This window comes from Phyllobates terribilis, unplaced genomic scaffold, assembly GCF_046119375.1.
Source record: "Phyllobates terribilis strain yellow unplaced genomic scaffold, ASM4611937v1 Scaffold_11__3_contigs__length_659146591, whole genome shotgun sequence".
NCBI lineage: Eukaryota > Metazoa > Chordata > Amphibia > Anura > Dendrobatidae > Phyllobates > Phyllobates terribilis.
Window position 1 is genome coordinate 284,174,543 of NW_027362771.1, and position 1,153,433 is coordinate 285,327,975.

At 42.7% G+C, this 1,153,433-nt stretch overlaps 1 protein-coding gene and 1 long non-coding RNA gene across 16 annotated transcripts; one reads left to right on the plus strand and one right to left on the minus strand.

Annotated features, from left to right (window-relative positions):
- Window positions 1–120,867: 120,867 nt before the first annotated feature.
- CELF2 (CUGBP Elav-like family member 2) lies at window positions 120,868–629,112 on the minus strand. Of its 15 annotated transcripts, XM_073652417.1 has the most exons (14): window positions 628,848–629,112; window positions 404,674–404,870; window positions 311,985–312,067; window positions 256,129–256,177; window positions 223,923–224,057; window positions 201,841–201,920; window positions 184,578–184,736; window positions 182,249–182,312; window positions 162,891–163,022; window positions 139,989–140,120; window positions 136,554–136,751; window positions 131,538–131,705; window positions 125,730–125,901; window positions 120,868–124,226 (listed from the first exon to the last, which is right to left on the minus strand). In XM_073652417.1, exons 1-13 carry the CDS (start codon window positions 628,952–628,954, stop codon window positions 125,774–125,776), a joined length of 1,632 nt encoding a protein of 543 aa, XP_073508518.1. In that variant the 5' UTR covers window positions 628,955–629,112; the 3' UTR covers window positions 120,868–124,226; window positions 125,730–125,773. The 15 variants fall into 15 exon arrangements, with proteins under 15 accessions (XP_073508518.1, XP_073508519.1, XP_073508522.1 ...); XM_073652418.1 differs by having other exon boundaries at window positions 120,868–125,901; window positions 140,001–140,120; XM_073652421.1 differs by having other exon boundaries at window positions 120,868–125,901; window positions 136,554–136,733; window positions 140,001–140,120; window positions 628,848–629,111.
- On the plus strand, window positions 590,524–599,954 carry LOC141166095 (uncharacterized). The gene is made up of 5 exons (XR_012251247.1): window positions 590,524–591,038; window positions 592,987–593,109; window positions 593,346–594,490; window positions 598,502–598,657; window positions 598,769–599,954. It is a non-coding gene; the product is annotated as an uncharacterized lncRNA (long non-coding RNA).
- Window positions 629,113–1,153,433: the final 524,321 nt, after the last annotated feature.

Below are 1,153,433 nucleotides of genomic sequence, written 5' to 3' on the forward strand. Positions count from 1 at the left end.
AAGGCACACACCTGTCTATATAAGACCTCACAGCTCACAGTGCATGTTAGACCAAATGAGAATCATGAGCTCAAAGGAACTGCCCAAGGAGCTCAGAGACAGAATTGTAGCAAGGTACAGATCTGGCCAAGGTTACAGAAGAATTTCTGCTTTACTCAAGGTTCCTAAGAGCACAGTGGCCTCCATAATCCTTAAATGGAAGAAGTTTGGGACCACCAGAAGTCTTCCTAGACCTGGCCGTCCAGCCAAACTGAGCAATCGTGGGAGAAGAGCCTTGGTGAAAGAGGTAAAGAAGAACCCCAAGATCACTGTGGCTGAGCTGCAGAGATGCTGTAGGGAGATTGGAGAAAGTTCCACAAAGTCAACTATCACTGCAGCCCTCCACTAGTTGGGCCTTTATGGCAGAGTGGCCTGACGGAAGCCTCTCCTCAGTGCAAGACATATGAAAGCACGCATAGAGTTTGCTCAAAAACACATGAGGACTCCCTCTCAGACTATGAGAAATAAGATTCTCTGGTCTGATGAGATGAAGATAGAACTTTTTCGTAATAATTCTAAGTGGTATGTGTGGAGAAAACCAGGCACTGCTCATCACCTGCCCAATACAATCCCAACAGTGAAGCATAGTGGTGGCAGCATCATGCTATGGGGGTGTTTTTCAGCTGCAGGGACAGGACGACTGGTTGCAATTGAAGGAAACATAATTGCGGCCACGTACAGAGACATCCTGGATGAAAACCTCTTCCAGAGTGCTCTGGAGCTTAGACTTGGCCGAAGGTTCACCTTCCAACAAGACAATGACTCTAAGCACATAGCTAAAATAACAAAGGAATGGCTTCAGAACAACTCTGTGACCATTCTTGACTGGCCCAGCCAGAGCCCTGACCTAAACCCAATTGAGCATCTCTGGAGAGACCTGAAAATGGCTGTCCACCAACGTTCACCATCCAACCTGACGGAACTGGAGAGGATCTGCAAGGAAGAATGGCAAAGGATCCCCAAATCCAGGAGTAAAAAAACTTGTTGCATCATTCCCAAAAAGACTCATGGCTGTATTAGCTCAAAAGGGTGCTTCTACTCAATACTGAGCAAAGGGTCTGAACACTTATGACCATGTGATATTTCAGTTTTTCTTTTTTAATAAATTTGCAAAAATTTCTACATTTCTTTTTTTTTCAGTCAAGATGCAGAGTGTACTTTAATGAGAAAAAATGAACTTTTCAGAATTTACCAAATGGCTGCAATGAAACAAAGAGTGAAAAATTTAAAGGGGTCTGAATACTTTCCGTACCCACTGTAGCTATTTTTATGCATGGCAATGGACATTTGCCTCCTTGCAATTAGGAGTAGGTTTGTGTGCTGATACATAGGTTGCATATATGGAATGTACGCCCCAAGTATAAAGCTGTCATATCGTTTATGGCCTACTAATTTTTGCATAATATTGAGTAAGTCCCCCACCCATGCTGCCAGCACAACTTTGACCCATCCAGGCATGGACTTCACACGATCTCTAAGAGAGTCTCATGGTATCTGGCACCAAGAATTTAGCAGCAGAGCCTCTAAATGAGTCCTCTATGGATTAGATTTGTTTTTCTACACATCTCACAGATGCTGCGCATCTGTGGAATTTGGACAAAAGGTTAACACTCTGAACTTTCAGCCATGATCTTCAGACTGTTCCTGCACAATTTTTGCAATGTGATAGGTTACATTATTCTGCTGAAAGAAGTCTTTGTCATTAGGAAATACCTTTGTTAAGAAGGTGTATACTTGGCCTGTAACAATGTTTAGGAGCTGGTACATTGCAAAGTAGCATCCACATGAATGTCAGGAACCAAGATTTCAAAATGAAACATTATTCAGATCCTCACATTATACTGGCACCCCACCCCCACCTGTTGGCTTGACTCATTCCCATAGTGCAATTTAGAGTTATAATTTTTTAATTGATTGACACTACTGGCGCTTGCTTTATGATAGGAAGAAGTGTGGACCTGTGACACTGACTTGCTCCTGATAGTGAGCAAGCAAATTAAATAGGCAAAACTCATCCTTCCACTGGACTTCTGGAGATACTGAAACACTGGTTTATACCAACTGATTGAAAGAAATCACCTGACTGCTGTATCCAACAAATCTAAATAAAATAAAGTGAATGTCATTAGGAAAAGACCTATTGTTAAAATCAGATTTTTATGTTGAATATACAGTATCGGTCAAAAGTTTGGACACACCTGTTCATACAGTGATTTTCCTTATTCTTATTGAATTGTGCACCTTGTAAATTCAGACCGAATCAAGCCAAACTATCAAGGAACACATATGCAAACAAAGAGTATACACACGAAGCAAACCATAATGTGTTAAACCTTCAATTCCTCAAAATATCTCCCTTTTACTATGATGACAGTTTTACATACCGTGGAATTCTCTTAACTAGTTTCATCAGGTAGTCACCTGTAATGGTTTTCCAGTAGTCTTGAAGGAGTTTGCAAAGACAACTTTTTGAAATGTGAGTGGAGCATAGCCAGGAAGGGATGTGACCAAATGAAGGTGACAAATTAATGATAATTTACATCATAAAAGTGAAATAAATTATGACAGAAATGTATGCAAGTGTCTGACAGTGTTTGACTAGAGTACATTACTTGTGGTGGCAAATGGTTGCTGAAATATGAGACAAATTTATTAAGAGGCGCATCCTCTTCTCATTTTACACTGTTGAAACCCATAAACTACCACTGCCATCTTTTCAAGCTTAGATTTAATGGTATATAATCATTTTAGTCTGTCTGTATTCTCAATTGCTGTAATGTTATCTCAATCACCTTTTAAACTTTGATACTTCATGACTTGCAATTTTTTTGTTGATTTTTGCATATTCCTGACTCCTTTAGTATTAAGTCAATTGATTAATTGCTTAATTATTTAAATTAGACCTAGTTCAAAGCACATACTTCTCTATTAATTTTAGTCTTGTCAATGGGGAAGACACTCGTGCAGGTTGGATTTTTTTTCTAAGTGCTAGCAGTTATATATCATACATGGCAATTAGGGCAGGAGACAGATTAGCTATGAAAGCTACACACACAAAACTTCTTCCTGGTTCACTGAAACTGAAAAATGTTTTTCCCATGTTTATTTACTTCACCTAAGTCTTAGCTGCTGTTTTCTTCCAAATTTACCATCGTTTTACATATTCTGTGCACTCCATCCACATCAGTCTTTAATCATCCTCTTATCCCTTTCTACAGCTCTCTTGCTCTTTTGACATTCTTAAAACATTTGAAAGAATCCACTCCCACCATACAACACATGAGACTGTTACACAAATTACTGAAACACCCTTTCTATTTTCCCTTCCCTATAAGCAGGAAACATTGCAATTAACCAGAGCTCATCTACTAAATGTAACTCTTTTACTGCCGCACTAAGAAAACCAGATAATTGTTTTATTTGTTCCTTGTCTTCTCCTCTTTCCTTTATTTGTGCCCTCTGGAACTGCATATCATTTTCTAACAAGCTTCCCTACATGCACATATTTTTCCTTTCAATTCCCTCAACCTCTTGGCTCTCACTGAAATATGGATCCAACAGTTAGACACTACCTCCACTGCTGGTCTCTGATATGGTGGCCTGCATTTTCCCATAACCCCAGACTTGTGAATAGACAAAGTGGCCTGCTTCTTTCATCAAATGTGCTTTATAGATTATCCACTTGTACCCTCACTTATTTCCCCTCTTTTGAGGTCCACACCATCAGATTATTCTACCCCTTTTCCCTACGATTGGCGTTTGTGTAATTACCTCCAGACAAACTCTTCCAATTCATGGATTATTTAGCAATCAGGCTTTTGCATTTTTTATCCTGCGACATTCCTATTCTCATAATGGGAGACTCTAAGGCCATGTGCCCACGTAGCTTTTTTGTAGCATTTTGGCGGCATTTTTACGGCCGCGAAAACGCAGCAAAAATGCTTGTAAAACAGTCTGCCATGCAAAGCAATGTGAATTCGAATGTGCTGTGCACATGATGCGCTAATTAGCGCGCCAAATTCGCATTGCATTGCAAAACTCAGCATGACCATTTCTACCGCGATTACGCTGCAAATTCTCAGCCATTGAGTAACATTGAAACGCAGCAAACCTGCAGGTATATGTGGATTTGCTGCGCTTCAATTAAATTCAATGGCCGCGAATTTGCAGCGTAATCGAGGTGCGTGTGGTACCCAGGATGAAGAGGAGACTACAACTTCTCTTCATCCCGGCTACCAAGCGGTGAAAAAAAGAAATAAAAAAGTAAAAAAAAAACAAAAAAAACTGTATATTCACCTCTCCGGCGGTCCCCAGTCTACTCCCGGCGGCGTCTTCTTTCCTTGGCGTCCAGCAGTGTACCTGCAGGACCTGCGGTGACGTCATTTAGCATCAGCTGACTAAATGACGTCACCGCAGGTCCTGCCAGTACACCACGGGACGCCAAGGAGAGAGGACGCCGCCGGGAGCAGACCGGGGGCTGCCAGAGAGATGAATATACAGGCTTTTTTTATTTTTAACTTTTAATTCTTTTTTTAATTCATTTAAAGCATCTAAGTTGGTCACACAATATAAATCCATGCCGGTTGCATGGATTTACATTGTGTGACCAACTTGTCAAGCACTTTTCCAAGTGATGCTCAAAATCGCTTGGAAAAGTGCTTGAAAAAACACATGCAAAAACGCTGTAAAAACGCTGAAAAAACACTTCTCTCTGGCAGAAAAAACGCATGTAAATCTACATGCGTTTTTTTTGCCTGAGAGAGGCAAAACGCTCTGCATCAAATCTGCTACGTGGGCACATAGCCTAGCATCCGCATAGATAATCCTCTTTCAGGATCTGTTACTCTTCTTCTATCTCTAACTTTATCTCTGTGCATTAAACAGCTTGCTAACTCTTCTACACATGAAGACAGAAATACACTGGACATGGTCTTCTTCCAAGTTTGTTCAGTGTATGTGACTCGCCCCCTGGGCTGTGGGGCACTCGGGACTGGGCTTCAGGGCAATGCTGGGAGTAGTAGTGGTGACCCGGTCCCGTGGCTCAGGGTGGTCAGACCAGTGGCAGCCTTTTATATGTTTTAGGTAATGTCCGACTACGCCACCCGTGGATTGCGGCTATTATGAACTGCCGCTGCAAGGCAGTCCCCGGAGGCTGATGGTGTGTGCAGCTGAGATAGTGTAACTCCCCACGGGAAGAGTGTAGCCTCAGGGCAGTGTAGTAGATGGTGGGGGTGATGGTGCAGGGAGTCCCAGTGCCGTTAGTGCTGGCGAAGTAAGAAGAACAAAGACAACGTGTTGCAGTCCAGGGTCTTTTACTCACAGTTCGTATACTCCAAGCCACTTCTGTACAGGTAGTGACAGCCCAAGCCGTGCTGCGTCCACCAGGTGAGGGGCTCGGTCAACCCCCAGGCAATTCCGGAGCATGGCACAGGACTCCCTTCTATCCTTCCTCTGGCTCGTGCCCCACCAGTGACCAAGCTTTTGTCCAGCTGCCGCGGATCTATGCGGGTAAACGTGGGCCCCGTTTCCCGCTTTCCTATATGGTGCCTTCCTAGCAAGGTTTAGCAGGGGGTCGCACCAAGTGATGATCACGACCTCCGGTTCTTGGCTGAGGATTATTTGCCTCCACCAATTTGGGATCCGGTACCCTTTTCTTGCCTGACCCATCACCCGTAATTTCCTGGGTCCTTAGGGTCCCTTCTGCCTTCTTGTTTCTGAGCCCTTCTGTTTCTCTGTCACTCCTCCTCCTTTCCTGTTCCTTCTTCTCCTCCTTCCCTAGGCCTCTTCTCCAGGCCTACTTCTCCTTCTCCTTCCAGGCTCCGGCCTTCACCCTAGGCCTGCCTTTGAGCAGAGCTCCTACAGAGCCTCCGCTCCCTGTCTTCTCCTCTCTCTGACTGTCTGACTGAACTGAACCCTGATCTAAGATGGTGCCCACCTTTTATACCCCCCCCTCTGAGTGTGAGCTCAGGTGACCAGCACCCAATGAGCTCCTACCTATGCTCAGAAACCGTCCCCTTCTGCTCCTACATCACTGGGTTTTCCTCCACCCTCCCCACTCCAGCCAGGGACATGGTTTGTCGTGCCTGCATTACTGTATAAATGGGAGCACTGTTGAGCTGTCCCCCGGAAATGGGGTGTGTGTGATGCATGCAGCTAACTGAGCCCTGGTCCATACTCCATCCTTACCCGGGAGTGGAATATCACACCTCTGGCAGAGGTGCAATACCCCTGTAGCGGCCGAACCCTCGGTGCACTACATATGACTGTACAAAACCTAACTCTGTGACCACAATCTTTTTTCTTTCTCCGTCATGAACTGATCCCTACTTACCACAGTTCCAGAAATCTATTTGCTATTTATTCACAGCAACTTATAAAGAATTTTCAGATATCATTGATATGAATCTCCTTCCTCTTCTATGCACACTAAGCTTTGAAGCATTTCAATTAGATACTGGAAAGTACCCTTGATGAAGCCACACCCGCTATAAATGGAGCAACCTGGCACAGATGACAGCAAACCTTGCATACTCTGCAATCACATTTTCTCCAGTGGTGCTATAGGTGTGCCAATCGCCTTAGGAACAATAATCACATTTATCAGAAGGCCTCATCTATCATAAATTTATGCTCAAAATATATAACTCTGCCCTTCATCTTGCCATATAAACCTTCTTCTCCACCCTCATCACCTCACTATCTAAATATCCAAAATTACTCTCTGATACTTCACTCCTTCCTCAGTCTTAAAGTGCAGGCCACTATCACAAACCTCAGTGCTGACCATCTGGCACTTATTTTGCTGAAAAAAAATCAACCATATATACAGCAGGAAATTATCTTTCAATCCCATAATTGCATGGATCCCCTTCCCGTCTGTACTTTGAACCTGTCACTAGAAGAAGAAGTCACTATGTTTCTCTCTCCTTCTCGCCCTACTACCTGTTCCATTGCCCGTATTACCTCACATCGCCTCTAATCCCTCTCCCAGTTGTCACTACCCACCTAACTGAAATATTTAACCTCTCCCTTTTGTCCATTATCTCCTCCTCCTTCAAACATGCCATAATAACTTCCGTACTGAAAAAACATCCCTTGACCAGAATTGCTCTGCCAACTTGCAACAATGCAGAAGCCATATTTATGTTTAGCTGCTACATTGATGCCTTCGCCCTATGCCAGTCATTTCACTGGTTGCCCTTCAGCTAGAGTCCTATATAAATTTTTCATTCTCACCTATAAAGCTTTCCACAGTTCTGTACTGCCCTACATCTCCTCCCCATTTTTGTCTACCACCAAACCTGTGCCCTTCCTTCTGTTAAAGATCTGACATGAACTTCCAACATCTATCTTGCTGTGCCAGTTCTGTGGAATGCACTACCCATGGTTATCCAGGTAATTCCAGGTAACCATAGTTTTAATCATGCCCTAAAAAGCCATTTCTTTAGACAGCTTTATCATATCACCACACCAATCTAGTTGCTCTCTGTCGCTCCTTCCTAAATTTTTTTCAGAATCTGGTACTTTCTATGACAGCCTTTTTTGATTATCCCTAGTTATTATAATGATGGTTGGACTATACACATCAAGCACTTTTTACCTTTAGTGTCACCAATATTTCTTTATAGATTGTAAGCTTGTGAACAGAGCCCTCATTTTTATTGTAATTGTTGTATTAAATGTTACTTTGTAATGTCTTATATTGTTTGTACATGAACCCCCTCAATTGTAAAGTGCTGATGATTATGTTGGTGCTATATAAATAAATTATCATTATTATTCGCCATCTCTGTTTTCATCAAGACTAGCATACAAAATGCCAGTCTTGATTAATCAGAGCCTATGAATCTAATATTAGTCCCAGAAGCAAGTGTGAAAATTTCAGATTCTTTTTAATATAGGTAGTAATATGAAAAGTGGGTAAAAAAAACAAAACATAAAACATTATAAATATTTTTAAATAATACATTTAACATAAAAACTTGTTTTAATCAATATTGTCTGATGACACGTTTACTTGAACTCCTTAACATCCTATGATGTACATGATCATAATAGGTCGATAAGGATTGTATGAAGTAGTCTCAGGAGCTGAAAGTGCTTACATAACTGAGATCTGCTTGTAACTCTCAATAACCAGAGCCTTCTGGCAATCGCTGTAGAATAATGACAATGACGACCATTGTCAATCTCTAACAGCTGCATTTAAATGATGTCAGGGTGCAAGGTCACTTGCTTCTATCGGCTCTCCACAACATGATTGCAGGGAACTGATGGCTTACCTTGGCAACCAAGTGTCTGCTGAAAGCCCCTGAAACTGTCTTTGAGGCTCCTGAAGCCTCTGAAACTGTTAGTCCTCATCTTAAGCTTGGCTAAAGGCAGAGCTCAATAAGAGAATTGTGACTTTTCTATATACACTGCAATACTGTGCTATTTCAGTATATAGTATAAGCAATCAAATCTCCTAAGGAGACTAAAAAAACAAAGAAAAATAAAAAAAAGGTAAAAATATTATGAAAAATTATAATATATATAAAAATTGTAATCACCTCCCTCTTCCCCCATTAAAAATAAATTAAAAAAGTAAACATATTTCGTCTTGCTGCATGACCAAAATGGTCTATCAAAATATCAAATTATTGAAACCATGTGTTTAATGCTAAAAAAAACTAAAGCCCCAACATGCCAGAATTGTGTTATTTTGGTCGCTGCACTTCTAAAAGAATCCAATAAAAATTGATCAAAACGTCATATATACCCCAGTATGGTATCAATAAAAATGTCAGCTTAGCACGAAAAAGACAATCTCTCAAAAATCAGAATTTTCTTTCATTACTAAAATAGTAAAAAACAAACAGACAAGTTTGATATCACCGTAATTGTGCTGACCTGAAGAATCTTGTTGTCAGGTTATTTTACAGCACAATGAATAGCAAAAAAAAAACAAAATCAAAAAGCCATGGGTGGGTTGCAGATTTTTTTTCACAATTTTACTATCATTGGATTTTTTTTCTACATTTTCAGTGCATTATATGGTAATATTAATGGTGCTATTCAAAACTAGAAATTGTTCTGCAAAAAATAATAACTCATATGGTGATAGAAAAATAAAAACAGTTAATTAAGAATAGCTAAAAAAAAAATCATGTGACATCCATATTCTAAATAACATAACCTAATTCTCAATAAAATTGTCCCCTACCATTTCAAAGTTTACCACTTGTGATGAAGGGTTTGAATGGGTTGTGTCCAGGGGTATAACAATAATAGTTGCAGGGGTTGGAAATGCACCAGGACCTTGAAGCCCTTTGGCGCACATGAAATTGGTGACCCCAGTTGGAGATTTTGCATTGGGGTCCACAAGCTTCAAGTTACGCCTTGGTTGCATCCTCTACTAGCTCATTGTCTACAGGATGAACAAGCGAGCGCACATGTGTTATGGGCAGGCCTTTTCTGTCTTCTGACAGAACAGTCATTCCCAAAAATTTTGATACTGACAAATTTTGGTTTCCACAAAGTCTGCTGCTTCATTGTTTTTAGATCTTTATGCTTAAAGTACAATTATAAGAATTTCATAAAGTTTTCAATTTTTACTGAAAAATGCACTATGTTCATGCGAACAATATTTACAGTGTTGACCGTTATTTTTCAAGAGTTCTGCAGTTCGAGGCATGCTGGGTTTCAGCTTCTGAGATAAAACCTGAGTGACGGCAATTCATTCTTGCCTAATCAGTTATTAGAATTTATCACAATTTCTGTGTTTTTGTTTGGGATTGAGATCTGTGGAGTTCATGGGAATGAACCCAAAATTTCAATATTTTGTTGACTGAGTCACAAAGTTATCACTTTTGCCTTGTGAGATAATGCTCCATCATGTTGGAAAATCATTGTTCATCAACAAATTGTTCCTGAATCATTGGGAAAAGTTGCTCTTGGAGGATGTTTTGATAAGACTGTATAGTGGCTTAGTGGTTAGCACTGTTGCTTTGCAGCTCTGGATTCCTGTATTCAAATCCCCTGTCTTTGCGTAGGTTTCCTCCCACTTCCTAAACACATACTGATAGAGAATTTATATTGTGAACCCCAGTGGGGGTAGCGATGAAAATATCTGTGGAATATAATGGTGCTATACAGGTAAGCATAATAAATTATACTTTGCATAAGAATGCTGTAGGGACCAGTGGGTTTTGGAGGACATTTTGCTGCACATAGGGAGCAGTATATGCCATCATACTGCATATAAGGAGCTGTGGAGGCACTATGCTGTCTACAGGGGAGATGTGGGGGCCATCATACTGCGTAAAGGGGCTGTTGGGGACATAATGTTTTTAGTGAGCTTTAGGGGCCATCATACTGTATATAGAAAACTGTGGAGCCATAATACTGCATATAGTGAGCTATGGGGGTCATCATACTGTGTGTAGAGAGCTGTAAAGGCCATCATACTGGATATAGAGGGGCTAACAGGAAATAATGCTATATATAGGGAGTGTCGGGCCATCATAATTTGTATAAGGGAGCTATGGGTGCCATAATACTGTGTAAAGGGCGCTATGGGGACATCACACTGTGTATATGGAGCTGTGTGGACATCATATTGTATATAGGGAGCTTTGAAGACATAATACTGTAAATAGGGAGCTGTGAGCCATCATACTGTGTACAGGGGGCTGAAGGGACATCATAAAGTGTTATTTGGGCATCAAACTTTGCTGGGGTCATCATACTGTGGTTCTGTGGGGGAATACTCTGTGGTGATATCATACAGTGTTTGGGTGCGCATTTTGCATTGTATCATTGTTAAAAGGAGCCACAAGATGAAAAATACCATAGCACTTCAATGCAGGGATAGTATCAAAAGAACATATTGTTTATTACATCAAATATAGTAAAAGTAATGCTGTTTCATCTCGTACCTGAGTATTTATCAGCTTGACCAATTAGCTGTAATAGCCTATGGCAGTGGCCGGATGTAATCATTTATGGAGCTACACTGCACAGTTTTCTCCAATGTGTCATTTTACATTATCATAAATGGGTTTTTCTAGGCCAAAGCAAATCTTCTTCATGCAGTGTATCATAATCCTAATATAATCACTATTATGGCTCATACTCATCACAGTCAAAAACAGACGAGTACAATCCGATAAAAAAATCTGATTGTACTCTGACTACTGTTAGTCAATGATTCTGTGTTCACCTGCGATTTTTTTTCTCAGCTCAGATCAGACTGAGAGAAAAATTGCAGCATGCTGCGAATGGCCGCGTACAGTATATCAGATGAGACTCGGCATTGCAAGTCAATGGGTGCGAGAAAAAAAAATCGCACAACACATATACCATCCTTATTGGGTCCGTATAATACACACCAAAGTAACAAAAAAAAGCTTGAAATTGCATTAGGACAACCCAGGAAGCTCATCATTTGACACTAGGAATGTTATAAATGGTAAAAAAAAAAAACGCCTCCACAGAAACCATCAACATGGCTTACAACAGCAATGTTGAAATGATGCTGGTTCTGGTGCATCAAAGGCCAGAATTGTGGGACAGCAGGGATGAAGGTTATGGGGACCAGAGTCGCCGGCAGGCAGCATAGACCTGTATTTGCTGTCAACTGTATCCGAATTTTGAAAGCAGCTCACAACAGGTTCAAGAGGATATAGGTAAGTACAGCAAATACAAACAATACATTATGATTGGCACAATATATTACCTATATTAATTTATTAATCTAATATCTTCCACTTTTCTTTCCAGTGGGTTTAGTGACAAGACGATAGAGGAGTTGCTGGGACCAGTTTCGCTGCAAGAAACAACAGTGGAGCAAGAGTGGTGGTGTGGCCCTTAAAAAAAGGCCATACCTCTATTATGATTAGAGATGAGGAAACCTTTCAAGGTTCGGTTCGTTTCAGCCTCGGTAAAGTTCCCGGTGTTTGCCAAACAATTCATCAAAGAGTTCGTCAAACATATTCAAATCCCATTGGAGTCAATGGGAGGCAAAATCAAACGCATACACAACACCTCCAAAGGGGCCCAAAAGCTGCCAAAACAGCTCAGATTAGAGGCAGACACCATGAAAAGTGGCTTCAATTTACCCACGGTACACATTTTATAATGCCACAGCAGCTGTCAGCCATGGGCCATGCATGAGGTATCAGGCTGTGGGCCAGCATTTACAGCTTTGAATTTAACTTCAAATTAAGACAACTGGTGAGGAATCGGTGTAGGCCTGCAGTGCTGGGAGCCCTGATACCTCATGCAACAGCTCAAGCTACTTTTCTGCTGAGCCACACACAGGTGGCACAAACATCAGTTTCATAGAGTACTATTAGTACAAAAATTTAAGGATAGTAACACAGGTTGTCGACTGAAAGTAAGTGGAGGCCTGATGGTCTGGGAGCCCTACTGCTACAGGCAACACACAGTAGGGACAGACACCACCAAAGTGGCATCAATTTCGCCAGAGTAGAAATAGTATAATGGGGACTGACACCCCTTCCACTACAGGAAACGCACCAGATGGAGACCCAACCAGGAGTCTCAACATTTCCAAAAATTAGGGGCAGACACCAGCAAAGTGGCATCAATTTCACCAGAGTAGAACTATTATAATGGGGCACTGACACCCCTTCCACTACAACCAACCCAGTAGATGGAGACCCAATCAGGAGTCTCCACATTTCCAAAAATTAGTGGCAGACACCAGCAAAGTGGCATCAATTTCACCAGAGTAGAACTATTATAATGGGGCACAGACACCCCTTCCACTACAGCCAACCCAGTAGATGGAGACCCAATCAGGAGACCTGTGTGATAACACTTGGCATGGTGACGGAGGAAGAAGAAGCAGCAGATGTGGTTAATGGGGCGGCCAATGGTTGGTGAGGCCCTCTGGTCCACATTTTATTGCAGTGAGATTCCCAGCCTAACGCATGTTGATCACGCATGTGATGGTTCATGCATGTAGCAGTCAAATTATTGCAATTTTTCCCTCTACTAAGTCATTTTTTGCAAAGTTAGCAGATAACATGAGTTGGCTCATCCTTTGTGCTCTCAAAAAAGGCCCAGGCTAGGCAACCCTTGCTGCCCCTGCAGGCTGCAGACCAGCAACCACTGCTGGCCAAAGCCACAGTTGTGGCTGAGGATGCAGTGCTTGGCATGGTTGCATCACTCCGTGTCTGTGAGGTAGACTGCAATGTAACCTCATCTTCTTCCTCCTCCACCTCCTCTGCTGAGCTACTCAGCTGCGTGCCTGTGGGTTTACACCAAGTGGGATCTACAACCTCATCATCATCCTCTCTGTTCTGCCATTCCTTGCCCTGAAAGTCACCCTCCTCCTATTTCTGCCCTACCAGCACAGTACAGTCCACGTGCACCTCAGGTATCTGAGCCTCATCAGGATCAACTTACCCCCGGGGGTCAACATCTGGTGACGAGGTTCAGGATTCTGCTAGGACCCTACTTCATTCTGACCCAGATCCAACAGATAAAAGTTTGGGGATCGATGCAGATGCTTTCCTCCTCTTGAGTATGTGAATCTTTGGAGCAGACCTCTGATGCCCATGGCATAGAATGTGTGAACAGCTCTGCAGACTCGCCCATGTGTGGTTCCATATAGTCAGTTGGGCGGTTGGAGAGTTGTGACACGGAGCGAAACAAGGGTAATTGGTGTGCCATCTCTGAGCACTGTACTGTGTGTGATGTTGATGTGGAGGAAGATGAAGAGAGTCCACTTGATACAAAGAAAGGGAGTGGAGTAGCCCGTCCAGTAACAGAAGTTGTCAGTTGTCTTTGGATAGGATATGACAATGCTGTTTTGGTAGAGCTTTCACTAATATTACCACCTACCCGACATACACGTTGAACACCAAGCCTATTCCCCCTTCCACCATGACCTCGTTTTTCCTACTCATGTTGGATGTACCCTTCTCCTCTTTTAACCAGCTGTTTAACAAACCTATGCCCAGACATGTGAGTCACCTGTCAGTAAATTACCAATCAGTATTTATTTGCTCAGATAGTGTTGCTGGAGCATGCTATTAGCAACCAAAAATTAGATTTATACTGTGAAGCTCTGGATACATAATCTCAGTTTATAAAAATTACCAGCTCAGATGTGGCCTGCTGTATGTATCATGGTAGTAACAGAAGAAATTTGATTTTTTTTTTACTGTGGACGAGCCATGTATACAGCAGAATCTGTGCGTAAAAGAATTAGAAGCTGAGATGTGGCTTGCTTTATGTAGCACAGTAGTAACAGACGAAATTAGATTTTATACTGTGGATGAGCCCTGGATACAGCAGAATTTCAGCCAAAAGAATTACAAGCTGAGATGTGGCCTGTGGTATGGCTCATGGTAGTAACAGAAGAAATTAGATTTTTTACTGTGGATGAGCCCTGGATACTGCAGAATATGTGCACAAAAACATTAAAAGCTGAGATGTGGCCTGCTGTATGTATCACTGTAGTAACAGAAGAAATTCAATTTTTTACTGTGGATGAGACCTGGATACAACAGAATCTCAGGGCTATTTGCGATCATTTACCACTAGAGATGAGCGTTGTTCTACTCGAACTGTTCGCCAATCTCAAATTCGAGCTGTTTTGGGCGGTGTTCGAGCCGGTCGGCGAACACGAACAATTTGAGAAAAATTCGGCTGTTCGAGGTTATGTTCGATAACTGTTCGTGCACCAAAATCATAACTGGATTTTTTCTCAGTAATGATGAAAATTAATGTTAATACGCAGTTTGAGTGTACAGCGGGGCGGGGGTAGGGGCAGGGGATGGATCTCTGCAGGAACAATGAAGATCTCCATTTTTTTTTCTCTTTCCCGCATTTGCAGTGGGGAGGTGCAATCTGTCAGCCTATCAGCAGCGCACACACGGAGCGAAGTGCTTTTTTTCACACAAGCAAGGGCATGTGTGATTGGCAGTGTATGTCACATGTCCTTGCCCTATAAGACCAAGCCATTTTCCCCGTCGCCACCATTTTCTCACTGCTGCAGCTGCGTGTTAGACGGCACCGCTGTTGCTGTGTGCGCTATACCTTGTTAATTTCAAGCCAATTTTCGCACAAATATACAGATAGCTTGGGAGTAGGGAATAGTTGTGATTGCAGTCCTTTTAAGGACTAGGTTACAGCATTTCCTACGACTTTTATCAGGCAGGTCTGTGCTCTTAAATAGATAGATTGTGGGAGTAAAGACTAATTGTAATTGGAGTCCTTTTCAGGACTAGGTTACATCAGTTCCTATCAGTTTTTGCCAGGCAGGTCTGTGCCAGTGCTGTGCAAGTTTTTTTCACAGCATTTGGCTGAATCTAGCAAAGCTAATCCTTTTTGGCCTATTGCAGAGTGTGTTAGTCAGTGGAGTAGCCTATCTGTGTTGCAAGATATACCACCTGTGTATAGAATACCAATTTTTTTACTGCACCTAGTGAAGTAAAATCTTTTGGGCATAGCATCATTCTATTAGTCCATCTATACTGACCTCCATCAGGTTGCAAACTGAATATAATTTTTTTCTGCATCTAGCTCTGAAAAAATATTTGGGCTTCTAGCAGTGTGTGGGATTTGGTCTATTAGTCCATCTATACTGACCTCCATCAGGTTGCAAATTAAAAATAATTTTTTTCTGCATCTAGCTCTGAAAAAATATTTGGGCTTCTAGCAGTGTGTGGGACTTGGTCTATTAGTCCATCTATACTGACCTCCATCAGGTTGCAAATTAAAAATAATTTTTTTCTTCATTTATCTCTGAAAAAATATTTGGGCTTCTAGCAGCGTGTGGGACTTGTTCTATTAGTCCATCTATACTGACCTCCATCAGGTTGCAAATTAAAAATAATTTTTTTCTGCATCTAGCTCTGAAAAAATATTTGGGCTTCTAGCAGTGTGTGGGACTTGGTCTATTAGTCCATCTATACTGACTTCCATCAGGTTGCAAATTAAAAATAATTTTTTTCTGCATCTAGCTCTGAAAAAATATTTGGGCTTCTAGCAGTGTGTGGGACTTGGTCTATTAGTCCATCTATACTGACCTCCATCAGGTTGCAAATTGAATAAAAAAATTTTCTGCATCTAGCTCTGAAAAAATATTTGGGCTTCTAGCGGTGTGTGGGACTTGGTCTATTAGTCCATCTATACTGACCTCCATCAGGTTGCAAATTAAAAATAATTTTTTTCTGCATCTAGCTCAGAAAAAATATTTGGGCTTCTAGCAGTGTGTGGGACTTGGTCTATTAGTCCATCTATACTGACCTCCATCAGGTTGCAAATTAAAAATAATTTTTTTCTTCATTTAGCTCTGAAAAAATATTTGGGCTTCTAGCAGTGTGTGGGACTTGTTCTATTAGTCCTTCTATACTGACGTCCAGCAGGTTGCAAATTGAATATAATTTTTTTCTGCATCTAGCTCTGAAAAAATATTTGGGCTTCTAGCGGTGTGTGGGACTTGGTCTATTAGTCCATCTATACTGACCTCCATCAGGTTGCAAATTAAAAATAATTTTTTTCTGCATCTAGCTCTGAAAAAATATTTGGGCTTCTAGCAGTGTGTGGGACTTGGTCTATTAGTCCATCTATACTGACCTCCATCAGGTTGCAAATTAAAAATAATTTTTTTCTTCATTTAGCTCTGAAAAAATATTTGGGCTTCTAGCAGTGTGTGGGACTTGTTCTATTAGTCCTTCTATACTGACGTCCAGCAGGTTGCAAATTGAATATAATTTTTTTCTGCATCTAGCTCTGAAAAAATATTTGGGCTTCTAGCGGTGTGTGGGACTTGGTCTATTAGTCCATCTATACTGACCTCCATCAGGTTGCAAATTAAAAATAATTTTTTTCTGCATCTAACCCAGCCAATAGTTTTGGCCTAATACCACAGTTTGGCCACTCAGCTCTGCTCGGTTACCATCCATTGTTTTTTTGTGCAAACAACTCCAGAGTTGTGAATTAGTTAACCACCAAAATGAGTGGAAAAAGGCCTGCTGCTGGTGGAAAGGGGAATAGGCGTGTTGGGAAGGGGAAAAAAGGTTGTGTCCGTGGGGTAGGTGCAGAAGAAAGACCATCTTCCAGCCAAACTAAAATGTCTACTTCTTTTAGCGGACAATGTGATAAGATCCCTTTCTTACGGCCACGCCAATCGCTACAAATTCCAGATGAGGCACAAAAACAGCAGGTGCTTCAACGGATATCAAGTGCTCCTTTAAGTGGGCTCTCCTCCACATCAACTTCAACATCACAAATACTCCAGTCCTCAAAGGTGTCACCCAAATCGCACTTGCTTCCTCACAGCTCCCAAATCTCCAGCTGCCCGTCTGAGTATGAGGTAGAACAGATGGTTGAGTCTGCAGAGCTGTTTACTCATACTATAGCCTGGGAATCAGAGGTCGACTCCAGCGCTTCTGTGAATCCAGATGAGGAAATGATCTGCACTGATGCCCAGAATCTTTATGAGTCGGATCCAGGACCAGACGCAGAAGGTTCTGACCATAATGTAGACCCTCATTCCCAAACTGTAACTCCTGTTGGTGGAGACAATGAGGAAGACGATGATAAGACTCAAATACCTGATTGGAGCGACAACTTTAGTTTTTTGTCAGGGCAGGAACAGGTTGGCTCTGAGGACGACGGGTGTGATAACGCACAGGGTGATGATGATGAGGTCGGAGATCCCACTTACTGTCAACCCACAGTCAGCCAAGAGATGAGGTCAGCAGAGGAGGTGGAGGAAGATGCTAGTGACGACGAGGTCAGGTTGCGCCTTCCTGGACAGAGACGTAGTACTGGAAGCACGTCAACAACTGCATCCTCAAACACAACTCTGCCTCTCACCACAAGTCGTGGTGGCTTTTCAGGTCGCATGGGTGCTAAGCCTTGCATAGCCTGGGCATTTTTTCAGATCGATAAAGATGACCCAACTCGTGTTATCTGTAACATTTGTCAGCAAAAGCTAAGTAGAGGCCAAAAAATACATAGTTTGAGTACTTCATGCATGAACCGGCACATGGACATGAAGCATAAGTTGCAGTGGGAAGCTCAGTGTGCTACAATGCGGTCTAGCCGGCCGGGCCAACCACCGTCTGCCATATCTTGTGCCTCCGCGGCCTCTTCATCCTCTGTGACTGGGTGGACAGCAGTCACACCTGTTTTGGGGCGCAGACCTGCCACCTCTTTACCCGCAACAGCCAGCGTGATTGGCAGGTCATCATTTTCTTTGGAGGTGGTAACACCAGCTGGTCTTGAGCGCTGTCCGACATCGATAGCACCACCTTTGGATCAAGGCAACCTAACATGTCCGCCTGCATCTTCCTCACAGACCGGCAGTTTGCCGGGGACACCCTTATCAACCCCGTCTAAGCACAATAGCCAGCCCTCGGTCCCTCAGATGTGGACAAGTAAAAGACCATTTCCTCCTAGTCATGAGAAAGCTAAGAGGTTGAATTTCACCATCTGCAAGCTCTTGGCTACAGAAATGCTGCCTTTCCGCCTGGTGGACACAGAGGATTTTCGAGACCTTATGTCCGTCGCAGTGCCCCAGTACCAGATGCCCAGTCGGCACTACTTCTCAAAGAAAGGTGTGCCTGCGCTCCACCAGCATGTCGCACACAACATCACCGCTTCTTTGAGAAACTCTGTGTGTGACAGGGTGCATTTCACCACAGACACTTGGACGAGTAGGCATGGACAGGGGCGTTACATGTCGCTGACTGGGCACTGGGTAACTATGGTGACAGCAGGACAAGGGGCTGCTGTCCAAGTCTTGCCGTCCCCACGAGTTGTGCGTCAATCCTCTTTATGTCATTTTTCCTCCACTGCTTCTGCCTCCTCAACCTCCTCTCGGTCTTCCACCTGCACCCAAAGGCTGTCTGGTCATGCCACAAGCTTTCTAACTGCGCAGAAGGGATCCTGCACACCTCCTTACTATGCTGGCAGTAGGGCTCAACGTCATCAGGCGGTTTTTACATTGAAATGTCTGGGAAATGTGAGTCACACAGCTGAGGAGTTGTGGTCAGCTCTGGAGAACCAATTTCATGAATGGTTGTCTCCACTGGACCTGAAACCAGGGAAGGCCGTGTGCGACAATGCTGCAAACCTGGGTGCGGCCCTTCGCCGGGGCAATGTCACACACGTGCCTTGTATGGCTCACGTGTTGAACCTGGTTGTCCAGCAATTTTTAGCCCACTATCCCAGACTAGATGGCCTTCTGCAGAGGGCACGGTCGCTGTGTGCTCACTTCCGCCGTTCGCATCCCGCAGCTCAGCGACTTACATCTCTACAGAAGTCGTTGGGCCTGCCACTTCACCGGCTAAAATGCGATGTGCCTACCCGGTGGAATTCAACTCTGCACATGTTGCAGCGACTGTGGCAGCACCGACAAGCCCTGGTGCAATACGTTCTGACGTATAGCCTGGGCCAACGAGATTCAGAGGTGGGGCAAATCACGCTGGAGGAGTGGTCTCAGATCAGGGACCTATGCACCCTTCTGCACAGTTTTGAAATGGCGACGAAGATGTTTAGTGCTGACGATGCCATTATCAGCATGACTATTCCGGTGATTTACATGCTGGAGCACATGTTAAACAGAATTCGGAGTCAGGTGGTGGCACAAGAGGAGGTGGAGGAAGTAAAGGAGGAGGAGTTGTATGCGGAAGGGCTAACATCTGCAAGGTCCAGACGGTTGGCAGCACCAAGGCGGCAGGCATGTGAGGGTGGGGGAGATGATTTTACCAGGGCGCATGGTAGCAGCCAAACTAGTGAGGAAGGTGAAGGAGCCCAGGAAGAAGTGGAGGACGAACTGATGGAAGACTCATCAGATGAGGGAGACCTTGATCACATTTCTGTTGTGCGAGGTTGGGGGGAGAGGACAGAGGAAGGAAGCATGATTGCTACCTCGCCACCAACACAACAGGGACTTGGTGCTCCTGGATGCGCAACACACATGAGTGCCTTCTTGCTGCACTACCTGCAACATGACCCTCGAATTGTGAGAATTAGAAATAATCCTGACTACTGGGTTGCCACACTGTTAGATCCCCGGTACAAAAGTAAATTTGCAGAAATTATTCCTGCCATAGAAAGGGATGCACGCATGCAGGAGTATCAGCAGAGACTGTTGCAGAATCTTACATGTGCTTTTCCACAAAATACCAGTGGTGCACGTAGTGAATCTCACAGTTCCAACTTGCCAACCGTGGGACCGTCAAGTGTTCAGCACTCAAACCGTAACAGAACCACAGTATCTGCTGGTAACATCAATTTTGCGGAATCATTTCACCACTTTTTTAGCCCATCCTTTGCAAGGCCACAGGAGACAAGAAGTCTGACACATAGTCAACGCCTAGAGACGATGGTACAGGAGTATCTCCAAGTAAACATTGAAGCCACGACTGTGTCACTGGACCCTTGCTCTTTTTGGGCTTCCAATCTGGATAAATGGCCGGAGCTAGCCACTTACGCCTTGGAGATCTTGTCATGCCCCGCAGCCAGCGTTCTGTCTGAACGTGTGTTCAGCGCTGCTGGTGGTGTGCTGACAGATAAGCGCACGCGGCTCTCCACTGATAATGTAGACAGACTCACGTTCATAAAGATGAACAAATCATGGATCCGAAACGACTTTTCTACCCCTGTGTCATCCTGGGGAGAGTAAAAGCTTGATGATTGGTTAAAATCACCCTACCAACCGTTTTAAGCTTTCAAATTACTAATCATGTTTATCTGTATCTTGGCTGGAAAATAATTTGGGCTTTGTAGCAGTGTGCAGCACTGATTCTATTAGGCCATCTATAATAAGCTCCACCAGATTTAAAATTACTAATCATGTTTATCTGTATCTTGACTGGAAAATAATTTGGGCTTTGTAGCAGTGTGCAGCACTGATCCTATTAGGCCATCTATACTAAAGCTTCACCAGATTTAAAATTAATAATAATTTTTAGCTGCATCTAGCCCGGAAAATAATTTTGGGGCTCCGAGATGCGCAAGACACATAAGTGCCTTCTTGCTGCACTACCTGCAGCATGACCCTCATATTGTCAGAATTCAAAGTAATCATGACTACTGGGTTGCCACACTCTTAGATCCCCCAAACTTTTCGATCAACCTTTTCATTTTAATAAAGACCAAAAAAATGGTCATTTTTGAAATTATAAGCATTAGCAGGTTGTTAGAAACTGAAATCAAACAGTTTTCAACTCAAAACTTTATTCTAGGTGATGTTACATTTTCACATAGGACCCCTTGTTCGAAAGGAGCTTCTGAACTCTCTCGTCCATTGAATTTGTCAGGTTTTGGATGGTTTCTGCTTCAATTGTTTTGCATGAGGACAGAATACCCTCCCAGAGCTGTTGCTTAGATGTGAACTGCCTCCCGCCATCATAGACACTCCTTTTAATGATGCTCCAAAGGTTCTGAATGGGGTAGAGGTCAGGGGAGCATGGGGGTCACACCATAAGTTTGTCCCCTTTTATGCCCATATCAGCCAGAGATGCAGATGTTTTATGTGCAGCATGAGATGGTGCATTATCATGCAGAAAAATGATCTTGCTGTGAAATACACGGTTCTTCTTCTTGAACCATGGCAGGAAGTGCTGTTTGAGAAAATCCACATACATTATGGAGTTCATCTTTAGCGCCTTCAGGGATCCTAAAGGGGCCGACAATCTCTCTCCCCATGATTCCAGCCCAAAACATTACTCCACCTCCTCCTTGTTGGCGCTGTAGCCGTGTTTGCGTGGGGTGTCCATCAACCAGCCATCCTCCACTCCATTCATCTGGACCATCGAGCGCTGCACGGCACTCATCCGTGAACAAAACAGTTTTGAAATCAGTCTTCATGTAATGTTTGGCCCACTGGAGCCGTTTCTGCTTGTGTGAAGTGGATAGAGGAGGTCGACAGGATGGCATATGCACAGCTGCAAACCTCTGAAGGACCCTGCATCTTGTTGTTCGGGGGACGTTGGAGGCACAAGCAGCTTCAAAAACTTGTCTGCTGCTATGACAAGGCTTTTTTGCCGCTGCTGTTTCAACCTGACGTAATTGCCTGTAGGAAAGAGTCCTCAATTTGCCCTTATCAGCACGCACACGTGTGTACTGTGAATCAGCTACATACTTCTTGATTGCCAAGACACTTCATCCTGATCATCGCACAATGTTGATTGTAGTCATGCCTTGACCTAAACACTCCACAATTTGTTGCTTCTCAGCAGCCGACACATCCTTTTTCTTTCCCATTTTGGCAGAAAATGTAGGCTGCTTAATAATGTGAGAGAGCCTTCTTAAGTAGTCTTGCCTTTCATTGGACACACCTGCCAAACTAATTAGCACAGGTGTCTGCAATTGCTTACAGTGATATAAAGAGCCCTGACACACATCACCATCAATGAGTTTAACTGACAAACAAACAAATTCTTCCCTTATCACTCCTAAACACTTTTTGCGTAATAATTTGGAACGCGGTGTACATGTGCTTTTCCACAAAACACCAGTGGTTCACGTAGTGAATCTTACAGTTCTAACTTGCCAACCGTGGTCTGTATGGAATTGTTCAATAAAGGGCCCAAAATTAAGATAACATAGATGGGAGAGGTCTCTATGAATAGGAATTCCTAAGTATTTGATACCCTGTGAGGGCCAGGCAAAGGGAAAGTTGGACTGGATGGAATCCTATATGGATTTAGGGAGGGAGACATCGAGGGCCTCAGACTTCGCTGCATTGATTTTAAAATTTTACCATGTAACAAAGTGATCTATTTCAGCCATAACAGCAGGGATGGATATATGTGATTGAGTGATATATACTAGGACATCATCAGCAAATAGAGAGCACTTGTACTCGGTGCCTCCCACCTCAATCCACCTAATATTGGGGTTATGGCGAATTGATGAGAGCAGGTGCTCCGTCACTAGGATGTATAAGAGAGGGGACAGAGGACATCACTGCCTTGTCCCATTGGTGATTGTGAAAGGTGATGAAAATGTTCTGACGCACCCCCTGGGCCTTGGGACACCCGGAGCCGGACCCTTTTTGGTGGATGCTGGTGGTTGTAGTCTTCGTGGCGGCGATCCGGTTCCGTGGCTCAGGGCGGTCAAACCAGTGGCGGAACTATTTATGTGGTTTTGATGTTTAAATGTCCGACTACGCCACCCGTGGATTGCGGTCAGAGTGAACCGCCGCTACAGGGCAGACCGCTAAGGCTGGTGTTGTGGGTGCAGCAGAGCGTAGCATAACTCCCCACGGGAGGAGTATAGCCTCAGGGCAGTGTATGCGGAGGATGGGGGTGATGGTGCAGGGCAGCAGCAGTAACGACACGGAGTCAGTGATGCAGTTCAGGGCCTTTACTCACAGTTCTTATTATCCAGACCACGTCTGCAGGTAACGGCTGCCCACGTCGTACTGTGCTCACCAGGTGAGGGGCTCAGACAACTCCCAGATAACTTTGGAGCGCTTCACAGGACCCCCTTTGTGTGTCCTTTGTCTGGCCTTTCTTACCAACACTTCTGTCCGGCTGCCTCGGGCCTCCTCTTGGTAAACTTGGCGCCAGTTTCCCTGACCCTATGTGGTGCCTTCCTAGCGGGTGGAGCAAGGGGCTGCGCCACATAAAATGTCAGAGCCTCCGGTTTCTAGCTGAGGGTCGTTTCCTGCCTCCACTAGTTCGGGGACCGGTCTCCCCCTTTGGCCTGACCCCTCCACGCAGGTGGATTCGGGCGTGCGGTGGCGACTCGCCCGTCCGCACCCCTGGGATCCCTTCATTCCTCGTTCCTGGAGCCTTCTCCGCTCCTCTTCCTTCCTTCTCCCTCTTGCAGGCCTGGGCCTCTGTTACTAGGCCCGCCTCCGGAGCAGACCTCATGCAGAGCCCCTGCTCCCTGCCACTTCTGCTCAGACTTCTCTGCACTGAACTAAGATGGTGCCCACCTTTTATACTCCCTTCTCAATGCACCCAGGAACTGCTTCCTCCCTGCTCCTGCACTGCAGGGTTCCCCTTCCTCAGTGTTCCCTCCCCCCACTCCAGCCAGGGACAGGGACTGTCGTGCCCATCTCAGGGGCATATTGGTCGCCCTGCCCCACGGCAATGTGGTGTAATGCATGCAGGTGTCGGGTCCTGATCCACACTCCATCCTTATCTGAGAGTGAGATATCACACCTCTGGGTGAGGTGCAATACGTCTGTAGCAACCGAGCCCTCGGTGCTACAGTTCCATTTATCTTCAGCCTAGGTGACGTATTGTGATACAGGGCCGTGATTTTGGCTATAAAAGGGTCCCCTAGACCCCTACCCCAAGCTTTTTAAGAGAATCATATATGGCGTGCCAGGAGACTCTATGGAATGCTTTCTCAGCATCCAACGAGAGTATCTACTTACAAATTTTTAACTGCATCTAGCCCAGGAAATACTTTGTGCCTAGTAGCAGTGTCTGCTAGTCAGCGGATTATCCCGGCTGTTAAGCAAGCTACACCACCTGTAGTTTGGACACTTAATTTTTTCAAAGGAAATGCTTCGGGACCACGGGATACTTAGTGAAGAGCATCAGGAGGCACCCCAAGGCATAGGGGCTGGGACTGGCACTAGGATGCCTTGCGGTGGACAGCCGAGCTCGATCCTTATAAAAGCTTTTTAACTGCAGCAGCTTTAGTGGACGCTACTGGAGCTGGAATTACGCGGCTGCTGGCATGAGACTTGCCCTCCAATAGATCCTTGTAAATGGATTTAAAGTGTATTCATTCAAATTAGAGGGACAATTTAAATTAAAAAGCTTAGAGCTGCCTCCACCACAGGGGGGCTCTCTCGACCCACCAGCGGACAGGCACCAGTATTGGGAGAGGGGGGCTGGCCGTCAGGGTTCACCGCGGCTCTGGCACAAACCCGGCGACACGGAGGTGGCACGGGCAGGAGCGGACTGGCCGTCTCGGCTTCTCACTTTTTGGATTTTAGAAGGGCATGACATGCCTATATCTGTGTCTCCCCCTCCTTTTACTCCTCCACCTCTTTTCTTTTCGCATGACTATATGTACTTGTCACTTTTCCATGTGTTAGTTGTGTCTTCTGAGCAGTTTGTCAGCTTTTGGACACCTTTGAAGGTGTTTTCTATGTGTTTCTATGTGTTTTTGTTTGCCTGCCATTGGTTTTAACGGTGTTCGAAGGTGTTCGACGAACAGTTCGACGAACAGTTCGGCGAACACACGGGTGTTCGACGAACCGAACCGAACTCGAACACTACGGGGGTGGCTCAACACTATTTACCACACTTTTGCCGAGTTTGGGAGATTTTCAGTAAAAACGCTCAGGTGCCTGATAACAAATCCGAATGTGCTATGTTCATGACGAATTTGAAAAAAACTAAAATTTTCCAAACAAGTTCACTCATCTTTAATTGTGACTGGCCCCAATTATAGATCTTCGCCCGTAAGTGACTACCTTTTTCAGTTTGTTGTTTGTAATGTTTTCATTATGATTTTGCATTAAAAATGTATTTTGTCTCTGTCATTCCTCATCTTACAGATCGGGTCGGTGCAAAAAGGGAACTACCTCCAGCTCGGACATGCTGGAGGTAGGTTGGATTCATAACTGGAGGCCGGAGCTGGGGGCCAGGAAGAAGATGAGCTAGCGAAGAGCACCACCACACCGCAGCCCATCAACACCTCCCCCCATGCACTCATAATCCACCGCCGCTATCAGCGAAGGAGGGCTCCTAACACCATCACTGGCGTACGTGACATGGAAGTTGCTGTGAGTGATGATGGGGAGGAGGATTTCTGTGGTAGTCTGGTCCGCTATTACCGCCATGTCCCCTTTTGTTTGTGGCTAAGTACGATGGCTGCCCTCCAAATAGTTTTGAGTGCTGCAACACCTCCAAATTGTGCAATGCCGGTTTTTGAATTCCTAGAAAGGTGGCAGCTTTCAGAGGAAAACAAAAACCTGGCCATTCTACCTCAAAGAAGAGCACTCAGAATGACACCCTCCACCTCCAGTGCCAGCCTTCCACCAGCCACCACCACCTCCTCTGGTGCCAGCCATCCGGAAGCCACCACCACCTCCTCCGGTGCCAGCCTGCAGCCCTTACTATTCTTAAAGGGCCAGCAGTCTGCACTCCTATTGTTAGAGAGCCATCAGCCGGCTATGCTTTGTTGCTTCCATTATTAATGAGTGGGTCTTATATACTGTTATTGCGTATGCAGTGACTGCAAGGGCTGCCAAAAATGTGGAGGCACTCCAATGCCCCTTGCAAGAGATGTAGGGGTCAGAGAGCCTCCTAAAAACAAAGTTCCCATTATTAGGAAGTGCGTCTCCCTTTGTGTTTGCCTATGTAGTGAAGCAACGGCTGTCAAAAATTTGGAGGCACTCCAATGCCCGTTCAAAGAGACGTAGAGGTCAGAGAGCCTCCTAAAAACAATGTTCCCATTATTAGGAAGTGGGTCTCCCATAGTGTTTGCCTATGCAATGAAGCAACGGCTGTCAAAAATTTGGAGGAACTCCAATGCCCTTTGCAAGAGACATGTAGGTCATAGAGCCTCCTAAAAACAATGTTCCCATTATTAGGAAGTGGGTCTCCCATAGTGTTTGCCTATGCAGTGAAGCAACGGCTGCCAAAAATTTGGAGGAATATATGTTGATATGGTACATATTGTGGTGATATGGTGGTGGAGGATGAGGATGCGGAGAAGGAGGAGGACAAGAGCAAATAGACAAAATCAGGAAGCGTATACCCATGTCTGGGTGTGAAGACAGAGGTGCATGGGAATAGAGTTAGACCTCCCCAAAAAAAAGACACTGTATTTGAGTTTATGTTACGCTGCTATCATTCGGTGGTGTTGAGAAGTCTGGCTCAATCCAGCCCTTGTTCATTTTTATAAGAGTCAGCCTGTCAGCATTTTCAGTTGACAGGCGGATGCGCCTATCAGATATAATTCCACCGGTGGCACTAAAAACCCGCTCTGACAAGACACTAGCGGCAGGGCAGACCAGCACCTCCAAGGCATAGAGAACCAGTTCATGCCACATCTCCAGCTTGGATATCCAATAATTATAAGGTACAGAGGAATCACGGAGGATGTTGGTACAGTCGGCAAGGTACTCCCTCACCATCTTCCGAAACTTTGCACTCCTTGTGAGAGTACTCTGCGCCTCAGGGCCTGATGGGAGGGTCTGAGAAAACTGACACAGAAATTTGACAGTGTTCCCCTGCCTCTGCTGGATTGCATTTGTGGCTCTCTCGCTTGTACTCCTTGGTTGTCCAACGAACTGTGACCTCTGCCGCCAGCGTCTTCAGATGGGAATTTTTTTAATAATTCCGCAGCAAGGGCCTTCTCGTACTGCACCATTTTATTAGGCCTGTCCTGCAAGGAAATAAGAGACAGAAAGTTCTCCCTGTAGCGTGGATCTACAAGCGTCACCAACCAGTAATGACTGTCACCCAAAATTTGGACAACGCGAGGGTCACAGGAAAGGCATCGTAACATAAATTCAGCCATGTGTGCCAGACTGTAAAGAGGCAAGACTTCCGTGTCCTCACCAAGAGGACGACAGACCATGCTCTCCTCCTCCTCTTTCTCCTCCTCACTTTACTCAGGCCATCCACGCTGAACAGACGGTATGACAGTTGTGCAGGTGTTACCGTCTATAGTGCAGGAAACTAGCTCCTGTTCTTCCTCCTCCTCCTCCTCTTCCTCATTGTCACCCAATCCACATTAGGATGAGATGAGGCTGGGCTGTGTGTAATCACCCTGTATGGTTCCTTGCGCCATGTCATCGTGCTCTGCCTGCAATGCATCCTCTTTAATTGAGAGCAGAGAGCATTTCAGAAGACAGAGAAGCGGGATGGTGACGATAATTATAGTGTCATCACCGCTCACTATCTTGGTGGAGTCCTCAAAGTTTTGGAGGATGGTACATAGTTATAGTACATAGTACATAGTACATAGTTACATAGTTTATAAGGCCGAAAAAAGACAAGCGTCCATCCAGTTCAGCCTATTTCTTGTGCACTGCAGCTATTCCGCTATTCCTATACCATGCGGTATAGGCCAATTTACATCATTGAGGAAAAATTCACTTCCCGACACCAATCTGGCAGTCAGATTAAATCCCTGGATTGATTAACTAAGCATAAGATGTTTATACAATGTTCTCATCATATGCCCCTATTCCTCTTCTGATGCATGCCATGACTCTATTTGCCTTCGCAGCTGCTACCTGACACTGGGCACTCCAATTTAATTTGCTATTAACCAAGACGCCCAGGTCCTTCTCCATGTCAGATTTCCCCAACGGTTTCCCATTTAATATGTATGGGTGACTGCTGTTTTTCTTTCCCATGTGCATGACCTTACATTTATCGGCATTGAACCCCATTTGCCATTTTTTGGCCCAACTCCCCAATTTATCTAAATCCTCCTGTAGCTGTGCCCTATCCTCATCTGCATTAACTACTTTACAAAGTTTAGTATCATCTGCAAATATTGCTATTTTACTATGCAACCCTTCTACTAGATCATTAATAAATATATTAAATAATATAGGGCCCAAGACAGACCCTTGAGGCACCCCGCTAGTAACCCTGACACAGCCTGAGCTTACTCCATTGATAACCACCCTCTGCTTTCTATCACTCAGCCAGCTATTTACCCACTTGCACACATTATCCCCCAGACCAAGCATTCTCATTTTATATACCAACCTTTTGTGTGGCACGGTATCAAACGCTTTGGAGAAGTCAAGGTATACAACATCCACTGACTCTCCCCGGTCCAGCTGTGAGCTCACCTCCTCGTAGAAGGCGATCAGGTTTGTTTGGCAGGAGCGATCCCTCATGAATCCATGTTGATATTGAGTTAGACAGTTATTATCATTAAGATATTCTACAATAGCATCTCTAAGAAATCCTTCAAACAATTTACCCACAACAGATGTTAAGCTGACTGGTCTATAGTTCCCAGGGTCACTTTTAGACCCCTTTTTGAATATTGGTACCACATTTGCTTGGCGCCAGTCTAGTGGGACAGTCCCTGTCCATAAAGAGTGCATGAATATAAGATACAGCGGCCTGTCTATGACATTACTTAATTCTTTTAGTACCCGGGGGTGTATGTCATCTGGGCCTGGTGACTTGTCTATATTGATATTATTTAGGCGTTTCTGAACTTCCTCCTGGGTTAGGTGGGTGATATTTAGCGCAGGGTTTACTTTATCACTCTGCATTTCCTCCGATAAATTGTTTTCTTTTGTGAAAACAGTGGAGAAGAAGCTATTGAGTAGGTTTGCTTTACCCTCATCGCCCTCTATGATTTTACCCAGGTTATTTTTCAATGGGCCAACGCCATCAGTTTTAATCCTTTTACTGTTTATATAGTTAAAGAACAGTTTGGGATTCGTTTTACTTTCCTTGGCAATTAGTCTCTCTTTCTCCTCTTTTGCTATTCTTATTTGTTTCTTACAGATTTTGTTTTTTTCCCTATAAGATATTAGCGCTTCCTCGCTGCCTTCTTGTTTAAGTTTACCGAAAGCCCTTTTTTTGTTTTTCATTGCCCTCTTGACTTCCTTATTTAGCCACATTGCCTTCCTCCTATTCCTAGCCCTTTTATTCCCATAAGGTATGTACCTTCTACAGTGACTATGTAGGACTGTTTTGAAAATTTCCCATTTTCTATCCGTGCTCCTATTACTGAAGATACTATCCCAGTCTATAAGGTGAAGGGCATCTCTTAGCTGATCAAACTTTGCCCTCCTGAAGTTCAGTGTTTTTGTGACTCCCTTGCTGGGCACCCTACTGAAGCACATGTGGAATTGTATAATCTTGTGGTCACTATTTCCCAGGTGCCCCCTGACCTGCACCTCAGTTATTCTGTCTGGCCTGTTAGTTAATATTAAGTCTAAAAGGGCCGTCCCTCTAGTTGGTTCCTGCACAAGTTGTGACAAATAATTGTCTTTGATAATTGACAGAAACCTGTTTCCTTTCTGAGATCTACAGCTTTCGGTTTCCCAGTCTATATCGGGGTAGTTGAAGTCCCCCATAATAATCACCTCGTTATTTTTTGCTACTTCGTCTATTTGTCTCATTAATAGACTTTCCGTGGCTTCTGCTATATTTGGTGGTTTATAACAGACTCCTATGATAATTTTATTATTGTTTTTTGCCCCATGTATCTCCACCCATAAGGACTCGACCTCCTCATTTCCCTCCCATACATCCTCCCGTATTGTAGGCTTTAGACACGTCTTTACATATAGACAGACTCCACCCCCTTTCCGACTTCTTCGATCCCTTCTAAACAGACTGTAACCCTGTAAGTTAACTGCCCAGTCATAGCTTTCATCTAACCATGTCTCGGTTATTCCCACTATGTCATAGTTACCTGTAGATATTTCTGCTTCCAGTTCATCCATCTTGTTTGTCAGGCTCCTGGCATTTGCTAGCACGCAGTTTACACAATTTTGTTTTGTTCCAATCTTCTCCCTGTGGATTGTATTAGAAATTTTCTTACCTCCCTTCCAAGCATCTTGTCTTGGACCTTCTTTGTCGCACTTCATATCTTTCATTAGTATGTTCTCTGGTTGCATGTTCGTGTCCGGCGTTTTTCTTCCCATCCCCTCTTCTTCTAGTTTAATGCCCTCCTGATGACTGTTGCGAGTCTCCTGGCGAATGTGTGTTTCCCGGGTTTGTTGAGGTGTAGTCCGTCTCTGGCAAGAAGTCCGTCATAGAGGTAATTCACACCGTGGTCCAGGAATCCAAATCCTTGTTGTCTGCACCATCGTCTCAGCCAGTTGTTCACATCAAGGATCCTGTTCCATCTCCTGACGCCATGCCCGTCTACTGGAAGGATAGAAGAAAAAACTACCTGCGCATCCAGTTCTTTTACTTTCTTCCCCAATGCTTCAAAGTCCTTGCAGATTGTCGGTAGGTCCTTCTTTGCCGTGTCATTGGTGCCAACATGTATCAGAAGAAATGGGTGGACATCCTTGGAACTGATGAGCTTCGGTATCCTATCGGTAACATCCTTGATCTTCGCCCCTGGTAGGCAGCATACTTCTCTTGCGGTTATGTCCGGTCTGCAGATAGCTGCTTCTGTTCCTCTCAGTAGTGAGCCTCCCACCACCACCACTCTTCTTCCCTTCTTGGCTGTCCTTTTTCTTGTCGCTTCTGGGTGTTTCTGGGTGCTCTTTTCTTTTTTGCTTGCTGGTAGTTCATCATCCTTAGGTGTGCCATCTTCGTCCTCCACAAGTCCTTGGAATCTGTTTCTCAGTTGTGTGGTTGGTGGTGTCTCCATGGTCTTTTTGCTTCTGTTGGTCACTTGCCTCCACTTGTCTGCCTCTGGAGGTTCTCTGATGCTTCCTTGACTTTCCGTGACCAGTAGTGACGCTTCTGTTCTGTCCAGGAAGTCTTCATTTTCCTTGATGAGTTTTAATGTCGCAATTCTTTCTTCCAGTCCCCACATATTTTCTTCTAAAAGAGCCAGTAGTCTACATTTCTGGCAGGTGAAGTTGGTTTCAGCTTCTGGTCGATCTGTGAACATGTAGCACATGTTGCATGGTACAAATGTCTGACATCCATGTCCACCCCTGAGGTTTTATGTGTGGAGTCTGACCTGAATACCGACGGCCTTGTTGATGCAGGTAGTCAACAACTGCCCTCTTCTGCTCACAAATCCTTCCCAACATCTGCAATGTAGAGTTACAACGCGTGGGGACATCACACACCAGTCGGTGAGCCAGATGCTGCAAATGATGCTGAGGCACGGCAATGGCGGCTGAAGCTGTAGCTGACTGTCTAAAGTGGGCACACAGGCGGAGTACTTTGACAAGCAGATATGACAGATCCGAGTATGTTTTGAGAAACCGCTGAACCATGAGGTTAAGCACATGGGCAAGGTATGATACATGTGTGAGCTCGCCTCGCCTCAGAGCCGCCACCAGATTCCAGCCATTGTCACACATGATCATGTCTGGCTGTAGGGTCAGCGGTGTCACCACAGATCTGCCTGCTCTTTCAGAGCTGTCCACAACTCTTCAGCGTTGTGTGGTTTGTCACGTAAGCATATTATCTTCAGCACAGCCTGTTGCCGCTTGGCCGTGGCAGTGCTGCAGTGCTTCCAGCTTGCGACTTATGTGGTCATTTCGGAGATGGATGCTGAAGAGGAGGAGAAGGAGGTGGAGGAGCTGTAGAATGTGGGGGCAACCCTGATTGACCCAGGGCCCGCAATCCTCGGCGTCGGGAGGACGTGATCCGTTCCAAGGTCCGACTGGGTCCTGGCTTCCACTATGTTAACCCAGTGTGCCATCAGCGAGATGTACCGTCCCTGCCCACAAACATTTCTCCACGTGTCCGTGCTTAGGTGGACTTTCCCAGTAACTGCATTGTTGAGGGCATGGCTAATGTTGTGGGACACGTGCTTGTGTAATCTGGGGACTGCACACCGGGACAAATAGTGGCAGCTGGGGACCACGTACTGAGGAACAGTCCCCGCCATCAGGTTGTGGAAAGCTTCCGTCTCCACGAGCCTAAAAGGCAACATTTTGAGCTCAAGCATTCGCGAAATGTGTGAATTTAGTAGTGTGGCCTGTGGGACGTTAGCTGCGTATTTGCTTTTGCATTCCAAGGACTGGGGTAGGGACAACTGAACGCTGCGCTAGGACAAGGATGTGGACGTGCTTGCTGATGGTGCTAGTTGAGAGTGTTCAACGACAGGTGCAGGGTGGGAGGCATCTTGGCATGCGCCATGGACAGGGGATTGGCGTGCAAGCACAATAGTGGAATAAGCAGTGGTGTCACCCGCAGACACTGTTGCTGGACCCTGGGGTTCGGCTTACTTAGTTGGGTGCATTGCTGCCATATGCCTCATCACGCTGGTGGTGGTCAGGCTGGTAGTTTTGCTATCCCTGCTGATGCTGGCCTGGCAGATGGTGCAAATGGCCTTTTTGGGGTTATTGGCAGAGTCTTTAAAAAACAACCAGACTTGGGAAGACCTAACAGTTGTAGTGGCAACTTCTGTCGTGTTGATGTTACAGGGAACGGTTGCCCGCCTTCTGTCTGCGGCTACCACACTGCTTGTTCTTGTCTGTTGTGGTGCTACGCCGCCCTCCCCCTGTGTGCTGCTGTCCTCGCTCTGCTGGTCACCTTGCCAGGTTGGGTCAGTGACTTCATCGTCCACCACATCATCTTCCAATTCCGCTCCCTGGTCCTCCTCCTTACTTTCTCGCAATTGTGTCTCATCATCATCCAACTCTTGTGAAAGTTTCCCATCATCGCCTTCGTGACGTGACGTGAATTTCAATGCCACAAAATGGCAAGGTGGCTTATGGCGTGCAGCTTCATGTTACAGAAAAAAAAAAAATTGCTACATCTGCATACAGCTTAATTTCACCGCCACAAAAGGACTAGATGGCTTATGGCAGACTGTATCACATTTGTCACAGAATAAATTATTTTTTTTACTCTGGTTAGCAACAGAAAAAATAGATTTTTTTACTCTGAAAACAGCTGAATTTCAATGCCACAAAATGACAAGGTGACATGACGTACTTTATCACTTTTGTCACAGAAAAAAATATTTTTTTTACTCTGGTTCGTAACAGAAAAAATAGTTTTTTTTACTGTGCATACAGCTCAATTTTACCCCTAAAAATGACAAGGTGGGCTACTATAGCTTGTGGTATCACATTAACAAATGAAAAATATATTTTTGTACTCTGCACTCAGGAGCTCTGCATACAGCTGAATTTCAACCCCACAAAATGAAAAGGTGGGCTAGTTGGGCTTGCTTGCTGTATCACATTAGCAAGTGAAAAAATAGATTTTTTAAGGGATATTCGTGCATGGAGCACAATAGAAGCAGTGCACAACAGAGTTCTATGACATGTGCCCTGCTGTCTTTGTGTGGACCTCAGTAATGGCACAAGAAAAAAAAATGTGCTGGAAAGTCGATTTCACAGACACACAGGACACTAGTTATCTAAACTATCTGACTTAGAAGCAACTGCCTATCTATCTAGCTAAAATCTCTCAGTAAGCAAGAGCAGCGTCCAGCAGCAGCATCTGTGATCACTTATCAGCAGAAAATGTAGCTCACACATGTCCGCTCTTTATATAGAGAGGACATGTGATTTCAGCAGCCAATGGCACAAGCCCTTGTGTCTGGACAGTGTGGATGCTTCCTGCGTCCTGACTGTCTAGCCGCGATTTGAACACATAAAGTTAGGAAAAATAAAATTAGAAGCATAGCACTGCTCTCAGCTTCTGTCTGCTCTCCCTCCAACCCCTCCCCTCATCAAATACGTTCCCCCGCTCATCATACAAAAGCAGTATGCTAGCCAAACTGTTAGAAACACTTTAGTTGCACCGCAATAATTTTCCCTCACTTTTTCACCGAATGTTACCGTTTTTTGCCGATTTGAAGAAAAAATGCTTGTGTTTCCGATCGCGAATCCGAATGTGCCATATTAGTGCCGAATTTAACATTTGCGATCGGTTTTCGAACATATTCGCTCATCACTATATAGGCACTTATGTTAGAATTATTTCTCCTGAAAAACTTGCGCTCTTGCGGTCACATGATGTAACAACACTTTATGAATCCTATTATTATAACAGTGAGATTTATTAGGTGAATCGAGATAATAGTGTGGCACCACTGAGGGTTCAGTCGCCACAGGGGTACTGCACCTCAGACCGAGGTGTGGTATCTCCTCTCCGAGGTAAGGGTGGAGCACCTCTCAGGACTCAGCCATCCATTCAACACTACACCACTCCTGTCCTGAGAGGGGCTTTAAGGCACCATAGTGCTGCCCCAGCCGGGATAGAGGAGATGGGGGGAACCAAAAGTTTTAGATTACACTCATTCAATTATATTTAATCAACGGCCATCTTAAGTTCAAGGTCCTTTGATTGTGGTCTTCATCACTGAACGTGGCTTTCCGGTGGAACCTGCAGCTGATTGGAGATACACGGTCCTATTTCTCCGGCCTTGAGGCGAGGAGCAGGCTAGAGTTAACGGCTGTCTCTACCCGGTCAAGGTCCCTACCTAAGAAGGCCTGGAGGGGAGCAGAGGAGACAAGCTCCACAGGCAAAAGGATCCCAGGGGGATGCAGAGGGAGCGGCATACGCCACCTGTCCTCACTATTCTGGCCTAGTCAGAGGGACTCCTGCTGCAAAAGGGGTACCGGCCCCCGATATCTGGCTTTGCTACTCTATGTCCTAGTCAGAAAAGCCCGGAGGCTTAGAGGATCCCACCGGGTAACGGACGGAGCGGAGTCGCCACCCGTACCCTTGTTCTGTGTATAGCCAGAGGGAGACCCAGCCTTGTAACACTCACCACATACGGACAGGAGAGGACCTAGTGGGAAAGTCTAGGAACACTCAGGTGCAGGGAGTCCTGATTGATGCACCCGGACTACCCGGAGTGTGCTGAACCCCTTCCTGGTGGCCGCAGCACACCGTGAGGAGCAAGGAGAAGCCTTGCAGCTGACACCTAACAACGTGAGTAAAGCTTGGAAGACTGCATCCATTGCCTCCGGTCACTTATTTCAGCGCGACACCACACCGCACCACCCACTACGACCCCCCCTGATCCGTCTTCTCTGCCCTGAGGCCCTGCTCCGCCTGTGGGGAGTAGTACCATCTTCTGCTGCCATGACATCCCGCCTCAGAGGACTGCCACAGCGCTGGTGGAGGATCACCAGAACACCACAGGTGTCGTAGTCATTACATCCACTCGATTACCACCGTCCCTCCTGGCCCTTATTTTCACTGTGACGACCCTGGGCACGGGCCGGGCCTAGGCCACAACTGCATCCACTCTACACACGAGGCCCGGTTCTGAGTACCCCCATCTCTCAGGGTAGGGCCAGCGAGCGGGAGCGAGGCATCACAGACCTGGCGTAGTCGGCAGGATTGCGTGCCCGCAGCAACGGAAGAAATTGTCCCCATTGCTACCGGGTACTGCGCGCCTTTACAGAAAGACTGTCGTTTCACATTCCATGTGGCATCCGCCCAAGAAGAACGGACGCCATTATGTGCAGGAAGGACAGCAACCCAGCACCTCCCATCGTGGGCCTGGCTCCCTCATGGCGCCAAAAGTGCAGACCGCCCCCTGCAGTGGAGACACTCCGCGAGGTAATGTCCGTCAAAGCGGATGGGATGTCCCTGGGAGTGCCCGTCAGCCAGCCACCCTGGAGCCGCCCTGAAAAGAGGAGGAGACGAAGGCAAAAACGAGGTGTGGCCGCAATAATCCAAGACTCGCCGCACCCTGCAGCAGTGATGGACGCCGCCGAGGAGAGTTCTCCCGAATCCTCCAGCGCTGGCCCACAAGCTGTTACCTTCCGTGGCATGGGAGGAATCCGCTTGACCCCGGAGGAAGCCGAGTTCCTCCGCTAGGAAGCGCAGGACCTCACCAGGAGGATCGCGGAGGTGCAACGATTGGTCTTTGGAGAGTGGCGAGAGGAGGTGCTCCGCAAGATTCGGGCCTGCCGCCAGGGCTCTGCAAGCCTGTCCAGCGGAACTGTAGCCCAGACAGAGGAAACCCAGGAGGCCTCGTGTAGCCCAGGGGCGGGTAAGCAAGAAATCCCCGTACCAGGCGCAAGGCGTACTGCACCTCTCCTGAGTATCATGTCGGCACCCCTGTCCCCGGGCGCCATCCAGTGGGAGCAGCTTCTAGCTCCGGAGCTGGAGGCCCAAGTTACCGCCACCACAGGAGGCCTGCTGTGTCTCCCGACTCCCGGTCAACATCCTGCCCTTACTAAGGAGACTCTCAGCTCCAACCCGGACTGGTCCGTACTGGTCGAGGACCAGCAGCAACCCCTGCTGACGCCGCTACCCGCGCCCCCAGTCGCCTGCCCGGTGGTGGAAGAGATGGCCTGGGACAACCAGGGGGGGGACCTAATGGGCTTCCCCAGGAGACCCGGGCTGCAGCGCGGAGGAGGGAGGAGATGTGCAGAAGGCAGCTCCTCCAATTTGATAAAGAGCGACGCCAAACGGAGGTCCGCTGTGAGCGCCTGGAGGTGCGGACCAAGGCCGCAAAGTCACGGGCCCGCCAGGCAGAGGCCGCTCGTCCAAGCCCCCAGGAGGAAGGCCTGATAGTCAGATTCCACCAGGAGGCCGGATGGGGCTTCATTCGCAGCCCCCAGTTCCACCCAAACATATTCGTGAATCGGCGGGATGTCAAGCCGCAACTGGAGCAAGGCCACCCTGACTGGAACCTCTACCCGGGCGACTTGGTGTCCTACACCCGCCACCACGGGGAGTGTGGGTGGTACGCCCTGGACGTCCACAGGGTGTTCCAAGGGGATGCCCCCACTCCCCTGCACACAGAGGACCGGTCAGGCTCAGTTGGCAAAAATGAGACTTTTCCTAAGTGGGGATACCGTTTCTGAGCAGCCCCGGAGGACGTACTTCCCTGTTGACTAAGTTACTGTTTTAAGTTGTTATGTTGTTTTTCCTCCCGGTTTAAAGAGACATTTGTCCCTGTGGACGCTAAGCAGTAGACAGACTCACTTTGTAAATAGTTCTGCATCTCTTTAGGTGCTCCCTATTGGTTTTATGCAAAACCGCTCTACTACTACCTCAGACCTCAGAAGCAAAACCTGTCTGGAGTGGCTCTCCTGGAGGTCCAACTCAGGATCTCCATGCCCTGCAGCCACCCCAGGGCCTACGTTGAGGGTTTGGGACAGGTCCCTCATGCTGCTGAACTGACTCTTTTCTACAATATTTTCTACAGAACTGTCTACTTGCATAATGTCTCTTGAATGTCTCCCATGTGTGCATAATGTCTTTTATACATGCATAATGTCACTGGGAGGGTATTCTGTCCTCATGCAAAACAATTGAAGCAGAAACCATCCAAAACCTGACAAATTCAATGGACGAGAGAGTTCAGAAGCTCCTTTCGAACAAGGGGTCCTATGTGCAAATGTAACATCACCTAGAATAAAGTTTTGAGTTGAAAACTGTTTGATTTCAGTTTGTAATAACCTGCTAATGCTTATAATTTCAAAAATGACCATTTTTTTGTTCTTTATTAAAATGAAAAGGTTGAAAACTCTGCTGTGCATAATAATTTGGAACATGCATTTTGAGTGCAGTTTGAGTTTGTTTGTTTTTTTTAAATATACTGTTATCATAGGCAGTTTGTACAAAAACCTTTCAATTGTACTCTAATAGTTATTTGACTGGGAAATTACAATGACTGCAATTCATATAGGTAATATGGGAAAATCTGAGAAAATATTATTTACATAATAATTTGGAACACAGTGTAGAACAGTCTAGAAAGCAACTACGCAGCAAGTATATCACTTTTGAGATTTATAGGTAGTATATTAGAATTGGTCCATTTACACTAATCTAGCAAAATATTGCTTGCTATACTTCAGAGTTTATGAGGCAGTTTATACATGTTATACACTATAAGGACTAACTAATAATCACATTAAGATAATATGAAATATACATTACCATAGAGTACATGTGGCTTTCTATTGGTTTTACAGTTCATATTCAATAAGTACCACGATCTGTAAGATCTTGATAAGGATCACCAGCCACCATATAGTAAATCTCCTGGTCTAAAGGACAAGACTGATAATACTTTGACCTTACACTGTATGTGATTTTATTAGAACACATACCCGAATATATATTCAAAAAATGTAATACAGGTTATATTTTACTTTAGGAATCTTTAGTTAGGAAATATATGCCTTTGGCAATTTGTACATAGAGTGTTTGTTATCCTACACTGATTCCATGAACAAATTGGTTGTTGGAATGGACAATTGCACACATTGCTCTCACTTCTCCTAGCTTCACCTGTCTCCAACCTTGCACAGCCAATCAGTCCCTTCCTCTGCTGCTCCTCCTCCCCTCTGATGCAGAGAAGAGCAATGTCTTCTGGGAGTTGTAGTCCAGGGCAGTACAGCAAGAGAGTCATTAAAAGAAACCTGTCAGCAGGAATATCCCTTTTAAACAAAAGGTATGGGCAGAATGGCTTTTCATACCTTTAGTGTAAAAATCTGCAGACTTTTTTTCGTTAAATGCTAATGATAAATTTCGGTGCTTTGTGCTTTGGGACGGGACTTGTGGGCGAGACTGTGGGTAGGGTCTTCGGCTCAGAGGGCTCAACCACAGCCCTTCTTCTGCCTCTGTTGTATTTATTTAAATTTTGGGCTGGCACCATCTTAGCTGTGGGCGGCACTCTCGCCGGTGCGCCTTCATGAAAATGGCACCTGTACATGAGCAGATCAACCTCCGGCGGTCTTCAGGAAAATGACGCTGGAGGTGGCGTATGCGTAGAATGAGATCTCGGCTCATCCAACCTGGGAAGGTGCCATGGAGAGAGAGGCCAGCAGCAAATAATACGGGGCATCTACAGCAGTGCAACAAACAGGAAGGGGCAGTGGGGTGGCCAGAGGGAGAAGGTGAGCAACTGTTCCCCAGAGTACCACGTGGCTAGCTCCCAGGCCAAGGGTTAGGTGTTCCCCTGTGTGACGCTTTTTAAAAAAAGTGCGGACGATAAATGAATGGTCATTTGCAACCTGTGCCATTCCAAGTTCAGTAGGGGCGTGACTACTACAAGCCTGACCTTGTGTCACCACTCAGGCACATGTACTCAAAGCACCCAATTACGTGGGCCGATCACCTTTGTCGACAATCAGTGTCTGCGGGTGACACCACTGCCTTTTTACCTGTGCTTGCCAATCCACTGTCTATGATACAGGCGCTGATGCCTCCCACCCTGCACCTGTTGTTGCACATTTGCAAGCACCATCAGCAAACACTTTCTTGTCCCAGGGCAGTGTTCAGCTGTCCTTACCCCAGGCTTTGGAATGCAAGCGTAAATACCCAGCCACCCACCCACAGACCCAAACACTAAATAGGCACATTTCCTGACTGATTGCCCTGGAAATGTTGCAGTTTAGGCTTGCGGACACAGAGACTTTCTGCAACTTCATGGCAGCAGCCGTCCCTCGGTGCTCGGTCCTCAGCTGCCACTATTTTTTCCAGTGTGCCATCTCCGCCTTACACCAGAACATGTCCCACAACATCACCAGTGCCCTGACCAACGCAGTAACTGGGAAAGTCCACTTAATGACCGATACATGGACAAGTGCTTGTGGCCAGGGACACATTTCCCTGATGGCACACTGGGTTAACCTAGTGGAGGCAGAGACCGGGTCGGACCCTGGGATGGCATATATGCTACTGTCGCCGAGGGTTGCGGACCCTAGTTCCATCAGGGTTTCCTCCACTTCCTACATAAGTTCCTGCACTCCCTCCTCCTCCATCTCTGAATTGTCATCCATATCAGTCGCAAGCTGGAAGCACAGCAGCACTGCCTCGGCTAAGTGGCAACAGGCTCTGCTGAAACCAATTTGTTTAGGTGATAAACAGCACACATCCGCAGAGTTGTTGAAAGGTATAACAGACCAGACAGATCTATGACTCGCACAGCTGAACCTACAAGCAGGCATGGTCATGTGTGATAATGGCCATAACCTGGTGGTGACTCTGAAACTTTCCAAGCTCGCACACGTACCATACCTGGCCCACGTGCTCAACTTAGTGGTTCTGCTCTTTCTGAAAACCTACACTGATTTGCCTGAGCTACTTACTACTTACTATGGTATGCCACGTGTGCGCCCATTTCCACAAGTCAGCTGCAGCTGGTCTGGCTTTCCTGCAGCAGCTCTTGCAAGTGCCAGCTCACCGACTGGTGTGCGATGTGATCACGTGCTGGAACTCCAGCCTTGTGAGCAGCAGAGGGTAGTAGTTGAATAACAGCTACAACATGCCTGTCAGTATTCCCGTCAGTTGTTAAATAACAACCGACGAGTGGGCATAGACGTCTGACATCTGTGAGGTTCTACAAAACTTACTCAAACTCTTGCTGTTCACAATTAAAAAGGAAGATTTACACGTTGACCAGGTGGACATGGAGGAAGAAAGTACACATTGTTATACTACCCAGCCCAGCCTCATCTCATCTTCTCAGCATGGTTTGTGTGATAATGAGGAGGAGGAGGAACAAGAGATGGTTGCCTATGCTACAGAGGGTACTTCCCACACCAGCTTCATCCCGTCTGTCCAGCGTGGATGGGCTGAACAGGAAGAGGAGGAGAGGGAGGAGGAGATGGAGAGTCGTCTTTCTGGTGGGGACAGGGAAGTCTTGCCTGTTGGGAGTCTGGCACACATGGCTGTCTTTATATCCCGCTGCCTTTCCTGTGATCTTCACATTATATACATTTTGGGCAACACTGATTACTGGTTGTAAACCCTTCTCGACCCTCACTACAAGGAGAACTTTCCATCTCTCCTTGGTGGAGAGGGCTAGTAAAATGGTGCAATACCAGAAGGCCCTAGTCAAAAAATTTGTAAAAAAAATTCCCATCTGAAAACGCTGGCGGCAGAGGTCATAGGTCCTTGGGCAACCAAGGAGGAGAAACGAGGGAGACACACACCAGGTCGAACAGAGGCAGGGGAATACTATCAATGGTCTGGGACAGTATCATTAGACCATCCCAGCGTCCAGGCCCTGATGGTGTTTTAGTCTGACAAGGAGGGAAACGTTTTTTAAGATGGTAACAGAGTACCTAGCTGACTGTATCAGCATCCTCTGTGATTCCTCTGTACCGTACAACTATTGTGTATCCAAGCTGGACAAGTGGCATGAACTGTCCCTCCACACCTTGGAGGTGCTGGCCTGCCCTGCCACTAGCGTTTTGTTAGAACGGGATTTCAGTGCCGCCAGGGGCATAATAACTGATAGGCAATTCTGCCTGTCAACTGAAAATGCTGACAGGCTGACTCTTATCAAAATGAACAAGGCCTAGATTGGCCTAGACTTCTCAACCCCAACGGATGACAGCAGTGGAACATAATGCCAATTCATATGTTTTCTGGTGTATTCCCATGCACCCCTTCCCACCCAAAAAAGGGTATATGGTTCATGGTTTCTTCTTTTTCTTATCCTCCTCCATCATATCAACAGGGTCATCAGGTGGCCCTCACTCAAAATCTTTATAGGGTCAACAGGTGACTTTCATTCAAAATCTTTATTATGCAGCCCATAATCAAAATGAACAAGGCCTGGGTTGGTCCAGACTTCTCAACTCCACCGGATGACAGCAGGAGAACATAAAGCCAATTCAAATGTAGGGTCATCATGTGGCCCTCACTTCAAATTTTTACAGGGTTATTACACATCACTCTCTCCAAATTTTTAGAGGGTCATTATGCGTCACTCTTTCAAAATTTTTAGAGGGTTGTTATGCATCATTCTCTCCAAATTCTAGAGGGTCATTATGCGTCACTCTCTCCAAATTTTTAGAGGGTCATTATGCATCACTTTCTTCACATTTGTAGGGGGTCATTGTGCGTCACTTTCTCCAAATTTTAGAGGGTCATTATGCATCACTCTCTCCAAATTTTTAAAGGGCCATTATGCATCACTCTCTCCAAATTTTTAGATGGTCATTATGTGTCACTCACTCCAAATTTTTAAAGAGTCATCATGCGGCACTTGTTCATAATTTTTGCCTTCCAGGGTGTATTGCAGTCACTCCTTATAATTTTTGACAGCCCTTGCACTTAGTGCATAGGCATTATGAGTCTATGAGTCCCACTACCTAACAATTTTAACAGAATGTGTACGAGGCCCTCCTTTATGTCTTATATAGGGTGTATCAGAGTCCCTCTTCCTTCTAATTTTTGACAGTTCTTGGATTGTCCACATAAGCTTTGCGAGTTTCAGAGTCCCTCCTTCATAAATTAAACAGGATGTGTCTGAGAATGTCACACACCACATGCCCAGATAAGGTGCGAAAATGTTAAAATGACATTTACCTGTGTCTTCTGATGGGTGTACTTTTATTCCCCCCCCCCCATCTACTATGTCATCTACTGTATTCATAGGCGACGGGGAAATACGGTGAGAGATGGCCATTGATGGGTTGAGGAAGCGTTTGTTTTTGTTTTTTTCTCTTCTTAATTTTGCCTTATATACAAGTCATTATACAGGAAAGAATGTTTCCTAACATTTTTTTCCTGTAAAATCCATTTTATCTTTGGTTTTGTATGTTTTATTGTAAGTCCATAAAAGTTGCGTAATACTCTAACAATATTGTTCCCAACAGCGATCTAGGAGTCAGAGATGCATCCAGGAGTCTTCCCCATGCTTTTCCTATTCCATTTGAGCACTGTTTCCATCCATTTCAGCGACTTTCCTGCTCCCCCTACCCTCCTTCGGTCTTCCGGAAAAATGGTCGAGTTTTTCGTTGACTTTCATTATACTCATTACTCGAGTCTAGCCTGTTCGAACGTCCGAACTGCTCTATTTAAATATCGAGCACTCGAGCATTTTAGTGCTTGATCATCACTATCCTTTACCAATATTAGGAGATTTGTGTTCTTATCTGGTCTGTGACTTAAATGTTTATGATAATCAGATATAAATTTCGTCTTATAATTTTGGGGATATTGTGAAAATAAGTTTATGTATATAATGATAAAGGTGACTTTAATAAATTATGCATGTGACGATCTAGCCATCCCTGGGAAATGGGGTTACTCGGAGCCGGGTCAGTGTAGGTGTTACGAGGGGTTGCAGTCGTGACCTGGACCCATTCCGTGCCCATGGCCGTCACATAAAAATATATGGGCTTTCTAGTAAGAGTGGTATTTTTCGACTACGCCAACTGCGGTTTCCGGTGATGGGCACCAGCACTGCTTCAGTTCACTGAGGCCGGTGTTACAGGCAGCTAAGATGGGACGGCTCCCCGCAGGCCTCAGGGCAGTGTGAGGAGAAATGGTGGGTGCAGTGCCGCACAGGAAATAACGAGCTGAGACGGTGTATGAAGTCATCCGGGTCTTTACTCACTTGGGATGAACTTTCAGCCGCAAAGCTTCTCTCTGCTACTCGCGGCGTACTGCGGCCACCGGGAAGGGGTTTCAGCACTTTCCAGGTAGATCAGGAGCACCTGTCGAGACCCCGCTGGTGTGTGTTCCTCTCCTTTGTAAGTTCTCCCACTAAGTCTTCTCCTGACTGTGTGTGGTTAGAACGTGGTGTAAGGCTGGGTCACACTGGATAAACGCAGTGTAAGAGATACAGGTGGCGTAAGCCGCTCCGTCCGTACCCCCCTGGGATCCACTAAGCCTCCGGGCTTTTCTGACTGAGACGTGAAGTAACAAAGTCAGATGTTGGGGGCCGGTTACCCCTTTTGCAGCAGGAATCCCTCTGACTAGGCCAGAGTAAAGAATACAGATGACGACTCCGCTCCATCCGTATCCCCCTGGGATCCTTTTGCCTGTGGAGCCTATCTCCTCTGCTCCCCTCCAAGGCCTTCTTAGGTCAGGACCCTGACCGGGCAGAGACACTGGTTAACTCTGACCCGCTCCTCATCTCAAGGCCAGAGTACGAGGACCGTGTATCTTCAGTCAGCTGCAGACCTTCGCTGAACTCTGGCAGGAGACCGCAATCAGAGACGAAGGCCACAATCAAAGACGAAGACCACAATCAAAGACCTTGAACTTAAGATGGCCGTAGATTAAATATGAATAAATATGTGTTTCCTAAAAGGGTGTCCTCCACCCTCACCCACTACATGGTTCCCCCTATCTTTGGTTCCCCCCATCTCCTCTATCTCGGGCCGGGGCAACACCCTGGTGCATTTAGGCCCCCTACAGGACAGGAGTGGTGTAGTGTTGAGTTGTGAAGTGGTGTCCTGAGAGATGCTCCATTCTTACCTGGAAGAGGAGATACCACACCTCGAACTGAGGTGCAGTACCCCTGTGGCGGCTGAACCCTCAGGGGCGCCACATGCACATATTAGGCATTTATTTTAAGCATGTATTGTATTTCTCAAGCTCTGCATTTCTCACACTTTTAGCCATAAACATGATTTTGTGAGGATTTTTAGCATAATGTTAGACTTTGAAAGGATTAAAAAGTGTAATAATCGTCTAAATAGCAATTTCCTAATATGCCTGAGTCTACCTTCAGAAAAATATATACTATGGAAAACCAGAGTTCAAGAAAAGTGAAGAAAAACTTAATAAAATTAATGCAAGTATGTACAGAGCACAGACAGATGCTGGATGCTTTTCTGGAGTAAGAGGAGGAGGTGGAGGAACTATTGCATAGCTCCCAACTGTCCCGTTAGCTGCGGGACTGTCCCGTCACGGCTCAGCTGTTCTCCCGGCTTCTATACTTACCTCTCTCTCTGAGGTTCTCATCTGTAGCTCCTCCTCCTCCTCAGGGGCGGGGTCAGTCATCTCTTCTTAGTGCATAAATTAAATATTCACCTCCTCTCACTCTCATCCAGGACTCGAACTCACAATCATAATGTCACAACATGCTTCTCAATGTTTACTGGCTGTGTGCTCTAACCAATGAGCTACAGCCCATAATAATAAAGTTAGGAGATTTCGGTTATCTTGACTCTACATTGCAATGAATCCAGAAGCAGAGTATTCATCTCCATAGAAATACACTGCTCAAAAAAATAAAGGGAACACTTAAACAACACAATGTAACTCCAAGTCAATAACACTTCTGTGAAATCTACCTGTCCAGTTATGAAGCAACACTGATTGTGAATCAATTTCTCCTGCTGTTGTGCAAATGGAACAGACAATTGGTAGAAATGACAGGCATTAGCAAGATACCCCCTATAAAGGAGTGGTTCTGCAGGTGGTGACCACAGACCATTTCTCTGTTCTCATCCTTTTTGGCTGTTGTTTTGGTCACTTTTTCATTTTGCCATTGCTTTCACCCCTAGAAGTACAGTAGCATGAGGCGGTGTCTACAGAACAGAAATAAATGGACCGAACACCATAATACAATAACATAATAAATGGTCAGGGTACTCCCTAATGAACATGAAGCCTACAAAAAACGGAGTAGAAAACCCTCAAGAGCAATTATTGATGCATAAAATAATTTTTATTAATATAAAAATTAATTAAAAGTACATATATCACATATAGCAAAAGATCAGACGGGGTAGGAAAAACACAGTGCAGAAATGGCAATTATGGGTGGGTACCCCATGGGGTAGAGATTGGCCAACCATACATTTAAGGTAGCAAAAATCGGTAAAGTGCATCAACAGTGCAAGCACAAAAAGATCATGTTGTCAGGAATGGAAGGCCTAAGTAGCAAAAAAGGAGAGTTCCTATAACCAAAATAATAAAGTGGGTACAATAAGAGACTCACCCATAGGGACACAAGTCACCACCCAGCCAGACTGCAGTCTGCAGACTGCATCAATAATTGCTCTTGAGGGTTTTCTACTCCGTTTTTTGTAGGCTCGGTGTCTACAGTACAACCCACAGAAGTTGCTCAGGTAGTGCAGTTCATCCAGGATGGCACATCAGTGCGAGCTGTGGCAAGAAGGGTAGCTGTGTCTGTCAGCACAGTGTCCAGAGCATGGAGCAGATACCAGGAAATGTGGAGGGAGCCATAGGAGGGCAACAACCCAGCAGCAGGACCGATACCTCCGCCTTTGTGCAAGGAGGAACAGGAGGAGCATTGCCAGAGCCCTGCAAAATGACCTCCAGCAGGCCACAAATGTGCCTGTGTCTGCACAAACAGTTAGAAACCGACTCCATGAGGGTGGTATGAGGGCCTGATGTCCACAGATGGGGGCTATGCTCACAGCCCAACACCGTGCAGGACGCTTGGCATTTGCCACAGAACACCAGGATTGGCAAAGTCACCACTGGCGCCCTGTGCTCTTCACAGATGAAAGCAGGTTCACACTGAGCACATGTGACAGACATGACAGAGCCTGGAGACGCTGTGGAGAGCGATCTGCTGCCTGCAACATCCTTCAGCATGACCGGTTTGGCAGTGGGTCAGTAATGGTGTGGAGTAGCATTTCTTTGGAGGGCCGCACAGCCCTCCATGTGCTCGCCAGAGGTAGCCTGACTGCCATTAGGTACCGAGATGAGATCCTCAGACCCCTTGTGAGACCATATGCTGTTTCGGTTGGCCCTGGGTTCCTCCTAATGCAGGACAATGCCAGATCTCATGTGGCTAGAGTGTGTCAGCAGTTCCTGCAAGATGAAGGCATTGAAGCTATGGACTGGCCCGCCCGTTCCCCAGACCTGAATCCGATTGAGCACATCTAGGACATCATGTCTCGCTCCATCCACCAACATCACGTTGCATCACAGACTGTCCAGGATTTGGCGGATGCTTTAGTCCAAGTCTGGGAGGAGATCCCACAGTAGACCATCCGCAACCTCATCAGGAGCATGTCCAGGCGTTGGAGATCATACAGGCACGTGGAGGCCGCACACAATACTGAGCCTCATTTTGACTTTTTTTAAGGACATTACATCAAAGTTGGATCAGCTTGTAGTGTGTTTTTCCACTTTAATTTTGGGGGTGACTCCAAATCCAGGCCTCCATTGGTTAATAAATTTATTTCCATTGATGATTTTTGTGTGATTTTGTTGTCAGCACATTCAACTTTGTACAGAACAAAGTATTCAATGAGAATATTTCATTCATTCAGATCTAGGATGTGTTATTTGAGTGTTCCCTTTAATTTTTGAGCAGTGTACATTGTAGATATATCAATGTATTTTTATGGTGGCGGTATACTGAGGTGAAGAAAAATATTTATCTTGTTCCTATAAGGCTGCGTCCAAAGCGCTGCTGTTCCTGATCGTGGTAATGTACCTAAAAATATTAAAAATAATAAGTAGTGATGAGAGAGCATGCTCGCTACTGCTAGGTGCTCGCCCGAGCATCTCACATCAACATGCAGGGATTGTCTGCCACACACTGTAATGCCACAGCCACAGGGGCGGGCTGGGCCGGGGGGCAGGAGGGCAAATGCCCCCCAGGCCGCTCACCCAGTAGCTGCACAGGGCCAGGTGTCCTGCGGGGGAAAAAAAAAAATCGCTGAATGTCTATGGCCGCCGGACACCTTCCTGCGGCTGCAGACATTCAGCGTAGCGATGGCCGGGGCGCAGGCATGGAGGTGAGCGATGTCAGTTAGTGACACTGCTCACCCCTCTCTGTCCTGCTCTCCAATCATCGCTCCCTCCCTCCTCACACTCACCGCCAGATCTCCTGCAAGGTGCCGGCCCGTGCATGCAGGGGACGCTGGATGGCATGACGTCATCGCGCCATCCAGCGTCCACTGCTGCACTTCAGAGAAGAGAGGAGATGGCGGACTGAAGCCTGGATCATTTGAGTATGAGCTTCTTTTTTTTTTTAATTCTCACATTGCTATGAGGAGGGGGCCTGTGCTGATGGAGGGGGGGAATACACTGGGGGCCTTTGCTGATGGGGGGTGGGAATACACTGTGGGCCTGTGCTGATGAGGGGGATACACTGGGGGCCTGTGCTGGCGTGGGATACCCTGAGGGCCTGTGCTGATGGGGGGTGGGGGATACACTAAGGGTCTGTGCTGATGGGGGGAATACACTGGGGGCCTGTGCTGATGGGCGGTGGGGGATACACTGGGAGCCTATGATGATGGGGGATACACTGAGGGCCTGTACTGATGGGGGAGATACGCTGATGGGGATGTGCCGATGGGGGAGGGGGATACGCTGATGGGGCTGTGCCGATGGGGCTGTGCTGATGTGGCTGTGCTGATGTGGCTGAACTGATGGGATACGCTGATGGGGCTGTGCTGATGGGGGGATACGCTGATGGGGCTGTGCTGATGGGGGTATACATTGATGGATGGGGCTGCGCTGATTGGGATACGCTGATGGGGCTGTACTAATGGGGCTGTACTGATGGGTGATACGCTGATGGATGGGGCTGTGGTGATGGGGATGCGCTGATGGGGCTGTACTGATGGGGGGGATACACTGATGGGGCTGTGCTGATGGGGGGATACGCTGATGGGGCTGTGCTGATGGGGATACGCTGATGGGGCTGTACTGATGGGGGGATACGCTGATGGATGGGGCTGTGCTGATAGGAAGATACACTGATGGATGGGGCTGTGCTGATGGGAAGATACGCTGATGGATGGGGCTGTGCTGATGGGGGATACGCGGATGGGGCTTTGCTGATGGGGGGATACGCTGATGGATGGGGCTGTGCTGATGGGGATACGCTGATGGGGCTGTGCTAATGGAGATACGCTGATGGTGCTGTACTGATGGGGATATGCTGATGGGGCTGTACTGATGGGGGATACGCTGATGGGGCTGTGCTAATGGGGGGATACGCTGATGGGGCTGTATTTATGGGGGGATACGCTGATGGATGGGGCTGTGCTGATGGGGATACGCTGATGGGGCTGTGCTGATGGGGGGATACACTGATGGATGGGGCTGTGCTGATGGAGGATACGCTGATGGGGCTGTGCTAATGGGGGGATACGCTGATGGGGCTGTATTGATGGGGGGATTCGCTGATGGATGGGGCTGTGCTGATGGGGATACGCTGATGGGGCTGTACTGATGGGGGGGATACGCTGATGGATGGGGCTGTGCTGATGGTGGGATACGCTGATGGATGGGGCTGTGCTGATAGGAAGATACACTGATGGATGGGGCTGTGCTGATAGGAAGATACGCTGATGGATGGGGCTGTGCTGATGGGGGATACGCGGATGGGGCTGTGCTGATGGGGGATACGCGGATGGGGCTGTGCTGATAGGAGGATACGCTGATGGGGCTGTGCTGATGGGGGGGATATGCTGATGGATGGGTCTGTGGTGATGGGGATACGCTTATGGGGCTGTGCTGATGGGGCTGTACTGTTGGGATACGCTGATGGGGCTGTACTGATGGGGGATATGCTGATGGGGCTGTGCTGATGGGGGATACGCTAATGGGGCTGTGTTGATTGGGGGGATATGCTGATGGGGCTGTGCTGATTGGGGGGATACGCTGATGGCGCTGTACTGATGGGGGGGATACGCTGATGGATTGGTCTGTGCTAATGGGGATTCACTGATGGGGCTGTGCTGATGGGGGGGCTACGCTGATGGATGGGGCTGTGCTGATGGGGATACGCTGATGGGGCTGTGCTGATGGAGATACACTGATGGGGCTGTACTGATGGGGGATATGCTGATGGGGCTGTACTGATGGGGCTGTACTAATGGGGGGATACGCTGATGAGGCTGTGCTAATGGGGGGATACGCTGATGGATGGGGCTGTGCTGATGGGAATACGTTGATGGGGCTGTGGTGATGGGGGGATACGCTGATGGATGGGGCTGTGCTGATAGGGGATACGCTGATGGGGCTGTGCTCTTGGGGGGGATACGATGGTGGGGGGATACGTTGATGGGGCTCTGCTGATGGAGATACGCTGATGGGGCTGCACTGATGGGATACGCTGATGGGGCTGTACTGATGGGGGATACGCTGATGGATGGGGCTGTGCTGATGGGGGGATATGCTGATGCATGGGGCTGTGCTGATGGGAAGATACACTGATGGATGGGGCTGTGCTGATGGGAAGATACGCTGATGGATGGGGCTGTGCTGATGGGGGATACGCGGATGGGGCTGTGCTGATGGAGGGATACGCTGATGGGGCTGTGCTGATGGAGGGTTAATAAACTGAGAGGCTGTGCAGATTGGGGAAATAAAATGAGGGGCTGTGCAAAGGGCATGAAATGAGAGGCTCTGTGTTTGGGCCATGAAAATTATGTGGTTGTGCTGATGAGGGGTTACACTGATGGGGCTGTGCTGATGGGGGGATACGCTGATGGATGGGGCTGTGCTGATGGGGATACGCTATGGGGCTATACTGATGAGAGATACCCTGATGGATGGGGCTGTGGTGATGGGGATACACTCATGGGGCTTTACTGATGGGGGGATACGCTGATGGAGCTGTGCTGATGGGGGATACTCTGATGGGGCTGTACTGAAGGGGGGATATGCTGATGGCTGGGGCTGCACTGATGGGGATATGCTGATGGGGCTGTGCTGAAGGGGGATACGCTGATGGGGCTATGTTGTTGGGGGGATACGATGGTGGGGGGATATGCTGATGGGGCTTTGCTGATGGGGGATGGGGTTACGCTGATGGGGCTGCACTTATGGGATACGCTGATGGGGTTGTACTGATGGGGGATACGCTGATGGATGGGGCTGTGCTGATGAGGGGATACGCTGATGGATGGGGCTGTGCTGATGGGAAGATACGCTGATGGATGGGGCTGTGCTGATGGGGATACGCTGATGGGGCTGTGCTGATGGAGATACACTGATGGGGCTGTACTGATGGGGGATATGCTGATGGGGCTGTACTGATGGGGCTGTACTGATGGGGGGATACGCTGATGAGGCTGTGCTAATGGGGGGATACGCTGATGGGGCTGTACTGATGGGGGGATACGCTGATGGATGGGGCTGTGCTGATGGGAATACGTTGATGGGGCTGTGGTGATGGGGGGATACGCTGATGGATGGGGCTGTGCTGATGGGGGATACGCTGATGGGACTGTGCTTTTGGGGGGGATACGATGGTGGGGGGATACGTTGATGTGGCTCTGCTGATGGAGATACGCTGATGGGGCTGCACTGATAGGATACGCTGATGGGGCTGTACTGATGGGGGATACGCTGATGGATGAGGCTGTGCTGATGGGGGGATACGCTGATGCATGGGGCTGTGCTGATGGGAAGATACACTGATGGATGGGGCTGTGCTGATGGGAAGATACGCTGATGGATGGGGCTGTGCTGATGGGGGATACGCGGATGGGGCTGTGCTGATGGAGGGATACGCTGATGGGGCTGTGCTGATGGAGGGTTAATAAACTGAGAGGCTGTGCAGATTGGGGAAATAAAATGAGGGGCTGTGCAAAGGGCATGAAATGAGAGGCTCTGTGTTTGGGCCATGAAAATGATGGGGTTGTGTTGATGGGGGCATACGCTGATGGGGCTGTGCTGATGGGGGGATACGCTGATGGATGGGGCTGTGCTGATGGGGATACACTCATGGGGCTTTACTGATGGGGGATACGCTGATGGAGCTGTGCTGATGGGGGATACGCTGATGGGGCTGTACTGAAGGGGGGATATGCTGATGGCTGGGGCTGCGCTGATGGGGATATGCTGATGGGGCTGTGCTGAAGGGGGATACGCTGATGGGGCTATGTTGTTGGGGGGATACGATGGTGGGGGGATACGCTGATGGGGCTTTGCTGATGGGGAATGGGGTTACGCTGATGGAGCTGATGGGGCTGCACTTATGGGATACGCTGATGGGGTTGTACTGATGGGGGATACGCTGATGGATGGGGCTGTGCTGATGAGGGGATACGCTGATGGATGGGGCTGTGCTGATGGGAAGATACGCTGATGGATGGGGCTGTGCTGATGGGAAGATACGCTGATGGATGGGGCTGTGCTGATGGGAGGATACGTGGATGGGGCTGTGCTGATGGGAGGATATGCTGATGGGGCTGTGCTGATGGGGGGATACACTAATGGGGCTGTGCTGATGGAGGGTTAATAAACTGAGTGGCTGTGCAGATTGGGAAAATAAAATGAGGGGCTGTGCAAAGGGGCATGAAATGAGGGACTCTGTGTTTGGGACATGAAATGAGAGGCTGTGCAGGGGGACAGTAGACATCATACTATATATGGGGTCTATGTTGGTGACAATACCATATATTGGCAGCTTGTTGTGGATATAATACCGTATGGGCGGCTGTGGTGACCATCATACTATGTAGAGAGACAGATGGAGGAGTGATTACAGTTTGAAGAGGGCAGCGTGGTGGGTAATATGAGGGCATAGTGTGGAGAGGGGGCACAGAATGGATATGCAGAGGAGACTGATAAATGGAGGAACTATATGGAGAGGGGTTAGCATGAGGTTGGGACAGTGTAGTGGAAAATTAGAGAGGGGACAGCCATGGTATAGGCCATGGTTCATAAGAGCGGGTGGTTATAGCGGATAATGGTGGACAGTGTAGAGGCCATATACCATAGGAGGCTTATTTAGGTTATAATATGAACAGATATTATTCTGCAGAAGGCGATTTAATAGCACTCCTATTTTTAAGGGTACCGTATGGGGATGTGCTGCAAAAATTGGAGAAGAGGGAGGTCTGCAGAGACGTGATGTGAACATTAAAAGTCTCCGTGTCATCTATGCAACATGGAAATGAAAAGAAAGAGATGACTACAGAGAAGATGTAATCTATAAGGTACCTGGATGTAAATGTTTATTTGTGACACTGCCTGTGTCCCATCTGTGCTGTGATTCTTGTATGGTCTGCATTCTGATGATGGCTGTTAATAACAATTCCCAGTATCAACTTACCATTGTTAAGGACATACTGGGATTTGTAGATTCATGCCATACAATTGTTTATGGGGCTAACTTTATATTACAATTGATTGTTGTGCTAAGTTTAGTTCTTGTATTCAAGTACTTTTGGTTCTGGTCATGTATTTGTGTACTTAGGGTGGTTCTGGTGATGTACTAATTTACTGGTGATGGTTCTGGTGACGTAGTCAAGTACTGATGGTGGGGTCTATTGATGTATTCATGTACTAATGGTGAATCTAGTGATGCATTCATGTACTGATTGTGGTTCTGGTGACGTATTCATGTACTGATTGTGGTTCTGGTCATGTATTCATATACTGATTGTGGTTCTGGTGACGTATTCATTATTGTTGATGGTTCTAGTGATGAATATATCACCAGAATCATCATCACTACATGAATACAGCATCAGAATAACTACATGAATTTGTCACTAGAACCACCATCAGTTGTAAATGTGTATGTAAAACGCAGCAATATCAAATGTGTATTTTTTTAATTTTTTCTCATTTCTTAATTTTTAATTGGGGTGAAAAGGGGTATGAGTTGAACTTTTATATACAGTACAGACCAAAAGTTTGGACACACCTTCTCATTTAAAGATTTTTCTGTATTTTCATGACTTTGAAAATTGCTCATTCACACTGAAGGCATCAAAACTATGAATTAACACATGTGGAATTATATACTTAAAAAAGTGTGAAACAACTGAAAATATGTCTTATATTCTAGGTTCTTCAAAGTAGCCACCTTTTGCTTTGATGACTGCTTTGCACACTCTTGGCATTCTCTTGAGCTTCAAGAGGTAGTCACGGGAAATGGTTTTCTACTTCACAGGTGTGCCCTGTCAGATTTAATAAGTGGGATTTCTTGCGTTATAAATGGGGTTGGGACCATCAGTTGTGTTGTACAGAAGTCTGGTGGATACACAGCTGATAGTCCTACTGAATAGACTGTTAGAATTTGTATTATGGCAAGAAAAAAGCAGCTAAGTAAAGAAAAACGAGTGGCCATCATTACTTTAATGAAGGCCAGTCAGTCTGAAAAATTGGGAAAACTTTGAAAGTGTCCCTAAGTGCAGTTGCAAAAGCCATCAAGCGCTACAAAGAAACTGGCTCACATGAGGACCGCCCCAGGAAAGGAAGACCAAGAGTCACCTCTGCTTCTGAGGATAAGTTTATCCGAGTCACCAGCCTCAGAAATCGCAGGTTAACAGCAGCTCAGATTAGAGAACAGGTCAATGCCACACAGAGTTCTAGCAGCAGACACATCTCTTCAACAACTGCTAAGAGGAGACTTTGTGCAGCAGACCTTCATGGTAAAATAGCTGCTAGGAAACCACTGCTAAGGACAGGCAACAAGCAGAAGAGACTTGTTTGGGCTAAAGAACACAAGGAATGGACATTAGACCAGTGGAAATCTGTGCTTTGGTCTGATGAGTCCAAATTTGAGATCTTTGGTTCCAACCACCGTGTCTTTGTGCGACGCAGAAAAGGTGAACGGATAGACATGCCTGGTTCCCACCGTGAAGCATGAAGGAGAAGGTGTGATGGTGTGGGGGTGCTTTGCTGGTGACACTGTTGGGGATTTATTCAAAATTGAAGGCATACTGAACCAGCATGGCTACCACAGCATCTTGCAGCGGCATGCTATTCCATCCGGTTTGTTTTTAGTTGGACCATCATTTATTTTTCAACAGGACAATGACCCCAAACACACCTCCAGGCTGTGTAAGGGCTATTTGACCAAGAAGGAGAGTGATGGGGTGCTACGCCAGATGACTTGGCCTCCACAGTCACCAGACCTGAACCCAATCAAGATGGTTTGGGGTGAGCTGGACCGCAGAGTGAAGGCAAAAGGGCCAACAAGTGCTAAGCATCTCTAGGAACTCCTTCAAGATTGTTGGAAGACCATTTCCGGTGACTACCTCTTGAAGCTCATCAAGAGAATACCAAGAGTGTGCAAAGCAGTCATCAAAGCAAAAGGTGGCTACTTTGAAGAACCTAGAATGTAAGACATATTTTCAGTTGTTTCACGCTTTTTTGTTAAGTATATAATTCCACATGTGTTAATTCATAGTTCTGATGCCTTCAGTGTGAATGTACAATTTTCATAGTCATGAAAATACAGAAAAATCTTTAAATGAGAAGGTGTGTCCAAACTTTTGGTCTGTACTGTATATATATATATATATATATATATATATATATATTTTTTTTTTTTTTTTTTTTTTCAGATTATTTTAAAACATTTTTTTTTTTACTTTTTCTATATTTGCTAGTCACCTTAGGGGACTTGAATCTGCGATCAGCCGATTGCTTGTGCTATTTACAGCAATGCCACAAGCTTGCTGTATATAGCAGAAATCACAGTCTCCTGTGAACGCCAGCCACGGGCTGATTTTCACAGGAGTACTGTCATGACAGGTACAAGAGTTTCTTTGCTAGGGAATTCCATTTGTCTTTCTAGTTTTTAGGAGCAAACAAGTGAAATGAACCCATTAGTGCACAATGGGGTAACTGTACATAATAGGGTATGAACGGAGCGGGTTCAGCAGCTGAGCCCACCAATGCCCTGCAGATGCTGGCTATGATCTGCTGTAACAGCAGCGATCAGAACTTGCCTCAATCTCTGCTGTTTAACCCCTTTATGACATTTTCAGTAATAATACGTTTCTGTGCCCTGGGCCTATTGGACCAGGGACGTACTATTACGTGTGATACGATCGTGCCCGCACACAAGCGGTGCGGGGCGATCAGCGCCGGGTGTCAGCTGATTATCACAGCTGACACCCAGTGCTATGTGCCAGGAGTGGTCCCGCATCGCTCCCGGCACATTAACCCCCAGCATTGCGGAGGTAAGCACCGATACTCACCCCCTCTCCTGGCATCCCGCGGCGTCTGATTCCAGTCCCAGACGTTGTCATGATGACCCGCTACTTGAGTTTGCATTGGGTGCTCGGGTATGCACTGAGTGTAGTGGATGTTTGAGTGACATGCTTGAGTCTCTGCCCCATATGCTTTGCGGCCAAACTCAAGTAGCGAGCACTTGTGCTCAAGACTAATGACAACTTATTCAATATGATGACCTATGTTATCAAATTCTGTCTTACCTCTGTTTTCAAAATGTACACTATACCCCTTGATAAAATCCTTGAGGGGTCTAGTTTCCAAAATGGAGTCAATTGTGGGGGGTTTCCACTACTTATGCACACCAGGGGCTCCCGAAATGCGACATTTCGTCCGCTCTTGATTCCAGCCAATTTTGCGTTCAAAAAGTCACACAGTGCTCTTCCCTTCTGAACCCTGACGTGTGCCAAAACAGTGTATTTTCCCCACATATGGGATACTGGCGTACTCAGGAGAAATTGCACAACAGTTTTTAGGTTCTATTTTCTCCTCTTACCCTTGTGAAAATAAAAAATTTGGGGCTAAAAGATCATTTTTGTGGAAAAAATTAGATTTTTTTATTTTCACGCCTCCATGTTATTAACTTCTGTGAAGCACCTGGGGGTTAAAGGTGCTCACTACACATCTAGATAAGTTCCCTGAGGGGTCTAGTTTCCAAAATGGTGTCACTTGTGGGGGTTTTCCACTGTTTAGGCACATCAGGGGCACATCTGCTAATTATTCAAGCAAATTTTACATTCAAAAAGTCAAATGGCGCTCCTTCCCTTCAGAACCCTGCCATACGCCCAAGAAATGGTTTTCCCCCACATATGGGGTATCAGCCTACTCAGGAGAGATTGCACAAAAGGTTGCATAGTGCAATTTCTCCTGTTACCCTCATAAAAATGCAAAACTGTGGGCTGCAAAACATTTTTGTGGGAAAAATGTGAAAATTTTATTTTCACGGCTCCATGTTATAAACTTCTGTGAAGCACCTGGAGGTTAAAGGTGCTCACCACATATCTAGATAAGTTCCATAAGGAGTCTAGCTTCCAAAATGGTATCACTTATGGGGGATTTCTACTGTTTAGGCACATCAGGGGCTCTCTAAATGCAACATGGCGTCCGCTAATTATTGAAGCAAATTTTACATTCAAAAAGTCAAATGGCGCTCCTTCCCTTCTGAGCCCTGCCGTGCACCCAAACAGTGTTTTTCCCCCACGTATGGGGTACCTGCGTGCTCAGGGGAAATTGCACAACAAATTTTCGGTTCCATTTTTTCCACTTACCCCTGCAAAAATAAAAAAAAATGGGTCTAAAGTAACATTTTTGTGAAAAAAGTTAAATGTTAATTTTTCCCTTCCCCATTCCAAAAATTCCTGTGAAGCACCTGAAGGTTAATAAACTTTTTGAATGTGGTTTTGAGCACATTGATGGGTGCAGTTTTTAGAATGGTGTCATTTTCGGGTATTTTCTGTCATAAAAGCCCCTCAAAGTCACTTCAAATGTGATGTGGTCCCTAAAAAAATGGTTTTGCAAATTTTGTTGTAAAAATGAGAAATCACTGGTCAACTTTTAACCCTTACAGCTCCCTAATGAAAAAAAAATGTTGGTTCCAAAATTGTGCTGATGTAAAGTAGACATGTGGGAAATGTTATTTATTAAGTATTTTGTGTGATATATCTCTCTGATTTAAGGGCATAAAAATTAAAATTTTGAAAATTGCTAAATTTTCAACATTTTCGCCAAATTTCTGATTTTTTTCACAAATAAACGCAAGTGATATCGAAGAAATTTTACCACTATCATGAAGTACAATATGTTATGAAAAAACAGTCTCAGAATCAGCGGGATCCGTTGAAGTGTTCCAGAGGTATTACCTCATAAAGTGACAGTGGTCGGATTTGTAAAAATTGGCCCGGTCATTAACGTGCAAACCACCCTCAGGGGTAAATAGCATGATGGCTGGTGCATGAGCTCACCAACCCTCATCAACCAACACCCATGACATGCTCCTGGGTCTCTGATGTTTTGCCATGGCTGGCCCCATTTCTGCCATTTTGGTCCTTTCATGAAGCCTAGCCTGAGGTTCAGGCTTCTAGGAAAACATTTATTTCACTATGTACTGCAATACTGTGTTATTGTAGAATATACTAAAATCGGTAATTCGATTACAGGTTGTTTTTTTTGTTTAAAAAAAAAAAAAAAAAGGAATTCCTTAAGGCTGTTACCGCATCTAGGTAGTAAGCTCAGTTCTGCTCCTGTATCTAGGTAATAAGCTCGGTTCTGCTCCCGTATCTAGGCTGTAAGCTCGGTTCTGCTCCCGTATCTAGGTAGTAAGCTCGGTTGTGCTCCCGTATCTAGGTAGTAAGCACGGTTCTGCTCCCGTATCTAGGTAGTAAACTCGGTTCTGCTCCCGCATCTAGGTAGTAAACTCGGTTCTGCTCCCGTATCTAGGTACTAAGCTCGGTTTTGCTCCCGTATCTAGGTAGTAAGCTCGGTTCTGCTCCACTATCTAGGTAGTAAGCTCGGTTCTGCTCCCGTATCTAGGTAGTAAGCTCAGTTCTGCTCCTTTATCTAGGTAGTAAACTCGGTTCTGCTCCTGTCTCTAGGTAGTAAGCTCGGGTTCTGCTCCCGTACCTAGGTAGTAAGCTCGGCTCTGCTCCCGTATCTAGGTAGTAAGCTCGGTTCTGCTCCCGTATGTAGATAGTAAGCTCGGTTCTGCTCCCGTATCTAGGTAGTAAGCTCGGTTCTGCTCCTGTATCTAGGTAGTAAGCTTGGCTCTGCTCCCGTATATAGGTAGTAAGCTCAGTTCTGCTCCCGTATCTAGGTAGTGAGCTCGGTTCTGCTCCACCCTGGTTCAGGGTGTGACTGAGAAACGTTTAAATGTTCAGTCCTGTTTTTTTTTTCTCTGTGTTGTGTTTGGAGAGACAATTCTCCAGACTGGACAGCCACAGCTCAGGAGGGAGCAGAAGGCTGGACATAAGCTGTGTGGGCAAACCGCACACTCATATATGGACTCTGCTACTGTTTATCTTTTGTTTTGTTGTTTTGCCAAGTAAGGCTGTGTTTATTTTGCTGGAGTGCAGAGTTTTATGCTGTTAATAAAGCCTGCAAAGAACACCCAGGTTCCTGAATCTACTTCCGGAAGTAGCCGAGTGAGTCGTCCTACAACAGCACATAGCAAGAGAATTCATTCCAGCTCTATCTGCAGGTGCTTTTACAGATATTTGTAGAAATAGACCCAGGTATCAGGGGCCAGGAATTATTATTTTTTTATCTTAATCTTGATTATTTTCTTAAAAAGCAATCCAGAGAACACCGTTTATCTGCACCATTCGCTTTTTGGCACTGCAGAATACAGCCAGGTGCTTTCCACATTACAGCGCTAAAAATACAGCTATTTAACACTGGTTTGTCTGTCACACAGATCACATATAATTACGCTGAAAATATTGCCATTTCTGGCCTCCATTAAAATTTTGATGCAGTGTGTCAGTGAACTGATTGACACGAGGTGGGCGCTGTTAAAAACAATTATCTATAGGCCAGCTATTTAAAGCTGTGGTTTGTCCGTCACACAGATCACATATAATTTCGCTGAAAATATTGCCATTTCAGGCCTCCATTAAAATTTTGTTTCAGTGTGTCAGTGAAGTTATTGACACCAGTTTGCTGTTAAAAATAGTTATCTACAGGCCAGCTATTTAAAACTGTGGTTTGTCTGTCACACGGATCACATATAAGTTCGCTCCAAATTCAGCCATTTGTAGTAAGCATGGAAGATATTGTCCTTCAATTAAAATATGCAAGGCACGTGGCAAGGGATGGGGAACTGGACATGATGGTGATGGTGCATGCAGAGGCTGAGGCCGTGGGCAAGCTGAAATTGTGCCACAATAAACACCCACATCTTCTTGCTCAACCTTCTTGTCCCAATTAATAGGGGACCGCAGAACACCACTATTGAACACAGAGCAGTGTGAAAAGGTTATTGGTTGGATAGCAGATAATGTCTTCCACACGGTCAAGTCTCAGTAGCCATGAGTCTGGACTGCATATTCCTCACCCTGATCCTCCTTCCTCCCACCATGACGAGTGCCCAGAGACAACTGATCCCACACTTGGACACTCCGAAGAGCTGTTCACTTTTCAATTTATAGATTCGGGCCTCTCGCCTGGTCCAGTTGAAACGGGGCAAGAGGAGATCACATGTAGCGATGCCCAAATATTTGAGCAGCCACGGTCATACGAAGGTGAAGGTGGGAAAGTGTCACAAGAGGTGGATGATGATGAGACACAATTGCCAGAAAGTCAGGAGGAGGACCAGGGTGTGGAAGTGAAAGATGAGGTGGTGGATGATATAGTAACTGACCCAACCTGGGAGGAGGACATGCAGAGCGAGAATAGCAGAACACAGGGGGAGCGAGGCAGAGCACCCCCAACAGGCAGGAAGAAGCAGTGTGGTGGCCATAGACAGAAGGCGGGCAACCGTTCCCCGTAACACCAACACAACGGAAGATGCCAGTACAACCGTTAGGTCTTCCCGAGTCGGGTTGTTTTTTAAAGACTCTGCCGATAACCCCAAAAAGGCCATATGCACTGCCTGCCAGGCCAGCATCAGCAGGGGTAGCAAAACTACCAGCCTGACCACCACCAACATGATCAGGCACATGGTAGCAATGCACCCGACTTTGTGGGCTGAACCCCAGGGTCCAGGAACAGTGTCTGCGGGTGACACCACTGCTTCTTCTGCTGTTGTGCATGCAAGTCAATCCCCTGTCCATAGTGCATGCGAAGATGCCTCCTGCCCTGCACCTATGGTTGCACACTTTCAACTAGCACCATCAGCAAGCACGTCCTTGTCCCAGCGCAGAGTTCAGTTGTCCATATCCCAGTCCTTGGAACGCAAGGCCTGGGGAGACGGAGGAGGAGGAGGAGCGCATGGTCAGTCGTCCTCTTGGTAAGGACACAGGAGTCTTGCCTGTTAGCAGTCTGGCACGCATGGCTGAGTTTATGTTACGCTGCCTTTCCCATGACCCTCTCGTTCTCAAAATTTTGGGTAACAGTCATTACTATTTGGTGACACTTCTAGACCTACGCTATAAGGAGAACTTTATATCTCTTATTCCTGAGGCGGACAGGTCTACAAAAATGGGGAAGTACCAGAAGGCCCTTGTTGTGGAACTATTAAAAAAATTCCCATCTGAAAATGCTGGCAGCAGAGGTCACTGTTCGTTGGACAACCAAGGAGTACAGGCAAGAGAGACACAACCTCAATCCAGCAGAGGCAGGGAACACTGTCAAAGTTCTGGGAGAGTTTTCACAGCCCCTCGCATCATACAGGCCCTGATGCGCGGGGTACTCTGACAAGGAGCGAAAAAGTTTGGGAAGATGCTGAGAGAGTACCTTGCCGGCCGTACAAACGTCCTCCGTGATTCCTCTGTGCCTTTTACTTATTGGTTATCCAAGCTGGATACGTGGAATGAACTGGCTCTCTACACCTTGAAGGTCCTGGGCTGCCCTGATACTAGCGTTTTATCCGCCTGTCATCTGAAAATGCTGACAGCCTGACTTATAAAAATGAGCAACGGCTGGATTGGGCCAGACTTCTCAACACCACCGAATGATAGCAGCGTAACATAAACTCAAATCCAGTGTCTTTTTTTGGGAGGTGTATTCCCATGCACCTTTTCACACCCACACATGGGTATACGCTTCCTGATTTTGGCTATTTGCTTTGTCCTCCTCCTTCTTCTCATCCTCATCCTCCACCACCATATCACCAGGGTGACCGTGGTCCGTGATGCAACACCCACATAATTTTCTTAAAGGGTGTTTATGATGCCCGTAAAAATTTTTTTTTATACAGTATGTTTATGTATACCCCCCCAGGGGTAAATATTTGTCAGCACATACACTTAGTGCATGGGCATTACAAGTATAGGAGACCCGCTCCTTTCTAATGGGAACATTTTTTTATGAGGCCCTCCTCCACGTCTTTTCCAAGGGGCATTGGAATGCCTCCCAATTTTGGGCAGCCCTTGTATTCTCTGTATAGGCCAACACTATGGGAGACCCACTTCCTAATAATGGGAACATTTTTTCATGAGGCACTCTACGTCTCTTCCAAGGGGCATTGGAGTGCCTCTCAATTTTTGGCAGCCCTTGCATTCACTGCATAGGCAAACACTATGGGAGACCCACTTCCTAATAATGGGAACATTGTTTTCAGGAGGCCCTCTGGACCCCACGTCTCTTCTAAGGGGCATTGGAGTGCCTCCAAATTTTTGGCAGCCTTTGCATTCACTGCATAGGCAAACAGTATGGGAGACCCACTTCCTAATAATGGGAACATTGTTTTCAGGAGGCCCTCCTGTAAGTCTCTTCAAAGGGGTATTTGGGTGCGTCCAAATTTTCAAAGGGGTTATTGGGGTGCGTCCAAATTTTGGGCAGACCAGCCACTCACTGCATATGCAATAACAGTATAGGAAACCCACTCTTTAGTAATGGGAACAACAAAGCATAGCCGGCAGATGGCTCTCTAAGAATAGCGAGGGCCGACTGCTGGCCCTTTAAGAATAGTAAAGGCCGCCTGATGGCCCTATTAAAAATAGGCTTTGTGACTTTCATAAATGAAACAGGATGTGTCTGATCATGTCTCACACACCACATGGCCAGATAAGGTTGTAAAATGTTAAAATCACATTTACCGGTGAATGAATTTGTCACGGTTGAAAGCAATGCAAAATCCATTTTGGTTTCGTTTTAGCATGTTTTATTGTGAGTCTGTAAAGTGGCGTAATACCTCTAACAACATTGTTGACAGCAGTGACCTGAGAGTCAGAAATGCTTCCAGGGGTCTTCCCCATGCTGTGCCCATGTCATTTGAGCACTGTTCCCATCAATTTTGGCAATTTTTAGGCCCTCTGCAGACCGCCGGGGGGGGGGGGGGGTGCCGCCTGCTTTTTTTGAATTGCTTTCAACCATGACGAATGCATTCACCGGTAAATATATTTTACAACCTTATCTGGCCATATGGTGTGAGGGACTCTGAAAGTTGCAAAGCCTACTCCAATGCCCCTTGGAAGACACGTAGAGGAGGGCCTCTTGAAAAAAAATGTTCCCATTATTAGGAAGTGGGTCTCCCATTGTGTTTGCCTATGCAGTGAATGCAAGGGTTGCCAAAAATTGGGAGGCACTCCAATGCCCCTTAGAAGAGACGTGGAGGCCAGAGGGCCTCATGAAAACAATGTTCCCAATATTAGGAAGTGGGTCTCCCATTGTGTTTGCCTATGCAGTGAATGCAAGGGTTGCCAAAAATTGGGAGGCACTCCAATGCCCCTTAGAAGAGACATGGAGGTCAGAGTGCCTCATGAAAACAATGTTCCCATTATTAGGAAGTGGGTCTCCCATTGTGTTTGCCTATGCAGTGAATGCAAGGGTTGGCAAAAATTGGGAGGCACTCCAATGCCCCTTGGAAGAGACGTAGAGGGCCTCATGAAAAAATGTTCCCATTATTAGCAAGTGGGTCTCCCATAGTGTTGGCCTATGCAGTAAATGCAATGGCTGCCAAAAATTGGGAGGCACTCCAATGCCCATTGGAAGAGACGTAGAGGGCCTCATGAAAAAATGTTCCTATTATTAGTAAGTGGGTCTCTCATAGTGTTGGCCTATGCAGTTAATGCAAGGTCTGCCAAAAATTGGGAGGCACTCCAATGCCCATTGGAAGAGATGTAGAGGGCCTCATGAAAAAATGTTCCCATATTAAGAAGTGGGTCTCCCATAGTGTTGGCCTATGCAGTGAATGCAAGGGTTGCCAAAAATTTGGAGGTACTCCAATACCCCTTGGAAGAGACGTGGAGGTCAGAGGGTCATGAAAAAATGTTCCCATTATTAGGAAGTGGGTCTCCCATAGTGTTAGCCTATGCAGTGAATGCAAGGGCTGCCAAAAATTGGGAGGCACTCCAATGCCCCTTGGAAGAGACGTAGAGGGCCTCATGAAAAAATGTTCCCATTATTAGGAAGTGGGTCTCCCATAGTGTTGGCCTATGCAATGAATGCAAGGGCTGCCAAAAATTGGGAAGCACTCCAATGCCCCTTGGAAGAGACATAGAGGGCCTCATGAAAAAATGTTCCCATTAGAAAGGAGCGGGTCTCCTATACTTGTAATGCCCATGCACTATGTGTATGTACTGGCAAACATTTACCCCTGGGGAGTATACATGAACATACTGTATACAATTTTTTTTAAGGGGCATCATAAACACCCTTTACAAAAATTATGTGGGTGTTGCATCAAGGACCACGGTCACCTGGTGATATGGTGGTAGAGGATGAGGATGAGAAGAAGAAAGAGGACAAGACAAATAGCCAAAATCAGGAAGCGTATACCCATGTGTGGGTGAGAAAAGGTGTATTATTTGAGTTTATGTAACGCTGCTATCATTCGCTGGTGTTGAGAAGTCTGGCCCAATCCAGCCCTTGTTCATTTTTACATTTTTATAAGAGTCAGCCTGTCAGCATTTTCAGTTGACAGGCGGATGCGCTTATCAGTTATAATCCCACCAGCGGCACTAAAAACCCGCTCTGATAAAACGCTAGCGGCAGGGCAGGCCAGGACCTCCAAGGCGTAGAGAACCAGTCCATTCCATGTATCCAGCTTGGATACCCAATAATTATAAGGCACAGAGGAATCATGGAGGACGTTGGTACAGTCGGCAAAGTACTCCCTCATCATCTTCCCAAACTTTGTACTCCTTGTGAGAGTACCCCGCGCCTCAGGGCCTGTGCGATGGGAGGGGCAGAGAAAATTCTTCCAGAACTTTGACAGTGTTCCCCTGCTTCTGCTGGATTGGAGTTGTGTCTCTCTTGCCTGTACTCCTTGGTTGGCCAACGAACTGTGACCTCTGCTGCCAGCGTTTTCAGATGGGAATTTTTTTAATAGTTCCGCAACAAAGGCCTTTTGGTACTGCCCCATTTTTGTAGACCTGTCCTCCTCTGGATTAAGAGATATAAAGTTCTCCTTGTAGCGTGGGTCCAGAAGTGTCACCAACCAGTAATGACTGTCACCCAAAATTTTGAGAATGCAAGGGTCATGGGAAAGGCAGTGTAACATAAACTCAGCCATGCGTGCCAGACTGCTAACAGGCAAGACTTCCATGTCCTCACCAAGAAGATGAGGGACCATGCTCTCCTCCTTCTCCTGTCTGTCCTCAGGTCATCCACGCTGAACAGACGATATGACAGTTGTGCAGGTAGTACTGTCTATAGCGCATGAAACTAGCTCCTGTTCTTCCTCCTCTTTCTCTTCCTCACTGTCACCCAATCCACGTTGGGATGAGATGAAGCTAGGCTGTGTGTAATCACCCTGTATGGTTCCTTGCTCCATCTCATCGTGCTCCGCCTGCAATGCATCCTCTTTGATTGTGAGCAGAGAGCGTTTCAGAAGACAGAGAAGCGGGATGGTGATGCTAATTATGGCGTGATGGCTGCTCACCGTCTTGGTGGAGTCCTCAAAGTTTTGGAGGATGGTACAAATGTCTGACATCCATGTCCACTCCTGAGGTCTTATGTGTGGAGTCTGAACTGAATACCGACGGCCTTGTTGATGCTGGTACTCAACAACTGCCCTCCTCTGCTCACAAATCCTTCCCAACATCTGCAGTGTAGAGTTCCAATGCGTGGGGACATCACACACCAGTCTGTGAGCCGGAAGCTGCAAACGCTGCTAAAACACGGCAAGGGCGGCGGAAGCTGTAGATGACTTTCTAAAATGTGCACACAGGCGGCGTACTTTAACAAACAGATCCATCAGCTCCAGGTAGGATTTGAGAAACTGCTGAACCACGAGGTTAAGCACATTGGCCAGGCATGGTACATGTGAGAGCTTGCCTCAGAGCCGCTAGCAAGTTCCGGCCATTATCACACACGACCATGCCTGGCTGTAGGTTCAGCAGTGTGAGCCACAGATCTGCCTGCTCTTTCAGAGCTGTCCACAACTATTCAGCATTGTGCGGTCACCTAAGCATATTAGCTTCAGCACAGCCCGTTGCCGCTTGGCCAAGGCAGTGCTGCAGTGCTTCCAGCTTCAGACTGATGTGGTCATTTCCGAAATGGAGGCTGAAGAGGAGGAGGAGGATGAGGAGGATGAGGTGCAGGAGCTGTAGACTGTGGGGGCAAACCTGATTGACCTAGGGCCTGCTATCCTTGGCTTCGGGAGGACGTGTTCCGTGCCAAGGTCCGACTGGGTCCCGGCTTCCACTTTGTTAACCCAGTGTGCCATCAGAGCGATGTACTGTCCCTGCGCACAAGCACTTGTCCACGTGTCCGTGGTTAGATGGACTTTCCCGATAACTGCGTTGTTGAGGGCACGGCTAATGTTTTGGGACACAAGCTTGTGTAATGTGGGGATGGCACACCGGGAGAAATAGTGGAGGCTGGGGACTGAGTACCGAGGGACGGCTGCCGTCATCAGGTTGCGGAAAGCTTCCGTCTCCACGAGCCTAAAAAGCAACATTTCGAGCCCAAGCAGTCGCGAAATGTGTGAATTTAGTAGTGTGGCCTGTGGGGCGTTGGCTGCGTATTTGCGCTTGCGTTCCAAGGACTGGGGTATGGACAACTGAACGCTGCGCTGGGACAAGGACGTGCTTCCTGATGCTGCTGCTTGAGAGTGTGCAATGACAGGAGGTATTTTCGCATGCACCATGGACAGGGGATTGGCTTGCATGCACAACAGCCGAAGAAGCAGTGGTGCTACCCGCAGACACTGTTCCTGGACCCTGGGGTTCGGCCCACAAAGTCAAGTGCTTGGCTGCCGTGTGCCTGATAATGTTGGTGGAGGTCAGGCTGCTGATGCTGGCCTGGTAGGTGGTGCAAATGGCCTTTTTGGGTTATCGGCAGAATCTTTAAAAAACAACCAGACTCAGGAAGACCTAACAGTTGTACTGGCAACTTCCTTCGTGTTGGTGTTACTGGGAACGGTTGCCTGCCTTCTGTCTGCGGCCACCACACTGCTTCTTCCTGCCTGTTGAGGTGCTCTGCCTCCCTCCCCCTGTGTGCTGCTCTCCTCGTTCTGCATGTCCTCCTGCCAGGTTGGGTCAGTTACTATATCATCCACCACCTCGTCTTCCACTTCTGCACCCTGGTCCTCCTCCTGACTTTCTGGCAATTGTGTCTCATCATCGTCCACCTCTTGTGACACTTTCCCACCGTCGCCTTCGTGTGACCGTGGCTGCTCAAATATTTGGGCATCGCTACATGTGATCTCCTCTTGCTCCACTTCAAGTGGCCCGGGCAAGAGGCCCGAATTTATAAATGGAGAAGTGAACAGCTCTTCGGAGTGTCCAAGTGTGGGATCAGTTGTCTCTGGGCACTCGTCATGGTGGGAGGAAGGAGGTTCAGGGTGAGCAATATGCGGTCCAGACTCATGGCTACTGAGACTTGACCGAGTGGAAGACAGGGTGGTGGTTGTGGCTAAGTGACTGGAAGTATTATCTGCTATCCAACCAATAACCTTTTCACACTGCTCTGTGTTCAATAGTGGTATTCTGCGGTCCCCTAATAATTGGGACAGGAAGGTCGAGTGAGAAGATGTGGGTGTTTGTTGTGGCACAATTTCAGCTTCCCCGCGGCCTCGGCCTCTGCATGCACCATCACCATCACGTCCAGTTCCCCGTCCCTTGCCATGTGCCTTGCCCATTTTAAATGGAGGACAATATCTTCCACCCTCACTATAAATGTCTGAATTTGGAGCGAACTTATATGTGATCCATATGACGGACAAACCACAGTTTTAAATACCTGGCCTGTAGGTAACTATTTTGAACAGCAAACTGGTGTCAATAGCTTCACTGACATACTGAAACAAATTTTTAATGGAGGGCAGAAATGGCAGTATTTTCTGAAAATGTCTATGTGATCCGTGTGACGGAGAAACCACAATTTTAAATAGCTGGATTTTTAGCGCTGTAATATGGAAAGGACCTGCCTGTTTTCTACGGTGCCAACAAGCAAATGGCACAGAAAGACGGTGTTCTCTGGATTGCTTTTTAAGCAAATAATGAGGATTAAGATCCCAAAAATTATTCCTGGCCCTTGAGACCTGGGCCTATGTCTAGAAACATCTAACAGCAGCAGCAGCAGCAGACAAAACTGGAATGGAGCCTCTTGTGCTATATGCACTGCAGTCTGCTATATACCCTGCCTGCCTGCCTATATACACTGCCTGCCTGATATCTCTGCAAATGGATTAGTCCTCAGAAGGACTGTTTGTTGAGATGGATATGTGTCTCTAATATAGTTTGGAATACCTACACTAGCTACAAACAAGCAAATCTCTCCCTAGCTCAGCAGCATCTCTCCCTACACTGTCTGATTCCAGAGTGACTGTGATAAGCACGGCGGCGCCAGGTCTGATATAGACGCTGTGCGGCCAGCCAATCACTGTAATGCCACAACCAGCATAGCTGCGGCATTACAGTGAGTGGCAGACAATCCCTGCATGTTCATTGGCTCTGTAAAGGGCGGCAACCATGCAGGGAGGGGACCCGAGCTCCTACCGAGCAACCCTGGAAATACTCGGCGAGCGCCGAGCATCTCAAGCAGTGAGATGCTCGGGCAAGCACCGAGCAGTAGCGAGCATGCTCGCTCATCACTAATGACTACAGAGCAATGAACTCCTCAGTAACACATGCAATGAACCAGCAAGATCACACATCAACATTTTAGGGACATAGCCCTGACCTACTGGGACAGTGGGACATCACCCTTAAATGAGGACTTTTCCTCTGGATTTGTGTTGGTTGGGAGCTGGGTAGTTCTAACTGTCAATCATGGTGGACTGCCCACTCTACGAGAAACCAGGACATAAGGAGACTGCAGAATTGTGAGCTGCTGAAGAGACAACTTGAGAATATCCCTTTAATGGCACTATATATTTCAAACCATAGAAAGGGTTAAAATCTTGCATCAAATGCTTGTGAGTTTGTCCTGTTTGATTCAAGGAGTGGGATTTCTCTATTTTTTTAGACATTTCTCGTATATCTAGCTTATAGAATAATTAGACTGATAATAACTATGTCCTGTATATTAAGGCTGTAGACATGCAATGAGTAGTGCAGTTTTGTGTTTTCATGGACTTTTCAATACGACCCATCCACTAGGAAGTTCTCCTCTCTATATGTAAGAGCTTACTAAGGTATGCAAAAAATCTCAAAAAAAAATAAATCCATAATGCTAATCTATATTTCATAAAGTGTCTAGTAATAGTAAATTATCATAAGGCCATATCTGATATGTATTAATATAGCTATTAGTAAGTACAAACAGTAACTGCCAGCCACTGTGGAGGAGCATATTTTCATAATAATAAACCTTGAAAATACAGGTAAAGTAAAATAGGAAATCCAATTTTTCTATAATATTTATTGTACAACTATTCATTGCCTCTAAAAATATTGGCATAGTCTGTTGTACAGAGCTTATATTTTGCAATTCTACATGCTCGGGAATGCATTACTCAGTGTTATGAACAAAGCTATTGCCATATTTGCTATGCCCCGTGAAGCATTTATTTTTATAGGTTTCTGTTATGTATGAGTGTTTTCTTATAGGCTGATTTACCTGTGCAAGTCCAGAGCATTACTGATTTCAGTATGCTGTGTCAAGCACCATTTGACAGCAGTTGTGAGGTTATTATCCACATACTGTACCTGGTGAACCTGAATCTTCTACACGAGTCTTCAAATGGAATGGATGATCCTTCAAGTTAGTTACACATTACTATATACAGCATTCAGTTTTTTAGTTTATATAAAAAATATTGTAAGAATAATTATTTTGGTTTGGAGATATTCATGTCAAACTTAACTGTGTTTTCCTGAATTTTCAATGAATGTTTTTAAACCTTTGTATTATGTTAGATACCAATTTCTCATTTCCATTTTCACATTATATTGCCTTAAGGATTGTCTGAACATGGCTTTCCAATGACACAGAATGTGATTTGAAAGCAAAATAATGATTTCTCTACCTACAGTAATCGACATTTCCATTATTGATACTCTTATAGACACGTTTAGTTTTACTTTCTTAGTAGTGGCTTTGGTGCTATGTTACCCTAAGGCTGCGTGCACACGATGCGTTTTTCATGCGTTAATGCTGCGGAATTTCCGCAGCGGAAACGCATCAAAACCGCATGGTAATCCGCACCCCATGGTCCCCAATGGCATTCCGCAATGTCAATGCACATGCTGCGGATTTTTCCGCAGCGTTTCTGCAGCGCTCATAAATCCGCAGCATGTTCATTAATTTTGCGGAAGCGCAGCGGAATTGCCGCCATTGACTTGCATTGAGACGCATAGAATCCGTGTCTGTACATTTGTACAAGCAGATTATATGCGTCTCTATGTGCGGATGGTACCCAGTTCTGGAGGAGAGAAGACTCTCATCCAGACCTGGGTACCATTGTACCTGTAGAAAAAAGAATAAAATAAAAAATAAAGTTTATACTCACCTGTCCAATGGCTTCTCTCGGCATGCCGGCAGCGCTGACGGACCTTCGGTGACGTCACAGACATGTGACCGCAGGCCCTTCACCGCTGTGTCTCGCGATATGCCGGCAGCCGGGAACCAGACAGGAACGAGTGCTGCAGCACACGCCGGGACATCGGGGGTAAGTATAGCTTTATTTTAAGCATTGTTTTACGGTCACACTATATAAATCCATGCTGTTTACATAGTTACATAGTTAGTAAAGCCGAATAAAGACTTGCGTCCATCAAGTTCGACCTGTTAGTTCTGTAATTGCTAAAGTTGATCCAGAGGAGGGCAAAAACCCCAAATGATTTAGCCAATCTTCACCTGAGGAAAAATTCCCTCCCGACTCTGAAACCAGCAGTCAGAATAAATCCCTGTATCAACCTACTATTTTATTCTATTTTTAAGTATATGCAGAAATCTGCCTGGTATCTAGAAAAGCATCCAGTCCCCGCTTGAACTGGTTTAGTGAATCCGACATTACCGTCTCCTCACTCAGTGAATTCCATATTCTCACTGCTCTTACCGTAAAGAACCCCTTCCTATGCTGGTGCTGAATCCTTTTCTCTTCCAGTCTTAGTGAATGCCCTCTTGTTACCGTAATATCCCTCCTTTTGAACAAATACCGGGCAAGGTCTCTATACTGTCCCCTAACATATTTGTACACATTTATTATGTCCCCCCTCAACCTTCTCTTTTCCAGGCTGAATAGTCCTAGTTTTGCCAACCTCTCTGGGTATTGCAGTCCCTCCATTCCCCTTATTAATATTGTTGCCCTCCTTTGTACCTTTTCAAGCTCATTTATATCCTTTCTATATATTGGGGCCCATAACTGAGCACAGTATTCCAAGTGTGGTCTGACCAGTGCTTTGTATAGTGGAAGAACAATGTTCTCATCCTTTGCAGCTATACCTCTTCTGATACATCCCATTACCCTGTTTGCCCTTACAGCAGCGGCCTGACTTTGGGCACTCCAATTTAGTTTGCTATCAATCAAGATGCCCAAGTCCTTCTCCATCTCTGAATTACCCAATGATTTCCCATTCAGTGAGTACTGGTGACTTCCATTTTTCCTTCCCATATGTATGACCTTACATTTCTCCTCGTTAAACCTCATTTGCCATTTAATGCTCCACCTACCCAGCTTATCCAAATCCCTCTGTAGGTCTTCACTATCCTCTTTTGTATTAATTGTTTTACATAACTTTGTGTCATCTGCAAATATTGATATTTTACTATTTATCCCGTTGACTATGTCGTTAATAAAGATATTAAATAACATTGGGCCTAGTACAGACCCCTGTGGTACCCCACTAGTGACGCTTACCCAATCTGAGTATATTCCATTTATAACCACCCTCTGCCTTCTATCCTTTAGCCAGTTAGCTACCCACTTGCAGACATTTTTGCCCAGCCCCATCATTCTCATTTTGTATACCAACCTATTATGTGGCACGCTATCGAACGCTTTTGAGAAGTCGAGATACACGACATCCACTGGTTCCCCCTGATCTACTCGAGAGCTAACCTCCTCGTAGAAGTCAATCAGGTTTGTTTGGCAGGAGCGATTCCTCATGAATCCATGTTGGTTCGGGGTTAATAGATTATTAGCATCAAGATGCTCCATGATTGCCTCATTAATAAAGCCTTCAAAAATTTTGCCCACAACGGACGTCAGACTCACCGGCCGATAGTTTCCGGTGTTACTTTTTGCTCCCTTTTTGAATATTGGCACTACATACGCCTGTCGCCAATCAAGTGGTACAGACCCAGTCTCAACAGAGTCCTTAAATATAAGATATAACGGTCTGTCTATCACATTACTTAGTTCCCTTAGTACCCGTGGGTGTATGCCATCAGGTCCTGGTGATTTGTTTATTTTAATGTTACTGAGGCGTTTCTGTACCCCAGCTTGGGTTAGATTTGTCATACTTAGTGGAGGATTAAGCTTGTCACTTCTCATTTCGCCTGTTAGTTCTTTTTCCTTTGTGAAAGTTGACGAAAAAAATTTATTTAATAGATTAGCTTTATCCTCATCTTTCTCTATGATTTTGCCTTCCTCACTTTTTATCAGTCCAATATTATTCGATTTAATCCTTTTACTATTTATATACGTAAAGAACAGTTTGGGATTTGATCTACTTTCCCTAGCAATACGTCTCTCTGTTTCCTCCTTTGCTATTTTTATTTGTTTTTTGCAGGTTCTCGTTTTTTCCTTGTAACACATTAGTGCCTCCTTGCTGTTTTCCTGTTTTAATCTCTTGAATGCCTCTTTTTTGCTATTTAACGCCCCTTTTACGTTCTTATTCAACCATATTGGTTTCCTCTTATTTCTGGCCCTTTTATTCCCATACGGTATATACCTCTCGCACTGAGTATTCAGAATTCTTTTGAAGGTTTCCCATTTACTATTCGTATTTCCTTGATTAAGAACTTTGTCCCAGTCTATAAGTTGAAGGTTTTCTTTCAGCTGATCAAACTTCGCCCTCCTAAAGTTTAATGTTTTAGTTGTTCCCTTATTGATAACCCTACTGAAGGGCATTTTGAAATTGATAATATTATGATCGCTATTACCTAGGTGCCCCCCTATCTGTACCTCAGTTATTCTATCAGGCCTATTAGTCAATATTAAGTCCAACACTGCCTTCCCTCTCGTTGGTTCCTGCACTAGTTGGGAGAGATAATTATCCTTGATATTTGTCAAGAACCTTTTTCCTTTCTGCGATCTACAGGTTTCTGTTTCCCAGTCAATATCCGGGTAGTTGAAGTCCCCCATTACAATCACCTCATTATGTTTTGCTACTTTGTCTATTTGTCCTAATAGCAGTTTCTCATTCTCCTCTGTTATATTGGGTGGCTTATAGCAGACCCCCAGTAATATTTTATTATTATTTTTTGCCCCCTCTATCTCTACCCACATGGACTCGACCCCCTCTTCTCCCTCTCCTATATCTTCCCTTAGTCTGGGCTTTAGAGGTGACTTTACATATAAGCAGACTCCTCCGCCCTTCCCCTGTTTCCGGTCCCTTCTAAATAAACTATAATCTGTTAAATTTACCGCCCAGTCGTAGCTATCGTCTAGCCAAGTCTCTGTTATACCTACGATGTCATACCTCTCCTCCGATATAAGCGCCCGCAGCTCATCTGCCTTATTGGTCAGGCTTCTTGCGTTGGTCAGCATGCAAGATAAAACTTTGGGGTTATTTAGCATCCTATTCTTCTCTAACGATCTAACTGTACTATCCCCACCCCCCTCTCCACCCTCATTATATTCACTTCTCCCCTTCCCCCTTGCTTGCCTCACATCCCACCTATTTCCTTGGTTTCCCCCCCCCGTCTCTAGTTTAAAAACTCCTCCAACCTATTAGCCATCTTCTTCCCCAGCACCGCTGCACCCTCCCCATTGAGGTGCAGCCCATCCCTACGGTAGAGCCTGTAGCCGACAGCGAAGTCGGCCCAGTTCTCCATGAACCCAAACCCTTCTGCCTTGCACCAACTCTTTAGCCACTTATTCACCTCCCTAACCTCCCATTGGCGCTCCTGTGTGGCTCACGGGATTGGTAGTATTTCTGAGAAAACTACCTTGGAGGTCCTTGCCCTAAGCTTCCTACCTAGATCCCTGAAATCATTTTTAAGGACCCTCCATCTACCACTCACTTTGTCATTGGTGCCAATGTGGACCATGACCGCTGGGTCTTCGCCAGCCCCACCCAGTAACCTGTCAACCCGATCCGCGATGTGCCGGACTCGAGCGCCAGGGAGGCAGCACACCGTTCGGCGATCCCGGTCTTTGTGACAGATTGCCCTGTCTGTCCCCCTAATAATAGAGTCACCCACTACCAGGACCTGTCTAGCCTGCCCTACACTTCCCCCCTCCCCCTCATTACTGGAGCATACACTCCCCCGGCGGTCAGAGGATCTGTCGTGCTCCAATAATGCCGGTTCTGAACCAGCCTTCCTATACTTCTTCCCTCTATCCCTTCTAACTGTTACCCAGCTCCCTGCCTGTTCAGCCTGCGCTTCCCCACTAAGCTCCACCCCCAGTGTTGACCCATTGAGTGTCTGCTCGGTGAGCAGCAAACTCCGTTCCATGTTGTCGATGCTCCTCAGTACCGCTATCTGAGCACTTAGATCCAGGATTTGGGCTTCCAAGTGCACGATATGCTCACATCTCTCGCAGCAGTATGGATCCCTGAGCGGTAGCTCAGGGAATGCATACATTGCGCAAGATGTACACTGCACGGCTCCGGCCAACATGGACGTCATTCTAAATATGGGGATACAGTCAGTATATATGTACAAGTACAAAACACAATTATTTATATATAGGTGTATGGACGGGGATCAATTAGGGATGTGCAAGTGTATCGATTAGATATCGGCGCGGGATCAGTTAAGTATGGACGGGGGATCAATTAAGTATCAATTAAGTATGGACGGGGGATCAGCTGAGTGGGTCAGGTGGATTAATTAAGTATGGACGGTGTGTCAATTAACTATGGACTGGGATCAATAATTATGGACTGGGGAAATAATTAATTTTGGACTAGAGGGAATCAATCAATTAATTATGGACAGGGGGTTTAATTAAATAGGATGGGGGTAAAGCAAATATATAGGTATGGACGGTGGGTCAATTAACTAAGGACTGGGGATCAATAAGTATCAATAATATCAATAAATATGGACTGGGGAAATAATTAATTGCGGTCTGGGGAATCAATCAATTAATTATGGACAGGGGTTAATTAAATATGGTGGGGGATAAGGCAAATAGATAGGGACTGGGGATGAGTAAAAGTGGACAAGGGGAATCTATTAAATAGGACAAGGGGGATCAATCAATTATGGGCTGGGGGGGTCAATCATTTAAATGTGGTCAGGGGGATCACTTTAATATGGACGGGGGGTGGTCGGGGATCAATTAAATGAGGACGGGGGGGTCAATTTAATGTGGTCAGAGGGATCAGTTAAATATGGACGGGGGTGTTCAGGGGAATCAATTTAAATATGGACGGGGGTGATCAATTAAATATGGACGGGGGGGTAATCAATTAAATATGGACTAGGGAATACAATACAATTACAATACAGATACAAATACAATACAGTACAGTACACACTTGGGTTCAGTAGGGCCGCTTATCGCGGCCTCTGCCCCTCACTCACCTCCTCTAGGGACGCTGCACGCTATCACAGCGCGCTTGTCCCTCCGGTCGCCTCTTACCGGTCCTCCTGATCACCACCACCTGGCACCCTCCGCTGGCCGGCACTGCACGCTGCCACAGCGCTCTCTTGCGCTCGTCCCTCCGTTCGCCTCCTACTGGTCCTCCCGGTCTGCTCGGTCACCTCCGCCTGGCTCTCCTCCCTTTGCATGGATTTATATAGTGTGACCTAGTTGTCAAGCACTTTCCAAGTGATGCTAATCGCCTGGAAAGAGCTTGTCAATCCGCATGTGAATCCGCATGTATTCCGTTTGTATTCTGCAGGAAAAACGCATGCACAATCTGCATGCGTTTTTTCTGCCAGGGAGATGCAGAAATGCTGCAGAAATTTTCTGCTTCATTTCTGCATCGTGGGCACATAGCCTTAGTGTTTTCCTTTTACTTGGTCTTTTTCTAATTAATTAACAGCATTGCAAGCATTATAAGTGTTGCTGTGCTTCTATTGGTAAATGCTACTTCCACTGTCCAAAGAAATATAGATGGGACATTGCAATTTTGTAATATTTTCCTTCAAGTGAATGATGGGAAAAATTGTTCATACCATAAAAAAACATATTTCTCTGCACATCTCAGGATTGATCAAGGTCCCAATAGCAAGTATTATAACACCAGTTATATTAGGACCAAAGCGTACCACAAAAGACAATCTTGTCTCCACTTTCTATGTAGTTGCACATACAATATACTGAATACTCCAGGGGCGCACAACCTGCAGGCCACATGCAATTTGCAATCCTCTCCTGTGCGGTCCTTATCCATCTTTCCACCGACATACTTGACAATGTCTGGTGGCTGCTCACTTGTATTTCCATGTCAGGATGAAAAGGCATGGTGAGTAGTTTCCCATGGTCATTTTCCACTGGGTATACAGCACTGTTTTAGAAGATTTAGTTGTTATGTCTGTTAGATATCTACAAACATTTTATTACATCCTTACCTAAAATATAGTATTTGGTTTAATATAAAAATCCACAATTTTAACCAAAGTTCCTCAAAAGAAAGGAGTCAATAGAAAATGACCTATTGTTTAAATCTTTTTTTATGCTAAATGTATTTTATATATATATATTTGATATGTTTTTAATATTATTAATATCTATATTTAAAAAAATAAAAAATCTTTCAGTTTTTTATACTGGCCACAAAGCATAAAGAGAACCTGAGAGCAGATACACATGAGGTTAAAATTGTTGGTACCTCTCATTTAATGAAAGAAAAAACCACAATGGTCACAGAAATAACTTGAATCTGACAAAAGTAATAATAAATGAAAAATCTTTGAAAATGAGCAAATGAAAGTCAGACATTGCTTTTCAACCCTGCTTCCACAGAATTAAAAAAAAAAATAAACTCCTGAAATTGGCCTGGACAGAAATGATGGTACTCTTAACTTAATATTTTGCTGAACAACCTTTTGAGGCAATCACTGGAATCAAACGATTCCTGTAACTGTCAATGAGACTTCTGTACCTCTCAACAGGTATTTTGGCCCACTCCTCATGAGCAAACTGCTCCAGTTGTCTCGTATTTGAAGGTTGCCTTTTCCAGACGGCATGTTTCAGCTCTTTCCAAAGATGCTCAATAGGATTTAGGTCAGGGCTCATAGAAGGCCACTTCAGAATAGTCCAATGTTTTCCTCTTAGCCATTCTTTTGTGTTTTTAGCTGTGTTTTGGGTCATTATCCTGTTGCATTACCCATGACCTGCACATTTCTCTGTAGAATCCCTTGATAGTCTTGAGTTTTCACTGTACCCTGCACAGATTCAAGACACCCTGTGCCACATGCAGCAAAGCAGCCCCAGAACATAACAGAGCCTCCCCCCATGTTTCACAGTAGGGACAGTGTTCTTTTCTTGATATGCTTCATTTTTCCATCTGTGAGCATTGAGCTGGTGTGCCTTGCCAAAAACTTCCATTTTTGTCTCCTCTGTCCATAGGACATTCTCCCAGAAGCTTTGTGGCTTGTCAACATGTAGTTTGGCAAATTCCATTCTGTTTTTTTTATGATTTTTTTTCAACAATGGTGTTTTCCCATGAAGTCCACTTTGGATCAAACAACGACGGATGGTGCGATCTGACACAAATGTTCCTTGAGCTTGAAGTTCACCTTTAATCTCTTTAGAAGTTATCCTCGGCTCTTTTGTTACCATTCGCATTATCCGTCTATTTGATTTGTTATCAATTTTCCTCCCGTGGCCACGTCCAGGGAGGTTGGCTACGGTCCCATGGATCTTAAATTTCTGAATAATATGTGCAACTGTAGTCACAGGAACATCAAGCTGCTTGGAGATGGTCTTATAACCTTTACCTTTAACATGCTTGTCTATAATTTTCTTTCTAATCTCCTGAGACAACTCTTTCCTTTGCTTCCTCTGGTCCATGTTGAGTGTGGTACACACCATGTCACCAGACAGCACAGTGATTATCTGTAGCCCTATATACAGGCCCACTGACTGATTACAAGATTGTAGACACCTGTGATGCTAATTAGTGGACACAACTTGATTTAACATGTCCCTTTTGTCACATTATTTTCAGGAGTACCATCGTTTCTGTCCAGCTTATTTCATGAGTTTAATTTTTTTTTTAATTCTGTGGAAGCAGGGTTGAAAAGCAATGTCTGACTTTCTTGTGTTCATTTTCATAGATTTTAATTTATTATTACTTTTGTCAGATTCAAGTTTCTGTGGCCATTGTGGGTTTTTCTTCCATTAAATGAGAGGTACCAACAATTTTGACCACGTGTGTACATGCTGCCAAATCCAGGCTTTATAGGCTCAACCAGGTGAAAGTTGCGGCGTTTCAGAGAGAGACAATGGTTTTGGAGGGCACCACTCATATAGAATAGGGATCAACCTAAACATACCAGTAATGTATCAAATATATATGACAAGATATACTTCTGTTACACAGAGAGGTGCGTCACTTTCTGTAGTAAAATATACCGTGGACGAATGTGAAAGGGACGTCCACCTCTGCAGCTGTGAGTTATTTAAGAAATTAATCATTGTATATAACATGTACAAGCTGTGAATGCTTTTGCTACATTCACCCCTGATGAAGGCTCATTGGTAGCTGCGAAAAGCGTGGGGTAACACTCCTCCAGTTTCCTATTTTTTGGATACCTCAGAGTGATATATTTTGCTAACTGACAGGTTCACAGTGGTTGTGCTGGTATTGTATGCATAAACTCTGGGTGTTCAACAGCTCATACAGAGTTTCTCTCTAAACTTTAGGACTTTAGATAGTCTATATCAATTGTTGAGTTTATTTAATCACGTATTTTAAGGTGTCATGTTGTCTCCTATTGTTGTTGTAAACATACAGTTTGGAAAATAAGTATTTGATACACTGCCAATTTTGCAAGTTTTCCCACCTACAAAGAATGGAGAGTTCTGTAATTATTATCGTAGGTACACTTCAACTGTGAGAGACAGAATTTAAAAATAAAAACCAGAAAATCACATTGTATGATTTTTAAATAATTAAATTGCATTTTATTGTATGAAATAAGTATTTGTTCAACGACCAACCAGCAAGAATTCTGTCTCTCACAGACCTGTTAGTTTTCATTTAAGAAGCCCTCCTACTCTTCACTCGTTACCTGTATAAAAGACACTTGTCCACACACTCAGTCAATCACACTCCAACCTCTCCACCAAGACAAAAGAGCTGTCTAAGGACACCAGGGGACAAAATTGTAGACCTGCACAAGGCTGGGATGGGCTACAGGACAATAGGCGAGCAGCTTGTTGAGAAGGCAACAATTATTAGAAAATGGAAGAAACACAAGATGACTGTCAATCTTCCTCGGTCTGGGGCTTCATGCAAGATCTTGCCTTGTGAGGTAACAATGATTCAGAGAAAGGTCAGGAATCAGCGCAGAACTACACGGGAGGATCTGGTCAATGGCCTGAAGAGATCTGGGACCACAGTCTCAAACATTACCATTAGTAACACTATGCTGTCATGGATTAAAATCCTGCAGGGCGTTCAAGGTCCCACAGCTCAGTAATAGCATTGAAAATGGGTCGTAGCTAGCTGGGTCTCCCAGCATGACAATGGCCCAAAAGACACAGCCAGGGCAACTAAGGAGTGGCTCCATAAGAAGGATTTCAAGGTCCTGGAGTGGCCTGGCCAGTCTCCAGACCTGAACCCAATACAAAATCTTTGGGGGGAGCTGACACTCAATGTTGCCCAGCAATAGCCCCAAAACCTGAAAGATCTGGAGAAGATCTGTATGGAGGAGTAGGCCAAAATCCTTGCTGCAGTATGTGCAAACTTGGTCACGAACTACAGGAAATACCTCTGTAATCGCAAACAAAGGTTTCTGTACCAAATATTAAGTTCTATTTTTCTATTATATCAAATACTTATTTCATCAATAAAATACACATTAATTATGAAAAGATCATACAATGTGATTTTCTGGATTTTTTTGTAGATTCTCTCTCACAGTTGAAGTGTACCTACGATAAAAATTACAGACCTCTTCATTCTTTGTAGATGGGAAAACAAAATTGGCAGTGTATCACTTACTTTCCCCAATGTATGTACATATATTTATAATACATGATTTTTTTCATTATGCTCTTTATTGGATATAAGAAGAGATAACTATTATAAATAGAGACGAGCGTTGTTCTACTCGAACTGTTCGCCAATCTCAAATTCGAGCTGTTTTGGGCGGTGTTCGAGCCGTTCGGCGAACACGAACAATTTGAGAAAAATTCGGCTGTTCGAGGTTATGTTCGATAACTGTTCGTGCACCAAAATCATAACTGGATTTTTTCTCAGTAATGATGAAAATTAATGTTAATACGCAGTTTGAGTGTACAGCGGGGTGGGGGGAGGGGCAGGGGATGGATCTCTGCAGGAACAATGAAGATCTCCATTTTTTTTTCTCTTTCCCGCATTTGCAGTGGGGAGGTGCAATCTGTCAGCCTATCAGCAGCGCACACACGGAGCGAAGTGCTTTTTTTCACACAAGCAAGGGCATGTGTCATTGGCAGTGTATGTCACATGTCCTTGCCCTATAAGACCAAGCCATTTTCCCCGTCGCCACCATTTTCTCACTGCTGCAGCTGCGTGTTAGACGGCACCGCTGTTGCTGTGTGCGCTATACCTTGTTAATTTCAAGCCAATTTTCGCACAAATATACAGATAGCTTGGGAGTAGGGAATAGTTGTGATTGCAGTCCTTTTAAGGACTAGGTTACAGCATTTCCTACGACTTTTATCAGGGAGGTCTGTGCTCTTAAATAGATAGGTTGTGGGAGTAAAGACTAATTGTAATTGGAGTCCTTTTCAGGACTAGGTTACATCAGTTCCTATCAGTTTTTGCCAGGCAGGTCTGTTCCAGTGCTGTGCAGGTTTTTTTCACAGCATTTGGCTGAATCTAGCAAAGCTAATCCTTTTTGGCCTATTGCAGAGTGTGTTAGTCAGTGGAGCAGCCTATCTGTGTTGCAAGATATACCACCTGTGTATAGAATACCAATTTTTTTACTGCACCTAGTGAAGTAAAATCTTTTGGGCATAGCATCATTCTATTAGTAGATCTATACTGACCTCCATCAGGTTGCAAATTAAAACTAATTTTTATCTGCATCTACAGTACCTCTGAAAAAATATTTGGGCTTCTACCTGTGTGTGGGACTTGTTGTATTAGTCCATCTATACTGACCTCCATCAGGTTGCAAACTGAATATATTTTTTTCCTGCATCTACCTCTGAAAAAATATTGGGCTTCTAGCTGTGTGTGGGTCTTGTTCTATTAATCCATCTATACTGACCTCCATCAGGTTGCAAACTGAATATAATTTTTTTCTGCATCTAGCTCTGAAAAAATTTTTGGCCTTCTAGTAGTGTGTCGGACTTTCTCTATTAGTCCATCTATACTGACCTCCATCAGGTTGCAAACTGAATATAATTTTTTTCTGCATCTAGCTCTGAAAAAATATTTGGCCTTCTAGTAGTGTGTCGGACTTTCTCTATTAGTCCATCTATACTGACCTCCATCAGGTTGCAAATTAAAACTAATTTTTATCTGCATCTACAGTACCTCTGAAAAAATATTTGGGCTTCTAGCTGTGTGTGGGACTTGTTGTATTAGTCCATCTATACTGACCTCCATCAGGTTGCAAACTGAATATATTTTTTTCTGCATCTACCTCTGAAAAAATATTGGGCTTCTAGCTGTGTGTGGGACTTGTTGTATTAGTCCATCTATACTGACCTCCATCAGGGTGCAAACTGAATATATTTTTTTCTGCATCTACCTCTGAAAAAATATTGGGCTTCTAGCTGTGTGTGGGTCTTGTTCTATTAATCCATCTATACTGACCTCCATCAGGTTGCAAACTGAATATAATTTTTTTCTGCATCTAGCTCTGAAAAAATATTTGGCCTTCTAGTAGTGTGTCGGACTTTCTCTATTAGTCCATCTATACTGACCTCCATCAGGTTGCAAATTAAAACTAATTTTTATCTGCATCTACAGTACCTCTGAAAAAATATTTGGGCTTCTAGCTGTGTGTGGGACTTGTTGTATTAGTCCATCTATACTGACCTCCATCAGGTTGCAAACTGAATATATTTTTTTCTGCATCAAACTCTGAAAAAATATTGGGCTTCTAGCTGTGTGTGGGACTTGTTGTATTAGTCCATCTATACTGACCTCCATCAGGTTGCAAACTAAATATATTTTTTTCTGCATGTACCTCTGAAAAAATATTGGGCTTCTAGCTGTGTGTGGGTCTTGTTCTATTAATCCATCTATACTGACCTCCATCAGGTTGCAAACTGAATATAATTTTTTTCTGCATCTAGCTCTGAAAAAATATTTGGCCTTCTAGTAGTGTGTCGGACTTTCTCTATTAGTCCATCTATACTGACCTCCATCAGGTTGCAAATTAAAACTAATTTTTATCTGCATCTACAGTACCTCTGAAAAAATATTTGGGCTTCTAGCTGTGTGTGGGACTTGTTGTATTAGTCCATCTATACTGACCTCCATCAGGTTGCAAACTGAATATATTTTTTTCTGCATCTACCTCTGAAAAAATATTGGGCTTCTAGCTGTGTGTGGGTCTTGTTCTATTAATCCATCTATACTGACCTCCATCAGGTTGCAAACTGAATATAATTTTTTTCTGCATCTAGCTCTGAAAAAATATTTGGCCTTCTAGTAGTGTGTCGGACTTTCTCTATTAGTCCATCTATACTGACCTCCATCAGGTTGCAAACTGAATATATTTTTTTCTGCATCTACCTCTGAAAAAATATTTGGCCTTCTAGTAGTGTGTCGGACTTTCTCTATTAGTCCATCTATACTGACCTCCATCAGGTTGCAAATTAAAACTAATTTTTATCTGCATCTACAGTACCTCTGAAAAAATATTTGGGCTTCTAGCTGTGTGTGGGACTTGTTGTATTAGTCCATCTATACTGACCTCCATCAGGTTGCAAACTGAATATATTTTTTTCCTGCATCTACCTCTGAAAAAATATTGGGCTTCTAGCTGTGTGTGGGTCTTGTTCTATTAATCCATCTATACTGACCTCCATCAGGTTGCAAATTCAAAATAATTTTTTTCTGCATCTAACCCAGCCAATAGTTTTGGCCTAATACCACAGTTTGGCCACTCAGCTCTGCTCGGTTACCATCCATTGTTTTTTTGTGCAAACAACTCCAGAGTTGTGAATTAGTTAACCACCAAAATGAGTGGAAAAAGGCCTGCTGCTGGTGGAAAGGGGAATAGGCGTGTTGGGAAGGGGAAAAAAGGTTGTGTCCGTGGGGTAGGTGTTAAAGCAACAGTAACATCTGCAGAAGAAAGACCATCTTCCAGCCAAACTAAAATGTCTACTTCTTTTAGCGGACAATGTGATAAGATCCCTTTCTTACGGCCACGCCAATCGCTACAAATTCCAGATGAGGCACAAAAACAGCAGGTGCTTCAACGGATATCAAGTGCTCCTTTAAGTGGACTCTCCTCCACATCAACTTCAACATCACAAATACTCCAGTCCTCAAAGGTGTCACCCAAATCGCACTTGCTTCCTCACAGCTCCAAAATCTCCAGCTGCCCGTCTGAGTATGAGGTAGAACAGATGGTTGAGTCTGCAGAGCTGTTTACTCATACTATAGCCTGGGAATCAGAGGTCGACTCCAGCGCTTCTGTGAATCCAGACGAGGAAATGATCTGCACTGATGCCCAGAATCTTTATGAGTCGGATCCAGGACCAGACGCAGAAGGTTCTGACCATAATGTAGACCCTCATTCCCAAACTGTAACTCCTGTTGGTGGAGACAATGAGGAAGACGATGATAAGACTCAAATACCTGATTGGAGCGACAACTTTAGTTTTTTGTCAGGGCAGGAACAGGTTGGCTCTGAGGACGACGGGTGTGATAACGCACAGGGTGATGATGATGAGGTCGGAGATCCCACTTACTGTCAACCCACAGTCAGCCAAGAGATGAGGTCAGCAGAGGAGGTGGAGGAAGATGCTAGTGACGACGAGGTCAGGTTGCGCCTTCCTGGACAGAGACGTAGTACTGGAAGCACGTCAACAACTGCATCCTAAAACACAACTCTGCCTCTCACCACAAGTCGTGGTGGCTCTTCAGGTCGCATGGGTGCTAAGCCTTGCATAGCCTGGGCATTTTTTCAGATCGATAAAGATGACCCAACTCGTGTTATCTGTAACATTTGTCAGCAAAAGCTAAGTAGAGGCCAAAAAATAAATAGTTTGAGTACTTCATGCATGAACCGGCACATGGACATGAAGCATAAGTTGCAGTGGGAAGCTCAGTGTGCTACAATGCGGCCTAGCCGGCCGGGCCAACCACCGTCTGCCATATCTTGTGCATCCGCGGCCTCTTCATCCTCTGTGACTGGGGGGACAGCAGTCACACCTGTTTTGGGGCGCAGACCTGCCACCTCTTTACCCGCAACAGCCAGCGTGATTGGCAGGTCATCATTTTCTTTGGAGGTGGTAACACCAGCTGGTGTTGAGCGCTGTCCGACATCGATAGCACCACCTTTGGATCAAGGCAACCTAACATGTCCGCCTGCATCTTCCTCACAGACCGGCAGTTTGCCGGGGACACCCTTATCAACCCCGTCTAAGCACAATAGCCAGCCCTCGGTCCCTCAGATGTGGACAAGTAAAAGACCATTTCCTCCTAGCCATGAGAAAGCTAAGAGGTTGAATTTCACCATCTGCAAGCTCTTGGCTACAGAAATGCTGCCTTTCCGCCTGGTGGACACAGAGGATTTTCGAGACCTTATGTCCATCGCAGTGCCCCAGTACCAGATGCCCAGTCGGCACTACTTCTCAAAGAAAGGTGTGCCTGCGCTCCACCAGCATGTCGCACATAACATCACCGCTTCTTTGAGAAACTCTGTGTGTGACAGGGTGCATTTCACCACAGACACTTGGACGAGTAGGCATGGACAGGGGCGTTACATGTCGCTGACTGGGCACTGGGTAACTATGGTGACAGCAGGACAAGGGGCTGCTGTCCAAGTCTTGCCGTCCCCACGAGTTGTGCGTCAATCCTCTTTATGTCAAAGTTCCTCCACTGCTTCTGCCTCCTCAACCTCCTCTCGGTCTTCCACCTGCACCCAAAGCCTGTCTGGTCATGCCACAAGCTTTCTAACTGCGCAGAAGGGATCCTGCACACCTCCTTACTATGCTGGCAGTAGGGCTCAACGTCATCAGGCGGTTTTTACATTGAAATGTCTGGGAAATGTGAGTCACACAGCTGAGGAGTTGTGGTCAGCTCTGGAGAACCAATTTCATGAATGGTTGTCTCCACTGGACCTGAAACCAGGGAAGGCCGTGTGCGACAATGCTGCAAACCTGGGTGTGGCCCTTCGCCGGGGCAATGTCACACACGTGCCTTGTATGGCTCACGTGTTGAACCTGGTTGTCCAGCAATTTTTAGCCCACTATCCCAGACTAGATGGCCTTCTGCAGAGGGCACGGTCGCTGTGTGCTCACTTCCGCCGTTCGCATCCCGCAGCTCAGCGACTTACATCTCTACAGAAGTCGTTGGGCCTGCCACTTCACCGGCTAAAATGCGATGTGCCTACCCGGTGGAATTCAACTCTGCACATGTTGCAGCGACTGTGGCAGCACCGACAAGCCCTGGTGCAATACGTTCTGACGTATAGCCTGGGCCAACGAGATTCAGAGGTGGGGCAAATCACGCTGGAGGAGTGGTCTCAGATCAGGGACCTATGCACCCTTCTGCACAGTTTTGAAATGGCGACGAAGATGTTTAGTGCTGACGATGCCATTATCAGCATGACTATTCCGGTGATTTACATGCTGGAGCACATGTTAAACAGAATTCGGAGTCAGGTGGTGGCACAAGAGGAGGTGGAGGAAGTAGAGGAGGAGGAGTTGTATGCGGAAGGGCTAACATCTGCAAGGTCCAGACGGTCGGCAGCACCAAGGCGGCAGGCATGTGAGGGTGGGGGAGATGGTTTTACCAGGGCGCATGGTAGAAGCCAAACTAGTGAGGAAGGTGCAGGAGCCCAGGAAGAAGTGGAGGACGAACTGATGGAAGTCTCATCAGATGAGGGAGACCTTGATCACATTTCTGTTGTGCGAGCTTGGGGGGAGAGGACAGAGGAAGGAAGCATGATTGTTACCTCGCCACCAACACAACAGGGACTTGGTGCTCCTGGATGCGCAACACACATGAGTGCCTTCTTGCTGCACTACCTGCAACATGACCCTCGAATTGTGAGAATTAGAAATAATCCTGACTACTGGGTTGCCACACTGTTAGATCCCCGGTACAAAAGTAAATTTGCAGAAATTATTCCTGCCATAGAAAGGGATGCACGCATGCAGGAGTATCAGCAGAGACTGTTGCAGAATCTTACATGTGCTTTTCCACAAAATACCAGTGGTGCACGTAGTGAATCTCACAGTTCCAACTTGCCAACCGTGGGACCGTCAAGTGTTCAGCACTCAAACCGTAACAGAACCACAGTATCTGCTGGTAACATCAATTTTGCGGAATCATTTCACCACTTTTTTAGCCCATCCTTTGCAAGGCCACAGGAGACAAGAAGTCTGACACATAGTCAACGCCTAGAGACGATGGTACAGGAGTATCTCCAAGTAAACATTGAAGCCACGACTGTGTCACTGGACCCTTGCTCTTTTTGGGCTTCCAATCTGGATAAATGGCCGGAGCTAGCCACTTACGCCTTGGAGATCTTGTCATGCCCCGCAGCCAGCGTTCTGTCTGAACGTGTGTTCAGCGCTGCTGGTGGTGTGCTGACAGATAAGCGCACGCGGCTCTCCACTGATAATGTAGACAGACTCACGTTCATAAAGATGAACAAATCATGGATCCGAAACGACTTTTCTACCCCTGTGTCATCCTGGGGAGAGTAAAAGCTTGATGATTGGTTAAAATCACCCTACCAACCGTTTTAAGCTTTCAAATTACTAATCATGTTTATCTGTATCTTGACTGGAAAATAATTTGGGCTTTGTAGCAGTGTGCAGCACTGATCCTATTAGGCCATCTATACTAAAGCTTCACCAGATTTAAAATTAAAAATAATTTTTAGCTACATCTAGCCCGGAAAATAATTTTGGGGCTCCGAGATGCACAAGGCACATAAGTGCCTTCTTGCTGCACTACCTGCAGCATGACCCTCATATTGTCAGAATTCGAAGTAATCATGACTACTGGGTTGCCACACTCTTAGATCCCCCAAACTTTTCGATCAACCTTTTCATTTTAATAAAGACCAAAAAAATGGTCATTTTTGAAATTATAAGCATTAGCAGGTTGTTAGAAACTGAAATCAAACAGTTTTCAACTCAAAACTTTATTCTAGGTGATGTTACATTTTCACATAGGACCCCTTGTTCGAAAGGAGCTTCTGAACTCTCTCGTCCATTGAATTTGTCAGGTTTTGGATGGTTTCTGCTTCAATTGTTTTGCATGAGGACAGAATACCCTCCCAGAGCTGTTGCTTAGATGTGAACTGCCTCCCGCCATCATAGACACTCCTTTTAATGATGCTCCAAAGGTTCTGAATGGGGTAGAGGTCAGGGGAGCATGGGGGTCACACCATAAGTTTGTCCCCTTTTATGCCCATATCAGCCAGAGATGCAGATGTTTTATGTGCAGCATGAGATGGTGCATTATCATGCAGAAAAATGATCTTGCTGTGAAATACACGGTTCTTCTTCTTGAACCATGGCAGGAAGTGCTGTTTGAGAAAATCCACATACATTATGGAGTTCATCTTTAGCGCCTTCAGGGATCCTAAAGGGGCCGACAATCTCTCTCCCCATGATTCCAGCCCAAAACATTACTCCACCTCCTCCTTGTTGGCACTGTAGCCGTGTTTGCGTGGGGTGTCCATCAACCAGCCATCCTCCACTCCATCCATCTGGACCATCGAGCGCTGCACGGCACTCACCCGTGAACAAAACAGTTTTGAAATCAGTCTTCATGTAATGTTTGGCCCACTGGAGCCGTTTCTGCTTGTGTGAAGTGGATAGAGGAGGTCGACAGGATGGCGCATCCACAGCTGCAAACCTCTGAAGGACCCTGCATCTTGTTGTTCGGGGGACGTTGGAGGCACAAGCAGCTTCAAAAACTTGTCTGCTGCTATGACAAGGCTTTTTTGCCGCTGCTCTTTCAACCTGACGTAATTGCCTGTAGGAAAGAGTCCTCAATTTGCCCTTATCAGCACGCACACGTGTGTAGTGTGAATCAGCTACATACTTCTTGATTGCCAAGACACTTCATCCTGATCATCGCACAATGTTGATTGTAGTCATGCCTTGACCTAAACACTCCACAATTTGTTGCTTCTCAGCAGCCGACACATCCTTTTTCTTTCCCATTTTGGCAGAAAATGTAGGCTGCTTAATAATGTGAGAGAGCCTTCTTAAGTAGTCTTGCCTTTCATTGGACACACCTGCCAAACTAATTAGCACAGGTGTCTGCAATTGCTTACAGTGATATAAAGAGCCCTGACACACATCACCATCAATGAGTTTAACTGACAAACAAACAAATTCTTCCCTTATCACTCCTAAACACTTTTTGCATAATAATTTGGAACGCAGTGTACATGTGCTTTTCCACAAAACACCAGTGGTTCACGTAGTGAATCTTACAGTTCTAACTTGCCAACCGTGGTCTGTATGGAGTTGTTCAATAAAGGGCCCAAAATTAAGATAACATAGATGGGAGAGGTCTCTATGAATAGGAATTCCTAAGTATTTGATACCCTGTGAGGGCCAGGCAAAGGGAAAGTTGGACTGGATGGAATCCTATATGGATTTGGGGAGGGAGACATCGAGGGCCTCAGACTTCGCTGCATTGATTTTAAAATTTTACCATGTAACAAAGTGATCTATTTCAGCCATAACAGCATGGATGGATATATGTGATTGAGTGATATATACTAGGACATCATCAGCAAATAGAGAGCACTTGTACTCGGTGCCTCCCACCTCAATCCACCTAATATTGGGGTTATGGCGAATTGATGAGAGCAGGTGCTCCGTCACTAGGATGTATAAGAGAGGGGACAGGGGACATCACTGCCTTGTTCCATTGGTGATTGTGAAAGGTGATGAAAATGTTCTGACGCACCCCCTGGGCCTTGGGACACCCGGAGCCGGACCCTTTTTGGTGGATGCTGGTGGTTGTAGTCTTCGTGGCGGCGACCCGGTTCCGTGGCTCAGGGCGGTCAAACCAGTGGCGGAACTATTTATGTGGTTTTGATGTTTAAATGTCCGACTATGCCACCCGTGGATTGCGGTCAGAGTGAACCGCCGCTACAGGGCAGACCGCTGAGGCTGGTGTTGTGGGTGCAGCAGAGCGTAGCATAACTCCCCACGGGAGGAGTATAGCCTCAGGGCAGTGTATGCGGAGGATGGGGGTGATGGTGCAGGGCAGCAGCAGTAACGACACGGAGTCAGTGATGCAGTTCAGGGCCTTTACTCACAGTTCTTATTATCCAGACCACGTCTGCAGGTAACGGCTGCCCACGTCATACTGTGCTCACCAGGTGAGGGGCTCAGACAACTCCCAGATAACTTTGGAGCACTTCACAGGACCCCCTTTGTGTGTCCTTTGTCTGGCCTTTCTTACCAACACTTCTGTCCGGCTGCCTCGGGCCTCCTCTTGGTAAACTCGGCGCCAGTTTCCCTGACCCTATGTGGTGCCTTCCTAGCGGGTGTAGCGAGGGGCTGCGCCACATAAAATGTCAGAGCCTCCGGTTTCTAGCTGAGGGTCGTTTCCTGCCTCCACTAGTTCGGGGACCGGTCTCCCCCTTTGGCCTGACCCCTCCACGCAGGTGGATTCGGGCGTGCGGTGGCGACTCGCCCGTCCGCACCCCTGGGATCCCTTCATTCCTCGTTCCTGGAGCCTTCTCCGCTCCTCTTCCTTCCTTCTCCCTCTTCCAGGCCTGGGCCTCTGTTACTAGGCCCGCCTCCGGAGCAGAGCTCATGCAGAGCCCCTGCTCCCTGCCACTTCTGCTCAGACTTCTCTGCACTGAACTAAGATGGTGCCCACCTTTTATACTCCCTTCTCAATGCACCCAGGAACTGCTTCCTCCCTGCTCCTGCACTACAGGGTTCCCCTTCCTCAGTGTTCCCTCCCCCCACTCCAGCCAGGGACAGGGACTGTCGTGCCCATCTCAGGGGCATATTAGTCGCCCTGCCCCACGGCAATGTGGTGTAATGCATGCAGGTGTCGGGTCCTGATCCACACTCCATCCTTACCTGAGAGTGAGATATCACACCTCTGGGTGAGGTGCAATACGTCTGTAGCAACCGAGCCCTCAGGGTGCTACAGTTCCATTTATCTTCAGCCTAGGTGACGTATTGCGATACAGGGCCGTGATTTTGGCTATAAAAGGGTCCCCTAGACCCCTACCCCGAGCTTTTTAAGAGAATCATATATGGCGTGCCAGGAGACTCTATGGAATGCTTTCTCAGCATCCAACGAGAGTATCTAATTACAAATTTTTAACTGCATCTAGCCCAGGAAATACTTTGTGCCTAGTAGCAGTGTCTGCTAGTCAGCGGATTATCCCGGCTGTTAAGCAAGCTACACCACCTGTAGTTTAGACACTTAATTTTTTCAAAGGAAATGCTTCGGGACCATGGGATACTTAGTGAAGAGCATCAGGAGGCACCCCAAGGCATAGGGGCTGGGACTGGCAGTAGGATGCCTTGCGGTGGACAGCCGAGCTCGATCCTTATAAAAGCTTTTTAACTGCAGCAGCTTTAGTGGACGCTACTGGAGCTGGAATTACCGCGGCTGCTGGCATGAGACTTGCCCTCCAATAGATCCTTGTAAATGGATTTAAAGTGTATTCATTCAAATTAGAGAGACAATTTAAATTAAAAAGCTTAGAGCTGCCTCCACCACAGGGGGGCTCGCTCAACCCACCAGCGGACAGGCACCAGTATTGGGAGAGGGGGGCTGGCCGTCAGGGTTCACCGCGGCTCTGGCACAAACCCGGCAACACGGAGGTGGCACGGGCAGGAGCGGACTGGCCGTGTCGGCTTCTCACTTTTTGGATTTTAGAAGGGCATGACATGCCTATATCTGTGTCTCCCCCTCCTTTTACTCCTCCACCTCTTTTATTTTCGCATGACTATATGTACTTGTCACTTTTCCATGTGTTAGTTATGTCTTCTGAGCAGTTTGTCAGCTTTTGGACACCTTTGAAGGTGTTTTCTATGTGTTTCTATGTGTTTTTGTTTGCCTGCCATTGGTTTTAACGGTGTTCGAAGGTGTTCGACGAACAGTTCGACGAACAGTTCGGCGAACACACGGGTGTTCGACGAACCGAACCGAACTCGAACACTACGGGGGTGGCTCAACACTAATTATAAAGTCCTTTATAAGATTTAACAGTGTTTAGACAGTTAGCTCCCATATATAAACTAATATAGAGGGACATAATTTATGCATCTTTTTGATACGTATCATTACTTTGATTGTGTCAGTAGAAGACGGACATTCATAGACACATTGAGATTACAATGTTTCACAGCTGGGGTGGACCTATGTCCTATACAGACTATTTCGGGTTTTCTTGTATAATTGCCATTTTTTGTGCCTTTTTAAATGCTTTTTATCATTGTTTTTGGATTGCTGTATGTCTAAAAAATAAAGAATTATTTTAAGATGATCACCATTGTGTACATATCTCTTTTTTTCTTGTCATATATTTGATCATTAATGGTATGTTTAGGTTGATTCCTATTTTATATGACAAATGTGATACAGTACGTCATATGTCACCTTGTCATTTTGTGGCGTTGAAATTCAGTTGTTTTCAGAGTAAAAAAATCTATTTTTTCAGTTGCTAAGAAGAGTAAAAAAATTTTTTTTTCTGTGACAAACGTGATACAGTCTTCCATAAGCCACCTAGTCCTTTTGTGGCGTTCAAATTCAGCTGTTTTCAGAGTAAAACAATCTGTTTTTTCAGTTGCTAAGAAGAGTAAAAAAAATATATTTTTCGGTGACAAATGTGATACAGTCAGCCATAAGCCTTTTTGTGGCGTTGAGATTCAGCTATTTTCAGAGTAAAAAAATCTATTTTTTCAGTTGCTAAGAAGAGTAAAAAAAAATATTTTTTCTGTGACAAACATGATACAGTTTGCCATAAGTCACCTAATCCTTTTGTGGCATTGAAATTCAGCTGTTTTCAGAGTAAAAAAATCTGTTTTTTCAGTTGCTAAGCAGAGTAAAAAAATATTTTTTTCTGTGACAAATGTGATACAGTCTGCCATAATCCACCTATTCCTTTTGTGACGTTGAAATTCAGCTGTTTTCAGAGTAAAAAAATCAATTTTTTCTGTTGCTAAGAAGAGTAAAAAATATATATTTTTCTGTGACATACGTGATGCAGTCTAACATAAGTCACCTAGTCCTTTTGTGGCGTTGAGATTCAGCTGTTTTCAGAGTAAAAAAATCTATTTTTTCAGTTGCTAAGAAGAGTAAAAAAAAAATGTTTCTGTGACAAACGTTATACAGTCTGCCATAAGCCTTTTTGTGGCTGTGAAATTCAGCTGTATGCAGAGCTTATGCAGAGTAAAAAAATCTATTTTTTTCTGTGACTAACGTGATATAGCAGGCTACATCTGAGTTTGAAATGTCTTGGAGCATATATTCTATGTTATATAGGCCTCATCCACAGTAAAAAAATACTTTCTTCTGTTACTAACGTTATACAGCAGGGGACATCTCAGTTTGAAATAGTTTGGAGCATATCTGCTATGTTATACAGGCATCATCCACACTAAAAAAAACGTTCTTCTGCTACTAACCTCATACAGTAGGGGACATCTCAGGGTGCCAAGGGAGGGTGGATTACTGCGATTGAGGGGGTTGGTGATACCAGACATACTGTTAGTGAAGGTGCAAGAGGCGAGGAACAAATGAAGGAGGAAGAGGTGATGGGCGAGCAACAGTCAAAAGATGAAAAGGATAATCATCCCCTTTCTGTTGTTCATGTTTGACTGGAGGGGACGGGGGAAACAAATATCAGAGTTACCCAGCCACCAACACAGCATTTGCTTGAACCTTATGGAAGAGCCCGACATATGAGTGCCTTTTTGCTGCACATGATCCCCATATACTTATGATTCGAAATAGTGCTGACTACTGGGTTGCCACACTGTTAGACCCATGCTATCAGAGTAAATTTTGCTAGATGCTTTCCACCCTGGAAAGGTACACGCGGATGCTGGAGTATCGAAACACGCTTTTACACAACCTTAAGAGAGGTTTTACCCAAGACAGCTGTGAGGCACACAGAGTGCATCGCAGCTCTACACTGCCAACCTCCGGCATGTCAGTTCGTCAACGGCAAAATATTAGCAGCAGTAGTGTAAGTGGCAGAAGCAATTTCTGTGAGTCCTTTCATACATTTTTTAGACCAGCTCGTGGACCAGCGCAACAGATTACAAGTCTGACATGTGGTGAATGACTGAAGAGGATGGTGCAGGAGTATCTAGAACTCAATATCAATACCATCAGGGAGGGTTTGGAACCTTTGACATTTTGGTCTTCCAAAATGGATGAGTGGCCTGAGCTCGCCTGTCACGCCTTAGAGGTTTTATCATGCCCGGCAGTCAGCGTTCTCTCAGAACCTGTCTTCAGCGCTGATGATGGTGTCCTGATGGATAAGCACTACTGGCTGTCACCTAAAAGTGTAGACCACCTAACTTTCATCAAGATGAACGAGTTATGGATCTCCAAGGACTTTTGCACCCCAATCTGTACAGACTAGGCGATGTTGCAGTTTTTAGTGTGCTGCATTGATCTCATGTATTTGCAGTCTGTAATATTTGTAGTGTGGCTTCTGTGCCTGCTCTTGCTACTACTGCAGGTGTTAACACAAATTTTTGGAAATGTGAACACTCCTGATTGTGTCTCCATCTGCTGGGTTGGCTGCAGTGGAAGAAGTATCGGTCCCCATTATACTATTACTCTAGTGAAATTGATGCCACTTTGTTGGTGTTAAGCCCTACATTTTTTAAATGTGAACACTCCTGATTGGGTCTCCATCTTCTGGGTTGGCTGTAGTGGAAGAGGTTTTGGTCTCCATTATACTACTTCTACTCTAGTGAAATTGATGCCATTTCGTTGGTGTTAGGCCCTAATTTTTTTAAAATGTGAACACTTCTGATTGTGTCTCCATCTGCTGAGTTGGCTGTAGTGGAAGAGGTTTTTGTCTCCATTACAATAGTTAAACTCTAGTGAAATTTATTTTTTGGTGCAGATATTGTTCTCCACACAGGGGTACACAGACATGATAAACGCAAAATTGGTTTTCTTCCTACCGTAGTATACAAAGCAGGCTACATCTCAGCTAATATTGGTGCAAATATTGTTCTCCATACAGGGAAGAAAAAGAAAGTAGGGTTCAAGCAGCTTCCTGACCCTCGTCACCAGATGTTAACCCCCGGGGGAAAGGAGGTGGTCCTGATGAGAATCAGATACCTGAAGGTCTGTACTGTGCTATCAGGACAAGAAGAGGAGGAGGGTGGCTCTCAGGTCAAGGAATGGGATAACACATTGGATGATGATGAGATTGCAGATCCCACTTGGTGTCAACCCAGAGGCATGCAGCTGAGTAGCTCATCTAAGGGCATGGAGGAGGAAGAAGACGAGGAGGTTACGTTGTGACCTACGGCGCAGACATGGAGTGATGCAAGCGTGACGAGCACTGCATCCTTAGCCACAAATGTGGCAGTGATCAGCACCGGTCGCAGGTCTGCAGCTCGCAGGAGCAGCAAGGGTTGTCTAGCCTGGGCCTTTTTTGACACCGCAAAGGATGAGCCAACTCATGTTATCTGGCAACTTTGCAATAAAAAACTCAGTAGAGGGAAAAAGTGCAATAATTTGACTACTATATGCATGAACTGTTAGAACCCTCCTGTTAGTTTTTGCTATATTGTGTTTTGCGGTCACGTGACCAGCTGCCTATATATTCCAGCTCCGCCCTTCTGGCTTTGCTGGACTTCAGTGTTTTTTGCCTGTCTCTCTAGCCAGGTGCTTCGGTGCCTATCTCTGTCTAGTTTGTTTGGTCCTCTGGGACCTCTAGTACTTTTTGTCAATTTGTCTTTTTGCTCTGCAACAACTTCTGTTAGCAGGTGTCCCATTTTTGTCCCAGTCCTTAGTTCTTTTAGGGACCCCTCCCTTTATTCTATAGGTCTCTGTTCAGACTAGCTGAGGATGAAGGCAGGTCTGTTCACAAGAAACAGGCTGCCCGCTACATCGTAGAGATTCAGCTTAGTCTTACTGTAGGGACAGCTTTTCCCCTATCTTTCCTTAGTTTATGTTGCAGATCATAACATGAACCTTCACATGTGCAATCAACATGCGTTACACTGGCGATCTCACTGTGATAAAATGCAGACCTCAACAACCATCAGCCGCCCCATCAACTGCATCTGCGGCTTCTTCCACCTCCTCTGTTACCATGCCAAGTATTGTCACACAGGTCTCCCACCGCAGAACCTCCAGTTCCTTACCCGCTCCAGTCAGGCAGAGTGAGAGCCCGTTAGCTGTAACGAAGTGGACACGCCTGCTGTTTTTGACCGATCTCAGAGAATGAGCACACCACATCTTTCTCAGTCCTTCATAACATCTCCGCCTGCATCTCACTCACGGTCCAGCAGTTTTTTCGGTTCACCGTACTCTGCCGTCTCTCAGCACTGCAGCCATCCCTCGGTCCTGTAGTTGCAATTACATAAAATATTGTTTCCTTCTACACATGACAAAGCTAAGAGATTGAACTCCACTATCTCCAATCTGTTGGCCACGGAAATGGTGGTGTCAGGCCCTAATTTTTTTTAAATGTGAACACTTTTGGTTGGGTCTCCATCTGCTGGGTTGGCTGTTGTGGAAGAGTTGTCGGTCTCCATTATACTAGTTCTACTGTAGTGAAATTAATTCTTTGGTGCAGATATTGTTGTCACAGAGGTACACATGATATAATTGAAATTGTTTTTTACTAACGTGGTATATAAAGCAGGCTACTTTTCAATTTTTAATTTTTTGGTGCAAATATTGTTCTCCATTCAGGGGAAAAAAATCTTTCTTCTGTTACTAACGTCATTCACTAGGCCAGATGTCAGTTTCAACATTTTGGGTGCTGATATTGTTCTCCACACAGGGGTACATAGGATTAAATCGAAATTGGTTTTCTTACTACTGTCATATATAAAGCAGGCTACATCTCATCTTTTAATTCTTTAATGCAGATATTGTTCTCACAGGGGTACACATGATAAAATAGAAATTGGTTTTCTTACTACCGTGGTGTATAAAGCAGGCTACATTTCATCTTTAAATTCTTTGGTGCTGATATTGTTCTTCATACAGGGGTACACATTGATGAGTGAGCACTAAATGTGCTCAACTTAGTGGTTCAGCGGTTTCTCAAAACCTACCCAGATCTGCCAGAGCTGCTTGTGAAAGTATGCTTCATGTAGCATCGGCATCCCTGCCTCCAGCCGGGCAGAGACGCCGTTCCCCTCACCGCCGCTGTCCAGGTCTGGCGTCCTGCCGCTCCCCTGCTGCTGTGGCATGCTCCGTGTACAAATTCCCAGGCCCTGTGCTTAGGGTATGTGTGCCCTCCCTCCCTTTTAAAGGGGCCGCTCGCCGTCCTATAGTGTCCCCGGCCAATGGCTGGAGGACTTCCCCTATATTAAGCATCTCCTCCAATATGGAGGTGCCTGTGCAAGGTTGTTGTTCCGTCTGCTAACACTTGCTTCAGCCCTCAGGTCCCACTGCCTATCAGTCCTGCCCGCCAGTCTGCCTGTCAGTCCTGCTCGCCAGTCTGCCTGCCAGTTACCTGTCGTGCTCACCAGCCTGCTTATCTGGAAGCACCTGCCAGTTACCTGCCGTGCCCGCCAGCCTGCTTACCCGGAAGCACCCGTCTGTTACCTGTAGTGCCCGCCAGCCAGTCTACCCGGAGCACCCGTCTGGCTATCTGCCAAACCAACGTGCTTATCTACCCAGACCACCCATCTGCTTTCCTGCCGTGCTCATCCGCTGTACCGGTCTGTTCCTGCCATCTGACCCGTGGGAGTCACCTGCTCTTACACAAGGTCGGTCCCAGAGTGGCACCTGGTCCCCCTGCTCGGTCCCTCCCTGGTTCACAGAGTCGATTGAGCCACCATGCGACCTTGGTCAGGCCGAGTAGGTACTTAGTCACGCCCCTCTGGTCCCTCCTTGCACCGAAGCACAGAGGTTCCACCACCCGGACCCGTAACACTGTGTGTGTGCCCATTTCAGAAAGTCAGCTACAGCTCCCACCATGCTGGCAGTATTTCAGCAGCATTTGCAGCTTCCAGCTTTCCGACTGGTGTGCGATGTGACCACACATTGGAAATTAACATTGCAGATGTTGGGAAGGATTTGTGAGCAGCAGAGGGCAGTAGTTGAGTACCAGCTTCAACACGCCCATTAGATTTCTGGTCTGCCTCAGCACATTAGAGCTGATGAGTGGGCATGGATGTCTGACATCTGTGCCATCCTCCAAAACTTTGAGGACTCCACAAAGATGATGAGCGGTTGATGACGTCATAATTATCCTTACCATCCCGCTTCTCTGTCTACTAAAACGCTCGCTGCTCACAATTAAAAAGGAGGCATTGCAGGCGGGGCAAGGAACTATACAGGGTGATGATACACAGCCCAGCCTCATCTCCTCTCAATGCGGATTGGGTGATAATGAAGAGGAGGAGGAGGAGGAGGAGAACATGGACAATCATCCTCTTGGTGAGGACAGGGAAGTCTTGGCTGTCTTGGAAGTCTTGATACCCCTCTTTCAGTCTGTGGGAAAGCTGTATGAGTTTTGCTTAATGATGACCTTCAGTGGCCTAAGCCGTGGCTTTGCTTATGTTATGTACGTTATTTCTCAAAATGCATTGGAGATCAGGCCATTGCCCAACTCTGTAGTCATGCAAATTCTAGGCATAAAGAAAGATCTTTGTGTGTCAAAGAGATAAAGAATATGGCAGTGGTGAAATACTACTCTTACTGAGAAGCAGTGTCAGACTGAAGAACATTGGGCCCACCAAAGGATTTGATTCTGAGGGCCCACCTTTCTCCCCTGCTTGAGAGCCCCATAGCAGCTGCAAGGTTTGCGCCATTAACTCTCCTGAAGGAGAAGCCAGGGCACACCGGAGGAGTCTTCGGTTCTCTGGTGGGCCCATCCAACCCTGGCGAGAAGCAGCCCTGGCTAAAAAAAAGTCTGTGTGAGGGTTCCCAGACACTCTATGGATGCTTTTTTACTGAGGAGAAAAACTGGGAAAACCCACACAAACATGGGGAGAACATACAAACTACTTGCAGATGTTGTCCTTGGTGAGATTTGAACCCAGGACCCCAGCGCTGCAAGGCTGCAGTGCTAACCACTGAGCCACCATGCTGCCCTCTCTGCTCTCCCTCTGATATCTAACATGCTGGAGAAACTCGCACTTACTGCCACTCAGTGTCTTCAACTTATTTGTGAGAAACTAATGTTTCGGCAGCCACTCAGTCTCTCAGGAACCTGAAAACCTATCTCTTCAAGTCAGCCTACAGCCTCCCATTACCTAGCTGCCACCTCAACACTACCAGAGCTACTGCAACCCCCCAACCTACTGTCTCCTTCCCCACCATCCTGTAGAATGTAAGGGTCTATAAGACTTAAGATGAAATCTGGCACTTGCAAAGCACAATTCTGTTCTCCCTCTGATATCTAACCATAACTCAGTGTCTTCATCTCCTTTGTGAGAAACTAATTTTGGGCAGCCACTCAGTCTACCAAAAAAATTCCTGGGAAGGAAATTGTGGATGGCTTCGCTTCTGGTACTGGGTGCACTGCTAATACCATGGCGTGCCATAATTCACTGGAAATATTCCATGCTGGTTGGAGACAAGCTCATTCCCACAGAAAAGTACCAGCAGCAAGCTAAGGAGATGGTGGCCTCTATCATCATGAAAAAGTTAGCTCGTTGTCTAGTAGTCTCGTTTTTATTCTAAAGATCCTGCTAATTTTTATAGTTTTAAGTGAGCACACAGAGACCGTGGTTTCTGCAGCAGCGCATCCAGGCCGGGATAGTGACTGAGAAATTGCTGTACCATCAGGTTGAGGATGCGAGCCATGCAAGGCACATGTGTGAGGTTGCATCGGCGTAGGGCCACCACCAGGTTTGCACCGTTATCGCACACGGCCTTCCCTTGCCCCAGGTTCAGTGGAGACAGCCGTTGCTCAAACTCAGCATGGAGAGCTGTCCACAACACTTCAGCTGTATGACTGCGATCTCCAAGGCATATTAATTTTTACACTGCCTGATTGAGGTGAGCCCTGGTTGCGCAGTACGGAGGTGGGGGGATTCTATCTGCACTGTTGAAACGTGTGTCTCATTAAGGCAGAGGTTGAGGGCACAGGTGGAGGCCCTAGAGGAGTTGGAGGAGGCAGAAGCACTGGTGGAAGTGTTAGACACAGAGGTTTACTCTAAATAATGCTTTTCATAAGATCAGCGTAGGGTAAATACACACAAATTACAGATTGCCAATGGCAAATAGACCCCAACTAAAGACCCCTTAAAATTTAGCTTTTAATTAATTATTATTAAAGAACAAAATAATGAAAATTGGTAACCCGAAAACCTCCCCAACATGTTTCATCAGCTATACTGGCATCATCAGGGGATTGATGCATATAGCTTCAATCCCCTGATGACGCCAGTGTAGCTGGTGAATCATGTTGGGCGAGGCTTTAGGTTTGCTTTTAATGCATCAGTCAGTAAAAATATTGTGATACATATATAGGGTAGTGTTGGTAGTGGCCGCACAGTACAATCCTAACACCACAGTATAAACTGGGATTAGCAATGAAATGAATGAATACAATGAGATAGAACCAAAAGAGGATATATAGGGTGCTTGTCCCAGTATATGAACTGATTCGCGCCAATATTATTTTGTTTTTTAATAATAATTAAAAGTTACATTTTAAGGGGTCTTTAGTTGGGATCTAGATACAGAGGTTTGTCCCGCAAGCCTTGGGGATTCCAACACTTGCTGTCTAGTGACACCTTGGTGTCTAATAGTGATTTAGTTCTCCATCCCCTGATGTGTAGCAGTTTAGTTCTCCAACCCTAGCTGTCTAGTAGTTTAGTTTTCCAACCCTTGTTGTCTATTAGTTTAATTCTCCATGTTCTGGTGTGTATTTGTTTCATTCTCCGCACCAGTTCTCTGGAATGCACTACCCCAGGCGATCCGACTGATGCCTATCCCCCATGTCTTCAAGCGCGCTTTAAAAACCCATCTCTTTAAACAAGCCTACCTCCTTAACTACTCAGTAAATTAACTTTCCCCTGTTCCCTCCTTCTAAATATTATTCAGAATCTGTTCCCTTCGCTTCATCTTTCTCCACACCCTCCATGCACAAGATAACTGCACTCGGTACTTGAGTATTGCACTTAAACATACTGGCTGATGACCGGATCATACAGCTTTATATGAAAATCCCTATTTATTATAATTGCCAGACCTGAAATAACAAGTAATTTTCACCTATTGTGTTCCCCCATTTCCTTGTAGAATGTAAGCTTGCGACTGTTTAAACTGTCTTAAATTGTATTCAATTTATTGTCTGTATATGCCCCCGCTTAATTGTAAAGTGCTGCGGAATATGTTGGCGCTATATGAATAAAAATTATTATTATTATTCTCCAACCCTAGCTGTTTAGTAGTTTAGCTCTCCAACCCATGTTGTCTATTAGTTTGGTTCTTCATCTTCTGGTGTCTATTGGTTTAGTTCTCCATCCCCTGGTGTTTAGTAGTTTAGTTCTCCAACCCTAGCTGTTTAGTAGTTTAATTGTCCAACCCCTGTTGTATATTAGTTTAGTTCTCCATGTGCTGGTGTGTATTTGTTTCGTTCTCCAACCCACCAATGCCCACCCCCAGGAGTTAACGTCTGGTGACAAGCGTTTGGATTCTGCTCGGACCCTAATTCGTCCAGCCCCGGATCAACTGAAAAAAATTTGGGGCATCGCTACACATTAGTGTTGATCGAGCACTAAAATGTTCGGGTGATCGAAGCTCAGGCCGAGCTCACCGTGATACTCAGGTGCTCGACCCGAGCAACGAGCCCAATGTTAGTCTATGGGAGACCCAAGCATTTTTGCGGCGGCACCCCGGCAGTCTGTAGAAAGCCTGAAAAGTGCCCAAAACGATAGTGACAGTGCTCAAATCACATGGGGACAGCATGGGGATCGCCCCAGGAAGCATTTCTGACCCCTAGGTCACTGCTGTCAACAACGTGGTCAGAGGTATTAAGCCACTTTTACGGGCTCACAGTAAAACATACAAACACAAAACTGAAACTGTTTTCCTGTGAAATATGTTAAGGAACATCCTTTCCAGGGTAAAGACTTGTGTATAAGGTAAAATAAATAACCGAAAAAAAAATACTCCTCCACACCTTGGGCTATGTTCATAAGTAGCATTTTTTATGCGTTTTTGCACTTTTGTATTGCTTTCAACCGTGACAAGTGCATTCACCGGGAAATGTCATTTTAACATTTTACAACCTTATCTGGCCATGTGCTGTGTGACACATGCATACAGTGCTGAAAAGACATGGGAACAGAATGGGGAAGACCCCTGGAAGCATCTCTGACACCCAGGTCACTGCCTAAAAGTGTGCCCATCAGAAGTGATCTTTGCCGCATCAGAAGATGCAGACTTGCAACTATCCCCGTGCAAGTCCTTGTCCCAGGGCAGTGTTCAATTGTACCTCCCCCATTCCTTGCAATGCAAGCGCAAGTATGCAGCCTGCCACCCACCCACCCCCAGGGTGCAATACCATACTGCTTGCTTGCTTGCACTTGAAATTGGGCCTTTTAGGCATGTGGAGGCGGAATTTGGCCACCACGTCATGGCTGCGTTGGCTGCCTGGTATCCATACTCAGTCCCCAGCCGCCCGGCGGCCAGGTGCCCACACACGGTCCCCAGCCGCCAGGGGGCATCCGGGTGTCCATAAACGTTCCCCAGCTGCCCCTATTTGTCCCGGTGCGCCTTATACACAAGCGCGCATACCAAAACATTACCTGTGCCCTCCCCAGTGCATTTAGTGGGAAGGACAGCCTAACCACAAAACCACTGGGTTAATATTGTGGAAGCCGGGACACAGTTGGACACTGGGATGCAACACGTCCTCCAGACATACAGTGGTGGCCAAAAGTGTTGGCACCCCTGCAATTCTGTCAGATAATACTCAGTTTCTTCCTGAAAATGATTGCAATCACAAATTCTTTGGTATTATTATCTTCATTTAATTTGCTTGCAAGGAAAAAACACAAAAGAGAATGAAGCAAAAATCAAATCATGGATCATTTCACACAAAACTCCAAAAATGGGCCAGACAAAAGTATTGGCACCCTCAGCCTAATACTTGGTTGCACAAACTTTAGCCAAAATAACTGCGAACAACCACTTCCGGTAACCATCAATGAGTTTCTTACAATGCTCTGCTGGAATTGTAGACCATTCTTCTTTGGCAAACTGCCCCAGGTCCCTGATATTTGAAGGGTGCCTTCTCCAAACTGCCATTTTTAGATCTCTCCACAGGTTTTCTATGGGATTCAGGTCTGGACTCATTGCTGGCCACCTTAGAAGTCTCCAGTGCTTTCTCTCAAACCACTTTATAGTGCTTTTGGAAGTGTGTTTTGGGTCATTGTCCTGCTGGAAGACCCATGACCTCTGAGGGAGACCCAGCTTTCTCACACTGGGCCCTACATTATGCTGCAAAATTTGTTGGTAGTCTTCAGACTTCATAATGCCATGCACACGGTCAGGCAGTCCAGTGCCAGAGGCAGCAAAGCAACCCCAAAACATCAGGGAACCTCCGCCATGTTTGACTGTAGGGACCGTGTTCTTTTCTTTCAATGCCTCTTTTTTTTTCCTGTACACTCTATGTTGATGCTTTTTCCCAAAAGGCTCTACTTTTGTCTCATCTGACCAGAGAACATTCTTCCAAAACATTTTAGGCTTTCTCAGGTAAGTTTTGGCAAACTCAAGCCTGGCTTTTTTATGTCTCGGGGTAAGAAGTGGGGTCTTCCTGGGTATCCTACCATACAGTCCCTTTTCATTCAGACGCCGACGGATAGTACTTGTTGACACTGTTGTACCCTCGGACTGCAGGGCAGCTTGAACTTGTTTGGATGTTAGTCGAGGTTCTTTATCCACCATCCGCACAATCTTGCGTTGAAATCTCTCGTCAATTTTTCTTTTCCGTCCACATCTAGGGAGGTTAGCCACAGTGCCATGGGCTTTAAAATTCTTGATGACACTGCGCATGGAAGACACAGGAACATTCAGGTATTTGGAGATGGACTTGTAGCCTTGAGATTGCTCATGCTTCCTCACAATTTGGTTTCTCAAGTCCTCAGACAGTTCTTTGGTCTTCTTTCTTTTCTCCATGCTCAATGTGGTACACACAAGGACACAGGACAGAGGTTGAGTCAACTTTAATCCATGTTAACTGGCTGCAAGTGTGGTTTAGTTATTGCCAACACCTGTTAGGTGCCACAGGTAAGTTACAGGTGCTGTTAATTAGACGAATTAGAGAAGCATCACATGATTTTTCAAACAGTGCCAATACTTTTGTCCACCCCCTTTTTTAGGTTTGGTGTGGAATTATATCCAATTTGGCTTTATGACAATTCTTTTTGTGTTTTTTTCATTGAAGACAAATTAAATGAAGATAATAATACCAAAGAATTTGTGATTGCAATCATTTTCAGGAAGAAACTGAGTATTATCTGACAGAATTGAAGGGGTGCCAATACTTTTGGCCACCACTGTAGAGGATTGTGGGTCCTGGGTCAATCAGGCTTCAACACAAAGTTCAGAAGGTAGATAGCAGCAGTGGTCGGCCTCCTACACAACGAGTAAATTATTCATGATCATGAGGCCATCCATCTCCTTAGCTTTCTGTTCCTTGGAATGCAAGTGTTAGAACCCTCCTGTTAGTTTTTGCTATCTTGTGTTTTGCGGTCACGTGACCAGCTGCCTATATATTCCAGCTCCGCCCTTCTGGCTTTGCTGGACTTCAGTGTTTTTTGCCTGTCTCTCTAGCCAGGTGCTTCGGTGCCTATCTCTGTCTAGTTTGCTTGGTCCTCTGGGACCTCTAGTACTTTTTGTCAGTTTGTCTTTTTGCTCTGCAACAACTTCTGTTAGGAAGTGTCCCATTTTTGTCCCAGTCCTTAGTTCTTTTAGGGACCCCTCCCTTTATTCTATAGGTCTCCGTTCAGACTAGCCGAGGACAAAGGCGGGTCTGTTCACAAGGAACAGGCTGCCCGCTACATCGTAGGGATTCAGCTTAGTCTTGCTGTAGGGACAGTTTTTCCCATTCTTTCCTTAGTTTATGTTGCAGATCATAACAGCAAACGCATGTATGTAGTAGCAGCTAGGCCTGAGGTGGTCAGCGTTTTGGCGCATATCCTACCTCCTCCGAGGATTGCTGGATGTTTTCCTGCTACTATCCCAGGTCTATGACTCCCCTTAAAACAAAGCTTCAGGTGATGAATGATGGATGAGGTGGTGGCAAAGGAGACAGAGCAGGAGGAACAGGGACCATTTACATCAATATCAGGCCAGTCAACCACACATGTCCTGTAGGATATGTTTCTGTACCAAAAGGAGTGGTTCGGCTACACAGTTATAGGACATACAGTGAGTGCAATGCCTACCAAAAATTTCGAGGCACTCCAATGCCCCTTGGAAGTGACATGGAGGTCAGAGGGCCTTAACTAAACCGTTTTTTCCATTTATAGCAACTGGGTCTCCTGTACACTGTTGACCTAAGCAGTGAATGGAAAGCTTTCCAAAAATTATGAGGAACTGCAATGCCCCTTGAAACAGACATGGATTACAGAGTACTAAAAACCTTCTACCCATTATTGGGGAGTGGGTCTCCCTTAGTGTTCGCCTATGCATTGAAAAGTAAAAGCTGACTAAAATTAGGAGGAAATGCAATGCCCGTTGGAAAAGTCGTGAAGGTTAGAGGTAATTAAAAACAAGATTTCAATGCCCCTTGGAAGAGCTGTGGAGTTCAGAGTGGTTTAACAAGACGGTTTTAATGCCCCTTGGAAGAGACATGGAGGTCCCAGTGGAATAAAAAGACAATATCAATGCCCCTTGGAAGAGTGGTGGAGGTCCCAGTGGAATAAAAAGACAATATCAATGCCCTTTGGAAGAGTGGTGGAGGTTACAGTGGAATAAAAAGACAATATCAATGCACCTTGGAAGAGTGGTGGAGGTTGCAGTGGAATAAAAAGACAATATCAATGCCCCTTGGAAGAGACGTGGAGGTCACAGTAGCTTAACAAGACGATTTTAATGCCCCTTGGAAGAGACGTGGAGTTCAGAGTGGTTTAACAAGACGGTTTTAATGCCCCTTGGAAGAGACGTGGAGGTCCCAGTGGAATTAAAAGACAATATGAATGCCCCTTGGAAGAGTGGTGGAGGTTACAGTGGAATAAAAAGACAATATCAAAGACCCTTGGAAGAGACGTGGAGGTCACAGTAGCTTAACAAGACGATTTTAATGCCCCTTACAAGAGCCATGCAGTACAGCATATTAAAAACATTATTCCCATTATTGGGGAGTGGCTCTCCCATAGTCTTTGCCTATGCCTTCCAAGCAAAAGCTGCCAAAAATTAGAACGGAGGAACTTGCAATGCCCCTTACAAGAGCCATGCAGTACAGCATATTAAAAACATTATTCCCATTATTGGGGAGTGGGTCTCCCATAGTCTTTGACTATGCCTTCCAAGCAAAAGCTGCCAAAAATTAGGACGGAGGAACTTGCAATGCTGGCAACACGGACCACGGTCACCCTGGTGGTATAGTGGTGGTGGAGGCTGAGGATAAGGAGAAGAGCAAAAAACAGCCGAAATGAGGAAGCGTAAGTGTGTGGGTGTGAAGCGGTGCATGGGAATACACCTCCCGAAATAACACAGTGGTTTTGACTTTATGTTACTCTGCTGTCATTTGGTGGTGATGAGAAGTCTGGCCCAATCCAGCCCTTGTTCATTTTGATAAGGGTCAGCTTGTCAGCATTGTCAGTTGACAGGCGAGTGCGATTATCAGTTATAATTCCCCCAACGGCACTAAAAACACGCTCCGATAACACGCTAGTGGCAGGGCAGGCCAGGACCTCCAAGGCGTACAGAGCGAGTTTATTCCAAGTGTCCAGCTTGGATGCACAATAATTAAAAAGCACAGAGGAATCACGGAGGACGCTGGTACGGTCGACTAGGTACTCCCTCACCATCTTTTGAAACTTTCCACTCCTTGTGAGAGCACCCCGCGGGGCGGGTCTCAGAAAACTGTCCCAGAACGTTGACAGTGTTCCCCTGCCTCTGCTGGATTGGAGTTGCGTCTCTCTCACCTGTATGCCTTGGTTGGGCAACGAACTGTGACCTCTGGCGCTAGCATGTTCAGATGGGAATTTTTTTAACAGTTCTGCAGCAAGGGCCTTCTGGTACTGCCCCATTTTTGTAGGCCTCCCCACCTCAGGAATAAGAGAGTGAAAGTTTTCCTTGTAGCGGGGGTCTAAAAGTGTCACCAACCAGTAATGACTGTCACCCAACATTTTGACAATGTGAGGGTCACAGTTAAGGCAGCGTAACATAAAGTCAGCCATGGGTGCCAGACTGGTAATGGGCAAGACTTCCGTGTCCTCACCAAGATGACGACTGACCATGCTCTCCTCCTCCTCCTCCTCCCCCCTGTCCTCAGGCCACCCACGCTGAACCGACGGTATGACAGCTGTACAGGTACTACAGTCTACATCGCATGATACCAGCTCCTGTTCTTCCTCCTCCTCCTCCTCCTCTCCCTCATTGTCCCCCAATGCACGTTGGGATGAGATGAGGCTGGACTGTGTGTAATCGCCCGCTACGGCTTCTTGATCCATCTCATCATACTCTGGCTTCAATTCTCTGCAGAGAGCGTTGCAAAAGACAGACGAGTGGGATGCTGACGCTAATGATGGCGTCATCGCCATTCACCATCTTGGTGGACTCCTCAAAGTTTGTCAGGATGGCACATATGTCAGACATCCAGGTCCACTCCTGAGGTCTTATATGTGGAGTCTGACCTGAATATCGACGGCCTTGTTGCAGCTGGTACTCCACAACTGCTCTCTTCTGCTCACAAATTCTTTGCAACATGTGGAGGGTAGAGTTCCAACGTGTGGGGACATCACACACCAGTCGGTGTGCCGGAAGATGCAAACGCTGCTGCAACACAGCAAGGGCGGCGGAAGCTGTAGCCGACTTCCGAAAATGAGCTGACAGGCGGTGTACTTTGACAAGCAGATCAGGCAACTCGGGGTACGATTTAAGAAATCGCTGAATCACGAGGTTAAGCACATGAGCCAGGCATGGAACGTGTGTGATCTCGCCTCACCTCAGAGCCTCCACCAGGTTACGGCCATTGTCACACACAACCATGCCTGGATGTAGGTTCAGCGGTCTCAGCCACAGATCTGCCTGCTCTTTCACAGCTGTTCACAACTCACAAGCAGTGTGAGGATAATCACCTAAGCTTATGAGTTTCAGCACAGCCTGTTGCCGCTTGGCTGAGGCAGTACTGCAGTGCTTCCAGCTTGTAACTGATGTGGTGATATCTGAGATGGAGGCTGAACATGAGGAGGAGGAGGAGGATGATGAGCAGGAGCTGCACACTCTGGGGGCAACTCTGACTGACATAGGGCCCGCAATCCTCGGTGTGGGGAGGATGTGTTCCGTCCCAAGGTCTGACTGGGTCCCGGCTTCCACTATGTTTACCCAGTGTGCCGTCAGGGAGATGTACCATCCCTGGCCACAAGCACTTGTCCACGTGTCCGTTGTCCGGTGGACTCTCCCAGTAACTGCGTTGTTGAGGGCACAGCAGATGTTTTGGGACACGTTCTTGTGTAGTGCGGGGATGGCACACTGGGCAAAATAGTGTCGGCTGGGGACCGAGTACCGAGGGACTGCCACCGCCATAAGGTTGCGGAAGTATTCCGTCTCCACCAGCCTAAAAGGCAGCATTTCCAATGCAAGCAGTCGTGAAATGTGCGAATTTAGGACTGTGGCCTGTGGGGCATTGGCTGCGAATTTGCGCTTTCGTTCAAAGGTCTGGGATATGGACAATTGAACGCTGCGGTGGGACGTGGACGTTGATGCTGTTTCTTGAGAAACTGCCATAACAAGTGAAGACTGAGAGGAGGGGCATCTTTGCATGCAGTATGGACAGGGGATTGCCTTGCATGCACAACAGGGGGTTTTCTTACACGCACAACAGCGGAAGAAGCAGTGGTGACACCCGCTGACACTGGTCGTGGACCCTGGGGTTCGCCCCACAAAGTCAGGTGCTTTGCTGACATGTGCCTGATCATGCTGGTGGTGGTCAGGCTGGTAGTTTTGTCACCCCTGCTGATGCTGGCCTGGCAGGTGGTACAAATGGCCTTTTTGGGGTTATCAGCAGAGTCTTTAAAAAAATTCCAGACTCTGGAAGACCTACCGGTTGTACTGGCAACGTCCCTTGTGTTGGTGTTATGGGGAACGGTTGCCCGCTTTCTGTCTGCGGCCACCACACTGCTTCTTCTTGCCTGTTGGGGTACTTTGCCTCCCTCCCCCTGTGTGCTGCTGGCCTCACTCTGCGTATCCTCCTGCCATGTTAAGTCAGTTACTAGATCATCCACCACCTCCTCCTCTTCCACTTCCGCACCACGGTCCTCCTCCTCACTTCGTGGCAATTGTGTCTCATCATCGTCCACCTCTTGTAACAAATTGCCAGCGTCGCCTTCCTGTGGTCGTGGCTGTTCAAATATTTGGCCATCGCTACATGGGATCTCCTCTTCCACCACTTCAAGCGGAGCAGGCGAGGGGACCCAAATATGGAAATGGACCAGAGAACAGCTCTTCTGAGTGTCCAACTGTGGGATCAGTTGCTGTCTGACGACACTCTGCATGGTGGGAGGAAGGAGCATCAGGGTGAGGAGGAGTATGCGGTCGAGACTCACGGCTACTAAGACTTGACCGTGTGGAAGACAGACCGGAGGTGGTGGTGCCCAGGTGACTGGAAGTATTATCTGCTATCCAATTAGTAACCTCTTTACACTGATCAGTTAGCAATAGTGGTGTTGTTGTGTGCTTCCCTAGTAATTCGGTCAAGAACTGGAAGCGAGAAGATGTGGCTGTTGGTTGTGGCACATTTTCACATTGGCAACGGCCCCATCCTCTGCACGCACCATCACCAGAACGTCCAGTTCCACGTCCCTTGCCATGCGCCTTGCCCATTGTAAATGAAGTAAAATAGCTTACACTCGCACTATCAATGGCAAAAGGGTAATAAAAAGGAGATTAGAACCGTGGAAGAGGAAAACCACAGTTCTATTTCTCTGGCCTACACCAGAATCTTTTAAACAGATATATTTGTGTCTGAACAGTCAGCGAGACACTCACACTGTTTTTTTTTATGTAAAAAAGGCAAAAAGGTGGATTACACCCAGATTTGAACCGTGGAAGAGGAAAACCACAGTTCTAGTTCTCTGGCCTACATCGGAATCTTTTAAACAGATATATTTGTGTCTGAAAAGTCAGCGAGACACTCAAACTGTTTTTTTTGTGTAAAAAAGGCAAAAAGGTGGATCACACCCAGATTTGAACCGTGGAGGAGGAAAACCATAGTTCTAGTTCTCTGGCCTACACCGGAATCTTTTAAACAGATATATTTGTGTCTGAAAAGTCAGCGAGACACTCAAACTGTTTTTTTTGTGTAAAAAAGGCAAAAAGGTGGATTACACCCAGATTTGAACCGTGGAAGAGGAAAACCACAGTTCTAGTTCTCTGGCCTACACCAGAATCTTTAAAATAGATATATTTGTGTCTGAACAGTCAGTGAGACACTGAAACTGCTTTTTTTATGCAAAAAGGTGGATTACACTCAGATTTGAACCGTGCAAGAGGAAAAGCACAGTTCTAGTTCTCTGGCCTACACCAGAATCTTTTAAACAGATATATTTGTGTCTGAACAGTCAGCGAGACACTCAAACTGTTTTTTTTATGGAAAAAAGGCAAAAAAGTGGATAATACAGAGATTTGAACCGTGGAACTGCAAAACCACAGTTCTAGTTATCTGGCCTACACCAGACTCTTTTAAACAGATATATTTGTGTCTGAACACTTACAGACACACTCAATTTTTTTGTTTTTGGGGGGGAGAGGGAATACCAAAATGTTAATAAGGCGGGTATTTGTACAGTCTGACTGAGGGAAAAAAAAAAAAAAGGAAGATTTAGATGAAAAAAAAAAGGATTTTTCCTGGCCCCTGAGACCTGGGGCTAAGTCTAGCAATTTGAAAAGCAGCACACAGGACTGTAATGCAGTGTTTATTGGTATAACCACTGCGTCTCCTATACAGCCTGCCTGCCTGCCTGATATCTGGGTTGGATATTAGTCCTGAGAAGGACTGTTTGTTTGATTTTGCAGACTTTAGAGACCCTACACTACCTATTTCGCAGTATAAATCTCTCCCTAGCTCAGCAGCACTCTCCCTACACCGTCTGATCCCGAGCGACTGTGTCCAAGATGGCGGCTCCCGGTTTTAAATACTCGAGGTGACGCTGTGCGGCCAGCCAATCACTGTAATGCCCACAACCAACATGGCTGCGGCATTACAGTGACTGGCTGGCAATCCCTGCATGTTCTTTGGCTCTGTAAAGAGCGCCAAACGTGCAGGGCGGAGACTCGAGCTCCCGCCCGAGTAACCCGAAAATGCTCGGTGCTCGCCGAACATCCCGAGTAGTGAGATGCTCGGGTGAGTACCGAGCAGTGTCGAGCATCCTCGCTCAACACTACTACACATGCTTTCCCCCTCTTGAGTCTGTGAAGCTTTGTATCAGACCTCTGATGCCCCAGAATTGAATGTGTGAACAGCTCTGCAGACTCACCCATCTGTGTTTCCCCACAGTCATTTAGGCGGTTGGAGAGTTGTGACACGGGGGAAAAGAAGGGTAATTGGGGTGCCACCTCTGAGGACTGTACTGTGTGTGATGTTAAGGAGGAGGAAGAGGAGCAGAAGCCACTTGATGCAGCGCTACTGAAGCAAATGTTCTTTCTAGCCTTCATCTACAAAGCATACTGCTGTCTCGTCATCACCGACTTGGCCCTATCTTGAATCTCGTCATACCTAACCGACCAGACATTTAGTGTCTCCCACTCACACACCACCTCCTCATCTCACCCCTTATGTGTTGATGTGTTGGTGTCCCCCAAGACTCAGTTCTAGGACCCCTGCTCTTCTCATCTACACCTTTGGCCTGGGACAGTTCGTAGAGTCTCATGGCTTTCAGTATCACATCTATGCTGATGACACACAGCTCTACCTCTCTGGACCTGATATCCCCTCCTTACTAACCAGAATCCCACAATGTGTGTCCGCTATTTCATCTTTCTTTTCTGCTAGATTTTTAAAACTTAACATGGATAAAACCAAATTCATCATCTTTCCACTATCTAATTCATCCCCCCAACTAACCCATCCATCAAAGTCAATGGCTGCTCACTCTGATCTATCCTTCAAAAGTCAGATACAAGTCATTTCCACTTGCTTCCAACTCCAACTCCAAAATATCTCTGGTATCCGGACATTCCTCAACCATGAATCTACCAAAACACCAGTGCACGCCCTTATCATGTCCTGCCTCGACTACTGCAAACGCTTGCTCTGTGGCCTCCCTTCTACCACTCTTGCACCCCTCCAATCTATTCTAAACTGTGCTGGCCAACTAATCCCCCTGTCACCCCGCTATTCCTCGGTTTCTCCCCTCTATCAATCCCTGTGCTGACTCCCCAGTGGCCAGAGACTCCAGTTGAAAAGGGTTCTCTCTCCTCTTGTACCAGTCAGTGACCCCTTTTAACATTTAAAGCGCCACAGAATAAATGTCGCTATATAATAATAATTATAGTACTTGTACTCTGGGTCAATTGATCTCACTTTCCTGGTGTCTGCCCCTAATTTGATGTGTTTTGGCAGCTTTTGGGCCCATTTGAAGATGTTGTGCATGCGTTTGTTTTTGCCCCCCCAATGGGGTTCAGCTATGTTCGACAAATATTCGATGAATAAATCAGTGAATATTGCAAATTCGACGATCGTAATCCAAACCAAATATTGAAACATTCGCTCATCTCTACCTATGGGCACTTGTCTCTCTTTTTTTCCTTTTCCTATATGCGCATATAGGCAGAAACCTGTCAATCCAGGGAAGCGGTCAGGAAGAAACCTGTCCAACTAGTCTCCAGTGCAGTTCAGGACCCAGTGACTTTTAAAGTATGTTTTAAGCCCCGTCTCACATAGCGAGATAGCTGCTGTGTCACGGTTTTGGTGACGCAATAGCGACCTCACCAGCGATGTCGTTATGTGTGACACTTTGCAGCGATCAGGCCCCTGCTGTGAGGTCACTGATCGCTGCAGAATGTCCTGGACCTTTTTTAGGTCGTTGCTCTCCCGCTGGTCAGCACACATCGCTGTAAACATCGGGTTACTAGGGGCACACGCGCACCTAGTAACCCGTTGTTTATCATGGTTACAAGCCTGCTAAAGTGAGCGGTAACCTCCCACTGTAGCAGAGTGGTAACCATGGTAAACAACGGGTTACTAGGCGCGGATGTGCCCCTAGTAACCCGATGTTTATCATGGTTACCAGCCTGCTCCTGCTTCAGCAGGCTGGTAACCAGGAGCAGGACATCGTGGAAAGATTCTTTCCACGATGTAGCTGCTCCCCTGATCATTGGTGAGCCTGCCTGTTTGACAGCTCACCAGCGACCACATAGTGACGCAGCAACGATCCCTGACAGGTCGTATCGTTGTCGGGATCGTTGCAGCGTCGCTAAGTGTGACGGGGCCTTTACTCTAAACACCACACAGTCAAACATGCCTGGCTGAGTTTATACAACCAGTGCCAGATACATGCTGCCTGTGGATCGGGCAACATATATCAACTTTCAGGTTCACTTTAATACTGTACTCTTACTTCCTATTGCGTATTTTTTACATTAACAGAAATAGACTGATTCAGAACCCACTGAAATATTTCATGAGCATGATTTCATCATGGAGTGAGGGGAAGGAGGTTAGCAGTGATCATGAATGTCATAGCCAGTGTTATCTCCTGTATACATAGGTGTTACCTTTCATTTTATCCGGTATGAGATGATGAGACTGCTGAAAGTTGTCTGCATGGAACATGGAGTGAGTCTAGTATCAAGCTTAATGGCCAGTGTAAAAACTGCTAAGCTAAAGACTTCTGATCTTTGTTTTTATATACTGTAGATATGGAGTGATATAATAATATACAAATAATAATATAACTGGTGTGTTTCCTTCTTGAAGGTCTCTTCATGGTGTTGTCCACACGGTCTCCATACCAATCTTTGGCTATCACTGCATCCAGGACAAAAACATGACTCATTGCTGGAGAGGACAGACCTTCATTTCACCATCCATTGCTATATTTCTCTGCATCAAGATAGCTTTTGAGAGTGGTGGTATGAGGTCAGTGAAGAGGTATTCACAAGGGAACTTGACGTTCCCTTGTGAATGCCTCTTCACTAATCTCACACCTCACTGGTCCCACTCCCAGGATAATAGTTTAGTGTAACATAATGCACAGTAACTGGACCCCTCTAATTTTCATTCCATTAGCAGCTTGCCAATATACTGATTTGGTTGTGGGATCAGTGGTGCGAGCATTTCATCAAAGTGTCCCATGTGCTTCCATGGCCTACCACATCTCTGAACTTATCTCCCTTCTAGCACATCTGAGACGTCATTAGTTGGTAGTAGAAAAGGGAACTGGCAGAAGCAGATCTTGATGACAACCATTAATAACCCCATTGATAGCATGTCAAGTGTAAATGTGTATTTGTGAACATGGCGCTCATGCTTGAGATGTTTTGAAAATTTTGTTTACATTTTTTCATGATTTGCATATTATTAACATGTTTATTGGTCCTGTGATTTCCATAATTCTACGACTTTGCTCTCCTGTTGTTGCAATTGTAATACTGAGGACTGTATAACTGATGAGGTGATTCTACCTCTGCCTGTTTTTTGCCTCATGAGAAGGCGCACTGAGACTTGGCAGGATTCTTCTGTGTATATTGCCAATGATTTCTAGCTTTTATATGTGTACACTGGCATGACTTTCTAGTTTTCTTGTAATGTGGGAGCTGATATAAAACTCTAGCCATAGCTGGACACAGACAATAAAAGGATTAATGTAATCCACCTTGTTCTCCAACTGCTAATTTTATTGATGGCAAGATCGAACATCCCTTATTGATTGTCCAATTAATTAGTAATTATGAAACATTCTATTAAAAGTAAGAATAACATTTATTTTCATTAACTAACGTGAAAATGTGGTTCATTGCCTTATCCATTGAGTATGTCTGCCTCAGGTCTAGGCTAGTATTATATTACAGTTTGAACTGGTCATCAGGGGACCAAGAAGAGTAAAGTATAGTACAGTATAGTAAAGAACAGTGGAAACTTGACGGAAAACAACTAATGCACATGTGAACAGAGCCATTGACTATTTTGTTTTCACACATAGAATTTTACTACAAATTGCATTCCACAGCAATATGTTACATGTGCCTTATCAATGTCCTTGAATTTTTACTGATATATGTATCTAACAATATTTTTGACCATACTTTATTCTTTTATTACACGTGAATTTTTTAACCTTGAGGTAGTTTTAATTTGGTTGAATGCAAGCTTCACAAAGCCAGTGAGATCACACCTTTTTTATGATGGTTATTGGAAATGATAACTTTTTTGTGCTGTGTAACACCATTTTCAGTCTGAAGTGATCATTAATTTCATAATATTTAATATAAAGAGACAGCTGCTCCTTTTTTTATATCTATTTTCTTCATAGAAATCCATTGTTGTGTTCTTGAAAACCAGTGCATAGTTTGACCATGAATATACTGTGGTTCAATTTATTTATAGGTATTTTGTATCTTGAGAAACAAATTCTGCAACAAATACTGACATCTTTTGTATTACCAAAAACAAAGCACAATCATAAGAGTGAAATGGTATGAATGGTATGCCAATCAAAGTTGAGTCTTGAGTGAAAATTTGACTGCGCCTATGATGTACTGTGTGCACGGGAATGCCAAAATTACTAACCAGACTATCTGAAATAGTGTGAAGGAAACGCGCGTCGGGGTTGAGGGATGCGTGCATGCCCCGTTCAGAGTTCCACTGCTGCTCTCAGGTAATCGGTCTTTATGCTGTTTGCATCCCTTGTGATAGAGTACTGTACTTCATCATAAATTGTGGGACCAGTTATCACTGGTTGCACTATTTCCCTCTGATTTAGAGATACACTGGTATTCCAAATAATGAATTGATTGCTCTGTGCAATTTTACGTATGGACTTCTTGGATCTCATAGTACTGTAGATGCTGTTACCTTACTATATGGAAGGTTATTATTGGTGATTTATATATGTTATTTTGGGCCTTAGTTTAGCTGCTGGATATTTTATCCTTTATATTTCTGCCACATGAGCTGTTATTCAGGAATATATGCATTGCTATACCCATATACAACTGCCAATTTGTACCTATGATATTTAGAGCTATAATTTGATCTCTGTAGCTATAATTATTATAGGGTATTGCAAGAGTTCGTCCCTCATAACTGAGGTATCTTGTTTTTTAATATTTGTTAATATTATAATCTAATAAAAATGTAAATTTTAATACTGTTGAAGTGGTGATGCCTTTGATTACCCCACCAGGTTTGTGGTTGAGGGTGTCATTTTTTGATTTGATGGTTCGTTTATGACACTATATTGATTATGGACTTGATTTATCTGAAATGGCTGTAGAACTGATTCCACCACCAAATCAATGGTTGAGCTGCTAGTGTACCTGGAATGAAGACTAGAGGGGTAAATCTACTGTACTGTAATGTTATGCCACCCTCACCTATCAATCACCTCTAAATCAAGATAGTAGGACTGGCGTGATATTCCACATGGCTATTATTACATCCATGAAATCGCTGAAGAGGATAGACCTACATTTCAGAATCCATTGTTCAATTCCAGCCTACTGTCTCCACTTCGAGACCATGTGGGCAATGCCACTAAAAAGCTTTCATGAGGGAACCCCACACCGGTCCTATTCCAGGGATTATGGTGTGGGATAGCATAATGTACTCTAGCCAGAGTTTATTCCAGGCACACAAATAGCTTATCGTTACATTGATTAAGTGGTGGAACCAGTACTATGGCCATTTTTGCAAAGTGTCCCAGGAACTGTTTGTGTTCTAACACAACTCCAGGCAGCATGATGCTTGTGGTATTGTGAGCAGCCTGGGTTGCATAAGCATTCTAGCTTAGCATGATCGGCAACGTCTTCAGACTTGTACATCTTGGACGCCATTGGTCGGCAATTGCAAAGGGAGCTGCCAGCATTGAATCTTACAAATACAAATCATCAGATTTGTATGCATTCAGAATATTTGTCAAACAACCATTAATGACCTCACTGATAGCTTACCAAGGTGTGTAAGTGCGTGTATTTCTGTGCATGGTGCTCATAACTTATTTCTGAATAAATCAATATGCTTAGAAAATTTTGTTTCCATTTCTTCATCATTTGCATTTCACTAATATCAATTCTGTGATTTCCTTAAATCTAGAACTTTTCCTTTTAAGGCTGTGTGCCCACTATGAGTTTTTCAAGCGTTTTTGCTGCGGAATTTCCGCAGTGTAAACGGTTGCAAAACGCTTGGTAATCCGTGCGCCATGATCCCCAATGAAAATCTGCATGTTCTGTGCCCATGCTGCGGATTTTTCCACAGCGGATATTCCTTGCGGAAAAATCCGCAGCATATCCATTATTTGTGCATTTCTGCATGCGGATTTGAAAAACATGAAAGTCAAATCCGCATGTAAAAACGCTGCAAAAACGCATGCAAAATCTGCAAGCGTTTTTGACTGCCAAGAACATGCAGAAACGCTGCGGAAATTTTCTGCTTCATTTCTGCATCGTGGGCACATACCCTAAGTGTTGCAATTTCAATGTTGAAGAACATAACTAGTTGAGAGTGCACAAATGAAAAAAATATATAGCATATATTTGCTTATGGTATTAAATTTGGTTATATTTGGTGAGATGTTGTGGAAACAAAAGAATTGACACATTTTATATATGAATTATGAGTGAAATTATTTTTTCAATTAAAATAAGTTGTATAGCGGGTAATATAATGTTACATACATGTCCAGCAATTTGGTCTATAGGAGCCAGTTCTTAGGAACCATGTGTGTAGAAGGTACTGCTCATTACCTGGAGCATATCCAAATGTAGAGCAGCTCATACATAGGGTTCTATGCATAAATCCTTCATTAGTGAGCAAGCTGTAAACGTTGCACCTATAACTGCTAAGTCTTGATTTGACGTATATAACAAAGTGTTCCCATCGTATATATTTCTAAAATCCTAAAGAACCCTTTTCATATGCAGTGTTGCTTCTAATAGTATCATTGCCTTGCACTTATTAACCATCATAAGCATCATTTAATATGCTTTTTATAGTCTGAATTAATCTAACGACTATTTGGTCCACACAAAGTTAGATTTTGTGTTTTAGTAAAGATGAACAAACAAATAAGAATAAAGATAACAAACTAAATTCAACATTTATATAAATATTTCAATTAAATTGTTCCTTTTGTAAATTCTCAATACTCTTGGAATTTCTTATGGTACCTACAACACAATAATTCAATGGTCAGATGTCTGACTCGCTAAAAGGAGTATTCTTTGAAAGTGATCCCCTATCTATAACATGCAGATTGCTAGGTTTCTGACATCTTTAACCCCCATTGATCCTCTGAAGAACCCTATGTAAATGAAGTGGAGGTTGGTAATATGCACTGCTCAATTCATTCTTTCTGGCAAATAGTGGCAACCTCTGGTAGTTCCATTAAGAGTGAATGGAACATCAGTGATCAACCACTACTCCATTCACACATGGCTCTTCAGAATTCCAGGTCTCGAATAGGTGGGGGTCTCATTACTCAGACCCTCAGTGATCTAGAAGTTATTCATTTACATGGGGTTTTGGAAGTTATTAAATTAATTACTGTTAGATTGGTGGGAGTTTGACAGCTGCGACCCCTTATGATCACCAAAATAGGGCACACTTTTATCTCTAACAGAATGGAGTGTCAGTGCATATGCTCGACCAACACTCCATTCTCTATGGGACTGCAGGAGCACTGTATTCAGCTTTCTACTAAAGTCCCATAGAAGATCAATGGAGTGGCGGTCAACTAAGTACATTGTCAGTCCATTCTAATGGGAATAAAAGAGATCACAATGGTCAGATCTCAATTGATATAAAAGTTATCACCTGACCTATTCTATAAATAGGTCATAACTTGATCCATTTGGAATAACCTGATAATATACCAAAACAGTACAAACATTTTTTTACTTTTGGCTTCTATGAGTTCTGACAGAGTACACCAGAAATATATTTAAAGAGAACCTGTCATCTGATTAATTCAGCTTGAACCACTGACAGTATGAATCAGAGACCATCTCCGCTATTGCAGCCATGTATGTTTCACTCTGAATTGGTGCAGAGTTTTAGAGAATCGCAAAAAGGGATTCGGACATATTCGCCAATGGGGTCATTGACTATAAATGTGCCAACAGAGTTAACGTTTGTTCTGTCATGCATCATTTTCGGCCATTTACGCCTACTGGAGGCAGACACTCAGGCATAGTAGACTGCATTGGAGTATCCACCTCCAGCAGGCGTATATGCCCAAAAATTATGCATGCCAGAACACACGCTGACTCAGTTGGCACATTTATAGTCAATGACCCCACTATTGCAGCCATGTATGTTTCACTTTGAATTGGTGCAGTGTTAGAGAATCGCAAAAAGGGATTTGGATGTATTTGCCAATGGAGTCATTGACTATAAATGTGCCAAAGGAATCAACATGTGTTCAGTTGTGCATCATTTTCGGGCATTTATGCCTACTGGAGGCAGATAATCAGGCGTAGTAGACTGCATTGGAGTGCCTGCCTCCAGCAGACGTATATGCCCAAAAATGATGCATGCCGGCGCACACGTTGACTCTGTTGGCACCATAATAGTCAATGGCCCCTCCAAGACAAGATACCTAAAAACACATGATAGATCCCCCATACATACTTGTTGGTTCTTTATGCACCATTTATTAGATGTAAACTCAATAACAAATATCAGAATTTATGAAAACAAGGCAACATTGTAACCATAAAATGAGTGCTCTGACTGTTTACTGTGGATCAAATGCATAAATAATGTGAAAAGTATTGTCTAAGTTTATTGTGCAATGTGCTTTTCTTCCCAGAAAATACATCTATTCATCATGATTTTGTAATTTAACATTCAAGGCAATGTATTCAAATGACAGGACAAACTTTTATTAATGTGGAGGAATGGTGCAAATTAGCAATAACTTTTACTTTATCAATAAAATCTAAAAAAAAAAAAAAAAATAGTTACTTATATTCAACAGAGGTAAATTAAGTGTTTAATTTTGATTTGGCAGATACTTCTGGGGTTCTGTTAGAAATTTTAATGATGATCTTCTTAATAAAAACTAATTCACAAACTCCTTAAAAGGAAAATATAAATTTTCAAGATTAAATTACTTAAAAGGGTTAAAAAACTGGAAGAGCAATTACAAAATTTAATTGGAAACTGTCATAGGACTGGACAATTCTAAAACATTTCTGGGCAATGAGGTCTTGAGAGTCAATTAGTTGGTAGCCACATTTAATCAATTTTTCATCGTCCATAATCCCAGCATGAACGGACAGAGATTATCCGCCCTTGTGATTTTGAAAAACACTTTAGGAAGATACTTGAGCCTCTCTTTGCAACTCATAACCTTCATGGCCATTAAAGTAAATTGCAAAATTATAATGTTTTTTATTTTTTACCGTAGAAGCAAGGACTTCATTAGAAACATATCGTTTTACATGTAATGTAAACCCTATTGCAATGGGTCATGTAAGGAACAAAAAGCAGGGGTATTTCAATGGTTGCTCCCTCCTTTTTGTCTGCAATGGGCTTTCTCTCAAATGGAGTTGATTATAGCTTTTATACACAACATATAAAAAAAAACGCAAAAATAAAAAAACGCCAAAAAAAATAAACAGACGTTAAACAGTGAAGTGTATCAATGTTTTACCACATGATGAGCACCAACAAACACAACACACAAAGAGACGAGTATTAGGAAAATGGTTTAATATTGGAGACAGAAGCAAAAAACTGCATCACACAATAACATACGTTACAAAAATAAGTTTGACTGTTTTAACTACACAGTAATGTTCACAATGAAGACGGAAGTCAGAAAAAACTTTGTTCTAAACGGCAAAAAAGCAAACCCCTATTTTTTTTTTGTTTGGATTTTTTTTTCTTTTAGGTATTACTAATACATTTATCCACTTAAAGTGACTGTGAACGTCTAGCGCTAATTACCTTAGTGTGTAACTGCACAACACATAATAAAAAGTGTAACTTACCGCTGTCCATTTAGACATTATCTTAACGTTAGGTATAAGCAAAGGAAAAAAGCAAGCCAAAGTTTTTTTTTTTTTTAATGTTGAAAGCAAAACCACCGTTCTTTAATCCAATCAGAAATCAAACTCAAAATCGGTCATGGTAGGGCCTTCAAGAGTAAGCCACAACTTTTCCTTTTGTATTTTTAATCTCCAGTATAAAATGTTGCACTGGTACAAAATGCATAAGTACAATCAGTTAGTAGAAATAGGAAAGCCTGTTTTTTTTTGTTTTTCTTTTTGGCTCAAATTCCATCACACAACAGAACCAAAATGCATCAAGAAAACATAAACAATACTTAAATGATCTTACAGTTTCCACTAAAATTGCAGTAACTTTGGCTTTTCTCAGACAATACTCAAAAACCATTTGTAAATCGAAACAAAATGAATTCTTATTTAATCTCTACAAACAACAATTGTCACAGCACAAAAAGAAACACAAATACATTTCTTTTGTAAGATGTAGTTCTAAAATGTTATGAAACTACAAGTTTTTTTTTTTTTATTTGTATTTAGCACTTGAGATAATAAAAACAGAACAGTTAAAATGACTTCAGAATTACACAAGCCAAAAAACTAGAATCTTAAGGTGAAAAGTTGGTTGAACATATTAGTCCTTTAAGCAGCGTCCTTCAGTGCGATCCTTGTGTTTAACTGCATCAGTGCTGAACATGTTCTTCATACAGTAGGACACTTAACTGAGAGAATTAGCTTTCTGTATAGTCCAACTGTATATGGGGGGATGGGATGAACGTTATACATTGTAAATGGGTTTCTCAAGCACCTTAATCCTAGGGGTGTTAGATCAATTCCTTTTAAATAGCACATTGTAACATCAAAAGTCACAACAGACTAGTCATTGTACGCTTTCATTTCGAGATGCATCCAAATCTGCATAAATCTACATAACAAAAATATGTGTTCTATAATATATATCTCTATACATATATTCATAGAATGGCATCTAGATAAAATTTAGTCATAATCTTTGTGCATTTCTCATACAAAAATAGCCCTCAAGTAATTCTGGTAGGACCCAGGAGTAGAGAAGTAAACTGGTAGGACCCAGGAGTAGAGAAGTAAACTGGTAGGACTCAAGAGTAGAGAAGTAAACACTGGCAAGGACCAATATATAAATGATTACAAATTTAACTGAACATAGGGGGTTTCAGACTAATGTTGATCGATAGCATTTGTTGAGGTTTAGAAACGAGGCACTGTATTATTTATCAAATGCTATTACAGTCTAGCCATTTAGGGAATAATGGCGGACAAATAGGCCAACCCTACATTTGTGCCGTTAGACATAATGCCAGCTAGGAAAGACATTAAAAACAAGTTCCAAGAAGTTTTGCTGACATACAAAGGATGGAGATGAGAAGTTTATAACAAGTGCGGCACTTTTGACGTTATGTGCTGTTTCCTTTGCCTATTGTGGTATTAGAAACATGGATGACTCCAATGTTGTACATAAACAATGTGCACGTGCTCTTTAAACCATGTATGTGCTTATATGTGTTTTATATACCCTGATTCTTTTGGACGGTATGCTTAAAAGGAATAGCAGTTCAACCCTCTTCACCAAAAAGACTTCCACAGACCATGAAAAAAGTACAGTTGTGAGGTTTGCTTTCACAGGATCGATGTGCAGAGTGGTTAAAAAAGTGGAACATGGGCACTTACTGTATACAATGTTTTACCAAAAACATCAAAGAGATATAACAAACAATAACAATTTCAGGCAACAAGACCACAGGATAGCAAGTTAACAAACTTTGTAACCTCTCTTTTTAAATAGAAGGGATTTATACAAAACACATAATAAAATACCCATGTTATCAAATTACTTCGTACACGAAATACACTGAAGCTTTAGGCAGGAAGTACCTTTGGAATTTGGCACTGTTATTTTCACTGATTTTTTTTCTTTCCAAGAAAAAAAAACAGGTCACATTTTGCTGAACACAAACACATCTAAGTTTCCCCACAATAGAAAATAAGAACATCGATGCTTTACAAGCCAACACAAAACTTATTTTTCTGGAATAGTTTTTTTGTTTTTGTTTTTTGTTTCACATGAAATTATAGCAAACAGACTCTTTATTTCTGAAAATTATTTTTGTTCAAGTAAACCAATTTTTTTTCTTTTAAAACTTATTAAACATAGAACACTGAAGACTTTTAAGACTTAATGAAGCCACAACTAAATTCACAGAAGCACCAACGTGACACGGTATACATTTACCTTCTTTTCTGTACATTGAAACAGTATAAAATATAGGTAATTTCATGTGCATTAAACCATGGATTGTCTAACTGTGAGTCAGTTCAGCAAAAGGTGACAGAACTAGGTAGCATTTGCCCCAAAACAGGGTAAATATTTTCTTATACTAATCTACAAAAAAGTGGTTCTATATATATAATTTAATGAGAAAGTGAGCCACCTAAAATGGCCTTATCAAAAAACTTTACACTGCCTGAAAAATGTAAAAACTATTACAGAGCTCTAGAGACTTAAAATCAGACAGTTTTTCTCAAACTGTTTTGGAAGTTGTCTGCTTCATTTAGAAACCAACATTCTGCATTCCTGGACACATATTGCTTTAGGAAACAGTGACCAGACAGAATGCTAATCCCTGTGTAATACTTTCAAGTCTGTTTATGTTATGAAACAAAAAGAGAAAAAAAAAAGAGAAAACTTTTTTTTTGCCACAGGTTTTTTTTTTTATCTTTTTTTTTCTCTGTAATTTATCTTATAGTAAATTTCAGTCTTGCGTGAACGCTGCAACGCTTTTTGCGTTGAATTTTTTTGTTTTTGTGTTATTTGTTTTCCAGAATTCAAAGCTAGATGAGATCACATGCAAATTTCAGAAGCCAAACTAAGTCAGTTGGAGGATCAAATATGATGTGAGGTCAGAAAGACATCAGAAACAATGACGGGACGATGAAACTTTTTTTTTTTTTTTACAGACGCCACAGGGACATGCTAGGCAAACGGTGAACTAACAGGCATGGAGATGTTCTAGGGAAAAAAAACAAGGAAGAGTATAAAGTTACACAGAATCTATGCAGCAGAAACCAAAATCACTTTTTAAGCCTATCAGTGTTGGCGTTATCAGCGGAGCATTAGAAGGTAATGCAGTTCTGTCTTCTCCAGCACTGAATAGGTTAACCAGTGTAAGAATAAAATGTAATGCAATTTTTTTAGTCATTAGAATATTCTATATGCATTCCATAGTTCACATTTAATTATAAATATATAGAATATATTTTAACACAAAGCACAATGAACAGCCCAAAAGAAACCATCTAGTTAGAGTTAGTGCAGATGGATTGCTTTGGGGAGGACAGGTAGGGTTACAGAAGGGAAAAGGTGGCCATTTTGAACAAATGCCACACAACAAATAAGTCACAGGACAAATCTTTCACTACGCGATGGAAACAAAAATAATCAAACAAAACATAGAAACGGAAGAGAGTGATTTGTGCATAATGGGTGTTTCAACTAAAAATAAAACAGTATTATTTTTAAATATTTTGTTACTCTAGAGTCTATTTCAAAAAGGTATCTATCTAGCATCGAGAACTTCTCTTTATGTATCCAATAAGTTAACAATAAATAACTCCCATTATTTCTGAGGCAGTAAAAATTTTTGTATAAAAATAGAAATGTTTTTTTACAAATAAAATTTACAGGCCTGTGGCTTCCTTTATTATTAAATTTATCTCTCAAGTAACATCAAGTATATTCACTGACTTTAGTTATTTTGAAACCCTGTAGCTTTAGAAACAGTTCTCCAAGACGGTTTTTTGTTTTTTTTTAAAAACACACATCTTGTCCAAACAGAATGATGATAATAATAATAATAATAATAATAATAATAATAATAATAAATAACAGCATACATAATATAACGAACAAACTGAATTTTAAGAAGTTAAAGACCAATAATGACTGGTCCTTAATAATTTTTTTTCAAAAATTCAAACTAAAATGTTTTGTAAACAAAAGTTTCTAAAACAATCTGACGCATTGGAAGGATTTTGTTTTTGCCTGTGTGAGTGTGTACCTTAATTAAGGAAACAAACAAATAAGAAATTAAAAAAAAACTGCGTAGATTGGCAACTATTTTCATATTAAGCCACGAGCCTAGCCTCTTAACTGCTGGTGTCACTATTATACAACCAGGTCCTCGAACCTTTATCATGTGCTCAGTATTTTTGTTTTCTCATTTGATGGCACCAGTGGTTGCAGAGTTTAATTGCACATTGTTTCGCTGCTATTGTAAATCTGAAGATGTCATACAAAAAATATAGGGAAATGAAAACTGAAAAGGAACATTGTTAAACAACTTGCTGGATTCTGGGTAAGAAAAATATAGCCAGAGTAAATGGCAAGAGCTGGGGCTCAGGGTAGAAGGGAATGGAAGCGTTTAATGTAAAAATAATTGTCTCTCTTGGTGAGTGTTGGCAATGTTTTCCTCCTCAGCCCCCAGTGGAGAATAGGCTGGCTCATGGGACTTACCCTAAGAAAGCTAAAATAAGAGCAGAAAGCTTCTGGGGTTAAGATCAGTATGGTTTGCTGTCATTTTTGGAGCGTTTCAGCTGAACTTTCAAACGTTTCATGCCAATCTGAAAGCCGTTCATAGCCTGAATAGCAGCTTGTGCGGAAACAGGATTGTCATAGCTAACAAAGCCTGCAAAGAAGAGGAAGGACATTATAAAGTTGTAGCACTGCAATATATATGGATGAAAAATGTTCTTCATACTAAAAAAGACTATGCACATAAACAGTAAATGTAGACTACATGTATATAAAATACAAATACTGGCTAGAAATACTCAATAGTCCAATAATCTCTAGCTTCACACTTCCGAAAATCTTCCTCTAATAGTCATAAAGCAATAAATATGAGGCATTACGAGTTGGTGAAATGTCTCACTTTCTTGTTCACTAAGCAGAGAATTGGTGTTTGGCTTTAAAGAACCTTTATTCTGCATTTCATAAAATAAACCATCTGTGCTGTTTCAGTACTGCTGCTTAGAACCTTCAGAGTGCTGAAAGAAAATGTTGGGGCATGCTGTGAATCCTGAATACCTTCAGCAAAGACGTTGGTTTGGCAGTGGGATGAAAAAGCCTGATGCATAAGAGAATTTGTTGAAAGTAGGTTCTAAGTATTATGATACTAGTAGTTGTTCACCAACCTATCAATGTATTATTAACCTTCACTGCAGGGATTTAAATACCATCTTGGAATCTGCATTTTAATCCTCTATTTTCAAAAAATTTTCACATAACTTTCTAGAAACGATCTTGCGAATGGAACAAGTCATTACAATTTCTGCATGAAAAGTTGGCCATATATAACCCAACTTTCCAAAATTACGCAAGGATTAATCAAATTGTGAATCTATATGTGGATTGATTGAAGCCTGCTTGCACATTTTTTTTACAATTTTGCATACATTTTGAAATGGAAAACATATTAAAAAAAAATCAAATGTTTTTGGTGGGTTTTTAGTTTTCACATGGATTTTAGGCTAAGTTCCCACGGTGTGAAAACAAAGTGGATTTAAAATCTGGAACATTTACAGTGCCAGCAAAGTGCATAGGATTTTAAAGCAACTCATGCACATGCTGCGTAATATATCCACAGTGCAAATTGTCAGGAGCTGCAGGTTTGTAATCCACAGCATGACCATTTATGCTGCAGGGGTTCATTCTTGGCTATACAAAGAGTGAGATGTGCAGCTTTCCCGGACCTTCTTCGTAATGGTATCTACTGCTGCGGATATCACTGGGGGACCTCCACTGGAGGTCTGCAACAAATTTGTTCCATGGTCACAAAGCCTTAGTACCAAACATCAGACATATCTTATTTTAGCATATAAAATGTACAGTAAATTATATTTTATTTATAATTGAAGTTAATAGCAAATGTATTTAAACATAAAAGTTTATGTTTTTATAAACTTGCACTGTCTTTGTTTGCCTGCATCAGAAGAAAGAATGTCAAAAACTGCTATTAACCTGCAGATATGGGACTAATCACCACACTGATTACAATTAACTTTATTTCTCATGGCAGCCTCTGGCTTTCAGTCATAGAGGTGCGACGTCAGTCACTGCTCAGTACATAGTGAGCAGCAGCTGTAACCACGTCCTGGCACTGACTGACAGCTGGCTCTGTACTGATGCACTCTTGAGCTGGCTGGCAGTCAAGTCGGGGCATGGTTGCAGCCATCGCTCGCTCACTGTGTACTGAACAATGACTGAAATTGTGCCTCTGTGACTGAAAGCAGAATACAGTTAAATTTCTTCCCAGCAGAGGGGCTCTCAGTGCGGTGGGCGTACAGCTTTAGAACTCTGTTAGCCTGCAGATTAACCCCGTATCTGCAGGTTAATATTGTTTGGGGACATGACAGGTTCATGATAACTATATTCACCTCTACTAAACCTTCCCCCAAAACAAACAGCCCTATTAAATAAAAGTCAAGTGTATGTAACTATATTCCAACTGATCCATACAACTGCATACTTTTTTGTGTTATACATTTATCCTGTCCAGAAAAAACAGATGGATACATTTTAAAACATGGTGTCAACCTAGTCTACCACTTTTAAAGGCCAAGAACACTTTGTATAACTTAAAGAGAACCTGTCATCACATTCATGCTGCCCAAACCATGAGCAGCATGAATCAGAGACTGACTAACTGCAGCCAGGTACGCCTTACTCAGAAACGCTGCCTCATTTTAGAGTAAATATACTGATAGCCAGGGACTATATGTCTCGGCTGACTAGTCTGATGGGGGTCATCTCCAATTGTTTGTATAGGGAGACACCTGTCAGTCAAAGAGATCGTGATGGGATGACGCCAGCAGGGAAGCACCTTGGACTAGTCAGCCTAGACACACAGTCACGCCAGCTGGCTTTTCAAAGTATGATTACGCTCAAATGCTGCAGCAGTTCATAATAAAACATACCTGGCTACAATCGCACATCCAGTGTCTGATTCATGCTGCCCGTAGTTCACACAGCATGAATCCGATGACAGGTTCCCTTTTATAAACACTTTGTTTTTTGGAATGGTGATAAATTATTTAGAAATGAGCCACTACACAATGAGTACAAGGAGAAGAAACAGTTTTCAGTGTACATTTACACATATAAACGCTAGGAATATAAACATTTAGACTGAGTTGTACTGTAATATAAAATATAAAAATGCAAGATAACCATGGCTTTCCTTTGATCCACTAGTGGACATTCATAAAATCAACTGTGTTAAGGATTTCAAAGTTTGAATATAAATCCAATATCATTACAATAACTTGCTAACCCTAGGGAAACATATGAGACACATAAAAAATTTCCACTTAAAAGGGACAAAACTTTGAAGGATTCTTTCTAAATGTACCAGAATTCTGGTGCAATTTGTACCAAAAGAAAAAACTGTCTTTCATGACATGTACTACGTTTATTATGTGTTTCAGTTACTCTCTTCATATAAATGCAAGGTCATGCGCAAAAAATGTACCAAAATTCTGAAAAGCATTTCTAGCACAAAGTGCGCCACCTAACGTGTGCCGTATACTTAGGCTAGACCTAAGGATAGATCATCAATGTTAAAGCCACAGACAACCCCTTTAGAGAGGATCTTTCATCAAATTTTTCATGGTGAACTGGACCAAACAATGTCATAGTGGAATAAAAAGTTTTCTTTTTTTTTTTTTTATAGATTCTGCAACTCCGTTGCAGAGATATTAGCAATCACAATATTTGGCACCTAATGAGTTAACTTTGTTTCACTGGAGGCTTTTACTTCTTCTCCCTGTATAAGTTGCTATGGGATAACACCCACTGGGAGTTAACTCATTAGGTGCCAAATACTTTGATTGCCAATATCTCTGCAACGGAGAAGCAAAATAAAAAAAAGGCAAAAACCCCAAAATGTCTTATTCCACTCTTCAGCCACTATTGCATTATGTGTCTAGTTCAACATGAAAAATTTGGTGAAATGTCCTCTTTAACTACAGAATGACAGCAATCGTTTAATAATAAAATAACTAAAATGCTAAAATAATGAGTAAAGAAAAACAAAGATTTACATGGAAACAAACAAGGAGACAAAGCAAGATGCATCAGAATTGTGCCTCAAACTTGCACCAACTCCTCATGGAATTAAGCACGTTTTACCCCTTGTTAGACAGTTATAAATGTGCTTAAAAAGGGGTAATCTCTGAATAGAGTTCTAAAATTTACAAGCGCCACAATTTCGACACAAAAATTCTGCTGTGCACTAGGCCAACCAGCAGGTGGCCAAAAAAGTCAAAAAGTGTCCAGCAGGGTGTGCCAGAATTGTGCCAAAATCTTAAGAATCTTTTTTTATGTAAACGGTGGCAAAATTGAAGACATCTAGGACAAGCAAATTCACATGTCTAGTCTTTTTATTACACAAGGAGTTAAGTAGAGCCTTACAAATGCTTGAGTCAAGGCTTTGTGAAATGATTCCTGAGTCTTAGGGCACAAGACAAAAGAACAGTGTCACAATGAAACATAGGACCAAGAAGACAGCAGAAACCATAGGGACAAAGCTACCTAGTAAGTGGTGTGTCTGCCTTTAGCACAAAGCAGTAAGATTAGGTATTCTAGAAGTGACATGCTGATAGTATAGGAACAGCACTCGCCAGCACTGAAAGTAATTAGTTTCATTTACTCACTATGTCCACATGTCAGTTTGTATTCATTTTCCTTTGTGAACTATTGTGTCTGTGCATTACTCATTTTAAACAGTACAACACTTAAAAAAAGAAAACTAAAATTTTGTCCTAAACGCTTCAATGACAGGCAAGCAACATGCACAAGATACAGAGCAAAACTCTTCATATATAATGCATTTATTTTACACACATTTCTGACATGTGAAAACATTAAATCAGGCCAAAGCTGAAATGCTATTTTATTTACATTATTTAGGGTTTGATCTCTGAACATTGGTTTAAATTAAAGTAGCTTTTTTCCTAAAGTTGCAGTGGGAATCAGTGTTGTTAGGAATAATTCCAATGACAATCTTCCACTTAGTATACCTTATTGATAATATTGGCATAGTCAGTGTGCTGGGGCACTTCTCTAGGGCATACACAAAACAAAGTCTTATATTCCATTGACTTCTGGTCACAATGGATCTATGACAACTATCGTGGGCTTTTTAACAGATTCCAATGATTCTTGACAAGTCCCACAAACTTGTGATTGTGTGCGTTGAATTTCTTGAACTTTGGTCAGCAAGGATAATATTCCCCTCTTGAACACAATGGATTTAAACTATCAGGCTGCTATATTCTTTCTAAGTTTCTAATTTTAATGCCGTTTAGGCTACACAAAAGAATAATAGCCCCACAGCGATACTCTGCTGCGCTTGCACATGAGAGTGTAGTTAAGGACAGATCTACTGGAAGAGTCACCTGTAAAAGCATCTCTTTTACAGGGAACCTGTCATGTAAAATAACACTATTGACCAGCAGATATGGGGTTAATCTGCAGGTTAAAAGCATTCTGACACGTTCTGGCACTGAGAGCCCCGCTGCCAGGAGGAAACTGACTTTATTCCACCCGGCAGGTCGCTCTTTCATTCTTAGGGGTGGCGCCGGCTGTAACCATGCCCCCCGAACTGACTGACAGCAGGCTTATCATTAGGTCCAGCTATCAGTCAGTGCCGGGGAAAAGGCTACACCCACTGCTCTCTATACACAGAGCGGAAACCGTGCCGGCGCCACCACTGTGATTGAAAGAGCGAGCCTGCTGGGGGGAATAAAGTTCATTACCTCTTGGCAGCGAGGCTCTCGGTGTAAGAAGGCTATTACTCTGTAGATTATCCCTATATCAGCAAGTTAATAGCGTTATTTTACATCACAGGTTCCCTTTAAAGAGGACCATTACTAGGTGAAAAGTGGCCAGTTGTTGTTCTTATTTTATTCCTTCTGGTCCCCTGAGTAATACATTTTCTATTCTTAATCCGCCATATGATTTCAGAGATATGAGTCTTTGGCTAATTATGCAGATCAGTCTACAGACATGCCACCAGAGACTCTGTGAGCCATGCCCCCTTGATAAAGACCATAATAGTTAGTACCAAATATTTCGAGAACCATTTGGTGAATTATAAAAAACAAAGCTATAGTCAAGGGAGCAGTGGGCATAAAACAAGAGTACAAACTGGCAACTTTTCACCTTGTGACAGAACCTCTATAAACTTAGGATCTTGTTCAACATGCTGGGCAGCTCATGGTTATGATCCAACATTTCATATTTTGTTAACATTTTCCTTACCAAAGCACTTGCTTAGATTGGTCTGTTTGTCAATGAATACTTTAGCAGAGATTACATTTCCAAAAGGCATAAACATTTGCAAGATGTCCTGGTCACCAAATTCTTGGGGTAGATGATAAATGAAGAGATTTGCTCCTTCTGGGCCTTGAGAGGAAGAGAAAAGGAGGCCTGACTTCACTATAGTTAGAAACTCTTTCCAAGCATGCTTTAAAATGATTGTATAAAACATATATCTGACTATATATTGCTAACAAATAGAAAGTCATTGAAAGTTTTAGCTAATGGCTGTGTTCTGGGGAGTCCCTTAAATAGAATCTGTCATCAAGTTTTTGTTATGTAATCTGAGAGCTGAATGATGTAGGGGCAGAAACCCTGGTTCCACCAATGAATCACTTACTGTACTAATTGGTGCAGTTTTGATAGAATCCCTGTTTTCTCTGCTGTAGATGTAGCAATGGTCAGAATGCTGAGTTGTGTATAATCCTGTTCACACCACTGATTGGCAGCTTCCTGTGTACACTGTACATTGTCAAAAAGCTGCCAATAAGTAGTGGGGGCGGGGTTACACCAATTAGCCTGACTGCCTTGCACAAGACACCTAGTCCAGCAGTGACAATCTCCTGGTGATAAAACACTAATTGTATTGAAACTACATCAAGCTGCTGAGCAAGTGACACATCCCTGTAATCAGGCTCTCTGCCCCTACATAACGCTGAACTTAGATTAAATAGCAAAAACCTGCTGACAGATTCCCTTTAATAGGCTCCAATTATCTCCCATACAGGCTGGTATTTAGATTAATCTGTCATACAACTAATATTGCTTAAACTTAAGTATACAGTACATTGTCCATTATGACTCTGGCACTCTGGTTGGAAAACAGTTTGCAAGCACTAAAAAGGATGTTAAAAAATTAGGTACTACTTTACTTTAATAACTAAAATAATGTCAACATTTTATTAATTCAAGTTATTTGCTACCTGCAAAATATGCTGAGCATTAGGTGAAATAAGTGGTGCAGACATACTCCAAGCAGATGATGTTCTTGGTGGGATTTGAACCAAAAACCCAGCACTGCAAAGCAACAGTGCTTAACACTGAGTGCTGCCCTGCTTAATGGGTTTATGTGTACTAAAATTTTATCTTCCCCTGTACGTGAGTTATTTAAAGTGCCTACTAGGTGTATCTGTAAGGTGTCTTGAAGCTATTACCACCCAGTTTGCCTTAAAGGGGTATTGTCACGTTATTAAATTGCTTTAGCTAGTTAGCATAAAAATAAGCAATTGACTTGCTTTTCCTATCTGCTTTCTTTCTCCTGCTGAGAGTGCTTTTATCTTACATAGTGTACAGCTTCTTTCCAAGGAATTTGGCTGCCAAAGTCTGGCTGAGTGTATGCTATAGTGACATTCCAGGACAGGAGTTAACTCCTAACATCCCAGTCAGCTCTCTCCAGCCCACAGATTTTTATAGCTAGCTGCTTACCCCCTCCCCTTTCCTGTCAGCTGCTAACCTAGCTACTCTTATCAGTTCTGAATATTTCGAATCCCCCGGCTCCTTACATCAGCAGTTTCCAGAACAGTTCTCCTAATCATGGCTCTCACTTTCCTGAGCCATGTGCTTCTTCAAATGCACTGTTATTTCTATATGCAAACTTCAGAACAATGACAGCAGAAGAAGGAAACTGACCAGAACTGTAACCCAATGAGTGGTGCTCACCCTCCCAGAAACCTGGAAGTAAGGAGATTGCAGAGCTGTGGGCTGCTCAGGAAACAACTTGGGAATAACCCTTTAAGTCATGCTACCACGGGATGACACTTTTTGCAGTGTAAATGAAAGCAAAAAAGGCATGCTCGCTTGGAGCACAGGACGCTTCACACTGTTTCACCAGCCCGTACCTTGTGGGTGGAGTATGTAAGAGACTAAAACTAGTGGCATGTTCCCTTTAAAGCTGCTGAATTTTTATCTTTTATTGTTGGCATGAAAAGGACGGTCTTTCGCTTTATGCATCTAAATCAATAGGAATGGCTAGACAATATGGGCTGTATTATCATCACTCATTATAAGCATTTTTCACTGAACTTTATCACTTGAAAGCATATACTTTATGTTTAATATGTCTTCAGAACTCAATTGACTGGACATTTACAATTTACTTCCTGATTCTTTATGACTGATATATCTTATTTATTTAATTCTATATTAAAAGCTTTTAAAGCTTATAGTGTACATTTCAATTCTGAAACATAGATATCGGAGACCAGGGCTGTTTGGACCTTTGTGTAATCTTAGACAAACATGACCATACACTAGTATAAAAGCAGATACTGACTACAATGCACAGGTCTATGCATCCTTTGGTATGAAGGCTTCATTGTTTAAATTTACATTTATAGCTCACTGTTGTATAAATATGTCACATATAATATACATAAATATCTAAAAAATATATATATACAGTATATATATACAGTACAGACCAAAAGTTTGGACACACACTCTCATTTAAAGATTTTTCTGTATTTTCATGACTATGAAAATTGTACATTCACACTGAAGGCATCAAAACTATGAATTAACACATGTGGAATTGTATACTTAACAAAAAAGTGTGAATCAACTGAAAATATGTCTTATATTCTAGGTTCTTCAAAGTAGCCACCTTTTGCTTTGATGACTGCTTTGCACACTCTTGGCATTCTCTTGATGAGCTTCAAGAGGTAGTCACCAGAAATGGTCTTCCAACAATCTTGAAGGAGTTCCCAGAGATGCTTAGCACTTGTTGGCCCTTTTGCCTTCACTCTGCGGTCCAGCTCACCCCAAACCATCTCGATTGGGTTCAGGTCTGGTGACTGTGGAGGCCAGGTCATCTGGCGTAGCACCCCATCACTCTCCTTCTTGGTCAAATAGCCCTTACACAGCCTGGAGTTGTGTTTGGGGTCATTGTCCTGTTGAAAAATAAATGATGGTCCAACTAAACGCAAACCGGATGGAATAGCATGCCGCTGCAAGATGCTGTGGTAGCCATGCTGGTTCAGTATGCCTTCAATTTTGAATAAATCCCCAACAGTGTCACCAGCAAAGCACCCCCACACCATCACACCTCCTCCTCTATGCTTCACGGTGGGAACCAGGCATGCAGAGTCCATCCATTCACCTTTTCTGCGTCGCGCAAAGACACGGTGGTTGGAACCAAATATCTCAAATTTGGACTCATCAGACCAAAGCACAGATTTCTACTGGTCTAATGTCCATTCCTTGTGTTCTTTAGCCCAAACAAGTCTCTTCTGCTTGTTGCCTGTCCTTAGCAGTGGTTTCCTAGCAGCTATTTTACCATGAAGGCCTGCTGCACAAAGTCTCCTCTTAACAGTTGTTGTAGAGATGTGTCTGCTGCTAGAACTCTGTGTGGCATTGACCTGGTCTCTAATCTGAGCTGCTGTTAACCAGCGATTTCTGAGGCTGGTGACTCGGATAAACTTATCCTCAGAAGCAGAGGTGACTCTTGGTCTTCCTTTCCTGGGGCGGTCCTCATGTGAGCCAGTTTCTCTGTAGCGCTTGATGGTTTTTGCAACTGCACTTGGGGACACTTTCAAAGTTTTCCCAATTTTTCGGACTGATTGACCTTCATTTCTTAAAGTAATGATGGCCACTCGTTTTTCTTTACTTAGCTGCTTTTTTCTTGCCATAATACAAATTCTAACAGTCTATTCAGTAGGACTATCAGCTGTGTATCCACCAGACTTCTGTTCAACACAACTGATGGTCCCAACCGTATTTATAAGGCAAGAAATCCCACTTATTAAACCTGACAGGGCACACCTGAGAAGTGAAAACCATTTCCGGTGACTACCTCTTGAAGCTCATCAAGAGAATGCCAAGAGTGTGCAAAGCAGTCATCAAAGCAAAAGGTGGCTACTTTGAAGAACCTAGAATATAAGACATATTTTCAGTTGTTTCACACTTTTTTGTTAAGTATATAATTCCACATGTGTTAATTCATAATTTTGATGCCTTTAGTGTGAATGTACAATTTTCATAGTCATGAAAATACAGAAAAATCTTTAAACGAGAAGGTGTGTCCAAACTTTTGGTCTGTACTGTATATATATATTTATGTATATATATATATATATATATATATATATATACACACACACGTCTTAGCCCTATTGTTAAATGCTTTAATTCACATTTATATTTTTTATTACTTCTAATTGCAGTGAAAGTACATTTATTGGGATCTACAAATCCTGCGTTGCATTGTCAGCTGTGTATCTAGAAAGAAAACCTTGATTTGCAACTATGTGGGGTTTGTCTAATAAACTTAAAGTCTAAGCAAGGGAATAAATGTGAATCTGATAGATAATTTAGCAATTATATTCTGGACATCTTCTTAAATCTCTGAGTAAATTAATATTGTACATAATAGTATAACAAGAAAACCTATGGCGGGTTTGGTGTCAGTATAAAATCAATCCTGTAAAAAATGGATTTGGAGAGAGGAAGCTGGGGAATTTCTAAAATCTTGCTGACGCTAATGTGTTAATGGTTGTCCTATCACTAATTTAAAAATGACAGGTATGGTGCAAACATCACAGGAAAATATTATACTGAGTGACCTCACAAGGGATGACAGCATAAAATGAGGTCCCCAGTCTAAATGTGATCTTGTTTAATGTGTTTAGTTCTCACACATTATATTTTGAAAAATTGCAGTATTGAAGCCTAGACTGAAACCTGAGAAAGCATATTGGGCATAGGTAATGTCATTTTCTAGGACCCACCATTCCACAGAATGGACTGCGCTGTGTCTCCAAGTGCACCATAACTTCTTATTACACAACACTGGCTCATAAATATGACAGAATCGTTTTTTCTCAGGAGACATGGATTGAAAATAAATTTAATGAAAATTCAGTAAACTGGGAAGCCATCAATCAAATATCTCCCTATGCAGCATTCTCTTAAACAACCCTTTTGATACGATCTCTCAGAGAACTAAACTCAGTATACTCTTACCTTCTTTCTGACTGCCCGCAGCACTCTGCTGTTGTAGCAAACTCTGACTATAAAGTGTTGGCAGTGCCGCCGCGGCATACTGCTGAATTCCTGAGTAGGCCTGGGTTAGGGCATCCATTGTACCAGCTGTACCATTCGTCAAGCCTGTTGCGCCAAGTCCTCCATTCAGAGCAGCCATACCTGAGAGCATTTGAGCAACTTTACAAAAAACCCAACAATAGAGAAAAAAAATTGCACTTGTTCATTAGTGCTTTCTAATAAATATTGATCATTTTACACCGAAAATGACTGCACTGCATGCAATAATATGAGCACTCCAACAAGTAAAAACTGAAACAGCACTGTAAAACAATGGTGAGTAATATCTCAAGACATGCACATCTCTGAAAGCAGGCAGTGTCACTTTACTCCACTGTATGTTCTCTTTTTAGAATGACAGTCATGCAATAATCGTATGAGGAAAAAGATTGGAAAAAAGGAAAATATTGTATACTACATGTATTTACTTGTACTACTTCCATATCACTATACTGCTCATCTTTTTATTGTAATTCACATATATAATAAAAATCTAATAAAGATCTACTGGTCTTCTAATAGAACCATGCTATTGCCAGTCACCTCTAACTTTAGCTTATTAAAGTAGCACTCCCATCAAAAATGTTAACCTCTTAGGTCTATGACATCAAGTGATTAAAAACGGACTAGCTGAATCCTTCTAAGCTCTATGTAGATACAGGAAGTCTCTTTTCCCTGCATGAGTCATAAGTCACTGCAAAAGTCCCTGGCAGGGGGAAGGAGGGAGCAGCCTGGTCAGGAGTTCAAGAAGGAAATGACTCATGCAGGGACAAGAGACTTCCTGTTTAAACATAGAGCAGAAAAGAGAAGAATTAGATGGGTAGAAAGGCAAAATGAGCAACTGTAAGTACACAGTGCTATATAATATGACGAGTGCAATATATTAGGAGGATACAAATTTTGATGGGAGGAAGAGTGCTTCTTTAAGGAAACAGATTTTATTTAATTTTTTTTAAATTAGTTAATTTGTTACATCTGTCAGTTTAGTATGTAGTTAACGTGTATTGTATTAAGCTAAGAAGATGTTGTTGAGACTATCAGTTAATGGCTGTCTGATCTTTTGATTCAGGGCCAACAGGATAAAAAATCTCTCAGTGGAACAACTTGAAGCTCTTGGACCCTAATGCAAAATCTGTTGCAGGGTCTCACATTTTGTCATTGATAATACCAGGTGTTCTCTGAAGCGCTTTACTTGTAAGAATTTGAAGGTCCTCATACACATTAGCTAACAATCAGCCAAAGCAGCTAAAGCCAGCGAGATCTGTCAACGGGATTATATGTGATAATTAGAGATGAGCGAACCCAAACTTAAAAGTTCGGGGTTCGTACCGGACAGTTAGTGTCTGATGCTAAAGGCCGAATATGAACTTCTCCCGAAAGTCCGTTGCAATGTTCGGCGTTCCGGGGAAAGAGAGGAAGGAAGAAAGGGGGAGAGAGATTTTCCAGCTCAAAAGTCCGGGTCCCCATTGTTTTCAATGGGGTTTAGGTTCTGATTCAACTTCGGGTACAGTTCTGGTACCCGAACCGCACTTTGGAATGAAGTTCGGGTCGGGTACCAGAACCCGAACTTCCATGGTTCCGCTCATCCCTAGTGATGATGTCTCGGGAGAGAATAATTTGAAGATGCAGCAAAAAATAACGCCGGCTCACCATATGTTTAGCTGCTTCTTCATGCACGGTGCCTAATCTCTGCCGAAACGGATCCTCAAGAAACCAAATTACAGAAATAGGTTCAGCATTCGAGGTAAAAGTTTTATTTAGACTTATTAAAGTCCAATATATGGATTGTGTATATTCATCACACAAGCTGCACTGTTGCTGACATGTTTCAGGCCTCTCCAACGCCATTAGTCGCAGCTTTGATGAAAACTTTGCTGCTTTTACCTCGAATGTCGGACTGTTTATCATCAAGAGAAGGATCCGGCCTGCTGTATTTCAATGGCCGAACCTTTTGTTCGGCGCTGGAGATGAGTCGCTGCTAGAGAAATCTCTTAGAAGCTCTATCATAGAAATGCCAACCCAAGTTCAGAATTTCTGCACGTGGGGACTGTTGAGAAAGAGCTGTCAGCTAAAAGCTATCTAATGTATATGGCTAGCTTTAGTGTTATGTTATACTGCATTATAAATGGTCGTGTCCACATTTTATGTTTTAAGCCTTATCTCTGTTAACAAAAGGGAACCTATGGAGGCAATGACTGCAACTTGTTTTAGACCAGTGGTCTTTAACCTGTGGTTCTTCAGATGTTGCATCCTCTGACAGACACAATGAAGCTTTATAACAGCTGCAGAGCAGCAGATTGGAACAGAATTCTTCAGATAGTAACAAAATACTATTACAGATGTAAATGTGAGAATACTAAGTTTGGAAAGGTAGGTAGAGCTGAGCTGCCAATATGTTCTTAGGTTTGCAACCCAACAGTTTCACAGTTGGTGCACACTTGAAAAGCTTGGAATTCCACTGCTTTTTCGAAGTCAAATTTCAAACAATGTCAGAGGTGGCCGAATTCCTAGACAAGGAGTATAGAGATTGTAAGGTGTTGAAGCTGGCCTGATTGCTGCATCCAGAACCCCTCAGCTCCTCCAAAGTTGCAGGTGCAAAGCTGCTTCTGCTAGCAGTATCTGAGAGCACACAGTTTGGGCCAGCAGCTCGACCATGCCACCAGCCTGAACTGTCAATCATCAAGGAATATACTGTCCCCCGGCAAGCAGAAAGATGGAACACAGTGGAGCAGGGCTCTCCTATGGTTTGATCTTGAGAACAACCGCTTAAAGTAATAAGATACATATTAATGGACCATACTTATTGATGTTTCTCTTTAATCAGAATAATATGCTGATGAGTTTTACTGCGAGTCTCTGCAAGTATAGATTTAGCTCTCATTCAATTAGGTATTCAATTGGTCTAATATGTATGGGGGTGGTTGCAGACCGATCGTCAGGGAAGATGAGGATTGGGCATGTCAGATTTTGATCGTGTTGTTGACATGTCAACCGGTGACTTTCTCAAAGTAAACACCGGAGCACTCAGGCGAGTGAGTGCTCCTGTGTATGCAAGAGTCGGCTGAATGATAGGCTGAAGCATGGTTTGGCCGACAGCCATCCAATGTGTACGGGGGCCTTTAGCCTTGTAATTTAGAGATAAAATAAGCTGTAGAAATCAAACAGATTCAGAATACATACTGATATTGTAAAAGTACGAGAAATTTTTCTTGATATTGCTACCTCCTCAATGTAAAGTTTAGTAAGAAACATGTATAAATTGTAATAATGTTAATTCATTGCACATTTTACAATAGAACATCAAGATTACACAAAATTCAATGGAAAATGCCATCCACCACAGCACTAAATACTCACTGTTTACGGTACCTGCTAGTGCATTTATATTATTCAATCCCACGGTGGCCCCAGCCAGCCCCTGTAGAGTGCCTAGAGAGGTTAGAGAATTCATGGCGGCTCCAGCAGAGGGGTTCGCAGTTGATCCAGTCACTAGAAGAAAAAAAAACATTTTCATTACACAATGCAAAGTATAAGGTTTATCTACTTGTTATGAATGTATGTATTGGACTGTGTTCAGCCTTATTATTTCATTTTTGCCCAAAATTTCAGCCATTTAAGACTTTGTAAGGTATTGTGTGTGATATTCTTGAATGGAATGTGTTAAACTGAGAACTGCCAGAAGTATCAGTAATTCTGGCTAGGATTCATTGTACAAAACATATCGTACATGAAATCAAACCGCAAAACATTTGAACAAACCGAAATGAGAATCTGTGAAAGAGAGGTGCTTGCACAGCAGAAAAATGAAATATCATAATAAAGCAAGGCTCCCTTCTGACAACATGAAGCCAGAGGTACCGTTCACAGAGAATATGAAGCTAGAGCCTGGCACTTGTTTCATCTTCCAGTTCTTATCATTGTCTTGCCCTTCAAGCATCATAAAAGGAAGACATTAATAGATCTACCCATATCTACTATGGAAGTTGATTTTTTTTCCTTTTCTCCCTAGCAAAAGCTTGGTGAGTGAAACCTACTTTTTTAGAAATTGTGAAATCTTAAATAAACAGTAAAATATAATTTTTTATATTGAAAACCTGGTTTCCATAATTGTACAATTTAATATTTGCATGAAGGAAAACATGAATGGGATTGCTAATATTATGATATCAGAAACCATGCCACAAAATGTAGCATATAAATGAAAAAAAAATGTTTTCTTTCTTAACAAAAATGGCTTAATTTGTTTTATTCCCAACCCCCTTGACACCTGGTATTGGAAACAGAAAAATGCTGATTCTAAAATTATTCATTAACATAGGATTTTTGCTGAGGTCAGGGTCTTCTCAATGCATTTTCCCAAATGGGAGATATCAGGACGCAGTCATCAAGCTAATGTCATATACATAGGGTAGTTGTCAAACATCATATAAATCAGTGGATTCAGAGAATAAATATATTTTTCTCTGGAAATAAGTGCTCCTGAGGAACCAGAAGTCTGGCCACAACACAAATCCAACAAAGGTAGAGGAAAGCATGCAGGGAGACATGAGAACCCAGAGTGAGAAACTAAAACACGTTCACAAAGGATACGCAGGGATAAATAAGGAGAAGAAAAACAAACAGAATAAGTGAAAACTTCGAGACCCCCAAACGTGGAGAAAAACAACAGGGGAAAAACAACTGGGGCTTACTGTACAAGGTAAACCCCTAGCTGAGGACCTGAAATGCCAAATATCAATCTATATGGAAATATAGCCAGCAAGTGATGTAAGTGAAAGGTGAACATATAAAGCCCATCCCAAAATGTGATAGGACAGAGCCAAAAGGGAAAATGGAAAACACCTGGAGAGAAGCCAACCAAGAAACAAAAGCCAATACAAAAGAAACTATCAGCATGTGGACACAGACAAAAGGGACTGTAGCCCAGCAGAGAGGGAAACCAACCACGCAGCCAAAGGTCACTGGATCAAATCCCGAAACCGAGCCATGACACTATGACAATTGCAGGAATCTGGCACTGAAAACTGAATTTTCTTTGCAGGATTCTAATGATATCTATACTAACAGTTCTGTGGTAGTCAGAACATTTTTTAGGCTACTTGCACACCTGCATTTTGAGATTCATTTCTCTGTTATGTTTTGGGAAGAAACAAGTGGATTTCATATGGAAAACATATCCATTGCTAATTGAAGCGCAACAAACCAACTGAGGATAATCAGATCCATCCGTTTTGTGTTTGTTTTTTTAAAACAACATAAAGTGCTGCTTGAACAATTTTGTAAGTCAAGTAAAGAAAACTAATGGAGACTGTGGGTGACTATCAGTGACCATAAGCTCTTCAGTGTGAGGACCAAAAGCCAAATCCACAGATCTCAGTTTAATGTTTGATAATCAGTGTGAACTTTGATATTTTCCTTACATTTCAGAAATATGTTAGTGGTCTTTTACAACTTATCCAATCCATATGGAAATCAGGAACTGATATCTAGAAAACATAACTTCTTGTCTACAGAAACACTAAATTAGATCAGTTCCCACAATTCTTAGTCCTAATTTATAAGTAATGAATAGAACAGATATTGTCCTTATCATCTATACTTCTCCCAGTGGTGGATTTTAAAGCCTTAGGGCCCCAATGCAAACTGTTTAACAGGGCCCCATCTACAATTGTGCCCTTGACTTCTCCCCATGCTTATTCTGCTGTGCTATTATTGTTTTGCCAGTTTTATTGTTAAATGTTGAAAAATCAATAAAAATATATTAAAATGGTCAGAATTTCATCTTATTGATGCTAAGCCAACTGAGATGGAACATGTCCAGCCTGAAAAAAAGTAATCAGAAAATAAAAAAGAAGCAGCTTTGCTAGTGCTTAACATTTATGTTATAAAGAAAACCCCGGTTACTTGTAAGAATGAATGGAATGGCAGGGACATCAATATTATCAGCCCACAAGAATGAGAGAAATGAAATATAGACTATGTAAAATAAAGAACTAATCTGCTGTGAGGCATTCAGTAAGAAAACCCTTTATCTCTTAGGTTGGCACCGATGTGGTGTTGTCTACCACAGAGTAACCTACATATGTCGGTGCAGTCAAAGAGTTTTCAATGCTGTGCGGTTGTGAGATATAATGACAATGCTCTAGCAGCTTATCTCTGCATGTCTTTATTTGATATTTATTGTGCTTCTTGTCCCACTGACACACTACGATTGGACAATGGCAGAACTTTTAAATTGCATTTCTTCAGCAGTTCCCAAGACACTAGTGAACACGTAAATAACTGTATTGAAATGCGTCTGGTACGAATTGCTTAGAGTCCTAGAGTATTTCAGGCAAGTCACAAAAGGCCCGGATTGTGCCCCCTATAATGTGTGACTACTAAGGATCCCAATATTTATTCATGGCAATTTTTTCTAACGTCTCTGCTAATAATGATAGTGGAATACAAGTAATAAAATATTTATTTTTTCTAATACTTTTTGTCATGCAGAGGAACATTACAATATGGTTGTTAAATTGTCATTTATCGTGCATTATATATCATCAGAAAAATGTGTCTGAATGCTAATGGATATGAAACGATCTAACAAAATTAATCCTAGCAAGCAGTGACTTATATGCACATAACGAAAAGGCTTATCTTATGTTACAGACGCGCCTCTCATTTATAGCAAGTCGTATCTTATGTTATATAGTCAGATAAAATAAGTGACATAGTCACATAAATGTACATATCAATAGTGAGAAAATATATACTTTACTTGTATCAATATAAAACACAATTAGGGTACCTGCCTTGAGTGTATTAAGGTTTAATTAATGTATTTTATGGATTATCCTACCCGCCATGCCAGAGATACCTTTCTATAAAAAGGCTTAGGCCCCTGTTTATTATGACTGGTGTTGTACACACCAGTCTTAAGGAAGGGGTGTGATGGATAAGAGGCGCACATCACTTATTGAATCAGGCGCATCTTACAAGTGGCCTCCGTGCACCTTGCTTGAAATCATATTTCTGGCATCAAGTAAGCCAAGTCTAGTCATGAATTTGACCAGGCGATGTTGCCACACTCCGTCTAGCCCCTGCTCTCCCCACTTTGGCAGAACTGGCCAGAATTGTCTTGAAAACATCAAAATTCACAACATTTTTGTGCAATTTTATATTGTGCAAAAATGTGACTTTACAAAGTGTTTTACGATAGTCTACGGGTGTAAACACTTTGCTGTATCGGCCCCATTATGTCCTATGTTAACTGTTGAGAGTTATATTGGAGTCACTCAAGCAGCTAATGCTGAATGAAAACCACTAGTGACCATAAGTATGCAGATTTATAAGCCCTTCAGGGTTTAACAGTTCTGTGACAAATGAGGGGTGGTATCTGCCTGTACCATGTGTCCTTGTTATAGAAGCGTTCTCCTGTTTTACCTTTTTTGGATTTTACTGTCACTGTCGCAAGAGTCTCCAACATTGGGTTCAGTTGCTCCATTGGAACTGCATACACACTTTAGTGCATATCAAAGCCCCAATTTACATTGTGTCTTGTGTGACACCTTATTCAGATTAGGAGGATATTTGCAATATTAATTATCTGTGACATTTATCTCTTGGTAGAGTATTGTGCACTTCATACTACTTGTGATTTTATCTTTATCCTAGGATAACCATGCTGTACAGTCAGATTCTATTTCTTGTGTCACGTTGCCCAAATTGTATTTTGTCAATGTTTTTATTTTTGATTGATTATAGACATGTCAGCACAATTTTGTAATGAAAGACACGGCTGTAATGGCGCTGTAACACAGATTAAATTGATATCTTTTGTCAAGAAATCCGCTTTGTTGTTCTTATTAATCACCATTTGTAGTTTTCTGCTAGTTAGATTTAAGTGCACAGGCGCCGGACTGTACACAGGGTCTTCTCCTCCCTGTTTGTGATTCCTCAGCAGTGACCTGACAGTCACAGACCAGAGGCAGGGGTACTAGAATCACAGACAGGGAGGAGAGGACCAATTACACAATCCAGCCCCTGTGGACCAAAATCTAACTGGCAGAAAAATATAAATGGTGATTAAAAAAGAACCACAAAGCGGATTCCTTCACCAAAGGTATCAATTTAATCTATGGTACAGCGCCATTACAGCCATATCTTTACTTTATGTTACAAAATCATGCTGACACGTTCTTTTTAATATAAATTACCGTGGTTTGTACACTTACTGGTAAGGACTTCATTTTTTCCAGGTTCATGACAATCCTAATTAACACTGTAATGTCTGCTAATTCAGGTCACTCATGTAAAAAGGATTATTCTGTAGGAAGCTAAGTAAGGACTGGAGAAGATGTCAAAAAGATGCCAACAATAATACATAGTTCCAGGTAACAAGCTTTTTTTATTATTATGAGGGAGCTTTTTAATATTTTCTAAAACATAACAATAGATAAGAAAAGTGTATAGCTATTTGCAGTAAATATTTAGTATTTAACCAAGGATCATACATTTCCAATTATGCTGGAATTTATTATTTTCAATTATGCAGGATCTTAGTATCTCAGAGACTTAATGACTAGGTCAGGCCTACATTCTTAACATACAGTATATGCCTCATGTCTTTGGATTATGCTTAACTCAAATCTTTTGGTAGCACGGTGGCTCAGTGGTTAGCACTGTAGCTTTGCAGTGCTGGGGTCCTGGGTTCAAATCCCACCAAGGAAAACATCTGCAAGGAGTTTGTATGTTCTCCCCGTGTTTGCGTGGGTTTCCTCCGGCTTCTCAGGTTTCCTTCCACACTCCAAAGACATACTGATAGGGAATATAGATTGTGAGCCCCAAAGGGGACAGTGCCAATAATGTCTGTATATTGTCTGAATTGTAAGGCGCTGCAGAATATGTTGGCGCTATATAAATTAAATATATAATATTATTAAAGATTATAATTTTTACATTCACTCCTTACCATGTACGATGTTGCACTTGCACCTCAAAAAAAACCCACAAAAAAATCTTTGAAACAGCAACAACAGTTATTGTCGATCTCATACATTCTCATCTTGATTACTGTAACTCATTGATAACTTGTCTTCCTCTCTATAAACTCTGCCCTATACAATCTATCCCAAATTCAGCAGCCAGGCTCACATGTTTGTCAAGCACCAATGCTTCCACCTTGTGACAGTCACCCATCCGCCATGCAATACAACTTATCACTTTAAGGCACTGTGCTGCGATGCCCTCCATCTCGTCCCTCATCTCATGCTACCACGTTACCTGTGCTCTCCATTTTGCTAAGACTAACATGATCCATAATCCAAATCCCCTATTCTTATCTGTAAGACTGTTCTTGAGCTGTACAGATTCTGAAATGTGCTACCACAGACTCACTTCTGGGAAACCCTTAACCAAGGGGGAACAGTGCCTTAGATGTGCAGAAATAATATTGGAAAATGGCAAATACTCTTCACTATATTCAATGTTATATAGCCACAAAGTCAATGCATTCAGTACTTTAAGGAACAAACTAGTAAGGAACAAACTAGCAGGATCTACCTTTTGTGTTCTGCCCACACATTTACTTAACTGAAGACTGAACGAGAGATTTATACTGTAGGTTGATGCTAAGTGAGGAAATGTATGAGGTGTAATCTGTATTTACCTATTGGAGCAATAAACACCCCCCAGAATCAATAGGACATAATTGTAACCTTTGGAATAGATCTGACACATTAACGCAGTTGCAATAAAAAAAATTGGGAAAAAAGATGTTTGAACTAGCAGGGGAGAAGAACAAGGGCAAAACTTAAAAAAAAAGAAAGCCATGGATGTAAGGAAAGAACACGATAAAATTGGAAAGAGAGAGCTAGCAAAGGTATCATTAGAACAAAATAGGTTAATGGGAATGAGTGCTGTTAAAAGCATTGCCCAAGGGCTTTTCTTTCAGATACCAAGAGGAAAATATTATCTTATAACTCAAGTATAAAAAAATTGAAAAGAACAAAGTGAAGTGGAAATAGTGGATGTGAATGTTATAAAATGTGTCGGCTGTGCTTCATACTTTAACTGTTCCTTCTGCTTAATGTACTTTTAGAGCAGTGGGTGATAAATATGTACATGGTTAATGCACTCTTCCTAAACTTAGACACAAGTAGAGCAATATAGCAAAATGCTGTAAGGCCAGGCAGGGGAATTTATAAAAGCACATAGTATTAATAGTGAACCATATAAAATGAAAAAACTAGGCTTAGAGAAAAAGAACATAATATGCACGAGTTTTAGAAATATTCCATTCATCAGACATATATTTACATTTTAAACATATTCTAATCTATCACTAATCACTCATATCAAGAGGCAAGTATGGTCCTAAATCAGACTCACAAGTGATTTCAATAAGCCCTTTATTCTTTTATTTATAACTTTCAGTCATATAGTTTGGGCTGAACGTTCCTAACTGATACTGGATTTTAAGACTCCAGAGCAGAAAGGCTTTTTCTTTTTTTTGTCCCTTGCCATGTAATTCCTGAGGTGCTGATTGCTGATAATTTATTGCTGATATTTTTTTACAGATATATTATAAGCACTTTGTTTACAACTATAAACTTTTTTATAACTCAACCTGTGGTTTGCCCTTAAACTATATTTCCAGTTTCTCCTTCATATCCATCAGGAGAGATTAAGCTGATATTTAAGACAAACTTGACCTGTAGACATACACCATCATAACGCTGCTGGTGGGTTTATGAGAAAGCTCTAGTGAGTTTAAATTATCCTCAACATCCTTGTCTTATTTTTGGAACCTCCCATATAGATCGCTATAATATCAAAATAGTGAAGAGTGATCTGTTCAAGGCAAATTTATTTATCTACAATTCTACAAAAATATTTAGGCTCTCCTGAATTCAATTTTGTTTACGATCTGCTTCGTACAAATTCAGCAAAATGGCAGTATACTGGATTGTAGGGGCCACTCATCTGTCACACCAAGGCCACCCGCTAACCGATGCTCCACGTGTCCTCTTTCTTCAGTCACCTTCACTCACCAGCACCATATGAGCCTTTAATGTAATGATGCGTGTCAGGACATCATGATGTCATGATGTGCATCACCAGAGGTGGTGCCAGCCCCTTGAGCAATGTACGTCATGATGTCACATTACATTCAGCACTAAGACACTAAGGGTATGTGGTCACGATGCATCCAGGCCTGCGGCCCAGACACTGTGGAAGAGCCACCGGCGGCTTCCGCTCATTTGCATAAAATAAGCGGCCATTTTTTTTTTCGCGTGTGGACTTTCCTCATAGAGGTTAGGTCTATGGGGAAAGCCTGCATGAGAACCCTCAAGAGAAATTGACATGCTGCGATCTGGAAAGATACGCCGCATGTCAGTTTCCGCGGGTAAGCCGCAGACGCATAGTGGACATGGGATTTATACAAATCCCATCCACTATGCTGTAACATCGGGCCGCTGAGGGTTTGACGCTGCATAAGTCCGCAGCGTCAAACCCGCAGTGGCTCCGTATCGCGGGCACACAGCCTAACTAAGCTTCGAGTGATGCGCATCATTATATCTGAAGCCTACTCAATGACAAAAGCGCCAGCACATAGTGAAAATACATAATAGCCAAAGTGATCGGGCAAAAGACCTATTGAGAGAAGCACCGAGCGGGGGACTGTGGCAGAGGTACAGGTGTATGATGAGTTATTGCTCCCCATGTTTATTATGCTCTAGGGTCTGTAAAGAGGAATAATTTCAATGTGAATCAAATTTCCTGGCCATATTCAAGCAATATGCCAAATTCAAATTTTGGCAGATTCGCTCATCACCATATCTATATATTTAAGCAGATTTCTCATCAGATTTCACAATACAAACTGCGCACAATACTAAATAGATCTCTTATGTCTAACAAGAGTGCTGTATTTACTTTGAAAAAGATCCATGTCAGATTGACTGTTAATCCTTTAAGAAAGTTAAACTTGATATCTGCCTACACAGCCCGACTGAAAGCCCCTCACTGTCCCTGCTGCTGCTGGGATCTCACTGCTTAGTATGGAGGTGGAGACTGAATATACTTAGACTCATGAGCTAGCTGTACCAAATACCCAGTATAATCTTAATACTGAGATTATACAGTCATACTGACTTTTTGATTTTCAAAGTAAATATACCAGTCTCATCAGATCTAAGAGATCTATTTAAAAATGTATATAGTTTGTGTTGCAAGATCTGGTGACAGAAAGCTGTCATTTACCTAATTTGTTTTTATAGTTAGTGGTGTAGGTGGCATTTATTAAAAATACTACCTACCCAAAATGTTGTTCTACAGTATTAAGCCACAGCCCCACTATCAGTATTTGGTCAGTATTCAGTCAGTATTTTTTCTCAGGAGTGGGAGCCAAAATCAGGAGTGGGTGATAAATGCAGAATTGGTGACTTGTTTCTATTATACCTTTTCTCTGATTGTTCCTCACCTGGTTTTGGCTCCCACTCCTGAGAAAAAATACTGACCGAATACTGACCAAATACTGAGAGTGGGGCCGTGGAACCTATAAGTTCTCATAGGAAAATCTCTTTCCCCCTGTCCTACTATCTCCTTCCTCCTTCCCCAATACCCTGTAGATTGTAAGTTTGTGATGGCAAAGTCCTCTCCCCGCTGTACTAGTCTGTAATTGTTTGGTACTGTATATTAGTTTGCCATTGTACTTTATATGTATTGTATGGTAAACTCTCTTCACATATCCTGCACCCTGGAATTAATGGCGCGTTAAAAATAATTATTATTAATAATATTTGAAAGATCTTTAAAATCCAAATATATACAGTAAATTGCAGCATTACACAATCTGTCAAACATAGGTAGTTTGTGTTAAAATGAAGTGTCCTACAGTTACTAGCAATGAATGTTCCCTTTAAGAATTTATCCTTTTAGATGTGAACTGCTGTGGTGAAACAAGAGGTCTCCAAGGTAGCCTTTCATTTGGGAGAACATGTAGTGTGTTATATTATTTAACAAAACAATAACTGTTTCACCATATGCAACACACTTGCTAGTTGTTTCCAATTCTAGTCCCAGACACAAGGGAAGACAATGAAATAACTGTGATTTACTGCATGGAAAGTGCTACAACATTCATTTTTAAACCAATGTATGATATGAATGCACATGGAAATAAAGAGAAATAATTAAGTTATGACAGAGGTATCATCATTATTAGATAATCACAACCCCAGGGCATTCGAAATGCCAAGTGCTCCCGTCCCATGAGGACCAATTATTCTGTACAAACCACACCTCCTAATCTGAATCTGCTCTTTAAGAATTTGTTTTCTTTGGCGAGAGAGGAAAGAATGGTGGATGATGATTTAAGAGAGAAAGAAGCAGCATTTTACAATGTCTGGGATACATTTTGATGAGGAGATAAATGTGACCAGCATAAAGTAGGAATAAAGATCTCTTACAGCTCACACAACACTCACTGTAAGATGTTACATAAATTCCCCTGTACTTCTTCCGAGATTAGCCTGTACGCATGAACAATAATCAGCACTTCACTTATAACCTTTACTTTTATCTTGTTTGTCTGCAGTTCTACAAATCTTCCTGCAGCGATGAGTGATGCACAATTCTATGGTGGATACATTTTTTCATGATATTATTATAAGAGTGGACTAAGCAGTCAAGTGGACAGTCCTAATCAATGAATGACAGCCTTCCTGCAGTGCATGTCAGTCAATGATAAGGACCGCCCACTTGACTCCTAAGCCCAGAATGAGCAGAGAGTTCCAATTAATAAATACAAGTAATCCTTATTTTTTTCCTACTAACTATATATCAATCTGTCAATCAACTCCTACCCTATAAAATGATGCTAACACATCCAGACTGCATGTTTAATGTGACAGGTGTCTTTAATTGTAATGTACAATGAATAATAGAAACATTTTGTGCTGAATGATAAGTAATGTGTTTAGGTATGTACAATTAGTAGAAATTAGAAAATAGCTTCACTTACTCAGTGTGTCAATACAGGAGTATTTTAAAAAATGTTACCTGATTAAAACATGACTTGGTATTTAAAAGCAATTAAAGGGAATCTGCCAGTAGGATTTCACCCAAAAACTATTTACATGTGCATATAGCTCTTTCAAGGACAAGTCTAGCAATACATGTTAGGCTATGGGTTGAACTAGATGGACTTAGTCTTCCTTCAACCTTAAAAGCAATGTTACTATGTTACCTTTATGTAGCCAATGCGTTCCTCTGTTACTGAGAAATCAGTGTTTGAAATGATATGCAAATGAGGCTGTAGATCTGAAGCCTCTGTCACTCCAGTTCTAATCTCTGCCAAGTGCCAGCTCCTCCTGCTTGAGTGAGAGCTCCTTTGTGTGTAATAGAGCTGGAGTGACAGAGGCTTCAGATCTACAGCCTCATATGCATATCAATTCAAACACTAATTTCTCAGTAATGCAGGAATGAAATGGACATGTAAAAGTATTGCAGGCCTTGCCTTGGAAAGAACTACATGCATATATAAACAGTTTTTTTTGGGGATGAAATTCGTCTGATAGATTTCTTTTCAAGAGATAATGATTAGTGGCCCTTGTTGCCATGTAAAACTGAATAATAGGTATAATCAGTTAACAATACTGCTTAAGGCCATGACTCAGAACACTCAGAATATCAAGAACATTCAAAATACCATCCAAAATTATAAATCATAACTGATATATTGCAATAGCATAAGAAAATGTTATGATTATTGTAATTTTTTTTGCTATGTATACCCCTTTTTCACATGTAAAGCGCCATAGAATAAATGGCGCTATAGCAATAAATAATAATAATAATGAAATGTCTAGTGCATATACTAGCAATTTTTCATAGTAAAAATTTAGGTTACAATAAAGTGTAGTAACACTGGTTTTAGTAATTTGTGCATAAAGCTGATTTACTTGACAATCATTGATCAACAGATGAACAGGTGGGCTTTAAAGTCTCCAGATAAACAGAGGGGCTTTTGCATTTAGAGATGGGCTCTTTAGGGTCTCCAAATAAACACATGGGCGTTCTCAGTTGGAGATGGGCTCTTAAGGATGCCCAGATGAATAGGCGGACTTTCTCTGTTGGCGTTGGGCCATTCAGGATCTTAGTTATTGCCATCTATCTGTTTTATAGAAAACAGAGAATTCGCCACATAGTGGTTTACGTACATGTTCTGTAAGGTCACCCTGAAAGCAGCCATACCAGCCATCCCTTAATTATGTACTCACTACAAGTAAGTAAAATATTAAGTCGTTCTACTCACAAAGGAATTGCAGCCTATCTTAAACATCTTTGCTTGGCTTGAATATTCTGATCAGTGTCCCTGGCACCATGAACTTATCCTTTATCAAAGTCCTGATTTTAATAACGTTTAAATTCATAGGAACAGTGCTGAAAAGACGCCAAATACTTACAATAAGGATAGTTACAGCAATGATGATTTTAAGACCAATTATACAGGGCCGCAATGATCCAAACATTTTGCAGATGTAGATACGTTCATTAAGCTGAATAATTTATGGACTTAATGGGAGAAAAGCAGAAGGAAGGGAACATGAAGCCATCAGAATGAAATGATCACTCTTCTTTAAAATTTTAAATACCTCACAAAGTACATTCTCCCATATTTAAATGTTCTATATGGATGTGCATTTCTCACGAGAAAATTTATAATGTGCTTTCATGTACATTTCAAATGGGCATTAATAGTTCACAAATGCAGTGTATGAACCTCAATTCATAACTCTGCTTCTATCTAGTAGCAAAAAGACTTTTTATGCTAAAATATTAGCTCATATAGTACATAACTAAGTTTGGTTTGGGGAAAGGCCAAGAGGTATTGTGGTATATTATCAGTGTGACATGTTCCATATGGAAAGATGTGCCACTGCTATAGACCACGGCACATATCAATCTCAGGAAGGGGTTGTATCTCAGCTTAGGACTAGTGTTGAGCAAAATCAAATGCAGGACCTTGGCCCACCTGCCATGTTGGTAGTCTGTGGCCACCGAACCAAAGCACTGCAAACCTTCTACTACCAGTGGCATCCATGGCACCACATCTACTTAGTAGGCCCCTTTAACATCATGCATGCGTCGCGTGAAGATGCTCCAGAGCCTACTAATCAGAAGAGGCGCCAGAGATGCTGCAGCAAGTAGAAGGTCTACAGGGTTCTGCTTCGGCGGCCACGGACTACCAATTGTAACATCTGTGCCGGTCTCTGCTTTGACCACTAGAAGGTGCCACACTGTTGTTGGTTGTGATGCTTGACAGCATCAAACTTATTTTATTCCTGGGACTTGTGGTTCTGGCCAGTCTGGAAGCTATGGGGTTAATCTTGTTAATTTGGTTTCTGTCTGCTGTCAGCACTGAGTAGGGCTATTCTATATACCTATTCTATACACCTCTTCACCTGACATCACCCCTGCTCTAATATAAAATACCAGTGCTTGTCTTTCTGTTGTCTCTAACATCGTGTCCTCCCTCTATCTGAAAGTGAATCTCTCCAAAACTGAACTCCTTGTTCTCCTCCCTATACTAACCTACCTATAGCTGACTTTGCAATTTCCTTTGTGGTGCCACCATAACTCCCAAGCAGCAAGCTTTCTGTCTTGGAGTCATATTTGACACACAACTTTCCTTTATTCCCCATATACAATCACTCACTCGCTCATGCCACCAGCACCTTAAAAACATCTCCAGAATTCGACCTTTTCACACCTTTGATACTGGAAAAACTCTTACTGTCGCTCTAATTCACTCTTGTCTGGAATACTGCAACTCTCTTCTAATCGGTCTCCCTCTAAACAATCTGTCTTCTCTCCAATCCCTTCTGAATGCAGCAGCCAGGGTCGTATTTCTATCAGGTCGCTTCACCGACGCCTCTACCCTGTGCCAGTCATTGCACTGGTTACCCATTCACCACAGAATACAATACAAACTCATCTCTCTCACCCACAAAGCTCTCCATAGTTCTGCACCGCCCTATATCACATCCCTCATTTTTGTCTATCACCCCTCCCGTGCCCTCAGTTTTGCAACTGATCTAAGACTAACATCCTCCTTAATCCGAACTTCACACCTCCGTCTCCAAGACTTCTCTCGTGCTGCACCAGTTTTCTGGAATGCACTGCCCCGAACGATCCGACTGATATCTAGCCCCATGTTTTCAAACGTGCTTTAAAAACACATCTGTTTAGACAGGCCTATCACCTCAACTCACCAACCTAACTCTCCCCTGTCCCCTCCTAAATGTTAATCTTAATCTACTCCTGACTATTCATCTGTCTCCACATCGTCCATGCACCAAATAGCACATGGTAACTGCTCTTAGACAGATACTGGCTGATGACCATGTTCTACCTATTGTGTCCCCCCATTTCCATATAGATTGTAAGCTTGCGAGCAGGGCCCTCACTCCTCATGTAACTGTTGAAATGTGATACATTGTATTGTTTTTATTGTCTGTACATGTCCCTACTTAATTGTAAAGTGCTGCGGAATATGTTGGAGCTATATAAATAAAAATTCTTATTATTATTATTCTATATAAACCCCTGAGAACCAGCTCCCACTGCCAGTCAAGGGTTCAGCTATTCTGGTTCAGACCTCTGTGTTGTGCATCTATGTTTTGTCCTTAGTATTCCCATTCTTTGACCTTGGCTTGAAATTTGACTACCCACTTGTTTTGTGATTCTGTTCCTTAGATGACCTCTTGGTTTTGACCCTGCTTGAAGACCATTCCTACCTCTGGTTTGCACTTCTGAACGACAGCCCTTCCGTGGTAGCTATCCACTGGGTACTGTTGTAAAACCAGATCCCTGTATAGGGGTTAAAGGGTATCGGGGTTCCTGTGGAATCGGCCAGACGGAGTGGCTTGTGCTGAGTCTACCCGAGGTAGCCTTTTTGAACCGGTGGCCTCAGGCAGATGTGACACCAATGTGACAGCGGGACCAGGGTCATGCAACTCTTTTGGCTGGACTCTGCTTAGGACTAAACTGTGTGGGCTACTTTAAAATTGCAAACAGTATGAAGTGGCCTCATGGGTTTCCCATTGTATTTTGAGTTTTTTCGTTAAATGCAATTAGACTTTTATTTTAAAAATAAAAGAGGTGTGGAAAACGACATAAATGGAGTTAAAAATACCTGTGATAACATCAATCGTAAATGTTCTCCTGGCCTTGGCAATCGCCCATGTTTCTTTTCCATTCCCTGCCATGAAACTCTTGCGTGTTCGCATTTCTATATCATTAAACTGTCCAGAACCATTTCACATGTGACACCGCTTAGCAGTGAAATGCTTATACATGTTGTTTACTGACATATATAGTAAATACATTTCTCTTCACGGGAAATTGCATTGTACTAATGTGAGGTAGCCTTGCACTTACTCATTGTTAGGAAAACTGACAGCCATGTACTTTCACCTGAAAAAAATTCCACTATTTTTATATCACCCCAGGGCCAAATCACCAATACATTTGATCTCTATAATAAATGTCACTAGGGCTGTAGCAATCTAATGGCTACTGTCTTTCATTCAAACAAAGGCAGCTAGGAATTCAATATGACCTTTAAATTCTGCAGACAGGACTACCACACCTTATGCTCAGAAAAGCTAATGCTCGGACACTGAACTCCAAATGCATACTCATTTTAATGGATATATTGTTGGAGGGAAGCTGGTTTGTTAGTTTTAAAATAAAAAAAAAGCTTTGAAAGATAATTGCACGGCACCAATTGATAAATATGGTGCAATTCCATCTGTCAAGAATTCTCTATGGCAATAATAACAAGGTCTATAGCGAAGCAACTTACTGAAGATATCCCAGTGGAGCGACACACAGGTCACTGTGCTGGACACTTGGCAATAGGCAAGTTCAATACCGAGTGAACCTGTCATCTGTGTGACTCATTGCACAGATCTCAAGCAATTTACCAGGCAGTGACCCTGTATTTTGCTGGGACGTTGTCATAAAGTCTGAAATTCTACTGATCTAATTTGGTCATTAGAGGTGAAGCTGTGTGAAAAAAAAGCATTCATTCTAGCAAAGTTCAGATAAATGTAGCACTTTCTGCTTATTAAGCTGTCATAAGGATTTACAAATACAAACTGATGCCTAAAATTGTATGGCCAAAATCATATACATGCATAAAAACAGATATTGATTAAATATGAAAAAAAAGGAAAAAGGAGATGTTCCAGTTCCAGGATAAAAAATTCCACTATATTAGGTCATTTAGGTAATTTTAACATTGGTTCCAAGAATATATATCAGAAAATAGAAAAGCGACGCATTTCGAACACTATCTGGCGTTCTTTGTTTAAAGCTTGGACATAGAACGCCGAATGACATTCGAAATTCATCCCTTTTCTATTTTCTGTTATACATTCTTGGAACCAATGTTAAAATGAATGACTTAACAAAGCTGTCCACTATTTTTACATTGATGGCCTATCCTTAGGATAGGTCATCAATGTCTGATAGGTCGGGGTCTGACACCCGGCACCCTCGACGATCAGCTGCTGTCCAGAAGTACTTACTTGCGTAGCTGGCTGTCTACTTGTAGTGGCCGGGCTTGTTACTGCACATCCGCCTCCTATTGATTTGAATATGAAGTGGGACGTGTATTACCAAGCCCCGGCCACTACAAGTAGACGGCCAGCTTTGCAAGTAAGTACTTCCAGCCGACGGCCGCCGCCACCGATAACAGCTGATCGTCAGGGGTGCCGGTTGTCGGACCCCAGCCAATAAGACATTGATGGCCTATCCTAAGGATAGGCCATCAATGTAAATTAGTAGACAATCTCTTTAATAAAGTGGATTTTTTTCTTAATTCAGGAGCTGGAATATCCCCTATTTTCTCATTTTGCATTTATCAACACGTTTGGTCAGATCGTGGTTCTGGGCATACTGGACTTACATTCTACATATGGTGAGCTGGAAATTTTTTTTTCTTATTGATTAAATATACAAGTCCCATCATATATTATACATACATGACCGTGATTCCAATACTTCCAATGCCTGTATATCTTTGGCTCCAAGTGACATCAAGGTAATGTATTACGGAAGATCAAACGAGATGGCAAATCACTGGTAAGTATGGACATTTTACAGGAAGGAAAGAGAATAGCAATCCCATAAGTGGCACACGCTTAGTCATAGTGATGCAGTGTGAGGTTTCCCTATGCTACATGTGCCATGTCACAACACATCGGCATATACTCAGAAGTAAGAACCAATCCACGGATTATAAAAAATAAATAAATTATAGCAAGCCTCTATCTATTTTATCTTTGCTTCAATACCAATTGTTTGCATTTCATTCTCAATACTGTAAATGTCTGCGTTTGTCCTTACACGTCTGCTATAATTAAAGGGGACATTTACTTATCCAAAGGCAATTTAGAAAATATTCCACTCTAATTTTTCAGGCCAGGAAACAAAGGAAACAGCTTATTGCCCTAGGTGTTCTTTTCAACAAAGGGAATCTCACCTTTTAAGTTACTGCACAAAGTTACCAAGTATCACTTAAGGGAATGCTACTAGGAAGTACGTCGTAGAATTAAAAAAAAAAAAGAAAAGAAAAATAATCAGGGCATAGTTGTCATCATTTCAGTTAAAACGTTTACCAATTTTTTTTAGGTTTTACTGAGCTCTTATGAGTCAGAAGCACGAGGATATGGGAAGTGTCATGTACAGGGCAGATGTGATTTGGAATTTTCATGCCCAGTTTTTCTAAGTTCACAGCGGGTAAATATACACATATGCGCTAAAGAAGTAAATGGCTGATTAATTACTAATTTTACATGTATTCTGATAATTAGCTCACATCATTGTGAGAAACCCAATTCAAATCTAAGCATGACTTAGATGTATCATGAGTCTCACAGTCCTTTACATGTGACTCTCCCATCCTATGTTTCCCAAATGATCCCAATCACTGTCTAAACGTACAGTAACAAAAGCACAAAAATCTATTTTTTAGGCCATTCCCCTCCATATGTTCTCTACTTCCTCATCATACCTTTTCATTGCCCCCTTAATGTATGATTAAACACAACATCATTCCTGTATCATGCAAGATAAATATTCTTGAAGGGAAATTTTCGGGAGGTTTCAGCAGCCTCCAGGAAATTTGGCAACTGTTCAAGGTGTCTGGGAGGTTTCCATTTTTTTCTGGGAACCCTCTGTATGTTCCAGGAGAGTTGGCAAATATGCATATGTCCATATCTATACTAAAGACATAAAGTTAGACCATGGGGTAGTTAAAAGTTTATTAACATTCAAGCTTCGGGAGTGCACCGCTCTCCAGCCTCAGGGCTCCGTGCTTGCAGGGGGGGGCGTTGACTTCTGATGATTGATTGCTTCGGTCAGCCGCATGGCTGAGCCTTTGCTTGGTATCGGTAGGATCTGATGGCTGGATCCAGCAAGCTTGGAAGCAAGCTTCTTGCCTAAGAAACTGGTCACATCCGAAATATCCGGTAACCTTGGCAACAAACTGAAAAATCTAGAATTAAAAATTCTTCCATTCTTGAGAACGAAGAGGATTTTTAATAAGAGGTAAAATGCAAAGTTGCTTGTTTTTGCAAGGACTTAGCAATTTTACCAATTTAATAAGATGACAACATTCCTTTAAGTGATTTCTGTAACAGGACATATTGTTGTTGGCCACCCCTTGTATAAACTAACAACGTATTCTTCAATTCAGTGCTTGGAAATCATCTTATACTCTGGCTACATAGCAGAATCCGTATGATTTACTGCATAAATACTAGGCCTTATATTACGGCATATGGGATTAAATCCATCTATTTATCTATCTATCGATCTATCTATCTATCTATCTACCTATCTATCCATATATCTATCAATTTGTCTGACTATAATCTATCTATACACATATATCTATCTATTATCTATGTCTATTATCTATATGTATCTATACACATATATCTATCTATTATCTATCTATCTTTTTTCTATCTAACTATCTATATATCTATTATCTATTAGTCTATCTATTTATCTATCTATTATCTATATATGTATCTATATCGTTGTCTTTATATCTAAATATCTATGCACCTATATCTATCTATATAATCTATATCTATGTATCTATCCATATCTATCTAGCTATCTATCTTCTATCTACATCTCTATCTGAAATTGTACTACAGAAGAGAAGAGAGAGAGAGGGAAGGAGAGGAGCTGTCTTGTTAAGCGTCACGAGGTTTGGCAGACGAGAAGAGCCCTGCCACTGGGTCAATCTGTTACAATAAAATTGGCATTTGATTAAAGATAAAATAAATTAGTCGGTAAGACACCATTGGATGGCGTTAGCTATCAAACACTTCAAGCACTCACGAAGTGTGACCACCTATTAAGTAAATGTTTGTTACAACAGTGAAGAAAAATGGACTTAATACACGAGCTGTTTTCAAAGGACACTGCTGAAAACCGAGGATTCTGAAATAATACAAAAGGAAGCTGCACAAAGATATAGCGAAACCTGCAAGAATCGGCACAGAGAATGCTTTTGATATTGACACTAAGCTTTTATTATGACAGAAGCTTTGTAAAACTAGAACTTTTTTTTAATAGAAAGAGTGTTATAGAGTGGTGTTTGGCATATTCTCTCATAGAAATACATTTCCGCAGAGGCCAAAGTGACACCATTTTTCCAACAAAGCCACACGTTTTCAAGAATGAATGCTTTGTTACCCTAAAAGTGAGCTTGAAAACGGTAAAGATAAATTCTCAACTTCAGCTTTGCTCTATATTAAAGTCAACCGAAACCACGATATATCTTGGAGGCAATGTAACTAAGCATTACAATGCAGAGATTTTATATCATTTAGATGCTTAAAATATTGTATTTCTATATTGATAGAATGTCTCAGGTGCTGTCGCTATACTGAATATGTAAACCTGATGATGAGTAAAAGATAAGGTCTACATCCTAATGGCATACACATTTATAAAAAATAATGATAATCATAATATAAGACAACATGCATAGAGCTACTTTCACCAGTCAACCAAAGTTGGCTGCATACGATATAGCTGTAGACCAAATGTTTGGTTAATATATATTCCTCCCAACTTCAAAATAAATATGCATGCTCATCTCGGTAGGATGTGCATGTTTGTTTGTTTTTTCACATGATTTTCTCAGATCTTTCTTTTCCACAGTATCTGCCATCTGGGGAGAGTTAGGAAACCCAATACATATTAGAATAACCATTAGCAGCTGACAATATAGTTTCTTGCTTCCCCCTGCTGAAGGGGTCTTCTTCGCTATTCCGCTTTACTATTGCAGAGGGCTTTCCCGTACAAGCAGGGCAGAATGTTATAGTGGGCTCAGAAGTGAACAGAATGACAGACAGAGAACTGGCTGTGCAGAGAGCAATATGGGAGCACCTAACATGTGGACATGTACATTGCTATACACTTTGAACACGAAGTGGGGCTGGAGTAGGTTCAGTGGCCGTCATGTTGGTGCTTATCTTCACTAGGGTCAATTAACTTTTCAGTATATTTTGAAGCATGGGAGGAAGCCCAAACAATCATGGGGAGAGCATCCAAATTCCATGCAGATGTTGTCCTTGATCAGACTCAATCTCTGGTGGTGGTGCAGCCACATTTAAAAGACAATTTTGTATTATAAAGTAAAGACATGGCTGTAATAGCGCGGTAATACTGATTACATTGATACCTTGGGTGAAGAAATACGCTCTGTTGTTCTTATTAATCACCATTTGTAGTTTTCTGCTTATTAGATTTCGGTGCACAGGGGCCGGACTGTACACGGGGTCTTCTCCTCCCTGTCTGTGATTCACCTAACCTCTCCACCTGCCTCCAGTCTGTGAATGATCAGCCTCCTCTGTTTGAAATCTGAGCAGTGACCTGTCATTCTCAGACTGGAGGCAGGTGGAGAGGTTAGGTGAATCACAGACAGGGAGGAGAAGACCATGTGTACAGTCCGGCCTCTGTGCACCAAAACTTAATTAGCAGAAAACTACAAATGGTGATTAAATAGGAACTAGAAAGCGGATTTCTTCACCAAAGATATCAATTTAATGTGTTGTATTACAGACCCATTACAGCTCTGCCTTTACTCTACATTACAAAATCGTGCTGACTGGTTCTATTTAAGTTACCCTATATAAGCTAAGAAACAGCTCCATATAAGCCTTTCTCATGAGTATTACTCTGTAAATATCTATGAAATCATTCTTAAAGGGGTTGTCCACTACTTTATATCCCCCCCAATGTATCCCTCCGGGGCCCCTAAGACTTCTTGTAAATACCCTCTGTTGCTGATAATAATAGCGACGCTATCACTGGCCGCTCACAGGCATCACGTGACCCCTTGGCTGCAGCCGGCTCTGACATCCGCTGATGTCACGACAAGTGCTGGCAGCAGCCGGGGGTCACGATCTTCCTGGTTCCATGGTGGATGCCAGGCTGTGGGCGGGGTTACCCCCCCCGGTCACAACTGGCATCCACCCCGCGATCTGCTACTCCCCATTCATTGGGAAAGCGCATGGTGGATGCTGGGTGTGACGTGGGGAGTACCCCCGTCCACAACCCAGCAGCCACCGCGGGGACTCCAGTGCTGAGACACAGCCTCACTTGTCGTGACGTCAGCGCGGGGTCACGTGATGCCTGTGAGCGGCCACCGATAGCGCCACTCACATGCATTATCAGCGGTATTTACAATAAGTCTTAGGGGCCCTGGGGATATATTGGGGGGGGGGGAATAAAGTAGTGGACAACTTCTTTAATTGTTATGGGATATCAGTTGTAATGTTTAAACGTATCAATATAACTGAACAAAAAAGTTCTGCAGGCTTGCACAACTTAAAGTGACTGTGTACATCTACTGAAGGCATCGTGGTAAAGTTATCTAAATGAGAGACAATAGAAATTACTTTATAAAGGCAGTGATGCCGCACTCACAAGCATACTCCCTTTAGCTAATAAATGGTGACGTGGAAATGGGATTCCAGAAAACACAGCTATGCTGTTTCCAAAGGAGGCAATAAAAATATATGGGAGTTTCAAAAGGAGACAAAGATAAATAAAATGTTAACATAAACAGTTTATCTTTTTAATCAAACTAAAATGTGCCAGATCCATTAATTATACTATCCAAAAGACAAAATAGCACAGCAGACATGTATGCTAGATGAAGCATGCACTCCAGTTCTAAACTACTTTACTACGCATTTATCTGCACATGCAGCAGCAATATGAAAAAATTCTATATATTTCAATATTGCTCAATATAGTTAAACTTTGAGGTTATTTGCACACATCATGATCAAAGTGCGAGAGCTTATCTGCCATCGACAAGGTAACCTCTTTCAGATGGGATCCTGTACTAAACACATCTGCTTGTGCCTAGGCCTAAAACTGGAGAAGAATAAAATCCAGCTATATTTTAAGTGAAAAATAGTTTTAAATAGATGGGTGAATGCTAGCGTTGTCTCTGGCAGGTGGGCTCACACATTTTGATCAAAATGATCGCTAGTGGGCTCACACATTTTGATCAAAATGATTGCTAAGCACCTCACATTTCTATGACTGTAGCAATATTATAATTCTTGTATCCTATATTTAACCAGTGCATTTACATTTGAATTGAAGCCACATCGTACTTGCACCAGTGTATTTTATAGTATAGGCCATGCTGACCATTCTAAATTTTAATTTCCACATGCAGATTTACAAAATCAATTCTATAATCAAAAAGAACACAATTGTGACATTATTCATAACTGTAAAATTGCCAAATTACAAAAAGCTATGACTAATTCCCTGTAGAAGACCATCACAACCAATTGTAACCCATCTGTCCTGTTTCTAACACCACTTACAGACATTCATCTGATTGGTTCTTGGCAAGCTTCTCCATTTTTGGCCTGTGGCAGTTTATATAAATGGCACCCATGCTACATGCAGCCAGACCACCACATAAATTTGTCATAACTACATCAAATTAATTAAAAGAATGGGGAATGAATTCAAGGCAAATAAGATGAAAATGTCAACAAGAACAATTAGTACATCAAAAAAGGGAATCCATTAAGCCCCCTCCCCTAGAACCGTTCAATGATAAAAAGATGGAAATTGGCGACACAAATGTTTTCTTTGAACATCCTGGAAGAATGTTCTATGTGACAGACAGAAAACACGTCTCACCCGGGCTTGTTAGCGCTCCCAGTGCACTAGTCGTGGAGAGAGGATTTGCATTGGTGGTGGTTGCAGAGGTTTGGGCTGCGGCTGCTGCAGCTGCTAAAGTAGCCAAATTCTGTAATTGCAAAGCATTCATGCCTGTGTAGGAAACAAAAGAAACCTTCAGGGACAAAGTAAAAAAAAAAAGAATTCACTGCTTTGTGAATAGGTTTCCTGCTTTGCTGATTGTGATGAAATTTGAAAATTGTCAGACCTAATGGAAATGGTAGTGTCACAGAGTTAATGGATTTCTAGCTATCGGTCCATTTCAATAGCACAGAGATCTCATCCATGCCTCCAGACCCTATAGAACTACATGTACCAACATTTAATAATACAAAATTCATACTAAATGGACTCTTTACATTGTCATAAGCCAAACTTTCAGAACTAAGTATGGAATTTGTCCCACCATTGCAATATACTGTGTTGAAATAATAGTACTTGTGCACAAGTCTTTGGGACTAAAACTATTTCCCACATTAGGTCATCTTTTTACTTTTTAGTTAATATAGTAGAGCATGCTACTATAGTAGATTTATTTAGTCCACAAACCCTTTATAAGTTAATAGGACATGTAAGGATATATGTATAAAAAACAAAAAAATACACAAATAATGACTCAGATTGAATATCCCTATACATTTTGAGTCCTATGAGACAACTCTTGCCTTAGTCCCCAGAAAAGCGTACTTATGTTCATGATGTAAAAAACATGACATGGTCATAGAGATCAATAAATGCTCCTTGTCCTAATTGACTGCTAACCTCTACAGCTGTGGTCCTGAAAATACATGCCCAGTGAACAAACACATCTCATATGTTATGCTTTACCTTTTGAGAAGCAGAAGTAATTATTAAATCAGAGACAACTCATGTTATAGAATAAAAGAACAATATTTTGCAGTAAAAACTAGAAAATTCGACCACAATAAAGACCATAATAAAGGCGATGCCTAAGGAATGACATACTATAATTGCCGTTCAACACAGTCAGCGTAGGGTCAACAATTACTATTAACAGATTGCCTTAAGCAAATAATCCCTAACTAAAGACTAAAAAAAAAAATTTTTTTAATAATACTATTAAAGGAATATAATCAATTAAAATCCTGCATGAGTCACTATATTCTTGGACACGGATAACATATCCATTCACTGAGATATACACTCTGTTTGGTGTCCTTAATATTTAAATTTTGTGGTTAGAAGATAGCCTAGGTGCGGCCGCTATCCTTACTATCCTATCATTAAGTATCCACCATTATAACTGACTAATGCAGTTAAAACATGAACCTAAACCTCCCCAACATGTTTTACCAGTACAACTGGCTTCATCAGGGGACGAGGCTATAATACTATACTATTATAGTAGCATCCTATACTATAGTATTATTGCCTTGAACCCTGATGAAGCCAGTTGTACTGGTGAAACATGTTTTTGATGAAAACCTCAAAGATTTTTTTATTAGGAGCAGTAATTAAAGTGATTGTATTCAATTATTTATTGCTATTTAAAGGGGTTCTCCAGGACTGAGATATTGATAAACTGTTCTTTAGCCCACCATATACATTAGATGCTTTGGCCAATCGTTTGGCAACAGCCATCTTGGCAGTGAACCATCTCGACCGACTCTGCCATACACGTTAGTGCACATTTAGTGGCGTGCTCCTGTGTTTTCTATCAGTCAGAAATTGGACATATCCAATTGACATTACAATCAGTTGGCAGGTGCCCCCATAGACATTAGACTGTCGGATGAACCCCTCAATATTGGCAGGTTTGGTAGAGATTACACTAATATGTATGGAGGGCTTTAGGACAGGTCATCAACATCAGAATGGTGAGGGACATTCAGCCCTGGTCCTGTGACCACCCGAAGTACATAGTGTATGAAGCCAAAACACCAAGGCGCTGTACAATGAGTCCTGATAACCCCTTTAGTGTGCAACGTATGCCCTTCATCAGTCGTAAATGGTCGCAGTCTGTGTGTTTTATACCAGTATTCTGTGAACGTAAATGACTCTATTGTTTTTACAGAAAATCATTATTGGATCTTCCTGTTGGTAAATACTATCGTTTTTCAGCTTTCCAGTCAGGATTACATGTATGGGTGGTCACAGTGGCATAATCTGCTTTTTTACATTGCAAAGTGTTGCCAGTAGAGAAACACTGCCATTTGTTAGAATCTGTTATCATTTCTGTTAAAATATGAGATGGAAGCGTAAACCTCCACATCGCCTTGTAAATAGATTTCTGAGTAAAGCAGGGAGCATGGCATTATGTTGTCCATATGCGCACAGTCACTGATTGATATCCACAGGATGGATTGGATGTTGTGAGCGCTAACTATGCAGTGATAATGTAAGCACATATAATGCCGGATACATATTCATCTTCTGCAGTGGGAAATACACGCTTTGCTTTTGCATACTTGGATTCTTGGAATATATTTCCCTCTTTACCAATGCTATACATTCTCTATGTCAGAAACAAGTTTAATACAATATTTGTCTAGTGACAAACAGATTTATTTTCCAATAGTTCAGACATTGAGATTTATTGATCTATGGAATTCTTTTTTTTTTTTTCTTTAGGGTTGGCAAGTTAAAAATGTAACATTCACCTTAGGTATTTTTTTGTTTTATTGTTCATAACGATTATCATAAATCTGCATATCAATAAGCAAGAACAGATGTCAGTTGTTATGAGCGCTTGCCAATCAGGCCTGTTAGAAAGTGACAGATGGGTGGTGATAAGCACATTCTCACAAGGCCTATTAGCACATTCACAGAAAAATGCTGCTGTGTCTGTGCAGTCACAGATGCCGCTGTGTGAGAATAAGGGCCTATTTATAAGTGCGATATGTGCATGATCATGTCAAAGGCCGCCCTTCACAGACATGATCATGCACAGAAGAAGGCAATTATTACATTGCCCAATATTCTCTCCTACTGGTACTACCTATCACAAATGTATATTATCTACCTAAAAATCTATCTATCTATCAACACTAAAAGAAAGCAGCACAAAAAATGCTTACTAGTGAGTGTAGAGCCTTCTGGATATACGGTGCATTGAAAAAGTATTCATACCCTATGAATTTTTGAACTTTCCCACATTTTTCCACATTACACCCACAAACTTAAATGTTTTTTTATTTGGATTTTATGTGATCTACCAACATTAAGTTACAAGTATTTGTGAAGTGTAAAGGAAATGATACATTGTTTTCTAATTATTTTTAAAATATACATCTGAAAATTGTGATGTGCATTTGTATTCGGCCCCCCTAGAGCACCTTTCCCTGGAAATACTGCTGCAAGACTTTTGGGGTATGTCTCTACCAGCTTTGCATAGCTAGAGGACACATGAATATGCTTTGATCTAAACCATTCCATTGTAGCTCTGGCAGTATGTTTAGGATCATTGCCATGCTGGAAGGTGAACCTATGTCTCAGCTCAAGTCTTTTATAACCTATAACAGATTTTCCTCCAGGATTGCCCTGTATTTAGCCCCATCCATTTTCCAATCAACTCTGACCAGCTTCCCTGACCCTGCGGCAGAAAAGAATCCCCACAGCATGATGCTACCACCACCATGTTTGATGGTGGGGATGGTGTTTTCAAGGTCATGTGCAATGTTGTTTTTCCGACATACATAGCATTTTGCATTTAACACAAAAAGTTTTACTTTACTGTCTCATCTGATCAGAGCACCTTCTTCCACATGCTAGCTGTGCCCCCTACATGTTTTGCAAACTACATATGGAAATTCTTATGGCTTGCTTTCAAAAATGGCTTTGTTCTTGCCACTCTTCCTTAAAGGCCAGATTTGTGGAGTAAACGACTAATAGTTGTCCTGTGGACAGATTCTCCTTTCTCTCTATCTATCTGTCTATCAGTCTATCTATCTATCTATCTATCTATCTATCTATCTAGCTATCTATCTAGCTATTCTATAACTTTTATTTAATCTAATGTCCCAATGTAGCACTTTGTTCAAACAATGATTACTGTTTAGCACTACAAGTATTCAATTACAATTACTTAAAATGACATTAAACTTGTTACAACGTTGAAAATTATTTAGATAAAGGACAAGAATAATCTCATGTATTTATGATACTTTGTATGACAAAATCTGCCATGCAGGAACAGTCTATTCTTAATAATGTATTGCTGGCTGTAAAGTATGCTGAACAATCTCCACGAGAAATTGACAAGCAATAGATTATTTTACATTATTACATTAACATGCTTTCCCCTTGACGTGCAGTAAATGTGACAAGCACGAATAATTCTTCATACAGAGACACAATATAATAATATAAAATGGTCAATACAGAGCGTAAGATACTGATTAATTACACACAGTTGTTTTACTTCAGAGCAGAATCAGCTACTGTGCGAACAATGTCCTCATTTCATTATTAGTAATTATTCATGATGGAAGTCTATGTGACTATCACTGGAAGAAATGTTCTAATTAAAGCAGGTTACAGGGCAATTCTAAGAAACCGCAGAAAACTGAAATATAATATAGTATAGATTTTTCAAAGAGGACGGCCTCATTAGGCCTCATTCATGAAATCTAAAAAGGGCAAAAAGTATAGTTGCCATTATTTTTTCCTGAGCAGTTTTAAAAATATATAATGTATTTGATTGGATAATATGAGAAAGAGTAACATCTTAAAGGGAACCTGTCATGTAAAACAACGCTATTAACCTGCAGATAAGGAGTTAATCTACAGGCTAATACCGTTCTAAAGCTGTGCGGCTGCTGCACTGAAAGCCCGGCTACCGGGAGGAAATTAACTTTATTCCTTGGGGCAGCTTTCAGCCATAAAGGCGCAGCTTCAGTCAAAGCTCCATACATAGTGAGCAATGGTTGTAACCACACCCCTGACTGACAGCCAGCTCCGCAGTACATCAGTACAGAGCAGGCTGTCAGTCAGTGCCAGGGCATGATTGCAGCAGCCGCTCACTGTGTATTGAGCGGTGACTGAAGCCATGCCTTTATGACTGAAAGCTCAAGGCTGCAGAGATTTCCGCCTGGTACACGGGCTTTCAGTGCAGCGGCCGCACAGTTTTAGAACACTATTAACCTGTAGATTTACTCCATCTATGCAGATTAATAGCATTTTTGACATGACAGATTAATTGAGATTCTGATTTGACTTTTATCCTAAATCATATTACAAGGCTCGATAAAGAGTCAATATTGGTAGGATTGCCATTTCCAATAGGTGGCACTAGAGTTCAAGTCCTCTTACTCTCTGAAGAGACAATTTGCATAATTAATTTCCCAGAGGAGCATGCAAGGCGTTTATGCCTCCTCATACTGGTGTGCCAGACCTGGCATGTCACTCTCCACAAGGAGAAAACTTACCCCTATGGAGAAACTTGTCGCTCAAGGGAAGTGTGGCAGTCACACATGCGGCAAGGTCCCCGGCTGGCTTTTAAATTTGTTTTTTGTGAAATGCTGCAGCGTTTCACAGTAAAACATATCTACTAAAATGATACATCCTGTCCATGGTTCAGGTTGCATATATCTGCTATCGGTTTCCCTTTAATATTTATACTGGAACTGTGTATCACATGAAGAAGTATGTGCAGTCCAGCACTTGTAATTGTCATAAAAAATGGTACGTTTTATATAAAATCCAGCAGCAGTTAAGATAAAAATACAACTCTCACTAACGCATTTCAAGCACTGACTGCATCATTAGCAGCTATGGCCAAAGCAGCTGTCAGTGATCAAAACGCTTCAGGTGTGAGTAGTATTTTTATCTACACTCCTCTTGGCTTTTATACATCTCTGAAGAATAAAATAAACCATTTATTATAACAATTACAAGGGCTGGACTTGATTTAGCACATATTTCAGCTTCTGCTTTAGTTATCCGTTAAATAAATTGAGATCCATACGTATAGTATACATGTCTGTTCATCTCATATTAATGATTTATGCAGTCATATATTTTTTGTATTATTTATTATTATTATATGTACATTTGACCAATCTCATATATTATACTGCTGTGACACATTATATCCTTTTGTTCTCATAACTCATGAATTTTAAATAATATTTTTGTGTTTGTTGCTTTTAATCAGCTTTCTCTAATAAGCTATAGCTATTTCTGTATCACAGGTTTAATGTGTGTAATTTTAACTCTAGTGTATGAAATAGGGTGCATGTATCTATAATATACCTATCTGCTGTCTGTGAATGTACCATTATTTTGTTGTCAAGAGAAAATAAAAATATTCCAGATACATTAATGTCTTTTTTATAACAATCTTATATTTATAATAATGATTTTTATATACTGTAGTCATTATATTCCATAGCACTTTAGAATTCAGAGGGTACATGTATAATCAACAAACATTAAAGGGAATATGTCAGCAGTTTCTGTGAAGTAATCTGACAGCAGCATGCGGTAGGGACAGAGACCCTGATTCCAGCGATGTATCACTTAGTTTACTAAGTGCAGTAGTTGTGACAGAATCACAGTTTTCTCTGCTGCAGATCTTGCAGCACTCAGAATGCTGAGCCATGTGTAACCCCGCCCACACCATTGATTGACAGCTTTCTGTGCACACTGTATATTGACAGATAGTAACTAATCAGTGCTGGAAGAGGCATTGGATTAAGATGCCAAAGGCATTTTGTCCTTTAGTGATAATCTCCTGCTGATAAAACACTGATTGTATTGAAACACGTAAACACAGTCTTGTAAGTGACACATCACTGTAATCAAAGTCTCTCCTCCTATATCACTGCGCTCTCAAATTACATAGCAAAAACCTTCTGACAGATTCCTTTTATCATCAAGCTATCATCAGAAAATGACCTATTGTTTAAATCAGGTTTTTGCATTTTTTTAATTGAATTTTTTTACATATCACAAGCTATTAAAAATAAGAATGCAACTCTTGTAATTTTCACACTGGCCACTGCTTTTTACTCTTGAACTTCTTACAGTTTCAAGAAATAACACATATTTATAGCCACAATGGTTGGATCCCAACCTTATCTTTAGGTGCTAAAGTAAGTGTCTAATGAGCGTGTGCAAAGTTCATTGTGAGGAAATCGGGCACGGTGTCAGCTGTGACATCACCCATTGTGATTTGTGGACCTTGTATATACAGATCTTACATGTCGTTGTAATCCTGCCTCTGTTGATATAAATCTGATATAATTTTGCTATAAACTCTTCCTGAAAGGAAGGAAGTACAAGTCCACAAAAAGCCTCAGTGGCCAGTGTGAAAATTGTAGGACCATTGTTAAGTTTTTTTTTTTTTCATAAAGATAGTAATATGAAAAAAAATTGCTATTTTTTTTTAAATTGCATGGATCACAAAAACCTGATATAAACAAAAGGTTATTTTCTGATGATAGCTATTGTGGGATCTCCTTCTTTAATAAGTGGATTAGTTATGTACTTTATTTGTGTTTTATACATGGCTGTGTGCTGTAGTTGTGTGTTCTATATAGTTATATACTGATTTATTGGTTTAGGGATATATATCAATATTGCCTTGCACTTGTTTGAAAAATCTCCGCACAGTGTTAAAAACATGCCGGCAATGCAGTCAGATTAAGCAATGTTTACCTTTCCTGACTAGGGTGTTTTTAACTTAAAATATACAAATATACAGCTCCTTGGTTAAAAATACTCCTTAAAGGGAATCTGACATGAGTTTAATGCAGTCTGTACCAGATATTGGCTGCGTTGTTGCAGACATGTATATTTTATGCTGAAATGCTGCAGCATTTAGGTGAAAAATTACTTTTAAAAGTCAGTGACCATGTGTCTCAGATAACTAGTCCAAGGCAGGTCCCAAGCTGCTTCTCCCTGTCCTGATACCCAGTCTGACAGGTCTCTCCATTGTAGGGTTTCCGGTCTCTGGTAGCCGCTTGGATACACGTGGCACAGGGTTTTACATCAAAACAGCATGCAGTTTATTGTCTATCATAAACTTTACAGCTCCAAAACAAAAACAGCCTTCAGTACAAATGAACAACACAAACAGTCCTTTCCTCAGATGCAATGAAAAAAAAGGAAATGTAGCAGCCTCACCAATCTCGGTATTCCTTTCAGTATCAGCTCAAGCAGTTTTAAATGTGTTATCCAATCAACCAAGCTCCACATTACTGAGCTAACCCAGCTGCTGTTATAAGGCCTGTAAGCCCCAGGCTGCATTAAGGGAACAACCTTTTCCACCCAGACTCTTTTGGGTGCTCCTAAATCCTGGACCCAAAATCCAGTCAAATTAAAACTCTCTTAGTAACCTAGTGTTACTGGTACAGATTTACATTACCGACGCCAACCACCTTGGTGACACATATCTGCCATTCAGGACCTTACTACCTGCTTTCTTACACCATATAAATATGAGGCTACAATAACAAAGCCAGTGTCTTATTCATTCATTCCGTGGTTTGTGCTGTATGAATATCTAGTCAGATTCCCTTTAAAAATGGTAAAAGCAATGTTCTCACTTTTCTAGTGAATTTTAGAGTGGATATACTATATTGCTGACCTATCCTATTGAAAGGTCATCAAAATCAAATTGGTGGGGGACTAACACATAGAAACTCCACTAATCAGCTGTTATCGGCCACTGTAAAGTAATGCAGGTCAGCTTCAAATCAAGGTTGGTGGACTGATTGGTGGACTGTTGATATCAGACTCCCTCGAACCTGATAGCTCATCAATATCATATGACGCTACAACCCCTTTAAAAGATTATTTCCAAAAAAGTAAGTTATCCCCAACCGGATGGGGGATAAATTACTACATACTGGAGGTCTGATCTCTGGAATCCCAGGCAAACATGATAACATGGCTCTGGAACTGGGGAACAGGGCCCTGCAGAGACCGGTCTTGAATAAAGAGGAGGTTTGCATGTTCATCTTCAGTACTTTCATTGTCTATATTACTGCTGAAGGAAGTCAAATACAGCGCTCTTGTAATTCTGGCAGTAAAATAACCAAAAGAAAATGACCAAGCCAGAGACTTGCCATTCACTGTACCCAAGAATAGTCTTCCCATATACTCAGCACAGACTGCCCCCTTATACAGTCATAGGCAACCCTATAAATGTTATTTATATCTCATAGCTACTGTATGTATTTTTGTCATTTGGGGTGCACATTGGGGCACAATAGCAGATGGCAGACTGGCATCAAAAGGAGCAGGACTGTAGGAGATTTGTCCATTTCCTCACAGACAGAGGCACTTCTATCAAGAAAAAAAGGGTTGTGACCACATGCCAGCGCTAGTGCACATAGTGTCCATAGTGTTACATAGGACTCGGAGACTTCAGGTAGCATCAACTACATTATCTGTACTGAAAGAGATATCACTGTGTTATTTGTGGTGTTACATGGGACTGCAGGTGACATCTACTACAATATCTATACTCAGAGTTATTACTGTGATATCTGTGGTGTTACATGGGACTGCAGGTGAAATCTACTACAATATCTGTACTCAGAGTTATTACTATGATATCTGTGGTGTTAAATGGGACTACGGGTAACATCTATATCTGTCTAGATGTATTTATACTCAGAGACTTATTGCTGTGTTATCTATGATGTAACACAGGACTGCAGGTGACATCTACTACATTATACTTAAAGAGGTTTCACTGTGTTGTCTGTGGCATTTTTTTGGAGATGGGAGGGGGAAGGTGTGTAAAATATGTCTTACAGCATGGCAGATCTTTTCTGACACTAGCAACTCCCCTACTTGAACAACCATCAGTATAGTAAAAGCAGTGTCAGCATTAAAACAGTAGCAGTAAAGTGTTTGCGTGGGTTTCCTCCGGGTTCTCCGGTTTCCTCCCACACTCCAAAGAAATACTGATAGGGAATCTAGATTGTGAGCCCCAATGGGGACTGCAATGATAATGTCTGTAAAGCGCTGCGGAATATGTTGGTGCTATATAAAAATAAAGATTATTATTATTAAAGTGCATATTGAAGGCAACCCAACATCTGAGTGAAGCATCCATGGCGCCCGCTCAGCTAGACTGACAGTTCTTATTCCATACACACTCGTAGGCAGAGACCGGTCAGTTTACATGAGCATGCGGGGAGAAACCAGAGGGGACCTGCCTCTTGGACTAGTCACTTCTTCCCCGGCCATGCAATCGGCTGTTTTTCTTTGGAATGCAGCTGTATAAAACAAGGATTATTGTAATGCAAGAACTGGTCTCTGCCTCATCCCTGTGATTCGGGCAGCATGAATCCCTTAACAAGTTTAAATTGACTTATTCCCTAACGTGTTAAAATGATATATCGTGCGTCCAATAAACACCCCTAATCTTTATGCTCCAGCTTGTATCCTCTCGGATGCCTCGCTTTTTAGTATGCAGCACACGCGCTCACATCTTAAACACAGATTTTTGGAGTTATAAATAGTCTCATTAAAAAATTTCAATGTTTAAATTGCGTAAAATTGTCCTGATAAATGATGTTATATGATGTTGTTTATTTACCGTCCTCTCACTCAATGATTTGACATGAAGTGATAGAAATGTTAACAGCTGGGAGAATAACGTGCAGAGGATGCGATAGTGACAGGAGTTATGTATTGCCCTTGTTAACCTATGTTCACCTGCAAGTGAGACTTTATATAAACTACTTGCTTTTTATTATCAAAGTCTCCCAGCTGCAAACCTGAAGCAAACAGCACAACAGGTGTTAAATAAAACATCAGGCAAGCACCGCAGAGCCGGTCCTATACCTGGAGTAAAGCAGATGTTGTTTTTATTCTGCTGTTAACAACTGTTGACAGAGGTGGGAATTGTGGTCGGATCGACTAGCGAATAGCGACCAGTATATATTCACTTACTGCAATTCATTCAAATTATTTTGCCTAATAATTCCCGAGCTATTTTCTCTTGTTTTGATTCTATTTTGTTAACACAGGATAATGATTGGGAATTATGTTGATGGATAGTGAATTTAGATTTTGGCGGCACTCATAAATTGGCAACAGGCCATGAAAGGGGAACCACAATAATGGCTCCATAGTTTGAATGTATGGACTATACATATCTTATCATGCTAATATGTTGCAGCTTAGAGATAGACTGATACAGGTGTGAGGATGGAACTATATTACTGTCTATATATTAAAGTTTTGGAACAAATCAAGCCAGTCATATCACTTGAAGCAAGGATTGCCAAGCTATGACTTGCCTACTTGGGACATATCATACGAAGAGAGCAATCACTGGAGAAGGACATCATGGTCGGAAGAATAGAAGGAACAAGGGGAAGAAGAAGATCAGAAACCCAATAGCTTGATACTGTTAAGATAATGGTTGAGAACACCCTGGTGGACCTATCTAGGCTTGCACAAGATCAATCTTTCTACAGAGCGTTCATCCATCAAGTTGCTGCGGCCCTTAAATGATAATAAATAATAATAATATGTTAAAGAGAATATGTCAACAGGTTTCCGCAACCTAATCTGAGAGCAGCATCATGTAGAAACAGACACCCTGATTACAGTGATGTGTCGCTTATTGGGCTGCTTGCTCCAGCGTTGATAAAATCACAGTTTTATCATAATGAGAATTTTACTATAGGACTACATGGCAGCAGGTTTATTAGTCCTATAATGATAATCTCCTAGACATTGCTAGAATCAAGGTCTCTGCCCCTACAGATTACATAACAAAAACTTGCTGACAGATTCCCTTTAATGGTTGCAATGAAGACCTTGCTTCCATAGATGTCAATGTGGGCAAGTTTATATTTGTAGGCAGCAGCTGTGGACTGAAGCTTATTCCCGCCTTCCTCCTGCTTTTAGCTGACAAATTTAGCACTGTGATCATCACATGCTGACCATAGTTTTTTGCCTTCTGTTTTAATACACTGAAATTGGTGGCTGACAGATCACTTTTACTTATCTGTCCTGCTTTCTACAGATTAGGACAAGGTAGCAAGCTAAGCTTTTTTGTCAGTCAAAAGTTACAGAAACTGATGAACTGGAGTCTAAGGCCTACCATATACATTAGATGGCTGTTGGCCAAACGCTGGTTCGGCTGATCATTCCTTGGGCAGCCATCTCGGCAGACTCTCCCATACACAGGAGTGCTCTATTCAGACGAGTGCTCCTGTGTTCTCTATGGAAAAGCCATTGCCAGACATGTCTAGCGACTTATCTCTCGGAGACAATATGATTGGCAGTCCATAATTGGACCTGCCAGGTCGATATTTGTTCTGACAATACATTTTTTGTGGCTACTATACACATCGGACTGTCAGATGAACCCGTCAATATCAGCGGCTTTGGCCGACATCGGTCTTATGTATATGGGAGTTTTAACGGAATCCAACTGCAAATGCAAAAATAATACTGAAATCAATGGGATGTTAGAGGAATTGTTTCTTTACATTTTATATAATGGTGACAGAGTAGAAAAAAAACCTCATTGTAAATAGGTCATATAGGAGCGCAGTATTTACTGTACGGCTCTAATTCTACATGGCACACTGTGCTAACATTTATATGGAATCCTGCAAAAAATAAGGGGTATAATAGAGGTATTCTCTCTAGATACATTGCGTCTATGGAGGGTTTCTAGGACATACAGCACCCAATGCACCCATAGAGTCCTATAAGGACCTAGCCCTGTTTTACATTAGTGTAGAACCACTTGGAAGATATAGATAAAAATGAAAAATATATTAACACCAATACTGATAATAAATCAACTAAATCAAACTCCGTGACAATGCAATTTATAGGTGTGCCAAAAGTGAAAGTCAGTCTACTAAATGGATTTCCGCTTCACATCACATACCCTGTTAGGACACGTTCAGCTTCTGAAAATCTACTTCCGAAAGACATTACAGTTCCCTCAATCAACATGTGATCAAAGATAACCACAGAACCAAACCCAAGGCTTCTCATACTACCTATAAAATTCGCTGGCTCCACAGATAGCATAGCATTAGTTAGCATTTCCTTGACTAACAGATTCATGTACATTGTTGTTTTTTTTATAATAAAAGTCTACTAATCAATTTATAATGGCTATTTTCTTCTTATTATTTTTTTTTACCCAAGACATATCTTTGATAGATTTCCTGAATCCTTGGCCCTTAAATTCTAGTCTGGATACATCTGGTAGATACATTGAAATATATAAAAAATAAACAAGGTAATGTCTGCTTTCTTGATTTTTGATTTACGTTACGTAACTATAATAGGTGCAGAGGTTACAATCGCACTCAGATCCTGAAGCCTAGGGGCCCAAAAAGTGGATTTGGCCAGTATGAAAAGACTATTATTATTAACCCCTTAACGACCTTGGGTTTTTCCATTTTTATTTTTTGCTCCCCTTCTTCCCAGAGCCATAGCCCTTTTATTTTTCACTCAATATGGCCATGTGAGGGCTTATTTTTTGCGGGACAAGTTTTACTTTTTAACGCCATCACTGGTTTTACCATATCAAGTACTGGAAAACGGCAAAAAAATTCCATGTGCGGTGAAATTGCAAAAAAATATGCAATTCCACTGTTGTTTTTTGTTTTTTTACCACGTTTACTGAATGCTAAAACTGACCTGTCATTATTATTCTCCAGGTCATTACGAGTTCGTAGACACCAAACATGCATTGATTCTTTTTTGTTTAAATGGTGAAAAAAAATCCAAAGTTTGCTAAAAAAAAAAAAATGCCGCCATTTTCCGAGACCCGTAGAGTCTCCATCTTTCGGGATCTGGGGCCAGGTGAGGGCTTATTTTTTGTGCATCATTTTTATTGATACCATTTTGGGGCAGATGTGATTCTTTGATCGCCCGTTATTGCATTTTATTTCAACGTTGCGACGACCAAAAAAATTAATTATGGCGTTTAGATTTTATTTCTTGTTACGCCGTTTACCAATCAGATGAATTCTTTTTTTATATTGATAGATTGGGCGATTCTGAACGCGGCAATACCAAATATGTGTATGGTTTTTTTTTATTATTATTTTAGTTTGAATGGGGCGAAAGGGGGGTGATTTAAACTTTTATACATTTTTTAAAAAAAACAAACATTTTTTTTCCACCTTCTGCATGCTTCAATAGTCTCTATAGGAGACTAGAAGCAGCAGTTATCTGATTGTTTCTGTTACCCAGAGGCGATGAGCAGATTGCTTCTGTGTAGCAGAAATGCTCACTTGCTATGAGTGCCAACCACTGGGTGGTGCTCATAGCAAGCAAGACATGACAACCACAGGGGTCTGCTGCAGACCCCGGGTTGTCATGCCCATACATCGGTGACCCGCGATCACGTGACGGGGTCACCGATGGGCGAGGTTAATGCCGCTGTTAGAGATTGCCAGTGGCATTTAACTGGTTAACAGCCGGGGTGGATCGTAAGTTGCGGGCACATGTCAGCTGTAAGAATCAGCCCGGTTCAGTGCGGGCTCACCGCACCCCCGCTGAACCAGGGGTGATGGCCTGGGCGTACTAATACGCCCTAGGCCATTAAGGGGTCCTGCTATATTTGGGGCCCTGTTTTGCATTGGACCCACCACTTTCATCTTACACCACTGGTTATTACAATGCTTGCTGTACTGTAAGTGACATTTTAATTATTTTTTTCTGTCACTTGTGTTACTTTCAAATAAAAGCTAACAAATAAACTTTTTATAAGCTACTTATAAACGTGTTTTTTGGCTACAGGAAATATTGTACAACACGATTTCTGTATTCTTGGGTCTTATGGCCTGTCTTTACTCATATATTAGATAAAAAGTAAATATGAAAAAATAAGAAAGGGAAAAAAAAAATCAACAGCCAGCAGGTGTTAAGATGAGAAAATAATTCAGTGATCTTTACATCTCCAGGCCAATTTATATTGTCAGACAGCAGGTTTAGATTACTCAAAGATGCCAGTGCAATAATGAGTTGCTGTACCAACTGATCACAGAATATCTGTGGGGAGAGACTTGTACCAGTAAAAATATTGAAAGTCTTATTGGAACTGAAGTTAGAATCTCGAAAACAATAAAACGCACAGATGAGAAACCCTCAAGTGATAAACTCTCGCTTCAAACAGGAAACTCCCATTAGAAAACAGTCATGCACATTTAAAGAAGCAGCCTCTTATACTGGATGGCCATGTTACCAGATATGTGCATCACATGCGGATAGACTGTCTTGGTAGAATATTAGGAACTGCAGAAATTATGTTCTCGTATACCATGCCATGTGCTATCTACGTTACAAACATAACAACAAACTAAGGAAATTAAATTAGGAAAATACCTAGATAGCAAAATGAATCTTCCAAACAGTCTTGAACTCATACTAAGGCTAAAGGTGCATTACCAATGGCCAATTATTCTTCAGATCCTGATTTTAATGAAGCACTCCCATCTATATTTTTTTTAATTAAATTTGTGTATATGTGCATGTAATGTAGTGTGAGTGTATGAATGTACTCGGCTACCACCACCATCTCCCCTTGATCCAGCGCTGTTCTTGTCCTCTTCTCTGTGACGTCATCCCTTTGCAGACTCTCCAGGTCACATTGCGCTGTGTATGAGTCGGAAGTGACTTTTTACAATGTTAGCCTATGGAGCGTTAGAACGAGGCTCCATAGGCCTCCATTGTAAAAGAGACTTCCAGCTCACGCATAGAGCATGGTGAGTGAGAAGAGGAGAAGAACGGTAGGTGAGTATATTAATACACTCACACTATATTACATACATATATACACACATCTAATAAAAAAACACAGCTGGGAGTGCTTCTTTAACGACCCATCGTTCACTATAATTGCCTAATGTGAATGGGATGAGCAACTGAAAGTTATTCCATAAACGTGCATAAAATAATTTAGGCGAGTGAAAAAAATTATCGTTCAATTTTCTAAAATTTTGTAATGTATAATGGAGATTGTTCTCTCGTTCAACGATCTGACCGGAGAAAAATGAGGAGCGGAAATTCAAGTCCTAAATAGGCATGGTTTACAGAGATTGGTTGATCCGAGGGGACTGTTCAGTAGCAGTTGGGGCATTGGAACAAGAACATATTGATGTCATATTGTTCATCGTTATTACTGCAAATGCTACTGTTCATATAAAACCGTGAAATTGAATATTGAACATTTTATCGCTAATTTGGTAACATTTTCTTTGTTCATTTTCAACAGAAATGTTTGTACAATAGTTTATGAAATCATGTATATACGGTAATATAATTAGTATGATCTATGAAATTTTAATATTGAACACACCTACACTTTAGATCATCTGTATATGTAACCACAGTGCACTATGTTTGATGTTACAATTGCTAGTCAATCATCTCATTCACAATTCTCGTGCTGTGTATACATTGCAAGTCGTGAGTTACGATCACATCATTCATTGTTTAAACGATTGTCTGTTCGTGTATATGAACTCTTATAATATAGTCTATAATGTTCTGTCCTGGTGTCTGTCATTTTGATGGAAGATTAGGGTGGAAGATTAGTGCGCTATTTTTCCCATAAAATATATGGAATCTGCAAAAAGGCCCCTACAGGAGCAGCCGGTGCAGATGTGAGCAGATCCTAACCCGACATGTCAACGATATGATCGGAAACAATTCATTTTGAATCTAAAAATAGTCCCAAGTAGTATTTCCAAATTACAGATCATTATTACCCAGGAAAAACTGATAGTCCCGAATCTTGATGATGGAAAAGAAAACTATGGTCCCAAATCATCATTGCATTTCCACCATTTTTTTTGGTGTAAATAATTCTAAATGAGTGATTTTTGATTCCGCGACAAACTCATCAAATGATTTGTGTCTTTCTTAAAATTGTCTTGAGTTATTTAATTAACTGTCTGATTTTAACGTCAATGTGGCTTTTTTAGACGTTTTTTCCTGATTCATTAAATTTAACTTTTTAAAAATAAATCATTAAATTGGGTACAAAATTCCTTCAGTTCCCCCTGGATTGATTTTATAAACCATCAATTTTTACACTACGCTAAAAAGTCACAAAACGGGTAAAGGACAAAAAATGAGTATTTTTTTTGTTTTGTGCAAAATTCATGATGCACGTGTACCATTTAAGAATTTGGTGCAAAAACACAGCAACCAATCTCACAAGACAAAAAGAAAAGTGACTTAAAAAAAATCCTCAAATGACAAAACAGGAATCTATAATTGGCAAGATGTGTAGTAAACGATCAGTGGATCAGTTGGACAGTAGTAGTGTGGACCTGTCCTATAGCACACTAATGTATACTTTACCATCCAATACTCAGAAAAATCTACTAAATAGTTGTAGAAGATAATAATAGAAGCTAGCCACTAGAGCAGTCTAATCAGGCAGTTTAGCAAAAGTACAAACCATCGTCATCATCATTTTCAGAATTACACTATGTGCCAATAACTGGTATAAACTAAAATTCAAGAAAAGTGGGGCACTCACCAATTCGTGTTAAAATATTACTTTATCGTGGTTCCATAAACAGAGATTGCGGAGACAGTTGTGGTTGACAGCCGTTTCGCGTGAGAGTCACGCTTCCTCTGAGCAAGTGTGATTCTCACACAAAACAACTCAGTTGCAATTGTCCCCGCAATCTCTGTTTATAGAACAGCAATAAAGTAATATTTTAATGCAAAGTGGTGAGTACCCCATCTTTCTTTAGTTTTTCTCAATCTTTGACTCTTTCGTGGGGCTTTTTTTTTGCTGCTAAATTTTGGCACTGAAAACCATTTTTGCTGATGTGTACAGCATGTGAATGGGAGCAGTGACAGATGCCCGTTTTTCTGCATTTTGTGGCCAATAACTGGTATATCAGTAAGCATGGTACCAGCCGAGATTATGCCTGACTTCCTTGTGCCTGCTACTATTCAGAACATGCCCATACAGCAGTAGATATTTCATAACACTTGGTTGACCCGAAATATGGACACCATGATGAATCTGTGTACTGCCCAATTTTATTTGACCATCTCATGTCATGCAGATGCGGAAATCAGTGATTAAAACCAATAAAACTAATATATGCCCCCCATTATACCACAAATGTGACATGTTTAGTATTCAAAACCATTGCCTTAAGCGGTATTGTCAACCTCTTCTATGGTCTGTATTCACTTATCGATGTGAACAACTTGACTTCTTTGCCACCTCAGAGCTTTGTTAGTCACTTTTACAAACGTGAAAGAATTTTCTATTTTGGGGCAATTATTCTTTGGTGAAGTATGAAGCATAATAGAAAACTATAGAAAAAAATCCTGCACAGCAAGGACAAAAGAACCCGCGACACACACAAAGGCTAGACCCAGCCTGTAATATTAAGTAGGCAGGGCGATGTAGAAAATAGAGAATTACACAGTCCAGGGTGGAAAAAACAGACGTTTTGTCCTTGTTTGTGCAGATTACATATTCATTGATGCGGTGGGGGTCATGATTAAAATAAAATACAGCCACATTAATGCTCCAAATTGTTTAGCTTTTGCATCAAACAAAGAGAAAGCTTTCTGGCAGTTTTTCGCGGCAGGCATAATGGGCATCCAAGCTCTGATTTACCGCACGTCCTGCCTTCCGCAGCTCCATGTTAAGTTAGAATATCAGCATGGAAGGTCACACAGTGGGAATGACCTTTCACTAATCACTACACATCAGCTACTACAGGCACAGCTCATTACAGAGAAATTCTTCAACTCGCAGCCTTTCAAATAGAGGCAAGCTTTGATTTTTGGAAACAAAAAGATAATTTTATATTTCGGGGGGGAGTGAAGAAAGAAAAATGGACGTTTTATTGTGTAATTTTGTTGTCTGGGCTTCCTCTGCAACAAGTCCACTCTGCAAGGTTGAAAATAGACTTTAATCCCATATCGACTCGATGCCTGTAATTTTGGCTTCTGCCAAAGAAGGTCAGACCATTTTTCTTCCCAGCGTTCACTGCTTTCTGTAAAACGCCTGCGTTGTCACTAAATGGGTTGCCAGGACATTGCAGTCTCCATAGAAGTTAAACCGAGGTCCTGTGGTTGTTTTGTCGTCACCATTATTAGAATATGATGCAGCTGCAGGGACTAAAAGCTCTCCTGCCTTTTACAATTGGTTGCTTAGGACAAATGGCGGGTGACTAATGTAGGATAAACTACTTGTTCAACCTCGGAGCAGTTGGTTCAATTTTCCATTTCTAAGAGAGCCAAGTGTTTCAATTGAGAATTTAACAGAGGGGTGTCCCTTTTTAACAGAACATCATTAGAGCAAAAGAACTTAAAAGCTGGAGAAAATAGGGCATAATTGGCTAAAATTAAATGCTTTTTTCTCCACTTACCAGCCATTTGCTGAATACCGCTAAATGCACCCAGGTTACTGGAGGAGGTGGCTTGCTGCAGGAGCTGTACATAAAAGAAGAAGAAATCAAGCAATAAGGCATCCACAATGAGACAAATTGGCTGCTTGATATGCGTTGTTGCACACAGGGGCTTTTTTTTTTTCGTTCTCCCTTTTCATATATTCCATTTCTTAAAGACTTTTTGCTCACGGATGGACAGGTTGTCCCCTGGGTCGGAGCTGTAAATCTATATCAATGTCTAATCTCTGCACAGAAAGGCACACACACTGGAGAGACTCAATGAAATGACTGCTTTAAAAACAATTAATCAATTTAGTCTTTTTAACAGCCAGGTGTTAAATACATTTAAACCGACACAGCGCGACTAATTAAAGCCCTCTATAGTATTGTAGTTACCATAACTCATCTTTAAAGATTATTCTCATTTTTTTCTGAAATATCTTCCTTTCCAGTAAGAGGATGAAATCTGAGCTTCATAGGTACATACAGGAATACATTTATATGATTACATGTTTTAAAGCTTGAGCCGTAGCACGCTCTTATGTGAACACTAAAGAAGCATTAACCATAATTTGCGCTAATAATCCTGAAGGCCTCTTGAGTTAAAAATTAATTACTCATTAAATGTCAATGTTGCAGAAAACTAGTTGTTCTGCACACGTTATAATTTTCCATGTGTTCTTACGTGGAGTACTTCAGATTAATTATAAACAGGTAGAAAGTTCGGGACGTGTTTCTTAATTCCTAGTAACCTGTATGCACAATTCTTGCTGCCTTCTGTAGCTTTGACTTTGGCAGCTTTGTTTCATGGGGTTTTAAAGGAGTTTCTTTAATACCTTATAATATTAGACTTAAAATATTATACCACTTACAATAATATTGGTATATATAGCACAGATAAAATCAATTCAATAAACCGATCAAAATTTAGTTATTTAATAGAGAATAATAGTCTGTAATATTAAGTCTGTAGAAAAAAATATATTTTATATTATGATCAGAAAAGGAATTACTGGATATTTTTCATTAGAAATTATTAACGAAGAACCCTTCCAGATCCAGAGAGCTGAGTGCCACTGAAAATAAACATTGTTGCAATGATGGTGTACATGGTCAACCTCTACCCGCAGACTGTACAATGTATGCTGCTATGTTGCCTACTGGCACAAAAGAACACCCACACAACCTGCTGAGGGGTGCTGCTGCAATGTTTATATGCAGAGGCATTCAATTCTGTGGATCCCATAGGGTTGGAGGGATTTCTTTAATACATGTTATTGAAAAGCACTTTTTTTTAACCAAAAAAGCATAATAAAAAGGAGAAATTCTAAAATCCCTTCAACCACATTGTACAACCCAGTTCAGGTTAAATTGGAAACAGGATGGTGGGACTTGCAGCAATATATCTCCTTGCCTAGCTACAATCTGTATAAAAATTCATGTAGTTTCTGTAGTCACTATAAGAACTCCTTGTGACAAACTATTAGAGCTAATTGGTGCCTTGAAAGGAATCTGTCAGCAGGTTTTTGCCATATCATTTTACAGCAGCATGATGTAGGGGCAGAGACCCTCATTCCAGCAATGAGGCACTTACTAGGCTGTGTGCTGCTGTTTCAATAAAATTTGTGTTATATCAGCAGAAGATTATAACTGCAGGACTAGGTGTCTCGTGCCTCCTAGTCCTCCAGCTCGGTGTAACCCTGCCTCCACCACTGATTAGCAGCTTTCTGTCAATATACAGTATACACAGAAAGCTGCCAATCAGTGGTGTGGGTGGGCTTATATAGAGCTCAGCATTCTGAGCACTGCTGGCTAGGCAGCAGAGAAACAGTCATTGTATCAAATTGACAGCAGGCAGACCAGCAAGTGACACATCGCTGGAATCAGGGTCTCAGTGCCTATGTCATGCTGTTGTCAGATTACAAATCAAAAACTTGCAGATTCCCTATAAGTCAAGGAGTCATCACTAGAGCTGGAGCTAAGTTTTTATGTTTATTGCCGCAACCCTGGAGACATGGCCGCATAAACCGGCTTTGTATCCTGCAAATCAGTAAAATAGCATCCACAGAATTCTAATATAATTCAGAATTCCTCTAAATGTTTTGTGCTTTATTGTGCAGATACTAAATTCTCCCTCAGAACACAGCCCTTTATCATAGCTATGATTAAAACTTATATGTGGGTATGGGACGTGTTAAGTGTCTTTACTGGTTCATCTGCAAGTGCCTGATTCATTTTAGTCTCCACTGAGGTCTTGGTCTCCAGAAAATACAAGTATACATACACAGAGAATATTCTTTTTACTTACTGCTAAATATTGTGGTGTAAGTCCTCCAAGTCCAGTAAGGTTCCCCCATGTGGCAGTATTAAGCTGTTGCATTTGTTGTGCTAACTGTTGCTGTAGACGCCTCTGTTCCTTGTCTTTCTGTGTATCAGCAAATTTCACCACTATTGGTGAAGAACACCCCTAAAATGGGACAGACCACAACAAAATGGATATAACAACTAATACAGTAATGACTTCATGATTGCCACTATTCTGAATTTGGGTTAGGTTACTTACTGGAGTCCACATGAGTACACCCAACACTTCTCAGTGATGGGTATCTTGTAGAAGAACCTTAGTAAGTGTCTAAGCATTGTTCATAAAGTAGTAAATAGAGTAAATTAGGCTGTACCCTACTTTGTAGGCATATATTGCATGTATGGTAACTGCAATTGGTAACGCATCAATATGACATCATTTGTGTTGTTGCAGTACCTAAAAGACCTATTTTGTAAAATCTGATTAATATTGCATGCAAGATCTACTACCTAAACTATCCAACTGATTGCTAATTTCCATCTAATATCAATTTAAATGTCTTATAACAAGGGGAAATAATAAAATGGTAATAGGGTATTATTAAAATGTGGGTGCTATCGGTTCCCTACTCTATCTACAATTATCTTATTAATTAAAAAGATCATGATGATGTTTATCATCGTACAGGCCATGATGAGTTAATTTTGAGCATCTTAAAATAATTCTACCACAAGGCATTAAATGCATATGGCCTTATCATAACCAGTTAAGGTTCGTGAGGGTGATGAGACCCTTAAATAATGAGTAATAGCAGTATTTCTAGATTGAGTGGTCCATAGTGATGAGCGAGTGTGCTCGTTTAATCCTTTAACCGGGCACGCTCGGGTGCTTTCTGAGTATCTTCGGTGTGCTCGTATATTACGTTCGAATCAGTACGTCTTGATGATTTATGGCTGTTAGACAGCTTTAACACATGCAGGGATTGCCTGTTTGTTAGGGAATCCTCACGTGCTGAAGCTGACTAAGAGCCATAAATCATGCAGACGCATGGACTCAAACATAATATACGAGCAAGCTGAAAGATACTCGGAGAGCACCTGAACATGCTCGGTGAGACGAGCACACTCACTCATCACTAGTGGTTTTCTATCTCAGTATCTCCATCAGGGTTCTCAGCTTCTGGTCCCTGAAAAATGCCTTTCTAGACCACAATGCTTCACTGATACATGAATAATGATTGTATCTATCTAGATATAAATGTAGGGGTGATGAGACCCTTAAAAAGTGAGTAATAGCAGTTTTCCTAGATTGGGTGGTCTACTATCTCAGTATCTCCATCAGGGTTCTCAGCTTTTGGTCCCTGAAAAATGCCTTTCTAGACCATAATGCTCCACTGATACATCGATAATGATTGTATCTATCTAAATATAAATGTGGGGGTGATGAGACCCTCAAAAAATGAGTAATAGCAGTTTTCCTAGATTGGGTGGTCTACTATCTAAGTATTTCCATCAGGGTTCTCAGCTTCTGATACCCTGAAAATGCCTTTCTAAACCATAATGCTCCACTGATACATTGATAATGATTGTATCTATCTAAATATAAATATATATTCTGCCGAAAGTCACTTTCTGCATTTTACACTCTACTATTAGGCGGTTGTTGAAAATAAATACCACTTGCAGGTTCACACAATATATTCAAGTAAATATTTCTGATTAGAGACCTGCCACTTGTAAAATAATTTGTTGCTAAAGAATCAATGCGTTTGTACCAGGGAATGATCTCCTATGAATTATCTATTCTGTATGCTGCCTGACATAAACTGCAGTAATTATGGAGTACAATCAGGTATAAAAGAGGTTTATCTTATGGTTTGATAACAGACAGATGGGGCTGTTTTAGAACGAGCAAAAGAAATGATCATAAATACATGAAACTAAAATACAAAGCAGTTTGCCTTGATATCTTGACTGTAACCTGACATCCCATTTCTCGGAGCTACCTCTCAATTCAATACATAAAAAACAATTTCTTCATTGTATACCCAGCGTATTCATTCTTCACTGTCTGCTCCACATTTCACAAGTTTGTGAGTTTCAAAAGCAGATGCCATTATCAGAATTGTAATGACATGAGAAAGTGTTTTGTTGTTGAATGAAATATGTTCAGAGAGATGAAATGTGCAGGAATCATTCCCTGCGTATGCTTTACAGCTTATAGATGGGGAAATTATGCTGTATTTTACCTAGCTAGTGGTTAAAAAGGAATGATGATGAAATATAATCAGCTAATTTAAAGGGGTTGGCTTATTTTCATTCTTCAGGAGGGCACCACTCCTATGTCTACTGGCTTCCTTCATGCTAAGGGGCAGGGCACTCCTAATGATTGACAGTTCAGACCTGTTGCATGGCTGCGCTGTTGGCCCAATCTGTGCAGTCTCCCATGCTGCAGGTAGAGACAGCTTTGTCTCTGCACCATCAGAGGAGTGCAGGGGCGGTGAAGCTGGTCCTATCCAGTGATCCGGTCAGCTTCAGAGGAGCGGTTGCAAGCTCTACAGCAAAGAGCTTGCAAGCGTGCCCTCCTTGCCTAGAAGACCGCTAATAGACTGCAATGATGACCTGTAAATTATAGATTTCAAAATCCTTCCATTCTTGATAATGGAGAAGATTTTAATAAGAGGTAAATAAATTGCAAAGTTGCTTGATTATACAGGCATTTTGCAGATTTACTAATTTAGGAAAATGAGACAACCCCTTTAAAGGGTTTGGCCAAAGACAAGTGGGGTGGAGGGCAAATTCTGTGACCCCTAGTTTTGCCGACAGTGAGAGGCCAAAACTAAATGCTCTCAGCCACTGAGAGCAAGGAAAGAATGTGCCACTGAGTAAGATGTGAATTCGATAATCCATATTTGCACAGTTTCACAATGCTCATTTCACAGAGAAATGGGTTATTCCACTCCTGATCTCCATTTGAAAGTGGATTGGGAGCCCCTCATTTGTGGCAACAGGAAGAGTTACAGGGTTTGGAAACCTACCTAACTTGGTTGTATGAACTGTTTGACTGACAACTTATAAAAAGTGAAAAGGGGTTGTCTATGGCTCTTTTCTGTTTCCACCTATTCCACAGACTTTGGGTAGATTCAGCAGCGGGCATACACTATTGCCAGTCCATTCAAACCCCTCGTGATGGTTATGTACTGAGAAGGAATATTGGACTTGGAACCCTGTTACAGTGATTGGAGGGTGGCTAAGAAGTCCAGGTCCAAGAAACTATAAACTTCTAATTATTTTAATTTTGAGAAAAATCCCTTGGAAGCAAACAATGATTTCTGCCACTGTGAATTCTTAAAAATGTGTAGCACATGTATATATCACAGCTAAAAGCAGTGGTTGGCAAAAGTGATCATGTGACTAGTGAGTGAGACGGAACCCATTGCAGTAGCGGAGATGTGAGGGGTTCAACAGGTAAACAATGCTTCATTTTGAATTTTATGCCATTCCTTATTAGAGTTTCAATTTTAAAAAATCTCAGAAACCCTTTTAATATGTATGCATGAGGCTAAAGTCACACGACCGAATTTCTATCATCCGAGGAAATAGGTCCAATTATGCTAATCACACTCTGCTCAATCTCTGATCAAAGTTTGACCAGAGTGTGATCGTATTTTTTCGGATGTTTCTTCATCTTCTACATGCAGTAGAAAATCAGACTGCACTTGGATGTCATCCAAGTGGGGTTCAATGTTTTCCACAGACCCATAGACATGAATGGCCGAGTGTGATCCTATTATCGGAGGCAACTCGTCCATGCTGCGATTTTTTCCTGGAAACAGATTAATCGGTCAGTGGGAAAAAAGTAAGACGTGCGTGGCCCCATAGAATAACATGGGGACAAATGCTATCCGTCAAAACCACAGAAAGCACTCATCTGATTATTACGGTTGTGTGCACAATGCACAAGCCCTTACTGGGGAAAGCAAAATAATGTCTTCTTCATTACTTCATTACTTCTCACTAAACATTGCTTCCCAGGCACCATAATGTATTTCCATCAGCCCCATACTTTACAAGTCAGTAATTAGTAGTCTATCTACTATGCCACCTGTGTTGGCACATTTTCGGTATCAATATACAACCCCTGGCAAATATTATGGAATCACCGGGCTCTCCAGATCCAGGTCTCAATCTAATTGAAAATCTTTCGTGGAAGTTGAAGAAAATGGTCCATGACAAGGCTCCAACCTGCAAAGCTGATCTGGCAACAGCAATCAGAGAAAGTTGGAGCCAGATTGATGAAGAGTACTGTTTGTCACTCATTAAGTCCATGCCTCAGAGACTGCAAGCTGATATTAAAGCCAGAGGTGGTGCAACAAAATACTAGTGATGTATTGGAGTGTTCTTTTGTTCTTTTGTGTGTTTTTCATGATTCCATAATTTTTTCCTCAGAATTGAGTGATTCCATAATTTTTTACCTCTGCTTGGTCTGAAAAAAATTACCCTTACTGAGTACCACATTTTTTATCTTGATTTCTTTTAGTGTTTCTTAAAGCCCTAAAGTTGCCATTTGAAATTACTTTAGTTTTGTGCCACGTCTGTGATCTGCTTTTTTTCAACAACATTAAACAACTGAATGAACATCCTCCGAGCCTGGTGATTCCATCATTTTTGCCAGGGGTTGTAGTAGTCCGTAATGTGACATGATCTATGTCAAGAAATGTGATAGCTCACAAAAATCACTTTGCCTGCCAAAATAAATGTTCTCACATAATATGTATGCTTTTATAGCAGATACAAATCTATGCAGTGGCCAAAGATAGCTAATCTGACCTGAATTCTTGGATTGTGTAATTTATCAAGACAAAATATTCTCCACCTATAAACTGAATTAGGTTTACCGTCTACCTACAGGCTTATTTTTTTTATAACTGTGGTATGGAAATCATTAACTTCATGCACTTATTGATTTGTTATGTCCTCTATATAAAAAAAGCAAAGGCTCCATGGTTTAAAATAGCATTAAACACAGAAAATACCAGCAGGGTTAATATCACATAGGGACTTGTACACTGTTATCTCAGGAAACAAACCTGCCATCAGGATAAATGACAGACTAAGTACTTCTCAGGCACGCTTTGGACACAAAGCACTTTTAATGGGAAATGGCTAGGCTCCAAGGGGTTACAAGTTCTGTATTAGTCACTGCAATTATCAATACTAATTAGTGCCTCACATTACAAAAATGCCACAAGTAAACACATTTAATTAATTCCCTGTTAGCCAGACTGTGTACTTCCTGATCTCCAACGGATACAAGGGAGAAAGTTCTGGAGAAAATGAAGCAACATTCTGCATTCGTACACAGATTAAATGACTGATTCCCCACGCTAAGGGGAAGTATTATTAACAAATTGTATTACCCCAATTCTAAGCCTCTTCCTTAAATTGTAATTTAGCACTTAATTTTCAGAAACAATTCCAAAGTTGCAAACATTTTTCAAAGAAATGTTATTGGAAATATCCAAATCTTTCCCCAGTGGGCAAATGTGTGCTATATTCTGGTGACGTTCCTATAATCTGCTCCTATTTTAGACTAAAAGTCGAATTATTTGAATTTAGAAATAATGACATTAACATATATTAGGTACATAGTCTTAACAATTTATTTTTCTTTGAGTGTGTTCACATTATTCAGTAGCATGATCTGCAACTGACTGCCGCTAAAAGCACTTTCTTTGCTATTGGCCATACCACGTGGTATTCCAAAAATAAGAAGCTAACCCCTCAGTTGTACTTCAGGATTAGCAAGGGTCCGATCGTTGAGACACCCAGCATCATCAATCCATTTAGTCTCTTTGGCCCGGTTGGAGATAGCTGAGGACTGCGCTTAGCTATGTCCAGCAGTGACAAAGACAATGAAATGAGAGGTAGTCGAGCATGCACCCTACCTTCACCCTGTGTGTCTCAGTGGTCAGGCCCCACCAATCTAAAAGTTATCATTAGAGATGATCAAACTGATTCTTAGCAAATTGAATTAGATATAAATGTCCTCCAAAATTTGGATTTTATAGAATACAAATATTTGGGGATTCGATTTGTGCAAATCCAGCAAAATGACAGCTAAATGGTTTTTATTTTGCTGGATTCGATGAACGGGGAAGGGGTAAACCCTCAATAAATTCTTATACTCATCTTTCTTTGGCCCTCCCCTTATATATCCAGCTGAAGCTGTTCATCTTCCTTCATCCAATAGGCTCCTCTCTCTTCTTCTCTGGTCTGGTCTTCTGAGTTTGTGGCCACTTAGTAAGCCTTGTGCCGTCAAGTCAATAACGTGTGTTATATCCCATGAGGCCACTTGGGGTACAACACATGTTGCACCAAGTGGGGGATAATCAGCAGCAGGGCCCACTGGAAGACCAGACGAGAAGACCAGACTGGAGAAGATAGAAGAAGAGCATCAGCAGGACAGGAATGCAAAGGAGATGAAATTCTAAGAGTTTATCATTTTTTTTATTTCTACCAAGCAATTTTGATTTATACTGTAACCTAATGTTTCCCCATAGTGGTGAATGTTGATCTGCTCTATTGATCAAGCTAGATATCTCACACTGTGAGATTCATAAGGTATATTATATAACTGTATTAAATGTGCAAATTAATTTTACATTTCAATGGTAAAGTGTCATTTTATGTAAAAAGTATTTGCAATTGTACATGTATAGATGCCGTCTAAAAAACACAATAAAAAGAGTAAATGGAAAAGTTGAACATGGCTTCTTGCCTTTTTTCTAATAACATAATAGTCTTAAGTAATACAAGGTCTGGATAGTTCCCTTTTTATTTTATTAGTGTACTTTTCTCTTTTTATGTCAGTTGCTTAGAGACAGTTTTATGCCTGGAAGACAAGCTCGGTGTTTTCTAAACTGGAAATACAGGCTGAAATCACGATTCTTCTAGCCAAGCATAAGGGCTATGAGAGCGTGCATCCAACCACACAATATACATTCTCTGAAGAGAAAGAGGGTGAAGTGAAGGCAATGGAAATGTCTTCAAGTGATTAGCATTGAAGAATGGCATCAGTATATAGCTTGGCAGTATGTCAATTGCACAGGACATTTTCTTACATCTGTGACTTAAATGAGCTCATACCTGAAACCTGAAAGCAGTGTCCTTAAAATGTTTAAAAAATGATGTTCTCTAGATTTGTGAATTTTGTGATAATTGTGGATTGTGCATTATTGCAATCTATTATGTTATTGTAGATCTAATTTACTGTAAATAAATTATGAGATTTAAGCTTCCTAATGGGTATGATATTGATCAAAATATACTTTACTACAGACCATTTATTTGCACTAGTGGGTCAGTTTCTAACTTACAGAGGGCGTAACAATCATATGTACAGTACAGACCAAAAATTTGGACACACCTTCTCATTTAAAGATTTTTCTGTATTTTTATGACTATGAAAATTGTACATTCGCACTGAAGGCATCAAAACTATGAATTAACACATGTGGAATTATATACTTAACAAAAAAGTGTGAAACAACTGAAAATATGTCTTATATTCTAGGTTCTTCAAAGTAGCCACTTTTTGCTTTGATGACTGTTTTGCACACTCTTGGCATTCTCTTGATGAGCTTCAAGAGGTAGTCACCGGAAATGGTTTTCACTTCACAGGTGTGCCCTGTCAGGTTTAATAAGTGGGATTTCTTGCCTTATAAATGGGGTTGGGACCATCAGTTATGTTGTGCAGAAGTCTGGTGGATACACAGCTGATAGTCCTACTGAATAGACTGTTAGAATTTGTATTATGGCAAGAAAAAAGCAGCTAGGTAAAGAAAAACGAGTGGCCATCATTACTTTAAGAAATGAAGGTCAGTCAGTCCGAAAAATTGGGAAAACTTTGAAAGTGTCCCCAAGTGCAGTTGCAAAAACCATCAAGCGCTACAAAGAAACTGGCTCACATGAGGACCGCCCCAGGAAAGGAAGACCAAGAGTCACCTCTGCTTCTGAAGATAAGTTTATCCGAGTCACCAGCTTCAGAAATCGCAGGTCAACAGCAGCTCAGATTAGAGACCAGGTCAATGCCACACAGAGTTCTAGCAGCAGACACATCTCTTCAACAACTGTTAAGAGGAGACTTTGTGCAGCAGGCCTTCATGGTAAAATAGCTGCTAGGAAACCACTGCTAAAGACAGGCAACAAGCAGAAGAGACTTGTTTGGGCTAAAGAACACGAGGAATGGACATTAGACCAGTGGAAATCTGTGCTTTGGTCTGATGAGTCCAAATTTGAGATCTTTGCTTCCAACCACCATGTCTTTGTGCGACGCAGAAAAGGTGAAGGGATGGACTGTACATGCCTGGTTCCCACTGTGAAGCATGGAGGAGGAGGTGTGATGGTGTGGGGGTGCTTTGCTGGTGACACTGTTGGGGATTTATTCAAAATTGAAGGCATACTGAACCAGCATGGCTACCACAGCATCTTGCAGCGGCATGCTATTCCATCCGGTTTGCGTTTAGTTGGACCATCATTTATTTTTCAACAGGACAATGACCTCAAACACACCTCCAGGCTGTGTAAGTGCTATTTGACCAAGAAGGAGAGTGATGGGGTGCTACGCCAGATGACCTGGCCTCCACAGTCACCAGACCTGAACCCAATCGAGATGGTTTGGGGTGAGCTTGACCGCAGAGTGAAGGCAAAAGGCTAACAAGTGCTAAGCATCTCTGGGAACTCCTTCAAGATTGTTGGAAGACCATTTCTGGTGACTACCTCTTGAAGCTCATCAAGAGAATGCCAAGAGTGTGCAAAGCAGTCATCAAAGCAAAAGGTGGTTACTTTGAAGAACCTAGAATATAAGACATATTTTCAGTTGTTTCACACTTTTTTGCTAAGTATATAATTCCACATGTGTTAACTCATAGTTTTGATGCCTTCAGTGTGAATGTACAATTTTCATAGTCATGAAAATACAGAAAAATCTTTAAATGAGAAGGTTTGTCCAAACTTTTGGTCTGTACTGTATATTCTTTACCTAGTGTAAATGCAACTGTTCTTCTGAATCTGGCATCTTTTTATTCTTTCTTCCGGTGCCTCTCTGTTCCTTAGAAATGTCTCCCTCTTCTCTGTGTAGAAATGGACAACATCCTCAAAAACTCCAAAATAGAAGAGTTGAGGACCATGCCAAGTTGGCTAAAATGACTACATTTATATACAGAGAAGAAAAGAAGAGGAGGCCATGTCTAAGGAATGTAGATATCCAAGAATAAAAGAAAAAGAACACAGGATTCAGAAGAACAAAAATGACATATTTATTCTAAGTGACAGGACCTAAGCGCAATATGACATACATATCCATCATGGGCACATGTTGCTTTATGGTCTATGTATTGGTGTGGTTAGCCACAGTAGCTCAACTAATATACACAGCCAGGCTCTATCTGTAATTGCTAAGATCAACATTCTCAAGGATCCTGGCAGTTTAACACCTCATATGCCACTCCCAATAGTGTATGTAATGGTGTCTAAGTATATTAAAATATTTACCGATCACTATCTTTTCCAATTTCCATCGCTGCTCCGGTTCTCTTCTGGACCACTTTGACCCCTTTGCAGCTTTGCCGACGCACACAGCGTCTAGAGTGTGGAGCATTAGGTCCTTTACCAGCATGTAAAAGTTTGAGTACCCCTTGTCAAAATTACTGTTATTATGAACAGTTGAGCAAGTTAAAGGTGAAATGATCTCTAAAAGGATTAAAGTTAAAGATGACGCATTTTCTTTGTATTTTAGACAATAAAAAATATATGTTATAATTTTTTTACATTTTACATTTTAAAAATTACAAAAAGGATAATGGGCCGATGCAAAAGTTTAGTCACCTTTGGAGATTTGTGTGGTGCTCAGAAAACTTTGACCAAGGTTTCAGACGTTAATTAGCCTGTTAGGGTTATGGCTTGTTCACTATCATCATTAAGAAAAGGTCAGGTGATGCAAATTTCCCAGCATTATAAAAACCCAGTCTCCTCTAACCTTGTGCCAAAAAACAGCAGCCATAGGATCTTCTAAGCAGCTGCTTAGAAAATGAAAATGGTGGAGGCCCACAAAGCAAGAGAAGGTTATAATAAGATAGCAAAGCATTTTCAAGTTGCCCTTTCCTCACATCGAAATTTAATTAAGAAATGGCAGTTAACAGGAACAGTGGAGGTCAAGATAAGGTCTGGAAGACAATGCAAAATTTCAGTGAGAGCTTCTCATAGGATTGCTGAAGAGGCAAAACAGAACCCTCACTTGACTGCTGAAGACCGTCAGAAAGATTTAGCAGACTCTGGAGTTGTGGTACATTGTTCTACTGTTCAATGCCACCTGCACAAATATGGCCTTCATGGAAGTGTGATCAGAAGAAAATCTCTCCTGTATCCTCACCATAAAATTCAGTGTCAGAAGTATGAAAAAAACATCTAAACAAGCTTGATGCATTTTGGAAACAAGTCCTGTGGACTGGAGAGGTCAAAATAGAACTCTTTGGCCACAATGATCAAAGGTATGTGTGGAGAAAAAAATGGCAAAGAATTTCGGGAAAAGAACATCTAACCAACCATTAAGCATGGGGGTGGATCAATCATGCTTTGGGATTAAGTTGCAGCCAATGGCACGGGGAACATTTCACAGGTAGAGGGAAGAATGGATTCAATGAAATTTCAACAAATTCTTGATGCAAACATAACACCATCTGTAAAATAGCGGAAGTTGAAAAAAGGATGACTTCTACAAATGGATAATGATCCTAAACACAAGTCAAAATCCACAATAGACTACCTCAAAAGGTGCAAGCTGAAGGTTTTACAATGGCCCTCACAGTCCCCTGATCTGAACATCAATGAAAATCTGTGGCTAGTTCTCAAAATAGCAGTGCATGCAAGATGACTCAGGAATCTCACAGAACTGGAAGAATTGTCCAAGGAAGAATGGATAAAAATCCCTCAAACAAGAATTGAAAGACTCTTGGCTGGCTGCAAAAAGTGTTTACAAGCTGTGATACTTGCAAAAGGGTGCTACTAGTTACTAACCATGCAGGGTGCGCAAACTTTTGCATCAGGCCATTTTCCTTTTTGTAATTTTAAAAATAAAAAAATTACAATATACATATATATTTTTGTCTAAAATACAAAGGAAATGTGTCATCTTTAACTTTAGGCCTTTTAGAGATCATTTCATCTTAAACTTGATTTGACTAAGGGTGCTCAAACTCTTGCATGCCACTGTAAGTCTATGAGATTCAGAACATGGATCCATAGACTTAGGTTAGAGTCAGGTGGCCGTGTACCTCGGGCGACAATCGCAATGCAATGCTCAGACTGGCTGTCAGCTATCCCAACCTCAGAGTGACAGCTGCATAGAAATACATGCTGTCATGCTCTTGTCGTGTTCACCGATGGCCAGTCTGAGCTTTGCCTTGCAATGATCCTCATCCAAGTTATCTGATGTCTGACTCTTCCCATAGGCCACGACCCCACTATCAGTATTCAGTCAGTATTTTTTCTCAGGAGTGGAAACCAAAACCAGGAGTGGGTGATAAATACAGAATTGGTGACTTGTTTCTATTATACCTTTTCTATGATTGTTCTTCACCTGGTTTTGGCTCCCACTCCTGAGAAAAAATACTGACCGAATACTGACCAAATACTGATAGCGTGACCTTATACTGAGAACGTGACTTCTGATCCACATATAAACCCTTGTATAATGTGGCTAATCAGATTTGACATCACATCGTCCAGAATAGGACCAGAGCAGCACTGGAAACTGGGAAAGACAGCAATCGGTGAGTATTTTAATACGCTTACACACCAGTACAAATATACATATGAGGAATTAAGAAATAAAAACTTTGATGAGAATACTTCTTTAAATGTCCAGAAAGATCATGTAGACTGCAGATAGAGCCTGTTGCTTTTTACTTTGACTTTGTTTTCATATTCTTGCTGTGGATAATGATCACCATTGTGGGAGTACAGAGCACTCTGCTTGCAAGAATTGCCCCATAATCATTTATTTTCTGGACTAATCAGATAAGTTTATGTTTCTTTGTGTCCCTGCTGAATAATCTGAGCACTTATTGGGAATGCATTGTGCTCATTGTTTTCAATGCTGAAATCACAATGGGACTTGGCTATCCTTTTTAGCTCAGGCTCCACAGTGAAAGAACGTCCATCACATATAGGAAAATGTGTAATAGTGCATATGACAAGGGAACATATCCTTAATTTTTTTGGTAAATCTTTGCTGTATACGATGCTCTCCTTGTTACTCAAACATACAAATTGAACATTTCTTGCTAAGGTCACTTTGTATTCTACAGCCGTGAAGGCAGGATGCTGGAAGAAAAAATTGTGAACACAAGTTGAAGATTTTCAACCAAAGTTCAAAAGTGCTGCTCGCAAAAAGAAGATAAATTTACGATGCCAATCTCATTACATCTGAAAAACGGAAAACAATTAAATTATGACATTTTTCATGCACTATGCTTTTCATCTCTCATTTAACAAAGCCACAGATTAATGGGTCACAACATGATGCCATAATGATGATCTAGTACCCAACATGCTCTGGGAGAGACTAGCATTGCAAACAGACAGACACAAAAAAAGAAGAAAGGAAGAAAAGAAATGCAAGTATTTTGACAGGTTTTGATTTCAAAACACTGCACATAACATCACAATGTCATAACCAAGAAAATTATTGTACACAAATTACAATATACAGAACACAGTATACATGCATGCTGAAATCAACTAGTAACATAAGCTGCAATATTACTGTTTTTTGTGCAAAATTCTGAAAAACCATGACAAAATCACAGACTAAATAGATTGTCTTTGATGTGTATGTAGGAGATATTCTAATCGTATTAGTGTTACGCTTTTCTGACCCCAATATGACTAATTTCCCTTTTGCCACTAGAGGGCAGTGAATGTAAGTGTAGTAATTATGAGGGTTGTAGTTAGACTACAGTATTTCATTCTAATGATTAATTATAATTAATTATAATTAATTATCTATTTATTCATTTTCAGCTTGAAGCATCTAGATTTTTCTGGTGTATGGGGGGATAATTGACAGTACAATGTTCTCTGTGTTGTCTGCTTGGCTTCTAATAACTCCAATACCTCCTCACATCACACACAGCTGTATAGGAGGATCCAAGAAGGCTCTTTTGGAGAGAAAAGTAAAAGGAGCTCTGTATGTGACTCCGGCCCATCGCATATAGAATAGGAGGTCCTGTGCTCGTGGCTAGTGCAAATATAGCACCAATCAGTTGACGAACAAGCAAAATGCTTGCTTGACAGCTACTTGGATTCTTTATGTGGGCCCTAAAATTACTGTTGGAAGGAACACATCTCCTTGTGTACAAAGGGGATGTGCGGCCCACTAGATGCTTATGGTATGGAGACTGAATGACTGTATTAAAGAGAATCAGTCACCAGGTTTTTGTCACCTAAACTGAAGGCATCATAATGTAGAGATAGAGACCCTGATTTCAGTGATATGTCACTTGCTGGGCTGCAGTTTTGATAATATCATTGTTTTATCAGCAGGAGATTATCGCTAGAGGACTAGTAAATCTGCTGCCAGGTAGTCAAGCATATTCATGAGCTCTGTATAACCCTGCCCCCACTACTGATTGGCAGCTTTCTGCCTATTCACAGTGTACATAGAAAGCTGTCAATCAGGGGTGTGGGCAGGGTTATACTGAGCTCAGCATTCAGAGAACTGCTAGATCTACATACAATAAAACAATGATTTTATCAAAATGGCAGCAAGCAGCTCAGTAAGTGATACACTGCTGGAATTAGGGTTGCTACCTCTACATTATGCTGCTTTATGATGGGGTAGCAAAAATCTGGTGATAGATTCCCTTGGACAATCGTTCAGGCTCTAAACAGTCTCCAATTGTCTATCGGCACTCATTATGGGTAGAAATCTGCAAGTGTAAACACACTTTTAGGTGGCACTATTGGCACTACCTCCATGGGTCTACTGATCCGAACTTAACAGTGTCATACATGACTATGAAGCCGTCGAGTTCTGGTCAGGAGATCCACAGCCTGTACTCGGACCGTGACACACAGCTTTGTGAATACGGCTTGAGACATAAGGGACCTGTGCAGAAATGTGTTCTTGAATGTGCTTGGAGAATGAGCAGCCACACTATAATTATAATATGTGATGCTACAACCATGCAGGGATTTCACTGCCAATTTTTCATTTTGAATCACCTATATATTTTCCATAATATTTCATATTTTTACATAGTAACCAGCGGATTTTTTATTTTATAATCTTCTTTGTGATCATTGAAAGCAGCGCGCTTCTCCAAATCTGAGCGTGGCAATGGATCTGTCAAAGCATAACTGAATTCCTAGAAAGTGTGATTGATCACGGGTGCTTGTATTACTAGATATGGCCTGTGTAGGTTTCATAGATACATCACTGCAGTAAGGTTTGATTTTCTACCTTTGTGTATTTTGTTCTTTCACAGCGTACAAGCAGGATTCATCGGAAATGCATCTATAAGAGAATCAGCATTGTGTACAAGGTGGCACCATCATGCCAGAAAATGATCAGCGTAATCTGTCTCACGCTTCACAGGCTTTGCTATATTTTTAGCTCTTACCATCTAAGATTCTTCCTCTGCTGAAGAAGTTAAAAAGATGCCTTAGCTTAGACAACTTAAATATCACTTTGATAAAGTGGGAACCAATTTTCTGTGTAGGATTTCAAAGATATAATTGCACGGCCGCAGCGGGCCAAGCTGTAATTTTAGAAGTCAGTGCTCTGTTTCACAACGAACCTTTCTTTTTAATGTTTGGGATAATTGCACCACAAGCACAGGTGGCATTGTAGCAATGCGGCACGGCATTTGTAGGCATTTCTTCATTGGGATTTAAATGAACACAATATTTCAGATTTCTCGAGGCCGATATGACATGCTCCAGAAACAAAGGACATTTAGATAAATGACAAACATGAATCGGATTTATCCTGGGGCCTTGTAGTTTTATTTTACTTTTCAGGCAAATAAATTGTGTAGAGCGCAACTTCTGCTCTAGTATATTATTGCCTCGTGATTTCTACCTCTCATTTTATCTTTATTTCGGAGGCTCATTTCATTTCATTGCTATTCACACGGGTTCTTTCATTCAGCACTTAAATGTATATAGTGTTAATGCTAAGACAACAGCTATTCTGGCTGGAAATAAAAGCGTGCAGCCTAAAATATAGAGGCTGACATGTCCTGTGACCACAAGTGAAAGACTAGGTGTCACTGGTGATTTAGAATCGGAAGCTCTCCTGAGAAGATGCCTGCTGGCTGTTGATTTAGGTCTGTTGAACCATGGAGACCTTAAGACTGGTAATTGCAGGGTTATTTGACATAGAGCAGTGATATTAATCAGCCATATTGTCTTTTCAAGACACATTTATGAGAAATAAAAGAGATCGCTATGCTACTGGTGGTTTGGCCATGGAGATTAAGGATAATATATGACGCTGAGCACCATGTCACGCATTACCTGGCTTTCTGAATGGCTTTATGTCAGTGGACACAGCTTCTTTTAAGTGGGTAATGCAGTTCCTTCTGGTGAAGGCCTTTATAGAAAGTATGGCCTTTACATTAGTATGCCACTTTGTGCTCTGAGTCTATATTACTATTATCTCCTGGGCATCTAGTAAATGCCATAATAAAGCCATACTAGATTAATCAGTTCTACATACTAAAGGCCTCCATAAATGACAATTAGAAGGCTCCTTCTCCCTGGCACAAGGCACACTGCCCGGCCCTGTAAGACATCACATCTTCTGCTCATCAATAAGCACTTTAGAAGGTCATTTAAATGATCCTTCTATTACAGCTTTATTAGGCCAGGTGCACACTACCTATTTTCCGTCCGAGTGGGATCTGTCAAAACACTGGATCACACTTGGACCAATGTTATTCTATGGGGCCGCACACATGTCCAATTGCAGCCTGTCCAAGTTTGATCCGATTATCGAATCACTCTTGGTCATGCAAGTCAATGAGTTCGTGGAAACCATTGTACTGTATTAAGATGACATCTGAGTGAAGTCAGATTTCAGCACACTGACACAATAGAGAAGATGGAGAAATCTTGTTCTCCATCTTCTCCTCAATGTGTGCTCCGATTCTTGAATCAGATCACACTATGTTGACACTCTGATCAAACTCTGATCATGTCATTTGCATAATTGACCCGAATCTGTCGAATGAGAGAATCTACGGTTGTGTAACCCTAGTTTTTCCCCCAATAAGTTAAGCATTAGCAAATGCTCTAGTATTATTTTTCACTTTGGAAACTAAGGACCCAACATAAAAATAAAGCGATCTGTCCATTATTTTCCCAAGAATCTGATCTGTAGTAAGAGTGAGGCTAGGTACACACTGCGCTTGTGCCCACTGTCGAACGCATAGACTCAGGAGCTATGCACCCAAGAGTAGTCACGGTCAGGATGGAGGCTGAGGCATCCGTCCAGTATAGGAACCCATTATAAGAATATATATATACTACACTATTCCTCTGTATAGGAGAGAACAGTGTTATGTGCTTTCTTATACAGTAAAACAGACAATATGGAGACTGTACCTGCCAGATGTAGGCTGAAAGAACACAGGTTTAGCCTTTGTCTGGTGAACTTGGGCCCATGGGAATGTTACACTATAAGATGGGAAAAGTTCCCAATGTATAATATGGGCTCAGTGAACAGACGCAGTGTATACTTAGCCCTAGATATGTTTAAGTATTGCGTATATTCTGTTACTTAGACTCCAGTTCCCTACCTAGACAATCCGGGAGGTGCTAATTTATACTGTCATTACCTACATAAATGGGGCGTGAAAACTGAGTATAAGAACTGCTTCTTCTGCTTTAGACAACTATAATTCTGTTTCGCGAAGGATTAGTGTGCCAATAAAATCCAACCACTTTGTATCTGAAATGAATGTGCAGATGGGATGTGTTGTACCTGAATTAATGTAGAGTATGCAGTTCTAGGTGACCTGGCAGCCCGATCACTCGCAATGAAAAAGCGTCAATGGATGGTGTAATGAGTGTCAGAGAGAAATCTGGGGTCTTTACATCTGTGATTGTCATGTTAACAGTCTGAACAGGAGAGAATGACTTTCGTTTTTTACCCAATTATTTGCACAAAGAAAACAAAGAAAGGGCAGATGATACAGTACCTCCATGGTCTGAGACTGGTGCATGGCTTTGATTGCATTCTGTGCCATTGCCCTTGTAGAAAATGTAACAAACGCACAGCCTGTGGGGACAAGGGGACAGGGGGCAGGAAAGACAAAAAAAAACAACAAGACAAAAGGGTTGGACGCTTGTTAAACCAACACAATCTACGAGAACGGCCACAAGACGACACTGTTCTCTGTAGTACATAAAAGTAACAACTCCTGGAAATTTTTTTTAGTGGTTTGGTACTTACAGTGCTGACTTGCTAATCCGACCATAGAAGAAAGGAAAAAAAAACAAAACAAAAACAAAATGGGGAAGTGTTCTTTTCAGCCACAGGTGGACACACATATTTAGAGAGAAAGAGCTACAAATATTCAATCACTGATCATTTCATTTTCACATGATTGAAAGCGGCAAAATATATCATCATTTATAAAGGGATCAAGTTGTACTATGGGACTCACATAATACTGAGGATATACACTATGGCTATATATTAATATTTATGGTAGCATTGGTTAGGTCAGTAGGAATGTGATTTCCATACTTTATAATATCCAATATATTCTTCTTTCTATTCACACTGACAATCAAACTGATACAAAGTTGATAAAAATAGCTAAGAATGTCAATCCTGTGCTCTGTAATTCTGACCCTTTTGGAGAGAATTACAATCCTTAAGTGTGGATTGAGAACCAGTCGCCACCATTGCAACATATAGAAAACCTGTTATCATATCTGAAGCCCTAAAACCACTGTCATATTGTTAGACAGGATGCTAAAAGGTTGGTTTGTAAAGATGTCACTGTCTAAAATGTCACTTAAACCATAAAGGAAAAAATACATTTATAGGGTAAAATGAGCTGTCTGTTAATAGTCATGTGGGCGGTCCCTGTCCCTGGGAGTAGTCAAGCAGGTCTAGCTTGAAAACCAGTTTTAGAACCATCTGGAGCATTGCAGTGCATAGATAAAGGAGAAGCCAGCAGACCTCGCTTCATAACGCATGCCGCCGATGTCGTTGGGGTGCTTTGCTAGTCTGGACTGCATGACAAGTCCTAAGACGGGACTGCCCACATGACTTTTTACGTGTAGTGTGTACTACTTTAGAGACTGCCATATTTACAAACCAATTGTTTTCCTGTATAATGTTATGGCTGCTGTTTAGGGGTTTTATATATAACGACAGGTTCTCTTCAATGAGATGTAGGGTGAGAAAACATAAAAAGAAAAGGAACACACTGTAATACATTTTACAGCATAAATATATTGCAATTGTTATTGAAACATTGGTGTAAATTTTACAATCGACCTTCATTGCTGAAATGCATTCTAAAATATCATGATACACAATACAGGCTGTTTGTTGCAACACAAGTTATGCAATTTGACCAAACTATTAAAAAAAGGAATATGTCACCAGGAAAGGTTCCTTTAGTCTAGTAACTTTACAGATATCCCATCCCAGTGGTTTCAAGGAGAAGATGAACATGTATTGTTTAGCAATTAGCACTTTTTGGAGAGCCATTTATAGGTGCAAATATTCTCATTAGATCAGTTAGGAGGATCTGGTAAGTAATAGCACCAAATGAGGTAAACAAGATTTTTCTTTGTGGTTAAACATATAGATACATATACAACCTTTCTGTAATAAAATATCATCATTTAGTAGAAAAACTGCAAAAAAAAGTCAAACCTGGAAATTTTCAACAAAAAATATTTTACACTTTACAAAACAAAATTCTCCATTTACGTATAAATTAGTATAAAAATAGTTTTGAAATAAAGGCAAAAATACACCTGTAGAAATTCTTTAATAAATACCCCCTACTACCTAAAACAGTAAGCAGTTGTCTCTGTTTTCAATGCGGAGAATACAGACACAGTAAATGCCACCTGTAATCTGCTGATGGTGGCAAAGAAGGTAGTCGTGATGTATGTAAACTCTCCGCACCTGATCGAGCACTCATCTAGAGGGAAGAGTTGGAAATATCATTACAGTTTAATATCATAAATTCAATAATGTTGAGAAACAAAAAAAAACTTGTGGAAAAATGTTGTGAATTATGTCACAAACCACACTTGATCTACTTATTTCCAATTATTTCTTTTAAAAAATGGTGGAAATGTGGGTGGGGTTTAGTGGAGAATGATAGAATTTAATTTTCTTCATTAGGGATCAAGCATTTGTGAAACGTACGTCGGGTGTTTGGTAGGTGAGCCTAATTATGTCTACACCATTTGATGCACTATTTGAACCTTACGTGACTTAATCTCCTGGGAATTACTTTTTCTGGCACTTCAATCTGTATTATGTTATCACTTTATATGCTTGAAGTAACAATTCTTATGCACCATTGTATAATATACATATATACTGCTCAAAAAAATAAAGGGACCACTCAAATAACACATCCTAGATCTGAATGAATGAAATATTCTCATTGAATACTTTGTTCTGTAGAAAGTTGAATGTGCTGACAACAAAATCACACAAAAATCATCAATGGAAATCAAATTTATTAACCTACGGAGGCCAGGATTTGGAGTCACCCCCAAAATTAAAGTGGAAAAACACACTACAGGTTGATCCAACTTTGATGTAATGTCCTTAAAACATTTCAAAATGAGGTTCAGTATTGTGTCTGGCCTCCACGTGCCTGTATGACCTCCCTACAACGCCTGGGCATGCTCCTGATGAGGTTGCGGATGGTCTCCTGTGGGTTCTCCTGCCAGACCTGGACTAAAGCATCCGCCAACTCCTGGACAGTCTGTGGTGCAACGTGACGTTGGTGGATGGAGCGAGACATGATGTCCCGGATATGCTCAATCGGATTCAAGTCTGGGGAACGGGCGGGCCAGTCCATAGCTTCAATGCCTGCATCTTGCAGGAACTGCTGACACACTGCAGCCACATGAGGTCTGGCATTGTCCTGCATTAGGAGGAACCCAGGGCCAGCCGCACCAGCATATGGTCTCACAAGGGGTCTGAGGATCTCATCTCGGTACCTAATGGCAGTCAGGCTACCTCTGGCGAGCACATGGAGGACTGTGGGGCCCTCCAAAGAAATGCCACCCCACACCATTACTGACCCACTGCCAAACCGGTCATGCTGAAGGATGTTGCAGGCAGCAGATCGCTCTCCATGGTGTCTCCAGACTCTGTCACATTTGTCACATGTGCTCAGTGTGAACCTGCTTTCATCTGTGAAGAGCACAGGGCGTCAGTGGCAACTTTGCCAATCCTGGTGTTCTGTGGCAAATGCCAAGCGTCCTGCACGGTGTTGGGCTGTGAGCACAACCCCCATCTGTGGACATCGGGCCCTCATACCACCCTCATGGAGTTGGTTTCTAACCGTTTGTGCAGACACATCATTAATTGTGGCCTGCTGGAGGTCATTTTGCAGGGCTCTGGCAGTGCTCCTCCTGTTCCTCCTTGCGCAAAGGCAGAGGTAGCGGTCCTGCTGCTGGGTTGTTCCCCTCCTACGGCCCCCTCCACATCTCCTGGTGTACTGGCCTGTCTCCTGGTAGCGCCTCCAGCCTCTGGACACTGTGCTGACAGACACAGCAAACCTTCTTGCCACAGCTCGCATTGATGTGCCATCTTGGATCAGCTGCACTACTTGAGCAACTTCTGTGGGTTGTAGAGTCCGTCTCATGCTACCACGAGTGTGAAACCACAACCAACATTCAAAAGTGACCAGAACATCTGGTACTGAGATGTGGTCTGTGGTCCCCACCTGCAGAACCACTCCTTTATTGAGGGTGTCTTGATAAGTGTCAATAATTTCCATCTATTGTTTATGCCATTTGCACATCAGCATGTGAAATTGATTGTTAATCAGTGTTGCTTCCTAAGTGGACAGTTTGATTTCACAGAAGTTTGATTTGCTTGGAGTTATATTTTGTTGTTTAAGTGTTCCCTTTATTTTTTTGAGCAGTGTACTATGCACATAAACCTCTTGAGTACATTGTTTTCTAAAGTGATTGCATAGTGATCGGCACCTCTTTACCTTGGAGGTTTCCCTTTTGGCTCATCCTCCAATATATCTATATGTTTGTTATGCAGGATATATACATGTTTTTTAATCTATTCAATGAAAACTATTTTTAGTGTTTATTAGCACATATTTTGATTGTTTTGGGTTTTTTACTATATATTGCATCACGGGGATGCAAAACGTGAAAATGAATTATAAAAGTGCAGAATAATTCAAAGTGGAAACATTCTGTTTGTTCATCATCATTAACTTGGCGTAATGTAATATTTATAAAGGTTTAATATTCAGAACGTGACGCCAAGCCAGTTACCCAGCATGATGGCTATATTAACATTATTTTATGTTAAAAAGCAACTGGGTGGTCATCTTAAATAATGCAAATCTCTTGTGCTTTTCAGAAACCTTTCCAATAGATACGTGCAGTGAGATTTTAAGATAACGAAAGATGAAGAAGAAGTCGCACGGATAATGAACTTCGTATTTATTTATACATTTTATATCAGCGTTCATTGACTTCTGTTCTTGTTTGTATGTACACCTTCAAATGAAGGGTTGTGACACCTAGAATACATAATCCCTTATTACTACTCATGCCAGTACTGGCTACCGTGCGGGTCAAATGCAGCACTTTCAAGGCTCATTGCCCCCTTAACTAATAAAAACACTGCCTTTTGAAATTTCCATTTTATTCATCGAGCACCCTTGGGTATCTTGAAGAAAAAGACTGTGAAATTAATGTAGATTCTGGCTGATTTTGTAATAATACTATTGCTCACTAAAAGCTTTGCCAGAGCAACACAGACATGTTTGACTCTTGCTCTCTAATGACTTTAAAAGTGCATTGATTTTCAGCTTCTTTAGCCTTGCACAGTTTGAACTTGGGTTTCAGAGAATAATTTAGTGTTCCACTCAATTTGCTCAAAACATTATTATTACTACTTAAAAGATTTCCAAATGAAGCAAATCTAAACACTGAGTGGTTCCAGCATATTGTCATTTCGAAGCTAATGCACAAAATCCTGTTCTTGGCATTACACGATTATCAGCTGCCCCAGTGGCCAGTAAAGACAATGAAACAATTATTTATTTATTTCCTTGATGTTCCAACGACTAACGGATTCATAGGAAGGGCCAAATCAATTAGCTGGCTAAAAGAATAAAGTAATATATAAAATGCATGGTTAATTTAGCTTCTCCACATCCTCTGTATCCAGATGATGATACGAAATCACAAATTTTGTGAAAAAAGAAAGGGCCATAAATAAATAAATTAAGGCTGTGTTCACACTTGTGTTGGAGGCACTGTTGCGAATCTCCATCACAGATATCATTACATCTCACGGTAAAATGTGTTGTAGTATGCAACCCTGCTTTATGATGGACACCTTGGCAGAACCCAATTGACCACATGACAGGTCACTGGGGTGCAATGGGCAGTGCTGGAGCACATAGGGTGATGGATCCATTGAATCTTTATTCTGCTTCTATGGTCTAATGAGGGAATAGACACATGAGACCCATCAAAGTTTTCACGCCAAAATTTGGTGACATTTCGAGCAGTTTAGAAGAAGAAAGACTGGCACACTGTCCTTTTGAGAGAATTGTGTGCTTGAGGTAAGGACTCGTGGTCCAGACTTATTGAGGTTGGAACCTCAGCACCACAAAAGAAAATTAAATGAGGGTGGGTATTGTGGGTATTGTTGTAGTGTAAATTTATTTTGATCCGGCAAGGAGACAAAAACAGATCTTGCTCAACATTTCGACCTGGAACGGTCTTTGTCAAGGACATATGAAGTACGTGAAATGACAAAATAGATACATATTATACAGTGTTTCAGATGGTATATACAAATGTATACAATGAAAATGTACAAAAATTATACAAAAAAATATGCAAAAGTAATTACATGGATCAAATAGGGGGGGAAGGTCTGGGAGGGGAAGGGAACAATGAGCAAGAGGTCCTGTCAAGCCATGATGCCACCATTCATGTATATAGTGTTTTATCATCTCCATTAATGATATTATCAAAAAGGCTTCTGATTTTACATTGAAATTGTCATCTTGTGGAGATTGAAGCAGAAGATAACCTTGATACTCCAGCAAAAACAAAATAATCAATGCCCTTCACTGCATTTAAAGCATACAAAATAGAATTCTGTCCAATGACAGACCTACTTGTAGGATTGAGATAATGGGCACCTGTGGCACCCGACACTAGACATATTTAGTTTTATATTTTATAGAATTAATATTTTTATAACATAAAGATTAAAATTTTTGCACATTTATTTCATATCAGGTCAGCATTGCAGTGTATATTTCTTCAATGTTTTAGAGCATACATCTTTTATCTTCTATACTTTAAATTAATACATTGCTTTTTATTTTTTCTAAGGTGTTCTTTCAGATATGACATCTCATGGCTTGCTCTAGGCATATTATAGTGCATATGTTTTGTCAAGATTGTTCATTTAAAGGGCTATTCCCAGGATTGAAAATGATCCCTTAGGAGATAACTTGTTGATTGCGTAGAATCCAACTATTGGAATACTTAGTGATTCAAAAGCTAGGACTGTGGAACCAGTGGAATGGGTGTTCCGAGCATTGTACTTGGCTTTCTCCATTTGACAATGAATGGTGCGCATTTCTGCTCCACTAAAGAGGGTTTCATTGCTCCATTCTCTGGATCGGTAGTTATTGGTAAGTCCTCTGATCAATCAGCGATAATCCAATTCAATGGAATTCTGGGAATAACCAGACAGGCTTACTTTCTAGCCAAAAAGACCTTAGCTTTGGCTGGAGATTACTGGGTTTAACCAATCTCTGTAAAAGTAAGCTCTTTTTTTAAAAGGTCTTGTAATTTCCCCCCCAAAAATTGTCATTTTCAATGAATTGCTACAACCCAGTGCTTTGCTATGTGTAGATACAGAAAAAAAGCTGAGGAGACATACATGAGCTACCTTTCTCCTATCTCTGCCTACAGGCCAGAAATTCACAGTAATCACCAAAAGCATACGTACAATAGAGGCAATAATTCTGTCAGACCTTTTTGTATAATGTTTAATAAGTGGTGAGAACACGCAGAGGTCGTGCAATGTTTGCTAGAAAGAAAGTGGAGAATCTACTGCAATCATGAGAAAGGATGTTGGTAATGGGATCTCTTGTCCCAGGTGATAAGCAATGTGAAACTTGGAACTGCAAGGAGTCTTTGTTTTGTTTTTTGATATGGGTCTCTCATCTTTTATATACCCCAATGAGGACAACTATACAGAGAAAATAACTTTATCAATAATGATACCATTGCGAGCCCCAATATAACAGCGATGATAATGTCTAAAAGCACTGTGGAACATAACAGCGCTATACAAGTAAAATAAATAAATGCCATTTGTTAAATTTGCAGTCTATACACTGAATTACTACACCCACAGCACTGTCCTATTTTTCCATCATAATAATAACTTTTGAATGGCAACTATAAAGATTGCATCTTCCAGCCATAGCATACTGTGGACTTGTAAAAGGGTTGAAAATGAGTCCACCAACCTCTTACAAGTGTTAAGTATAATTGCTACTTAAACCCTGCTGTTATGTTCAGAACTTTCCAGGACTGTGAAACTCTATGGTGTTTGCTGTGGATTACCATTGATCCTGTTGCCTTACTACTGTCACAAATGTGTAATAAATTTAAGAAAGCTGCATATATAATGTGAGAGATTATTGATGTGTGAGCTGAAATATAATATGGGATAAATGTCCTACATAAAAGAATGACACCGAGTAGCAAAGTTGAGGTATGGAGCACTCAGGGTTGCCAACTTGACTTTTTATGTTTTTTGGACAGCTTATCAAAAAATCACTGTCAGACAATATTTTTTACGGACACATTGGAAAACCATAATAAATCATTATTATTATAAGTTATATACAGTAGGTCTACAGCCCATAATTCTGACGTGAACATATCAACTGCATTCACTGTAAACTGTAAAAAGATGATAATTACAGGCAAAATAATCCGTTTCAGTTTCTTCAGTTTCAAAAAAATCACGGACGACTTAAATTTTTTTTTACGGACAGGACAAAAAAGTGCTTTATTTTTACAGACTGTGCTGGAATTTCTGGATGTTGGCAACTCAGGGAGCACCTCTCATTAGGGGGATGAGTACTGTCTGTCCTTTAATTAGCTAATGCCCTTCGTCTCTTTCCACATGACTGGATTTATAGCTTCCTGATTTTCCTGCCAGTAGAGATCGGACACATGCACAACGGTCAGACACATGAACATGTAAAGGTCTCCAGCTTGAGCCGCCGGCCACTGTGTTTTGTCCCAATAGAAGACCAGCCCACCTCCATGACAGTACCATCACTCCTGTGAGAGGGCAAGGATTGCCACAACACAGGGGATCATAGAGGCTTATTCCTGTGAGTGAAGAGTGCCGAGAAGGCAAGGATTTTCCTCAACGGAGCAAAGCATAAAGGCGTCTTATTCTTGATTGTGGGGATTGAAGCAGAAGAGTAGTCTGAGTGCCGATGCCTGTATGTGAGGTGGAGTGACTCACTACATACAGATGGCGACTGGTGCCTGGGACAAGAAAAACTGTGTTTCAAGTACCAGTAAAATGTTGCAAGTGTCCGCTGTATGCCGACTGTCTACCTCTGTTTAAGCATGTTGCTCCATGTGAATTTCTGCAACCACCAAGCACATAGCCTCGTGTGAGAAAAGTTGTATCACTAGTGTACAGCTGCATTCCTTCCACCACTCTGTGACCAGAAGCAATTGTATTCATATCCTTATAGGTGTATACTAGCACAATATCGTTTATAACAGGGTCGCCCTGCCTCCCATCATGAGAAGGAAAGCAACTGTTTTACAGTCTTTCTATTTGTGTATTTTCATGACCTCCCCTTCCAGCCAGGAAATAAATCACTAAAGCATTCTGTGATTGAAGAAATATTTTAAAAACCATGTAGGTAAGTGTTATAAGCTAAATAAAGTATTTATTTGTCAGTTTAACAGATCGAGCAGGTGCTTTCATTTATCACAGGATATGGCACTTAAAGGTTCCATTTCGTAGCTTCTGATTTGAATGTGAAGATCATTATCTTACAGTGGTATATGCACAGACCGCATTCTTCACTAACATGGCACTTTGTTGCCAAGGAATCCTTTTAGTTACCTAATTTGATCTTATTATCCATGAGTGTGTTCCGTACTAGCAATTACTAAACAGAGGTTAAGAATGTATAAGAGGCATGTAAAATGTCAACAAAAATCAATAAGGCACAGTTTATGCATTTACCACAATTTTCAGCAGCCGCAGCAAGCCGGAGAGGCGTTATACAGAGATGTTGCAATTAGCTGTTCCAGATAAAAGTCAGTGTTAGCTGAACAATAAAGATGCTTTTTATGCCACAGAGAGAACAAGCAAGGTCTTTTAAAAGTGTACGTCTTTTTAATTTACAGATCAATCAGTATTCCTTTTAGCGTCAAATGAAATACATAGCGCCTCCCAAATTCTATTTGAAAATCTTGTAATTGCTTTTCAAGTAGGTCTGTCGTTGGACAGAATTCTGTTTTGTATGCTTTAAATGCGGTGAAGGGCATTGATTATTTTGTTTTTACTGGAGTATCAAAGTTATCTTCTGCTTCAATCTCCCTTAGATGACAATTTCAATGTAAAATCAGAAGCGTTTTTGATATTACCATTAGTGGAGATGGTAAAATGCTATATACATGAGTGGTAACATCATGGCTTGACAGGTCTAACTTGTTACAAACTGCTTAAAATGTCACCCAATTTTTGTGAATCGTTTCGCAACTTTTGAGTTCTTCAGTCCCAGCCTTTTGAAAAGTGGGTGGAGCATATTTAGAGGGGGCATGGTTGAAAAATTGAGCATAATTTAGGCCAAAAATGTAGTGTAAAGAATCACAGAAATGTACTTTAGTGCATTGTTTTGTGGTGGTGCACGGCAGCTAAAAAATGCACTAAATTGATTAAGTAGCTCACCACTCTTAAAGAATTTGGTGGATCTTACCCAAGTGTCATCCAGATTGATATATAAAATGTAAGTCTTGAAGAATCAGGACCTATGTGTATTATTTGATAGATCGCTCCTTTTAGCAAAATGACACATCATTTTTGTATCATTTTGGATAATAGGTGAGCAGACCTGTCCCCAAATTGTTCACTTACACAGAACTGCACAGTCTGAGGACAGCTGTTCTTAAATTCGGATGCCAAACCAGATGTCAATAAAACTAAAGGCCTCACAATCACTACTTTATTTCTATTATTCCATGATCTGACTACCTTCAAGAATAATATTCTCATATATTATTGATATTAGTGTCTCTTATTAATAGCTTGTTTTTCTTTTCCTTTAGAATCAAGATATTTCCAAGGTGAATCTCATTCTATTTATACTTGCAACGCTAAAACCCCACCCATTAAAAGTTGAATGGGGTATTTTTTGTAATTTTGGTGGACCAGCAAGTGTTGTATCAGTATTTATTTATTTCTTTACAAAGTGCATCCTATTCATTAATACAATATCTGCCGTGAAAATGAATATGGCGGCAAGACTGAGCTGCATAAGGCTTCTGTATCCTACATTGTAATATTGCCAGTATAATTAGAGAGTAGTCACGGTAGCAAGTTTATTTCACAAGTCATATCAAGCAATGGACTAATTGTTAGAACCCTCCTGTTTGTTTTTTCCAGTTTGTGTTTTGCGGTCACGTGACCATCTGCCTTTATATTCCAGCTCTGCCCTTTTGGTTGTGCTGGACTTCAGTGTTTGACTGTTTCTCTAGCCAGGTGCTTCTGTGCCTTTCTCTGTCAGTTTCGCTTGGTCCTTCTGGGACCTCTAGTACCTTTTGTCAGCTTGTATTTTTGTGTTCTGCAACTACTTCTCTGTTTAGGAGGTGTCCCATTTTTAGTCCCAAGTCCTTAGTTCTTTTAGGGACCCCTCACTTATGTAATAGGTCTTCGTTCAGACTAGCCGAGGACTAAGGTGGGTCTGTTCGCTAGGAACAGGCAGCTCGCTACATCGTAGGGATTCAGCTTAGTCTTACAGTAAGGACAGCCTTCCCCTTTCTTTCCTTAGTTCATGTTGCAGATCATAACACTAATTAGATGAACTTTTAAATGATGTAGCACATAAATGTGAAACCTGGACAATAAAAAAGCAAGACAGAAGAAGAATCAATGCCTTCGAAATGTGGTGCTGGAGAAGGATGTTATCAATACCATGGATGGCAAGAAGAACAAACAAATCAATTTTGGAACAAATCAAGCCAGGCATGTCACTTGAAGCAAGGATAATCAAGCTACGACTTGCCTACTTTGGACACATCATATGAAGAGAGCAATCACTGGAGAAGGACATCATGGTCGGAAGAATAGAAGGAACAAGGCGAAGAGGAAGACCAGCAACCCAATATAGGTGGTGAAGACCCTGGTGGACCTATCTAGGCTTGCACAAGATTGATCTTCCTACAGATCATTCATCCATCAAGTCGCCATGGCTCGAGATCAAGCCAAAGGCCATTAAAAAAAGAAATAAAAATACAACCATACAAACAGTTCTCCTTTTGGTAAAGTCAGAATATATTAATTTTCAAAAATGTGTCGTGAAAGAACTTCAAAACATAAATGAATCAAAATGACTTTGTATTTTCATTCTCCCTTATCTCTAGGCTATAATAATTTTCTAATACATATTTTTCCTGTTTCAGATAACTACCATAGGTAAATAATAGTGGTATTGTTTGTAAAGTTATATTCAAATGTGGACGGTTTGTTGCAGACACTTCTGTGACTGAAAGTGAGTTCCAATGTCAGACAAGCCGACTTTACTGCTCGTTATTTGCAGGTGCACCGTGAATAGTGTCATGGACCCAAATACACAGCAGTGTACAAATAATTCAACAGATATTTAATATTAGATGCTTGAGCCAGTGCAAGATTCTGCTGAAATATAGAACAACAGATTTTGTCACTTGTCATGTTCCCATCAGACATGTATCGTTATCAAGATATCTGCAATTGGAGGTAAGAAGGGATATCAGTAATGTGTGGTAGCATGCATGTGATATCCCATGTAGGATGTAAATAAGTGTCTCCTTGTTTCAGAAGTCTGTAGATAGTGCCAAGTTGGCGTAAGGAGACATATAGGCCATGAAATGCCCATCTGGGATTTTAAATATGCAAATAGCCTCATATCTTATGTGGCAAGGCTCATTGAAAATTCATTATTGACTTTTAGGATTGCTATATCCAATAAATGGCACAAGGGATCAAGTCCGCTTCCTCTCTGAAGAGGCAATTTTCCGGTTTTAGAATACACTGATTAAAGCATTAATTTTTGAGCTATCAATCACTATTTGTGTGCTGTTGATTGTAATGTACATTTAAAATCAGTACTTACTTGTGAGCGCATAGACTTTAGCAAGTCACATTCAGATGAATGGGACAATAAATTTGCTGCACTATTGCTCACTATCATCCAAACACTTGTCAATAGCTGGAATAAAAAGCTCAGCGCTTTGTGCATATCAGCCTGAAAGTCATACTGTTTCATGCAATTGTGCCAATAAACTGGCTTTAGTAGCAAGAATGAATTCAGAGTCAGTCCTTCTCAAAAATACAAGCTAGAGGAAGAATAATCTACCAGCCAAAAAAGTATCTAACAATGTAAGAGAAAACCCAAGAAAAAGATCTCTAAATTAGTGGCTGATCCTAAACAGATTGTACAGTGCAACTCATAAGAAAAATTTGCATAAAAAGGAATCCAAGGGTAATGTTTATACTTCAGAAGAGTGACATGTTAAGCATGTCAAGGTGAGGAGACTTTTAAGCCATAATGCTCCTCTGGAAAATAAGCAAAGTGTCTCATCAGAGAGGAAGAGAACTAGAACTCTAGTGCCACCTATAGGAAGTAGCAATCCTAAAAGTCAATATTGACTCTTCAAGGAGCCTTATCATATGACGTAGATAATAGCCAAAGTCACTCTCCAAAAGGAGAAACGTTTGCTGGCTCCCAGGCTGCAAGCAGAGTCAGCCTTACCTCTGCAGCATGTGAGACGTGGAGGGGGGGCTATGGCTGGTTGTATATAGCGATCTGGTCATCCTCAGGGTGGCATGAGCAGGCTGTAAAGCATAGAGCCTTCTCGTTCTGCATGCTTCTTAAACAGAGATATCCAGCCAGGCTGGGACTACAGGTTGGCAGGTAACCTAGACAATGAGCTATAACATTAAAAATCTCTCCGTTCTTCACAATGGAGAGTATTTGTATTCAGGGGTAAATTGCAAAGTTGTTTGTTTTTACAAACAGTTTGTAATTTTACCCATTTATAAATTTGTGACAAGCAACCCCTTTAATACTTTTACAAAATGCATGGAGCATTAATAACTGTATATTCAAAATCCTACCGAAGCTCCCAACACAAACCTCTGGGATGAAAGAGATATCAAGACTCACATTAAAGACCAAGGAAATGAGAAGATTACATATTTATAGGTGCTAACTCAGTGGTGAGTAAGGTCATGTTTTATGCCTGTGATAAGCATTAGAAATGGATAGCAAGCACTAAGCTTTGATAGGGTGTGATAATCAGTTTCAAGCTGTACTTAACAGTCACTCAGTACTCTATATATCCATAGAGAGATTTAATTAGAAATAAAGGTCATTATTGCATATATAACTCCGTATAAATGTCAACAGGATTAATAAATAATGCACGGAGTATGCAAAATATTTGGTTTGGCTTGTTTTGGTGATAAAACTGTAGCTAATACACGGGTTGTCTAATAAAACCTGTGCAATATCTATAGCATGAAAAGCATATTTGCGATATTATTTGTACGGTTTTATTTCTTGTATGCAAAACTGTAGGACAACTATTTCAAGGGTGAACACTTTTGCATTTAATTTTTAATAATGAAGTATCTTCGCAAATTGTCTTAATTAAAGACCTGTTTGAGTCTACAGCTCCTATTTAGAAGTGTCTGCGTTCAAGGTTATAGACTACAATAAGGTGATGATCCATTGCTCTTTCTCCTTCTCAGGACTTGTGCACGTGACCGTATTATCGGTCCGAGTGCGATCCGTCAAAGCGTCGGATCGCACTCGGACCAATGTTATTCTATAGGCCCGTGCACATGTCAGGTATTTTCTTTGGACAGAGTCTGTCTGAAGAAAAAATCACAGCATGCCCGAGAGTTTGATCTGATATTCAGATTCCACTTGTCCATGCAAGTCAATGATTCCGTAGAAAACATCGGACTGGACTCGGATGACCACAACTGACAGAATAGAGAAAATCCATCTTCTCCTCATCTGACAATATCGGATCACATTATGATCACACTCTGATCAAACGCTCATCAGATAATTAGCATAATTGATCCGATTTTCTCAGATGACTAAAAATACGCTCGTCTGCACCTAGTCAATATGGAGGCAGGATTTGACTACACACAGGGTCTGTTTGGTGTATGAACTGAAGACCAAGATGGACTTTCTCTAAATCTTTGATATTAGGAGAAAGAAGAAACCTTTTAAACAACCAAATTGCTTTGCCTACATCTCTAATTCTGTTTCAGACTTGTAGAAATTTTCTACAGAAATAGTTTGATGAACACTTTGACTGTTTTTTTTTCATTTTTTAGATATTTATCTGGAAAAATACCTAGATAATACATTGTACAAAGAGATCTCCACCATATCTGGAGACATGAAAATTGAAAGCAATTTTGACTCTTACCTAAAACTTGAACATTCACAAAACATTTTAGAAAATGAATAGATTCTGTCTTTAATATGAGGAGAAATGTGTGCATGATTATATAATTTAAAAGTTCATCTAGTGAGTATGTAGGAATTAGCCCTTCCCGGAATATGCCGTGTTGTGAAATAAAACTTTGATACCGCACCTACTCTCTAATTATACAGGCAATAATACATGTCATTTTGAATAACATAGAGGCATTTCCCTTTTAGCATTTACGTTTTCAGACAGCTTGCTATAAAGTACCATCTCTAAATTCCACAGTCTTGCTGTAAGTATAGAGAAATAGAAGGTAATTATGCAGTGCTGATTTCTACCAATTTATGAAAATGCCAGAAATGATTGAGTCTGCATTACAATGCAGGTAATTGTTAGTTTCTTATTCAATTCTAGCCCACACCAGAACTTCTGGTCCTGCCCCACATGCTAGAAAGGTCACTCTGAATCTTAGTTCTTTCTTTTTCTTCTACTCAGTTTGAAATATATTAGTTTGTGGATCAGCAATAACAGAGAGGTGTGCAGGTGGAGAGTAGAGGGCCGGCTTAAAAAAGCTAATATATTTTGGATAATTTTTCCCCTACTGTAAATTGTAAGATTACATTTCACAGAGATAATATGTGGTTAAAATAAGAATGGACACCATGGGGGGCGTTTAATCGAAACTTTTAGTCGCAAAAATTAGCAACTTTTGGCATTTTCATGCCAGTTTGAAACAGCTCTGCCAAAATGCGTGGGGATTGGGCGTAGAGGCCGTGGCTACATCAATCCATCAAATTCTGGAAAAGTGCTGACATTAACTATTCCAGTCCTTGACTAGCTTAGCATTTCTTGTGAGGCACAATGGAGGCACACGCAACTGAGAAGATGCACCAAATTCATTAAGTGCCATGCACCTCCTAATGCATGTGGCGCATCGTACTTCAGCGAACCCTTCATGAAGAATGACGTATGAAACATAAGTCTTAATGAATCGGCCCTCATACACTACCGCTCAAAAGTTTGGGGTCATTTAGAAATTTCATTATTATTTAAAGAAAAGCACATTTGTTTCAATGAAACTAACATTAAATGAATCAGAAATACACTCTATACATTGTTAATGTGGTAAATGACTATTCTAGCTGCAAACGTCTTGTTTTTATTGCAATATCTACATAGGTGTATAGAGGCCCATCTCCAACAACCACCACTCCAGTGTTTTAATGGTACATTGTGTTTGCTAACTGTGTAAGAAGGCTAATTGATGTTTAGAAAACCCTTGAAAACCCTTGCACAAGTATGTTAGCCCAGCTGAAAACAGTTTGGCTGATTTGAGAAGCTATAAAATTGACCTTCCTTTGAGTTAGTTGAGAATCTGGAGCATTACATTTGTTTGTTCTATGAAACTCTCAAAATGGCCAAAAAAAGAGAACTTTCATGTGAAACTCGACAGTTTTTTCTTGTTCTTAGAAATGAAGGCTATTCCATGCGAGAGATTGCCAAGAAACTGAAGATTTCCTACAACGGTGTGTACTACTCCCTTCAGAGGAGAGCACAAACAGGCTCTAACCAGAGTAGAAAGAGAAGTGGGAGGCCCCGCTGCACAACTGAGCAACAAGACAAGTACATTAGAGTCTCTAGTTTGAGAAATCGACGCCTCAGAGCTCCTCATCTGGCAGCTTCATTAAATAGTACACGCAAAACGCCAGTGTCAACGTCTACAGTGAAGAGGCGACTCCGGGATGCTGGCCTTCAGGGAAAAGTGGCAAAGAAAAAGCCATATCTGAGACTGGCCAATAAAAGGAAAATATTAATATGGGCAAAAGAACACAGACAGAGGAAGATTGGAAAAAAGTTTTATGGACGAATCAAAGTTTGAGGTGTTTGGATCACACAGAAGAACATTTGTGAGACGCAGAACAACTGAAAAGATGCTGGAAGAGTGCCTGAAGCCATCTGTCAAGCATGGTGGAGGTAATGTGATGGTCTGGGGTTGCTTCGGTGCTGGTAAAGTGGGAGATTTGTACAAGGTAAATGGGATTTTGAATAAGGAAAGCTATCACTCCATTTTGCAATGCCATGCCATACCCTGTGGACAGCGCTTGATTGGAGCCAATTTCATCCTACAACAGGACAATGACCCAAAGCACACCTCTAAATTATACATGAGCTATTTAGGGAAGAAGCAGGCAGCTGGTATTCTATCTGTAATGGAGTGGCCAGCGCAGTCACCAGATCTCAAACCCATTAAGCTGTTGTGGGAGCAGCTTGACCGTATGCACGAAAAAAGTGCCCATCAAGCCAATCCAACTTGTGGAGGGGCTTCAGAAAGCATGGGGGAAAATTTCTCAAGATTATCTCAGCAAATTAACAGCTAGAATGCCAAAGGTCTGCAATGCTGGAATTGCTGCAAAGGGAGCATTCTTTGACGAAAGCAAAGTTTGAAGGAGAAAATTATTCTTTCTAATAAAAATCATTATTTCTAACCTTGTCAATGTCTGGACTATATTTTCTAATCATTTTGCAACTCATTTGATAAATAAAAGTATGAGTTTTCATGGAAAACACAAAATTGTCTGGGTGATCCCAAACTTTTGAATGGTAGTGTATGTTTATGATTAGAACACATTAACCACTAATTTTCAGCCCTGGATGGTGAGTACATACAAACTGGTCCATCCAGCACATTCGACATTCCTATTGTGTCATGTATATATTTAACAATTTGGGATCAGTAGCTCCTGAGCTGCAGCATATCACTGAGAAGGTAGAAGAACAACGCCCTGGGGACCCTATAACACTTAAAGAAGAGGTCCATGTTATAATAAGTCCTAAGAAAATAAATAGCTGAGTGGCTTGCTTTCCACATTTAGGAGGAGAAACCAACTTAGATGTCTTCAAAGCCAAGGCCACTGTTACACCTGCAATAATAGGCAGGTGTAACTGATTTGGCAATAAAAAAATTAAATTACATCTTACAATAGAAGGACAGGTACATGTTTGAAGATTGGGAATTCATAAAGATTTTGCATTAAATTATTAAACTAGCTTTATAGGGTATGTTGGATCAGTAGGAAATGATTGTTTAGAAGATTTAGTTATTTTTTAAAAGCTAAGAATGTTTTAGTATCCTCATTTCTGCATATCTACCCCAGATACAAAAGCCCCCGCCACAGTGGAGAACTAAGTTTCAACCTTTTAAGGTTTTGACTATTTCCATGGGGTGACAATATGGTATGAAGTTGCTGAGAACAACTTACAAACAGCCCTCCAAATTAAAAGGGCTTATCTAAGTGTGTAGAGGATATTTGGGGAGAATGGGAAAAGCCATTGGCTACCCAAAACAAAATTATTTGGAAATGGGGTCATACAATAGATTGTTATTGGATATATTATAAGATATATATTGTATGTTAGATATCTACATTAATAGATATTATTCCCAGAAAACGTGAGCTTTTGTAGCAGCTATGGAAATGTACTGTATGATGATGAGGGTGGGTTGTGCTATGGGAAGTGAAGCCATAAGTAACGCAGCAGATTGTCAGGTCACACAACATGCTGGTCTATGGAATCAGTGCATTTTAATATAAGGAGCTTTTGTATGGACATGCTTAATATTCTACTATCTGTTTATCGCAACATAAAGAACAAGGCCATAAAGATTTCATAAATATTTCTTGCAATGAAATACAACTTAGTTAACAAAGGCCATTATGGTTTTCACAATGCAAATGTCGGCAGAATGAATGCATTTTTCTTATTTTCTTTTTACTCCTTGGATGCGAAGTCATATTGCATTCCAGCAAATTGCTCAGTGTGCCTGGAACTGATCCTCTCAGGGGAAAATGAAAAATGTGTCCATATTGTTTTCATTTTATCTGTGTAATCCACAAATGAAAGGAGAAGTCTATAGGGATTTAAAAGCTCTGTTCTTCATCTCTGAACTATTAGGTTGGTCCAATTAAAGGTTTCTCCATGTACAGTCAACATGATCTACTTTGTGAAGGCTTGTGCTAAACAAGCTCTAGAACAGATGCTAAGGATCACAATCAATTTTGCTGTTACATGCGTTCCTGAGATCCTCTTCCTTGTAGAGCACCTTTATGTCACTACACATAAAGTGTATGTGTGCAGCATGCATACGGAGAAATATCTCATCATAAGCAGCTGCCTATAAACCGGCCAATAATCAGTTCTAACCACATAATATAGCCACTTCCATCAAGCTTCATCTTTATGCTTTATGTCGCAGCCAATCAGACTTATTTGTAGAAATGTTCAGAAATAACACAATTTGCCGAGAAACTGCAATCAACTGCACACTTCAAGTAGAGTTCGAGTATTGTTAGTAAATGCATAAACCATGAATCTCAAGTAAAAATGGAAAACCATAAACGATCATAAAGCAATCATCAAAAACACATTATTGTGATTCTGACTTTTATGTTGTCTTTTCAATCCAATGTATGTTCTTTCTTAAATGTAAGGTCAACCACTTAACCAATACAATAAAAAGATCTTGTTTACCCCATTTGTGCACACACAGAGGACACACTTTTATAATGTAAAGAGACCAGATATATTTAATTCGTGCGTATAGGTGAAAAAAAAAATCACAGTTTTCTAATATATTATGTTTCAATTTCTCACCATTTTTAGATCACTTTTCTCATATAAAAAATATTACTGATTGCATCAAATGGTTGAAACTCAATCGAAGATCGGTAGGGGATCTGAAGCTGACCATACACATCAAAGCGCTGTTTGGCTGAATGCTCATTTCAGAAGAAGGCTAGCTCTCCCCATCCCCCTACCCAAATTCACGCTCAGCTATGGCGGATTGTATGGGTTCTGAATGAGGAACAGGGTGGAAGCCGCTGGCAGACACCAATGGCAGCAGCTCATGTACCTTAGAATCAGATCCCCCATAATCAAAGATTGTCTAGATTACATACAATTGTAATGACCATCTCCTCTGTGAGAAATATTAGGTTTGTATAGTTTATTTAAAGGGGTTACTCCCTTCGGTAAATGAGGCATCCAATCAGACAGCTCAGAGGCTCTGAATGATTCGTTCCATCTACATGGTCTCTGATTGGCTAGTGTGCTGTTGACGTTACATGAGCAGTATAGCCAATGTCAGAAAAAAGGCACAATACTGAGACTCGTTGGTGGACCCAGGGAGGGTGAGTACAGCACGGTTTGCTTCTTTATAATATCCTGCAGGCAGGGACCAATATTTACTGAAAGGGAACAACCCATTTATCTTTGAATGTAAAGAGCAATGGTTTCATTCATTGACAATATGTAGAAATCTTTAATAAGGTGAGATCACACAAAATATATTATAACTTGCAAAATTGTCCTTAAATAATGTAATGTATTTACATAACCGAAGGAACCCCTTTTAAAGTAAATCTGTAATCTGGTATTGCAGCCATATGTAAGGCCAGCACATTATAGCTACAGGTCCACACTCCAATTGGCAAAATAGCACAAAATTATTTTGTGATGATCTGGCAATGACCTGTAGCTGTAATGTGTTAGGACAGAATATTTCCGGACAGTTTTGCTTCAAAGGGAGTCTTTCAGCACTAAATGACTGTTCAAATCAGGCACAGATGCTCGGTGCACCCTTGGTGTGGCCGAGTAGTTCAGTGTACATTTCCTACTATTCCACCTGCTTGTTTTCCATCTATTTCCACTCCTCTCTGGCTTCTGTAAAACCAGTGCTACCAATCAAGGAAGTGGTAAAGGGGAGATAGATGCAAAACAATTAAGTGGGAAGGTGCACTGAATAGCTCGGTCACTCCAAGAGTGCACTGAGTGACTATGCTTGGTTTAATCAGTCACTTTGTGCTGACAAACTCCCTGAAAGTATATTGAAATATGAAATTAACATTCTGGGAAATGTTGCCACATTACCTTTTCAAACAGTAAACAATTAATTAAGAAAAGCAATTATTCCATATAAAAATTACATTTATAAGATTGAAATTATTGGGTCTATTGTTATACATACATATTAACCAAGTTGTTGGACCTACTAATAATAATACATATTTGTGTGGCCTAATAAATGGAGTGCTTGTCAAAAAGGTTGTCCTGACATAAAAATGTGACCCTTGTATCACTCATATCCCATTGATAAAACATAGGGTTTTCCAAAGGACCTCTCTGGCGTGTTATGAGGTTCTGACCGATCAAGACTGTGATTTCGGTTGGCCAACATAAAAATGACTAAGAAAGTTACCTATGTCTAATTATTTTATATTAGGCAAAATGTGACTTAAAATCAATGAATCAAAATGTGTCAGTGTTCAACATAACAACAAAAACAGACTGTAGATTTCTATTTTTCAGGAAAGAGTTGAAAATTAGAGAAGTGTTCTCATTGGTGGCTATGGACAATATTGGCCCTTTCTATTAGAACAATTGTTAGGCATGAAGACTATAATAATTCTTAAATAAACCAATAAGCTTGGTTACACATATATTTACTTATCACTTTTGCGCCTCACTAGAAAGTTTTGAAAAGTGTCTAGAAAAAAGGGAACGGCTTAGAGAAAGGGGCCTGGCTTCAAATTCATTAAACTGCGCCAAAATAGTGCCAGTATATTAAGATATAATTAAAAAAGTAAGACCAAACTAAAGGTGGCGTAAGTAAGGAAAAGTGTCTAACGTGTCTAGTAACGTATACCTAATTAATGACACAGCGTGATGATGTAGTACATCTTCTGCCTGTCTGGTCTTATTTTCAGCTAGGTTTAACACAGTAATAATATTTCAGTTTCTTGAATTTCTAATCCTTCTACCATTTTCCAAAGTGAAAAAAGTGCAGTAAAACAATGATAAATTCAATGGGCACTGGTGCTTTGAATATATTTTAGTACATGGATATGGCTACTAGATGGGCTCATGCAGGAATGGTAAAATATTGGAATGAAAAGCTACAAATCTCAGAATGGTTTAAAGAGAAACTGGCAGCTAGAAGTATTACATTTGGAAATACTCCTTTAAAGAGCTGCAATCGGTTTACACACAAGTGAATGAAGATAAATTGCTTTAGCCATGTTGCATTGTAATAGAGAACTCACTAAGTCATGCTTTCCATAGAGACCCTCTTTGACTTTACAAATAAAAGTGATTACTTCTTTCCATCTTTGTGGGAAGTTCATGTGGGTAACTACATCGCATGGGAAGCAATCTGGGGCGACCTCTGGCCCAACACATCTGCTGTCTGTGACATATTGCTCCAATTAGCTGTTAAGGAAAGGGTCTTTACAGACGGCACACTCACCTCGACTCAGTCCGTCAGGTCCCCGTAGGATTCTGCATTCTTCTATTTGACCAAATGGAGAAAACATCACCCTGATATCGTTCTCGTTACACTTCTTCGACACCATGCCTATGAACAATTTTCTGTCTTCCACAGCTAGGAGATAAAAATAATGAATGAGCAAAGGCCATTTCATCTTTTTATTCCTGTGATCAATGCTTCATTACCACATCAAAACCAGCTGCGATCATGTGAGTCTTTCTTTGTGCTTTACACAGGTCCCAGGAAGGCAAATGCTTACTCTTTATTTCGCATTTATTTCTTTCTTCCTTTTTTATTTAATTCTTTTTTTTTATGCTGTGATGCTACTACAGCTCACAGCATGATAAGGAGCTGCTGCTCATCCAGATACATTCATTCCAGTCACTTAAACACACTGGGCGAAAAGTTACATTTCATGTCTATGGGATACACTGCATTTTAGTAAATCTGAGAAATAGCTGAACAGCAGTAGCAATCAAATGCCCATGAATAAATGGTAAACTTTCCCACTCTATAATTTTCACCCAGGTCTTCATTTTAAACACAGTGGTTGACTATATCAGGGGGGTCATGCTACAGATGTACAAATAACATTTCAAAGTCCATTATGGGGCGAGTCGGTAGAATTCAGAATTGTGTACAATAAACAAAATACATTTGATTCTGTGTGAAAGAGTATCTATGCCTAAAATGTACTTTTCTATGATTTTATACACATGATATAGATATATCATACACATGATATTTATACACATGATAGATACATTATGAGGTTACTGTTTTTATGTTGTATACTCTAATTCTCAAGAATTTCATCTTTGAAGCTAATCAAAATGGCTGCTGGCGAATATGATTTCTGGGTTCAATTTCCTAATAATACATAACTTAACCTCCACTATCAGCTAAAAGTTGACAGGTATTCTCTTTGCTTCTGTGCAACAGTAAATGTGATTGGTTAAAAACATTCTTGAAGTTAAAATCTTTAGACTCATTAAATTCATAGGTAGACACATCTTGGGTTGGGCTTCTTCTCCTTAGTCATGTGTCAAGGCCCTTTAAAGGGCTGACATTGACTTTTAGTATTGCTTCCTCCAATAGGTGGCACTAGAGTTCCTGATCTCTTCTTCTTCGAGGAGTCTATGTGCATATTTAAATTCCAAGAGGAGCAATGCATGGCCTATAGGTACCCCTACACCAACTTGAAGCTCTTCACAAAAAAAAAATGTACCTGTTATACCCTTTTCAGAGGCATCTCACCCAGTCAAACCAGTTCTCGTGCTTTGGACTAACGAGGAGCAAACACCCCAAAACAGGTGTCTGCAAATGGAATTTCTGGTTTGGTTTCTTATTCTAAGTCATCTGGCAAGGCCCTACAAAGGGTCGATATTGAGTTTTAGGATTGCTACAGATGTATCAAACCTTGCACCACTTAATGAAGCAGATGCATGTTATTCCTGCACGCCCCTTATTAAAACTGGTGTTGAGATGCCAGTCTTAATGAATTGGGACCTAAATGTAAACCAAACACAGACTCTGATGTATAAATCTGATTTTTAGTTTAATAAATTTTTGTAATGAATCTGTGATGTGAATGCTAACCATATAGTGTTTTTATTTTTTCCATTATTTTATGATGTTCATATCAAAACTGGTTATCTATTCAATTGCAAAATGTACAAAATGTATGGCTTCATAAACTCATTTTTTATTAAGGAATAAATGACCATGAAAACATACATACAATACTGTTATCACTCATTTACAATATGCATTATATACATTACATCAGTGAGTAAAGGGAATCTGTCACCCCTGGGAGATATCAGACTTCTACTATGGCCATACAGGGTATAGAAAAGTAAATCTATACATACCTGTATGGCCCATAGCAAAGGTTTGATTGCAGAGAAATGTATTTTTATAAACTCCGTTTCTCACAGCCTTGGGTCCGGGGGATGCCAAGCAATCCCCACCTATGTGCTTATTATTCCCATAAATCGCCGCCTATATGCTTAATTATCATATTCCCCCTCCCCTGCATGTCAGAGGACCCTGTGACAAGCCCTGTGATGTGCACTGTGCTCCCTCTTGTTTCGGGCATGCGCAAAGCGCCGCTCACATACAGCGCGCTTTGTTTCCTCCTGGCCCCATCAGCCTGTGCTCTGCGCCGCAGGGTTCTATTGCGCAGGCGCCGGGGAGTCACTGTCACTTCCTGGCGCCCTCGCAATAGAGGCTGTGAAAATCGGAGTTTATAAAACCAGATTTCTCTGCAATCAAACCTCTACTATGGGCCATACAGGTATATATAGACTTACTTTTCTGTACCCTGTATGGCCATAGTTGAGGTCTGATAACCCCAAAGTGGTGACAGATTCCCTTTAAGTCAAACAGAGAGAAGAGTGACATGAAAACACAAAGCATCAACTGCACTTTACATTACTACAGAGTGAGTAACTGGTAGCATAGAATATAATTCCTATTATTGTGTTTACATGTTAGGAGAGTAGTTGGACAGAGCTTCGGTAAGGACTACACTCGATGACTGCAGGACTGGCGAGTCGCACCACCTTCCTCACAGTTTTTTTTACATTTTTGAGGGCAACGTCTGTTTTTATACACTATGGCCCTGATCCATCAAAGAAATTTTGAAAAAATTGTGATGTAAAATTGCTTTGAAAATTTGAATAATTTTTGTGCAACTCAAAAATGTTGCAATTTTTCATGCTAGTTTCTCCTAGTTACACCAAAATGGACAGAGCTTGGGCAAGATGAGGGCGTGATGCCACAGCAAGTCTAATTCATGATGAGCTGTGGCATTCCCAATACCTGAAGTTTTACTCTAGTAAGGAAGGAACACGCCAGAGGGGTGAACGGCATTCGTCAGAAACTTCTGATTCATGAAGAAGCATATGCCTCTTCATGAATCAGGAGCCTCTTACTCCACCAAGAGAAAATCGCCGGTCTTGATGAATCGGAGTCTCTATTTTCTTATGATACTACATTATTTACTATTTTTTTCCATTGAGATATTAGAGGCAGTCTCTCTCCAATCCAGCACATAGCAATAGCCTTCCTTTCTATAAAGAGAGCTTCTCTCAGGAAAATTCTATCATCATGAGACCATAATTCTTCATCTAAGATTCCAAATACACATATGTCAGCTCTATAATCTATGGGGGCCTCCACCACTCCTAATAAAATGTCTTCAACCTTAGACCGAAATGTCTGAATCTCAGAACACTCTCATAACTTTCTGCCATGAGTTTCCATAACTGCTGAGATATTACTTAAACACATTATTATTAAAGCATTGTAGAAAATATCACCAAAATCAAGACAACGTGTCTAAAAACATGACTGACAAATAATTTGTTTCAATTAGAGAACAGTTAAGCGACATCCATTAATAATTTCTTTTGTACAAGTTTCTAGAGATTTCCTCTTTCAATATGTGACACATCAATGTGTCAGGAAACAGTGGATGGAAATCTCGGCTTTCATCAATATCGTTAGTCCCACTGCTCAACATGATTATTTAGCAAACGGCAAATCCGCCTGAAACCTATTGAAGTTAGAATTTGCACCAGGCTGTGATTTGTGCTTTCTTTATCAGTACTAGTACTAGTACATGACGCCCGATACAACCATACGGTAAGGTAGACATCATATTAATGCTTACATTGTAATTCTCACTATTCTTAACGAACATATTTCTAGCCCGGACTCTACTTTACATTGGAATATTTGCTGAGTATTGTTATCACTAGAGAAGAGTCCCTGGAAATACTCATTGATTTAGCAAAGATTTACTGTTTTCTTCTATGACCAAAGGAAAATCTTTTTGGTTTTAATTGCAGCCATTCTCTTTAGCAGTGGTGCCTGCTGGCAGTAGCAGCTATCATTTTGTCTTTGTTAGATTCCCAGTTTAGCTGGAAGGGCGAACATCATGGATAATTGTGAATACTTTCACAGCAATCTCAGGAATGGAGTTACACATACTTTGAAACTTTAGGCACATATCAAATATGACCTTCTGATACACCATATCTGGTTCCACAGAACGGGCTTTGTTCACAGAGTCACGGTAGGTTATAGCCAGGATATTAATAGCCACAATAATTGCAGTATTTTTCTAAACCAAAGTATACAGCTGAGACATTTGTGCAGCCACTCTAGCGGTGAAATTATGTGAAGAGCATGAAAGTGCAGTACATTTCTACCTAGAGATAAAACCAGGCAGCCATGCTGATACTTTTACTTTAGCACGGGAGATTGCCCTTTTCTTCTAGACGTTTAGCTGTACCATCTTTTGATTTGTAAAATATTATGTTTGTAAGGTCAAAAGCCTATTTTTGTATTTTCTAGTATCCTTCAAGAAATAAATAGCTATTGTCGAAAGCCTGCTTCCGATAATGGCAGATTCACGTCACGGAATGTGAAATGTGGTATGATTTGTTGGAGTGGAAGACAAGAAAAGCCTCCACTTCAGCCCACTCAGGACATTTCAGGGCTTGGGCTGCATAATAAGCCTCATTAGTGTCCGGGTGTGATGACTCTTTTACTAAGCCAGGTTCAGACTGGTATATTTTATAGTCGATATGTGGACCTCAATGCCTGCGGTCAGTTGGACATTGGGGACCATTTATGAACTGTGAGATACGGCAGTTTAAACCTGGCCTACAGCTGATCTCCATGAAACATGGTCTGAGTAAGGACCGTGATTTCCAAACTGACCAAGTGTCTTATGACCTGAACTAAACAGCCTCATGAGCCTGAATGAGGCGGCTGCCTTAAGGTCAGTAGACCTGTGGTCAGCTTTGAAGTCATACTCGGACCATGAAATATGGATATCTAAATTCAGCCTAAGGTCGAATTCACACATTGGACTTTTAATACAAAAATGATGAGATTTGTATGCTGTCAGTTCCCATCCCAGACCCACTCTCTGAAATGTATAAGGTTGTGATGGCATCGGTCTGCAAAAAAAAAAAGACTCGTATGAGAAAAACGGGAATGAGGCCTCAGGTGTGAGATACGCATCTGCGGCTCCTAAGGCACACAGCTGCTGTTATGACATATGTGCTATCCATATCGTATATGTGCACACACATAGCGACTCATAGATGTCCATTTTTTTTCTGTTTGCATATTGATGGTATGCAAAAAAAAAAATCCTGAGAAAATTCTGAGTTTGGTTTAATTTTGGAAAAAAACTTTCCAACTGAACTCAAAGAGTCTGTGTTTGGAAGGGATGGCACAGAGATGTCCTGTCAGGATGAGTCCGTGTAATGTCTGAAACCCAAATGTGTGAATGAGGTCTAAGAAAGTACAGGCTGTGCTAAAGTCCGTGGGGGCCATCATTATCATGAAATAGTATGGACTGTGTTTGTTTTGAGGTGCTGGGCAATAGACTCGAAGCCTGGAAGGTGAGGAAACCTGAAAAATGTCTAGCTAGAGGCCAGACGACTGAGGTGCTTTTTATTTCATTTTGAATTGTTTCTTGCCTTGTAATGTATGAAGCTTGTTGCCATCAGTATATGAAGCTGGTTGCCACCATGATTTAATCTTATTCACTATGTTAAAGTGAAACCCTTTGTGTGTCAACCATCTACTGTAACCTAGATTATTGTGATTTCATGAACTACTTTGCCCGAATTGTTGCATGATGATAAAGGTTTTGGGCATAATATCACACCAGTGGACTTATACTGGAGGTATGATGTTTCAAAAAAAGGCAAATTAATTTTGCTCTCTTGGGATTCAAGATGTCAAGTGACCAATTCGGGAGAAAGTTCTCTCCTGGATTGAAAGCTTTTGTATCTATAAAGAAAGACACACACCGATATAGCCTGTTTCTGAAGAGTAGCCATATTTTAAATTTTATTTCCCCCATAAATCGATAGTACACATGAAAATAAGAAACATTGTAATATACCTTATAAGTGAAATATGCTTCTTCCGGAATTTTCATTTATTCTCAAAATTCTTAATTCATGGTTAAATCTGTCTTCAGTGAGTACAGATTTTCTCATTTCGGAGATAGTAGATGACAGTTGGTGCTCATGAATTTCTATGGAGAACTGTACCTGTCATTTCAGGAGAACTCGCAGCAGAATGTGTGTGTCTAGCTCCTCCCTAATCTTTCAATAGGTTTTTAAAAGCACCAACTGTCATCTCAGTACTATGAAAATTTTCACTGAATACAGATTTTACCCATGAATGGGAGTAAAAGATCAATTCAGGAGGAGAACGAAGATTGCTTATTTTCATGTGTACTATCGATTTATGAAATATAAAGTAGGATAATTTTACTCTTTAAATGCTGAACTTAATGAACCAGTCACTTCCACAAATTGCAGATGTGACTGTCCTCAAGAGCTGCCTACTATTCACATGTGCTAATCGGCGGTGTTTTTCTACGCGGACTTGAGCTCCGTGTTCATTACCACGTCAGCTGACATTGGTCCATGTGTAGTCCGTGTGTCTGCACCACCAAGCAACATTCATCTTGTGGTGTCTGTACTGAGCTGTATTGCAGAATTCCCTGCCAGATTTTCCATTTTACATGAACTACCAATGTGTTAACTCCAGTGCAGTAAAGCAGAAAGCGGAACTAGCAACCATAAATTATGAAAAAATAGAAGGTTTCATGTAACTTGAATAAAAGAATAATTTCATACATCAATTCTTGGTACTGGGAAGATTAGAATTAAAGCTTGAATCACAATACAGATGTAACGCAGCTTAATTTGATATCAATCTTCATAATATCATGATATGATTTTATAGATATATTAAATTAAAAGTAAATCCACTCCACTTTGTTTGAATCACTGTTTCAGCTAACCAGCAGTCCTATGTAAAACAGAAGGGAACATATCGTATCAATATAAATTGTGCTTTAAAATTATTTAGTCAGAGCTTTGAGTGTTCACTTTACACCCCCCCACAGTTGCCTTTGTAGCCAGCCAGAAATAAGTCTAAATATTAGGGCAGGTGTAGATGACCGTAGATTCTCTCATCCGAGAGAATGAGGTTGATTATGCAAACGACACTCGGCTCAAACTCTGATCAGGGTGTGATCCGGTTCTCTAACATTTTTCCATCTTCTCCATTCTGTCAGAAACAGACTGGAAATCGGACTGCACTCAGATGTCATCCAAGTGCAATCTGATGTTTTCCACAGAATCATTGCCTTGCATGGCCGAGTGCGATCCGAATATCAGATCATACTTGGGCATATGCAGGGCCCCATAGAATAATATTGGTCTAAGTGCGATCCATTGTTTTGTCGGATTGAACTTGGACCGAAAATATGCACCTGCACCTGCCCTAACAAAGATGTATCATTAGATGAACACATCAATAATTCTTCATCTCTTGCTCTAGCCAATTAAGCTATCTGCATTAGGCAAGGTTAGGACAGCCATGCTTTTCGTTAGTGCTGTACAGACAGCCAATGACCCAGTAACAACCCACACTAGCAATTTTACCCAAGGACCTAAGGGTTGTGTTAAAAAAAAGTCGATGCTCAAACTAGTCTGGTCCATTTTAAGGACCGGAGTAACGCATGGAAATAGGCAGCTCCTGCAACTGTCCATGAAGCGGAGGACGAGAGCACACAGCAATTTGCAGATGTGTCTGGCCCCTTTTTTGATGTGATCTTGAGAACTCGGCCCTACCCCGCTCATAGTAATGTATGAATACAAATTAGGATGACAAGTAACTAAGTAACTAAAGTATTAAGAGGATACATTCAGTTACTTTCTTCTTTCTGTCAAAAACTCATTGAAGGTTTGAAGAGGCATAATTGTTCTTAGCAAATGATCTGTATCAAATGAATGAACAATCATTCTATCTTCTTTACTTGCCAAACTTAGAAATGTCACACGGCATCGTCGTTTATCATGCAGCAAAATGCACATTTTCTAGTTCCATAATTTGGAAAGGATAATCGGCAACTGTTAGCCTGGGGTTCACTCAGAGGATAATTGCCTAAAGTAGTGTATGACTGGTTGAATGTTATTAATCAAATATTATTACTCAACATAATCTAGAAATCTGCTGACACAAAAGTTTCATGCTAGTACATAGCTGATGGAGAGGCATGACTGTAACAATTCCCTACAAGCTCTCATACGTACAGTCATTTCCCTAAATAACCCCTGGATGTCCCATTATAATAAAAAAAAATTCTTAATTGATTAGTCATATTTGTGATGTGATCATTTAGAGATCTAAAACAGAGAATGTAGACGCCTGTATTAGTGATGAGTGAGCGCGCTCGTTTAACCCTTTCACTGAGCACTCAGGTGCTTACCGAGTAGCTTCGGCATGCTCGTATATTATGTTCCAGTCCCTGCATCTGCATGATTTACAGCTGTAAGACAGCCTGAACACATGCAGGGATTGCCTGTTTGTTAGGGAATCCTCACATGTGTTCAGGCTGTCTTACAACTGTAAATCATGCAGATGCAGGGACTGGAACATAATATACGAGCATGCCAGAGATACTCGGTAAGCACCCGAGCATGCTCGGTGAAAGGGTTAAACGTGCATGCTAGCTCATCACTAGTCTGTATATTTTGCACATAACACTGACATCTTTTTGAGACTAGTAGGTAGGAGAGGCCAGAGGATATCCCTACTTGAGAACACATTCCGTAATTTACTCAGAAGGTACACCTGAACCTTGGTCACATGCGCATGGCGGTGGCAGATATTTATGCTACATCCATAGCCAAATATCCATGTGTACCACACTGTAATACAGTGACGGCAAATCATAAAGGCAACCTGTACAGGGGCCGAGAAGTAAGGGGCCAACTTCCACCTCCAAAGCAGGTGGAACTGAGCTTTATGATGAGCTGTTAGATCGAAAAGGGCCCGTATACTGTTCTTGCACAGGGGCCCTCTTCTGTCTAGTCTGCTCCTGCTGTAATAGACCTTAAGAAAAGTAGCTTGTCTTGTACCATGTTCTTTCATATATCATCAATTAAGGCCACATAAGGCCACACATAAGACTAAAGTTGTTCAAAGCCACTGATCTCGTCAGAATCGGCGGACAGTCTAATGCGCATTGGGGCCTCCCGACTCTCCCCGACAGATAACTTCAGGGCTGGGCTGTTAAATTTTAACGTCATGAGAGAAGGAGCTGGGCTGTTGAATTTCACCAACATATCCTTTTGTTGTTCCTAGAGATTAGCCTGTTCCAGAGGAGTCTCTCTCTCTCTCATAGAGAGACAAATGGAGCGCACCGGATCATAGGGTGATACTTTATAAAAAGATATAATAGATCCAGGTAATATGCTGAAATGGTCTTAAAAGGGGGTGGGTATGAGTGGGTTCATTTTTTGTGGCAAAAAGCAATGTGTCCACTAAATGTATTTATACAGTGAGTAATCATTTATGGATTAGTGCATTAAGATTCATTGTAATTATTGTTCGAATATTTTACCTAACGTTCATTTCACTTTATGAACAAATCACTAGCGCGATCCTTTTGTCGGCCGTTGGAAATGCACTATTAATGGGCATTAGCTGTTTTTGTGCGAAGACTTCAAAGCACTGCTCTGAAGAACCAATCCAGCAAGAACATTTGAGGAAATCTGTTAGAATGAATTAGGTGATAATGGCTGACTTTCGCGTTATTGTCTTGTTGTCAGCATGACACAAGGTAGTATTTTCCTGAAAGAGATGCTGTTGGAAAGAGAAGCATGATATTATCTAGTTTTCCCTCTCGCTTATTTATCCAAGCTGATCATTTTTCCTGAGGTGGTTAAACATCAATCCGTGAAAAGTGCTCCATATGGGAAGTACACATTGCTATCTAAGCGCTAATCCTTTGATTGGTAATGATCTTGAATTGGTTGGAAATGAAGCAGATGCTCTTGAGCTATCAGTGGGTTATCTTTTTCTGTGGAGCTAACAGCCAGTAGGATGTAGACCACCACAGCTGAACATTGACAATCAGACCCATCAGCTTTATACACTGTGTATTTACTAAAGCAGAAGCTGCAAGATGTTATATTTGCATCAAATCTGCCCTTATATTGTACATCTGAATTGGTAACTACTGATTTATGCACAGTTAATGCAAACTGAAATCTCTTTTTTTATTTTTTTTATTTTAAAATGCTTAAAGTATTCTGTATTCTCTTTTTATGATTTTCTTCTATCCATTCTCTAAATGGCATGCAAATTCAATTCATTGTTAATGAGCAGGCTGTCAGAGCCAGTTTTGAAGTACAGCTACGGAGTCAGAATTTTTCCCCGTGAGACTTTCCAGCACACATATTTATTTTTATTATTGTGCAAATTATTTAAGCAGAATTGTTGTATTTCCATTTTTTTTGTGTTTGTGGTGTTTTTCTTTCCTGTTTGTTAAGACACCTCCTTTTTTCATAGAAAAAGGGGCAATTCCCTCAGATGCAGAAAATAATTTTGTTGTAACAAAGTCAGTAAAATGAGAATAATGTGTACATGTCTTAGCTCTGGTTGTATTGTGTTATTACGTATCCCTGTTGAATGCGTACAGATTTGGGCTCTTCCTTCAGTGCTGGCGTAAGCAATGCAAAGATGTGCAGCCAACAAAGGTTTGCAACAAAGCACTAATAGGCAGATCTTTAATTCATATTATGAAAAGAGTCCAAATCTGCAAAAAAGTGGAAATTTTCGTAGCAGTAACTTATTGAAACACGTAAATCATAAATGTTGCTCCCGCATTTGCTCCACAGAATAACAGTTTTTGAAATTGAAAAAAAGGGGAAAAAAATAGTTAATCATTTTCCCTCTACTCAACCCAAAAATGTTTTCCTGTACTGACATCACCTTTGGATGATGAGGCGCCTCATAGATAAAGGCTCACAGAGATATTGATCTTCTTTGTTCCTGTTGGAAACCAGAGTGATAGAATTTTCAACTCTAGAAGGATGTTGAATACCCTAGAAGGTCGATTTGACCTATAGATTACTGTATATGCAATTGTCTACATATTTTCAATAGTAATAGAAAAATTTGATGTTTTCATTTATATAAGGAGCTGTCAAAAGCTACAAAAAGATTGGAAATAAAATTTCAACCGTTTGCCTTCAGAGCCATTTATTATGGTTGGAGGAAAGGCTTCAGACTAGCCTACAGTCAAAATAGTCTATAGTTTTTTGAATGGCTGAAGAAAGTTAATATCTGTAGCTTGCCTTCCATACATGTTGGTTTCTCCTGCTTTCAGTAGGGTGAAACTACAGCATATTAGGGAGTCACAAGTGATACAATTCCCAAAATGTATCGGTGCATTCCATAAACAAGAGAAATACTGGTGCCCAATAATCTCACTGGATACTTCTCCAGTGTCTATAATAATAGCAATCATAGTCATCTCTATAGAATATTAATTATATAAAGATTGACCTATTCTTGATAATACTTATAAATAAATATAGAATACTAAATTAGCTGACTCCCCTTATCTGCTACATCTGCACCAATAAATACACACAAAATTCTGTAATTTTCTTCTAGTGGGAAATATTTGACAGGAACGATTTTGATATGCGCCTGCAGGCAAGATAGTGAGTAAAACAAGAAGTATAACTGTCCATGGTGCTGAAAAGAACCTGGCAAAATGAGCAATTGTAAGTACACAGTGTTATATAATATGATAACTGCAATATATTAAGAGGATAAAAACTTTGATGGGAGGAGGAGTGCTTCTTTAACCTGCACATATGGGGTCAATCTGCAGGTTAATAGCATTCTGAACCGGCGCCAGCACTTAGACCACCACTGCCAGGAGTAAATGAACTTTTTTTCCTCCCGGTAGTGTTTCAGTTTCAGTCATAGGGGTGGCGCGGCTTCCTTCACCTCTCTGCGCATAGAGAGCGGCGGCTGTAACCACTCCCCCAGCACTGACTGACGGCAGGTTCAGCGTTAGGGCCAGTTGTCAGTCAGTGCCGGGGGGTGGTTACGCCATCACTTTCTATACACAGAGCGGTGACTGAACCCGTGCTGGTACCACCCCTATGACTGAAACCAGAAAGCTACCGGGAGCAATAAAGTTAATTTCCTACTGGCAGCAGGGGTCTATGTCCCATCACTGGGCAGGTTCAGAATGCTATTGACCAGCAGAATAACCCATATCTGCAGGTTAATTGCATATTTTCATGTGCCAGGTTCCCCTTAAGTCTAACATTGATTGTGAAGTACCATGAACACTTGGTTCCAGTGAAAAGGAGACGGTTACCCCCAAAACACTAACGAAACCACTTATACAGTTATGTAGATGACTTAATGCCTATAAAAAATCATACATAATCATGAGTGCACCATTACACCCCCTTAATTTACATACAGAGCACGTTGTCATATGTTGCTTGCCAGAGCTCAAGTGAGAACTGCCTGAGCTCAATTAGTGGCTCTGCCTTTCCACAGTGACACTATAAGAGCAAATTGCTCAGTGTCAGTGTGCATTCTCATCGCTGGCTCCTGCCTGCAGAACACTATTGAGTAGAGGCAACATACAAGAGCCAGTGATGAGAGCGCACACTGACACGGCAGGAGCCCAGCCTATACTTACAGTGTGTGCCCTCATCTCTGGCTCCTGCCTGCAGCCACCGCTCAGTACTCTATTGCAGTTAGGAGACAGGGATGAGAGCGCACACTGACACTGCAGGAGCCCAGCCTATACTTACAGTGTGTGCCCTCATCTCTGGCTCCTGCCTGCAGCCACCGCTCAGTACTCTATTGCAGTTAGGAGACAGGGATGCGAGCGCACACTGACACTGCAGGAGCCCAGCCTATACTTACAGTGTGTGCTCTCATCTCTGGCTCCTGCCTGCAGCCACCGCTCAGTACTCTATTGCAGTTAGGAGACAGGGATGAGAGCGCACACTGACACTGCAGGAGCCCAGCCTATACTTACAGTGTGTGCCCTCATCTCTGGCTCCTGCCTGCAGCCACCGCTCAGTACTCTATTGCAGTTAGGAGACAGGGATGCGAGCGCACACTGACACTGCAGGAGCCCAGCCTATACTTACAGTGTGTGCCCTCATCTCTGGCTCCTGCCTGCAGCCACCGCTCAGTACTCTATTGCAGTTAGGAGACAGGGATGCGAGCGCACACTGACACTGCAGGAGCCCAGCCTATACTTACAGTGTGTGCTCTCATCTCTGGCTCCTGCCTGCAGCCACCGCTCAGTACTCTATTGCAGTTAGGAGCTAGTGACGAGAATGCACACTGACACTGCAGGAGCCCAGCCTATACTTACAGTGTGTGCCCTCATCTCTGGCTCCTGCCTGCAGCCACCGCTCAGTACTCTATTGCAGTTAGGAGACAGGGATGAGAGCGCACACTGACACTGCAGGAGCCCAGCCTATACTTACAGTGTGTGCCCTCATCTCTGGCTCCTGCCTGCAGCCACCGCTCAGTACTCTATTGCAGTTAGGAGACAGGGATGCGAGCGCACACTGACACTGCAGGAGCCCAGCCTATACTTACAGTGTGTGCCCTCATCTCTGGCTCCTGCCTGCAGCCACCGCTCAGTACTCTATTGCAGTTAGGAGACAGGGATGCGAGCGCACACTGACACTGCAGGAGCCCAGCCTATACTTACAGTGTGTGCCCTCATCTCTGGCTCCTGCCTGCAGCCACCGCTCAGTACTCTATTGCAGTTAGGAGACAGGGATGAGAGCGCACACTGACACTGCAGGAGCCCAGCCTATACTTACAGTGTGTGCTCTCATCTCTGGCTCCTGGCTGCAGCCAGCGCTCAGTACTCTATTGCAGTTAGGAGCTAGTGACGAGAATGCACACTGACACTGCAGGAGCCCAGCCTACACTTACAGTGTGTGCTCTCATCTCTGGCTCCTGCCTGCAGCCACCGCTCAGTACTCTATTGCAGTTAGGAGCTAGTGACGAGAATGCACACTGACACTGCAGGAGCCCAGCCTACACTTACAGTGTGTGCTCTCATCTCTGGCTCCTGGCTGCAGCCACCGCTCAGTACTCTATTGCAGTTAGGAGACAGGGATGAGAGCGCACACTGACACTGCAGGAGCCCAGCCTATACTTACAGTGTGTGCTCTCATCTCTGGCTCCTGGCTGCAGCCAGCGCTCAGTACTCTATTGCAGTTAGGAGCTAGTGACGAGAATGCACACTGACACTGCAGGAGCCCAGCCTACACTTACAGTGTGTGCTCTCATCTCTGGCTCCTGCCTGCAGCCACCGCTCAGTACTCTATTGCAGTTAGGAGCTAGTGACGAGAATGCACACTGACACTGCAGGAGCCCAGCCTACACTTACAGTGTGTGCTCTCATCTCTGGCTCCTGCCTGCAGCCACCGCTCAGTACTCTATTGCAGTTAGGAGCCAGTGATGAGAGCGCACACTGACACTGCAGGAGCCCAGCCTACACTTACAGTGTATGCTCTCATCTCTGGCTCCTGGCTGCAGCCACCGCTCAGTACTCTATTGCAGTTAGGAGCCAGTGACGAGAGCGCACACTGACACGGCAGGAGCCCAGCCTACACTTACAGTGTGTGCTCTCATCTCTGGCTCCTGCCTGCAGCCACCGCTCAGTACTCTATTGCAGTTAGGAGCCAGGGATTAGAGCGCACACTGACACTGAGCACAGCTGGGCTCCTGCAGTGTCACCGCAGAGGTACAGAGACACAAATTTTGATGCGCTCAAAAATCCGCAGCATGTCCATTATTTGTGCGTTTCAGCATGCGGATTTGAGGTCCCAATGCACTAGAAAAACGCATGGCAAATCCGCATGTAAAAACGCGTCAAAAACGCTTGTAAAATCCGCATGCATTTTTGACTGCCAAGAACATGCAGAAGCGCTGCAGAAATTTTCTGCTTCATTTCTGCATCATGGGCACATAGCCTAAGGCTATGTGCCCACGTTGCATTTATGAAGCAGAAAATTTCTGCTGCATAAATGCAAGTCCTCTCCCGGAAAAACGCATGCGGAATTCCGCACGCGTTTATCGCGCATTTTTCGCGCGTTTATCACGCGTTTTCCACATGCGGAATTGCCTTGCGTTTTTTATGCATTGGACAAAGGCAATTCTGCTTGCGGAAACGCAAAATTAATTGACATGCTGCGGATTTTTGAACGCAGCATAAACGCTGCGGAGAAATCCGCAGCATGTGCATAGAACTTGCGGAATCCCATTGGGGACCATGGGGTGCGGATTACCAAGCGTTTTTCAAGCGTTTACGCTGCGGAAATTCCGCATCAAAAACGCTTGAAAAACGCTACGTGGGCACGCAGCCTAAAGCCCTCTAATTTGTATATGAACTAAATCAATACTATAGGTATGAGTTTTATGTAGGGGTCAAATTTCCTACGTACATCTATAAGTAGTTTCATTTGCGTTTGGGGGTGACTGACTTCTTTTTTATGAACAAGTCTTGATATTATTATTAGGCTTAGTAGACCTTCACAGTTACACACTTTAGGAAATGGGGATGTGGATACCATAATTACCGTAGTTTAGCTGGCTGCTTTATTCTAAGAAGTTTGGGGAACATCATGTTCTGCAGCTTTAATGGAAGCAATGTTGGTTATCAAACACATTTCCCAAAATCAGATAAATTTGGAATAGCCAGATGCAATGTTAACAACCAAATATATAGTACCGTCTTTTAGATGATTACCCCAAATTGTATTGAAAAATGGTCGTCTACTTGGAATGTCTTCTCAAAGAAGATGATAATATACTGTACCATACAATACTGTACTGTAAAGCATAGTAACTACATTTAACAATACAAGTATCCCCCCAAAAAGTGAAGGTAAGTGTTTTAATAGTCTTCGGTAATAGATGTACACACCTGTATAAGCAAATGTCTAAAAGGGGCCATTTAAAATCAGGTGCACGTAGCCTTGATATGGAAAATAAATAGCAGTAATACTATGTGTTAGGCTGTGTGCCCACGTAGCGTTTTTCAAGCGTATATGCTGCGGAATTTCCGCAGCGTAAACGCTTGAAAAACGCATGTATATCCGCACCCCATGGTCCCCAATGGCATTCCGCAATGTCAATGCCCATGCTGCGGATTTTTCCGCAGCGTATATGCTGCGGTCAAAAATCCGCAGCATGTTCATTAATTTTGCGGAAGCGCAGCGGAATCAATGTGCGGATGGTACCCAAGTCTGGATGAGAGGAGACTCTCATCCAGACCTGGGTACCAAAGAACCTGTAAAAAAAAGAAAAAATAAAGTTTATACTTATCTTCTGATGTTTTCCCTCCGTCGCGCTGTTGTCTGAAGGACCTGCCACGTCATTGAGTCATGTGACCCACCACATGACTCAATGACGTCACCGCAGGTCCTGCACACAACAGCGTGAGCCGCTCAAGCCTCCGGACGGGGCAGAGAATGCATCAGAAGGTGAGTATAAAGTTTATTTTTTTATTTTTTACCATTCTGAACAAGTTGTCAAGCACTTTTCCAAGTGATGCTTGGAGAAGTGCTTGATAACCCGCATGCGGAAATGCATGCAAAGACGCCTCACAAACGCTTCTACCTGGCGGGAAAACCGCATGTAATATCCGCATGCGATTTTCCCGCCAGGGAGAAGCGTAAAAAATATGCTTCAGGTCCGCAACGTGGGCACGTAGCCTTAGTGAACTTTTCTCTGTTTTTAGGCATCCTATAAATGGATTAATGAATACTTCTCTAGAACTAGGTTAATGCTTTGATGTGAAACTGAACTTCACACCTGAAACCTTCTTGCTTGAAAAGTCTTACAATGAAATGCATCTTTCTCAATAAATATCTAGTTTTCAGTGGAGATTCAATTGGCTGCCTATTTACCATGGAAATAAATTCATTTAATTACACTTTTTAATTGAGGAGAAAAATATTTTCAATTGTACATATTTTAACACTTTGCTTGTGATTTGCAATAAAAAACACCCAAGAATCAAGAATTGCCTGCATTAATTAACAACTTTCCGATGTGTTAATGCGAGCATATGGCATTTAATTACTAACTGACAAACCTGTGAGTCTGTCTGATTAGTGTAGCAGAATTTCTCGCCCAGGTTTTAAAAAAGATGGCTGTGGGCCCTTGAAGAATTCTGTATCTTAACAAAAGAAACTGTCAGAGCCCTTGCATATGTTCAGTAGCGTTGCCTATTCTCCACTCCGAATTGGCAAATCATTTCTACATTGGGTTATTAGGTCATGACAATTTTTCCTAGATTTAAGATTTTTGGAATTGTGGAGGCACCACTGTATATTGGATCTTTTCCTACTAAAGAACTGGAATCTTAGTTTATTCTGGATTCTTGGTTATCTTTCTTATTATTATCAGATATATGGTAGTAAAAACAATTCTGGATATTTTACTGACTTTATGAAAGTCAACAACAACATACGTTTAATGTGCTTTTTTCACAAGTTGTTTTTTTTAAATTGGAAATATACGGCAAAAAAAATTATTTGGCTGGTCTGTAATCAAGATGGTTAAGGAAAAAAGAAGCATAACTGTCCATGGTGCTGACAGAGAGACTGGTGATTAACACTGACACTTTACTAGTCAACCAAAGCTTTCAAGACCAATGCTACACATTTAAGACTTATAAATGAAATATCTATGCTTTAAGTTAATATTTGTAACAGGTTACTACTACCAAAACAACAAGTTATTCAGGACATGATACAGAAAAATGTTCTATTGATTTTAAAGATTTAGGCAGCCTTCTGTTAAAACAAGAAACTGCTGTAAAATATGCTCATTTAATTGTCATTAAGACTAACATTGCTTAGTTAATAGCATGGGCCATCACGTAAAAGTATGCTGTCGACAGATCGTCACCCAAATTAAATCAAATACCTGATTAGCACATGTAACTGTACATTTCTGCACATTCTACTATTTTATTCAACAAAACCAATTAACGATTAAGTCATCTCTCTTGATCCAAAGGTGAAGAATAGTGAATTATCTAAATCTGATTTGCATTAAAAATAAAAGAAGTCATTCTCTATTCATGCAATGTAAGCATGCTTTAAAAAATAGAAACGAGAATAGCTTACTTTTATCAATTAACCAAATGCAAAGTGAATAAAAAAGAGAAATCTAAATCACATCAATATTTAGTGTGACCAACCTTTGACTTCAAAACAGCATTAAAACATCAATTCTTCCATGTACACTTGCACTCACCTTGTGAAGGAACACAGTAGAGAGGTGGCTCCAAACATCTTGAAAAACTAACCACAGATCTTCTGTGCACGTTGCTTGAGCAAATCGTTCTGTATTTTTATGTAATCCCATACAGACTCAATGATGTTGAGATCAGGGCACTGTGGGGCCCATATCCTAACTCCCATGATCCCTTGTTCTTCATTAAGTTGAAAATAGTTATTAATGAAATTGGCTGTATGTTTGGAGCCATTGTCTTGCTGTAGAATACATTTGGAGACAATCAGACGCATCCCTGATGGTATTGCATGATAGATATGTATCTGTCTGTATTATTCAGCATTGAGGACACCAACAAATGGGCAACATTGAGAATTATAATCGTAGTGGTCGGCCAAGGAAACTTAGTTCAGCAGATGAAAGAAACATTATGCTTAATTCCCTTTGAAATCAGAAGATGTCCAACAGTGCCATCACCTTAGGACTGGCAGCCACCAATAGAACCTATGTACACCAATCTACTATTCAGAGATGTCTCGCTAGCAGCGGTCTTCATGCAAGAATTGTAGCCAAAAAATAAACCTTCCACATGGAAACAAGACTAAGTGACTAAGCTATGCATGAAAACACAGAAAATGGCAGCAAATGTAATAGAAGTTAGTTTGTGAAAGGCTGGAGAGCGGTAAAATAATGAGTCTTCAGGCAACGGTGAAGAATCATAGAGGTTTCTTGCTGGTTTGGGGCTGCATGTCAGCAAATAGAGTTGAGGCTTTGGTTATGATCAACGGTGTCTTCAAAGCTGAGAAATACAGGTAGTTTCTTATTCGTCATGCAATATTATCAGGGAGGCATCTGATTGGCTCCAAACTTATTCTGCAGCAGGACTATGATCCCAAATATACAGCCAATGTCATTAAGAACTATCTTCAATATAAAGAAGAACAAGGAGCTCTGGAAGTGATGGTATGGCAACCACAGAGCCCTGGTCTCATCATCATCAAGTCTGTGTGGGATTACATAAATAGGCAGATGGACTTGCACAAACATAAATCCACAGAAGATCTGTGGTTAGCTCTCCAAGATATTTCTAAAAAACTTCCTGCCGAGTTCCTATAAAAAATGTGTGCAAGAAGAATTGATGCTTTGATGTTACTTGGAAAGCAAAGGACGGCCACAGCTGACTAAAACTTTTGGATAGTACTGTATATACAGACATATAAATGTGTGTGTATTATAAAAGTAGATATACACATATATGTAGATAGATCAATAGATGGGCACACACGCACATAAATTATGTTAGCACATACATGTATCAGATGCATTTCCATATAGTTGTGAATGCTTTTTTTTGCAAACAAGATTTTTGGAAGAAAGAAAAAACATAGAGCACATCTGTATGCATGAAATCACAATGTGAATACCGCTTTAGTATTCCATGAGATCAGAGTATGCTTTTAATAAATATTACTATTTTTTTAGTGAAATGTATATAATAAATGATTTTGAATTGTATTTGGAAAGTCTAGTTTTTAATAATGTTTGTATATGTATATTTTATAACCCTATGATAAAACGGAACTAGATTATTAAGAATCGACCTTAACCATACCTTTGAATAGTTAGTAGACAAAACAAACTAACATTTTATGGTATTGCTCCAGTTTAACCCAAGGGGTTAATCTCAAGTGGTTTCACAATATTCTGCATTATTTCTTTCTTTCTGGTTGCAGTCACCAGCTCAACCATAGTTTTAATTGAAATGGCTACATGCTTTTAACACTCAGCAGACATCAGGTCAGTGGCACTGTGACCAAGGGTGGTCAGCCTTGCGCTAATTCTGTTACAGCACAGTTGTTAGCAATGTGACAAATAGAAATTCCTTGGTTCGGCCAGGTCATTATCTCATTGTGACATAAAGTGAGTTAGCATATATTGCTTTTATACACAGCACGCCAGCTAATCATTACTGGACCAGATGTGCACTCTTCAACACGGTGCTCTTGATTAAAATCAATATTTTGCATTAAAATGCCATTTCTGGTCTACAATCCCCAAATCTTACAGATTGTGTTTCTTGGAATTTGACATCCTTGCTTCACTAAGCATTTCTCTGTGATACGTGCTCTAATTAACTTCTTTCTTATTTCCCACAGGAGAACATGTGATCCTTGTAAAAATCATTGGGTACAGAATATTGTATCTTATGATAGTTTCAACTAATGATAGCTGACTACAGCTGCGATCTACTAAGCCAGCAATCTTATGTGTAAAGATTTAGGCAATAATTGAGGCATAATTTGAAATTATGGAATAATCTGTGACGCCCAACGAATTTAGGTTTTATTAAAACCCATAAAGAATGTGTGATCATGGTGATAATATTATATTTTAATATTTAAGTTCAATTTAGATTTCAAACTTTACTTGCAATATGCTATTCAAGGAAAGAAGTGAATAATTGTACATATCTATACCAGTTAGGGCCGGCTTTAGCACACTGCAGGTCAAGCGGTACAGCCACAGGGTCACTGAAGCCAAACTGGCCTCAGCAGTGATACTAGCCAGTAAGGCATAAGGCTACTATGGTCACTGATTGGCTTCAGTGGTCATATGAATGTGTAGCAAATCACTACTGCAGGAAAATCAAGAAAAATCAGCAAATAACTCATCAGGTGAGTACTTTTTTCTTTTCTTTTCAACTGTATTTCCTTCTGTTAACGTATCATGGATTTGTCACTAAATTTCACAATACAAACGGCATGTATTACAGAAAAGATCTCTTAGACCTGATGAGGCTGTCATATTTACTTTGAATATCCATGTAAGAATGTCTATATCATCCTTTCAAAAGTTAAATGTACGTTTTATGAATCTAGTTCTGGCCAATAATAATATAATGAAAGTTAATAATGTATATAGTTTGTATTGTGAAACTTGCTGACAAATCAGAATTAATTACTTGATATCCTAGACTAACCCTTCTAACCTCTTCTTTTAGCAGGTCTCCAGGACTTGCCGTATGGAAGGGAACATGAGAATCTGGACCGTTTTTGGGCATATTAGAACAGTATGTACACCAAAGACAATTCTAACAGAAGAGGATGGGAAGAAACCCGCTGGATTGATACCATCAAGAGCGACGTGGGAATGACCACTGGTGACCGAAAGAAGCAACGTGGGATAGAATTTTCTTGGTGAACGATGATCAATAGAATACAGAGAGTTGTACGTGACTGAACTGTTGAGAGAGAGGGGAATGGGAGAATTAAGATCATGCATTTACTATTAGTTTTGCATTAAAGGATAGGTGTGAATTTAGAGTACTTGCAATTGTACTGATACATACTAAAATCCTAATACTCCGTCCCCTGCTACTCATTGCCTGCTGCCCAGTCCTATGTGGCTCTTCTTTCTGCCATCGGATGCCAAGTCTCCAGAGTCTTCATTCTAGGCTATGCAAATTGCCTCTTCAGATAAAAAGATGACTTGAACTCTATAGTGCTACCTATTGGAAGCAGCAATCCTACAAGTCACAATCGACCCTTTAACGAGTCGTGCAATACGACTTAGGATAAAAGCCAAATCAGAATCTCAATTTGCAGACGCGGTGTTTCGGGCTGTTGGCCCTCGTCAGTGCAAAGTATGAGAACTAATTTGCCTAGGCTAGGACTTTCAACTGCAACCAGTTTGGCAGAGGGACATCTGAGGCCTACTTGCCCCTTGAAGTTCCAGCCAAAAGTGAAGACGTTGGAGATGCACAAATTTCCCCGGAAAATCTGCACGATTTGGCGAATGTAAATTCTGTCCGATCTGCTCATCTCTAGCATTATCTAAAATGATTTTTTATTAATATATACAATAATGGCTTATCCAAATTAGTTGGTAACTGTACACTGAATGCAGTAAAATGTCAGGAACAGCAAGGACACCTATCCTTTTGGTAATGAAATATGTTTTATTATGCGTCTCGTGCAAGAACAACATTTTTTTTATAAAAATAACAAGAACATGTTGTCCTAATGTACAAGGTTCATTTTCAACTATATGCTAAAGTCCTTAGTGGCTCAGAAGTAAAGCTTCCTCTATAGATCTGATTAAATCATTGCTTACTGGGTTTCAGTTATTATTTTTGGCATACACCTCGAAGCAGGATACACTGGAACTGTGCTGCAGAAAAAACAACCTGTGAACAACAGAATGTCCTGACTTTGTAATTGTAAGTGATAAAGCAAAAGCATAGGAAAGGATGTTCTCCACCAAGTGTTCGGCAGAGATTGAGTGGGAGAAAAAGCAAATGCTGAAATCATCCAGTCTGTCGCACTTGGAAGTCAGATGATGACAAAGTTGAATGCCGAATATTTGAAAGGAAAGGAAAATGTGAAAAAAATATATAGTATAAGGTTTAATGAAGTATAAGAGGACTTATACAAAGCCAAAACATTTTAAGGAATCACGAGAAGAAGGCTTATATTATTAATGGAACGGAGCCATGTTTTTTTATTGGGAACCATGCGCTACAACATAATCTGCTACCTGACGTTCCCCCGGGCTGAAGGTCAGCCTAAAGAGTTGTCCTAAAGTTATTTTAGGCTTTAAACTCGTGACCATATTACAGATATGTATGGTATGGCTAAAAAATAACTCAGATATTAAAAACTATAGAATACTTTAAAGTCATTATGAGATAGATTGACATATAATATGCCTAGGTGAGGTTGTGGCGTATATATATTCTTATATGTACTAATTGGATAGATGAAGCAATAGAGAAAACCTTACATTTTACTCTCGTTCTGGCCGGTATAGCTTTGCGCCCTTGATTCAGCACAGAGTAAATGATCTGACATTGGGTAAATAATGATTTATACTGTCTCAGAGGTCAGTAAAGTCCTGGCTCATTTACACATCTAAAGAGCTCTGTGCAATCCCTAAACATCAAGAACACATTAAAATATCACAATCCTTCCAGCTTATTTTAATAATTCGTGGCAGGAAGCAGAATCAATGTTTTACAATATTCTGCATCTCACTATTCTAAATAACCAGAATTCCATATTAATTATACCATAATATAAGATACTAGACTTTTCAAGTATGTTTCGGTAGTATTCAAAATGGGTGAAACCAGTCGGCATCAAGTTACCCTTTACCAGTGATATAACTTGAAGCTTGTCGGCCCCAATGCAAAATCTCCAACAGGGCACCAAACTATAAGGGGTCTTTAAAGGGAATCTGTCACAAGGTTTTTGTTAACCTATCTGAAAGCAGCATGATGTAGGGGCAGAGACCTTGATTCCAGCTGTTTGCAGCAGTTTTGATAAAATCACTGTTTTATCTGCTGCAGATCAAGCAGTTCTGATTGCTGAGCTCTGTATAACCCCACCCACACCACTGAATGACAGCTCTGTGTAAACTGTGCATAGTCAGAAAGCTGCCAATCAGTGGTGAGAGCAGGACTATACAGAGGTCATGAATTTGGAGGATTATATGACAGCATATTTACTATAGTGACAACCTCCTGATGATAAATGGTAATTTATGAAAACTACAACATGCAGCCCAGAAAGTGACACATCACTGGAATCAGAGTCTCTATCTCTATATTAGGCTGCTTTCAGATTAGATATCAAAAACTTGGTGACCGATTCTTTCTAATAGTACTGGTCTTCTCACATGGTCCCCCCTTAGGCTCCAGCGTTTGGATGTGACTGCAACCTTTTCACCCTCCTTTGCCCTTTACCTTTTCTAGCACGTAGGAAATATTTTTCTCTAAAAGACCTTTTGTGGAACCTGGGCATCTTGTTAATAATCCTTTAATATCTCTCATCCATACATTTTCTATAACTCCAATTCATTACCTTCTAAAATTGTATTTTACTGGGACGGAGAAGCAAAGAGAAAAAAGGAAGGCGCGGAATAATTTTTTATCAAACTTCCATTCATCATCAAACCTATACTTATCTACCAAGATGAATGTGAAAAACAACAAAAACAATATTTTATTAGTTTTTGGAAACTTATTTTGTCGCTCAAATGACTCATTCCAGTGTTCTAAGCAGCTTTACAGGTCTAAAAGTTTGCACTGAATTAAACATATCGACTGAGAACACATCCTTATCTTTATTACTAAAGTGCAGCAAGTGGGAAACTGTTTCTGTTCCCATTTTCGCATTGTTTTTTTATATAGAAAGCAAAATATCACTGATGTGCTATAAAACAAGTTTACCATTGGCAAAAAGACGGAGTCCGTCAGTACTTAACTAGTAATTCATTCAGCAATGTTTATCACATGCCTGATAATTTGGAAAGTACTAAGAATGAAAGCTTAAACAATGCAAGTTTATCAACCACTCAATCTCTTCATGATGACTAATGGAATAAAAAAAAAAGAACAAATGATACACATGTTCTGCAACCGAGAACAGTCGAGCACTGAGAGGTTGACTTGGGGTTAATTTTCCTTAATAGCCTCTGACTATATTGTCTTAAGTGTATTCTTAATCAGTGATGAAGAGATACATGAACTAAAGTTTATTTACTAATTTGTGCATGAATATTAGATTTTATAATACTGAAAGCAGTGTGTTCAGTGTTTCACAGCATGTAAGAATAAAACCATGGCCACAGAGTCCGAATAGAGACACAGAAGCCACAGTTGTTTTTACATACAGTACAGACCAAAAGTTTGGACACACCTTCTCATTTAAAGATTTTTCTGAATTTTCCTTACTATGAAAATTGTACATTCACACTGAAGGCATCAAAACTATGAATTAACACATGTGGAATTATATACTTAACAAAAAAGTGTGAAACAACTGAAAATATGTCTTATATTCTAGGTTCTTTAAAGTAGCCACCTTTTGCTTTGATGACTGCTTTGCATACTCTTGGCATTCTCTTGATGAGCTTCAAGAGAAGGTGTGTCCAAACTTTTGGTCTGTACTGTAAGTATTTTTAATGGCAGCCTTTTTGGATACATACAATGTATTGAAAAAATGTTCTTTCTTTTGGGTGCTGGAACAGTAAAAAAATAACGGCAATTCCACGCCTGTTTTCTAGGTTTTGTTTTTACAGTATTCACCAAATGATACAAATGGCAGCTTAACTGTACTACTCAGGTCAATATGGTTACGACAATACAAAGGTGTAATTTTCTCATGTTTTACTACTTGTGCAATAAAAATCATTTGCTTTTCTATCGCCACATTCATAGAGCTATAGCTTTTTTTTATTGTTTTGTCGATAGAGTTTTGCTTGGTTGTCCTCAGAAAGTTAGGCATAGAGGCTTTTAAAATGTCTATAGACCATAAACTGGTAATCCTGCATGTCTTAACATCAGCGGAACAAAGCAGTTAAAGGGGTCATCCATCTTTTGGGATGACTAGACCATTTTTCTCAACCGAGAAAATCGGTCCGATTATGTTAATCACACTCTGATCAGAGTTGGATCAGAGAATGATCATAATGTGATCTGATTTTCTCAAAAAAAAATTCTGCACCTTCTCCTTTCTGTAAGTCTTTGAAAATTGCATCGCACTCAGATGCCATCTGAGTGCGATCCGATGTTTTCCATGGATCCATAGACTTGAATGGCCGAGTGTGATCTAAATATCGGAGGCAAATCGTGCATGCTCTGATTTTTTCCCTTTGACCTTTTGGTCCGAGGGAAAAATCAGACATGTACACGGCCTCATTGGATAACATGGGGATGAGTGCACGAGTCCTTATCTAGATAGATGTATTTGGGGCTAAAAGTTATATTTGCATTTGGGTTTCATTAAACATTTTGGACCGTTTGGTTTTTTAGGCTCTTTGTTTCGCCACATTCATATGATATACGGCCATAAATCAGCTGAGAGGAGCTCAGAAAATACAGAAACGAGTCACAAACTTTCTCGTCATTCAATCTGAACGACCTCACTGACGGACTCTCAATTTATTCTGCAGCCAAAAATAGTGCAACTTAGAAGCTGTAGAGGGTAAATGGCACAAGATTTTTAACCTCTTCCTGACATGACTATTTTCTGTTTTTGCATTTTCATTTTTTCCTCTTCTTCTTCCAAGTGCCCATAACATTTTTATTTTTCTGTTGAACTAGCCACATGATGGCTTATTTTTTGCAGAATGTGTTGTACTTTTAAATGACATCATTCATTTTATCATGTGATGTACTGGAAAGCATGAAAAAAAAATCCAAGTGCAGCAAAACTGCAAAAAAAAGTGCAGCTCCATAATTATTTTTTGTTTTTTTTACTTACCATGTTGACAATACAGTAAAACTGGTCTGGCAATATGATTTGTCAGGTCAGTACAATTATGGAGATACCAAATATGTATAGTATTTTTTTATTTAAGTAGCAAAAACAATTCAGAAATTTCTAAAAAAAAAAATTTGCTTGAGTCGCCATTTTCCTTGTTCATGAGTCAGTATGGAGACACCAAATCTCAGCATAAGGTATCCAATGGAGTCATAATTTATTAACATATTTAAAATTAAATCTACAGAAAATATCTCGATACCCTTTTGGAAAATCCTCACAACTCAGAGGCTTTATAAAGTTATTAAGGTGAAGGGTGTATATTAAGCTAAATGGACTTTTTTTGTGTTAAAAGGCTCAAAAATTGTCAGCTTACAAAACTAACAAGACTGGTATGCTTTAAATATCCAATAGACGTGGGTCCCACTGCTGGCCCATATCTTTCTCCAGTATGGGGGTTCCCTATTTCAACTGTTGCCCAACCTGTAATGACAAATGAGGTGGCCACTAAAAATGAGTGGGTCACTTTGTACAACCCCAGTTCACAGTCCGGGTCATTGGTCTCTGGCCTTGGACAGGAGTTGTGCAAATTTCCTTACCTTCCATAATGTCAGGCTCGACTTATGATTTGCTGGGCAGGTGCACCACCCCCTTTGCGCTGCATAATGCACAGATGACGTCTTGCAAGCTCAGGAAATTTGCACAACTCCTGTCCACGGCCCGAGAGCACTGACCTGCACAGTGATCCAGGGTTGCGCAAAGCGATTCACCCATCTATAGTGACCACGCATGTTCTCCATTCACTGCTAAAGAAGTTCCAAATAGAGCCGAGCAGGTGTATTTCAGTTTACAAGGAATCGGTCAGTAAGATCAACTCCCGAACACTACACATATGGACATGCAGGTCTCTGAAATGTAAATCCCTCAACACCTTTATATCTTCTACAGTGGTGGCCAAAAGTATTGGCACCCCTGCAATTCTGTCAGATAATACTCAGTTTCTTCCTGAAAATGATTGCAATCACAAATTCTTTGGTATTATTATCTTCATTTAATTTGCTTGCAAGGAAAAAACACAAAAGAGAATGAAGCAAAAATCAAATCATTGATCATTTCACACAAAACTCCAAAAATGCGCCAGACAAAAGTATTGGCACCCTCAGCCTAATACTTGGTTGCACAACCTTTAGCCAAAATAACTGCGAACAACCGCTTCCGGTAACCATCAATGAGTTTCTTACAATGCTCTGCTGGAATTGTAGACCATTCTTGTTTGGCAAACTGCTCTGGGTCCCTGATATTTGAAGGGAGCCTTCTCCAAACTGCCATTTTGAGATCTCTCCACAGGTGTTCTATGGGATTCAGGTCTGGACTCATTGCTGGAAACCTTAGAAGTCTCCAGTGCTTTCTCTCAAACCATTTTATAGTGCTTTTGGAAGTGTGTTTTGGGTAATTGTCCTGCTGGAAGACCCATGACCTCTGAGGGAGACCCAGCTTTCTCACACTGGGCCCTACATTATGCTGCAAAATTTGTTGGTAGTCTTCAGACTTCATAATGCCATGCACACGGTCAAGCAGTCCAGTGCCAGAGGTGGCAAAGCAACCTCAAAACATCAGGGAACCTCCGCCATGTTTGACTGTAGGGACCGTGTTCTTTTCTTTGAATGCCTCTTTTATTTTCCTGTACACTCTATGTTGATGCTTTTTCCCAAAAAGCTCTACTTTTGTCTCATCTGACCAGAGAACATTCTTCCAAAATGTTTTAGGCTTTCTCAGGTAAGTTTTGGCAAACTCCAGCCTGGCTTTTTTATGTCTCGGGGTAAGAAGTGGGGTCTTCCTGGGTATCCTACCATACAGTCCCTTTTCATTCAGATGCCGACGGATAGTACAGGTTGACACTGTTGTACCCTCGGACTGCAGGGCAGCTTGAACTTGTTTGGATGTTAGTCGAGGTTCTTTATCCACCATCCGCACAATCTTGCGTTGAAATCTCTCGTCAATTTTTCTTTTCCGTCCACATTTAGGGAGGTTAGCCCCAGTGCCATGGGCTTTAAACTTCTTGATGACACTGCGCACGGAAGACACAGGAACATTGAGGTCTTTGGAGATGGACTTGTAGCCTTGAGATTGCTCATGCTTCCTCACAATTTGGTTTCTCAAGTCCTCAGACAGTTCTTCGGTCTTCTTTCTTTTCTCCATGCTCAATGTGGTACACACAAGGACACAGGACAGAGGTTGAGTCAACTTTAATCCATGTTAACTGGCTGCAAGTGTGATTTAGTTATTGCCAACACCTGTTAGGTGCCACAGGTAAGTTACAGGTGCTGTTAATTACACGAATTAGAGAAGCATCGCGTGATTTTTCAAACCGTGCCACTACTTTTGTCCACCCCCTTTTTTAGGTTTGGTGTGGAATTGTATCCAATTTGGCTTTAGGACAATTCTTTTTGTATTTTTTCATTGAAGACAAATTCACTGAATATAATAATACCAAAGAATTTGTGATTGCAATCATTTTCAGGAAGAAACTGAGTATTATCTGACAGAATTGTAGGGGTGCCAATACTTTTGGCCACCACTGTATCTGTTGCTGCTCCCAAGTGATAAGTGATCATATGCAAATTTTGCATTAAGTGCTATGAGTGGGATAGACACTGCTTCCTGAGATTGTTTCCCTACCCAACACCAGCCCTTTTAGCTTGATTGATAGCCCACTCTCTGATTTCCTTACCTGGTGCTTGACGCCATACAGACAGTGAGCTATCAATCAAGCTAAAGAGGCTGGTTCTGCGAGGGGAAATAAACTTGGGAGGCAGTGACTTTTTAAGTGCTCTGCCAAGTGCTCGGCGGTTGATCTTACTGACAGATTCTTTTAAGATCTTCAATTGATACAGCAGAGTGAAATTTCCTCCATAATAAAAAAGTGTACATAAGCCCTAGGTATCAGTGATTCTAAAATGGCAATTTGAGGGCCATACTATTGCTCAAGTGCTTGTGCAGCTCAGGTCACAGCAAAAGGATACTAAGTAAGAGAGAGTGCTGGCACCAGGATTATTATCATTTAGGAGCACTCATATACACTAAACATAGCTGGTTATAATAGAGAACAGAGAAGAACTTATCTCACAGCTACATGAGGCAGAGCATCTCTCTGTAGACCATAGCATATGGAAGCGCAGTAACTTGGCCCCTCCGTAATATAGCAGGTTGACCTTAAAGGGTTAGTCATAACAATGAAAGTTATACATTATCCACAGGCTAGGGAATAACTTGCCAGCAGCTGGACCCCCAGCGATTCCAAGAATGAGACTCTGCAGACCAGTCCAGAATGGGGTAGAAGTCCATACCTCCACTCCATGCCGCATGGGGCTGCAGAGCCCCAATCTTGAGGTTTCAGAAATGTATTCTCTGGATTGTTGGTGGTCCTAGAGGTCAAACTCACAGCAATCAGAAAGTTCTCAGAAACTGTTGGTATCTGTTCTACAGGGGATATGTTGATTTTTTGGGAACAGTCATTTAAGTCAATAGCTTGCTACTTCAGAATGGATTATGCTGACTACAGATAAGCTCAACCTGCGGTAACATTTCTGAAATAGTCCTTGACAGAAAATTAATGATAATCAGAGGAGGCAGACTGAACCTAAGAACAAATTTTAATACAAAAATACCGTGCATCTGTATTCTGCTATTAAATTCCATTTGATTCATCTGTAAATTCTCTCTTTAATGAAATCAGTGTGAATACGAGTTCTAAAATTAGAAGGAAAACAAAAGCCCACTGGGAACTATAGGCATTCATGATTTGCATTGGGAGATATGCAGATCTTCTAAAACCCTGGTCACTAATTAATGAGGCTAAGCGCTTTTCTTTCATAAAGAAACATTCCTGGCTGTAATGACCTGCAGGAATTTCTTTACAAAGTTCAATTAATTGAATTTATGGGAATGTTTACTAGCTATCATTCACATTTTATCCCAGCTACTACTAGCAGCTGTTGTGTATAGTATCATGGGTAATGGAATCTTCTGTGAATGTTTACTCTATGAAAATACAATGTAATTATGTGCAGAGACGAGGAATCAAAAAACAAATAATAAACCCATATATTTCCATAATTAAGCACTGTCAGTATAATAAGCAGCTTTCTGTTATTATCATTCTACCGCTCCATTTTCACCTAACATCAGTATGTTCCATGGAAACATCGTTGGGTTTACAGCCTATCCGTGTCAACAGGATCATAAGAAAATAGTAAGTCATGGGCAGAGTCATATTGAGACCCAATTTGCTCAAAAGACAAACTTTTTGAATGAACTGCCATGTGATATTACCTAGGCAAACCCTAAAATAGCAGGATTTAAAGGTAATTTATACTTGGCCAGTATTGGACTGGAATTCATTGTGCCCATTAAAGCAAATGATCAAGCACCCTCCAGCTATACAGAACACGTTCATGTCCAGTTTAATAACATCAACTTACTTGTACACAAATGACACTTCATCAATGGGGTCTAATAGATTATTTAGAAATAGGACTCTAGAAGAGGATGTACAGCTAAAGCACCATTGCAGCCTCTTTATTCTTAGAATCGGTGGGGTTAGCATATGCCATCAATTACTGAGATTAAAATACGACTTTAACACCTTCCTTTCTTAGGAAGTAATAGTATATCATTGGGATGGCGTGGGCTCAGGAGCTGCCACACAGGACAGACGCCAGCTGTGTCACACAGCCAGTTCCTGCTTCTAACCGCCATAATCATAGCTACCTCTGATGACTGCTATGTAACCACAGAAATACTGCTGTTAATACCTGCCAGAAGCATGATACTAGTGGGTCATCCATTCAGGCTCCCAATCCCCTCCCTTCCTGCCCCCCCTCCCTGCAATTGAAGGGGGGTTTATTGTAAATTGCAATATTGTAGCAGTATATAGTAGAAGCAATCAAACCTGCAAGCAATTGCAATTTCTCTAAGGAGACATAAAAATAAAGATAAAACGAAAAAAAAAAAAAGTTTTTAGAAATATAAAAAACAACATAAAATATTCAAATACCCTTCCAAAAAGAAAAAACTAATCATATTTTGTATTACTATGTTGGTAAGTCTGATTTATCAAAATATAAAATTATTTGTTGTTGTTGCTGTTTTTCAGTCGTTCCATTTCCCCCAAGAAATGCAATATAAAATGATTAAAACGTTGAATGTACCCCAAAATGGTGCCAATAAAAAAATACAGCTCAGCACATGAAAAATCAAGACCGTAAACTGCTCCATTAATAGAAAAATAAAAACAACTTACGGGTCTTAGAAAATGGAGACAGAAACCAATTTATTTTTTACAAAGTTCAAAATGTTTTAAGCTACTAAAATAAAAAAAAAACAATATAAACTTGATATTGCTGTAATCAGACTGACCAGAAAAATTGTGTTCCCAGGTCATTTTCACAATGAAGACCTTAAAAATTAAACCTAAATAAAAACAATGTCGGAATTGGATGTTTTTCGCTATTTCACCTCACTTGGATTTTTTTGCTTATTTTTCCATGTTCTGTATATTATAATTTAAAACTACAACTCGTCTCGCAGAAAAACAAGCCATCATATGGCGATGTCGACGAAAGAATAAAAAGTTATGATTCTCGGAAGAAGGGGAGGAGAAAGCGAAACAGCAAATAAACAAAATTGGTTGCGTCATTAAAAGGCTAACTAACTTTTTATTTATCATATAAACTTATTTAAAAAGTACAAATCCAAAAACTCACCGTTTGACTTTTCACTATCTGCAGGTTTCATCTGAATAGGATGATGCATCTAAAAAATAGAAAGTTATGATTGATTATATTTCTGATACATGTTCTAATGGGCTACGATAATGTTCATATACATATATAATGATATGCAGAATTTATTTAACATGGATTATTGTATGATCTGAAAAATGTAAATAAAAAATCTTTGTAAAGATACAAACCTAAAATAAATATTTACATAAAACCAATTATTATCAATTCTTTATATACAGAAGAGCATCATGCTTGTCTAAATTGGCTCAGTCCTCTGGCTCTAGTGTTGTAAATTTCCTTGAAGGGAATCTGTCAGCAGGTTTTTGCTATCTAACCTGAAGAAACCATGAGATAGTGACTGAAACACAGATTTCAGCAATGGGTCACTTTTTTGGCTGTGTGTTGTTGTTTACTTACAATGAAGGTTTTATCACCAGGAGATTATAACTACCTGAACTACAGCTCACACGACTGCAAGACTGACCCCGCCTCCTGTGATAAGCAGTTTACTGTCAATAGACAATGTGCATAGAAAGTTTTGGTGAGGGCGGGGTTAGCTTTCTGAGCTCTGCTTCATGCTAAAACTAAAAACTCTGATTGTGTCACAACTGTTTCACCTAGTAATCTAAGTGATACATCGTTGGAATCAGGATCTCTTTTCCTACATTATGCTGCTCTCAGATGAGATAGCAAAAACCTGCTGACAGATTCCCTTTAAGATCATTTGTGGTAGATACACATGCGAATCTATCAGACTATGTGGACTATATTGTGCTGGATATACTCTGGTATACTGTTTTGAATAGTTTTATAGTTTTCAAATCTTTTAGGAATTTCTTCTTCTCTCTCAAAAAAAAAAATAGCAAACAACAAATCAATGTTGATCAATTTCATTTCATGTGATTCCTACTTGCATATATAGCAGTAGAGGTCTCCAAAGCAAGTGTAAAAATAAGGCTTCTGTTGGGTGCTACCTGACCCCGCCAAACGTCTAACCACCTATGGGATAAAGACTCTTACAGCACTTGTGAAGAACACATTCCTTTGTAGGTTCTCATCACCCATTCGATTGTAAAGAAGATCAAGCTGGAATGGGTCCCCACTTTTCAGGGTCCTCATGGCTGCTGTAGGGGCAGCCTTTATAATATGTAACAGGTCGTTTTCTACACGACATTGACAATGTTTGAATTTTCTGAATATGGGTGGTGAGATAATCCATAAGTAAGTACTTCATACACAATTATGCTAAAATATCAGCGGATGTTATCTGTGTCAACAAATGACGCTGCATTATGCTAATGCCATGTCATCTAGTGGCTGCAATGAGAAAAGTAATACACATTTTAATATGGAAACACATTGGTTTTCTATTAGCATCACATTGAAATGTATTTATGTTTCCCCTATTCTATTGGCAGTATCCGATAAATATGTGCATTTTCTTCCATCGGAAAGTAACAGAAAGATTATCTATAGTAATTGCAAATTCATGTATTACCAGAAGGGGATCTGAATAAAAACCAAAAAATGCATTTCTCTCGGAGTCCCTATACATGTTCTTTAAACACACATATAGGTTAACCGCTGGAATGAATGTGTATAAAATCAAAAGTATTGAATTTATGTGAACACGCTGGTTAAATAGGTTAATTCAATTCAGAAAGGCAACTGCGCTGAGAGCGGTTTAACCCCTTGAGTGCAAGAAAAACATTTCGCACTCTCTGCTCAGAAGAGTCTAGATAGTGATGCTGAGAAGTCTAATAGGGATCAAGGCGTTCGACATAGCAGAATAAATTACAGTACAGAGATTACATTTCTTCCAGTTGTAATGCCATCTGGAAATAAATATATTCACTGACACAGCAAGAGATACAACCTTTGCTATGAATAACAGGAGTGACATGGCAGCCTATTGAAGGCACTATGGTTCACTTTCTAAAGTTTAACATTTGGAGGTAACAATGCCTTTTATTACACAAGACAATTATGATGTATGTCTCGGGGTAAGGTTAATATTTTAACATCTCTTATGGCTACAGATATTACTTATTAATAAAGTAATAGGAGCAGGGTCAAATTGAATTTAACCAGAATAGAAATGGACAATGACGCAGGAAGATAAGTATATAAGGGTCTACTGTTTAAGGTGCCTGTTTCAGTTGTTATTCACACCAAATACTATCTGCCGAAGAAAAAAATACATTTCTCAGATACTGGTCTTATCGGCAAAAAGAAATGCACACACATGTATTTAACACTAGCAAATACAATGAAAAGGTTAAAACAAGCCACCGTCATTTGACAGCGGATGGGTAAAGAAGTGTATTATGGACTAATAAGTCTAAGTTTGAGGTGTCTGGATCAGAGAGGAGAACACAAGGGAAATATATTGGCAATAAAAGAAAAGTAGAAAAGGGCTTGATGCCTTTTTGATGTCATCGTATGGCGGGGCTTGGGTGCAGATAAGGTGCAAGAGTGACATGAGGAATAAATCTGAACTGTCTGTGTGTATTTTTTATTCCATTGCCTTTTTCAATTTCTATCTCAGTGCCACCTCCATTATAGATTCTTTCTTTTCCTTCAGAATCTTTAAATATTTTATAGGCTCTGAACTCATAATATGTCCTGTCATGCCTGCAGTCCCAGGGGGTGAGCATCTTGCTGGATAATACTATGTGATTCCTTGATACTCAACAATCTATTTCACTCACTTTAATGTCTTACTGTACTTCGGGTCAAAATTTTCCCATTTATGAGTTAATACTTATGTACGGAAAAAAAATAACCTTGATTTTCGAGTACAGAATAAATTCCTCGGCTGAAGGGCCGTCCACACAGTTTTATTCCTTTTGTATTGTTTCTTTTTTAAGTGAACAAATCATTTAATTCAATTGAAATATTTCTTACTTCAAAGACTTGGGTTGCTTTGAAGTCTACTAGCGTATTAATAGAAAATAAACAAATATAATGGTTCAATCAAAATATTTACTGAAAAATACGAAAGTATATAGTCTTAGATTTACTCTTGCTACACATTCAGTGACACATCGTAGTGAGACATCTTCCTGATCATCACTGATTCAAAACCCATGCGCAAATCTTTCTCAGAGACCCAAACCTTCTTCCATCACCTGTAGAAAATGGCACTTTCTTGCACACGCTACGAACTTTCTGCATGAAATATCCTCTGGTCACCAACTGTTCACACATGTGTAAAGATCATGGTCACTATAAAAAATGGTGATGAAAGAAGAATGGGGTCTCCGAGAAAGAACTGTGGAGTGGATTTCAATCACTGTTCAGTGGTCTTACTATAAAGCCTCATTCAGACGTCCCTACAACATGGTCCACGTACAGACCATAATGCACGGACTGGCTGCAGGTCTCCTATCCTGAACAAAACTTGATAGCCTATATGAAGCTGTCAAGTTTAGTTCAGAAGACCCATCTGTCACGGGTGTGTCGGGTGTGACAGACAGTCGCTCTGAATCCAGCTGTAGAAGGTCAGTGCATTTGGCATTGCAGATGCCTTCTTGATCCTCTCATCTCTGTAGTATAGTTTTATCCTTCATCCTTTAGGACCCAGCAGCGACCTCCACCTTCTGCTGCTGATTGACACACCCTTGCTTGGTAGTTAAAAACTTTCAGTTTCTCCAGAGAGTCACTGATGATAGTTTTATGTACCTCTGTGCAGGCTTGGAGCACTAGCAGTTGGCTAGTTTCTTCGTTGGTGCCCTTGGAGGACAGTTGGAGTTATCCCTCTGGTGTCTGCTCAAACTAAGTGTATCCCTTTTGTTTGTTCACCTTGTTGTCTTTAGTTTGTAGTGGGGCCTGACTAGTGCTCACCCCATCCCGTCCATATCTAGGGCCTAGTTCTAGGGACATTCAAGGTTTAGGTTTCTGCTCGGCAATAGGTGCAGAACCTATATAGGATGATAGAGTAGGCAGGGTGATATTATATCTGCTTAGGGGTCTCCACTCCCCCTTTCCCTAGTTGTTAGGCTCCCTTCCCGTCGTTGTATACTTGTGCCTTTCCTCACCTTGAATGACACTGTGGTCAGTCTGTTCATCACCGTCTGTATATGGACGTCTGACTGAGGCATAAGATATTGCTAAATTGATATGGGAATAAATGTTGACTCCGGTTCCTGACTCTACAAATACTGCTGATTGTGTGACACATTGTGTTCATAACATTACAAAATATTTTTCTCTAGGTTGGTACTTCTAGAAATCTTTATATGCCATAATCCTTTGTTGGAAATGAATCACAGAAAGGATTTTGTCAATTTCTTCACTGATATGTTATAAAGTAATTGCTAAGCAGAGTAGACTAGCATAACAGAGTAGCAAACAACCAACGTCAAAAGGTCCATCAGTGGAGGAGGCCTAACTTAACTTCCACATGGCTAAGACTAAACAAACTACTCAGATAAAGGCGCTTCAGAGGTTAAGGGATTTTCAGTAGAAAAAGAAAGAGAAGCAGAATGGCCATGAGTAATGGACTACAAAGCCACAAGACACAAAGGCATGGAAAGGAAAGACCAAGAGTATAGCACAATAACCATCAGGATCCTAACATTCCACCTGCTCTCTTGCTGGCAATAGTGGTCATGGTGGAGCATGTTCCACTATAAGTTTTGCTATTGGAGGATGCTTGAATGGCATTACAATGCAAATAAGTTAGCACAACAGTCACTGCTTAGCTGTTTTCATTTGGTTTGGTTTTGGGATCTGCATTTTGAGATTCCCTCTTATACAAGTGATCCAACATTCACATAAGTGAAGGCCACAGTACACATCATCTCCCTGCAAATTGGCAGTATGTATATATCTCAGAGCATGACTAAAAAACTCTGAAAGAAGTCATCTGTTCATGATCCATCCAGCATCTCAGGGAAGCGGGTGCCCCAATATTCATGGACAGAAAATATGAAAACAGATGATAAAAAAGCAAATGTTTCACTATCTGATTTTAATTAGTAAAAAAATTATAAGTGAACCTGTCCTTTTAAACACTGGCGGACACAGACAGAAGAGGCCCCTGTGCAAGGACAATACATGGGCCCTTTGCAGTCCAATAGCTCCTCATAATGCAGAATTCCACCTGCTATGGATGTGAAAGTGGGCCCCACACCGTTTGGACTCCTGTACGGCTGCACAGGTTGCACCAATTGTATGTCTACTGCTATTAAGGCTGTGGCTCTTTGGTAGTTTGATCATATAATAAAGAAATGACAATAAAAATGCCTAACATCTAATATATTCTTCTTAAAATAATAATAATAATAATAAGACCATTATTATTCCATAAAATTGGTTAAATTGTAAATCTGCTAGAAATTTCTGAATGTAGACTTTAAATCCGTCTATACAAACAAAAGAGTGACAATTTGGTAGGAAGGAAAGAAGCAAAGGGAAATCAGTTTCTCTAAATATTGTAACATGTAATGCAATGCTTAGAATTCTTAGGAGAGACCGGTAAAATAGCAATCTATTTCTACTAAAAATAGAGCTGGGAAACTGGTTCAACCTGGGTGGAATTCTATCCGGGAATTGTGAGCCTGTCTGTGGTGATTAATTCATCATTTCTGTCAGATTGCTCTAATTGGCTGTCAAATGACATAGCACAATCCCATCTGTGACTTCATATTATCTGTGCGGCTACATCTGATGTAGAGATGAATACAGACTCAAAGTAAAAATTAACAATTAAGTCCAACTTCCTACACAAGCCGTCTAAAAGATTTTACTGTACGGTCAAGAGGGACTGAATTAAAATTCAACCCAAACCCCACAAAAATTATACCGCTACCATTTTTGTGGTGAATTATTTCTATTTTACTTTCTTAGTGAAATAAAATAAAAAGCATACAAAAGGTCTGCGTTACTTTACAAGCCCTTTACTCCTGTACTTACATCCAGATGTAGCAATGCTCACCATAATAAGCAATGCACCATCCTGATAACATAGAACGTAATGTCATTTAAGGGTATGTGCACACGGTCAGGAGCCACTGCGGGTTTGACACTGCGTGTTATGGTGTTATGCAGCGTCAAACCCACAGCGTCCAGATGTAACAGCATAGTGGATTGGATTTCTAGAAAACCCATGTCCACTATGCATCTCCCTGCACCTGCGGCTCACCCACAGGAACTGACACGCGGCGCATCTTTCAGACCCGCAGGAAGTCAATTTCTCTTGTGGGTCCGCATGTGGACTTTCCCCATAGATTAACATCTATGAGGAAAGTAATGTAAAAAACAAAAAAAATCGCGCCACTCATTTGCACAAAATGAGGGCGGAAGCCATGCTGCTGTTCAGTATCGTCGGGGCCGCAGCGACTCCTGACCGTGGGCGCATACCCTAAGAGAATTAAGATAACTTAACATTACACAAGCCATTGACCAATATTAAATTACACTTTTTGTACCGTGATATCTGAATGCTGACTTCCCATAAGCACACACACTTTACTTGGTTGAGAGTATGCTTCTCACTATGAGGAGAGGGGAATTCAATCAGTGTTTTTTTTTAATAATGGTTTTAAGTTTTCTTCTGAAGATATCTTCCGTGCATCGGGGCTGGTCTGAGGGAAGTTGGGTCTTCTTCTGCTCCGGCCCCTCCACCTGCCTCCTGTGTTTCTACAGGTCACTGATTATTCAGTGACCTGCCTCTGTTATGCAATTTCTCACCACCGCTGCCATCGCTGGGTGGTCGGCGCGTGCGCAGTGTGAGATTCCACGTCTGGTCTTCAGGTTTTCCATAAAATGGTGCTGGATTCAGCACATGTGCAAGTTGGAGACCCAGCAGATGGACCCACATTGACTACAAAACTTGTTTTATTGGGAATAACTCTCTAGTAATACCCTTCCCTAGTATAGGTGGCCCAGCGCTAGCACTCAGTCACCCAATTTTCCACCAAACCAGACATGTGCATTAAACTGTTACATGAATAACTTCAACACCAATGCTTAGCATTGCAAATAGTGATTTTTAGCTTATGTGGAGCTGCTCAATTATGAAGAATCCATTTCCTGAAGTACCTGACTCACAATCCTTGAATCCTACAAAGAATAATGCAATAGAGAGTAGGTGCCATGCACTTCAGCATCAGTCGGTACCAGTGCTTACAGGCCTCGATTCACAAAAGCGCACCTGTCAGCAAGATTGTGCTGAGTAAACCACATACACTGTCAGGTGGGCGACATTACACTCATTAAAATGATACCTTGGTTGATGAAATCCATCCTGTGGTTCTTGTGTAATCTTTACTTTCAGTTTGAAGCTAATGAAATGCTCATGCTTTGGAGCGGCCTGTGGGGGCGCTCTATCTGATGCTTTGCTTATATATTCATCTGTATGCTCTTATGACAGCTCACTAATCGTTTGCTGACCTGCCTCCTATTTTACCTGGCCCCGCACTACTAGATGCATTATGTAAAATAGTAGGCAGGTCAGTGAAGGCACAGTGAGTTGTCATAAGAGCATACAGATAAATATGTAAGCAGAGCACCAGATTGAGCCCCCCCACAGGTAGCCACGAAGCATGAGCATATCATTATGTCAGAAATGAAAATAAAGATTATAAAAGAACCACAGCACGGTTTTCATCAACCAAGGTAGCATTTAACTCAGTGTAATGTCACCCACCTGACAGTGTATGTAGTATACTGAGCACAATCCTGCTTACAGGTGCACTTTAAGGCTGGAGTAAGATGCTCCTTATTCATTAAGAGGCACATGTCACTTAATGAATTGATTGCATCCTATAAGTTCTGTGTGCCTTTGGCAGAAATGTGCTCCAAACAGAGACTGGACTACATTTCTGGCATAAGTTATGCCAATAAAGCTGTGTAACTTTTCATGAATTAAATGGGTGGGTTCCATCTATTCCATCTATTCTCTGTGTATTGGCATAGTTTGCTGAAGCTGGCACGAAAATGGCAAAAATAGTAAACTTTTTGTACAGCGTCCAAGTTGAGCAAAAATTTGGTGATATTTGAAGATGTTTTATGCCAGGAAACTGACATAAACGCCTTCACCTTAGTGTTTGTGTGGTGTGCCATTTCATGGTTCAGCGGCTACTCCTAGACACTTCCACTTCAAAATAATAGCACTTATACAATTGATTAAGTTAGATCCAACAAGTTAAAAATTCAATTAACTGACTAGTGGTACATGTGGCATCCTACTTCCGAGCCACGTTTATAATCACTGAACTTTTTAGCATGACCCATACTCCTATAATGTTTGTCTATGAAGTTGCATGCCTATGTGCTCGATTTGATGTTGGTGATTTGGACACCATCTTTGTAGCTGGTGTAAAATATGAAATTACTTAAAGAAGATAGCACACAATTTGATATTTCTTGCTCACAAAATGGCTTGAAACAAGCTCATGCATTGGTTATGCACCTTCTATCAAAAGTAACAAGAACACACCTTGGATGTAGCACTTTCAATCACTGAAGGTGCGAAAAATCCAATTAAAATTTATATGTTGCTCTGTTAATTTTAGTCTTTTTAACACAAAACAGCAAATTATTCTGTCATTCTGATAACAGCAAGCCGACACTTGAGAGGTGAGGTGCTGTTGTGAGATAACACCACCAAAGAAGATCCTGCAAATGAGTTAGACTGTCCCAGGTGTCATCTTATCTCCCACCTACTAATTAATGCTTAATTAAGTCATTTATAGCAGGCTGTTCATTAAATAAAAAGAAGGATCTATTATTTGGTATTTCTGGTTCTATCTGTGTTGCCACAGGGTCATATAATCTAACAATAAAAATATAACGAAAAAACTAAAAAATTTGAGACTGAGGTATTACAACTGCTGCAACAGATAATTCATAACATTGGTTTATAGACTCCAAATTGTACTTCAATAAAATGTTCTCAATCAGTAATAAATTAAGAGCAGTTTCTGCTTTGCTAGGTGACGCTACATAATATTAGCACCCAACCATCTGGCAGCAGGATTCAGTTTAGGCTTTATTCAGACATCGGCTTTTCACGTACGTTTTTTATCCATGTATTTTTATTTTAAGCAAACCTGTTCACAATGGTGCTATTCCGTGTTTTTTTTTACAGACCATGAGTCTGCAAAAAAATAAAGAAGACTTGAGTTTTTTATAAGAATTATGGATCAAAATTACCCATACAAGTCTATGGATCAGTGATGGCATCTGTGCGCCATCAGTGTACTGTCCGGGGTTAACACTAATGGATAGGAGAAGCTTTGAAATTTTGTTTTTTCATATGTAAAAATCACTGATGTAACACTAATGGTAAAAACTGATACACTGACCAAATACTGATGAAAGTTAGATTCAAAACACTGATGAAACTTGGACTACTATTTGCGCATGTGAAAAATTATGGATATCAAAATGAGGTCTTACTGGGATTTCACTCTATGGCATACATGTCAAACTCTGGCCCGTGGGCAAAATCTGGCAGCTGCTACTGATAAGATCCTATGTAGACGGGAGGAGAGAGGAGCTGGAGGCAGAGCTCCTCCCTCCTCCCGTCTACATAGAATTGTATCTGTAGCAGCTGCCATCTCCTATCTCAGTAATGGGAAAGTGTCTTCACTGAATACAGATTTTACCTCACAATTGAGAATTTGATAATGACTGATCAATTCCAGCAGAGAAAGAAGTAGATTTCTCTGCTCATGTATATTACAAATATACATATTTTCACATTTACTATTAATTTATGAAATAAGAATTACACCGACGATTAAACTTTAAGTTTGTTTCCATAGGAAAAAGTTAATAGTTATATTTGATAAGGAAAAAGTTCCTTAACGGTAGACATATTTTTAATAAATATCAAGGTTGGCCTGCGACTTTGTCCAAGCTTTTAATTTTGGCCCTCTGTGTATTTGAGTTTGACATTCCAGCTCAATGGAAATGTATGGCTACCAGCAAAATCCTCCTATCTACTTACTTGTTTTAAAAAGTCTGATAGATATCAATGGAGAGATTTTTGCATACTGTATTCACTAACCTCTTAAATGGAATCTGTCACCTGTTTTTTGCTGTCCCATCTGAGACAGACACCCTGATTCCTGTGATTTATCACTTACTTAGCTGCTTTCCGCAGTTTTGCTAAAAAAAAAATGATCTGCTGCAGATTTACTAGTTCTCTGGATGCTGAATTCTGTATAAACCTGCCCACACCACTGATTGACAGCTTTCTGTGTACACTATGGTGAGGGTGGGGTTACATAGAGCTCATAAATACTACTGGACTACAGGTTTACTAGTTCTCTTGATAAAATCACTGTTTGATCAACAGGAGATTATCACTAAACTACAGCCAGCAGCCCAGTAACTGACATATCACTGAAATCAGGGTATGTGTCTCTACATATGCTGCTCCCAGATTAGGTGTCAAAAACTTGGTGACAAATTCTTCTTAAGGCCAATTTTTACAAGCTATTTATCGGGTACAAGCATTTATCAGAACACTCATTCGTCAATTATCAGCTTCTGTAAACATGCTGACAATCACCCAATAAAAGATCATTTTGCTTCTTGATTGGTTCATATTGCCTTAAAAATCATTGCTTTTGGCATATCGGCAGCACATAGTCCTGTGTAAAAAGGTGTGGCTGATAATGATTATTTTCTAAGCGCACAGAACAATTGTGTGGACAACTGTTCTGTGCAAAGAGAATTCTGGTCGGTCTGTATAAGCAGACCATTAAACGACCACCAGTCGTCTTATATAAAGCCGTTTGGTGCTTATTCTAAGATCCTGGTCGGCAGGTGTAAATGTACACCTGTTCGCCCTATAAGAGGGAGAAGCAGAGGAGGGACCCCTACATTTCATGCACGCTGGTTCAAATAATCTATTCTAGGAAGTTCCTAGGATTGTTTCTATGGCAACTACATTTACTGTATGTAAAATCTGCATTGAGTTTGACAAGGAAAAAAATGCCATGGAAACACCAGCAATAGGATATTCTACAAACTATAAGAAAATATATAGCTGTAGTACATAATGTGAACTATTTTTTTAAACTCTGTTCACTGCCATGCTCTTCCAGGCAGTGGTTTTATTGCTTTTAAAAATACACGCCAGGTAAACGATCTGTAAAAAATTGCGCTCAATGCTTATGGATAGCAATAAGACTAACTAAAATCTAATAACATAAAAAAAAAAAACATTTTCCTGAGGTTCCCTGCACGTCTTTACTAGAAAATGTAAAAATACTGTATGCTCAATATTTCCGTATGTAATTTTCTTTGTTTTCAAGGTACTTTACATGGGAAAGCAGCTGCCTGGGATTGAGCACTCAACCTCAGTGACAATACAGGCTGTAGTGTGCGGGATCAGGCCCCAACCTACCACTTATGCTTTATACTGTTCGTTTTTCTGCATTTTTCAGAGCACCCATTCAGCCCACATCGGCGAGACCAATCTGTTGTTTTTGCTTTCTATCGTGTGTCCAACAAAACCCAGCAAATTAAACTTACCACTGACAGTAAACTTTTGCGATATATTCTTAAAGGGGTATTCCCATCTCCAAGATCCTATCTCAATATGTAGTAGGTGTAATAATAATAATATTAGCAAATACCTCCAATTAGAAATGTAGCATAGTTCTTCTGATTCACTACGTCGCTTACCCCATGTGCAGGGCATTGCAGTAGCTCAGGTATCCATGGTTACGACCACTCACATAGTGACAGTTAGTTAGTTGTTAGTGGTCGTAACCATGGATATCTAAGCTACTGCAATGCACTGCACATGGGGTATAGAGAAGCAAAAGAACTATACTACATTTCTAATTGAGATAGGATCTTGGAGATGGGAATACCTCTTTAAACTAACTTCAGATAAGAATGAAAAATGTTAAAACAGTAATAGCGTTCATTTATAAGACAATATTAGAGATGATTTCTCAAATAAACATATTACCAGTTGTAAACGTTTCAGTATATGACAATTTCAGAAGTTTATTTTGACATAATTCGTCAGATATATCTGTAAACAAATATTTTATAAAGTAATGTCATTGCGAACCATCTTGCAAATAAAACTGTCCCTCTTACATAAGGAAAAAAACAATAAAATGGATGCTTAAATGAGATTGTATAATACCTATAAAATAATTTCCTTGAGTCTGCTTTGAGTGGCACAAATGACTCCAATTGCTTAGCATGTGATTATCTCCTTGTTTTAATCTGGATGTGCACCTCTACATTTAATGTCAAACTCCTTCTATAAAATGTAATCTCAGTGAGGCTCGCTGATGCTTCAGAATTGCTCTCTAGAGAATACCATTATTATACAAAGTCCAGCTGTTTTCTCATCTTTCAGCGTCATCCAAGACCTCTGTACACTTGAACTTTAACAATGGAAGCCCATTCCTATCTCCTTCTGTAATTAGATACACCATGTCATCAATGTCCAAGCAATTATTTTTCCTCATAACTACGGTAGTAGCAGACATTGTTCTATTAAAGCATGAATGGAGAGGATACCAAAGTTATTCTTGACTTATTAAGTCTAGGGGCACTTGACCTACTACATATTGGAGAGAGCAGTTACATTAATCTCATGGTTCATCTTAGATATGACTAGAGATGTTACACATTTAACAAGCTATAAAGAAACCTGCTGGGATGTCTATTGTAGTCGGTTTTCTATAAAACGTATTTTGATAATGAACATCAGAACATTCATCTAATGACGTATAGCTTCTAAGTGAATGTTCACTTATAATCACTATTTCATAATTTTAGGTAAAAATTAAGTTGTACTGCTCCTGTGATACAGCCTATATAGCCAAGAGCAGTCAAGATCCTGCAGTCTATCAAACTGAAATCTACAAGAAACTTAAGGCCCCCATACTCACTTGACTAATGTAGTCCAAATTTGCTAATATTGGTGGGATCAGCCAGCAGTCTAATGTGTACGGGGGCCTCCCAATTCTTCCACAACATCAGAAGGATCTGGCATGTTGGATTTCTGACAGCCGATCCTTTAGTTCTTCAGGTGATAAGCTGCTGCCACAACAATCTGGCAGCAGCTTTATCAGTAAGAACACAAGAGCGCTTGGCAGAGCCAAGTGTTCCTGTTTATAGGGTACTCAGGAAAGATAGCTGTAAGCTGAATGATCGTCCGACAGTTATCTACTGTGTATGGGTCTTTAGAGTGCAGCTCTAAACTGTAATATAAAGTGTAATTTAGGACCAAAGTACACCTTTGAGGGATAGCAATTCTTTTGAGCCTGTTTACTAAAGATCAATGATTTAGAGGTTTGCCAACAGATGCTATTGTATCTTTGTTGGATTGCACGCAACCTTCTTTTCTCTTGAATTTTTGATTGTACATCTCTAGATTTACACCAATCATACATAACATTAAGACCTGCCTATTATTCTATAGATCTCCCATGTGCCACATAAACGGCTCTAACTCTTTGAGGCGTTGACTCCACAACGCCTTTGAAGGCGTTCTTCATTGACTCCACAAAGCCTCTGAAGGCCAGGATCTTTGAAGTAGGTCTTGTAATTTGTGAGATGGATCCTCCATGGATTGGATTTGTTTTTTTTCCAGCACATCCTAAAAATGTTTGATCAGATTGAGACCTGGACAAATTGAAGGCCTAAGCAATGCCTTTGCAATGTTGCCCAATACATTAACAGTTTTTGCAGGGTGGCATGGTACATTATGATGCTAAAAGAGGCCACTGTAATTAAAGGGGTAGTCCACTACAAGGACAACCCCTTCTCATACCCCACGGTAGGCCCCAATAAAATAAAAAAGCCTTATACTCACTTCTGATGCCGGCGCCATTCCCGTGGTGTCGGCACTCACTCTCCCTGGGGCTCTCATGCGGTGTTGTGACACGTGACGCCGGTGCCCAATCAGCACCGGCGTCACTGTCCCCGCCTTCGTATGAACTGAACATAAAGAAGAAGTCAGAGATCAGCCGCAGCACTGACATCCTCTTCATGTTCAATTAGACAGGAGGCGGGGACAGTGACGCCGGCGCTGATTGGGTGCATGGCTCACATGTCACAAAACCGCACAAGAGCAAGCGCCGGCACCACGGGGAGTTGAGTATAAGCTTTTTTATTTTATCTGGGCCAAGTGTGGGGTATGAGAAGGGGTTGTCCTAGTAGTGAACAACTCCTTTAAGGAATTCTGCTGTCATGAAGGTCTGTATTTGGTCTGCAACAATGCTCAAGTAAGTGGAATGTGTCAATGTAACATTCAGATAAATTCCAGGACCCACTAACAGACCATTGCCCAGTGGCTTTAGGGCACTGATGTCTCCTGCTGCTGCCAGAATTTTATAGCAGTGGGGCTATTCTTGATACATATTATGCATCTGTATGTTCAATACTTAGGCTCGATTGAAATGTTGTGTATATGGTGAAAATATTTCCACGGAGTATCTGCAGCTTTTCTGCAGCAAAATCTACTTTAGTTACATGCGGATTTTGTTGCATATTTTCTGTAGATTTTATTCTTTTCATAGCACAGTGTGAAATCAGTGCTGATACTAAGCAAAGAATTGTCTTGCTGCAAATTAAAAAAAAAGCAATCAAAAACAGTTTTCGAGTGGATTACACACACACACACACACACACACAAAATCCAGCATTTGGATGAGATTAAAGGGGGTTTCCCAAGAAAGAAAGTACACTTCAATCAATAGATCTTGGAATAATAATAACTTCCACAATTGAATGTGCTTTAATAAAATGTTCCTGTGCTGAGATAATAATAGCAAGCAATAAAGTCAGCTCACCCACGTAGGAGTCCGAGGCTCGGAACCAGAAGTGCCGCATAGGTCCAATGGAAAAGAAGGTATGTTCCAGCGTCAGGATATAAAAACTTGAAGTTTATTACAAATAGATTAAAAATCACCACAGGTCACAATCAACCAGGGTTGTTACATATGCAATGAATAAAGACGCACCGTCTGAAACAATAATACCCTGGTTGATTGTGACCTATGGCGATTTTTAATCTATTTGTAATAAACTTCAAGTTTTTATATCCCGACGCTGGAACATACCTTCTTTTCCTGTGTTGAGATAATCTTATAAATGTTCCCCTGTGTAATGGCTATGTCTGACAGTGCAGGAACATGGTCTGATCATACCACTTCTCCTGGGCAGGGAGGAAGCAAGAGAGTATACAGACATTACAGCAGGGGATCACAGCTGATTCTTTTTGCGAGGTAAAACATTTCCCTGCCTGTTTTTAAACAATGTTTTACTTCAAAGAAAGAATCAGCTGTGATCCCCTGATGTAATGTCTGTATACTCTCTTGCTTCCTCCCCTGCCCAGGAGATGTGGTATGATCAGACTATGTTCCTGCACGGTCAGACACAGCCATTACACAGTACACAGCAGGGGCACATTTATAAGATTATCTCAGCACAGGAACATTTTATTTAAATACATTCAATTGTGGAACTTCTTATTTTTCCGGATCTATTGATTAAAATGGACTTTTGTTCGTGGGAAAATCCCTTTAAGTTAAATCCTTTTCGCTGGTACTATAAAATGCTATGGATTTTCTATATGTAAAATCCACACCAAATACATGACGTGCAAACCCAGCCTTAGTGGGAGGGCGAAGAGGTTGGAGATGCACTTATTTTCTGCATAGGTGGATACCTGTATTATAAACAGCACATGGAGTGTGGGAGCTCAGCTACATATTTTTGATTGAGGCCCAAGAACATCAAATTACTCCTCTGTTATTCCGCATGAAAATCCACAAAGTTAAAAAGGTATATCATCATACTACATCATCCTTAATCAAATGGCTTTGTTAAACACTGTAGCGCTATGTGGTAGAATAATATGTAACACTCTGATACTTGTGGGTATTATTTATTCTACCTTTTATGTTAGTTAGCCTATTATAAAATATTCATAGGCAGAGCAAAGACTAGGTAGATTAATGAAAATCTATGGAAAATCTAAATTTTTCACAGGCATCCTTATAAATATTATTATGGATACATCATGGCCTATTTTAATTACGGTATATGACTACTGTGCGGGAGGTTTGCTTAACGTTCTGAAATTATTCAGCCTTAATTGGCACCTTTCTTTGATATGCAAGAAAAGCATTTGGATGAAAAGGCATGCACAAAGGCAATGCCATTGGGTGTGAAGCTTTTCTCAATCCATCAGTCAGTATTAATCTCAGCTAAAATACAGATTTTCTAAATCACAGTGAAGCCTTCCTAGTTATTAATGGTAAAGGCTACAGGATTTGAGGTTATTTTAAGTATCAATAGAATATCAAACAGGTCAGATATGCAGTAAAAACTATAATGCACAGGTTCATACACGAAAAGACATATAATACTATTGGATAAACAGCTGCACTCCTGTATATAGTTTATTATATGTACAGCAAAGATAGTTTTGGTCTTTACATGTATACAGTCTATTTACAATATGCTCGCCCATGTAGGGGGTAGAGGTTGCCAATGCACTAAGACGGGAGAGCCCAAAAGATCAGCTTGGCACATATAAAAAGACCAATAATATTAAAGCCATGAAAGTTGGCTTTTGGAGATTTGGGGCCAATGAGTCTGAAGTTATACCACAGTGATTCATCATGTCCATCTTCTCTGTATTAAAAGCAGTTTTTTATTATACAGGTATATAGGGTAAAAGAAGATTGGACATAACAACAGACCTTTCTCTAGCCATTTCAGTAGGCACAACTGAACCCAATAAAGGGATAATACAGAATTAGAAAAATATGGCTGTTTTCTTCTTGAAATAACACCACACTTGTCCATTGGTTGTATGTGGTGTTGCATCTCATCCACATTCACCTCAATTGCGATAAACTGCAAAACCAGACATAATCATCTTTGGTCAGGAATGGTCCTGCTTCAGGAAGAAGCCAACTATATTCTTCTAATCCTGTACAACCCTTTAAAACATTCTATGAATGCCTATGGGGGTAAAATAAAATCTTATGTTTTATACAAAGGTGGGTTTATCCTCATTTTGATTTACAGGGGTCAAACATCAGCGCAGTACAACCTGAAGAGTCCTTTGTAATCATGGTGGCTTTCAGGTGATGCCTGTCCTTGGCCAAGAGGATCACAAAAAGTTAAGGAAGTCCTGATTTTCTTTCACCTCCATGACTGGGTATTTTAGGGTGCAGTGGCACTGAGTAGCATGCAGTTGTTCAAAGCCTGTGACATTGTGACAGATCTGATTGAATGGAGGGCATTTATGCAGTAAAGACCTAAGTGTTAATTTTAGACATAAGTCATGTTCTTGCAGTTTTAACAATCCTGTTAGATAAAAAAAGGCATCGGACAAAGCTACCAACGACCTTTGGAACAGCATGGATTTTGTCACACGTTTCTTAACAAGGACAAACACCACTGAACTTATGGCTCTACAAATGAACGCATGTTAAGAGAAATTGTATGGCAGGTCACTGTTCACTGACCTGTTCAGGATTAGCTCTCCAAAGCCAGTAGACTATGTTTTACAATAGACAGTATCTTTTGCAATTTGGTACAGACTTTAACAAGAAATGATTTTTTTTCCAGCTCATAACTTTGTCTACTTTGCTTTTATAAAACCAACTGTTTAACTCCCTGTAGTATAAAAACACAAAAATAGCTAAACATAGGCTGAAAAACAAATAAATTGCAGAAAATATGGATATTGTAGAGTTTAGGCAACATGTACCCCTTATTATGACACAGGAAACACTGGGATTGATACAATATCTATTAGGTTAGATTGCTTTCCCATGGTGCATAATAAATGTAATATTTAATATGTGAAGACTTTATAGCTTTATATTTCTACACTTCTTTCTTCTTTAGGATAAAATCTGATGTGGTGAAGCCTTCAGTAGGTAATAAGGATGTAAGGTGTTAAAGACTCCTTCTACCTAGTGCAGGCTCAGTGAGGGTATTGCCTCTTTGGTGTTTGCATTTACACCAATCAGCCACATAGTAACATAGTAATGACGCGCCCCTGGGCCTGTGTCGCGCAGCGTTGCGCACGCGGGAGCTTACCCGGAGCCGGATCTGTTGAGGGTTGTAGTCTCGTGGCGGTGATCCGGTCCGTGCCCAGGGAGTCAGCCTAAGTGGCGCTGTATCAGCGGTAGATGATGGACGACTACGCCACCCGTTGAATGCAGCTATGGAGCTGCCGCTGCAGGGCAGACCGCTGAGGCCGGTGGTAGGATAGTGCAGCATAGATGGTATAACCCCCAACGGGAGGGGTATGGCCTCAGGGCAGCCGACGTGGATGATGGGGGTAGCAGGAACCACTCAGAGACGATGCGGTGTAGTTCAGGGTCTTTACTGGTGACAAAGATAGACCCTCCCGGAGTACTGGCTAGCGATTGGGGCCTGGTCAGTCCTTGAGCAGATGGGATCTCCCCTGGCCAGGCGGAGTTGTAGGCCTCCCAAACTGACTGTACTCTTCTGGCTACCTTGCTAGAAGCGAGTATAAGTAGCCCACGTCCCTGAGTGTACCGTGTGGTGCTCACCCGTATGGCCGGTGACTCGGGGCCTTCTAGTAGCTTCCGCTCCACGACGGCGGTGCTGGTCCCATGCGTGTGACCGTGCCTTCGGGTTTCTTGGCCAGAGGACCTGAAATCCCCTGCCTGACGGATTCTGCTGCTGGGTAGGAGTTAGTCCCCACAGCCTCGGACTCCGGGTCCGGTAAGAAATCTTCTCAGTCAGGGCGAGCTCTGCAGCTGCCAGCCCCTGACTCTTTGTAACACTGCTCCCACAGAGCTCCTGTTGTTTCTTCCTATGCTGCTTCTCTTCTCTACTTCTGGCATGGCCCAGGAGCTGGGCCCAGCCGGAGCCACAGCTCCCTGTCAGCCCTCCTGGCTGAACTCTCCCTCTCAACTCTCTAACCCTGCCTCAGCCCCAGGTTTATACAGGGGAAGTTCTTCCCCTCCCAGGACTGGGCAGGAGGTGTGGCATGCATAGGATTCCTGACCAAGAGACCTCCCACCTGCTCTCAGACATAACATTGCTGTTACTGTGGAAACCAGACCCCTGGGGTGCCACAGTAACATAGTTTATAAGGCCGAAAAAAGACAAGCGTCCATCCAGTTCAGCCTATTTCTTGTGCACTGCAGCTATTCCGCTATTCCTATACCATGCGGTGTAGGCCAATTTACATCATTGAGGAAAAATTCACTTCCCGACACCAATCTGGCAGTCAGATTAAATCCCTGGATTAATTAACTATCACTAAGCATAAGATGTAATTTTATTGTTCTCAAGAAAGGCGTCCAGGCCTCTCTTGAACTCATTAAGTGAGTTGGACATCACCACTTCCTCTCCCAGAGAGTTCCAGAGTCTCACGGCTCTGACCGTAAAGAATCCCCTTCTATGCTGGTGCAGGAACCTCCTTTCCTCCAGACGCATAGTGTGCCCCCTCGTCTTTGTCACCATCCTTGGTATAAACAGGTCATGGGAGAGATCTCTGTACTGCCCCCTGATGTATTTATACATGTTTATGAGGTCTCCCCTAAGCCTTCTCTTTTCCAATGTAAATAGGCCTAATTTTGACAACCTCTCTGGGTATTCTAGTCCCTCCATTCCCTTTATTACCTTAGTCGCCCTCCTTTGTACCCTCTCTAGCTCCAATATGTCTTTCCTGAGCACCGGAGCCCAGAACTGTGCACAATATTCTAAGTACGGCTTTACCAGCGCTTTATACAGAGGAAGAACAATGTTCTCATCATATGCCCCTATTCCTCTTCTGATGCATGCCATGACTCTATTTGCCTTCGCAGATGCTGCCTGACACTGGGCACTCCAATTTAATTTGCTATTAACCAAGACGCCCAGGTCCTTCTCCATGTCAGATTTCCCCAACGGTTTCCCATTTAATATGTATGGGTGACTGCTGTTTTTCTTTCCCATGTGCATGACCTTACATTTATCGGCATTGAACCCCATTTGCCATTTTTTGGCCCAACTCCCCAATTTATCTAAATCCTCCTGTAGCTGTGCCCTATCCTCATCTGTATTAACGCCTTTACAAAGTTTAGTATCATCTGCAAATATTGCTATTTTACTATGCAACCCTTCCACTAGATCATTAATAAATATATTAAATAATATAGGGCCCAAGACAGACCCTTGAGGCACCCCGCTAGTAACCCTGACACCCCCTGAGCTTACTCCATTGATAACCACCCTCTGCTTTCTATCACTCAGCCAGCTATTTACCCACTTGCACACATTATCCCCCAGACCAAGCATTCTCATTTTATATACCAACCTTTTGTGTGGCACGGTATCAAATGCTTTGGAGAAGTCAAGGTATACAACATCCACTGACTCTCCCCGGACCAGCTGTGAGCTCACCTCCTCGTAGAAGGCCATCAGGTTTATTTGGCAGGAGCGATCCCTCATGAATCCATGTTGATATGGAGTTAGACAGTTATTATCATTAAGATATTCTACAATAGCATCTCTAAAAAATCCTTCAAACAATTTACCCACAACAGACGTTAAGCTTACTGGTCTATAGTTCCCAGGGTCACACAACACACAACATTCTTTATCTCATGACACAAAGGGTTGGGATAAAAACAAGGCAACAAGCGAACAGTCAGCTCTTGAAGATGAAGCAGGAAAAATGGGCAATTATCAGGATCTCAGTGACTTCAACAAAGGCAAAAATTGTCACAAATTGTCTCCAAAATGGCAGATATTGCAGGATGTTCTCGGTACACAGTGATTAGAGCCCAGAATAAGTGGTTCAGGGAAGTAAAACCAGTGAATTGACCATAGAGGCACGTGTGGTCAAGCCCTAATGAAACTCATGGGAGAGAAATAGCTAGCCCATCTGGTCCGATTCCACTGAAGCCCTACTGGGGCCCAAAATGCTTACAAAGCTGATTCTGGCTATAAAATAATGTTAAAGTGCAAACACAGTGCATCTTGTAGAATAAGGGTCGGCCACACAGCGTTTTTTTCTTACATTCAGTGACTCCGTCGGGGCTTACGTCTAAACTCCCATGAAAACAGGATTCGGGTGTATGTGCCGACGGGGCCATTGACTATAATAATGCAGACGGAGTGTGCTCTCTTGTGCTTCATTTTTGGTCGTGACTCCCGTGCATCCATCTGCATTATTATAGTCAATCCGTCGGCTCGTATACCCAAATCCCGTATTGTGGGGCTTTGGACATAAGCCCCGACGGAGCCACTGAACATAGAAGAAACGCTGTGTGAACCCATCCTAAGGCATTTCACAGCTGAAGGCCAGCCCTGGAATTATTCTGGATGTTACTTGCCAGTGATCTAAACATTGCCGCAGACCAAGTACACGAGTTCAGGGCAATGGTATCCAAAAATGGCTGCGGCCTAATTTTGCAAGATAATGTGACCGGCCACACTACAAACATTGTTCTGCAATAGTTTGAGGATCATGTGAAATAGATCAAAGTATTGACTTGGCTTCCAAATTCCCCAGATCTCATTTTAATCAAGCATCTGTTGGATGTGCTGGACAAACAAGTCAGATCCATGGAGACCCCACCTCACAAGATACATGAGATAAGTCGCGGAAAAACTATAGGCCGATGATTTTCATTGATCCATCGGTACTTAGAAGCAGAATGGAAGCGAATATTCCTGGACTGTATCTGAGATTTCTACCTGGAATAATGAAAATGGCAAAAGTGATGGGATGAGGCGTAAAAATGATGCACAATTAGAATGCACGATTACTAAAAGTAGGTCTGAAACTGTAGCTATAAAATAATCTATGGGGACTTAGATAATAAAAAATGATTAATGCATGTGGTAGATGTATTACGTTATAAGGAGCTAGTAGTTTCCTTTTATAAGGCAATGAGTATAAAAAAATGCATTTGGGACACAAGCTTTGAGTGTCAGACTTTAAGATTAATGGCGCTATATTGTCAACAACAGCAGATAAAAGAGCCCCGGATGACATTGTTTCAAAGGAATTTCAAAAAAGAAAAAAATATATGTAAAGCCAGCAGGTTGCAGAGACATAATGATGCCACAATGTAAGGGCTATCAAAGACAAATGGAACACAAAAGGCAGCACACACTACTTTTCACCATTTTTAAATTTAAAAGTCATCTTATAGACATTTCTGTGCAGCTTTCAAGGCTGAAGCCTGCCCATACAGAAAAAAAATCATAAACACTATACAAAACAATATATTCATCAAACACGACCATAGGTTATTTTTAAGATATTTTCTTATATAAAGTTTCTATGTTTACTGCATATTTGTGTGATTGTCAATAGCAATAACAGTGACACCTACAGTTTCAGAATAGGTACTGCAAGATACAAAAACTGGGAAAAGAAAATATGTGCAATTTTAAATTAGACTTGTTTTCCTAAAAATATGACAGCACAGTAAATATAATTTGTAATGGCTACTCAATGATGAAAGAGAGTTTCAGCAAAGACACTGATATCGATATGAAAGGTGGTTTAAAGCCAGGGAAATAAAGAAGGACTAAAAAAATGCAAAATATAGAGAAATATGAAGGCAAAGTAAAAAAGAAGAAAATGACACCCTTGAAAATCAGCCAGGCACAGATGAATTCGTTTGTTCGACGGATAATGTGTATCAGTCCTGGCCATGATCCAGATGCACTCTGCTTTGTCCCTGTAGACAATAGACGCCAAGTTGTAAATGGCACACAAAACCTGGAATTCAAAACTGCCAGGAAGATAAAAGTCCTGTGATAGCCCAAGGAATACCCACTGCAAAGGAAGTGGAATGAGAATGGGAGCGTGCAGGTTAGTATGCAACGCACAGCTCTTCCATGCTTTCGTTTATTTGGTTGAGCGTTATGTAGTAATGGTTAGCAGGTACGCAGGGTATATTCTCTATGCGAAACTTGTGTCACAACATAAACCAAGAAATCAACCATCCACTTTAATCAGCTGTACCTCCGAATATAGTATTTATCTTGTAAACTAGGATTTCCAATATTGTGCTATTGCTATATACGAAACAGGGACATTTCCATTTTAAAATAATTTCTAACTATGGTGTGAAGGCATGATGTCAAAGATGTGTAAGTAATAATCATGGTTTGAGAGACCAACCAGGGGAGTGAGCGATGCACGCTGTGGAAAATGTGTTTATGGACTAGCCCCTTTTCAGGGCTACTTCCCCCTACCACAACCCCACTTTACCTTATTAGGCCATGTGCGCACGTTCAGTATTTGTTGAGTATTTCCCATCAGTATTTGTAAGCCAAAACCAGGAGTGGGTGATAAATACAGAAGTGGTGACGTGTTTTTATTATACTTTTCCTCTGATTGTTCCCTCCTGATTTTGCATTACAAATACTGAGGTAAAATAACTCACCAAATACTGAATTTATGCATGCGGCCTTGAAGGGGTTGTCTCAAGTTAATAAATGAGTAATATCGCAAAATGCTGGTAAAAATAAGCACTCTGCAGTTTACTCCTTATTAGGCTATGTGCACACTGTGCATTTTTGATGCGTTTTCACGGCATTTATTCAGTGCATAAATGCACCAAAAAAGCAAGGTAATCCGTCTGACAGCTAATGCAATGACAATCCTGATGTGTTGTGCTTATGATTCAAAAATTTTCGCTCAGGATTGTCATTGCATTAAAATATGCAGCATGCCCATTCTTTGTAGCGTTTCTGCAGCGCAAAGAATGCAAGAATGGTACCCGTGGCGGAGAAGAAGACTACTTCTCCCATCATCCGATCGCCTCTCCTGCTTATAACAATGAGAGCGGCGCGGCTGAGGGGAGAAGTAGTCTCCTCAGCCGAACAGGGACTGTGCACGGTGTAAAAATGAAAAAAATTTAAAATAAAAAAACACCTTTCTCACCTGTCTGGCGTCCCCCGGCGTCCCAATCATCCCAGCGGCCGGCGGTACACTGACGGGACCGTGCTCGCTCCCGGCAGTGTACATCGCTGTGCTGCTGGCTGAGGTCAGGTGAGTTCATCAACTGAAGATCAGCTGACGAACTCCGGGACCTCACTTTACGGAACCGGTGCTGTGTGGGAATATTTTCACAAATGTTCCCATGCAGTACTTATGCAGTATGAGGTCACCAGGCTGATCAGCTGATCTTCAGCTGATGAACTCATGTGACCTCAGCCTGCAGCACAGTGATGTACACTGACAGGAGTGATTACACTCCTGTCAGTGTACAGTGCTGTCTTCTACAGCAGTCACATCAATGATTGATGTGGCTGCTGTAGAAGTGACCTGGATCACCGTGGGACAATCTGGATTATGTCATGACGGCGGACAGATGAGGGATATGGTTGCTTTTTATTTATGTTTTTTACAGGAGACAAGGGTGTCGGGGATTGGGAGAACAATAAAAAAATTATTAAAACCTTGTGTCATTTTATTTCAATAAAAAACTTTATTCTGGCCGTGTCTTTATTGGAAAAGCGTTGAAATCCTTTACTATGGGGTTAGTAATGGGGGCATCTTATAGACGCCCCCATTACTAACCTGGGCTTCATGTCAGCTGCCAATACAAGGCTGACATGAACCCCAACCCCATTACCTCATTACCCCACTCGCCACCGCTACACGGCAGTGGGAAGAGCATACGCTAAGTGCCAGATGCGCCATTTCTAGGACTGCTTGCTGAGGAGTGATATTATTAGCAGTGGAGGGGGCAAGGATCCATGACCCCTTCCCTGGCTATTAATATCAGCCCACAGCTGTCTGTTAAGCCTTTTCTGGTTAGATTTTATAGGGGGACCCTACGTCAATTTTTCTCTGCGGTCCCCCTGTAATCTAGCCAGTAAAGGCTAATCAAACAGCTGTGAGCTGTTATAAAAAGCCAATGAACATTTTTGGCTAATGGCCCCTTCCCTGGCTACTAATATCAGCTCCCATCGGTCGTCTTTCCCTCTGCTGGTTATAAAAATGACGTGGGAGCCATTTTTTTATTTTTTTTTAATTTCGGCTATGTGCCCACGATCCGGACAAAGCCGCACTTTGGACGCAGAATATTTTTGCTGCGTCCATAACGTTGCATTCTATTGAACGCAGGTAGATTCACATGTGTTCACTGAACCATGCAGATTTACTGCATTCAATACATTCTAGTTGTCAAATTTCTGTTGCAGAGACTAGCGACTCCGCAAGAGAATTTGACATGCTGCGGTCCTGAAAGATGCACCGCATGTCAGTGTCCACGGGTGATCTACAGCCTCAGATGCACGCATAGTGGACATGAGATTTCTAGAAATTCCATTCACTATGCTGTAACATCTGGATGCTGCAGGTTGACGCAGCATAAACATGCAGCTACAAACCTGCAGTGGCTCCTGATCGTGAGCACGTACCTAAACTTACCCGCAGCATGTCAATTTCTGTAGCAGAGACGCTAATCTCCGCTGCAGATTTTGACCGATTGAAGTGTCATTATATGCAGTGGATCCGCAAGTATTGACAACAAAAGTGCGGCATTACAACACAGCGTTTTGGACGCAGCAAAAATACGCTGCATCCAAAGCGCTGCTTGTTGCTGATCGGGGGGACGTAGCAGCTAACGAAACAGCTGTGAGCTGTTATTAATAGCCAGGGAACATGTTTGCCTTCCTAGGCTAAAAATAGCAGCTCCCAGCTGCCCCAGAATTGACTTGAATGGAAATGCTAATGAGATTGGGTGTATGGGATTAGCTGACACTTAGCCCTTTTGTTTGGTGATGACAAGGTGTGAATCAGACCCTTTCATTACTAAAAGCTAATTAAAGGAAAGTAAAGAGTTAAATAAAGACACAGACAAGGAGCAAACACTTTATTTGAAATACAACAGCCACATTCATTAATCATTTAAATTAACCAATATACTGACCCCAGGTCTGATGGTAATCCAAGGGTTAAAGCAATGTCCCAAGTTTCTTTTTTCAAATATCTTTATTTAGCTCCAAAAAGCATTCATTGATGTACAAAAACGCATCTATCAAACGCATTAATAAAAAATTAAAAAACGCATAAAAAACGCATCAAAATTGCAGCAAAACGTTAATTTTTACTGCCAAGAGATGCAGAAACGCTGCAGAGATTTCTGCAATAAAATCCTGAATATGCGCACACAGCCTTAAAATGGTGGTATATTTAGAATTATAGGGTAAAGCTCGTTGCCTAGGTTACCGGCCACCCTGCAGTCCCAGCCTGGCCAGTTATCTAGGCAAGGAGCATGTGGTAGGCTTTATATTCTGCTCACACTGCTCTGAAACGTGACCTACTTGATGGATCCAACCAACCTCAGTGTCGCAATGCTTTGTTTATGCTGAAGATGCAAAATTGTCTCTACAAGCCGTCTGCACAGTTTGAAGCAATGGTGCCACCATGCCGGGGGACTGAACTTTCAATTTTCAAGAGCGCACTGCCCCAGGCACAGCAAGAAACCGGGGCAAGAAGAAGAACGTGCTTGAAGATACGACTTGTGAAAACCCCTTTAACTTCCCCACCCCTGAAAGTGCATTTAGACATTAGGGTTCCATCTAATGATGGAGCACAGTGGCATCAAACACAAGAAACCTTAATTGCACTATCTTTTTGGGAGATTTTTGCAGCGAACAAAAGATTTTCCAGCTCTTTCATGAGTCAGGAAGGAATCGTGGAGCCACCAAGACATTTGGGATAGTATGTGCATAAAAAAGTCAGAAATAGTCAAGAATAAATCATCTTACATACAGTACAGACCAAAAGTTTGGACACACCTTCTCATTTAAAGATTTTTCTGTATTTTCATGACTATTAAAATTGTACATTCACACTGAAGGCATCAAAACTATGAATTAACACATGTGGAATTATATACTTAACAAAAAAGTGTGAAACAACTGAAAATATGTCTTATATTCTAGGTTCTTCAAAGTAGCCACCTTTTGCTGTGATGACTGCTTTGCACACTCTTGGCATTCTCTTGATGAGCTTCAAGAGGTAGTCACCGGAAATGGTTTTCACTTCACAGGTGTGCCCTGTCAGGTTTAGTAAGTGGGATTTCTTGCCTTATAAATGGGGTTGGGACCATCAGTTGTGTTGTGTAGAAGTCTGGTGGATACACAGCTGATAGTCCTACTGAATAGACTGTTAGAATTTGTATTATGGCAAGAAAAAAGCAGCTAAGAAAAATGAGTGGCCATCATTACTTTAAGAAATGAAGGTCAGTCAGTCCAAAAAATTGGGAAAACTTTGAAAGTGTCCCAAGTGCAGTTGCAAAAACCATCAATTCTAACAGTCTATTCAGTAGGACTATCAGCTGTGTATCCACCAGACTTCTGCACAACACAACTGATGGTCCCAACCCCATTTATAAGGCAACAAATCCCACTTATTAAACCTGACAGGGCACACCTGTGAAGTGAAAACCATTTCCGGTGACTACCTCTTGGAGTTCATCAAGAGAATGCCAAGAGTGTGCAAAGCAGTCATCAAAGCAAAAGGTGGCTACTTTGAAGAACCTAGAATGTAAGACATATTTTCAGTTGTTTCACACTTTTTTGTTAAGTATATAATTTCACATGTGTTAATTCATAGTTTTGATGCGTTCAGTGTGAATGTACAGTTTTCATAGTCATGAAAATACAGAAAAATCTTTAAATGAGAAGGTGTGTCCAAACTTTTGGTCTGTACTGTATGTGAAAGTAGCAAACAAAGAATGGAATGTCATATATGATAAACCAAAAACCCCACAAGAGAGCGAGACAGTGTTTGACCACAAAGAAAAGAATGGTTCAGTCAACATTATTGTGGACAACATCCTTCTGATTAGTGCTGAAACTTGATAAATATAGCCCTTCCAAACACATCATGTGGTAAGGGGAAATTGAATTTACTTCAGCAATGTATACTGCAATCTACTGACAAAAAGTCTAATAAATGCGCTTAATACGAAGAGATGTGTACAAAGGAGCCACATAATATGTGCCACACTCAATAGTCAGCACCTTGACCCTATAGAATATGTTTCCATACAAAGCCAGTTATTTTCTGAACATATTGCATTAGATGGTTCTATATAGAATAACCGCTCAGAACTCAACGAAAGAAAAAAAATCAACATCCATCAAATACTATCAAATACTGAATCATCTTCACCTTATCAATTTACTGTGACAAAGACTGATTACACGGAAACACAACTGAGTATCTTGTACAAAGATCCAGGTATTTCATGATCCTCAGTAGGCAGACATGTCAGCAATCTATCCATGGGTATGTGCTGTGCGAAAAGACTCATTCATCTATCCAATGGGTTTAAACAAATACAACAGCAAAAATTTCCAACAATGTGCATGGTGCGCAGAGTGGTGCGTCCTTTCAAATCGCACAAACAGGATATGAATTGTCATTTCCTTTACTTACTATTGTATCACCCAGGATAAGCATCCAAAAAAGTGAACACCATTAAGAAGTCATCATTTAGTGTCTTCATAGCTAGGCTAGTATGACATTGCTAAGGCCTCATTTAGTGATCCATTTTTGTGTGTAAAAGAAAAAGCACACCATTTTTGATCAGTGTGCTGGATACAATTTTCATCCATTTTTGGTCCATGTACAGTTTTAGTATTAGTGTTGCACCTGTAAAAAAAATCAGTAAAAAACGGACAGCACTCGGAAGACAATTGGATGGCATCTAAGTGATATCTGGTTTTTTTGAAAGACCCATTCACTTGAATAGGCAAATTTGATCGGCACATTGGATCAAAAACAGACATGTCCATGTTTTTTGCAGAAAAATCAGTCATCAAAAAAACTAGACATTTTAAAATGTGCCCTAACAGTGAAAAATGGATGCCTGCATGGTAAGTTGGAACATGTATGGTATATTCGCATGTAAAATAAACTATTGATGCAATTTTAGAAAATTTTGAGAACATTTTTTTTGCAATTTCAGAAAATCATGGCAAAAAACCTCAAACCATTTCCACAACGTGGAACTCAATTTTTCGGTGATATACTTGAGCAGTGGAGGTAAAAATATTTAAATTCAGTTACTAAAAGACTAACCGAAGAGAAGCATCAAAGGGAGAACATGGTTTCACTCGTATTCTAAAAAGAGAGCTCAAGAAAGTACAACCAGCCATAGGAACTTGCAAAAATGTTAATAAATATTTAGTGGTAAAATACTAAGATACACAAATCATTCTATGGAAAGGAACTCGTTACAGAACAAAAAAGTTACAGATTTTAGTAGACTATCTCTTGGTGCTACCTTCCAATAGGCGTATACAGCTGAAAATGATACAAGACAGAGTACATGGTAACTCCGAATGCATCATTATAGTCAATGGTCCCACATCATTATAGTCACTGGCATCATCCGTGCATGCATCATTATAGTCAATGGCCCCATCCGCGCATGCATCATTATAGTCAATGGCCCCATCCAGCATGGATCATTATAGTCAATGGCCCCATCCGCGCATGCATCATTATAGTCAATGGCCCCATCCGTGCATGCATCATTATAGTCAATGGCCCCATTCGCGCATGCATCATTATAGTCAATGGCCCCATCCACGCATGGATCATTATAGTCAATGGCCCCATCCACGCATGCATCATTATAGTCAATGGTCCCATCCGCGCATGGATCATTATAGTCAATGGCCCCATCCGCGCATGCATCATTATAGTCAATGGCCCCATCGGTGCATGCATCATTCTAGTCAATGGCCCCATCCGTGCATGCATCATTATAGTCAATGGCCCCATCCGCGCATGGATCATTATAGACAATGGCCCCATCCGCGCATATGCACAAATCCTATTTTGTGGGGGAGTTCGGATGGAAGCCCCGACCGGACCACTGTACGTATGAGAAAACGCTATGTGAAAGGGCCCTTGCAGTTTATAATCACAATAATAATTAGGGTACATCTACAGTACAGACCAAAAGTTTGGACACACCTTCTCATTTAAAGATTTTTCTGTATTTTCATGACTATGAAAATTGCACATTCACACTGAAGGCATCAAAACTATGAATTAACACATGTGGAATTATATACTTAACAAAAAAGTATGAGACAACTGAAAATATGTCTTATATTCTAGGTTCTTCAAAGTAGCCACCTTTTGCTTTGATGACTGCTTTGCACACTCTTGGCATTGTCTTGATGAGCTTCAAGAGGTAGTCACCGGAAATGGTTTTCACTTCACAGGTGTGCCATCATTACTTTAAGAAATGAAGGTCAGTCAGTCCGAAAAATTGGGAAAACTTTGAAAGTGTCCCCAAGTGCAGTTGCAAAAACCATCAAGCGCTACAAAGAAACTGGCTCACATGAGGACTGCCCCAGGAAAGGAAGACCAAGAGTCACCTCTGCTTCTGAGGATAAGTTTATCCGATTCACCAGCCTCAGAAATCGCAGGTTAACAGCAGCTCAGATTAGAGACCAGGTCAATGCCACATAGAGTTCTAGCAGCAGACACATCTCTACAACAACTGCTAAGAGGAGACTTTGTGCAGCAGGCCTTCATGGTAAAATAGCTGCTAGGAAACCACGGCTAAGGACAGGCAACAAGCAGAAGAGACTTGTTTGGGCTAAAGAACACAAGGAATGGACAGGGGAGAAAACCAGGGGAGGAGTCCTGAGGAGATAATTTGCATATTCCCACTGCATTTTGGGGTAAGTGAAGAGTCTCCGCGAGCTCAAAGAACACTGGATTTTGGCTGTTGGAGCTGAAAAGAGGACATCGGTAAACCGCGCGCCGGTCGGCGCGCGCATTTTGAAGCTTTTTTTTTAAGCTTTTTTCACTGTTTTCAGAACATTAACAATAAGAACATGGAAGAGTCCAGGAGCCATTTGGTGAGCTGCATATACTGCTACATGTTCACAGACTTGCCAGTGGAAAAGCCAAACTTCACATGCCAGAAATGCAAGCTTGTGTCCCTGTTGGAGGAAAAGTTGTGAAATCTAGAAGAGAGGTTAACTACCTTGAAAATCATTAAGGAAGGTGAAGAGTTCTTAGACAGAGCAGAATTATCTCTTCATGATTCAGAAAGAGAAGAAATTCGAACTGCACCTGACGAAACAGAGGAATGGAAGCATGTGACCCACAGAAGCAGGAGGATCGAGAGGCAGTCAGCACCCATACTGCTCAGGAACCAGTACCAGGCTCTCACGCAGGAGAACCATGAAGAAATACAGCAAAATAAGACTTTGCCAGCAATGAATAACCTTGTAAGCCCTCAGAATCCTCCTGGATGGAGAAAGAAGAATGTTGTGAAGAAAAAACGGAGAGTGGTGGTCATGGGGGATTCCCTGTTAAGAGGAACAGAGGCCGCTATCTGCAGACCAGACATAACCTCAAGAGAAATGTGCTGTCTTCCAGGAGCAAAAATTAAAGATGTGTTTGACAGGATATCAAGACTCTTCAGACCTACAGATCACTACCCATTCCTGCTAATACATGTGGGGACAAATGACACCGCAAGAAAGGACCTGGAAACCATCTGCAGTGACTTTGAAGACTTAGGCAAGAAAGTGAAAGAATTGGGAGCGCAGGTGGTCTTCTCATCCATCCTCCCAGTGGATGGCCATGGAACAATGAGGTGGAATAAGATTCTACAGGTGAACAACTGGCTACGTCGATGGTGCCGTCAACAAGGATTTGGATTTCTGGATCACGGAATGAATTACCTATACGATGGACTACTTGCTAGAGATGGGGTGCACCTTACGAAGACTGGAAAATATGTATTTGGAAGTCGCCTTGCTACACTCATCAGAAGAGCTTTAAACTAGAACAATGTGGGAAGGGAAGCAAAAGGCCAGAAAAAGCAATACAGCTGACAAATACTATTGAGATCTCTGCTACTGGAAGTGGAAAGGAAGAACAAAGACAAAACAATTTAAATAATAAAAATATGGGAGGAAGAGAAACCAATCACAAACTAAAATGTTTTTATACAAATGCACAAAGCATGGGCAACAAACAAGGAGAATTGGAACTACTAATGCAGGAAAAGGAATATGATGTCATTGGAATCACTGAAACTTGGTGGGACGATACACATGATTGGAATAAAAGGCTAAAAGGATACAACTTATTTGCAAGAAACAGACTTGATAAACGAGGAGGAGGTGTTGCATTGTATGTTAGAAAAGCGTATATCTGCACAGACATTGAAGCTTCAGAGACTGGGAGTTCTGTGGAAACTGTTTGGGTAAGAATACAAGGAGAGAACAACGGAAAGGACACCATTGTAGGCATTTACTACAGGCCACCTGGGCAATCTGAAGATATGGATGAACTCTTTATGTATCAAATGACCAAGTTCTCCAAAAAATACGACGTAGTGGTCATGGGAGATTTCAACTATCCAGACATTTGTTGGGAATCTCTCTCAAGCAAAACTAACAGGTCAAGCAAATTCTTATCCTCTATTGCTGACAACTTTATCTTCCAAAAGGTAGGGGAGAAAACAAGGGGATCTGCTACTTTGGATCTAATCCTTATAAACAGGGAGGAAATGGTTGAGGAGGTAAAAGTGGCTGGGACCCTAGGAGGCAGCGATCATGCTATTATAGAATTTTGGATAACTAGAGGAGGAAGACATGTGAAGACTCAAACTTCAAGGTTAGATTTTAGAAAGGCAGATTTTAAGAGACTCAGAAAGAGAATAGGAGGGATCCAATGGCTGGATGTCCTTAAGGACAAAAATGTCCAGGAAGGATGGGAAATTTTTAAAAATGAGATTCTCAAAGCACAATCGTTAACAATCCCGAAAAGTAGGAAGAATGGGAAGCATTTAAGGAAACCAGGATGGATGAACACAGAACTTAAACACATGCTAAAAAGAAAGAAAGAAATGTTTATTAAATGGAAAGAGGGAGGCATATCTAAAGAAGATTATAATGCAGTCTGCAGATCCTGCAGGGCACGTATCAGGTTAGCTAAAGCTGACAATGAATTAAGGCTTGCAAGAGATGTCAAAAGCAATAAAGGATTTTGGGGGTATGTCAAAAGTAAAAGAAAAGTCAAAGATGCTATAGGATTTTTACAGGATGAAAATGGAGAAATGGTAAGAGAGGATGTTGAGAAGGCCGAACTTTTTAATTCCTATTTTGCATCTGTTTTCTCTCAGAAAGAAAATGTAACATCAACTGATCTTCACTGTCCTTTTAAAGGAATAGAGGAATCCAAGTTATCTGTAAACAGAAAGATTGTGAGGGAATATTTAGCTAACATAAATGAGTTCAAGTCTCCAGGTCCAGATGAATTACACCCCAGAGTACTGAAGGAGATCGTAGAAGAAATTTTAGAACCACTCTCCATAATCTTTGAAAATTCTTGGAGAACAGGAGAAGTCCCAGAAGACTGGAGAAGAGCAAATGTTGTTCCTATCTTCAAAAAGGGGAAGAAGGTGGACCCAGGGAACTATAGGCCGGTGAGTCTGACTTCTATACCAGGAAAGATCTTTGAACAAATTATTAAACAACATGTATGTAAGTACATGGATAAGAATGAAGTGATTAACCAGAGTCAGCATGGGTTTGTAACTAACAAGTCATGTCAGACTAACTTAATTTCCTTCTATGACAGAATCACTGACTGGGTGGATCAGGGAAATGCTGTAGATATAGTATATCTTGACTTCAGCAAAGCATTTGACAAAGTATCTCACACCATCCTTATTGAAAAAATGACCAAGTATGCAATGGACCAGGCAACTGTTAGGTGGATTCATAACTGGCTTAGTGATCGGACTCAAAGGGTGGTTGTAAATGGCTTCACATCCAGCTGGATGAATGTCTCAAGTGTTGTACCACAGGGCTCCGTCCTGGGACCTGTATTGTTCAACATCTTTATCAATGATTTAGATGAAGGAATTGAGGGTAAACTGATTAAATTTGCTGATGACACAAAGCTAGGAGGGATAGCTAATACTAGAGAAGAGAGAGAGAGGATTCAAAAAGACCTAAATAAACTGGAGCAGTGGGCAGCAACCAACAGAATGGTTTTTAACAGGGAAAAATGCAAAGTACTACATCTGGGCAATAAAAATGAAAAAAGCATATACAGAATGGGAGGAATAGAGCTAAGCAACAGTACATGTGAAAAAGACTTAGGTATACTAATAGATCATAGACTGAACATGAGTCAACAGTGTGATGCAGCAGCAAAAAAGGCAAATACAATTCTGGGATGTATTAACAGAAGCATACAGTCTAGATCACGTGAAGTCATTATCGGTCTTTACTCCTCTTTGGTCAGACCTCATCTGGAATACTGTGTACAGTTTTGGGCACCACATTTTAAAAAAGACATAGACAAACTGGAGCAAGTTCAGAGAAGAGCGACCAGAATGGTGACTGGTCTGCAAACCATGTCCTATGAGGAACGGTTGCAGGATTTGGGAATGTTTAGCTTACAAAAAAGAAGACTGAGAGGAGACTTAATAGCTGTCTACAAATATGTCAAGGGCTGTCACATTGTAGAAGGATCATCTTTATTCTCATTTGCACAAGGAAAGACTAGAAGCAATGGGATGAAACTAAATGGGAGGAGACACAGATTAGATATTAGAAAAAACTTTTTGACAGTTAGGGTGATTAATGAGTGGAACAGGCTGCCACGAGAGGTGGTGAGTTCCCCTTCAATGGACGTCTTCAAACAGAGGCTGGACAGACATCTGTCTGAGATGATCTAGTGAATCCTGCTTTGAGCAGGGGGTTGGACCAGATGACCCAGGAGGTCCCTTCCAACTCTACCATTCTATGATTCTATGATTCTATGACATTAGACCAGTGGAAATCTGTGCTTTGGTCTGATGAGTCTAAATTTGAGATCTTTGGTTTCAACCACTGTGTCTTTGTGCGACGCAGAAAAGGTGAACGGATGGACTCTACATGCCTGGTTACCACCGTGAAGCATGGAGGAGGAGGTGTGATGGTGTGGGGGTGCTTTGCTGGTGACACTGTTGGGGATTTATTCAAAATTGAAGGCATACTGAACCAGCATGGCTACAACAGCATCTTGCAGCGGCATGCTATTCCATCCGGTTTGTGTTTAGTTGGACCATCATTTATTTTTCAACAGGACAATGACCCCAAACACACCTCCAGGCAGTATAAGGGCTATTTGACCAAGAGGGAGAGTGATGGGGTGCTACGCCAGATGACCTGGCCTCCACAGTCACCAGACCTGAACCCAATCGAGATGGTTTGGGGTGAGCTGGACCGCAGAGTGAAGGCAAAAGGGCCAACAAGTGCTAAGCATCTCTGGGAACTCCTTCAAGATTGTTGGAAGACCATTTCCGATGACTACCTCTTGAAGCTCATCAAGAGAATGCCAAGAGTGTGCAAAGCAGTCATCAAAGCAAAAGGTGGCTACTTTGAAGAACCTAGAATATAAGACATATTTTCAGTTGTTTCACACTTTTTTGTTAATTATATAATTCCATGTGTTAATTCATAGTTTTGATGCCTTCAGTGTGAATGAACAATTTTCATAGTCATGAAAATACAGAAAAATCTTTAAATGAGGTGTGTCCAAACTTTTGGTCTGTACTGTATATGTGCCTAATAAGCAGCAGCAATGTCGATACAATTTTAGAAAATCTCATTTACATGCAGTGGAAAAAAATCTGCAGCAAAAATTGACCTCCAATGTGTATTTTAACTCCACAACATCTCAACTTTGTCTTTGCACCTCAATTTTTACTCTTTGCAATGCATATCTGGGTCAAATCCTCATGTAACACAGGCAGATTTTGTTGCGTATTTCGAGTTGCCATGGAGATGTGATAAAACCACAGAGGAATATTTGCACGTCTGACGGCACATTTATGAGTTCTTCTTTTTTATTTACTATACAATAATTAGATGTGTTCACTAAAAGTGAAATACAAATAACACTGCTGATAAGCGTCTCTTGGAATTGTTGCTGATGATACAATGACCATTGAGTTGAAAATAAACGTGCTCAATACAATTTAACATCTGTAGTTTCGGGAAAATAACAGGTATCACACAGCTATCATTTATGTGTTCTTCCTTTTTGATGTTGGAAATCGAAGGCTTCTTGCAAAAGGGCATCATTAAGTTCTTATTAATTCCATAACACAAAAGCAATCCTTTTAAAACCATGGCTCTGTAACTTTAAATTACAGAACTAGCTTGGTATTTAATGAGAGATTTAGCACAGCAGGGCATCTGTTAAATTAAGTTGTGCCTTCACATCACAGTGGGGAAACAGGTGTATATTGGTTTAGAATTATGGAAATGTTGACTAATTCTGAAGCTTGTAATCAAACGGACGGCACCCTGCAATATTTTCTTCCAAGAAATCTGCATTAATCATTTATACACCCCCCTCTTTATTTCGTGTCCATCATGAAGAAAAAAAAAAAACAAATCAAAGGCTTATCTAATATGTTTTGATGTTGACTTTCACAGTGGAAAGTTGTAAGCCCAGAAATATAGAACATAAAAATGTTACTGTTATCCTGTATTTCCATGTATAGTAGATAAAAGTACGTAAACCTCACAGGAAGTTCCCCAAATATCACTAGTTTTACCCAAGGACCTACCTGTGCTTTATATTTATTTCTTATTAAAGGGAATGTCAGTAGAATCAATCCGTCTAAGCCATCTGTATTGACATGCAGGTCATATAAAGTTGAATAATATCATACCTTGATATATGCGATTAAATGTCTTATTCCAGAGAAATCCATGTTTTTCTTAATATGTAAATGAGCCGTTAAGATCTGTGGGCGGAACACAGATTTCCCTGAGAATCTGCCTCTAGAGTTTATTTAAAATGAAAGGGACGTTACCAGCAACATGTAATGACTGACAGTCTGGTCTTCTCACCTACATGACTTACACTGGTAAAACCCTCTTTCATTTAAAGTAAGCTCTGGATTCAGATTCTCAAGGAGATCTAAGTCCTGCCCATAAATCTTAACAGCTCATTTACATATTTTTAAAAAATGTGGATTTCTCTGGGATAAGACATCTGATCACAGATATCAAAGAATCATTTTATACCAGTTTTTATGACCTATATACTCATATTCATGGCTTAGGAAGGTTGATCCTACTGGCAGATTCCCTTTAAATATAATTTGTTGTTTAGGGATTGTCTATCTGGGCAACACCTTCTCTAACTGAGACAGCCCAAGAAGATCAGCTGGTATTATTGGGGAAGCAGTTGGCAGTTTCTCATTTCTCCTGAAGTGGCAGCTTATATTGTGCTAATAAAGGGGTTGGCCCACAGAACAAGTCATAAATTTCTGATAATTTCTGTAACCACTATGACCCTCACTGATCCGAAGAATTCATTTTTGGAGTGCCCCACTTAAAGAGTAACAAAACTTTTGTGACAAAATTTTATATTTTGTGTCCTTTTGTCTATCTAGAGATCGGTCTATGCTTTCTATTGAATCTGTACTTTGCTCTGTGTGCTACTGTCTTCTGAGCTGCACACATCTCAGGAGTCTTTTGAGCGATCTGTGGGGTCTAAGGACCCATATCCTCACCAATCTGAAAGAAAATCAAAGGTCCACAAAAATATAAAAAATTGTGTCCCAAACATTTTTCTGCTCTTTAAAAAAATATGTTTTGGGGCCTGAAGGAAATAACAAATGTGAGCTAATAAGTTGAATGAGTGCCATAACCATTTTACTTGTGGCACCCATTCAAATGGATTGATAACTAAGTAACACATGATTATGATTCGTTATCTTTTGAGATGATGGGAATTTAGAGCAGGGGATCTACAAGGAATACAAAAAGGGACTCTCCTAAGTAGACACTATAAAAATCTGCTCCACCTCATAACATTATTGCATGTGAATAACATTTTCGAAATTTCTGTGCAGAGATTATGGACATCATGAGATCATGGAACTTGAAATTTGCCATTGTATAGAAAATAATGGCCACTTTCTTTCAAAAACAGTGCTACATCTGACTACAAGTCATTATACTGCAACACAGCCACATTCACCTCAATACAGATGAGAAGGAAAATAACACACAACCTGTAGACAGTTTTTGGTTGAAAGCAGCCAGATACATCTAACAACCCCTTAAATAATGATAGAGTTCATCACTTCACTAAAGTTTATCCTAAAGGTCCGTTTAAATCGACCGACCGGCAGAACTAAATAACTGCCGATTGGTAAGATTGGCGGTGGTTTAATAGCCTGTTTAAACAGGCACACCAAGCTACACGATGGGCACTGAATGATCCATAAATAGATTGTTCAGTGCGCATAGGCTGCTACTGTTCTCGGCAGCACAAATCCTGTTTGCAAAGGACAATGTGCTGCAGAGAATGATGATCATCTGTGCAGTGCAAAATATTTTGCACATTTAATAGGTGATCAGCAGACTTTTTACACAGCAAGATTATCGTGACCAGTCTTAGGAACACTCGATCGCTAGAATCTTTCAGTGTAAATGTACCTTTAGTCTCAATTGCAGATTCTGACAATTATTCACTTTATGATAACAATCAAACCAAATTTAATGCTGACCATATGATATTAATCTCAGCTCAGCATCTGAAATACTGCATCATAATCTAGATATATAGCTTAAAGGAAGAAATAATACACCATGTGTAGTGTATAGATATTTTATCGTCTTCATGGATGGTAAGGTAGAATATTATCACTGGAAAATGATCAGAAGAAATACCATCAAGTTACATTCTAGGACGCAGGTAATATAATAAATAGACATTGAATCTTAGCCAGTAGCATTTTACAAGAAACATGGTTCCTACTTTTACCCTCGTTACAAATCAGCAGTAACAGTTTATATATTCAATGTATCGCAGTAAAGCAATCCTGTTATCTTGTTTTTTCATTCTTTTTCTGTAACAAAAAAATTGTTTCTTTTCCCCAATTATAAAATCCCAAAAAACATGCATCATCACATTCATAACTGGCACAGATTCAACCTTTTTTCAACTGCTGAAATTTCTTAATTGTGATTTCATATTTTACCCTTCATCATTTATGATTGATAGATTCAGAAGATTGAGAGCTTCGTTTTTATTTTTGAATAATAAAGCTGCCTGGAAGACTAAATTACCATTTTTAGATTGCAGTTTTTCTAGTTTTCAGAGTATAACATTATTTTTCGAGTAAGAGATTATTTATTGAGCTGTTCCTTAAAAGGGTTTACATACAGTATGCCACGTATTGAGGTGCGTTACTTGCTTCAGGGAGAGATATTTTTCGCTATTGAAGTTGTAGAGCTGTTTTAAGTTTAGCAAAACACATTTTTATGTGCCAGCTAGACATGTCGGAAAATGATATTGTGGGAGTCAAGAGGGCTAGGTGGTAAACGGTGATTTCCCAAACTAAGTATGGCACCGTAATGGTCAATGGGCACGCATGAACTTCTACTTATGAGGCTCAAGCTTACTGGTTACATTATTGTACAAACTAAAAGAAATAATGATTGGTGGTTTCTTTCACAGAGAGGAATAACTATACTACTATTCTAGGTCCAACTTTAACTAATATATGGAGTAAAACTGGATGGGTACACCAGCTAAAGAATGGAGGAGAAAAGGAATAAAACAGAAGACATAATATAAGCATGTGAGGCAAACATCTGATTGTATGTCTTCTTTTTTACTCCTTTTCTCCTCCATTCTTTAGCAGGTGAATTTATCATTCTTTGCTATTCATTTAATGCTATTATTTTTTATTGGCCTTTAGTAAGGTTATTTCTATATTTATTTTAAATACATAGAGGAGTCAGATACATGGGTATTGCTATGTATATTGAATTCCATAGAAAGCAATTCACTCGTAACCAACCGCATCCTTTACTATATAGTAGACTCTGGTGGGCACAAGTGACCATTAAAAGGGATACCTAATTTGGGAGCAGCAATGAGCCAGGAACAGAAAAGCTGGGATCCTCGCTGCAGTCTTGATTAAAAACTGATTTATCTGCTGCAGATCTAGAAGTTCTCCGAATGCTGAGCCCACACCAATTGACAGCTCTCTGTGTAAGCTGTGCATAGGCAGAAAGCTGCCAATCAGTTGTGGGGGCGGAGCTATACAGAGCTCATAAATAATGAGAACTAAATGGCAGCAGGTTTCCTCTAGTGATAATCTCCAGATGATAAATCAGTGATTTTATTAAAATTACAACAAGCAGCCCAGCAAGGGTCTCGATCTGTACATTACGCTGCTCACAGATGAAGTACCAGACATCTGTAGATAGATTCCCTTTAATTTGTCTCTGCTACATATATTTAATCATGTATGGTTTTGACAATAACTGTTTTCCTTTTTTGATTTGGTAATTGAAGACTTTGCAGTTTTCGGTTTTGAGAGGCATTCTTAAGTATATATTGTAGCGTTTCTACTCACTCGGTTGCGTTATGAGGTAGGCACGGGAAACAGTTTCATTAAAAACGTCCAGGCTGGTTTATTAAAACTTCATAAACCGCTCAGGGTAACCAAACAAAATAGCCTTTTCTGACATAAAGTGAAAACACAAAGTAAATAGTCCTACTTTTTAGTCCTTAGTAAACACAAACAACACTGGAGGTCTGCACGCCTCCACACACAGACACTGAATGAGACAACTAGTATAACTTTTTTATTTGCCGTACCACGCCATGGGGTGGGGATATCATAGCAGCCAGTCCCACCCATCTATCTGACTGCTCATAAACCCGGCCCTGACACGCCCTATTAACTCTCTTAGCACTATACGTGCGGGAGCCTGCTTTTCCGGGCTTACATCACTGAGGCTACCAACCTTGATGATACATATCTCCCCTTAAAGACCTGTCTGATGGCCATCTTACACCACTCATTGTGTGTCTTATTTATGTAAATTCACTCTATCATATTAGATACCATATCTGAATTATATCTATCTTCATTATTAGCGACACTCAGATAAAGACTCAGAGGAGTCAAAATGTTGTGCGCTGAACTTTATCGCCTGTTTTCATTGATAACCTATTTCACATTCAGTCGACTGCAACAGAGCACTACAACTCTGCTCATTGTGAACAATTGACGTCATAAAAATCTTTAGTTCTTATGAATTTTTTGAATGCCTTATCATGTTTTATTTTCCCTAAAAGCATACAGTAATATGTTGTATTTAACTCTAGTTCACCAAATGTAGCATAAGCATGTATAGGAAACATGCACTGTTTTAATATATTTGGCTTTAAGGTTTAGCATCCTGCAGGCATTCAGACCTGAATATACTATCCACCTTTATAAGAGTATATTATAATACTATAGGTATAATATATCTCTATAGGTATAAAGTATAATTTATTTCTATTTGCTCATAGCCAGAAAGTCAGCATTCATACTTATCCTTATAATGTAAGTTACACTCAGTCAGTTTTTGCAGACATAATAATAGATATAATATTGTCTCATGATATATCTGTCTAATATAATATCTATTATGTCTAATTATATCTTTTATATTAATTATTTTGTATTAACAATATGCAATTAGTACAACAATGATAACAATGTAATATATAATACATATATTCTGCCATTAGACATCATTGACATTGTGCCTATCACAATGAAAACAGAAAGTGAAATAGATGACAAAAGTACAGTCCAGCTGATATGTATAGTGAGATAATAGGTTTAAACTGCAGGGGTAGATGAAAACCTGACAATGAATGTGACAAAAAATACTTTATAGAAAACATGCGAGATCTGAAAAAAAAAAAAAAGATATGACAATGATTCTAATTCATATGAAAAGACTTTGTGACACCATGGTACATGATCTGTTTCTCCATTTGTGAGAACATGAAAGCTCTGAAAACAGAAAATGTTAGCACATGGTGAGCCTTCTGAATGAAGTCAACAATATCTGCCATATGAATATCTCAGCTGGAAGTCAAGAAGAATACATGAAAATGATATTGAGCCTTGGAAATGGTAATATATTAATAAACGTATAATTTATACTAAAGGAATAAATGACATCTGTCACTGAACCCCATAATGAATTTCTATTGCCTGTCATGTTTAATATTTCTCCATCAAAAATTACATAGAACTGTACGTTCTTTGCTATTTTTATCCTATAAATTATAACCTTATATTTCTTAATTAACTGAAACTTTTCTTTGCAAAAGCTCAAAGCTACAAGTACCCTTTCAAAAAAGACCATTCCTATAAATATAGTAGCAACCGAAATAAAATTCCAATTTTTTTTTATACTGCAAATATATTTATTTATTTTGCATATGACATTTCAAATTTGTAATGTGAAAACGGATGGAAATATTACACTTGTTTTAGTGCTTTTACTATATACAATTTCTGATTTCTCAAACATATCTTGAATGAAGATGTTCGTGTCTCTGTTACCTCCATATGCAAAGTTTTTTGTCTAAAGTAGACAATTCCACAACTCCTTTAATAAGCTAAATAAATCTGTAAACTAATAAACTAAATTCTAAAGTGAGAAATGATTGAAAAGTTAAAAAGTAAAGTATTGGAGGATGTGAAGAAGGAATGCACTCTAATAAATGAATATCATTCAATATATGTGCCTTATACTAAAATATTAGTTATATTATAAACATTTACAATAGGTCAGATAAAATTTAATTCAGTCATGTAAATTTTTTAATGAAATTGACTGGCTAATAATTTGGCTCCTCTCCTCCTTCATTCAAGTCCCGAGGATAAATATAATAAAGCTTCAAACCATAAATTCTCCCCTTATACTTCCATTTTCAATGTAGGCCTCCATACTTTTCTTAAGACACCCATTGCCCCTCGAATCCCAGTGCTTACTCTAAAAACCAATACAAGGGGAGTTTCCAAAAAAGTTGTCTTAAAAAAATGACAGAGATGGATGGATTGATCCGGAAAGGTTGAGTTGAATTTTCTGAAATTCACAAGTGCCCGCAAATTAAAACAGTTGGCAATTCAATTAGCGAGGATAGAAAGTAAAAAAAATGACGGCGCCGTTTCACTGACGTAGCAGCAACTTAAAAATAGTATCTTTGTATTCTTCACACATTGCAAACAAAGAGGGCATTGTTAGTATTGGGGCTAAATTTACTCTCTCATTCTCTGTGACTTTTCGTTATTGCGGTTCAGAACAAATCTATTTGACACAAATTGATATTTGGGGAAAATTCAACTAAACCGGCGAATTAGAATTTCAAAAGAATAGCTCATCTCTAATAACAACTCAAAGTTGCAGATTGGTGGAGGCCTGCATCCTGAGCCTCCCACAGACTACTCAAAAAATGCTATGAAGCGTGCAGCTTATCAGGAAGAAGTGTAATATCCCCCATGTTTGCGCCCACAGAGCAGTGCGTAAAGGGAATCTGTCAGAAGCTGGTTGCTGTGTAATCTGAGAGCAGGATGATGTAGTGGAAGAGAGCCTGATTCCAGCCATGTAACACTTACTGTACTGCTTGATAGTATCCCTGTATAATGCTGGCAGGTGTGGACTCACTACGCCAATGGCCGGGCTTACCGTGGAGGGATGTAACTAAGTGACTACCTGGTATTCACTAGGGCCTCTGATGGTAAGGATAGGTTTGGTCGCAGGTAGTCACCCATGTACCACTCCAGGGAAGTCCCCAGGTCTGCGGAAGCTGACTGGAGGGTCAGAGACATGGGCACAAGGTACAGGAGGACGAATGCAAAGACGTGATCAGACAATCCGGTGTCAGAGCAGGCAGCACAGGATCAAAGTATAAAGACGAGGTCAGGAGCAGAGAGGTCAGACTGGATGGGTATACAAGCGAGGTTGATAACAGAAGAGACAGAATAAATATGCACCCACAGGATCCAGAGACAAGCAAATGGGAACCAATGATTGGGCATGGACTGGTGGGAAAAGCAGCCTAATAAACCCCCTGCTGCCTAGGGATAGGTTGGGAAAGGCAAACCCTGCACAACATAGCAAGGTTAAATTCCTGCAGGATCTGGCCACACCTCCCTATACCTAGGTGGGGACTCTCTAGGAGCAGAGCTGCAGTAAGCACAAGGCAGCTCAGCGAGATGGTCTGACGCTGGGGAAGCAGAGAGATGAACACAGTGAGCAGGGCGGTGCTGAGAATGCGTGCGAGATGCCGGCATCACACCAGTTTTCTCTACTGTAGATGTAGTATTGGTCAGGATGCTGAGCCCTGTATAACTCAACCCACAGCCCTGGCTGACAGCTTCCTGTGAATACTGTATATTGTCATCAAGCTGCCAATCAGTGGTTGGGACGGGGCTACACAGATTAGGAGGACTGGTTTGCATGAGACACTTAAGGCCCCGTCACACTAAGCGACGCTGCAACGATATCGACAATGATACGACCTGTCAGGGATCGTTGCTGCGTCGCTATGTGGTCGCTGGTGAGCTGTCAAACAGGCAGGCTCACCAACGATCAGGGGAGCAGCGACATCGTGGAAAGAATCTTTCCACGATGTCCTGCTCCTGGTTACCAGCCTGCTGAAACAGGAGCAGGCTGGTAACCATGATAAATAGCGGGTTACTAGGGGCACACGCGCACCTAGTAACCCGTTGTTTATCATGGTTACCACTCTGCTACGATGAGCGGGAGGATACCGCTCACTTTAGCAGGCTCGTAACCATGATAAACAACGGGTTACTAGGTGCGCGTGTGCCCCTAGTAACCCGATGTTTATCATGGTTACCAGCCTGATCGCTGCTCCCGCTGGTCACACACAGCGATGTGTGCTGACCAGCAGGAGAGCAACGACCAAAAAATGGTCCAGGACACTTTGCAGCGATCAGCGACCTCACAGCAGGGGCCTGATCGCTGCAAAGTGTCACACATAGCGACATCGCTGGTGAGGTCGCTGTTGCGTCACCAAAACCGTGACACAGCAGCGATCTCGCTATGTGAGACGGGGGCTTTAGTCCTCTAGTGATAATTTCCTGCTGATAAAACACTGTATTGAAACTATAGCACACTTCCCAGTAAGTGATACATCTCTGGAATCAGAGTCTCTGTCCCTACCTCATGCTGCTCTCAGATTAAAGAGCAAAAACCTGCTGACAGATTCCCTTTAATAAAAGTACAACTCTCTATGCTTGTACTTAAGCAGAGACAGTATTCTTCTGCCTGCAGATCAACGCGCTGTGTTTTTTTGGCGATCTGTAGGACATGTAAGCAATGGTAAAGATATAAAAACAGAGGTATTGTTGAAATAAAAAGTAAAAACCATTAAATAAAAATACATACTACACAATGCAAAAATAATTTCCCCTAAATACTAGGAAATTGATTTGCTCTCCAGACTCTGAAACAATAGTGAGCTTTTAATTTATCTAAAATAACATAAATCTCAAGTGAGACAATTAAGTAAACATGACTTGATACAATGACACATACAATAAGAGAATGCTTTAACTGTGATTGAGTAAAAGAACAAGGGAAAATAATGACAAGTAAACATGCACACGGCATATTTTACTCCTCCGATTGTTGTCTCTTGTCAGCCTAAATCCCCATTCATACAGCATTTTTGTTACAGCATCCTCGAAAGGCTTAGCATAAGAAGATATAAAAGAGGAGAAAATACAAACAAAAAAACAAACAAAGACTTGTTTGCAAACTTCTCAAGGCTTTGCATGTGAATTTTAAGTTTGGCTTGTTTCATCCTTGGGGCCTAGTTTTGCAAAAATATTTTTCATTGATTTGAATACATCTTCTATAATGGTCTAGAAGGAGATTTATTCTGTACACGGTTCTATACACACTATTGATTGTATCGGATGCTGCGGTAACTAGACAGGTAAAAGATCACATACTGCGTTTAAGTTATTAAGCTCTGTTGCACTACAGTATATACAGGTGCATCTCACAAAATTAGAATATCATCAAAAAGTTAATTTATTTCAGTTCTTCAATACAAAAAGTGAAACTCATACATTATATAGTCATTACAAACAGAGTGATCTATTTCAAGCGTTTATTTCTGCTAATGTTGATGATTATGGCTTACAGCCAATGAAAACACAAATGTCATTATCTCAGTAAATGAGAATAATTAACAAAAAACACCTACAAAGGCTTGCTAAGCATTTAAAAAGGTCCCTTAGTCCATTTCAGTAGGCTCCACAATCATGGGGAAGACTGCTGACTTGACAGATGTCCAGAAGGCAGTCATTGACACACTCCACAAGGTCACAGAGTTCCAATTTTCATTTGGAAATCAAGGTCCCAGAGTCTGGAGGAAGAGTGGAGAGGCACACTGTTAAGGGGACGGTTGCAAACAACTTTATTTATAATGGAATGCAACCGAACCCGGGGTCCGCGATGCAGCCTGGTGGGCTGCGGCCAAACACCTTCCGGGTGAGATATGGAAACGACCAACTTAAATAGCAATCCCCTCCGTGTTACAGCACAACGGCGCGGGAATAGGGATTCGCACTATCTCCGTTAACTGCATGGGAGATGTGCGATAAATAATATATCTGTAGTCCTGTTGCGGCACAGGGACTACACTGTTGGCGCTAGGATGCATGTGTGACTCACGCCGGCGAATACGTGCCCTCAGTCGGCGTGCTACCGGACTGAGAAGTATCTCTCCACGTGGCTTACAGGAGGTACCGGGAATAGGCTGCCTGCAGACTGCTCGGGATGAAAGGCGACCCCTTTGTCGGAGCCAGGCTGTCAGATGAAGCTACCTGCCTATTTCATCTAGCCTGCCTATTTCCACTAAACCTGCCTGCAGAAACTAAAGCACACGTGGAGCCCAAGAGACCAAGCGTCCACACAACACCATCACTGCTCAATGATCAAAGCGCGCCGCCATGTTTGTGGGCGGGCTTTTTAAAGATTAAGCCCACCGTCGCACCATTGGTGACGTCACCCGCGACCAATCAGGCGGTGCCAGGTCACCGGATCAGCTGACTCCCAAACCACCAATCAGTAGCCCTGTCTCCCTCCGCAACCTATGCTTCATGTTGCTAGGCACAAATACCCAAGAGACAACCTGTACATCTCGTGGACCAGCTAGGCGTTGGGACTGACGACAATGCTGAGCAGCATCAGCCCCAGCTGGAATGGAATGGGAGACCACAGATGGCTCTGGACCCATTTCAAATCCAGCAAACGCCTAACACACACAATCCAAGCTGCTTGAGGTCTAGTGTGAAGTTTCCACAATCAGTGATGGTTTGGGGAGCCATGTCATCTGCTGGGATAGGTCCACTATGTTTTATCAAGACCAAAGTCAGCACAGCTGCCTACCAGGAAATTGTAGAGCACTTCATGCTTCCCTCTGCCGACAAGCTTTTTGGAGATGGAAATATCATTCTCCAGCAGGACTTGGCACCTGTCCACACTGCCAAAAGTACCAATACCTGGTTTAAAAACAACAGTATCACTGTGCTTGATTGGCCAGCAAACTCGCCTGACCTTAACCCCATAGAGAATCTATGGAGTATTGTCAAGAGGAAGATGAGAGACCCCAGACCCAACAATGCAGACGAGCTGAAGGCTGCTATCAAAGCAACCTAGCCTTCCATAACACCTCAGCAGTGCCACAGGCTGATCGCCTCCATGCCACGTCGCATTGATGCAAAAGGAGCCCCGACCAAGTATTGAGTGCATTTACTGAACATATATTTCAGTAGGCCAACATTTTGAATTCTACATTTTTTTTCAGGCTGTTATAAAGTATTCTAATTTACTGAGATAATGACTTTTGTGTTTTCATTGGCTGTAAGCCATAATCATCAACATTAACAGAAATAAACTCTTGAAATAGATCACTTTGTTTGTAATGACTCTATATAATATATGAATTTCACTTTTTGCATTGAAGAACTGAAATAAATTAACTTTTTGATGATATTCTAATTTTGTGAGATGCACCTGTATTCTGCAATGGGTAGAATAAAATACCATACATAAAAATATCCCCTTCATGACCAATAGACGTCTTTTTACTGACCTGCGATATAAGAGACTAGCATTCCCCGACAGGTGACAATCCTGTAGCTGCCCACTGTACACTATAGCTGACAACTTTCTGCATCAGCCACGATCAGTGTTGGCATCGACCATGGACGTTTAACCCCTTAGATTCTGCTGTCAATAGTGACTACAGAATCTAAATAGTTAACAGAGTAGGGGGGCTCCCTCTTAAACCTCTTCGGCACCCTGAGATCTTGATTGTGTGGTCCTGATGTTTGCCTTTGCAGGTGTCTGCCGTCTATAGCGGCCTGTTCAGAAGTCATCAAAATTTAGATTGTAAAATAAACTTTTTCATTCTTGTCATGCCACTTTCCATTATTTCCCGAAAATAACCAGAAGGGTTAATGAACTACCTGAAATCTATTTTAAATACGTTGAGGGGTGCAGTTTTTAAAATGGTATCACTTTTGGGTGGTGTCCAACATATAGAACCCGCAAAGTCACTTCAAAACTGAACAGGTCCCTATAAAAATAATTTTTGTAAATTTCCTTGAAAAAATGAAAAATTACTGCTATATTTTAAACCTTCTTAAATGTTAACAAAATAAAACAACATTTTACAAATGATGCTGATGTAAAGCAGACATGAGGGAAATGTTATTTATTAATGTTTTTGTGTGGTATGACTATTGGGATTAAATGGATAATCATTCAAAGTTTGAAAATTGCAATTTTTAAAACATTTTTGTAAAATTTCTGATATTTTTATAAATAAATGCAAAATATATGAACCTAAATTTACCATTATTATAAAGTATCATGTGTCACACAAAAAAGTCTCAAAATAAATGGGATATGTTGAAGCGTTCCAGAGTTATTACTACATAAAGTGACATTGGTCAGATTTCAAAAAATTGGTCCGGTCACTAAGGGGATATACTTTTTTTTTGTTGTTTCTTTTCTCGATATGATAAAGAGTTCATAAAGCATACAGATGATTACTATGTCCTATTTCATATGCTATCAAATTGCTCCATTCAAATGTTTTGCCTCTGTTTGGTTGGTCTACATCGGTATATCTCAAAAATTGATAACGAATGCAACTACATGGTTTCTGTCATAGGCATCCATTAAATGTGGACTTCATGAGGTCTTCAAAAGCTTGCCATAATTTATAATAATAGTAATATTTTTTATTTCTATAGCGTCAACATATTCCAGAGCCCTTTACAATTTAGAGGGGACTTGTACAGAAAATAAAGACATTATAGAGTAGCACATAATTTAACAGATGCCAAGAGGAATGAGGTCCCTGCTCGCAAGCTTATAATCTATGAGGAAATAGAGGAGACACGAAAGGCAAATGGTAAAAAGTGCTTGTGTTGTATGGTCCAGCCACCAATATAATAAATAGGGCATTCACATAATACTGCATGAACCGATCACCAGCCAGTATGTGAACAAGTACAGATACAGAGGGCTATTAAGTGCATGTAAACAGATGGTACAAGGGACCAGATTTGGAGGAAAATTTTGTAAGGGCAAAACGGGAATAGTTACAAAAGTGAGGTGATAGGCCAGTCTAAAGAAATGCATTTTTATGGCTCGCTTAAAACTGTGGTTATTGGGAATAAATCGAATTGTCTGGGGTAGTGCATTCTGTCAAAAGATTCCCTTTAATTTGTCTCCGCTACATATATTTAATCATGTATGGTTTTGACAATATCTGTTTTCTTTTTTTGATTTGGTAACTTAAGACTTTACAGTTTTCTGTTTTGAGAGGCATTCCTATGTATATATTGTAGTATTTCTACTCACTTGGCTGCGTTTTGAGGTAGGCACAGGAAGCGGTTTCAGTAAAACATCCAGGCTGGCTTATTAGAACTTCATAAACTGTTCAGGGTAACCAAACAAAACAGCCTTTTCCAACACAAAGTGAAAACACAAAGTAAATAAGTCCATACAGGGGTGCGGATTCGCCCGCTAGGGTTAGTATCCAGAAGAAGGATCCAAGAAATCTTGGAAATGGGAGTTTCGGATTATTGAGGATGTTAGTCTTGGGTCAACAGCAAAACGAAAGGCATGGGCAGGGTGATAGAGATGAGCGAGAAGATGTAGGGTGGTACAGAACTGTGCAGAGCTTTGTGGGTGAGATTGATAAGTTTATAATGGATTCAGATGAGAAACCAGTGCAATGACTGGCACAGGGTAGAGGCATTGATGTAGCAGTTGGAGAGGAATATGGTCCTGGCTGCTGCATTGCGGATGGATTGGAGAGGGGAGAGATTCATAAGAGGGAGAAGGAGTTGCAATAATTCAGATGAGAATGAATAGTCAAAAGTAAGAAAAGGTCAAGTTCTAAAGATGTTTTTGAGGTGTAGGTGACATGAACGAGCGAATGATTGGATGTAGAGAGTGATGGAAAGATCTCAGTCAAATATTACTCCAAGACAGCGAGCGTGCTGCTTGGGATTTATGGTAGAACCACACATGGAAATGACAATATTGGGTTTGGGAAGATTAGTAGAGGGAGGAAACAAAAGGAGATCAGTTTTTTACAGATTCAGTTTTAGATAGAGAGATAGATGTATAGACGCCGCTAGAGCCAGCTAGTATTGACATCCATCATTCATAGGCTACAACGTCTTCCTTTTAATGTATACCTTATGAAAAGCTATTAAAAACACATGACATGTATGTCACACAGATGGCGCTATAGTCAGTGTTTTATAACAACTTTCGTTTTTCCCACTAAACAAGAACAAAATCTAGATGCGAAAGGGGCATTAGCAAAGAGTCTATTATGTATTCCAACTATATCACTAGGATATATAATCACCTTATGGTTGTGTGGGATTTGACCCCTAGAACCTCCACTGGTCCTTAGAATGAAGGTGCCACAGCACTGATTTAAGCATTGAGTTCCGTTCTAAGTTTTTATTGCATAGCAGCGCTACCAGCCACCAAGCTGTGCTGGGAAATGCAGCCGACCTCATTGAAAGGAATGGAGCTGTGCAGCACTTCAATGTGCAGTGGTTGGCACCAGGGCAGCACAGGGAAACAGGGAAAAACTACAAATGACATGAAGGGTAAACCCAGAGCTCACTGCATTTTCAACCCCACTGATTATATCTTAGCAATTTGACATCACTTTGGAAATGGTAAGGACCCCTCTGGGGAAATCGTTCTTAGAATATGTGCACATGGCATACTTTAGACGCTGGTACAGTTGCTGAGTTTTTCCGGTTGAAGCCACTTCAAGAAAATGCAAATGGTCATTTTCCTGAAACGGCTTCTCTGGAGGTTTCGCTGTTATTCTTGTCCTGCCGCCAACGTCACTTAATCTATACTGTAAATACTGTGAATGGTTTTTCAAAGCCTGAAACGGTTGACAGATGTCACATGAGACAGAATATGTACACAGCAAAGTCGTTGTGACATTGCTGTGCATTATGTCAACTTGATGGGGAGCTTTTACGCACATTTGCTGATGTATTTTGGGCGACAGCTTTTATACCAGAATATTGGCGGAAAATGCGTTGAAAAGGCTGCGCAAAATTTCTGAAACATTTTCGCTCAGCTCCAACAAAGTGTGGGGAGCGGGCGTGAAGACCCTTCCTTGTCAAATTCATGATGCAGGGTGGCTTTGCTTACGCCACAAATCTTACGTCAGGCCCTGATTGGAGTAAGATTTGTGCCAAGGTGCACACGTAGGAGCACTCCACTTTACACCTCACTGGGTTCATTAAGACACATGCACCTCTTAATAAACCAGGCACATCACACTCCCCGAGCTCCCTCAGTCGTGAAAACTACTGTTCTTGATGAATGGGGGCCTGAGTCTTTTTGCAACATTTTTAGATTGAAACTGAGAACAAACTTTTTGAAAGTCTTTGAGGAGATTTTGAGGTGGATTGTGGAGAATTTCTGCTCAGTTTCTGCTTCAAGAACGCCCCAAAAAGCTCAGTGTGAACATACCTTAAAGTCATTTAATTTACTTGTGCTGTCTTATAAAAACAATCAGCCACATTGCTTTTTTTCTGAACCTACCAATTTATCAGATGATTAATTCTATTTATGACTCCTATATGTTCTAGAGATCCCACGATTAGGACTTCATGTAGCATGGCCTCTGATGCAGTTTGGCAGTTGTTTGTTCCACAGAAATAAATAGAAGAGATGATCCTCCACTTTTTGATTCTGAACTTGTGTTGACAGATCAAAATGCCTTTTATTCCATTTTCTTTAATGAAAGAATAAACTGGAGAATGGCATATACTATTTGTTTCTATGCTGGCACTGCATGTGAGACCAATATTGTAATGCTGCAGGACTAAGAAAACCTCTGTGCATTTTTGTTGTCTAGATGATAATTATTCTCCAAGGGAAAGTGTCAGGTTTTAATATCTCAAAGGCTTACTAACCCAATTAATGCAGCTCATGCTAAATTATCCAATTAAATGATACTGTGCATGGCATCTATTCTGAAAGACTGCCACATTTATTTACTAAGCGGCTACTGGTCATGATACAAATGAACAGAGATGATGCCCATGAATTGCATGGTGCAATATTTGCTCAATATCAGCCTTTGTAATCTTGGAAGCACTGGATGTAATTGAAGTGAGGTATGCCGACACTGGAAGGCATAACTGAGCGCTATCTAGGCAGAATCGAATAATTTCATATTAATGCTGATAGCCATTTCAGAAAAATTATGTGTCAAAAACAAAGCAAATATTTCAGGAAAGAGAGACAACCAGTTCAGGACTGGGCCATTTTACCAAGTTCCTGACAAAGGCACATTTTTGGAATTTATAGCATATGTGCTTTTAACAGCTCTAAAAAAATTTCTCGTTCAGATAGTCAAATAATTTAGCTTCTAATTTGTAGTGTTATAAGACAAATAATTTTTATATGATTTTTATAATCTTTTTTTTTCTGATAATGGGGAATAATATAAAGAAAAATAGGAAATATGTGTCTATTTTTTACATTTTTTTATTTAATTTTTTTTACCCAAGAAGGATTGCTAAAAACATTATTTTTATATGTTGGACATATTTTTTTGATGGGGTAGGGCTAAAAACAGTAATTTAGACTGGCACTGTCTTTTTTTTAGTTTTGTTTTAATTATTTATGCTTTATTCTATTTTATTGTTTATGGTTTACCCATTTATTTTACACACTGTGCCCTCCATGGGGTCTTAAAAAACCTTTAGAAGACATTTAAACATAATTTTTTATGCCCTAGTTAAAGGGGAAACTTAGCTTCCTGACTGCACAGCAGAGCTAATTGGGTCTTCCAGCAGGTCTTGATCTATCCCTACACTCAGCGATCACATGATCACTAGGTCCAGAGAAGGAAGCAGTGTCAGTACTTCTTAATTTGTATATACAAGCACTGGTTCAGCACTGTGGATACAAAGATCGAGAAGTTAAACATGGTAATAAACCATGTTTTTTTTTCTCTGTGGGGAGTCTGGCTGTGTCTGACAGCCAGCTCCCCTTCCTTACAACTGAACGATGTAATGCAAGCTGCAAGACATTTTAGAACGTCAGTACAGAATAAAGTGTGGACTACCTGAACGTTTATAGTCTATGGGCAGTCCAGACCAGATATATTCATGTATATATGTAGCATCGGCATCTCTGCCCTCTGCCAGGCAGAGACGCCGTCCCTCTCACCGCCGCGCTCCCTGCCCGGCGTCCTCCAGCGCTCCTCTTCCTGCTTCTGCTGCCGGCGCGCACAGCTTCCCGGGCACTGTGCTTAGGGCACGCGTGTGCTCCCTTCCTCTTAAAGGGGCCGCGCGTGCCGTCTTAAGGAGTCCCCGGCCAATTGCAGGAGGTCCTCCCATATATAAGGCACCTCCTCCAAAATGGAGGTGCCCGAGCAATAGTTGATGCACAGTGTACTTACCTCTGCTTCAGCCCTCAGGTCCCGCTGCTAGCCTGACTACTAGTCCTGCCCGCCAGCCTGACTATCAGTCCAGTCCGCCAGCCTGACTACTCTCCAGCCCGACAGTCTGTCTTCCATTCAGTCCTTCAGTCTGTCTATGGGCTTCGCCCGCCTGCTTACCTGGGAGCACCTGCCTGTTACCTGTCAGCCTACCTGGAGGCTCCCGCCTGTCACTTGCCGTGACCACCTGTCTGCCTACCCGGAGGCTCCTGCCAGTCACTTGCCGTGACCACCTGACAGCCTACCAAGAGGCTCCCGCCTTTTGCCTGCTGTCTCTGCCAGTTCATCTACCCGGATCTCTCATCAGCCTGCCTGCTGTGCCCATCCGCAGTATCGGTCAGTCTCAGCCATCTGACCCGTGGGAGTCACCTGCTCTCTTACAAGGTCGTCCCCAGAGTAGCACCTGGTCCCTATGCTCGGTCCCTCCCTGGTCAAGGAGTCGTTAGCCGCCGTACGACCAGGGTCGGTCTGAGTTGTTACTTAGTCACGCCCCTCTGGGTCCCTCCTTGCACCGCAGCACAGAGGTTCCACCACCCGGATCCCTAACAATATACAAGCAACTTTATTATATTTTTAATGGACTCATCAAATGGTCATTCAAAAATAGTTAGTACACGCTATGATTTAATTCACATTTGATTCTGTTTAAAATATTAAAGGAACACTGTGGTCAAAACTGATTGAGAGTTGGCATCAGCTTATCAGCATAGAGAGCAGAAGTATGGTTTATTTAAACTGCTGATCATTACCTCTATCTATTGTTGTTTTCTTAGGATAGTATTTGAGCTGTCTGGATCTTGATACCACTGATGCAGTTTTTTAGAGCATCATGCCGCTTCAGCCACAATTGACCTCTCTTGATGTGGTCGGCCTAAAATCCACAGCCTTTCTGCTTTTTTTGAATGTCTCTACTAAGTTGCCTCAATCCTATTTACAACTTATATTTCCTGTCACCGCAAGGGAGTGGCTAAAAAACAATCCTGTTCAGCATGAAGAGGCAGTGTGTTGTATGGGGGAATGGACTATCTGTAAGCAATGCTCACCAACCAGACAAAATGTCAATGATAACTAGGTAATCTGAAATACTTAAGTCTACACTAAAGGGGGACAGCAAATAGTATCATACATAATGTTGTTTCAAATATATTTTACCCCAAGTACACTATGTGTACAAAGTTGGCAGAGTGCAATCAGGCTTTATTCAAGTCCTAATTAGCAGATGTCCCAATTCTTTTGTTCCCGAGGAGCATTGCCGGTCTTTTTAAACCACCTGGATTACTTCATTGATAACCATTAATTCTAGAAAAGCGTCAAAGACATCTCTTTCGACCAAACAGTGCCCTGCTCTGTGCTATCAATCAAGGGGCAAAGACCTCAAAAAAAGTAGTCTACAGATGGGTGTCTGAATATCTAATAGATATCTTCTATATAACATTTATCCTAATTTACATACTTTTTTGCCATGGAGCATTTCCTATCAATAACTTTCCTTTCGCCATCTGAATCTTTTCAGTACCCTACGCGCTACTTACACCTTCAAACCTTTGTTCAGCGCTGGCGCTCATCTACATGTTCATTACCTAAAGACTTAAGTTAAATGCTTTTGCAGTTTTAAAAGAAGAACATTTCTCAAAATTCAATACACATCAGCCAAAACAAAATCAAAGTAGACTGGATTACACCGGTGAGGTACTGCGGTAATGTTTGTTTCCCAGATAAAGCCTAAAGTACATTCACTGTATTGTACACAAAGCCATCTGACTGAGACAATTAAGGGATTAGCCCGACACCATCATAAGTCCATTCCATTGCTGCCCAGTCATTTTGAGCAGTGCACACTTCATCATGTACTCATTGGTTATTTGGAAAGAAAGCTATTCCCTAGCAATAAGTAGAACAAATAAATGACACTTAATCATGACACTGTCGAGGAGAAGAAGAATGTACTCACCCCAGGTAAAGTTTTAATATTGTGCAATGCGTTCTGTGCTTCCAGTGCTGCTTTTCTTGTATAAAACGTTACAAAACAACAACCTGCAGATCAGAAAGAAAGAGGGATTAGTAAATGCCCTAAAAGAGGTTCAAGACATAGGCTAAATGATGATAAATTGAGCGTCTAGTGAAAGAAGGGATTTATGAACCCATTCTAGCTCCTACAACACAACATAATAGTCACACTCCTCTTCATGTAGTAACATATCTTTAGGTATTGAATGACTGTGGATGCCAGCTGACAGTAAATTTACTCCAAGTTCAAGCCAAAATGATAAAATCAAGCAAGGGGAAAAAAAAGAGAAAATTACAGTAGTATTAAAGGGGTATTCCTACTCATAAATTGATGCCATGCAGCGTTACTAAGAAAATACATAATTTCATGTTTACTTGGATCTGGCTTATGGGACCCTCAGCTGTGGCCCCTTCATTATTTTTTCTTCACATTGATGCTCCTAGCCACCCAGCAGTATACAGAACTTCAGCTAGCTCCATTCACTTCAATGGAAGTGTGCTGCAGTTCCCCTGCTTAGTGGGTGACTGGGCGCTGCTGTGTAGGGAAAGACTGATAACCCCGTCATGACGGGGACAATTTCTGTTCTTGTATTTTCGTTTTTTCCTCCCCTTCTTCTCAGGGACATAACTCTTTTATTTTTCTGTCTACATAGACATATAACGTTTTTTTTGAGGGATGAGTTGTACTTTTGAATGACACCATTCATTTTACCACATACTGTGCCGGAAAGCGGCCAAAAAATTCCAAGTGGAGAGAAATTGTAAAAAAAACGCAATTCTGACATTGTTTTTTTGGGAATTGTTTATACGGTGTACATGTTATGGTAAAAATGACCTTGCAATATGATTCCGCTCACCAGTACAATTACAGAGATACCAAACATTTCCAGTGTTTTTATTACTTTAGTGGTGGGGAAAAAAAAGTCAGAAGTTGGCAAAAAAGCATTTTTTGGGATTGTGTCACCATTTTCCATTTTTATTTTTTGTTCGATATAGCTGTGTGAGGGTTTATTTTTAGCGGGACGAGACAACGTTTTTATTGATGCCATTTTGGGATAAGTGTGATGCTTTGATCACTTGTTACAGCATAATTTGTGGAGGCCAAAAAAACGTAAATTTTGGCATTCTTGATTTTTTTTTCATTTACTGTGTTTATTGAATGGGTTAATTATTTTTATATTTTGATAGATCGTACTTTTCTGAACGCAACGATACCGCATGTGTATTTTTAAAATTTTTATAATATCTTTATTTTTAATGGGGAAAATGGGGATGATTTGAAATGTTATGTTTTATTAATTTTTTCATATTTTTAAATACAATTTTTTATTTACTTTGAAGCTTCGATCGTTTGATTGCTTGTGCTATATACAGTGATACCACAGAATCGCTGCACATAGTAAAAATCACATTGTCCTTTGAAGCCCGGCGACAGGCTGGGTTTCAAAGAAGCTGCGTAATGACAAGCATGGAGGTCTTCAATAGACCCCCGGCTGTCATAGCAACCCATCCGTGACTTGCGATCACGTCACATGGCTACCCTATCAATATAATGGTAACAATCTAAATTCTTCTGCAAAATTTTCAGTGACCTTTTATATATCCTCATATAAAGCAATGTCCAACTCCTAACCCTAGTAACAACCAAATATCTACTTTTTATTTCTTCGTTGCTCATGTCAGAATTTGCCTTTTATTTTATAAAATGCACTGAAAAAATAAGAGAATACATAGGTTTGTATGGGCAAACCTATGTTCACTGGCCCACTGCTATTGTGTACTCACTGGCCCATAGTTGAGCATTTCTCAAATGTACAAGTCTGCAGTCTAGATGCTCAGTTACTCATATTATTAGCATTCATCATTTAAATTCATTATAAAGTCTTAACAAAAGCACACAATTGATAAATTTTATGAACGATTATCAATATTTCAGTCATTTCCATGCACACTCCAGAGAGAAATAACTTGAATACTCTTCATCTTCAAACAGCTGGTATGTAATCTCTCAAGCCAAGCTACTCATCATACTCAAAAAATGTCACATATACAAGATTTTTAAGGGGTGAAATATATTTTTGGCCTGGATGTTTCCTGGCAAAACACAAAATGATCCAATATTACAAAAGTCTAACTTTTCTGTGATTGATTCCATTCCCGTATGTGGCAATTATTGATTGAAACTACTGTATTAAAATGCCCTTAAAGTGTGTTTTTCATCTTGCCATTCAGGAGCACACATCTTCCATGCCTCCCGGTTTTCTGAAGGGTGGTGGGCTGCTGACTAATTGACAGTCTGGACCACGGCACTGTTCAAACTGTGCACTCTCTCATACTATAAGCATACAAACATCGGAGTGGCATCGGAGGAGCAAAGTGGCTCTGAACTTGGATGGATCGGGAACTAACAGTACACTAGAGATCCGGCCAGCTTCAGAGCAGAGCTTACAAACTATACTGGAAAGAGCATTGAGCTCCTTGTCTTGGATACCGACCACCACTGAGCAGTAGCCTTGGCTTAGAGCGAAACAATACAATACTAATTCCTTCCATTCTTGTGGAAAACATAAATAGTAAAGTTTCTTGATTTTACAAGCACTTTGCGACTTTTTCCATTACAAAACTTAAGAATAAATGTTAAAAAGGTGAAATGCAGTTAAAATTATCTTCTAATATGTCATACAGACATGTAAGAATACAACCTAAAGGAAGTCTATGATTTGGGACCACCATTGACTTTCCTAAAAGAAAGGGCTCAGAGATTTCGGACATAAAATCCTTAGCAAAGGACCATTCATTTCAATCGCCTTTTGCTCACAATGTGTGAGATTTCTAAAAAGAGTTTCTTCTACAGAGGCCTTTTAGTCTAAAAACAGTGGTAGTCGGAGATCACAAACTACACCATTGTCTGATATATCAGATAATCATTTGACCTATATATTCTGCTTTCTTCTATACCACCGTGAAACCAGGCAGTTTAGGTCTACATCCTACAATGTACTTTCATACAAGTATATTACACTTTTTATTCAACAATAACTAAAATAATCATAAACACTGACTACATTTCATATTTGCAAACAAGATTTGTTATTTTGCACACACAAAATGCAAATTTTCTAACAAATTCATTCAAGACCATGTTGCAAAAATAAGTACACCCCAATGTAAGACTACAACATTCTAATTAACAAAAAATCAACCACAGGTAAGTCTATTCATTAAACAGGTGTTCAGCAGACAGTTAACTATAAAAGGGCATTACTTAACAAAGAAAACCCCTTCCCATTTCATGCTGTAGGCAATGGCACCACATGGAAGAGAAATGTCACAAGACCTGAGAAGACAAGAAAGGTGAAGGCTACAAGATCAGCAAAGCTTTATTTATCAGTCAGAATACTGTAGAAAAAGTGATACAAAAAAATTAACAAAGATGGAACTGCAACCACCTCATAGAGGTGTTCAGGACGACCAGAGAAATTAACACCTAAACAGGAACATCTTCTGATGAGACGGGGTTAAAAAAAAATTGACATTTACGTTCACTGCAGTTAGCTAAAGAAGAAAGCCAAACAGTATGATATGGCATCATGAATTCACATATGTACTGGTCTTTATTGGAAGAGATGGTGCTACAAATACTCTGTGCTCTTGGTAGACGTGCACTTTTCCAACATGACAATGATCCAAAACACTTATCTAAGGCCAATGTTGCATTTCTGAAGAATAACAAAGTGAAAGTGATTCAGTGGCCAAGTATGTGTCCTGATCTGAACCCAACCAAAACACCTATGGGGGATTCTGAAGAGACAAGTTAAGCATCATTCTCCATCCAGGCTCTAAAAGAGGTTGTTCTTGAAGAATTGCAAAAGATATACAGTACAGACCAAAAGTTTGGACACACCTTCTCATTTAAAGATTTTTCTGTATTTTCATGACTATGAAAATTGTACATTCACACTGAAGGCATCAAAACTATGAATTAACACATGTGGAATTATATACTTAACAAAAAAGTGTGAAACAACTGAAAATAGGTTATATCCTAGGTTCTTCAAAGTAGCCACCTTTTGCTTTGATGACTGCTTTGCACACTCTTGGCATTCTCTTGATGAGCTTCAAATGGTAGTCACCGGAAAGGGTCTTCCAACAATCTTGAAGGAGTTCCCAGAGATGCTTAGCACTTGTTGGCCCTTTTGCCTTCACTCTGCGGTCCAGCTCACCCCAAACCATCTCGATTGGGTTCAGGTCTGGTGACTGTGGAGGCCAGGTCATCTGGCGGCAGCACCCCATCACTCTCCTTCTTGGTCAAATAGCCCTTACACAGCCTGGAGGTGTGTTTGGGGTCATTGTCCTGGTGAAAAATAAATGATGGTCCAACTAAACACAAACCGAATGGAATAGCATGCCACTGCAAGATGCTGTGGCAGCCATGCTGGTTCAGTATGCCTTCAATTTTGAATAAATCCCCAACAGTGACACCATCACACCTCCTCCTCCATGCTTCACGGTGGGAACCAGGCATGTAGAGTCCATCCGTCCACCTTTTCTGTGTCGCACAAAGACACGGTGGTTGGAACCAAAGATCTCAAATTTGGATTCATCAGACCAAAGCACAGATTTCCACTGGTCTAATGTCCATTCCTTGAGTTCTTTAGCCCAAACAAGTCTCTTCTGCTTGTTGCCTGTGGTTTCCTAGCAGCTATTTTACCATGAAGGCCTGCTGCACAAAGTCTCCTCTTAACAGTTGTTGAAGAGATGTGTCTGCTGCTAGAACTCTGTGTGGCATTGACCTGGTCTCTAATCTGAGCTGCTCTTAACCTGCGATTTCTGAGGCTGGTGACTCAGATAAACTTATCCTCAGAAGCAGAGGTGACTCTTGGTCTTCCTTTTTTGGGGAGGTCATCAGATGAGCCAGTTTCTTTGTAGCGCTTGATGGTTTTTGCAACTGCACTTGGGGACACTTTCAAAGTTTTCCAAATTTTTCGGACTGACTGACCTTAATCTCTTAAAGTAATCATGGCCACTCGTTTTCCTTTACTTAGCTGCTTTTTTCTTGCCATAATACAAATTCTAACAGTCTATTCAGTAGGACTGTCAGCTGTGTATCCACTTGAGTTCTGCACAACACAACTGATGGTCCCAATCCCATTTATAAGGCAAGAAATCCCACTTATTATACCTGACAGGGCACACCTGTGAAGTGAAAACCATTTCCGGTGACTACCTCTTGAAGCTCATCAAGAGAACGCCAAGAGTGTGCAAAGCAGTCATCAAAGCAAAAGGTGACTACTTTTAAGAACCTAGAATATAAGACATATTTTCAGTTGTTTCACACTTTTTTGTTAAGTATATAATTCCACATGTGTTAATTCATAGTTTTGATGCCTTCAGTGTGAATGTACAATTTTCACAGTCATGAAAATACAGAAAAATCTTTAAATGAGAAGGTGTGTCCAAACTTTTGGTCTGTACTGTATGTTGCAATATGTCACCAACTTGTTCATTCCACGCCTTGGTGCTGTGCTTAAAAATACTAGATGTAGTAGTTTTTGATGCAGGGTGCCTTCATTTTTGCATCAACTAATCTAAGTAAAATGAAGATTTTGTAATGAAAGTTATTTAACCTTACTTTCATGTTAGAGGTTAACATTTTTCTCTATGAAACTCAAGTCTTGTCAAATTTTCAGAAATTCTTCTTGGGTTCAGTGAGATATTGGTTAAAATCTTACTTTTCAAAGGGGATGTACTCATTTATGCTGAGAACTGTACATATGAATCTGCAGTATATAAATCTATATTTATACACATACATATATACATGTGTATTCCTGCTATATGTACCTCTTTACTATCTGATGCGTAGATTAGGTATATACTGTAGGGTAGCTGCAGGGGCACTTCTTATCTCAGAAGGTAACCGATAATGTTTCTACAGGTAATATAGATAAGTGGAGCAGCGTCGGCCCCAGGGTACTACTCCATCATTATAATTCACAAAAGACCACTCAGGTTAATACAAGTATTTATCACTTATGAAAGTATGTAGATATGCACATATGAGAGGTGAAATGCTCTGCGTGTAATAATGAGCATTTTAAAATGAGTTACAATGTATGCTTTTCCCCTTTATACAAATGGTACACACTGCTGACCAGACATGGATCTGATTTTGCTTCAGAGTATTATTGGAGTTAGCTCCTATGATAATAGATAGGCAATTTTTCATCGCTCTTTCAGTATTAAATAGCAGCTGATCTGAAGAGTAATTAACCAATATGTAATATGTCCTATTTGATAAAGATAATGTTTAGAAGCTGGGCTTAGCAATATGTGATTGCATCTGTTTTAGGTTATCCGTATTGCTATGCTTCCTAATGTTTCTATTGCTGTGTCCTTTGCTCCTCAAGGTGGCGCTTATGAGCTAAATGTCATATCTCTTCAATATATGTTTGAATGGCAATGCTAACAGAAGAAAAAGTCTAAGGATACCATCATTTTGAATGGGACATTACTTTTATGAGCATGGTGCAATCATGCTAGCTTTTTACTAGGTCAGTGTAGAAGCAGCAGATGCATATAATTCTTAATGATCACTGAGATATACTATAGTAAGGCACAAGAACTGATTACTTGAAATCCCTGGTGATTTCCCACAATGTTGTACAGTTCTAGGATTGTAGCTTCATTTGTGTTTGATGAAAACAGATGAGATAAAACTTGGTGTAAAGAATAGCAATAATACTCTTGATAGGTATGGAAAAATGCTCCAAAATAAGAATGCTTTCAAAGATAAAAATGTTAGTAGTTTATTTTTATCTGTTAAAGCAGGGGCCCTCAAACTACGGCCCGCGGGCCACATGCGGCCCGCGGAGGATTTTTATCCGGCCCGCCGGGCTGTGGGCAGAGGGGAGCGGTGTCAGCGCCCGCCCTTCCCCCCGCTTTCTCAGAGCCCCGGCAGCCCGATACTTACCTCTCCCCGTGCCTCTGCAGATCCGCTGTCTTCCTTGTCTGCGCTCCCTGTGACGTCTCAGGTCAGAGGGCGCGGTGACGTCTTTACACCGCGCCCTCCCGAGTGCTGTCACAGGCAGCGCAGAGCGGGACGATGCCGCCGCGACGCTGGAGTCCAGACCAGAGTAGAGCAGCGGCAGCAGGCAAGGAGGGAGGTGAGTATTGGATTTTTTTTTTAATGTATGGAGGCATGGGACATAATATTAGGGGTGACATCCTGCATGGGTCATTATATGGGGGGGGGGGTGACATCCTGAATGGGGCATTATATGGGGGAGTGACATGCTGCATGGGGCATTATATGGGGGGTGACATCCAGCATGGGGCATTATATGGGGGGGTGACATCCTGAATGGGGCATTATAAAGACAGGGGAGTGATATCCTGCATGGGTCATTATATGGGGGGGGGTGACATCCTGAATGGGGCATTATATGGGGGGGTGACATGCTGCATGGGGCATTATATGGGGGGTGACATCCAGCATGGGGCATTATACGGGGGGGGTGACATCCTGAATGGGGCATTATAAAGACAGGGGAGTGATATCCTGCATGGGTCATTATATGGGGGGGGGGTGACATCCTGAATGGGGCATTATATGGGGGGGTGACATCCTGAATGGAGCATTATAAAGACAGGGAAGTGATATCCTGCATGGGTCATTATATGGGGGGGTGACATCCTGAATGGGGCATTATATGGGGGGGTGACATCCTGAATGGGGCATTATAAAGACAGGGGAGTGATATCTTGTACGGGGCATTATATGGTGGGAGAAAGGGAAATCCTGCATGGGGCATTATATGGTGGGAGAAAGGGAAATCCTGCATGGGGCATAATAAGGGGGGAACAGCCTGCATAGGGCATTATAAGGGGGAAACAGCCTGCCTATTGAGGACCTATGCTGCCTATTGGGGACATTTACCTGCCTATTAGGGACATTTACTTGCCTATTGGGGATATTTACCTGCCTATTGGGGACCTATGCTGCCTATTTGGGACATTTACCTGCCTATTTGGGACATTTACCTGCCTATTGGGGACCTATGCTGCCTATTGGGAACATTTACCTGCCTATTGGGGACATTTACTTGCCTATTAGGAACCTATGCTGCCTATTGGGGATATTTAACCAAGCAATGCGAACTGAGGACCTATGCTGCCTATTGGCGACATTTACCTGCCTATTGAGGACCTATGCTGCCTATTGGGTACAGTTACCTACCTATTGAAATACCGGTTGATTTAACTTTACTTGTTCTTCATTTTAAATATTGTATTTGTTCCTGTATTGTTTTTTTTTACTACAAAATAAGATATGTGCAGTGTGCATAGTAATTTGTTCATAGTTTTTTTTTAAAAACTATATTCCGGCCCTCCAATGGTCTGAGGGACCATGAACTGGCCCCCTGTTTAAAAAGTTTGAGGACCCCTGTGTTAAAGTGAAAAGAGAGAACACAAGAGAAATCCAAATCAAATTAATATTTTAATGTGACCACCCTTTGCCTTTAGATCAGTATCAAAGTATCAATTCTTCTAGGTACACTTGTATGAAATTTTTGAAGCAACTTGGCCGGCAGGTTGTTCCAAACATCTTGGAGAACTAACCACAGATCTTTTGTGAATGTAGGCTTGCACACATCCTTTTGTCTCTTCATGTAATCCCAGGAAAATTATGATTTTGAGCTCAGAGGTTTGTGGGAGCCATATCTTCCCTTACATTACTCATTGTTCTTTAAGGCCCCATCACACTAAGCGACGCTACAGCGATCCCGACTACGATATGACCTGTCAGGGATCATTGCTGCGTCGCTATGTTGTCGCTGGTGAGATGTCAAACAGTCAGATCTTCCCAACGACGCAGCAACTATGCGGCGACCCGTAACGATCTGTATAACGATGCACGCCTATGTGTTTCTGAGTCGTCAACAAGGTCGTTGGTAAGGTGTCAAACACACCGATGCATGCTACCCAGCGGGACCTCAACGATCCAAAAAAGGTCCAGACCATTCCGACACGACCAGCGATCTCACAGCAGGGGCCTGGTCGCTGCTAAGTGTCAAACGTAGCGAGATCGCTACTGAGGTCGCTGTTGCGTCACAAAACTTGTGATTCAGCAGCGATCTCGCTAGCGATCTCGCTTAATGTGACGGGGCCTTTACACTGACAATAGTTCTTAATGACATTGTCTGCATGTTAGATGTCATTGTCCTGCTGCAGAATAAATTTGGAGCCAGTCAATGCCTCTTTGATAGTACTGCATGATGGATAGGTTTCTGCCTGTATTTCTCAACACTGAAGGCACCTTTAGTACTGACCAAACTCCCAACTCCATTTGTTGAAATTTAGCCACAAAATTGCAAGGCACCTCTGTCTTACCACTCTTCTACCCTTTGCAAACAAACTGTTTTCTGATACAGCCAAATATGTCATATTTTGACTCATCTGTCCAAAGCACCTGCTGCCATTTTTCTGCATCCCAGTTCCTATGTTTTTATGCATAGCCGCTTGGCCTGGTTTTCGTAGCAAAAGTATGGCATTTTGGCTGAAATTCTTCCATGAAGCCCACTTCTGGCCAAATTTCTTTGAACAGTAGATTGGAATGACTGGGTCCACTAGTTTCTGCCAGTTCTGAGCTTATGGCACTGCTGGACATCTTTCGATTTTGGAGGGAGGGTAAGCATGATGAGTCTTTCCTCTGCTGCACTAAATTTTCTTGCCTGACCACTAACTATAGTTCACAACATTGCCTCAATACTGTGAAATACAGGCAAACTTTTTTCTATCATGCATTACTGTCAAGGGGGCATCTGATTGTCTCTAAATTTATTCTGCAACATCACAACAACCTCAAACAGCCAATGTCATTAAGTAGGTGGTGTGTGAGTGTGAGATGCTGAAAGTCCTGTCTGTTAGGTATGAAGAGATACAAGATAGGGCCAAGAGATGAGAGAGTCTGTAGTAAGAGGGAATGGTCCACTGTGTCGAAGGCAGATGACAGGTCGAGGAGGAGGAGGACAGAGTAGTGTAACTTGGATTTGGCGGTTAGTAGGACGTTGGTGATTTAAGTCAAGGCAGTTTCAGTGGAGTGATGCGGTCAGAAGCTAGATTGTAAGCGGCCAAAGAGGGAGCAGGAGGAGAGGTGGGAGGACAGTTCAAAGTGGATGTGTTGTTCCAGTAGTTTTGAGGCACAGGGAAAAAATTATATGGGGCATTAGCTGGACACAGAGAATGGGTCAAGGGAGGGCTTTTTGAGGATGGGTGTGATTGAGGCATGCTTGAAACATGAGGGGAAGACACCAGTTGTTAGTGACAGGTTGAAGAAGTGGGTTAGAGTTGGGAAGAAGACTGTGGTAAGATTAGGGATGAGGTGGGATGTGATTGGGTCAAGTTCACAGGTGGTGAGGTGTGATTTGGGGAGTAAAGAGGAAACTTGATCTTCTGTAATAGTGAATAAGTTGGTTTTGGAGGAGGAAGGTTCAGTAGATATGAGGAGGGGCTGTCAGGACTTTAGGCAAAAGCTTTGTCTCATGTTGTCAATCTTCTGCTTGAAGAATAAGTCAAAGTCTTCAGGTGAGATGAGAGGAGAGGGAGGAGGCTCTGGGGGACGGAGGAGAGAATTGAAAGTGTTTAATAGCTGTTTAGGGTTGTGAGACAGGAAAGATATGAGAGATGAGAAGTTGGTTTGTTTTGCTGCAGTATGTGTGGACTTGAAAATAGTGAGGGATTGTTTGAATGCGATGAAGTGCTCGTTGGAGTGGGACCTTTTCCATCACCGCTCGGCAGCCCTGGAGGTCCGTCGCAGTTCTTTAGTCAGGTTGGTGTGCCAGGGTTGCCTATTAATTCTGTGAGCTTTGGTATGTGTGAGACATGACCAACATTCAGGGTCCAAGTACCTACGACATTGTGTGGTCCAGTCGCAGGTCTCTAGACCTGAACTCAACAGCCTCATGAATGGCTATGATGTTGTTCTGTACAGGTCAGGAGATGTTCAGGCAGTCCAGACCACATGTTGACACGTTAAACCAACCTTATATGTCTGGTTATTAGTTGATGCGCTAATAATTACATCAGACATTTACTGTTTGTTGCCACCGTTGATTAAATCAAAGCACAGGAGCCATTGTAAATAAAGTACCTTACACTCATTGTAAAATGAAATAATTGTTAGGCACTGGATTATTGTATTCAGATTGTAATACTGTTAATTCCTGTCACATGACATTCCCTTTTTGTTTAATAATGAAAGAGTTAATCAGGTCACAGACCCCCTTCCACAAAGACTATTTCGGCAGTTTCCATAATTGTAAGTAATTGCACTAGAGATATTAAAGGTCCCGTTTGTATTAACACAGACCAACTCAATTTCATAGTGTAATATACTAAAAATGGAGTATATGAAAAAAATTAAAATCAAATTTATTTCACTCATTTAGGTATCATGGGGTCAGTTACAGATCAGTGCATAAGCTGATTAAAATCTTTCTATGTGATGATAAATGCAGTATGCTAATTTCATTCAACAGAACGAAGTTTACTGTATGGCCATACGCTTCAGTACAGAGATTAAATGGTTTAGAATATGAAAGACATCAGGGGGTCGTACTTGAAATGTGCGGAGGGAGAAAAAAAATAAACCGTAAAGGAAGCAGATAAGTAGTGTTGAAATTACCAGAAAATTAAACCTCTCAACCACAAAACAGGCCTTTCATCACACCAAGAATTCATCATAAAAGCCACATTTGCCAAATATTGATATGCCTGCAGACTCTTCAAAAAGCAGAACAATCTTCTAATGCCAGATGGCTGTTGGCACACAGAAGCAGGGGAAATGCACTAAAATCCAGAATGTGAAAAATTCATGTCTTACATACAATGTGATATCGTATATTAATTCATCAGTTTGTAGAAAATTATTGAGAATAACTGATTAAGTTTCAAAAGCAGAGATCAATACACATCCTCAATATGGTGCTGAGTAATGCCACCCAGGACAGGAGCACCTAGTGTTTATGTGCTTTCAACGCCCCTTTGCTTGCTGGCAGTACCCATGAAAATTCTTCGCAAGTTCTCAATACCCCAAAAGAAGCGGTACAAGAACAAATTTGAATAGGCCCTTTCTCTGGAGCCAAATAGGATATGGCACTCCTGATTCTTGGCTCATACATCCTTGGACAAATAACATGCAAATCTGAAGAAACATCTGATGGCAGTTGAACTAAGATATGACCAATAAAAAAGAGGAACAGTTTTCCTCCTATTTTCTCAGATTTAGGCCTCAGTCACACACCAGTTTTTTTGATTACATTCGAGAAAAAATTGGACTGCTTCTCATCAGTGAGCTGGAGCTGATTTTCACCCATTTTAGGTCTATGTGTCTATTTATACCATCAGTGTCGCATCCATTTCTTTTTTTATGAAAAATAAAAATGGGAAGATTTCTGAGTTTCTCCTACGTATTATAAAGTGAAAAATGGACAGTAAAAGGATGCAACACTAATGGCATTTTTAGTCCGTTTTTTAATGGACCCAATGACAAGAATGGACAATGTTAATTAACAAATCGGAACAAAAATGGACATATCTCCATAATTTTTGTGGACTGATGGTTTGCAATAAAACATGCATATTAAGAAGCCTACAGGATATAATGGGCACATGTTCAATCTGTGAGAAGCACAAAACATTTATAACAAAAATGGACATCTGAATGAGACCTATCTGCGATTAGAATATTTCACATTTACATTATACATACATCCCTGAAGTCATTCTTTTATAACAACAATTCATATGCTCTAACTATTCAGACTAAAATACAGAAAATAATTAAATGTCTTTCCAAATTGATGTAAAGACACCCAGTACCAAGAAATCCAAGTGGAAGGTGGATCATTTGAGAAAGGCAGAACTTGGGTCGCAACATCTTAAGTACTTGGGATGCAGCGGTAGCAGTCACGCCAATGCAATGGCACATACCGCCACCACAAAAGGACATGGTACTTGGGGTACCCTCTTACACATTACACAATAGGGCTCAAGAGGTTCAAGTTACAGCTTTGATGGGTGGTCTACAGTGGTATTTCCATTGGCTGCTTCCTCTGCATTTTTAATGTTATATCAAAAGAAAATATTATAAGGTGAGTAAAAAAGAAAATAAATGAAATGAAGAGCATATGTTCATAATATATGGTACCCCTTTACTGTCCTCTAGTAGGCAGATGGCTGGTTTGCCTATATTGTAAATCCAGTGAGTGTTTGCAGGTTAACCCTTAATACTTTCTGAAGAAGGACTGTTTCATGACTGTACAAGTGCAATGAGCTAACTCCAATGTTGAAATCAGAATGAGTATGCTGTTAGCTATTAGCATATAAAAGGCATGCGTTTTGTAGCAGTAACTCTCATTTTAAAACAACATATCCTCACTAAAAGGATTACCAAGTCTGTTAAATATGAATCAAGATTTGTTTCCTCCAAAGCATCATATTAAACTAGATGTGGAGAAACTGAGAATTGAAATACTCAAGTCTACAGAGACCGCCAGCTGTATATTGCACAATTTTTTCTCGTGCTTAAGAGGTTAAAACGTCTAGAAAAACTAATAATTGAAAGATCCATTTTTTTTTCCCTCTCGACCCTTCAAATAAACCAGCTGCATGAATCCTGCTTGTGAAAAGGGGAGCCTGAATAATTATATTTATGAGCAAATCCTCCTGCATACCAAAATGGATCTGGTTTAGGCAAATGAAATGACACAATATAAATGCAAATTATTATTACGACGATCATTTCCTCAACCTGCCCAATCAATTTAGGAACTGTATAATCTGAACTCACTTCCCATAAACAGTATTATTTTATGATGCTGATTAAAAGTAACAGGAACAATACCTAGAGTTTAATTTGCTTCGGAAAATATACAATGGCAGTGGAATATTGTAACACATAACATAGAGAGGCCATAAATCCTTACTTGATATTCAGTTAGTTATTTTAACCTGGTGTTAACGCTTAGTATAACCTATGACATTGAATGACATAACATATAGGAAGATTTGAAGTCATGCAAACTTTACAATTGTACAATAGAAACAAGGGTCCCCGAATCTGAAGATCTTGGACTTTACAAACATTACTTACAAATTTAATGCATGATTTAAAAGGAACCTTTAAAGATCAAGCTATTTTGTCTGCGAGCAGCATGAGATAGAACGGATTCGCAGTATGTTCTTCATTTTAACAGCAGCTGCATTCTGGGTAAATCGTACCCTATACAGTGGGTCATTGCAGTATAATTTGACAAATTTGGTGACGTATGTATGATCCAGTGCTTCCTTGTGGGTTTTTCTCCCTTCTAACTTTGACACATCTCTTTCTACCCATCTTAATGACAAACTCACTTAAAACTTTGTATTTTTAAGATCAATGAGGATATTAACTTTATTGGGAAGCTCTCACATTGTACACGCAGTTCTATTTGTGAGTAGTGAGCAGGAGGTGTCAGGCAGATTAATATGTACGTACATATATTGGAAACCCTTCCGAGTAACCTGCATTTTATTCATTGAAATCCCTTACTCTTCAACAATTAGGAGTCGAGAGGGCGGTCCTACTCAGTCACTGATAGAAGACTGTCAATCACTAAACAGGACCACTCCCTGGGCTCCTAAACATAAAAAGGGCACGGCTTTAAATGAACAAAATACTGTATCACTTATACTGAACCTGCTCTGTTATATGGTGCATGTAGATCAGACACTATTTTCAACATGACAGGTTCCCTTTAAATGATTGTTTGTATTCAAGTCATCCGTAAGGATTTTCCCCTCCATTGTACAATTGGACTTGTTCATGTTCATGTGGCCATCCTGCCAGTGTCACATGGTACATGAATAAGATGGTACTACTCAAATAATGAAAAATACAAAAATAAGATGAGCGTCTAATTTCCAAAATCTGTAATTAGAAGAACACTTCCAGTCTATATTTCAATATATATTAAAGAGTTTTTCCATATAGTCATTGTTCCGCTTCAGAAACCTCTCTGTAACAAATCATTGAGTCAAGTCACAACTGCTAACAAATGACCCATCTCAGCTGAGCAGAGATCATGTTATATCTCCTGTGACTCTCGAGAGTCTGGAAGTGTTTTTTTCTAATTCCCCTATTTGCCTCTTTAGGACATTTTTGGGTGCATTTGTAACCAGTAGCATAGCTTTATCAGGTTATTATCACATTTATGACCTTAATTAAAAGTCTTTCATAGAGGGAGAATAGTAGGAGTGTACACATTCTTATTGTAAAGATCCCCCCATACATTTTAGACAGCTGTTTATGAGGCAACTATCCCACCCGACTATTCTTGTTCTCAATGAGAGACCTTCTGGATCTTTGTCTCCCCAGAGATCATCTGTCAGGTGAAAGTTAGGGGTACCCATACACATAAAACAATTGGGCGAACTGATCAATATCGGCGGCTTTGGCCAACGTTAGTCTAATGTGTATAGAGGCCTTAAGATTGCTTTATACAGCTGCTAGGTCATCTAAGTTTTGTTAAAGGGAATCTGTCAGCAGGATTTCACCCCCTAAAACTATATATTTCCATGTAGCTCTTTTAAAGACGAGTCCAACTATTCCTTTACAAGGCAAGTCCGTTCCTCCATTACTGAGAAATCAGCGTTTGAATTGATATGTAAATGAAAATCTGAAGCATTTTCACTCAAGCTCTATTCCTACCTATCGCCGCCTCCTCCTGCTTGATTGACAGCCTATATGCTGTGTGACTTCAGGCAAAGGAGCTGATAGTCAAACAGGAGGAGGCGGAGCTGGGTTGGAATTGAGCTGAAATAAAAGAGGCTTCAGCTCTACAATAAACTGGTCATGTAAAGGTATTGCTGGACTTGTCTTTGAAAGAGCTATATGCACATATAAATAGCTTGGTGTGGTGAAATCCTTGTGATAGATTCCCTTTAACCCCTTCACAAATGATGATGCATATTTACATCATCGGCCGTGTCTCTGCAGGGAAAGATGCAGGCTCAGTGTCGGAACCCGCATCTTTCCCCGCACTTGATGGTTGATTTAATCATTCATCAAGTGCCTCTAACAGCCGGGGGTGTATCTGATAAAAATTAAAATGTGGAATTGCACTTTTTTTGCAATTTCACCACACTTGGAATTTTTTTTCATGTTTTCCAGTACTCTATGTGGTAAAATCAATGGTATCATTCAAAAGTACAACTTGTCCCTCAAAAAACAAGCCCTCACATGACCATATTGATGGAAAAATAAAAAAGTTATGGCTCTTGGAAGAAGGGGAGGAAAAACTGAAAAATCGCCCAATGGTGAAGGGGTGAAGGTCAGGTTGACATTTATTTATCAATTCAAATTATTTGAGCTCACTGCTGTACTGTCCAAAACTTGGAAGATGTAAAAATAAATACAATTAACACGATTTTTGGATGCATGAATCACATGTCTTGCTGGCTTAAAAAAAATCCCACCACAAACACCACACCTGTGCACACCATGTGGATAGTTATAGACAGATGAAATGACAAAGTTTCAAATCTTGTAGCACAGAATAAAATAAAGAATTTCACCAAACACTCACATCCAGCAAATTATAGATTGTTTTCACGGCTATAATGTTATCTAATCTCAATAGGAACACAAGCCATGGTATTTATTAGACCAGTAACATAAATGGTGCCATCTACATAAATGACTCCTATTACCACTAAAGTACTACTGCTACGCACATGCCCCGGTCCATTCAATTTTTTTGTGCTCTACGTCGTATTTTGCAAGTAGCCCGGCATGCTCCCATGTGTTGTATTTCCTGGGCTTATATAAGGCCTCCCAAGACACACACCAATGTCTTGATATTGTGCTAAGTCTAGTACCAAACACAGTTTCAATCCACAGTCATCAGGACGTCTCCTGGCTGTCTGTGGTTTCCGTTCCATGAGTTACTTGCCTGCGGTTTCCATTAACCTTGCTACCTGTCAGTGGAGGATGTCACCTGCTTGCTATGGTTTCCAGTAACCCTGCTACTTGCTGGCATTTTCCAGTATCGCAACCTGCCTGCGATTTCCACAACATCTTCCTGGCTGCCTGCGGTTTCCAAGGTACTCAGACTTTCTAGTTTCCTCTGAGTTTTGTCTGCTACCTGTCACCAGTCTTCTAGGACCTCTTCTGCATGTCTGCCTGCAGTTTTCAGGACGTCTTCCTGGATGTGTGCAGCTTCCATGGTATTAGACTTTCTTGTTACTTTGGAGTTTTGTCTGTTACCTGTCTGAGTCTCCATGACGCCTCCTGTTTGCCTGTGTTCTTCAGTAACTCTGCTATCTGCTCAAGGTCTTCAGTAACTCTGCCATCTGCCGGAGGTCTTTAGTAACTCTGCAATCTGCCCGAGGTCTTCAGTAACTCTGCAATCTACCCAAGGAGTTCAGTAACTCTGCAATCTGCTCGAGGAGTTCAGTACCTCTGCAATCTGCCCGAGGTCTTCAGTAACTCTGCAATCTGTCTGACGTCTTCTGTAACTCTGTAATCTGCCTGTGATCTCCTGGACGTCATCCGCCTGAAGGTGGTTTCCAGCATCCTGTCAGCTTGCTTGTGGTCTCCTGGATGTCTCCCGCTTGCCTGTGGTTTCCAGCATCCAGCATTCCACCTGTCTACATGCGGTTTCCAGTTCCTCAGCTGTCCGTGTTCTGTGTGCTCTACCTAGCTGCTGCTCTGACACCTGTAGCCAATGTACCCACCCGGAACTTGGACTTAGGGGATCCACCTCACCCAGTGAGCCCGCTTTATGTAACAAATACTTTTGTCACTTGTGGTTTTGTCCTGAGGAAGGAGGTGTATATACTTCGAAACGCATCAACAAATAAACTGCATTTTATCTGATCTTTTGTTGGCTCCATCCATCATCCTTCATCCAAATAGGTAGAACAGGATTAACCCCCATCTCCTCCCATCACATTGCATTATACGTTCTGTTCCCGACCCAGGTGAACAATTTCCTCACCCACCCGTCCTATAATTTAATCAGTTAAGACCCTATTGCGTTGTTTACTTCCAGCTCTTCCACTTTACATGGTAAGCCATTAACATGAGATGGGTGGAGGTCCAACTACCCAAGCAATCAGCTATATGAAAAGGAAGTAGCATTCGGATAACCACCACACCGCGCTATAGTTAATTTATAATTATACAGTGGGGGAAATAAGTATTTGATCCCTTGCTGTTTTTGTAAGTTTGCCCACTGACAAAGACATGAATAATCTATAATTTTAAGGGTAGGTTAATTTTAACATTGAGAGATGGGATATCCAAAAAAAAATCAAGAAAATCACACTGTATAAATTAGATCAATTTATTTGCATTTTGCAGTGAGAAATAAGTATTTGATCCCCTACAAACCATTATGAGTTCTGGCTTCTACAGACGAGTTAGACACTCCTAATCAACTCGTTACCTGCTTTAAACACAGCTCTTACATAGCCATCTGTATAAAATACTCCTGTCCACAGACTCAATTAATCAGTCAGACTCTAACCTCTACAACATGGGCAAGACCAAAGAGCTTTCTAAGGATGCCAGGGACAAGATCATACGCCTGCACAAAGCTGGAATGGGCTACAAAACCATAAGTAAGACGCTGAGTGAGAAGGAGACAACTGTTGGTGCAATTATAGGAAAATGGAAGAAATTCAAAATGACTGTCAATCGACATCGATCTGGAGCACCATGCAAAATCTCACCTCGTGGGGTATCCTTGATCATGAGAAAGGTGAGAGATCAGTCTAAAACTACATGGGGGGAACTTGTTAATGATCTCAAGGCAGCTGGGACCACAGTCACCAAGAAAACCATTGGTAACACATTACGCCTTAAGGGTTTAAAATCCTGTAGTGCCCGCAAGGTCCCCCTGCTCAAGAAGGCACATGTGCAGGCCCGTCTGAAGTTTGCCAATGAACACCTAGATGATTCTGTGAGTTATTGGGAGAAGGTGCTGTGGTCAGATGAGACAAAAATTGAGCTCTTTGGCATTAGCTCAACTCGCCGTGTTTGGAGGAAGAAGGATGAGTACAACCCTAAGAACCTCATCCCAACCGTGAAGCATGGTGGGGGAAACATTATACTTTGGGGATGCTTTTCTGCAAAGGGGACATGATGACTGCACCGTACTGAAGGGAAGATGAATGGGGTCATGTTTCGCAACATTTTGGCCAACAACTTCCTTCACTCAGTGAGACCATGAGTTGTGGCTAGGTCTTCCAGCAAGACAATGGCCCAAAACATACAGCCAAGGCAACAAAGGAGTGGCTCAAAAAGAAGCACATTAAGGTCATGGAGTGGCCTAGCCAGTCTCCAGACCTTAATCCCATAAAAACTTATGGAGGGAGTTGAAGCTCCGAGTTACCAAGAGACAGCCTCAAAATCTTAATGATTTAGAGATGATCTGCAAAGAGTAGTGGACCAAAATTCCTCCTGACACATGGGCAACCTTCACCATCTTCTACAAACAACGTCTGACTGCTTTACTTGCCAACAAGGGTTTTGCCACCAAGTATTAAGTGTTGTTTGCCACCAAGTATTGTGTTGTTTGCCAGAGGGATTAAATACTTATTTCTCAATGTAAAATGCAAATACATTTATCTAATTTATACAATATGATTTTCTTGATTTTTTGGGGATATTCTCTCAATGTTAAAATTAACCTACCCTTAAAATTATAGACTGTTCATGTCTTTGTCAGTGGGCAAACTTACAAAAACAGCAAAAGATCAAATACTTATTTCCCCCACTGTATATATAGTTAATTTCCAGATGTCACCAGATTTCACCATAATAGAAGTTAGGTTTACTGATGGCTACTGCATCATATGGAATCTGATTAGATATCTTGCGCCTGATATAAATCCACAGCATTTATAAAGGGAAAGCAAACAGGAGCTTTAAAGGGAACAAAAGCAAGACCCAAATGTGGTTTTAGTCCTGTTTCAGAACCAGATAATATTGTACATGCCTGCCACGTCTTGCTTATCGGTGGGGAGTGCTGTTGCATTGCAATTTTAATTTCAGTGCAAAATGTCCACAATACATAGAATTTCAAATCTTTTTTTTCTGGCAAATAGTGACTTCTACAAATATTTTCATTTTAAATGATAGAATATATTCACAGTAAAGAAACCCATCTGGATCAAAGCAAATCTTTTCAAATCACATCTGTTTCTCTTCTCAGGGAAATCTTTACCAAACACCTCAGGAGAACATTGCGCAGAGCGGCAGATTATCAGGTTCTCAGAGATAACCTGTTTACAGGCGAAGCCTCAACAGATGATGCGGGGAATGTTTTCCTAATACAAAATTATTTAAATACTCTGTCTCTCACAAAACTAATTTTGTGTACAAGCGTTCTGCTCATAGATGGATTCACCAGAGATGATTCATTAGTTTGAAAGTACAGAAAGGTTTTACCATATGAGGTAGATCGGCTTCAGTTGTATTTCTTGTGTTTATTATAAATGATTTGTCATTAACACTTTAAGAAATCAAAAAACAAGCATTTGTTTAATAAGAAATAGATGATCTTAGCTTAATACACGACTTAACAGATCCACTATATTCATAAAAGGTTTATACAATATGCTGCCGCTGTGACTAATATTTACATCAACAGGGTAGGAACTGTGCAGAACTTGGCTGAACCACTTAAAGGATAAGCAGGACAAACTGTTACTGGAATGCAAAGAACTCGGAACACTAAGTAATAAACAGTGCAACATTTCACATCCAGCATATGAAAAGTATATATTGGATCTACGAAGCCAAACACAGTCTGAGATATCTACAGTGCACTGACAGATTTAGCTGACAAAGAAAACCGGTCTCATTGGACATGCTGCTATATTTGCCGACAGGAGCTGAGCAGACGGATATATAGTTTTATGGGAAAATGTACTTAAAACTGAGAAAATGGAACATTAATGATTTATACAGGCTGTCTTACCATGGCCATATTTGTGAGGACTATGCCCAAATTTATTCAAATGGTATTGATCTAAGGGGTAACGTTTCTTATTTTTTTTCTTGTCGAAAGTGACATACCTGACATGCCAGTGTAAGGAGACTTATAGACCATGCAATGCTCATCTCGGAAATTAAATATTCAAATTGCCTCCTCAGAGCAGAAGAGAACTTGAACTTTAGTGCCACCTATTGGAAGTAGCAATCCTAAAAGTCAATACCGATCCTTTAACAAGCCTTGCCACATGACACAGGATAAAAGCCAAACCAGAATCTCTATTTGCAGACACGTGTTTTGTAACATTGATCCTCCTCAGTGCAAAGCAAGAGATCCTATTTGGCAGTATGAGAGCCCTCTGACTGCGGTCTAAGGGGTAACGTCTCTCCTTGTGGAGGGCGACATGCCTGATATGCCAGTGTCATTCAAGGGTATCTGATGGCTTTAAATTTAAAGAATTTCAGTCTTAAATGAAAAAAAAAATTATGTTCAAAGATGAATTTACACTTCATACTTTACTTGCTTCACATGTATCTAATGGTAAAATCTGTCAATTATTTTCAGGAATCAGAGGACAATTGTCAACATTTATATCATAAATGGGTGCAGATCTACGGAATGCCTAATTAAAATGACTGCCTTGGTCATGTGACATATTTACACAGGGCATTGGAGTTTAGTTATTTCAAATATCTACATGATAGTTCTGTTTTTAGGGTGTCATTGTAATCATTCTTTATTCTGATTAGTTCATGACGTAAGTGATTCTGCAGAGATTTTACACCCCTGTCTACACTGTGCAACCAGCAAGTAAGGATTCACTTATGCAATAGCTGGGAAAGAAAGCTATTGCGATCTGTATTGGTAAAACCGTCCAAATGTCTAATTTTCAATTTTGTGCTATACAATTTAAGAATTTTTGTGATATGAAACTTAATTGGCGTGTTGAGCACATTAGAAGTTAGTTATCTGCAAGGTGACTTTTTAATGGGAATTGACAACTTTGGATATTTTGCAAATGTTATATCAATCTAGCTAAAGCTAAATCTGTGCTAAATTATAAATCAATGAATCTTCCCACTTAATAATTCCCTTAAGCTAGAATATAAATCCAGAATTATGACACAGCTGAAGTGTAGATCCACAGCTAGGCAATGTACTATGATGCCTTTGTACCATAACACAGGACAATTCTCTTATTCTGCAGTTCATTTAATCTTTTATGTAGATTTATTAGCACATAATTTTGGAGACCTAGTAATTCTAGCATATTTATCTTTAGTACATACTGAGATTGTGTTTACCCCTCTTAATCTCATCTCTTGCGGAGGCTGACCTTAAAATTCCTTTAATTTAGAATGAATACAAGCATTACATACATGTCCAATTACTGGTGTAAAAAAAAAAAAAAAAACATAAAAAATTACCCTTTTACTTTTGGGATATTGTATAGTTTTTTTGAGATTTTTCACTTTAAGGAAAGTTGACTCCAAATGCTCTAAAAGACCTAAAATAACAAACTCTCCGGTCCCGCGCGGCTCCCCACGGCTGCTCAGATCTTGGTGTTTTAGCTGCAGCTATGATGTTACTTCAAAAGAGCCCATCACTGCTGTAGCCAGTCGCTGAGCTCAGCAGCTGAGCTGAGGTAGATGGCTTTTGCTGCTGAGCTTAGTGATTAGCTACAGCGGTGATGCATGCTCCTAACCTGTTGTCATCTCGGCAGCCAAAATATGGAGATTCAGGAAGATGTCTGAGAGATGGCGCTGGAACTGGGGAGGGTGAGTACCTGCTCTGTTAGTTTAGATTTTAGAGCATTTGGGGTCCACCTTCACAAAAGTGGAAACCAAGTCTAAGTTCCAGCACAAGTCTAAAGTTTACTAGGTTCTGGCAAGAAGATCAATAATGTTATTGTTTGCACTTTAGCTAGACAAAACTATGGTAGGCATATGAATGTCTATAACATTTCTTTATAGGAAAACACATTGACTCCAGTGAACACTGTGGCCCCTTTAAAGGGGTTGTCCACTACTTTATATTTACCCCCAAATGTATCCGCCCGGGGCCTCTAAGACTTTTTGTAAATACCTTCCGTTGCAGATACTGCCTGTGAGCGGCACTATCGGTGGCCGCTCACAGGCATCACGTGACCCCGTGCTGATGTCACGACAAGTGAGGCGTGACTCAGCGCTGGAGTCCCAGAGGTGGATGCTGGGCTGTGGGCGGGGTTACCCCCCTGTGTCACACCCGGCATTCACCGCGCACTCTACCTCTCCCCATTCATTGGGAAAGCACGTGGTGGATGCTGGGTGTGATGCGGGGGTAACCCTGCCCACAACCCAGCGGCCACCGTGGGGACTCCAGCGCTGAGTCATGCCTCACTTGTCGTGACGTCAGCACGGGGTCACGTGATGCCTGTGAGCGGCCACCGATAGCGCCGCTCACAGGCATTATCTGCAATGGAAGGTATTTACAAAAAGTCCTAGAGGCCCTGGGAGGATACATTGGGGGGGGGGGGGTAGTCTACAGTAGTACACAACTTCTTTAATGTTGTTTCAATACACTACTACTGTGTCTAAGCCCCATATTGCAGTTCAGAGAGTTCCCTTAGTCACTTGGCTTTTCTGACTTTGTGGGTTTGAGTATGTAATACTGTGTACTTGACTTTGCCATATATGATAATCTTGAAGTGTAAACATGCTGCCAATCACCAAATGTATGAAAAAACTCTTGTTGGTTGGGTGAAATGATTTTAAGATAATTAGAAATCATCGTTCTCGGCAGCGAACAATCTGGTGTAAACAAAAGTTGTTCTGCCAAGAATATAGGTAGCCGTGAATAATCTATAATAGATCAGCACAGTCTGCCTAACATGTTTTAAAAGGACCGCCAATCTGTAAATAATTACCAATCGGTGGTCGTTTAGTGTCACTGATCGGTTTGTGTAACCGGACCCTTAGGGTACGAGCCCACGATGCAAAAATGCTCCAGATTTTTCCTGAGTGTTTCTGCATCTCCCTGGTAGAAAAAACGCATGTGGATTTTACATGAGTTCTTCTTGCCAGGGACAAGCGTTTGTCACGCATTTTTCACATGCGATTTCGCATGCGGGTTGTCAAGCTCTTTTCCAAGCGATTTTAGCATCACTTGGAAAAGTGCTTGACAACTTGGTCACACTATATAAATCCATGCAACCGGCATGGATTTATATAGTGTGACCAAGTTATAGTTAAAAAGAATAGTAAAAAATAAACAATAAACATTATACTCACCTTCTGATGGCAACTGGTCTCCTTGTCCAGTGAGTCTGGTGTGTTGGGCGGCTCACAGTGGTCTAAAAGGACCTTTCATGACGTCATTTAGTCATGTGACAGGTCACGCGACCGCCGACGTCAGCGGTTGCGTGACCTGTCACATGACTAAATGACGTCATGGAAGGTCCTTTTAGACCCGGGGAGCCAGGACGCATCGCTAAGGAGACCGGGGGCCATCAGAAGGTAAGTATATTGTTTATTTTTTATTTTAAAATCTTTTCTTTTTACAGGTACTATAATATCCGGGTCTGGATGAGAGTCTCCTCTTCTCCTGACCCGGGTACCATCCGCACATTGAATCGCTTAATATCCGCATGTGCACATGTAGTCATGTGGATATTAAGTGATTCAATGCAAGTCAATGGTGGCAAAAACGCCGAGCTTACGGAAAATAATTGGTAGTGCTGCGGATTTTTCCGCAATGATAATCTGCAGCGGAAATTTCCGCAACATGTGCACAGCACATGTGGATTATCATTGGGGAACATTGCAAACCTTCTACCAAGTGTTTTTTAACCGTTTCTGCGGCGGAATTGCCACTGCGGAGAGGCTTAAAAAATGCATAGTGGGCACGCAGCCTTAGTCTTTGGGCACCCTTAAAAATCTGTGAGGGCTATCTCTGTAACACCTATAGCTATGCTAATGTCTGTTATCATCCGAGACACATAGCAATGCTTGGCCTATAACACCTCATTGGGTTGGTCAGCGTAGCCTTTATAGGAGGAAGGTTTCTGAAATTCTGAGACATACAGTACAGACCAAAAGTTTGGACACACCTTCTCATTTAAAGATTTTTCTGTATTTTCATGACTATGAAAATTGTAAATTCACACCGAAGGCATCAAAACTATGAATTAACACATGTGGAATTATATACTTAAAAAAAAAGTGTGAAACAACTGAAAATAGGTCTTATATTCTAGGTTCTTCAAAGTAGCCACCTTTTGCTTTGATGACTGCTTTGCACACTCTTGGCATTCTCTTGATGAGCTTCAAGAGGTAGTCACCGGAAATGGTCTTACAACAATCTTGAAGATTGCTTAGCACTTGTTGGCCCTTTTGCCTTCACTCTGCGGTCCAGCTCACCCCAAACCATCTCGATAGGGTTCAGGTCTGGTGACAGTGGAGGCCAGGTCATCTGGCGTAGCACCCCATCACTCTCCTCCTTGGTCAAATAGCCCTTACACAGCCTGGAGGTGTGTTTGGGGTCATTGTCCTGTTGAAAAATAAATGATGGTCCAACTAAATGCAAACCGGATGGAATAGCATGCCGCTGCAAGATGCTGTGGTAGCCATGCTGGTTCAGTATGCTTTCAATTTTGAATAAATCCCCAACAGTGTCACCAGCAAAGCACCCCCACACCATCACACCTCTTCCACCATGCTTCACGGTGGGAACCAGGCATGTAGAGTCCATCCGTTCACCTTTTCTGCATCGCACAAAGACACTGTGGTTGGAACTAAAGATCTCAAATTTGGACTCATCAGACCAAAGCACAGATTTCCACTGGTCTACTGTCCATTCCTTGTGTTCTTTAGCCCAAACAAGTCTCTTCTGCTTGTTGCCTGTCCTTAGCAGTGGTTTCCTAGCAGCTATTTTACCATGAAGGCCTGCTGCACAAAGTCTACTCTTAACAGTTGTTGTAGAGATGTGTCCGCTGCTAGAACTCTGTGTGGCATTGACCTGGTCTTTAATCTGAGCTGCTGTTAACCTGCTATTTCTGAGGCTGGTGACTCGGATAAACTTATCCTCAGAAGCAGAGGTGACTCTTGGTCTTCCTTTCCTGGGGCGGTCCTCATGTGAGCCAGTTTCTTTGTAGCGCTTGATGGTTTTTGCAACTGCACTTGGGGACACTTTCAAAGTTTGCCCAATTTTTCGCACTGACTGACCTTCATTTCTTAAAGTAATGATGGCCACTCGTTTTTCTTTACTTAGCTGCTTTTTTCTTGCCATAATACAAATTCTAACAGTCTATTCAGTACGACTATCAGGTGTGTATCCACCAGACTTCTTTACAACACAACTGATGGTCCCAACCCCATTTATAAGGCAAGAAATCCCACTTATTAAACCTGACAGGGCACACCTGTGAAGTGAAAACCATTTCCGGTGACTATCTCTTGAAGCTCATCAAGAGAATGCCAAGAGTGTGCAAAGCAGTCATCAAAGCAAAAGGTGGCTACTTTGAAGAACCTAGAATATAAGACATTTTCAGTTGTTTCACACTTTTTTGTTAAGTATATAATTCCACATGTGTTAATTAATAGTTTTGATGCCTTCAGTGTGAACGTACAATTTTCATAGTCATGAAAATACAGAAAAATCTTTAAATGAGAAGGTGTGTCCAAACTTTTGGTCTGTACTGTATAAAGAGATAATCTAATCAGAGTCCCCGAGGTGCTTCATTTTAATATCAAATGTTATCATTTTCCATCAGTTTCTTAGCAGTCTGACCTTAGAAAAAAGCAGCCTTTAGATTCTCTAACAATGAACAAGCAGCAGTGGCAGCATACATATGTTTGGTTTATCATTATTTGAAAGGAATGACACTTTGTGTTGCTCATTTTAAGCAGGCAACAAACATCAATTTAGAGATCTCCTAGAGTTGAGAGCATTATCATCTAGTGCCAATATCTGAACCCTGACCACGGGATGTGAGAACACACATCAGTATGCCTTTCAAAGCCTGCCGTGGCTTAAAAGTCTGAAATCTGCTTTACTTTCCAGGCTAATAAAATAAGCACTTGAAAACAGACGTTATGATTATCTGATGACAGGGTTCTGTATTCTCTTCGCAAGTAATGGAATCCTAGTTGACAGATTCAATGCAAGATACATTTGTCTTCTGAACTGAAAAGATGGTTAGCCCCTGCACTGCCAGAGGGGCCTACAACCCACTGTGTAGCAAAACCCTCCGGCATCACAGAGGTTAACAATGCAGTAGGATTTAAGAGCTGACAGATCAAGAGACTGCATCCCCAGAAGGCTAAATGAGAAAAGTCCGACCGAGTTTTTTTTTTCTGTGAATGAAAGTCTTTTGTAAATGCATTTGCAGGCAGATCAGGTGTCTACTTCACACGAGCCCGAAATCTCAATTGGGATATTGTCATCTTGTCAATCCAATGCAGTTCAAGAGAGGCAAGCAAGAGGCCAGTTATACCAGGTGCTTCCCCCTATTTAGAAGATCAGAAGCAAACCTTTAGCACTATTTCTCGCATCCAATGAGAAAAAATGTAAAAAGCTGTACAGTGTGTATCTACTTCAACAGATTATGTCCTTTCCAATAATACAAATTGGTAACCAGCTGTGTTTTCTGTAGCCACAAAATGCTCTGCTTGGTTATAGTTTATTTATAGGATATGTGCATCATTGCAAGCAATTGTGCCGCTCCAATGGATCAAAAATGACAAAACTATGTGACGAGGAAAATGGCTTTGTTTAAAAATAGCCTACTGTTTGGCGTATTCAGCCCCTATACACACCTATGAGTCTCTATGGTTACAGACTACAAAAAAACCTTGCGTAGTCTGATCTTGAAGTCATATTCCTTTCTAGATGTACAATACTTCTTTTGCTACAATAAGTCCAGAGGTTTAGAAAGACATCTAGACAGATGGAAAGGTTAGCACTGCAGCCTTGCAGCGCTGGGGTCCTGGGTTCAAATCCCACCAAGGACAACATCTGCAAGGAGTTTGTATGTTCTCCCCGTGTTTCCATGGGTTTCCTCCAGGTTCTCCGGTTTCTTCCCACACTTCAAAAACATCCTGATAGGGAATGCAGATTGTAATCCCCAATGGGGACAGCGGTGATAATGTATGTAAAGCGCTGCGGAATAAGTTAGCGCTTTATAAAAAAAAAGAAAGAAAAAAAAGAAAGAAAGGTGTATCATCGCGGGATCAGACTAGTCATAGTATGTTTGTAGTCTGTTTGCAGATACATCTGTCCCTATATTCTACATCACATAGGAAAAATCTGTTCATTATACAGGGGTGTAACTATAATAGGGACAGGGGTTTCAATCGCACCTGGGACCTGCAGACTAAGGGGGCCCTAAAGGTCCCTTTGCCCCAAGTGAAAAAGTTATTACTATTCAAGATTTGTGTCATTTGGGGATTCTGCAATGGGGCGCATAAGCTTCAAGTTACACCACTGTCAGTATGCAAAGCACTTCTGCGTCCAGGGTATGATGGAACTAGTAATATTTTTCTTTTCGCTGTGGTATTAAAAATCTGATCCCCCACAGCCGTTGGAGACTTCAATGTTTATATGCTGTCATTGTAGGTTGAATTTATTAACCAAAAAAACAAAGTTTCTACCCCCACAAAAAATATTTCACCAGAGTAATCCTATAGACAATGATCATTTACTGGGTTGTACCTATTTGTAGAAAAGGGTTAATGACAATGAAAACACCCTCTAGAGACATGACGTGTTCCCACTAAGGTACACAGGCTGAGAACCAATACATTAACTTGATACAAGCTTTAAAAGGTTTAATTTTCTGTAAGTAGGTTTTATCAAGCATTTTCTAAGCTTCCCTATATGCATTAGTTTGTAAAAAGTTTAAAAAAGGTGCCTGATGATTGGTGTTTTACTGTAATCCCACAGTCCATTGATCAGACAGTACTATGATGGACGAGTGGTAAAAGACATTCTACAACCATGCTTTTATCACTATTGTAATTACTTTCATTTTATTCTGTTAACACTCACACCAACTAAGTTTAGATTGGAAGAAGAGATTTAAAAAGAAAAATTCATATATAAAAAGCCGTGTACTTCAACTTTTTGACCGACAGATTCCACCACTCGCACATAATCTAAAGCAATTATTCCCCTTTCTCTAGGTATCTGCTTCAATCCACACAGGAGTCTCTTCAATCAGCATCCCGTTTAAACATAGGAGCACGAAAAAATCAAAAAAGGTGTTTTTTAAACTGGAGAGTATACCTAGCATCACAATAGATAGCCAATGATGGTTGTAATTTCCCTATTACTCACTTGGATTACATAATTGATATCATATATGTCTAAATCTGGCTCACATGGTGGTTTTATTTGGCCCGCGACATCAGAACCACCACCCCTATGTGGGGCCCATTATTCTGTATGGAGGACTTTGTGGGGCCCATTACACTATATGGAGGACTATGTGGGCCCATTATTCTGATTGGAGGACTATGTGGAGCCCATTATTCTGTATGGAGGACTATGTGGGGCCCATTATATGGTATAATAGTTGGCCTGCGACTTTGTCCAAGTTTTTAATTTTGACTCTCTGTGTGTTTGAGTTTGACATCCCTGATCTATATGGTATAATTTAAAGTGCCTTGAAAGGCATGTACATGTTTGTATAAAAGTCTACTAGATGATGGGATTGATAGAGTGGATCACATTTGCTGTCTGGCCTGGAAAAAGTAACCATATGGGCTCTGTGACTTGAGAAGTGCTACTGCAGGAAGCGAGGAGAGCAGGAGCCGAGCTCTCTTCATCTGAGTGAGTGATAAGGAAATCACCACCATCGTGTCCATCTAAGTTTGCTATCCATTTAAAAAAAAAACTTTTTTTTTCTACGCTCTTAAATTCTGCTAAAATGTGAAAATAAACCCTGAGCTGAACACACAGACATGACTTCCATGCTTTTATATCCTTGACATTGCCATTGACATTTGTTGAAGTCAAGTCAGTAGCAATTATTCAGGGATTTACATGATTAGAAGTAAGCAACCTTTCTTCCTTCTTTCGACTAGAGAACTAAGGATGCAGCAATTAAAACACAAGCATTGATCAAGCCTAATAATAATATGATGTTTGGCAACATTAATCTACCTAATAATACTTCTTACCCATAGAAAGTCATGCATATTGCAGAATTTATACCGAGGCACACACAGTCCCCGCGGCGTCATACTACACAGCCGTAGGCATTCCACGTGCTACCGTATGGTGCCTCAATACTGTTTATTATGGAGATATGCTTCTACGGGATACTATGCTCAAATTACCGGGATTCATAGAGAATCCAACAAAAGGAATGTCAGGGGCATACACTTCCATGGGGCCATTTTTCCTCTCTATATAGGTTGTATAGAGCTATAATATAGCTGCATGCATGAACACTTAAGAAAACTAAAATCTACAAAGAACATTATTTTCCATGCAAACAGTATCTCTTATTTTATTCCTATGTATTTTCTGGTATATTCGGCTACAGCTTTAGTTAGATAGTCATTTTCTTAGTATGAATAATACGGTAGACATCTAGCAATTTAATTTGGAAAATGGCACACAAAATGGGACATAATTGTGTACCTATCTCAGGGCGACTGCGTAGATTACACAGACAATCTGTTAAAAGAACATAACTTGCAATTCAGCAATTATCATTGAACATAAAATTTACAGCTGGAGACTCTGTCCAGAATACATGGCGATACTTCCACTAGCCTCCAATTAAGATGAAATTGCACTCAAGGTAGATATTTAATTTTAACATTCCGTAACTTACAATATGTTGCCTTGGAGACATCAGTTCAGTATATTTCAGCACTTTACAAGCCAACAGGATTCCCCTCGATCATTCATTTGGGCCCCACATTGGTCACAAAGTATTATCTAGAAGAACATTTCTTAAACGACCCTTCATTTGTGGCTGCCCATTATATAATTTGACTCACACCATCATTAGCCTATTCATCATGCTATTAGCTTTAGTGTGCTAATGATGTATGTAAGAAACGTGTTTAGAGTATTTTATGTTACTGAAATCTATGACATCGGCAACGTATTTTTCTGCAATTATTTTTCTTTCCTTTCCATCTAGATTGCATTTCTATGCAGATTTTGGCTCAACCTTGTCCAGAATTCAGTCTTGGCTTCCAACTTCTCCTAAACATACACATCCCTTCAATCCCCAGGCAGTCACCTCATTAGCTCCTTCTGCTGCAGGCACTTCTAATCTGTTCCTCACAGAGTGATAAGACCTGCCTTGCAGTCATACTGTAAAATGATTTATTTCAACAATAAAGGGTAATAGCAAAATATATTGTATTATTCATATTGTTTCTTTTTTTTCATATTTTGAAGCTTCTAATGCAGGAATTTTAAGACCTCTATTATGTCTAATATAAAACTGTGTGTGCTCACAAAGAAATTTAATTCCTCTGAAACATTTCCCAATGCAAATGTAGGTGGCAACACTATTTATAAGCATTCATGGAATACGGAACATCATTTCTGTCTTTTCATTGATCAGGGAATGAATATATCTTCAAAACTGGGGCATAGAAGTGTCTAGAAACAAGCAAGTGGTATGCATTATGGGATGTTAATATATCACACATTTATATAAGAAAAGACAAAGTGTGCTAATTTTCCGAGGGTTATGAAAACTAATGAGTTCTGAGAAGCCGGAACATAAAAGTGCTGAAGCAGTGTGTAAGCAAGTGATAATTCTACAGCTATGTTATCATGTTCAATGACCTACGCTCCTAAAATGGGAATGCAAGACTAATGTATGTATATTTCTTGAACTGGCTGTTGGCAGTTGAGTTGTCCGCCAGCCTAGTGCTGATTGTTTTAGCATTATGGTGCAAACTGTAGTTCTCCCTGGAGCTCTGCCCTCATTGGGCCGGCTATAAATCTTCTCTAGTGCACATCGGATATGGCAGCTTGTATTACTCACTTGCAGGTGGAAGGTTACATCTGTTTCGGTCATGATCCCTACAATCTATTCAGCCTGATATCATGCTTAACTCTTGCTCCTACCTCATTATTCATTTTGTATTTATTTATCTTTTACTTGGCCATCAGCTCATATATAAAATACCTATGTACGCATATAGGTTTGCAAAGTCTATATGTATAGATCAAGCCATTCAAGATTTTACGCCATCAGCTTGACGCTAATTTATTTCAATAGTTCATATGCGGTATTTGACCTTTTCTGTCATATGCCTATCTTTGTTTAATATGCCTGCCTCAGGGTGGCATTAATGTGATCACAGGAGACCTAGCTAGATTATCAGATCCTATTTATACCAATATTGATTAGTTAACATTAATTGACCTTTTATTCTTTATAAAAAGGTTCTGCAGTAGCTGAGGAATACGGTGACACCCATCTATGTCAGCAACAGAGGCAATAAGTTGCCATTCAATGCGAGCAGCAATCTTCTTCTAAAGTGACAGCCAAAATAAATCGACAGCCACAATTCTCCTTGTACTGTGAAATCCGCAGATGCCCCCATACAGTGACATTTACAATGCCCCTCAGACAGTGACCGACAGAGCCTAAACGTGCCCTTCTGCCTTCAATTGCTGTCAGTCAAATATTTGTTCAGAAGACAGCTGTTCCCTCCTCCTCTTATACATATACAGTGGTGTGAAAAAGTGTTTGCCCCCTTCCTGATTTCTTATTCTTTTGCATGTATGTCACACTTAAATGTTTCAGATCACAAAATAAATGTAAATATTAGACAAAGATAACACAAGTAAACATAAAAGGCGGTTTTTAAATGAAGGTCTTTATTATTAAGGGAAAAAGAAATCCAAACCTACAGGGCCCTGTGTGAAAAAGTGATTGCCCCCCCCCCATCCTTAAAACATAAATAAACTGTGGTTTATTACATCTTTGGAAAGCTGAGTTCAATTTCCCTAGCCACACACAGGCCTGATTACTGTCAAACCTGTTCTCAATGAAGAAATCATTAAAATAGGGCCTTCCTGAGAAAGTGAAGTAGACCAAAAGATTCTCAAAAGCTAGACATCATTCTGCGATCCAAAGAAATTCAGGAACAAATGAGAAACAAAGTAATTTAAGTTCTATCAGACTGAAAAAGCGTATAAAGCCATTTCCAAAGCTTTGGGACTCAAGAGAACCATAGTGTGGGCCAATATCCACAAATGGCGAAAACATGTAACAGCGGTGAACCTTCCCAGGAGTGGCCGGCTGACCAAAATTACCCCAAGAGCGCAATGACCACTCATCCAAAAGGTCACAAAAAAACTCTACAACATCCAAACAACTGCAGGCCTCACTTGCCTCAGTTAAGGTCAGTGTTCATGACTCCACCATAAAAAAGAGACTGGGCAAAAATGGCATACAAGGCAGAGTTCCAAGACGAAAACCACTGCTGAGAAAAGAGCATCTCTGTTTTGCAAGAAAACATCTTGATGATTGCCAAGACTTTTGGGAGAATATACTGTGGACTGATGAGACAAAAGTTGAACTTTTTGAAAGGTGTCCCATTACATCTGGCGTAGAAGTAACACATCATTTCAGAAAAGGAACATTATATCAACAGTAAAATATGGTGATGGTAGTGGGATGGTCTGGGGCTGTTTTGTAGCTTCAGGACCTGGAAGACTTGCTGTGGTAAATGGAACCATGAATTCTGCTGTTTACCAAAAAATCCTGTCTGGCCCTCTGTTCATGACCTCAAGCTGAAGAGCACTAGGGTTATGCAGCAGGACAATGATCCAAAACACACCAGCAAGTCCACCTCTGAATAGTGTGGTAGAGTTGCTTGCTCTGCTGCACTCGGAGGTAGATAGAGGACACTGTCTCTTTAAATGACTTGGTGGTTTATTATAAGAAGCAGTATAAACCACGGCCAAGTGCATAACATAAACATGGCCTTTCTGGCATATAAGGAAACAAAAAGGAAAAAGGTACAGAACAGTCCTTACTTCGGCCGAGGTCCGGCCACTCAGGGTTAGAAATAGCACACGGTCCAGTTTAGCACACAAACACAAGCTCGTCTAGCTCATGAGCTGGCTTCCAAACACTGAACAACACCTGAGTGAAAAGGCTGGCTATTTAAAGCCCAGACCACACCTTGGGGTGGAGATATGGTGAATGACCTCCCACCCGCACTCTGGTCATTCACCTATGAAACATGCCCTTTTAAATGGCTGATTAACCCTCTCTGCACCTACTATGCAGGAGAAGGCTTTTACGTTTCACATCACTGAAGCTACCAGCCTCAGTGAAACATATCTCCCCTCCAGTATTCTGCCTGTGACTTTGTCACAATAGCTTAAGAAAAACAAAATGAAGACTTTGGAGTGGCCTAGTCAAAGTCCTGACCTTAATCCGATTGAGATGCTGTTGCTAGTGATAAGCGAGTATGTTTGGTTAATCCTTTTGGCGAGTATGCTCAGGCGAGTACCGAGTATCTTCAGCGTACTCGGTGATATGTTTGAATCACTCCCGCGTGCATGATTTGCGACTGTTTGACAACTTTAATACATGTGAGGAATGCGAAAGAAACAAGCATTCCTCACATGTATTAAAGCTGTCAAACAGTTGGAAATCATGTACACGGGAGTCATTCAAACATATCACCGATTATGCTGAAGATACTCGGTATTCGCCCGAGCATACTCGCCGAAGGGGTTAACCGAACATACTCGCTCATCACTAGATGTGGCATGACCTTAAAAATGCGGTTCATGCTCGGAAACTCTCCAATATGGCAGAATTACAAAAATTTTGCAAAGATGAGTGGGCCAAAAATCCTCCAGTGCATTGTAAAAGAGTTATTGCCAGTTATCGCAAACACTTGATTGCAGTTGTTGCTGCAAAGTGTGGCCCAACCAGTAATTAGGTTTAGGGGGCAATCACTTTTTCACACAGAGCCCAGTAGGTTTGGATTTCTTTTTCCCTTAATAATAAAGACCTTAATTTGAAAACTGCATTTTGTATTTACTTTATTATTATTATTATTATTATTATTATTTATTATTATAGCGCCATTTATTCCATGGCGCTTTACATGTGAAAAAGGGGGTATAATACAAGAACAATTTCAACAATCTTGAACACAATGTGACAGCGACTGGTACAGGCGGAGCGAGGACCCTGCCCGCGAGGGCTCACAATCTACGAGGGATGGGTGAGGATACAGTAGGTGAGGGTAGAGCTGGTCGTGCAGCGGTATGGTGGAGCGGTGGTTACTTCTGTTATCTTTGTCTTTAAATTTATTTTGTGATCTGAAACATTTAAGCGTGACAAACATGCAAAAGAATAAGAAATCAGGAAGGGGGCAAACACTTTTTCAAACCACTGTACATGATATATGTATGTATGATTGAGATATATGTACAGTGGAAACCAGAAGTTTACATACATTACATAAAAAGACACATATGAATGTTTTTCTCAATATCTGACATGAAATCAGAATAAACCTTTCCCGTTTTAGGTCAATTAGGATTACCATAATTTTTCATATTTGTCAAATGCCAGAATAATGAGAGAGAGAAATTTTTTTAAGGCATCTTTATTACTTACTGCAAAGTCAAAAGTTTACATACACTTTGCCTTTAATCAATTCTGGACTGCCCATATGATTATGTCATGTGTTTGGAAACTTCTGGTTTCAACTGTATATATATGATTCAGCCAAACCACACGTCTTTTCAATGAGGACAGGGAACTAAGCCGCTACCACCTCTGGTACAGATTATCTTCCCTAAGAACAAAAGAATTCAGTATTAAAATGAAACCTACTCAATACATCTTTCCCTCTACGTTATCTAGAGGAATACCAGGAGGCTCCCATACACAGCAGGCAGGTTTGGCCAACTTTGCTCTAATAAGTATACTTGCTTGACCAACTGAACATGTGTTTCAATGGTGACAGAGAAATAAGCTGCTGCAAGACACCTATGTCAGCAGTATAGGCCCCTTAAGGTTAATAGAATTGGATTTGAAAGGTAACATGCTATAATTTTCTTTTTCCTGACGTCATTTTTCTGGGGATAATATTATTTTTTTTTACTATTATAGCGCCAACTCATTCCTCAGAATTTTATAATTCAGAGGGGACATTACAGAGTAGCACATAATTCAATGCATACCAAGAGGAGTGAGGACACTGCTCGCAAGCTTACAATCAATGAGGTGAGCTCAATAGGGGATATGGAGGCCCCAATACACAAGTTGAGGGTTCAGTTGACTTTGCTCTTTAGTAACATGAGAGTGTTTAGTGAGCTTACTTTCTTACATATAACCACTTAACGGATCATAAATGCCAAAATATATCAGACACAGTTTAAAATTGCACACAAAAACTGTCAATAAATAGCTACTATACTGGTAACTGGGACAACACTCCAAAATTTATCTATAATATAACGCTGCAAGCTTGTCTCGGTCTGAAGCCTCGATAGACTGCGCATGCGCGACGCGCAGTCTGGCTCCAGACAGAATCACGCATCCAGCCGTTACAGGTAAGAGGAGTGTGTATGGCGCCGGAGATTGCAGTATGCGTAGGCACTGAACGCATACCACGATCTCCGGCGCCATACTTCCATACTTACCTGACCGGGAGGAGTGTTCCCGCGGCGCCTTTCTTCGCCGGAGACCGGGGCAGGAGTGAGGCGTCGGATCGGCGCACGTGCATAGCGATATCCGGTGCCATTTTACTGAAGACACATTTGCAGTGTGTCTTCAGCAAAATGGCGCCGGACAGCGCGGTGCTAAGGCGCTGCACTCCTCCCCCGGCCTCCGGCGGAACATGACTCAGCAGCGCTGGAGCACAGTGAACAAAGGTGAGTATAACTGTTTATTTTTTTGTATGTGTGTACAGTGTGAAAGGGATGAGGGGGCCACACATACCAGGATTGGGGGGTGAGGGAGCCACACATACCAGGATTGTAGGGTGAGGGGACCATGCATACCAGGATTGTGGGGTGAGGGGATCATGCATACCAGGATGAGGGATACCACACATACCAGGATTGGGGGATGAGAGGACCATGCATACCAGGATTGCGGGGTGAAGGGTACCACACATACCAGGATTTGGGGGTGAGGGGGCCATGCATACCAGTATTGGGGGGTGAGGGGACCATGCATACCAGGATTGGGGGTTGAGGGGTACCACACATACCAGAATTGCGGGGAGAGGGGACCATGCATACCAGGATTGGGGGTGAGGGGTACCACACATACCAGGATTGGGGGGTGAGGGGATCATGCATACCAGGATGAGGGGTACCACACATACCATTATTGAGGGGTGAGGGGACCATGCATAACAGGATTGGAGGGTGAGGGGACCATGCATACCAGGATTGGGGGGTGAGGGGACCATGCATACCAGGATTGGGGGGTGAGGGGACCATGCATACCAGGATTGGGGGGTGAGGGGTGCCATGCATACCAGAATAGGGATGTGAGGGGTGCCATGCATACCAGAATAGGGATGAGGGGTACCATACATACCAGGATAGGAATGCGGGGTATCATGCATACCAGGATGAGGGGTACCATACATACCAGGATAGGGATGAGGGGTACCATGTATGCCAGGATAGGGATGAGGGGTACCATGTATACCAGGATTGGGGATGAGGGGTACCATGTATACCAGGATGTGGGTGAGGGGCCCATGCATACCAGGATGAGGGATACCATACATACCAGGATAGGGATGAGGGATGGGGTACCACACATACCAGGATTGGGGATGAGGGGTGCCAAGCATACCAGGATTGGGGGTGAGGGGTGCCAGGCATACCAGAATTGGGGGTGAGGGGTGCCATGCATACCAGGATTGGGGGTGAGGGGTGCCATGCATACCAGGATTAGGGGTGAGGGGTGCCATGCATACCAGGATTGGGGATGAGGGGTGCCATGCATACCAGGACTGGGGGTGAGAGGTGCCATGCATACCAGGATTCGGGGTGAGGGGTGCCATGCATACCAGGATAGGATGGTGGGGACAGGATGGAGGCAGCACAAATACCAGGAGGGGGGCAGCACATACCAGCATGGAAGACCATATGCCAATAAAAATGCTCGCCACCCGGGTGTAGAATGGGTTCAATAGCTAGTATATATATAATCTTTTCAGACAGAGACTGCTTAATAAAAAATAAAAGTTAACATTTTAAAAAAAATGTAAACATTTTATTAGATGAATGTTAAAATATAATTATATAGTGAGATAAGAACAAGGTAGACTCATGAAAAGATGGAACACAAAAAGTGTCCTTGGAATAGATAAAGTACGATGGCAAGTTGAGTTAGGTAGAAATATATATAAACGGATGTTATTAATAAATATAAACCTCGTCTATAACATCAATAGCTACTATTACTGTGTATGTGACATGCATATCACAGTTACAACACAATTCATATGTTGTACCATGTAACAAGTACAGAACTGAACTAATAACCAAATGTCCCTCCGACCTGTATCACTCTTTTTTTTTTTTTACTAATAATATTGTTTCACAACATAGTACAGTACAGTAAAACTGCTACATAAAACATTTATTACAACCGTGGATCTCATAATTGGGTTAAAGGGAGAAAATCAGCCACTGGATAATGTAAGTAAGGGATAGTTTGGTGCTAATTAATTACTGGATGATTTCTACTGAAGTGAGAGAAGAGACCAGACTCAATGTATGACGGTGTTCATATAAGCAATTGGATGACCAGAGGAAAGAAGAGATCCCACTCCCTTTGCAGTTGTATTCTTATCGTTTATTGCACAATGTGATTTGGCCAGATATTCCAACCACTTTGTAGTGGGAAGCGATGATCTAGGTCTATATCTTGTCTTCATTATAGTAACACTGCAAATTTTTTAATCAAAAATTAGACAAATTATCAGTTACTAATTATTTCATAAATCACCATTTACACAATGAGGAGGGTTTTCTTTAATTTATTTGAATCTCCATTTGTATTTAAAGGGTAATTCCAATCTTCATAGATTGATAAAATTGCAAATTGCTTGCAAGACAAAAGTAACTTTGCACTTTAGTTTTTAGCAAAATTCCTTTCCGTTCTAAAGAACAGAGTCATTTCATATGTTATTGCTTAAAGCTTAAGGAAATCTATAGGTGGGAAGCAGCGGGTAGAATACTGTGATACCCTATGTAGGGAGAGTAGGCATGTGTTTGGTTACGTTCACCTGGTGGATTTATGACTGGCACCACTCCTATGTTGGTATGAAGAAAAAAAACAGCTGCTGCTGCCTCATAGCTGGTGGTTAAATCTTCCAGGAAGACTTGAATCCAGTTGGCTAAAACACCTTAGATGGGCTGAGCTGCTGAAATAAACTAGTTCTTCAATAGTAATGATAATAAGGTTTTCTTTATTCACAATGGCATCTTTCTGAAGTGAAAAAAAACAAATGTTCAAGACATGACAACAGATGAGATGTAAAAGCCTAAAATGGGCACCAGCTACACATGACAATGCCCACAGGGATATTTAAATCAATAGGGAAGGGGGGAAAGGGGAGAGAAGTTGAAGTACAAATACAATTTATTGCAATTACACATGTTTTGTTATACACATATTTATTTCTTTTGCGTGTATTGGAACAACAAACAAAAAAGACAGAGAAAAAAAGACAAATTTGATATAACTTTACACAAAACCCAAAAAAATGAGCCAGACAAAATTGTTGGCACCTTTCCAAAATTGTGGGTAAACAACTTTGTTTCAAGCATGTGATGCTCATCCAAAGTCACCTGTGACAAGTAACAGGTGTGAGCAATATGAAAATCTCACCTGAAACCAGATAAAAAGGGGAGAAGATGACTCAATCTTTGGATTGTGTGTCTGTGTTTGCCACACTAAGCATGGAGAACAGAAAGAGAAGAGAACTGTCTGAGGATTTGAGAAACAAAATTGTTGAAAAATATCAACAATCTCAAGGTTAAAAGTCCATCTCCAGAGATTTTGATGTTCCTTTGTTCACAGTGCACAACATAGTCAATAAGTTTACAACCCATGGCACTGTAGCTAATCTCCCTGGGTGCGAACAGAAGAGAAAAATTGAGGAAAGGTTGCAATGCAGGATAGTCTAGATCAGGGGTCTCAAACACACGGCCCGCGGGCCGCATGCGGCCCCTGAGGCTGCTTTATGCGGCCCGCAGGCACAGACCCCTTGATGATCCCGACCAGGTCCAGGAGGAGCCGCCGACAGCAGCGCTGCATTGCCGCACAGAGACTGTTTCCCAGCACTGCATTTCCAATGCCAGCCGCCGGCCAATCAGAGGCCAGCAGCTGATATCTGCGTGTCGGCGCAGCGAGTATGACGTCATTGCCATATGCAGATGTCAGCTGCTGGCCTCTGATTGGCCGGCGGCTGACATTGAAAATGCTGTGCTGGGAGACAGTCTCTGTGCGGCAATTCAGCGCTGCTGTCGGCGGCTCCTCCTGGACCAGGTCGGGATCGTCAAGGGGTCTGACTCTGTGGTGCCTGCGGGCCACATCTGCAGGAAGGCCGCCAAGGGAACGGAGGACAGGTGAGAATCATCTTTTTTTTTTTTTATGTGTGTGAAGAACAGCACAGGGGGCACATAGCCACAAGAGGGGACCTGGATGGGGCACATAGCCACAGGATGGGGACCTGGATGGGGCACATAGCCACAAGAGGGGACCTGGATGAGGCACATAGCCTCAAGATGGGGACCTGGATGGGGAACATAGCCACAGGATGGGGTCCTGGATGGGGCACATAGCCACAGAATGGGGACCTGGATGGGGCACATAGCCACAAGATGGGGACCTGGATGGGGCACAGAGCCACAAGATGGGGACCTGGATGGGGCACATAGCCACAAGATGGGGACCTGGATGGGGCACATAGCCACAAGATGGGGACCTGGATGGGGCACATAGCCACAAGATGGGGACCTGGATGGGGAACATAGCCACGGGATGGGGTCCTGGATGGGGCACATAGCCACAAGATGGGGACCTGGATGAGGCACATAGTCACAGGATGGGGACCTGGATGGGGCACATTAGTACAAGATGGGGACTTGGATGGGGAACATTACTACAAGATGTTTGCCATTATTACTATATGATGCTAATTGAAGGCAATATTACTGAATGTGGCCAATTGGGGGAAACAAAATTGTAAAAATAAAAAAAATAAAAATAAAGCATGAAAAAATATTGGGCACTAAAAATGCTGTTTTATATGTAAACTAAAGTAAACACAAAAAAGTGCACGTTTATTATCGCCACATCCATAACGACCCAAGCCATAAAAAAATAAACACGGAAAAAATGTTCAAAAGGTGTATACAAAAAAAATTGGTATCACTAAAAATGTCACATTGAACAAAGAATGCGGCCCCCCAAATTCAAATTTTTTCCATGTGCGGCCCATATACCCAGCCGAGTTTGAGACCCCTGGTCTAGATGGTGGATAAGCAGACCCAATGAAATTCCAAAGAAATTCAAGCTGTCTTGCAGGCTCAGGGTGCATCAGTGTCAGCACGAACTATCCGTTGACATTTGAATGAAATGAAACGCTATGGCATAAGACCCAGGAGGACCCCACTGCTGACACAGAGGCATAGAAAGGCTGGACTGCAGTTTGCCAAAATGTACGTAAGGCAAAATCCTTCTGAGTAAGCATTTTGTGGACAGATAAGACCAAGTTAGAGCTGTTTGGTAATGCACATAATTCTACTGTTTACCAAAAACAGAATGAGGCCTACAAAGAAAAGAACACAGTACCTATAGTCAAATAAGGTGGAGGTTCAAAGATGTTTTGGAGATGTTTTGCTGCCTCTGGCACTGGGTGCCTTGACTGTGTGCAAGGCATCATGAACTCTGAATATTACCAAAGGATCTTGGGCCGCAAAGTAGTGCCCAGTGTCAAAAAGTTGGGTTTGTGTCCTAGGTCATGGGTCTTCCAATGGCACAATGACCCCAAACATACTTCAAAAACCTCCCAGAAATGGATGGCAACAAACCAATGGAGAGTACTGAAGTGGCCAGCAATGAGTCCGGAACTAAATCCATTGAACACCTGTGGAAAGATCTTAAAAATGCAGTTGGGAGAAGACACCCTTCCAATATGAGAGACCTAAAGCAGTTTGCAATAAAAGAGGGGTCCAAAATTCCAGTTGAGAGCTGTAAGAACCTTGTTGATGGTTACAGGAATCGACTGATTGCAGTTATTTATTCCAGAGGGTGTGCAACCAAATATTAGGTTCAGGGTGCCAACAATTTTGTCCGGCCCATTTTTGGGGTTTTGTGTGAAATTATGTCCAATTTACCTTTTTTCTGTTTTTTTGTGTTGTTCCAATGCACACAAAGGAAACAAACATGTGTATGACAAAAAATACAGTACAGACCAAAAGTTTGGACACACCTTCTCATTTAAAGACTTTTCTGTATTTTCATGACTATGAAAATTGTACATTCACACTGAAGGCATCAAAACTATGAATTAACACATGTGGAATTATACACTTAACAAAAAAGTGTGAAACAACTGAAAATATGTCTTATATTCTAGGTTCTTCAAAGTAGCCACCTTTTGCTTTGATGACTGCTTTGCACACTCTTGGCATTCTCTTGATGAGCTTCAAGAGGTAGTCACCGGAAATGGTTTTCACTTCGCAGGTGTGCCCTGTCAGGTTTAATAAGTGGGATTTCTTGCCTTATAAATGGGGTTGGGACCATCAGTTGTGTTGTACAGAAGTCTGGTGGATACACACCTGATAGTCCTACTGAATAGACTGTTAGAATTTGTATTATGGCAAGAAAAAAGCAGCTAAGTAAAGAAAAACGAGTGGCCATCATTACTTTAAGAAATGAAGGTCAGTCAGTGCAAAAAATTGGGAAAATTTGAAAGTGTCCCCAAGTGCAGTTGCAAAAACCATCAAGCGCTACAAAGAAACTGGCTCACAAGAGGACCGCCCCAGGAAAGGAAGACCAAGAGTCACCTCTGCTTCTGAGGATAAGTTTATCCGAGTCACCAGCCTCAGAAATCGCAGGTTAACCGCAGCTCAGATTAGAGACCAGGTCAATGCCACACAGAGTTCTAGCAGCAGACACATCTCTTCAACAACTGTTAAGAGGAGACTTTGTGCAGCAGGCCTTCATGGTACATTAGCTGCTAGGAAACCACTGCTAAGGACAGGCAACAAGCAGAAGAGACTTGTTTGGGCTAAAGAACACAAGGAGTGGACATTAGACCAGTGGAAATCTGTGCTTTGGTCTGATGAGTCCAAATTTGAGATCTTTGGTTCCAACCACCGTGTCTTTGTGTGACGCAGAAAAGGTGAACGGATGGACTCTACATGCCTGGTTCCCACCGTGATGCATGGAGGAGGAGGTGTGATGGTGTGGGGGTGCTTTGCTGGTGACACTGTTGGGGATTTATTCAAAATTGAAGGCATGCTGAACCAGCATGGCTACCACAGCATCTTGCAGCGGCATGCTATTCCATCCGGTTTGCGTTTAGTTGGACCATCATTTATTTTTCAACAGGACAATGACCCCAAACACACCTCCAGGCTGTGTAAGTGCTATTTGACCAAGAAGGAGAGGGATGGGGTGCTACGCCAGATGACCTGGCCACCACAGTCACCAGACCTGAACCCAATCGAGATGGTTTGGGGTGAGCTGGACCGCAGAGTGAAGGCAAAAAGGCCAACAAGTGCTAAGCATCTCTGGGAACTCCTTCAAGATTGTTGGAAGACAATTTCCGGTGACTACCTCTTGAAGCTCATCAAGAGAATGCCAAGAGTGTGCAAAGCAGTCATCAAAGCAAAAGGTGGCTACTTTGAAGAACCTAGAATATAAGACATATTTTCAGTTGTTTCACACTTTTTTGTTAAGTATATAATTCCACATGTGTTAATTCATAGTTTTGATGCCTTCAGTGTGAATGTACAATTTTCATAGTCATGAAAATACAGAAAAATCTTTAAATGAGAAGATGTGTCCAAACTTTTGGTCTGTACTGTATGTAATTGCAATAATTTTCTGGGAGAAATACTTCATTTTTTGGAAGAATTTCAATTCTGCCAACACTTTCGGCCATGACTGTAAATATATATATATGATAATATATAAATAGGTGAATGGAAGACTGTTAAGGAGAAAGGAGTGAAATGATTGGAGTACAGGAGAAATGCGATCCCATTTCTCTTGGACTACAATCATTTTACTCCTTTCTACTGAACAGTCTCCCATTCAACTATTTATTTATCATATATTTTTAAATATATGTGTATAATTCACCTATTTTTTCTTTAACTTTAATCTTTGCGTAATCGCTAGTTGAACTTCCCTCCCCTTTCCCCCCTTCTCTATTAGTTTAAATATCCCTGTGGAAATTCCCATGTGTAATTGGCACCCATTTTAAGCTTTTTCATCTTACCTGTTGTCATGTCTTGCACGTTTGCTTTTTTCACTTAAGACGCCTGTACGGTGTTGAAACTCATTTTGAATTAAAAAAAACCCTTATTATCGTCACTATTGAAGAAATTGTTTATAGCTCATGACTTAGAGAACTGGCCACAAGTAACAGTAGTGCAACCCAAACAAGTGCAGTGCTGGCAAACTCTTTTCAATAATAGCTTGTAAGCGCTGCTTTAAAGCTGACTGGGATCGCTGGAGTCAACTTATAGTTTCCGATCTCAGCCAGCTTTAGTGTTACAGTGCTTTTCTGATGCTGCAAAGGCAAAGCTGCCTTATAAAGCAGCATCTGGAGGGAGCCAGCGGTTCCAACTAGCGTTGTGTGAAGGTGCTCGGATGAGGCGTTTTCTGAGCGCTCTCGAGTCCTAACTGAGTATCTTCAGCGTGCTTTCAAAACATGCTTGCATCGCAGCGGCTGCATGTTTAGCAGCTGTTAGACAGCCGCAACACATGCAGGGATTGCCTGTTTGTCAGGCAATCCCGGCATATCTCGCAGCTGTCAAACAGCTGCAGCAACGCCAACATATTTTCCGAGCTCGCCGAATATACTCGGTTAGGACTTGAGCATGCTTGGATAACGCCTTATCCGAGCACTTTCATGCAACACTAGCTCCAACCATCAACCAAGCAGGAGAACACCATCCCCAGCCAAGCAAGAAACTTAAGACTGAAAAAAGGGGTCAAACTCCTAATAAAGGTATCACGTACAACAGTATCTACACTATGTCCTCCCCAGAGAAAGACCAGAAAAGTAAGAACTTTGGTGGCTGGGGAGCGGTGCCCTTCTGAAATACAATAGTTGACAAGTCCTTTAATACTCTGAAAAGTTTCCTTAATTACATTTTATTTATTGTGCTGATGTCTTTGGGGATAGAAAAGATTGCTTACTAATGTAATACAAAGTACACAGTTAACACTATCACCTTCAACAATACCCTTTATTACATTAAGAGTTAATGGCATCCACATGCGTAAATGGAAGGCTGATTAGCTGGCAAAATTCCAAATGATTAAAGACAATTTAAGTGGCTGTCATTTCCATCGATACCGTTTGTATCCTCAATAAGATAACAATAATATTTGTTTGCGTCTATCTTCCTAATGAGTTGTAGATACTGTATTTCCCTAATAGGTTTTGATGCTATTAGTGTCATCACATCGCCAGATAAATCTTGCATCAAGAGAATAGCAATTCTCAGTCCTGCAACTGTTAAGTATCTAAAACTAGAAAAAAAATCATCCCACTGCGCACAATTTTTTGTCTATGAATCTTGTACGTTATGACTGCATGCCTGTTAATTGGGCGTAAGTCCAGGTTTGCTGTCAGCCGTTGGTTGCACTGGGGAGTTCTACAAGAAGAGCCTCACTCTGTCATTCCTCTTCTCCAGTGAATACAAATGCTCTGTATAAATGTCCTCCGCTGTAAAATCGAGGTCTTTTTTGACCTAGATTGCTTAAATCGCCTGCATTTTTTACTCTTTTGGGAGAGTAACTAACGCTGGGACGTGTGCTGCAACACTTTCTATCATTATTATGTAAATTCCGCAGAAAGTGCGACACAGATAGAAAAGATATCAAGGGCAAAATTGCTAGAGTCTGCTTCTCTTTCTCTCTGAAGTAAGCCACTTGCATTAAGCAATTTTAAACATCTAATGGCCGTAAATGTATCTGAAGAATTTTAATGTAATTTTGTCATATACAGTAGGACAATTGCAGCTTTTAGCTGAATCTTGAACTCCAGAGCTGCATGCATAATACATAGAAAGTTTACTGCTAATGTGTTCACTGGAAAACACTGGTGTATCTGCATAAAAAATGACACCGTTGTTTAGAAGGCTTGTTCTGCAGCTTAAAATTCTGGGCACATACAACAATGTTAAGCAGCGGGCAAAAATATAACCCTTTCCGTTACTGGATTCAAAGCCTGAAATTATTATGGAATATTAAACACATAATAAATCCATCAATGTTCCACACAGGCAGAAAAGGTTAAAGGAGAATGCAAGCAGCAAAGGGGAATGATGGATCAAAACATGGCAACTGCTTATTTTACTGTTCTGCTTTTAAAATTTAATATGAGATTGTAAGGAAAAAAAGTAAAATGCTGAATACTGTCTGTGAATAGATGCTTGGAATTTGAGGACAATTTATACACTCCCCAAATTATGAAGCCTGTTTGAAAGTTTGTGATTCAGTTTAAATTGAAGCAGCTGTAGTGGAAAGTGAATATTAAAAGCTTTTCTTTTTTTTTTTTTAATGTATAATGTTGAATAATATGGGTCCTTCAGATTTGTACATAAGACATCAAAGAGCTTTTGTCTATTGAGCTGTTACATGGACCCAGGAACAATGAATATATTCCTCCTACTCTGGTATATACACATGAATAATGGCTGATTATTATTCGATTTTCTTTAAAGCAGGGTCTATTTAGTATTATTATTGTCAATAATAATATTGCTAATGTTTTGAAAAGTTAATATATAAAGGGTTCTCGAGTGAGAGATGAATATGTGACTATCATAAGAAAGACACTCTGCATTAAAATGAATAGGAGTTCTGGAAACCTCGGAGCAACAGCAATTTTAGTGGAGAGCAAGCATTCATTCAAGGTCTCGTGCCCAGATGTATGGCAGTAAGAATCATTTGCATTTGATATTGGCGGGGATCTGAATTCTTGACTCTTACCAATCTGGCTTTCAAGCATTTATATTATATATATATATATATATATATATATATATATATATATATATTGTAAGGCAGCGCTCGTCATCATACTGGGGGTAACTCGCTTCGCTGCGTCAATCAATGCACACGTGCAATGTCTTTACGTTTTTCACACAGTGTTGCAGTTTATTATGGCACTTCATAAACCGCTGTTCACACACAGTTCATCTTAGTCCGCCACCGGCAGGTTTACACACATAAACAATTCATGAGCCAAGTGGCACACCGGCCCACTTGCTCCAGGGTACAGCTTACGGCAAGGTAATAAAGTAGCAATGTTCATATCACAATGTCCATATAGCACCGGGTATTACCTTTGCCGGGTATAGCTGTCTCAGTCCGTTACTCTGCCACCACTGTGGCTCTGCGGCTTCCCAGGTAGGGGTCTCCAGCCGTCGTTCCCTCAAAGGCCACTGACATCCACACAGGATCCAGGCTCTGCCTTCCAGGACTCTTACTCAAGCAGGCTCTCCCTCAAAGGCCACTGACATCCGCACAGGATCCAGGCTCGACCTTTCAGGTACCAGGCTTCACTTCAAAGCCGCTGCCTTCCAAGGCCACCAGCATCCGCACAGGATCTAGTCTTTGCCTTCAGGCTGCCAGGCTCCACGGTATCACGGTATCCCACACACATGGGGAACAGGCCTCACGCCTCTCACACCGAACACACCTGTCTCAAATTAAGCAGGTTTATATATGCTGTGCACAGACAGCCACATACCGACAGGACCTTGCTGATGTCACAGTCATGTGATCAGTCAGCTGTGTGTATAGGTCCTGTGTGCTGTCCCAGTCATGTATACAGAGCTTTACTGTGCATGCAGGACCTGGGTGATGTCACAGTCATGTGACCAGTCAGATAAAGGGGAAGGTACATGGTCCGGTAAGCACATCCTGGACCATTTACAGTAATGCTAGCAACCTGCTGAATTACATATCCCCCCCCTCTGTTCAAACTTGTGGGGTTGAACACATAATATACACAATAACATTATAACCCCCAGCTCACATATAGACCATGAACTTTACAATTGTGCTACTCAGTCCCTGGAACCTTAGTCAATGAGATTAGCCCATTCCTTATGGACCTACCATTTGTCACTGTCACTGACTTCGTCAGGTCACCTTTCCGGGTCGTAACTTTGTCAGGTCTCCCCCGCTCCCAGCGGTCAGTTGTAACCTTGTCAGGTCTCCCCCGCTCCCAGCGGTCAATCAAAACCCTGTCAGGTCTTCCCCGCTCCCAGCGGTCAATACAGCAGTGCGACTCACATGCCCTGGTATCTAAGGTCCGGGTCGACTCCGTACTGTCCTGTCCTCTATTGGGTCGTTTGTACGGGCTGCTCAAACCTGAGTTACTGGAGGTCTCACTACCTCTAAACACACGCCCACTACTCTCAGGACATCTTGAAAGGTCCCTAACTTCAGCTGTAGCTGTTCTGTTATTTAGGGGGCCCTTTCTCTGTCGGGTCTCACTATTTCTAGACGGCTCCCATCTTCTGCTGCTCAGATGATGCTGTCTATCTACTCGCAGTCTAGCGAGATTCAATTGTTCTACCTCCTGCAGGTAGGTCACTCGGTACTCAATCAGCATGCGTATATATTCTAGGCTTTCTTCTGTTCCTACAGCGGAGAAGGACACCATGCCGTCTTCGTCTGGTATCCAGTCCTGATGATCACGTGGACTGCTTACTTTCACCACACCAGACTTCTTGACCATCATCTGCATGGCTCGACCGCTTCTCCCAATTAGCTTTCTCACCAGAACATGAGGCACCCGGATGACCTCTTCACGCATACTGTGAGCTTTTCTCCTAAGCTCCAGTTGCCTAACGGCTTGTTCCGTCTTCAACCGGAGAAACCGCTTCGTACGAATACATCGCCAGTGCATGTCACTTAGGATAGCCACCCTCTTCACTGTGAATTCGGTCGTGGACAGGACCACCAGCTGTTTAGCTTCTGAGGTCAGGTACACCTTACAGGCTCCCACGGCTTTCTTAAACTCCTCATGCACGAACTCACGGGTGCATTCTTCCCTCAAGTCCTCGGGTACATCTACGAGGCACTTGTACCGAGACGTTTCGGTCTCACCAGTGGTTTCCAGACGATCAACCAGCTCAGGTTTCAGGGACAACTGACTTCCAGCTTCTTCACCCTGGATGCTTCCCCTGAGCTGACTCACAACTACCACTTCACAACTTTTCGTCTTGACCACCTCCACTTCACCTTTATCTTCCAACACCATACTCTTAGCTCTCCTCAGGTCTACCTTCTCATGGTCTAAGGGAGTAAGTGCAACTTGTTTGCCTTTTCCCTTCTCCAAGGAGACCTCGTTCACCATGTGACACTTTGCTAGGCGACCTTTGAGCTCCAAAACTTCTCCTTCCAGCTCAATTACTGGCCTCTCAGCGGCCCGTCTCTGAAGCTCTTCCTGCTTCAACTGCTGTTCCAGCAGCAGAGCTCTCTCAGACCTCTCCGTCTCCAATGTGCCCACTCGGCTCTCAATAGCCAGTCTCTCACGCTTCTCTTGCGTCCACTGGGTTTGTAGCAACTCCTTGAGCTCCCTGATCTCGGCTCTTACTTCCACTGAATCATCCAAGCTCGCATCACTCGAGGAGGTATCTGCTTCACACCTCCCCTCACCAGCGGCCAACTCCTGGCCCTGGTCTGTGGATTCTCCGACAGACTCCTCCATCTTTTTCCGCTCAGCTTCCATCTTGCTGACTGTTTCTTTAAGGTACGTCTCCGCCTTCTGGAGAGCATCACAGGACATCTGTAGCTCCTTCACCTGAGCTTCCAGATCTAGGGTCTTTCCCCGGAGACCATCATTCTCCTCACGGGTGTCTTGCAGAGTGGTCTCAACCGCTTGGCGCACTTGCTCTGCACCCACCTTATCCTCCTCTAGTTTTTCCTTCACCTTGAGGAGATCCTCATAATCTCTCTTACTCTGTTGCAGTTCCCTACTGCGTTCACCACACTCCTTCTTGAAGTCACACAGCTCCTGGTTGAGCTGTTTGCGCAGTCGTTCTAGGATTTGTTCGCGTCCAGAAACACCATTCTGCCGCGCCTCCTTCTCAAGCTTCAACTGCAAAACCTCTTCCTGGATTTTGCGGCGGTCCTCCTTAATTGCGTAGAACATTTCCTTCCACTGGTTAATTTCCTCGTTGCTTCCCTTTAGATCTCGCTGTAAGTCCTTCACAAGCTGGTGTATTTTCTGCTGTTCAGACTCCAGGATCAACTGGATTGAGGACACGTTCCCCAGGTTTCCACATAATTGCTGCCCGTCACTCTGACCCTGCTGGCCGATAGGTTCCAGCTCTTGGTCACGACTGGCCGCCTCCCCTTCCAGGGCTGTCAGATCCTTCTGACTCGGTACCGTACCGGAGGTTGCTACTGGCAACGTCACCTCCTCTTCTACCTCTAATGGAGGATCCACACTTGAAGCAAAGGCACACAGTACTACCCTCTCTTTATTTTTATTTTCAGCCAAGTCTACAGGAGCAACCTTTTTGTGGCCCTTGCGCCGTCTACGAGATGGGGACTCTCTCACCTCGTCTAGCCCCTCCTGACTGAACTCACTTTTTACTTTAATAGTGTCACAGTCAGCTACGGGGTCTGTGTCACTACCCATGGTGTTGTGGACTAACAGGTCACCTCCCACTTTGACGTCACCCCCTTCTACTGGAGTTACCCCGTTATCAACGGTCACATTGTCGTTTTTAGGAGGCACCAACCCACCACCAGTAACAATTTTCAGTTTTCTACACTCCACACTCTTGTGAAAATCCGCCCCTTTTTTAGACTCCGCCCCCTTTTTAACAACCACACCGGCAGGGTAATTTTTACACAAAAAATCAGCAGTAGTCTTAGGACTCAGTTCACAACATCTCTTACCACCTCCCCGGGCACTCTGGGACAACACTGGCGCCCCCGGAGAGTCCATAGAATGGTCCACTGCCGCCATTCCATATGGTGCCCACAGCTCCTGCGGTTCCTGCACCATGTCCAGTAAGAGTTTCCCAAATACCTGCTCCGGTCCCAACCGGCCCTTCAACCGCTCAATAGCTCCAGACAGATCTGCTGCTTTGCTCACAGCCATAGCGGTACATTGTTCACACTAGCACTTCATCGCTCTCCCGGAAAATTTTCGTGGCCCCACCAAGCCACCGCAAAACCGGATTTGAGTGCGATGAGAATCTTCGCAACCCCGCCGAGTTGCCGCAAGATGCTTTATACTTCGTGAGCCCCGCCGAGCCACAGCAAACCAGGTTTGAGTGCGACGCCAATCTTCGCAACCCCGCCGAGTTGCCGCAAGATGCTTTATCCACACTCCTCGTCCTGTGCCGTTGCCCCTAGCAACCGGGGTTGTCGTTGCCACTAGCAACCGGGCTGCCGTTGCCCGCACTCTCGAACCATATGTAAGGCAGCGCTCGTCATCATACTGGGGGTAACTCGCTTCGCTGCGTCAATCAATGCACACGTGCAATGTCTTTACGTTTTTCACACAGTGTTGCAGTTTATTATGGCACTTCATAAACCGCTGTTCACACACAGTTCATCTTAGTCCGCCACCGGCAGGTTTACACACATAAACAATTCATGAGCCAAGTGGCACACCGGCCCACTTGCTCCAGGGTACAGCTTACGGCAAGGTAATAAAGTAGCAGTGTTCATATCACAATGTCCATATAGCACCGGGTATTACCTTTGCCGGGTATAGCTGTCTCAGTCCGTTACTCTGCCACCACTGTGGCTCTGCGGCTTCCCAGGTAGGGGTCTCCAGCCGTCGTTCCCTCAAAGGCCACTGACATCCACACAGGATCCAGGCTCTGCCTTCCAGGACTCTTACTCAAGCAGGCTCTCCCTCAAAGGCCACTGACATCCGCACAGGATCCAGGCTCGACCTTTCAGGTACCAGGCTTCACTTCAAAGCCGCTGCCTTCCAAGGCCACCAGCATCCGCACAGGATCTAGTCTTTGCCTTCAGGCTGCCAGGCTCCACGGTATCACGGTATCCCACACACATGGGGAACAGGCCTCACGCCTCTCACACCGAACACACCTGTCTCAAATTAAGCAGGTTTATATATGCTGTGCACAGACAGCCACATACCGACAGGACCTTGCTGATGTCACAGTCATGTGATCAGTCAGCTGTGTGTATAGGTCCTGTGTGCTGTCCCAGTCATGTATACAGAGCTTTACTGTGCATGCAGGACCTGGGTGATGTCACAGTCATGTGACCAGTCAGATAAAGGGGAAGGTACATGGTCCGGTAAGCACATCCTGGACCATTTACAGTAATGCTAGCAACCTGCTGCATTACAATATATATATATATATATATATATATATATATATATATATATATATATACATACATACTGTATATATATAGAAAAATATTTAGATTTGAGAGTCCTCAGTGGTTGATACCTTTTAATGGCTAACTGAAAAGATGGTAACATCCAGCCTCTGGACACTACGCTGACAGACACAGCAAACCTTCTTGCCACAGCTCGCATTGATGTGCAATCCTGGATGAGCTGCACTACCTGAGCAACTTCTGTGGGTTTTAGAGTCCGTCTCAGGCTACCACGAGTGTGAAAGCACAACCAACATTCAAAAGTGACCAAAACATCAGGCAGAAAGCATTGGTACTGAGATGTGGTCTGTGGTCCCCACCTGCAGAACCACTCCTTTATTAAGTGTGTCTTGATAATTGCCAATAATTTCCATCTATTGTCTATTCCATTTGCACAACAGCATGTGAAATTGATTGTTAATCAGTGTTGCTTCCTATGTGGACAGTTTGATTTCACAGAAGTTTGATTTACTTGGAGTTATATTCTGTTGTTTAAGTGTTCCTTTTATTTTTTTGAGCAGTGAATATATATATATACATATATATATATATATATATATATATATATGTGTGTATATTTCACATATGTTTTACTTAATGAGTGCAAAAATGCTGCAGAAATTCTGCGCAATCAAAAACTCAAAAAATCAGTATTTGTAAGCTAAAACCAGGAGTGGAACAATGAGAGGAAAAGTATAATAGAAACAGGTCACCACTTCTGTATTTATCACCCACTCCTGGTTTAGGCTTACAAATACTGAGGAGAAATACTGACCAAATGCTGAAGGTGTGGATGTGGTTTAAATGAATAAGATTTTAGCTCAGAGATTTTATCAATAATTCAAATCCATTTAACTCTGTTCCTCGCATTCCAATGTAAATATGGAATTGAGAATCTTTTTAATTTATAAACATCATGGGTTAAAGGGGTAGTCTGAAGGCAAAGTCATTTGGCTCCTAACTCCCTATCTATTTGATGAAATAATCTAAACTATTCTCTAATATACAGTAATATAATATAAAAATTCCCTACCATTTCCTAACTACACTGTCTAACAGCTAGTGTACTTTTTCCTCTACTTCCCGTGTGATGACAATTAGCTTGAGTATCCCAGTGTATGCTGGGATCCTCAAATGAAGCGACATCGGGGGGCAGAGGCTGCGGTGACTGTCACAGCCCCTGGTCCCTCCCCAAAACAATGCCTCATCAGTGACGCTCGGTTAAGGGGCGGTGCTGTCCATGCTGTCGCCCCTGTGCTCGGTCTCCCCTGTGCGCTGTTTCCCCTGTGCACTGTGTCCCCTGTGCGCCGTCTCCCCTGTGCGCTGTCTCCCCTGTGCGCTGTCTCTTCTGTACACTATCTCACCTGTGCGCTGTCTCCCCTGTGCGCTGTCTCCCTGTCTCCCCTGTGCGCTGTCTCCCTTTCTCCCCTGTGCGCCGTCTCCCCTGCGCGCCGCGACCCCTGAGTGCCGTCTCCCCTGTGCGCTTGTCTCCCCTGCGCGCCGCCTCCCCTGCGGGCCGTCTCCCCTGTGCGCTTGTCTCCCCTGCGCCCCGCCTCCCCTGTGCGCTGTCTCCCCTGCGCGCCGCCTCCCCTGCGCGCTGTCTCCCCTGCGTGCCGCCTCGCCTGTGCGCCGTCTCCCCTGTGTACGCTCTGTTGTCTGCTTAGATGAATAGTAACAAGCCGGCAGCAGAGCGGTGTCACTGTACCCGGCGGAATACGCGATGTCACTAGTCTCCACCAGGCATAGTCGCACCACTCTGTTAGGTAAAGATAAGCAAAGAAAGAGTTTGTACATATGGAAATAACTTCTATCCTTACATATAACCACCTTTATTCATGTACAATATGATTTATCTCTCTATTTTACTATTACATACGAGAAGTTGTGGAGTGACTCCCTCGGGCCTCTTCCAGATTGGAAATATTGACTCTTGTATACTTTTTGATTGTTGTACAGTATTTTCACATCACATCTGAAATTTTTTCCAGATATATCAGGCTCAATTTTAAAATTCCCCAGGCAATATATGTTTGTGAATATAACTGTAGTTCGGATGGACTTTAACATCACTAGTCCAGTGCCGTAGCAAACACAATCCTACCATTTTTCCAAGGCAATATTGTACGGCTAAGAATACACCCTAAGGATAGAGATGACCATTGAATAGGAAAGTATAATAGTAACGTTCAGTGTAAAGTTGCGCTGGGCTCTTTAAGCATCCATGGCTGTAGACGTCCCTATCATGCTGCAGATTTCTATGACAATGCGTCTTTGTTTAAGACATCAGTATCCATTATAGTAAATTTACTTTGCTATTAAACGCCAGAACATTATTTGCATTGCTTAATGAAGCAAGTCCATGTCAATATATCCCACTCTGTACCTGTGCTGCGCCTCAAGCAACAGAATGAGATTGATTTGGCAGAGACGTTTACCTGCACAACGTAGTATCTGAAGCCGTGTACAATAATATTCGGGAAAATCCTAATTAGCGCCTCTAATTGATACAAAGTCTTCCCTGATCCAGGAGATTTCCAAAATGTGTTGTTTTTTTTTACTGCAAATATAATGGCAGAATTATTCTCCGCAACAACAAACTGCTAATAGTCTCTTAATTTTCATTTGTTGTTTCCAACGGGCCACCTGGAAAACCAGCGGAAGCTGAGAAGCGTTTTGTAGCCTTTGAAATACATCAATAAATATGAAGCATTTTCTTCTTCAGGGCATTTTCTCTATTCCACTTTCATAGAAAATATCTGATGGAGCATTTAACTTAAAATACCCTTATTTATCATTATCAAAGTCCTTGTTGTTTTGGAAAGCATCCATGGCACTGTTGTGTTTGTATAAACCTCCTTGATGTAGGGATTAATTTCATGCTGTGGCCACATCATGTGCTCCTTTATACAATGCAGGTTCGGTGCTGCAATCATGTTCCCTTGTTGCTGTGAAGTACTCTAATGCTTGGGAAGTATTGGGCATTATGCCGGTTGTCTGATACTTCTGGCTGGTGTACTTAAAACAGTATTATGCATTAAACTACTCAATCATCCCCCCTCCACCCAGAAATATAGATACTTAACTTTTCTTTTATTTATTTATTCATTTCTTTACCGAAATCTGTACCAATCTAAGAGCAGCATGATGTAGGGACAGAAACCCTGATTCCAGTGATCTATCACTTACTGGGCTGCTCACTGAAATATTATTAAAAAAAAATTAGTTTTATCAGCAGGAGATTACCACTAGAGGAATGTTTTATCTGCTGCATATCTACCAGTTCTCTGAATGCTGATTGATTCAGGTGAAGGACTGACCCGGAGGCGCTCCCGTTAGAGGATGAAGTCTACGATGAGGAACATAAGTTAGTTCAGTTTATCTTTATCTGCTAAAAGACCAGCTCTGAGTCCGTCTGGGTTGTGCCTCGGCCCCCCTGTCCCAGTCCTATCTAACCAGGTTTATTAGACACCATTCATTGGCAGTTTTCTGTGTACACTGTGCATAGGCAGAAAGTTGTAAATAAAAAGTGGGTGTGTGGTTGGACTAAATGGAAGCAGGTTTACCAGTACTAGTTCTCTACTGATAATCTCCTGCTAATAATCTAGTGATTTTATTAAAACTACAGCAAGCGGCCTAGTATGTGACACATTGCTGGAATCAGGGTTTCTGCCCCTACATTATGCTGCGCTCAGATAAAGAGCAAAACCTAGTTACAGATTCCCTTCCATTGCAGGTTATTTTTTTATGTAATGTGCATATGCACCAGGCATAAGCTTACCTGCCAGACACATTACAGAGTTTACATTGCACATTTAAGAAGTTTGCCACTCATTTGCATAGAATTTTTGTACAAACCTTCTTTCATACAAAACAAATATTAGTGACATACCAAATGTTAATTTGGAAAATGCTACACTCATAGGTGAATATACAGAACGCACAGAGTTTTCCTTTTTTTAAAATAAACCATCCATGGACAATACCTGGCTGAGAAGTATGCAAACTTACAGAATGGTGTTACCCATAGTTTATTAATCTGTGCGTCCAAAAGAATAAATCCCTATTTACAATGAAGTGGTACTCAAGATTTTTGTATAGATTTTTATTATTAATAATAATTTATCAATTATTATTAATATCCTGTTTTTACTTAAAAAATCATATGTAACCAGCCATTTAATAAAAAAAAATATTGCAAATTAGATCATTAGAATAAAAAGATCACAGCACTAGTTTGGCACAGTGATGCTCCTAACCTGTGCAGATACAGCTGCTGTGTAGAGAAGGTGCCATTAATGAACTTTCTCATAAAACAATTTCAATGTCATGGCAGAGTATTGTAATTGCAAGTGTATATATCAAAAGCTTCATTTAACACACACTTTGCATGGGAAACTAGTGCAGCCACTGTTTTTATCAATGGAGAAGGCTGAAGGACTCAGTATTCCCGAAGCTCAACTTTTTTGTTTTATTAAAAGTTTTCCCCATGTAAATTCATAAAAATATTAAAGTATCTCATATTTGTACAACGGGGTGAAGCAGATTTTTCGATGCATACTTTTGATGTAAGAGTGCAATGCATACAAGCATAAAGTGAAACCCTTTCTTGGCATTCACCAGTTCAATGTGGCCCTATGGAATATTTGCCGTCTGCTTTGGAAGTTTTCTCACTGCATATGCAGCAAAGTGTTAACAGACTATATACTGGCATATTATAACAGTCCATCATGACACTGGCATGAGACATTGAAGTCTTGAGCTTCCAAGCTTCAGTAAAAGTGTAAGTTGCACCACCAATAACTTGTTGTAGGTGCGGACATACCATTGGTACAACCTGTCCAGCCACACAGGGCCTGAGAAGTAAGGGGGTCCACTTCCACCCCAAAGCAGTACATAAAGGGGTGCATTATAATAAACTATTGGACTGCAAAGGGCCCACGTGCTGTTCTTGCACAGGAGCCCTCTTCTATCTCTGTCCGCCCCTGCGGCCTATGGACACAGCAGAACCTCACAACCTCCATGTGCTGTCTTATAGGTTTTGTTGGGTGCAGAATGTGTGGAAATATATTGCTTCTAGGTGAGAATATCTCCATACACAAGGAGTCCAATAGAGTATCCCACAGTTTATATTATGTTGGCTTTGTACAAGATTTTTATGTTATCATAGACAGAATAATTCTACAGCAATATATTTAATGAATCATGATATATTTAATATGTGATTGTACAAGAAACAGATATATATACAATTCGAGGGAGTAAGGTGGAGAAACAAAAACATGCATGTCCCCCCTTGCTACCACCTTGTGACCTTCCATCTCTGGCACAAATTAGTCATTCTACAAATGCAGAAATGCAGAGAATGATCCAGACAGTAAATCTTTCCTAGCAGAATCTCGCACTTCAGCCATCACTTAATTGAAAATAAAGCAACCAAAAAGTTCTTTCCCCCTCCTCATTGTAACCTTTATTGCTCGCTACTTTCTGCAGCAAATGTGTTTTCAGATAGTGGAGGAAATGAAAAACAAGCAATTATCAGATATAATGTTATGCCAGCCAGAGGCTAAAAAACTATTGATTATCTTTTGCTAAAGAACATCTAGGTGAGACTCTGAGTTAAAGGGCTAAAAAACTGAAACAAAGTAATTACATGAACAAAAAAAGAGATGTGAAAAAAATGCATATATTCCAAACCTGTCCATTTATCTCAGGAAGAAGATCAGGAATAACACAATGTCACATCAAAATCACATTCTTGTTCCGATCCAACAATTTTGGAAAAATACATATTATGGGACAAAGGATTATAGTATCAGTATTATAGTGGCATTTTAGGCAAGCAAAGAAAAAAAAAACAAGAAGTGTAATGATTTGCAGGCTAAAGTTAAAAACGCTCATTGGCGATTGCTTATCTCAAGAACAAGAGGATTGAGTGTTCAAACGTAAAATGTCATACTGTATCCTTAGAGGCCCCCATACGCATTAGTTAGGAGCCTGGTGTGGACAGGTTCAGCCAACCTAATTTATATGAAGCCCAACATTGTCCCCTGAAATACAGAATTGTCACCAGTTATACTCTAATCTGGTAGGAACCATGCAATATGCTTCATTTATTTTCTAACCCATCTTTGTTTAATCAATATAAATGGGTAGCTTGGCTGCGTGATGATTGTAAGACTGTGACAATCTTCCAATGAGGACTTAATGCAGATCAGTCTCTAGAATAACCATACCCATCTATGGTAACCACAGTGTTAAGCTCATTTTACACTACTCATAGTACATGTTGGAATGTTTCTAGACTCCTGCCATCCTTACAAAACATTTATTCCTGTTTTCCCAGAAAACATGTAAATCATGTTTAATCTCCTCCGTCCCCCCTCCCAATACTGTGATTGACAGCTAAGACCTTCCGGAAGACTGAGCTCATCTACCATGTGCTGTCACAGATATAATGTTCACATATGCAGTGTTACCTTTGGTGAATTTGGTACCCAGGTTCTACCATAAATATAATGTACACATATGCAGAGTTAACCTTTGTGAATTTTGTACCCAGGTTCTACCATAAATATAATGTACACATATGCAGAGTTAACCTTGGTGAACTTGGTACCCAGGTTCTACCATAGATATAATGTACACATATGCAGAGTTAACCTTGGTGAACTTGGTACTCAGGTTCTACCATAGATATGATGTATACACATGCAGAGTTAACCTTTGTGAATTTGGTACCCAGGTTCTACCATAAATATAATGTACACATATGCAGAGTTAACCTTGGTGAATTTGGTACTCAAGTTCTACAATAGATATATTGTTCACATATGCAGTTACCCTTGATGAACTTTGCACCCAAGTTCTACCACAGATAAAATGTACATACTGTATATGTAGAGTTTCCCTTGATGAGCTTGGTACGCAAGTTCTACCATAGATACAATGTACACATTTGCAGTGTTATCCTTGGTGAACTTGATACACAAGTTCTACCATAGATTTAACGTACACATATGCAGAGTTACCCTTGGCGAACTTTGTACCCAGGTTCTACCATAAATATAATGTCACATATGCAGAGTGAGTTAACATTGGGGAACTTATTGCAGATGGTCTTAGAAAAGGTTGCTGCACATGGAAAATACAGCTGGAAGATGGGCTTTTTCTTAATGTAGGGCAATGAAGACTGCAGCTTCTACTGCATGTATGCTAAAATTCAACAGTAGGCTAGGAGGACAATGGAAAAACTTGTCAATCAAGCTAGGTAGGCGGAGATGTTTACAGCTTGAATATACTTGGACTCATAAAATCTGGCACTGTACAGCAGGACTCATAAAATGCTGAGAGTTTAGAAAGGATTATAGAGTAACTCTGGGATGGATTTGCCAGGAAAGTACACCCTCCTCATCAGAGCCAGGTGATCTATTTTATGATACATACAGATTAAATTCTTAGATCTGATGTCAGATCCTCTTCCATTGTTTCAATTTCAATTAAAAATAATGATAACTATTTTAAAAGTAATCTTTTGATCTATAAACTATGACAGATTTAGTTATTTTGTATATTATGTCCCTAATAATTTTATTTTCATATATGTGCATTTGTAAGACAAAATATATTGTCGAACAACTTCGACAAATCACATCTTCGCCATATACAGTAAAATACAACATTTTGTAAGACAAAAAAGGGCCTTAGGTGTCAGAGCAGTTTATACAGTGTCTCAGTTGTTTGATAAATGTGGCACAATTCACTTGTGACAAAGCTCAGCAACCATCATTTAGTCCAGTTTTTCATGACACAGATAAATCTGCCCCAGGATTCGCTTTCATTACACTGAGCTTACTAAATTGTGTATTCTGCCAACCAGATAAGCTGGTCTGTTTAAACCTAAGGCATATGGTTAGCTTATGAATTCCCATGAATGATGTGTTTCAACCCACTTGACAATCGTACTTAAAGTGTAACCATTGTTTTAATTTTTATTTCATAAATAGTACACATGAAAATAAGAAGCTTTGTAATATATCTTATCAGAGAAATATGCTTCCTTCTCTGCCACAATCGATCAGTCATTATCAAAATTCTCAATAAAATTTGTACTTTCCCATGACTGAGATAGGAGATGGCAGGCGCTACTGATGAGATTCTCACTAGATAGAAGGGGAGGAGGAGGGAGGAGCTCTGTCTCTACCTCCTCCCATCTACATAGAATTGTATCTGTAGCAGCTGCCATCTCCTATCTCAGTAATGGGAAAGTGTCTTCACTGAATACAGATTTTACCTCAGAATTTAGAATTTTAATAATGACTAGGGATGAGCGGGTCCATGGAAGTTCGGATTCTGGTACCCAACCCAAACTTTATTTCAAAGTTCGGTTTGGGTTCCAGAACTGTACCCGAACTTGAACAAAAACCCAAACCAAATTGAAAACAATGGGGACCCGAACTTTTGAGATGGAAAAAAAAAATTCTCTCTCTCTGCAACAGACTTCCCTCATAACTCCTGACAATGTAACGGACTGATCAATTTTGGCAGAGAAAGAAGCAGATTTCTCTGATAACATTTATTACAAAGTTGGTCATTCTCACGTGTTCTATTGATTTATGAAATAAATATTAAAACAATGGTTACTCTTTAAAGGAATGACCTGGTTCCATCAATAATTTGGCACATGCTGCGATAGACAATGCAGTCAGAAGATAAAAGACAATATAGCCATTAGATATCAGCATCCAGTCATTACCCTCTCAATTATATACCTTTGTATTGGTGTAACTAGTATTTCTCTCCTTTTATACTTTTACCAAGAAGATAATTTAAATGAAGGACCTCCGGATGTGTACAATAGCCAGTATTAAGGGTTTCTTGAAAATAATTAAGATCCAGTCTAGTTTTATAAATGTTTCAACAGATATAATTGATGAAGAATTAATTCTCAGGAAACATGGCTGAAATCTGAAATAAAATCACCATGTGGCTTCTTGTGGCCAACTTTTGTCAATCAAATCAGTATATACTGCCGCAATTATTGTCAGGGTAATACTAAAAACACTCCGAATGAAGCCTAGGAGCTCTTTTTTTTTTAATACTGTAAATTTTATTGAAAATTTATAGGTTTAACAATAGAACCAAAGAAATAACGCATAAACTGAAATTAATAGAGCATGTTGGAAATCTGCTATGGATCATACACTTATCTGCATTCTTCTTGTAGTCTTCTAATAAACAGTGTTTAGTCCATGCACTATTATACGAGCAGCCGAATATTTCCATAGTTGGTGTAAATGTAGGAGCTGCTCGCTTACTCAATCATTTGCTATAATCTATATTTCCTTACAATTTCAGAAACACTACAAACCTTTATGACACAGACAGGAAAACAACAGGGGGAGGGGAAGGGTAATAAGGCAAAATACTGGAAGATTTCAGCAGTAAACTCTGTTCTCCTTTCCTTGAACAAATATCAGGTATTAAATTGGGCCCAGTAATAGTCCCATGGTCCCCACACCTTATTGAATACATCTAATTTGGCGTTTATTACTGCCGTCAGGTGTTCCATTCTTCGTATATCCACAATTCTACTTAGTAGATCTCTATTAGAGGGGGGGAGCATTTTTTTCCAATGAAGAGCTATGAGGCATCTAGCTGCTGCTAGGATGTGGAGAAGCAGCTTTGAGCAGTTTTTACCCATCCCTCTAGGAGTAACATTTAATAAATATATAGCCGGGTCTAGAGGGATTTCAGTGAACAATACTTCCCGCAGGAGGGATCTGACATTTTCCCATAATGGGGTCAGGATCGGGCATGTCCAGAAAATGTGGGCAAGGGACCCCGTAGCAGATCCACAGCGCCAGCAGCCATCCGGGATAGAGGGGTTTAATTTGTGTAGTAGTTCAGGGGTATGATACCAAAACATCATTAATTTATATTGATTCTCTTTGTATAAAGTGCAAAGAGAGGTTTTGGATGCTTTATCCCAGATAGACTGCCAGCACTGCGGTGATAGTTCCCTTCCCAGAAACCTCTCCCACTTAGTCATGTATGAGTGTTTAGGAGGTGGATTCCCCCGGGGAGTGTTAATTAGACCATATATGTCCGATATCAGACCCTTTGTTGACGGGCCCCTTTTACATATCTTTTCAAACTCTGTAGGAGAGGACACCTTCAACGACCCAAACAAAGAAACTGCAAAATATTTAATCTGCATAAATTGAAAGAATTCCCTGTTTGTTATTCTAAAGTTAGCTTTAATGTGGTCAAAAGTGTGTAATTCCAATGAGGTTCCATCTACCAGGTCTGCAAATCTAAAAAGGCCTGCCTTTATCCATGGGAGCACCATGTCCGAGCTCAAGCTATTTGGAATAAGCGGTTGATATATGAAGGATATCATTGGCGATCTTGGGGAAGTTAGTTCAAATCTCTTACCGCAGGTCTGCCATATTTCCCTTGTGAACCTGATAGGACCCAAAAAGGGACGACTTATCTTTAAGGGTCTACTGGTCCAAAGCAGGGCGTTTGGATAAATGGGAGCCAGCCATAACTTCTCTATCTCAGTCCATTTATTGTATACCCATAACGAAGCCCACAAGGGGACCCTTCTGAGATGAACCGCCCAATAATACTTAATAACATCCGGTACTGACATGCCTCCCTGGTTTCTGTGAGTGGTTAAGATTTGTTTGGCTATTCTATGTCTTTTATCATTCCATATAAATCTCATTATTGCTGCTTGAAGGGATTTGAGTTCTCCCATAGGGACTCTCACCGGAAGGGTCTCAAAGTGATAAATTAATTTAGGGAGGAGGGTCATTTTGACCGAGGCTATTCTCCCCATCATGGAGATAGAAATAGATTTCCATTTTGTTAGCAAGTTTTTCAGCTCTCTAAATAGGGATGGGAAATTCCTAGCATATAGGGTGTTATAGGATGAGGAAAGGTTGAGCCTATGAGCTCTTTAGGAATCAATGTCATATAAATACTTCTGGTCAAACTACCATATATTATTATCAGTGATTTAAATGGATCCTGTTATCACATATACATCCGTAAATAGCCATCATAGTATCTTACAAAATCTAAATTATCTGGGAGGAGTCTGGTGGCCAGTCCCAGTCTTCTCACGAGTCACACAGTTCTGTCTTGATTGATGTACCTTAGGCTGGAATACGATTACAGGACAGCTCCAGTGTAATTTGGTGTATGTGCACTTGACAGTGTAATTTGGTGTATGTGCACTCGACAGTGTAATTTGGTGTATGTGCACTCGACAGTGTAATTTGGTGTATGTGCAGTCGACAGTGTAATTTGGTGTATGTGCACTCGACAGTGTAACTTGGTGTATGTGCACTTGACAAAGTAATTTGGTGTATGTGCACTTGACAGAGTAATTTGGTGTATGTGCACTTGACAGAGTAATTTGGTGTATGTGCACTTGACAGAGTAATTTGGTGTATGTGCAGTCGACGGTATAATTTGGAGTATGTGAAGTCGACAGTGTAATTTGGTGCATGTGAAGTTGGCAGTGTATGGAGTACAGGTCACCTTTTGCTGGATGATCTGGCTTGTAATGATGTATTAATCCTTTTAATTCTAGGAGAGGCATGTGACTGCGTGACTCCTCGGGAGTCCGAGTCCTCCCACAAGTCTCTTCACAGATAGTGGAAGGGAAAGGGACATTTCATCGGTACTGTATAATGGTATGGAAAAAGAAACAGCCTTAACAACACCAAGTCAGATTACAAATGCACTAGCAGGATGCAGTAGACCCCCACGATAAAGGCAGGGGCAGTGCGGGTGCAAAGTACTGATAAAAACAGCCACCCACTTTGTCATATTTTTATTGCAAATTTTTCAATTTTTATGCAGGATGCAGGCAGGCCCTTTAGTGTTGGTTGGGTGAATAGGGGTGTCTGTCCACGTGGGATGCAATTATATAATGCTGAGTAGCCCGCCTGATCTAATAGTATGGATGTCACTAATAGGCTGTAAGCTGGACACTGTGAATCACACCTACCTGTGTGACTGGCATCCTATGCAAGCCTCATCTGTGTACATTAATTCCCTCCATGAATTGGTAGGTGTATGAGTGATTGTTTCATCAGTATTTTGCACCTGTGCTGCCTCCGCCATTATCATGGGGGTCTGCTGCATCCTGCCAGTGTATTTGTAATCTCTACACTGCCCCCATTGTTAAGGGGACGGTTGCAAACAACTTTATTAAATAATGGAAAGCAACCGAACCCGGTGTCCGCGATGCAGCCTGGAGGACTGCAGCCGAACACCTTCCGGGTAAGAAGGTAAAACAACCAACTGAAATAACAATCCCTTCCGTGTTGCTCCACACCGGAAAGGGAATAGGAATTCGCACCATCTCCGTTAACTGCACTAGAGATGTGCAACAAATAATGTATCCGTAGCCCTGTTTACTGCACAGGGACTATGCAGCAGGCACTAGGATGCGTGTGTGATTCACGCCAGCGTATACGTGCTCCTAGCCAGCGTGCAACCGGACTGAGGAGTATCTCTCCACGTGGCTTACAGGCGGTGCCGAGAATACGGCGTCTGCCGACTGCTCGGGGTGTATGGCGACCCCTTTGTCGGAGCCAGACTGTCAGACGAAGCTACCTGCCTCCCTCCATCTAAGGCTGCCTATCCCCCGCTAAACCTGCCTGACAGAAGCTAAAGCACACGTGGAGCCCAAACGACCAAGCATCCATACAATAACACCATCATAGCTCAATGATCAGAGCGCGCCGCCATGTTTGTGGGTGGGCTATTTAAAGATTAAGCCCTGCCCACCGTCGCATTATTGGTGACGTCACCCGCGACCAATCAGGCGATGCCAGGTCACCGGATCAGCTGACTCCCAAACCACCAATCACGGTCCGCCATGTCACGGGCATGCTCAGTGTAGAGAATCCTGGACTTAGGCTGTAGCAGCCCTGTTTCCCTCCACAACCTACGCTTCATGTTGCTAGGAACAAAGACCCAAGAGACAACATGTACATCTTGTGCACCAGCTAGGCGTTGGGACTGACGATGATGCTGAGCAGCATCAGCCCCAGCTGGACCAGAATGGGAGACCACAGAATCCACTGATGGCTCTCAACCCGTTTCAGATCCAGTAAACACCTAACACCCATAGCATTGTTAGTGATGCAATGTGCATCACTAACAATCTTTTTCCATTAAAATTGGTGCAGCTATAATGATTTTATAATCTTTAATATACTTAGATCCTACCTTCTCATTCAGTCATAGGGGTCTACTTTTCATATTCAGTCATGGGCGGGCGCAGCATTCACTCACTGCTGGCGCTGCCCATGTATTTGAATACTGCTCCCGGCAAGCGCTAATATTGTGGGGCGCATGCGCACTTGTAGATGTGTGATTACCAGCTTCAATGTGCATTCGCTATGTTCCCCGAGTGTGCGCAGTGAAGTTGTGTAGTTCGCAGCTTCACTGTGCATGCGCTATGACGCTCTATTACCCGCGCTTGCGCAGTGAGGCTGTGTGGTTACCAGCTTCACTGCACACACACGGAGAACATAGCGCATCATAGCGCATGCGCAGTGAAGCTGGTAATCACACAGCTTCACTGCGCAGGCGGCCGGACATCTACAAGTGCGCATGCACCCCACAATATCAGCGCTTGGTGGGAGCACTATTTAAATACATGGGCGGCGCCAGCAGTGACTGAATACTGCGCCTGCCCATGACTGAATATGACAAGCACACCCCTATGACTGAATGAGCAGGTAGGATTTAAGTATATTAAAGGTTATAAAATCATTATAGCTGCACCAATTTTAATGAAAAAAGCTTGTTAGTGATGCACATTGCATCACTAACAACGCTATGGGGACAGTGTAGAGAGTAGCTAGGACGTGACAGGTTCCCTTTAAGAAAAAAAAAAGTTTATTTTTCTGTGACGTTTTTGAATTTTTTTCTTTTTTCTGTGTATAATGGTATGGCAGCTGTTTCGGGGCTGTACATGTGGTGACAAGTTACCTTGGATTTACTGCCTCCATTATAGACTCTAAAGCCTGAAGTATAGAAGTAATGCATACACTTTTTTTAATTTTGACCCAACTGAACAAATATTTAAACCACTGGTTCAACCAGAGCCGCCATTGAAAGCAGTGAATCACATAACAATAATGATGATATAACGTATGTAAAAAGAATATAATAAAAGCTTTAAAACCTTCTAGTAAGAAGAAATTCTAACGCCCTTTGCTCATTGTGCTATAGACTATGTGCTCAAAGTTTCTAATGTATAAAGAGTTTAGATGGAAACATTGTGATCATGACGGGGAAATAGCTGTAATGAAGGAACATTACGTTAAATATCATATAGAAAAGAGCCCTCTCTTTGAATGCCGCTTTCAATCAGTTTCATTCGTTGAGCAGCATTGTATACGGTTATATAAAGATAGAACCCTCAACAATGTAATGGAATGTTTTTTCTATTTTCTGAGACCTAGTTTTCATTTAGGACAATAGTGATCTTACAATGTAAAAGTCATGAAGCTTCATGAGTTTCCGCTTACTCAAGGACAGGAGAAAACAATGCTTAATAATGGAAGGAAAAGAAGTCCACAAAGAATAGTCATGTCAGACATAGCTTCAGTAAGCCAGACTTTGTGCAAGAACTGAATCACAAAGACTAGCAGAACACTGCTTTGCATCTGAAGTGTAGCATTAGTAATAAATGATTACTAAGATGCTGCCGAGAAGTCTGTGGGGAGCTGCGGGGTTTTTGCAAAGTGCTAAAGTGCCTTCTAATAAGCAGTCACAGAACTAGTGTATAAATACAATCTAATGACAAAATGAACAATGACAATGCTTTCAGTGAACGGTCTTTCTACTCTTATGTAACCATTACAGATAAAATTGACTAATTTAAGCTTCACATTTTTTAGGCCAGATTCCCAAAAGTCCTACATTCAATAAGTTTGTACACTGAATTCCTGTAAATGATATTCCAACCTGTGTAGCCATGCTGAAGGATGCGGAGGATGAAGCCGGGCGTAGGGCGACCACTAGTGGCTGCAGCCTGTGTATACACTAGAGGCTATCGCCCATCTATACATTCACACCAGAAACTGCTCTACGGTCTTAAGGCCGACAATGAACCTGCATGTTGAATGCTCCATTTGTTCTAGTAGTAGGATCTCTAGCTGCCTTACACTTCTTTCATTACTTATAATTGGGAAAACAGTATAATAATGCATAAAAAATGTAACATGTCTGATCTAAACCTCCAAATTCTATATCAGGCAACCAAAAAGATTGGGTGCAATTTGCAGTGAAAAATTACAATTCCTAATATTCATAAGTACCTAAGCTCACCGTCACTTCAGATATGTGTTAAAGATATTTTCTGGCCCGATTATTCTAAAATGAAAAGTGCTGCAAGCTTTCACTGTATCAGTTACTCACCATTTTCACATTAGTCTCTGGATAGGAACATGTTACCTTCTTGAAAATAGTGAGAAATTGACACAGTATAATGAAAAAAATTGCAGAACTTTTTACTGTGCAATCATTACCTCTATAATTTTTCAGTTTTATGGAAGTAAATAGCTTTACTTACATAAACCAGAAAACATCTTTTAAAGGGAACCTTACAGCTTAAACATGCTGCACAATTCAGGTTCCCTTTAAAAGAACGCATACAAAAATAAGAAAAAGTTTTGTTTTTTTTAAGTTTAATTGGAAATTTGTCATTCTTCTCTAAACCCCAAATTAAGTATCACAAACACCTCTATTTCCTAAACAGTTAGTAGCCAAGGGGCAAAATTGTATTCAAAAACTAGTTGGTGCTGGTATTCTAGGTAGGAGGGGGTTAAATACTATCAGAAATGTGATGCTTGGGCTATAATTTGTTGCTTTTTTCTTTCTACAAAGTATACGGTACTGTGAAATAATTGTTTCTGAAACACAGTAATGCCAGCTTCCAACATTACAGACATCATAAGCTCTGATACAAAGAGATAAGTAAATGATTACATGACTACCTATTTCATTTCACTGCTCTTAAAGGAACGGATAAAGAAGCTTTCTGTGTGCAACAGCAGGGCCCAGATTAGTCCAGCAGAGTTCACAAAATATGGAGAAGCAAATATCTGCTGATTGTAATTGAACCAAGGCATCTCTGCTCAATATTGTTAGTGGCTCTCAGCTGAATACATTTACAAAAGAATCTGCTAAATACAACTCTTCCGAGTGCTTGGAAAACAAGCTGCGCGCACGGATATTAGCAAATATGCTCCCAAATGAGTGGAATTGGTTTGGATTCTGCTCTATTTTCAGTCTTCTAATTCACTGGGTGGTTTTAAAATCCATAATGAACCTATATTACTATATGCCTGATCACATTTCCCAATAAGTGTTTAGAAATACAATACCCTTTTTTTTGAAGATTGTAGAAAAAATGGTCAAGATCGAACGTTTCACATTATTCTTATATGGTTTAGAGCACTTGTTGCTTCTACTGGATACAAGGACCAATTGTACTGGTGCGCGAAGAAGACAACTTGCCATTTAATAGAATAAAGATAAAGGAGTTTGAACTTCCAAGTAGACTAGGTGCCCGGAAGGAAAGTCTGAGAGTACTATAAAATAAGTAAACCTTGGGCACTATGTAGAATGAATTGAAGTAATTTTATTGAGTCAGCTTATGAGACAGATTCATGCATCAACATTTCGACCTACATCCGGCCTTTATCAAGGCAATCTATCCCGATGCTCTTTCACTATAACAGTGGGGAATCGTCCCAATCTTTGGCAGAGAAAACGGCGTGTCTCTGCCATAGCGTGAATAGCGTGTCTCTGCCATTCACCGTTTCTTCTACCAAAGATTGGAACGTTACATACACCCATTACATAAGGTTTGATGTTGCTGATTATGGGGTTTCTCCTCATCACAATCAATGGTAATACATAGCAATACTGTTGATGAACGTTTATGAGGTGAATATAATATCTTCTCATAAACATTTCCCCTCTTAGATATTACATTAAATGTAAGAGGAGCAAGAAACAAATATTTCTGTGAGGTAAAAACATTTAGCAAATCTTAATATGTAATGATAAAGTATTCCTATGACAATAAGTGTACAGCAAAGCACTGCAAAAAGAAAGCCTGAAGCAGAGGGAACCGTCACAATGCAGATAGCACTGATAAAAGGAAAGTCAACTATATAAAGTTTATACTATATATAAGTTTAATTCTTTAGGATGACTCACATTTCTTCCAAGCTTTTGACATATTCAATAGATAGATCAAAACACGTCATTAAACGAGATATATCATTCACAGCATTAAACGTAGACAAGCAATGGTGACGTATAACCACAGACAACCCGCATGTAAAGCTTCAGGAGAAAAAATGGATTAGAGTAAGCTACTACGCATTTCATACAATAAAAATGTATCAGACTGGGAAGATTAGTAGTCTGAGAAAAGGCAATGAAAATATCTAGTTGTCAGACTGAACTAATGGCCCACCTACACAATAGATGTCTGCTGGCCGAATGATGCTTCTGCTGATCGATCACCCGACAGCCATCTCTGCTGACTCCCCCATACACAGGAGTGCTCGTTCAGCCGACAGCCATCTCAGCTGACTCCCCCATACACAGGAGCACTCGTTCACCCGACAGCCATCTCAGCCGACTCTCCCATACACAGGAGCGCTCGTTCAGTTGACAGCCATCTCAGCCGACTCTCCCATACACAGGAGCGCTCGTTCAGCCGACAGCCATCTCAGCTGACTCTCCCATTTACAGGAGCGCTCGTTCAGCCGACAGCCATCTCAGCTGACTCTCCCATTTACAGGAGCGTTCGTTCAGCCGACAGCCATCTCAGCAGACTCTCCTATACACAGGAGCACTCGTTCGGCTGACAGCCATCTCAGCAGACTCCCCCATACACAGGAGCGCTCATTTTTCTGACAGCCATGTCAGCAGACTCTCCCATACACAGGAGCGCTCGTTCAGCCGACAGCCATCACAGCTGACTCTCCCATACACAGGAGCGCTCGTTCATCCAACAGCCATCTCAGTCGACTCTCCCAAACACAGGAGCGCTCATTCAGCCGACAGCCATCTCAGCCGACTCTCCCATACACAGGAGCGCTCATTCAGCCGACAGCCATATCAGTCGACTCTCCCAAACACAGGAGCGCTCATTCAGCCGACAGCCATCTCAGCCGACTCTCCCATACACAGGAGCGCTCATTCAGCCGACAGCCATATCAGTCGACTCTCCCATATACAGGAGCGCTCGTTCAGCCAGCAGCCATCTCAGACAACTCTCCCATACACACGAGCACTCGTTCAGCCGACAGCCATCACAGCCGACTGTCCCATACACAGGAACGCTCGTTCGGCCGACACCCATCACAGCCGACTCTCCCATACACAGGAGCGCTCGTTCACCCGACAGCCATCTCAGCCGACTCTCCCATACACAGGAGCGCTCGTTCAGCCAGAAGCCATCTCAGTCAACTCTCCCATACACAGGAGCGCTCGTTCAGCCGACAGCCATCTCAGCTGACTCTCCCATACACAGGAGTGCTCGTTCAGCCGACAGCTATCTCAGCCGACTCTCCCATACACAGGAGCGCTCGTTCACCCGACAGCCATATCAGTCGACTCTCCCATATACAGGAGCGCTCGTTCAGCCAGCAGCCATCTCAGATGACTCTCCCATACACGCGAGCACTCGTTCAGCCGACAGCCATCACAGCCGACTCTCCCATACACAGAAACGCTCGTTCGGCCGACACCCATCACAGCCGACTCTCTCATACACAGGAGAGCTCGTTCACCCGACAGCCATCTCAGCGGACTCTCCCATACACAGGAGCGCTCATTCAGCCGACAGCCATCTCAGCCGACTCTTCCATACACAGGAGCGCTCGTTCAGCCGACAGCCATCTTAGCTGACTCTCCCATACACAGGAGTGCTCGTTCAACTGACAGCCATCTCAGCCGACTCTCCCATACACAGGAGTGCTCGTTCAGCCGACAGCTATCTCAGTAGGCTCTCCCATTTACAGGAGCGCTCGTTCAGCCGACAGCCATCTCAGCTGACTCTCCCATACACAGGAGCGTTCGTTCAGCCGACAGCCATCTCAGCAGACTCTCCTATACACAGGAGCACTCGTTCGGCTGACAGCCATCTCAGCAGACTCCCCCATACACAGGAGCGCTCATTTTTCTGACAGCCATGTCAGCAGACTCTCCCATATACAGGAGCGCTTGTTCAGGCGACAGCCATCTCAGCAGACTCCCCCATACACAGGAGCGCTCGTTCGGCTGACAGCCATCTCAGCAGACTCCCCCATACACAGGAGCGCTCATTTGTCTGACAGCCATCTCAGCTGACTCTCCCATACACAGGAGCGCTCATTTGTCTGACAGCCATCTCATCTGACTCTCAAATACACAGGAGCACTCATTTGGAAGAGTGTTGTCTATGAGAAAGACACTGGCTGATAAGTTGGACGTCTGCTTATCTCCAAGAGAACAATGCGATCAGCAGTCCCCATACAGATTAGATGGTCAGCAGAGTCCATCGTTTGGCAGACACTAGTTTAATGTGCATGGGGGCCTTAACAGTGTGACAGCAGTATTAACTATTGTATTACCATTCTGTAAACACTACCTAATAGAACAAAAGAGGTTAATATTCATACAACAATGTGCTGTACCGATTTTTAAAGGGAATGTGTCACCAGGGAATGGTGTTGAAAATTCAGGTTTTTGTGTTAAGGCTCTCATACACATTAGATGCATGTTGATCAAATGATGCTTTAGCCGATCGTTTGGCCGGCAGCTATTTTGACCATCTCTACATAGGAAAAAATACATTTTACACAAAAAAATGATTTAAACAATAGGGCATTTTCTGATGATACATTCCAGTTAATGAAAATGTGTTTACCTTTACAAGAGATAGTAGTAACCTCTTTATTTGTTACTTTTAGCTTTTACATGCCCCTTTATATTTTTGGCAACAGTAAAATTAAGAAGTTAAACTCTTAATGCAAATGCAACCACTAACTACCCCTATCACAAATACTAATTAGTTATCTGAAACAGCAGAGTCAAAAACAGTGGCGTACTGCCAATGGCAGCAGGCCACGCGACTGATATGGAGCCCGTGAGCCGGGGGGCCTCGATGTCAGCGCCCACATCGGGCCCCAACTGTATCAGGCTTCCACTGCATCAGGCTCCCCCTGCATCGGGCCCACCCGCACAACCAGCAAAGCCGCCCCGACCCGCATTCAACTGTATCAGCAGATGTCGATACAGTTGAAAGCAGTGATGGAGGTGGGAGCGTCATGTGACACTCCCATCATTCCCCCTCTGCGTCTGATGCAGCAGAGCGATGACGTCACTTCATCGCGCCTCACCAGGTCAGGCAGTGGAGCTGATGAGAGGGACGCGCTGCAGAGACTGAAGAAATGGGGAAACGAGGAGCGGTAAGTATGCATTTATTTATTTTTTTATGCTATGGGGCCCCATGATTTCTATGCACGTCCTTGGTCAAAAAGATTCCCTACTTGTTCTAAATTATAGTGAATGGAAGATATGGAAACTGAGTGCATTTCCAATAATAAATAGATATATTCAATATTTATGAAATTGACTTTTATGTATAATAATGGATTGAGGTGCTAGATGCTTCATAGTTCAAACTTATACTTTACGCATTTCTTCATCAACGTATCAAGTTCAAGTTTCTTCTTGTCCCTATCGATGCCCTTGGAAGTTTTGAAGTGACCTCTGCACATGTAGTGTGATGTAATGTTAAGGTCAATTAAAGGGGTTCTCTGGGAATAGAGCAAAGTTAAAAACTAAAGGAAATGTCCTTATTAATAAATTCCTAAATACTTTTAACTAGCAAATCATAATTGTTTTTCTTAAAGAGGTAATCCCTATATAATTAAAATACCTTGTTACATTCACAGAAATATGTCATAGTAGATACAGAAAGAAGCTCTGCTTTCTCCCTTATGTGGAGGAAGATGCACCCCCCAGTAGATATTCTGATCAAATACTTGAGATATCAGGAGTGCTGGGGTAAGAAGAGGCTGCTCACACTGCTGTCTACCTTGTGATTCTGATCTAATACTAGAGATACTAGTAGTGCTGAAGTAAGAAGAGGCTGCTCAAACTGCAGTCAACCCTGTGATTCTGATCTAATACTAGAGATACTAGTAGTGCTGAAGTAAGAAGAGGCTGCTCACACTACTGTCCACCCTATCTTTCTAAAGTGATACTGGAGATACCAGTAATAGTGAGGTAAGAAGAGGCTGCTCACACTGCTGTCCACCCTTTCTAATATAATACTGGAGATATCAGTAATACTGATGTAAGAAAAGACTGCTCACATTCCAGTCCACCCTGTCTTTGTGATATCATACTGGATTTACCATGGTTCTGAGGAAAGAACAGGCTGCTCATAGTGCAGTCCACCCTGCTTTTCTGATCCAATGGATATACGAAATTTGCTGAGGCACGAAAAGGCTGTTCACACTATTATCCATATGGTATAGGTCAGGTCACAATAGCAGTGCTTCCTATTGCTCATGCCCATAGGTATCTATCCTTACATTCTAGAACAGGTTTCTCTCAGTAAAACAAGGCTTCGGCCATTTTAATTCAACAGTGATTACCTCCCTAGAAAATTGTGATTTGCTAAAGACATTTAGGAACTTATAATGACATTTCGTTTAGTCATTTATTTTTTTTCAATTCCAGAAGAACCCCTTTGAACAATTACATCCACATAGAATTACATTCTATAATTCAACATTACTTATCCTTACACAAGGTCTAGCAGTAGAGTAGGGTATTAATGGTTTATGCTTTCTTAAAGTGGTGAGTTTATCATATCTGTTCTTTCATAAATATTGGAATATGTTTTTGTGACCCATTTACAATGTTCCAATTCCAAATATCCTACAAGCTAAACAAGGTGCAGAGTAGACTTCTTCTACTTAAATTCTGTCCATTATACAATTCACTGTCAAATGCACAACAAAATAAAGCATCATTACTAAAACACTAGCTGCTTTAACAAACAGGAAAAACAGCAGAAAGGAAAAGTGTATGTAGGCCAAGCAGCACTAATTTGCATTTTCTTGTCTAACTTTACATAGTTTTGCAAGAAACTTACAAGAAACTTTTTTTTTAAATGTTAAAAATTGAAATACAAGACTTACTGGCATTGAGTATACAAAGTGTCATAGACAAAAATAAGTCTCAACGCTTATTCATGCATGCACTCTCAGATCCGTTAATATGACTATCTTTACTTAATACCCTGTCCTGACATACGTGAATGGAGAGAAGACAGGTACTCACACATCTCTGTATGAGATAAGAAATTACTTATACACGTGAAGACTACAGTAGCTTTGATACTAGACAAGGATGTAAAGTGGGATGTCAGAAATAAAGGATACAGGTGCTTGCCACAAAATTAGAATATCATCAAAAAGTTAATTTATTTCAGTTCTTCAATACAGAAAGTGAAACTCATATATTATATAGAGTCATTACAAACAGAGTGATCTATTTCAAGTGTTTATTTCTGTTAATGTTGATGATTATGGAATACAGGCAATGAAAACACACAAGTCATTATCTCAGTAAATTAGAATACTTTATAACAACAGCTTGAAAAATATTTTTAAAATCCAAAATGGTGGCCTCTGAAATGTATGTTCAGTAAATGCACTCAATACTTGGTCGGGACTCCTTTTGCATCAATTACTGCATCAATGTGGCGTGTCATGGAGGCGATCAGCCTGTGGCACTGCTGAGGTGTTATGGAAGCCCAGGTTGCTTTGACAGCAGCCATCAGCTCATCTGCATTGTTGGGTCTGGTGTCTCTCATCTTCCTCTTGACAATACCCCTTAGATTCTCTATGGGGTTAAGGTCAGGCTAGTTTGTTGGCCAATCAAGCAATGTTGTTTTTAAACCAGGTATTGGTACTTTTGGCAGTGCGGACAGGTGCCAAGTCCTGCTGGAGAATGAAATTTCCATCTCTAAAAAGCTTGTCGGCAGAGGGAAGCATGAAGTGCTCTAAAATTTCCTGGTAGACGGCTGCACTGACTTTGGTCTTGATAAAACACAGTGGACCAACACCGGATACGTCTGTGTGTGGTGGCTCTTGAAGCAATGACTCCAGCAGCAGTCCACTCCTTGTGAATCTCCCCCAAATTTTTGAGTGGCTTTTTTCTTAATAATCCTTTCAAGGCTGCGGTTATCCCGGTTGCTTGTGCACCTTTTTCTAACACATTTTTTCCTTCCACTCATTAATATGCTTGGATACAGCACTCTGTGAAAAGCCAGTTTCTTAGCAATGACCTTTTGTGGCTTACCCTCCTGGAGTGTGTCAATGATTGCCTTCTGGACATCTGTCAAGTAAGCAGTCTTCCCCATGATTGTGGAGCCTACTGAAACAGACTAAGGGGCCTTTTTAACTGCTTAGGAAGCCTTTGCAGGAGTTTTTTTTACTTATTCTAATTTTCTGAGATAATGACTTTTGTGCTTTCATTGGCTGTAAGCCATAATCATCAACATTTACAGAAATAAATTCTTGAAATAGATCACTCTATTTGTAATGACTCTATGTAATATACGAGTTTAACTTTTTGTATTGAAGAAGTGAAATAAATTAACTTTTTGATGATATTCTAATGTTGTGAAAAGCACCTGTACATGCTACATGCTTATCTTTAGTGGTATGCATCACCATACATCCAGTAAGCCCATAACTGCTCGACTCAGCGTACCAAATACATATTTCTCACCTATCCGGTGAATAAATCTAATAAGAATCAAGAAAGAACTGTCTGAGTGCTGGCTTTAGTGAGTTGGTTGTTCAGCTTTGGTGAACCTAACAGTCTTCATACACATTAGATTATAGTTGGCCGAATTCACTAATTCCGGTGGGACTAGTGTATGGAGACCTCCTAACTAACGATAGTGATTGGCATTATGGATTCAAACACCCACATTTTTAGTTCTCCAGGTAGATAATCCACTACTAAATGTTGTCTCTAAGCATCTAACTTCCCTCTCCCTATAGTGAACGTCGCTCTCCCAAGTGTATGGAGGAATAGGGAGATAAGCTAAAAGTGTTCATCCGATAACCATATATGATGTATTTGCACCTTCAGGTTGACCTACACTTATGCATTGAAGGGAATCTGTCAGCAGGTTTTTTTCTATTTAATCTGAGAGCAGCATAATAAAGGGCAAGTGAGCTTGATTCCAAGGATGTGTCACGTATTAGGCTGTGTATTGTAGTTTCAATACAATCAGTGTTTTATTAGCAAGAGATTATCATTGCCTGACTAGGTCTCATGTGTACAGCAGTCATGTTAATATGTGTAACCCCGCCTCCCACCACTGATTAGCAGCTTGCTGACAATGTACACTGGAATCTTGGAATCTGCCAATCAGTGGTGTGGGCGGAACTATACACACCCTATCATGATGACCACTGCTAATCTACAACAGATAAAACAGGGATTTTATCAAAGCTACACCAAGAAGTTCAGTAAGTGATACATCATTGGAATCAGGTTCTCTTTCCCTATATTATGCTGCTCTTAGATTACATAAAACCGATAAATAGACACATATACCAGAGATAAAATAATCACATTTATTTCATATTTAATATTAAAAACAGAATACATAAAAATAGAAAAAAGGGAAAGGTGATAAAGACGCTCACCAAAAGAGTACACTAGGGTGAAGTATTCTAGACCTATCAGAATAACAAATATCTCAAGCAAGAAAGTCAAAAGGCACTCAAGTGTATATATCCATAGACAGTGGAAAGTACATAGTGCTATTCAATGAAATATGATAAATATATAAATATGATCATACCCATAATATATAAATCCAAGTGGATAGGTAATAAATAAATATACGAATATATCATGAATATTGCACTGCAAGAGTAACCAAGAGTAACCATGACCAAACAAATCAATGTAATAATAAGTAAATGAGTAGGTACTAACCCTGGAGTGTGTGGTGTCTCATGTGTGAGTCCTGCGTCCAACGCGCGTTTCGCTGTCGCTTTCTCAAGGATACTTAGATTACATAGCAAAAAGCGGCTGACACATTCCCTTTCAGTGACTGCATATTCATTAATTAATATGTGTCTTTGATTGCAGTCATTGTAGTTTCCTGAACCTTGTATTCACTATATGGTTATGTAGATGTTGCTTGACATATTGGTTTGAGGGAAATATAATTTGCCAGTAGTTTCCTAGTTTAGTATTGAATGAAGGTCATAATAGAAAAGTTTGTGGTAACAAAGTGTGGTATATAATGTACCAGTTTTTTATGCAAATGCACACTTTCATGTGCGAGGTCTTATAAAAATACAGGACTTATGTCTATGGGTCTTCTGAAACATTACTAAAAAGTAACTTTTTGTGCTAGGGATACTATTATATACTTATTGTTTGTAGGGCATCGCTGTTTAAATACAGTTCTAGAGGAATGGAAAACATGACTGTGAAACCTTAAGCTTAGATACAATAAACTACATTGTGTTGCCCAAACTCCGACCTTTGATACTTTGTAGCCTGGGTGGCTGAATGAAGACATTCAAGTTAGAACTGTATAAACACTGATGCAAATAAGCACAGTGCCGCTGCCTGCAGAACCAATCAGATTCTACTTGACAATTTACAAATGAAGGATACAGAATGAAACACGGCATCTGATTCAACGTATTCTGATAATAGAGCTATTTTTCCACCCACTGCTTGGCACGTATCTAGTGAGTTTGGGTTGAAGAGAGAGGCAATGTGCACAAAATCTGAAAGGCAAATTATACCGTATCTGCCAAACATTTCCAGCACAGATAAACTTGAAATGACAGTTTAATTCACGTGTGATTTCAGAACTATTTTACATTCACTTCTGTATTATTCTGCAAACAGCTAACAATAAAGTCTACTAAAAGTTAATACCAGTGGGTAGTGATTGCATGATGGTGTTTTCTTAATCAGATCGCTCCAGTTAGGGTAGCATATTAAAAGTGTCATAGAAGCAGGGCACACAACTGCAATAGGTCTTGTCAATGGGCACTTGGGAGAGCAATATTTGGGCAGAGCCACCTACACCACACTGTGCCAGGACACTCACTAAATACTGTGACTAGCAGCAAATGCGTTAGTGTCAGATCAAGGAGCCTTAGCAAAATTGCTTTGCCCCAACTCTATCCCAACCATCAATTTGTATGATTATCCAAGAATAAAGACACTTTCTGGGTAAGTGCCACAGTTCAATTTACTTCATTTTTTATATTATATTGATGACCTTGTTATAGAAATTATTATTATTATTTATTATAATAGCGCCATTTATTACATGAGAAAGGGGTATGCATAATAAAAACCAAGTACAATAATCTTGAACAATACAAATCACCAACTGGTACAGGAGGAGAGAAGACCCCGCCCGTGAGGGCTCACAGTTTACAAGGAATGGGTGAGGATACAGTAGGTGAGGGTAGAGCTGGTCATGGAGCGGTATGGTGGAGCGAGGGTTACTGCAAATATATATTTTTTACATTTAAAATATAAACAAATAAAATAAAAATATATAATTATTGGAAAAAATGGTAAACATTGGATGACTGGTTGTTAATTATCCCATTGCCAAAGGTTACATTGCACCCAATTTCAAGTAAAATTTAGTTCAGACACGGGGCCTAGCTCGAGGGCTACCCGCCCAGCAGCAATGCCTGGTAGCCACATCCTTTGAACACTATAGTTGTGTGTCGCCTAGAGCAGCTAACTGGGTTAAGAAGAAGCTTTGATCTTTTTAATTTGAGTACATTACAATTCTTGTACACTTTTTTTGAGGTCATCTATCATAACAAACAATGGGATTATTACCACATCTGACCATGTTTGAGTTTCATTCTTTGAAGAGTAGTCTTTCAATTTATAAAGCAGCATATCTAAAAGAGTCAGGTGTAATACTATTCACACAATTCTGATAATTACAATAGACGAGTTACTGGATTCTGAGATACCAGACTTTGCTATGTAATTTTTTTGTGAAGCCCTTAATAAAGTCTGTCAACTAGATAAAAATATCTGACAAATTAGAACTTTATGTGGTCATATTCATTAAAATTCAATCAATCAATTCAAGCTGCCCGGCTTCAAACTAAAGCTAGAATAGTAGTAGAAGATAAAAATAAAAAGTCCATTAAAATATTTGACTAATACTCTCACAAACAGTAAAAGTCTCCAGGGAACGCTGTCTGATTACTAATGGCAGCTTTCCAGCTTTTTAGTTGTGTAGAATTTGAGCCACTAGGAAAGGCAAAGTTCTGTATTAGAGTTGCTAAAATAGTCTTGTCTCGGCTTTACTCTCCAAAAGTGCTACATTGTCTAATATTACTTCCAAAAACAAAATACCCATGATATAAACCCAAAAAATGATCATATACAACACCACTGCACAATCCTATATTATTTTATATGGGTATATAACATCTTACTGCTGGTTCCTCTGGTATATATGGGTATTCCGATCTCATACATTTTTGGCATATCCATTGGATGTGCCATAAATATATCGCAAATTCGAGTCCCACCAATGGAATCCACATCTATTTTAAGAATAGGGCCCTAGAGCTGACAGTGGAGTGGTGGCTAGAATACCCATACACATAGAGGACATCTTTCTCTATTCACCTGTATGTAAATTCTGACCATCTCTCCACTAACAGCTGTCAGGGTCCCGTTCCCGATATAAATGATGGACCCGCTTCCAACACACTTTTATTCTGTGGATATGCTATAAATGTAGGAAATAGGAATATCCCTTCCAGTCATCTTGGTGGGTATACAGTGCATTGTGGTAGTATTTGGCTTTTACGCCAAACATATCGTTTTCCATTGTGGCCAAAAAGTTTGATTTTGGTTTCATCTCATGTACCTCAAAGGGTTTCATATTGTGGCTCCACACAAAACTGAGGGTATAATATGAAGTGGGAGCAGGAGACCGTAAAGGGGTTGTCCACTACTTAGAAACCCTTTGTCAATCCTCATGCTTTCCCCAGTAAATTAATAACACTTATACTCAACTCCGATGCCGTTGCCATTCCGGCGGTGTCGGCACTGGGTCTCCCAGGGCATTGTTCTGTCACACAATCTCTGTGACCAATTAGCGCTGACTTCATTCCCCTCTCCAATGGACGTAAGTGATATCCAGAGGAAGAGAGCTGCAACTGCTCTATCACTTCCTCCGGATATCTTGATTTGTCCAAGGAAGAAGAAAGTGAGTCAGCGCTGATTGGCCACAGAGATCGCGTGACATAACAATGCCATGCAAGCCCCAGGAGAGCCAGTGTTGACACTGCTGGAATGGCACCGGGCGAGGTGAGTATGGGCGTTATTATTTTATTGGGGGGAAACATAGGAATTCAGAAGGGGCTGTCCCAGTAGTGGAAAGCCCCTTTACTCCCACCAAAATAAACCATGTAAGAAAAAAGGAATTTTTAAAGATCACTCCTATATTTTATAACTTCAAATTGCAAGCTAAGCACAATATTCTTAGTGAAAAAATAGACTTTTTTGATAGCTGAAACAAGTATAAAATGGCTCTGTCTATAATTCTCCAGAGTTCAAACAATATAGTTATGTAGATAGAACATAATCTGACATTAACCCAGATATCAAATGCTACTAAAAATGAATTGCTGTAGCTCAAAATATAAATTGGACTACAGTTCTGAATAAATGCTATCACACTGAATCTTCTGGAGAGGTGAAATGTATTAAAACAAGTGACATGGAATTAAATGAATCAAACATATTACACAAAATGCAGTTCGGTAAGCACATTTTTTTCTGCGGCTTGGGAGCCGAGACCATTTTCTCAGAGATGGATTTCACTTACTTTCAAATAAATTACTTTAGCCATTGTTGTGATTTGAAACGCCAAATAGAAATTTAATACCCAAAATACGCCAAACCATTTTCTTTATATGAAATATACAAGACATCAATTGCAGTACAAAGTGATTCTCTAGAGGGAAATCAGATGGCAAAAAAAGGTTAAATTGCCTATTTAACCATTTCATGCCAGTGATGCATACTGTAGAGATGCATTATTAGTTTTTTAATAGGAAAAGCAAATATATTCACACATTTATACTTCCAATTCAAATATGCAAATAAATGTATCATACGCTTACCATAGGAATACATTATGCAAGTTGATCAGGCAATCAGAGAAAACTACATATTCGGTAAATTAGTATAGTTTGAGAGTGCCATTTTATTTTTATTTATTAATTTTTTATAAAAATACTACTTTCTTACATTTGGGTTGCATTTTTGAAAGTTTTTTAGGATAATACCAAATACCCATTTTAGTCCCTGTTAAAATGGAGCCTGAGTTGAGGGTAAGAAGAAGTTAACATACTTTTTTTTTTACCTTAAAACACCAAGAATCTGGATTTACTCTTTGTTCGTGACCTTCGTGTTAGCCCAAACAGTGTTGTTTTGCTACATAAACAGTCATAGTTCTGCATTTTGTGAATTTTTATTCTTAAAAGATTCTTCAGAATGTAAGCCATGTGTCTTAGAATACCACAGAATATAAGATGTCTCATTAGTGTAGACCCTATGACCTTCCTCATCTGCGTTAATACTCCATGAGTGTGGAGAGTGGTTTTATTTCTGCAAAACAAGAGAAGACTCTGAAACTTTTTTTTTCTTTTTTTAAACAAGTCTCATTTTTGTTTTAGAATTTATAGCAAAAACGAGGTGACTGGATCGTCTAAATTGGATAATACGTACCAACATTCTTGTCGATGTGGTTTTAGCTGAATTTGTCACTTCAACAGACCTCTTTAATTAAACTAATCGATCGAAAATGTGTCATATTAAATGTACTGTATGTAAATGGGTGTTTTAACAAACTTTAATTATCTCAGTCAAAATGTAAGGATGCCTCGATATACAAATGCACCATTAATGATTAAAGGGAAACTGACAGGAGATACATGTTGCTTGAACCACGGGAAGCAAGAATCAGATACTAGCTGTGTTACTGCAGCCCTGTATATTTTATTCTGGCGGCTTCTCCCGGTCCCTCTCCCCACGACAGACAGGTCTCTGCTTTAGTGTGTATATAGCAGGGCCGGACTAGCCATCTGGCAATTCTGGCAAATTCCAGAAGGGCCTGTCTGGTCGTGGGCCGCTTTATCTGCTACGTTAACAGAATCGGCATCCTCAAGACGCCCATACTGCTAACAGTTATGACGGAGCACAAAGTTGCGGGCTCCGTCAATTGCCCCAGTTGGCCGCAGGCATTCCTCCCGTCTGCGCCTGCCGGAGGCCAGCACTGAGCAGGGGACATCGGCGGTGCAATGACGTCACTGCACTGCGCCGCCAGCATCCACTGCGAGAATGGATAGAAGAGGAGACAGACGGAGGAGGATGAGGAGTCTGGATTAGGTGACTATAGGGATTTTTTTTTGTGAGGTAAGCCATCATAATATATAAGGCACTGTGGGATGGGCCATCATACTATATAAGGCTGTTGGAGGGGACCATAATACTATAAAGGGGGCTGTGCGGTGGACCATTATACTATAAAGGGGGCTGTGATGTGGAACAACATACTATATAGGTGGCTGGGGGGCAGTCATACAGTATTGTGACTATGGGGGACTTTCATAGTGCATGGAGAATCTATCATACTGTGTGGGGTGGCTGTGGGGGGGACCATATTACTGTGTAGGGTGATTGTGATGGACATTATACTGTGTGCGGTGGCTGTGGTGGACATTATACTGTGTGCAGGTCTAAGGGGTACATTATACTATGTTGGGGGCTGTGGTGACCATCATACTATATGTGATGGTTATGGGGTATATCATACTGTATGGGGGCTGTGGGGTCATCATGCTGAACGGGGGGCTTTGATGGACATCACACTTTATATAGGAGCCTGTGGTGAACATCATACTGTGTAGGGGTCTGTGGTGCTTCTCATACTGTATATTTGGGGCTGTGATTGATACCATACTGTATGAGAGGATGTGGTGACAATCTTACTTTATGGGGTTCTGTGGGAATCTTACTTTGTGTAGGGTTTGTGGGGTAATTATACTTTGTGGAGACATAATACTCTATAGGGCTCATGAAAGATGTATCATCGTGAGTGAGACCACTTAGGGGCTTCAGTAGGATCAAAATAACTGTCTAATAATTGCTGCAATACATTTCCTTCTCTGTTTCTTAAAACGTTGGCAAATATGCTCTTCTTTGGCTGTGACATAACAGGACTTTTTCTATGAGGCGCCTGTTATTTCGATGTACGCCCCTGCTCAGGAGCCTTATTACAATAAAGAGCCAATGAGGGTGATTATTATAAGGAGGCACAATGGGGGGATCATTATCATTTTAGGGGAATCAAGGAGTCATTATGATTATTAATATAAGAAAGCACAGGGGATGTTTTTATTATTATAAGGAGGTACAGAGTCATTATTATAAGACGTCAAGGGGAAGCATTATTAAAAGAGGCACAGGGGAATTTTTATAAGGTATCACAAGTTGTGGTTTGTGTAGCGCTGGTAGAATGTGAGGAGGGTTCTGGAAAATCAGTAAAGTCAAGATGTCTGTGTGTTACATTTAGCAGGGACAAGTTATGGATGGAAGAAGAGGTCATGGTGGTCTGGACCGAAAGAAAGCATTCAGTTCAGTGAGAACATCACTGGTGAGAAGCTGCACAATATGCTCATATATAGTCTCCGGAACACTGAGTTAAAACTGATATCACCATTATATGGTCACTGTGTGGTGGTAATATCAGTCTTAGTACAGCATTTTTGGTTAAAGCAGTTGTCCAAGCTTGAAGTTAAAGTCCGCATTGAGTCTATGTGACTACGGACTTGTGAATCCTTGCAGAGCTTGTGCGTTGTGAGGATTCTCCGATGCCAGCGCTGGGAGTTTGTGATCATGTGCAGTAGGGTAACTTGATCAGCATTGACCCTAAAGCAAAAGCTCTAATTAAGCCCTCAATTATTTCAAGTCTTTAATAGCATTGGTCTTTTCATATAGGCCAAAGGGACTTTTGGGGCCCCCTAGGCTCCAGGGTTTAGGTGTGACTGCAACCCTCGAACCTACTGTAGTTACACACCTGATCATGTGACTTCAAGTATGCGATTTGCATACATGCTAACTAGACGTGCACGGCCTCACTCAGTACAAGTGAAATTAGCAAAGTCGAGTACATTTAGTCACAATAAATTTTGTTTCCTTCATAGACATACCTCAGTAGATGCAGATACACTTATTAGTCTACGTCCAGGGCTCTTCGAGTATATCTATTTTAAAGGTGTCTGTTTTAATGATATACTTCCTTAAAGAACAATATAACTAAATATAAAAATATTTAAAAAAAAAGACATTTTATTAATATAAAGTGTGACTTTATATTATTGAATATGTACTAATAGAAGAGAGAGAATATTACATGGGGTAAGGGAAGCTTTAAAATGTCCTTGGGGTTTCTGATAGTTCATTTTATTTCAGTTGTTCAGGCACACTTGTACAAGTACAATTATTCATATTTCAGTCCAAGAGTGAGTTAAGGTAATATTAATATAAAGCAGAGGTAATTGATGTAAGTAAAATGTTAAAGTGTTTTATATTACAGTACTTCTCTTTGGTAAAATCATAGTAATTGAAAAACCATGTTCTAGACTAGAAAATGCATTATAAATACTAGATGGACAGTGAACGGTAAAAAGGACAGAAATATCTTTAGGATACCTGAATATGTAGAATTTCAGGTAGGAAAGAGAAGTAAGAATATAGAGGGAAAAAATAACAAAAAGAAAAATTTAAACCTAATCTATAAAGGTTCAATGGCAAAACAAAATCTTAACTTTCATGCTGTGCAGTGGGAGCCAAATGTTATGGTCCAGCTTTTATGAGCAATGGATATACACGACTCATTTTTAATACATTGAACGTTTACATTGTAAGTAAAGTGTATTCATCAGAAAATAGGAATGATCCAGAGTATCTGGCTATCAACTTGAATAAAACATAGTTTTTATTGAGCCATTAAAAAATGCTGCTACCACCACAATAAGTCTTAGTGCACACAGGAATCACAGCTGTCTCGACCTACGCGTTTCGACGTGCAGTCTTAATTATGGTCTGGTCTAAAGTGTATTCATCCACCAATTCAGATCAGTAAGAGCCATATTGAACTGAGCGAGGATTAGACTCCCTCGAGGAGGGACCGCTACCTCTATATTGTCTATGGGCTGGCTGCAGATGAGGAATCCATATACTAATTCCAGCACTCAACTGGTGCATGTTGAGGCCAAAATCTCTGAGTAACTCAGCCTAAATCCAAAATAGCAGTTTTGGTCAAAGAGCCTTTCTCTTGAAGGGGGCCTTTTAGGCCACTGCACATTAAAGGGAATCTGTTGCCAGGTTTTTGCCATCTTTGCTTTCAGCCTATGCACAGTATACACAGAAAGCTGCCAATCAGTGGTGTGGGCGTGATTTTAGCAAAGTGATTTTATCAAAAATATTACACAGACCATAAAGCTGGGAGTAACCACGGGTCTCCTGACCTGAACTAATAGCTGCATATATGAGACTTAGTTTGGGTCAGCAGACCTGTGGTTGGTCCTGGCATTATGGTCTGTAGACAGATCATACTTTATGTTTATGTGAACATAGCCTTAATTTGTTGTGTACCTGTGCACAATTAGAACTCTAAATTTTATTGTTTTGTGCGAGGGTTACATTTGTGATACTGTTGACTGCGGAAGAAGAATTGAGCATCTTGATTTTGTGATTCTTGAATCATTAATTTTTTTCAGTATGTGACAAACAGAAAAAACCCAAAATGATTCTACATACGGTATATCAGATCATGGAAGCAGGTTCAAACATATTTTGTCCTATCTCCTAAGCCTCATGCCCTGGTATTCCTCTACAAGCATACGCTATTAGTAGTATTATTTGTATCAATCACTGCATTTTTTTTACTATTCCTATGTTTTGTGTATTTTACATTTGTGCTGATTTGCTTGCCGCCAGGAATGACCGTTGAATTTTAATGCTGACTTCTAATGAGTCAAATCTGGCGATTGAACAAGTGAATAGGGTCAAGCCATCTTCCATTTTATCTCAGACACATGAAATTATAGGGCACATTCATTTCTCCTCTTTCTGCTCCTTAGGTTAAAATGGAAATGAGAAATAACAAGGTTAAGCCTGATCTAAGAACGATAACAGACCTTGTAAGTCTCATGAAAGTGAAATGGAAGATGTCAATATCTAAAGCATGCAGCTCTCCTAATCTCCCGGATAAACTAACAGGATGAAGAAGGGCCGTCATCCATGAGAAAGAGCATGCAGGTACTGCAGTCAGGAGACAAGATATCTTTCCATGTAAGCCCTCTTACAGCTAAATCCAATTCCACTGGGTACCAAATAACTATAAGATCTCCACTTTTGTTCTTCCCACTTTCAGGCCACTACAAACATTCACTGCATTTGGTGATGAATGTGTTAAAGATCGAGTTTATCACACTGTATATGGCTTGTTTCCGTTCTTTTTTTTCCAATTCCAGAGTAACACACGACTCAATCATTCCACAGAAGACTGGCAACTAACTGATCTGGGATCATGAATGAATACAGACTGCAGACAAAGCTACTGGTTGCTGCAGATATTTCCACATAACAGGCATCAATTTTCTGCTTTACATATTGGTATCATGCATTTTGGGAATTTTGATATTACAATGAGTGTTTTATGGTTTATGAATAGGACTGCAACGTCTGGAACCTTAAAGGAAACCTGTAATGTTGTATATGTGGTCCAATCTGCGGACAGCATGTTATTAAGATAGAGAAGCTGAGCAGAATGATATATATGTTTGTAGGAAAAGATTCAGTATAACTTCTATTTTATTCATTGAAATCCCGATATTTAATATACATATGAGTCCGGTGGGCGATCCTACTGGAAAGTAACAGCTACCTGCATGCAGTTATATGGGGAAGTGTCAATCACAGTGTAGGACTGCCCACTGGACTCATACACAAACACTAGAAATTTTATTGAATAAAAAATGCAAAATTTTAATGAAACTTTTCCCACAAAAATGTATATCAATCTGATCAGCTCTTCCGGCTCTATAACATCCTGGCTGCAGATCAGAAACCATTTTCAAGATAACAGGTTCCCTTTAACAAGATGCATGAACAACACAGTGTGATAAAATCCCCCAAAGAACTTGCCACATCTATAGTTATATTATTATAACATTTAGTAGAACCAATGAACTAACGAACTAAAGTACTCTTTCTAGAAAATATATTAGCAAGGATATAACATTTAATCTACTTGAACTTAAGGTTTGATTAGACCAGATCTAAAGTACGGAACAAAACAATTTAATACCATGCCTTAAAGCAGAGGTCCCAAACACGTGGCCCATGGGCACCATGCGGCCCCGAAGGCAGCTTTATGCGGCCCACAGCACGTCCCAGCGCAGCGGCGTATGACGTCACTGCCATGCGCAGATGTCAGCTGCTGGCCTCTGATTGGCCGGCGGCTGGCATTGGAAATGCTATGCTGGGAGATGGTCTCTGCGCGGCAATACAGCGCTGCTGTCGGCAGTTCCTCCTGGACCAGGTCGGGATCATCAAGGGGTCTGTGCCTGAAGGCCGCATGTGCACAGAGGACGCAGAGGGAATGGAGGACAGGTGAGAAGAATCTTTTTTTTTCTTTTTTATGTCTGTGAAGAACAGCACGGGGGACAATTCTACCAGATGGGGACCTGGATGGGGCATTACTACTGGATGGGGGACATTACTCCAAGACGAGGACCAGGTTGGGGCACATTACTGTAAGATGGGGACCACTAGGATGGGGCACATTACTGTAAGATGGGGACCACTAGGACGGGGCACACTACTGCAAGACGAGGACCAGGATGGGGCACATTACTGCAAGATGGGGACCACCAGGATGGGGCACATTACTACAAGATGGGGACCACTAGGATGGGGCACATTACTGTAAGATGGGGACCACTAGGATGGGGCACATTACTGTAAGATGGGGACCACTAGGATGGGGCACATTACTGCAAGACGAGGACCAGGATGGGGCACATTACTGCTAGATGGGGACCACCAGGATGCGGCACATTACTGCAAGATGGGGACCACCAGGATGGGGCATTTTACTGCAAGATGGGGACCACGAGGATGGGGCACATTACTGCAATATAGGTACCACCAGGATGGGGCACATTACTCCAAGACGAGGACTAGGATGGGGCACATTACTGCAAGATGGGGACCACCAGAATAGGGCCTTATTACTACAAGATGAGGACCACCAGGATGGGGCACATTACTACAAGGTGGGGACCAGGATGGGACACATTACTACAAGATGGGGACCGCCAGGATGTGGCACATTACTACAAGATTGGGACCACCAGGATAAGGCACATTACAAGATGTTTGCCAGAATTACTATATGGTGCTAATTGTAAAACAATATTAGGCTATGTGGCCACGATGCAGAAATGCTCCGGATTTTTCCTGAGCGTTTCTGCATCTCCCTGGCAGAAAAAACGCATGCGGATTGTACATGCATTTTTCCTGCCAGGAAGGAGCGGATGTGAAGCGTTCTTCACATGCATTTCTGAATGCGGGTTGTCAAGCGCTTTCCAAGCGATTTTAGCATCACTTGGAAAGTGCTTGACAATTTGGTCACACAATATAAATCCATGCAAACAGCATGGATTTATATAGTGTGACCGAAAGAATGTTAAAAAATAAAAAATAAATATATACTTACCTTCTGATGGCCCCCGGAGTCTTGCTTCGCTCCGTCCTGGCTTGCCTGCAGCTCACGGTAAACTTCAGTCCACCGCAATCTGCGGCAAGCCAAGACAAGCACACCAGGGGCTATCAGAAGGTAAGTATCATATTTATTTTTTATTTTATTCTTTTTTTTACAGGTTCTATGGTACCCGGGTCCAGAGAAGAGTCTCCTCTTCTCCAGACCAGGGTACCATCCGCACATTGAAACACTTGGATTCCGCATGTACAGATCCAGTGATGCGGATTCCATGAGTTCCAATGCAAATCAAGGACGGAGAAAACGCAGCGGAAATTTCCGCAGCATGTGCACAGCACATGCGGATTATCATTGGGGAACATGGCAGGCCTTCTACCATGCATTTTTTAAGCGTTTCTGCAGTGGAATTGCCGCTGCGGAAACGCTTAAAAAACGCATCGTGGGCACACAGCCTTACTGTTTGTCGCCAATTGGAGGAAACAAAATTGTAAAAATTTTAAAAAAAGATTAAAAATAAAGCATGAAAAAATATTTTGGCACTAAAAATGCTGTTTTATACATAAGCTAAAGACAAAAAGTGCACGTCTATTATCGCCATATCCGTAACGACCCAAGCTATAAATAAAACAAACACAGCAAAAATGTTCAGACAGTGTATACAAAAAAAAAATGGTATCACTAAAATTGTCACTTTGACCTGCAAAGAATGAGGCCCCCCAAATTCAAATTTTTACCATGTGCGGCCCATATACCCAGCCGAGTTTGAGACCCCTGCCTTAAAGTGACCTTTCATCAGGTTTCCCTGTGGTGAACTACTTACAACGATTTGTTCTAAATCTGAAAGGCTTTATAAATGTGTCTATATTACACCACTGGCTCCCGTCATAGCTTAGTAAATTAACCTTATTATTGTTCCCCCTATCAGGCAGCCAGATGAGAAGGTCTGAATCCCCCTTGGAGACTTTTGCAAGCCTCAAAATGATGTATTCCTCATCAAAGGCTTGGGGGCTGGATTCTGAAATGACAAGGCACTATGGATCGGCCGCATAATGGTCATTTGCATATGGTGGGGGACAAGAGTAAAGTTAAGTTGTTGGGGTACGCTGGGTTGCGATGTTGTAATAAAGACACATTTAAGAAGCTATTTAGAATTAAAGAAAAGCAGTGGACGTGGTTTATCACAAAGAAAACCAAGTTTGCTTTAAGACCTTGCTGTACTGAGTAGTATCTTCTTTAACAATATATTGTAAGTGACTTTTTTCTTTGCAAACATCAGAAGCTTTTAATTGTTTAAGGCCACACTCACACATCTGTAATACTAATGCATTTAAAAGTCCATATATTGATAATTGGGCCTCCCATGGCTCAACTAAGCCTAACTTAGATTGCCCATTGCATCCTATATTAGTCAAAGCATAGTTCAGGAGAACTATATGATGTAATAATAATGATAATGATGCAAAAATATGGCCATATTAATGGTGATGTGAAAGCAGTCTAAAGAGAATCAGTCACCCAAAAATCAAAATTGGAAATATAGCAGGCAAGCCCACGCTAATATTATGTAACACGATTTTCCTTACTTAACCTATTTTACCATCATCTTATAGCAAACAATTCTGCTTAGAGGCAGTCGGTCAGGTTTATACTGACCTAAATGAGGGCAATATACTCAGAGACCCTGAGTCCATTTCTGGATTACTTACTTACCATCTTGCAGTGCTTTTCATAAAATCACTCTTTGTTGCAGCAAGAGCCCATCACAGGAGTTCTGTGCATTATGTGCCTGTTATCTCAAGTCTGCTGATATTCATAAGCTGCAGAATCGCCTGCCCACCCACTGCGGATTGACAAATTTCTCCATATGTACAGTTTTAGGATACAGCTGTCAATAAGGGACAGGACTAGCCCCTCATGAATAGATGGACAGAACTCTCGACTAATGGTCTCCATATCCAATAAATAGGTGTCCAACAAATTATGGTTTGGCTGATCATTCAGCTGGCAGTTATCTCTCCTGACTCCTCTTGAGCCAACGCTAGACTTCTCGGGTGACAAGCTTTCCTGCCGAGAACAAAAAGATCGGTATTCCTGAATCGGACATACCAGATTCTTGTCTTTCTGACATCATTTATAGGGGGAGAATCAAAAGACTTCCATAGACATTAGATTGTCAGCCAGGTACACCGATATCATCAGCTTTGAACAAAGTTAGTCTAATGTGTATGGACTAAGGGTATCTGCCACTACTTCATGTTGCCCTCAGATTCGGCAGCATACACATGGTAATAGATTGCCTTTAACACAGTATTAACTATAGTATAAAATGTAGGAATAATAGATAGTCAGCATGGTAGCATGTGACACCCATCAAACCACCAGTAAACCCGCAATGCAAGATCAGTAAACTATAAAAAGGAAATCATCCCTCATGCAGCGTCAACAAAAAGTGAGAAATTAAGCAAGAATATCCTGGATTCATTTTTTGTGACAGAACCTCTTTAGTGTAATACAGAACATTAGCTCACAGTCTCTCTTAATACTACAGACTTTGTTCATTGAAATGAGAAATATAAAAGTTCTTTCTCTGGCAACCATTCCATTTTAAAATGTCACATGAAAAGTATTAAACCATGTTACTCGGAGATAAAGACTAACAACATGAGAATTTCAAGAGTCTGAAGCCAAAATGAGTGCATTTCTTGCCAAGACACACTTTGTTATTTCTATACTTTAACCTCGCACAATCTTTTGAATTTTTCTCTTACATAAATCTAAAACAAATCTCACTTAATGAAGCAGATATGTCCTAAGAGATCAACATCGTCAGCAAAATCAAATGAGGAAAGAAATACACCCTACAGCCTATCGGGCATGGTGGAAGTTGTAATCCAACAACTGTTTTAACCATCACTGCAATCACTCCCTTCATAACATTTCCATTAGATTCTATATTGTAAAACTACTACAATAAAAGAATAGCAGGCACATGCAATTCAAGACTAACATTATATATCATTACCTTTGCTTTGGGGTGGATTCTGACTTCTGTCTCTTAGGACGTTGATTTGATAGACGGCTCCATAAGGCTCAAAAAGGTCTTTGAGTTCTTTTTCTGACCATGAACGTGGGATCTGACCAACAAACATCTTAATGGCATCTGGGTCTGGCTGGTCTGAGTGATCCAAAGCTCCATTCATCTTGTTGGTTGTTCCGTTACTGTAGAGAAAGAAGTATAAAAGCATTATTAGAACTGACAGTATAAACTCTAAGTCTGGCCAAAACAGGTGCTGTCTGGAGAAAGGTCTTCATAAATCAATGAAGGTTACATCTTTTTAGGCTCTGACTTACATCAGACTATAATCAGCAATGGAGTTGTCAGAAATATCACGGATGGTGGCCAAGTCTAGACTTCAATAACTAGATATCATACAGCAAACAATGCAGAAAATAGCCCATTATAACTTTACATAGCTTCTCGAGCTTCTAGATCTAAAATGCATTCGCCTTATTTTGCTCCTGTGGCAGGATAAAAGAAAAGCCGGTTTTGGTAATAAAGTCATATGAAAAGAATATGAAACACTTGGCAATCTGTCAGATGACTAATGCAAGATGCCAGTGATGAATCTGTAGATTGTGTGAAGCCTCCATGTGTGCATTGAATTAGTCTAACTTTCCCCAGAATGTTGAAAATGGCTTTATACTGCTGATCTGATCCCACTCGCGCTCTGTTCAAGGAATGAGTGAGTTTGAGAAATTTAGCCCACTGTTTGTTGAACAAAGGCTTCGATTCACAAGCAGAAGTGTGGAAAGCAGAAAACTTTCAGGATCCTGTTTGAAATGTGATGTGTGAGAACCTTTTTGCTGTCTCAAACTATTTTTAAAGCGGTGCGGCAAGATGAAAACTGTTTCATGTGAGCTAAGAACATCAGTTGTAACCAAGGCGATTTGCTTTATCTCAGCTGGGCATATATATACTCTATACGTGTGCGTGAGAGACAGTGAGACAGGCAGAGCACTCTAACTAGTAAGGATGAATTCCGGTATTGTTTGCCTATTAATACGCCCTGAATGCCAGCTCACATTTCTAACACGCCCTCATTATGCCATACTTTCTTTAAGACATAATGCAGGGAAAATTAGTGTAGGCAGACGCAAATAAAGGGAAATGTATCTTGGCATAATTCAGTGTAGGCCGCACGATATAATTCAATGACTTAAAGGGATTTTTTGATGAATTAAAAAAAAAGGCATAAGGAGCGAGAACTGCATAAAATAATGAAAGACCCCTTGACAATTTTTCTACTTTTCGAAAGCTTCCACTCCAGTGCTCCTCGGCAGTCTGACCTGCAGGAATGAAATCTCGAACTCCCCACATGCCCGTAGCAGCTATTTGCTGGTCTTGGACACTAGCCTCATGCCAGTAGCCCTGGTCTTTATTTAAGGCTCTACAATGGTAACTTCCTTCATCAGCCTGCTGCAGCCAGTGATTGTCTGCAGCAGCCACATAGGTAGACTGGCAGGAAACACTAAAAGAAAGGTGGTGTATTTATCAACTGATCAGTCTTTTACCCAATTTCATTATTTGGTTTTATTTTTAAATAAGTCAGAAACCCTCTCTAGGTGACCAGATAAAGCACTTGACAAAATGTGAAAACTGATGATGGGGATCAAAAAATTTGACTGAGCTAAGCTTTTGCTGTAATGTCCATAAAAACCTCTTTACTACCAACTTACATCTACTTCACCGTGAATAACTGAAAAGAATGTCCATACCACCATGAATAGGTGAGAGAAATTTCCATACATCCTTACTGTAAATGGTAATGTCTTTGATCAATAGAATAATTATTGGATGCAAAGTCACATGATATGTTTTGAAGAAAAGAGTAATCTAAATTGCAAAAAGAACTTCGGCACTCCATACATGAATATATAAGAAATATTGTATCTAGACTGATGTCACTTAGAAAAATGAAGGTTTTTTGCGCATAATTTGGCCAATTTATGTGTGCCCATCAACCGCGACAAGGTCACCTTCGTATGATGGGAAACTATGCGGCTTACAGCCCAAGAGTGGCATATCCAGTGGTAGCGTAGCGTAGTTTCCCATCATACGAAGGTGACCTTGTCGCGGTTGATGGGCACACATAAATTGGCCAAATTATGCGCAAAAAACCTTCATTTTTCTAAGTGACATTAGTCTAGATACAATATTTCTTATATATTCATGTATGGAGTGCCGAAGTTCTTTTTGCAATTTAGATTACTCTTTTCTTCAGAGCACCCGAATAGACCAGTGAGCGACCCCTCTCTTTTTTTTCTATTAATCATTTTTGGGATCCCGCTCCTGGAGTATTGCAGCAGGTACGTGTTCACACTATTAGAAGTTTGACAGCCTTTTTTCTTACCATGTGTCCCTCCCATTCAGTCACAGGTGGTTTTAACTAGCTCTACCAGCCCATACATTGTAGGTTAAAAGCCCAAGCAGAGACATATTGTCCATACAGGCTTACAGCCCAAGAGTGGCATATCCAGTGGTAGCGTAGCGTAGTTTTCCATCATACGAAGGTGACCTTGTCGCGGTTGATGGGCATACATAAATTGGCCAAATTATGCGCAAAAAACCTTCATTTTTCTAAGTGACATTAGTCTAGATACAATATTTCTTATATATTCATGTATGGAGTGCCGAAGTTCTTTTTGCAATTTAGATTACTCTTTTCTTCAGAGCACCCGAATAGACCAGTGAGCGACCCCTCTCTTTTTTTTTCTATTAATCATTTTTGGGATCCCGCTCCTGGAGTATTGCAGCAGGTACGTGTTCACACTATTAGAAGTTTGACAGCCTTTTTTCTGACCATGTGTCCCTCCCATTCAGTCACAGGTGGTTTTAACTAGCTCTACCAGCCCATACATTGTAGGTTAAAAGCCCAAGCAGAGACATATTGTCCATACAGGCTTACAGCCCAATAGTGGCATATCCAGTGGTAGCGTAGCGTAGTTTCCCATCATACGAAGGTGACCTTGTCGCGGTTGATGGGCACACATAAATTGGCCAAATTATGCGCAAAAAAACTTCATTTTTCTAAGTGACATTAGTCTAGATACAATATTTCTTATATATTCATGTATGGAGTGCCGAAGTTCTTTTTGCAATTTAGATTACTCTTTTCTTCAGAGCACTCGAATAGACCAGTGAGCGACCCCTCTCTTTTTCTTCTATTAATCATTTTTGGGATCCCGCTCCTGGAGTATTGCAGCAGGTACGTGTTCACACTATTAGAAGTTTGACAGCCTTTTTTCTGACCATGTGTCCCTCCCATTCAGTCACAGGTGGTTTTAACTAGCTCTACCAGCCCATACATTGTAGGTTAAAAGCCCAAGCAGAGACATATTGTCCATACAGGCTTACAGCCCAAGAGTGGCATATCCAGTGGTAGCGTAGCGTAGTTTCCCATCATACGAAGGTGAACTTGTCGCGGTTGATGGGCACACATAAATTGGCCAAATTATGCGCAAAAAACCTTCATTTTTCTAAGTGACATTAGTCTAGATACAATATTTCTTATATATTCATGTATGGAGTGCCGAAGTTCTTTTTGCAACATGATATGTTTTGGCCTCACACAAGACCTTACTTCATAGCTACGTATTGACATTCATAAATTGAAATTGTTGGCTTAAAAATAATATTTTTACTGTTTTTCCAAATTGTTAACCATTAGTTAGCAGTATATTTTGTTTCATAAGTAAGAAAAACAAATATGAAAGATTAAAAAGGTTAAATTAGCTGCAGCCCAAGATCCTATCCCAATATGTAGTAGGTGTAATAATAATATTAGTAAATAACTCCAATTAGAAATGTAGTATATTTCTTCTTATAAGCTATGACGCTTATCCTATGTGCAGGGCACTGCAGTAGGTTAGATATCCATAGTTACAACCAATAACAAATAACTAACTGTCACTATATGAGTGGTCGTAAGCATGAATATTTAAGCTACTGCAATGCCCTGTACATGGGGTAAGCAAACATAGATAATCAGAAGAACTATACTACATTTGTAATTGTAGGTATGTGCTAATATTATTATTATTACACCTACTACATATTGGGATAGGATCTTAGAGATGGTCATACCCCTTTAACTCTCAATAGCTATAGAAATTAACTATGACTATTGAGAGATCATGCAGTTAAATATTCAATCTTGATGTGAAAACTCTGTCTGAAGTCAATGGATTATGACTCAGTTACTATACATAAATTCCTATATATTTCTTATAGAGATAAGCGGATTTGGCAAAATTCAAATTTGCTAAATTGTGCAGATTTTCCAGATTTCCTTTGATTTACCTGGAATTATTCTCTGCAAATTGAATGTTCTTTATTATGCTCTGGAGCATAATAGAAGTAATATGTAAAAAAAAAAAAAACCTTATACTCGTCTTACCGTTCACCTCTCCGACCCCTCCGCTCTTCACCGCCCCGTCCGGTCTGCATCGCATCTCCTTATCACCGCTGTGAGTGCTGAAATCCTCTTCACACAAGCACAGGACTTCCAGCTCTGATGAGGCCCATGACTATTCTGTGCATGCCCACGTAAAGTCACAACATGCTTCATGACGGGAATGTACAGAACCATCCCAGGCCTCATCAGAGCCGGAAGTCCTGGCCTAGCTTTAAGAATCCTGGGATTTCAGCGTTTCAGGCGGCAGTAAGAAGTTGCGACGAGGACATGATGGTTCAGAGCGGAGGGGCCGGAGAGGTGAGCGGTAAAGAGATTATAATTATTTTTTTATTATTTTTGATCTCTCTATGGCCCCTTATAGTTCAGAAAAATGTTGTTCAGCGGCCGCCATTTTGCTGATTCCACATGGAAGCAAATTATAAAAACATCAGCAGTTTGGCGATTGCAGATTTTTGGAAAACTTTTCGACCTTGATGTTTAGTTTCTTATGTTCCTCTTGATTATACTAAAAGTCTCATCAGACAACGATCATCAACGATTTTGCCCTAGTATTGGCCTAGTTGGATTTGTCCTATGTACGAACAATTGACTATAGTCAGTAAATTGTCATACTGTGAATTACTACATTTCTTTATTCTACTTTTTATGTCAGCTATTGTCACGCTTGTTAGTTGATTAAACGGACTTATGTTATGCATTATCCGTAGTGATACATCTTCTGCGTTTTATGCCCATCTCTGCCGGTAGCCTGCAATACACTTCTCAAATACAAAGACTAATGTATTCTGCTTGCCTCAACCTCATTCATCATTGTTCTTTAGAAAAAGTAATCACAGCACTGAGATGTCCTCCTACCTACAACTAATACCAACAAGACAAAATAATGAAGAATATTAGGAGGACATTCACTCCTTGTGAAAAAGTCAGGCCCTAGCATGTTACAATGAGTTACATATGCTAGAGAAAAAAAATATATGTAATGTGTATCGCACTATTCCTATTAACAAGGTATGACATTAAAAATAGGCTAAAACCCTAAGGCTATTGACTAAGTAGAAGCAAGCTACACGCTACCCTACCACCTAGAATAACCCCCCTGTGGCTATGTTATGATTAGTACATGGAACTGACTATCCGGTTGGGATAATTGAATGGAGTAGATTATTTATTATTTACACTACCCTCTGTTTTTTTCACCCCACTCTAGAATACATGTATTTAATCACATCATTACATGGACTTACAAAAAATACTATAAAAATTAGGCACCACAATATCCATAAAATTGTAACACATACGAAGCAACTATATTTTGGCCAATAAAAGTGTACTTTTGCATATAGAATGTAAAAATGGAAAATTCAGCAGCAGATTTTTGTAGATTTCAAAGTCTAACTTAGGGCTCATTCAGAAGTCAGTACCGTCAAGGTCTAACTTGGGGCTCAATCTTGTACATTTCAAAGTCTAATTTAGGGCTAATTCAGATGTCAGTACTTTCAAAGTTTAACTTAGGACTCAATCTCATACATTTCAAAGTCTAACTTAGGGTTCATTCAGAAGTCATTACCCTCAAAGTCTAACTTGGGGTTCATTCAGAAGTCAGTACCCTCAAAGTCTAACTTAGGGATCATTCAGAAGTCAGTACCCTCAAAGGCTTACATAGGGCTAAATCTCATACTTTTCAAAGTCTAACTTAGGGCTCATTCAGAAGTCACTACCCTCAAAGTCTAACTTAGGACTCAATTTCATACATCTCAAAGTCTGACTTAGGGCTTAATCAGAAGTCAGTACCCTCAAGGTCTAACTTAGGGCTCAATCAGATGTCAGTTTTTCTTGTAAAAGTTCTATCCATGTTTTCATGGATATAATTCATTCACACTATAGCCTTTGGGGCAGTTCACAAGTCTCTATGTATTTTTGTGGACCAAGTGGTCCACACAAAAACACTGAAACATGTCAGAATTTGATCAGAGTCATGGATCAAACTTGCCAATGCAAGTCTAATGGTCCATGAAAAAATTGGACAGCCATTGGGATGGGATGGGATGGGATGGGATGCCATTTATGTGCTGTCCGATTTTAATGCTTGTTTTGGTAGGAGAAGCTTGTGAAAACTTCTTGAGGGAAAAAAAACCCTAATTAAACTCAGATGGTAAAAAATGACTCACTGACTAAACAATGATGAAATGTTGATGAAAATTGGTCTGTTTTTCACTTATAAGAAAATCACTGATGTCTCAATAAGGCCCTACCTTGAGGGTTATTTTTGTTCTGGAGTGCAATCACTTGCCAGGACTCAAAAAATCCATAGCATCCAAAACAACAAGATGTGGAACATGGCGCACACAGATATTTTCATAGGAAATACAATATCCCCTCTTTAGCTATCTAAATGGGGGTATGCTTTATAGTGGCTACCAGATGGCTATTGCGATCACCACTAGTTGTCATGCTCCTGGCTTAAGAAAACCATAAATCTTCAGAATGATGGAAGGTTAGTAAGGTTTTTTTCATGATGTAAGTTGAACACTAGCTATGGGTTTATACAATGCCATTTTGTTGGGAAATAATAGATAATAAAATATAATAATATATAGCTATTTGACATATTTGATATCATTAACTACAAGTAATTTACTGAAAATAACAATGAAAATTAACTACGGTAAATTTCACCTCTTATTCTCCAAATAATAAATTGAAAAAGCATTTTGTACAAGAAAAAAATGCATTAGAACTTTAAACACACAAGAAGTTTCAGATACTGTACAGTACAGAACAGAAAATAAAAATCAATAGGACAAGTAGCCTCTGTTTTCATAAGATCTGCTCTTTATTAGACAAGATCTAGGCAATTTAGACAATCTCTAGACTCCAGCTTTGTTTATCACAAAGATTTCCATTGGGGTTAAGGTTATTGAGACCATCGATCGGCTGCAAGAGAGAAAGTACTACAAGCTTCCTATTTAGACGAATACTGGTTATTAGACACATAGAAAAAGGAGAAAACAAATAATAATCTCTACATTCAGCTTACTTTGTCATTTTACTGTGCTGCAGCAGCTTTTGTGAGAAGAAAAGCTGAAAATGAGGATCTTTATAGCGTAATCTGGAGCCATAACATTTCAAAGACTCTCAGGGAGAGCGCCCGGGCTCTATAGATGTCTGTGCTCATGCTCATAACCGCCCTATACCTACACAGCACTAATTAGATAGGATATGTTATCTAATTATTATATTCTTCTTTATGATGTAGTATTATATAGAGAATGAATTCCACTTGTATTGATGGCTGTTTTTATTCCAATTTCTTTTAGATTATAGGATGAACCAATGTATAACCAAGAAACATGTTCTCCATACAAATTACACACTAATGAGCAGAATTAAGCCTTCATATCATTTAATGTAAGGTGGCACTATTACCCTTCACACCGCCTTTTCTTCCTGGGGTTCACTTTGGGATTTATAGGATCCATAAAGGATTTGGTGCATCTGTTTTAAGGCATTTTATATGACATCTGAATAGATCCTGATTAGTGATAAGCGAGCATGCTTGCTACTCGAGATTTACGAGCATGCTCCGGTGTTTTCCGAGTATCTTCAGCGTGCTCGGGTGTTAAGTTTTAATCATTCCGTGCTCATGATTTGTGACTGTTTTACAGACAATAGATGTGAGGAGTACCTGTTTCTTAGGCATTCCTCACATCTCTTAAAGCTGTCAAACAGTCGCAAATCATGCGCACGGAGTGACTAAAACATAACACCGAGCACCGCTGAAAGAGTTAACAGAACATACTCACTCATCACTAATCCTGATCCAATTGACTTGGGCAAATTCAGACGTGAGAGAAACATGGACCAATTGTGAAATGTGATGTCCAAACCAGATGGGAGTGGTCTGACTCGAATTCAACAGTGTCATATATGTCTATGTGGCTGGTGAGCTCAGGAGACCCGCGGTTGGTCCGTACATCACAGTCCATACTTGTAGCAAGTTGTAGCAGGTTTCAAAGATGTCTGAATTAAGCCTTAAAAAGAGCTATTATGTTGAACTGCACAAATAGTCATCTTGCTACTCTGCTCTTCTGGGGTGAAGGAACCATGATGCTAGTGTAAATAGTTAACTCCTACATTGAACATTTTAATATGAGGATAAATTTAATTCACCCGGGTACAGTACATTATAATGGCATCACTGCACAAATACATGGCAGAATACCTGCACAGCAGATCATAGTTATTAAGACATAAATTAGAACATGTGTCTTGGAGTTAATTTGCAATTGTAATATGAATATTAAGGTACTGTATAAACTACAAACAGGGACATCAACTTACTATCGTGAATAGCTGAATAAGTAACTCTTTATTCATCAGATCTGACTTTACCAGTCCTCCATTGTTTTGCAGTTTTATTAATTTGGATTTTTTTTAGTAAATGTATCCACCCTCTTCCCCCATCAACCAAAAGAAATCAGGTTTTTAAGTTCAATGTATTTAAAATATATATTTTAAAATGCTATTTTAAATTTTACACACTACTATCTATCTATCTCTTAATATATATACATATATATATTTATATGTATGTATATAGAGCTGACACCTTTTATCGCAATCCTGCCTGTGATGATAATGAGACTGCTGAAAAGTCATCTCTACAGAACAGAAAACATTAACAGAGATCAATAGGCTTTTTATTATATTAATACTTTCCGTTTTGAACAGATGACTTTTCAGCAGTCTCTTTATCATCACAGACAGGACTGCAATAAAATCAGCTCTACTATTGACAATAGTATACTATAGCCACAGCTCATGTCCTCCACGTTTCTTTACAGTGATCTTTCTCCATATTACAGTATGTTCAGGTAACTTCTACACAAACAAATGAGATTTCATTCAATCTATTGCGGCTTTTGGCCAAGGAAAAAAACAGGAAGTAAAAATCCAATATCAGGCCTTCAGGCCAGTGGGAAAATTGCATTTTTTTTCTTTGCTTTTTTTAGATTGTGATATGAGAATAAAAAAAAATTATCACATCTTAAAAAAAAAATACATTTAATATAAAATACTGATTTAAACAGTAGGCCATATTCTGATGGCAAGTTTCTTTTAATGTGTTATGCGCAAATTTTTGGGGGGTATATTTTTAGGATTTAGGATATCTTTAACATTCACAATAAATATTTGATTATTATTTCCAAGCAAACATGTAATCCTAGCTGTTGTAAGCTGATGACAGCAGTAAAACAGGGGGAGCCTGGTTCTGATCCCGCTCTCAGTATCTTGTAAACATGGGCAAGTCACTTTATCTCCTCGTGCCTAAGGCAGCAAAACACAGATTGTAAACTTTGCAGGGTGGATTCAGCCTATTCCCATTGCCAAACACAGTATGCCACTAACTATATTGTAATTGGGAAACACATTCAGTCTCATAGGGGATCATGTGAAATATTTTATATTGTTAGTTAATGTTGTCATTATTGTATTAAATGCATGCGTGAGTCTACAAGGGTGAAATAACCAAGTGGTCATACTTTAATTGTTAAGCTATATAACTATACTGTATATGCCAGTTAAACCAGAGGACATACCAGAGGTGCAACCTGTGCAGTTGCATCGGGGACCAAGAGGTAAAAGACCACATCCACCTCCGAAGGTCCAATCAGCTTCTGATACATAAAGGGGTGCATTATGATGAAATATTAAACTGCGATGGGCCCATATACAGTTTCTGCTCCGGGGCCAACTCTTCTCTGTGTCTGTCGAAGAGTTAGACAATGCTTATTGTCTATCAGGAAAGCAAAGCTAAATGAAGGTAGGAGGTAGGGAAGAGGGGGAGGGTTATAGCTGTTCACACTGGAAACACAGATGAATCTGTTGCTGTAATTAGAAACCAGTGGGTGCTGTACCTGCTGGTGATTGCAGCTGACAGAGAAAAAAACTAGGGTAGTTTCCGGGACAATTGACTGGATAAAAAATGTAAGTTTATTGAATCAAGTTAAAAGTCCATTAAAAGTTACAAAATTTCAACACTTGACGCGTTTCTGGCGTACTAGGACGCCCTTAGTCATAGGATGATTGTGCCGGAAACTACCCTCATTTTTTTCTAAATGAGGGTACTGGAAAACCTTACAAAAAAGAGCACATATATGCAACTGAAAACAATAGGTGTAATAGCTTTAAGGCGGATTAGTGAGATGTACCCCTTGAATATATGTTTAAGGACCCTAAGTGATCCAACTGCATAATCATTCTTCGCTCTCTTATGTCCAGTCCCAAGAAGAGCTCCTGCATGGATGTTCATCTGTAAAATCCATGGCTTCACTATATTCCCTATGCCAACCCAAAACTACATGTTAGGAGTATCTGTCCTACCCCTACTACTTGTATTTGCTCCTTTTCACAGATGCTTATACCATCATGTGTTTGATATTCGCTTTATGTTTAATACAGATGTGCAGTTTAACGAATGACCACGGCTACTTGAACACATATCTAATACATAATCATTAGTCTTGTAAGAGCAAAAGTATTTTTGTTTTCCAATATACAGTTCAAGAATGGGCTCATGTACAAAATGTATGCATTAGGAGACGCACACATACCAACACCGTACTATATCTACGGCACAATAAGATGCTAAGCTGCTTGACAGTGAAATATGTAATATTATGTTCTGCGCCAATTAAAGATATGCTATTAAATCAATGAAGTGCAAAGCAGGCTCAATTATTTGCTCAGAAAATAAAGCTGTGTATTGCGCAGATGCTCATAAAGATGGAATCCCTTGGCAATTAATGTCAAAGAAGAGATTATTATTTATGGGAGAAAAAGTGAAGCTGTTTTATGCCCGTGTGGCTCTGTGTGAGTGGCAGGCTTGAGTCAATGTCCAATTTAACTTAGTGGACCTGCAAGTGACATGCCACTTCATCTTAATCACTGACAGGGTATCGCTTTTTTATTGAAGAGGAGCCTGGGGCACAGATTAAGGTGCTGGAATGATAGTTACTGCTAGACCCATATTGCTTAAACAATGTGGTTTATACTATATTTTACTCTCATGCAATATTTTCCATATAAATTCTGCATTTTTAATTTTATGCTTTTCCAACACTACCCAAATGTATGAACTGTGATAGGTTTACATTAATTCCTTTGGAAAATCGCAAATAACAAATGGTAATATAATTGGAAAATTGAATCAAATGACATATTTGGTCTGACTATATCTGTGCACATTTCGGGAGAGGGATAAGCAAGGATTTACTACTTCTAAAAATCTAACAGCCTCATGAAAAGCAGTATTGTCACACAATCACTTTATCGCTGCTTGCTCAAACATATCAGGAGCCTGGAAGATGAAGTCGTGAGTAATGCCATGATTGGAGGCTCATCTACAACTTCATGTGGAGGGGGGATGGTGATGTGACACCAGAGATACAATGTGCATCATTACTATACTGCTAAATATTGTCTATGTCTGTTATGGAGCACTGACTTGTACTTTTATTTTATGTGCACGTATAATACTGTAAGCATTGTCACACACAATAAAGAACACATTGCCATCAGAAGTATATTTATATATATAATACAATATATATTTTGTAGTGAGGTCGTTTTCATTCCACCAAAAAACATGTTTGTCTTTAAACCTTTCTCTTGTTTTGATGCAATTACACTCGCGGTTGTAAAAAAATGAGAAGTAGAACAATTTATGCAGAACATGTAGTCAGATGACATGACAGATGGCAATAACGAGAATGCAAGGGCTTTAAAGAATGCATCCAATAGTAATCACTGGTCGCACGTTTAAAATGGACTTAAAAGTGGTGTTTCTAGTTGCCATTGCTGTCTTATAAATAAAAATAGAATTATTTCGAGCTGTGAAGGGCATTTCAACTTAAAACATCGCTGGGATTTCAAAAGATCTTTCAGAGGAGCTGAAGATAAGAACATTACACTGATCATCATTTTGAAGTCTGCATTACAGACAGTTCTTTAATGCGTGATGTTGATGAGGTTTTCATCCAAACACTTCAGTTTTTAAGTCATGACAACATAGAAAAGTTGGAAGTGCTCCAATAAAATCGCCTGACTTCTCCTTTTACAGATAGGAGCATGCATGTGATAGGGATTTGGAATTAAAATAGTGTTTTAATTATCATATAAAAGTAATAAAGCAAACGCTTTATGGATATGGTTTTCCAACCATCACATTCACCACCTTCCCTAAACAGTGGAATCAAACATTTCCGAAATGTTCACCTCTAACAGCTGCTGCAGTCACATATTGTATACTTTCGTGACCGCTGCAGCCAATCACTAGGCTAAGCAGTCTTGTTCAGTGATTGGTGGCAGGGGTCATGTGACTAGGCATCACATAGTCATTGCACAGAAGTAAATAGACATTATTGTGTGGAACACCGAAGCGGTGCAGCTGAAGCAAACTTTTTTAGGCAAGTACTGTTGTTTTTCAACTTTATGCCAACTAATTTATTTAAAGTTTGCCTTGATTGTGCAATATACGGAAGATGCAGATTTATCTCATATATATGAATCATATACAGTGGTGTGAAAAAGTGTTTTCCCCCTTCCTGATTTCTTATACTTTTGCATGTTTGTCACACTTAAATGTTTCAGATCACATAACAAATGTAAATATTAGACAAAGATAACACAAAATGCAGTTTTTAAATCCCTTTATTATTAAGGGAAAAAGAAATCCAAACCTACAGGGCCCTGTGTGAAAAAAAGTGATTGCCCCCTAAACCTAATAACTGATGGGGCCACCCTGAGCAGCAACAACTGCAATCAAGCATTGGCGATAACTGGCAATGATTCTTTTACAATGCTCTGGAGGAATTCTGGCCCACTCATCTTTGCAAAATCGTTGTAATTCTGCCACATTAGAGAGTTTTGAAGCATGAACCGCCTTTCTAAGGTCATGCCACAGCATCTCAATCAGTTTAATGTCAGGACTTTGACTAGGACACTCCAAAGTCTTCATTTTGTTTTTCTTAAGTCATTCAGAGGTGGATTTGCTAGTGTGTTTTGGATCACTGTCCTGCTGCATATCCCAAGTGTTCTTCACTTTGAGGTCACAAACAGGTGGTTAGATATTCTCCTTCAGGATTTTTTGGTAGACAGCATAATTCATGTTTCAATTTACCATAACAAGTCTTTGAGATCCTGAAGCAGCAAAACAGTCCCAGACCATAACATTACTACCACCATATTTTACTGTTGGTATGATGATCCTTTTTTAAAATGCTGTGTTACTTCTACTCCAGATGTAATGGGACATACACCTTTCGAAAAGTTCAAATTTTGTCTCGTCAGTCCACAGAGTTTTCTCCCAAAAGTCTTGGCAATCATCACTATGTTTTCTGGCAAAACTGAGATGAGCCTTTATGTTCTTTTTACTCAGCCGGCCACTTCTGGGAAGGTTCACCACTGTTCCATGTTTTCGCCATTTGTGGATAGTGGCTCTCTCTGTGGTGATCTGGAGTCCCAAAGCTTTAGAAAAGGCTTTATAACCTTTTCCAGACTGATAGATATCAATTACTTTGTTTCTCATTTGTTCCTGAATTTCTTTGGATTGCAGCATGATGTCTAACCTTTAAGAATCTTTTGGTCTACTTCACTTTGTCAGGCAGGTCCTATTTAAGTGATTTCTTGATTGAGAACACGTGTGGCAGTAATCAGGCCTGTGTGTGGCTAGGGAAATTGAACTCAACTTCGGGGGGGCAATCACTTTTTCACACAGGACCCTGTAGGTTTGGATTTCTTTTTCCCTTAATAATAAAGACCTTCATTTAAAAACTGCATTTTGCATTTATTTGTGTTATCTTTGTCTAATATTTAAATCTGTTTTGTGATCTGAAATATTTAAGTATGACAAACATGTAAAAGAAAAATAAATCAGGAAGGGGACAAACACTTTTTCACACCACTGTATATGAAGGAATATCAAGATACAGTCAATCATTTTACACATTCCTAGTATATAAATACCAATGAAGTAATCTACCTGTACAGATCTATGGACATAAAATAATACTAATAAAGTAGTGTTTGTCTATAGATCATACGTGTCATTACATGTAGTAATTCTCTTGTATGCACCGAGTAGGTGCATTTGTATAGGAGTGCTTTTGCATCTTCTACTTCAATGAGACACTTTCAAAGTGAATATCTATTGAGTACAGTCACAGTACATAAAGTGAATTCAATTGATGGACCTTTTGCTGCTACAAAGAAAGGATTACAACTTGACAGATGACATCTTGGGCTTCTAATGTACAAGGTTTGCAACTTCCTTTAATGAATCAATGGTCCTCTTAGTTAAAACATCCTTTGGACTCCATAAATGAATGGACTTTGGCATTTAGCCGACAGACAATGTTATCTCCTGAAATCAGTAATTTACTATTTAAATACAGAGATGATAAATTGTATAAACATGTGGCTTATAAGCATCAGTTCATAGAAGTGCTAACAGAGCAGTGTTGGGGTCCGAAAAACATCCCTAAAAGCCCATCCTGTGAGCCAGTGTAGCGGGCAAACAAAAGAGATGAATTTTTGCATCTGTAAAAGCTCTGTTTCAATAAGAAATGACAGGCTAACACTCTGCCAAAGAAGACTCTTGAGCGTTTTCCAAATTTAGGGGTGAGCATTTGGATACTGCTAACAGTGTTCAAAGCTTTATCCATGTTTTACTGTCTGAATCGTTGCCCGATGGCAACTTGATGTTCAACTACAATTCAGAAATCATCTTTTGTGTTCAGGGCCTGGCATTATGGAACAATAGCCTGCCATGTCCTAATGATATATGGAGCATGGAATAGGCTTTAACAATACAGCTAATGGCAATGTGAAGAGCTCTGCTAACTAGCAGTCTGTTTTATTTGACGAACCATCCCGACACTACATTATTATATTGTGAATTCAAATGTAAAACATGGCGCTAACTGCTAACATGTTAACAAGAATATGGCTAATGTTCTAAAGAAATCAGGCACTTAAATCCAAAGCCCTCTGAGACCCCTCCTACAAGGCAGTCTGCGTTACATAATCTATGGGTTATTGAGCTTACACATGTACTGAATTAATGTTGTGTATGACATATTCATAATAATGGTTGCAAATATCTCATTTAATCTGTCTACATACAATTACAATAAGAGGGACATCATAGAGTTACATCTGGATAAATGAGTCAAAAATACTATACATTAGTTGTCCATGCCTTCCTGTATAGTTGGAGAATCTGGACATGCTGTAGGCCCAAATGCAAACCACCTAATATAACATTATTAATACTTGTATTTTCTTATGTGGCAAAAAGGCCTTCAAATATGCTCTAGATTCAGGGTTTCCATGTGACTGATACCTCTGCACCTCATATTGCTACACCCATGGAAAAAGTTTGCAGACTTATTGAAGCCAATAGAAACCATCTAGTGGTGTGCTTTTAGCAAAAGTAAGAAGAATTGCAACCTTACATCAAATGCTTCATGTAGAAATTTACTAGCACCTAACACCAGCTTTAAAGCTGTCAACACAAATCTCACAATGATTTCATAATGTTCCTAAAATATTGCTACTGGGCCAAACTCTTTGGGTTGCTTACTAAAGACGTGCTTTACTTAAATAATTATAAACTGGCTCCTAACAGGAAATATAGTTAAAGTCAAATAAATCATTTTGATCATCCCTGGTCTACAAAAAAAAACATAGACTAATTTTGAAAGCACTATGGGAAGAAGACAAGCTGACAAAGGCACTGTGAACATGGGCAATATTCTACTCCGAATCCTTTGGCTGCGGCATCTTGTGGATTTTACTTTTCCATGTTCCACCCATTTAGACATTGTTGCAAGCAATGTACATAAGAATAAGTGCTGGAAAAAGTCTTATCCCAGGAAGCCCTACTTCTCACAATTTACAGGACTTGAAGTGTACCTATCACCTATTTGGAGGTGCCATTTTTTTAAAACAATGGGAAATCCCAAATTGTTTATTTTTCTAAGAATAGTTCAGTACCAAAACATCACAAAAGTAGCATTATTGTCCCCCAAAAGCCAGGCTTGAACAGGATCACATAAACCTTTGTGGCCACTCTAGCAATGAATGAGCAAAATCTCTGAAGATCTCAGTGTTTTCACTAGTATTTTAAGCTGTTACAGAATGGCAAAATCATTACAGAAGTTACCATGTGGTAGTAGTAGAGTTGGATTAGTTTAAAGAACTAGATCTCGTAAAATTTCGCTATTTCACTACAAAAGCAGCCACTGCAGGCTGCATGATCCCTCTCTGCATACAGAGATCTCACAACCCAGAACTTCGGGACTCAAGTTACTACAAAGTCGAACCCTTTCAGGAGACATTAGGGACACTTTTGCAAGGTTTTGGTGCTGGATTATATTTAGAAACCTCAATTATCTGGGACTGCACATTGCTTTAAATGGCAGAATGAGATTGGTGAAATGTTCTCTTTAAAGAACCTACTGCTAACATTGTGGTGCCGGATACGACTGAACACCTTCAGAGATCTAGTAAATTATAGCAAACTACAGAACTCAATATTTTTGAAGAGACATATTTATGGAGAATACAGCTTACATTTTGGTTTCCACATGTATACAAAGAGAAATGGACGTTTCGGTCCATCTTGATCATGGCCTCAATTGTGATAAACAGATGCTTGCTGCTGTAGTCACTATGTCTTTACTTTACCTTCAGAATTCTACTGAGACTGTGTATTGATGGATCAAAACTGTTTTGATGGCACAAATTGGAAAGTGCACAATACTAGGCAAGTGGTTTTAATGTTACTACCGACTGACTGGTGTAAATACCTGGTAATACAATGTAGACGCTCTAAACACGAAAAGGCCATGGTCTCTCATACTACTATTTCATTACATAGTTAACATGTATTTAAAGACTAATCATACAACAAGGAAGCCACTTGGCACTAATGTGTTCCTCCCATAAATGCACTATATATACAGATGTAGTCCATGTACATAGCTGGCTGCCGTAATAATCAGTGGTGCTCTGACATTATACAAAAAGTCACTGAAAGTCCCAAGTAGTAGAAGTGAAGATGACGGCACTCACCACATCATGGAAAAATCTGCTTTATTATCTCATAGTAAGCAATAAAAATCAGATGGGGAGAGTACAGACTAACAGCAGCAGGCTACAGTCGACACAAAACACAAGTTGGCCGTGATACCGGTTGGCCCCACAAGAAATTTCTCTTGCTTCTGTGATTGGTACTATATGGCCAGAACTATTAGAATATTTTGATTTTTATCTTCTCTATTTTTTACTACCTGATCATTTAACCTTCACAAATATGTCAAAAATATATTTACTTTTCTTTTGCCAGGAAATAATGAATAACGCATGCTATTTTTGTATTTCCAGAATTCCAGCTTTTCCTACATCACCTTCTTTATGTCACCGCTCAATATATAGCTTTTAATTGCCTGTCACTATAAATACAGCCTATGGCAGCATTATGCCTGATGCACAGCAGCACTTCAGCACAGACTAAAGTCAAATATGACCTTTTCTGCCTAGCAATTATGTGCATAGAACATTTTTTTGGGGGGAAAATAAAGCAGGTAGATAAATATATTGGAGAAATACTTTTGCTCATTCTTGACTTTTCCTAGATAAGAAAACATACTTTGATGTTATAAAAATATATCTACTTAGCATAGTGCCATTTTACCGCAAATTCAAGAAAATAGTATGCTAATGAGTGTAACACAAGAGCAAGCATATAAGCTGGATGCTGTCTTGTACAATTGATATTCAGCTTCATAATACAATTTGTCAATTTATTTGAAAATTCAGCAGCTAGTATTGTGAGAAACTTTACTAGGTGTCCATCTAGAATGATAATCAACCATGTTTCTCCATTACTGTATATGACATGTACAAACCAAGGCCAAACTGAGTGGCGATCCTAACATGTCTGGTGCATCCGTACACCCAAGCCAGCATTTTCACATGTTCACATATTCGTTCCTTGGGATGAGCGAAAATATTTGAGTGGAATTGAATTTAATTTGAATATTACAAAAACCCACATTGGCCAAAATGACGATTTTTTTGTAATTTGGTTAAGCGTGGATTAAGCACTGTAGCGGCCACTCGCCACCATTTTTATAAATGCTAAGAGACCTCTCCGGACCCTCCACTCCTCACCGTCACCCGTCCAGTCCTCGTTGCATCTTATTATCACCACCATGGGCAATAAAATTTCTGGGCCTCTCACGCTAGGCTGGGATTTAGAGCTAAGATGACGATTATGGATGGTTATACGAATGCGGGTGCAAGTTCACGGCACATGCCTTACATTTATTATGGTCTGGGGTCTGGAGAGACCTTACAACATACTAAGGAACATTCAATTTATGGGAAACAACTTATTTGAGTATCAAGTTTCCCGGGAAATCCATGTGAACAGGCGATTTAAACTTTGCTTCATCCACTCATCTCTAAAATTTACTGATAGCCATACGCTTCACCTTTTTCATATGATTGTAGTGCTCACATTTTAGGGGATGGTTACCACATTTCAGCATTCTTTGTTTTTTTTTTTCATTAAAATGCCCTTGTAAATTGCATATCCTATATTGACTTCATGGGGATCTTTTTGAAGGGATAATGTTACCTCCTACCTCTATTGGACACATATATGTATATATATATATATATATATATATATATATATATATATATATATATATATATGCATTACTACTGATCATTTTTTACTATTCAGGGGCATGAGTAAAATGTGGATTACTTTCTGTGGTTATTGTCTAGTTAATAAGATAATATATATGTAGTGACGGTTTGCTGGGCTGTTTTTCAGCAATATTTTGTTATCCATTTTGTAAAGGATAGATAGATCTTATTTACCTGCCTTTCTGTCCTTTTATTGTATTTTGTGTAATGTGTGATGTATTGAACACTAATAAAGTACAAGAGATTTATATATTAAAGTAGCGTAGTTATTGTATCCTTTCTGGCTTGTAAGTTTTAAAACTCACATTACGCAGTTAACAATTCATAAAAAATAGTAATTTAATGTTTTAATTTTCCTATCCTCAATTTTTTTAATTGTATTAGCAAATTAAATATTGCACCCTGTGTTCATTTTGTCTTAAGCAGCCATCCACCTGAGTAAATAGAAATCAGATGTCATCCTAAAGATATCCGCAAATGTTTGAAATGTAAAATCCTCTTTAAACTTTACCCTAAAGCCAACCCTTTAGTAGAGTTTTTATTTTTTGATATTTTCTGCATCTGGTACACGGAATATGTACGATAGCTTGTTTATATATCTGTCTTATTGCTTTGCCCAAACACAGCCAGATGGAAGCTTTCAAAATCAAATTAATTTCAGATTAATTCATTTTTGGAGGCTTGCCAGCTTTTTTCTTCTTTTCATGTCATTTGGGTTGAGTCATGAACCTAAAGTTTTAAATGATAAAGGTAAGACTGACCATCAAAGATGTCCTATAATATCTCATTCTGAACTTGCAAGGTGACTTCTTTGCTTTACAAAGTCTTAAGGTGACCTTTATGGTGCTCGTGGTCAAATTCACATCATATTTGTTAGGTGGCTAGAGTATAATGACTAATTTCTGCATATCAAGAATATCACAGTCTATTAAAAATAATTGTTTACTTAAAAAGACTTTTAAGCATTCATTTGATATTAGTGAATTTCAGCAATCTTCACAGTATGGTGTTTCTTAATAATTAGGTATCTAGAAGATCACACTTTGTACAAATCCAGTGGAAATGAATGCTTACACAAGACAATATTACAAAGTCAACCATGCCTCAAAGTTCAAAAAATAATGAAATATGGCAATATGTTTGGAAACTTTAGAGGAAAACTTAATTTAGTACATAAAGGGTCTGTTTCCACTTTTTTCATATTTAATTGTTAGTTTAGCACAGAACTCAGTACTGTTCTGCAATTGAGAGCATTTTGCCATTGAGCTGTATTTCATCAGTCTTCTGTATACAGACATTGTTGCACGACTTAAATGGAAGAGATTTTACCTTTTATTGACAGATGTACAGAAAAGTTCCTTTTCAGGCTTCCATTAGCTGGGATCTGAAAGCAGTTTCTTTATTGTAAGCCGAATGCTCTAGTTATTGTGAAAGTTGTTCACGTACAACTCTTTGAAAACAGAGGCAGAATGCATCCAGACGTGGCAATTGATGACAATTGTCACCTTTGGCTAATGTGTCTGATTTTTCATATGTCTCGCAGGCATTAACAATGTCTCTTCCAAACGTGCTCCATTCACAAATGGTTTTATAAAACTTTACAAGATATTGGCTATGCATCATTACCGCAAAACTACTGCTAAAGTACTGTCTACAAATCTCAGGGACAACATTCTTGTTTAGAAGAAAAAACTCTTCTGAATTATTAAAACATGAAACCAAGAAGATTGTTTCGTATCTTCTCCCTTAGCAATGCCAACTCCCTTGGGATCTATTTGGGGAAAACAGCTTTAAAATGAATTGACAAAGTCTTTTTGTGTCAAACCATACAAGGGTGAAAATAAAAGCTGCATTTATGGTAGAGTATAAAGTATCAAGATCCCACATATAATGGAATGCTTTCTAAGGCAGAACTGAGCTACAATTGTGTCAGAAAAAAAAAGAAAAATTTTGGCACACGCTTAATTTTGTTGTTAGTTTTCTGCCACTATTGCCATTTTGCTAGAGAATGGGTGAGACTTAGTGGAAGGGACAGTGCCTTCCACAACTATTGTCATTTGCACCAGAACTTGGTGGAAGTTATAGCCCAAATGTATACAAGGCCATAGCTGGAGGATTTTAAACATAGACTGGGTGACGAATCTCTAAAAAAAACAACCCACAATGTTTGTGAGAAGAGGACACCACATAGTTATGATTAAATAGTCAGTGTGAGCCAGATTCCTGATCTAAATTAATATTCTACACTGCATCCATTTGACTAGTTTCAAGAGATGAGCGAACCCGAACTGTAAAGATAGGGGTTCATACCAAACACCTAGCGTCCGGTGCTGAACTCCGAACACGGAAGTTTCTTGGTAGTCCGTTTTACTGTTCAGGAGTCTGGGGATGAGAAAGAGAGAGATTTTCAAGCTCCAAAGTTTGGGTCCCCATTGATTAATTTGGGGTTTGGGTTCAGGTTCAAGCTCGGGTACAGTTCTGGTACCCGAACCGAACTTTGGACTAAATTTTTTTTTTTAAAGTCTTCATATTTCGAAAATCTCTGATGAAATATATCAATCATAAATCATATTAACTCTGTAATGAGCTGGAAGTTGGATTTGAATCAGTCTTAGTTAAGACATTGGAAAAGGTTCTGTCTGAATATAGAAAAATCATGCAATTATACTGCACAATAATACCTCCATAACTAAAGCTTCTGAATACTGTAGTCACGTTCTCTTTATAAACATCGGCAGTGATGTGAAAGAGAGGCGATCGCCTACTGACTAGTCAAGTAGAGAGTTGCACAAGATTTGTGTATTAGATTTTAGAAGAAAAATTATAAATACTTAGGCCACTAGCTCATCTCATGATGCAAATGTCAGGCTTAGGAACTGTCAATCTCATAGGATGCCTTTATTATCTTACTTGTTTCCATTACAATTTGGGTTGCCATGGAGATGCGACAGCCAGTTCCAGAAAATTATAAGATAAATGTCAGCCAGTGATAACAGTATTAATGAAGCTTCATTGACAGGCAGCTCCATGCTTCAAATAATAAGCTTATTTTCATTAGCATATGGCTATCTATCAGAAAATTAAATAAAGAATGTCCGTGGATAAATATATATAGACAGAGAAAGAGAAGTATATATATACTGTATATTCCTTAATTCCACGACACCTCCTTTTTGATGTTGCAATTTGAATGTCAAGGAATGTATATACATATATATATATATATATATATATATATATATATATATATATATATACAGTATATACAGTATATACATATACCCATTCTTTGACATTCAAGTTGCAACATCAAATAGGAGGTGTCGTGGAATTATGGAAATCACAGGATCTATAGACACGTTTAGTGATATGGAAATTATGTAAAAATGGAAACATTTTCAAAACATCTTGATTTATGAAGTATTGAGTAGGAGCGCCACTTGCTGAAATACACACGTCTATACATTTTGGCATGCTATCAATGAGGTTATTTATGGCTGCTTGAGGAATGTCCTGCCACTCTGAAAGTACCTGGGCACGTAAGTCATCAAGACCCGCTGTGGCCAGCTTCCTTTGAAATTGCTGACCCATGATATTCCAAATGTGCTCAATGAAAGTCAAGTCTGGGGACTCTGCAGGCCCCTGTGACTCGTTTATACTATACAGGCTGCTCATAGTAGAACAAGCAACATGCAGCATGTCATAGTCATGTTGGAAAACAGTTCCTAAGACACTTTGGAGAATGTAATTGTTGATTAGTCCGGCGCATAGGCTTTATAAGAATTTTTAATTTTAGCCCATTCCTTCTTACAAAACAGCTTCAACTCTGTTATGTTGATGGGTTTTATCCCATTAATTACTTGTCTGGTCCTTCCACAGCATTTCTATAGGATTAAGATCATGATTTTGACTTGGCCATTCCAAAAATTTAATTTTATTCTTCTTTAACCATTTTTCGCTAGAGCAACTTGAGTGCTTTGGGTTGTTGTCTTGCTGTATGACCCACATTCTCTTGAGATTCAGCTGATGGACAGATGCTCTGACATTTTCTTTTAGAATTTGCTGATAAAATTCAGAATTCATTCTTCCATTAATGATGGTAAGATATTGTGGCACAGGTAAAGTAAAACAGGCCCAAACTTTGACACAACCATCACCGTTTATCACAGATAGCATGACGTTTTTAGAATGTAACACAGTGTTTTTCTTTCTCCAAACATACCACTTCTCATTTAAACCAAAAAGCTCTATTTTGGTTTCATCCAACTACAAAATAATTTCCAATAGCTTTTTGGCTTGTCCAGGCAATCTTTATCAAACTGCAAAACAGTGGCTTTCTCTTTGCAATCCTGTCATGCATACCATTGTTGTTTATAGTCCTCCTAATGATGGACTCATTGGCAAATGTCAGAGAGGCCTTTAGTTGCTCAAAACATTACCTTGGATTTCTTTGTGACCTCACAGATTACAATGCATTTTGGTCTCGGAGTGGTCTTTGTTGGTTGACCACTCATGGATAGGTAATAATGGTTGTGAATGTCCTTTCCAGCATAATGTGCTTGAACAACTCTTCTTCTGAGGTTATACGAAATCTTCTTTGTTCACGCCATGACACACACTTCCACAACAGTGTTATAAAAATCAAACTTTCATAGAATTCTGTTCTTTAAAAAGAAAACACGCCATCCACTCACACATGACTCTCATCATCATTGTTTGGAAAGATCAGCCTCTAATGTCACCTACAATCTGTAATTCTTAAAGGTTCACATTTCCTTTTGCCACTAACATATTACTGGTTTATGTTCCTCATATCAAAAATGGCAAAGTCTAATTTTTTTATTTGTTTGATTTGATTATCGTTAGCTACACTTAGGACTTGTGTGAAAATCTGATTCAGTTATACAGCTATCTTGCATGGCTTCATATTTCTTTATATATCCAACTTTTATATTCCAGCATGACGCATTTCATGCTATGCACAAAAATATACCTTAAAAGTATGAATTCTTCTTTACTGGTTGCTGAAATAAAAAGAAATGCCGCTATTCTTTTTTCTCTAGCAATTAACTTGCTTCTTTCAAGGCAGAGCTCTTTAATCATGCATACACTGTTGTATTACAGACTTGCTAAAAATTCTAAGGAGAGAAAAAATACCAAAATGCTTAGAATAAAATCTGGTGGTCGATTATTATGTATCGTTACATAAAAATGACTCTTGAGATGATCAAAACAATAGGGATTTAAATTAGAAAATTATAAATTTTCTAGTATTTCTTATGTAGAAGATGGAATTTGTCTTCCTGATTTTTCATGATTTACAGTTAGAAAAGAGAAAGTCCCTAAAAGCAATAGATAGGAATAGTGCTCCTGCACATCTTCATCAATTACATTCACTTGGAGATATTCAGCTGTAGGCCAATACATTTGTCATTACGTCACATTAAAAGCAAAAGATTAAACAACAACTGTATTAAAAACTGTGCTACGGATTCCCTAGGTATACCAGCAAAGCATATGCCAAGAGGACACTCTATTGGTATTTGGGTATCTAATAAAAGTTTATGTTAGATGTATGCGCTAGGAGAATTTCTAAGCATAAATTCCAAATAGAGAAGACCTAATAAACCTATGCTCAAAGAAAGGAATATGATATGTAAATATTTCCTTAATGTAAATGTGGAAAGCACATGGCAACTTACAGCTTTAAAACATGAATATAAAAGCTATGCAGAAATTTCTTAACTGTGGTGTTGGTGTCCTTGACTAACCGGAAAAAAAACAAAGAAAACGTAATAATACTTGGAGAAACTAGATTTAAATGTAATGGAATTGGGAACTGAGCGGCTGTCCACAGTGCTACCATTTATGGAAAAAAACATGCAATTTATTTTATTATTTTTATTGTTTTAATATAGTTAAAAAATAGTTTTTATTACATCGTTGCTGTTAGTATATCACTGCTGGCACCTGAATTGAATGGTTCGGATTCAGCTGCTGAGCCGTCAACATACATCTACACATGACACGCACAGTACATGGATGGCAGCTCTCAGGAAGGAGTTAAAATAAATGTTCAAAACAAAATGTGCCGATATTTGCCTTTGCTTACATTTTAATACTTTAAAGTGAACCTGTCACGTGAAAAAAACGCTATTAGATAAGAGGCTAATCTGCAGGTTAATAGCGTTCTGAACTTGCCCATCGCCCGCACTGAGAGCCCCGCTGCCAGGAGTAAATTAACTTTATTCCTCCCACAGCGTTCAGGTTTCAGTCATAGGGGTGCCACCAACACGGTTTCAGTCAACGCTCTGTGTATAGATAGCGGTGGCTGTAACCGTGCCCCCGGCACTGACTGACAGCCAGTCCTAATGATGAGGCTTCTGTCAATCAGTGCTGGGGAGTGGTTATAGCCGCCTCTATCTATGCACAGTGTGGTGACTGAAACTGTGCCAGCGCCTCCCCCATGACTGAAACCCGAATGCTACCAGGTGGTTTGGGGGATAAAGCTAATTTCCTCCTGGCAGTGGGGCTCTAAGTGCGGCCGTCAGGCAGGTTCAGAACACTATTAACCTGCAGATTAACTCCGTATCTGCAGGTTAATGGTGTTTTTTCATGTGACAGGATTCCTCTTAGCATGATCCAGCCTTTCCTAAAGATTGAACCTGTATTATTAAAAGAAAACTGAACTTCAGAGATGTCCTATGCCAATTCAAAGGACGTCATAATATGATGTAATATGATGTAATTCATATGATGTAATTCTAAAAAAAAATCTTTCACCTTCTGTAATGAAAAAAAAACAAAGGCTGCAGACTGTTTTTTTAAAGTGAGTTGAATATTTTTTACAAGCAAAAAAAACCCAACAAGGCGGGTTATTTGTGTCTGCCCTTTATCACAATGGTGATAAATGACTTCCACCTGGAAAACAGATCACATTTGCACAGAGAGAACCTGGCTCTCGTCTTGAGTTATAGCTAATTAACGCAGGTGTTGGAAGGAGCTAAGATTCCATTATTGTAATGGTCAGTATGATTGTGATTGATCCCCACTCCCTACATGTTGAGAGCATTAACTGTCCTGGTTTCATTGCATCCAGTCTCCTTTAATAGAACAGTGTCCAATATAACTCTACCAGTGCAATGAAAATAGAGCACAGTTTAGTTTGTCATGTCATTAATCATGCCGTGCAAATCAGCTTTAATCCTCAAAGGAAGTTGTCAAAATGCGATTCAGATTCTACACGGTTTTAGGCAGAGATTCTACACTTGAGCTGTCTGACAAAGCTCGGAAGTCTAAGGACTGTTGGACTGCGTAGACATCCATTTATTCATAGTCTGATAGCTCCGAAATATTATTTCAAATCTTTCCACAATCCAACATTTATTATGATCATATTACACCCAGTGATGAGAAAAGTACACTGGGAAGTAAAACATATCATCAAGCTGAAAGTATTGACACTTCAGATATCTACTGGAATAATTTCAGTACATTCTGGCTGAAAAAGCGTGATATCTTGTAATCTAATCTTGTCATCAAAGCCTAGGTATGGTACACGACGCAAGAATAAAGTAGGCAATTCATCAGGAGAGCGTGAGGAGCTTTCCTAGAAACAGCTATTAGTGAGCCGAGAATTACATTAATGTATATTATAGAGACTCAATACAGACTGAGTATAGACAACATATGATTTCATAGTAAATTGATTAACATTTTAGAACAGTTTAACACCCATTAACTAGTGATACTAACAATACTAGCCTTCCTTCGGACATATGCTTGTAGATAGTGCAGTACCTGGTTTTGTGTGTCCTACTGCTTACTGTCGCTTACACTTACATACATGTACACTTATGGTGGACCATATAGTGTCCAAATAATCCATTGATACAGTGTTCAAATAACTACACACTACAGTGCCCCCCCCAAAAAACACAAAACAGTGCCACTAGATATCTAAATACCACTTGCAGGGAGTTTCTTAAAGGTGCTTTCCAAGACTTTGATATTGATAGCCTATTCTTAGAATAGACTTTCAATGTAGTATCAGTGAGGGTATGATACAATTAGGTGATGAATGATTTGCCACACATGTTGCAGTGTCTGTGCTGGGTGCTGCAGCTTTTGGCACCTCATTCCAATTCCAATGAATCAGATTTAGCTGCATTATCAGTCACCGCCACAAAAAAGGAAAGGAGCTGAGCCTAATAATCAAAGACCGGAATGCAAAACTCGCCAAAGCACCTCATCACTTCAATTAGATGATCAGTCTTGGTACTGAGAGTTGGGCCACCTCCAATGTGCTATAAGTAGCCGATGTTAAAGTACGAGAAAATCCTTTCAAAGAGACCCTGTCAGCATGATTTTGTAATATTAAGTAAAGACATGGCTGTGATGTCGCTGTAATACTGATTACATTGAGACCTGTGGTGAAGACATCCTCTTTGTGGTTCTTCTTTAATCACCATCAGAAGTTTTCTACTAATGAGATTTCGGTGCACAGGGGCCGGACTGTGCACTGGGTCTTCTCCTCCCTGTCTGTGATTCCCCGGCCTCTCCGGTCTGTGAATGACAAGTCACTGAAAAGGTTTCAGACAGAGGAGGCAGCTCATTCACAGACTGGAGGCAGCAGAGGGGAATCACAGACACGGAGGAGAAGACCCTGTGTACAGTCCGGCCCCTGTGCACCCAAATCTAACTGGCAGAAAACTACAAATGGTGATTACAGAAGAACAACAAAGTGGATTTCTTCACCAAAGATATCAATTTAATCAGTATTACAGTGCTATTACAGTTATAACTTTACTTTACATTACAAAATTGTGCTGACTGGTTCTCTTTAAATAACACTGCCCAATCAATAAACTAAAACACATAGCAGGTTCTTACTCATCTGCCTTTCAACAGACTTGTACACCATGTCCAAGATTTTAGGTTAAAGTCCTAAGTGCCCCGACCATCAGGGCCAATGAAATCCCATTGAGTAGAAACAAGTGGTTCACTTTGCTCGACTACACAGGTTTCACACTCCTGCTTCACAAAGGCTGTCACATCAACAAATATTTTGTGAGCTTTTATTCTTAATTTGAAATACTCGGTTACAATGTAATTTTGAATTTTTTTAAAGAATTTGGAACACTTTAAAGAACAAGGGACTGCACTTATAATATCTCATTACTTCATTTTCAGAGGTTAACTACAAAAATGACTAATCATTACATTTAAATACACAGTTTCCATTATTGTAATATATGATATCTGCGCTTTCATTAACAGGAAAATAATTGTAATAAAATCGAAGTCCGTGGTACATAATGCACAAGCTATATAATAATTGGCTTGTAAATCAGCAGGAATCACACACTACGGTATATTACTGGACCTTACTTACAGTTAAATATGGAAAGGACACCCCAGAGAGATAGTTACCAGCTTCTAGCTGTTAATTCTGTGCTGCACATGAGTGAATAATCTTTAACTGTACATGGTTATAAATGAGATTCTTCTTGCCTTGTAGATGAATGGAAACGCTCTCTTTACATTGGACTGTAATATTGACTAACATTTCTACAAAGTTTTAATGGTCGAATTTGCAAAACGTACCGCTAATATGTGCCATTTATTTCTTGGGAAAAGGAAGAAAGGTTCTGTAGCCATACTGTCAAAATAGAATCTCACTGCTCACAGTATATGTTGACAAATGGGTATTTTTAATTTTGTAACCGTCATGCAGAAACAACACCAATTATTGTTTCCAGCATGTAGCAAAGCCAACAGAACATTATCTCTGCTGGCTTTTTATAAATGATCTGTTGTGTTCACCTACAGAAACTAATGATCTAGGTTCATATTCCTCTGCCTTTTCAGACCATGGATCAAACGTGACCCACTTTCCTCTAATATTTCCCTGTCAATGCCTTTCTATTAGTCATGAGCAACATAAAGTAAGACTGCGCTATATGATAAAAGATTGAGAAAGAAAAAAGGAGGTGAGAGATGGTTGCGGAAATGTGAAGAGCAGAAATATATCATTAAAAAAAATTGGTCGAATGTCTATAGTTATAGTTTTCATTAGATGGAAATTCTTTTTGATTAAAAGATTCACATGCAAACGCAAGTCAATATTTATACAGATAAGGGAGGTTGCCTTTTCTTCTTTCCTCTTCATCTCCCTAATGGAAATAGGTGACATTACTTTCCATACTGCCACTGTACGAGAAGTGGTTAGACTCTCACTAATTGCAATGCGTGCCTGGTATATCCATAGGGTGCACAACTAAAGATAAATCTGGAGCGGAAAGATAATACCAGGTCTACTTCCAAAAATGTTTGTAAATGAGTCCAAAACTCTTAAAGAAGTGGTCCACTGCTTTAAAATTGATGACTATCCTCAGAATAGGTCATCAATGTCTGATCGGTGGGGGTGCATCACCCGCCGCCCCTGCTGGTCAACTGTTCTCGACCGCTCAGTTACTGAGCTGCACAGCACAGCTCTGTCTACTGTACAGAAGCTTAAATATATATTCAAAATGCATATCAACTTCATATTGGCTAGAGACATTTTACCATTTCATCTCCCCCTCATATCATTCGGATAGAAAAACGCAGTGGGTTGCCATATTATTGAACCCATATTTAGATGCTGAAAGCACCTAATACACCACATGCAACTATATAAAAACAAAATACTTTTACTGAACAAATGTTTAAAAGTGACAGGACAAAGTGAGGTATATATAATCCGCCAAAAGGTGAACAAGGATGTGTGTCACCCCAGGCCTGGATGCCACAAATATTAAAGGTAGTGTCTGAGAGCAGGAGGGAGGTTCCCTGGTCAGGGACAATTAGCATACAGCACCTCTTGTCCCAGGCCAGTAGGGGGAGCTGGCTGCCCCTATAAAAGCTGGTACTGGGGGCAGGGTTAGAGAGAACTGGACGACCTAGCTCAGGACTGAGACTGGTCCCAGAGAAGCAGGGACAGTTGAGCTGCAGCTGAGGAGTCTGTGAGGCAGAAGAGGATCTGCAAGCCAGGGACAGAGGCGACGAGAGCCGGTCTTGGCTGAGAGAGTCACCACCGGACATTGGGGTCCGAGGCTGTCAGGGTTGCACGCCCAGCAGCAGAGAACCAACCCGCGAGGGATTTTAGGTTCCTTGGCCTAAGAAGCCTGGAGGCTCCGCCACACAGAGGGACCAGTACAGCATGGAGAAGTGAAAGGTACCTAAGGCCCAAGTCGCAAGCCATACAGGCGAAGTACACGGCCAGCTCAGGGAAGTGGGCTATCACACCACAAAAAGGGGGATAGTCAGCAAGGGCAGAGAGAGAACGGTAGGCCTTCACACTCACCCTGACCAGTGGGGCTCGCCCGAATGCTCTCAGATACCCAGGCCCATTCCTACCCGGTACTCCTGTTGGGTCAGTAATAACATCTGCTGTAAAAGACCCTGGACTGCATTATTGGACTCTGTGTGATTTCTGCTGCGTCTGCATCATCACCCCCAGTATCCTATTACACTGCCCTGAGGCTACACTCTTCCCGTGGGGAGTTATCCCATCCCAGTGCTGCACACCAACACCAACCTCAGCGGTCTGCCCAGCAGCAGCGGTATCTCTGACCTCAATCCACGGGTGGCGTAGTCGGACATCCATAACTCTAAAAATAGACTGCCACAGCATTTGGTCTGACCACCCTGAGCCACGGGATCGGGTTGCCACTACTACCCCCATCATCACACTGAAGCCCGGTTCCGGGTACCCCACGACCCAGGGGGCGAGTCAGATGCAAATTCAAGAAACAAAAAATAAGTGGTCCAAAGTTAGTACCAAATGGTGTTATTCAAGTAGTTCTAAGGTGACATACATTCACTTATTCAAATAGAAAAGGAAGGGAACTATAGTTATACCCATATTGCAGATGATCTGCTGCACCAATATTAAGCCATGTAGGAAAAAGTCCCCCAAATAAATTCTATTACTACCCAGACACACTGCAGACAGATGGTCATTCAAACATAGTAATCCTCTGCATCCAGGAGAATATGCATTGTGACGGTTAAGAACTTACCTATATGGGCACGTGTGAGTGCGGACCACCACTGAAAGGACAACCCCAAAGCGCGTTTCATACCTACTGGCTTTCTCAAGGGGAGTGTCTAGAAGTGTATAGAAGCTGCAGCCAAATACTGCACATCTGCCTCCTATTGATTGGAATAGGGGGCGGATGTACAGTACCCAGCCGTGGCCACTATACATTAGATGGAGCTGTGCAGCTCCGTAACTGAGCACTTCCGGAAGCTGCCGACACCGAGAACATCTGATCAGACACTGATGACCTATCCTAAAGATAGGCCATCAATATTAAAGTAGTGGACCACCTCTTTAAGTCCTGCCCGCTTTCTTCTCATCCTCTGCCCACTTTATTCAACCGAAATGTCATACTTTTCTACGTACGTCAGAAAACTGCTGCAAATTCAATCATAAATCTGCCCCGCTGACTCATTCACGCAATACTCCAGTAAATCAGTGGGTCGCTGTCATACATATATTTTCATTTACACTGAATTTGAAACTTGTGGCCCTTTACTGCTGGCCCAGCAGGGCATAAAAAAAATCATAGTTTTTCCACACCTCATACAGCAGGATTGAAATGTGCATTGAAAAAGTCTAGAAAAAAAAAGTATTTTAAACCAACTATTAAACTTGTTCATGAAAATGAACATGAAAGAATATATAAAAGAAACGGAGAAAGTAATAAGAAAAAAAAAGTTAGAGAAGAAGAAAAACACAATAAATGTACATTTTCCCTAGCGAATAACTTTACAAGATTCTAGTTTATTTACATTATGATGAACAAACAATAAATATGTTTCTGAAGACAAAATTTGCTCTTAAACAGTTTTTTTGAATGATGCCAAAGGCTACCAGGCCTTTCTAATATTCATATGTCTCCCTAGTTCTTTCTTATGCAAATGTTTGTATACAGTAATGATTTTCATTTATTTTCCTTGTCCTGTTTTCATGAAGGCTGAAAATGCAAAGCAGTCTTTTTTAAGCACAATTCCCCTGCCAGGATAGGGAATGATTAAATGTTTTTGCATTAGTTAGTCATTTTTATTTAACAATTTCCTAGTTTATCACCCAGATCATACAGAATGCCTACAAAGTTCTGTGCAGTACTCATCCAAAATCACAATATAAGGCTGTGTGCCCACGATGCCTTTTTTAAAAAAACGCTGCAGAAACGCTTAAAAAATGCATGTTAGAAGGCCTGCCATGTTCCCCAATGATAATCCGCATGTGCTGTGCACATGCTGCGGAAATTTCCGCTGCGGATTATCATTGCGGAAAAAAACGAAGCACTACCAATTATTTTGCGGAAGTGCTGCATTTTCGCCGCCATTGACTTGCATTGGACCGCATGGAATCCGCATCACTACATATGTAGATGCGGAATCCAAGCATTCCAATGTGCGGATGGTACCCAGGTGTGGAGGACAGGAGACTCTCCTCCGGACCCGGGTACCATAGAACCTGTGAAGAAAAGAATAAAATAAAAAATAAATGTTATACTTACCTTCTGACGGCCCCCGCTGCGCTCGTCCTCTCATGCCGGCAGATCGCGGTGGACTGAAGGACCTGCGCTGACGTCATAGTAATGTGACGGGTCACGCGACGCTGACGTCGGCAGGTCCTTCAGTGCAGTGTACCGCGATCTGCCAGCAAGGGAGAACGGAGCGAAGCAAGACACCGGGGGCCATCGGAAGGTAAGTATAGATTTATTTATTATTTTTTAACATTCTTTTACGGTCACACAATATAAATCCATGCCGGTTGCATGACAAGCAGTTTCCAAGTGATGCTAAAATCGCTTGGAAAGCGCTTGTCAACCCGCACACGGATATGCATGTGAAGAACTCTTCACATCCGCATGTCCTTGGCAGGAAAAATGCATGTACAATCTGCATGTACAATCCGCATGTACAATCCGCATGCGTTTTTTCTGCCAGGGAGATGCAGAAACGCTCAGGAAAAATCCGGAGCATTTCTGCATCGTGGGCACATAGACTAAATCATGATCCTATGTAAAGACTGTAGAAAGCACTGAATAAAAAAAAAATTCCCCCTTTGATAGAACATGAATCATTCAGTACATTCATGAACAGGAGTCTTAAAGGAGGTGTATTGGGTTAAACAATACTCTTGACTAGTGACTGTGTCTGGTGCGAATTCTGCAAAAAGCAATACTTGCTTTCAAATTTCTTAAAATACCTGTAATATTCCATTTTGTTGAAAATAATGAAGTGTCCTATATTATAAATACTGGTAGTAAAACGGTTTCCATCGGACTTGTCAGACTATGTGCACATGGCGCCTTTCAGACGCCGACACAGCTGTCGAGTTTTCCCAGGTGAAGCTGCTTCAGGAAACACTGGCAGTCATTCTTCTGAAGTAGCATTGCCGGTGGTTGAGCCAGCAGTCCTGCGGCGGCTTCACTGCCGGCGTCTTTTACTATATCATGTGAAGTATCGAGAGTGGGCAACATCCAAGTGGAAATCGCCCAAAGAATGAGCTTGTCATTATTTTTAACTGCTCCAGGGTTTCTAAACCCTGAAGATGTTGCAAGAAGTGACAAAAGATGGAACATGTGCACAGCATCATTGTTTTGACATTGCTGTGCATATTGCTCATTTTATGGGGTGCTTTTGCAGCACTTTTTCTGGCGGATTCAGTGCAGAATCTGTCTGCAAAAGACATGTAAACCTAGCTGAACTGTGGCCATGTCTCCATAGAAGGATTGTATCTGCTACATGGACGAAATAGATTTCATATGCTTTCACTGTCATTCTAAACCACTTACGTAACATTTTGAAAATGTAAAGATAAAACATGGTCAAAAAGTTTGGAAAATATTAATTTATTGTATTAAGTAGTCTTTGGCAAAGCCAAGAAAATACTACGCATAAGGTATACACGTTTGCTTGTTGTTGTTTTTTAACACTGCGTATTAATGACAAGTCAGTAGACCTGGTATACTAGTTAGTAACAGATCCAGATACAATACTGAAGAACATATTTAGAACGTGCACCTGTTGATCTACAAATTGAATAAATGAAGTTAAAACCACAAGTTCCATCTGAGCAAAGAAGACACATCAGACTTTACTATATGTGTGTCTGAAAAGCAGCTTACAGAGAATAAAACAGACTATAGGGACTGTGAAATTGGGAAATCAAAGTGTTTACTTAAGTCAGCATCTGCAAAAACGTCTTACAGAAGCACAGCCGCCCTTCCTGGTGCGTATGGTGTCTGAACAAATTAGTATCTGATTCATTCATCGCTACACATGGCCACTGCCTGAAGGCCATATTCATCCTTCAGTCCTTATCCAGGCAGTCTCATCTTCACATAGGTAACATCAATAAAAGCTGGGTTTTAACCATTTGTTAAAATGTACTTAGCAGTTTTTAGCAAATGTACAAATAAACAACCTGGTTCTTCAAGGAGAGTTATAAGTGCATTTAAGATGTACTCCCAAGGTCAGTTACTTTCCTCACTGAATATCTTAGCTACTGACTCTATTTAGCATTGCTTCCATTAAATCAGATTGTGGTTACTTACCCAGCACTTAGGAATCAGTTGTAAATGTACATCAACATCAACATTCCTCTTAAGCATAATATAAATAATGTTGCTATACACTTATATTTGACTGTTTACAAGGTGTATATATAGTTCTAGGAAAACATAAGATGACCAATAAAGTCTTTTTAGTGTTAGCATATAGCTTCCCTAGACAGTTCAACTAGAACAGGAGGAATTATCATAGGTAAGAATTGACGAGCCTTGAAAAAGTGGCTGACGACCTGGTGGAAACAGGAAGAACTGCCATATATGTCACATGGTTGTCCTACAAAGAGATAAACTTCAACTAATAGACATAAACATGCATATATATCTATATCTATATCTATCTATATATATATATATATATATATATATATATATATATATATATATTACACACACATGTATTTTCTGAAAATTCAGAATTTCTAACAATCTAGTTTCAACTTTAAACTTGAACCTGTTTGTTTCCCACAAAGTTTACTATCTTGTCTAGGGTTGACAAGCATTTCCTAATTCATTTACTGTATCTACACTATAATTTCTTCACACTATATCTCTTTTTCTGACTATGGTGCTTGATTACTCCTTTCTCTGGTCTTGAACACCTGTCATGTAAAAGAACAACCCTTGTGATCCTCCAACAGTTTTGGACATCCTCCAATTTGGCTTCTCTCTGTTACATTCCACAGACACAGAATTAGCAAATGCCCTGGGTAATCCTCCTTAAAGCTAACAATTCTCACCTCCTCTTCCTACGCTGGAGACATGGTTGGCTGAGTCCTGGGATTGCACACTCCTATGCAGTGCAAGGTTTACCTGCTGCAATTATCTACCATCAAATTGAAAACTATGAGGATTGCATGTGATTACACAAACAGAATTTACACACTGAACTTTTCCAACATCAATGACTTTAGAAAGTCAGTATAAACTGCATTCATTCAAATTGATGCCATCACATGAATACAATTGCTGAAAGTAGCTTGTACGGTCACTAAATCCTATGTCATCAGAGAATCACACAGAAAAATTGCTACATGTAAACAAACTAAAATATATAATTGTTCATATTTTTTACTTATTTTTTGCTCAAGGCACATGGAACTAAATTAACCTTTTTGACATTTTATTGTATGGTAACTAGCTTAACATGCACATAATGTTTTACCAGACAACCCTGTGATACTATGCATAGTGAAGTAAGAGGTACATTTGTTGCCAACATTTTAATGACAAAGTCAAAGTCATAAGTGACAGGCAATTAGATAGTATCTTGTAGATTTTTAGCGCCAGTGCAATTATTTCATGAGCTTATTTGACCCTTTAATTGGCCGAGCAATAGAACTAGAGAATGGAAACCCCATGAGAGAAGGACATAATTCTACCCTTCTTACGAAACGTTCTTCACAAAATGTAATTGTACATCTTCTAGCTTGGGCAAGTCTTGAACTTAAAGGGTTTTTCATGAACATTCATCACCTACCCACAGGATAAGTAATAAATGAATGATCACTAGAGGGTCCAACTGCTGGGATCCTGGTCACTCCAAAAGAAGGAGGTCTTCAAGTCCTTTGGGTGTATGGAACAGTAGTGCACATGTATGCCCACTAGTATATTCACTTTTATGTGACTGATGGAGACAACTAAAGCATTAGTTCTATGGACATGAAAGGAGCGATGATCATGCCTACCATTCACTCAAGGACCATTTTAAAGATTGATGGGGATTACATGAGTCAAACTCTAGCAATCATCCATTTATCATGAAAAATGATGTTTATGGGAAAACCCGTTAAAGCTTAGATAACTAGATGTATGACTATATGCCCAATCCTTTGTTCCCCCAGGTGATAAGCAACACCAATGGCACCTGGCATCCACTTATCTTGCAATGAAAAAAATCATATTATATACAAGATCTAATATTTTCTTTTATTATAGATCACATGTATTTGAAATAATACAACAGAAATGTTCTTTACTATCAGTTCGGCATCAAGGTAATTGAGAAGTAGGTTCCTAATTAATTATGTATTAAACTAATAGTAAAGAAGGCAAATAATATTATTCTCATTCTTAGTCTGGAGATTGCCAGCAACAGGCTCATTTTATGCTCCAGAGGGAGCCACTTATGATCAATATTTCATTGTTTTGTACAAATTGTATTGTAGGGAATTTATCTGAATTACAGATTTTAGTTTCAGAGCGGTCAGGCTTTTTTTTTTACATCTACAAAGTCCAGACATAGTGTTGCAATAAACATGCAAATATTAAAAACAACACTTTCCCAGCCTTCAACTGAAGCATAAGAAGTACATAGTACAGTAATTCCCAGACTGAGCATTGAAGTCCATTGCCAGTGACATCTATTCCCTTTACATTTCTTTATCTGGTCCTCTGGTTTCCAGTTTTTTTTCGAGCAGTTATCAAGGTGACAGTTTTTATTCCCTGATATTTTGGACTGATTCCCACACAACTTATTCTTCCTTTAACAATCATAAAATCTCACTTGTTTTTCAATAAGAATATATCACATATATATCTAAAACTCCAGTGCCCATTACCTCCAAACTACACATGTTTTATTAAAAATCCTGGCATGTATTTGTGCAAAATATAGGATGAAATTCAGCAAAGCGGAAAGAGGAGCCTTCAACCCTACATGACTTGTGTACAGAGCACTGAATGACTGCAGGGTAAGGAGCAGGACATAAAGCCCTTGGGTACAAGTAGTTTATATTATCTGCTAAGACGTGACTGTTCCTCCAGCAAAAATATACAATATAGTAGTGTGTGATGGCCAAGTTGGAAATCTATATAATGAACGGCAAAATAATGGTTACTGCTGAGTGTAATTTCTTCTCTAATTATCTTTAAAATTAAGGTAATTGCTTCAAATGATTTCTACATAGAATTGGCCAAACAGCAAGTTGCCACCATTATGAGACTCTGTGAAAGGCCCAGCCCATGTCATACAGGCAGAATATAGGATAATTATAGGGTGGAACCAACCCTAATAAAATCAGTAAGAGAATAAATCAGAACTACACCACATTAAAATGATAGGGGTCCTGCGGAGTGTTTGAATATGATTACTTTTACTGCAATTATTTTTGAGCCAAATTGAAATACTCCAGAAAAAAATAAATTTTAGATGCAGTTTTTATTTAGGAAATAATTTTAAAACTTATCAAAATTATACTCATTAAAAATAATAAAAGGAATAATATTCACCCTCATTGACTGCTCGCAATTCCAATTTTAGCGCTTACTCAGTCTGTATTGGTCTGTACTTCCTGGTCCTGTCTTGAGCACAACATGGGAAATAACCACTCAGCCAATTACTGATGACAGAGGTCAACTCCTCACCCAATGATTGGCTGACTAATCATTTCTAGCCATTCCCAGTTTGTCTAGAATGGGACCACAAAGCATAGACCAGTGGGACAAGGTAAGACCAGGTAAGTGCTGGATCTGGAGGGGATCACTAAAGGGGATCACTAAAGGGGACCATCAATTCTTTTAATACTTTTAACTGGTCTGTGCCTTTTAAGTATCATTTTTAAACATACAAGAGAGAAGTATGCCAAAGAGGGATCACCAACAGTTAATCTATTTTTATTGGTATGAAAAGACAAAAGACTACAAGTATAAAAACAATAAAAAATGGCAATCGGTTATATTTAAAAAACTAGGTGTGCCCACAACAGAGCAAACACATATCCTCATCTGCCAAAATAACAGTAATAAACAGGATATTTGGAACATTATATTTATACATTAATGTCAATAAAAATGTTATAAAATCATGTAGTAATGGCTAGCCTGACATATATATGACAATATCAAAGTCTAATAACCATGAATAAAAATACATAAATAAACATTCGACAGAAAAAAAGGAACAATGGTTAATGATATAATGCCGGCAAAACCTTAACACCAGTTCAAATGGTGATAGAGGTTTTCAAAATGAATAACAAAGTGTAAAAACCAAAGAAGTTGTAAAGTAGACAATAATAAGATGAGGAAATGAGGATCCCATGTGTATCGCCACCAAAACTGTGGTGATACATGTGAAAAAAATCTGCTGAAAAAAATTGTCTAAATAAAGGATAAGAGGTATTCATATTATTCTTTGCTGTCCTTTTTTGCTCTCCCAGATGTATGATTTTAAGAGTAGAATTACCACTAAAAATAAATTACAATGCTTTATTATAACTTTCTATATATTATACTTATACCCATTCAGAGGTACCATACAGAGGTATATGGTGCGTGCATGAGGCATAACGGGCTAATTGATTACATTAACTTTTGGCTACAATTTCTTCTGCAGCTATAACTTCCCAACTTGCCCCGATTGTCCATATTTGCTCTTTTTTTATGTAGAATCTTTACTTTAGATTATAGGGCTATAGATCGAGGAATAAATAGCCTTCACCTAATTAATAAGGGTTTATGTGGTTTCTATATATATCTAGCATACACAGCTCTATACTATTGATCGTGGTGTATTGATAAATTATTCAGAGCCATTGTCCGGCTTACTTGAGGTGTTCTTAATTGGTTACATTCGTACTGCTTTGAAACATGCAATTTGTCTTTAGAAATTATTCATAGGGAGCACGTTAGAGGCACGGTTCACCCAAGACCTTTTATAGAGATCTTTTCTTTCATATCCAGAATTCATGTCAGATTATGATTAAAGTTCTACTTTGAATTTAATTGCTGTGGATAGGAAAGTGCTAAATTAAAAAAAAAGGACAATCAATGCAAACACTCACACATGTGCTGCGGCATTCATGACATATGGTTTGGTATGTTTTCCAATGATAGTTTGCTATTCCATGAAATATGTGAGCTTAAATGGAATAAAAAAAGAACAATTCTAAATTCGTGCCTGTATTGTCTTTTGTCTGATTTAACATCAATAATAGAGTAATTGCTATTTTTGTTATCAAGTGGATTAAACCATGTATGAAACCCCAACTGACCCCATTACAATTGATGGAGGTCCATTTAGGGTTGGCCATGTCGATCCACCGAACAACAGATCTGGCACAGCATACAATGCAGAGCATAAGAAATGTATGTAATGTCTATGGGATCCTCCTGGAATGGGTATTTGAAAGTGATATTATTTTGTATGTTGGTGTAGTCTCTTGTAAATTCCGGTAGATCACGTCTATTATTACTTCTGACCACTGACTGTGAGCCCTAAATTAGAAATTGTGATTATTAGCTAAGAGGAACTGCAAGTGAATAAAAATCAAGAGGCAAATAAAACAAACATTTAGAAAGCATAAGTTGTGGTAACAGCTGAACAATCTAAGTATCTTACAATCAAGAGTGGAGCCAAAAAGTATAAAAGAGAAGAAACATCAAGAAAGCACAGGTTGTTGTATCCGCTGAAGTATCTAAGTATCTACATTTTTTACAAATCAAGAGTGGAGCCAAAGTGTAGAGCTCGGTTTCAAGTTATCCACCAAGGTTTACACTATTACAGTAACATCTTCAATTGTAGCAATATATTTGGCAGGAACTAATTATTCCACTGAAGAAAGCCACCTTGCTTGGAGAGATGTACGTGCTAATATGGATTTGTTGATTGCTTAGAGATGTCACTTGAAAATTAACAAGTAATTTGTGTTCCTTTTACATGTAGCTATCAAGGCAGGGGTGCAGCTGGATGGAATCAGCACAAAAAGAATGTAATTTATTTAGTATTAATTCGTACTTTGTTTAACAGGCAATTTCAGACCATCATAAAAGCCTCTTTAATTTGTCTCCATGTAATATAAAGCAGATGTACTCTGTTAATAAACTGATTTGTTAAGTAGTATACATTATTTGAGCGGTTTTCTTCATTAGAGTAGACAAGCTGTGGAACGTTGTGTGCTGAACAGATTTACCTAAATAACTGAAGTTTTGCTATTAAAATAAAGATGGGTGTATGCTTACTTACCCCTATTTTCATTCAAGTAACTGTGTGTATATGAGGAACAACACTATTTCTGGCCGTAAAATGACTTGAATCCTGCATTTTCATCAGTTTTCTCCTCTGCATACTCTACCTCTAATTAGCAATCCACTAGAAGCTAGGGGAGAAGAAACTAGCAGCTATGATCTCTCCTATACACAGCTCAGCACATAGAGAGGGATTCCTGCTCCTCATTTATTTTTTAGCACACAGGAACAAGCTGCAGCAACATGTGGGAAATTATAAGAAAAGTTGAGCTTTCTTGATCTGATTCAAGTTCTGATGTGACGAAACACTTGTTACTTTCCGTAATGTTTCTGTTTCACTCTGCCTGTTTCCTCGCCATGCTCTTCATTTCTCCTCCCGAGTCCCCACTTGCTTCTTTATAGAGCATAATGGGCTGTGTCACGTGACACCTGCAGTCCATTTTTACTGAGCAAGACGGATTTGAGTTGGTTTTTCAGAGTGGATGATAAATTCAAGAGGCAGGAGGAGGGAAAAATGGAGAGAGCTGATTTTTCTGATAAGATATAGTACAAAAACTTTTTTCATAAATATCTGTACTATAGATTTACACAAAGTTTGTTGACTGTATAGTTTAATTTAAAAGCTCAATAACCCATAAAGTAAAACAAGTGGGGGACACCATTTTCTGAACCATAAAAGGCCATCAAAAGTTAAAAAAAAACAAAAAACTAGAGTATGACCTGAGGATTCAGTGCACTTGACATTGATAAGATGCAACAGGGACCGGATGGGTGAAGAACTAAGGAGCTAGAAAGGTGAGCAGAGAAGGGAGTATCATTTTTTTTTTTTTAATAATACCTGTATTATCCTGTGGGATCTGGATTGAGGATATTACATTTGCAAAGAATGACTTCTCTGCGAATCGCATTTCTAGGGAAAATCCACATGAAAAACCTAATTTGAATTTTGCCTAATCCACTCATCTCTATTTGTACATTTCATACATTCACTTTTTTGAGAGGAACCCCCAAAATTGTAGTTAAAAGATGTCTTTAAGGGTAGGATGTGGTTCTTAAACAATATGGACAATACGCATTACATATGTTCCAACTGGATCTTCTCTAAGTATCCCACAAAACCTTTAGTGAAGGAATACAAAAGCTTGGCATACACAATCTAGCTGTTAGCTTGTGTCACCAACAGATATCTCTTCTTGACTCCTCCATAAACATGAACACTCTGCCAGGTTGAGTATGCATTTGTTTTCAATGGGCAGAAGGGAGAAAGCTTCTGACAGAGCAAATGGGGTTTGTAAATTTCATACATATCAGATGATTGGTGGGTTCCCTCAACTTTTATCTCATGTATGGAGACCTTTAAAGCTAACACAGCAAAACATATTCTAACAAATTAATTTATCCATAAAACCAAATATAAAGTAATAATAATAATAATCTTTTTATTTATATAGCGCCAACATATTCCGTAGCGCTTTACAATTCAGATAATTTAATGTACCTACAGGTGCAACTATAGCTATATGCATATGCAGAACCTTCTCTAGTCTTCGCAATTTATATTGATGCAATTTGTGGATACTCCCTAAACTCTTCCTTTACACTCTAGAGAACCCCTTTAAACATATAATACCTACATTTTTCCTGGAGCAAGTAACTCCTAATGCATCAATTCTGACTCCTCCACGTCAGCATTCGTACAGCATCCTCTTTTTAATGCAGGCGTGCCCAAGAGCATCTGTCCACAGTGATAACAGCAAGCCTTGAGGAAGCATGAACCAACCAAATTTTGTTCTGTATTGCGTGTAATGCAGGCTTCCATTAAAAAAGGGATGCCATGAGATTGTCAGAATGGGACCTTCGGGATCAGAAAGTGGAATAGAAGAAGAGAGCACCATTGCTCCAGGATAAATTCTTTAAGTCCTATGAATTCAGAATATAAATTCTTGAACTACGGATATCCCTGAGTGTAGATGAATGAAAGGGAATGAAGTAGTAGAAAATGATAATTGATTTATTTTTCTTTCAGAAAATATTTAGAACTAAATTATTTATGTTCTTACTTCCAATGTTTTAGGCCATGAGTGACAGACAAGCTCCCAGCGAGGCTTGTTACAAGTATCATCAAACTGTGTGCTTTGTCGTGGTCTTCTAGTGAGATTCCAACATCTAAAACTTCCGCATCAGTCATATTTGGTCTTAATTATGCATCTATCCAGTTCTCTATGTAGCAGAAGGGGCTTTAAAAATGAACAAATAATAGATTTGCTCTTTTTTATTTTGTGAGGGCCACAGCCATCACTCCTAGATAGAGCTGATGATGTGGTACACTTCATCAAATATCTCATATTTTAAAGGGACTCTGTCACCAGGTTAGAGCCTTTCAACCTGAGAGCAGCATAAATAAGGTACATAGACCCTGATATCACTTACAATGTGTTTCTTCCTGTAATTTAGATCAAATTACTGTTTTATCTGCTGTAGCTCCTCTAGTCTTCTCAATGATAAGCTCAAGCTGGTACTGCCCTTGCTGCTGATAGATAACTTTCTGCCTATACTATGCATATGCAAAAAATTGCCAATCAGGGGGAGGGCTACTCAAAACTCATTAATATAAAAAAAACTAAACAGAAGTATCTCATCATTGAGAAAACTAGCATAGCTGCAGCAGACAAAACACTGTTTTATCAAAACTACATCAAGAAGCCTAGCAAGTGAAACACAACTGAAATTATAATCTCTGCTCCTACTTTATGTTGGCCTCACATGGGGCAGCATAAACCATTGGCATTCTCCCTTTAAAAGGTTATTGTCAACATCTATACTTATAAGAGCACCACACACCAACCTTCCAACTTCCTGGGTATCATCCCCTACTTATAACCCAGGTGACAGTCTCTCTCATCTAACCTCATGAATGCACCAATCCCCAGCCATGAAATTCCTGGTTGCTTGACCCTTGATTCACAGTTTAGGTCAGCAGCATGGTCGCACCACTGACGTGAGCTGTAAAAGTCTTGATAAGTGCTCGGCAGCTGATAGGACAGGTAAGCAGTGGCGAAGAGAACTGCACTTCTTAAGCAGCTGATAGAGAACGTGAGCAGTGTCAGTATTAGAAACTGACGTGTGAGGTGAGCAGCTAAGCAGCAGGAGAGGCCATTCTACAGAATTAATTGGGGCTTTAGAGAGATGGTCCGGATCATTGTGAACTTGAATGTAGCAACTAAACATGTTCATCCACCACTTCAAGACAGAAGCAGTGGCTCGGTCAATGAACAGTAAAGGGTTAATCCCATCTTCAATATCATAACCCAATATGTAGTAGGTGTAATAATAGTAATATTAGCAAATACCTCCAATTAGAAATGTAGTTTAGTTCTTCAGATTAGCTATGTTGTTTACCCCATGTGCAGGGCATTGCAGTAGCTTAGGTATTCATCGGTACGACCACTAAAAACGAATTGTCACTATATGAGTGGTGGTAACCATAGATACCTAAGCTACTGCAATGCTCTGCACATGGGGCAAGCAACATAGCTAATCATGAGAACTATACTAGATTTATAATTAGAGGTATTTGCTAATATTATTACACATACTACATATTGGGATATGATCTTGGAGACAGGAATATCCCTTTGAACAATAAAACACAAAAGAAGATATAGCCGAAATACAGAGGCAGCTAAAAAAAGCAAGTACATTGCAAACTTACTTACTTTCACACTGCATACCTGACGGTAGCCATTTAATATCAAGTGAACAACCTTTCAACACCTTTTTGACTCTATGTGAATGGAGCTGAACAGAAATTTTAGATAGGGCGGCAGTGTTTTTTGGAAAATAAACAAAACAAGAACTTTTATTCTAATCTCATACGGCCCGATTAATTCTCCGGCAGTGCTATTTAGTGATATGTTGCTGTGAGTACGTAGAGATAACTAAATGCAAAAAAAACCTTTTTAATGAAGAAAAAAAATATTTGAAATTGTCTATTCTAGATGGAATCCATAGCGGGGATTAAAAATAGACAACTTTGACCTTTGGTGCATTAGTTTTTTTGTCCTACTTTTGTCAACAAATTTTATTCTCTATTATTTAGTCTCAAACAAGATCTTTATTACTTGTGAAATCCAATTAAAGGAGTGCTACTAATAATGGTAGTTTATAGGCAAGTAGATTGCGAATTGTTGTGTGTATGGATGTAGATGTAACGGTGGTGGAATTCAGCTATGAATATCCCAGATTAGTTGATATACTGCATATATAGGCTTTTTCTTTAAGACTATGACCTGATTTCAAGCACTACGGCTCATTTACAAGACAAACAAGTGAACCGTGAAAAGAAATCATTCTTGGGGCATCATAATAATAGCGGTGCTCTATCCTAGACAAGCTCAGTAATACAGACATGGAAAGCACCATTACGTTTTAAATTATTACTGTATTACTTGAAATATACCAAAAAGGAGCAGTAAGTGTCCGCTGATAAGAAACTGTGGTTCTTTAGATCGTCATGTAACTGTTTATTACATTTCCTCATTAGGAAATGATTTATTTAAGCAAGAGCCATAAATTATCTGCATTATGCTACTGGCTTTATACAATATTTATGGCATAAAAAATTCTGCACACCGTCCAGCCTGACCTGATTGTGGTAACCTTTTAGTACAGACCCTCATGGGCATTGCTGATACACTAAACAATCTTTTAAACCTTCTATCTGTGAATACAGTCTCCAGAGGAATTCTCACAGAGATGAAGGAAAGCTCAAAGCCCTGCCCTTTGACTTGGCAACAGGTATTGGAAGTAAAGACTGACGTACAACTCCAGACATGCTGTCAGGGCGTACAATGAATCAGAATACCGATGACATATATTAAGACGTTAAATATGAGTGCTACAATGTCAAATGTATTTACTGAGTTCCAATTCACCTATAAGATTATATTTCTTTTTTAGTAAATAAAAAAAAAGAAGGGAGCGTCATCCCGATTGACTGGTCAGCCTTGAAGGGACAATCTCACAAGCATTGGTATGATTGCTTTTGGTAATACTATGGCCTATAACAGTGATGGTAAACTTACTTTCTCAACTTGGGTCTTGATTGAACACCAACTATAAAAAGGGTGGTAATGAGATTCATGATGTATAAAGCAAATCAGTAAAACTTCCTCAAATAGAAAATGCATCCAATAGATTGTTCAGAGTGGATCTGTGCTAATTATTTGGTAACACCAAGCACTTGTTAATTTCCTTCTCTTCTGAAATGTCAAGTACAAAACCTGTTCACATGTTGGAAGTTAAAAAGAGCGCATCATAACTAGTGCTAAATTGGAAACTTTAAAATGCCACAGAAAAAAAATAAAATAATATTAAATAAATAAATATATATACACTGTGTGCCGAATTATTAGGCAAATGAGTATTTTGATCACATGATACTTTTTATACATGTTGTCCTACTCCAAGTTGCATAGGCTTGAGAGCCAACTACCAATTAAGTAAATCTGGTGATGTGCATCTCTGTAATGAGGAGGGGTGTTGACTAATGACATCAACACCCTATATAAGGTGTGCTTAATTATTAGGCAACTTCCTTTCCTTTGGCAAAATGGGTCAGAAGAGAGATTTGACAGGCTCTGAAAAGTCCAAAATTGTGAGATGTCTTGCAGAGGGATGCAGCAGTCTTGAAATTTCCAAACTTTTGAAGTGTGATCACCGAACAATCAAGCATTTCATGGCAAATAGCCAACAGGGTCGCAAGAAGCGTGTTGGCCAAAATAGGCGCAAAATAACTGCCCACGAATTGAGGAAAATCAAGCGTGAAGCTGCCAAGATGCCATTCGCCACCAGTTTTACCATATTTCAGAGCTGCAACGTTACTGAAGTATCAAAAAGCACAAGGTGTGCGATACTCAGGGACATGGCCAAGGTAAGGAAGGCTGAAAAACGACCACCTTTGAACAAGAAACATAAGATAAAACGTCAAGAATGGGCCAAGAAATATCTTAACACTGATTTTTCAAAGGTTTTATGGACTGATGAAATGAGAGTGACTCTTGATGGGCCAGATGAATGGGCCAGAGGCTGGATCAGTAAAGGGCAGAGAGCTCCTCTCCGACTCAGACGCCAGCAAGGTGGAGGTGGGGTACTGGTATGGGCTGGTATCATCAAAGATGAACTTGTGGAACTTTTTCGGGTAGAGGATGGAGTGAAGCTCAACTCCCAGACCTACTGTCAGTTTCTGGAAGACAACTTCTTCAAGCAGTGGTACAGGAAGAAGTTGGTATCGTTCAAGAAAAACATGATTTTCATGCAGGAAGGACAATGCTCCATCACATGCATCCAACTACTCCACAGCGTGGTTGGCCAGTGAAGGTCTAAAAGAAGAAAAAATACTGACATGGCCCCCTTGTTCACCTGATCTGAACCCCATAGAGAACCTGTGGTCCATCATAAAATGTGAGATCTACAGGGAGGGAAAACAGTACACCTCTCGGAACAGTGTCTGGGATGCTGTGATGGCAGCTACATGCAATGTTGATCGAAAACAGATCAAGCAACTGACAGAATCTATGGATGGAAGGCTGTTGAGTGTTATCATAAAGAAAGGTGGCTATATTGATCACTAATTTTTTTGTTTTTTGTTTTTGCATGTCAGAAATGTTTATCTCTAAAGTTTGTGCACTGATGTTGGTTTACCTGGTGAAAATAAACACGTGAGATGGAATTATATTTGGTTTTTATTAAGTTGCCTAATAATTCAGCACAGTAATAGTTACCTGCACAAACAGATATCCTCCTAAGATAGCCAAATCTAAAAAAAAAACACTCCAACTTCCAAAAATATTAAGCTTGGATATTTATGAGTCTTTTGGGTTGATTGAGAACATAGATGTTGATCAATAATAAAAATAATCCTCTAAAATACAACTTGCCTAATAATTCTGCACACAGTGTATGCATATATACATATATTTATTGTAGTGAAAGAGATACAGGGCATTTTCTTTTAAAAGCTGGCTGGACATACCGTAATTCCTTGGTGTTGAGATGTTCACGAACTTAGCTTTTCAGGTCTTTCACATTCATAAGCATGATAGTATAGAAAAGCATGAGGAAACACAGCAAGCTCATGCTTATCAAGATCACAGCTTGGTAACAGAATGCAACAGCAATATGTATATACATGTGTTATAAAAAAATCTTAATCCTGAATAACTAAAGGCAAGTTAAAACCAATGAAAACCCATTAAAATAATAAAACAACTTAAAGCCAATGAATACATGTGCTACAATGCCAATAATAGCAAAGATAAAAGCCCAATTAAAACTATTTACTTTTTAGAATTTGGAGAATATTTTGACACGTTTGCATCCTGTATTGAAGAAAAGCAAGCTCTTCTTTACCAGTAAATAAGACAAAATTAGCTGCATAGTACTAGTATAGCACTTAAATACCTAATATGCCACATTATAGCCTCTTATGGATCTCATTAGGTTGAACATTTTGATCAAAGTGTGTGAGCTCACCTGCCAAACACAAGGTGGCCTCTTTTAGATAAAACCATACACTATACAGACACACCTTTCTTCAGGTATCAGCCTCTAAATGGATTCAAAAAAAGGGATTTAGCTTTACTGTTTTAATTTAAAAAAAAAAAAGCTTTGGTCAGATTGGTGGATAGAGTGGAAGACTAAAATGGAGGAAAGCACAACTTTCAAATGCAAAAAAATTAAAATAGAACTTTATGTGGAATAAAAAAAATGGTATGCAAGTCATGGCTGCAAACAGATACACATGCAATGCTCTTCAATAATCAACATATTTGCGAAACTAAATGTGTCACAATGCTGGTGTAATTTGCATACAAAACTGTTCTTTATGACTTGTACAGTATTTATTTAGCATTTTACAAACTTTCTGTACCTTGTCCTCTCAGAAGTTGTGGCCCCCTCAGAAAAAAGGGGTATGGATAAACATGCAACACCAAACCCAGTGCACCAAAATGCAACACAATTTCAGCACAAATTTCTGTCAAAAGTTAGCCACCAGGTGGTGTAAACTTTGACAAAGCTAATGTACTTTAAAACTGTCTAGTTTAACACTTTGAAAATCTGTCCCATTTTATCTAAGAATTTAGCTTTTTTGATTAATATGTCCCACTGCATATATGAATTTAAATTACTTTATTGCTACACACAGAAATGTGATAATCTTAGCACCTATTTTATTCAATGTAAGATATAGGATAGTTGGCTCCCAAATGTGCGAAGCAGCATCCGAGCTTAAAGAGGTTGACTTTTCTCTAGCAGATGGGCTGACAAACTTTGATCAAAATGTTCTCTAAGAGCCTCACATTTTTACATTTGCAGCAATGACAGTAATGAAATTCAAAATTGACATATACAATGTTTATTAGCACTATGTGAACTAAATAGCTCTAAGAGCTCCCATACATATTAGACTAAAGTCAGCAGATCCTGGCAATATTGATGGGTTCGGCTGGCAGTCCAATGTGTATGGGGGTGCCAGCTGACTGATGGTCAGAAGAGATGTTGATCACGCATGTCTGATTTTGAACTGTCGATTGCATTGTTCTCCCCGACATAGGCCTCCAGTCAACATGTCAGCCGGCGGCTTTCTCATAGCAAACACAGGAGCGCTCAGCTCCTGTGTATGGTAGTATCGGCTGAGATGGCGGTCAGCTGAATGAGTGGTTGAAGCATAGTTCGGCCGGCAGCCATCTAATGTGTGTTGCCAGCCTAAAGGTCCATTTACACAGACTGACCAGCGGCACAATACGACCGCCAATCGATAAACTTTTACTGATCGGCAATTGTTTGACTGCCTGTTTACACAGGCAAACCAAAGCAAGCGATGTGTACTTAGTAATCTATACTAGATTGTTCAGTGCACATAGGCAGCCATAGTTTTTGGCGGTGCAAGTCCTGTTTACACAGAACGATGCACCACTTAGAATGATTATCATTTACGCTGCACAAAAGATGACTGCACTCGATAAATGAGCATTTTGCAAGTTCATCTGGTGATCGGCATCCTGTTTACACGGCAAGATAATTGTGAAACGAGAGTTTCTAACAACGCTCCTTCATGATCTTGCAGTGTAAATGCCCCCTAAGACTTTTACTGAGCTGTGCAAAATAGATGCATGATCTTACATAGCTTAATATCTCCAGATACGTGGGTTAAATCTTATCATTCAGTTTGCCTAATTCTTTTTATCAGGTAAACACATCAGTGGGCTGCACAAGAGATGCAGTAGGTAGCAGTGAGTCACATTCGCCCACATCCTGTTGTTACATCCTGTTCAACAGCGAAACAACACTTTGCAGAATTTACAAGGCCAATAATTGTTGTCGCTAACATTCAGTGTGGGAGCCGAGACAAAGTGCTGCTAAGCAGCAAGTCAAAGAGCTTTATACTCTCTCTATTACAATACTGAAGGCCAACCAAGCTTAGAATGAATGGCAAATGGATTTTTTATTAACAACATGACAAAAAATCTAATTAATTGAATAAGAACTGTGCATTGAAAATAAATAATTATCACTGGAGAGTTCCTTTTTTTTACAAGGATGCTAAGTCTACACTTGTGTCTTTCAAGAAGCTGGCCTTCACCAAAATTAATGCTCCTTGTATATCCCTGAATAGTCTCATGAGTAATTTATTACAGCAAATGCTTAGTTCCTATTAATAGTTGATATCTATATTATGGTCTTCTTGTTTGCGGTGGAGGTCTCTGGTTCAATCATATGGTATCACACGTGTTTATAATGGTAATGGTCTCAGACCACAAGAAATGAATGTCTCAGGCTCCTTACAACCATCTTAAGTATAATATACTTGAGTTAAATGGGTTGTCCCATGAACAAAAGAATCAGCTGTGACTCCCTGCTGTAATGTCTGTATACTCTTTTGCTTCCTCCCCTGCCCAGGAGCTGTGGTATGATCAGACCATGTTCCTGTACGGTCAGACACAACCATTACACAGTACACAGCAGGGGCACATTTATAAGATTATCTCAGCACAGGAACATTTTATTTAAACACATCCAATTGTGGAAATTATTATTATTCCAAGATCTATTGATTAAAATCAACTTTTGCTTGTGGGAAAACCGCTTTAAGTATGCTTTTATTATGTTTTTTTGCAGGCCATGCACTTAAAGTTTAAATATTGTAAGCTGCCTCAAGGGATGTTAGTCTCCGAGCAGGGTGTCTTCATCTTACCCTGCCTTCTCTAGCTGTCCTCTCCCCTCCCTATCCGTTTTTACACTTTTTTATCGCTAATGTGTAATAAAATTTATATTGCGTAATAAAATTTATATATATTTTTTTTTTATTCAAACCCCTCTTGTGTCAGTTTGGGATTATCTACAGGAAGATAGAGGCAATTATTTATAATAAGGGGGTCTTTTCTCCCTTCATGTTTCACCTCTTACTCCCAAAGTGAACTTTTGTTGGTGTTGTTAGTCTTATAGGGGTTACGGACCATATATTTTATGGCCGGTTAATAGGATTTCAAGTTTAAGGTATCTATCGCAGATTATCTTTCTCACTTTTAGGCCACGGCCCCACTATCAGTATTCGGTCAGTGTTTTTTCTCAGGAGTGGGAGCCAAAACCAGGAGTGGGTGATAAATACAGAATTGGTGCACTTGTTTCTATAATACATTTTCTCTGATTGTTCCTCACCAGGTTTGGTTCCCACTCCTGAGAAAAAATACTGACCGAATACTGATAGTGGGGCTGTGGCCTTAGAAATAAACCCTGCCTATCTAAATAGCCAGTGTAACCCTGGATACGCATAAGATAATGTATAAATAAACTGCACTTTTACATATAGTAAAAAAATGAATACGATATGCTTATGGATGATGGATGCCACTGACTGTACGAGTGTACAGTGGCACACAACAGAAATATACATTGAAAATACATATTGGGCAATTCTCCCAACAGATATCTTCAATGAACACAACAAATCACAATTTGGAAAGGAATAACAACTAGAGATGAGCGAATATATTTGAGTAAAATTGAATTGTATTCAAACATTATAAATACTTCAATTGGCCAAAATGCAGATTTTTTTGTAATTAGCTTGCATGCGGGACCAACTAGGTGTAAAAGGCCATCAAAAGACTTTACGCATTCTTGTGCAGAACCTGAGCCTTAGAGACGGAAATCAAAGCCTAGCGAGACGAGGTCTGAGGATTCAGAGCTCGGCAGCAGTAAGAAGATGGGAGAGTGAAGAGTGAAGGGGCCAGAGAGGTGAGCAGTAAGGGGAGTATAAGTATTTTATTGCATTTTCTACATTTTATTTTTAATATACTTTGAGGTCTGGAGAGACCAAGAGCATAATCAGGGACATTCAATTGGTGGAGAACTTTGATAGGAACCAAATTTGCCGGGAAAATCCCAGCAGTTTGGTAAATTTGAATTTTGGTAGATCTGATCATCTCTTGTAACAACATATATAATTAGTTTCATAAATTGAGCTATTTGGGTACACTGCGTAAGCAGCCAGAAGTCCTCCAGTTACCCATCTCCGGCCAGCTATGGAATTCTGTCAGCTGTTTGTGGAGGCCTGTTGCCAACAGTGCTTGTCGTCAATGGAAGACGGTAAGACATATAAACTGAAGACCTTGTATTCTGTGTGTAGTGAACTACAAATGTGTAACTCAAATGCATAACTTTACCTCATGAAAAATTATCAGAGGAAGGCAATATAAGCATGTGTTTGAGATTTATAGCAGAAAGTAACCCCAAAGAGATGTAAGTTGATTGATACTGGATGTACAATACTACAATAACTTGGTGCCCTTGCACCATCAATAGCAATCAGCCAACTGCTATCTCTCCAGACTCATTCATACACATGCCACTCAAACCAGCCAAGCATTCATGTATTTTCAATGGGGACAGAAGAGTAAGCCGATGCTAGACAGCTGCAGCAGAGCCTTATCTCCAGGCGAACGAGAGGATTCTTTAATTCAAAATATCCGATCCTTCTCTTCCTTGACATAATTGTGAGGGGAGAGATGTGAAGCCCCAATTCACATTAGGTAGTAGCCCATTGCTGTTCAAAGTGCACCTAACTTTCATGTAACATGTATGGGGGTCTTTAGGGTAAATGCACACATAACAAATTTGCTGAGACTTTTCCACAGCAAATTTGTATCCGAATCTGCATTTGTTTCATGAAAATTTTGTTGGAGATTTCATTCCATATATTGCAATGGGTGAAATTCACAATTAAAATCCGCACATGGAGTTGACTGCCGATTACAAAATCCACAGCGCAAGTCAATTTACAAGAGGAAACATTCTGATTTTCTGCATGCATCAAATATGCACCGTGTACACTGACTCTTAGTCTACAACCATGGTGGTTCTTGCGTTACTGGGAAAGGAATGGATATGTATTTGCCTATGTAACTGTATAAATGTAAATGTTACAGTCTGTGATTGACAAAAGTGCACATCTCATACCAGCATATGCTTTCTGCCTCCTATCATTTTGTAAAGGAGTGGAACAATGTAATGTATTTGTGCATTCACACATGATTTGATGGATGTCTTCAGTAATTAATCATAATCTGTTGTCTTTTAGACATGAGCATTTTTCACATTAATGTTTTTGGGCTGATTGATTTCCGCATTAAAATAAGCGATTTATCAGCCAATGATTATTTTTCATACTCTAAATAAATTACAGATCACAAATAATCTTATTTTTTTTCTTAGTGAGACTATTTCCTTCATGAATATGTAGTGCTTGCTTTGAGTGTGTTTCAGTAATGGGATAGGCTAATGGTCTGTGCATGGAGAAATTTCATATTACTCTTTCCTCTAAAAATAGCTGTGACTGACACCAGAACCTATCACTGGTGATAAATAGCAAGGGGGTCAAGTAGCTCTCTCTAAAATTACTCGAATTTTCTAGTTCCCAATGTGTATTTATATTCAATATATGTATGAACATATTGTAGAGATATCTATATATACACACGACACATATGTAGCGATATCTATATATACGCACGATACATATGTATATCTCCAACAAGTGTAAATACTGGATATAGAAGTACATTAATCTCCCATTTATAAAATACAATAGGCAATAATACAATGTAAATCCCATATCTATTTAGTGCACAGTGTTCTCCCCATGCCATTTAATAACTATGTAGTACATAACCTACAATACTTCTCGTTGCTGCATCCTTATCAGGGTTGCCAACTTGATTTTATATATTTTTTTCTGGACAGCTTATAACAAAATCCTAGACAGCCAGCAGTTTTTACGGATACATTGTGAAACCATAATAAATCATTAAGATTCTAAGTGATAAATGTCTACAGTCCGTAATCCTGATATGAAGCGATCAGCTGCATTTACTGTGAACTGTAAAATGGTGATAATTACAGTCATAATAATTTGGTCAAGTTTCTCCAGCTTCAAAAAAAATTACGGACAGATCTAATTATTTTACGAACGGGGTAAAAAATGCCTAATTTTTATGGACTGTTCAGGAATTTCTGGACAGTTGTTAACCTTAATCTTTATCCTTTGCATGTTTAATCCTGGCGTTTTTTATCATACCGTGTTTTCTGAGCGAGGGGAACCAATGTGAAGCTACAAAGTATTAACATTGCAAATAAAGCATAACATAATATGACAACTTCTCTGCAGATGTGTGCAAATATTGGTCATTCATTCAAAGAATCTCATTGTTTAGCCGGAGAAGAGAGGGCTTACAAAAGAGCATGTGACATGTTTGCGCATTACATCTATAGAGTACTGATTTTTATTGGAGGTTTGTAATGCCTAGCTTCCCCTGAGGGGGTGCTGTAGGGATATTAAACACTTCCAGATGTGCTCACCCACAGATTCCTAATGATTTCTGGTGATCTAAGTACCAGAGCTATGGAGTCGGAGTTGTGGAGCCAGAGTCGGTGTCCATTTTGGTGGAGTCAGAGTCGGAATCGGAGTCAGTATAAAATGGACCGACTCCAACTCCTAAATTAATATATAATATATTGGGTACAGTAGTTGGGTATAATATATAATAAATTGGGTACAGTAGTTCAATGCAATTTGTGGGGAATGTCTTTTTCAATTTGGGAAAGTTCTGAAATGTCCTATAAATGTCTGTCCTATTCCTGATCTAAGGGTCTAGACTTTTAGCTGAGATGAATGTGTGCTACAGTAAATTTATTACTTAAACATGAGCCATGTATGAGGGAGTCAGAGTCGGAGTTGGAGTCATGGAAATTGAGGAGTCGGAGTTGGAGTTTTGGCTTACCGACTCCACAGCCCAGCTAAGTACCAATAATTCGGGGACTTTCATTATAAAAAACATTGTCTACCGAACACAGACAGCTTTACCAGACAAATCAATTCTGAATATAACTGTATACATTACAGTGTCTAAAATTAGCATGTACCGGACATTTAGCCTCCAAAGAGATGTGACATGTGATGATTACAGCTACAGATATAGCCAAGCTGAATCTATCATTTGGCAGAATGATGACATTACAAATTGTTATCTGTGGTTACTACAACTGGAGACAAGGATATTTTTGGCAATGCCAATCTGCAATATAGGCAGTAAAGCTTTATCACACATGGAAAAAAACTATAAAACTAGCAATGTGACCTAACCCTCTCTTATTCATTATTTTTTCAAGTTGACTATAGGGCGAGACCATGCAATAAAATATATTTTATTTCATTTTATTTTTAGAGAAAGCTAATGACTGCCATGGCAACTATGAAGAGATATCATATTAGGTTCAATTCAAGGAAAAGATAAGTTCTATGTAGTAATCACAGTGCCTTGAACACAATGAATCATTTTATTTATATCCATCGTGATTATCCAATTAAAGTCATATTTTATTTAATTTCCCCCCCCCCAAAAAAAAATACAATTAGAATTTCCTATTTTTTTCTTGGCGTCATCATTAAAGATTTAATGGGGCAACAGAGAATTCAGCGGCTAGTGGTATAATATAATATGTCTTTCGGCAAGTCTCATATCACTTATTTACATTGACAGTTATCTGCTCGTAGATGTCTCCTATCTTGGCTCCTGCTGAGAATGAAAGACATTTGAGCCCACTGATTGCAAGTTAAAATTCCACAACATGCTTGGGCGCTAAATGAATGCTCTAAATACTGGTCTTCTAACATTTATTCATGGTCAGGAAGAAAAAATGAATCTTCCAGACGTTCCTTCTCCTGTAATGTCTTCACTTGGAGAATGCCCCAGCTGTCTCTAGCCACACAGTAAATGACTTGCTGAAACAAACTGAATGTGAGCCTGAATGAAAGCTGATGCTGGAAATGGCATTGTGTTAAGATGGGTATTGATTGACACATTTTATAGATCAGTGGATCTGGCTGTGAATACCAGCGTGTAACAAGAGAAATGTCTGAGATAATGGCACAAGGTCTGAACACCCACTAGGTGTCACTTTTTGGACCATGCAGCAAAACTGAACTTCGAACAAGGAAAAAAAAACTTTGACCTTATTAAATTTTCAAGGTCATAGGACTTAATGTTAGTCGCTATTCATGAATGTCAAGTATAATCCCAGCAGTCAGTGTGAATTGTTTATCTACAACTTGGCGGCATATGTGACATTCATAGTGATTAGCGGGAATAATAGTGGAAAATCAAGAGTCTTACTTCATGACTAGGCTATTCATTGCAAATATTAAAGGAGATTTTTAAGAATCCCACTCTCTTGTAGTTTATTTAAATTGACACCATAGGACACTATGGATTAAACTTTTTTAAGTGGATGCACCAAGTGGTCACACTTTGCAATGACTTACAGTGTATGTTTAGATGCCTATGTATGTTTTCCCATCCAATTAATATGTACAGTACAATGTTAAAGTCAGGGGTATCAGCTGGGTGGGTGGACGGCCGGGTGGGATTCTGCTGGTGAAAGCACCGCAGTGATATGGTACAACAAGAAGGAGGAGGAGACATCAGATGTAACTCTAGAACTGAAATGTACATTTAAGCTAAGGTGCAATAACATAAACTCCCCTATGACCCTTCCCTTTTCCTGGCACAGTGTCCCACATGGGTACAACAAAAATCTTAAAGGGGTTCTCTGGGTATTACTGATGACTCATACAATATCAGATCAGTGAGGGCCGATGTCCGGCACCCCCACAATCAGCAGATACAAGCTCCGCCGGCTGCAAACATTGAAAGGTTGGTACTACATGTAGACACCAAAACCAGGGCTGTGGAGTCGGAGTCGGAACAGTGGAGTCGGAGTCGGTGTCCATTTTGGTGAAGTCGGAGTCGGTATAAAATGGACCGACTCCAACTCCTGAAATATATAATAAATTGGGTACAGTAGTTCAATGCAGTTTGTGAGAATATTTTTTCATAAGAATTTGGAAAAGTTATGAAATGTCCTATAAATGTCTGTCCTATTCCTGATCTAGTGGTCTTTTAGCTGAGATGAATCTGTGCTACAGTAAATTTATCACTTAAACATGAGCCATGTATGAGGGAGTCCAGTCGTGGAGTCGGAGTTGGAGTCGGTGTCATGAAAACTGAGGAGTCGGAGTTGGAGTCGGAGGTTTGGCTTACCGACTCCACAGCCCTGAAAAAAACAGCTTATACCAATGGTAATAGGGGGTGTTGTAACCCAATGTTCTGATATTTATTACATAGCCTAAGCATAAGTCATCAATATCAAATGCCCAGAGAATCCCTTTAAGGCTGTCAACACCATTAACAGCAATTTAAGGGACAAAGACAAACAAACATTATATTGCCAAAGATAGGTAAGCCCGCACTTATCTCTATCATGTCCACAGAGTATGAACAGAGAAGTGCACATGTCCATTATATTATGAAGGTTTTCCATCATTTTAATTAAATTGTGTCTCTTTTTCTCTGCAGAATACTTAAGTTAATACATAAGTCCCATGTACATAAAACAGATTTAATTACCAATTTACCTGTTTGGATGATATCTAATTTTTAATCCAAATCAGTTGATCAAGTGATGATAGCAAAATCTATTGTATTTCAAGGTAATAATTGACGTTTATCATAGTTCAGGTATTCAGTATGGCTATTAATACAATGTTTAATGACAGAAAAATATACATTCCCCAAATAACTTAATCGGTAAAAAGCCTATTTTAGCGCATTCAGTACCTTTCTTACAGAAACATATATGTTACAGTACTTGAGATTTCAAGGCCAAATATCCAATAAACGGCTGGAGAACCCTTGATTCTAATCAATATCTACTTATTCAGCATTCAGATTCTGGAGTAAACATATTATGTGACGCATATTTTCAAGTTATCTTTTATCTTGTTTAGCAAATTTGAAATGAATCACATTGTGCTGGATTCTAAGAACTACATTACGTATATATAGATGTATGTCCATTGTGTACAGAGAGAATCAGATAGCAACTGTTGTCATTAGCTGTGCTGCTCTAATGAGCATATATAATAGAGGGTCACATTTCTGTTTTCTATGAGGATGCGAGCAATTGGACATTTACTTAATGCTCCCTTTTTTACTCCATTATGTGATACGTGATAAGCGCCTAGTCTTTAAGAGGTCAACTACTGGGATGCCTACCACTCGCAATGACAGGGTCCCCCAGTTTGAAACAAGTGGAGGTCAAGCATGTGTACAATACAAAGTCTATGGGACTTCTGTAGACAGCCAAGTAGTGTGGTTGGCTTTCTCTATCAGTCCCTTTGAGTTTCAATAGCGCATCAGTGCAGCTGCTCGATCGCTGCTGAAATCAAATGGGGAGGACTCATTCTCATGATCAGTAGTGATCCCAGAGGGTGGACCCCCACTGATCAGACACTTATCCCCTCTCCTATTTATGGGTGAAATATTGTTATTATGCAAAACTCCTTCAATTTCCAGATTAAAACAGCTTCCTGTAGATACATTTTGACAGATGTCAAGAATAATGGTACTATAGAGTGTACCTTATAATAAAAGCAAATGGAATACCCTCTAAACTCATTCATCTAGTAGACAGCTTAGCACATAAACATAATGCAATATAAAAATCCTACATTTTGTACATATTTTGATCATATACGCCAGCACTTTAACATTTTATAAAAACTGTCAGTTCTTATGATATCCACCCACATAGTGGAGCGCTACAGAAATATATTGTCTTTAGAGCTTCTTATGTGGACTATATGCACTATTAATTTTGCCCTTTTTTTATGAAAACACATCTTTTGGAGAATCCTATTAATACCACATGGGAATAGAAGGCATGGCTACTGCTAACTAGCTTATGAGATAAGTTTGACAGATTGGTTGCTAGAGATACATTGACTATCAACTGCAGTCTACTTAATGATGCCGTCAGGTGGCACATGTCTCGTGACTACTGTAGTCTGTTCTTAGATGACTGAAGTTTTCAACAGGGACAAGGATGATAAGTAGGAGTTAAAGTGGTTGTCCGGGACTTACATAATGATGTGATATTCATTGATCTGTGAGTGGGAGACAAACTGCAGTAGATTGCAGCTGATCATGAGGACGCTGGGTGTTGGACCCCTCCATCCAATTTCCTTTTGATGACCTATACTATGGATATGTACGTCAATATGTAAATCATGCCTTTCTGAAACTCTTAATGCAATATTTAAGGTATTTTCCAACCCATGTGTTGGACAAATAAGGTGTAGACACTGGAGTTGTGTGAACAGAGACCAATAGGAGGATGCAGGGAGCCATCAGCAGCAGAAAATTTGTAAGGTGAATGGTACTCCTTTAGTTATTTTAGAAGTTTGTAAACTGCATATAACTGTATGTTAGACAACTCCATTACCTGGTATTTTAATGACCTTTTAATTTCAGACATGAAATCTAGGTTATACAGTGGTTCCAAGATAAATAGCCCATATTATGATTTCCAATCCTCATTCTTATGAGAAGTTGTATGGTTTGAGGCACAATCAAATTCCTTATTATTTCTAAGTTTATTTTTGGCTTTCAGCTGTCAATGGAGCCTAGACTACAGTCTAAGGAAAAAATATCCATAGCCTGCTGGCAGCCTATTGGGAAGCTGCAGGGAAGGTGGACTATCCCTGGGGCTTTCCTGGCTAGTAAAAAAGAAATACAGAAAATTAATTATTAAACTGTTTACTTTGAATCTGAAGGTGAATTTGACAAATAAAATACCGGTACTTATTTTTATAGGAATATTAAAATTGCTAATAAATGTCCCTCCAAAATTTATCTGATAATACTGCCCAATATTTTTTTATATGTGAAATATATCTTAGAGATCATGCACATGGTCATCATGTGAATCCATGCTGTATGGTTAAAAAAAAACTTCAATATAGACATCCATCTGTTATGCACATAAACTAAAAAAATTGCTTCAAAATTAAAAAAAAGAAAGTTTATTATAAAATGACTTAATGCATGCATTAGAGTTAATATGTACATGCTAGTGACTTGATGTCATTTTTTTTTTAATAAAAAGTTTAAATCCAGAAATACCATTAAAACGGTTAAATTGCTGTTTAGGGACATCTGTTACACACAGCACAGGTTAGAGACAGAATGATGAAGTAGAATATGATGGATTAGTTTGTGATTGACAGTACAGGATTATAATGGCTTTCAGCAGTGCAGTAAATGCAATAATGCAAATATGGGAAAGGAGAATTTTAACTCTTTGCACACCAGCAGACATTGATCCATCGGTGGAGCATTAAGTATAGCATTGTGTAAACACAGATGTAGCTTCAAAATACTTTGTTGGCAGTGACAGTTAAGATCAATATTGGAGACCAAATGCGATCCGTAAAAGGGCAATGTCCGTCACTATTCCTCTGACTAACTGCGCTTATCACAGGTTCTCATGCTTCACTGAGTGAAAATACTGCCATTGATCTTACTGTCACCGCTCACATTCCTTTTACTTGAAACAAAATTTTTTTCACCATCGAGTTTCAAAGAATCCAATTTTTTCCCTTTTCAAATAATCCCCATCTTGTAACTCTCACATGAATGGATTTACAAAAGGACTGTTTTACCACATCTGTGTTATAAAGGGCTTATAAGTATACAACAGGTATATGTAAAATGATATCAAAGCGCTGCTGTACACTACAGTCCAATGTAATCAATAGGAATGATCATGTTTTTCAACTTTGTGAATGGGCATTAACATGTCCTGGTTTAAATGGCAAAAGAGATTTGCAAAGGGAAATCTCGTTTCAGACATTAAAATCTAATTTAATCTTTGACATCTTTGGTACAAAGCAGTCGAGCTTTGTTAATATTAGTCTGAGCAGGAGAGACCCATACAATCCTTCTGTAATTAAATGCCAACAGAATCAAATATTTATTTATATTTTATCCTTAGGAAAGGAAAGCACTGATGACACTGGTACCGGTTTTTCACGAACGAGTTTTATATGCACATGGGAAGGAGTTCTTAACTGTTTGCGCTACTAAAGGCACATACTTTACTATGAGAGATGCAGGAAACTTAGCTGATCATTGTGTGCCTTAAATTTCAAGATCACCAGCAAACCATTGATTTTGCAATACAGTGAATATACAGCCTGACATGATGGCCTTTCAGATAAATGGTCAACTATGCAACACATGGATAGAAGAGTTCACACTGGAAATTAGTTGGCTTAACTAGCACAATACATGGATTTAGATGGCTCATCTAACACAATATATACAGTATGTATGTACAAAAAGATCAGATCTATATTAGAAAATTATTACAACATAGAGCAGGTATAGTGATCCTGTATACTTGCTCGCTAGCATTTCACCGCTCTGCCTTGTAGACAGGGGTCTTGGGACCTCTTTTTTGATGCCCAGAGCAAAATAAATGAACATAGAAAAACATGTAGACATAATGATCGTCTCTCTGGTTAAGGAGAGAAAACCTCCTCTGAATTTGCAGTAAACTAATTGTGAGGGTCGGAGTCCTGGAGTTCCCTGCAGTAAGCTGTGATAGTACTAGGATAGATGCTGGTGCACTACATTGTAAATGATGTCAAACAAAGATCAGATATATCTGGTCTTTCATGGCAACTGGTTTTCACTTATACATCCAGCATCTACAAACTGGCCTAGCCATTAGGCCTCATGTAATGTCATGACATCGTGGGGGCCTAGTAAGCCCCATAGTCACCCCCGGTGCTGGGCAGAGGATGCAAGATGCAGAAATATAGACTAGCTGCCACAGAGAACCAAACTAGACACCAGACCATTGCTGTATGAATTGAAATGTTCATCTGTACATAGCATCAGTTAACGCTGAGTTATTGCAGTGCTGGAGTGGTGATTCCAATCTAAGGACCCTGCACTAGTCTCATACTTACCCACCTCCATCTTCAACATCTATCACCACTGCTCCGGTAGGTCTTCAGCAGTTTTTGACCTGCCAGATAGTCCAATGTTTGCTAGTCACTATTCAATGTAAGTCTATGAGAGCCTCGGTCTGGCTCTCATAGACTTGCATTAAGTGCTTGTGACTGTTAAATCCGAATTCCAGGAAGAAGTTATGGTCACAAAATGGTGGAGGACCGGAGCAGCGCCGATAGAAGGTGAGAACGGTGGAGGGTAAATACGAGACCTTGGCAACCATCACAGAGCACTTTTGATTTTATCAGAGCAGCTTAAAGGAAATCTGTCAGCAGGTTCTTGCTACCTCATCTAAGAGCAGCCTGATGTAGGCAAAGAGAAGCTGAATCCAACAATGTATTACTTAGATTACTGGATGAAGCTGTTCTGACATTATCAGAGATTTGAGATTTAGAATGAAGCAGAGCTGATAAAGCTAACTCCGCCCACACCAGGCTCTCCATGTACAAAGTCCATAGACAGTGAGCTGCTTAGTTGCTGGACTAGTCCAGCAATGTTAAATCTTAGTGATAAATCCTTGACAGTTAGTAAACAACAGCACGCACTTTGATAAGTGACACATCCCTGAACTCTGTGTTTCAACCTCTAACTCCTGCTCTCTACATATAACAATACATATGCATCTGTCCTTCATAGACTGCATTGTTATAAAAAAGGATATGTTTTTCATCCGTTGTTCTAAAGGATGTATAAGCACAGTATATTACATTTTAGCATCCTGTAAAAAAATATAGACACAAACGTATGTCAAACAGTACAATTTTCCCATTATATTCTATACAAATACAGACGTATCTATTTAAATACATTTTTTTACAGTACAAATAAATATATCAAGTGCATACAAAAACATGGTGCGAAACAGGCGTGATTTGGGTGTCTGTGGCTGACATGGTCTTGTTGAAGGACATAATTGTTTCGGGGAACAGTACTATGCTATGGGGAATTTTTATCAGTGAGAAACTAAATGCATCCCTGTTTCCTAGCAACCGCCATGTGAAATGTTAACGCACTATTTATTTATACGCTCTAATATTTAAATGCCTTTGTAGCACACACGTGTTTAACCCGTGTACAGCTTACAGATGTGTTACGAGAACAGAATGCACTCACAGAATTTCAATATTTGTCTCCAAATTCCAAACTATTCCATTTCTACTATTAAAAAAAAATGATTGACTGTAAATATATTAATCCATTGTTACATTTCTTATTACTTCTCCTGTGAGATTTATCTGTCAAACAAAAGATCCTTTTCATCCTTTTATGGCAGATTTCAACAATGGATTGCTCCCTTTGTTTATTAAACGCACTCTAAATTGCAAAGAGAGGAGCCAGATCTCTCCCCCAGGAAACGATTCCTTTCAAGGAGGACTCAGCAATGATGAGATTTTTTTTTTCTTAACAATTATCCAAATTGTCGAGGATAGTGAGCATCATTATATCTGTATGGGAAGTAGTAAAAGTGTAATAGTAAACTAGATTGGATCCCTGAAGGATTGTACTCAGCAAAATTATTCTAGACAAGGGAAAACTTAGGCTGCATGGGTATGTAAAGCAGAATTGACTCTATTTCCTCTCTGTGACTCTGAAAAGACAGTGGAAGACGAACATTAGCTAATGCAGTTCTGTACACATTGCTCCCTTGGTAGAACGTTGATTTGTTATTGCCCAGATCGACTTTCCCTGGTTAGTTAAAGGTCCATTCATTTCCAGTGCTAGTGAAGCAGGAGATCTCTGTGGTTTGTATAAAGTGATTTTTGGCTTCTGTGCAGTCTCTGACAGCTGCCAACAGATCTCTTAAAAGAGTGTCTAACATTATATTTAATTGACCACTAAGGCCAGAGCTACACTTCGTCTTTTTATCACTCTCTGAGATTTTTTTTTATTGCTACATGCTGGATTATTTGACCAATTTTAAAAAGTAGAAGCTGTTTTTTTCCTCCATAGAGAAAAATGAATATCAAATCTCACGCTAATTTCTTGAAAATTGATCACCGTATATAAAAAAAGTCTTAAATGTCCATATATATTAGAGCAAAGTCAGCAGATTTTGATGGGACTAATTGACTATATTATGTGGATTTGGATGTCTCAACCAATTTCTAACATCAAAGATGGATTGAGAATGTAGCAAGGCCTGATCCTTTTGTTCTCAAAGAAGATGAGCCACCACCAGAGGTGTCTGGTATAGACTTACTCCCCTCTGACCTTTGAAATCAGATATATGCAGGCGCATGGCAGGAAAGGCTATAGGGGGTGGAGAAGCTGTCAACCAACAGCTACTGAATATGTATGAGAACCTTAAAAGGTGACTGTCATCATAAAATGATTGCTCAAACCAAGCATGGGTGTTTGATGCACAACTGGCACAATTAAATAGTTCATTGCGTTTTCCCACTTACTTTTGTTTTCCATATATGTCTGCCCTCCTCTGACTTCTGTAAGGAAAGAGCTGTCAATCAAGGAAGAGGGGGTGGGGAAAGATGCAAAATAGATGGGAAGGTGTAGTGAACTGGTCAGACATCCCAAAAATACACAGAGTGCCTGCATTTGCTTTGGCCAGTCTTTTTGTGTCCTGCAAACTCCCATCGAGTTTAAAATTTCTATGTTTAGCCCTATTCTTAAAGCCTCCCTACACATTAGACTAATGTTGGCCAAGCCAATTGTTATCGATGATTGTCAGGGGGAGATAAGGATTTCGGAATGTCAATCCTTTTCTTTTCTAAGAAATAAGCCCCTGCTAGACAGCGGCTCTCTCATAGGGAACAGTCTTAAACACTTCTGTGTATGGGAGAGACAGGTACGATACCTGCTGGTTGGTAGACCACTGCTCGGTCAACAGCTATATAAAGTGTATGGGGAGATCTTTACACTGACTTGCAAGATTAAAATGAAAACTTAGGTAAAGTTCTGTAAATCACATAGGGTTTAGTTTATAAAATAGACCACACTACATGATGGAATAGACTACAATCTGGATAAATTGTCAATAGATCAGAGCCTTTAAAATAAATATGGCCTGCATATACATAGAGTAAATGTGTTATCAATAACCCGGCAGTAAGAGTTATTGCTTTTTTCCTGTGGAATGTTCACTCAGCTCAAATTTTTGTCTTAAAATGCATAAGAATTTTGTCAGCATTTTTAGCCAATACATATGGAAGACAAATGTCAGAAAGTTGATTAACATCATAAAAAGTCCTAAGGTATTCTGAGGTCAACCCCTTGAGATATTACATACAGTTAACAGAAGAGAGGCATAGCTTGAAGCATCAGTGTACATAACAGTAATATAATGCAGCATAATGAATAAACATGTTTACTGAGATTACATAATTGTGCAATTAAAAAAGCAAAATCACACTGCACTTTATGTGTGAGCCAGAAGTCTCTTTTACAATGTAAGCCTATGAAGCCTCACTCTGACGCTCCATAGATTTACATTGTAAAAGCCACTTCATCCTTCAATACAAAGATAGGTTCAGACAGTGGCGTAACTAGAGTCCAATAAGCCCCGGTGCAAAATTTGGACCTGATCCCCCCCCACACACACACACACACAGCCACCCCCACAACCGCCCCATCTGCCCCTGCATGTTAGTCAGATGTATGGGCAATGGTAGCATTCTAAATCTTATAAGGACTTATAAGTTGACATCCCTCCCCCTTTATGTAGTAATGTCCCCCATCCTGGGCTCCTCCCTGGTATATATGTCCCCCATCCTGGCCCATCCTAGTATATATGTCACCCATCCTGGTATATATGTTCCTCATTCTGGCCCCATCCTGGTATATATATATATATATATATATATATACCAGGATGGGGCCAGAATGTCCTCCATCTTGGTATTCGGTATATCTTCCCCATCCTGGTATATATAACCTCTATCCTGGTATGTATGTTTCCATCATGTACCCCATCATGTTATATATGTTCCCCATCCTGGTATATCTTCCCATCCTTGGCCCATCCTGGTATATATCTTCCCTAACCCGGGCCCATCCTGGTATATTTGTTTCTCATCTTGGTATATATGTTCCTTTTCCTGGTGTGTATGTTCCCCATCCTGGTATGTATATTTTCAACATCCTGAGCACATCCTGGTATATATGTTTGTCATCCTAGTACATAAATCCTTTATCCTGGGCCCCATCCTGGTATATATGTCCCTTATCCTCGGCCCCATCCTGGTATATCTATCCCGTATCCTCGGCCCCATCCTGGTATATATGCCCCTTATACTCGGCCCCATCCTGGCATATACACCGCGTGCAGAATTATTAGGCAAATGCGTATTTTGATCACTTTGATACTTTGTATACATGTTGTCCTACTCCAAGCCGCATAGGCTTGAGAGCCAATTACCAATTAAGTAAATCTGGTGATGTGCATCTCTGTAATGAGGAGGGGTGTTGACTAATGACATCAACACCCTATATAAGGTGTGCTTAATTATTAGGCAACTTCCTTTCCTTTGCCAAAATGGGTCAGAAGAGAGGTTTGACGGGCTCTGAAAAGTCCAAAATTGTGAGATGCCTTGCAGAGGGATGCAGCAGTCTTGAAATTTCCAAACTTTTGAAGCGTTATCACTGAACAATCAAGCGTTTCATGGCAAATAGCCAACAGGGTCGCAAGAAGCGTGTTGGCCAAAAAAGGCACAAAATAACTGTCCATGAATTGAGGAAAATCAAGCGTGAAGCTGCCAAGATGCCATTCGCCACCAGTTTTGCCATATTTCAGAGCTGCAACGTTACTGGAGTATCAAAAAGCACAAGGTGTGCGATACTCAGGGACATGGCCAAGGTAAGGAAGGCTGAAAAACAACCACCTTTGAACAAGAAACATAAAATAAAACGTCAAGAATGGGTCAAGAAATATCTTAAGACTGATTTTTCAAAGGTTTTATGGACTGATGAAATGAGCGTGACTCTTGATGGGCCAGATGGATGGGCCAGAGGCTGGATCAATAAAGGGCAGAGAGCTCCACTCCGACTCAGACGCCAGCAAGGTGGAGGTGGGGTACTGGTATGGGCTGGTATCATCAAAGATGAACTTGTGGGACCTTTTCGGGTTGAGGATGGAGTGAAGCTCAACTCCCAGACCTACTGCCAGTTTCTGGAAGACAACTTCTTCAAGCAGTGGTACAGGAAGAAGTCGGTATCGTTCAAGAAAAACATGATTTTCATGCAGGACAATGCTCCATCACATGCATCCAACTACTCCACAGCGTGGCTGGCCAGTAAAGGTCTTAAAGAAGAAAAAATAATGACATGGCCCCCTTGTTCACCTGATCTGAACATCATTGAGAACCTGTGGTCCATCATAAAATGTGAGATCTACAGGGAGGGAAAACAGTACACCTCTCGGAACAGTGTCTGGGAGGCTGTGGTGGCTGCTGCACGCAATGTTGATCAAAAACAGATCAAGCAACTGACAGAATCCATGGATGGAATGAGTGTCATCATAAAGAAAGGTGGCTATATTGATCACTAATTTTTTTGGTTTTTGCTTTTGCATGTCAGAAATGTTTATTTCTAAATTTTGTGCACAGATATTGGTTTACCTGGTGAAAATAAACAAGTGAGATGGGATTATATTTGGTTTTTATTAAGTTGCCTAATAATTCTGCACAGTAATAGTTACCAGCACAAACAGATATCCTCCTAAGATAGCCAAATCTAAAAAAAAAACACTCCAACTTCCAAAAATATTAAGCTTGGATATTTATGAGTCTTTTCAGTTGATTGAGAACATAGTTGGTGATCAATAATAAAAATAATCCTCTAAAATACAACTTGCCTAATAATTCTGCACACAGTGTATATCCCCCAATCTGGTATATATGTCCCGTATTCTGCCATCGCAATTGTTACACCCCTGGGGTTAGAATCTATTTACTGTATCTAATATACATGTGGATTTCCTGAAACAACAGGATGTTAAGAGTCCAAAATAGCCCCGCTGGCAAATGTCAAAAATGCAAAATTTCTTATTTTTATTTTCGAAAAAGATTGTGATAAGGACAAAAAAACATTGCTTCAAAAAGATATATATATATTTAACACAAAAACTCGATTTAAAAACTAGGTAATTTCTGATGACACATTCCATTTAACTTGACATTTAATGTGTTGCATAGCATGAAGTAGGAAATTTTAACATGGCATTTAACATATCACATGCAATTCAAAATGTCAAGTTAAAGTTTGGTACATCATGAATATGTAACACGTTCAATGTGAAGTTAAAGTAAGTGTATTGCATCGATATTCATTTACAATACATATTGTGAACGTAAAACAGAAATCTCGACAAGCAGGAAGTAGTAAAACATAATTTACAGCTAATACGTTAATAAACCATTATAGCTTAGTCAGTTTGTGAGGTATTCGCCATTGGGACATCCTGACTGTGGATCCATGTTCTGTGCACACAGAGCTGGACTGTTGGGTGGAGCAAGATATTAAAGGGAATCTGTCACCATTTATTTCTACCTAATCTGAGAGATAATGACCCTGATTCTGGTGATGCATCACTTACTGGACTGCTTGCTGTATATTTGATAAAATCACTGTTTTATCAGCAGGACATTATCACTAGACTAGTAAACTTGTTGCCATGTAGTCCTCCATTTTCATGAGCTCTGTCTAACCCCAGCCTCACCACTGATTGGCAGCTTTCTGCCTATGCACAGTGTACACAGAAAGCTGCCAATCAGTGGTGTGGACAGAGTTATAGAGAGCTCAGTATTCAGAGAACTGGTAGATCTACCTCAGATAAATCAGTGATTTTATCAAAACTGCAGCAAGCAGCCCAGTAAAGCCCCCGTCTCACATAGCGGGATCGCTAGCGAGATCGCTGCTGTGTCACGGTTTTGGTGATGCAACAGTGACCTCACCAGCGATGTCGCTATGTGTGACACTTTGCAGCGATCAGGCCCCTGCTGTGAGGTCGCTGATCGCTGCAGTGTCCTGGACCATTTTTTGGTCGTTGCCCTCCCGCTGGTCAGCACACATCGCTGTGTGTGACCAGCGGGAGCAGCGATCAGGCTGGTAACCATGATAAACATTGGGTTACTAGGGGCACACGCGCACTTAGTAACCCGTTGTTTATCATGGCTACGAGCCTGCTAAAGTGAGCGGTAACCTCCCGCTCACAGTAGCAGAGTGGTAACCATGTTAAACAACGGGTTACTAGGTGCGCGTGTGCCCCTAGTAACTCGATGTTTATCACGGTTACCAGCCTGCTCCTGCTTCAGCAGGCTGGTAACCAGGAGCAGGACATCGTGGAAAAATTCTTTCCACAATGTCGCCGCTCCCCTGATCGTTGGTGAGCCTGCCTGTTTGACAGCTCACCAGCGACCACATAGCGACGCAGCAATGATCCCTGACAGGTCGTATCGTTGTCGGGATCGTTGCAGCGTCGCTAAGTGTGACGGGGCCTTAAGTGACATATCACTGGAATCAAAGTCTTTGCCACTAATGTATGCAGAATAGCCTATTGAATCTAAAACACTTTGTGTAATGTGTACCCCAATGGTAATAATAGGTTACATGCAAATTGGGAGAACTTTGGAAATAAATTGTTTCAGACTACGGTAGTTTGCCGCACTTTATTGTTTTCAATACAAATGTAAGAAAAGAAAATAAAGTTATCAGGGTATTTCATGTTGGTATTAACTACAAGGCAAAAGAGTGTTCTTCCTCAAACTGCCAGCACAGCCCAGGCCGAGCTCAACCCTCTCTACCCCTTTCAGTGACAGATCACCTAAACGCCATAACCGTCCACAATAGTCAGAAATGCCACCCGTACATTACAAATGTATCTGCTTAATAAATCTTTTTTCTGACTTAAGCCAGTTATGCTTGTTTTTTCACCCATGACAGTGCCTGTCAAAGTTTTTAGATTGATACTGGCATGCAGTGGGCTGAGATAAGCAGTTGCTCTAAACCCCTCCGGCTAGCTGGAGATAGTGAAACTTGTAAGGGCTTCTGAGGAGGAAGGGAAATGCGGACTTCTCCTTTTTAACAAGATTACAATCTTTCTGTTTAAGTGTGACCAGTAACAGGACTAATTTCACAGCATCCTGTTTTCATTGTTTGGTAAGTCTAGTAGTTTCTCATTTCTGCCCTATGCTGATGAATCAGGCAGTAGATGTCGTCAACTTGAGTGCACTTCTCGTGCAGTTCCATACACTTTACCTTGGCATTATAAATTCCTTCACCCACCCTGAAAAAGTAAAACATGATAAAAATGTCATTGGTAAGCCCAATGAATCATATATGCTGCCTGCAAAATATCGCTTCATGTATATTAAGGGTCTATGAGATGTTCCTTGCAAGAATTTCCTGGGCTTCAGGGAATATGTTGCTGCTTGACTTTGACATCCAAGTCACATAGTTTCCTTATACCGAGGAGTGCTGACACTAGAGTCTTAGGGATTTTGTAAGGCAAATTCTTTAAACGCTCAGCCACACAACTAGTTAGGTCACTTAATGCCACTTGCATTTTAATGTAACAATTCTCTTCTTCCACTGACATTAAATTCATTCATCTTTCTTTCCAGTCAATGTTTCCTGCTACCTCCTTAACTTGATTTAGTAGAAATGTGAAAGTTCTAGTAGCTTCACTAAGTCTATCCAAAAAATAAATATTCAGCTTCATTTCCCTTTACGCCTACCTGTAAACCATGATAGCACTTCTAGCAACGTGAGTGCTCACTACTATTAACTTGGCAACTTGTCCTTAAAAAGATTTAAAGAAAAAAAAGATTTCTACATATTGCAGAAAAATAATCTATCAACAACTGTTGGTGTTCTACATGATCATATCAAAATCTCAGAAGCAAATGGACATAAAGTGCAAATTTCCAACTAAACTCTTGTTTTCATATGCTAGTTCCCCAATCAATACCAACTGACTGCACTGGGACCCCTGAGGCTTGGCACTAGTTTAAAAGCAATAAACTGCACCCCATTAAAATCTTAGATTTTAATGGACCTGCCGATTCATCCTCGACAAGGGATCTTTAAAGCAACTCTCCACCCTCATTCAAAGGGTAGGATCACATTTGGTGGCCCATAGTAAGGGAATTACATAAATAATTGTAGACAGCCTATGTCAGCTAGAAGTGTAAATTATCCCATTCCTTACTTGTTCTATTGATAGTAAAGTTCAGAATAAAGTTGCTAATACTAATTGGCAGCATTATATTACAGTCTTGTGCACATAACCATAATACAGTTGTACAGAGAGTTTGTAGTCAGCCATTTACAGCATGTGACGGACTTATACTGAACCTGTGTGCTCCGCTTTAATTCAGAGAAAAACAGTTTTTCATACAGAATTGAGAAAACAGTGCCTGGCATATTGAATTACGTGCCTTAATACAGAGTTATTCTCCCCTAGAATAACTGCTTTTCAGAAGGAGCACTGAGCCTCCGTATGGAGATATACAGTCTACAGTACCTATTCCATAAAGACGTTGGTTTGCGGATTGCTTACCCCCTATATCTAGAAGGTATGGACTTAAGAATCTATATTATGAAATATTATTACAGAGTCAATATTAGTTAAAGCCAAGTGATTTGTAAAACTGATAAGGTAACGGAAGACACTGGATCATAATCAGCAATTGCTTCTATCTATGTAGCAGTACGGCTCTTTGCAAGGAAAAAGATCAACATTTTCTGATCATCAACACTATGGTATACAGTGGGCAGAATAATGCAAATCTATAGTACCTAGTAACTCTATGTTTTAATTCTCCCAATTAAAAATATTATGCACGTTCCATTTACAGTTCTGTTCATCGATTTAGAAAACCAGAATGAGCATTTGTAAGAAGCAAGCGAGTAAAACATAACGTACCTTTCCAACTGTCACCAATGTTACATTTGAAGCAGGTTCTGCCCTATAACGCACGGCTTCCTTTCTCTACAAATTCCTCTTTTAGAGATAGAAACACTTTCAAGCCTTTCTAATACGATTTGTCAGTTTCGGCCCAATTAGTTGGATTTCCAACCACAGCCACTGTGTCTACTAATTAAAAAAAATGGCATTGCTCTCTGCAAAGTGCAGGACGGCAGGAAGACTCTAAATAGCACAGCAGTGAGAAATGATGAAATGAGCAGATCCGGTTGAATGAAATGAGATGTGGTTTTGAAATCGTCTTGCACAACGGATGTCCTTTGTTAAACTTTATTATTTTTTTCTTCTTGGTTACTGTTATCTTCTCCAGCCTGTAGCTCATTCGAGCAGATACCTTTTAACCCCTGTCATATTGAATGCGGCATATCTTTAATGCTAAAACTTTACAGCAAAAAAAACACATTTTTTATCTGTAGTTTAAGGATCTATTTTTTTTGTTCTCTGCTGTATTTTGGCAGGCTGTATTGTTTAACCTGCTACATTTATAAATGCACTCATGAAATGTATCTGCTATGTAACTGGATCTTATGTACAAAAGCTGGACAAAGAGAAGAAGTGGATAATGCTATATATTTCCACAATTAAAATATAACATGGGTACCTACCCCAATACAGATTAAACATAAGCTATATAATATAGACAAAAGTATTGGACACCTACACAAAATCTATAGGAGCTTTTATTCTATATCCATGGACATCACTATGGGGCTGCTGCCCCCTACCCCTCAGCCCCCATTTGCAGCTATAACAGCGTCCATTTTTCTAAGAAGGCTTTATAAAATATTTTAGGGGTCTGTCTATGGGAATTTCTGCTTATTCTTGCAAGAAAAGCATTTGTGAGGTCAGACATTGATTTTTGACGAGAGGGCTGGCTCAAAATATTCATTCAAGTTCACCCTAAAGGTGTTCGATGGGTTGAGAGCTCTATGTGGACAAATCAAGTTCTTCCATACCAATCTCACCTGACCATGCGTTTATGGACCTTGATTTGTATACTGGGCCACAGTCATGCAGGAAAAGAAAAGGGCCTTTCCCAAACTGCTCTCGCAAAGTTGAAAGTATACAATTGTCCAAAATGTGATATATGCTGAAGCACCAAGATTTCCTTCACTGGAACTAAGGAGCATTAGCATTATAGCAATAGCATTATCCATTCTCCACCAAAATTTACAGTTGGCAATATGGAGTCATATTCTCCTGGCATTTATGAAATCAAGTCTCATGATTCATCACTTCACAGAACACATTTCCACTGCTCCAGAGTCCAATGGTGGCACACTCTGCACCACACTTAAGATTCAACGTATTGTGGTTGGTGATCTAATGCTTGTGCTCAGCTGCTTGGCCATGGCATGTAGCTCTCGATGCACAGTCTTTGTGTGAATAATAATGGCAGAGGACATTTGGGACTCTGCGGAGCTTTGGTGACTTTTATGCACAATGCCCCTCAGCACTTAGTGACTCTGAGATGTAACTTTATGTAATCTACAACTTCACTCAATAATACAGTACACATATAATCTTGGAATATTTGGAATATTGTTACATTCAATTGTTACATTGTTACATTACAGATGTAAGATCTGACTTGAATTCATAGAGTTCTTTAGAACAATTCATTTGTATTATTTTATGCCAGGAAACAACTGTACAACTGTAAATCTGTCCAAACAAATTGAAAAAATTGTATTGTTTAAACTATTATTATAATAAGGATGATCTTTTCTATCCATAAATTTTTTTTTGTTTATTCTTCCTCAGCCTTCCCTTTTATTCCCCTCCCTTCTTTTTCCTTTCACCTCACATAGCCCTGTTTCCTTCTCCTCTTTGTATTCCCCTTTCCCCCTCCTCCTTCTGCTTTAACCCTTCCTTCTTTCCTAATATTTCCTTATAGGTTATAATGTTTTACTTAATTGTCTGATTTGAATAATGGCTTACTAATATTATAACTACTTATTGCTTTGACCATATTTATATTCCTCTATCCATTAAAGGGGTTGTGCCACCATAAAGAATACAGTTAACCAACCAGAGAAGGTGGAAATAAATATAGTTTTGTAATTTATAGTGATTCAAAATTATGCTTCATCCAAAAGATACCAAGCTTTTATTGTTTGAAGTCTGCTCTCTGGCGCCCCCTGGCGTTATTTCATTACGACCTGGTAGTGGGTGATCAGCTGGTCGAGTTTGCGCAGTTCCTGTCATAAGAGCTCCAGCATCCGGGTGAGATCATCTGCTTCACAGACTAATCTGCTATCGTGCTTACAAGTCTGTGAAGCAGATGATCTCACCCGGAGGTGAGCTGTCAGCGCAGAGGAAGGGGATATGTCACCCGGAGATCAGCTGTGAGCGCAGGGGGAGGGGGTATATCACCCGGAGATAAGCTGTGAGCGCAGGGGAAGAAGGTATCTCACCCGGAGATCAGCTGTGAGTGCAGGGGGAGGGGGTATCTCACCCGGAGGGGAGCTGTGTGCGCAGGAGGAGGGGATATCTCACCTGGAGGGGAGCTGTGTGCGCAGGAGGAGGGGGTATCTCACCCGGAGATCAGCTGTGAGCGCAGGGGGAGGGGGTATCTCACCCGGAGATCAGCTGTGAGCGCAGGGGGAGGGGGTATCCCACCCGGAGATCAGCTGTGAGCGCAGCGGGAGGGGGTATCTTACCCGGAGATCAGCTGTGAGCGCAGGGGGAGGAGGTATCTCACCCGGAGATCAGCTGTGAGCGCAGGGGGAGGGGGTATCTCACCCGGAGATCAGCTGTGAGCGCAGGGGGAGGGGATATCTCACCCGGAGATCAGCTGTGAGCGCAGGGGGAGGGGGTATCTCACCCGGAGATCAGCTGTGAGTGCAGGGGGAGGGGGTATCTTACCTGGAGATCAGCTGTGAGCACAGGGGGAGGGGGTATCTTACCCGGAGATCAGCTGTGAGTGCAGGGGGAGGGGGTATCTCACCCGGAGATCAGCTGTGAGCGCAGGGGGAGGGGGTATCTCACCCGGAGATCAGCTGTGAGCGCAGGGGGAGGGGGTATCTTACCTGGAGATCAGCTGTGAGCGCAGGGGGAGGGGGTATCTCACCCGGAGATCAGCTGTGAGCGCAGGGGGAGGGGGTATCTCACCCGGAGATCAGCTGTGAGCGCAGGGGGAGGGGGTATCTCACCCGGAGATCAGCTGTGAGCGCAGGGGGAGGGGGTATCTCACCCGGAGATCAGCTGTGAGTGCAGGGGGAGGGGGTATCTCACCTGGAGATCAGCTGTGAGCGCAGGGGGAGGGGGTATCTCACCCGGAGATCAGCTGTGAGTGCAGGGGGAGGGGGTATCTTACCCGGAGATCAGCTGTGAGCGCAGGAGGAGGGGATATCTCACCCGGAGGGGAGCTGTGTGCGCAGGAGGAGGGGGTATCTCACCGGGAGATCAGCTGTGAGCGCAGGGGGAGGGGGTATCTCACCCGGAGATCAGCTGTGAGTGCAGGGGGAGGGGGTGAATCACAGACACTCTGTGCTTACAGCAGGGAGCCTTGTGACAGAGAATACATTGTGCACACTGCGGGTGGGGAGCTCTTATGACAGGAACTGCGCAAACTCGACCAGCTTATCACCTCCAAAGCTGCACACTCTTAAATCAAGGCCATAAACATGTACCCTTCTGTAACAGATACTGTGCAGAGCGGTTTAGTACTTTGTTGGGCTTTTATGCAGTTTTCTATCTCTCAGTATGTACATCTAGTTATTAGCAAGTAAAACCATTATTTCAATGTTATTTCCCAGGAGAAGAATTAGAGAAATGCAAGCAGTCGTCTCAGGAGAGAATCCGCCATGAAACAGAAAGAAAAAGTAAACAGAATAAAAAAGGTTGTTAAAATGTGACAGAGGCAATAAAGTGCTTCCTATCCTACATTGTGTATTCCCGATTAAGACTGTTACTGAAGATGCACAAAATATAACTACCAATAAAAGTATAAACTGTGGATCTAAAGTAATGGACTGAACTAACCAGACTGTCATAAGTGATAATGCTGGAGAATGAGGACAAAATTTGCTATTTGTATTTATTTATAATGTTTTCTCATGTTAAAATAGTTAACAGCTTCTTCTGTGGATTGGGTATGCCATCGCTATTATAATCAATGAAGGTTTGACCTGTTGGACCCCTATGATCCTGAGAATGATGGCGACAGAGTGCAATTCTAGTGCTGCATTCAATTTTCTCTTTTCCTCTGCATGGTGGCTCCTCAACCATAAGCTATGTAGGGAACTGAAATATGACCCCAATTAGGTTAATGGTGCCCTAGGAAGCAAAAGGGTACATTGCACTATAAAGCAGCATTTTATCCATTTTATTTAAGGAAGATCCCGGAAGTCAGAACATGCAAGACACGTGACCCATCATTTCCTGCAAGCTGAATCCATCTTCGAATGACAGCTATTCCTCTTGATTCTACCATAAACATGAAAGCTCAGCCAAGAGAGAAATAAGCCACTGCCAAAGCAATTTTTCAACAGCTTATCTCCCATAAAAACAGAGGATCTGACATGATAAAATCTGTATACAATCTATGAGTTTCAGTGTATACGAAGAACATAGTTGAACTAGAGCGGCACAGAGAAGAGCAACCAAGGTTATTAAAGGAAGGGGTGGACTGCAATACCAAGACAGGTTATCAAACTTGGGGTAATTCAGTTTGGAAAAACAAAGGCTTAGGGGTGATCTTATTACAAAGTACAAATATATGAAGGGACTGTACAGAATCATTCTACTGATCTTTTTACACCAAGACCTACAACAAAGACCAGTGGTTATCCTCTATGTCTATAGAAATAAGGTTTCATCATCATCATCAACATCATCATCATTATCACCGTCACAGACAGGAATTATTTACTGTACAAGCTGTGAGACTATGTAACTCTCTGCCACATGATATTTTGACGGTTAATTCATTGAACAAATATAAAGAGGGCCTGGATGCTTCACCTAAAAAAATATAATATTACAGGCTATGTGTGCTAAATTCTGTGATGGGAGGTTGATCCAGGGAACTTGTTTGATTGGCATATGAAGAGTCAAATTTTTCTCCTAATTTGGGGCATAACAATGTCACGCAAGCCCCAGGAGAACAAGTGCAGACACCGCTGGAACGGCGTTTGCATCGGATATGAGTATAGCTGTTATTAATTTATAAAGGGGGAACATAGTGATTGAGAAGGTATTGTCTGAGTAGTGGACAACCCCAGTGTTGGCCAATCCTGTTTAGCCACTTCCGGTTGACATTTATCTAATTGGGCATTTGTGTAACTGCCTAGACTTTACACTTATCCTATTGGATTAAATTGTACACAATATTATTAACATTAGTAAAGCACTAACAGTGGTTACATTGCCAATTGTTATGCAATGTTACCATACCATTATAGTTATGATTTAGCATCTGAAAAGTTGATTATCAATGGAAAAGTATACTATAACGTCTTTTGTGGTTCTGGCCAAAAGAGCTTTTTTTGATCTGTGTGGATGCCTGGCTTCTTCAATAATGGATTTGGGACCAGTACTAACCCTATTCCACACATAAACTTTCCATGAAAAACCTTAAATGTTCAGATTTCCCTTGCTGCATTAACATCAATGTGCGGCGTATATGTAAACCATCTTCAGTACAGACAAGAGACTTTGTTGAGTTTAGCCTATGGCTCTAAATATTAATGCAGTGCTAGAGCGCGCTTCACTCCTGAGATGTTCACTGGCACATATCAAAGGAACATACATTTCTTGTGATACACAACAGCCAACTGGCTTGGTCACATAAGGTATGAACAAAGTGCATACATATATGGCTCAATATATTTATGATATTAATCATGTATGTGTTCACTAGCGACTTGAATTCTGAGGACTACGCTTTCTTATTCTTCCAACTTTTGGTTCCTGACTCGACCTATCACCCTTGGTTGTTCATCAGAATGTAATTATTGAAGCACATGCACCAAAACTGGAGCTTCCAGCCAGCCTAATATTCTCTTCTCCGCCTGTTCTATCCCTCCTCATCTGAAGAAATGACTCTTAATCAGCTTGTCATTCTTTATAACAACAGTTTTTATAATCTGAGGATGGCACAGAACAGCTCTTTTATTGCATCGTGTGATTTTAAAGACAACTGGATTTAATTTACTTGGTGAAAAGATGCAGACAGCTGCTGCCTCCGATTCTTAGACTCATGTGCAAGTCTTCAATCTATGTCCTATTGAAGAAGTGTGCATTAGCTCCAGGTAAGGGATGAAGACATAGGTTCACAGACTGTTCGTAGTGGAAAAAGAAATTCAATACAGATACGATTTTCTTTTGATGAAGCAGAGCGTAGTTTGGCATTATTATGATATCACAAGCAGGTGAGTCTTTTGCATTATATTAGAAAGATTTAGTATTAAATTTACATCTCAGGAGGCTATAGGCATGAACTTTCTGGCGCATTCGATTCTGGCCATCAAATCGAAAATTATGATGTGCTCCTTACACTCTAGCGCTGTCTGTAGTCTTCCCCGTGTCTCTCGGAGCATGATTATCCTAGCAATAGGAGTAACTATAGACCTCATTGTATAGTCATAATAAATCAATTCTAATAATAACATTTCCAATATTTCAATGTTGCAGCCTTCCTGAACATGAGAATGGCATTGAAGATGTTTAGCTGCATCCTTGCCCTCTTTTTAGAGGTTATGCCCTCTCGAGCCCATTCCCTCCCAACATGCTTTGTTCTTTCAAATATGCAACTGGATGCTAGGATGCAAGAAAACTTCCATAAAAACTGTTTTTAGCACTCTCCCAAAAATTCTGAAAGAGATGACAAGTTTATTGTCACACATGAAATAATTTATCAAAACTGTCAAAAAGAAAAACAGTTTTTGCTACCCACAGCAGCCAATCAGAGCTCAGATTTTACTTCTTAAACTACTCTGCTGAAAATTAAGCTATGCTGGATCGGATGCTTATAGACGACAACAGAAGATTCTTTTCAACAGTTTTGGTAATTCTGCCACTGTGTAATTGTTTATTTTTTCTGTTGCCATTAAATAAATGTTTGAACCATGTTACTACCATGAGTCTGGTATATAGTTATGGGTCATTTACTAATGCAAAAATTAACAGCAGCGCCGGCGTCACCTCCCAAAGAACCCGGGCAAGGGCCAAGGCCCTGAACAAGCAGGAGGGTCCCCTCGCTGTCAGGGACAATGGGAAGCTATGGGGCCCGTAAGTCGGGGGAGCTTGGTGCCAGCACCGCGAGTGGGCCCCCCTGCTTGCTTAGGGTCATGCCACTTGCAATACTCGCAATTCCCTGTTCCACCGCCGCTCCGGTGTTTTCTGCGTCTTCTGACTCTGCGACGTCTCAGGGCAGGGGGCGCTATGAAATCACTACAGTACGCCCTCTGCTGAACAGTCACAGTGCAGAATGCAAGAAGACGCTGAGGAGTCTGGAGCACTGCAGCGGCAGTGGGGAACGATGAGAGGTATTTGATTTTTTTATGTATGGGGCCCATTCTGTATGGAGCAATATATGGGGTCCATTATTCTGTATGGATCATTATATGGGGTCCATTATTCTGTATGGACCATTATATGAGGTCCATTATTCTGTATAGAGTATTATATGGGGTCCATTATTCTGTATGGAGCATTGTATGGGGTCCATATTTCTGTATGAAGCATTATATGGGGTCCATTATTCTGTATGAAACATTATTTGGGGTCTATTAATCTATATGAAGCATTATATGGGGTCCATTATTCTGTATGGAGAAATATATGGGGCTTATGATACTGTATGGAGCATTATATGGGGCTCATTATGCTGTATGGAGCATAATATGGGGCTCACTATACTGTATGGAGAACTATGTGGGGCCCATAATACTGTATGGAGGACTATGTGGTGCCCATGATACTGTATGGAGGACTATACTGTCTAAAATGAAAACGTTTGAATCCCCCCAGGACAATACGATGGTAAGACAGTAAGATATTAGAGTTTGTAAAAAATAACAAAGTCTCCCCATCGTCTCTCAGCGCTGGCCCTTCTCTGTAAATGGAGGGTGTAATTTATGAATACTAAAATCATAAGGCTTCTAACGTCTATCACGTTCTATTTTATTTTCTTGGTGGACAATATGATGGTAAGATATGAGACTTTCTAAAAAATAACAGTCTGATCAGTTACAAGGTTTCGGCTTTAGGTCCATCACTGATTGATTCCCATTGTCTATCAGTGTTGATAAAAAAAATGGTTCGAAAATGATAGTGCCTTCTGTTCATGTGTGTCTAGGTTTGATTTGTGAGTGATAAACAAAACTATGTAGGTATTTCCTATGACTTGTGATCATATACAAAAAGAGAAAATGCATTTGTGCTTCTGGGGGATATAAATAATTCTGCATGAATACCTTCACTCACAATCTCCAAACTGGTCATTATAATAGTGTCTCATCCAAACACCAACGTGACTTAACCTGCATACCGTGGAACATAACCACTGTCTGTCTTTCTAGGTAGATTCCCTTTTATTAAATGATGCTGTTAAACTATCTCCTGGATGACCGAAGACATAAATCTCTTCTTAATTTGAATGCTGTTCAAAGGAATTGCTTACTTGACATTATCAGAGACAACAAGACATGCCAGAAGCTATACACACTAATCTTCACATCTTGAAATATTTCTAAGAAATGTGACCCCCTCTCCGCCCTCCACACACACTGGGAAAATTACATTGAGACGTACACTGATATAGAAAGTGAAGTTAGTTACAGTTCCTTTACCGTAACTGTCTATTTCGTAATTTGCATTTATTTTCAAATGCATTAATATATGGTATGACTCAACAAGGACTGAAAAAGCTAGTGCACCCTGCTATAAGTTATGTTTTGACGGTTCTAACATTGAATGGGTTATTTCTAATCCATATGTGCCAATAGTCACAAAGCAGACAAGTCTTCGATAAAGCTAGAAGTCACTTTGAAATTACTGGCTTGTTAATCAATCTTATCTAAATCTATTAAATCTAACCTAGCAATCCCACTCTACACATCTCAGTATTTGCTGAGCCAATAGAAAAGGTAAAAAAGTACACATCTATATGTGAGTATGGTTGTTGTAAGTGGTCTGAGGTTATGTATCATTTTTTTTCAAAACTTACCATATTTTTTTGACTACAAGATGCATTTTTTTTAGCATCTTTGTAAAACGTGTGTATGTCTTGTAGTATGGAGGCAGCTTCCTATGATTAAGCAGAATGCTGACACAGTGCCCTTCCTGATCACTGAGAGAACTTCACTTTCTTCTACGTCCGACATTGATAAGTCCAGGGCAGGAGAGAAAGGTACTAGGTACCTGTACAATGCGGTATGTCCTGAGAAGCTGAAAGACCTTTCACCTGACTAGTGAAGGAACTTTCAGGTCATGTGACCAGTCACAGGCCTGTAAGGGACTTCAAAATGTGGTAATGTATAAACTGTGTGTGTATGTACTACGTGCATTTACGTACTCTGTGTACATTGTATATGTGTGTATGTACTGTGTTTGTGTACTGTGCGTGTACTGTCTGTGTGCATGAACTGTGTGTGAATATGTGTATCTTGGAGCACTGTGTATGTATGTAGTAGAAGTGTGTGTGTATGTAGCATATCTGTGTGTGTATGTAGGAGACCTGTGTCTGAATGTAGGAGAGAAGTGTGTAAATGTAGGAGAGCTATGCGTTTCTGTAGCAGAGCTGTGTGCGTATGCAGAAATGCTATGTCTGTATGTAGAAGAGCTGGCGTAAATGTAGAAGAGCTGTGTGTATGTAGAAGAGCTGTGTTTTTATGTTGGAGAGTAAAGTTGTAAAGTTTATGTATGTAGTAAAGTTGTGTGTATATAGCAAACCTGTGTACGTAGGTGACCTATATGTGTGTATGTAGGTGAGCTGTGTGTGTATGCAACAGAGCTGTGTTTGTGTGTGTGCATGTAGCACAGTTGTTTGAGTATGTAGCAGAGCTGTGTGTAGATTCAGAAGAGCTGTGTGAAGATTCAGAACAGCTAGGTGGGCATGTACTCTGAAAGCAGAGGTGTTGTGTATGTGTGTGCTGCATAGAGTGTACATAATGTTCGTGCTGTAAAGCTATATGTGTATAATACACGTGCTGCAGAAAAACATTACAAGAACTGTTGTCTCCCTATTCTTTCCTACTGCATTAAAATTAGTAATACTGACCCCTCCAATTATTTACACCTGCAAGTACAGTTTAATTAGTAGGTAATGTGTTTTTTCCATATTCTGTTATCTAAACCTTGGATGCAACTTATAGTAAGTGATGTAGTATAATTCGAAAAGAACGGTAATTCTTCATGATAACTCATCAACATAATTTCCAATTAATACTCAATTAAAATTAAAATGACAAAAAAACAAGCAATACAAATGTAGATGGATCTAGGTCTTTTTATATACTTTCTTAATTAGGAACCCTAGTAGTAAAGTATTAGAATCTTTACTTCTTATATTTGATCTATGTTTTCTAACTCTTTCACCCTGTAAAAAAATCAATTTTCCTCTTACTTTTAGTAAGGCTTTGTAAAACATAATAATGTCAATTTTCATACGATCTAAGAATTGTTTTAAGGAAGAGACTCTATGATTTTGAGTGATTGGTGCTCTGGATGGGGCCGCAAGCTGCTGTGTGGATCTGAAGAGAGTTTGACACAGGTGTTGACAGTTTGAGAAGGGTTTTGCTCTGCAGGTAAATGGGTGTCTGAAGCATCCTTTGTTAAATCTAACCTTGCATTTAAGCCGTGTCTGTTGCTGCTTCTGCTGCTACCTCCAACATAGTAAAGCACTAATTTCCTCTTGGATGGAATAAAACATACAGACCTACACGATTTTTGGACAGTCTCTTTAAGATTATGCTAATGACAGATGCATTTAGTTAAAACTTCAAAGGAAATGATTATTGAATATAACAGATGGAAACAAACCTGTTTCAATGTGTAATGATTTCTGCATTGTACGTATCCCTATTGCCAAATCTCTTTTAGAACTGGAAAAAAGGAAACTAGGAAATACAATATCCGGGATAGTGGTATCCAGAAAAACGTCACCAATTCTAGGGGTTAAGATGGATTTGCTTCAGAAAAATCTAATTATATAAGAAATATTATTCTATCTATATAGCTCTCTCTTGACAGCTAATCATCTCTTATGACCAGACATATGTCAAGCGGTGTTCTAGATTATATTGGAAGCTAAAAGCAGCAGCAGAATTAGGTAGAACTATTTAATTTTTTTTTTTATTATAATACATGTAATTAATTTCCTAAAAAAACGGCCAATTTCAGAGTTGCACTCTAAAATAATTTTACTGAAAATTAAAGTGAGGATCAACTGTATCTATTTTTTCAAGTTATCATAGTCAGTACATGTCTTCCATTAAGATTGATGTTCATATCACAGATCTTTCCTGTACTGAAAGAGAACCTTGTAACCAGGTCAAAAGTGGACAGTTACTGCTGTTAATCTATTCCTGCTGCTCCCAAGTATTCAATTATTTGACTTTCTGAAATCCGCCATACGGCTCCAGAGATATGGGCCATTTTATTTAGTGCTAATTTTGATGATCTTTCCCAACGAGGCTTGGCTCACAGGGTAATAATATAGAGCAGCCTACAGCTACGACCCCAGAGAATCCTGCAAACCTTGCCCCATTGGAAAAGACCATAAAAATTAGCACCAAACAAATAGACCCATAACTCTGGAACATTAGGGTGGATTGAAAAAAAAAACAAAGGAAAAAGATATTCTTATGGGAAAAGTAGGAATTAAATAAGAGCAAAAACTGACCAGTTTTGACCTGGTGATGGGTCTTCTTTAAAAAAACTGTAAAAGAGCTGTTAACTGTTAGATACTTCTACTCTTTTGGCTAAGAATACAACCTTAAAGGGTTATTCCCAACATTACAAATTATCATCCATCACAGGATAGGTGATAATTTGCTGATCCGTGGGTGTTCAGACTTCAGAATCCCAACTGATCCTGAAAGCATGACTCTGACATGTCCTATCGGAAAGAAGCAGTAATGACAGCTCCATGTCAATGGTGAATTTCAATACCCTTTTTACTACATTAAATGTATCCTGGTATGATTATACTTTGTTGACTTATAAATGAATATAAGGGAAAATTTATGCAGTTGACATTATCTATTATGAACCAAGAGTAAAACAAAGAAAAAACATTCTTAAAATGAAACTGCCCTGTCAATCAACTGATCAACATTGGTCTGGTGTCCATAACCCCATTGATCAGCCGATATCTCCAGGGTAAGCTTGGTGTGACCGCTGAATATATGACCATTTTACACATGGTCTTGTTGTTTCTCTGTCCTAATAGGAGATATGGAATGGTGTTGCCCAGATTGGATATCTTCTTTAAGTATGCGTGCTCCTTATCTATTCATTTCAAATTATTTTTCACTTGAAGAGATCATTATTGGTTTATTATAGAATACTTGGTTTTATCTCTCATTATGTGTTCAATCATGCATTTACGCCATCAAATATAATGCCTACAAGTTTGACATGTGCAAGCGGAAACATTAAAGTCCTCTCAAAATGGAAATAGTCCATAAAGAGTTAAACATGAAATGAATAATAACAGTACATAATAAAGAATGCAATCTATCAGCACGTATTAAAGGCAATTAAGCTTACTTTTTATGAGTTTAGTACCAATTAAAATTGTTAATGTCAGTTAACTACCTATTGTGGCACAATATACTGCACTGGCATTTCAGCACACAATTTAATTGGTGTCTAGGTAAAGAACAGTATGCACTTTGATTAAATGTATTCATGTAGCTCATTTTACTATACATAATGTAAATTAAGCAACTTGCATTCTGAGAAAAAAAAATAACATGAATATAAATATGAATTAAATGGCTTTATCCCAGGTTAATTATTAGCACTAAAAGAAAATCTCATATATCTGAAATAATAACATTTTGAGAGATAATTAAGCCAGATAGAGTGACAAAAAGCTTGGGGGATTGACAGCACCACCTGAGAGTGACACAGCCTCCATTGTTATTTAAAGGGAACTCTCAAGGAGACCATACTCTCATGATGTAGTGCAGGAAGAGCTCCTACCTAGGAGGCCAGTGGGGGTGCTGCTCAGTTAGCTATCTCTCTTTGTAGATTCTTGTAGGGAAAGTTGTCATTGAATCTCTCCGTCCACTGGACTCCTAAGCACAGACAGAGCAAGGATTTCAATGTATAAAATACAAATTCAAATATGGCTACAAAACTATATGTCAATCTGCTCAGTTCCAGCCTTAATAACATCATATATTATCTGTAAAGGCAACCGTCAAGAGAAAACACGCTATTAACCTTCAGATATGTGGTTAATCTGTAGGTTAATAACGTTCAGACACTGTGCGGATCCCAACACTTAAACCCCCCCCTGCCAGGAGGAAATGGACTTTATTCCTTCCGACATCAGTCAGTCATGGGGGTGCCGCTGGCACTTTTCCAGTCACCGCTCTGTATATAGAGAGTAGTGGCTGTAGACGTACCCCCGGCACTGACTGACAGCAGGATCAGCGTTAGGTCCGGCTGTCAGTCAGTGCCTGGCACAGTTACAGCTGCCGCTCTCTATACACAGAATGTGGGTGCCCAGCAGGTTCAGAACGCTTTTAACCTGCATATTAACCCTTTATTTGCAAGTTAATAGCGTTTTTTTTCACGTGACAGGTTCCCCTAAAGCCATATGCAACCATCTTGCATTACCAAAATGTCTTTCATTGGGAACCACAGTTTCTAAACCTTGTTGAGAAATGTTTAGTTATCTAGCTAGGGTTAAATACAAATGAGCTCCAGTTGTACCCATCAAAGCCAAACTCTCGTCCATGCGGCTGTGACTCTCACTCCAATTGTAAAGAGCTTAAATAAAAGAGGCAGCCACATAGAATTAGACCTAGGCATTCATTATTCGCATATCGGAGCGCAATGGAGATGAACTTAGAGGCTTCAAGTGCCAAATACAAGTAATTATTGAATTTCTGCTCTACCGTCAATGGTATGTCTTATAAAATCCAGGTATTCTCACTTCTCATCCTCATTTACCTTCTCGTTATATTTTGCCCTTTTATTCAATGTTTATTCTCAACTACAGATAATGCACCATTATACATCTTGGTATGAGCTTACTGCTTGAGCTGAGATGATAAAATTGTGGGCTGCATGACTACCAGTTGACTATTTTCTTTAACACACGAGTTCCTTGTCGCCATATTGGCTACATATCTACGGTTGATCAATGTCCCCTATATCTTCCCTTTTCCAACTTTGCATTTTTCAAACTTCCATACTGTGCTTTGACCCCACCGATATCATTGCAATTATTGTGCATTATAATTACCGTCTTTCTACATTGTTCTTCCCCCAATCTGAAGCAATATTAAATGACTGCACTAAGGAAAGGGAAAAATTACAGATTTGTACTAACATCTTCTACAAAGCAACATCACTGATGTAAACCTTTCCTAAATAAGGATGTTTTTTGAAGACTTGCAATCTGTATGTCGAACAAAATTAAGGTCAACTTTCCAGTAGCATGTTTGTTGATTTATGTAGTGAAATTTCTGTCCAATATATTTTATAATTTCCCGAAGATGAAAGAACCATTTTGTACCTCTTTGGATTTCTCATTGCTTTTCTGGTTTGTAATGCAAAAAATAAACTTGTTAAGCTTAACATGGTTCATACAAGTAAATATTTATGCTGAATTTTATGGTTTCACACAAAAGTAACATTTAGTTACATTATACATTGAGAACGACACTGGTGAATGCAAATTCTTTGCTTTAGTTCCAAAATGTTGTTTTTTTGTTTGTAGTAAATGCAGATGAACAGAATCCCCCCAAAAAGGGTCAAGAAGTCAAGCACACATCTGTATTAGTTTTTTTCAGATTTAATATGAATCAATTAGAAAAAAATCATAGCATGTTGCATAGAGTTGGTGCAAATCGATTCGCACATCCCATTACATCAGCCATGACAGTGGTCTATGGCTACTGGACAGGAGGCCCGGTTCAACATTACAGGTGCTTTACGCCTCAATGATGATGCCACGCTGGCTGACTATTGAGAAAAGAAAAGCCCCGGATGCAGTCAGATGACGGGCAGTTCTACCGATCCCATCCAGCAGCCATAAACCACTGTCATGTCCAATGGACTGGGTCATGCTAATCAATTCACACTAATTCTGGTAACACCATATATGCGAAACAGATTGTGGCTTTGTCAGATATACAATAAAGTGAAACAGCTGACACATGCACAGTTAATATGACAGCACATATGGTCAGTAGTACTGTGGAGACACAATGATGACCCACTGCTGGACAACATAGATCTGATCTTTTAGGGTATTAATATATGTTTATTTTATATATATGTTCATACATGGATGCATATATATACAGCTGGTTACTTCTAAGTTAGCCCCAAATGATTGGATCTTAATTGATGTGCTGTGAAATAACCTTATTGCCCATCTCAATGCTTATGCTTGACAAAGACTCCGGTGAGAGTCAAAATGTAGCAATTTTGTATGGGAGGTGTAAATAAGTGACTTGGATTCTGTCCCATTTTTTTTGTACACATTTGTCTACATGGTTGTGAACACAGATATGGTCAATAGCAGGCTTAAATTTCCTGCAGGTCTATAAATTGAATATATTATAATAATTATTAGGAAGAACATTGATACAGAAGAAGCAATCACACTTATGAGATGTTTATATCTGCAGCTCCACAATTCAATCTTTGAGTCAACATTCAAGGACAGCTGGGCACTGATGCTGAGAGGCCATCTAGCCAGAACATTGTGATCAGAACCTTTCATTATCCAGAGCTACTTCTACAGCATATACAGCACAAAGAATCAATTAAGGGATTCATGCATATAACATGAAATCTGAAAAGCGTCATTTTCACTAAATATGATAGATTTCTAACGAGCAATATGATCTAAATGGTGCTCATGAAGAAAGTGGTTTAGGCGAGAAGGACGAGAAGCATTGGGGTTTTAGGTTCTTTAATTTCTCCTACAGTTATGTTTATGAGCTAACAAATTACACATTGAACACAATGAACTTCCCACTACTGTTTCATTAGATAGCACAGGAAGTGTTTTAAAGAGTCATTTAGGCACTGACTGTGTAGAGAATGGTTTGATAGCGGTTCTCTTATGTCTTCTCTAATACTGCAGTAAATAAAGTAGACTTGTTTCTATTTGTACTTTACTTGTATCCTGCATTGTACACTATTAAATAACTATCAGTTCCACCATGGATACATTATTTAGCAATATAGTATATATTGAATGGGTAAGTACTCATACTACACAAAATTCCCTAATTAAACATCAAACGCCCAATTCAATAAAGCTTTTAAGACAATATTCTGGGGTAAAAAGTTTTGATAAGTTGCATGATTTGGGGTAACTGGAGGCTGTGTTAAAATTATGCGACATGTGTGCCTACCGCCGCTCATCAAATCTTAGCTAGGCTGGAGTAAGATTTTTGCCGAGGTGCACACAAAGGTGTACGCCTCCTGAGCTTTCTGATTCATGAAGAGGCACACGTCTGACTCCAGTCCATCTCCTCATCAAGACCAGCATGAACATTGCCGGTCTTGATGTTTTGGGCCCCAAAACTTTGAAAGAAACCTACTATACTGTGTTATACCAAGGGCAGGTCCAAAGAGTGCATTATTTGACAGTCATGCACCATTCTTACAGACCTTTCATGAGCCACAATACAGTGATGAACTTTTGCCTACAGCAGCATTTTCAAAAGTCCAGTCCTCACGGCCCCCAACAGATCATGTTTTCAGGATTTCCTTAGCATTGCACAGGTGATGGAATTATTATCAAGACATCAGAAATTTCCACAAGTTCTCTCATGTGTGCAATACTAAGGAAATCCAGAAAACGTGATCTGTTGGGGGCCATGAGGACTGGAGTTTTGGGAAACACTGGCCTACAGTGTTCCTTCAAGATAACCCCAAATGCAACGGGCTATCCAAAAATGCAAAAGTTCATCACTGTATATTCAAGGTAGAGGCAAAGGTACCATACTTCAGGCAATAAGACCAACGTGATTTTACTGCCAGTCACATAATTCCTTGTAATGTACCGGTTAAGGGCCTCCTTGGTGCCAATAATGCCTGTCATTGTGCTCTATATGACTCACATGCAATAAACAGTCAGAAAGATACCATACCAGGTAGATAACAGGTAGATAACTTAACTGGCATAGAGGATCCAGTTGGATGAAAATTTTAAGGTGGGCTGCGCTGCTGGAGTAAATCGATTCTTCAGAAATGATGATGAGAATAAGGTTTTTTTTATTCACAACGCGTTTCAACACCGTAGCAGCATCTTTGTCAAGTGAAAAAAAACAAATGTCTGGTTTGCCTGTATACAGGTGCTCAGAATTTTGTAAAAAGGTTCTTCTGTCATATATTATTTTAATATACAACCATTTGGATAGTGTTCACTTAACAGAGTGGCTTAGTTGACTTTTTCCCCTCTCCTTTATATAAAAGCTGCTGGTGCTGGAGGGTCAATGATTTCAAAGGGAAACTTTTTAGACTTTGTTTGCCTTGTTATATTCCTGTAGGGAAATGGCCACACAAAGAATAGTTTATCATGGCGACTCATCTAAAATCCTTTATTTTACATATGGAATATTGGCTCTTACTTCAAAACTGTACATGTTATATCATGCAAATATCAAAATCTGAAAAGACCTATAAGGTATTAATATGCATCACACACAATTAATACTTTACTATGAGCGTTAGAGGGGGGAAACGGCATTTCTCACTCCCTTGCAAGTGGATGTCACAACATATTTGATGAAGCTGTACATGAAATGGTGTTTGGAGCAGAAGCCAGGTACGAAACGTGTTGAAGCCTTCAGGGCACGAGGTTAAAAAAAGCAAATTTGTACATGAAAAAACACCTGCTTTTCTCTTTCAACCACACAGAGGTGTGAATTTTCCTTTGGGATTCACACATTATCTCAGCCTGAAAGAGCAAAATAGCTGTGATATATTTTAATCAACACTTTGTGAGAGAATAAAATGGCAATGGGGAGGCAGATTTCATCCGAATGACTGACAGTGACCATAACAGGCTTTCAAAGTCAGTTTGCCATTCCCAATGCTGCATTTCCCTCACACAATTGATGCATAGCAACTGAAGGACAATTACAAGTGACTGCATATCACTTTGCATCTATTGGCAATGGCACGTTAATTCCCTGACAGATTAAGAAATTACTGCTAATGCCATTCACTGCCTCCGAGTTCAACAACAGTCTGGGACTGGAAATAACCACACTACAGTAAACTGTGCTTCTAATCAACCGTACAGGCTGCATTGCTTGTGAAGAAAATGAGATTATCCGTACTTTATGTATTTTGGTGAAGTGTTTAATTATTTAATGCTTTTTGCTTCCCTTTCCTCTCGCGTTTCATTTAAAAATAACCTGTTTTAGCAGCAATTTTTTTTCAACCTCTGCTACTGCAGAAAATGCTGTTTCATCACATAATGGGACACTGGCGCGTGCAGATTACACATTCTACAAATGCTACATGTTGAACCTTTGATCGAGTCTCCAGTGTTCCATTAGGAATGAAGATTATGGTACATGGTTATGCTAAGGAAGGTATCCAATTGTTCAGCCTCTAGAAATCTTACCATAAGCAAAACTATTTAAATACATCATACAAAATATTTTGACCAACAAGAGTTGGGCAAATTTATTCAAGAGGAATTGTATTCTAAATGAATTCTACAAAAATCCATGATCTACAGAATGCGGATAAACGTACTGTCACACTTAGCGACGCTACAGCGATCCCGACAATGGCAGGGATCGTTGCTGCGTCGCTATGTGGTCACTGGTGAGCTGTCAAATAGTCAGATCTTCCCAACGACGCAGCAACGGTACAGCGACCCATAGCGACCTGTATAACGATGCAACGCAAATGCACGTCTATGTGTCTCAGTTCTGAGTCGCCAACGAGGTCGTTGGTAAGGTGTCAAACACACCGATGAATGCTACCCAGCGGGACCTGGGCTGAGAAGAGGGGCCAAATATCGTAAGTGCAAAAATAAGTAGCAGAGGTGAACGGTGAGGTATTCTTTTTTTTATTTCTATAAAGCCCATAACATAAGAAAGGGCATTCAATTAGTGAATAAATTTGCTGCAAATCAAATTGTCCAGTAAAATCTGTGCAATTTGTTAAATTTGAATCTCATCACATCCCCTCATCTCTACTACTAGACTATTCTTATCATATCAAAAATTAAAAAATAAAGAATAATATTGCCAAGATAACCCTATTCCCTGTATGTACTAATCGATGATTGAAAGTATAAGGCTATGGGGCTCACTACAAAAGACAAACCCCTCATGTTTCAGGCTTAAAGAAGTCGTCCACTACTTTTTAAGAGTTCCCCAATGTATTAACCCTGTGGTTATAAGACGTTCCTTGCTGTGTCTTTATTGCCTGTGAGCGGTGCTATCCTTGGCCTCTCACAGGCATCACGTGACCCCCTGCTGATGTCACGTTAAGTGAGGCGTGACATCAGTGACGCGGTCCTCGCGGTGGATGCTGGGCTGTGGGCGGAGTTACCCCGGGCATCACATCAAGCATCCACCGCGCGCTTTCCCAATGAAGGAGGAGAGGGAAAGCGTGCGGTGGATGCTGGGTGTGACACGTGGGGTAACCACGCCCTCAGCCCAGCATCCACCGTGGAAAGCAGCACTGATATTACGCCCGGCTGCAGCCGGAACTTGAAGTGACATCAGCAGATCACGTGATGCCTGCGAGCGGCGCTATCTAAATAAAGACACAGCAAGGTAATTACAAAAAGTCTTATAATCAAAGGGTTAATACATTGGGGAAAGTAATGGACAACTCCTTTAAGTACAGCTCTATGGAACAACAATCTTGATAAATGGCCCTATCCTTTATTTATTTACTCTGCATTCATTATTTTTGGTAATTATCCAAATAAACTGAGAGGAAATGAGCAACGAAAGAAGCAGCCAGTATGATTTTAGATTACCAATAATTATATACCTAGCATTCATTCTAAATACCATTATGTACTTCAATGTGGTCCACATAAAGTTCAATGATGACCAGAACACAACAGATATAACAAGAACATTATGAAACTTTCAAGAAGGCCAAATTTGTACATAACAAGTACTGAATACTCTAGATTGTGGCATATCTTGACATTCAAAAAGTCTCATTAAGGCAACATTTACACTGTGTGCCGAATTATTAGGCAAGTTGTATTTTAGAGGATTATTTTTATTATTGATCAGCAACTATGTTCTCAATCAACCCAAAAGACTCATAAATATCCAAGCTTAATATTTTTGGAAGTTGGAGTGTTTTTTTTTTAGATTTGGCTATCTTAGTAGGATATCTGTTTGTGCAGGTAACTATTACTGTCCCGAATTATTAGGCAACTTAATAAAAAACAAATATAATCCCATCTCACTTGTTTATTTTCACCAGGTAAACCAATATCAGTGCACAAAATTTAGAAATAAACATTTCTGACATGCAAAAACAAAAACCAAAATAATTAGTGATCATTATAGCCACCTTTCTTTATGATGACACTCAACAGCCTTCCATCCATAGATTCTGTCAGTTGCTTGATCTGTTTTCGATCAACATTGCGTGCAGCAGCCACCACAGCCTCATAGACACTGTTCCGAGAGGTGTACTGTTTTCCCTCCCTGTAGATCTCACATTTTATGATGGACCATAGGTTCTCTATGGGGTTCAGATCAGGTGAACAAGGGGCCCATGTCATTATTTTTTCTTCTTTTAGACCTTTACTGGGCAGCCACGCTGTGGAGTAGTTGGATGCATGTGATGGAGCATTGTCCTGCATGAAAATCATGTTTTTCTTGAACGATACTGACTTCTTCCTGTATCACTGCTTGAAGAAGTTGTCTTCCAGAAACTGGCAGTAGGTCTGGGAGTTGAGCTTCACTCCATCCTCAACCCGAAAAGGTCCCACAAGTTCATCTTTGATGATACCAGCTCATACCAGTACCCCACCTCCACCTTGCTGGCTTCTGAGTCGGAGTGGAGCTCTCTGCCCTTTACTGATCCAGCCTCTGGCCCATCACGAGTCACTCTCATTTCAACAGTCCTTAAAACCTTTGAAAAATCAGTCTTAAGATATTTCTTGAACTATTCTTGACATTTTATCTTATGTTTCTTGTTCAAAGGTGGTCGTTTTTCAGCCTTCCTTACATTGGCCATGTCCCTGAGTATTGCACACCTTGTGCTTTTTGATACTCCAGTAACGTTGCAGCTCTGAAATATGGCAAAACTGGTGGCGAATGGCATCTTGGCAGCCTCATGCTTGATTTTCCTCAATTCATGGGCAGTTATTTTGTGCATTTTTTGGCCAACACGCTTCTTGCGACCTTGTTGGCTATTTTCCATGAAACGCTTGATTGTTCGGTGATCACGCTTCAAAAGTTTGGAAATTTCAAGACTGCTGCATCCCTCTGCAAGACATCTCACAATTTTGGACTTTTCAGAGCCGTTAAAACTCTCTTCTGACCCATTTTGCCAAAGGAAAGGAAGTTGCAGAATAATTAAGCACACCTTATATAGGGTGTTTATGTCATTAGTCAACACTCCTCCTCATTACAGAGATGCACATCACCAGATTTACTTAATTGGTAGTTGGCTCTCAAGCCTATGCAGCTTGGAGTAGGACAACATGTATAAAAAGTATCATGTGATCAAAATACTCATTTGCCTAATAATTCTGAAAACAGTGTATACGTCCTGTTACAGAAAACGAACTCATAGAACAGGGTCTTCTAGTTAGGATGCACCCACCTTTGTGAGCCAGAGCAGAGACCTGCTACTAAAAAGCCTCCCTCTGTGAAGGGCATGGTTTATGTCTTACATATGGTCAGCCAAAGTTTCCCTACAGATATCAGAGATTGACAATTGTTGAGCTTCAGAAGCATTGGCAATCAGTTGTCACTACTAGGACAACCCCTTCTCAATCTGAATGTTTGCCCCCATTAAAATAAAAACACCTATTGTATATTCACCTCCCGTGCCAGTATTGTTCCAGCAGTGTCGGCACTCGTGTTCCTGGGGTTCACGTGCAATTGTTATAACATGTGAACTCTACACCCAATCAGCGCTGGCGTCACTGTCCTTACCTTTGAAAATATTAGCAATCAAGAAGAAGTGAGGGCTGCGGCTGGCCACTCAATTCCACCTGATTACTAATTCGAAGGTGGGGACAGTGACACCAGATCCGATTGCGCGCAGGGCTCACGTCACATAACAACCATACGTGAGCCCTGTGACGCGAGTGCCAACACCACTGGAACAGAGCCAGCACAGGAGGTGAATGTAAGTGTTTTTATTTTCACGGGGGCAAACATTCAGGCAATCAGATCGAGAAGGGGTTGTCCTAGTAGTGGATAACCAATTTAAAAATTCAACTAATCTGAGTACAAAATAAGGGGTTGGTAAACTGAATAAAAATCACTGTAATGCAATTTTCTTAAGGTGTTAATCTGATATATATATATATATATATATATACAGTACAGACCAGAAGTTTGGACACACCTTCTCATTTAAAGATTTTTCTGTATTTTCTTGACTATGAAAATTGTACATTCACACTGAAGGCATCAGAACTATGAATTAACACATGTGGAATTATATACTTAACAAAAAAGTGTGAAACAACTGAAAATATGTCTTATATTCTAGGTTCTTCAAAGTAGCCACCTTTTGCTTTGATGACTGCTTTGCACACTCTTGGCATTCTCTTGATGAGCTTCAAGAGGTAGTCACCGTAAATGGTCTTCCAACAATCTTGAAGGAGTTCCCAGAGATGCTTAGCACTTGTTGGCCCTTTTGCCTTCACTCTGCGGTCCAGCTCACCCCAAACAATCTCGATTGGGTTCAGGTCTAGTGACTGTGGAGGCCAGGTCATGTGGTGTAGCACCCCATCACTCTCCTTCTTGGTCAAATAGCCCTTACACAGCCTGGAGGTGTGTTCGGGGTCATTGTCCTGTTGAAAAATAAATGATGGTCCAACTAAACGCAAACTGGATGGAATAGCATGCCGCTGCAAGATGCTGTGGTAGTCATGCTGGTTCAGTATACCTTCAATTTTGAATAAATCCCCAACAGTGTCACCAGCAAACCACCCCCACACCATCACACCTCCTCCTCCATGCTTCACGGTGGGAACCAGGCATGTAGAGTCCATCCGTTCACCTTTTCTGCGTCACACAAAGACACGGTGGTTGGAACCAAAGATCTCAAATTTGGACTCATCAGACCAAAGCACAGAATTCCACTGGTCTAATGTCCATTCCTTGTGTTCTTTAGCAAGTCTCTTCTGCTTGTTGCCTGTCCTTAGCAGTGGTTTCCTAGCAGCTATTTTACCATGAAGGCCTGCTGCACAAAGTCTCCTCTTAACAGTTGTTGAAGAGATGTGTCTGCTGCTAGAACTCTGTGTGGCATTGACCTGGTCTCTAATCTGAGCTGCTGTTAACCTGCTATTTCTGAGGCTGGTGACTCGGATAAACTTATCCTCAGAAGCAGAGCTGACTCTTGGTCTTCCTTTCCTGGGGCGGTCCTCATGTGAGCCAGTTTCTTTGTAGCGCTCGATGGTTTTTGCAACTGCACTTGGGGACACTTTCAAAGTTTTCCCAATTTTTCGGACTGACTAACCTTCATTTCTTAAAGTAATGATGGCCACTCATTTTTCTTTACTTAGTTGCTTTTTTCTTGCCATAATACAAATTCTAATAGCCTATTCAGTGGGACTATCAGCTGTGTATCCATCAGACTTCTGCACAACACAACTGATGGTCCCAACCCCATTTATAAGGCAAGAAATCCCACTTATTAAACCTGACAGGGCACACCTGTGAAGTGAAAACCATTTTCGGTGACTACCTCTTGAAGCTCATCAAGAGAATGCCAAGAGTGTGCAAAGCAGTCATCAAAGCAAAAGTTGGCTACTTTGAAGAACCTAGAATATAAGACATATTTTCAGTTGTTTCACACTTTTTTGTTAAGTATATAATTCCACATGTGTTAATTCATAGTTTTGATGCCTTCAGTGTGAATGTACAATTTTCATAGTTATGAAAATACAGAAAAATCTTTAAATGAGAAGGTGTGTCCAAACTTTTGGTCTGTACTGTATATATATACAGTTTCAGAGAGTCATATGAAGGAGTATTATTTTAGAGTTATTTTAACTGAGAGCATTTTTTTCATTTAAGACTTAGTGTGGAGTACAGAAGCATTAAAGCTATACAATGTGTTATAGTTGCCTTACAAGTTCTCTTATTTTGCCAGTCCAGCACAATTCTCCATGTAACACACAATACATCATTTCCTCTAAATATTTGTGTTGTGTCAGACTTATATTTATGAAAAACCCTTCTTTTAGTCTACCATGACAAGCTATTATATGTCTGCTATCTTTATGTGCATGGACAGGGATAAAAGAGGATTTGTGAAGTTCTGTAGAACGTTTAATCAAGATTAATAGGTCCTTTGGCGCTTTTTGAACACCCTGACAATTATTTTGCTGAGGTTTATCTTCCTGTAGGTTTGCTGATATAACAAGAACTAGCATGAAAAAACACACATTGCATTAAACAAAACTTTAGTGAATTAACACAGTAACAGGGGAACAAAACAAGTGTATGTGCAAATAGCCTGAAATTTTAGCTCCACCTCAAGACCCACCCCATACTTGGTGTATGTTTTACAAGTCAATTTCTTCCTGAGTCACTTTCTAATATTGATACTGCATCATTTTTGAGCACACATACACTATTTTGTAACATAAGTGATTATTTTTGTGGTTGGTTATACTATTGGGGGTATGCGTTTTCACACCTATGCATTTTTGGAATGCATTGATTCTGCAGGGGTCTGGGTCCCATATTTATAGGTCCATGTTGGGGGTGAGGACCCTTTAGCACTTCTTGAGCTTTTTCAACTTTTTTTTTCATTGTGTCATGCCTTGCTGTACATGTAAAACAATTTTGATATAATTATGATAGAATTGGATGTGGCATGTCACTACTTATATGCTAGCTTGATTTTCTGATTTATAGTTGTGATGTTCACTCTACTTCTCATACTTCATTTTTTCCAGTGGTTCCAGGTTTTGAGAAAAACCTGATTATGTCCATTTTATAACCTTAATTTTATTACATTTATCATTTTTTTTTAGCTACTAAAAAAATCCACTAAGGCAATCCAAGAAGCCAGAACAAATATCACTGAAAAAGATCTTAGAAAAAGTCTACGAAGAAAAAGAGTTTCAGTGTTCAAACACCGGCTTAGAAGCATTTCATCACTGGTTCAAAAATCTTTAAAAGCTACAAAACATTGATATTTCTTTTAGAACAAAAAAATTCAGGGAAGACATATTCAATTGAATCTCAAATGCATCATTTTTCTTTCAATACAAAGAAAACCTGAAAAGAGAAAGACAAGAAAGCAAAGCAACAGGGCAGTGTGATGGAGACTGAAGACTCTGGCAGTACTATTGTTATTTATCGAAAATGTAGGCTGAGTGAATAATATCAGTAAACCTACTGTGAAATTCATCTTATAGCACAAACTAGCTTTGATTGTTGTTATAAATCTCATATACTTCAGAATGTGTAAGGAGATTGTAAAGAATTAATTTGAGGCTGTCAGTTCTTTTTAATGAACGATCTTGATTCTTCTGGAAACTTCACACATTTGTTCACACTGATACCACAATACTAACAAGTCATTCTTTTACCCTTCTCAAAGGGTCAATGACAAGATCAGTCATATGTGCATCCTGCATTCAGTGCTTCTTGCCTGTTATTACTTGTTGACTTTTGTGCCTCTTGCAACCTATAATTTATATTTCATTTTTCACTGCAGAGTAAAGCCGAAAAAAGCTTCGACATTCCATGTGTCATGTCCTCTGCAAACTGATGATTTTTCTTATTTGTTTTTACCATTAAACTAATGGTGTCAATACCATTTAACCTAATAAAACTACTGTAAAAAGCCCCACCCTTTATTCTATTCAAGCTAACCATCAATCTGCTCAACCGTCTTACACTCTCAAAGAAAAGCTATGTGCACAAAGCCTGTACAGGGACGTACACAGCATCTGTAGCTCCATACTATAGAGCTGTAGGCAAACAAGTGCTACCATATGGTGCTAACAGACAATATTTCTGGAATGTGAGCTCTGATACAACATGGCAGAATTTTTCTTTCTGCTTCTTGTAAGAATATTAAGGTATCACAAAGCCTATTGTCTAGGATTGCTGTATTAAATGGGTTGTGCACACTGAAATTAAATGCCAGCAATCACTACATGTGACTGCAAACAGCCGAATCATGACATCGTGCAATCAGCACACTGTCAGGATTGTTCTGTATTACCCATGTGATTGGGAGGTTACTTGAACGCATGTATGACATTTGCATAAGTGAGGTTAAGTGCTTACTAGACTCATTTCGCTTCTCTCAATTCTCTTCTATTGAGAGAAGCCAGATGAGACTAGTCATCATTAGAGATGAGTGAACCCGAACTGTAAAGTTCGGGGTTCGTACCGGACACGTAGTGTCCGCGGCTGAACTCCGAACATGGACTTCTTCTTGAAGTCCATTTTACCATTTGGGAGAGAGATAATTTTCCAGCTCCAAGTTCGGGTCTCCATTAATTTGAATTGGGTTCGGGTTCTGATTCAAGTTCGGGTTCAGTTCTGCTACCCGAATCGAACTATCGACTAAAGTTTCGTTGAGCCCGACAAAACCGAACTTCTACGGATCTGTTCATTCCTAGTCATCATGTGACAGCCTATCTACACAGGGCACAACTCACTGTCACGATTTGCCTTTATAAAAGTCTGAGATTGTATGCAGCTGTAATATAGTATTATAATAACGTGCATTAACCTTTAAGATCACCCAATTTTTAGATATTATTACTCATATAGCCCTGAAATATTTAACAGTGCTGTCTTTTTCTTTAATAGCAGTTTACATTCCAATTTTATTATTATTATTATTATTATTATTATTATTATTTTTAATGTGGAAAAGAAACAAAAATACTCACAGGAAACCAATACAAAATGTGATGAACATAGGACACCAGTGGTACAAGGCAACAGAGCCAATCACTGTGTCACTGTACTGCCCACTCATTAATAGTGCCCCCTAAAGTACTTCAAACACAGTCATCTATATGTAGTGAATCACTATCTTATTTTCAAAGGGATGATTTTATAGAAACACCTTAGGAAAACTATTTTTATATTATTTCCACACTTGGTGTTGAACCTTCATGTTTGGGGCTTGATCACTTGTGCAAGGTATTGCATTACAGATAAGTTTACTCATCGGTGAAAAGACTTTCTAATTGAATTCATTTGCTAAGTTCTATTTCTAAAATCTTTGATTTGTCTGCTGCTTCTAGTGAATCAAATCCTTCTCTTATATAGAAGATTAGCACCTACCCCATAATAGCAAGAATCAATTTAATTTAATCTCACAAGAGATATTATGTTGCTTATGCATTAGAAGTTAGTATATCTGAAATCCTTAGAGGGAACACAGATTTACTCTGCACCACTGGCCATGATGATATCCTAGACCAAGGTTCGCAAACTTTGTTTGCTAAGGACATTAACGTGAAAACATTGACATAATGGATTAGAGCGCCAGGGATCTGTATGTATTTTACTATTTCTTATGTGTCACCATGAAGTGCAAGATGTTGCCTTTCAAAACAAGAGGATAAAAGGGATTAAGTTGGCATTTATGTTAGTTAGCTCAATAATAAAGGAAAGGAAAAGACTGGCTTTAAGGGTTTGTTTGGTAGATTTAAAAATTACATATTTTACGCATTAATACCTACTGTATATGTCTATACATGCGTAGCTATAAAAGGTACCAAACTAAAGAAAATTAGGGTTATAGCATGTTTACGTGATTCGTGTGATAATCATTCACATATACATAAACAGTTCTATAGATTCTTTCACCGGCATTATTAAACCAAAAGCATCTCTTAAGGCCCCGTCACACTTAGCGACGCTACAGCGATCCCGACAACGATACGACCTGTCAGGGATCGTTGCTGCGTCGCTATGTGGTCGCTGGTGAGCTGTCAAACAGGCAGGCTCACCAACGATCAGGGGAGCAGCGACATCGTGGAAAGAATCTTTCCACGATGTCCTGCTCCTGGTTACCAGCCTGCTGAAGCAGGCGCAGGCTGGTAACCATGATAAACATCGGGTTACTAGGGGCACGCGAGCACCTAGTAACCCGCTGTTTATCATGGTTACCACTCTGCTACGGTGAGCGGGAGGTTACCGCTCACCGTAGAAGAGTGGCAACCATGATAAACAGCGGGTTACTAAGTGCATGTGCGCCCCTAGTAACCCGCTGTTTATCATGGTTACCAGCCTGATCGCTGGTCCCGCTGGTCAAACACAGCGATGTGTGCTGACCAGCGGGAGGGCAAAGACCAAAAAATGGTCCAGGACATTCAGCAGCGATCAGCGACCTCACAGCAGGGGCCTGATCGCTGCAAAGTGTCACACATAGCGACATCGCTGGTGAGGTCGCTGTTGCGTCACCAAAACCGTGACAGCAGCGATCTCGCTATGTGAGACGGGGGTTTTAGTTTGGATTAATAGGGCAGCGTTCCTAGATTAGATAACATTATAAAACAGTAAAAATCCAATTTTATGAGGTATTGGCCAAAAACCTTGAACTATCAGAAATATAGAAAATGGTTCATTATGAGGTTCTAACCTAGAAAACTGGAAATTAATTGTAACTATATATAAACATTTACCTTCTTAGGACTAACTACAGTTTCCTTCCAGTGAAGAATAAAAGCCACTGTTTTTTATTGTAAGCAAGCACTCAATTTGTCCAACCAGCAATAAACCTCTCCATTTGTTGGTAGCTGTCAGCAATTAGCGCTAAAAAGCAGAAAATGTAACTGATTATAGCACAGCTTCAGTTTATAATCGGATTAATCATTCTCTTTAGAGAATATTTCTTATTCCCCCTCTGTGTTGGCTCTAACTGAATGTTTGATTTTATATACCAAAACCTACTAGTTAGTAATGTTGTTTCATATAGAGAAATGCTAATGTTTCTTAAAGTGCACAAACTATGGGCAACATGGCAACATGAAGGCATTTCAGGCAGGTACTGTATGATTTACTCTGAAACATTGCGGTATTTCGAAAGCCGCTCTAGTGACTAGTCCTAAAGGCTGGTCCTTGGGGGCTCCCATTGAGTGACAGGTTTCCCTCTACATGTATGCATAGGAAGAGATGTTATTCAAAGGGAGAAGTGTAGGAAGAAGATGCTCGGGACCAGTCTTCAAGATTAGTCATCCCTGTCCAGCTTTTAAATGTATGTTTTCTTTGAAATACCACAGTGTTTCATAGAAAAAGATACCTGCCTGAAATAATAGAACCAAACTCTGATTCATGCAGCCCAATGGTCAGACAGCTTGAACCTTGTTAGGTTCACTTTAAATTCTCCATATACAGTATGAGCACAATGTTTTGCATGAAGTCAAATCATATTTTTTGCACAAAATTTCTAAAATTGTTAACATTCTGTTTGATATCTTTTGTAAATTGAGGTTACTGTTATAGATCATTTCTGTTTTGCGTCCATTCTATAATTCTAGTTTGATACTTACAATAATATTTCCAAGATAATACCCAAATAAATAATATTTCTGTCATTTCCAAGAACCTACCATGACTATATGAAAATTGTAGACACATGTAGAGAGGTGTCAACAATAACCAATCAGATCACTTGTATCGTTGTGTAACCGGCATTGGAAAATGAAAATTGAAATCTGATTGGTTGCTCTAGTATTATGCAATTAATTATTCATGATGAGTAATTAAATTAATCAGAATGAGAAATAAATAAATCTTGCAATTTCAACAAAGTATAGACTAACTGATTGAAACTGCAGGCTTATGCAATGTGACTAAGGTCCAGGTGGACACATTTGTCAACACTAGTTTTTATGCATATATCCTATTACTTTAACCAGAATCCTCCGATAGGTAAAACTACGAGGCACTAGTTTACTAAACATTTCCCCAAATTTCCATTCATTACTCATGAGTGTGAGAGAAAGCATAATGTGATCTTGATTTCTATTAAATATCCCAATTACTTTTCTAACTGCATTACTGAGTAGAGCGTAAATTCTTCACATCTCTCCTTCCAATTTGACATTAGTGGTTGGCCAGAATCAGGTTGAGCAAATGGCACGATTCACTGGGGCTATATGTCTTGCATTTACAATAAGATAAATTATGCTGTGCTCCTTGTTGGACTCAAACTCTTGACCTGGTGTATGGGAGGCAGAAATACTAAGAGTGAGTCACATATTGGTACTGTTGGGTATATGTGGATTCTTTCTTCCCTTATATCTAGGGAAAACATGAAAAGTAAAAGTCCCATTTAATTATAGAGATGAGTGAACCCAAACTTGAAAGTTCGGGGTTCGTACAGTTAGTGTCCAGTGTTAAACACCGAACATGGACTTCTCCCGGAAGTCTGTTGCAATGTTCGGAGTTCCGAAGAGAGAGAGGGAGAGTCAGATGGAGAGAGAGAGAAGGAGAGGGAGATAGATTGATTTTTTTTCCAGCTGAAAAGTTTGGTTCCCCATTATTTTCAAAAGGGTTCGGGTTCTGGTTCAAGTTCGGGTACTGTTCTGATACCCGCACCGAACTTTGGAATAAAGTTTGGGTCAAGTACCAAAACCGGAATTTCCACGGGTCCGCTCATCCCTAATTAAAATGTTATTAAAATTGAACACCATAAAAACTGTTAAAGTAAATTCCTTTTTAATGGACTTTATTAAATAAACATCACAAAACACTAAATAATATAAAATAATATATATAAATATATATGTATATATACATATATTTATATATATATATATATATATAAACACTGTTCAAAAAAATAAAGGGAACACTTAAACAACAGAATATAAAGTAAATCAAACTTCTGTAAAATTAAACTGTCCACTCAGGAAGGAACACTGACTGACAATCAATTTTGCATGCTGTTGTGCAAATAGAATAGACAATAGATGGAAATTATTGGCAATTATCAAGACACCCTCAAAAAAGGAGTGGTTCTGCAGGTGGGGACCACAGACCACATCTCAGTACCAATGCTTTCTGGCTGATGTTTTGGTCACTTGTGAATGTTGGTTGTGCTTTCACACTTGTGGTAGCATGTGACGGACTCTACAACCCACAGAAGTTGCTCAGGTAGTGCAACTCATCCAGGATGGCACATCAATGCGAGCTGTGGCAAGAAGGTTTGCTGTGTCTGTCAGCGTAGTGTCCAGAGGCTGGAGGCGCTACCAGGAGACAGGCCAGTACACCAGGAGACGTGGAGGGGGCCATAAGAGGGCAACAACCCAGCAGCAGGACCACTACCTCTGCCTTTGTGCAAGGAGGAACAGGAGGAGCACTGCCACAGCCCTGCAAAATGACCTCCAGCAGGCCACAAATGTGCATGTGTCTGCAAAAACGGTTAGAAACCGACTCCAAGAGGGTGGTATGAGGGCATGACGTCCACAGATGGGGGTTGTGCTCACAGCCCAACACCGTGCAGGACGCTTGGCATTTGCCACAGAACACCAGGATTGGCAAAGTCGCCACTGGCACCCTGTGCTCTTCACAGATGAAAGCAGGTTCACACTGAGCACATGTGACAGACGTGACAGAATCTGGAGACACCGTGGAGAGCGATCTGCTGCCTGCAACATCCTTCAGCATGACCGGTTTGGCAGTGGGTCAGTAATGGTGTGGGGTGGCATTTCTTTGGAGGGCCGCACAGCCCTGCATGTGCTCGCCAGAGGTAGCCTAACTGCCATTAGGTACCGAGATGAGATCCTCAGACCCCTTGTGAGGCCATATGCTTGTGCGGTTGGCCCTGGGTTCCTCCTAATGCAGGACAGTGCCAGACCTCATGTGGCTGGAGTGCATCAGCAGTTCCTGCAAGATGAAGGCATTGAAGCTATGGACTGGCCCGCCCGTTCCCCAGACCTGAATCCGATTGAGCACATCTGGGACATCATGTCTCGCTCCATCCACCAACGTCACATTGCACCACAGACTGTCCAGGAGTTGGTGGATGCTTTAGTCCAGGTCTGGGAGGAGATCCCACAGGAGACCATCCACAACCTCATCAGGAGCATGCCCAGGCGTTGTAGGGAGGTCATACAGGCACGTGGAGGCCACACACAATACTGAACCTCATTTTGACTTGCTTTAAGGAAATTACATCAAAGTTAGATCAGCCTGTAGTGTGTTTTTCCACTTTAATTTTGGGGGTGACTCCAAATCCAGGCCTCTATTGGTTATTACATTTGATTTCCATTGATGATTTTTGTGTGATTTTATTGTCAGCACATTCAACTTTGTACAGAACAAAATATTCAATGAGAATATGACTCACCCCCTGGGCCATGTTGTGCAGCGTTGCGCATGCGGGGAATACCCGGAGCCGGATCCGATAGGGGTAGTAGTCCTCGTGGCGGTGACCCGGTCCGTGCCCAGGGTGTCAAACTAAGTGGCGGTGCTTGGCATAAGATGTTGTTTTGTTCGACTACGCCACCCGCTGATTGCGGCTATGAAGCCGCCGCTGCAGGGCAGACCGCTGAGGCCGGTGGTACGGTGGTGCAGCGTGGATGGTATAACCCCCAACGGGAGGGGTATAGCCTCAGGGCAGCTGGAAAGGCAGGGAAGAGTGATGGTGGTAGTGGTAGTGTGGCAAGGAATCACTGAGACGTGCGGTTGCAGTTTTCACAGCTTTACTCACAGTTCTTTATCAGGTCACTTGTGCGCAGTAAGGACCACCCGAGCCGTGCTGCGCCCACCAGGTGAGGGACTCGGCTAACTCCCAGGCAGTTCCGGAGCGTGGTCCAAGGCTCCCCTCTCTTCCTTCCTACTGGCCGTCCCCACTAGGGACCCACCTTTGTCCGGCTCCCTCGGGCCTTCTGGTGGTGAAACCTTTCCCGGTTTCCCTGACCCTATGTGGTATGCCTTCCTGGTGGATATGGTGAGGGGTTGCGCCAAGGCTTGACCACGACCTCCGGTTCCTGGCTGAGGATAATTGGCCTCCACCAGTTTGGGATCCGGTACCCTTCTCTGCCAACCCTTCACCCGTTAACTCGTGGGATCTCAGGGTTCCCTCTCTTCTTGCGTCTCTGGGCCTTTCCTGGTGTTCCTCTTTCTCATTCTTCTTCTTTCTCTCTCTCTCTCTCTGCCTCAGGCCTCCTCTCCAGGCCTGGCTCTGGAGCTGGGCCCAGACTGAGCCACAGCTCCCTGTCAGCCCTCTCTGGCTGAGCTCCTCTCCTCTTCTCCTCCTGCCTGAACTGACTCACTATCCAAGATGGTGCCCACCTTTTATACTCCCTTCTGACACCCGAGCCCAGGTGACCAGCACCCAATGGGCTCCTACCTATGCCCAGAGTCCCTCCCCTCTCTGCTCCTACACCACTGGGATGTTCCTCCCCCCTCCCCACTCCAGCCAGGGACAGAAGCTGTCGTACCTGCACATCTATCTGGTGGGAGTACCGTTGATCTGTCCCCCGGAAATGGGGTGAGTGTAGTGTATGCAGCCTACTGAGCTATGTTCCACGCTCCATCCTTACCCGGGAGTGGAATACCGCACCTCTGGTTCGAGGTGCAATACCCCTGTAGCAGCCGAGTCCTCGGGGTGCTACATTCCCCCCTGGTAAATCACAGCACGTCCTCGGGCTGGAATAGAATAAAACAATATAAAACATACAAATTTTGAAAGTGCACTCATATATAAAACATTAACTGAAAACTCATCCCTTTATGGGAGGTACCTTTTTTTTTTTTTTTTTTTTAAACGTACAGGTATAAAACATTTTCAAAATATATTCTTGATCTCTGGCCACGGTGCAACCTGTGACCAGGTAAAGTGCAACAGTCACCAATTCCACGGTAGAAAAACAGTTTCTTATAAAACCAGTAGGGGGCACTTTAAGAAGCGCAACTATTTACAGGGTGGCCGCTCTCAGTCCTCAGCCAGGTAGAGGGAAAGGATGACCGCTCTCAGTCCTCGGTCAGGTTAGGGATTAGGGCAAAACAGGCAACAGTTCTCTTTCTGTCCCAACGGGGACCACACACTTTGTGGAAACAGTCCCACAACAGTCCTTATACCCGATCGGGTAACTATTTACATCTCCTTTTTTTTTTTTTTTTTTTTACCGTTTATGATTTACGGTGTCCTCCACACGCTCCTTCCTGAGGGTAGTCTTCAGACCCGTCCGGGTCCTCTTGGTCTTCCTCATACTGCATCTCCTCCTCAGTCAGCCGGTGTACGTGAAGGGCGTACGGTCCTTTAGCACACTGATGCCGGGTGAAGGCGACCACATCACCCGGGTAGAGGTCACGTCCGCGGTGTCCCTCCGGCAGGTGGCTCTCGACATCCCTGCGGGTGACAAAGACGTCGCCGGGAGTTCGGTGATCCCGGATAAAGCCCCAGCCGTTCTCCAGTTGAAACTTTATTACGGTCCCGGTGGTGCGGGGGCCGTGGGCCGTACGGGGGTTTCGTCGGGCCCGGCGTTTCTGCTCCGCGCTTTGGGCCTGCAGCTGTTCCTCGCGGATTCGCCTCTCTCGCCGTTCTCTCCCAAAGACCTCCAGCTGTTGACGGCAGCACTCCTCACGCCGGGCTGCGGCCGCCCGGGTCTCCTTGGTGAACCCCATGAGGTCCTCACCGGTCGGATCCCATGCGAATTGAGCGTCTTCCAACGGGAGCGGGACAATTTTGGCGGGCGCCGGGATCAGAGGCTCACACAGGGGCCGTTCCCTCCGGAGTCGGGGGTTGATGTACTCCGGTGGCCACACGAAGGGCAGCCCGTCCGGGCTTGTATGCTGCGCGAAGAGATCTTCGCCCAGGGGCAGCACTGTGGAGGTCGAGGGCGCTGTGGGGGCAGCGGTGCCCGGAGGTACCCGGCCTTGCGACCAGGCCGGCGGCACAGTGGAGGTAGAGGGTGCTGTGGAGACCGCGGCGCCCGGGGGTACTCGGCCCTGCGACCAGGCCGGGGGAATCCTATTTGGGTCAAAGGACGGCACCGTTGAGGAAGAGGGCGCTGTGGGGGCAGCGGTGCCCGGAGGTACCCGGCCTTGCGACCAGGCCGGCGGCACAGTGGAGGTAGAGGGCGCTGTGGAGACCGCGGCGCCCGGGGGTACTCGGCCCTGCGACCAGGCCGGGGGAATCCTATTTGGGTCAAAGGACGGCACCGTTGAGGAAGAGGGCGCTGGAGGGGCATCAGCGCCCGGGTTCACCAGGCCCTGCGACCAGGCCGGTGGCACTTCCTGTTTTGCCGCGCTCAGGGTCAAGGGGCGTGGCGCGGAAGAGGGCGTGACCGCGGCTCCTGCCGCTTGAGGCCTAGTTGGGAGTAGTGGCGGTGCGGCAACGGGCGTGGTGAGTAGGACTTCGGGCTCTGCGACGGGGAGCTGGGGCAGGCTTGCGGCTACTGGGCTCGGGGTAGTGACGTCCCCATTACCTGCTTCCATCCTTGCAGCTCCCTCCGCGGCGTCGTCTCCGGCCTTCGTCCCTCCTGCACCATCCTCAGGGGCAGACATGCCCCACGTTGCGGGTGGCGTCTTCTGCTGGCGGGTTCCAGCCTGCTGGGCCATCTCCCTTCTCCATTCGGCCAGTGCTTCCTGCTGTACTCGGGCCATCTTCCGGGCCAAGGCCTCCAGCGCGGTCTGTGCACGCTCCCGATCTCTGGGGAGTTGTGCCAGGATCTCCACCAGGCCTTCTGGGGTGGCGGCCTGCAACAGGCTCCGAACTACGGGGTCGGTGCTGCTCGACTCTTCCTCCATCCCCGGGTGCGATCTGTCCAGACTCCTCCAGGCCGCACCCATCTTCTCAGCTTTATTCCCTATCCGCCCCCATTGGGAGTGGTCCCGGGGCATCTTAGTGACAGTCAGTTTCAGGGGCAGACCCCCCACTCTGATGGACATCTCCATTATTGTAGTCTCGGCTGGTGGGGGCGGTCTCTTCCTTTGGCGCCACTCTGGGGCCATGCCCATGATGGGAGGTGGTCTCTTGCCACCCTCTGGCACGCCCATAATGGCGTCCGCTCTGCCAGGGCGGGAAACCGTCTCAGATGGCGGGAATCGTCTCCTGATGGCGGGAAACTCCGCGGATGGCGGGTAAAGGCTGCAAATGGCGGGCAAACGGCGGGAAACTACTCCGGACGGCGTCCGATGGCGGGAATCCTCCGGAATTGGCGGGAGACTCCTTTTTGAGGTATATATGCACTTTTCTTCAGGCACGCAGTACCCGGTGGTTGCGGGCACGAGATCCTGCCAACTACGCCAAAGTTGACTCACCCCCTGGGCCATGTTGTGCAGCGTTGCGCATGCGGGGAATACCCGGAGCCGGATCCGATAGGGGTAGTAGTCCTCGTGGCGGTGACCCGGTCCGTGCCCAGGGTGTCAAACTAAGTGGCGGTGCTTGGCATAAGATGTTGTTTTGTTCGACTACGCCACCCGTTGATTGCGGCTATGAAGCCGCCGCTGCAGGGCAGATCGCTGAGGCCGGTGGTACGGTGGTGTAGCGTGGATGGTATAACCCCCAACGGGAGGGGTATAGCCTCAGGGCAGCTGGAAAGGCAGGGAAGAGTGATGGTGGTAGTGTGGCAAGGAATCACTGAGACGTGCGGTTGCAGTTTTCACAGCTTTACTCACAGTTCTTTATCAGGTCACTTGTGCGCAGTAAGGACCACCCGAGCCGTGCTGCGCCCACCAGGTGAGGGACTCGGCTAACTCCCAGGCAGTTCCGGAGCGTGGTCCAAGGCTCCCCTCTCTTCCTTCCTACTGGCCGTCCCCACTAGGGACCCACCTTTGTCCGGCTCCCTCGGGCCTTCTGGTGGTGAAACCTTTCCCGGTTTCCCTGACCCTATATGGTATGCCTTCCTGGTGGATATGGTGAGGGGTCGCGCCAAGGCTTGACCACGACCTCCGGTTCCTGGCTGAGGATAATTGGCCTCCACCAGTTTGGGATCCGGTACCCTTCTCTGCCAACCCTTCACCCGTTAACTCGTGGGATCTCAGGGTTCCCTCTCTTCTTGCGTCTCTGGGCCTTTCCTGGTGTTCCTCTTTCTCCTTCTTCTTCTTTCTCTCTCTCTCTCTCTCTGCCTCAGGCCTCCTCTCCAGGCCTGGCTCTGGAGCTGGGCCCAGACTGAGCCACAGCTCCCTGTCAGCCCTCTCTGGCTGAGCTCCTCTCCTCTTCTCCTCCTGCCTGAACTGACTCACTATCCAAGATGGTGCCCACCTTTTATATTCCCTTCTGACACCCGAGCCCAGGTGACCAGCACCCAATGGGCTCCTACCTATGCCCAGAGTCCCTCCCCTCTCTGCTCCTACACCACTGGGATGTTCCTCCCCCCTCCCCACTCCAGCCAGGGACAGAAGCTGTCGTACCTGCACATCTATCTGGTGGGAGTACCGTTGATCTGTCCCCCGGAAATGGGGTGAGTGTAGTGTATGCAGCCTACTGAGCTATGTTCCACGCTCCATCCTTACCCGGGAGTGGAATACCGCACCTCTGGTTCGAGGTGCAATACCCCTGTAGCAGCCGAGTCCTCGGGGTGCTACAAATATTTAATTCATTCAGATCTAGGATGTGTTATTTGAGTGTTCCCTTTATTTTTTTGAGCAGTATATATTTGATAGTTTTTGCAGTTATAGCAATACACATAAAGCAGTGAGTACATTTTTGTTGATTAGTAAATGTTTAAAAAAAAACTTTTTTTTCTACCTTTAATCCATAATAAAAGTTAACATAACCGAAATATAAACTATGCATAAGAAAAAAATGGTGCCTAAAAAACAAGTCATTTTGCAGTAAAACAGAACCTTACACAGCTATGTGGACCTAAAAAAAGCTATGACTGTAAAGGATATAAATGTAGGAAGGCAAAAACAAAAAGAATCCTTGTGACTATCTCAAAAGTATAGCACCAAAATTTCCATCAGCAGGAGGATTAGATTGACAGTTTGTAGCATACGCCGGCATCTCTTCTTTATAGGGCCACCACATGTGGTGGTTTTTTTTGCGATCTATGGTAAAAATGTAAAAAATTGAATGTACTGTTAAAAAAATTGTACGTATTTACCCATTTTTTATGTATAATATAGTGGGAGGATAAAAGAAGTTGAGCAATAAGAGGTTCTAATATTCTCTAGTGCCCACTTACACTTGAAGGTGCCTTTGGATGGGATACTCACTTTTTTTCATGATTTTAGAGCTATAGCTTGTCATAGAGACTGGTGTGCAAGCAACAAATACTATTTAGAGATCTCTCTAGTGTAACCAGCTATAGACCATAAAAATAATTGCTGCCACACATTTTTTGCTTGTTCTTTGTCCCACGTCAGAATTTAGCCATTCAATGACTCACATTAATATGAATTATTGGTAGTAATAGAAGCTGCATAAACAACATGCTGCACTGTCACACTGCAATTCTGACACACATTTATAGAGTCCTCCATAAGTACAATGAGAACTACTGACATTTAAAGACTCTCTTGACAACAGCCTTATTGTTATCTTTATGCACAAGACACATTTTCAATTAAACATTTACACAGAGGAATTTGGGGCTTTGATTTTATATACCAAGTGGGACTTGAAATGCTGCAAATTTTATCTTTAGCCCTTTCTTTGTCGGAGGAGAAAAGCGCTTCTTAAAGGAAGAGTGACAATTACCATATTTTATTTCAATAATGTAATATAGTTGCGTGTACTATGTTAACATTGGGTATGATTCTGTTAACACTTAGTAAACTACATTCAGGTTACATACTGGGAAAGACCTTGGTACATACGTGAACATGTCCATAAAACCTCTTTCACCAGAAGAGTGCCTTTGGCCATACACCAGTCCAGTATGCATTGGTATGCCATTTTTTTTTACTCCATAGAAGAGTAGAAGACTTTTTTTAGGCAGAGGTATGTAGTAAAAAAGCAGATACCAAATGGTATAAATTGTTTTACTTCGAGTGTATTTTGGGTGCTTTGATGCTACTGTATGTCTATACACAGTTGTCCATAGTTTAGGTGTTATGAAATGTTGTATATGTTTATACAGAAATGTACAACACAAGAATAGGTTAGAGAATGCCCAAAAGTAAAGAACTCTCAAATGAAGGGTAAAGAACTCAAAAAGACCTATACAAAAATGGTATACAGCAAGGGAGTCTTACAAATAATTATCAATCCTCATATATATGGCCTTATCATAGCTCCATACAACCCGGAATCTGTATCTGATGTGGTGGGGGGTGTCAAAACGGGAATCGAAGAATATTAAAGTAGGGGCCTGAGGACATGAGAGAGAAGAGGGGGCAGCAGGAAGGGGTGATATTCCCTACTAGCTTTTATAGGGAATCAAATGCAAGATGAAAAAATACATGCCTTTTTAGTATATAGTTCAGTATCCCGTATTTTAAATAAGCACCATTTGGAAATATTTTCAATCTTCTACCTAAAAAACTGCACTTTCACTAATGGCACAGTTTCAGTTTGACTTTATTGAATGTAACAGCATTTTTAACAACCGGCAACGTCCTTGCATGAACCCAGCCCGACTCCTTATGTCCTGAAAACATGAAAGTAGATAAACATTTCAACAGGACCAGGAATAAAATTCACAGTTTAAGCAATCATTACTGCTGAAAACTCACAGATCTTGCTTTAAAAAAAACTGGACCGATAAGACATACAGTCATGGCCAAAAGTTTTGAGAATGACACCAAAATTATATTTTCACATGATCTGCTGGCCTCTAGTTTTTATTAGTGTTTGTCTGATGTTTATATCACATACAGAAATATAATTGCAATCATATTATGAGTACCAATAGGTTATATTGACAGTTAGAATGAGTTAATGCAGCAAGTCAATATTTGCAGTGTTGCCCCTTCTTCTTCAAGACCTCTGTAATTCTCTCTGGCATGCTCTCAATCAACTTTTGGACTAAATCCTGACTGATAGCAGTCCATTCTTGCATAAACAATGCTTGCATTTTGCCAGAATTTGTTGGTTTTTGTTTGTCCACCCGTCTCTTGATGATTGACCACAAGTTCTCAATGGGATTAAGATCTGGGGAGTTTCCAGGCCATGGACCCAAAATCTCCATGTTTTGTTCCATGAGCCATTTAGTTATCACCTTTGCTTTATGGCAAGGTGCTCCATCATGCTGGAAAAGGCATTGTTGGGCGCCAAACTGCTCTTGGACAGTTGGGAGAAGTTGCTCTTGGAGGACATTCTGGTACCATTCTTTATTCAAGGCTGTGTTTTTAGGCAAGACTGTGAGTGAGCCGATTCCCTTGGCTGAGAAGCAACCCCACACATGAATGGTTTCAGGATGCTTTACAGTTGGCATGAGACAAGACTGGTGGTAGCGCTCACCTCTTCTTCTCCGAATAAGCTGTTTTCCAGATGTCCCAAACAATCGAAAAGGGGATTCATCAGAGAAAATGACTTTGCCCCAGTCCTCAGCAGTCCACTCCCCGTACCTTTTGCAGAATATCAGTCGGTCCCTGATGTTTTTTCTGGAGAGAAGTGGCTTCTTTGCTGCCCTCCTTGAAACCAGCCCTTGCTCAAAGAGTCTCCGCCTCACAGTGCGTGCAGAAGCACTCACACCAGCCTGCTGCCATTCCTGAGCAAGCTCGGCACTGCTGGTAGTCCGATCCCGCAGCTGAAACAGTTTTAAGATACGGTCCTGGCGCTTGCTGGTCTTTCTTGGGCGCCCTGGAGCCTTTTTGACAACAATGGAAGCTCTCTCCTTGAAGTTCTTGATGATGCGATAGATTGTTGACTGAGGTGCAATCTTTGTCGCTGAGATACTCTTCCCTGTTAGGCCATTTTTGTGCAGTGCAATGATGGCTGCACGTGTTTCTTTAGAGATAACCATGGTTAACTGAAGAGAAACAATGATACCAAGAACCAGCCTCCTTTTAAAGTGTCCAGTGATGTCATTCTTACTTAATCATGACTGATTGATCGCCAGCCCTGTCCTCATCAACACCCACACCTGTGTTAATGGATCAATCACTAAAACGATGCTAGCTGCTCCTTTTAAGGCAGGACTGCAATGATGTTGAAATGTGTTTTGGGGGTTAAAGTTCATTTTCTGGGCAAATATTGACTTTGCAAGTACAGTAATTGCTGTTAAGCTGATCACAGTTTGAAATTCAGGAGTATATGCAAATTGCCATTACAAAAAATGAAGCAGTAAACTTTGGAAAAATTACTATTTGTCTCATTCTCAATACTTTTGGCCATGACTGTACAGTACAGGCCTATAAACATCCATGACTATCTTGCAAATACAGCTGTATCGGCCATGAAGGACTAAGAGAAAACGTTTCAGAAAGGAATCACATATAAAAGTTATATAGATGCATCTGCAGATTAATAAGCTTTTTTTTGAGCAAGGACTAAATAAATTACTGCTTTCATTTATGGAAAAAAAAACATCTGGACAATCAGTAGTCTAAAATGTCACCAGCAATGGATAGCATCTGACCCAGGTCATCTCAGGGTAGGTTCACATGACAGTATAAAAAATCCTCCAGAAATGTGGGACGATTTTTTTCTCACTTGTCATCCGTGTTCAGTCTGTATACAATCCGTTTTTTTTACAGCAGTTATTAATCATTTACAGGACCGTTTACTATGTTCCAGAATTGCAATTTATTCGTAAAAATTGGATGCTGTACTGTGGCACCCGATTTTATTCAGGCACCCATAAACGTGAATGGCCGAGAGGAAAATAATGCATAGTGCCATTTTTTTCACACAAGGATTCGCTCAGTGTAAAAAATCATTCATCTGCACTGAACCATTGAATAACATTAGTCCGAGTGTGATCCGTTTTTTTAATGGATAGACTGAAAATACGGCCTAAAGCTATGTTCAAACGTTCAGTATTTGGTCAGTATTTTACCTCAGTATTTGTAAGCCAGAACCAGGAGTGGGTGATAAATACAGAAGTGGTGACGTGTTTCTATTATACTTTTCCTCTGATTGTTGCTCACCAGATTTTTGCTTAAAAATACTGATAAAAATAAAATACTGACCAAATACTGAACGTGTGAACGTGGCCTAGGGATGAGAAAACAATAAGCTATACCTGAATAAAGATGTGAACATTTACAATTCTGTAGCGTACATCAGGGAATAGGAAGCTATGTCTACACTCGTCCTATTTCTTGAATGGACCCCATAGCAATCTAATTAATAACCCAGCTTAGAATAGCAGGTCAGGGTATAAGTGTTATTTTGTATTATATAGTATATGGTAGGAAACACGTTTTTGGGCCGTTTCTAGGAGAATGCAGGCACCACTCCAGATAGCGCGGCAGCCTCAAGCAAAGCACTAAATGGAAACACATTCTAAAGGACTTATGAGCCACATCACGACCTGGAGCTTTTGGCTAAGTAGCACTGCTGGTTTTAAACAGCCCCTCATTACACAACAAATGTAATATTAATTATTTTACTTCTAAACTATTTCTTCTCTGTCAGAACGCCAATCCTGGTCACATTTAAAATACATTCTCTGGAGGCAAAAATATAATTCCATGTATAATTTTTATGAATAAATCTAGTTATTTTGTTATTTTGGTTCATACAGGAGACAACGACGATAGAAAGGCCTGGGAAGAGAATCTCCATGTAATTTCATTTTGGGTCAAGGTGGAAAGAAGGGCATATTGGAATTTTACTTCCCTGTTTGTAAAATTAATTCAAATTAAATGAGTAGCTATAAAATGTCTTCCCAGGTCATTTAAGCTAGCTGTAAAATTTACTGGCCATCTTTGCTGTAACCTCTTGGATTGATGGCAGATAACCTGGTCGGTGTTTCTATAATTGTTATCTCATATCGTATATAAATTGCAATAAAGCCTCTTAGTGTAGAGCAATTAAACAAATTGGGATCTTGTCTACCAGGTTCAGTCTAGGAAAGTGCAAAAATTGAAATGTCTGTGATATCATTTCTCCTTCGTATTTGCTCGGTATTATTGTGACCCTTTGAAGTGGTTGAATATTAAACCGTGGACCTGAGGCTATAAAAGTTGTGCATCCCTTTACTAAAGCAGGGAAATACTTTTGTGAATTAAAGGTTGGTTTCACGTGGTGGTAACATGCTGCATTTTAATTGGTCACAGCAATCAGATATTCCTTGGTTCTACTGAACCAAATTTCGAAATGGGTCAAGCCATATCAGTGGGCAAATTTAGTTAAAGAGGTTGTCCACTACCTTTTCATTGATGACCTATCCAGTGTATAGGTCATCAATGTCTGATCGGTCGGGGTCCAACAACTGGCACCCCCACCAATCAGCTGTTCTTGAAGTTGACGGTGGCCGCAACTGCTCGATTGTGGAGTTGCTCTATCTTCTGATAGTGGCCGTGGCCGGGTACTACACATCCACCTCCTATTGGTTTGGACAGCTAATTGGAGGGGGTGCCGCATCCCGACTAATCAAACATTGATGACCTATCCTAAAAATAGGTCATCAATGAAAAAGTAGTGGACAACCTCTTTAATGCTTCCAATTTCTGACTAAACACATTCAATACAGGGTGCATTTTATATCACAACCTAAGGGTGGCCACAAATGAACACACTTAGCATATATATCTTGTGACATCATCATGAAATCACTTTTTTTTTTGAAGATGGTGATCTCATGCCGCACATCTTGATTGATCTAAGGTTAGGAAGAACACGTTCATAAATCACCACTGGATTTTGTGGTAATCCAAGTTTGGTCCAATAGAATTGTGGAGATCCAGATGTCTTGGCCATGACACAAACACTAAAATGCCACAAGCTACGGCCTTGTGAAATAGGAAACATAATAATGCATCTGGTAGCATTACCATATTTTATACAGGAGGATCTGTTTATTTTTCAAATAATAAAAAATGTCTGAGACTATTTTGTGCTGTCTGAATATTCAGGCTTAAAATCAGTGAACAGGAATATCCTAAATGCATAATGGTCCTCAACTGGCATTTCATCATAATCCTTTGATTGTCAGATGCATGCAACCAATATATCTGCTTTCTCAGTAATCAACAATCTAATGAGGTAGTTTGAATATTTATGAGGTTATCTTAATAACTGTGAAAGTTTTTTTTTTACATTTTATAATAATATATTACAATAATTGGCTTATCTCAAAACAACACCGTTATCATGCTTTCTGTTCTACTGATGTGACACACTGTGAGTAGTCTGCAGCACTGTGAAGGTTGGAAAGCAAATGGTACAATTAAAAAGGTGTTAGATCACGCCAGTCAAGGAGATTGAACACTTAGGAGACCAAAAATAGAGGAAAGCAAAAGTAGACCATAAATATGACACAATGCTGATCAGCAATGGTTAATAGTACCACATGTATTATGGTTTGGAATGTCATTATTATTGTACATGATCAGAGCTATAACTTTCACAAATATATAGTCCTCAGAATCAATAAAAAAAGAGTATACAATATGATGCACATTTGGAAATATTTATTTTTTACTCTTAACCCATTCATTCGTGTCCCTGCCTTTGATGTGGGATCGCACATCAAGCCCACATCCCCCCCCCCCCGCACATGATGAATGACTTAATCAGCCATCATGTGCCTTTAACAGCCGAGGATGAAGCAGTGCTCAGCCAATAGCTACAGGTACATCTCACTAAATTAGAATATGACCAAACAGTTAATTTATTTCAGTTCTTCAATCCAAAAAGTGAAACTCATATATTATATAGTCATTATAAACAGAGTGATCTATTTCAAGTGTTCATTTCTGTTAATGTTGATGATTATGGTTTTTAAAATCTGCAATGTTGGCCTTCTGAAATGTATGTTCAGTAAATGCACTCAATACTTGGTCGGGGCTCCTTTTGCATCAATTACTGCATCAATGCGTCGTGGCATGGAGGCGATCAGCCTGTGGCACTGCTGAGGTGTTATTGTAGCCCAGGTTGCTTTGATAGCAGTCTTCAGCTCGTCTGCTTTGTTGGGTCTGGTGTCTCTCATCTTCCTCTTGACAATACCCCATAAATTCTCTATGGGGTTAAGGTCAGGCGAGTTTGCTGGCCGATCAAGCACAGTGATACTGTTGTTTTTAAACCAGGTATTGGTACTTTTGGCAGTGTGGACAGGTACCAAGTCCTGCTGGAGAATGAAATTTCCATCTCCCAAAAGCTTGTCAGCAGAGGGAAGCATGAAGTGCTCCAAAATTTCCCGGTAGACGGCTGCGCTGACTTTGGTCTTGATAAAACACAGTGGACCTACGCCAGCAGATGACACGGCTCCCCAAACCATCACTGATTGTGGAAACTTCATACTAGACCTCAAGCAGCTTGGATTGTGGCCTCTCCACTCTTCCTCCAGACTCTGGGACCTTGACTTCCAAATGAAATGCAAAATTTACTTTGCATTTACTTAGTATCAATGACTGCCTTCTGGACATCTGTCAAGTCAGCAGTCTTCCCCAAGATTGTGGAGCCTACTGAAACAGACTAAGGGACCTTTTTAAATGATTAGGAAGCCTTTGCAGGTGTTTTTTGTTAATTATTCTAATTTACTGAGTTAATGACTTTTGTGGTTTCATTGTCTGTAAGTCATGAACATTAACAGAAATAAACACTTGAAATAGATCACTCTGTAATGACTCTATATAATATACGAATTTCATTTTTTGTATTGAAGAACTGAAATAAATTAACTTTTTGATGATATTCTAATTTAGTGAGATGCACCTGTATTAGCCAGTTAAAGCCCGCTGTCAAACTCTGACAGCGGGAGTTAGCACAAGTCGGCAGGAAGCGTGTCATTGAATTTTTTTTTGCACCACTTAAATAAAAAAAAAGCATACATGTTTGGTATCTGCGTAGTTGTACTGACCTGGAGAATCATATTGCCGGGTTAGTTTTACCATACAGTAAACGTGGTAAATAAAAAACCCAAAACACAATTGTGGAATTGCACTTTTTTTGCAATTTCACTGCACTTAGAATTTTTTTCCCGTTTTCCAGTGCATCACATGATAAAATGGCTTGTGTCATTCAAAAGTATTACTCGTCCCACAAAAAACAAGCCCTCATACGGCTATGAGGATGGAAAAATAAAAATGTTATGGAGAAAAACAAAGGCGCAAAAACTGAAAATCACAAGGGCATGAAGGGGTTAAATGTCTGTCGCAATGAAAACTGTACTCTCCACTAGCAGAATGCTGTATTAAAACTTAAATGCATAGTTCACCTCAGAATAAAAATAGATAAATAAATACAAAATATGAGATAGTATGCTGAAATCTGAATTTGCAAATTTCCTCGAAAGAATTTGATTTACACTGGATTTATTTGATGAGAACCAAATTCAAATTATTATACTTTGAGTTCTCTCCTGACCCAAGAGATTAATAAATATATGTAAAAAAAAAGAAATAAAAAAAATTATACTCACTCAACTCTCACCTTTCCTGCCGTGCAACCCCATTTTGACCTGGTTGTCTTCTTCTGGAAAAAGCCAAAGATGGCCCAAAGAAGATGATTGAAACAGAGCTGGTTTACACGGCAGTTCAAGTGAGGGCTCGGTGGGTATATTTCTTTTCATTTTAACCCCTTAACCAGCCTTTGTAATCCAGACAAATGGCATCTCGAATAATTTTTCTCATCTCTATTCAAAAGCAAAGTTTACTTACCAAACCAATCCGTCTCCACGCCTCTTCCAATACTGCTCAGGTCCCTCACTGTCTCCCTTAATTCCAATTAGGAACAGACTAACCTGTTCAATGCATCATGGCTGCAGCGGATACATGTCTATCTGTCCAGAACAGAATAAATGGAGTCCATCTCTGTATTGACTTATTGGTCCAGATGGACATGTGAAATAAGAACTCATACTTGTCATTATGCATTATCGATTATACTTTATTTCATTATTTTAGAGCACTTTTTATGTTTCTTTAAAGAAATTTAAGGGCTAATAACCACTTTATATTACCTGTGAATAGCTGATAAAAGTATTTAGTGTGCAGACGTCTTTAAAAAGAAGTATCTTTCTGCTCAGAAGGCCAGATTCCCAACAGCTATGAAATAAATAAAACTAACACGTAGTTTGGGTGATTAGACCCAATTTATTCATCTGATCTTCATCTCATAGAGACACAATTCAGAGCTCTACATAACATATAAATATCTTAAAGGGAAGCGGTCCCCAGTTTTTTCTGACATAACCTACGGCCATTACCTTTCAGCCCCAGGTGACAGCATTCTATAATGCTGTACATACGACTCCAATTCGCCCTACAAGGCAAAAAAAGACCTCACCTACGGGGTGGTCCGGTCCAATGGGCATCGCTGTTCTTGGGCCGGTGCCTCCTCTCTTCTTGTGATGTTGTCCTGCTTCTCTGCTTTGTTTGGATGACGCGTCCTACGTCATCCACACAGTGTCCCCCTTTGCGCTTCTGCACAGTCGCACTTCTCTCTGGTACTGTTCTGCGCATGCGCCGGGAAAGGTCAATAGAGCACCAGCGCATGCGCATTACACGCGTCACCGCATGAAGCACAGAAGCAGGACGGCTTCTCACGAAAAGAGGAGGCATCAGATCAAGAACAGCGACACCCATTGGACGTAAAAGGGAATCGGTCAGTGGGTTTTTGCTATGTAATCTGACAGCACCATTATGTAGGGGCAGAGACATCTGGGGATGTGTCACTTACTGAGCTGTGTGTTGATGTTCTAATACAATCAATATTTTATCATCAGGAGATTATCACTACAGAATTAGGTGTCTTGTCCTCTTAGTCCAACCACAATCCCAACAATGATTAGCAGCTTCCTGTCAATATACAATGAACAAAGAACAAAGAAAGCTGTCAATCAGTGGTGTGGGCGGGGTTACACAGGGCTCAACATTCTGAGCTCTGCTAGATCTTCAGCAGGGAAAGCTGCTATATTTTGTAAATGCTACTGTCAGATTACATAGCAAAATCCTGCTGACTGATTCCCTGTAAAATACAGTGACCAGAAATCGCTACTAACCAGACCGTTATTTGTCAAAATCATATCGAGCCACAAAATGACACCAAGGTTATAGCAACGTAAAGGTGTGGACTACACTATGGATGTCATTTGTTTCACAGGTGGCAGCATAATGTTAAATACTGTATTCAACTAGTGATATTTCTGCCCACCAACAGTGTTACAAATAGATTGGTGTCAGAAAGTCTTTCCAGGAGCTGTGGAAAATGTAATTCCTCTAAGTGTGTCACAAGAAAAGGGGTTTTTATTTAACCCTGGAAATTGCATTGGCTGTAAAATTGCTTTGCATGGAATGAATATGGTAACTCTTATTTGTACATATGAAAACATCACACATTGCTATGGTAACTGAATTGTAATTCTTAAAAGTCAGCAAGTATGGTGGCATTCACATTGCAGATTTAACGCTGAACACAGTGCTTACTTCTACCCCCTGCACTTCTATAATACTGTCCATACCAAACCCATGCTCCCATATTAGTGATGGGGCAAGTCATTATTCTCTTCTGTGCTGAAGCATCTATGTCTCATTACTAATACTGATCAATCTTTGAAAAAGTCATCACATGACGGCCTTAGTCGTATATTACAAAAGAACAATGTATCAAAAAAACTACAAATGTTACTAAATGTTAAAAACCACAATGAGTAAACTCTCATCATAGGTCTGATAGGACAGATAGATAGAAATGAAATGATAAGGAAGGAATATTATTCTGGATAAAAATTGTGAAAGAACCATATGATCCTAAAGAAACTAAACCATGTCTTCTTTTTTGGTTTATTCTATGTACTACATCCAAAAAATAATAAATTGTCAAAACTTGGAGTTGCATGGGTTAAAATATTAGGTAACTGTATTGTGAGCAATGGTGTAACATGTTTTAAAGGCTGTGGATACCTTTGACATGGAATACATGACTTTTTCATATTGCTTACTTTGCTTTCACATAGCAGCCCAGCTTCAGAACTGCATTTATTGTGCTTTCCTCTTTGTCTATATCCTATTTTCTCAACCCTCCATAAAACTTTAGATACTTTCTCCGCTCTCCACTGCAGAACTGTGCACAACCCCTACCCTTCTCTTCTGTTATTTCTAAGTCCTCGTGAAGACTTTCATTTTTCATGTACGTGTTTTATCCATGTTTTTCATTGATAGAACACGTACCTATTAGTGATGAGCGAGTATATTTGTTACTCGAGATTTACGAACATGCTCGGGTGCTCGCCGAGTATCTTCAGTGTGCTCGGGTGTTATGTTTGAGTTGGGCCGTGTGCGTGAGTTGAAGCTTTAATACATGTGAGGAATGCCTGTTTCTTAGGCATTCCTCACATTTATTAAAGCTGTCAAAAAGTTGCAAATCATGCACACAGTGCAACTCAAAATAACACCCGAGCCCACTGAAGATACTCGGCGAGCACCCGAGCATGCTTGCCGAAAGGGTTAACAGAAAATACTCACTCAATACCTATACAAATCTATGGTACTGTTTACATGTCCGAGTCACAGATCAAAATCACAAATACAAGTCTATGAGAATCACGGACAGCACATGGATGGTTCTGTACGCAATCTGTCTCTGTGTTTAACATTGTAATGGATAAAGGAGCTTTGCACTTTACACAATTACTGCGGGAGCGTTCTAATGTCTCATCCAAGGAGCCAGACATCTAAGCTCGCCCGCACCCACACTGACACTATGAACGCACCGCCACGATCATCCAGTATCAGTGAGCAGGCGCAGACAGGAGACATTGCACTCACTCCGAGCGTTAGAAACAAGCAAATCAATGTAAGGTACCGGCTTTATTATGCAAAAAGGAGGCCGTGATGGTGCACCAAGGCATAGGCCACGCCAAGGGTGAACTGAAGCGCCCACATTTGCATAACAAATAAAATTGGATTTTTAATTAAATATTAAGTTAAGCTAGACTTTCCTAGTATGATTTAAAGGCTAGGTGCCCTATATAAATGTATAGGCAGTTTAATTACAATTTTGGGAGTGGCAGACTTCCTTTAAAAGGGGGTTTTCTCGGCTCAGAAGATAAGTACAATGTGCATATTGTCCTTGTTCCTCTGTATTCCCTCTGCGAGCTTGGGGACACGTGACTGCATATATGCGATTTACATACTGTACTTGCGGTCAGGTGTCGACAAGAAAACTGAGAGAGGTGCAGTAATCTAAGCAGCATGCGATCGCAAGGGTGGATATCGCATATATGTGATCATGTGATCGTCCATCCACATAACAAATGTAGGGGAATCGTGACAGTGTGTGCAAGGCGCAATGTCATGTCTTGGTAGTTTGCAGTCACATAGAGTGACTGCAGACTTTTCTTCTGAGACCAGGTAACCCCTTTAAGGTTCACATACACTTTAAAGGGGTTGTTCGGTCCAAAACGAGAAGTCGGCAGTCACTCTGTGTGACTGCAGACTTATGAATCCCCACAGTGCAGGCACTGTGAGCTGCAGGGATTCGCTGTTTCTGAGTATGAGGTATAAGTTATACATGGTCAGAAAAAGACAAGTGGGCTCCATACACTTGTATACACTCTATACAGCTGTATGGAGCGAGGCTGCACCCACTATTCTGGCTCTGGCCGGCAGCATGTATAATGTATACATACCCTCCGCTCCTGGCTCAGAAACCGGCGTGCGCTGGGGGATTTATAAGTCTTCAGTCACACAGAGTGACTGCAGACTTATCGTTTTGGACGGGACAACCCCTTTAAGCCCAGGAACAAGTAAAATGATTATTTAAACAATATCTTACTATAGTCACATCTACATCTCTTTATAGCCTGTGTTTTATATGGAGACTATGAAGAGCCACAATTGGTCTATTGGCAACTCTTAGCATTACAAAGGGTCTACTAATAAAGAAATGTTACTGTCTGAGAGAACACTGAAAACACTAACATTCCGGATAACATTATTAGCAATTGTGAGGACAGAGCAGATCATTAAAAACACATCACAAATGTACAGAAATGAGCAGATCTAACAAAGGCTGACCTTCATGGGCAAATTCTTTGTTCCCAACTTTCCCACCTATGCAACAGTGTAATTCCCAATTTTCTGTAGAATAGGTTGTCTAATTTTAGAGCGAGGAGCAGCATGGAGTCCGCAGTGCGCACAGGCAGCTCAGCTCAATCAGCTGACTTTTATCTCTGTGACTGCAGGTCGCATTATCTCATGAATGAACTGCTATGTAGGTCAGTTTGAATCTTCTAATTGAATGCACATTTTAGTCATGGCATTCATGCTCTAAATATCCAGATCCTTGATAATTGATAGACCGAGTATATGCTTTACATGGGAAAGATGGGACAATTTCAAAACCCAAATATAATACATTGTTTGGTTTGCAGCTTGTATCATAGATATCAATGCTGATTAAAGCTCAGTATATCTATTAAGAGGGAAAAACCTGGGTATCAGATTTACTGCTGAGACAACATGGGCGGCATTATGGAAATAATATCAACACTGTTATGCAGAGATTGCCCTTAATTAATCATGAGTGAGTATGTTCTGTTAACCCTTTCAGCGAGCATGCTCGGGTGCTCGCCGAGTATCTTCAGCGTGCTTGGGTGTTATGCTTTCATCACTCATTGCTCATGATTAGCAACTGTTTGACAGCTTTAATATATGTGAGCAATGCCTAAGAAACTGGCATTCCTCACATGTATTAAAGCTGTCCGTTGCAAAACATGCACACAGCGCGACTAAAACATAACACCCGAGCACGCTGAAGATACTCGGGAAACACCCAAGCATGCTCGTAAATCTCGAGCAACGAGCATGCTCGCTTATCACTACCCGTAATGTGTGCAGACTGTGTAAAGGGGTTGTTTCTCCTGCACATTTTAGCTTTAAGACATTGAGTCATCAGCACTTGGACATTGTGGGGGGAAAATAATCTGTTTCATTTCGGATATATAGCAAAAATTATAGTCATCACAGCAAGGATGATTAGGGGAGATTCACATGAGCGTAAAAAAAAAAAACAATCAGAGTTTCATCCAGAAAAGTGGGATTTTTTCTCATTTCTTATCCGTGTGTAATCCGTGTGCATTCCATATGTAATTTGGGTGCAGTTCAATTGCAATCCGTTTTTTTACAGGAGCAACTATTAATAATTTACAAGACTATTTACAGTTTCCTACGTTACTGAACTGCAATGTATCTGTAAAATCAGGTGATGGCATTCGATTTTTTTATGGACCAATAGAAAAGAATGCGTGAGTCTCATCTGATTTACAAAATAAACTAGTGCATGCTGCAATTTTTTCACATGCAGTTAAAAAAATAGTTAATCTCCACTGCCCCACTTGAATAACATTGGTCCAAGTGCTGTCTATTTTTTTCATGGACAGCACTCAGACAGAAAACACGGTGGTGTAAACAAAAATTACAGAGAGAACTAGCACAAACCTGAGAGATAATACTAATGACCTTAGAATTAGAGGAACCAAAGTCACATGAAGAACCAGCAACAGGTAAAACTGCGTCATCTTCTGTCTGCACAAAACAGTCCCTGCACTAAATAAGCCTGTAGCTGTTCTATACTTCAACAATTTCAACACAGGCAAAACCATTAATACCGTATGTTATGTGAGAGCCTGAAGTTGTCAGATGCTAATAGCCATCCATGTCAGAGGTAATGTAATCAATGGAAAAACTGGAGCTTTTGAGAGCAATGGAAAAAGGTATGTGAGAAAACAGCTTCGATAAAAGAGTAAGTGGCACTTATAGCTGTCAATCAGATTCCAGTCTTTATTAATGGGAGCAGTGAAAGCAGAGGAATTATTGGTTTCTACTGTATGTAAAATCTTTCAAGCCTCCATATGGATGTTTTTCCTGCTGACTATGTGCAGATGTTATTATCTATTTTCAACATTTTGCTAAAGATAAAAAAGGAGAAAAAAGTAGAAAAATCAGCTTTGGAAGGTAACCTATTATTCTTGCATGTATGGGAACATATGATCCTTGCTTGGATGGTAACCTGTGATCCTTGCTAGGATGGTAACCTGTGATCCTTGCTGGTATGGTAACCTGTGATCCTTGCTAGGATGGTAACCTGTGATCCTTGCTGGTATGATAACCTGTGACCCTTGCTGGTATGATAACCTGTGACCCTTGCTGGTATGGTAACCTGTGATCCTTGCTAGGATGGTAACCTGGGACCCTTGCTTGTATGGTAACCTGCAATCCTTGCGCCTAGGGTGTAATGTAAATTCTGCGCCCACCCAATCATCAGGTGTAATGATTACGCTGTAACTATCCACATAATGTCCTCATGTGTTTAATTAAATAGCCATTACTACATCATTGTGCAATGTTACTGCCCCTCTAAGTGGGGCTACACAGAGCCATTGCGGGGGGTCGGCAAGCTATTGACAGGTTTGCAATTGTAAAAGACAGGAAATGGCACAATATGCAGACCATTTTTTTTTTCATTTTCTCCTTTTAATGTATTTCAAAATGCAACAAAATTATTAAGAGGCAAATTTATAAGTTTGGAAAATTTCACTTTGCCACTTTCTAATGCCTCATTTCGTTCAGACTTTTTTTTTGCAGATTCTAACAATGGATTGATCTTGATCAATATTTTGGATTTGATTTTAATCAGTTACTATGCACCTTGTGTATTGACTGTGTCTTCGCTGAACCATTGACTAGAATGGTGTTTTTTAATCCGCATTTGAGATTCAAAATGAAAATGTCTCCATCTTTTTTTCCCACAAACAAAATGAACATATGAACATGTTCATTGCCTATAATTGGTATGATTTCTATCGGTGAGAAAATACAGTGGACAAAATACGTACATGAAACGTGAATAAGGCTTAAAGGGATTATCTAGGATTATATTAAATTTTTACTGTGGGCCTAAGAGCTAACAGGCAAGTAGTTGAAAACTACCTGCTTGTTATGACCAGCACCGATCTCTGCCGGCACAGAGCGATCACTGACCACTCCAACCAGCAATTCTGCAGCTTCCATTGAAGACAAGTTGACAGAGCAGCTGCTTCTCTTCCCCTCTGCTCTGTTGATGGGGCGTCACTGTCAATGTCATGCTGATTGACAATTGGCTCCCCGCTGCATAACTGAGGGCTGAGGGAAGACGGCTGTCAATCAGCATGACTTCAGCAGTCATGCCCTGGTGTCAAAGCAGCCTAGAAGAAGTAGAGCTTTCCTGATGTGGAGCAGCTGCACAGTGACTGCTCTGAGCCGGCGCCGGATAGAACAGGCAGGTCGTTTTTTGGCTCATAGTAAAGAAAATTACCTGTATAACCTTTTAAGACTTGTATATGAAATCTTAGCCTTAACAAATCTACCATATTGTGTAGCCATATTCGTTGGCTGTATTGAGACAACCACAAAATAGTTACATGTAGGAGCCATACATTTAATGCCAAAAATGAGATTATTTCCTACCATGCATTGGACTGGGAAACCCTTTTCCAGTAAAGCTTTGGGAAAGACTTTCCTAAATCCGCATGCATAGAGGCCATCGGAACCCATTCAACACAAGGAAACAGCGTTCATGACTATCTCTGCAACCATCAGTGGTTAATATAGCCAGTAGTGTTGAACGAGTAGGTTACATTAACCCTTTTGGTGAGCACGCTCGGGTGCATGTCGAGTATTTTGGCGTGCTTGGCATTTCTTTTACTGTCGCCGAGGCTGCAAGTTTAATGGCTGTTAGACAGTTGTGACACATGCAGAGATTGACTGTTCGACAGGCAATCTCTGCATGTGTCACAACAGTCTAACAGCCGTGACACTTGCAGCCAAGGCGACAGTAAAAGAAATGCCGAGCACGCCAAAATACTTGGCGAGCACCCGAGCGTCCTCGCTGAAAGGGTTAATGAAACCTACTCGCTCAACACTAATAGTCAGGAAACCAAGAGATTGAATATAGGGATTCATTACTATTTCAATAGGGCTGTATGATTTTGATTACAAAGCAAAAGAAAATTAAGGCCATTTCCTAAAAATAATGAATGTTATCATTTAAATTCTGTACATTACTAGCCATGCTGGATTTGTATTTGAGCTATCCATCTAACCACTCATCCATATACTTCACCATAAGGACCGCAGCATGTGGGCCCCTGATTAACAACATTTTTTTTTTTCTATTTTCTATAAACAACATTAATGCACTGGCTTCGAAGTAACTGATTGTGTGTTTCCCTGACAAATAATACTTAATATTTCAATTGCACTTTATTAATCTCCATCCATCTTTCTTTCAGAAAACATTTAGAGGTGAAAATTTAATAAAGGAAAAACAATAATGCAATGTTGTGAAAAAAAAAAATCTGAACAGCATTAATATTTAAAACAAACAAGGGAGGCAGAATAGCAGAAGTATGTGCGAGCTAATGTACTTTGCCAGCATAAGTGAATTTCACAAGATACAAGATAAATGTTCAGGTTCACCCGCATGCTTTACTACATTAACCCTATCATGCAAGTCATTGGGAGGTGCTCGAGTCCTACCTTAATAGAAAGCAAGGTGTCAAAATAATGTTGTACTGCAATATTATAAATAAAGAAAAATGGCATAGAAAAGCTGTAGTATGGGATGACCTGCATGACTTATAATCTGCAAACCGTTGTCATACACATTTATTCTCTATATACTGAACATCTAGCGGCTGCTGAGTAATACAGTGGTAATGACTCCAGAGTAGTATATCATTTCCTAATGACAGAAAGCAGAACAGACTCAATTCTGCCTAAAATGGAGAAATACATATATTAAAGCTAATGCAATGAATGCTGAGTATACACAAGCAAAACTAATATAGACCTGCTGTAACCATTACTATTACTTATATTTTGTAAAATATATAAATTTTAATAACCTTTTTATTTTTATTAAAGGGAATCTGTCAGCAGGTTTTTGCCACTGAATCTGACAGCAGCATAATATAGGGACAGAGACCCTGATTCTAGCAATGTGTCACATACATGGCTACTCACTGTAGTTTTCATAAGATCACTGTGTTACAAGCAGGAGATTATCATTAGAGTACTAGTAAACCTGCTGTCATTAGCTTTGTATAACCCCGTCACCATCATTGATCGGCAGCTTTCTGCCTATGCACAGGGTACACAGAAAGCTGCCAATCAGTGATGTGGGTGGGGATATATAGAGCTCAACATTGAGAGAACTGGTAGATCGGCAGCAGATAAAACAGGGATTTTATCAAATCTGCAGCAACCAACAAAGTAAGTGATACATCGCTAGAACCAAGGTTTCTGCCCCCCACATAATGCTGCTTTTTCAGATAGGTAGCAAAAACCTGTTGATTGTTTCTTTTTAAATAGGACCAATTTAATAGAAAATTGTACTGCAACCAGTAAAATAGGTCCCTTTTGTTTGCCTTTATTAGTCTTTTAGTAATTTAAAAAATCCAAGGAGGTCTAGGTTAATTTTACATTCCCTGGTGGTCTAGGATAAGTAAAGAGGTTAATTCAGGTTGTTCGAAGGTGGGTCTCATTCTCATGTTGCCCGTGTCATCTAATAACTACAGCTATCATAATTGATTAGACAGAAATATATAAAGGGCAAGTAGGTTTCACTGTTCTCTATTCTGTGTTTTCCAGGATTTACCAGAAATTATTTCACAAATGAATTGCTTTGTAAGTAACTGATTACATTTTCTTGTTGTTTTTTTTACTGCCATTTCTTTCAGCATGCCTTCTAGATGTGTCTTGGATTATCAACTTTGGTGTGTGCGATTCTTCTGCAGCTATCCATCCTCTAACTACACCATCTACAGTATGTCTATCCATCCTATCCAAGACAGCTCCTTCCCAATCAAGCACTGTCCAGACCAGTACTTCTTCCTACACCCAAAAATGAACCATGTATACAAAACCTGTGATTATGTCCTTGTACCAGTCCAGTAACCTGTATACGGTGACCTTATCATACTTTGCTCCTAGTCCCGGAAGTCTTGCTTTACATTAAAGGGATTGACCGGTCTAAAATAAAAAGTCTGCAGTCACAATAGTCTACATTTTTTGAATAGATTTTTAATTGAAACAGGATCTCATAACATTACCATATTATTGTTCCAGTTTTATTAACCCTACACTACATTGATGCTGATGTAGATAGACAGGCATCCAATTAAAGGGGTGGTTCACTCTTTATTGATAAGTCTGCAGACACTCTGTGTGACTGCAGACTTATGGATCCCCCCAGAGCACGTACTGTGCGCTGCGAAGATTCACCGGTTTCTTAGCCGGGACCAGCAGGTAAGTGTTATGTATACTTCCGGCCAGAGCCCGTCTAGTAGGCGCGGCCTTGCTCCATACACTTCTATGGAGTGAGGCTGCAAACCACTAGACGGTCACTTCACTAGACAGGGCGTGACCTCACTCTATACAAGTTTATGGAGGGGGGCTACGCCCACTAGTTGGGAGCGGTCAGGAGTTGCCCGGAGTATGCATAAAGCATACATCACCGCCGTTCTCGGTTGAGAAACCGGCAAATCTTCGCTGTGCACAGTGCATGCGTTGGAGGGATCCATAAGACTGCAGTCACACAGAGTGACTGCAGACTTATCAATTTAGACTGGACAACCCCTTTAATTGCATGCCTATCTACATTAGCATCAATGTAGTGTAGGGTTAATAAAACTGGAACAATAACATGGTAATGTATTTGGTTGAGATCCTATTCCAATTAAAAATCTATTAAAAAAATGTAGACTATAAACATGCCTATACCTCTAGCTAGAACATGCATTTAAGAGAAGGAAGCCGTGAGCAGCAGGTGAATAGCTGATCAGCATATTCATACAGCAGAAATGTCGCGCATAGTGCTCTTAAATGTGAAGCACTGCGCTCTGAATAACTCCACCATCAAAATGATTGGCAGAAAGAAAGCTGCAATGTGTACAAAGAAACATGCACAGGAAAAGAAAAACTGAAGCGGGTGCTAGATCATCTCTGATTGCACATGAGGGAAATCTCAAATGTGAAAATTGGAAACCGGAGAGTACAGTGTTGTTCCTCTTCATGGTCAGGATCCTGCAGCCCCAAAGATTAATCTGACATGTTAGCAGCTGTGAGCAATTATACAATTAAGCATTCAATCTTACTTAGGAGCTCCAGGTACTTGTGTAGTTTTCTCTGCAGGTAAAATGAGGCCTTTTTCTTTTTTTTCAGAACAAGCGATTTGGGTGGAATCTTTAATTTTATACAATTTTTACCATTTTGAATGTTCTGTCATCTGTAAAGTAAATTAGACATGTTCTGAGGATCGCACAGAAAACACCATCAAAGGAGAACTATAACTACACGGGATTTGTTCATGCTTTCCATTGTGAGATCCTAATCTGATGTTTTAGCCACTTCTGGAATGTAAGTTTCTGTAGAAAATCTGTTATGTGAATATACAGGCATGGGGGTTTTAAAGTGGATGTCCTGCGGTAAAAAAATATTTTTAAAGCACTACTACCCCGTTTCGTTTTATTTTATTGCCGGAATGGTATCACTTATGTCTGTTTTCTGCCATTAGTAATATATTCCCTAGTCGCAACCTTCTTCTGCTCTTGGCGCCACTCTGGTCATCTTCTGCGAGTTGTGACCTGCTGGATCATTGAAGTGTTTGCTGGGGGACCGGAAGTCACTTCTCAATGTAAGTCTATGAGAGACAGAACAAGACTTTCATAGACCTAAGGCTCATTCAGACGTTTGTGCAAATCGGTGAGAGATGGGACCGCAATGCACAGACTGGCCGCGGCTCTCCCAACCCGAGCTGGACAGCCTCATAGAAATACATGGAGCTGCCACGCTCAAGTCGTGAGACCAACGGGCCAATCCATGCATTAGTGGTCTGATCTGACTGAGCCTTTACATTGAGTGCTTGTGACCATTAACTCTGAATGTGAATTAATGTCTTGGGAAGGAGTCTGCACACGTTGTATAGCCAACATCTGTCTCTAATAGCCAAGTCAGGATCTGAGTTTTGGACACAGCTGTTAACCATTTAAACATCACTGTCAATCTCTAATATCGGCGTTTAAATGAAATGCGCGCTGGTGAGCAAGTACAAGCTCCCGGGGCCTGCTGAAGACCCCTGTTGCTGTGATGTTGGTACTTCTATGGTTGTACCATAGGAGACCAAGATTTACACTATGTACATCAATATTATGGTTCAGACTCAGGTTAAAGAGATTTAAAAATAATGTAAAAATAATATGTTTTTAAAAATTCAAAAAAACTTGGGGATTCAAACCACACCCTCCTTCATCCCTTAAAAATAAAGTAAAATAATATAAACATATTTGGAATTGCCACGTTCGTAAAAGTCAGATAAACTAAAATATGGAATTAAGTAACAGATCGGAAATGCTGTAAGGAGAAAAAAAATCAAAATGCCAAAATTGCATTTTTTTGGTAACATCACCTCCCTTAAAATGTAATAATAAGCAATCAAAGCATTGCATGTACACAAAATTGGTATAAATAAAAACGCCAGCTAACTGCAGAATAATCAAGCTCTCTCCCATGTTATGGGTCTCAAAAAATGGTGACACAAAGCAAAAAAAATTTTTTCACAATATTCCGATTTTTTTTCATTGTTTAAATAGAAGAAAATCAATGCAAGTTTGGTATTGTTGTAATTGGATTGACCTGGGCAATCATGTTTCCAGCTTATTTTTACAGCATAATGAATGTCTCAAAAACAAAGGAAAAAAAAACTAATGGTGGAATTCTGTTTTTTTTTTTGTAGCATTTTATCCCACTTGGAATTTTTTTCACATTTTCAGTACATTCTATGGTAAATAGAATGGTTTCTATTAAAGCTACAACTCGTCCTGCAAAAATCCCTCAAATGTTGATGAAAAAAAAAAAATAAAAATGTTGGCTCTTGCAAGATGGGAGAGGAAAAAAAGAAAATTTCCCAGTTCTTTACAGGGTTAAACATAATCCAGGAAAATGAGAAATCTAACTTAAATTAGGGAATATAATTTTATATTATGACTTTAAAAAACTGACTAGACGCCTGTTGTAGGGAATTTCTACCATACAGCGTTTATAGACAGGTGTTCTGGCCTTACAATTGGACAGACTATCTTGAAGGCTGAGGAGAAAGGTCCTTGGTGACTAATTAAATGAACCCCTTTGCTACTTGATAGCTGTTTCTCTCTCCCACAGATAGAAAATAACCAGTAGCTTATTGGTAACAAAAGGTAATGATGAGTTGAGCTGTAGAAGTAAAGAGTGGGTAACACTTAATCCTGGATAAATCTGCCTTGCCGTTTTTTCTCAGGAGACACTTTACAACCTGTGCTTCTACTCGATTGTCATTTGAGCCAAACTGAGAAAAACACCCTAAAGCTAGCCAGTAGCCAGTCCATACGTGACTGAGATTGTCCTTCATGGTCCTGTCTGAGATTGATAAGTAGAAGACACAAATGCCTAAATGAGAACAAGGAGCAGTAGATGTATTTGGCATTTTAGAATATACTTCCAGTTAGAGAAATATGATAGGACATGATTTTTCACTAGAAATAAGTAGTATATATATATATGTAGAGTTTCTACCTATGATATTGCTTCTTACAGTTCTTTATCTCCAACAAATGTTGTTTTTTTTTAACACAGATGGACTCTAAGAAAGATTTCCCCATTACGGCTTTTTTCACACATTGCGTTTTTACCGCGTTTTTTTCCCCACACGTTTTTACTGCAAAAAAATACACCATTTTGCAGTACCAGCAACCTGAAGGAGATTTCTGAAATCTCCTGCCCACGCTGCTTATTTTTTCCTTGCAGATTTGAACCATCAGGCCATGTGCACACGTTGACTATTTGGTGAGTTTTTTTACCTCAGCGTTTGTAAGCCAAAACCAGGAGTGGAACGATCAGAGGAAAAGTATAATAGAAACACTAACAGGAAAGAAGATATATATTGAGCTCATCACGTCGCTCGATTTTCAGTGTTGAGAAGACTGTCACCAGTGGGTGCTGGTACAGCTGGTGAGCGCAGTATTCAAGGTAGACAAAAATAAGGTGATCTTTGGAACAACCATCTGGTAATAAAACCAATTTCTTTATTGAAAATATTTAAAAACAGAGTGGATCCATCAATAAAATTGAAACTGACGCATTTCTGACAATAGACATAGGATTAAGGGCACTTATTGCCAGAAACGCATCAGTTTGACACCTGTTCTGTGTTTTAAAGACACTCCTGTCTAAGAGGCCTAAGGGGTTGGACTCTTACTGGTTTCTCCCTGAAGTGGATGATATGAACTTGGGTGACTATGCTTGTATGTTGTTTAGGATAAGTATGTGCCCCTCAGAGATATTTTACCCAAAAACTAATGAACAGCAATTAGAGCATTCAGGCAGACTGTAATGTATGCACGTCATGTGCACCAGAAATAAACTCTATTCCCATATCGCTAAATGTACATATGCAAAGAAGCAGAAAGTGTATTTCACCAGAAATTACAAAGTTTCGTTAAAAATGGACTGGGATAAAAAGTTAATGACTTGAAAAGCTTTGCTAATTAGCTATGCAGTATTAAACTGTTACCATTGAGATTAAAACAAAGATCATGTTGTCTGACAGTGAAATAATGGTGAAAGGTGCGAGAAAAAACGAATACAACTTTAATGTGACATGCTTTTATCGAGAAAGCTATGTACTGCTATATTTCAATGACAAAAAAGCAGATAAGAGCTCTCACCCCTTGTTGATATATTGTACAGATGGAGACAATGTATTATCAGAAGACTATTTGGAATCCTTTTTTTTCACGGCTCCATTTTCTGCCTCGCGTTCCCCTGAGTCGCTGCAACCATAAATAGCTATCTGTGATCAGCAGGCAGAGAGGGTCTGATCAATGGCACATTGTAGGCATCTACCTGTGTTACTTTATCAGTAGAATGTGAAGAATTGTCCCCGTCCCTTTAATGATGAGCCTTTACAGCCTGTACGATAATACTGGGTTAAAGATTTATTGTAATAGTAACATAGTAACATAGTTTTTAAGGTTGAAGGAAGACTAAGTCCATCTAGTTCAACCCATAGCCTAACATGTTGATCCAGAGGAAGGCAAAAAAAAAACATGTGGCAAACACTAAGCTCCACATTGAGGGAAAAAATTCCTTCCTGACTCCATACGACAATCAGACTAGTTCCCTGGATCAACGCCCTATCAAGGAATCTAGTATATATAACCTGTAATATTATACTTTTCAAGAAAGGCATCCATGCCCTTCTTAAATTTTAATAGTGAATCACTCATTACAACATCATATTCTCACTGCTCTTACAGTAAAGAATCACCGTCTGTGATTATGAATAAACCTTCTTTCCTCCAGACGTAGAAGATGCCCCCTTGTCCCCGTCTCTGGCCTCAGAGTAAAAGGTCTTTGTACTGTCCCCTCATATACTTGTACATAGTAATAAGATCACCCCTAAACCTTCTTTTTTCCACAGTAAATAACCCCAAGTGTAATAACCTGCCTTGGTATTGCAGACCCCCAGTCCTCTAATAACCTTGGTCGCTCTTCTCTGCACCCTCTCTAGTTCAGCTATGTCTTTCTTATACACCGGAGACCAGAACTGTACACAGTATTCTAAGTGTGGTCGCACTAGTGACTTGTATAGAGGTAAAATTATGTTCTCCTCATGAGCATCTATGCCTCTTTTAATGCATCCCATTATTTTATTTGCCTTTGCAGCAGCTGCCTGACACTGGCCACTAAACGTGAGCTTGTCGTCCACCAATACACCCAGGTCTTTTTCAGTTACAGTTTTGCCCAGTGTTTTACAATTAAGCATATAATTGTACATTTTATTTCCTCTGCCCAAGTGCATTGCCTTACATTTATCCTCATTTAAGCTCATTTGCCATTTATCAGCCCAAGCTTCTAGTTTACATAGATCCTCCTGTAATATAAAATTGTCCTCCTCTGTATTGATTACCCTGCAGAGTTTAGTGTCATCTGCAAATATTGAAGTACGACTCTGTATGCCCCCTACAAGGTCATTAAAAAATATGTTAAAGAGAAGGGGGCCCAATACTGACCCCTGTGGTACCCCACTGTTAACTGAGACCCAGTCTGAGTATTTTACATTAATAACCACCCTTTGTTTCCTATCGCTGAGAAAATTCTTAACCCACATACATATATTTTCCCCATATCCCCATTGTTCTCATTTTATGTATCAACCTTTTGTGTGGAACCGTATCAAAAGCTTTTGAAAAGTCCATATACACAACATCCACTGCATTTCCTTGGTCCAGTCCACAACTTGCCTTCGCATAAAAACTGATCAGATTAGTTTGACAGGAACGGTCCCTCGTAAACCCATGTTGATATTGGGTCATGAGGTTATTCTTCTTCAGATACTCTAGTATAGCATCTCTTAGGAAACCCTCCAGGATTGTACCCACAGTAGAGGTTAAGCTTACTGGCCTATAATTTCCAAGTTCAGTTTTTGTCCCCTTTTTGAATATTGGCACCACATTTGCTATACTCCAGTCCTGTGGTACAGACCCTGTTATTATGGAATCTTTAAAGATTAAAAATAATGGTCTATCTATGACGTTACTTAATTCCAGCAGTACTCATGGGTGTATCCCATCAGGGCCCGGGGATTTGTCAACTTTAGCGATTTTTAGACGCCGCCATACTTCTTGCTGGGTTAAGCAAGTGACATTTAATGGAGATTTTTTGTTATCACTAATCATGTTTTCTGTCATGCGATTTTCTTGTGTAAATACGGTTGAAAAAAAATCATTTAGCATATTGACTTTTTCCTCATCCTCATCCACCATTTCACCCAGACTATTTTTAAGGGGGCCAACACTATCATTTTTTAGCTTTTTACTATTTCTGTAGTTAAAGAATATTTTGGGATTATTTTTACTTTCTCTGGCAATGATTCTCTCTGTCTCAATCTTTGCTGCCTTGATTTGGTTTTTACAGAATTTATTTAATTTTCTATATTTATTAAATGCCTCATCACTATCTACTTGCTTTATTTCTCTAAATACTTTCTTTTTGTCACATATTGCACCCCTTACAGCTCTATTTAGCCATAGTGGTTTCCTCCTATTTCTAGCATGTTTATTCCCATAGGGTACATATTGTGCACAGGTCCTATTCAGGATGCTAATAAATGTTTCCAATTTGATTTGTGTAGCTTTATGTCTCAGGATATCATCCCAGTTTATTGCACTAAGATCATCTCTCAACCATTGGAAATTTGCCTTCCTGAAGTTTAGTGTCTTTGTAACCCCTCTACTACACATCTTATTAAAGCTTACATGAAAACTTATTATTTTGTGATCACTATTACCCAAGTGACCCCTAACTTCTATATTTGATATGCGGTCTGGCCTGTTGGTTAATATTAGGTTTAGCAGTGCCCCCCTTCTTGTTGGGTCCTGAACAAGTTGTGAAAGGTAATTGTCTCTCATAGTTGTCAAAAACCTATTACTTTTGCTTGAACGTCAGGTTTCTGTCCCCCAATATATTTCAGGGTAGTTGAAGTCCCCCATAGTAATGAGTTCTCCTTGAGTCGCTACATCATCTATTTGCTTTACCTCCCCATTGATGTGCAGCCGATCCCTAGAGTAGCGTTTGTAGCCAACGGAGAAGTCGGCCCAGTTCTCCAGGAACCCAAATCCCTCCTTCCTACACCAGTTCTTGAGCCACTTATTTATCTCCCTTATCTCCTGTTGCCTCTCTGGCATGGCACGTGGTACAGGTAGTATTTCAGAGAATACCACCTTGGAGGTCCTTGCTTTAAGCTTGCAGCCTAATTCCCTGAAATCATCTTTAAGGACCTTTCACCTACCTCTAACTTTGTCATTTGTGCCAATGTGCACCATGACCGCTGGGTCCTCACCAGCCCCTCCCAGTAATCTGTCAACCCGATCAGCGATGTGCCGGACTCGAGCGCCAGGTAGGCAGTACACTGTTCGACGATCCCTGTCTTTGTGACAGATTGCCCTATCTGTTCCCCTAATAATTGAGTCCCCCACTACCAGCACCTGCTTGGCTTGCCCTGCTCTCCCATTTTCCTCCTTACTGGAGCTGACACTCCTCCGGCTTTCAGGGGACATGCCTTGCTGCAGCAGTGCTACCCCTGTACCATCACCCCCCTCATCTGCCAACTTTGCAACCTTACTGGGGTGTGCCAGATCAGGACTAGCCTCCCTGGCACTCTTCCCTCTACCCCCCCTTCTAACTGTCACCCAGCTAGCGGCCTCACTGTCCTGCAGCTCCCTACTACCACCCTCCTCCACATCTACCCCAGTGAGCAGCTTCTCAGTGAGCAGCAGACTCCTTTCCACATTGTCAATGGATCTCAGTGTTGCCAGATGCTCATTTAGATCCAGTACCTGGGCTTCCAAACGCACAATGTGCACACATCTCACGCAGCAGTATGCAACCCCGACCGGCTGTTCAAGGATTGCATACATGTGGCAAGATGTACACTGAATAGCATTGCCAATAATGGAGCTCATTTCCTAATGGGGATTGCACTAGACAGAAATGTTAGGTAAAAAGAAATGTAAAGAATTAATAAAATACAGACAGCAATTCAGTCCAAATTCCTCCCTTCCAAACTCCCTGAATCCAAAGTCACTGAAAAACAAGTCACACACTTACTTCCGTTTGCACTTACACTCCAGTCACACTCAGCTCGTTCACACTCGCTAAGGAAGAAGATTTAAAGAGGTTTTTTTTTTTCACCCCTTTTGCAGCAATGCACCCTACAGCTCAATGCACTTCCAAAGGACTGGATGCCCCAACCAGCTGCCCCTTATAAACCCTTAATTATGACGCCTCACCCTTAATTAACCCCTTGTGAGTATAGCTACACCTCAGGATTTAAGTGCAATGTAGTTGACCCTTAAATACATAGGTAGTAAACTAAGAAACTGTAAAACTGTAGTGAGAAAATGGGTTTTAAAAAGCCCAAATAAAACTAAACAGGTAGAAAAGCACTCAGCAGGTCACAATTCAACAATTCACAGCAATTCACACAGGTATTTTCTGCAGGATTTCCAAATACCTCTTCACTGAAAAACAAGTTACACACTTACTTCCGTTTGCACTTACGCTCCGGTCACACTTGCTAAGGAAGAAGATTTAAAGAGGTTTTTCTTTCTTTTTCCCCTTTTGCAGCAATCTAACCTACAGCTTAATGCACTTCCAATGCAGTATTAATTATAAAAGGCTGGGCTGTGTAATAAACATGCAAAAATGTGTCAAGCTGTTGAGGTACGGGTGCCCCCCCATGTAAATGAGATCATTTAGAGGTTGAACAGTTTTAAAAAAAAATTCTCAGGCTATATATATATTTAGTTTTCAATTTTTGGAGGGTACACAGGATTTGACATATTACTTTCAGGGGTAATATTAATGGGGGCCATTATGGTGGAACTCTGCTGTGGAATAATTATGTTGGGGGCACCATGGAAGCACTATGTTTGGCACTGATACTTTTGAAGGCCCTCTGCTTGGCACCCGTGGGCACTGTGATTGGTACAATTATTTTGCAGGCTCCATTTACTGCTCCCAGTTATTTCTGGTAGGCACTGTGTGGCACTAGTACTCTCATGGGTATTATCCAAACACAAGTATAGACGGAGGTGACATTTGTGAAAGTAATTACTGTTGTGACATTGCTTTTATTTATGGCAATATTTTTTTTGGTTGACTATAGTTATGTCACTATTGGCTATGCAGCACAGTATTTTGGGGCACTGGTCAGCACAGTAGGAGCAACAGGTCACAACTCGATGATGGAAAAGTGAGCAACTTAATATGTCTGGGCAGCAATCTTTGCAAAGTCGTGGTTGGAATAAGAGTGAGGCCACGTGGACATGTTGAGTATTTGTTGAGTTCTGTACCTCAGTATGTGTCAGCCAAAACCAGGCGTGGGGGATAAATACAGAAGTGGTGACGTGTTTCTATTATACTTTTCCTCTGATTGTTCCACTCCTGGTTTTAGCTTACAAATACTGAGGTAAAAAACTCAACAAATATTCAACGTGTGGACATGGCCTTATGATGATGTGGGAAGGATGGGACGGAGAACGTGCACATTCATAGAAGACGTCTCCTGTGTCACTGGATATAAGTAGTGTGTATTTTGACTCTGACAGTGTCTGATCAGTGAATTATTTGCCCGTATGGAGAAGAAGAATCAAGGGCAATTATTTTTTATTAGAAATGTTCCCTGATGCCAAAAGTTAACATCAATGGGCTGTCAATGTAACTCATGGAAGTGCTGATTGCACCAGACAATGACACTCCTAATGGCCACCCTTCATTCATGCTGTTACAAGAGGGTCTATAACGTGGCATTTACTATGGGGTTTACCAAACAAGATGACACTTTTAGAATTGGCAACAGTTGTTAACATTTAAAGGGAAGTTACAAAATAACAAAAAAGCACCACACAGAAACCTTAAAAGTTCAAAATCTCTATAAATGTGTATGCCTGCGTTTCCTTTTAACAATAAACCTGATGCTTTTGTGTTCAAATAAACTATGATAAATCCCCTAATACATCTAATCAGATTAGATCAGCTTTGTGCATTTTCCATAAACAAGCTGCAACAAGACTCACATACCACGACAAAGCAATCACATCTCAAATGGATACACAAAATGGAGGGGAAAGGACTGAGGAATTTCATTGTAATATAAGAGATAATGCCTGAGGCCTTGCTTTCTTTAATCTTAGACTTCCTTGTATTTTCATCTTCTCGGCCCTGACAGCTGTTCCATCTTTGAGTGTTCCCTTCTTATAGTTGTTCAAATTTTCTTCGTTTCTAAACCTCTTACTAAAGCTTATCAGACAAATGTAGTGGCAGTCCGGAAAGTACTGTTCACATATAGTTTCTAGTCCTCCTCTATGAAACCAGTGCTACTCTTATCTGAATAACCTGTTAGCCTTAAAATCAATTGCCTTGAAAAGAATAAAAAAAAATGTAATTTGTTTTAAAACTATATACACTCAACATTGAAATGGCAATTCCAAGAAGGAAATGTTGGGGAGTTATGGAAATCACAAGATTGAAAGACATGCTAATGATATGCAAATGATGAAAAATTTGAAACAAAATTTTCAAAATATCTCGATTTATTCAGTATCGAGTATGAGAGCCACATGTAGAAATACCTGCACTTACAGGCCTTAAGGTTATTGATAGCAAGTAGTGTACATTTAGCAGCAAAGTCCAAAATCATAGATGGTTGTATTATACCTGTATTGCCACCTTTGCCGACAATCAGCTCATGGCTTCCTGTGAGATTGGTAATGGCTTCTTAGTTTCCTCTTGGTCATCAGGTTCCTCTTTGTGGAAGAGGGTACACTACAAATAAAGTATTTATGGTGATGGTAGTAAATTAGGATTGGCCCTCCTGAATGCCATCAAGCTTGCTCTTTATTATGGAGCACTTGTTTCCCTAGAAACAAGGCTTCCTGAGTAGAATATCTCTATTCAGTGGAGCATGAAATGTTTTTTTCTTGTCTAGTTCATTCAAAATCCAATAGAAAAAAGACCACACTTTAATGTGAATTTGGTGGCTTGTGGAGCCACAATAGGTGGAAATATGTCTGAACAGACATTAAGGGGTGCTGTACTACAGTCCTGTACAGCTCAGATATTGTAAGGAGCGATAGTACTGTAGTGTGAATGAATCCTGACGGTGGCCAAACACATTAGATTACTGTTAGTCAAACTTGCCAATTTTGCCATCTTAGAGATCAGGTCGATTATGTTAATGACACTCCGACCAAACTCTGATCAGAGTTTGATCCGAGTGTCAGCATAGTGAGCTCTGATTCTCTCGGATGAGAGAATCATAGCACACTGTGAAAAGATGGAGAATTAAATGTTTTCATCTTTTCCATTTTGTGAATCCACAGAAATTGGACTGCCCTCAGATGTCATCCGAGTGCAGTCCGATGTTTTCCACTCACCCATAGTCTTGAATTGGCGAATGGCATCTAATTTCAGAGTGAAATAGCAGCATACTGCGATTTTTTTCATTGACAGATTCTGTCAGTGAAAAAATTAGTCATCAGCAATGTCCCATTGAATAACATTGGTCCGATGCTATCCAATAAAATACACATTGTTTAGAAAAAAACTATGTTTGCCCTTGGATGACAATGGAGATATACAAATGTACAGTTTAGACCCCACCTACCTGTATAGCAGCTCTTTTACAGCTCTGTTCAAATCAAAGTCGTAATATGGTTAATTATATCCCAACCCTAACCCTCCTCTTCAACCTGTCACTGACAACTGGTGTCTTGCCCTCATGCTTCAAACATGCCTCAATCACTCCCATACTCAAAAAGCCCTCCCTTGACCCATTCTCTCTGTCTAGCTATCGCCCCATATCACTTCTCCCCTATGCCTCAAAACTACGGGAACAACATGACCATCTTGAACTGTCCTCCCGCCTCTCCTCCTGCTTCCTCTTTGACTGCTTACAATCTGGCTTCCGACCGCATCACTCCACTGAAACTGCCCTCACTAAAGTCACCATCAACCTACTAACCGCCAAATCCAAGCGACACTACTCTGTCCTCCTCCTGCTGGACCTGTCATCTGCCTTCGACACAGTGAACCATTCCCTCTTACTACCGACTCTCTCATCTCTCGGCATCACAGACTTGACCTTATCTTGGATTTCCTCATACCTAACAGACAGGACATTCAGTGTCTCCCACACACCACCTCCTCATCTCGCCCCCTATCTGTCGGTGTCCCCCAAGACTCAGTTCTAGGACCCCTGCTCTTGCCCTTCTGAACCTTCTGCCTCGAACAGCTCATAAAGTCTCACAGCTTTCAGTATCATCTCTATGCTGATGACACACAGATTTACGTCTCTGGACCTGATATCACCTCCTTACTAACCAGAATCCCACAATGTCTATCTGCTATTTAATCTTTCTTCTCTTCTAGGTTTTCTAAAACTTAACATGAATAAAACCAAATTCAACATCTTTCCACCATCTCATTCAACCCCCCCAACTGACCTATCCATCAAAGTCAAAGGCTGGCCACTCTCCCCAGTCCCGCAAGCTCACTGCCTCTGGGTAACCCTTGTCTCTGATCTCTCCTTCAACCCTCACATCCAAGCCCTTTCCACTTCCTGCTGACTCCAACTCAAAAATATGCAAAAACACTTGTGCATGCCCTCATCTCCCGCCTCAACTACTGCAACCTCCTGCTCTGTGGCCTCCCTTCTAACACTCTCGCACACCTCCAATCTATCCTAAACTCTGCTGCCCGACTAATCCACCTGTCACCCCGCTACTCCCCAGCCTCTCCCCTCTGTCAATTCCTGCACTGGCTCCCCATTGCCCAGAGACTCAAGTTCAAAACCCTAACCATGGCATATAAAGTCATCCACAACCTGTTTCCTCCATACATCTGTGACCTAGTCTCCCTGTACACACCTACACGCAACCTCCGTTCCTCACAAGATCTCCTTCTCTACTCCCCTCTTATCTCCTCTTCCCACAATCGCATACAAGATTTCTTCCGTGCATTACTCTGGAACTGTCTACCCCAACATATCAGACTCTCGCCTAATGCGGAAACCTTCAAAGGGAACCTGAAGAGCTACCTCTTCCGACAAGCCTACAAGCTACAGTAATCACCGCTTCACTACACCGCTGCACGACCAGCTCTACCCTCACCTACTGTATCCCCACCTATCCCTTGTAGACTGTGAGCCCTCGCGGGCAGGGTCCTCGCATCTCCTCTACTAGTCGGTGACTCATTTCTGTTCAAAGAGTTGTACTTGTTGTTTGCTATGTAAACCCCTTTTCACATGTAAAGCGTCATGGAATTAATGGCGCTATAATAAATAATAATAATAATAATAATAATAATAATTATATGAGCCCTTAAAGGGTTGAACTCTAAAAAATCCTAATACAAATTAGTTCCACAATAAGAAAATGTGAAGCAGTTCCATGTGTTGAAAAAATTCTCCTTCCAGAAAAAAATTAAATATTGAAAGTTGAATAATGCAACCATTAACAGACATAATGTGAAAAAAATTAAATCTGGTCCTATGTGCCAACTCTGAAAAACAATATGCTGCTCTCTGAATCCTATTTATCTACTTACATAATTTGCAATTCTCCATTTTTCATATTTTTCAAAGTCTGACAACATACGCAGCTGCATGGAAAATGTCTCTTGGCTTCAGGGGATGAGAACTAGCTATATTTTTTGTCTAATGATCACAGTCATTCTGACAACTCTTTGGAAGTCCAGATTATACATCACTGTTTTTCTATTGCACTGATTTCCAAGCAGCATTTTCTCTCGCTGACATAAAAAAAAAAATCCACATTCTCGGTTGTCCTTGCTGAATTAAAAACACATTTGCTGAAGTGTTAATCATTGTGCTCGGGGCTAACGCAGCTTTTTTTTTTTTCATTTCCCAAAAAGCTCTTTTGTAAACAAGGGCAGAGAAATATAGGATAACCAGAAAACTCTCAAGTCCGTAAAAGCTTGGAGTCTTCTATCTACTGCCTATCAGAAACTGTTAAAAGAGGTGAATTTGGCAAAGTTTTTGCATTGCCATGATGTGCTGTGAAATCATAACAATGCATCATCTGTGTGCTGCATTGTACAGACTATAGGACAGGTGTCTGTGAGCCTGTGCAGTAGGAAACTCCTGTACTGTGACCTGAAGATAACTTTTACCATGTACTGTCAAGCTTTTCCAAGGCACAGCAGACGCTCAGCATTCGGAAGGAAAGGTTGAACAGCAGTGTAAGCTGCTTATTCTTACCTATGCACCCCTGGTACTGTATCTCAAGTATTAGATCAGACAGAAAGGATGGAGAGCAGTGTGAGCAGCCTCTTCTTACCTCAGCACCCATGGTTTCTCCAGTATTACATCAGATAGACATCATCAGAGGCGTATCCAGGGGAGGCAGGAGGGGCATGTGGTCTGGGCATAGCCGTCAGGGGGCGCAGTCTGGTCGCCTAATGCAGCGATCCGAAGTGTCTCGCCTGGAGGCAGCATTTTGCTGCCCCCCACACTGGGATACGGCCGTTCTCTGAGCTGGTTGTCAAGAACAAGCAGCACGTCGGCTCCCAGTGATTAATTGTACTCGCGTCTTTCAGACGCGAGTACAATTGAAGCTCAGCCTCTAACCACCAGGTCAGGGCGATGTCAGCAGCGTGTTCAGGTCATGTGATCGAAGATTCAGTGTGGGGAGGATTTATTCAGTGTGAGGGGGATTTATTCAGTGTGGAGGGGGGATTTATTCAGTCAGGGGTGGATTTATTCAGAGAGTGTGGGGGATTTATTCAGTGTGTTGGGGGACTTATTTAGTGTGTGTGGGGGGACTTATTCAGTGTGGGGAGATTTATTCAGTGTGTGGGGGGGCACTTATTCAGTGTGTGTGTGGGGATTTTTTCAGTGTGTTGGTGGATTTATTCAGTGTGGGGGGATTTATTCAGTGTGGGGGGGGATTTATTCAGTGTGTGTGGGGGGATTTTTTCAGTGTGCGTGGGCGGGGTTATTCAGTGTGTGTGGGAGGATTTATTCAGTGTGTGTGGGGAGATGTATTAAGTGTGGAAGGGAATTTATTCAGTGTGTGTGGGGAGATTTATTCAGTGTGTGTGGGATTTATTCAGTGTGTGGGGGGGATTTATTCAGTGTGTGTAGGGGGATTTATTCAGTGTGGAGGGGGATTTATTCAGTGTGGAGGGGGGATTTATTCAGTGTGTGGGAGAATTTATTCAGTGTGTGTAGGGGATTTATTCAGTGTGGAGGGGAGATTTATTCAGTGTGGGGGGGTTATTTAGTGTGTGTGGGGGGATTTATTTAGTGTGTGTGGGGGGATTTATTGTGTGTGGGGGGAATTTATTCTGTGTGGTTGGGGGCGATTTATTCTGTGTGGAGGGGGAGATTTATTCCGTGTGGAGGGGGAGATTTATTCCGTGTGGAGGGGGAGATTTAATACGTAGGGGGATGGGTGCGGAAACAGTATGAGTAGTGAGGGGAAAATGTATGCGGACACAGTATGGGGAGCGAGGGTGATGGGATGTGTGCGGACATAGTATGGGGAGCGAGAGTGATGGGATGTGTGAGGAGGCAGTATGAAGTGCGAGGGGGTAAATACATGAGGAGACAGTATGGTTAGCAGGGGGAATGTGAGAGGAGACAGCATGAGGAGGGAGAGTGAAATGTTTGAGAAGAATATTGAGGATAATAGTGTGAGGAGATAATATGGGGGAAGAAAAGTGTGAGTGGGCACAGAATACTGAATAGTGTGGGGGGTAGTAAGGACAGTGTAAGGGCACAGCCAGGAAGGGATAGTAAGCCAAGGAGGGGGAGTTTGATGAGGGGACACAGTATAGAGACTGGGCCCTATGGGGGGACACAGTGTGAGAGGACAGTGTGAAGAGGGGGCCCAGTATGGAAAGGAGAGGGCAGTGTGGAGAGCATGTACCATAAGAGGGACAGTATGGGGGTCATATTTTGTGCAGGGAATATAGTGAGGGGCAATAATTTATTCAGGGGCTCAGCGTAGGGCAGATATTTTTATTCAGGAGCATTATAATGACACTGCTATCTTTAAGGGCATCGTGTGGGAATGTGCTGCAGAAGACCGGAGAAGATGGAAATCTGCAGACAAGTTGTGGATGAAAAAAGTCATCATAGTGTATGGACAAGATGAATAAGAAAAGAAAGAATGACTCCAGAGACGTCATCTATAAGGTACCTGGATGTAAATGTTATTTGTGATACTGACTTATTTTCATGTTTTTATTTATGTTAGGAGCATTACAGGGGTTGTCCAAGTTTGTGATGCGTCTGCAGTCATTCCATGTGACTACAGGCTCCTGAATTCTCACAGTGTGCATTGCATGCTGTCAGGATTCTCTTGTGCCAGCGATTTGCATACATGCAGTCACATGCTGACTAGACATACGTAGCCTCACTCAATGAAAATGAATTGAGCAGGGCCGGACATGTCCAGTTGGAGTGTGGCCAGAAGAATACAAATCGAATACTTGTGATCACATGACCGTCCACTCTTGCCACCAGCAAGGGAGAATCCTTAAAGTGCACAGTGCATGCACTGTGACAATTCAGAAGCCAGCAGTCACCTAGAGTGACTTCAGACTTTGATCTCAAACCTGGACAAGCCCTTTAATTATAAAATGAAGCTCTGTAGCAAGTCAATCCTAACAGTGTGCAATATACTGTCAGGATTCAGCTCTGCTTGCTGGTTTCAGCAGTCATCACTTGGCCACTTCACTCATATGTGATTTTCATACTTATGGTCACGTGACAACTAGCTTCTTTTCCTGCTTCTCTCAGTTATTGACTGAACATTGAGAGAATTAGGGAGCGCAGCTCGTCGGCACATAACTGTAAGTGTGCAAATCACATATAAGCTGGGGAAGGGGCAAACTAAACTCTTGTGCTGGGAGCCTGAAAACCTAGATACACCCCTTGGCATGGTGATCAGCAGTATGAGCAGCATCTTTTTACCTCAGCACCACTGGTAACTCCAGTATTAGATCAGATAAACAGGATGGACAGTGGTGTTAGCAGCCTCTTCTAACCTCAGAACTTGTGCTATCTCCAGTATTAGGTCAGACAGACAGGCTGGACAGCAGTGTGAGCAGCCTATGTTTAACCCAGAACCCTTGGTATCTCCGGTATTAGATCAGATAGATATGAACAGCAGTGTGAGCAGCCTCTTCAAACTTCAGCACTTGTGCTATCTTCAGTATTAGATCAGATAGTCAGGGTGGACAGCAGTGTCAGCAGCCTCTCCTTACCTTAGCACTCCTGATATCTCCAGTATTAGGACAGATAGACAGGGAGGAAAGCAGTGTTAGCAGCCTCTTCTAACCTCAGAACTCCTGGTATCTCCAGTATTAGATCAAAAAGACATGATGGACAGCAGTGTGAGAAGAATCTTCTTCTTACCTCATATATAGGTTAGTTCCCCAGACAAAAAAAATTTGAATTTCTCATTAAAGGTATCTAAGAATTCATTCACAATTTATTTTTTTCTCTCTTTCTTTCTCTCGTTCTTTCTTTTCTTTCTTTCTTGTTTTCCTGCTAGAGAACCCTGTTTAAGTACAGTTAGGAAATCAGTCAGCTGTTATATTAAGAACAATAATGTTAGGCTTTGAAATCACTGTTGCTTTTAAAGTGTATGTCTATGTGTCTATAGACTTTTGTGCCATCTGTATGCCAGAATCAGGTGGCATCATCAATGCACAGTTTATAATAAGTCATATTCAAGGATTTCAGGACATACAGTACAGACCAAAAGTTTGGACACACCTTCTCATTTAAAGATTTTTCTGTATTTTCTTGACTATGAAAATTGTACATTCACACTGAAGGCATTAAAACTATGAATTAACACATGTGGAATTATATACTTAACAAAAAAGTGTGAAACAACTGAAAATATGTCTTATATTCTAGGTTCTTCAAAGTAGCCACCTTTTGCTTTGATGACTGCTTTGCACACTCTTGGCATTCTATTGATGAGCTTCAAGAGGTAGTCACCGGAAATGGTCTTCCGACAATCTTGAAGGAGTTCCCAGAGATGCTTAGCACTTGTTGGCCCTTTTGCCTTCACTCTGTGGTCCAGCTCACCCCAAACCATCTCGATTGGGTTCAGGTCTGGTGACTGTGGAGGCCAGGTCATCTGGCGTAGCACCCCATCACTCTCCTTCCTGGTCAAATATCCCTTACACAGCCTGGAGGTGTGTTTGGGGTTATTGTCCTGTTGAAAAATAAATGATGGTCCAACTAAACGCAAACCGGATGGAATAGCATGCCACTGCAAGATGCTGTGGTAGCAATGCTGGTTCAGTATGCCTTCAATTTTGAATAAATCCCCAACAGTGTCACCAGCAAAGCACCCCCACACCATCACACCTCCTCCTCCTTGCTTCATGGTGGGAACCAGGCATGTAGAGTCCATCCATTCACCTTTTCTGCGTCGCACAAAGACACGGTGGTTGGAACCAAAGATCTCTAATTTGGACTCATCAGACCAAAGCACAGATTTCCACTGGTCTAATGTCCATTCCTTGTGTTCTTTAGCCCAAACAAGTCTCTTTTGCTTGTTGCCTGTCCTTAGCAGTGGTTTCCTAGCAGCTATTTTACCATGAAGGCCTGCTGCACAAAGTCTCCTCTTAACAGTTGTTGAAGAGATGAGTCTGCTGCTAGAACTCTGTGTGGCATTGACCTGGTCTCTAATCTGAGCTACTGTTAACCTGCGATTTCTGAGGCTGGTGACTCGGGTAAACTTATCCTCAGAAGCAGAGGTGACTCTTGGTCTTCCTTTCCTGGGGCGGTCCTCTTGTGAGCCAGTTTCTTTGTAGCGCTTGATGGTTTTTCAACTGCACTTGGGGATACTTTCAAAGTTTTCCCAATTTTTTGGACTGACTGACCTTCATTTCTTAAAGTAATGATGGCCACTCGTTTTTCTTTACTTAGCTGCTTTTTTCTTGCCATAATACAAATTCTAACAGTCTATTCAGTAGGACTATCAGCTGTGTATCCACCAGAATTCTGCACAACACAATTGATGGTCCCAACCCCATTTATAAGGCAAGAAATCCCACTTATTAAACCTGACAGGGCACACCTGTGAAGTGAAAACCATTTCCGGTGATTACCTCTTGAAGCTCATCAAGAGAATGCCCAGAGTGTGCAAAGCAGTCATCAAAGCAAAAGGTGGCTATTTTGAAGAACCTAGAATATAAGACATATTTCAGTTGTTTCACACTTTTTTGTTAAGTATATAATTCCACATGTGTTAATTCATAGTTTTGATGCCTTCAGTGTGAATGTTCAATTTTCATAGTCATGAAAATACAGAAAAATCTTTAAATGAGAAGGTGTGTCCAAACTTTTGGTCTGTACTGTACGTTCCAAAAAGACTAAATAAAGTAGCAGCAGATTAGTCGTCTTAAGGCTTTATACATATAAGGGCATGTACCCACGAGCTGGAGCCGCCTGCGGCCCCGACACTGCGGAGCAGCCACGCGCTTCCACCCTCATTTATGCAAATGAGCAGCCGCGATTTTTTTTTTACATGCAGACTTTTCTCATAGAGGTTAGTCAACATGTGGACCCACAAGAGAAATTGTCTGAAAGACGCACCGCATGTCCGTGTCCGCGGATGATCAGCAGGTACACAGAGATGCATAGTGGACAAGGTATTTCTAGAAATCCCAACCACCATGCTGTAACATCTGGATGCTGCAGGTTTGACGCTGCATAAATACGCAGCTTCAAACCCGCAGTGGCTCCTGATCATGGACACATACCCTAAGTGTATTCAGGATCCATCGTGGGTGGATCACAATTACAAATTATCAGAGTATTTTGAGTCTCTGCTGAACCTCTTTTTGCATCCAATTTTCATACTGAGAAATTGTCATAGATTCCTTGTGAGTTCATGAAGAAAAATTGTGGAACACTTAACTATGTGCCATATTATGAAGTAATTGTACTGTAAAAGCTCTGCTTCCAAAGGGAACACAGTAGCAAATGGAAGAGTGGATTACAACACAGGTTCATACTGGGGGACTACTTTTCTTTTGGCATGTTTTTTACCCTTTGTGTTTAAGAGGTCTAACTATTCTGTGGAAAAATTGGGCAACAACCTGCTCAATTTAAAATCAATAAAGTCAGTAGTAGGGTTGTCAATAGTAGGAAACAAACAAGAATATTTATAATATCAAATAACCAATGATGCAGTGATGACATTCGTTCAGCTGTACGCAAAGCACAATATCCTCTGGCCAAAGTTTTATCTGCTTTCGAATCTTAGCATCAGAAGGATATGATTGTCAGTGTGCCACTTTGAAAATTAGCCAAAAACACATGTAGCAAATATAACCTCTATGTCTGCACCCAGCTGCTCTGTGCATCTCCCCTGATGAGCATGCCGTTTCTGACTTGCACAGGCAGATTTAATTTCTACACTGAAAAAAAATTGTCTTTTTTTTACCAATAGATATAACACTATACGTATATAGTGGATACATCGTATTTATTTATTATGGGTCATTACTTTCAAGGGCAAAATGGAAGTGATTTGGAAATGTTAGAACCAGAAACGCGCTCAGATTGCTCTCGAGCAGTTAGATACTAATTTATGGAGCTTCAAAATTGCAATGACAAGTGGCATGAAATAGGTATAATTACTTCTATGAGGTAACCTACATGCCAGCCAATTTCACTGACAGCTTTAGTGGGAAAGCAATTAGACTTACATTTATCCATAATGATCTGAGAAGAACCACATTTATTGACATATATATATATTTCTATATGTTAATTCTAGAAATACACCCCCAGATTTCCTTGTTGGTTTAAGGAGAAAATGAGAAAAACAAAAACTAATAAATTACTTATTTATTAGATAAATATTACTTCCAATCAAGAACTCGCTAAAGAGTCGCTAAAGCACTGTACTAGAGAGCCATAAGGACTCTGTGTGCCATACTTTAGTGCCTATAAGAGCAAATCTCTATAATGCAGCATCATATGGAATATGCCACAACTTTTATTCTATCAAATTGCAAATGAATCTGCCAGAAAGAAAAACTCTGTATGTATCCTATTTCATACTATATAACCCCATAGATTTCTGCTGTGCTTTATTACGGCTCGGTACAAGTCAAAGCTACAAGAGAAAAGTAACATGACCACAAGGCCTCAAAATAACCTCTTAAGTGATCAATAAGTTGTTGTTCCTGGGTAAAAGTATGACAAATTTCCAGCTGCCGTTCAGAACTTTTACTCATGTGCCCATTAGACACTCCCGAAGCCAAAATATAAGGAAGAATTTGGAATATAATACCAAGCTGAAGAAAGACCAGCATTCATTTTTCCTGACCTAGCATTGCTGTTTTCCTATGAATACTAGAAGATGATGAATTAGGAAGTTACATTTCCACAATTTACAAATGTTACTTCAACAGTCAAAAGTTCTGACAAGATGGCTACCTTATGTACGAAAAGACAAATAAATACATACAGCTAATAATATTCAAAATAAAACGAAAAGAACCAAAAGCACAAGGACTTCTTATCTGAAACAGATATGTTGGTTTATTCCCACATTTGCACAATGTTTTAGCTCTTGGCCTTGAGAAAGGCTCATTGTAGAGTCGAAACGTAGTGAATAAACCAGACTGTCTATGCTGAAGAAGTAGCTTGTGTGTTCTGTCTTCTACTTGCTTTGTGATTCCTGGGATTCATCTATCCCTCTGGCAATGTGAAAGCAGCTTTTTTCATCTTTTGGATTTGACTATTTATCCACAAATGTCATATTAACTGGAAAACTATACTTTGTAATAGGTTTGAGATATCTCTGGTTCTGGCTTACTATATGCAAAAACTTCTAGAAATTAGTGGCTTACAAAGAAAATATGCTTTATTGGCTAAATGATCTAGTAAGGGGATATGTCACACTGATGATAGGAATTAACAGAAGGGAACTTTAGACGTTACACCATGCTTTGAAAGGGTTAGTGCAGATTAGAAATAGGAGATGGTATTTATGAACCAAGTGAGTGACATATGGGAGAATATTCATGTGTTATGGAGCAGAACAAGTGAGACGACAGGAACTGGAGCTTCAAAAAGTGCCCACGTTATAACAAAATAGTAATGTAGTATCAGTAAGAAGTAAGAAGTGTATAAAGTAACAGTAAGAAGTTATTCAATAACCTTTATAGAAGCTCTGAAAATAAAGCTTGAGCTTTTTATAATACAAAAGATAAAGAATTAGCAGAAGGCAAAGTGGAAAAAGATTGTAGTCACAGATTCTTGTATATCAACCTGTGTTTACATGTGCGGGTTACAGTGAACTGGATTTCAATGTGACTACATTGCTTTGGAGATCGCTCGTTCAACCTCTGAAGAAGGCAGTGTTGAAACACACGTTGGGGCTGATGACATTGCAGTGATTCAAGCATATTCTGGTATGGGTTCATTTTTGCACTTTATATAATCATGTTTAGTATTTAGAATCATGTTCATGTTATATGGCACTAGGCACTTTATCTTCTTCTGATAAGCAGTGGATAATCACTATAGTTACGCACTTTGTGTTTTATACCCTGATCCACAAGTTTCTATACAAGTAATATATGATACATTTTGTACTTACACCAGTTCACCTACTATACCACTTGGTATATTATGAATATGAATGTACTTACACGACACTTTGCAATTATATTATTGTGCATTTATGTCCCATTCCTGTAAATTATTTGCACCGCACATCACATATTGTACTATATTGCCTGTATTTACCATCTCTGCCATGTCATCTCTTTGCCCATTGTGGTTCTGTTTTTATTTTTAATTTTAATCATGTCGTCAATCTAATAAAAAATATATTTTCTCATTTAAGTGCTTTTGAACTTAGTTATTTATAGGTTTATGTTGAAAGTAATTTACAGTGGTGTGAAAAAGTGTTTGCCCCCTTCCTATTTTCTTATTCTTTGCAAGTTTATTACACTTAAATGTTTCAGATCACAAAACGAATTTAAATATTAGACAAAGATAACACAAGTAAATACAAAATGCAGTTCATAAATGAAGGTCTTTATTATTAAGGGATACGACATCCAAACCTACAGGGCCCTGTAGGCTGGGAATAAGGCACTTTTTTCAGTAAAAACATATTAAGAGAAAATTGTACACAGGTATTTTTCCCTAGAAGCACAGGTTCCAGGTGAAGAACATCTCTATGCATCCAGCATCCAACAGAGCCAGTATGGCTACACAGAGGACAAGTGGCTCCGTATTAGCCACACAGTCTCCCAGCTGTGCTGTAAGCAGAATTATTAGCAAGGGGTATATACTGCTCTTTTTTCTTACAGTGTTTAAGTGTATGTCAGAAAAGCATGAATGGGAAATAATATGTGTAGGGTCAAAAAAAATATTGATTTTGCTTTTAACACTGTCTGAAAAGTGATTTTAAAATACCACCTTATTACTATAAACTAAGCTACTGTTAGATTTCTTTCATTAAATCTACATTATTCTGGCAAAGTAAAGCTACAATAATAATTTTTAAATGGGATATGACATTATGTCTTATATTAATGAAAGTCCATTCTAGTTGCACTGCATAAACCATTAAAGCCATTAAAAAGCATCACAAAGCAATCAGCACACGAGATCTAAAAGCATATAAAAGATAAAGACCCAAAATAGTGCATGATTAAGGACAACTTGCACGTATTAAAAATGATCATAATATTTCACAGAACTCCGCTAGACTATAAAATCAGATTTTGTAATTGAGCAAAATGGGAGATAAACACTGAGATCTTTCTATGGTAGTAGAGGGAACAATAAAAATGAACAGAAAATTAAACAACTAAAATAACTATTACTAGATAATAGATGTCAAAATGTACCAACACAAAAGCAGAGTATATATACTTGATTGATAACTAATATTACTAATATTAATATACTAAACCAGCCATAGTGATTTTTTTTTCAATATTGAAAGTCAAGGAGATTAAGAGGAATGATAAGTACAAAGAAAACTTCAAAACACCAACACAACACATGACAAACCACATTCATGTTTCTTAATGGCTTTTTATATATATATATATATATATATATATATATATATATATATATATATATATATATTACAGACCAAAAGTTTGGACACACCTTCTCATTTAAAGATTTTTCTGTATTTTCATGACTATGAAAATTGTACATTCACACTGAAGGCATCAAAACTATGAATTAACACATGTGGAATTATATACTTAACAAAAAAGTGTGAAACAACTGAAAATATGTCTTATATTCTTGATTCTTCAAAGTAGCCACCTTTTGCTTTGATGACTGCTTTGCACGCTCTTGGCATTCTCTTGATGAGCTTCAAGAGGTAGTCACCGGAAATGGTTTTCACTTCACAGGTGTGCCCTGTCAGGTTTAATAAGTGGGATTTCTTGCCTTATAAATGGGGTTGGGACCATCAGTTGTGTTGTGCAGAAGTCTGGTGGATACCCAGCTGATAGTCCTACTGAATAGACTGTTAGAATTTGTATTATGGCAAGAAAAAAAGCAGCTAAGTAAAGAAAAACTAGTGGCCATCATTACTTTAAGAAATGAAGGTCAGTCAATCCGAAAAATTGGGAAAACTTTGAAAGTGTTCCCAAGTGCAGCTGCAAAAACCATCAAGCGCTACAAAGAAACTGGCTCACATGAGGACCGCCCCAGGAAAGGAAGACCAAGAGTCACCTCTGCTTCTGAGGATAAGTTTATCCGAGTCACCAGCCTCAGAAATCGCAGGTTAACAGCAGCTCAGATTACAGACCAGGTCAATGCCACACAGAGTTCTAGCAGCAGACACATCTCTACAACAACTGTTAAGAGGAGACTTTGTGCAGCAGGCCTTCATGGTAAAATAGCTGCTAAGAAACCGCTGCTAGGAAACCACTGCTAAGGAAAGGCAACAAGCAAAAGAGACTTGTTTGGGCTAAAGAACACAAGGAATGGACATTAGACCAGTGGAATTCTGTGCTTTGGTCTGATGAGTCCAAATTTGAGATCTCTGGTTCCAACCACCGTGTCTTTGTGCGACGCAGAAAGGGTGAACGGACGGACTCTACATGCCATGGAGGAGGAGGTGTGATGGTGTGGGGGTGCTTTGCTGGTGACACTGTTGAGGATTTATTCAAAATTGAAGGCATACTGAACCAGCATTGCTACCACAGCATCTTGCAGCGGCATGCTATTTCATCCGGTTTGCGTTTAGTTGGACCATCATTTATTTTTCAACAGGACAATGACCCCAAACAAACCTCCAGGCTGTGTAAGGGCTATCTGACCAAGAGGGAGAGTGATGGGGTGCTATGCCAGATGACCTGGCCTCCACAGTCACCAGACTTGAACCCAATCGAGATGGTTTGGGGTGAGCTGGACCGGAGAGTGAAGGCAAAAGGGCCAACAAGTGCTAAGCATCTCTGGGAACTCCTTCAAGATTGTTGGAAGACCATTTCCAGTGACTACCTCTTGAAGCTCATCAAGAGAATGCCAAGAGTGTGCAAAGCAGTCATCAAAGCAGGTGGCTACTTTGAAGAACCTAGAATATAAGACATATTTTCAGTTGTTTCACACTTTTTTGTTAAGTATATAATTCCACATGTGTTAATTCATAGTTTTGATGCCTTCAGTGTGAATGTACAATTTTCATAGTTATGAAAATACAGAAAAATCTTTAAATGAGGTGTGTCCAAACTTTTGGTCTGTACTGTATGTATATATATATATATATATATATATATATATATATACACACATACACATATACACCTATCTATATAGCGTCTCAGTGTCGGTTTGCTTCTCTCATTAGATATCTATAATCGGATGCTCTTCTTGGCCTACTATTTACCAAGCACAATTCTCTACCTGAACTTGTTTGAATTTTGTCCTTGTTCAAAGAAAGCTTTTTAAAATCATTGTTTGACTTTTCTCATTGTGAAAGGTTAAAAGGCATTCAAGGGAATTGTTTCCTCTCATGATGGCACAGCAAAGTTAAGTAAACAGTCAAAAGTACAAGGGGGAAATTTGTTCTAATGTATAAAGTTGCAATGAATATGGCACACAATATTTACCGTGAGCTTAAAAAGGACCTATTTAACTTTGGCAAGGACATTTCTAATTTGGACGGGTGCATGATTACTGCAATGAAAACATAAGCATACAGGTAAATATTCTAGTTTAATATGACAGAGGTACAACTGTGATATATTCCATTGTTCCGCTCAATCAATTTATAGTTGACCATCTTATTGGGTGGCCTACAAGGCATTTGTGGAAACATTTCGTGCCTGCCTAATGCTATGAGGCATCCATCAATATCCAGGAGTAGAAAAACATGAGCCAATTGTTGGATTATTACTACTGAAACTATGACAGCATAGTTTACTATTTATACGGAGTGTAAAGGGCTTCATCACTCAATGGCTTTACTTCTCAAATATGACATTCCTACCCCTTTCTTGATTGTGAATATAGGATTCTTTATTTAACTTTAATAGTATTATCCAGTACTGGAAAACTCTTATTAATGGGCCCGGGGAAACGAAAACATAAAAAGAAAAGATCCCTCCCGGACTAGCACCACGCCTTCGTACTTAGTCCCCGCCATCAACATCCAGCAAGGGCACCAAGTGAGCGCTTCAGTCAGTTAGCGGCTGCTGATCAGCTGGAGTTTTCACATTTCGTCTGAGGCTGAGAAAGCCGAGTTGGCCACGTGGCTGAAACTTCACCAATCAGTAGTAGCTAATGGCTGCATGATTTTGTCTCCCAATCATGCAGCCAATGGCCACCGTGGATCGGCAGAGTTTCAACCACACATCTGGTCCCATCGTAAGCCAAAAAAGCTGTCGTCTCGCAATATCTTTTTCTTCTGAGTGCTGTGTATTCAGATAGTGAGATAGCCCAGCGATACCCTCAATACAAACACCTCATAACTATGTTACATTTATTTTCCCCACCTATTAGCTAAATAGCACAATATTTTTCTGGAATTTTTTACTAATTGTAAAAGGGACCTGTCCTTGTATTATGAAGTCCCTTGCAAAAGGCAAAATATTTAGGCGACAGTTATGCTTTCCAATGTGAAAGCAGGAAAATATTTTCATTTATAGAAAGAAAGCAAAAATCTTAAACAGTAAATGACTAGGGATTGAAAAACATAAATTACTAAAAAGTTGCCTAAGTTTTTAACCTTGCTATAGATACCTTTTAAAAACTTTGAGTATTTAACAAAACATTTTTTACTAATAAGGCTCAGTTAGGGCTTGTATACACAACCGTATTTTCGTTACGAATGCGAGCCAACAAAATATCAGACCATACTTGGACCAATGTTATACTAAGGGTTGTGCATATGTCCAATTTTTTGCTCCGACAGAGCCGGTCTGGGGAAATAATTACAGCATGCCCGAGTTTGATCCAATATTCAGATGGATCGTACTCGGCCACGCAAGTCAATGAGTCTGTGGAAAATATTAGACTGCAATCGGAAGACATCTGAGTGCAGTCTGATTTCCATAGAATGACACAGTGTAGAAGATGGAGAATCGAATTACACTGATCACACTCTGATCAGAGAATATACTCTACTGTGACCCTAGCCTTAAACCTTCCGATAATTGATGAACAAGCATTCACAAAAAACTCCTTCTCTATTATAGCATGTAAACATGCCCCCGATCTGCTAGCGAATAAGCAAAACACTTCTATTTTCGCAGATCTGATTACTTATGCTAGCAGAAAGAACAGTGTTGTCGGCAGCATAACCCACTATGTAAACAGGGAATATGTTAATGATAACATGATGCTGTATGACAGGGGTGCACAACGTGCCGCCTGTTGGCCAAATGCAGCCTGCAATTTTATTAAAGAGGTGTGGTGTGCTGCAAAAGCGAGGATAGATAAATATTCATTGGTTCCGTATGGGCCCCTCTCTAGAATACCCAAATATTAGTAAAATGGGACGGACCCCTTTGTAGCACTCTAGAAAAAGGTAGATGATGTGAAGAAGTGGCCATATATGTCTCTCTCTAATGCAGCTTTATGAGACTAGTGAAGTACATTTTAGGAACTCATATTAAAGAGGACCTGTCGCCAGATCAAAAGTGGACAATTTTTGCTCATATTTTATTCTCACTGCTCCCAAGTACTCTTTTTTTTAAAAAAAAATCCTTAACATAGTTCAAGAGATATGGCCATTTTTATTCGGTGCAAATTTTTATGTTCTTTACAAGGGGGTGGTGCTCACAGGGTAATAATGCAGAGTAGCCTAAAGACACATAACCAGAGAATCCCATAAGACATGCCCCTTTGTAAATACCATAAAAATTAGCACTAAATAAAAATACCCATATCTCCGTAAATGTACTGCAGATTTTAAAAGTACAAAAAAGGAGAATACTCGGGAGCAGTGGGAATACACTAAGAGCAAAAACTAGCCACGCTTGATCTGACCTAGAGGAAGTAACATAAATGCATGATCTCTTCCTTTCTAGAATGCAAACAGGAGAGACGGTGACATTTGTCATGATAGGTGGGAGTCCCGGAACTGAAACCGCATATATATGACATTTATGACATTTGATTACAATACATTATATTTTTTAAATGTCCCAGATCATAATACCACTTAAGGTTTTTTTTTTCGGGAGTTGGAATTGGATCACTCTGACAATGTGACCCTTTGACCAATAAAAGTTGTGCAACTTTGCTATATGGGGAAAGAACAATAGTTCTTCATGATACAATTTTTGTCAGCAAGTGTCAACTGACCCATAAATTAACTCTGAATGACCTATATATACTAGAACTGAGCTTGATAACTGACCAAAATCAACCAGTGTAAGTGGGTCACAACACAATCACGAATCAATGTAAGGATTAATCCCCTAAAAAACATCTCTTCAATGTAGTATTTAAACTTAAAACAAAAACATATTGCATTGTGATATATACATTATTGGATTTTAGCCCTAGAGGTCAAGTCTTTAATCTAATGTATTGACTCTTTATAATTTAAATGAGACTGTATAGAAATCAGATCAACTGATTTTGTATTTTTATTTTACTTTTAATCAAAAAATCCACTGGGCAGAAAGAAATCTAACGTAAGACAGTTTTAGTTTTAAGACTCGAAATTATACATTTTATTTACTCAAATTAATGATCACCACCTCTGCTCCCAATTAAATAAACCATATCTCCCCATCAGTACTCTCATTATAGGAAGGTGGGGTTTGCAAAATGTGACTCTTAATTATCCACAATTCTACCACCAAGATTCATCCATGTAAGACATTTTCACCCTTATTTTAGACACATTAGACAAAGTTTAACGGCTAAATTCAATTTTGATTAAAATTGCATAAAAAATGATATGTTTATGATTATAATGCAATTATTTAGGACAAATCGGGAGAAACAGTATATTGTATTCCTATGAGAAGCCCTATCTTTAATGAAGTTGCTTAAATAAAAGATCTCAAATTTAGCCATTATTAAAACAACAAAAGTGGTGATCACTGGCTGTAAAATTCCTTATCCCTTAATTAAACAGCTCATTAATGCATTTGGAAAAGATAGCGGTCATGACCAGTCTGTAAACTGTTGACTTGTAATGGTCTGTGCACAGATGTAATGGCATTCATTTCAAACATGAACTTCCCTAAAGTAATTCATTGTTAATTGCATCAAGCTATGTGAATAATACTGATCTTTCTAAAATCAAGATGAAGACATATTGCCGAACACACTAGTGCCTAGAAAACACTGGTACCTGGTCTAGGAAAAATAAAAGGCCCACTGACTCTAACAAGTCTGGACCAAGTTAATGTCTGGACCAAGATGTTATAGATTTAGCACTTAATATAAGTGCATACTATGTTTCAGAAGCCCTGGTCAATCAATATGAACTAGAATAGATGTATATGACTTAAACTGTTACATTTAAAAATATTTTTAACAAAATCATTAAACTTAAAAAATCTTAAGCAAAAAAAAATGTTTATCATATATACAGTATCTTGTAGTATTTACATGTGTTTCTTAATTTGTCACCAACTAATTTGAAAGCAAGGTGATGTACAGTCATGGCCAAAAGTTTTGAGAATGACACCAAAATTATATTTTCACATGATCTGCTGGCCTCTGGTTTTTATTAGTGTTTGTCTGATGTTTATATCACATACAGAAATATAATTGCAATCATATTATGAGTACCAATAGGTTATATTGACAGTTAGAATGAGTTAATGCAGCAAGTCAATATTTGCAGTGTTGCCCCTTCTTCTTCAAGACCTCTGTAATTCTCCCTGGCATGCTCTCAATCAACTTTTGGACCAAATCCTGACTGATAGCAGTCAATTCTTGCATAATCAATGCTTGCATTTTGCCAGAATTTGTTGGTTTTTGTTTGTCCACCCGTCTCTTGATGATTGACCACAAGTTCTCAATGGGATTAAGATCTGGGGAGTTTCCAGGCCATGGACCGAAAATCTCTATGTTTTGTTCCATGAGCCATTTAGTTATCACCTTTGCTTTATGGCAAGGTGCTCCATCATGCTGGAAAAGGCATTGTTGAGCGCCAAACTGCTCTTGGACGGTTGGAAGAAGTTGCTCTTGGAGGACATTCTGGTACCATTCTTTATTCATGGCTGTGTTTTTAGGCAAGACTGTGAGTGAGCCGATTCCCTTGGCTGAGAAGCAACCCCACACATGAATGGTTTCAGGGTGCTTTACAGTTGGCATGAGACAAGACTGGTGGTAGCGCTCACCTCTTCTTCTCCGAATAAGCGGTTTTCCAGATGTCCCAAACAATCGAAAAGCGGATTCATCAGAGAAAATGACTTTGCCCCAGTCCTCAGCAGTCCACTCCCTGTACCTTTTGCAGAATATCAGTCGGTCCCTGATGTTTTTTCTGGAGAGAAGTGGCTTCTTTGCTGCCCTCCTTGAAACCAGCCCTTGGTCAAAGAGTCTCCGCCTCACAGTGCGTGCAGAAGCACTCACACCAGCCTGCTGCCATTCCTGAGCAAGCTCGGCACTGCTGGTAGTCCGATCCCGCAGCTGAAACAGTTTTAAGATACGGTCCTGGCGCTTGCTGGTCTTTCTTGGGCGCCCAGGAGCCTTTTTGACGCTTATGGAAGCTCTCTCCTTGAAGTTCTTGATGATGCGATAGATTGTTGACTGAGGTGCAATCTTTGTAGCTGCGATACTCTTCCCTGTTAGGCCATTTTTGTGCAGTGCAATGATGGCTGCACGTGTTTCTTTAGAGATAATCATGGTTAACTGAAGAGAAACAATGATACCAAGAACCAGCCTCCTTTTAAAGTGTCCAGTGATGTCATTCTTACGTAATCATGACTGATTGATCGCTAGCCCTGTCCTCATCAACACCCACACCTGTGTTAATGGATCAATCACTAAAACGATGTTAGCTGCTCCTTTTAAGGCAGGACTGCAATGATGTTGAAATGTGTTTTGGGGGTTAAAGTTCATTTTCTGGGCAAATATTGACTTTGCAAGTACAGTAATTGCTGTTAAGCTGATCACTCTTTGACATTCAGGAGTATATGCAAATTGCCATTACAAAGAATGAAGCAGTAAACTTTGGAAAAATTACTATTTGTCTCATTCTCAATACTTTTGGCCATGACTGTAGAGACAGAAACCCAGATTCCAGCGATGTGTCATTTGTTGGGCAGCTTGCTGTAATTTTGATAAAATCACTTTTTTTTCATAAAATTTTAACTCGAGAACTAGTAAACCTGCTGCTATGTACAGTCCTTCATATTTATAAGCTCTATATAACCCTGCCCCCACCACTGGTTAGAAGCTTTCCGCCTATGCAGTCCTTCATATTTATAAGCTCTATATAACCCTGCCCCCACCACTGGTTCGAAGCTTTCTGCCTATGCAGTCATTCATATTTATAAGCTGTATATAGCCCTGCCCCCACCACTGGTTAGGAGCTTTCGGCCTATGCAGTCCTTCATATTTATAAGCTCTATATAACCCTGCCCCCACCACTGGTTAGAAGCTTTCTGCCTATGCACAGTGTACAGAAATATTAGGACAAACCAATATTCCTATAACCAAAAAGTATCTGGCTGAATAAGAGAGATACACCTAATTATCACTTAGGTAAACCAAAAGAAAAATGGTGAAAGAAATATCTCACAAATATATAAATTTTAATATAAAGTATAATGGATTTTTTAAAAAAAAACAGAGTAGCTCAATGGAGGGCTAACAACAAACCTCCTAAGGCTATAAACAGTATATAGTTAGTATGCCCACATATCTATTGCAGTACATTCCCTAATGGCTAACATATACATCAAATGGAAGAGTATAGGATGCAAACTTACATAGTAATAATGTGCAGCCCTGCGCCCCAACGCGCATTTCACCTAGCTTTGTCGGGGGTGTGACACTTTGTCAGGGGGCATGGGCCTATTTATAGCTTTGGGAGGTTTGTCGTTAGCCCTCCATTGAGCTACTCTGTTTTTTAACAAAATCCATTATATATTTAATAAAGTTGATATATTTGTGAGGTATTTTGTAGCACCATTTTTCTTTTGGTTTATCACAGTGTACAGAAAGCTGCCAATCAGTGGTGTGGACGGGGTTATACAGAGCTCAGCATTCAGAGAATCGGTAGATCTTCAGCTGATAAAACAATTATTTTATCAAAACTACAGTATGCAGACCAGTCAGTGATAAATCACTGGATTCAGTGTCTGTGCCCCAACGTCATGCTGCTCTCAGATGGGGTAGCAAAATCCTGGTGATAGATCCCCTTTCACTACCCACTGTAAGGGTATGGTCACATACTCATCTGCAAGTATCTGCAGGGAAGTCAACAGCAGCAGATCTCCACTATAATCTGCAAATTTTGCTGCCTATGTCCGGCAAACAAGTATTATCTAGCAGATGAACAATGTCATACTCACAATAAGTTCAGCTAGAGGCAAAAAGCTGTAATAAGAGTAATCAGGATATAGGGCATTTAAAGGGAATGTGTCATCCCCCTGGGCGATATATGACCTCTACTATGGGCTTACAGGTTATAGAAAACTAAATCTATACTTACCTGTATGGCCCATAGCAGAGGTCTGATTGCTGAGAAATCTTCTTTAATAAAATCCGTTTTGCAGAGGCTTGGCGTCCGGGGGACGCCAAGCCAACCCCTCCTATCTGCTTATTATACATGTAATGCGCAAAGTGTGTCTCCCTTGGAGCCGCGCTTTGTTTCCCTCTGGCCCTGTTTGACTGTGCACTTGAGAGTCTCAGTGACTGCCCGGGGCTTGCACAATGCGAGGCTGCGTCAGCGTCACACAAGTGCGCAGCCAAACAGGGCCGGAGGGAAACAAAGCGAGAGAGCAGCGCTTTGCGCATGCGCGGGATGGGTGTCAGCACAGGGAACGTCACAGGGCCTGTCACAGAGCCCCCGGATGCCAAGCCTCTGTAAAACAGGGGACGCCAAGCCAACCCCTCCTATCTGCTTATTATACATGTAATGCGCAAAGCGTGTCTCCCTTGGAGCCGCGCTTTGTTTCCCTCTGGTCCTGTTTGACTGTGCACTTGAGAGTCTCAGTGACTGCCCGGGGCTTGCACAATGCGAGGCTGCGTCAGCGTCACACAAGTGCGCAGCCAAACAGGGCCGGAGGGAAACAAAGCGAGAGAGCAGCGCTTTGCGCATGTGCGGGATGGGTGTCAGCGCAGGGAACGTCACAGGGCCTGTCACAGAACACCCGGATGCCAAGCCTCTGTAAAACAGGGGACGCCAAGCCAACCCCTCCTATCTGCTTATTATACATGTAATGCGCAAAGCGTGTCTCCCTTGGAGCCGCGCTTTGTTTCCCTCTGGCCCTGCTTGACTGTGCACTTGTGAGTCTCAGTGACTCCCCGGGGCTTGCACAATGCGAGGCTGCGTCAGCGTCACACAAGTGTGCAGCCAAACAGGGCTGGAGGGAAACAAAGCGAGAGAGCAGCGCTTTGCGCATGCGCGGGATGGGTGTCAGCGCAGGGAACATCACAGGGCCTGTGACAGAGCCCCCGGATGCCAAGCCTCTGCAAAACAGATTTTATTAAAGAACATTTTTCAGCAATCAGACCTCTACTATGGGCCACACAGGTAAGTAAGCCCAGAGTAGTGGTCTGATATCACCCAGGGGTAACAGATTCTCTTTAAATGCTTTTAAGATGCAGTGGTAGGCCACATAGAGAGAGGTGATTGGTTTACAATACCGTAATGTGTTGACTGGAGTTTTCCCTTCACTCTTGGACAGAGACAGTTTCTATAAGTCTAGAGAAGATGAGAAAGCTAATAAAATAACTACATTTTGCCAACAAAGGACCAAATGTCTATGACAATGGCATAAATAACTAAAAGACGACACCACAGAGGCTTAAAATGTCCCATTCATTTATGTCACAGCATGACTTTGTGATTTTCTGTGGGTGACACCAGTCTGAAGATTTTTGTGCACTTAGACGGTTACTTGGCTGACAACTGCTTATTCGTCAACTTGATGGCAGTCCTGGCATATGTCCTTCCTGGTCCTACATGATTTCCCTGTCTTCTGGCAAACAATAACGTGCCAGGCTATGAAAGCACAATCTACTTGGCAGTGACATAATAGCAGGTCCACTGTCAAATGGAGGGCAAACAACTCTCAGCCAAGCACCTACGGTCTCTAAGTATCGAAGTCAACACTTTTACATCTTACATGACATACTGTTAGCATATCTAGTAAAGATTAATGTGTACACCTGAATGAAATAAATACTGCCTTATATTTTATAACAATGTTGGTTTTCTGTTTGTTAAATACCTGCATAAGACTGCTATGTGTTCAAGACAGACTATTCCCACCAACAAGCCAAGTACGTTATAGGATTAATGCAACCATGTAGCAGTGCTTTGTGTTACTAGTGTTGGCCGCCTGTCTACACTTTGATGCACAACTGCAGAACATCGCCTGGTTTTCCCAAGACAGAGAGAGTACAGGAAGCATTGCTATCAATATGTTTAGATTGCCTTTCCCAGCTCCTAACAGAAGCATTTAGAAAAGGGAAGTGCTACAGTTGGATTTGGCTGCCTATTACATGGTCTATTGAGACACACATGTTCGTGGCTGAACTGCAGAAGAACCAGTTAAGTACAGGCATAAAGAATTCATTGAAAGTTTCTAGGGCTGTTATATCACCAAGTTACTGCCAGTGAAAAATACAAAGCCGATATCCTCATACATTACAAAAATAAAGCAGCGCAGTTTAACTTTATGTTTTTATTTATGAGAGCGCTACTCAATTCGGCCTCATCCTAGAGTAATGCAGCTATAACTTATCACAATTATGCCTGCAATTGTACTAGTGAGATGACAGCCGCAGCATGTCTGCTTCCTAATCAAAACTAACCAGTTCTGAGAAAAGTAAAGGAGGGAAAAAAAACACATTTTTCAATTTAACTCTCTATAAAAATGGATTTTTTAAATTACAATATGTGTTTAACATAATCTACCTAAAAAGTATGAGAACTAAGCAAAGTACCTGTCATTACCTGGAAATATGTATTTTTTAACCTGATCTAAATGACGTCTTTCTCCTTAATCTGTTGTTGTATTTATTTTGTTTCTGCGCCTTTCCTTTCCTAACATATGTCCCCCTGTTATATGTAAATCTAGTCTTGTTATACATCTGGGTGTTGTCCTCATTAAGACTCCCACAAGAAGATTAAAGGACCACACCTTCTTGGTTAAGAAAATTAAATTTACATGCAAAGAAGGGGCGTCATATCTCAGGAACGGATTGGCACATAAACAAATGAAAAACAATCAAATCAAATTCAGAAGAACAATGGCATTTACACCAAGTAAAAACCTCAAATTCAGAAGAACAATGGTATTTCACCAAGTAAAAAAATACATATTAATGGCAAGTCACAGATCTTCTTTAAATATCATCAGAAACCATACTTTATATACAGGTGCATCTCACTAAATTAGAAAATCGTCAAAAAGTTAATTTATTTCAGTTCTTCAATACAAAAAGTGAAACTCATATTATAGAGTCATTACAAACAGAGTGATCTATTTCACGTGTTTATTTCTGTTAATGTTGACGATTATGGCTTACAGCCAATGAAAAGTCATTATCTCAGTAAATTAGAATACTTTATAACAATAGCTTGAAAAATGTTTTTAAAATCCAAAATGTTGGCCTACTGAAATGTATGTTCAGTAAATACCCTCAATACTTGGTCGGGGCTTCTTTTGCATCAATTACTGCATCAATGTGGCGTGGCATGGAGGCGATCAGCCTGTGGCACTGCTGAGGTGTTATGGAAGTCCAGGTTGCTTGATAGCAGCCTTCAGCTCGTCTGCATTGTTGGGTCTGGGGTCTCATCTTCCTCTTGACAATACCCCATAGATTCTCTATGGGGTTAAGGTCAGGCAAGTTTGGTGGCCAATCAAGCACAGTGATACTGTTGTTTTTAAACCAAGTATTGGTACTTTTGGCAGTGTGGACAGGTGTCAAGTCCTGCTGGAGAATGAAATTTCCATCTCCAAAAAGCCTGTTGGCAGAGGGAAGCATGAAGTGCTCTAAAATTTCCTGGAGACGGCTGCGCTGACTTTGGTCTTGATAAAATACAGTGAACCTACACCAGCAGATGACATGGATCCCCAAACCATCACTGATTGTGGAAAGTTCACACTAGACATCAAGCAGCTTGAATTGTGTGCCTCTCCACTCTTCCTCCAGACTCTGGGACCTTGATTTCCAAATGAAATGCAAAATTTACTTTGCATTTACATAAGTGCCAATGACTGCCTTCTGGACATCTGTCAAGTCAGCAGTCTTCCCCATGATTGTGGAGCCTACTGAAACAAACTAAGGGACCTTTTTAAATGCTTAGGAAGACTTTGCTGGTGTTTTTTGTTAATTATTCTAATTTACTGAGTTAATGACTTTTGTGTTTTCATTGGCTATAAGCCATAATCATCAACATTAACAGAAATAAACACTTGAAATAGATCACTCTGTTTGTAATGACTCTATATAATATATGAGTTTCACTTTTTGTATTGAAAAACTGAAATACATTAACTTTTTGATGATCTTCTAATTTAGTGAGATGCACCTGTATATATTGTAACGCCAGTAGACAATACAAAAAACACGCGGATCCAAGTACAGAACTGCTAATTTGGTGCAAACAGGTTAATAGTCATGGAGCCCCGCCTAAGTAACTCTGTGGAAATCCAACCACCATTCTGCTTTTACTTATTAATGTAAAGCACAGATAGAAATCTTTAGCTTTAGTACCTTACATCAAATCAAATGGACAGTGGTGAGGATTTTTATCATTTTCATAAAGTAAAAGTAAGTCCTTTTGCTTGTAGGGACACTTTGGAGCTTCACAATTCCAATTTAAGATGACATACTATTGCAATATCCATTCACAGAACACAGGCTGCAATACATTGGACCAGTATTCTGATGGTTCTTAGTGGCAACCACCTGTGAATTCTAGCATCCCTCCAGACTTATCAGACTCCACCGGCTTGTGGATGGTGCTCCACTCAAACATTCCTAATTAATACTTGGGAGAGGACATCTACCTGTGTTGCAAAGTAGGTGTTGCTTGTCTAATCTTGCTTGCCAACTTGCTGTGATATAGATACCCTCTTTATCATTGAATCCTTAAGGTTTATCAGCTAACATCTTAGCACTTACTGTAATTAGGCCACACATTGTTACATTAATTATAAGGTGGTTATCGGACACATGCTAGATTCACAGAATGATTATTGGACAATAAATACATAAACAAGTACTGTACAAGTCATTGAGCAGTAAACAGCCCTTGGGGAAAAAATGCATGCAATTCATATTTCATCACTTTCACAGCAGAATACTCTATATAATTCCTCCACATTAGTCCAAAAACTGTATGCAGATATTACTGTACACTGTAAATACAATACTTTTTTAGGATTGTGTCAGGTACCACATATACATACAATGCTACACTCCGCATGTTACCATCAACCAGCACAAATAATCACACAGCATTGTATTTCAGTAAAACAAAAGCAGAATTAGAAGAAGACTGCAAGAATCAAGGTCATGGGCATCACATTAGAGTATTTGCGAGAAATATTTAAAGGGAATCTATCAGTAGGATCAACCCTCTAAAGCCACCTATATGAGCATGTAGGTCACAGGAAGCTGAATAAAATGATAGTTTTATATCTGTGATCTGATGTATTACTACAGAGAAATCCGTGCTTTTCTTATATGTAGATGAGATGCTCAGCGCTATGGGCCGGACACTGATCTGCATGAGACTCCGCCTCCAGGGCTTATTATAAATGAAAGGGGGAGTTACCAGTGTGAGACAAGTAACTAACACAGTACAGTAGAGCTGAGCTTTTTCATCTTACACATTTGCTGCAGCTCTCTCAGCTCTTCTGTTTTGCAACAATATTGAATCCCTGTCTGCCTGTGAGATGGAAGCTGAAGCTGAGAGTAACCTGCAGATGTGTCAGGTATAATCACACACAGCTCTGCAGTGAGATCAGGAGAGCAGAGAGCAGCCATTAGATATCACGCTGGTAACACCCCCTTTTATTTAATATAAACTCTGGAGGAAGTTTTTTTTTAATATGGATTTTCAGAGTAAGTACACCAGCTTCATCAGGTATAAGAGATCCATTTAACAATGTAAGCCGTTTGCATCATGAAACTAATGCCAGTCCCACTTTAAATAAATTTTAAGTAATGAAGATGCTCATTTCTTTCCATTCAATGCATAAATAAGAATCTTTAGTTTAGGAAGCAGAAACATAGTTCTGAGCTAGGATAACTGTTAACCATGCATTGTAAACAGACATAATTGAAAGTGATTGTGACAGAATGATAACTTGGGTCCATATGTCCTATGCCATTTAAATTGTCATGCTAGATTTCTCACGCAAGGGCCACTTAAAATGTATTGCTAAGGCAAAGATTCTACCTGTAATAGCCAATAATGTTAATTGATGGCTAAGAGGAATTGGGAACAGCTCATGAAACAACCACTTTAACCCCTTACGTCATATGTCGTGTCCCTGACTTTGATACGGGCTCCGAAGCTGAGTCCACATCTTTCCCCACTCATGGCAGCTGATTTAATCAGATATCTTGTGCCTTTAACAGCCGCAGGTGGATCATCTGTTAACCAGTTAAATCCCGCTGTCAATCTCTGACAGCGGGATTTAACATGTGCAGGCAGGAAGCGCATCACTCCGGCCGCCCATCAGCGTCACCGTCACGTGATCACAGGGCGTCGATGGGTTGTCATGACAGCTGGCGGTCTGCTGATGATCTCTGTGCTTGTCAGTATGATACTTCTGTGAACGCCGGCTCGTGACCGGCGCTCATAGATCGGAATTTTTACTATAAATAGCAATGTTGAAGCACTGCTATGTATAGCACAAGCGATCAGACAATCGCAGCTTCAAGTCTCCTAAAGGGACTATTAAATAAAGTAAAAAGTGAAAAAAAAAGTTTTTAAAAATATGAAAAAAATTAAAAAACACAAAACCTCAAATCACCCCCTTCTGTCCCACTGAAAATAAAACAATTGAAAAAAATATATATACACATATTCGGTATCGATGTATTAAAAGATGTCCTATCAAAATAGAAAATAAATTAATCCGATCGGTAAACAGTGTAACGAGAAAAAAAATCGAAATGTCAGAATTACATTTTTTTTGTCGCTGCAACATTGCAATAAAATGCAATAACGGGCGATTAAATCATCATATCTACCCCAAAATTATATCAGTAAAAAGGTCGGCTCAGGGCGTAAAAATAAGCCGTCACACAGCTCCAGATCACGAAAAATGAGAACGTTGTGAGTCTCAGAAAATGGCGACCAACGCAAAAACTTTACATACATGTTTGGTATCTGTATGCTCGTACTGACCTGGAGAATCATAGTACAAGGTCAGTTTTAACATAAAGTGAAAATAAAGTGAACATGGTAAATAAAATAACAAAAAAACAATTGTCGAATTGCACTTTTTTTGCAATTTCATCGCACTTGGAATTTTTTTCCTGTTTTCCAGTACACTATATGGTAAAATCAATGGTGCCATTAAAAAGTACCTCAAAAAACAAACCCCATAAGGAAATCTAAAAAAAGTTATGGCTCTTGGAATAAGGGGAGGAAAAAACGAAAATAGAAAAATGGAAAATGGCCATGACGTGAAGGGGTAAAAGAGAATCTGTCAGCAGGTTTTTCTATGTAATTTGAGTGCAGCATGATGTAGGAACAGAGACCCTGATTCCAGTGATGTATCATTTAGTTTACTGGGTGCTGCAGTTATGATAGACTCATAGTTTCTATGCTGCAGATCTAGCAGTGCTCGGAATGTGGAGCCCTGTGTAACCCCGCCCACACCACTGATTGACAGCTTTCTGTATATATTGTATATTGAAAGAAAGAAGCAAATCCGTTGTGGTGCATGGTTGGTCTAGTAGGCATGAGGCCAGCTGGTCTTGTAGTGATAATTCCCTGCTGATAAACACCATTGTATTGAAACAGCAAAACACAGCCTCGTAAGTGACACATCACTGGAATCAGACTCTCTGCACCATCATCAAGGTGCTTCCAGATTAAATTACAACAACCCGGTGACAGATTCCTTTAAATATCCTAAAAGGAAACCTCTAGCAAGGTCCCCCACTTGCCATGTACAATTTATAATGCTGGAGTCATGTGTTGCAAGAGAGGATTTCATAGTCACACAGCTAAGTGATTCTGAACTCGTTAGGAAATTACATTCACAATATTATCAAAGCGTGACAATGTTACTGGTCAATAAAAACCTATAATTGAAGGTTATAAAAAAATAATAGATAATATCAACTGTTATTTCCTATTCAAAAATAAAATTATAAAACAAAAGTTGGTGCGCTCTCTCCAAATCATTGGTGACTATGGGCAGATAATGCTGATCTCTCCCATTTATACACACTACCAGCCCATGCCCAATGACACAGAGGTATCATTATTGCAATATTCAATGCATTTTAAATGACAAACACATGGCGCTGGAACTTAAGGGAAGGCATTTTGATGAGGATTTGGGACATGAACACATACATATTGTATAATTCAAGCAATTGCATTCCATTATGTATGTTTTTTTTCCACAAAGCCTACTATTTGTACTGGCTTGAAAATGTAATTATAGATAATACTTGCATGACTAGCGAGAAAACAATGTACAAATGGGGCATGGAAAATTCACTCCAATCGCACCTTAAACAACAAAGCTTATATTCTGGCTAAAGTGAAGGCAATTCAAGCAGATAATATTCTATGTAGCACTAGGTGAGTTCCGATAAACTGCAAGTGAAAAGGCAGCAAATTTAACCATTAGAAAAGAAAAAAAAAATCGTAACATTATAATACTGAAAAATTCTGTCCACAGCATCTTTACGATTGTTATTCTCCACTTTTCATGCAATAACCTCTGCAAATATTCCTGAACAGGGAAAAATTACAGTAATCTTATTGAATATAAAATAACACATTAAATAAGAATATTACACTGTGAGAGTCAATGGGAAGAAATAAACCTTGATTTATGGTTTACAATAAAAACAACAAGAAAAGGTAATTCAATGCCCCAAACAATGGGATTTTTTTTAATATTATTTTTTCTTTTTTTTTTTTATTGCTGAAGCAACTAACGTTAAATAGGAGATGTGTGTTTCCATAGCAGCAGGCTGAATGCCGGTCTATTTCAAGTTTTGGATATGTCATGCATGGTGAGTGATGCTCATTATTTAACCAAATATGTGAAAGCATGGGATCGGGATACATAAAAACTAAAACCACGTGATCAGAGCTTATGGAATCATGTGCTCTGCATATACATGCGAACAAGTGGCCTTAGCGTCCCAAAGACAGAGAAATCATTCAGTACAAAGAGATTACAGCCGGACAACGGGCTGTCGTATAGTAACTTAATGCGGAAAGGCCATGCAGAAGCTAGAGCGACCCGAGAAGTGGCCAAACGTGTATAACACTAGAGCATATAGCCGTAATGCAACTGACGCCTTATTAAAATATTTCACACTGGTCCTAGAGCAATGCATAAAGGTGATCCAATACAGATTACCGGTATTTTACAAACGGCATCGACTTGAATTAAAGGGATAGATTTCTGTTCATCAAAAAATGAGCTGTTGTTTAAGTTTTTCTATTACATTTATTTTTTTTTCTTTTTGCAATTATTTTGTATCATACCACAAATTGTAGAAAAAAATGTGAAACCTTGCAAATTTCCCACTCACTCCTCTGACTATCCTAGATTTTTTTTTTATTTTACAGTAGGCTTTTCATTAGTGATGTAAGTATGTTCTGTTAACCCTTTCGGCGCGCATGCAAGGGTGCTCGCCGAGTATCTTCAGCGTGCGCGGGTGTTATGTTTTAGTCGCGCTGTGTGCATGATTTGCGACTGTTTGACAGCTTTAATACATGTGAGGAATGCCTAAGAAATAGCTGTCAAACAGTCAGAAATCATGCACACAGCCCGACTCAAACATAACACCCGAGCATGCTGAAGATACACGGCTAGCACCCAAGCATGCTCGTAAATCTCGAGTAATGAGCATGCTCTCTCATCACTACTTTTCATCAGTCTTATAATCATCACAGGCAGGATTACAATAACTAGGGATGAGCAGACCCATGGAAGTTCAGGTCTAATACCCGACCCAAACTTTAGTCCAAAGTTTGGTTTGGGTACCAGAACTGAACCCGAACTTCATTGAAATGTATGGGCGTCGGAACTTTCGAGCTGGAAAAAATTCTCTCTCTCTCTGCAGTGGACTGTCCTCGGAGCTTGGAACTTTCCACCGCACTTCAGAGAAAAGTCAGTGTTCGGCGTTTAGCACCGGACACCAACTGTCCGGTACGAACCCCAAACTTTTAAGTTCAGGTTCGCTCATCTCTATAGGTAACAACTTCATACGCAGCTGATAACACAAGATCCACCATTTACAATAGGTGATATCACCTCTCTTCACAATTAACTGCACACACACTTATTAGGCTTACTGATCCAATAAGCAAAAAACGGATCCTTTACAAATGAAAGAAAAATGGATGGCTATTTAATGGATCCGTTTTCCATAGACTTCAATGTTAAAAAAATGGATCCATTTGAAATTATTTTTTTTTTAGCCAGACAAAAAAAGTTGTGTCTGCACAACATTTTAATCAATGGATTACTGCTGAATCTGTTCTAACGGATGATTACGGGACATGTGAACATAGGCTTAGATGTATCACTACCAGTAGTGGACACAGACAGAAGAGGGCCCCTGTGCAAGAACAATATATGGGCACTTTGCAGTTCAATAGCTCCTCATCATGCACAATTCCACCTGCTTTGGAGATAGGACTGGGCCCCCATGTCCCTTGAGCCCCTGTGTGGCTACTTACACCAATGGTATGTCTGCCATCGTTCAGTACAAAATATAAGGTGTTAACCAGTCTATTAATTAATATACATGTGCATTTCCTAAAATAACGGGAAGTACAAGTCTAGAATAGACTTAATGTCCAGTGAAAAAATTGCAAGATTTTTGTTTTCAATACAGATTGTAATATGAAAAAAAATACTAAAAATGTTTTAAAAATACATTTAACATCAAAACCTAATTTAAACAGAATTATCATTTTCTGATGATAAATTCTCTATGAAGAGGTTTTTCTGAGATCTATGAAAAATGGGCAAAAACAGATAATGGGTTGAAGGAAACAATCCTTATACTCACCCCTTTAGTTCCTGCCAGACTCCGCTTACATCCTGCAGCGACCACTCGCCACACATCATCTACATGACTGATGCAGCCAATCACTAACCTTAGTATCATGTCACACATGCTGGCATCCCTAATAAGGCCTGTGATTGGCTGCATTAATGATTCCCAGTACATGATTATGGCAGAAAGTAACTAAAGATCAATGTGGCAGCAGGACCGAAATGTCATAGGATTAAATAGATGCATATATATATTTTTTTTAATTGAACTCATTTCCTGACATTTTTTCAAAATCTAGCAAATTCTCTCCAAGAGTATTGTACACTATTAATTTAGTGTGGATGGGTTTTGTCCTAAACATGGCAATATGATGCCAATGCACCTGTACAATTGTAGAAGTCATTGAGGTCACTTGTTAGATATTTGTTGCATTGCCTTTACATTTTGAGTCCTCATTGATCACTACTGCAGTGCATAACCCTTAATGACATTTCACTGTGGGATACTTTTAACAAACCGATCATTGATTCTGAGTCCACAATCAATCATGCTTAATGTCCAATCGTTACAAATTAAGCTTCTTCTGCCATGTCTATGACAAAAGCTTATCCTTTAACTCCGCCTCTCTGGCGCCCCTCGTGGCCAGAACGCCTCTATAGTACTTCACACAATGCCACTTTTGTCCATTTGGCTCTACATAGCACAATATATGCCAATATCTATTTAACTGAGAGACATGCTACCTTATTAGTGAGGGTCCAGGGGGATTTAACATGCAAAAATCATACATTTATGGCCAATTCTCGAAAAGACCATTAATGTTATTTCTTAAAATATATGATGACCAATCTATCAGGACATGATAACCTAAGTGCTTGCTTTAAAAATCCTGATGAATAACTCCATATACAATACATAAGAGTTTTCTAGTTGTCTCATTATGGTTCATTAAATTACAGTTGCACCAAATGTCACATCTAATTTATCATTTGCAAGACTAACCTACTTTGAAAGAATCATTGACTAAAATAGAGCATAGGAAGTATAACACAGTGCATATAATACAACCATGAGCATCGTACACAATTGCACAATAAATTATAACTCTAATAATTAATATGTCAATGAATTCTACATTTTTAAAGAAAAATTAAAGTTGTGAAATGCTGTTTGGAATGCAAAGGCGTCCAAATGTAACCTTGTAAAACTGTCCATGTAGAGGCGGTAATGCATTATCTGACATGTTCTTCCTTGTGTGTTAGGTTTTTCCTGTTTTCTTCAGCTTTATTTCTGAGAAACAATTACTTCATCCCATGTGCCAAAACAAAGGAATGATTGTCCCACTGGAAGTATTGAACACTGTTCTATAAGGTAAAGCCTCTGTAATACCTCAGAGAGCTCAGTCTAATGTGAAATGTTACAGAATGGAACAACTGGCTTATGCACTTGTAACATACCATGACCTCCACTTTACAATTAGCATGTGCTTAGATAAGGGGGATTTCTAACCAAATGTTATATGAAGATAAATCACTGCTTTAAAGTAAAATTTACACTGGTGCTTGAATGTTTGGGAGTTTGTGAACCCTACAGAATTTTCCAAACTTCTGCATAAATCTGACCTAAAACTGTATCAGATGTTCGCACAAGTCTAATTTAATATTTTTGACTCATTTAAGTTGGTTCTCTTTATCTACTTTTAACACTTCTGTGGAAATCTGAAGTAGTTTTAGATCAAATTTATGCAGAAATATGTTAAATTCTGAAAAGTTCACAAACGTTCAACCAGAACTGTATGAAAAGACAGCCAACCTATATGGATCCCCATCAAACACCAATGTCACAGATGAATCATTCAATTCTTGAATGCTTAATACATTGTATTGAATACTAGCTCTCACTGAGGGGATCCAGCTGGTGTATGGAGACTTATAGTTGCTCATTAGGAGATAGTATGCAAATCAGCTCTCTGATATTGTTAAGCAGAAGTTGAAAGAAGCTTCTAAAGGAGCATGAACTGTGGGACATTTACTAAGACTAGCATTTTATAAGCCAGTTTTAAAACAGAAGCTTTCCGGTAAAAGATCCACCAGATATATTAGGAGGTATATGAATCATTAAATTTGATGCAAAAAAATTAAATCCATGCCGACTGTGAACCATTTTATGTCGTAAATTTTAGTAAAAGTTTTGATCTACAGTTGGCTTCATCTCCCCTAAAAAAAGTGTTGCGATGAATGCAAAATTTAAGGGTGTTACACATCCACAAGGCCAGTCTGTTCCTCCATTGCTTAGAAATCAGGGTTTGAACTGATATACAAATGAGGCTGAAGTACTATGGTAAATCTGAAGCCTCTGTCACTCCAGCTCTATTCCCTGCCAAGCATCGCCTCCTCCGGCTTGACTGACAGCCTCTATGCTGTGTGACTTCAGGCAAAGGATCCATCAATCAAACAGTAGGAGGGTACGCTGGATGGGAAATAGAGCTGGAGTGACAGAGGCTTCAGATCTACAGCCTCATTTGCATATCAAGTCAAATGTTGAGTGTGAAATTTTGCTGACAGATTCCCTTTAAAAGGAAACAATACTTTCTAGCTGACAAGCTGAAAAACTTCTGCAACTTTCTTTATTTGTTCTATAGGAGACAAACATGTTGCATCAACTCAGTGCATGTGATATTCATATTTCTGAACTCAGCCAGATCTGTCATCCAGTCAAAATGACCTTTATTCGTGATTTAAACAATATTAACTAGACAAGACCTTCAGCCAATGTTCACTCACAAGGCTGAAACTAAAGGAGTTGAAAGGGATATATTTACAGAGTGCTTTAATGCATATTGGCACATACCCTAGTTACATTCTTTACATTGATGTTACTTAACTCCAGTATACTAGTGACCCAAACAGGTCATACTGCATTGCCGATTTAATTGGGGTCAATGCATCACTAACTGCCACAGGTGTTCTCTTAGTAGGAAACCCTTAAAGTGTGAGCTGCTGGGGGTATTTGAGAACTAAAGTTAAGGAACACAGCTTACAATTATACAACTGCATTATAACATTAATACCTATTTGTGATGACTAATTAGTACTTTTAATTGCTTTTCACTAATTAACATATATTATCCATAACAGTTATACTAGTGCAAACATCATTATAGAACATAGCTCTACAGACAGTACGAAATATAAGGTAATTAGATTATATTGTGTAGTCAAAATAACTAGAATATAATAATGATTAAAACCAAAATGTTCCTATTGAGTTATTTTGTAGGCAGTTCTTTAAAATAGGATCAATTAGAATAATTTATGGAGCGTACGTCAGGCAGGCCTCATTTCGTGACCACCACCTGTTGTATATCTGTCATACAGTAAATGTAATGCTATAATAACTTGGCTCAAATACATGCCAATCAAAATCTGCTCAGAATAGATGACACATCTTTCCCAATGGATAAAGGGTTTGTGCTAGATTTTTGTAGAATATGTGGTAAAATAACAAAATAACCTTTAATTACCTATTTACCGTAATACTTTAGGAAAATCTAAGAAAAGTGCTCCATGTGTGTAACGATCAACCAAGTGAATTAGAACAGTGTGAATGGTGCTCAGCTAACGAGGTCATGCTAAGCATGCACAACACTGGAATGAACGTGCAAGCTCCCCCGGATTGCTGCTGCACCAACCGCAGGCTCCCACTGCTGAAAGTAAGGAGTTGAGTGAAAGAAGGAAGGAAAAAAAAGGAAAGCGGCATCTACTGGGCGCTGTAAGGAGGAGACAACCAAGGTGGAAGTAGGATTAAAAGGTTTTATCCTACTTGTACCACATGTTTCAAGAAAGGTCCACGGCAGGTGGTAACATCACAATACATATAAGTTTAATTTTGGTGTCGTTGGTGGGGTAACAATTAATCCATTGTATTTTAAATGTCGGAATTCTGTGAACACTATATGGCTTTTATTTGCTAATTGAATTTGTAATAATTGAGTAACTAATCAAATGTTATATATATATTGTGATGTCATCACCACGTGCCTGCATAAAGGCTGATGGTGATCTATGAACTGCATGCGCCTGATGAAGAGGATGGACCGCTCTTGAACTGCGGAGTGGAACAAAAGGTTTTATCCTAGCTGGACCAGACTTGTCTCCTCCTTGCAATGCCCAGTAGATGCCGCTTTCCTTTTTTTTCCCTTACTTCAACTATTTAATCCTTTGGCTTAATTGCTACCATTGCAGTGATCCTTGCCAATCCTTTCATGATGTCATGTCCATTGTTAACAAGATCGCTGAAGTTAACAATTGGCCTCAGCGGTGGTGCTAGCATTTATGGTACGTGACCTCTTAGGCCATGGATTGGCTGAAGCAGTCATGTTACTGACGGATGTCATCACTTTAGGACACTCACGGACCACTGGACTGGCATTGAATTTAATATGCAATGGTTGCTTTATTATTTGAAGACATTTCCAGCATTAAACCATTTGTGAAAAATCCCAGATAATCCCTTAAAAAAATTCAGATCATAATGGACCGTGTAATAACACTGATTATATGGGAACTAATAACAACTAATGTAAACTGATGTATCAAGTTAATGGGATCAGTCAGCAAATCTGACATGGTAATTAAAAAAATAAAATAAAGTAATAGATATACCAAATTATTCCATATAAAAAAGAAAAACACATTTAACTACACCACATTCCTGAAGATCCATCATGTCCTCCCTAATACTTACCTTCTTATAATATACAGCTGTACAATGACTTGTACTTGAGTTGGTCAAAAACCATCATCACTTTTCTATAACATGTTATCTAGAAATAAAAACAGAACTATCTTTACAAGCGAGATGGAATTACAACAATTTTCCTTGAGTGAAGAATTACATATAACAAGTCAGATTTATTGAGCATCTTTAGACACTATAATCCCTTTTCTTCACTCATAGATGAAGAACAACAGACTTTTTAAATGCAAAGCACTCAATGGGATAACCCATAAAGACGAGGTAGCTGCAATGAAGGTGCAAGCATATCTATGGCGCTCTAGTAGTAGTGACTTCTCTAGGCCCAAGTTTGGACTTTTCATTTTCTTTTTACTTTGGCCAAATTGCTTTGTTTGCTTCAGTTTCAGGGGCCAAATTAATATACAAATTGTGAGTTTGATAGGAACATTTGTTACAAGTAGTCAAAAATAAAAAAGACCTAAATACTCTTATAAACATTATTTTATTTACTATATACCAGGAATACTACTTAATAATAATACATAAGAATAGAATATCATAAGTATTGCTGTCCTCATTCAAAAAAAAGCTGGTGCCAAAAGGAGGACGCGATCTCTTGGTGCCTCAAGGAAAGATTTCAGTACGCACCCCCCATGATCTGTGAAGTTTAGAATGATAAAACAAATCTAAACTCCTATTGAAAGGAAATGCTACTTGTACCCACCACTGACACCAGCTCGGACACAGTATCCACTTAGCTTTTTTTTTTACAATAACTTTCATTCCAATCTTGGTTGCGTAAGCGACTGCCGGCTCTGACTATATCTTATCCTGGTCCTGGTTATTATCAATATGAAACATAGCTCATGCAATTACCAAATATCATTTATAGCTACGCATAAGCATTTCATTACCTTCTCATTATGTCTTCCTTACAATATTACAAATATTGCACTGTGTCTACAGTACAGTACATGAGTACCAGGAACAGCTGGTCATTAAAAACATCCGTTGTTCCCACAAATTTGCCAGGCTGTTGTGTACTAAATCAAAGCTCAGTTGATGATATTTATCTGTGAACCTGCTCATCATAAATATAAGCTTGAAATTCAGCAAGTGGGGGAAGGGGGGGAAATAATTTGTAGCTTTTTCGGAAGGGAACAGCTGCATGCAATACCACTGAATTTACTACGCTTGGTACGGGGAAAGTTAAAATGCTTCAATATTCCTGCTCTTGTCTGAGAACCGATGGTGAAAGGCCCTAGAAATAAGCTCATGGTTCACACTGAATACATACGTGAACACCTGCACAAGCTCTATGCAACGTCTTCCAATGCTAAGCAAGCAATTTAAGTATAATCTAACAAATCGTATAATGCCGAGCATCAGCTGCATTGCATTAGTTAGTCAACAGTGGCTATTTTAAGTCTATTTCCAATTCAAAGGTACTTTATAATTCTTCAGTAAAGACCGAGAACATATACATATATGTATGTATATATATATATATATATATATATATATATATATATATATATATATATATACCAAGAATAACACATTCCAGCATGTTTATTCAGACCACATTGGGGAAAAAAATTCAATACATATAGTTCTAGCAGAGCTGAGTTTGTCATCTGGCCCAGCTCATCAATATGTCACTATTACACGAGAGGCACAAAGAACTGCACATAAACCTATAGAATTTCATTTATGCATATCATATTAGTACTTGACAATAATAAAACCTCTATGATTTAAGTAACAAATTCTGTCCTACTGCATATATATATGTATGTATATATTTTTTTCTTATATATAGTGTATATAACATTTATTTCTTAGAATAAGAAATAAATCACTCATTCATCCCTAAGGAAGTCTACACGAAGAATAATTCTAATGTCATGATTATTGGTCATAAATGACTGAAGGTTCCTTCTTTGGGCAGCATGCATACTGTGCAAAAACCAAAGGTTTTCGCCTTCTTTTTTGTTATCTGCAGTGTTTTGCGGATATAATAAGAAAACAAAGTGAAGTTAAATTCATCTATCAATAACCCAATAAAATCTGGCAATAACCTAATTAATGTTGTATTTAAGCTATTCAGCATTAGATAATGTGAAATAATATTGTGGATGTGCATATGTGATACATTATGGACTCTCAATGGAATTTCCAATGCTTGCTAGCAAGAATATGTATTCTTTTGTAAGGCTTTATTCTCAAGATTGCATAATATGGCTTTGTAAAAAAAGAAATGGGACAAATAAATAGCCACATCTCTTTTAATTGGTCTAATTCATAGTCAACGTATTCTAAAAATAATTACTCTTTATATTTTGCTTGCTAACGATACAAAAAAAGGTCAGATCCAAAGGCCAAAGCTGAACTACCTAATGATCCAAACCGCCGTCTACCTAGTACAAATTCCATTTATCCAGATGACAACTACTGTCAACAATGCTCATCCCACTGATGCCACAATTAATCCCTAAAACCTTTCGCTCATCAGCAGACGTAGAGAACACTTATAATATAATAGCGTATTAAGATGTATTCTGCTGCCAGTTTATGAATGGAAATTGGTACAAACAATAACAAGCAGGTTATAAGAATCGGAAAAACTGTGGACAAACTAAATAAAAAACTATCCAACCATAAATATTTACTTTAATGATACGGACAAATTATTCCGTCTTCAAATGTTGTCAGCGCAGTTATGTGTCCAGATGACAAATGAAGCCTTCCTTCAAGCTATATATCTTCTAAGCTATTCGGATCATCAGCAAAGTGTAATGTTCACATTCGTGTCGGGACAACTTCTTTAGAGAGGTTTATTTTAGGTGACCACTGCAGTTTAAAGGCTATGAGTGTGAAGTCTATAGCATTAGGTATGTAATCCAATTATTCCTAAACTAATCATGCTAAAAAAAAAAAAAGTTGTCACAGAAGTAGATGCTAGGAAATATTCTAGTCTTGGGAAACTCTTCGGTATATATTATAATGAAAACAAGCTGCATTTTTTAAATTTTTTCTTTTTTTTCTTTACGCATGTTTCATTAATATGCCTTATCCAGTGATTAAATGAATCTAAATGAAAATCAATATTAAGATAAAAAAGTATAATAATAATAATAATAGAATGATTTATAGATAGGTAGATATATTGATAGATGTAATCGTAGCCTTTGCTTTCAATATCTCGTATAACCCTCTTGCGCAGCAATAACTGCATGTAAATGTTTTCGGTAATTGTTGATTAGTCCTGCACATCTGCTTAGATTTCTGGCCCATTCTTCCCTACAAAACAGCTTCAACACTGTTATGTTGGTGGGTTTTCTCCCATGAGCAACTTACTTCAGGTCCTTCCACAACAATTCTATGGAATTAAGGTCAGGCCATTGACTTGGTCATTTCAAAACTTCAACTTTATTCTTAGCCATTCTTTTGTAGAATGACTTGATTGCTTTGGGTCGCTGTCTTGCATGAACCAAGTTTTCTTGAAATTCAGCTCATGGACAGATATCTTGACATTTTCCTTTAGAATTTGCTGGTATAATTCAGAATTCATTGTTCCATCAATGGTGGGAAGCCACTATTGGCCAAATGCAGCAAGATAGGACCAAATCATGATACTACCACCACTATGTGTTCATAGATGGTATGAGGTTTTTATACTCTAATATAGTGTTTGTTTTTTTCTCTCCAAACATAACACTTATCATAAAAACCAAAAAGCTCTATTTTAGTCTCCTCTGTTCACAAAATATTGTTCCAATAACCTTCTTTCCTGTCCATGTGATCTTGTGCAGATATTCTCTTTGGAGAGCATTGGCTTACTCCTTGCAATCTTGCCATGCACATCATTGTTGCTCAGTATTTTCCCAATGATGGACTCATGAACATTAACATTAGCTATTATGAAATAGTCCTTTAGTTGCTTAAAGTTTTCCTTGGGTTCCTTTGCGACCTCGTGGATTATGGCTCTTTAAATGATCTTTGTTGGTCGACTATATCTGGGAAGGGTAAAAATTGTGTTGAATTTCCTCCATTTGCACACAATCTGACCAACTGTTGAACTGGTGGAGTCCAAACTCTTTAGAGATGGGTTTGGAGCATTCAGACTTTGACAGTTAAATAAAACAAGTCACCCATTCACATCTGATTGTCATCCCGCTGATTGAAAAAAACAGACTCTAATTTCACCTTCAAACTATCTTCTAATTCTAATGATTCGCACACTTTTGCCCCACTCATTGACATGAGACATTGGATCATTATCCTCATTTATAAAAAATACAAAATCTAATTCTTTTACTGATTTAGTATATTTGGTTCTATTCATCTACTTTTAGGACTTGGGTGAAAATGTGATGGAGTTTTAGGTCAAATTTCTGCAGAAATAGGAGAAATTTTGAAGGGTTCCCAAACGTTCAAGCACAACTTTAGATAGGTAGACAGATCGATAGCTAGACAGATAGCTAGTAAATAGATCAATATAATGAATTGGAATTTCCAAACTATTTAGAACTGCATTCCTTTTAACATTTCCTACAGTAGGCTTTATCACAAGTTCAGCCAAATGAAAATGTCAACTCTGCTACATCTGCATGTTGGATACATTATGCAACACATTTCACATGAAATTGTATCTTAATAGTTTTAGTTCCATTGTTGCATGTCCTAATTACTTTGATCATTTACGTTAATGTTGCTTAATGCTTTTCTCTCATGTGGCACATTAAAAGAGACCTGTCAGACCTTCATCCACCCTACTGCTATTTGCATTTCTCATGCAGAAATCATAATATCCCATGCACACAGCAAATAGAAAAATATATATAAAGTAGAGATCCTTGTGGCAGGTCTCCTTTAATGCCAGTATGAGTAGTAACAAGTTTATTGATACCACCACTATCAATGTAATTTCCACAAGCTTTATATTAACTTTAACTTCTATCCTGTTTCTTTATTGCAGCAATAAACAGCAATTTTGTCACAACAGTGTGTAAATGTCACTGGAAGCTCATTAAATCTTAATGCTTGTACTAACAATAACATAGCTGTACACAGTAGCGAAAAAAAACAAAAAACAACCCTTGTGATAAACAAGATTTGAAGAAGCCTGCACAGAAAAAGACTGTTACAAATAATAATACTCATGCCATCTGACGTACACATTAAAGCACTGCGGCTATAAAGAACATTCTCTTTGCCAAAGGAATATAACGGTTTGGAGAATGATAACTGTTCTTATAAGCTGTAAGGCACTGACAACACTGAAAGCCTTGTCTAACCAGTTTAGTAAGTCTGTGATGATGCTTTTTATTCTCTTTCCTTTAATGGCAGATTTCTCACTGTCATTTGCTAATGAGATGAAATGATGAAAATTGGAATAATATAATGAAACAATCTAGGAAAAAAAACACAAAGTTTGATTCATATGCTCTCTTTGGTGTAATTGATACTGGTGGGCCATTCTAGTCAAAGACCCATAAACTATCAGAGAAGGAACTTGAATGCAAGTCGAATTAATAAACCCAAACTTTTATTATGGAAGGTTATATTGCTGCGAGATGACCCAAATGGAGAACCTCGAACTTCAGGCGCTTGTAGTTGTACAGTATATATTTCACCTGTGTAAGACCAGACGATGAACACACAATGAAGTGTTACGGTGAAAGACAATACCCGGCATGACCTCATATTCACCTGCGTCTACCTCATGTGGGTCATTATTTATTCATTTAACCTTTTCATTGCCAGCCGTCACGTTCTGCCGCCTATATAGAACCGGCGATAACGCTCTTTAGAAAAACTTTCGACACCTTTTCGGTGCCCAAAAGGGCAAAACTAGCTTAGATCAGCGATTTATGAACTTTTCACCCTTAGATGTGAATTAAAAATTAAAAAAAAAAAAAAACAACACAGGCGGTTTAGTTTTCTGCCATACTAACAGAAAGAATACTATGAATCAAGTTGGCCAGCAGATGAAAGGCTCATGCTCCCCACCCCCCTATAGCTCCACAGCTTAAACAATACACTAGTATTGAATCTCTCCACTCAAAGGCTCCTCTTCTAATGTGCTTAGGAAAGCAGCTTCACCGGTGGGGAAAGTTTGCTGCCAGTAAAATTGATCATAAAACTGGGAATGGTTCTTCTTAGGCTTTGCACAGAGAGACGTAAAGATGAATCATGGCTGGCAGTTATTAGAACATATACTTGCTTTTATTTATAGTTGCACTTTAACCCTACACACTGTATCCTATTTGGATTTTTTTTTTCTCTTCTGCATAGAGCTATGGTAACAGGACATACAAGTTGATAGTAAACAGTGTTAAAGTTAGCAGATGTGGATTTGGTAAATACTTGTATATATTTCCTTTGGCATTAAGTAATTCTTTTTTCATGGAAGTAACTTTCTTAGAATAACACTTGCCTGTCTGCTAGAAACAATTAAAAATGTCCTGTAAATATTTCTTCCCATAAACATTAATGACACATGCAGGCGGCTGACACATTCCAGCATAAATCCCTGTTTAGCTTATCATATCCCATAGCACAGCACTCAGTGTCACTCCGAGTACAGTCACATATCCCATTCAAGTAGAACAGTGGGGAACTAGCACAGATTCGCAGCTTTACACAAATATGAAATGACTTGAGCATGGGCTTTAATAGCATGTGTTGTCCTAATCTTTGTCTCCATAGCCAATCACAGGGTGGAAGAAACATCTCATTTCATTAAACTGCATTAGTGCAATCCACAAGAAGCATTATGTAAGAAGACAATAAGGAAATGTATGGGGGGGGGGGGGGGATTAATGCCATCAGATCCATTGCTGAGCATTGCTTAGCACATCATCACAGTCCTAGGGGATGTTAGCAAGGCAGGAAAGCATTAAGAGATTCAAAGTGATTGCAAAAGAAGGCTCCCTAAAAAAAAGTGTGCAGCCTGGAGGAAGTAGAGGTGCCCCCCTCATGATGGCATGATGCATGGCACAGGGGAAGGACTGCATGGGTACTTACATTCTGTCAGAAACTAGCAATCGGCTATCGACCATCATATCAGGCAGGAAATCCAGCTTGAATGAAGAAGTCATGGTGCTGCTGCTGCTGCTGCTGCTCTGGCAAATAACAATGTTTCTCTGCTTGTCTGACTGAACAACAGTGCTGGCCACAAGACAGGCAGGGACAGGTGCAGGAGGCCTCCCCAAGGCAGCAGCAGCCAGAGCCGGCACTTGTCACATTCTCTCCCCCTCTTGTTTTCCTCCAATCCCTTCTGAAATCTACTGCTGAGGCAACTGTCTATAGAGGACCAGGTGCTGAAAGGAGAGGAGGAGCTCGGGGGCTGCTGCAGCTCCGCTTAACCCCTGCACGCCTGGCATGCGAGCACTGGAGCTCCAGTGCAGTCCCCACCAGGCTGTGCAGTGTGCAGTGTGTGTGTGCTGTGTGCATGTGGGGGGGCTATGCTCAGCAATGCAGATCCTGGGGGCAGCAGGCACTTTGGGAAGCTGATAGTCTCTTCTGGACTTATAAAAGACAGATAAGTATGTCTGAGTACTGAGCTTCTGCCCGATGAGCATTTACACAGTTACTACAAACTGCTTTTAAAAGCAGCTAAATATTGAATAGTTTTATTAAATGTTCTTCCTACGTTTATAAAATAGTTGCAGCATGAAATATTTTACATGACTTAATGATTATATATATATATATATATAATGTGTGTATATCTATCTATCTATCTATCTATCTATATATATAATGTGTCTGTAAATATATATGTAGCTGTGTAGTAACTACTACATATATATCCTGTGCATACATATATGCACATACATGGTTTATATATACTGTTACCATATGCTTTGCACTGTATGGTGCATATCTATATACACATACAATTACAGTTAATACATATATATATATATATATATACATACATACATCATATATACAGTGCACACATATATGGTAATTATGCACACACAGTTAAAATATGTGTACATATATGTATGCACTATATATAATGTATACATATATACATATTAACTGTGTATACATCTATCTCTAGACAGACTCATGGATGGACAGATAGATATGGGATGTATAGATATAAGATAGATGGATAGATAGATAGAGAGAGAATATATAGAGTAAATGTACGCAATGCTAAAGTCCTTACTTTGCATATGGCCCAATCTCCAAAAAGTAAAAAAAAAAAAGGAAGAAGGTGACAGTACCCCTGAATATTACACACTCACACACTATTTATACATGTTATTATATAGTTATATATCTATATACAGCCATATCTGTACACATACATAGCTATGTATATATAAATATATATACACGAACAACCTTGAATATTACATATTTTCATGCATTACACATCTAACAACTACAAATTACTAATATTTATTGCTCCGTTTATAACTGTAGGCACATACACTCGCCCAATATAGCAAAGTATATTAAGTATATGCTAATGTCAGGTTTTGCATGAGATTATTGTATGCGTATATAGCTATCTGTGGTTTTTTCTCTTTTTTTTCTATACGTATTCGAGGTTGCTGCCTGGCAAGTATTGCTTATTTATATGTATACATTGTATAGAGCCTTGTCATTTCATTCCTTTGGGTTACCTGATTCTTCTAAGCTTTGAAGCTGTTTCAGCATACTGGACTTATTGCTAATCCCATGTACTTGCAATAAACCCCCTGATGCTTCCAGTACAGGGTGACGTGTATATGTTCCAGTATGTATGTCTGTCAGTTGCATCACACGGTGTTCTCACCTATAATTCTGCTATGAGGATAGCCATCTAATTTAGCTGTTTACAGCCCCATGAGGTCATTCCATCAATGTCTCATTCGGGAGGGGACAAGTGTGCTTGTCTTGGGTTAACTGAGCCAGGTCGCCCTGTAGGCTACTAAGTATAGACCTTTTACAAGACATTTTATTTTACATTATGTGAGGTGGTGGTGACAAGCAGTATTCAGGGGAGTTACTTTTAGGATAGTGCTTGTAGTTTTATGCTGCTCATGTGTCCTAGTTTACCTGCATACAACAGTGTATGCCTCCATATTAGCAGCTACGCTAATTTATATAAGTTGTGAAAATAGAAGTCAGTAAGGCACATTGTATAAAAAAGGGTTAAAAGCACTCAACAAAATGTACTCCAAAACACTTCCTTTGTGCCACCTACAGCTACATTCACACATCCACGTGAATTTTACCATCCGTGAGAAGCAGATCTTTTTTTCGTCATGTGTTATATCCTGTTGCCTCCATGTGGCATTTTCCTGTTGCATCCATTTTTTTTATCATCTGTTTTTTTTTCCAGTGCAGAAATGTGTTTGTTCCCAATCTAATAAAAAAGCCCCTTAGAATGTCAGATTTTTATCTAAATTTATCAAAAACAACAGATTTGTGGGGATGCAGAAAGGAAACAAATAATAAGCCTTCTGGTTTGCATTTGTGTGTTCACAGATCCCCATAGAGTTGAATGGCCGATACTGATCCACAAACATGGACCTGCTCTGAGTCTCACAGATATCACACAAGGAGCCATGTTTTTCACAGATATGTGTATAGATTCATGAAACTCTACGGGTTTGTATCTGAAAATAAAACGGACAGCACATGGATGTGTCACCTAATGTAACCTAATGGACTCTGTCCACCCTATCTGCTGTAGCATGTAATAGATGTCTCACATGAGCGGAATTAGGGCATATGGACATCAGGACCCTCCTATATAAACCAGAATTGCAAACTGCTATGCCAGACCAGACCAATGTATACATTCATTTGAATGACTTACATATAATGCTACATTTCCCTTGCAGCGGGCAATCTCTATGGGGACAGCTGATCGCCTGGAGTAAGAGCATCTAAAATGAAGAACACATGTGCAGTATATGTGCTTTTGCCTTGGCATCGCTACATCTTCTTTTTTTAAGCCTACTGCACTTATTATTCAACCATGAGATAAGTCATTCCAACCTGTTTGCCATCCTTACCTTTATACTACTCCATCACCACTGCCAGAGCGTCAGCTATTGCTATCATCAGTGATAACTCTTATCCATATATGATGGAACCCCAAGACTTCATGTAAACCTGGTTGGGAAGCATTGCATTGAAGTGTTGTAATGTCTGTTGACTTTAGGTACATCATTTAGTAATCTATTCTTGGTGGAAAAAAATAGTAGATCCCATTTTTTTCCTTAGACCTGTTTCACATGTCCATGAAACACTGACTTAGATCTCTGGGTATCCTAATGTGAGCCAACTGCTTCATAAATTCCTATGAAGTAGTTAGTTCTGGTCTGGAGACCAGGCAGTTGGACCTGGTTTTCCAATGTGAGCACACTCAGTGTTTTATGGATGTGTGATACCAAACTTATGCTGGTTTCACACATCCATGATTTGAGGTCCCAGTATGGACAGTAATGCCAGGGCTGTCCGCGAGTCCCCTGACCCAAACTTAACAGCCTTATAGAAATATACAGTATAAGGCTTTGGACCTCAGGTCAGGAGACCCGTTACCAGTTCATGGATCAATGGCTAAATGCTCAGACCATGAAACACGGATGTGTACAACTGGCCTAAACGTGCATGGCAGAGGCTCAGTTTAAGCCATGCAGATTACTTATCAAAAAAAGTTAATTAACATCTATCCACGGCAGTCCTGAAAAGCTAAAATTTGGCTTGTGATCGTTTTAAAAGCACTGCCCTAAATCTAAAAAAAAATGCCTGGGTTAAGGGATATACATTTATAGCTGGGCTATTGCGCTCTAGAAAAACTGAAATGATGCATCTTTGTTTCACTTGGATTGGGTGCTATAAAACTACGGTTACACTGGACATTTGCTGAAGTGCTGCTCCTTTCATTTTTTAGATTTTTGTGGCTCTTTACGGACTGGAGTTAACCCAATGGAGGCCTGCACCCATCTGTATATATATAAATGTTATGCAGGGGTTTGAGCAGGTGAGCATACACAGTATCTACATTATATATGCATATATATATGTATACATACACACTACAGGGCTTGAAAATATACATATATATATGTATATAAATATATTCAAACTCCTGTGGTTCCTGTCCCCAGTCCTCATCATACATGCACAAAACCACTGACATCAACTGAATTGCAGCACTCTCATGCCATACATAAAACATCAATATAAAGGCCAGTGACTGGCTGCAGCAATACTGGTGCATGTATGGCCCATCATCACATTGCTTGAAGTAAACAAAGACCTGTGAGAACCACCGGAGTTGCAGTGTATGAACAGGTGTTTGGACCCGTTGAAGCACCATTGTGTGCCGTCGTCCGTCTCATGCACCTGCATCCATTTTTTAACGATTTTGTAATAAAACACGTTTTTATGGGACAGAGAGTTTCCTCTCTTTGAAGGTTCAAGGAACTATTATTGCTCACACAATTCCTAGACAAAGAAACCCTCCATGCTCTATCAGTATCTTGGCTATGTTCATTGCTTTAGGTCCATATATACACTGTGTGCAGAATTATTAGGCAAGTTGTATTTTAGAAGATTATTTTTATTATTGATCAACAACTATGTTCTCAATCAACCCAAAAGAGTCATAAATATCCAAGCTTAATATTTTTGGAAGTTGGAGTGGGCTTTTTTTCGATTTGGCTATCTTAGGAGGATATCTGTTTGTGCAGGTAACTATTACTGTGCAGAATTATTAGGCAACTTAATAAAAAACAAATATAATCCCATCTCACTTAATTATTTTCACCAGGTAAACCAATATCAGTGCACAAAATTTAGAAATAAACATTTCTGACATGCAAAAACAAAAAACAAAAAAATTAGTGATGAATATAGCCACCTTTCTTTATGATGACACTCAACAGCCTTCCATCCATAGATTCTGTCAGTTGCTTGATCTGTTTTCAATCAACATTGTGTGCAGCAGCCACCACAGCCTCCCAGACACTGTTCCGAGAGGTGTACTGTTTTCCCTCCCTGTAGATCTCAGATTTTATGATGGACCACAGGTTCTCTATGGGGTTCAGATCAGGTGAACAAGGGGGCCATGTCATTATTTTTTCTTCTTTTAGACCTTTACTGGCCAGCCACGCTGTGGAGTAGTTGGATGCATGTGATGGAGCATTGTCCTGCATTGTCCTGCATGAAAATCATGTTTTTCTTGAACGATACCGACTTCTTCCTGTACCACTGCTTGAAGAAGTTGTCTTCCAGAAACTGGCAGTAGGTCTGGGAGTTGAGCTTCACTCCATCCTCAACCCGAAAAGGTCCCACAAGTTCATCTTTGATGATACCAGCACATACCAGTACCCCACCTCCGCCTTGCTGGCGTCTGAGTCGGAGTGGAGCTCTCTGCCCTTTAATGATCCAGCCTCTGGCCCATCCATCTGGCCCATCAAGAGACACTCTCATTTCATCAGTCCATAAAACCTTGAAAAATCAGTCTTAAGATATTTCTTGACCCATTCTTGACGTTTTATCTTATGTTTCTTGTTCAAAGGTGGTCGTTTTTCAGCCTTCCTTACCTTGGCCACGTCCCTGAGTATCACACACCTTGTGCTTTTTGATACTCCAGTAATGTTGCAGCTCTGAAATATGGCAAAACTGGTGGCGAATGGCATCTTGGCAGCTTTACGCTTGATTTTCCTCAATTCATGGGCAGTTATTTTGTGCCTTCTTGCGACCCTGTTGGCTATTTGCCATGAAACGCTTGATTGTTCGGTGATCACGCTTCAAAAGTTTGGAAATTTCAAGACTGCTGCATCCCTCTGCAAGACATCTCACAATTTTGGACTTTTCAGAGCCCGTCAAATCTTTCTTCTGGCCCATTTTGCCAAAGGAAAGGAAGTTGCCTAATAATTAAGCACACCTTATATAGGGTGTTGATGTCATTAGTCAACACCCCTCCTCATTACAGAGATGCACATCACCAGATTTACTTAATTGGTAGTTGGCTCTCAAGCCTATGCTGCTTGGAGTAGGACAACGTGTATAAAAAGTATCATGTGATCAAAATACTCATTTGCCTAATAATTCTGCACACAGTGTAGGTAAAACTAACATTGTCTAAACCCACCAATATCCATGGGTTCAATTAACAGTGATATGTGTATCGGGGTCACCTGACTGTCCCTCAATAGACGATATCAGTGGACAGAAGGATCCGGCATGTCCAGTTTTGGATTGCAGTGGCACTCAGAGAACACAGGGGGGCTCAGCAGAGCAAGCACACATGTGTATTATGGAAGAAATGGGGGAGGCAGTTGCCAGCAAATGATCAGTGGAACCAACGTTCTACCAACAGCTATCTAAAGAGCATGTTGGAAAGGAAGCTTAAATGTAATAGGTTTTATAATAGAACTTGTACAAAGAATGTTTTCCCTTCCACAATACATTGTTGTTTAAATAATTGTGACACAGCATGTCTACGAACTTGACAATGAGTACACATGTCATTTGCAAATATCTTTTTCACCGTTTAACATTACATTGCACCTCCCCTGAGTCCGGAAATTCCCAATAACTTTTACCGTTGAAGTTGAATGATAAATAGATTTGGGATGAGTCAAGACATGGCTTCTTGGAATTTAATTACAACACAGACCTTCTTGAGGACTATTATATTATCAGTCACGATAGAGGTAAAATGAATAACTTATCGTTAATATATTTGCCTTATTGAGCTATATCAGATATTTGCCCTATTGAGCTAAACCGTACCTGATAAATTAGCTGACAATACTTAGATTTCAGGAATTTCATTCCATTCCATTCCTAACTATTTTATACTGTATATGGTCCAGATAACAACAATATATTGCACGTAATCCATTAATAACATTTCCGAGCAGTGTAGTGCTTACTACTGAAAGCTGACATTAGGATGATTGCTATCTGGTAATGTATCATTAAAACAATTCCAATATGAAATATATTAGTCCACATGTATTATTAAAGCTGTACTGAAATGATGGCTTGATGATTCAACTTAGTTTTGGCTGGAGACTTGCACTTTTCCCTCCTTTCTCAAGGCGCATTGTGGAGTGTTCTCTGTTTCACAGATTTAAAAGGAGGGTTTAATATTGTCCCTATAGATTAGGCATCTGTCTGGGTGTTGGTGACAGCTGCTGAAGCTGTGTTCCACATTACACATCATGTTTAGTATATAAAATATGACTTCCTTTCTGTGTGCATGTTATATTTAATGGAGAACACTACAGGGCATATTTACTAATGTCTGTGAGGTTACCCCAAACCCTAATTTAATTCTGGAATCTAGTTTAGTTTCACACAAAAAAAATATTCTGAGAGCAAACAGAAAGCTGGACATTTCTACTTCCTTTCACATTATATTTGGCTGTCATCTTGGTATAAAAATGAGGTCTAAGGGGTAGCGTTTCTCCTTATGGAGAGTGACACACCAGCTCTGGCATGTCAAGGTAAGGAGGCTTATTCGCCATGCAATGCTCCTCTGGGAAATTGAATATGCAAATTGCCTCTTCGGAGAAAAAGAGGACTTGTACTCTACAGTGCCACCTATTGGAAGTTGCTGTCCTACAAGTCACAATCAACCCTTTAATGAGTCGTGCAATATGACTTAGGATAAAAGCCAAATCAGAATCTCAATTTGCAGACACAGTGTTTCAGGATATTGCCCCTCATCAGTGCAAAGTATGAGAAATGATTTGGCTAGGTGAGAGGCTCTGGACTGAGGTCTAAGGGGTAGCGTTTCTCCTTATGGAGAGTGACACACCAGCTCTGGCATGTCAAGGTAAGGAGGCTTATTCGCCATGCAATGCTCCTCTGGGAAATTTAATATGCAAATTGCCTCTTCGGAGAAAAAGAGGACTTCCAATAGGTGGCGCTATAGAGTACAAGTCCTCTTTTTCTCCAAAGAGGCAATTTGCATGGTATAAAAATGAAATTTTTCTTAAAAATGAAAAATCTACTATTTCATTGTTTATTTCAGGATTGTAGGAGCCCTGAGGCCAACTCTCTAATGCTGTTCTAGCTGTACAGATTTGTGACTATTGCAGCCAATCAGTGGCCCAAGAATCCTCAAAAGTGGAAACACAAAACCTGAAAAGGGGAATCTGGAGAGGAGCATCTGTGAATGTGATAGCTGGTGAGTGCATATTTTTTTTTTACTTTAGAGTATTCTGTCATTTTTTTTATAGGGGGTAGGGTTGGACAACTACTTTAACAAAAAAAAACACCATTTTTCATTTTCTTTCAGAACACTTCTTACAGTCTGTTTTTGCTCCTCCTTGCTTGTTTCAAGTGGAATTTTCCCCTTTGTAAGATGCATAACATACATATCTGCTGCAAAACCTCGTAAACAGCAAAGGAGAGGTTCATGTTAATAACTGACATGTAACTCCTCTTCATAAAAAAAAAGTTTCTACATCAGCTACAGTGTACACACTACCAGAGCTGCTTCAGAATCTCAGAATTCACGATCATGCTACTGTGGAATCATTTTGAAAGACTAAGCAGAACTGTATCCAGTGACTGATATGAAGCCACTTCATCTTCTACACATAAAAGTTTCACAACAGTAGAGGTATAACTCATAAGGTATAATATACCCTTACTTTAAATTATTTCAAATATTACATTCTTTTCAATTATTTTCACATTTTCCGATGACCTGTATAAAGGCACTAGACTTGCATCTTTGTGTTTAGAGTTTGGCACTGAACTTTTAAATACATTTTTATTTCATAAATAGATACATTAATAGATAGAAAAATAAAATGATTGAATGCTTAATATTGAAAATATGTATCTGTCTGAATGGTCAAATGACATTAATAGCACAGTCAAATAATAATATATTTTAGACTCTGGTAGAATACAAATGTTGCTCAAGGCATTTAATATAAGTTAGAAAAATTCTATTCCCATTAGTCTTTGCATGACATACCTGCAGTTGATACAATGAAAAACATTTCCCTCCAGGGTTATCATCTAGACACTGCATGTCTTAACATAATGCACACCTAAGCATCTCATATTTGGTCTACAAAAAATGCTTGCATCCTGAACTATTTCTTCTGTTGCTTATGGAGAAAACGATCTTTAACGCTTAAGTTCACGTTTTTGTGGCAAAGCGAAATTTTATGCAAAATAAAAAAAGCTACTCTCACACAGAAGATATGCTTGAATTAACTGCAAAAATTTACATCTTTAAAATGTTTACATAGATGAATTGAATTAGAAAGAACTAGAGATGAACGAATATATTTGGGGGGGAATTTAATTCTCCTCGAATATACAAAATATTACAATTTTTGAGAATATGGATTTTTGTAAATTCGCTTCATCCAGACTCAGCAAAATGGCAGCTGGCTGGCCATCATTTTACAATACTGTAAACAGCCAGAAAAAGTTGTTTTAAAAAACAAATGTATACTGACTTCACGGCTAACCTTTCCTCTTGCTCCTCTGCTCCCCTCCGGTCTTCAGAGCTATCTATCCTTTCCCATGTTGTGTGCCACATCTGCCGGCCCATTCACTAAAGGCCAGGACTTTCGGTCATGACCAGGCCTCGGAGGTCACTGCGGGTTCCACACTGTGATGTCACGAATGTACAACGCACGGTGACTTGTGATGGCTGATCGCAGACAGAAGTCCCAGTCTAGAATGAACAGGTCGAAGATGTAACTGCAGGAAGAAGAGGATTGGACAGCATGCAGCGCTGCCCTCTGCCTGCCAAACAGTCCTCAGGGACTCTTCTTTCTGCTGTCAAAGCTTCAACCTGTTCATTCTAGTCCGGGACTTCTGGCTGCAACCAGGCGTTAGAGGTCACTGTACGTAGCACATCCGTGACATCATAACATGTGATGCACAGTGATCCTAGACATCTTATTGTGGCCAGAAGTCCCCGCCTACAGTGGATAGGCCGAGAGATGCGGCGCACCATGGGGGAAAAAAGACACAGCTCTGAGGACTGAATCATGAGCAATAAGCAGCGGGTGAGCCGGAAGGGTGAGTGTTCAAGTGAAGTGGTAAGTTTGTTTTTTGTTATTTTTACACCTTACAATTATTATGCTCTAAGGTCTGGAGACATTTAGCTAATTTAGAATAACTTCGCTGTGAATCAAATTTACTAGAAAATACACCCCGTTTGGCAAATTCGAATTTTGGCAGCTCCATTTCAGTCTAGAAATAATAAAAGTGTCACCATAGGCTGATGATTTTCTACTGTTTGGATCAATCAAACTTTCATTTTGTTGTAATCGTATCGGTGATATCATTAATGACAGTTTTAGACAATTGGGGTGTTAGGCATTGAGTGTTTGCTGGATTTGAAATGGGTTCAGAACCATCAGAGGATTCTGTGGACTCCCATTTGAGTCAAGCCAGGGAAGATGCTGCTCAGCATTGTCATTGGTCCCAATGCCTAGCTGGTGCACGAGATGTGCAGGTTGTCTCTTGGGTCTTTGTTCCTAGCAACATGAAGGATAGGTTGCGGAGGGAAACAGGGCTGCTGCAGCCTAAGTCCAGGATTCTCTGCACTGAGCATGCCCGTGACATGGCCGACCGTGATTGGTGGTTTGGGAGTCAGCTGACCCGGTGACCTGGCACCGCCTGATTGGTCGCGGGTGACGTCACCAAGAGTGCGACGGTGGGCAGGTCTTAATCTTTAAAAAGCCCACCCACAAACATGGCGGCACGCTCTGATCATTGAGCAGTGATGGTGTTGTGTGGACGTTTGGTCGTTTGAGCTCCACGTGTGCTTTAGCTTGATTCAGGCAGGTTTAGCGGGGGATAGGCAGCCTTAGATGGAGGGAGGCAGGTAGCTTCGTCTGACAGTCTGGCTCCGACAAAGGGGTCGCCATACACCCCGAGCAGTCTGCAGACACCGTATTCCCGGCACCGCCTGTAAGCCACGTGGAGAGATACTCCTCAGTCCGGTAGCACGCCGGCTGGGAGCACTTATACGCCGGCCTGTAGCACCCACGCATCCTACCGCCTGCTGTGTAGTCTCTGTGCTGTAACAGGACTACAGATACATTATTTATCGCACATCTCTTGTGCAGTTAATGGAGATAGTGCGAATTCCTATTCCCGTTCCGGTGTGCAGTAACACTCAGGGGATTGTTATTTAAGTTGGTTGTTTTACCTTCTCACCCGGAAGGTGTTCAGCCGCAGTCCACCAGGCTGCATCGCGGACCCCGGGTTCGGTTGCTTTCCATTATTTAATAAAGTTGTTTGTAACCGTCCCCTTAACACGGGGTTTATTTCCCCACTATATACCAAGGATCTAGAGCTTATTGTAAAATTGGTTACTATGTATAGATACTTAGGCTTCGATTTAAAGGGGTTGTCCAGTCAAAAGTGATAAGTCTGCAGTCATTCTGTGTGACTGCAGACTTATGAATCCCCCAGCGAGGCACTGTGCGCTGCAAGGGATTCGTGGGTTCCAGCCTCAGTAACAGAGGGTATGTATAAGTTATACAAACCCGCAGCCAGTGGGCGCGGCCTCGCTCTCCATACACTTGTATTGAGCGAGGCCGCGCCTTCTAGTCAGATGCACCCACTGGCCGTCCGTGTCACTAGACGGGCGGCATCGGCTGCCCAGGGGTATATATAAATTATACATACCCTCTGTTACCGAGGCTCAAACCGGAGAATCCCTGCATTGCACAGTGCATGCGCTGGGGGGGATTTGTAAGTCTGCAGTCACACAGAGTGACTGCAGACTTATTACTTTGAACCGGACAATCCCTTTAATCAAGGATAGCATTTTGCATGTCACTTTTGTGCCATAAATTATGATGAATTTGTCGGCCATGCCTCTTCCCTTCAAGCTCTGCTTATTTTTTAAAAAGTTGGCAGAGCTAGCCAGAGGTTTTACAAAAACACCAAAAGTCACAAAATTATAGCTCATCTACAAGTTGCACAAAAAAACGCGACATTTCAATCAGCTTTAAGCCAGATTTCTGATGAAAAGTCTTTGATAAATTAGGGCCTATGCATATTAAACTCCCCAGGATAGGCACTAAATTGTCCTCATTATGATCACTAAATATTCACCTAACCATCAGCAATCACCTGATGCTGAATGTACCACTTCCCGAACACATGGGGAAACAGTGCAATAAAGTATAGTCAGGACAGTTAACTACTTATTTTCGTCAACTCTCAGCTGTCAGTTAAATGCAAAAGGGAGTTTATAGACTTGATTAACAAGAGGGGCGTTGACATATTTACCATAACTTGTAGCGGAAATTGGTGCAAATTACAGCATAAATCTACATCGGGACATAGCAAGCGTAGATTTCAATTTCTGGTGCAAGTACAGCAAAGATATGCCAAAGCGGAGTGTGCCTCCAAATAAATATGGCTCATTTTACACAAGCGTACTTCACTTTAAGACTGACGTATGAAAAACCAATTTTATTAAGATTTTCCCCACAATGATGTGTGGTAAGGTCTGTAGATGTTTGGGTCAGTAAAGTACCCAAATGTAACTTTACCACTAGAGTCCATTGGCTTAGGCTTGTTTTTTTTCATTGTCATTTCTTACCTGATAATACTTTTATTATCATGTTTTGGTTAGCTATACAGGAACATCAATATTCTGAAATGTTGCTTTATATGTACTTTTTTTATATTATGAGCAGTATTTTAAGACATACCTTCACTTGAGACAATACCTACTTTACTCTCTATATTTTTCTTTGTTTTTAATACAGACAATATTTACTTCATATGTGTGCTTTATTGCATTTTTATGATTCGGTACAGAAGGAATAGGCCATTCCTGCACATGCTAGAACAACCAATAAATCTAATAATGGCAGCTACATCTGTAATATATAGAGTGTGTTCAGCCAATAACCTATATTTACCAAAAGCATTTCCTAGGGATACATATATATAATTTTGATGGCATAGACCGAATATGAGTTTATGGACAATGGAAAGAATCAATAACTCAACATATATCTTGTACATGCTTCCTATTATCTGGAAGCACATTGAATTTTATAACTCAATTTAACTACAGTTTGGGCAGAAATAGAACAAAGGTAACTTGAAGCTCCTGGGACATGTACAATAATAATTCTACCAACATATCAACTATATGCTTTGCAGTTTAATCAGCCATATTTTTCAGAAGACCAGCCCAGCACGAAGCCAGATTTTAATGTATATGCTGTATATTAATGATTTCACAATTCCACAACACAACGCAACAAATACGAATGAATCTACCAAAACTCAAATTCGACAGTTTGCTTGGCATCAGCTGGGAAATTCGATTCAAGAGGGAGTTGAAAAAAAAAAAAATCTTATGTTCACCTCTTGTCAGCCCTCCCGATACTTCTCTCATTGCTGCTGCTCCTCCTATTGGCTCTTTTGTGCTCTCTCTTCTGCCTTCTAACTTCCTATTTCCAGGCCAATTTTGCCTTTCGTCACTAGTTCCCTCATGATCACACGGGGGTGCAACACACAGATTAATGTCAATAACATCCATTGCATCCAACGGTATGAGGCCTAGTGAAAAGTAGGAGCGCCAGAGGTAAAATAGAAGGCCCCAGATAGCTAAGATAGAAGGCCCCAGATAGGTAAGATAGAAGGTCCCAGGAGCTTCTATCAGACAGAGGAGTCACTTGGTGGTGGCAGGAGAATTATGGGGCCACATCCCAGCCCTTAGAATCCAGCAAAATGTTGGTGATTTTTGTGGAACCTATTCGAATCGAATTATGAAGAAATTGAGTATGGGCGAATCTGAACCTTTTGAGAAATTAATAACTAATTAAATTCATTAAGAATTGATTCACTCATGAGAATTGCACAATAATAATAATAATAGCATATCACAAACCTCTATACAACTCTACAATGTAATTACTGCTTGTCTCATTTTTGCAGGGAGCCTAAAGGTTCCAAGTGCAATAACAACCGCTGCACCTTGTATTTCTATACCACTGGGCGACAAGTACATCAAGAACCAAGGTCTTTCTATAAATATCTTGGGCTAGAAAGTATACATAATTAGAGTAATGATGAACAAGAAGTTAATATTGCACTTTACATTTCCTGTATTCCAGGGTTGCCTTATTAGAGATTAATTAATGTTTACTATTCCGCTAAGTAGCAAGGTGAAATTAGCTAAATTGCTGGACAGAATGGCACTTCTAGCAATGAAGAAAGAAGCCGTCCTGACGATAAGAACACCTGAAATGATTACCATTCTGAAATAGATATGGACATTTAAAATACTACATTAAAACATGAGTTTCTTTGAAAAATGTATTTTATTTTTAATTACATGTGAATTAGCTGGAAGAAGCTGCAGGGAAGCCCAGGCTCTTACTGACTTAAGCCTTCTCAGCAGTTTGTTAAATTCTAGCCTCAAATCCCTTGAGGGAATGGTGGATTCAAAGCAGCTTTTAATCATACCACAGGGAGGGTGAAGTAGTATGTAAGTAGGTCATATAGAAAGCACTGCAAGTGCATAGGTTACTGTTTTATTTAACAACTAGTGTGTCACATTTTCAATTCACCTTTGCTATTAACATTTGAAGGAGATGGTATGACTAGGGTCAAATACAATGGGATATGATTTATGGAATGGAAATGCTCTATTTAAAAGGTACATTCGATTCACTGTTCTAACAAAGGAACGAGAACCCTTTAAATCTGGCAAAACGGTTCTTTGTTACAATACACAGGGGGCACCTATATGTATGCAAATGTATAGCAATTGATAAAAGTACAACCACATGGCATGTATACCTGGGTTCTTCCTATTTACACATATACACACACAGATCCATGCACTGTATATAATTTCGACATATTTGTATCCTCACACTACCCGTATTCTCTGCAATTCCCAGAATATTATAAATATATTTCAGGTTCAGATATACAGCACCAGTCAATTTTAAAATGTCTCCGATCAAATGTGGTTACGAACTTAAAAGAGTAAAAAAAACGCAATATCTTATTCTTTTCACCATCTCACACTGCGGAAACTGTAATGCAAGAGGATTTAAAAAAAGAAAAACTCCTTGACTTTCCAATAGAAGAGAAATATATTCTTTAGAAATAATATTCTGAAGAGTGGATCTAGACATGAATAGGCCCTTTTACATTTAACAATATATAAGGAATCAGGATTTCTGCACAGCTACGCTTCTCTGTTGCAGTGCATGTTTGTTTCAGTTGGTGTAGTAATTCAGAAGCGGATCTTAAAGCTGGGCGATGAATTTTAATAAAGATAATAACCCCGACCAGAAATAAACATGTTTGCGTGAATTCTTACATTTTAATATTCACGGTAAATTGGTAAATTCCATTTATTTCCTGTTCCTCTTAATAAAAAGGAACCAAGGTTTTTCTTTGAATGCTATGTTCTTTTTCCACATAGATGGCATTCTGATTATCAATCATCTATTAATTATTTAACTGAAAAGCAAGTGGAGTCACTTCAGAGAAGTGTGTCAGAACAAGCTTATTTCAGAGGAAGCCTGTAAGGCAGTGCACCGAGAGTTCACATTACTGCTTGGATTTTACCCTCAAACACCAATCAGTATTAGGAAAACTATATGTTGCCTTTGGTGCTGCAGTGGGTCTAAGGAAGACTGAGCTTCATAATATGAAAAGGATGGATAATATATGTTCTAAAGAATGAAAAACTGAGCCCTGAGCCTACACAAAGCAGATACAACCTTCCTGACCCTTGTATAGCTATTTGCCATCAGACTTTTGTTTCATATAATGAAGCAAGCTCAAAGGTCAAGTGACATTAAAATAATTTATCTATCTAGCTTTCATCACTATAAGGCTTTTTCTAATTAGCGCTGGACCCTACTTGCCCTTAACATTTGTAGGCTTTTAGCCCAGGAGATGCATGTTTGATAAAAGGTCCCATCATGTTTGACAGCTAGGTTACCATCAAAAAATAAAGTCACTTTGTTGTGGCTGGTGGGCTCTCGTGAATTGTCCACTAAGTACCCTTATTTTATAAGTATATTCTGTATTTCCATATAGAAGTAATGCACTTCATATTTGATATATTCAGAGTCTGCACACAACATGGCGCACACAATCTGCTGCTTCTCTCTTTGGTATTTAATGCAGTCATAGCAGCTTGTACCTTTTCACATTTGCATTATTCTGTTAGGAGGTAGTGAGGTTTTTTTTGTCTCTAAGCATCTATCATTTAGGCTGCAGCATAATTTTAGGTCAGTTTCTCACCTTCCATCTAGTGTGTTACAATTGCAGCTAAGCATGCTCAGTTTGATTGGCGATGAGCTGGATATGTTAACATTCACACTTATGGCAATATACAGTATGTATATAGAACATATTTACAATGGGGAAAAGCAAACATTGCTGGTCAATGATCAAAGATTATCTATTTTCAGAACCAGAGTTTAGATAAAAATAATTATTTTATCAATCAAAGATTCCAAATGAAATATTTTTGTTAGATGCAGGTGACTAAACGGGGTTAAGATATGTTGCTGCCACCAGGAAGTGCAGTTGAATCCAGAAGTTTACATACAATATATAAAAAGACACATATGGATGTTTTTTTAACATGAATCAGAGTAAACCTTCTACAAGCTTCTCACGATAGTTGGTCGGAATTTGGCGCTTTCCTCCTGACAAAACTGGTGTAACTGATCCAGGTTTGTAGGTCGCCTTGCTCGCACCTGCCTTTTCAGCTTTGCCCATAAATTTTCAATAGGATTGAGATCAGGGCTTTGCGGACTTTGTTATCCTTAAGCCACTTTGTTACCATTTTGGCAGTATGCTTTGGGTCATTGTCCATTTGGAAGACCCATTTCCGCCCAAGCTTTAACTTTCTAGCTGATGTCTTGAGATGTTGCTTCAGTATTGCCACATAATCTTCTTCTTTCATGATGCCATCTATTTTGTGATAATCATTTGTACAGATGAACGAGGCACCTTCAGGTATCTTGAAATTGTACCCAAGGATGAGCCAGACTTGTGCAAGTCCACAATTCTCTTCCTGATATATCGGCTGATTTCTTTAGACTTTCCCATGATGCTACACAAAGAAGCAGTGTGTTTCAGGTGTGCATTAAAATACATCTACAGGTGTGTCTCTAATTAACTAAGATGTTGCCAAAAGAACTATCAGAAGCTTCTAAACACATGACATCATCATATGGGCAGTCCAGAATTGTTTAAAGGCATAGTAGTCTTAGTGTATGTAAACTTTTGACTTTGCAGAAAGTAATAAAGATGCCTTAAAAAAATTCTCTCTCTCATTATTTTGGCATTTTGCAAATATTAAAACTCATGGTAATCCTAATTGACCTAAAATGGAAAAGATTTATTCTGATTTCAAGTCAGATATTGAGAAAAACATGCATATGTGTCTTTTAATATAGTGTATGTAAACTTCTGGTTTCAACTGTATATAGGAAAAGGTGTCATGGTACATTCACCGAACCCAAGCTAAAAAAAAATGGTTTGAGAACAGTTGGATAGGAAAGTGAATGGAAAACAAACAAAAAGTGGTCAAGGCACCATTCACATAGCGTTTTTACCCTTACATTGGGAGTTCCTTCTAAATCCCCCAAAAGAGGAATTCATCAAATTATTTTGGATAATGCCAGCTTCTGAAAAGCTGTTGTCAAGGAAAATAGTGCCATTTTAGACTCTACTTCATTTTATTTTCGTCAAGCAAACCACTGGGGTCCAAGGTTCAAATTCTCCCAAGGACAATATCTGCCAGGAGTTTGTATGTTCTCCCCGTGTTTGTGTGGCTTTCCTCCGGGTTCTCTGGTTTCCTCCCACACTCCAAAGACATACTGATAGGGAATTTAGATTGTGAGCCCCAATGGGGACAGTAATGTTGATATCTGAATTAATGGCGCTATATAAGCAAGTAAAGTACCAGAGTCAGGTAATTTTTGGACCACACACACACACATGTATGAACATATAAAGGTATATATAAACATACTCCTTGGTATAAGATCAATCTACACTGCTTCAGGATCAACAGTAATATATCACTAGTACAGAAGATACAATTAATGGTTTTTGCCATGAGCGCAAACTGGATGCTTAATACATACTGTAATTATTCATTAAAATATGGATCTTTTCCTGAGTTTAGTTACCAATTTGTGATATAGAAATACAATACTGGATGATGAGCACCTCTAAGGTTACGTTTCCACAATGAGTTTTTGGTGAGTCTTTTACGCTGCGTATTTTCAAAAAAAATGAAAGCAAATCACCTTACTTAATGGGTGCAGAAATTGTGCAGAAAATCTGCAACATCAAAAAGTCACCAAAAATTCATCTTGGGAACATAGACTAAAGAGGTAGAAGTGTTCAAGGTAGTAATAATTCCATTTCATTAAAGTATATTAAGCAGAAATGGCCTGCAAATATGTAGAGCACGTGTAATAATGTGAAAAGTGACTATTTTATCAATACTTCCCAATTCCTGCAGCTACTCTGCTCACGTACTCCCTTGACCACTCATTGTATTTTTTACCTTGTTGTCTGGTAATACTCACAAAGTCTTGAAATAACAATAAACTGGAACACAAAGCACAGTCTCTGGCTGGATCCATATCTGCGTTTGATCCCCCAATTGGAGGCTTCTTTTCAATTTCCATGTTGGTCTATCAGGGGCTGTTTATTTCTGCCATTTCCATTTCCTACATGAATTGTGTTTTTCTGTTCTTGTAACGGAACAGAAAAACTGAATTCCTAATGCAGATGTGAACACAGCCTAAGGCACATGATAACAGATGAACCTCAGGCTTTCGTTTTGTAACTCTAAACACTGATTAGCTTGCAAAGTTGCAAACTACCAAAAAATATTTTTATTTTTTTACACGTTCAATACACAAAAAAAAATTCTTTTAAAAAATATTCTGGCATTTCTGCTTAAAGAACATTACAAAACAAGGTGTTTTCTAAAGTGAATGTTGAGGAAAGATATTTTGTTGATCACCTTTTAGTATTTTTAAGAGACTGCCTTACAATGGACCACATATTTATCCTTTCCTCATTGTCTCCAACTGCTTAGTGTTATATTTTGTATGGCTTGTTAACAGAGCAAAGGGCAGGTGAAGGCAACAGCTCTTAGCGTACTTCTGGCTCACAAAAGTGTATTTTATTTATTTGTTGGCCTGATAAACTTAGTTGGATGCCTTCCCTACACCAAGACTATACTAATGCATTGCTCTGTGGGCAAGAATATAGATAAACATGCACTTAGATTTTACTCAGTCATCTTCTTTTCATCTCTCACAGATCTAAAATTGGCCTATACTAGCCACCAGCATGCAGTTGAATGTAATCACAACACTAGAAGACAAAAGTATCTAACATGGGAAACATGAGTTAGATTTAACGTGATATATTAATGGATTCATTATTTTAAGTTTTTGCTTTGTCATATGAGAGCAGTATAATGTAGGGAAAGAGACCCTGAATTGAATAATGTATCACTTAGATTACTGGGTGCAGCCGTTGTGACACAATCAGAGTTCTTAGATGTAGCTTGAAGCAGAGCTCGGAAGGCTAACTCCGCCCACACCACAGCTATCTATGTACATCATCTATTGACAGTTAACTGCTTATTACAGGATGGGGCGTGGTCTGTCTAGCAGTCCCGTGAGCTATAGTCCAGGCAGTGATAATCTACTGATGATAAAACCTTCATTGTAACTAAACAACAACACAGAGCCTAATAAATGACACATCACTGAAATCTGTGTTTCAACCCCGATCTCCTGCTGTTTTCCGATTACATAGGAAAAACCTATTGACAGATTCCCTTTAAATCCTTTAGATTACACGAGTATTTGATATTATAAAATTAAGAAACATGTACAAGTGTAAGGTATCAAAAGTAAACTGTAAAATAGTAACATATTCGAAAGCTGAGCCCCTGGACCTCTAATCACAAAGATATAATTTGCTAAAAGTCATAGAACCATGAGCGTTCAATAAATATACCACATCAAGAATTTAAAAATGCAATAATAAAAATATGTATTAAAATATTATTATTAAAATATTATTACCGGTAATCACAAATGCCAATCACTAAATGGTGTTTACTTTCATTACACAACCGGCTCTTCTCAAAAACCCAGGATATTATCATGTATTGGCGTAGCATGTGGCAAATCCGAGCAGAGATGCTTTATGCAGCTAACTCGTGATAATTTTGTCACATTGCTTCCTGAGGATTTTGTGGATAGCACCCAGTGTCCCGATGACTACTAGTACAACAGTTGCAGGCTTGTACTGTCGTCTTTGAATTTTTTTTTAATTATTATTATTTATTATTGTATATTGTGGATGTTGTTTTGTTTTTGGAGATATATTTATATATATTTATATATATATATATATATATATTTTTAATCTTTACCTGCAGCATCCCATATAAGTGGCCTGTAATTATTGAAAAGTCATTCTGCTAGCCAGTCTAATCCTTTTTTGTGCCATAGAGGACAGGCACTTGTAAATTTATGAGCTACAATAATGTTGCCACATACCTAGTTTCTTTTTGGTGGCTGCAGTATTACTTTATCAAAAGTTTGAAAGTATTATTTTTATTAGGTCCCATTATTAAAAAAAAATTGTATTTATATGATTATAGGAAAGTTGCTATACCTGGATGTATTTCATGAATGAGTCTACAGTTTGATCCAAATAGCTGATAGACATCTAATTAGATAATAGCATATTGTCATATGCTGAAATTCTCAATCAAGTGACATCTATTTATGAGAAATTACAACTAGAGCGTTTTACAAAATACATTAAATACTTCTCAGCAGTGGGTTACATCAATGACATCTATTATTATAATATGTTGTTTTACAATGTTGGCTGTCAAAAGGAAGCGATTTACAAAGAATCAAGGGAAGATATGGTCTACAGAAAACATTTTTCTTGCTGTTGCCTAGCAGCAGGAACTCTATTACTAAATGAACCTTGGGAATAAAACACAGAATATTATTAACCAACTATGTTGACCTACTATACAATGTTCGCATATGGGCGATTTCTTTATAAAGCAGCGGTAGTTAGTTTTAAGATTTTTTTTTTATAAAATCCAAAAATATCTAGCTTTGAGAGATGGAGATGCTTGGATGCAAATTCCAATAAAAATACCTCTTTCCTACTTGAAGTAAAAATACATAATAATGCTAAAATGCCAAGACAATTTAGCATCTACCATTAAACTTTTAAAAATAAAAAAATGACAGAAAACCAATTTTTTTTTATTTTTCTTTTGTAATTGAATGGCATTTTGTATTTCTTTTAAGCCCTATCATTTTTTATGGTCATTGTCCATTGGCCTTTAAAGAAGCAGAACTGTATGATCATTCCCTCTTTGAATGTTCCCTTGAGATCTTCTAAGAGCTACACAAATTCAACATAAAGTCATTTTACATAATGATTTGTGATTTATATTGCAGCCTGAGAAATGTACTGTATTTCATGGTATAAAAATGAATTTCATCACTGAGGCTTTCGTCAGGTGGAACAAATTTTGTCTCATGGATCATGTGAGTGATGATCATGAAAATGAGTTTGGAAATAAAACATAGAGTTCCATCTATCTAATAGTCATGCCAATATGGTTGCACTAAACCCCCAGCTTTAACGATTGTATTAAATAATATAGTTTAGAAAACACATACCAGTTTAAAGATGACCTGTTGGCTCTCCTGTCACATTTTTTGTACTAAATGCTATTAAAATATCAATTCTGGAGCAATTTTTCTTACAATTCTGTGTTGTGCCATTCTTCTGTTATTTCTCCTAGAAATGCATAAATAAATTGACAACTGGGTGTTACTATTTCCCTTGTCATAAAGGTGTGTCCTTACACAGTCCGATGCTGTTACCAGATTAGCCATTGTTGGAGCCTATTAGGAAACATTTTCAACAAGATCGCACCCCTTTGTACAATTATATATTTATTCATACATTTGTAGGAGGCATAATAGAGGAATGAAATATATATATAGTTTTTCCAAAATGTGTGCGTTTTAGCAAATGTGAAATCAATTATTTGCAAAATGGTGGCCTTCTGGATGCCCTTTTGTATTATATGGATCAGTAAGGGTTTAAAACAGTACAATCTCATACTCACTAAAACTTTTCTCCTTACCTGTCCGTGTAGCTGCAGCTTCCTGTTGGTCCTCTACTCTCTCTCTTAGGTACCACCTTCGGATCTGGTCTTCTCTTTACTCTTCATCTGCGTTTCTGGTGCCGACTAGGCCTTAACATGTGTTATGAAGGGATGGAGCGAGCCAAGGACCAGCGGAGAGCTGTGGCAGCTGTGACAGGTGATGGGTGAGATATAAAGTTTTATAGTTTCTTAAACCCCTCTCCAGCCAATCTGTTTATTATAGTGTTGGATTTGGAGACCTTACATCATAATAAATGCTTTTATTAATTGGAGTCAGGACACATTTGATGTGCAATGAATAAGTTTGATGCAAATCCAATTTCCTAGCTGAATATGAGCAAATCTGCCAAATTCAAATTTCACCAGTTTCACTGATTCTTATCTAATATTCATCGTAATGTATGTCTCTATCACAGAAGTCTATGAAGCAGAGATATTAATACCATTGGGAAGAGATCAATGTGTTGTGCTGCTGCTTTTTCTTGCTATGTGTTGGTCACTAATAAAATACTGATCAAAATAGTGGTGGCTCAGTGATTGCTGTGCTGGGGCTCTGGGTTCAAATACCACCAAGGACAACATCTACAAGGAGTTTGTATGTTCTCCACGTGTTTGCGTGAGTTTCCTCCGGGTTCTTCGGTTTCTTCCCACACTGCAAACACATACTGATAGGGAATCTAGATTGTGAGCCCTGTTGGGACAGTGATGATCATGTCTGTGAAGCATTGTGGAAATTAATGGAGCTATATACATGAGTAAAATAAATAAAATAAATCTATATATACCTGATTAGTAAAAACTAAGATATTGGATGCTATAGAGACAGAAGTTTGTCATACAAGGAAATTCACCAATGACCAGACTGTTCTTTCATATCAGTGAAAAACATATTAACTGCTAAACTACCTCCAAGGCTAAGCACTCATGTTATAGAATCCGCACAGAACATTCTCAGAAATTTAAAGCACAATAGAAATAAATTAATGTTTTCAAAATTTCATTTACACGTTGTGGAAAAAAATCCACAAAAAATTTAAAAGAATGGTTTGGATTTCAAATCTGCAGCATGCTCATTTTCATGCAGATTTTCATTGTGGATTTCACCCTAGTCAATACTTTGTAATAGAGTATGGTGAAATCAATAGCTAAATCTGCAAAATAATCTGGAAGTTAAACATGCAGATTCTGTCTATGAAGCAAACCCACAGTGGAAATTTTTCACAAAGTGTGAACGTGGCCAAAACATTCTCAATGTTTCCTGTACCTTTGTGAGTGTGACATTAGGGGAAGAGAGATATCAAAGTTAACTTCATAGGATATGAATTTTCATGGGTCCAGAATAGGTCTTATAGTTAGTTGGATTTTACAGGTGAAATGAAACTCCTCATAAAATATAAGGAGAAACCTCCAAATTATATACATTTTCATTAAGATTTGATCTTAGGAATAATCTACTTTTCTTCTAAGAAACATACATGCAGGTTTGGGAATTATCTAATTGGAGCAGATCCCAAAGATGAACATACTTTCATAATTAATATTACTAACTTGAACCCCTTCACAGCATAAAACATAATAATTACATCCTACTTCAGGTCTGCTTCTATGGAGGGGACGGAGGAGTCGAGCCAGAACCTCACCCAGCAAATGCCAGCTGTGTTACACAGCCAGCTTCTGCTTGTAACAGCAGCGACCAGAGCTAGCATCAATCCCTGCTGTTGAACCATTTAAATTTCACTGCTATTCTCTGACATTGGTCTTTAAATGGACCGATTGCCAGTGTTCACTTGGATACCAATAGGTTGTCAAGACATCCTGGATTCTGCTGAAAACCTGCATGACTGCTATATTAGTCCTCCTGTGAAGTCCACTAAGGAGACAAAAAAATAAAATAAAACAATAAATGTAAAAAAGAATGCAAAAAAAATTATAAAAATTTAAGCTTGAATCACCTTTCTCTTCACCCTTTAAAAAACTGAAAATAAAAAAGATAAACTTATTTCGTATTGCTGCGTCCATAAAGGTCTGACATATTGAAATCTAAAATAAATGAATCCATACAGTAAACATCAAAATGCTCAAAAGCTGCACTTGTCTCTCAAAAATGGAATTAATAGGGATCAAAACATTGTATGCACTCGAACATGGCACCAATAAAATTGTTAGCTTACCACACAAAAAGCAAACTATACACAGCTACGTTTACAAGAAAATAAAAAAGTTATGGGTCTCTCAAAATGCCACCAAAATTTATTGCAACAAAAACAAAGCCCATAGCATAATGATGGGATTACATTTTGTTCAACATTTCACTGCACTTGGAGATATTTTTCCTATTTTACAGTAGATTTTAGGGTAAAAGAAAGAGTAAAAACTACAATTCGTCCTGCTACAAGTCTTATTTATCTTTAAAAATTCAGTCCTTTAAAAACTGACCTGTGAAATCTATATGTAGATCAAATGAATTGCATTATCACAGAAGAGCAAGCCAGGAGTTGTCAAATATTTCCACAACTAGATAAAAACAATTAACCAGTGCAACCCAGCCTGATAAGTGGTGGAAAAGTCAATGTACCTGTACACAAAGTAATGAATGTTGTGATGAGCTAAACCATTGATTGCAGAAGGTATAAAATAAGATGGTGGTTTTGATTTTCTAACACAACCTTTTCTTTCCTTGTTAACACATATAGATTCCTACATTCTCCTCTGAAATCCATTCCACTAGACTATATCTGTAATGCAATGAGCATTTAAAGAATTTGTGATAATGAAGTAATTAAGTAAATGTTAAATCGTATGGATGCTGAGATCTTTCCCTAAAGAGGGGCAGGTCTTAGTGGCAAATATAAGCTCTACTTAGATCTTAAATATCGTAAAGTCCCATGTTTGTTAGTAGGACTTTAAAATCATATCGATTTCTGACAATTGTATGAAAAATGTGTGAATTATGTCTATCTTTCGATAGGTTATGTGTTACCATAGTATATGACTAAGGGTACATTTTTACTGGCTAATCAATAGCTGTTAAAGACCACCGATTGGCGACTAGTAAGCCTGTAATAGCCTGTTTAGATAAACCGATCGTATTTTCTTGCTTACTTTAATATGATCATTCTGTTTGTATAGACAATCATTGTGATCGACAGCACATGTCGTGGTTATATAATACAGATCTAATATTTGTCAGCTATCCACCAGATAGATGATAAATGTCTTTGGCCACCATAGACCTGTAACCCCTTAACGACCAGTGCCGTACATGAACAAGTCCTCGTCGGCAGAGGATGAATGGAAAGGGCTCAGGAGCTGAGCCTGCCTCATTCTTGGCAGATGATTACTGTGTCGTTCAGCCATCATCTGCCTCTAACAGCTGCAAGAGGAGCGGAGGCTGTGGATGGCTTTTAACCAGTTAAATGCCTCTGTCATTCCCTGACAGTGGCATTTAAAGTGTGCTCTATTCTAAACACTCATCGGTGCCCATGGAATGTGATCATGGCATGCAGATGGTTTGCCATGATGGCTGGTGGTCTGCTGAAGACAAAAGTGTCTGTCATGATGGTACTTTTGTGAACCACAGCTTCTGGCTGGTTTCATAGGTAAATTGACCTATATACAGCAATACTGTGGTACTGTTGTATATACTAAAAGTAATTGGATGATCGCAGTTGTAAGTCCCAAAGGGGACTAACAAATACAATAACAAAAAAGCATTTGAATCTCCCTTTTTCCCCTATTTAAAATAAATATTTTTTTTTTTAAATAAACATATGTGGTATTGTTGCATCCATACAGGTCTGATCTATCAAAATATAAAATTAATCAACTCGATCGGTAAAAACAGTAAAAAGAAAAAAAATCAAAACGCCAGAATTGTGTTTTTGGTCGCCATGACTCCTCAAAAAAATGCAATTGAAATTTATCGAAATGTTGTATAAACCCGCTCATAGTATCAAGATCAGGTCACCCTGCAAAAAAACAAGCCCTCACACAGTTCCACCAATCGCAAAATGAAAATGGTACGGGTCTCGGAAAATGGCAACGCCAGAAATGTTTTATTTTTACAAATTTTTCAGAATTTTCTATTTGCTCTGAAATAAAACAAAACTGTCAGTTTGGTATCGAAATAATAATCATACTGACCTGGAGAATCAAATTTCCAGGTCATTTTTACTGCACAAAGAAAGCCATAAAAACTAAACAAATGCAGAATTGTTTTTTTTTTATAGTTTCACCACACTTGGAATTTGTTTCCCATTTCCAGTATTATATGTTAATATGAATGGTGTCATTCAAAATCCAACTTGTCCCGTAAAATCAAGCCATGAGGATGGAAATCTAAAAAGCTATGGCTCTTGGTAGACTGAAGGAAAGGAAAAAGCGAAAACACAAAAGCGAAAAAAAATCGCCCGTTTCTTAAAGGGGTTGTCCACTACTTTTCATTATCCCCCTAATGTATTCCCCCGGGGCCCATAAGGGTTTTTGTAAATACCTTGCATTGCAGTTACTGCCTGTGAGCGGCGATATCACTGGCTACTCACAGGCATCACGTGACCCGGCTGTAGCCGACTCTGATATCCGCTGATGTCACATCAAGTTCCGGCTGCAGCCAGGGGTGACTTACATCTGCGTTCCACGGTGGATGCTGGGCTGTGGGTGGGGTTACCCCCCGCTTCACACCCGGCATCCACTGCGCACTTTCCCTCTCCTCATTCATTGTGAAAGCGCGTGGTAGATGCTGGGTGTGATGCGCGGGGAAACCCCACCCACACCCCAGCATCCACTGCGGGGACTACATCACTGAAGTCATGCCTCACTTGACATGACATCAGTGGTGGGTCACGTGATGCCTGTGAGAGGCCAGCGGTAGCGCCACTCACAGGCAGTAACTGCAATGCAAAGTATTTACAAAAAACATTATGGGCCCCAGGGGAATACATTAGGGGGATAATAAAAAGTAGTGGCCATCTTCTTTAATGGGTTGACGTGTTGGGAGCTCTTTGTTGCTTTAGTATACTGTTATTGCTAACCAGTGGAGTAACGAACTAGCAATGCCAATAAATGGCTCTAGGATTTGATTTTTCATAAAAGAATCAAACAACACAAATGAACGCAGATAAACCCTGTAGTAAGCATTATTAATTCATGAAGTGCCATACAAGAGTGTATTAGTCAGATGTTATAATTGGACCTTGTTAAATGGATAATGGGTATTGGAATCAGTCTTTAAAAGTCTTTTCAAAAGAGAAATCATGGGGGTTCAGCAACATTTCTAAAGCCATACATTTTTCTCGAGAAGAGGAAGTTTTTAATTATGCTTGTTGCTAACATTGATAAATTCAGAATTAGTGTTACATTTTATGTTTCTTTTCATTTTATTAATTGTAAATTCCTTATTTGAGAAATAAAAAGACAAATTAGTAATAGTTATTTGCAAATTGTGTTATTATTGGGTATGGGTTATTATGAATAAAAAGATTATCCATAATCAGTTCACTGTCTGCAGAAAAGATAAGAACCTTTGTAAAAAACAGGTTGTGAAGACAATAAAATTGTCTGTAGCCATTTTTTCATTTTAATTAGTTGACATTTTTGCATTCTTGTCACTGCCTCTCCCTCCGCCTTTGTCTTTTTATTCTTACTATTCTCATCACTGTTACATTGTTAATCATTTCACCATAATGACATAAAAATGTAAAGGAAAAAAAAAATCGAAACAGAGCGACATAGAATATCATGTTGACTTCCATGCATCACACATTATGGAGTGTATAAGTGGTATTAGAAAACTAACAAGATCAGTCACATTAACGAGCAGGATTACAATTATCATTTTAAAGAGAATACAAGTGAATCGTTTCAGAACGCAATGGATGGAGCTTATTAACACATCCCAGGATAGCAAAGAACACAGACCTTCTATAATTTCATTGATTAATTTGCCTCGCATTGCGCCAATTAATTTTTTTTTTTATTTAAAATCTGGATATATTGGCAAATTACTGTGGTTTGTATAAATTTATGCTCACCAAAAATATATTTTATAGCAAAATTGGAGTAAAATGGCATTAGTGAATACAAGGAGTGAAGAAAGCGGCACTTGCATGGATGAAATAAAATCAATTATATTATTTCTTTAAGCCATAAAACCCGACATACAAGTATAAAAAACTGACGCGTTTATGGCGTCCTGAATGCCCTTAATAATGCTATAATTAAGGGCGTCCAGGATGCCAGAAACACGTCAGTCTTTTATCCTTGTATGTTGGGTTTTATGGCTTAAAGAAACAAAGTAATTGCTTTTATTTCATCCATGGAAGTGCCACTCTCTTCACTCCTTCTATTATCGCTGTGCCACACCAGCTGGAGACATGGCACCCATCGGCTTTTCCTCCCACGGACTCCAAATTCACTAATCGTGGAAAGCTCCAACCTTTTCCTTTGTATTAGTAAATAGTATGAATACATTAGTGTGAATCTGACTAGTTAGATGTGGTTACCATGGAAGTCAAGAGAACTTTACAGAGGATGTTGCATATTGGTCTACAAAGAAGTCATAAGACAATATTTTGGGAGTTGATTCAGTAGAGAATGGTGAAAGTGCCTTCAGCCTGAGATTCTTCTTGGTAAGATTTCATACACTTGAAGTCCAAATATATTAGACTTTATTGGCAAAACCATCTCAGTGAAAAGCGACCTTTGCACGAATGGCAGGTTGTAAAGGGCTGTTACTTCATTTCACTGCTACACCCCAGATCATCCATTCTGAGATATCTCTATGGCTCTAGATTAATTATGACAGCCACGGATTAGGGATCCATGAAATATGCTGAGTGCATATACCAATAAGCTGCTCAAATATTGAGTAATTTTTTTTATTGAAGTTTCTATTGGATAATTTAACATATCAAAAGTTCAAATGTATGTAAAATAAAAATGAGTGAGGGGTGTTGGTCCATATATTTTTCTTCCATCTAGGTGGTATTTTTTAGATTTAATACCCTTCATTAGTTGAACAATTATAAGATATATGAAAGAAATGAAATCCTGATTCCACTATTCTCATGTGAGAATTACTCTCCAGGACAAGCTTTCACACTGCAATCCAAATCATACATCTATCTACTGCATCATGTCTACAAGACCGAGAGTAAATATATTCATGGTCTATGTATGTGTTTCTGCCGATCCAGACGAGTGCCTTATCTTTAGCATCCAGAAACTGAGGCAAGTGCATTTCAGGCATATTGAAAAGGCTTCCAGGTTTTAGCTCTTTGTATAGTTGCCAGCTCAAACATATAAGCTGTAATGATTTTTCACAGCCCTATGTAGCCCATCATTGTACAGGTCAAGGACAGCTGAGCCTAGGTGCCAGAAGCCCATGCTGCCCTGATAATACAGTAGATGTCATTCCAAGCATGGTGACATGCTTTCTCACTGGATGCCATTTTCAGTTACCTATTATAGGACTGACACACAAATAAATATGTGTAAACAGCGAACACACTGCACAGAAAGAAACACCTGCAGCTGATAATCTGTCATGACAGCATGAGGATGGGTGATATCAATTTCAAAGCGAGTTTATCTCACATGTAAACCAAATAGAAACCTATTTTACAACTTCCTTAACACCAAGTATTTGTGCATCCACTGGCAACGTGTACAACACAAATCTCATTCTTTCTTGCTGTATCCTATAAATCAGATGAAAACCATATCTCATTTGAATCATGTTTCCAAAATATAGTAAAATGTATGACACTCCATTCAAACTGCCTTGATGTGCTTACGTAATACATACTAACAGCATTCATTATTAAATAATAGATCTCTTGGACCTGACAAATTTATTTATTTTGGCTTCATAATAGTTTTGTAACTTTATGAAAGATTAACTTAATCTCCGCCCATCAGTTCCTCAATGTCCCTCCTGCTACTGAGTTCTCACATTGCTCAGTACAAGCTACAGCTGGCAGTTAGACTGGGTTGGCAGAAATTGAATACACTTGGATTCTCTCACTTTATAGCTGGATTAAAAAAAAATGCTCATCCCATTATCAGAATTATATAACCATTCTTACATGGATTTTTAAAGAAAGTCTTATAAAAGATATTTAATAATGTATATCATTTGTTTTGTGACATCTGGTGACAGATCTTCTTTTGCTACTGTTTTGATTCCCAATTGAAATAGCAATAAAAACAGAGCAGCAATGTTCCTAAGTTTGTCCCTTTATTTGAGGCCTTTTCATTTTTTATTTAACTAGTACAAGTTATTTTGGTATGTCACATTTTTGATAACCATAATGACAATCATAATAATGCCCATAGATATTATGAATTTCTTTGTTCATCCATTTCATTCACGATGGGTCAGGATGAAAAATGTTATTGGTTCTACAAAGATAGTATAGTACTACATACTGATGACTGATGCTGTGCTATAGAGCTTAGAATTGTGAAAGGACACAGAAACACAAACTCTAAATGTTGACATTTTCTTTATGAATCCATGATGGTCAAGCAGTATAATGATAAATTGCATCTGTTTCTGCAACCTATGAAGGGTGTTGAGGGTACCTGTAAAAGCCCACTAAATGGTCACTATCGTTTCCCCAAACTTTACATGGATAAATAGTTCAAATGCATATAAGAAACTTTGCAATTCTGTGTATCACGTCAGAGAAATATGCTTCCTTCTCCACTTATCAGACACTTTTCCTCACCCCTCCTGAACGCACCATCCACTCTGAAAAGACAACTCAAATCCATCCTGGTCAAAGCAAGATGAACTGCCAGCACCGCGAGATGTCAAGTTACAAAGCAAGTTGAAGTCTATAGAGAGGAAAGGGGCAGGAAGAGTGAGGAGAGACAAGACAAACACAGGCAGATTGGATTGCAGTTTCAATAAACTGTTTTATTTCTCTGTGGAGCTGGATTCACAGCTACATAGCTCAGGACTGGTCTATAATATCCTCCGTGATAATACTACTTTTCTCTTTGTGTTACAGAAAAAAAGATCAGGAATCCCTCATGTCTGTGTGTGCATTCAATGTAAGACATGAAAGTAACTAACCGACACCCACTAACTCAGAGGAAACTGAGAATCAGAGAAAGAGCCTGCAGAGGGGAAAACTGATGAAAAATGCAGAATACAAGTCATACAATGGCTGGAAATAGTGTTATTCATCATGTAACCTATTTTGAAAACTTACTAGAATAGACAGATATGCTCCAAGTTTATTAATTGGTACCATTGAGTAATTTAGCTTTTAGGTGCCATATAAAAAATATAGAGCATTGATGAACTGGTTGCTGAAACCTAAACCAAATCTCTGAAAGAAAATGCTCAACTGAATTTTGTTCTGATTTTGTTCTAATTGGCTGGTCTTTGCTCTGCCGTAACATATATCGTTAGTGGAGTATGGGGTTATAGACTTTCACTGAGCTTGACGCTTCCAAAATGATGATCGCTGATAAAAGGTGCACAACGCTTAGCTGAGCGCATCTACACCTTGCTGTCATTGGATGGGTCTTGACACCCAAGCCCCATTGATCAAAACTTCTAACATGTCACTAAGATTATAAATCACAAATTTGCAACATATATAGTAGAATAGACAAAAACTACCATACAATAATAATGGCAATATTGTTCTCCGCGTCCATGAATGCAAGCACATACTTCTCTAGGATTAACATGTTAAAAGGGGAAACATATTTCTTTATTGTACGTACACAGATAGGGAGTTGTACATGTGTGTAGAAACAAAGCTCTTGGCATCTGCTAAGATAATAAACTAAGAATTTAATCTATTAAACAAATCCTATATTCACTGCTTTGTAACCATCATTTATAAGTTAGAATAGGAATATATGTTCTCCTTTCAGCGGTTTCTTTATCAAGTAGAATAAATTCTCGGTTTTATACCATGTGAAGGTAAAATATATAGAAAGCTGACAATATTTTCAGTAAGAAAATTTCGCAATGTGACAAACTAAAAAATACAGCTCACAATCTGACCTTTATATTTTAATGCGTTCACGCAGTTTTTTTGGGTCATACATTTCTCCAAAAATTCAACATATCCCTATCCCAATCAGAGATCTTTTTCAGTTGTTCGATGCTAGATATTATCTTAACATTTGTCATGTAGGTCAGAGGAGTGAAAGGCATATATCTAGAATGGATCAATGTAAGGCATACAAAGAACTATGACAATGCCTACAATTTATTGTATTAATAGCAAAAGTTTTCACTGTTACCGAATTCTTTCCAAACTTATTATTCCGTAATATACGTCTGCTTGTAATTATATGTGATGCAATGCTTGATGCAAGTCATATTTATTAGCATATGTGCTGGAATCTACTAAAGTAGAAAAATCTGTTTCCACAGTGTGATCAGGAATCAAGATCCTAATAACACATGAAATGATCTCCAGGAGTGTCTATGTGGTGTGCATACATAATGGCGGTGGTATTTCCTTCCTGTCTGGTTACATGGATTCTGATGAACGTTACGAGAAAGGCTTTAACTAAACTCTGTTTTGTGATGGCCATTGAAAACTCACAGTGAGGCATTCTCCCTATAGAACAAAAAACTGGGATAGTGAAAGGATTCCTTACTGAATGAGCGCACAATGATGCTTTGTCGTCTAGAGACATCACAAAATGTTTTACATGGCCTAGTTTTACTTTTGCAGCTTCCCCCATGGGAACTATAGCTATACATATTTATGGCATTACATGTATAAATCGGTTTACCGGGTCGTGACATATACCTCGATGCAAACAAGATCAACAATTCTTACAATGTTATTTGGTTTTAAAGAAACAGGATCCCTGGTGAATTGTAAAATGTACATTTTTATTGAGCAGTCTATGGAGGGTATAAGGGTTGTAGGTTGTTTTTATTGTGCAGTGAACCGAGATTTTGCTGAATTACTACAGTGCTAATGCCAATGAAAAATGTGGAACGAGGATTGAAATGTCTTCTTTGAAGTGAGTAGAGAAAGGGTTAATCTCTCCGTAGGTCAGAGAGGAAGCTACTTACACATTCAACTGGATGTCACAGCAATGGCATGACTGCTACACTTGTATGTAGACATCTGTGGGTACAGCTGGCATGAACAGAACCAGATATCAATTTGTGCAAAGCATGGCATGGCTTTTGTTCCCTTCAGCTGTACTACCTTTACACTATATTTCTTTATTAAATCTGTTTTCTTAATGAAATTTAGCCCATTTATAGTAATCTCTCAGCGGAGAATAAAGCTTGACTAATTGAATGCATTGTTTGATATTTTAGGCGTCGAGGACTACAGTGTATTAATTGGCATCTACGACATGTAAGAAAAATAAAGATTGTGATTCCTTGGCAGTGGAACACATACAAAAATCAATGATATTTCCAATTTTGGACATCAACATTATCTTTTTTTTTTTTTCATTTCCTAATATCACCTGCCATTTTATTTGAGGTTTCATCAAGTTATGCGATTTCGGGCTACAAGCAATGAACTTTCCATCAACGGCATCTTCAGCTAATTAACCCCGCTGATTACAATAATTAGTATTGATTCACTCCTGAATGACTTCCTAAGCATCCGAGCCCAATCTACTCTGGCTGCAAAGTTCTGGGTATGAATATTAATTTGATGTTCCTCTTTGTTTTGGAGCCCCAAAGGTATAGTTTGCAATCTTATACACTTCAATTTGATAACAGTCGCACTTGAGTTTTATTGTAATTTAACAATGAGTGTGTGAATACATTATAGCATGATGATAATAATGCATAATGTTGGACAATGAATGATAGAATGCTGCTAGTATGTTGCATTGGAGATTATTAAAACACACCGGAATCAAAACTTGACACCACATAATTCACGATATCATGGGGTGAATTGTGTTTATTTCATCGACAATGTGACTTTTGATATTTTAATTACTACATTGGGTTAAATGTGTTAAACCTATTTCTTAAATATACAGCCATGGCACATCTGGAACAGATAGGTTGCATTGTTCCTTTCTACTAACTGGTGCAGCACTATAGTCATTTGTTTGGTTAACTCTATAATGGGCTTATTATATACGTGTTAAACTGATTACAACTTCACAATTGTCGGTGATCTAAGAGGTTAAAAAGCTTCTGAGGCTTGCCAAATTTCCTTGGCTTTTCTCCTTGGTATATGCTAGAGGCGAAATGTAAAGCAACTGATCATTCAGATTTAGTCCACTATAAACCACAAGAGATCAAGGGCTCACCGGGAGGGCAAACTTAAATAAAAAGAAGGGAAAAAAAAGAGAAAAAAAAAAAGCTGGCCATATCTGTTTAACGCGTGCCATGGTGAATGCTCGGGTTATTGCTTGTGTGTGCAGCAGTCCAGATCTCAGTTTAACACAAGATGATTTCCCTTCTCTTCCAGACACAGGTAGGTTTGTTATTTTCACTTTTCGTCGCTCCTAATCATTGAAGGATCAACCACTGCACTTCCTGCAATTTCTGAACTGGATAACTCATTGCCTTCATAACAACAGATATTGACAAGCTTACTAGCATCCGACCAGCACCTTGCTCTTCAATTTCTGCTATTCACGCCTTATGGCTGGAAAGGTCACTTTGTTATTGCAGAAGGGTGCACGTCTCTGCTTAGCAATAAAAACTGTACTTTCTATGAACTGATATGTGCTAAGAGCATCACGGAACAATTTCACATTCAAGACAGAAAGAACAGAAAAGAGCATGGAAGAATAGAGACACCTAGACATCTAAAAAATCTCATATAGTATTTGGGAGAACAGAACATTCATTGCATTGTCTTCCTGGAGAATACTCACTTTTATGTGAACACATCATTGCAAACATCTATTGTGTACATTAGCTTCAATCACACAGGCCTAAAACGGAAATAATTCCTGACTAAGACAAATTCGCTTACAAGAACCTTACATTGGTGCTAAAGACACGTTCAATGCAATGGCAAGGCAGTTTGGGCTGAGGTCCAGGTTATTCCAAATGGATAAGACAGGCATGGGGTACAGGTGACACTTTGGTCTTTAGCAGAAATCTGCAGCTGTCTCACTTCCTCAGCAGTGTCTTTTGACTGATTCATGAAGTGGCATTTGCATTGGCTTCAAAATGAGCCACCTTGCACGCCCTCTCAGTAGGTGGCAATGGAATGGGGTATGGATGATAGCAGCTGCTAGCTAGCAATAAATGAGGTACTGTCTGTGCAAGGAAAACACAAGCATGTACACAATATAGCCACTGACATATGTATATACAGTATACATATATACAGAGAGAGTGAGGTTTAGGTATATGTCTCACTCTCTCTAAATATAGATATATTTTTTCTCTAGTAGCATTATATTGATTACAGGACAGAACTATTATATTTAGAGAAATCAAAATCACAAAATTAGCACATTTAATAATCAATATATTTTGGCGCCATTCTTAACCCTATTCATGTTGAAAAAATTCAGTTGTGATGTGTAAATAAGTGAATATATATATCCCAGATCTAAATGTAAGCACTATAATGTATGATAACAAAGCATGTACTAGTGAGATAACACAACACATTCATAGAAATAAACATATACTTGGCTTGCATCCCATTAAGAGCAACTACTCAGTAAGATAAACTCAGTTGCGAGGATGGATAGAGAGCTGGAAGGATAGATAGATAAATAAATAAGAGATTGATAGATATAGATACATCAATATAGAGAAATAGAGAGATAGATACATAGATAGATATGTGATAGATCGATGAAAGATAGAGTGATAGATATATATGTGATAGATAGATAGAAAGATAGATAGATAGATAGATAGCTAGAGTGATAGATATATATAGAGAGAGATATGGATAGATAGATGATAGACAGGCAGATAGATAGATAGATAGTAGATAGATAGAGGAGATAGATAATAGATAGATACATGATAGATAGATATATGGATAGATAGATAATAGATACATAATAGATAAATATATAATAGATAGAGGAGATAGATAGGTAGATATAGATAATAGATAGATATAGATAATAGATGGATCGATAATAGATAGATAGATAATAGATACATAATAGATAGATAGATAGATAATAGATACATAGATAGAGGAGATAGATATAGATAATAGATAGATCAATAATAGATAGATAGATAATATGTATAGATAGATAATATATACATAGATAGGTAGATAGATAAATAATAGATATATAATAGATAGATAATATATACATAGATAGATATATGTATAGATAGATAATAGATAGATAATATATACATAGATAGATATATGTATAGATAGATAGATAATATATACATAGATAGACAGATAGATATATGTATAGATAGATAGATATGGCTGAGTTTTGTGTTGAGGGAGCTGTCATTTCAGCAGCAACAACATGAACAGTTTTAGGGTCATACAGGGACAGAATTGTTTTAAGCTCCCCTGCTTCCCTCTGTCAAATCTTTCAAATTGCACACAATATTAAGCTTCAAAAAAGCGGTTTAGAAATAATGCTGGAAGATGGGTGACAATGGGCGGATATGTAAAATGAAATGTGCAGCGATAATAAATATCATTGCTAATGAACATAATCAATACCCATTATAGCGTCGTATACATAGGAAGACACACAGTAATGGGAGAAACCTGGCCATGTCTGCAGTAGATAGCGGCTGTATTTATTTAATAGGTAAGTGACATTTAGGAGGCTTTAGATGCATGTTTTATTTAGCAGGCCCATAAATTCTGTGCTAACACAAAGTAGCAATTCTTTAAGTGAAACCTTAATGTAATGCCAAACTATCTGGGTAATAGAGTTGGACTGGAAGGCTGTACTTATCATCATGCTCTTTCATCTAGATTTCTTGTGTTTTATGTATATGGTCGGTCTCCTTCCACTGTGAAAATGTGCAGATTAGAAAAAGCCGGAAGCATAAATAATGCTCCAGATTCTTCACATAGCATTTTTTATTTAAATGTGCACAGGATGCCTGAATGATCATCTCCCTTAACTGTTAGGAAACCAGATTCCCATATAACTTTTGCCAGCCTCATGCTAAATTAGCCTGGCACAGCGAACGGATGACTTGACATATTGTAAGCTATAAAATCCATGACCCATGCATTACGTTCTACTAACATATTAATAATAAAGGCTTCAAGTCATCCTAACAGCATGACAAACTTAAAATCACAGCTATGGAAAATGGCAAAATAATTTCAAAGAACAAGCTAATTGTCAGATTAATACCCCTTTTTACAGACCTTTGAAATCAATACGTTTTCCCATGCAGTTAATGAAGAGGTAAGCAATAAATCTGTAGTGTAATCCACAAGACATGAATATGCGACACGGAAAGTATGGTTTAACAGAGGAGTGCAAATTAGAAAAAAAACAAGAAGCAGCCAATACTTAATAGCCCGTGCTGACATTTAGTCTGCACAAACAAGATTATAGAAGTGGAGAGATAATGAAAAGAGGGTTGTGGGGAGAAAAAGCTGCCCCAGACATGCATTAAGCTACTTTGACAGCTCCATTGTTTGACTGTCCCATTGTCAGCCCCAAAGATGCATTCACGATACGTCTAGTTACAAACAAACAAAAGCCTGGATTATTTCTGCTGCCTGCTGCCAGATCACATACAATTTAGAATCAATTAAATATGAAATTCCAGAATGCATCTATTTTTATTCTCACTCAACTCCAGGCGTAGCATAGACCTAATGGAGATATAGTGCTGTATACAAGGCAGAACCCTAATGACTGTGTTTAGGTAGGCTAAGTCCAGCTTATAGCAGTATTTACAGCTCTCTGTTATGAAGCCTTAGCTTTTTTTTTTTTTTTTTTTTTTTTTAGGATTATTTTGGTGCATAGCAAACAACAAATAGATATTAATAGGAAGATAGGTGGAGAAAAGGCTGGTCTTTTAATGCTGCCCCAATATAAGATCAGCTCTTGCTGTGGAGGGAAGCAGTATAATTTAGCCCCCAACAGCAAACAGAGCCACTTATTACACAGCACGCTGATGGACAAGACCATCCCGGACAAGTGAAAAGCAACGGTTAAAACAAAGGAGTGTACAACATACCTTAAAAGCAGCTCCTCATTTCTCATAGTAACAGCAGATTTGGGACAGCGCATGCTTTCTGCACAGATATTCTCAACAAAAGCCGGTTCAGAAGTGTGCTCAAACATCAATGCCACTGTAGCTACTAATGGCTATGGCTAGTCCCTCTGCCTCTTTCTCTCTCTCGCTCTCTCGTCAATGCTGAGTGGTGAAGCAAAGGGGCCCCTGCAGACTCACTAAGCAGAAATAATCCTCTGTGACAAGTTATGTTGTCTGGCCATAATTTACATTAGTGCAGTGTGCTGCCTATAGGGGCCTTGCTTCCTTTTTGGTATTTATTGTTGTTCACATGTCCTCATTTTCCCAATACCTGTTAGGGAATAAAAATAAATGATAAAAAATTGCTCCAATATAATACAGAAATATGCTTTAGTATTTGGGGGTGTATTGATAATGTATTCTGAAAAGCATGGAAAAGCAATTAAACCTATTGTGTGGTTTTATTCTAATATTTTACTTTTCTTATTTAGATACATGAATCAAAGGAAACCAGGTCACGGGTAGAGAAATTGGAATCTCTGACTTTTTCAATGATCGCCGGCTCAATATGTGTTAATTATGGTTATGTGATGTTCTCCTAATAAGCCTCATGATGTATTGTTCTTCGCAATGTAATATATTCTTCTCATGTCGCATGCAGCATGGGCAATTTATGATTTTTTTTATATAATTGGTATCCTAGAGCAGAAGCTGCAAGCTGTAATTCATATATACAATGTCTAACAATTGTTCTGTACTCTGGAGACTAGACAGACATTTGAATCGATCGAAATGTTGGGATCATGGCTATGTCACATCTTCCACTGTAATTCCATTAGATCTGTCTGCCAGGCATTATAGACCTTAGCCTGATACCAGCTGGGGGAGCTATTTAGGAAAGTCAGACGCACTTAAATTTTAAACCAAATGCCCCCCAGGCAAGAAATTATATCCTAGGGTCTTTGTGCTACAATAGTAAGAGTACACTAGAAGTATAGGAAAATATTGGACTGAAACTGTTTTACTTGGAGAGCTCACTATGATCTCTTTACTAAACGGCAAGAGTCCTCTTTTTACTATATTTCTATAGTAACTCCACTTTTTTTTTTCAATAGTATATTCAAATGTGGAATTACAATATACACATATATTTCAGTCCTATGCGAAAAAGAGATATGTTATTTTACTCGTAAGAATAGAAGTTTTCACAGCTTTTTAACAGCTCTCTTCAGTTTGAAAAGACGTCTTATAATGGAGTCTTACTAAACTGCAGTTCACACTTCTGCCGTCTAACGAATGAAGAGCTGCAATATTATTTCTACTACATTAGATACTTGTTTTCCCGTGTGAAAACAAGTCATCAACATCTAAACTGTGGATCCATGGGATAAAAGATATACGGTAAGTATGGCAAAAATCTGAAAAGTCATTCACTGCCAATTATTGTGTGTCTGTATGGCTCTCATAACCTCTCATTGGCCAACATTTTCTTCAGCTTCTTATTCAAACATAAAAAAGGATTTTCTTTTTATGAAAAAGCCATAAAAATAATTTAATGAATTGATTCATAGAAACCTAATGTTTTTTAATGATAAAATTACAGTATATACATTAATGGCGTGACCCACACAATTTTATGGGCTAGAAACACCAATATAGGTTCTCTAGGATATATAAATGCTTTTTGACAGTATCAGAATGTAAATAGATGCGCATTTTATTATATATGATGTCTCAGTGCAACTTTATTCACTTAAGGTGGACATATATATTTGATTAAAATTGTCTGGATCTGCCAGTTCGGCTGACCATCTAGTGAGTATTTCAACAAGACCAATCATTTTGCTCTCAGGGGATACACACAATAGACCGAAGTGTCTAGCAAGGAATTACTCCCCTCTCCCCATTCCAAACACATGCATTTTCAGTAGATCAGAGTGTGCGTGTCTATGGAGGACTATGGAGAAGCAGAGAAGAATAGCTATTGGCTGTTTGAGCATTTGGACGACAGCTATACTATGTAGGCACAAGTAATTGGACACACCTCTTAATTTCTGAGTTTTACTTTTTTATTCAGTCCCATTGTAACAGATGTAAAAAAAAGCACCTAGCCATGCAATCTATCTTTACAAACATTTTTAAGAGAATGGGTCATTCTAAGGAGCTCACGGAAATTGAGCATTTTATTGTAAAATAATGCCACTAACAAGTCTTTTTGTGAAATTTCTTTTACAAGGTAGAGAAGTAATCAGGCACCACACCATTAACTTTCGTCAGGCTGCATAATTTTACAACGTTGACAGGCTGCAGAGGTACAATTGTACCTTCATATATACCTCCACTATGGGAAGACTTTCTCCTTTACTTGGTTTCAGAAACTAAAGTTCATTCAGCTACAAATGTTATGCTGATATCTATTGGCCAGTGTTGTTACTGCTCACTTATGTTGCTGTCAATTAAGTTGATTCAAACTGGGAGTGGCTTCTACTTCTCTTCCTGCCTCCCTCCTCTCAGTAGCCATTTTGCTGTTCATCTCATTGCTGTGAGCACACACATTTCTAGGCTTGTGAAGCCTTCAATTTCTTGGATACGAAGGTAGGAAAGTCTCACAGCATCTAACAGCCAGTTATACCTTCATTCGCCTTATGTGGGGACAGAACAGTCAGAAATTATCTTTGAGCCTGGACTTGGCTTACATATATTTTGTATGAAACTTATCACTATAGGTATGATTTTTATACGAAAAATGGATAATAATTAGTATGTACATATTGTTTTACGATGTTTTACTTATATTCAGCACAAAATAAAGATGGTGGCTCTGTTACAATTTTCCTATTAGTCGAAAAAACAGTCGAAGATGGAATGAAAATTCTGAAACCGTATACGGTTTACATAATATATAAATGACATTTATAAATAATTATCGCTAGAAATAATTTACTTTTTTATCTGCACTTTAGAATCGAGTTTCATTCTACTTGCCACATGTTACTGAACTAAATTACGAAGCCAAAATTCATCTACCAAGTCATCATGAGTGATAGTGATGCTGGATCTAGTTTCCGCCATAATCCAAGAAAACGTGTTTGCAGGTTAGTATCATTTTGTGAAAAGCCAATAATGTAGTATTGTGTAGTATTTTGGAAAATTATTTATTTTTCATTTTTTCATATTTACAGATTTACGTCTGACGAAATAATGCGAATGCTAGAAGAATCTGATTCTGAGCATGAAGAAGAACCATATGTTGCATCTGATGATGAAAACTATGTACCACAAGTGGATGTTACTGAAGAAGATTCAGACATTGAACAAGAAATGGTCATAGAGCAGGAAAAAGAATACGACTCAGACGAAAGTGTTGAGGATGAGTCTGTGCCTCAAAGTGCAGGCGACATTTGGACTGCTAAGGATAAAACTCAATGGTGTAGTGATTAGAGATGAGCGTTGTTCGACTCGAACTGTTCGCCAATCTCAAATTCGAGCTGTTTTGGGCGGTGTTCGAGCCGTTCGGCGAACACGAACGATTTGAAAAAAATTCGGCTGTTCGAGGTTATGTTCGATAACTGTTCGTGCACAAAAATCATAACTGGATTTTTTCTCAGTAATGATGAAAATTAATGTTAATACGCAGTTTGAGTGTACAGCGGGGCGGGGGGAGGGGCCGGGGATGGATCTCTGCAGGAATAATGAAGATCTCCATTTTTTTTTCTCTTTCCCGCATTTACAGTGGGGAGGTGCAATCTGTCAGCCTATCAGCAGCGCACACACGGAGCGAAGTGCTTTTTTTCACACAAGCAAGGGCATGTGTCATTGGCAGTGTATGTCACATGTCCTTGCCCTATAAGACCCAGCCATTTTCCCCGTCGCCACCATTTTCTCACTGCTGCAACTGCGTGTTAGACGGCACCGCTGTTGCTGTGTGCGCTATACCTTGTTAATTTCAAGCCAATTTTCGCACAAATCTACAGATAGCTTGGGAGTAGGGAATAGTTGTGATTGCAGTCCTTTTAAGGACTAGGTTACAGCATTTCCTACGACTTTTATCAGGCAGATCTGTGCTCTTAAATAGATAGGTTGGGAGTAAAGACTAATTGTAATTGCAGTCCTTTTCAGGACTAAGTTACATCAGTTCCTATCAGTTTTTGCCAGGCAGGTCTGTGCCAGTGCTGTGCAAGTTTTTTTTCACAGCATTTGGCTAAATCTAGCAAAGCTAATCCTTTTTGGCCTATTGCAGAGTGTGTTAGTCAGTGGAGTAGCCTATCTGTGTTGCAAGCTACACCACCTGTGTATAGAATACCAATTTTTTTACTGCACCTAGTGAAGTAAAACCTTTTGGGCATAGCATCATTCTATTAGTCCATCTATACTGACCTCCATCAGGTTGCAAATTAAAAATAATTTATTTCTGCATCTAGCTCTGAAAAAATATTTGGGCTTCTAGCAGTGTGTGGGACTTTCTCTATTAGTCCATCTATACTGACCTCCATCAGGTTGCAAATTGAATATAATTTTTTTCTGCATCTAGCTCTGAAAAAATATTTGGGCTTCTAGCAGTGTGTGGGACTTGGTCTATTAGTCCATCTATACTGACCTCCATCAGGTTGCAAATTGAATATAATTTTTTTCTGCATCTAGCTCTGAAAAAATATTTGGACTTCTAGCAGTGTGTGGGACTTGGTCTATTAGTCCATCTATACTGACCTCCATCAGGTTGCAAATTAAAAATAATTTTTATCTGCATCTAGCTCTGAAAAAATATTTGGGCTTCTAGCAGTGTGTGGGACTTGTTCTATTAGTCCATCTATACTGACCTCCACCAGGTTGCAAATTGAATATAATTTTTTTCTGCATCTAGCTCTGAAAAAATATTTGGGCTTCTAGCAGTGTGTGGGACTTGGTCTATTAGTCCATCTATACTGACCTCCATCAGGTTGCAAATTGAATATATTTTTTTTCTGCATCTAACCCATCCAATAGTTTTGGCCTAATACCACAGTTTGGCCACTCAGCTCTGCTTGGTTCCCATCCATTGTTTTTTTGTGCAAACAACTCCAGAGTTGTGAATTAGTTAACCACCAAAATGAGTGGAAAAAGGCCTGCTGCTGGTGGAAAGGGGAATAGGCGTGTTGGGAAGGGGAAAAAAGGTTGTGTCCGTGGGGTAGGTGTTAAAGCAACAGTAACATCTGCAGAAGAAAGACCATCTTCCAGCCAAACTAAAATGTCTACTTCTTTTAGCGGACAATGTGATAAGATCCCTTTCTTACGGCCACGCCAATCACTACAAATTCCAGATGAGGCATAAAAACAGCAGGTGCTTCAACGGATATCAAGTGCTCCTTTAAGTGGGCTCTCCTCCACATCAACTTCAACATCACAAATACTCCAGTCCTCAGAGATGTCACCCCAATCGCACTTGCTTCCTCACAGCTCCCAAATCTCCAGCTGCCCTTCTGAGTATGAGGTAGAACAGATGGTTGAGTCTGCAGAGCTGTTTACTAATACTATAGCCTGGAAATCAGAGGTCGGCTCCAGCGCTTCTGTGAATCCAGACGAGGAAATGATCTGCACTGATGCCCAGAATCTTTATGAGTCGGATCCAGGACCAGACGCAGAAGGTTCTGACCATAATGTAGACCCTCATTCCCAAACTGTAACTCCTGTTGGTGGAGACAATGAGGAAGACGATGATGAGACTCAAATACCTGATTGGAGCGACAACTTTAGTTTTTTGTCAGGGCAGGAACAGGTTGGCTCTGAGGACGACGGGTGTGATAACACACAGGGTGATGATGATGAGGTTGGAGATCCCACTTACTGTCAACCCACAGTCAGCCAAGAGATGAGGTCAGCAGAGGAGGTGGAGGAGAATGCTAGTGACGACGAGGTCAGGTTGCGCCTTCCTGGACAGAGACGTAGTACTGGAAGCATGTCAACAACTGCATCCTCAAACACAACTCTGCCTCTCACCACAAGTCGTGGTGGCTCTTCAGGTCGCATGGGTGCTAAGCCTTGCATAGCCTGGGCATTTTTTCAGATCGATAAAGATGACCCAACTCGTGTTATCTGTAACATTTGTCAGCAAAAGCTAAGTAGAGGCCAAAAAATGCATAGTTTGAGTACTTCATGCATGAACCAGCACATGGACATGAAGCATAAGTTGCAGTGGGAAGCTCACTGTGCTACAATGCGGCCTAGCCGGCCGGGCCAACCACCGTCTGCCACATCTTGTGCATCCGCGGCCTCTTCATCCTCTGTGACTGGGGGGACAGCAGTCACACCTGTTTTGGGACGCAGACCTGCCACCTCTTTACCAGCGTGATTGGCAGGTCATCATTTTCTTTGGAGGTGGTAACACCAGCTGGTGTTGAGCTCTGTCCGACATCGATAGCACCACCTTTGGATGAAGGCAACCTAACATGTCCGCCTGCATCTTCCTCACAGACTGGCAGTTTGTGGACAAGTAAAAGACCATTTCCTCCTAGCCATGAGAAAGCTAAGAGGTTGAATTTCACCATCTGCAAGCTCTTGGCTACAGAAATGCTGCCTGGTGGACACAGAGGATTTTCGAGACCTTATGTCCGTCGCAGTGCCCCAGTACCAGATGCCCTGTCGGCACTACTTCTCAAAGAAAGGTGTGCCTGCGCTCCACCAGCATGTCGCACACAACATCACCGCTTCTTTGAGAAACTCTGTGTGTGACAGGGTGCATTTCACCACAGACACTTGGACGAGTAGGTATGGACAGGGGCATTAAATATCGCTGACTGGGCACTGGGTAACTATGGTGACAGCAGGACAAGGGGCTGCTGTCCAAGTCTTGCCGTCCCCACGAGTTGTGCGTCAATCCTCTTTATCTCAAAGTTCCTCCACTGCTTCTGCCTCCTCAACCCCCTCTCGGTCCTCCACCTGCACCCAAAGCCTGTCTGGTCATGCCACAAGCTTTCTAACTGCGCAGAAGGGATCCTGCACACCTCCTTACTATGCTGGCAGTAGGGCTCAACGTCATCAGGCGGTTTTTACTTTGAAATGTCTGGGAAATGTGAGTCACACAGCTGAGGAGTTGTGGTCAGCTCTGGAGAACCAATTTCATGAATGGTTGTCTCCACTGGACCTGAAACCAGGGAAGGCCGTGTGCGACAATGCTGCAAACCTGGGTGCGGCCCTTCGCTGGGGCAATGTCACACACGTGCCTTGTATGGCTCACGTGTTGAACCTCGTTGTCCAGCAATTTTTAGCCCACTATCCCGGACTAGATGGCCTTCTGCAGAGGGCACGGTCGCTGTGTGCTCACTTCCGCCGTTGCAATCCCGCAGCTCAGCGACTTACATCTCTTCAGAAGTCGTTGCGCCTGCCACTTCACCGGCTAAAATGCGATGTGCCTACACGGTGGAATTCAACTCTGCACATGTTGCAGCGACTGTGGCAGCACCGACAAGCCCTGGTGCAATACGTTCTGACGTATAGCCTGGGCCAACGAGATCCAGAGGTGGGGCAAATCACGCTGGAGGAGTGGTCTCAGATCAGGGACCTATGCACCCTTCTGCACAGTTTTGAAATGGCGACGAAGATGTTTAGTGCTGACGATGCCATTATCAGCATGACTATTCCGGTGATTTACATGCTGGAGCACATGTTAAACAGAATTTGGAGTCAGGTGGTGGCACAAGAGGAGGTGGAGGAAGTAGAGGAGGAGGAGTTGTATGCAGAAGGGCTAACATCTGCAAGGTCCAGACGGTCAGCAGCACCAAGGCGGCAGGCATGTGAGGGTGGGGGAGATGGTTTTACCAGGGCGCATGGTAGCAGCCAAACTAGTGAGGAAGGTGCAGGAGCCCAGGAAGAAGTGGAGGACGAACTGATGGAAGACTCATCAGATGAGGGAGACCTTGATCACATTTCTGTTGTGCGAGGTTGGGGAGAGAGGACAGAGGAAAGAAGCATGATTGTTTCCTCGCCACCAACATAACAGGGACTTGGTGCTCCTGGATGCGCAACACACATGAGTGCCTTCTTGCTGCACTACCTGCAACATGACCCTCGAATTGTGAGAATTAGAAATAATCCTGACTACTGGGTTGCCACACTGTTAGATCCCCGGTACAAAAGTAAATTTGCAAAAATTATTCCTGCCATAGAAAGGGATGCACGCATGCAGGAGTATCAGCAGAGACTGTTGCAGAATCTTACATGTGCTTTTCCACAAAACACCAGTGGTGCACGTAGTGAATCTCACAGTTCTAACTTGCCAACCGTGGGACCGTCGAGTGTTCAGCACTCAAACCGTAACAGAAACACAGTATCTGCTGGTAACATCAATTTTGCGGAATCATTTCACCACTTTTTTAGCCCATCCTTTGCAAGGCCACAGGAGACAAGAAGTCTGACACATAGTCAACGCCTAGAGACGATGGTACAGGAGTATCTCCAAGTAAACATTGAAGCCATGACTGTGTCACTGGACCCTTGCTCTTTTTGGGCTTCCAATCTGGATAAATGGCCGGAGCTAGCCACTTACGCCTTGGAGATCTTGTCATGCCCCGCAGCCAGCGTTCTGTCTGAACGTGTGTTCAGCGCTGCTGGTGGTGTGCTGACAGATAAGCGCACGCGGCTCTCCACTGATAATGTAGACAGACTGACGTTCATAAAGATGAACAAATCATGGATCCGAAACGACTTTTCTACCCCTGTGTCATCCTGGGGAGAGTAATAGCTTGATGATTGGTTAAAATCACCTCACCAACCGTTTTAAGCTTTCAAATTACTAATCATGTTTATCTGTATCTTGGCTGGAAAATAATTTGGGCTTTGTAGCAGTGTGCAGTACTGATTCTATTAGGCCATCTATACTAAGCTCCACCAGATTTAAAATTACTAATCATGTTTATTTGTATCTTGGCTGGAAAATAATTTGGGCTTTGTAGCAGTGTGCAGTACTGATTCTATTAGGCCATCTATACTAAGCTCCACCAGATTTAAAATTACTAATCATGTTTATCTGTATCTTGGCTGGAAAATAATTTGGGCTTTGTAGCAGTGTGCAGCACTGATTCTATTAGGCCATCTATACTAAGCTCCACCAGATTTAAAATTACTAATCATGTTTATCTGTATCTTGGCTGGAAAATAATTTGGGCTTTGTAGCAGTGTGCAGTACTGATTCAATTAGGCCATCTATACTAAGCTCCACCAGATTTAAAATTAATAATAATTTTTAGCTGCATCTAGCCCGGAAAATAATTTTGGGTCTCCGAGATGCGCAAGACACATAAGTGCCTTTTTGCTGCACTACCTGCAACATGACCCTCAGATTGTCAGAATTCGAAGTAATCATGACTACTGGGTTGCCACACTCTTAGATCCCCCACACTCTTCGATCAACTTTTTCATTTTAATAAAGACCAAAAAAATGGTCATTTTTGAAATTATAAGCATTAGCAGGTTATTAGAAATTGAAATCAAACAGATTTCAACTCAAAACTTTATTCTAGGTGATGTTACATTTGCACATAGGACCCCTTGTTCGAAAGGAGCTTCTGTACTCTCTCGTCCATTGAATTTGTCAGGTTTTGGATGGTTTCTGCTTCAATTGTTTTGCATGAGGACAGAATACCCTCCCAGAGCTGTTGCTTAGATGTGAACTGCGTCCCGCCATCATAGACACTCCTTTTGATGATGCTCCAGAGGTTCTGAATGGGGTAGAGGTCAGGGGAGTATGGGGGGTCACACCATAAGTTTGTCTCCTTTTATGCCCATATCAGCCAGAGATGCAGATGTGTTATGTGCAGCATGAGACGGTGCATTATCATGCATGAAAATGATCTTGCTGTGGAATACACGGTTCTTCTTCTTGAACCATGGCAGGAAGTGCTGTTTGAGAAACTCCACATACATTATGGAGTTCATCTTTACCCCTTCAGGGATCCTAAAGGGGCCGACAATCTCTCTCCCCATGATTCCAGCCCAAAACATTACTCCACCTCCTCCTTGTTGGCGCTGTAGCCGTGTTTGCGTGGGGTGTCCATCAACCAGCCATCCTCCACTCCATCCATCTTGATCATCGAGCGTTGCACGGCACTCATCCGTGAACAAAACAGTTTTGAAATCAGTCTTCATGTATTGTTTGGCCCAATGGAGCCGTTTCTGCTTGTGTGCAGTGGATAGAGGAGGTCAACAGGATGGCGCACGCACAGCTGCAAACCTCTGAAGGCCCCTTCATCTTGTTGTTCGGGGGACGTTGGAGGCACCAGCAGCTTCAAAAACTTGTCTGCTGCTTTGACAAGGCTTTTTTGCTGCTTCTGTTTTAACCTGACGTAATTGCCTGTAGGAAAGAGTCCTCAATTTGCCCTTATCAGCACGCACACGTGTGTACTGTGAATCAGCTACATACTTGTTGATTGCCAAGATACTTCATCCTGATCATCGCACAATGTTGATTGTAGTCATGCCTTGACCTAAACACTCCACAATTTGTTGCTTCTCAGCAGCCGAAACATCCTTTTTCTTTCCCATTTTGGCAGAAAATGTAGGCTGCTTAATAATGTGGGACAGCCTTCTTAAGTAGTTTTGCCTTTCATTGGACACACCTGCCAAACTAATTAGCACAGGTGTCTGCAATTGCTTACAGTGATATAAAGAGCCCTGACACACATCACCATCAATGAGTTTAACTGACAAACAAACAAATTCTTCCCTTATCACTCCTAAACACTTTTTGCATAATAATTTGGAACACAGTGTACATGTGCTTTTCCACAAAACACCAGTGGTTCACGTAGTGAATCTTACAGTTCTAACTTGCCAACCGTGGTCTGTATGGAGTTGTTCAATAAAGGGCCCAAAATTAAGATAACATAGATGGGAGAGGTCTCTATGAATAGGAATTCCTAAGTATTTGATACCCTGTGAGGGCCAGGCAAAGGTAAAGTTGGACTGGATGGAATCCTGTATGGATTTGGGGAGGGAGACATCGAGGGCCTCAGACTTCGCTGCATTGATTTTAAAATTTGACCATGTAACAAAGTGATCTATTTCAGCCATAACAGCAGGGATGGATATATGTGATTGAGTGATATATACTAGGACATCATCAGCAAATAGAGAGCACTTGTACTCGGTGCCTACCACCTCAATCCACCTAATATTGTGGTTATGGCGAATTGATGAGAGCAGGTGCTCCGTCACTAGGATGTCTAAGAGAGGGGAAAGAGGACATCCCTGCCTTGTCCCATTGGTGATTATGAAAGGTGATGAAAATGTTCTGACGTGCCCCCTGGGCCTTGGGACACCCGGAGCCGGACCCTTTTTGGTGGATGATTGTGGTTGTAGTCTCCGTGGCGGCGACCCGTTTCCGTGGCTCAGGGCGGTCAAACCAGTGGCGGAACTATTTATGTGGTTTTGATGTTTAAACGTCCGACTACGCCACCCGTGGATTGCGGTCAGAGTGAACCGCCGCTGCAGGTCAGACCGCTGAGGCTGGTGTTGTGGGTGCAGCAGAGCATAGCATAACTCCCCACGGGAGGAGTATAGCCTCAGGGCAGTGTATGCGGAGGATGGGGGTGATGGTGCAGGGCAGCAGCAGTAATGACATGGAGTCAGTGATGCAGTCCAGGGCCTTTACTCACAGTTCTTATTATCCAGACCACTTCTGCAGGTAACGGCTGCCCACGTCGTACTGTGCTCACCAGGTGAGGGGCTCAGACAACTCCCAGATAACTTTGGAGCGCTTCACAGGACCCCCTTTGTGTGTCCTTTGTCTGGCCTTTCTTACCAACCCTTCTGTCCGGCTTCCTCTGGCCTCCTCTTGGTAAACTTGTTTCCCTGACCCTATGTGGTGCCTTCCTAGCGGGTGTAGCGAGGGGCTGCGCCACATAAAATGTCACAGCCTCCGGTTTCTAGCTGAGGGTCGTTTCCCGCCTCCACTAGTTTCGGGGACCGGTCTCCCCCTTTGGCCTGACCCCTCCACGCAGGTGGATTCGGGCGTGTGGTGGCGACTCACCCGTCCGCACCCCTGGGATCCCTTCGTTCCTCGTTCCTGGAGCATTTTCCACTCCTCTTCCTTCCTTCTCCCTCTTCCAGGCCTGGGCCTCTGTTACTAGGCCCGCCTCCGGAGCAGAGCTCATGCAGAGCCCCTGCTCCCTGTCACTTCTGCTCAGACTTCTCTGCACTGAACTAAGATGGTGCCCACCTTTTATACTCCCTTCTCAATGCACCCAGGAACTGCTTCCTCCCTGCTCCTGCACTACAGGGTTCCCCTTCCTCAGTGTTCCCTCCCCCCTCTCCAGCCAGGGACAGGGACTGTCGTGCCCATCTCAGGGGCATATTGGTCGCCCTGCCCAACGGCAATGTGGTGTAATGCATGCAGGTGTAGGGTCCTGATCCACATGCCATCCTTTCCTGAGAGTGAGATATCACACCTCTGGGTGAGGTGCAATACCTCTGTAGCAACCGAGCCCTCAGGGTTCTACAGTTCCATTTATCTTCAGCCTAGGTGACATATTGCCATACAGGGCCATGATTTTGGCTATAAAAGGGTCCCCTAGACCCCTACCCCAAGCTTTTTAAGAGAATAATATATGGCGTGCCAGAAGACTCTATGGAATGCTTTCTCAGCATCCAACGAGAGTATCTAATTACAAATTTTTAACTGCATCTAGCCCAGGAAATATTTTGTGCCTAGTAGCAGTGTCTGCTAGTCAGCGGATTATCCCAGCTGTTAAGCAAGCTATACCACCTGTAGTTTGGACACTTAATTATTTCAAAGGAAATGCTTCAGGACCACGGGATACTCAGTGAAGAGCATCAGGAGGCACCCCAAGGCACAGGGGCTGGGACAGGCGGTAGGATGCCTTGCGGTGGACAGCCGAGCTCGATCCTTATAAAAGCTTTTTAACTGCAGCAGCTTTAGTGGACGCTACTGGAGCTGGAATTACGCGGCTGCTGGCATGAGACTTGCCCTCCAATAGATCCTTGTAAAAGGATTTAAAGTGTATTCATTCAAATTAGAGAGACAATTTAAATTAAAAAGCTTACAGCTGCCTCCACCACAGGGGGGCTCGCTCGACCCACCAGCGGACAGGCACCAGTATTGGGAGAGGGGGGCTGGCCGTCAGGGTCCACCGCGGCTCTGGCACAAACCCGGCGACACGGAGGTGGCACGGGCAGGAACGGACTGGCCGTGTCGGCTTCTCACTTTTTGGATTTTAGAAGGTCATGACATGCCTATATCTGTGTCTCCCCCTCCTTTTACTCCTCCACCTCTTTTCTTTTCGCATGACTATATGTACTTGTCACTTTTCCATGTGTTAGTTATGTCTTCTGAGCAGTTTGTCAGCCTTTGGACACCTTTGAAGGTGTTTTCTATGTGTTTCTATGTGTTTTTGTTTGCCTGCCATTGGTTTTAACAGTGTTCGAAGGTGTTCGACGAACAGTTCAGCGAACACACGGGTGTTCGACGAACTGAACCGAACTCGAACACTACGGGGGTGGCTCAACACTAGCAGTGATCCACTGCCAAATGCACAAACAAAATCTCGTAATGTCCTACGACAAAGAGGTGGCCCTGCAGCAATCAGCAACCTGTATACAGCAAAAGAGCTATTCAAGTCAATCATGACTCCCGAGATGTGTGACATCATATTACGAGAAACGAATCGAAAGGCCAAGAGAGTTTGTGATGCTTACAACAACGAACTGGTACAACGTTTTCCTGATTCTTCTGAACGGCCACCACAAAAAACATTCAAGCAATTTACTGAAACTGAACTCCATGCATTTTTGGGCATACTGATTGCTGCTGGTGTGCACAGAGACAACAAAGAGAATATGGAGGAAATGTGGAATGTTGCTGCTCTGCCTCTTATACGTGCAGCCATGTCGCGTGACCGCTTCAAGATGGTACTCAGATTTATCAGATTTGGCAAGGAAAATACACGTGCAGAACGTGTGCAAACAGATAAAGCTGCACCAATACGGGACATCTGAACAATGCTGAACAGAAATCTGGAGAGAGCCTACAAGCCATATAATTGTATCACCGTCGACGAGCAATTATTTCCATTTAGAGGCCATACTAAATTTACCCAGTATATACCTTCAAAACCAGCTAAATATGGCATAAAGATTTTCTGGGCTTGTGACTCGTCAAACGCCTACCCATTACAAGGTCAGCTCTACACTGGGAAACCAACTGATGGTCCTTGACAAGTAAACATTGGTGAACGAACAGTATTGGACCTAGTGAGCTCGTATAAAGGCTCTGGAAGAAATGTCACCACCGATAACTTCTTTACAGCCATGGAACTAGCTAAGGTATTGAACTCCTGGAACATGACACTAGTTGGTACAGTGAGAAAAAACAAAAGGTTCCTACCTAGCAACATGCAGCCTGCCAAAGAAAGGCCTGTAAACTCGACAAATTTTGCCTACAATCATGATGCAACAGTCTGTTCATATGTACCAAAGAAGAACAAATCAGTCGTGCTTCTATCATCTATGCACATGACGGGAGAAGTTGAAGAGACACTAGCAGCCAAGCCAGAAATAATAAAATACTATAGCAAAACAAAAGGCGGAGTTGATGTTATGGATAAAATGTTGGGAGAGTACACTGTGAAACGACGAACATTACGTTGGCCTCTGGCATTTTTCTACAATATGATTGACGTCACTGGGTTAGCATCCTACATCATCTACAGAGAACACAATCCAAGCTTCAGGACAAAGGATCAACGAAGAAAGTTCCTGAAAGATCTCGCAAATCAGCTGTGTATGCCTGCAATTGAAGATCGTAGTACAAACCGAATGATGATGAGAAACCATTTTCTTCGAGGTGCAATAGAAATGGTGCTTGGACGATGCATTCTGGTAGCATCGCAAGCAGCAGCTGGCCCTCCAATACCTCATGGTAGTCGTGGACCCTCCCCTGTTGTTGGTAGTTGCTATGTCTGCCGAGACCTGATGCGAAAACAACGTAAGACTAGAAAGACTTGTGTGGTTTGTGTGAAACCCATTTGAGATGAACACTCGGTAGCAAAGACAACATGCATTACTTGCGAAGAAAATCAATAAAAAAAAGTTTCTTACATTTTCTTTTATAATGTAAATGAACAGTTTTTTTACTTGTTTATAACAATAAAATAGCATTATCATTAAAAAAAATATTATTCTTTTTTCCTTGCATTATCTTCATTCAAAATATATGAGGGTACATTTGTACCTATGCAGCTTGTTATGGATGCAAAAATATCTCGACCCCTTATCTCGGAAGGGGGTGGAGATATTTTGTTGAAATTTGGCCAATATATTCTGGACCAAAATTGCAGAGATGTCACGAAATTTCAGCCCTCTACGGCTTTTTGAAAAAAAGTTATTGCAATTTTAAAACGGAATAGTTACAATTGCACCTACTCAGCCGGACGAAGGTTAAATATACATGCAGCAATTGCTATCTCAGTCTGTGTACTCAAAAGATTCATGAGGTTGTGCAGTAGGCAAGTATGTTAAATCTCAAGCACATCAAAAGTAGAGAAAGGCAGCAGTCACTGAATCTTTAAATTAAAAACAGTCCTTTATTTCTCCAACTGGGACATCTTAGCAGTATGCAGTGAGGGGAAGAAGACATACGGGGGAGGAGTGAAGTGGACGACAGCCATTTTGCATCCTTGCGGCGCTTCTACGGGTCCAGGCTGAGTGAAATTTCTTCACTCCTAAATATTCCACGATCAACTGTGAGTGTTATTATTGAATAGTGGAATCATTTAGGAACCACAGCAACTCATCGATGAAGTGGCAGATCATGTAAAGCTAAAACTCCCGCTGACTCAATAACTGCAGAGATCCAAACCCCCTCTGGCACTAACATTATTACAAAAACGGTGTACTGGAAGTCTGGTGGCATTGGCTGCCATGGCCGATCAGCTGTTTGCAAGCCTTACATCACAAACCATAATACCAAGCGTCAGATGGAGTGGATAAAGCACACCACCACTGGATTCTATAGAAGTGGACACATGTTCTGTGGAGTGAACAATCACACTTCTCTATCTGGCAGTCTAATATCGTGTCTGGGTTTGATGAATGCCAAAACATTACTTCCTGACTGCACTTTGCCAACTGTAAAGTTTGGCAGAACAGGGAGAATGCTACGGGGTTGTTTTACAAGGGTTCGTCTAGGCCCCTTAGTCCCAGTGAAGGAAATCTTAATGCTTCAACATACAAGACATTTTAGACCTTTGTATGTTTCCAATTTTGTGAGAAAAATATGTGGAAGGCCCTTTTTGTCCCAGCATGACTGTACCCCTTTTCACAAACAAGACCCATAAATTCATGGTTTGGTAAGTTTGGTATGGAAGAAACTGACTGGCTTTTACAGAGCCCTGGCCTCAACTCATTTAACATTTTTGCAATAAACTAGAATGAAGATTGTGAGCAAGAACCTCTTATCTATATTCAGTGTGTGACCTCACAAATGATCTTCTGAATGGATAGGCAGAAATTTCCACAGACAAACTACAAAATCTTGCAGAAAGCCTACCCACAAGAGTGGAAGCTGTTACAGCTGCAAAGGGGAACCAACTCCATATTAATACCTATAGATTTAGAATAGGGTTTCATAAAAGCTCCATCAGGTGTAATCTGTAAGTATCTCAATACTTTTGTTCACTTAATATATATATAGTGAATGTTCAATGATGCTATAAGTTCAGAGACCCCTAAATATGTGCATGTGTAAACTAAAACACACACACAAGCCAATACAGTGCCATCACAGAAGTCTTATTGTTATGACTGCCAAAGCACATTCACACTGGTAACGTACACCCTAGGAAGGCAAATACTAGAACCTGACAGGTCCCTCTTCAGCTTAGGAAAAAAACCCTCTCTGACCCAGGTTTGTCCCTGCTTGACCGTGGAGGTTGGCACACTAAGATAATGTAATGATGACAGCGGCTTACCCTGAATGTCCTTAGCAGCTCCTAGGATCGCTAGAGTAGCAGTTCCCTAAGGAGTAAAGGAATCACACACAAAACTACTACAACCAACACAAACTACAGCAAAGTGAATGAATCCAACAAAGTCTATTATCAGCAGGAAACACCAGTAGAGGAAGGTATTTAAAGCTGCACCCGAAAGGTGATAGGATAGACAAACAGACTAAATGAAAAACACCTGTTACCCAAACCAACATAAACAAAGATAACAGAACTAAAACACCCCAAAAAAGGTGTATCTGTTGTGGCTCAGCAGAAAGAGATGCCGACCACAGAATCAAGGGTTCGAATCCTAAAGCATGACAGTACTTCCCCCTTCAAGGAGGGACCCACCGAGATCCCCAACTGCTGGCACCGCAGATAGAACTCCCTCACTAGGCAATCAGCATGCAGGTCTTTGGCATCTACCCTGGAGTAACCCTTTTGGACCGAAAACATTCCATTTAACAAGAAACTGAAGTCGCCGTCTGACATGTCTGGATTTCAAGACTCATTCCACCTCATACTCCTTGTCCTTTTCCAAGTCTACCTCAATACTGTCCTGAGGACCCAGCATCCCTTAAAACTTTTTAAGAAGTGAGACAAGGAAGGAATTATTAATCCTCCATGGAACCGGGAGTTGGAGCTTAACTGTCACCGGATTAATGATCTTGATTCTCTTATACGGTCCAACAAATTTAGGAGCAAATTTTTTGTATGGAACTTTAAGTCAGAGATTTTTAGAAGATAACCAGACAAAATCTCCCACCTTAAAGACAGGAGCCCTCCTATGTCTGCGGTTGGCAGTTCTCTTGGTCCAATCGCAAGTTATCAAAAGATCTCTTTTAACCTCTCTCTAAACCTTAACCTAACGGGAAGAATATCATTCCTAATTTGGAACCGTAGATTGCAAACCAGAAGAATCTCAGAAAACCATATGGAAACCCCCACACCAAAAAAAAGGCAAGGTACCTGTACCAGTGGAGGTGCATTTATTGAGTGCGAACTCAGCAAGAGGAAGAAAATCCACCCAATCCTCTTGATTAGATGCGACAAAACATCTTAAATATTGTTCCAATTCCTGGTTCACCCTCTCTGTCTCAAGATGATAACTTGAGGAGAATGAAAGCTTAATTACCAACCAAGAGAAAAAGCTACACCAAAAACTAGCCACAAACTGAACTCCTCTATCCAAAATAATGTTTTTAGGAGCACCATGTAGTTTAACAATGTGGGAGATAAACAAAATAGCTAAACCTTTAGCCGTAGGCAATTTTAGTAGCGGAACCAAGTGAACCATTTTGTTAAAATGGTGAACCACCACCCACACCACAGTATTACCACCAGAATTAGGTAAATCCATAACAATATTCATTGACAAGTGGGTCCAAAGTCAAAACAGAACCTCGTTAAGCAAAATAAACCCTGCCGGGGCCTGGCAAGAGGCTTTAGACCTGGCACAAATCCTGTACTTACGGACATACTCATTCAGATTTTTTCAGCACTCTGCCACCAAAAGGACCTGGAAACATCTCTTCAGGTGGCAGAAGAACAATGATGTCCAGCCAACACCGAGTTATGTACATCGATAAGAAGGTCAGTGCGAAGCGAGGAAGGCACAAAAAACTTGCCGGGTGGCAAGCCTTCCGCTGCCCCATGCTAAGCCTCCACAATGCGCTGTCTGAGATCGATACCCAAAGCACCCACCACCACTCCTTCACTAAGAATTGTTTTGTGTCCCTTAATTCCGGAATGAAACTACATGATAAGGCATCTGCCTTAACATTGTTAGTACGAGGGAGATATGTCATAGGGAAATCAAACCAAGCAAAAAAAGAGAGGCTACCAGGCTTGTCTAGTATTCAGGAACTTAGCAGCGTCAACATACAGTAAATTTTTGTGATCAGTGAAGACTGTTACTCTATTCATAGTTCCCTCCAACCAATGTCTTGATTCCTCAAAAGCTCTCTTAACCGCCAAGAGTTCCCGATCGCCTATATCATAGTTGAATTCCGCTTGTGAGAATTTCTGCGAGAAAAAAGAACAAGGATGAAAGTAACCATCCTTCTTCTGTGAAAGAACAGCAACCATGCCTACAGAAGAGGCGTCTACATCAACCACAAAATGCAAATCAACATCTGGTTAACTGAGGACCGGAGCTTTTGAAAAGTCTAAATTGAGAGCAGCAAAAGCATCAACAGCCTTAGAAGACCAAGAGGTAAAGTCAGTACCTTTCTTAGTCAATTCAATAAGAGGTTTGACTATGACTGAGAAGTTTTTAAAGAACTTAAAATAATAATTAGCGAAACCCAAGAACCACTGTAAAGCTTTAAGATTAGCAGGTTACACCCAATCAAAGACGACATGTACCTTAACGGGATCCATTTGAAAACCTTCAGCAGAAACCAAATGAAACAAAAACTGAATCTTCTGCACCTCAAACTGACACTTCTCTAGTTTGGCAAACAAATGATAGTCACGAAGAACCTGAATCACCTGTTGAACATGCTCCTGATGCTCCTCACGAGAACCTGAGTAGATCAAAATATCATCTAAGTATATCACCACAAATCTACCCACCAAAAGGAGAAAAAATATAATTTATGAAGTTCTGAAATACAGCAATAGCATTGTCAAACCAAATGGCATCACCAAATTTTCAAAGTGACCCTCGGGAATATTGAAGGCAGTCTTCCTCTCATCACCTTGGCAAACACGTATAAGGTTATATGCCCCTCTCAGATCCAGTTCAGAAAACCACTTGGCCCCTGCTAGTTGATTAATCAGGTCAGGAATAAGAGGTAACGGGTATGGGTTACATACAGTTATTTTATTAATCTCTCTAAAAAACAAACAAGGACGCAAACCTCCATCTTTTTTAACAAATAAAAATCCCACGGCAACTGGTGAGGTGGAAGGCACTATGTGACCCTTGGAGAGACTTTTTTAAATATACTCTTTCAAGGCATCTCTTTCCGGAAGAGAGTTATTAAACAGACAGGATTTAGGCAATTTATTCCCTGTTGTTAAATTCGATAACACAATCATATGACCTATACCAGGGAAGAACTTCACATTCAGTCTCAGAAAAAACATCCTCAAAATCCTGGAAGAAGATATCTCATGATTGCCAGGGATTTAGACAAACAATTGGAAAGCAAAAGTTACCCCAAGACTTAACCTCACGACTCTCCCAATTGATGGAAGGATTGTGTTTCACCAACCAGGGCATATCCAAACAACTTTAGCTGTAACACTCCCACTCTCAGGCACACATTCTCAACCTTAGACGTAACAAGACTTTGGGTAAGAGGAGAATTATCAATTGCTGATACTTGAATAGGAGGACCGAGAGTTGACACTGTGTAACCACACTTGATAGCAAAATCAGTCAATGAGATCTAAGGCGGAACCTGAGTCAACATATGCACAGGTACTTATAACTCCAGATTTGGTAACCAAGATAATTGTAGAAAACAACCAGTAGTATACATAAGAGAACTTCAAACTTTAGGATCAGTGTTCTTACATCTTAATGTTTTTCTTTTTATATCATCTTTACCTTTAAGAAATTCATTGTTGAATTTGAAACACTGAATCACAACATGACCCGTTTTACCTCAGTATAAACAGAAGCGAGCAGGTGTTTCATGTACAACTCCCTCCTTGGACTCTGCAGGCCCCAATTTGCATGGGTTCACTTGCCTCAATAGGATGAGAGGGAGTAAACACAGAAACAGTCTCAAATGTGTCTTTATCCCTAAGATGTTGGTCTAGGTGCTCCGCCAGAGACATGGCCTCATTCAGGGACAACAGAGAGGAACTATAAACCATCATATCACGTATTTTACTAGACCCTGGTAAACTTATTTTTGAGACCCTGGCAAAATTGACTGCGGAGAGCTGTGTCATTCCAGGAAGTCTCCACTGCCCAGCGTCTGAACTGAAAGCAGTAGTCCTCCACTTTTTAATTTCCCTGAACCAACCTACAGATCATTGATTCAGCAATCGCAATTTTATCTGGGTCATCATAAATGAGTCCCAGAGCAAAGAAAAAAACGTTAACAGAGGAAAGCACTGGAGAATCCTAAGGCAAAGAAAATGCCCAAGCCTGAAGATCTCCATGAAGCAACGACAAAACAATACCCACACATTGACTCTCTCCCCTGGATGAGGTAGGATGGAGTCAAAAATACAATTTACATGAAGCAAAAAAGATGGAAAACTTACTTTGGTCCCTGTCGAAACAGTCTGGTAATATTACTTTAGGCTCAGATGACTGATTAGTGTGGAGTAGAACCTGCGAAGCAGTAGAAAATGCAAGTTGTTGTTGCTGCCTGATGTCTGCCACTTCCAAAGACAAAGTCTGCAATTGCGCGGGCAGGGCATCCATGATGACTTCTCGGCACACAATAAATGGAATTGGCTGGTGATAATGTTATGACTGCCATGGCACATTCACACAGGTAACGTACAAACCAGGAAGACAAATATCTGAATGTGACAGGTCCCTATTCAGACTAGAAAAAAAAACCCTTCCCTGACCCTGGTCTGTCAATGCCTGACCCCGGAGGTTGGCATCCTAAGATAACGTAATGTCACTCCCACTCAACGACAGTTTACTCTGAATGTCCTTAGCGGCTCCTAGGATCGCTAGAGTAGCAGTTCCCTAAGGAGTAAAGAAATCACGCACAAAACTATTGAACACAAACTACAGCAAAGTGAGTGACTCAAACAAAGTCTATCACCAGCAGGAAACACCAGTAGAGGAAGGTATTTAAAGCTGCACAACAGGTGATAGGACAGACAAGCAGAGTAAATGAAAAACACCTGTTACCCAAAACCAACAGAAATAAAGATAACGGAACTAAAACACCCAAAGAAAAGGTGTATCTGTTGTGGCACAGCAGAAAGAGACACTGACCACAGAACACAGAATCAAGGGTTCAAATCCAGAAGCATGACACTCATGAAAAGTAAATTGAGAATGCACTAATCGTAGAATGCAGTAATTTTACCAAGGGTTCAACTACTCCATCAGAAAGTGTAAAGTATGACCAAATGATGGGATACTAATTCAACAAGGTCCCTAATACTCTAGTAATAGGCAACCCCATCTGAAGGAGATTTAGATGTCAATCATTTGCCATTAGTGTCTATTATCAAATAACTATTGATAACTCTGTATGTCATGTGTGTGGACAATTGCAAAGTGTTTGCTTGTAAAAATAAACAACTTTGCAATTTTAATCTTATTAAAAATCCTCTCAAGAACAGACACATTTTTAATTTTATTGTTTCAATGGAATCTGTCAGTAGGATCAACCCTTCTAAGCCGTCTTTATGGGCATGCAGGTCATAGAAAGCGGAATAAAACGATACCTTGATATCTGCGATTCGATGCCTTATTCCAGAGAAAGCTATGTTTTTCTTATATGTAAATGACCTCTTCCGGTCTATGGGCCGGACACTGATCTCCCTGAGAATCTGCCTTCAGAGATTATTTTAAATAAAAGGGGGTGTTACCAGTGTGATATGTGTGGCTGCTCTCTGCTCTTCTGATCTCGCTGCAGAGCTGTGTGTGATTATAACTGACAGATCTGCAGGTTCCTCTCAGGGCTTCAGCTTTCATCTCACAGGCAGACAATGTTACAATAATGTTGGAATACAAATCAAAAGTGCAGAAATTGGTTGATATACAACTATATAAACCTATAAAAGAAGTCTATCTGGTACCTATGAGTAGGACAAGAGAGCAGATATTCAGTGCATGCTGAGACATGGGATTATATACAAAAAAATGTGCAAAAATCATTTTTATTAAATACAAGGAAAAACATAGAAAAAAGTCAAATGCAATGGTGGGCGGCTAATGCATGGTAATAAGCCAAAAAGTGTCACCAAAGCTCAACCAGGTCTACAAAAAGTATATACAGCATACACAAAAGTAGGGAATTAATAAGGCTAATGGCATTACATTATAACAGTCACAATGACTGATAGATTTAGCTAAGTAAGTACCTACATACAGTGACGAGCAAAAGGGTACAATGTTTTGAACTTTTGACTTTCAGGCTCCATATCTCACCATCCACTACTGCTTCGAACGTGAGATTCCCATCATTTTATAGACAATCATTTCGGCTATCTCATACATAAATTTGACTTGCAACTATTTTGCATATGATTAATTATGCAGATTCTTGTCATGTTACTGCACTGTTACTGTATTTTGTAAATCTACCTATGGTTTTCAAAACTGCCTGAATCCTTCTGGGCATGCTTTTGGTCAGACTCAAGCATGTCTCGACCTAAATCTGATCCCAGGTTTATTCTACTCATTTCCAAAGTTGGTGCATACTGGTCGACTCACTTGGGTATGTATACAGCTTTTTCTTCAACTCTAACCACAAGTGTTCGATTGTGTTGAGGTCTAGGGGCTAATCCAGCACCTCTTCTTCATTGTCATTGAAACATTTCTTGGCAAATCTTAACGTATGCTTTGGGTCGTTGTCTTGCTGGAACACTATGTTGTCCTATTCATACCCATAGTACTCAAGTGTATGAAGTAACTCATCTTGTAGGATACTCACATATAGCTCAGCATTGAGACCACCATCGATCCTGGTCAAGTATCCAATGCCTTTTGCTGTGAAACAACCTCATATCAGGCTTCTTCCACCAAACTTGACAGTTCCTTCAATTTCTCGATCAGTTAGCCCCTTTTTCCTTCCAGACACATTTTCACCCATCAGATCTTGGTCTATTGACTTTTAACTCATCGCTCCAACTCACCCATTTCCAATCTTCTACTGTCCACTTTTCCTACTTTCTTGCAAACTCGAGCTGACGTTTATCATTACAATATTGAAGTCGAGGCTTCTTCACCATTTTTTGGACCACAATTCCAGACTTGTGTAACATGCGTTGCAAGGTGCTTGCATGGACGTCTGTGATCTCACTATTTCGAAGCATACGAGCCACCTCCACTGAGATGTTTATCGCACCAGAACTGATAGACCTTGTGATGAGCCGAATTGTTGACTCTGATATTTTGCTTGGATGTCCACTTCCTGGCTGTTGAATGGATGGATGGTCTTCATTTCATATTCTTCCAACTGTCACGGCACTCACATGATGTAGTTTGGCAATTGTCTTGGCTGAGAGAGCACCATCGATGAGATAGATGTTGCTGTTTCTCTTTTCTTGGGAAATCTTCAAGGATGCTCCTTGATTCAAACCAGTGAACTTTTGCTTAGGAATCAACCTAATAACATACTGAGCTATTAGGGAACGTGAGAACAGGTTGTAATTTGTAGTATACAGGAAGAAAAAGATTTTTCCACCACCAAGAGCACAACAGTAACAATGCAGTGACATGGCAAGTTTCTGCATAACTAGTCATATGCTAAATAGTTGCAAGTCAAATTTATGTATGAGATAGCCAAGATGATTGTCTATAAAATGATGGGAGTCTCACGCTCGAAGCAGTAGTGGATGGTGAGATAGGTGTTATGATCTGCTACAAGCACTAAGGAAAGAAAGGAGATCTGTCCCTACAATAGGACTAAGCTAGATCCCTACGATGTAACGGGGAACCTGATCTTGCGATCAGACCCGCTAAAGTCCTCGGCTAGTCTGTGCGAAGACCTATAGATGCAAGGGAGGGATCCCTACAAGAACTAGGGACTGGGATAAAGTTGGACACCTCCTAGCAGAAATTGTAGCAGTAAAAGACAAACACACAACATAGAACATAAAAGTCCGAAGACCTAGCTAAACTGACTGAGAAAGGTAACTAAGCACCAGGCTAGCTTAAGAGTAGAAATTACAATGAAGTCCAGCAAAGCCAGGAGGGCGGAGCAGGATTAAATAGGCAAAAAAGGTCATGTGACCAGCAAGATAGAAAAAACCTAACAGGAGAGTTCTAACAGTACCCCCTCTTCTATGAGGATCCTCCGGATCCCCTAGGCCCAGGCTTATCAGGAAACCTCTTGGGAAATGCTCTGACAAGTCTGGAAGCAGAAACATCATCCGCCCTCACCCATGACTTATCCTCGGGTCCGAAACCCTTCCAAGCGACGAGATACTACAAACTCCCTCTATACCGTCTAGAATTTAGGATGCGGGAAATTTCGTATTCCCCGTCCTCCACCACTGGAGGAACAGTGGCAGAGGCGTCCCCATCCGACACATAAGCTCTTTTCAACAGAGAAACATGAAACACTGGATTAATCTTCCAGGAGGTAGGAACCTCCAACCTAACAGCAGATTGGTTAACTACCTGAAGCACCTTAAAGGGCCCTACAAACTTGGGACCCAATTTTTTAGAAGGAATCCTCAACCGCAGATTCTTAGAGGACAACCAAACCAAGTCACCAATGGCAAACAAAACCTCTTGCCGTTTCCTATCAAAGTACCTCTTAGATTTTTTGTTAGCCTCCTCAAGATTACCACGCACATCCGTCCAAACTCTCTCCAAATCACCGGAAAAACTCTCCTCCTCAGGCACAGCCGATACCAATTTGGAGAATGACCCAAAAGACGGATGTCTCCCAGAACAACAAAAAAAAGGCGAACAACCAGCAGAAGAGGATGTATGGTTGTTAAGAGCAAATTCAGCAAGCGGCAGAAACTCAGACCACCCCTCCTGATTGTCTGCCACAAAACAACGCAAGAACTGCTCAACATCCTGATTCTTCCTTTCTGTCTGGCCATTAGACTCAGGATGATATCCGGATGAAAACGACAAATGAACTCCCAACCTGTCACAAAAAGCACGCTAAAAACGAGCCACGAACTGAGGTCCCCTCTCCGAAACAATGTCAGTAGGAACGCCATGTAGTCTGACAATTTCCTTGACAAAGGCCTTAGCGAGTGTCTTAGCGCAGGGCAGTTTGATGAAAGGAACCAAGTGACACATCTTGCTAAAACGGTCAACGACCACCCAGATGACTGTGAAATCCTCAGAGGGGGGAAGGTCAGTAATAAAGTCCATAGCCAGATGTGTCCAAGGTGCACTAGGAACCTCCAGAGGGCAAAGCACCCCCGCTGCCGGAGTATGTGAAGACTTAGATCTAGCACACACCGTACATTGACGCACCCACTTAATGACTTCCTTCTGCCATCCAGGCCACCAAAAACTGCGACCCACAAGTCTCTTGGTCTCAGAAATTCCTGGATGACCTGCCAACCGAGACTCATGACACTCAACAAACAAATCTCTCCTAAAGGTCCTAGGCACAAACAACCTCCCATGGGGAGTGTTAGATGGGGCATTCTCCTGTGCTTTAAGAATCTCATCTTCCAAAACGGAGTCAAATGCAGCAATCACAACACCTTCTTGTAAAATGCTCCCCTCCTCCTCAGCACTGACCATGGGAGAAAAGCTGCGAGACAAAGCATCAGCTTTAACATTCTTGGTACCCGGGATGTAAGTAACGGAAAAATTAAACCGCAAGAAAAAAAGTGCCCACCTAGCCTGACGGGCATTCAAGCGCTTGGCAGCATCAAGATAGATCAGATTTTTATGATCAGTGAAAACCTGAATGGGAAATTCAGCACCTTCCAAGAGATGACGCCAGTGTTCAAATGCGAGTTTAATAGCCAGCAATTCCCGATTACCAATATCGTAATTAAGTTCAGTCTCAGAAAAATTTTTTAAAAAAAAGCACAGGGATGTACTCCATCCTTGTTTTTCTGAGACAACACCGCACCGACCCCCACCGAAGAAGCATCAACCTCAACCAAAAATGGCTTAGTCACATCAAGCTGCATAAGGATGAGAGCAGAGCTGAACCTCTCCTTTAGAAACACAAAAGCTTCAATGGCCTCAGTAGTCCACTGAACCGCATTAGCACCTTTCCTGGTGAGATCGGTCAGTGGTTTGACAATAATAGAAAATTTTTTAATGAATTTTCTGTAATAATTGGCAAAACCCAAAAACCTCTGTATCGATTTCAAACCAATAGGCCTAGGCCATTCCTGCACAGCTTGAACTTTCACCGGGTCCATCTCAAAGCCCTCGCTGGAGATAATGTAGCCCAAAAAACTAATTCTCTGTACAGCGAACTCACACTTCTCCAGCTTAGCAAAAAGCGAATTGTCAATTAATAACTGTAATACCTCACGTACGCTCCGCCAATGAGACTCCAGATCCGGTGAATAAATCAAAATGTCATCCAAATACACAACCACATTTTTGCCGATCAAAGGTCTAAGGATGTCATTAATAAGATTCTGAAAAAATGCTGGAGCATTGGTAAAACCAAAAGGCATAACCAGATTCTCAAAATGACCCACAGGAGTGTTAAAAGCAGTCTTCCATTCATCACCCTCCTTCATGCGCAACAAATTGTATGCCCCCAGGAGATCAATTTTAGAGAACCACTTGGCCCCCACTAACTGGTTAAACAAATCAGGAATCAATGGCAGTGGGTAAGGATTGCGTACAGTAATTTTATTAATCTCACGAAAATCCAGACAAGGACGTAAACCGCCGTCCTTTTTTTTAACAAAAAAAAATCCAACAGCCACAGGAGACTTGGAAGGCCTAATGTGACCGGCTTGTCTGTATGTATTCCTCCAAAGCCTTTCTCTCAGGAATAGTAAGATTAAATAAACGACTTTTAGGAAGAGTCGCTCCAGGGACAAATTCAATGGTACAATCATAGTCTCTATGGGGAGGCAAAATTTGTGATTCCTCCTCAGAAAAAACTCTCCAAAAATCCTGAATAGGTACAGGTAATTCCCCTTTTTCCACCGCAGCAATACGTCCGTTACAACACTTGTCATAACACTTAGGGCTCCAGGACTTAATTTCATTGGTAGACCAATCCAGTACAGGATTGTGCAATTTTAACCAGTGTAACCCCAAATCTACTGGAGAAAGCAAATTATTTAATACTACCAAATCCAAATTTTCTTGGTGAATACCATTAATAGTGAGGGGAAATTCACAGACCTTGTGAGTAACACTCTTCAAGGGGGAGCCATCGACAGAAACCACAGCAATAGGGGATGACAAAGGTTTGGATTTTATTTTAAGTTTTTCCAAGAATCCCCCATCAATCACATTCAGAGTAGAACCACAATCCACAAATACCCGAAAATCAATTAATTCTTCCTGAGCAGCAGTAGTAGCAGAAAGAAATACCCCTTAGTATTTAAACAGGCTATACGGGCGTGACTGACCTTTTCTTTTTCTTTGTTCATACGAAGCACACAGTTCTTAATAAAATGGTCAGATTTCCCACAATAAAAGCACAAACCTTCAGAAGACCTGCGGTCATTTTCCTGAGAGCGGGGTGCCATTGCCCCAATCTCCATCGGCTCTCCAATGTCAGTACAGACCCTCTCAAGACTCGGAGCTGACATGGCAGAGGATTTACTCTCATTAACCCTTGCACGCAGTCTCCTGTCCACCCGTATAGCTAATTGCATTGCCTCCTGCAAGTTTCCAGGTGTGGGATAAGCAATCAGCAAATCCTTAACCCTTTCACCTAGCCCCGCAAGAAACAAACTTTTCAAAGCTGAATCGTTCCACCCCAGCTGGGAAGACCACCGACGGAAGTGAGAACAATATTTTTCCACATTACCTGATCCCTGCCTCAAACGTCTCAATTCAGTCTCAGCTGATGAGACACGATCAGGATCATCATACAACAAACCCAAAGCAGAAAAAAAACTATCCACTGATCTAAAGCATGGATCACTAGGTTGGAGGGAAAAGGCCCATCCCTGAGGTTCTTTGCGCAAAAGTGACATTATGAACCCTATGCACTGTGATTCATCACCAGAGGATCTGGGTCTCAAACGAAAATACAACAAACAAGCATTTTTAAAGGAAAAAATTCTTGTTGATCACCAAAAAATAAATCAGACAAACGTACCTTTGGCTCCACAAAATGTGCTCCAGAACAGCTACTCACGTGTTGTTGGAGCTCGGCCACCTCCAGAGAGAGTCCCTGCAGGCGTTGAGCCAAATCCTGAACCGACACCATGATGGAAACTGGAGGTCTTTCCTTAGAGATATTTTTGGGCTGGACTTACTGTTATGATCTGCTACAAGCACTAAGGAAAGAAAGGAGATTTGTCCCTACAATAGAACTAAGCTAGATCCCTACGATGTAACGGGGAACCTGATCCTGTGATCAGACCCGCTAAAGTCCTCGGCTAGTCTGTACGAAGACCTATAGATGCAAGGGAGGGATCCCTACAAGAACTAGGGACTGGGATAAAGTTGGACACCTCCTAGCAGAAATTGTAGCAGTAAAAGACAAACACACAACATAGAACATAAAGGTCCGAAGACCTAGCTAAACTGACTGAGAAAGGCAAGTAAGCACCAGGCTAGCTTAAGAGTAGAAATTACAATGAAGTCCAGCAAAGCCAGGAGGGCAGAGCAGGATTAAATAGGCAAAAAAGGTCATGTGACCAGCAAGATAGAAAAAACCTAACAGGAGAGTTCTAACAATATGGAGGTTGAAAGTCAAAAGTTCAAAACATTGTACCCTTTTGCTCGTCACTGTATTACACTAAATAAGATGATCTAGTGCAATACTGAAAGAGTTGAATTATGGATTCTAAAACAATATTTTGTTAAATATGGTAATTATGTTATTGCTTGAAGTCAGTATGGTGGCTCAGTGTTTAGCACTATTGTTTTATGGTGCTGGGATCTTGGGTTCAAATCCCACCAAGGACAACATCTGCAAAGAGTTTGTATGTTCTGCGTGAGTTTCCTCCAAAGACATGGGGAATTTATATTATGAGCCCCTATAGGTACAGTGATGCAGATATCTGTGTAATTAATAATGCTATATAAGTGAGTAAAATAAATATAAATACATTTTCTTTATATGGTTTCTACCCCCAGGAAAGGAAATATTAAAAATTCTTGGTGACAAAAGTGTTTTGCCCAAAGAACTCATGCTGATCCCTCCTTTCACTTTTCAAACTCTCTGTCTGCACTCTTTCTTTACATGAGGGAGGTCTAGTGTTGTAGAGAAATTTACAGCCACACACATAATGGTTGCAAAGACAGACATTATCAATAGAAGGTCCCTGTGCAAAATTAGTTTATCAGCTCATTGATTACCAAATACTAATTTGAGTACATATACATAGTATGAAAGTTACCAGACCAAACAGTACTTAGAATGTCGTGCTACCTTATCGGAATTATACTCACTTGTGATGTGTCTGTGATTCGCCCAGGGGGATATGGGGTAAACTCGGTACCCGGGCCTTGACCTTCTGTGGGATGTCACGGCAGTTGGCTCCTGGGCCCGTACCCTGGGGTCACTCTTTAAAAGGGGTTTTATTAACAGTTTTGTCTCGTGACTAGTGTTGAGCGATACCTTCCGATATCAGGAAATATCGTATCGGATTGGATCGGACCGATACTCAAAAAGTATCGGATATCGCCGATTCCGATACCGGAAACCAATGCAAGTCAATGGGACAGAAATATCGGAATGAAAATAAACCCTTTCTTTCCTTGTAGGTTAATTCTACATGAAGTAAAACAACTAAGAATAATGTAGAATGTATTACGCGAAAAGCCGGCAATTCATCAGCGCATACACCGGTACCCGACAATTTACAACAGAAAGAATAGAGCTTCACACATAGATTAGATAGATAGAAACATGTCAGTCACATATATATGAAGTACAGTGACAGTGTTGCTTAATGTACTTGTCATTTAGTGCAAAGGATTTATTAAAAAAAATATTAGTGTTTTCGTGCACCGTCTCTTTAAAAAAGCCGGCCGGCAATTCAGCAGCGGTACCCGACAATTTATAACAGACAGAATAGAGCTTCACACATAGATTAGATAGATAGAAACATGTCAGTCACATATATATGAAGTACAGTGACAGTGTTGCTTACTGTACTTGTCATTTAGTGTAAAGGATTTATTTAAAAAAATAATAGTGTTTTAATGCACCGTCTCTTTAAAAAAGCCGGCCGGCAATTCAGCATCTGTACCCGACAATTTAGAATAGAAGGAATAGAGAATCATACATAGATTAGATAGATAGAAACATGTCAGTCACATATATATGAAGTACAGTGACAGTGTTGCTTACTGTACTTGTCATTTAGTGTTAAAATAAAGGATTTATTTAAAAAAAAATTGGCGTCGGGTTCCCCTTAATTTTAGCCTCTAGCGGAGGTTAAGCAGACAGCTGGGGCAGATGTTTGAAGCCTGGGAAGGGGGTAATACCCACGGAGCTTCCCAGGCTGCTAATATCAGCCCCCAGCGGAATACTTAGCCTTTACTAGCTATTAAAATGGGGGACCCCCCCCCAAAAATGACGTGGGGTTCCCCCTAATTTAATAGCTAGCAAAGGCTAGGCAGACAGCTGGGGGCTGATATTAATAGCCCAGGAAGGGTGCCATGAATATTGGCCCCCTCCCAGGCTAGGAACACCAGCCGTCAGCCGCCCCAGAAATGGCGCATCCACAGGATGCGCCAACTGTGGCACTTAGCCTCGCTCTTCCCACTGCCCTGTAGCGGTGGCAGTTGGGTAATAGGGTTGGGGTTGATGTCAGCTTATAATACCAGCTGACATCAAGCCCAGGTTAGTAATGGAGAGGCGTCTATAAGACACCCCCATTACTAACCCCATAGTCAAAGTTAAAAAAAAAAACACAAACACCCAGAATAAAGTCCTTTAATTGAAATAAACACACAATTCTTTATTGTTCTAAATTAAACCATACTTACCGTCACGCCCATTCCAGCTGAAGCCAACGATCTCCTGCAATAAAAGAAAAATAATAAAGCAACCTCATCCTTACCTTTCCATGGTTCCCACGATGGCTCCAGCTCTGCTACATCGAGATGACAGGCTGGACCGCAGGAGAAAGCTGCCATCCAGCCTGTCATCCCGCAGACACTGAGAAGCGCAGGCATGCTTGCGCTCCTCAGTGTCTCTCTGTGACGGCATCCAGATGAGCCGACAATGAACTCGGCTCACCTCATGCACGTCACTGACAGCGTGGGAGAATTCTCCTGCACTCAGCGCTTCAGCGTGAGAATTTTCCCATGCTGTTAGTGACGTGCATGAGGTGAGGTCATGTCCAATGAACTCAGCTCACCTCATGCACGTCACTGACAGCGTGGGAGAATTCTCACGCTGAAGCGCTGAGTGCAGGAGAATTTTCCCACGCTGTCAGTGACGTGCATGAGGTGAGCTGAGTTCATTGGACATGAACTTGGCTCATCTGGATGCCGTCACAGAGAGACACTGTGGAGCGCAAGCATGCCTGCGCTTCTCAGTGTCTGCGGGATGACAGGCTGGATGGCAGCGTCCAGCCTGTCATCTCGATGTAGCAGAGCTGAAGCTGTCGTGGGATCCATGGAAAGGTAAGGATGAGGTTGGTTTATTATTTTTCTTTTATTGCAGGAGATCGTTGGCTTCAGCTGGAATGGGCGTGATGGTAGGTATGGTTTAATTTAGAACAATAAAGAATTGTGTGTTTATTTCAATTAAAGGACTTTATTCTGGGTGTTGTGTTTTTTTTTAAATACTTTACTAGAAATTCATGGTGGTCATGTCTAATATTGGCGTGACCCCATGAATTTCGGGCTTAGGGCCAGCTGATAATGCCAAGCTGGCCTTAACCCCTTTATTACCCAGTGAGCCACCGCACCAGGGCCCTGGATGAGTTGGGTACAGCGCCAGAAGATGGCGCTTCTATGAACGCGCCATTTTCCGGGGCGGCTGCGGACTGCAATTTGCAGCGGGTGGGGCCCACAAAGCTTGGGCCTCCCTGCGCTGCGGATTCCAGCCCCCAGCTGCCTAGTTGTACCTGGCTGGACACAAAAATAGGGCGAAGCTCCACATATTTTTTTTTTTAATTATTTCATGAAATTCATGAAATAATTAAGAAAAAAAGGGCTTCCCTATATTGTTGTGTCCGGCCAGGTACAAATAGGCAGCTGGTGGTTGGGGGCAGCCCGTTCCTGCCTGCTGTACCTGGCTGGACCCAAATATAGTGCGAAGCTCCACGTCAATTTTTTTTTAATTATTTCATGAAAATTGACGTGGGGCTTCGCACTATATTTGTGTCCAGCCAGGTACAGCAGGCAGGAACGGGCTGCCCCCAACCACCAGCTGCCTATTTGTACCTGGCCGGACACAACAATATCGGGAAGCCCTTTTTTAAAAAAAAATTTCATGAAATAATTAAAAAAAAAAAATAAGTGGGGCTTCTCCCTATTTTTGTGTCCAGCCAGGTACAACTAGGCAGCTGGGGGATGGAATCTGCAGCGCAGGGAGACCCAAGCTTTCTGGGCCTCCCCCCCCACTGCAAATTGCAGTCCGCAGCCACCCCAGAAAATGGCGCGTTCATAGAAGCTGGATGCTGTACCTGGCTGGCATACAAAAATATGGCAAAGCCCACGTCAAAATTTTTGGAAAAAATTAATTAAAAAATAAATAATAATTTAGGGACTGCATCTTTATTAACTCCTCAAATGTCATTTAGTGTTAAAATAAAGGATTTATTTAAAAAAAAAATTGGCGTGGGATGCCCCATAATTTTAGTCTCTAGAGGAGGTTAAGCAGACGGCTGGGGCAGATGTTTGAAGCCTGGGAAGGGGGTAATACCCACGGAGCTTCCCAGACTACTAATATCAGCCCCCAGCTGAATACCTAGCCTTTACTAGCTATTAAAATGGGGGACCCCCCCAAAAAAATGACGTGGGGTCCCCCCTATTTTAATAGCTAGCAAAGGCTAGGCAGACAGCTGGGGGCTGATATTAATAGCCCAGGAAGGGTGCCATGAATATTGGCCCCCTCCCAGGCTAGAAACACCAGCCGTCAGCCGCCCCAGAAATGGCGCATCCATAGGATGCGCCAATTCTGGCACTTAGCCTCGCTCTTCCACGCTGCCCTGGTGCGGTGGCAGGGCGTAATGGGGCTGGGGTTCATGTCAGCGCCAGCTGCCATGAAGCCCAGGTTAGTAATGATGGGCGTCTATAAGACATCCCCATTACTAACCTACAAAGTGTTAGGGTATGTGCACACGATGCAGAAATGCTCAGGATTTTTTCCTGAGCGTTTCTGCATCTCTCTGGCAGGAAAAAACGCATGCGGATTGTACATGCGGTTTCCTGCCAGGGACATGCGGAAATGAAGCGGTCTTCACTTTCATTTCCGCATGCGGGTTGACAAGCGCTTCCCAAGCGATTTTAGCATCACTTGGAAAGTGCTTGTCAACTTCACACTATATAAATCCATGCAACCGGCATGGATTTATATAGTGTGTGAATGTCAAAAAATAAAAAATAAATCTATACTTTACCCTCTGATGGCCCCCGGTGTCCTGCTTCATCGGTCCCGGCTGCCGGCAGTGAAGACTTTAGGACCTTCCGACGTCAGCGTCACGTGACCCGTCACATGACTCTGACGTCAGCGAAGGTCCTTCTTCATTCAACCGCGAAGTGCCCGGGAAGCCGGCAGGACGCAGCGCGGGCCGTCAGAAGGTGAGAATATATATATTTTTTATTTTATTCTTTTTTTTTTAATGGTACCTGGGTCTGGATGAGAGTCCTCTCATCCACACCCGGGTACCATCCGCACATTAGACCGCATGAAAAGCGCATCAACATATACAGTGATGCGGATTCCATGCGGTCTAATGCAAGTCAATGGCGGCAAAAGAGCAGCGTTTCCGCAAAATTAATTGACATGCTGCGGATTTTTGACCGCAGCGTTTACGCTGCGGAAAAATCCGCATCATGGGCACAGCACATGCGGATTTCCATTGGGGAACATTGCTGCCCTTCTACCATGCGTTTTTCATGCGTTTCCGCGGCGTTTCCGCAACTGCAAAAACGCCGCGGAAACGCATGAAAAACGCATCGTGTGAACTCAGCCTTAAAAAGAAAAAACACACTACACCCAGAAAAAAATAATTTATTTGAAATAAAACACACAATTTTATTTAATTCTTAGTTTACTAAAAAAAATAGTTACCTGTCCACGTTCCTGCGCTGATCTCCCATGCACAGCTGTCACATCTGGAGATGGTGACAGCTGTGCATGGCTGCTGTAAGCTCATACTGCCGGGAACACTTCCGCTCCCGGCAGCGGGAGCCACTGACTGAGGTCACCGGAGTGCATTCAGTCAGCGCAGCTCCGGAGACCTCCATTACGGCACTGCTGTACCGTGGGAATTTCTCACGATACAGCAGGGCCATAAAGGAGCTAACCGGAGCAGCGCTGCCTGAACTCCGACGAACCCGCTTATGCAATGACGGGGCTGCTTTACGGCCCCGTCATTCTAGCGGCGGCAGCGGTTCAGAGCGGTCACATTCTATGTGGCTGCTCTGAACTGGAGATCATCGTGGGACACTCGTGGACTACTACGGAGGGGTAAGGATAAGGTTGTGGTTTATTATTTTATATTTTATTACAGGAGATCGATGGCTTCGGGGAATTAGGTGTCTAGGTGAGTATAGGTGTCGTTTTTTATTTTTTACTTTATTTTAGGTGGCGATCGGCGGGGACAGGTAATGTATGAACTAATTTATTGTAGGTAACCACTGGCCACCAATGACATGTATTTAAAATTTATTGGGGACACAGTAAGGCAATTTAAATAGCAGGATCAGGCTGATGGGAACTACTGCTCCCATCGAGCTGATCCTGCTGGCACGAGTGGACCGGGGACAGACATAGGCCGATGGGAGTAGTAGTGTCACATCGGCCTATGTCTGCCTGCACGCACACACCCCCAGACATCGCACAGACACCGCACACACCCGCAGACATCGCACAGACACCGCACACATTGCACAGACACCGCACACACCCGCAGACATCGCACAGACACCGCACACATCGCACAGACACCGCACACACCCCCAGACATCGCACAGACACCGTGCACACCCGCACAGACACCGCACACACTCGCAGACATCGCGCAGACACCGCACAGACACTGCACAGACACCGCACACACCCGCAGACACCCCGCACACCGCGCACACCCGCACAGACACCCACACACACCAATCATGACCGGTCTGGGAGGTGAGGCTGACCTCTGCGGCCGTGGGAAAGTTCATGTGAGTTCATGCAATGCAGTCAAGCATGAACTCACATGAACCCTCTGAGGGCACCGCGGCGACTTCAAATGAACAGCTGATCGGCATCACCTGATACCTCAGCTGTTCATTTGAAATAACCGGCGGGAAAGCGCAGCACAGAACGGGAAAGCCGGCGGTGAAGTCTTTTCACTGCCGGCTTCCCCGCCCGGGTTCTTCGCTCCCCGCTCCTTGGTGCTGCGCTCCCCGCCCTGTCCTAACTTACGATCAGGATGGGAGGTGGCGAGGGGAGCGGAGGATCGGGGTGGGAGGCTGCGGGGAAGCAGTATGGGGCTGTGTGATTGTTTAAAAGCCGGCGGCTTTTTACCGCGCGCGGGCTTTTAAACAATCAGGAGAATTCTCCCACGCTGGGATGGCATTCTGATGACAGGCTGGATCTCAGCTGAGCGCTGCCATCCAGCTTGTCATCCTTCAGAGACACTGCAGAGCGCAGGCATTATGGGAACTTCCGATTCCGGTATTCGATATTGTAAAAGTATCGGAATTAAGTATCGGAATTCCGATACCGCGAATATCGGCCGATACCCGATATTTCAGTATCGGAATGCTCAACACTACTCGTGACGCCACCTGTGGCTCCTGGTAATGGATAACAACGCTGCTTCAGACCTCCGGGGGTGATGAGATGGCAGCTGGGATGTTTCTGCTCCCCACAGGTGGAGCGGGCCCCCGGGGCAGGGTTGATGCAAGTGATACAGATGGCAATGCTGGGCATTGTAGTGCGGGAGGGATAGCATGGTAGAAATAACTGACAGAAACAGTGGGGTGCAGTCATCCGAGTTTACTCACAGTTCTTTAGGTTCCCAAGGTGCACTGTACAGGTGTCAGCCTCCCACGTCGCACTGCGTTTGCCAGGCAGGGGTTCAGCACTCCCTCAAGTATATCAGAAGCACTTAACGGGACCCCCTTTCTTTATGTTCCTTCCTTAGCCGACTTCCCGTGCTGGGTCTTCTCCCTCCTGCCCTGCACCCCGCCACACAAATTCCCGATCGGGTACCCTGAGATCACTCTGGGCAACTTGGAGTTCCCGGACCTGACTTGGTGCCCTTCACGGTGGCTTAGGTGTGGTTGTGGCAATTGCACCTTGAAAGTGCAGAAGCCTCCGGTTTTCCAGCCGAGACCTGGAGTAACTCGGCTAGCCCAGGGTCCGGTTCCCTTCTTGCGGCCTGATCCCTCGGACACTTGGCAGATTCGGGCGTACGGGTGCCGTCTTGCACTCGCCGTACCCCCTGGGATCCCTTCTGTTCCTGGAGCCTTCCTCCCTGACTCCCCTCTCACTCCTGGGCCTCTCTTACTAGGCCCCACTCTGGAGCAGAGCTCCTGAAGAGACTGTGCTCCTGTCCTCTTCTCTTTCACTGCATAACTAACCGACTAACTACGCTAAGATGGCTCCCCTTTATATACACCTCCTATTCAAGTGCTTCCCTGTTCTATGTCCTCCACCCACACCCACTACTGGTTCCCCCTCACTTTTGGTTCCCCCCACTCCAGCCAGGGACAGGGCAGCAGAAGAAGTGCATAATGCCCTTCCAGCCGGCCTGGAGTAGTGTAGTGTTGAGTGCAGGTGGTGGGGTCCCGGGCAGTACTCCATCCTTACCTGAGAGAGGAGATGCCACACCTCTGGGTGAGGTGCAGTACCCCTGTGGCGACTGAACCCTCAGGGGCGCCACATTTTCCCCCGGCAAAACACAGCTCGTCCGCGGGCTGGAACAGAGTAAAACACGGTATATTACAATTTTTAGAAAACATTCACATAAAAGATAATAAACAATTTTTCTTCCCTTTATGGGAGGCACTTTTTCTGAAATGTTACTGGTTACATTTATTAAAACATTATTAGACTTTTTAAATAACATTTTTCTTTATACTTATAAAACATTCTTCTCAAAGTTACAGTGAGTCCCATAATCAGGTGTCCATCTCACTGGTGAAGGTGCAACACGAGCAGCATGAGGGACCCGTCTGAAAACCCTCAAAGTAGGCCCTGGGCGTGTCTACAGGGCCTAAGTGATCCAGTTGTTGGACCATGTCTTTGGCCACGCCAAACGGGTTTTTGTTCAGTGGTCTTTTGACATAAAACCAATAGGGGGCACTTTAATAAGTGCAATTATTTACAATGGACAGTTCTTTGGTTATTCACCGTCCATAACCTACAGTCTTTATACCCTCACGGGTAACTAAAGGTACACACTTTATTTTTTTTTTTTTTTCAGTTCACACAAACAAGTTTTCTTACTGTACCCTTATGGGTAACTATTTTACAGTGTCCACTCACTCTTACTCAGTAGTAGTGTCCCCACCGGGGGTATGCCTGGTTTTTGCCGACTAACCCAGCCGGGTCATCAGCCGCAGGCTGCAGGGACATGTCCTCTTCCTCCTCGACTACACGATACACTTGGAGGGCATACCACCCGCATTCCCCGTGGTGCCTGGTGTAGGTGACACGGTCACCAGGGTAGAGATTTTGGTCGGGATGGCCCTGCTTCGGGTGGGGCTCAACATCCCGCTGATTGACAGAAATGTCTCTGTCCAACTGCGGATCACGGATAAAGCCTCATCCGGCTTCTAGATCTAACTTTACTATTAGTCCCTCCGCATGGGGACTAGGTCGTACGGACTCCGTTTGACGGACGTGGGCTTTGGCGGCCTTGTTCCTGGCCTCCATTTGTTCCCAGCGCACCCACCTGGTGCGCCGTTCCTTTGCCAGCTGCAGGAGCTCCTGTCTGCAGAACTCCTCCCTCTGCAGAGCTTGGGCCTGGGTCTCCTGCGGGAACCCCATCAGGTCCCCCCCCGGTTGTCCCACCTAAATTCTTCTCCTCCTTGGCGGGCAGCCGGGGTGCTGGTGTGGGGACTAGAGGGAGTTGTTGCTGGTCCTCATACTTTGCGGACCAGTCAAAAGAGGGCACTCTGTACACCCACTCGAGTGCCGGGGCTGGTGGTTCTGGGAGGGAGCCGAGCAGCAGGTCCGCGGAGTCGGCGCTCGGAGTTGGAGGCTCCGGGCTTAGGAGTTGCTCCAGAGCATATGCGGCCGGGGACGGAGGGTGCTGCAGGAGGCCCAGGAGTAGGTCGGTGCCTTCAGCGACCGGGACAGGGGAACTTCTCCTACCTGCTCCTGTGCTGCATGTAGCCTCCTGGCGCTCTTCAGGCTACACCGGGGCAGGGGCGCCACTGGTGACACGCAGCGCTGGCTGCCGCCGGGCTATGATCTTTGCCAGCAGCTCCTCCTTCCATCGTGCGACCGCCGCTTGCTGGGCCTTCTCCACACACTGGCTCAGCTCTTGCACCTCAGCCTGGAGGAATTCGGCATCCTCCGGGGACAGCTTTGTTATCGCTCCCTCCAGGGTGAGGGGGGGCACTTGCTGCTGCAGGCCAGAGGCGGAGGCTTGGTCCTGGCTTCAATCTATGCTGGCTGCTGGGTGCGGTCTGTCTAGACTGGTTAAGACCACACCCTGTCTCCACTTCTTCTCTCCTCCTCCTCTCTCCTTTTGGGGGCGGTTCCATGGCAGCCTGTTGTCAGTCACTCCTAGGAGCAGCCTCCCCACTTTCATAGACACATCTACATACATGGTCACTGCTGCTTGGGGCGGGCCTCGCTTTTGGAGCCATTCTGGGACTCGGCCCACGATGTGAGGTGCTTCCTTGTTGTCTTTGAGTACGCACATAATGGCACCCATTCTTCTGGGGCGGGCGCCAGATTCAGTAAAGAAAAACAGTCTCTAGGCGCACAATACCCGGTGATAACGGGCACAAAATCCTGTTTGTGATGCCAGGAAGAGATGACTCGCCCAGGGGGATATGGGGGAAACTCGGTACCCGGGCCTTGACCTTCAGTGGGATGTCACGGCAGTTGGCTCCCGGGCCCGTACCCTGGGGTCACTCTTTAAAAGGTTTTTTTTTTAACAGTTTTGTCTCGTGATGCCACCTGTGGCTCTTGGTAATGGGTACCAGCGCTGCTGCAGACCTGGGGGGGTGATGGGATGGCAGCTAGGATGTTTCTGCTCCCCACAGGTGGAGTGGGCCCCCGGGGCAGGGTTGATGCAAGTGATGCAGATGGCGATGCTGGGCGTTGTAGTGTGGGAGGGATAGCGTGGTAGAAATAACTGACAGAAACAGTGGGGTGCAGTCATCCGAGTTTACTCACAGTTCTTTAGGTTCCTCAGGTGCACTGTACAGGTGTCAGCCTCCCACGTCGCACTGCATTTGCCAGGCAGGGGTTCAGCACTCCCTCAAGTATATCAGAAGCACTTAACGGGACCCCCTTTCTTCATGTTCCTTTCTTAGCCGACTTCCCGTGCTGGGTCTTCTCCCTCCTGCCCTGCGCCCCGCCACACAAAGTCCCGATCGGGTACCCTGAGATCCCTCTGGGCAACTTGGAGTTCCCGGACCTGACTTGGTGCCCTTCACGGCGGCTTAGGTGTGGTTGTGGCAACTGCACCTTGAAAGTACAGAAGCCACCGGTTTTCCAGCCGAGACCTGGAGTAACTCGGCTAGCCCAAGGACCGGTTCCCTTCTTGCGGCCTGATCCCTCTGACACTTGGCAGATTCAGGCGTACGGGTGCCGTCCTGCACTCACCGCACCCCCTGGGATCCCTTCTGTTCCTGGAGCCTTCCTCCCTGACTCCCCTCTCACTCCTGGGCCTCTCTTACTAAGCCCCACTCTGGAGAAGAGCTCCTGAAGAGACTCTGCTCCTGTCCTCTTCTCTCTCACTGCATAACTAACCGACTAACTACTCTAAGATGGCTCCCATTTATATACACCGCCTATTTTAGTGCTCCCCTGTTCTATGTCCTTCACCCACACCCACTACTGGTTCCCTCTCACTTTTGGTTCCCCCCACTCCAGCCAGGGACAGGGCAGCAGAAGAAGTGCATAATGCCCTTCCAGCCGGCCTGGAGTAGTGTAGTGTTGAGTGCAGGTGGTGGGGCCCCGGGCAGTACTCTGTCCTTACCTGAGAGAAGGAGATGCCACACCTCTGGGTGAGGTGCAGTACCTCTGTGGTGACTGAACCCTCAGGGGCGCCACATCTGCAGCTTACCTGACAGAGTTGTAATGCCGGAGTAGCTCACCTTGAATTGCACATTTACTGTGTCACACCATGTTACCAGTCTGAAATTCAATGGTAAGGTTACAGAAGTTAAAGAGGACCTGTCACTATGTCAAAAGTGGCCAGTTTTTATTCTTATTTTATTCTTTCTGATTTTTTCATTACTCTGTTTCTTTTCATTTTTTTATTTGCCGTACGGTTCCAGAGATATAGGCCTTTTTATATAGTGCTATTTTTATGCTTTTTAAAGGGTTGGTCTGGCACCTAAAATGTCCTTTCTAAATATCTATCTTTACACACCAACCACTGTTGTAATCAGCTTTATTAAAAATGCCCAGCACTTCTCCCTATCTAGTTAATCACTAAATGTGTTTTTTCTACTTTACTGCCAGTGCCCTCAAACTGAATCGTCATCAGGGGGCTGTGATAGAAGCAGTGAAAGCAGCACTGAGCCCTAATGACAGTTTATTTTGATGGCGGTGCTGAGAAGCTGTGGGGCAGCGCTGGTATCACTCACTGTTTCTATCTCCACCCCCTGATGACGTCTTGATTCACAGTTAGGAGATACGGCGGCAGAGATAGAAGTAGAGTGCTGACAGTGCGCTCACCTTGCATGCAGCTTCTATGACCATGAATCCAGGACATCTTCACAGGTTCACATATGGTGAAGCAAGAAACTGTCGTAACGGCAGTGCTGCCCCCCAGATGATGTCCTTGTTCTAGGATGGGCGATAGATGCTAAATGGAAGTGAATGTAGGCCCAGCCTCCTGTGACATCACGTTTGAAACTCTTCTCAAACAAAACATCACAGCAACTGGAGTAAAAAAAAAAGTATTTAGAAATTAACCAAATACAGCTGAAACCAGAAGTTTACATACACTTTCCCATGATGCTACACAAAGAAGCAGTGTGTTTCAGGTGTGCATTAACCCCCACAGGTGTGTCTCTAATTAACTCAAGTGTTGCCAAAATAACTATCAGAAGCTTTCAAACACATGATATCATCACATGGGCAGTCTAGAATTGTTTAAAGGCATAGTAATTTTAGTGTATGTAAACTTTTGACTTTGTAGTAAGTAATAAAAATGCCTTAAAACATTCTCTCTCTCTCATTATCCTGGCATTTGGCAAATATTAAAAACTATGGTAATCCTAATTGACCTAAAACGAGAAAGGTTTATTCTAATTTCATGTCCGATATTGAGAAAAACATGCATATGGGTCTTTTTATATAGTGTATATAAACTTCTGGTTTCAACTGTAGGTAGAAGGTAGGGCATTTATATTAAAGCTAATGGATGTGTGACACCCCAGGGGTCCAGTTGGCACAGTGGCATTGCCTCCCTCACAAGAGGTGATGCCATGCCTGGAAGCAAGCAGGGGTACCCTATTCAGGTTTTACTAAGCATGCAACACTTTCCTGGCTCCAGACCAGCAAAGGGAGTTCCTCCCCTTAGCAACTGGGATCTGGAGGCGGGGTTAGTTAGACTTAGTGTGAGGAGTTGAAGTCAGGACATTGAGGAGAGAGGAGCTGGGGACTGGAGCTGCGTGGCAGTTCACCCCAGAAGAACTAGCACAGAAGAACCGGACACGGGAGTCCGAGGCTGTGGGGCACCGAAGGCCCAGCAGTAGAAACCGGAGGGCAGGAGACTGCAGGTCTCCTGGCCCCATCAGGCGCCCGGAGGCTCAGCAGCACAGAGGGCCCAGCACTGCCACGTGGGAGCGACGCACCAGCAAGGCCCGAGCTGCCTGCCATAAGGGTGAGCACCGAAGCGTTGCACTCAGGGACGAGGGCCACTGCACAGCTACAAGCAGCAGGGCCAAAGAGTTTAGTGGAAAGGGTAGGCCTCCAACTTCACCTGGCAAGGAGGATTCTTTACTTGCTTCCAGGCTGCCCGGATTTCCACTTCTAGCCAGTACCCTAGTCCCGGTCTGCCTAATCACCACCAGTAAAGATAAGAGGAAACCGCCATTAAGTTGTGGACTGATTATTGCTGCGCCATCAAACCCTGCACTACAACGCCCAGCATAACCCATACCATCTACACTGCCCTGGAGCTAAGCTCTACCTGTGGAGAGCCACACCATCCCTGCTGCAGTAACATCAGCTCCAGAGGACTGCTCCGCAGCGGCGGCTCCCCTAGCCGCATACCACAGGTGGCGTCACGAACTTTATACAATCACTATAAATCCCCTATCAATAACCCCTTTTTATTGACCGCCCTGGGTCACGGACCGGGTCACCACCACTGTGACATCCCCCAGCATTTACCGGCCCGGCACCGGGTACCCCACGGCCCGGCACCGGGTACCCCACGGCCCAGGGGGCGCGTCAGATGTAATGATAGATATTTAGAAAGGAAATTTTAGGTACTGGTCCACCTTTAATAAAGGGGCATGGCTCACAGGGTAATATTGCAGAGTAGCCTAAAGATATGCCCCTAATATTACCATGAGCTCCACCCCCTTGGAAAAAAAAAATTCTCTAGAACTGAGCGGATCTGACAAGATTCAAATTCACCAATTTTCGCAGTTTTCCCGCGGGTCAGGCAGGTCACTCAGATAAGAAGGACCTGTTAATCAGGAAGCAAAAGGACGGCAGCAGACGAACACTGAAAAGGGGACAGAGAGGTGTATGTGCAGGGCCAAACCCCTATGTAATGTGGCTCATTAGGATAAAAATTGAATAGAAGATTACTTTGGATGGATTACAAAAACAAAGGTATGGATTGATTATAGATTACAAAGCCCTAAAATAGATGTGTTTGGTTTGTGGTAGTAAAACCTTCTGACGGGTTCCCTTTTAAAATAAAAAAGTGGAATACACAGAAATAAGAATGAATTAAGAGCAAGAATTGGCCATTTCTGAACTAGTGCAGATCCTCTTTAAGTAATGTTTCCTATCTCTTCTGATGAAGTTTTTTGATAAAAAATAAATAAAATAAGATAAATAAATAAAACAGGAGGGTAAGTCTTCACATCACTCACTGTCATAAGTGATCAGGTGGTAGCCAGGTTTAACAGTTCGCTTAACCTGGTGATGGCAGTCATTAAATGGCAGCAGATCAGCTATATGTAATCTGATCAGCAGTCATTTAAAATCCTGTTTAAACAGTCTGACCGCTCTTCTTTTCACACAGAATTATCACTTATATGATCGTTCTGGGCACATAGAGTATCTTTGTTCTCAGCAGCACATGTCATATGCTTAAAAATCTTAAAACACAAAGGAGGACATTATGAAATGCGTTAAATGATTTAATGACTTTCACCATATTTAGACATGTGGCATGCACACATGTGACTTTGATGAAAAGAAGTGTGACTTAGCAGAAGGGACTTGGTCTAACATGTAAGGCTGAGGGGGGCCTTTTGCCTACAGTGGCTTTCAAAAGTAATCACCCTCCCTTGGCTTTTTACCTTTTTTGTTACATGACAACCTGTGTTTAAATTTTTTTGTAACCCGATTTGTGTGTGATGCATCAGCACTAAATAGTCTAAGTTGGTGAAGTAAAGTGAGTATTCACCCCTTTTGATATGAAGCCCCTAAAAATTTCCAGTTCAAGCAAGTACCTTCATAAGTCACATGCTTAGTGAAAGGAAGCAGTGGCGTACCGCCAATGGCGGCAGACCACAGCACTGCTATGGGGCCCGTGGCCGGAGGGGACCCGTGAGGCCCCCAAGCAGCGTGGGAACGAGGAGGATAGGTGAGTAGGAGGTTGCAGCTGCAGAGGAGCGGGTTGAGCAGTGGAGGAGCGGTGCACATGCAGTAGCCGGCTGCTGCAGCCACGTGTCCCCGCTGCTAAAGGCACATGAATATTCCCTCTTCTCCACTCCCATGGGCGTGGAGAAGACGGAATATTCATTCTCTTTAGTAGTGGGCACGGAGGAGCGCTGAGCCCCGGCTCCTGCTGTCAGTGCAGAGGAGTGAATGTGCCGGCAGCAGCTCACCTCTGTGTCTGAGAGAGCGCGCTGCTCAGATGCCAACATGAGCTGCAGCAGACAGGACGCAGCGCTGGAGCAGAGGTGAGGAAGGAAGGTGAGTATAAGTGTTTATTGTTTTGTGTGCAGTGATGTGGGGGTTGAGGAGGCCACACATACCAGGATACTTGGATTGAGGAGGCCACACATACCAGGAATGGGGAATTGAGGAGGCCACACATACCAGGAATGGGGGATTGAGGAGGCCACACATACCAGGATACTTGGATTGAGGAGGCCACACATACCAGGATACTTGGATTGAGGAGGCCACACATACCAGGAATGGGGGATTGAGGAGGCCACACATACCAGGAATGGGGGATTGAGGAGGCCACATATACCAGGAATGGGGGATTGAGGAGGCCACACATACCAGGGATTAGGGGATTGAGGAGGCCACACATACCAGGGATTAGGGGATTGAGGAGGCCACACATACCAGGATACTTGGATTGAGGAGGCCACACATACCAGGATACTTGGATTGAGGAGGCCACACATACCAGGAATGGGAGATTGAGGAGGCCACAAATACCAGGATTGGGGGATTGAGGAGGCCACACTTACCAGGAATGGGGGATTGAGGAGGCCACACATACCAGGATTGGGGAATTGAGGAGGCCACACAAACCAGAATTGGGGGATTGAGGAGGCCACACATACCAGGATTTGGGGATTGTGGGGGCCACACATAGCAGGGATTGTGGGGGCCACACAAACCAGGGATTGTGGGGGCCACACATACCAGGGATTGTGGGGGCCACACATACCAGGGATTGTGGGGGCCACACATACCAGGGATTGTGAGGGCCACACATACCAGGAATGGGGGATTGTGGGGGCCACACATACCAGGATTGGGGAATTGAGGAGGCCACACATACCAGGATTGGGGAATTGAGGAGGCCACACATACCAGAATTCGGGGATTGAGGAGGCCACACATACCAGGATTTGGGGATTGAGGAGGCTACACATACCAGGGATTGTGGGGGCCACACATACCAGGGATTGTGGGATTGAGGGGGCCACACATACGAGGATGGGGAAATTTACCAGTAGCTGCTGCATTTCCCACCCTAGGCTTATGTAATGCAGCAGCTTGCTAGCATTACTGTAAATGGTCCAGGATGTGTTTACCGGACCATGTACTTTCCCCTTTAACTGACTGGTCACATGACTGTGACAACACCCAGGTCCTGTATGCACAGTAAAGCTCTGTACACATGACTGGGACAGCACACAGGACCTATACACACAGCTGACTGATCACATGACTGTGACATCAGCAAGGTCCTGTCAGTATGTGGCTGTCTGTGCACAGCATATATAAACCCTGATTAATTTGAGACAGGTGTGTTCGGTGTGAGAGGCGTGAGGCCTGTTCCCCATTTGTGTGGGATACCGTGATACCGTGATACCGTGATACCGTGAAGCCTGGCAGCCTGAAGGCAAAGACTAGATCCTGTGCGGATGCTAGTGGCCTTGGAAGGCAGCGGCTTTGAAGTGAAGCCTGGTACCTGAAAGGTCGAGCCTGGATCCTGTGCGGATGTCAGTGGCCTTTGAGGGAGAGCCGGCTTGAGTAAGAGTCCTGGAAGGCAGAGCCTGGATCCTGTGTGGATGTCAGTGGCCTTTGAGGGAACGACGGCTGGAGACCCCTACCTGGGAAGCCGCAGAGCCACAGTGGTGGCAGAGTAACGGACTGAGACAGCTATACCCGGCAAAGGTAATACCCGGTGCTATATGGACATTGTGATATGAACATTGCTACTTTATTACCTTGCCGTAAGCTGTACCCTGGAGCAAGTGGGCCGGTGTGCCACTTGGCTCATGAATTGTTTATGTGTGTAAACCTGCCGGTGGCGGACTAAGATGAACTGTGTGTGAACAGCGGTTTATGAAGTGCCATAATAAACTGCAACACTGTGTGAAAAACGTAAAGACATTGCACGTGTGCATTGATTGACGCAGCGAAGCGAGTTACCCCCAGTATGATGACGAGCGCTGCCTTACATATGGTGGAGAATGCGGGCAACGGCAGCCCGGTTGCTAGTGGCAACGACAACCCCGGTTGCTAGGGGCAACGGCACAGGACGACGAGTGTGGATAAAGCATCTTGCGGCAACTCGGCGGGGTTGCGAAGATTGGCGTCGCACTCAAACCTGGTTTGCTGTGGCTCGGCGGGGCTCACGAAGTATAAAGCATCTTGCGGCAACTCGGCGGGGTTGCGAAGATTCTCATCGCACTCAAATCCGGTTTTGCGGTGGCTTGGTGGGGCCACGAAAATTTTTCCGGGAGAGCGATGAAGTGCTAGTGTGAACAGTGTACCGCGATGGCTGTGAGCAAAGCAGCAGATCTGTCTGGAGCTATTGAGCGGTTGAAGGGCCGGTTGGGACCGGAGCAGGTATTTGGGAAACTTTTGCTGGACATGGTGCAGGAACCGCAGGAGCTGTGGGCACCATATGGAATGGCGGCAGTGGACCATTCTATGGACTCTCCGGGGGTGCCAGTGTTGTCCCAGAGTGCCCGGGGAGGTGGTAAGAGATGTTGTGAACTGAGTCCTAAGACTACTGCTGATTTTTTGTGTAAAAATTACCCTGCCGGTGTGGTTGTTAAAAAGGGGGCGGAGTCTAAAAAAGGGGCGGATTTTCACAAGAGTGTGGAGTGTAGAAAACTGAAAATTGTTACTGGTGGTGGGTTGGTGCCTCCTAAAAATGACAATGTGACCGTTGATAACGTGGTAACTCCAGTAGAAGGGGGTGACGTCAAAGTGGGAGGTGACCTGTTAGTCCACAACACCATGGGTAGTGACACAGACCCCGTAGCTGACTGTGACACTATGAAAGTAAAAACTGAGTTCAGTCAGGAGGGGCTAGACGAGGTGAGAGAGTCCCCATCTCGTAGACGGCGCAAGGGCCACAAAAAGGTTGCTCCTGTAGACTTGGCTGAAAATGAAAATAAAAAGAATGTAGTACTGTGTGCCTATGCTTCAAGTGTGGATCTTCCTTTAGAGGTAGAAGAGGAGGTGACGTTTCCAGTAGCAACCTCCGGTACGGTACTGAGACTGACGGATCAGGATCTGACAGCCCCGAAAGAGAAGGTGGCCAGTCATGACCAGGAACTGGAGCCTATCAGGCAACAGTGTCAGAGTGACGTGTCCGCAGACCAGCTGAACCTGGAGTCTGAACAGCAGAAAATATACCAGGTTATGAGGAACTGGCAGCGAGACGTGGAGGGAAGCAACGCGGAAATTAACCATTGGAAGGAAATGTTCTACGCAATTAAGGAGGACCGCCGCAAAATCAAGGAAGAGGTTTTGCAGTTGAAGCTTGAGAAGGAGGCGCGGCAGGATGGTGTTTCTGGACGTGAACAAATCCTAGAACGACTGCGCAAACAGCTCAACCAGGAGCTGTGTGACTCCAAGAAGGTGTGTGGTGAACGCAGTAGGGAACTGCAACAGAGTAAGAGAGATTATGAGGATCTCCTCAAGATGAAGGAAAAACTAGAGGAGGATAAGGCGGGTGCAGAGCAAGTGTGCCAAGTGGTTGAGACCACTCTGCAAGACACCCGTGAGGAGAATGATGGTCTCCGGGGAAAGACCCTAGATCTGGAAGCTCAGGTGAAGGAGCTACAGATGTCCTGTGATACTCTCCAGAGGGCGGAGACGTGCCTTAAAGAAACAGTCAGCAAGATGGAAGCTGAGCGGAAAAAGATGGAGGAGTCCGTCAGAGAAGCCACAGACCAGGGCCAGGAGTTGGCCGCTGGTGAGGGGAGGTGTGAAACAGATACCTCCTCGAGTGATGCGAGCTTGGATGATTCGGTGGAAGTAAGAGCCGAGATCAGGGAGCTCAAGGAGTTGCTACAAACCCAGTGGACGCAAGAGAAGCGTGAGAGACTGGCTATTGAGAGCCGAGTGGGCACATTGGAGACGGAGAGGTCTGAGAGAGCTCTGCTGCTGGAAGAGCAGTTGAAGCAGGAAGAGCTTCAGAGACGGGCCGCTGAGAGGCGAGTAACTGAGCTGGAAGGAGAAGTTTTAGAGCTCAAAGGTCGCCTAGCAAAGTGTCACGTGGTGAACGAGGTCTCCTTGGAGAAGGGAAAAGGCAAACAAGTTGCACTTACTCCCTTAGACCCTGAGAAGGTGGACCTGAGGAGAGCTAAAAGTATGGTGTTGGAAGATAAAGGTGAAGTGGAGGTGGTCAAGACGAAAAGTTGTGAAGTGGTAGCTGTGAGTCAGCTCAGGGGAAGCGTCCAGGGTGAAGAAGCTGGAAGTCAGTTGTCCCTGAAACCTGAGCTGGTTGATCGTCTGGAAACCACTGGTGAGACCGAAACGTCTCGGTACAAGTGCCTCGTAGATGTACCCGAGGACTTGAGGGAAGAATGCACCCGTGAGTCCGTGCATGAAGAGTTTAAGAAGGCTGTGGGAGCCTGTAAGGTGTACTTGACCTCAGAAGCTAAACAGCTGGTGGTCCTGTCCACGACCGAAGTCACAGTGAAGAGGGTGGCGATCCTAAGTGATATGCACTGGCGATGTATTCGCACGAAGCGGTTTCTCCGGTTGAAGACGGAGCAAGCCGTTAGATAACTGGAGCTTAGGAGGAAAGCTCACAGTATGCGTGAAGAGGTCATCCGGGTGCCTCATGTTCTGGTGAGAAAGCTCATTGGGAGAAGCGGTCGAGCCATGCAGATGATGGTCAAAAAGTCTGGTGTGATGAGAGTAAGCAGTCCACGTGATCAACAGGACTGGATACCAGACGAAGACGGCATGGTGTCCTTCTCTGCTGTAGGAACAGAAGAAAGCCTAGAATATATACGCATGCTGATTGAGTACCGAGTGACCTACCTGCAGGAGGTAGAACAATTGAATCTCGCTAGACTGCGAGTAGATAGACAGCATCATCTGAGCAGCAGAAGATGGGAGCCGTCTAGAAATAGTGAGACCCGACAGAGAAAGGGCCCCCTAAATAACAGAACAGCTACAGCTGAAGTTAGGGACCTTTTAGGATGTCCTGAGAGTAGTGGGTGTGGGTTTAGAGGTAGTGAGACCTCCAGTAACTCCGGTTTGAGCAGCCCATACAAACGACCCAATAGAGGACGGGACAGTACGGAGTCGAACCGGACCTTAGATACCGGGGCATGTGAGTCGCGCTGCTGTATTGACCGCTGGGAGCGGGGAAGACCTGACAGGGTTTCGATTGACCGCTGGGAGCGGGGGAGACCTGACAAGGTTACAACTGACCGCTGGGAGCGGGGTAGACCTGACAAAGTTACGACCCGGAAAGGTGACCTGGCGAAGTCATTGACAGTGACAAATGGTAGGTCCCTAAGGAATGGGCTAGTGTCATTGACTAAGGTCCCAGAGGCTGAGTAGCACAATTGTAAAGTTCATGGTCTCTATGTGAGCTGGGGGTTATAATGTTATTGTGTATATTATGTGTTCAACCCCACAAGTTTGAACAGAGGGGGGGGATATGTAATGCAGCAGCTTGCTAGCATTACTGTAAATGGTCCAGAATGTGTTTACCGGACCATGTACTTTCCCCTTTAACTGACTGGTCACATGACTGTGACAACACCCAGGTCCTGTATGCACAGTAAAGCTCTGTACACATGACTGGGACAGCACACAGGACCTATACACACAGCTGACTGATCACATGACTGTGACATCAGCAAGGTCCTGTCAGTATGTGGCTGTCTGTGCACAGCATATATAAACCCTGCTTAATTTGAGACAGGTGTGTTCGGTGTGAGAGGCGTGAGGCCTGTTCCCCATGTGTGTGGGATACCGTGATACCGTGATACCGTGATACCGTGAAGCCTGGCAGCCTGAAGGCAAAGACTAGATCCTGTGCGGATGCTAGTGGCCTTGGAAGGCAGCGACGGCTGGAGACCCCTACCTGGGAAGCCGCAGAGCCACAGTGGTGGCAGAGTAACGGACTGAGACAGCTATACCCGGCAAAGGTAATACCCGGTGCTATATGGACATTGTGATATGAACATTGCTACTTTATTACCTTGCCGTAAGCTGTACCCTGGAGCAAGTGGGCCGGTGTGCCACTTGGCTCATGAATTGTTTATGTGTGTAAACCTGCCGGTGGCGGACTAAGATGAACTGTGTGTGAACAGCGGTTTATGAAGTGCCATAATAAACTGCAACACTGTGTGAAAAACGTAAAGACATTGCACGTGTGCATTGATTGACGCAGCGAAGCGAGTTACCCCCAGTATGATGACGAGCCCTGCCTTACAGCTTATACTCAAGTCAATAGGTTTTCCCATTTTTATGTGGTAAAATTAGCGGCCTCGGCTTATATTCGGGTCGGCTTATTTAAAATATACGGTATTTTAAAATCAGTGAGTACGTGGTGCCCTTAATACTGCAGGACTGTGGTGTGCATTATACTATATGGGGGCTGCATTTTACCCTATGGGGTGTGTAATATACTGTATGGAGGACTATGGGGAGTGCATTATATTCTATGGAGGACCATGGGAAGTTCATTATACTATATGGAGGATTATGGGGGGCGCATTATACTATATGGAGGTTTATGGGGGGAGCATTATACTATATGGAGGATTATGGGGGTGCATTATACTATATGGAAGATTATTGGTGGTGAATTATACTATATGCAAGGCTATGTGGGGCAATTATAATATTTTGAGGGCTATGTGGGGGGCCATTATACTGTATGAAAGCAATTATACAATGTGAATGTTTGTGTGGGGTCATTATACTGTTTGGAGGGCTGTGTGGGGGCCATTATACTGTTTGGAGGGCTGTGTGGGGCCATGAGAGTGTATGGAGGGCTCTGTGGGGTTCACAGTTGGGGGATTATACTGTGTTAGGGTCACCATACTTTGCCGTGGGAGTTGAAGTGGGGTACAATAGTGTCATTATACTGTGCATGTGGAGGAATGCACCATAGGGGTATCATACTGTTTGGGGGGCACTTTTGTTGGCATCATACTTTATGGAGGCAATGAAGGAGGAATCTACGACTTCAGAAGGAGGTAAATTACTATGTAAAGGCTGGAAAGTTATGAGATCTGCTCTTCTGTGACACTGACAAATATTTATTTTTTTGTAGGGGGGGGGGCCCAATTAGAGCTTCTGCTATGGGGCCCCATGACTTCTATGTAAGCCCCTGAAAGGAAGTTAATCTTTGTGCAATCTAAGTGTCACATGGTCTGTCAGTATATACACACCTTTTCTGAAAGACCCAGAGGCTGCAACTGCATTAAGCAAGAAGCACCACTAACCAAACAACACCATGAAGACCAAAGAGATCTCCAAACAAGTCAGGGACAAAATTGTTGAGAAGTACAAGTGAAGGTTGGGTTATAAGAAAATATAATGATGATCCCCCAAAGCACAATCAAATCCATTATCATCAAATGGAAAGACCATAGTATTACAACAAACCTGCCAAGAGAGGGTCGCCCACCAAAACTCTCATCTCGGGCAAGGAGGGCATTAATCACAATGGCAGAACAGAGACCAAAGTTAACCCTAAAGGAGCTGCAGAGTTCCCAAGTGGAGGCTGGAGTATCTGTCCATACAACCACAACAAGCCGTACACTCTATAGAGCTGGCCATTATGGAATAGTGGGCAGAAAAAAGCCTTTATTTACACACAAAAATTGCAAGGCTCGTTTTGAGTTTGCCAAAAGACATGTGGGAGACTCCCCAAATGTATAGAGAAAGGTGCTGTGGTGAGATGAGAACAAAAGTGAACTTTTTGGCCACCAAGGTAAATGCTATGTCTGGTGCCTAAGCAACACAGTTCATAACCCAAAGAACACCATCCCCACAGTGAAACATGGTGGTGGCAGCATCATGCTGTGGGAATGTGTTTAAGCAGCAAGGACAGGGAAAATGGTCTGAGTCGACAGGAAGATAGACAGTGCGAAACACAGGAATATTCTTGAGAAAAACCTGTTTCAGTCTATTAGTGATTTGAGACTGAGACGGAGGTTCACCTTCCAACAAGAAAATTACCCAAACCATACTGCTAAAGCAACACTCGAGTGGTTTAAGGGGAAACGTGTAAATGTTTTGGAGTGGCATAGTCAAATGAGCTGGAGCAGTTGTGCTTTGAAGAAAGAGCAAAATCCCAGTGGCAATATGTGGAAAGCTCATGGAGACTTATCCAAAGCGACTTGCAGCTGTAATTGCTACAAAAGGAGGCTTTACAAAGTACTGACTTTAGGGAGGTGAATAGTTGTGCACACTGAAGTTTTCAGTTATTTTGTCCTATTTGTTGTTTGCTTCACAATAAAAAGAAAACCAAATGTTCACAGTTGTAGGCATGTCCTTTACATGAACTGATGCAAACCCTCAAAAAAGCTAGTGAAATTCCAGGCTGTGAGGTAGCAAAACACGAAAAATGCCAAGTGGGTGAATACTTTTGCAAGTCACGGTAAGTGTTTTCACCATAAAACTGCTGTAAAACACTTTGAAAAGTCACAACATTTTTGTACAATCCGGAGTTGCACACAAATTTGCTATTTTTGGTGTTTTCTAGATACCAGTTTTGGGCAGTTTCTTCAAAATGGGTGAAGCTGGGGATGATTTAGGGAGTAGCACATAGTGCGAGCAATTTTTCAAGGACTGGAGTAACATTTCTGGCAAGGCGCATTGAGGTGCACACCAGTAATAAGATGCATCGAACTTAGTAAGTGGCATGCGCCTCTTAATGAATTGGAAGCATTCTATTCCAGCACAGCCCTCCTTAAGATCTGTGTATGAAATGCCAGTCTTAGTAAATCGGGGCCTATATGCCAAAAATGCACTAACTGTTATTTGCAGAGGGACCCAGCAAGACTGGCACCCAAACCCGCAAAGGCGCAGCCACAGATGCACTTGGCACAAGCTTCCCAGCTAGGCGAGCCCTTGTGGGCCGGGAATACTCTTCACCCAGCTCCCAGTAAATGGAAGGGGGACTTTGGCAGAGCCCTTCCCAGGCTCGCTGTCGCCAGACAGCTGACATCTGGTAAAGCGGCTGATTCCTAGTCAAGAACCAGGTGAGTACCTCTGCAAGAACCCCAGGAAGTGTAACCAGAAGAGAAAATGAGAAAACCCCTGAAAAGATAGCAACACTAGTACAAGCACCACTCACCACCAACACAGCACATAGGAACTGCAATAAGTAGCAAAGCACTGAACAGGGAGCGGAATTAAATAGCATGCCTAATGATCAGATGTTGAATACCTCCCAATCATCCCCAGACAGCCACTCCCTGTTAGCTTGCACAGCAGGATTAACATAATTCCACCACTGCTTAGTGCCAGACAAAGCAGCTTCCTGCGTTGCCTGGCAACCGGGGAAATCAGTGAGAGACATGGCATCCCGCATCCTCACACATCCTACAACACCAGAACGCGATGTTCCATAACTTTGGGACAGTCTCTGTGCGTAGTAGCTCCGCCTCCAGGGTCAGGACAATGGCGGCCCCAGTGACCGGAGTAGTGTAGCACTGGACCTGCTCCATTCCCAGGTCGGAGCACGGAATCACGATTCCTAACACCAACATTTATGGCTCAAAATAAACTAAGTGCCCATGATGCAGAAATGCTCCGGATTTTTCCTGAGCTTTTCTGCATCTCCCTGGCAGAAAAAACGCATGTGGATTTTGCATGTGTTTTTCCTGCCAGGGACAAGCGTAAGTGAAGCGTTCTTCACATGCATTTCCGCATGCGGGTTGTCAAGCGCTTTCCAAGCAATTTTAGCATCACTTGGAAAGTGCTTGACAACTTGGTCATACTATATAAATCCATGCAACCGGCATGGATTTATATAGTGTGATCTTAAAAGAATGGTAAAAAATAAAAAATAAATATTATTCTTAACCTTCTGATGGCCCCCAGTGTCCTTATCCGATCCGTCCGGTGTCCCCGGTGTCTCACGGTGGTCTAAAAGGACCTTCCATGACGTCATTTAGTCATGTGACGGGTCAAGCGACTGCCGACGTCACATGACTAAATGACATCACCGCAGGTCCTTATAGACCATCGCGAGCTGCCGGGAAGCCAGGACGGATCGTATAAGGACACCGGGGGCCATCAGAAGGTAAGTATAATGCATATTTTCTATTTTATTCTTTTTTTTTACAGGTACTATGTTACCCGGGTCTGGAGGAGATTCTCCTCTTCTCCAAACCCGGGTACCATCCGCACATTGAACCGCATGATATCCGCATGTGCCCATATAGTGATGTGGATATTATGCGATTCAACGCAAGTCAATGGCGGTGAAAAAGCCGTGATTCCGCAAAATAATTGAGGTGCTCCGGATTTTTCCGCAATGATAATCCGCAGCGGAAATTTACGCAGCATGTGCACAGCACATGCGGATTATGATTGGGGAACATGGCAGACCTTCTACCAAGCGGTTTTTAAGCGTTTCTGCAGCGGAATTGCGGCTGCGGAAACGCTTAAGAAACGCATAGTGGGCACACAGCCTAATGGTGGAAACTTACGCCAGATTTATCAAACAACATAAATCCCTATGATTAAGCACTGTGTATGTCTAAGAATTAGACAATATTCATAAATATGTCAAATTATTTTACATTTCTCTTGGAACGTACCTTTAATATATTGCTTCACTATTGCTGAAAGAATCTTATGCTACCTTTTACAGTCAAGGAGCAATGAAAACATAGGACTAGATACTGAATACTGTAAATAATTAGACACTGCAATGCCAATTTAAATCATGTGTATATGTAATGATAAGCATATAAGTTACCAGTTGCAGACATATCATTGGTGCCACCTGTGCAGATGCACAGGTGCCCAAGAGGTAAGAGGGCTACTACCAGCTCCAAAGAAGGTAGAATTTTGTATTATGACAAGTTATTGGACTGCAAAGGGCCCATATACTGTTTTTACACCGGGACCCTTTTTGGTCTGTGTCCACCCGTGTAATTTCCTATATACAATGATGTAATAACTACCAAAGGTTCTCACATCTTCAAAGATGAACTGAACTGAAAGATGAATGGAAAAACACAGTGCTATTTGTAGAGACAGGTGTATTGAATATCCACCATGATTAAGTGTTATCTTCGATAAACTCTGAACCATAGGGATATTTAAGATTCCGTAAAATTTGGTATTCTACACAGTGGAGATAGCCTAGTTTATCAGGGGATTTATTCAGCTAAGCACCCACTCATGATCCTAGAAGCTAATAAACAAGGAAAACAAGTATTGATGAGCTTGTAGCTAGCAGAGCTTCTTAAGTGCCAAGTCCTACTAAACGTATATCATGTTGCATAGTTGCTGTATGTTTATAAGCCACTCACTTTAAATAATATATATTTAAGTGACCTAAGCACATGTTAACCTGAGAAGTATTATTTGTGCCTTTTTTCACATTTATATCAATTTGATATTAATACAATCGGGCTGAGAGAGCCAAATATATAGTGCTTTATGCTATGCATAAAAGAGGACTTGTCAGTCTGATGACATATCTGTGTTGGTAAATAATTGTATTCCCATAAAATAGCTGTGCTAGAACATTTTTTCTTAGAATTCCGCTTAGTGCCATTCATTTGTTATTCCTACTGGAAATTTATGAATAAATTAAGAACTTAAAGAGGGTTGTCCTGGCCATGTATAAAAGTAGGGAGGGGAGGGAATCTAATAGACTGAATCCTAAGAATCTCTATTATACTCAAGTTAGAATTCAGCTTTGTTCCTCATTCTTGTCAATTGTCTAGTGACAGGTCATTTACGGTTTGCTTACTTGTGATGATGTGCCAACTGCTTCTCTGCCACTTCTCTAAATGGTCTGAATTGAGTATATCACACACTATCAGGATATACATGTTACATACCCTCCCTGGTTTTATGCATGGCTTGGACAACCCCTTTAACACTACTAATCTGGGATGTCTCAGACACACTATCCAATCATTGCTGGGAGTGCTAGACAGTGTAGTGGTATTCCTAGATGTTAAATATAAAATTCTAGAAGGTTCTATGGCAAACTTTTAATATTCTATGGCACAACGCAGAACTCTATAAAAATATGTCCCAGAATTGTTATTTCATGTGGATTTATTAAAAAAAGACCTGTTATTGAAACTGATGGGTCATCTTTAAATGCTAGTTTATTGTACGTCACGTTATTCACATTTTCTTAAAATTCTGAAATGAAAAATAAAATGCCTAATTCTTAAAGGTTTTGCTAGAAAAAGGTTTTCCTATTGCTTTCACAAAGGATTTTCAGTTTGTGTCTCAGACTTCTATATGGTCCACATCAAAATTTCCACATCCCCACATATGTCAAATATGTGATGCGCCCCCTGGGGCCGTGGGGTACTCTTTAGCCGGGCCGGTCGGTTCTATTTGGGGTAGTCACAATGGCAGTGACCCGGTCCGTGGCCCAGGGCAGTCAATAAATAAAGAAAAGTGGGGAATGAAGTTTTGGGGACAAAGTTTCGTGACGCCACCCGTGGTATGCGGCTATAGGTGGCCGCCGCTGCTGTTCAGATCCACTGGGCTGTTGGTGACGCAGCAGAGATGGTTCAGCTCTCCACGGGTAGAGCTAGGCCCCAGGGCAGTTAAATAGGAAAATTTTGGATGTTGGTGTTGTAGTGCAAGGCAGGTGATGCAGCAATTAAGTCTAGGACACAGTGGGTTGCAGTCTTCAAGTGTTTACTCACAGTTTTTATGGTGTTCCAGATTACAACTGTCAGCAGGTTATAACAGCCCACCGAGTCCTGTGTCCTCCGGGGAATTGATCCAGCCAACTCTCGGATAACTTGGGTGCACTTTATTGGGACCCCCTTCTCATGTACCTTCCCGGGTCATCTCTCTGCACTGGCTCTCGCCCTCCTTCCCTGCGCCTCACACACAGTGTCCCGAGCCAGTGGCCCCGGGCCTTGTCGGGCTACGTCCTCTCTGTCCCCTTGGTCCTATATGTCCATCTTTTCAGCGAATGTGTGTGCTTTTTGGCTACTGCACATAGAGATACCACAACCTCCGGTTTTCTAGCTGAGTCTTGTAGTCCTCCACTGGTCTGGGGCCGGTCCCCTACTGCGACCTGATCTCTTCCCTGTCAGCGTGAACTCGGGCGCACTGGTGGACTCCGCACTTCCCGTGCCCCTAAGAGCCTTTCTCTCTCTGGAGCCCTTCTCACTGCTCTAGTCCTCTCTTCTCAATCTCCTACTGGGCCCCTCTGACTGGGCCCTCACTCCTCAATGGTCCTCACTTACTGGCTCTGGACCCAGGACTGGAACTGCCACCCTCTAGATCTTTCTACCCTTGCTTTTATACTCTATGTCATGTGACCCACGTCACTCTATATGGTCTCCTCTACCTTAAGTCCTTCTTTTAGTGTTCCCCTAAACTACTTCCTCCACCCACCTCCTCTACTTAGTTCCATCCTCCAGACAGGGACCGGGTCTGTGCTCTCCCTTAGGAGCAATCTTGCCCTTCCCTGAAGAAGTGGTGTAGTGTTGGATGTGAGTGTGTGGGTCCTGGGTAGTGCTCCCTCTTTACCTGAGAGTGGGGTACCACACCTCTTGCTGAGATGCAGTACCTCTGTGGCAACTGGACCCGCAGGGGCGCCACATATGAACATAGTAAAAAATAAATAAATTCTATATATATATACACTACCGTTCAAAAGTTTGGGGTCATCCAGACGATTTTGTGTTTTCCATGAAAACTCATACTTTTATTTATCAAATGAGTTGAAAAATGATTAGAAAATATAGTCCAGACATTGACAAGGTTAGAAATAATGATTTTTATTAGAAAGAATAATTTTCTCCTTCAAACTTTGCTTTTGTCAAAGAAGGCTCCCTTTGCAGCAATTACAGCATTGCAGACCTTTGGCATTCTAGCTGTTAATTTGCTGAGGTAATCTTGAGAAATTTCACCTCATGCTTCCTGATGCCCCTCCCACAAGTTGGATTGGCTTGATGGGCACTTTTTGCGTACCATACGGTCAAGCTGCTCCCACAACAGCTCAATGGGGTTGAGATCTGGTGACTGTGCTGGCCACTCCATTACAGACAGAATACCAGCTGCCTGCTTCTTCCCTAAATAGTTCATGCATAATTTTGAGGTGTGCTTTGGGTCATTGTCCTGTTGTAGGGTAAAATTAGCTCCAATCAAGCGCTGTCCACAGGGTATGGCATGGCGTAGCAAAATGGAGTGATAGCCTTCCTTATTCAAAATCCTATTTACCTTGTACAAATCTCCCACTTTACCAGCACCAAAGCAACCCCAGGCCATCACAATACCTCCACCATGCTTGACAGATGGCGTCAGGCACTCTTCCAGCATCTTTTCAGTTGTTCTGCATCTCACAAATGTTCTTCTGTGTGATCCAAACACCTCAAACTTTGATTTGTCTGTCCATAAAACTTTTTTTCCAATCTTCCTCTGTCCAATGTCTGTGTTCTTTTGCCCATATTAATCTTTTCTTTTTATTAGCCAGTCTCAGATATGGCTTTTTCTTTGCCACTTTGCCCTGAAGGCCAGCATCCAGGAGTCGCCTCTTCACTGTAGACGTTGATACTGGCGTTTTGCGTGTACTATTTAATGAAGCTGCCAGTTGAGGAGCTGTGAGGCGTTTATTTCTCAAACTAGAGACTCTAATGTACTTGTCTTGTTGCTCAGTTGTGCAGCGGGGCCTCCCACTTCTCTTTCTACTCTGGTTAGAGCCTGTTTGTTCTATCCTCTGAAGGGAGTAGTACACACCGTTGTAGGAAATCTTCAGTTTCTTGGCAATTTCTTGCATGGAATAGCCTTTATTTCTAAGAACAAGAATAGACTGTCGAGTTTCACATGAAAGTTCTCTTTTTCTGGCCATTTTTAGAGTTTCATAGAACAAACCAATGTAATGCTCCAGATTCTCAACTAGCTCAATTGAAGATCAATTTTATAGCTTCTCAAATCAGCCAAACCGTTTTCAGCTGGGCTAACATACTTGTGCAAGGGTTGTCTAGGGTTTTCTAAACATCCATTAGCCTTCTTACACAGTTAGCAAACACAATGTACCATTAAAATACTAGAGTGGTGGTTGTTGGAAATGGACCTTGACGCATCCCCAGGGCCGTGGGGTACTCGGCAGCTGGGCCTCTGGCTGCTTGCAGGTGATATCACGGTGGCTGGCCCGGTCCGTGACCAAGGGCGGTCAGTGAAATGGGGGAATGCTTCTATTATTTGGGGTTTTTGGAATTATTTGTGACGCCACCTGTTGATTCTGGTAAGAGGTTACCAGCGCTGCGGCAGTCCTCTGAGGCAGATGTTAGGGCAGCAAATGATGGGACAGCTCCCCACAGGTGGAGCAGACCTTAGGGCAGTGTAGGGGATGTACTGAATGGTGGTGCAGGGGAGAGACGGCAGGTCGGTCCCGGAGGAAGGATGGACACTCACACAGGGGTAAGCTTCAGTACCTTTACTGGTGATGCTGCAGGCACGGTCCAGGGTACTCCAGGTGAAGGGCGCACTTCTGGACTCTCCCCAGTGAGTGGATATAGGGCCTCCTGATCCGTTGCTTTACTCTCTCAGCTCCTGGCCTGCCTGGAGCAGGGCCTAGCTTGGTTACTGTCTCTCTCTGCACCTGCTGACCTGGTGGTAGGGCCTTCTCTTTGGAGATCACTCTCCCTGGACGCTGGGAGCTCTGTGACTCCTAGCCCTGGTTCTACAATCAGTATTAGGTGGACCTGGGACCTGTAGTTCTCCAGGGGTTCCGGCGGTTCCTACTGGGTGTAGAGAGTCCCTGTAGGCACGGACCGGGTGTCCGGTTTATATATATCGGGGTGAGCTTACTATGCTCCTCTGCCCCCTAAGTTTCACTCTCTCTTTCTCCTTGCCGTCGACCACACTCGGGGCCCTCACTACTTGACAGCCGACTTACTGCGTCTTAACCGCTCTTCGAGCGTCGGCACACTCTCAGCTCCCTCTGAGCTGTGTTCCTCTCTGAACACTCACTGCTGAATCACATCTAGACTCTAACTGAGCTGCCTGGCTCCACCTTCCCTTTATATATCCCTAACGGGCTCCCTCTGCTGGTCTGAGGTGGAAGGTGGAGGTGTATGAATGTAGTGAGGACCTCTTGTGGAGAAGTCCATCCATGCACCCTTCTGGGTTCTGTGGCACCAATGCGCAGCAGGGGCGCCACAACCTCTATACACCTATGTAGATATTGCAATAAAAGCAAGACGTTTGCAGCTAGAATAATCATTTACTACATTAACAATGTACAGAGTGTATTTCTTATTCATTTAATGTTAGCTTCATTGAAAAAAAATGTGATTTTCTTTAAAAAATAATGAAATTTCTAAATGACCCCAAACTTTTGAACGGTAGTGTATATATATATTTTTTTTTTAAAAAAAAAGGTTTTAGTGAGCAAAAGTAACAAAATATTAAAAAATCTTTGCAAATATAGTAACTGTGAAATCATACTAACCCGATGAATAAAGATTTCTTATCTCTTTTAGCACGTAAGGAAAGGTGTAAAAAAAAACATGAATTGCTGGTATTTATTCACTCTGACACCCAAATTTTTTTTTAAAAAAAGAGAGAGATCTTAAAATTGTTGTTGGGAGAAGGCACCCTTCAATGTGAGATACCTGGAGCAGTTTGCAAAAGAATAGTGTTCCTTAATTCCAGTTGAGAGGTGCAAGAAGCTTTGTTGATAGTTATAGGAAGCAATTGATTGTAGTTATTTATTCCAAAGGGTGTGCAACCAAATATAAAGTCGAGGGTGCCAACAATTTTGTCCGGCCCATTTTTGGGGTTCTGCGTGAAATTTTGTCCAATTTTCTGTTTTTTTCTGTTTTTTTTGTGTTGTCCCAGTACACACAAAGGAAATAAACATGTGTATAACAAAATATGTGTAATTGAAATAATTTTCTGGGACAATTTCAAGGGTGCCAACTCTTTCGGCCATGACTGTACAACACATAAGATACACTGAGAGTCCCTGATATACATCACTTCGGAAACTCTGAGACTCTGTTTTATACATCACAAAAGATGCATTGAGACTCTACTGTATACATCACATAGTATACACTGAGACTGCTGTATATATCACAAAAGATACACTGAAACTGCTGTGAATCATTACATGTCTCACACTGGTAAATCTCCCTTTCATTTAAAAGAAGCTCTGGAGGCAGATTCACATGCAGAACAGTTTCCTGTCCATAGATCTGAATAGCTCATTTACATATAAGAAAGATGTGTATTTCCCTGGAATAAGACATAGGATTACTGATGTCAAGGTATAATTTTTTTTTTTTAACATAACATTAAAATCGCCTTTGGCATAGAGGCGGAGTGCTCAGTCAAAGCTTATACATAGAAACAAAAAAAACTGGCTGGCACTTCCAAAAACAAGAAATAGGTGTGAACAGGTGCATACTAGGAGCAGCTACCTCCATATACAATTAACAAACAAAACAGCACACTGTAACGCTAAGTATACGAGCATGAAATATATGAAATTTGAAAAGCATTACTGCCACAAGCAATTTTAATTGCAGCAGGATCTTACTTTCCCACACATAAGCAGACGGATGTCCCTTATAGAGTTTTTCACATTGGTAGGGTCCTGGTATTTTGAGAGACTCCTTAACATGTCTACTAGTGTTGAGCAAACATGCTCGACACTGCTCGGTACTCGCCCGAGCATCACGCTACTCGGGATGTTCGGCGAGCACCGAGCATTTTCGGGTTACTCAGGCGGGAGCTCGGGTCTCCGCCCTGCATGTTTGGTACTCTTTACAGAGCCAATGAACATGCAGGGATTGCCAGCCAGTCACTGTAATGCCGCAGCCATGTTGTTTGCAGGCATTACAGTGATTGGCTGGCCGCACAGTGTCACCTCGAGTTTTTAAAACCGGGCGCCACCATCTTGGACACAGTCGCTCGGGATCAGACAGTGTAGGGAGAGTGCTGCTGATTTAGGGAGAGATATATACTGCAAAATAGTTAGTGTAGGGTCTGTAAAAGCTGCCAGATCAAACAAACAGTCCCTCTCAGGACTAATATCCATCCCAGATATCAGGCAGGCAGGCAGGCTGTATAGGAGACGCAGTGGCTATACCAGCAAGCGCTGCATTACAGTCCTGTGTGCTCCTGTTGCTGAAATTGCTGGACTTAGCTCCAGGGCTCGGGGGCCAGGAAAAAATCCTTTTTTTTTCATCTAAATCCTCTTTTTTTTTTCCTCCTTCACACTGTACAAATACCCATCTTATTAACCTTTTGGTGTCCCCCCCCCCAAAAAAAAAAAAAAAAGTGAGTCTGTGACAGTTCAGACACAAATATATTTTTTTAAAAGAGTCTGGTGTAGGCCAGAGAAATAGAAGTGTGGTTTTGCAGTTCCACGGTTCAAACCACTGTATTATCCACTTTTGGGCCATTTTTACATAAAAAAAAACTGTTTGAGTGTGTCGCTCACTGTTCAGCTGCAAATATATCTATTTAAAAAAGTCTGGTATACACCAGTAAATTATAACTGTGGTTTTGCCGTTCCACGGTAAAAAAATCTCTATTATCCTGCTTTTGGCATTTTATGCCGTAAAAAAAATACTGTAATAGTGTCTCCCTGATTGTTCAGACACAAATATATTTGTTGAAATTAGTCTGGTGTAGGCCAGAGAAATATAAGTGTGGTTTTGCAGTTCCACGGTTCAAACCTCTGTATTATCCACTTTTGAGCTATTTTTACCTAAAAAAAAACAGTTTGAGTGTGTCGCTCACTGTTCAGCCGCAAATATATCTATTTAAAAAAGTCTGGTATACACCAGTAAATTATAACTGTGGTTTTGCCGTCCCATGGTAAAAAAATTCTGTAATCCAGCTTTTGGTATTTTTTCCGTAAAGAAAAATAGTAATAGTGTCTCCTGATTGTTCAGACACCAATATATCTTTTTAAAAGAGTCTGGTATACACCAGTAAATTATAACTGTGGTTTTGCCGTTCCACGGTGAAAAATCTCTATTATCCTGCTTTTGGCATTTTTTGCCGTAAAGAAAAACAGTAATAGTGTCTCTTGATTGTTCAGACACAAATATATCTGTTGAAAATAGTCTGGTGTAGGCCCGAGAAATAGAACTGTGGTTTTGCAGTTCCACGGGTCAAATCTCTGTATTATCCTGCTTTTGGCATTTTGTGCCGTAAAGAAAAACAGTAATAGTGTCTCCTGATTGTTCAGACACCAATATATCTGTTTAAAATAGTCTGGTGTAGGCTCGAGAAATAGAACTGTGGTTTTGCAGTTCCACGGGTCAAATCTCTGTATTATCCTGCTTTTGGCATTTTTTTCCGTAAAGAAAAACAGTAATAGTGTCTCCTGATTGTTCAGACACCATTATATCTATTTAAATAGTCTGGTGTAGGCCCAAGAAATAGAACTGTGGTTTTGTAGTTCCACGGGTCAAATCTCTGTATTATCCTGCTTTTGGCATTTTTTGCCGTAAAGAAAAACAGTAATAGTGTCTCCTGATTGTTCAGACACAAATATATCTGTTTAAAATAGTCTGGTGTAGGCCCGAGAAATAGAACTGTGGTTTTGCAGTTCCAAGGGTCAAATCTCTGTATTATCCTGCTTTTGGCATTTTTTTCCATAAAGAAAAACAGTAATAGTGTCTCTTGATTGTTCAGACACCAATATATCTGTTTAAAATAGTCTGGTGTAGGCCCGAGAAATAGAACTGTGGTTTTGCAGTTCCACGGGTCAAATCTCTGTATTATCCTGCTTTTGGCATTTTTTGCCGTAAAGAAAAACAGTAATAGTGTATCCTGATTGTTCAGACACCAATATATATATTTAAAATAGTCTGGTGTAGGCCTGAGAAATAGAACTGTGGTTTTGCAGTTGCACGGGTCAAATCTCTGTATTATCCTGCTTTTGGCATTTTTTGCCGTAAAGAAAAACAGTAATAGTGTCTCCTGATTGTTCAGACACAAATATATCTTTTGAAAATTGTCTGGTGTAGGCCCGAGAAATAGAACTGTGGTTTTGCAGTTCCACGCGTCAAATCTCTGTATTATCCTGCTTTTAACATTTTTTGCCGTAAAGAAAAACAGTAATAGTGTCTCCTGATTGTTCAGACACCAATATATCTGTTGAAAATAGTCTGTTGTAGGCCCAAGAAATAGAACTGTGGTTTTGCAGTTCCACTGGTCAAATCTCTGTATTATCCTGCTTTTGGCATTTTTTGCCGTAAAGAAAAACAGTAATAGTGTCTCCTGATTGTTCAGACACAAATATATCTGTTTAAAATAGTCTGGTATACACCAGTAAATTATAACTGTGGTTTTGCAGTCCCACGGTAAAAAATCTCTATTATCCAGCTTTTGGTATTTTTTCCGCAAAGAAAAACAGTAATAGTGTCTCCTGATTGTTCAGACACCAATATTTCTGTTTAAAAGAGTCTGGTATACACCAGTAAATTATAACTGTGGTTTTGCCGTTCCACGGTAAAAAAATCTCTACTTTCCTGCTTTTGGCATTTTTGCCGTAAAATTTTTTTTTTAATAGTGTCTCCCTGATTGTTCAGACACAAATTTATTTGTTGAAAATAGTCTGGTGTAGGCCAGAGAAATAGAAGTGTGGTTTTGCAGTTCCACGGTTCAAACCTCTGTATTATCCACTTTTGGGACATTTTTACCTAAAAATAAACCAGTTTGAGTGTGTTGCTCACTGTTCAGCCGCAAATATATCTATTTAAAATTGTCTGGTATACCCCAGAAAACAATAACTGTGGTTTTGCCATTCCACAGTAAAAAATCTCTATTATTCAGCTTTTGGTATTTTTTCCGTAAAGAAAAACAGTAATAGTTTCTCCCTGATTGTTCAGATTGTTTAAAAGAGTCGGGTGTAGGCCAGAGAAATAGAACTGTGGTTTTCCTCTTCCACGGTTCTAATCTACTTTTTATTACCCTTTTTCCATTGATAGTGCGAGTGTAAGCTATTTTACTTCCTTTTCAATGGGCAAGGCGCGTGGCAAGGGACGTGGAACTGGACGTTCTAGTGATGGTGCGTGCAGAGGATGGGCCGTGGCCAAGTTGAAAATGTGCCACAACCAACAGCCACATCTTCTCGCTCCCACTTCTTGACCGAATTACTAGGGAAGCACAGAACAACACCAGTATTGCGAACTGATCAGTGTGAACAGGTTATTAATTGGATAGCAGATAATACTTCCAGTTACCTGGGCACCACCACCTCCGGTCTGTCTTCCACACGGTCAAATCTTAGTAGCCGTGAGTCTCGACCGCATACTCCTCCTCACCCTGATGCTCCTTCCTCCCACCATGCCGAGTGTCGCCAGACAGCAACTGATCCCACACTTGGACACTCTGAAGAGCTGTTCACTGGTCCATTTCCAGATTTGTGCCCCTCGCCTGCTCCGCTTGAAGTTGTGGAAGAGGAGATCCCATGTAGCGATGCCCAAATATTTGAACAGCCACGGCCACAGGCAGTCGACGCTGGCAATTTGTCACAAGAGGTGGACGATGACGAGACACAATTGCCAGGAAGTGAGGAGGAGGATCGTGGTGCGCAAGTGGAAGAGGAGGAGGTGGTGGATGATCTAGTAACTGACCCAACGTGGCAGGAGGACATGCAGAGCGAGGCCAGCAGCACACAGGGTGAGGGAGGCAGAGTACCCCAACAGGCAGGAAGAAGCAGTGTGGTGGCCACACACAGAAGGCAGGCAAGTGTTCCCCGTAACACCAACACGAGGGACGTTGCCAGTACAACCTGTAGGTCTTCCAGAGTCTGGAATTTTTTTAAAGACTCTGCTGATAACCCCAAAAAGGCCATTGGTACCACCTGCCATGCCAGCATCAGCAGGGGTGACAAAACTACCAGCCTGACCACCACCAGCATGATCAGGCCCAAGGCAGCAAAGCACCCGACTTTGTGGGGTGAACCCCAGGGTCCACGACCAATGTCAGCGGGTGTCACCACTGCTTCTTCCACTGTTGTGCGAGCAATAGAACCCACTTTTGTGTGTGCAAGGCAATCCCCTGTCCATACTGCATGCAAAGATGCCCCCTCCTCTCAGTCTTCACTTGTTATGGAAGTTTCTCAAGAAACAGCATCAACGTCAACGTCCCACCGCAGTATTCAGTTGTCCATATCCCAGACCTTTGAATGAAAGCGGAAATTCGCAGCCAATGCCCCACAGGCCACAGTCCTAAATTCGCACATTTCACGACTGCTTGCGTTGGAAATGCTGCCTTTTAGGCTGGTGGAGACGGAATCCTTCGGCAACCTTATGGTGGTGACCGTCCCTCGGTACTCGGTCCCCAGCCAACATTATTTTGCCGTCCCCGCACTACACAAGCACGTGTCCCAAAACATCTGCCATGCCCTCAACAACACAGTTACTGGGAGAGTCAACCTGACAACGGACACGTGGAGAAGTGCTTGTGGCCAGGGACAGTACATCTCCCTGATTGCACACTGGGTAAACATAGTGAAAGCCGGGACCCAGTCGGACCTTGGGACGGAACACATCCTCCCCACACCGAGGATTGTGGGCCCTATGTCAGTCAGAGTTGCCCCCACAGTGTACAGCTCCTGCGCATCATCCTCCTCCTCCTCATGTTCAGCCTCCATCTCAGATATCACCACATCAGTTACAAGCTGGAAGCACTGCAGTACTGCCTCCGCCAAGCGGCAACAGGCTGTCCTGAAACTCATAAGCTTAGGTGAGAAACCTCACACTGCTTGTGAGTTGTGGACAGCTGTGAAAGAGCAGGCAGATCTGTGGCTGATACTGCTGAACCTAAATCCAGGCATGGTCGTGTGTGACAATGGCCGTAACCTGGTGGCGGCTCTGAGGCGAGGCGAGATCACACACGTACCATGCCTGGCTCATGTGCTTAACCTCGTGGTTCAGCGGTTTCTTAAATCGTACCCTGAGTTGCCAGGATCTGCTCGTCAAAGTACGCTGCCTGTCAGCTCATTTTCTCAAGTTGGCTACAGCTTCCGCCGCCCTTGCTGTGTTGCAGCAACGTTTGCAGCTTCCGTCACACCGACTGGTGTGTGATGTCCCCACACGTTGGAACTCTACCCTCCACATGTTGCAAAGGATTTGTGAGCAGAAGAGAGCAGTTGTGGAGTACCAGCTGCAACAAGGCAGTCGATATTCAGGTCAGACTCCACACATAAGACCTCAGGAGTGGACCTGGATGTCTGACATATGTACCATCTTGACAAACTTTGCGAAGTGCACCAAGATGGTGAGTGGTGATGACGCAATCAATAGCGTCAGCATTCCACTTTTCTGTCTTTTGCAACACTCTCTGCAGAGAATTAAGGAGGAGGCATTGCAGCCAGAGTATGATGAGATGGATCAAGAAGCCGTAGCAGTCGATTACACACAGCACAGCCTCATCTCATCCCAACGTGCATTGGGGGACAATGAGGGAGAGGAGGAGGAGGAGTGTAACGGGTCTGGGAGGCGGAACCTCTGAGCAACTATACAAGGGGGCAGTCCTTGTAAGGAAGCGGGTGGCTCCCAGGGAAGACGGGCAGGTAGTCACAGCAAGTGACAGGGACAGTCTCTGGGTAGAAGGGCAGTGGGCTGGTGGCTGGTGAGCGCTCCCACATGAGCGGGCGAGAGTCTCTGGACAGGCAGGTGGTCACGGCAAGTGACGGCAGAGCCTCCGGGTAGGTTAGCAGGCAGGTAGCAGGTGAGCGCTCCCAGGTGAGCGGGCAAGAGTCTCTGGACAGGCAGGTGGTCACGGCAAATGACGGCAGAGCCTCCAGGTAGGCTAGCAGGCAAGTAACAGGTGAGCGCTCCCAGGTGAGCGGGCAGGCTGGTCCATAGACAGACTGACAGGTGTCGGAGAGCAGACCGTCGGACCGCAGGCTTGCAAGCTGGTAAGCGGATATCAGGCAGGTATCAAGCAGGAATCTGGCAGATGACTGGCAGGTAACAGGCAGGAAACTGGCAGATGACTGGCAGGTAACAGGCAGGAATCAGGCAGGTGACTGGCAGGTCACTGGCAACGGGACCTGAGGGCTGAAGCAGAGTGAAGGCTTTGCAACAACATTGCTCGGGCACCTCCATTTTGGAGGAGGTGCCTTTATATATGGGAGTTCCTCCGGCAATTGGCCGGGGACTCCTTAGGACGTCGCGCGCGGTCCCTTCAAGAGAGGGGGAGCGCGCGCGCCCTAAGCACACTGCCCGGGAAGGAGCGCGTGTCGGAAGCAGCGGGGAGAGAAGCGCTGGAGGACGCCGCGCCAGGAGCGGGGAGGTGAGAGGGACGGCGTCTCTGCCTAGTACGGGGCAGAGACGCCGATGCTACAGTACCCCCCCCTTTAGGCCCCCTCTTTTTTTGGCCAGAAAGAAATTTTTCAAGGAGAAGCGGGGCGTTGATGTTCTCCCTGGGTTCCCAAGTTCTTTCCTCAGGACTAAACCCCTTCCAATCTACCAGAAAAAAAGGTCTTTCCTCTTACCCTCTTGGAGGCCAGAATACTCTCTACCTCAAAGACGTCATCAGCGGAAACCGGAGCAGGAGGGGCACCTGGATTATTGGAAAAAGAGTTAAAGACAACGGGTTTGAGGAGAGATACGTGGAAGGAGTTGGGAATCCGTAGGGTGGCCGGGAGTTTTAATTTGTAGGCCACAGGGTTAATTTGCCTGAGGACTTCGAAGGGACCGATGAATCGAGGGCCCAACTTAAAGGAGGGTACTTTGAGCCGCACATGTTTGGACGAGAGCCAAACCTTGTCTCCCGGACGGAATTGAGGCGGATCCAGACGTCTCTTATCAGCATATCTCTTCATCCGCTCAGAGGACAGAAGAAGAGCGGACCTGGTACTCTCCCAAATAGTAGAAAATTCGCTGACAAGAGACTCCGCAGCAGGGTTGTCCACAGAAACGGAGACAGGAAGCGGAATCCGGGGGTGCTGGCCATAGACAATAAAGAACGGGGACTTGGAAGAGGATTCGCTCTCGTGGTTATTATAAGAGAACTCAGCCCAAGGAAGGAGGTCCACCCAATCAGAATGGTGGGCATTAAGAAAGTGCCGGAGATAGCTGGTAAGGATCTGATTGATCCGCTCCACTTGACCATTGGACTGAGGGTGGTAAGCGGAGGAGAAGTCCAGGGTGACGTCCAGCAGTTTACATGTGGCTCTCCAGAAGCGTGAGGTAAACTGAACCCCTCGATCCGACATGATGTGGAGGGGTAGGCCATGTAAACGGAAGATATGGCGAATAAAGTCCTTAGCCAGCTCAGGTGCAGACGGAAGACCAGGCAGGGGAATGAAGTGGGCCATTTTAGAGAAGCGGTCCGCGACCACCCAAATGACAGTACACCCGGCAGAGACAGGAAGATCGGTAATGAAGTCCATAGCGATGTGTTGCCACGGGGCAATAGGTATGGGAAGCGGCAGGAGATGACCAGCTGGTAAGTGTCTGGGAATTTTGTTGCGGCCACAAGATGAACAGGCAGAGACGAAGTCTACCACATCCTTGCGCATGGTAGACCACCAGTAATGCCGGGAAATGAGTAGGAAGTAGAGATGAGCGGTGTTCAACTAGAACTGTTCGCCAATCTCAAATTCGAGCTGTTTTGGGTGGTGTTCGAGTTGTTCGACGAACCCGAACGATTTGCAAAAAATTCGGCTGTTCGAGGTTATGTTCGATAACTGTTCGTGCACCAAAAGCGTGTCCTGCATGTCTGGCGCTATTTAGAGCACCAATCATGCAGGGATTGTCTGCCACTCACTGTAATGCCACAGCCATGGTGGTTGTGGCATTAGAGTGATTGCCCAAATCGATGGGAACAGTGCTCACAGTGAAACATGAAAAGCCGGCAATTCAGCAGCGGCATATACCGGTACCCGACAATTTAGAACTAGTGTTGAGCCACCCCCGTAGTGTTCGAGTTCGGTTCGGTTCGTCGAACACCCGTGTGTTCGCCGAACTGTTCGTCGAACTGTTCGTCGAACACCTTCGAACACCGTTAAAACCAATGGCAGGCAAACAAAAACACATAGAAACACATAGAAAACACCTTCAAAGGTGTCCAAAAGCTGACAAACTGCTCAGAAGACACAACTAACACATGGAAAAGTGACAAGTACATATAGTCATGCGAAAAGAAAAGAGGTGGAGGAGTAAAAGGAGGGGGAGACACAGATATAGGCATGTCATGCCCTTCTAAAATCCAAAAAGTGAGAAGCCGAGACGGCCAGTCCGCTCCTGCCCGTGCCACCTCCGTGTCGCCGGGTTTGTGCCAGAGCCGCGGTGAACCCTGACGGCCAGCCCCCCTCTCCCAATACTGGTGCCTGTCCGCTGGTGGGTCGAGAGAGCCCCCCTGTGGTGGAGGCAGCTCTAAGCTTTTTAATTTAAATTGTCCCTCTAATTTGAATGAATACACTTTAAATCCATTTACAAGGATCTATTGGAGGGCAAGTCTCATGCCAGCAGCCGCGTAATTCCAGCTCCAGTAGCGTCCACTAAAGCTGCTGCAGTTAAAAAGCTTTTATAAGGATCGAGCTCGGCTGTCCACCGCAAGGCATCCTAGTGCCAGTCCCAGCCCCTATGCCTTGGGGTGCCTCCTGATGCTCTTCACTAAGTATCCCGTGGTCCCGAAGCATTTCCTTTGAAAAAATTAAGTGTCCAAACTACAGGTGGTGTAGCTTGCTTAACAGCCGGGATAATCCGCTGACTAGCAGACACTGCTACTAGGCACAAAGTATTTCCTGGGCTAGATGCAGTTAAAAATTTGTAAGTAGATACTCTCGTTGGATGCTGAGAAAGCATTCCATAGAGTCTCCTGGCACGCCATATATGATTCTCTTAAAAAGCTTGGGGTAGGGGTCTAGGGGACCCTTTTATAGCCAAAATCACGGCCCTGTATCACAATACGTCACCTAGGCTGAAGATAAATGGAACTGTAGCACCGAGGGCTCGGTTGCTACAGACGTATTGCACCTCACCCAGAGGTGTGATATCTCACTCTCAGATAAGGATGGAGTGTGGATCAGGACCCGACACCTGCATGCATTACACCACATTGCCGTGGGGCAGGGCGACCAATATGCCCCTGAGATGGGCACGACAGTCCCTGTCCCTGGCTGGAGTGGGGGGAGGGAACACTGAGGAAGGGGAACCCTGCAGTGCAGGAGCAGGGAGGAAGCAGTTCCTGGGTGCATTGAGAAGGGAGTATAAAAGGTGGGCACCATCTTAGTTCAGTGCAGAGAAGTCTGAGCAGAAGTGGCAGGGAGCAGGGGCTCTGCATGAGCTCTGCTCCGGAGGCGGGCCTAGTAACAGAGGCCCAGGCCTGCAAGAGGGAGAAGGAAGGAAGAGGAGCGGAGAAGGCTCCAGGAACGAGGAATGAAGGGATCCCAGGGGTGCGGACGGGCGAGTCGCCACCGCACGCCCGAATCCACCTGCGTGGAGGGGTCAGGCCAAAAGGGGAGACCGGTCCCTGAACTAGTGGAGGCAGGAAACGACCCTCAGCTAGAAACCGGAGGCTCTGACATTTTATGTGGCGCAGCCCCTTGCTCCACCCGCTAGGAAGGCACCACATAGGGTCAGGGAAACTGGCGCCAAGTTTACCAAGAGGAGGCCCGAGGCAGCCGGACAGAAGTGTTGGTAAGAAAGGCCAGACAAAGGACACACAAAGGGGGTCCTGTGAAGCGCTCCAAAGTTATCTGGGAGTTGTCTGAGCCCCTCACCTGGTGAGCACAGTACGACGTGGGCAGCCGTTACCTGCAGACGTGGTCTGGATAATAAGAACTGTGAGTAAAGGCCCTGAACTGCATCACTGACTCCGTGTCGTTACTGCTGCTGCCCTGCACCATCACCCCCATCCTCCGCATACACTGCCCTGAGGCTATACTCCTCCCGTGGGGAGTTATGCTACGCTCTGCTGCACCCACAACACCAGCCTTAGCGGTCTGCCCTGTAGCGGCGGTTCACTCTGACCGCAATCCACGGGTGGCGTAGTCGGACATTTAAACATCAAAACCACATAAATAGTTCCGCCACTGGTTTGACCGCCCTGAGCCACGGAACCGGATCGCCGCCACGAAGACTACAACCACCAGCATCCACCAAAAAGGGTCCGGCTCCGGGTGTCCCAAGGCCCAGGGGGTGCGTCAGAACATTTTCATCACCTTTCACAATCACCAATGGGACAAGGCAGGGATGTCCTCTGTCCCCTCTCTTATACATCCTAGTGACGGAGCACCTGCTCTCATCAATTCGCCATAACCCCAATATTAGGTGGATTGAGGTGGGAGGCACCGAGTACAAGTGCTCTCTATTTGCTGATGATGTCCTAGTATATATCACTCAATCACATATATCCATCCCTGCTGTTATGGCTGAAATAGATCACTTTGTTACATGGTAAAATTTTAAAATCAATGCAGCGAAGTCTGAGGCCCTCGATGTCTCCCTCCCTAAATCCATATAGGATTCCATCCAGTCCAACTTTCCCTTTGCCTGGCCCTCACAGGGTATCAAATACTTAGGAATTCCTATTCATAGAGACCTCTCCCATCTATGTTATCTTAATTTTGGTCCCTTTATTGAACAATTCCATACAGACCACGGTTGGCAAGTTAGAACTGTAAGATTCACTACGTGAACCACTGGTGTTTTGTGGAAAAGCACATGTACACCGCGTTCCAAATTATTATGCAAAAAGTGTTTAGGAGTGATAAGGGAAGAATTTGTTTGTTTGTCAGTTAAACTCATTGATGGTGATGTGTGTCAGGGCTCTTTATATCACTGTAAGCAATTGCAGACACCTGTGCTAATTAGTTTGGCAGGTGTGTCCAATGAAAGGTAAGACTACTTAAGAAGGCTCTCTCACATTATTAAGCAGCCTACATTTTCTGCCAAAATGGGAAAGAAAAAGGATGTGTCGGCTGCTGAGAAGCAACAAATTGTGGAGTGTTTAGGTCAAGGCATGACTACAATCAACATTGTGCGATGATCAGGATGAAGTGTCTTGGCAATCAAGAAGTATGTAGCTGATTCACAGTACACACGTGTGCGTGCTGATAAGGGCAAATTAAGGACTCTTTCCTACAGGCAATTACGTCAGGTTGAAAGAGCAGCGGCAAAAAAGCCTTGTCATAGCAGCAGACAAGTTTTTGAAGCTGCTTGTGCCTCCAACGTCCCCCGAACAACAAGATGCAGGGTCCTTCAGAGGTTTGCAGCTGTGCATACGCCATCCTGTCGACCTCCTCTATCCACTTCACACAAGCAGAAACGGCTCCAGTGGGCCAAACATTACATGAAGACTGATTTCAAAACTGTTTTGTTCACGGATGAGTGCCGTGCAGCGCTCGATGGTCCAGATGAATGGAGTGGAGGATGGCTGGTTGATGGACACCCCACGCAAACACGGCTACAGCGCCAACAAGGAGGAGGTGGAGTAATGTTTTGGGCTGGAATCATGGGGAGAGAGATTGTCGGCCCCTTTAGGATCCCTGAAGGCGCTAAAGATGAACTCCATAATGTATGTGGATTTTCTCAAACAGCACTTCCTGCCATGGTTCAAGAAGAAGAACCGTGTATTTCACAGCAAGATCATTTTTCTGCATGATAATGCACCATCTCATGCTGCACATAAAACATCTGCATCTCTGGCTGATATGGGCATAAAAGGGGACAAACTTATGGTGTGACCCCCATGCTCCCCTGACCTCTACCCCATTCAGAACCTTTGGAGCATCATTAAAAGGAGTGTATATGATGGCGGGAGGCAGTTCACATCTAAGCAACAGCTCTGGGAGGGTATTCTGTCCTCATGCAAAACAATTGAAGCAGAAACCATCCAAAACCTGACAAATTCAATGGACGAGAGAGTTCAGAAGCTCCTTTCGAACAAGGGGTCCTATGTGAAAATGTAACATCACCTAGAATAAAGTTTTGAGTTGAAAACTGTTTGATTTCAGTTTCTAACAACCTGCTAATGCTTATAATTTCAAAAATGACCATTTTTTTGGTCTTTATTAAAATGAAAAGGTTGATCGAAAAGTTTGGGGGATCTAAGAGTGTGGCAACCCAGTAGTCATGATTACTTCGAATTCTGACAATATGAGGGTCATGCTGCAGGTAGTGCAGCAAGAAGGCACTTATGTGTCTTGCGCATCTCGGAGCCCCAAAATTATTTTCCGGGCTAGATGCAGCTAAAAATTATTTTTAATTTTAAATCTGGTGAAGCTTATTATAGATGGCCTAATAGGATCAGTGCTGCACACTGCTACAAAGCCCAAATTATTTTCCAGTCAAGATACAGATAAACATGATTAGTAATTTGAAAGCTTAAAACGGTTGGTAGGGTGATTTTAACCAATCATCAAGCTTTTACTCTCCCCAGGATGACACAGGGGTAGAAAAGTCGTTTCGGATCCATGATTTGTTCATCTTTATGAACGTGAGTCTGTCTACATTATCAGTGGAGAGCCGCGTGCGCTTATCTGTCAGCACACCACCAGCAGCGCTGAACACACGTTCAGACAGAACGCTGGCTGCGGGGCATGAGAAGATCTCCAAGGCGTAAGTGGCTAGCTCCGGCCATTTATCCAGATTGGAAGCCCAAAAAGAGCAAGGGTCCAGTGACACAGTCGTGGCTTCAATGTTTACTTGGAGATACTCCTGTACCATCGTCTCTAGGCGTTGACTATGTGTCAGACTTCTTGTCTCCTGTGGCCTTGCAAAGGATGGGCTAAAAAAGTGGTGAAATGATTCCGCAAAATTGATGTTACCAGCAGATACTGTGGTTCTGTTACGGTTTGAGTGCTGAACACTTGACGGTCCCACGGTTGGCAAGTTGGAACTGTGAGATTCACTACGTGCACCACTGGTATTTTGTGGAAAAGCACATGTAAGATTCTGCAACAGTCTCTGCTGATACTCCTGCATGCGTGCATCCCTTTCTATGGCAGGAATAATTTCTGCAAATTTACTTTTGTACCGGGGATCTAACAGTGTGGCAACCCAGTAGTCAGGATTATTTCTAATTCTCACAATTCGAGGGTCATGTTGCAGGTAGTGCAGCAAGAAGGCACTCATGTGTGTTGCGCATCCAGGAGCACCAAGTCCCTGTTGTGTTGGTGGCGAGGTAACAATCATGCTTCCTTCCTCTGTCCTCTCCCCCCAACCTCGCACAACAGAAATGTGATCAAGGTCTCCCTCATCTGATGAGTCTTCCATCAGTTCGTCCTCCACTTCTTCCTGGGCTCCTGCACCTTCCTCACTAGTTTGGCTGCTACCATGCGCCCTGGTAAAATCATCTCCCCCACCCTCACATGCCTGCCGCCCTGGTGCTGCCGACCGTCTGGACCTTGCAGATGTTAGCCCTTCCGCATACAACTCCTCCTCCTCTACTTCCTCCACCTCCTCTTGTGCCACCACCTGACTCCGAATTCTGTTTAACATGTGCTCCAGCATGTAAATCACCGGAATAGTCATGCTGATAATGGCATCGTCAGCACTAAACATCTTCGTCGCCATTTCAAAACTGTGCAGAAGGGTGCATAGGTCCCTGATCTGAGACCACTCCTCCAGCGTGATTTGCCCCACCTCTGAATCTCGTTGGCCCAGGCTATACGTCAGAACGTATTGCACCAGGGCTTGTCGGTGCTGCCACAGTCGCTGCAACATGTGCAGAGTTGAATTCCACCGTGTAGGCACATCGCATTTTAGCCGGTGAAGTGGCAGGCCCAACGACTTCTGTAGAGATGTAAGTCGCTGAGCTGCGGGATGCGAACGGCGGAAGTGAGCACACAGCGACCGTGCCCTCTGCAGAAGGCCATCTAGTCTGGGATAGTGGGCTAAAAATTGCTGGACAACCAGGTTCAACACGTGAGCCATACAAGGCACGTGTGTGACATTGCCCCGGCGAAGGGCCGCACCCAGGTTTGCAGCATTGTCGCACACGGCCTTCCCTGGTTTCAGGTCCAGTGGAGACAACCATTCATGAAATTGGTTCTCCAGAGCTGACCACAACTCCTCAGCTGTGTGACTCACATTTCCCAGACATTTCAATGTAAAAACCGCCTGGTGACGTTGAGCCCTACTGCCAGCATAGTAAGGAGGTGTGCAGGATCCCTTCTGCGCAGTTAGAAAGCTTGTGGCATGACCAGACAGGCTTTGGGTGCAGGTGGAAGACCGAGAGGAGGTTGAGGAGGCAGAAGCAGTGGAGGAAAAATGACATAAAGAGGATTGACGCACAACTCGTGGGGACGGCAAGACTTGGACAGCAGCCCCTTGTCCTGCTGTCACCATAGTTACCCAGTGCCCAGTCAGCGACATGTAACGCCCCTGTCCATGCCTACTCGTCCAAGTGTCTGTGGTGAAATGCACCCTGTCACACACAGAGTTTCTCAAAGAAGCGGTGATGTTGTGTGCGACATGCTGGTGGAGCGCAGGCACACCTTTCTTTGAGAAGTAGTGCCGACTGGGCATCTGGTACTGGGGCACTGCGACGGACATAAGGTCTCGAAAATCCTCTGTGTCCACCAGGCGGAAAGGCAGCATTTCTGTAGCCAAGAGCTTGCAGATGGTGAAATTCAACCTCTTAGCTTTCTCATGGCTAGGAGGAAATGGTCTTTTACTTGTCCACATCTGAGGGACCGAGGGCTGGCTATTGTGCTTAGACGGGGTTGATAAGGGTGTCCCCGGCAAACTGCCGGTCTGTGAGGAAGATGCAGGCGGACATGTTAGGTTGCCTTGATCCAAAGGTGGTGCTATCGATGTCGGACAGCGCTCAAGACCAGCTGGTGTTACCACCTCCAAAGAAAATGATGACCTGCCAATCACGCTGGCTGTTGCGGGTAAAGAGGTGGCAGGTCTACGCCCCAAAACAGGTGTGACTGCTGTCCCCCCAGTCACAGAGGATGAAGAGGCCGCGGATGCACAAGATATGGCAGACGGTGGTTGGCCCGGCCGGCTAGACCGCATTGTAGCACACTGAGCTTCCCACTGCAACTTATGCTTCATGTCCATGTGCCGGTTCATGCATGAAGTACTCAAACTATGTATTTTTTGGCCTCTACTTAGCTTTTGCTGACAAATGTTACAGATAACACGAGTTGGGTCATCTTTATCGATCTGAAAAAATGCCCAGGCTATGCAAGGCTTAGCACCCATGCGACCTGAAGAGCCACCACGACTTGTGGTGAGAGGCAGAGTTGTGTTTGAGGATGCAGTTGTTGACGTGCTTCCAGTACTACGTCTCTGTCCAGGAAGGCGCAACCTGACCTCGTCGTCACTAGCATCTTCCTCCACCTCCTCTGCTGACCTCATCTCTTGGCTGACTGTGGGTTGACAGTAAGTGGGATCTCCGACCTCATCATCATCACCCTGTGCGTTATCACACCCGTCGTCCTCAGAGCCAACCTGTTCCTGCCCTGACAAAAAACTAAAGTTGTCGCTCCAATCAGGTATTTGAGTCTTATCATCGTCTTCCTCATTGTCTCCACCAACAGGAGTTACAGTTTGGGAATGAGGGTCTACATTATGGTCAGAACCTTCTGCGTCTGGTCCTGGATCCGACTCATAAAGATTCTGGGCATCAGTGCAGATCATTTCCTCGTCTGGATTCACAGAAGCGCTGGAGTCGACCTCTGATTCCCAGGCTATAGTATGAGTAAACAGCTCTGCAGACTCAACCATCTGTTCTACCTCATACTCAGACGGGCAGCTGGAGATTTGGGAGCTGTGAGGAAGCAAGTGCGATTTGGGTGACACCTTTGAGGACTGGAGTATTTGTGATGTTGAAGTTGATGTGGAGGAGAGCCCACTTAAAGGAGCACTTGATATCCGTTGAAGCACCTGCTGTTTTTGTGCCTCATCTGGAATTTGTAGCGATTGGCGTGGCCGTAAGAAAGGGATCTTATCACATTGTCCGCTAAAAGAAGTAGACATTTTAGTTTGGCTGGAAGATGGTCTTTCTTCTGCACCTACCCCACGGACACAACCTTTTTTCCCCTTCCCAACACGCCTATTCCCCTTTCCACCAGCAGCAGGCCTTTTTCCACTCATTTTGGTGGTTAACTAATTCACAACTCTGGAGTTGTTTGCACAAAAAAACAATGGATGGTAACCGAGCAGAGCTGAGTGGCCAAACTGTGGTATTAGGCCAAAACTATTGGCTGGGTTAGATGCAGAAAAAAATTATTTTTAATTTGCAACCTGATGGAGGTCAGTATAGATGGACTAATAGACCAAGTCCCACACACCGCTAGAAGCCCAAATATTTTTTCAGAGCTAGATGCAGAAATTTTTTTTATTCAATTTGCAACCTGATGGAGGTCAGTATAGATGGACTAATAGACCAAGTCCCACACACTGCTAGAAGCCCAAATATTTTTTCAGAGCTAGATGCAGAAAAAAATTATTTTTAATTTGCAACCTGATGGAGGTCAGTATAGATGGACTAATAGACCAAGTCCCACACACCGCTAGAAGCCCAAATATTTTTTCAGAGCTAGATGCAGAAAAAAATTATTTTTAATTTGCAACCTGATGGAGGTCAGTATAGATGGACTAATAGACCAAGTCCCACACACCGCTAGAAGCCCAAATATTTTTTCAGAGCTAGATGCAGAAAAAAATTATATTCAATTTGCAACCTGCTGGAGGTCAGTATAGAAGGACTAATAGAACAAGTCCCACACACTGCTAGAAGCCCAAATATTTTTTCAGAGCTAAATGAAGAAAAAAATTATTTTTAATTTGCAACCTGATGGAGGTCAGTATAGATAGACTAATAGACCAAGTCCCACACACTGCTAGAAGCCCAAATATTTTTTCAGAGCTAGATGCAGAAAAAAATTATTTTTAATTTGCAACCTGATGGAGGTCAGTATAGATGGACTAATAGACCAAGTCCCACACACTGCTAGAAGCCCAAATATTTTTTCAGAGCTAGATGCAGAAAAAAATTATTTTTAATTTGCAACCTGATGGAGGTCAGTATAGATGGACTAATAGACCAAGTCCCACACACTGCTAGAAGCCCAAATATTTTTTAGAGCTAGATGCAGAAAAAAATTATTTTTAATTTGCAACCTGATGGAGGTCAGTATAGATGGACTAATAGAACAAGTCCCACACGCTGCTAGAAGCCCAAATATTTTTTCAGAGATAAATGAAGAAAAAAATTATTTTTAATTTGCAACCTGATGGAGGTCAGTATAGATGGACTAATAGACCAAGTCCCACACACTGCTAGAAGCCCAAATATTTTTTCAGAGCTAGATGCAGAAAAAAATTATTTTTAATTTGCAACCTGATGGAGGTCAGTATAGATGGACTAATAGACCAAGTCCCACACACCGCTAGAAGCCCAAATATTTTTTCAGAGCTAGATGCAGAAAAAAATTATATTCAATTTGCAACCTGCTGGAGGTCAGTATAGAAGGACTAATAGAACAAGTCCCACACACTGCTAGAAGCCCAAATATTTTTTCAGAGCTAAATGAAGAAAAAAATTATTTTTAATTTGCAACCTGATGGAGGTCAGTATAGATGGACTAATAGACCAAGTCCCACACACTGCTAGAAGCCCAAATATTTTTTCAGAGCTAGATGCAGAAAAAAATTATATTCAGTTTGCAACCTGATGGAGGTCAGTATAGATGGACTAATAGAATGATGCTATGCCCAAAAGATTTTACTTCACTAGGTGCAGTAAAAAAATTGGTATTCTATACACAGGTGGTATATCTTGCAACACAGATAGGCTACTCCACTGACTAACACACTCTGCAATAGGCCAAAAAGGATTAGCTTTGCTAGATTCAGCCAAATGCTGTGAAAAAAACTTGCACAGCACTGGCACAGACCTGCCTGGCAAAAACTGATAGGAACTGATGTAACCTAGTCCTGAAAAGGACTCCAATTACAATTAGTCTTTACTCCCACAATCTATCTATTTAAGAGCACAGACCTGCCTGATAAAAGTCGTAGGAAATGCTGTAACCTAGTCCTTAAAAGGACTGCAATCACAACTATTCCCTACTCCCAAGCTATCTGTATATTTGTGCGAAAATTGGCTTGAAATTAACAAGGTATAGCGCACACAGCAACAGCGGTGCCGTCTAACACGCAGCTGCAGCAGTGAGAAAATGGTGGCGACGGGGAAAATGGCTTGGTCTTATAGGGCAAGGACATGTGACATACACTGCCAATCACACATGCCCTTGCTTGTGTGAAAAAAAGCACTTCGCTCCGTGTGTGCGCTGCTGATAGGCTGACAGATTGCACCTCCCCACTGCAAATGCGGGAAAGAGAAAAAAAAATGGAGATCTTCATTGTTCCTGCAGAGATCCATCCCCTGCCCCTCCCCCCGCCCCGCTGTACACTCAAACTGCGTATTAACATTAATTTTCATCATTACTGAGAAAAAATCCAGTTATGATTTTGGTGCACGAACAGTTATCGAACACAACCTCGAACAGCCGAATTTTTCTCAAATTGTTCGTGTTCACCGACCGGCTCGAACACTGCCCAAAACAGCTCGAATTTGAGATTGGCGAACAGTTCGAGTAGAACAACGCTCATCTCTATTTAGAACCGAAAGAATAGAGCTTCACACATAGATTAGATAGATAGAAACATGTCAGTCACACATATAAGAAGCACAGTGACAGTGTTGCTTACTGTACTTGTCATTTAGTGTAAAGGATTTTTCAAAAAAAATAATAGTGTTTTCATGCACCGTCTCTTTAAAAAAGCCGGCCGGCAATTCAGCATCTGTATCCGACAATTTAGAATAGAAGGAATAGAGAATCACACATAGGTTAGATAGATAGAAACATGTCAGCCACATATATACGAAGTACAGTGACAGTGCTGCTTACTGTACTTGTCATTTAGTGTAAAGGATTTATTAAAAAATATAATAGTGTTTTCGTGCACCGTCTCTTTAAAAAAGCCGGCCGGCAATTCAGCATCTGTACCCGACAATTTATAACAGAAAGAATAGAGAATCACACATAGATTAGGTAGATAGAAACATGTCAGTCACATATATACGAAGTACAGTGACAGTGTTGCTTACTGTACTTGTCATTTAGTGTTAAAATAAAGGATTTATTATTAAAAAAAATTGGCGTGGGGTTCCCAGTAATTTTAGTCTCTAGCGGAGGTTAAGCAGACAGCTGGGGCAGATGTTTGAAGCCTGGGAAGGGGGTAATACCCACGGAGCTTCCCAGGCTGCTAATATCAGCCCCCAGCTGAATACCTAGCCTTTACTAGCTATTAAAATGGAGGACCCCCCCCAAAAAAATGACGTGGGGTCCCCCCTAATTTAATAGCTAGCAAAGGCTAGGCAGACAGCTGGGGGCTGATATTAATAGCCCAGGAAGGGAGCCATGAATATTGGCCCCCTCCCAGGCTAGAAACACCAGCCGTCAGCCGCCCCAGAAATGGCGCATCCATAGGATGCGCCAATTCTGGCACTTAGCCTCGCTCTTCCACGCTGCCATGGTGCGGTGGCAGGGGGTAATAGGGTTGGGGTTGATGTCAGCTTATAATGCCAGCTGACATCAAGCCCAGGTTAGTAATGGAGAGGCGTCTATAAGACACCCCCATTACTAACCCCATAGTCAAAGTTAAAAGAAAACACAAACACCCAGAATAAAGTCCTTTAATTGAAATAAAGACACATTCCTTTATTGTTCTAAATTAAACCATACTTACCATCACGCCCATTCCAGCTGAAGCCAACGATCTCCTGCAATAAAAGAAAAATAATAAAGCAACCTCATCCTTACCTTTCCATGGTTCCCACGATGGCTCCAGCTCTGCTACATCGAGATAACAGGCTGGACCGCAGCAGAAAGCTGCCATCCAGCCTGTCATCCCGCAGACACTGAGAAGCACAGGCATGCTTGCGCTCTGCAGTGTCTGGCTGTGACGGCATAAAGATGAGACGAGTTCATGTCCAATGAACTCGGCGCACCTCATGCACGTCACTGACAGCGTGGGAGAATTCTCCTGCACTCAGCACTTCAGCGTGAGAATTCTCCCACGCTGTCAGTGACGTGCATGAGGTCAGCTGAGTTCATTGGACATGAATGAGCTCACCTCATGCACGTCACTGACAGCGTGGGAGAATTCTCACGCTGTAGCGCTGAGTGCAGGAGAATTTTCCCACGCTGTCAGTGACGTGCCTGAGGTGAGCCGAGTTCATTGGACATGACCTCGGCTCATCTTTATGCCGTCACAGAGAGACACTGTGGAGCGCAAGCATGCCTGCGCTTCTCAGTGTCTGCGGGATGACAGGCTGGATGGCAGCGTTCTGCTGCGGTCCAGCCTGTCATCTCGATGTAGCAGAGCTGAAGCTGTCGTGGGAACCATGGAAAGGTAAGGATGAGGTTGCTTAATTATTTTACTTTTATTGCAGAAGACATTGGCTTCAGCTGGAATGGGCGTGACGGTAAGTATGGTTTAATTTAGGACAATAAAGAATTGTGTGTTTATTTCAATTAAAGGACTTTATTCTGGGTGTTGTGTTTTTTTAAATACTTTACTAGAAATTCATGGTGGTCATGTCTAATATTGGCGTGACCCCATGAATTTCGGGCTTAGGGCCAGCTGATAATGCCAAGCTGGCCTTAACCCCTTTATTACCCAGTGAACCACCGCACCAGGGCCCTGGATGATTTGGGTACAGCGCCAGAAGATGGCGCTTCTATGAACGCGCCATTTTCTGGGGCGGCTGCGGACTGCAATTTGCAGCGGGTGGGGCCCAGAAAGCTTGGGCCTCCCTGCGCTGCGGATTCCAGCTCCCAGCTGCCTAGTTGTACCTGGCTGGACACAAAAATAGGGCGAAGCCCCACGCATTTTTTTTTTAAATGGGTAATAAAGGGGTTAAGGCCAGCTTGGCATTATCAGCTGGCCCTAAGCCCGAAATTCATGGGGTCACGCCAATATTAGACATGACCACTATGAATTTCTAGTAAAGTATTTAAAAAAAACACAACACCCAGAAAAAAGTCCTTTAATTGAAATAAACACACAATTCTTTATTGTTCTAAATTAAACCATACTTACCGCCCATTCCAGCTGAAGCCAATGATCTCCTGCAATAAAAGTAAAATAATAAAGCAACATCATCCTTACCTTTCCATGGCTCCCACGACAGCTTCAGCTCTGCTACATCGAGATGACAGGCTGGACCGCAGCAGAACGCTGCCATCCAGCCTGTCATCCTGCAGACACTGAGAAGCGCAGGCATGCTTGCGCTACTCAGTGTCTGGCTGTGACGGCATCCAGATGAGCCGAGGTCATGTCCAATGAACTCGGCTCACCTCATGCACGTCACTGACAGCGTGGGAAAATTCTCACGCTGAAGCGCTGAGTGCAGGAGAATTTTCCACGCTGTCAGTGACGTACATGAGGTGAGCCGAGTTCATTGTCGGCTCATCTGGATGCCGTCACAGTCAGACACTGAGGAGCGCAAGCATGCCTGCGCTTCTCAGTGTCTGCGGGATGACAGGCTGGATGGCAGCGTTCTGCTGCGGTCCAGCCTGTCATCTCGATGTAGCAGAGCTGAAGCTGTCCTGGGAACCATGGAACGGTAAGGATGAGGTTGCTTTATTATTTTTCTTTTATTGCAGGAGATCGTTGGCTTCAGCTGGAATGGGCGTGATGGTAAGTATGGTTTAATTTAGAACAATAAAGAATTGTGTCTTTATTTCAATTAAAGGACTATATTCTGGGTGTTTTTGTTTTTTTTTTAACTTTGACTATGGGGTTAGTAATGGGGGTGTCTTATAGACGCCTCTCCATTACTAACCTGGGCTTGATGTCAGCTGGCATTATAAGCTGACATCAACCCCAACCCTATTACCCCCTGCCACTGCACCAGGGCAGCGTGGAAGAGCGAGGCTAAGTGCCAGAATTGGCGCATCCTATGGATGCGCCATTTCTGGGGCGGCTGACGGCTGGTGTTTCTAGCCTGGGAGGGGGCCAATATTCATGGCTCCCTTCCTGGGCTATTAATATCAGCCCCCAGCTGTCTGCCTAGCCTTTGCTAGCTATTAAATTAGGGGGGACCCCACGTCATTTTTTTTGGGGGGGGGGTCCTCCATTTTAATAGCTAGTAAAGGCTAGGTATTCAGCTGGGGGCTGATATTAGTAGCCTGGGAAGCTCCGTGGGTATTACCCCCTTCCCAGGCTTCAAACATCTGCCCCAGCCGTCTGCTTAACCTCCGCTAGAGACTAAAATTACGGGGAACCCCACGCCAATTTTTTTTAATAATAAATCCTTTATTTTAATACTAAATGACAAGTACAGTAACCAACACTGTCACTGTACTTCATATATATGTGACTGACATGTTTCTATCTATCTAATCTATGTGTGAAGCTCTATTCTGTCTGTTATAAATTGTCGGGTACCGCTGCTGAATTGCCGGCCGGCTTTTTTAAAGAGACGGTGCATGAAAACACTATTATTTTTTTTAATAAATCCTTTGCAGTAAATGACAAGTACAGTAAGCAACACTGTCACAGTACTTCATATATATGTGACTGACATGTTTCTATCTATCTAATCTATGTGTGATGCTCTATTCTTTCTGTTGTAAATTGTCGGGTACAGATGCTGAATTGCCGGCAGGCTTTTTTAAAGAGACGGTGCATGAAAACACTATTATATTTTTTAATAAATCCTTTACACTAAATGACAAGTACAGTAAGCAACACTGTCACTGTACTTCATATATATGTGACTGACATGTTTCTATCTATCTAATCTATGTGTGATGCTCTATTCCTTCATGTCTAAATTGTCGGGTACCGGTGTATGCCGCTGCTGAATTGCCGGCCGGCTTTTTTAAAGAAAGCGTCTTCTGAGCAGTTTGTCAGCTTTTGGACACCTTTGAAGGTGTTTTCTATGTGTTCCTATGTGTTTTTGTTTGCCTTCCATTGGTTTTAACGGTGTTCGACGGTGTTCTAAGGTGTTCGACGAACAGTTCGACGAACAGTTCCTCGAACATCCCGGTGTTCGACGAACCGAACCGAACCCGAACAATATGGGGGTGGCTCAACACTAGTAGGAAGGTCTTCTTTTGGCCGGCATGGCCAGCTAGTTTAGAAGAATGACCCCAGCGAAGGACCCTCTCACGGTCTGGAGGCGCCACGAACGTTTTGCCGGGTGGAAGACGAGTCAAATCCAAGGGGGCCACATTCATCACCTTGGAGGGGTCGATAATGTGCATAGGCTCCTCCTCTTGGTCGGAGGACAGGAAGGATCGGGACAAGGCATCAGCTTTGACATTTTTGTCCGCCGGGCGGAAATGAAGGATGAAATCGAAGCGGGCAAAGAACAAAGACCACCGGGCCTGATGTGGATTAAGTCTCTGGGCATTTTGGAGATATGCCAGGTTCTTGTGATCCGTATAGATGATCACGGGGTATAGAGCCCCTTCAAGCAGGTAACACCACTCCTCCAGCGCCAATTTAACGGCAAGCAGTTCTCGGTCTCCTATGGAGTAATTGCGCTCAGAGGAGGAGAAGATTTTAGAGAAAAAGCCGCAGGTTACCATTCTCCCGGAGGAAGACTTCTGGGTGAGCACCGCTCCGGCTCCAGAGGAGGAGGCATCAACCTCCAGGTAGAACTGTTTGTTGCAGTCCGGACGGTGCAGCACAGGGGCAGAGGAGAAGGCTTGTTTCAGGGAAAGGAAGGCCTCCTCAGCTTCGGATGACCATACCTTGGGATTTGCTCCCTTACAGGTGAGCGCAGATATGGGCGCAGTCCGTGACGAGAAGTGAGGAATGAAGAGACGATAGTAATTAGCGAAGCCCAGGAATCGCTGTATCGCCTTCAAGCCCTCCGGACGGGGCCACTTTAGGACAGCAGAGAGCTTCTCGGGATCCATTCGCAAGCCTGTCTGAGAGATAACATAGCCCAGGAAAGGAAGAGAGGTCTGCTCAAAAAGGCACTTCTCGTATTTAGCATAGAGGTGGTTCTGCCTGAGCCTAAGCAGGACCTGACGAACATCCCTCCGGTGTGTGGGAAGATCCGGAGAGAAGACCAAGATGTCGTCCAGGTATACCACCACGCAGGAGTAAAGAAGGTCACGGAAGATGTCGTTGACCAGTTCTTGGAAGACGGCGGGAGCATTGCAGAGACCAAAGGGCATCACACGGTACTCATAGTGTCCGTCCCGGGTATTAAATGCTGTTTTCCACTCGTCTCCCTGACGGATACGGACCAGGTTATACGCTCCAAGTAGATCCAGCTTGGAGAAGATCCTGGCGCCTTTAAGACGATCAAATAACTCAGAGATGAGCGGAAGGGGGTATTTATTTTTAACCGTGATCTGATTGAGTCCTCTATAGTCAATACAGGGGCGTAGCGAGCCGTCTTTCTTTTTGACAAAGAAGAATCCGGCTCCAGCCGGGGAGGTAGATTTCCGGATAAATCCCCTAGCCAGATTCTCTTCAATGTACTCAGACAAGGCCCGGGTCTCGGCTGCAGACAACGGGTAGATACGCCCACGGGGAGGAGTGGTGCCAGGTACCAGGTCGATCGGGCAGTCATATGGCCTATGGGGTGGCAACGTCTCTGCTTCCTTCTTACCGAAGACGTCCGCATAGGGCCAGTAAGGAACCGGGAGACCTGGTAAATTAGCTGGAGTTGGTGGAGGGCAAGCTGGGCGGACCGGAACCAGGCAGGTCCTATGGCAGTCTGGACCCCATCGGAGTACTTCACCGGATCGCCAGTTCAATACGGGTTCGTGTGTCTGGAGCCAAGGTAGACCTAGCAACAGGGAGTGAGAAAGTCCGGACAACACATGGAATGAGATCTCCTCAGAGTGCAGCATTCCCACCTGCAGGGTTATGGGTTCAGTGACGAGCAGGATGGTCTCCGAGAGAAGTCTTCCATCCACGGAGGCGACTGATAATGGTTCAGCCAGGGACTTGGTGGGAATACGGTATCTCTCTACCAGAGACTGGGAGATGAGGTTTCCAGCAGCTCCGGAATCCAGGTGGGCGAGTTCAAAGTGACGGTTTTCTCCCCAAGCAATAGAGACCGGTAAAGTCAGAGACGGAGAGGGCTTACTTTTGTCTAGGACGACCTCTCCAAGCGGTCCTAGACACTGGCGTTTCCCGGCTTCTCCGGGCAGGAACGGATGAAGTGCTCCATACTGCCACAATAGAAACAGCTTCCCTCGGCTCGGCGAGATTCTTGGCGAGATCTGACCATCTTGGTCTGGTCGATCTGCATAGGTTCCGGCGAGAGCGCCCGCGGAGTGACTGATTGAGAGGCAGGTCTCAGGGAAGTAGGAGCAGAGCAAGAAAAGTCTTTCTCCCAGGTAGTCTCTTTGGCACGTTCTTGGAACCGAATGCCAATCCGGGTAGCTAGTGACACCAGGTCTTCCAGAGTGGTAGGAATGTCCCGACCAGCTAACTCGTCCTTAATCCGACCGGAAAGACCCTCCCAGAAGACGGACACCAAAGCCTCATTTTCCCAGGAAAGCTCAGAAGCGAGGGTGCGGAACCGTATGGCATATTGGCCCACGGTGAGACTCCCTTGGCGGAGACGTAGCAGAGAGGAGGCAGAAGAGGTTTTCCGTCCAGGTTCATCGAAGACTTTCCGGAAAGCAGCGAGGAAAGATGGCAGGTCGGACACCAGGGGATCCCCTCTCTCCCACAGGGGATTTGGCCATGCCAGTGCCTCCCCAGTGAGATGGGACATGATGAAGGCCACCTTGGCCCGGTCGGAGATGAACTGGTATGCCAATAGCTCAAAGTGCAGGGTGCACTGGTTTATGAAACCCCGAGCTAAAGTAGGTTCGCCGGCAAAGCGTGGAGGTGCCAGAAGCCGAGGTTCATAGTCGGGTACCATGAAGGGACTGGATTGCAGTACCGCAGGAATGGGCACGGCTGGACCAGAGGTAGACATAGACAAGTCACACAACCCTGTGGGAGATGTGTGGCATGTCCTAATGTCATACGGACTGATTTCTTCCCCAATGCCAATGGATCTAGAACATTTAAAATTAGACATTCGATTACTTGTACATCCAAAGCGGTAGTATACCATGCCACGTGCCCCTGTTCATTAGTATACATTGGATTGACAAAGCGGCAACTCAAAGTCCGCATCAGGGAACACGTGAATGGCATTATTGCCGCTAAGGAAGTTGTTGATGTCTCACTGTTGAAAACGATGCCTAGACATTTTAGAAATTTTCATGATTGTGATGCTACAAAGCTACAAGTACGAGGGATTGATATGATATTGCCAACCGAACGTGGTGGCAACATCAGTAACCGGTTGGCAAGACTTGAGGCCAAGTGGATTTGGACTCTCGATACTATATGTCCTCGCGGTCTCAATGAAAACCTTAGTTTCGCTCCATTCCTATGATGACTTTGCCAGTTTTATGTTGGGCTAGTTTTTTATTATAAATTTTATTAGTTGTTTTTAATTCCTTTTTATTTGCAGCTTGGAATTGGAGAAGGTAGCGATATATGGCCTCTAATATTAGACTTGATGTGATGACGCTATATCTATACAGGCTCGCTTTCTGAGCATAGATGACATCATAAACAAGATAATATCAACAATACCATTGGATCTGTACTGCCATCTGGACAAATCTAAATCATAGACACGTATCTCAATTTGAATGTGGAAACATCAAAATGGACACCTGATGGAACGTGAATTACTTACGAACATTATATGTGATATATTTTGTTGGTCCGTTACCCGGGTTGCACCCCAGTGGAGAAAATTATGGGACATGAATGTGTGCGATATATATCAGTTACTTACCAATACTTTATTGATGGAAAGGTGTAATGAAATAACTGAGAAAAAATTTGAGGGAGGTATGTGTGTACATTTTTGTCCCACACTCTACAAAGGATGTCTGGGTGATAGCTCTTTTTATATGATTTATTTGATCCATGAATACTTTGTTTGGGATATAATGTTTTCCACTGTGTGTCCTCCATATAATTATGGATGTTTAAATATATAAATATATGATCATGTGCATGTCCAAAGTGTTGGCTGAGAGAGTAGATAGCTTCTTATTCACCAATGGTTTATTTTGTATAGATATAGATATATACGTACCATTTATCCTTCTAGATTATATGTCTTCCCACTAATAAGATGGCTGCACGTGTACTTCCGCCTTCTAAATTGCTCTGACTAGCACGCATGCGCTGCCCTGGATCCGGAGGTCGCGGTGCAGGTGTCTATACGATGCGCACGTCACCGGGTCATGTGACCTGATGCGATGCGCACGTGACGCCGAAACCGGATGTACCTCCGTTGAGTCCTTAGCAGCGTGTGTGTCATCTGAGTCACACTTTTCACCTCCCTCTTCCTATTGGCTGCGATAACAGTTTTAAACTCCCTTCCTGAACATAGCCCCACCCCCTGACGAAGGTGCGATACCGAAACGCGCGTCGGGGTAGGCGCCATCGTGCTCTGGTATAGTATATACATATACATGTGCTTGCTATAGACAATCCCTGTTATCTATGTATGAGCTTTATTGGACAAGTTAGTAGTTGGAATTTTACCCATGGTATTTTGTTATTTCTATTTGAGTGGCCAGCGAATAGGAGTGGATCACTATATATGACCACAAGGTCAAATACATTATGATGCATTACTGTGTTGCCCCTATTAGTGCTGGTAAAGTTTTGTTCCATTATCTATGACATTGTGGACCTATTATAGGTTTTTACATTTATACTATTTAAAGCTATATAGATATACTTTTCTATTTATAATATACACTTTGCACTTTAGATATACAGGATATACCATTATGCTTGAATGTATATGCACTTTTTGACCAGTTATTACACTGATATACATATATGGATATGATATTTTCTTGTCTTTATTTAAATGTACCAGATTCATGTGAGTGCCTCTCTATGTAGTGCCACCTTTGGCCAAACCATGATTGAATAAAGGTTTTTTACGTATCCGTTTATTTTTGGTCTATTTTTGTTCGGTTGTTCTCTTTTTGTGTTTTGGATTGTGTATATGTTCCGAATTGACCAGGTCCTATGCAGATATGGTTATAAGATAAATAGTAATGTTTATTGTAAACCTACATAATGCACTCTTTGCACTAAGTACATTAATTTTTGTATATTCTACTGTGTTTTGCACAGGTCTTGCCGTGTACTTAAATATGGACTTCAAAGCCAGAGAAATCTCTTGGCAAAGCCATGTGAATCTTACGTTTGGCAATGGTGACACTGTTTCAACTGGTTTTATTGGTATACAAAATGAATCATTTTTAAATGTGATTAGGAATCTCTTATTTAAGAGAACGAAACTGTGGTGGAACAGGGCTTTCTTAGAGAGCTATGTTCTGAAAAAATTGATACCGAGAGGACTGAGAGTGAGAGTCATACCCTCTTTTCCAATCAATGATACAGAATTTATACAACAATGGGAGTCTGTTTGCAATGAGACATCAAACAAATTCATGGATTTACTAATTAAATTTAATACTAAAACCTTGGGGGAGGTAGATGAATCATTGGAACAAGCATACGCCACAGCGAAATTAGAACTGCCAAATGAACAATTCCAGAATACTGTTGTTCAAATGGATAAACTCATTGACGGTTGGGTTAAAAATATACAGGAGGTCCAGACAATTAAATTTGCGAGAGACTTAAAGGATTTCAACTCAGGGAATGTATATAAATGGAGGAAGACTATCCCACTGGACACAATCAAAAGTACATCTCTAATATCAAATCCATCCGTGAGTGACCTCTCCGATTCATCTGCAAATAGTTCCAACGTGGCAAATATGACACCTAAACGCAAAAGGAATCTAAGGTTCCAGCCAAATAAAAGAACATATGGATCGGGGGAAGGTGGAACTACCAATTCAAAGGTAATTAATTTGAGTACATACTCATTTGATGCATCTGAATTGGCGATACTAAATAAAGGCCTCATGTTCTGCCCTGTGGCACAATTTGATGAATTCTCTGCTATAAAAGACTTGCATTTATTTGCTAGGAATTTGATTTTCAAAAAATTCTTTCATAATGAGACTGTTTACAATTTGTTCCCCACAGAGATGGAGCAAGAGGCGCTAGCCGACCTTGAGGATTTGGCATCAGAGCATGATTTGGGGCCTGGAGGTAAGATACCTCCATCCATCAAACAACGATCTAGGAGGTTTCCCCCCTTGTCTGCTTGCCCTAACATAGATCTCTTTGTTCAAATGGTGAGCCAAGAGTTTGGCAAAATACCTAAATATATTCGTAACAGTAACTTGACTGTAAATGAAAGACAGAGCTTAAAACGTCTACAGAATATAAAGGACGTTGTGTTTAAGCCAGCAGACAAGGGGGGCAATTTGGTTGTATGGCCAAAAAAGATGTACGAGGCAGAAGCATTTAAACAATTAAAAAATAATGTATGCTATTCAAAATTAACCTACAATCCGCTTTCCAAATTCCAGGGTGAACTCCACAGATTGTTATCGCAAGCAAAAGATGAAGGGATTATAACTAAGGGTGTATATTCGACACTAATAGTTGAGGAACCGCTAATTTCCACTCTATATCTGTTACCCAAAATACATAAGAACAACAGTATACCACCAGGGAGACCAATAATCTCAGGTAGGGGCAACTACTTGGAAAAAGTCAATAGATATATAGATGCACAATTACAGCCCCTTGTGGCATTGTTACCAACATACATTAAGGATACTGGAGCCTTTTTGAAAAGAATAGATGGACTCCACACTGATGAAAAAGCTTTATTGGTCACCTGTGATGTGGAGTCCCTCTATACCAATATTCGTCACGTGGATGGTGTGGGAGCAGTGAAGCACTTTCTGGGTACCTCCACCAATCCTAAGATGTTCAACGAATTTGTGGTCCAATTGTTACAATTTGCACTTTCTCATAATTTTTTTCTATTTAAGGGGTCCTTCTACCTGCAGCTCCAGGGTACAGCCATGGGGGCTTCATTTGCACCAGCCTACGCTAATCTCTTCCTGGGGCTGTGGGAGAGGGACCTTTTTCTGTCGGATCGATACATATCAGTGGACCGCATCCCTTTTTGGGTGCGGTACATTGATGATGTATTTCTGATCTGGCAGGATTCTATTGAATCTCTTGAGTTATTCATGGCTGAATTGAACCGGAATTCGATGAACATACATCTAACATATCAATATGATAGGAGCATGATAGAATTTCTGGATGTATTGGTGTCCAAGGATACGAATAATTACTTACAGACCAATTTGTTTCGTAAAACTACAGCTGTGAATTCTCTTCTTCAAGCATCCTCCTCACATCCGCCGGCCATGATAAGATCTATTCCTACGGGTCAATTTCTTCGTATCCGTAGGATATGTTCTACCCACGAAGATTTTGAAAAACAGGCTGCAGAATTAAAACAAAGATTTGTGGAAAGAGGATACAGCAACCGTTCCATTAAGAAAGCCTATAACCGGGCCAGATATACATCTCGAGATAAACTACTATATGGAAAGACAATACCATCACCATCTAGACAAGTAAGATTTATTACTTCATACCATGGACAAACGGCTGGGGTGCGTGAAAGTCTAAAAAAATTTTGGCCCTTATTGTTGGCGGATCCAACTATAGCAAAATATATAGGGGAGTCACCAAATATTACGTTTCGTAGATCACGAAACTTAGGTGACAGTCTCGTAATGAGTCATTATACAAATAGTCCAATTACCTTTTTAGACAGTATGAGGCCCAGTTGGGGATGTAAACCCTGTGGGAGATGTGTGGCATGTCCTAATGTCATACGGACTGATTTCTTCCCCAATGCCAATGGATCTAGAACATTTAAAATTAGACATTCGATTACTTGTACATCCAAAGCGGTAGTATACCATGCCACGTGCCCCTGTTCATTAGTATACATTGGATTGACAAAGCGGCAACTCAAAGTCCGCATCAGGGAACACGTGAATGGCATTATTGCCGCTAAGGAAGTTGTTGATGTCTCACTGTTGAAAACGATACCTAGACATTTTAGAAATTTTCATGATTGTGATGCTACAAAGCTACAAGTACGAGGGATTGATATGATATTGCCAACCGAACGTGGTGGCAACATCAGTAACCGGTTGGCAAGACTTGAGGCCAAGTGGATTTGGACTCTCGATACTATATGTCCTCGCGGTCTCAATGAAAACCTTAGTTTCGCTCCATTCCTATGATGACTTTGCCAGTTTTATGTTGGGCTAGTTTTTTATTATAAATTTTATTAGTTGTTTTTAATTCCTTTTTATTTGCAGCTTGGAATTGGAGAAGGTAGCGATATATGGCCTCTAATATTAGACTTGATGTGATGACGCTATATCTATACAGGCTCACTTTCTGAGCATAGATGACATCATAAACAAGATAATATCAACAATACCATTGGATCTGTACTGCCATCTGGACAAATCTAAATCATAGACACGTATCTCAATTTGAATGTGGAAACATCAAAATGGACACCTGATGGAACGTGAATTACTTACGAACATTATATGTGATATATTTTGTTGGTCCGTTACCCGGGTTGCACCCCAGTGGAGAAAATTATGGGACATGAATGTGTGCGATATATATCAGTTACTTACCAATACTTTATTGATGGAAAGGTGTAATGAAATAACTGAGAAAAAATTTGAGGGAGGTATGTGTGTACATTTTTGTCCCACACTCTACAAAGGATGTCTGGGTGATAGCTCTTTTTATATGATTTATTTGATCCATGAATACTTTGTTTGGGATATAATGTTTTCCACTGTGTGTCCTCCATATAATTATGGATGTTTAAATATATAAATATATGATCATGTGCATGTCCAAAGTGTTGGCTGAGAGAGTAGATAGCTTCTTATTCACCAATGGTTTATTTTGTATAGATATAGATATATACGTACCATTTATCCTTCTAGATTATATGTCTTCCCACTAATAAGATGGCTGCACGTGTACTTCCGCCTTCTAAATTGCTCTGACTAGCACGCATGCGCTGCCCTGGATCCGGAGGTCGCGGTGCAGGTGTCTATACGATGCGCACGTCACCGGGTCATGTGACCTGATGCGATGCGCACGTGACGCCGAAACCGGATGTACCTCCGTTGAGTCCTTAGCAGCGTGTGTGTCATCTGAGTCACACTTTTCACCTCCCTCTTCCTATTGGCTGCGATAACAGTTTTAAACTCCCTTCCTGAACATAGCCCCACCCCCTGACGAAGGTGCGATACCGAAACGCGCGTCAGGGTAGGCGCCATCGTGCTCTGGTATAGTATATACATATACATGTGCTTGCTATAGACAATCCCTGTTATCTATGTATGAGCTTTATTGGACAAGTTAGTAGTTGGAATTTTACCCATGGTATTTTGTTATTTCTATTTGAGTGGCCAGCGAATAGGAGTGGATCACTATATATGACCACAAGGTCAAATACATTATGATGCATTACTGTGTTGCCCCTATTAGTGCTGGTAAAGTTTTGTTCCATTATCTATGACATTGTGGACCTATTATAGGTTTTTACATTTATACTATTTAAAGCTATATAGATATACTTTTCTATTTATAATATACACTTTGCACTTTAGATATACAGGATATACCATTATGCTTGAATGTATATGCACTTTTTGACCAGTTATTACACTGATATACATATATGGATATGATATTTTCTTGTCTTTATTTAAATGTACCAGATTCATGTGAGTGCCTCTCTATGTAGTGCCACCTTTGGCCAAACCATGATTGAATAAAGGTTTTTTACGTATCCGTTTATTTTTGGTCTATTTTTGTTCGGTTGTTCTCTTTTTGTGTTTTGGATTGTGTATATGTTCCGAATTGACCAGGTCCAATGCAGATATGGTTATAAGATAAATAGTAATGTTTATTGTAAACCTACATAATGCACTCTTTGCACTAAGTACATTAATTTTTGTATATTCTACTGTGTTTTGCACAGGTCTTGCCGTGTACTTAAATATGGACTTCAAAGCCAGAGAAATCTCTTGGCAAAGCCATGTGAATCTTACGTTTGGCAATGGTGACACTGTTTCAACTGGTTTTATTGGTATACAAAATGAATCATTTTTAAATGTGATTAGGAATCTCTTATTTAAGAGAACGAAACTGTGGTGGAACAGGGCTTTCTTAGAGAGCTATGTTCTGAAAAAATTGATACCGAGAGGACTGAGAGTGAGAGTCATACCCTCTTTTCCAATCAATGATACAGAATTTATACAACAATGGGAGTCTGTTTGCAATGAGACATCAAACAAATTCATGGATTTACTAATTAAATTTAATACTAAAACCTTGGGGGAGGTAGATGAATCATTGGAACAAGCATACGCCACAGCGAAATTAGAACTGCCAAATGAACAATTCCAGAATACTGTTGTTCAAATGGATAAACTCATTGACGGTTGGGTTAAAAATATACAGGAGGTCCAGACAATTAAATTTGCGAGAGACTTAAAGGATTTCAACTCAGGGAATGTATATAAATGGAGGAAGACTATCCCACTGGACACAATCAAAAGTACATCTCTAATATCAAATCCATCCGTGAGTGACCTCTCCGATTCATCTGCAAATAGTTCCAACGTGGCAAATATGACACCTAAACGCAAAAGGAATCTAAGGTTCCAGCCAAATAAAAGAACATATGGATCGGGGGAAGGTGGAACTACCAATTCAAAGGTAATTAATTTGAGTACATACTCATTTGATGCATCTGAATTGGCGATACTAAATAAAGGCCTCATGTTCTGCCCTGTGGCACAATTTGATGAATTCTCTGCTATAAAAGACTTGCATTTATTTGCTAGGAATTTGATTTTCAAAAAATTCTTTCATAATGAGACTGTTTACAATTTGTTCCCCACAGAGATGGAGCAAGAGGCGCTAGCCGACCTTGAGGATTTGGCATCAGAGCATGATTTGGGGCCTGGAGGTAAGATACCTCCATCCATCAAACAACGATCTAGGAGGTTTCCCCCCTTGTCTGCTTGCCCTAACATAGATCTCTTTGTTCAAATGGTGAGCCAAGAGTTTGGCAAAATACCTAAATATATTCGTAACAGTAACTTGACTGTAAATGAAAGACAGAGCTTAAAACGTCTGCAGAATATAAAGGACGTTGTGTTTAAGCCAGCAGACAAGGGGGGCAATTTGGTTGTATGGCCAAAAAAGATGTACGAGGCAGAAGCATTTAAACAATTAAAAAATAATGTATGCTATTCAAAATTAACCTACAATCCGCTTTCCAAATTCCAGGGTGAACTCCACAGATTGTTATCGCAAGCAAAAGATGAAGGGATTATAACTAAGGGTGTATATTCGACACTAATAGTTGAGGAACCGCTAATTTCCACTCTATATCTGTTACCCAAAATACATAAGAACAACAGTATACCACCAGGGAGACCAATAATCTCAGGTAGGGGCAACTACTTGGAAAAAGTCAATAGATATATAGATGCACAATTACAGCCCCTTGTGGCATTGTTACCAACATACATTAAGGATACTGGAGCCTTTTTGAAAAGAATAGATGGACTCCACACTGATGAAAAAGCTTTATTGGTCACCTGTGATGTGGAGTCCCTCTATACCAATATTCGTCACGTGGATGGTGTGGGAGCAGTGAAGCACTTTCTGGGTACCTCCACCAATCCTAAGATGTTCAACGAATTTGTGGTCCAATTGTTACAATTTGCACTTTCTCATAATTTTTTTCTATTTAAGGGGTCCTTCTACCTGCAGCTCCAGGGTACAGCCATGGGGGCTTCATTTGCACCAGCCTACGCTAATCTCTTCCTGGGGCTGTGGGAGAGGGACCTTTTTCTGTCGGATCGATACATATCAGTGGACCGCATCCCTTTTTGGGTGCGGTACATTGATGATGTATTTCTGATCTGGCAGGATTCTATTGAATCTCTTGAGTTATTCATGGCTGAATTGAACCGGAATTCGATGAACATACATCTAACATATCAATATGATAGGAGCATGATAGAATTTCTGGATGTATTGGTGTCCAAGGATACGAATAATTACTTACAGACCAATTTGTTTCGTAAAACTACAGCTGTGAATTCTCTTCTTCAAGCATCCTCCTCACATCCGCCGGCCATGATAAGATCTATTCCTACGGGTCAATTTCTTCGTATCCGTAGGATATGTTCTACCCACGAAGATTTTGAAAAACAGGCTGCAGAATTAAAACAAAGATTTGTGGAAAGAGGATACAGCAACCGTTCCATTAAGAAAGCCTATAACCGGGCCAGATATACATCTCGAGATAAACTACTATATGGAAAGACAATACCATCACCATCTAGACAAGTAAGATTTATTACTTCATACCATGGACAAACGGCTGGGGTGCGTGAAAGTCTAAAAAAATTTTGGCCCTTATTGTTGGCGGATCCAACTATAGCAAAATATATAGGGGAGTCACCAAATATTACGTTTCGTAGATCACGAAACTTAGGTGACAGTCTCGTAATGAGTCATTATACAAATAGTCCAATTACCTTTTTAGACAGTATGAGGCCCAGTTGGGGATGTAAACCCTGTGGGAGATGTGTGGCATGTCCTAATGTCATACGGACTGATTTCTTCCCCAATGCCAATGGATCTAGAACATTTAAAATTAGACATTCGATTACTTGTACATCCAAAGCGGTAGTATACCATGCCACGTGCCCCTGTTCATTAGTATACATTGGATTGACAAAGCGGCAACTCAAAGTCCGCATCAGGGAACACGTGAATGGCATTATTGCCGCTAAGGAAGTTGTTGATGTCTCACTGTTGAAAACGATACCTAGACATTTTAGAAATTTTCATGATTGTGATGCTACAAAGCTACAAGTACGAGGGATTGATATGATATTGCCAACCGAACGTGGTGGCAACATCAGTAACCGGTTGGCAAGACTTGAGGCCAAGTGGATTTGGACTCTCGATACTATATGTCCTCGCGGTCTCAATGAAAACCTTAGTTTCGCTCCATTCCTATGATGACTTTGCCAGTTTTATGTTGGGCTAGTTTTTTATTATAAATTTTATTAGTTGTTTTTAATTCCTTTTTATTTGCAGCTTGGAATTGGAGAAGGTAGCGATATATGGCCTCTAATATTAGACTTGATGTGATGACGCTATATCTATACAGGCTCGCTTTCTGAGCATAGATGACATCATAAACAAGATAATATCAACAATACCATTGGATCTGTACTGCCATCTGGACAAATCTAAATCATAGACACGTATCTCAATTTGAATGTGGAAACATCAAAATGGACACCTGATGGAACGTGAATTACTTACGAACATTATATGTGATATATTTTGTTGGTCCGTTACCCGGGTTGCACCCCAGTGGAGAAAATTATGGGACATGAATGTGTGCGATATATATCAGTTACTTACCAATACTTTATTGATGGAAAGGTGTAATGAAATAACTGAGAAAAAATTTGAGGGAGGTATGTGTGTACATTTTTGTCCCACACTCTACAAAGGATGTCTGGGTGATAGCTCTTTTTATATGATTTATTTGATCCATGAATACTTTGTTTGGGATATAATGTTTTCCACTGTGTGTCCTCCATATAATTATGGATGTTTAAATATATAAATATATGATCATGTGCATGTCCAAAGTGTTGGCTGAGAGAGTAGATAGCTTCTTATTCACCAATGGTTTATTTTGTATAGATATAGATATATACGTACCATTTATCCTTCTAGATTATATGTCTTCCCACTAATAAGATGGCTGCACGTGTACTTCCGCCTTCTAAATTGCTCTGACTAGCACGCATGCGCTGCCCTGGATCCGGAGGTCGCGGTGCAGGTGTCTATACGATGCGCACGTCACCGGGTCATGTGACCTGATACGATGCGCACGTGACGCCGAAACCGGATGTACCTCCGTTGAGTCCTTAGCAGCGTGTGTGTCATCTGAGTCACACTTTTCACCTCCCTCTTCCTATTGGCTGCGATAACAGTTTTAAACTCCCTTCCTGAACATAGCCCCACCCCCTGACGAAGGTGCGATACCGAAACGCGCGTCGGGGTAGGCGCCATCGTGCTCTGGTATAGTATATACATATACATGTGCTTGCTATAGACAATCCCTGTTATCTATGTATGAGCTTTATTGGACAAGTTAGTAGTTGGAATTTTACCCATGGTATTTTGTTATTTCTATTTGAGTGGCCAGCGAATAGGAGTGGATCACTATATATGACCACAAGGTCAAATACATTATGATGCATTACTGTGTTGCCCCTATTAGTGCTGGTAAAGTTTTGTTCCATTATCTATGACATTGTGGACCTATTATAGGTTTTTACATTTATACTATTTAAAGCTATATAGATATACTTTTCTATTTATAATATACACTTTGCACTTTAGATATACAGGATATACCATTATGCTTGAATGTATATGCACTTTTTGACCAGTTATTACACTGATATACATATATGGATATGATATTTTCTTGTCTTTATTTAAATGTACCAGATTCATGTGAGTGCCTCTCTATGTAGTGCCACCTTTGGCCAAACCATGATTGAATAAAGGTTTTTTACGTATCCGTTTATTTTTGGTCTATTTTTGTTCGGTTGTTCTCTTTTTGTGTTTTGGATTGTGTATATGTTCCGAATTGACCAGGTCCAATGCAGATATGGTTATAAGATAAATAGTAATGTTTATTGTAAACCTACATAATGCACTCTTTGCACTAAGTACATTAATTTTTTTTTTTTTTTTTTTTTTTTTTTTTTTTTAAGTCACACAATGCGCCTAGACGAGAGTTAACGGACCGTAGATAGGACAGTACCACCTCCTGCTGAGTTTTCTGACGTAAGACTTCCTGGTGCAGATCGGAGATCTGAGGGCCACCGGGTTCCATGGCCCGAGCAAACTGTAACGGGTCTGGGAGGCGGAACCTCTGAGCAACTATACAAGGGGGCGGTCCTTGTAAGGAAGCGGGTGGCTCCCAGGGAAGACGGGCAGGTAGTCACGGCAAGTGACAGGGGCAGTCTCTGGGTAGAAGGGCAGATAGTCACGGCAAGTGACAGGGACAGTCTCTGGGTAGAAGGGCAGGTAGTCACGGCAAGTGACAGGGACAGTCTCTGAGTAGAAGGACGGGTACTCACGGCAAGAGACAGGGACAGTTTCTGGGTAGAACGGCAGCGGGCTGGTGGCTGGTGAGCGCTCCCAGGTGAGTGGTCGAGAGTCTCTGGACAGGCAGGTGGTCACGGCAAGTGACGGCAGAGCCTCCGGGTAGGCTAGCAGGCAGGTAGCAGGTGAGCACTCCCAGGTGAGCGGGCAAGAGTCTCTGGACAGGCAGGTGGTCACGGCAAGTGACGGCAGAGCCTCCAGGTAGGCTAGCAGGCAAGTAACACGTGAGCACTCCCAGGTGAGCGGGCAGGCTGGTCCATAGACAGACTGACAGGTGTCGGAGAGCAGACCGTCGGACCGCAGGCTTGCAAGCTGGTAAGCGGATATCAGGCAGGTATCAAGCAGGAATCTGGCAGATGACTGGCAAGTAACAGGCAGGAAACTGGCAGATGACTGGCAGGTAACAGGCAGGAATCAGGCAGGTGACTGGCAGGTCACTGGCAACGGGACCTGAGGGCTGAAGCAGAGTGAAGGCTTTGCAACAACATTGCTCGGGCACCTCCATTTTGGAGGAGGTGCCTTATATATGGGAGGTCCTCCGGCAATTGGCCGGGGACTCCTTAGGACGTCGCGCGCGGTCCCTTCAAGAGAGGGGGAGCGCGCGCGCCCTAAGCACACTGCCCGGGAAGGAGCGCGTGCCGGAAGCAGCGGGGAGAGAAGCGCTGGAGGACGCCGCGCCAGGAGCGGAGAGGTGAGAGGGACGGCGTCTCTGCCTAGTACGGGGCAGAGACGCCGATGCTACAAGGAGGAAGAACAGGAGCTTGCATCATGCGCTGTAGACGGTAGTACCTGTACAACTGTCATACCGTCGGTTCAGCGTGGGTGGCCTGAGGACAGGGGGGAGGAGGAGGAGGATGAGAGCATGGTCAGTCGTCATCTTGGTGAGGACATGGAAGTCTTGCCCGTTGCCAGTCTGGCACGCATGGCTGACTTTATGTTACGCTGCCTTAACCGTAACCCTCGCGTTGTCAAAATGTTGGGTGACAGTCATTACTGGTTGGTGACACTTTTAGACCCCCGCTACAAGGATAACTTTCACTCTCTTATTCCTGAGGTGGAGAGGTCTACAAAAATGGGGCAATACCAGGAGGCCCTTGCTGCAGAACTGTTAAAAAAATTCCCATCTGAACACGCTAGCTGCAGAGGTCACAGTTCGTTGCCCAACCAAGGCGTACATGCGAGAGAGATGCAACTCCAATCCAGCAGAGGCATGGGAACACTGTCAATGTTCTGGGACAGTTTTCTCAGACCCTCCCTTCGGACAGACTCTGAGGTGTGGGGTGCTCTCACAAGGAGTGGAAAGTTTCAAAAGATGGTGAGGGAGTACCTTGCCGACCGTACCAGCTCTCCGTGATTCCTCTGTGCCTTTTAATTATTGGGTATCCAAGCTGGAAACTTGGAATGAACTCGCTCTGTACGTCTTGGAGGTCCTGGCCTGCCCTGCCGCTAGCGTGTTATCGGAGCGTGTTTTTAGTGTCCCTGGGGGAATTATAACTGATAAGCGCACTCGCCTGTCAACTGACAATGCTGACAAGCTGACCCTTATCAAAATGAACAAGGGCTGGATTGGGCCCGACTTCTCATCACCACCAAATGACAGCAGAGTAACATAAAGTCAAATCCACTGTGTTATTTCGGGAGGTGTATTCGCATGCACCGCTTCACACCCACACATGGGTATACGCTTCCTCATTTCGTCTGTTTTATGTTCTTCTCCTTATCCTCAGCCTCCACCACCACTATACCACCAGGGTGACCGTGGTCTGTGTTGCCATTATTGAAAGTTCCTCCATCCTTATTTTTGTCAGCTTTTGCTTGGAAGGCATAAGCAAAGACTGTGGGAGACTCACTCCCTAATAATGGGAATAATATTTTTAAGACGCTGTACTGTATGGCTCTTGTAAGGGGCATTAAAACCGTCTTGTTAAGCTACTGTGAACTCCACCACTTTCCCAAGGGGCATTAAAACCGTCTTGTTAAGCTACTGCGACCTCCACCACTTTTCCAAGGGGCATTAAAACTGTCTTGTTAAGCTACTGCGACCTCCACGTCTCTTCCGAGGGGCATTAAAAGCGTCTTGTTAAACCACTCTGAACTCCACAGCTCTTCCAAGGGGCATTGAAATGTTGTTTTTAATTAACTCTAACCTCCACGACTCTTCGAACGGGCATTGCATTTCCCCCTAATTTTTGGCAGCTTTTGTTTGGAAGGCATAAGCAAAGACTATGGAAGACCCACTCCCCAATAATGGGAATAATGTTTGTAATATGCTGTACTACATGGCTCTTTTAAGGGGCATTGCGAGTTCCTCCGTCCAAATTTTTGGCAGCTTTTGCTTGGAAGGCATAAGTAAAGACTATGGGAGACCCACTACCCAATAATGGGAATAATGTTTTTACGATGCTCTATTGTATGGCTCTTGCAAGAGGCATTAAAACCATCTTGTTAAGCTACTGCAACCTCCACCACTTTTCCAAGGGGCATTCAAACCGTCTTGTTAAGCTACTGTGACCTCCACCACTTTTCCAAGGGGCATTAAAACCATATTGTTAAGCTACTGCGACCTCCACGTCTCTTCCGAGAGGCATTAAAACCGTCTTGCAAAGCTACTGTGACCTCCACCACTTTTTCAAGGGGCATTCAAACCATCGTGTTAAGCTACTGTGACCTCCACCACTTTTACAAGGGGCATTAAAACCGTCTTGTTAAGCTACTGCGACCTCCACGACTCTTCCAACGGGCATTGCATTTCCTCCTAATTTTAGTCAGCTTTTGCTTTTCAATGCATAGGCGAACACTAAGGAAGACCCACTCCCCAATAGTGGGTAGAAGGTTTTTAGTACACTGTAATCCATGTCTGTTTCAAGGGGCATTGCAGTTCCTCATAATTTTTGGAAAGCTTTCCATTCACTGCTTAGGCTAACAGTGCACAGGAGACCCAGTTGCTATAAATGAAAAAAATGGTTTAGTTAAGGCCCTCTGACCTCCATGTCACTTCCAAGGGCCATTGGAGTGCCTCTAAATTTTTGGTAGGCATTGCACTCACTGTATGCCCTATAACTGTGTAGCCGAACCGCTCCTTTTGGTACAGAAACATATCCTTCAAGACATGTGTGGTTGACTGGCCTGATATTGATGTGAATGGTCCCTGTTACTCCTGCTCTTTCTCCTTTGCCACCACCTCATCCATCATTTATCACCTGAAGCTTTGTTTTAACGGGAGTCATAGAACTTGGATAGTAGCAGGAAAACATCCAGCAATCCTCGGAAGAGGTAGGATATGCGCCAAAACGCTGACCACTTCAGGCCTAGCCGATACATGTGTGGCACCCCAGGGGTCTGGTTTCCACAGTAATGTAATGTTATGTCTGAGAGCAGGTGGGAGGTCCTTTGGTCAGGGATCCTGTGCATGCCACACCTCCTGCCCAGTCTTGGGAGGGGAAGAACTTTCCCTGTATAAACCTGGGGCTGAGGCAGGGTTAGAGAGTTCAGAGGGAGAGTGCAGCCAGGAGGGCTGACAGGGAGCTGTGGCTCCGGCTGGGCCCAGCTCCTGGGCCATGCCAGAAGTAGAGAAGAGAAGCAGCATAGGAAGAAACAACAGGAGCTCTGTGGGAGCAGTGCTACAAGGAGTCAGGGGCTGGCAGCTGCAGAGCTCGCCCTGACTGAGAAGATTTCTTACCGGACCCGGAGTCCGAGGCTGTGGGGACTAACTCCTACCCAGCAGCAGAATCCGTCAGGCAGGGGATTTCAGGTCCTCTGGCCAAGAAACCCGAAGGCACGGTCACACGCATGGGACCAGCACCGCCGTCATGGAGCGGAAGCTACTAGAAGGCCCCGAGTCACCGGCCATACGGGTGAGCACCACACGGTACACTCAGGGACGTGGGCTACTTATACCCGCCTCTAGCAAGGTAGCCAGAAGAGTACAGTCAGTTTGGGAGGCCTACAACTCCGCCTGGCCAGGGGAGATCCCATCTGCTCAAGGACTGACCAGGCCCCGATCGCTAGCCAGTACTCCGGGAGGGTCTATCTTTGTCACCAGTAAAGACCCTGAATCACACCGCAGCGTCTCTGAGTGATTCCTGCTACCCCCATCATCCACGTCGGCTGCCCTGAGGCCATACCCCTCCCGTTGGGGGTTATACCATCTACGCTGCACTATCCTACCACCGGCCTCAGCGGTTTGCCCTGCAGCGGCAGCTCCATAGCTGCATTCAACGGGTGGCGTAGTCGTCCTACATCTACCGCTGATACAGCGCCACTTAGTCTGACTCCCTGGGCACGGACCGGGTCACCGCCACGAGACTACAACCCTCAACAGATCCGGCTCCGGGTAAGCTCCCGCCTGCGCAACGCAGCGCGACACAGGCCCAGGGGCGCATCAACTTTTGGCGTAGTCGGCAGGATTTCGTGCCCGCAACCACCGGGTACTGCGTGCCTGAAAAAGACTGTTCAAACTTACCAGTGGTGAAGTTTCCCACCATCCGGCGCCATCTTTTGCCTTCTTCCCGCCATCCGCGAAGTTTTCCCGCCATCCGGCGCCATCTTCTGCCTTCTTCCCGCCATCCGTGGAGTTTTCCCGCCGTTGGACGCCATCTTGAAGACGCCGCGCGGGAAGAAGAGGGGCGTGGACTCCGAAGGCGCGCGAGAACTGAAGCCCCGCCTCACGTCCGGATGTTGCGTAAGGTCCTGGAAGGAGCCCAGCAGACGCCGACGTCACAGGAGCGTGACGGAAGGTCCTCGACCCTGACGATCCACTGCGGAGCCGCGGCCTACGGAAGAGGATCATCGCAAGGTAGGCCACGGTCCACTGTGGGGGAGGAAGATGTCGGATACGGAGGAGAGCTTCACTGCCTCAACCCCCGCCAGCGCCAGCGCTGCTGCAGTCATGCCTTTCACCATGCCCTATATCCCGGGAGCAGCCTGGCTACCCCAATACTCAGGGGAGTCACATACCCTGCATGACTTTAGAGAAAAGCTGGATAGCCTCTTCCAGGTGTACCCCCTCACAGAGGAGCAAAAAGTGAGCATCCTGGTGGCCCAATTAACCGGGGCAGCCCAAAGGGAGGTAAAGTCCTGGCCACCTGGGAGGAGGACTGTCGCAGAGATACTAACCCAGCTAACCGAGGAGGAGCTGCAGTACTACCAATACGAGGAAAGCCAAGAGGACCCGGACGGGTCTGAGGACTACCCTCAGGAGGGAGCACAAAGAGGACATAGCTACTGAAGGAAAGTAGCGTGAATAAAGAACTGTAAATAGTTACCCGTAAGGGTACAAGGACTGCTGCTAATTAAAATATGGTCCCCGTTGGGATTAGTGAATTGTTCCCCATGTGCCCCTATCTTAAACCAGGCTGAGGACTGTGTGCAGCCATTCCTTATCCCCACTGGCCGAGGACTGAGAGCGGCCATATCCTGTAAATAATTATGTGTTTCTAGTTATTTTTAGGAGTCCTTGGTGGATTTACCGGGAATCCTTGTACAATTGGTTGGAGCGTAACCCAGGAATGGACTAAAAGACTGTTAAGGACTCGGGGCAGGACAGACCCCTACCTGGTTACGTCTCCCTGTTTTGGTGAAATGGACACCTTTGTTTTCTTCAAAGACTGCACCCGGTTACGGATATCCGTGACCACCTTTATGTGTTTCTTCTTATTGTACTATTATTGTTGTTATATCTTTTTATGTTTTTCTAAAATATGTTTAGTCCCGGAGTACTAAATTTCACTAGGGGGGAATGTGGCACCCCAGGGGTCTGGTTTCCACAGTAATGTAATGTTATGTCTGAGAGCAGGTGGGAGGTCCTTTGGTCAGGGATCCTGTGCATGCCACACCTCCTGCCCAGTCTTGGGAGGGGAAGAACTTTCCCTGTATAAACCTGGGGCTGAGGCAGGGTTAGAGAGTTCAGAGGGAGAGTGCAGCCAGGAGGGCTGACAGGGAGCTGTGGCTCCGGCTGGGCCCAGCTCCTGGTCCATGCCAGAAGTAGAGAAGAGAAGCAGCATAGGAAGAAACAACAGGAGCTCTGTGGGAGCAGTGCTACAAGGAGTCAGGGGCTGGCAGCTGCAGAGCTCGCCCTGACTGAGAAGATTTCTTACCGGACCCGGAGTCCGAGGCTGTGGGGACTAACTCCTACCCAGCAGCAGAATCCGTCAGGCAGGGGATTTCAGGTCCTCTGGCCAAGAAACCCGAAGGCACGGTCACACGCATGGGACCAGCACCGCCGTCATGGAGCGGAAGCTACTAGAAGGCCCCGAGTCACCGGCCATACGGGTGAGCACCACACGGTACACTCAGGGATGTGGGCTACTTATACCCGCCTCTAGCAAGGTAGCCAGAAGAGTACAGTCAGTTTGGGAGGCCTACAACTCCGCCTGGCCAGGGGAGATCCCATCTGCTCAAGGACTGACCAGGCCCCGATCGCTAGCCAGTACTCCGGGAGGGTCTATCTTTGTCACCAGTAAAGACCCTGAATCACACCGCAGCGTCTCTGAGTGATTCCTGCTACCCCCATCATCCACGTCGGCTGCCCTGAGGCCATACCCCTCCCGTTGGGGGTTATACCATCTACGCTGCACTATCCTACCACCGGCCTCAGCGGTCTGCCCTGCAGCGGCAGCTCCATAGCTGCATTCAACGGGTGGCGTAGTCGTCCTACATCTACCGCTGATACAGCGCCACTTAGTCTGACTCCCTGGGCACGGACCGGGTCACCGCCACGAGACTACAACCCTCAACAGATCCGGCTCCGGGTAAGCTCCCGCCTGCGCAACGCAGCGCGACACAGGCCCAGGGGCGCGTCACATGCGCTTGCATTCCAAGAAAACAAAGCAGATGCTAACTTTTATCATCATCATCATGCTGCTCACCTTGGCACTCTCAACTCCCCTGATGTAGAAGCCAGGGCCCACCGGAGGAGTCTGGTTCTCTGGTGGGCTCATTCAATGCTGCCCTAAAGCAGGCCAGGCTAAGAAAAGTGTGTGGGAAAGTGACAGGAGAAATAGGGGTGGCTGGGGACCGTTTATGGACACCCGGCCGCCCCCAGGCGACTGGGGACCGTGTGTGGACACCCGGCCCCGGGGCGGCTGGGGACTAAGTATGGACACCCGGCCGCCCCCTGGAGGCTGGGGACCGAGTGTGGACACCCGGCCGCCAGGCGGCTGGGGACTGAGTATGGATACCAGGACGCCGAAGCAGCCATGAGGTAGTGACCAGCTTCGGCCTACTCCGAACTAAAAGGCCCCATTTCAAGTGCAAGCTAGCAGTATGTCATTGCAGCCTGTGTTTGGGTGGGTGGCAGGCTGCACACTTACGCTTGCATTAAAAGAAAACAAAGCAGATGCTAACTTCTATCATCATCATCATGCTCCTCACTTTGGCACTCTCAACTCCCCTGATGGAGAATCCAGTGCCCACCAGAGGAGTCTGGTTCTCTGGTGGGCTCGTCCAATGCTGCCCTAAAGCAGGCTAGGCTAAGAAAAGTGTGGGGGAAGGTGGCAGGAGAAATATGGGCGGCTGGGGACCGTTTATGGACACCCGGCCGCTCCCAGGCGGCTGGGGACCGTGTGTGGACACCCGGCCGCGGGGCAGCTGGGGACTGAGTATGGACACCCGGCCGCCCCCTGGCGGCTGGGGACCGAGCGTGGACACCCAGCTTCCGGGCGGCTGGGGACTGAGTATGGATACTTCGCTGCCGAAGCAGCCATGAGGTAGTGGCCAGCTTCGGCCTCCTCCAAACTAAAAGGCCCCATTTCAAGTGAAAGCTAGCAGTATGGTATTGCAGCCTGTGTTTGGGTGGGTGGTTGGCTGCATATTTGCGCTTGCAGTGCAAGGAATGGGGGAGGTACAATTGAACATTGCCCTGGGACAAGGACTTGCACGGGGATAGTTGCAAGTCTGCATCTTCTGATGCGGCAAGGATCACTTCTGATGGGCACATTTTTAAGCAGTGACCTGGGAATCAGAGATGCTTCCAGGGGTCTTCCCCATGCTTTTCCCATGTCTTTTCAGCACTGTATGCATGTGTCACACAGCACATGGCCAGATAAGGTTGTAAAATGTTAAAATGACATTTCCCGGTGAATGCATTTGTTACGGTTGAAAGCAATACAACAGTGCAAAAACGCATGAAAAATGCTACTTGTGAACATAGCCCAAGGTGTGGAGGAGTATTTTTGTTTTTGGTTATTTATTTTACCTTATACACAAGTCTTTACCCTGGAAAGGAAATTCCTTAACATATTTCACAGGAAAGCACTTTCAGTTTAGTTTTTGAACGTTTTATTGTGAGCCCGTAAAAGTGGCTTAATACCTTTGACAACGTTGTTGACAGCAGTGACCTGGGGGTCAGAAATGCTTTCAGGGGCAATCCCCATGCTGACCCCATGTCTTTTGAGCACTGTCACTATCGTTTTGGGCACTTTTTAGGCTTTCTACAGACTGCCGGGGGTGCCGCCGCAAAAATGCTCAGGTCTCCCATAGACTAACATTGGGCTCGTTGCTTGGGTCGAGCACCCGAGTATCACGGTGAGCTCGGCCCGAGCTTCGAGCACCCGAGCATTTCAGTGCTTGCTCAACACTAGTGGCTACCAGGTACACATGAATTGGCCAATTTATGCGCTAAGATTTCTCATTTATTTCTATTTTCTACAGCATGCTATACAAATTTCATATATTTCATGTTCGCATACTTAGTGTTACAGTGTGTTGCTTTGTTTGTTATTTGTATATGAAGGTAGCATCTCCTAGTATGCACCTGTTCACACCTATTTCTTGTGTTGGAAGTGCATGCCATTTTTTTCTGTTTCAAAGCCCCTGATGTGCCTGAACAGCAGAGACCCCCTACAAGTGTCCCCATTTTCAAAATTACACCCCTCTAGAAATTTATTTAGAGGTGTGGTGAGCACCTTGAACCCCCACGTGGTCCACACAATTTTGTAACGTTGATCATTGAAAATTAATAAATTAATTTTTCCCACAAAAATGTTGGTTTCGTTCCAAATTTTTCCTTTTCACAAGGATAACAGGAGAAAATAGACCACCCAATTTGTGGTTGAATTTCTCCTGAATACACCGACATTCCATAAGTGAACGAAAAACTACTGTTTTGGCACATAGCAGGGCTTGTTAGGGAAGGAGTGAAATTAGAATTCTGGAGCACGATTTTGGCTGGAATAGATTGCGGATACCATGTCACATTTGAAGAGCCCCTGAATGCCAAAATAGCAGAAACCACCACAAGAGACCCCATTTTGGAAACTACACCTTTTGAGGAATTCATCTAGGGTGTAGTGAGTCTTGTTAACCTTCAGGCGATACACAGATAAGCTGGGTAAAGGAAAAATGACTATTTTTCTAGCAATTTTAATTTTTAAAAAGGATAATAGGAGAAAATGAACAATACAATATGTGTTGCCAATACCCCATATGTGGTGGAAAACTACTTTTGACGCACAGTGAAAATTTCAGAAGGGAAGAAACTCCATGTTGGAGTTCATATTTTGCTGGAATGGTTTGAAGGTGCCATGTCACATTGGCAGAACCCCTGAGGTGCCAAAACAGCAGAGCCCTCTATAGGTGACCCGTTTTACAAACTACACCCCCAATTAATTAATCTACGGGTGCAGTTAGCATATTGACAGCACATGTGCTTCACAGAATTTTATGCCATTGGGTACATTTTTATGACTAAAATGTTGTTTTAGCTCCAAGTTTTTAATTTTTATAAGGGTTAATAGGAAAAAATGGCACTCACAGTGTTTTGTAAAATTTCTCCTGAGTGCAACAATACCCTACATGTAATAAGGAAATACTTTTCAGGCATAGTGGAAAGCTCAAAAGGTAAAGAGCGCCATATTATAATGTAGATTTTGCTGTTATGGTTTGCGCGTGTGATGACCCACTGGAAGAGCCCTTGAGGTGCCAGAAGAGCAGAACACCCCATAAATGACCTCGTTTTATAAACTACACCTCTCATTGAATTCATCTAAGGGTACAGTGATCGTATTGTCACCACAAGTGTGTCACAGAATTTTAAACCATTGGGCAGAGAAGAAAAAGAATTACATTTTTACCACAAAAATTTTGTTTTAGCCCCACATTTTACATTTTTACAAGGATAAATGGGTAAAAATGGCGCCAAAATTTTTCACACAATTTCTGCTGAATGTGGCAATACCCCATATGTGTCTGTACAGTACTGCTTAGCCACACAACGAGAATAAGGAGGAATGGAATGTTATTTGACTCTTGAAGAACAAATTATTGTAGAATAGTTTGTAGCCTCCATATACAGAGCCATTAAGTGCAAGAAGAGCAGAATCCCTCCTCAAGTGACCTCATTTTGGAAATTACACTCCTCTGGGAATTTATCTACAGATTTATTGATGATTTTGATTCCATTGGTGTTTTCCAGAAACAAGCAGCAGTGGATGTTGTCGAATGAAAATTGCAAATCTGCCATTGTAGTGGTCAGGACATTGTAGTACCCATATATTATGCCCAGCTCGTGATTCTGGAGACATGTACCCGTAAATTAAGCGGGCTCTCATCCCTACAGAAATGGCAAACATGTGGACACTAAATGTGGTTTAGGCACACTGTGGGGCTCAGAAATGAGAGGGGGCTTTAGATTTGGGAGTGCAGAATTTGCTGGATTTCTTTTGGGGGGAAAACAGCCATCGCGCTTTTAAAGAGCTTTTGTGCTCGCAGTAATATGGAAGTCCCTTATATTTCCATTGACAGATGATGGACCTAAGTGGGGACTTGCTTTTTTTGTGGATTGAGTTGAATTTTTTATTTGGAACATTTTATATAACATTTTGGATTACATTTATCCTGTGCTCTACGCTGAGCACTTACTTTGGGGTGTCCATCTAAATCTCCAAGTGACATGATTCAGATGAAAACTCTGAGGGTCCATTTACTATAATGAGGCAGCAGAGTTAGGCTGTGTGCCCACGACGCGTTTTTTAAATGTTTCCGCAAGGGCAAAAACGCTGCAGAAACGCTTAAAAAACGCATGGTAGAAGGCCTGCCATGTTCCCCAATGATAATCCGCATGTGCTGTGCACATGCTGCGGAAATTTCTGCTGCGGATTATCATTGCGGAAAAAAACACAGCACTACCAATTGTTTTGTGGAAGCGCTGCGTTTTCGTTGCCACTGACTTGCCTTGGAACGCATGTATTCCGCTTCACTAGGTAAGCACATGCGGAATACATGCGTTCAATGTGCGGATGGTACCCAGGTGTGGAGGAGAGGAGACTCTCCTCCGGACCCGGGTACCATAGAAAACTGTAAAAAAAAGAATAAAATAAAAAATAAATGTTATACTTACCGTCTGATGGCCCGCGGTGCGCTCGTCCTCCCTTGCCGGCAGATCGCGATGGACTGGAGGACCTGCGCTCACGTCATAGTCATGTGACGGGTCACGCGATGCTGACATCGGCAGGTCCTTCAGTGTACCGCGATCTGCCAGCAGCCAGGACGGAGTGAAGCAAGACACCGGGGGCCATCGGAAGGTAAGTATAGATTTATTTTTTATTTTTAACCATTCTTTAAGGTCACAGTATATAAATCCATGCCGTTTTCATGGATTTATATAGTGTGACCAAGTTGACAAGCACTTTCGAAGTGATGCTAAAATCGCTTGGAAAGTGCTTGTCAACCCGCATGCGGAAATTCATGTGAAGAACGCTTCACATCCGCATGTCCCTGGCAGGAAAAACGCATGTACAATCCGCATGCATTTTTTTCTGCCAGGGAGATGCAGAAACGCTCAGGAAAAATCCGGAGCATTTTTGCATCATGGGCACATAGCCTTTTTCTGGACTCTGCCTGACCTCTGTTCAGTTGTGTCCTTCATTTCATAGGTGCACAAAACTGTGGTGGATTGCACCTTTATGCACTTTTAAGACAGACACCGCTGGATCATGGGCTAGACGGCGTCCACAGTGTCTCCATCCGCCTCATTATAGGGAATCATCTGCCGGAAGTTCCATCTGAATCATGTATTTCAGAGAATTACTCAGAACCTCCAGTGTAAGTGCTCAGAGTAGAGATCAGGATAAATGTGAGCCAAATCTTACTGCGATCTATATGAAGCAGAACGAACAAATTGACAGCAGGTCAAGAATTGGTTTTGGTTTTATTTATTTTTCACACCTTTCCTTGTGCATTATAAGTGATTAGATATCTTTACTCTTTGGGTTGGCGCGATTACGTGACAACAAATTTATATTTTTTTTTATGTTTCGCTACTATCACACACTAAAAAATGCTTTTTTTTTTTGAAAAAAATGTTTTTTCATCGCCATATTTTGAGCGCTATAATTTTTCTATACTTCTGCCTGTCATGTGAGTCATATGAGGGCTTGTCTTTTGCGGGACGATTGAACATTGTTATTGGTACAATTTTCTGGCACATAATCTATTTTGATGGCTTTCTATTCTGATTTTTGGGAGGCAGAATGAACAAAAAACAGCAATTCAGGAATTGTTTTTTTTATGTCGTTCTGCGTGTGGTAAAATTGATAAGGCAGCTTTATTCTTTGGGTCAGTGCGATTACAGCAATACCCCATTTATATAATTTTTTTATGTTTCAGTGCTCTTACACAATAAAAACTATTTTATAAAAAAAAAATTGCTTTTGCATCACTGTATTCTGAGAGCTATAGCTTTTTTATTTCTCCACTAACGGAGCTGTATGGCAGCTTGTTTTTTTGTGGGACAAGATGGTGTTTTCATCTTCACCATTTTTATTTACAGTACATTCGACTTTTCTATCCCACTTTATTCCACTTTTTTGGCAGTACGATGAAAAAGAATTGCTTTATTGCCTCACTTTTTATTTTTTTACTGTGTTCACTGAAGGGGTTAAATAATGTGACAGTTTTATAGATTGGGTTGTTCCAGATGCGGAGATACCAAATATGTGTACTTTTTTTTTGCAGAAATATATGTATTTATTAGTATAATATTTTTTCTTTTTTTTGTTATTTTTTTTGTGATTTATTTTAAATATATTTAAATTATTTTTTTTACTTAGTCCCTCTAAGGGACTTTAATTTTTATTACTCTGATCACTAGAATAATGCGTTGCAGTGCACCAACACTGCAATGCATTATACCTGCCAGTGATACACCGACTACACTGACAGAACTCCGTTTAGACCATGCTCCTGGCATGGTCTAAACAGGCCACCGTAGCTGGCAGACGCGGAGGTCATAATGACGACTTCCTTGTTACCATGGCAATGATCAACAGCCTGCGATGGCATCGCAGGGGTGCCATTCGCGAGGGAGAGGGAGGCCCTTTCCATTTCCAGCCTTGTAAATGCTGTGATCATGGTGTTAAATGTCCCAGGGCAGTGCGAGTAACGCCCCTGGCTGTGACAGCTGGGGCTCGGCTATCAATTAAGTTAAGCTCCTGACAGCGGATCTTGCAGGCACTGCTCCTTTGCCTGCATGATTTCCATGATGTAAATTTACGTCATCTTGCTGGAACCCTTTCCCGACCATGATGTAAACTTAAGTCACATGTCGTGAAGGGGTTAAATGTAAAGTAAAGAGAACTTCACACCCCCACTTTAAATGAGGGGTTGTATTTATTTTTGGTACAATCCATATATGCATATTTTTCATTAATATGCTTTAAAGTCATTAAAGCCATCCACAACCTGTCTCCTCCATACATCTGTGACCTAGTCTCCCGGGGCTTACCTGCACGCAATCTCCGATCCTCACAAGATCTCCTTCTCTACTCCTCTCTTATCTCCTCTTCCCACAATCGCATACAAGATTTCTCCCGTGCATCCCACCTACTCTGGAACTCTCTACCCCAACATATCAAACTCTCGCCTACTGTGGAAACCTGCAAAAGGAACCTGAAGACCGACCTCTTCCGACAAGCATACAACCTGCAGTAACCCTCGCTCCACCACACCGCTGCATGACCAGCTCTACCCTCACCTACTGTATCCTCACCCATCCCTTGTAGACTGTGAGCCCTCGCAGGCAGGGTCCTCTCTCTTCCTGTACCAGTCGCTGACTCGTTTTGTTAAGATTTTTGTAAGTGTATTTGCCAATTTATACACCCTTTTTCACATGTAAATCGCCATGGAATAGATGGCGCTATAATAACAAATAATAATAATAATTATTTTTTTCCATAATATTATATGAATTTAGCTAATTATGTACAGGGAGGTGCAGAAGTATACAATTTAAATAATATTCAAATTATAATCATGATATCAACTGTACATAGTTTTCTTGAATATATCTATTCTTTGATAAAAATGTCAAAAGAAAAAGTCCATCTGGTTAAGGTCTGGTAACAGTTGTGACCATGTAATCAGGCCTCCCCTACCTATCCACTTATAATGATAAAAAAATTATATGAATAGACCCTCTAGGCTAGACATGCACCCCCCTGTATATGCATGTATTTTAAAAATGCAGCATGCATTACTTTCATAATCTTGTGGATGGAAAATACCCATTGAAATCTATGGAAAGCACTTAAAATATGTATGCATCAGTAGAGGTTCGGTGTCTTATCTGCATTGCATCTTTTTTTCTTATATAGTTCAATTGCCATATTAGAAAACATCTCATCACTATTGCTAATCAGCAATATTGATTATATACTGAGGCGGGGAAATCGCCTGTGCTGCCGACAAAATTGGACAGGGGCCTTTGTGGGAAGGGGCCACAACGAGGAAGCTCATCTGTGCTGATACATTGCTTTTAAAAATAACATTTGTACTGTATTCTGGCTCATGACAATGACAGTACATGCCACAAGACATTGGGGACGGGACAATCCCAGTATAGGACATATACACATATGCATATGTATACGTATAAAAATATATCTACACACATACACGTAATGCAGCGGCTTGCTGCATTGCCAAAATGTCTGAGGGGGTGTGTTCTGGTTGACCACGTACCTCCCCTTCAGGTGACTGATCACATGACTGTGAAATCATCACAGGTCCTGTGCGCACGGAGGATATATATATATCCTGGTGGTTTTGAAGCAGTGGAAGGCAAGAGGTCTGATCCCTGTGTCTGGGACACCATTAGCCCTGAAAGGCACGAGGTCTGGAGGCCACACCTGGTGAGCCTTAAGCCACAGCTTTGGCAGAACAGAGCTGATGGAAGCCGCTAGACCCGGCAAAGGTAAAATCGGTGCTTGAAATGGACATTGATGTTGTTACCTTGCTGAAGGCTGTTTCTGAAGCCAAGCGGGCATAGCTGCCACTGAAAAGGCTCTAGGATATTACATGTGTAACATGCCTGCGAGCCACTCAGATGGACTATGTTATAGGCAGTTTATGATGTTTAATAAACTGCTGGCCTTTAGACTACCGGAAAACGTTGCATGTGTGCTTTAATTGACCCGGTGAAGTGAGTACCCCCCAACATGATCAATAGCGCTACCTTACAATTGGTTAGAGAATGCGGGCAACTGCAGCCTCGTTGCAAGGGGTAACGGCACAGGGCGACGAACGTGGATGCAAGCATCTGGCTGTGGCTCGGAAAATGAAAATTAAAGCATCTGGATGTAACTCGGCGGGATTACGAAAATTGTCGTCGCACTCAAACCTGGTTTGCTGTAGCTTGGTGGGGCCACGAAGATTAAAGCATCTGGCTGTAACTCAGCGGGATTACGAAAATTGTCGTCGCACTCAAACCTGTGGCTTGGTGGGGCCACGAAAATTTTTCTGGGGAGAGTGGTGTGAACAGCGTACCACGATGGCCGTGAATGGAGCAGTATCCCCAGACGGAATGAAGAAGTGGTTAGATGACCGGCTGCAAATGGTCTGCAGCAAAATGAAGTGTCCTGAAGAAATGCAGGAGCTGATAAAGAAGGCTGTGAAGGGAGCAGCGAATGAGACTGAAGCTATTGAACGATTAAAGTGCCTGTTAAAATCGCAGCAGGCATTTGAGAAACGACAACAGGACTCGCAGCAGGTATTTGAGAAACAACAGCTGGTATTTGAGAAACAACAACAGGACGTGGTACAGGAAGGGCAGGAGCTGTTGGCCCTTTACAGAATGGCGGCAGCAGACCATTCCTTGAGTTCTTCTGTGGCACCGGTACTATCCCAGAGTGCCCAGGGAGGTAGTAAGATATGTTGTGAACTGGGTCCTAATACTATTGCGTTTTTTTTTTTTTAAGTACCCCCTACAGGTGTGGTTGTCCAAAAGGGGACGGAGTCTCAAAAGAGGGTGGATCACAGAAAACCAAAATTAGTTACTGGTATTGAGTTGGTACCGCCTAAAAATGACAATTCAACCGTTGATAACAGGGTAACTCCAGTAGAAAGGGTTGACATCAAAGTGGGAGGTGACTTGTTGGTCCACAATAACCATGGGGAGTGACACAGACCCCACAGCTGACGGTGACACTACGAAAGTAGAAAGAGAGTTCGGTCAGGAGGAGCTAAACGTGGTGAGAAAGTCCCCCTCTCGTTGTCGAAAGTGTAAGGGCCACAAAAAAGGTGCTCCTGTAGCTTTTTCTGAAGGATGAAGTTTCTGGACGTGATCAAGACCTAGAACAACTGCGCGAATAATTCACTAGGGAACTGCAACAAACCAAGAGAGACTATGAGGATCTTCTCAAGGTTAAGAAAAAACTAGAGGATGATAAGGCTGATGCAGAGCACATGTGCCAAGTGATTGAGACCACTCTGCAGGGCACCCGTGATGACAATGATGATCTCCACAGAAAGATCCTAGGACTGGAAGCTCAGGTAAAGGAGCTGAAGCTTGTCCGTGATGATCTCCAGAGGGCAGAGACGCACCTTAAGGATAGAATCGGCAGGATGGAGGCTGAGCGGGAAAAGATGGAGGAGTCTCTCGGAGAAGCCATAGACCAGGGACAGGAGTTTGCCACTGGAGAAAAGAGGTATGAAGCGAATACCTCCTCGAATAATGCGAGCTTGGATGATTCGGTGGATGTAAGAGCCGAGACCAAGGAGCTCAAGGAGACTCTACAGGCCCATTTGAAGCAAGAGAAGCTTGAGAGACTGGCTATCGAGAGCCGAGTGGGCACATTGGAGACAGAGAGGCCTGAGAGAATTCTGCTGATAAAGGAGCAGTTGAAGCAGGAAAAGCTTCAGAGATGGGCTGCTTAGAGGTGAGTAGCTGAGCTAGAGGAAGAAGTTTTCGAGCTCAAAGGTCACCTGGCAAAGTACCAATCAGTGAACGAGGCCTCCTTGGAGAAGGAAAAGGGCAAACAAGTTGCGCTTAATCCTTTATACCATGAGAAGGTGGACCTCAGCAGAGCTGAGAGAGTGTTAAAAGAAGATAAGTATGGAATGGAAGATGTCAAGAGGAGAATTCTTGAGTTCATAGCTGTGAGTCAGCTCAGGGGAAGCATACAGGGTGAAGAAGCTGGAAGTCAGTTGTCCCTGAAACCTGAGCCAGATGATCGTTTGGAGACCACTGGTGAGACAGAAACTTCTCTGTCCTAGTGCCTCATAGATGTACCCAAAGATTTGAGAGAAGAATGCACCAGAGAGTCTGTGCATGAAGAGTTTAAGAAGGCCATGGGAGCCTGTAAGGTGTACTCAACCTCAAAAGATAAACAGCTGGTGGTCCTATCCACAACCGAAGTCACAGTGAAGAGGGTGGCTGTCCTAAGTGACATGCACTGACTATGTGTTCGCACGAAGCTGATTGTCTGGTTGGAAATGGAACAAGCCATTAGACAACTGGAGTTTATGAGAAAAGCTCAAAGTCTGTGGGAAGAAGTCATCCGGGTGCCTCATGCTCTGGTAAGAAAGCTCATTGGGAGAAATGGCCAAGCCATGCAAATGATGGTAAAGACGTCTGGTGTGATGAAAGTAAGCAGTCCACGTGATCATCAGGACTGGATATCAGATGAAGACGGCATAGTGTCATTCTCTGCTGTAGGAACAGAAGAAAATCTTGCATATATACGAATGCTGATAGAGTACCGAGTGACCTATCTGCGAGAGGTAGAACAGTTGAGTCTCGCCAGACTGCGAATGGAAAGACAGCGTCGCCTAAGCAGCAGAAGATGGCAGCCGTCTATAAATTGTGAGACCCAACAGAGAAAGGGCCCTCCAAATAATAGAATGGCTACGGCAGAAGTTAGAGACCTTTCAAGATGTCCAGAGGATAGGGGGCGTGGGTTTAGAGGTAGTGAGTCCTCCAGTAACTCAAGTCTGAGAGGCCCATGCAGACGACCCAATTGAGTGCGGGACAGTACGAAGTCCGACCTGACCTTAGATACAAGGGCAAGTGAGTCGCACTGCTGAATCGACCGCTGGGAGCGGGGGAGGTCTGACAAGGTTACGACTCGGAAATGTGACTTGACGAAGTTAGTGACAATGACGGATGGTAGGTCCCTAAGGAATGGGCTAATGTTGATGACTAATGTTCCAGGGGCTGAGCAGCACAAACGTCAAGTACATGGTGTCTGTGTGAACCGTGGGTTATAATGTGATTGTGTATATCATGTGTTCAATACCATGGGCTTGAACAAGAGGGGGAGGATATGTAATGCAGTGACTTGCTGCATTGCCAAAATGTCTGAGGGGGTGTGTTTTGGCTGACCACGTACCTCCCCTTCAGGTAACTGATCACATGACTGTGACATCATCACAGGTCATGTGCGCACCGAGGATATGTATATATCCTGGTGGTTTTGAAACAGTGGAATCCAAGAGGTCTGATCCCTGTGTCTGGGACACCATTAGCCCTGGAAGGCATGAGGCCTGGAGGCCACACCTGGTGAGCCTTAAGCCACAGCTTTGGCAGAACAGAGCTGATGGAAGCCGCTAGACCAGGCAAAGGTAAAATCAGTGCTTGAAATGGACATTGATGTTGTTACCTTGCTGAAGGCTGTATCTGAAGCCAAGCGGGCATAGCTGCCACTGAAAAGGCTCTAGGATATTACATGTGTAACATGCCTGCGAGCCACTCAGATGGACTATGTTATAGGCAGTTTATGAAGTTTAATATACTGCTGGACTTTTTACTACCGGAAAACATTGCATGTGTACTTTAATTGACCCGGTGAAGTGAGTGCCCCCCCACATGATCAATAGCGCTACCTTACAACGTGTACATATATTTCTATACCTCGACATACTTTATTATAAACATTTCTTATGGGGTTTTAAGATTTGGCAAATTAATTAGGATCACATAGGCCAAGCACCAGTCAGACACATCCATATTCTGACAAAGACCCAGTCAGAGATATCATATTCTGACATAAAGCAATATAAATATGTCACAACAGCATGTACCATTTATGACAACAACCTGTCTAAGCCAACTTTTATAAATATTTCCCTTTATTTTGGTTTCAAAAAGGACATGTAAATGAAATAAAAAAAGAAACAATAAAAACATATATTTGCATTTTTCAACATACTTTGCTTGCCACTAGTACAGTGACCTTCAGAAAGCTATTCTAATATAATATCTGGATTCTCAGAACAGTTATGGGTCTTCTTTTGCAGAAAATGTTATGTCACATTCTATTACATTAGATCTGAGGGTGCTGTCATATAAATTATTTCCTTGTAGTTGGACCATGCCAACAATTCACTTCTTCGGTGCTGTTAAAGCATTATGTCATATTTTCTGCCACAATCACATCATTGTATCTTGCCATTATTGAGTTAAATATTTCTATCCTAATCCAATGCAGTATTTGAACTCTTTTGCCCTCGGCTGAATCTTCAATATATTTACTTGGTGGATTGGCTTTAATTTTATTTCAGTGTAAGTGTCAATATTCTATCCTAATTTAAAAGCTACATAGACTCCTCAACATTGAAATTGTAAAACCAAAAACTACAAGCCAAAAGCTTATTCAAATCAAGGAAGTTATCGCAAAGATCTGCAAATTATCGCATTTTCAAGCACTTATCTTCAATCTGCCAGAATTTGACAGGAGGGGAAACAGTTTTAATGCACATTTTTTTTAGCCACATGAACGCTTAAAAATCGGATCAATTCTTGTGGGATGATTGTGCGACACCTCCATTTTGTTGACGTGCCAGTTACTGCCAATTGTCACAAACTGAGAAGAACAGTATCATTGAACTGAGAGACCTTGGATTATCACACAATTGTAGGCTTATCCCTGTGGTTAAGAGAACATTGACGAACTGCAGGAGGCGGACAGAGGCGAACATCTACACGGACGGTTCGTCAGTTTAGAATAATGGCGTGTAGGGACCCATTCTGTATTGCAAGTGAAATTGGACATCACATGCCAAACCTAAGGCATTTGCAAGTCACTGGGCTAAGAGCCAGAAGTCCAGCTACCAGTGAAATCATGCCACCGCTCTCAAAGGCTATAATGGTGCAGAGCAAAATACCAAAGGTAACTGAAATTGAGGTCTATCTATTCAGCAATGAGTTTCATTTTTGGAAACAATAGTAGTTGGAGATTGCTCTGTAGAACACGTGAGCAAGTCATGAAAAGTTCTTTATGAGTTACCGTCACACCAGTCCTACTGCCAGGATTATGGTGTGGGGCGGCGTAATCTAGGGTAGCCAAACCTCTCTAGTCTTCATTCCAGGGACACTAACAGTTTGGCTGTTTCCCAGGTGTCCCAGGAGCCATTTTTCAATACGATAACTGCAGGCAGCATGTTCCTCATGCTACATTGAGCAGCCTGTGTAATCAAAGCATGCTTCCATGGCCTGCAGCCTCTCCAGACTTGTCTCCCATTGAGCACATCTGGGATGTCATTGGTCAGAAATTACAAAAGGAGCTGCCAGCAACAGATTTTTATGATTTGTGTGCCCAAGTGCTTTCAGTGTGGCAGAACATTCCTCAGACAACCATTAGTAACCTAAGTGATAGCATGCCAATTCGCATGTACAGTATTTTTACATATGGCTTTTATACTTGATAGTGATAAATCTAGAAGTTTTAAAAAGGTTTCTATTTTATCACCATCTGCGTAGAAATAACATTTCTATTAATTCTGTGATTTTCATAGCTCCACGACTTTTCCTTCTTGGTGTTGCAATTTCAATCTTGAAGAGTGTGCATGTTTCTTATCACTAGCCAGTAAGATGGTATTTATGCTATATGAATTACCGGTATATAGATAATATTAAACATAGTTTTTAACATCTATTGTACAAATTGATATTGGCGGACCACAACATCTGTGCTCTTAGTTTTCATGTCACCCCCTAGTATTTAAATCTGATACTAAAACATCAATCTGACATAGCTGAAAAAAATATTTTACAGTAGGGTCAACAAAAATCACTAAGCTCTTTAATAAAGTATTAGTTTGGAAGCAATATACTGGCATAGTCTTGGTTTTGTAAAAGATTCCTTAGAACGCAAAGAAATATAATGAGCTAAGACTAAATGATATTTTTATTTGTATTGATAATATATTGTATTGATTGCTTCTCTTGTGTATATAAAACTGCAACTCTTTCCCCCTATTCTGTATTCTGTTTATGTTGCTTACTGTATATGTTGTATTATAAAGTAAATAAAGAAACATAATCATATTTGTAAAACAGTAGAAAACTTTTTTTTTAATCAGAAATGTTTTTCTACTTTGATGTTATGCCCTTGTGTATAGTTAGAATTTTTACAGTATATCTGTCTTTTGCTGTTTTAATTATTTACGAGCGTTTTCTGGTGCACTGTTGTGCTATGGCACCCGTTACAGGTAGTGTTAAAAAAAATCAATACAATGAAAATATGGCATCCTCTTATCTTTTAAATAAAAAGTAAAAATGTAAATGAAAGGGAAAAATTAAAAATAGTAGATAAAAAAATGAATGAAGAGTTCTTATTAGATCTCCTAAAGTAGTCAAATGGCATTTGTCAGCAGGTTGTTACTATATAATCTGAGAGTAACATGATGTAGGTGCAGAGACCCTGATTCCAGGGATGTGTCACTTACTAGGCTGTGTTCTGCTGTTTCAATAAAATCACTGTTTTATCAGCAGGAGAGTATCACTACAGGACTAGGAGTCTCATGGGTCCGGATCCACAGCCCCATCACTGATTAGCAGCTTTCTGTCAATATACAGTGTGCACAGAAAGCTTTCAATCAGTGGTGTGAGCAGGGTTATACAGAGCTCAGCATTCCAAGCTCTGCCGCAGAGAAAACTATGATTCTATCACAACTTCTGCACCCAGTAAACTAAGTAATATATTGCTGGATTAAGGGTCTCTTTCCCTACATCATGCTGCTCTCAATGGGGGCCATTTATATGGATACACCTAAATTAAATGGGAATGGTTTGTGATATCAACTTCCTGTTTGTGGCACATTAGTATATGGGAGGGGGAAAACTTTTCCAGATGGGTGGTGACCATGGCGGCCATTATGAAGTCCGCCATTTTGGTTCCAACTTTATTTTTTTCAATGGGAAGAGGGTCATGTGACACATCAAACCTATTGAGAATTTCATAAGATAACCAATGGTGTGCTTGGTTTTAATGTAACTTTATTATTTTATGAGTTTTTTACAAGTTTATGACCATTTATAAAATGTGTTCAAAGTGCTGCCCATTGTGTTGGATTGTCAATGCAACCCTCTTCTCCAACTCTTGACACACTGATAGCAACACCGCAGAAGAAATGCTAGCACAGGCTTCCAGTATACGTTGTTTCAGATTTTTTTTCCATATATATATATATATATAAAACATGCTGACAAATTCCCTTTAAGCTTAGCCCCCTATATTAATACAGACCCCAGAATAGACACCCATATATATTCAGACCCTAGACAAGATCCCTTATTTCAGAGCCCAAATAAACTAGGCTAAATGCTTCAATTGGATGTATGGAACGATCTAAAAATATTCTGAAATATATATGCTACATGTGAATTTACCCATAGGAAAAAAGCAGCATATAGCTACAGTGTTCCCTGCTTGGAAAAATATCTAACAATTGTTTTGTCCACACATTTAAAAAACAAACAGTTTCTTCTCGATTTTTGCGAATTAACTATAATTTATTGTGAGTAATGTAATGCACATAACTTCGCTACAAGTTTTAAACAAGATCTAAATCAACCTAGAGCTGCAGTACATTATCTGGTTTTAGAAGAAAATAATCAATCCAAATACACTTTTCTTACAACAGTGGAAAATGTTAACAAATGTGAAGTACAATGTTTAGCAGTGTTAACTCTATCAGCCTGATTTTTTCAAAGAATAATGATTTTTTTAGTGAACCATTTTCAACCAGTGATATAAAGCAATTTTAAATTATTGTACTATTGATATTTTGCTTAAACATTGACTCGCTAATAAATGCATTTTTCTTTTTCTTTTCGTGGCATTGTATTTCAGATACATTAAAAGGAATTAAGTAAATGTTCAATAATAGATATACTGTATGATTTCCTTAATTTAAAATTATTTTCCTTAAGAACGAATCAAATAATTAAAGTGCTTTAACCCATTCTTGTAAATGGATTTACCATTACTTCCTACAGTAATTACCAAAATAAGCCTTAATATAGTAGTATGCTCTATTTATCATGCAGGCACAGTGTGGACTCTGATCAATGGCTTTTAATCCCTTAGATGCCTTAAAGGGGTTTTCCCACAAACAAAAGTTCATTTTAATCAATAGATTTTGGAATAATAATAACTTCCACAATTGGATGCGTTTAAATAAAATGTTCCTGTGCTGAGATAATCTTATAAATGTGCTCCTGCTGTGTACTGTGTAATGGCTGTGTCTGACCGTGCAGGAACATGGTCTGATCATACCACAGCTCCTGGGCAGGTGGGAAAGGAAAAAGAGGATACAGATAGAATCATTTGTGATCCCATACTTTCCCCCATTTTACCAATAATGATGATACCAAACTTATAAGGATTTCTTTAGATTTTACTGGTTAAAAAAATTCTAAACTTTGTAAAAAATATTTGGTTTGTGTGGCAATTTTGTGAGACCCATAATATTGATAAATATTTTAATATTTTATTATTTCATGAAATTAAATATGCAGCAATACCAAATATATATATATATTTTTAATTTTTTTTACATTTGAATATTTATGTTTTTGTAAAAGTGGGGTGATTCAAACTTCTATTTTTGTGCATTTATATTTTTTAATTTTTTTTTAAAACATTGTTACACTTTTGAACAGCCTTTTATGTGTCCAAGAAACATGCGTTCGATTATCCGTTTGTGTGGAAACTGAATTCCCACATGTGTACCACAATCGCTGCCAACCAAATTTATTGTACTGTCTTTTTTTTTGTCTTTTGCAAAAAAATTGCATGTGCGCTGCCTCTATGAAAAATATATGAGCACAAAATGCTACATCTTTTCCAAACCAAAAATTTATCGTGTTCTGCCCATAAAATGTACAATAAGTCTCACTTTCTTATTTTTGATTAAATACATTTTTTGTGTCTGCGTCTAAAATGACTTTCCCAGTTCTAAAAAGTTGCAAGACATTGCAAGTTTCCAATCTTCATCAGAAGAATCTATTTCAAATGTGTAACCCATGAAGCAGGCATCAGATCTGTGAAGGATTGGGCCCCTGTGCGGGGTAGGTAACAAGGTGAAAAAAATTGAACTTATCAGAGAAATGTCTTGGAATTTCTTAAATGGAATTTTCTTTCACAAAATTCTTGATTTTTGTTGAAATTGTTAATGATTTTTTTGGTAGGATTAAACTTCCTAGTAGTACACTGCATAGGATTGGACACAGGCGCAGACACTCATTGTACATGTTACATGCAGCAGGATATAGAGGAGGAAGAGAATGAACAGCTGCAGGTAGACGTGGAAAGAGACATTGAGTGTGCACATGCAGGGGTCAAGGCTGACAGTCATAGTGGCAATGATGATGTCGATGACACTGACCATGACAACCAACCAGTTGCAGTAAGGTGATGAAAGTGAACCAATGGGTTACTCCATTGTGCTGAGAAGCATAGCAAGCTGTATGTTGTAATGCTTGTGGGATGACATTCGTATCATTACTATCAATTAAAGGGATAACTATTGGATAGCCATGCTTTTAGACCCTCGCTATAATTTCAAAATGGAGGATTTTTTACTTTCTTCCAAAAGGGAGTCCATATTGGCATATTATCAGGATAAGCTTGATTCCCAACTCAGGGAAGCTTTCACAAAGTGGACACCTGCCAACTACGTATCTGACCTGGAGACCCCTCACTGCTCCCTGCAGAGTAAATACTCCCCCACATATTGCAGTGTTATGCACACGCCCGGGCTAAGCGGCGTGTGCGTGGGATTGGTAGTGATTCCACTGGACCGTGCCGGAGAGTGAATGCCTGGAGGGGCGTGACTAAGTATTCACCCGATCCGACCAGGGTCGCACGACGGCATACGACGCCAGTGCACCAAGGAGGAACCGAGCAGAGGGACCAGGTGCTACTCCAGGACAGACCCCGGACACGGCTGTTGACCCACACAGGGGAATACAGGAACAGGCTGGTAGGCTGGCACACAGACTGGTGGGTATAGGCAGGCACGACTGGTATGCAGGCAGGCGGGTATGCAGGCAGGGGGGTAAAGGCAAGCACAGCTAGAGTGCAGACAGGAAGGCACTAGCAGGTAGGAACACAGGCGGGATAGGACCCAGTACACACCGGGACTCAGGAACAATACAGGCAGAGGGTTACAGGCAAGCACTGCTAGAGTGCAGACAAGGCTGAGCAGGGAGGACAGGGCTCTGTTCACACGGAACAGACAGGAAGGGAAAGACAGAGCCAGATACTCACACAGTACTTGCAGAGAAAACAAGCAGGAGTTAGGTACGAGTTCAGATTCTGCAGAAAAAGGAAGGGAACGGACATAGAGGCAAAACAGGTAAAGGACAGGAGAGTGTTCAGACTGGAACTGAGTGTACGGCGGAGACCGACACTGCAGCGGGATACAGGAGCGGGTCTGGGAATACGGCCCCCAGAGAGGCGGAACGAACAGGCAAGGAGCGTGTTCAGACAGGACAGACAAAAGAACACAGAAAGGACTCAGTTCAGACACGGGAACTAATACCGCAAAGCAGGAGACATACAGGACTTAGTTCAGACACGGGAACTAATACCGCAAAGCAGGAGACATACAGGACTCAGTTCAGACACGGGAACTGATACAAAAAGCAGGAGACATACAGGACTTAGTTCAGACACGGGAACTAATACCGCAAAGCAGGAGAAAAACAGGACTCAGTTCAGACACGGAAACTGATACAAAAAGCAGGAGACATACAGGACTCAGTTCAGACACGGGAACTGATACAAAAAGCAGGAGACATACAGGACTCAGTTCAGACACGGGAACTAATACCGAAAAGCAGGAGACATACAGGACTTAGTTCAGACACGGGAACTAATACCGCAAAGCAGGAGACAAACAGGACTAAGTTCAGACAGGCCTGGAAATACAGCCTCCAGGAAAGGCAGACAAGGAAACAAAGACGGGACCTGGCACCTTCAGAGTGCAAGCACACACTGAAGGAAAACACTATGCTCAGGCAGGGATAGAAGGGAGCTGCTGAGCTATATACCAAGTGTCAGACAGCAATAGGCTGAGGACGCACAAGGGGTGTGACCCACAGCAGGTACAAAAAGCAGGAAGTGATCGGGCGCCGCCCTTAAGCAGCAGAGACAGACACAAACAGACAGCATGGAGGGAAGCCAGAGAGACATTCCGGACAGGAGATCAAGTGCGCGCTCCTGCACAGTGGAAAATGGACCACTATGCAAGGACGCCGCCAGGTATGTTACAGTACCTCCCCCCTTACGCCCCCTCTTCTTCAGACCTGCCAGAATCTTCCGCAGGGAATTCGAGGACCAGTCGTTCACTGGGTTGGAGGGGGACAGAGACTTGAGGGTAATCTCTGCTTCGAGGTACATCTTGTCAAGCTCACAGGAAAAAATAGACGGGTTATCAGGTACATAATGAGGAAAAGTCACTGTCTCTTTGTTATCTGGTGGTACCCCGGAGGATTCAGGAAACAACTGGAGGTCCTCCGCCGGGTCAGAGGAGTGCAGAGGCTCAGAGAAAACAACTGCTTCAGAGTACACTAGGTCGGACTCACTGGAGGAAGCAGGCGAGGTATCGGGTACCGAATATAGGAAAGTCTCTGTCCATTCACCACCAGGTGGCACCCCGAAGGGTTCTGAACACAACTGGAGGTCCTCCGCCTGGTCGGAGGGGTGTAGAGACTCGGGAGTAACCTCTGCTTCGGAGTACACTAGGTTGGACTCACTGGAGGAAGCAGGCGAGGTATCGGGTACCGAGTATAGGAAAGTCTCTGTCCATTCACCACCAGGTGGCACCCCGAAGGGTTCTGAACACAACTGGAGGTCCTCCGCCTGGTCGGAGGGGTGTAGAGACTCGGGAGTAACTTCTGCTTCGGAGTACACTAGGTTGGACTCACTGGACGAAGCGAGCGAGGTATCAGGTACAGAGTATAGGAGAGTCTCTGTCCTTTCGTTACCAGGTAGCACCCCGAAGGGTTCAGGAGACAACTGGAGATCCTCCGCCTGGTCGGAGGGGTGTAGAGACTCGGAGGTAACTACCACTTTGGGGTACCCATTGTCAGGCTCACAGGACGAAGCGGACAAAGTATTGAGTACCGGGTGTAGAGAAGTCTCTCTCCATTTGTCATCGAGTGGTATCCCGGAGGATTCAGGAGGCAACAGGGGATCCTCCGCCAGGTAGTAGAGGTGCACAGACTCAGAGGTAACCACAGCTTTGGAGCATCCTTGGACATGCACACCGGTTAAAGAGAGAGAAGCATCTGATGCCGGGTGCAGGAAGTTCTCCTGTGTGGAGTCTGGATGGTCAGAAGTCTCTTCGGGCAGGAGAACTGGTGCACTACCCACGCACATTACCCATTGGGGTTTCTCCGGGATACAGGGAGATGAAGCTTCAGTAGGGACTTCAAGGTTGGGGTCAGGAGGTCTCAGGGAGGACAGACCCTGGCGTGACGGCTTGCCTCTACGTCTAGCACGTCTGGACTGCCTCTTGAGGTTGAGAGAAGTATTCCGGAAAGCGTAGTCACCCTGTGAGGATTCTGGGTGGGCAGTAGTCTCATTGGGCTGGAGGACTATTGCGCTACCCACACACATTACCCATCGGGGCTGCTCCGGGATATTGGGAGGTGAAGCTTCAGCAGGAGCCTCCGGGTTAGGATCATCGAAGACCATTAGAAAGGCCACCAGGAAGGCCATTAGGTCCCGGAGGATCGGATCCTGTGTTTCATATAGGGGGTTGATCCATTCCAAGGCATCACCCGCCAGGTAAGACATCATAAAGGCCACTTTAGCCCAATCGGAAGGAAAGTAGAGAGGGTAGGCCTTAAAGTGTAGCATGCATTGCTCCACAAATGCACGACACTGTCTTGGATCCCCATAGTAACGTGGCGGATCCGCAGGAACGAGGGCTGATAGATCCATCTGGACGGGTGCGTAACTCGCCTGGAACTCAGCTAAAGGGGGAAAAAAATTTATTTATTTTATTTTAATGCATGTATTCGCTGGAAAAACTTCTCAAAGAGCGAAGGCCGTGGGGCTCAACGGGAACCATGGCCTGAGCATGCTGTTATGCACACGCCCGGGCTAAGCGGCGTGTGCGTGGGATTGGTAGTGATTCCACTGGACCGTGCCGGAGAGTGAATGCCTGGAGGGGCGTGACTAAGTATTCACCCGATCCGACCAGGGTCGCACGACGGCATACGACGCCAGTGCACCAAGGAGGAACCGAGCAGAGGGACCAGGTGCTACTCCAGGACAGACCCCGGACACGGCTGTTGACCCACACAGGGGAATACAGGAACAGGCTGGTAGGCTGGCACACAGACTGGTGGGTATAGGCAGGCACGACTGGTATGCAGGCAGGCGGGTATGCAGGCAGGGGGGTAAAGGCAAGCACAGCTAGAGTGCAGACAGGAAGGCACTAGCAGGTAGGAACACAGGCGGGATAGGACCCAGTACACACCGGGACTCAGGAACAATACAGGCAGAGGGTTACAGGCAAGCACTGCTAGAGTGCAGACAAGGCTGAGCAGGGAGGACAGGGCTCTGTTCACACGGAACAGACAGGAAGGGAAAGACAGAGCCAGATACTCACACAGTACTTGCAGAGAAAACAAGCAGGAGTTAGGTACGAGTTCAGATTCTGCAGAAAAAGGAAGGGAACGGACATAGAGGCAAAACAGGTAAAGGACAGGAGAGTGTTCAGACTGGAACTGAGTGTACGGCGGAGACCGACACTGCAGCGGGATACAGGAGCGGGTCTGGGAATACGGCCCCCAGAGAGGCGGAACGAACAGGCAAGGAGCGTGTTCAGACAGGACAGACAAAAGAACACAGAAAGGACTCAGTTCAGACACGGGAACTAATACCGCAAAGCAGGAGACATACAGGACTTAGTTCAGACACGGGAACTAATACCGCAAAGCAGGAGACATACAGGACTCAGTTCAGACACGGGAACTGATACAAAAAGCAGGAGACATACAGGACTTAGTTCAGACACGGGAACTAATACCGCAAAGCAGGAGAAATACAGGACTCAGTTCAGACACGGAAACTGATACAAAAAGCAGGAGACATACAGGACTCAGTTCAGACACGGGAACTGATACAAAAAGCAGGAGACATACAGGACTCAGTTCAGACACGGGAACTAATACCGAAAAGAAGGAGACATACAGGACTTAGTTCAGACACGGGAACTAATACCGCAAAGCAGGAGACAAACAGGACTAAGTTCAGACAGGCCTGGAAATACAGCCTCCAGGAAAGGCAGACAAGGAAACAAAGACGGGACCTGGCACCTTCAGAGTGCAAGCACACACTGAAGGAAAACACTATGCTCAGGCAGGGATAGAAGGGAGCTGCTGAGCTATATACCAAGTGTCAGACAGCAATAGGCTGAGGACGCACAAGGGGTGTGACCCACAGCAGGTACAAAAAGCAGGAAGTGATCGGGCGCCGCCCTTAAGCAGCAGAGACAGACACAAACAGACAGCATGGAGGGAAGCCAGAGAGACATTCCGGACAGGAGATCAAGTGCGCGCTCCTGCACAGTGGGAAATGGACCACTATGCAAGGACGCCGCCAGGTATGTTACATGCAGCACTACAGCTGCAACAAATATAGCAGTGATAATTCATATGCCACTGCACCAACCTGATGCATATTAGCAGACAGAGCTGCACTGCCTAAACAGCCAAGTTCAGTTGTTCCTGCACAGCAGCAAACAGAGACACACTGCCTGAATAGGCAGGTTCAAACATACCTGCAGTGTGTCCTCTCTTCTCTAGTTATGCTGAGCCCCAAATCCATAGACTTCTGGTTCAGCAGATTGGTCCAGTGACTTTGTCACACCCAAGCAGACCAGGTTATTCTTTGCATGCATGGAATACCTTACATTTGCCAAAATTAACCAGGCATGAATAAGTGCTGACTTTCATTTGCTTATGGCTGATGCCACTGATTACATCAGCCATACCATCTGCCTATCCATTGTCTGTCTTCTACACTGTTCTGCTGCCATCAGTGCTGATTGCCCATGCTCTGCTGGGCATCTACACTCTGTCCATCATGTCATCTGTACTGTAGTACTGCTGCTGCTGGGGCTGCTGTTGCTGGCTTTATGTTGCCAAGCATCTCATGACCTGCCCCATCCTACTTTTCTACTGCACACCTTCTGCCATTGCCTTTGCACAGACAATGCATCCACACATTTCTTGGCTGCCCAAAGTATGTTATAGTTATATTGTACTGATGCTGGAACACATGCTCCCTAGAGGGTTCATAAATATGAAACTCCCAAAATAGGGCTATTTTTTGCATGGCTTTTTGACAAACCACTTCTTCTTCACTTGAAAACAGTTAAAGGGGTTGTCCACTACTTTATATCCCCCCCATGTATCCCCCCGGGGCCCCTAAGACTTCTTGTAAATACCTTGTGTTGCAAATAATGCCCGTGAGCGGCGCTATCACTGACCGCTCACAGGCATCACGTGACCCCCTGCTGCAGCCGGCTCTGACATCTGCTGACGTCACGACAAGTGGTGGCAGCAGTCGGGGGTTACGATCTTCCTGGTTCCACGGTGGATGCCAGGCTGTGGGCGGCCCTCAACCCAGCAGCCACCGCGGGGACCCCAGCGCTGAGTCACGCCTCACTTGTCGTGACCTCAGCACGGGGTCATGTGATGCCTGTAAGCGGCCACCGATAGCGCCGCTCACAGACCGAACCTGCAACAGAAGGTATTTGCAATAAGTCTTAGGGGCCCCGGGGAGATACATTGGTGGGGGGGGGGATAAAGTAGTGGACAACTTCTTTAACCTGTTCCTATTCTCTAAATAAAGGGAAACTTTTTGACTTGATAAAAAGTCATTTTCATTGTTTAGTCATTATGAGAATAGTAAACCTTTTACAGATCCCAAAAAGGGATAATTTTTTCATTACTAGTTGAGAAGCCATTTCTCCTTCAATTCTACATTGTAAAATAGCACACCTGTTTCTCCTTCCTAAATATAGAGATACTTTTTGGACAGCTTGTAAAAAAGCTATTACTTCTTCATTTAGAAAAAAACTATGCTCTTGATACTCCCCAAACAGGAATAATTTATGTACAACTCTATGTGAAAATGTCACGGCTTCTTCTGTTTGCACCGCCTGTGTGTAAACATCAGCAAGGAAGGCATCTGACCAAAATAAGAATAGTTCTTGCCTGTTTTTAAAATTTAAATTGGCTAAAAAGCCTTTTACTGCAGTGTGTTGTGAAATTGGCTGTTGTGTACCAAAGGTTAACTTTCCTAGCCAGATAGGATGAGGACATTTGGAAATTAATAAGGCTGTGCTTGCACTAAAGAGCTAAAGAGGGTATGAATTCACTCTTAGGATAACTCAAAGTATTATGCATATATTTTCTGGGAACTTAAAGGTTTTGCAGTACTGAGATTCATTGCAAATTTATTCACCACAAATTAAAATTTAGGGAAAATTCACAAAGCTGATGAATTTGAATTTCAAAAGATCCACTCATCTCTAGACTATTGAGAAATTTTAAGTAATATATAAATATATTACTTAAAATAGAATGATTTATTATCGTTTTTAACCCCTTAATAACATCTGACGTACTAATACGCGTCTGTGCCCTGGGACTTAAGAGCCAGACCCGTATTAGTACGTCATCGCGATCGCGCGCGCACACAGGCTGTGCGGGCGCGATCGCCGCCGGGTGTCAGCTGATTGTCACAGCTGACACCCGGTACCATGTGCAGGGAGCGGTCCTGCACCACTCCCAGCACATTAACCCCCGCGATGCTGCGATCGAAGTCGATCGCGGCATTGCGGGGGCAAGGGGAGGTGATCGGCGATACTCACCTCCTCTTCCGGCTTCCAGAGCAGTCTGCAAAGGCTTCCCGGGTGTTGCCATGACGACCCGATGTCGTCATGACAACATCCGGGTCACCAGAGAGCAGGAAGATTGCTTGGACATGCGCAGTGCATCTCCAAGCAATCTTCACACTGTGCACTTCTGACAGCCTTCATGGCATAGGGATGGTGCTCCATTCCTGTGCCATGCAGGCGATCAGAAAAAAAAAGTGAAAGTCCCAGAGTGGGACAAAGTAATAAAGTGTATAAACTGTGTGAAAGTGGAAAAAAAAAAAAAATGTGCAAAAATATTATAAAAAAATAAAAAAAATAATACACCAAAAATAAAAATATAATGTACCCATCAATAAATATTATTATAAAAAAAATAAAAAAAAAACAATAAAAGTACACATATTTGGTATCGCCGCGTCCGGAAAAACCTGACCTATAAAACTGTCCCACTAGTTAACCCCTTCAGTGAACACGGTAAAAAAAAAAAAAAAAAACGAAGCAAAAAACAATGCTTTATCACCATACTGCCAAATAAAAAGTGGAATAACACGCGATCAAAAAGACGCATATAAATAAAAATGATACCGCTGAAAACGTCATCTCGTCCCGCAAAAAACAAGCTGCCATACAGCTCCATCAGCCGAAAAATAAAAAAGTTATAGCTCTCAGAATAAAGCGATACTAAAAAATATTTTTTTCTATAAAATAGCTTTTATTGTGTATAAGCGCCAAAACATAGAAAAATGATACAAATGTGGTACCGCTGTAAACGTACTGACCCGAAGAATAAAGCTACCTCATCAATTTTACCACACGCGGAACAGAATAAAAAAAAAAAAAAAACAATTCCTGAATTGTTGGTTTTTGTTTATTCTGCCTCCCAAAAATCGGAATAGAAAGCGATCAAAAAATGTCACGTGCCTGAAAATGGCACCAATAACAACGTCAAGTCATCCCGCAAAAAACGAGCCGTCACATGACTGTCTGCCAAAATCTGGAAAAATTATAGCTCTCAAAATATGGCGATGCAAAAACTAGATTTTACAAAAAATGCGTCTTTTAGTGTGAGACAGCTGTCAGTCATAAAAACCCCATATGATTCTGGCATTGCTGTAATCACACCGACCCGAAGAATAAAGTCGTCTAATCACTTATACCGCACAAGGAACGGCATCAAAAATAAACTCTTGGGTTAGGATTGTGCTAGGGTTAGGGCTGGGTTTGGGGCTAGGGTTGTGCTGGGGCTAGGGTTGTGCTGGGGCTAGGGTTGTGCTGGGGCTAGGGTTGTGCTAGGGTTAGGGCTGGGGTTGAGATTTTTTTCGAAGTCGATCGCGGCATTGCGGGGGCAAGGGGAGGTGATCGGCGATACTCACCTCCTCTTCCGGCTTCCAGAGCAGTCTGCAAAGGCTTCCCGGGTGTTGCCATGACGACCCGATGTCGTCATGACAACATCCGGGTCACCAGAGAGCAGGAAGATTGCTTGGACATGCGCAGTGCATCTCCAAGCAATCTTCACACTGTGCACTTCTGACAGCCTTCATGGCATAGGGATGGTGCTCCATTCCTGTGCCATGCAGGCGATCAGAAAAAAAAAGTGAAAGTCCCAGAGTGGGACAAAGTAATAAAGTGTATAAACTGTGTGAAAGTGGAAAAAAAAAAAAAATGTGCAAAAATATTATAAAAAAATAAAAAAAATAATACACCAAAAATAAAAATATAATGTACCCATCAATAAATATTATTATAAAAAAAATAAAAAAAAAACAATAAAAGTACACATATTTGGTATCGCCGCGTCCGGAAAAACCTGACCTATAAAACTGTCCCACTAGTTAACCCCTTCAGTGAACACGGTAAAAAAAAAAAAAAAAAAACGAAGCAAAAAACAATGCTTTATCACCATACTGCCAAATAAAAAGTGGAATAACACGCGATCAAAAAGACGCATATAAATAAAAATGATACCGCTGAAAACGTCATCTCGTCCCGCAAAAAACAAGCTGCCATACAGCTCCATCAGCCGAAAAATAAAAAAGTTATAGCTCTCAGAATAAAGCGATACTAAAAAATATTTTTTTCTATAAAATAGCTTTTATTGTGTATAAGCGCCAAAACATAGAAAAATGATACAAATGTGGTACCGCTGTAAACGTACTGACCCGAAGAATAAAGCTACCTCATCAATTTTACCACACGCGGAACAGAATAAAAAAAAACAAAAAAACAATTCCTGAATTGTTGGTTTTTGTTTATTCTGCCTCCCAAAAATCGGAATAGAAAGCGATCAAAAAATGTCACGTGCCTGAAAATGGCACCAATAACAACGTCAAGTCATCCCGCAAAAAACGAGCCGTCACATGACTGTCTGCCAAAATCTGGAAAAATTATAGCTCTCAAAATATGGCGATGCAAAAACTAGATTTTACAAAAAATGCGTCTTTTAGTGTGAGACAGCTGTCAGTCATAAAAACCCCATATGATTCTGGCATTGCTGTAATCACACCGACCCGAAGAATAAAGTCGTCTAATCACTTATACCGCACAAGGAACGGCGTCAAAAATAAACTCTTGGGTTAGGATTGTGCTAGGGTTAGGGCTGGGTTTGGGGCTAGGGTTGTGCTGGGGCTAGGGTTGTGCTGGGGCTAGGGTTGTGCTAGGGTTAGGGCTGGGGTTGGGATTTTTTTCAAAAGTAAGAAAAAAAGATGACGATATGGCGACTAGTGTTGAGAGCAAGTGCTCGCTACTTGAGTTTGCATCGGGTGCTCTGGTATGCATTGAGTATCGTGGGTATTTGAGTGACATGCTCGAGTCTCTGCCCCATATGCTTCGCGGCCAAAAAACTTTACGGGGATTGCCTGCCATGCACGAGCGATCCCCGCATGTTTTTTTTTGGGTGTCTAATAACCGTGAAACATGCGGAGCAGGGACTCGAGCATGTCACTCGAGCACACGCTGTACATGGTGCATACCTGAGTACCCGATGCAAACTCAAGTAGCGAGCACTTGCGCTCAAGAATAATGACAACTTATTCAATATGATGACCTAATGTAAACAAATTCTGTGCCGTACCTCTGGGTTCAAAATGTTCACTATACACCTTAATAAAATCCTTGAGGGGTATAGTTTCCAAAATGGGGACACTTGTGGGGGAGCTCCACTGTTTAGGCACATCACGGGCTCTCCAAACGCAACATGATATCCGCTAACAAATTGAATGGAAAATCGGCTCAAATTGTTAGCGGACACCACATTGCGTTTGGAGAGCCCCTCTGTGCCCAAACTTTGGAGCTCCCCCACAAGTGACCCCATTTTTGAAACTAGACCCCCCAAGGCACCTTTCTAGATGCATAGTGAGCACTTGGAACCCCCAGGTGCTTCACAAATTGATTCGTAATAATGAAAAAGTGAAAAAAAAAACACTTTTTCATTTTTATGAATCAATTTGTGAAGCACCTGGGGGTTCCAACTGCTCACTATGCATCTAGATAGGTGCCTTGGGGGTCTAGTTTCCAAAATGGGGTCACTTGTGGGGGAGCTCCAATGTTTGGGCACACAGGGACTCTCTAAATGCAACATGGTATCCGCTAACAATGTTTGGGCACACAGGGGCTCTCTAAACGCAACATGGTGTCCGCTAATTATTCAAGCAAATTTTACAATCAAAAAGTCAAATGGCGCTCCTTCCCTTCCGAGCCCTACAGTGCGCCCAAACAGTGTTTTTTCCCCAAATATTGGGTATCTGCGTGCCCCGGTGAACTTGCACAACAAATTTTGCGGTCCATTTTTTCTTGTTACCCCTGTGAAAATAAAAAAAATTGGGTCTAAAGTAACATTTTTGTGAAAAAAGTTAAATGTTCATTTTTTTCTTCCACATTCAAAAAATTCCTATGAAGCACCTGAAGGGTTAATAAAGTTCTTGAATGTGGTTTTGAGCACCTTGAGGGGTGCAGTTTTTAGAATGGTGTCACTTTTGGGTATTTTCTGTCATAAAGACCTCTCAAAGTGACTTCAAATGTGATGTGGTCCCTAAAAAAATGGTTTTGTAAATTTTGTTGGAAAAATGAGAAATCGCTGGTCAACTTTTAACCCTTATAGCTCCCTAACAAAAAAAAATTTTGGTTCCAAAATTGTGCTGATGTAAAGTAGACATGTGGGAAATGTTATTTATTAACTCTTTTGTGTGACATATCGCTCTGATTTCAGGGCTTAAAAATTCAAATTTTGAAAATTGCAAAATTTTCAAAATTTTCGCCAAATTTCCGTTTTTTTCACAAATAAACGCAAGTGATATCGAAGAAATTTTTCCACAATCATGAAGTACAATATGTCACAAAAAAACAATCTCAGAATCAGGGGGATCCGTTGAAGCGTTCCAGAGTAATTACCTCATAAAGTGACAGTGGTCAGAATTGTAAAAATTGGCCCGGTCATTAACGTGCAAACCACCCGCGGGGCTTAAGGGGTTAATGTGTCCGTAAAAAAATGTCTGTCTGATTTTTTTGATCAACTGTCTAGAAAAAATTAAAAAAGTCAAGTTGACAACCCTGATTACAGCGTGCTTTAGATTTCTTTTTAATAAGTTGGCTGTTTTCTTTTGTGTATTGTAGTAAAGCGACTTGCACTGTCTCTTTAAATTTCAGGTTAGTTTATTAAACATCATAAACTAACCTGGAGTCCAAGAAGAAAACACAGCCCATTCGACATAAAGGCACAACAAAATACCAAAGTTGCAGCACACTCCGTATATCGGCCGGCGTCCGGCCACTCAGGGTTAGTTCCTCACGTTTCAACACAGCACATGCAAGCTCCTCTCTGGAGCAGGGTTTTTCCAGACACTGTCCACCTCCTGAGTCAAAAGGCTGGCTCTTTATAGCCCCCAAACCACGCCCTGGAGAAGAGATAGGGTGGATAGCGTCCCTCCCTAGCCATCCACCTGTAAAGCATGCCCTTGTAAACCTGGCTATTAACCCTCTCTGCACCTAATGTGCAGGAGAAACTTCCATGTTTCATATCACTGAGGCCAATAGTCTCAGTGAAACATATCTCCCCTCCAGTATTCTGCCAGTGACTTTGTCACAGCATATAGACTACAATGACAGACTTAGTACAGGATTTTGCTGCTGCTGATAATATGTGCAACTCACAGATAAGTGTTTAGACTAGATAAAATTCTATACACATCTTAGAGATGGTTATGGGTAAAGTCCCCTATAAACATTATATAGCTGACCTATTAACATATATTAAGACATCTCCAAGCTCTTCATATAGAGGACATACAAGTGCTTCTCACTAAATTAGAATATCATCAAAAAGTTAATTTATTTCAGTTCTTCAATACAAAAAGTGAAACTCATATATTATATAGAGTCATTACAAGCAGAGTGATCTATTTCAAGTGTTTATTTCTGTTAATGTTGATGATTATGGCTTACAGCCAATGAAAACACAAAGTCATCATCTCAGTAAATTAGAATAATTACCAAAAAACACCTGCAAAGGCTTGCTAAGCATTTAAAAAGCCCCTTAGTCTGTTTCAGTAGGCTCCACAATCATGGGGAAGACTGCTGACTTGACAGATGTCCAGAAGGCAGTCATTGACACACTCCACAAGGAGGGTAAGCCACAAAAGGTCATTGCTAAAGAAGCTGGCTGTTCACAGAGTGCTGTATCCAAGCATATTAATGGAAAGTTGAATGGAAGGAAAAAGTGTGATAGGAAAAGGTGCCACAGCAACTGGGATAACCAGAGCCCTGAAAGGATTGTTAAGAAACGGCCATTCAAAAATTTGGGAGAGATTCACAAGGAGTGGACTGCTGCTGGAGTCATTGCTTCAAGAGCCACCACACACAGACATATCCAGGACATGGGCTACAAGTGTCGCATTCCTTGTGTCAAGCCACTCATGTCCAATAGACAATGCTAGAAGAGTCTTACCTGGGACAAGGAGAAAAAGACCTGGACTGTTGCTCAGTGGTCCAAGGTGTTGTTTTCAGATTAAATTAAATTTTGCATTTCATTTGGAAGTCAAGGTCCCAGAGTCTGGAGGAAGAGTGGAGAGGCACACAATCCAAGCTGCTTGAGGTCTAGTGTGAAGTTTCCACAATCAGTGATGGTTTGGAGAGCCATGTCATCTGCTGGTGTAGCTCCACTGTGTTATATCAAGACCAAAGTCAGCGCAGCCATCTTCGAGCCTTTCATGCCGAAATTTTCGAGCCTTTCATGCTTCCCTCTGCCGACAAGCTTTTTGGAGATGGAAATTTCATTCTCCAGCAGGACTTGGCACCTGTCCACACTGCCAAAAGTACCAATACCTGGTTTAAAAACAACAGTATCACTATACTTGATTGGCCAGCAAACTCGCTTGACCTTAACCCCATAGAGAATCTATGGGGTATTGTCAAGAGGAAGATGAGAGACACCAGACCCAACAATGCCGACAAGCTGAAGGCTGCTATCAAAGCAACCTGGGCTACCATAACACCTCAGCAGTGCCACAGACTGTTCGCCTTGATGCAGTAATTGATGCAAAAGGAGCCCTGACCAAGTAATGAGTGCATTTACTGAACATACATTTCAGCAGGCCAACATTTCGGATTTTCAAGCTGTTGTTATAATGTATTCTAATTTACTGAGATAATGACTTTTGCGTTTTCATTGGCTGTAAGCCATAATCATCATCATTAACAGAAATAAACACTTGAAATGGATCACTCTGTTTGTAATAACTCTATATAATATATGAATTTAACTTTTTGTACTGAAGAACTGAAATAAATTAACTTTATGATGATATTCTAATTTAGTGAGAAGCACTTGTATGAACACATGCATTCCACATTTGACAATTATCTATATAGGAGACTTAGGTACCTTAGAGTTTTCAACCTCTTCCTACAAATAGTGGTGTTTTTATTAGTATGAATGATTTCATCCATATTCAGCCATAGATAATATCTCTTTAAGCTTTTTAACAATTCTGAGAAATTGAGATTATCTTACCTGTTTCAGGTGGTGCATTTTTATGAGCTGCTCTGGTTGTTAGCTCAAATATCTTCCAAGTTGCGCAAAAAATTAGCAATATTTCCAGGTCGTTTTATGTCAGAAAACTGGTGTAAACACCTTCATAAATCAGGAAATTCAAATTTGTACTGAATACTTACTCAAGTAAGCTGAATCCTTATCTTGATTCCTGACCCCTAACCTTGTTCTTGTTTTTGGATTACTCCCATGACTTGTCCTTTGGATCAGTTGTCTAATTCTTGTGGTTCCACTCCTAGTATTGACTCGTGTTTTTTCTTCTACCTATAATTGCGTCCTGTGGCTTGCTGCATCATACCTGCTTTCATGTTGAAAAATACTACCTATTTACTTTGCTAAAAGTTCTTTGCCACCATGCACCCACAACCAATTTGTCACTAATGTGAGTAGCACACCGTAGGAATCTGACTGGGAAAGTGTGTACATCCTTGCAGGTGTAACGGGTGAAGCACCTCAGTCTTCATTGGAAACATATTCTATAATACAGATACTTTCTTTCAGCTTTTGTTTTTTAGGTTTTTTAAGTAACATCTCTTTACGGAACTCAATCTTTGTATAATAAAGCTAGGAAAGTCCATACAAATCAGTCATCAATTATCTCCAGTGGAAATGTTAAATTCCCACTCAATATTGATTGTAACTAATGAAGAGTTCTCATGCTATATTTTTAATTCAACTGTCTTGAGTTCTGCAGGTAATAATTTATTGCAGAATCAAGAACTGCTATTACATTGATTCTTCATGAAGGTCAGCTACTGATATTACAGGAAAAGAAAAAAATCCGTCAGGCAAAGTTTCCAAATAATCTTGTGACTGTGACCTCATAGCTTAATTAAATTGACCTTGCTTTTCAAAAACTGGTGTGTATTCACTAAAAGAGCAAAATGAACAGTGAGATTCTTCATTCTGGTAATATAATGGTAACCAGTCTAAGTTCTAATGAAATTACATTTGTGGGCTTTGTGACAATTTGTCCCCAGTAAATTAAGAATGTGTAGAAGAGACATAGGCTAGTTTGGCAAAAAAAGCCTCATTGTCTCATTTACTTCCAAATTCGTTATTCAAAGCATTCTTCTATAAAGATACCAGTTGGCACTAAACTTTTATCGAAAGGGCTACGCCGAGGATGGATGTGCAGAACCAAAAATATTTTTTTATTTATCATTACGGCTATATTAGATTCTTAATAATATATTTGCCTCACTAAATACTTGTTTAGTAGTATATTAAACTGTATGACCACCCATTCTCCTTTCCCATACACAGTCCACACGGTTTACTAGCACGCTATTGCTCATATTTTCTTAGTATAACAACTTATAACTAATAAAATAAATACAAACTTTATAAAGATATGATTATTTGTGGATGTTTTATGAATTGATTATATGCAAATTCACCTTTTCACTATTGGGGTTCCTTCACATAACATTTTTTTTGGAGAAATAAATAAAAAAGCACACTTTTTAGTGGATTTTTTTTGCCTCATTTTATGCTACAAATATCTCTGTAGTGAGATATTGACTACTAATCAACCTGGAAATATGAAAAACAATATATACAATCTAGTTTTTCCATTTTTTTTTTACTTTATTTATTTTTTTAATTATGTTACCCATTTTCAAGATCATGGCATGCTTTTCTTATGGTGGCAGTTTTCAGTTTGTGGTGTTTTTCTGCCATAGACCTCCACATGTGTTTAAGTGTCGTGCCTCATATTGTTATGTTTTTTAAATAAGAGGAATCTTGGAATCATTTGGTCTTTGAATAACATGGATAGTGACGTTATAAATGCAACTATAAAACAAACTAAAAAGAGCTGAAAATTAATTTCTTAAATCTTTTTTTTATGCCTAGAAAAACTCTGCCAAAAACTGTGCATAAAGGATGTTCTTTTTCTTTCTCCCTTTTTTTCCCTTTTGGATAAGCTTTATTGAAATTGACAACTGATGAGTTTATTTAAGCCTGTTGTATTAAAGCTATGTTCTTACTGTGGCTTGGATCCTGATGAAGAAGTCGGATGACTTTGAAACATGTAGATCAGTGTTACAAACTTTAGAATGTTGTATAAAAGCCTTTGTTCTTTAATAAGAGGGACGATGCTGGAAACTTGAAATATGGTTTCTTTGCACTTTTTTAATGTCCCGCTCATATATGAGAAAATTATATTTTATGAAATTCTAAAATAATTTGCTATATGACAACTACCTGCATCTATTGGTTCAAATTGCAAAAAGTGGATATTAAAGTATTTACATTGAAACATTTTTTCACTCTAATTGAAATTACTACCTGCCATTTCATTTACTCATTTATTTATTTTACTCATTTATATAGCACCATTAATTCCTCAGTGCTTTATAGACATTATGGGCACTGTCCCCATTGGGGCTCACAATCTAAATTCTCTATCTGTATGTCTTTGGAGTGTGAGAGGAAAGCAGAGAAACCAGAGGAAACCCACGCAAACAAGGGGAGAACATACAAACTCCTTGCAGATGTTGTCCTTGGTGGGAATTGAACCCAGTACCCCAGTGCTGCAAGGCTGCAGTGCTAACCACTGAGCCACCATGCTGCCCAAGTTCTAACAGTTTCTTGGTTTATAATGAGTATTTTGATGCTACTTTGATAAGAATGGTTGCATGATTACCAATACCTAAATAAGTCTTATCACAGGTGAAGCTAGTGGTTCAGCATGGAGAGCGCTGGAAAAACATCTGATTGGTCTGCTAACCAGCTAACCACATTTACAACTATGGTGGTGCCGCCTAATGATAGGACAATGTATTTCAAACTCCAGTCTTCTTGGCACCTCAATACATCTGGTTTTTCTTAGTATTGCATAGGTGAGAGAACCTGTGGCAATTTCTAATACCTTGATAGTAAATCCATCACCTGTGCAATATCAAGGAAATCCTGAAAACATGCTATGTTCGGGGCCGTGTGGACTGAAGTTTGGGAAATACTGACGTACATAATAAAACCGCACTAAGTTTTATAGTCTCCTGAACTATTTCTGGGATTTCCATCAGCAGTGCAGAGAAACCATCCATTCTTATCTCTTCTGGCCATCTATGGTTTTTTTAACCCATGGATCTGCAGCAGCTGATTTTCTCAAAGCTCTATATTTATTGTGTATCACACAACTGAACCTGGTGAGCACTTCCCTACCTTCTACTGTATTCCTATTAAAGGATAATAGCCTATTTTCACTTTTTGTTCTCTAGTTTCTTTTCATTGCTGTCAGGGTTTGACAGTGGAATTTAACAGGTTAACAGTCGCAGACAGAGCTTTGTTCCATCCACGGCTGCTAGAGGCTGGTCCTGGCTGTAACCCACAGTCATTATCTGCCTGGTATGGTGAGAGCTCACCCCCTGAGCCTGCTCCTTACACCCCTACTGACTTGCACCGTACATGTATGTTATTTATTTTTATTTTTTTCAACTTTTTTACTGCCCTTATGGCAATTAAAGCTGTGATCCCTTATTATATATATTGCAATACTGTATTGCAGTATATAATTAAATTAACATTTTCATTTGAAGACTGGCCACATGGCAGTAAAGGGGGCATTCAGCAGGTCTCCGAATGCTATAGTAATCCATCATTACTCCATCAGTACACCAGCCATCAAGCTATTTAAATGCCGCTATTGGTGAATGACAGTGACATTTAAAGGGAGTCTGTCATCACAGAATTCAAATCAAGTACAGGTACTTGGTGCACCCTTGGCATGGCCAAGCATTTAAGTGCACCTTCCCACCTTCTTTTTTTCTCCTTCCTTTTCCTTCACCCAACATCCCTCTTTTTTGGCTCTATAAAGCCAGATCTGTCAATCGAAGTAAAGGGGGAAGGAGATAAAATGAAAACAAGTTCGTGGGAAGCTGCACTTAAATGTTTGGCTACACCAAGGGTGCACCAAGTGCCCGTACTTGGTTGGAACAGTCATTCTTTGGTTATACACCAATGATTGGAGCTAATTGTAGTTGCTACCGATCTGTTTTAAGGATCAATTTTTTTTTTCTCAATTGACTTCTTTTGGCAATTTTCGTACAGAAATCAGAAGCTGATTGTGAACTAGGATTCCTGCTATGACTTTGTGATAATCCAATTTTAAACTTGTTCATCTGACTGGTGCCCTTGACTATGATAGGGTCAGTGTGCAGTCTGATTTGCCATTTTTGTTTGTATGGATCCATATTACATGGGAATATTGTATATATGAATAAGTTCTCAAGAGTGTATTCACAAGTTGAAATTATATTGTGGTAATTTTGTGTAATATTGCAGCAAAAAAGCTGCAGTTTTGCAAAACCAGGAATCAACCACAATGTTTTAATATACTTTATTATTTACTAACTTAGTTCACATTAAATTATTAATTTTCTAATAGAAATGCTTCTCCACAGGTGCCTTGAGTACTCAGCAGCAGTAAACTCTTCAATAGACTATAGTTTGCATCATTATAGAGTATACGCACAGGAATCAAACTTTATGTAACGGGTCCGGGAGGCGGAACCTCTGAGCTACTATACAAGGGGGCGGCCCTTGTAAGGGAGCGGGTGGCAGTCTCTGGGTGAACGGACAGGGAGTTACGGCAAGTGATCAGGGCAGTCTCTGGGTAAGGGGTAGGTACGACCTGTGATGGCAGAGCCTCCGGGTAGGCTAGCAGGCAGATGGTAGATGTGTGCTCCCAGGTGAGCAAGCGAGAGTCTCTGGAATAGCAGGTGGTCACGGCACGTGACGGCGGAACCTCCGGGCTGGCAGGCAGGTAGGTAACGGAGAAGCGCTCCCAGGTGAGCGGGCAAGAGTCTCTGGAATAGCTGGTGGTCACCGCACGTGACAACGGGACCTCCGGGCTGGCAAGCAGGCAGGTAACGGAGATGCGCTCCCAGGTGAGCGGGCAAGAGTCTCTGAGATAGCTGGTGGTCACAGCACGTGACAACGGAGCCTCCGGGCTGGCAAGCAGGCAGGTAGCGGAGAAGCGCTCCCAGGTGAGCGGGCAAGCTGGTCCATAGACAGACTGACCGGAGTTGTAAGGCAGACCGTCGGACCTCAGGCAAGCAGGCAGGTAGCTGATGTGCGCTCCCAGGTGAGCGGACAAGTTGGTCCTTAGACAGACTGACCGGAGTTGTAAGGCAGACCGTCGGACCTCAGGCAGGCAGGCAGGTAACAAGTATTCAGGCAGGAATCAGGCAGGTAACTAGCAGGAAACTGGCAGGAAACTGGCAGGAAACTGGCAGGAAACTGGCAACGGGACCTGAGGGCTGAAGCACAGGTGAGACACAGGTGCAAACAACATTGCTCGGGCACCTCCATTTTGGAGGAGGTGCCTTTTATATGATGAAGTCCTCCGGCCATTGGCCGGGGACTCTTTAGGGCGGCGCGCGCGGCCCCTTTAAGAGGAGGGGAGCGCGCGCGCGCGCGCCCTAAGCACAGGGGCCGGGAAGGAGCGCGCGCCGAGAGCAGAGCAGGAGGAGGACGCCGGGACGGAGCGCGCGCTGACAGCAGAGCGGGGAGAGGACGCCGGGCACGGAGCAGAGCGGTGAGGGGAGCAGCGTCCCTGCCTAGCAGAGGGCAGGGACGCCAGCGCTACAGTACCCCCCCCTTTAGGCCCCCCCTTTTTTAGGCCAGACAGAAATTTAGCTAGGATGAGAGGGGCATGGATGTTCTCCCGGGGCTCCCACGTTCTCTCCTCAGGACCAAACCCCCTCCAATCTACCAGAAAAAAGGTCTTTCCTCTTACCCTTTTGCTGGCAAGAATGTTCTCTACCTCAAACTTGTCCTCAGCAGAAACCAGAGCAGGAGGCGTACCTGTAGACTTAGAAAAAGAGTTAAGTACCACAGGTTTGAGGAGAGATACATGGAAGGAGTTAGGGATCCGTAAGTTGGCCGGGAGTTTCAATTTATAGGCTACCGGGTTGATCTGACCGATGACCACCAGTGGGCCGATGAACCGAGACCCTAACTTATAGGAAGGGATCTTGAGTCGGACATATTTGGACGAGAGCCAGACTTTATCCCCAGGACGGAATTGAGGAGGGTCCATCGCTAAATGCTGCCAGGGGGCAGCAGGTACTGGCAGAGGAAGAAGGCGGCCGGCCGACAGGTGTCTCGGAACTTTGTTGCGGGCGCAGGATACACAGGCAGAAACAAAGTCCATAACATCCTTGTGCAGGTTAGGCCACCAGTAGTGTCGGGTAATAAGCTGGAGGGTCTTTTTCCGACCGGCGTGGTCAGCTAGTTTAGACGAATGACCCCAGTGTAGGATTCTCTCCCGATCAGGTACCGATACGAACGTCTTACCAGGAGGGAGACAATTTAGACTCACGGGAGCCACCTGCATTACTCTGGCGGGATCGATGGGGCAGTCACATGGTCTATGAGGTGGTGATGTCTCTGCCTCCTCCTTAACAAAGACATCAGCACTAGACCAATAAGGAATCGGAAGTCCAGGTAGATTAGCTGGGATAGGAGAGGGACGGACGGAATGGACGGGAACCAGGCAGGTTTTATGACAGGCCTGTCCCCAGTGAAGGACTTCTCCGGTTTGCCAGTCAAGCACGGGTGCATGTCTCTGGAGCCAAGGCAGACCTAGCAAGAGGGCGTGAGGGAGACCAGGCAGAACGTGAAAGGAGATACTCTCTGAATGCAGCATTCCTACCTGCAGAGTAATGGATTCGGTGATGAATTGGATGGGGCGAGGTAAGAGGCCCCCATCCACGGCAACAACAGACAAGGGTACAGCCAGAGGTTTGGTGGGGATGCGGAATTTCTCCACCAGGGACTGTGAAATAAGATTTCCGGCTGCTCCAGAGTCAAGTTGGGCTAGTTCGGAATAACGATTCTCCCCGCAGATGATTGAGACTGACAACAGCAGGGATGGAGAGGATTTATTTTTGTCTAGATCGACCCCTCTGAGTGAACCTAGATACAGGCGTTCTCCCGACCTCTCCGGGCAGGCACGGATCAGATGCTCCTTACTGCCACAGTAGAAGCAGCTCCCCTCGGCACGGCGGAAATCCTGACGGGATTTGACCATCTTGGTCTGGTCGACCTGCATAGGCTCAGGAGAGTGTACCTGTGGAGAAACGGAAGGAATGACGGGTTCCTGGAAAGTAGGAGCTAGACGTGGAATCCTTCTCTCACGGGTGACCTCTTTGGCACGCTCCTGGAACCGTAGGTCAATCCGGGTGGCAAGGGTTATTAGATCATCGAGAGTGGTAGGAATGTCCCGACCAGCAAGTTCATCTTTAATACGGCCGGACAGACCCTCCCAGAAGACGGATACCAGGGCTTCGTTATCCCAGGCCAGCTCCGAGGCAAGGGTACGGAACCGTATGGCATATTGGCCCACGGTGAGGCTTCCCTGACGGAGGCGAAGCAGAGAAGATGCGGATGAGGTCCTCCGTCCGGGTTCGTCGAAGGCTTTCCGGAAAGCCATGAGAAAGGCAGGCAAGTCGGACACCAGGGGATCTCCTCTCTCCCATAGAGGATTTAGCCAGGCCAGGGCCTCCCCGGTGAGATGGGACATGATAAAGGCAATTTTGGCTCGGTCGGAGTTAAACTGGTGGGATAATAGTTCAAAATGCAGGGTGCACTGATTTATGAAGCCCCGAGCCAGGACGGAGTCGCCTCCGAAGCGAGGAGGTGCAGAGAGCCGGGGTCCGGAAAAGGATACCATGGTACTGGCGGAGGTTGTTGGTGGATCAGACAGAGTGTTCAGGCGAGTATTAACATTCCGCAGGTGACCCAGGATGGTCTCCTGTTGGGACCTCTGACGGGACAGTTCAAGACAGAGGTCCGAGAGCGAGGGAGCTTGGGTGCCACCGGGTTCCATGGCCCGAGCAAACTGTAACGGGTCCGGGAGGCGGAACCTCTGAGCTACTATACAAGGGGGCGGCCCTTGTAAGGGAGCGGGTGGCAGTCTCTGGGTGAACGGACAGGGAGTTACGGCAAGTGATCAGGGCAGTCTCTGGGTAAGGGGTAGGTACGACCTGTGATGGCAGAGCCTCCGGGTAGGCTAGCAGGCAGATGGTAGATGTGTGCTCCCAGGTGAGCAAGCGAGAGTCTCTGGAATAGCAGGTGGTCACGGCACGTGACGGCGGAACCTCCGGGCTGGCAGGCAGGTAGGTAACGGAGAAGCGCTCCCAGGTGAGCGGGCAAGAGTCTCTGGAATAGCTGGTGGTCACCGCACGTGACAACGGGACCTCCGGGCTGGCAAGCAGGCAGGTAACGGAGATGCGCTCCCAGGTGAGCGGGCAAGAGTCTCTGAGATAGCTGGTGGTCACAGCACGTGACAACGGAGCCTCCGGGCTGGCAAGCAGGCAGGTAGCGGAGAAGCGCTCCCAGGTGAGCGGGCAAGCTGGTCCATAGACAGACTGACCGGAGTTGTAAGGCAGACCGTCGGACCTCAGGCAAGCAGGCAGGTAGCTGATGTGCGCTCCCAGGTGAGCGGACAAGTTGGTCCTTAGACAGACTGACCGGAGTTGTAAGGCAGACCGTCGGACCTCAGGCAGGCAGGCAGGTAACAAGTATTCAGGCAGGAATCAGGCAGGTAACTAGCAGGAAACTGGCAGGAAACTGGCAGGAAACTGGCAGGAAACTGGCAGGAAACTGGCAACGGGACCTGAGGGCTGAAGCACAGGTGAGACACAGGTGCAAACAACATTGCTCGGGCACCTCCATTTTGGAGGAGGTGCCTTTTATATGATGAAGTCCTCCGGCCATTGGCCGGGGACTCTTTAGGGCGGCGCGCGCGGCCCCTTTAAGAGGAGGGGAGCGCGCACGCGAGCGCCCTAAGCACAGGGGCCGGGAAGGAGCGCGCGCCGAGAGCAGAGCAGGAGGAGGACGCCGGGACGGAGCGCGCGCTGACAGCAGAGCGGGGAGAGGACGCCGGGCACGGAGCAGAGCGGTGAGGGGAGCAGCGTCCCTGCCTAGCAGAGGGCAGGGACGCCAGCGCTACACTTTAGAATGTTGTATAAAATCCTTTGTTCTTTTAATAAGAAGGACAATGCTGGAAACTTGAAATATGGTTTCTTTGCAGTATTTTTAATGTCCCGCTCCTATATGAGAAAATGTAATTTTATGGAATTCCAAAATAATTTGCTATATGTCAGCTACCTATATCTATCGGTTCAAATTGCAAAAAGTGGATTATATGAAAGTAAAAGTATTTACGTTGAAGCGTTGTTTCACTCTAATTGAGATTACTACATGCTGTTCCAAGTTCTAACAGTTTCTTGGTACACTCGTGGTCAAACTTGTTGGTACCCCTTGTTTAATGAAAGAAAAACCCACAATGGTCACAGAAATAACTAGAATCTGACAAAAGTAATAATAAATTAAAAATCTATGAAAATGAACAAATGAAAGTTAGACATTGCTTTTCAACCCTGCATTCACAGAATTTAAAAAAAAAATTAAACTCCTGAAATAGGCCTGGACAGAAATGATAGTACTCTTAACTTAATATTTTGTTGAACAACCTTTTGAGGCAATCACTGCAATCAAACGATTCCTCTAACTGTCAATGAGACTTCTGCACCTCTCAATAGGTATTTTGGTCCACTCCTCATGAGCAAACTGCTCCAGTTGTCTCGTGTTTGAAGGTTGCCTTTTCCAGACGGCATGCTTCAGCTCTTTCCAAAGATGCTCAATAGGATTTAGGTCAGGGCTCATAGAAGGACACATCAGAATAGTCCAATGTTTTCCTCTTAGCCATTCTTGGGTGTTTTTAGCTGTTTTTTGGGTCATTATCCTGTTGCATTACCCATGACCTGCAACTGAGACCAAGCTTTCTAACACTGGGCAGCACATATCTCTCTAGAATCCCTTGATAGTCTAGAGATTTCATTGTACCCTGTACAGATTCAAGACACCCTGTGCCAGATGCAGCAAAGCAGCCCCAGAACATAACAAAGCCTCCTCCATGTTTCACAGTAGGGACAGTGTTCTTTTCTTGATATGCTTCATTTTTCCATCTGTGAACATAGAGCTGATGTGCCTTGCCAAAAACTTCCATTTTTCTCATCTGTCCATAAGACATTCTCCCAGAAGCTTTGTGGCTTGTCAAAATGTAGTTTGGCAAATTCCAGTCTGGCTTTTTTATGATTTTTTTTCAACAATGGTGTTCTCCTTGGTCGTCTCCCATGAAGTCCACTTTGGATCAAACAACGACGGATGGTGCAATCTGACACTGATGTTCCTTGAGTTTCAAGTTCATCTTTAATCTTTTTAGAAGTTTTCCTGGGCTCTTTTGTTACCATTCGTATTATCCATCTCTTTGATTTGTCATAAATTTTCCTCCTGTGGCCACGTCCAGGGAGGTTGGCTACAGTCCCATGGATCTTAAACTTCTGAATAATATGTGCAACTGTAGTCACATGAACATCAAGCTGCTTGGAGATGGTCTTATAACCTTTACCTTTAACATGCTTGTCTATAATTTTCTTTCTTTTCTCCTGAGACAACTCTTTACTTTGCTTCCTCTGGTTCATGTTGAGTGTGATACACACCATGTCACCAAACAGCACAGTGAGTATCTGTAGCCTTATATACAGGCCCACTGACTGATTACAAGATTGTAGACACCTGTGATGCTAATTAGTGGACACAACTTGATTAAACATGTCCCTTTTGTCACATTATTTTCAGGGGTACCATCATTTCTGTCCAGGCCTATTTCATGAGTTTAATTTTTTTTTAAATTATGTGGAAGCAGGGTTGAAAAGCAATGACTGACTTTCAATTGTTCATTTTCATAGATTTTCAATTTATTATTACTTCAAGTTATTTCTGTGACCATTGTGTTTTTTTTTTTATTAAACGAGGGGTACCAACAATTTTGACCACGTGTGTATATAATGACTATTTTGCTGCTACATTGATAAGAATGGTTGCATGATTACCAATACCTAAATAAGTCTTTATCACAGGTGAAGCTGGTGGTTCAGCATGGGGAGTATTCTAAAAACATCTGATTGGTCCGCTAACCAGATAACCACAGTTTCCCTGTTGGCCCTTATGATGGGCCTACAGCTCCCCTATACAGTATGATGAGCCCACAGCTTCCCTATACACAGTATGATGGGCCCACAGCTCCCCTATACACAGAATGATTTGCTCATAGCTCTCCTATATTTAGTATAGTAGGCCCACAACTCCCCTATAAACAGTAAGATGGATCCACAGCTTCCCTATACCCAGCGTCATGTCCCTATAATGTCACTATAGATTCCCTATACACAATATAATATCTCCACAGCTCCCCTACACACAACATAATATCCCCACAGCTCTCCTTCATACAGTATGATCAGCCTATAGCTCCCCTATAGACAGTACAATGACTTCTCAGCTCCCTTATTGATATTATTAGCCTCGGAGGGGGCTATTAACCATGGGCCCTTCCCTGGCTATTAATATCAGCCCACAGCTGTCTGTTTAGCCTTTGCTGGCTATATTTTATAGGGGTACCCTACGTCAATTATTTTCTGGGGTCCCCCTGTAATCTATCTATCTATCTATCTATCTATCTATTAATCTCGTATCTATCTATTATCTATCTATCTAGCAGTCTATCTGTCTGTCTATCATCTATATATCTATTACTTATCTATCTATCTATCTATCTATCTATCTATCTATCTATCTATCTATCTATCTATCTATCTAACCGGGCCATCTACTGATAGATAGATAATAGATAGATACATGAATAGATAAATAGATAGATATATGGATAGATAGATAATTGGATAGATAAATAGATAATAGATAGATATATGGATAGATACTGTAGATATATTGATAGATAGACCTATGTTATTATCTATCTGTCTATCTATTATCTACCTCTCTATCTATGAATATATATACAGTACAGACCAAAAGTTTGGACACACCTTCTCATTTAAAGATTTTTCTGTATTTTCATGACTATGAAAATTGTACATTCACACCGAAGGTATCAGAACTATGAATTACCACATGTGGAATTATATACTTAACAAAAAAGTGTGAAACAATTGAAAATATGTCTTATATTCTAGGTTCTTCAAAGTAGCCACCTTTTGCTTGGATGACTGCTTTGCACACTCTTGGCATTCTCTTGATGAGCTTCAAGAGGTAGTCACCGGAAATGGTCTTCCAACAATCTTGAAGGAGTTCCCAGAGATGCTTAGCACTTGTTGGCCCTTTTGCCTTCACTCTGTGGTCCAGCTCACCCAAACCATCTCGATTGGGTTCAGGTCTGGTGACTGTGGAGGCCAAGTCATCTGGCGTAGCACCCCATCACTCTCCTCCTTGGTCAAATAGCCCTTACACAGCCTGGAGGTGTGTTTGGGGTCATTGTCCTGTTGAAAAATAAATGATGGTCCAACTAAATGCAACCCGGATGGAATAGCATGCTGCTGCAAGATGCTGTGGTAGCCATGCTGGTTCAGTATGCCTTCAATTTTGAATAAATCCCCAACAGTGTCACCAGCAAAGCACCTCCACACCATCACACCTCCTCCTCCATGCTTCACGGTGGGAACCAGGCATGTAGAGTCCATCCATTCACCTTTTCCTCGTCGCACAAAGACACGGTGGTTGGAACCAAAGATCTCAAATTTGGACTCATCAGACCAAAGCACAGATTTCCACTGGTCTAATGTCCATTCCTTGTGTTCTTTAGTCCAAACAAGTCTCTTCTGCTTGTTGCCTGTCCTTAGCAGTGGTTTCCTAGCAGCTATTTTACCATGAAGGCCTGCTGCACAAAGTCTCCTCTTAACAGTTGTTGAAGAGATGTGTCTGCTGCTAGAACTCTGTGTGGCATTGACCTGGTCTCTAATCTGAGCTGCTGTTAACCTGCTATTTCTGAGGCTTGTGACTCGGATAAACTTATCCTCAGAAGCAGAGGTGACTCTTGGTCTTCCTTTCCTGGGGCGGTCCTCATGTGAGCCAGTTTCTTTGTAGCGCTTGATAGTTTTTGCAACTGCACTTGGGGACACTTTCAAAGTTTGCCCAATTTTTCGGACTGACTGACCTTCATTTCTTAAAGTAATGATGGCCACTCGCTTTTCTTTACTTAGCTGCTTTTTTCTTGCCATAATACAAATTCTAACAGTCTATTCAGTAGGACTATCAGCTGTGTATCCACCAGACTTCTGCACAACACAACTGATAGTCCCAAACCCATTTATAAGGCAAGAAATCCCACTTATTAAATCTGACAGGGCACACCTGTGAAGTGAAAACCATTTCCGGTGACTACTTCTTGAAGCTCATCAAAAGAATGTCAAGAGTGTGCAAAGCAGTCATCAAAACAAAAGGCGGCTAATTTGAAGAACCTAGAATATAAGACATATTTTCAGTTGTTTCACAATTTTTTGTTAAGTATATAATTCCACACGTGTTAATTCATAGTTTTGATGCCTTCAGTGTGAATGTACAATTTTCATAGTCAGGAAAATACAGAAAAATCTTTAAATGAGAAGGTGTGTCCAAACTTTTGGTCTGTACTGTATATCTATCCATATACAGTACAGACCAAAAGTTTGGACACACCTTCTCATTTAAAGATTTTTCTGTATTTTCATGACTATGAAAATTGTACATTCACACTGAAGGTATCAAAACTATAAATTAACACATGTGAAATTATATACTTAACAAAAAAGTGTGTGCAAAGCAGTAATCAAAGCAAAAGGTGGCTACTTTGAAGAACCTAGAATATAAGACATATTTTCAGTTGTTTCACACTTTTTTGTTAAGTATATAATTCCACATGTGTTAATTCATAGTTTTGATGCCTTCAGTGTGAATGTACAATTTTCATAGTCATGAAAATACAGAAAAATCTTTAAATGAGAAGGTGTGTCCAAACTTTTGGTCTGTACTGTATATATATCATACTATCCATATATCTATCTATCTATTATCTATCCATATATCTATATATCTATTATCTATCTAATTATCTATCTATCTATTATCTATCTACCTATGTAACTATCTATCTATCAGTCTATTTATCTATCTATTTGTTAGCTATCTATTTATCTATCTATCCATATATCTATTTTATCTATTATCTACCTAGCTGATTATCTATCAGTCTAGCTATCTATCAATCAGTCTATCTATCTATCCATATATCTATTTAACTATTATCTATCTACCTATCTAATTATCTATCAGTCTATCTATCTATCTATTTATCTATCGGTATATCTATCTATGTATCTATTTTTATCTATCTATCTATCTATCCATATATCTATCTATTATCTAACTATCACTTTATCGGTAGATGAATAGATAGTTATATAGATAGATAGATAAGTAATAGATGTAGAATCAGCGTCTCTGCCTCCAGCCCGGCAGAGACGCCGATCCCCTTACTGCCGTGGCCCCGGCCAATGTCTCCCACTCCGCCAGCTGTCTCCCACACTGGCTGTGTCCGGGGTGCTATCAGTCGTGCCCGCCAGCCTGTCTAACAGCCGTGCCCGCCAGCCATGCCCCCCAGCCTGTCTAACAGCCGTGCTCACCAGCCTGTCCAACAGTCGTGCCCACTAGCCTGTCCATCAGCCATGCCCGCCAGCCTGTCTATCAAGCCATACCTGCCAGCCTGCCTGCCAGCCGAGTCTGCTTAGCAACCGTGCCCATCTACTAGCCTATCTGCCGTGCTAGTCAGCGTCAGCTTTAAGTCCCGTGGGAGTCACCTGCCCTCACATGAGGTCGCTCCCAGAGTACCACCTGGTCCACCTTCCTGGTCCCTCCTTGCTTCACGGAGTCGACTAAGCCGCCATATAGCCAAGGTCGGTCCAAGTAAGGCTTATGGTTACGCCGCTCTGGTCCCTCCTTGTACCACGGCACAGTGGTTCCACCACCATGCACCGGTTTGCACAGGCCATGGAATCCGGTGGCTCCCAGGCTCCCACGGTCTCGGACCTGTACCAAGAGGTCTCCCACCAGAGATCTCAAAAATATACAATCCTGTCCTTTTTGTGGACTGTAAACTTCCGCTTGGATGCACTGTCCACCCTGGCTATGTCTGTCTCTAACCAAGCGGTGTCCGCTTCAGTGGCAACTCAGCCCAGTGGCGGTATTGCATCCAGCTTTGTATCCCGACTGTCTGCCCCTCCACGCTTTGGCGGTGATCCCGCTCTATGTCGGGGCTTCGTCAATCAGTGCACACTGCACTTCGAGCTCTTGGCTCATCAGTTTGCTGATGACTGAGCTAAAGTGACTTTCATCATGTCTCATCTCCCTGGAGAGGCGTTGGCGTGGCTCAATCCCCTATGGGAAAGAGGGGACCCTCTGGTTTCCAACCTACAGGCTTTCCTTGAGGCCTTCCAGAAGGTTGAACCTGGCCGCACATCCTCGACAGCCTTCTCTCTTCTACGTCTAAGCCAGGGGAACCCCACAGTGGTCGAGTATGCTGTTCATTTCCGCACCCTCTAGTCCGAACTCACCTGGAATAATGAGGCTCTGGTGGCTACCTTTTGGGAGCGCCTTTCTGGGCGGATCAAAGACAAACTGGCCATTCGTGACACACCCACCTCTCTGGATGACCTGGTGTCTTTGGCCACACGGATCGACATCAGGTTCCAGGAGCGTTCTAAGGAGGTGATCCGTGAGAGAAGACCTCTGCTCCTCTCACCTACCTTCCAAAGGCCGGTCTCACAACAAGCCTCTGCCTTGGCATCCACCCCTGAATCTATGCAGGTAGACCAGGTGAAGATGGGCAAGACTCACCAGGAGATCCGCCGCGCTGAAGGAAGATGCTTTTACTGTGGCAGTTTGGAGCATGTAATCCACTCCTGCCCAGAGAGACCGGGAAACTCCAGTGCCTAGGATCACTTGGAGAGGTTGTCCTGGGCAAGAATTTTTCCTCTCCATCTCTGACTCTGTCTGTATCGATATCCTGTGGCAACATACATTTTTTTCGAGACTGCTTATCTGGATTCCGGTGCTGCTGGGAATCTCATCCAACAAGCCATTGTGGAGCAGTATCAGATCCCTATTCAACGTCTTCCGGATCCGTTAGCGGTTTCCTCGGTGGATGGGAGGCCCTGTTCCGAATCCATCTTGTACGTCACCGAGCCCGTAGTTCTCCAGATAGGAATGCTACACTCGGACAAAATCTCATTCTATGTGCTGTTCGGCCTCTCTCATCCCTTTCTGCTTGGACTGCCTTTGCTACAGAGACACAAGCCGGTCTTGAATTGGAGTTCAGGAGAGGTGCTTCACTGGGGTCAGGAGTGTCACAAAACCTGCTTGGTATCTGTTCGTCCTGCTCTACCTCAGTCCACTCCAGCTAATCTACCTAGCTTGCCGGCACCCTACTGGTCATACGCTGACGTCTTTAATAAGGAAGAGGCTGAGACACTACCTCCTCATAGGTCGTATGATTGTCCCATTGACCTCATTCCTGGTGCTTCACCTCCCCATGGTAGAATCTACTCCATGTCGTTGGCCAAGACCTGTGCATACATTGAAGAGAATCTTGCTATGGGATTTATCCAGAAATCCACTTCTCCGGCTGGAGCAGGATTCTTTTTCGTCAAGAAGAAGGACGGCTCTCTTCGTACTTGTATTGAATATAGGGGTCCAACTCAAATAACTATAAAAAAACAAGTATCCTTTGCCTCTCATCTCTGAGTTGTTTGTTCGCCTCAAAATCTTCACTAAGCTTGATCTCCGTGGCGCATACAATATGATCCGGATTCGCCAGGGTGACGAGTGAAAGACGGCATTAAACACTCGGGATGGCCACTATGAGAACCACGTGATGCCCTTCGCACTCTGCAACGCACCAGCAGTCTTTCAAGAGCTGTTGAATAACATCTTTAGAAATCTTCTATACTCTCGCGTGGTAGTGTACCTGGTCGATATTCTGGTGTTCTCTTCTGATCTGCCCTCACATTGGAGAGACATTCGACGGGTATTGCAGAGGCTCAGGAAGAATCGTCTGTATGCCAAATTCGAGAAATGCATTTTTGAGCAGACTTCTCTTCCATTCCTGGGATACTTAATCTTGAAGACCGGTCTTAAGATGGACCCCGAGAAAGTGTCTGCCGTCCCAAAGTGGCCCCGACCTGAGGGGCTGAAGGCTATTCAGCGGTTTCTGGAATTTGCTAATTATTACCGACTGTTCATTCCTCATTTCTCCTCTCGAACTGCTCCCATCTCTGCCCTGACCCGCAAAGGGGTTAATCCCAAGGAATGGACTTCTGAGGCGGAGAGTGCCTTTGTATCCTTGAAACAAGCCTTCTCTTCTATTCCGGTGCTACATCATCCTGACTGTAACAAGCTATTCTTTCTGGAGGTTGATGCCTCTTCCTCAGGGGCTGGAGCAGTTCTCACCCAGAGATTCTAGTCCGTGTGAATGGTGACCTGTGGCTTCTTTTCCAAGCTCTTCTCTTCCTCGGAGTGCAATTATTCTATTGGAGATCAGGAACTGCTTGCCATCAAACTGGCGCTGGAGGAATGGCGGTTCTTATTAGAGGGGTCCCTGCATCCGGTGGTCATCTACACGGACCATAAGAATCTCGCCTACTTGCAGTCCACTCAGCGACTTAACCCTCTTCAGACTAGATGGTCTCTGTTCTTTGCCCGCTTCAATTTCACTCTCCACTTGCGGCCGGCAGATAAAAATATCAAGGCAGACGCGCTCTCCAGATCATTTCTGTTGACCGACCAAGAGGAGGAGCCTCAACACATCATTGAACCCTACAGACTAATTGCCATTGCTCCATTTGATCTGTCCCGTCTTCGTCCTGGTAAGACTTTTGTGGCGACTCCGGATAGGAAGCGGGTCCTACTCTGGGGTCATTCGTCCAAAGAAGCAGGCCATGCCGGTCAGAAGAAGACGGTTCTGCTCATTTCCCAACATTATTGATGGCCAACATTGTGCAAGGACGTTGCGGATTTCGTCTCTGCCTGCTCTTCCTGTGCCCAAAACAAGACTCCTAGGCAACTTCCGACTGGTCGATTACTTCCTCTACCTGTGCCTTCTGCACTGTGGCAACATATTGCAATGGATTTCCTCATGGATCTTCCTGTATTGGCCGGTTGTATTGTCATTTCATAGAATCATAGAATGGTAGAGTTGGAGGGGACCTCCTGGGTCATCTGGTCCAACCCCCTGCTCAATGCAGGATTCACTAAATCATCTCAGACAGATGTCTGTCCAGCCTCTGTTTGAAGACGTCCATTGAAGGGGAACTCACCACCTCTCGTGGCAGCCTGTTCCACTCATTGATCACCCTAACTGTCAAAAAGTTTTTTCTAATATCTAATCTGTGTCTCCTCCCATTCAGTTTCATCCCATTGCTTCTAGTCTTTCCTTGTGCAAATGAGAATAAAGATGATCCTTCTTCAATGTGACAGCCCTTGAGATATTTGTAGACAGCTATTAAGTCTCCTCTCAGTCTTCTTTTTTGCAAGCTAAACATTCCCAAATCCTGTAACCATTCCTCATAGGACATGGTTTGCAGACCGGTCACCATTCTGGTCGCTCTTCTCTGAACTTGCTCCAGTTTGTCGATGTTTTTTTTAAAATGTGGTGCCCAAAACTGGATGTGTAGCACCCTGAGGATTCGGCTGCTACAGGGGTATTGCACCTCAGCCAGAGGTGTGGTATTCCACTCCCGGGTAAGGATGGAGTGTGGAACTGAGCTCAGTTAGCTGCATGCACTACACACATCCCATTTCCGAGGAACAGACCGATGGTACTCCCACTAGAGAAATGTGCAGGTACGACAGTGTCTGTTCCTGGCTGGAGTGGGAGGGGGGTGGAACATCCCAGTAGTGTAGGGGCAGATAGGGGGAGCAGTCTGGGTAGTGCTAGGAGCTCATTGGGTGCTGGTCACCTGAGCTCACACATAGAGGGAGTATATAAGGTGGGCACCATCTTAGATCAGGGTCTTTGTAGAGGAAGAGAGCAGAGGAGAAGAGCAGCTCCAAGGCCAAGAGAGAGAGAGGAGAAAGAAAGACCCAGAGGGGGAGAAAGAAGGAACTCCAAGAGCCCAAATTAGACCAGAGGGTGAAGAGTTGGCAACAGGGTACCGGATCCCAAGCTGGCAGAGGCTACAGCACACCTTAGCCAGGAACCGGAGGTCGTGGGCAGGATCGATCTGCCACGATCACCCACTAAATCCACCCGGAAGGCAGACCAGGAATAGGGTCAGGGAACCCAGAGACAAGGGTTTACCACCAAAAGGCCCGAGGGAGCCGGACATAGGTGGATCCCTGGTGGGGAAGGCCAGAGAAGAGGACAGGACAGAAAGGGAGCTCAGGACCACGCTCCAGAATCACCTGGGGGTTGGCCGAGTCCAGGACCTGGTGGACGCAGCACGGCTCGGGTGGTCACTTAAGGCCGGAGTGACCAGAACAACTGCAGTAAGTAAACAAACCCTGAACTGCACAGCCCGACTCTGAGTCTCATTTCCATCCCCGCTGCACCACCACAACCCCCATCCTCTGCAACTGACCCCCTGAGGCTATACCCCTCCCGTTGGGGGTTATACTACCTGAGCTGCACATACATCACCAGCCTCAGCGGACCCTGCTGCAGCGGCGGCCGTATTGACCGCAATTCAACGGGTGGCGTAGTCGACACAAAAGAACTTCTAGTAACATCATAAGGACTGCCACACACTGAGCTTGACACCCTGGGCACGGACCGGGTCACAGCCACTCGGAGACTACAACCCCCATCTGATCCGGCTCCGGGTATCCCTAACAGCACTGGCCCAGGGGGCGCGTCAGATGCAGTATTCCAGATGAGGTCTGACCAAAGAGGAGTAAAGTCCGATAATGACTTCACATGATCTAGACTGTATGCTTCTGTTAATACATCCCAGAATTGTATTTGCCTTTTTTGCTGCTGCATCACACTGTTAACTCATGTTCAGTCTATGATCTATTAGTATACCTAAGTCTTTTTCACATGTACTGTTGCTTAGCTCTATTCCTCCCATTTTGTATATGCTTTTTTCATTTTTATTGCCCAGATGTAGTACTTTGCATTTTTCCCTGTTAAAAATCATTCTGTTAGTTACTGCCCACTGCTCCAGTTTATTTAGGTCTTTTTGAATCCTCTCTCTCTCTTCTCTAGTGTTAGCTATCCCTCCTAGCTTTGGGTGGTTGCTGACCGCTTCTCCAAGATGGCTCACTTCATTCCCTTGCCGGGTTTCCCCTCTGTACCTGTGCTGGCTAAAGAGTTCATTCTTCACATCTTCCATCTCCACAGCCTACCTCTTCATATAGTCTCAGATAGAGGGGTCCAGTTTACTTCACGCTTCTGGAGAGCCACGTGCAAGCTTCTGAACATCGCATTGGATTTTTCATTTGATTATCAGCCACAGTCTAATGGCCAGGTTGAGCATATCAATCGGATCCTTACCAGCTTCCTCCGGTACTTCGTTGATGCCCACCATAGCAACTGGGTGGAACTACTGCCTTGGGTCGAATTTTAATACAATAACCATGTTAGTGAATCCTCGGCCAAATCTCCATTTTTTGTGGTGTATGGTAAGCGTCCCAATATTCCGTTTCCTGTTTCTACTTCTGTTGACAATCCAGCTGCGGAGTCTTTCGTTAAAAACTTTTCTGAGGTCTGGGAGGACACTAAGTTTGAGTTGCTGCAGTCCTCTAAGCAGATGAAGAAACATGCAGACAAGAGACGTCTGGATCCGCCTCTATTCCATTCAGGGGACAAGGTCTGGTTAATCTTCCAAGTATGTCCATCTCAAAATATCTTCATACAAGTTGGGTCCACAGTTCATTGGTCCTTTCGAGATTCTGAGACAGATCAATTCTGTGGCGTACAAGCAAAAACTCCCTGCCTCGTTACGGATCCCCAATTCCTTTCACGTGTCTCTCCACAAGCCTGTCATCCTCAATTCTTTCTCTGACGATCCAGGTACCACTCCAGCTCCAGTCTCCGCTGAAGACATTTTTGAGGTAGAGAACATTCTGGCTACCAAGAGGGTAAGAGGAAAGACTTTCTTTCTTGTGGATTGGAAGGGGTTTGGTCCTGAGGAGAGGTCATGGGAGCCCAGGGAGAACATTCATGCTCCTTTTCTTCTGGAAAAATTTCTTGCGGGTTTGAAGAAGAAGGGGCGTAAAGGGGGGGTACTGTAGCGTCGGCATCTCTGCCTCCTGCCCGGCAGAGATGCCGATCCCCTTACCGCCGCGGCCGCGACTGGTGTCTCCCGCTCCGCCGGCTGTCTCCCATGCTGGTCGCATCCAGGGTGTGCGCAACGCTCTCAGATCCCCGGGCATTGTGCTTAGGTCGAACACGTGCTCCCTGTTTCTTAAAGGGGCTGCGCGCACCATCCTAAGTTGTCCCCAGCCAATGGCCGGAGGACAGGTATTATTTAAGGCACCTCCCCCAACATGGAGGTGCCTGTGCAACGTTGTCCGTTTGGTTCCTAAACTTCCTGTCAGTTCTCAGGTCCGAGTGCTGCTTGCCAGTCTGTCTATCATCCGTGCCTACCATCCTGTCTATCAGCCGTGCCCGCCAGCCTGTCTATCAGCTGTGCCCACCAGCCTGTCCCATACAGAGGTATTCACATTGGTAGGGTCCTGGTATTTTGAGAGACACCTTAATGTGGCTACCATGCACACATGAATTGGCCAATTTTACCGCAGGTCACTGTCACAGCTGTGGGATTCATGCTGACATCTGACAGCATGATCCCACAGCGCTCTGACCGTGGTAATGATGTTATCGCAGATCAGAGATTGTGTTTCCCGCACTGGTATGTTTGGGTCCCCCATTCATATGGTACCCAAACCTGAACTTTTAATAAACTGTTTGGTGTTCGGCTGAATTAGCCGAACCTGAACAATCACGGGTACGCCCATCAGTGATCAATACTTCTCAGCCCTTATTTGCATTTTACGTCACTTGACAAATGGTACGGTTTTAATACTAGAGGTTAAGACTGTCTGGAATACAGTCACCTTGACGTGGTGGGATGGTTTTTACTTTTTTTTTATCAAAATTATGTTAACTAAGTACCTTATATTATTTTCATGCACTATTGCTATTTACTGCAGGGTATTTGCTTATTTTTTTATCTTGAGTTTTGTCTGTTTAGTGGCCAGCGTAAACATGTGCCTACAAGTTGCACACACACCAACTGATATTCCACTTTATAGCTGTAGGTTTTTCTCTCCTATGAACAGTATTATGGATCCACAGCTCCCCTATACCCAGTATAATGGTCTTATAATGTCACCATAGCTCTCCTATACACAATATAATATCTCCACAGCTCCACTACACACAATATAATATCCCTGCAGATCCCCTACACACAGCATGATGGGCCTACAGCTCCCCTTTACACAGTATAATGACTTCTCAGCTCCCTGGCTACAGTATGATGGCCCACAAATCCCCTACAGAGAATGATTTTACCACTGCTCCCCTATACACATTATTATGACCCCTAAATCCCCCACACATTATGATATCCACACTGCTCCCCTATACACTATATGATGGCCCCACCCCTCCCCTATACACAGTATGAAGTCCCCATAGCCCACCTATACACAGTGGGATATTACCACAGCTCCCAATGCACAGTATAATGCCCTCTAAGCCCCCTTATACAAAGAATAAAGACCACTACAGCTTCTTGTTAGAACCTTGCTCTTAGGTCTTTTTTCCTTTGCTGGTCACATGACCTTGTTGGCCTATTTATTCCTGCTCCGCCCTTCTGGCTTTGCTGGACTTCATTGTATATCTACTTTCTAGCTAGCCTGTGCTCTGTATCTAACTCTGTTAGTTTGCTTGGTCTACGGACCTCTATGTTCTATCTATTTTGTTTGTTCGTCTGTCTGCTACTATTTCTGTTAGGAGGTGTCCCATATTCCTCCCAGTCCTTAGTACTTGTAGGGATTCCCTCCCCACATCTATAGGTCTCCGTACAGACTAGATTAGGACTTTAGCAGGTCTGATCGCAGGATCAGGTTCCCTGTTACATCGTAGGGATTCAGCTGAGTCCTATAGTAGGGACAGATCTCCTCTCTTTCCTTAGCTTTGGTAGCAGAACATAACAGTAAGTCCAGCCTGCAAATTCTCTAAGGAAAGATTTTTTTTGTTCCATCATGGTGTCGGTTCAGGATTTGGCTAAACACCTGCAGGGACTCTCTCTGGAAGTGGCCGAGCTCCGTCAGCACGTGAGTAACTGTCCTGGAGCATATTTCTTGGAGCCTAAGGTATGTTTGCCGGATTTATTTTTTGGTGAACATCGAGAATTTTTTTCATTTAAAAATGCTTGCTTATTGTATTTTCGTTTGAGACCCAAGTCCTCTGGGATTGAATCCCAGCGCGTAGGGTTCATAATGTCACTTTTGCGCAAAGAGCCTCAGGAGTGGGCCTTTTCTTTGCAACCTAGTGATACATGCTTCAGATCAGTGGATAGTTTTTTTTCTGCTTTAGGACTATTATATGATGATCCTGACCGTGTGGCATCAGCTGAGACTGAGTTGAGACGTTTAAAACAAGGATCAGGTAATGTGGAAAAATATTGTACTCATTTTCGTCGTTGGTCCACTCAAACAGGGTGGAACGATTCTGCTCTGAAAAGTCTATTTCTTGCTGGGCTCAGTGAAAGGGTTAAAGACCTGCTAATTGCTTATCCTACACCTGAGGATTTGCAACAGGCTATGCAATTAGCTATACGGGTGGATAGAAGACTGCGTGCTAGGGTTAATGAGAGCAATTCCTCTGCTATGTCAGTTTCTGGTTATGATAATGTGTGTACTAACAGTGGTGAACCGATGGAGATTGGATCGGTGGCACCTCGCTCTCAAGAAAAAGACCGTCGTTTTTCGGAAGGCTTGTGTTTCTATTGCGGAAAATCTGGTCATTTGATTAAAGGCTGTGAGCTTCGTATGAAGAAAGAAAAAAAAATGGTCAGTCACGCCCGTATTGCCTGTTTAAATTCCAAGGGTATATTTTTAGCTGCTTCCACGATTGCTCAGGAAAAATTAATGGAATTTCGGGTGTTTGTTGATTGCGGGTCTACACTGAATGTAATTGATGGGGGATTCGTGGAAAAACTCAATTTAAAATCTGAACCTTTATCATCCCCCATTTCTGTGGTTTCTGTGGATGGCTCCCCTTTGAAGAATATTACTCTCAAGGTCAGTGAATTTCCTCTCACTATTAATGGTGTTCACCATGAGAAATTGGATTTGGTAGTGTTGAATAACTTGCCTTCTCCAGTAATATTGGGTTTGCCCTGGTTAAAATTTCACAATCCTGTACTGGATTGGTCTACCAGTGAAATTAAATCCTGGAGCCATAAATGTTATGACAAGTGTTGTAACGGGCGTATTGCAGCTTTGGATAGGGGAGAATTGCCTGTTCCTATTCAGGATTTTTGGAGAGTTTTTTCTGAGAAAGAATCGCAGGTTTTGCCTCCCCATAGAGACTATGATTGTTCTATTGAATTTGTCCCTGGAGCGACTCTTCCTAAAAGTCGTTTATTTAACCTTACTATTCCTGAGAGGAAGGCTTTGGAGGAATACATACAGACAAGTTTGGCCGCCGGTCACATTAGGCCCTCTAAGTCTCCTGTGGCGGTTGGATTTTTTTTTGTAAAAAAAAAGGACGGCGGTTTACGTCCTTGTCTGGATTTTCGTGAGATTAACAAAATTACGGTACACAATCCTTACCCACTGCCATTGATTCCTGATCTGTTTAACCAGTTATTGGGGGCCAAGTGGTTCTCTAAAATTGACCTTAAGGGGGCATACAATCTGTTGCGCATGAAGGAGGGTGATGAATGGAAGACTGCTTTTAACACTCCTGTGGGTCATTTTGAGAATCTGGTTATGCCTTTTGGTCTTACTAATGCTCCTGCATTTTTTCAGAATCTGATTAATGACATCCTTAGACCTTTGATCGGTAAAAATGTGGTTGTGTATTTGGATGACATTTTGATTTATTCGCCAGATCTGGAGTCTCATTGGCGGAGCGTGCGTGAGGTATTACAGTTATTAATGGACAATTCGCTTTTTGCTAAGCTGGAGAAATGTGAGTTCGCTGTACAGAGAATTAGGTTTTTGGGCTACATTATCTCCAGCAAAGGTTTTGAGATGGATCCGGTTAAGGTTCAGGCTGTGCAGGAATGGCCTAGGCCTATTGGTTTGAAATCGATACAGAGGTTTTTGGGTTTCGCCAATTACTATAGAAAATTCATAAAAATTTTTTCTAGTATTGTCAAACCTCTGACTGATCTCACCAGGAAAGGTGCTGATGCGGTTCAGTGGTCTTCTGAGGCCATTGAAGCTTTTGTGTATCTCAAGGAGAGGTTCACCTCTGCTCCCATCCTTATGCAGCCTGATGTTACTAGGCCGTTTTTGGTTGAGGTTGATGCTTCGTCTGTGGGGGTTGGCGCAGTATTGTCTCAGGATAACGGGGATGGATTACATCCCTGTGCCTTTTTTTCAAAAAAATTTTCAGAGACTGAACTGAATTACGATATTGGTAATCGGGAATTATTGGCTATTAAACTCGCATTTGAACACTGGCGCCACTTCTTGGAAGGTGCGGAATTTCCCATTCAGGTTCTTACGGATCATAAAAATCTGATATATCTTGATGCTGCCAAGCGCCTGAATGCCCGTCAGGCTAGGTGGGCACTGTTTTTCTCGCGGTTTAATTTCTCCGTTACTTACATCCCTGGTACTAAGAATGTTAAGGCGGATGCCTTGTCTCGCAGTTTTTCTCCCATAGTCGGTGCTGAGAAAGAGGAAAACATTTTACAAGAAGGTGTTGTGATAGCTGCTTTAGACTCCGTTTTGGAAGATGAGATTCTTAAAGCTCAGGAGAATGCCCCATCTAACACTCCTCATGGGAGGTTGTTTGTGCCTGGGACCTTTAGGAGAGATTTGTTTGTTGAGTGTCACGAATCTCGGTTGGCAGGTCATCCCGGAATCTCTGAGACCAAGAGACTGGTGGGTCGCAGTTTTTGGTGGCCTGGATGGCAGAAGGAAGTCATTAAGTGGGTGCGCCAATGTACTATATGTGCTAGATCTAAGTCCTCACATACTCCTGCTGCGGGGTTGCTTTGTCCTTTGGAGGTCCCCAGTGCTCCTTGGACACATTTGGCTATGGACTTCATAACTGACCTTCCCCCCTCTGAGGGTTTTACTGTCATCTGGGTGGTCGTGGACCGTTTTAGCAAGATGTGTCACTTGGTTCCCTTCGTCAAACTGCCCTGCGCTAAAACTCTCGCTAAGGCCTTTGTCAAGGAAATTGTCAGACTTCATGGCGTTCCTACTGACATTGTTTCTGATAGGGGTCCTCAGTTCGTGGCTCGTTTTTGGCGTGCATTTTGTGACAGGTTGGGAATTCATTTGTCGTTTTCGTCCGGATATCATCCTGAATCTAATAGCCAGACAGAAAGGAAAAACCAGGATGTTGAGCAGTTCTTGCGTTGTTTTGTGGCAGACAATCAAGAGGGGTGGTCTGAGTTTCTGCCACTTGCCGAATTTGCTCTGAACAATCATACATCTTCTTCTGCTGGTTGTTCGCCTTTTTTTTGTTGTTCTGGGAGACATCCGTCGTTTGGGTCGTTCTCCAAGTTGGGATCTGCCGTGCCTGAGGAGGAGAATTTTTCCGGTGATTTGGAAAGAGTTTGGACGGATGTGCGTGGTAATCTTCAGGAGGCCAACAGAAAATCTAAAGACTACTTTGATAGGAAACGACAGGAGGTTTTGTTCGCTGTTGGTGACATGGTTTGGTTGTCCTCTAGGAATCTGCGGTTGAGGATTCCTTCTAAGAAATTGGGTCCCAAGTTTGTAGGGCCCTTTAAGGTGCTTCAGGTTGTCAACCAATCTGCTGTTAGGTTGGAGGTTCCTACCTCCTGGAGAATTAATCCGGTCTTTCATGTCTCTCTGTTAAAAAAAGCTGTTGTGTCGGATGGTGACGCCTCTGCCTCTGTTCCTCCGGTGGTGGAGGACGGGGAATATGAAATTTCTCGCATCCTTGACTCTAGACGGTATAGAGGTAGCTTGCAGTATCTTGTGGCCTGGAAAGGTTTCGGACCCGAGGATAACTCTTGGGTGAGGTCAGATGATGTTTCCGCGTCCAGACTTATCAGAGCGTTTCACAGGAGATTTCCTGATAAGCCTGGTCCTAGGGGATCCGGAGGATCCTCTTAGAAGGGGGGGTACTGTTAGAACCTTGCTCTTAGGTCTTTTTTCCTTTGCTGGTCACATGACCTTGTTGGCCTATTTATTCCTGCTCCGCCCTTCTGGCTTTGCTGGACTTCATTGTATATCTACTTTCTAGCTAGCCTGTGCTCTGTATCTAACTCTGTTAGTTTGCTTGGTCTACGGACCTCTATGTTCTATCTATTTTGTTTGTTCGTCTGTCTGCTACTATTTCTGTTAGGAGGTGTCCCATATTCCTCCCAGTCCTTAGTACTTGTAGGGATTCCCTCCCCACATCTATAGGTCTCCGTACAGACTAGATTAGGACTTTAGCAGGTCTGATCGCAGGATCAGGTTCCCTGTTACATCGTAGGGATTCAGCTGAGTCCTATAGTAGGGACAGATCTCCTCTCTTTCCTTAGCTTTGGTAGCAGAACATAACACTTCTAATACAAAGTATATGATGGCCTCCACAGTAGTCTCCTCACTGTTTGATGGCCCCACAGTCCCCCTACAAGCAATATTGAAATAAAAAATAAACATCATATACTCACTTACTCCTGGCTCTTCCGCACACACATGTGGCTTACAGAATGGAGAGCAGTATTGCAAGTAAGATTAATTTAGGTCCCCAAGGATCCTTTCACCTCCCAACCACCACGATAGTTGGCTACTGGTCTTTATTAAATTAAAACTGAAAAAAAGTAAATAAATGAAAGTTCCAGTTTGTTGACAGATGAGGTTTACACTAGTTCTGGAATTTAAAAAAATCCAAATACTTGCAGTTGGCGAAATATTGGCACTTCAACTTGTTTAACAAGGTGATTATAATGAAGAAAATACTTTTTATGCAATTCCAAAATATTTTACTGTATGTCAACTAACTAAATCAATTGCTTGAAATTGCAAAGTTGGAATTGTAGTGGATTATATCAGTAAAATTATTCATATTGAAGCATTGCTGTACTCTAACTGAAATTACTACATGCCACTTTCAAGTTCTACAAGTTCTAATAGTTTTTGGATGGACTATGTGGGGGTGCCATCATACTGTTTGGAAGACTATGTGGGGGCCATTATACTATTTGTAGGGCTATTTAGGGGGCCATCATACTATTTTGAGAACTATTTGGGGGGTCATCATACTATTTGGAAGACTATGTGGGGGTCATCATACTATTTAGAGGACTATGTGAGGGCCATTATACTGTTTGGAGGGCTGTGTGGGGGTCAGTTATACTGTTTGAAGGGCTGTGTGGGGAACAATTATTATGTTTGGAGGGCTATGTGGTGCCCATTATACTGTTTAGAGGGCTGTGAGGGGGGCATTATACTGATTTGAGGGTTGTGTGGGGTCCATTATACTGTTTGGATGGCTAGGTGGGGGACATTATATTATTTGGAGTGATAGTGGGGGTCATCATACTGTGTCAAGGGTTGTGGGGACCACTATAGTGTATGGAGGGCCACTATAATGTATGGAGGGCCATCATACTACTGAAGGGCTGTGTTTGGGTCATCATATAGTGTGTGAGGGACTATGGGGGCTATCATACTGTGTTGGGGTCACTGTGGGAGTATCATACTTTGCGGGGGGTGCATGTGGAGGGTACTGTGGATGAATTCCCTGTTGGGGTATCTTACTGTGTTTGGGGGCACATTTTTTGACATCATACTTTATGGGGACCAAGAAAGGAGTATCTTAGTGTGTGGGGACACTATAGGGCTTCAATAACGGCCAAATGAGTTTGTTAAGGCTGCAAAGTTGTGAGATATGCTCTTCTTCAACCCCGCAGAATATTTATATATTTTTTTGAGGGGGTGAAGCCCAATTAGGACTTCTGCTTGAGATCACTATTTTTTAATTATTATTTACACACTGCAGACAAGGAGGATAGTTTAACACCCCTCCTAATTTTACCACTAAAGAAAAATCTTGAAACCAAGGTTGGTGTGTCACTTAAACCGAACCTGTCAGCAGGATTTTGCTAAGTAAACTACAGCCAGTGTCATATTAGGGTTGATGCACTGATTAATAAGATACCTGAGGTGAAGAAATCCATCTTGTGGTTCTTGTTTAATCAGTGTTTGCAGTTTTGAGTTAATGATATGCCCGTGCTCCAGGGCGGGACTGTAGGCAGGTTCTTTCCTTGGTGCTCTAGACCAGATCAGCAAGAAAAGACCCCCCCACAGGCCTAACTATCCTAACTATCGGCATTTGTTGCTATATTGTCCTTTTTGGGCAGGGATAATTCATCTACTTTAACCCATTAACAAATGACAATACAACTTTTAACCCCTTCACCCCTGAGCCTGTTTTCAACTTCATGACCAGGCCAAATTTTACAATTCTGACCACTGTCACTTTATGAGTTCATAACTCTGGAATGCTCCAACATATCCAACTGATTCTGAGATTGTCTTTTCATGGCATATTGTACTTCATGATGATGGAGATTTGCAAAATTTAGCAATTTTCAAACTTTAAATTTTTATGCCTTAAATCAGAGAGTTACAGTACAGACCAAAGGTTTGGACACACCTTCTCATTTAAAGATTTTTCTGTATTTTCATGAAAATTGTACATTCACACTGAAGGCATCAAAACTATGAATTAACACATGTGGAATTATATACTTAACAAAAAAGTGTGAAACAACTGAAAATATGTCTTATATTCTTGGTTCTTCAAAGTAGCCACCTTTTGCTTTGATGACTGCTTTGCACACTCTTGGCATTCTCTTGATGAGCTTCAAGAGGTAGTCACCGGAAATGGTCTTCCGGTGTGCAAAGCAGTCATCAAAGCAAAAGGAGGCTACTTTGAAGAACCAAGAATATAAGACATATTTTCAGTTGTTTCACGCTTTTTTTGTTAATTATATAATTCTACATGTGTTAATTCATAATTTTGATGCCTTCAGTGTGAATGTACAATTTTCATAGTCATGAAAATGCAGAAAAATCTTTAAATGAGAAGGTGTGTCCAAACTTTTGGTCTGTACTGTATGTCACATAAAATAGTTAATAAATAACATTTCCCACATGTCTACTTTACATCAGGACAATTATGGAAACATAATTTTTTTTCTAAGGAAGTTATAATGGTTAAAAATTGACCAGTGATTTCTCATTTTTCCAACAAAATTTACAAAACCATTTTTTTAGGGACCACATCACATTTGAGGTGACTTTGAGGGGTCTATATGACAGAAAATACCCAAAAGTGACACCATTCTAAAATCTGCACCCCTGAAAGTGCTCAAAACCACATTCAAGAAGTTTATTAACACTTTAGGTGCTTCACATGAATTTTTGGAATGCAGTAGAAAAAAACAAAATTTTACTTTTTTTCACAAAATTTTTTAATTTAGACCCAATTTTTTTATTTTTTGAAAGGGTAACAGGAAAAATAGACCCCAAAATGTATTGTGCAATTTTTCATGAGCATGCTGATACCCCCTTATGTGCATAAAACCACTGTTTGGGTGCACGGCAGGGCTGGGAAGGGAAGGAGCACCATTTGACTTTTTGAATGCAAAATTTGCTGGAATAATTAGCAGATGCCATGTCGCATTTGGAGAGCCCCTGATGTGCCTAAACAGTGGAAACCCCCCACAGGTAACAATATTTTGGGAACTAGACCCCTCAAGGAATTTATTTAGATGTGTGGTGAGCACCTTGAATCCACAGGTCCTTCACAGAATTTTATAACGTGAATCTGTAAAAATGAAAAAAATATATTTGTCCCACAAAAATGTTGTTTTAGCCCCATATTTGTTCATTTTCACAAGGAGAGCAGGAGAAAATTGACCCCAAAATGTGTTGTACAATTTTTCCTGTGTACGCCGATACCCCGTATGTGGTCGAAAACTACTTTTGAGGCACAGTGCAAAGCTCAGAAGGGAAAAAGCGCCATATTGGAGTTCAGATTTTTCTGGAATCGTTTGAGGGTAACATGTCACACTGGTGGAGCCCCTGAGGTACCAGAACAGCAGACACTCCCCTTAAGTGACCTCATTTTACAAACTACACCCTCCAATTAATTAATGAAGGGAAAAAGCACCATATTGGAGTTAAGATTTTACTGGACTGGTTTGAGGGTCACACAACCAAAGAAAAATTATTAGACCCCTAAAAATTAACTTTTAATAAGTACTCTAAAAGCATAAAAGGACTAAACAATCCACAACACATATAACAAGACAAAAGAACCATAGGTTATTAAAAAGCTTTTAGGTTTGGTAACAAATCAGCCAGGAGATAGTACAGGCGAATCGGGACCCTATTTGTCCCTTAAATCTCTCTCTTTCTGGCAGCGGAGGTTTGCACCCTAATTTATGCTGCTCAGTACAGATGGCAACACAAACATAGAGGGCCTTTGTAGGCATATGGGCAGGCCCGGCGTCAGCACCCGGCACATCCCGGCAAGTGCCTGGGCCCTGAGCAGGTGGGGGGGTCCACTCGCCTTCGGGCACCCCGGCGCACTATGGGGCCTGTGAGCAGAGAAGTTCGGTGCCAGCGCATGCGAGTGGCCCCCACTCCCCCCATCCCGATTGCTCAGGGACCCGGCCGGCACAATAGGCACAATACTTACCTCTCCCCGTGCCTCCGCAGGTCCTGTGTCTTCCGCATCTCCTGACTGTGACATCTTAAGTCAGAGGGAGCGATGATGTCTATCCAGCGCGCCCTCTGATGAGCAGTCACAGTGCAGCAGATAGCTGGAACACGCCGACACTGAAGAGTGAGTCCGGAGCCGATCAGCGGCAACAGTGAGGAGAGGTGAGTATTTTATTTTTTTATTTTTTTATGTATGGAAGCATGGAGCAACATATGAGGGCCCATACAAGCTGCACCATTATATGGGGGCCCATACAGCCTGCAGCATTATATGGGTATCCATACAGCCTGCAGCATTATATGGGGGCCATACAGCCTGTAGCATTATATGGGGACCATACAGCCTGCAGCATTATATGGGGGCCATGGAGAATTACATGGGGGCCAGTATCCTGTATGAAGCATTATATGGGGGCCACTATTCTATATAGAGCATTATATGGGGCCCTGCCTGCATGGATCATTATATGGGGCCCAGCCTGCATTGAGCATTATATGGGGCCCAGCCTGCATGGAGCATTATATTGTGGCCAGTATTCTGTATGGAGCATTATATGAGGTCCATTATTCTGTATGGAGCATTATATGGGGTCCATTCATGTATCAAGCATTATATGTATAGGGCCCATAATACTGTATGGAGGACTACACTGTCCAGTCTGCACTGTGAGCAGTGAGGATTCTCCGGTTTCTGAGATGTTGTAGAATTTACAATAGATATCACTCATGTAATGTAAGAAGTAAGTGAAATCTTTGGCATTGTACTATATATATATTTCTCTGCCGTATCTGCTTATCATGAATTTGCTGTATGTGTTAAAGGGGCCCACTGAGACTTTTTCTCCCGGGGCCCAAGAAAACCTGGAGCCGGCCCTGCATATGGAGGATTTAGAAGCAATGTTAGTATCAATATACCAAGGCTAATAGGTCTAGACGCAAACACATAGGTCAATCCTTAACCCCTTTGGTGCGTACTATCACATACCACGTCGGAACCCCTGGTTCAGTGTGGGCTCCGGCGCTGAGCCCGCACTGAACTGGGCACGTGTCAGCTGATTTATACAGCTGACATGTGCCCACAACAGCCGCGGGTAGAATCGCGATCTACCCGCAGCTGTTAACTAGTTAAATGCCGCTGTCAATCTCTTACAGCGGCATATAACTCACGCAAACCGGATGTGCGTCACTTACCCACCCATTGGTGACCCCGTCACATGATCACGGGTCACCGATGGGTAAGCATGACAACCTGCAGCAGACCCCTGTGGTTGTTATGTCCAGATTGCTATGAGCACCGCCCAGTGGTCGGCGCTCATAGCAAGTGAGCACATCTGCTGTATACAGGCGATCTGCTCATTGTCTGTATGCATCAGAGCCGATCAGGCAAGTGCTGCTTCTAGTCTCCCATGGAAGCAAGCAAAAAGTAAAACATTGTTTTTAAAAATATAAAAAATAAATAAATAAATAAAAGTTTAAATCACCCCCCTTTCGCCCCATTCAAAATAAAACAATAAAAAAAAACCCCACATACACATATTTGGTATTGCCGTGTTCATATTCGCCCAATCTATCAATATAAAAAAATAATTAATCTGATTGGTAAACGGCTTAACAAGAAAAAAATTTTAAATGCCCGAATTACGTTTTTTTGGTCGCTACAACATTGCAATAAAATGCAATAACGGGCGATCAAAACATCAGATCTACCTCAATAAAAACTTGGCTTGGCACGCAAAAAATAAGCCTTCATCAGGCCCCAGATCACGATAAATGGAGACGCTACAGGTCTTGGAAAATGGCAACATTTTTTTTTTTTAGCAAACTTTGGATTTTTTTTTCACCACTTAAATACAAAAAAACCTATACATGTTTGTTGTCTACAAACTCGTAATTACCTGGAGAATAATAATGACAGGTCAGTTTTAGCATTCAGTGAACGTGGTAAAAAAACAAATAAAAAACCACTGTGGTATTGAACTTTTTTGCAATTTCACCGCACTTGGAATTTTTTTCCCATTTTCCAGTACACAATATGGTAAAACCAGTGATGTCGTTCGAAAGTACAACTTGTCCCCCAAAAAATAAGCCCTCACATGGCCATTATGCCCAAAAAATAAAAAAGTTATTGCTCTGGGAACAAGGCAAGCAAAAAACGAAAACGCAAAAACGGAAAATGGCCCGGGGGTTAATATAGCCAGGGAAGCAAGCACCCCCTATTTCATGCAGTAATTCATCTCACTCTCTTTAGCCAATGTTAGGAGAGTCCATCTAGCTGACTTCCCACAGAGAGATACCATGCATAGGACACAGTTCTGAATCATCAAAACATATCAGAGATAAATCAACAGCTGCTCACATGAATCTATGAGAACTTCAGCCCTATTCACACCACCAATATGGTATTAAAAAATGGGAAGTAATACTTATCATTTGCTGCCCCTCATTTGGTGTCCCGACGAGGCCCTGTCTATTTATTCATGCTACGGTGTGTAACTAATTATTAGTATGGCTGGTTTCTTATCAGGCCACCTTGACACAAAAAAAATGAAAAAAAAATTTTTTCTCTGAGGCTGAGTTAGATAATAGCTCCACAGCGACCCCCACCCTTAAAGCAGTGTTTATCGAGCTCCTTGGTGCATTTAAGGATAATATTAAATCGTGGTGGGAAGTACAATCCCTCGATAACTATATTAAGACGCTAATAGGTGTCTCAGAATATATATTTTACCGGCTTCAAGGTGCAGATCCCCTAGTCCAGTGCTTGAGAACCTATGGCACGCATGTCAGAAGGAGCATGTCGAGTCCTCCCTAAGGGCACGCAGGCCATCATCTCAGCACTAGCGCTCCTGGACCTGGACTGGGCCCGGCGGGTGAGCACTCGGAGCCCACTGATGCCAGCCACTACTTCAGTTAGATGTGCGTTCTCAGACACTCTTCTAGCTGAAGTGTATTACAGCGCACGAACTTGCCTGGCCTGTGCGTACACGCGACTGGGCATATGGCATTGACGTCATGCACCCCCGTCGCTAATACACTGAAATCAGCTGCCGGCTACAGGAGATGACGCTGCGTGGGAAAAGAAGGAAGGTGAGTAGGAGTGTTTATTATGTTTGTTTGCTTTTACTATGTGATAAACAGCGGCGCATATACAAGTATGGGGGAGCATATACCAGGATTGGGGGGGCATATACCAGGATTGGGGGCGGGGGCATATTTATGGGTGGATCATGTACCTGGATGAAGGGCATATGTGCAAGGATGGGGAAGCAACATATGTACAAGGATGAGGGAGCAACATATGTACAAGGATAGGGGAGCAACATATGTACAAGGATGGGGGAGCAACATATGTACAAGGATGGGGGCAACATATACAAGGATGGAGGGCAGCATATACAAGGATGGAGGGAGCATATACAAGGATGGGGGGCAGCATATATACAAGGATGGGGAATCATATACCAGGATGGAAGGGGGAGCATATTCTTTATATCTGCCGTCTCATACCCCTGCTTCTGTTTGTGGCTGCTTTTGATTTGCCCCGCCTGCTCTCTGTATGAGTTGTTTTTCTAAACTAAAACTTCAGTATTCAGGTTAAATGGTCTTGTTGGCACTATGCGATAAATAAGTGGGTTTTAGGTTGCAGTTTGGGCACTTGGTCTCTAAAAGGTTTGCTATCACTGCCCTAGTCTATTGGCTTAGTGGGAAGAGGAGTCGATATCATCCTCAGTCAGATTCATACAGATCTTGTTGAAGGAGGAGAAATTTAGATTAGAAAAAACTCTATAAGACTAAAAGAACTGACTGAGCGAGTTTTGAAACATAAAATCAACCCTGATTTTTTTAACAGAGAATAGAATCTAAAGGCTGCAGTCGAACGATTTCCACTGTGTATCAAACATAGAAAACATAATTAAAATGGAGAAAGTTCTTTGCAAATAATGACTGAGTGAAATGCCAGCAATTGGGCATACCTTTGGAAGACCTTTCAGATGTGATGATGTTATCAGAACTGTCAGAGGAAGGGCGAAAGGGGATCGGTGAAAGACCTTTCTCTGATCTTAAACCAAAGAGCAGTAGGATGCCTCCAATGAGTGAGGTAGGGAGTATAGATATATTTTTGAAACTAGTCTCAGAGGAGATTCAAAACATCAATCCTAGATATGACCCAGCACGCCCCAATATGTCTTTAAAAGAGAAAAGAGCTCTGGAGTCCTTGAATACCAATAGCACAATATTGTTGAAGCCCACTGATAAGGGTGGCAACACAGTCATCTTGGATAACACTAAGTACATCGAGATGTGCCAAAGACTTTAATCTGACAATTCAACATATGAAATATTGCAAAGCAACCCCACCAAGGAATATACTATAGGACTATCAAAAATCCTCAAAAAACGAATGTGATTTCCTTCTTCCGAAATGGCCTGTGACAGCAATGTTTTATGCGCTCCCTAAGATACACAAGGGCATCAGTCCCCTTAATGAATGACCAATCATTGCGGGGATTGATGTCCTGTGTCAAAACTCCAGCATTTATCTGGATAAAATTTTGAGACCATTTGTACTGGCTCTTACATCGTATCAAAGAGATACGATGGACCTGCTGAATAAACTGGGGAGTGTGACAATTGACTCAACTTCTATTCTGGCCTTAATCGATGTTGTGGCCGACATGAAGTAGGTCTGGAGGCAGTAGAATATTTTCTTAGGAGCAGAGGGACACATCTGGGGCAACATAACAAATTTTGCTGGAATTAATAGAGTTTGTCTTGCAGCACAACTTCTTTCTTTTTAATGGGAAATATTACCACCAACTCAGTGGCACGGCGATGGGGAGCCCATACGACTCCACCTACGCCAATATGCTCCTGGGCTGGTGGGAGGATACGATTGTGTTAAGGGATGGGGATGTCATCTGGTCCCCATCAATACTTTTCTGCTCTAGATATATTGACGACATCCTTGTTCTGTGCTCTGGGTATTAAGTATCCTTTCAGTCGTTCGTTGCGTATCTGAATAATGACATCATTGGTCTATTTTTCACAAATTATGTGGGTGTGGAAGACATCTCTTTTCTTGATTTAAAGATATCAAGGAATGGGGATGGTTCCTTAAAAACTTTGCTGTACTGTAAACCAACAGCAACCAACAGTCTCCTGAAATGGGAGAGCTATCACCCACCTCAGATCAAGAGGGATATCCCCAAGGTGCAGTTCCTCAGAACTCAGAGGAACTGCTCCTTGTGGAATAACTTCCAGGCTGAATCATTTAATTTAACTAGAAGATTACAGGATAGGGGATAACCTGAAGGGGTGATAAATAAGGCACATCAACATGCGAAAGAGACAGACAGATCATCCCTCCTTACCCCAAGGGACAAATCTGACTCGGAATCTATCACATGGTTAATTGATACTTCCGGTGACCAGTCACAAAGAGTCATGGAGGCCCTCAAAAAACAATGGGGTATCCTGAAAGCGGACCCAGATGTGTCAGGTATGATTTCAAAAACACCCTCAATTACTTATAGGAGGGAGAGGTCGGTTAGGGATTCTGTTGTCCATAGCCAAGTGGTTCCACCTAAGAAGGAAGGTACTTGGTTGCATAACAGGTCAATAGGCACTTTTAGGCACGGTCATTGCACCTTCTGCAAATTTGTTATACCATCAAAAAACTTTACAAGTGCTGTGACTAATCGTGTATATGGCATGAGAAGCTTTGCCAATTGCAGGACGTCGGGAGTGGTGTATCTCTGCACATGTACACATGTACGTGTCCAATGGATTACATTGGAAAAACCAAATGCGAATTTCGCGTTCGCATTAGCGAACACCTTGGGGATGTTAGACATGGCAGAGATTCACCACTTGCCAGACATATAAATTTGAAACATGGAGGTGATGTTGGTTGTATCTCATACCCGGTCCTGGAAGTCAGAGAACAATCTACTAGAAAAGGGGACTGGAACAAGAAAATACTTCAACGGGAAACCCGTTCAATTTTTTGGATGGAATCAATTAGTCCGGGGGGCTCAATGAGCAGTTGAGCTTCTCTAGCTTTATCTGAGTCCATAATATGATATTTAGGGCAATATAGAACCAGTTTAAGTGTGATAATGGCTCCCCTTAGCCATCACTTGTATATATACCCATTATGATGATGTCTTTTGATGATTTGCTTTAGGACTATTTTATATCCTGCATCTATTAAGTTTTGGTTTTGTATTAACTCCAGAATTTGAGAATTGGGCAGATGAGATATAATAAAAAGATAACACTTGCATTTTTCTTGAATGTTGCAGCAATGTTATAATATACTCTAATTACCATATTATTGGGAATGTCTACATTAATAAGAGGTGTCTACATTTGTAATTAGCACTATCAGAATATGTTTTAATGCATACCCCAATTTGTTCCTCATTTCCCTAGAATGATGGGCACTGGTTTCCCCTAGCACTAAGAAGGCGCTGGGGATGTTATTAGTGACTGTCGATGGGCCCATTGTGGTCCATGCCATTGATCTCAGACATAATCTCCCGGTATAAGACGGTCACCGGCATCATCTTTGGCTGCCGGGGCATTTGCAGGCGTCATTTCCGGTCGCCGGCTGTGCGTTCCAGTGACTCCAGGTGCGCTCCACTGACCTCACTTCCAGCTGCTGACGTCACACTTGGCCGACGATGGCCGTGCACGTCATTTGTGGTCATCAAGTGTGCGTTCTATGTATGCTGTATGCGTTCCACGGGCCTTACTTCCGGTGAGAGCGCTCTGTTTATAACACTGATGGCATTTATACAATGGGCCATCTGAGGAGAGAGACTGAGACCCTCCCCAGGTTCCCTGATAAGCCCTGGTGGCACCAGGAAAATACGCGTCGGGACACCAAATGGGGGCCAGCAAGTGATAAGTGTTACTTCCCATTTTTTTGATTCCATATTGGTGCTGTGAATAGGGCTGACGTTCTTATAGATTCATGTGAGCAGCTGTTGATTTATCTCTGATATGTTTTGATGATTCAGAATTGTGTCCTATACATGGCATCTCTCTGTGGGAAGTCAGCTAGAGGGACTCTGCTAATATTGGCTAAAGAGAGTGAGATGAATTACTGCACGAAATAGGGGGCGTTTCCCTGGCTATATTAATGATTGACCTATGTGTTTGCGTATAGACCTATTAGCCTGGGTATATTGATACTAGCATTGCTTCTAAATCGACCCTCAGACCTACAAAGACCCTGTATGTTCGTGTTGCTATCTGTCCTAACAGATAGATTTTGCTCTTACAAATGTTCATTACTTTAGTCAGTTTGTGAATCTATACCTATACACGTTTTCTACCTTTCTCACAATTGTATTTTTGCTGTGCACTAGGATAGGTTTATTAATAGGGATATTTAATTCAATTTATTTATTAATAGGGCATAAACTAAGGTGCCAACCTCTGCTGCCAGGAAGGGAGAGATTTAAGGGACAATTAGGATCAGGATTAGCCCTTAATGTCTCCTGGCTGGTGTGTTACCTAACCTAAAAACTTTTTAATAACTTATGTTTTTTTTGTCTTGTTTATATGTATTGTGGATTGTTTAGTCCTTTTATGCTTTTAGAGTACTTATTAAAAGTTAGTTTTTAGGGGTCTAATAATTTTTTTTTGATTGCCTGGCAATAATTAGGCCCTGTCTATTATTCATACTATGGTGTGTAACTGGTTTGAGGGTGCCATGTCACATTTGCAGAGCCCCAGAGGTGCCAGAATAGTAGACCTCCCATAAGAGACCCCATTTTTACAAACTACACCTCTCAATGAATACACCTAGGGGTGCAGTGATCATATTGACACCACAGGTGGGTCACAGAATTTTATACCATTGGGCAGTGAAGAAAAATATAATTACTTTTTTACCACTAAAATTTTGTTTTAGCCCCAGAGTTTACATTTTCACACTGGGAAATGGGTAAAAATTGCACCAAAATTTGTCCCACAATTTCTGCTAAACATGGCAATACCCCATAAGTGGCTGTACAGTACTGCTTAGCCACATGACGAGACTCAGGAGGGACGGAGTGCTATTTGCCTCCTGGAGAGCAGATTTTTCTAGAATAGTAGGCAGACTCCATATAAAGAACCCCTATGTGCTAGAACAGCAGCATCCCCCCTCAAGTGACCCTATTTTGGAAATTAAACCCCTTTTGGATTTCATCTACAGGTGTAGTGACGATTTTGACTCCATGGGTCTTTTCCAGAAACAAGCAGCAGCAGATGTTGCTGATTGAAAATTGTAAACTGCCATTGTAGTGACTAGTACGTTGTAGTAACCGGTACGTTGTAGTGCCTGTACATTGTGCCCAGCTTATGCTTCTGGAGACACGCATATGTAAATTAAGCGTGCTCTCATTGCTACAGAAATGCCAAATGTGTGTATGCTAACTGCGGTTTAGGCACACACTGGAGCTCAAAAGGGAGAGATGCATTTGGATTTGGGAGTGCAGAATTTGCTGAATTAACTTTGGGGGAAGTGAGGGGGTGAGGAGCCATGACACGTTTGCAGAGTCTTTGTACTTCTAGTAATATGGAAGCCCCTATATTTCCGATAACAGATGATAGACCTGAGTGGGGACATGTTTTTTTTTCTGGTTTGAGTTAAAGCTTTTGTGGGAAGCATTTACATAACATTTTGGATCACATTTATCCGGTGCACTACGCTAAGCACTTATATTGGGATTTCCATCTAAATCTCCAAGTGACATGATTCAGATGAAACACCCGAAGGATCCATTCACTATAATGAGGCAGCAGAGTTGCTCTGGATTCCGTCTGGCCTAAATTCAGCATTGTCCTTTTCAGAAGTGCACAAAACTGTGTCCGACGGCACTTTTATGCACTCCTAAAAAGACAGACATCGCCAGATAACAAACCAGACGTCGTCCACAGTGCCTCCATCTGCCTCATTATAGCGAATCTTCCACCGGGGCTTCCGTCTGAATCCCTTATTTCAGAGATTCACATGGATACCCGGTGTAAGCGCTCAGCGTAGAGCTTTGAAAAAATATGTTTGAATTGCTTTCGAAATGCATTGCACCACCTGCCCCACTTTCTCCTGTGCTAATTTTGGGACATGTCTATTTTTAATTTATTTATAAATAAAGTTAATTTTTTTAATGGAGCTGGAATACCCCCCTTTCTCTCTTTTTGAATGTTCCACGTCTGGTCAGGACAAACTTCTGTACTCCTAACCTCTAAACCGCTATAAGTGAGCTGGCATTTTTTCTTCTGTTCTGCTGCTTTCTTCCCTCTGCCTGCTCGCTAAATGCTGTAATCACAGCGATTGCAACAATTAGCAGGTTAAAGTGCCAGGAGCGGTGTGGGCACTTGTGTCAGAATCAGCTGACACCCGCCATGTCGTATATATACTGCATTGGTTGGGAAGTCCTTCCCGACAATGATGTATATATACTGAAAACGTCGGGAAGGGGTTAACAGTGGTCTTAAGCGGCCTTATTCCTCAGTGCCACTTTTTAACGGTGCTGAGGATTAAGTGAATAGCGTCTCCCCAGGCGCAATTCCCATGGTGACAGCTGACACCCTACGGTATCAGCCCCAGCCGATTTTGTTACCAATCGGGGCTGATTATCCCCTTAAATATCGCTTTCAATTGTAACAGAAGTATCTAAGTGGTTAAAAGGGGTTTAAAGACTGCTTTGGCAGAATTGACTCATAATCGTTGGTGACGATTGTTGCTATTGTACCCTGAGGTCATCTGATGACAGGGTGGCCTGTAATATCCTGCTATAAGCAGGGTGTCACAGGCTTTGTCAGTGAGGGGTTCCCACGTTACTGGTAGAACTAAGACTCTGGAAAAGTGACACGTCTCCCACCCCCTCACCTCAAGGGCTTGGCTAATAAAGCCCACAATCTGTTCAAACTGATTCCGCAATCTAAAAGCCAAGTTGTGCTCTTTCCCATCTGATCCCTTCCATGTGCTCAAACAGTATTGTACAACCATTTTCTCCTTTGACCCATTGTGTTAATTATAAAGTTAGTGCTAAAACAGTATTTTAGTGTAAAAAATATTTTTTTTTGTTTTCACATCTAAATGTTATAAATTTTTTGAATCACAGGTAGAATAAAAATACTCAGTACACCAGTAGATGAATTCCTTGAGGGGTCTAGTTTCCAAAATGAGGTCACTTGGGGGGATATCTGGATTTCTGCTGTTTTGAAATGTCAGAGGCTCTGCAAGTGCGACATGGCATTCACAATCTATTCCAGACAAATTTAAGATTCAAAAATCAAATAGTGCTCTTTCCTTTCTGTGCCCTGTCATGTGCCCAAACAGAAGTTTTTGACAACATACAGGGTATGATCGCGTTCAGAAGAATTTACGTAACAATATTTGTTTTCTCCTATTATCCATTATAAAAATTATAAATTTGGGGCAAAACTAAAATTTTTGTAAAAAAATGTATTTTTTGTTTTCACATTCACATCTTGTAAAGCTCTGTGAAGCACTTACAGGTTCAACAAACTCAACACACCCCTAGATGAATTCCTTGATGGGTTTAGTTTCCAAAATGGAATCACTTGTGAGAATTTCTGCTGTTTTGGTACCCCATTGGCTCTGCAAATAAGACATGGTGTCTGCAATCTATTCTAGCCAAATTTACTGTAGCATCAGCGTCCCTGCCTCCTGCTAGGCAGAGACGCCGTTCCCCTCACCTCCCTGCTCCGTACTCGGCGTCCTCCTCCCGCGCTGCTGGCAGCGCTCGCTGCTTCCCGGGCACTGTGCTTAGGGCGCGCGCGCTCCCTCTCTCTTAAAGGGGCCGTGCGCGCCGTCCTAAGGAGTCCCCGGCCAATTGCCGGTGGAGCTCCCATATATAAGGCACCTCCTCCAAAATGGAGGTGCCCGAGCAAAGATGTTGCAAGCCTTTCACCTCTGCTTCAGCCCTCAGGTCCCGTTGCCAGTCTGTTTTCCAGCTCTGTCTACCTGCTTGCATTCCCTGTGGTCCGCCAGTCTGTCTATGGACCAGTCTGCCTGTGGATCAGGAGGCACCTGCCTGATACCTGCCTGATACCTACCTGATACCTGCCTGATACCTGCCTGATACCTGCCTGACCACCTGCCAGCCAGCCGAGAGACTCTTACCCGCTCACCTGGGTGTGCTCACCTGCTATCCGCCTGCTAGCCTACCTGGAGGCTCTGCCGTCACTTGCCGTGACCACCTGTCTGTCTAGAGACTCTTACCCTGCTGTCACTTGCCGTGACCACCCGCCTGTCAAGAGACTTTCCCCGTCACTTGCCGTGACCACCTGCCCGTCTACCCAGAGACTGTTCCTGTCACTTGCCGTGTCTACCTGCCCGCCTTCCTTAGGAGCCACCCGCTTCCTTACAAGGACTGCCCCTTTGTATAGTAGCTCAGAGGTTCCACCTCCCAGACCCGTTACAGTTTGCTCGGGCCATGGAACCAGCAGGAGTCCATCCTGAGCCACCTGCGTAGTGTTAACTCCCGCCTGGACACACTGACTACCTCTTCGGGACCTGCTTCCAGTCGCACGACTCCTACCCCGGCAGTGTCGCTGCCCATCAATACCATGGCATCCCTTCCCGGTCCCCGCCTTTCCGCCCCGCCTCGTTTTAGTGGAGATCCCGGTCAGGCACGGGGCTTCATTAACCAGTGCACCCTGCACTTTGAACTTTTGGCACACCAGTTTTCCACCGACTGAGCCAAAGTGGCCTTCATCATGTCCCATCTCACTGGGGAGGCGCTGGCTTGGCTAAATCCTCTATGGGAGAGAGGAGACCCCCTGGTGTCCAACCTGCCAGTCTTTCTCATGGCCTTCCGGAAAGTCTTCGACGAACCAGGATGAAAGACCTCATCCGCCTCATCTCTGCTACGCCTCCGTCAAGGGAGTTTCACCGTGGGCCAATATGCCATACGGTTCCGTACCTTTGCTTCTGAGCTTGCCTGGGATAACGATGCCCTGGTGTCCGTCTTCTGGGAGGGTCTATCCGGTCGAATTAAAGATGAACTTGCCGGTCGGGACATTCCTACCACTCTCGACGACTTAATAACACTTGCCAACCAGATTGACATCCGGTTCCAGGAGCGTACCAAAGAGGTCACCCGTGAGAGGAGGTTTCCTCGCCTTGCTCCTACCTTCCAGAATCCCATCGCTTCCTCTGTTACTCCCCAGGCGCACTCACCCGAGCCTATGCAGGTTGACCAGACCAAGATGGTCAAAACCCATCAAGAATCACGCCGTGCCGAGGGGAGCTTCTTCTACTGTGGCAGTAAGGAGCACCGGATCCGTTCCTGCCCGGAGAGGTCGGGAAACGCCTGTGTCTAGGATCGCTCAGAGAGGTCGTCCTAGACAAGAATAAACCCTCTCCATCTCTGATGCTGTCGGTCTCTATCATCTGCAGGGAGAACCGTTACTTCGAACTAGCTCAACTTGATTCTGGAGCTGCCGGAAATCTCATTTCTCAGTCCCTGGTAGAGAAATACCGCATTCCCACCAAACCTCTGGCTGAACCCTTATCTGTCACCTCCGTGGATGGGGGTCTCTTACCGCATCCCATCCAACTTATCACCGAACCCATAACTCTGCAGGTGGGAATGCTGCACTCTGAGAGCATATTCTTCCATGTTCTACCTGGACTTTCTCATGCCCTTTTGCTTGGCCTACCTTGGCTCCAGAGACATGCACCCGTGCTTGATTGGCAGACTGGAGAAGTCCTTCGCTGGGGACAGGACTGCCGTAAGACTTGTTTAGTTCCCGTTCGTCCTGCCCGTCCTTCTCCTCCCCCAGCCAATCTACCCGGCCTGCCGGTACCCTATTGGTCTTATGTTGATGTCTTTAATAAAAAGGAAGCAAAGACATTACCTCCTCATAGACCATACGATTGCCCTATCGACTTGGTACCTGGCGCTACTCCGCCCCGAGGGCTTATTTACCCTTTGTCCGCTGCTGAGACCTGGTCCATGTTTGAATATATCGAGGAGAACCTGGCCCGGGGATTTATCCGGAAGTCTACCTCCCCGGCGGGAGCAGGCTTCTTCTTCGTTAAAAAGAAGGACGGCTCACTCTGTCCCTGCATAGACTATAGAGGCCTTAACCAGGTCACGGTGAAGAATAAATACCCCCTTCCGCTCATTCCTGAATTATTTGATCGTCTGAGGGGTGCTAGAATCTTCACTAAGCTGGATCTCCGTGGGGCCTATAACCTGGTTCATATCCGTCAGGGGGATAAATGGAAGACGGCATTCAACACCCGGGACGGCCACTATGAATACCTTGTAATGCCCTTCGGTCTCTGTAATGCTCCCGCCATCTTTCAAGAGTTGGTCAATAATATCTTCCGTGGCCTTCTCTACTCCTGCGTGGTGGTATACCTGGACGTCATCTTGGTCTTCTCTCCGGATCTCCAGACTCACCGGAGGACGTTCGTCAGGTCCTGCTCAGGCTCAGGCAGAACCACCTCTACGCAAAATTTGAGAAGTGCCTCTTTGAAAAGACCTCGCTTCCATTTCTGGGCTACATCATCTCTCAGACCGGTCTACGAATGGATCCTGAGAAACTTTCTGCCATCCAGAAGTGGCCCCGACCGGAGGGGTTGAAGGCTATCCAGCGGTTCCTGGGCTTCGCCAACTACTACCACCTCTTCATTCCGCACTTCTCTTCCTGGGCTGCCCCTATCTCTGCGCTCACCCGTATGGGCGCTAATCCCAAAGAATGGCCGCCCGAGGCAGAGGAGGCCTTCCTGTCTTTGAAACAAGCTTTCTCTTCCGCTCCTGTGCTGCACCGTCCGGACAGCAACAAACAATTCTTCTTAGAAGTAGACGCTTCCTCCTCCGGAGCGGTGCTCACCCAAAAGTCGTCTTCCGGAAGAATGGTAACCTGCGGCTTCTTCTCTAAACTCTTCTCCTCATCTGAGCGCAATTATTCTATAGGAGACCGAGAATTGTTAGCCATTAAGTTGGCACTGGAGGAGTGGCGTTACCTGCTCGAGGGGTCTCTTCACCCGGTAATAATCTACATGGATCACAAAAACTTGGCTTATCTCCAGAGTGCCCAAAGACTTAACCCGCGCCAAGCCCGGTGGTCCTTGTTCTTCGCCCGCTTTGATTTCATTCTTCATTTTCGCCCGGCAGGCAAAAATGATCAAAGCTGATGCCTTGTCCCGATCCTTTTTGTTCTCCGATCTAGAGGAGGAGCCAAAGCACATCATCGACCCCGCCAAGGTGATGCAGGTGGCTCCCGTGGATCTAAATCGTCTCCCACCCGGTAAGACATTCGTAGCAGTACCTGATCGTGAGAAGGTTCTACACTGGGGACATTCGTCTAAGCTAGCTGGCCATGCTGGCCAGAAAAAGACCCTCCTGCTTATTACCCGGCATTACTGGTGGCCTATCCTGCACAAGGACGTAATAAACTTTGTCTCAGCCTGTGCGTCCTGCGCTCGCAACAAGGTTCCTAGACATCTGCCAGCCGGCCGCCTTTTGCCTCTTCCCATACCTGCTGCCCCGTGGCAGCATATAGCCATGGACTTTATAACGGATCTCACTGTTTCTGCTGGTTGCACGGTCATTTGGGTGGTCGCTGACCGCTTCTCTAAGATGGCTCACTTCATTCCCCTGCTGGGTCTTCCGTCTGCATTTGAGTTGGCTAAAGACTTTATCCATCATATTTTCCGTCTCCATGGTCTCCCTCTCCACATCGTATCCGACCGAGGAGTTCAGTTCACCTCTCGCTTCTGGAGAGCCATATGTAAACTGCTGGGGGTCACCTTGGACTTCTCCTCTGCTTATCACCCACAGTCCAATGGTCAAGTAGAGCGGATTAACCAAATCTTAACCAGTTACCTCCGGCACTTTGTTAATGCCCACCATTCCGACTGGGTGGATCTTTTACCGTGGGCCGAATTTTCCTATAATAATCACGAGAGCGAGTCTTCCTCCAAATCCCCGTTTTTTATTGTCTACGGTCAACATCCTCGGATCCCGTTTCCCATCTCCGCCTCGGTGGATAATCCGTCCGCGGAATCTCTTGTTAGCGAATTCTCCTCCATTTGGGAAAGTACCAGGTCCGCACTTCTTCAGTCCTCCGAGCGGATGAAGAAACAGGCTGACAAAAGATGTCTGGATCCGCCCCAATTCCGTCCTGGAGATAAAGTCTGGCTCTTGTCCAAATATGTCCGGCTCAAGATTCCTTCCTACAAGTTAGGGCCTCGGTTCATCGGCCCACTGGAAGTTATCAAACAAATCAACCCGGTGGCCTATAAATTGAAACTCCCGGCCAACTTGCGGATCCCTAACTCCTTCCATGTGTCTCTCCTCAAACCTGTGGCACTTAACTCTTTTTCCAAGTCTACAAGTACGCCTCCTGCTCCAGTTTCCGCTGAGGATGAGTTTGAGGTAGAGAGCATTCTGGCCACCAAGATGGTAAGAGGAAAGACCTTTTTTCTAGTGGATTGGAAGGGGTTTGGTCCTGAGGAGAGAACGTGGGAGCCCCAGGAGAATATCCATGCCCCGCTCATCCTTGATAAATTTCTCTCTGGCCTAAAAAAGGGGGGGGCCTAAAGGGGAGGGGTACTGTAGCATCGGCGTCCCTGCCTCCTGCTAGGCAGAGACACCGTTCCCCTCACCTCCCTGCTCCGTCCTCGGCGTCCTCCTTCCGCGCTCGCTGCTTCCCGGGCCCTGTGCTTAGGGCGCGCGCGCGCGCTCCCTCTCTCTTAAAGGGGCCGCGCTCGCCGTCCTAAGGAGTCCCCGGCCAATTGCCGGTGGAGTTCCCATATATAAGGCACCTCCTCCAAAATGGAGGTGCCCGAGCAAAGTTGTTGCAAGCCTTTCACCTCTGCTTCAACCCTTAGGTCCCGTTGCCAGTCTGTTTTCCAGCTCTGTCTACCTGCTTGCATTCCCTGTGGTCCGACAGTCTGTCTACCAGCATCCGCCAGTCTGTCTATGGACCCGTCCGCCTGTGGATCAGGAGGCACCTGTCTGATACCTACCTGATACCTACCTGATACCTGCCTGATACCTGCCTGATACCTGCCTGATACCTGCCTGACCACCTGCCAGCCAGCCGAGAGACTCTTACCCGCTCACCTGGGAGCGCTCACCTGCTATCCGCCTGCTAGCCTACCTGGAGGCTCTGCCGTCACTTGCTGTGACCACCTACCAGCCAGCCGAGAGACTCTTACCCGCTCACCTGGGAGCGCTCACCTGCTACCCGCCTGCTAGCCTACCTGGAGGCTTTGCCGTCACTTGCCGTGACCACCTGTCTGTCTAGAGACTCTTACCCTGCTGTCACTTGCCGTGACCACCCGCCTGTCAAGAGACTTTCCCCGTCACTTGCCGTAACCACCTGCCCTTCTACCCAGAGACTGTTCCTGTCACTTGCCGTGTCTACCTGCCCGCCTTCCCTGGGAGCCACCCGCTTCCTTACAAGGACTGCCCCTTTGTATAGTAGCTCAGAGGTTCCACCTCCCAGACCCGTTACATTTACATTCCAAATACCAAATATCGCTCCTTCCCTTCGGAGCCCTGTCGTGTGCCCAAACAGAACTCTTTGACTATATGTGGGGCATCGCTGCACTCAGAAGAAAGTGGGTAACAAAATGTGGGGTCTATTTTTTCATGTTATCTCTTGTAAAAGTGAAAAATTTGGGGTTAAAGCAACATTTTCGAGAAAAAAATTAAATGATGACAATGTTATCATATTCTATGTATTTCAGGTGAGTTAAAAATGCTCTCTATACTCCTGGATAAAATCCTTGCAGGTGTAGTTTTGCAAAATTGGATCAGTTGTGGGGAGTTTCTGCTGTTTAGGCACCTTAGGGTCCCTGCAAATGAGACAAGGCGCCCGCAATCTCTTTCAGCCAAATTTGTGTTCCAAAATTGAAATGGTATTCCTTCCCTTCCACATAAGTGATCAAGAGGAAGTGAGTGGCCACTCACAGCTCTCACTTCCTCTTGATTACTTGATTACTTATATGTTCGAAGGTGCAGACAGCTACGCCAGTGCTGATTTGGCATAGTACTCAAGTGACATATAACAACCTCTTGTGAGCCCCAAGAAAGCGAGTGCTTACACCACTGGAGGTTAGTATAAGTGTTTTTATTTTAACGGGGGCAAACATTCAGATTGAGAAGGGGTTGTCCTAGTAGTGGAAAACCACTTTAATTTTTTTTGTTAATGACATAAATGTTATCCTTGTGTCCAAAATTTTTGTTAAACCAAAATGTAGCACTGGCAATAAACTTAATAGCATGAGAAAAAAAAACAAACAAACAATACCATAGCAATAAATGTGGGAGCCTCTAGAATTAGCACAGCCAGAATTGCTGGCAGCAATTGTCCCAGCAGAAGTAGTACCTATTAAAATCACACTTGGTCTCCTTTGCTTCTAGCAAGCATACCAGTGGGGAGGACTGTGGAATGGGCTTTCAACCACATGTCTTATCAGGAGACCACTCTTCACCCCCTTACAGAATCAACACTACCCTGCCTGTGTCAGCATTACAATTACAACAAATAGCAAAAGCAGTATCAGTGTATAAAGTATATATTACATGATGAACTAGATGATTTTGCTGCCACTGCACCAACCTATTGTACATCAGTAAACAAAGTTGTACCACCTGAGCAGCCCAATTCAGTTGCACCTGCACTTTGACCTTTCTCCAGCAGATACCATCTGCCTAAAAGCCTATCCATTGCTTGTCTTCTACACAATTCTGCTGCCAGTTCCAATAATCCAATCCCAGCATTAACGTCCTGTCCATCATTTCATACATTCTGTACTATTTCTGTTGCTGGAGCCGCTGCAGCACAGCACAGCCACTGCAGCCAAATATCTCCTGGCTGCTAGCTTCATTTTACAACTATAATGTACTGCTGGTAATAAGCATGCTTTTGTGGTTGCACAAACATGAAACAGCTTCCAAAATAGTGTTCATTTTTTTAAAGGCTTGTTCACAAGCCATTTCTTCTTCACAACAACTAGATTGTTCCTGTTCCCTAAAAAAAGGATAATTTTTGGATGGCTTGATAAAAAGCCTTTGTAGTTCTTTAGCCATTTTGAAAAAAAAAAGGGATAATGTTTTCACTCCTAATTAAGCCAATATTTCTTCAATTTCAAAACCGCACAACTGTTTTTGTCCCCAAAGTAAAGGAATAATTTTTGGACAGCTTGTGTAAAAGCTATCGCTTCTTAAATTAACAAGGACCAAATCTTTTTTTACGCCTCAAACCAGGATAATTTTTGCAACACTCTGTGTGAAAAAGCCATGGCTTCTTCTATTTGCTCCCCCCTCCCCCTGTGTATTAGCACCAGCAAGGGAAGCATGTCTCCAAAAAAGAAAAAAATTTGGACCATTTTTAAAGTGTAACTTGGTTGAAAAGTCTGGTACTACAGTATGTTGCTAAATTCACTGTTGGTTACAATGGTTACCTTCCATTTTCCCTAGCCAGATAGGTTGAGGTCACTTGGACATTAATAAGGCTGTGTTTGCATTAAAGAGCTAAAAATGAGTTTAATACACTCCTAAGAGACATCACAGTGCTATACACATATTTTCTGGACAATTAGAGGCTTTGCAGTGTTGAGATATACATCCAATTCTCTCGCAAAAATCAACTTTTGTGGCAAAGTTTGGCAAAGTTGACAATTCACATTTCAAACGATCCACTCATCTCTTATTAAAATTTAAAAATGTAGTCATTAACAATATTCTTTATGATTTGTTAAAAAATGTTATATGATTTTAATTGTTCTTATTTGCACCAATAAACCTTTAAAATTTTATTATAGCACTCCTAATACTTCAGAGGGGTAAATTATGCTATCAGGTTCACTGTTAAGCCCTTTTACATTAGCCTAAAATTTGCTTAACCAGTGATAATAAGAATTTTGTTCCCGATCATTGGCACATGTTTAACATTCCACAAATCAGCTGATGAAAGAGAAGAAACCTTTGCTTAACAGCTGACTAGATCAGTTTCTGTATGTGGGCCTATAAATCACTGCTTGTTGGCAGCAAATATCTTGTTTACACAATGTGCATGCTGTACGAGAACAGAAATATGTTATTATTATTCATTCTGTCCCCATACAATTTATATGTTACATCCTTCTCTGACCCTACTCCTACAACCTCTGCATTTATCGCTAGGCTGCACCATACTTGCACTGCGGACAGCACTGGGTGACAAAGTAACTGTCCAGTGAAGCATATTGGGGTGGCTAGGACTTGTGTTGCTGCTCAGCCATTAAGTCTGTGTGTTTCTGAAGAGTTGCTTAACAGCAGCTGTAATTAGCTTTCTGCTGTGCAAATTGTCTCTTCAGAGAGGAAGAGAACTAGAACTCTAGTGCAGCCTATTGGAAGTAGCAATCCTAAAAGTCAGTATTGACCCTTTAACAAGCCTTGTCACATGACTTAGGATAAAAGCCAAGACCAAAAACTCAATTTGCAGACACTGTGTTTTGGGGAACTGCCCCTCGTCAGTGCAAAGTGTGACTTCCAATAGGTGGCACTAGAGTTCTAGTTCTCTTCGTCTCCCAGAGGAGCATTGCGGCTTGAAAAGTCTCCTCACCTTGACGTGCTTAGCATGTCGCTCTCCGGAAGGAGAAACATTACTTTTTAGATATCGGTCTGACGCCTCTCACCCAGCCAAACCAGAACTCACACTTTGCACTGATGAGGGGTGGTATCACAAAACACAGTGTCTGCAAATTGAGTTTCTGGTCTTGACTTTTATCCTAAGTCATGTGACAAGGCTCGTTAAAGGGTCAATATTGACTTTTAGGATTGCTACTTCCAATAGGTGGCACTAGAGTTCTAGTTCTCTTCCTCTCTGAAGAGACAATTTGCATATTTCCTTTTCTGCTGTGAGCATTTGGTTGGGCAACACACTATTTAAATACTCAACAGTTTGCTGGGAGTTGCTAGTTTTAATGGGTTGGTCTGGTACCTAAGATGCCTTTATAAATTTCCATCTTTACAACCTAATCACTTTTATAATTAACTTTATTATACAATACACTTCACTTCTCCCTATCCAGCTAATCCCTAAATGTGTTTTTTTTTACTTCGTTTCCTGTGACGTTTTGTTTAAGTGGAGTCTCAAGCGAAACATCATCTGTTACTGATGATTGATGGTACTCTGCTTCTCTCTCCGCTGCAGCTTCTAACTTTGAAACAAGATGCCGTCAGGGGGCAGAGATAGAAGTAGTGAGGGACACCGGTGTTTCCCCACTGTTTCTTTCACAGCCTTCAAAAGAAATCGTCATTAGGGCTTGGCTAAATTGTCATCAGAGGGCAGAGATAAAAGCTGTGTGAGTGACACCAGTGCCTCCCCTTGATGATGATTTGTTTGTGGGCAGTGATAGAAGCTGTAAGGCAGCACTGGTGGCATTCACTGTTTCCTTTCTCCTAACTCTCGCTTTGGATATCTCCTGACTTGTTCCTGACTTCTAACTTTGCCCTGTATCTCCTTACTCTGGTTTTGACCCAGCTTGTTGACTTTCCCTTGACAGACTGTAATCCAGGGCATTCGGTAGTAAGTCCTGATCACTGTATAGTGGTGAAATGGTGAAGGCTGGCTCCCCGAGGGACCTGCTTAGCAGAGTTATTTAATTAAAGTCTTTCTGTGGAAGCCGTATGAAAAGTTGCTAGGTTGTCACATACAGTTTACCCTTACAAAAAAAGTGTATCAACTTTTTTGAAAGGCCTTTAAACAAGCACTTAGTGCTAGACAATATACTACTGTCTGAGGTTTTTACCTTAGACCCTTGATTCTGACTGTACATTTGTGGCTTTATATATTCACTTAATGTGTTTCTTTTGACTTTTTGTTCAAACTTTAACAAACATGATGACTCAGTTTCTTACTGCCTAACACTGTAAGGGTAAGTGCAGACTGAGTTAAAGGCAGTAAAAAAATATATATTTTTTTATGGAAACTGCTTTAGGAAACATTCTTTCTTTGGGGAGTTTTTGGAATTCATATCTAAAGCATTTCCTGAAGCAGTTTTGATGCATTTTGCAAGAGTTTTTTCCTGAAGAGTTTTTTGGCAGCCTATTGTGCAGTGCTTTATTTGGAACAGATTCCTTTAAGATTTGCTTCTAAGAAGTGAGAAGCACATTTTTTCCCCCACCAGGCATTTCTGAAAACATGAGGGCAAAAACACTGATACTATTAACAGGAAAGTGGAAATGAATAGGAAGAATCTTTCAAATGGTTTTTAAGTGATTTTTTGAGTAGCATACTCCTGAATATATCAGTACAATTATAATTAAGTGATCGTGCACAAACCGGAGTTTCACAGAGTCACGGGGCCAATGTATAATTTTTGTCATAGTAGGTAAGGGGACTAAAAGGCTTTCTATGTGTGCACAAACCCCTTTAAAAATAAGCCCCTATTTCAATAAAGAATATTTTCTTTTGGAAAATAAACAGTAAAATAAACAGTATACATAAAATTATTAACATATAGATATGTATTACATGAGAATGTGGGTCCACTACAATATATAGAACCTATAAATGTGACACACATACTACATTTGCATTGTATATAAAAGGTTATTTATTATTGATCATTAAAATTTACAAATAAACAAAACGACCGTAAAACATATCACAAAAAATCCTCAATCAAGATAATGAAAGCTAGGCAAAACGCGCGTCAGGCATGTGACAATAGCTGTGTGTTAGTATCCTACCTAATATTCTTATCCTACTATTAATTCTTATGTCACAGTTGAGTATGTGTGTTTGAATTATTGTCAACCTATCTAAGACCAATGCAAGAGGCACTTTTATGTTTTATCTGAAACTTATGAAGTATGCACTAGTCACTTTACTTTAATAAGATCATACCACTTGGTATACTACATTAATTAAATAATTTATTATTATGCTTCACTATTTATTTATGTATTTATTGATTCAGTTGTGATTTGGTCCAGATTAAAAGTAATTTAATGTACAAATGTGAATAAGGATAATTGATTTACTGAACTATGATAATATTCTATACAGTCTAAGTAGATATATACATATACATTTTATTTAGATTACATTCCGACAGCCGCAACTATCTTGACTGAGCATTTTTTGTGATATGTATTTCGGTCTTTTTGTTTATTTGTAAATTTTAATGATCAATAATAAATAACCTTTTATATACAATGCAAAATGTTGTATGTTTGTCACATTTATAGGTTTTATATAGTATACATAAATGTAGACATGATTTAACCAAGTAAACAGGGTCACAGCTGCTATTCTTATCATTTTCAATTCACTCCCAAAAAATTAATAAATTAATAAAAGATAATGAATATATGTTCCCCAAAAGGGTGCCACAAAGAAATGTAACTTCTATTAAAGTCTCTTTCAGCAGCTTTTCTTCAGCTACATCGGTGATCAATTAAAAAAGTTATGGCTCTTGGAATACAACTATGAAAAACAAAAGAGACCATGTCTATAATCGGTTGAATCCCTCTGTTTGGGCTTAAAGGAATATGAATATTTGCTTTTATTTTTTTTAGCTAAAATTAAACTTTAGAAAAACTGTGTTGTGACCAATTATAGCATGTCACTAGATTTTCAATATCCAGCAGCTCACATGTACTGCATAATTGCTAAGGTGAGTACATAATGAACTTTGTTTTCTATACCTGACATTTAATTGGAATGTTTTTTTTTATATTCTTGCCATTTGCTGTCAGGAACTGACCACCAAATCAATGAAACATGCAAAATTATGCAATGTGTTTAATTTAAGCATGGTCCATCATTTGATCCGCTTTAAGAATTTTGCTCTATTATTAGGGAATTTAAATAATAATTTATTTCTTACATAGGTAAATTAGAGGGAAATTAGTTGTGAAAGGGCTCTCATTTAATGTCTTCCTCAATGTACAGTGTTTGCAAGAATTAATTGCCGAGCTCTTAGCATTTTGATGAGATGTGTCCTCTTGCCCTCGGCAAACTGGTCTGTTTTTTTTTTACAAGCTCATGCTGAAGTAGCTTTTTGCTTAAGACATAATGTGGAAAATACATATCAAAAAAGGATTCTCTTAATATCGTAATGTACAAAAACCTAAGCAGTTTCAATGGTATTGTATATTAAATCATAATAGATGCTCCCTACAGATTACAGGTCCAGATGTGTTCTTTTATAACTTCTTTCTAAACCCAACTAATCCAGAAATACATGATGAGAAGTGTTAATGTAAATAGTCTCACGGTCAACAATACACCTCTCCCCGTTAGCTTTCTAAGGAAAGTTTTAGATGTAACAATTTCTTAATCTAACACACAAATCATTAACTATATAACATGTCAGAGAAAAATATCAAAGCTATAACTGTGCAAGTTATTGTACATATCCATATACTGTAGGTGTTAAGATATACTTTTCTGCATCAAGATATCTTGCTGCATTGTAGTATGTGCGTCAAGATAGAATTTGATACATCTGTACTTTCACAATGGGATCTCTCTGGAATAAGAAAGGATTGCTAATATAGAAAACACTAATTCACTTCCAACTTGCTACAGCTTTTTTTTCAGACTTACACTATATTATTAAAACTATTGGGATACCTACCCTTTATGCCTACAGAAGATTTCATGACATTCCATTTTAAATCCACAGGCAATAAAATGTAATTACTCCTCCAAACCCTTCCCAGCTATAGGGAAGAATCAGACGGCATTATAACTCGGATGAGGATCGCAATGCAATACTCAGATTTACCGTCGACTCTCTCGACCTGAGCATGACAGCTGTATAGAAATACATGCTGTCATACTTGGGTCCGGAGAGCTGTTGGCCAGTCTGAGCATTGCATTGCGATTGTCGTCTGAGTTATACGGCCATCTGACCCTTCCTACCAGCTTGCACTTTTTTGGGAAGGCTTTCTGCAAATGCTTTTTGTGGGTCTGTAAGAATTTTTGCTCAATAACCAAGTAGAACATTTGAGAGCTCAGACACTTGTGTTAGACGAGAGAGTCTGGCTCGCAATATCTGTTCTAGTTCATCCCAAAGGTGTTTCATATAGTTGCTGTCAGGACTGTGCATGGGTTAGTCAAGTTCTTCTACTACAAACTCATCCAACCATGCCTGTATAGACCTTGCTTTTTGCATTGGAGCACAGTCATTCCAGAAGAGAAAAGTGCCTTCCCCAAACCGTTCCCACAAAGTTGGAAGCATACAATCGTCCAAAATATCTTAGTAGGCTGAAGACTTAAGATGTCACTTCACTGGAACTAAGTGTTCTAGGCCAACCTCTGAAAAAACAGTCAGCTTGGTAATCTTCTTCTGGCCTTTGCCAAACCCAGACTTGTCCATTGGAATGGTAGATAGAGAAGTGTAATTCTTCACTACACAGAACATATTTCCATTGTTTTAGAGGCAGTGTGCATTACAACATTCCAGTGGACGCTGGACATTGTGCTTGTCCATGCAAATTCTTGAAATTAAGCGCCATAGGCACAGTTATTGCCAGAAAAGGTTTGGAACGAGTATTGCATTAGCAAAGCTTTGTTGACGTTTATGTATCATTCCTCTCAGTGATGCTACTCTGTAACTTTACACGGTCTTCAACTTCACAGCTGAGTTGCTGTGGTTCCTAAAAGCTTCCATTTTTCAATAATATCTCTCACAGTTGATCGTGGAATATTTAGGAGGGAAGAAATATCACAAACTGTCTTGTCACCACTTTGGCATTCTATGACAGTATCATCTTCGAATTGAGTGAGCTCTTTAGAATGACCTATTCATTCACAAATGTTTTTTTGATAGCAGACTACATAAGTTAGGTACTGAGTTTTATAAATTTGCAACAGTGAGATGAATTAATTACCTGAACTCATTGATTAAGAGGTGTATCCCAATACTTTTGTCTAAATAGTGTATATGAATTTGTGTTGTGAGACTTAATGGCCTTCTAATTATGAGGAGAGAGGAGAATATAAGAGGGAACGTGCATCTTGAGTGAACTAGACACAAACTTGAAAAGACAATTTGATTTTTGGAATGAAATTATCCTTTACAGTATGCATGGATTGTAGTATCAGCTTTTAGATAGTCGCTGTGCTGTAGATGCATCCTTTCAATGAAGACAGGTGTGTCAGAGGAGTGACATGAAACAATTTAGTACATGAATAAGGAAGGCACTCATCAGATCTTAATGCAACTATTAAACCATCACTTTTTTTAGAGGTATATATTCCTTTCAACATTATTTGACAGTTAACATATGGATACAATCTGCATAAAAAGTTCTGCTGGTTGCTATTGGGAACAGATGACAGGCTTATTGATTGACACATCCTTAATAGCATAGCTGAGCTCCTGTAATAAAGTGAAGAGGTTAGTTTTTCTACCCACGTCTCAAAGGGTGTTCTTAATACCTGTCATGAAAGGACAAGAAGGTGGAAATCCAGAAGCAAAAATGCAGCAACGAGATGAAGTGACAGCTAAGATACATAGGAACCTTCTAGTCAAAAAAGGAAGACATTAAATGAAATGGTGTTTATATCTATTCCTAATGCTGAAATTAGAATAGATTTCTGCTTTTATTTGGGTAACTATTATATGCATACTACAGTGCCACTACTGATACAATATGTTATAGAGAAAAATTGTAAAAACCATAAAGACATCTCCGGAGAGGGGACATATCACCCTCACAATGAATATATGACATTAATTATAACTGGGGATGTGAGAAAGACCTGACACTTCAACCTCCACTGAAATATGACCCCCTGCCTTGAGCAGGTAATTTCAACAGGGGATCTGCTGAGACCCAGCCACCAAGTCTAGGATTTGTACACTCAGAGGTGAAAAAGTAAAATTCCTGAGGCAGGGACATCCTCTGATCAAAGGAATTATCTCAAACACTCTGGAGCCAGTGGTCAATGATAATATTGGGGTTTGAATTGATTCATTATTTATGGGAGATAAATTTTCAGCATCGTGATGAAGTGACGACCATAATTCATTCACTCACATCACTGTAAGGCTGGCCTATCACTGCCAACTTAATATCAGACGGATGGCTGGTGCTATCCATGCCATGTTTCATCTCTATAGAAAGATAAAATTGTGATAGGAAACATGACAACAAAATCTTCCGCCTGGGACCTCCAGAGGCAAAGATGAAAGTTGGGGATCTCAGAATCTTCTAAAGACCTAGCACATACCACGACCAGTTCCCCTGCATGAGCTCACCAAGGGGTGATATGTGGGTGTAACCTTGATCTATAAAAAGCAGAGCTCAGTACTTTGGTTCTGTCCGTTGCTCTAAGGAGTGTTTCCCTTTGCTAATCTCTGACCAATTTCTGTGACATAGATTTAGTACTTTTTCTTTTGTTATCCTTTTTATTCTATGTGATTTTATATAATGCATTGTTTTGTTCCCATTTTGTAACATCTTTGTATATTTTTTTATAAACACTGCCTACTTTTCTGGATTAAATATATAAAATTTAATAGCTCTGTTTCTCTTGCTCTGTAAACCGAACACCTGAAGCCATACACTACCTGTCGGGTGTCCAATCAGCCTGTATAAACAATTGGTGGTGGCAGCTAGTTTTTTGTGGGTTATTTGGATGCTTGGCGGTGACTGTACCGGAGTATATATACAGTATATTCCAATGCGTTGGAATCGGATGTGTATATTCTATTCATTCACTGTGAGCTCACTAACATCTGGCCTAGTAGTGAAAGCAGCTGCGGCCTCGTCTATCAATCGTCAGACAATTGCATAATTGTCTTGACAGTTGGAGGCAGCGGAGTTGTGTCTTCTTGACACGTTTTCCAAATCAGTAATTGTATCAGCTGTATATTAGTTATTTCTCCCTTCACAAATGTCAGTAGGCAGGTCATGATTCCAGGACAAACTATTTGAATGGTAAAATCTTGGCTGGCAGTAGCAACCATCAGGCAGAACTTATGAGTTTCCGTTCTGACTGTAAAGTGATATTAACCTGAATATGAACAGGTGAGCTTCAAGAAATCATTTGATTTGTTCTTAATTATTTTGCCATATAAATTCATAATATTATATAATAATAATATACTTTTAAAAGTACCATAATTCCTAGTATTGTACATGCTAGCACCTTTTAGTATATATGCCATCATTCAGTCAAGAGCTATAGAGCCATATGATGCATCCATGGGATAAAGTTTAGTGATTCTTCTACCTCTTTAATATGGCATCTTATGGCACATTCCCAGTTTTTACTTGGATGAATGTTACTATCATTCCCTATTCTTGTTTGTGTGTGTTAGGAAGCTGGGTTTGCATCATAGGTCATGGGTCTTCCAGCAGGACAATGACCCCAAACATAGAAGCACACAAAAATGGATGGAAACAAATCACTGGAGAGTTCTGAAGTGGTAATTCCAGCTCCAGTAGTGAAAACACTCCGACCACTACCTCTTACACATAGATGCTACAGAGAAACTGCAAATGGACACATTAAATCCGTTAATTTTGACTGCTTTGATGAATTTCTGAGTACAAATCACAGTAAAAATTATGAATCTGTCAATGAGTTTTTTGAAAAAAGCAATCAAGTTTTAGACAGTGGAAGAGGTGTATGTGACCAGAATGAACACTCATATCCAGCAGATGATAGCTAGCACCAATCCCTATACTAAATGCAGCCAACAGCGGTATTAATAGGGAATAGAATAGGTTTCAGCAGCAAGGACTATAAGGCAATTAACCCTGACTTGATGCTTGTAATACGCTATCCCTAGTGTGATAGCTCACCGTACACAAATTACAGATAAGATAAGAGAAGTAATATTGTAGAATATTGTTATACGCTGTGCAGAGGGACCCAGCAAGACTAACACCAAACCATCGAAAGTGCAGCCACAAACACACTTGGCTCAAGCTGCCCAGCTAGAAAAAACCTTGAGGGCTGGAAATACTCTTCACCCAGCTCCCAGTATATGGAAGGGAGACTTTGACAGAGGCCTTCCCAGACCCACTTCCGCCAGACAGCTGGTGTCTGGTGATGCGGCTGGTGCCTAGTCAAGAACCAGATGAGTACCTTTGCAAGAACCCCAGAAAGTGAAACCAGAACGGAAAATTAGAAAACCCCTGAAAGATAGCAGCACTAATGCTAGCACCACTCACCACCAAGCACATAGAAACTACAATAAACAACAAAGGACTGTGCAGGAAGCAGGATTAAATAGCCCGCTTATTGATCAGGTATTGAATACCTCCCAATCATCCCCAGACAGCCACTCCCTGCTAGTTTGAAAGGCAGAATGGACAGCATCCTACCATTGCATAGTGCCAGACACAGCAGCATTCTGCATTGCCTGGCAACCAGAGAAATCAGTGAGAGACATGGCATCCCACGTCTTCACACATCCTACACCACCAGAACGTGATGTTCTATAAGATTGGGACAGTCTCAGTGCACGTGTAGTTGCTCTGCCTCCAGGGTCAGGACAATGGCGGTGCCTTCAACCGGAGTAGCGTAGCACCAGACCTGATCCATTCCCAGGTGGGAGCACAGAGCCATGATTCAAAACAAATATAGAATAGATTTTTATCTGCCCTGAAAAGAGTTTTTTTTGTATGTGGCAGCACCGAACTGTGGAGGAATGCAAGCAACCCTGCCTACTGTGATGAATTTCTGAGTACAGATCATCGTAAAAAATATGAATATGTCAATGAGTTTTTTGAAAAAAGCAATCAAGTTATACACAGTGGAGGAGATGTATGTGACCAGAAGGAACACTCATTTACAGCCATTGATACCTAGCATCTGTCCCTATACTAAATCCAGCTAACAGCAGTATTAATAGGAAATAGAACAGAATTTTTTTTTATTTCAGTATCAGCAGCAAGGACTATAAAGCAATAATCCCTGACTAGATGCCTGTAATACGCTATCCCTAGTGAGATAGCTCACTGTTAGTGTTGAGCGAGCACTAAAATGCTCGGGTGCTCGAAGCTCGGGCCGAGCTCACCGTGATACTTGGGTGCTCGACCCGAGCAACGAGCCCAATGTTAGTTTATGGGAGACCCGAGCATTTTTGCGGCGGCACCCCCGGCAGTCTGTAGAAAGCCTAAAAAGTGGCCAAAACTATAGTGACAGTGTTCAAATGACATGGGGACAGCATGGGGATCGCCCCAGGAAGCATTTCTGACCCCCAGGTCACTGTTGTCAACAACGTGGTCAGAGGTATTAAACCACTTTTACGGACTCACGATAAAACGTTCAAAAACGAAACTGAAACGGTTTCCTGTGAAATATGTTAAGGAACATCCTTTCCAGGGTAAAGACTTGTGTATAAGATAAAATAAATAACCAAAAACAAAAATACCCCTCCACACCTTGGGCTATGTTCACAAGTAGCATTTTTTATGCGTTTTTGCACTTTTGTATTGCTTTCAACCGTGACAAATGCATTCATCGGGAAATGTCATTTTAACATTTTACAATCTTATCTGGCCATGTGCTGTGTGACACATGCATACAGTGATGAAAAGACATGGGAGCAGCATGGGGAAGACCCCTGGAAGCATCTCTGACACCCAGGTCACTGCCTAAAAGTGTGCCCATCAGAAGTGATCCTTGCCGCATCAGAAGATGCAGACTTGCAACTATCCCCGTGCAAGTCCTTGTCCCAGGGCAGTGTTCAATTGTACCTCCCCCATTCCTTGCAATGCAAGTGCAAGTATGCAACCTGCCACCCACCCACCCCCAGGCTGCAATACCATACTGCTAGCTTGCTTGCACTTGAAATTGCGCCTTTTAGGCATGTGGAGGCAGACACTGGCCACCATGTCATGGCTGCGTTGGCGGCCTGGTATCCATACTCAGTCCCCAGCCGCCCGGCGGCCGGGTGTCCACGCTCGGTCCCCAGCCGCCAGGGGGCAGCCGGGTGTCCATACTCGTTCCCCAGCCGCCCAGCGGCCGGGTGTCCACACACGGTCCCCAGCCACCTGGAGGCGGCCGGGTGTCCATAAATGGACCCCAGCCGCCCCTATTTCTCCTGTGAACTTCCCCCACACTTTTCTTAGCCTGGCCTGCTTTAGGGCAGCATTGGACGAGCCCACCAGAGAACCAGACTCCTCCAGTGGGCCCTGGCTTCTCCATCAGGGGAGTTGAGAGTGCCAAAGTGAGGAGCATGATGATGATGATAGAAGTTAGCATCTGCTTTGTTTTCTTGGAATGCAAGCACATGTATGTAGTAGTGGCTAGGCCTGAGGTGGTCAGCGTTTTGGCGCATATCCTACCTGCTCCGAGGATTGCTGGATGTTTTCCTGCTACTATCCCAGTTCTATGACTCGGTTAAAACAAAACTTCAGGTGATGAATGATGGATGAGGTGATGGCAAAGGAGAAAGAGCAGGAGGAACAGGGACCATTCACATCAATATCAGGCCAGTCAACCACACATGTCTTGTAGGATATGTTTCTGTACCAAAAGGAGTGGTCCGACTACACAGTTATAGGGCATACAGTGAGTGCAATGCCTACCAAAAATTTTGAGGCACTCCAATGCCCCTTGGAAGTGACATGGAGGTCAGAGGGCCTTAACTAAACAGTTTTTTCCATTTATTGCAACTGGGTCTCCTGTGCACTGTTGGCCTAAGCAGTGAATGGAAGGCTTTCCAAAAATTATGAGGAACTTCAACGACCCTTGAAACAGATGTGGATTACAGCATACTAAAAACCTTCTACCCATTATGGGGAGTGGGTCTCCCTTAGTGTTCGCCTATGCATTGAAAAGGAAAAAAGCTGACTAAAATTAGGAGATAATGCAATGCCCGTTGGAAGAGTCGTGGAGGTTAGAGTTAATTAAAAACAACATTTCAATGCCCCTTGGAAGAGCTGTGGAGTTCAGAGTGGTTTAACAAGACGCGTTTAATGCCCCTTGGAAGAGACGTGGAGGTCGCAGTAGCTTAACAAGACAGTTTTAATGCCCCTTGGAAGAGACGTGGAGGTCGCAGTAGCTTAACAAGATGGTTTTAATGCCCCTTGGAAGAATGGTGGAGGTCGCAGTAGCTTAACAAGACTGCTTTAATGCCCCTTGGAAGAGACGTGGAGGTCACAGTAGCTTAACAAGATGGTTTTAATGCCCCTTGGAAGAATGGTGGAGGTCGCAGTAGCTCAACACGACTGTTTTATTGCCCCTTGGAAGAGACGTGGAGGTTGCAGTAGCTTAACAAAACAGTTTTATGCCCCTTGGAAGAGACGTGTAGGTCACAGTAGCTTAACAAGACGGTTTTAATACCGCTTAGAAGAGACGTAGAGGTTGCAGTAGCTTAACAAGACGGTTTTAATGTCCCTTGGAAGAATGGTGGAGGTCGCAGTGGAATAAAAAGACAATATCAATGCCCCTTGGAAGAGTGGTGGAGGTCGCAGTAGCTTAACAAGATGGTTTTATTGCCCCTTGGAAGAGATGTGGAGGTCGCAGTAGCTTAACAAGAAGGTTTTAATGCCCCTTGGAAGAGACGTGGAGGTTGCAGTAGCTGAACAAGATGGTTTTAATGCCCATTGGAAGAGACGTGGAGGTCGCAGTAGCTTAACAAGATGGTTTTAATGCCCATTGGAAGAGACATGGAGGTCGCAGTAGCTTAACAAGATGGTTTTAATGCCCCTTGGAAGAGATGTGGAGGTCACAGTAGCTTAACAAGACGGTTTTAATGCCCCTTGGAAGAGACGTGGAGGTTGCAGTAGCTTAACAAGATGGTTTTAATGCCCCGTGGAAGAGTGGTGGAGGTCACAGTAGCTTAGCAAGATGGTTTTAATGCCCCCTGGAAGAGTGGTGGAGGTCACAGTAGCGCAACAAGACAGTTTTAATGCCCCTTGGAAGAGATGTGGAGGTCACAGTAGCTTAACAAGATGGTTTTGATGGCCCTTACAAGAGCCATGCAGTACAGCATATTAAAAACAATATTCCCTTTATTGGGGAGTGGGTCTCCCATAGTCTTTGCCTATGCCTTCCAAGCAAAAGCTGCCAAAAATTAGGACGGAGGAACTTGCAATGCTGGGAACACGGACCACGGTCACCCTGGTGGTATAGTGGTGGTGGAGGCTGAAGATATGGAGAAGAGCAAAATACAGCCGAAATGATGAAGCGTATACCCATGTGTGGGTGTGAAGCGGTGCATGGGAATACACCTCCCGAAATAACACAGTGGATTTGACTTTATGTTACTCTGCTGTTATTTGGTGGTGATGAGAAGTCTGGCCCAATCCAGCCCTTGTTCATTTTGATAAGGGTCAGCTGGTCAACATTGTCAGCTGACAGGCGAGTGCGCTTATCAGTTATAATTCCCCCAGCGGCACTAAAAACACGCTCCGATAACACGCTAGCGGTAGGGCAGGCCAGGACCTCCAAGGCGTACAGAGCGAGTTCATTCCAAGTGTCCAGCTTGGATACCCAATAATTAAAAGGCTCAGAGGAATCACGGAGGACGCTGGTACGGTCGGCAAGGTACCCCTTCACCATCTTTTGAAACTTTCCACTCCTTGTGAGAGTACCCCGCGCCTCAGGGCCTGTAAGCTGTGTGGGTCTCAGAAAACTGTCCCAGAACGTTGACAGTGTTCCCCTGCCTCTGCTGGATTGGAATTGTGTCTCTCTCACCTGTACCCCTTGGTTGGTCAACGAACTGTGCCACTAGCGTGTTTAGATGGGAATTTTTTTAACAGTTCTGCAGCAAGGGCCTTCTAGTACTGCCCCATTTTTGTAGACCTCTCCACCTCAGGAATAAGAGAGTGAAAGTTCTCCTTGTACCGGGGGTCTAAAAGTGTCACCAACCAGTAATGACTGTCACCCAACATTCTGACAACGCGAGGGTCACGGTTAAGGCAGCGTAACATAAAGTCAGCCTTGTGTGCCAGACTGGTAATGGGCAAGACTTCCGTGTTCTCACCATGATGACGACTGACCATGCTATCCTCCTTATCCTCCTTCTCCTCCTCCCCCCTGTCCTCAGGCCACCCACGCTGAACCGACGGTATGACAGTTGTACAGGTACTACCGTCTTCAGCGCATGATACCAGCTCCTGTTCTTCCTCCGCCTCCTCCTCCTCTCTCTCATTGTCCCCCAATGCACATTGGGATGAGATGAGGCTGGGATGTGTGTAATCGTCCGCTACGGCTTCTTGATCCATCTCATCATACTCTAGCTGCAATGCCTCCTCTTTAATTCTCTGCAGAGAGCGTTGCAAAAGACAGACAAGTGGGATGCTGACGCTAATTATGGCGTCATCGCCACTTACCATCTGGGTGGACTCCTCAAAGTTTGTCAAGATGGTAAATATGTCAGACATCCAGGTCCACTCCTGAGGTCTTATGTGTGGAGTCTAACCTGAATATCGACGGCCTTGTTGCAGCTGGTACTCCACAACTGCTCTCTTCTGCTCACAAATCCTTTGCAACATATGGAGTGTAGAGTTCTATCGTGTGGGGACATCACACACCAGTCGGTGTGCCAGAAGATACAAACGCTGCTGCAACACAGCAAGGGCGGTGGAAGCTGTAGCCGACTTCCGAAAATGAGCTGAGAGGCGGCGTACTTTGACGAGCAGATCAGGAAACTCGGGGTACGATTTAAGAAACCGCTGAACCACGAGGTTAAGCACATGAGGCAGGCATGGTACGTGTGTGATCTCGCCTCTTTTCAGAGCCGCCACCAGGTTACGGCCATTGTCACACACGACCATGCCTGGATGTAGGTTCAGCAGTCACAGATCTGCCTGCTCTTTCACAGCTGTCCACAACTCACAAGCAGTGTGAGGTTTATCACCTAAGCTTATGAGTTTCAGCACAGCCTGTTGCCGCTTTGCTGAGGCAGTATTGCAGTGCTTCCAGCTTGTAACTGATGTGGTGATATCTGAGATGGAGGCTGAACATGAGGAGGAGGATGATGCGCAGGAGCTCTACACTGTGGGGGCAACTCTGACTAACATAGGGCCCGCAATCCTAGCTGTGGGGAGGATGTGTTCCGTCCCAAGGTCCGACTGGGTCCCGGCTTCCACTATGTTTACCCAGTGTGCCGTCAGGGAGATGTGCCGTCAGGGAGATGTACCATCCCTGGCCTAAGCACTTGTCCACGTGTCCGTTCTCAGGTGGAATCTCCCAGTAACTGCGTTGTTGAGGGCACGGCAGATGTTTTGGGACACGTGCTTGTGTAGTGCGAGGACAGCAGACCGAGCAAAATAGTGTCGGCAGGGGACCGAGTACCGAGGGACGGCCACCGCCATAAGGTTGCCGAAGGATTCAGTCTCCACCAGCCTAAAAGACAGCATTTCAAATGCAAGCAGTCGTGAAATGTGAGAATTTAGGACTGTGGTCTGTGGGGCGCTGGCTGTGAATTTGCGCTTTCATTCAAAGGTCTGGGATATGAACGCTGCGGTGGGACGTGGATGTGGACGTTGATGCTGTTTCTTGAGAAACTGCCATAACAAGTGAAGACTGAGTGGAGGGGGCATCTTTTTAAGCAGTATGGACAGGGGATTGCCTTGCACGCACAACAGGGGGTTCTAATACACGCACAACAGCGGAAGAAGCAGTGGTGACACCCGCTGACACTGGTTGTAGACCCTGGAGTTCTCCCCACAAAGTCGGGTGCTTTGCTGACATGTGCCTGATCATGCTGGTGGTGGTCAGGCTGGTAGTTTTGTCACCCCTGCTGATGCTGGCATGGCAGGTGGTACAAATGGCCTTTTTGGAGTTATCAGCAGAGTCATTAAAAAAATTCCTGGACACAGAAGGCGGAAACTGTTGCCCGCCTTCTGTGTGCGGCCACCACACTGCTTCTTCCTGCCTATTGAGGTACTCTGCCTCCCTCCCCCTGTGTGCTGCTGGCCTCGCTCTGCGTGTCCTACTGCCACATTGGGTCAGTTACATCATCCACCACCTCCTCCTCTTCCACTTGTGCACCACGATCCTCCTCCTCACTTCCTGGCAATTGTGGATCGTCATCGTCCACCTCTTGTGACAAATTGCAAGCGTCGACTTCCTCTGGCCTTGGCTGTTCAAATATTTGGGCATCGCTACATGGGATCTCCTCTTCCACCACTTCAAGCAGAGCAGACGAGGGGCACAAATATGGAAATGGACCAGTGAACAGCTCTTCAGAGTGTCCAAGTGTGGGATCAGTTGATGTCTGACGACACTCGGCATGGTGGGAGGAAGGAGCATCAGGGTGAGGAGGAGTATGCGGTCGAGACTCATGGCTACTAAAACTTGACCGTGTGGAAGACAGACCGGAGGTGGTGGTGCCCAGGTAACTGGAAGTATTATCTGCTATCCAATTAATAACCTGTTCACACAGATCAGTTCGCAATACTGGTGTTATAGTGTGCTTCCCTAGTAATTCGGTCAAGATGTGGGAGCGAGAAGATGTGGCTGTTGGTTGTGGCACATTTTCACCTTGACCACGGCCCTGTCCTCTACATGCACCATCACCAGAATGTCCAGTTCCACGTCCATTGCCCATTGTAAATGAAGCAAAATAGCTTACACTCGCACTATCAATGGAAAAAGGGTAATAAAAAGGAGATTAAAACCGTGGAAGAGGAAAACCACAGTTCTATTTCTCTTGCCTACACCAGACTCTTTTAAACAGATATATTGGTGTCTGAACAGTCAGGGAGACACTATAACAGTTTTTTTTTACGGAAAAAATGCCAAAAGCAGGATAATACAGAGATTTGACCCGTGGAACTGCAAAACCACAGTTCTATTTCTCTGGCCTACACCAGACTCTTTAAAACAGATATATTGGTGTCTGAACAGTCAGGGAGACACTATTACTGTTTTTTTTACGGCAAAAAATTCCAAAAGCAGGATAATACAGAGATTTGACCTGTGGAACTCCAAAACCACAGTTCTATTTCTCTGGCCTACACCAGACTCTTTTAAACAGATATATTGGTGTCTGAACAGTCAGGGAGACACTATTACTGTTTTTTTTACGGCAAAAAATTCCAAAAGCAGGATAATACAGAGATTTGACCTGTGGAACTGCCAAACCATAGTTCTATTTCTCTGGCCTACACCAGACTCTTTTAAACAGATATATTTGTGTCTGAACAGTCAGGGAGACACTATTACAGTTTTTTTTTACGGAAAAAATGCCAAAAGCAGGATAATACAGAGATTTGACCTGTGGAACTGCAAAACCACAGTTCTATTTCTCTGGCCTACACCAGACTCTTTTAAACAGATATATTTGTGTCTGAACAGTCAAAGAGACACTATTACACTTTTTTTTACGGAAAAAATGCCAAAAGCAAGATAATACAGAGATTTGACCAGTGGAACTGCAAAACCACAGTTCTATTTCTATGGTCTACACCAGACTCTTTTAAACAGATATATTGGTGTCTGAACAGTCAGGGAGACACTATTACAGTATTTTTTTTACGGCAAAAATGCCAAAAGCAGGATAATACAGAGATTTGACCCGTGGAACTGAAAAACCACAGTTCTATTTCCATGGTCTACACCAGACTCTTTTAAACAGATATATTTGTGTCGGAACAGTCAGGGAGACACTATTACAGTTTTTTTTTATGGCAAAAAATGCCAAAAGCAGGATAATACAGAGATTTGACCCGTGGAACTGCAAAACCGCAGTTCTATTTCTCTGGCCTACAACAGACACTTTTAAACAGATATATTGGTGTCTGAACAGTCAGGGAGACACGATTACAGCTTTTTTTTTACGGCAAAAAATGCCAAAAGCAGGATAATACAGAGATTTGACCCGTGGAACTGCAAAACCACAGTTCTATTTCCCTGGCCTACACCAGACTCTTTTAAACAGATATATTGGTGTCTGAACAGTCAGGGAGACACTATTACAGTTTTTTTTACGGCAACAATGCCAAAAGCAGGATAATACAGAGATTTGACCTGTGGAACTGCAAAACCACAGTTCTATTTCTCTGGCCTACACCAGACTCCTTTAAACAGATATATTGGTGTCTGAACAGTCAGGGAGACACTATTACAGTATTTTTTTTACGGCAAAAAATGCCAAAAGCAGGATAATGCAGAGATTCGACCCGTGGAACTGAAAAACCACAGTTCTCTTTCTCTGGCCTACACCAGACTCTTTTAAACAGATATATTGGTGTCTGAACAGTAAGGGAGACACTATTACAGTTTTTTTACGGCAAAAATTGCCAAAAGCAGGATAATACAGAGATTTGACCTGTGGAACTGCAAAACCACAGTTCTATTTCTCTGGCCTACACCAGACTCTTTTAAACAGATATATTGGTGTCTGAACAGTCAGGGAGACACGATTACAGTTTTTTTTTTTACGGCAAAAAATGCCAAAAGCAGGATAATACAGAGATTTGACCCGTGGAACTGCAAAACCACAGTTCTATTTCTCTGGCCTACACCAGACTCTTTTAAACAGATATATTGGTGTCTGAACAGTCAGGGAGACACTATTACAGTTTTTTTTACGGCAAAAATGCCAAAAGCAGGATAATACAGACATTTGACCTGTGGAACTGCAAAACCACAGTTCTATTTCTCTGGCCTACACCTGACTATTTTAAACAGATATATTGGTGTCTGAGAAGTCAGGGAGACACTATTACAGTTTTTTTTTATGGCAAAAAATTCCAAAAGCAGGATAATACAGAGATTTGACCGTTGGAACTGCAAAACCACAGTTCTATTTCTCTGGTCTACACCAGACTCTTTTAAACAGATATATTGGTGTCTGAACAGTCAGGGAGACACTATTACAGTATTTTTTTTACGGCAAAAAATGCCAAAAGCAGGATAATGCAGAGATTTGACACGTGGAACTGAAAAACCACAGTTCTATTTCTCTGGCCTACACCAGACTCTTTTAAACAGATATATTGGTGTCTGAACAGTCAGGGAGACACTATTACAGTATTTTTTTTACGGCAAAAAATGCCAAAAGCAGGATAATGCAGAGATTTGACCCGTGGAACTGAAAAACCACAGTTCTATTTCTCTGGCCTACACCAGACTCTTTTAAACAGATATATTGGTGTCTGAACAGAAAGGGAGACACTATTACAGTTTTTTATGGCAAAAAATGCCAAAAGCAGGATAATACAGAGATTTGACCTGTGGAACTGCAAAACCACAGTTCTATTTCTCTGGCCTACACCAGACTCTTTTAAACAGATATATTGGTGTCTGAACAGTCAGGGAGACACGATTACAGTTTTTTTTTTTACGGCAAAAAATGCCAAAAGCAGGATAATACAGAGATTTGACCCGTGGAGCTGCAAAACCACAGTTCTATTTCTCTGGCCTACACCAGACTCTTTTAAACAGATATATTGGTGTCTGAACAGTCAGGGAGACACTATTACAGTTTGTTTTACGGCAAAAATGCCAAATGCAGGATAATACAGAGATTTGACCTGTGGAACTGCAAAACCACAGTTCTATTTCTCTGGCCTACACCTGACTATTTTAAACAGATATATTGGTGTCTGAGAAGTCAGGGAGACACTATTACAGTTTTTTTTTATGGCAAAAAATTCCAAAAGCAGGATAATACAGAGATTTGACCGGTGGAACTGCAAAACCACAGTTATATTTCTCTGGTCTACACCAGACTCTTTTAAACAGATATATTGGTGTCTGAACAGTCAGGGAGACACTATTACAGTATTTTTTTTACGGCAAAAATTGCCAAAAGCAGGATAATGCAAAGATTTGACACGTGGAACTGAAAAACCACAGTTCTATTTCTCTGGCCTACACCAGACTCTTTTAAACAGATATATTGGTGTCTGAACAGTCAGGGAGACACTATTACAGTTTTTTTTACGGCAACAATGCCAAAAGCAGGATAATACAGAGATTTGACCTGTGGAACTGCAAAACCACAGTTCTATTTCTCTGGCCTACACCGGACTATTTTAAACAGATATATTGGTGTCTGAGAAATCAGGGAGACACTATTACAGTTTTTTTTTATGGCAAAAAATTCCAAAAGCAGGATAATACAGAGATTTGACGCGTGGAACTACAAAACCACAGTTCTATTTCTCTGGTCTACACCAGACTCTTTTAAACAGATATATTGGTGTCTGAACAGTCAGGGAGACACTATTATAGTATTTTTTTTACGGCAAAAAATGCCAAAAGCAGGATAATGCAGAGATTTGACCCGTGGAACTGAAAAACCACAGTTCTATTTCTATGACCTACATCAGACTCTTTTAAACAGATATATTGGTGTCTGAACAGTCAGGGAGACACTATTACAGTATTTTTTTTACGGCAAAAAATGCCAAAAGCAGGATAATGCAGAGATTCGACCCGTGGAACTGAAAAACCACAGTTCTCTTTCTCTGGCCTACACCAAACTATTTTAAACAGATATATTGGTGTCTGAACAGTAAGGGAGACACTATTACAGTTTTTTTATGGCAAAAATTGCCAAAAGCAGGATAATACAGAAATTTGACCTGTGGAACTGCAAAACCACAGTTCTATTTCTCTGGCCTACACCAGACTCTTTTAAACAGATATATTGGTGTCTGAACAGTCAGGGAGACACGATTACAGTTTTTTTTTTTACGGCAAAAAATGCCAAAAGCAGGATAATACAGAGATTTGACCCGTGGAACTGCAAAACCACAGTTCTATTTCTCTGGCGTACACCAGACTCTTTTAAACAGATATATTGGTGTCTGAACAGTCAGGGAGACACAATTACAGTTTTTTTTACGGCAAAAATGCCAAAAGCAGGATAATACAGAGATTTGACCTGTGGAACTGCAAAACTACAGTTCTATTTCTCTGGCCTACACCTGACTATTTAAAACAGATATATTGGTGTCTGAGAAGTCAGGGAGACACTATTACAGTTTTTTTTTATGGCAAAAAATTCCAAAAGCAGGATAATACAGAGATTTGACCGGTGGAACTGCAAAACCACAGTTCTATTTCTCTGGTCTACACCAGACTCTTTTAAACAGATATATTGGTGTCTGAACAGTCAGGGAGACACTATTACAGTATTTTTTTTACGGCAAAAAGTGCCAAAAGCAGGATAATGCAGAGATTTGACACGTGGAACTGAAAAACCACAGTTCTATTTCTCTGGCCTACACCAGACTCTTTTAAACAGATATATTGGTGTCTGAACAGTCAGGGAGACACTATTACAGTATTTTTTTTACGGCAAAAAATGCCAAAAGCAGGATAATGCAGAGATTTGACCCGTGGAACTGAAAAACCACAGTTCTATTTCTCTGGCCTACACCAGACTCTTTTAAACAGATATATTGGTGTCTGAACAGTAAGGGAGACACTATTACAGTTTTTTATGGCAAAAAATGCCAAAAGCAGGATAATACATAGATTTGACCTGTGGAACTGCAAAACCACAGTTCTATTTCTCTGGCCTACACCAGACTCTTTTAAACAGATATATTGGTGTCTGAACAGTCAGGGAGACACGATTACAGTTTTTTTTTTTACGGCAAAAAATGCCAAAAGCAGGATAATACAGAGATTTGACCCGTGGAGCTGCAAAACCACAGTTCTATTTCTCTGGCCTACACCAGACTCTTTTAAACAGATATATTGGTGTCTGAACAGTCAGGGAGACACTATTACAGTTTTTTTTACGGCAAAAATGCCAAAAGCAGGATAATACAGAGATTTGACCTGTGGAACTGCAAAACCACAGTTCTATTTCTCTGGCCTACACCTGACTATTTTAAACAGATATATTGGTGTCTGAGAAGTCAGGGAGACACTATTACTGTTTTTTTTTATGGCAAAAAATTCCAAAAGCAGGATAATACAGAGATTTGACCGGTGGAACTGCAAAACCACAGTTCTATTTCTCTGGTCTACACCAGACTCTTTTAAACAGATATATTGGTGTCTGAACAGTCAGGGAGACACTATTACAGTATTTTTTTTACGGCAAAAAATGCCAAAAGCAGGATAATGCAAAGATTTGACACGTGGAACTGAAAAACCACAGTTCTATTTCTCTGGCCTACACCAGACTCTTTTAAACAGATATATTGGTGTCTGAACAGTAAGGGAGACACTATTACAGTTTCTTTTACGGCAACAATGCCAAAAGCAGGATAATACAGAGATTTGACCTGTGGAACTGCAAAACCACAGTTCTATTTCTCTGGCCTACACCGGACTATTTTAAACAGATATATTGGTGTCTGAGAAGTCAGGGAGACACTATTACAGTTTTTTTTTATGGCAAAAAATTCCAAAAGCAAGATAATACAGAGATTTGACTCATGGAACTACAAAACCACAGTTCTATTTCTCTGGTCTACACCAGACTCTTTTAAACAGATATATTGGTGTCTGAACAGTCAGGGAGACACTATTATAGTATTTTTTTTACGGCAAAAAATGCCAAAAGCAGGATAATGCAGAGATTTGACCCGTGGAACTGAAAAACCACAGTTCTATTTCTCTGGCCTACACCTGACTATTTAAAACAGATATACTGGTGTCTGAGAAGTCAGGGAGACACTATTACAGTTTTTTTTTATGGCAAAAAATTCCAAAAGCAGGATAATACAGAGATTTGACCGGTGGAACTGCAAAACCACAGTTCTATTTCTCTGGTCTACACCAGACTCTTTTAAACAGATATATTGGTGTCTGAACAGTCAGGGAGACACTATTACAGTATTTTTTTTACGGCAAAAAATGCCAAAAGCAGGATAATGCAGAGATTTGACACGTGGAACTGAAAAACCACAGTTCTATTTCTCTGGCCTACACCAGACTCTTTTAAACAGATATATTGGTGTCTGAACAGTCAGGGAGACACTATTACAGTATTTTTTTTGCGGCAAAAAATGCCAAAAGCAGGATAATGCAGAGATTTGACCTGTGGAACTGAAAAACCACAGTTCTATTTCTCTGGCCTACACCAGACTCTTTTAAACAGATATATTGGTGTCTGAACAGTAAGGGAGACACTATTACAGTTTTTTATGGCAAAAAATGCCAAAAGCAGGATAATACAGAGATTTGACCTGTGGAACTGCAAAACCACAGTTCTCTTTCTCTGGCCTACACCAGACTCTTTTAAACAGATATATTGGTGTCTGAACAGTCAGGGAGACACGATTACAGTTTTTTTTTTTACGGCAAAAAATGCCAAAAGCAGGATAATACAGAGATTTGACCCGTGGAGCTGCAAAACCACAGTTCTATTTCTCTGGCCTACACCAGACTCTTTTAAACAGATATATTGGTGTCTGAACAGTCAGGTAGACACTATTACAGTTTTTTTTACGGCAAAAATGTCAAAAGCAGGATAATACAGAGATTTGACCTGTGGAACTGCAAAACCACAGTTCTATTTCTCTGGCCTACACCTGACTATTTTAAACAGATATATTGGTGTCTGAGAAGTCAGGGAGACACTATTACAGTTTTTTTTTATGGCAAAAAATTCCAAAAGCAGGATAATACAGAGATTTGACCGGTGGAACTGCAAAACCACAGTTCTATTTCTCTGGTCTACACCAGACTCTTTTAAACAGATATATTGGTGTCTGAACAGTCAGGGAGACACTATTATAGTATTTTTTTTACGGCAAAAAATGCCAAAAGCAGGATAATGCAGAGATTTGACACGTGGAACTGAAAAACCACAGTTCTATTTCTCTGGCCTACACCAGACTCTTTTAAACAGATATATTGGTGTCTGAACAGTCAGGGAGACACTATTACAGTATTTTTTTTACGGCAAAAAATGCCAAAAGCAGGATAATGCAGAGATTTGACCCGTGGAACTGAAAAACCACAGTTCTATTTCTCTGGCCTACACCAGACTCTTTTAAACAGATATATTGGTGTCTGAACAGTAAGGGAGACACTATTACAGTTTTTCATGGCAAAAAATGCCAAAAGCAGGATAATACAGAGATTTGACCTGTGGAACTGCAAAACCACAGTTCTATTTCTCTGGCCTACACCAGACTCTTTTAAACAGATATATTGGTGTCTGAACAGTCAGGGAGACACTATTACAGTTTCTTTTTACGGCAAAAAATACCAAAAGCAGAATAATACAGAGATTTGACCCATGGAACTGAAAAACCACAGTTCTATTTCTCTGGCCTACACCAGACTCTTTTAAACAGATATATAGGTGTCCGAACAGTCAGGGAGACACTACTACAGTTTTTTTTTACGGCAAAAAATGCCAAAAGCAGGATAATACAGAGATTTGACCCGTAGAACTGCAAATCCATAGTTCTATTTCTCTGGCCTACACCAGACTCTTTTAAACAGATATATTTGTGTCTGAACAGTCAGGGAGACCCTATTACTGTTTTTTTACGGCAAAAAATGCCAAAAGCAGGATAATACAGAGATTTGACCCGTGGAACTGCAAAACCACAGTTCTATTTCTCTGGCCTACACCAGACTCTTTTAAACAGATATATTGGTGTCTGAACAGTAAGGGAGACACTATTACAGTTTTTTTTTAACGGCAAAAAATGCCAAAAGCAGGATAATACAGAAATTTGACCTGTGGAACTGCAAAAGCACAGTTCTATTTCTCTGGCCTACACCAGACTATTTTAAACAGATATATTGGTGTCTGAGAAGTCAGGGAGACACTATTACAGTTTTTTTTTATGGCAAAAAATTCCAAAAGCAGGATAATACAGAGATTTGACCCGTGGAACTGCAAAACCACAGTTCTATTTCAATGGTCTACACCAGACTCTTTTAAACAGATATATTGGTGTCTGAACAGTCAGGGAGACACTATTACAGTATTTTTTTTACGGCAAAAAATGCCAAAAGCAGGATAATACAAAGATTTGACCCGTGGAACTGAAAAACCACAGTTCTATTTCTCTGGCCTACACCAGACTCTTTTAAACAGATATATTGGTGTCTGAACAGTCAGCGAGACACTATTACAGTTTCTTTTTACGGCAAAAAATGCCAAAAGCAGGATAATACAGAGATTTGACCCGTGGAACTGAAAAACCACAGTTCTATTTCTCTGGCCTACACCAGACTCTTTTAAACAGATATATTGGTGTCTGAACAGTCAGGGAGACACTACTACAGTTTTTTTTTACGGCAAAAAATTCCAAAAGCAGGATAATACAGAGATTTGACCCGTGGAACTGCAAATCCACAGTTCTATTTCTGTGGCCTACACCAGAGTCTTTTAAACAGATATATTTGTGTCTGAACAGTCAGGGAGACACTATTACAGTTTTTTTTTACGGCAAAAAATGCCAAAAGCAGGATAATACAGAGATTTGACCCGTGGAACTGCAAAACCACAGTTCTATTTCTCTGGCCTACACCAGACTCTTTTAAACAGATATATTGGTATCTGAACAGTCAGGGAGACACTATTACAGGTTTTTTTTATGGAAAAATGCCAAAAGCAGGATAATACAGAGATTTGACCCGTGTAACTGCAAAACCACAGTTCTATTTCTATGGCCTACACCAGCCTCTTTTAAACAGATATATTTGTGTCTGAACAGTCAGGGAGTCACTATTGCAGTTTTTTTTTACAGAAAAATATGCCAAAAGCAGGATAATACAGAGATTTGACCCGTGGAACTGCAAAGCCACAGTTCTATTTCTCTGGCCTACACCAGACACTGAAGTCGTTCGCAGCATTGCGGTGGCTAAGAGGAGGTGATCGGTATACTCACCTCCTCTACAGGCCTCCAGAGCTGTCTGCCACTGCTTCCCGGGTGTTGCCATGACGACCCGATGTCATCATGACAACATCCGTGTCACCAGACAGCAGGAAGATTGTTTGGTCATGCGCAGTGCATGACTAAACAATCTTATCACTGTGCAGTGCTGACTGCCTGCATTGCACAGGGATGGTGCTCCATCCCTATGCTATGCAGGCGATCAGAATAAAAAAAGTGAAAGTCCCATAGTGGGACAAAGTTAAAGAGTAAAAAAAACTCCCAGAAAGTGAATTTTTTTTTTTTTTTTAAAAATTGTAAAAAAATAAAAAAAAATAAAAAAAAAGAATCCACTAAAATTAAAAATATAATGTACCCATCAATAAATATTATTATGAAAAAAACAACAAACAAACAATAAAAGTACACATATTTGGTATCGCCGCATCCGTAATGACCTGACCTATAAAACTTTTCTACTAGTTAACCCCTTCAGTGAACACGGTAAAAAAATAAATAAAAAACGAAGCAAAAAACAATGCTTTATCATCATACCTCCAAACAAAAAATGGAATAACACGCGATCAAAAAGACAAATATAAATAAGAATAGTACCGCTGAAAACATCATCTTGTCCCGCAAAAAACAAGCCATCATACAGCTCCATCATATGAAAAATCAAAAAGTTATAACTCTCAGAATAAAGCGATGCAAAAAAATAATTTTTTCTATAAAATATCTTTTATTGTGTTAAAGCGCCAAAACATAGAAAAACAATATAAATGTTTTAACGCTTTAAATGTACTGACCCGAAGTATAAAGCTGCCTTATCAATTTTTCCACACGCGGAGTAGAATAAAAAAATGTAAAAAAACACAATTCCTGAATTGTTGTTTTTTGTTATTCAGCCTCCCAAAAGCTGTAATAGAAAGTGATCAAAAAATGTCACGTGCCTGAAAATGGTACCAATAAAAACGTCAACTCATCCCGCAAAAAACAAGCCATCACATGACTCTGTAGGCCAAAATATTGAAAAATTATATCTCTCAAAATATGGCGATGTAAAAACTAGATTTTACAAAATACAGTTATATGAAAAAGTTTGGGCACCCCTATTAATCTTAAGCTTAATGTTTTATAAAAATTGGTGTTTTTGCAGCAGCTATTTCAGTTTGATATATGTAATAACTGTTGGACACAGTAATGTTTCTGCCTTGAAATGAGATTTATTGTATTAACAGAAAATGTGCAATCTGCATTCAAACAAAATTTGACAGGTGCATAAGTATGGGCACCCTTATCATTTTCTTGTTTTAAATACTCCTACCTACTTTTTACTGACTTACTAAAGCACTTTTTTTGGTTTTGTAACCTCATTGAGCTTTGAACTTCATAGCCAGGTGTATGCAATCATGAGAAAAGCTACTTAAAGTGGCCAGTTGCAAGTTGTTCTCCTGTTTGAATCTCCTCTGAAGAGTGGCATTATGGGCTCCTCAAAACAACTGTCAAATGATCTGAAAACAAAGATTATTCAACATAGTTGTTCAGGGGAAGGATACAAAAAGCTGTCTCAGCGATTTAACCTGTCAGTTTCCACTGTGAGGAACATAGTAAGGAAATGGAAGAACACAGGGACAGTTCTTGTTAAGGCCAGAAGTGGCAGGCCAAGAAAAACATCAGAAAGGCAGAGAAGAAGAATGGTGAGATCAGTCAAGGACAATCCTCAGACCATGTCCAGAGAGCTGCAGCATCAACTTGCTGCAGATGGTGTCACTGTGCATCGGTCAAATATACAACGCACTGTGCACAAGGAGAAGCTGTATGGGAGAGTGATGCGAAAGAAGCCGTTTCTGCAAGCATGCCACAAGCAGAGTCGGCTGAGGTATGCAAAAGCACATTTGGAGAAGCCAATTTCTTTTTGGAAGAAGGTCCTGTGGACTGATGAAACCAAGATTGAGTTGTTTGGTCATACAAAAAGGCGCTATGCATGGCGGCAAAAAAACACAGCATTCCAAGAAAAACACTTGCTACCCACAGTAAAATTTGGTGGAGGTTCCATCATGCTTTGGGGCTGTGTGGCCAATGCCGGCACCGGGAATCTTGTTAAAGTTGAGGGACGCATGGATTCCACTCAGTATCAGCAGATTCTTGACAATAATGTTCAAGAATCAGTGACAAAGTTGAAGTTACGCAGGGGATGGATCTTTCAGCAAGACAATGATCCAAAACACCGCTCCAAATCTACTCAGGCATTCATGCAGAGGAACAATTACAATGTTCTGGAATGGCCATCCCAGTCCCCAGACCTGAATATCATTGAACATCTGTGGGATCATTTGAAGAGGGCTGTCCATGCTCGGCGACCATCAAACTTAACTGAACTGGAATTGTTTTGTAAAGGGGAATGGTCAAAAATACCTTCATCCAGGATCCAGGAACTCATTAAAAGCTACAGGAAGCGACTAGAGGCTTTTATTTTTGCAAAAGGAGGATCTACTAAATATTAATGTCACTTTTCTGGTGAGGTGCCCATACTTATGCACCTGTCAAATTTTGTTTGAATGCAGATTGCACATTTTCTGTTAGTACAATAAACCTCATTTCAAGGCAGAAACATTACTGTGTCCAACAGTTATTACATATATCAAGCTGAAATAGCTGTTGCAAAAACACCAATTTTTATAAAACATTAAGCTTAAGATTAATAGGGGTGCCCAAACTTTTTCATATAACTGTATGTGTCTTTTAGTGTGTGACAGCTGTCAATCATAAAAACCCGATATGATTCTGGTATCGCTGTAATCACACCGACCCGAAGTATAAAGTCGTCTAATCACTTATACCGCACTAGTAACGGCTTAAAAATTAAACGGTAGGGCTGGGGTTGGGGTTGTGCTAATGTTAGGGTTGGGGTTGTTGTTTTTTTTCAAAAGTAAAAAAAAAAAAGATATGGCAACTAGTGTTGAACGCAAGTGCTCGCTACTTGAGTTTGCATCGGGTGCTCGGCTTTGCACTGAGTATCGCGGGTGCTCGAATCTCCGCCCCATATGCTTCGCGGCCAAAAAAAACCCTCGCGGGGATTGCCTGCCATGTACGAGCGATCCCCGCATGTTTTTTTGGGGTGTCTAAGAACCGTGAAACATGCGGGCGGGGACTCGAGCATTTCACTTGAGCACCCGTGATACATGGTGCATACCTGAGTACCCGATGCAAACTCAAGTAGCGAGCACTTGCGCTCAAGAGTAATGACAACTTATTCAATATGATGACCTAATGTTATCAAATTCTGTGTCGTAGCTCTGGGTTCAAAATGTTCACTATACCCCTTAATAAAATCCTTGAGGGGTATAGTTTCCAAGATGGGGTCACTTGTGGGGGAGCTCCACTGTTTAGGCACATCCGGGGCTCTCCAAACGCGACATTGTGTCAGCTAACAAATTGAATGGAAAATCGGCTCAAATTGTTAGCGGACACCATGTTGCGTTTGGAGAGCCCCTGTGTGCCTAAACATTGGAGCTCCCCCACAAGTGACCCCATTTTGAAAACTAGACCACACAAGGCACCTATATAGATACATAGTGAGCACTTGGAAGCCCCAGGTGCTTCACAAATTGATTCGTAAAAATGAAAAAGTGTTTTTTTTCCACTTTTTCATTTTTACGAATCAATTTGTGAAGCACCTGGGGGTTCCAAGTGCTCACTATGCATCTAGATAGGTGCCTTGGGTAGTCTAGTTTCCAAAATGGAGTCACCTGTAGGCGAGCTCTAATGTTTAGGCACACAGGGGCTCTCCAAACGCGACATGGTGCCCGCTACAAATTGGAACCATGTCGCGTTTGGAGAGCCCCTGTGTGCCTGAATATTGGAGCTCCCCCACAAGTGACCCCATTTTAGAAACTAGACCACCCAAGGCACCTATCTAGATGCATAGTGAGCACTTGGAACCCCCAGGTGCTTCACAAATTGATTCGTAAAAATGAAAAAGTGTTTTTTTTTCCACTTTATCATTTTTCCGAATCAATTTGTGAAGCACCTGGGGGTTACAAGTCCTCACTATGCATCTAGATAGGTGCCTTGGGTGGTTTAGTTTCCAAAATGGGGTCACTTGTGGGGGAGCTCCAATGTTTAGGCACACAGGGGCTCTCCAAACGCGACATGGTGTCCGCTAACAATTTGAGCCGATTTTCCATTCAATTAGTTAGCGGACACCATGTTGCGTTTGGAGAGCCCCTGTGTGCCTAAACATTGGAGCTCCCCCACAAGTGACCCCATTTTGGAAACTAGACCACCCAAGGCACCTATCTAGATGCATAGTGAGCACTTGCAACACCCAGGTGCTTCACAAATTGATTCGTAAAAATGAAAAAGTGTTTTTTTTTCCACTTTTTCATTTTTACAAATCAATTTGTGAAGCACCTAGGGGTTGCAAGTTCTCACTATGCATCTAAATAGGTGCTTTTGGGGGTCTAGTTTCCAAAATGGGGTCACTTGTGGGGGGTTTACACTGTTTAGGCACATCAGGGGCTCTCCAAACGCAACATGGCGTCCGCTAATTATTCAAGCAAATTTTACAATCAAAAAGTCAAATGGCGCTCCTTCCCTTCCGAGCCCTGCCGTGCGCCCAAACAGTGGTTTTTCCCCACATATGGGGTATATGCGTGCCCAGGGGAAATTGCACAACGAATTTTGGGGTCCATTTTTTCTTGTTACCCCCGCGAAAATAAAAAAATTGGGTCTAAAGTAACATTTTTGTGAAAAAAGTTAAATGTTCATTTTTTTCTTCCACATTCCAAAAATTCCTGTGAAGCACCTGAAGGGTTAATAAAGTTCTTGAATGTGGTTTTGAGCACCTTGAGGGGTGCAGTTTTTAGAATGGTGTCACTTTTGGGTATTTTCTGTCATAAAGACCTCTCAAAGTGACTTCAAATGTGATGTGGTCCCTAAAAAAATGCTTTTGTAAATTTTGTTGGAAAAATGAGAAATCGCTCGTCAACTTTTAACCCTTATAGCTCCCTAACAAAAAAAAATTTTGGTTCCAAAATTGTGCTGATGTAAAGTAAACATGTGGGAAATGTTATTTATTAAGTATTTTGTGTGACATATCTCTCTGATTTAAGGGCATGAAAATTCAAAGTTTGAAAATTGCAAAATTTTCAAAATTTTCGCCAAATTTCTGTTTTTTTCACAAATAAACGCAAATGATATCGAAGAAATTTTACCACAATCATGAAGTACAATATGTCACGATAAAACTGTCTCAGAATCAGGGGGATCCGTTGAAGCGTTCTAGAGTAATTACCTCATAAAGTGACAGTGGTCAGAATTGTAAAAATTGGCCTGGTCATTAACGTGCAAACCACCCTCGGGGGTAAAGGGGTTAATCAGATATGTTGGTGTCTGAACAGTCAGGGAGACACTATTACTGTTTTTTTTTTATGGCAAAAAATGCCAAAAGCAGGATAATACAGAGATTTGATCTGTGGAACTGCAAAACAACAGTTGTATTTCTCTGGCCTACACCAGACTCTTTTAAACAGATATATTGGTGTCTGAACAGTCAGGGAGACACTATTACAGTTTTTTTTTTATGGCAAAAAATGCCAAAAGCAGGATAATACAGAGATTTGACCCATGGAACTGCAAAACCACAGTGCTATTTCTCTGGCCTACACCAGACACTTTTAAACAGATATATTGGTGTCTGAACAGTCAGGGAGACACTATTACAGTTTTTTTTTACTGCAAAAAATGCCAAAAGCAGGATAATACAGAGATTTGACCCATGGAACTGCAAAACCACAGTTCTATTTCTCTGGCCTACACCAGACTCTTTTAAACATGTATTTGTGTCTGAACAGTCAGGGAGACACTATAACTGTTTTTTTTTAACGGCAAACAATGCCAAAAGCAGGATAATACAGAGATTTGACCCGTGGAACTGCAAAACCACAGTTCTTTTTCTCTGGCCTACACCAGACTCTTTTAAACAGATATATTTGTGTCTGAACAGTCAGGGAGACGCTATTACTGTTTTTATTTTTACAGAAAAAATTCCAAAAGCAGGATAATACAGAGACTTGACCCGTGGAACTGCAAAATCACAGTTCTAATCTCTGGCCTACACCAGACTCTTTGAAACAGATATAATGGTGTCTGAATAGTCACAGACACGCTCAATTTTTTTTTTTTGGGGGGGGGATACCAAAAGTTTAATAAGACGTGTATTTGTACAGTCTGACTGAGGGAAAAAAAATACAGGATTTAGATTAAAAAAAAAGGATTTTTCCTGGCACCTGAGACTGGGGGATAAGTCTAGCAATTTGACCAACAGGAGCACACAGGACTGTAATGCAGCGTTTGCTGATATAACCACTGCATCTCCTATACTACCTGCCTGCCTGATATCTGGGATGGATATTAGTCCTAAGAAGGACTGTTTGTTTGAATTGGCAGGCTTTAGAGACCCTACACTACCTTTTTCGCCGAACATCCCGAGTAGTGAGATGCTCGGGCAAGTACCGAGCATTGTCGAGCATGCTCGCTTAACACTACTCATTGTACATGAATTGCAGATAAGAGAGATAATATAGTAATATTGTAGAAAATAGAATAGATTTTTATAGGCCCTGAAAAGAGTTTTTTTCTACGTGGCAGCACCAAACCGTGGAGGACTGCAAGCCACCCTGCCTGATGAATTTCTGAGTACAGATCACCATAAATGACATCTGTCAATGAGTGTTTTGAAAAAAGCTATCAAGTTATAGACAGTGGAAGAGATGTATGAAACAGAATGAGCACGCATTTTCAGCAGATAATACGTAGCACCTATCCCTATACTAAATTAAGTGAAATCTGTGAAATCCTGTATGCAGTGTGAGAACTCCCTATGTGACGACCACCTGACAGCCCACAACAAGGCACTGGATCATATACTAACCCACTGGCTCTTTTCGTTTCCAAAAATATTCCCTCAACTAGAAGGTGGAGCCGCAGAAAAGTTTTTTTTTTCCCATTAACAAGGAGTGGGTCTCCTAGACTGGTACAGGATATGCACTAAGTGCAAGAAATGCCAAGAATTAGAAGGAGGCACTCCAATACCCCTTTGAAGAGACATAGTAGAGGGCCTCAGAAAACATTTTCTTTCCCATTATTAAGGAGTAGGTATCCTAGACTGGTAATGCAAATGTACTAAGTGCATGGGCTGAAAAACATTTACCCCTGGGGGGTATACATAAATATAAAAGAATGTTAGAAGTAAGCCTCTAAAAATTCTTAATGCGGGCATCATAAACACCCTTAAAAGATTTATAGCGAGGGTAGCATGATTACCCTGTTGATATGGTGGTGGATGAAGATGACACAAAAAAGATGAAATCCTGAAGCGTATACCCATGTTTGAGTGGGAAGGGGTGCATGGGATAGACCAGAAAAACCCCCCACTAGATTTGAGTTTATGTTCCGCTGCTGTTAACCGGTGATGTTGAGAAGCCTGGGCCAATTCAGCCCTTGTTCATTTTGATAAGAGTCAGCCGATCAGCATTTTCATTTGACAGGCGGATGCGCCTATCAGTTATAATACCCCTGGTGAGGCTAAAAACCCACTCTGACAAAACACTAGTGGCAGGGCAGGCCAGAACCTCCAAGGTGTAGAGAGACAGTTTTTGCCATGTGTCTGGCTTGGATACTCAATAGTTGTAAGGCACAGAGGATTCACGGAGGAAGCTGGTATAGTCGGCAAGGTACTCCTTTAGCATCTTCCAAAACTTTTCCCTTGTCAGGTACTTGTCAGAGTACCCAGCGCATCAGGGCCTTGACGGTGGGAGGGTCTGAGAAAACAGTCCCAGATGTTTGATAGGGTTTCCCATGCCTCTGCTGCATCTGATGTGTGACTCCCTCGTGTCTACTCCTTGGCTGTCAAAGGAACTGTGACCTCTTCTGCCAGCATTGTCAGATGGGAATTTTTTAAATAAATCTTCAACTAGGACCTTCTGGTACTGCAACATTTTAGTAGACCTCTCCGCCACAGGAAGGAGAGATGGAAAGCTCTCCTTGTAGCATGGGTTTAGAAGAGTGACCAACCAGTAATTAGTGTTGGCCAAAATGCATTCAAAGCGAGGGTCATGGGAAAGGCAGCGGAGCATAAACTCAGCCATGTGTGCCAGACTGCCAACAGCCAAGACTTCCCTCTCCCCACCAAGAGGACAACTGTCCACCTCCTCCTCCTCCTCCTTATCGTCCCTCTCCTCCTCATCTTCAGGCCATCCTCACTGAACAGACAGGATGAATGTGATGTTGGTAGTACCATCTGTAGCGCAGGCAACTAGCTCCTGTTTCTCCTCCTCCTCATTATCACCCAATCCGCATTGAAAAGATGGAATGAGGCTGGGCTGTGTAGCATCATCCTGTATAGTTTCTTGCTCCATCTCAACTTGCTCCACCTGCAAAGCCTCATCATTAATTGTGAGCATTGAGCGTTTCAGTAGACAGAGAAGCGGGATGGATACACTGATTATGGTGTCATTGCCATCATCTTGGTTGAGTCGTCAGAGTTTTGGAGAACCGCACAGATGTCAAACACCCACGCCCACTCATCAGCTCTTATGTGCGGAAGCCGACCGGAATACCGACGGGCATGTTGGAGCTGGTATTCAACTACTGCCCTCTGCTGCTCACAAAGCCTTGCCAACATATGTAATGCTGAGTTCCAACGCATAGCGACATCGCACACCAGCCGTTGAGTTGGAAGTTGTAAACACTGCTGAAGCACTGCCAGGGCAGCGGAAGCTGAAGCTGACTTGCGGAAATGGGCACACACAGGCCAACTTTCACAAACAGCTCAGGCAGATCAGGGTAGGTTTTGATAAACTGCTGAACCACTAAGTTGAGCACGTGGGCCAGGCATGGTACGTGTGAGAGGTTGCCAAGCTTCAGAGCCACCACCAAGTTACGATCATTGTCACACATGACCATGCCAGGCTGTAGGTTCAGGGGCGAGAGTCACAGATCAGTCTGGTCTGTTAGACCTTTCAACAACTCTGAGGTGGTGTGCAGTTTGTCACCTAAGCAGATTAGCTTCAGCAGTGCCTGTTGCCCCTTGGCCAAGGCAGTGCTGCAGTGCTTCCAGCTTGTGACTGATGTTGACGTTTTGGAGATGGAGGGTGAGAAAGAGGAGGAGATGCAGGAACTGCTGTGTAAGGTGGGGGCAACCCTGATTGAATCAGGGCCCGCAATCCACGGCGTCAGTAGCAAGTGTTCCGTCCCAGGGTCCGACTGGGTCCCGGCTTCCACAATATTCACTCAGTGTTCTGTCATGAAAATGTAGCGTTCCTGGCCACAAGTACTTGTCCGTGGTTAAGAGGACCTTCCCAGTAACAGCGTTGGTAGGATACGACTAATGTTATGGGAGACGTGCTTGTGTACGGCAAGGACAGCACACCGGGAGAAATAGTGTCGGCTGAGGAACCAGTACCGAGGGACAGTTGCCGCCATGAGCTTATGGAAAGCTTCTGTCTCTACAAGTCTAAACGGCAACATTTCCAGTGCAAGCTGTCTGGAAATGTGGGCGTTAAGTATTGTGGCCTGTGGGTGGGTGGCTGCGTATTTACACTTGCCTTCCAAGGACTGGAGTAGGGACAACTGAATGTTGCGCTGGAACGTGGTTGCTGACGGTGGTTGCAAGTGTGCAACAACAGGTGTAGGGGGGAGGCATCTTCACCTGCATCATGGACAGGGGATTGGTGTGCACGTAGAACAGGGGAAGAGGCAATGGTCTCACCCACAGACACTGTTTCTGGACCTTGTCATTCAGCCCAACTAGTCGAGTGCTTTGCTGTCATGTGCCTGAGCATAATGATGGTGGTCAGACTGGCAATTGTGCTGCCCCTGCTGATGCTGGCATGGCCGATGTTGCAAATGGCATTTTTTGGGTTAAATGCACAGTCTTTATAAAAGTGCCAGCTTCAGGAAGACCTAACCCTTGGACTGGCAACTTACCTCATGTTGGTGTTCTGGGGGACAGTTGGCCGCCTTGTGTCTTTGGCAACTCCACTGCCTCTTCCTGCCTGTTGTGGTGCTATGGATCCCTCCCCCTTTGTGCTGCTGTCCTCGCTCTGCATGTCACTTTCCCAAGTTGGGTAAGTGACTTCATTGTTCACCACCTTACCTTCCACTTTCGCACCCTGGTCCTCCTCCTGACTTGCAAGCAATTGTGACTCATCATCATCCACCTCTTGCAACAGTAATTGCACTTTCCACTGTCGCCTTCTTGTGACCGTGGCTGCTCAAATATTTAGGCATCGCTACATGCAATCTCCTCATGTCCCACTTGAAGCAGGCAGGGCGAGAGGCCAGAATCTATAAATGGAAATGTGAACAGCTCTTCAGAGTGTCCAAATGTGGGATCTCTTGTTTCCGAGCACTCGGCATGGTGGAAGGAAGAGGATCAATATGAGGATTATGTGGTCCAGACTCATGGCTACTGAGACTGGACAGTGTGGAAGACTGGGTGGTGCTGGCAAACTGACTGGAAGCATTATATGCTATTCAAACAACAACCTTTTCACACTGGTCTGGCTTTAATAGTGGTGTTCCACACCCCCCTAAAAAGTGGGAGAGGAAGCTAGGTCGACATGTTGTGTGTGTTTGTTGTGCTCCCACAGCAGGCACAGTTTCACCTTGCCCACGGCCACAACCTCTGCGCTCACCATAAGCGTCACGTCTACTTCCCCATCCCTTATCACGAGCCTTGCCCATTTTAAATTACGTCTAATATATAGCTGCTTCTAAAACTTTGCAGTATTATTATCGCAGTAAAATTTGCCTACTTCAGATGGACTTGTTACACTGCAGTAGCACTATAGCGATGCTATTAATTGCAGGCAAAGTCTGGATGTATGTTTTCAACGCATAACTGGCACAGTTTAAATGGCATATAATATTTTGCTGCTTCAAAAAAATTTCAGGATTATTATCTAGTAAAACTTGCCCACCTCAGATGGACATGTTATACTGCAATAGCACTATAGCGATGCTATTGATTACTGGCAATCAGTCCCTCTTTGTGACTGATGTTTCTGACGTCATCCTTGGCGCCCAGCCCGCAGTGCTGAAGATGTGTGTGGGCCGGGTGCTCTGAGCAGTGAGGGAACCAGGAGGAGAGGTGAGTACGGTTTTTTTTTTTGCCCCGGGGGGGTGGCATTATATTAAACTCTCACCCTATGGGGAGAGGGGGAGCATTATACTAAAGACTCTGTCTATGGGGAGGGGGGCAATTATACTAAAGACTTTGCCTATGGGGGGAGGGGGTGCATTATACTAAAGACTCTGCCTATGGGGAAGGGGGGAGCATTATACTAAAGACTCTGCCTATGGGAAGGGGAGGAAGCGTTATACTATAGACTCTGCCTATGGGGGAGCATTATATTAAAGACTCTGCCTATGACGAGGGGGGAAGCATTGTACTAAAGACTCTGCCTATGGGGGGGGAATTATACTAAAGACTCTGCCTATGGGGGGGGATTATTCTAAAGACTCTGCCTATGGGGAGGGAAGCTTTATACTACATACTCTGCCTATGGGGAGGGTGAGCATTATACTAAAGACTCTGCCTATGGGGGGAGGGAAGCATTATATTAAAGACTCTGCCTATGGGGCGGAAGGGCATTATTCTAAAGATTCTGCCTATGGAGAGAGGGGGCATTATACTAAAGACACTGACTATGGGGAAGGGGGGCATTATACTACAGACTCTGCCTATGGGGAGGGGAGGAAGCGTTATACAAAAGACTCTGCCTATGGGGAGGGGGAGCATTATACTAAAGACTCTGCCTAGTGGGAGGGGGGAGCATTATACCAAAGACTCTGCCTACGGGGAGGGGGGGGAAGTGTTATACTACAGGTTCTGCCTATAGAGAGGGGGGGCATTATACTAAAGACTCTGCCTATGGGGGGAACATTATACTACAGACTCTGCCTATGGGGAGAAGGGAGCATTATACTAAAGACTCTGCCTACGGGGGGAACATTAAACTACAGACTCTGCCTATGGGATGGGGGGGGAGTATTATACTACAGACTCTGCCTATGGGGTGAGCATTATACTACAGACTCTGCCTATGAGGAGGGGGGGAGCATTATACTACAGACTCTGCCTGTGGAGGGGCATTACACTACAGACTCTGCCTATGAGGAGGGGGGAGCATTATAATACAGACTCTGCCTATGAGGAGGGGGGAGCATTATACTACTGACCCTGTCTATGGGGGGAGCATTATACTACAGACTCTGACTATGGGGGGGAGCATTATACTACAGACTCTGCCTATAAGGAGGGGCATTATACTACAGACTCTCCCTATAAGGGGGGAGCATTATACTAAAGACTCTGCCTATGGGGAGGTGGGGAGTATTATAATACAGGCTCTGCCTATGAAGAGGGGGGGAGCATTATACTAAAGACTCTGTCTATGGGGGACCATTATACTACAGACTCTGCCTATGGGGAGGGGGGAGCATTATACTAAAGACTCTGCCTATGGGGGAGCATTATACTACAGACTCTGCCTATGGGGAGGGGGGAGAATTATACTAAAGACTCTGCCTATGGGGGGAGCATTATACTATAGACTCTGCCTATGGGGAGGGGGCGAGCATTATACTACAGACTCTACCTGTGAAGGGGCATTATACTACAGACCCTGCCTATGGGGGGGAGCATTATGCTACAGACTCTGCCTATAAGGGGGGGCATTATGCTACAGACTCTGCCTATGGGGGGGTGCATTTTGCTACAGACTCTGCCTATGGGAGTTGCATTATAGTACAGACTCTGCCTATGAGGGGGAACATTATACTACAGATTCTGCCTATGAAGGGGGTGCATTTTACTACAGACTCTGCCTATGGGGAATGGGGGAGCATTATACTAAAGATTCTGCCTCTGGGGAGGGGAGGAAGCTTTATACTAAAGACTCTGACTATGGGGGGGCATTATATTAAAGACTCTGCCTATGGGGAGGGTGGAGCATTATACTACAGACTCTGCCTATGGGGGGAGAATTATACTACAGACTCTGCCTATGGGGAGGGGCATTATACTACAGACTCTGCCTATGGGGGGAGAATTATACTACAGACTCTGCCTATGGGGAGGGGCATTATACTACAGACTCTGCCTATAAGGGGGGAGCATTATACTACAGACTCTGCCTATAAGGGGGTGAGCATTATGCTACAAACTCTTCATATAAGGGTGAAGCATTATACTAAAGACTCTGCCTATAAGGGGGGGAAGCATTATACTACAGACTCTGCATATAAGGGGGGAGCATTATACTACAGACTCTGCCTGTAAGGGGGGGGAGAATTATACTACAGACTCTACCTATCAGGAGGGTCATTATACTACAGGCTCTGCCTATAGGGGGATGCATTTTACTACAGACTCTGCCTATGGTGGTTGCATTATACTACAGACTCTGCCTATGGGGGGTGTTATGCACACGCCCGGACTGACTGGCGTGTGCGGGTGTTGTGGTTCCACTGGACCATGGACCGGAGAGTGCCTGGAGGGGCGTGACTAAGTATCTGGCCAATCCGAACAAGGTGGCACGACGGCATACGACGCCAGTGCACCAGGGAGAAACCGGGCAGAGGGACCAGGTGCTACTCCAGGTCAAACTCCGGACACGGGGGTTGACCCACACTGGGATTACTGGAACAGGCAGGTTAGGCTGGCACAGACTGGTGGATGTAAGCAAACACGGCAGGTATGCAGATGGGTGGATACAGGCGAGTATGCAGGCAGGGAGGTACTGGCCGAAAGGACGGGCTGGAGCACAGAGAGGTTAAGACCCAGTACAGACTGGGTCACAGAACCGCAGATGAGGTAGACAACCACAGCAGAGAGGGAACGCCCGAAGCGGTGGGCAAGAACAGAGCAGGACGGGGCTGCAGGAGCAGCGAGCACAAGCAGGGCAGGACAGGACTGCCGGAGCAGCGGGCAGAAGCAGGGCAGGGCAGAAACCGCAGAAGCAGTAAGCAAGATAAGAGCAGAGCAGAAACCGCAGGAGCGGCAAGCAAGGCAGGAGCAGAGCGGACACCGCAGAGCGGTAAACAAGGCAGGAGCAGAGCAGAAATCGCAAGAGCGGCAAGCTAAGCAGGAGCAGAGCGGACACCGCAGAGCGGTAAACAAGGCAGGAGCAGAGCAGAAACCGCAAGAGCGGCAAGCTAAGCAGGAGCAGAGCGGACACCGCAGAGCGGTAAACAAGGCAGGAGCAGAGCAGAAACCGCAAGAGCGGCAAGCTAAGCAGGAGCAGAGCGGACACCGCAGAGCGGTAAACAAGGCAAGGGGATAGGACTCTGTTCACAAAGAACAGACGGAGAAGGAAAGGCAGAACCAGAAGCACGCACAGTACTTACATAGAAGTAGCGAGCGTACACTAAATTCACAACAGAGGTACAGAGACGACGAGAAGGAATTTAGGAGCGGGTTCAGACTCTGCAGAAAGACGCAGAAAACAGACATAGAGGGAAAAGGGAGACAAGGTAAAAGTAGAAACGAGGCACAGACAACAGGGAACAGAGGAACGGGAATAGAGACAGCAAGGCAGGAACACAAACAGGACTCTGTTCAGACGGGAACAGATACCGCAAGGCAGGAACACAAACAGGACTCTGTTCAGACGGGAACAGATACCGCAAGGCAGGGACACAAACAGGACTCTGTTCAGACGGGAACAGATACCGCAGGGCACAGACAGGCAGATCTAGGAATACGGCCCCTAGAAGGCGAAAGAACAGGCAAGAAGCGTGTTCACAAGAACAGACCACAGTTCAGACACAGAACTGGAAAACAGGCAGGAAAACAGGATAGGACCTGGCATGTCAGAGACAAAAAGCCAACTGACAAGAAACAATGCTCAGGCGCCAGCTTGAGGAAGAAGGTGGTATAAATACCCAAAGATGGACAGCAATAGGCTGAAGGTGCAACAGGGGCGTGTCCGCAGCAGGTACAAGAAACAGGAAGTTCAGCGGGCGTCGCCCTATGCAGCCAAAGTGGAGCAGAGCAGAGCACAAGGAAAGAAGCCAGACCAGGAAGCTGGGCAGGAGATGAAGTTTGCGATCTTGCATGATGAGAGATGGAACACCATGCAAGAACGCCGCCAGGTATGCTACAGGGGGGAACATTATACTTCAGACCCTGCCTATAGAGGGGGTGCATTTTACTACAGACTATGCCTATGGGGAAGGGGGGAACATTATACTAAAGACTCTGCCTATGGGGAGGGAAGGAAGCATTATGCTAAAGACTCTGCCAATGGGGGGAGTTATATTAAAGACTCTGCCTATGGGGAGGGGGGAGCATTATACTACAGTCTCTCCCTATGAGGAGGGGGGGAGCATTATACTACAGACTCTGCCTATGAGGAAGGGGGAGCATTATACCACAGACTCTGCCTGTGGCGGGAAGCATAATACTACAGACTCTGCCTATGGGGTGTAGCGTTATACTACAGACTCTACCTATAAGGAAGGGCATTATACTACAGACTCTGCCTATAAGGGTATGATTATACTACAGACTCTGCCTATGGGGGAGCATTATACTACAGATTCTGCCTATGGGGATGGGGGAGCATTATACTGAAGACTCTGCCTATGGGGGGAGCATTATAATACAGACTCTGCCTATGGGGAGGGGGGAGCATTATACTACAGACTATGCCTATGGAGGGAGCATTATACTACAGACTCTGCCTACGGGGAGAGGGGAGCATTATACTACAGACTCTGCCTGTGAAGGGGCATTATACTACAGACTGTGCCTATGAGGAGGGGGGAGCATTATACTACAGACTCTGCCTATGAGGAGGGGGGAGCATTATACTACATACTCTGCCTATGGGGAGGAGCATTGTACTACAGACTCTGCCTATAAGGGGGGCATTATACTACAGACTGCCTATAAAGGGGGGAGCATTATAATACAGACTCTGCCTATGGGGGAGGGTCATTATACTACAGGCTCTGCCTATGGGGGGGTGCATTTTATTACAGACTTTGCCTATGGGGGGTGCATTATACTACGGACTCTGCCTATGGGGGGAAACATTATACTACAGACTCTGCCTATGGAGGGGGTGCATTTTACTTGAGACTCTGCCTTTGGGGAAGGGGGGAGAATTATACTAAAGACTCTGCCAAGGGTGAGGGGAGGAAGCGTTATACTAAAGACTCTGCCTATGGGGGGCATTATATTAAAGACTCTGCCTATGGGGAGAGGGGAAGCATTATACTAAAGACTCTGCCTATAGGGAGGGGGAATTATACTAAAGACTCTGCCTATGGGGAGGCAGGGAAGCATTATACTACAGACTCTGCCTATGGGGAGGGGGAGCATTATACTAAAGACTCTGCCTATGGGGGGAGGGAAGCATTATACTAAAGACTCTGCCTGTGGAGAGGGGGGGCATTATACTAAAGATGCTGCCTATGGGGAGGGGGTGCATTAAACTAAAGACTCTGCCTATGGGGAGGGGGGAGCATTATACTAAAGACTCTGCCTATGGGCAGGGAAGGAAGCGTTATACTAAAGACTCTGCCTATGGGGAGGGGGGGAGCATTATACTAAAGACTTAGCCTATGGCTATGGGGGAGCATTATACTGAAGACTTTGCATATGGGGGGGAGCATAATACTATTGACTCTGCCTATGAAGAGGGGGGAAGCATTATACTACAGACTCTGCCTATGCGGGGAGCATTATACTACAGACTCTGCCTATGGGAAGGGGGGAGCCTTATACTACAGACTCTGCCTGTTGAGGGGCATTTTACTACAGATTCTGCCTATGAGGAGGGGGGCAGCATTATACTACAGACTCTGCCAATGAGGAGGGGGGAGCATTATACTACAGACTCTGCCTGTGGAGGGGCATTATACTACAGACTCTGCCTATGAGGAGGGGGGAGCATTATACTACTGACTCTGCCTATGAGGAGGGGGGGAGCATTATACTACAGACTCTGCCTATGGGGGGGGCATTATACTACAGACTCTGCCTATGCGGAGGGGGGAGCATTATACTACAGCCTCTGCCTATAAGGGGGGGGGGGGGCATTATACTAAAGACTCTGCCTATGTGGAGGGGGGGAAGTATTATACTACAGGCTCTGCCAATGGAGAGGGGGGATCATTATGCTAAAGACCCTGCCTATGGGGGGAGGGAAGCATTATACTAAAGACTCTGCCTATGGGGAGGGGGAGAATTATACTAAAGACTCTGCCTATGGAGAGGGGGGACATTATACTAATGACTCTGCCTATGGGAAGGGGAGGAAGCGTTGTACTAAAGACTCTGCCTATGGGGAGGGGGAGAGCATTTTACTAAAGACTCTGCGTATTGGGGGAGCATTATACTACAGACTCTGCCTACGGGGAGAGGGGAGCATTATACTACAGACTCTGCCTGTGAAGGGGCATTATACTACAGACTGTGCCTATGAGGAGGGGGGAGCATTATACTACAGACTCTGCCTATGAGGAGGGGGGAGCATTATACTACATACTCTGCCTATGGGGAGGAGCATTGTACTACAGACTCTGCCTATAAGGGGGGCATTATACTACAGACTGCCTATAAAGGGGGGAGCATTATAATACAGACTCTGCCTATGGGGGAGGGTCATTATACTACAGGCTCTGCCTATGGGGGGGTGCATTTTATTACAGACTTTGCCTATGGGGGGTGCATTATACTACGGACTCTGCCTATGGGGGGAAACATTATACTACAGACTCTGCCTATGGAGGGGGTGCATTTTACTTGAGACTCTGCCTTTGGGGAAGGGGGGAGAATTATACTAAAGACTCTGCCAAGGGTGAGGGGAGGAAGCGTTATACTAAAGACTCTGCCTATGGGGGGCATTATATTAAAGACTCTGCCTATGGGGAGAGGGGAAGCATTATACTAAAGACTCTGCCTATAGGGAGGGGGAATTATACTAAAGACTCTGCCTATGGGGAGGCAGGGAAGCATTATACTACAGACTCTGCCTATGGGGAGGGGGAGCATTATACTAAAGACTCTGCCTATGGGGGGAGGGAAGCATTATACTAAAGACTCTGCCTGTGGAGAGGGGGGGCATTATACTAAAGATGCTGCCTATGGGGAGGGGGTGCATTAAACTAAAGACTCTGCCTATGGGGAGGGGGGAGCATTATACTAAAGACTCTGCCTATGGGCAGGGAAGGAAGCGTTATACTAAAGACTCTGCCTATGGGGAGGGGGGGAGCATTATACTAAAGACTTAGCCTATGGCTATGGGGGAGCATTATACTGAAGACTTTGCATATGGGGGGGAGCATAATACTATTGACTCTGCCTATGAAGAGGGGGGAAGCATTATACTACAGACTCTGCCTATGCGGGGAGCATTATACTACAGACTCTGCCTATGGGAAGGGGGGAGCCTTATACTACAGACTCTGCCTGTTGAGGGGCATTTTACTACAGATTCTGCCTATGAGGAGGGGGGCAGCATTATACTACAGACTCTGCCAATGAGGAGGGGGGAGCATTATACTACAGACTCTGCCTGTGGAGGGGCATTATACTACAGACTCTGCCTATGAGGAGGGGGGAGCATTATACTACTGACTCTGCCTATGAGGAGGGGGGGAGCATTATACTACAGACTCTGCCTATGGGGGGGGCATTATACTACAGACTCTGCCTATGCGGAGGGGGGAGCATTATACTACAGCCTCTGCCTATAAGGGGGGGGGGGGGCATTATACTAAAGACTCTGCCTATGTGGAGGGGGGGAAGTATTATACTACAGGCTCTGCCAATGGAGAGGGGGGATCATTATGCTAAAGACCCTGCCTATGGGGGGAGGGAAGCATTATACTAAAGACTCTGCCTATGGGGAGGGGGAGAATTATACTAAAGACTCTGCCTATGGAGAGGGGGGACATTATACTAATGACTCTGCCTATGGGAAGGGGAGGAAGCGTTGTACTAAAGACTCTGCCTATGGGGAGGGGGAGAGCATTTTACTAAAGACTCTGCGTATTGGGGGAGCATTATACTACAGACTCTGCCTACGGGGAGAGGGGAGCATTATACTACAGACTCTGCCTGTGAAGGGGCATTATACTACAGACTGTGCCTATGAGGAGGGGGGAGCATTATACTACAGACTCTGCCTATGAGGAGGGGGGAGCATTATACTACATACTCTGCCTATGGGGAGGAGCATTGTACTACAGACTCTGCCTATAAGGGGGGCATTATACTACAGACTGCCTATAAAGGGGGGAGCATTATAATACAGACTCTGCCTATGGGGGAGGGTCATTATACTACAGGCTCTGCCTATGGGGGGGTGCATTTTATTACAGACTTTGCCTATGGGGGGTGCATTATACTACGGACTCTGCCTATGGGGGAAAACATTATACTACAGACTCTGCCTATGGAGGGGGTGCATTTTACTTGAGACTCTGCCTTTGGGGAAGGGGGGAGAATTATACTAAAGACTCTGCCAAGGGTGAGGGGAGGAAGCGTTATACTAAAGACTCTGCCTATGGGGGGCATTATATTAAAGACTCTGCCTATGGGGAGAGGGGAAGCATTATACTAAAGACTCTGCCTATAGGGAGGGGGAATTATACTAAAGACTCTGCCTATGGGGAGGCAGGGAAGCATTATACTACAGACTCTGCCTATGGGGAGGGGGAGCATTATACTAAAGACTCTGCCTATGGGGGGAGGGAAGCATTATACTAAAGACTCTGCCTGTGGAGAGGGGGGGCATTATACTAAAGACGCTGCCTATGGGGAGGGGGTGCATTAAACTAAAGACTCTGCCTATGGGGAGGGGGGAGCATTATACTAAAGACTCTGCCTATGGGCAGGGAAGGAAGCGTTATACTAAAGACTCTGCCTATGGGGAGGGGGGGGAGCATTATACTAAAGACTTAGCCTATGGCTATGGGGGAGCATTATACTGAAGACTTTGCATATGGGGGGGAGCATAATACTATTGACTCTGCCTATGAAGAGGGGGGAAGCATTATACTACAGACTCTGCCTATGCGGTGAGCATTATACTACAGTCTCTGCCTATGGGAAGGGGGGAGCCTTATACTACAGACTCTGCCTGTTGAGGGGCATTTTACTACAGATTCTGCCTATGAGGAGGGGGGCAGCATTATACTACAGACTCTGCCAATGAGGAGGGGGGAGCATTATACTACAGACTCTGCCTGTGGAGGGGCATTATACTACAGACTCTGCCTATGAGGAGGAGGGAGCATTATACTACTGACTCTGCCTATGAGGAGGGGGGGAGCATTATACTACAGACTCTGCCTATGGGGGGGGCATTATACTACAGACTCTGCCTATGCGGAAGGGGGAGCATTATACTACAGCCTCTGCCTATAAGGGGGGGGAGCATTATACTAAAGACTCTGCCTATGTGGAGGGGGGGAAGTATTATACTACAGGCTCTGCCAATGGAGAGGGGGGATCATTATGCTAAAGACCCTGCCTATGGGGGGAGGGAAGCATTATACTAAAGACTCTGCCTATGGGGAGGGGGAGAATTATACTAAAGACTCTGCCTATGGAGAGGGGGGACATTATACTAATGACTCTGCCTATGGGAAGGGGAGGAAGCGTTGTACTAAAGACTCTGCCTATGGGGAGGGGGAGAGCATTTTACTAAAGACTCTGCGTATTGGGGGAGCATTATACTACAGACTATGCCTATGGAGAGGGGGCAGCCTTATACTAAAGACTCTGCCTATGAGTGGAGCATTATACTACAGACTCTGCCTATGGGGAGGGGGGAGCATTATACTAAAGACTCTGCCTATGGGAAGAGGGGAGCATAAGACTACAGACTCTGCCTATGAGGAGGATGGGAGCATTATACTACTGACTCTGCCTATGAGGAGGAGGGAGCATTATACTACAGACTCTGCCTATGGGGGGAGCATTATACTACAGACTCTACCTTGGGTGGGAGCACTATACCACAGACTCTGCCTATAAGGGGGGGCATTATACTACAGACTCTGCCTATAAGGGGGGAGCATTATACTACAGACTCTACCTTTAAGGAGGGGAGCATTATACTAAAGACTCTGCCTATGGGGAGGGGGGAAAGTATTATATTACAGGCTCTGCCTATGGAGAGGGGGGGAGCATTATACTAAAGACTCTGCCTATGGGGGGTGTATTATACTACAGACTCTGCCTATGGGGAGGGAGGAGCATTATACTAAAGGCTCTTCCTATGGGGGGAGCATTATACTACAGACTCTGCCTATGGGGGGAGCATTATACTACAGACTCTGCCTGTGGGGGGAGCATTATACTACAGTCTCTGCCTATAAGGGGGGGCATTATACTACAGGCTCTGCATATGGGGAGCATTATACTACAGACTCTGCCTATGGGAATGGGGGGAGCATTATACTACAGATTCTGCCTATGGGGGGAGCATTATACTACAGACTATGCCTATGGGGAGGGGGAAGCATTATACTACAGACTCTGCCTGTGGATGGCCATTATACTACTGACTCTGCCTATGAGGAGGTGGGAGCGTTATACTACAGACTCTGCCTATGGGAGAAGGGGCATTATACTAAAGACTCTGCCTATGGGGATGGGGGAGCATTATACTGAAGACTCTGCCTATGGGGGGGAGCATTATACTACAGACTCTGCCTATGGGGGGAGCATTATACTACAAACTCTGCCTATGAGGAGGGGGGAGCATTATACTACAGACTCTACCTGTGGAGGGGCATTATACTACAGACTCTGCCTATGAGGAGGGGGGAGCATTATACTACTGACTCTACCTATGAGGAGGTGGGGAGCATTATACTACAGACTCTACCTATGGGGGGGGCATCATACTACAGACTCTGCCTGTGGAGGGGCATTTTACTACAGACTGCCTATGCGGAGGGGGGAGCATTATACTACAGACTCTGCCTATAAGGGGGGGAACATTATACTAAAGACTCTGCCTATGTGGAGGGGGGGAAGTATTATGCTACAGGCTCTGCCAATGGAGAGGGGGGATCATTATGCTAAAGACTCTGCCTCTGGGGGGAGGGAAGCATTATACTAAAGACTCTGCCTATGGGGAGGGGGAGAATTATACTAAAGACTCTGCCTATGGGAAGGGGAGGAAGCATTATACTAAAGACTCTGCCTATGGGGAGGGGGAGCATTATGCTACAGACTATGCCTATGGAGCGGGGGCAGCCTTACACTATATACTCTGCCTATGAGGGGAGTATTATACTACAGACGCTGCCTATGGGGAGGGGAGAGCATTATACTAAAGACTCTGCCTATGGGAAGAGGGGAGCATAAGACTACAGACTCTGCCTGTGGAGTGGCATTATACTACAGACTCTGCCTATGAGGAGGATGGGAGCATTATACTACAGACTCTGCCTATGAGGAGGGAGGAGCATTATACTACAGACTCTGCCTATGGGGGGAGCATTATACTACAGACTCTACCTTGGGTGGGAGCACTATACCACAGACTTTGCCTATCAGGGGGGGCATTATACTACAGACTCTGCCTATAAGGGGGGAGCATTATACTACAGACTCTACCTTTAAGGAGGGGAGCATTATACTAAAGACTCTGCCTATGGGGAGGGGGGGAGTATTATATTACAGGCTCTGCCTATGGAGAGGGGGGGAGCATTATACTAAAGACTCTGCCTATGGGGGGTGTATTATACTACAGACTCTGCCTATGGGGAGGGGGGAGCATTATACTAAAGGCTCTTCCTATGGGGCGAGCATTATACTACAGACTCTGCCTATGGGGGGAGCATTATACTACAGACTCTGCCTATGGGGGGAGCATTATACTACAGACTCTGCCTGTGGGGGGAGCATTATAATACAGACTCTGCCTATAAGGGGGGGCATTATACTACAGGCTCTTCATATGGGGAGCATTATACTACAGACTCTGCCTATGGGAATGGCTGGAGCATTATACTACAGATTCTGCCTATGGGGGGAGCATTATACTACAGACTATGCCTATGGGGAGGGGGGAGCATTATACTACAGACTCTGCCTGTGGATGGCCATTATACTACTGACTCTGCCTATGAGGAGGTGGGAGCGTTATACTACAGACTCTGCCTATTGGCAGGGGAGGAAGCGTTGCACTAAAGACTATGCCTATGGGGAGGGGGGGAGCATTATACTAAAGATGCTGCCTATGGGGAGGGGGACATTATACTAAAGACTCTGCCTATGGGGAGGGGGGGACAGGAAAAGTGAACAATTTAATCAGAAAGAACGTCAGCTGTAAGGTACTGTATATAAATGTGATGTAATCACTTATATGTTCTGCAGGATTGGCATCTATCAATATATGTCACCATATGGCGGTAATATCAGTGTTGGTCTTTGTATAGAGATTATTTTCAGTAACAGCGTGGTCATCTGCTGAGGTTCTCCTACATCCACTATCTGGTGCACCATCATATTTGTAATCGGAGTTACCTGGTTAGGGGCCCAGTCAGAAGTTTTGCCCACCCTGAACCAAAACTCTAGCTACCCCTCTGATAGGTCCGATGACTCTGTGCGGCCAGCCAGTCTCAGTAATGCCACTACCAACATGGCTACGGCATTACAGTGACTGGCAAGCAATCCCTCATGTTTATTGGCTGTCTAAAGAGCGCCAAACATACAGGTAGGTGACCTGAGTTCCCGCCCTAGCAACCCAGAAATACTCGCCGAGCTCCGAGCTTGTCGAGCACCGTGATGCTAAGGCAAGTACCGAGCAGTGGCGAGCACGTTCGCTCAACACTAGTTGTTATGATTTGGTGATATCAAGAAAGTAGGGAGAGGTGCTGCTGAGTCAGGGAGAGATTTGCTTGTTTATAGTTAGTATAGATATTCCGTAACATGTATATCCACCGGAACTAACCATCCTTCTGAGGACTAATCCAGGTGCATATTTTCAGTGGTGAAGGTGATAGCAGGAGTTAGGCAGGCAGGCAGTATATGTGGCAGACTGCAGTGCATATAGTGCAAGAGGGTCCATTGAACGTCCTGTTAGTATAGGTATTCCACAACATATAAACCAGCTGCATATAATCAGTGCTAGGCAGGAGTTAGGCAGGCAGGCAGGTATGTGGCAGACTGCAGTGCATATAGCGCAAGAGGGTCCATTGAACGTCCTGTCTGCTGCTGCTGTAATAATTACAGATATTTGTAGACATAGCCCCAGATATCTGGAGTCAGGGCAAGTTTTTTTAACTTAATCCTGGTTATGTGCTTAAAAAGATCTGTTCCATATTTCAGCGATAAAAATCCAGAAATTTCAACTGAATGTGGAAAATATTGGCATCCTTTTCCATTCTGTTGCAGTGTGTCGGTCAAGCTATTCACACTACGTGTTTGTGAAGAATAGTATTAATAAATTACAGGCCTGCTATTTAAAACCGTGGTGCTCTGTCAGACATATCACCTATAACAGTGTTCCAAAATCAGCCATTTCTTCCATTTTCATTTCGTTGCAGTGTGTTGGTCAAGCTATTCACACTAGGTCTCTGTGTAGAATAATATTAGTAAATTACAGGCCTGCTATATAAAACCATGGTTCTCTATCAGATATATCACCTATAACAGCATTCCAAAATCAGCCATTTCTGCCTTCCATTTCGTTGCAGTGTGTTGGTCAAGCTATTCACACTAGGTCTCTGTGTAGAATAATATTAGTAAATTACAGGCCTGCTATTTAAAACTGTGGTACTTTGTCAGACATATCACTTATAGCAGTGTTCCAAAATTATCCATTTCTTCCATTTTCATTTCGTTGCAGTGTGTCGATCAAGCTATTCACACTAGATCTCTGTGTAGAATAATATTAGTAAATTACAGGCCTGCTATTTAAAACCTTGGTTCTCTGTCGGACATATCACATATAACTGCAGTCCTCAATCAGCCATTTCTTGTGAACGTGTAAAATATTGTCCTCCATTTAAATTGGACAAGGTGCGTGGCAAGGGACGGAGAAGTGGACATGATGGTGATGGTGCATGCAGAGGCCGACGACGTGGCCGTGGGCAAGCTGAAATTGTGCCACAACAAACACCCACATCTTGTCGCTCAACCTTCCTGTCCCAATTACTAGGGGCCCGCAGTACACCACTATTGAACCAAGAGCAGTGTCAAAAGGTTGTTGGTTGGATAGAAGATAATGCTTCCAGTCACTTTGCCACCACCGCCACCCTGTCTTCCACATGGTCAAGTCTCAGTAGCGGTGAGTCTGGACCGCATATTCCTCACCCTGATTCTCCTTCCTCCCACCATGCCGAATGCCCAGAGACAACTGATCCCACACTTGGACACTCAGAAGAGCTGTTCACTTTTACGCTTGTAGATTCGGGCCTCTCACCCAGCCAGCTTCAAGCGAGTCAAGAGGAAAACGCATGTAGCGATGCCCAAATATTGGAGCAGCCATGGTCACATGAAGGCAACAGTGGGAAAGTGCAATTACTGTCGCAAGAGGTGGATGATGATGATAATGAGACACAATTGCCAGAAAGTCAGGAGGAGGACCCGGGTGCTGAAGTGGAAGACGAGGTGGTGGATGATATAGTAACTGACCTAGCCTAGCAGGAGGACATACAGAGCGAGGACAGCAGCACACAGGGGTAGGGAGGAGTATCACCACAACAGGCAGGAAGAAGCAGTGTGGTGGCCGCAGACACAAGGCAGGAAAGCGTTCCTCGTAACACCAACACGATGGAAGTTGCCATTACAACTGTTAGGTCTTCCCAAGTCTGGTTGTTTCTTAAAGACTCTGCAGATAACCCCAAAAAGGACATTTGCATCATCTGCCAGGCCAGCATCAGCAGGGGTAGCAAAACTAGCAGCCTGACCACCACCAGCATGATCAGGCACATGGCAGCAAAGCACCCGACTAAGTGGGCCGAACCCCAAGGTCCACAAACAGTGTCTGCGGGTGACACCACTGCACGCCAATCGCCTGTCCATGGCGCATGCCAATATGCCTCCCGCCCTGCACGTGTCATTGCACATTCTCAACTAACATCATCAGCACGCACGTCCACGTCCTTGTCCCAGTGCAGCGTTCAGCTGTCCCTACCCCAGTCATTGGAACGTAAGCGCAAATATGCAGCCAACGCCCCACAGGCCACACTACTAAATTCACACATTGTGCAACTGCTTGCGATCGAAATGTTGCCTTTTAGGCTTGTGGAAATGGAAGCTTTCCGCAACCTGATGGCGGCGGCCGTCCCTTGGTACTCGGTCCCCAGCCGCCACTTTTTCTACCCTCAACAACACAGTTACTGAGAAATTCCACCTAACCACGGACACATGGACAATTGCTTGTGGGCAGGGGTGGTATATCTCACTGACGGCACACTGGGTTAGTATAGTGGAAGCCATGACCCAGTCGGACTTTGGGACGGAACACGTCCTCCCGACGACCAGGATTGCGGGCCCTGGGTCAATCAGGGATGCCCCATATTCTACAGCTCTTGCACCTCCTCCTTCTCTTCAGCCTCCATCTCCGAATTGACAACATCAGTCGCAAGCTGGAAGCACTGCAGCACTGCGTAAGCCAAGCAGCAACAAGCTGTGCTGAAGCTAATATGCTTAAGTGACAAACCACAAAACGCTGAAGAGTTGTGGACTTCTCTGAAAGAGCAGGCAGATCTATGGCTGAAACCACTGACCCTACAGCCAGGCATGGTCATGTGTGACAATGGCCAGAACATGGTGGCGGCTCTGAGGCAAGGTGAACGCACACACGTACCATGCCTGGCCCATGTGCTTAACCTCGTGGTTCAGCGGTTTGTCAAAACCTACCCGGATCTGCCGGATCGGCTTGTAAAAGTACGCCGCCTGTGTGCCCATTTTGGAAAGTCAGCTACAACTTCCACCGCAGCGTTTGCAGCTTCCAGCTCACCGACTGATCTGCAATGTCCCTACGTGTTGAAACTCTACATTGCAGATGTTGGGAAGGATTTGTGAGCAGAAGAGGGCAGTTGTTGACTACCAGCATCAACAAGGCCGTTGGTATTCAGGTCAGACTGCATACAAAAGACCTTAGGAGTGGACATGGATGTCAGACATATGTACCATCCTCCAAAACTTTGAGGACTCCACCAAGTTAGTGAGCGGCGGTGATGTCATAATTAGCATCACCATCCCGCTTCTCTGTCTTCTGAAATGCTCTTTGCTCACAATTAAAGAGGATGCATTGCAGGCAGAGCACAATGAGATGGAGCAAGGAACCATACAGGGTGATTCCACACAGCCCAGCCTCATCTCATCCCAATGGATGGATTGGGTGATAATGAGGAAGAGGAGGAGGAGGAACAGGAGCTAGTTTCCTATGCTATAGACGGTACTACCTGCACAACTGTCATACCGTTTGTTCAGCGTGGATGGCCTCAGGACAGGGAGGAGAATGAGGAAGAGAGCATTGTCAGTCGTCCTCTTGGTGAGGACACGGAAGTCTTGCCTGTTAGCAGTCTGGCACATATGACTGAGTTTATGTTACGCTGCCTTTCCCGTGACCCTCGCGTTGTCCAAATTTTGGGTGACAGTCATTACTAGTTGGTGACAATTCTAGACCCACGCTACAAGGAGAACTTTCTGTCTCTTATTCCCTTGCAGGTCGGGCCTAATAAAATGGTGCAGTACGAGAAGGCCCTTGTTGTGGAATTATTTAAAAAATTCCCATCTGAAAACGCTGGCGGCAGAGGGCACACTTCGTTGGACAACCAAGGAGTACAGGCGAGAGAGACACAAATGCAATCCAGCAGAGGCAGGGGAACACTGTCAAAGTTCTGGGACACTTTTCTCAGACCCTCCAATCACACTGGCCCGGAGGCGCGGGGTACTCTCCCAAGAAGGGAAAAGTTTCGGAAGATGGTGAGAGAGTACCTTGCCGACCGTACCAATGTCCTCCGTCATTCCTCTGTGCCTTATACTTATTGGGTTTCCAAGCTGGACACGTGGCATGAACTGGCTCTCTATGCCTTGGAAGTGCTGGCCTGCCCTGCCGCTAGTGTTTTGTCAGAGCGAGTTTGTAGTGCCGCTGGTGGAATTATAACCGATAGGCGCATCCACCTGTCAACTGAAAATGCTGACAGGCTGACTTATAAAAATGAACAAGGGCTGAGTTGGGCCAGATTTCCCAACACCACCGAATGATAGCAGCATAACATAAACTCAAATTCAGTGGTTTTTTTTGGGATGTCTAACTCTATTCCCATGCCCCTCTGTCTTCACACCCAGACATGGGTATACGCTTCCTGATTTTATCTATTTACTCTTGTCCTCCTCCTTCTCCTCATCCTCATCCTCCACATCCTCTTCCATATCACCACCATATCTACCATATCACCATATCTTCGTCTCTTGCAAGTGGCATTAGAGTTCCTTCAAATGTTTGACAGCCGTTGCATTCACTGCATAGGCAAACAGTATGGGAAAACCACTTCCTAATAATGGGAACATTATTTTCATGAGGCCCTCCGACCTCTATGTCTCTTGCAAGGGGCATTGGAGTTCTCCAAATTTTTGGCAGCCATTGCATTCACTGCATCGGCAAACAGTATGGGAGACCCACTACCTAATAATGTGTACATTGTTTTCAGAAGGCCCTCCGACCTCTATGTCTCTTGCAAGGGGCATTGGAGTTCCTCCAAATTTTTGGCAACCATTGCATTCACTGCATAGGCAAACAGTATGGGAGACCCACTTCTTAAAAATGGGAACATTGTTTTCAGGAGGCTCTCCGACCTCTACGTCTCTTTCAAGAGACACTTGAGTTCCTCCACATTTTTGGCAGCCGTTGCATCCTCTCCATAGGCAAACAGTTTGGTCGACCCACTCCTTTTTAATGGGAACATGTCATACTCATTACTGTAGCCCAGCTCCATGTGTCTTTAAATTGTTAGTAGCGTTTTCCTAAATTTTGGCAGCCGTTGGACTCACTGCATAGCCTATAACTGGATAGCAGACCCTCTCCTTTCTAATGGGAACATGTCATTACTGTGGCCTAGCTCTATGTGTCTTTAAATTGTTAGTGAGGTTTTTCCCAAATTTTGGCAGCCCTTGCAGTCACAGCAAGGGCATTACCATTATAGGAGATCCACTCCTTTATAATGGAAACATTTATTTTTATTGAGACCCTCCCTCTTCAAAGGGGTATTGGGTTGTGTCCAAATTTTTGACAGCCCTTGCAGTCACTGCATATGCAATAACAGTATAGGAGACCCACTCTTTAATAATGGGAACAACAAAAGCAGAGCCGACTGCTGGCCCTTTAAGAATAGTAAGGCTGTAAAAATAGTGTTTGTGACTTTCACAATCCCTCCTTCATAAATGAAACAGGGTGTGTCTGATGATGTTTCACACACCACATGGCCAGATAAGGTTGTAAAATGTTAAAATGACATTTACTGGTGAATGTATTTTTCACCGTTGAAAGCAATGCAAAAGTGTGAACATAGCTCAAGGTGTGGAGGAGCATTTTTGCTTTTGGCTATATATTTATATACAAGTCATTATCCTGGAAAGGATGTTCCTTAACATATTTCCCAGGAAATTCCATTTTGGTTTTGTTTTTGTATGTTTTATTTTGAGTCCGTAAAAGTGGCGTAATACCTCTGACAACATTGTTGACAGCAGTGACCTGGGTGTTGGAAATGCATCCAGGGGTCTTCCCCATGCTGTTCCCATGTCAATTGAGCACTGTTTCCATCAATTTGGGCAATTTTTAGGCCCTCTGGAGACCGCCGGGGGGAGTCGCCGGAAAAATGCTTGAGTTTCCCATAGACTTACATTCGGCTCGTTACTCGGACAGAGCACTCAAGCATTCCACTTTGCTCGACTCGAGCAATGAGTACCCGAGTATTTTAGTGCTTGCTCATCACTAATAACCCATCAAATTATTTAACATACTGTCTTAACCAAACTGTGCTGCGGATGAAAAAAGAGCAAAAACAGAAGCAGAATTAATGCTTTTCCCTAATCCTACTTAATAAAAAATAAAACAGCAAATGTATTCTAAAAAAAAATATTTACTGTCCAGTAAAAAACAAACTCTCATAAACATGATGTGGGTTATTCATTAAAGTATTGGATAGAAAAATGGTGCAAACACTTTGAGAAGTCCCAATTTTTTGCGCATTGTGGAGTTGCGCAAAAATTTAGCGTCTTTTGCCACTTTCCTGTCTAATTGAAGCAGTTTTGTCAAAATGGACGGATCATTGGAGTAGCCAGGACAGAATGTGACGTGGCTACGCACACACATTAAATTCATCAAAAGTGTCTGCATTTTGTATGGCAGTAATGTTACTCTGCAGAGTCACACACCACTGAGAAGATTCTCCAAATTTATTACGTGGTGTAAGCATCTTAAAAAATTTGTCTCATTGTATGCCAACGAGCCCTTCATTAAGACTGGCATGCACAAAGCCAATCTTCTTGAATTGGCCACTATGAGCCTCAAAGTAGCATCCCAAAAAGGATTTAGATTTTTTTCTTTAAAACATGTTTTTATTTAGTAATAAATCATAAAAATACTGTCAACACAATGTCACTGTAATCAAATCAACTCATAGAATAAATATTACATGTTATTTATAGCACACAATCCACTGCTTTTAAAAAATGCAATGTCTGTATTCCTTGATCACAAACAGAGGACACTGAAATATTCCTATATTGAAAAACTAACATCCAGTCTAATAGGCTCTGGCACATGGCAGAACTAAAAACCAATGATAGGTTCCTGGCTGCCCATGGCTTACAACACTTTAACCCAGATGTTTTTATTTGATTTTTTACGTTTTTGATAGTTCAATTTGGCCAAATAGTGACATTCCATGATTTCTCACATTCAGGCTAGGGTCACTCCAGTGGCGAAGCCGCAGCAGGTGAAATGCACTTCGAGGCTTTAAAACACACACCTTCCTGGATGCTCCTGTGTCATCTTTATACCATGTCACAAGGTAATGATGTCATATATTTATATGAAGAAACACACAAAAGGAGGGCACCAAAGGTTCAATAAATATTCAATGAATGTTGCTTGCTCAACCCGTCACATACCCTGAAGGCAAGACCAAAGACATACAACAAGAAAAAGTGGTATGTATAATTAGACAGGGAGCATATGGATAAGAAATATCATAATTTTTATTGAGTGAATACAGAACTAGACACAACATAGAAATTTAAAAGCATTTAAAAGCGCATGATGCTTCAGTAGAAACCACAAAAAAGTATCACGCGGTCCAGATCTTTTTTGACGTGGTCCGTAGGGAAATAGAACAATTGGCATTTGACACAGGCAGACATGGTAACCTTGCCTACCAGGAATCCTTGGCACTTAACTGGTTGAAAAATAATAATAACTTTACCATCAAGGAGGCTGATAAAGGGGGGAATGTCATACTTTGGCCTCTTGATTTGTATCACAAAGAGGCCAGACGACAACTATCCAATGTGGCTTACTATCATGTTCTTCCCTCAGATCCAACTTTGATTTTTAACCAAAAAATGGATAAGCTACTCAACATGGCACTACAACGAGGAATAATCAACAAAAAAGAAAGGGATTTCCTTACCAATGATCACCCGACTACGCCAACGTTTTATATGCTCCCAAAATTGCATAAGTCTCTGGAAGAGCCCCCTGGAAGACCGATCGTCTCAGGTATTGGTGGCCTTTTCGAAAGCCCGTGTGTGTACATTGACCATTTTTTACAGCCTCTAGCCTTAAAATTACCCTCCTATATCAGGTATTCTTCACTTCTCTTACAGCAATTGGAGAACCTAATATTACCTGAAAACACACTGATGGTCACGATGGATGTGGAGGCGCTATATTCTAATATTGGTCATGATCTGGGTCTGGAGGCCGTTTCTCATTTCTTGGACAAATACACCACAGGTACTCGTGTGCATGACCTATTTTTGTTGGACCTTTTGGGTATGGTCTTGCGCAATAACTACTTTGTGTTCGATCGGGCCTTCTACCGCCAGATCTCTGGGACTGCTATGGGGGCCAGGTGTGCTCCAGCTTATGCAAACCTCTTTTTGGGGTGGTGGGAGGAGATCAGGGTACGCCCACTAAATCACTTTCAACATCATGTAACTGGTTGGTATCGTTACATAGATGACATTTTTATGCTATGGTCGGGCCCTTTGGAACTATGTAAGGAATTTATTGACATTCTCAACAATAATCCTTGGAATATTATCTTGACGTCCAACTTTTCTTACTCTTTTGTAGAGTTTCTGGATCTAAAAATTACTTTGGAAGGATCATCCCTCAGAACTTCATTATTTAGGAAGCCAACGGCTATCAATAACCTACTTCACTTCACAAGCTTCCACCCAGACCACATCAAAAGAGGGATCCCTAAGGTACAATTTCTGAGGCTAAAAAGAAATTGCAGTTCCCAAGAAGACTTCAAAACTCAATCAAGGAACCATACTCAGAGGTTTGTGGCTAGGGGATATCCTCGAAAGCTAGTTTCACGAGCATATCAGCATTGTATGGGTTTGGAGCGCGGGGAGACTTTTTTGCCTAGAGACTGCAAAAAACCTGAGGGGGTTAATTTGATAACGACTTACCACAACCAATGGCAGGACGTCTACAAAATATTGTCTAGAAATTGGGGGATCTTATTAAGCGACCCCAAAATCCACAGATTTGTCTCTGACAAACCAAGGATTGTAGCCAGAAGGGCCCGAAACTTGAAAGACCATTTGGTCAATAGCCATTTTGTACGGCCTAAACAACCACTAAATAGGGGCGTCAGGCTAAAGGGCACTTTCCCATGCGGCGAGTGTACGGTATGTCCCTTCATGTTGGCAAGCAACTGTGTTCCTAACAATGTATTTCCTACACAGATTCGCCTTAACAACTACGTGAATTGTAAAACACAAAATGTTATATATGCGGTGGTGTGTATCTGCCCCAAAATTTATGTGGGGCAAACTACACAGGAATTAAGAAAAAGATTCCAACAGCATCTCTCCACTATCAACACTGCGAGAACGGACCGCAAAAAAGGAGAAACTCTTACATCAGTCGCTGCGCATTTCTTGGACTTCCACAACAGCAAGACCAGCGGAACTTACCTGGTAGGCTTGCAAACAATTGAAAGGAACATTCGCAACAGGGATATAGTCCCGGAGCTTCTACGACAGGAATCAAGATGGATATACAAATTAAACAGCCTGGCCCCTAGTGGACTAAACGAAGAGCTTCTATTTACCGGCTTCTACAAATCACATTGACTATTGGGACACCCCCTCCCCCTTCCCCTTTCCCTCCCCCCCTTCTTTATTGGACTCTATGCATATCTATACAGTGGTGGCCAAAAGTATTGGCACCCCTGCAATTCTGTCAGATAATACTCAGTTTCTTCCTGAAAATGATTGCAATCACAAATTCTTTGGTATTATTATCTTCATTTAATTTGTCGTCAATGAAAAAACACAAAAAGAATTGTCCTAAAGCCAAATTGGATACAATTCCACACTAAACCTAAAAAAGGGGGTGGGCAAAAGTATTGGCACTGTTTGAAAAATCATGTGATGCTTCTCTAATTCGTGTAATTAACAGCACCTGTAACTTACCTGTGGCACCTAACAGGTGTTGGCAATAACTAAATCACACTAGCAGCCAGTTAACATAGATTAAAGTTGACTCAACCTTTGTCCTGTGTCCTTGTGTGTACCACATTGAGCATGGAGAAAAGAAAGAAGACCAAAGAACTGTCGGAGGTCTTGAGAAACCAAATTGTGAGGAAGCATGAGCAATCTCAAGGCTACAAGTCCATCTCCAAAGACCTGAATGTTCCTGTGTCTTCCGTGTGCAGTGTCATCAAGAAGTTTAAAGCCCATGGCACTGTGGCTAACCTACCTAAATGTGGACGGAAAAGAAAAATTGATGAGAGATTTCAACGCAAGATTGTGCGGATGGTGGATAAAGAACCTCGACTAACATCCAAACAAGTTCAAGCTGCCCTGCAGTCCGAGGGTACAACAGTGTCAACCCATACTATCCGTCGGCGTCTGAATGAAAAGGGACTGTATGGTAGGATACCCAGGAAGACCCCACTTCTTACCCCGAGACATAAAAAAGCCAGGCTGGAGTTTGCCAAAACTTACCTGAGAAAGCCTAAAACGTTTTGGAAGAATGTTCTCTGGTCAGATGAGACAAAAGTAGAGCTTTTTGGGAAAAAGCATCAACATAGAGTGTACAGGAAAAAAAAGAGGCATTCAAAGAAAAGAACACGGTCCCTATAGTCAAACATGGCAAGAGGTTCCCTGATGTTTTGGGGTTGCTTTGCTGCCTCTGGCACTGGACTGCTTGACCGTGTGCATGGCATTATGAAGTCTGAAGACTACCAACAAATTTTGCAGCATAATGTAGGGCCCAGTGTGAGAAAGCTGGGTCTCCCTCAGAGGTCATGGGTCTTCCAGCAGGACAATGACCCAAAACACACTTCCAAAAGCACTATAAAATGGTTTGAGAGAAAGCACTGGAGACTTCTAAGGTGGACAGCAATGAGTCCAGACCTGAATCCCATAGAACACCTGTGGAGAGATCTGAAATGGCAGTTTGGAGAAGGCACCCTTCAAATATCAGGGACCTGGAGCAGTTTGCCAAAGAAGAATGGTCTACAATTCCAGCAGAGCATTGTAAGAAACTCATTGATGGTTACCGGAAGCGGTTGTTTGCAGTTATTTTGGCTAAAGGTTGTTCAACCAAGTATTAGGCTGAGGGTGCCAATACTTTTGTTTGGCCCATTTTTGGAGTTTTGTGTGAAATGATCAATGATTTGATTTTTGCTTCATTCTCTTTTGTGTTTTTTCCTTGCAAGCAAATTAAATGAAGATATTAATACCAAAGAATTTGTGATTGCAATCATTTTCAGGAAGAAACTGAGTATTATCTGACAGAATTACAGGGGTGCCAATACTTTTGGCCACCACTGTATATATCCCCTCTATTATCAAGCATCGCCTGTTTTTGTTTGGGTCTGGGCTTTGGCCAGACCACTATTGTCCTGGTCAATTTTGGTTTGAATTATAACTCTTACCCTTACTATTACAAAATATTATTTAAGGTTTTTTTTTTTTTTTGGAATTTCTTTTGGTATGAATGGTGCGGCCGCACATGGTTTTCTGTCATTATTTGTTTCAGTACTTCTGTCATGATCAGTTGGCATTTGAGCATTATTGTCTACAAGTATTTAAAATACATGTTTAATAATATGTAAAAAAACACCAGTTTCTCTATATTTCTGTGTTCCAGTTTTCTTGGAGTTTTTGTGCTATTCCCCCCTTTCTTAAGTTTTCTTTTTTATTATTAATCTTTTGTTCCTTTTTGTCAATTTTTCTACAGACTTGGCTTGGTTTTGAACTGGTGTCTCTGGAGCATGACACAGCCAAGTCCTACACCTGTACCTTTACACCATCGCACTTTTGGGGAATAGAATGAGTCTGGTCTGAGCCTTCCCCTTGATATATGTCTTTGACGCAGCTGAGCACCTCCTCTAACATGCCACACATTGTGGCTCCCCGCAGCTGACTCCAATCCAGGTAATTACCACACTATTTAGAGTATACATACAGGACTGGTCCAACTGTCCTCACACCACATCTTTTCCCTGGATGAAGTCACAGCGTTAGTGGCGATACGCGTGGGGTAATGGCCCTCTATTGATCCTCCCACCCTCTGCACACTGTGACAGCCCTACTTCTAACCCACAGGCTGGATTTTTGGAGGTATCTATTCCTAACTCCAGGGATTCACATTCCCTTTATATTTGGGTTTATTTCTTTAGATGCCTCTCCCCTGTGGGTTTTTCTATTGAATTTAAAAGAACCAGGATAGACTGGTAGCTTATTTTGAGAGCATAGAGGCTGACACAGGTTAATTTGCACTGATAGATGCACTTTAATGTTTCAGACACCCATTTATGGTATCTTTGCTTTGAGATAGGAGGTTTTACTATTATCATTTTTGGGCTATTGTTGGTACATATTGATATGTGATACTTTTTTGTGGTTTCTACTGAAGCATAATGCTTTTTTAAATGCTTTTAAATTTCTATGTTGTGTCTAGTTCTGTATTCACTCAATAAAAATTATGATATTTCTTATCCATATGCTCCCTGTCTAATTATACATAACAACAAGAAAAAGTGGATGTCTTTGGTCATATATTTATATGGCATCACTGGACTCTAAGTGTTGTTAGACTAACACAATTGCATGCTTTCTAATTGACTACATGTGTTTTTGCTATATTCTTTGACTTTGTATATCATGCAATTGTGGTCATACCAGGTGTACTAAGCAGGTATATCTACCTCCACCTGCATTGTATGCTTTGGTCAGCTGTCTACTGATCTGCTTTATGAACTAGTTTTCTGTTCTATTTAGTCCACTGTATATAGCAGGTATATTTATTCATTCCTGCTTTTCTGTGATCAGCCAGCCATCTATATGGTTTTATCTGTATTGACTGATTGGCGATTCACCCTCTGTACAGCAGACTTCAGTACACATTAGCCGACTGTCCGGATGAGTCCCAGAACCCTCTAGGGTCCATCACTTCACAGGGGCTCCTGATTAGGATTTGTTTTTTTTCTTTAGATATAGGGATCTTTTCGACCTTTCCCTTATTTTAGTCATACTTCTCCCCTTAGTCTGTACTTATTGTATCAGTGTAAGTTGTCTCTGCAATTTTTGGATAATAAAAACAGTTTAGAATTCTATTAAAGCGCACCTGTCAGCAGGATTGTGCTCAGTAAACTACATACACTTTCAGGTGGGTGCCGTTACGCTGATTAGAATGATACCTTGGTTGATGAAATCCGTCCTGTGGTTCTTGTGTAATCTTTACTTTCAGTTTGGAGATAATGATATGCTCATGCTTCAGGGCAGGACTGTGGGGGGGCTCTATCTGGTGCTCTGCTTACATATTCATCTGTATGCTCTTATGACAGGTCACTGTGCCTTCACTGAACTGCCTCCTATTTTACAGAATGCATCTAGCAGTGCAGGGCTAGGTAAAAAAACAAAACAAAAAAAAACGAACTCATGTTTGGTATTTGCGCACTTATACTGACCTGGAAAATCATATTGACAGGTCAGTTTTACCATATTGTGAACATGGTAAATAAAAAAAAAAAAAATGTGGAATAGCACTTTTTCTTGCAATTTCATCCCACTTGGATTTTTTTTCATCTGTTTTACAGTCCTCTATATGAATGGTGTTATTCAAAAGTACAACTAGTCCCGCGAGAAACAAGCCCTCATATGGCTATATTGATGGAAAAATAAAAAAATTATCGCTCTGGGAATAAAGGGAGGAAAAACAAAAGCACAAAAACAGAAAATTGCAAGGTCATGAAGGGGTTAAGAAGATTAACTCATCTGCACAACCACTTTACATATATCGAATTGTACCATTTGGATATAATATCGTTTGAAGTGTAATACTACGGTACATTCCGCTTCTAGTCGGTGTAGCAACTAATTACCAGGGTGGCTATGAATAGAGTGGCCATCTTTAATACATTTTTTATTTTCCTATTTGATTTTTTCTGTCCATTTAATGAATTAAAATAAATAAATTTAATTTATGTAAGAATTGCCCCATAAGTGGGGTTTTAAACTATGGTTATTTCACTTAGTCTAGAACTGAGCATTTTAAAATGTGTTAAAAATAAAATTTGAATAAACTATATAAAACAACAGGTCCACCACCTATGGCATGTTGTGAAAATTATAGGAAATTTACTGAACAATAATTAGATAAAGAACACTTTCATTAAAATGGAAGAACTGGTGTGGGCAATTTCATATGCCCATACTGGAAAGTCTGAAAATAACAAAACTAACAAGCTTCAGAATATTCAGGTGCCCATAGGAATTCTCCACACAGTATCAATAAATTTAATTATTTTCTTTATATCCTTTGGTTGGTGAAAGAAGTGACATGTAATTAGGAGCTAAATAGCTTCAGTTTCCTTCTGTTAATTTACTGCAGCTAATTTTGTTAATAAGACTGGTAATTGTTTTACGCTCATTCAGAATGTAAAGTTTACCTAATACTACAGCCTATCTGGAGAAGAAAATAAAGATATTTTTCAAGAAATCAGTGCCATTATTGAACATAATAGGAATGCAGAGTCAGATGAACGCAAATCTCCTGTGGCTTATTTCACTTTTATATTCATGGCTAGGATAAGGTTATTATGAAAGAATATTCGTGTGATGATTGAAAAAAAAGCATACACTTGGATCTAGAGCCCTTGCTGATTTTTGCAGATTTTATGGAAATTACCTTTGAGTTGCATTTGCTTTCTTCAGATCATTAACCCATTGTAATCATTATAGTGATTTCAATTTATCTAAGTATGTGCTACTGCTTGGGGAAAAAAAATATTACTTGTTAAACATGCATTTGATTGTTTTATTCTGTCCTGGTGTAATCCTCTGTAATCATTATGCAGTAAGGCAAACAAAGATGAATACTTTCAGAAAAGTGATTTGTACATTGTGGTAAAAAGTATTTTAAAAAGGTCAGTATGAACATAGTTATGGCCCTTGATTATTAGGGCTTGCTCAGAGGAGTGTATTTTCCGTGTGCACAACAGACTGCACATGAACCAATGTACAGTAGTGTTCAAAGTAATAGCAGTGTATTCAAAACATGAATTAAGCACAATATTTTTATACTAGCTTTTATTTCCATGCATTGAAAACATTGCACACTGTTTTCTAATTCAAAACATGAAGAGAAATGTATATAATTTTTAACTGCCTTACAGAAAGTAACAAAAAATGAACATTGGGCTGTTCAAAAAAATAGCAGTGTCTGCATTTGTCTTTACAAACTCACAATGTGTACTCTTTTTTTGAGGATTTTACTTTGATCAGTCCAGAAAATGTTTCTCCATTTCTTTTTAGGCCAGTTGATGTTTTCTTTGGCAAATTGTATCAGCTTGTGTTTTTTTTTTTTTTTTTAACAGTGGGACTTTGCAGGAACTCCTTGCTAAGAGATGAGCTTCATACAGGCGTCTTCTAACTGTCACAGTACTCACAGGTAACTTGAGACTGTCTTTGATTATCCTGGAGCTGATCATTGGCTGAACCTTTTCCATTCTGACTATTCTTCGCTCCATTCGAATGGTAGTCTTCCATTTTCTTCCACCTCTTTGGTTTTGCTTTCCATTTTAAAGCATTGGAGATCATTTTGTCACGCAAGGTGTGAGAAAGACTAAGTGCAACATGAAGGGAAGAGGGGGAGGATGCCCAAACACTAGGGGAAAGGGGGAGTGGGGATTCCTAGGGTAGGCAGGGTGTCTTTAGATCTGCCTATCGTCCCTATATAGGTTCCACACCTATTGCCGAGCAGGACCCTAAACTCTGTATGTCCCTAAAGCTTGGCCCTAGATAGGGAGTGGGAGAGGTGAGCACTGGTCAGGCCCCACTACTAACTAATGACAACAAGGTAGACAAACAAAGGGGATTAACTTAGCTTGAGCAGACACCAGAGTAGTATTGCCAACTGTCTTCCAAGGGCACCAGAGAAGAAGCCAGCCAACAGCTAGTGCTCCAAGCATGCAAAAAGGTACATAGAAGTATCACCATGCAATGGTGTGTTAATCAGCAGCAGGAGGGAGGTCGCCGCTGGGTCTTTAAGGAAGAAGGATTAAGAAGATGTCTTCAATGCCTAGTGCAGTGACTTTCAGCCAGATCCACAGCGACTGTCTATTACACCTGACACACCAGTGACACATTTTAGATGAACAGCCTATCATTGCCTGCACTTCTTTTTAAGTTTTACCCTCTCCAATCAATGTTTAATCAAAGTACGCTGTTCTTCTGAACAATGTCTTGAAAAAAACATATTTCTCAGGCTTTCAAGGAGAAATGCATGTACATGTGTTGGCTTCACCCTTAAATAAGGGCCACCTGATTCACATCTGTTTATTCACACAATGATTGACCTCACTAATTGAACTCCACCCTGCTATTATTTTGAACACACACCCTTTCAATTAATTATTCAAATACACAGACTCAAAAACATGCAGTTCATGAATGCTTAGTCTGTTGGTTTTCTTCGAATCTACTGCACCAACTGGTAAATTGTTTGACATATAGTAATTAGTGTTGAGCAAGTATGCTCGGGCCGAGCTCCGAGTATTTACAGCTGCTCGGTGATAAGGTTAAATTGCTCCCGTGTGCATGATTTGCAACTGTTTGACAGCTTTATTACATGGGAGGAATGTATATTTCTTACACATTCCTCACATGTAATAAAGCTGTCAAACAGTTGCAAATGATGCACATGGGAGTGATTTAACCTCATCACCGAGCATCTGTAAATACTCGGAGCTCGGCCCGAGCGTACTCGGACAGAACATACTCGCTCAACCCTAATAGTAATACAATTTATACCAAAAGCAGTGATTAATCTGGTTAGTTATATTGGACTGCTATTATTTTGAAAACTACTGTTAGTGTAAGTGAATAATTTAGTTCAGATGAATGGCCTGTGTGTAAAAATACAAAACATGTCATGCACTGCTCTGACGCTTATTTCAGAATGCCCTTAAACTCGATGGATGGGTAAAGAATATGGACACCATAAGGAGAATATCCATGTGTCAAAAATGGACTTTTGGATGACATATGAAGCACCATACAGATGAAAAATCTTGAAATTGTTTTTGGATGAACACCCTACAATTTTTCTCGTGGTCATATAACCACAGTCTTAGGCCTCCTTCATATGTCAGTGTCTCCAGTACATGTGGTGACAATTTTCACACATACTGGAGACACACGCACACCCATTATAATTTGTGATGAGCGAGCATTCTCGCAAGTACTCGGTACTTTTTTTTTATCTTAATCCTGATTATTTGCTTAAAAATCAATCCAGAGAACACCGTTTTTCTGCGCCATTTGCTTGTTGGCACTGCAGAATACAGCCAGGTCCTTTCCATATTACAGCACTAAAAATACAGCTATTTAAACCTGTGGTTTGTCCATCACACAGATCACATATAATTGCGCTGAAAATTCTGCCATTTCTGGCCTCCATTGAAATCTTGTTGCAGTGTGTCAGCGAAGTTATTGACACGAGGTCGATGTTAAAAATAGCTACCTACAGGCCAGCTATTTAAAACTATGGTTTGTCCGTCACACGGATAACATATTCGCTGAAAATTGTGCCATTTCTGACCTCCATCAAAAATTTGTTTCAGTGTGCCAGTGAAGCAATTGACACCAATTTGCTGTTCAAAATAATTACCTACAAGCCACCACCCTGTCTTCCACATGGTCAAGTCTCAGTAGCTGTGAGTCTGGACCGCATATTCCTCACCTTGATCTTCCTTTCTCCCACCATGCCGAGTGCCCAGAGACAACTGATCACACACTTGGACACTCCAAAGAGCTGTTCACTTTTCCATTTTTAGATTCGGGCCTCTCACCTGGTCCACTTGAAGCGGGGCAGGAGGAGATCGCATGTAGCGATGCCCAAATATTTCAGCAGCCACGGTCATATGAAGGCGACGGTGGGAAAGTGTCACAAGAAGTGGATGATGATGAGACACAATTGCCAGAAAATCAGGAGGAGAACCAGAGGTGTGCGGAAGTGGAAGACGAGGTGGTGGATGATATAGTAACTGACCCAAACTGGCAGGAGGACATGCAGAGCGAGGACAGCAGCACACAGGGGGAGGGAGGCAGAGCACCCCAACAGGCAGGAAGAAGCAGTGTGGTGGCCGCAGACAGAAGGCAGGCAACCGTTCCCCGTAACACCAACACGAAGGAAGTTGCCAGAACAACGGTTAGATCTTCCCAAGTCTGGTTGTTTTTTAAAGACTCTGCCAATAAACCCAAAAAGGCCATTTGCACCACCTGAAAGGCCAGCATCAGCAGGGGTAGCAAAACTAGCAGCTTGACCACCACCAGCATGATCGGGCACATAGCAGCATACCACACTTTGTGGGCTGAACCCCAGAGTCCAGGAACAGTGTCTGCGGGTGACACCACTGCTTCTTCCGCTGTTGTGCGTGCAAGCCACTCCCCTGTCCATAGTGCATGTGAAGATGCCTCCTTCCCTGCACCTGTCATTGCACACTCTCAACTAGCACCATCAGCAAGCACGTCCTTGTCCCAGCGCAGCGTTCAGTTGTCCATACCCCAGTCCTTGGAATGCAAGTGCAAATACGCAGCCAGCACCCCTCAGGTCACACTACTAAATTCCCACGTCGCAACTGCTTACGCTCGAAATGTTGCCTTTTAGGCTCGTGGAGACGGAAGCTTTCTGCAACCTGATGGTGGCAGCAGTCTCTCGGTACTCAGTTCCCAGCCGCCACTATTTCTCCTGGTGTGCCGTCCCTGCATTACACAAGCACGTGTCCCACAACATTAGCCGTGCCCTCAACAATTCAGTTACTGGGAAAGTCCACCTAACCACGAACATGTGGGCAGGGACAGTACATCTCGCTGACGGCACACTGGGTTAACCTAGTGGAAACTGGGACCCAGTCGGACCTTGGGACGGAACACATCCTCACAATGCCAAGGATAGCGGGCCCTAGGTCAATCAGGGTTTCCCCCACAGTCTACAGCTCTTGAACCCCATCCTCTTCAGCCTCCTCCTCCTCTTCAGCCTCAATCTCCAAAATGACCACATCAGTCACAAGCTGGAAGCACTGCAGCACTGCCTCAGCCAAGCAGCAACAGGCAGTGCTGAAGCGAATATGCTTAGGTGACAAACCGCACAATGCTGAAGAGTTGTGAACAGCTCTGAAAGAGCAGGCAGCTCTGTGGCTAATACCGTTGAACCTACAGCCAGGCATGGTCGTGTGTGACAATGGCCGGAACCTGGTGATGGCACTGAGGCGAGGTGAGCTCACACACGTACCATGCCTGGCCCATGTGCTTAACCTCGTGGTTCATTGGTTTCTCAAAACCTACCCAGAGCTGTCAGATCTGCTTGTCAAAGTACGCCGCCTGTGTGCCCATTTTAGAAAGTCAGCTACAGCTTCCGCCGCTCTTGCCTTACTTCAGCAGTGTTTCTGGCTCACTGACTGGTGTGTGATGTCCCCACGCGTTGGAACTCTACACTGCAGATGTTGGGAAGGATTTGTGAGCAGAAGAGGGCAGTTGTTGAGTACCAGCATCAACAAGGTCGTCGGTATTCAGTTCAGACTCCACACATAAGACCTCAGGAGTGGACATGGATTTCAGACATATGTACCATCCTCCAAAACTTTGAGGACTCCACCAAGATGGTGAGCGGCAATGACATCATAATTAGCATCACCATCCCACTTCTGTGTCTTCTGTAATGATCTCTGCTTACAATCAAAGAGGATGCCTTGCAGGCGGAGCATGATGAGATGAAGCAAGGAACCATACAGGGTGATGAGGAAGAGGAGGGAAGAACTGGAGCTAGTTTTATGCGCTATAGATGGTACTACCTGCACAACTATCATACCGTCTGTTCAGCATAGATGGACTGAGGACAGGGAGGAGTAGGAGGAGAGCATGGTCAGTCATCCTCTTGGTGAGGTCACGGAAGTCTTGCCTGTTAGCAGTCTGGCATGCATGGCTGAGTTTGTTACTCTGCCTTTCCCGTGACCCTCACGGTCTCATAATTTTTGGTGACAGTCATTACTGGTTGGTGACACTTCTAGACCCACGCTACAAGGAGAACTTTCTATCTCTTATTCCTGAGGCAGACTGGTCAACAAAAATGGGTCAGTAGCAGAAGGCCCTTGTTGCGGAACTATTAAAAAATTGCCATCTGAAAACGCTGGCGGTAGAGGTCACAGTTCGTTGGACAACCAAGGAATACAGGCGAGAGAGACACAACTCCAATCCAGAAAATGCAGGGGAACACTGTCAAAGTTCTGGGAGAGTTTTCTCAGCCCCTCCAAAGCACAGGCCCTGAAGCATGGGGTACTCTCTCAAGGAGTTAAAAATTTGGGAAGATGCTGAGGGAGTACCATACCAACTGTATCAACGTCCTCTGTGATTCCTCTGTGCCTTATAATTATTGGGTATCCAAGCTGGACACGTGAAATGAACTGGCTCTCTACACCTTTGAGGTCCTGGCCTACCCTACCGCTAGCGTATTATCAGAGCGGGTTTTTGGTGCTGCTAGGGGAATTATAACTGATAAGCCTGTCAACTGAAAGTGCTGACAGGCTGACTCTTCATAAAAATGAACAAGGGCTGGATTGGGCTAGACTTCTCAACACCACCGAATGATGGCAGCGTAACATAAACTCAAATCCAGTGTCTTTTTTTGGAGGTGTATTCCCATGCTCCTCTTCACTCCCACACATGGTTATACGCTTCCTGATTTTGGCTATTTGCTCTTGTACTCCTTCTCCTCATCCTCCACCACCATATCACCAGGGTGACCGTGGTCGGTGATGCAACACCCACATAATTTTTTTAAAGGGTGTTTTTTTATGAGGCCCTCTACGTCTCTTCCAAGGGGCATTGGAGTGCCTCCCAATTTTTGCCAGCCCTTGCATTCACTGCATAGGCGAACACTATGGAAGACCCACTTCCTAATAATGGGAACATTGTTTTCTGGAGGCCCTCTGACCTCAACATCTCTTCCAAGGGGCATTGGAGTGCCTTCAAATTTTTGGCAACCCTTGCATTCACTGCATAGGCAAACACAATGGGAGACCCACTTCCTAATAATGGGAACATTTTTTTTTCAGGAGGCTCTCCTCTACGTCTCTTCCAAGGGGCATTGGAGTAAGTCCAAATTTTTGGCAGCCCTTGCATTCACTGCATAGGCAAACAGTATGGGAGACCTGTTATGATCTGCAACATGTACTAAGTAAAGATAGGGGAAAGCTGTCCCTACAGTAAGACTAAGCTGAATCCCTACGATGTAGCGGGCTGCCTGTTCCTAGTGAACAGACCCGCCTTAGTCCTCGGCTAGTCTGAACGAAGACCTGTAGCATTTAAGGGAGGGGTCCCTAAAAGAACTACGGACTGGGACAAAAAAATGGGACACCTCTTAAACAGAGAAGTTGTTGCAGGACACAAAAAGACAAACTGACAAAAGGAACTAGAGGTCCCAGAAGGACTAAGCGAACCGACAGAGAAAGGCACCGAAGCACCTGGCTAGAGAGAGTCAAACACTGAAGTCCAGCACAGCCAGAAGGGCTTAGCTGGAATATAAAGGCAGATGGTCACGTGACCGCAAAACACAAGATGGGGGAAAAAAACAAACTGGAGGGTTCTAACAGTACCCCCTCTTTTATGAGGATCCTCCAAGCCCAGGCCTATCCGGAAACCTCGTGTGGAAAGCTTTAACAAGCCTAGGAGCAGAGACATCATCCGTCCTTACCCAGGAGTTGTCTTCGGGACTGAAACCCTTCCAGGAGACAAGATACTGTAATCTCCCTCTATGCCATCTAGAATTCAAGATACGAGAAATTTCATATTCGCTGTCTTCCACCACAGGAGGAACTGTGACAGTAGCATCCCTAGCAGACACATCTGCCTTTTTCAACAAGGAAACATGAAACACAGGATTAATCTTCCAGGAAGTAGGGACACCCAACCTAACAGCAGACGGGTTAACAACCTGAAGCACTTTAAATGGACCCACAAACTTAGGACCCAGATTTTTAGAGGGAATCCTCAACCGCAGGTTCTTCGAGGACAACCAAACCATGTCACCCACAGTAAACAAAACCTCCTTACGTTTCCTGTCAAAATATTTCTTGGACCTCTTGAAGGTTGCAACGTACATTAGTCCAAGCTCTCTCCAAATCACCGGAAAAATTCTCCTCCTCCGGCACCGCCGACCCCAATTTGGAGAACGAACCAAAAGACGGATGTCTCCCAGTACAGCAAAAGAAAGAAGAACACCCAGCAGAGGAGGATGTATGATTGTTAAGAGCAATTCTGCGAGAGGCAGAAACTCGGACCACACCTCTTGATTGTCCGCCACAAAACAACGCAAAAACTGTTCAACATCCTGGTTCTTTCTTTCAGTCTGTCCATTAGACTCAGGATGATAACCAGACGAAAATGACAAATGGACTCCCAACCTGTCACAAAAAGCATGCCAAAAGCGAGCCACAAACTGAGGTCCTCTATCAGAAACAATATCTGTGGTAACGCCATGGAGCTTGACAATCTCCTTAACAAACGCCTTAGCGAGTGTCTTGGCGCAGGCAACTTAATGAATGGAACCAAATGACACATCTTACTAAAACGGTTCACGACCACCCAGATGACAGTAAAACCCTTGGACCCAGGAACATCAGTAATAAAATCCATTGTGAGATGCGTCGAAGGCGCACTAGGAACCTCCAAAGGGCAAAGCAACCCCGCAGCAGGAGTATGTGAAGCCTTTGACCTAGCACACACAGTACACTGACGCACCCACTTGTTGACTTCCTTCTGCCATCCAGGCCACCAAAAACTGTGACTGATAAGTCTCTTAGTCTCCGAAATTCCTGGATGACCTGCCAACCGAGACTCATGACACTCCACAAACAAATCTCTTCTAAAGGCTCTAGGCACGAACAACCTCCCATGGGGAGTGTTAGATGGAGCATCATCTTGAACTTTCAGAATCCCATTCTCCAAAACGGAGTCCAATGCCGCCACCACAACTCCTTTCTGTAAAATGCTCTCCTCCTCCTCGGCACCGACTGTAGGAGAGAAGCTGCGAGATAAAGCATCGGCTTTAACATTCTTAGTACCAGGGATATAGGTAACAGAAAAATGAAACCGAGAAAAAAAAAAAGTGCCTACCTAGCTTGATGGGCATTCAAGCGCTTGGCAGCATCCAGATAGATCAAATTCTTATGATCTGTGAAAACCTGAATAGGAAATATAGTGCCTTCCAAAAAATGACGCCAATGTTCAAACTCAAGTTTAATAGCCAGCAACTCCCGATTTCCAACATCATAATTCAGCTCAGTTTCTGAAAAATTTTTCGAAAAGAAGGCACAAGGATGTACTCCACCCTTGTTCTCCTGAGACAAAACTGCTCCGACCCCCACGGATGAAGCATCGACCTTGACCAAAAAAGGCTTGGTCTCATCAGGCTGCATAAGGATAGGGGCAGTACTGAACCTCTCTTTGAGATACTCAAATGCTTCAATGGCCTCAGTAGTCCATTGGACCGTATTCGCACCTTTCCTGGTGAGATCGGTCAGAGGTTTAACAATTACAGAAAAATCTTAATGAATTTCCTGTAATAATTGGCAAAACCCAAAAATCTCTTTATAGATTTTAAACCAATAGGCCTAGGCCATTCATGCACAGCCTGAACCTTCACAGGGTCCATCTCAAAGCCCTCACTGGAGACAATGTAGCCCAAAAAATGAATTTTCTGCACAGCGAACTCACAATTCTCCAGCTTAGCAAGGAGTGAATTATCACTCAATAACTGCAAAACTTCACGTACACTCTGCCAATGGGACTCTAGATCTGGTGAGTAAATCAAAATGTCATCCAAATACACAACCACATTCTTACCAATCAAAGGTCTCAGGATGTCATTAATAAGGTTCTGGAAAAAAAAAAAATGACCTACCGGAATGTTAAAAGGAGTTTTCCATTCATCACCCTCCTTCACGCGTAACAAATTGTATGCCCCCAGGAGATCAATTGTAGAGAACAACTTGGCCCCCACTAACTGGTTAAACAAATCAGGAATCCATGGCAGTGGGTAGGAATTGCGTACGGTAATCTTATTAATTTCATGAAAATCCAGACATGGACGTAAACCCCCATCCTTTTTTTTTTTAACAAAGAAAAATCCAACTGCCACAGGCGTCTTAGAAGGTCTAATGTGACCAGCAGCCAGGCTAGTCTGCATGTATTCCTCCAAGGCCTTTCTTTCAGGGATAGTCAGATTAAACAAGCGACTCTTGGGAAGAGTAGCTCCCGGAACAAACTCAATGGCGCAATCATAATCCCTATGAGGAGGTAAAACTTGCGACTCCTCCTCCGAAAAAAAACCTCCAAAAATCTTGAATAGGTACCGGTAATTCCCCTTTTTCCACAGCCGCAATGCGACCATTACAACATTTATCATAGCACTTTGGACTCCAAGACTTAATCACATTAGTAGACCAGTCCAGTAAAGGATTGTGCAGTTTTAACCACGGCAATCCTACAACAACCGGAGAGGGTAAATTATTTAAAACAACCAAGTCCAAAATTTCTTGGTGAACTCCCTTGATAGTGAGGGGAAATGCAGAAACCTTGTGAGTAATACATTTCAAGGGAGTGTTATCAATTGCAATCACAGAAATCGGTGATGACAAAGGTTTGGATTTCAATTTAAGGTTTTCCAAAAACCCTTTATCAATCACATTAAGTGTTGAACCACAATCCACAAATACCTGAAATTCAATCAAATCTCCCTGCAAAATAGTACTCCCAGAAAGAAATACTCTTGCAGAGCGTAAACAAGCTATACGGGCATAACTGACCTTTTTTTTTTCTTTACTTAAACGACGCTCACAATACTTAATGAAATGATCAGCTTTACCACAATAAAGACACAATCCCTCGGCGAACCTCTGGTCTCTTTCCTGAGAGTGGAGTGACATCGCCCCAACCTCTATCAGTTCTCTGCCATCTGAGCAGATTTTCTGAGGACTAAGAACTGACATTACAGGAGTTTTTACCTCATTAAGCCTGCACCTCAGCCTCCTGTCCACACGAACAGCTAACTGCATGGCATCCTGCAGAGTCTCAGGTGCAGGGAATGCAATTAGCAGATCCTTATCCCTTTCGCTCAGACCAGCAAGAAATAAACATCTTAGCACAGGATCATTCCATTTCACTTCTGAGGCTCATCTCCTGAAGTGTGTGCAATAATTTTCAACATCACCTGACCCCTGATTCAAACAGATGAGATTCGATCAGGATCGTCATATAATAGAAACATTTTTTTCAACAGACCTTAAACACGGATCATTAGGTTGGAGAGAAAAGACCCACCCCTGTGGTTCATTGCGCAAAAGTGACATAATAAAACCAATGCTCTGTGATTCATTCCCAGAGGAACTTGGTCTCAAGCGAAAATATAACAAACAAGCATTTTTAAAGGAAAAAAAATCTTGCTGTTTACCATAAAAAAAATCAGGCAGTCCTACCTTGGGTTCGACAAAATGCGATCCAGAACAGCTACTCACGTGTTGCTGAAGCTCGGCCACCTCCAGAGACAATCCCTGCAGGCGTTTAGCCAAATCCTGGACGGAAACCATACTGATCCCCGAATTTCTTTCCTTTTAGTTTTTTGGGCTGGACTTACTGTTATGATCTGCAACATGTACTAAGGAAAGATAGGGGAAAGCTGTCCCTACAGTAAGACTAAGCTGAATCCCTACGATGTAGCGGGCTGCCTGTTCCTAGCGAACAGACCCGCATTAGTCCTCGGCTAGTCTGAATGAAGACCTATAGCATTAAGGGAGGGGTCCCTAAAAGAACTAAGAACTGGGACAAAAAAAATGAGACACCTCCTAAACAGAAGTTGTTGCAGAACACAAAAAAAGACAAGCTGACAATGAACTAGAGGTCCTAGAAGGACCAAGCAAACTGACAGAGAAAGGCACCGAAGCACCTGGCTAGAGAGACAGTCAAACACTGAAGTCCAGCACAGCCAGAAGGGCGGAGCTGGAATATAAAGGCAGATGGTCACGTGACCGCAAAACACAAGATGGAAAAAACAAACAGGAGGGTTCTAACAAGACCCATTTCTTAATGATGGGAACATTGTTTTCAAGAGGCCCTCCCCTAAGTCTCTTCAAAGGGGTATTGGGGTGCGTCCAAATTTTCAATGGGGTATTGGGGTGCGTCCTGATTTTGGAAAGCCCTGCCACTTACTGCATATGCAATAACAGCATAGGAGACCCACTCTTTAGTAATGGGAACAACAAAGCATAGCCGGCTGATGGCTCTCTAAGAATAGTTAGGGCTGGCTGCTGACCCTTTAAGAATAGTAAAGGCCACCTCATGGCCCTATAAAAATAGGCTTTGTGACTTTCAGAGTCCCTCCTTCATAAATGAAACAGGATGGTTCTGATCATGTCTCACACACCACATGGCCAGATAAGGTTGTAAAATGTTAAAATGTCATTTCCCGTTGAATGCATTTGTCAGGGTTGAAAGCAATGCCAAAGTGCAAAAACGCATCAAAAACGCTATGTGTGAACATAGCCCAAGGTGTGGAGGAGTATTTTTGTTTCGGTATATTTATTTTGCCTTATATACAAGTCATTACCCTGGAAAGGATGTTCCGTAACATATTTCCCAGGAAAATCCATTTTTGTTTCGTTTTTGTATGTTTTATTGTGAGTCCGTAAAAGTGGGATAATAGCTCTGACAACATTGTTAACAGCAGTGACACAGAAATGCTTCCAGGGGTGTTCCCCATGCTGCTCTCATGTAGTTTGAGCACTGTTCCCATTGATTTGGGCAGTTTTTAGGCTCTCTGCAGACTGCCGGGGGGAGCCGCCGGAAAAATGCTCGAGTTTCCCAGAGATGTGCACACGGATGACATAGAGTGTGTCATCCATGTGCCATCCATGTGAGATGTACAGGATTAGAATGCAGAATAGAAATGACAGATGTTTAGGTGTTAGATGTGCAAAGATAGAGGATAGATAGATAGATGTCCGTGAGATATATAATTAGTGCCATGCGTGTGTAGTTTACGGTACATGTATTTAGCAAAAAAAATGCATAAACAAATGAAAAAAATGGTTTGGGGTCCCCCTTATTTTTAATAACCAGCTAAGGGAAAGCAAATAACTGTCTTATTATGCTGGGTAGGGCCCAATAACCATGGAGCTTCTCAGCCTATTAATATCAGCTCAAAGCTGTCTGCTTTGCCTTTGGTTATTAAAAGTGGTGGGTGGGACTCTAAATGGACCGGCGTTCAAAGGAGATATACAATGACAGGCATGGGGGTCTTCTGCATACACCCAGCTTTAATGATGACCCATTGACGCCCCGCAATCACGTGAAAGGTGCGCCAATGGGTACCTCTTTCGACGCGCTTCCTTTTAGCGTGTGTTAAATGCCGCTGTCAGAGATTGACAGTGGCATTTAAATTGTTAACAGATTGCGAATACACCCATGGCTGTTAGATGTACATGATAGCTGTTCAGATCAGGTAGGGCCATGACCAATGACGTATCTATACTTTTTCAGTCTTGAAGGGGTTAAACTATTAAAACCTATTTAGGTCTCATATATATTTAAAGGATGAAGCTTTTGTCACTCGCTTAATCCTTTGGTATCATGCAATGATCCTCTACACCCACCTTTAAAAACAGACTTACTCTGAGGGCTCACTCACGCTGGCGTATAACACGGCCGAGTGCTATCCGATGTTCTATCGGATAGCACTCGGCCAATGTTAGGACAGAAGCAGCTGGGTGAATTCTGAAGTGTACAGGGTTATACTTTCTGCTCATATTCAATGAAAATGCAGCTTGATTGGAAGCCACTTCACAGTACAGGTGAAAAATGACCCAAAACAAACTGCGAAAGCATGCCAGAAGTTTTTTAAGGCAAAGAAGTTTATTCAACAATGGCTGAGTCATTCACTAGATCTCAACCCAATTAGCATGCATTTCACATGCTTAAGACAAAACCTAAGGCAGAAAGACACACAAACAAGCAACAGGTGAAGTCAGCTGCAGTAAAGGCCTGGCAAAACATCACATGGTGATGTCTATGGCTTCAAGACTTCAGGCAGCCATTGCCTGCAAAGGATTCTCTACAAAAGTATAAAAAATGAACAGTTTATTTATGGTAAAGTTAATTTGTCCAATTACTTTTTAGTCCCTGAAATGAGGAGGCTTTGTAGAAAAATAGTTGCAATTCCTAAATGTTTTTAAGCGATTTGTAAGGTGCCCCAGCGAGGTAGTCATGGGCGAGCTGTAGCCCCCTCTCGCTCTGGCACCCTACAGACATTTCGTGTCCTCCCTCTGATGTGTGGCTGTGTATGTGGGGCTCTCCACTTACTTCAAACCATCCGATGGCGGCTGTCTCCAGGCATTTCTCTTCTGGGACCAGGGCAGCAATAAATTCAGAGGACATGAGGTTCTTAACCATAACTTGGACTTTACTTGGGGAAGAGGAATATGTAGAGTATTTACAGGCAGATATAATGGATAAGGCCCAACAGGTTATTATCTCCCTCACAGGCGCTGGCAACATCTTCAGCCCTGGTTCCCTCTTTCTGTGAAGCATCTCTGTGACTCTAATCTCTAGCCCAAGAGACTCTTCTGCAATACCAGCAGTGTTCTGGATCTGATATCTCCCCCACGTCTTAGCCTGGAGTCCTATTTATCTTCCTCTGCTTCCTGCAGACTAGAAGTGCCCCAGGTCCTCACTACCTCTGAGTTTCTCTGGCCGGCTAACAGGACTCTTGCGCAGGGAGACTTTTGCACTATTGATCCCACTGTCTGAGGGTATGGAGCTCCTGTCTACCCTAGCAGCCACATATAGTCAGGCTGCCCGTACAGTTCACTGTCCTATCTCTTAATGCTCATCACTTCCTGCTTCTGGAAAACTGAGCAGAGATTTTCCTAATGTGCCCACCCTCTGTGATCTGTCATCACACAGCATTAACCCATCACTGTCTGTAACACTGCTAGCAGACTCAACCTGACATCTGCACCCAGGACAGTGGCATATTGTGGCTGTTTACAGGTACTGCAGCCCACAAGGAATTATGCCAAGAACAAGCTCTATATCACTCAAGGCTTGATCAGGGCATTAAGTTCCCCCTCTACTCTACTGACTGGACCACTGAAGCTAACCCCTTAGCTTGGCCTACCAACAGTTCAGAGAGGTCTAACTACGGGAACACTTTCTTTAACTACTTCAGTGCCAAAGGAAGGCTACGTCCTTCCCCACTATTACATATTTATGTTTAACCCTTTACTTAGACCTGAAAATCTATACTTCAATCGCATCTTAGTTGTTTCATTTTAAAAATAAAATAGTGGCATGCAGAGCCCAAATTACAAAGATTCAGTCACTGTCCAAATATTTCTGGACCTAACTGCATGCAACCATCACACATACAGTATCACAACTGCCTTTTGCCTCAAAACTCCTTGACCAGCACTTTCATATCAAAATTTCCTCACTCCTTTCATCCAACACACTATTTGACAATACACTTATGAACAATCATCTGGAAATCTCGCGCCTGCGCATTTCATCTCCCGTTATTCCTCTTCACTGCTCCACCCTTCTATGGCAGAACACTGAAGAGGAATGCAGGGAGATAGAATGCGCAGGCAAGAGATTTCCAGACAAGCACTCAACCTCACAGGAACAGAGTGACACTGTGGGAGATGATACAAATGATAATGAAGTGCAAAGGCAGTGTTATCTTCAGAGCAGCATCCTTCCCATGCCTGGAAGAGCTTATTTACATAATCGACGCATATAAAAGTAATTTACTCAACAACAACGCATCTGATTTGAAGCATACAGGTATGACTTTTTTTCATCAGTCTATAACCTGTATATCCACATTAATAGGTTAGATAGCTCAAATGTGGTGACAAATTCCCTTTAACAAAAAACACAGTACTAACATTAATATTTTCACCAGTGACATTACATACAGGAGTTCTTTACATAGTGTAAGAGTACAGGTAATATAGTAACTCACCGATGATGTCTCCAGTTGAAGCCATTCATCTTCACTTTTCACCCATCGCAGACTGCTAGGAAATCTTTTAGCTACGACTTATCTCTGCAAAATAAAACACACAGACATCTATGGCTGATCACATGAAGATTACCTTTACCCTCTTTTATGACCACTTTTGCACTGAGCCAGATGAAAAAAAATGCCATAGTGCCATTCCGGTGCCCTGCACAGTAACAATGTTTACCAACATAAAATATTTTACAGTAGGGGGCATGGTCTTGCCATGGTAGAGTAGGAATGCTCCCATCCCGAGGCAGAGAAAACAGCATCTTGCAGACTCAAACAGCGACTGAGATACTGTAAATGGGTGTAAAAAAGAAGAGGGGGGGCCTCAGTCCTTTCCTTGAAGACCAACTGCAGCATGTGACAGACATGGGTACCTTGCCACCACCAGGAGACTGGATACGACCAGAGCCTCAGTCAGTCGGTCCTGAGTGAACACCGCAACTGATACCCTGAGAAAGAATGTCATGGGTTGTGCCACGGGGCCACTGGCTGCAATGGATGGGGCATCACAGTCCTCACCACAGAGGAGGAGATGGCACTGCAGCGAGCAAACAGAACATGTGCTCCTTCACGCACAAACAGATACCCACTTATACAGCAGATCTGGAGGCACAATCATCAGGGATCTCAGGAGAGGATATTTCTCCTGGTACCTCATAGACAACAGAAACAGGCTCTTCAACGTTATTAGCATCTGTCAGAATGGGGGATGTGTCTCCTCCTGCAGCAACATCTGTGGTCCACTCTATTCCATCATTACACCTACATAACGCTATTATACCCTCAGATTGGTCCCACCTCAATGGGTCTCCAAAGGACGACATCATTCATCAAATGAAGGCACACAATATTGGATTATTAATGGTATTCCCACCAAGAGGATATGGAACACTAAGTCTGTCACCTAGAAAATTCGTATAGGGTTGAATTGTCTACCTTGAGGGATGAAATCCTGCAATGGGGTGAAAGAGTTACTGCAGCAGAGGCTTCCACATCTATGTTATCTACGAGATTAGACACTCAGGACACCGAACTGTCGACACACTCATATCAATTACAATACCTTATTGATCTGTTTCATGATGCAGAGAATAGAGGCAGCCAAAATAATTTGAGAATTCAGAGCCTCCCTGAAACGATTGAGCCAAATGACCTGATCAAAACTCTCTGCCATCTTTTCAACTCTATCCTAAAGTTCCCTCTTGATTCTGCCTTGGCACTAGATCATGCCCACAGAGCACAGGGACCCAAATCTCTGGACCCTTACTTCCTCAGAGATGGTTTTTGCTGGGTACATAGATATCAACAAAAAGACACCATAATGTCACAAGCCAGTACTGCAGGCAATATCCAACATCAAGGGAAAACAATACAAATACTTCCAGACTTCTAATGGTGGACTCTGCAAAAAAGAAAAGCATTGAAACCCCTTCTGGAAACAGTGCGTCTACACAATATCTTACACGTGGGGCTTTCCTTTCCCCTTAACTGCTTTCCAAGCAGGAAGAGTTCATGTACTAAGTCACCCAATAGGTATTTATGCCTTCACAACAGCAATTCACATTCCTCCTGTCACAATCGCAGACAGGCCCTCTCTACTTTCGGGTTCCAAGGTGATGATCCTCCCCGTCTTCTTCCACACAGACAGAAGAAACCCAGAAAACAAAATAAAACAGCTTGTGCGTGATCAAGAGAAGACATTCAGCAGATTCCAATTCCACCTGACTGAATTTGTTTCCATGTCCTTACACTCATAAAATAACAGGACAGATGGTGGTATATTGTACCGATAGTCATAAGCAATCTTATCTACAGTAAGCATTCTGTGTTTGTGTTTGTACCTTTAAGTGCCTTTTATGTTTAATTTCTGATAAATGGCAGTGGTGGGAGATGCTCACTAATAAACTACCGATAAGTGCCAGACATTATAGTACAATCTCATCAAAAGGTCCTTATAAACCATACTTAATGGTATATCATAGGTCATAGTAGTCTTTGTGTTTCATGTTCAAACCATACAGCATATTATATGTAACTGTGAAGGATGGTGGGATGTAATGGCAGCTCACAATCATCCTATAAGCATGTGTATTTGTAACAAGACACCTGGCCAGCTTCAAACAAAGGAATTACACCCCCACTAGTTTGCTGGTGAGTTACTACAGGAAGGCCATCTGTGGATCCAAGCCATGTGATCTCCATTTGTGTCCGACAGCTCTAATTTCCTATCGAGTTATGGAAATACTATACGTCCTAGCCATACATCAAATATATTTCCAAAATCTCAAGGACATGGTGAATGTCCGCCTGGGTCTCGACCCTGTCTAGCACATAGGGATAGGGAGGTACTTAGCACAGCTATTCGGAAATTCATGGGACCACTGTGTTTAGTCTCCAAGCGTAGCAGGGGCCTGGCTGGATCCAATGACACCAGAACTGCCTCCCTAAGACCGCCCATTAAGGAGTTATGACCCATTTGAAGTTTTGAAGTTATTACCTGCCATGGACGCAGGGAGGGGATACAGGTTCAGTCCAAGGGGCAGGAGGGGCGTGACTCAGAGGGGATAAATGCTCCTGCAGATCTTGGCCTAGTGCTTTTTTCTCTGGGAGGTCACGACGACACATCATGTGGGGAGAAGTCACCCAACAGAGGGGACCACAAGCCTCCCATGTGGTTGCCCCTCCTTCGCAAGTCAGGCCTTTCATATGACTGGTAACTGACTCTTAATATCTGCATACTTTTGTACCAAAACTGTTGCATTTGCATCCCAGACCATTATATATGTATAACCATCGTGTATATAGTGTATTGTCTAGTGTGCCCTTAAGGTGAATAAATATATAATTTAACCTTGGGCTGCTCTTTTATCTCGATCCATGAATCCACACGTTCGTTGTTCGGCTAATTTTCATGCTACTGGGGCTGGTTTCTGGCCCAATATAATTCCTGTTAACTTATATAGAATAGGAACTGATGGCAGCTCTACCGGGTTTATATGGTTCTTTTTTCACTGGGGCTAGTGGAAGGGGCCTCTCAGCCTGTCAGGGATGTGAGCGAGTGTGGTACCATGTCAGTGACTGAGTGGGCCACCTCTTCTCACTCTCGGTACCTTCTTAAACCCATGCGGAGAGGGAGTGTCTGTGTTATACTATATCAATATGACCTTATGTGTCCCCGAGGGGAAGCGGAATGTCACGTTGGTGCAAAGTGTGGATCTGTATCACGTGATCCGTCTGACGTAAAAGCGACGTCAGGTGGGAGGCGAGATGGCCATCCTTCAGAGTAACTAATGGCGACTTGAGATGGCTGGAACCACTAAACCATTGCATCCTCTCAGTCACTATGTAATAATTTTACTTAAAATATTTCATAAGACAGATCTTTGATGTTTATTATGAGCTAAGTGCACACCTGTCATCAGTATAACATTAACCTAAAGTTGCATTTTTCTATTATATACTGTATATATTCTCATACACTAGCTTATTGGATGGTGTTGGCTCTGCTCGAGGGGAGGCTTTGTCCGTGGAAAGTCCATTACCCTCAAGGAGTCACTATACCTAGCAGGTTGTGGTACAGTATTCTTTATCTTTTTTCTCCCAATCTAATAGCCGTGTTAGGCTCACATACCTGTGGTGAGTTCTGATATTCTTCTTAGTTTTCCTCTAAACTATACCTGTTCTTACTTTCATGTACCTATATTCTTTTCCTCTCTTCTTCTACCCCTCCTTAGTCCTACCTTCACTCTTCTTCTCCCTTTCCCCCTTTTTTTATGTTTGTTGTTTGTTTGTGCTTGTCTCTGGTTTGACGCAACTATGCCGTCTGTAAAACTAGGCTCTCTAAATATGAAAGGATTCAATATTCTCCCAAAAGAATCTCAGATTTTATACAGCATGCAAAAAACAAGAGGTACAACTACTGATCCGACAGGAAACTCACTTTAAAGCAGGACACGTTCCTAGCATAAGAGATCGATATTACACAAAAAATTTTCAACAAATTAACACCCCTTCTCCCCTCAATAATTCATACTGATCAAGTGGAGGTTGTACAGGGATGAGAGGCCTGGGACAATGTGAACAAGACTATATTGCTCATTGCGACTGCTTGGTCCTCCTCATCAAAGTCTCTTTGTCTGTTATCAGTGGATGTGGAGAAAGCATTTGACCATGTACACTGGGGTTCATGAGGGCTGCCCTTAAGCACATAGGCCTTGGACAGTACTCTTTCTACTCCAATCACAATCCGCACTGGGCGACATAAAAAGACTGCTCTATTTCCCCTTTTATATATGTAATTGTTATGGAACGCCTGGCAATTTTTATCAGGAATAAACTCAGTCTATTTGTGGGCTGTAACCAGTATAATACTTCTTTATATGCAGATGATCTTCTACTATACATACAGTATACTTTTTACTATACATCTACTATACCTCTCATTACATTCCCCACCATAATGAAAGAATTCCATCAATTTGATACATTAAGTAACTTCAAAGTTAATTATTCTAAAACTGAGGTGTTAAACATTTCTCTGTCACCTTCAGGCATTCATACTGCAACAAACAACCAAATGCAATCAAATATTTAGGCATCCTCATCCCTTAGTAAGCTATATTCTCTAAACTACCATACTCTGTTAGAAAGGACTCTCAAAGACTTCGCCAAGCAGCTTATATCATAGTTGGGGCGGATAAATAAATTTTAAAATAGATATTCTCCCTAGGTTCCCATACATCTTTCAAACAGTCCCCATTATTCTGAGAGCAAGCTTTTTCAGAACTCTTGATAAGGTTTGTTTGGTAACACGCTAGACCAAGAATTCAATTTCAGATTCTCACCCAATCTAAACTCTTGGGAGGAGCAGGTCTCCCAGACATATTGTTGTACCACTAGGCCTTTTTGTTGATCCTTCTATTTGATTGGCACTTTCACTCAGACTCTAAACAATGGCTTATGATAGAGCATGAGTATTCCTCTGTCCCCATAAAATATCTTTCCTGGATTGAAACCAAGTATAAAATACAAATGGCGACACAGTGAATGTTACTCAAGGCTGCTCTGAAGATTTGGGATCAATTAAAAAAAAAATATAACATTCTAACAAGACCCTACAACCCACTCACTCTCATATTTTCCAATCCTGAATTTCTGCCAGGATGTACAGGAGACAAATTCCTTTATTTGAATGTACACTCTGACATGTGTCTCTGTCATATTTTAAAAGAAACTAATTTTTCCCTCTTTTGTAAAACTTCAAACTCTTGATCCCCCTCCCCCCCCCCCCCCACACAAAAATTTCACAATTAGCATATGAACAGCTGAGATCTTTCATAAACTTGTGGAAAAAGAAGGGACGGCACTCTTTACCTGCTCTGCCAACACCACTTGAGGGTCTAGTTCTTCAGGACTCACTGCCTTCTCATCTGATTTCTCTTACATATAATCTTCTTAGTCAGTTACCCCACCCTGCAGATCCCAATTTTATACACATTTGGGAAATCGAGTTGGACACCTCCTTCTCGGAGGAGGATAAGCAAAATGCATTTCTATCCCTCCTCCCCAGCTAGCACTCCCGTCTATGCTCCCGGGTTCCATTGTTGCTCAGAAATGTTGTCTCCTGCGATTCTGCTTAACTGCAGCATTTTCCGTGATACCCAGACAATGGCATCCAACAGATATTTCATCCATGTCTGAGTGACAAGGAAAACTCTCACATATATGCCATATAGAATATCTGTCAGCAGAAGCTACCGAAGACCATGCAAAATTTGTCCGTTTTTGGCAACCCTGGATCCTCTTTAGGGATTCACCCGATTTCCAATCCTTGTTCTCTTGAAAACTTAAAGAAACTTCCCAATTCCTGTGGCATATGGAGATTACCCCCTTATTTCTCCACCTTTTATTTATTTATTTATTTATTTTTTCTTCTCCCTCTCCCTACCTGCTCTCCCTTATCTTTTTCTTCCACATTCTTCTCTCCATACTCTCTCTTTTTATATATTGGGATATTCTCATCCTTTTCAGTTACTGATCTTAACTGCTCATGTAGGTCAACACCCGGTTTATATATTTTCCATATTTCTTATAAATTCTCATCTGTTTTTTCAGAGTTCTTTTTTGTATATGGAATTTAATATAGGCAAACATTCAATCTGATGATTAACAGATGTTTTTCATTGATATAAAAATCATTAAAGGGGTTGTCCGGTTCAAATTGATAAGTCTGCAGTCACTTTGTGTGACTGCAGACTTATGAATACCCTCACCTCACACATCGCCCGCTGCGGGGATTTGCCGGTTTCTGAGCCGGGACCGGAGGGTATGTATGCATTATGCATACTCCTGGCCAGGGTCTGTCTAGTGGGCGTGGCCTCGCTCCATAAACTTGTATTGAGCAAGCCACGCCCTCACGTCAACCACACCCACAGGACATGTCCTAGAGATGCCCCTTTAATGTCAGCTTTTCAGTACGCTGGTTCGTGTTCGGGCCCTGTGTGGTCTCAATAATATTAATTTTCTCTTCTTGTTTACTTTGTATTGTTGTACTTGAAAATGTAATAAGCACGATTAATCTAAAATAATTTATACTAGTGATGTTCTTTTTTCATTATAAATGTTTCACCTCATGCCAGCACACAGTATTCATGATTTTTTTTGTGGATTTTTTTGGGACCTGTACAATGCTAAAATTCCTCTTTCTGACCCCAAACAGTAGTAATGTGTGTCTTTATGCTCAAAAACAACAGTAATGCGACCCTGAAATGTCAAAAATTGTGGCCCCATAAATTAATACTATATGAAGAAACAATGAAGGTATTAATGTATGGGGCCACAAGAGGCGCATTATTAATATACAAAGCCAAAATGAAGGCATTGGTAATATATGGGGCCACAATGAGGGCATTGTTAATGTATGGGGACACAGTGAGGGCGTTGGTAATATCCCCCATTGTGCCCTTAATAATGTCTTCCATCTTGGCCAACAATAAAGTAGTAATATCCCCCTCTGTGGCCACTATCAGTCCCCCCCTCTTTGGTCTCCATACAGAGTATTATCCACCATTCTTCCCCCCCATACAGTCCCCCTCTATTGTTTCCATAAAGAGTAAAGTCCACCATTCTGCTCCCCATACAGTATCATGGCTTCCTCTTTTTGCCACATATAATATAATGTCACCCTCTTTGGCCCTCAAATAGTATAATGTAACTTTCTGTGACCCCCATATAGGATAATTTCCCCTTCTATGGCATCCAATTAATATAATAATCCTCCTGTTTGGCTCACATTTATCATAATGTTCCCCTTTTGGCCACCGTTTAGCATAATGTTCCCCTCTTTGGCCCCTGTTTAGCATAATGTTCACCTCTTGGGCTCCCATTTACTATAATGTCCCCCCTCTTGGGTACCCATAGAGTATAATCTCCCCCTCTTTGACCCCCATATTGTATAATGTCTTGCTATGTAGCGCATTTTACATGGAAATAAAAGAATAAACACAAATTTACTCAGTGTCAACAATGGAGTGTGCCGTCTGCAACATCATTTGTTACCTACAGCCTCTGATAGGCCAGATGCAGGCAGGAAGGCCACTCCAGAGACCAAAGGAATAGAATGGCAGTTAAAAATACATGGCAAGTTTGAAGCAGCGCCCATGGGAGGGAGAGGGACCTCAGGTATAGTGCTGGATGGATTGTTCAATATAAACAGTTGAACAACCAATGGAAAATCCAGGAGGTAGATAGCAAAGGGTTATCAACAAAGCAAAGGGTCTGCAGGGTCACAAGCGTGGTTGCATAGTAGGAACTGATGGTGTAGCACACAAAAAAATCTGAACTCTCGTCAAAAAGTATTTAGTAGAACCTAAGGCAAATTCACAGAATTCTATACATTTTATAGGCAATTAGAGACTTTTTAATTAAGCAATTTATGCCAAATTTGTTCGCTGCAAATCAAATGTTTGGGAGAACTTTATGAAGCCGGTAAATTCAAATGTCAAAAGATCCGCTCATCTGTAACCTACAGGACAATATATTTGTCAGATTATAAAAATCTATGCAATCCTTTTTTGTTTCAATAAAAAGTATGGCGTTTTATGTCTTTTTTTCCAAAAGGGACTTTATAGGATTTGAAAATTGTCTCGAAACAAGCATGTTTAAATTATTGAATTGCACATGAAAGGAGCTACACTTGCTTAACTTGAAAAAACTCACAGCAATGCCTATATCTAGATGGTCAAAATTAGTAAATTAGAATATGGACAAATCCTGATTCACTACTTTTGGTTGCACGTTGAAAGAAAAGCATGCATTTCTAATAACCTAATGCGAACACACAATAACTCCACACACAAGTACGTGTTTATTTTACTCGCTTATAAAGCTCCATAAAATTTTCCACAGCGTCTAACAAGACATCATCATCACTGTCCCCATTGGGGCTACAATCTAATCTACCTATCAGTATGTGTTTGACGTTTGAGATGAAACCCGCTCAAGCATGGAGATAACATGCCAGATGTTGTCCTTGGTGGGATTTGACCACAGGGCTGCAAGGACACAATGCTAACCACTGAGCCACTGTGTTACCCAGTAGTAGGATTTAAAAAAAGTTTTTGGTTAGTGTAGGTTTTGGAAACTTTTTTTTGAGTGAGTTGCATTTTTATAATAGAAAAAGCATGGCCGAGTTATAACATTTTTCTCAAAAAAACTTAAACAAAATATCAAAATTTATCAAAATGAATTTAAGACCATGTACTCACGTAGCATATATACTGCATTTTTTCTGCTGTCCTTATTTGTGCAGAATATTGGCTGGATTTAACAGTCCCCTTGTTTCCTTTTCTATATGCTTCTACTTGGAGCCTGAAAAAACACATATAAAATGCATGTAAAAAAATGCAATTGCATTTTTAAGTGCAGAATCATAGCTTTTCTGTACAAAAAAATTAAAAATTAAAACTTGCAGCTTCAAATATGCACCAAAAACACATCAAATAACAAGTAAAATGCAATCAGAGAAGATTCTTATTGCACATTTTGGTGAGGATTAGTGATGAGCGAGCACTAAAATGCTCGGGTACTCGTTGTTCGAGTCGAGCAAATTGGAATGCTCGAGTGCTCGGACCGAGTAACGAGCCCAATGTAAGTCTATGGGAAACTCAAGCATTTTTCCGGCGGCTCCCACCGGCTGTCTGCAGAGGGCCTAAAAATTGCCCAAATCGATGGCAACAGTGCTCAAATGACATGGGAACAGCATGGGGAAGACCCCTGGAAGCATTTCTGACTCCCAGGTCACTGCTGTTAACAATGTTGTCAGAGGTATTAAGCCACTTTTACGGACTCACAATAAAAAATACTAAAGCAGAACCAAAATGGATTTTCCTGGGAAATATGTTACGTAACATCCTTTCCAGGGTAATGACTTGTATATAAGGCAAAATAAATATACAAAAACAAAAATACTCCTCCACACCTTGGGCTATGTTCACACATAGCGTTTTTGATGCACTTTTGCATTGCTTTCAACCTTGACAAATGCATTCACCGGGAAATGTCATTTTAACATTTTACAACCTTATCTGGCCATGTGGTGTGTGAGACATGATCAGACACATCCTGTTTTATTTATGATGGAGGGACTCTGAAAGTCACAGACTTTTTATAGGGCCACTTTGCGGCCCTTACTATTCTTAAAGGGCCAGCAGTCGGCTATGCTTCATTGTTACCATTATTAACGAATGGGTCTCCTATACTGTTATTGTGTATGCAGTGACTGCAATGGCTGTCAAAAATTTGGAGGAACTCCTATGCCCCTTGCAAGTGGCGTAGAGGTCGGTGGGCCTGCTTCAAAAAATCCTCCCATTATTAGGAAGTGTGTCTCCCATACTGTTTGCCTATGCAGTGAACCAAAGGTTGCCAAAAATTTGGAGGAACTGCAATGCCCCTTGCAAGAGACGTAGAAATCGGAGGGCCTCATGTAATCAATGTTGCCATTATTAGGAAGTGCGTCTCCCATACTGTTTGCCTATGCAGTATAGCAACGGCTACCAAAAATTTGGAAGAACTCCAATGCCCCTTGCAAGAGACATAGATTTGTTGATATGGTACATATGGTGGTGGAGGATGAGCATGTGGAGATGGAGGAGGACAAGAGTAAATAGACAAAATCAAGAAGTGTATACCCATGTCTGGGTGTGAAGACAGAGGTGTATGGGAATAGAGTTAGACCTCCCAAAAAAGACACTGTATTTTAGTTTATGCTACACTGCTATCATTCGGTGGTGTTGAGAATTCTGGCCCAATCCAGCTCTTGTTCATTTTTATAAGAGTCAGCTTGTCAGCATTTTCAGCTGACAGGCGAATGCGCCTATCGGTTATAATTCCACCAGCGGCACTAAAAACCCGCTCTGACAATGCTAGCAGCAGGGCAGGCCAGGACCTCCAAGGCATTGAGAGCCAGTTCATGCCACGTGTCCAGCTTGGATACCCAATAATTATAAGGCACAGAGGAATAACGGAGAACATTGGTATGGTCGGCAAGGTACTCCCTCACCATCTTCCAAAACTTGCACTCCTTGTGAGACTACTCCGCGCCTCAGGGCCTGTGCGATAGGAGAGTCTGAGAAAACTGTCCCGGAACTTTGACAGTGTTCACCTGCCTCTGCTGGATTGCATTTGCGTCTCTCTCGCCTGTACTCCTTGGTTGTCCAATGAACTGTGACCTCTGCCGCCAGCGTTTTCAGATGGGAACTTTTTAAATAATTCTGCAACAAGGGCCTTCTCATAATGCACCATTTTATTAGGCCTGTCTTGCAAGGGAATAAGAGATATAAAGTTCTCCCTGTAGCGTGGGTCTAGAAGCATCACCAACCAGTAATGACTGTCACCCAAAATTTGGACAACGCGACGGTCACGGGAAAAGCAGCCTCACCAAGAGAACGACTGACCATGCTCTCCTCCTCCTCCTCCTCCCTGTCCTCTGGCCATCCACGCTGAACAGATGGTATGACAGTTGTGCAGGTAGTACCGTCTATAGCGCAGGAAACTAGCTCCTCTTCTTCCTCCTCCTCTTCCTCATTGTCACCCAATCCACGTTGGGGCGAGATGAGGCTGGGATGTGTGTAATTACCCTGTATGGTTCCTTGCTCCATCTCATCGTGCTCCGCCTGCAATACATCCTCTTTAATTGTGAGCAGAGAGCGCTTCAGAAGATAGAGAAGAAGGATGGTGATGCTAATTATGGCATCATCTCCGCTCACCATCTTGGTGGAGTCCTCAAAGTTTTGGAGGATGGTACAAATGTCTGACATCCATATCCACTCCTGAGGCTTTACGTGTGGAGTCTGAACTGAATACCGACGGCCTTGTTGATGCTGGTAGTCAACAACTGCCCTCTTCTGCTCACAAATCCTTCCCAACATCTTCAATGTAGAGTTCCAAAGAGTTGGGACATCGCAGATCAGTCGGTGAGCTAGAAGCTGCAAACTCTGCTGAAGCACGGCAAGAGCGGTGGAAGCTGTAGCTGACCTTCTAAAATGGGCACAAAGGCGCCGCACTTTGACAAGCAAATCCGACAGATCCGGGTAGGTTTTGAGAAACCGCTGCACCACGAGGTTAAGCACATTGGCCAGGCATGGTACGTGTGTGAGCTCGCCTCAGAGCTGCCACCAGATTCCGTCCATTGTCACACACGACCATGCCTGGCTGTTGGTTCAGCGGCGTTAGCCACAGATCTGCCTGCTCTTTCAGAGCTGTCCACAACTCTTCATCATTGTGCAGTTTGTCACCTAAGCATATTAGCTTCAGCACAGCCTGTTGCCGCTTGGCCGAGGCAGTGCGGCAGTGCTTCCAGCTGGCGACTGATGTGGTCATTTCAGAGATGGAGGCTGAAGAGGAGGAGGAGGTGCAGTAGCTGTAAAATGTGGTGGCAACCCTGATTGACCTAGGGCCTGCAATCCTCGGTGTCGGGAGGATGTGTTCCGTCCCAAGGTCCGACTAGGTCCCGGCTTCCACTATATTAACCCAGTGTGCTGTCAGTGAGATGTACCGTCCCTGCCCATAAGCACTTGTCCACGTGTCCGTTGTTAGGTGGACTTTCCCATTAACTGCGTTGTTGATGGCACTTTTAATGCTGTGGGACATGTGCTCGTGTAATGCGGGGATGGCACACCGAGAGAAATAGTGGTGTCTGAGCACCGAGTACCGAGGTACGGCTGTCGCCATCAGGTTTTGAAAGTTTCTGTCTCCACAAGCCTAAAAGGCAACATTTCGAGCGCAAGCATTTGCGAAATGTGTGAATTTAGTAGTGTGGCCTGTGGGGCGTTGGCTGCATAATTGCGCTTGCATTCCAAGGACTGGGGTAGGGACAACTGAATGCTGCGCTGGTACAAGGACGTGGACGTCCTTGCTTATGGTGCTAGTTGAGAGTGTGCAATGAGAGGTGCAGGGCGGGAGGCATTTTGGCATGCGCCATGGACAGGGGATTGGCGTGCTCGCACAACAGCGGAACAAGCAGTGGTGTCACGCGCAGACACTATTGCTGGACCATAGTCGGGTGCTTTGCTGCCATGCACCTGATCATGCTGGTGGTGGTCAGGCTGACAGTTTATCTACCTCTGCTGATGCTGGCCTGGTAGGTGGTGCAAATGGCCTTTTTGGGGTTATCTGCAGAGTCTTGAAAAAATAACCAGACTCGGGAAGACCTAACAGTTGTACTGGCAACTTCCGTCGGGTTGGCGTTACAAGGAACGCTTTCCCGCCTTGTGTCTGTGGCCATCACACTGCTTCTTCCTGCCTGTTGTGCTGCTCTGCCTACCTCCCCCTGTGTGCTGCTGTCCTCGCTCTGCATGTCACGCTGCCAGGTTGGGTCAGTTACTATATCATCCACCACCTCATCTTCCACTTCCGCACCATGGTCCTCCTCCTGACTTTCAATTCCAATTGTGTCTCATCATCATCATCATCCACCTCTTGCGACAGTAATTGCACTTTCCCACCATTGCTATGATGTGACCGTGGCTGCTCAAATATTTGGGCATCGCTAAACGCATTCTCCTCTTGACTCGCTTGTAGCTGGCTGGGCGAGAGGCCCAAATTTACAAATGGAAAAGTGAACAGCTCTTCTGAGTGTCGAAGTGTGGGATCAGTTGTCTTCCGGCACTTGGCATGGTGGGAGGAAGGAAGATCTGGGTGAGGAATATGCAGTCCAGACTCACAGCTACTGAGACTTGACCATGTGGAAGACCGGGTAGTGGGGGTGGTGGTGGCAAAGTGACTGGAAGCATTATCTGCTATCCAACCAATAACCTTTTGACACTGCTCTGTGTTCAATAGTGGTGTTCTGCGGTCCCCTATTAATTGGGACAGGAAGGTCGAGCGGCAAAATGTGGGTGGTTGTTGTGACACAATTTCAGCTTACCCGCGGCTACGTCCTCGGTCTCGGCCTCTGCATGCACCATCACCATCACATCTACTTCCCTGTCCCTTGCCACGCACCTTGCCCATTTTTAATGGAGGACAATATTTCCCACATTCATGAGAAATGGCTGATTTTGGAATGCAGTTATATGTGATACGTCTGACAGAGAACCACAATTTAATAATGTTGCTCTTTACAGACAACTAGTGTGAAAAGCTTGACCGACAATCTGCAACGAATGAAAATGGAAGAAATGTCAGATTTTGGAACACTCTTATAGGTGTTATGTCTGACAGGGAACCACAGTTTTAAATAGAAGGCCTGTAATTTACTAATACTATTCTTCACAGACACCTAATGTAAATAGCTTGACTGACACACTGAAACGGAATGAAAATGAAAGAAATGTCTGATTTTGGAACACTCTTATAGGTGATATGTCTGACAGAGAACCACATTTTTAAATAGCAGGCCTGTAATTTACTAATACTATTCTTCACAAACACCTAGTGTGAATAGTGTAACGGGTCTGGGAGGTGGAACCTCTGAGCAACGATACAAAGGGGCAGTCCTTGTAAGGAAGCGGGTGGCTCCCAGGGTAGGCAGGCAGGTAGTCACGGCAAGTGAAGGGGACAGTCTCTGGGTAGAAGGGCAGGAGGTCACTGCAAGTGACGGGGACAGTCTCTGGGTAGAAGGGCAGGAGGTCACGGCAAGTGAAGGGGACAGTCTCTGGATAGAAGGGCAGGAGGTCACAGCAGGTGACGGCAGAGCCTCCAAGTAGGCTAGCAGGCGGACGCTCCCAGGTGAGCGGGTAAGAGTCTCTGGACAGGCAGGTGGTCACAGCACGTGACGGCAGAGCCTCCAGGTAGACTAGCAGGCAGGTAGCAGGCGGACGCTCCCAGGTGAGCGGGTAAGAGTCTCTGGACAGGCAGGTGGTCACAGCACATGACGGCAGAGCCTCCAGGTAGGCTAGCAGGCAGGTAGCAGATGAGCGCTCCCAGGTGAGCGGGTAAGAGTCTCTGGACAGGCAGGTGGTCACAGCATGTGACGGCAGAGCCTCCAGGTAGGCTAGCAGGCAGGTAGCAGATGAGCGCTTCCAAGTGAGCGGGCAGTCAGATCCATAGACAGACTGGCAGGGCTGGTAGGCGGACTGTCGGACTGCAGGAATGCAAGTAGATAGACAAGTAACAGGCAGGAATCAAGCAGGATTCTGGCAGGTATCTGGTAACGGGACCTGAGGGCTGAAGCAGAGTGATAGGCTATGCAACAACATTGCTCAGGCACCTCCATTTTGGAGGAGGTGCCTTATATATGGTGAGGTCCTCCGGCCATTGGCCGGGGACTCCTTAGGACGGCGCGCGCGGCCCCTTTAAGAGAGGGGGAGCGCGCGCGTGCGCGCCCTAAGCACAGTGGCCGGGAAGCAGCGTGCGCTGCCAGCAGAGCGGGAGGAAGACGCCGGGCACGGAGCGGAGAGGTGAGGGGAACAGCGTCCCTGCCTAGCAGGAGGCAGGGACGCCGACGCTACAGTAACCCCCCCTTTAGGCCCCCCCCTTTTTTAGGCCAGACAGAAATTTATCAAGGATGAGAGGGGCATGGATGTTCTCCCAGGGCTCCCACGTTCTCTCCTCAGGACCAAACCTCTTCCAATCCACTAGAAAAAAGGTCTTTCCTCTTACCCTTTTGGTGGCCAGAATGTTCTCTACCTCAAACTCGTTTTCAGCGGAAACCAGAGCAGGAGGCGTACCTGTAGACTTGGAAAAAGAGTTAAGTACCACGGGTTTGAGGAGAGATACATGGAAGGAGTTAGGGATCCGCAAGTTGGCCGGGAGTTTCAATTTATAGACCACTGGGTTGATTTGTTTGATAACTTCCAGTGGGCCGATGAACCGAGGCCCTAACTTGTAGGAAGGAATCTTGAGCCGGACATACTTGGACGAGAGCCAGACTTTATCTCCAGGACGGAATTGTGGAGGATCCAGGCGTTTTTTGTCAGCGTGTCTTTTCATCCGCTCGGACGACTGAAGGAGTGCGGATCGGGTACTCTCCCAAATGGAGGAGAATTCGCTAACGAGAGATTCCGCAGCCGGATTGTCCACCGAGGTGGAGATGGGAAATGGGATCCGAGGATGCTAACCGAAGACTACAAAAAACGGGGATTTGGAGGAAGATTCGCTCTCGTGATTATTGTAAGAGAACTCGGCCCATGGTAGGAGATCCACCCTGTCCGAATGGTGGGCATTAACGAAGTGCCGAAGGTAACTGGTCAGGATCTGATTGATCCGCTCCACTTGACCATTGGACTGTGGGTGGTAGGAAGAGGAGAAGTCCAGGGTGACGTCCAGCAGCTTACATGTGGCTCTCCAGAAGCGTGAGGTGAACTGAACCCCACGATCCGACACGATGTGGAGGGGCAGGCCATGGAGACGGAAGATGTGGTGGATAAAGTCTTTAGACAGCTCGGGTGCAGACGGGAGGCCTGGCAGGGGAATGAAGTGAGCCATCTTGGAAAAGCGGTCAGCGACCACCCAAATAACCGTACAACCGGCAGAGACAGGGAGATCCGTTATAAAGTCCATAGCTATATGCTGCCACAGGGCAGCAGGTACTGGAAGAGGAAGGAGGCGACCGGCTGGCAGATGTCTCGGAACCTTGTTGCGGGCGCAGGACACACAGGCTGAAACAAAGTCTATTACGTCCTTGTGCAGGGTAGGCCACCAGTAATGCCGGGTAATAAGCTGGAGGGTCTTTTTCTGACCGGCGTGGCCAGCTAGCTTAGATGAGTGACCCCAGTGTAGGATCTTCTTCCAATCAGGTACTGTTACGAACGTCTTACCAGAAGGGAAACGATTTAGATTCACGGGGGCCACCTGCATTACTCTGGCGGGATCAATGATGTGCTTAGGCTCCTCTTCTAGATCAGACACCAGGAAGGATCGGGACAAGGCGTCAGCTTTGATGTTTTTGTCTGCCGGGCGAAAATGAAGAACGAAATCAAAGCGGGCAAAAAACAAGGACCACCAGGCTTGGCGCGGGTTAAGTCTCTGGGCGCTCTGGAGGTAAGCCAAGTTCTTGTGGTCCGTGTAAATAATTACCGGGTGAAGAGCCCCCTCGAGCAGGTAACGCCACTCCTCCAGTGCCAGCTTAATGGCCAATAACTCTCGGTCTCCTATAGAATAATTGCGCTCAGAAGGGGAGAAGAGTTTGGAGAAGAAGCCGCAAGTTACCATTCTTCCGGAAGACGACTTTTGGGTAAGTACCGCTCCGGCTCCAGAGGAGGAGGCGTCCACTTCCAGGAAGAATTGTTTGTTGCCGTCCGGACGATGCAGCACCGGGGCGGAAGAGAAAGCCTGTTTTACGGAAAGAAAGGCTTCCTCTGCTTCGGGCGGCCATTCTCTGGGATTAGTGCCCTTACGGGTGAGCGCAGAGATTGGGGCAGTGCGGTATGAAGAGGCGGTAGTAGTTGGTGAAGCCCAGGAACCGCTGAATAGCCTTCAACCCCTCTGGTCGGGGCCACTTCTGGATGGCAGACAGTTTCTCAGGATCCATTCGTAGGCCAGTCTGAGAGATTATGTAGCACAGAAACGGAAGCGAGGTCTGCTCAAAGAGGCACTTCTCATATTTAGCGTAGAGGTGGTTCTGCCTGAGCCTGAGCAGGACCTGACGAACGTCCCTCCGGTGAGTGAGAAGATCTGGAGAGAAGACCAAGATGTCGTCCAGGTACACCACCACGCAGGAGTAGAGAAGGTCACGGAAGATGTCATTGACCAACTCTTGAAAGACGGTGGGAGCGTTACAGAGACCGAAGGGCATTACCAGGTATTCATAGTGTCCGTCACGGGTGTTGAATGCCGTCTTCCATTCATCCCCCTGACTGATACGGACCAGGTTATACGCCCCACGGAGGTCCAGCTGGGTGAAGATTCTAACCCCCCTCAGACGGTCAAATAATTCCGGAATGAGCGGAAGGGGGTATTTATTCTTCACCGTGATCTGGTTAAGGCCTCTATAGTCTATACAGGGACGGAGTGAGCCGTCCTTCTTCTTGACGAAGAAGAAGCCTGCTCCCGCCGGGGAGGTCGATTTCCGGATAAATCCCCGGGCCAGATTCTCCTCAATATATTCAGACATGGACCGGGTCTCAGCAGCGGACAAAGGGTAAATACGCCCACGGAGAGGAGTAGCGCCAGGCATCAGGTCGATTGGGCAGTCGTATGGTCTATGAGGGGGTAATGTCTCTGCCTCCTTTTTATTAAAGACGTCCGCATAAGACCAATAGGGAACCGGAAGACCAGGTAGATAGGCTGGGGTAGGAGAAGGACGGACAGGATGGACGGGAACTAAACAAGTCTTATGGCAGTCCTGTCCCCAGCGAAGGACTTCTCCGGTCTGCCAATCAAGCACGGGTGCATGTTTATGAAGCCAAGGAAGGCCTAGCAAGAGGGCGTGAGAGAGTCCAGGCAGAACATGAAAGAAGATGCTCTCTGAGTGCAGCATTCCCACCTGCAGAGTGATGGATTCGGTGATGAGTTGGATGGGATGTGGTAAGAGGCCCCCATCTACGGCAGGGACAGACAAGTGTACAGCTAGAAGTTTGGTGGGAATGCGGTATTTCTCTACCAGGGACTGAGAAATGAGATTTTCGGCAGCTCCAGAGTCAAGTTGGGCTAGTTAAAAATAACGGCTCTCCCTGCAGATGATAGAGACCAACAGCAACAGAGATGGAGAGGGTTTACTCTTTTCTAGGACGACCTCTCTGAGCGATCCTAGACACAGGCGTTTCCCGACCTCTCCGGGCAGGAACGGATCCGGTGCTCCTTACTGCCACAGTAGAAGCAGCTCCCCTCGGCTCGGCGTAACTCTTGACGGGTCTTGACCATCTTGGTCTGGTCGACCTGCATAGGCTCGGGTGAGTGCGCCTGGGGAGTAATGGGAGAAGTGACGGGTTTCTGGAAGGTAGGGGCTAGACGTGGAAACTTCCTCTCACGGGTGACCTCTTTGGCGCGCTCCTGGAACCGGATGTCTATCCGGGTGGCAAGAGTTAAGTCGTCGAGAGTGGTAGGAATGTCCCGACCGGTGAGTTCATCTTTAATACGGCCGGACAGACCCTCCCAAAAGACAGACACCAGGTCGTCGTTATCCCAGGCCAGCTCCGAAGCAAGGGTACGGAACCGTATGGCATATTGGCCCACGGTGAGATTTCCTTGACGGAGGCGTAGCAGAGATGATGCGGATGAGGTCTTCCGTCCTGGTTCGTCGAAGACTTTCCGGAAAGCCGTGAGAAAGGCTGGCAGGTTGGACACCAGGGGGTCTCCTCTCTCCCATAGAGGATTTAGCCAAGCCAGTGCCTCTCCCGTGAGATGGGACATGATGAAGGCTACTTTGGCTCGGTCGGTGGAAAACTGGTGTGCCAACAGTTTGAAGTGCAGAGTGCACTGGTTAATGAAGCCCCGTGCCTGGCTGGGATCTCCGCCAAAACGAGGAGGAGCGGAGAGGCAGGGACCGGGAAGAGATGCCATGGTGTTGATGGGCTGCGTCGGTGCCGGGGTAGTAAGTGTGCGTGTGGAGGCAGCTCCCGAAGAGGTAGACAATGTGTCCAGGCGGGAGTTAACACTACGCAGATGACTCAGGATGGACTCCTGTTGGGACCTCTGACGGGACAGTTCATGGCATAGGTCCGAGAGCGAGGGAGCTTGGGTGCCACCGGGTTCCATGGCCCGAGCAAACTGTAACGGGTCTGGGAGGTGGAACCTCTGAGCAACGATACAAAGGGGCAGACCTTGTAAGGAAGCGGGTGGCTCCCAGGGTAGGCGGGCAGGTAGTCACGGCAAGTGACGGGGACAGTCTCTGGGTAGAAGGGCAGGAGGTCACGGCAAGTGACGGGGACAGTCTCTGGGTAGAAGGGCAGGAGCTCACGGCAAGTGACGGGGACAGTCTCTGGGTAGAAGGGCAGGAGGTCACAGCAGGTGACGGCAGAGCCTCCAGGTAGGCTAGCAGGCAGGTAGCAGATGAGCGCTCCCAGGTGAGCGGGCAATCAGATTCATAGACAGACTGGCAGGGCTGGTAAGCAGACTGTCGGACGGCAGGAATGCAAGTAGATAGACAAGTAACAGGCAGGAATCAAGCAGGATTCTGGCAGGTAACTGGCAGGTATCTGGTAACGGGACCTGAGGGCTGAAGCAGAGTGATAGGCTATGCAACAACATTGCTCGGGCACCTCCATTTTGGAGGAGGTGCCTTATATATGGTGAGGTCCTCCGGCCATTGGCCGGGGACTCCTTAGGACAGCCCGCGCGGCCCTTTTAAGAAAGGGGGAGCCCTAAGCACAGTGGCCGGGAAGCAGCGCGCGCTGCCAGCAGAGCAGGAGGAAGACGCCGGGCACGGAGCGGAGAGGTGAGGGGAACAGCGTCCCTGCCTAGCAGGAGGCAGGGACGCCGACGCTACAAATAGCTTGATCGACACACTGCAACAGAAAGGAAAAGGAGGCCAATATTTTCCATGTTCATTTTAAATTTCTGGATTTTTAACGCTGAAATATGGAACAGATCTGGCTTTATTCTGAAGTGAGAACAAGCAAATGAAGCAGAAAAATGGTGTTCTCTGGATTGCTTTTTAAGCGGATAACCAGGATTAAAATCAAAAATTTTTTTTCCCTGGCCCCTGATATCTGGGGCTATGTCTACAAATATCTGTAAGAACAGCAGCAGCAGGAACGTTCAATGGACCCTCTTGCACTATGTGCACTGCAGTCTGCCACATACACTGCCTGCCTGCCTAATTCCTGAAGGACTGTTAGTTCAGTTGGATATATATATATGTTGTGGAATACCTATACTAACTATGAAGAAGCAAATCTCTCCCTGACCCAGCAGCGCCTCTCCTTACTTTACCTGGTTCCAGAGTAGACTGTGACGAGCATGGCGGCGCCCGGTCTTATATACACCTGATGATGCTGTGCGGCCAGCCAATCACTGTAATGCCAACAACCAACATGGCTATGGGCATTACAGTGCATGGCAGGCAATCCCTGCATGTTCATTGGCTCTCTAATGAGCGCCAAACATGCAGGGAGGGGACCCGAGTTCCCCCCCGAGCAACCCGGAAATACTCGCCGAGCGGCGAGCTTGTTGAGCACAGTGAGGCTCGGGCGAGTACCAAGCAGTGGTGAGCACTTTCACTCATTACTAGTGTGGATACCTGCAGAAAACTTCTGGCTAAAAACAGCAGAAAAACACACCAAAATTGCTACATGTGAACAAGCCATAAATGTTTAAATATTTTTGACAAAAAGGAGCAATGTGTGTTTGGGTTTAGCATATCTGTGGCCGGCGCCCCCGCATGGTTCCCCTCTTCCCTCCATGACATTGACGTACTAAATGCTCCAGCGGCGGCAGCATCCCTGAGGGTCTCTTCCTTCTTCCTCAGGGAACTCCGCACTGTCTCCCAGCGGTGCGCCTAGCTAACTCATGTGTGTGCCCCCCTGCTCTTAAAGGGGCAGCACGCTTGTGGTAAATGCCCCCAGCTCACATCTGGGAGGCATTTAGGTAAAGTGTACTCATGCAAGGTGTCTCTCAACAAATATCTGGGAGGCATTTTGTATAAAAGTCACCCTAACCAATAGGGCGGTGCCTGAGAAACTCCTATAGTTTACTGTTAGGTGGTTTGGTGTGTGCAACTGTATGTTGCCAGGTCCCGCATCCCAAGTCTGTTAAACCTATTCCCATATCCTGTGTTCCCAAAGTCTATTATAATGATTTCCTCTCCTGTACTGTCCCTGTAGTCCTGTCTAGGTTAAACGTTAATCTGAAACCACGTTTGCTATTTTTGTACCCTGTGGCCGCATCAGCGGTACCAGAACCTGTCAGGTGGACGTCCTTTCTGCACAGTCTGAACTTGTCCCAGTGGCCATACCGTCTGCACAGTCTGAACCTGTCCCAGTGGCTGTCCTGTCTGCACAGTCTGAACCTGTCCCAAGTGACCATCCTTTCTGCACAGTCTGTTTCTGTCCCAAGTGGCCATCCTTTCTGCACAGTCTGTTTCTGTCCCAAGTGGCCATCCTGCCCTGTCTAAGAATCTGAATTATGTCTCTGACCCTTGGGGTCAGCTACTATTACCAGACGCCACCCTGGAGTGGCAACTGGTAGCTACCTGCCACACAAGCCTGACCTCACTTCTAGAGGCTCCAGTGAATACCAAGGTAGCTGCTTAGTTACACCCATCCAAGGTAAGTCCGGTCCGTTGCACAGTGGGTCTATGAACCACATGCGCCACCAATGAGCATAACATTAGGTCAACACTAGAGATGAGCAAACCCGAACTGTAAATCAAAAACTTCTGTTTAAATTTTACATTGGGTTGGCATAAACTATTTAAACACGTGCCCACTTGCAGATATTATCTGTTGAAATATATAACTCCACACATCAATCTCCTGAAAAACTCAACCGCCTACTCCAAACCAGGTAGTGGTAACTATCACTGGCAAGGTCAGAAGCAGGGAGGGGGAGTTCTTTTGCCTGCTGGGAGTAACAAACTCAGAACAGCTTATACAGCGGAAGACAGAGTATGCCAGGAGTCCAACTAAGAAGTTTAACCCTTGCAGCACTAGATCAAAGAGCTGCTAATAGGACAGTGAATCCGTTCTGACTACTGCAGGTGTATGAGTCCCCAGACGCTGTGATCATCTGACTCCACTCTGTTGCGGTATCCCCGTGACAATTACTTCTATGAGAAGCTGTAGTTGAATAGATCATTCCATACCCATAATTAAAATTCTTGATAGCAGCATATTCAAGCCTAAGGCACAAAAGAGGCTTGACATTGAACCTGTGTAGCGTAAAATTCTATGCCCACTACTGACATAGATGATTAGCTTTCAATAGTCTTAAATTTAGCCAAAGGAAATGGGAAGCAGAGATAAGGCCCATCATACACATTACATGACTGTTGGCCAAGTGATTGGTCAACCAATCGTTCGGCCGACAGCTATCTTGTCTAGTGCCTCCGTACACAGGATGCTAGTTTAGCCGAGCACTCCTCTGTTCTCTATGAGAGAACTGGCACCAGACATGACTGACAGTGGCTTATCTCCAGGGAAACAAAGTGCATTGAGGTGAAGGGTGCATTGCTGGAAAAGGGGAAAAAAAAAAAACCTCTTTAAATCTCTTAGTTTGCGAGTGTGAACGAGCTGCGTGTGTCCGGAGCGTAAGTGCAAACAAAAGTAAGTGTGTGACTTGTTTTTCAGTGACTTTGTATTCAGGGAGTTTGGAAGGGAGGACTTTGGACTGAATTGCTGACTGTATTTCATTAATTCTTTACTTTACTTTTTACTTAACATTCTGTATATTGCAATCTCCATTAGGAAATGAGCTCCATTATTGACAATGCTATCCAGTGTACATCTTGCCACATGTATGTATTCCTTGAACAGCCGGTCGAGGTTGCTTACTGCTGCGCGAGATGTGTGTACGTTGTGCGTTTGGAAGCCCAGATACTGGATCTAAATGAGCAGCTGGCAACACTGAGATCCATTGACAGCATGGAAAGGAGTTTGCTGCTCACTGAGCAGCTGTCACGGGTGTGTCGCCACGAAGATCGTCACGATTACACAGCCTGACTTCTCGCAGCTGACTTTTTGGTGCTTTGTGTTTTCGGCAGTGAGGGAGTTAATTCTCTCTCTCTCTGTGCTAGACGAGGTCCAGCCTCGCCCAGCTGCAATCAATGCTGCTGTAGTGAGTCTCCTTCATATGCCTGCTGGTCTGTTTGGGAAGTGTCGGTGAAAGCATTTCATACAGACTTACAGAGCGGATCGTGGTATTTGGAGTTTCTGAGATAAGTGTATTTGGAGTGGTTTTTCCCTTCCTCGCTTTATCATTTATCTCCTTTCCCGTTGGTGTTCCCTCTGTTGTAGTTGTGTAGTTTTTGTATGCAAGGTGGTTTTGGTTTTTCCCTTGTACTGTCTCGTTCGTCTAAGTACTGTGTGTGGGCATATTATTACTTGTCCTCTTTTGTTGTGATCGGGGTCCTTCTCAGGACTAGATTACTTAGGTGCAGGGATCCTCAGGAGGTAGGGGTTACGCTGGCGGCCTGGACCTCTGTACCTTTAACAGTACCTCCAGGTTGAGGGATTAGTCAGGGCCCCAGCTTAGGGTCAGCTTAGGCCCCCTACCTCCAGTATACAGAGACAGCGTGACATTTTCACCGACCCACTTAGTTTTTCTCCAGCTACCATGGATCCAGTAGCCGGTCTAGCTCGGCAGTTGCAGAGTTTGTCCATGGAGCTGGCGGACGTTAGGTCCAAGGTTTTGCATCCTCAGGAGCAAGCCGGACCAGAACCTAAAGTAGCTCTCCCTGACAGGTTCACTGGGGGGCGGGACAAGTTTTTTTGTTTTCCGGGAGGCATGCAAATTGTACTTTCGGCTGCGGCCTCGGTCATCGGGGAGCGAAGAACAAAGGGTGGGAATTGTCATCTCGCTCCTACAAGGGGACCCACAATCTTGGGCGTTCTCTCTTCCCCCGGGCTCCCCGGCTCTCCAGTCAGTGGATAGGTTTTTCGCTGCTCTGGGACTTGTATATGATGACCCAGATCGGATCTCCCTTGCTGAGTCTAAGTTACGTAGGATCCAGCAGGGAGATCGTCCGGCGGAGGAATTCTGTTCGGAGTTCCGTAGGTGGGCCATGGACACCCAGTGGAATGACCCGGCTCTTAGGAGCCAGTTTTGTCAAGGTTTATCCGACAAATTACAGGATGTGTTGGCACAGTATGACTCTCCCGCGTCACTGGAAGCCGCTATGGCCCTGGCTATTCGCGTTGACAGACGGCTTCGGGAGAGGTGCGGGATAACTCGACCCCCTGTGATGACTCCACCTCCTACAAGGTCCCCTCATATGGTGGTTCCCCTGGTCAGTCCAGAGGAGCCTATGCAATTAGGAGGGACATCATTTCGGGGGAGGGGACCGGTGGTGCGCCATAAGACAGGAAGGTGTTTCTTCTGCGGGAGAAAGGGACATTTTATTGGGGGGTGTCCATCCCGTCCCTTGCAGAGTGAAGATTCGTCGGAAAACTGTTGATCCCAGGTTGTGTGGTGGACGGCAATCTGGGAGTAGGTATTTCGTCCCTAGGTTCGTCTCAGTTTCTCGTACCGGCGGAGGTGGTGGTGGGTACGAGAACTGAGAGGATATCTGTTCTTCTGGATAGTGGGGCCGGGGCTAATCTGGTTGATGCTCGGTTTGCCCGGGTTCAAGGTATGCGATTGAGTGAGTTGGCTAAACCCATCCCCATATTCTCGATCGATGCCAGGCCTCTCGGTCAGGGAAGTTTTTTGCAAGCTGTGCATGACGTAAAACTTCAAGTGGGGGCAATACATAAAGAACTGTTGTCTTGCTACGTGTTGGAGGGTCTTCCCACTCCTATAGTGTTGGGCCTTCCTTGGTTAACTAAGCATAACCCGGTTATTAATTGGCAAACCAGAGAGATAAGCCAATGGAGTAAATTCTGTAATAAAAACTGCATGAACACTGTCATCGGTGCGGTTACTCCTTGGGTCTTACCTCCATTTCTGGCGGACTTTGAGGATGTATTCTCGGAGAAAGGGTGTCAGGAACTACCTCCTCATCGCGAGTATGACTGTTCTGTAAAACTGCTCCCTGAGGCCAAGTTACCTAAAGCTAGGTTGTATAACCTTTCTGGTCCTGAGAGGCAGGCCATGAAGGATTATATTTCAGAAAGTCTGGCTAAGGGGCATATTAGACCTTCATCTTCACCGGTGGCTGCGGGGTTCTTCTTTGTTAAGAAGAAAGATGGAGGCCTACGCCCTTGCCTGGATTTCCGTGAACTTAATCGGATTACGGTCCGAGATCCGTATCCACTCCCACTTATTCCCGATCTCTTTAATCAGATCGTGGGCGCCAAATGGTTCTCTAAGTTGGATCTCAGGGGGGCGTACAATCTGATTAGGATGAAGGAGGGGGATGAGTGGAAGACGGCGTTTAACACTCCGGAGGGGCATTATGAGAACCTTGTCGTGCCATTCGGTCTGACTAATGCCCCGGCGGTGTTCCAACACTTTGTTAATGACATTTTTCGCCGCCTGGTGGGACAGTTTGTTGTCATATATCTGGATGATATCTTAATTTACTCGCCGGATCTGGTGTCTCATCAGGAGCACGTTAGGCAGGTGTTACAGATCTTGCGGGATAATAAACTGTATGCCAAATGGGAAAAGTGTGTGTTCGCCGTACAGGAACTCCAGTTTTTAGGCTTCCTGGTTTCAGCGTCCGGTTTTCGTATGGACCCTGGGAAAGTGCGGGCAGTTCTTGAGTGGGATCGGCCAGAGAATCTTAAGGCACTACAACGTTTCCTGGGGTTTGCTAATTATTACCGGAAGTTCATTCGTAATTTCTCGTCCATGGTTAAGCCTCTCACAGACATGACTAAAAAGGGGACGGATTTTTCTAGGTGGTCTGACAAGGCTTGTCAAGCATTCTCCTGCTTGAAAAAATGTTTTGCCTCGGCACCCATACTCATTCAACCTGATGTGTCACAGCCATTCATTGTAGAGGTAGACGCTTCTGAGGTAGGGGTGGGAGCAGTATTGTCACAAGGTTTGTCCCCTGGTAAGTGGCATCCGTGCGCCTTTTTCTCTAAAAAATTGTCGTCCGCTGAGAGGAATTACGATGTCGGCAATAGGGAACTCTTGGCCATTAAGTTAGCTTTTGAGGAGTGGCGCCATTTTTTGGCGGGGGCAGTCCATCCGGTCACCGTCATCACCGATCACAAGAACCTGCTATATCTGGAGTCCGCGAAACGTCTGAATCCCAGACAAGCTAGGTGGTCATTGTTTTTTACCAGGTTTAATTTTGTCGTTACATATCGTCCTGGGTCAAAAAATGTAAAGGCGGATGCCTTATCTCGCAGTTTCCCTGGGGCCGGGAATACGGACGACCCGATTCCTATCCTTCAGGAGGGGGTGGTGGTTTCGGCAGTATGCTCTGAGCTGGAGGAGGAGGTATTGGAGGCTCAGGGGGACGCCCCTGTTGGACCTCCGGGGAGACTGTTTGTTCCAGATCAGTTGCGACAAAAGGTGATCGAGGCACACCATAACTCAGTTTTGGCAGGACACCCGGGGAGTAAAGCAACTGTGGATCTCCTCTCGCGTCGGTTTTGGTGGCCTAACTTACATAAGGAGGTGGTAACTTTTGTCGCGTCCTGTGGGGTTTGTGCGCGCTCTAAGACCTCACATACCCGTCCGTCTGGGGCCCTCTTACCTTTGAAGATCCCGGAGCGTCCTTGGACTCATCTGTCTATGGACTTTATTACGGACCTCCCTCCGTCTTCGGGTAAAATGGTCATACTCGTTGTAGTGGACAGGTTCAGCAAGATGGCACATTTTATCGCTCTTCCGGCTCTCCCTAATGCTAAAACTCTTGCGCAGGTGTTCATTGGGGAGATTGTGAGGCTTCACGGGGTACCCTCCGATGTGGTGTCTGATCGGGGGTCTCAGTTTGTGTCCAAGTTCTGGAAGGCGTTTTGTGCACGGCGGGGGATGCATTTGTCATTCTCATCGGCTTTTCACCCTCAGACCAATGGTCAGACGGAACGTATGAACCAGAGCTTGGAGACATATCTCTGGTGTTTTGTGTCAGAGAACCAGGAGGACTGGGCTTCTTTCTTACCTCTGGCAGAGTTTGCTCTTAATAATAGGCGGAGCGAGTCCACTGGTAAGTCCCCGTTTTTTGGGGCATATGGTTTTCACCCCCAGTTTTGTACTTTCAGTAGGGGGGGCTCTTCGGGGGTTCCTGAGGAGGAACGATTTTCCTCATCACTCGCTTCAGTATGGAGAGGGGTGCTGAAGAATCTGAATACTATGGGGAACCGATACAAACGTATGGCTGATAGGAGGAGAGTGTCTGGTCCGGACCAAAGTGTGAACGATCGGGTATGGTTGTCTACCAGGAATATTAAACTTAAGGTTCCCTCCTGGAAACTGGGTCCCAGGTTCATCGGGCCGTACAGAATCAGTTCTATTATTAATCCGGTGGCATTCCGTCTTGACCTCCCCCCTACGTTTAAAATTCACAACGTGTTCCACAGATCGTTGCTTAAGAGGTATGTGGCGCCGGTGGTACCGTCACCTTTACCTCCCCCTCCAGTGGTGGTCAATGGTAACTTGGAGTTCCAGGTATCAAGGGTCATCGATTCACGTTTTAATCGCCGGTCCCTTCAGTACCTGGTTCATTGGAAAGGGTATGGTCCTGAGGAGAGGATGTGGGTTCCTGCGTCGGATATTAACGCAGACCGATTAGTTCGGGCCTTCCACACGACTCGTCCGGATAAACCTGGCCCTGAGGGTCCGGAGGCCCCTCGTAGAAGGGGGGGTACTGTCACGGGTGTGTCGCCACGAAGATCGTCACGATTACACAGCCTGACTTCTCGCAGCTGACTTTTTGGTGCTTTGTGTTTTCGGCAGTGAGGGAGTTAATTCTCTCTCTCTCTGTGCTAGACGAGGTCCAGCCTCGCCCAGCTGCAATCAATGCTGCTGTAGTGAGTCTCCTTCATATGCCTGCTGGTCTGTTTGGGAAGTGTCGGTGAAAGCATTTCATACAGACTTACAGAGCGGATCGTGGTATTTGGAGTTTCTGAGATAAGTGTATTTGGAGTGGTTTTTCCCTTCCTCGCTTTATCATTTATCTCCTTTCCCGTTGGTGTTCCCTCTGTTGTAGTTGTGTAGTTTTTGTATGCAAGGTGGTTTTGGTTTTTCCCTTGTACTGTCTCGTTCGTCTAAGTACTGTGTGTGGGCATATTATTACTTGTCCTCTTTTGTTGTGATCGGGGTCCTTCTCAGGACTAGATTACTTAGGTGCAGGGATCCTCAGGAGGTAGGGGTTACGCTGGCGGCCTGGACCTCTGTACCTTTAACAGTACCTCCAGGTTGAGGGATTAGTCAGGGCCCCAGCTTAGGGTCAGCTTAGGCCCCCTACCTCCAGTATACAGAGACAGCGTGACAGCAGCAGCTCACTGGGGTAAATGTGGGGGAGTGTGGTAGTCGGGAGCTGCAGGACAGTGAGGTCGCTAGTTGGGTGACAGTTAGAAGGGGTGGTAGAGGGAAGAGTGCCAGGGAGGCTAGTCCTGATCTTGCACACCCCAATAAGTTTGCAAAGTTGGCAGATGAGGGGAGTGATGGTACAGGGGTGGGGTTAGAACAGTCAATTGAGTAAGAAGGAATAGAGGTACAGAGAGATACATAAAATGCATGTACACTAATGCTAGAAGCCTAACCAACAAAATGGAGGAATTAGAATTAATTTTGTTGGAAAATAATTATGACATGGTAGGGATATCTGAGACGTGGCTGGACGAGAGCCATGACTGGTCAGTTAATTTACAGGGCTATGTAAAATCATCCTTAAAACCTGTCTTGCGGGAGGATATATGTGAATCTAATGAAAATGTAGAGTCCCTATGGGTGGAGATAAGGGGAGGGGGAAAAAATAATAAATTACTGATAGGGGTTTGTTATAAGTCTCCAAAAATAATGGAAGTAGCGGAGAATATCCTCGTAAAGCAAATAGATGAAGCAGCGACTCAAGGAGAAGTCATTATTATGGGAGACCTCAACTACCCTGAAATACATTGGGGGACAGAAACATGTAGTTCAAGCAAAGGAAATAGGGTTTTGACTACTATGAGAGACAATTACCTTTCACAACTGGTTCAGGACCCAACAAGAAGGGGGGAACTGCTAGACCTAATATTAACCAATAGGCCAGACCGCATATCAAATATACGAGTTGGGGGTCACTTGGGTAATAGTGATCACAAAATAATAAGTTTTCATGTAACCTTTAATAAGATGTGTAGTAGAGGAGTTACAAGGACACTAAACTTCAGGAAGGCAAATTTCCAACGGTTAAGAGATGATCTTAGTGCAATAAACTGAGACGATATCCTGAGACATAAAGCTACACAAAGCAAATGGGAGACATTTATTAACATCCTGAATAGGACCTGTGCACAATATATACCCCTTGGGAATAAACATGCTAGAAATAGGAGGAAACCACTATGGCTAAATAGAGCTGTAAGGGGCGCAATAAGTGACAAAAAGAAAGCATTTAGAGAGCTAAAGCAAGTAGGTAGTGATGTGGCATTAAATAAATATAGAAAATTAAATAAATTATGTAAAAAAACAAATCAAGGCAGCAAAGATTGAGGCAGAGAGAATCATTGCCAGAGAAAGTAAAAATAACCCCAAAATATTCTTTAACTACATACATAGTAAAAAACTAAAAAATGATAGTGTTGGCCCCCTTAAAAATAGTCTGGGTGAAATGGTGGATGAGGATGAGGAAAAAGCCAATATGCTAAATGATTTTTTTTCAACTGTATTTACACAAGAAAATCGCATGACAGAAAACATGATTAGTGATAACAAAAATTCTCCAGTAAATGTCACTTGCTTAACCCAGCAGGAAGTACGGTGGCGTCTAAAAATCACTAAAGCTGACAAATCCCCGGGCCCGGATGTGATACACCCGCGAGTACTGCAGGAATTAAGTAACGTCATAGACCATTATTTTTAATCTTTAAAGATTCCATAATAACAGGGTCTGTACCACAGGACTGGCGTATAGCAAATGTGGTGCCAATATTCAAAAAGGGGACAAAAACTGAACTTGGAAATTATAGGCCGGTAACCTTAACCTTTACTGTGGGTAAAATCCTGGAGGGTTTCCTAAGAGATGCTATGATAGAGTATCTGAAGAAGAATAACCTCATGGGTTTACGAGGGACCGTTCCTGTCAAACTAATTTGATCAGTTTTTATGAGGAGGCAAGTTCTGGACCGGACCAAGGAAATGCAGTGGATGTTGTGTATATGGACTTTTCAAAAGCTTTTGATACGGTTCCACACAAAAGGTTGATACATAAAATGAGAACAATGGGGATAGGGGAAAATATATGTATGTGGGTTAAGAATTGGCTCAGTGATAGGAAACTAATGCTGGTTATTAATGGAAAACACTCAGACTGGGTCTCAGTTAACAGTGGGGTACCACAGGGGTCAGTATTGGGCCCCCTTTTTTTTAACATATTTATTAATGACCTTGTAGAGGGCATAGAGAGTAATATTTCAATATTTGCAGATGACACTAAACTCTGCAGGGTAATCAATACAGAGGAGGACAATTTTATATTACAGGAGGATCTATGTAAACTAGAAGCTTGGGCTGATAAATGGCAAATGAGCTTTAATGGGGATAAATGTAAGGTAATGCACTTGGGCAGAGGAAATAAAATGTATAATTATATGCTTAATTGTAAAACACTGGGCAAAACTGTAACTGAAAAAGACCTGGGTGTATTGGTGGACGAAAAGCTCACGCTTAGTGGCCAGTGTCAGGCTGCTGCTGCAAAGGCAAATAAAATAATGGGATGCATTAAAAGAGGCATAGATGCTCATGAGGAGAACATAGTTTTACCTCTATACAAGTCATTAGTGCGACCACACTTAGAATACTGTGTACAGTTCTTGTCTCCAGTGTATAAGAAAGACATAGCTGAACTAGAGCGGGTGCAGAGAAGAGCGACCAAGGTTATTAGAGGACTGGGGGGTCTGCAATACCAAGACAGGTTATTACACTTGGGGTTATTTACTGTGGAAAAAAGAAGGCTTAGGGGTGATCTTATTACTATGTACAAGTATATGAGGGGACAGTACAAAGACCTTTCTACTGATCTTTTTACTCTGAGGCCTGAGACGGGGACAAGGGGGCATCTTCTACGTCTGGAGGAAAGAAGGTTTAATCATAATCACAGACGGGGATTCTTTACTGTAAGAGCAGTGAGACTATGGAACTCTCTGCCGCATGATGTTGTAATGAGTGATTCACTATTAAAATTTAAGAAGGGCATGGATGCCTTTCTTGAAAAGTATAATATTACAGGTTATAAATACTAGATTCCTTGATAGGGCGTTGATCCAGGGAACTAGTCTGATTGTCGTATGGAGTCGGGAAGGAATTTTTTTCCCCAATGTGGAGCTTAGTGTTTGCCACATGTTTTTTTTTTGCCTTCCTCTGGATCAACAAGTTAGGCTATGGGTTGAACTAGATGGACTTAGTTTTTAAGGTTGAAGGAAGACTATGTTACTATGTAAAATCAGACATCTCTTGACAATCAGTTGCCCAGGGCCCCATACATATTAGGCTGTAGGCTGAACCTGTCGATATTGACAGGTACAGCCTGTATTTGTTTAATGTGTATGGGGGCTTAAAGGGGTTTTCCCAAAATCAAAAGTTTATTTTAATCAAAAGATCTTGGAATAATAATAATTTCCACAGTTGGATGTGTTTAAATAAAATGTTCCTGTGCTGAGATAATCTTATAAATGTGCCAATGCTGTGTACTGTGTAATGGCTGCGTCTGACCGTACAGGAACATGGTCGGATCATAGCACATCTCCTGGGCAGGGGAGGACGCAAAAGAATATGCAGACATTACAGCAGGGGATTTCAGAGGATTCTTTCTTTAAGGTAAAATATTGTTTAAAAACAGGCAGGGAAGTGTTTTACTCCACATAAAGAATCAGCTGTGATCCTCTGCTGTAATGTCTGTATCCTTTCTTTTGCTTCCTCCCCTGCCCAGGAGATGTGGTATGATCAGACCATGTTCCCGTATGGTCAGACATGGCCATTACACAGTACACAGCAGGGGCACATTTATAAGATTATCTCAGCACAGGGACATTTTATTTAAACACATCCAATTGTGGAAGTTATTATTATTCCAAGATCTATTGATTAAAATGAACTTTAGTTTGTGGGAAAACCCCTTTAAGATTTGCACTTGTACCCAAAGCTTTTCAGGATTGTTGATATACACATGTGGTCAAAATTGTTGGTACCCCTCATTTAATGAAAGAAAAACCCACAATGGTCACAGAAATAAATTGAATCTGACAAAAGTAATAATAAATTAAAAATCTTTGAAAATGAGCAAATGAAAGTCAGACATTGCTTTTCAACCCTGCTTCCACAGAATTTAAAAAAAAATTAAACTCCTGAAATAGGCCTGGACAGAAATGATGGTACTCTTAACTTAATATTTTGTTGAACAACCTTTTGAGGCAATCACTGCAATCAAACGATTCCTGTAACTGTCAATGAGACTTCTGCACCTCTCGACAGGTATTTTGGTCCACTCTTCATGAGCAAACTGCTCCAGTTGTCTCGTGTTTGAAGGTTGCCTTTTCCAGACGGCATGTTTTAGCTCTTTCCAAAGATGCTCAAAAGGATTTAGACATATATTTACGTTCCAAAGCAAACATTACTAGTTTAGTGTCGGGCAAGTGCCCTAAATTCAAGCCAAACAACTCATTTCATTATAGCAACAAAGAGGAGAACATTGAGTTTAGCGGTTAAAAAACATAATTTTTATTAATTCAATTTCTTAAAAAATTGCATGTATATTATAGTATACAGTTTTAGATGTAGAGATGGGTACCCAGTAAGGGCTGAAGTACCCAGGTACAAAACACGTACATGGGTTGCAAAAATCAACTGCTTTCATTGAACATACAGTAGATAAAGGGCTCAGGTAGAATTTATAGCAAGCACACTACACGGGGAGAGGTAGAGATACATTGGTAGTCCATACAATGTTATATGTAGTGGTCCATGCAATAATCTACCTGATGAATCATGCAGCACAGGTGTCTTGCACATAGAAGAGAGTGAATAATTAGATTGATAATACATATAATATCTTGTGCATAACTTCCGTGCAGCAGATTACCCAGTAGATTATATCTTTACAGTCCCTGCAGTAATGAACACTCATAAAAATTAGAGGACCTGTATAAGGGAGCCCTAGCAGCAAGTATATTAATGAAGTATGCCAAGAAGGCATGAATATGAAGAGAGCTCCCTCCAGACTAAGAGGTCAAAGAAAGAATCAGAGGTAATGCATACCCATGTTAGTGGGATTCGTGCCAGGTCCTCAGCCCAGCCCCAAACGCACGCTTTCGCAGTGTAGCTTCCTCAGGATTCAATAGGATTTAGGTCAGGGCTCATAAAAGGCCACTTCAGAATAGTTCAATGTTTTCCTCTTAGCCATTCTTGGGTGTTTTTAGTTGTGTGTTTTGGGTCATTATCCTGTTGCAAGACCCATGACCTGCGACTGAGACCAAGCTTTCTGACACTGGGCAGCACATTTCTATCTATAATCCCTTGATAGTCTTGAGATTTCTAGTACCCTGCACAGATTCAAGACGCCCTGTGCCAGATGCAGCAAAGCAGCCCCAGAACCTAACAGAGCCTCCTCCATGTTTCACAGTAGGAACAGTTCTTGATATGCTTCATTTTTCCGTCTGTGAACATAGAGCTGATCTGCCTTGCCAAAAACTTCCATTTTTGTCTTATCTGTCCATAGGACATTCTCCCAGAAACTTTGTGGCTTGTCAACATGTAGTTTGGCAAATTCCAGTCTGGCTTTTTTATGATTTTTTTTCAACAATGGTGTTCTCCTTGGTCGTCTCCCATGAAGTCCACTTTGGATTAAACAACGACGGATGGTGCGATCTGACACTGATGTTTCTTGAGCTTGCAGTTCTCCTTTAATCTCTTTAGAAGTTTTCCTGGGCTCATTCGTATGATCCGTCTCTTTGATTTGTCATCAATTTTCCTCCTGCGGCCACGTCCAGGGAGGTTAGCTACAGTCCCATGGATCTTAAACTTCTGTATAATTTGTGCCTCTGTAGTCACAGCAACATCAAGCTGCTTATAGATGGTCTTATAATCTTTACCTTTAACATGCTTGTCTATAATTTTCTTTCTAATCTCCTGAGACAACTCTTTCCTTTGCTTCCTCTGGTCCATGTCACCAAACAGCACAGTGAGTATATGTAGCCCTATATACAGTCCCACTGACTGATTACAAGATTGTAGACACCTGTGATGCTAATTAGTGGACACAACTTGATTTAACATGTCCCTTTTGTCACATTATTTTCAGGGGTACCATCATTTCTGTCATTAAACGAGGGGTACCTACAATTTTGACTACGTGTGTACATGTCACATATGACTATATCACATTCTGCTTCATATATCATTATCTAGAAATCTTCCACAGATACCAGTGGAATCAGATATCCTGATTACAGGAAATCATTGATATAGGAAACTATGGTTTTCCCCTTTGAAACAAAATAAATATTTTTTTCATTTTACTGACATGCAAAAATGAAAAAAAGTGATCCAAAATTCGTATACAAAAAAATGATATAACTGAAAACGTCATCTTAAAGAATGCTGCATGTCAAATGTTTTCTGTTTGGCTCATTTACTCAAATGAATTTGAGATCCTTGCTCTAAAGTAAAGTATTTCTAATGACCTAATGAGTTTGTGACCCAGTAGCTAACTTACCTTCTTAGACCATATATCTTACAATAAAATAAAACCTGCAGATTGTCATCAGAGATGGGGGTACATAGTTACATAGTTTATAAGGCCGAAAAAAGACAAGCGTCCATCCAGTTCAGCCTATTTCTTGTGCACTGCAGCTATTCCGCAGCGTTGATCCAGGGGAAGGCAAAAAAATACCCATGCGGTATAGGCCAATTTACATCATTGAGGACAAATTCACTTCCCGACACCAATCTGGAAGTCAGATTAAATCCCTGAATTAATTAACTATCACTAAGCATAAGATGTAATTTTATTGTTCTCAAGAAAGGCGTCCAGGCCTCTCTTGAACTCTTTAAGTGAGTTGGACATCACCCCTTCCTCTCCCAGAGAGTTCCAGAGTCTCACGGCTCTGACCGTAAAGAATCCCCTTCTATGCTGGTGCAGGAACCTCCTTTCCTCCAAACGCATAGTGTGCCTCCTCGTCTTTGTCACCATCCTTGGTATAAACAGGTCATGGGAGAGATCTCTGTACTGCCCCCTGATGTATTTATACATGTTTATGAGGTCTCCCCTAAGCCTTCTCTTTTCCAACGTAAATAGGCCTAATTTTGACAACCTCTCTGGGTATTCTAGTCCCTCCATTCCCTTTATTACCTTAGTCGCCCTCCTTTGTACCCTCTCTAGCTCCAATATGTCTTTCCTGAGCACCGGAGCCCAGAACTGTGCACAATATTCTAAGTGCGGCCTTACCAGCGCTTTATACAGAGGAAGAACAATGTTCTCATCATATGCCCCTATTCCTCTTCTGATGCATGCCATGACTCTATTTGCCTTCGCAGCTGCTGCCTGACACTGGGCACTCCAATTTAATTTGCTATTAATCAAGACGCCCAGGTCCTTCTCCATGTCAGATTTCCCCAACGGTTTCCCATTTAATATGTATAGATGACTGCTGTTTTTCTTTCCCATGTGCATGACCTTACATTTATCGGCATTGAACCCCATTTGCCATTTTTTGGCCCAACTCCCCAATTTATCTAAATCCTCCTGTAGCTGTGCCCTATCCTCATCTGTATTAACTACTTTTCAAAGTTTAGTATCATCTGTAGTGTTGAGCGAGCACTAAAATGCTCGGGTGCTCGAAGCTCGGGCCGAGCTCGCCGTGATACTTGGGTGCTCGACCCGAGCAACGAGCCCAATGTTAGTCTATGGGAGACTCGAGCATTTTTGCGGTGGCACCCCCGGCAGTCTTTTAAAAGCCTAACAAGTGCCCAAAACGATAGTGACAGTGCTCAAATGACATGGGGACAGCATGGGGATCGCCCCAGGAAGCATTTCTGACCCCCAGGTCACTGCTGTCAACAACGTGGTCAGAGGTATTAAGCCACTTTTACGGGCTCACAATAAAACATTCAAAAACGAAAGTGAAACTTTTTTCCTGTGAAATATGTTAAGGATAGTGTTGAGCGATACCTTCCGATATCAGGAAATATCGTATCGGATTGGATCAGACCGATACTTTTTGGGTATCGGATATCGCCGATACCGGAAACCAATGCAAGTCAATGGGACACAAATATCGGAATGAAAATAAACCCTTTTTTACCTTTTCCTTGTAGGTTAATTCTACATGAAGTAAAACAACTAAGAATAATGTAGAATGTATTACGCGAAAAGCCGGCAATTCATCAGCGGCATACACCGGTACCCGACAATTTACAACAGAAAGAATAGAGCTTCACACATAGATTAGATAGATAGAAACATGTCAGTCACATATATATGAAGTACAGTGACAGTGTTGATTACTGTACTTGTCATTTAGTGTAAAGGATTTATTTAAAAAAATAATAGTGTTTTCATGCACCGTCTCTTTAAAAAAGCCGGCGGGCAATTCAGCAGCGGTACCCGACAATTTATAACAGACAGAATAGAGAATCATACATAGATTAGATAGATAGAAACATGTCAGTCACATATATATGAAGTACAGTGACAGTGTTGATTACTGTACTTGTCATTTAGTGTTAAAATAAAGGATTTATTAAAAAAAAAATTGGCGTGGGGTTCCCCTTAATTTTAGTCTCTAGCGGAGGTTAAGCAGACGGCTGGGGCAGATGTTTGAAGCCTGGAAAGGGGGTAATACCCACGGAGCTTCCCAGGCTACTAATATGAGCCCCCAGCTGAATACCTAGCCTTTACTAGCTATTAAAATGGGGGACCCCCTCAAAAAAATGACGTGGGGTTCCCCCTAATTTAATAGCTAGCAAAGGCTAGGCAGACAGCTGGGGGCTGATATTAATAGCCCAGGAAGGGTGCCATGAATATTGGTCCCCTCCCAGGCTAGAAACACCAGCCGACTGCCGCCCCAGAAATGGCGCATCCCTAGGATGCGCCAACTCTGGCACTTAGCCTCGCTCTTCCCACTGCCCTGTAGTGGTGGCAGTGGGGTAATAGGGTTGGGGTTGATGTCAGCTTATAATGCCAGCTGACATCAAGCCCAGGTTAGTAATGGAGAGGCGTCTATAAGACACCCCCATTACTAACCCCATAGTCAAAGTTAAAAAAAAAAACACAAACACCCAGAATAAAGTCCTTTAATTGAAATAAACACACAATTCTTTATTGTTCTAAATTAAACCATACTTACCATAACGCCCATTCCAGCTGAAGCCAATGATCTCCTGCAATAAAAGAAAAATAATAAACCAACCTCTTCCTTACCTTTCCATGGTTCCCAGGACAGCTTCAGCTCTGCTACATCGAGATGACAGGCTGGACCGCAGCAGAACGCTGCCATCCAGCCTGTCATCCCGCAGACACTGAGAAGCGCAGGCATGCTAGCGCTCCTCAGTGTCTCTCTGTGACGGCATCCAGATTAGCCGAGTTCATGTCCAATGAACTCGGCTCACCTCATGCACGTCACTGACAGCGTGGGAGAATTCTCCTGCACTCAGCGCTTCAGCGTGAGAATTTTCCCACGCTGTCAGTGACGTGCATGAGGTGAGCTGAGTTCATTGGACATGACCTCGCCTCATTCACGTCACTGACAGCGTGGGAAAATTCTCACGCTGAAGCGCTGAGTGCAGGAGAATTTTCCCACGCTGTCAGTGACGTGCATGAGGTGAGCCGAGTTCATTGGACATGACCTCGGCTCATCTTTATGCCGTCACAGAGAGACACTGAGGAGCGCAAGCAAGCCTGCGCTTCTCAGTGTCTGCGGGATGACAGGCTGGATGGCAGCGTTCTGCTGCGGTCCAGCCTGTCATCTCGATGTAGCAGAGCTGAAGCTGTCGTGGGAACCATGGAAAGGTAAGGATGAGGTTGCTTTATTATTTTTCTTTTATTGCAGGAGATCGTTGGCTTCAGCTGGAATGGGTGTTATGTAAGTATAGTTTAATTTAGAACAATAAAGAATTGTGTGTTTTTTTCAATTAAAGGACTTTTTTCTGGGTGTTGCGTTTTTTTAAATACTTTACTAGAAATTCATGGTGGTCATGTCTAATATTGGCGTGACCCCATGAATTTCAGGCTTAGGGCCAGCTGATAATGCCAAGCTGGCCTTAACCCCTTTATTACCCAGTGAGCCACCGCACCAGGGCCCTGGATGAGTTGGGTACAGCGCCAGAAGATGGCGCTTCTATGAACGCGCCATTTTCCAGGGTGGCTGCGGACTGCAATTTGCAGTGGGTGGGGCCCAGAAAGCTTGGGCCTCCCTGCGCTGCGGATTCCAGCCCCCAGCTGCCTAGTTGTACCTGGCTGGACACAAAAATAGGGCGAAGCCCCACGTATTTTTTTTTTAAATTATTTCATGAAATAATTTTAAAAAAAAAGGGCTTCCCTATATTGTTGTGTCCGGCCAGGTACAAATAGGCAGCTGGTGGTTGGGTGCAGCCCGTTCCTGCCTGCTGTACCTGCCTGGACACAAATATAGTGCAAAGCCCCACGTCAATTTTTTTTAAATTATTTCAGGAAATAATTTTAAAAAAAAAGGGCTTCCCTATATTGTTGTGTCCGGCCAGGTACAAATAGGCAGCTGGTGGTTGGGCGCAGCCCGTTCCTGCCTGCTGTACCTGGCTGGACACAAATAGCCCCACATCAATTTTTTTTTAATTATTTTATGAATTTCCTAAAATAATTAAAAAAAAATTGACGTGGGGCTTCGCACTATATTTGTGTCCAGCCAGGTACAGCAGGCAGGAACGGGCTGCGCCCAACCACCAGCTGCCTATTTGTACCTGGCCGTACACAACAATATAGGGAAGCCCTTTTTTTCTTTATTATTTCATGAATTTCATGAAATAATTAAAAAAAAAAATACGTGGGGCTTCTCCCTATTTGTGTGTCCAGCCAGGTACAACTAGGCAGCTGGGGGATGGAATCTGCAGCGCAGGGAGGCCAAGCTTTCTGCCCCCCCCCCCCCGGTGCAAATTGCAGTCCGCAGCCACCCCGGAAAATGGCGCGTTCATAGAAGCTGGATGCTGTACCTGGCTGGCATACAAAAATATGGCAAAGCCCACGTCAAAATTTTTGGGAAAAATTAATTGAAAAATAAATAATAATTTAGGGACTGCATCTTTATTAACTCCTAAAATGTCATTTAGTGTTAAAATAAAGGATTTATTTAAAAAAAAAATTGGCGTGGGATCCCCCATAATTTTAGGCTCTAGCGGAGTTTAAGCAGACGGCTGGGGCAGATGTTTGAAGCCTGGGAAGTGGGTAATACCCACGGAGCTTCCCAGACTACTAATATCAGCCCCCAGCTGAATACCTAGCCTTTACTAGCTATTAAAATGGGGGACCCCCCCAAAAAATGACGTGGGGTACCCCCTATTTAATAGCTAGCAAAGGCTAGGCAGACAGCTGGGGGCTGATATTAATAGCCCAGGAAGGGTGCCATGAATATTGGCCCCCTCCCAGGCTAGAAACACCAGCCGTCAGCCGCCCCAGAAATGGCGCATCCATAGGATGCGCCAACTCTGGCACTTAGCCTCGCTCTTCCACACTGCCCTGGTGCGGTGGCTGGGGGTAATAGGGTTGGGGTTCATGTCAGCTGCCATGAAGCCCAGGTTAGTAATGATGGGCGTCTATAAGACACCCCCATTACTAACCTACAAAGTGTTAAAAAGAAAAAACACACCACACCCAGAAAAAAATAATTTATTTGAAATAAAACACACAATTTTATTTAATTCTTAGTTTACTAAAAAAAAATAGTTACCGGTCCACGTTCCTGCGCTGATCTCCCTTGCACAGCTGTCACATCTGGAGATGGTGACAGCTGTGCATGGCTGCTGTAAGCTCACACTGCCAGGAACACGTCCGCTCCCGGCAGCGGGAGCCACTGACTGAGGTCACCGGAGTGCATTCAGGCAGCGCAGCTCCGGAGACCTCCTTTACGGCACTGCTGTACCGTGGGAATTTCTCACGATACAGCAGGGCCGTAAAGGAGCTAACCGGAGCAGCGCTGCCTGAACTCCGGCGAACCCGCTTATGCAATGACGGGGCTGCTTTACGGCCCCATCATTCTAGCGGCGGCAGCGGTTCAGAGCGGTCACATTCTATGTGGCTGCTCTAAACTGGAGATCATCGTGGGACACTCATGGACTACTACGGAGGGGTAAGGATAAGGTTGTGGTTTATTATTTTATATTTTATTACATGAGATCGATGGCTTCGGGGAATTAGGTGTCTAGGTGAGTATAGGTGTAGTTTTTTATTTTTTACTTTATTTTAGGTGGCGATCGGCGGGGACAGGTAATGTATGAACTAATTTATTGTAGGCAACCACTGGCCACCAATGACATGTATTTCAAATTTATTGGGGACACAGTAGGGCAATTTAAATAGCAGGATCAGGCTGATGGGAACTACTGCTCCCATCGAGCTGATCCTGCTGGCACGAGTGGACGGGGGACAGACATAGGCCGATGGGAGTAGTAGTGTCACATCGGCCTATGTCTGCCTGCACGCACACACCCGCAGACATCGCACAGACACCGCACACACCCGCAGACATCGCACAGACACCGCACACACCCGCAGACATCGCACAGACACCACAGACACCGCACACACTCGCACACATCGCACAGACATCGCACACACCCCGCACACACTCGCAGACACACGCACAGACACCCCGCACACACTCGCAGACACACGCACAGACACCCCGCACACAATCGCAGACACACGCACAGACACCCACACACACCAATCATGACGGGCTGATCATCTGGGAGGTGAGGCTGACCTGTGTGGCCGTGGGAAAGTTCATGTGAGTTCATGCAATGCAGTCAAGCATGAACTCACGTGAACCCTCTGAGGGCACCGCGGCTACTTCAAATGAACAGCTGATCAGAATCACCTGATACCTCAGCTGTTCATTTGAAATAACCGGCAGGAAAGCGCAGCACAGAAAGGGAAAGCCGGCGGTGAAGTCTTTTCACTGCCGGCTTCCCCGCCCGGGTCCTTCGCTCCCCGCTCCTTGGTGCTGCGCTCCCCGCCCGGTCCTAACTTACGATCGGGATGGGAGGTGGCGAGGGGAGTGGAGGATCGGGGTGGGAGGCTGCGGGGAAGCAGTATGGGGCTGTGTGATTGTTTAAAAGCCGGCGGCTTTTTACCGCCCGCCGGCTTTTAAACGATCAGGAGAATTCTCTCATGCTGGGATGGCATTCTGATGACAGGCTGGATCTCAGCTGAGCGCTGCCATCCAGCTTGTCATACTTCAGAGACACTGCAGAGCGCAGGCATTATGGGAACTTCCGATTCCGGTATTCGATATTGTAAAAGTATCGGAATTAAGTATCGGAATTCCGATACTGCGAATATCGGACGATACCCGATATTTCAGTATCGGAATGCTCAACACTAGTTAAGGAACATCCTTTCCAGGGAAAAGACTTGTGTATAAGTTAAAATAAATGACCAAAAACAAAAATACTCCTCCACACCTTCGGCTATGTTCACAAGTAGCATTTTTTATGCGTTTTTGCACTTTTGTATTGCTTTCAACTATGACAAATGCATTCACCGTGAAATGTCATTTTAACATTTTACAACCTTATCTGGCCATGTGCTGTGTGACACATGCATAAAGTGCTGAAAAGACAAGGGAACAGCATGGGGAAGACCCCTGGAAGCATCTCTGACTCCCAGGTCACTGTCTAAAAGTGTGCCCATCATAAGTGATCCTTACCGCATCAGAAGATGCAGACTTGCAACTATCCCCATGCAAGCTCTAGTCCCAGGGCAGTGTTCAATTGTACCTCCCCCATTCCTTGCAATACAAGCTCAAGTATGCTGCCTGCCACCCACCCACCCCCAGGCTGCAATATCATACTGCTTGCTTGCTTGCACTTTAAATTGAGCCTTTTAGGCATGTGGAGGCGGAATCTGGCCACCACGCCATGGCTGTGTCGGCGGCCTGGTATCCATACTCAGTCCCCAGCCTCCTGGTGGCCGGGTGTCCCCGCTTGCTCTCCAGCCTCCAGGGGGTGGCCGGGTGTCCATACTCGGTCCCCAGCCACCCCTATTTGTCCCGGTAACCTTTCCCACACTTTTCTTAGCCTGGCCTGCTTTAGGGCAGCATTGGCCGAGCCCACCGGACTATCAGACTCCTCCGTTGGGCCCTGGCTTCTCCATCAGGGAAGTTGAGAGTGTCAAGTTGAGGAGCATGATGAGGATGATAGAAGTTAGCATCTGCTTTGTTTTGTTGTAATGCAAGCGCATGTATGTAGTAGCGGCTAGGCCTGAGGTGGTCAGCGTTTTGGAGCATATCCTACCTCCTCCGAGGATTGCTGGATGTTTTCCTGCTACTATCCAAGTTCTATGACTCCCGTTAAAACAAAGCTTCAGGTGATAAATGATGGATGAGGTAGTGGCAAAGGAGAACGAGCAGGAGGAACAGGGACCATTCACATCAATATCAGGCCAGTCAACCAGATATGTCTTGTAGGATATGTTTCTGTAACAAAAGGAGCGGTTCGGCTACACAGTTATAGGGCATACAGTGAGTGCAATGCCTACCAAAAAATTCGAGCTACTCCAATGCCCCGTGGAAATGACATGGAGGTCAGAGGGCGTTAACTAAACCTTTTTTTCCATTTATAGCAACTGGGTCTCCCGTGCACTGTTGGCCTAAGCAGTGAATGGAAGGCTTTCCAAAAATTATGAGGAACTGCAATGCCCCTTACAAGAGCCATGTGTGGCACCCCAGGGGTCTGGTCACCACAGTAATAGAGATATTACGTCGGAGAACAAGTGGGAGGTTTCCTGGTCAGGATCCCTTAAACATGCAACATCTTCCTGCCCCCATCCTGGGAGGGGAGAATTCTGCCCTTATAAACTGGATCTGGGGTGGGGTTGAGTGAGTCAGAGAACAGTCAGAGTCAGAGTGAGAGCAAGGGAAAGTAACAGCAAGGAGCTCTGTAGGAGCTAGGAGCTAAAGACCAGGGGCTGGAAGCTGAGCAGAGCTCGCCCTGGCAGAAGACAATAGGAACAGGACACAGGAGTCCGAAGCTGTGAGGACTTATATCCAGCAGCAGAAACCAGCCGGCAGGGGATTTCAGGTCCTCTGGCCATAGAAGCCCGGAGGCTCAGTCACAAGCAAGGGACCAGCACCGCCGTCGTGGAGCGGAGGCTAACAGAAGGCACCAAGTCACCAGCCATATGGGTGAGCACTACACGGTACACTCAGGGACGTGGGCTACTTCTACCCGCTTACAGCAAGGTAGCCAGGAAGAGTGCAGACAGACGGGGAGGCCTACAATTCCACCTGGCCAGGGGAACTCCTGCTTGCTCACAGACTGACCAGGCCTCTTATGCTAGCCAGTACTCCCGGGAGGGTCTACCTTATAATCATCAGTAAAGACCCTGAACTGCACTGCAAAGACTGAGTCATTCCTGCTGCGCTCGTGCACCATCACCCCCATCATCCACACTCACTGCCCTGAGGCTATACTCCTCCCGAGGGGAGTTATCCCATTTTATGCTGCGCACACAACACCAGCCTCAGCGGTCTGCCTCGCAGCGGTGGTACTCCCGGACCGCAATCCACGGGTGGCGCAGTCAGAAAATTAACCTCAAAACCTAAGAAAGATTGCCACTGGTTTGACCAGCCTGAGCCACGGGACCGGGTCACCGCCACGTAGACTACAGACCCCAGAGACCCGGCACCGGGTATCCCACACACGTGTACACATGGCCCAGGGGGCGCGTCACATGCAGTACAGCATATTACAAACATAAGACCCATTATTGGGGAGTGGGTCTCCCATAGTATTTGCTTATGCTTTCCCAGCAAAAGCTGCCAAAAATTAGGACGGAGGAACTTGCAATGCTGGCGCCCTGGTGGTATAGTGGTGGTGGAGGCTGAGGATAAGGAGAAGAAGATTAAACAGCAGAAACGAGGAAGCGTATATCCATGTGTGGGTTTGAAGCGGTGCATGTGAATACACCTCCCGAAATAACACAGTGGAATTGACTTTGTTACTCTGCTGTCATTTGGTGGTGATGAGAAGTCTAGCCCAATCCAGCCCTTGTTCATTTTGATAAGGGTCAGCTTGTCAGCATTGTCAGTTGACAGGCGAGTGCGCTTATCAGTTATAATTCCCCCAGCGGCACTAAAAACACGCTCCGATAACATGCTAGCGGCAGGGCAGGCCAGGACCTCCAAGGCGTACAGAGCGAGTTCATTCCAAGTGTCCTGCTTGGATACCCAATAATTAAAAGGCACGGAGGACGCTGGTACGATCGGCAAGGTACTCCATCACCATCTTTTGAAACTTTCCACTCCTTGTGAGAGTACCCCGCGCTTCAGGGCCTGTAAGCTGGGCGGGTGTCAGAAAACTGTCCCAGAACGTTGACAGTGTTCCCCTGCCTCTGCTGGATTGGAGTTGCATCTCTCTCGCCAGTACGCCTTGGTTGGGCAACGAACTGTGACCTCTGCCGCTAGCGTGTTCAGATGGGAATTTTTTTAAGAGTTCTGCAGCAAGGGCCTTCTGGTACTGCCCCATTTTTGTAGACCTCTCCACCTCAGGAATAAGAGAGTGAAAGTTCTCCTTGTAGCGGGGGTCTACAAGTGTCACCAACCAGTAATGACTGTCACCCAACATTTTGACAACGCGAGGGTCACAGTTAAGGCAGCATAACATAAAGTCAGCCATGCGTGCCAGACTGGTAATGGGCAAGATTTCCGTGTCCTCACCAAGATGACGACTGACCATGCTCTCCTCCTCCTCCTCCTCCTCTTCCTCCTCCCCCCTGTCCTCAGGCCACCCACGTTGAACCGACGGTATGACACTTGTACAGGTACTACCGTCTACAACGCATGATAACAGCTCCTGTTCTTCCTCCTCCTCCTCTCCCTCATTGTCCCCCAATGCACGTTGGGATGAGATGAGGCTGGGCTGTGTGTAATTGCCCGCTACGGCTTCTTGATCCATCTCATCATACTCTGGCTGCAATGCCTCCTCTTTAATTCTCTGCAGAGAGCGTTGCAAAAGACAGACAAGTGGGATGCTGACACTAATGATGGCGTCATCGCCACTCACCATCTTGGTGGCCTCCTCAAAGTTTGTCAGGATGGTACATATGTCAGACATCCAGGTCCACTCCTGAGGTCTTGTGTGGAGTCTGACCTGAATATCGACGGCCTTGTTGCAGCTGGTACTCCACAACTGCTCTCTTCTGCTCACAAATCCTTTGCAACATGTGGAGGGTAGAGTTCCAACGTGTGGGGACATCACACACCAGTCGGTGTGCCGGAAGCTGCAAACGCTACTGCAACACAGCAAGGGCGGCGGAAGCTGTAGCCGACTTGCGAAAATGAGCTGACAGGTGGCGTACTTTCATGAGCAGATCTGGCAACTCGGGGTACGATTTAAGAAACCGCTGAACCACGAGGTTAAGCACATGAGCCAGGCATGGTACGTGTGTGATCTCACCTCGCCTCAGAGCCGCCACCAGGTTACGGCCATTGTCACACACGACCATGCCGGGATGTTGGTTCAGCGGTCTCCGCTACAGATCTGCCTGCTCTTTCACAGCTGTCCACAACTCACAAGCAGTGTGAGGTTTATCACCTAAGCTTATGAGTTTCAGCACAGCCTGTTGCCGCTTTGCGGAGGCAGTACTGCAATGCTTCCAGCTTGAAACTGATGTGATATCTGAGATGGAGGCTGAACATGAGGGGGATGCGCAGGAGCTGTACACTGTGGGGGCAACTCTGACTGACATAGGGCCCGCAATCCTCGGTGTGGGGAGGATGTGTTCCATCCCAAGGTCCGACTGGGTCCCGGCTTCCACTATGTTTACCCAGTGTGCCGTCAGAGAGATGTACCGTCCCTGGCCACAAGCACTTGTCCACGTGTCCGTTGTCAGGAGGACTCTCCCAGTAACTGCGTTGTTGAGGGCACGGCAGATGCTTTGGGACACGTGCTTGTGTAGTGCGGGGATGGCACACCGGGCAAAATAGTGTCGGCTGGGGACCGAGTACCAAGGGACGGCCACCGCCATAAGATTGCGGAAGGATTCCGTCTCCACCAGCCTAAAAGGCAGCATTTCCAATGCAAGCAGTCGTGAAATGTGCGAATCTAGGACTGTGGCCTGTGGGGCGTTAGCTGCGAATTACCGCTTTCGTTCAAAGGTCTGGGATATGGACAATTGAACGCTGTGGTGGGACGTGGACGTGGACGTTGATGCTGTTTCTTGAGAAACTGCCATAACAAGTGAAGACTGAGAGGAGGGGGTATCTTTACATGCAGTATGGACAGGGGATTGCCTTGCACACACAACAGGGGGTTCTATTGCACGCACAACAGTGGAAGAAGCAGTGGTGACACCCGCTGACACTGGTCGTGGACCCTGGGATTCGCCCCACAAAGTCGGGTGCTTTGCTGCCATGTGCCTTATCATGCTGGTCTTGGTCAGGCTAGTAGTTTTGTCACCCCTGCTGATGCTGGCATGGCAGGTGGAACATATGGCCTTTTTGGGGTTATCAGCAGAGTCTTTAAAATAATTCCAGACTCTGGAAGACCTACCGCTTGTACTGGCAACGTCCCTCGTGTTGGTATTACGGGGAACGGTTGCCTGCCTTCTGTCTGCGGCCACCACACTGCTTCTTCCTGCCTGTTGGGGTACTCTGCCTCCCTCCCCCTGTGTGCTGCTGGCCTCACTCTGCATGTCCTCCTTCCACGTTGGGTCAGTTACTAGATCATCCACCACCTCCTCCTCTTCCACTTGCGCACCACGATCCTCCTCCTCACTTCCTGGCAATTGTGTCTCTTCATCGTCCACCTCTTGTAACAGATTGCCAACGTCGACTTCCTGTGGCCGTGGCTGTTCAAATATTTGGGCATCGCAACATGGGATCTCCTCTTCCACCACTTCAAGCGTATCAGGCGAGGGGCCCAAATATGGAAATGGACCAGTGAACAGCTCTTCAGAGTGTCCAAGTGTGGGATCACTTGCTGTCTGACGACACTCGGCATGGTGGGAGGAAGGAGCATCAGGGTGAGGAGGAGTATGCGGTCGAGACTCACGGCTACTAAGAGTTGACCGTGTGGAAGACAGACCGGAGGTGGTGGTGCCCAGGTAACTGGAAGTATTGTCTGCTATCCAATTAATAACCTGTTCACACTGATCAGTTCTCAATACTGGTATTGTTCTGTGCTTCCCTAGTAATTCGGTCAAGAAGTGGGAGCGAGAAGATGTGGCTGTTGGTTGTGGCACATTTTCACCTTGGCCACGGCCCCGTCCTCTGCACGAACCATCACCAGAACGTCCACTTCCACGTCCCTTGCCACGCGCCTTGCCCATTGTAAATGAAGTAAAATAGCTTACACTTGCACTATCAATGGAAAAAGGGTAATAAAGAGTAGATTAGAACCGTGGAAGAGGAAAACCACAGTTATTGTTTACTGGGGTATACCACACTTTTTTAAATAGAGATATTTGCGGCTGAACAGTGAGCGACACACTCAAACTGCTTTTTTTTTTAGATACCAAAGGCCCAAAACTGAATAGTACAGCGATTTGACCCGTGGAACTGCGAAACCACACTGGGATGTCGGGCCTACACAAGACTATTTTCAACAGATATATTTTTGTGTCACAACAGTCAGGAGACACTACTGTTTTTCTTTACGGAAAAAACTACCAAAACCTGAATAATAGAGATTTTTTTACCATGGAACAGCAAAACCACAGTTATAATTTACTGGTGTATACCAGGCTTTTTAAAATATATATATATTTGCGGCTGAACAGTGAGCGACACACTCAAACTGTTTTTTTTAGATACAAATGGCCCAAAAGTGGATAATACAGAGGTTTGTACCGTGGAACTGCAAAACCACACTTGTATTTCTCGGGCCTACACCAGACTATTTTCAACAGATATATTTGTGTCTGAAAAATCAGGGAGACACTTTTTTTTTTTTTTTTACAGCAAAAAATGCCAAAAACAGGATAATAGAGATGTTTTACCGTGGAACATCAAAACCACAGTAATAATTTACTGGTGTATACCAGGCTTTTTAAAATATATATATATTTGCGGCTGAGCAGTGAGCGACACACTCAAACTGTTTTTTTTTAGATACAAATGGCCCAAAAGTGGATAATACAGAGGTTTGTACCGTGGAACTGCAAAACCACACTTCTATTTCTTTGGCCTACACCAGACTATTTTCAGCAGATATATTTGTGTCTGAAAAATCAGAGGTACACTTTTTTTTTGGGGTGGGGGGGGGACCAAAAGGTTAATAAGATGGGTATTTGTACATTGTGAAGGAGGAAAAAAAAAAGAGGATTTAGATAAAGAAAAAGGATTTTTCCTGGCCCCCGGGACCTGGAGCTAAGTCCAGCAATTTCAGCAACAGGAGCAGCACACAGGACTGTAATGCAGCGTTTGCTGGTATAACCACTGCGTCTCCTATACAGCCTGCCTGCCTGCCTGATATACCTGGGATGGATATTAGTCCTGAGAAGAACTGTTTGTTTGATCTGGCAGCCTTTACAGACCCTACACTAACTATTTTGCAGGATATATCTCTCCCTAAATCTGCAGCGCTGTCCCTACACTGTCTGATCCGGAGCGACTGTGTCCAAGATGGCGGCGCCCGGTTTTAAATACTCGAGGTGACGCTGTGCGGCCAGCCAATCACTGTAATGCCCACAAACAACATGGCTGCGGCATTACAGTGACTGGCTGGCAATCCCTGCATGTTCATTGGCTCTGTAAAGAGCACCAAACATGCAGGGTGGAGACCCGAGCTCCCGCCCGAGTAACCCGGAAATGCTCGGTGCTCGCCGAACATCCCGAGTAGCGTGATGCTCGGGCGAGTACCGAGCAGTGTCGAGCATGTTCACTCAACACTAATCATCTGCAAATGTTGCTATTTTACTATGCAACCCTTCCACTAGATCATTAATAAATATATTAAACAACACAGGGCCCAAGACAGACCCCTGAGGCACCCCGCTAGTAACCCTGACACACCCTGAGCTTACTCCATTGATAACCACCCTCTGCTTTCTATCACTCAGCCAGCTATTTACCCACTTGCACACATTATCCCTCAGACCAAGCATTCTCATTTTATATACCAACCTTTTGTGTGGCACGATATCAAACGCTTTGGAGAAGTCAAGGTATACAGCATCCACTGACTCTCCCCCGTCCAGCTGTGAGCTCACCTCCTCGTAGAAGGCGATCAGGTTTGTTTGGCAGGAGCGATCCCTCATGAATCCATGTTGATATGGAGTTAGACAGTTATTATCATTAAGATATTCTACAATAGCATCTCTAAGAAATCCTTCAAACAATTTACCCACAACAGACGTTAAGCTGACTGGTCTATAGTTCCCAGGGTCACTTTTAGACCCCTTTTTGAATATTGGTACCAGATTTGCTTGACGCCAGTCTAGTGGGACAGTCCCTGTCCATAAAGAGTGCTTGAATATAAGATACAGCGGTCTGTCTATCACATTACTTAAATCTTTTAGTACCCGGGGGTGTATGCCATCTGGGCCTGGTGACTTGTCTATTTTGATATTATTTAGGAGTTTCTGAACTTCCTCCTGGGTTAGGTGGGTGATATTTAGCGAGGGTTTACTTTATCACTCTGCTTTTCCTCCGATAAATTGTTTTCTTTTGTGAAAACAGTGGAGAGGAAGCTATTGAGTAGGTTTGCTTTACCCTCATCGCCCTCTATGATTTTACCCAGGTTATTTTTCAATGGGCCAACTCCATCAGTTTTAATCCTTTTACTGTTTATATAGTTAAAGAACAGTTTGGGATTCGTTTTACTTTCCTTGGCAATTAGTCTCTCTGTCTCCTCTTTTGCTATTCTTATCTGTTTCTTACAGATTTTGTTTTTTTCCCTATAAGATATTAGCGCTTCCTCGCTGCCTTCTTGTTTAAGTTTACCGAAAGCCCTTTTTTTGTTTTTCATTGCCCTCTTGACTTCCTTATTTAGCCACATTGGCTTCCTCCTATTCCTAGCCCTTTTATTCCCATAAGGTATGTACCTTCTACAGTGACTATGTAGGACTGTTTTGAAAATTTCCCATTTTCTATCCGTGCTCCTATTACTGAAGATACTATCCCAGTCTATAAGGTGAAGGGCATCTCTTAGCTGATCAAACTTTGCCCTCCTGAAGTTCAGTGTTTTTGTGACTCCCTTGCTGGGCACCCTACTGAAGCACATGTGGAATTGTATAATGTTGTGGTCACTAATTCCCAGGTGCCCCCCGACCTGCACCTCAGTTATTCTGTCTGGCCTGTTAGTTAATATTAAGTCTAAAAGGGCCGTCCCTCTAGTTGGTTCCTGCACAAGTTGTGACAAATAATTGTCTTTGATAATTGACAGAAACCTGTTTCCTTTCTGAGATCTACAGCTTTCGGTTTCCCAGTCTATATCGGGGTAGTTGAAGTCCCCCATAATAATCACCTCGTTAGTTTTTGCTACTTCGTCTATTTGTCTCATTAATAGACTTTCCGTGGCTTCTGCTATATTTGGTGGTTTATAACAGACTCCTATGATAATTTAATTATTGTTTTTTGCCCCATGTATCTCCATCCATAAGGACGCGACCTCCTCATTTCCCTCCCATACATCCTCCCGTATTGTAGGCTTTAGACATGTCTTTACATATAGACAGACTCCACCCCCTTTCCGATTTCTTCAATCCCTTCTAAACAGACTGTAACCCTGTAAGTTAACTGCCCAGTCATAGCTTTCATCTAACCATGTCTCGGTTATTCCCACTATGTCATAGTTACCTGTAGATATTTCTGCTTCCAGTTCATCTACCTTGTTTGTCAGGCTTCTGGCATTTGCTAGCACGCAGTTTACACGATTTTGTTTTGTTCCAATCTTCTCCCTGTGGATTGTATTAGAAATTTTCTTACCTCCCATCCAAGTATCTTGTCTTGGACCTTCTTTGTCGCACTTCATATCTTTCATTAGTATGTTCTCTGGTTGCATGTTCGTGTACGGCGTTTTTCTTCCCATCCCCTCTTCTTCTAGTTTAACGCCCTCCTGATGAGTGTTGCGAGTCTCCTGGCGAATGTGTGTTTCCCGGGTTTGTTGAGGTGTAGTCCGTCTCTGGCAAGGAGTCCGTCATAGAGGTAATTCACACCGTGGTCCAGGAATCCAAATCCTTGTTGTCTGCACCATCGTCTCAGCCAGTTGTTCACATCAAGGATCCTGTTCCATCTCCTGACGCCATGCCCGTCTACTGGAAGGATAGAAGAAAAAACTACCTGCGCATCCAGTTCTTTTACTTTCTTCTCCAATGCTTCAAAGTCCTTGCAGATTGTCGGTAGGTCCTTCTTTGCCGTGTCATTGGTGCCAACATGTATCAGAAGAAATGGGTGGACATCCTTGGAACTGATGAGATTCGGTATCCTATCGGTAACATCCTTGATCCTCGTCCCTGGGAGGCAGCATACTTCTCTTGCGGTTATGTCCGGTCTGCAGATAGCTGCTTCTGTTCCTCTCAGTAGTGAGTCTCCCACCACCACCACTCTTCTTCCCTTCTTGGCTGTCCTTTTTCTTGTCGCTTCTGGGTGTTTCTGGGTGCTCTTTTCTTTTTTGTGGGAAATTTTAATATATAACTTATTGATCAGTAAATTTTCTGAAAATTCAAAAATTATGATTGGAAACTGAACAAAGTAAACAACAACAACAAAAACTTATAATGCACGTTACTTCAAGTTGGAGCTACATTTAAGATTTTCAGAATTGTGTTCAGCCATGAGATTAAGACTGTGGGATTTTAATTTTTTGTATTCCATGTCAGTTTATATCAATAAAGAAGCAGTTGAATAATTTTGGAGTGGTAGATTGTATCACCTATAAACTGGATGATTGTTCCGGGACAGCGAACCCTGCTTCACATAGTGTACCGCTGAATGTGTCCCCACTTGAATGGAACTCTGACAAAATGAGTGAACTGATCTATCTCTGATTTATGTTAAACCTTTAAAATGGATTATTGAATAAAGAAATATTTTATGCATGAGCCCATTCTGTTTAACTACTAAATAACTTACATGTTATACTTGATGCCAGTTGGCATAATAGCTTAGCGGACCTGCGCCTGTTATATGTTGATCTTGCCAAAGGCTATATATTTTAAAAACACATCCACCTTAAACTTAAAAACAATGAAATGAATGAAAATAGCAAGCTGGCAAGAAAACCTTGAAAAAAAGAATCACAGGTGCACACACATCATTATACAAGATTTACAAAGGGATTTATTAATCAGATGGTGTCACTTCTTGTGAATGTTTATTAATGGGGGATAGAAGCACTTCAAAGACACTTCTCCATTCCCTGTGTAGATTTTTTTAATCAAGAGTAAAATACAACAGATCATTTCTATATGGTGTTTTGAAATTTGCAATTGATTTAAAAAGCTAATTTGTGTTATCCATTATATAGAAACAGGACTAGTAGGTGCATTGTTTTTATTATCACTCTTTATATAGCTAAGAACACTTTAACACAAACATATACCAGTAACTAAAAATGAATAGGTATAATACTGTAACATCTATTAGACAATAGATAATTAAAAAAGCTTTAGTGAATGGCAATACTGATTAGTATAATGCTTGAGGTTTGCCCTTTGTCCTCCATAATGGTTGATGGTAAATACTCCCGAACCTTCATTTCATACAATTGGTACAGTATTTTACATTGAAGAAGCAGGCATGCTAATGAATGTCATGCCTGATGCAACATTCACATTAGTTATGCTTCGATCCTTCACTGAATACAATAATAGAATGGCCAGAACAGCTTAGAAGTTGTTGCTTCAAATGTGATAAAACATGGAGAGAAAATGCTAGGTATAAAAGGTTCCAGTTTTTATCATTGTACAGTTGTGTAAATAATGTATAAAATGCATTAATTGGTATACCCTAAAGATAATATGATGCTTTCTTTTAGTACAATGTGAACTAGACCTAAAAAAAAAAAAACCTATAGATTCAAAGTGGTGAAAAAAAGTATAAAGAAAATGAAGACCATGCTCACATGATATGTTTGAGAACAATTTTTTTTCTATGATTTTCTCAAAAAAGGCTTTAAAAGTGCAGTGATTTTAGCATAGTTTTGGAAAATCTCAACAAAAACACATTGCAACACGGCCCAAGGGGTTTGCAAACCCCTTCTAAATCATCCCAAGCTGCATCAAAAAATAAATAAATAATTACATTTTTTTTTAGCCAGCTCCATTTCTAAGAAGTTGGTGCTGTGTTTACTGATGGTAACATCATATAGTTATACTGCAGCCGATCTGAAGCATTTCTTATTTTGTTAGTGTGGACAGCGCTGGCTTCACAGGAACAGAACCAGTCTGGGAGGTGAGTATAGCATTTTTCTTATTTATGATACACGTTAGGCTGATTCAATAGCATACATCACTTTTAAAAAAAAACAAAAAAACTAGAGGATTCTATTTTTTCAATTGCAATTTATAAATCAAATCACTGGGGGGAAAAACTTTGTAAATCTGTAGCTGAACCGCAAATGGACCATGCTGTTTTACAAGAATTGCATGACTGCTCTATAAAATGCTCTGTAAAATGCCCTAAAACATTTTTAAAGTGGGTCTAAATGCCAAAATACATGCATTTGTATATTAAATTTCTGAAAAAAACAACTACAAACAATATTGCTTAATAGGAAGCAAAAAAGTGGTGTGAACAGAACCACAGAAAGTATTTATTCATTCACAGAGATCTTGAAAATATTGGGAAATAAAGCACAAATTTTTTTTTTTAAATATACTATTACATTTTAGAATGACTAAAGGGGTCATTTGTTATCACTTTTTGTTAGATGTGTATGCTGATGATAATATGGTGTTTTATGATGAGAAACCTGGAAACAAGTATTTAGTTTTCTGCAATCAAATGAGTGAACAAAAATTTACAAGTTGAAATCATAAAAATAAATTTCCTTTTGTCTATTTTTGGTTCTTGTATCCCATTAGCTCTTAATTTGTTAAAGGCAGTCATCAGGTTTTTGCTACTTCAACTGAGAGCAGCATAATGTATGAAAATAAACTCTAATTCCAATGATAAAGAACTTAATTTATTGTGTGCTGCAGTTGTGATACAATCAGAGCTTTTAGATGTAGCTAGGCTGAGAAAACTAACACCACAACTTTCTATGAACATTGAATCTGTGAAAATGGCCAGAACCCTTTGTTCTCATAAATTCAAAATTTTAATGGATCATTAAAAGCATAAGTTGTAGAGACAAACAGCATACAATTATGCACGATTGCAAATAAGGAGAAAAAGAGCCCACGTAACTCCAGGGAATGCATTTTTTTTTCCAGTAATTTTTGTTACATTTTTCAAAAGGTGGGTAAGGCTGGGTGCCCACGTAGCGTTTTTCAAGCGTTTATGCTGCGGAATTTCCGCAGCGGAAACGCTTGTGAAACGCTAGGTAATCCGCACCCCATGGTCCCCAAGGGGATTCCGCATGTTCTATGCGCATGCTGCTGATTTTTCCGCAGCGTTTATGCTGCGTACAAAAATCCGCAGCATGTCATTTAATTTTGCGGAAGTGCAGCGGAACTCCCGCCATTGACTTGCATTGAAACGCATAGAAACCGCGACTGTACATTTGTACAAGCAGCTTCTATGCGTCTCTATGTGCGGATGGTACCCAGTTCTGGAGGAGAGGAGACTCTCATCCAGACCTGGGTACCATTGTACCTGTAAAAAAAGAATAAAATAACAAATAAAGTTATATTCACTTGTCCGGCGGCTTCTCTCTGAATGCCGGCATCGCTTGAGGACCTGCGGTGACGTCACAGTCATGTGACCACAGGCTCTTCACCGCTCTGTCTTGCGATATGCCGGCAGCCGGGAACCAAACAGGAACGAGCGCTGCAGCCACGCTGGGCATCGGGGGTGAGTATAGCTTTATTTGTTTTAATTTTTACGGTTCACACTGTATAAATCCATGCTGTTTGCATGGATTTATATAGTGTGACCTAGTTGTCAAGCACTTTCCAAGTGATGCTATCGCCTGGAAAGCGCTTGTCAATCTGCATGCGGAAACGCATGTGAATCCGCATGTGGATCCGCATGTATTCTGCAGGAAAAACGCATGCACAATCTGCATGCGTTTTTTCTGCCAGGGAGATGCAGAAATGCTGCAGAAATTTTCTGCTTCATTTCTGCATCGTGAGCACATAGCCTCAAGGGGGTTAAGGATAGCTAACAAGGGATGGGTTGGGGGGAGATGGGGTGTTAAAGGGGGTACAGGAAGATAGGGATCAGGGGGGAAATTAGAAAACTCGGATACACAATTAGAAGTGTAAATATAACATGTTAACAACTTAATTATTGTATCCTATGGATAGAGATACAATATCATAACAAAAACCTATCACAAGCATGCTATGGAATAGTTAAACATAATAGTACGTTGATTTAAGCCATTAGAGAGAATAAGACTAGAATAAAAAGAAGAAAAAACGGTATAATGAAACTAAGGGTTGGGGAACGTGGAATTCCAACGATCCCATTTCTTACAATATTTTAGCAGGCAATTATTATAGGTAGCAAAACGGAGATCTAGTGAACTATGTAATGACATCTTTTTTAAAATGTCAGATTAGCTAGGTACGTTTGTTTTTATCCTAAAATGAGCTATTGTGTTTTTTTACCACCAGAAAGACATGAATCACAACATGTCTAACTGAGGGGTCTAAGGCTTCAAGGTCTATGGAAAGGAGAGCCATCTGAGGAGTAATTAGAGCGTTCTACCAAGAAGTCTATTTATGATAAGTGAAGTTTGGTGCCATAAATTCTTTATTTTTGGGCAGCTCCAAAAGATCTGGAGTAGAGTGCCAGGAAAACCGCAGTACCTCCAGCATAATGAGGAATTTTCAGGGTTTATGTGCGCTAATCTGGAGGGGGAGTAATACCATCTAACTAGAAGTTTGTAAAAGGACTAGTGGAGCCTCATAGAAATATTTGAGGCATAGGAATAATTGATGGCACTTTCCCATTGTTCAGGATGTAATGTAATTTTCTGATCGGTCTCCCATCTAGACATGTAGATATTTTTATTAAAAGTATTGTCTCTGTTAAAACAATTATATAGATTTTTGGTACTCCAAAAAGTACTGTGGTCGATGCTACTTAGGAGGGTACAGATTATTTCAGATTTTGGTGATTTGTTAGAGAAAAATTTATGGAAGTGTTCTTTTAAAATGGTATAGAATATGAATTCTGAGGATAATAGGCTGAATTTTGACTTGAGGTCTTTGAATGTTAAGAAAATATTTATTTGAGTTTTTTAATTCCAGATTCGTTCCATGATACAGGAATAGTGAAATTGTAAATAGTTGCTATTAAAGAGAGTGGGAAATTTTTAATTTATTAGTCCCTCTGCTGGGCTTTGCCAATATCTTCCAGGCTCTAATAGAAGACTGGAAGATAGAGTGCGAGGGTTCGTGTTAAGTAGATTTAAAAAGGTGTTTAAATAACAGTTCCTGGGGGGGACAGTTGTTGTTTTGGGTCTGTTCTAAGTTTAGCCAGGCGGGTAAGGGTTATTTTCTAAGCCAATATATGCTTTGTTTGACCAGATTAGCTAGGTGGTATGCAGAGATATTGGGAAGGCCCAGGACTTCGTTATATTTGCTTTTGTAGAGTAAATCTAAAGCAACTCTGGCCTTCTTGTGATTCCAGACAAAGGAGTAGATTAGATTTTGGATTTTTACATTGAAGGAGGTGGTGATAGCAAGCGGAAGGGTTCTAAATATGTAATGCATTTTTACCCCGAACAGTCCTTACTTTGAGCCAGACATCTATCTCAGATATCAGTGCAGTGCACAGGACAGGTGAGGTGATTGAACTCTTTTTTACACGTTTCTATGTACATTGTTTATTGACAGTAAGAGGAGGGGCCTGGTCGATCTAGCAGTGATGTGAGCTGTAGTGCTTGCAGTGTTAATGTCCTGGAGATAAAACCTTCATTGTAAGTAAATAGCAGCACAAAATCTATAAAAGTGACACCTCATTGAAATTTGTGTTTCAGCCCCTATCTCCTGCTGTCTTCAGATTGCATAGCAAAAAAACAGCTGTCAGATTCCTTTTAATAGAGAACCAAATATAAATTTTATTTACAAAATGGGTTTTCTTCATATAAAGATGGGTATTATTTGAATAGCTTACAGGTTTATTCCCATCTTGGATATTTTTAGCATATCTACAGCATATTAATGCCTGATAGATGTGGATACCACCTTTAGGACTTGAACCCATTTGTAGAAAATGGTCCCATAAGAGTTGGCTACGAATAGTCATCTCTTTCGATTCACTTCTATGGATGTTGTGTAAACACTTTTAACTTCCAATAAAATTCTGCAAAATAAAACAAAGTATAATTAACCAAAAAAAAGGTAAGGAGATCCCTGCAGAAAATTACCCTGGGGATGACATAGAGGCCTTCCTGACTGTGTTTGAAAGGGTTGCCAAGAGGGAGAAACTTCTGCCAAAGCAGTGGGCAGAGGTGCTGGCGCCATACTTGATGGGTGAGCCCCAGAAGGCTTACTATGATTTAGCTTTTCAGGATGCCAAAGAGTATGGCGAGCTAAGAACTGAGATTCTGGCGCGCTTGGGGGTGATGATGTCTGTCAATGCACAGTAGGTCCACCACTGGGCGTATCACTGGAACAAACCCCCTCACTCCTAAATGTTTGACCCTTTGCACCTGGTCCAGGAGTGTCTGCAGCCGGAGTCCTCTACGCTTGCGCAGATGGTAGATCGCGTGGTGATGGACCAGTTTGTGCATTCCCTGCCGAGGCCAATATAGACTTGGGTTGCCCAGTGTGATCCCCGAAACGCAGATGGACTGGTTGAAAGATATTAGGGGGTTGAGGGTTCCTTGGGAAGGCAGCCCACTCCATACTGGGGGTCCCAACAGGGGGTGGAGGCCCAAAAGGGGGTGGGGCATCCAAGGTCCAAAGGGGCGGGGGAGGTAATGCCCAAGGTCCCTATGGGTGATGTCATTTGCTGGAGGTGCCACTATCCAGGCCATATAGCCGCCCGTTGTCCCATGACCCATGAGCAGATGGACTGCAGCCTATGATGCCGCTGTTCATACTATGTGTATCCGGCCTGCAGTGTGAACGGTCCACCCAGCGAAGGGCCACAAGCATATCCTGTGAAGGTGAACGGTTGGCAGGTAATGGGACTGCTAGACTCTGGGAGTCTGGTGACCCTTGTGAGGGCCACACTTCTCCAACTGATCCCAGGAAAAAATTAGGCATACGATGCTTTCATGGTGATGATAAGGACTACCCCATGGCCAGAGTGGACATTGAAATGGCCCACAGTATTGAGTCCCACGAGGTCGGCATCATCCAGGACTTGTTGCACCCCATTATTATAGGCCGGGACTTTTGTTTGTTTTGGGATTTGTGGGGGAAGTGTTCAGGGTTCGCTGGCTCGGTTAAGAAACCAGTTAACCCTGAAGAGGTATCACCACACCCAGAGTTGGACAAGTTTCCTGTTTGTGTTCTTGTGGGGGATGAGGAGGTAGTGTTTCCTGAGTCTGACATTCCGGAGTTAGGGGCGACCAGCGGGAATTTTGGATCTGCCCAAAATAGGGACCTGACTCTGAGGGAAGTCTTTAACAATGTCACAGGAGCTGGGGGCTGACACAAGATTTCCCTATTTTAAGATGAGTGGGGGGTTATTGTACCATGTTACAAAAGTGAAGGAGGAGCTTGTGGAACAGTTATTGGTGCCGGGGCCCTATAGACGGAGGGTGTTGGACATGGCCCATTCACATACAGGTGCATCTCACTAAATTAGAATATCATCAAAAAGTTAATTTATTTCAGTTCTTCAATACAAAAAGTGAAACTCATATATTATATAAAGTCATTACAAACAGAGTGATCTATTTCAAGTGTTTATTTCTGCTAATGTTGATGATTATGGCTTACAGCCAATGAAAACACAAAAGGCATTATCTCAGTAAATTAGAATACTTTATAACAAGAGCTTGAAAAATGTTTTTAAAATCCGAAATGTTGGCCTATGCACTCAATACTTGGTCGGGGCTCCTTTTACATCAATTACTGCATGAATGCGGAGTGGCATGGAGGCGATCAGCCTGTGGCACTGCTGAGGTGATACGGAAGCCCAAGTTGCTTTGATAGCAGCCATCAGCTTGTCTGCATTGTTGGGTCTGGTGTCTCTCATCTTCTTGACAATACCCCATAGATTCTCTATGGGGTTAAGGTCAGGCGAGTTTTCTGGCCAATCAAGCCCAGTGATACTGTTGTTCTTAAACCAGGTATTGGTGAGGCGTGGCCTGGCAGCTGAATAACATGGTTGTGTGAGTACTGAGCTCCCTCTGACCCAGAGCCTGTTCAGCAACGTATGCAGCATTCATTCTACTTTTTATGGCTCATCCCTCTCACCTAACACCTGGCATGATGATCCGAGGTAAAAGAAATCAGAAGAAACAAGGAAAATTGGAGTTTTACTTTATAGAAAACTGGAGCAAAGATGGCACGAGACTTCCATTCACAGCCGTGTCTCTGCTGACGGCGTGTTGCCCCCTGTGACCCAGACACCTCTAGTGAAGTTGCACTCCCCGCCCGCAGTGAGTACAGGACCACCAGGTCCCTTTCCACAGCAAAATCACTTATCGGGTTCAAGATATAATCCCCTGGCAGGCATGGAGGAGGATGTAGTCCCGTCGGGGAGGAGGAGGGATATTTACTCTCCCACAGGTAACCCAGGTTCACACAGACAGGGGCTGGAGGAGGAGCTGCAAGTGTCAGCAGGGGAATCAGCCTGCTCTGCTACATCTATTATTTCAATAGCACTGGCACAGTTCAGCACATCAGATGAACCAGCAACAGGCAAATAACTTAGAGATATGCTGATGGCTTTCAGCAGTTCTATGCAAAAGGACTTTGCCACTCTTTTATTGCCTATACAAACTCTAACTAAGGAACTAGATAAGAGTCACACAACAAGTTGATAGATGCATATAATGAACTCTCAGATGAATTGGAAGCCATTAGTGATGAGCGAGCATGCTCGTTACTGCTCGGTGCACACCCGAGCATCTCACTGCACAAGATGCTCGGCGCTCGCCGAGTATTTCCGGGGTTGCTCGGCGGAAGCTCGGGTCTCCTCCCTGCATGTTTGGCACTCTTTAGAGCACCAATGAACATGCAGGGATTGCCTGCCACTCACTGTAATGCCGTAGCCATGTTGGTTGTGGCATTACAGTGATTGGCTAGCCGTACAGCGTCATCAGGTCTATATCAGACCTGGCACCGCCATGCTCGTCATAGTCACTCTGGAATCAGACAGTGTAGGGAGAGCTGCTGCTGAGCTAGAGAGAGATTTGCTTGTTTCTAGTTAGTGTAGGTGTACCAAACTATATTACAGACACATATCCATCTCAACAAACAGTCCTTCTGAGGACTAATCCATCTACAGTGATATCAGGCAGGCAGTGTATATAGGCAGGCAGGCAGTGTATATAGCAGGCTACAGTGCATATAGCACAAGAGGCTCCATTCCAGTTCTGTCTGCTGCTGATACATATTTCTAGAAATAGGCCCAGGTCTCAGAGGCCAGGAATAATTTTTTTTTTGGATCTTAATCCTCATTTGCTTAAAAAGCAATCCAGAGAACACAGTTTTTCTGCGCCATTTGCTTGTTGGCACTGCAGAATACAGCCAGGCCCTTTCCATGTTGCAGCACTAAAAATCCAGCTATTTAAAACCATGTTTTCTCCGTCACACGGATCACATATACGTTTTCAGAAAATACTGCCATTTCTGACCTCCATTAAAAATTTGTTTCAAGTGTCAGTGAAGCAATTAACACCAGTTTGCTGTTCGAAATTGTTACCTACATGCCAGGTATATAAAACTGTGGTTTCTCTGTCACACGAATCACATATACGTTTTCAGAAAATACTGCCATTTCTGACCTCCATTAAAAATTTGTTTCAAGTGTCAGTGAAGCAATTAACACCAGTTTGCTGTTCGAAATTGTTACCTACATGCCAGGTATATAAAACTGTGGTTTCTCTGTCACACGAATCACATATACGTTTTCAGAAAATACTGCCATTTCTGACCTCCATTAAAATTTGTTTCAGTGTGTCAGTGAAGCAATTGACACCAGTTTGCTGTTCAAAATGGTTACATACGGGTCAGGTATTTAAAACTGTGTTTTCTCTGTGACACGGATCGCATAGAAGTTCGCTCCAAATTCAGTCATTTGTAGTGAGCGTGGAAGATATTGTCCTCCATTTAAAATGGGGAAGGCACGTGGCAAGGAACGGGGAACTGGGCGTGATGGTGATGATGGTGCAAGCAGAGGCCGAGATCGTGGGCGAGCTGAAATCTTGCCACAACAAACACCCACATCTTCTCGCTCGACCTTCCTGTCCCAATTAATAGGGGATCACAGAGCACCACTATTGAACACAGAGCAGTGTGAAAAGGTTATTGGTTGGATAGCAGATAATGCTTCCAGTCACTTAGCCACCACCAACACCACCTTGTCTTCCACACGGTCAAGTCTCAGTAGCTGTGAGTCTGGACCGCATATTCCTCACCCTGAACCTCCCTCCTCCCACCATGCCGAGTGCCATGCCGAGTGTCCCACTGCAGCGTTCAGTTGTCCCTACCCCATTCCTTGAAATGCAAGCACAAGTATGCAAGCACCCACAGGCTGCAATACTATACTGCCAAATTTTTGACAGCTGCTTGCACTTGAAATGTGGCCTTTTAGTCTCGAGGAGGCGGAAGCTTTTTACAACCTCATGCCGGCGACGGCCGGGTGTCCATACTCGGTCCCCAGCCGTGACTATATTTCCCGGTATCGCCTCCGGCTTCCACAAGCACAGGTCCCACAACATTACCCGTGCCCTCCCCAGTGCACTTACTGGGAAGGACCGCCTAACCACAAACATGTGGACAGGTGAATGTGGCCAGGGACGGTACGGAGCCAGTCCACAACTTTTTTTGCTAAGAGTTGTATTTAGCTTGGTGAAAGGACTGGCATAGAGGGAAACTGTATCTACCCTGCGTGTCATTTCTCCCAAGAAGTCCCCTAAAGCTGCTTGCACTTAAATGTGGCCTGAACATTACTGCTGGTACTTTTCTGTCGGAATTTGCTCGCCTCCTTCCAGCCTGGAATATTTCCAGCAAACTATGGTACGATGCCATGGTATTAGCACTGCCCCCAGTACCAGTAGCGAAGCCATCCCTAATTTCCTTCTCAGGAATTTTATTTGGTAGACTGAGTGGTAGAGATGAGCGGTGTTCGACTAGAACTGTTCGCCAATCTCAAATTCGAGCTGTTTTGGGCGGTGTTCGAGTTTGTTCGACGAACACGAACGATTTGCAAAAGATTCGGCTGTTCGAGGTTATGTTCGATAACTGTTCGTGCACCAAAAGCGTGTCCTGCATTTCTGGCGCTATTTAGAGCACCAATCATGCAGGGATTGTCTGCCACTCACTGTAATGCCACAGCCATGGTGGTTGTGGCATTACAGTGATTGCCCAAATCGATGGGAACAGTGCCAACAGTGAAACATGAAAAGCCGGCAATGCAGCAGCGGCGTACACCGGTACCCGACAAATTAGAACCGAAAGAATAGAGCTTCACACATAGATTAGATAGATAGAAACATGTCAGTCACATATATAAGAAGCACAGTGACAGTGTTGGTTACTGTACTTGTCATTTAGTGTAAAGGATTTATCAAAAAAAATATTAGTGTTTTCATGCACCGTCTCTTTAAAAAAGCCGGCCGGCAATTCAGCATCTGTACCCGACAATTTATAACAGACAGAATAGAGCTTCACACATAGATTAGATAGATAGAAACATGTCAGTCACATATATATGAAGTACAGTGACAGTGTTGATTACTGTACTTGTCATTTAGTGTTAAAATAAAGGATTTATTTAAAAAAAAATTGGCGTGGGGTTCCCCATAATTTTAGGCTCTAGCGGAGGTTAACCAGACGGCTGGGGCAGATGTTTGAAGCCTGGGAAGGGGGTAATACCCACGGAGCTTCCCAGGCTACTAATATCAGCCCCCAGCGGAATACCTAGCCTTTAGTAGCTATTAAAATGGGGGACCCCCCAAAAAAATGACGTGGGGTCCCCCCTATTTTAATAGCTAGCAAAGGCTAGGCAGACAGCTGGGGGCTGATATTAATAGCCCAGGAAGGGTGCCATGAATATTGGCCCCCTCCCAGGCTAGAAACACCAGCCGTCAGCCGCCCCAGAAATGGCGCATCCTTAGGATGCGCCAATTCTGGCACTTAGCCTCGCTCTTCCCACTGCCCTGTAGCGGTGGCAGTGGGGTAATAGGGCTGGGGTTGATGTCAGCTTATAATGCCAGCTGACATCAAGCCCAGGTTAGTAATGGAGAGGCGTCTATAAGACACCCCCATTACTAACCCCATAGTCAAAGTTAAAAGAAAACACAAACACCCAGAATAAAGTCCTTTAATTGAAATAAAGACACATTCCTTTATTGTTCTAAATTAAACCATACTTACCATCACACCCATACCAGCTGAAGCCAACGATCTCCTGCAATAAAAGAAAAATAATAAAGCAACCTCATCCTTACCTTTCCATGGTTCCCACGACAGCTTCAGCTCTGCTACATCGAGATAACAGGCTGGACCGCAGCAGAACGCTGCCATCCAGCCTGTCATCCCGCTGACACTGAGAAGCGCAGGCATGCTTGCGCTCCTCAGTGTCTGGCTGTGACGGCATCCAGATGAGCCGAGGTCATGTCCAATGAACTCGGCGCACCTCATGTACGTCACTGACAGAGTGGGAAAATTCTCCTGCACTCAGCGCTTCAGCGTGAGAATTTTCCCACGCTGTCAGTGACGTGCATGAGGTGAGCTCATTCATGTCCAATGAACTCAGCTGACCTCATGTACGTCACTGACAGCGTGGGAGAATTTTCACGCTGAAGTGCTGAGTGCAGGAGAATTCTCCCACGCTGTCAGTGACGTACATGAGGTCAGCTGAGTTCATTGGACATGAATGAGCTCACCTCATGCACGTCACTGACAGCGTGGGAAAATTCTCTCGCTGAAGCGCTGAGTGCAGGAGAATTTTCCCACTCTGTCAGTGACGTACATGAGGTGCGCCGAGTTCATTGGACATGAACTTGTCTCATCTTTATGACGTCACAGCGAGACACTGAGGAGCGCAAGCATGCCTGCGCTTCTCAGTGTCTGCGGGATGACAGGCTGGATGGCAGCGTTCTGAGGCGGTCCAGCCTGTCATCTCGATGTAGCAGAGCTGAAGCTGTCGTGGGAACCATGGAAAGGTAAGGATGAGGTTGCTTTATTATTTTACTTTTATTGCAGGAGATCGTTGGCTTCAGCTGGAATGGGCGTGACGGTAAGTATGGTTTAATTTAGAACAATAAAGAATTGTGTGTTTATTTCAATTAAAGGAGTTTATTCTGGGTGTTGTGTTTTTTTAAATACTTTACTAGAAATTCATGGTGGTCATGTCTAATATTGGTGTGACCCCATGAATTTCGGGCTTAGGGCCAGCTGATAATGCCAAGCTGGCCTTAACCCCTTTATTACCCAGTGAGCCACCGCACCAGGGCCCTGGATGAGTTGGGTACAGCGCCAGAAGATGGCGCTTCTATGAACGCGCCATTTTCTGGGGCGGCTGCGGACTGCAATTTGCAGCGGGTGGGGCCCAGAAAGCTTGGGCCTCCCTGCGCTGCGGATTCCAGCTCCCAGCTGCCTAGTTGTACCTGGCTGGGCACAAAAATAGGGCGAAGCCCCACGCATTTTTTTTTTAAAATTATTTCATGAAATTCATGGAATAATTAAGAAAAAAAGGGCTTCCCTATATTGTTGTGTCCAACCAGGTACAAATAGGCAGCTGGTGGTTGGGGGCAGCCCGTTCCTGCCTGCTGTACCTGACTGGACACAAATATAGGGCGAAGCCCCACGTCAATTTTTTTTTTATTATTTCAGGAAATTCATGAAATAATGAAAAAAAAATTGATGTGGGGCTTCGCCCTATATTTGTGTCCAGTCAGGTACAGCAGGCAGGAACGGGCTGCTCCCAACCACCAGCTGCCTATTTGTACCTAGCCGGACACAACAATATAGGGAAGCCCTTTTTTTCTTAATTATTCCATGAATTTCATGAATTTAAAAAAAAAATGCGTGGGGCTTCGCCCTATTTTTGTGTCCAGCCAGGTACAACTAGGCAGCTGGGGGCTGGAATCTGCAGCGCAGGGAGGCCCAAGCTTTCTGGGCCCCACCCGCTGCAAATTGCAGTCCGCAGCCGCCCCGGAAAATGGCGCGTTCATAGAAGCGCCATCTTCTGGCGCTGTACCCAACTCATCCAGGGCCCTGGTGCGGTGGCTCACTGGGTAATAAAGGGGTTAAGGCCAGCTTGGCATTATCAGCTGGCCCTAAGCCCGAAATTCATGGGGTCACGCCAATATTAGACATGACCACCATGAATTTCTAGTAAAGTATTTAAAAAAAACACAACACCCAGAAAAAAGTCCTTTAATTGAAATAAACACACAATTCTTTATTCTAAATTAAACCATACTTACCATCACGTCCATTCCAGCTGAAGCCAATGATCTCCTGCAATAAAAGTAAAATAATAAAGCAACATCATCCTTACCTTTCCATGGCTCCCACGACAGCTTCAGCTCTGCTACATCGAGATGACAGGCTGGACCGCAGCAGAACGCTGCCATCCAGCCTGTCATCCCGCAGACACTGAAAAGCGCAGGCATGCTTGCGCTACTCAGTGTCTGGCTGTGACGGCATCCAGATGAGCCGAGGTCATGTCCAATGAACTCAGCTCACCTCATGCACGTCACTGACAGCGTGGGAAAATTCTCACGCTGAAGCGCTGAGTGCAGGAGAATTTTCCCACGCTGTCGGTGACGTGCATGAGGTGAGCCGAGTTCATTGTCGGCTCATCTGGATGCCGTCACAGTCAGACACTGAGGAGCGCAAGCATGCCTGCGCTTCTCAGTGTCTGCGGGATGACAGGCTGGATGGCAGCGTTCTGCTGCGGTCCAGCCTGTCATCTCGATGTAGCAGAGCTGAAGCCGTCCTGGGAACCATGGAAAGGTAAGGATGAGGTTGCTTTATTATTTTTCTTTTATTGCAGGAGATCGTTGGCTTCAGCTGGAATGGGCGTGATGGTAAGTATGGTTTAATTTAGAACAATAAAGAATTGTGTCTTTATTTCAATTAAAGGACTTTATTCTGGGTGTTTGTGTTTTTTTTTTTTAACTTTGACTATGGGGTTAGTAATGGGGGTGTCTTATAGACGCCTCTCCATTACTAACCTGGGCTTGATGTCAGCTGGCATTATAAGCTGACATCAACCCCAACCCTATTACCCCCTGCCACCGCACCAGGGCAGCGTGGAAGAGCGAGGCTAAGTGCCAGAATTGGCGCATCGTATGGATGCGCCATTTCTGGGGCGGCTGACGGCTGGTGTTTCTAGCCTGGGATGGGGCCAATATTCATGGCTCCCTTCCTGGGCTATTAATATCAGCCCCCAGCTGTCTGCCTAGCCTTTGCTAGCTATTAAATTAGGGGGGACACCACGTCATTTTTTTGGGGGGGTCCTCCATTTTAATAGCTAGTAAAGGCTAGGTATTCAGCTGGGGGCTGATATTAGTAGCCTGGGAAGCTCCGTGGGTATTACCCCCTTCCCAGGCTTCAAACATCTGCCCCAGCCGTCTGCTTAACCTCCGCTAGAGACTAAAATTACGGGGAACCCCACGCCAATTTTTTTTAATAATAAATCCTTTATTTTAATACTAAATGACAAGTACAGTAACCAACACTATCACTGTACTTATTATATATGTGACTGACATGTTTCTATCTATCTAATCTATGTATGATTCTCTATTCCTTCTATTCTAAATTGTCGGGTACAGATGCTGAATTGCCGGCCGGCTTTTTTAAAGAGACGGTGCATGAAAACACTATTTTTTTTTTTTAATAAATCCTTTGCAGTAAATGACAAGTACAGTAAGCAACACTGTCACAGTACTTCATATATATGTGACTGACATGTTTCTATCTATCTAATCTATGTGTGAAGCTCTATTCTGTCTGTTATAAATTGTCGGGTACTGCTGCTGAATTGCCGGCCGGCTTTTTTAAAGAGATGGTGCACGAAAACACTATTATATTTTTTAATAAATCCTTTATACTAAATGACAAGTACAGTAAGCAACACTGTCACTGTACTTCATATATATGTGACTGACATGTTTCTATCTATCTAATCTATGTGTGATGCTCTATTCCTTCATGTCTAAATTGTCGGGTACCGGTGTATGCCGCTGCTGAATTGCCGGCCGGCTTTTTTAAAGAGAGCGTCTTCTGATCAGTTTCTCAGCTTTTGGACACCTTTGAAGGTGTTTTCTATGTGTTCCTATGTGTTTTTGTTTGCCTGCCATTGGTTTTAACGGTGTTCGACGGTGTTCTAAGGTGTTCGACGAACAGTTCGACGAACAGTTCCTCGAACATCCCGGTGTTCGACGAACCGAACCCGAACACTACGGGGGTGGCTCAACACTACTGAGTGGCTGCCCAAATACGTTTTCTCACAAAGGAGCTGAAGATAGAGTGGCAGTAGGTGCAAGTTTCTCCAGCCTGTTAGATATTAGAAGGTGAATGGCAGCACATTGGATCAGTGGTTAGCACTGAAGCCTTGCAGCGCTGGGATCCTGGGTTCAAATCCCAGCAAGGACAACATCTGCAAGGACTTTGTATGTTCTCCCAGGGTTTGCGTGTGTTTCCTCCTCGGTAAAAAAGCAGCCATAGAGTGTCGGGGAACTTTCCCACACACTTTTCTTAGCCAGGACTGCTTCTCGGCAGGGTTGGACGGTCCCACCAGATAATCCTCTGGTGTGCCTTGGCTTCTACATCAGGAGAGTTCATGATAGCGCTAACTTTGCAGCTGCTATGGGGCTCTTGAGCGGGTGAGAAAGGTTAGCCCTCAGAATCAAATCCTCTGGTGGGCACAATGTTTTTCAATCTGAAAAAGCTTCTCAGTGGGAGTTGTATTTCACCACAGCCATATTCTTTAGCTCGGTGAAAGGACTGGCATAGAGGGAAACCGTATCTACCCCGGCTGTCATTTCTCCGTCAACAGGTTCCGCCCATTGTCACACATGACCATGCCTGCTGTATGTTCAGCGGTCAGAGCCACAGCTCAGGCTGCTGTGTTACAGCTTTCAACAACTCTGCAGTGCTGGGCAGTTTGTCAATTAAGCATTAAGCATGTTCTCTTCAGCACAGCCTGTTGCCGCATGGCCAAGGCAGTGCTGCAGTGCTGTCAGTTTGTGACTGATGTGGTCATTTCAGAGATGGAGGAGGGGGTGTATGAGCTGAACAATGTGATTACATTGAGGTTAAATTGGTGACGCTGTTGTTTATACTAAAGAAAGATCCTATTGTTTTGGTTTTTTTACGTTATTTTTTTAAGACAAATGCATTCACCGGGAAATGTCATTTTAACATTTTACAACCTTATCTGGCAATATGATTTGTGACACATCATCAGACACATCCTGTTTTATTTATGATGGAGGGACTCTGAAAGTCATAAAGCCTATTTTTATAGGGACATCAGACGGCCCTTACTATTCTTAAAAGGCCAGCAGTCGGCCCTAGCTATTGTTAGCGAGCCTTCAGCCGGCTATGCTTTGTTGTTCACATTATTAACAAGTGGGTCTCCTATACTGTTATTGCATATCCAGTGACTGCAAGGGCTGCCAAAAATTTGGACGCAACCCAATGCCCCTTTGAAGAGACATAGAGGAGGGTCTCAGTAAAAAAATGTTCCCAATAGTGGTAATGCCCATGCTGTGACTGCAAGGGCTGCCAAAATTTGGGAAAAACCCCACTAAGAATTTAAAGACACACAGAGCAGGGCCACAGTAACAAGGTACGACATGTTCCCATTAGAAAGGAGAGGGTCTGCTATACAATTATAGGGTATGCAGTGAGTCCAATGGCTGACCAATTTTAGGAAAAACCCCACTAAGAATGTAAAGACACACGGAGCAGGGCCACAGTAACAAGGTACGACATGTTCCCATTAGAAAGGAGAGGGTCTGCTATACAGTTATAGGGAATGCAGTGAGTCCAACGGCTGACCAATTTTAGGAAAAACCCAACTAAGAATTTAAAGACACATGGAGCAGGGCCACAGTAACAAGGTACGACATGTTCCCATTAGAAAGGATAGGGTCTGCTATACAGTTATAGGGTATGCAGTGAGTCCAATGGCTGACCAATTTTAGGAAAAACCCCACTAAGAATTTAAAGACACACGGAGTAGGGCCACAGTAACCAGGTACGACATGTTCCCATTAGAAAGGAGAGGGTCTGCTATACAGTTATAGGGAATGCAGTGAGTCCAACGGCTGACCAATTTTAGGAAAAACCCCACTAAGAATTTAAAGACACACAGAGCAGGGCCACAGTAACAACAAATTCCCATTAGAAAGGAGAGAGTCTCCCATAGTTTTGGCCTATGCAGTGAATGCAAGGGCTGACAAAAATTTGGAGGCACTTCAATGCCCCTTGGAAGAGACATGAAGGAGGGCCTCATAAAAAAATGTTCCCATTAGAAAGGAGCGGGCCTCCAATACTTGTAATACCCATGCACTTAGTTTATGGGCTGACAAACATTTACCCCTGGGGGGTATACATGAACATACTATATACATTTTTTTTATGGGCATCATAAACACCCTTTAAAAAAATTATGTGGGTGTTGCATCACGGACCATGGTCACCCTGGTGGAGGATGAGGAGAAGGAGGAGGACAAGAGCAAATCGCCAAAATCAGGAAGCGTATACCGATGTGTGGGTGTGAAAAGGTGCATGGGAATACACCTCCCAAGAAAAGACACTGGATTTGAGTTTGTTACGCTGCTATCATTCGGTGGTGTTGAGAAGTCTTGCCCAATCCAGCCCTTGTACATTTTTAAAAGTGTCAGCCTGTCAGCATTTTCAGTTGACAGGCGGATGCGCTTATCAGTTATAATTCCACCAGCGGCACTAAAAACCCACTCTGATAAAACGCTGGCGGCAGGGCAGACCAGGAGCTCCAAGGCATAGAGAGCCAGTTCATTCCACGTATCCAGCTTGGATACCCAATAATTATAAGGCACAGCGGAATTACGGAGGACGATGGTACGGTCGGCAAGGTACTTCCTCAGCATCTTCCCAAACTTTGCACTCCTTGTGAGAGTACCCCGCGCCTCAGGGCCTGTGCGATGGGAGGGTCTGAGAAAACTCTCCCAGAACTTTGACAGTGTTCCCCTGCCTCTGCTCGATTGAAGTTGTGTCTCTCTCGCCTGTACTCCTTGGTTGTCCAACGAAGTGTGCCCTCTTCCGCCAGCTTTTTCAGATGGGAATTTTTTTAATAGTTCCGCAACAAGGGCCTTCTGGTACTGCCTTATTTTTGTAGACCTGTCCGCCTCAGGAATAAGAGAGATATACAGTTCTCCATGTAACGTGGGTCTAGAAGTGTCACCAACCAGTAATGACTGTCACCCAAAATTTTGAGAACGCGAGGGTCATGGGAAAGGCAACGTAACATAAACTCAGCCATGCGTGCCAGACTACTAACAGGCAACACTTCCGTGTCCTCACCAAGAGGATGACTGACCATGCTCTCCGCCTTCTCCTCCTCCACCTCTCTGTCCACTGGCCATCCACGCTGAACAGACGGTATGACAGCTGTGCAGGTAGTACCGTCTATATTGCATGAAACTAGGTCCAGTACTTCCTCCTCCTCCTCCTCCTCTTCCTCATTGTCACCCAATCCACATTGGGATGGGATGAGGCTTGGCTGTGTGTAATAAACCTGTATGGTTCCTTGCTCCATCACATCGTGCTCCGCCTGCAATGCATCCCCTTTTATTGTGAGCAGAGAGTGTTTCAGAAGACGGAGAAGCGGGATGGTGACGCTAAATATGGTGTCATTGCCGCTCACCATCTTGGTGGAGTCCTCAAAGTTTTGGAGGATGGTACATATGTCTGACATCCATGTCCACTCCTGAGGTCTTATTTGTGGAGTCTGAACTTAATACCGACTGCCTTGTTGATGCTGGTACTCAACAACTGCCCTCTTCTGCTCACAAATCCTTCCCAACATCTTCAGTGTAGAGTTCCAACGCGTGGGGATATCACACACCAGTCTGTGAGCCGGAAGCTGCAAACGCTGCTGAAACACGGCAAGGGCGGCGGAAGCTGTTGTTGACTTTCTAAAAGGGCACACAGGCGGTGTACTTTAACAAGCTGATCCGGCAGCTCCGAGTAGGATTTGAGAAACCGCTGAACCACGAGGTTAAGCACATGGGCCAAGCATGGTACGTGTGTTAGCTCGCCTCACCTCAGAGCCGCCACCAGGTTCCGGCCATTTTCACACACGACCATGCCTGGCTTTAGGTTCAGCGTTGTGAGCCACAGATCTGCCTGCTCTTTCAGAGCTGTCCACAACTCTTCAGCATTGTGCGGTTTGTCACCTAAGCATAATAGCTTCAGCACAGCCTGTTACCACTTGGCCGATGCAGTGCTGCAGTGCTTCCAGCTTGTGACTGATGTGGTCATTTCGGAGATGGAGGCTGAAGAGGAGGAGGAGGCTGAGGAGGATGAGGTGCAGGAGCTGTAGACCATGGGGGAAACCCTGATTGACCTAGGTCCCGCAATCCTTGGCGCCGGGAGGACGTGTTCCATCCCAAGGTCCGACTGGGTCCCGGCTTCCACTATGTTAACCCAGTGTACCGTCAGCGAGATGTACCGTCCCTGCCCACAAGCACTTGTCCACATGTCCGTGGTTAGGTGGACGTTCCCGGTAACTGCGTTGTTGAGGGCACGGCTAATGTTTTTGGGACAAGTGCTTGTGTAATGTGGGGACGGCACACCAGGAGAAATAGTGGCGGCTAGGGACAGAGTACCAAGGGTCAGCCGCCGCCATCAGGTTGCGGAATGCTTCCGTCTCCACGAGCCTAAAAGGCAATATTTCCAGCGCAAGCAGTCGTGAAATTTGAGAATTTAGTAGTGTGGCTTGTGGGGCGTTGGCTGCATATTTGCGCTTGCATTCCAAGGACAGGGGTATGGACAACTGAACGCTGCGCTGGGACAAGGACATGGACGTGTTTCCTGATGCTGCTACTTGAGAGTGTGCAACGACAGGTGCAGGGCAGGAGGCATCTTCGCATGCACCATGGACAGGGGATTGGCTTGCATGCATAACAAAGGAAGAAGCAATGGTGCCACCTGCAGACACTGTTCCTGGATGCTAGGGTTCGGCCCACAAAATTGGGTGCTTTGCTGCCATGTGCCTGATCATGCTGGTGGTGGTTAGGGCTGGTCGTTTTGCCACCCCTGTTGATGTTTGCCTGGCAGGTGGTGCAAATGGCCTTTTTGGGGTTATCCGCAGAGTCTTTAAAAAACAACCAAACTCGGGAAGACCTAACAGTTGTACTGGCAACTTCCTTCGTGTTGGTGTTACTGAGAACGGTTGCCTGCCTTCTGTCTGCGGCCACCACACTGCTTCTTCCTGCCTGTTGGGGTGCTCTGCCTCTCTCCCCCTGTGTGCTGCTGTCCTCGCTCTGCATGTCCTCCTGCCAGGTTCGGTCAGTTACTATATCATCCACCACCTCATCTTCCACTTCCGCGCCCTGGTCCTCCTCCTGACTTTCTGGCAATTGTGTCTCATCACAGTCCACCTCTTGTGACACTTTCCCACCATCGCCTTCGTGTGACTGTGGCTGCTCAAATATTTGGGCATTGCTACACGCGATCTCCTCTTGCCCCGCTTCAAGTGGACCGGGCGAGAGGCCCAAATCTATAAATGGAAAAGTGAACAGCTCTTCAGAGTGTCCAATTGTGGGATCAGTTGTCTCTGGGTACTCGGCATGGTGGGAGGAAGGAGGATCAGGGTGAGGAATAGGCGGTCCAGACTCACGGCTACTGAGACTTGACCGTGTGGAAGACAGGGTGGTGGTGGTGGTGGCTAAGTGACTGGAAGTATTATCCGCTTTTCTAGGGGACCGCATTTCTGCGGTCCCCTAGAAATTGGGACAGAAAGGTCAGGTGAGAAGATGTGGGTGTTTGTTGTGGCACAATTTAAGCTTGCCCACGGCGTTGTCCTCGGCCTCTGCATGCACTATTACCATCACGACAAGTTCCCCATCCCTTGCCACGTGCCTTGCCTATTTTAAATGGAGGAAAGTATCTTCCATGCTCACTACAAATGACTGAGATTGGAGCGAGCTTATATGTGATCCGTGTGATGGAGAAAACAGTTTTAAATACCTGGCCTGTAGGTAAGTAGTTTGAACAGCAAACTGCGGTTAATTGCTTCACTGACACACTAAAGGAAATTTTTAATGGAGGCCAGAAATGGCAGTATTTTCTGAGAACGTATATGTGATTCGTTTGACGGAGAAAACACGGTTTTAAATAGCTGGATTTCTAGCGCTCTAATATGGAAAGGATCTGGCTGTGTTCTGCAGTGCCAACAAGCAAATGGCGCAGAAAAAACGGTGTTCTCTGGATTGCTTTTTAAGCAAATAATGAGGATTAAGATCCAAAGAAAAGTACCTGGGCCTTTGTATAGAAATATTTAACAGCAGCAGAAGACAGAATTGGAATGAAGCCTCTTGTGCTATATGCACTGTAGTCTGCTATATACACTGCCTGCCTATATACCCTGCCTGCCTGATATCTCTGCAGATGGATTATTTCTCAGAAGGACTGTTTGTTAAGATGGATATGTGTAATGTGTGGATTTTCTCCCTACACTACCTAATACACAATCAAATCTCTCCCTAACGCAGCAGCAGCTCTCCCTACGCTGTCTGATCCGGAGTGACTGTGACCAGCATGGCGGCGCCAGGTCTGATATAGACCTGATGACATTGTGCTTCCAGCCAATCACTGTAATGCCCACAACCAACATGGCTACGGCATTACAGTGCATGGCAGGCAATCCTTGCATGTTCATTGGCTCTCTAAAGAGCGCCAAACATGCAGGGAGGGGACCCGAGTTCCCACCCGAGCAACCCGGAAATACTTGGCGAGCCCCGAGCATCTCGAGCAGTGAGATGCTCGGCCGAGCACCAAGCAGTAGCGAGCATGCTCGCTCATCACTATACAGCACCCAAAGCATCTAACTGAATCAATGCCCAGAGATGTCTTGGCCCGCATCCATTTCTTTCATATAAAAGACCTACTACTCTTTTCTAGAAAAAAGGGAGAACTCCCACACCCTTATCAACAAATTAAAATCTTCACAGATGTCTCGGCAGCGACTCTCCATTTCTGCAGATTATTGACTCCCATCACTTTTGACCCTGAGAGAAAGGGAAGTGGCATATAGATGGGGTTTCCCGCTGAAGCTTCTCATAAATTCCAGAGGAGAGTGGCACACGGTTACCTCCTTTGAAGAGGGAGAAAACCTCATGCATAAGGCTATGTGCCCACGATGCAGAAATGAAGCAGAAAATTTCTGCTTCATTTCTGCATCTCCTTGCCCGGAAAAACGCGTGCGGAATTTGACAAGCGTTTTTCGCGTGTTTTGCACATGTGGAATTGCCATGTGTTTTCTAATGCATTGTAGATGGCAATTCCGCATGCATAAACGCACAAATAATGGTCGTGCTGCGGATTTTTGAGCGCATCAAAAACTCTGTGGAAAAATCCGCAGCATGGGCATTGAAAGTGTGGAATTTCATTTGGGACCATGGGGGACAGGTTACCAAGCGTTTTCCAATCATTAACACTGCAAAAATTCCACAGAATAAACTCTTGAAAAACACATCGTTGGCACGGACCCTAACTGTAACTTTACACTAATAAAACCCACTCGCCCTAACAGACCCCACCCACAATTTATCGAAACTGGCTGGCAACTTTCTTCAGCTAAAAACAAGTCTAAGCGCTGAATTATAGAATCTTCGTCTGGGTAGATAGGGAACCGTGTACCTTTTTCGGCCAATCTGGCGGAACTTTCCCCTTCTTCTGGATTACTAACTATTCAGTTGCACAGAATAAGTAGATCCTTTTAGTTGACCTGCTACTTAATTGTTAATGTTGGTCAAATTAATCTTTTGTATTTTTATGTTCTCTTTTACATACAGGCTAATTCTGAAATTTTGGTGGATTTGGGGAAAGATAGAGTCGATGTTGCACATTTGTATATGGTTGGTCACAGATTTTATCTGGCTTCAGCATTTTCCTAATTATAAAAATGGTCATTAAGATATGTTAGATGAATATTAATGGTCTTAGCAGTCCACAGAAAAAATTGTTTATGTGGAAGGAGGCGGTTTCCTCTAAGTCTGACATCTTTTGTGCTCAGGAAACTCATATTATCCATAGAGATGCTGGTAGACTGCGACACCCCCTTTTTCCACATGTGATACAGGCCAATTATAGGAAAAAACAGAGAGGTGAAATGCTGGCTATCAGCAGCTCTGTGGATTTCTCTCCAATTTGCTTGGTTTCTGATTCACAAGGGAGATATATAATTCAAGTATGTTCCATTAATCTTAATATATACTTACCTTGTAATATCTTCACATCCTGTTCCATCCAGATGTGTCCGGATCCCAGAATTCCAAGCGGTGGAAGTTCGTCGACCGCCATATTGGGACACCCAAGTGATGGGTGTCTCAATATGGAAACCGCTGGTGGTACCAGCCTCTTGCGCGGTACCACCAGCGGAACATTTTCACGCACACTCCGCCGCCGGGATCAGCCACATGATTCACTTACCGCCGCCATCTTTGTACAGGAAGAGCGCATGCGCAGTTTTAATGTTACCGCCTCTATCTGCCTGAAAAAAGATGGCGGCGGTCTGATTCACTTCACGGGGAGACAGCTCAAACGAGTGAACACATGAGGGAAGAAGACAGCACAGGGGTGGAGAGAGAGCAGACAAGGGGGAGAGCACATGGGGTACACAGTTCATAGAAGAGATCACATGAGAGGAGAAGACAGCAGATGGGGGAGAGAGAAATCCACAGGGGGGGGAGACAGCTCAAACGGGACAGCACATGAGGGGAGAACGCAGCACAGGAAGGAGAGAGACAGCAGACAAAGGGGATAGCACATGGGGTAGACAGGTCAAAGATGAGAGCACAGACGGGAGAAGTCAGCACATGGGGAAAGAGAGAGTGGATAGGTGGATGAGCACATGGGGGAGAGAGATTCTCAACGATGCAAAGCCTGCCCCCAACATGACATTATCGTCCTCCCGAAGCGATAGCATCGGGCCTCCATCTAGTAATGTAATAAATACCATTGTAGTCGTTTATGCATCTAATATTTCTCAGCTAAACTTTATTCATAAGTTAATGAAAAATGTAAATAAAGTAAAACAAGGCCATGTCATCTACTGCGGAGATTTCAATTTAACACATGATTGTGAATTGGACTCTTCATCAATATCCAAAAGATACTCCCCCAATTTAGCATCTTTAACAAAGAAGATCTATATGATATTTGCAGAATCCATCATATGAATGAAAGAGATTATTCCTTCTTCTCGTCTGTCCATAACACATACTCACGCATAGATTTACTTTTGGTGAGCAGATCACTTCTAGATGACATTTTACTCTTGTCCATAGACCTAATTACATGGTCGGATCATGCCCCGTTAATGTTACATGTGGAGAAGAGACACTTGTCCCCTCCCACTTATCTTTGGAAAGCTAATTTGTATATTTTATCTTCTCCACAAAACGTAGAGTACCTTCAAAATACTTTACAAGAATTTTTTCAAATTAATGCCAAATCAGTGGATAGAGGAAACACTGACAAAGGTCAAAAAACAGCAGTGTCGGGAGTTGCTGCAGAAGACCAGGGATCTGTTCTTGAAATTGCTGGGGTACACAAAGGTCATAGAACACAAGGTTCTGACGGAGCCACATGTGTGGGTGAACTTGAAGCCCTATCGGATTCCTGAGGCCCAACGAGAGTTGATCTCCAAAGAAGTGAGTCATATGCTGAAACTTGTGGTCATTGAGGAATCCAAGAGTGGTTGGTCGAGCCCGATTGTCCTGGTCCCAAAACTCGATGGCGAACGGAGATTCTGTAATGAGTATCGGAAGTTGAATGAGGTCTCCAAATTCAACGCATATCCGATGCCCCGTGTTGATGAGCTGATCGAGAGACTTGGGCCAGCAAGGTACATAACCACCTTGGATTTGACGAAAAGATATTGGCAGATCCCCATGTCACAGGGAGCCAAGGAGAAGACTGCGTTTTTTACGCCGGACATGCTTCCAGCATGTCCGGATGCTGTTTGGACTGCAGGGGGCCCCTGCAACCTTCCAGAGAGCCATGGATCAAATCCTTGCACCCCATAAGAAATACACCATGGCATACCTGGACGATATTGTTATCTTCAGCCCAGACTGGGAAAGTCATATGGAAAAGGTCCAGGCGGTGTTTGATGCTCTAAGGAGTGCGGGGTTTTCAATAAATTCAAAAAAATGTGCCATGGTGTGAAGACCCGGGGTCTTCCATGGGCATAATAATACTCAGACAAAACAGGGTGAGGGTAAAACAGCGTGGCAATACTTTGACCCACAAAGCGGACAATGAACACATAAAACAGTCCCAGTAGATACCCAAGATGGCACAACATTACGCAGTCTCACCCTTCCTTCTCTGCCCGCCTGGGATAGAACAGCTGCAACTTTGGAGACTTTCAGGGCCGACTACCTCAACCAGTGGCCCCCACAGAGAAAAGGTAGTGGCAAGCTTAGGAAGCTAGCAGTCCATCAAGGTACAAGGCCAGGAGACTCGAGGGTCCCATCCTGGCCTCTCCGAGAGTTTCCATGGGGACAGATGACCGGTGGGTCACAATCTGGCTTCTCCGAATGTCTCCATGGGTTCCAGGCGACCAATGGGTCCCTTCTGGCAACCCCAAACAACATATCCATGGGGCCAGGTGACTTCTTCGTCCCAACCTGGTCTCCCCAAAATATGTCCATGTTCTCCCTGATGGTTAATGGAGCAGATCCATATCTTTCCAGTCAGGACCGATACCCTTAGGCTAGAATAATGTAAAATCCAAATCTGTGTCTCTTTGGATGCCATGCTATCCATCTACTTTCCTGAAAGATGTCTCTCATTCTTCTTGTAAAGTCTTTCTGATGCTCCTTGATTCTCTCTGCAGCACTACAGCCATCCCTTTTTATATTTACATCTGTGTAAGGTCATCAGTCACAGGTTAGAAGTAAAGGTGCATGGCTCATCAGGTCTCATTGTTTGAGCTAATCAATTTACATAGTTGGTATCACAGGGGCTATTGTAAATAAACATCTAGCAGACATTTAGTACAATTTGTCATTAGCATAGTAAACATGATTGTTTCCAAACAAATAGAATTCAACATTTAGGGTTAATACAAATACTGGTCTGTGTTAATAAACTAAAGAAGAACACGGGTTAAAAAGTCAACATAAAAATAAAGGTATACTGCTCTTGTCATCAGAAAGTATGTCTGGCATAATTAAGATTTCACGCTGTATCATCACACATGGGGAAGGAAGAAGCCAAATACCTGGGATATGTAGTGGGTAGAGGCGAGATCAAACCCCAAATCAATAAAGTGTAAACAATCCAGACTTGGCCGAGACCACTGTCAAAGAAGCAAGTTAGAGCCTTTCTGGGAATCGTGGATACTACAGGAGGTTCATCCCAAACTTTGCCATGATGGCCGCACCACTGACCTCCTTAAGGGGACAAATCAGCCATGGCCAAGTGGACTGCAGAGGCGGAGATTGCCTACACAGAGCCACTTTTATTTCTTGAAAGGCCATCGGTTCTGGTTGCCCCCGACTTCAAGAAAGAATTTATACTCCAAACAGACACCTCAGATGTCAGTTTAGGAGCAGTCCTTTCCAAAGAGATACACGGGGAGGAGCACCCTGTTCTCTACCTGAGTAGGAAGCTGTCCTCATGCGAGAAAAAATATTCTGTGATAGAGAAGGAGTGCTTGGCCATAATGTGGTCAGTGCATCTAAAGTTTAGATTAGTATTCGACCATGCCCCACTCAGATGAATGAGGGAAAAAACGGGAAGAAATGTCACCAGCTGGTGTTTAGCCCTACATGAATTCAACTTTCATGTAGAACATAGAGCAGGGAAGCTACATAGTAATGCCGATGCCCTCTTGAGAATCCCCTGTCTAGTAGTAGAAGGTGCCAAGCCGAAATTTAGGCAGAGGCAGGAGGTATGTAAGGTCGCTAACGGACACATAGTTGATGTATGTATCACAGAGATGTCTGTCCTCTGTGATGTAACCCGGATTGTTGCTCTAGTGCACGTAAACACTAAGAGGACTTTTTGGTGCACCTGGGAGCTGGGTTACGGGTAGATGGAGAGATGGGAGGGTCTGGCTACCCGCATACCTCACCTCTGGGTGTGGTTAAAGTTTAAAATGGAGGCCGTTGTTTGGCACATGGTCTGTGTGTTTGGAGGGAGAACGCCTCCTGTGTGTTGTGGTCTTCCGACTGAGCCAGTAGACTGGATGCTACCCAGCCTGTGTGCCCACAGGACTGGCTAACCAGAGACTTTGCCTTATGGACTCTACTTTGTTTTTGACTGAATTAAAGGCTGTTTGTATTCCTTTTTGCTTTTGCCTGGTTTATCGGATGTAATAAACCGACATGGACATTTAAAGGAACATGCTTCCTGTTTGCTTCCCGATGCACCTGAGTGAGTACAAACCCCACACAATGATGCTGTGTTTTTTTAAAATAATTTAATATCATATTCATTGTAGGTTTATTTTTTGTAAAAAAAAAAAAAAAAAAAAAAAAAAAAAAGTAAAATAACAAATGTACTTGTCATGAGAAAAAATAGATCTTTGTAATTAGCCCGCAGCTAGTATTTAGAATGCAGCACTTTGTATTGACTATAAGAAAATCCAAATACTGTGTATTATGTATTAAAAAGAAAAAAACACACAAAAAGAATTGATTTTTTTTAAAATATGCATTCTATTGATTTATACAATTTTACCCATTAAATGATCTTATAAATTGCTTTAACTAGAAGGATGCTTACTGTATGTAAAGTTGTATGAATACTATTTAAAAAGAAAAGTGTATTAAATAAAAGGTTGTTTTACACGGCATAGTTCCAAGCTAATATTATACAATTAGCTTCTAAAGAAAATGTTCATCAGTATACCAATATATCTCCTGTCACTCATCTACATCTAACAAATTCACCTAATATTTACTTGGAAATGCTGGAACATGTCTCTAAATGTTTCACCCTCTCTTTTTCACTATAGTTAACAGATTTCTGAAATTTAATAGGTCCATGGTCAGCTAATGGTATAACATGCTGTCAGTAGTTACTTTTGTTAGGTAAAGTTTTCTGTTCTTCTTGCCAGTATACACCCTGCTGCCAAATGCACATTAACCCCTTACTAACATATGATGTAGATAGGTTTACATTAGCTGAGAATAAGCTCATTGAATGACTTCAGAGGCTGCTGTTATTGTGATGCCACAGCATCAGCCTGTCGACAAAGACCAGATCAATGGAAATGAACTTTGGGAGGGTGATTAAGGGTCTGTTTACATTATGCAATGCTCAATGTTAAATGACCACCGACTGGCAACATGCTAGCTGGTAAGCAATTATTTCATATACTGTTCACACAGGCCGACCAGACTTCACCATAAGCTAGCATTTTCCTCAGCAGTGCAGGTCCTGTTTGCACAAGTTGATGTGCTACTGAGGATGACGAGCTTTAGTGGCGCACAAAAAATTAGACGAACAAGTGTTTTGCGCTTTCATCAGGTACATAACAGCATGTTTAAACTACATGATATTTAAAATTGTACTTCTTTATTTATTTTCTATTCCTGGATGAACCCATTTAACCCCTTAAGGACCTAGCAATTTTTCGTTTTTGCGCTTTCATTTCTCCTTCTCCAAGAGCCATAACTTTTTTATTTTCCTGCTGATAAAGCCATGTGAAGGCGTGTTTTTTGAGGGACTAGTTGTTCTTTTGAATGTTAACATCGGTGTACTGGAAAATGTGGAAAAAAAATTCCAAGTGAAGTGAAATTGTAGAAAAAAAAACTCAATTCCACAATTCTTTTTTGTTTGTTTTTTTGTTCGGCATTCAATCTGCAGTGAAAATTACCTGGAAATTTGATTGTCCAGGTCAGTATGATTGTAACAATACCTAATTTACATATTGTTTTTTATGTGGTGACATTGTTTTTCAGAATTTTCTTAAAAAACACACCAAAAATTAGCTTGAGTCACCCTTTTCCAAAACATTTTTATTTTTTGGTTTATGGAGCTCTGTGAGGGCTCGGTTTTTGGTGGTGATGTGATGTTTTTATTGATATTCATTTGGGGTATAAACAATGCTTTGATTGTTTTTTAATTTCATTTTTTGGGGAGTTGCGGCAACCAAAAACCCACAATTCTGGAATTTCCATTTTTTTTTCTTTTTACAGATCGGGTTATTTTTATATGTTCAAAGAACTTTTTGAACACATTGATGCAAAATATGTGTAAAAGGGGGAGGATATATTTTATATATTATTTTCTTTTACTTATTTAAAAAAAAATGTTTTCTTTAATTTTTACTTTACTTATTAGTTTCCTTAAGAGACTTGAACCAACGATTGAACGTGCGATTGTTTGATTACATGGAAATTGCCATATAGATATAGGTTTTCATCTGAACAGGATAATTAAACCTACAAAATATTTTAAAGTACAGTAAAAGATAATATTTTATTTAAAAAAAATTGCAGCTTAAACTGTACAGCATAAGTAGTCTTTGCAACTTTAGCACTCTAGTACATAAATGCATATATACCTGTATGTCAATGATTGATGCACAGTTTTTGTACTTGTTCTATTACTGCTAATGACTGTATTGATTTTACATTAGCATATGTGAGCTCTGTGAATAATATAAGTAACTATGAGCCTTTTTTCACATTTTAACTTTAACCCATTCCTTATATTCGCTTTACATGTATGGAGCAAGTCAAGGGCTAAGCCTGAAACTTAGTGGAACTATTCAACTATTAACTCAATGTAGCCGCTAACTAGAAATGAGTGAACCCAAACTTAAAAGTTTGAGGTTCGTACAAAACAGTTAGTGTCCGTAAACTCAGAACATGGACTTCTCCTGGAAGTCCATGTTAATGTTTGGCATTCCGGGGGAAGTCCGGGGAAGAGATTGAGAAGAATTTTTGTTTTCAATTGGGTTCGGGTTCTGGTTCAAGTTTGGGTACAGTTCTGGTACCCGAACCAAACTTTAGACTAAAGTTTGGGTCAAGTAACAGAACCCAAACTTCCACGGGTCCACTCATCCCTACCCCTAACATATAATATACAGTACAGACCAAAAGTTTGGACACACCTTCTCATTTAAAGATTTTTCTGCATTTTCATGACTTTGAAAATTGTACATTCACACTGAGGGCATCAAAACTATGAATTAACACATGTGGAATTATATACTTAACAAAAAAGTGTGAAACAACTGAAAATATGTCTTATATTCTATATATGTCTTATATTCTAGCCACCTTTTGCTTTGATGACTGCTTTGCACACTCTTGGCATTCTCTTGATGAGCTTCAAGAGGTAGTCACTGGAAATGGTTTTCACTTCACAGGTGTGCCCTGTCAGGTTTAAGAAGTGGGATTTCTTGATTTATAAATGGGGTTGGGACCATCAGTTGTGTTGTGCAGAAGTCAGGTGGATACACAGCTGATAGTCTTACTGAATAGACTGTTAGAATTTGTATTATGGCCCTTCCGAGCTTTGCCGTTTATCCAACAGAGGTTTCTGACCACATATGAGGTATCAGAGTGCTCAGAAAAAACTGGGTAATAAATTATATGGTCCTTTTTTTTGTGCTATTTCTTGTAAAAGTGAAAAATTGGGGCAAAAGCAACATTTTGGAGGCATAAATATAATTTTTTTTCATTCCACTTTGCATTAATTTCTGCGTAGCACCTGAATGGTTAAAAATGTACTGTTTTGAGGTATTTGAGGGGTGCAGTTTTTCAAATGGTATGACATTTGGGGAGTTTCCAATATACAGGCCCTTCAAAGTCCATTTACAGTGGCTTGCGAAAGTATTCACCCCCTTGACTTTTTACTTATTTTGTTACATTAAAACCTGTGTTTAAATATTTTTGTAATCCAATTTGTGTGTGATGCATCAGCTATAGTTGGTGAAGTGAAGAGAAAAATATAAGCATAAATTTAAATTTATGGGATCAAATAACTAGAAATTGGCAGTATAATGTGTTTTGAAAAAAACATTCTCAGAAACACAGGGATATGTTGAATTATTCAAGAGTTGTTACCACATAAAGTGACACTGTCAGATTTAAAAAAAATTGGCTTGGTCAAAGTTTGCTTGGTCACTAAGGAGTTAAAGGGGACATAAAGGGAACAATATCAGGGCAGACTAGACTATGCAGTCTTTTCTGTTATCAAAACTTAGTGGGAGAATTTATTATTGCCCTAAACTAGACAATAGTTAGCGTAGATCTGAATTTCTGGCTCGTGCATAGCAAGAGCGCAAGAGCCCACATCTTTCCCCTCACATGACAGCTGATTTAGTCATGCCTTTAACAGTCATGGCTAGATTGGAGCTCCACCCACAGCTGTTAACCAGTTAAAGCCCGATGTCAATCTCTGACAGCGTGATTTAACTCACGCCAGTTGGAAGTGCTCCCATCGGATATGACAAATATGACAAAAATAAAAAAATACTAAAGTTCAAATCACTCCCATTGAAAATAAAACAATTAAAAAAAATACACATTTGGCATTGCTGCATTCATGAATGTCTGATCTATTGAAATATAAAGTAAATTAATCAGATCGGTAGATGGCGTAACAAGAATAAAAATCTAAGCGCTAAAATTATGGGGGTTTTTTTGGCCGCTGCAATATTGCAATAAAATGCAACAAGATGTGATCAAAACATCATATCTTCCCCAAAATGGTATCAATAAAAAAAGTCATCCCAATTCGTAAAAAATAAGCCATCACACAGCCTAATATCCTGAAAAATGAAAATGCTACGGGTCTCGGAAAATGGCAATAAACGCAAAAACTTTTATTCATACAAATTTTGCAATTTGTTTACACCACTTAAATAAAAAACAAACCATACATGTTTGGTATCTGAGATGGGGAATCATATTGCTACATCAGTTTTACCATATAGTAAACAGGGTAAATAAAAAGACCCAAAAACAATTGTGAAACTGCACTTTTTTTTTCTGTTTTCCAGTACACTGTATGGTAAAATCAATGGTGTCATCCAAAAGTACAACTTGTCCCTCAAAAAACAAGCCCTCATACGGTTATATTGACGTAAAAATAAAAAAGTTATGGCTCTTTGAAGAAGGGGAGGAAAAAATGAAAGCACAAAAATGGAAAAGGTCATGAAGGGGTTAAAGTAAATTGAGTCATTTAACTGTGCAGGTCTGTTTTGCCAACCTGTTTAAATAGTAGAATTGGAGACACTATGCGCACACTAATATTTTGGGCAGGCTTTGGTTGAATTATCCTTTTTGTCTGTCTTGTAAACCCTGCTAACCCTAGCATTTCTGGTTGATGTCATATTTTTCTGGGGCTGGCAAACTTTATCAACAAAGTTTAGAAATGAATTAAACATTATATTATTGTGTCCAAAATGTACGATAAGCTCAAACGTGGCATGGAAGAAACGTGGCAAGAAAAATAGTATCATGGATAAAAATGTGTTAGTCGCTAACACCAGCACCACTAGAATTTTTTCCATTTTTCCAGTACACTATATTGTAAAATGAATGGTGCCATCAATAGTACAACTCATCCCATGAAAAAACATGAAAAAATAAGCCCTCAACGGTTATATTGAGGGAAAAATAAAAACAGTTATGGCTCTTGGAAAAAGGGGAGTAAAAAAACAAAAACAAAACAACACAAAATGGTCATGATGTGATGGGGTTAAGACAAGCGTAAACAATGACAGTATATATAACTCCCTCCTATGGTATTTTGTGTTTTTACTCCAAATTACTACTGACTAAACTTAAAGAAATATAAAAACTTCTATAGTGTTTTACTATATAGTTGGATTTCCTAATTTATTCTACTATTAGTGATATGAGAGAAAATGATCATGGTAACCTTTTATGTCCCTTCTGATTGGTTAAGGATGCTGTGTGATTAAATGTCCTATTGTATGTAGTTAATTCTACCCCTAGTCATAAATATCACAGTCATATTTCATGTTACATTCATTGCTTCAGTGAGCATGCAATGATTTATCAAATGCATTTACATATTCGAAGCATCTCAAACACAAAATTGTTTTAAAGCTGTGTATTATAGCTGTTTCAGCTACTTGATAATTAGATAATGTGTCTGACAGTGTATGCAGTGCTCAGTGGTGTAGAAAATCAAATATGTTTCATTTAGGTCCATTAGTATGGAAGTGCCCAAAAGATCTCAGGGCAGATTGTCCATTACAATGATATATCATAATGGGAATTGACTGCTCTATGATGTATTTCCTTATCGTATGACTAATGGCTCAGTTGTCGCTTAATCATAAATGCATCATTCTATAATTATAAACCGTTTTAATTTGTCTTAAAAAAAATATGACATTTGACCTTATATATTATTAATAGTGTTGAGTGAGTATGTTCTGTTAACCGTTTCGCCGAGTAGGCTCGAGCCGAGCTCCGAGTATTTACAGCTGCTCGGTGATAAGGTTAAATCGCTCCCGTGTGCATAATTTGCAACTGTTTGACAGCTTTATTACATGGGAGGAATGTCTATTTCTTACACATTCCTCACATGTAATAAAGCTGTCAAACAGTTGCAAATCATGCACACGGGAGGGATTCAACCTTATCACCGAGCAGCTGTAAATACTCGGAGCTCGGCCCGAGCGTACTCGGAACAGAACATACTCGCTCAACCCTAATTATTAACTAACGTATTTATTTTTATTGATGGTAAATGGTTTATGGTGGATGCTTATGTTTATACTTGCACACGTATGCACGCACATACTGACATCTTTCTATCGATCTACCTACTATATATATATATATATATATATATATATGTGTGTATGTCTCTCTACATATATAGATAGATAAAGAAAGAGAGAGAGATGCATTTTCAAATAACTTTTCTGAATAAGCAGTTATGTGTATTTATAAGAAACATCCACGTGGACATTCATAGCAACTGAGGTCGCCCCACAGCACAGACCCCTGGTTCCACACAGGGGGACAAGGACGTACCGTATTCCTCATAATAGCTGCACAGCAGCACCTGAAGCTATGCCCCTGTATCCTGGAACCAGTGTACTACTGTTTGAATTATGAAACAGTGTATATAGATCACTAGTGTACAATCTGAAGAAGGTCGACTTGACCGAAATGTTATTTTTAGCTGTACATACTACTAGAATCTGAATAAAATCATGCAAAGAGTGCCGGATTCCATTTTTATGAGCGCATAATATATTGATTTGATCCAGATTTCTCTTTCAGTCATCCATTCTTTGCAACTTGTCTCCTCATCTGCCTAAAACAAGCCTACATCTACAGAAGTTTTGTTGTTAGTTCTCAAGATAGAACAACCACCATGCCATTAAAGTATAATTTCTAAGGTGCGGTTACACCAAGTACTGATTGGATTTAGATTTCTCTTCTGTTCATTCACTTTGCATTTTGTTAAATGATAAAATTAACTTATTGAATCTTAGCATTTTAAAGCATTATTGCATTGCAGCATTTTTTCCCAAACCAGCCTAAAACCTTTGCATAGTACTGTATGTTGAATGTTTTAAGTAACATCTGTGTGCAGGTCTAGATGAATTTTGTTGGTGTTTCCATGGTCATGTTGTGAGTTTCCCTAGGTTTAAAGAGGTTGTCCGGTCTAAATTGATAAGTCTGCAGTCACTCTGTGTGACTGCAGACTTATGAATCCGCCCAGTGCCTTCACTGTGCTCTGCGAGGATTCACTGTTTTTTGAGCCAGGACTAGCAGGTATGTATGAGTTATGCATACTCCTGGCCAGAGCTAGTCTAGTCCACTAGATGGGCTCTGGCTGGGAGTATATACTGTGTGCAGAATTATTAGGTAAATGAGTATTTTGATCACATGATACTTTTTATACATGTTGTCCTACTCCAAGCAGCATAGGCTTGAGAGCCAACTACCAATTAAGTAAATCTGGTGATGTGCATCTCTGTAATGAGGATGGGTGTTGACTAATGACATCAACACCCTATATAAGGTGTGATTAATTATTAGGCATCTTCCTTTCCTTTGGCAAAATGGGTCAGAAGAAAGATTTGACGGGCTCTGAAAAGTCCAAAATTGTGAGATGTCTTGCAGAGGGATGCAGCAGTCTTAAAATTTCCAAACTTTTGAAGCGTGATCACTGAACAATCAAGCGTTTCATGGCAAATAGCCAACGGGGTCGCAAGAAGCGTGTTGGCCAAAAAAGGCGCAAAATAACTGCCCATGAATTGAGGAAAATCAAGCGTGAAGCTGCCAAGATGCCATTCGCCTCCAGTTTTGCCATATTTCAGAGCTGCAACGTTACTGGAGTATCAAAAAGCACAAGGTGTGCGATACACAGGGACATGGCCAAGGTAAGGAAGGCTGAAAAAACGACCACCTTTGAACAAGAAACATAAGATAAAACATCAAGAATGGGCCAAGAAATATCTTAAGACTGATTTTTCAAAGGTTTTATGGACTGATGAAATGAGAGTGACTCTTGATGGGCCAGATGGATGGGCCAGAGGCTGGATCAGTAAAGGGCAGAGAGCTCCACTCCGACTCAGACGCCAGCAAGGTGGAGGTGGGGTACTGGTATGGGCTGGTATCATCAAAGATGAACTTGTGGGACCTTTTCGGGTTAAGGATGGAGTGAAGCTCAACTCCCAGACCTACTGCCAGTTTCTGGAAGACAACTTCTTCAAGCAGTGGTACAGGAAGAAGTCGGTATCGTTCAAGAAAAACATGATTTTCAAGCAGGTCAATGCTCCATCACATGCATCCAACTACTCCACAGCGTGGCTGGCCAGTAAAGGTCTAAAATAAGAAAAAATAATGACATGGCCCCCTTGTTCACCTGATCTGAAGATCATTGAGAACCTGTGGTTCATCATAAAATGTGGGATCTACAGGGAGGGAAAACAGTACACCTCTCGGAACATTATCTGGGAGGTTGTGGTGACTGCTGCACGCAATGTTGATCGAAAACAGATCAAGCAACTGACAGAATCTATGGATGGAAGGCTGTTGAGTGTCATCATAAAGAATGGTGGCTATATTGATCACTAATTTTTTTGTTTTTGCATGTCAGAAATGTTTAATTCTAAATTTTGTGCACTATTGGTTTACCTTGGGAAAATAAACAAGTGAGATGGGATTATATTTGTTTTTTATTAAGTTGCCTAATAATTCTGCACAGTAATAGTTACCTGCACAAACAGATATCCTCCTAAGATAGCCAAATCTAAAAAAACCCCACTCTAACTTCCAAAAATATTAAGCTTGGATATTTATGAGTCTTTTGGGTTGATTGAGAACATAGTTGTTGATCAATAATAAAAATAATCCTCTAAAATACAACTTGCCAAATAATTCTGCACACAGTGTACATAACTCATACATACCCTCCGGTCCCCGCTCCGAAACCGGCAAATCCTCGCTGTTCACAGTGTGTGCACTGGGATGAATCATAAGTCTGCAGTCACACAGAATGACTGCACACATCAATTTAGACTGAACAACCCTTTAAGGTAAATCTTGCTCGAGTCTAAGTGGTCTTGTGCAATGAGGGTCTAATTGTCAATATCCATGGAAAGGGATGGATGTCAATATCACTGTGCATCAAGGCAAACTATTAATTTCATTGTCCATGGTGGTTTTGTGTAGGAAATAGAGTTGATATTTCATACCTGGTCGTCTAGGTAGTTATTCCGTTCTTCAGATTCTGGTATTGTTAATGTGACATTAACCTAAACACTGAAAGTTCAGCTTTTTGATTTGTATTATCGATGCAAGTAAGGGGACAATGTAGTATAATTAAAGAGCTTCTCTACTAGTGGTCTGCCAGATCCTTAGGAGAGCTCAGAGAGTTTGAGCAATAACAGCTTATCCCTAAGTCAAGATATATGTATATAAGGTTATATTCATAACCATATTACACTTTCTGTCCACCTACTTTTGGACAACCCTGTATTTTAAGCTGTCACACAGCTAAGAAGATAAGTAGTATTAAGCTGCATTCACATAGTGCATTTCTTCCCCAGAAATGTGTGAGTGCAGCTTAAGGGCGGTAAGTTATAAGCGAATATCTAATGCAATAATATTCATCACATGATTGTATTTAAATGAATCTGCTAGGCATTGCCCTTCAAGCTCTGTCAAATGAATATAGGCCTTTATGCTGAAATCTGTATTCTTCGAATGTTCCAATTGCAGAGAAAGTTTTGCTAGTGAAAATGCATAATAATATGTCCTCTTAATATAGGAGAGACACTACGCTATAATTGATGTTTATTTTGAAATTTATGAAGCTGTACAACATTTAAAATAACCATAGCGTACATCTAGTTATGAAAGTGAATGTTTCTTTGTTGTAAATATCCCTTATGATTAAAGTTACAATGGTTTCTGATTTTTAAATACACAATAAGCTTAATAAGAGATTAATTTACCTCTGTTGTAGCTACATCCTGGGAGATAACATTTTGCAATTTCCTTCAATTATTTCTATATAGTTATTTAAGACAGACAGCATTCAAGAGTACAAAATACAATCAAAAATTTTGCTATAGCTAAGTTACCCAAAAATCTATTTGTAAAGGGGTCATAACAAGAGGGTTGACTTTCCTGAAGGCCATATATACAGTGGCTTGTAAAAGTATTCACCCCCTTTGGCTTTTTACCTATTTTTTACATTACAACAACTTGTATTTAAATATTTGTTTTAATCCGATTTGTGTGTGATGCATCATCATTAAATAGTCTAAGTTGGTGAAGTGAGAAAAATATAAGCAAAAATTAAATTTATAATAAGGTCAATATAAAGGTGCTGATGAGTCTTTCCCGGTAAACCTGCAGCTGGTAATTGCAGCAACCATAAGCTGCTAAAATATGAGTATAGAAAATAATAGTAATTAAACTTGTGCTGGTTACTTGGTGCTCTGATTTTAGCTAGAGATGACAGAAGTATTTGATTTAAAATAAAATAATTTTATTAGGGATTCTCGAAAAGGTAAAAGTAGCAATAAAAACACAGCGGTGGAGATGGCTTGTTAGGCCAAAAGGGATTAGTCCAATTTGGTGTGTATTTCTAGGAATCTTTCCTTACAGTAATAGAAGGGACCTTCGGGTGAAATGATTCCCTGTGAAGAGAAGTATGGTGAGATAAATAAAAGAGCAGCTAGGAAACAACCACTATGGACTAGAGGGTGATAGATACCTTGAGTTTCAGATTCCAGGTGTAAGGGTTAAGTTGATTGGAAGATTTGATATCACACCAAATTGCCTGTGAGGCAATAGGGGTAAAACAGATATTAGGGATAAGGTATATTATAGAAGTGTTTCTATTACAATTGTCAAGGGGTCCCTTTTTAGGGGTTACCTGATTGTGGAGAGGTCCTGTCTGAAAAATAGGATGATAGACCTTTAGATAGTAGGATGATTACGGATCAGACGGTGGTTAGCCGCTAACCTGAAAGTGAAGAAGAGTGGGAGGGGGGTAGGGGTATGTATCTATTAGTCCCCCAGTAGGTAGTATTGACTGAGACGAGAGGAGGGGATTTGGGTCTCTCAAATACCAACCTGAAGTAGAGGTTCACTAGGGTTGATGAGAGTAAAACTGCTTGGAATAAATATATGTGCAGGCAGCAGTTAGATTTAATCTCTTGGTTGATAATTAGTTAAATGAGTCAAGTTCAGTAGGTGCACGTTGTTCATTGGTGAACAGTGGTTGCGGATAACAGTCTTGCTCTCTGCTGTGTGCCTGCATTGAGGGTGCCAGTCGCTGTTGGCTGCAGTAAGGTCCTGACGTTAGCAAATGCAGCAGCGTACCTTGGGCTTGCGGTGATCTCTTGTGCGTCTCTGCGGTGATCCTGTAGAAAGGAGTACTGGCTGTCTGGAGGAAGCTCCCCGTCAGAGTCACAGCCGACTGTCGATGAGTTCTACGGAGTCCTGGCCGGAGGCTCTGTATGTGGTGACCGCTACAGCAGTGACGCACTTGGTACGTGAGCAAGAAGGACCTGAATGACGTCAGACCACGTGTTTGTCACGTGGTAGGGGGCCCGACAGAGCGCATAGAAGACCAATTTCTACGCATTTCGGAATCTGCGGATTTCTTCATCAGGGAGGGTCCATCTATGCTCGGTAGTTCTATAAATATGTGTCATATGCAGTTGGTTGGTTGTTGGTAATTGACAGGATCGGATCAATTGAAGGCAAACAGTTCGACCACCGTCACTAGCTGCTCTTATATTTATCTCACCATACTTCTCTTCACAGGGAATCGTTTGACCCGAAAGGTCCCTTCTAGTACCGTAAGGAAAGATTCCTGGAAATACACACCTACCCAGGACCAAATTGGACTAATCTCTTTTGGCCTAACAAGCCATCTCCACTACTGTGTTTTTATTGCTACTTCTACCTTTTTAAGAATCCCTAATAAAATTATTTTATTTTAAATCAAATTCTTCTCTCATCTCTAGCTAAAATCAGAGGGCCAAGTAACCAGCGCTAGTTCAACTACTATCAAATAATTAAATTTATGAGATAAAATAAATAAAAATTGTCATGTGCTTTTGCTATGAAGCCCCTAAATTTTCTGGTGCAAACCATTACCTTCATAAGTCACATGCTTTAGTAAAATGAAGTCCACCTGTGTGCAATCTAAGTGTCACATGATCTGTCAGTATATACACACCTTTTCTGAAGGGCCACAGAGGCTGCAACACCTTTACACAAGAGGCACCACTAATCAAACAACACCATGAAGACCAAGAATATTTCCAAATAAGTCAGGGACAAAGTTGTTGAGAAGTCAGGGTTAAGTTATAAAAAAATCACAATTTTTGATGATTCCCTGGATCACCCTCAATCCATTATCATTAAATGGAAATGTGGCGCCCCTGTGGGTCCAGTTGCCACAGAGGTACTGCATCTCATCCAGACATGTGGTAAACCACTCTCAGGTAAGGAGGGAGCAGGGCCGGCTCCAGGTTTTCGTGGGCCCCGGGCGAAAGAGTCTCAGCGGGCCCCTTTAACACATACCATGATTCATGATGCACAGATATGTCAGAGAAATCTAGATATATATATAGATATATATATATAGAACAATGCCAAAGATTTCATTTCTTACATTAAATGAGTGATATCTAAATTCTACAATAGCTTAGAAACCGGCGAATCCACGGAGCGCACTGTGCAGATCGGACAGTATAGTCCTCTATGCAGAATAATGGGCCCCACATAGTCCTCCATACAAAATAATGGGCCCCACATAGTCCTCCATACAGAATAATGGGCCCCACATAGTCCTCCATACAGTATAATGGGCTCCACCCACATAGTCCTGACAGGAGCCATGGCAGTAACTCACCCAGTGACCCCACATAGTGGAGAGATGGGCACCAGGTGTTCACACAGAGCAAGAAGAAAGGGTCACATACCATTACAGTATAGCCCTCCTATAGCAGAGAAGACTGTCACCATCATCCCTGCCCCTGCCTGCCTGCCACTTACTTCTCTGCCATTCCACACAGTCAGACAGGTCAGGCCAAGATTTCCTGTAAGATGCTGCAGACAGACTGCAGAGAGTGCTGTGCTCACTATATATAATATATCTATGTCTTTCTATATATAGATACTGAACATGATGATGCATGTGACTGTCACTGTATCTATATAGAGAAAGACATTACATAAGAAATGCAGTCTCTGACAGTCAGATAAAGTTACCGGCGGTCGGTGTTTGCTGGCTGGTGCTTGAATACTGAGGAGCTCGAGCTCGGAGGAGTGACCCAAACTGAAGGCAGCGCATGCGCTGTAGACAGTTGAGAATAGTTGGTGCCATCATCTGACTGGATGTTTGCGCTGCCGGCGCATGCACTGTGCGGCACCGGGAGGCTAAGGATGCATCAGTGGCTCGGCCGGCGGTAACCCAGGACGCGGCGGGAGCGCTCACATAGCAACCAAGGTGAGTTCGGGCCCTGTACTGTCCAGAAGAGGATCTGCCGGCCGGCGGTAACCCAGGACGCCGAGGGAGGCACTGCACCACTGTGCCAGCATAGCAGCCAACCAAGATGAGTGGGCCCCCCGCTATACAGGGCCCCGGCACTTGCCCGGGTGCGCTGGCCCTGGGAGGGAGCACTACCAGGGACCCACACACCCACATCCAACACTACACCACTTCATAAGTGAAGGTTGAGATTGCTCCTGAGGGAGAGCACAGCCCCTGGTCCCTGTCTGGAGGGTGGAACTAAGTAGAGGAGGTGGGTGGAGGAAGTAGTTTAGGGGAGCACTGAAGTAGGAGTATAGAAGGAAGATAGAAACATCTAGAAAGGGCCAGTCTAGTTCCAGTTCAGTGGGGAGTTCAGGTTCAGTCCAGACTCCTGTTCCAGTGCTTGGAGCAGGAGTACAGTTCAGTTAGGGCCCAGTCAGAGAGGCCCAAGTGGAGAGTGAGGAGAGAAGACCGAAACTGTGAGGAGGGCTTCAGAGAGAGAGAAGGGATCCCAGGGGCACGGCGAGTGCGTGATGCCACCCGTGCGCCCGAATTCACGCTGACTTAGAGGGATCAGGCCGCAGTAGAGAATCGGCCCCAGCTTAGTGGAGTACTTTAAGGCTCAGCTAGCAAACCGGAGGTTGTAGTATTTCATGTGCCGTAACCACAGTCCACACACAATTGCTGAAAAGGTGGCCATATAGGACAAATGGATGTCGCCCGACAAGGCCCATGGCCACTGGCTTGGGACACTGTGTGTGAGGCACAGGGCAGGAGGGCGAGAGCCAGCACAGAGAGACGACCTGAAAAGGTACACAGAAAGGTGTCCCGTTCAAGTGCTTCCAAGATATCTGAGAGTTGGCTGGATCACTTCCCCGGAGGACACAGGACGACGTGGGTATTATAACCTGGTCATTGTAACTTGGAGCAGCTTAACAACTGTAATTAAGCCTGAAGACTGCACCCCACTGTGTCCGTGACTAATTACTGCATCACCTGCCCTGCACTACACTGTCCCTGCCGACAACATCTATCTCTTCAAATCACCATATACTGCCCTGGAGCTTATCTCTGCCTGTGGGGATCTGAACCAACTCTGCTGCATCACCATCAGCCCCAGTGGATCTGCACCGCAGCAGCGGCCCCTTATAGCCGCATACCACGGGTGGCATCACGAACATTATCCCCAAATCTTTATTTCCCCAAATTGACTTTTACTTTTCCTTTATTTGACCACCCAGGGCCACGGACCAGGTCACTGCCACCGTGACTACCCCGAAAAGGACCGGCCCGGCTACCGAGTACGCCACGGCCCCAGAGGGCATGTCAGAAAGAACATGATACCACAACAAACCTGCCAAAAGAGGGCCATCCGGGCAAGGAGGGCATTAATCAGAGAGGCAGCACAGAGACCAAAGGTAACCTTAACGGAGCTGCAGAGTTCCCAACAAAGACTGGAGAATCTGTCCATACAACTACAATAAGCCATACACTCCACAGAGGTGGCCTTTATGGAAGAGTGGCCAGAGAAAAGCCTTTACTTACAAAAATTATAAGGCTCGTTTTGAGTATGCCAAAAGATATGTGGGAGACACCCAAAGTGTATGGAGGAATGTGCTGTGGTCAGATAAGACCAAAATTTTACTTTTTGGATACAAAGGTAAACGCTATGTCTGACGCCAAACCAACACAGCTCATCACCTCAAGAACACCATCCACATTGTGAAACATGGTGGTGAAAGCATCATACTGTGGAGATGTTTTTTGGTAGCAGTGAAAGGGATAATGGTCCGTGTCGAGGGGAAGATGGATGGTGCAAAATACAGGAGTATTCTTGAGCAAAACCTATTTCAGTCTGCCAGTGATTTGAGTCTGGGATGTTCCAACAAGACAATGACCCAAAGCATACTGCTAAAGCAACACTGGAGTGGTAAGGAGAAATGTGTAAATATTTTGGAGTGGCCTAGTCAAAGCTTAGACCTTAATGCAATTGAGAAACTGTGGTCAGACTTAAAGATTGCTGTTCACAAGAGGAAACCATCGAACTTTAAGGAGCTGGAGCAGGTTTGTCTTGAGGAATGGGGAAAAATCCCAATGGCCAAATGTGGAAAGCTCATAGAGACTTATTGTCTCACAAGGTGAGGGAAGGAATAAGTGTACAATGATGGGAAGAGGGGGGAAGGGAGTCCAACAGCAAGGGAAAGGGGGAGTGGAGACCCCTAGGCAGATATAATATCACCCTGCCTACCCTATTGTTCCTATATAGGTTCTGCACCTATCGCCGAGCAGGAACCTAAACTCTGAATGTCCCTAGAGCTAGGCCCTAGATAGGGGTGAGCACTACTCAGGCTCCACTACAAACTAAAGACAACAAGGTAAACAAATAAAAGGGATACACTTAGCTTGATCAAACACCAGAGAGATAATGCCAACTGTCCTCCAAGAGCACCAAAGATGAGACTAGCTGACTGCCAGTACTCCAAGTCTGCAAAGAGGTACATAGAACTATCACCGGTGACTCTCTGTAGAAACTGAGAGTTTTTAACTACCAAGCAAGGGTGTGCCATTCAGCAGCTGAAGGTGGAGGTCGCTGCTTGGTCTTAAAGAGAGAAGGATATATCTATACTACAGAGATGAGAGGATCAAGAAGGCATCTGCCATGCCAAGCGCAGTGACCTTCTTCAGACGGATCCAGAGTGACTGTTACACCTGACACACCCGTGACACTTATCAAAAGTGACTTGCAGCTGTAATTGCCGCAAAAGGAGGCTCTACAAAGTACTGACTTCAGGAGGGTGAATAGTCATGCACACTGAAGTTTTCAATTATTTCGTCCTATTTGTTGTTTGCTTAATAAAAAAATAAAAACAAATGTTCACAGTTGTAGGCATGTTCTTTACATGAACTGATGCAAACTCACAAAAAAAACAGTGAAATTCCAGGTTGTGAGGTAGAAAAACATGAAAAATACCAAGAAGGGGGGTGATTACTTTTGAAAGTCACTGTATGACTCTACTCTATTTATGGGTATATTTCCAAATTAATTCTGGTTAATAATGGCAATTGTTCGGTTTGATCTGGTTAGTCAGGATTAATCTAGTAGAGTTTAAAGCACAAAAGAAAAAGTGATTGTTCCTCTAGTGGTCACATTATAAAAATCATTACTAAAAGTTTACTTATATTACTTATAATGATGATGGATAACTGAGTTTAGATCAATAGGACAGTAAACATGAGCAGATCAGGAAAAATTCAAATTTGCTTGTTGGCATGGGGATTTCCCTGGGAAACTCGATTCGGGGAGAATCTCCAGACACTAGAGCATGATAAACATAATATGCAAAAATAATACAAAATCCCTTTAATCACCTTATAGCTCATCTCTTTGGACTCTCACCATCACCTGTCTGGTCCCCAATCAGGGGACGATAAGGAGTGGTTTGGTGGGCAGGTAGGGGAGTTAGGTGATAGCCTGGAGAATTGAACAGTCAGGTGATGTGACGACACAGCTTTTCTTCTTAATTATGACAGACATAATTCAGTAAGCCAGGAGCTATATGGTTTTATCTTCGTGTTGACTTTTGCATTTCTGTGACTGATTAACACAGACTGTTGTTTGAATAATCCTGAATGTTGACACTTGAGTTGAGATGTACTGCAACTTATTGTCTGCAAATCTTGCAAGATAGGGTCATGGAGCAATACTGTTTGATAATATGTTGATTATACCAGCCCAGGGAGTTGTTGATGAGCAATGGAGGACAAACTATGCAAATGCTCAAACAATGAGTCATGAGACGCTTCCATCTTCATCCCTGACTTTTGACCTGTGAATGATGGCTGAAAGGACAATTGTGAACTATAAAAAGGGGGTCTCTGCCTCTATTCGGGGTCATTCTACAGCATGTCAGCTAAGGGGATTACGGCCCCAGCTATAGGAATACAGATCGGCTCCATTGACCATTGCTGAACCCTCAGAGAGGTCTTGAAGAATCCAGGTTGGGCCAAACAGGTCACCTGGCCCCAGACCTCACTGCTCTTGGCTAGTTTCCTAAGCTTGTCGTTACCTCCTCTATTTGGGGGCCTGCCAAAAGTGGGGTGCCACTGGTGGGGGTAGTCGGCCCTGGAAGCCCCGAAATTGCAGCTACATTATTCCCGGCGGCGGGCCAGCGGAGGACTCTGCAATTTGCACTATCTTGGGTATTTGCTGGGACTCTTCTATATGGTCTTGTTTGCTGGTGGCTCAATAAACTATTGCCACACTGTTTTACTCTCACTCTGTGTTGCCTGAGTAGTGTTCTGCCCACAGTAAAATAGAGCGGACATTCAGTAGTATGAGCCCTGGTCCATACGGTCTTTTTTAAAGACAGCCGGGCCAGCGGATAAGAGCACCCACTGACCCCAGTGTCTTCACAGGTGAGTATAAGCATTTTTTAAATCTTTTAACTGCCATTTACAGCTTCACAAAATAGAGGACAATAGTGGAAGCGAACTACAAAAAATAGGCATTTTGATGAATGGGGATTTTTTTTAAATTCAAGTAGAATTCAATTACATACTCATTTATTCGCTCATCTCTATAGGACATTCTTATTGTAAGAAGCAAATTAGCATATAAGGAGGATAAAAAGAAAAATTTCCAAGTACACTAATTAATCAGAGAATATGCAATATTGAAGATGAAATTAAGATATTCTAAGTCCTACTACACAGGCAAATAAATGCATAGCAATGTGCCCATACTACATAAACATAAATATAGCTAAGTGACTGAAATCTGGCATTATTTGAACTACTGTTCACTAAACAGTAGTTTACACCTCACTGGAAAATAGTTAATAAAATTGATATAATTGGCTTATTTAAGCTGCCCTGATATTTTATGACATTTGGGATTTTAAGGGGAGCTAAAGGCTTATTGGTGTTTGTTCGAAAGTTTAGTTTCAGATTCCGAACCAGAATCTCTGCATAAGTGAACCTCTCTCTACCAACCAGACCCCATTCTGAGTTTTTGCATCCAACCAAATACAGATTTTTTTGGTTTTGTTTTGCAGCATACACTTCCTGGTTGCCAGATTCATAACTCAAATATGTCAAATTATTATAAGCTCTGTCATAGTAGTTGGAAGCTGGCAGTATACATAAGAAAAGATAGACAATTATCTCCATTGATTCCCCTGTAAATATAAGCACTTGGAACTGGCTTATCTCCACTGAAAACAAAAGGACTGGGTCAGCCTTTCCCACCAAAATGGTCGGGGGTTGGCTAACTTTCATCTAATGTGTAAAGGGACCATTTCACATACCATACCATGGTCACATTGGTCCTACTCTTAGGATTATGGTGTGAGGTGGCATAATGTATAGTAGCCAGACCTCTCTAGTCTTCATGCTAGGTGCACTAACAGCTAAGCGTTACACTGATTTGGTTACGGAACTAGAACTATGGTAATTTCTTCAAAGTTTTACAGGAGCTGTTTTTGAAAAAGACAACACCAGACTACAGATTGCTCGTGCTACTGAGAGTATCTTGCGTGGCCTAATTATGCTACTGCTAGTGATTAGCGAGCACTAAAATGCTCGGGTACTCGTTGTTTGACTCAAGCAAATTGGAATGCTCGATTGCTCGGACCGAGCAACAAACCCAATGTCAGTCTATGGGAAACGCAAGCATTTTTCCGGCGGCTCCCCCCGGCAGTCTGAGGAGGGCCTAAAAATTGCCCAAATCGATGGGAACAGTGCTCAAATGACATGGGAACAGCATGGGGAAGACCCCTGGAAGCATTTCTGACTCCCAGGTCACTGCTGTCAACAATGTTGTCAGAGGTGTTTTACGGACAATAAAACATTCAAAAGCAGAACCAAAATGGGTTTTTCTGGGAAATATGTTAAGTAACATCCTTTCCAGGGTAATGACTTGTATATAAGGCAAAATAAATATACAAAAACAAAAATACTCCTCCACACTTTGGGCTATGTTCACACATAGCGTTTTTGATGCGTTTTGGCACTTTTGCATTGCTTTCAACCTTGACAAATGCATTCACCGGGAAATGTCATTTTAATATTTTACAACCTTAGCTGGCCATGTGTTGTGTGAGACATGATCAGACACATCCTGTTTCATTTATGATGGACGAACTCTGAAAGTCACAAAGACTATTTTTATAGGGCCATCAGGCGGCCCTTACTATTCTTAAAGGGCCAGCAGTCGGCTATGCTTTATTGTTCCCATTATTAACGAGTGGGTCGCCTATACTGTTATTGTGTATGCAGTGACTGCAACGGCTGCCAAAAATTTGGAGGAACTCCAATGCCCCTTGCAAGAGATGTAGAGGTTGGAGGGCCTCCTTCAAAAAATGCTCCAATTATTAGGAAGTGTGTATCCCATACTGTTTGCCTATGCAGTGAAGCAATGGCTGCCAAAAACTTGGAGGAACTCCAATGCCCCTTGCAAGAGACATAGAGGTCAGAGGGCCTCCTGCAAAACATTCTCCCATTATTAGGAAGTGTGTCTCCCATAATGTTTGCCTATGCAGTGAAGCAACAGCTGCCAAAAATTTGGAGGAACTCCAATGCCCCTTGCATGAGACGTAGAGTTCAGAGGGCATCCTGCAAAAAATACTCCCATTATTAGGAAGTGTGTCTCCCACACTGTTTGCCTATGCAGTGAAGCAACATCTGCCAAAAATTTGGAGGAACTACAATGCCCCTTGCAAAATACGTAGAGGCCGGAGGGCCTCCTGAAAACAATGTTCCCATTATTAGGAAGTGTGTCTCCCATACTGTTTGCCTATGCAGTGAAGCAACGGCTGCCAAAAATTTGGAGGAACTCCAATGCACCTTGAAAGAGAATTAGATGTCTGAGGGCCTCCTGTAAACAATGTTCCCATTATTAGGAAGTGTGTCTCCCACACTGTTTGCCTATGCAGTGAAGCAACGGCTGCCAAAAATTTGGAGGAACTCCAATGCCCCTTGCAAGAGACGTAGAAATCGGAAGGCCTCCTGCAAAAAATGCTCCCATTATTAGGAAGTGTGTCTCCCATACTGTTTGCTTATGCAGTGAAGCAACAGCTGCCAAAAATTTGGAGGAACTCCAATGCCCCTTGCAAGAGACGTATAGGTCAGAGGGCTTCCTGCAAAATATACTCCCATTATTAGGAAGTGTGTCTCCCATACTGTTTGCCTATGCAGTGTAGCAACAGCTGCCAAAAATTTGGAGGAACTCCAATGCTCCTTGCAAGAGACGTAGATGCTGGAGGGCCTCCTGTAAACAATGTTACCATTATTAGGAAGTGTGTCTCCCATAATGTTTGCCTATGCAGTGAAGCAATGGTTGCCAAAAATTTGGAGGAACTCCAATGCACCTTGCAAGAGACATAGAGGTCTGAGGGTGTTGTATGAACATGAAAAATGGCTATTTTATATTTCAAATCCATATTGAAATAAAATAGGAACCAGACATGTCAGCATTTGTAGATATCCTACCTCAGTAGACTAGGGGTCATTAGTCCAGACATACTAAAACATAGCTTTAGTTTAAGTTTGCTAACAGTCTCAGGTTTAATCTTCATTACTGAAGGGAATTAGACTTTGTATACATTGTGTTTGCTAGAACTAGAGACAGACGATTGCACAAAATTGTAAATAAGACTACAGGCATATGGCTTAAGATTGAGACGCTTATTGTAGTACCAAAAATATAAGTGGCTATCTGAAACCCATTATGATGTATCCAACCTTTAATTAATATTCTGATTATATATTCTGTGTTAAGGTATACTTTATCTGTGAATATATCCCACTGATACATAGCTTCTTAACAAAATTTACTGTCTGGGAAGAAAACCTTGTTCTGATTTATAACCCATTGTAAGATTTACTCTTATCATATGTTAACATTATGACAGAAGTAGAATGGTGCATGAACAGGTCTTGTCTGGCATTGCTTATCTGTGATAGCTAGCCACTGTCACAGGATTGGAATGTTGGACAACAACCTATGAACTTTCGTGCTTGCGTAATATTAGGTTGGGTAAGCCTTTTTCTAAAATGTATAAAGCTGTTGAAGAATTCAGTTATGGCAGAAGCATTGTGGACCTGTGAAGAGGACGCTATTCAGTGTAGGACCTAGTACGCATGCTCTGCCCATCGCTGAACGCTTCTCCAGCTGAAGTTTCCGGACAGATGATGTACATGCTACTAGGGAAATCTTTTTCTTCTTCTATCTAATAGTAAGTATGTAACCTTTATAAGTATTTAACCTTTGTAACCTTTAATCTACAAAAGTGTACGCAATATCATAATATCATACTATCTCTTTGATTCTGTATTTTATCTTTCAAATGAACTATTATAAATAAAATTGCGTTATATTACAAGTGGTTGCCTTCTTTAAAGCCATATCCAAACCTTATTGCTAAAAACTTGGCAATACAGAGGGCCTCCTGAAAACAATGTTCCCATTATTAAGAAGTGTGTCTCCCATACTGTTTGTCTATGTATCGAAGCAACGGCTGCCAAAAATTTGGAGTGACTCCAATGCCCCTTGCAAGAGACGTAGAGGTCGGAGGGCCTCCTGAAAACAATGTTCCCATTATTAGGAAGTGTGTCTCCCATACTGTTTGCATATGCAGTGAACCAACAGCTGCCAAAAATTTTGGAGGAACTCCAATGCCCCTTGCAAGAGATGTAGAGGTCAGAGGGCATCCTGCAAAAAATGCTCCCATTATTAGGAAGTGTGTCTCCCATACTGTTTGCCTATGCAGTATAGCAAAGGCTACCAAAAATTTGGAGGAACTCCAATGCCCCTTGCAAGAGACATAGATTTGTTGATATGGTACACATGGTGGTGATATGGTGGTGGAGGATGAGGATGCGGAGATGGAGGAGGACAAGAGGAAATAGACAAAATCAGGAAGCGTATACCCATGTCTGGGTGTGAAGACAGAGGTGCATGGGAATAGAGTTAGACATCCCCCAAAAAGCACTGTATTTGACTTTGTTACCCTGCTATCATTCGATGGTGTTGAGAAGTCTGGCCCAATCCAGCCCTTGTTCATTTTCATAAGAGTCAGCCTGTCAGCATTTTCAGTTGGCAGGCGGATGCGCCTATCGGTTATAATTCCACCGGCGGAACTAAAACCCCGCTCTGACAAAACGCTAGCTCCAGGGCAGGCCTGGACCTCCAAGAGAGACAGTTCATGCCACGTGTTCAGCTTGGATACCCAATAATTATAAGGCACAGAGGAATCACGGAGGATGTTGGTACAGTCAGCAAGGTAATCTCTAACCAGCTGCGGAAACTTTGCACTCTTTGTGAGAGTACCCCACGCCTCAGGGCCTGTGCGATGGGAGGGTCTGAGAAAACTGTCCCAGAACTTTGACAGTGTTCCCCTGCCTCTGCTGGATTGCATTTGTGGCTCTCCTACCTGTACTCCTTGGTTGTCCAACGAATTGTGACCTCTGCCGCCAGCATTTTCAGATGGGAATTTTTTTAATAATTCCACAACAAGGGTCTTCTCGTACTGCACCATTTTATTAGGTCTGTCCTGCAAGGGAATAGGAGATATAAAGCTCTCCCTGTAGCGTGGGTCTAGAAGCGTCACCAACCAGTAATGACTGTCACCCAACATTTGGACAACGCGAAGGTCATGGGAAAGTCAGCGTAAGATTATCTTAGCCATGTGTGCCAGATTGCAAAGAGGTAAGACTTCTGTGTCCTCACCAAGATTACGACTGACCATGCTCTCCTCCTCATTCTCCTCCTCATCCTCCTACTCCCTGTCCTCCGGCCTTCCACGCTGAACAGACTGTATGATGGTTGTGCATGTAGTACCATCTATAGTGCAGGAAACTGGCTCCTTTTCTTCCTCTTCCTCCTTTTCCTCATTGTCACCCAATCCATTTTGGGATGAGATGAGGTTGGGCTGTGTGTAATCACCATGTATGGTTACTTGCTCCATCATGCAATGCATCCTCTTTAATTGTGAGCAGGTGGCGTTTCAGAGGACAGAGAAGCGGGATGGTGACGCTTATTATGGCATCATTGCCGCTCACCATCTTGGTGGATTCCTCAAAGTTTTGGAGGATGGTACATATGTCTGACATCTACGTCCACTCCTGAGGCCTTATGTGTGGAGTCTAAACTGAATACCAATGGCCTTGTTGATGCTGGTAGTCAACAACTGCCCTCTTCTGCTCACAAATCCTTCCCAACATCTGCAATGTAGAGTTCCAATGCGGTGAGTCGGAAGCTGCAAATGCTGCTGAAGCACGGCAAGGGGCGGTGGAAACTGTATAGGACTTTCTAAAATGGGCACACAGGCGGCGTACTTTGACAAGCAGATCCGGGTAAGTTTTGAGAAACCACTGAACCACGAAGTTAAGCACAAGGGCAAAGCATGGTACGTGTGTAAGCTTGCCTCGCCTAAGAGCCGCCAAAAGGTTCCGGCCATTGTCACACACGATCATGCCTGGCTGTAGGGTCAGTGGCATTAGCCACAGATCTGCCTGCTCTTTCAGAGCTGTCCACAACTCTTCAGCGTTGTGCGGTTTGTCACCTAAGCATATTAGCTCCAGCACAGCTTGTTACCGCTTGGCCGAGGCAGTGCTGGAGTGCTTCCAGCTTGCGACTGATGTGGTCATTTCAGAGATGGAGGCTGAAGAGGAGGAGAAGGAGGAGGAGGTGCAGTAGCTGTAGAATGTGGGGGCAACCCTGATTGACCCAGGGCCCGCAATGCTCAGCGTCGGGAGGACGTATTCCATCCCAAGGTCCGACTGGGTCTCGGCTTCCACTATATTAACCCAGTGTGCCGTCAGCGAGATGTACCATCCCTGCCCACAAGCACTTGTCCACGTGTCCGTGATTAGTGGCCTTTCCCAGTAACTGTATTGTTGAGGGCACGGCCAATGTTGTGGGACACGTGCTTGTGTAATGCGGGGACGGGAAGCCGGGAGAAATAGTGGCACCTGGGGACCGAGTACCGAGGGACGGTTTCCACCATCAGGTTGTGGAAAACTTCTATATCCACGAGCCTAAAAGGCAACATTTAGTAGTGTGGCCTGTGGGGTGTTGGCTAAGTATTTGCACTTGCGTTCCAAGCACTGGGGTAGGGACAACTGAACGCTGCGCTGGGACAAGGATGTGGACGTGTTGCTGATGGTGCTAGTTGAGAGTGTGCAATGACAGGTGCAGGGCAAATGGTATCTTAACATGTGCCATGGACAGGGGATTAGTGTGCATGCATAACAGCGGAAGAAGCAGTGGTGTCACCTGTAGACACTGTTTCTGGACCCTGGGGTTCGGCCCACTTAGTCGAGTGCTTTGCTGCCATGTGCCTGATCTTGCTCGTGGTGCTCAGGCTGATAGATTTGCTACCGCTGCTGATGCTGGCCTGGCAGGTGGTGAAAAAGGCCTTTTTGGAGATATCTGCAGAGTCTTTACAAAACAACCAGACTCAGGAAGACCTAACAGTTGAACTGGCAACTTCCGTTGTGTTGGTGTTACGGGGAACGGTTGCCCGCCTTCTGTCTGCGGCAACCACACTGCTTGTTCTTGCCTGTTGTGGTGCTACACCTCCCTCCCCCTGTTTTCTTCTCTCCTCGCTCTGCATGTCACCTTGCCAAGTTGGGTCAGTGACTTCATCGTCCACCACCTCATCTTCCACTTCCGCACCCTGGTCCTCCTCCTGACTTTCTGGCAATTGTGTCTCATCATCATCCACCTCTTGTGACAGTTTCCCACCGTCGCCTTCGTGTGACCGTGGCTGCTCAAATATTTGGGCATCGCTATATGCGATCTCCCCTTGCCTCGCTTCAAGTGGACTGGGCGAGAGGCCCGAATCTGTAAATGGAAAAGTGAACAGCTCTTCGGAGTGTCCAAGTGTGGGATCAGTTGTCTCGGCATGGTGGGAGGAAGGAGGATCAGGGTGAGGAATATACAGTCCAGACTCACGGCTCCTGAGACTTGACTGTGTGGAAGAGAGGGTGGTGGTGGTGGCGGCTAAGTGACTGGAAGCATTATCTGCTATCCATCCAATAACCTTTTCACACTGCTCTGTGTTCAATAGTGGGGTTCTGTGGTCCCCTATTAATTGGGACAGAAGGTCGAGTGAAAAGATGTGAGTGTTTGTTGTGGCACAATTTCAGCTTACCCACGGCCTCAGTCTCGTCCTCTGCATGCACCATCACCATCAAGTTCACTTCCCCATCCCTTGCCACGCGCCTTGCCCATTTTAAATGGAGGACAAAATTTTCCACGTTCACTACAAATGGCTGGATTTGAACCGCAGTGATATGTAATACATGTGACAGAAAACCACAGTTTTAAATAGCTGGCCTGTAGCTTACTATTTTTCACAGCAACCTTGTGTCAATAACTTCACTGACACACTGCAACAAAATTTACATGGAGACCAGAAATGGCTGAATTTGGAGTGAACATATATGTGATACATGTGATGGTAAATCACAGTTTTAAATAGCTGGCCTGTAGGTTACTATTTTTCACAGCGACCTGGTGTCAATAACTTCACTTACACACTGCAACAAAATTTAAATGGAGGCCAGAAATGGCTGAATTTGGAGCGAAACTATATGTGATACGTGTGACAGAAAACCACAGTTTTACATCGCTGGCCTGTAGGGTACTATTTTTCACAGCAACCTGATGTCAATAACTTCTCTAACACACGGCAACAAAATTTAAATGGAGGTCAATATTTTCCACGTTCACTACAAATTTGTGGATTTTTATCGCTGTAATATGGAAAGGATCTGGCTGTATTCTGCAGTCTCAACAAGCAAATGGAGCAAAAAACGGTGTTCTCTGGATTGCTTTTTAAGCAAATAATTAGGATTAAGATAAAAAAAAATTATCCCTGGCCCTTGATACCTGGGGCTATTTCTAGAAATATCTGTAACAGCAGCAGCAGCAGACTGAACTGAAATTGAGCCTCTTGTGCTGTATGCACTGCAGTCTGCTACATACACTGCATGCCTGCCTAGCTCTGATATATATATATATATATATATTACAGTGCTGGCAAAAAGTATTGGCACCTCTGCAATTCTGTCAGATAATACTCAGTTCCTTCCTGAAAATGATTGCAATCACAAATTCTTTGGTATTATTCTCTTCATTTAATTTGTCTTCAATGAAAAAAACACAAAAAGAATTGTCTTAAAGCCAAATTGGATATAATTCCACACCAAACCTAAAAAAGGGGGGTGGACAAAAGTATTGGCACCCTTTGAAAAATCATGTGATGCTTCTCTAATTCGTGTAATTAACAGCACCTGTAACTTACCTGTGGCACCTAACAGGTGTTGGCAATAACTAAATCACACTTGCAGCCAGTTAACATGGATTAAAGTTGACTCAACCTCTGTCCTGTGTCCTTGTGTGTACCACATTGAGCATGGAGAAAAGAAAGAAGACCAAAGAACTGTCTGAGGACTTGAGAAACCAAATTGTGAGGAAGCATGAGCAATCTCAAGGCTACAAGTCCATCTCCAAAGACCTGAATGTTCCTGTGTCTTCCGTGCGCAGTGTCATCAAGAAGTTTAAAGCCCATGGCACTGTGGCTAACCTCCCTAGATGTGGACGGAAAAGAAAAATTGACGAGAGATTTCAACGCAAGATTGTGCGGTTGGTGGATAAAGAACCTCGACTAACATCCAAACAAGTTCAAGCTGCCCTGCAGTCCGAGGGTACAACAGTGTCAACCTGTACTATCTGTCGGCGTCTGAATGAAAAGGGACTGTATGGTAGGATACCCAGGAAGACCCCACTTCTTACCCCGAGACATAAAAAAAGCCAGGCTTGAGTTTGCCAAAACTTATCTGAGAAAGCCTAAAATGTTTTGGGAGAATGTTCTCTGGTCAGATGAGACAAAAGTAGAGCTTTTGGGGAAAAAGTATCAACATAGAGTATACAGGAAAAAAAAAGAGGCATTCAAAGAAAAGAACACGGTCCCTACAGTCAAACATGGCAGAGGTTCCCTGATGTTTTGGGGTTGCTTTGCCACCTCTGGCACTGGACTGCTTGACCGTGTGCATGGCATTATGAAGTCTGAAGACTACAAATAAATTTTGCAGCATAATGTAGGACCCAGTGTGAGAAAGCTGGGTCTCCTTCAGAGGTCATGGGTCTTCCAGCAGGACAATGACCCAAAACACACTTCCAAAAGCACTATAAAATAGTTTTAGAGAAAGCACTGGAGACTTCTAAGGTGGCCAGCAATGAGTCCAGACCTGAATCCAATAGAACACCTGTGGAGAGATCTCAAAATGGCAGTTTGGAGAAGGCACCCTTCAAATATCAGGGACCTGGAGCAGTTTGCCAAAGAAGAATGGTCTACAATTCCAGCAGAGCATTGTAAGAAACTCATTGATGGTTACCGGAAGCGGTTGTTCACAGTTATTTTGGCTAAAGGTTGTGCAACCAAGTATTAGGCTGAGGGTGCCAATACTTTTGTCCGGCCCTTTTTTGGAGTTTTGTGTGAAATGATCAATGATTTGATTTTTGCTTCATTCTCTTTTGTGTTTTTCCTTGCAAGCAAACTAAATGAAGAGAATAATACCAAAGAATTTGTGATTGCAATCATTTTCAGGAAGAAACTGAGTATTGTCTGACAATTGCAGGGGTGCCAATACTTTTGGCCAGCACTGTGTATATATATAATAATATAATATATATATATGTGTGTGTGTGTATATGTTGTTGAATACCTAGACTAACAGGACGTTCAATGGACCCTCTTGCTCTATGCACTGCAGTCTGCCACATACACTGTCTGCCTTCCTAACTCCTGCTGTCACCACTGAATAGATGCAGCTGGATTAGTCCTCAGAAGGACTGTTAGTTCAGACGTGTATATATATAGATGTGGTATACCTACACTAACTAATAAACAAGCAAATCTCTCCCTAGATCAGCAGAATCTATCCCTACACTGACTGTTTCTGGGGTAGACTCTGACGAGCATGGCGGCCCCAGGTCTTATATAGACCTGATGACGCTGTGCGGCCAGGCAATCACTGTAATGCCACAACCAACATGGCTGCGGCTTTACAGTGTGTGTCAGGCAATCCCTGCATGTTCATTGGCTCTCTAAAGAGCACCAAACATGCAGGGAGGGGACCCGAGCTCCAGCCCGAGCAACCAGGAAATACTTGCAGAGCGCTGAGTATTTCGAGCAGTGGCGAGCACGTTTGTTCATCACTAGCCACAGCATCTCCAGATTTGTCTCTCGTTAAGCACATTGGCGATGTTATTGGTCAGCAGTTGCAAAGGGAGCTGCCAGCCATGAGTCTTGATGACTTGAGTAACATGACTCAAGTACATTCGGCATGGCCGAACACTCCACAGACAACCATTAATTACCTCATTAACAGCATTCCAAGTAATGTGAGTGTATTTCTGCGTGTGGAGCTCATATTCAATGGTAAATAAATCGAGGAGTTTTAAAAATTTCATTTCTATTTTTTTTCATCTTTTCAATATTATTAACATGTCCATCGATCCTCTTCTTTCATGGTTGCTTCTCGATTCAAACCAGTGACTTTTTACCTGGGAATCTTCTTAATGATACACTGAGCTATTAAGACATGTGAGAAGAGGTTGTATTTTGCAGCATACAGGAATACAAGAATCTGCATAACTAATCATATGCTAAATAGTTGCAAGTCAAATTTATGTATGAGATAGCCTAGATGATTGTCTATAAAATGATGGTAGTCTCACGCTTGAAGCAAGAGTGGATGGTGAAATATGTAGCCTGAAAGTCAAAAGTTCAAGACATTGTTACCCTTTTGTTCGAGAAAAATATATATATACCGTATTTTTCGGACTATATGACGCACCGGACCATAAGACGCACCCCAAATTTTGGGGTGGAAAATAGAAAAAAATATTTTTTATAAGATGGGGGTCCATCTTATAGTCTGAATAGGTTCAGTATCTTACCTGGGGGGCAGTGGAGCGAGGGTCACAGGAGGCAGGGTTCCTCAGGAAGTTGGCGGCTGCAGCAGAAGAGGTCAGATGATGCGGAGCCTGTGCCGGGCTGGGGCCTGTGCCTGCCTGGGGCCCTAAGCCTGGCCAGTTAATATGCGGAGGCCTCTGGTTGGGGCTGAGGCCGGTGCCAAGGCCGAGGCCGGGCCTCTGGCTGGGGTTGAGGCTGGGGACTCTGGCTGGGGCTGGAGCCGAGGCCTCTGGCTGGGGCTGGGGTCAAGGCTGAGGCCTCTGGCTGGGGCTGGGGCCAAGGTTGAGGCCGGGGCCTCTAGCTGGGGCTGGGGTTGAGGCCGGGGACTCTGGCTGGGGCTGAGGCCGGACCCTCTGGCTGGGGCTGGTTCTGGTGACGGGGCCTCTGGCTGGGGCCTCTGGCTGAGGCCGGGGTCTCGGGCTGGGACCTCTGGCTGAGGCCGGGGTATCGGGCCGGGGCCTCTGGCTGAGGCCGGGACCTCGGGCTGGGGCCTGTACCGGGCTGCGGTCGGTGCCGAGCTGTAAGTGGGGAAGCAGTGCGGCCTGCGCAGGTTTCCGGTGTGCGCGGCCATCTTCCTAGAGTTGTGATCTACAGGAAAATGGCCGCCAGAGCTACTGGTCCGTGCATGCGCCGGCTTTGGCGGCCATTTTCCTGTAGATCACAGCTCTAGGAAGATGGCCGTGCACACCGGAAACCTGCACAGGCTGCACGCCGCTCACAGCCCAACACCGGCCCCAGCCCCAGTACTGGCCAGGTACAGGTGCCGCTACCACCACCACCGCGTTTCTGGAGGTCACTTGTCCACCACTGCAGGTAATGTTCGGACCATAAGACGCACCCCCCATTTTGCTCCCAAATATTGGGGGAAAAAAGTGAGTCTTATATTCCGAAAAATACGGTGTATATATATGTATATATATATATATATATATATATATATATATATATATATATATATATATATATATATATATATATATATATATATATATATATATATATATATATATATATATATATATATATATATATATATATATATATATATATAAAGAAAAAAAGGAGGAAACAGCACCAGCAGACATACAAGACTGAATGGGTGCAAGTCCTCCAGGCACATACCAAACCTTTTAAATACACTGTGTTCCAAATTATTATGCAAATAATATTTTCTCAGATTTTCTCAAATTACCTATATGAATTGCAGTCATTGTAATTTTCCAGTCAAATAACTATTAGAGTACAATTGAAAGGTTTTTGTACAAACTGCCTATGATAACAGTATATTTTAAAAAAAATAAAAAACTCAAACTGCACTCAAAATGCATGTTCAAAATTATTATGCACAGCAGAGTTTTCAACCTTTTCATTTTAATAAAGAACAAAAAAATGGTCATTTTTGAAATTATAAGCATTAGCAGGTTATTACAAACTGAAATCATACAGTTTTCAACTCAAAACTTTATTCTAGGTGATGTTAAATTTGCACATAGGACCGCTTGTTCGAAAGGAGCTTCTGAACTCTCTCGCCTATTGAATTTGTCAGGTTTTGGATGTTTTCTGCTTCAATTGTTTTGTATGAGGACAGAATAACCCTCCCAGAGCTGTTGCTTAGATGTGAACTGCCTCCAGCCATCATAGACACTCCTTTTGATGATGCTCCAGAGGTTCTCAATGGGGTTGAGGTCAGGGGAGCATGGGTGCCACACTATAAGTTTGTCCCCTTTTATGCCCACAGCAGCCAGAGATGCAGATGTGTTATGTGCAGCATGAGACGGGGCATTATCATGCATGAAATGATCTCGATGGTCCAGATGGATGGATTGGAGGATGGCTGGTTGATGGAAACCCCATGCAAACACGGCTACGGCGCTAACAAGGAGGAGGTGGAGTAATGTTTTGGGCTGGAATCATGGGGAGAGAGATTGTCGGCCCTTTTAGGATCCCTGAAGGGGTAAAGATGAACTCTATAATGTATGTTGAGTTTCTCAAACCGCACTTCCTTCCATGGTTCAAGAAGAAGAACCGTGCATTCCGCAGCAAGATCATTTTCATGCAACCTCCGATCCTCACAAGATCTCCTTCTCTACTCCCCTCTTATCTCCTCCTCCCACAATCACAAACAAGATTTCTCCTGTGCTTCCCCCCTACTCTGGAACTCTCTACCCCAACACGTCAGACTCTCGCCTACCGTGGATACCTTCAAAAGGAGCCTGAAGACCCACCTTTTCCGACAAGCCTACAACCTGCAGTAACCACTGATCCACCACACCGCTGCATGACCAGCTCTACCCTCACCTACTGTATCCTCACCCATCCCGTGTAGATTGTGAGCCCTCGCGGGCAGGGACCTCGCTCCTCCTGTACCAGTCGCTGTCACATTGTGTTCAAGATTATTGTAATTGTTCTTGTATGTATACCCCTTTTTCACATGTAAAGTGCCATGGAATAAATGGCGCTATAATAATAAATAATAATAATAATAATAAAATGGTCATTATGCCCAAAAAGTTCAATTTTAGTTTCATCAGACCACAGGATATGTCTCCAAATATTAAGGTCTTTGTTCCTGTGTGCATTTGTAAACATTAATTTGGCTTTTTTATGTTTCAATTGGAGTAATGGCTTCTTCCTGACAGAGTGGCCTTTCAGCCCATGTTGCTACAGTACTCGTTTCACTGTGGATATTGACACAATCTTACCAACTTCTGCCATCATCTTCACAAGGTCTTTTGCTTTTGTCCTTCGATTGATATGCACATGTCGGACCAAAGCACATTTATCTCTGGCACACAGAACCTGTCTCCTTCCTGAGCGTTATGATGGCTGGACATTCCCATCTTGTTTGTACTTGCGTATAATTGTTTGTACAGATGAACAAGGCACCTTCAGGTACCTTGAAATTGTACCCAAGGATGAGCCAGATTTGTGCAAGTCCACAATTCTCTTCCTGATATCTTGACTGATTTCTTTAGACATTCCCATGATGTTACACAAAGAAGCAGTGTGTTTCAGGTGTGCATTAAAATACATCCACAGGTGTGTCTCTAATTAAGTCAGATGTTGCCAAAAAAACTATGAGAAGCTTCCAAACACATGATATCATCATATGGGCAATCCAGAATTGTTTAAAGGCATAGTAATCTTAGTGTATGTAAACTTTTGACTTTGTAGTAAGTAATAAAATGTATTAAAACATTCTCTCTCTCTCATTATTCTGGAATTTGGCAAATATTTAAAATTAATGTAATCCTAATTGACCTAAAACAGGAAAGGTTTATTCTGATTTCATGTCAGATATTGAGAAAAACATGCATAGGTGTCTTTTTATATATTGTATGTACACTTCTGGTTTCAACTGTATGATTAGGAACATTTTCCCTTTAATAAAGCAATAAAGTCCTAAACATTTATGACAAGTTGACTGAATTCAGGCTCTCCACTGTTTTGCTATCTTGACACTTTTATGAGACTTCCTACAACTTAACTGGGAGATAATATTTTTTTTTGTGAGGAGAAATTGTGCACGTGTAAACACAAAGGAGATCTGTAATGCTGTTTTAATTCATGTTGAATGTTAAAATATAAGAAGCAAAGTATATTATGGAGCAGGGCTGGGTGGAGGAGGATAGAAATAACATCTGTAGAGGTGACACCTATTACAACAGATTCTTAGTGTGTCTGTTGTCAGAAATGTGTTTATCTAATGCAGGGATGTCAAACTCAAGCCCACAGAGGGCCAAAATGAAAAACTTGGACAAAGTCGCGGGTCAACCCATACAATATATTTGGCCCCACAAAGTCCTTCATACAGAGTAATGAGCCCCACATAGTCCTCCATTCAGAATAATGGCCCCACATATCTTTCCATACAGTATAATGAGTCCCACATAGTCCTCCAAACAGTATAATGGCCCCCACAAAGTCTTCCATGCAAAATAGTGGTGGCTCTCGTGTTGTGGGCCTAATATAATCACCCTGCAGGCGTGATTTGGCCCACGGACCAGAGTTTGACGTATATGATCTAATGAGAGACATACCAAAGAAATCAAATGTGTCTCTAAATATGTAAATCTACTCTTTGCTGTTTTCTGATAGATGATCCCTTTAGAAGCAGCCATGTTATGCTCTTGCAGATTAATTCTTTAGAAACCGCTACAGCCTCTCATTTTATTTAGACAACATAATAGATATTTTATTCACATGACTGATACACAACAATATTTGTACCTCGATTTTGGCAAATTTATGAGAAAAATAGGTAAACTGCAGAAATTCGAACACTATGCGATTTGTTTTCCAAGGATCGTAAAAAAAATTATGCCCAGTGCCATTTTACACACTGCTGAAGGCTCAATGAATGTGCTATCGGTATCAGGTGTTGCAGTGCGGGCTTCACCATGATGCCCTACAACAAGACATTCACATGGTCTAGCCCAGTCAATCAGGTGAAGCGATCATAGCCAGTATAAAATATAGGGTCCGCCAAAGAATGCCATTTTAAGCTTAGGTTGTATAAGATAGGAACTCAGAGCATACAACATAGTGATAAAAAAGGATAATGCAATTGTGGTGTACTTTTTCAGTGCTGATATACCAGATAAAAATGTGAGTGGTAGTATAAGTCTTTGAATAATAATCCAAAGGTTAAAGTGATATATAAGCAACTGCTGTAGCTGTATAGTCACTCAGTGTGTCTGAATTAATAGATCTATAATATACTGCAGTAAAAGCACCTCATACTTCACACAGCGCAAGCAAAGAGGGTCAGTAGTATACCCCTCATTGCTAATTGTGCAACTAAAATCTAATTCTGATTTCATTTCTCCAATAGTCTAACATTAGATTTATACACACGGTAGCTGAATACAGTGGCCAATTGCAGATGCTTGATATTGAGATGTTATTCTAGCTTGATTTTCTTGTTCCATCCTATTGTATAAAGCCACGTGACCATCTTTTTTCCCCCTTTAATACAAAGGTTCTCTTTTTACCATTTCTGGTATAATTGTCTAATTTAGATAGACAATGACAGTACTGCATATTCCTTTCCGGTTGAAAACCTATGTGTAGCATAAGAGGGAGGATTGTCAATATTTGATAAAAAAAAGAAAAAGAAAAATGAAAAAGAAAAATGATAAAAAATAAAAAACAATAAAAAAACAAGTACACAAAAACAGAAGATTAAGTTTTTGTAACTGTTTGACTAGTCGCATTTAACAATCGTAGGCATTACAATACTGTTACTATCTTTTCCTTGCATGAACCTACAGTACAGACCAAAAGTTTGGACACACCTTCTCCTTTAAAGATTTTTCTGTATTTTCATGACTATGAAAATTGTACATTCACACTGAAGGCATCAAAACTATGAATTAACACATGTGGAATTATATATTTAACAAAAAAGTGTGAAACAACTGAAAATATGTCTTATATTGTAGGTTCTTCAAAGTAGCCACCTTTTGCTTTGATGACTGCTTTGCACACTCTTGGCATTCTTTTGATGAGAGGTGTGTCCAAACTTTTGGTCTGTACTTTATGTAGAAACCCCTTTATTTGGGGTTAAGCAATTTTTGTTAAGGGTGGGAGAATTTTAAACCAAAAATAATAACAAAAAAAACAGTTTCAAACGTTTTACTTTTTGCCTACCTATTTCAATATTCCATTTTGGGAAAAGTACACCACCTAACAATCCTGTTGTCTATTGCAGCAAATTTAGGCAATGTTCCTACCTCTTGGCATTAGTTTTTACGTGGTTCTTTTTGGCCAAGGAGAATTCATGTACTTTAACTCAAAATTTTTGAATAAGTTATTAAAGTAAATTGAGACATTTAACTGTTCAGATCTGTTTTGACAACCTGTTTAAATTGTCAAATTGGAGACACATATACGCCACACTAATATTTTGGGCAGGCTTCAACTCTGCTAAACCCTAGCATTTCTGGTTGATATCATATTCAAGCCCTTTCCACCTCCTGCCGATTCCAACTCAAAAACATCTCCCGGATCCGTGCATTCCTCAGCAAAGACTCTGCAAAAACACTTGTGCATGCCCTCATCATATCCCGCCTCGACTACTGCAACCTCCTGCTCCGTGGCATCCCTTCCAACACTCTTGCACCTCTCCAATCTATCCTAAACTCTGCTGCTCGACTAATCCACCTGTCCCCCCGCTATTCCCCGGCCTCTCCTCTCTGTCAATCCCTTCACTGGCTCCCTATTGCCCAGAGAATTCAGTTCAAAACTCTAACCATGGCATACAAAGCCATCCACAACCTGTCTCCCCCATACATCTGTGACCTAGTCTCCCGGTACTTACCTGCACGCAACCTCCGATCCTCACAAGATCTCCTGCTCTACTCCCCTCTTATCTCCTCCTCCCACAATCGTATACAAGATTTCTCCCGTGCTTCCCCCCTACTCTGGAACTCTCTACCCCAACATATCAGACTCTCGCCGACCGTGGAAACCTTCAAAAGGAACCTGAAGACCCACCTCTTCCGACAAGCCTACAACCTGCAGTAAACACCACTGCACGACCAGCTCTACCCTCACCTACTGTATCCTCACCCATCCCTTGTAGACTGTGAGCCCTCGCGGGCAGGGTCCTCGCTCCTCCTGTACCAGTCGCTGACTCGTTTTGTTAAGATTATGTAAATTGCTTTTGTTATGTATATCCCTATCACATGTAAAGCGCCATGGAATAAATGGCGCTATAATAATAAATAATAATAATAAATAATAATATTTTTCTGGGGTTGGCAAATTTTTCAACAAAGTTTTGAAATGAATTAAACATTATATTATTGTGTTCAAAATGTATGCTAAGCTCAAACGTGGCATGGACAACGGACTTGGGAGGACGTTAGAAGAAAAATAATATCACGGATAAGAATGTGTTAGCTGCTAGTAGCAGCACCACTGGCATTGCTGGCAGAATAGTGGTACTAAACGCAGGTCACATTTGGCCTCCTTTGCCTCCTGCAAGTGAATTAGTAGGAGGAAAGTGAAGAGCGTAATGGATTATATGTCCTCATCTCAATTACAACAGGATGATGCAGTCTCTGACAGTGACATCATCAGCTTGAGTCAATCGTGTACTCAGTCTACTTCCCCTGACACCATTACACTTAATGTTGTATATAGCAGAATTTCCAATACATCAATGACATCTGTTTCTTTTTTGCCTCTTAGACCCTAACCCACAGCCCTCTGGGGGGTCTAAGGAACATTCTGCTTTAAAAAAAAAATAGCTTCCAGTTGATTTTTTGAAAGAGGTGAATTCAGCCGTTATTCTCGATAGGCATGGTACTGAAGGAGATGGAGAACACCATTCTAATAACAAGCTGTGTTGCAGACTCTGTGAGCTGTGATGGTAGGCACACTTTTAATGATAGTAACAATCTGAACCAGGTGAAAAATCAAGGTGGGAGTCAGGCAGAGGTGCATTTCCCACACTGATGCACCTGTCAGACTAATCAGGAATGACGATGAAGGTGATGATGATGTTTCTGTTTTGGACAAAACCTGACAAACAGGAGTGATGAAGATGTGAGGTCAGCATCATTACTGGTGATACACATTGCAGGCAATGTACAATAAAAAGATCCTCTAGGGCAAAAACAGCTGTTGCTGCTGTTATTGGTGTAGGAGGCTTTATGGCACCTGAAAGGTCTTTTCATGTTGGTGGCGAGTTATATGGGCAAGCTTCACGTGTGTGGGCATTCTTTTGAACATTACCGCAAGGCGATTATTTTATACTCTGTAGTCTCTGGAAGAGGAAAGTAAACTGTAGACGACCTGGTTCATGTAGATTAGATACTATGGCTTTCCATCAACATATGAAGCAAAATCACCTGCTCATTTGCCTGTCATGCACAATGTAGGAAAGAAAAAGTGCAACACTAGGGGAGAAGGGAGCCCAGACACTAAGGAAAGATGGGGTGGAGACCTCCTAGGCTGATCTGATATCACCCTGTCTTCCCTACCGTCCCTATATTGGTTTCGCACCAATCGCCGATCAAGAACCTAAAACCTTGTATCTCTGTAGAGCTAGGCCCTGGCTAGGGAAGGGGCATGAGTGCCAGTCCCCACTAACAACTAAAGACAGCAAAGAGAGACAGACACGGGGGAAGTAACTTAGCTTGAGCTGACTTCAGAGAGATTACACACACTGCCTCTTAGCACCAAAGAGGAAGTAAGCAGACTGCAACAGCTCCAAATCTTCACAAGGGGTCATGTGAATATCACCGACACCTCCCTATAGCAAACAGTAAGTATTTAAACACCCAGGCCTGGGTGTCAATTAGCCGAAGGGAGGTAGCCGCTGGGTCCTAGAGTGAGACAGATCTAAGAATGTGTCTGTAATGCCAAACGAAGAGATCTCCTGCAACCAAACTACAGGGCGACTGTCTGTCACATCTGACACACCCATGACATTGGTAAAGTCAAGCCGGCCAGCAATCACAGCAAGCCTCAATTTCTTAAGTACTACCTGGTTGGTTTCATCATCACCACCATCATCAATACTACAATACTTATTTCACAAATATACACATTTAAAAAAGGTGGTGACTATGGCCAGTAAAGAGTAAGCTCATTTCAATCTTATATGGAAAAGAGCACCTTATGACATCACAATCTGCTGTAATTCAATACTGTACATGTTGCAGCATGTGTATGAACAGCATAAAGCGTTCACAGACTACATTTTGTAGTAGTCAATCTTGAGATTGGCAGCTGATAATGGATGCCTGTCATCTACTAAAGCTCTTCGAAGAGGCAACAACAGTAGGGACACGTGTGGAATCAACAATGTAATCCAGCTATTAATTATTTTTGAAAAAAACACCAGCATGCAAGAGGGATCAAAGTAGTTAAAGTACCATCACCGTTTTTAACCTGTTCAGTGCTATCTTGTGCCTGCTGGGGACCCTTAAGGTCCATGTCACATACTGTAGGATTTAGAGGAAGATGAAGAAGAGGATGAGGAGGACAATCATCATCCAGTAAATGTGGGGGGGGACATAGACTTGGACCAGGCAGGGCACAAGGCAAACAGTCAGAGTGAAAATGATGATTGTGACAATGCTGGTCATGCCAACCCACCATCACAGCAGCGTGATGACAATGAAACAATTGGTCTCTTGGTCATGCTTGTGAGCATGGCATTATGTATGCTGCAATGGTTGTGGGAGGCCAAGAGTTTTGCTAACATGAAGCAAAGTACTTGAAGCTCATCAAGAGAATGCCAAGAGTATGCAAAGCAGTCATCAAAGCAAAAGGTGGCTACTTTGAAGAACCTAGAATATAAGACATATTTTCAGTTGTTTCACACTTTTTTGTTAAGTATATAATTCCACATGTGTTAATTCATAGTTTTGATGCCTTCAGTGTGAATGTACAATTTTCAAAGTCATGAAAATACAGAAAATCTTTAAATGAGAAGGTGTGTCCAAACTTTTGGTCTGTACTGTATATATTTATACAGTCAGGGCCGATTGTTGGTACCCTTGAAAATTTTCCAGAAAATGAAGTATGTCTCCCAGATCATTATTGCAATATACACATGTTTTGTTATACACATGTTTATTTCCTTTATGTGTATTGGACCAACAGAAAAAAACTGAGAGAAAAAGGCAAATTGAACATAATTTCACACAAAACCCCAAAAATGCCAGACAAAAATGTTGGCACCTTTCAAAAAATGTGGGCAAACAACTTTGTTTCAAGCATGTGATGTTCGTTCAAACTCACATGTGGCAAATAACAGGTATGGGCAATATGACAATCACTCCTTAAAACAGATAAAAAGTGGAGAAGTTGATTCTTGAATCTTTGCATTGTGTGTCTGTGTGTTCCACACTAAGCATGGAGAACGTAAAGAGAAGAGAACTATCTGACGACTTGAGAGCTAAGATTGTTAAAAAATATCAACAATCTCAAGGTTACAAGTCCATCTTCAGAGATGTTGATGTTCCTTTCTCCACAGTGCACAAAATAATCAAGACGTTTACAACCGATGGCACTGTAATTAATCTCCCTAAATATGGATAGCAGGGAAAAATTTATGAAAGGTTGCAACGCTGGATAGTCACCAGTGTTAATACAAAGGCATGAAAAAGCTAGATTGCAGTTTGCCAAAATGTGCGTTAGAAAAGAACACAGTACCTACAGTCCAATAGATGTTTTGGGGTTGTTTTGCTGCCTCTAGCACTGTGTATCTTGACTGTGTGCAAGGCATTATGAAATCTCAAGGTTGCCAAAGGATTTTGGGTCGCAGTGTAGTGCCCAGTGTCAGAAAACTTGGTTTACATCCTAGGTCATGGTTCTTCAAGCAGGACAATGACCTCAAACATACTTCAAGAAGCACCCAGAAATGGATGGAAATAAAGCGTTGGAGACTTCTGAAGTGGCCAGCAATGAGTCCGGATCTAAATCTCATAAAATTGCTGTTGGAAGAAGGCACCCTTCAATATGAGAGATCAAAATTCCAGTTGAGAGGTGAGAAGCTTGTTGTTGGTTATAGCAAGCGATTGATTGCAGTTATCTATTCAATAGGGTGTGCAACCAAATATTTAGTTGAGATAAACCTCAGAACTAAATTGAAAGACTTGTCCCTGAGAAAGGTGGAATAGCTCCTACGCTTCTCCCGTCAAAAGTATTATGAATATGGGAACAAAGCTCATACTATTTTGGCGAGACTGTTGAAAGAAAAAGCGTACACGAATGCCCCATATGGTATCAGAAACTCCCAAGGACTCATAAACTACGACACTGACAGGATGGCTCGTGCCTTCTACGATTACTACTCTGCCCTTCATTCTCTACCCCCTACTATACCTCCTTCCTCTCTTCCTGCAGACGCTTTCTTAGAAGACTTTTTGACCTCATTCCGTCTCCCTAAACTCCCCCCTGATGCACCGTTCGATTTAAATAGATTAGTCTCGACTGAGGAGATTGAAGAAACAATTAAAAACCTACCTACCTCTAAAACCCCCGGGCCGGATGGTCTTCCGTACTTATATTATAAAATCTATGTGTCCCTACTCTCACAACATATGGCTGCTCTATTTAACAGTTTTCTAAAGGGAGGTCCAATCCCTGCCGCTATGCTCCACTCATATATCACGGTAATCCCCAAAGAAGGTAAGGACCCTATGAAATGTTCGAGCTATCGACCTATCAGTCTTTTGAATTCTGACCTTAAGATTTTTACAAAAATCCTGGCGGAGAGATTGAATACCTGGCTCCCGCAGTTAATTCAAAAAGATCAGGTGGGTTTCGTGCATTTCCGTCAGGCAGGAGATAACACGAGACGCATTCTGGACTTGATAGATGTGGTGAATAGAAGAGGTGACGAGGAACTTCTTCTAGGCCTAGACGCAGAGAAGGCCTTCGATAGGCTGGACTGGACGTTTATGTTTTCTACCCTATGCCATTTTGGCCTGTCGGGGCCTTTTGTTACCGCCCTTACGGCTCTCTACTCTTGCCCTGAAACAACTGTCCGTTTGCCTCATCCCCACTCCCAACGTCTCCCCATACATAACGAGACTCGCCACTGATGTCCTCTCTCCCCTTTACTCTATGTACTCAGCATTGAACCCCTGGCAGCCCAGATCCGTATTAACCCAGACATCACGGGGATCCGGATTGGGAGCAAAGACTTTAAAATTACCCTCTTTGCTGACGACGTTATGCTGTCCCTGATGAACCCCTTAATATCTCTCCCTAATTTGCAAAAGACACTGGATGTCTATTCTAAACTGTCTGGATATAAAATAAATTCGGGAAAGACTGAAGCTCTACAACTTAACATCGCGGAACAGAGACTCACTTGCCTACAGCAATCACATAGATTTGTCTGGGGTTTGTCCTCCATTAAATACTTGGGTATATGTATCACCCCTAGATATGGAGATATGTTCAAGGCAAATTTCTGCCCATTAATTAGAGATACCGAGAGACGTCTTAAATAGTGTTGAGCCACCCCCGTAGTGTTCAAGTTCGGTTCGGTTCGTCGAACACCCTTGTGTTCGCCGAACTGTTCATCGACCTGTTCGTCGAACACCTTCGAATACCGTTAAAACCAATGGCAGGCAAACAAAAACACATAGAACCACATAGAAAACACCTTCAAAGGTGTCCAAAAGCTGACAAACTGCTCAGAAGACAAAACTAACACATGGAAAAGTGACAAGTACATATAGTCATGCGAAAAGAAAAGAGGTGGAGGAGTAAAAGGAGGGGGAGACACAGATATAGGCATGTCATGCCCTTCTAAAATCCCAAAAGTGTGAAGCCGACACGGCCAGTCCGTTCCTGCCCGTGCCACCTCCGTTTGTGCCAGAGCCGCGGTGGACCCTGACGGCCAGCCCCCCTCTCCCCAAACCAGGGGAGGAGTCCTGAGGAGATAATTTGCATATTCCCACTGCATTTTGGGGTAAGTGAAGAGTCTCCGCGAGCTCAAAGAACACTGGATTTTGGCTGTTGGAGCTGAAAAGAGGACATCGGTAAACCAGGGGAGGAGTCCTGAGGAGATAATTTGCATATTCCCTAACGGCGCGCGCATTTTGAAGCATTTTTCACTGTTTTCGGAACATTAACAGTAAGAACATGGAAGAGTCCAGGAGCCATTTGGTGAGCTGCATATCCTGCTACATGTTCACAGACTTGCCAGTGGAAAAGCCAAACTTCACATGCCAGAAATGCAAGCTTGTGTCCCTGTTGGAGGAAAAGTTGCGAAATCTAGAAGAGAGGTTAACTACCTTGAAAATCATTAAGGAAGGTGAAGAGTTCTTAGACAGAGCAGAATTATCTCTTCATGATTCAGAAAGAGAAGAAATTCGAACTGCACCTGACGAAACAGAGGAATGGAAGCATGTGACCCACAGAAGCAGGAGGATCGAGAGGCAGTCAGCACCCATACTGCTCAGGAACCAGTACCAGGCTCTCACGCAGGAGAACCTTGAAGAAATACAGCAAGATAAGACTTTGCCAGCAATGAATAACCTTGTAAGTCCTCAGAATCCTCCTGGATGGAGAAAGAAGAATGTTGTGAAGAAAAAACGAAGAGTGGTGGTCATGGGGGATTCCCTGTTAAGAGGAACAGAGGCCGCTATCTGCAGACCAGACATAACCTCAAGAGAAATGTGCTGTCTTCCTGGAGCAAAAATTAAAGATGTGTCTGACAGGATATCAAGACTCTTCAGACCTACAGATCACTACCCATTCCTGCTAATACATGTGGGGACAAATGACACCGCAAGAAAGGACCTGGAAACCATCTGCAGTGACTTTGAAGACTTAGGCAAGAAAGTGAAAGAATTGGGAGCGCAGGTGGTCTTCTCATCCATCCTCCCAGTGGATGACCATGGAACAATGAGGTGGAATAAGATTCTACAGGTGAACAACTGGCTACGTCGATGGTGCCGTCAACAAGGATTTGGATTTCTGGATCACGGGATGAATTACCTATACGATGGACTACTTGCTAGAGATGGGGTGCACCTTACGAAGACTGGAAAACATGTATTTGGAAGTCGCCTTGCTACACTCATCAGGAGAGCTTTAAACTAGAACAATGTGGGAAGGGAAGCAAAAGGCCAGAAAAAGCCATACAGCTGACAAATACTCTTGAGATCTCTGCTACTGGAAGTGGAAAGAAAGAACAAAGACAAAAAAATCTAAATAAAAATATGGGAGGAAGAGAAACCAATCACAAACTAAAATGTTTTTATACAAATGCACAAAGCATGGGCAACAAACAAGGAGAATTGGAACTACTAATGCAGGAAAAGAAATATGATGTCATTGGAATCACTGAAACTTGGTGGGACGATACACATGATTGGAATAAAAGGCTAAAAGGATACAACTTATTTGCAAGAAACAGAATTGATAAACGAGGAGGAGGTGTCGCATTGTATGTTAGAAAAGCGTATATCTGCACAGAGATTGAAGCTTCAGAGACTGGGAGTTCAGTGGAAACTGTTTGGGTAAGAATACAAGGAGAGAACAACGGAAAGGACACCATTGTAGGCATTTACTACAGGCCACCTGGGCAAGCTGAAGATATGGATGAACTCTTTATGTATCAAATGACCAAGTTCTCCAAAAAATATGACGTAGTGGTCATGGGAGATTTCAACTATCCAGACATTTGTTGGGAATCTCTCTCAAGTAAAACTAACAGGTCAAGCAAATTCTTATCCTCTCTTGCTGACAACTTTATCTTCCAAAAGGTAGGGGAGAAAACAAGGGGATCTGCTACTTTGGATCTAATCCTTATAAACAGGGAGGAAATGGTTGAGGAGGTAAAGGTGGCTGGGACCCTAGGAGGCAGCGATCATGCTATTATAGAATTTTGGATAACTAGAGGAGGAAGACATGTGAAGACTCAAACTTCAAGGTTAGATTTTAGAAAGGCAGATTTTAAGAGACTCAGAAAGAAAATATGAAGGATCCAATGGCTGGATGTCCTTAAGGACAAAAATGTCCAGGAAGGATGGGAAATTTTTAAAAATGAGATTCTCAAAGCACAATCGTTAACAATCCCGAAAAGTAGGAAGAATGGGAAGCATTTAAGGAAACCAGGATGGATGAACACAGAACTTAAACACATGCTAAAAAGAAAGAAAGAAATGTTTATTAAATGGAAAGAGGGAGGCATATCTAAAGAAGATTATAATGCAGTCTGCAGATCCTGTAGGGCACGTATCAGGTTAGCTAAAGCTGAAAATGAATTAAGGCTTGCAAGAGATGTCAAAAGCAATAAAAAAGGATTTTGGGGGTAAGTCAAAAGTAAAAGAAAAGTCAAAGATGCTATAGGATTTTTACAGGATGAAAATGGAGAAATGGTAAGAGAGGATGTTGAGAAGGCCGAACTTTTTAATTCCTATTTTGCATCTGTTTTCTCTCAGAAAGAAAATGTAACATCAACTGATTTTCACTGTCCTTTTAAAGGAATAGAAGTATCCAAGTTATCTGTAAACAGAAAGATTGTGAGGGAATATTTAGCTAACATAAATGAGTTCAAGTCTCCAGGTCCAGATGAATTACACCCCAGAGTACTGAAGGAGATCGTAGAAGAAATTTTAGAACCACTCTCCATAATCTTTGAAAATTCTTGGAGAACAGGAGAAGTCCCAGAAGACTGGAGAAGAGCAAATGTTGTTCCTATCTTCAAAAAGGGGAAGAAGGTGGACCCAGGGAACTATAGGCCGGTGAGTCTGACTTCTATACCAGGAAAGATCTTTGAACAAATTATTAAACATCATGTATGTAAGTACCTGGATAAGAATGAAGTGATTAACCAGAGTCAGCATGGGTTTGTAACTAACAAGTCATGTCAGACTAACTTAATTTCCTTCTATGACAGAATCACTGACTGGGTGGATCAGGGAAATGCTGTAGATATAGAAATGCTGTAGATATAGTATATCTTGACTTCAGCAAAGCATTTGACAAAGTATCTCACACCATCCTTATTGAAAAAATGACCAAGTATGCAATGGACCAGGCAACTGTTAGGTGGATTCATAACTGGCTTAGTGATCGGACTCAAAGGGTGGTTGTAAATGGCTTCACATCCAGCTGGATGAATGTCTCAAGTGGGATACCACAGGGCTCTGTCCTGGGACCTGTATTGTTCAACATCTTCATCAATGATTTAGATGAAGGAATTGAGGGTAAACTGATTAAATTTGCTGATGACACAAAGCTAGGAGGGATAGCTAATACTAGAGAAGAGAGAGAGAGGATTCAAAAAGACCTAAATAAACTGGAGCAGTGGGCAGCCAGCAACCAACAGAATGGTTTTTAACAGGGAAAAATGCAAAGTACTACATCTGGGCAATAAAAATGAAAAAAGCATATACAGAATGGGAGGAATAGAGCTAAGCAACAGTACATGTGAAAAAGACTTAGGTATACTAATAGATCATAGACTGAACATGAGTCAACAGTGTGATGCAGCAGCAAAAAAGGCAAATACAATTCTGGGATGTATTAACAGAAGCATACAGTCTAGATCACGTGAAGTCATTATCGGTCTTTACTCCTCTTTGGTCAGACCTCATCTGGAATACTGTGTACAGTTTTGGGCACCACATTTTAAAAAAGACATAGACAAACTGGAACAAGTTCAGAGAAGAGCGACCAGAATGGTGACTGGTCTGCAAACCATGTCCTATGAGGAACGGTTGCAGGATTTGGGAATGTTTAGCTTGCAAAAAAGAAGACTGAGAGGAGACTTAATAGCTGTCTACAAATAGGTCAAGGGCTGTCACATTGTAGAAGGATCATCTTTATTCTCATTTGCACAGGGAAAGACTAGAAGCAACGGGATGAAACTAAATGGAAGGAGACACAGATTAGATATTAGAAAAAACTTTTTGACAGTTAGGGTGATTAATGAGTGGAACAGGCTGCCACGAGAGGTGGTGAGTTCCCCTTCAATGGACGTCTTCAAACAGAGGCTGGACAGACATCTGTCTGAGATGATTTAGTGAATCCTGCTTTGAGCAGGGGGTTGGACCAGATGACCCAGGAGGTCCCTTCCAACTCTACCATTTTATGATTTATGATTTTATGGTGCCTGTCCGCTGGTGGGTCGAGCGAGCCCCCTGTGGTGGAGTCAGGTCTAAGCTTTTTAATTTAAATTGTCTCTCTAATTTGAATGAATACACTTTAAATCCTTTTACAAGTATCTATTGGAGGGCAAGTCTCATGCGAGCAGCCGCGTAATTCCAGCTCCAGTAGCGTCCACTAAAGCTGCTGCAGTTAAAAAGCTTTTATAAGGATCGAGCTCGGCGGTCCACCGCAAGGCGTCCTACCGCCAGTGCCAGCCCCTATGCCTTGGGGTGCCTCCTGATGCTCTTCACTGAGTATCCCGGGGTCCCGAAGCATTTCTTTGAAAAAATTAAGTGTCCAAACTACAGGTAGTGTAGCTTGCTTAACAGCTGGGATAATCCGCTGACTAGCAGACACTGCTACTAGGCACAAAGTATTTCCTGGGCTAGATGCAGTTAAAAATTTGTAATTAGATACTCTCGTTGGATGCGGAGAAAGCATTCCATAGAGTCTCATGGCACGCCATATATTATTCTCTTAAAAAGCTTGGGGTAGGGGTCTAGGGGACCCTTTTATAGCCAAAATCACGGCCCTGTATCGCAATATGTCACCTAGGCTGAAGATAAATGGAACTGTAGCACCCCGAGGGTTTGGTTGCTACAGAGGTATTGCACCTCACCCAGAGGTGTGATATCTCACTCTCAGGTAAGGATGGAGTGTGGATCAGGACCCCGACACCTGCATGCATTACACCACATTGGCGTGGGGCAGGGCGACCAATATGCCTCTGAGATGGGCACGACAGTCCCTGTCCCTGGCTGGAGTGGGGGGAGGGAACACTGAGGAAGGGGAACCCAGTAGTGCAGGAGCAGGGAGGAAGCAGTTCCTGGGTGCATTGAGAAGGAAGTATAAAAGGTGGGCACCATCTTAGTTCAGTGCAGAGAAGTCTGAGCAGAAGTGACAGGGAGCAGGGGCTCTGCATGAGCTCTGCTCCGGAGGTCGGGCCTAGTAACAGAGGCCCAGGCCTGGAAGAGGGAGAAGGAAGGAAGAGGAGCGGAGAAGGCTCCAGGAACGAGGAACGAAGGGATCCCAGGGGTGCGGAAGGGCGAGTCGCCACCGCACGCCTGAATCCACCTGCGTGGAGGGGTCAGGCCAAAGGGGGAGACCGGTCCCCGAAACTAGTGGAGGCGGGAAACGACCCTCAGCTAGAAACCGGAGGCTGTGACATTTTATGTGGCACAGCCCCTCGCTACACCCGCTAGGAAGGCACCACATAGGGTCAGGGAAACTGGCACCAAGTTTACCAAGAGGAGGCCCGAGGCAGCCGGACAGAAGCGTTGGTAAGAAAGGCCAGACAAAGGACGCACAAAGGGGGTCCTGTGAAGCGCTCCAAATGTATCTGGGAGTTGTCTGAGCCCCTCACCTGGTAAGCACAGTACGACGTGGGCAGCCGTTACCTGCAGAAGTGGTCTGGATAATAAGAACTGTGAGTAAAGGCCCTGGACTGCATCACTGACTCCGTGTCGTTACTGCTGCTGCCCTGCACCATCACCCCCATCCTCCGCATACACTGCCCTGAGGCTATACTCCTCCTGTGGGGAGTTATGCTATGCTCTGCTGCACCCACAACACCAGCCTCAGCGGTCTGCCCTGCAGCGGCGGTTCACTCTGACCGCAATCCACCGGTGGCGTAGTCGGACATTTAAACATCAAAACCACATAAATAGTTCCGCCACTGGTTTGACCGCCCTGAGCCACGGAACTGGGTCACCGCCACGGAGACTACAACCACCAGCATCCACCAAAACGGGTCCGGCTCCGGGTGTCCCAAGGCCCAGGGGGCGCGTCAGAACATTTTCATCACCTTTCATAATCACCAATGGGACAAGGCAGGGATGTCCTCTGTCCCCTCTCTTATACATCCTAGTGATGGAGCACCTGCTCTCATCAATTCGCCATAACCCCAATATTAGGTGGATTGAGGTGGGAGGCACCGAGTACAAGTGCTCTCTATTTGCTGATGATGTCCTAGTATATATCACTCAATGACATATATCCATCCCTGCTGTTATGGCTGAAATAGATCACTTTGTTACATGGTCAAATTTTAAAATCAATGCAGCGAAGTCTGAGGCCCTCGATGTCTCCCTCCCAAAATCCATACAGGATTCCATCCAGTCCAACTTTCCCTTTGCCTGGCCCTCACAGGGTATCAAATACTTAGGAATTCCTATTCATAGAGACCTCTCCCCTCTATGTTATCTTAATTTTGGGCCCTTTATTGAACAACTCCATACAGACCACGGTTGGCAAGTTAGAACTGTAAGATTCACTACGTGAACCACTGGTGTTTTGTGGAAAAGCACATGTACACTGTGTTCCAAATTATTATGCAAAAGTGTTTAGGAGTGATAAGGGAAGAATTTGTTTGTTTGTCAGTTAAACTCATTGATGGTGATGTGTCAGGGCTATTTATATCACTGTAAGCAATTGCAGACACCTGTGCTAATTAGTTTGGCAGGTGTGTCCAATGAAAGGCAAGACTACTTAAGAAGGCTGTCCCACATTATTAAGCAGCCTACATTTTCTGCCAAAATGGGAAAGAAAAAGGATGAGTCGGCTGTTGAGAAGCAACAAATTGTGGAGTGTTTAGGTCAAGGCATGACTACAATCAACATTGTGCGATGATCAGGATGAAGTGTCTTGGCAATCAAGAAGTATGTAGCTGATTCACAGTACACACGTGTGCGTGCTGATAAGGGCAAATTGAGGACTGTTTCCTACAGGCAATTATGTCAGGTTAAAAGAGCAGCGGCAAAAAAGCCTTGTCATAGCAGCAGACAAGTTTTTGAAGCTGCTGGTGCCTCCAACGTCCCCCAAACAACAAGATGCAGGGTCCTTCAGAGGTTTGCAGCTGTGCGTACGCCATCCTGTCGACCTCCTCTATCCACTTCACACAAGCAGAAACGGCTCCAGTGGGCCAAACATTACATGAAGACTGATTTCAAAACTGTTTTGTTCACGGATGAGTGCCATGCAACGCTCGATGGTCCAGATGGGTGGAGTGGAGGATGGCTGGTTGATGGACACCCCACGCAAACACGGCTACAGCGCCAACAAGGAGAAGGTGGAGTAATGTTTTGGGCTGGAATCATGGGGAGAGAGATTGTCGGCCCCTTTAGGATCCCTGAAGGGGTAAAGATGAACTCCATAATGTATGTGGAGTTTCTCAAACAGCACTTCCTGCCATGGTTCAAAAAGAAGAACCGTGTATTCCACAGCAAGATCATTTTTATGCATGATAATGCACCGTCTCATGCTGCACATAACACATCTGCATCTCTGGCTGATATGGGCATAAAAGGGGAAAAACTTATGCTGTGACCCCCATGCTCCCCTGACCTCTACCCCATTCAGAACCTCTGGAGCATCATCAAAAGGAGTGTCTATGATCGCGGGAGGCAGCTCACATCTAAGCAACAGCTCTGGGAGGGTATTCTGTCCTCATGCAAATCAATTGAAGCAGAAACCATCCAAAACCTGACAAATTCAATGGACGAGAGAGTTCAGATGCTCCTTTCGAACAAGCGGTCCTATGTGTTAATGTAACATCACCTAGAATAAAGTTTTGAGTTGAAAACTGTTTGATTTCAGTTTCTAATAACCTGCTAATGCTTATAATTTCAAAAATGACCATTCTTTTGGTCTTTATTAAAATTAATAGGTTGATCGAAGAGTGTGGGGGATCTAAGAGTGTGGCAACCCAGTAGTCAGGATTACTTCGAATTCTGACAATCTGAGGGTCATGTTGCAGGTAGTGCAGCAAGAAGGCACTTAGGTGTCTTGCGCATCTCGGAGCCCCAAAATTATTTTCCGGGCTAGATGCAGCTAAAAATTATTATTAATTTTAAATCTGGTGGAGCTTAGTATAGATGGCCTAATAGAATCAGTACTGCACACTGCTACAAAGGCCAAATTATTTTCCAGCCAAGATACAGATAAACATTAATGTTGAGCGAACATGCTCGACACTGCTCGGTACTCGCCCGAGCATCACGCTACTCGGGATGTTCGGCGAGCACCGAGAATTTCCGGGTTACTCGGGCGGGAGCTCGGGTCTCCGCCCTGCATGTTTAGCGCTCTTTACAGAGCCAATGAACATGCAGGGATTGCCAGCCAGTCACTGTAATGCTGCAGCCATATTGGTTTTGGGCATTACAGTGATTGGCTGGCCGCACAGCGTCTCCTCGAGTATTTAAAATGGAGCGCCGCCATCTTGGACACAGTCGCTCTGGATTAGACAGTGTAAGGACAGCGCTGCTGATTTAGGGAGAGATATAAACTGCGAAACAGTTAGTGTAGGGTCTGTAAAGGCTGCCAGAACAAACAAACAGTCCTTTTCAGGACTAATATCCATCCCAGAAACCAGGCAGGCAGGCTGTATAGGAGACACAGTGGTTATACCAGCAAACGCTGCATTACAGTCCTGTGTGCTCCTGTTGCTGAAATTGCTGGACTTAGCACCAGGTGTCGGGGGCCAGGAAAAATCCTTTTTTTTTCATCTAAATCCTCCTTTTTTTCCCTCCTTCACACTGTACAAATACCCGTCTTATTAACCTTTTGGTGTGCCCCCCCCCCCCCCAAAAAAAAAAGTGTGTCTCTGATTTTTCAGACACAAATATAACTGTTGAAAATAGTCTGGTGTAGGCTAGAGAAACAGAAGTGTTGTTTTGCACTTCCACGGTTCAAACCTCTGTATTATCCATTTTGGGCCATTTGTATCTAAAAAAAAAAACAGTTTGAGTGTGTCGCTCACTGTTCAGCCGCAAATATCTCTATTTAAAAAAGTGTGGTATACCCCAGTAAACAATAACTGTGGTTTTGCCATCCCACGGTAAAAAATCTCTATTATTCAGGTTTTGGTAGTTTTTTACATAAAGAAAAACAGTAGTGTCTCCTGACTGTTGTGACACAAAAATATATCTGTTGAAAATAGTCTTGTGTAGGCCCGACATCCCAGTGTGGTTTCGCAGTTCCACTGGTCAAATCGCTGTACTATCCAGTTTTGGGCCTTTGGTATCTAAAAAAAAGCAGTTTGAGTGTGTCGCTCACTGTTCAGCCGCAAATATCTCTATTTAAAAAAGTGTGGTATACCCCAGTAAACAATAACTGTGGTTTTCCTCTTCCACGGTTCTAATCTACTCTTTATTACCCTTTTTCCATTGATAGTGCAAGTGTAAGCTATTTTACTTCATTTACAATGGGCAAGGCGCGTGGCAAGGGACGTAGAAGTGGACGTTCTGGTGATGGTTCGTGCAGAGGACGGGGCTGTGGCCAAGGTGAAAATGTGCCACAACCAACAGCCACATCTTCTCGCTCCCACTTCTTGACCGAATTACTAGGGAAGCAACACCAGTATTGAGAACTGATCAGTGTGAACAGGTTATTAATTGGATAGCAGATAATACTTCCAGTTACCTGGGCACCACCACCTCCGGTCTGTCTTCCACACGGTTAACTCTTAGTAGCCGTGAGTCTCGACCGCATACTCCTCCTCACCCTGATGCTCCTTCCTCCCACCATGCCGAGTGTCGTCAGACAGCAAGTGATCCTACACTTGGACACTCTGAAGAGCTGTTCACTGGACCATTTCCATATTTGGGCCCCTCGCCTGATACGCTTGAAGTGGTGGAAGAGGAGATCCCATTTTGCGATGCCCTAAAATTTGAACAGCCACGGCCACAGGAAGTCGACGTTGGCAATCTGTCACAAGAGGTGGACGATGACGAGACACAATTGCCAGGAAGTGAGGAGGAGGATCGTGGTGCGCAAGTGGAAGAGGAAGAGGTGGTGTATGATCTAGTAACTGACCCAACGTGGAAGGAGGACATGCAGAGTGAGGCCAGCAGCACACAGGGGGAGGGAGGCAGAGTACCCCAACAGGCAGGAAGAAGCAGTGTGGTGGCCGCAGACAGAAGGCAGGCAACCGTTCCCCGTAACACCAACACGAGGGACGTTGCCAGTACAAGCGGTAGGTCTTCCAGAGTCTGGAATTTTTTGAAAGACTCTGCTGATAACCCCAAAAAGGCCATATGTTCCACCTGCCATGCCAGCATCAGCAGGGGTGACAAAACTACCAGCCTGACCACCACCAGCATTATCAGGCACATGGCAGCAAAGCACCCGACTTTGTGGGGCGAAACCCAGGGTCCACGACCAGTGTCAGTGCGTGTCACCACTGCTTCTTCCACTGTTGTGCGTTCAATAGAACCCCCTGTTGTGTGTGCAAGGCAATACCCTGTCCATACTGCATGTAAAGATGCCCCCTCCTCTCAGTCTTCACTTGTTATGGCAGTTTCTCAAGAAACAGCATCAACGTCCATGTCCACGTCCCACCGCAGCGTTCAATTGTCCATATCCCAGACCTTTGAACGAAAGCGGAAATTCGCAGCTAACGCCCCACAGGCCACAGTCCTAAATTCGCACATTTCACGACTGCTTGCATTGGAAATGCTGCCTTTTAGGCTGGTGGAGACGGAATCCTTCCACAATCTTATGGCGGTGGCTGTCCCTCGGTACTCGGCCCCCAGCCGACACTATTTTGCCCGATGTGCCATCCCCGCACTACACAAGCACGTGTCCCAAAGCATCGGCCGTGCCCTCAACAACGCAGTTACTGGGAGAGTCCACCTGACAATGGACACGTGGACAAGTGCTTGTGGCCAGGGATGGTACATCTCTCTGACGGCACACAGGGTAGTCATAGTGGAAGCCGGGACCCAGTCGGACCTTGGGACGGAACACATCCTCCCCACACTGAGGATTGTGGGCCCTATGTCAGTCAGAGTTGCCCCCACAGTGTACAGCTCCTGCTCATCCTCCTCCTCCTCCTCCTCCTCATGTTCAGCCTCCATCTCAGATATCACCACATCAGTTACAAGCTGGAAGCATTGCAGTACTGCCTCCGCCAAGCGGCAACAGGCTGTGCTGAAACTCATAAGCTTAGGTGATAAACCTCACACTGCTTGTGAGTTGTGGACAGCTGTGAAAGAGCAGGCAGATCTGTAGCTGAGACCGCTGAACCTACATCCCGGCATGGTCGTGTGTGACAATGGCCGTAACCTGGTGGCGGCTCTGAGGCGAGGTGAGATCACACACGTACCATGCCTGGCTCATGTGCTTAACCTCGTGGTTCAGCGGTTTACCAGATCTGCTCGTGAAAGTATGCCGCCTGTCAGCTCATTTTCACAAGTCGGCTACAGCTTCCGCCGCCCTTGCTGTGTTGCAGCAGCGTTTGCAGCTTCCGGCACACCGACTGGTGTGTGATGTCCCCACACGTTGGAACTCTACCCTCCACATGTTGCAAAGGATTTGTGAGCAGAAGAGAGCAGTTGTGGAGTACCAGCTGCAACAAGGCCGTCGATATTCAGGTCAGACTCCACACATAAGACCCCAGGAGTGGACCTGGATGTCTGACATATGTACCATCCTGACAAACTTTGAGGAGGCCACCAAGATGGTGAGTGGCGATGACGCCATCATTAGTGTCAGCATCCCACTTGTCTGTCTTTTGCAACGCTCTCTGCAGAGAATTAAAGAGGAGGCATTGCAGCCAGAGTATGATGAGATGGATCAAGAAGCCGTAGCGGGCGATTACACACAGCCCAGCCTCATCTCATCCCAACGTGCATTGGGGGACAATGAGGGAGAGGAGGAGGAGGAGGAAGAACAGGAGCTGCTATCATGCGTTGTAGACGGTAGTACTTGTACAAGTGTCATACCGTCGGTTCAGCGTGGGTGGCCTGAGGACAGGGGGGGGGGAGGAGGAGGAGGAGGAGGAGAGCATGGTCAGTTGTCATCTTGGTGAGGACACGGAAATCTTGCCCGTTACCAGTCTGGCACGCATGGCTGACATTATGTTACGCTGCCTTAACCGTGACTCTCGCGTTGTCAAAATGTTGGGTGACAGTTATTACTGGTTGGTGACACTTGTAGACCCCCGCTACAAGGAGAACTTTCACTCTCTTATTCCTGAGGTGGAGAGGTCTACAAAAATGGGGCAATACCAGAAGGCCCTTGCTGCAGAATTCTTAAAAAAATTCCCATCTGAACACGCTAGCGGCAGAGGTCACAGTTCGTTGCCCAACCAAGGCGTACAGGCGAGAGAGATGCAACTCCAATCCAGCAGAGGCAGGGGAACACTGTCAACGTTCTGGGACAGTTTTCTGACACCCGCCCAGCTTACAGGCCCTGAAGCGCGGGGTACTCTCACAAGGAGTGGAAAGTTTCAAAAGATGGTGAGGGAGTACCTTGCCGATCGTACCAGCGTCCTCCGTGATTCCTCTTTGCCTTTTAATTATTGGGTATCCAAGCTGGACACTTGGAATAAACTCGCTCTGTACGCCTTGGAGGTCCTGGCATGCCCTGCCACTAGCGTGTTATCGGAGCGTGTTTTTAGTGCCGCTGGGGGAATTATAACGGATAAGCGCACTCGCCTGTCAACTGACAATGCTGACAAGCTGACCCTTATCAAAATGAACAAGGGCTGGATTGGGCCAGACTTCACATTACCACCAAATGACAGCAGAGTAATATAAAGTCAAATCCACTGTGTTATTTCGGGAGGTGTATTCACATGCACCGCTTCACAACCACACATGGGTATACGCTTCCTCGTTTCGGCTGTTTAATCTTCTTCTCCTTATCCTCAGCCTCCACTACCACTATACCACCAGGGTGCCAGCATTGCAAGTTTCACCGTCCTTATTTTTGGCAGCTTTTGCTTGCAAGGCATAAGCAAATACTATGGGACACCAACTCCCCAATAATGGGACTTATGTTTGTAATATGCTGTACTGCATGGCTCTTGTAAGGGGCATTGCAAGTTGCTCCGTCCTAATTTTTGGCAGCTTTTGCTGGGAAAGCATAAGCAAATACTATGGGACACCCACTCCCCAATATAGGGACTTATGTTTGTAATATGCTGTACTGCATGGCTCTTGTAAGGGGCATTGCAAGTTGCTCCGTCCTAATTTTTGGCAGCTTTTGCTGGGAAAGCATAAGCAAATACCATGGGACACCCACTCCCCAATAATGGGACTTATGTTTGTAATATGCTGTACTGCATGTGACGCGCCCCCTGGGCCGTGTGTACACGTGTCTGGGATACCCGGTGCCGGGTCTCTGGGGTCTGTAGTCTCCGTGGCGGTGAACCGGTCCCGTGGCTCAGGCTGGTTAAACCAGTGGCAGTCTTTCTTAGGTTTTGAGGTTAATTGTCCGACTGCGCCACCCGTGGATTGCGGTCAGGGAGTACCACCGCTGCGAGGCAGACCGCTGAGGCTGGTGTTGTGTGCGCAGCATAGAATGGGATAACTCGGGAGGAGTATAGCCTCAGGGCAGTGAGTGTGGATGATGGGGGTGATGGTGCACGAGCGCAGCAGGAATGACTCAGAGTCTTTGCAGTGCAGTTCAGGGTCTTTACTGATGATTATAAGGTAGACCCTCCCGGGAGTACTGGCTAGCATAATAGGCCTGGTCAGTCTGTGAGCAAGCAGGAGTTCCCCTGGCCAGGTGGAGTTGTAGGCCTCCCCGTCTGTCTGCACTCTTCCTGGCTACCTTTCTGTAAGCGGGTAGAAGTAGCCCACGTCCCTGAGTGTACCGTGTAGTGCTCACCCGTATGGCTGGTGACTTGGGGCCTTCTGTTAGCCTCCGCTCCACGACGGCGGTGCTGGTCCCTTTCTTGCGACTGAGCCTCCGGGCTTCTATGGCCAGAAGACCTGAAATCCCCTGCCGGCTGGTTTCTGCTGCTGGATATATAAGTCCTCACAGCTTCGGACTACTGTGTCCGGTTCCGATTGTCTTCTGCCAGGGCGAGCTCTGCTCAGCTTCCAGACCCTGGTCTTTAGCTCCTAGCTCCTACAGAGCTCCTTGCTGTTACTTTCCCTTGCTCTCACTCTAACTCTGACTGTTCTCTGACGCACTCAACCCCGCCCCAGATCCAGTTGATAAGGGCAGAATTCTCCCCTCCCAGGATTGGGGCAGGAGGATGTTGCATGTTTAAGGGATCCTGACCAGGAAACCTCCCACTTGCTCTCCGACGTAATATTTCTATTACTGTGATTACCAGACCCCTGGGGTGCCACACTTGGCTCTTGTAAGGGTCATTGCAGTTCCTCATAATTTTTGGAAAGCCTTCCATTCACTGCTTAGGCCAACAGTGCACGGGAGACCCAGTTGCTATAAATTGAAAAAAAGGTTTAGTTAACGCCCTCTGACCTCCATGTAATTTCCAAGGGGCATTGGAGTCGCTCAAAATTTTTGGTAGGCATTGCACTCACTGTATGCCCTATAACTGTGTAGCTGAACCTCTCCTTTTTTACAGAAACATATCCTACAAGACATATCTGGTTGACTGGCCTGATATTGATGTGAATGGTCCCTGTTACTCCTGCTCTTTCTCCTTTGCCACTACCTCATCCATCATTTATCACCTGAAGCTTTGTTTTAATGGGAGTCATAGAACTTGGATAGTAGCAGGAAAACATCCAGCAATCCTCGGAGGACGTAGGATATGCGCCAAAACGCTGACCACCTCAGGCCTAGCCGCTACTACATACATGCGCTTGCATTACAACAAAACAAAGCAGATGCTAACTTCTATCATCCTCATCATGCTCCTCACCTTGGCACTCTCAACTCCCCTGATGGAGAAGCCAGGGCCCACTGGAGGAGTCTGATAGTCCGGTGGGCTCGGCCAATGCTGCCCTAAAGCAGGCCAGGCTAAGAAAAGTGTGGGAAAGGTTACCGGGACAAATAGGGGTGGCTGGGGACCGAGTATGGACACCCGGCCACCCCCTGGAGGCTGGGGAGCAAGCGGGGACACCCGGCTACCAGGCGGCTGGGGACTGAGTACGGATACCAGGCCGCCGACACAGCCATGGCGTGGTGGCCAGATTCTGCCTCCACATGCCTAAAAGGCCCAATTTAAAGTGCAAGCAAGCAAGCAGTATGGTATTGCAGCCTGGGGGTGGGTGGGTGGAAGGCTGCATACTTGCGCTTGCATTGCAAGGAATGGGAGAGGTACAATTGAACACTGCCCTGGGACAAGGACTTGAATGGGGATAGTTGTAAGTCTGCAACGACAGGTGCAAGGTGGGAGGCATCTTCGCATGTACCATGAACAGGGGTTTGGCATGCACACACTACAGCGGAATAGGCTCTCCTTCCCACTAAATGCACTGGGGAGGGCACAGGTAATGTTTTGGTATACGCGCTTAATCTTATGTATAAGGCACTCCAAGACAAATATGGGCGGCTGGGGACTGAGTATGGATACCTCGCTGCCGAAGCAGCCATGAGGTAGTGGCCAGCTTCGGCCTCCTCCAAACTAAAAGGCTCCATTTCAAGTGCAAGCTAGCAGTATGGAATTGCAGTCTGGGGGTGGGTGGGTGGCAGGCTGCACACTTACACTTGCATTAAAAGAAAACATAGCAGATGCTATCTTCTGTCATCATCATCATGCTCCTCACCTTGGCACTCTCAACTCTACCGATGGAGAAGTCATGGCCCACCGGAGGAGTCTGGTTCTATGGTGGGCTCGTCCAATGCTGCCTAAAGCAGGCCAGGCTAAGAAAAGTGTGTGGGGGGATGTTCCAAGGAGAAATAGGGGCGGCTGGGGACCGTTTATGGACACCCGGCTGCCCCCAGGCAGCTGGGGACCGTGTGTGGACACCCGGCCGCGGGGCTGCTGGGGACCAAGTATGGACACCCGGCCGCCGGGCGGCTGGGGACTGAGTATGGATTCCAGGCTGCCAACACAGCCATGACGTGGTGGCCAGATTCCGCCTCCACATGCCTAAAAGGCCCAATTTCAAGTTCAAGCAAGCAAGCAGTATGGTATTGCAGCCTGGGGGTGGGTGGGTGGCAGGCTGCATATATGAGCTTGGACAACAAAAGACAGGAATGGAGCTTTTCAAAATGCAAATAGAAGAGAAACTTTATTATTGGCATAAATACATAAAAAGATACATATAGGATCCATAAGAGGGAACATGAATCATGATGTGTGCAAAAGGAGCAGAAACCCCCCCCAAAAACAACAGGCCTCAGGTAGGCATCATTAAAGTGCAAGATATGATGTACAGCAAGTAGTAAACACTAAGCACACCCAACCACTCAAGACATGAACAGGGGAGCAAAGAATATTGCTACAGTACCCCATAATCTATACAAATTCTAGAAGCAATAGTGGACAAAAGGCAATGCAAGTGGATACATATAAGGCTGAATAATAAAGCATCAAAAACGTAGTCAAGGCACTAACCCAAGGGCTGAAATTACCCCGAATGGGGAAAGGGAGAGTACAAAAAGTGCAAAAAACACCTACCCAACGCGCGTTTCGCGTGGACAATGCGTTGCTTTCTCAAGGGACGGTGCGGTGTTATCCATCCAGGACCTTTAAGTATCATTGGCAACCGGTCACGTGTAGTAACACGTGACCGGCAGCCAACCAATGACGCTGCTGAGAACGGCGCATGCGCATCCAGAAGGCCGCGCCCCCCCGCCGCATCCCCGGCAGTCAAGCCCGAAGGTGAACGCGCCGAGCCAGTCAAAGGACCAACCGGCACAGCGCATGCACGGACATAAAGACGCCGGGGAGCGGCACGGGAACGCGGCCACGGGAGGCGCACGCGCACCACAGCGCCACCAATGGTGAATGGAGGAACGGCCAGCTGTAAACCCCCTTAGAACAAAAAACAGGATACAAAAAGCCACAACATAACATAACACTCATATATATATGCATAATAACACAGTATAGTATAATAAGCACAATAGCATAACATAAAATAATTTGATTCCACGTGGCATAGTGTTAATTTGAAGTCCAACAAGAGGGAAGGAAAGCTGCATGAATCCCGAGCTGGTCGTCCATAGAGACATAAATACATGGTATAATGATTGCTGTAATAATTGCTGTATTGGTGATTTAGCCAAAGAGAATAAAGAAAAGTCCTAGATGGAAAACAATAAAATAAAATGAATAAAAATAGAATAAAACCAAACAAACCCAATTCAAAACCCCAATCATAAGACAATAATGAAAATAAAAAGGGGAGGGAGGGCGAGAGGGGGGGGGGGGGAGAGGGGAGGGAAAAGGGGCAAAAGAATCAAGGATAACAATGTATGGTCAAAGAAAGTATATATTCTGAATAGAGGAGGAACAATTAAATAAATGAGGCAAAACTGAGTGACTCATTGAGGCCAGAGGGGGCCATAGTTCCAAGTGTAACTATCCACCGTGCTTCCCGTTGTGCAAGAAGTTTTTTAATATTGCCACCTCTGGACCCCAAATGGACCAGTTCTATGCCTCTAATCATGAGAGATCGTGGATCACAATTGTGATGATCCTTGAAATGGCGAGGGATCGTTTTAAGGTCTGACAAATCGATCACGTTCTTCGCTGCAATGATGTCCCTAACATGTTCTCGTATTCTAACTCTGAACTCCCTGGAGGTGAGTCCTATATAGATGAGGGGACATCCACATGTGGCGTAGTAAATAACATTCCTACTACCACAAGAGATCCATTGTAGAATCTTAAATTGCCGATCACCCCCAGCGGAGTCAAAGGTTTTGCATCGAAGAACGTTCGAGCAAGCAAGGCAGTGCCCACAGGGGTAACAACCCAATGTGGGTTCAAAAGATGACAGAAATGTATTATTGGGAGGGACATAGTGACTTCTAACAATGATGTCACTCAAATTCCGAGCCCTCCTTGGGGTCATAGATGGCCTATCACTTAGGACCTGAGTTAATGAAGATTCTGCACCAAGGATAGGCCAATGTTTCGCCAAGATTGCTCGCATGCTGCCCCACTCACTATTAAAGGTAGAGATAAAACGGATCTTATTGTTTCCCGTGTCCTCTCTTTTATGTTGGTATAATAATTTAGACCTTGGAGTTGTTTTAGCCCTCACATAGCCTCTCTTAATAGAACGCCGACTATACCCTCGTTGTAAGAATCTTAATTGAAGAGGGGGGGTTTCTGCTCCTTTTGCACACATCATGATTCATGTTCCCTCTTATGGATCCTATATGTATCTTTTTATGTATTTATACCAATAATAAAGTTTCTCTTCTATTTGCATTTTGAAAAGCTCCATTCCTGTCTTTTGTTGTCCATGTGTTCTGGAGCTATGTTGCTGGTTTGACACGTGTGTGCTTGTGGATCTCCATGGGCACTGGCGTGCCTCCAGCAATAATGTTTTTGGGTTTGATTTTGCATATATGAGCTTGTATTGCAAGGAATGGGGGAGGTACAATTGAACACTGCCCTGGGACTAGAACTTGCATGGGGATAGTTGCAAGTCTGCATCTTCTGATGCGGTAAGGATCACTTATGATGGGCACACTTTTAGACAGTGACCTGGGAGTCAGAGATGCTTCCAGGGGTCTTCCCCATGCTGTTCCCTTGTCTTTTCAACACGTTATGCATGTGTCACACAGCACATGGCCAGATAAGGTTGTAAAATGTTAAAATGACATTTCACGGTGAATGCATTTGTCATAGTTGAAAGCAATACAAAAGTGCAAAAACGCATAAAAAATGCTACTTGTGAACATAGCCGAAGGTGTGGAGGAGTATTTTTGTTTTTGGTCATTTATTTTAACTTATACACAAGTCTTTATCCTGGAAAGGATGTTCCTTAACCCCTTAATAACATCTGACGTACTAATACGCGTCTGTGCCCTGGGACTTAAGAGCCAGACCCGTATTAGTACGTCATCGCGATCGCGCGCGCACACAGGCTGTGCGGGCGCGATCGCCGCCGGCTGTCAGCTGATTGTCACAGCTGACACCCGGTACTATGTGCAGGGAGCGGTCCTGCACCGCTCCCAGCACATTAACCCCCGATATGCTGCGATCGAAGTCGATCAAAGTCGATCGCGGCATTGCGGGGGGCAAGGGGAGGTGATCGGCGATACTCACCTCCTCTTCCGGCTTCCAGCGCAGTCTGCAAAGGCTTCCCGGGTGTTGCCATGACGACCCGATGTCGTCATGACAACATCCGGGTCACCAGATTGCAGGAAGATTGCTTGGACATGCGCAGTGCATCTCCAAGCAATCTTCACACTGTGCACTTCTGACAGCCTTCATGGCATAGGGATGGTGCTCCATTCCTGTGCCATGCAGGCGATCAGAAAAAAAAAAGTGAAAGTCCCAGAGTGGGACAAAGTAATAAAGTGTATAAACTGTGTGAAAGTGGAAAAAAAAAAAAAAAATGTGCAAAAATATTATAAAAAAATAAAAAAAATAATACACCAAAAATAAAAATATAATGTACCCATCAATAAATATTATTATAAAAAAAATAAAAAAAAACCCATAAAAGTACACATATTTGGTATCGCCGCGTCCGGAACAACCTGACCTATAAAACTGTCCTACTAGTTAACCCCTTCAGTGAACACGGTAAAAAAAAAAAAAAAAAAACGAAGCAAAAAACAATGCTTTATCACCATACCGCCAAACAAAAAGTGGAATAACACGCGATCAAAAAGACGCATATAAATAAAAATGATACCGCTGAAAACGTCATCTCGTCCCGCAAAAAACAAGCCACCATACAGCTCCATCAGCTGAAAAATAAAAAAGTTATAGCTCTCAGAATAAAGCGATACTAAAAAATATTTTTTTCTATAAAATAGCTTTTATTGTGTATAAGCGCCAAAACATAGAAAAATGATGCAAATGTGGTATCGCTGTAAACGTACTGACCCGAAGAATAAAGCTACCTCATCAATTTTACCACACGCGGAACGGAATAAAAAAAAAAAAAAAAACAATTCCTGAATTGTTGGTTTTTGTTTATTCTGCCTCCCAAAAATCGGAATAGAAAGCGATCAAAAAATGTCATGTGCCTGAAAATGGCACCAATAACAACGTCAAGTCATCCCGCAAAAAACGAGCCGTCACATGACTGTCTGCCAAAATCTGGAAAAATTATAGCTCTCAAAATATGGCGATGCAAAAACTAGATTTTACAAAAAATGCGTCTTTTAGTGTGTGACAGCTGTCAGTCATAAAAGCCCCATATGATTCTGGCATTGCTGTAATCACACCGACCCGAAGAATAAAGTCGTCTAATCACTTATACCGCACAAGGAACGGCGTCAAAAATAAACTCTTGGGTTAGGATTGGGCTAGGGTTAGGGCTGGGTTTGGGGCTAGGGTTGTGCTGGGGCTAGGGTTGTGCTGGGGCTAGGGTTGTGCTGGGGCTAGGGTTGTGCTAGGGTTAGGGCTGGGGTTGGGATTTTTTTCAAAAGTAAGAGAAAAAGATGACGATATGGCGACTAGTGTTGAGAGCAAGTGCTCGCTACTTGAGTTTGCATCGGGTGCTCTGGTATGCATTGAGTATCGTGGGTATTTGAGTGACATGCTCGAGTCTCTGCTCCATATGCTTCGCGGCCAAAAAACTTTACGGGGATTGCCTGCCATGCACGAGCGATCCCCGCATGTTTTTTTTTGGGTGTCTAATAACCGTGAAACATGCGGAGCAGGGACTCGAGCATGTCACTCGAGCACATGCTGTACATGGTGCATACCTGAGTACCCGATGCAAACTCAAGTAGCGAGCACTTGCGCTCAAGAATAATGACAACTTATTCAATATGATGACCTAATGTAAACAAATAATGTGCCGTACCTCTGGGTTCAAAATGTTCACTATACACCTTAATAAAATCCTTGAGGGGTATAGTTTCCAAAATGGGGAAACTTGTGGGGGAGCTCCACTGTTTAGGCACATCACGGGCTCTCCAAACGCGACATGGTGTCCGCTAACAAATTGAATGGAAAATCGGATCAAATTGTTAGCGGACGCCATGTTGATTTGGAGAGCCCCTGTGTGCCCAAACATTGGAGCTCCCCCACAAGTGACCCCATTTTGGAAACTAGACCCCCCAAGGCACCTATCTAGATGCATAGTGAGCACTTGGAACCCCCAGGTGCTTCACAAATTGATTCGTAAAAATGAAAAAGTGAAAAAAAAAAACACTTTTTCATTTTTATGAATCAATTTGTGAAGCACCTGGGGTTCCAAGTGCTCACTATGAATCTAGATAGGTGCCTTGGGGGGTCTAGTTTCCAAAATGGGGTCACTTGTGGGGGAGCTCCAATGTTTGGGCACACAGGGACTCTCTAAATGCAACATGGTATCCGCTAACAAATTGAATGGAAAATCGGCTCAAATTGTTAGCGGACACCACATTGCGTTTGGAGAGCCCCTCTGTGCCCAAACTTTGGAGCTCCCCCACAAGTGACCCCATTTTGGAAACTAGACCCCCCAAGGCACCTTTCTAGATGCATAGTGAGCACTTGGAACCCCCAGGTGCTTCACAAATTGATTCGTAAAAATGAAAAAGTGAAAAAAAAAACACTTTTTCATTTTTATGAATCAATTTGTGAAGCACCTGGGGTTCCAAGTGCTCACTATGAATCTAGATAGGTGCCTTGGGGGGTCTAGTTTCCAAAATGGGGTCACTTGTGGGGGAGCTCCAATGTTTGGGCACACAGGGACTCTCCAAATGCAACATGATATCCGCTAACAAATTGTCGGCTCAAATTGTTAGCGGATATCAGGTTGCATTTGGAGAGTCCCTGTGTGCCCAAACATTGGAGCTCCCCCACAAGTGACCCCATTTTGGAAACTAGACCCCCCAAGGCACCTATCTAGATGCATAGTGAGCACTTGGAACCCCAGGTGCTTCACAAATTGATTCATAAAAATGAAAAAGTGTTTTTTTTTTCACTTTTTCATTATTACGAATCAATTTGTGAAGCACCTGGGGGTTCCAAGTGCTCACTATGCATCTAGAAAGGTGCCTTGGGGGGTCTAGTTTCCAAAATGGGGTCACTTGTGGGGGAGCTCCAAAGTTTGGGCACAGAGGGGCTCTCCAAACGCAATGTGGCGTCCGCTAACAATTTGAGCCGATTTTCCATTCAATTTGTTAGCGGATACCATGTTGCATTTAGAGAGTCCCTGTGTGCCCAAACATTGGAGCTCCCCCACAAGTGACCCCATTTTGGAAACTAGACCCCCCAAGGCACCTATCTAGATGCATAGTGAGCACTTGGAACCCCTAGGTGCTTCACAAATTGATTCGTAAAAATGAAAAAGTGTTTTTTTTTTCACTTTTTCATTGTTACGAATCAATTTGTGAAGCACCTGGGGGTTCCAAGTGCTCACTATGCATCTAGATAGGTGCCTTGGGGGGTGTAGTTTCCAAAATGGGGTCACTTGTGGGGGAGCTCCAATGTTTGGGCACACAGGGACTCTCTAAATGCAACATGGTGTCCTCTAACAAATTTAACGGAAAATCTGCTCAAATTGTTAGCGACACCATGTTGCGTTTGGAGAGCCGCTGTGTGCCCAAACATTGGAGCTCCCCCATAAGTCACCCCATTTTGGAAACTAGACCCCCCAAGGCACCTATCTAGATGCATTGTGAGCACTTGGAACCCTCAGGTGCTTCACAAATTGATTCATAAAAATGAAAAAGTGTCTTTTTTTTCACTTTTTCATTGTTACGAATCAATTTGTGAAGCACCTGGGGGTTCCAAGTGCTTACTATGCATCTAGAAAGGTGCCTTGGGGGGTCTAGTTTCCAAAATGGGGTCACTTGTGGGGGAGCTCCAAAGTTTGGGCACACATGGGCTCTCCAAACACAACATGGCGTCCGCTAATTATTCAAGCAAATTTTACAATCAAAAAGTCAAATGGCGCTCCTTCCCTTCCGAGCCCTGCCGTGCGCCCAAACAGTGTTTTTTCCCCAAATATTGGGTATCAGCGTGCCCAGGGGAAATTGCACAACAAATTTTGGGGTCCATTTTTTCTTGTTACCCCTGTGAAAATAAAAAAAATTGGGTCTAAAGTAACATTTTTGTGAAAAAAGTTAAATGTTCATTTTTTTCTTCCACATTCAAAAAATTCCTGTGAAGCACCTGAAGGGTTAATAAAGTTCTTGAATGTGGTTTTGAGCACCTTGAGGGGTGCAGTTTTTAGAATGGTGTCACTTTTGGGTATTTTCTGTCATAAAGACCTCTCAAAGTGACTTCAAATGTGATGTGGTCCCTAAAAAAATGGTTTTGTAAATTTTGTTGGAAAAATGAGAAATCGCTGGTCAACTTTTAACCCTTATAGCTCCCTAACAAAAAAAAATTTTGGTTCCAAAATTGTGCTGATGTAAAGTATACATGTGGGAAATGTTATTTATTAACTCTTTTGTGTGACATATCGCTCTGATTTCAGGGCTTAAAAATTCAAATTTTGAAAATTGCAAAATTTTCAAAATTTTCGCCAAATTTCCGTTTTTTTCACAAATAAACGCAAGTGATATCGAAGAAATTTTTCCATAATCATGAAGTACAGTATGTCACGAAAAAATATTCTCAGAATCAGGGGGATCCGTTGAAGCGTTCCAGAGTAATTACCTCATAAAATGACAGTGGTCAGAATTGTAAAAATTGGCCCGGTCATTAACGTGCAAACCACCCGCGGGGCTTAAGGGGTTAACATATTTCACAGGAAAAAAGTTTCACTTTCGTTTTTGAACGTTTTATTGTGAGCCTGTAAAAGTGGCTTAATACCTCTAACCACGTTGTTGACAGCAGTGACCTGGGGGTCATAAATGCTTCCTTGGGCGATCCCCATGCTGTCCCCATGTCATTTGAGCACTGTCACTATCGTTTTGGGCACTTGTTAGGCTTTTAAAAGACTGCCGGGGGTGCCACTGCAAAAATGCTCGAGTCTCCCATAGACTAACATTGGGCTCGTTGCTCGGGTCGAGCACCCGAGTATCACGGCGAGCTCGGCCCGAGCTTCGAGCACCCGAGCATTTTAGTGCTCTCTCAACACTAATAAACATGAACACACCTACTCTTCTCAAATGGGACACGAGTCCCTCGAGAAAAGAAAACGAGTATTTAAACCTTAAAAAATCAATGTTTTATTGAGACAATATTAAAAACATGATAAAACAAATCACAGTGCTTCACATATAAGAACGGGCTTATGAATATACAACCACTGTTGCTGCAGCTATGGGGTTGCAAATTTGCAATATGCTGCTCATGAATGCGACTATATTGCTTGTTCAAAAATATAAGTGAAATTAAATATAGTAGTGCCAGTAAAGTTATCTATCTTTGTAAAGTAATTGTCGCTGGCAGAAAGAATGTTATAGAATACTATGCAAGAAAATGCAAGAAAAGCCCATAAGCATCAAAGCATAAACAACAGTGGAAAAAACCTAATTGGGTCGCGCCAACAGGGTAATACTGAATGAAGTTACCTGAATCTGTATATTGACGCTAAAGCCCGTCTGTCGCCCCGACGTACGTTTCAAATATCTTTCCTCAGGGAGCTAGCTGAGGAAAGATATTTGAAACGTACGTCGGGGCGACAGATGGGCTTTAGCGTCAATATACAGATTCAGGTAACTTCATTCAGGGTGCATAGGTCCCTGATCTGAGACCACTCCTCCAGCGTGATTTGCCCCACCTCTGGATCTCGTTGGCCCAGGCTATACATCAGAATGTATTGCACCAGGGCTTGTCAGTGCTGCCACAGTCGCTGCAACGTGTGCAGAGTTGAATTCCACCGGGTAGGCACATCGCATTTTAGCCGGTGAAGTGGCAGGCCCAACGACTTCTGTAGAGATGTAAGTCGCTGAGCTGTGGGATGCGAACGGCGGAAGTGAGCACACAGCGACCGTGACCTCTGCAGAAGGCCATCTAGTCCGGGAAAGTGGGCTAAAAATTGCTGGACAACCAGGTTCAACATGTGAGCCATACAAGGCACGTGTGTGACATTGCCCCGGCAAAGGGCCGCACCCAGGTTTGCAGCATTGTCGCACACGGCCTTCCCTGGTTTCAGGTCCAGTGGAGACAACCATTCATGAAATTGGTTCTCCAGAGCTGACCACAACTCCTCAGCTGTGTGACTCACATTTCCCAGACATTTCAAAGTAAAAACCGCCTGATGACGTTGAGCCCTACTGCCAGCATAGTAAGGAGGTGTGCAGGATCCCTTCTGCGCAGTTAGAAAGCTTGTGGCATGACCAGACAGGCTTTGGGTGCAGGTGGAGGACCGAGAGGAGGTTGAGGAGGCAGAAGCAGTGGAGGAACTTTGAGATAAAGAGGATTGACGCACAACTCGTGGGGACGGCAAGACTTGGACAGCAGCCCCTTGTCCTGCTGTCACCATAGTTACCCAGTGCCCAGTCAGCGACATGTAACGCCCCTGTCCATGCCTACTCGTCCAAGTGTCTTTGGTGAAATGCACCCTGTCACACACAGAATTTCTCAAAAAATTGGTGATGTTGTGGGCGACATGCTGGTGGAGCGCAGGCACACATTTCTTTGAGAAGTAGTGCCGACTGGGCATCTGGTACTGGGGCACTGTGACGGACATAAGGTCTCGAAAATCCTCTGTGTCCACCAGGCGGAAAGGCAGCATTTCTGTAGCCAAGAGCTTGCAGATGGTGAAATTCAACCTCTTAGCTTTCTCATGGCTAGGAGGAAATGATCTTTTACTTGTCCACATCTGAGGGACCGAGGGCTGGCTATTGTGCTTAGACGGGGTTGATAAGGGTGTCCCCGGCAAACTGCCGGTCTGTGAGGAAGATGCAGGCGGACATGTTAGGTTGCCTTGATCCAAAGGTGGTGCTATCGATGTCGGACAGCGCTCAACACCAGCTGGTGTTACCACCACCAAAGAAAATGATGACCTGCCAATCACGCTGGCTGTTGCGGGTAAAGAGGTGGCAGGTCTGCGTCCCAAAACAGGTGTGACTGCTGTCCCCCCAGTCACAGAGGATGAAAAGGCCGCGGATGCACAAGATACGGCAGACGGTGGTTGGCCCGGCCGGCTAGGCCGCATTGTAGCACAGTGAGCTTCCCACTGCAACTTATGCTTCATGTCCATGTGCCGGTTCATGCATGAAGTACTCAAACTATGTATTTTTTGGCCTCTACTTAGCTTTTGCTGATAAATTTTACAGATAACACGAGTTGGGTCATCTTTATCGATCTGAAAAAATGCCCAGGCTATGCAAGGCTTAGCACCCATGTGACCTGAAGAGCCACCACAACTTGTGGTGAGAGGCAGAGTTGTGTTTGAGGATGCAGTTGTTGACGTGCTTCCAGGACTACGTCTCTGTCCAGGAAGGCGCAACCTGACCTCGTCATCACTAGCATTCTCCTCCACCTCCTCTGCTGACCTCATCTCTTGGCTGACTGTGGGTTGACAGTAAGTGGGATCTCCAACCTCATCATCATCACCCTGTGCGTTATCACGCCCATCGTCCTCAGAGCCAACCTGTTCCTGCCCTGACAAAAAACTAAAGTTGTCGCTCCAATCAGTCTCATCATCGTCTTCCTCATTGTCTCCACCAACATGAGTTACAGTTTGGGAATGAGGGTCTACATTAAGGTCAGAACCTTCAGCGTCTGGTCCTGGATCCGACTCATAAAGATTATGGGCATCAGTGCAGATTAGTGTTGAGCGAGCACTAAAATGCTCGGGTGCTTGAAGCTCGAGCCGAGCTCGCCGTGATACTCGGTTGCTCGACCCGAGCAACGAGCCCAATGTTAGTCTATGGGAGACTCGAGCATTTTTGCGGTGGCACCCCCGGCAGTCTTTTAAAAGCCTAACAAGTGCCCAAAACGATAGTGACAGTGCTCAAATGACATGGGGACAGCATGGGGATCGCCCCAGGAAGCATTTCTGACCCCCAGGTCACTGCTGTCAACAACGTGGTCAGAGGTATTAAGCCACTTTTACAGGCTCACAATAAAACGTTCAAAAACGAAAGTGAAACTTTTTTCTGTGAAATATGTTAAGGAACATCCTTTCCAGGGTAAAGACTTGTGTATAAGTTAAAATAAATGACCAAAAACAAAAATACTCCTCCACACCTTCGGCTATGTTCACAAGTAGCATTTTTTATGCGTTTTTGCACTTTTGTATTGCTTTCAACTATGACAAATGCATTCACCGTGAAATGTCATTTTAACATTTTACAACCTTATCTGGCAATGTGAAGTGTGACACATGCATAAAGTGCTGAAAAGACAAGGGAACAGCATGAGGAAGACCCCTGGAAGCATCTCTGACTCCCAGGTCACTGTCTAAAAGTGTGCCCATCATAAGTGATCCTTACTGGATCAGAAGATGCAGACTTGCAACTATCCTCATGCAAGTTCTAGTCCCAGGGCAGTGTTCAATTGTACCTCCCCCATTCCTTGCAACACAAGCTCAAGTATGCAGCCTGCCACCCACCCACCCCCAGGCTGCCATACCATACTGCTTGCTTGCTTGAACTTGAAATTGGGCCTTTTAGGCATGTGGAGGCGGAATCTGGCCACCACATCATGGCTGTGTTGGCGGCCTGGAATCCATACTCAGTCCCCAGCCGCCCGGCGGCCGGGTGTCCATACTCGGTCCCCAGCCGCCCCGCGGCCGGGTGTCCACACACGGTCCCCAGCCACCAGGGGGCAGCCGGGTGTCCATAAATGGTCCCCAGCCGCCCCTATTTGTCCCGGAATTTTTCCCACACTTTTCTTAGCCTGGCCTGCTTTAGGGCAGCATTGGCCGAGCCCACCGGACTATCAGACTCCTCCGGTGGGCCCTGGCTTCTCCATCAGGGAAGTTGAGAGTGCCAAGGTGAGGAGCATGATGAGGATGATAGAAGTTAGCATCTGCTTTGTTTTGTTGTAATGCAAGCGCATGTATGTAGTAGCGGCTAGGCCTGAGGTGGTCAGCGTTTTGGCGCATATCCTACCTCCTCCGAGGATTGCTGGATGTTTTCCTGCTACTATCCAAGTTCTATGACTCCCGTTAAAACAAAGCTTCAGGTGATAAATGATGGATGAGGTAGTGGCAAAGGAGAAAGAGCAGGAGGAACAGGGACCATTCACATCAATATCAGGCCAGTCAACCAGATATGTCTTGTAGGATATGTTTCTGTAACAAAAGGAGCAGTTCGGCTACACAGTTATAGCGCATACAGTGAGTGCAATGCCTACCAAAAATTTCGAGCCACTCCAATGCCACTTGGAAATGACATGGAGGTCAGAGGGCGTTAACTAAACCTTTTTTTCCAATTATAGCAACTGGGTCTTCCGTGCACTGTTGGCCTAAGCAGTGAATGGAAGGCTTTCCAAAAATTATGAGGAACTGCAATGCCCCTTACAAGAGCCATGTGTGGCACCCCAGGGATCTGGTCACCACAGTAATAGAGATATTACATCGGAGAGCAAGTGGGAGGTTTCCTGGTCAGGATCCCTTAAACATGCAACATTCTCCTGCCCCAATCCTGGCAGGGGAGAATTCTGCCCTTATAAACTGGACCTGGGGCGGGGTTGAGTGAGTCAGAGAACAGTCAGAGCTAGATTGAGAGCAAGGGAAAGTAACAGCAAGGAGCTCTGTAGGAGCTAGGAGCTAAAGACCAGGGTCTGGAAGCTGAGCAGAGCTCGCCCTGGCAGAAGACAATAGGAACCGGACACAGGAGTCCGAAGCTGTGAGGACTTATATATCCAGCAGCAGAAACCAGCCGGCAGGGGATTTCAGGTCTTCTGGCCATAGAAGCCCGGAGGCTCAGTCGCAACCAAGGGACCAGCACCGCCGTCGTGGAGCGGAGGCTAACAGAAGGCCCCAAGTCACCAACCATACGGGTGAGCACTACACGGTACACTCAGGGACGTGGGCTACTTCTACCCGCTTACAGCAAGGTAGCCAGGAAGAGTGCAGACCGACGGGGAGGCCTACAACTCCACCTGGCCAGGGGAACTCATGCTTGCTCACAGACTGACCAGGCCTCTTATGCTAGCCAGTACTCCCAGGAGGGTCTTCCTTATAATCATCAGTAAAGACCCTGAACTGCACTGCAAAGACTCTGAGTCATTCCTGCTGCGCTCGTGCACCATCACCCCCATCATCCACACTCACTGCCCTGAGGCTATACTCCTCCCGAGGGGAGTTATCCCATTCTATGCTGCGCACACAACACCAGCCTCAGCAGTCTGCCTCGCAGCGGTCGTACTCCCTGACCGCAATCCACGGGTGGCGCAGTTGGACAATTTACCTCAAAACCTAAGAAAGACTGCCACTGGTTTGACCAGCCTGAGCCACGGGACCGGGTCACCGCCACGGAGACTACAGACCCCAGAGACCCGGCACCGAGTATCACACACACGTGTACACACGGCCCAGAGGGCGCGTCACATGCAGTACAGCATATTACAAACATAAGTCCCATTATTGGGGAGTGGGTGTCCCATGGTATTTGCTTATGCTTTCCAAGCAAAAGCTGCCAAAAATTAGGACGGAGCAACTTGCAATGCCCCTTACAAGAGCCATGCAGTACAGCATATTACAAACATAAGTCCCATTATTGGGGAGTGGGTGTCCCATAGTATTTGCTTATGCTTTCCCAGCAAAAGCTGCCAAAAATTAGGACGGAGCAACTTGCAATGCCCCTTACAAGAGCCATGCAGTACAGCATATTACAAACATAAGTCCCATTATTGGGGAGTGGGTGCCCCATAGTATTTGCTTATGCTTTCCCAGCAAAAGCAGCCAAAAATTAGGACGGAGCAACTTGCAATGCCCCTTACAAGAGCCATGCAGTACAGCATATTACAAACATAAGTCCCATTATTGGGGAGTGGGTGTCCCATAGTATTTGCTTATGCTTTCCCAGCAAAAGCTGCCAAAAATTAGGACGGAGCAACTTGCAATGCCCCTTACAAGAGCCATGCAGTACAGCATATTACAAACATAAGTCCCATTATTGGGGAGTGGGTGACCCATAGTATTTGCTTATGCTTTCCAAGCAAAAGCTGCCAAAAATTAGGATGGAGCAACTTGCATTGCCCCTTACAAGAGCCATGCATTAAAGCATATTACAAACATAAGTCCCATTATTGGGGAGTGGGTGTCCCATAGTATTTGCTTATGCTTTCCCAGCAAAAGCTGCCAAAAATTAGGACAGAGCAACTTGCAATGCCCCTTACAAGAGCCATGCAGTACAGCATATTACAAACATAAGTCCCATTATTGGGGAGTGGGTGTCCCATAGTATTTGCTTATGCTTTCCCAGCAAAAGCTGCCAGAAATTAGGACGGAGCAACTTGCAATGCCCCTTACAAGAGCCATGCAGTACAGCATATTACAAACATAAGTCCCATTATTGGGGAGTGGGTGTCTCATAGTATTTGCTTATGCTTTCCAAGCAAAAGCTGCCAAAAATTAGGACGGAGCAACTTGCAATGGCCCTTACAAGAGCCATTCAGTACAGCATATTACAAACATAAGTCCCATTATAGGGGAGTGGGTGTCCCATAGTATTTGCTTATGCTTTCCCAGGAAAAGCTGCCAAAAATTAGGACGGAGCAACTTGCAATGCCCCTTACAAGAGCCATGCAGTACAACATATTACAAACATAAGTCCCATTATTGGGGAGTGGGTGTCCCATAGTATTTGCTTATGCTTTCCCAGCAAAAGCTGCCAAAAATTAGGATGGAGCAACTTGCAATGCCCCTTACAAGAGCCATGCAGTACAGCATATTACAAACATAAGTCCCATTATTGGGGAGTGGGTGTCCCATAGTATTTGCTTATGCTTTCCCAGCAAAGCTGCCAAAAATTAGGACGGAGCAACTTGCAATGCCCCTTACAAGAGCCATGCAGTACAGCATATTACAAACATAAGTCCCATTATTGGGGAGTGGGTGTCCCATAGTATTTGCTTATGCTTTCCCAGCAAAAGCTGCCAAAAATTAGGACGGAGCAACTTGCAATGCCCCTTACAAGAGCCATGCAGTACAGCATATTACAAACATAAGTCCCATTATTGGGGAGTGGGTGTCCCATAGTATTTGCTTATGCCTTGCAAGCAAAAGCTGCCAAAAATAAGGACGGAGGAACTTGCAATGCTGGCACCCTGGTGGTATAGTGGTGGTGGAGGCTGAGGATAAGGAGAAGAAGATTAAACAGCTGAAACGAGGAAGCGTATACCCATGTGTGAGTGTGAAGCGGTGCATGTGAATACACCTCCCGAAATAACACAGTGGATTTGACTTTATGTTACTCTGCTGTCATTTGGTGGTGATGAGAAGTCTGGCCCAATTCAGCCCTTGTTCATTTTTATAAGGGTCAGCTTGTCAGCATTGTCAGTTGACAGGCGAGTGCACTTATCAGTTGTAATTCCCCCAGCGGCACTAAAAACACGCTCCGATAACACGCTAGTGGCAGGGCATGCCAGGACCTCCAAGGCGTACAGAGCGAATTCATTCCAAGTGTCCAGCTTGGATACCCAATAATTAAAAGGCACAGAGGAATCACGGAGCACGCTGGTACTTTCGGCAAGGTACTCCCTCACCATCTTTTGAAACTTTCCACTCCTTGTGAGAGTACCCCGCGCCTCAGGGCCTGTAAGCTGGGCGGGTGTCAGAAAACTGTCCCAGAACGTTGACAGTGTTCCCCTGCCTCTGCTGGATTGGAGTTGCATCTCTCTCGCCTGTACGCCTTGGTTGGGCAACGAACTGTGACCTCTGCCGCTAGCGTGTTCAGATCGGAATTTTTTTAAGAGTTCTGCAGCAAGGGCCTTCTGGTATTGCCCCATTTTTGTAGACCTCTCCACCTCAGGAATAAGAGAGTGAAAGTTCTCCTTGTAGCGGGGGTCTACAAGTGTCACAAACCAGTAATGACTGTCACCCAACATTTTGACAACGCGAGGGTCACGGTTAAGGCAGCGTAACATAAAGTCAGCCATGCGTGCCAGACTGGTAACGGGCAAGATTTCCGTGTCCTCACCAAGATGACAACTGACCATGCTCTCCTCCTCCTCCTCATCTTCCTCCTCCCCCCTGTCCTCAGGCCACCCACGCTGAACCGACGGTATGACACTTGACAGGTACTACCGTCTACAACGCATGATAGCAGCTCCTGTTCTTCCTCCTCCTCCTCCTCCTCCTCATCCTCCTCTCCCTCATTGTCCCCCAATGCACGTTGGGATGAGATGAGGCTGGGCTGTGTGTAATCGGCTTCTTGATCCATCTCATCATACTCTGGCTGCCATGCCTCCTCTTTAATTCTCTGCAGAGAGCGTTGCAAAAGACAGACAAGTGGGATGCTGACACTAATGATGGCGTCATCGCCACTCACCATCTTGGTGGCCTCCTCAAAGTTTGTCAGGATGGTACATATGTCAGACATCCAGGTCCACTCCTGAGGTCTTATGTGTGGAGTCTGACCTGAATATCGACGGCCTTCTTGCAGCTGGTACTCCACAACTGCTCTCTTCTGCTCACAAATCCTTTGCGACATGTGGAGGGTAGAGTTCCAACATGTGGGGACATCACACACCAGTCGGTGTGCCGGAAGCTGCAAACGCTGCTGCAACACAGCAAGGGCGGCGGAAGCTGTAGCCGACTTGCGAAAATGAGCTGACAGGCGGCGTACTTTCACGAGCAGATCTGGCAACTCGGGGTACGATTTAAGAAACCGCTGAACCACGAGGTTAAGCACATGAGCCAGGCATGGTACGTGTCTGATCTCACCTCGCCTCAGAGCCGCCACCAGGTTACGGCCATTGTCACACACGACCATGCCGGGATGTAGGTTCAGCGGTCTCAGCCACAGATCTGCCTGCTCTTTCACAGCTGTCCACAACTCACAAGCAGTGTGAGGTTTATCACGTAAGCTTATGAGTTTCAGCACAGCCTGTTGCCGCTTGGCGGAGGCAGTACTGCAATGCTTCCAGCTTGTAACTGATGTGGTGATATCTGAGATGGAGGCTGAACATGAGGAGGAGGAGGAGGAGGAGGATGCGCAGGAGCTGTACACTGTGGGGGCAACTCTGACTGACATAGGGCCCGCATTCCTCTGTGTGGGGAGGATGTGTTCCGTCCCAAGGTCCGACTGGGTCCCGGCTTCCACTAAGTTTACTCAGTGTGCCGTCAGAGAGATGTACCATCCCTGGCCACAAGCACTTGTCCACGTGTCCATTGTCAGGTGGACTCTCCCAGTAACTGCGTTGTTGAGGGCACGGCAGATGCTTTGGGACACGTGCTTGTGTAGTACGGGGATGGCACACCGGGCAAAATAGTGTCGGCTGGGGACCGAGTACCGAGGTACGGCCACCGCCATAAGATTGCGGAAGGATTCCGTCTCCACTAGCCTAAAAGGCAGCATTTCCAATGCAAGCAGTCGTGAAATGTGCGAATTTAGGACTGTGACCTGTGGGGCGTTAGCTGCGAATTTCCGCTTTCGTTCAAAGGTCTGGGATATGGACAATTGAACGCTGCGGTGGGACGTGGACATGGACGTTGATGCTGTTTCTTGAGAAACTGCCATAACAAGTGAAGACTGAGAGGAGGGGGCATCTTTACATGCAGTATGGACAGGGGATTGCCTTGCACACACAACAGGGGGTTCTATTGAACGCACAACAGTGGAAGAAGCAGTGGTGACACCCGCTGACACTGGTCGTGGACCCTGGGTTTCGCCCCACAAAGTCGGGTGCTTTGTTGCCATGTGCCTGATCATGCTGGTGGTGGTCAGGCTGGTAGTTTTGTCACCCCTGCTGATGCTGGCATGGCAGGTGGAACATATGGCCTTTTTGGGGTTATCAGCAGAGTCTTTAAAAAAATTCCAGACTCTGGAAGACCTACCGCTTGTACTGGCAACGTCCCTCGTGTTGGTATGACGGGGAACGGTTGCCTGCCTTCTGTCTGCGGCCACCACACTGCTTCTTCCTGCCTGTTGGGGTACTCTGCCTCCCTCCCCCTGTGTGCTGCTGGCCTCACTCTGCATGTCATCCTTCCACGTTGGGTCAGTTACTAGATCATACACCACCTCTTCCTCTTCCACTTTGGTCACCACGATCCTCCTCCTCACTTCCTGGCAATTGTGTCTCGTCATCGTCCACCTCTTGTGACAGATTGCCAACGTCGGCTTCCTGTGGCCGTGGCTGTTCAAATATTTGCGCATCGCAACATGGGATCTCCTCTTCCACCACTTCAAGCGTATCAGGCGAGGGGCCCAAATATGGAAATGGACCAGTGAACAGCTCTTCAGAGTGTCCAAGTGTGGGATCACTTGCTGTCTGACGACACTCGGCATGTTGGGAGGAATTAGCATCAGGGTGAGGAGGAGTATGCGATCGAGACTCACGGTTACTAAGAGTTGACCGTGTGGAAGACAGACCGGAGGTGGTGGTGCCCAGGTAACTGGAAGTATTATCTGCTATCCAATTAATAACCTGTTCACACTGATCAGTTCTCAATACCGGTGTTGTTCTGTGCTTCCCTAGTAATTCGGTCAAGAAGTGGGAGCGAGAAGATGTGGCTGTTGGTTGTGGCACATTTTCACCTTGGCCACGGCCCCGTCCTCTGCACGAACCATCACCAGAATGTCCACTTCCACGTCCCTTGCCACGCGCCTTGCCCATTGTAAATGAAGTAAAATAGCTTACACTTGCACTATCAATGGAAAAAGGGTAATAAAGAGTAGATTAGAACCGTGGAAGAGGAAAACCACAGTTATTGTTTACTGGGGTATACCACACTTTTTTAAATAGAGATATTTGCGGCTGAACAGTGAGCGACACACTCAAACTGCTTTTTTTTTTAGATACCAAAGGCCCAAAACTGGATAGTACAGCGATTTGACCTGTGGAACTGCGAAACCACACAGGGATGTCGGGCCTACACAAGACTATTTTCAACAGATATTTTTGTGTCACAACAGTCAGGAGACACTACTGTTTTTCTTTATGTAAAAAACTACCAAAAGCTGAATAATAGAGATTTTTTTTACCGTGGGATGGCAAAACCACAGTTATTGTTTACTGGGGTATACCACACTTTTTTAAATAGAGATATTTGCGGCTGAACATTGAGCGACACACTCAAACTGCTTTTTTTTAGATACCAAAGGCCCAAAACAGGATAGTACAGCGATTTGACCCGTGGAACTGAGAAACCACACTGGGATGTCGGGTTTACACAAGACTATTTTCAACAGATATATTTTTGTGTCACAACAGTCAGGAGACACTACTGTTTTTCTTTACGGAAAAAACTGCCAAAAGCTGAATAATAGAGATTTTTTACCGTGGGATGGCAAAACCACAGTTGTTGTTTACTGGGGTATACCACACTTTTTTAAATAGAGATATTTGTGGCTGAACAGTGAGCGACACACTCAAACTGCTTTTTTTTTAGATACCAAAGGCCCAAAACTGGATAGTACAGCGATTTGACCCGTGGAACTGCGAAACCACTCTGGGATGTCGGGCCTGCACAAGACTATTTTCAACAGATATATTTTTGGCAAAACCACAATTATTGTTTACTGGGGTATACCACACTTTTTTAAATAGAGATATTTGCGGCTGAACAGTGAGCGACACACTCAAACTGTTTTTTTTTTAGATACAAATGGCCCAAATTGGATAATACAGAGGTTTGAACCGTGGAAGTGCAAAACAACACTTCTGTTTCTCTAGCCTACACCAGACTATTTTCAACAGTTATATTTGTGTCTGAAAAATCAGAGACACGCTTTTTTTTTGGGGGGGGAAGACACACCAAAAGGTTAATAGGACGGGTATTTGTACAGTGTGAAAGAGGAAAATAAAAGGAGGATTTAGATGAAAAAAAAGGATTTTTTCTGGCCCCCGACACCTGGTGCTAAGTCCAGCAATTTCAGCAACAGAAGCACACAGGACTGTAATGCAGCGTTTGCAGGAATAACCACTGTGTCTCCTATACAGCCTGCCTGCCTGGTATCTGGGATGGATATTAGTCCTGAAAAGGACTGTTTGTTTGTTCTGGCAGCCTTTACAGACCCTACACTAACTATTTCGCAGTTTATATCTCTCCCTAAATCAGCAGCGCTGTCCCTACACTGTCTAATCCGGAGCGACTGTGTCCAAGATGGCGGCGCTCGGTTTTAAATACTCGAGGTGACCCTGTGCGGCCAGCCAATCACTGTAATACCCACAACCAACATGGCTGCAGCATTACAGTGACTGGCTGGCAATCCCTGCATGTTCATTGGCTCTGTAAAGAGCACCAAACATGCAGGGCGGAGACCCGAGCTCCCGTCCGAGTAACGCGGAAATGCTCGGTGCTCGCCGATCATCCCGAGTAGCGTGATGCTCGGGCGAGTACTGAGCAATGTCGAGCATGTTCGCTCAACAATAGTGCAGATCATTTCCTCGTCTGGATTCACAGAAGCGCTGGAGCCGAACCTCTGATTCCCAGGCTATAGTATGAGTAAATAGCTCTTCAGACTCCACCATCTGTTCTACCTCATACTCAGACGGGCAGCTGGAGATTTGGGAGCTGTGAGGAAGCAAGTGCGATTGGGGTGACACCTTTGAGGACTGGAGTATTTGTGATGTTGAAGTTGATGTGGAGGAGAGCCCACTTAAAGGAGCACTTGATATCCGTTGAAGCACCTGCTGTTTTTGTGCCTCATCTGGAATTTGTAGCGATTGGCGTGGCCGTAAGAAAGGGATCTTATCACTTTGTCCGCTAAAAGAAGTAGACATTTTAGTTTGGCTGGAAGATGGTCTTTCTTCTGCAGATGTTACTGTTGCTTTAACACCTACCCCACTGACACAACCTTTTTTCCCCTTCCCAACACGTCTATTCCCCTTTTCACCAGCAGCAGGCCTTTTTCCACTCATTTTGGTGGTTAACTTATTCACAACTCTGGAGTTGTTTGCACAAAAAAATAATCAATGGGAACCGAGCAGAGCTGAGTGGCCAAACTGTGGTATTAGGCCAAAACTATTGGCTGGGTTAGATGCAGAAAAAAATTATATTCAATTTCAAACCTGATGGAGGTCAGTATAGATGGACTAATAGACCAAGTCCCACACACTGCTAGAAGCCCAAATATTTTTTCAGAGCTAGATGCAGAAAAAAATTATATTCAATTTGCAACCTGATGTAGGTCAGTATAGATGGACTAATAGACCAAGTCCCACACACTGCTAGAAGCCCAAATAGTTTTTTCAGAGCTAGATGCAGAAAAAAATTATATTTAATTTGCAACCTGATGGAGGTCAGTATAGATGGACTAATAGAACAAGTCCAACACACTGCTAGAAGCCCAAATATTTTTTCAGGGCTAGATGCAGAAAAAAATGATATTGAATTTGCAACCTGATGGAGGTCAGTATAGATGGACTAATAGACCAAGTCCCACACACTGCTAGAAGCCCAAATATTTTTTCAGAGCTAGATGCAGAAAAAAAATATTTTTAATTTGCAACCTGATGGAGGTCAGTATAGATGGACTAATAGACCAAGTCCCACACACTGCTAGAAGCCCAAATATTTTTTCAGAGCTAGATTCAGAAAAAAATTATTTTTAATTTGCAACCTGATGGAGGTCAGTATAGATGGACTAATAGACCAAGTCCCACATACTGCTTGAAGCCCAAATATTTTTTCAGAGCTAGATGCAGAAAAAAATTATATTCAATTTGCAACCTGATGGAGGTCAATATAGATGGACTAATAGAACAAGTCCCACACACTGCTAGAAGCCCAAATATTTTTTCAGAGCTAGATGCAGAAAAAAATTATATTGAATTTGCAACCTGATGGAGGTCAGTATAGATGGACTAATAGACCAAGTCCCACACACTGCTAGAAGCCCAAATATTTTTTCAGAGCTAGATGCAGAAAAAAATTATTTTTAATTTGCAACCTTATGGAGGTCAGTATAGATGGACTGATAGAATGATGCTATGCCCAAAAGGTTTTACTTCACTAGGTGCAGTAAAAAAATTGGTATTCTATACACAGGTGGTGTAGCTTGCAACACAGATAGGCTACTCCACTGACTAACACACTCTGCAATAGGCCAAAAAGGATTAGCTTTGCTAGATTTAGCCAAATGCTGTGAAAAAAACTTGCACAGCACTTGCACAGACCTGCCTGGCAAGAACTGATAGGAACTGATGTAACTTAGTCCTGAAAAGGACTGCAATTACAATTAGTCTTTACTCCCAACCTATCTATTTAAGAGCACAGACCTGCCTGATAAAAGTCGTAGGAAATGCTGTAACCTAGTCCTTAAAAGGACTGCAATCACAACTCTTCCCTACTCCCAAGCTATCTGTAGATTTGTGCGAAAATTGGCTTTAAATTAACAAGGTATAGCGCACACAGCAACAGCGGTGCCGTCTAACACGCAGCTGCAGCAGTGAGAAAATGGTGGCGACGGGGAAAATGGCTGGGTCTTATAGGGCAAGGACATGTGACATACACTGCCAATGAATGAGAGAGAAAAAGCAAAGGGTAGAGCAGGCACCAAGCAATGAAAACATTGTAGAAATTTTATTATAGAAAAGACATACAGCACCATATAAGACAAGAAAAAACGCATGGACAAAAATAACCCTCTAGAAAGTTCTAACATGTGAATCCAATATAATGTGCATTCAGATATATACATCAGAGAATATATGGCACAAATATAATGTGAGATCCAATGATCCTGGTAGTACAAACAAACTGCTACAATAAGCCCTCTGGATGATCTGTATGACGTAGGTATAGTATAATATAATATAAGATTCAATGCGAACAGATTACTATGATGAGCCCTCTAAATAATGAATAGAAATGTCACTATAACAATGAATTCTATCCTCAGGGAAGAATATATCCTCCCAAAAATAAGTGCATATCTATCAGAAAAAAATCTAACAGAGATCAATCAAAAAGTATGATACTAACCATGTGGGTTCACACTGGAATACAGGGGATGTCGCCGATGCGTAACCCTCAAGAATAGCATTCAATTTTTTCTTAAACAAAGATGTGGGGTCTGAAGGGAGTATTGCATATATATCTTTGTTGCCCAGTTGTCTCCTAGCCTCAGAGAGATAGGATTCAACGGGACAAAGCACAATATTTCCGCCCTTGTCCACCTCTTTTATAATGAATAGGGGGTTCTTTTTCAGGGAATGTATGGCTTGTTTTTGTGCTACTGTAAGATTATTACCAACGTGTTTACTCACACTGAGATTCTCCACATCATGTACGACAGCTCTAAAGAAGGTTTGTATGGATGGTAGGGTTCCCAATGAAGGAGTCATTTTGGAGGGAAGACAGGCGTTAAATTTTCTCCTACCCAGGGCCTCCTCATTTTCTTTAAGCAGATCCATGAGGTCCCGGAAAGTCTGTCGCTCATCACATGGTAGATCATCAATCAAGGAGGGCTGCCGATAAAGGAACTTAAATGTGAGATTTGTGCAAAAGAGATAGGTGTCTTTAATAAATACAAATTTATCGAGAGTCTGCATAGGAGAAAATGTCAATCCCTTCTCCAAAACTGACCTCTCATCCCTTGTAAGTATATAATCGGACAGATTAATGATCTGTAACTCTCCTGGATGAGTCGGCTACCGTCTGTTTTTGCTCCTCAAGCGATTTTGAAAGGGTGAGTAATTCTTGTGTTTCTGTTTTCTTGTGTTTTTTTGCCCTCCATTTCTGCCCTTCACATCTTGTGCGCCCTCTAGGTCGCAGGTGTCCGTGGATAAAAAATCACTAGATGTGACATCCCCATCTCTACTCCTAGGTGGCATATCAGCCATATTGGACCGGGATCTTTTATTACCATAGTGTGACCATTTGTATGCCACTTTATTGTCATAATCCAGTTTGTCTCTGATAAGTTTCCATTTTTTACCAGCCATAATCTCCTTCTCATAACGGTCAAGAGTGTCCTTCAATTTATTAAGAAAAGGCTGAACTAAAGTTGTTTTATCAAATGTTTCCATCCTCCCTTCATAAGTAATAATTTTCTTTTTAAGCTCTGACAACAAGCCTTTATCATGATCTATTAACATTTTTAGTATAATTTGAGAACTTTGCAGCAGACCTGTCTCCCAGAAAACCTTGAATTGTGAATCACACTCCCATGCCGGGAAGATCTGGATCCGTAGACCTCTTGGAACAATGCCCAACTTTAGATATTCCTCTAGACTATTGGCATTCCACCATACTCGTATGTAGTTTTTATGTAGTTTAATTAACTCATTTGATACCACCATGAAGTCATCATTGGCCTCAGATGTTACTGCGGTATGGAACAAAGTTGATGCCTGATTTTTGATAAAAGTCGTATGAAATGATGTAACCTAGTCCTTAAAATGACTGCAATCACAACTCTTCCCTACTCCCAAGCTATCTGTAGATTTGTGCGAAAATTGGCTTGAAATTAACAAAGTATAGCGCACACAGCAACAGCGGTGCCGTCTAACACGCTGCTGCAGCAGTGAGAAAATGGTGGCGACGGGGAAAATGGCTGGGTCTTATAGGGCAAGGACATGTGACATACACTGCCAATGACACATGCCCTTGCTTGTGTGAAAAAAAGCAGTTCGCTCCGTGTGTGCTCTGCTGATAGGCTGACAGATTGCACCTCCCCACTGTAAATGCGGGAAAGAGAAAAAAAAATGGAGATCTTCATTATTCCTGCAGAGATCCATCCCCTGCCCCTCCCCCCGCCCCGCTGAACACTCAAACTGCGTATTAACATTAATTTTCAGCATTACTGAGAAAAAATCCAGTTATGATTTTGGTGCATGAACAGTTATCGAACATAACCTCGAACAGCCGAATTTTTTTCAAATTGTTCATGTTCGCCGAACGGCTCGAACACCGCCCAAAACAGCTTGAATTTGAAATTGGCGAACAGTTCGAGTCGAACAACGCTCATCTCTAGTCTTAAACAATGGTCTTCTTTACCAATCTCATTCCTGGGAAAAGTAGCCTCAATTAAAATGTCTATATTGCCCAGATTCTTATACCTATTTGAAACTATCCCAGTTAAAGTACCGATGGGTACGCTTAAAACAATCCAATCCATGATATTAAGATTTATTTGGCATTCTGGCCGCCACCGTATTCCTAGATCGGTACTATGTGCCCCTAAATCGCAAGGAGGATTAAATTGCCCTGATATCGTTAAATACTACTACCCGACCCACTTGCGCCATATGCCCTCCTGGTCAAAACTTCTCGCCTACAATAAATGGACGGAAATTGAAAAGCTGTGATTGGCTCCCTATCACCCGGCGTCCCTGATATGGGGTCCACCTAATGACTTATCCACAACTGCACTTTTAGGCCTTATGGCATTCACCAGGGAGATTTGGAGGTCCTTAAGGATGAAATTTCAGCTAGCGCCCCATTCATCCTTCATGACCCCATTCCTCCATAATCCGAATCTACCATATCTCTTCTCAGCAGGAATGGTTGCCACCTTGGCAAATGCAGGTCTTTTTTGTTTTAAGGATCTGGTGGACCCTCTGACCAGGAAATTTAAACCTTTTACTGATCTGGCTGATAAATACAAACTACCACGAACCTTATTCTACTCGTACCAGCAGATAATCCACTATTTCAGATCTAATTTTGGTCCACCTGAATCCCTCACCCCAGCTAGATTTGAGCAGTTTTGCGCTGGCGCCCCTTCGACCAATGGACTAATCTCAGACATATATTCTATTTTGCAAACCCCGACCCCATTACTAAATGTCCAACACTCCTACATGTCCAGATGGGAAAGTTGGCTAGGCCATACGCTAACTACCCAACAATGGCAAAAGATTTGGTCTCGGGCCTACAAATCCTCTGCCAACATCCTTTATAAAGAAAACCAGATAAAGATCCTGATGCACTGGTATCACACTCCAGAACTACTTCACAAAATGAATCATACCATCCCAGATATTTTGCTGGAGATGTGGTGCCAAAGGGGCATCCCTTTTCCACATATACTGGTCATGTCCAGGGATACTAAACTATTGGGAAAAAGTTGAATAGTTGCTAAGTGACATCCTTGGGGATTATATACCCCTAGACCCACATACATATATGCTGAATCTCCCCCCTAGAGGACAAGAAAAATCAAAAAGTAAATTATTACTGCACTTACTGACGGCTGCTAAATGCTTGATCCTGTTATTCTGGCAAAAACCCATTGCTCCCGCGATTTCTGACCTTTACACTAGAATAAGCGACATCCACCTTATGGAAAAAATGACTGCAAACCTTCACAACACTGGAGATGGTTTGGAAAAAATATGGGGATTATGGGACCTGTTTAGAGAACATTTCCGTCTATAACCCTTCTATGTTTGGAAGTTCATTGCTATGTTCTCATTAACCTGTAATAATGACAGATATTATGTACCTATGAGGAATGTTCACCATGCCATGTGGAGCTCTGTTTACATCCTACGTTTCACTTCAAGATCGAAGAGAGAACTCTAGAGTTATATATTTACTCCCTTTACTGTTACTGTTTATTTTCCATATCATTGTCTCTCCACTTTGACTCTGTACCTCATTTATTTGCAAAATGAATGACAATGTCTTTTTTTTAATGAAAAATGTTTAATAGACGCAAAGTTGAAACAAATATTTAGTTGAGGGTGCCAACAATTTTGTCTGGCCCATTTTGGAGGTTTTGTGTGAAATTATGCCCAATTTGCCTTTTTTTCTCTGTATTTTTGCATTGCTCCAGTACACACAAAATAAATAAATATGTGTATAACAAAACCTGTGTAATTACAATAATTATCTGGGAGAAATACTTAATTTTCTAGAACAATTTCAAGTGTGCCAACACTTTTGCTCATGACTGTATGTCAGATCTCCATCTTGAATGGAGAGCAGGTGTGCATGCTTGGCCTCCACTGTGTTCATTGTAAAATAACATTTGTAAAACTCATAGGAAACCAATTTTTGAGCGAGTTATTTGAAAAAAACAACAACTTTTCTTATACAATTCTCCTAAGGTAGGTAACATTTGAATATGTCAAGCAATACATTATGAGTTAAAAAAGTGCAAGTAGTTTCATAGATATATCAGTGTTGATGGCTTTCGCATATGAACACATTTTAGGTGGAGGTGCTCTTTAATGTAATTAATTTCAGCAATAAACTTTAACATACTGCTATTAATTACATCTGCAGGAGACATTTTGAGGACTATAATAAATGTCTAAAGCAGTGACTTACATCTATCAAAGTCTCTTAGTTAAAGGCAAAATTAATCTGTGGCTATTTCTTTTGTTATGTTATTCTAAAACAACATTTTCTTTCTGTTTTACAGAACGATAAATTATTTTAATCTGCACTCTTGAAAAATCCTTGTGAAACTGTGTTGATAATATTAATGGTGGTCAATACCACTGTATTTTATAAAATAACTTAACTCTGCATGATAAAAACATTTTTTATCTGTTGAGCCATAGTGTAACATTATGGAAATGAATGAAAGCTATTGCTTTCTATATTATTCTCATACAGAAACATATGTAACTTGCTACAGAAATTGAGAATAATTTTTGATGGGACAATGATATAGTATTTAAAGCACCACTCCAGCTTTTTTCTTTAATTGTACCGCTGGAGTGTTGCTTCTAGACTAAGTTCCCTGACCCTACTCTTATACTCACGTGCCGCTATCTACACCTTTTATCACCTCCTTTTCCATTGGTTACAGGCAGTTTCTGACCTGATGGATCGCTCCAGTGTTTCATGGAGCCAGTCGAATGTCACAGCTCAATACAAGTCTATGAGAACTTCGTTCTGACTCTCGTAGACTTGTATTGAGAGCGTGTGATGTAACTTCTGACTACTGGCCTGTCAGAACAAGATGTCATTGCAACACTGGAGTGGCACTGAAAAAAGATGAAGACAGCGGCAGGTAAGTATAAGATGGGGTCAGGGACCTTAGATTAGAAGCACCACTCGAGCGCTGAAAAAAAAACACGCTAGAGTCGCGATTTTCCATTTTTGCGGTTTCAACATTTTTTTCATGTCATCTACTGGAAAACAGGAAGAAAAATCCAAATGAGGAAGAATTGTGAAAATATTCCACAATAGTTTTTTGGACTGTGCTTTTAGGCCATTCATTATATAGTAAAACTAACCTCACAATATGATTCTCTAGGTCAGTATAATTACAGCAATGCCAAACTTGCATAGTTTTTTTTATCTGTGGTATAAAATTGGAAATCCATAACAAAAATAATTTTGCTTAAGTGACCATTTTCTGAGACCCATAGTGCTTTCGTTTTGGAAATACCAATCATGGTTTTTTTTATTTTTTTAAAATTTCTTTAAAATAAAATAGGAGAAATGGGAGATGATTAGTGTTGAGCGAACACTAAAATGCTCGGGTGCTCGAAGCTCGGGCCGAGCTCACCGTGATACTTGGGTGCTCGACCCGAGCAATGAGCCCAATGTTAGTCTATGGGACACCCGAGCATTTTTGCGGCGGCACCCCCGGCAGTCTGTAGAAAGCCTAAAAAGTGGCCAAAGCGATAGTGACAGTGCTTAAATGACATGGGGACAGCATGGGGAAGTATTTCTGACCCCCAGGTCACCGCTGTCAACAACGTGGTCAGAGGTATTAAGCCACTTTTATGGGCTCACAATAAAACGTTCAAAAACGAAACTGAAACTGTTTTCCTGTGAAATATGTTAAGGAACATCCTTTCCAGGGTAAAGACTTGTGTATAAGGAAAAATAAATAACCAAAAACAAAAATACTCCTCCACACCTTGGGCTATGTTCACAAGTAGCATTTTTTATGCGTTTTTTGCACTTTTGTATTGCTTTCAACCATGACAAATGCATTCACCGGGAAATGTCATTTTAACATTTTACAACCTTAACTGGCCATGTGCTGTGTGACACATGCATACAGTGCTGAAAAGACATGGGTACAGCATGGGGAAGACCCCTGGAAGCATCTCTGACACCCATGTCACTGCCTAAAATTGTGCCCATCAGAAGTGATTCTTGCCGCATCAGAAGATGCAGACTTGCAACTATACCCGTGCAAGTCCTTGTCTATCTGGGATGGATATTAGTCCTCAGAAGGACTATTTGTTTGATTTTGCAGGCTTTAGAGACCCTACACTACCTATTTTGCAGTATAAATCTCTCCCTAGCTCAGCAGCACTCTCCCTACACTGTCTGATCCGGAGCGACTGTGTCCAAGATGGCGGCGCCCGGTTTTAAATACGCGAGGTGACGCATAGCGTTTTTGATGCAATTTTGCACTTTTGAATTGCTTTCAACCAAGACAAATGCATTCACCAGGAAATGTCATTTTAACATTTTACAACCTTATCTGGCCATGTGGTGTGTGACACATCATCAGACACATGCATACAGTGCTGAAAAGACATGGGAACAGCATGCAGAAGACCTCTGGAAGCATCTCTGACTCCCAGGTCACTGCCTAAAAGTTTGCCCATCATAAATGATCCTTGGCGCATGCGACGATGCCTCCTGCCATGCACCTGTCATTGCACACTTGCAACAATCACCTTCCACGTCCCACTGCAGCGTTCAGTTGTCCCTACCCCATTCCTTGGAATGCAAGCACAAGTATGCAGCCAGCCACCCACCCACCCACCAACAGGCTGCAATACTATACTGCCAAATTTTTGACAGCTGCTTGCACTTGAAATGTGGCCTTTTAGGCTCGTGGAGGTGGAAGCTTTTCACAACCTCATGCCGGCGGCGGCCGGGTGTCCATACTCGGTCCCCAGCCGCCACTATATTTCCCGGTATCGCCTCCGCTTTCCACAAGCACGGGTCCAACATTACCCGTGCCCTCCCCAGTGCACTTACTGGGAAGGACAGCCTAACCACAAACACGTGGACAGGTGAATGTGGCCAGGGATGGTACAGAGCCAGTCCACAACTTTTTTTGCTAAGAGCTGTATTTAGCTCGGTGAAAGGACTGGCATAGAGGGAAACCGTATGTACCTTGCGTGTCATTTCTCCCAGGAAGTCCTGTAATTCAGCTTGTTGCAGAAGCAATGGCTGCCCATCCAACATCAATTCACACTTGTCGGTGGTGCTTTGACACACACACATCTTTCTTTGCGCATTTAATTTCTTGAATACAGAGTTGGACAATAGCCTGATCTGTAATGCGTTTTGAGAAATAACATGCATAAGCATGGCCGATCCACATAAAAAAAGCAGCCATAACGTGTCCGGGAACCTTCCCCCACACTTTTCTTAGCCAGGGCTGCTTTTCGGCAGGGTTGGACGGGCCCACCAGAGAACCGGAGACTCCTCTGGCGGGCCCTGGCTTCTCCTTCACGAGAGTTCATAGTGTTGAGGCGAGGCCATGATGATGATAGAGGCCACCATCTGCTTAGTTTTCTGTTTCTTGGAATGCAAGTGCAAGTATGCAGCCAGTCACCCACTGTAACATACCTGGCGGCGTCCTTGCATGGTGGTCCATCTCCCACTGTGCAAGAGCGCGCACTTGATCTCCAGTCCAGAATGTCTCTCTGGCTTCCCTCCATGCTGTCTGTTTGCGTCTGTTTCTGCTGCTTAAGGGCGGCTCCCGATCACTTCCTGCTTTTTGTACCTGCTGTGGGTCACACCCCTTGTGCGTCCTCAGCCTATTGCTGTCTGTCACCTGGTATATAGCTCAGCTGCTCCCATCTATCCCTGCCTGAGCATAGTGTTTCTTTCAGTGTGTGCTTGCACTCTGAAGGTGCCAGGTCCCGTTCTGTGTTCTCTTTTCTGCCTATCCTGGAGGCTGTATTTCCAGGCCTGTCTGAACACGCTCCTAGCCTGTTCCTCCTGCCTTCTAGGGGCCGATTACCTAGACCTGTTCCTGTATCTTGTCTGACCTGTCTGAACACGCTCCTAGCCTGTTCCTCCTGCCTTCTAGGGGCCGATTACCTAGACCTGTTCCTGTATCTTGTCTGACCTGTCTGAACACGCTCCTAGCCTGTTCCTCCTGCCTTCTAGGGGCCGATTACCTAGACCTGTTCCTGTATCTTGTCTGACCTGTCTGAACACGCTCCTAGCCTGTTCCTCTCGCCTTCTAGGGGCTGATTTCCTAGACCCGCTTCTGTATCTTGTCTGTCCTGTCTGAACACGCTCCTTGCCTGTTCGTCCTGCCTCTCTGGGGGCCGTATTCCCAGACCCGCTCCTGTATCCCGCTGCAGTGTCGGTCTCCTCCGTACACTCAGTTCCAGTCTGAACTCTCTCCTATCCTTTACCTGTTTTGCCTCTATGTCCGTTCCCTTCCTTTTTCTGCAGAGTCTGAACTCGTACCTAACTCCTGCTTGTTGTCTCTGTACTCCCGTTTGTGAGTTTGTGGTCCACTCGCTACTTCACTGCAAGTACCCTGTGGGTGTCTGGCTCTGCCTTTCCCTTCCTGTCTGTTCCGTGTGAACAGAGCCCTGTCCCCCCTACTCAGCCTAGCCTGCTCTGACTCCTTTGCTCGCTGCTCCGGCAGTCCTGTCCTGCTTCTGCCCGCTGCTCCGGCAGTCCTGTCCTGCCCTGCTTCTGCCCGCTGCTCCGGCAGTCCTGTCCTGCCCTGCTTCTGCCCGCTGCTCCGGCAGTCCTGTCCTGCCCTGCTTCTGCCCGCTGCTCCGGCAGTCCTGTCCTGCCCTGCTTCTGCCCGCTGCTCCGGCAGTCCTGTCCTGCCCTGCTTCTGTCCGCTGCTCCGGCAGTCCTGTCCTGCCCTGCTTCTGCCCGCTGCTCCGGCAATCCTGTCCTGCCCTGCTTCTGCCCGCTGCTCCGGCAGTCCTGTCCTGCCCTGCTTCTGTCCGCTGCTCCGGCAGTCCTGTCCTGCCCTGCTTCTGTCCGCTGCTCCGGCAGTCCTGTCCTGCCCTGCTTCTGCCCGCTGCTCCGGCAGTCCTGTCCTGCCCTGCTTGTGCTCGCTGCTCCTGCAGCCCTGTCCTGCTCTGTTCTTGCCCACCGCTTCGGGCGTTCCCTCTCTGCTGTGGTTGTCTACCGCATCTGCGGTTCTGTGACCCAGTCTGTACTGGGTCTTAACCTTTCTGTGCTCCAGCCCGTCCTTTCGGCCAGTACCTCCCTGCCTGCATACTCGCCTGTATCCACCCATCTGCATACCTGCCGTGTTTGCTTATATCCACCAGTCTGTGCCAGCCTAACCTGCCTGTTCCTGAGTCCCAGTGTGTACTGGGTCCTATCCCGCCTGTGTTCCTACCTGCTAGTGCCTCCCTGTCTGCACTCTAGCTGTGCTTGCCTGTACCCCTCTACCTGTATTGTTCCTGAGTCCCAGTGTGTACTGGGTCCTATCCCGCCTGTGTTCCTACCTGCTAGTGCCTCCCTGTCTGCACTCTAGCTGCGCTTGTCTTTACCCGCCTGCCTGCATACCAGTCGTGTCTGCCTATACCCTCCAGTCTGTGCGCCAGCCTAACCAGCCTGATCCAGTAATCCCTGTGTGGGTCAACCCCCGTGTCCGGAGTTTGACCTGGAGTAGCACCTGGTCCCTCTGCCCGGTTTCTCCCTGGTGCACTGGCGTCGTATGCCGTCGTGCCATCTTGGTCGGATCGGCCAGATACTTAGTCACGCCCCTCCAGGCACTCTCCGGTTCATGGTCCAGTGGAATCACTACAATCACACGCACACGCCGCTCAGCCCGGGCGTGTGCATAACAGCATGCTCAGGCCATGGTTCCCGTTGAGCCCCACGGCCTTCGCTCTCTGAGAAGTTTTCCAGCGAATACATGCATTAAAATAAATAAATAAATTTTTTTTTCCTTAGCTGAGTTCCAGGCGAATTACGCACCGTCCAGATGGATCTATCAGCTCTCGTTCCTGCGGATCCGCCACGTTACTATGGGGATCCAAGACAGTGTCGTGCATTTGTGGAGCAATGCATGCTACACTTTAAGGCCTACCCTCTCTATTTTCCTTCCGATTGGGCTAAGGTGGCCTTTATGATTGACTACCTAGCGGGTGATGCCTTGAAATGGGTCACCCCCCTATGGGAAGCATGGGATCCTGTCGTCCTTGACCTGCAGGCCTTCCTGGTGGCCTTTCGTATCGTCTTCGAGGACCCTAACCCTGAAGCCCCTGCTGAAGCTTCACTTCCCAATATCCCGGAGCAGCCCCGACGGGTAATGTGTGTGGGTAGCGCAATAGTCCTCCAGCCCAATGAGACTACTGCCCACCCAGAATCCTCACAGGGTGACTACGCTTTCCGGAATACTTCTCCCAACCTCAAGAGGCAGTCCAGACGTGCTAGATGTAGAGGCAAGCCGTCACGCCAGGGTCTGTCCTCCCTGAGACCTCCTGACCCCAACCTTGAAATCTCTACTGAAGCTTCATCTCCCTGTATCCCGGAGAAGCCCCAACGGGAAATGTGCGTGGGTAGTGCACCAGTTCTCCTGCCCGAAGAGACTTCTGCCCATCCAGACTCCACACAGGAGAACTTCCTGCACCCGGCATCAGATGCTTCACCCACTTTAACCGGTGTGCATGTCCAAGGATGCTCCAAAGCTGTGGTTACCTCAGAGTCTGTGCACCTCTACTACCTGGTGGAGGACCCCCTGTTGCCTCCTGAATCCTCCGGGATACCACTCGATGACAAATGGAGAGAGACTTCTCTACACCCGGTACTCGATACTTTGTCCGCTTCGTCTTGTGAGCCTGACAATGGGTACCCCAAAGTGGTAGTTACCCCCGAGTCTCTACACCCCTCCGACCAGGCGGAGGACCTCCAGTTGTCTCCTGAACCCTTCGGGGTGCTACCTGGTAGCGAAAGGACAGAGACTCTCCTATACTCTGTACCTGATACCTCGCTCGCTTCGTCCAGTGAGTCCAACCTAGTGTACTCCGAAGCAGAGGTTACTCCCGAGTCTCTACACCCCTCCGACCAGGCGGAGGACCTCCAGTTGTCTCCAGAACCCTTCGGGGTGCTACCTGGTAGCGAAAGGACAGAGACTCTCCTATACTCTGTACCTGATACCTCGCTCGCTTCGTCCACTGAGTCCAACCTAGTGTACTCCGAAGCAATGGTTACTCCCGAGTCTCTACACCCCTCCGACCAGGCGGAGGACCTCCAGTTGTCTCCAGAACCCTTCTGGGTGCCACCTGGTGGTGAATGGACAGAGACTCTCCTATATCCTAGATCTGATACCTCGCTTGCTTCGTCCAGTGAGTCCGACCTAGTGTACTCTGAAGCAGAGGTTACCCGTGAGTCTCTACACCCCTCTGACCAGGCGGAGGACCGCCAGTTGTCTCCAGAACCCTTCGGGGTGCCACCTGGTGGTGAATGGACAAAGACTTTCCTATACTCGGTACCCGATACCTCGCCTGCTTCGTCCAGTGAGTCCGACCTAGTGTACTCTGAAGCAGATGTTTTCTCTGAGCCTCTGCACTCTTCTGACCCGGCGGAGGACCTCCAGTTGTTTCCTGAATCCTCCGGGGTACCACCAGATAACAAAGAGACAGTGACTTTTCCTCATTATGTACCTGATAACCCGTCTATTTCTTCCTGTGAGCTTGACAAGATGTACCTCGAAGCAGAGATTGCCCCCAAGTCTCTGTCCCCCTCCAACCCGGTGAAGGACTTCCAGTTGTCTCCTGTACCCTCTGGGGTGCCACCTGAAAATATGTGGAGAGAGACTTCCTTGTGTGCTGTTCCTGGTACTCCACCCGTTTCGTCTGTTGCTGAGGATGGCTGGATAGGAGGTAGCATCCTAGCTAACGAGATGAGATCAGTTTTTCCTGTGGACAGTGGAAGTGATCTCCTTGAAGTGAACGACTGGTCCTCGAATTCCCTGCGGAAGATTCTGGCAGGCCTGAAGAAGAGGGGGCGTAAGGGGGGGGGTACTGTAACATACCTGGCGGCGTCCTTGCATGGTGGTCCATCTCCCACTGTGCAAGAGCGCGCACTTGATCTCCAGTCCAGAATGTCTCTCTGGCTTCCCTCCATGCTGTCTGTTTGTGTCTGTTTCTGCTGCTTAAGGGCGGCGCCCGATCACTTCCTGCTTTTTGTACCTGCTGTGGGTCACACCCCTTGTGCGTCCTCAGCCTATTGCTGTCTGTCACCTGGTATATAGCTCAGCTGCTCCCATCTATCCCTGCCTGAGCATAGTGTTTCTTTCAGTGTGTGCTTGCACTCTGAAGGTGCCAGGTCCCGTTCTGTGTTCTCTTTTCTGCCTATCCTGGAGGCTGTATTTCCAGGCCTGTCTGAACACGCTCCTAGCCTGTTCCTCCTGCCTTCTAGGGGCCGATTACCTAGACCTGTTCCTGTATCTTGTCTGACCTGTCTGAACACGCTCCTAGCCTGTTCCTCCTGCCTTCTAGGGGCCGATTACCTAGACCTGTTCCTGTATCTTGTCTGACCTGTCTGAACACGCTCCTAGCCTGTTCCTCCTGCCTTCTAGGGGCCGATTACCTAGACCTGTTCCTGTATCTTGTCTGACCTGTCTGAACACGCTCCTAGCCTGTTCCTCTCGCCTTCTAGGGGCTGATTTCCTAGACCCGCTTCTGTATCTTGTCTGTCCTGTCTGAACACGCTCCTTGCCTGTTCGTCCTGCCTCTCTGGGGGCCGTATTCCCAGACCCGCTCCTGTATCCCGCTGCAGTGTCGGTCTCCTCCGTACACTCAGTTCCAGTCTGAACTCTCTCCTATCCTTTACCTGTTTTGCCTCTATGTCCGTTCCCTTCCTTTTTCTGCAGAGTCTGAACTCGTACCTAACTCCTGCTTGTTGTCTCTGTACTCCCGTTTGTGAGTTTGTGGTCCACTCGCTACTTCACTGCAAGTACCCTGTGGGTGTCTGGCTCTGCCTTTCCCTTCCTGTCTGTTCCGTGTGAACAGAGCCCTGTCCCCCCTACTCAGCCTAGCCTGCTCTGACTCCTTTGCTCGCTGCTCCGGCAGTCCTGTCCTGCCCTGCTTCTGCCCGCTGCTCCGGCAGTCCTGTCCTGCCCTGCTTCTGCCCGCTGCTCCGGCAGTCCTGTCCTGCCCTGCTTCTGCCCGCTGCTCCGGCAGTCCTGTCCTGCCCTGCTTCTGCCCGCTGCTCCGGCAGTCCTGTCCTGCCCTGCTTCTGTCCGCTGCTCCGGCAGTCCTGTCCTGCCCTGCTTCTGTCCGCTGCTCCGGCAGTCCTGTCCTGCCCTGCTTCTGCCCGCTGCTCCGGCAGTCCTGTCCTGCCCTGCTTGTGCTCGCTGCTCCTGCAGCCCTGTCCTGCTCTGTTCTTGCCCACCGCTTCGGGCGTTCCCTCTCTGCTGTGGTTGTCTACCGCATCTGCGGTTCTGTGACCCAGTCTGTACTGGGTCTTAACCTTTCTGTGCTCCAGCCCGTCCTTTCGGCCAGTACCTCCCTGCCTGCATACTCGCCTGTATCCACCCATCTGCATACCTGCCGTGTTTGCTTATATCCACCAGTCTGTGCCAGCCTAACCTGCCTGTTCCTGAGTCCCAGTGTGTACTGGGTCCTATCCCGCCTGTGTTCCTACCTGCTAGTGCCTCCCTGTCTGCACTCTAGCTGTGCTTGCCTGTACCCCTCTACCTGTATTGTTCCTGAGTCCCAGTGTGTACTGGGTCCTATCCCGCCTGTGTTCCTACCTGCTAGTGCCTCCCTGTCTGCACTCTAGCTGCGCTTGCCTTTACCCGCCTGCCTGCATACCAGTCGTGTCTGCCTATACCCTCCAGTCTGTGCGCCAGCCTAACCAGCCTGATCCAGTAATCCCTGTGTGGGTCAACCCCCGTGTCCGGAGTTTGACCTGGAGTAGCACCTGGTCCCTCTGCCCGGTTTCTCCCTGGTGCACTGGCGTCGTATGCCGTCGTGCCATCTTGGTCGGATCGGCCAGATACTTAGTCACGCCCCTCCAGGCACTCTCCGGTTCATGGTCCAGTGGAATCACTACAATCACACGCACACGCCGCTCAGCCCGGGCGTGTGCATAACACCCACCCACAGGCCGCAACACTAAACTGCCAGATTTCTGGGCAGCTGCTTGCACTTGAAATATGGCCTTTTAAGCTTGAGGAGGCGGAAGCTTTTCACAACCTCATGCCGGCGGTGGCCGGGTGTCCATACTCGGTCCCCAGCCGCCACTATTTCTCCCAGTATTGTCTCCGCCTTCCACAAGCACAGGTCCCACAACATTACCTGTGCCCTCCCCAGTGCGATTACTGGGAAGGACTGCCTAACCACAAACACGTGGTCAAGTGAATATGGCCAGGGACGGTACAGAGCCAGTCAACAACTTTTTTTGCTAAGAGTTGTATTTAGCTCGGTGAAAAGACTGGCATAGAGGGAAACCGTATGGACTCTGTGTGTCATTTCTCCCAGGAAGTCCTCTAAAGCTGCTTGCACTTGAAATGTGGCCTAAACATTACTGCTGGTACTTTTCTGTGGGAATTTGCTTGCCTCCTACCAGCCTGGAATATTTCCAGCAAACTATGGTGCGACGCCATGGTATTAGCACTGGCCCCAGTATAGTAGCGAAGCCATCCCCAATTTCCTACTCAGGAATGTTATTTGGTAGACTGAGTGGCTGCCCAAATGCATTTTCTCACAAAGGAGCTGAAGATAGAGTGGCAGTAAGTGCAAGTTTCTCTAGCCTGTTAGATATTAGAGGGTGTACGGCAGCACATTGGATCAGTGGTTAGCACTAAAGCCTTGCAGTGCTGGGATCCTGGGTTCAAATCCCAGCAAGGACAATATCTGCAAGGACTTTGTATGTTCTCCCCGTGTTTGCGTGTGTTTCCTCCTCAGTAAAAAAGCAGCCATAGTGTGTCCGGGAACCTTCCCACACACTTTTCTTAGCCAGGACTGCTTCTTGGCAGGGTTGTACGGTCCCACCAGAGAATCATCTGGTGTGCCTTGGCTTCTACCTCAGGAGAGTTCATGATTGCGCTAACTTTGCAGCTGCTATGGGGCTCTTGAGCGGGTGAGAAAGGTTAGCCCTCAGAATCAAATCCTCTGGTGGGCACAATGTTTTTCAATCTGAAACAGCTTCTCAGTGGCCGTTGTAATTCACCACAGCCATATTCTTTAGCTCGATGAAAGGACTGGCATAGAGGGAAACCGTATCTACCCCGGATGTCATTTCTCCATCACCAGGTTCCGCCCATTGTCACACACGACCATGCCTGCTGTATGTTCAATGATGAGAGCCACAGATCAGGCTGCTGTGTTACAGCTTTCTACAACTCTGCAGCTCTGGGCGGTTTGTCAATTAAGCATTAAGCATGTTATCTTCAGCAGAGCCTGTTGCCGCTTGGCCAAGGCAGTGCTGCTGTGCTGTCAGCTTGTGACTTATATGGTCATTTCGGAGATGGAGGAGGAGGTGCATGAGCTGAACAATGTGATTACATTGAGGTTAAATTGGTGACGCTGTTTTTTCATACTAAAGAAAGATCCTATTGTTTTGTTTTCTTAACGTTATTTTTTAAGACAAATGCATTCACCGGGAAATGTCATTTTAACATTTTTCAACCTTATCTGGAAATGTGGTGTGTGACACATCATCAGACACATCCTTTTTTATTTATGATGGAGGGACTCTGAAAGTCATAAAGCCTATTTTTATAGGGACATCAGACGGCCCTTACCATTCTTAAAAGGCCAGCAGTCGGCCCTAGCTATTGTTAGAGAACCATCAGCCAGCTATGCTTTGTTGTTCCCATTATTAACAAGCCATGCATACCGGGATTGGGGATGAGGGAGCCATGCATACTGGGATTGGGGATGAGGGAGCCATGCGTACCAGGATTGGGTATGAGGGGTGCCATGCATACCAGGATTGGGGATGAGGGGTGCCATGCATACCATGATTGGGGATGAGGAAGCCATGCATACCGGGATTGGGGATGAGGGAGGCATGCATACTGGGATTGGGGATGAGGGAGCCATGCATACCAGGATTGGGGATGAGGGGTGCCATGCATACCAGGATTGGGGACCAAGTATCCATGCATACCAGGATCGGGGATGAGGGAGCCATGCATACCAGGATTGGGGATGAGGGAGCCATGCATACCAGGATTGGGGATGAGGGGTGCCATGCATACTAGGATTGGGGATGAGGGGTGCCATGCATACCAGGATTGGGGATGAGGTCGCCATGTATACCGGGATTGGGGATGAGGGGAATTATGCATACCGGGATTGGGGATGAGGGGTGCCATGCATGCCGGGATTGGGGATGAGGGGTGTCATGCATACCAGGATTGGGGATGAGGGGTGCCACGCATATTGGGATTGGGGATAAGGGAGCCATGCATACTGGGATTGGCGATGAGGGAGCCATGCATGCCAGGATTGGGGATGAGGGATGCCATGCATACCAGTACTGGGGATGAGGGAGCCTTGCATACCGGGATTGGGGATGAGGGAGTCATGCACACCGGGATTGGGGATGAGGGAGCCATGTATACCGGGATTGGGGATGAGGGGTATTATACATACCGGGATCGGGGATGAGGGGTACCATGAATACTGGGATTGGGGATGAGGGGTGCTATGCATGCCGGGATTTGGGATGAGGAGTGCCATGCATACCGGAATTGAGGATGATGAGTGCCATGCATACCGGAATTGAGGATGAGGGGTGCCATGCATTCCGGGATTGGCGATGAGGGCTACCATGCATACCGGGACTGGGGATGAGGGGTACCATGCATACCGGGATTGGGGATGAGGGGTGCCATGCATACCGGGATAGGGATGAGGGGTGTCATGCATACCAGGATGTGGGTGAGGGGCCCATGCATACCAGGATGAGGGATATCATACATACCAGGAAAGTGATGAGGAATACCACACATACCGGGATTGGGGAGGAGGAGAGCCACGCATACCATGATTGGGGGTGAGGGGTGCCATGCATACCAGGATTTGGGCTGAGGGGTGCCATGCATACCAGGATTGGGGATGAGGGGTGCCATGCATACCAGGATTGGGGATGAGGGATGCCATGCATACCAGGATTGGGGGTGAGGGGTGCATTGCATCCCAGGATTGGGGGTGAGGGGTGCCATGCATACCAGGATTGGGGATGAGGGGTGCCATGCATACTAGGATTCGCGATGAGGGAGCCATGCATACCAGGATTGGGTTTGAGGGGTGCAATGCATACCAGGATTGGGGATGAGGGGTACCATGAATACCAGGATTGGGGATGAGGGAGCCATGCATATCAGGATTGGGGATGAGGGAGCCATGCATACCAGGATTGGGGATGAGGGAGCCATGCATACCAGGATTGGGGATAAGGGGTGCCATGCATACCAGGATTGGGGTTGAGGGGTGCCATGCATACCAGGATTGGGGATGAGGGAGCCATGCATACCGCGATTGAAGATGAGGGAGCCATGCATACTGGGATTGGGGATGAGGGAGCCATGCATACCAGGATTGGGGATGAGGGGTGCCATGCATACCAGGATTGGGGATGAAGTATCCATGCATTCCAGGATTGGGGATGAGGGAGCCACGCATACCAGGATTGGGGATGAGGGAGCCATGCATACTAGGATTGGGGATGAGGGGTGCCATGCATACTAGGATTGGGGATGAGGGAGCCATGCATACCGGGATTGGGGATGAGGGTTGCCATACATACCGGGATTGGGGATGAGGGAGCCATGTATACCGGGATTGGGGATGAGGGGTATTATGCATACTGGGATTGGGGATGAGAGGTGCCATGCATACTGGGATTGGGGATAAGGGAGCCATGCATACTGGGATTGGGGATGAGGGTTGCCATGCATACCAGGACTGGGGATGAGGGAGCCTTGCATACCGGGATTGGGGATGAGGGGTGCCATGCATACTGGGATTGGGGATGAGGGAGCCATGCATACCACGATTGGGGATGAGGGTTGCCATGCATACCAGGACTGGGGATGAGGGAGCCTTGCATACCGGGATTGGAGATGAGGGAGCCATGCATACCGGGATTGGGGATGAGGGAGCCATGTATACCAGGATTGGGGATGAGGGGTATTATGCATACCGGGATCGGGGATGAGGGGTACCATGAATACTGGGATTGGGGAAGAGGCGTGCCATGCATGCCGGGATTGGGGATGAGGGGTGCAATGCATACCGGAATTGAGAATGAGGGGTGCCATGCATACCAGGATTGGGGATGAGGACTGCCATGCATTCCAGGATTGGGGACGAAGTATCCATGCATACCAGGATTGGGGATGAGGGAGCCATGCATACCAGGATTGGGGATGAGGGGTGCCATGAATACCAGGATTGGGGATGAGGGAGCCATGCATACTGGGATTGGGGATGAGGGAGCCATGCATACTGGGATTGGGGATGAGGGAGCCATGCATACCAGGATTGGGGATGAGGGGTGCCATGCATACCAGTATTGGGGACCAAGTATCCATGCATACCAGGATTGGGGATAAGGGGGTCATGCATACCAGGATTGGGGACGAGGGAGCCATGCATACCAGGATTGGGGATGAGGGGTGCCATGCATACCATGATTGGGGATGAGGAAGCCATGCATACCGGGATTGGGGATGAGGGAGCCATGCATACCGGAATTGGGGATGAGGGAGCCATGTATACCGGGATTGGGGATGAGGGGTACCATGCATACCGGGATTGGGGATGAGGGGTGCCATGCATACTGGGATAGGAATGAGGAGTGCCATGCATACCAGGATGGGGATGAGGGGTGTCATGCATACCAGGATGTGGGTGAGGGGCCCATGCATACCAGGATGAGGGATACCATACATACCAGGATAGGGATGAGGAGTACCACACATACCGGGATTGGGGAGGAGGAGAGCCACGCATACCATGATTGGGGGTGAGGGGTGCCATGCATACCAGCATTTGGGCTGAGGGGTGCCATGCATACCAGGATTGGGGATGAGGGGTTCCATGCATACCAGGATTGGGGATGAGGGATGCCATGCATACCAGGATTGGGGGTGAGGGGTGCATTGCATACCAGGATTGGGGGTGAGGGGTGCCATGCATACCAGGATTGGGGATGAGGGGTGCAATGCATACTAGGATTGGGGATGAGGTAGCCATGCATACCAGGATTGGGGATGAGGGGTGCCATGTATACCAGGATTGGGGATGAGGGGTACCATGAATACCAGGATTTGGGATGAGGGAGCCATGCATGGGGTGCCATGCATACCAGAATTGGAGGTGAGGTTTGCCATGCATATCGGGATTGGGGATGAGGGGTGCCATGCATACCGGGATAGGGATGAGGAGTGCCATGCATACCAGGATGGGGGTGAGGGGTGCCATGCATACCAGGATGTGGGTGAGGGGACCATGCATACCAGGATGAGGGATACCATACATACCATGATAGGGATGAGGAGTACCACAGATACCAGGATTAGGGAGGAGGGGAACCACGCATACCATGATTGGGGGTGAGGGGTGCCATGCATACCAGGATTTGGGGTGAGGGGTGCCATGCATACCAGGATTGGGAATGAGCAATGCCATGCATACCAGGATTGGGGGTGAGGGGTGCCATGCATACCAGGATTGGGGGTGAGGAGTGCCATGCATACCAGGATTGGGGATGAGGGGTGCCAAGCATACTAGGATTGGGGATGAGGGAGCCATGCATACCAGTATTAGGGATAAAGGGTGCCATGCATGCCAGGATTGGGGATGAGGGTGCCATATATACCAGGATTGGGGATGAGGGAGCCATGCATACTGGGATTGGGGATGAGGGGTGCCATGCATACCAGGATTAGGGATGAGGGGTACCATGCATGACAGGATTGGAGACGAGGGAGCCATGCATACCAGGATTGGGGATGAGGGAGCCATGCATACCAGGATTGGGGATGAGGGGTGCCATGCATACCAGGATTGGGGTTGAGGGGTGCCATGCATACCAGGATTGGGGATGAGGGAGCCATGCATACCGGGATTGGGGATGAGGGAGCCATACATACCAGGATTGGGGATGAGGGGTGCCATGCATACCAAGATTGGGAATGAGGGGTACCATGCATACCAGGATTGGGGATGAGGGAGCCATGCACACTGGGATTGGGGATGAGGGAGCCATGTATACCGGGATTGGGGATGAGGGAGCCATGCATACCAGGATTGGGAATGAGGGATGCCATGCATACCAGGATTGGGGATGAGGGGTACCATGTGACGCGCCCCCTGGGCCTATGCTGTTGCTGCTGTGCAGGGGGAATACCCGGAGCCGGATCGCTGGGGGTTGTAGTTCTCCGTGGCGGTGACCCGGTCCGTGCCCAGGGTGGTCAAACCAGTGGCAGTCTAAATGTTGTAATAAGTGTCCGACTACGCCACCCGTGGATTGCGGTCAGTGGGGACCGCCGCTGCGCTGCCGACCGCTGAGGCTGATGTTGGTTGCGCAGCCGAGTATGGGATAACTCCCCACGGGAGGAGTATTGCCTCAGGGCAGCTAATGTGAGAGATGATGGGAGTGATGGTGTGAGGGTCCCAGTGCTAATGGTGCTGGTGCGGCAAGGAATCACAGAGACGTGAGGTGCAGTTCAGGGTCTTTACTGATGGTACAAGGCAGACCCTCCCGGGTGTACTGGCTAGTATAAGGGGCCTGGTCAGTCTGCGAGCAAGCAGGAGTTCCCCTGGCCAGGTGGAGTTGTAGGCCTCCCCGTTTATCTGCACTCTTCCTGGCTACCTTGCTGTCAGCGGTTACAAGTAGCCCACGTCCCTGAGTATACCGTGTGGTGCTCACCCGTATGGCTGGTGACTTGGGGCCTTCTGTTAGCCTCCGCTCCTGGATGGCGGCGCTGGTCCCTTCTTTGTGACTGAGCCTCCGGGCTTCTATGGCCAGAGGACCTGGAATCCCCTGCCGGCTGGTTTCTGCTGCTGGGTGTATATCAGTCCCCACAGCCTCGGACTCCTGTGTCCGGCTTTAGTATCTTCGTCCAGGGCGAACTCTGCTCAGCTCCAGCCCCTGGACTTCTGCTACTGCTCCTACAGAGCTCCTAGTTCTTCCTTTCCCTCTCCAGGCTCTGACTGCTCTAATCCCACCCCAGACCCAGTTTAAAAGGGCAGATTCCTCCCCTCCCAGGTCTGGGCGGACCGTGTTGCATGTTTAGGGATCCTGACCAGAGAAACCTCCCACTTGCTCTCAGACATAATATCTCTAGTACTGTGGCAACCAGACCCCTGGGGTGTCACATTCCCCCCTAGTAAATTTTAGTACTCCGGGACTAAACACATTTTTTAAAGAAACATAAATACAAGGTATAACAATAATACAATAACATATTCACAAGAAACTTTAGTCTGTAGAGGTCACGGCGTTTCCGTGACCGGGTGTCCATATCACCCAAGGTGAAGTCTTGGCACAGAATAGGGGACCTGTCCAAAGCAAACCCCTTGCGTTGTCCTTGGGCATGGCTGCAAGGGTAGACTAACTACTTTGGGCCGCAAGGAGGCCACGCCAGACAGGTTTTCTCTATCGCGGCCGTCTTCACAAGAGGCACCAAGGTGCAACTATCTACAAAACTGTTCCGGTTATCCAGTGTCCATAACCTGTTAGTCCAAATAAATCTGCAGGGTAACTGAGAAACATAATTAGTAACAGGCAACAAACATAAACCATAAGCATTTTTCAATAAACAGTCAACTTTACAGTGCATTGGTTTAGATTCTCCAGCGAGCGGGCATCTGACCTCTAGTGACTCTAATGGACCTACGGAGCTCACTAACTGGTTCTGCACTACAGGGTGTAGGAGGTGTTATGGGCAAGCTGGGCAGCTTTCTGCGCACTCTTTGGCTCACTAGGGGCACAGCAGGCTCACTACTAGCAGAGGGTTGATCCTCCTGTACTGCTGGTGTGGACTCTTCTGCCCCTTGGGCTGGCTGCTCTTCCAGCTCTACTGGTTCCTCTGTAGGCACTTGCGGGGCTGGCTGGAGAAAGGTGAGGACGGGTACCACGACAGCGCCGTTTACTTGTGTCCAAGACCGGGGGAAGTCTCCGAGTACGGTACTGATCATTTCTTCCCTTTCCTCTGCGGGTTGAGGGTTTTCTTGATCTTCTTCAGGGCTTTGCAGCTGCTCGGGACACTTCTTCAGGTGGTCTCTGGAGACAATGGCTGTGGTTTCTCCTCCATCCTTACTGATTACGCAGATTTTTGGGTTCTCATGGCTTGATGGCAGTACGGTGTACGGGTCCTTCTCCCACTGGTCGTCCAACTTGTGGAGCCGCCTCTTCCTCTTCAAGACCTGCTCTCCAGGTACCAGGGGAACAGCGGAAGCATACTGGTTATAAGCCTTCTCTTGCCTTTCTCTAGCTTGAGACAGACTTCGCTCGACGCTCTCCTGTACTTTCCGATACTGCTGCTGCCGTTCTGTATCCCAGTCTGCCTCTGGCGAGGTGTCCTCAGGCGTCAGGACTCCCATATCCAGGTCAATAGGCAGCTTACCAGGTCTTGCTCTCATTAGGTAAGCCGGGGTACAGTTGGTGGAACCTACAGGGATGTGGTTATACAGGTCCACCAGATCGGGCAGTTTCTCAGGCCACAGACTGCGTTCTTCCAGGGGCAATGTTTTTAGCAGATCTATCACCACCTGGTTCATCTTCTCACAGAGTCCATTGGTTTGAGGGTGATAGGGCGTTGTTCTTATCTTCTTGCAGCCATACAGGTTGCAGAACTCCTGGAAGACCTCCGCTTCGAAGGCTGGTCCTTGGTCTGTCAACACTTGGTCCGGGTACCCGTGTGGACGGCAGAAGTGCTGCTGGAAGGCTCTAGCTGCTGTTTGAGCCGTTAAGTCCTTGACCGGGACCACCACCAGGAACCGGGAGTAATGATCTACGATTGTGAGGGCGTAGACATACCCAGATCTGCTTGGAGCCAGTTTCACATGGTCCAGGGCTACCAGTTCCAGTGGCTGTTTGGTGATGATGGGCTGCAAGGGAGTCTTCTGGCTTGCACGGTCCTTTCTTCTCAGGTGGCACGGGCCACAGTCTCTGCACCACCTCTCGATGGCTCCTCTCATGCCTACCCAGTAGAACCGTTCACGCAACAAGAACTCCAGCTTCTTCCATCCGAAATGCCCTGCTCCATTGTGGTATGCCTCCAGAATCATAGCCGCGTCTCGTCTTGGGACCACTACCTGCCAGGTCAACTCAAGTGTTCGAGAGTTAACCATTCTCCGGCACAGCTTCTCCCTGTAGAGGAACAGCTTACTTTTCTCCTTCCACAGTTGCTTGGTCTCCTCCGGAGCGTCTGGGTCAAGACTGGCATCGGCTTGGGTCAGCATTTCCTTCACCAGACGGACTGCGGGATCACTGTCTTGCGTTTCTGCCCAGTTGTAGTGGGGCAAGGGATTGAACGTCACAGAGCGCCTATCCTTCACACGGTGGGAATACAGGGTAATCCCATGACAGTGGAATGCAGGGAGCTCGACTTCTTCCAGATCTTCTGGATCTTCCCCTACGTCCGGTAAGTTCGGCATTCTAGACAGGGCATCGGCGTTGGCATTTGTGCGTCCCGCCTGGTATTTGATGGTGAATTCAAAGTTGGACAGGCGAGCCATCCATCTCTGTTCCAGGGCACCGAGCCTTGCAGTGTCCAGGTGTGTCAACGGGTTGTTATCCGTGTACACGGTGAATTTGGAGGAGGCAAGGTAATGCTTGAAACGTTCGGTCACTGCCCACACTACTGCCAGGAACTCCAGCTTGAATGAGCTATAATTCTCAGGGTTCCTCTCCGTGGGCCATAGCTTTCGGCTGGCGTAAGCGATTACCCGTTCTTTCCCCTGCTGGATCTGGGACAGTACGGCTCCTAGCCCGATGTTGCTTGCGTCCGTGTGGAGGATAAAGGGCTGGCTGTAGTCTGGATATGCCAGGATTTCATCCCCCGTGAGGGCCATCTTCAGCTGGCAGAAGGACTCCTCTTCCAGCCTTTCCCACCTGAAGGGCGGCTTCTGGTTCTTGGCTTTCCGAGATTGACCTATCAGGAGGTCCTGCATAGGGGCTGCCATTTTGGTGAAACCGGTAATGAATCTTCGGTAGTAGCCTACCAACCCGAGGAACTGCCGCACTTCCTTTATGCTGGAGGGTCTTGGCCAGTCCTTAATTACGGTGATCTTATCAGGGTCAGGAGCCACTCCGTCAGCACTCACCACGTGTCCCAGGTACTGCACCTTTGGTTTCAGGAGGTGACACTTGGAGGGTTTCACCTTTAAGCCGTAGTTTGCCAGAGCTTCAAACACTTCTGCCAGGTGTTTCAGGTGGTCCTCGTAGGTCTTGGAATAGACGATGACATCGTCCAGGTATAACAGGACCGTCTCGAAGTTCCGGTGTCCCAGACAGCATTCCATCAACCGTTGGAAGGTTCCTGGTGCGTTGCAGAGCGCGAACGGCATACAGTTAAATTCACTGAGACCCATCGGGGTAGTGAATGCGGTCTTCTCCCGGTCCGCCTCTGCTACAGGAACCTGCCAGTACCCGCTAGTGAGATCCAAAGTAGAGAAGAAGTTAGCAGATTTTAATGCAGCTAAGGACTCTTCTATCCTTGGTAACGGGTACGCATCCTTGTGTGTGATACGGTTGACCTTCCTGTAGTCTACACACATTCTCATAGTGTTGTCTTTCTTTTTCACTAAGACTAGTGGAGCTGCCCAGGGGCTACAGCTGTCCCTGATTACCCCAGCCTCCTTCATGTCTCTAAGCATCCCCTTGGCGTGTTGGTAGTGTGCAGGGGGTACGGGTCAGTATCTCTCCTTTATGGGAGGATGGTCTCCCGTGGGGATGTGGTGTTCTACCCCCTTTACTCGCCCGAAGTCTAACGGGTGTTTACTAAACACTCTCTCGTACTCTTGAACCACCCGATAGACTCCCTGTTTCTGGTGTGAGGGAGTGGAGTCAGTACCCAAATGTAGTTGCTGACACCAGTCCTCCATTGGTTTCTTAGAGCCGTTACCTTCCTCTGATTGAGATGGAGGCAAGGGTTCCATGGCCTGTACAGAATTCTGGTTTATGGTGAACAATTTGGCTAGCGTGGCATACCGGGGCAGGTGTACTTCTCTCTCCCCGATATTTATGATGCGAACGGGCACCCTCCCATGGCGTACATCGACCACCCCCCGTGCTGTCAAAATGGTGGGCCTACTGTCTGAGTAGACGGGTTCTACCATTGCTTGGTAGTCTCTACCTCTTAGACCAATAGCTGCCCGACACCAAATCATCATCTCACTTTTTGGGGGCATGGCAATAGGGAACGGGTCACACATTCTCACGCTACCTACCTCACCACCAGATAGTTCCACCTGTTGCCGCTTCATCAGTACCCGGATCTCTTTTAGGAGCACACGCTGCTGGCCGGAACTGGCGTTCTTGGCAACCTGCTGTAAAATGAGAATCACCTCTGCAAGACAATTTTCAATCACATTAGTTCCCAAGGTTATTCTAGGGTGACTCTCATGACGGTCTATGTCCACTATAATCAGTCCCTGTGCCGCCAGTTCGACTTTACCGATCTTAATGGTCACCTCCTTGAATCCCACCTACGGCACGGGCTGACCATTGCTGGCGATGATACTCAGGTCGTCATCTGGGTAGCGGGTTATGTCCGAGTCATTCCAGTACTGCTTAAAGAGCACGTACGGGATGGTGGTCACCTGTGACCCAGTGTCTAGTAGGGCACTCATAGGAATGCCATCCAGTACCACAGGCAAGATTGGACGTCCCCCTACGTATTTATCACGCCAGTTCGATGGGCCTGATGATCTTATGCCTGGGGGTTGGCCCTCTACCCCAGGTTGTGCCCGTTTAAATGACAGTACCTTGCCACATGTCCGGGTTGATTGCAGCGGCGGCAGATGGGTCGTCCATCCTCGTTGTATCTGTCGCTGGGTCTTCCTCTGGCCGGTGGGGTCCTCCTTAGTCGGCGCCACGGGACGTCCTCCGGTCCGGATGCCAGCTGGATCTTTCCTGGAGAAGAGACCTGTAAAGACTGCACAGTTCTGGTTAGCGCGGCAACGCTCTTAGTCAGCTCTTGGACCTGATGGTGCAGGTCTGTAGCCGGGTCACGGTTTAAAGCCTGCGCATCAGCTCCCACAGGCTCTGCAGACAAGGGCGCCGTCCCCTGGTGGTAAGTGATAGCAGGGCGCCTGTGGGTTACAGCGCCACCTGGTGCCGGTTCTCGGAGCACCCGGATGGCTCTGTCCTTGAACTGTGCAAAGTCCAGGTCAGGGTCCTGTAAGGCCATTGTCCGCAACTGGGTCCGGTGGGCATTGCACAGTAGACCCTCAATAAATTGTTCAGTCAACAGCTTATCTTCATTTCCCACGCTGTCAGGGTCTGCCTGCTTAATGGCTCTCAGGGCCTCTTGTAAGTTTAAAGCATAGTCTCTTATACTTTCATGAGCCCGTTGTTTGCACCCATAAAATCTTAGTTTTATTTCGGCTGAGGTGCGGGTGTCAAACGTGTCTTTCAGCCGGCCTAGTATCTCTCTGACAGTCCTCTTCCTCCCAGGTGGCCAGGACTTTACCTCCCTTTGGGCTGCCCCGATTAATTGGGCCACCAGGATGCTCACTTTTTGCTCTTCTGTGAGGGGGTACACCTGGAAGAGGCTATCCAGTCTTTCTCTAAAGTCATTTAGAGTATGTGACTCCCCTGAGTACTGGGGTAGCCAGGTTGCCCCCGGGATATAGGGCATGGTGAATGGCATGACTGCTGCAGCGGTTGCGCTGGCGGTGGCTGTGGCAGTGGAGCTCCCCTCGGTATCCGGCATCCTCCTCCCCCCTAGTGGACCGTGGCCTACCTTGCGATGCTCTTCTTCCGTAGGCCGCGGCTCCGCAGTCGATCGTCGGGGTTGAGGACCTGGCGTCGCGCTCCGATGACGTCAGCGTCGCTCTTCCTCCCTTCCAGGACCTTGCGCAGCGTCAGAGCGTGGGGCGGAGCGTGGGGTGGAGCTTCGGATCTCGCGCGCTTTCGGTGTCCACGCCCCTCTTCTTCCCGTGCGGCGTCCCGAAGATGGCGTCCGATGGCGGGAAGCAGCTGCGGATGGCGGGAAGAAGGCAGAAGACGGCGGGAAACGGTCCAAGATGGCGTCTGATGGCGGGAAGAAGGCAGAAGACGGCGGGAAACGGTCCAAGATGGCGTCTGATTGGCGGGAATCGGCTCCGGACGGCGGGAAACTTCACCACAGGTAAGTTCAAAAAGTCTTTTTCAGGCACGCAGTACCCGGTGGTTGCGGGCACGAAATCCTGCTGACTACGCCAAAGTTGACGCGCCCCCTGGGCCTATGCTGTTGCTGCTGTGCAGGGGGAATACCCGGAGCCAGATCGCTGGGGGTTGTAGTTCTTCGTGGCGGTGACCCGGTCCGTGCCCAGGGTCGTCAAACCAGTGGCAGTCTAAATGTTGTAATAAGTGTCCGACTACGCCACCCGTGGATTGCGGTCAGTGGGGACCGCCGCTGCGCTGCCGACCGCTGAGGCTGATGTTGGTTGCGCAGCCGAGTATGGGATAACTCCCCACGGGAGGAGTATTGCCTCAGGGCAGCTAATGTGAGAGATGATGGGAGTGATGGTGTGAGGGTCCCAGTGCTAATGGTGCTGATGCGGCAAGGAATCACAGAGATGTGAGGTGCAGTTCAGGGTCTTTACTGATGGTACAAGGCAGACCCTCCCGGGAGTACTGGCTAGTATAAGGGGCCTGGTCAGTCTGCGAGCAATTAGGAGTTCCCCTGGCCAGGTGGAGTTGTAGGCCTCCCCGTTTATCTGCACTCTTCCTGGCTACCTTGCTGTCAGCGGTTACAAGTAGCCCACGTCCCTGAGTATACCGTGTGGTGCTCACCCGTATGGCTGGTGACTTGGGGCCTTCTGTTAGCCTCCGCTCCTGGATGGTCCCTTCTTTGTGACTGAGCCTCCGGGCTTCTATGGCCAGAGGACCTGGAATCCCCTGCCGGCTGGTTTCTGCTGCTGGGTGTATATCAGTCCCCACAGCCTCGGACTCCTGTGTCCGGCTTTAGTATCTTCGTCCAGGGCGAACTCTGCTCAGCTCCAGCCCCTGGACTTCTGCTACTGCTCCTACAGAGCTCCTAGTTCTTCCTTTCCCTCTCCAGGCTCTGACTGCTCTAATCCCGCCCCAGACCCAGTTTAAAAGGGCAGATTCCTCCCCTCCCAGGTCTGGGCGGACCGTGTTGCATATTTAGGGACCCTGACCAGAGAAACCTCCCACTTGCTCTCAGACATAATATCTCTAGTACTGTGGCAACCAGACCCCTGGGGTGTCACACATGCATAGCAGGATTGGGAACGAGGTAGCCTTGCATACCTGGATTGGGGATGAGGGAGCCATGCATACCAGGATTAGGGATGAGGGGTGGCATGCATACCAGGATTGGGGATGAGGGAGCCATGCATACCAGGATTGCGGATGAGGGAGACATGCATACCGGGATTGGGGATGAGGGGTGCCATGCATACCAGGATTGGGGATGAGGGGTGTCATGCATACCGGGATTGGGGATGAGGGGTGCTATGCATACCAGGATTGGGGATGAGGGGTGCCATGCATACCGGGATTGAGAATGAGGGGTGACATGTATACCGGGATTGGAGATGAGGAGTGCCATGCATACCGGGATTGGGGATGCGGGGTGCCATGCATACCAGGATGTGGGTGTGGGGCCCATGCATACTAAGATGAGGGATACCATACATACCAGGATAGGGATGAGGAGTACCACACATACCAGGATTGGGGATGAGGGGAGCCATGCATACCAAGATTCGGGGTGACGGGTGCCATGCATACCAGGATTGGGGGTGAGGGGTGCCATGCACACCAGGATTGGGGATGAGGGGTGCCATGCATACCAGGATTGGGGGTGAGGGGTGCCATGCATACCAGAATTGGGGGTGAGGGGTGCCATGCATACCAGAATTGGGGGTGAGGGGTGCCATGCATACGAGGATTGGGGGTGAGGAGTACCATGCATAACAGTATTAGTGGTGAGGGGTGCCATGCATACCAGGATAGGATGGTGGGGACAGGATGGGGGCAGCACAAATACCAGGAGGGAGGCAGCACATACCAACATGGGAGACCACATACCAATAAAAATACTCGCCATCCGGGCGTAGAATGAGTTCAATAGCTAGTACTGTATATCAAAGATAGAAGCGTCATAACAACTCCTTGGTTCTGATGCAAAAATGTTAATAAGGCCTTCTATCAGGATGTAGCATTTGTAGTAATAGTGTTCTCATGTTTAGTACAGTGACTACTGTTTATTATTAAGCATTAGGACTAGTGTTGAGCGAGTATGTTCTATTAACCCTTTCGCCAAGTATGCTCGGGCCGAGCTCCGAGTATTTACAGCTGCTCGGTGATATGGTTGAATCGCTCCCGTGTGCATGATTTGCTACTGTTTGACAGCTTTATTACATGTGAGGAATGTGTAAGAAATAGACATTCCTCACATGTAATAAAGCTGTCAAACAGTTGCAAATCATGCACACGGGAGCGATTCAACCATATCACCGAGCAGCCGTAAATATTCGGAGCTCGGCCCGAGCATACTCGGAACAGAACATACTCTCTCAACACTAATTAGGACCCAAATACTATAACAACTTCTGCACCCCTAATAATTATGCTTCATGTGACTAATTTAGAGCCCTTTTAGTGTGTTTAGTGAAGTGATAAATATCTGTTTGTGTGTGACTGTCATTCTAAAACATAAAAAAGCCTGCTGCACCGTAGATAGATTCTGTGCTCAATTTGCTTATTTTGGGCAATGGTATGGTTAATCTTCATCCCATTGTCAAGTCCTTTAATCGCAGCAATTTGCATTTATGGGATTATTTTAAGCATAGGAATAATGATATTGCTGTCCATGCATTTCCATAAGTTTAAATGTAGTTGCAGCATAGATTGACCTTGTCTGTTAGTCATTGCATATAATCTAGCTTTATAATATATTTTGTAATAAGTAAACTATAGATTATTAAAGAACAGAATGTGGGATAGGGGATAACATTAACAGAACACCATTTTGGGCTCTATACATGTAGGATTATCCTTAGGTAAATGTTTCTCATATTGCACTGTATTGTATTATATATTGTGTTACATTAGGTATCTTAAAGAAACTAAGCTTAAATTCCATTATGAGTATGTACATTGAATGTCTATTGCCAGATGGTCAGTAGAATGCTTCCCAGATACAGATAAAATGCCTTTAAACTACTTAAAACCCCTGCTGACACCCCTGCTTGACACCAAGGCTAAGTGCAAGGCACACAAAGCATGGTACCTTTAATTAACAACAGCTTAAAAATAGGCTTCTTTTATTTCAGATATTATTAAACGCAGGGCACAGGTGGAGAGAGAAAGCAAAAATCTGAAAATCCATACTATAGCATTTCATAAAAGGTGAGTCACTAGTTAGTTATTTTAGCAGAATAAATCAATGTGAAAGTTGCTTTTATATTCTCTTCTGTATTACATTTCTTAAAATGATAAAAAATAACACAAATCTTGAAATACAACACCTTATTCTGTATCACTCGTTTCTTTTATTTGGGTAGAAGTCAAGAACACATGACATAGGAGTGATGAAAATGCTTTGTAGAGTGGAAACACTGCATATAAAAGTACATAGTGTTTTTAGTTGTTTCTTGGTTTCTTGCACTATATAAAAACATTAGAAAAAACCCCAGAAAATACAGCATAAGTAAAATGGGAAGTACAAGTATAGAAATCTATTAGCATTAGAGTTGAGCAAAAACACTCACAGAACCATGGACAGCGGTTCTGTCAGTCATAGAACCTATTCTGTATTCTGTGACTGACAGAATAATGCCCTAGAAATCTCCTCCTACCTGCTGGCATCCCCAAATCCTCTTCTAATATGTAGGTCCAGTGCAACATCATAATTGCAGCGCGACACATATATGACAGTATGACATGCTGAGTCTACTAATCAAAAGAGGCGCCTGTGGTACAAGGAGGTTCTTAGGGCTTTGGTTCAGTGCTCACTGACTAACGATTGGTATTTGGACCATTTCTACAAGATGTATACATTTTCTCCACTGCAAAGACTTCCTTTCTATATGCTCCACAGTTGGCCATGGTTTTTTTTTCAAATTAATTTTCCAGTTCCACTGTCTTCCATCTTTTATTGTGTCTGACCATTGTGTGCAATTTCATAGAATCATAGAATGGTAGAGTTGGAAGGGACCTCCTGGGTCATCTGGTCCAACCCTCTGCTCAAAGCAGGATTCACTAGATCATCTCAGACAGATGTCTGTCCAGCCTCTGTTTGAAGACGTCCATTGAAGGGGAACTCACCACCTCTCGTGGCAGCCTGTTCCACTCGTTAATCACCCTAACTGTCAAAAAGTTTTTTCTAATATCTAATCTGTGTCTCCTCCCATTTAGTTTCATCCCATTGCTTCTAGTCTTTCCTTGTGCAAATGAGAATAAAGCTGATCCTTCTACAATATGACAGCCCTTGACATATTTGTAGACAGCTATTAAGTCTCCTCTCAGTCTTCTTTTTTGCAAGCTAAACATTCCCAAATCCTGCAACCGTTCCTCATAGGACATGGTTTGCAGACCAGTCACCATTCTGGTCGCTCTTCTCTGAACTTGCTCCAGTTTGTCTATGTCTTTTTTAAAATGTGGTGCCCAAAACTGTACACAGTATTCCAGATGAGGTCTGACCAAAGAGGAGTAAAGACCGATAATGACTTCACGTGATCTAGACTGTATGCTTCTGTTAATACATCCCAGAATTGTATTTGCCTTTTTCGCTGCTGCATCACACTGTTGACTCATGTTCAGTCTATGATCTATTAGTATACCTAAGTCTTTTTCACATGTACTGTTGCTTAGCTCTATTCCTCCCATTCTGTATATGCTTTTTTCATTTTTATTGCCCAGATGTAGTACTTTGCATTTTTCCCTGTTAAAAACCATTCTGTTGGTTGCTGCCCACTGCTCCAGTTTATTTAGGTCTTTTTGAATCCTCTCTCTCTCTTCTCTAGTATTAGCTATCCCTCCTAGCTTTGTGTCATCAGCAAATTTAATCAGTTTACCCTCAATTCCTTCATCTAAATCATTGATAAAGATGTTGAACAATACAGGTCCCAGGACGGAGCCCTGTGGTACCCCACTTGAGACATTCATCCAGCTGGATGTGAAGCCATTTACAACCACCCTTTGAGTCCGATCACTAAGCCAGTTATGAATCCACCTAACAGTTGCCTGGTCCATTGCATGCTTGGTCATTTTTTCAATAAGGATGGTGTGAGATACTTTGTCAAATGCTTTGCTGAAGTCAAGATATACTATATCTACAGCATTTCCCTGATCCACCCAGTCAGTGATTCTGTCATAGAAGGAAATTAAGTTAGTCTGACATGACTTGTTAGTTACAAACCCATGCTGACTCTGGTTAATCACTTCATTCTTATCCATGTACTTACATACATGTTGTTTAATAATTTGTTCAAAGATCTTTCCTGGTATAGAAGTCAGACTCACCGGCCTATAGTTCCCTGGGTCCACCTTCTTCCCCTTTTTGAAGATAGGAACAACATTTGCTCTTCTCCAGTCTTCTGGGACTTCTCCTGTTCTCCAAGAATTTTCAAAGATTATGGAGAGTGGTTCTAAAATTTCTTCTACGATCTCCTTCAGTACTCTGGGGTGTAATTCATCTGGACCTGGAGACTTGAACTCATTTATGTTAGCTAAATATTCCCTGACAATCTTTCTGTTTACAGATAACTTGGATTCCTCTATTCCTTTAAAAGGACAGTGAAGATCAGTTGATGTTACATTTTCTTTCTGAGAGAAAACAGATGCAAAATAGGAATTAAAAAGTTCGGCCTTCTCAACATCCTCTCTTACCATTTCTCCATTTTCATCCTGTAAAAATCCTATAGCATCTTTGACTTTTCTTTTACTTTTGACATACCCCCAAAATCCTTTTTTATTGCTTTTGACATCTCTTGCAAGCCTTAATTCATTGTCAGCTTTAGCTAACCTGATACGTGCCCTGCAGGATCTGCAGACTGCATTATAATCTTCTTTAGATATGCCTCCCTCTTTCCATTTAATAAACATTTCTTTCTTTCTTTTTAGCATGTGTTTAAGTTCTGTGTTCATCCATCCTGGTTTCCTTAAATGCTTCCCATTCTTCCTACTTTTCGGGATTGTTAACGATTGTGCTTTGAGAATCTCATTTTTAAAAATTTCCCATCCTTCCTGGACATTTTTGTCCTTAAGGACATTCAGCCATTGGATCCCTCCTATTCTCTTTCTGAGTCTCTTAAAATCTGCCTTTCTAAAATCTAACCTTGAAGTTTGAGTCTTCACATGTCTTCCTCCTCTAGTTATCCAAAATTCTATAATAGCATGATCACTGCCTCCTAGGGTCCCAGCCACCTTTACCTCCTCAACCATTTCCTCCCTGTTTATAAGGATTAGATCCAAAGTAGCAGATCCCCTTGTTTTCTCCCCTACCTTTTGGAAGATAAAGTTGTCAGCAAGAGAGGATAAGAATTTGCTTGACCTGTTAGTTTTACTTGAGAGAGATTCCCAACAAATGTCTGGATAGTTGAAATCTCCCATGACCACTACATCATATTTTTTGGAGAACTTGGTCATTTGATACATAAAGAGTTCATCCATATCTTCAGCTTGCCCAGGTGGCCTGTAGTAAATGCCTAAAATGGTGTCCTTTCCGTTGTTCTCTCCTTGTATTCTTACCCAAACAGTTTCCACAGAACTCCCAGTCTCTGAAGCTTCAATCTCTGTGCAGATATACGCTTTTCTAACATACAATGCGACACCTCCTCCTCGTTTATCAAGTCTGTTTCTTGCAAATAAGTTGTATCCTTTTAGCCTTTTATTCCAATCATGTGTATCGTCCCACCAAGTTTCAGTGATTCCAATGACATCATATTCCTTTTCCTGCATTAGTAGTTCCAATTCTCCTTGTTTGTTGCCCATGCTTTGTGCATTTGTATAAAAACATTTTAGTTTGTGATTGGTTTCTCTTCCTCCCATATTTTTATCATTTAGATTTTTTTGTCTTTGTTCTTCTTTTCCACTTCCAGTAGCAGAGATCTCAATAGTATTTGTCAGCTGTATTGCTTTTTCTGGCCTTTTGCTTCCCTTCCCACATTGTTCTAGTTTAAAGCTCTTCTGATGAGTGTAGCAAGGCGACTTCCAAATACATGTTTTCCAGTCTTCGTAAGGTGCACCCCATCTCTAGCAAGTAGTCCATCGTATAGGTAATTCATTCCATGATCCAGAAATCCAAATCCTTGTTGACGGCACCATCGACGTAGCCAGTTGTTCACCTGTAGAATCTTATTCCACCTCATTGTTCCATGGCCATCCACTGGGAGGATGGATGAGAAGACCACCTGCGCTCCCAATTCTTTCACTTTCTTGCCTAAGTCTTCAAAGTCACTGCAGATGGTTTCCAGGTCCTTTCCTGCGGTGTCATTTGTCCCCACATGTATTAGCAGGAATGGGTAGTGATCTGTAGGTCTGAAGAGTCTTGATATCCTGTCAGACACATCTTTAATTTTTGCTCCTGGAAGACAGCACATTTCTCTTGAGGTTATGTCTGGTCTGCAGATAGCGGTCTCTGTTCCTCTTTGTTTCCAGGTTCTGAAGGGTGCTCTGCAAGAATTTAAAAATCTCTGTAGACTTCTGTTCTACCTGTCATTCCATAAATATTTGATTCTCTCAGTTTGTCCATTAGTCCATGGGACAATACCTGCACATTTTCACTAATTCCTATCAAAATAATTTGCCAATTTTGCTTCCTTGGGCTGAATTTGCCCACAACAATTTAGTTTCAGAGTCATCTCAGAAATCTCCTTTTGTCACAGTGTATGGTTGACAGCCTCGTCTTTTTATGTCAGTGCATCAATTGTACATTTCCTGCTGTGAACATCTACTCTCAGGCCATTTATTGCATCTGGAACAAACAATTTGTGGTCAGGAACGGAGCGCTAGGTAGCAAGGAGACTCTCAAAGAGATGTTATACAGACCTGTTTATTACACAATCACTACTTGTTTTGACAGCGGCCTGCTGTCTTCCTCAGTTGGGGTTTACAGACAAGAGAGGGAAGTGGCAATTTATAGGGACATTGACCAATAAGGAAAATAGCCATCTAGTGATGTCATTTAGCTAGGGTTGAGCGAGTATGTTCTGTCCGAGTATGCTCGGGCCGAGCTCCGAGTATTTACAGCTGCTCGGTGATGAGGTTAAATCGCTCCCATTTGCATGATTTGCAACTGTTTGACAACTTTAATACATGTGAGGAATGTGTAAGAAATAGACATTCCTCACATGTAATAAAGCTGTCAAACAGTTGCAAATCATGCACACGGGAGCGATTTAACCTTATCACCGAGCAGCTATAAATACTCGGTGCTCGGCCCGAGCATACTCGGCGAAAGGGTTAATAGAACATACTCCCTCAACACTACATTTAACCCTTGGCATTCCCAATTACTGCAGGAAACTAACAGTAACTATACAGACTAATAAAATGGAACATATATAATCATTAAATTATCCTAGATGTGTTAAAACAGGGACAAATAAAATAAAATATAAATTCAGGAGACACACCTATAAAAACATAAAAGATATAACAAGCACAATGAAAAGAAATAGGATAAAAATGTTAAAATAAAATTAAAATGAATCCAACCTCACAAATGAACAGCAAAAACAAATCGGAGGATATCCATAAAATCATGTTTTACCTTACAGACAACCTATACAAACCAATACTGAATATATATTAAAATACAGTATATATATAAAAAAAAATTAGATTTTTTTTTTAAAAAAAACAATCCCTTTAGAAAAACTCTAAAATCTGATGACTCATAAGGGACCATTGGGATTCCATATCAACTCTATGTACAGTACAGACCAAAAGTTTGGACACACCTTCTCATTTAAAGATTTTTCTGTATTTTCATGACTATGAAAATTGTACATTCACACTGAAAGCATCAAAACTATGAATTAACACATGAGGAATTATATACTTAACAAAAAAGTGTGAAACAACTGAAAATATGTCTTATATTCTAGGTTCTTCAAAGTAGCCACCTTTTGCTTTGATGACTGCTTTGCACACTCTTGGCATTCTCTTGATGCGCTTCAAGAGGTAGTCACCGGAAATGGTTTTCACTTCACAGGTGTGCCCTGTCTGGTTTAATAAGTGGGATTTCTTGCCTTAAAAATGCGGTTGGGACCATCAGTTGTGTTGTGCAGAAGTCTGGTGGTTACACAGCTGATAGTCCTACTGAATAGACTGTTAGAATTTGTATTATGGCAAGAAAAAAGCAGCTAAGTAAAGAAAAACGAGTGGCCATCATTACTTTAAGAAATGAAGGTCAGTCAGTGCGAAAAATTGGGAAAACTTTGAAAGTGTCCCCAAGTGCAGCTGCAAAACCATCAAGCGCTACAAAGAAACTGTCTCACATGAGGACCGCCCCAGGAAAGGAAGACCAAGAGTCACCTCTGCTTCTGAGGATAAGTTTATCCGAGTCACCAGCCTCAGAAATCGCAGGTTAACAGCAGCTCAGATTAGAGACCAGGTCAATGCCACACAGAGTTCTAGCAGCAGACACCTCTCTTCAACAACTGTTAAGAGGAGACTTTGTGCAGCAGGCCTTCATGGTAAAATAGCTGCTAGGAAACCACTGCAAAGGACAGGCAACAAGCAGAAGAGACTTGTTTGGGCTAAAGAACACAAGGAATGGACATTAGACCAGTGGAAATCTGTGCTTTGGTCTGATGAGTCCAAATTTGAGATCTTTGGTTCCAACCACCGTGTCTTTGTGCGACGCAGAAAAGGTGAACGGATGGACTCTACATGCCTGGTTCCCACCGTGAAGCATGGAGGAGGAGGTGTGATGGTGTGGGGGTGCTTTGCTGGTGACTCTGTTGGGGATTTATTCAAAATTGAAGGCATACTGAACCAGCATGGCTACCACAGCATCTTGCAGCGGCATGCTATTGCATCCGGTTTGCGTTTAGTTGGACCATCATTTATTTTTCAACAGGACAATAACCCCAAACACACTTCCAGGCTGTGTAAGGGCTATTTGACCAAGAAGGAGAGTAAAGGGGTGCTACGCCAGATGACCTGGCCTCCACAGTCACCAGACCTGAACCCAATCGAGATGGTTTGGGGTGAGCTGGACCGCAGAGTGAAGGCAAAAGGGCCAACAAGTGCTAAGCATCTCTGGGAACTCCTTCAACATTGTTGGAAGACCATTTCCGGTGACTACCTCTTGAAGCTCATCAAGAGAATGCCAAGAGTGTGCAAAGCAGTCATCAAAGCAAAAGGTGGCTACATTGAAGAACCTAGAATATAAGACATATTTTCAGTTGTTTCACACTTTTTTGTTAAGTATATAATTCCACATGTGTTAATTCATAGTTTTGATGCCTTCAGTGTGAATGTACAATTTTCATAGTCATGAAAATACAGAAAAATCTTTAAATGAGGTGTATCCAAACTTTTGGTCTGTACTGTATGTTATTTCGCTGTTTTCGATGGTCAGATTGAGACCCTCAGGACTCAATGTACCGAGCTTAAAAATCCAAAAGCTATCTCTCTTTATTAATGTACTGTAGTGATTCGGGATTTTTGCAGATACTTGATCAATAACACTCAATTTTAGTTTTGAGGGATCTTTTTGATGGACCAAACAATAATATTTGGATACACTGTTTTGTAAGAATCCATTCCGTATGTTCTGACGGTGTTTGTTTAACCTAGCATGTACCGTCTGGATGGTGCGGCCCACGTACTGTAGTCCACAAGGACATTGTAACAAATAAGCTACATACATGGACTGACAGTCAACCCTGCAATTAATGGTAAAACTTTCATCTGTGGTTTTAAATGGGAAAGTTGTGGTACCATTTATGATTATTCTGCAATACAAGAACTTAGAAGTATTACATGCATAACAGTATTTTGTATTACATTTATAACATCTGGACTGATGTGCAATCCAATTTGGCTACAGTTGTGGTTAAAGCGAAGGAATGGTGCTAATAGAAACCGTCGATCTGTTCCCAACATCTTCTTATGGTAAGGGTTGGCTTTGCACCAAAAACATCTGTTTATTGACTCATCGTAAGAAGCTGGTTCCCATGTTTATTAGTACATTCTAGATTTTTCAACAAATCAATTTAATCAACTTTTGCCCATGCAAACCCTCCCTCCCCCAAATAAAGATGGCGGTTCCATAAATAGTCCAGTGGAGGTAAAAAGATGGGGGAAATTAAAAAAAATCCCCTTCATGGTGGCGCTGCAGCGGCCGTGAGGACCTAGGGTACTCAGTAGCCGGGCTGGCAGTCTTCCAGGGAGGTCACGGTGACAGTGGCCCAGCTCCGTGGCCCTGGCCGAGCAGATGAAGGGAGTATTTACAGGGGATTTGTAGTCTATGAAATGTTCGTGACACCACCTGTGGTATGCAGCCAATGGGAGCCACCCCTGCGGAGCAGGTCCTCTGGAGCTGTTGTTAATGCAGCAGAGTTGGTTCAGCTCTCCACAGGTAGAGCTTAGCTCCAGGGCAGAGTAGTGGGGATGTAATAGATGTTGCTGTTGTGCAGGGTGGTGCAGGGGATGATGGCACAGTAATAATTCACAGAGACTGTGGGGTGCAGTCTTCAGGGTTTTACTCATGATTTTTAGACTCCAAGTTACCAGGGCCAGGGTAACTCCCCACGCCGTCCTGTGTTTACCCTGGGAGGGGTTCAGCAAACTCCCAGGTACCTCCAGAGTACGTAACGTGAACCCGCTGTGTGCCTTTTCAGGTCGTCTTCCTGCGCTGGCTCTCACCCTCCTGCCCTGCGCCTCACACCCAGTGTCCCAAGCCAGTGACTGCGGACCTTGTCAGGCGACGTCTTCTCTGTCCCCTGGGTCCTCTATGGTCACCTTTTTAGCGATTAGATGTGGTTGTTGGCTGCAGCACCTGAAATGCTGCACCCTCCGGTTATCTAGTTGAGACTTGAAGAACTCTGCTAGTTTAGGGGCCGGTCCCCTCTCTGCGGCCTGATCCTTCCACTCCTGGTGGGTTCGGGCGCACGGGTGGCATCCGCACTGCCTGTGCCCCATGGATCCTTTCTGTTCTGGAGCCTTCCTTCCTGCTCCTCTCCTCTCTTCAGACTGTCCTGGGCCTCTCTCACTAGGCCCTCCTCCTGAGCAGAGCTCCTGCAGAGCTCCTGCTCCACATACTCTCTCTCTCAGACTGTTCTCACACACTCTGAACTCCCAAGATGGCTTCCCCTTTATATATCCTCCTTCTCAAGTGCTCCCCTGAACTTCTTCCTCTACCCACACCCACTACATGGTTCCCCCTCTCTTGGTTCCCCCCACTCCAGCCAGGGTCAGGGCTCAGCAGTGCAGCAATGCATCTTGCCCCTCTTGCTGGTCTGGAGTAGTGTAGTGTTGGATGCAGGTGTTTGGGTCCCAGGCAATACCTCTGTGGCGATTGAACCTGCAGAAGCGCCACAGCGCTGCCCCCAGCAACCTGCTGCCTTAGGTAGCCGCCCTCTGGAGGCAAATACAGCCCTGATCAATGGTAAGAATTTATTAGCCACTAGCAGCTGCAACACTGTCACTGCATATATCCTAGCAGTAATATCACCAATCACATGTGATATTCGGCCTCTTTTGCATCTGGAAAGTGTATTAGTCAGGAGGAAACAGAGGTCGAAATGGAGAATATGTCCCATCACTTATCTCGATAACACCAGGATGATGTAGCCTCTGACAGTGACATCATCAACTGTAGTCAGTATTCTGTTCAAGCCACCTCTTTTGCTGCCATAACAATTAATGTTGTCTGTAGCGGAATTTCCATTCCATCAATAATAATAATAATATTAATAATAATAATAATAATAATTTCTAGCAGTTTCTATTCTGCTCAATAGTCTTCTAACCCACAATACCATGAGGGCTAAGAAACATACTACACCAGAAGAAGTTCTTCCTGTTGATTTTTTGAAAAAGATGAAGGATCAATCTTTGTTTTCAGCTGACATGTTTCCAGAGGAGTTGGAAAAGACCATTCTAACGCCAAGCTCTGTTGCAGGCCCTGATGGTAACAGGGACACTAACTAACAGGGGCACTGTTATTGGTAGTAGCACTCCGAGCCAAGGCAAATATTAGGGTGGGAATCAGGCACAGGGTGCAAGGAGCCCCCTCAATTTCCCACACCAAGGAAACGATCACCTTAATCAGGGATGACTATGAAGGTGATGATTATTTTTTGTCGACAAAACATGGGAACCAAATAGGGGTGAAGAGGAGGTGAGGTTATCAGAGGAGGATGTTTTTGGCATTGGCGATACACAGAGTAGGTGACTTGTGTGTCTAAAATATCCTATGGGGCCAAATAAGTCTTTTCTGGAGTCATCTCTGAAGCAGTTGATGACATGCTTTTGGTGGTGAAGGCTCACTGTGGTGATGTTGAGTCATACGTATGAGTTTCTCATGTGTGGCACTGATGATTCCTTCCTTGGCCAATTTATCTGCCACAAGCAAAACCTAACCTTTGTTAAACTTATTCAGGTATGAATTAGTACAGACTTTCATGGACCAATGGCTAATGCGAATGTTTAAATCGGCCATACCATATGTCTTACCGACTGTCTATTGACTATCATCTACACTGTTCTGCTGATGTTGGTTCCCATGTACTACAGTCAGCTGGGCATCTACTCCCTGTCCATCATTTCATTAATACTGCAGAACTGCCTTGACTGCCACTGCTGGCTTAAACTGCCACAAATCTCCTTGCCTGCCCTGTCTTAGCTCTCTAATGTGCTGCCTCTGCTGCTATTCCTGGTATTTCCTTGCCCACTGTGTCATTACGCTTTATGAATCTGCTTCTGCCTTAGCCACTGCACAGCCACACTAGCTACACATCTCCTGACTGCTCACTGTGTTTCATATTGCTAGACAGTACTACTGATGCAGGGAAATGTACTCTTTTGAGGGTCCACAAGCATGAAGCGGATCCTAAAATAGTTTTGTCTTTCAAAAAGGCTTGATGATAACAAGCCATAGGTTCTTCACTTTGAAAATTATACTTTTTTGTTTTCCTTAAAAAGGAATAATTTGTGAATGGTTTGAAAAAATCCTTTGTAACTGCCTAATCATTTTGTGATTAGAAAATCAGTTGCTGACCCCATAAAAATGGATAATTTTTCAATCCTATGTGATAAAAAACAAAGTCTCCAAGTTTAAAACAACATACATGTTTTGTCTCCCTAATTAAAGCGATTATTTTTGGATGACTTGTAAAAAAGCTATTGCTTGTTTTTTTTTTTAGCAAAGTGCTAAGTTCTTTATACTTTCTAAACACAGATAATTTTTGTACTGCCCTTGTGAAAATGCCACAGCTTCTCCCATCCTCTGTGCATATTTGTACCCTCTGTGGAATGCCACCAAAAATGGATAATTTTTGGACTGTTTATACATTATAAGAAACTTGCAAAGTCTGAAACTGCTATATGATTAAACAGGCTGCTGATTTACACCTCTTACCTTTCATTTTCCTCTAGGTAGAGGTCACTTGTAAATAAAAAGGCTGTGTTTACATTACAGAGCTCAAAACAGGTTCAATAGACTCCAAAGAGCATTCTGAGTATTATACACATATTTTCCGGGCAATTAAGAGATCTTTTAATTATGCGATTCACCACATATAACATTTTTGGGGAAAATTCAGTGAAGACAGTGAATTTGAATTTCAAAACTCATTTCTACCAAAACTAATGAGAGAGACTGTACAGGGCAGCACATGAGACATGTTTATCAGCTTAGATCAGATATAGTTAAGGCAAACCCGCCAGAGACCATCATTCTTGAGGCCAGTATGCAGCTGTATAGAAGTAATACAAGACAAGTCAAAGGCCATAACAGAAAAAAGAGGAAGACAACAAAATGTTTGTAAGTACACAGCTTTTGGAAGTAACTTTAATAGTTTTTACTCATGTTTTTGTCATGAGTTTGTACCTTTTCTATTAATTCAAATTTCTATTACTTCGATTATGTCTCACTATGGATCTGTTTCTTGGGAGAGTTACGAGGGCATGGAGGCCTATGCGGCGCCTCTGTTAGGCTTAGACCTGCCTTCACCGCAGGGGTCCTTGACCCACCGGTGGACAGGAGTGAGTATTGTGAAAGGGGATATGGCCATCAGGGCCCACCACATCTCTGGCGCAATCTGGGTAAATGGAGTGGCGGATGGGCCTAAGGCACAAAGCGTTTTGGCACATGACTAGGGCAGAGTAAAGCACTGCAGTGCACATGCAAACTGCAGTACTTTACTCTGCCTTAGTCAGGGCACAGAAGTACGCCTGCACAGGAGCGTGGTACCAGGGACAGTGTGGGTGACGTAGGACATTTTATCCACACAAAGCATAGAAGGAGAACGGCACCGCAAGAAGAGAGGAGGCACCAAACGAAGACAGAGCTGCCCATCGGATCTGACCGCCCTGTAGGTGAATATAATAAAAGGTGTTTTTCTTGTGTTGCAGGCTGGACTGGGGGCATATATATAACATATTAGAATGCAGTATATCAGGGCTGAAAGGTAATGGCCTTACCTCATATGGGACAAACCTTTAATAAAATTTATGTTTAAAATTATTCCCCAGTGATCAAATTCTGCAGCAGATTGTCATGTGCCTGTAATTCAAAACTCCAAAGAGGATTTGCCAATTGCCATGCAACATGACAAGCAATTGGATAATTTACAATGTGGTTAAAAAAAATATATATATATGCATCTTATATCAAAAACAACCTTGTGGTTTAACTTTGTATTCATCAGGTTTCAATAAAAAAGCATACTGAAAATAAACAAGTGACATCAAGTTATAAGCTAATCAGATTAGCCAGTGCATATGTTCCATTGGTAACATGATAGGATAGGTTAACAAGTTGCGTAATTAGATGATTGAAAATTCAGTTTAAAACAATAGACTGCAACTATAAATATCAATCCAGACAAATAGTGAAAGCATTCTTCCTACAAATGAAATATTTCAGAAACTGCATGTTTCACACATGCGTACACTCAATGTTACACATACACACTGGCCATGATTCATCAATATTGATGATTTTTTAACCGGCCTTGATTAGAGGGCATGTTGGAATGTGAAGCATGGGATTTTCAAAAATGAGATGGAAAAAATTCCAAAGGAGTTTATTTTAAGCAGTCCTTTTCCTCAGCAAAAGAAAGTAACATTAAGTAAACAATCCACATTTAGTTCAACATAAGGCTGTTGCAACTTCATTTAACATGGTAACAAACAAAACCACACAACTATCCACACTGATTGCTGTTAATTGTGACCTTTTATGCACACGGAAACTCCCACAATTCTTTGCAGTATTCATTCTATAAGATCAGAAGGCTCCTGGCTTGTCTCTTATAATGTCAGAGCAGATAAACCCTGCTGCCCCTGGACTAGTGCAGGTAAGTGAATTTGTTACATACAAACACTATCTAAACAGATTGTTATACATATATGCTTTCCTTGATATTGGTACATTATTCCTAGCTGACAACGCAGAAAGAGAAGGAAAAGTTCATTAGGTGGCCAGCCTAATAGGAAAAGTAGGAGAAACTTTCACACAGAAGCTGTCAGACTAGAAAACGTTATGTACCACTACCAGGGTTACATACATAAAAACGTTCTACTTCTTCACATGGAATCAGTGGCTCCGGATTCAAGAAGAAGTCCATGCCTCGAAATCCTCGAAGACTACACTGTTAATTCAGGACTGGCATGATCACTGCAGTTCCTGGTTTGTAAAGACACAGCTACAGTCTGGCTGGGCCACCAAACCTGCAGCTGTGTAGGGTTTAACTAGGGACCCCTTTGGGAATTAGAGCCCATGACAATTGCCTAGTTTACCCCCCTAATACTAGGTCTGAACACAGTTCACTTGTATTGAGTATCAAACAATATCATCTTTGCTTGGGCAGATGGCACACACATAATTTTTGCAATTTGATATAAATTATATTGTTTATGAAAATTGTCTAAAAAAAGCAGAAGTTTTGCATATTGTAACAATAAAAGTTGAACTCCGTATTACTACACTGTGTGCAGAATTATTAAACAAGTTGTATTTTAGAGGATTATTTTTATTATTGATCAACAACTATGTTCTCAATCAACCAATCAACCCAAAAGACTCATAAATATCCAAGCTTAATATTTTTGGAAGTTGGAGTGGTTTTTTTTTAGATTTGGCTATCTTTGGAGGATATCTGTTTGTGGAGGTAACTATTACTGTGCAGAATTATTAGGCAACTTAATAAAAAGCAAATATAATCCCATCTCACTTGTTTATTTTCTCCAGGTAAACCAATATCAGTGCACAAAATTTAGAAATAAACATTTCTGACATGCAAAAACAGAAACCAAAAAAATTAGTGATCAATATAGCCACCTTTCTTTATGATGACACTCAACAGCCTTAAATCCATTGATTCTGTCAGTTGCTTGAACTTTTTTCGATCAACATTGCGTGCAGCAGCCACCACAGCCTCCCAGATACTGTTCCGAGAGGTGTACTGCTTTCCCTCCTTGTAAATCTCACATTTTATGATGGACCACAGGTTCTCTATGGGGTTCAGATCAGGTGAACAAGGGGGCCATGTCATTATTTTTTCTTCTTTTAGACCTTTACTGGCCAGCCACGCTGTGGAGTAGTTGAATGCATGTGATGGAGCATTGTCCTGCATGAAAATCATGTTTTTCTTGAACGATACTGACTTCTTCCTGTACAACTGCTTGAAGAAGTTGTCTTCCAGAAACTGGCAGAAGGTCTGGGAGTTGAGCTTCACTCCATCCCGAACCTGAAAAGGTCCCACAAGTTCATCTTTGATGATACCAGCCCATACCAGTACCCCATCTCCACCTTGCTGGCGTCTGAGTGGGAGTGGAGCTCTCTGCCCTTTACTGATCCAGCCTCTGGCCCATCCATCTGGCACATCAAGAGTTACTCATTTCATCAGTCCATAAAACCTTTGAAAAATCAGTCTTAAGATATTTCTTGGCCCATTCTTGACGTTTTATCTTATGTTTCTTGTTCAAAGGTGGTAGTTTTTCAGCCTTCCTTACCTTGGCCATGTCCCTGAGTATCGCACACCTTGTGCTTTTTGATACTCCAGTAACGTTGCAGCTCTGAAATATGGCAAAACTGGTGGCGAATGGCATCTTGGCAGGTTCACACTTGATTTTCCTCAATTCATGGGCAGTTATTTTGCGCCTTTTTTGGCCAACACGCTTTTTGCGACCCTGTAGGCTATTTGCCATGAAACGCTTGATTGTTCAGTGATAACGCTTCAAAAGTTTGGAAATTTCAAGACTGCTGCATCCCTCTGCAAGACATCTCACAATTTTGGACTTTTCAGAGCCCATCAAATCTCTTTTCTGACCCATTTTGCCAAAGGAAAGGAAGTTGCCTAATAATTAAGCACACCTTATATAGGGTGTTGATGTCATTAGTCAAAACCCCTCTTTACAGAGATGCACATCACCAGATTTACTTAATTGGTAGTTGGCTCTCAAGCCTATGCAGCTTGGAGTAGGACAACATGTATAAAAAGTATCATGTGATCAAAATACTCATTTGCCTAATAATTCTGCACACAGACACTTTATGTCTCTTATTCCCTTGCAGGACAGGTCTAATAAAATGGGGCAGTACAAGAAGGCCCTTGTTGCGGAATTATTTAAAAAATTCCCATCTGAAAACGCTGGCGGCAGAGGTCACAGTTCTTTGGACAATCAAGGAGTACAGGCGAGAGAGACACAAATGCAATCCAGCAGAGGCAGGGGAACACAGTCAAAGTTCTGGGACAGTTTTCTCAGACCCTCCCATCGCACAGGCCCTGAGACGCGGGGTACTCCCACAAGAAGTGCAAAGTTTAGGAAGATGGTGAGCGAGTACCTTGCCGACCGTACCAACATTCTCCGTGATTCCTCTGTACCTTATAATTATTGGGTATCCAAGCTGGACACTTGGCATGAACTGGCTCTCTATGCCTTGGAGGTCCTGGCCTGCCCTGCTGCTTGCATTTTGTCAGAGCGGATTTTTAATGCCGCCGGTGGAATTATAACCGATAGCGCATCCGCCTGTCAACTGAAAATGCTGACAGGCTGACTCTTATAAAAATGAACAAGGGCTGGATTGGGCCAGACTTCTCAACACCACCAAATAATATCAGCATAACATAAACTCAAATACAGTGTCTTTTTTGGGGAGGTCTAACTCTATTCCCATGCACCTCTGTCTTCACACCCAGACATGGGTATAGGCTTCCTGATTTTGTCTATTTGCTCTTGTCCTCCTCCTCCGCATCCTCATCCTCTACCACCATATCACCACCACATGTACCATATACCATGCATAGGAAAACAGGACGGGAGACCCACTTTTTAATAATGGGAGCATTTTTTTCAGTAGGCCCTCCGACCTCTACGTCTCTTGCAAGGGGCATTGGTGTGCCTCCAAATTTGACAGCCATTGCAGTCACTGCATAGGCAAACAGTATGTGAGACCCCCTCCTTTCTAATGTGAATATGTCGTTACTGGGGCCCACCTCTGTGTTTTTGTATTGTTGTTGGGGTTTTTAGTAAATTTGGTAGCCGTTGGACTCACTGCATACCCTATAACTGTATAACAGACTCTCTACTTTCTAATGGGAACATGTTGTTACTGTGTCCCTGCTCTGTTTCTTTAAATTGTTAGTGGGGTTTTTCCCAAATTTTGGCAGCCCTTGCAGTCACAGCATGGGCATTACCACTATAGGAGACCCGCTCCTTTATAATGGGAACATTTTTTTTTTACTGAGACCCTCCTCCATGTCTCTTCAAAGAGGTATTGGGTTGCTTCCAAATTTTTGGCAGGCCTTGTAGTCACTGCATATGCAATAACAGTATAGGAGACCCACTCCTTAATAATGGAAACAACAAAGCATAACCGGGTGATGGCTCTCTAACAATAGTGATGGCAGACTGCTGGCCTTTTAAGAATAGTAAGGGCCGTCTGATGTCCCTATAAAAATAGGTTTATAACTTTCAGAGTCCCTCCATCATAAATGAAACAGGATGTGTTTGATGATGTGTCACAAACCAAATGACCAAATAAGGTTGTAAAATGTTAAAATGACATTTCCCGGTGAATGCATTTGTCTTAAAAAAATAACGTAAAAATATAAAAAATAAAAACACAGTAGGATATTTGTTTAGTATAAAAGCGAGACTCGCCTATGTAACCTCAATGTAATCATTGTTCAACTCCTGCACCTCTTCCTCCATCTCCAAAATGACCACATCAGTCACAAGCTGAAAGCACTGCAGCACTGCCTTGGCCAAGCGGCAACAGGCTGTGCTGAAGATAACATGCTTAATGCTTAATTTACAAACCGCCCAGCGCTGCAGAGTTGTTGAAAGCTGTAACACAGCAGCCTGATCTGTGGCTCTCACCACTGAACATACAGCCAGGCATGGACATGTGTGACAATGGGCAGAACCTGGCGATGGAGAAATGACAGCAGGAGTAGACAAGGGTTCCCTCTATGCCAGTCCTTTCACCGAGCTAAAGAATATGGCTGTGGTGAAATACAACTCCCACTGAAAAGTAGTTTCAAACTGAAAAACATTGGGCACATCAAAGGATTTGATTCTGAGGGCTCACCTTTCTCCCCCACTCAAGAGCCCCATAGCTGATGCAAAGTTTGCGCTATCATCAACTCTCCTGATGGAGAAGCCAGGGCCCACCTGAGTATTCTCCCCTGGGACCGTCCAACCCTGCCAAAAAGCAGTCCTGGCTAAGAAAAGTGTGTGGTAAGGATCCCGGACACTCTATGGCTCCTTTTTTACTGAGGTGGAAACCCACGCAAACACAGGGAGAACATACAAAATCCTTGCACATGTTGTCCATGGTGGGATTTGAACCCAGGATCCCAGGGTGCAAGGCTTCAGTGCTAACCACTGAGCCAATGTGCTGCCGTTCACCCTCTGATATCTAACAGGCTGGAGAAACTTGCACCTTCTGCCACTCTATCTTCAGCTCCTTTGAGAGAAACTAATGTATTTGGGCAGCCACTCAGTCTACCAAATAGAATTCCTGAGAAGGAAATTGGGGATGACTTCGCTACTGGTACCAGGGGCAGTGCTAATAGCATGGCGTTGTACCATAGTTCACTGGAAATATTACAGGCTGGTAGGAGGCAAGCAGATTCCCACAGAAAAGTACTAGCAGTAAAGCAGTAATGTTCAGGGACCCTTGCTTGTGGATGGCAGAGACGATACCGGGAGAAACAGTGGCGGCAGGGGACCGAGTATGGACACCCAGCCACCGCCATGAGGTTGTGAAAAGCTTCCACCTCCATGAGCCTAAAAGGTCACATTTCAAGTGTAAGTAGCTGTCCAGAAATCTGGCAGGTTACTATTGTGACCTGTGGGTGGGTGGCTGTTTGCATACTTGCACTTGCATTCCAAGTAACAGAAAACTAAGCAACTAGTGGCCTCTATCATCATCATGGCCTCACCTCGGAACTATGACCTCTCCCAATGGAGAAGCCAGGGCCCACCGGAAGAGTCTCTGGTTCTCTGGTGGGTTTGTCCAACCTTGCCGAGAAGCAGCCCTGGCTAAGAAAAGTGAGTGGGAAGGTTCCCGGACAATTTATGGCTGCTTTTTTTTTTAATGTGGATTGGATGTGCTTAATTGGATGTTATTTCTCAAACTGCATTGCAGATCAGGCCATTGCCCAACTCTGTAGTCATGAAATTAAAGGGTAAAGAAAGATGTTTGTGTGTCGAAGCACCACCGATAAGTGCGAGCTGATGTTGGATGAGCTGCCATTGCTTATGCGACAAGCTGCATTAGAGGACTTCCTGGGAGAAATGACAGCTAGAGTAGATACGGTTGCCCAAGTCAGTCCTTTCACCTACCTAAAAAATATGGCTGTGGTGAAATACAACTCTGTCGACAAGCTGTGGACTGGCTCTGTACCGTCCCTGGCCACATTCACTGGTCCACATGTTTGTGGTTAGGCGGTCCTTCCCAGTAAGTGCACTGGGGAGGGCACGGGTAATGTTCTGGGACCCGCGTTTGTGGAAGAATTAGTGGCGGCTGGGGACCGAGTATGGACACCCGGCCGCCGCCATGAGGTTGTGGAAAGCTTCCGCCTCCACGAGCCTAAAAGGCAACATTTCAAGTGCAAGCAGTCCAGAAATGTGGCAGTTTAGTATTGCGACCTGTGTGTGGGTGGCTGGCTGCATACTTGCGCTTGCATTCCATGGACTGTGCTAGGGACAACTGAACTCTGCAAAGGGACAAGGATATGGACGGTGATTGTTGCAAGTCTGCATTGACAGGTGCAGGGCGGGAGGCATCTTCACTTGCGCCATGGCCAGGGGATTGGTGTGCACGCACAACAGCGGAAGAGGCAGTGGTATCAGCAGCAAACACTGTTTCTGGACCTTGGTGTTCTGCCGAGCTAGTCAGCTGCTTTTCTGTCATGTGCCTCAGCATGCTGGAGGTGGCCAGGCTGGTAGATTTGGTGCTCTTGCTGATGCTGGCCTGGCAGATGTTGCAAAGGGCCCTTTTGGGGTTATTTAAACAGTCTTTATAAAAGAACCAGACTCGGGAAGACCTAACAGTTGTACTGGCAACTTCCGTTGTGTCGGTGTTCCAGGGAGAAGTTGCCCGCCTTGTGTCTGTGGCCTCCACACTGCTTGTTCTTGCCTGTTGTGGTGCTACGCCTCCCTCCACCTGTGTGCTGCTGTCCTCACTCTACATGTCCCCTTGCCAGGTTTGGTTAGTGACTTCATCGTCCACCACTTAGTTTTCCACTTCCGCACCCTGTTCCTCCTCCTGACTTTCTGTCCATTGTGTCTCATTATTATCCACCTCATGCGACAGTATTTGCACTTTCCCACCATCACCTTTGGGTGACCATGGCTCCTCAAGTCACTACATGTGATTTTCTGTTGCCCTGCTCGAAGCTGGCCGGTCGAGAGGCCCAACTTTATCGATGGAAAAGTGAACAGCTCTTGGGGTAACCCTGTACTCTAATCTCTCCTTCAAACCACATATCCAAGCTCTTTCCACTGCCAACCGGAGCGAGCGAGAGGCCAGAATTTATAAATGGAAAGATGAACAAAACAGCGATTAGAAGTGTCCAAGTGTGAGATCAGTTGTCTCAGGGCACTCAAAATGGTGGGAGGAAGGAGTATCAGGGTGAGGAAGATGCCGACTCCAAGTAAAAAAAATCTCCCAGATCCGCAGATTCCTCAGCCAAGAATCTACAAAACCACTCGTGCATGCGCTCATCTCCCTTCTTGACGACTGCAACTTCCTGCTCTGTGGCCTCCCTTCTAACATTCTCGCATTCCTCCAATCTATCCTAAACTCTGTTGCCCGACTAATCCACCTGTCCCCTCACTATTCCCTGGCCTCTCCTCTCTGTCAATCCCTTCACTGGCTCCCCATTATCCAGAGACTCCAGTTCAAAACCCTAACCTTTCAAAACTATCCACAACTTGTCTCCTCCATACATCTGTGACCAAGTCTCCCGGTACTTAACTGCACCCAACCTCCAATCCTCACAAGATCTCCTTCTCTACTACCCTCTTATCGCCTCTTCCCACAATCGCATACAAGATTAATCTCATGCATCCCCCCTTCTCTGGAACTCTGTACCCCACCATTTCTGACTCTCGCCTACTGTTGAAACCTTTAAAAGGAAGCTGAAGACCCACCTCTTGCGACATGTGTACATCCTGCAGTAACCCTCGCTCCACCATACCACTGCAAGACCAGCTCTATCCTCACCTACTGTATCCTCACCCATGCCTTGTAGACTGAGCCCTCGCGGGCAGGGTCTTCTCCTCTCCTGTACCAGTCGCTGTCACATTTTTGTTCAAGATTATTGTAATTGTTTTTGCGATGTATACCCCTTTTTCACATGTAAAGTGCCATGAAATAAATGGTGATAAAGTAATAATAATAATGTGATCCAGACTCACATCTAATGAGACTGGACCATGTGGAACACAGGGTGGGGGTGGTGGCAAACTGACTTGAAGCATTATCTGCTATCCAACCAACAACCTTTTCACATTGCTCTGGCTTCAACAGTGGTGTTCCGCGGCCCCCTAGAAATTGGGACAGGAAGGTAGTTCGACATGACGTGGGTGTTTGTTGTTATCCCTCTGCAGGCACAGTTTCATCTTGCCCACGGCCTGTGCGTGCACTATCACCATCACCATAGCATCCACTTCCCCATCCCTTGACACACACCTTGCCCATTTTAAATGGAGTTTAAGATTTGTCACGTTGCCAAAAATGTCTGTATTACCACAGTAATATAGGATTACATCTGATGAGATGACCACAGTTTTAGGCAGTGCCCTGGGAGTCAGAGATGCTTCCAGGGTTCTTCCCCATGTTGTTCCCATGTCACAAAACACATGGCCAGATAAGGTTGTAAAATGTTAAAATGACATTTCCCGGTGAAAGCATTTTTCTTCGTTGAAAGCAATGCAAATGTGCAAAACCGCATCAAAAACGCTACGTGTGAACATAGCCCATGGTGTGGAGGAGCATTTTTGTTTTTGGTTATTTATTTTGCCTTATATACAAGTCATTACCCTGGAAAGGATGTTCCTTAACATATTTCCCAGGAAAATATATTTTGGTTTCGTTTTTATAAGTCCGTTAAAGTGGCATAATACCTCTGACAACATTGTTGACAGCAGTGACCTGGGAGTCAGAAATGCTTCCAGGGGTCTTCCCCATGCTGTTCCCATGCCATTTGAGCACTGTTACCATCGATTTGGGCAATTTTTAGTTCCTCTGCAGACCTCCGGGGGGGCCGCCAGAAAAATGCTCGAGTTTCCCATAGACTTACATTGGGCTCGTTACTTGGAACAAGCACTCGAGCATTCCAATTTGCTCGACCCGAGCAACGAGTACCCGAGCATCTTAGTGCTCGCTCATCACTAATAGCCATGTGGCTGAGAGCCTCACTGCAAAGGGAACTGCAGCCATCCCCATTAACTTTGCTAGCTAGGATAAATAGTAAAGAAAATGCAGTAGTATACTGATGCCACATTTACTTTAATCTCAGGATCAGTGGAATTTCCAAAGTTTGAACCCCACAACTGTATACAAGCCTCTGTATACCGTAAACCCACATCTACTAATATGTTATTGCATGCCTCTTCCTCACACCCTGGACATGTTATTCGGTCGGTACCTGTGGGACAGTTCCTCCGTATTCGGAGGATCTGCTCCACAGATGCTGACTTTGAGAGACAGGCGTTGGAACTGAGTGATAGGTTCTTCGCTCGAGGATATAGCCAGCGCATGATTAAAAGGGCGTATAACAGGACAAAACATACTTCCCGAAATAGTTTATTATATGATAATAAAAACAAGAGATGTGATTCGATACTATCTCGATCATGGCATATCTTGAAGGCCGATCCGATTATTTCGCGATTTATCTCGGACAAACCATCAATCACTACTAGACGATCTAGGAATCTTTGTGACTATCTAGTTCGGTCACACTATGAGGGCTCTGGGGGTGGTACATTTCTGGACGGACAGCCTGGGAGGTCTGGGTGTACTCCGTGTGGTCGGTGTGTGGCATGCCCAAACGTTGAACGTTGTGATACGTTCTTGGGATCTGATGGATCCAAAATTTATAAGATCAAAAAATTCATCACATGTACCACCAAGTATGTGATATATTCTGCTACATGCCCATGTGGATTAATATATGTGGGGATGACTACCCGTCAGTTCAAGGTTCGGATTCGCGAACATGTACTGGGGATTATTGCTGCCGCTGACCACATGGATGCATCCACCCTTAAGACTATACCGCGCCATTTTAAAATCTATCACAATTGTGACGTTTCGGCTTTTAGGATTAAGGGGATTGACTCAATTATACCCAATATACGAGGGGGAAAAATCGGCCAGAAATTGGCCCAACTTGAGTCCCACTGGATTTGGACCCTGAATACCCTCCACCCAGTAGGATTAAATGAAAGCATTAGTTATGAACCCTTCCTCTGATCGTCTACTTCTTGCACATGATAATTGCACGTTTATTGATGAATGTAATTATGACTTTACCGTCTAAACGGGTTCTATGGGTGTACCTTGTTTATATTAATTTCTTTTATATGTTTTTAACTTACGTTTTTGTGTTGTTTAGGATCTTGCTTATTTTTTGATGAATATTCTTTCATATTATACATGTGGAACGGTTGCAGCGGACTGAATTAACAACATATATACAGAGAGAGAAAATTTACGGCCATGGGATCTTAATCGTTAACCTGGGTTAATATTGTTTTTTTTCTTTTTTTAATGTACCAATAAAACTAATTTGACATGTATTGAATCCCATGACATGGAAATATGGATCCTGCGTGATCACTATATATATGTATATGTATGGTATGTAATAGCCCTTTATGTTATGGGTGGATAATATGTGGTCACTGTTGATATATATATAGATGTGGATTTAATAAGTTGGTGGCTCTACATCTGTGTTGTAATTGGTAGTATTATACTGTGATTTAATAACTTGGGGCTACTATAGTGACTACATGCTATTTTACCATACTGTAGTTTTCATGTTTGTGCTGTGGGCGTGTGGTTTAATATATTCCATATGCTCTGATAGATATCTGGTTCCATACTGTTCCAATGTATGGAACGTATACGTATTTATATGTGTATTTTTCTTTATGTGCCATTGTGAACTGACCTTGCACGCATGCGCGCTGTGGGTCCTAGACGCTGACCGGCTTTCCGCATATTTGGTGCCTTCCAACGTCGGGTCACGCGTGGCCTGCCGCCGGCTGTCATATGATGCGGACGCCGCTTGGCGTCGCGGTCTCCATGGTGACGCATGCGTAACTTCCGGTCACTTCCGGTTTTCAGCATCGAGCGGTGCCGATATAACGTGGATCCTCCACACGTTTCCAAGCCCCCTGACGAAGGGACATCCGAAATGCGCATCTGGGCTCCTGCTCCACGTGTGTAGTCTGTCTTCTGCCCCTGTGCCCTGACTGTTTGCCCATAGGTTTCCCCTGCAATTGTTCTATTGGTACGTATAGCGGGACCTCTAATGGCTCTATATGTGATTGCTACAAGAATATTACTATTATGTCTAAGGGCACACTATGATATTTGATAGATATTTATTGATTGAATTTTGAAATATGGGGCTGTGTTAGTGATTATTTATTCTGCAATTTTGCTACTATTTAATTACATATCCAGCACGTGGATTAAGGTTTTTATCTATGGTACCTGTGGTTTATCCACTTATGCTACTGTTTGTCAAATAAACTTTGATATATTTATATATTTACGGCTTTTTGATCGTCTATTTGCTTTTTGTTATTAACTTATGTTCTGTTTACGATTTAGCCTGCTATATGTCCACATTTTGGTAGTTCTGGATATGAAAATACTTAATGATCATAATATAGATGATTCCCTTATGGGATAAAAACTACTACCTCTTCCATGAACTGTATGTATAATGTAATCACTGGAAAGGGGAGAAGAACAAAAAACTTTGAAAAATGTCCCAGGTAATAAAGTTACAAAATTGTATTGGTGAAAATAAATAGATAATGTGAATCACTTATTTTCACCAATAAAATTTTGTAACTTTATGACCTGGGACATTTTTCGAAGTTTTTTGTTCTTGTCCCCTTTCCATATATCTTGCTTTACTTCATTAGTCCTCCTCACATTGGTCTACATGTCCTTTATTGGGGTATTACCAATTAGGTATAGATATATCTTCTACCCTACTTTTCCAGTGTTTGTGTTATACAATGTAATCACTGTAGACAAAATTATTGATATTTAGAAATCATCCTTCATTCCTTCCGTTTTTAAGCCAAATAAGATAACATAATTAAAAATTTAAATTCCTATTTTGTTTTTTGGATTCTGTTTATAGCGCATTCACTCTGCAATATGACTCTGGGTCAGTATAATTAAAGCTATACCAAATTTTAACTTTTTATACTTTAGTAGTTATAAAGTTCTGAACTTTGTAAAATAAATTTTGTTTGTCACCATTTCCTGATGCCCAAAACTTTCTTTTTGGGATGAGACTCCATTAAATGTACCAGGGTGATCTGTTCCTGTCCACAAAACTTTAGATAAAAAATGAAGGGAGTTCAAAAGGTTGTGGTTACAAGAGTAGATAGTACTCTTTGCCACTTTTATTTTATATTATTTGTTTTGTTGGAGGTAAACAGTCAGCACACTTTTATTGTGCCTGCATGGCGTTCTTGGTAAAGGGGGTCAATTAAGTTATTACATCACATTCAATATGCCCTATGGAATATAGGCATATACAGTACAGACCAAACGTTTGGACACACCTTCTCATTTAAAGATTTTTCTGTATTTTCATGACTTTGAAAATTGTACATTCACACTGAAGGCATCAAAACTATGAATTAACACATGTGGAATTATATACTTAACAAAAAAGTGTGAAACAACTATATAAGGCAAGAAATCCCACTTACTAAACCTGACAGGGCACACCTGTGAAGTGAAAACCATTTCCGGTGACTACCTCTTGAAGCTCATCAAGAGAATGCCAAGAGCGTGCAAAGCAGTCATCAAAGCAAAAGGTGGCTACTTTGAAGAACCTAGAATATAAGACATATTTTCAGTTGTTTCACACTTTTTTGTTAAGTATATAATTCTACATGTGTTAATTCATAGTTTTAATGCCTTCAGTGTGAATGTACAATTTTCATAGTCATGAAAATACAGAAAAATCTTTAAATGAGAAGGTGTGTCCAAACTTTTAGTCTGTACTGTATGTATTGTACAATTCAGATTTTTCCCACTGTCATGTTGCCAAAATATATTAGATACAGAGACATAAGAGTATACCGATTATGTTTTCGTGAAAAAAATGAGTTGTTTGTCTAATATATGAACTGCAAGCAAATAACCCTGTTTCCTGAGTCATTCTCGCTCACATGCATGCAAAAAATTAACACTTGTTTGTTCAGATGTATTGTACATGACTCTTTTCAATGCTTCTCTTCTCTATTGTGCTTAAATGCCATATTGAGTGGCCTTCAGTCAGGATTTATTGAAGCAAAATATTTGGCAGTCTTCTAAGAAAATTCCACTTATCATGCACCTGGCAAAGTGTCAAGACTTCACATTCTAAGAAGAGCTCTTTAATGTGTGCAAATTGAAATTTCACTCTTTGGAAAAAAAAAGTGAACAAACTATGTCCTTCCCTTCAGAAATTGTTTTATTTGCTAATTAAAATAGTCTCTTTACTTTATCCCTGGAAACAATAAAAATTTCCTGGCACGTGGAAGTAAGACTTTAGAAAAAAAGTGATGCCTTTATTAACCATAGAATCATAGAATGTTAGAATTGGAAGGGACCTCCAAGATCATAATGTCCTACCCCATGCTCAATGCAGGATTCTCTAAACTATCTCAGACATGTCTGTCCAGCTTCTGTTTGAATAACTAACAAATAAAGGTCCCAGCAAAAATAATCGCCTTATTGTAGCTGCCGTGTACACATGAATTTGCCAATTTATGCGTTAAATATTCTCGATTTTTTTTGTTTTTTCCTTTTTTGTAGATCAGTAATAATATTCAAATTTCATATATTTCATGTTTGCATGCTATAGCGTTACAGAGTGCAACTTTATTTGTTAGTTATATATGGAGATGACTTACACCGCTCAAAAAAATAAAGGGAACACTTAAACAACAGAATATAACTCCAAGTCTATCAAACTTCTGTGAAATCAAACTGTCCACTTAAGAAGCAACACTGATTGACAATCAATTTCACATGCTGTTGTGCAAATGGAATAGACAATAGATGGAAATTATTGGCAATTATCAAGATACACTCAATAAAGGAGTGGTTCTGCAGGTGGGGACCACAGACCACATCTCAGTACCAGATGTTCTGGTCACTTTTGAATGTTGGTTGTGGTTTCACACTCGTGGTAGCATGAGACGGACTCTACAACCCACAGAAGTTGCTCAAGTAGTGCAGCTCATTCAGGATGGCACATCAATGCGAGCTGTGGCAAGAAGGTTTGCGGTGTCTGTCAGCATAGTGTCCAGAGGCTGGAGGTGCTACCAGGAGACAGGCCAGTACACCAGGAGACGTGGAGGGGGGCAAAAACCCAGCAGCAGGACTGCTACCTCCAACTTTGTGCAAGGAGGAACAGGATGAGCACTGCCAGAGCCCTGCAAAATGACCTCCAGCCGGCGACAAATGTGCATGTGTCTGTGAAAAAGGTTAGAAACCGACTCCATGAGGGTGGTATGAGGGCCCGACGTCCACAGATGGTGGTTGTGCTCACAGCCCAATACCGTGCAGGACGCTTTGCATTTGCCACAGAACACCAGGATTGGCAAAGTCGCCACTGGCGCCCTGTGCTCTTCACAGATGAAAGCAGGTTCACACTGAGCACATGTGACAGATGTGACAGAGTTTGGAGACACCATGGAGAATGATCTGCTGCCTGCAACATCCTTCAGCATGACCCGTTTGGCAGTGGGTCAGTAATGGTGTGGGGTGGCATTTCTTTGGAGGGCCCAACAGCCCTCCATGTGCTCACCAGAGGTAGCCTGACTGCCATTAGGTACCGAGATGAGATCCTCAAACCCCTTGCGAGACCATATGCTGGTGTGGTTGGCCCTGGGTTCCTCCTAATGCAGGACAATGCCTGACCTCATGTGGCTGGAGTATGTCAGCAGTTCCTGCAAGATGAAGGCATTGAAGCTATGGACTGACCCGCCCATTCCCCAGACCTGAATCTGATTGAGCACATCTGGGACATCATGTCTCGCTCTATCTACCAATGTCACATTGCACCACAGACTGTCCAGGAGTTGGCAGATGCTTTAGTCCAGGTCTGGGAGGAGATCCCACAGAAGACCATCTGCAACCTCATCAGGAGCATGCCCAGGCATGGTAGGGAAGTCATACAGGCACGTGGAGGCCACACACAATACTGAGCCTCATTTTGACTTGTTTTAAGGACATTATATCAAAGTTGGATCAGCCTGTAGTGTGTTTTTCCACTTTAATTTTGGGGGTGACTCCAATTCCAGGCCTCCATTGGTTAATAAATTTGATTTCTATTGATGATTTTTGTGTGATTTTGTTGACAGCACATTCAACTTTGTACAGAACAAAGTATTCAATGAGAATATTTCATTCATTCAGATCTAAGATGTGTTATTTGAGTGTTCCCTTTATTTTTTTGAGCAGTGTAGTATGCACATGTACACACCTGTTTTCTGTTTGGAAGTGACTGTCAGTCTTTTGTTATCAGCCTCTGTTTGAAGACTTCTATTAAAAGAGAACTTACCACCTCTTGTGGCAGCCTGTTCAACTCATTGATCACCCTCACTGTCATTTTTTTTTCTAATATCTAATCTGTATCTTCTCCCTTTCAGTTTCATTTCATTGCTTCTGGTGTTTCCATGTTCAAATGAGAATAAAGTTGATCCCTCCACGGTGTGACATCCCTTCAGATATTTGTAAACAGCTATTAAGTCTCCTCTCAGTCTTCTCTTTTGCAAGCTACACATTCCCAAATCCTTTAACCGTTTCTCATAGGACATTGTTTGTAGACCGGTCACCAGTCTGGTAGCTCTTCTTTAACTAGCTCCAGTTTTTCAATGTCTTTTTTAAAATGTGGTGCCCAGAACAGGACACAGTATTCCAGATGAGGTCTGACCAAGAAGGAGTAGAGGATGATAATGACTTCACGTGATCTAGACTCTGATTCTCTTAATACATCCCAGAACAGTGTTTGCCTTTTTTGCTGCTGCATCACACTGTTGACTCATGTGCAGTTTGTGGTCTATTAGTATACCCAAGTCTTTATCACACGTGTTGATGCTTAGTTCTATTCCTCCCATTCTGTAGATTCCATTTTTGCTTTTCATGCCCAGGTGTAGAATCTTGCATTTCTCCCTGTTAAATACCATTCTATTAGTTGCTGGCCATTGTTCAAGCTTATCTAGATCCTTCTGTCTCTTCTAGTGTTAGCTATACCTTCTAGCTTTGCATCGTCTGCAATTTTGATTAGTTTACTTAGTTTCCTTATCTAGATAATTTATAAAAATGTTGAACACTGGAATCGCAATCCACCCACGGCTGTTAACATGTTAAATGCCGCTGACACACAGAAACATATATATGGTTGGTTGTGTAACCCCTCGAATACAAAGCACCTATAAACATTACATATCTCCTATTCAAATAAAAATTAACAATTTTTATTGAAGATAGTTAGAAAGGTAAGTTGAAAATACAAAAGAAAATACAACAGGTGGAAAAGACAGCAGGGGGTATATTGCCAATATTAAAATTATATAGCAATCTGGTATATTCAGTCATCAGAAGAACACTTGTTTAAATGAGGGGCTAAATAAAAATATAATATACTAACAGGGCTAGCAGCTCAATTAACATGATTTCAATTATCCAGGAGTCCACATATGTAAAGTGACTGTGCATATAAATAGGCATACTAACAATCCATTAAAAGTAGAAAGGAGATCTGGATGTGAATCCATATAAACATAAAATGTCAGTAACAGAAGGCAATGATAGGACATAGATAGATAAAGTGACAGTGCAACATAAATCATAGTTGATGAATAAATACCTATAACTAAACCATGCCTCAGAGATACAACAATCCAAGTGGACCAGTATGTCAAAGTGCAGCACAAATCATCAAGGCTCACAGGAAAGGAAAAAACCTGGCATGTATCGTAATAAAGAGACTAAGCCGCAACCACGCAGTGCACATACATACCATTGGAATAGTGCAGCATCACCCAGTTGGAACTGCCCGACGCACGTTTCGCCGCTTAGTGGCTTTGACAAAGACTAACATTGGTGTGGCGTCCTTAATGTTTTATATGTACCGCAGACCGGGATTAAAAGCATCAGTTGCGGGAAACTGGAAGTGATCATGCATGACCTCCTGCATCACCAATGAACCCCGTGACGTGCTCCAATAGGAGCACAGCACAGTGCCGGAAGTGACATCGGAATGCCCTCCACAGTGGATGCAGGGCACAAACTGCTGATGTAGCGTTCCACAGTGGAACGCACCTAGGGCACCTATATGTGGGAAAGCAATTAGAAACAAGCAGCGTTGCGCACATCATCCAGGTATAATGCAATCCATATATGCATGTCAGGTAGGCCAGCCCCAGTCCAACTACAGAGTATGGTCACAAAAAAGAAGAGTGGACAAAGGAGGGAGAAAAGGAGGAATGGGAAGGACAATAGAAAGGACAGAAAAAGTGAAAGGGGAGGGTATCAGTGAAAAGAAAAAGGAAAGGAGAAAAACACGAAAGACAGCAAGGAAGAGATGGAAAGGGAAAAAGACAAAAATGAAACAGATAACAAGAATTTGGCAAATCGCAAAAACAGAAATACAGATCAGCTTGACAGCCCATGGACTGCAAGGCATTATATAGGTTCTATCAATAAACCATTTAGAATGGCAATAAGATAATGAAGGGAGCTTAGATTAATAACAGCAACAGATGTGTATAGTCAATCATGACCATTCTTCAGGTACTTTCTTTTAGGCCAAGGTATGTCACACCCTGTGTCTTTATCCAAAATAGGAGAACTCATCGGCAAAATAACTGCAGAAAAGAAAAAAAACAGAACACACATTGAAATACAATAAAACAATAAAGTAAAAACATAAGTTAGTGACCAAACGAAACTAGTCTTTGAAAAATATACCAAAATATTTCAAAGAAACAGAACAAAACTAACTGTTTCATTGAGACCTAAAGCTGATAAGGTTTCCAAAATCATAATCCATTTGACCTCCCTTTGTGCTAATATTTTTTTCCAATTACCCCCTCTAATATCAGTGTACACATTATCAATCCGTCTTACCTTTAATTTGGAGGCATCACATCTATGGTAGTCCTTAAAATGCAGAGGTAGAGTTTAAGTTCAACTGAGTTATCGCATTCCTTTGTTGCCTGGATGTCAAGAACGTGTTCCCTCACTCTTCTACAAAGTTCTCGTGAGGTGAGCCCAGTATAGTATTTGTTACATGGACACTGTGCCATGTATACCAGTTGTTTTACATGTAATTTCATGAGTGATTTTGTAATTTTTTGAGCTTGATGAATTAGTAAAAGAGTCAGTTTTAATTACATTGGGGCATGCGACTCATGTGTGGCATGGTCTGCACCCCCATTTTGGTTTACCTGTATTGAAAATTGCTTTTTGAGTAGCCTTGTTGTTATAATTCGTGACTAATAGATCCTTAAGGTTCTGGGATCGCCGGTAGGTAATTTCTGGTTGGTTTGTCACATATTTTGTGAGGACAGAGTCAATTGTGAGGATGCTCCAATATTTTCTCCAAACATGACCTTACCTCTTTGCTCTTTATATTATACTGTACATAGATATAAATTGTACAATATCCTTCTTTTCTTTGAACTTTGATTAAGCAAGTCATTGTGATTAGAAAATCTTGCATGATGGTAGCCCTGTTGGATGGATCTTACCGAGTAATCACGTTCCCTAAACCTAGAGCTTAGATCCCGAGATTGCTTTTCAAAATTTACGTTGTTAGAGCATATACGGTGCATCCGGAGAAATTGTCCAGTGGGGATACTATCAAATCTGACAGCTTTTAGCCCATCATTATGGTTTATCGAGGTGTAGAGAGATTCCACATCAGACTAACAAGGTCGTATCACCATCTATTATAACTCCATCCATCTTCTTTAAGATGTCGGTTATATCTTTCAAATACGATGGTAATACCTCTACATGAGGTCGCAAGATGTAATCTATGAAGCGACATATAGGTTAACACATGCTCTGCATCCCTGAAACAATCAGTCTGCCTGGTGGATTTTAAAGGTTATGAACCTTTGGTAGAAGGTAAAGTACTGATATTTTAGGGTCTTTATAAAGAAGACACTTCATCTCTTTTCGAGAAATTATTCCACTAGTGACCGCTTCTTCAAGGAAGGAAATAAGGGGGTTGAACATGAGTTTTTTGTACATCGATGTATCACTTAGTTGCAGTTTCCCGCAGCTGATACTTTTAAGCCCGGTCTGTGGTACATATAAAACATTAAGGACGCCACACCAATGTTAGTTCTCATCAAAGCCTCTAAGCGGCGAAACGCGAGTCGGACAGTTCCAACTGGGGGATACTGCACTATTCCACTGGTCTGTATGTGCACTGCGTGGCTACGGCTTAGTCTCTTTATTACAATACATGATGCCAGTTTTTTTCCTTTCCTGTGTGCCTTGATGATTGACGGCGCCACTCCTTTAAGGCAGGAAAAATTAGGACCCACTAAGAGGTTTGCTGTGGTATGGCAGTGAGCTTCAAACAATCTGATGAGAATGTTTAAACTAAAAATCTCATGCTCAGTTTTCTATATTTTTGCCAAGAGGCATTAGATCAATGTATGTTTTTGGAGGTGCTGTTCATTCTCTTTTTTCGCTTCACATGGCCATATTGATGGAAAAATAAAGTTATGGCTCTGGGAAAAGGAGTAAATAACAAAAATGCAAAAATGGAAAAATCCCAAATTCATGAAGAAAAACATTTCATCTATCTAGGTTTGTATCATATATTGATCATTTGTAATGATTAGTGATGAGCGAGCACTAAAATGCTCAGGTACTCTTTGTTCGAGTCAAGCAAATTTGAATGCTCGAGTGCTCAGTCCGAGTAACAAGCCCAATGTAAGTCTATAGGAAACTCGAGCATTTTTCTGGCAGCCACCCCCGGCGGTCTGCAGAGGGCCTAAAAATTGCCCAAATCGATGGTAACAGTGCTCAAATGACATGGGAACAGCATGAGGAAGACCCCTGGAAGCATTTCTAATATGTTAATGAACATCCTTTCCAGGATAATGACTTGTATATAAGGCTAAATAAATAACCAAAAACAAAAATGCTCCTCCACACCTTGGGCTATGTTCACACGTAGCGTTTTGATGCATTTTTGCACTTTTGCATTGCTTTCAACCAAGACAAATGCATTCACCGGGAAATGTCATTTTAACATTTTACAACCTTAATTGGCTATGTGGTGTGTGACATGGGAAGCATGGGGAAGACCCCTGGGGCTGAAAGCATCTCTGACTCCCAGGGCACTGCCTAAAACGGTGGTCATCTCATCAGACGTGATCCTATATTACTGTGGGAATAATACAGACATTTTTGGCACCATGACAAAACTTAAACTCCGTTTAAAATGTGCAAGGTGTGTGTCAAGGGACGGGGAAGTGGACGTGATGGTGATGGTGCACGCAGAGGCCGTGGGCGAGATGAAACTGTGCCTGCAGAGGGATCACAACATACGCCAACGTCATGTCGAACTACCTTCTTGTCCCAATTTCTAGGGGGCCGCGGAACACCACTATTAAAGCCAGAGCAGTGTGAAAAGGTTGTTGGTTGGATTGCAGATAATGATTCAAGTCAGTTTGCCACCACCACCACCACCACCATGTGTTCCACATGGTCCAGTCTCAGTAGATGTGAGTCTGGATCACATTATTATTATTACTTTATTGCCATTTATTCCATGGCACTTTACATGTGAAAAGGGGTATACATCGCAAAAACAATTACAATAATCTTAAACAAAAATGTGACAGCGACTAGTACAGGAGAGGAGAGGACCCTGCCCATGAGGGCTCAGTCTACAAGGCATGGGTGAGGATACAGTAGGTGAGTACATAGCTGGTCTTGCAGCGGTATGGTGGAGCGAGGGTTGCTGCAGGTTGTATGCATGTTGCAAGAGGTGGGTTTTCAGCTTCTTTTTAAAGGTTTCAACAGTAGGAGAGACTCAGAAATGGTGGGGTAGAGAGTTCCAGAGAAAGGGGGATGCATGGGAAAAATCTTGTATGCGATTGTGGGAAGAGAAGATAATAAGAGGGGAGTAAAGAAGAAGATCTTGTGAGGATCAGATCTTCCACAAGCGCGAGTCCCAGGACCGCATAACCACAAACAAATGGACAAGTTAATGTGGCCAGGGATGGTTCATCTCACTGACGCATTTCACTGGGTTAATATTGTGGAAGCCGGGACCCAGTTTGACCCTGGAATGGAACACGTCATCCCAACGCAGAGGATTGCGGGCCCTGGGTCAATCAGGATTACCCCTACATTCTACAGCTCCTGCACCACCTCCTCCTCCTCCTTTTCAGCCTCCATCTTCATCACTTGATTCAGTTTTTCAGGACATATTCCAGATTATTTACTTAAACAAAGCGCACACAGATGCAGAATTGTTGAAAGCTGTATCAGAGAACCTGGTGTCAGCTCTGAAGCTAGGCAAGCTTGCACTTGTACCATGCCTGGCCCATGTGCTCAACCTAGTGGTTCAGCAGGTTCTCAAAATCTACACAGATCTGCCAGAGCTGCTTGTGAAAGTACGCCGCGTGTGTGCCCATTTCAGAAAGTCAGCTACAGCTTCCGCTGCCCTGGCAGGGCTTTTGCAACTTTTGCAGCTTCCAGCTCACTGACTAGTGTGCGATGTGACTACGCATTGGAAATCAACGTTGCAGATATTTGGAATGATTATGAGCAGCAGAAGGCAGTTGTTGAGTACCTGCTTCAAAATGTCCATCGGCATTCAGGTCAGCCTCCGCACATAAGAGCTGATGAGTGGGCATGGATCTCTGACATCTGTACCCTCCTCCAAAATTTTGAGGACTTCACCAAGATGGTGAGTGGCGATGACACCATAATTAGTGTCACCATCCCGCTTCTCTGCCTACTGAAATGCTCGCTGCTCACAATTAAAGAGGAGGCACTGCAGGCGGAGCAAGGAACTGTACAGGGTTGTGCTACCCAACCCAGCCTCATCTCATCGCGGATTCGGTGATAATGAGGAGGAGGAGGAAGAGAACATAGACACTAATATTCTTGGTGAGAACAGAAAAGTCTTGGCTGTTGGCAGTCTGGCACACAAGGCCGACTTTATGCTCTCCTGCCTTTACCGTGACCATCGCGTTGTACGCATTTTGGGCATTACAGAAAACTGGCACAGCACGAGAGAATTCTTGGAGACGGAGGTGTGAGGTTCTGATTAAGGAGGATGTCTGTCTTAGATCAGTTGCAGAATGGAGGTATGATACGTAGAAATGAGGGAAGAGATATAGGCTGGTGCAGAACTGTGGACAGCTTGGTGGGTGAGAGAGATGAGTTTGTATTGTATTCTGTAGTGATTGTTTAACCTAACCCGTGCAATGACTGGCACAGGGTAGTGGCTTCGGTGAAGCAGCTTGATAGAAACACGACCCTGGCTGCTGCATTCAGAAGGGATTGGAGAGGAGACAGTTTGTTTAGAGGAAGACAGATTAGAAGAGCGTTGCACAAGTGAATAAGAGCGACAGTAAGAGTTTTTTCAGTATCAAAAATGAGAAAAGGACGACTTCTGGAGAAGTTTTTAAGTTGCAGGTGATATGAGTTAGTAAGTGATTTTCCAAGTTGAATAAAGGAAAGTTGTGTGTGAAATATGACTCCAAGATAGCAGGCGTGCCAAGTGGGAGAGCGGAGAGCCAGGCGGAGGTGACCGAGCGGACCGGGAGGACCAGTAGGAGGCGACCGGAGGGACGAGCGCAAGAGAGCGCTGTGGCAGCGTGCAGTGCCGGCCAGCAGAGGGTGCCAGGTGGTGGTGACCAGGAGGTGATCAGGAGGACCGGTAAGAGGCGACCAGAGGGACAAGCGCGCTGTGATAGCGTGCAGCGTCCCTAGAGGAGGTGAGTGAGGGGCAGGAGGCCGCGATAAGCGGCCCTACTGAACCCAAGTGTGTACTGTACTGTATTGTATTTGTATCTGTATTGTAATTGTATTGTATTCCCTAGTCCATATTTAATTGATTACCCCCCCGTCCATATTTAATTGATCACCCCCGTCCATATTTAAATTGATTCCCCTGAACACCCCCGTCCATATTTAACTGATCCCTCTGACCACATTAAATTGACCCCCCCGTCCTCATTTAATTGATCCCCGACCACCCCCCGTCCATATTAAAGTGATCCCCCTGACCACATTTAAATGATTGACCCCCCCAGCCCATAATTGATTGATCCCCCTTGTCCTATTTAATAGATTCCCCTTGTCCACTTTTACTCATCCCCAGTCCCTATCTATTTGCCTTATCCCCCACCATATTTAATTAACCCCTGTCCATAATTAATTGATTGATTCCCCAGACCACAATTAATTATTTCCCCAGTCCATATTTATTGATATTATTGATACTTATTGATCCCCAGTCCTTAGTTAATTGACCCACCGTCCATACCTATTTATTTGCTTTACCCCCCATCCTATTTAATTAAACCCCCTGTCCATAATTAATTGATTGATTCCCTAGTCCACAATTAATTATTTCCCCAGTCCATACTTATTGATCCCAGTCCATAGTTAATTGACACACCGTCCATACTTAATTAATCCACCTGACCCACTCAGCTGATCCCCCGTCCATACTTAATTGATACTTAATTGATCCCCCGTCCATACTTAACTGATCCCGCGCCGATATCTAATCGATACACTTGCACATCCCTAATTGATCCTCGTCCATACACCTATATATAAATAATTGTGTTTTGTACTTGTACATATATACTGACTGTATCCCCATATTTAGAATGACGTCCATGTTGGCCGAAGCCGTGCAGTGTACATCTTGCGCAATGTATGCATTCCCTGAGCTACCGCTCAGGGATCCATACTGCTGCGAGAGATGTGAGCATATCGTGCACTTGGAAGCCCAAATCCTGGATCTAAGTGCTCAGATAGCGGTACTGAGGAGCATCGACAACATGGAACGGAGTTTGCTGCTCACCGAGCAGACACTCAATGGGTCAACACTGGGGGTGGAGCTTAGTGGGGAAGCGCAGGCTGAACAGGCAGGGAGCTGGGTAACAGTTAGAAGGGATAGAGGGAAGAAGTATAGGAAGGCTGGTTCAGAACCGGCATTATTGGAGCACGACAGATCCTCTGACCGCCGGGGGAGTGTATGCTCCAGTAATGAGGGGGAGGGGGGAAGTGTAGGGCAGGCTAGACAGGTCCTGGTAGTGGGTGACTCTATTATTAGGGGGACAGACAGGGCAATCTGTCACAAAGACCGGGATCGCCGAACGGTGTGCTGCCTCCCTGGCGCTCGAGTCCGGCACATCGCGGATCGGGTTGACAGGTTACTGGGTGGGGCTGGCGAAGACCCAGCGGTCATGGTCCACATTGGCACCAATGACAAAGTGAGTGGTAGATGGAGGGTCCTTAAAAATGATTTCAGGGATCTAGGTAGGAAGCTTAGGGCAAGGACCTCCAAGGTAGTTTTCTCAGAAATACTACCAATCCCGCGAGCCACACAGGAGCGCCAACGGGAGGTTAGGGAGGTGAATAAGTGGCTAAAGAGTTGGTGCAAGGCAGAAGGGTTTGGGTTCATGGAGAACTGGGCCGACTTCGCTGTCGGCTACAGGCTCTGCCGTAGGGACGGGCTGCACCTCAATGGGGAGGGTGCAGCGGTGCTGGGGAAGAAGATGGCTAATAGGTTGGAGGAGTTTTTAAACTAGAGACGGGGGGGGGAAACCAAGGAAATAGGTGGGATGTGAGGCAAGCAAGGGGGAAGGGGAGAAGTGAATATGAGGGTGGAGAGGGGGGTGGGGATAGTACAGTTAGATTGTTAGAGAAGAATAGGATGCTAAATAACCCCAAAGTTTTATCTTGCATGCTGACCAACGCAAGAAGCCTGACCAATAAGGCGGATGAGCTGCGGGCGCTTATATCGGAGGAGAGGTATGACATCGTAGGTATAACAGAGACTTGGCTAGACGATAGCTACGACTGGGCGGTAAATTTAACAGATTATAGTTTATTTAGAAGGGACCGGAAACAGGGGAAGGGCGGAGGAGTCTGCTTATATGTAAAGTCATGTCTAAAGCCCAGACTAAGGGAAGATATAGGAGAGGGAGAAGAGGGGGTCGAGTCCATGTGGGTAGAGATAGAGGGGGCAAAAAATAATAATAAAATATTACTGGGGGTCTGCTATAAGCCACCCAATATAACAGAGGAGAATGAGAAACTGCTATTAGGACAAATAGACAAAGTAGCAAAACATAATGAGGTGATTGTAATGGGGGACTTCAACTACCCGGATATTGACTGGGAAACAGAAACCTGTAGATCGCAGAAAGGAAAAAGGTTCTTGACAAATATTAAGGATAATTATCTCTCCCAACTAGTGCAGGAACCAACGAGAGGGAAGGCAGTGTTGGACTTAATATTGACTAATAGGCCTGATAGAATAACTGAGGTACAGATAGGGGGGCACCTAGGTAATAGCGATCATAATATTATCAATTTCAAAATGCCCTTCAGTAGGGTTATCAATAAGGGAGCAACTAAAACATTAAACTTTAGGAGGGCGAAGTTTGATCAGCTGAAAGAAAACCTTCAACTTATAGACTGGGACAAAGTTCTTAATCAAGGAAATACGAATAGTAAATGGGAAACCTTCAAAAGAATTCTGAATACTCAGTGCGAGAGGTATATACCGTATGGGAATAAAAGGGCCAGAAATAAGAGGAAACCAATATGGTTGAACAAGAATGTAAAAGGGGCGTTAAATAGCAAAAAAGAGGCATTCAAGAGATTAAAACAGGAAAACAGCAAGGAGGCACTAATGTGTTACAAGGAAAAAACGAGAACCTGCAAAAAACAAATAAAAATAGCAAAGGAGGAAACAGAGAGACGTATTGCTAGGGAAAGTAGATCAAATCCCAAACTGTTCTTTACGTATATAAATAGTAAAAGGATTAAATCGAATAATATTGGACCGATAAAAAGTGATGAAGGCAAAATCATAGAGAAAGATGAGGATAAAGCTAATCTATTAAATAAATTTTTTTCGTCAACTTTCACAAAGGAAAAAGAACTAACAGGCGAAATGAGAAGTGACAAGCTTAATCCTCCACTAAGTATGACAAATTTAACCCAAGCTGGGGTACAGAAACGCCTCAGTAACATTAAAATAAACAAATCACCAGGACCTGATGGCATACACCCACGGGTACTAAGGGAACTAAGTAATGTGATAGACAGACCGTTATATCTTATATTTAAGGACTCTGTTGAGACTGGGTCTGTGCCACTTGATTGGCGACAGGCGAATGTAGTGCCAATATTCAAAAAGGGAGCAAAAAGTAACACCGGAAACTATCGGCCGGTGAGTCTGACGTCCGTTGTGGGCAAAATTTTTGAAGGCTTTATTAATGAGGCAATCATGGAGCATCTTGACGCTAATAATCTATTAACCCCGAACCAACACGGATTCATGAGGAATCGCTCCTGCCAAACAAACCTGATTGACTTCTACGAGGAGGTTAGCTCTCGAGTAGATCAGGGGGAACCAGTGGATGTCGTGTATCTCGACTTCTCAAAAGCGTTCGATAGCGTGCCACATAATAGGTTGGTATACAAAATGAGAATGATGGGGCTGGGGGAAAATGTCTGCAAGTGGGTAGCTAACTGGCTAAAGGATAGAAGGCAGAGGGTGGTTATAAATGGAATATACTCAGATTGGGTAAGCGTCACTAGTGGGGTACCACAGGGGTCTGTACTAGGCCCAATGTTATTTAATATCTTTATTAACGACATAGTCAACGGGATAAATAGTAAAATATCAATATTTGCAGATGACACAAAGTTATGTAAAACAATTAATACAAAAGAGGATAGTGAAGACCTACAGAGGGATTTGGATAAGCTGGGTAGGTGGAGCATTAAATGTCAAATGAGGTTTAACGAGGAGAAATGTAAGGTCATACATATGGGAAGGAAAAATGGAAGTCACCAGTACTCACTGAATGGGAAATCATTGGGGAATTCAGAGATGGAGAAGGACTTGGGCATTTTGATTGATAGCAAACTAAATTGGAGTGCCCAAAGTCAGGCCGCTGCTGTAAGGGCAAACAGGGTAATGGGATGTATCAGAAGAGGTATAGCTGCAAAGGAGGAGAACATTGTTCTTCCACTGTACAAAGCACTGGTCAGACCACACTTGGAATACTGTGCTCAGTTATGGGCCCCAATATATAGAAAGGATATAAATGAGCTTGAAAAGGTACAAAGGAGGGCAACAAAATGAATAAGGGGAATGGAGGGACTGCAATACCCAGAGAGGTTGGCAAAACTAGGACTATTCAGCCTGGAAAAGAGAAGGTTGAGGGGGGACATAATAAATGTGTACAAATATGTTAGGGGACAGTATAGAGACCTTGCCCGGGATTTGTTCAAAAGGAGGGATATTACGGTAACAAGAGGGCATTCACTAAGACTGGAAGAGAAAAGGTTTCAGCACCAGCATAGGAAGGGGTTCTTTACGGTAAGAGCAGTGAGAATATGGAATTCACTGAGTGAGGAGACGGTAATGTCGGATTCACTAAACCAGTTCAAGCGGGGACTGGATGCTTTTCTAGATACCAGGCAGATTTCTGCATATACTTAAAAATAGAATAAAATAGTAGGTTGATACAGGGATTTATTCTGACTGCTGGTTTCAGAGTCGGGAGGGAATTTTTCCTCAGGTGAAGATTGGCCAAATCATTTGGGGTTTTTGCCCTCCTCTGGATCAACTTTAGCAATTACAGAACTAACAGGTCGAACTTGATGGACGCAAGTCTTTATTCGGCTTTACTAACTATGTAACTATGTAACTATGTAACTATGAGTTATGGTGGCAGCACCTAAAGGAAATTGCAAAGTCAGGTATAGGTAGGTTAGTAGAGGGAGGAAACCGAAGGAGTTCATTTTGGGAGATATTAAGATCAGTCTCTTGTTGAAGAATTAAAACAAAAAAAAAATTCCCATCTGACAACGCTGGCGGCATAGATCTCAGTCAGAGAGTTCATTGGACAACCAAGGAGTACAAGCAAGGAAGACACAAACCAGATGCAGCAGAAGCAGGAGAACGCTGTCAAAAGTCTGGGACAGTTTTCTCACACCCTCCCAGCGCCCAGGCCCTGATACACGGGGTATTCTGACAAGGCGGGAAAAGTTTTGGAAGATGCAAGCTGGGCACGTGGCATGAACTGTCTTTCTACGCCTTGGAGGTCCTGGCCGCTAGCGTTTTGTCAGAGATAGTTTTTAGTAAGGGAATTATTACTGATAAAACAGATAGGCGCATCCACTTGTCAACTGAAAATGCTGACAGGCTGACTCTTATAAAAATGAACAAGGGCTGAATTGGACCAGACTTCTCAACACCACCAGATGATACCATTAGACATAACCTCAAATCCAGTGGTTATTTTTTTTGGGGGGGGGGTCTATTCCCATGCACCCCTTCACACCCAGACATGGATATACCCTTCAGGAATTGTTCTATTTTATGTCGCTCTCCTCCTCATCCTCCAACACCCACATAATTTTTTAAGGGTGTTCCTGATTAGAGACGAGCAAATATTTCAATATTCGTATTACAACCGCCGTTTTTGCAATATTCGCCAATGTAATTGTCAAATATTCGCCGAACATTGCCAAACGCCATTGGATTCAATGGGTGCTAAAACCAAACGTATACACAACACCTTCAAACGGGACCAAAAGCTGCCAAAACACATCAATTTAGGGGCAGTTGCCAGGAAAGTGCCATCAATTGACCCAGAGTACAAGTAGTATAATTATTATTCATTATTATAGTGCCATCTATTCCATTACGCTTTACATGTGAAAAGAAGCCACTTACTGGTAAAAGAGCAGAGAGGACCCTGCCCATGAGGGCGCACAAACAGTCTATAAGGAATGGGTGAGGATACAGTAGGTGAGAGTACAGCTGGTCGTGCAGCGGTATGGTGGAGAGAGGTTTACTGCAGGTTGTAGGTTTGCTGGAGGTGGGTCAACTTTAATCCATGTTAACTGGCTGCAAGTGTGATTTAGTTATTGCCAACACCTGTTAGGTGCCACAGGTAAGTTACAGGTGCTGTTAATTACACGAATTAGAGAAGCATCACATAATTTTTCAAACAGTGTCAATACTTTTGTCCACCCCCTTTTTTAGGTTTGGTGTGGAATTATATCCAATTTGGCTTTAGGACAATTCTTTTTGTGTTTTTCCCTGCAAACAAATTAAATGAAGATAATAATACCAAAGAATTTGTGATTGCAATCATTTTCAGGAAGAAACTGAGTATTATCTGACAGAATTGCAGGGGTGCCAATACTTTTGGCCACCATTGTATGTCTGACAGAGAACCACCGTTTTAAATAGCAGGCCTGTAATTTACTAATAGTATTCTTCAGACACCTCGTGTGAATAGCTTGACTGACACACTGCAACAGAATGGAAAATGAGGCCAATATATTCCACGTTCAGTTTAAATTTCTGGATTTTTATTGCTGAAATATGGAACAGATCTGGCTTTTTTTCTGCAGTGAGAACAACCAAATGGAGCAGAAAAATGGTGTACTCTGGATTGCTTTTTAAGCAAATTACGAGGATTAAAATAAAAAAAAAATTGCCCTGGCCCCAGATATCTGGGGCTATGTCTACAAATATCTGTAATTATTACAGCAGCAGCAGACAGGACGTTCAATGGACCCTTTTGTGTTGTATCATACACGTCAGTCTGCCACATACACTGCCTGCCTGCCTAGCACTGATTATATGCAGCTGGATTAGTCCTCAGAAGGACTGTTAGTTCAGATGAATAAATATATATGTTGTAGAATACCTATACTAACAGGACATTCAATGGACCCTTTTGTGCTGTATGTAGCGTCGGCGTCCCTGCCTCCTGCTAGGCAGGGACGCTGTTCCCCTCACCTCTCCGCTCCGTGCCCGGCGTCTTCCTCCCGCTCTGCTAGCAGCGCGTGCTCCTTCCCGGCCACGGTGCTTAGGGCGCGCGCGCGCTCCCCCTCTCTTAAAGGGGCCGCGCGCGCCGTCCTAAGGAGTCCCCGGCCAATGGCCGGAGGACTTCACCATATATAAGGCACCTCCTCCAAAATGGAGGTGCCCGAGCAATGTTGTAGCGCAGTTCATCACTCTGCTTCAGCCCTCAGGTCCCGTGTCCAGTTGCCTGCCAGTTGCCTGCCAGTTGCCTGCTAGTTGCCTGCCAGTTGCCTGCCAGTTTCCTGCCTGACACCTGCCTGTCTCGTGTTAACCTGCTACTATTCCTTGCGGTCCGACAGTCTGCCTACCAGCCCTGCCAGTCTGTCTATGGATCCGTCTGCCCGCTCACCTGGGAGCGCACATCTGCTACCAGCCTGCTAGCCTACCTGGAGGCTCCGCCGTCACGTGCTGTGACCACCAGCCTGTCCAGAGACTCTTGCCCGCTCACCTGGGAGCGCTCACCTTCTACCTGTGTGCTAGCCTACCTGGAGGCTCCGCCGTCACGTGCTGTGACCACCTGCCTGTCCAGAGACTCTTGCCCGCTCACCTGGGAGCGTCCACCTGCTACCAGCCTGCTTGCCTACCTGGAGGCTCTGCCGTCACTTGCCGTGACCACCCGCCTGTCAAGAGACTGTCCCGGTCACTTGCCATGACCACCTGCCCGTTTACCCAGAGACCGCCCCAGTCACTTGCCGTGACCACCTGCCCGTTTACCCAGAGACTGCCCCGGTCACTTGCCGTGACCACCTGCCCGTTTACCCAGAGACTGTCCCGTTCACTTGCCGTGACCACCTGCCCGTTTACCCAGAGACTGTCCCGGTCACTTGCCGTGACCACCTGCCCGTTTTCCCAGAGACTGTCCCTGTCACTTGCTGTGACTACCTGCCCGTCTCCCCTGGGCACCACCCGCTTCCTTACAAGGGCCGCCCCCTTGTATAGTTGCTCAGAGGTTCCGCCTCCCAGACCCATTACAGTTTTGCTCGGGCCATGGAACCCGGTGGCACCCAAGCTCCCTCGCTCTCGGACCTATGTCATGAACTGTCCCGTCAGAGGTCCCAACAGGAGTCCATCCTGGGTCACCTGCGGAATGTCAACTCTCGCCTGGACACTCTGACTGCTCCACCAGCAACCACCGCTAGCGTCATGACCCGCAACCCGGCAGCGCCGCTGCCCACCAATACCGTGGTATCCTGCCCCGGACCCCGGCTTTCTGCACCTCCTCGCTTCGGAGGCGACCCCGCTCAAGCTCGGGGCTTCATAAACCAGTGCACCCTGCACTTTGAACTCCTGTCCCACCAGTTTATCTCCGACCGGGCCAAAGTTGCCTTCATCATGTCTCATCTCACGGGGGAGGCACTGGCTTGGCTAAATCCTCTATGGGAGAGAGGAGACCTCCTGGTGTCCGACCTGCCAACCTTTCTCACGGCTTTCCGGAAAGTCTTCGACGAACCTGGATGGAAGACCTCATCCGCATCGTCTCTGCTACGCCTCCGTCAAGGAGATCTCACCGTGGGCCAATATGCCATACGGTTCCGTACCCTTGCTTCGGAGCTGGCCTGGGATAACGACGCTCTGGTGTCTGTCTTCTGGGAGGGTCTGTCCGGCCGTATTAAAGATGAACTCGCCGGTCGGGACATTCCTACCACTCTCAACGACTTGATAACACTTGCCACCCGGATTGACATCCGGTTCCAGGAGCGCGACAAAGAGGTCACCCGTGAGAGGAGGTTTCCACGTCTAGCCCCTACTTTCCAGAAACCCGTCACTCCCTCCGTTACTCCCCAGGCACACTCACCTGAGCCTATGCAGGTCGACCAGACCAAGATGGTCAAAACCCGTCAAGACTCACGCCGTGCCGAGGGGAGCTGCTTCTACTGTGGCAGTAAGGAGCACCGGATCCGTTCCTGCCCTGAGAGATCGGGAAACGCCTGTGTCTAGGATCGCTCAGAGAGGTCGCCCTAGACAAAAGTAAACCCTCTCCATCCCTGATGCTGTCAGTCTCTATCACCTGCGGAGAGAACCGCTATTTCGAACTGGCTTAACTTGACTCAGGAGCTGCTGGTAATCTCATCTCTCAATCCCTGGTAGAGAGGTACCGCATTCCTACCAAACCTATGGCCGTACCTTTATCTGTCGCCGCCGTGGATGGGGGCCTCTTACCACATCCTATCCAACTCATCACAGAATCCATAACTCTGCAGGTGGGAATGCTGCATTCTGAGAGCATCTCCTTTCATGTTCTACCTGGACTTTCTCACGCACTCTTGCTGGGTCTACCTTGGCTCCAGAAACATGCACCCGTGCTTGACTGGCAGATCGGAGAGGTCCTTCGCTGGGGACAGGACTGCCATAAGACTTGTCTAGTTCCCGTTCATCCTGCTCGTCCTTCTCCTACCCCAGTCAATCTACCCGGTCTACCGGCTCCCTATTGGTCTTATGTGGATGTCTTCAATAAAAAAGAAGCAGAGACATTACCCCCTCATAGACCATATGACTGTCCAATCGACCTGATACCCGGCTCCACTCCTCCCCGTGGGCGTATCTACCCTTTGTCCGCAGCAGAGACCCGGTCCATGTCTGAATATATTGAGGAGAATCTGGCCCGGGGATTTATCCGGAAATCTTCCTCCCCGGCGGGAGCAGGCTTCTTCTTCATCAAAAATAAGGACGGCTCACTCCGTTCATGTATAGATTACAGAGGCCTTAACCAGATTACAGTGAAGAATAAATACCCCCTCTCGCTCATTCCTGAATTATTTGACCGCCTGAGGGGGGCTAGAATCTTCACCAAACTGGACCTCCGTGGGGCGTATAACCTGGTCCGTATCCATCAGGGGGATGAATGGAAGACGGCATTCAACACCCGGGACGGCCACTATGAATATCTGGTAATGCCCTTTGGTCTCTGTAACGCTCCCGCCGTCTTTCAAGAGTTGGTCAATGACATCTTCCGGGACCTTCTCTACTCCTGTGTAGTGGTGTACCTGGACGACATCTTGGTCTTCTCTCCGGATCTCCAGACTCACCGGAGGGATGTTTCTCAGGTCCTGCTCGGGCTCAGGCAGAACCACCTCTACGCTAAATATGAGAAGTGCCTCTTTGAGCAGACCTCGCTTCCGTTTTTGGGCTACATAATTTCTCAGACCGGCCTACGAATGGATCCTGAGAAGCTGTCTGCCATCGAGAAGTGGCCTCGACCAGAGGGGTTGAAGGCTATTCAGCGGTTCCTGGGCTTCGCCAACTATTACCGCCTCTTTATACCGCACTTCTCTTCCCGGACTGCCCCAATTTCTGCGCTCACCCGTAAGGGCACTAATCCCAGAGAATGGCCGCCCGCAGCAGAGGAAGCCTTTCTTTCCTTAAAACAGGCTTTCTCTTCCGCCCCGGTGCTGTATCGCCCGGACGGCAACAAGCAGTTCTTCCTGGAAGTTGACGCCTCCTCCTCTGGAGCCGGAGCAGTACTTACCCAAAAATCGTCTTCCGGGAGAATGGTAACTTGCGGCTTCTTCTCCAAACTCTTCTCCTCTTCTGAGCGCAACTATTCTATTGGAGACCGAGAGTTATTGGCCATTAAGCTGGCTTTGGAGGAGTGGCGTTACCTGCTCGAGGGGGCTCTTCACCCGGTAATAATTTACACTGACCACAAGAACTTGGCTTACCTCCAGAGTGCCCAGAGACTTAACCCGCGCCAAGCCCGGTGGTCCTTGTTTTTTGCTCGCTTTGATTTTGTTCTTCATTTTCGCCCGGCTGACAAAACATCAAAGCAGACGCCTTGTCCCGATCCTTTCTGGTGTCTGATCTCGAGGAGGAACCTAAACATATCATCGATCCCGCCAGAGTAATGCAGGTGGCTCCCGTGAGTCTAAATCGTCTCCCTCCCGGTAAGACGTTCGTCACTGTACCTGATCGGGAGAAGATCCTACACTGGGGTCACTCGTCTAAACTTGCTGGCCACGCCGGTCAGAAAAAGACCCTCCAGCTTACTACCCGGCACTACTGGTGGCCTACCCTGCACAAGGACGTAATAGACTTTGTTTCTGCCTGTGTGTCCTGCACCCGCAACAAGGTTCCGAGACACCTGCCAGCCGGTCGCCTCCTTCCGCTTCCTGTACCTGCTGCCCCCTGGCAGCATATAGCTATGGACTTCATAACAGACCTCCCTGTCTCTGCCGGTTGTACAGTCATTTGGGTGGTCGCTGACCGCTTTTCCAAAATGGCCCATTTCATTCCCCTGCCAGGCCTCCCGTCTGCACCCGAGCTGGCTAAAGACTTTATCCGCCACATCTTCCGTCTTCATGGCCTGCCTCTCCACATCGTGTCGGATCGTGGGGTTCAGTTCACCTCACGCTTCTGGAGAGCCACATGTAAGCTGCTAGACGTCACCTTGGACTTCTCCTCCGCTTACCATCCACAGTCCAATGGTCAAGTGGAGCGGATCAATCAGATCCTGACCAGTTACCTCCGGCACTTCGTTAATGCCCACCATTCAGACAGGGTGGATCTCCTGCCATGGGCCGAATTCTCTTACAACAATCACGAGAGCGAATCTTCCTCCAAATCCCCGTTTTTTGTAGTTTTCGGTCAGCATCCTTGGATCCCATTTCCCGTCTCCACCTCGGTGGATAATCCGGCTGCGGAATCTCTCGTTAGCGAATTTTCCTCCATTTGGGAGAGTACCTGATCCGCACTCCTTCAGTCGTCCGAGCGGATGAAAAGACACGCTGACAAAAAACGCCTGGATCCTCCACAATTCTGTCCTGGAGATAAAGTTGCGGATCCCTAACTCCTTCCATGTATCTCTCCTCAAACCCGTGGTACTTAACTCTTTTTCCAGGTCTACAGGTACGCCTCCTGCTCCGGTTTCTGCTGAAGACGAGTTTGAGGTAGAGAACATTCTGGCCACCAAAAGGGTAAGAGGAAAGACCTTTTTTCTGGTAGATTGGAAGGGGTTTGGTCCTGAGGAGAGAACGTGGGAGCCCCGGGAGAACATCCATGCCCCGCTCATCCTTGCTAAATTTCTGTCTGGCCTAAAAAAGGGGGGGCCTAAAGGGGGGGGTACTGTAGCGTCGGCGTCCCTGCCTCCTGCTAGGCAGGGACGCTGTTCCCCTCACCTCTCCGCTCCGTGCCCGGCGTCTTCCTCCCGCTCTGCTAGCAGCGTGCGCTCCTTCCCGGCCACGGTGCTTAGGGCGCGCGCGCTCCCCCTCTCTCAAAGGGGCCGCGCGCGCCGTCCTAAGGAGTCCCCGGCCAATGGCCGGAGGACTTCACCATATATAAGGCACCTCCTCCAAAATGGAGGTGCCCGAGCAATGTTGTAGCACAGTTCATCACTCTGCTTCAGCCCTCAGGTCCCGTGTCCAGTTGCCTGCCAGTTGCCTGCCAGTTGCCTGCTAGTTGCCTGCCAGTTGCCTGCCAGTTTCCTGCCTGATACCTGCCTGTCTCGTGTCAACCTGCTACTATTCCTGCTGTCCGACAGTCTGCCTACCAGCCCTGCCAGTCTGTCTATGGATCCGTCTGCCCGCTCACCTGGGAGCGCACATCTGCTACCTGCCTGCTAGCCTACCTGGAGGCTCCGCCATCACGTGCTGTGACCACCAGCCTGTCCAGAGACTCTTGCCCGCTCACCTGGGAGTGCTCACCTTCTACCTGTCTGCTAGCCTACTTGGAGGCTCCGCCGTCACGTGCTGTGACCAATTGCCTGTCCAGAGACTCTTGCCCGCTCACCTGGGAGCGTCCACCTGCTACCAGCCTGCTTGCCTACCTGGAGGCTCTGCCGTCACTTGCCGTGACCACCCGCCTGTCAAGAGTCTGTCCCGGTCACTTGCCGTGACCACCTGCCCGTTTACCCAGAGACTGCCCCGTTCACTTGCCGTGACCACCTGCCCGTTTACCCAGAGACTGTCCCGGTCACTTGCCGTGACCACCTGCCCGTTTACCCAGAGACTGTCCCGGTCACTTGCCGTGACCACCTGCCCGTTTACCCAGAGACTGTCCCGGTCACTTGCCGTGACCACCTGCCCGTTTACCCAGAGACTGTTCCGGTCACTTGCCGTGACCACCTGCCCGTTTTCCCAGAGACTGTCCCTGTCACTTGCTGTGACTACCTGTCTGTCTCCCCTGGGCGCCACCCGCTTCCTTACAAGGGCCGACCCCTTGTATAGTTGCTCAGAGGCTCCGCCTCCCAGACCCGTTACACTGTATCATTCTCTACAGTCTGCCACATACCCTGCCTGCCTGCCTCTCTCCTGCTATCACCACTGAATATATGCAGCTCGATTAGTCCTCAGAAGGACTGTTAGTTCAAATGGATATATATATATATGTTGTGGAATACCTATATTAACTATAAACAAGCAAATCTCTCCCTGATGCAGCAGTACCTCTCCCTACTCTGCATGATTCCGGGATAGACTGTGACGAGCTGCGCCATGTCTTATATAGACCCGATGACACTGTGCGGCCAGCCAATCACTGTAATGCCCACAACCAACATGGCTACGAAATTACAGTGCATGGCAGGCAATCCCTGCATGTTCATTGGCTCTCTAATAAGCACCAAATATGCAGGGAGGGGACCAGAGTTCCTGACCGAGCAACCCGGAAATACATGCCGAGCTTGTCGAGCACAGTGATGCTCGGGCAAGTACCGATCAGTAGTGTTGAGCCCCCCCGTAGGGTTCGGTTCGTTGAACACCGGCATGTTCGCCGAACGGTTCGTCGAATGGTTCATCAAACACCGTCGAACACCGTCGAACACCATTAAAACCAATGGCAGGCAAACAAAAACACATAGAAACACATAGAAAACACATAGAAAACACCTTCAAAGGTGTCCAAAAGCTGACAAACTGCTCAGAAGACACAACTAACACATGGAAAAGTGACAAGTACATATAGTCATGCGAAAAGAGGTGGAGGAGTAAAAGGAGGAGGAGACACAGATATAGGCATGTCATGCCCTTCTAAAATCAAGAAAGGCTGGAGTAAAAATCTAAAATCAGCCTACCAACACACAGACGTAGTGACAAGAAAATAAAAAAAAGAAATATCTTTAGGTAGAATGGCGGTTCCATTCAGAACACTTTCCTTACAAGACGTAGTGGTATCCCCGTTGGGAGTCATGCCAAAAATGGAACCCAATACATTTGGACTAATCCACCATTTGTCATATCCAAGGGGCAGGTCAGTAAACGACAACATTGACGCGGAACCAAGTACAGTAGTATATACTGTACCTCCTTTGACAAGGCAATCAGGCGGGTCAAGAAGTTGGGAAGGGGCACCCTAATGGCCAAAGCAGACATTGAGGGGGCGTTCCAGTTACTTACTACCTGTGCCTCCGAATAGTGTCCGCCTATTGGACTGCTCCTGGGAAGGAGCATACTATATAGATCGCTGTTTGCCCATGGGGTGCTCCATATCCTGTTCTCTATTTGAGGCGTTTAGTTGCTTCCTCGAATGGGTTGTCATGGACGTTTCTAAGGGGGCACATATTATCCATTACCTCGATGACTTCTTATGCCTGGGCCCAAAAGATACATCACAGTGTGAATACACGCGGTAGTCCACCTGTGAGAAGGAGAGAGCTGGAGGGAGAGCGGACACCACAGAGCCGAGGTGTTAGATGGAGAATGGAAGAAGGAAAGAGGGCGAGGGAGGTAAGGGAGTACGGTGGAAGGCCACCTGAGCTCCCCCACGTTCCTGCTGGGGGGGGGACAGCCCTGGGAAGAAAAGCCGCTTGCGCATCCCTTTGAGGTTACGGGCACGAGAGGGCAGAGGGACTACACTGGAGTGCGAAGCTGAAACGGCCAGGCCATTCCTGCCCGTGCAGCCTCCGTGTCGCCGGGTTTGTGCCAGAGCCGCGGTGGATCCTGACGGCCAGCCCCCCTCTCCCAATACTGGTGCCTGTCCGCTGGTGGGTCGAGACCCCCCGCGGTGGAGGCAGGTCTAAGCTCTGTAATTTAAATTGGCTCTGTAATTTGAATGAGTACACTTTAAATCCTTTTACAAGGATCTATTGGAGGGCAAGTCTGGTGCCAGCAGCCGTGGTAATTCCAGATCCAGTTGAAAAAATTTGAAAAAATTAAGTGTCCAAAGCACAGGTGGTGTAGCTTGGTTACCAGCTGGGCTACTCCACTGACTAGCAGACACTGCTACTAGGCCCAAAAAGATCTCCTGGGTTAGATGCAGTAAAAAATTAGAATTAGATACACAGGTGGTGTAGCTTCCTTCACAGGTGGGCTACTCCGTTGACTACGAGACACTGCTACTAGGCCCAAAAAGATTTCCTGGGTTAGATGCAGTAAAAAATTAGAATTAGATACACAGGCGGTGTAGCTTCCTTCACATGTGGGCTACTCCGTTGACTATGAGACACTGCAACTAGGCCCAAAAAGATTTCCTGGGTTAGATGCAGTAAAAAATTAGAATTAGATACACAGGCAGTGTAGCTTCCTTCACAGGTGGGCTACTCTGCTGACTACGAGACACTGCTAATATACCCAAAAGGATTTACTGGGTTAGATGCAGTAAAAAATTGTTATTAGATACACAGGTGGTGTAGCTTGCAACACAGATAGGCTACTCCAATGACTAACAGACACTGCTACAGACCCAAAAGGATTGGCTTGCACAGCACTGGCACAGACCTGCCTGGCAAAAAGTGCTATGAACTGCTGTAACCTAGCCCTCAAAAGGGCTGCAATTAGAACTAGTCCCTACTCCCTAAACCTATCTCTCTATGTAACTGGAAATTCGCTCGCAATTCACACAGTTATACTGTATAGCGCCCACAGCAGCAGTGGTGCCATCTAAAACTCAGCTGCAGCAGTGAGAAAATGGTGGTGACGGGGAAAATGGCTGGGCCTTATAGGACAAGGACATGTGACATACACAGCCAATGACACATGCCCTTGCTTGTGTGAAAAAAAAGCACTTCGCTGCGTGTGTGCGCTGCTGATAGGCTGACAGACTGCACCTCCCCACTGTAAATGCGGGAAAGAAAAAAAAATGGAGATCGGCATTATTTCTGCAGAGATCCATCCCCTGCCCCTCCCCCCGCCCACTCTACACTGAAACTGTCTATTAACATTCATTAACAGTAGTGATAAGCGAGCACTAAAATGCTCCGGTGCTCGAAGCTCGGGTCGAGCATATTGGAATACTCGGGTGCTCGACCCGAGCAACGAGCCCAATGTAAGTCTATGGGAAACTTGAGCATTTTTCTGGCGGTCCCCCCCGGCAGTCTGCAGAAGGTCAAAAATTGACGAAATCGATGGGAACAGTGCTCAATTAAACGTAAGGCAGGCAGAATATATAAGCAGACAGGCAGGCAGGGTATATAGGAGGGTGCATGAAAAACATAGAAGGGCACTTGGAGCACACTAGTGCCCTTCGATTTTCATGCACCCTTCTCTTTAAAAAAAACGTCCGGCAATTCAGCAGCGGCATACACCGGTACCCGACAATTTAGAACAGAAAGAATAGAGCAACACACATAGATTAGATAGGTAAAAACATGTCAGTCACATATATAATAAGTACAGTGACAGTGTTGGTTACTGTACTTGTCATTTAGTGTTAAAATAAAGGATTTATTAAAAAAAAAATTGTCGTGGGGTTCCCCGTAATTTTAGTCTCTAGCGGAGGTTAAGCAGATGGCTGGGGCAGATTTTGAAGCCTGGGAAGGGGGTAATAACCACAGAGCTTCCCAGGCTACTAATATCAGCCCCCAGCTGAATGCCTAGCCTTTACTAGCTATTAAAATGGGGGACCCCCCAAAAAATTGACGTGGGGTCCCCCCTATTTTAATAGCTAGCAAAGGCTAGGCAGACAGCTGGGGGCTGATATTAATAGCCCAGGAAGGGTGCCATGAATATTGGCCCCCTCCCAGGCTAGAAACACCAGCCGTCAGCCGCCCCAGAAATGGCGCATCCATAGGATGCGCCAGCTCAGGCACTTAGCATTGCTCTTCCTACTGCCCTGTAGCGGTGGCAATGGGGTAATAGGGTTGGGGTTGATGTCAGCTTATAATGGCAGCTGACATCAAGCCCAGGTTTTTAATGGAGAAGTGTCTATAAGACACCCCCATTACTAACCCCATAGTCAAAGTTCAAAAAAACACAAACAACCAGAATAAAGTCCTTTAATTTAAATAAAGACACATTCCTTTAATGTTCTAAATTAAACCCTACTTACCATATCGCCCATTCCAGCTGAAGCCAACGATCTCCTGCAATAAAAATCAAATAATAAACCAACCTCATCCTTACCTTTCCATGGTTCCCAGGACAGCTTCAGCTCTGCTACATTGACATGACAGGCTGGAGCGCAGCAGAACGCTGCCATCCAGCTTGCCATGCCGCAGACACTGAGAAGCTCCTCAGTGAAGCTCCTCAGTGTCTGGCTGTGACGGCATCCAGAAGAGCCGAGTTCATGTCCAATGAACTCAGCTCACCTCATGCACGTTACTGACAGCGTGGGAGAATTCTCCTGCGCATGCGGTGCCGGCAAATGACGTCACCGCTTGAGCAGGAGAATTCACCCACGCTGGGGAGAATAGTAAAGGGGGTGTCTTATAGACGCCTCTCCATTACTAACCTGGGCTTGATGTCAGCTGGCATTATAAGCTGACATCAACCCCAACCCTATTACCCCACTGCCACCTCTACAGGGCAGTGGGAAGAGTGAGGCTAAGTGCCAGAATTGGCGCATCCTATGGATGCGCCATTTGTGGGGCGGCTGACGGATGGTGTTTCTAGCCTGGGAGGGGGCCAATATTCATGGCTCCCTTCCTGGGCTATTAATATCAGCCCCCAGCTGTCTGCCTAGCCTTTGCTAGCTACTAAAAGAGGGGGGACCCCAAGTCATTTTTTTGGGGTCCCCCATTTTAATAGCTAGTAAAGGCTAGGTATTCAGCTGGGGGCTGATATTAGTAGCCTGGGAAGCTCCGTGTGTATTACCCCATTTCCAGGCTCCAAACATCTGCCCCAGCCATCTGCTTAACCTCCGCTAGAGACTAAAATTACGGGGAACCCCACGACAATTTTTTTTTTTTAATAAATCCTTTATTTTAACACTAAATGACAAGTACAGTAACCAACACTGTCACTGTACTTATTATATATGTGACTGACATGTTTCTATCTATCTAATCTATGTGTGATGCTCTATTCTTTCTGTTCTAAATTGTCGGTACCGGTGTATGCCGCTGCTGAATTGCCGGCTTTTCATGTTTCACTGTGAGCAATGTTCCCATTGATTTGGGCAACCACTGCAATTCCACAACCACCATGGCTGTGGCATTACAGTGAGTGGCAGACAGTCCCTCCATGATTGGTGCTCTAAATAGCGCCAGACATGCAGGACGGGGACCCGAGCTATCGCCCAAGCATCTTGAAATTACTCGGCGAGCTCCGAGAATCTCGAGTACTAAGATTCTCGGGCGAGTACCGAGCCGTGGCGAGCATGCTCGCTCATAACTAGAGATGAGCGGTGTTCGACTAGAACTGTTCGCCAATCTCAAATTCGAGCTGTTTTGGGCGGTGTTCGAGTCGTTCGACGAACACGAACGATTTGCAAAAAAGTCGGCTATTCGAGGTTATGTTCGATAACTGTTCGTGCACCAAAAGCGTGTCCTGCATGTCTGGCGCTATTTAGAGCACCAATCATGCAGGGATTGTCTGCCACTCACTGTAATGCCACAGCCATGGTGGTTGTGGCAGTACAGTGGTTGCCCAAATCGATGGGAACAGTGCTCACAGTGAAACATGAAAAGCCGGCAATTCAGCAGCGGCATACACCTTTACCCGACAATTTAGAACCGAAAGAATAGAGTATCACACATAGATTAGATGGATAGAAACATGTCAGTCACATATATAAGAAGTACAGTGACAGTGTTGGTTACTGTACTTGTCATTTAGTGTTAAAGGATTTATTAAAAAAAATATTAGTTTTTTCATGCACCGTCTCTTTAAAAAAGCCAGCCGGCAATTCAGCATCGGTACCCGACAATTTATAACAGAAAGAATAGAGCATCACACATAGATTAGATAGATAGAAACATGTCAGTCACATATATAAGAAGTACAGTTATAGTGTTGATTACTGTACTTGTCATTTAGTGTTAAAATAAAGGATTTATTAAAAAAAAAATTGGCGTGGGGTTCCCCGTAATTTTAGTCTCTAGCGGAGGTTAAGCAGACGGCTGGGGCAGATGTTGAAGCCTGGGAAGGGGGTAATACTCACGAAGCTTCCCAGGCTACTAATATCAGCCCCCAGCTGAATACCTAGCCTTTACTAGCTATTTAAATGGGGGACCCCAAAAAAATAACTTGGGGTCCCCCCTATTTTAATAGCTAGCAAAGGCTAGGCAGACAGCTGGGGGCTGATATTAATAGCCCAGGAAGGGTGCCATGAATATTGGCCCCCTCCCAGGCTAGAAACACCAGCCGTCAGCCGCCCCAGAAATGGCGCATCCATAGGATGCACCAATTCTGGCACTTAACCTCGCTCTTCCCACTGCTCTGTAGCGGTGGCAGTGGGGTAATAGGGCTGGGGTTGATGTCAGCTTATAATGCCAGCTGACATCAAGCCCAGGTTAGTAATGGAGAGGCGTCTATAAGACACCACCATTACTAACCCCATAGTCAAAGTTAAAAAAAAAAACACAAACACCCAGAATAAAGTCCTTTAATTGAAATAAAGACACAATTCTTTATTGTTCTAAATTAAACCATACTTACCATCACGCCCATTCCAGCTGAAGCCAACGATCTCCTGCAATAAAAGTAAAATAATAAAGCAACATCATCCTTACCTTTCCATGGTTCCCACGACAGCTTCAGCTCTGCTACATTCACATGACAGGCTGGACCGCAGCAGAACGCTGCCATCCTGCTTGCCATGCCACAGAGACTGAGAAACGCAGGCATGCTTTTGCTCCTCAGTGTCTGGCTGTGACAGCATCCAGATGAGCTGAGTTCATGTCCAATGAGCTCAGCTCACCTCATGCACGTCAATGACAGCGTGGGAAAATTCTCCTGCGCATGCGGTGAGTGCAGGAGAATTTTCCCATGCTGTCAGTGACGTGCATGAGGTGAGCTCATGCCCAATGAACTCAGCTCACCTCATGCACGTCACTAACAGCGTGGGAAAATTCTCCTGCGCATGCGGTGAGTGCAGGAGAATTTTCCCACGCTGTCAGTGACGTACATGAGGTGAGCTCATGTCCAGGCATGCTTGCTCTCTGCAGTGTCTCTGAAGGATGACAAGCTGGATGGCAGTGCTCAGCTGTGATCCAGCCTGTCATCTCAATGCCATCCCAGCGTGGGAGAATTCTCCTGCTCAAGCGCTGAGCGCTGAGAATTTTCCCACGCTGTCAGTGATGTGCATGAGGTGAGACGAGTTCATTGGTCATGAGCTCACCTCATGCACGTCACTGATAGCGTGGGAAAATTCTCCTGCACTCACCGCATGAGCAGGAGAATTTTCCCACGCTGTCAGTGACGTGCATGAGGTGAGCTGAGTTCATTGGACATGAACTCAGCTCATCTTGATGCCGTCACAGCCAGACACTGAGGAGCGCAAGCATGCCTGCGCTTCTCAGTGTCTGCCACATGGCAAGCTGGATGGCAGCGTTCTGCTGCCGTCCAGCCTGTCATGTGAATGTAGCAGAGCTGAAGCTGTCGTGGGAACCATGGAAGGGTAAGGATGATGTTGCTTTATTATTTTACTTTTATTGCAGGAGATCGTTGGCTTCAGCTGGAATGGGCGTGATAGTAAGTATGGTTTAATTTAGAACAATAAAGAATTGTGTCTTTATTTCAATTAAAGGACTTTATTCTGGGTGTTTGTATTTTTTTGTAACTTTGACTATGGGGTTAGTAATGGTGGTGTCTTATAGACGCCTCTCCATTACTAACCTGGGCTTGATGTCAGCTGGCATTATAAGCTGACATCAATCCCAACCCTATTACCCCACTGCCACCGCTACAGGGCAGTGGGAAGAGCGAGGCTAATTGCCAGAATTGGCGCATCCTATGGATGCGCCATTTCTGGGGCGGCTGACGGCTGGTGTTTCTAGCCTGGGAGGGGGCCAATATTCATGGCACCCTTCCTGGGCTATTAATATCAGCCCCCAGCTGTCTGCCTAGCCTTTGCTAGCTATTAAAATAGGGGGGACCCAACGTCATTTTCTTTTGGGGTCCCCCATTTTAATAGCTAGTAAAGGCTAGGTATTCAGCTGGGGGCTGATATTAGTAGCCTGGGAAGCTTCGTGGGTATTACCCCCTTCACAGGCTTCAAACATCTGCCCCATCTGTCTGCTTAACCTCCGCTAGAGACTAAAATTACGGGGAACCCCACGCCAATTTTTTTTTTAATAAATCCTTTATTTTAACACTAAATGACAAGTACAGTAATCAACACTATCACTGTATTTCTTATATATGTGACTGACATGTTTCTATCTATCTAATCTATGTGTGGTGCTCTATTCTTTCTGTTATAAATTGTCAGGTACCGATGCTGAATTGCCGGCCGGCTTTTTTAAAGAGACGGTGCATGAAAACACTAATATTTTTTTTAATAAATCCTTTAACACTAAATGACAAGTACAGTAACCAACACTGTCACTGTACTTCTTATATATGTGACTGACATGTTTCTATCTATCTAATCTATGTGTGATGCTCTATTCCTTCTTTTCTAAATTGTCGGGTACTGGTGTATGCCGCTGCTGAATTGCCGGCCGGCTTTTTTAAAGAGAGTGTCTTCTGAGCAGTTTGTCAGCTTTTGGACACCTTTGAAGGTGTTTTCTATCTGTTTCTATGTGTTTTTGTTTGCCTGCTATTGGTTTTAACGGTGTTCGACGGTGTTCGACGGTGTTCGACGAACAGTTCCTCGAACATCCCGGTGTTCGACGAACCGAACCAAACCCGAACACTACTGGGGTGGCTCAACACTGCTGATAGCTAATTAACAGTATTACTGTGAAAAAATCCAGTTACGCTTGTGGGGCACGAACAGTTATTGAACATAACCTCGAACAGCCGCATTTTTTGCAAATCGTTCCAGTTGAACGGCTCGAACACCGCCCAAAACAGCTCGAATTTGAGATTGGCGAACAGTTCGAGTCAAACACCGCTCATCTCTACCGAGCAGTGGCGAGCACGTTCGCTCATCACTAGTAATGATCATTTTTTTATTGATAATATTATATAATAGAAAAGTACATTTTACATGTGACAAACGTGGAATTTCCAAGAAATAGCATTGTTTCACAATTCAAAGCTCTTACACTTTGTATGTCTTTATCTTTTGTGATCATTTGATGATCTTTTGTGATCATGTGATGCAATTCTATATTTTTTTCCTTTTTGTTAAGTTTTTCTGATTCTTCTTTCATTACCTAATAATAATAATAATAATAATAATTATTATTATTATCGTTTCACATGTTCTACAATGTATTGTGAATGCATGACATGTTTACATTATCTTTGGAATTTGCATATTACAAATTTTGTTTTGCAATGTGGCCATATTTTTTTTAATAGCTATGACCTTGCATATTTTGGGATGCTGGACAAGTCTGCGATAACTAGCCCAGCAATAATTCACAACACACATTAATGGTTTTCAATAAATACTACGCATTAGGTAGTATATTATATTCCTCAGCTGATCCAGATACTGTGCATGTGATAGTTTGCACGAAGTCTTCCTTTACAATGGAGTTTAAACAAACAGGACCACTGGGAGTTTTGGGCAGGAGAAATTCACAAAGATAACATAGACTGTCATTGTTTGCATTTCTCTTTGTTGTAATATCGAAGGGTAGATATCATGAAGGCAAATACAGTAACCTCAACAGCTTTGCATTAATTCTAAGTGTTTTTATTGCAAATCCATGATATCCGCTATCTGGAAAAAGCAACCGCTCCTATAGACCTGCCCCGGGAAGGGCGCAGTTGTTCATTTGCTCTTAATGTAAAATAAGTCTTGCTTGAACTACAAATCTGTCAGTCCTATGGTTCATGTAATAACAGTAGCCGTTTAGCCTGCTGTTAAACTCTATAAGCAATCAACCTCTCTTGTTCTTGCTTGTATATATATAGTAACATGGTCTAATAATCTCAATCAGCTAACTCTATATTTTATCAAAATGAGGCTTAGCTAATCATCTCTCGTTTATGTTCTGACTTTATCATTTATATATGTCTGGCATATTCATAATCTATACAAAAATGATTTCCTATAGAATTATTACACTTTCCAGTGTTGATAACTTCCTTATTCTTAATTTAAACACCATTCTAAAATTGAAAGTATGCTGCTTCTATTAAAAGTAAAGCCATTTTTTTTCATTTATGCAGCCTAAGTTGTCCACAAAGTGTATTTTTACTGCATGTCTCACTTCTCCTCCCTAAAACTTTTTATAAGTATGTTGAATCTATCCGTGAATATAATTGTTATAATACTTGTGCAATCTAAAGAATTATTACCACCCTATAAAAGATAAGGAATTACAGTAGGTTAAGGCACAGTCAGAAGGAGAATAATTTCAACATGAAAAATGTCAGTCACGCCCATTGGGCTTCTATCATGGCGTCCAGCATTTTTTGTTAATTCTGTATCAGATGCCCCTACAAAATTTACAATACAGATGTGGACATAGCCTAAAGTAGTTCTGCATTGGTTTGGATATCGTTTCCATAGTTTTAGGAATATTGACATTTTTAATATATTAGTTTTTATTTTGTAAGACATGGTATTTTACATTCATTGGAGAAAATGGAACTGCCTTTCTAATTGCAGTATAAGATCGCCAAGCACATTAAATTTATGTTGGCGGATCACAATAATGTTGCTATAATACTTAAAGGAGCACTCCCATCGAGGTTTTTATCCTCTTAATACATTGCATTCATCATATTATATAGCACTGTGTACTTACAATTGCTCATTTTACCTTTTTACACAGTAAATTCTTTTCTCTGCTTTTTGTAGAATCAGGAAGTATCCTTTACCCTGCAAAAGTCATTCCCCTCTTCAACCCCTGACCAGACTGCTACCTCCTGCCCCCTGCTAGGGACTTTTGCAGTTACTCATGAGTCATGCAGGGAAAATTGACCTCCTGTTTCTACATAGAGCTTACTGTAGATGAATTCAGCTAGTCAGGTTTGAATCTTGTGATGTCATAGACAAAATTAGCAATTGTAAGTACACAGTGTTTTATAATTAGTGTTGAGCCACCCCCGTAGTATTCGAGTTCGGTTCGGTTCGTCGAACACCCTTGTGTTCAGCGAACTGTTCGTCGTACTGTTCGTCGAACACCTTCGAACACCATTAAAACCAATGGCAGGCAAACAAAAACACATAGAAACACATAGAAAACACCTTCAAAGGTGTCCAAAAGCTGACAAACTGCTCAGAAGACATAACTAACACATGGAAAAGTGACAAGTACATATAGTCATGCGAAAATAAAAGAGGTGGAGGAGTAAAAGGAGATATAGGCATGTCATGCCCTTCTAAAATCCAAAAAGTGAGAAGCCGACACGGCCAGTCCGCTCCTGCCCGTGCCCGTGCCACCTCCGTGTCGCCGGGTTTGTGCCAGAGCCGCGGTGAACCCTGATGGCCAGCCCCCCTCTCCCAATACTGGTGCCTGTCCGCTGGTGGGTCGAGCGAGCCCCCCTGTGGTGGAGGCAGCTCTAAGCTTTTTAATTTAAATTGTCTCTCTAATTTGAATGAATACACTTTAAATCCATTTTCAATGATCTATTGGAGGGCAAGTCTCATGCTAGCAGCCGCGTAATTCCAGCTCCAGTAGCGTCCACTAAAGCTGCTGCAGTTAAAAAGCTTTTATAAGGATCGAGCTCGGCTGTCCACCGCAAGGCATCCTACTGCCAGTCCCAGCCCCTATGCCTTGGGGTGCCTCCTGATGCTCTTCACTGAGTATCCCATGGTCCCGAAACATTTCCTTTGAAAAAATTAAGTGTCTAAACTACAGGTGGTGTAGCTTGCTTAACAGCCGGGATAATCCGCTGACTAGCAGACACTGCTACTAGGCACAAAGTATTTCCTGGGCTAGATGCAGTTAAAATTTTGTAATTAGATACTCTCGTTGGATGCTGAGAAAGCATTCCATAGAGTCTCCTGGCACGCCATATATGATTCTCTTAAAAAGCTTGGGGTAGGGGTCTAGGGGACCCTTTTATAGCCAAAATCACGGCCCTGTATCACAATACGTCACCTAGGCTGAAGATAAATGGAACTGTAGCACCCTGAGGGCTCGGTTGCTACAGAGGTATTGCACCTCACCCAGAGGTGTGATATCTCACTCTCAGGTAAGGATGGAGTGTGGATCAGGACCCGACACCTGCATGCATTACACCACATTGCCGTGGGGCAGGGCGACCAATATGCCTCTGAGATGGGCACGACAGTCCCTGTCCCTGGCTGGAGTGGGGGGAGGGAACACTGAGGAAGGGGAACCCTGTAGTGCAGGAGCAGGGAGGAAGCAGTTCCTGGGTGCATTGAGAAGGGAGTATAAAAGGTGGGCACCATCTTAGTTCAGTGCAGAGAAGTCTGAGCAGAAGTGGCAGGGAGCAGGGGCTCTGCATGAGCTCTGCTCCGGAGGCGGGCCTAGTAACAGAGGCCCAGGCCTGGAAGAGGGAGAAGGAAGGAAGAGGAGCGGAGAAGGCTCCAGGAACGAGGAATGAAGGGATCCCAGGGGTGCGGACGGGCGAGTCGCCACCGCACGCCCGAATCCACCTGCGTGGAGGGGTCAGGCCAAAGGGGGAGACCGGTCCCCGAAACTAGTGGAGGCAGGAAACGACCCTCAGCTAGAAACCGGAGGCTGTGACATTTTATGTGGCGCAGCCCCTCGCTACACCCGCTAGGAAGGCACCACATAGGGTCAGGGAAACTGGCGCCAAGTTTACCAAGAGGAGGCCCGAGGCAGCCGGACAGAAGGGTTGGTAAGAAAGGCCAGACAAAGGACACACAAAGGGGGTCCTGTGAAGCGCTCCAAAGTTATCTGGGAGTTGTCTGAGCCCCTCACCTGGTGAGCACAGTACGACGTGGGCA

What these genes read in the sequence shown, in the direction of transcription:
- CELF2 (XM_073652417.1), bottom strand. Translation starts at nt 628,954, where the DNA reads ATGTTTGAGCACACTTCTGAACCGGCTTTTGTTGAGAATATCTGTGCA. An exon ending in ACCTGACGGACTGAGTCGAG is followed by an intron (nt 201,921 to 223,922) that starts GTGAGTGTGCCG and finishes TTGTCCCCACAG; the next exon opens with GCTGTGCGTTTGTTACATTT. An exon ending in CGGTATTCAGCAAATGGCTG is followed by an intron (nt 163,023 to 182,248) that starts GTAAGTGGAGAA and finishes TTTCCTACACAG; the next exon opens with GCATGAATGCTTTGCAATTA.